Genomic DNA, 1,153,433 nt, shown 5'->3' on the forward strand with positions numbered 1-1,153,433 from the left:
TGCAGTTACCCCACTGTACTGTTGGGAGAGCTTTTTTAAAACAAGTTATTTTCTCCCTTTGCCCTTGTTTGCATCCTTTGCATGATAACTTAGGGTTGATTTTTCTCTTGGAGTCCCTTGCTGAGGACCTGGCGGATGCAATGTATAGGAGGTGCATTGCGTCGTCGAGGGGAGGAATCTGCCAGAATTTCCTGACCGGGCCTCCTGCCATCTGACTGGGATTGGGGAGGGGGCCTTGCCACATTGTTCTGTTTCTGAACGATTGACCAATCAATGCTTAATCTGCGGCGTGCTCTCTGCAGAGAGACATTGTCACCTATTTATAACAACAACAACTTGCATTTATAAAGCGCCTTTAACTTAGTGAAACGTCCCAAGGCGCTTCACAGGAGTATTATAAGATTTAAAAATTGACATCAAGCCGCATGAGTAGAATTTAACGCAGGGAACCAAAAGCTGTTTTCCTCCCTAACACCACGGGGACACTGGGGACAATAGTAGAGACTCAAATGCTGCCCTGGCTGAGGTGGCTTCATTCTGTACAGCCCATGGTTTGGGAGCGTCTTTAAGGAGGAAAGAGAGGTACGAGACGGAGACATTTAGGCAGGGTGTTCCAGAGCTTGGGGCCTAGCCAACAGAAAGCACAGCCGCCAGTGGTTGAGCGATTAAAATCAGGGATGCTCAAGAGAGCACAATTAGAGGAGCGCAGATATCTCGGGCGGGGGAGCTGGAGGAGATTACAGACATAGGAAGAGGCGAGGCCATGGAGCGAAATGAAAATAAGGATGAAAATTTTGAAATTGAGGCATTGCTTAACCGGGTGTCAATGTCGGTCAGTGAGCACAGGGGTGATGGCTGAGCGGGACTTGGTGCGAGTTAGGACACAGGCTGCCGTGTTTTAGTCCTTAATTGCTCTTGTGCACTGATCCGCCACCATACGACACCAGTCCCAGAGGCACTGGTACATGCTGGCGGAAGGGTCTGCGAATCGCTCTGCCGAAGCGCGCCAGCTTCAATCTGTCTCTCTCGCTTACAGCTGCACCATTTTGCATCTCCAGTCAGGGCCTGTCTACAGTCAATCAGTACTGGAGGGGGAGAGGATTGCTGTGTCTGTCCATCAGTCACTTGCTCCCAGTAGGAGTTGTTTTGTTCCCCTCCCATAGGTGGGGAACACCTGTTCACCTGTGGCTCTGTATCCAGATCAGGAGACATCCGAGCGCGGGTGTCCCTAAAGATGGAGCACGCGGTGTCCATCAGTACGCTTGCGGCCTTCCACGAGAGGTGGGCGCCAGAGGGACTAGAGTGCGTCATCACCCCCGGCAACCATATTCTAATTTGATTAAAGGTTTATCATGACGGTCTTAAATTGTTAATTTGTGGGTTCTACTGCCCTTGTCAAAGTGAGCATTTGATTTAAGTATCAACAAAATAGTTGTAGAGCTGTTGAGTGGGAGAGGCTTAGCCACTTGGGAGTTGAGCCTGTGGAGGAAGGAGCTGCAACTGCCGTCTGCCTGCCTGCCTGTAACCAGGGAGATAGTGAGTCTCCAGGAGGCTTCCGGTCAGATGAATGGGGACCTGCTTGATGGCGGTCCTAGGTTTGTTTTGCAGGCCCTGGGTTGGACACTGCAGGATGGAGCAGAAGCTGAGCTAAGGTGGCACAACAATCAAGTTAAGATACAACATTTATGAGTTGCTTCAAGCAAGTGTATCCTTAATTCACCATAGTGGTGAGCTTCAACTTAACTTCTGCTTTGGAAGTACTGTGGTTTGCTTCCAGAGTTTTAGGACTAACTCAGAAATTGGTTTTTACTTGTTTATATTGACAGCTGTGCTTTCAGCTGCCTGGGCCCCATGCTTTGGAATCCTGTCCTTAAACCCCTCTCTTCTGTAAGAACCTCCTTAAAACTTACCTTTTTACCCTGCCAAATATCTCATTTAAAAATACTTATGCTTCTGTGAAGCATTTTGTGATGTTTTTCTACATTAAAGGCACTATATAAATGCAAATTCTTGTTTCTAATCTGCTTATCTTCGATACAGCAGAAAAAACAGTTAAAGCGTCAAACTTTTTTGATTGGCTTATAATGAAGAGTGCCTGCCAGTTCAAGGTCTAAATCACTGGAGCCTCAGTGATGCCAGGAACCTTGCTAGAGCAGTGCTGCATCAGTGGCAACAAGCCCTCTGTCAGTGAATAGCTATCCTATGCCCCGTCAGCCATGGCTCAGTGGGTAGCACGCTCGCCTCTGAGTCAGAAGGTTGTGGGTTCAAGTTCCATTCCAGAGACTTGAGAACAAAATCCAGGGTGACACTCCAGTGCAGTACTGAGGGAGTGCTGCACTGCTGGAGGTGGTGTCTTTCAGCTGAGACGTTATGCCCTCTCCGGTGACATAAAAGATAAAGTATGGTACTACTTTGAAGAAGAGCAAGGGAGCTCCCCCTAGTATCCAGGCCAACGTTTATGGACATGTTTATACGCAACACCAAAAGCTCTGATTGGTCCCCTTGGATGACCAGTTCTGATTGCTGATTGGTCCCCTTGGAGACAAGACACCCAGCAGTTTCTCTGGAATGCATAATTAGATCCTCCCTGCTTACGTAATCAGTTAATTTGCAAAGTGTAAAGCGAGCCATTCTGACTGCCGACTCCAGACAGAACAGAGATCATTTGGAACAGACAGGGCTCATCCTCGTGGATTAAGACCTTCTTCCACCTCATAAAATAAGTTCCTTCCCCCACCTCCAAAGTTCCTGACCACCTTCACTCCCCCCCAGGGTTCCTGACCTCCTCCCTCTGCCCAAATTCCTCTCTCTCTTCCCTGCATCTCCCCCCCCCCCACCCCGTTTCATGACCACCTTCTCCTCACCCCCCGCCAAACAAGTTCCTGAACTTCCCTGCCCTCTCCGCCCCTATCGATTGGGCATTGTGTGTGGGTTATGGATTGTTAACAGGTTTATTTGATATGAAGTGAGTTGTGACAGTGTCATAACTTCGGATTTTGTCCAGTCCAATGATGCCACTTGCCACACATGCATCGTGTTTTCCGATAAATCAACCAGGTGTAGGGCGAGGAGGGTGTGGCTGTAAAGGGGGTGGGGTTGGAAGAACGTGATCCGTCTTACCACCTGGACCACATTCTTGCTCACACTTCCCACCCCATTTAGACCTGGATCACGTTCTTACCATATCCCCCACTGTGCTCTCCGCACCCTTTACTCACCCCCCAGAAATTCCTAACCCTGTCTCTCTCTCTCTCTCTCTCTTCTACCCCCCCACCCCACCCGATTCTCTCCATCCAATTCCCTTTCTCTCTCTCTCCCTCCGATTCCCATTCCCCTCCCCCCTCCCTCCCATTTCCCCTCCCCCTCCTTCTGATTTCCCCCTCCCATTTTCCCTCTCCCTCCCTCCGATTCCCCCCCCCCCGCGCCTCCCTCCGATTCCCGCCCCGCGCCTCCCTCCGATTCCCGCCCCGCGCCTCCCTCCGATTCCCCCCCCCCGCCTCCCTCCGATTTCCCCCCCCCGCGCCTCCCTCCGATTCCCCCCCCTGCCTCCCTCCGATTCCCCCGCCCCCCCTGCGCCTCCCTCCGATTCCCCCCCCCCGCGCCTCCCTCCGATTCCCCCGCCCCCCCCCGGGCCTCCCTCCGATTCCCGCCCCCCGCCTCCCTCCGATTCCTGCCCCCGCCTCCCTCCGATTCCCGCCCCGCGCCTCCCTCCGATTCCCCCCCCCCGCCTCCCTCCGATTTCCCCCCCCCGCGCCTCCCTCCGATTCCCCCCCCTGCCTCCCTCCGATTCCCCCGCCCCCCCCGCGCCTCCCTCCGATTTCCCCCACCGCCAGCACGGATCCAGTGACCTGTCTTGTCCCACAGAGTTGAACAAAGCATGGACCACGCTGCACTGCAGCCACAACTGTGGGGTGCTGCGCTTGCGCAGAAGAGAATCGGGTGCGCAAGCGCAAAAAGGAGCGGGGTGAGGGGCGACCACACGCATGCGCAGAAGGACACAAAAATGTTCGTGCAGATAATCACTTTGAACATTTGTCCCTAAACCAACATCACGAAAACAGATTACCTGGTCATAATCATATTGTTGGTTGCGGAAGGTTGCTGTGCGCAAATTGGCTGCTGGACTTCCGACATTACAACAGTGACTGCACTCCAAAAATACTGAGGTTGTGAAAGGCGCAAGTCTTTCCGTGGAAAGTAAGGGAGAGAAAGGATAATGTTAAGTAAACAAAAGTATTTGCGTGGTAAGAAAATACTATTCCACCTGTGTTAAATAGGGCAACAAAAAGTGTAAGGTGAGCACATGAATTTTCCGACCAGTGAAATCGAACCTGGATGATTTGTAAATTGGGCAGGATTTATTTTGCCAGATCTCTGTGCTAGTTTCCAGAGGCCTAAAGTACTCTTGCATTGAAGTACTAACCACACTCGTTCAGGCCACATTGTTGGCATGCCAGACACGAGACTCCCAAAGCAAGCGCTCTGCTCGGAACTCCTTCACGGCAAGCGAGCCAAAGGTGGGCAGAGGAAACAAGGACACCCTCATAGCCTCCCTGATAAAGTGCGACATCTCCACCAACACTTGGGAGTCCCTGGCCAAAGATCACCCGAAGTGGAGGAAGTGCATCCGGGAGGGCGCTGAACACCTCGAGCCTCATCGCCGAGAACGTGCAGAAATCAAGCTCGGGCAGCGGAAAGAGCGTGCGGCAAACCAGTTCCATCCTCCCTTACCCTCAACGACTATCTGTACCACCTGTGATTCTCGTATTGGACTGTTCAGCCACCTAAGGACTCATTTTTCGAATGGAAGCAAGTCTTCCTCGATTGCGAGGAACTGCCTATGATGATGAAAGTACTCTTGCACCAGAGCTTCATTAGATGCTGAATTTAATGGTAATGAGATGCAAATTATTCCTTGTGGAATTCTCCTCAAAAGAATACCATGCACTCTGCTCACCTTTTTAAAATGGGCGATAATGGCCAATTACATTGTGGCCTTTCAGGAAATGAATACTTAAAGTTATATTGTTGGAATTTTGATTGCTACAATCTAAATTATGAATAGAGGAGTTTCTATGAGTGTGAGGAGGAAGAAGAGGATGAAAGATGGGATGCAAGACAGGATTGCTTGCACCAGAGGCACACTGCCTCGACACCACCCCCCCGCACCCCCCCCACTCACACGCGCGCGCACGCACGCACGCGCACACACACACACCTGGGAATGTCTGAGGCAACTGTCTTGGCAAGCTGTGCTTCACCAGAGAGGCAGGAGTTTCATTTAGTACAAGACAATGCACAGTTAACAAGTTAGGTTGCTAACAGTCTTGCCATCGACAGCAATAGCTACAATAATTACGAGATTACGTGCTACTCTGGTGAGAGAGTAACCCATGCCTCTTCCTAGTGTTCCTTCTTCAATCTCAGCAATGACTTATATCTTTCTCCCAGGACTTGTCTCCCTTCCTTCTATGTGGCTTGATCACCCTGTTGCCTTGGCAACCTTCTGTTGCCTGGGCCCCAAGCTCTGGAACTCCCTGCCTTAAACCTCTGCCTCTCTACCTCTCTTTCCTCCCTCAAGACGCTCCTTAAAACCTACCTCTTTGACCAAGCTTTTGGCCGAATTTCTCCTTATGCTGCTCGGTGCCAAATTTTTCATTATAATTCTGTGAGGGCCTCGGCAGCCACCAATGGTTGAACGATTATAATCAGGGATGCTCAAGAGGCCAGAATTAGAGGAGCGCACACATAGAAACATTGGGCCCAAGTTTCCACATGATTCGCGCCTGATTTTTAGGAGCAACTGGTGGAGAATGGACTATTTTAGAAATCGCAATTCTCCACATTTTTTTTTCTGCAGTTCTAGTCAGGTAGAATAGTTCTAGTTTAGAACAGAATTTTTTCTTCAAAAGGGGGCGTGTCCGGCCACTGACGCCTGATTTGAAAGTTTCCACAGTGAAAATGTACTCCAAACTAAAGTAGAATGGAGCCAGTGAAGATTTTTGTCGAACTGAAAAAACCTGTTCTACACATTAAAAAATCAGGCGCAGGTTACAAATTAGGCGTCCAGAACTGGGGGGGAAGGGAACTCATTAAATTCGACAATAAATCCTTATTTATACTTCTACAAATATTATACAAATAAATCCAACCTGAATAAACATTTATAAGCCAAGAAAAGATTAAATAAACCATCTTCCTACCTGTGTGAAAGTGCTTCAGCCAGGGAGAATTCTGCAGCTGTTCGTGCCGCTGAGCGGGAGGGGGAGCGAGAGAGAGAGGGAGAGGGAGGGAGGGAGGGAGAGAGAGGGGAGGGAGGGAGGGAGGGAGGGAGAGAGAGGGGAGGGAGGGAGGGAGAGGGGAGGGAGAGAGAGAGAGAGAGGGAGAGAGAGAGGGAGGGAGAGAGAGAGAGGGAGGGAGGGAGAGAGTGGGAGGGAGAGAGAGAGAGGGAGGGTGGGAGGGAGAGAGAGAGAGGGACGGAGGGAGGGAGAGAGAGAGAGAGGGGAGGGAGAGAGGGGAGGGAGGGAGGGAGAGAGAGGAGAGAGAGAGAGGGAGGGAGGAGAGAGAGAGGGGAGGGAGGGAGAGAGAGGGGAGGGAGGGAGAGAGAGAGAGAGGGGAGGGAAGGAGAGAGAGGAGAGGGAGGGAGAGAGAGAGAGAGAGGGGAGGGAAGGAGAGAGAGAGAGAGGGGAGGGAGGGAGAGAGAGAGAGAGAGGGGAGGGAGGGAGGGAGAGAGGGAGGGGGGGGGCGTCGGGTCGGGGAACAGGAGCGCGGGTCGGGTCAGTCGGGGGGGGGGAGCGGGTCTCGGGTCGGGGCGGGGGTCGGGTCTCGGGTGGGGGGGGGGGAGCGCGTGTCGGGTCAGGGTGGGGGGAGCGGGTGTCGGGTCGGGGCGGGGGGGGCGGGTCTCGGGTCGGGGCGGGGGGGGAGCGGGTGTCGGGTCGGGGTGGGAGCGGGTCTCGGGGGGGGGGGGTGGCGCGGGGAGCGGGTGTCGGGGCGGGGCGGGGGGGAGCGGGTGTCGGGTCGGATCTGGTCGGCGGGGGGGGGGGGGTGGGAGCGAGTGTCGGGTCTGGTCAGGCGGGGAGCAGGAGCTGGTCGTGGGAGGAGCCCCAGTGAGGCCATTGGGCTAGGGGCTGCATGCTTCGGGCCCCTCCCACACAGTTCGGCGCCTGGAGCTACTGCACTTGCGGGACCTGGCTCCGCTCCCCCACAGCTCGTGCTGGCTGCACCGAGGGCCAGAGGACCTGTAAGTAGGTGCAGAATACCGAGGATTTTTTTAGGCGCCGTTTTAGGCGCGAAAAACAGGCGCCCAGCTCGGAGGGGCGCCCGTTTTTTTTCTTGTGGAAACTTGGGCCCATTGAAACTTGAAACTAGGAGTAGGCCATTCGGCCCTTCGAGCCTGCATCGCCATTCAATAAGATCATTCTGATCACTCCCTCAGTACCCCTTTCCTGCTTTCTCTCCATACCCCTTGGTCCCCTTAGCCGTAAGGGCCATATCTAACTCCCTCTTGAATATATCCAATGAACTGGCATCAACAACTCTCTGCGGCAGGGAATTCCACAGGTTAACCACTCTGAGTGAAGAAGTTTCTCCTCATCTCAGTCCTAAATGGCCTACCCCTTATCCGAAGACTGTGTCCCCTGATTCTGGACTTCCCCAACATCGGGAACATTCTATCCGCATCTATCCTGTCCCGTCCCGTCAGAATCTTATATGATTCCACGAGATCCCCTCTCATCCTTCTAAACTCCAATGAATAAAGGCCCAGTTGATCCAGTCTCTCCTCATATGTCAGTCCTGCCATCCCGGGAATAAGTCTGGTGAACCTTCGCTGCACTCCCTCAAGAGCAAGAACGTCCTTATTCAAATTAGGAGACCAAAACTGAACACAATATTCCAGGTGAGGCCTCACCAAGGCCCTGTACAACTGCAGTAAGATCTCCCTGCTCCTATACTCCAATCCCCTAGCTATGAAGGCCAAATACCATTTGCCGCCTTCACCGCCTGCTGTACCTGTATGCCAACTTTCAATGACTGATGAACCATGACACCCAGGTCTCTTTGCACCTCCCCTTTTCCTAATCTGCCGCCATTCAGATAATATTCTGTCTTCGCGTTTTTGCCCCCAAAGTGGATAACCTCACATTTATCCACATTATACTACATCTGCCATACATTTGCCGACTCACCTAATCTGTCCAAGTCACCCTGCAGCCTCCTAGCATCCCCCTCACAGCTCACACCGCCACCTAGTTTAGTGTCATCTGCAAGCTTGGAGACATTACACTCAATTCCTTCATCCAAATCATTGATGTATAGTGTAAAGAGCTGGGGTCCCAGCACTGAGCCCTGTGGCACTCTACTGGTCACTGCCTGCCATTTTGAAAAGGACCCGTTTATCCCGACTCTCTGCTTCCTGTCTGCCAACCAGTTCTCTATCCACGTCAATATATTACCCCCAATACCATGTGCTTTGGTTTTGCACACCAATCTCTTGTGTGGGACCTTGTCAAAAGCCTTTTGGAAGTCCAAATACACCACATCCACTGGTTCTCCCTTGTCCACTCTACTAGTTACATCCTCAAAAAATTCCAGAAGATTTGTCAAGCATGATTTCCCCTTCATAAATCCATGCTGAATTGGACTGATCCTGTCACTGCTTTCCAAATGCGCTGCTATTTCATCCTTAATAATTGATTCCAACATTTTCTCCACTATTGATGTCAGGCTAATTACCCGCTTTCTCTCTCCCTCCTTTTTAAAAAAAAAGTGGTGTTACATTAGCTACCCTCCAGTCCATAGGAACGGATCCAGAGTCGATAATGATCACCAATGCATCCACTATTTCTAGGGCCACTTCCTTAAGTACTCTGGGATGTAGACTATCAGGCCCCGGGGATTTATCGGCCTTCGATCCCCTCAATTTCCCTAACACAATTTCCCGCCTAATAAGGATATCCTTCAGATCCTCCTCCTCACTTGACCCTCGTTCTCTTGGTACTTCCGGAAGGTTATTTGTGTCTTCCTTCGTGAAGACAGAACCAAAGTATTTGTTCAACTGGTCTGCCATTTCTTTGTTCCCCATTATAAATTCACCTGAATCCGACTGCAAGGGACCTATGTTTGTCTTCTCTAATCTTTTTCTCTTCACATATTTATAGAAGCTTTTGCAGTCAGTTTTTATGTTCCCGACAAGCTTCTTCTTGTACTCTATTTTCCCCCTCTTAATTAAACCCTTTGTCCTCCTCTGCTGATTTCTAAGTTTCGCCCAGTCCTCAGGTTTGTTGCTTTTTCTGGCCAATTTATATGCCTCTTCCTTGGATTTAACGCTATCCTTAATTTCCCTTGTTAGCCACGGTTGAGCCACCTTCCCCGTTTTATTTTTACTCCGAACAGGGATGTACAATTGCTGAAGTTCATCCATGTAACCTTTAAATGTTTGCCATTGCCTATCCACCATCGACCCTTTAAGTATCATTTGCCAGTCTATTCTAGCCAATTCACGCCTCAAACCGTCGAAGTTACCTTTCCTTAAGTTCAGGACCCTAGTTTCTGAATTAACTGTGCCATTCTCCACCTTAATAAAGAATTCTACCATGTTATGGTCACTCTTCCCCAAGGGGCCTCGCACAAGATTGCTAATTAGTCCTTTCTCATTACACATCACCCAGTCTGGGATGCCAGCTCCCTAGTTGGTTCCTCGACATATTGGTCTAGAAAACCATCCCTAATACACTCCAGGAAATCCTCCTCCACCGCATTGCTACCAGTTTGGTTAGCCCAATCAATATGTAGATTAAAGTCACCCATGATATCTGCTGTACCTTTATTGCATGCATCCCTAATTTCTTGTTTGATGCTGTCCCTAACCTTACTACTACTGTTTGGTGGTCTGTACACAACTCGCACTAGCGTTTTCTGCCTCTTGGCATTCCGTAGCTCCACCCATACCGATTCCACATCATCTAAACTAATGTCCTTTCTTGCTGTTGCATTAATTTCCTCTTTAACCAGTAATGCCACCCTGCCTCCTTTTCCTTTCTGTCTATCCTTCCTAAATGTTGAATACCCCTGGATGTTGAGTTCCCAGCCTTGGTCACCCTGGAGCCGTGTCTCCGTGATGCCACTTACATCATACCCGTTAACTGCTATCTGCGCAGTTAATTCATCCACCTTATTCCGAATACTCCTCGCATTGAGGCACAGAGCCTTCAGGCTTGTCTTTCTAACACACTTTGCCCTTTTAAAATTTTGCTGTCATGTGGCCCTTTTTGCTTTTTGCCTTGGGTTTCTCTGTCCTCCACTTTTACTTTTCTTCTTTCTATCTTTTGCTTCTGCCCCCATTCTACTTCCATTTGTCTCCCTGCATAGGTTACCATCCCCCTGCCATATTAGTTTAACTCCTCCCCAACAGCAGAAGCAAACACTCCCCCTCGGACATTGGTTCCAGTCCTGCCCAGGCACAGACCGTCCGGTTTGTACTGGTCCCACCAGTGCCAGTGCCCCAGGAATTTGAATCCCTCCCTTCTGCACCACTCCTCAAGCCACGTATTCATCTGAGCTATCCTGCAATTCCTACTCTGACTAGCATGTGGCACTGGTAGCAATCCTGAGATTACTACTTTTGAGGTCCTACTTTTTAATTTAGCTCCTAGCTCCCTAAATTCGTCTTGTAGGACCTCATCCCGTTTTTTACCTATATCATTGGTACCTATGTGCACCATGACAACTGGCTGATCACCCTCCCTTTTCAGAATGCCCTGCACCCGCTCCGAGACATCCTTGACCTTTGCACCAGGGAGGCAACATACCATCCTGGAGTCTCGGTTGCGGCTGCAGAAACGTCTATCTATTCCCCTTACAATGTTCCAGAGTTCATCCACCCGCAGCTCCAGTGTCGCAATGCGGTCCGTCAGGAGCTGCAGGCGGATGCACTTCCCGCACATGTAGTCGTCAGGGAAACCGGAAGCGTCCCTGACTTCCCACATAGTACAGGAGGAGCATAACACATGTCCGAGCTGTCCTGCGATGACTTAATCCTTAGATAAACTTAAATTGGCAACAATAATGCTAAAGGTTACTTACTGATAAAGAAAAAGAAGAAAAACTACTTACCAATCACTTACCCCCTTGGCTGTGAAGTCACCTTTCAATTTCTTTCTACTTCTTTTTTGCCTCCCCGCTGCAGCTGCACCGGCTCGCCTCCGACGACGCTGCCGCTGCTCCCTGCAACTGCTGGGCCTCTTGTAGGCCTCACCAACGTCCCGCTCCGCCTCCGACGACATCTCAGAGGGTTGTTGGGCTGGAGAAGGTTACTGCAATAGGGAGGGGAGAGTCTATGTAGGGATGTGAAAAAAAAGATGAGTATTTTGAAATCGAGACGTTGCCCAAGTTAAAGGCGCTATATAAATGCAAGTTGACGTTGTTCCACGATTAAGTCTTGTATTGTTCACTTTGCATACAAACCCACTTAATTAATATGCAAACTCATTGTTGGATTGTGTGACGATCTTAATCTCACCAATCTGCCCTTACTTCCTTTGATCAATAACCCTCATCTCACCATCTCATCATTGGCGGTCCCTCGAACGAGGATGACTTACTTCCACATGAGTTCACAGATGTTTCAATGAAGGACCCGATGTTTCAGCCCTGAACTCCAATTGAGGGGGTGGAAGATGCCCATGCGTGGATTTTTTTAATGTGTGATGACCGTTGCACATCAGCCACCTCACGGGCTTGACAGGCTAGGCCATTATCCAGTGGCAAGGGTTGAACCAGGACGACTGGAGACCTGCTCTGCTGCACGGACCCAGTGCGCACACATGTCGCAATGTGGGCTGGCCCGTGCTGCCCATGGGCCCATGGCTCTTCTGGGCCCTGTATCCTCATCTGTCGCACCTTCGCCACGATCCCTCACCGCTCCTCCACCGCAAAAAGACTCGCTGCACCTCCACCGCGATCTCCCGCTGCACCTTGAATGCAATACTCCGATGTAGATCCTGAGGCTTTGTTTTCCCACTGATCTGGTTTCTTTGCGGGGTCCTGGCCGAGATCGCCCAAACAATGTGATCAAATGGTCGTCTTATCAGTACCTCACACAATATGATCAGTTTGCTGTTGCATCATCCGAAACGCACTCTAGCCTCTATCACCCAGAATTTATTCTAGCTTAGCGTTGTAGTACCCAAAATGTATTATCCCCATGTTTCAATACTGCTATTACCACCCTGCTTGCTTTAATTTCATACTTTAAAAATCTAATGCTATCCTTACCCTGGGTTCTAATCTTGTCCTGAATATGATTTCTTAGAACCTGATTACAATGCAGAATTTTAGTTTGTGAGTACATTTTTTTAATATTGAGCAATGTTTAATAAAATTATTAGAATTATTGGGGTCTTCTCGACATGGCCTTTCACTGTCTACACAGAGCTACACCATTCATTGGAATCTGATATGCAGATAACATTGACCGAAACGATGACACTTTTACGCTTCTAGCTTTTTCCAAGCTTTCTCAGGGACCATCAGCAACTTCAGTCAATCTGCAGTGTATAGACTCATCAAGCAGATCACTGGCATATTTTCTTCTTGGGTAAGCACCATCGGCAGTTTCCCCGTGGAAAAGCGGCAGCCAAATGAGGGGTCACTGCAATATTTGTTGCCATTCCCTAAAGTCCAGGGTTTTATTGATATCAACCCCTCAACATAAATAGCGAGGATTCCTCTCTCCATCAATGTTAGCGAATAGAAGCACAATCGTTGTTGGATCAATAGCTTGGAATTCCCTTGCTAACGCCATCGTGGGAGCACTATCACCACATGGACTTCAGTGGTTTAATGGGAAGGCCTTCCACCACCACCACAATAAATTCTGGCCTTGCCAGCGATGTCCATATCCCGAGAATCAACAATAAATTATGTAGGTCAGTTCTCGCTTCCTCGGCAGCAATCATGATTCCTTTACTTTAATACAATCTTTGGACTTGGGCAACGCCTCAATTTTAAAATTCTCACCCTTGTTTTTAAATCCCTCTATAGCCTCGCCTCTCCCTATTGCTGTAACCTCCTCCAGCCCCGCAACCCTCTGAGATGTCTGCGCTTCTCTAATTCTGGCCTCTTGAGCATCCCTGATGATAATCGTTCATTGGCTCAGTGGCTCCTTCTGTGGCTCGGTGTCAGATTTTGTTTTATAACGCTCATGTGAAGCACCTTACTGCAACAACAACAACAACTTGTATTTATATAGCATCTTCACAGGATTATTATGCGATTAAAAATTTGACACTGAGCCGCACAAGTAAAAATTAGGGCAGGAAGACGTATGTTTTAAGGAGCATCTTGAAGGAGGAAAGAGAGGTAGAGAAGCAAAGGTTGAGGCAGGGAGTTCCAGAGCTTAGGGCTGAGGCAACCGAAGAAGGCATGGCCACCAATGGTTGAACGATTATAATCAGTTATGCTCAATAGAGCAGAATTAGAGGAGTGCAGAAATATCGAGTTGGTGGGGGGGGGTGGTTTGAGAGGCTGGAGAAGATTACAGCGATAGGGAGGGCCGAGGCCATGGAGGGATTTGAAAATAAGGATGAGAATTTTGAAATTGAGGCGTTGCTTAACTGGAGGCCACTGCAGGTCAGCGAGCACAGGGGTAATGGGTGAGCGGGACTTTGTGCGAGTTAGGACATGGACAGCCGAGTTCTGGGTCACCTTTAGTTTACGTAGTGTAGAATGTGGGAGACCAGCCAGGAGTGCGTTGGAATAGTCAAGTCTAGAGATAACAAAGGCACAGATGAGGACTTCAGCAGCAGATGAGCTGAGGCAAGTGAGGAAACGAGTAATGTTACGGTGGTGGGAATAGGCGGTCTCAGTTATACTGTGGCTATGTGGTTGAAAGCTCATTCAAGCAGCCTTAGGACATTTTGCTATGTTAAAGGCGCTATTTAAATACAAGTTGTTGCTGTTGTTGAAACTTTTAAGTCAACCTGAAAGGGCAGACATGAATACAATATAACTGAATCAAGACAGAGATCGATAGATTTTTGGATATTAAGGGAATAAAGGGATATGGGGATAGTGCAGTACAGTGGTGTTGAGGTTGAGGATCAGCCATGATCTTATTGAATGGCAGAGCAGGCTCTGTTCAGTTTATTGTCTCATCCGAAAAACGACACCTCCGTCAGTGCGGCGCTCTCTCAGTACGGCACCACCGGAGTGTCAGCCTGGATTTGTGTTCAAGTCTCTGGAGCAGGACCTTTTAACTCGGGCAAGAGTGCTACCACTGAGCCACGACTGATAAATTACTAATTCCTGTGACAATCTGAATAGCAGTTTGTACTTTTCATGAGTTCCATTCTAAGGACGGATATTTGCAGCCCTGTTGCTTACTCTCCACTGAGTAACCTGTTCGATGCAAAGTAGTGGATAGAATTTTCAGCACAGAAACAGACCAATTCAGCCCAACAGATCTATGCCAATGTTTATGCTCCACACGAGACTCCTCCCACCCTACTTCATGTAGCTGCATCAGCATATCTTATTATTTTCTCCCTCACGTGTCTTCCTAGCTTCCCCTTAAAAGCATCTATAATATTCACCTCAACTACACCTAGTGGCAGCAAGTTCCACATTCTCACCACTCTCTGGGTAAAGAAGTTTCTCCCGAATTCCTTATTGGATTTATCAGTGACTAACTTATTATATTCATGTCCCCTAGTTCTGGTCTGTCCCGCAAGAACATAAGAAATAGGAGCAGGAGTCGGCCCCTCGAGCCTGCTCTGCCATTCAATAAGATCATGGCTGATCCTCTACCTCAACACCACTTTCCTGTACTATCTCCATATCCCTTGATTCCCTTAATATCCAAAAATCTATTGATCTCTGTCTTGAAGAGACTCAATGACTGAGCCTCCATCGCCCACATGGGTTGAGAATTCCAAAGATTGATCACACTCTTGAGTGAAGAAATTTCTCCTCATCTCAGCCCTAAATGGCCGACCACTTATTCTGAGACTGTGACCCCTTGTTCTAGACTCCCCAGCCAGGGGAAACATCCTCCCTGCATCTACCCAGTCATCACTGTCCCTTCCTGACCTTATTCTGCTTATTTTTACCCAAAACCCTGCTCTGCTCTAAAGTCTTGACATTTCTCTCGCTTTTAAATTTACTCTTTCCAGAATCCTCTCCCCTGCACCGCCCCCACCCCCCAGCCAATCTCCCTTCAGGGTTTAAAGCACTGTCTACTGCCCTAGTTATTCGATTTGCCAGGACACTTGGTTCCAGCCCAGTTTAAGAGCAACCCATCCCAACGGAACAGTTCCCTCTTTTCCCAGTACTGGTGCCAGTGGCCCACGAAGCAAAACCCCTGCCTCCCACACCACCTTTTTGAGAAAGTTAATTTAACTTTCTAATCTGCTTATCCCTATGCCAATTGGTGGGTGGCTCAGGTAACAAATCCAGAGATGATTACCTTTGAGGTTCTGCATTTTAATTTGGACCCCAACTCCTCAAACTCTCTCAGCAGAACCTCATTCCTAGTTCTACCTGTGTTATTGGTTTCCGCGTGGACCACGACAACTGGATCCTCCCCTTCCCACTCCAAGCTCATCTGCCACGCGGAGATGTCTTTAACCCTGGCAGGCAGCACAACCTTCACAACTCCCGGTCGCGGCTGCAGACAACAGTATCTATCCCTCCGACTAAACTGTCCCCTATCGCAACGACATTCCCTTTCACTACCCCCACTTGAATGGGCTCCTGCAGCATGGTGCCATGGTCAGCTTGCTCATCCATCCTGCATCCACATATACCCTCATCCACACAGGCAGCAAACGTGGTTGGCTGGGATCACAATGCTCTTCACAAACTCCCACATGCTGCAGTTGCGGCACACCACCTGCACTGCCATCCCTATATGACCTTGTTCTGTTTCATTACATTTGGAATTAAGTAACTTAGTTTACAGTTTAGTTTCTTGGCCGCTTAATTGATGTAGATTAAGTTATGGGTAATGAAATTAAATATCTACCTGTAACACAAAGCACTACAAGTAGTGCAGGGAAAAAGCAGCAACTCTTTCCCCCTCTTCCAAATTTCCACATAAAATACTCTGTTTAAGTGTATTCCATTTAATGCCGCTCTGTGCAGACCACAAGTGGAAACATCATCTTTACGTCTACCCATTCATAATCTTAAAGACCTCTATCAGGACACCTCTCAATCTTTTTTCTAGAGAAAAGAGCCCAGCCTGTTAAATCTTTCCTGATGGATATAACCTCTCAATTCTGATAGTATTCCAGTAAATCTTTTTTTGTACCTTCTGTCGTGCCTCTATATCATAGAAACATATAAAATTCTGACGGGATTGGACAGGTTAGATGTAGGAAGAATGTTCCCGATGTTGGGGAAGTCCAGAACCAGGGGACACAGTCTAAGGATAAGGGGTAAGCCATTTAGGACCGAGATGAGGAGAAACTTCTTCACTCAGAGAGTGGTGAACCTGTGGAATTCTCTACCACAGAAAGTTGTTGAGGCCAGTTCGTTAGATATATTCAAAAGGGAGTTAGATGTGGCCCTTACAGCTAAAGGGATCAAGGGGTATGGAGAGAAAGCAGGAATGGGGTACTGAAGTTGCATGATCAGCCATCATCATATTGAATGGTGGTGCAGGCTCGAAGGGCCGAATGGCCTACTCCTGCACCTACTTTCTATGTTTCTATATCCTTTTTATAATGAGATCAAAACTATTCACAGTACTCAAAGTGTGGTGTAACCAAGGTTCTATACTAACATAACTTCTCTGCTTTTCAATTCTATCCCTCTAGAAATTAAGCCCAGTGCTTTGTTTGCCTTTTTTTGACCTTATTAACCTGCGCCGCTACTTTCAATGATTTGTGTATCTGTACCTCCACATCCTTCTGCTCCTTTACCCCATTTAGGCACATACCCTGTATTTTCCAAGGACCATGTTGTCTCCTTATTCTTCCTTTCAAAATGTATTACTTCACACTTTTCTACATTGATGTTTATTTGCCAAGTTTATTAATGTTTTCCCGTATTTTGCCGCAGTCTCCTGTATTAACTACAGTTCCTAATTTGGGGCTCAATTTTGGCCAGGAGTTGCTCCGTTTTTCTTGGAGTAACTTGGTTTTTCTGGCATAACTTAAAAATTCCCACTTACCACAGTCAATTTGTACCAGTGTAACTGAGTCAGTTACGATTTTTTTAGTTTTTTTCCCCTCAAAAGTGGGTGTTACCAGCCACCTACTCCATTTCTGCCCATTTAGGCAACTTTGGCCAGCTAATAGTTACTCCAAATCTACTTGGGCCAGCCTATGTGACCACTTCAGAAAACCCTTGCGGAGAGTTAAGAAATCGGCACAGGTAGGTACATTGGAGGCCATTCGGCCTGGGATAGGGATGGGAAGGGAAGCGAAGAGGACCTGCACCTAAAGCACCAAGCCTTACAAACCACTAAACCTCGCAAACAAAAAGTAATAAGCATTCAGTAACAAATAAAAAATTGAAGTAGGTCCAACCTTCACTGGCAGCGGGCCGGCCAGTGCGGGAGGCCACTCGGCCTGGGCTAGGGATGGGCGTGCAGGAGAACTGATAGTGCTCCTGCCTGAATGATTTCTATCAATTCTCCTGCCCGCCCGCCCCTAGCGCTGGCCAAGTGGCCTCCTGGTGCGATTTCTAAGATTAAAATGATTAAAGCTTCAAATCAAACGGAACAAAGCAGTCTGTGCAATTGCCACTCCGTACCCCTAATCACAATATTTGGCCGGCATTGGGTCTCACACAGCGGCTGCAGCAAGACACGGAAAGGCTGTGGATTCCAGTGGCCAGCATCGGGTTCCACAGAGCGGCTGCAGCAAAACACAGAGAGGCTGGGGGTGAGGAGCTACTGCGCATGCGTGGACACTCCACTGCGCATGTGCAGACGTCCCGGAACTGTTTTCGGCACAGGACGCTGGCTCCACCCCTGACTCGACTGGCCACGCTGCGCGACCACAAGGAGGAGGCTGGACAGCGGCCAAAGTGGGAAGGAAATTTTTCGGCTCACTTCTGAACGGAGAAAAACGGCGCATCTCCGGTAAGTGAGCCGAAAAATGGGCTGGGCCAAAATTGAGCCCATGGTGTCATCCGCAAATTTTGACATTGTATTTCCAATTCTCGAGTCCAAATGGTTTATGTAAATGTTGAACAACAATGGTCCCAGCACCGATCCTTGTGGAATACCACTTCACACCTTTTTGACAGTCTAAGTAACTATCTTTTACCCCTACTCTGTTTTCTATTTAGTAGCCAGCTTGTTATATCCATTCTGCTACTTGTTCCCTGACTCCACATGTTATGACCTTAATCATGAGCAATGTTCTCTGTAAGCACGTCCGCGCAGCGCTCCAGAGAATCTGCGCAGCCGACTTGCTGACTTTTCAATACAAAAACAGCACTTGCGCAGTATTTTGAATGGGCTGCACGGCGCCAAGCAAAATTATTGGGAACATTGGTCATGACTCTACTATGTGATATCTTATCGAAGGCCATTTGAAAATCCAAATATATGATGTCTGCTGCATTGCCCTTATCTACCCTTTCAGTTACTTCAAGAATTCAAGGTTGGTCAAGCATGACCTACCATTTTGATATCCACGCTGACTACTCTCTCTCATGTTTTGAAATTCTAGGTGTCTTTCTCGTACATAAGGATGCTATTATCTTTCCTACCACCAGTGTTAAGCTCATTGGTCTATAGTTCCCTGGACTTGCTCTGTTTCTCTTTTAAAATACAGGAACCACATTCGCTGTACACCAGTCCTCTGCCATTATCCTCTTTTCTAATTAATTTTTATACATATGTAATAATGCTTTCACTTTCTCTACCCTAACTTCTTTTAATATGCGCGGATGTAATCTATTCCGACCAGGGGTTTTATCCTCTTAGTCGTTTATCAATTATCCCCTCCTCCCTCCCCGCCCCCAATTCTATCTTAAATATCTTTATATCTTTTTCTGGTCTATTCTTCTAATGTCACATCCACCATGTTTGTCTGCTTGGTAAATACCAAGGCAAGTAATTATTCAGTATTTCTGACATTTCGCTGTTATTACCTATGAGTTTATCACGTGTATCTCTTCGTGCCGTATCCCTATCTAAATTTTTCTTTTAGTATTTATGTGCCTGAAGAATACTTTACTATTACTTTTTATATTCGTTGATAGATTCCAAAGTACCTATACTCATAAGGAGATCTGCCTACTTGGCAATTCAGGAGAAAGTGGGGCTTCCCAATAGACGGAAAGAGAGCGAATGGATTCTGAGGGAAGGAAACAGGGAGGAGGTCAAAGAAGGGTAATATTGGATGGGATGTAAAACCACCATTCCATCTGATCCCATTGGTTTCTGGATGGGTGGGCTCGATTAAAATTTACACCCAATGACTGAGAGTGACTCCCCCCGCTCACCCCCCCCCCCCCCCACAAGAGACTAGATTCATTGAGGTTGAGCAAATCGCTAGGGGACAGTCATATAATGGCAAGGTGGGGGGGGTTGTTCACTATATGCAATTGACTGCAGGCAAGGAGTCACTGTTCACTCCGCCTCTTGGATAACACATTGCTACTGCCAACCGCTTGCTCTGCTTGCCTCGGTCGGCATTCGATAAGGTGCCACATAAAAGGTTACTGTACAAGATAAGAGCTCACGGGGTTAGGGGTAATATATTAGCATGAATAGAGGATTGGCTAACTTACAGAAAACAGAGAGTCGGAATAAATTGGTCATTCTCCGGTTGGCAAACAGTAACTAGTGGAGTGCCACAGGGATCGGTGCTGGGGCCTCAACTATTTACAATCTATATTAATGACTTGGATGACGGGACTGAGTGTAAGGTAGCCAAGTTTGCTGATGATACAAAGATGGGTGGGAAAGCAAGTTGTGAGGAGGACACAAAAAATCTGAAAAGGGATATAGACTTGCTAAGTGAGTGTGCAAAAATTTGACAGATGAAGTATAATGTGGGAAAGTGTGAGCTTATCCACTTTAGCAGCAAAAATAAAAAAGCAAATTATTATTTAAATGGATACAAATTACAAAATGCTGCAGTACAGAGGGACCTGGGGGGTCCTTTGTGCACGAAATACAAAAGGTTAGTATGCAGGTACAACAAGTAATCAGGAAGGCAAATGGAATATTAGCCTTTATTGCAAGGGGGATAGAGTATAAAAGCAGAAAACTCCTGCTGCAATTGTACAGGGTATTGGTGAGGCCACACCTAGAGTACTGCATACAGTTTTGGTCTCATTATTTAAAGAGGGATATACTTGCATTGGAGGCAGTTCAGAGAAGATTGACTCGGTTGATTCCTGAGATGAAGGGTTTGATTTATGAAGAAAGGTTGAGTAGGTTGGGCCTATACTCATTGGAGTTTAGAAGAATAAGAGGTGATCTTATTGAAACATAAGATAATGAGGGGGCTTGACAAGGCAGATGCAGAGAGGGTGTTTCCACTCATGGGGGAATCTAGAACTAGGGGGCATAGTTTCAGAATAAGGGGACTGCCCATTTAAAACTGAGATGAGGAGGAATTTCTTCTCTGAGGGTTGTAAATCTGTGGAATTCTCTGCCCCAGAGACCTGTGGACACTGGGTCATTGGCTTTATTTAAGGTGGCGATGAAGACAGATTTTTGAGCGATAAGGGAGTAAAGGGTTATGAAGGGCAGGGAAGTGGAGCTGAGCCCAGGATCAGAGCAGCCATGATCTTATCAAATGGCGGAGCAGGCTCGAGGGGCCAAATGGCCTACTCCTGGTCCAATTTCTTATGTTCTTATGAAATGGTCATGTGAAAATTTACCCCTTCCTTTGTGATGGGAGTCGCCTCATCCTGTGGTTCTCAAAGTTCTCCACCACTGGGATTTTCTTCACCTCAAGTCTGGGTCTGATTTAGATTAATTGAAAACGATTGATGATTATGATTAGTCAACAAGGGTCTGTCGCCAGAAGACACAGATTTAAGATAATTAGCAAAAGAACCAGAAGATAATTTTTTTCACGCAGCGCGAGGTTATGATCTGGAATATACTACCTGGAAGGGCGGTGGAAGCAGTTTTAACAGTAACTTTCAAAAGGGAACTGCATGAATACTTGAAGGAGAAAAATGTACAGACCTACGGAGAAAGAGCAGGGGAGTGGGACTAATTGGATAGCTCTACCAAAGAAATGGCACCAGCACGATAGGCAAATGGCCTCCTTTTGTGCTGTATCATTCTATGATTCTATGAACCACTCCATTCTGAGACTACCAGGATGGTGGTAGATGATAGATCTCGGTCTTTGTCTGGCAATTCCTGTATTCCTCTGTGCGACGGTGACCAGCGGTTAGGGAGAGTGGTGCTGGAGGTGGGTGAGTGGGTGGTATGACTAGCTGGTACATTGCTACTAATCTCTGCACCTTCCGCCCCTGCCTGTTAGCCGTTGCTATGTGGTTGTCGTCATTGAGTTCCCTTTGTGTGCTGAGGCATCAGTCACATTGACTGGGCTGGGCTCCCAATTGAGTCTGCAGGCTTGGCAGAAATCCAGGATTGCCTGGGGAGCAGCTGCACAGGGACAAACGGGCCAGATTAATTTATATTTTCTAACCGCCGTTACCTGAAGCTAATGTTCCCCTTTCCCCCTTTCCCCCTCCCACCGTTTCCCCCCCGCCCCGTTCCTCTAGTTTCATTTCCCATAGTGCATCGCCGTTGCTCTGGGTCACTTCCTTGTAGAAAACCTTCCTTTTTAAAAACGCTTCTCTGTCTATATAAAAAAAAGTCTCTGAACTCCCACGGCTGTTTCCTGAGGTTTCAGAATGGCAGATGGGGTCTTGTCGGCTCAGTTGATGGGATGGCTAGGTGTCTAGACATTGAGTACAGCTTCAAACGGACGCCTAATAATTAGTGAAAGCTTCGGTAAACAAAACGGAGGGCGGAGGGGGCGGCACTTAAGAACTTAACATGACTGGCGATTTGAAGAGGGAATTCCCCACTTGGGATACCTAACTACTAACGCAGCAAATGACCGTGCTACTGGTTGCAGCAGAGCTGACTTTGGTGGTAGGGCTGCAATATGAAGGAGGCAGCAGCTCCCCCAATAGCTCAATGAGTTCATCAGAGAAAGAAAGAACTTGCATTTATATAGCGCCCTTCACAACTTCAGGACATCCCAAAGTGCTTTACAGCCAATGAAGTATTTTTGGTGTTTAATCCTTGTACTATCGGAAATGGGGCAGCCAATCTGCACAAACAGCAGTGAGAGAATGACCAGATAACCTGCTTTAGTAATGATGGTTGAGGGGTAAATATTGGCCGGGATGCCGTAAAAGGATCTTTTACGTCTACCTGAGGGGGCCTCGGTTTAAAGTCTCATCTGAGAGACGGCACCTCCGACACTGCAGCACGCCCTCAGCACCACACTGAGGGCCCAAGTTTCCACACGATAAAAAACGGGCGCCCCTCCGAGCTGGGTGCCCGTTTTTCGTGCCACAAAGTGCGCTTAAAAAAAACCCTCCGTATTCTCCACCTCCCTGCAGGTCCTCTGGCCCTCGGCGCGGCGCAGCAGGAGCAGTAGGGGGGCGGAGCCAGGTCCCTGCGCTGAAAACAGTGCCGGGACCTCTGCACATGCGCGCTGCAGTGGGCACGCAAGTGCAGTAGCTCCAGGCGCCCGAAACTGTGTGGGAGGGGCCCGAAGCACGCAGCCCCTAGCCCTGGCCCAATGGCCTCACTGGGGCTGCGTGAATAAGGCTCCTCCCACGGCCAGCTCCTGCTTTCCCCCCCGCCCCGACCAGACCCATCTGCCGCTCCTGCTCCCCCCCCCCCCCCCCCCCGGACCCAACCCGTCTGCCGCTGCCGCTCCTGCTCACCCCCCCGGACCCGACTCGACCCGCCTGTCGCTGCCGCTCCTGCTTCCCCCCCGGACCCAACCCGTCTGCCGCTCTTGCTTCACACCGCCCCCCCCCACCCGACTCGACCCGCCTGTCGCTGCCGCTCCTGCAGCCCCCCCCCCGACTCGACCCGACTCTACTCCCGGCCCCGGACTGGATCTGACCTGACCTCCCCCTCCCCGACCTGACCTCCCTCTTCCCCCCCACCCCTCCCCCTCCCCCTCCCCCGCCCTCTCTCCCCCCTCCCCCTCCCTCTCTCCCCCGCCCTCCCTCTCCCCCCCCTCCCCCTCCCTCTCTTTCCGCCCCCCCCCCGACTCGAACCGAACCTCTCTCCCCGACCCGACCGAACGCCACCTACCTCTGGGTCTGGGGACGGGCCCTGCCCAAAATCTTGGACCCGGCCCGTTCAGCCTTCGATCCCGACGGCAAACCGCTTCCTAAAGGCCTGCCTGAAGAACTTTCACACAGGTAGGAACATGGTTTATTTAATCTTTTCTTTGTTTATAAATTTTTATTCAGGTTGGATTTATTTGTATAATATTTGTATAAGTATAACTAAGGATTTATTGTAGAATTTAATGACTTCCCTCCTCCCCCCCTCGTTCTGGACGCCTAATTTGTAACCTGCGCCTGATTTTTTAATGTGTAGAACAGGTTTTTTCAGTTCTACAAAAATCTTCACTTGCTCCATTCTAAGTTAGTTTGGTGTACGTTTTCACTGTGGAAACTTTGAAATCAGGCGTCAGTGGCCGGACATGCCCCCTTTTGAAGAAAAAATTATGTTCCAAAGTGGAACTGTTCTAACTGACTAGAACTGCAGAAAAAAAAATGTGGAGAATTGCGATTTCTAAGATAGTCCGTTCTCCACCAGTTGCTCCTAAAAATCAAGCGCAAATCATGTGGAAACTTGGGCCCAGTGTGTTGGCCTAGATTTTGTGCTCAATTATCTGGAGTGGGACTTGAACCCAGAACCTTCTGACTCACAGTAACTAGCAGTACAGAATAGGACGATTCTCAGATCAAATCTCTGGTCTGCTTTGATGTAGTTGGTATCAGCCTGGGCAGCAGTTGGCGGGAGCAGATGGGTGGGGGGGGCAATGTGGGCCTCAATTGGCCTCATTGTGTTTGGGTTAGGGAGCGGGGAAACCTGGCCAGGGTTTTTGTTCCTATCGAGGGATCCCAGTGCCTAGGTATGGGTTGAGGACAAGATTGAGCTGACAATGATGTCTTTGTGACATTTAATGGATGATTTTAACCCTTTCCGTTTGTTGGAAACCAGGCGGGCAATTAAAATCATCTGGGTGACATACTCGCCAGTGTTCTGCAGCGATCCTGCTATCTTCAATTTTTTATGCTCTCCTGAAGCCGACGGTGTCCACATAATTTTTAATTTGCATCGTTTGTGGAGATACTGTTGACTAGAGAAACTAGGGTTGTTCTCCTTAGAGCAAAGAAGGTTAAGGGGAGATTTAATAGAGGTGTTCAAAATTATGAGGGGTTTTGATAGAGTAAATGAGGAGTTTCTACTGGCAGGAGGGGCCAGTAACCAAAGGAGACAAATTTAAGATAATTGGCAAAAGAACTGGTTGGTGGGGGTAGAAGATGAAGATTTTTTACACTGCAAGTGGTTTGTGATCTGGAATGCACTGCCTGAAAGGGTGGTGGAAGCAAATACAATACAGGTTGAACCTCTCTTATCCGGTACTCTTTTATCCGGCTATCTCCCTCGTCCGGCATCATTCCTGGCGTGGAGGGTCATGACCCTCACTGTGTCCTGGGGCTGGCCGCTCCTCTCTCCCCGCTGCCTCAGGTGCTCCATCTGAGGCCGGGTCGGTGTGCTGCGTCCTGAGGCCGGCCACATTTCGGCCCAGCTTCATCTTGGCAATTCTTCTGCCCGTCGCACCGCCACTGCTCGAAGATGCAGATCTTGGTGCTGCAGTGGAAGTTCCCCGGCTGGCAGGAGAAGCAGTTCTTCTCGTCGGAGCGTGACGGGGCGCCGGTTGTTGTGGAAGGATAGGGTTTGCAGCAGCCTGCTGCGCTCCTAGGCTGCCCCGTTGTACACACGCACCCTGTTGCTGTAGCCCAGCTGCAGGCCGAGCTGCAGACGGAAGTAGTCAGGCGACGCGAAGGAGGCGTAGAAGTTGCCCAGCTCTTTCCGCAGCTCCTCCTTTCCCCGCCGTCTCCACGCCGACCGAAGCTGCACCCAAAATGCTGACCTGCCGTCATCCGGCAAATCCTCTTATCCGGCACAGGCCAGGTCCCGAGGGTGCCGGATAAGAGAGGATCAACCTGTAATAACTTTCAAAAGGGAATTGGATAAATACTTGAAAAGGAGAGAATTGCAGGGCGATGGGGAAAGAGCGGGGCAGTGGGATTAATTGGTCAGCTCTTTCAAAGAGCCGGCACAGGCACAAATGGTCCTCTTCTGTGCTGTATGATTCTATGATTTAACCTCCTGGTAGTTGATCCCATCGCAGCAATGGTCAATCGAGCCTGCGTCAATTTTGTCCATTGCAGATGGAATTCTGTTCAAGATAAGTGTGTACATTTACTGTTTGCGGGAGGAGAATTGTTTCTAACTGGCAGTGACCAAACAATCTGAATTTTAATTCACTTCAGTTGCCAAAGCTTTCAGAATACACTGTGAATAATTGCTTCACAGCACAGATGGGTCCAGCATTTGCATTTCCACTGGCTGTTTCACACGTAAATAAGACCATTGGAGGAACTGTGACCTCGTCCTCTGTACTTCCCAAACACATGATCCCTCGCCCCACCCCCGAACCTGATCCCAGTATCAGCAGGCAGCCTTCGGGCAGCGTGACTTTCTGCCAGTTCCCGCTGACGTTCCAGCTGGGAAGTCGGTCAGCGGCATTTCAGTGAGGCCCAGCTGCTAAAATTGGCCTGGTCTTATTCTAGCTGTGGGCAGGAAATTGACTCAAGCGTGGTTTCCCACCAGGCAGAGAGGTTGTGGTGTCGCAATGATGCTGCTGTCTTACCGGCGTGCGTCGATCTCACCGTGCCCCCCTGGAGAACACGACTGAATGCGTGGTCGGCTGGCTACACTGGGAATCCAATTTGTCTCTGCATGTTGGAGCACCACTACCCAAAGTTACCTAGCACAAGGCAGTGTGTACATGTCGCGCACCCAAAATTGCCATCCCAAGTGCAGGCTCGGGGCGGATTTAGGCCCAAAGCCAGGAGATAGTTCCTCACATAGAGGATAATCAACATGCTGGGATGGGTTGCTGAGGAAGGTTGGTTCAGACCAGGATGCTGAACTTGTAAAGGAGCAGTTAGACACTGTAATGGGAAAGGAGTAGGGTTGGCATTCTGCGAGGTTGAGATCAATGGGGCCGAAGTGCCCTTGTCACCAAGCATATCGTGTGATCTATTCAGAACTGAGTGCTTCTGGCTGGAGCTTCGGAAAGGAGAAGGCACCATTACTTACAGTCACCAAAACCAGAAGGAAAGCTGACAACAATCAGCCAATTGCGCTTTATGGAACGAGCTTCCTAAACAGCCAAAAGCAAGTGTTTCCCAAGTGTGACAAAAGAAGGGGTATTTTTGCCAAGTTTTGGTGTGGTGGCTGACCCTTTAAATCCAGTCATAACGCATGCAATATGTCAGCCTTGTCTCACTCTCACCTCTTCGTCAGAAGGTTGTGGGTTTCAAGCCCCACTCCAGAGACTTGAGCACAAAATCTAGGCTGACACTCTAGTGCGGTGCTGAGGCAGAGCTGTCAGATGAGATGTTAAACCAATTCCCCATCTGCCCTCTCGCTCATTACTGCACTGAAGTGTCAGCTGGATTTTATGCTCAAGTCTCTTGAGTGGGGCATGAGCTCACAACCTTCTGACTCAAAGGCGAGAGAGTGCTACCTACTGAGTCACGGTCGACACCTGGGTTTTTCTAATTGTGTATTTTTTGTTGGCTATGTATGGACTGATTTCATTGTGCAACCAGTAATATTTGGAAGGGCAGGAGATGATTGCTCTGACCCAGTGTCTTTGATGTTTGCGCAGAGGAAGTGGAAGAAGAGATGGAGAACACAGAATTACAGGATCTGTCAGAGAATGAGCGGCACCAGCTGAAGCACCGAGAGCTCTTCCTGTCACGGCAGCTGGAGTCCTTACCGGCAACCCACATCAGGTAACCGTGAGTGGCGGGGGGGGGGAGCGGGGAGGGCTGTGGCTACAAACTTAACTCTGGGGAACGTTATGATGCTCAGTAATTGGCTGTTCATCGTAGTCGGCCGCAGCTATCCTTGCCCTGTCCGGTAACGGGGCCCTGCACTGAACTCCTTCCCTTCCAGCTTGGCTGCCTGTATGTTGGCGAAGATGTCAGTAGCAGTAGTTAACAACAACAGCTTACATTTATATAGCGCCTTTAACGTAATGAAACGTCCCAAAGTGCTTCACTGGAGCGCTATCAAACAAAATCTAACACCGAGCCACATAAGGACATATTGGGACAGGTATCCAAAAGCTTGTTCAAAGAGGTAGATTTTAAGGAGGGTCTTAAAGGAGGAGAGCGAGGCGGTGATTTATAGGCAGGGAATTCCGTAACTTGAGAGCACGGCCAACAATGACCGAGATGGAACTGGGCGATGCACAAGAGGCCAGAATTGGAGGAACGCAGAGTTCTCTGAAGGTTGTAGGGCTTGAGGAGGTTACAGAGATAGGGAGGGACGAGGCCACAGAGGGATTTTCGGCTCTGCTCATTTCGGGGCGGTAATGGCAGCGGGGCGGTAAAGTTTGCGTCCGGGAACAGTTTGCGCCTCGGTCAGCAAAATTCATCAGCTGGGCTTCGAATGTGGAGCAGAGCACTAAGGGAGCCATTGCACACCTCTTGTAGGGCGCTAGGTCGGCTGAGCAAGCGAAAATCCCGAGCTAAACAGCGGGCTCAGGAGCGCTCTGTGAGAAGCCTGGGGAGAAAAAGAAACCTGAAAAAAGCCCACCAAAAACATTCCCAATAAATGGCTCACGTCACCACAACAAAAATCACAAAAAAAAACAATCACACTTATGCATAGCAAGCTCCCACAAACAGCAGTGAAATAAATGACCAGATTATCTGTTTTAGGTATTGGTTGAAGAAAAATATTGGCATGTAAACTGGGGAGAACTCCCCTGCTCTTCTTCAAAATAGTGCTGTTGGATCTTTTACGACCAGCTGAGAGGGCGGACGAGGCTTCAGTTTAATCTCAAATCTGAAAGATGGCACTGCAAGTGTCAGCCTGTATTTTGTGCTCAAGTCTCTGGAGTGGGATTTGAACCCACATCCTGATCCAGAGGCGAAAATGCTAGCAACTGAGCCACAGCTGACACCATGGCAGATTTTCTTATCCATTGATTTCAATGGAGAGCTGCGATTCAGGGCTGGAGCAGGTGGAGATTAATGCTAGTGCTCCAACATTGTAGGGCCGATTCTTCAAGCTGTACATGCCGTTGAGTGTGGCTCCTCACTGGGGAGTGCAGGGCTGATTAATTTAGCCGAATCGACACCGATTAAGATTTAAACAACACTAGGTTCTCTTAGCTAAGTGCTCTGGGAAGCTTTTTTTAAATTTTGAACCTTCTGTGGAATTAACAGTTATAGCCTTCATTCAGTCCTCTCCCTGCTGTCCCGCCGAGCGGACATGCCTTTCCTCTCCTGCCTGCTCTCTCCAAACAGCCCTTGCTTCAGGCATCCCAGTGTCCGCCATTATCCCTTTCCTTTTTAGAATGATAGAGCACAGAAGGAGGCCATGCAGATCATCGTGCCCGTGCCGGCTGCTTGAAAGAGCCATCCAACTAGTCCCACCGCCCCACTCCCTCCCCACAGACCAGCAACTCCACCCCCATCCTCCCACAATCCAACTCCATTCCGAAAGTTATTATTGAATCTGCTTCCACAACTCTTTCTGGCAGTGCATTCCAGATTATCGTAACTCGCTATGTAAAAATGATCTTCCTCGCTGCCTCCAGCTCCTTTGCGAAGCACCTTAAATCCATGTCCTCTGGTCTGCGACAATTTTACCACTGGAGACAATTTCCCCACTGCCCCTGCGCTTTTCACCCTTCTCCCCTCCCTCTGTCCCAGGTGTCTGTACGTTTCCTCCCACTCCCCACTCCCCACTCCCGAGGGAAATCACTGTCGCGCCATTCCTTCTCGGGAATTGACTTAAGTTCTTGAAAGCGCTTATTGGGCTTTTGTTAAGATAACAAACATTTTCAGGAACCTAGGGCCAGGTCACGGCCACAGTGATTATTCTGTTCTGAATGTCACCCAGCCACACTCCTCCCCAACACTCCTGAACTACACCACCACCATTCTGGTGCTGTCATACCCCAAGACCACCTCTGTCCCAACACATCAAAAAAAGAAAAATACTGGATACCGGGGAGAACGCCCCTTTTCTTAGAAATATTGCCCGAGTGGGCAGACTGGGCCTGTGTTTAACGTCTCATCAGAAAGATGGCCCCTCCGACAGTGCAGCATTCCATCAGTACTGCACTGGAATGGCAGCCTAGATTATGTGCTGATGTCCCTGAAGTGGGACTTGAACCCACAACTTTCTGACTCGGACACTGGAGCAGAGGGATTCTATTTCTTGCCCATCAGAAAACCCAACAGGAACCCTTACTGACAGCTTTGTGCTTTCTTTCCAGGGGTAAGTGCAGCGTTACACTGCTAAACGAAACTGAGTTACTTTTATCCTATCTGGAACGTGAGGTAAGAACTAGTTTCTGCAAGTGTTTGTGATCTATTAGGTATTAATGCAGGTGTTTCTGTCTCGCTCTATTGTGAGCCTTGTATTATTTCCCAACAGGTCATTCCTCTTTATTAATCTCATATCACAATGCTCACAGGCAGCACGTCATGGCCTCTCACTGAGCCACACCACTCTCGGGGTCGTGGGCTTGATCCCCAGTCTGCTGATTCCACTGACCTGGGTGGAGTGACGCAGCTGGCCTCAGTGTTCCTGTGGGTGCGCGCGCGTCTGCATGCGCATGTATTTCTGTGTGCACGTGGATGTCAGCTGAAGCGAAGATAGGATTTTTCAGTGATGCCCCCCCAGAGTCATAAAGCATGCCAGTACCCACTGTCTAGGCATACAAGCGAAGAAAGGTTACTTGGGTAAAGTAACCGCCAGTGCCTTCAGTGGGAATGGGGGAATCTGTTCACTCACACATTCAGTCGTTTAGGATATTACACCCTCGAAGACTCTGTACCAAGACTCCTATAACGCTCGGTCCTCATGTCCTCAGTGAAAATCACACAGAACCAGAATGTGCTGGCATGGCCGATGACCAGGGTTGGATTTAGTTGCACCGGTGATCAGAATGGGTCAGCATGTCTATAGAGTCAAGGTAGAGCATTCTGTGAACCCTGGCGCTTGTTCGGAATATCCGCTGAGACTTGGAAAGAGAGATTCCAGTGACCTAATCAGATCCTGTGTGAAAAGTTCGGGTTGTTGACGGTTACCCCGCAGGACAACTGTTTCAGGGACACCCATTGGCTTTTCTTTTTAAATTCAACAAAGTGTCTTCGAATGCATGCTGGAGATTAAAGGGCAAAGTGCGGGCTGTGCGGAGAAATGCAAACACACAGAGCTGCCGAGTGGTGGGACTTGGCTGTGTGCCGGGACCCCGGAATTCCACACCCGTCAAGTCACCGATCCAGATGAAGAGAGGATCTGAACAGGATCTTCCAGGCTGGGAGGAAGGGTCATCACCAGGCTCCACCCCCAGCAGAAGCAATCCCAGGGGTATCATCTCACTGGAAGGAAAAGTTATCCCCAGACACTTCAAAAGCCACCAACACCACTTGCAGCAGGAGGGAAGGTCATCCCTCGGTTCTTTTGAAAAATCAACCATTTTATCTGACCCGTGCTGTACCTGCCCTGCGGGTGTTTGAGGGACCATGTAGAGGGAACTTTACTCTATCTAACCCGTGCTGTACCTGTCCTGGGAGTGTTTGATGGGACAGTGTAGAGGGAGCTTTACTCTGTATCTAACCTGTCCTGAACCTGATCTCTGAGCATAAACTAGAACATATTCCATTCCACAGCATTCTTCCTTCAGTAGGAGAGCAAAAAATACAACCAACTAATTCCGAGTTACCGGACAGTGGGATATCTGTTCATTCAAACACACTCGGTATTTCGCTCCCAGGGCAGTCAGACAAGCCTCATGTGAGTTTGAATGATCTCTCTTGTTTGATTCCTATTCCTTCAGGACACTTTTTTTTATTCACTCGTCTATGATCCGCAACTGAAGACCCTTTTGGCAGACAAAGGAGAGATCCGTGTTGGTCCACAATTCCAGGCAGACATTACAGACTTACTGAAAGAAGGTAAGTGGTCAGTGGGTTCGGCACCTGAACATCTCCACTCATGGCAACACTGACTCATGATTGGACCTTCCACGGAGTCATAATATTTTACAGCACAGGCAGAGGCCGGTCATAACAGTGGAAACCCTTTGTTATGTGAATAGGGTAGTGTCAACCTTTCTGTGCATTTCTCTTATTTTCTGAAAGACGGACTGATGAACACTTTATTGGGATGAAGTAAATTCTAAACCAACAGGCTGATTTATTTTACTTGTAATGCGTGAACAAACAGTGAATTTGAACCTATTTCGTAACACTCCTCGTGACATACAAAATAACAAAGGATGTCAAACTGTCCCTGTTAGCATACTAGGCTGCATGAGCAATCCCTAACTCATTGTGGCTCAATGCCTTACCAACTCCCGACAAACTGCCCTGTTTGTTTTCCAGCAGTTTTTCTTTGTTAGATGGACAGGAAGGCAAAAGCTTGACCTCTGCCCCACCCCAGCTCTCTGCATCCATGGATTGGCCAGCTGAGCTGCCAATCAAATCAGCTATTGCCCTTCTAGGTGTGCGCTTCCCTTGCAGCAACCCCTGCTGGGCTTACATGAATGAGGCTGTTAAGACATTACGGGGCCAAAATTGCCCCCCTCTTTAAAGTCCATTACCGCCTCTAAGAGGTGGTAATGAGACAGTAAGGCCTTTCCGACCGGGGGCAGACGGATGGACTGACCCATCCGAAATTGCCCCCCGGGCCTTTGCGCTGAGCCCCGTGTTCTCGCTCTGTCGGGCAAGCGCCGACATCTTACCGCCCGGCGGCGACCCATTTCCGCCCCGCGAGGGAAAATGCCCCACAGGAGCGGAGCCGCTGCCACTCAGTGCCCCCAACAGCTTTTTCCAGCGGGAAGTTGCCAGTGGCTAGGCGGCGCAATCGCCCTTAAAGGGGAGGGCGCACTGCCGTGGCCGCCATTTTATTTTAATTGTCGGCTGACTTTGCAGTCATAGAAACACAGAAAATAGGTGCAGGAGTAGGCTATTCGGCCTTTCGAGCCTGCACCACCATTCAATATGGTCATGGCTGATCATGCAACTTCAGTACCCCATTCCTGTTTTCTCTCCAAACCCCTTGATCCCTTTAACCGTAAGGGCCACATCTAACTCCCTTTTGAATATATCTAACGAACTGGCCTCAACAACTTTCTGTGGTAGAGAATTCCACAGGTTCACAATTCTCTGAGTGAAGAAGTTTCTCCCCATCTCGGTCCTAAATGGCTTACCCCTTATCCTTAGACTGTGACCCCTGGTTCTGAACTTCCTCAACATCAGGAACATTCTTCCTGCTTTTAACTTGTCCAATCCCATCAAAATGTATATGTTTCTATGAGATCCCCTCTCATTCTAAATTCCAGTGAATATAAAGCCTAGTCGATCCAGTCTTTCTTCATATGTCAGTCCTGCCATCCTGGGAATCAGTCTGGTGAACCTTCGCTGCACACCCTCAATAGCAAGGATGTCCTTCCTCAGCTTAGGGGACCAAAACTGTACACAATATTCAAGGTGTGGCCTCACCAAGGCCCTGTACAACTGCAGTAAGACCTCTCTGCTCCTATACTCAAATCCTCTCGCTATGAAGGCCAACATGCCATTTGCCACCTTCAACGCCTGCTGTACCTGCATGCCAACTTTCAGTGACTGATGTACCATGACACCCAGGTCTCGTTGCACTTCCCCTTTTCCAAATCTCACCATTCAGATAATATTCTGCCTTCCTGTTTTTGCCACCAAAGTGGATAACCTCACATTTATCTACATTATACTGCATCTGCCATGCATTTGCCCACTCACCTAACCTGTCCAAGTCACCCTGCAGCCTCTTAGCATCCTCCTCACAGCTCACATTGCCACCCATCTTAGAAGGCCAAGGGCTGCAGGCATATGGGAACATCACCACCTGCATGTTCCCCTCCCCGGGCCTTCTCCTGCTCCTCTGCAACAACTGTGACAGAAACCCCATGTGCCCCCAGAAGGAGTGTTCCGGCCCAATGTACGGCCAGGCAGCAGATGAAGACCCGAGGAAATTCCACTCCTTTGTGTTGTCTTCAAATTTGGATGTTGTGCCCCCAAGTCCAAATCACCTACGTATTGAGATAATTCGGAATGGTCTTGACAGGGAAAAAGGCTGAAGCCATTGGAACAACGGGGCATGAGGTATTTTAACTAAGGCAGGAAAAAAAGGACTTGCATCCATCCAGTCCTTTAATCAACTTTCTATCAATCCCGAATCACTCGCTTTAATACCATGGGCCTTAATATTATCAATAAGCCTACTACGTGGCCCCATAATCTGTGAAGCATTGGCTGCACTCAGACCAAGAGTACAGCTGCAGTTTTCAGTGTTCCACATAGTATGAGGCTGGCCTTTTCAGCGCACGGCATTCCCTTGTATCCCAAGCTCCAGCAATTCCTACAGCCTGTGGATGGAGGTCCAGAGTCGAGCTGGAGCAGCAAAGCTGATGAGGGTCAAAAGGGAGTTGGGCCACAGATGGTCCCTGGATTGTATGATGAAGATTCCCTTCTCCTCTACTGACCACTGTGGACTGCGCCCCTTTAAAACTTCTCAGCAGACACTTGGCTGCTATGCACACCAACTGGTTTAAGCTCCTGGTGTTTTCCCACCGCTTCTTTATAGCTGGACGAACATTATCAATGTTGAGTTTCTCGTATTGCAGGAGAGGAGGATGGAAGAGATCAATCCGAAATGGAAGCCAAAATCTGGGACGGCGACACCCCACTCACAGACAAGCAGATTGACCAGTTCTTAGTCGTCGCTCGGTAAGTGCTGATGGCATAATGAATAACGTGTACGGTGAGTAGCCGACCACAAAGCTCTCTTTAAAAGTGGTGTAATATAGAACGGAGTCTTGTTGCCTGGTAAAGGATCTCATGCTCAGTTCTGGTGATTGCTCTGTCACCACATCACAAGTCTGGTCATTCAATGATATTGTATTTCGTTCAGCGATGCTATTGTGTGTCGTTCCATGATATTGTGTGTCCTTCACTGATACTGTTTCATTCTGTGATATTGTGTATCGTTCAGCGATATTATTGTCGCTCAGTGTTATTATTGTGTGTCGTTCCATGAGATTGTGTCTCTTTCACTGATACTGTGTCGTTCTGTGATATTGTGAGCCTCGGGGGCTTTAGTGCCCTTGGTAACATCTGACAAAGACCAAAGGGAAATAGAACCATGCCTTGGACTCCCAAGTGTCTATGTTATTTAATAAAGATAATTAGAGATTACTGAGGGAATTTTCACAGTGAATACTGTGCAAACCTGAGCTGTACAGACCAGAACTGTTTGTATTCTATCCCTGGTCCATATCTTATCAGATCTCAGCCAGTGCTATAATTGGTCTTGGCACCCTGGGCCTTTTTCTCTGTGTTTGTGTGTGTGAGTGTGTATGTGTATATATATATATATTTATTCTTGGGGTGTGGGCGTTTCTGGCAAGACCGGCATTTATTGCTCATCCCTAGTTGCATTTGAGAAGGTGAAGTTAGGCCGCCCTCTATAACCACTGCAGTCCATATGGTGAAGGTACTGCTACAATGAACAGTTTGATAAAGCTGAGTGGCGCAGTTAAGTGTTAACCATGTCGGTGTGGGATTGGAGTCACATATAGACCATGTCGACAGGAAGCAATGTGTAAATTAAAATTGAAAGAAGCTTTTATTTTCTTGGAACTGCCTTGTCCAAACAAACAGTGATGATGTGTAACTATCTCTGGCCCTCTCTAGGTCTGTAGGTACATTCGCCCGTGCATTAGACTGCAGTAGTTCAGTGAGACAGCCCAGTTTACATATGAGTGCAGCAGCCGCCTCCAGGGATATCACCCAGGTAAGAAACAGCATGTGACAGCTCACTGTACACAATGTCTCCCTACCGCTCCTCGAATTAACTGTATTCTTCACAGATTGTTTGCAGTCTTGGCCAACAGATCTCCACACATCACTGTGTTCATCTCGATTAGCAGTGTAAGCCATGGCTCAGTTGGCAGCACTCTTGTCTCTTGAGTCAGAAGGTTGTGGGTTCAAGTCTCACTCCAGACACTTGAGTGCAAAGTCCAGGCTGACACTTCCAGTGCAGTACTGAGGGGGTGCTGTGCTGTCAGAGGTGCCATTTCTTGGATAAGATATTAAACCCAGTATGTCCTGTCATGGATGTAAAAGATGCCATGACACTATTTTGAAGAGGAGCATGGGAGTTATCCCCGGTGTCCTGGCCAATATTTATTCTTTGACCAACATCACTAAAAACAGATTATCTGGTCATTCTCACTTTGCTGTTTCTGGGAAATTTCTGTGTACAAATTGGCTGCCACGTTTACTACATTATAACAGTGACTACACTTCAAAAGTACATCATTGACTGTAAAGTGCTTTGGGACGTACTGAGGCCGTGAAAGGCATTATTTAAATAGTTTTTTTTTATCTGCGCAACAGCGGGTGAAAGCTAGTGTCTCTTAGGGTAGATTTTAACTCCAGTCCTGGGACGGGTGGACAGTGGCAGAACACCTGCCTGTTACTGTTTGCTGGAGAGCCGCTCTATTTAGAAGGCGAGGTCTCATTCCTCCCAATATTGGGCGGCTGATGCAGCCGGCAGGGGGGTAGATCGGGGAGGGAATGGGGAACGCAATTGGCGCATGTTTGGCCATATGTCCCTCAAAATTGCACTGGTTTACATTATTGGACCCCCATATGCAGTAATATGGCTCCCACCTGATTCAGGCATGTGCCTGGGCCGCCTGTCGGAAGGGTCCCAGTAAATATGATGGCGGAGCAGGATGATGGGGATGGTTGGGAGGTGGGGGGTGGTTGGAGTGGGGCGGGGGGGTGGTTGGATGGAGTGGGGGGGAGGGGTGGTTGGATGGAGTGGGGGGAGGAGTGGTTGGATGGAGTGGGGGGAGGGGTGGTTGGATGGAGTGGGGGGGGGTGGTTGGATGGAGTGGGGGGGGGGGTTGGATGGAGTGGGGGGGGGTGGTTGGATGGAGTGGGGGGGGGGTGGTTGGATGGAGTGGGGGGGGTGGTTGGATGGAGTGGGGGGGGTGGTTGGATGGAGTGGGGAGGGGGTGGTTGGATGGAGTGGGGGGGTTGGTTGGATGGAGTGGGGGGGTTGGTTGGATGGAGTGGGGGGGTGGTTGGATGGAGTGGGGGGGTGGTTGGATGGAGTGGGGGGGGTGGTTGGATGGAGTTGGGGGGGTGGTTGGATGGAGTGGGGGGGGTTGGAGTGGAGGGGGGGGTGGTTGGGGTGGTGGGGGGCATTGGGGTGGGGGGAAGGGGGTGTGGTTGGAGGAGTGGGGGGAGGGGTGGTGGAGGTTGGAGTGGGGGGAGGGGTGGATGTGGTTGGAGTGGGGGGAGGGGTGGGTGTGGTTGAAGTGGGGGGAGGGGTGGTGGAGGTTGGAGTGGGGGGAGGGGTGGGGGTGGTTGGAGTGGGGGGGAGGGGTGGGGGAGGTTGGAGTGGGGGGAGGGATGGGGGAGGTTGGAATGGGGGGAGGGGTGGGGGAGGTTGGAGTGGGGGGAGGGGTGGGGGTGGTTGGAGTGGGGGGAGGGGTGGTGGAGGTTGGAGTGGGGGGGAGGGGTGGTGAAGGTTGGAGTGGGGGAGGGGTGGGGGAGGTTGGAGTGGGGCGAAGGGGGGGTGGTTGGAGGAGTGGGTGGGTGGTAAGTTCGTGATAGTTATTTTAACTCTGCTACTCTGCTACTCTCCCCCCGCCCACCCCACCCATGCTCTCCACAATACTGCCAGACATCGAGTTAAAGTTGGCCTGTTCTCTTCCTGGGATTAAATCCCCCCCCCACCTCAATGCTGTTATTTTTCTGAATTGTTCACATCCAGACTCTCCAAGTCCGAGTGAGCTGCTCAGGGATGGGCAACAGCAGACATAACGACCCCACCCCCACCCCATCGCTGTTGGAAAGGATAACAAGGATCCTTGTTCTTAAATGCGCCAGCTACTGAAGAGCGGCCAAGGATTAAAATCTGTTCCCAGTGGGAAAAGACCACAGTCTAGCAATTATTGTTTGCGATGATAGTGGGCGATCACTCAGCATGTTTGTACCACATTCTGCTTCCTGTCATTTTAACAGAGGCTTTAGCCGCTTTTTTTGTGCTCATCGAGATGAGGGATGATAGTGCTGGCAACAGAACTCTTCCCATTTCAGGCACCCAGTGTCAGAGCTCCCTCTACAATCAAATACTCTCGGGGCAGGTACAGCACAGGATGAATAAGAGTAAAGCTCCCGCTGCACTGTCCCATCAAACGCTCCCAGGGCAGGTACAGTGGGTTAGATACAGAGTAAAGCTCCCTCTACACTGCCCCAACAATCTACCTCAATCCCAACCTCAGATAAGAACTTCCCCGCTGCACTTCTTGTTTCCCATACAACCCAAGGTCTCGAAGGAAGATTATTAATTAGTGCCATTTTCAGTTTATTGCTGTAGACCCAGGCTCACTAGGAACTGGATTGTTTTGGAATGCATTAAGCATCCATTCCCTAATAGCAGAAAAGATCATTTCTAGAACCTCGAGAAAATGTTGAACAGGAAACAGCCATTCAGCTCATTGAACCTTCTCCTCCTAGGAGCTGTGTGCCATCTGCACTATCTCAGGCTCTAAACAACCCATTTAATTAATCAAATTTAATTTCTTCCTTTCTTTTCGGCCTTGGTGTCCTGCATTCTAGGCTTTGGACTGTCACCAAGATTTCTCCCTTTAAAAGGAAATCTCCTGAGGGAATATAAGTAGTCCCTGATTCCCGGAGTTGATCAAGCAGAATCGCAGGATGTTTATTCATTCTGACATCTCCACTGTTGAGCCTGACCGAGCCCCCTCCACCTGCTCTCGCCCACCACCCCTGTGGTCAATCCTCTCAGCCACTTCTCCCGGGGTACCGCCCACCCGCTCTTGCTTTGGTCTTCCTCGGCTCTTCCCATCCGAGCCTCCTCCCCTCTGCACAAACCACTGCTACTCAACTTTACTTTCAGCCAATCATTGTTTGTTCTCTGGATGTCGGCGACGGGACACTAGTGAGGCCGCATTCATTGTGCATCACTAATGGCCTTGTGGTGGAGGGCCTTCTCTTTGAACCCTTGTGGCCCTTGAGGTGATGTCGCTATCACAATGGTCTTTTGTAAAGAATTCTAGGATATTGTCACAGTGACTATGAAAGAATGGTGGTACATGTCCAAGTAGGTCAGGTGTTCCCAAGATTTTACTTCTTTATGATAGACATCAGGTGGCTGGGAGGTGCTGTTGAAGTAAACTTGGTGAGTTGGTGAGTGTATCTTGTAGATCGTACACACTGCAGCCATAATGTGACAGTGGTGGAGGGAGTGGATATTGCGTCCAATGGCAGTGACACCAATCAAGCAAACTGCTTTGTCCTGGATGGTCATGAGGTTCTTGAGTGTTGTTGCGGCTGCACCCATCCGGGCAAGTGGGGAGTATTCCATCACAGACCTGACTTGCGCCTTGTTAGTGATAGAGAGGCTTTGAGGGGTCAGGTGGTGAGCCACTCATCTCAGAGTACTCAGCCTCTGACCTATTCTTGTAGCCACGAGGTTGATGAGGCTGCTCTAGTTCAGCATTTGGTCAATAGTGACACCAGGATGTTGATGATGGGCAACTTGGTTGAAGGTCAAGGGCTGGGCTTCTCTTGTTTAAGATGGTCATTACCTGGCACTTATGTGGCATGAATACTACTTGTCAGCCCAAACCCACGTTATCCAGGCCTTGGAGTCTGGCATGGGCTGGTTCAGTGCATGAGTCGCTGTACAGTGGAGTTATGAGACTGCATATCAATAAGTTACTGCTTGGGATTAAGGCACCCCTGAGTACCCTTACTATAGATAAGGAAAGGACTGGACTTGCATTTCTGTAGTGCCTCTCACAACCTCAGGACGTCCCAAAATACTTTGCAGCCAATTAAATATTCAAATGTCACTGTTGTAATGTCGGAAACATGGCAGCCAATCTGCGCAAAGCATGGTCATACAAACAGCAATGAGATACACGACCATATAATCAGTTTTTAGTGATGTTGGTTGAGGGATAAATATCGGCCAAGACACTGGGGAGAACTCCCCTGCTCTTCTTTGAAATAGTGCCATGGGATCTCCTACATTCACCTGTGAGAGCAGACGGGAGTCGCTCATCCAAAAGACAGCACCTCTTGACAGTGCAGTGCTCCCTCAAAACTACTCGTGTCATCCTAGATTTTGTGTTCACGTCTCTGGAGTGGAACTTGAGCCCACAACCTTCTGACTCGGAGACATGGCTGAGACCTGATGTTACTAAAATGCAATAATGGTGAAATGCATGTCATAAAATCTTTCATAAAATCATCAATACTTACTCTTTCTGTCTGTTGGGAAAGAAGGGGTGACTGAAGGGAAGCACTTGAAAATATTTATATTGTCATATGTCGGTGGAGGAGGATGGGCATCTCGGCAAGCTCCCATCCATCTTCCACACGATGAAGAGGAGCAGTCACTCAGCCAGTTTGTGAAGTTTTATTTGAGACCAGTTTCACTTGTCTCTTTTTTTTCTCCCCCTCTTAATCGCCATTTTCTTCCTCTCTTAATCGCCAGTTTCATGCCATGGACACCTTGTACAAAAGCACCTATGAGGTTTCGCAGGCTATCTCTTCGCTGGTTCCCCAGGGCGGGCCGGTGCTCTGTCGGGACGAAATGGAGGAGTGGTCTGCTTCAGAGGCCAACATGTTCGAAGAAGCGCTGGAGAAGTATGGGAAGGACTTCGATGACATCCAGCAGGATTTTGTAAGTAGTGCAAAGATGCGAGAGATATGAGGTGCCTTTTTTCCCCCCTGGGCAGCAGCTCAGGTATAAATTAGCACCATGAGTATGTGTTCGACAGGCACCTAATGCGCATTATTAGTGATATACATAGGAACAGGAGGAGGCCAATCAGCCCCTCGATCCTATTCAACCATTCATTTAGGTCATGGCTGATTTATTTCTCATATCCATTTACCCGTCTATGATCCATATCTCTTCATACCCTTACCTAATAAAAATCTATCGTCATCAATATATGTGATGGACAGTAACAGTGGCAGGTATATAGGAACAGGAGTAGTCCAATTAAAGATAGCTAGGTAAGTACCTGAGCGACTAAGGAGCATAAACACCTTCATGGACCAGTTAGGCCGAATAGCCTGTTTCTCTGCTGCACAATTCGATGTAATTCTGCCCCTCTAACCGATTCAGCCATTCAATTAGATCATGGCTGATCTGTACCTCAACTCGCATTTATCAGCCTTTTCTCTATCCCCTGATATTCTTATTTAACCGAAATCTTATCAATTTCGATATTAGTGATGTAGCGTAATAGTGCCAAGTAAGCTGTACCAATTATCTTTGAGTGTGTGGGTCGAGGGGTGGATGCTCCATTTTCTTTTTGCATTCCATTGCCTTTTTTCCACGGCGACTCCAATTCTTGTCCCTTCCTACCCAGGGCGTGGCTGAGATCTGTACAGGCAGTCAGTCGGTTCAGCCACGTTCCCTGATACTCTGTGGTGCTCAGCGCTGTGTCGCTCAACATCCCGGTCGCCCCTATAGACATCGAGTTCGTGTCCCTGTGCACTGCCAGTTGATAACGCTCCTCATTAACGAATGAAAGTGTCCTGCACGGGTATGGTGTTTGCGGGCCTCAGGGTGGTGTTTTGACGTCCTACTACACACCGTAGTACAAGGAAGGTGTGCGATTTCCAGCAATTTTCCCACCAGGTACTATGTCGGTGAGAATCTGAGCGGACATCTGTTTTACCAATACCACCATGCAATCAGCTTTGCCCTCTTCCTCCAAAAATATGTGGGATCATTTACATTCCACAAATGGGTTGACTCAATAACCCCCGAGAGATCATACCCCGGGACTATAATGAAGGAGTTTGGTTAAATCATTTGTTAAAAAGAGGTATATTTGTGACCAGGGTTTAAAGCTGGCGTTGGGGATCGGGACGGTTGTTATAGAGACCGTGCCATATTCATTTCTGTTTAACTCCATGGATGGAAAATCAGGTGGGTTCTATAAAGGGCGGTCAATGCACGAGTTCTGGTCACCACCCAGGCAGTGGATATGTAAATTACCCGCATTATCGGTAAATAACACTCGGCAGGAAGAACACAGCGTGTACCTGACACTGGAAAGCAGGTGAATGCCTCACCTCTGATGTCCTGGATCCGACTTTGCCGGGATCCCCAGTACATCCTTGCGGGGGCAGTGCAAAATGCAGCTTGCTTTCTGTTGGCCTTTCTCAGTCACTGGCAGCACACACTGATAAGTAAGTCAAATGAGAGGGACTGAAGTGGTGTTTGCTTCAGCGTCACCTTCCTGGCACTTTGACCTCAGTATAAAAGCACCTTTCAAGGCTTGGATCCAGTGCGGCTGGAGGTTGCGTGAGTGCATTTCAGGCTAGCTCTGTGCAAGGTGGGTTTGGAATGCTAGCACTTGGAACTTGCCCTTCAAACAAAGTTTTGCAGCAAGTATAAATCCAATGATCAGAATGTGATGGCCCCTCCACGGAATTTAAAAGGATGAATTTGAACGCCATTATGTAATTGGTTTTTAAGCTTTGTTTATTAATTTGTTTGCTAATGAAAAATGAAAAAAGTCAAACTTCAGGCAAACTTTTGAGTAACAACGTTTTTCATTGGATGTATTTCCCAGTTACCCTGGAAGTCATTAACCAGCATCGTCGAGTATTACTACATGTGGAAAACCACTGACCGATACGTGCAGCAGGTAACCTTCAAATACTCACCGATTCCTTCATTAGTTTTTAAGATGGTGTCATGGGTTCTGCAAACTCTGTTGGGTGTGAATTGTGTGTAGTCTATGTCTGCATCAGCTCCTCTTTAGAACAAACTGTTTCAGACAAGCACTTGCTGCTGTTGGGAGTCGATCAGTGTGCACCTCAGCACCACTGGTAGTGATTTGGTAGACTTGCTGACACCCTGTGGCGTTGCTCATGTGTGATCTGCCGAGGCAGCACCTCCCAAGCCCACGACCTCTACCACCTCGAAGGACAAGGGCAGCAGGCGCATGGGAACACCACCACCACCTCCACATTCCTCTCCAAGTTACACACCATCCTGACTTGGAAATATCTCGCCGTTCCTTCATCGTCGCTGGGTCAAAATCTTGGAACTCCCTCCCTAACAACAGTGTGGGAGAACCTTCACCACAAGGACTGCAGCGGTTCAAGAAGGCAGTTCACCACCACTTTCTCGTGGGCAATTAGGGATGGGCAATAAATGTCAGCGACGCCCACATCCCTTGAATGAATTTTAAAAAAAATCTGTTACACTGACGCCATATTTCGCTGCTAACCTGGTCTGTGCCTTTCAGGTCACTGCTCTAATAGGCATATCCAGATCATTGCAGCTGCTTCTAAACTGCTGAGGGCAGTTGTAACTGGTTATAAATTTCAAGCCAAACACTGGCTCTCTTTCTACATTTTTTTTAATATAAGATTTTGTATCTGTGTCGGGTGCATTTATCTGTATATTAAACTTGTGTAGGGTGTGCACTTGCTGTCCATGAACCTTACTCCCTGTTGTCACACTTTTGTGTCAGTGTTGCTGTGCTAATATTTCCCATTCAGTTTTACAATGCCAACTGTCACACTGTAGTTGGTGGCTCTGACCACTAGTTGGCTCTGTGGAGTGAGTTTCTGAAGAGTATCTCCCAAATCAGCTACTACCTCGTGTGTATATTAAAAAAATGTTTTACTTATAATTAACTGGGCAATGCCACAGGCAATTTACTGATCTAAATGAGATGTAATACGTTTAAAGTGTGCTGAGTATGAATATCTACAACAGTGTGGCACTTGGAAATGTGCGCAGTCTACACAGTCAACACAGAGGGAGACATTCAGCCCATCGGTCTGGATAGATTTGACCCCTGTTCCCAGACATGAAAGGAGAATGTGCCAACCCTCTACACCATCTAGTTCCTCTGATTTAATAAATGGTTTTCTGTAAATACCTCCCGAAATTGGAGTACTTTACTTTTGGTCAGTGTGAGCCAGAAGACGCAATGTCTTGTATTTTAAGTCAGTTTATGGATCGATATCGGGTGAAGTGTCGGTAGTTTGTCTGCGCGTATTACCTCTGATCTCATTGTCTTTCACTTAGAAACGGCTGAAAGCGGCTGAAGCAGAGAGCAAACTGAAACAAGTGTACATCCCTAACTAGTAAGCATATCTTTTCTGCAACAAATGTGTTTTGCCTTCACAGCTGTGTCCAGCCAAGTCACTTGTGAAATGTCAAAAAGTGTCCCTGTTGGTATCAGTCCATGTCTCTGTCAGTATAAGTCTATGCCCCTGCCAGTATCGATCTGTATCTCTGTCTCCATCCCTCCCTGTCTCTCTAACCAGTCATTACTGGTTACTGTAAGCCTATGTGACAGGGAGATGTATTAAGTTTTTGGGGCCATCTTAAGAACATAAGAATTAGGAACAGGATTAGGCCATTCGGCCCCTCGAGCCTGCTCTGCTATTCACTAAGTTCATGGCTGATCTTCTACCTCAACTCCATCTTCCTGCACTATCCCCATATCCTTGATTCTCTTAATAAAAAATCTATCAATCTCTGTCTTGAATATACTCAACGACTGAGCCTCCACAGCCCTCTGGGGTAGAGAATTCCAAAGAATCACCACCTCTGAGTGAAGAAATTTCTCCTCATCTCAGTCCTAAATGGCCAACCCCTGATTGTGAGACTGTGACCCCTGGTTCTAGACTTCCCAGCCAGGGAAAACATCCTCCCTGCATCTACGCTGTCAAGCCCCGAAAGAATTTTGTATTTTTCAATGAGATCATCTCTCATTCTTCTAAACACTAGAGAATATAGGCCTAGTATACTCAATCTCTCCTCGCAGGACAATCCCCAAATCCCAGGAATCAGTCTGTTGAACCTTTGTCGCACTCCCTCTATGGCAAGTATATCCTTCCTTGGGTAAGGAGACTAAACCTGTACACACTACTCCAGGTGTGGTCTCAACAGGGCCCGACATTGCAGTAAGACATCTTTACTCTTGTACTCAAATCCTATTATAATAAAGGCCAACTTACCATTTGCTTTCTTAATCGCTTGCTGTACATGTAACTTAACTTCGTATATCACTGCTTTGTGTCTTGGAGCTACTGAAAACATTTCTGTCTGAATTTATACTTCATCACCAATGGCAGAACAACCACAACTTATATAGCATCTTTAAACAGAGACAGACATCCCAAGGCCTAAAATGAATCCTAAGCTAAAGAAGGAGGGATTAGGATGAATCGAAGAGGTGGATTTTAAGGAAGGTCTGAAAGAAAAAGAGTGTGGTGGAGAAGCAAAGAGATTTAGAGATGAAATTCCAGAGTTTAGGGCCTGGCCAGCTGAAGGCACGGCTGCCAATGGTTGGATAAAGTGAGCAGGTGATGCACAAGAGGCCAGAGTCGGAGAAACTGAGAGTCCGGGTTGGGGGGAAGCGAAGATGTGGGAGTGGAGTGGAGTGGCGTGCAGGGCTGGAGGAGTTTACAAACATAGGCAGGATCAAGGCCATGAAGGGTTTTAAGCACGAGGATAAGAATTTTAAATTGGAGGCGTTGAGGGACAGGAACCAATGTAGGTCAGGGGGACAGGGGTGATGGGTAAATAGGACCCGGTGCACGATAAGATACGGGCAGCAGAATTTTGGATGAACTAAAATTTACAGAGGTGGGTGACGGAAGGCTGACCAGGAGAGCATTGGAACTATCGAATCTGGAGGTCGCAAAGGCATGGATGAGGGTTTTTGAAGGAGATGAGCTGAATGATGGAGGTGAAAGTATATGATCTTTGTGACGGAGGGCATAAGGGTGTAAACTGAGTTCAGTGTCGAATAGGATGCTAAGGTTGCAGATAGTCTGGTTCAACCTGAGATGGTGGCGAGGGAGGGAGATGGAATTAGTCAGAAGGGTAGAGAGTTTGTGGCGGGATCTGAGGGAGGGCGCCACTCCTTGTCTTTTGGGATGCTATTTAAACTCATGCCTCGTCTGCCTGTTCAGGTGGATGTCAGAGAGCCCATGTCACTATTCAAGGAACAAGACGTTGTCTTGGCCAATATTCCTTACTTAACCAACACAACTACAAAAAGAAAGGCAGGCTATTTGGTCATTTGCTGTTTGTGGGACCTTGTGTGCCATTGCCTACATAAGACCTCAAAAAAGTAAATAATTGGTTGTAAAGCACTTTGGGACACCCTGAGAACATGCAATATTCTTCATTCTTCCTTTTGTCTCGCTGGACTGAACTGTGGGAGCTGGACTGGACTGTAGGGGGAGCCGGACTGGACTGTGGGGGAAACTGGACTGGACTGGATTGTGCTGGGGGGAAATATGTTTGGACTGTGGTGAGCTGTTTGGAAAGTCTCTTCAGCTTTTCTTTTCAGCATTTTCACAGTTTAACCGCAGGGGAATTTACAAACATTGGCGGTAATGAGGTTGTACATTTCTCGACTGTGATTGGTTTTGTTTCGCTGCCAATAACAGGAAATGGATGCTTCACCATGTCCCACAGGTTGACTCTGTCCTGTCATCTCCATGTTCCACAATCTGCCTTTCTATGAGTCATTATTGTCACCATTGTGTCAATACACCACTGTGCCAATAATGGGTCTGAGGGATTTACGACAAACAGGGTCTATTTACACAGAGTCTCTACGAACTACAGTGAACAGAACTCATGACCGAAACTTCAGCAGAGTCTCCTGATAACAGCAGGATTATTTCTCTGACAGCGAGTGAAGTATAGTTACATAATACATAATTCTGTGCACAAAATCAATCCCAGTCACTTACTGCAAGGGTGATTGATGGGGGAAATACTCAATCCTCTCCATCCTGGCGGATACTTGTGGTGTCACTGAATGCAGCCTTATTCTTATGTCTTCTCCCCCCCCCAACACCCCACTCTTTAGTAATAAGCCAAACCCGAACCAGATCAACGTAAGCAACACAAAGACTGGAGCGGTGAACGGAGGGAGCGCGCTGGCACCAAATGGGACAGTGGCAGTGGCAGTGGCAGTGCCAGGACCGGGGCGAGCGTGCGAGAGCTGTTTCAGTAAGTACTCTTGGGATCACAGAGCAGTGTGAAGGCCTCCGCGGGGCTTGAAGCGTCTGCTGTTTTGAGCGCTGTGGGCCATTAATGTCAGTCATTGAGCCAGGATGGCAAGAGGGCCCCGAGACAGGTGGCAGCCAGAAGCCACTGCCCGGCTCCGGGTTTATCAGCGCAGCAGCACTGGGCCTTGGACGACACCGGGTATTAATAACCAGTTGGCTGCTAGCAACCAGACTGAGCTATCCAAACATGGAACGTGATGCTCCATTTACTCCCGGCTGGACCGTGCTGCGCTCCCGATGGTTCCGGGCTGCAGGAGGAAGGTTGCAATTTATTTGTGTCTATTTTTGTTTCACCAGCTACTCAGTCGTACCAGTGGTACTCGTGGGGCCCTCCCAACATGCAGTGCCGGCTCTGCGCAGCCTGCTGGGCCTACTGGAAGAAGTATGGAGGACTGAAAATGCCAACCCGGCTGGACGGTGAAAGGCCAGGACCAAACCGGAATAATCTGGTAACTGCCAAATGCTGGAGATTGCACCAATTGCCAGCTTTTCTCCACCAGTTTACTCTCCTTCCTTTCCTCCTCTGAAATGTACTGCTTGCTGCAGTGCAGGCGCACGGCCGGCCTCCGATCGCTCATTCAAGGGGCTCGTTATTGAGGCGTGAACATAGACAAGTGTCATTGCCTTGTTAGAGTGTTGTTAGATTGCAGTCAGATATGATCCAGTCCCGATCCCGCGTCCACACACGTGCCCTTACCAGCGGGAGTAACTGGATAGAGGCGCTAACCCTTGGCACTGGGAGAAATTGTAATGCCTCTAACCCCACCCTGACAGATCAGTTGACTCAACAACAAACCGTTCACAAAGTCAGTTTGGCTCAGTGCGTAGCACTCTCGCCTCAGAGTCAGGAGGTCATGGTTCAAGCTCCACTCCAGAGACTTGAGTGAGTAATTCTAACTGCCACTTTAGTGCAGTACTGAGGGAGTGCTGCACTGTTGGAGGTGCTGGAAATCAGCCAAGATGTTAAATCTGTCTTTTTGGATGGATGATGAATCTCGCACATCATTATTTGAAGAAGAGCAGGGGCGTTCTCCCAGTGTCCTGATCAATACTCCTCCCTCAACCAAAACCTTCCTAAACAGATTAACCGAGGTTCATCTCAGTGCTGTTTGTGGTCTTGTTATGCGCACAATGGCTGTCCCTGTTTGCCTATGTAACAAAAGGGATGTGATATAGTTATATATAAATGCAGGGTATTTCTTGTCATTAATATATTTATGTTGCAATGGATTTCCCTGAGAATGATAACAGAGTGCCACCTCAAACCAGCTACCCTTGAAGATTTTTCTTCTCCCATTCCTACATGAGGAACCGCCTTGTGTTCACTCTGCGCCTCCCTCAGAGAGAGGGGCAGTCGCCATGGAATGCATCAGTCCGCAGCACAGCCCCTCGCTGCACCATCTCTGTTGTCCATGTAAACCCCTCAGTGTCAGCTGTGGCTCAGTGGGTAGCACTCTGGCCTCTCAGTCAGAAGGCAGTGGGTTCAAGTCCCACTCCAGAGACTTGAGCACATAAATCTAGGCTGACACTCCAGTGCAGTACTGAGGGAGTCCCACATTGTGGAAAGTGCAGTCTTTTGGATGCGATGTTAAACCAAGGTCCCGTCTGCCCTCTCAAGTGGATATAAAAGATCCCATGGCACTATTTCAAAGAAGAACAGGGGAGTTATCCCTGCTGTCCTGACCAATATTTATTCCTCAATCAACATAACAAAAACAGTTTATCTGGTCATTATCATATTGCTGTTTGTGGGAGCTTGCTGTGTGCAAGTTGGCTGCTGCGTTTCCCACATTACAACAGTGACTACACTCCAAAAGTACTTAATTGGCTGTAAAGTGCTTTGAGACATCCGCTGGTCGTGAAAGGTGCTATATAAATGCAAGTCTTTCTTTCAAGACTCTTATTTTTATTTTGGCGTGTATTTGCAGGATTGCTGTAACTGTTATGCCCTTTCCTCTCTGCCTCGCTCCAGAACGCTCATGGCCTGCCAGTTAGGAACAGCAGCAGTCCCAAGTTCGCATTGAAGACACGGCAGGCCTTTTACCTGCACACGACCAAACTGACGAGAATGGCCAGGCGTTTATGTCAGGACATTCTGCAGCAGGCGGCACGACACCCCTATGTGCCGATCAACAGTGCGGCCATCAGGGCAGAGTGTAAGTACCGAGGAAATGTGAGGGCAACATTAAACAGGGTTACAGTGGTGAAAAAGTTCTCCTCCAGGCTTGAGTGTGGTTCACAGATGAGGATATGGTCCTTTCTTGCACATGATTATATTCCCTCATCCAGCTCTTGCTGTTTCAGGTTCCCTGTGTGCTGGTCACTCTCCAAGACCCAGATTATTCTTTATCTGGCAGGAATTCTCCTCGGGTGGTGGAAACAAATTCAATAATAACTTTCAAAATGGAATTGGATAAATAGAATCATAGAATAGTATAGCACAGAAATACTTGAAGAATTAAAAAATTTCAGGCATATGGAGAAAGGGCAGGAGAGCGGAGCTAATTCGATTGCTCTTTCAAAGAGCTGACACAGGCATGAGGGGCTGAATGGCCACCTCCTGTGCTGTACCCGACTGATTCCAGGGATGGCAGGACTGACGTATGAGGAGAGACTGGATTAACTGGGCTTGTATCCACTGGAGTTTAGAAGAATGAGAGGGGATCTCATAGAAACGTATAACATTCTGACGGGATTGGACAGGTTAGAGGCAGGAAGAATGTTCCCGTTGCTGGGGAGTTCCAAAACCAGGGGTCACAGTCTAAGAATAAGGGGTAAGCCACTTAGGACCAAGATGAGGAGAAACTTCTTCACTTAGAGAGTTGTTAATCTGTGGAATTCCCTGCCGCAGAAAGTTGTTGAGGCCAGTTCGTTAGATATATTCAAAAGGGAGTTAGATGTGACCCTTACGGCCAAAGGGATCAAGGGGTATGGAGAGAAAGCAGGACTGGGGTACCGAGGTTGAGCCATGATCTTTTTGAATGGCGGTGCAGGCTCTAAGGGCCGAATGGCCTGCTCCTGCACCTAATTTCTATGTTTCTATGTTTCTATGTATCATTGTATGATTTCCCACACCAACCATCCTGTGACCTCTCGGAGCAGGATTGCCAGTTAGTGTCAAATTCATGCTGCATGGCCCTGCCTGCTCGGAGCTTGGTTGAGATGGGCCCCAAACCTATTTCAAACAGGACTCTTACAGCCAGCAGAGAGAAGTAACTTTTCGTCCCATCAGCCTGGGCTGGATCTGAACCCAGGTCTCAGAAGATGAAAGGACAGTGTCTAACCCCACCGTGGCACCCTGTTCCTCTGAAATGGAATTGAGAGAATTCGAAATTGTTCTGGAGGACTGAGGGTTCCTAAAACAACCTGCATCTCTTTTATGTACCAGGTACTCTGCGGCTACCAGAAGCACCAGATCAAACCACAGGACTGAAACGAGCTGTTAGAAAACCCTTGGAAACAATCGTGGAATACCTAGGTAAGAGTCACCCCAAACTAGTGACACATGCTGGTGCAGTGGTTCTTATTTTGAATAATTAATCACACTTGTGAATAACTCACAATTGTGGTTTAATTATTTAAGTCATCTGTTCCTGGTTCAGACCAATTAAATCACTGAATATTGTTTTGAGCAGAAATAAAACAGGCAAACCTTCCGATAGTGGAACCATAATGGGAATATAAATTAATGAAACATTTTTGCTCTCCCTCTTTTAGACCAGCTAAAAACCTGTTGCTTAACTCTAGATAGAACCCATAATAATATAAATCTGAGCTATCTGCACTATCAAAATATAACTTATTTACGTGGATCTGTGTAAAAGGTGGGTGACTAAAACTGGTCTATATTTTATAACCACTGCCGAAACTAAGTACGCTTCCTGAAGCAAGTGTTCATTCTACCCTGACCCCTAAGTATCTGTGCTTTGTGAAGTGAGAGTTTGTTCACTGTGCATTTTTTACCAGAACCCATAGGGAATTATCTTGAGTGTTGCGCTGACATAGCAATGAATAAATCTGTAATTAGTAACCAAAGTTCCCCTGGTGGCCTATTGGATAGAGACACCGCAGCATCCACTCATGCAGCCTAGAAGGTCCTGGGTTCTATCCTCAGAGTCTGTTATGCTGGTTAATCGCAACCAAGACAATAGTTGTCAGCAGTATAATTGGCCTCAGAGCCCTGGGCTATTGCTGAGTAGGAGGAATATCATAGGAACTTAGGGATATATGGGCCCAAGTTTCCCCAGGAGTTGCTCTTTTTTTTGGAGCAACTAGATTTTCTTGGAGTAACTTAAAAATCGCAGTTCTCCCCATTTAAGTTGCTCCAGTGTAAGTGAGTTAGTTAGATTTTTTTTTCAAAAGGGGGCGTTACCAGCCACTTAGGCCTGTTTTGACCATTTAAACAAGTTTAGCCAGCTAAAACTTACTCCAAACTAACTTAGGCCAGAGTAAGTGGCCACTTTTGTACGTTCTGAAAAACCCTGCAATGAATTAAGAGATTAGCACAGGTAGGCAGAGGTGGCGGGGGGGGGGGGAGGAAGGAAGTTAGAGGATTCCCCAAAGCATTAAACACTTCACTTTTAACAATAAAGAAGCATAGAAACCATCATAATTAATAAAGAATAATAAATGAAAAAATAAATCAAGTAATAAGAAATAAAAAGTCCTACCTCGCCGACTGGAGCATGCACCGGTAACGCCCTTTGACCGGGGCTAGGGGAGGCTCACAGCCAGCAGCAGGAGAGATCTCCGAGGTACAGCTCCTGGTTCCCCGTCATGCCTACCCAGGTTGTTGCTTGAAAGAATCTGTCAATGCAGAGTTCCTGCCGTGGGCATAGACTTCACTCCAAAATTAGCATCACCCTCAATGTGTAGATAGCAGCAATTTAAAAAAAATGACTAAACCTCAATTGGCTGTTGGATTTAATGGGTCTGATCAATGTAGTTTGGTAATAAAGAAAGATTGTAGTTTGGAAACACGATAACAATCGCTTCAGGCAGAAAGAAAGGCCATTGCCCTAGTGTCACAATTACTCAGATATCACACTGAGTGCTGGAAGAAATTGTTCTAGCATTTGGTTTGCAAATACTGTCATTTTTGTACTGAATGTGGGAAGGCAGCGGCCGGCCTGTGCAGCAGGCCACTCGGCCCGGGATCGGGGCGGCGAACATCGGGTTGTCCCTTCGGCCAGGGATAGGAACAGCGAGCATCGGGTCTGGAGCCAGGACGGGCTGGGAGGGTGAGGAGCTACTGCGCACGCGCGCAGCTGCCGGCACTGTTTTCGGCGCAGGGCTGTAGCTCCGCCCCCCCCCCCCCCACACTCAAACAGAAGCGCCGTCACCAGGACCCAGGACACACAGAAGAATAGCCAGAATACGCAGTAAGTTTTTTGCCGCTGGTTTGAGCGCACAAAGTCGGTGCATCTCGTGTTAGTGCGCCGTAAAAAAGGGGTTGGGGAAACTTAGGCCCATAGGAACAGGAGTATGCCATTTAGTCCCTCGAGTATTTTCCGCCATTCAATGTTTGATCTGTGACCTAACTCCACCTTTGCCCCATATTCCTTAATACTGTTGGTTAACAAAAATCTATCAATCTCCGATATAGAATTAACAATTGATCTAGCATCAACTGCCATTTGCGGAAGAGAGTTCCAAAATTCGACCACCCTTTGCATGTAGAAGTATTTTCGAACTTCACTCCTGAAAGGTCTGGTTCTATTTTTTAAACTCTGCCCCGTAGTCTGCGATTTTCCAAACAGCAGAAATCGTTTCTCTCTAGCTACACTATCAGTTCCCTGTAATTTTTTTTTTATTTGTTCATGGGATATGGGCAAGGTCAGCATTTATTGCCCATCCCTAATTGCTCTTGAGAAGCTGATGGTGAGCCACCTTCTTGAACCGCTGCAGTCTGTGTAGTATTGTTTTTCATAGCAGTTTGGTACAACTGAGTGACTTGCTATATCATTTCAGAGGGCAGTTAAGAGTCAGCCACATTGTAGGCCAGACCAGGTAAGGACAGCAGATTTCCTTCCGTGAAGGATATTAGTGAACCAGATGGGTTTTTTTTAACAACTATCCAGTAGTTTTATAGTCATCATTATTGATAGCTTTTTATTCCAGATTGATTTAAATAACTGAATTTTGAACTCTGGTCTCTGGATCGGGTCCTTGGGATTACTAGTCCAGTAGCATAACCACTATGCTACCATACCCCATCATATCTTGAAAACTTAAATAAAATCACCCCTTAATCTTATAAATTCGAGGGAAAACACCCCTAGTTTGTGTAATCTTTTCTCATAATTTAACCCATGGAGTCCAGGTATAATTCTGGTAAAGCTACACTGCTGCCCTCCAAGTCCAATATAGCATTCCTATGGTGTGGTGCCCAGAACTGCTCACAGTACTCCAGGTGTGGTCTAATCCGGGTTTTGTATAGCTGCAGCATAACTTCTACCCCCTTGTATTCTAGTCCGCTAGATATAAAGGCCAGCATTCCATTAGCCTTTTTGATTATTTTCTGGACCTGTCAATGACATTTTAATCTATTTCCATGGACACCCATATCTCTTTGGACCTCCACTGTTTCTAGCTTTTCAGCATTTAGAAAGTACTCTGATCTAGCCTTTTTAGCTCCAAAGTGGATGACCTCATATTTGCCCACATTGAAATACATTTGCCACAGTTTTGCCCATTCACTTAATCTATTAATATCTATTTATAATCTTATGCTTCCAACCGCACTGGTTACAATGCCTCGTATCTTTTGTGGCTCTTGATCCCATCATCTCGGTCATTAATAAATATGGTGAATAGTTGAGCCCTCCAAATAGATCCCTGTGGGATCCCACTAGTCACATCCTGCAAATTAGAGTATCTGCCCATTATCCCTACTGTCTATCTCCTGCCGCTCAGCCAATTTCTGAACCAGGTCAATAGTTTACCTTCAATTCCATGAGCTTCAACTTTAGCTAACATTCTCTTATTGGGGACTTTATCACATGCCTTCTGGAAGTCCAGATAAATAACATCCAAAGACATTCCCCTGCCCACTACTTTATTCACCTCTTCAAAAAACTCAGTTGGGTTCGTCAGGCATGATCTACTCTTTACAAATCCATACTGGCTGAAAATTTTCACAGTGTTCAGACACTCTATCCTTATTTATAGACTCTAGTAATTCCCCAACAACAGATGTTAGGCTAACTGGTCTATAATTCCCTGGTCTCCCGCTCTCACCTTTCTTAAATATCGGACGGACATGTGCAATTTTCCAATCTAAAGGAACGGTTCCTGAATTGGAAGATTATAGTTAGGGTATCTGTAATGTTCTCATCTACTTCCTTTAAAACCCTGGGATGCAGAGCAACTGGCCCAGGGGATTTATCACTCTTTAGTGCCATTATTTTCTTTATTACTGTTATTTTGCTTTCGCTAATTTTGGTGCCCTGATTAAATATTGGTTTTCAAGCTATCTTCTACCTCTACAGTAAATACTGCCACAGTAATTATTCAACATGTCCACCATTTCTTTATATTCATTTACAATATCACCGTTGTCAGTTTTCAAGGGACCCACATTGTTCCTGACTACCCTCTATTTCCTAATATAACTGTAAAATATTTTTTTATTGATTTTGATACCCCTTGCAAGTTTCTTTTCATACTCCCCTTTTGTAGCTTTTACTATCTGTTTTGTCAGCTTTTGTTCTTATTTCTCCCAGTCGTCAGGATCTGTGTTATTTTTTGCAATCTTATATGCTTTTTCTTTCAGTTTTATGTTGTCCCTTACCTGCTGTCATCCTTTGTAACTGTGACAAAGGTAAACCATCCCTCCTCATCCTCCTGAACCTGTCTGCAGCTTTTGACACAGTTGACCACTCCATCCTCCTCCAACGTGTCTCCACTATCATCCAGCTGGGTGGAACTGCATTCGCCTGGTTCCATTCTTACCTATCTAATCGTAGCCAGAAAAGCTCCATGCAATGGCTTCTCTTCCCACTCCCGCATCGTTACCTCTGGTGTCCCCCAAGGATCTATCCTTGGCCCCCTTCTATTTCTCATCTATCTGCTGCCCCATGGCGATATCATCTGAAAACACGGAGTCAGTTTCCACGTGTACGCTGATGACATCCAGCTCTACCACGCCACCACTTCTCTCAACCCCTCCATGATCTCTAAATTGTCAGACTGCTTGTCCGACATCCAATATTAGATGAGCAGAAATGTTCTCCAATTAAATATTGGGAAGGCCGAAGCCATTGTCTTTGGTCCCCGCCACAAACTGCGTGCCCGAGCCACTGATTCCATCCCTCTCCCTAGCCTCTATCTGAAGCTAAACCAGACTGTTCGCAACTAGGCATTATATTTGACCCTGAAATGAGCTTCTGGCCACATATCTGCGGCATAACTAAAACCGCCTATTTCCACCTTCGTAACATTGCCCGCATCCGCCCATGCCTCAGTTCTTCTGCTGCTGAAACCTTCAGCTATTCTTTTGTTACCTCTAGAATTAACTACTCTAATGCATTCCTGGCTCCATTCTACACTATGTAAACTTGAGGTCACCCAAAATTCAGCAGCCCATGTCCTACCTCGCACCAATTCCTGCTCACTCGTCGCTCCTGTGCTTGCTGACCTACATTGGCTCCCAGTTAAGCAACGCCTCAATTTCAAAATTCTCATCCTTGTTTACAAATCCCTCCATAGCCTCGTCCCTCCCTATCTCTGTAATCACTTTCAGCCTCACAACCCCACGAGATGTCTGCGCTGCTCAAATTCTGCCCTCTTAAGACAGACTGGATGTGGGGCAGATGTTTCCCTTGGCTGGGAAGTCTAGAACAAGGGGTCACTGTCTCAGGATACGGGGTAGGAAATTTAGGACTGAGATGGAAACATTTCTTCACTCAGAGGGTGGTGAACCTGTGGAATTCTCTAACACAGAAGGCTGTAGAGGCCAAGTCACTAATATATTTAAGAGGGAGATAGATAGATTTCTAGACACAAGGGGTATGGGGAGAAAGCGGGAATATGGTGTTGAGATAGAGGATCAGCCATGATCATATTGCATGGCGGTGCAGGCTCGAAGGGCCAAATGGCCTACTCCTGCTCCTATTTTCTATGTTTCTATGTTAAGCGTCCCTGATTATAATTGCTCAACCATCAGTGGCCGTGCCTTCAGCTGCTTGGGCCCTAAGCTCTGGAACTCCCTCCCTAAACCTCTCCGCCTCTGTACCTCTCATTTCTCCTTTAAGACACTCCTTAAAACCTACCTCTTTAACCAAGCTTTTGGTCATCATCTTATGTGGCTCAATATCAAATTGATCTGTTTTGCCTTATAACACAGCTCTAAGTTGTTAAGTAGAGCTCTTGCGCCTTCGGGATATAAACTGGTTCTGTGTCGCATTAACTTATTTTTTGAACCCTCTCACTGATCATCTGTCGATTAACGGATTTGCCCAGTTTACTGTGGACAATCTTGTATCATGCCATTGGAGTCGGCCTTACCTAAATCTAGAATTTTAGTAGCTGCTTTACGTTCCTCCCTTTCAAACACAATATTGAACTTGAATCATATTATGATCTCTATTCGATAAATGTTCATGCACCGTTAGGCTGTTAATTAAATCTGGCTCCTAACTCATTCCTAAATCTAACATGGCCTGACCCCTTGTTGGTTCAAACACATATTGTTGCAGAAAACTATCCTTAACTTCGATCAAATCACCCCTTCACCTTCTAAATTCCAGGAAATACAATCCTAGTTTGTGAAATCTATTCTTAAACTCAAGAAATTCACTACCTTTCTGACATGAGCTAGTCTGCTTATCCTACTCTATATGAAAGTTAAAGTCCCCCATTAAAACAACTCTGGCTTTGCTACAAGCTTATCTAATCTCTGCATTTATACATTCTGCCACTTCACAGCTGCTATACACAACTCCCAGGTCAGTCTTAAATACTTTTCTCTTTCTTAACTCTACCCATGAAGTCTCCACTGTCTGCTTACCTCTCGTTATATCCTCTCTTATCATTGAAGTAATTTCATCCTTAATCACTAAGACTACTCCTCCCCCTTTGCCATTTTCCCCATCATTCCTGTAGACCATATAACCTGATATATTTAGTTCCCAGTCCTGACCATCTTGCACCCACGTCTCCATATTGGCTGCCATATCACACCCTCGAAGTTGAATTTGCACCTGGAATTCATTCCCTTTGTTTGTTGTACTCTGTGTTTATATAAAGAACACTTATTTGGGTCACACACCCTAACCTGTCCTTCTGCTTTAATGTTGTTTTTCCTCACGCTTATTTAAATATTTTACATCTTTTCGTTTTCCCTTTACTCTCCTCCCTTTTGTTTATTTTAGAATTATTATTTATAATTTTTATATATTTCCACCTGGGCCCTCTCCGTCATTTACTAGTTTAAAGTCCTTGTGATAGGCCTATTCATCCTTTCCGCTAGGACCCTGGCAATGTTCCGTGTAAGGTGCGCGGCCACGCCGCACTGCTCCAGGGAACCCGCACAGCCGGCTTGCCGGCATTTCAGTGTAAAAACCGCGCATGCGTGATATTTTCAATGACCTGCGCAGCCCCTCAAGGTGGCTTCGTAGGGCATAAAAAGAATTACATGGAACATAGGACCCTGGTCCCAGCCCTGTTCATAGAAACATAGAAATTTACAGCACAGAAGGAGGCCATTTCGGCCCATCGTGTCCACGCCGGTCGACAAAGAGCCGCACGGCCCTTGGTCAGCAGCCCTAAAAGTTACATATAAACATATAAAGGCAAAGAGCACCCAGCCCAACCAGTCCGCCTCACACAACTGCAACATCCCTTATACTGAAACCCTGTACACTATACCCCAGCCGGAGCCATGTGATCTCCTGGGAGAGGCAAAAACCAGATTAAAAACCCAGGTCAATTTAGGGAGAAAAAATCTGGGAAAATTCCTCTCCGACCCATCCAGGCGATCGAAACTAGTCCAGGAGATCACGCTGGCCGTATTCTATTCTCTGCGCCGTCCAACAAAAGGTCATCCAGTCTAATCCCAATTACCAGCTCTTGGTCCGTAACCTTGCCGGTTACGGCACTTTAAGTGCCCATCCAACCATCTCTTAAAAGTGGTAAGGGTTTCTGCATCCACCATTCTTCAAGCAGCGAGTTCCAGATCTCCACAACCCTCTAAGTAAAGAAGCCCCCCCCTCAAATCCCCTCTAAACCTTCAACCAACCACCTTAAAACTATGCCCCCTCGTAATAGACCCCTCCACCAATGGAAATAGACCCTTACTATCCACTATGTCCAGGCCCCTCAATATTTTGTACACCTCGATGAGGTCTCCTCTCAACCTCCTCAGTTCCAGTGAGAACAAACCCAGCCTATCCAATCTGTCCTCATAACTAAGATTCTCCATTCCAGGCAGCATCCTAGTAAATCTCCTCTGCACCCTCTCTAGTGCAATCACATCCTTCCTATAATACGGCAACCAGAACTGCATGCAATATTCCAGCTGTGGCCTAATCAAAGTGTTATACAATTTAAGCATAACCTCCCTGCTCTTATATTCTATGCCTCGGCCAATAAAGGCAAGCATTCCGTATGCCTTCTTAACCAACGTATCCACCTGGCCTGCTACTTTCAAGCACTCCAAGCTCCCTTTGTTCATCTACACTATTAAGTGGCCGACCACTTAATGTGTATACCCTTTCCTTATTAGCCCTCCCAAAGTGCATCACCTCACACTTCTCTGAATTAAATTCCATTTGCCACTGCTCTGCCCACCTGACCAGTAGATTGATAGCCTCCTGCAGCCCATGACTTTCCTCTTCATTATCAACCCACACAGCCAATTTTAGTGTTGTCTGCAAATTTCTTAATCATACTCCCTATATTCAAATCTAAATCGTTGATATATACCACAAAAAGCAAGGGACCCAGTACTGAGCCCTGCGGAACCCCACTGGAAGCATCCTTCCAGTCACAAAAACATCCATCAATCATTACCCTTTGTTTCCTACCTCCAAGCCAATTTTGGATCCAACTTGCCACTATGCCCTGGATCCAATGGGTTTTAACCTTCATGACCAGTCTACCATATGGGACCTTATCAAAAGCCTTGCTAAAGTCCATATATACTACATCGTATGCACTACCGTCATAGAAACATAGAAAATTCTCGACCCTCTTGGTTACCTCCTCAAAAAATTCAATCAGGTTAGTCAAACACGATCTTCCCTTAAGGTTCAGGTGGAGCCCGTCCCAACGGTACAGCTCCTTCCTGTCTCAGTACTGTTGCCCTGTGTCCCATGAAATGGAACCCTTGCTTCCCACATCACTCCTTTAGCCATGTGTTCACCTTTCTAATCTGCTTATCCCTATGCTAATTTGCACACGGCTCGAGTAATAATCCAGGGATTACAACTCTTGAGCTCCGAGCTCCTGGTACTCTCCAAACAGGACCTCTTGCCTACTCTTCCCTATGTTGTTGGTCCCAACATGGACCACAACGACTGGATCCTCCCCCACCCTCTCTAATATCCTTTCAAGCCGGTTCGAGATGTCCCTCACCCTGGCACCAGGTAGGCAGCATGTCATGAGGTCCTCTTGATTCTGCTTACCGCGCATGCTATCTGCCCCCCTGTATTATTGAAGCCCCACAACTACCACATAACACTCCCTTTGGACAGCCTCCTGCTCCAGGGTGCCATGGTCAACATTCTGGCTGTCCTTATCCTCTCGGGCAGCAAGCAATGTGCCGTGTAATTTTTTTAGGGGCTGCATGGCTCACTCAAAAGTCAGCACATGCGCGTTTTTTTCAATTTAAAAGCGAGCTCACTGGCTGCGCGGGTTCCCTGGAGCGCTGCGCAGTCACACAGCTTACAGAGAACATTGGTAGCAAGTGCTTTGTGCCTGTTGGATAGGATCTGTTGCTGTGGATTCCCGTTCTCTATCTCACCTGGGTTCCCCTTACTCTGTACACTATCGGTCACAACAACCCCGTTCTGATCCAGCACCTGTGAGGTGTGACCGAGGTCTGGAGCAAACTGTCCAAATACTCCTTCCCCATCTCCAACTCGCACTCCAGCTCAATGACTCTGAGCCAGTGAGATTTGAGGCGGAGACATCTACTGCAGATTTGTTCGTTCGAGACAGTATCGATGTCCACAAACTCCCACATACTGCAGTCCAGACACACAACCTGCTCTGCCATATCTTAGAATCATAGACTGGTTACAGCACAGAAGGAGGCCATTTGGCCCATCGACCCTTGCCGGCTCACTGCAAGAGCAGTTCAGCTAGTCCCACTCTCATCCTTTACCCGTAGCCCTGCAATTTTTTTTCCTTCAGGGACTTATCCAAGTCCCTTTTGAAAGCCACAATTGAATCTTCCTCCACCATCCTCTCATGCAGTGAATTCCAGATCCGAATCACTTGATGCGTAAAAAAGTTTTTCCAAGTGTTATCTTTGGTTCTTCTGCCAAGCATCTTAAATCTGTGTCCTCTGGTTCTTAACCCTTTTCGTCATTGGGAACAGTTTCTCTCTCTCTACTCTGTCCAGACCCCTCATGATTTTGAACACCTCTATCAAGTCTCCTCTTAACCTTCTCTGCTCTGAGGAGAAAAATCTCAACTTCTCCAGTCTATCCACATAACTGAAGTCCCTCGTCTCTGGAACCATTCTTGTAAACCTTTTCTGCACTCTCTCCAAGGCCTTCACATCCTTTCCAATTGCGATGCCGAGAATTCTTCAGTTGAGGTCGGAACAGTGTTTTATAAAGACTCATCATAATTTCCTTGCTTTTGTCCTCGATGCCTCTATTTATGAAGCCCAGGATCCTGTATGCTTTTTTAACCGTTATCTCAACCTGCCCTTCCACCTTCAACGATTTGAGCACATACACCCCTAGATCTCTCTGTTCATGTACTCCCTTTAGAATTGTACCCTATAGTTTATATTGCCTTTCCTCGTTCTTCCTACCAAAATGTATCACTTCGCACTTTTCTGCATTAAATTTCATCTGCCACGTATTCCACCAGCCTGTCTATGTCCTCTTGAAATCTATCACTATCCTCCTTACAGTTCACTATACTGCCAAGTTTTGTGTCATCTGCACATTTTGAAATTGTGCCCTGTATGTCCAAGTCGAAGTCATTCTTTCCCCTCTCTGCCCTTTACTCTATTACTATCCCAGTTTATAATTAGGATAGTTGAAGTCCCCCATTATCACTACTCTTATAGCTCTTGCGCCGCCTCTCTATAATTTCCCTGCAAATTTGCTCCTCTATATCCTTCCCACTAGTTTGTGGCCTATAGAATACACCTAGAAGTGCAATGGCACTACTATTGTTTCATAACTCTACCCAAATAGATTCTGTCCTTGACCCCTCCAGGGCATGCTCTCTCTCCAGCACTGTAATATTCTCCTTAACCAATACTGCCACCCGACCTTCCTTCTTTCCTATCTTTCCTGAATATCCAGGAATATTTAGTATCCAATCCTGCCCTTTTTCGAGCCAGGTCTCCATTATCGCCACAACATCATATTCCCATGTGGCTATATGCGCCTGCAGCTCACCAACCTTATTTACCACGCTTCATGCGTTTACACACTTACACTGTAAACCTATTTTGGACCACCTTGTATTCTCTCTTAGTCTGACCCCACCTAATTCCATATTATTTCTTACTCGAGTACACCTTGTTTCTCCCTTCTAATGCTACATCCTGGTGCCAGCCCCATGCCAAATTAGTTTAAACCCTCCCCAACAGCACGAGCAACCCCCCCGCACTTCCGCGAGGACATCTTAGTCGATATTTATTTATAGTTAATTACTTTTTCGCCTGTTTTTTTTTAAACACACAAGCACTAAAACACTGAACAAAATTTTCAATACTTACTGCCTCAAGCTTACCTGAACCACTATAATTATTAAAGGCAAAAAAGGAGCACCTCCTTCCCCCTCTGCAACGAATTCCCACTCTCACTAAATTCTCAACTTCCCACTCTGTTCACAGTGCAATCTGTGATTGCGCTCAGTGGAGTTCCAGAGACATATCGGCCAAGGTTCCTGGTCCTGAGCACCATCCAGCGACCCCAGCTAGAAGGTACACATGTTTGGTGTTAGGTGAGGGTTGAGGGAAGGATTTGACTTGGCGCAATCTGCCAACACCCATTTGCCTGGGCTCAGACATTGCTTGCAGTGCACCGCATGAAAGTGAACCTTAGCAAAAGTCAGCACCTTCGGGAGACAATGGTGTATTTGCTCTTGTAAATCTGCAGGGCCTTTCCCTACATTACAGCAATGACTACACTTCAAAAGTATTTCATTGGTTATGAAACACTTTGAGACATCCTGAAATGGTGAAACATGCTATCTAAATGTAAGTGTTTTTTCTTTGTGAATACTGACCACCTTCTCTTTGTTCACAGAGGCCCATCCATGCCCTAAGCAAGACCGTCCCAATGCCAGTTTGCACATCAGCAATGTCACTCCCGCCAAGCTGATGCCCATCTTAAATCACAGCTCTCCAACCATCCTCGGCAAGCGCAGCTACGAGCAGCACAATGGCATAGACGGTTAGTGTTTCAGACTGGAGAGTGCAGTTCCTGGGTTGTTTTGGGGAATGTACATTCAGATAAATACATAATTTAATTTGTTGATGTGGCTGATACTTCAGGGTTATTCACAAAGATTTGATTTATTTTTCTCCCCCTTCTCTCAAAGTGCTGAAAAAGAGATCTGCTGGAAACACACAGCAGGTCTGTGAAGAAAAAAGAACAGGTTGCATTTTAGGCTGTCTTTTACCCTTTTACTTGAGCTATTTTTGGTTTCCATGCTCCCAGCTATTCTCATAGGTGAACCCTCACTTGTGCTGGTATCTGTTACAAACAAAAAACCTTCATTAGACTCCTTCTATCCTGTACCTCCGATCAATGCTCCTTACCTTGACAAGTAATGGAATAACATTAACATGACCTTATTGGAGCTAAACAAATTGAGTGAAACAGCAAATGAATAGGCAAATAATAGCAGAATATATCATTTTAAGAACATAAGAATTAGGAACAGGAGTAGGCCATCTAGCCCCTCGAGCCTGCTCCGCCACTCAAGAAGATCATGGCTGATCTGGCCATGGACTCAGCTCCACTTACCCGCCCGCTCCCCATAACCCTTAATTCCCTTATTGGTTAAAAATCTATCTATCTGTGATTTGAATACGTTCAATGAGCTAGCCTTAACTGCTTCCCTGGGTAGAAAATTCCTCAGATTCACAACCCTCTGGGAGAAGAAATTCCTTCTCAACTCGGTTTTAAATTGTCTCCCCCGTATTTTGAGGCTGTGCCCCCTAGTTCTAGTCTCCCCGACCAGTGGAAACAACCTCTCTGCCTCTATCCTGTCTATCCCTTTCATTATTTTAAATGTTTCTATAAGATTACCCCTCATCCTTCTGAACTCCGAGTAAAGACCCAGTCTACTCAATCTATCATCATAAGGTAACCGCCTCATCTCCGGAATCAGCCTAGTGAATCGCCTATGTACCCCCTCCAAAGGTAGTATATCCTTCCTTAAGTAAGGTGACCAAAACTGCACGCAGTACTCCAGGTGCGGCCTCACCAATACCCTGTACAGTTGCAGCAGGACCTCCCTGCTTTTGCACTCCATCCCTCTCGCAATGAAGGCCAACATTCCATTCGCCTTCCTGATTACCTGCTGCACCTGCAAACTAACTTTTTGGGATTCATGCATAAGGACCCCCAGGTCCCTCTGCACCGCAGCATGTTGTAATTTCTCCCCATTCAAATAATATTCCCTTTTACTGTTTTTTTTTTCCAACGTGGATGACCTCACATTTTCTGACATTGTATTCCATCTGCCAAACCTTGGCCCATTCGCTTAACCTATCTAAATCTCTTTGCAGCCTCTCTGTGTCTTCTACACAATCCGCTTTCCCACTAATCTTTGTGTCATCTGCAAATTTTGTTACATGACACTCTGTCCCCTCCTCCAGGTCATCTATGTATATTGTAAACAGTTGTGGTCCCAGCACCGATTCCTGTGGCACACCACTAACCACCGATTTCCAACCCGAAAAGGACCCATTTATCCCGACTCTCTGCTTTCTGTTCGCCAGCCAATTCTCTATCCATGCTAATACATTTCCTCTGACTCCGCATACCTTTATCTTCTGCAGTAACCTTTTGTGTGGCACCTTATCGAATGCCTTTTGGAAATCTAAATACACCACATCCATCGGTACACCTCTATCCACCATGCTCGTTATATCCTCAGAAAATTCCAGTAAATTAGCTAAACATGATTTCCCCTTCATGAATCCATGTTGCATCTGCTTGATTGCACTATTCCTATCTAAATGTCCCGCTATTTCTTCCTTAATGATAGCTTTAAGCAATACAGATGTTAAACTAACTGGCCTATAGTTACCTGCCTTTTGTCTGCCGCCTTTTTTAAACAGAGGCGTTACATTAGCTGCTTTCCAATCCGCTGGTACCTCCCCAGAGTCCAGAGAAATTTGGTAGATTATAACGAATGCATCTGCTACAACTTCCACCATCTCTTTTAATACCCTGGGATGCATTTCATCAGGACCAGGGGACTTGTCTCCCTTGAGATCCATTAGCCTGTCCAGCACTAACCCCTAGTGATAGTGATTGTCTCAAGGTCCTCCCTTCCCACATTCCCGTGACCAGCAATTTTTGGCATGATTTTTGTGTCTTCCACTGTGAAGACCGAAGCAAAATAATTGTTTACGGTCTCAGCCATTTCTACATTTCCCATTATTAAATCCCCCTTCTCATCTTCTAAGGGACCAACATTTACTTTAGTCACTCTTTTCCGTTTTATATATCGGTAAAAGCTTTTACTATCTGTTTTTGTGTTTTGCGCAAGTTTACTTTCGTAATCTATCTTTCCTTTCTTTATTGCTTTCTTAGTCATTCTTTGCTGTCGTTTAAAATTTTCCCAATCTTCTAGTTTTCCACTAACCTTGGCCACCTTATACGCATTGGTTTTTAATTTGATACTCTCCTTTATTTCCTTGGTTATCCACGGCTGGTTATCCCTTCTCTTACCGCCCTTTTTCACTGGAATATATTTTTGTTGAGCACTATGAAAGAGCTCCTTAAGAGTCCTCCACTGTTCCTCAATTGTGCCACCATTTAGTCTGTGTGCCCAGTCTACTTTAGCCAACTCTGCCCTCATCCCACTGTAGTCCCCTTTGTTTAAGCATAGTACGCTCGTTTGAGACACTACTTCCTCACCCTCAATCTGTATTACAGATTCAACCATGCTGTGATCACTCATACCGAGAGGATCTTTTACTAGATCATTTATTATTCCTGTCTCATTACACAGGACCAGATCTAAGATAGCTTGCTCCCTTGTAGGTTCTGTAACATACTGTTCTAAGAAACAATCCCGTATGCATTCTATGAATTCTTCCTCCAGGCTACCCTGTGCATTTGATTTGACCAATCGATATGTAGGTTAAAATCCCCCATGATAACTGCCGTTCCTTTTTCACATGCCTCCATTATTCCCTTGATTATTGTTTGGGGGCCTATAAACTACGCCCAACAGTGACTTTTTCCCCTTACCATCTCTAATCTCCACCCACAATGATTCAACATTTTGTTCATTAGAGCCAATATCGTCTCTCACAACTGCCCTGATATCATCCTTTATTAACAGAGCTACCCCACCTCCTTTCCCTTCTTGTCTATCTTTCCGAATTGTCAGATACCCCTGTATGTTTAATTCCCAGTCTTGGCCACCCTGCAACCACATTTCTGTAACAGCCACCAAATCATACCCATTTGTAATGATTTGTGCCGTCAACTCATTTACTTTGTTTAGAATGCTGCGGCATTTAGGTAAAGTATTTTAATACTAGTTTTTAAACCATGATTTTTAGTTTTGACCCCTTCTGCAGCCCCTTTATATTCATACATATTGTCCCCTCCTATCACCTTGTGGTTTACACTTACCCCAGTGCTACTCTGCTCTGTTGCCTCCTGCCTTTTGCATCCTTTCTTGGGGTTCTGTTCATCTGAGCTCTCACCCACTCTAACTAGCTGAGAGCCCTCTCCTCGGTTCCCATCCCCCTGCCAAGCTAGTTTAAAGCCCTCCCAACCGTACTATCAAAACCACCCGCGAGAACATTGGTCCCGTCTCTGTTGAGGTGTAACCTGTCCGACTTGTACAGGTCCCACCTACCCCTGAAGCGGTCCCAATTGTTCAGGAAACTAAAGCCCTCCCTCCTACACCAATGCCCCAGCCACGTATTTATCTGACTAGCCTTCCTATTTCTACCCTCACTAGTACGTGGCACTAGCAGTAATCCTGAGATTACCACCTTTGAGGTCCTGGCTTTCAATCTTACTCCTAGCTCCCTAAACTCAGCTTTCAGGACCTCACCCCTCTTTCTACCTATGTCGTGGGTACCAATGTGGACCACAACCACTGGCTGTTCCCCTTCCCTCCCCAGAAAGCCCTGCAGTTGCTCAGTGACATAATTGATCCTTGCACCAGGGAGGCAACACACCAGCCGGATGTCACTTTTGCTGCCGCAGTAGCGCCTATCTGCTCCCCTAACTATTGAATCTCCGATCACTATAGCCCTTCCCGTCTTCTTCCTCCCCCCTGTGCAGTTGAGCCACCCACGGTGCTGTGGACTTGGCCCTGGCTGCACTCCCCAGAGGCATCATCGTCCTCGCCAGTAGTCAGAATAGAGAACCGGTTGGAGAGCGGGATAGCCTCAGGAGACTCCTGCACTACCTGCCTCGTCATACACTTGTGTGCGACGGTCACCCATTCCCTATCCTCCTGCATCCTTTTAATCTGTGGGGTGACCTACGCCTGAAACGAGCTATCCACGTACCTCTCGTTCTCTCGGATGCTCCTCAGTGCCTCCAGTCCTCGCTCAAGCTCCGAGACTCGGCGCTCGAGTTAGAGGAGCTGGAGACACTTCTTGTACATGTGGTCATCCCCGTTGCGGGAAGCATCCAGGAATTCCCACATGGCACAGGTGTTGCATTCCGTTTGAACGAGCTGCCCTGCCATCCCACTAGTTACCCTTAAATTACCCAGCAAAAACACTGACTCCCACTTCACACACTGAACAGCTATTTAGTAATTTATCCTCTTATCTATTAGAACACAAAATCAAAGAGATATACTCACCAGCCGATCAGCCAACCACTTACCAGCTTGGCTGTGACGTCACTTTTTGATTTCTTGTCCCTCCTCCCCGCATTGCTCGCTCATCGACTGCTGCTGGGCCTTTGTAGGCCGCTGACCCCGGACTGCCACTGACGCTGCTCCTCCCCGCACTCTGACGTCACCTCTCGATTTCTCACCCCTCTATCTTTGTCTAAAGTTTATTGGCTCCTCATACAGTAGAAAAAAATTCACCACAACTGTTATAATTAATTTTCTTACATAATACATTTTTCTCTTTTACTTCAACAGTCTGCCTTAAAAGGCTCCAGATAAACTCGTTGATTTGAAAAGTGTAGGCTAATAAATTCCTCTGAAACGTTAATCAGAGTTTTATTAATTTGAATAACCGTTTAATTCAAAAGGCTGCAAATCAGAAATGTATGCATAAATTACAAAGCAGGTCCTTATTTAAATTGAGTGGCTTCGCTCTTCCCTCAAGCAAAAACTGCCCAGCAGTCAACCGAACAATCCTTCCAGAGTTGTATTGAGTTAAACTGCAATGATATTTCTGAGAACAGAGCTGGTTTTTAACCAAGTGATTCACTTTGTCACAGATCCTTCTTCAGAACCTGTTCTGAAAAAGGGCCTACACCCAAAATGTTAAACTGCTGTTTATTTCCAGCACTTTCTGCTTAATATTAAATTTCCAGCAGTTTTGTTTCCCTTTTTATTAGTACAGTTCAAACAGTCAGCCATACCACACCTCATCCAATCTCTGCTCGTCACGTCTGAATCCGAACAGTGACTGTTGCCAGGCTATTCATTTGTGGACAGCATCCCAGCTGAACAGATCCTGTGCATGCTCGCAATCCACACACACATTTCCTAGCAAGGCTTGCTGATTCGCAGTCACAATTGTAAACCCTGGTTGGTTCGCTTTTGGTTTTGTTTTGCTCCCCCTCCTTAACTGAGGGTTGCCGAGGCCAGTTGTTCTGCCTGAGATTAGTTTAACAGCATGGAATGAAAATCTAACCTGCTAAGTAGGATTATACTGGGGAGTCACTTAACCCGGCAGGCTGTTGGTTGGGGGCGGTGTTGTATCAGTGAGGAGGGTTGTATTTGTGAGCTTTGAAGTTATAGATTGTTACTTTGTCAGTGGAGGAACACTGCCATGCAGCGAAATGCGAGTTACTATAATACGTGTGCCTTGTATGTATTTAAGAACATAACGTAAGAAATAGGAGTAGACGATTCGGCCCTTTGAGCCTGCTCCGCCATTCAATAAGATCATGGCTGATCATCTACCTCAACTCCATTGAATGCGTCACAGGATCCTTGTCATGTAAGCAGATTGGCATTGCTTACAGGCAGAGGATGTTTGGCATGGTTGGGGGCTCAGTCACTAAAAGTAACTCTGGATTGGCAGAAGCAAGGGACAGACTATAATTGGCCTCACTACCCCCATGCCAGGGTGGAGAAACAAGTCAGCTAATGTTCCTGTTCCTTTCCACTAACCAGTGATCCCTGCTGGGAAAGTGAATGTTGAGCGAGGACAGGATTGGTTTCTGCGTTGCTCCCAAGGTCAAATATCCTGCCTTAACTCACCATCTGGGTTGATAGGTGAAGAATGGCCACTGGAGGGCTGCTGGCTTTACTTGTATTTCTCTGCTAATAAGCCCATTAGTTGTACCTGTAAGCTTTGGAGTATCATTGCTCCCTCAGCAAAATATGGCAGTGGCAAGTTCACTTTGTACAATGGGATATAAAGAGGAAGCCAGCGGGGTTAAAAGGGTTAAGTTATGAGGACAGGTTGCATAGTCTAGGCTTGTATATCTGAATGGTGAGTATAGAAGATGAAGGGGGTGATCTAGGCAAGGGTATTATGGGTAATGGAACCAAGGCAGGAAGATGGAGTTAAAATATAGATCAGCCGTGATCAAATTGAATGGCAGAACAGGCTCGAGGGGCTGAATGGCTAACTCCTGTTCCTATGACCCTTTCAAGTAATGTCCCATTCATTTTACTAGACTTGACCTTTCAACAAAATGTATTTATATAGCACCTTTAACTTAGTAAAAAGGCGCTTCACAGAAGCATCATCAAACAAAATTTGACACCGAGCTACAAAAGGAGATATTAGGACAATAGGACAGGTGACCAAAAGCTTGGTCAAAGAGGTAGATTTTCAGGAATGTCTAAAAGGAGATGAAAGAGGCGGAGAGGTTTCGGAAGGGAATTCCAGAGCTTAGGGCTTACACAGCTAAAGGCACGCCCACCATTGGTGCAGAATTGGAGGAGCACAGAGATCTCAGAGTTGTAGGGCTGAAGAAGGTTACGGAGATAGGGAGGGACGAGACCATGGAGTCATTTGAAAACAAGGATGAAAATTTCCAGTAATGGCCCAGTTACTTTACCAGACTTGACCATCACATGTGACAGTCTGGTCCCTTTTGTGGCAAAGGAAAATAGTAAATCAAATGTGGAAACAGATAAGAAGTCATCTTTCAGTGTGATAAACCTCTTATTCTACTACCATATTGTAATACATCCCAGCCTGTGTGCAATATATGTGGCTCCTTGTGTAAGAGAGCCACAGGTTGCCACAGACAGTATTAGGAATCAGATCCCATGCGTCCGCTCATTCTGAACCAGAATTTGGCTTGCATTGTGAATTTTCTGAGCCTTGTCGCTGAGGTTAACCTTTGAGAGGTCCTTGCCACTGAAGATGCTATTGCTGGGAATGATCTGTGAATGTGCGATTGATCATTTCTTTTCTGTCCTTTGCCAGGCAACACGAAGAAACGTCTGTTGATGCCTTGTAGGGGTAAGCGCTCTAAATTGCAAGGAAAGTGATGCCATATGCTCTATATCTCTTGCAATGTGTATCTCTTTACTTGTGTCTCCATGTCTGTGTATCTCTTTACCTTTGTGTCTCTTTCTTTATATTTCTTCACATGTTTGTATTTATATTTCTCTTTTCCAATCTGGATATCTCTTTAACTGGCTGTATCTGGCGTATCTGTGCCCATGTCTGTATATCTGTTTGTGTATCTGTATCTCTTTACCTGTGTTGTTTATTTATATCTGTGTATCTTTTTACTTGTCTGTATCTGTGAGTCTGTGTCTCTTTACCTGTCTCTGTGTCTGCATTTCCTTTACTTGTCTGTGTGTATATCTGTTTGTCTATATGTATCTTTTTACATGTATCTCTGTATCTGTGTGTCTCTGTAACTTGGTAGTTGCCAATTTATGCCACAAATCATTAAGTGACATAATTCATTCAATTGTCCTTATTTATTTGAGTCCCACTTTCTGACTGCAATCCTTGTCATCCACACAGGAAACAAATCAGTGTTGAATGCAGTCATTGATTACAATTTCTGTAAGACTATAATGTAGTTCCTGGTGTAAGACTGCCGTGTAAATACACTGCCTGGTGTGAAACTGAGGATTGTAGGACAGAAAGGTTAGCTGATCTCAGCCAGGCCCAGGGGCTGGAGAGCTGTCATTGGCCTCAGTGCCCCTGAGCTTGCGAAAAATAATCAGCCTGTGTTTCTTCTAGTGCATTATCAACTGACCCCCGCTACAGGTGCATGTCAGGTGAAGATAGGATCGGGCTTGCTTGTGATCACGCTCCCCTCCCTGCCAGGACACACTGTCATGACGTATGGTCACTTGGGTGCCTAATAGAAGGTCGGCTGTTGGCTGATCTATTCGCAGTGAAGATCTCTCCAAACGAACAACAACTTTTATTTATATAGTGCCTTTAACATGGTAAAATATCCAAAAGCGCTTCACAGGAGCGTTATCAAACAAAATTTCACACCGAGCCACTTGAGATATTTGGGCAGATAACCGAAAGCTTGGTCAAAGAGGTAGGTTTTAAGGAGCATCTTAACGGAGGAGAGAGAGATAGGGAGGGAATTCCAGAGCTTAGGGCCTTGGCAGCTGAACGCACGATAGCCAGTGGTGGAACAATGAAAATCGCAGATGGTCAAGAGGCGAGAACTGGAGGAGTGCGGTTATCTCGGAGAGTTATGAGGCTGGAGCAGATTACAGAGATGGGAAGGGGCGAGACCATAGAGGGATTTGAAAACATAAATGAGAATTTTAAAATGGAGCTATTGCTTAACCGGAAGCTAATATAGGTCAGCAAGCACAGAGGTGATGGGTGAAAGGGGTGATGCGAGTTAGGACACGGGCAACAGAGTTTTGGATGATCTCAAGTTTACAGAAGGTAGAACGTGGGAGGCCGACCAGGAATGTGTTGGAATAGTGAGGTCCAGAGATAACAAAGGCATGGATGAGGGTTTCTGCAGCAGATGAACTGAGGCATGGGCGGAGACGGGCAATGTTAGAGATGGAAATAGGCAGTCTTCGTGATGGCACAGATATGTGGTCAAAAGCTCATAGAATCATAGAAATTTACAGCACAGAAGGAAGCCATTTCGGCCCATCGTGTCCACGCTGGCTGACTAAGAACTATCCAGCCTAATCCCACTTTCCAGTTCTTGGTCTGCAGCCCTGTATGTTACGGCACTTCAAGCGCACATCCAAGTACTTTTTAAATGTGGTGAGGGTTTCTGCCTCTACCACCCTTTCAAGCAGTGAGTTCCAGACCCTCTGGGTGAAAACATTTCAAATCTGACATCAAGGGTGTGAGCGGTCTGGTTCAGCTCAGACAGTTGCTAGGGAGAGGGATGGAGTCTATGGCAAGGGAACGGAGTTGATGGTGGGCACCGAAGATAATGGCTTCGGTCTTCCCAATATTTAGTTGGAGGAAATTTCTGCTCGTCCAGTACTGGATGTTGAACAAGCATTTTGACAATTTAGAAACAGTGGAGGGATCAAGAGAGGTGGTTGTGAGGTAGAGCTGGGTGTTGTCAGCGTACATGTGGAAACTAATGCTGTGTTTTAGGATGATGTCTCCGAGGGGCAGCATGTGGATGAGAAAGAGGAGATGAGAGAAAGTTGGAGTGTGCGGGAGTTAATCATAGTTGTCAATAAAAAAAGAGCGTTGTGGGAGATTTACTGTGGACAGGAGCCTGGGCCTGGGCATCAGTGAGGTTTGATCTGTAGCAAAGTGGGGGAAGCTGGGATTTGTTGATATTGTCCCCCCGGTGGGCTGGCAGAAGTTGCTCATTTGTACACGGGTGTTGAACTTCATCCAAAGACCAAGGATGACTCCACCTACAGGAGGTAATCTCCAGCATTCTTTGTCGGCTCTCCATAATTCCTTTGAGGTCACAGCAGCTCCCCATCGATATCCTGGAGCATCTCGACTCTTCTCAGTGTTTGAAGGGACGTGGCATTCAACTGAATTGTCAGTTAAATCCTAAAGGGCGATCTCTACAATTACTGGCATTTCCCAGTCACCTTGTGTTTTACACTCCAGACCTGGTTAGGTCCAGTTTATGTGCAGCCGTTTTATGTGGAGCCAGCATTTAATTTTAACATTATTAAGAAAATGAGGTGAAATGGTTAAATTATTAGGACCGGTTGCATAAACATGTTTGTATTCCCTTGAGTTTAGTAGATTGAGGGGTCATCTGATCGAGGTGAATTCAGGAAGATTTATTTCACACCAGGGTAGTGGAAATCTGGAACTCATCCCCCAAAAAGGCTGTAGATGCTGGAGGTCAATTGAAATTCTCAAGACTTCGATAGGGGTATCGAGGGATATGGATCAAAGGTTAGTAAATGGAGTTGAGGTGCAGATCAGCCATGATCAAATTGAATGGCGGAGTAGGCTCGAGGGGCTGAAAGACTTACTCTTGGTCCTAACATCACACTGGTGGTGCTTTGAGGCCAGTAATTGAAGCACATTGTTAGAACAGTGTAGAGAGAGCTTTACTTTGCATGTAACCGCGCTGACCTAGGAGTGATTGATGCTGACATTGGGCGCCTGAAATCGCACACCAAAAGTAATTAAAAAAACTTCAGGACTACATTTCTCTTTAAGCACTGGTGCTTGCATTTCACTTTCAGCTGGGATGGGAAGGGCACTGTTGATCCATTTTTTCTACTTGCTGTGGTTATTCTGGGATGTCAGAGGGAAAGAGTCTACTGGTGTTGTAAAGCAAATTGAATACCTAACGTTGACTTGCGTTAATAAATCCTTTTATTTACTGCAGGTATGACGAACCACGCACAAGGGAGACAGATGGTAAGGGACTTTACTTTGGAAAGCTGTTAACTGTGGTAGGATATAGTTTCCTGTGGACTGGGATGTGATTTATTGAATGTTCCAGACTGCTTGGTCAATAAAATATTCAAAATAAAATCTTATTCAACCCGGTGACGATGAAAGGATGGTCATGGTCAGGCCTTACATAAGGATCTGTTGGATCATCTACATAGTTGCTCTTTAAAGTAATGTTATGTTTTTAAAGGGCTTCTTTTGTGTTCGTAACACATGATACACGAGTCTTTGCTGGAAGTTGGGTTGGTACAGTGGATTGCAGCAGTGCCCATTGACCTCCAGGATCTGAAATTGAATCCAATGCAGACAGGTGGTAGGAAAGCCTCCTCTTTCGGCACGGAGGTCACACTGACACAATCCTAGATTGGGTTTGAGGTATGTTGATGGGACAGAGTAGCGGGGCCATCACTCTGCATCAGCCCATTCCTTGTCCTAGGAATGCCTGACGCTGGGAACTGGATGCCCAAGTTGTTCTATTCACCAGCTCTTGTGTTTCTGGGGGGAAAAAGTCACCAGAAAATCTGATTACTCTTCCTCAAATGTGTGTCTGTCAGATCTGTGCAGAGCTACAAAAAAGGTTTTCTTAATGCATTACTTCAAAAGTATTTCTTTTCCTGACTCTCCAAAGTTGTGGTTTTTCCATTCAGTTTTGAATTAGGTAATACAAAAGGGAAGTGGTCCCTTTAAGACTTGGAATAGAATCCTTTATGTCACATGATTCCCCTCCCCCATACTGCAAAGGACAATGCCCCTGTTCACTTATACTTTCCTACTTTAGGTGTTAGCCGTGACTCAATAGTAGAAATCTTTCCTCTGAGTCAGAAGGTCATGGTTTCATGTCCCACTTCAGAGACCTGAGCACAAAATCTAGGCTGACGCTCTGGTGCATTGATGAGGGAGTGCTGCAATGTCGGAGGTGCCGTCTGCCCTGTTTGCCTGTAAAACATTGCATGGCACTATTCGAAGAACAGGCGAGTTATCCCTGGTGACCTGGCCAATATTTATCCCTCAACTAACTTGGTATCTGGTCACTTTTTGGTCATTGTTCTTTTGGGATCTTGCTGTGACATTTTGTACATTACAACCGTGGCTACATTTACATTTCAAAAGAACTTCATTGGCTGTAAAGCGGTTTGGCACGTCCTGAGGTCGTGAAAGGATCTATATAGATGCAAGTCTTTCTTTCCAGCTGTTTCTTTTCGTCTTTCACAAGGAAATAAAAGTCCTCCCATCTTCACATTCATGTTTAAAGTTCAAGAAGTAGCTCCTTTTCATCAATTTGAGTCTTGACTTAGTTCAACACTGATCCTTGACGTTCCTCATCCTTGCCAGAGAATTTCCTTCTATTCCAGATTAGTGCCCAGTCTGCCCTGATAGAAAGTCCACTCAGTTCTCTTGTTGTGCATGAAGAAGTCTTTCCAGCTCACAACCTTCATGATCTGGGCATTTCTTTGCTTTCCCACCAACATAAATTTTTATGGCTGTGAGGATTTTCTCCACCTTTCAGCAACACTGGACAATTATCCTTGAGGACAAAATGGCTTTACTGATCATAATAATCTTGAGTTGCAGTGGAATAAGCCCAGAAGAGGAGCAGGTGTGCATCTCAGAATCAGATACTGTAGGTAACACCATAGGACATTGAACCAACTGTTGAGATTCAGGTGAGGTGATTTATGTGCCAACTCTGTTGACATTTCTTTAAGACACACCCATATGAGTGAACTCTTCAGCCTGGCATTGTGAATCGAATGTTTTGACTGTGCAGTTATTCACCTAGCAGTTTTCTGCAATGGAAAACAGCACAAGACCCCGGAGCAGTAGGTCTTCAGCTAAATATCACCATGGCCGACGCCATTGTTTTCAGTCCCGCCACAAACTCCGTACTCTTGTCACTGATTCCCTCCCCCTCCCTGACAATTGTCTCAGGCTGAACCAGACAGTTGGCAACCTCATCGGCCTATTTGACCCAGAGCTGAGTTCTGACCCCATATCCTCTCTGTCACAAAGACTGCCTACTCCGACCTCCATAGTATCGCCCGCATCTGCTCCTACCTCAGCCCTTCTACTGCTGAAACACCTAGGCAAGTCTTTGTCATCTCCAGACTCGACTATTCCAATACTTTGGTAAAATAAAAAGGGGGAAGGTGGCTCAACCGTGGCTAACAAGGGAAATTAGGGATAGTGTTAAAACAAAGGAAGAGGCATATAAATTGGCCAGAAAAAGCAGCAAACCTGAGAACTGGGAGAAATTTAGAATTCAGCAGAGGAGGACAAAGGGTTTAATTAGGAGGGGGGAAATAGAGTATGTGAGGAAGCTTGCAGGGAACATAAAAACTGACTGCAAAAGCTTCTATAGATATGTGAAGAGAAAAAGATTAGTGAAGGCAAATGTAGGTCCCTTGCAATCAGAATCAGGTGAATTTATAATGGGGAACAAAGAAATGGCAGACTAATTGAACAAATATTTTGGTTCTGTCTTCACTAAGGAAGACACAAATAACCTTCCGGAAATACTACGGGACCGAGGGTCTAGCGAGAAGGAGGAACTGAAGGAAATCCTTATTAGTCAGGAAATTGTGTTAGGGAAATTGATGGGATTGAAGGCCAATAAATCCACAGGGTCTGGTAGTCTGCATCCCAGAGTACTTAAGGAAGTGGACCTAGAAATAGTGGATGCATTGGTGGTCATTTTCCAACATTCTATAGACTCTGGATTAGTTCCTATGGATTGAAGGGTAGCTAATGTAACCCCACTTTTTTTTTAAAAAGGAGGGAGAGACAGGGAATTATGGACTGGTTTGCCTGACATCGGTAGTGGGGAAAATGTTGAAATCAATTATTAAAGATGTTATAGCAGCGCATTTGGAAAGCAGTGACAGAATTGGTCCAAGTCAGCATGAATTTATGAAAGGGAAATCATGCTCGACAAATCTTCCAGAATTTTTTGAGGATGTAACTAGTAGAGTGGATAAGGGAGAACCAGTGGATGTGGTGTATTTGGACTTTCAAAAGGCTTTGGACAAGGCCCCACACAAGAGATTAGTGTGCAAAATTAAAGCTCATGGTATTGGGGGTAATGTATTGATGTAGATAGAGAACTGGTTGGCAGACAGGAAGCAAAGTGTAGGAATAAATGGGTCCTTTTCAGAATGGCAGGCAGTGACTAGTGGGGTAACGCAAGGTTCATTGCTGCGACCCCAGCTATTTACAATATACATTCATGATTTAGACAAAGGAATTGTGTATAATATCTCCAAGTTTGCAGATGACACTAAGCTGGGTGGCAGTGTGAGCTGTGAGGAGGATGCTAAGAGGCTGCAGGGTGACATGGACAGGTTAGGTGAGTGGGCAAATGCATGGCAGATGCAATATAATGTAGATGAATGTGAGGTTATCCACTTTGGTGGTAAAAACAGGAAGGCAGAATATTATCTGAATGGTGACAGATTAGGAAAAGGGGAGGTGCAACGAGACATAGGTGTCATGGTACATCAGTCATTGAAAGTTAGCATGCAGGTACAGCAGGCGGTGAATAAGGCAAATGGCATGTTGGCCTTCATAGCGAGAGGATTTGAGTATAGGAGCAGGGAGGTCTTACTGCAGTTGTACAGGGCCTTGGTGAAGCCACACCTTGAATTTTGTGTACAGTTTTGGTCTCCTAATCTGAGGAAGGATATTCTTGCTATTGAGGGAGTGCAGCGAAGATTCACCAGACTGATTCCCGGGGTGGCAGAACTGACATATGAAGAAAGACTGGATCGACTAGGCTTATATTCACTGGAATTTAGAAGAATGAGAGGGGATCTCATAGAAACATATAAAATTCTGACCGGATTGGACAGGTTTGATACAGGAAGAATGTTCCTGATGTTTGGGAAGTCCAGAACCAGGGGTCACAGTCTAAGGATAAGGGGTAAGCCATTTAGGACCGAGATGAGGAGAAACTTCTTCACTCAGAGAGTTGTGAACCTGTGGAATTCTCTACCACAGAAAGTTGTTGAGGCCAGTTCGTTGGATATATTCAAAAGGGAGTTATTTTTTATGCTTCTATTTTCTATGCTTCCTGTCCAGCCTCCCATCCTCCACCCTCCACCCTCCATAAACTTCAGCTCATCCAAAACTCTGCTGCCCATAGCCTGTATTCTATCATACACTCCCACTCATCCATCACCCCTGTCCTCACTGACCTACATTGGCTCCCAGTCTCCCATTGTCTCAAATTTTACATTCTTATTCATGTGTTTAAATCCCTTCATAGTCTTGCCCCTACCTAGCTCTGTAACCTTATTGAGTCCTACAACCTCACCACGAAACCCCCATTCCTTTCAATCTGGCCTCTTGTGTATTCCTTTCACCTCACCATTGGTAGCCATGCCTTCAGCCACCTAGGCTGGAATTCTCTCCCCAAACCCTTTCACTTTACTCCTTTAGACCCTCCTTAAAACCCACTTTTTTGGTTACGGTTTTAGTCACCCCTCCTAATAACTCTGTATTTGGCTGGGCATCTATTTTAATTTTTGATTCCATCTCCGTGAAGCACCTTGGGGCGTTTTTCTACATTGATGATGTATAAGTTATTGTGTCTCAGCAGTATCTTTCTCTTGTAATGATGCATTCCCTTGGATTCCATGGTAGGATCATATGAATGTATGAGAAAAGATGGAAAAAGACCATTTTCCATGTCGAGCAAGAGTGTAACAGATCTAGTGATCCCTATGAGTATGGAATGCTCAGTCCCGCAATCTTTAAGAGTTGAGTATTGATCAGCCAGTCGTTCTGCCTTGTAGGACAGTCTCCTTGCAGTTGGTCTCAAAGATCAAGCGTGATGCCTTGACAACCTGACTATTGAGAAATAGGGCTATGGGGGGGGGGGGGGGCGCGGGAGGCGGGGGAAAGAGTCTCGTCATTCCCACAGTAAGTGCACAGTAGCTAGATAACCACGCCAACTGAGAAATATCTACTGCTTGGCGTCATAGAAACAGGTTAGGTCCTCTCACATACGATTTTCCTATGGTCCTACAATATCTTCAGTGTTTGCTGACCAGAGTCCCAAGCCTCTTATCTACCAGTGTCTGTGTTGTGGTCATTTTGGCCTTTCATTTGCTTTATAGAACATCTGTATTCTGACCTGAATTGGTAAGATTTTGCAGCCAGCTCCATCCCAGTCTATTTCAATGCAGCTTTAATTTGTGTTCGTGGTGCAGAGGGATCAATAAATGTTGCAGCTTTTCAGGATGATTTTGATTTTGTGTCTTTATGTTTCATTTTATAAGTCATGTTGTGTAGCCACAGCTGTCCTCTCAGTTGGAAATTGCTGTGTCTGTCTGTGTCTCTGTGCACGTATGTATTCTATCCACGTGCCTGCATCTCTGCCTCCTATTGTGTGTATGTCTACATGCATGTGTGTTTATATGTGCGTGTATTTCAGCATGTATGTATGTGTTCCTGCCTCCTAATGTGTGTGCCTTTCTCTGCATATATGTATGTCCGTGTGTCTGCGTTTCTGCCTCCTATTGTGTGCGTGTTTGTGTGTGGTCTTTTGTAGGTGTGTGTGTTAGCGTTGCCAACTGTGTTTGGACATATTCTGGGAGGTTTTATCATCTAATGCTTGGTCACGTGACATTTGCCTGCTATTGTATTTAACCGATAAAGATTGGATTCACAGTAGTTGAGTGTCCTGACTTCCTGTGAGCCTATAAGAAATGCATTGTAATAGAAATATTCTCAAACATTCAAAGAACTGTCCTGATATTTAATGAGGCATTTATCTCGTGAAAATTTTCACACATTGATTCCTAAAATCATTGCATCTGAATGAGTCGAAATATACTTGATTTGCCCTTGAACCATGACGTATTGGTTCTCCAACTACCGAACGATTGGCTCTTTCAGAAGTTGGAATTTAGTTTGGCCCCACATCAAAGGATCCGTGACACAGCACAGAAACATTTTAATAGATGCTCTGCGGTATTATCAGACAGGAAGAAAGTTAAAAAATAAAGCACCTGTGCGTCACTGAAGTACAACTCTAACAGTTAAATGAGGTCAGAGACGCAGTAACACATCTACTGGAGTTTTATTCAAATTTCCCATCACCAGAGGTCAAGTCTCTGTGCTCTGGGGCACTTTATCTGGGCACATTCATTTGTTTTGTTCTCCTGCACCACTATTTCTTGTTGGAACTTCAAGTGGGCGACCTACAGCTTTGATCTGAAGATATCAAGAACCAAGACGTTTTTAAAAAAAAAATGTTTATATGGCTGGGGCAACCCTGCCATCTTATACCCTGGAGCAGGGAGCACTGAGCCCATTCAAAACCATGAGGCTCAGCTGAATCTTGCAGCACCGAAGGAGGCTGTTTGGCCCATCATGCCTGTACTAGCTCTTTGAAAGAGCTATCCAATTAATCCCACTCCCCTGCTTTTCCCCCTTTATCCAATTCCCCATTGAAAGTTATTATTGAATCTGCTTCCACCACCCTTTCAGGCAGTGCTTTGCAGATCATTATAACTCGCTGAGTAAAAAAAATTCTTATCTGCCTTTTTTTTGCCAACTATCTTCAATCTGTGTTCTCTGGTCACAGACCCTCCTGCCAGTGGAAACCGTTTCTCCTTATCTACTCTATCAAAAACCTTCATTATTTTTCAACAGCTCTATTAAATCTGGGACAACCCTGCCATCTTATACCCCAGAGCAGGGAGCACCTCTGCTCTAAGGATGACATTAAACCCCGTCCCTGTCTTCCCTCTCAGGTGGACATAAAAGATCCCACAGCACTATTTTGAAGAAGGACAGAAGAGTCCTTCCCGGTGTCCTGGCTAATATTTATATCTTAACCAACATCACTGAAGCAGATTATCTGCACATTTTCAGATTGCTTATTGTGGGATCATGCTGTGCGCATATTGGCTGCCGCGTTTCCCACATTATGACAGTGCGGATACTTCAAAAATACTTAATTGGCTGTAAAGCAGTTTGGGATATCCTGAAGTCATGAAAGGCGATATATAACTGCAAATTCTTTCTTTAAGGGGAATAATCCCAGCTTCTGGGGCACATTTAAATCATTATTACTAGGAGAGGAAAATTAACCTCTCTCAGATGAGGGGCAGCTTTTTAATCACAAACCATGAAAGGTAATTCTTTAAAACAAAAAGCTACTTTCTTAAAATGACAAAGTGGTTAATGAGTTAACGTTTTAAAAATCTGAAATCCTACTTACTTTAAAAGATAGAAATGGCACTCAAAAGGGTCAATTCACTTTCCCTGAACATCTGGTCTTGTGTGCCACTGTCGATATCCAGATGTGCATGGCATCACTGATTTCTCCAAATTGGTCCTCTGATTTTTAAAAAAGTGTGAAAAATGGTGTTCTCCAAACTGTGTCGTGAGCTGATTTATATAACGGAATCTGTAGATTCAAACCAGCAGATAACTTGCACTCACTCGATCTGAAGACAGAAGTTTTTTTTTCTCCCAGGTCGCCATCAACGTTCCAGGAGACACCCGGGCAATCTGAGAGGATTGGCACACCAAGGGTGTATGCGTGCGCGCACATGCGCGCGTGTCCGTATGTATGTTTGTCCATGTATTTCCACAAGGCTTACTCTTAAAGGGACATGCCCTTGTCATTTTGCAAGTTTGACGCTGGACCCGGACATTGGTAGACATGTGCTGAGAATGTATATTCAAAGATTGAGGAAAAGCTCCCCTCTTGAATACCAAATGAGGGGCATTTCACACCACACTCCCCTGCCTACTCTTGTATAGTAGGTCCAGAGGTGTGAGTTTGACAGTAAAGATTGTTGCAAAATGGAATTTGAGAGTTGTATGGAAGCAACAAACAATGCTTTTGTCACAATGCGGTGGTGTGCTTTGCGGGGGGTGGGGTGAAATTAATTGTGTTATTTATCCAGGATGAATCTTTGTTGGTCTTTGGCGCCAACTTGCTGACATGGGTCTCTAATGGTTAATAAGAGAACTGTGAGCTGAGGAGGTTTTAATTTTCAGGTGTGATGAAGTGTTGCTGCTGTTGATTAGTTCATCACTTTATGTTGTGTAATGTGTGCTAGTTTTGCAGCTCTTTGACACGATGAGCAGTCGATAGCAAGGTGGCTGCATTCTGAAATACATTCTCCCAACTCCCTGGAGACGGTTTCCTTTTATCGTCTACTTGAAATGTGCATTAATCTCATTAATTCCTGTAATGTGTCTTTCTATAAATGTAGAAAAAGTTCAGGTCAAATTGGATTCTCTGGCTCAGATCACATTTGTAAAATTCTGGGTTAGCAGATTGTCCTTTCACCTCAGGGAACTCGGTTTGAATGCAATCCAGATGTCGCGTCTCGCTATTGGTAATGTGAAACTGGTGTAGGAGCAACCACAACAATTTGCATTTATACAGCGCCTTTAACACTAAAATGTCCCAAGGAGCTTTACAGGATTATCAAACAAAAGTTCACAGGTGTTTCAATGAAGGACCTAAAATTCCAGGTCCGAACTAAATCTTGAAGGGTGGAAGATGCCTGTGCTTGGATTTTTTTAACGTGTGGTGACTGTTGCACACCAGCCATAAGGTCATAAGAATATTAGGAGAGATGACGAAAAGCTTGGTCAAAGAAGTAGGTTTTAAGGAGCATCTTAAAGGAGCAGAGAGAAGTTTAGGGAGGGAATTTCAGAGCTTACGGCCTTGCAACTGAAAGCACGGCCGCCATTGGTAGAGCAGTTGAAATCGGGGATGCTCAAGAGGCCAGAATTGGAGGAGCGCAGATATCACGGAGGGTTGTGGGGCTGGAGGATATTACAGAGATAAGGAGGGGCGAGGCCACGGAGGGATTTGAAAACAAGGATGAGAATTTTATAATCTAGGCGAGGCTGGCTTGGCAGAGTATGACTGGCCCCAAGTCTTTACTTTCCCGCAGAAGCTCCGGCTCATCCTCCTCCTCCTCCGCCTGCCGCTCTCGATTGGCTTGTAGAGTGCCCACAGGCAGCGTGCATCTCTACCGCCACCAAAGGCCCAGGGAGTCGGGGCCTGGCTGCCAACATCCTCGCAGGGCACCACCTGCAGGCGGTAGCAGTGATGCATGTCCAACTAAAGCCACCTGTTGAAACTAGATTTCCCATGTAGTGGACCTCTTGAAGTCTTCTCTGGGCCCCTACGGGGCCATGGACACCTGGTTGAGATCCCCTGCGTTAAATATGTGCAATGTCAGTGTCTGAGTTGGTGGCGGTGAGTGTAAGATCGAGTGATGGTTTCTCTTCATCTTCATGATCGTCTTCCTCTTCTGACTGGGAAAGTTCCTGTTTTGGGGTATCTGAAATGAAAAATAGACATGGCTTGAGTTGTAGTGAGGGTAGAAGAGAAAGTAAGAAGTGCGTGCTTACATCATCTGCAGCTTGTGAATCAGAAGAGATTGTGAGCTGAGGGAGAAGTGGGATGAGAGAAGGAGGATTAGTTATGCTGATATGCTCATCATCCGTCGCTTCAGCGCTGCCAGTGGCCACAGCCTCAGCGATGCCCCTACTCATGATGGCCAGCACGTCTCCTCCATGGAGGTTAAAACACGCAGGCGTGCTTTTCCTCCTGCAGTTCTATTCTGCTGCCTCCTTTATGCACCACATTCTCATGCAAAAAAAAAGTGTGTCAGTTAGTGACCTGCGATATGTTTGGGTTGAATAGCTGCCAGTGTATGTGAGCTGTGAGTTGTGGGTGTAAGGTTTGCAACAATGCTAAGTGTGGGAGGGTGAGGTGGACCATATGAATTGAAGGGTTGAGTACTGATTGATAGAGATTGTTGGTAGGTGGGTGATGGTGTCGTAAATTGAGCAGTGGATGTGGATACTGGCACAGTTGGTAGATATGCCATTTGAAGGTTGAACTCGCATACCTGGGCAATTCGTGTGAAATCGTTAAACTTCTTCCTGCACTGCATCCTTGATCTTGGAGGTATGCTCCTGGCATTGACCTTCATCACTACTACTTCTCACTGAGCATCTGTTTGGAGGGCCTCCTGCCCCCCTGTGCATGCAGAATGTCTCTCCTTCTCTCCACGTCTTGCACCTAGATCTCCAGTGCAGTTTGTGAAAATCTTGGTGCTCGCTCCCTTGCATCTTTAGCCATTGCTTAAAGTATCACAGCACAAATTCAATTTTGGAACAATTCCCACCACTCTTTGCAGCCACAATACACCTCCCCTTTTAGAGGTGCAAGCTGCCTTTAAGTAGCGCTAGCCACCCGCAATATTGTGCCCGCTGTTGATGGGTGCAGCCAATGAGCAGCACAGGTAGCACTGACTGCATGCAGCAATCATTTAAAACAACAGGCAGCACGAATTTGTGCAATACAATGAACGGGTGCAGGTTAATTGCATAACATGAACCCCACGCCCATTTTCAGGTCTTATTAAATTTGACCCTGAGTAACTCTAGGGGTCAGTGTGAGTTTTAAAGGAGACAGTAACTCTAGGGGTCAGTAGCAGGCTAATGATGGATATTGTAGGGCTGTAACACAGGCTGGTGTCGGGATATTGCTGCATTGTATGAAAGCTTTATAGGATCAGATTGCTGTTTATAACTACAGTGAAACCTTTAAATTAGGCACACCTGAAGGATTTGGATCAGGTGTCCTTTATTTGTAGGTGTCCTTATTTTCAAAATGGTCATTGTATGTGCTGTAAACCGAAAGAGCCAAATACCCCAGATTAGTTGTATCTTTGCAGTGGTCCTTTTTGTCTCTCCCACCTGGGATCATGCCTAATTTTGTTGTCCTGTCAGCAGGTTGTGATTTCAGTTGTTCAGATATTTTCTGTTTGTTGGGTTTCCCAGTTCATTGCTGCAATGCAGGGTTGGGCAATTATTTGGGATGGATGGCCACTTAACATGTTTTGGTGAGCTGTTGAAGGCCGCCGCCAATGTTCCCCCTAAGGCGTGTGGCCCCACAGCCGTGCAACAATCGCGCAGTCCCGCGTCGGCCACTCCCCAGATACTGCTGCTGGAAGAGATACTGCGCATGTGCGGCTGCATAGTGGCCGGCTGTGCAGCAAATCTAAAGGGAACGCGGCGGAAAAAAATTAGAGGGAACATTGCATGTACAGAAACATTGCATAAACATAAATTCAGATAGTAGTCAGATGCTATCTTACATACACAAAATATGTATTGGATACTGCTTAGAAATGAATCAAAGATAAAAGTTGAAAATGTGGTGATATCTTCTGGTCTCTGTAAATCAGAAATAGAACTGTACCCTCCTTAAGAGTCTGTGTCAGCAAAAATTCCCCACCTCAGTCATCCTTATGCCCCTCTGCAAAGATTACTAATCCCGTCCTAATTGGTGCCAGATGAAAACTCCCCTGCTGTCGTGCTCTGGATACCGGGAGAGGAAAGATGCAGCACCGATCATTTTCTTCGGTAAAAGAGTGTGGAGATGAGCAGCCATGATTCCACTCTAAAATGGATAGGGCATATTTGAGTACACAGTGCATTCTGGGTACGGACGTTTGCCATTGGGGCCCAGAATCATGGAATTAAAGATGGATTTTTAAATTGGGACTGGGAAAATCGCTTTTGTGAATTATTCATTTGAATGACGTATTACTATGGATTTTCCTTGGCTGCAGTTCGGGTCTGTCTCTGACCCATGAGAAGTGAAAGTGGATAGATGAATGTGCAGCTCAAGCTTCGGCTCACATTCTATTTCTGTCCCATCCAGCGGGCCAGATAGAATGACCTGGTGGGCCACTGCTATAATGTATTTGCTTCATGAGTTCTTTGCTTAATAATTCATACCAACACATTGCTATTAAGAACTAGTTGGTTTATTAGCAAAGGTTTAGCAATCACACTACACATTATTAATTCATCCACCAGGCTCACAACCACCTGCCTCATCGTCGATCCCCTGAACCCAACTGGCTGGCGTTTTAGTGAGTCTTGTGACCATCACCCGACTGGCTAAGCCACTCACAACTCAACAACTCTACATACTCACAGATGCATACATTACAATTGCCATCTCAGATCATTTTCCATTGAGGGAGGGATGTCCTGATCCTAGGATGTGCAATGTTGGCAGACTGCACACGGCAAGGTGACTGCTGTAGGGCCAGAGTGCCTGGGAGATCCCAATCGCATTGAGGGCACTAACACCCTGCAGATGCTTGTCTGGGGCCCCCTCACTGTTTGAAGTGCTGGGGTAGTGGGCTGTTAGCAGCTTGTCAGTGTCTCATGCACTGGTGGAGTGAGAGGAGATCCTCCAATCGCAGCTTTACTTTTTTCTGCTCTCTCCAGCCGCTCGCGTGTTTTGGGTTGGGTTTTGAGTGCTTGACTCGCGTGTTACACCTGTTGCACACAGTCTGACCAGAGCTTTCCTCCTCCGTGGCCGCTTTCACACTCTGCACCCCTGCTCCAATGTACTTGCATGCTAAACAGCGGAAGCAGCATGTGGCAGACCGAGCGAAGCGATCCCACAACCAACGAATCAGATCAATGCTCTGCATTCCTGCTACATCCAGTTGTGAATGGTGGTGGACAATTAAACAACTAACAGGAGGAGGAGGCCCCATGAACATCCCCATCCTCTATGTTGGAGCCCAGTACGTGAGTGCAAAAGACACGGCTGAAGTGTTTGCAGCCATCTTCAGCCAGAAGTGCTGAGTGGATGATCCATCTCGGCCTCCTCCTGAGGTCCCCACCATCAGCGATGCCAGTCCTCCAGCCAATTCGATACACTCCATGTGATATCAAGAAAAGGTTGAGTGAACTGGATACAGTTACAACTATGGACCCCGACAAGATCCCAGATGTAGTGTTGAAAACTTGTGCTCCAGAACTAGCCGCACCTCTAGCCAAGCTGTTCCAGTACAGCTACAACACTGGCATCTATCTGACAATGTGGAAAATTACCCAGGTATGCCCTGTCTAGAAAAAGCAGGACAACTCCAATCCGGCCAATCTACTCTCAATCATCATCAAAGTGATTGAAGGTGTCGTCAACATTGCTATCAAGCGTCATTTACTCACCAATAATCTGCTCACCAATGCTCAGTTTTGGTTCTCCCAGGACCATTCGGCTCCAGACTTCATTACAGCCTTCATCCAAACATAGATAAAAAAGGTGAGGTGAGAATGACAGCCTTTGACATCAAGGTACCATTTGACCAAGTGTGGCATCAAGGAGCAATAAAAAATTGAAGTCAATGGAAATCGGGGGAAAACTCTCCACGAGCTGGAGTCATACCTAACACAAAGGAAGATGGTTGTGGTTGTTGGGGGCCAATCATCCCAGACCCAGGACATCGCTTCAGGAGTTCCTCAGGGCAGTGTCCTATGCCCAACCATCTTCAGCTGCTTCATCAATGGCTTTCCCTCTATAATGTCAGAAGTGGGGATGTTTGCTAATGATTGTACAGTTCCATTCGCATTTCCTGAGATAATGAAGCAGCCCATGCCCGCATGCAGCAAGACCTGGACAACATTTAGGCTTGGGCTGCTAAGTGGCAAGCAACATTTGCACCACACAAGTGCCAGGCAATGACCATCTCCAACAAGGGGGAATCTAACCACCTCCCCTTGACATTCAGTGGAATTACCATTGTCAAATCCCCCACCATCAACATCCCGGGGGTCACCATTGACCAGAAACTTAACTGGACCAGCCACATAAATACTGCGGCTGCAAGAGCAAGTCAGAGACTAGGTATTCTGTAGCATGTGTCTCACCTCTTGACTCCCCAAAGCCTTTCAACCATCTACAAGGTACGTCAGGAGTGTGATGGAAAACTCTCCACTTGCCTGGATGAATGCAGCTCAATCAACATTCAAAAAGCTCGACACCATCCAGGACAAAGCAGCCGCCTTGATCTGCACCTTAAACATTCGCTCCCTCCACCACCGTGGCTGTGGTGTGTACCATCTACATGATGCAGTGCAGCAACTCGCTAAGGATTCTTCAACAGCAGCTCCAAAACCCCCAACTTTTACCACCTAGATGGACAAAGGCAGCAGGCGCATGGAAATACCACGACCTTGAAGTTCCCTTCCAAGTCACACACCATGTTGGTTTAGAAGTATATCGCCATTTGTTCATCGTCGTTGGGTCAAAATCCAGGAACACCCTTCTTAATAGCACAGTGGGAGAACCTCCACCACACAGACTGCAGCGGTTCAAGAAGGTAGTTCACCAGCACCTTCCCGAGGGCAATTAGGGATGGGCAATAAATGCTGGCCTTACCAGCGACGTCCACATCCCATGAATGAATACATTTTTATAAATGTAATACCATTTCAAATGGCAAGATGTGGTAAAGGATCCCACTGTCTAATAGCCCTCAGTTTAAGAACCATCCTCCTCCCTTTGATTCTTCCACTATTCTAGAGGCTGATCCTCTCTAAGTGCTGCTCCAACTCTATGTTGTTGCTGCTGCTCCTTGCTCTGCAAAGAATGGTTGTGCCCTCCCCCGCCTCCCACCCCTTGAGCCCCAATCTTGCAACTGCTAGACCAGTTCTCTCCCCTTTCTCCTTTGCACCCGAGACCCCAATCTCCATCTCTTTTCTTCCCCCATCCCCTCAATTCGGAGCCCGCATACCTCCAATTTCGGTGTGCCCCCCCCCCCCCGATTTCAGAGACCTTGCTCTGATTTCAGAGAGACTCCCTTCCTCCTCTCTTCCCCCCCCCCCCCCCCACAACCTATCGATTTCAGAGCGCCCCCCCCCCCCATTTCGGAGGCCTTTGCCCTCTCTTTCCCACCCCCCCCCCCCCAATTTCAGAGACTCTTGCTCGATTTCAAAAACTTTCTCCCACCCCACCGCCTCTCCATAATGCTGAGACCACCCCATTTCAGCACATGATTCCCGACCATCCACGCTGTCCTGGCTCTCTGCGGCGGTGGTCAAGTGACATCACGGAGTGGGGTGGTTCACACTGCGGCAGGAAATTCAATGCGATGATCGCCTGTAAATAATCTAGAGGCAGTGCCCTGGAGACCCAAGCCTATTTCGCAAGGGTACCAGTTATTTCAGTGCAGTTCTCAGCTTTTGTAGAATAAGGAGTTCTTTACCCAGCATTCACAGCGGTAGAGAAACTCACCTATCCCTGGGATGATCATCATCATAGGCAGTCCCTCAAAATCGAGGAAGACTTGCTTCCACTCTTAAAAGTGAGTTCTCAGGTGACTGTACAGTCAATACGGGAATTACGGTCTCTGTCACAGGCGGGACAGACAGTGGTTGAAGGAAGGGGTGGGTGGAGAATCTGTTTTGCCGCACACTCCTGCTGTCTGCGCTTGATTTCGGCATGCTCTCGGCGATGAGACTCAAGGTACTCAATCTCCACTTAGGGCAGTCTTGGGCCAGGGATTCCCAGGTGCCGGTGGAGATGTTGCGCCTTATCAAGGAGGCTTTGAGAGTGTCCTTGAAGTGTTTGCTTTGGGAGTCTCGTGTCGGGCATGCAGATGATGTGGCCCATGGTCAGTGCTTCGATGCTGAGGATGAGCGAGAACACTGACGTTGGTCCGTCTATCTTCCCAGTGGATTTGCAGGATCTTGCGGAGGCAGCGCTGGTGGTACTTCTCCAATGCTTTGAGGTGTCTACTATATATGGTCCGCGTCTCTGAGCCATATAGGAGGGCGGGTATCACTACTGTCCTGTAGACCATAAGCTTGATGCCAGATCCCTGGGATAGAGTTGTGCAAGCATACAACCCTAAATATAGAGCAGAAATTTCCATGACCCAAAAGCTGTTTTTTCCACCTGTTGCCACCTCATATTTACCTGCGTATTTTCAGTTGCAAATGGATTTGGTGTCTGTGGTTTCAAGGGGCAGTTTGTATCAATTATAATGTATGTTATTTGGCACTGCCAATAAGTGTCCATGTTTTTTGGGGTGTCCATTTGTACAGGTTTTGCTGTACTTCAGATTTGTCGGGTGCTCAGCCAGTTGATCAAGGTGTGTGCCGTGATTTAACCCTTCGATCTGGCATTAGATAGGGAGCACTTTATTTTGGGAGGTGAAGGAGAGAGAATGCGGCGGTGGGGGGAGGAAAGATGAAGGAGAGGGGATCGGAGAGGGGTGAGTGAAGGAGAGGGGATCAGAGGGGGGTGAGTGAAGGAGAGGGGATCGGGGCGGGGGAGGAAGGGGAGGGGAGGGGATGGGGGTTGAAGGAGAGGGGATGGGGGTTGAAGGAGAGGGGTTGGGGGGGTGAAGGAGAGGGGATGGGGGTGAAGGGGAGGGGATGGGGTCGGGGAGTGAAGGAGAGGGGATGGGGGGTGAAAGGGGGAATCGGAGAGGGTAAAGGAGAAAGGATCGGGGCGGGGGGTGAAGGAGAGGGGATGGGGGGTGAAGGGGAGGGGATGGGGGTGGGGGGTGAAGGAGAGGGGATGGGGGAGGTGAAAGGGGGAATTGGAGAGGGTAAAGGAGAATGGATCGGGGCGGGGGGTGAAGGAGAGGGGATGGGGGGGTGAAAGGGGGAATCGGAGAGGGTAAAGGAGAAAGGATCGGGGCGGGGGGTGAAGGAGAGGGGATCGGGGCGGGGGGTGAAGGAGAGGGGATGGGGGGGGTGAAAGGGGGAATCGGAGATGGTAAAGGAGAAAGGATCGGGGCGGGGGGTGAAGGAGAGGGGATCGGGGCGGGGGGTGAAGGAGAGGGGATGGGGCGGGGGGTGAAGGAGAGGGGATCGGGGCGGGGGGTGAAGGAGAGGGGATCGGGGCGGGGGGTGAAGGAGAGGGGATCGGGGCGGGAGGGTGAAGGGGAGGGGATCGGGGCGGGGGAGTGAAGGAGAGGGGATGGGGGCGGGGGGTGAAGGAGAGGGGATGGGGCGGGGGGTGAAGGAGAGGGGATCGGGGCGGGGGGGTGAAGGAGAGGGGATGGGGGCGGGGGGTGAAGGAGAGGGGATGGGGCGGGGGGTGAAGGAGAGGGGATCGGGGCGGGGGGGGTGAAGGGGAGGGGATTGGGGCGGGGAATGAAGGAGAGGGGATCGGGGCGGGGGGGTGAAAGGGGGAATCGGAGAGGGTAAAGGAGAAAGGATCGGTTGCGGGTAAGGGATGGGGGAGAGGAGAGGAACTCAGAATGCGGGAGAGAGGAGTTCGGAGGGTGGGGAGGTCAGAAGATCAGGGGGTGGATGGTCGGGAACTTGGGGAGGTGGGGCGAGGTTCGACAGTCAGCACACCTACGCCACACACCCATCACGCACACCACACACACAGATCCCCCACACGTGACCCCTTCATTCGAAATTAAAATAATTTTTATCACTTCCAGAAGAAAAAAAACTCCCAAAGAAGTAACTAATGCACTAATTAGGGTATAAAGTCTTGGATTTTACCAGCCAAGGGCAACTATAATTATAATTGCAGAACACCAATTAACAGGATCTCCACTTTCTGTAGGCTTTTGTTGACAAGACTGGATCAAATTATGCATTGCAGACAAACTGATTTATTCTCTGGTCTCCTTGGAGGACAAGACAAATCAGAAATCTGGTCCAACCCACTGGTGTTGCAAATAAACATTGCCTAAAAATTACAACTGGTCAGTAAGCACCTGAAAGAGATTGTGAAACGCTAATATTTTGGAGGTGAAGCATCCAGGACTAATGTTGCTGGGAAAGATTGAGTTGGAATAGGAGACAGTATGGGAAAGACTCACCTTCAACCAAGTGGTAATGTAGGGAGGAGGAAGAGTGTTGTGGTCAGAATAGTTAGAGCTTAAGAGGAATTAGAAAATGGTGTTCAGAGAGCCACAGGTCATGCTGGTATAAATACATCAGAGTGACAAAAGAAATTGCATCAGAAAGAGTGATCAAGGCCAATGTTCCTGCGCAGCCGCACAGCGGTCTGGAGGTCCCGCACAGGCTGCTCGCCAGTTTTTACATGCTCGAAACAGCGCGTGCTTGAAAATTTGAATGGGCTGCTCAACCAGTTAAAGGGACCGCACAGCTAAAATAAAAATTAGAGCAACCATTGATGAAGGATGACCCATATTTCCTAATAATTGCCCCCAAAAAACATCTGAGCAAAATCTGTTGAGTTTTAGCACAATCCGCTGAATTTCAGCACAAGCTGATGAATTTTAGTAGACTGTTTTCCCTCATGGGTGAAATGAGATCCAGTTGAAATGTGCCTTCTAATTTCCCACGAGTAACTGCTTCAACCAGATAAAGAAATGTATCCAAAAATGAGACACTGGTCCCTTTTCATGTTAACTGGTGGCACTGGAGGGGTGTGGTAGGGAATAAGGGAAACAAACTGAAGTCTGCCCTGGGCTTCCCTGTGGAGAGCCAATTGTCCGAATGGGAGAGGGAAGTGCTATATCTTCCAACACCTTAACTCAGCTGTGGAGAGCCCTTGTTTTGGATTTGAAACGTTGGTTCTGACCAGTTCTAATTCACCTAATGGTGTTTTCAGTTGTTGCAGGGTATAGTGTTTTAGCTAGCTGAAGAATGACGTCTACACGAGGCCATTTAATTTTTTTCCCAGTTACCATATTATTGTCCTCTGCCCTCCTGCAGGGACCTGCTCGAAACTCTATGGTCAATGGGAGGTCTTACCCAGCCAGTGTCAGAGCTCCACGAGCAGGCTCGGTGCCACCAGTGAAGCGTAGGCGGCTGAACTGGATCGATGCCCCTGGCGACGTCTTTTTCATGGCAACTGATGAAACCAGGTAAGACTGCTAAAGGTTTCCAGCCCTAAGCAGATCAACATCGACCCTTGACGCCTTAAGTAACACGAGAGTGTCAGTGCCGAGTCTCCGACACCATTGTGCCCCCTTCCCCAACCCTCAAAAGGCACAATAAGGCTTGTTCATTAAGAAGGTAGGGGAAGACACCATTAAGATTGAAAAGAGTAGGAGAGAAGATGAGGTAAATCTGGAATGCAATGGCGATCAGTAAATACCTGACCTTATACGCTCACTATCCTCACTATGTTGATATCAGTTCTTTCCCAGTACCTGCAAACTGTGCAACTCCTTCCCTTTCTGTCTTCCCTCCTTTCCTGCTACAAACTTCAGTCTGTTAAAACCTAAGCTTGGCGTCACCTTATCACTACCTCATGGTGTACGTTGTGTCTCTTCGTTCAATCTTGGCAATGTCCTGCACTGTGGGATTTGGTCAGTAATATTCAGCTTGGTTTGCCAATGATTCAGAACAAATGTGGTGCCAAGCTTATGGTTTCAAAGCCTGTAGATAGTAGGGAGGCAATGGAAGCTTGAAGAAGGTAAGGTGTCCCAGTTTGGAGGTTCTGGGAGAGAATGAGTTAGAGTAGGAATTGAGTCTCGAAGATATAGGAAAAGAGAACAGAGCTTGTCATTTGATCTCAAACATGCAACTTTCTTGTTATGCACAGTACGGCTCTGAATAACTCTGGCTCTCACTAGCAGAAGCAGCCTTGTAACAGTCTGCTACCTGTCATGCAATCAGTAAATTGAAGCTGTCTGTGTCACAATTATGGTTGAGCAGATTGAGGATAGCTGTGTTCATGTCATTCATGCATTTGAGTGCTGTCATATTGTGATATTCCCAGTGTGGGGGAGGGGGGGTAGTATTCACAAAATAACATGAGTGGAGTTTGGACATCTTGAAGGAGTTTATTACTGGGTGGAGTTGTTGCAGACTTGAAGCTCTCGTGATGTCAACCACCGTGACATTTGAATCACAAAAACCTCCTCACGTTACTCACCAGTCATGAGCCGAATGCCTCAAGGAGCTTGAACCACTTTGATGCCATTTTTGCACTGGCAGCAGTAAAATTGATTTACGCTGAAAGTTTTCATTGGAAGTGGTATGAAACCAAGTCTGGGGCGAGGAGGTGTAAACCTGACTGGCGGATGAAGGGTGCGGGTGAGAGAAGTCTCACAATGCCTCTGAACTCAAGTTAAAAATGGCTTTTTTTCTCTAACATTTAAACATTTCAACAGTGGTGGGATAGAGGTAATTGGGACTGTCTGTGAGTGCGCAGAAACAGATCGTGACAGGTATATGCATGCAGGCAAATTGGCCAGCGCATGTACAAGCAGTATATATGGTAATTTTCCAGCTGGCAAACGGTGACTAGTGGGGTGCTGCAGGGATCGGTGCTGGGCCCTCAACTATTTACAATCTATATTAATGACTTGGATGAAGGGACCAAATGTGATGTAGCTAAGTTTGATGATGATACAACGATGGGTGGGAAAGCAAATTGTGAGGAGGACACAAAAAATCTGCAAAGGGATATAGAGTGAGTGAGTGAGTGTGCAAAAATTTGGCAGATGGGGTATAATGTGGGACAATGAGGTTATCCACTGTGGCAGAAAAAAATAGAAAAGCAAATTATAATTTAATTGCAAAAATTGCAAAGTGCTGCAGTACAGAGGGACCTTGGGGGTCCTTGTGCATGAAACACAAAACGTTACTATGCAGGTACAGCAAGTAATCAGGAAGGCAAATGGAATGTTGGCCTTTATTGCAAGGGGAACAGAGTATAAAAGCAGAGAAGTCCTGCTGCAACTGTACAGGGTATTGGTGAGGCCACTCCTGGAGTACTGCGTACAGTTTTGGTCTCCATATTTAAGGAAGGATATAATTGCAATGGAGGCTGTTCAGAGAAGGTTCACGAGGTTGATTCCAGAGATGAGGGTGTTGACTTATAAAGATAGGGTTGAGTAGGTTGGGCCTATACTCATTGGAGTTCAGAAGAATGAGAGGTGATCTTATTGAAACATATAAGATAATGAGCGAGCTTGACAAGGTGAATGCAGAGAGGATATTTCCACTCATAGGGGAAACTAAAACTAGGTGACATAGTCTCAGAATAAGGAGCCTCCCATTTAAAAGGGAGATGAGGAGGAATTTCTTCTCTCAGGATTGTAAATCTGTGGAATTCTCTGCCCCAGAGAGCTGTGGAGGCTGGTCATTGAATATATTTAAGGCGGAGGTCGACAGATTTTTGAACGATAAGAAATAAAGAGTTATGGGGAGAGGGCAGGGAAGTGGAACTGAGTCTATGATCAGATCAGTCATGATCTTATTAAATGATGGAGCAGGCTCGAGTAGCCAAATGGCCTCCTCCTGCTCCTATTTCTTATGTTCTTATGGGGCTGTGTGTAAGTGTATATGCACGGAACAGGGCTGTGTCTTAAGTGTTTTTTAAAAATTCATTCTTGGCCTGTGGGTGTCGCTGGAAAGGCCACCATTTATTGCCTATCTCCAACTGCTCATGAGAAGGTAGTGATGAGCCACCTTCTTGAACCGCTGCAGTCCATGTGTTGAAGGTACTCCCACAGTGATGTTTACGTAGGGAGTTCCAGGATTTTGACCCAGCGACGATGAAGGAACAGCAATATGTTTCCAAGTCAGGATAGTGTGGGCTTGGAGGGGAATGTGCCTGCGATGGTGTTCCCATGCACCTGCTGCTCTTGTCCTTCTCGGTGGTAGACATTGCGAGTTTGGGAGGTGCTGATCAAGTGATCTTCTTTGTCATGAATATTGTTGCGCTTCTTGAGTGTTGTTGAAACTGCACTCATCCAGGCAAGTGGAGAGTATTCCATCACACTCCTAACTTATGCCTTGTAGATGGTGGAAAAGCTTTAGGGAGTTAGGAGATGAGTCACTCGCTGCAGAATACCCAGCCTCTGACTTGGTAGCCACAGTACTTATGTAGCTGGTACAGTTAAGCTTCTGGTCAATGGTGAACCCCGGGATGTTGATGGTGGACAATTTGATAATGGTAATGTCGTTGAATTGTCATGGGGAGGTGGTTAGACTCTCTCTTGTTGGAGAAAATCATTGCCTGGCACTTGTGAGGTGCGAATATTATTTGCCACTTAACAGCCCAAGCCTGAATGTTGACCAGGTCTTGCTGTATGCGGGCATGGACTGCTTCATTATCTGAGGAGTTGCAAATGGAACTGAACACTGTGCAATCGTCAGCGAACATCCCCACTTCTGACCTTAGGCTGGAGAGGAGGTCATTGATGAAGCAGCTGAAAATGGTTGAGCCTAAGACACTGCCCAGAGGAACTCCTGCAGCGATGTCCTGGGACTGATTAGACTCCAGCAATCACAACCATCTTCCTTTGTGCTAGGTATGACTCCAGCCAGTGGAGAGTTTTCCCCCCAATTCCCATTGACTTCAATTTTACTAGGGCTCCTTGATGCCACACTCGGTCAAATGCTGCCTTGATGTCGAGGGCAGTCACTCTCACCTCACCTCGGGAATTCAGCTCTTTTGTCTATGTTTGGTCCAAGGCTGTAATGAGGTCTGGAGCTGACTGGGCCTGGCAGAACTCAAACTGAGCATCGGTGAGCAGGTTATCGGTGAGTAAATGCCGCTCGATAGCACTGTCGAAGACACTGAACATCACTTTGCTGCTGATTGAGAGTAGCCTAGTGGGGCAGTAATTGGCAGGATTGGATTTCTCATGTTTTTTATGGACAGGACATACCTGGGCAATTTTCTACTTTGACGGGTAGATGCCAGTGTACTGGAACAGCTTGGCTAGAGGCACAGCTAATTCTGGAGCACAAGTCTTCAGCACGACAGCTGGGATGTTGTCGAGGCCCACCTGCTGTATCCAGTGTGGTCAGCCATTTCTTAATATCATATTGAATTAAACTAGCTGAAGACTGGCTTCTGTGATGGTGGGTACCTCAGGGGGAGGTTGATATGGGTCATCCACTCGGCACCTCTGGCTGAAGGTGGTTGCAAACACTTCAGCCTTGTCTTTTGCACTCGCGTGAGGATGAGAATGTTCATTGAGCCGCCTCCTCTTCTCATTAGTTGTTGACCACCATTCACAAGTAGATGTGGCAGGACTGCAGAGCTTTGATCTGACCCATTGGTTGTGGGATTGATGAGCTTTGTCTATTGAGAGCTGCTTCCGCTGTTCAGCATACATGTAGCCCTGTGTTGCAGCTTCACCAGGTTGGCACTTCATTTTTAGGTATGCCTGGTGTTGCTCCTGGCATACACTTCTGCACTCTTCATTGAACCAAGGGTGTTCTGATGGTACTGGTAAAGTGAGGGATATGCCAGGCCATGAGGTTACAGATTGTGGTGGAATACAATTCTGCTGCTGTTGATGGCACATTGCTTCTCATGGATGCCCAATTTTGAGCTGCTAGATCTGTTCTGAATCTATTACATTTAGCAGGGTGGTAGTGCCACACAACACAATGGAGGGGGCCCTCAGTGAAGATGGGAATTTATCTTCACAAGGACTGTGCGGTGGTCACTGCCACCAATACTGACGTGGACAGATGCATTTGCGACGGGTAGATTGGTGAGGACACGGTCAAGTAGATTTTTCCCTTGTGTTGGTTCTCTCACCATTTCCTGCAGGCCCAGTCTGGCAGCTTTGTCCTTCAGGACTCCGGCAGTAGTGATGCTCCTGAGCCACTCTTGGTGATAGACATTGAGATTCCCCACCCAGAGTACATCTGTGCCCCTGATACCCTCAGTGCTTCCTCCAAGTGATGTTCACCAGCTGAGGGAGGGCTGTCGGTGGTAATCAGCAGGAAGTTTCCTTGCCCATGTTTGACCTGATGCCATGAGACTTCATGGGGTCCAGAGTCAATTTTGAGGGCTCCCACTCCCTCCCAGCTGTATACCACTGTGCCACTACCTCGGGTGGGTCTGTCCTGCCGGTGAGACAGGACCTACCCAGGGATGGTGATGGAGAAGTCTGGGACATTGGATGAAAGGTATGATTCTGAGAGTGTGATTATGTCAGGCTGATGCTTGACTAGTCTGTGGGACAGCTCTCGCAAATTTGGCACAAGCCCCCAGATATTGGTCAGGAGGACTTTGCAGGGTCGAATGGGCTGGGTGTGCCTTTGTCGTGTCTGAATCCGGTGCCTAGGTCGATGCCGGATGGTCCCTCCATTTTTTTTAATTTTTGTTTTCTGTAGTGGTTTGGTACAACTGAGTGGCTTGCTAGGCCATGTCAGAGGGCAGTTCAGAGTCAACCACATTGCTGTTGGTCTCGAGTCACACATAGGCCAGACAGGGGAAGGACGGCAGATTTCCTTACCTGAAGGACATCAGTATACCAGATGGGTTTTTATGACAATCCGGTAGTTTCATGGTCACCATTACTGTTGCTAGCTTTTTATACTCGATTTGTTTAATTAACTGAATTTAAATTCCCCAGCTGCCATGGTGGGATTTGATCTCACATCTCCAGGCCTCCATGCTATGTGCGCACTAACCATCATGTTATGTGCATGGAGCAGGGCTGTGTGTAAGTGTGTGTGCATAAAGCAGGGCTGTGTGTAAGTGTGTGTGCATAAAGCAGGGCTGTGTGTAAGTGTGTGTGCATAGAGCAGGGCTGTGTGTAAGTGTGTGTGCACAGAGCAGGGCTACGGGCCAAACACCCAAGGCCCCACCCCACTCCTGGTCAAGAACGGGGAAACACTCATCGAGGACACCGAGGCAGTCAGGGCCCGCTGGAAGGAGCATTTCGAAGATCTCCTCAATCGAGACTCTGCCTTTGACTCGATTGTTCTTGACTCCATCCCACAGCATGCTACCTGCCACCACCTCAGTGAGACCCCAACACTGCACGAGATAGAAAAAGCTATAAGACAGCTAAAAAAAAACAACAAGGCTATGGGTGCGGACAGAATCTCTGCTGAGGCACTGAAGTATGGCGGAGAGGCACTGCTGGCGCGAATACATGACCTCATCTCTCTCATCTGGAGGGAGGAGAGCATGCCGGGGGATCTCAGAGATGCAGTAATCGTGACCATCTTAAAAAAGGGGACAAGTCCGACTGTGGCAGCTACAGAGGAATCTTCCTGCTATCAGCCACTGGGAAAGTCGTCGCTAGAGTCCTCCTCAACTTCTTCCCGTGGCCGAGGAGCTACTCCCGGAGTCATAATGCGGATTTTGTCCCCTACAGGGCACAACGGACATGATTTTTGCAGCGCGACAGCTACAGGAAAAATGCAGGGAACAGCGCCAGCCTTCTTGGACCTTACAGAGGCCTTTGCCACTGTCAACCGCAAGGGTCTATGGAGCGTCCAATATTGATTGGACAATTCAAATTAGCCAAGGTAGCCTCGAGGACAAGTTCATAGTGTGTATTTGGGATGGTTTCTTAGAACAAAACCTTATGGAACAAACCAGGAAGCAGACTATTTTAGATCTGGTAATGTGTAATGAGATAGGATTAATTAAATATATTGAATATATTTAAGGTGGAGATAGACAAATTTTTGAACGTAAAGGGAGTCAAGGGTTATGGGGAGAGAGCAGGGAAGTGGAGCTGAGCCCCAGAACAGATCAACTATGATCTTACTGAATGGCGAAGCAGACTCGAGGAGCCAAATGGCCTACTCCTGCTCCTATTTCTTATGTTCTTATGTGGTCTAGGTTCAATTCTTGGTCTGTACTGAGTCATCTGATGGGCAGAATTGGAGGCACAGCACTCCACCGTTGCATCTGATTGCTTCAGAGGGGAAAATCAACTCAGGGTCCTGCTCTGAGTCGCTGTCTAATGATTCCTGCCCCTGTGTTTGTCTGTGAGTGTATGTGTGTGTGTCCCTGTGTGTGTTTGTGGGCCCAGAAGAGGCGAGGGCCCAGGGGCAGCACGGGCCAGCCCACACTGCGATATGTGTGCACACTAGGCCCGTGCAGCAGAGCAGGTCTCCGGTCGCCCTGGTTAATCCTTGCCACTGGACCAAGACCTAGCTCTGTCAAACCCGTGTGGTGGCTGATGTGCAACGGCCACCACACGTTAAAAAAATCCACGCACAGGCATCTTCCACCCCTGGAGTTCAGGACTGGAATATTGAGTCCTTCATTGAAGCATCTGTGAACTCATCCCTTTTGGTGTGGAAGCAAGTCATCCTCGTTCGAGGGACCGCCAATGATGATGATGGAGCGTCCTCCTCCGTTTCGGATGCCCCCAAAATTTCGGTACCATCCTCCGCCTGCTCCACGACGACATGCAGGTCGTGATCATTACCAATGGATCCATCACAGACCCAATCCACGTCCGGACCGGGGTCAAACAGGGCTTCGTCATCACCCCAACCCTCTTCTCAATCTTTCTCGCCGCCATGCTCCACCTCACAGTCAACAAGCTCCCCGCTGGAGTGGAACTAAACTACAGAACCAGTGGGAACCTGTTCAACCCGTGCCGTCTCCAGGCCAGATCCAAGACCACCCCAACCTCTGTCATCGAGTTACAGTACATGGACTACTCCTGCGTCTGCGCACGTACAGAGGCTGAACTCCAGGACATAGTCGACATTTACTGAGGCGTACGAAAACATGGACCTTACGCTAAATATCCTCCACCAGTCTGTCCTCCCCGCACAGCGCTGTCCCCCAGTCATCAAGATCCACGGCACGGCCCTGGACACCGTGGACCACTTTCCATATCTCGGGAGCCTCCGATCAACAAGAGCAGGCATAGATGACAAGATCCAACACCGCTTCCAGTGCGCCAGTGCAGCCTTCAGCCGCCTGAGGAAAAGAGTATTTGAAGACCAGGCCCTCATAACTGCCACCAAGCTCATGGTCTACAGGGCTGTAGTAAGAGGCCCTCCTGCATGGCTCAGAGGTATGGACCGTGTACAGTAGACACCTCAAGTCGCTGGAGAAATACTACCAACAATGTCTCCGCAAGATCCTACAAATCCCCTGGGAGGACAGACGCACCAACATCAGTGTCCTTGTCCAGGCCAACATCCCCAGCATTGAACCACTGACCACACTCGATCAGCTTAGCTGGGCAGGCCACATAGTTCGCATGCCAGACACGAGACTCCAAAAGCAAGTGCTCTAGTCGGAGCTCCTTCACGGCAAACGAGCCAAAGGTGGGCAGTGGAAACATTACAAGGATACCCTCAAAGCCTCCCTGATGAAGTGTGACATCCCCACTGACACCTGGGAGTCCCTGACCCAAGACCGCCCTCAGTGGAGGAAGTGCATCCGGGAGGGTGCTGAGCACCTCGAGTCTCAATGCCGAGAGCATGCAGAAATCAAGCGCAGGCAGCGGAAATAGCTTGCGGCAAACTAGTCCCACCCACCCCTTCCTTCAACGACTATCTGTCCCACCTGTGACAGAGTCTGTGGCTCTCGTTTGGACTGTTCAGCCACCAAAGAACTCACTTCAGGAGTGGAAGCAAGTCTTCCTCGATTCCAAGCGGATGCCTATGATGATGATGATGATGCACAGAGCAGGGCTGTGTGTAAGTGTGTGCACGAAACATGGCTACATGTTAGTAAGCTCTGGAATTATCTACCTAAACCTCTCTGCTTCTCTACCTCTCCCTCCACCTTTAAGACATTCCTTAAAACCTATTCTTTGACCAAGCTTTTGGTCACCTGTCCTAATATCTCCTTGTGAGACTCTGTCAAATTTGTTTGATAACACTCCTGTGATGGGCCTTGGGACATTTTACTACGTTAAAGGCGCTATGTAAATACTAGTTGTTGTTGCATCTAAACCTCGCACAAATACGAGAGAGATATGTCATTACCAGCAGAGTCAGTCTGAGGCTCCTGGTTTGATGCCACTTTCTCCCTTCCCCTTTTGGTCTTTCCACATTTACAAATATTCATTCACACTCTACATATTGTACATCAGCACACATGGGGCTAGGTGGGTTATGCAAAGAATGCCTGGTTAACTCCTGATCTTATTAAATGGCGGAGCAGGCTCGAGTGGCCAAATGGCCTACTCCTGCTCCTTCTTATGTTCTATGTTGTCTTCTTTTAATTGGGATGTCTTACCATTAAACAACTGCAGAGGAAAATGGCAGTGATGCACTAGCCTCTTGAACCAGAAACACTGCTTGATTTGCTGTTTCTACAGAAAGATACAATCCTGCCCCAAGAACTTGTTTGAGTTTCCACTACTGATGGGTTGCTGAACTCTGAGGTGATGTCTTTCGGATAAAATGTTAATATAAAATAATCACTAATAAATCCAGTAAGGAATTCAGGAGAAACTTCTTTGTGTGGTGAAAATGCGGAACTCGCTACCACATGGGATGGTTGAGGTGAATTCTGTAGAAGCATTTAAGGGGAAGCTAGATAAACACATGATGGAGAAAGGAATATAAGGGTATGTTTGTCAGGTGTGATAAAATAAGGTGGGAAGCAGTTCGTGTGGAGCAAAAACACCGACATAGACCAGTTGGGCTATTTTCGTGCTGGAAATTCTACCTAATTCTATGTAAAACCGAAACCCCATCTTCCCCCTCAGGTGGACGTACAAGATCCCGTGGCTCTATTCAAAGAACAGTAGGGGAGTTCTCCTGGTTTCCTGGCCAATATTTATGCCTGACACAACATCACTGAAGCAGACTATCTGATCATTCCTGCATTACAACAGTGACTGCACTTTAAAACTATCAGGAGAGAGTGAACAGGCTAGGGCTCTTTTCTCTAGAAAAGAGAAGGCTGAGGTGCGATCTAATGGAAGTCTTTAAATTTCTGAAGGGTTTTGGTAGGTTAGATGAAGATGAAGGCTGGCGAGGAGCATAAGCACAGGCACAGACCAGTTGGGCAGAATGGCCTGTTTCTTTGTTTTAAATTCAATGAGAGTGAAGCACTTTGGAACTTGCTGAGGATGTGAAAGATGTACAAATGCACATTCCTGCTTTCCTTCAATGCATTGCACCTCGAAAGGTGTGAGCATTAACCAGCCGCGGCCCGGCAACACTGCGGTTAACTTGGATCGCAACACGGTCAGAATATATATATAATATCTATATAAAAAGTACTGAATTAATGTCTGTGTCTATTTTTTTTGAAGGAAGATCCGCAAGTTACTTACTTCCTTTGAGAGGAGACGGAGCGGGAGGCGGCCTCAAGCACAGATCGCCATTGAGCAGTGCCCCCCAGATCCTGCAAAAGGCCCGAAGCCTCCCACCAACGACGAGCCCATTGTCATCGAAGATTAACTGAGGAGAGAGTCACCATCAGCCACCTTCCTGCACTTCATACTGACAAAGTTGGCTTTACCCAGTGGAAAGGGGACTCTTTACTTGTTTTCTTTTTTTAATATTTCAAACGATCTTCATCTTTGTAATCTGAACCCGCGTTGGCCTAACCAGTGCCCGCATCCGAATCTGAGGCCAAATGGTACTTGTTGGTACCTCCCCTTCCCTTCGTATGGTTTTTGTCGTTGGACTTCAATAAGAAAAGAGACTTGCATTTATATAGCGCCTTTCACGACCGCAGGACGTCCCAAAATGCTTTACAGCCAATGAAGTACTTTTTGAAGTGTAGTCACGGTTGTAATGTAGGGAAACATCGCAGCCAATTTGCGCACAGCAAGCTCCCACAAAGAGCAATGAAATAAATGATCAGATAATTTAAGGATGTTGGTTGAGGGATAAATATTGGCTTAAGACACCGGGGAGAATCCCTACTGTCTGTTTACCAGCTGTAAAGCCAATTTAAATTATTAAGATACAAGAGAGGAAACAAAGAATATATTTTCACTTCTCGGGCCTCAGACTGGTGAAGGTGAGAACTTGGGTCCAAATGGAGGGGTCTGTGGCTCTGGGATGAGGCTTCCGAGTCTTTCATACTGTTCCGATATTTCTGACAAAGTTGTGCATCCTTGGAAATGTCAGCCTCTCTCAACTTCCTGCTCGATCCAAAAGGACAAGCTAACAATGTTATTTACCATTTTCTCCCCACTGGTGCTACCTCCCGGTTCCAGGGGAAATTGGCCACAGTCAGCTGCCTCGCGCCCATCCCCCTCCTTCACATGTGAGCCTGGGAGGACGTCATAGTTGTGACCTGATGAAGAGTCCCACTCGAGACGTGAACATGCCTTCCTGTTCCACACGCTGACCGAGTTGTTGGTTATTTCCAACATGGGGGGGGGGTAACTTTTTTTTTAAACTCTCCCATTTTCTGTCATTTTTAACCCCCTGCTCTCCTGAAGGCTGGAATATAGTTCCGCAGAGGCCAGCAACTCTCCAGTACCTCACGCAAAAGACAGGTGTGCCTGGACACTGAGCGGTGGCTGGCTGTTTGGCCATGGGGGAGAATCACAGCCGAGCTGAGCCTGAACCTGTCCGCACCCGATGTCCAAGCACTTGCACTTTCCAACAGGATAGTGATCAAGACGGAAACCCAGGCTGGTTACTTCCCAGATCCCGGTCTGGGGCCCCAAGGTCAGCAGTAGCTCTCGAACTGAGATTGAGGCAGGTCAGGAATTTAAACAAAAATAAATTCTGCAAAGGGAAGTTTATAGAGTCAGCGATATTATAAGGGGCGATTGTTTCAACAAAAAAAAACAATATTTTACATTGTGTCTCAGTCAAAGTTAGTTCTCACTCAACGACCTGTTTCTCCTGTTTGCCTGTCGGATTTATACAGATGCCCTGGGGATGGATCTCCAGATCAGCACCTGTGAGGCTTCAATGTACCAGCAAAACTGGGGTGGGGGGCGAATAAATTTATTGCATGAGGATGTGTTACCTTCTCGCCCTATTCAAACAACTCTCCAGTTACTCACCTTCCCTCTTGTCAGCCTTTTCCCCTCCACTTCACGCTTAGTGGGGGTGTAATCTCTCTCGTTCTTTTTAATCCTAAGTCTCATTTCTAACTTTCCCCTGAATCATAGAATCATACAGCACAGAAGGAGGCCATTCGGCCCACTGTGCCAGTGCCAGCTCTTTGAAAGATCTATCCAATTAGTCCCACTGTTCCTGCTCTTTCCCCATAGCCTCGCAAATGTTTCCTTTCCAAGTATTTATCCAATTCCCTTTTGAAAGTTACTATTGAATCTGCTTCCACCCCACTTTCAGGTAGTGCATTCCGGATCATAACTCGTTGCATAAAACAATGTCTCCTCATCTCCCCTCTGGTTCTTTTGCCAATTGTCTTAAATCTGTGACCTCTGGTTACCGACCCTCCTGCCACTGGAAACAGTTTCTCCTTATTTACTCAGATCTCCTGTTGTTCCTCCCTTTCTGAACTCTCTGACTGCCACCCTTCCCCATCTGACTCCTGGTGAGCGGGAAGATGTCGGGCAGCCTCCTGTGGGGTTCTGATGCTGGAGCCGATCAGGAACAGCCACTCGACGAGCTCATCTCCCCTTACTCCCTGCTGCCATCCTGAACTCCGCTCTCTTCCTCTAACATTAACATGGCGGCTCGTAAAAAGACTCTGAAGGTTTGACAGAGTTCAGCGCCACATCACAATGTCCCCCCCATTCAGCCAAGTGTCTTTATGCTTTGAGGACGGAGTTTTAAAAAAATGTATGTTTGTCTTTTGTTTTTTTTTAAAAAGAAGGTTTTAGTTTGAACGCAAAATGAAGACCGAGTAACTTCCTGTTTATGAATAAAGATGGAGTTTATGTTAAGTATGAGCGCTCTCCGTTTCTGTGCGGCACCATTCGCAGGAATCTGTACTGTGACTGGACATGGCTCCATTTACGAGAGGAAGTGAAAGACTCCTTGCCAGGGCAATATAACAAGCTCTGGTCAAGAAGGGAGCGAGTGAGAAAGTGGGTAATTGCATTGCAGCTTGCGATGTGCGGGAATTAATAGGAACCGGGATCTAAGCATTACGGCCACGAAATTTCTAGGTTGGGAGAAATAAGTCCCATTTCTGCCATGGGGAGGCTCAGATTATAGGCTAGAACCGCCAGGATATTATCCTGTTTAGACTGGTCTTTTAAATTATTATCGGGGGAGCCGTAGGTGGCCCTTCCAGTCAGACTGGATACAGTGGGAGTTGAAAACTTAACAAAGAAAATATTTTCCTTGGCCCAGTTGTGCCTCATAGGGGAAGTAGGGAGTGGGTGGGGGGGCACTCAGCAGGGTGGCAAAACACCACTGCACCTTAGACAGGTAGATCGGTTCAGGCTGTGGTGTTGCTGCTGATGTGCCCTTGCCATTACCGGATGCCTGCTCTGGCTATGCAAATGACCTCATCCAGGGGTTTGGGGCAGTGTCTCTGGCCTGGGACAAGGGCGAGGAGCAGTGGAAGTTCTGCTTCAACATTCTGAGTTGGTCCCCAGAAATTTCTGGTCCTCTTTGTGGCCTCCAAGGCTCGCACCTACACGGCCTACTAAGTCAAAAAGCTCAGACATTCCTGGCCACACATGAACATTGGGCACTTGGACAAGGCACTGGAGGGCAGTCAGCAGCCATTGTATCCCTGTGGGAGTTGGAGCCTTTAGGAGGGGAGAGAATTTGGGGGATAAAAAGAAATGATGACGGGAGTTTTAAGTATGGATCCCTAGAGAACACTGCTGTACCCAGAGGTAGAACTCAAACTATGTCCCTTTACCCATCAGAGAGGTTATCAAATATATGCTTAAAGTCAATACATGATATCCACCATCATAGCTCATCAGGCACAGCCCACCTTCCAGAACCCAAGTTAAGGCTTTGGTTCATTGCCTTGGGTCCCACTGTTTCTGAGTTGCTGCTGTCATGAATCTTGTCCAATTGCTCAAGCAATTGAGTGCCTGATACTTAACCAGAAGGTCCCGAGTTCTCCGGTAGAATTTTACCCTAACCTTCCTCCCTGGCCTATTTGGCCAGATCTAGTCCCTGGGGCTTGCAGATGATACAAAAATCAGCTGTGTGGTTGATAATGAAGAAGAAAGCTGCGGACTGCAGGAAGATATCAATCAACTGGTCAGGTGGGCAGAACAGTGGCAAATGGAATTTAATCCAGAGAAGTGTGAGGTAATGCATTTGGGGAAGGCTAACAAGGCAAGGGAATACACATTAAATGCTAGGAAACTGAGAAGTGTAGAGGAACAAAGACCTGGGAGTGCATGTGCACAGATCCCTGACGGTAGCAGGCCAGCTAGATAAGGTGGTTAAGAAGGCATACGGAATGCTTGCCTTTACTAGCCGAGGCATAGAATATAAGAGCTGGGGGTGGGGGGTGGTAATGCCTGAACTGTAAAAGACACTGGAATACTGGGTGCAGTTCTGGTCAATGCATTATAGGAAGGATGTGATTGCACTGGAGAGGGTACAGAGGAGATTTACGAGGATGTTGCCAAAAATGGAGAATCTTAGCTATGAGGACAGATTGGATAGACTGGATTTGTTTTCCTTGGAACAGAGGAGGATGAGGGGAGACCTCATTGAGGTGTATAAAATTATGAGGGGCCTAGATATAGTGGATGGAAAGGACTATCTCCCTTAGCAGACAGATCAACAATCAGGGGGTATAAATTTAAAGTAATTGGTAGAAGGATTTGAGGGGAAATTCCTTCATGCAGAGGGTTGTGGTGGTCTGGAGCTCACTGCCTGAAAGGGTGGTAGAGGCAGAAACCCTCACCACATTTAAAAAGTAGTTTAATGTGCAGGGTTATGGACCTAGAGCTGGAAAGTGGGATTAGGCTGGGTGGTTGTTTGTCGGCCGGCGCAGACACATCGGGCCGAAATGGTCTCCTTCCGTGCTGTAAACTTCCATGATTGTCTCCAACCCATCTGCCTGGTCTTTGAATGGGAAACCTGCCCTAGCTAAAGAGGAAGAAAGAAAACAGTGTCATCAAACTGGCTGATGAGGCCATTCTGACACCGCGGTGCGTTCCTGCAGGATTGTCAGGGTAAGATTTGATGTAAATTACCTGCAAATGCACTAGATTTCTGTTAACTTAAGCCCCCTGTTGCAAGTGTAGGGCCTGCTCTAGATATTCTTTCAGTTACAATAGTGTGCCATCTGATTGTCTATTATTTAGGGATATGCCCGCACTGCTCACTAATCACCTTTACAAAGGTGGAACAATAGCTGGTGATTGTGCCTCAGACAGACTGAGAAACACTTGTGAAAAGAAGCCAGATACAACTCGCTAAGCAGATTTATTTCACAGGCAGGATGTGAACATGCAGAGGAACAGTGAAAACAAATTTTGCTTACTAAGATTAATCTCACTTCTCTGCTCACAATGACAAGACTCCCTCTTAGCTGCCTAATGTGTAATAAAATAAAGCAGGAAACTGGAGGCCAGAGGGTCATCCCTCAGTGATATGTCTGAATTTACTTTGATGTTAATCCAGGTTTATTTGAAGATCAGATGAATTCCTCTCAATTAAAGTACATAGAATGTGCATTTATATAATTCCTTTCGCAACCTCAAAGCGCTTCACAGCCAATGGATTATTTTTAAAGTGTGGTCACTATTTGGGAAACATGGCAGCCAATTTTCACATAGCAAGGCCCCACAAACAGCAATGAGATGAATGACCAGATGATGGTGGCAATTTTAGCCTCCTGTGCCAAGTGTGGATAGAGAACTGGTTGGCAGACAGGAAGCAGAGAGTCGGGATAAACGGGTCCTTTTCAGAATGGCAGGCACTAACTAGTGGGGCCGCAGGGCTCAGTGTTGGGACCCCAGCTCTTTACAATATACATCAATGATTTAGATGAAGGAATTGAGTGTAATATCTCCAAGTTTGCGGATGACACTAAACTGGGTGGCGGTGTGAGCTGTGAGGGGGACGCTAAGAGGCTGCAGGGTGACTTGGACAGGTTAGGTGAGTGGGCAAATGCATGGCAGATGCAGTATAATGTGGATAAATGTGAGGTTATCCACTTTGGAGGCAAAAACACGAAGACAGAATATTATCTGAATGGCGACAGATTAGGAAAAGGGGAGGTGCAACGAGACCTGGGTGTCATGGTTCATCAGTCATTGAAAGATGGCATACAGGTACAGCAGGCGGTGAAGAAGGCAAATGGTACGTTGGCCTCCATAGCTCGGGGATTTTGAGTATAGGAGCAAGAAGGTCTTACTGCAGTTGTACAGGGCCTTGGTGAGGCCTCACCTGGAATATTGTGTCCAGTTTTGGTCTCCTAATCTGAGGAAGGACGTTCTTGCTATTGAGGGAGTGCAGCAAAGGTTTACCAGACTGATTCCCGGGATGGCTGGACTGACATATGAGGAGAGACTTGGCCTTTATACATTGGAGTTTAGAAGGATGAGAGGGGATCTCATAGAAACATAAGATTCTGATAGGACGGGACAGGTTAGATGTGGGTAATTGTTCCCGATGTTGGGGAAGTCCAGAACCAGGGGAAACAGTCTTAGGATAAGGGGTTGGCCATTTAGGACTGAGATGAGGAGAAACTTCTTCACTCAGAGAGTTATTAACCTGTGGAATTCCCTGCCGCAGAGAGTTGTTGATGCCAGTTCATTGGATATATTCAAGAGGGAGTTCGATATGGCCCTTATGGCTAAGGGGATCAAGGGGTATGGAGAGAAAGCAGGAAAGGGATACTGAGGGAATGATCAGCCATGATCTTATTGAATGGTGGTGCAGGCTCGAAGGGCCGAATGGCCTACTCCTGCACCTATTTTCTATGTTCACGGTGTAGTAATGGCCTCAAACTGGAGCCGGTAGCCTCACCGCCCTCTTAACCCCAACGATGCTGGCAGTGCCACTTTGAAAGGTGCCTACTGCCAGGCACCCAAAGCACCTGCTTGTTTCAGGCAGTAGGCACCGTTTAATAATCTCTTCTCAAAATCGGGGGAATAAATAATAAACCAGCCTATGAAAGCTCAGTCCCTTTTGTAGGTTGACTTACATATTTTTTTTGCCTTTGCTTCTCTGTTGCAATACTTTTTGCTGCAAAAACTGACCTGAATTTATTTTTAGCTTCCAGTTCCGATCCCCTGTTTAAAACCTGACTGCCCCTGCATCCCTTTTCTCAATGCAGAGGAGGGCTGAGATGCTGACTTGGTCTCTACCCATCTGGCTTCAATGCACATAGTCAATGCCCTTAACATGTGACCCTTTTAAACCTGTGCAAATTCACTTTGTTCTAAAAACACAGCCCTTAAACCTAGCTCAATCCCACAATCCTTCCTGTGAAGGAAAAAAATGATCAAAACTCCCAAAACCTGACATACTCTTTATCCAAAATCCATAACTCTCAAAAAGAAAGGTTGCTCGCTGGGGCAATTCCGCTTCACTAGATCTGAAAGACTATGGTACTCCCCTATGATTGAATGAGTAAATCTACCATCTGGTGTGGTACTGAGCCATACAGACCAGGAATGTCCCAGGCTCAATCCCCATTCTGTGCTGAGATAGCTGCTCTGAGCCAGGGGACTGGTTGGGGGTTCTACAGAAAGAGGAAAGCTCATATAGTGTTCCCGCTCCTGATCACTATTGAGTGATCCTAGGGGAAAATGGGACTGGGCTCCAATGGTCCAGGTCAAATAGACTGCCCTTGCCTACCGTCATGAAGATTGGCCTGTCTGTTCTGATAGCTTGTACACTGACAAGAGTCAGCACCTACAAGTGAAGAGCAGAGAAAATATCCAGCAGACCAAAATGCACAAATAGGAAGTTAATTTCAGGAACGTTATTCCTCATTCAGCTGCTTTGATTAGGAATAATGAATTATTCATGAATAAAACAGATGACGTTTCCACAGAACACCCATCCCCCTTATTAACATTTAACTGAAATTTAACTCTTTGATAGCCTCAAGGAACAAAACAGGAAGTTGCAAATATCACTGTTCATCAAACATGACCAGTGAATAATTGGATGGGATTTAGCTTCACCATTCCCTGTGTACCCTGGACAAAGGTTCTGAGTTAAATTTCTGACTGAGATGATGGTAGAGGCATTATAGATTGCCTCCGTATTCTGGGTTAGAGAGGGGAAAACCAATCTGAGTTCCTGCCCCCTGATCACTATCCAGTGACCCTTGCCGGAATATGCACAGGTTGAGGTTGGGTGAGGACAGGATCAGACTTGACTGTGTTGCTCAAAGTGCCTGGCATCACTAGCTGTCAAAGTTCACACATGCAGAATACTTTATCAGGTGAGGTACCAATAATCCAGGAGTCAACACATGACACCTGACAAATTGACGGCAGCTGAACTTTCGGATAAACAGCCCTGTTGCAATTCATCTTTCTCTTTCAACACCTCGAACTTGTGTTCACAACAGAAAGACTGAGTCTCCAATCAGCTTGAGCATTTCCGTCACAATCTCCAGATTACTTCAAAAGATGGTAAATATCACACTGTCCGGCCATTAAATTTGGGCTAAAACTAATCACTTTTATTTCTCTTCTTCTTAGGCAGTCCCTCGGAGTCGAAGATGACTTGCTTCCACACTAATTAAGTTCTCAGGTGACTGATGAGACCAATGTGGGGATCTACAGACTGTCACAGGTGGGGCAGACGGTGGTTGAAGAGATGGGCGGCTGGGGTACTTGGATTGTCACGCGCTCCTTCCGCTGTTTACGCTTGGCTTCTGCGCGCTCCCAGCGGAGAGACTTTAGGTGTTTGGCACCTTCCCGATGCTTCTCCTCTTTGAGCGGGGAAAACAAATCTGAATTTCTGCCTCCTGGTCACTATCCAGTGACCCTTGCTGGAATATGCACAGGAGTTGGTGGGGATGTTGCACTTTTTCAAGGAGGCTTTGAGGGTGTCCTTGAACCGTTTCTTCTGCCCACCTGGGACTCACTTGCTGTATCGGAGCTCTGAGTAGAGCGTTTGTTTTTGGAGTCCAATATCGGGCATGTGGACGATGTGGCCCGTCCATCAGAGCTGATCGAGCGTGGTCAATGCTTTGATGCTGGGGATATTGGCCTGAGCGAGAATACTTACGTTGGTGTACCTATTCTGCCAATGAATTTGCAGCATCTTGAGAAGGCGGCGCTGGTGGTACTTCTCCAGCGCTTTGAGGTGTCTGCTGTACATAGTCCATGTCTCTGAGGAATATAGGCGGCGGGTATCACTACTGCCCTGTAGACTATAAGCTTGGTGCCGAGTTTGAGATCCTGGTCTTCAAACACTCTCTTCCTGAGGCGACCGAAGGCTGCACTGGCACACTGAAGGCAGAGTTGGACATTGTCATCGACATCTGCCCTTGTTGACAGTAGGCTCCCAAGGTATGAAAGTGATCCACATTGTCCAAGGCCTCGTCATGGATCTTGATAATTGAGGTGCAGTACTGTGTGGCAGGATACTGTGTTGGTAGAGAACCTTTGTCTTACGGATGTTTAATGTAAGGCCCATACTCTCGTTACGCTTCGGTGAAGATGTTGACAATGGTTTGGAGTTTGACCTCCGAATGTGTGTAAAGGCAAGCTCTGATGGACGGGCCACATCGTCCGCATGCCCGAACATGCCCGCATGCATCGACTCCAAAAACAAGCGCTCTACTCAGAGCTCTGATAACAGAGGATGGGACGACCTTGGATCTGGACTGGAGGCAATGGAGGTTGAACAGTTTCCCGTTTGTTCTGTAGCTTAGATTCCAGCGGGGAGCTTATTGACGGTGAGATAGAACATTGCAACAAGGAAGATTGAAAAGAGCATTGCTGCGATGACATAGCCTTGCTTGAACCCGGTCCGCACGTGTATTGAGTCTGGGTGGATCTGTTGCTCAGGATCACAGCTTGCATGTCATCGTAAAGCAGGTGGAGGATGGTGATTAACATTTGAGGGCAGACAAATTTGAGGAGGACACTTCATAATCCCTCACGGTTGAAGGCCTTTGTGAGGTCAAAGAAGGCCATGTACAGAGGTTAATGCTGCTCCCTGCATTTTTCTTGAATTTGGCGCACAGTGAAGATTATGTCCATTGTGCCCCTTTGTGGGTGGAATCCCCATTTAAACTCTGGGAGGAGCTCTTCAGCCACAGGGAGAAGGTGACTGAGGAGGATTCTTGTGATGACTTTCCCTGTGGCAGTCAGCAGGGAAACTCCTCTGTAATTACCGCAATCGGATTTGTCACCTTTCTTGAAGATGGTCACGATTACAGTGTCTCTGAGTTCCTCCGGCATGCTCTCCTCCTTCCAAATAAGCAAAATGAATTCATGGATTCACGCCAATAGTGCTTCTCTGCCATGCTTTAGTGCTTCGGCGGGGTGTTGCTCTTCAGTTGTCGGATGGTCTTTTCAAACTCATGCCGGGCTGGGGTTTTGCTGTGGGTAGCATGCTGCGGGATGGAGTCGAGGATACTCACGTCAAAGACAGTGTCTCGGTTATAGAGATCTTCAAAGTGCTTCTACCAGTGGGCGCTGACTGCCTCTGTGTCCTTAATGAGCACCTTTCCGTTCTTGGCTCTCAGTGGGGTAGGACCTTGGATGCTTGGGCCGTAGGTGATCTTGACTGTGCTACAGAATCCACGCACGTTGTGGTTGTTGGCTAGTTGCTGGATATCCTGCAGGGGAGGGGATGGGATGTAGGCCCGCCGCTGGAGGGATGTAGGCCTGCCGCAGAGGTGGGGGGTTTGATGTCCCGGTCACCTGGTCGGAGGCACACCTGCTTGCTGGTGTCGGCGTGAGTAACCTGGTTTCAGATGACTTAAAATCTTGCTAATAAAACACACCAAGCTATCTTCTAATTAGATTGGGGTACAGTATTCAATTCCTTAATAAAAATTCGTAAAAGAAAATAATTCTTGAAAGTTCCTCCACATTGTTTAAAAGTTTCTTCAGAAGTTTTAAAAGTTTCTCCAGAAGTTTAAAAAGTTTTCCCAAGTTGTTTAAAAGTTTCTCACGTTGATTAAAAGTTTAAAATGAAAGTCAGTAGTAAGCTATCTCCCTTGGTACTGTTCCATGGGCGCAGCCAGCCCTCTGCAGCTGACAAAGCCCTGGCTAGACCACACCTGGAGCACTGCGGGGAAGTAGAGGCCCAGTCATCTTCGAAGGGAATGGAGAGGGGTCTGTACGCTGCCGGGGAGAGGGCCCCTTGGGATCTTTGATGAAGCAACTGCCACTCGACCCCTGCGACATCCGCTGCAGATAGACGCCGCTCTCGATGGCCTGCTCGGCCCGCAGGACAATGTCGGTGAACTCGGAGTCCTCAGGAAAGTGGTTGAGGTCAGGGCCTTGGAAGCCGGGGCTCTGCGGGTGCTCGCAGGAGCTGTCGACCAGGCTCGGGCAGCTCAAGAGCGGCTCCTTCTCTGGATACAAGAGCAGCAAGGAGGAGGAAGAGCCCAGCTCCGACTCCCCGTCTCCCTCAGCCTCCTGCCAGGGCAGAAAGCGCACGGCTCCCTCTGGGTTACATGCACAATATCGATGGCTGGACCTCGCTTTCCCACTGGTGACCTGGCCTCTTCTACTGGTGAGTATCACGGCTATGACTCTTCCACTCTCCCACTCCTTGCTGACCTCCCACCTGGAACTACAGCAGACAACTGACCTTCCTAATGCCTGCCCCCAACCAAGCCTCAGGCCACCTACCATCAAGGACGCTACTCGGCGCCGAGTTTGTGGCCAACATCTCACCATAGGCAATTAGGCTCATACAGCAATGCCTGGTCGTCTTGGACCCCCTTGCCACTGGACCAAGACCTTGCTCAGCTAAGCCTGTGTGGTGGCTGGTGTGCAACGGCCACCCCACGTTAAAAGAACTCACGCACAGGCATCTTCCACTTCGTACACATGAAGTTCTGGACCTGGAACGTCAGGACCCTCATGGACAACTCCAACAGCGACAGGCCGGAACGCTGCACCACCATAGTTGCCCGGGAACTTGGACGCTTTGACATAGACATCGCCGCCCTAAGCGAAACTCAGCAGGCAGGGGAAGGCCAGCTCAAGTAACAAGTTGGAGGTTATACCTTTTTCTGGAAAGGAAAGCCAGAGGAAGAAAGCCGCCTTCATGGAGTCGGCTTCGCCATCAAAAATGAGCTGGTCGACTGCTTCAAACCCTGCGGGGTTAACGAACGCCTCATGACTCTTCGACTCACCCTATCACAGAACCAATGCGCCACAGTCATTAGTACGTACAACACTCGATGCAATGGATGAGACCAAAGAGGGTTTTTATTACAACCTCGAAATATCTCTGTCCCGCGTCCCCGCGGGCGACAAACTGATCCTCCTAGGTGACTTCAACGACAAGGTCGGCAAAGACACAGCCTTCTGGGGAGGTGTGATTGCAGAGAGGGGGTAGGGAAAGCCAACTCCAGCGGTACCCTACTCCTGACAAAATGTCTAGAACATGACCTCCTCATCACCAACACCCTGTTCCGCCAGAGGGACAAATACAAGGCATCGTGGCAACACCTTCGCTCCAAACATTGGCACCTGCTGACTATGTCATCATCCGAGCCAGGGATTGTAAGGATGTGCACATCACCCGCGCCATGACAGGAGCTGATGACTGCTGGACAGACCACTGCCTAATTCGATCCATCATCTACATTAACATAGCTCCAAAGCGCAGATGACAGCAGAAACAGTGCCGCAAAAATGTCAATGCCGGGGCACTTAAAGACCCAGCTAAGAAAGCACTATACAGCCAGCGCCTCACAACTAACCTGGCGTGTCTTGATGATCCTGAGATGCTGAATGCCCACAGCGCTTGGTCTGCCTTCCAGGCTTTCATAACCAGTGCCTGCGAAGAGACACTTGGTCACTCAACCAGAAAACACCAGGACTGGTTTGATGAGAATGATCAGGAGATCCAAGAACTAATAGATCGCAAGCGCACAGCATTTCTGAGCCTCAAGCAACAACCCAACTCTGGAGCAGCAAAGCAACATTACAGGCAGCACAAGACTGAGGGCCAACAAAAAACCCAGGACCTAAACAACAGGTGGTGGATGGAGAAAGCACAGGAGATCCAACTGGCTGACAGCCATGATGTGCGAGAATTCTTCATCGCAGTCAAGGCCACCTATGGTCCAAACTCCCAAGGTCCCATCCCACTGCTGGCCAAGAACAAAGAAACACTCATCAAGGACACCAAGGCAGTCAGGGCACGCTGGAAGGAACACTTCGAAGATCTCCTCAATCGAGACTCTGCCTTTGACTCGAGTGTTCTCGACTCCATCCTGCAGCATGCGACCCGCCACCACCTCAGTGAAACCCTAACGTTGCACGAGGTAGGAAAAGCCATGAGACAGCTCAAGAACAATAAGGCTATGGGAGCCGATGGAATCCTTGCTGAGGCGCTAAAGTATAGCGGAGAAGCGATGTTGGCGTGGATACATGACCTCATCTCTCTCATCTGGAGGGAGGAGAGCATGCCGGGAGATCTCAAGAGATGCAGTGATTGTGACCATCTTTTAAAAAGGGGACAAATCCGACTGCTATCAGCCACTGGGAAAGCTGTCGCTAGAGTCCTCCTCAACCACCTTCTCCCTGTGGCCGAGGAGCTCCTCCTGGAGTCACAGTGTGGATTTCGTCCCCTACGGGGCACAACGGACATAAACTTTGCAGTGCGACAGCTGCAGGAAAAATTCAGGGAGCAGCGCCAGCCCTTATACATGGCTTTTTTCGACCTTAAGAAGGCTTTTTGACACTATCAACTGCGAGGGTCCATGGAGCGTCCTCCTCCGTTTCGGATGCCCCCAAAAGTTTGTCAACATCCTTCGCCTGCTCCACGACAACATGCAGGCCGTGATCCTTACCAACGGATGCATTAAAGACCCAATCCACGTCTGGACCGGGGTCAAACAGGGCTGCGTCATCGCTACAACCCTCTTCTCAATCTTCCTCGCTGCCATGCTCCACCTCACAGTCAACAAGCTCCCCGCTGGAGTGGAACTAAACTACAGAACCAGTGGGAAGCTGTTTAACCTTCGTCACTTCCAGGCCAGGTCCAAGATCACCCCAACCTCTGTTGTTGAGCTACAGTATGCGGACGACACCTGCGTCTGCGCACATTCTGAGGCTGAACTCCAGGATATAGTCGTCGTATTTACTGAAGCATACAAAAGCATAAGCCTTACTCTAAACATCCGTAAGACAAAGGTCCTCCACCAGCATGTCCTTACCGCACAGCACTGCCCCCCAGTCATCAAGATCCACGGCGCAGCCCTCGACAGCGTGGACCATTTCCCATACCTCAGGAGCCTCTTATCTACAAGGGCAGACATTGATGACGAGATTCAACACCGCCTCCAGTGCACCAGTGCAGCCTTCAGCCGCCTGAGGAAAAGTGTTCGAAGACCAGGCCCTCAAATCTACCACCAAGCTCATGGTCTACAGGGCTGTCGTAATACCCGCCCTCCTGTATGGCTCAGAGGTATGGACCATGTACAGTAGACACCTCAAGTTGCTGGAGATATATCACCAACGATGTCTCTGCAATATCATACAAATCCCCTGGGAGGACAGATGCACCAATATCAGCATCCTCACCCAAGCTAAAATCCCCAGCATTGAAGCACTGAACACATAGAAACACAGAAATTAGGTGCAGGAGTAGGCCGTTCGGTCCTTCGATAAGATCATGGCTGATCATTCAATCTCAGTACCCCTTTCCTGCTTTCTCTCCACACCCCTTGATCCCTTTGGCCTTAAGGGCCATATCTAACTCCCTTTTGAATATATCTAATGAACTGGCCTCAACAACTTTCTGCGGAAGAGATTTCCACAGGTTGAGTGAAGAAGTTTCTCCTCATCTCGGTCCTAAATGGCTTACCCCTTATTCTTAGACTGTGACCCCTGGTTCTGGAACTCCCCAGCAACAGGAACATTCTTCCTGCCTCTAACCTGTCCAATCCCGTCAAAATTTTATATGTTTCTATGAGATCCCCTCTCATTCTTCGAAACTCCAGTGGATACAAGCCTAGTTGATCCAGTCATATGTCAGTCCTGCCATCTCGGAATCAGTCTGGTGAACCTTCGCTGTACTCATTCAATAGCAAGAATGTCCTTCCTCAGATTAGGAGACCAAAACTGAACACAATATTCCAGGTGTGGCCTCACCAAGGCTCTGTACAACTACAGTAAGACCTCCCTGCTCCTATACTCAAATCCTCTAGCTATGAAGGCCAACATGCCATTTGCCTTCTTAACTGCCTGCTGTACCTGCATGCCAACCTTCAAGGACTGATGTACCATGACACCCAGGTCTCGTTGCACCGCCCCTTTTCCTAATCTGTCACCATTCAGATAATATTCCGTCTTCCTGTTTTTGCCACCAAAGTGGATAACCTCATATTTATCCACATTATACTGCATCTGCCATGCATTTGCCTACTCACCTAACCTGTCCAAGTCACCCTGCAGCCTCTTAGCATCCTCCTCACGGCTCACACCGCCACCCAGCTTAGTGTCATCTGCAAACTTGGCGATATTACATTCAATTTCTTTATCTAAATCATTGATGTATATTGTAAATAGCTGGGGTCCCAGCACTGAACCCTGCAGCACCTCACTGGTCACTGCCTGCCATTCTGAAAAGGACCCATTTATTCCGACACTCTGCTTCCTGTCTGCCAACCAGTTCTCTATCCACGTCAATACATTACCCCCAATACCATATGCTTTAATTTTGCACACTAATCTCTTGTGTGGGACCTTGTCCAAAGCCTTTTGAAAGTCCAAATACACCACATCCACTGGTTCTCCCTTGACCACTCTACTAGTTACATCCTCAAAAAAATTCTCGAAGATTTGTCGAGCATGATTTCCCTTTCATAAATCCATGCTGACTTGGACCGTTCCTGTCACTGCTTTCCAAATGTGCTGCTATTTCATCTTTAATAATTGATTCCAACATTTTCTCCACCACCGATGTCAGGCTAACCGGTCTATAATTCCCTGTTTTCTCATCCCTCCTTTTTGAAAAAGTGGGGTTACATTAGCTACCTTCCAGTCCATAGGAACTGATCCAGAGTCAATAGAATGTTGGAAAATGATCACCAATGCATCCCCTATTTCTAGGGCCACTTCCTTAAGTACTCTGGGGTGCAGCCTATCAGGCCCTGGGGATTTATCGACCTTCAATCCCATCAATTTCTCGAACACAATTTCCTGACTGATAAGGATTTCCTTCAGTTCCTCCTTTTCGTTAGACCCTCGAACCCCTAGTATTTCCGGAAGTTTATTGTGTCTTCCTTAGTGAAGACACATCCAAAGTATTTGTTCAATTGTCTGCCATTTCTTTGTTCCCCATTATAACTTCACCTGATTCTGACTGCAAAGGACCTACATTGGTCTTCACTAATCTTTTTCTCTTCACATATCTATAGAAGCTTTTGCAGTCAGTTTTTATGATCCCTGTAAGCTTCCTCTCATTCTCTATTTTCCTCCTCCTAATTAGACCCTTTGTCCTCCTCTGCTGAATTCTAAATTTCCCCCAGTCCTCAGGTTTGCTGCTTTTTCTGGCCAATTTATATGCTTCTTCCTTGGATTTAACACTATCCCTAATTTCCTTTGTTAGCCATGGTTGAGCTATCTTCCCCGTTTTATTTTTACTCCAGACAGGGATGTACAATTGTTGAAGTTCATCCATGTAATCTATCAATGTTTGCCATTGCCTATCCACTGTCAACCCTTTAAGTATCATTTGCCAATATCCTAGCCAATTCACATCTCATACCATCAAAGTTACCTTTCCTTAAGTTCAGGACTCTAGTCTCTGAATTAACATTGTCACTCTCCATCTTAATAAAGAATTCTACCATATTATGGTCACTCTTCCCCAGGGGGCCTCGCACAACAAGATTGCTAATTAGTCCTCTCTCATTCACAACACCCAGTCGAGGATGGCCAGTTCTCTAGTTGGTTCCTCGACATATTGGTCTAGAAAGCCATCCCTTATACACTCCAGGAAATCCTCCTCCACCGCATTGCTACCAGCTTGGTTAGCCCTATCTATATGTAGATTAAAGTCGCCCATGATAACTACTGTACCTTTATTGCATGCATCCCTAATTTCTTCTTTGATGCCATCCCCAACCTCACTACTACTGTTTGGTGGTCTGTACACAACTCCCACTACCGTTTTCTGCCCTTTGGTATTCCGCAGCTCTACCCATACAAATTCCACATCATCCACGCTAATGTCCTTTCTTACTATTGTGTTAATTTCCTCTTTAACCAGCAACGCCTCCCCACCTCCTTTTCCCTTCTGTCTATCCTTCCTGAATGTTGAATACCCCTGATGTTGAGTTCCCAGCCTTGGTCACCCTGGAGCCATGTCTCCGTAATCCCAATTATATCATACTCGTTAATAGCTGACTGCGCAGTTAATTCATCCACCTTATTACGAATACTCCTCGCATTGAGGCACAGAACCTTCAGGCTTGTCTTTTTAACACTCTTTGTCCCTTTAGAATTTTGCTGTAATGTGGCCCTTTTTGATTTTTGCCTTGGGTTTCTCTGCCCTCCACTTTTACTATTCTCCTTTCTTTCTTTTGCTTCTGCCCCCCATTTTATTTCCCTCTGTCTCCCTGCATAGGTTCCCATCCCCCTGCCATATTAGTTTAACCCCTCCCCAACAGCACTAGCAAACACTCCCCTGGGACATTGGTTCCGGTCCTGCCCAGGTGCAGACCGTCCGGTTTGTACTGGTCCCACCTCCCCCAGAACCGGTTCCAATGTCCCAGGAATTTGAATCACTCCCTCTTGCACCACTCCTCAAGCCACGCATTCATCTTAGCTATCCTGCTATTTCTACTCTGACGAGCACATGGCACTGGTAGCAATCCTGAGATTACTACCTTTGAGGTCCTACTTTTTAATTTAACTCCTAGCTCCCTAAATTCAGCTTGTAGGACCTCATCCCACTTTTTACCTATATCGTTGGTACCTATATGCACCACGACAACTGGCTGTTCACCCTCCCCCTCCAGAATGCCCTGCAGCCGCTCCGAGACATCCTTGACCCTTGCACCAGGATGGCAACATACCATCCTGGAGTCTCGGTTGCGATCGCAGAAACACCTATCTATCCCCCTTACAATAGAATCCCCTACCACTATAGCTCTCCCATTCTTTTTCTTGCCCAACTGTGCAGCAGAGCCACCCATGGTGCCATAAACTTGGCTGCTGCTGCCTTCCCCTGGTGAGCCATCTCGCCCAACAATATCCAAAGCGGCATATCTGTTTTGGAGGGAGATGACCGCAGGGGACTCCTGCACTGCCTTCCTACTCCTGCTCTGCCTGATGGTCACCCGTTCCCTATCTGCCTTTGTAACCTTTACCTGCGGTGTGACCAACTCACTGAACGTGCTATCTACGACATCCTCAGCATCGCGCATGCTCCAGAGTGAATCCATCCGCAGCTCCAGTGCCATCATGTGGTCTAACACTGGAAGCATCCCTGATTTCCCACATGGCACAGGAGGAGCATGACACGGGTCTGGGCTCTCCTGCCATGACTTAACCCTTAAAATAACTTAATTTGGCAACAATGCCAAAGGTTTCTTACTGACAAGATAAGGAAAAAAGAAAAACTACTCGCCAATCAACCAGCCAATCACTTACCCTCCTGCCTGTGACGTCACACTTTGTTTTCTTTTCCTCCCAAGTCGAGGAGTCAGTGCTGGTGGGGAAAACAAGACAAAGCAACACCTCCCGCTCCCACTTGCCTGAACTCTCCCACTTACCAAACTCTTACCTGTGCACTCTGAGTTGCCGTTGCACTGACCACACTCGATCAGTTCCGCTGGGCAGGCCACATAGTTCGCATGCCAGACACGAGACTCCCAAAGTAAGTGCTCTATGCGGAGCTCCTTCATGGCAAACAAGCCAAAGGTGGGCAGCGGAAACATTACAAGGACACCCTCAAAGTCTCCCCGATAAAGTGTGACATCCCCACTGACACCTGGGAGTCCCTGGCCAAAGACCGCCCTAAGTGGAGAAAGTGCATCTGGGAGGGCGCTGAGCACTTCGAGTCTCATCGCTGACAGTGTGCAAAAATCAAGCGTAGGCAGCGGAAAGAGCATGCGACATACCAGTCCCACCCACCCCTTCCCTCAACGGCTGTCTGTCCCACCTGTGACAGAGTCTGTGGCTCTCGTATTGGACTGTTCAGCCACTGAAGAATTCATTTCAGGAATGGAAGCAAAGTCTTTCTCGATTCCGATGTGATGATGATGGATCTCCTGCGCCTTTTCCGCTCACCATCTGTTCTTTAGGTCATGAGTTTTACATTGGACCTCAGCCTTCAGATGTCTATAGAACTACTTTCTTCCTCTCTCATTGTGAAGCTGTTTCCAGTTCAAGAATGCCTTGCGTTTGCGGCTTATTTGCTCTTGGATCTCCTGGTCATTCTCATCGAACCAGTCTTAATGTTTCCTGGTGGAGTGACCAAGCGTCTCTTCACAGGTGCTAATTATGGAGGCCTTGAGGGCAGATCAGGTACTGTGGACATTCTGCGTCTCCGGTTCTCTTGAAGTAGTCAGGTTGGTTGTGAGGCGCTGACTAAATAGGGCCTTCTTAGCAGGGTCTTTGAGTGCTCCAGTGTTGATTTTCCTGCAGCAGCGTTTCTGTTGCCTACGCTGTTTTGGGGCTACATTGATGGAAGTAACAGAATGGATTAGGCGGTGGTCATTTTATTTACAAATTAGGTAAATACACTGAAGCAAAATAATACATCAAGAGTAACAGTACAATATCTGACTTGCACAATACATAAAACTGTTCTAAAATAATAATAAAAAGTACCAAATCATAGGAGTTCGCAACAGCTTTGGACTGAGTTTCTCTGAGGAAACATTTCTTGGTAGTAACTCCAAAGCCCCTCTTAGCGGCCTGATATGCAATAAACAACATAAAGCAGGGAGGTGGGGACCATAGGGCCATCCCTCAGTGATATGTCTGTCTTTACTCTGATAATCTAAGCTCATTTGAATATCTAGTGAATTCCTCTCAATGAAATAACATGTTTGTAGGACGTGTCTATTTGCAACACCAAAGTTCTGATTGACCCCTTTGGATGACAAGACTTGATTGCTGATTGGTCCCCTTGGAGAACAAGACACACCCAGCAGTTTCTGTGGAATGTGTAATTAGATCCTTCCTGCCTACGTAATCAGTTACTTTGCAAAGTAAAGAGCCATTGTGACTGCCACATCCAGACAGAACACAGCTCACTTGAATTAAGACTTTCCTCCATCCCCAAAACCAGTTCCTGCCCCCATCGCCCAAGTTCCTGACCACCCCCAAGTTTCTGACATTCTCCCTCACCCAAGTGCCTGACCTCCCCCATTGAGTTCTGACCTTACCACCCCGCCCCCACCCCCCAAGTTCCTGACCTTCTCCCCTGCCCAATTTTCTAACTTCCCCCTGCCCCAAGTTTCTGACCTTCCCCTGGGTTCCTGACCTCCCCAAGCTTCTGCTTCCTCCTCCGGGTTCCTGACATTCCCTCTGTCCAAGTTCCTCCCCCCCCCCCCCCACCGGGTTCTTGACCTCCTCCCAACAAGTTCCTGACCTTCCCCGACCCCATAGATGGGGCATTGTGCGTGGGTCGTGAATTGTTAACAGTTTTATTGAGTATGAAGTGAATAGTGACAGCTTTCCAATAAATCAACCAGGTGTAGGGGGAAGAGGGAGAATATGTGTGCGCAAAGGGGGTAGGGTTGGAAAAATGTGTGAGATCCATCTTACCATCTGGATCACATTCTCGCTCTCATTTCCCCCCCCCCCCCCTTTAGACCTGGATCATGTACTTTCCCCATCCTTGTGCTCTTCCCCCACTCCCCGAATTCCTGACCTTCTCTCCCCGAGTTCCTGACCACCCCTCCTCTCTCTCCCCCTACACTTCTCTCTCCTCCTCTGAACCTCTCTCCCTCTCACCTCCGATCCTTTCTCCCTCTCCCTCTTTCCGATCCTCTCTCCCTCCCCCTTGCTTAACTTGAAGACTATATTTGGCCTTGATTCCCCATGTGCAAAGCGATGAAAGATTGACTCGTGTACGTGTACAATTATATCTATTCAGACACATATGTATAGATGAACATCACACAGTTGTTGTGGCTAGCTAGAGTGTATAAAAATTCCAAGTAAATCATTTGCAGCCATTTTAGAAGCCTTTCAATCATTTTTATGGTATTCCTTTAGCTCCGATTTGTTTTTTGACTCACCAAGATCCAAACAGTGGAGACGATTTGGTGCTGTATACAAGTGGGAAGGAAATGGAACAGCAAATATGCAAGCATATTTCAGAAAGATGTAAAAACAATAGAGTAGTGATAATGGGCTCCTCCAGGCCCCACACAAGTATTAAACTGACCATTTGCTGGGGCTCTTCAGGTCTTATCTTTGGGTGTATCCATAAGACAATTGAGTATAAGATGCTGCATACTGTTTTGTTCTTGTACAAGATCTTACTCAGGCCACACTTGGAATACTGTGTCCAGATTTGGTTTCCTCACATGGTGGGTGATATTGAGACTTTGGAAAGGGTGCAGAAGAGGGCCACTAGACTAATTCCAAGTCTAAAGCATCTTAGTTATCAAGATAGGTTAAAAGAGTTGGGACTCTATACCTTCGAGGGATATGATTGAGGTTTATAAGGTAATGAAGGGAATAGACGATGTTCCAGCTGACAGTTTATTTAAATTAAATAGGTTAGGCAGGATCAGGGGGCACAAATTTAAGTTGTATAAGGCTAGATCTAGGTTAGATGTCAGGAGGTGATTCTTTTCTTAGCGAATAGTAGACCTCTGGAACAAGCTGCCCTCTCATGTGGTGGATGCAAACTCACTGAATTCCTTCAAGCAAAAGCTGGATTTGTTTCTGGCAGCGGCGGAGATGACCTCTTACAGAAAGTCGGGACTGCAGGGAATTTAATTGCCAGAGGGATCTCCTGGACTAGTTTCGATTGCCTAGATGGGATGGAGGGGAATTTCCCAGACTTTTTTTTCACAAGTTGGCCTGGGTTTTTTATGTTTTATTGCCTCTCCAAGGAGATCACATGGTTGTGGGTGGGGTGGAATGTATATGTTGTGATACACAAAGGTATCGCAATTGTGTGGGACAGGCTCGATGGACCAGATGGTCTTTACCTGTCCGTCATTACTCGTATGTTCGTTATTGCCCATGGAATTCAACAAAGTGTGGACTGCGCAGGCTCCAATCTAATATGGCAATCGGGGTCCTCGGACCTGCGTTTGTATATTAAATGGGACCTAACACTTGAAACAGGCGGGCTCCCAGAGGTAGGCACCTTTCAAAATGGTGTCTGCCACAGCACTGGGGTTAACAGGGCCGCAAAGCTACCACCTCCATTTTGAGGCCATTACCAACCCCATAACAGCTTAAAATAACTCTCATTATCTGGTCATATATATCATTGCTGTTTGTGGGGCCTTGCTGTGTTCGAACTGGGTGCCATATTTCCCTTCAACAATAACCACACTTCAGAAGAACTTCATTGGCTGTGAAGCACTTTGGGACATTCTGAGGTTGTGAAAGATGCTATATAAATAGATCGTGTTTCTCTGCAGTACAAACCGAAGAGCTGGGAGATGCAAGACTGAGGCACTACAGCACCACCACTGGCAGGAACGTGTAATTGCAACACGACAAGTTTACATGGGCTCTTTCCGTTATCAATGTGGACATTGGAATTTTAAAAATTGACAGCAAAATATTACAAAATTATGACAATGGGAAGTAAGATTTTCAGACAAGCCATGTGCAGAAACATAGTATTTTTTATAGATGTATGTGTGATACAGGGCTGTACATATATGCATTTTCTGTGCACATTTAACTAACAAGAAGAGGTCAGAAAAGGAGGACCAGGCAGGTAGTACAGGAGTCTCCTGGGTGCATCTCGCTCTCCAACCAGTATTCTGTTCTGAGTACTGATGGGGGGGGGGATGATTCCTCTGGGGAGTGCAGCCAGAGTCAAGTCCACGGCACCACGGGTGGCTCAGCTGTCCGGGGGCGGTGGGGGGGTGGGAAGAAGAGTTGAAGAGCAATAGTGGTAGGGGATTCGATAGTTAGGGGAGCAGACAGGGGTTTCTGCAGCCACAGACGTGACTCCAAGATGGTATGTTGCCTCCCTGGTGCCAGGGTCAAGGATGTCACTGAGTGGTTGCAGGATATTATGAGGGGGGAGGGTGAACAGCCAGAGGTCGTGGTTCAATATCGGTGCCAACGACCTAGGTAGAAAGAGGGATGAGGTCCTGCAGGCAGATTTTAGGGAGCTAGAAGAGAGATTAGAAAGCAGGACCTCAAAGGTAGTAATCTCCGGATTACTCCCGGTACCACGTGCTAGTGAGTACAGAAATAGGATAGAGCAGATGAATACATGGCTGGAGAGATGGTGCAAGAGGGAGGGCTTTAGATTCCTGAGGCATTGGGACCGTTTCTGGGGGGAGGTGGGACCTCTACAAGCCGGACGGGCTGCACCTCAACAGAGCCGGGACCAATATACTCGTGGGTGGGTTTGCTCATGCTGTTGGGGAGGGTTTAAACTAGCTTGGCAGGGAGATGGGAACCTGAGAGTAGATTCAGAATGGTGAGAAGCAAAGCTGGAATTGGAAAGCAGAAAATTAGAAAGTGAATTTGGAAGGCAGAGGAAACAAAGGCTAGAAAATAGACAAGGGAGTTTGGCAGTGCTATATGGTATATACTTCAATGCAAGGAGACTAGGGAATAAGGCAGATGAGCTGAGATCACAGATAGACATTTGGGAGTATGATATTATAGCTATTACTGAGACATGGTTAAAATTCGGGCAGGTAAAGCAGCTCAACATTCCTGGTTACAGGGTTTTCAGACGGGATAAAGGGGGGGATAAAAGAGGAGGGGGTCGCAGTATTGATTAAAGAAACAACAGTTGTGAGAAGGGATGATATGTTAGAAGGATTATCAAATGAGCCTATATGGGTTGAATTGAAACAGAGGGAGATAGAAGAGCAAATATGTTGGCAAATTCCGGAGAAGTGCAAAAACTATTGGGTAGTAATAGTAGGAGATTTCAACTACCCTAATATTAACTGGGATGGAATTCGTGTGAAAGATATAGAGGGTGCAGAATTCCTAAAATGCATTTAGCAGAACTTTTTTACTCAGTATGTAGCAAGCCCAACAAGGCACTTCTGGACTTAGTTTTAGGAAATGAAGTTGGGAAGGTGGAAAGGGTATCAGTGGGAGAGCATTTTGGTGCTAGTGATCATAATTCAGTTAGATTTAGGGCAGTTATGGAAAAGGACAAAGCTAGACCAGGAATAAAAGTTCTCAATTGGGCGAAAGCCAATTTTACTAAGCTGAGATGTGATTTAGCCAAAGCGAACTGGAAACAGCTACTTGAAGGTAAATCAGTGTCTGAGCAGTGGGAGGCATTCAAGGAGGAGATCCGAGGGTTCAGAGCAAGTATGTCCCCTTAAAGAAAAAGGGTGGGACTAACAACTCTACAGCTCCCTGGATGTCAAAGGGCAAATAGGGTAGGATAAAAAAAAAGGGAGGCTTATGACAGAAAGTGAGGGCTCAATACTGCAGAAACCCTAGAGTGTAGAAAGTGCAGGAGTGAAATTAAAAAGGAAATTAGGAAAGCAAAGAGAGAGCATGAAAAAATGTTGGTAGTAAAATCAAGGAAAACCCAAATATGTTTTATAAATATATTAAGAACAAGAAGATAACTAAAGAAAGAGTAGGACCTATTAGAGACCATAAAGGTAATGTGTGTGTGGAGGTGGAAGACATGGATATGGTTCTCAATGAGTACTTTGCATCTGTTTTCACAAAAGAGGGGCAATGAAGGCATTGCAATCAGGAAGGAAGAGTGTGAAATATTAGATGAAATAAACATAGTGAGAAAGTATTAAAGGGTTTAGCAGCTTTGAAAGTGGATAAATCCCCAGGCCCAGATGAAATGTATCCCAGGCTGTTAAGAGAAGCAAAAGAGGAAATAGCAGAGGCTCTAACCATCATTTTCCAATCCTCTCTGGCTACAGATGTGGTGCTCCCGGAGGACAGGAGGACTGCTAATGTTGTACTTTTGTTTAAAAAGGAGAAAGGAATAGACTGAGTAATTACAGGCCAGTCAACCTAACCTCGGTGGTGGGAACATTATTGGAAAAAATTCTGAGGGACAGGATAAATCTTCATTTAGAAAGACAAGGATTAATCAAGGACAGTCAGCATGGATTTATTAAGAGGTCATGTCTGACTAACTTGATTGAATTTTTTGAGGAGGGAACAAAGAGGATCGATGAGTGTAGTGCATTTGACGTAGTGTATATGGATTTTAGCAAGGATTTTGATAAGGACCCACATGGCAGACTGGTCATGAAAGTAGGATCCAAGACAAAGTGGCAAGTTGGATGCAAAATTGGCTCAGAGGCAGGAAGCTAAGGGTAATGGTTAATGGATGTTTTTGTGACTGGAAGGCTGTTTTAAGTGGGCTCAGTACTAGGTCCCTTGCTTTTAGTGGTATATATCAATGGTTTAGATGAATGTAAGGGGTATAATTAAGAAGTTTGCAGATGATACAAAAATTGGCTGTGTGGTTGATAATGAAGAAGAAAGCTGGAGACTGCAGGAACATATCAATGAACTAGTCAGGTGTGCAGAACAGTGACAAATGGAATTCAATCCGGAGAAGTGTGAGGTAATGCTTTTGGGGAGGACGAACAAGGCAAGGGAATACACATTAAATGGTAGGACACTGAGCAAAGGGACCTTGGGGTGCATGTCCACAGACCCCTGAAGGTAGCAGGCCAGGTAGATAAGGTGGTTAAGAAGGCATATGGAATACTTGTCTTTATTAGCCGAGGCACAGAATCCAAGAGCAGGGAGGTTATGCTTGAACTATATAAAACACTAGTTAGGCCACAGCTAGAGTACTGCATGCAGTTCTGGTCACCACATTAGAGGAAAAATGTAATTGCACTAGAGAGGGTACAGAGGAGATTTATGAGGATGTTGCTTGGACTGGATAATTTTAGCTATGAGGAAAGATTGGATAGGCTGGGCTTGTTTTCTTTGGAACAGAGGAGGCTGAGGGGAGACCTCATTGAGGTGTATAAAATTTTGAAGGGCCTAGATAGTGGGTTAGGAAGGACGTATTTCCCTCAGCAGAGGGGTCAACAAGGGGGCATAGATTTAAAGTAATTGGTAGGAGCATTTGAAGGGCCTAGAACTCACTGCCTGAAAGGGTGGTAGAGGCAGAAACCCTCACCACATTTAAAAAGTGCTTGGATGTCACTTGAAGTGTCGTAACCTACAAGGCTACAGACCAAGAGCTGGAAAGTGGGATTAGGCTGGATAGTTCTTTGTCGGCCGGTGGGGACATGATGGGCCGAAATGACATTCGTTGGTGCTGTAAATTTCTATAATTGATTCTATAACAAGGTGCTTTTAATGTAGTAACATGTCCTAAGAGCCTTCGTAGGAGCTTTAGCAGACAAAATTTGACACCTGAAATAATGGGACAGATAAGCAAAAGCTTGGTCAATGAGGTAAGTTTTAAGGAGCATCTTAAAGGAAGAGAGGTGGAGAGGTTCCGGGAGGGAATGCTAGAGCTTAGGACCTAAGCAGCTGAAGGCACGGCTGCCAATGGTTGGACGATGAAAATTGGGGATGCGCATGAGGCCAGAATTGGAGGAGCGCAGAGATCTCGGAGGGTTGTAGGGCTGGAGGAGGTTAGAGATAGGAAGTGCAAGACCATAGAGGCATTTGAAAACAAAGATGAGAACTTTAAAATTGTGCCGCACCGAATAGCAATCAGGAAGGAACGGAAACCATATGGCTGGTGAGATGACAGCTGGTCCTCCCGATGGCCGGCTACACAATGGCTGCTGTGTCATTTTGCCAGCAGCAACACTTTGACCACAGAGATAGGGGAAGATGATGTCCCCTCCCTGCTAGAGATTGTGCAGTGCCTTATTTTATTTACTCCAAGGGTTGGAGCTTCCGTTGCCAGCATTACGATGCGGTGTAAATTCAGTCACCGCATATACATGTGTGATGTTTCTACACATATGTACATACCTGATGTATATATTATAAGTAAATGTGCACACAGGTGTGCTTTGTATCTGTATGTGTACATGGGTGTATATATAAGGTGTGCATGTTAGATGTAAAATTTCAGCCCTTGTTCTGTGGACTGAATTATTTCAGTTGCCTCACAATGTTATAAGGCTGCAGTGTATTGCATGTGTAATATCCTTTATAACACAACCCATCCTTGGTTAGCGTCGGCCCCTGGCAGCCCAGAGGTTAAAATGCATGTCGCGGCGGGTCTGTGCTGCTTTGCGAGCTTGCTTTTATGCCTCCGTTCTCAGCTGCCTTGCAAGAGCACGGAGCTGCAGGGATGCTCCATTGAAGTCTCACGCTGTTCCCCATTCCGCTCTGAGCTGTGGTACTTCCCGCATTCTGCTTCTGCTAAGTGCTTCCCCACTATTTCCCTCGCCCGACGCAAGAACCATTGTCTTGTGCAATTGCCGAGTGCTGATTAATGAGGGGGAAGGGGGTTCTGCAGGTTGGTATCTGTTTAAAAAAAATAATTCCAAGCAGTGGTCAATGCTCTACCCTCTGCAGCTCGGGTTCGTGTAACTGGATGTGTGTTTTTATCTTTTGCAGCTTTCTCGCTCTCTCCCTCTGCTTTTACCCCTTCCCTCCATTGACTGAGGATGGCTGCATCAGAGCCCCTGAGTGCCCTCTCCCGCTGGTATCTCTACGCCATCCACGGCTACTTCTGCGAGGTGATGTTCACGGCGGCGTGGGATTTCGTGGTCCATTTCAACTGGAAGTTCCCCGGGGTCACCAGCGTCTGGGCCCTTTTCATCTACGGCACGTCCATGCTGATCGTGGAGAGGATGTACCTCTACCTCAGGGACAGGTGCTGCATCCCGGCCCGCTGCCTCATCTACACCATCTGGACCTACATCTGGGAGTTCTCCACCGGCTACATTTTGCGCCAGTTCAACGCCTGCCCCTGGGACTACTCGCAGTTCGACTTTGACTTCATGGGCTTGATCACGCTCGAGTACGCCATCCCCTGGCTCTGCGCCTCCTTCATCATGGAGCAGCTAGTGATCCGGAACACGCTGCGCCTGCGCTTCGACCAGCACCAGCCCGAGCCCCGGCTGCCCGCCGGCGCCATGGCGAATGGACACGTCAAATCCGACTGAACCCTTGGTTTTGTGTGTGTGTGTGTGTGGGGAGGGGAGAATGGGGAAATGCTCCAGAAAAAAACTTTTTTTTCACTTTAACCGACCAAACACCGCTAAATGGAAAGCCCCCCCCCCCTCCCTACGTGGGGATTCACGAATCGCGCAACGGCCGGCCGGACGCGCCTCTCTCTCCCCCACCCCCGCAGTGGATTGCCAAGGGCCGGGTTGCGATTGGCCGAGACACCTGTCACTCAAGTGGTTTGTGAGGGCGGGGAATGTCAGCGGCGCGCGAGCCCAACCGTTATTTCCCGGCGGTCCGTCCACTGCGACAACTGGGCTCTGAAGCGGCATTGTCCAGGGACTGCCAGCAGCACATGGTACAACTGGGCTCTGAAGCGGCATTGCCCAGGGACTGCCAGCAGCACATGGCACAACTGGGCTCTGAAGCGGCATTGCCCAGGGACTGCCAGCAGCACATGGTACAACTGGGCTCTGAAGCGGCATTGCCCAGGGACTGCCAGCAGCACATGGTACAACTGGGCTCTGAAGCGGCATTGCCCAGGGACTGCCAGCAGCACATGGCACAACTGGGCTCTGAAGCGGCATTGCCCAGGGACTGCCAGCAGCACATGGTACAACTTGGCTCTGAAGCGGCATTGCCCAGGGACTGCCAGCAGCACATGGCACAACTGGGCTCGGAAGCGGCATTGCCCAGGGACTGCCAGCAGCACATGGTACAACTGGGCTCTGAAGCGGCATTGTCCAGGGACTGCCGGCAGCTAATGGCACAACTGGGCTCTGAGGCGGGACTGCCCAGGGACTGCCAGCAGCACATGGTACAACTGGGCTCTGAGGCGGGACTGTCCAGGGACTGCCGGCAGCTAATGGCACAACTGGGCTCTGAGGCGGCATTGCCCAGGGACTGCCAGCAGCACATGGTACAACTGGGCTCTGAGGCGGCATTGTCCAGGGACTGCCAGCAGCACATGGTACAACTGGGCTCGGAAGCGGGACTGCCCAGGGACTGCCAGCAGCACATGGCACAACTGGGCTCTGAGGCGGGACTGCCCAGGGACTGCCAGCAGCACATGGCACAACTGGGCTCGGAAGCAGGACTGCCGGCAGCTAATGGCACAGCTGGGCTCGGAGGTGGCTGTGCCCTGGGTCTGATAGTGCCCCGGGTCTGCCTGCAGCGAATGGCTCAACTGGGCTTAGAGGCGATGGTGTCCAGGGACTGCTGGGCTCAGAGGCACCAGTGCCCCGTGACTGCCGGCAGATAATCGCATGGCATGACACGCACTGGGCAGTGTGTGCCGGGGTCTTCAGCTGCTAATTTATATTGTGAACCTTTTTATTTATTGAGTGGCACCTACTCCATAAGAATTTTCACATGGATAGGTTGTACGGTCTTTCGATCCTGCTCCGCCATTCAGTAAGATCATGGCTGATCTTGGACCTCAACTCCATTTTAGCGCCCGATTCTCATACATCTTGATTTTCCTAGAGTCAAAAAAATCTATCTCAGCCTTGAATACGCTCAACGATTCAGCTCTTCGTGGTAGAGAATTCCAAAGATTCACAACCCTCAGAGTGAAGAAATTCCTCCACATCTCAGTCTTAAATGGCCAACCCCTTATCCTGAGACTATGCCCCCTCGTTCTAGACTCTCCAGCCAGGGGAAACAATCTCTCAGCATCTACCCTGTTAATTCCCCTCAGAATTTTATATGTTTCAGTGAGATCACCTCTCATTCTTCTAAACTCCAGAGAGTATAGGCCTAATCTACTCAATCTCTCCTCATGGGATAGCCCTCTCATCCCAGGAATCAATCTAGTGAACCTTTAGTGAACCTAAGGCAAGTATGTCCTTCCTCTAATAAGGAGACCAAAACTGTGCATAGTACTCCAGGTGTGGTCTCACCAGAGCCCTGTACAATTGTAGTAAGACTTCCTTACTCTTTTACTCCAACCTCCTTGCAATAAAGGCTAACATGCCATTTGCCTTCCTAATTGCTTGCTGTATCTGAATGCTAACTCTCTGTTTCCTGCATGAGAACACCAACATTTAATCGTTTCACGCCATTTAAAAAATATTCTGTTTTTCTATTCCTCCCAAAGTGAATAACCTCACATTTTCCCACATTACATTCCATCTGCCATCTTTTTTGCTCACTTTCCCAAAACACACAATCAGACCAATGCCCACCACCTCTATAAGTACACAGTGGGCTCAATGTTGCCCCTCTAAGTACACAGTGTGATTAATGCTGCCCTATAAGCAGCAGTGTCAGAAATACTGCCCCAATAAATTTGCAGTATGATCAATGCTGCTCATATAAGCGCACGGTGCGATCAATGCTGCCCCTATAAGCACATAGTGGGACGTGACTCGAGGATGGTATGTTGCCTCCCTGGTGCCAGGGTCAAGGATGTCATTGAGCGCTGCAGGGCATTCTGGGGGGAGAGGGTGAACAGCCAGAGGTCGTGGTCCACATCGGTACCAATGACATAGGTAGGAAGAGGGATGAGGTCCTGCAGGCAGAGTTTAGGGAGCTTGGAGAGAGATTAAAAAGCAGGACCTCAAAGGTAGTAATCTCTGGATTGCTCCCAGTGCCACGAGTTAGTGAGTACAGAAATAGGAGGATAGAGCAGATGAATATGTGGCTGGAGGGATGGTGGGAGGGAGCGCTTTAGTTTCCTGAGGCATTGGGACCGCTTCTGAGGGAGGTGGGACCTGTACAAGCCGGACGGGTTGCACCTCAACAGAGCCGGGACCAATATCCTCGTTGGGGGGGGGGGGTTTGCTAGTGCTATTGGGGAGAGTTTAAACTAGCTTGGCAGCGGGATGAGAACCTGAAAATAGATTCAGTAGGGAGGAGAGTAAAGCTGGAATTAGAAAGCAAAAATAAAAAAAGTGAGTTTGAAGGAGAGAGGAAACAAGCAAGAAAAAAGGGTAAACAAACAAATTTAAAGGCACTTTATCTAAATGCACGTGGTATTTGAAACAAAATAGATGAGTTGACGGCACAAATTGAGACAAATGGTTATGATCTGATAGCCATTACAGAGACGTGGTTGCAAGGTGACCAAGACTGGGAATTAAATATTCAGGGGTACTTGACAATCCAAAGGACAGACAGAAAGGAAAAGGAGGTGGGTAGCTCTATTGATAAAGGATGGAATCACTGCAATAGTAAGAAACGATATTGGCTCAAATGATAAAGATGTTGAAACAGTTTGGGTGGAGGTAAGGAACAATAAGGGGAAAAAGTCAATGGTGGGCATTGTCTATAGGCCCCCTAACAGTAGCAACTCTGTTGGTTGAAGCATAAACCAGGAAATAGTGGGGGCTTGTAAAAAGGGTACAGCAATAATCATGGGTGATTTTAACCTCCATATTGATTGGACAAATCATATTGGTCAGGGTAGCCTTGAGGAGGAGTTCATAGAGTGTGTAAGGGACGGGTTCCTTGAGCAGTATGTAACGGAACCAACCAGGGGGCAGGCTATCTTAGATCTGGTCCTGTGTAATGAGACAGGATTAATAAACAATCTCCTAGTAAAGGATTCCCTCGGAATGAGTGATCATACATGATTCAAATTCAAATTCAAATGGAGGATGAGAAAGTTGGATCTCTAACCAGCGTACTATGCTTAAATAAAGGAGACTATGAAGGCATGAGGGCAGAGTTGGATAAAGTGGACTGGGAAAATAGATTAAAGTGTAGGACGGTTGATGAACAGTGGTGTACATTTAAAGAGATAATTCACAACTCTCAAGAAAAATATATTCCAGTGAGGAGGAAAGGGTGTAAGAGAAAAGATAGCCATCCGTGGCTAACTAAAGAAATAAAGGATGGTATCCAATTAAAAACAAGGGCATACAAAGTGGCCAAAACTAGTGGGAGGACAGAAGACTGGGAAGCTTTTAAAAGCCAGCAAAGAACGACAAAAAAAAATGATTAAGAAAGGGAAGATAGACTATGAAAGTAAACTAGCACAGAATATAAAAACAGATAGCAAGAGTTTCTATAGGTATATAAAAAGGAAAAGGGCGTCAAAAGCAAATGTTGGTCCCTTAGAGGACGAGACCGGGGAATTAGTAATGGGGAACGTGGAGATGGCAGAAACTATGAACAAATATTTTGTACAGTCTTTACGGTAGAGGACACTAACAATATTCCGACAGTGGATAGTCTAGGGGCTATAGGGGAGGGAAGGAACTTAACACAATCACAATCACTAAGGAGGTGGTACTCAGTAAGATAATGGGACTAAAGGCAGATACATCCCCTGGATCTGATGGCTTGCATCCTAGGGTCTTAAGAGAAGTAGTGGCAGGAATTGTGGATGCATTGATTGAAATTTACCAAAATTTCTTGGATTCTGGGGAGGTCCCAGCAGATTGGAAAACTGCAAATGTAACACCCCTATTTAAAAAAGGAGGCAGACAAAACGCAGGAAACTATAGACCAGTTAGCCTAACATCTGTGGTTGGGAAAATGTTGGAGTCCATTATAAAAGAAACAGTAGCAGGACATTTGGAAAAGCAATATTCGGTCAGGCAGAGTCTGCATGGATTTATGAAGGCGAAGTCATGTTTGACAAATTTGCTGGAGTTCTTTGAGGATGTAATGAACAGAATGGATAAGGGGGAATCAGTGGATGTAGTGTATTTGGACTTCCAGAAGGCATTTGACAAGGTGCCACATAAAAGGTTGCTGCACAAGATAAAAGTTCACGGGGTTGGGGGTAATATATTAGCATGGATAGAGAATTGGCTAACGAACAGAGAGTCAGGATAAATGGTTCATTCTCTGGTTGGCAACTAATAACTAGTGGGGTGCTGCAGGGATCAGTGCTGGGACCCCAACTATTTACAATCTATATTAACGACTTGGAAGAAGGGACTGAGTGTAACGTAGCCAAGTTTGCTGATGATACAAAGATGGGAGGAAAAGCAATGTGTGAGGAGGACACAAAAAATCTGCAAAAGGACATAGATAGGCTAAGTGAGTGGGCAAAAATTTGGCAGATGGAGTGTAATGTCGGTGTTAAGCTCATAATAAAGTAATGCAACTGAGTACTGTAGACAATGAGTAAGTGTGACCTTAGTTCTTTTATTCAAACTCCAGTGTTGGTACAGCATGGGAGGCCTGCTTATATACAGTGCTCCCAAGGAATGCTGGGATCTCTTAGGACTCCAACAGGTAAGCGGTGGCGGTATGATACAGGTTGCCTAGGGTTGCATACATAACAACCAGAAAGTGTGAGGTCATGCACTTGGGCAGAAAAAAATCAAAGACCAAGTTATTATTTAAATGGAGAAAGATTGTAAAGTGTCGCAGTACAGCGGGGCCATGGGGATACTTGTGCATGAAACACAAAAGGATAGTATGCAAATATAGCAAGTCATCAGGAAAGCCAATGGTATCTTGGCCTTTAGTGCAAAGGGGATGGACTATAAAAGCAGGGAAGTCTTGCTACAGCTATATAAGGTATTGGTGAGGCCACACCTGGAATACTGCGTGCAGTTTTGGTTTCCATATTTACGGAAGGATATACCTGCTTTGGAGGCAGTTCAGAGAAGGTTCACTAGGTTGATTCCGGGGATGAGGGGGTTGACTTATGAGCAAAGGTTGAGTAGGTTGGGCCTCTACTCATTGGAATTCAGAAGAATGAGAGGTGATTTTATCGAAATGTATAAGATTATGAGGGGGCTTGACAAGGTGGATGCAGAGAATATATTTCCACTAATAGGGGAGACTAGAACTAGAGGGCATGATGTTAAAATAAGGGGCCGCCCATTTAAAACTGAGATGAGGAGAAATTTCTTCTCTGAGGGTTGTAAATCTGTGGAATTCGCTGCCTCAGAGAGCTGTGGAAGCCGGGACATTGAATAAATTTAAGACAGAAATAGACAGTTTCTTAAACAATAAGGGGAGTGGGCGGAGAAGTGGAGCTGAGTCCATGATCAGATCAGCCATGATCTTATTGAATGGCGGAGCAGGCTCGAGAGGCCGCATGGCCAACTCCTGTTCCTATTTCTTATATGTTCTTATGAGGTTTCTGAAATCTGGGATGGAGCAGGGAAGCTAGAGGGAGATTCAGCGGACATCGGTGTGCTAATCCACTACATCATCCAGACCTCATCAGTTTAAACACAATAACTTCCACTTTGTGTGAGTTACTTCACAACAGCCGAGGGGTGCAGTAATATGGCCTGTTAAATGGATACTGTTTGGTAGTATAAAAAAAGGTGCAAAGTTAGGTAATCATTTAAATGAATGGTAGAACTTACATCCAACAATGCAGCAGAATGTACTGAGTGGCATCACAGTATTCATTTAACTTGGAAAAACTCCCAGCATGGGTTACATACAGAGTAAAGCTCCCTCTGCACTGTCCCATCAAACATTCCCAGGGCAGGTACAGCACGGGTTAGATACAGAATAAAGCTCCCTCTACATTGTGCCATTAAACTCTCCTGTTTTAATGTTTTGATTCTTTTTTAAGTGTCTTTAAATGTTTTACTTCATTAAAGGTGCTATATAAATACAAGTTGTTGTTCACCCCCGCAGTATTTAGCCAGCTGGAGGAGAATAGGCGATCGTGGGCGATACGTGCAGGCTTCCGTTATTGAGATTGACAGCAGCTCTCGCTGCTGGATTGAACCAGTCATTTTTAGCAGGAATCACTGAAGCTGGTTGAAACAGAGTTTGCTCAATCAGACACATTGGAGCCGACCCACTGTTGATTCTGATCAGTGTTTTGCTGTATTCCCTGCTAGCCATGGCTAAATTGGTATCACTCTCAGCTCTGAGTCAGAAGGTTTGTATTTTAGTCCCACTCCAGAGACTTGGGCATTATAATCCAGGTTGACAATCCAGTGCCAGTACTGAGGGAGCGTGCATTATCGGAGGTACCATCTTTCAGATGAGACGTTAAAGCAAGGCCCAGTCTGCCCCCTCAGATGGACGTAAAAGATCTCATGGCACTATTTCTAAGAAGAGTAGGGATGTTCTCTATGGTGTCCTGGCCAACATTTATCCCTCAACGATCTTCTCTAAAATAGATAATCTGATCATTATCATGTTACTGTTCATGGGACCATCCTGTGCGCAAATTGCAACAGTGACTACATCAAAAGCACTTAGTTAGCTGTAAAATGCATTGGGACATCCTGATGTCATAAAAAGCGGACAAGTCCCCGGGACCTGATGGCTTACATCCTAGGTGTTATGTCTTGAATAAAGAGTCAGACTAGATACTGCAAGCTCAAAGTAAGGTGTGACCGTAGTCCTTTATTACAGATCTCAGAGTGCATCTCCAGCCTGTGAGGCCTCTTTATATACAGGTGCTCCCAAAGGATTGTGGGATCCCTTGGGACTCCAGGGGATAAGCCCTCTGGTGGTTAGACATGGTATTTACAGATTTCCATACATCACAACACTCCCTTCTCCCCCCCGTCCCTGCAAAGTAAATAGTGTAACTATTTACAATGTGAGTTGATCTGGGGCATTCCTTTCCCTGGTTGATCATCTCGGTGCAAATGCTGGTTTTGGTGAGTCGTTTGTTGGGTCCTTGCTGGGCTGCTGCGCAGCTGGCCTTGGGGTTGGTGAGTCCTGCTGGGCTGCTGCGGGTGATGGGTTCTGCTTTGTGGTCAACCGCTGGGTCGGTTGCCACTTGTGTGTGTTGGAGGGTCGAAAAAGGTGGAGTCTATTGTGGGTTGTTCTGGATAGTCCGTGAATCTGAGTTTGGTTTGGTCCAAGTGTTTCCTGCAGGTGAGTCCATTTGAGAGTTTGACCACAAACACCCTACTCCCCTCTTTGGTCAAAACAGTGCCAGCAATCCACTTGGGATCTTGTCTATAGTTCAACACAAATACAGGATCATTTACTTAAATTTCGCGTGACACATTTTTGCGATCATGATATGTATTCTGTTGAAGCCGCCTGCTTTCTACCTGCTCGTGTAGATCAGGGTGTACTAACGTGAGCCTTGTCTTAAGTGCCCTTTTCATGAGCAGTTCAGCGGGAGGGACCCCAGTGAGCGAGTGTCGTCTTGTGTGGTAACTAAGCAGAACTCGGGATAAGCGAGTCTGTAGTGAGCCTTCAGTTACCCTTTTCAAGCTCTGCTTGATTGTTTGAACTGCTCGTTCTGCCTGACCATTGGATGCTGGTTTAAACGGGACAGATGTGACATGTTTGATCCTATTGCGGGTCATGAACTCCTTGAACTCGGCACTGGTAAAGCATGGCCCATTGTCACTTACAAGGACATCAGGCAGGCCGTGCATGGCAAACATGGCCCGTAGGCTTTCAGTGGTGGCAGCAGACGTGCTTGCCGACATTATCACACATTCAATCCATTTGGAATACGCATCTACAACCACTAAGAACATTTTTCCCAAGAATGGGCCTGCATAGTCGACGTAGACCTGGACCACGGTTTGGAGGGCCAGGACCATAAACTTAGTGGCGCCTCCCTGGGTGCATTGCTTACTTGTGAACATGTATTACATTTGTGCACGCAGGACTCTAAGTCTGCATCGATACCGGGCCACCACAAAGGAATCTGCCTATCACTTTCATCATTACAATGCCTGGGTGGGTGCTGTGGAGATCACTAATGAAAGTGTTCCTGCCCTTTTTTGGCACCACTATCCGATTACCCCATAGGAGGCAGTCTGCCTGTATAGACATTTCATCTTTGCACCGCTGGTACGGCTTTATTTCTTCCTGCATCTCTAATGGGACACTCGACCAACTCCCGTGGAGCACACAGTTTTTTTTACTAAGGACAGTAAGGGGTCCTGGCTCATCCAGTTTCTAATCTGTCGGGTGGTAACAGGTGATTGTTCACTCTCGAATGCTTCCATTACCATGACTAAATCTGCGGCTGTGCCATCTCCACCCCTGTTGTGGGCAATGGCAGCCTACTGAGAGCATTGGCACAGTTTTCTGTGCCTGGCCTATGGCGGATGGCGTAGTTATATGCGGATAACGTGAGCGTCCATCTCTGGATGCAGGCCGATGCATTTGTATTGATCTCCTTGCTTTCAGAAAAGAGGGATATAAGCGGCTTATGGTCAGTTTCCAATTCAAATTTGAGCCCGAACAGATATTGATTCATTTTCTTTACCCCGTGAACATACGCTAACGCTTCTTTTTCAATCATACTGTAGGCCCTCTTGGCCTTAGACAGACTTCTGGATGCATAAGCAACCGGTTGCAATTTCCCAAATTCATTAGCTTGTTGCAATACACACCCGACACCGTACGACGACGCATCACATGCTAGTATCAAACGCTGACATGGATCATACAATACAAGCAATTTTGTTTGAACATAACAGCTTCCTAGCTTTCTCAAAGGCATTTTCTTGGCTTTTACCCCATACCCATTTATCTCCTTTATACAGTAAAGAGTGCAGGGGTTCTCACAATGTACTAAGACCCGGTAAGAAGTTACCAAAATAGTTCAGGAGTCCTAGAAACGACCGCAGCTCTGTCACGTTCTGTGGTCTTGGTGTGTTCTTGATTGCCTCCGTCTTCAAATCGGTGGGCCTGATGCTGTCCGCTGCGATTCTTCTCCCCAGGAACTTCATTTCAGGCACCAGGAAAATGCACTTTTAGCCTGAACCCCACAGGATTAAGCCGACTAAGAACCTCCTCCAGGTTCTGCAGGTGCTCGACGGTGTCCCGACCTGTAACCAAGATGTCATCCTGGATGACCACGGTGCGTGGGACCGACTTCAGCAAGCTTTCCATGTTTCTCTGGAATATTGCCGCGGCCGATTGAATCCCAAAAGGGCATGTGTTATAAATGAAGAGACCTTTGTGCGTGTTGATGTGGGTGAGGCCTTTCGAGGATTCCTCCAGATCCTGCGTCATGTAGGCCAAGGTCAAGTCCAGTTTCGTGAATGTTTTCCCTCCCGCCAGCGTTGCAAATAGGTCGTCTGCCTTTGGTAGCGGGTATTGATCCTGCAGTGAGAAACGATTGATATTACTTTGTAATCACCGCAGATTCTGACGGTGCCGTCTCCCTTGAGGACTGGAACAATTGGACTGGCCCACTCATTGAATTCGAACGGCGAAATGATGCCTTCTCGTTGCAGCCTGTCCAGCTCGATCTCCACCCTCTCTCTCATCATGTAAAGTACCGTTCTCGCCTTGTGATAGATAGGTCGCGCCCCCGAAATAAAATGGATTTGCACTTTTGCTCCTTGGAACTTCCCGATGCCTGGTTCGAACAGCGAGGGGAACTTGTTTAGGACCTGGGCACGAGGTGTCGTTGACGGACGAAAGCGCTCGGACGTCGTCCCAGTTCCAGCGTATCTTTCCCAGCCAGCTCCTGCCAAACAGCGTGGGGCCATCGCCCGGTACCACCCAGAGTGGTAACTTGTGCACCGCTCCATCGTAGGAGACCTTTACAATTACGGGAATCAGTTCCTTTGTGTACGTTCTCAGTTTAGTACAAATGGGAGTCAGGACTGGTCTTGAGGCCTTGCTGCACCACAATTTATCGAAAGTCTTTTTGCTCATTATGGACTGGCTTGCACTCGTGTCCAGCTCAATGGACACCGGGAGTCCATTTAATTCAACCTTCAGCATTATCGGGGGACACCTTGTGGTAAATGTGTGTACCCCATATACCTCTGCCTCCTCAGTCTGAGGCTCTGGTTCGTCGTGATCCACCGTGGATCTGTCCTCCTCTGCAACATGGTGGTTTTCATGATTAGCAGCGTTTGCAGCTCGCCTGCACATGCGTTGGAGGTGTCCCATTGTTCCAAAACCCTTGCAAATGTATCCATTGAAGTGGCATGAATGGAAACGATGATCATCCCCGCAGCGCCAACAAGGTGTTAATGGCCTTGTATTCACCACCCTTGATGGTGGACTCTGAGTCATCTGCGGACATGCAGCTGCAGGTATGCAAGTCCTGCCTTGTACATTTTGATTCAAAAACAATGTTACTTTGTTCACAGTACTTGCAGCAGCACTTGTGTGCTGAGAAATTTGTTTGGTATTATCACTGGTGGCGATAAATGCCTGGCTATCGATATGGCTTTACTCAAGGTTGGGGTCAAACAGTCAAAAGTTTGTGAAGTATTACTTCATCGCCAATGCCAAGTACAAAGAAGTCCCTGAGCATGTGCTCCAAGTGTCCTTCAAATTCATAATGTTCTGCAAGGCGCCTTACTCAGCGACTTCCTGGCCTTCAGACCTCTTGTTCGTGTAGAACCGATACCTCGCCATCAGAATGCTTTCCTTTCAGTTTAGATGCTTCCGGACCTGTGTGCACAACTCATCATACGCCTTGTCTGTGGGTTTTGCTGGAGGGAGAAGATTTTTCATGAAGCCATATGTTGGTGCCCCGCAAACGGTGAGGAGGATCGCCCTTCGTTTGGCAGCATTCGCTTCTCCTTCCAGCTCGTTGGCCTCGAAGTATTGGTCGAGTCGCTCCACGAAGGTTTTCCAATCATGTCCCTCCGAAAATTTCTCCAAGATGCCCACGGTTCTCTGCATTGTTGCAGTGGGGTTTGTCATTTGTATCTCGTCGCCAGTTGTTATGTCTTGAATAAAGAGTCAGACTAGATACTGCAAGCTCAAAGTAAGGTGTGACCGTAGTCCTTTATTACAGATCTCAGCGTGCCTCTCCAGCCTGTGAGGCCTCCTTATATACAGGTGCTCCCAAGGGATTGTGGGATCCCTTGGGACTCCAGGGGATAAGCCCTCTGGTAGTTAGACATGGCATTTACAGGTTTACATACATAACACTAGGGTCTTAAAAGAAGTGGTTGCAGAGATAGTGGATGCACTGGTTGTAATCTACCAAAATTCCTTGGATTCTGGGACGGTCCCAGCTGATTGGAAAACTGCAAATATAACGCCCCTGTTTAAAAAAGGAGGCAGATAAAAAGCAGGAAACTATAGACCAGGTAGCCTAACATCTGTTGTTGGGAAAATGCTGGAGTCCATTATTAAGGAAGCAGTAGCGGGACATTTGGAAAAGCATAATGCAATCAAGCAGAGTCAGCATGGTTTTATGAAAGGGAAATTATGTTTGATAAATTTGCTGGAGTTCTTTGTGAGGATGTAACGAGCAGAGTGGATAAAGGGGAACCAGTGGATGTGGTGTATTTGTATTTCCAGAAAGCGTTCGATAAGGCGCCACATAAAAGGTTACTGCACAAGATAAAAGTTCAAGGTGTTGGGGGTAATATACTAGCATGGATAGAGGATTGGCTAACTAACAGAAAACAGAGAGTCGGGATAAATGGGTCATTTTCCGGTTGGCAAACAGTCACTAGTGGGATGCCACAGGGATCGATGCTGGGGCCTCAATTATTTACAATTTATATTAATGACTTGGATGAAGGGACTGAGTGTAATGTAGCCAAGTTTGCCACTGATACAAAGATGGGTGGGAAAGCAAATTGTGCGGACACAAAAAATCTGCAAAGGAATATAGACAAGCTAGGTGAGTGGGCAAAAATTTGGCAGATGGAGTATAATGTGGGAAAATGTGAGGTTATTAAATGGAGAAAAATTGCAAAGTGCTGCAATACGACGGGACCTGGGGGTCCTTGTGCATGAAACACAAAAAGTGAGTATGCAGGTACAGCAAGTAATCAGGAAGGCAAATAGAATGTTGGTCTTGATTGCAAGGGGGATAGAGTATAAAAGCAGCAAAGCCCTGCTACAACTGTACAGGGTATTGGTGAGGTCACACCTAGAGTACTGCATACAGTTTTAAGGAAGGATATACTTTCATTGGAGGCTGCTCAGAGAAGGTTCATTAGGTTGATTCTGGAGATGAGGGGGTTATGAAGATAGGTTGAGTAAGTTGGGCCTATACTCATTGGAGTGCAGAAGAATGAGGTGTGATCTTATTGAAACATATAAGATAATGAGGGGGCTCGACAAGGTGGATGCAGAGAGGTTATTTCCACATGGGGGAAACTAAAACTAGGGGGCATAGTCTCAGAATAAGGGTCTGCCCATTTAAAACTGAGATGAGGAGGAATTTCTTCTCTCAGAGGGTTGCAAACCAATGGAATTTTATGCCCCAGAGAGCTGTGGAGGCTGGGTCATTGAATATATTTAAGGTGGAGATGGACAGATTTTTGAGCGATAAGGGAATAAAGGGTTATGGGGAGCGGGCAGGGAAGTGGACCTGAGTCCATGATCAGATCAGCCTTGATTTTATTAAATGGCAGAGCAGGCTCGAGGGGCCAGGTAGCCTACTCCTGCTCCTATTTCTTATGTTCTTATAAATGCAAGTCTTTCTTTAATATATTGCTATGGGGAACCAGATGACAGAAAGCAGCAGTGAGCAGAAGGGAGAGCTGGGTCTGGATTTAAGGAGACAAGTCATATTTTACTGCCTAACACACTCCTAAACAGAAACATTTTATTTTGTTTTTTCAAATGGAACATGACATGTGGAGACCTGTTTTGGGTTGGTGGGACCAGGAACGAAGAAGTGCAGAAAGACAAGGAAAGAGAGTTACTCCATCAATACTTACAATACCACATCATTACGCAGTACAATCATAAGATTCTTGAGGGGATAGCAATGGGAATGATTTTGGGGCATCAGTAATTTAAAGTACGTGGTGAGGTTAAGGGAACTGGGCTTGGTTTTCTCTGGATAATGGAGACAAACATGTCACCTGAGGTATTATGAAGAATCATAGAAGGATTATAATACAGGAGGCCATTTGGCCCATTGAGCCTGTGCCAGCTCTCTAAAAGAGCACTTTAGCTAGTTCCACTCCCCTGCACTTCCCCATAGCCACACAATGTTTGTTCATTCAGGTTCACTTTGGAAAGACATAACTGAATCTGCCTCCACCACCCATTCAGCCAGTTAATTCCAGATCCTAACCACTCACTGCGTAAAAAGATTTTTCCTCATATCGCGTTTGGTTCTTCTGCCAATCACCTTAAATCTGTGCCCTCTGGTTCTCGGCCCTCATCAATTCATCTGTCGCCCTTCTCTGCTCTAAGGAGAACAACTCCAGCTTCTCTCGTCTATCCACATAACTGAACTCCCTCATCCCTGGCATCATTTGAGTAAATCTTTTCTGCACCCTCTCTAAGGTCTTCACATCCTTATAAAGTGCAGTGCCCAGAATTGGACACAATACTACATAAGAAATAGGACGAGGAGTAGGCCATTTGGCCCTTCGAGCCTGGTCCGCCATTCAATAAGATCATGGCTGATCTGATCTTGGCCTCAACTCCACTTTCCTGCCCACTCTCCACAACCTTGACTTCCCTATCATTCAAAAATCCGTCTCTCTCCACCTTAAATATATTCAATGATCCAGCCTCCACAGCTCTCTGAGAGAAGAATACAACCCTCTGAGAGAAGAAATTCTTTCTCATTTGAATTTTATATGGGCGACCCCTTATTATGCTCCCTAGTTCTAGATTCCCACACGTGGAAACATCCTCTCTGCATCGATCCTGTCAAGCCCCCTCAGAATTTTATATGTTGCAATCAGATCACCTCTCATTCTTCTAAACTCCAATAAGTATAGGCCCAACCTGCTCAACCTTTCTTCATAAGACAATCCCATCATCTCAGGAATCAATCTAGTGAACGTTCTCTGAACTGCCTCCAATGCAAGTATATCCTTCCTTAAATAAGGAGACCAAAACTATGGGGCAGTACTCCAGGTGTGGTCTCACCAAATCAGTGTACAGTTGCAGCAAGACTTCCCTACTTTTATACTCCATCCCCTGTGCAATAAAGGACAACATTCCATCTGCCTTCCTAATTACTTGCTGTACTTGCATACTAACTTTTTGTGTTTCATGCACAAGGATCCCCAGATCCTTCCGTCCCACAGAACTTTGTAGTCTCTCTCCATTTAAATAATAATTTGCTTTTTTATTTTTCCTACCAAAGTGGATAACCTCACATTTTCCCACATTATACTCCATCTGCCATAGTTTTTGCCCACTCACAACCTATTTATCTCTCTTTGCAGATTCTTGTGCCCACTTCACAACTTTCTTTCCCACCTATCTTTGTAGCATAAGCAAATTTGGCTACATTACACTCGTCCCTTCATCCAAGTCATTAATATAAATTGTAAATAGTTGAGGGCCTAGCACTGATCCCTGTGGCACCACACAAGTTACAGCTTGCGAACCTGAAAATGACCGATTTATCCCGACTCTCTGTTTTCTGTTAGTTAGCCAATCCTCTATCCATAATATATTATCCCCAACCCCATGAGCTCTTATCTTGTGCAGTAACTTTTTATGTGGCACCTTATCGAATGCCTTCTGGAAATCCAAATACTGGTTCCCCTTTATCCACCCTGCTTGTTACATCCTCAAAGAAGTCTAGCAAATTTGTCGATTATGATTTCCCTTTCATAAATAAATGCTGACTCTGCTTGATTGTATTATGATTTTCTAAATGCCCTGCTACTACTTCCTTAATAATGGACTCCAGCATTTTCCCAATGACAGATGTTAGGCTAACTGGTCTAAAGTTTCCTGCTTTTTGCACCCTCCTTTAATGAATAGGGGCATTACATTTGCGGTTTTCCAATCCACTGGGATCTCTCCAGAATCTAGGGAATTTTGACAGTTTACAACCAATGCATGCACTATCTTTGCAAACACTTTTAAGACCCTAGGTTACAGGCCATCAGGTCTAAGGGACTTGTCCACCTTTAGTCTCATTAGTTTGCCAGGTACTTTACTCTAGTGATAGTAATTGTTTTAAGTTCCCCCCTCTCTATAGCCTCTTAATTATCTATTATTGGGATGCTTTTAGTGTCTTCTACTGTGAAGACCGATACAAAATATTTATTCGAAGTTTCTGCCATTTCCCTGTTTCCCATTATTAATTCCCCAGTCTCATCCTCTAAGGGACCAACATTTACTTTAGCTACTCTCTTCCTTTTTATATACCTGCAGAAGCTCTTGTTTGTTTGGATATTTCTTGCTAGTTTACTCTCATAATCTATCTTCATTCGTTCTTTATTATTTTTTTAGTCGTCCTTTGCTGGTTACTAAAAATTTCCCAATCCTCTGCCCTACCACTAAGCTTAGCAACATTGCATGCCTTTTACCATCCTTAACTTCCTTACGTAGCCACGGATGGTTCATCCTTCTCTTAAGCATCTTTATTTCTCACTGGAATATATCTTTGCTGAAAGTTATGAAATATTTCCTTAAATGTCTGCCACTGCTCATCTACTGTCTTACCCTTTAATCTGTTTTCCCAGTTCACTTTAGCCAACTCTGTCTTCATACCTTTGTAATTGCCTTTATTTAAGTTCAGGACACTAGTTTGAGACCCAAGTTTCTCACCCTCAAACTGAATTTGAAATTCTACCATGCTATGACCACTCTTCCGTAGAGGATCCTTTACTATGATATCACTAATTAAATCTATCTCATTATACATTACTAGATCTAAAATAGCCTGCTTCCTGGTTGGTTCCATAACGTATTGTTCTAAGGAACCATCCTGAATACACACTATGAACTCGTCGTCAGGGCTACCGTTGCCAATTTGATTTGTCCAATCATTCTGAAGATTCAAATTGCCGTACCTTTCTTACAAGCCTGCATTATTTATCGATTTATACTCTGTCCTACAGTGTAACTACTGTTTGGGGGCCCATAGACTACTCCCACCGGTGACTTCTTTCCCTTATTATTTCTTATCTTCACCCAAACTGATTCTACATCTTGATCTTCTGAGCCAATATCTTTTCTCACTACTGCACTGATCTCAGCCTTTATTAACAGAGCTACCTCACCTCCATTTCCTTTCTACCTATCCTTCCGAAATGTCAAATACCCCTGAATATTCAGTTCCCAGCCTTGGTTACCTTGCAATCACATTTCTGTAATGGCTATCAGATCATACCCATTTATTTCTATTTGTGCCGTCAACTCATCTATCTTGTTATGAATGCTGCGTGCATTCAGATAAAGAGTTTTAATTTTGTCTTTTTACCATTTTTCCCCACTCTGACTCTTATGTTTATACACTCTGTCCCATCCTGTCACACTCTAGTTATCATTACCCTATCGCTACCTTGTGCTATTACCTTCTCCTTTCTCTTTGATTTTTTTACACCGCCCCCCCCCCCCCCCCCACCACTATTTAGTTTAAAGCGCTATCTACAGCCCGAGTTATTCGATTTGCCTGGACACTGGTCCCAGTATGGTTCAAGTAAAGTATGTCCCAACGGAACAGCTCCCTCTTTCCCTAGTACTGCTGCCAGTGCCCCATGAATCGAAACCCATTTCTCCCACACCAATCTTTGAGCCACGCATTCATTTCTCTGATCTTATTTACCTTATGCCAAGTTGCTCGTGGCTCAGGTAGTTATCTAGAGATTATTATTTTTGTGGTTCTGCTTTTTGATTTAGTCCCTAGCTGCTCATATTTCCTCAGCAGAATCTCTTTCTTTGTCCCACCTATGTCGTTGGTACCTACGTGGACCACGACAACTGGATCCTTCCCCTCCCACTCCAAGTTCCTCTCCAGCCCAGAGGTAATATCCTTAACCCTGGCACCGGGCAGGCAACACAGTCTTCGGGACTCATGCTCTCGGCTGCAGAGAACAGTATCCCCCTAACTATACTGTCCCCTGCCACTACTACATTTCTTTTTACTCCCCCCAACTTGAATGGCCCACGTACCACGGTGCTGTGGTCAGTTTGCTCATCCTCTCTGCAGTCAATGCTCTCATCCACACAGGGAGCAAGAATCTCGTACCTGTTGGACAAGAGGAATGACTGAGGCTCCTCCAATGCTACATTCTGGATCTGCATACTTGCTGCACCCGTAGTCACACCCTCCGGTACCTGACCACGGACCAAATTTTAAAGTATTTAACCTAAAGGGTGTGATTGCCTCTTGGAACACAGCGTCCAGGTAACTCTCTCCCTCCGTGATGTATCGCAGTGTCCGAAGCTTTGGCTCCAGCTCATCAACACTGAACCGAAGTTCCTCGAACTGTCGACACTTACTGCAGATACGGTGTCCAGCAGCTCCCACATTCTACAGATGCAACACAACGCCTAATTTGCAATCTCTATTGTATTTTATTTAACTAATTAGATTTTCAAGTTTTGAAATATCAATTATCTATGTATAGTTTTTAATCTGTAATCATGGCTCTTAATTTAAATCCATGCCCAAGTTTTGAAAAAAAGAGAAATACTAACCAACCAATCAGTTACCTGCTTTCCTGTGATGTCACATTTTTGACTTTTATTTCTTTTGTTTCCCCTCACAGGTCCATTCGCGCTGCTCCCATCTAGCTCCCGCTCTTGGCGCTGGTCTCGGGCGCTGCCTTTTATCTCTCCCACTACTCCCGCTCTTGGCGCTGGTCTCGGGCGCTGCCTTTTATCTCCGCCGCTGCTCCCACTCTCCCCCTGTGCCCCTGCTCCAGTTGAGGCTGAACCAGAGTTTTATAAAAGTTCAACATAATTTGCTTGCTTTTTTCCTCTATGCCTCTATTTAAGAAGTCCAGGATCCTGTATGATTTTTTAGCTGCTTTCTCAACCTGCCCTGCCACCTTCAACGATTTGTGCACTATAATGTATTAGCTCCATGGGTTCTTTGTGGCCGGGGCCATTGGGGGGAGCAGCGTGCGGCGGCCAGCCCTGGAAATCGGCACACTCCCGGCCTGCAAAACCATCAGCAGGCCGGGCCATTAGAGGGAGCAGCATGCAGCGGCATACCACTGCAGGGAGCAGCTTGTGCTGCTGCTTGAGGGCGATGGCTAGGAAGCCAGGTTGCTGATATCAGTGCGGGCAGGCACAGCAGGGGTGGCGAAGGAGCGGCAAAGTCCGTAGAGAGAAGTGACCAGGGCCCAGGAGAGGCGTGAATCTGGGGCCCAGAAGAGGTGAGGGCCCAGGGGCAGCATGGGCCAGCCCACACTGCGAAATGTGTGCGCACTCAGTCTGTGCAGCAGAGCTGGTCTCCATAGAAACATAGAAAATAGGTGCCATTCGGCCCTTCTAGCCTGCACCGCCATTCAATGAGTTCATGGCTGAACATTCAACTTCAGTACCCCATTCCTGCTTTCTCGCCATACCCCTTGATCCCCCGAGTAGTAAGGATCTCATCTAACTCCTTTTTGAATATATTTAGTGAATTGGCCTCAACAACTTTCTGTGGTAGAGAATTCCACAGGTTCACCACTCTCTGGGTGAAGAAGTTCCTCCGCATCTCGGTCCTAAATGGCTTACCCCTTATCCTTAGACTGTGACCTCTGGTTCTGGACTTCCCCAACATTGGGAACATTCTTCCTGCATCTAACCTGTCTAACCCCGTCAGAATTTTAAATGTTTCTATGAGGTCCCCTCTCATTCTTCTGAACTCCAGTGAATACAAGCCCAGTTGATCCAGTCTTTCTTGATAGGTCAGTCCCGCCATCCCGGGAATCAGTCTGGTGAACCTTCGCTGCACTCCCTCAATAGCAAGAATGTCCTTCCTCAAGTTAGGAGACCAAAACTGTACACAATACTCCAAGTGTGGCCTCACCAATGCCCTGTACAACTGTAGCAACACCTCCCTGCCCCTGTACTCAAATCCCCTTGCTATGAAGGCCAACATGCCATTTGCTTTCTTAACCGCCTGCTGCACCTGCATGCCAACCTTCAATGACTGATGTACCACGACACCCAGGTCTCTTTGCACCTCCCCTTTTCCTAATCTGTCACCATTCAGATAATAGTCTGTCTCTCTGTTTTTACCACCAAAGTGGATAACCTCACATTTATCCACATTATACTTCATCTGCCATGCATTTTCCCACTCACCTAACCTATCCAAGTCGCTCTGCAGCCTCACAGCATCCTCCTCGCAGCTCACACTGCCACCCAACTTAGTGTCATCCGCAAATTTGGAGATACTACATTTAATCCCCTCATCTAAATCATTAATGTACAGTGTAAACAGCTGGGGCCCCAGCACAGAACCTTGCGGTACCCCACTAGTCACTGCCTGCCATTCTGAAAAGTACCCATTTACTCCTACTCTTTGCTTCCTGTCTGACAACCAGTTCTCAATCCATGGTAGCACACTACCCCCAGTCCCATGTGCTCTAACTTTGCACATCAATCTCTTGTGTGGGACCTTGTCGAACGCCTTCTGAAAGTCCTTGCCACTGGACCAAGACCTAGTTCTGTCAAGCCCGTGTGGTGGCTGGTGTGCAACGGCCACCACACATTAAAAAAATCCAAGTACACGCATCTTCCACCCTTTACTATGTAGTTCGGGATCTGGAATATTTGGTCCAACATTGAAACACCTGTGAACTCATCCCTTTTTGGCGTGGAAGCAAGTCATCCTTACCTGGAGGGACTGCCTATGATGATGATGATGATGATGATCTTTGCTTAAGAATTCATTGCAACACATTGCTATTAAGAACGAGTTCGTTGAATAGCAAAGGTTTAACAAGCACATCACCTGTTCACAACCACCTACCTCATCGTGCAACCTCTGAACCCAGCTGGTTGGGATTTTATTGAGTCTTGTGAACATCACGTGACTAGCTAAGCCATTCCCAACTCAACAGCTCTACAACTATTTTGTAAAACTCTGAAATCAAGTGCTCCCTTTTCCAACAGTTCTACAATTATTTTGGTATCAACAGCTCTACAATTATTTTGTGCAAAACATAAAATCAAGTGCCCCCTTATTAAAGGGGCACTAGAGCCGACAAATTAAACTTTTGTACATAAAATAAATCAAATTAAAATTTGGTTGCCGGGGGTGATGATGCACTCCAGTCTCTCCCGTGCCCACCTCTCGCGGAAGGCCGCGAGCGTACCGGTGGACACCGCGTGCTCCATCTCCAGGGACATCCTGGCATGAACGTAACCGCGGAAGAGAGGCAGGCAGTCCGCTACCTGGATCGGTTAGTGGCCACCTCAGCCAGGCTCAGAAGTAGTCCTCCGAGGAGACCCGCCGATCTTCAACAGCTCTATAAACCGGTGTATATTACATGCATATATATACGCTCAGGTCTCTCTGATCATGCACAAGAGAATTGACAAAAGTTGAACATCGGAAATCATTCACTGTGGTGAAGGATTCAAATAGCAAGCGCCATTAAATAACAATTTCGAGGTGAAGAGCAAGAAGCAAATTCAAGGACCATAAATTTTGGCTGCGAAAACAAATTGCCGGAAATCGAAGCGTGTCACCATGGAAACCATGGAAACCAGTGATAGCGCTCAGAACTCCGCGCACGCGCTATTAAGCTGACTGTTACTGCACACGCGCCGCCGAAGACATTCGCCCGCTCGGGCTCTTTGTGTTCTGTATTGTGATTGGCTGCAGGCAGTGAGGCCGGAATCTCAGCCACTGGCGCGCGTACTTTTTGTTGTTTGCATGGCGATTGGCAGGAGATGTTGAACATGAGAACCAATTGAAGTGCGGCTCTCAGACACTGGCGCCCTCCAACTTTGTATCCTTCGCGGGGATTGGCGTAATATGTTGAGGGCCGAAACCAATAGGAATGCAGATTTATTTACAGGCGAACTGCCCGGGAAATTCTTGGGTGAGGAGTCCACAGGCGGAAATCATCAGCGCCGCTAGGTACAGTACCGGGGCCACAGGAGAGGGAGAGATTGGCGTCAACCTCTATCTCCCCCCCACTACCTCGCCCCACATCTGGTCATTCTCCACACCCCGGCCTGGTTATCCCCCCACTTCCCCTGTAATTCTGCCCTCTCCTCCACACGCCTGGTCATTCCTCTCCCATTCCCACTCCCACACGTCTGGTCATTCTCTTCCCTCCTCCACACGTCAGGTCATTCTTCTCCCCCCAGGGTCTGGTCAATTCACCCCTCCCTCACAGGTCTAGTCATTCCTCCCCCCTGCTCCCCCATGCCACATCTGATCATTCTCTTTCCCCCCCCCCCCCCCACATCTGGTCAATCCCCCTCCTCTCACATGTGCGGTCGTCTGCCCCCTCCCACCTCCACATGTCTGTTAATTCTCCCCTCCCCCCACGTCTGGTCATTCTTCCCCCCCCCCCCCCAAATCTGGTCATCCCCCTGCCTGGTTATAACCCCCACTCCCCCTGTCTGATCAGTCCCCCCGTCGCAACAGATCATTTTCGCTCCACCCCCCAGTCTGGTAATTCCTTCCCCCCACCCCTAACCCAGCCACATCTGGTCATTTCCTCCCCCCCACCCCGTCTGGTCATTTCCCTCTTGACCCCCCCCCCCACCCCGATCGCCTCCCTCAACTCCACCTTTCCCGCACTATCCCCATATCCCTTAATTCCCTTGGTTTCCAAAAATGTATCAACCTCTGTCTTGAATGTATTCAACGACTGAGCATCCACAACTCTCTGGGGTAGAGAATTCCAAAGATTCACAACCCTTTGAGTGAAGAAATGTCTCCTCCTCTCAGTCCGAAATGGCCAACCCCTTTATTTTGTGACTGCGACCCCGTGTTCTAGACTCCCCAACCAGGGGAACCATCTCAGCACTAACCCTGTCAAGCCCTTAAGAATTTTATGTGTTTCAATTAGATTACCTTTCATTTTTCTAAACTAGGGAATATCGGCCTAGTCTACCCAATCTCTCATAGGCAATCCCCTCATCCCAGGAACCAGTCTAGTGAACTTTTGTTGTGCTCCCTCTAAGGCAAATATGTCATTCCTTCGGTAAGGAGACCAGAACTGTACACAATACTACAGGTGTCGCCTCACCAATGCCCTGCATAATTGTAGTAAGATTTTTTTACTCTTGTACTCTAATCCCGTTGTAAAAGAAGCTAACATACCATTTGCTTTTCTAATAGCTTGCTGTACCTACATGTACAAGGACACTCTAGTCCCTTTGAATGTCAACATTTCCCTGTCTCTTGCCATTCAAAAAAATATTCAACTTTTTTGTTTTTTCTCCCGAGTGGATAACGTCACACTTCCCCACATTGTATTCCATTTGCTATGTTCTTGCCCACTCAGTCAACCTGTCTATATCTCTGCAGCCTCTGCGTCCTCCTCGCAGCTTACTGTCCCAAATTGATGGCATTGAATGTAGTGTTTCTAGTGGGTCAGTGAGTATAAGCAGTGTCCAGGGTTGCACGAGACCAAGAAGATCCCAGGTTTGCCTCCCTTACCTGCATTGAGGCAGCAGATCTCAGTGCATTCAGGTTCAGTATTCCTGGCTCGGGGAAGGCACAAATCCGTGTGTGCGACATCCAGCAGCTGTGAGAGTACACCTCAGCTATTATGTTGTACATTTGATGTGATAGTTGTTTGCATCTGCTTCAATATTATTTAATTTTCCTGAACTAGGTGGCAAAACATGGCAAACAAAAAGCTGAAGAGGACCGGCTTGCCTTCCGATTTGTGTGAGAGGCTCAGCAAATATCAGATTGTAAACTGTCAGGTAAAGCCGTGGCTGGAATGGAATGGGGCTGAGTGATGCTGCAATAAATTCGAAATTACTTATAGCAAATTACTGCATGTTGCAGCAAATGACATCCCTGCGACCCATACACTAATGAAGAACTGCAGCATTGTACACTCTCATTAGGGTTTCCTTTTTCCAGTTGCATCCCCTACTCCTGAAGGAGTTGCTTTCCTAAGAAGCAATTCCTGCAGAAATGCCCTACAACACCTCCCCCAAGTGGTCATCCCTCAGGTGGGAGCCGAGGCATTGAGTATCAGTAGTTACTTGATAGTGGAGGGCATCATTCCCAAGCCTGATCCAGCTTTCACTGGATACCATTTTTCCAACAGGGGTCACTGTAATGGGAGCCCTGGCGGATTTTTTTAATGTCCCCCCCCCCCCCCCCACCAATTGCTAAGCTAGGGTGCTGAGGCCAATCATGCCTATCCAGAGATCACAACAAACATTGGGAGCCAGACCAGGTTTGACCTGTGTTCCACCGTTGGCTTTACCTGTTAGGGTTGGTATGTAATATTGGTGGCTGATTGCTGCACTGTATGGTACTCCAGTTATAAGGGGCTCAATTTTCCCGAAAGCTTTTTTATGGCATTCTTGAAGAGTTACGCCTGTTTTTTGGGGGCCCAAGTGCACCAAAAAAAAAGTTCCAAGTTTCCACGTTTGATTTCTTCATTTTGGCACAGGCTAACCTGTCCTTTAATTTTAGGGGCGGAGCCTTGATCTGCGCAAAAAATATCAGGTTGCCACAGTAACCAGGGACACAATGTGGGCTGAGGCTGGAAAGTGAAACGTACAGCTATCTAGCAACCTGCACAAGCACCTTAAAATCCTTTGCAGCAACTTCCCTCCATTAAATTATTAAAGTCCTCCCTCCCGGTGCCGATCCCCGCTCCTATCCCAAGCCGAAGTGCCTCCTGTTCCCCTCCCCCGCACCTAGCCCTGGCCGAGTGGCCTCCTCCCTCCCGGTCCTGCACCTAGCCCTGGCCTAGTGGCCTCCTGACCTGCTTCCCCGCACCTATCCCAGGCCGAATGGCCTCCCGGTCCACTCCCCCGCACCTAGCCCTGTCCGAGTGACCTCCTCCCTCCTGGTCCCGCACCTAGCCTTGGCCAAGTGGCCTCCTGATCCCTTCCCTGCACCTATCCCAGGCCGAATGGCCCCCTCCATCCTGGTCCCCGCACCTAACTATAGAAACATAGACATAGAAAATAGGTACAGGAGAAGGCCATTCGGCCCTTCGAGCCTGCACCACCATTCAATAAGATCATGGCTGATCATTCACCTCAGTACCCCTTTCCTGCTTTCACTCCATACCTCTTGATCCCTTTAGCTGTAAGGGCTATATCTAACTCCCTCTTGAATATATCCAACGAACTGGCATCAACAACGCTCTGCGGTAGAGAATTCCACAGGTTAACAACTCTCTGAGTGAAGAAGTTTCTCCTCATCTCAGTCCTAAATGGCTTACCCCTTATCTTTTAGACTGTGTCCCCTGGTTCTGGACCTCCCCTACATCGGGAACACTCTTCCTGCATCTAACCTGTCCAGTCCCGTCAGAATTTTATATATTTCTACAAGAACCCCTCTCATTCTTCTATACTCCAGTGAATACAGGCTCAGTCGACCCAGTGTCTCCTCATATGTCAGACCTGCCATCCTGGGAATCAGTCTGGTGAACCTTCGCTGCACTCCTTGAATAGCAAGAACGTCCTTCCTCAGATTAGGAGACCAAAACTGAACACAATATTCCAGGTGAGGCCTCACCAAGGCTCTGTCCAACTGCAGCAAGACCTACCTGCTCCTATACTCAAATCCCCTAGCTATGAAGGCCAACATACCATTTGCCTTCTTCACCGCTTGCTGTACCTGCATGCCAACTTTCAATGACTGATGTACCGTGACACCCAGGTCTTGTTGCACCTCCCCTTTTCCTAATCTGTCGCCATTCAGATATTATTCTGCCTTCGTGTTTTTGCCCCCAAAGTGGATAACCTCACATTTATCCACATTATACTGCATCTGCCCACTCACCTAACCTGTCCAAGTCACCCTGCAGCTTCTTAGCATCCTCCTCACAGCTCACACCGCCACCCAGCTTAGTGTCATCTGCAAACTTGGAGATATTACACTCAATTCCTTCATCTAAATCATTGATGTATATTGTTAATAGCTGGGGTCCCAGCACTGAGCCCTGCGGCACCCATGTCGCTGCCTGCCATTCTGAAAAGGACCTGTTTATCCTGACTCTCTGCTTCCTGTCTGCCAACCAGTTCTCTATCCACGTCAGTACATTACCCCCAATACATGTGCTTTAATTTTGCACACCAATGTTTTGTGTGGGACCTTGTCCCTATACCCGAAAGGCGCCCCCCCCCCACCACCACCTCCTTCTCTCCCCCTCTCTCTTACCTCTCCTGCTGCTGCTGTCCGGGCATCTGCTGCAGTTACCTGCACCGATTTCCTTACCTGTGCCGATTTCCTTAACTCTCCAGAAGATTTTTCTACTGAGGCCACATATGCTGGCCGAAGAAGAACTGGAGTAACTCTCAGCTGGCCAAACTTACCTAACTGGTCAGAATTGGCACGGGTGGTAGGTTGCGCCCCCTTGGGCTGAGAAAAAAACTTACCTAAAAAAAATCATAACTAACTGAATTACGCTGGTGCAAATTGATCAGGGAAACTTGGGTTTTTTAAACTTGGGGGGGGGGGGGGGGGGGGGGAAAGCAGCCTGCGCCAAAAAAACGGCGCAAATCACTGGGGAAAATTGAGCCCAAGGTGTTTGACCAATTTGCATGGACTAGTTTTGACATTTGCAGAATACAGACCTCTGCCACCCTGATCCAATCCTGTATAAAGTTCTGCTCGCCCATCACTCCAATTCTTTGCGATTGGCTCCCCAGACCCCAATTTCAAAATCCTTTCCTAGTTTACAAATTCCTCTGTGGCCTCACTCTAGCCTGCCTCTGTAGCATTTTTCAACTTTTTAATCCTGTTTTCTGAGTTTGGACTGCAGTCTATCTACCCTTCCTCGGCTCCAACATTAGTGACTGAGCCTACTGCCAGCACGGGCCTGCACTCTCTACTTTCAGCCCTGGCTCAGTGGGTAGCACACTCGCCTCTGAGTCAGAGGCTTGTGGGTTCAAGTCTCACTCCAGGGACTTGAACACATAATCCAGGCTGACGCTCCAGTGAAGTACTGAGGGAGTGCTGCACTGTCGTAGGTGACGCCTTTCAGATGAGGTGTTAAACAGATGTCTGCGTTCTCAATGGACCTCAAAGATCCCATGGCACTATTGCGAAGAACATGGAGCAAGCCATATGGCCCCTCGAGCCAGCTCTCTCATTCAATAAGGTCTTGGCTGATCTTTGACCTCAACTTCACTTTCCCACCCGATCTCCATATCCATTGATTTCGCCTAGACTCTCAGCCTTGAATGTACTCAACCATTCAGCAACCGCAGCTCTCTGGGTAGATAATTTCAAAGATTCACAACCATCTGAGTGAAGCAATTTCTCGTCATCTCAGTCCTAAATGGCTGACCCCATATCCTGAGACGATATCACCTGGTTCTAGACTCTCCAGCCAGGGAAAACAACTTCTCAGCATCTACCATATCAATCCCCCTCAGAATCTTGGTATCTTTCATTGAGAGCAGGGGATTTTTTTCCCAGTGTTGTGGCCAATATTTATCCTTTAACCAACATTACTAAAAAACAGATTATCTGGTCATTGTGGGAGTTGCGAGGCACAAATTGGATGCTGCGTTTCCTACATTACAACAGTGACTATGCTTCAAAAATACTTCATCGGCTATTAAGTGTTTTGTGACATCCCGAGGTCGTGAAAGGTGCTATATATTAATTCCAAACAAATTAGCCTTGCTCCATGTCTCCATGTTCAAGACCTTCCTCTTTGACCACCTCCCTTAACTTTCTCTGTATTTTTGTTTAGTGTTGAGTGCGCTTATTTTGGAACTTTCTCTTTGTTAAAAGCACCGTATAAGTATAAGTTACTGATGCCTCTATCCCAATTTTCTTACCCACCCTGCCACTTACAAATTTGTGATTGCTAGGTTTTGAGACCTGTGTCTTTTGTTTTTAACAGGACTTTTTGTCCCTTTCTCCTCTGGAGTTGATGAGGCTCACGGGTCAGAGTGTCCAGAAGGTTTCTGCACTGGCAAAAACTGTTAGCAAGGCTTGTGCTCCTAAAATGGTCACTGTAAGTGAAGGCTGTTGTTAATACACTGCGAGAAATGTTTGGTGGTGGCTTTTAATATGTGATTTGTTCCTCTGTTCCGTTTCCTTCTACCCTCCCCGACTCTGCTGTCCCCATTTCCCTCAGTTTTTAGGGTGGAAAGCTTCACGTGAGGCGGGATTGCTCTTTAGACCATCCACAAAGGCACCGGTGGAGCAATATGTGCTGTGTTATAGAATCATACAGCTCAGAAGGAGGCCATTCGATCCATCATGCCCGTGCCTCTTTGAAAGAGCTATCAAATTAGTCCCACTCCCCTGCTCTTTCCGCATCTCCCGATCACTGCTGTTTTAAAAAAATATATATATTTCAATTTTGTTTCTCTGTAAAGTACCTTGTCTTCCTATCACCGCCTCTTTTCAGCATGACTGAGAATGGAATTGTGGGTGTGAACTCGCTCATGGTTCTGGCTTTTTCCCGAATACTCTTAACAGCAAGAACAGTTTCCGTAAACTGACACCATATCCTATGCCCTTGTACGTGCTGTGAATACCCAAGTATGCCACAGGATCTATAGTTGTCCTATATTACAGTATAGCACACTGGAAACCATGTGGACTGTTTGCCACATTCTCTGGTCATAAGACAAAATTAAAAGCTCTACATCTGAATGCACAAAGCGTTCGTAACAAGGTAGATGAGTTGACGGTGCAAATAGAAATAAATGGGTATGATCTGATTGCCATTACAGAGACGCTGTTGCAAGGTGACCAAGGCTGGGAACTAAATATTCAGGGGTATTTGCCATTTCGTAAGCAGAAAGGAAAAGGAGGTGGGGTAGCTCTGTTAATAAAGGATGAGATCAGTGCAGTAGTGAGAAATGATATTGGCTCAGAAGATCAAGATGTAGAATCAGTTTGGGTAGAGATAAGAAATAAGGGAAAGAAGCCATTGGTGGGAGTGGTCTACAAGCCCCCAAACAGTAACCACTCTGTAGCACAGAATATAAATCAATAAATAATGGAGGCTTGTAAGAAAGGCACAGCAATAATCATGGGCGATTTTAATCTTCATATTGATTGGACAAATCAAATTGACAAAGGTAGCCTTGAGGAAGAGTTCAGAGTGTATGCGGGATGGTTTCTTGGAACAATATCTTGTGGAACCAACCTGGGAGCAGACTATTTTAGATCTGGTAATGTGTAATGAGTCTGGATTAATTAATGATCTCAAAGAGTAAAGGGTCCTCTTGGGAAGAGTGATCATAGCATGGTAGAATTTCAAAATCAGTTTGAGGGTGAGAAAGCGAGGTCTCAAACTAGTGTCCTGAAAAATAAAGATAATTAATAAGGTATGAAGGCAGAGTTGGTTAAAGTGGACTGGGAAAATATATTAAAGGGTAAGACTAGAAAAGCAGTGGCAAACAGTTAAGGAGATATTTCATAACACACAGCAAAGATTTATTCCAGTGAGAAAAAAAATCTAAGCGAAGGATGAACCATCCCTGGCTAACTAAGGAAGTAAAGGATGGTTTCAAATGGAAAACAAAGGCATACAATGTTGTGAAGGACACTGGAAGGCCAGAGGATTGGGAAATTTTTAGAAACCAGCAAAGGATGACTAAAAAAAATGATTAAAACAGAAGACAGCATATGAGAGTAAGCTAGCAAGAAATATAAAAACAGACAGTAAGATCTTCTAGAGGTATATAACAAGGAAGAGAGTAGCTAATATAAACATTGGTCCCTTAAGATGAGACTGGGGAATTAATAATGGGAAACAGGGAAATAGCAGAGTCTTTGAACAAATATTTTGTATTAGTCTTCATGGTAGAGGATACGAAAAGCATCCTAATAATTGATAATCAAGGAGCTATTGCAGGGGAGGGGGGAGGGTACTGAAAACAATCACAATCACTAAAGTACTAGGCAAACTACTGGGACTAAAGGTGGACAAGTCCATTGGACTTGATGGCCTGCATCCTAGGGTCTTCGGAGAGGTGGCTGCAGAGATAGTGGATGCATTGGTTGTGATTGACCAAAATTCTCTGAATTCTGGAGAAGTTCCAGCGGACTGGAAAACCGCAAATGTAACCCTTATTTAAGAAAGGAGGGAGACAGAAAGCAGGAAACTATAGACCAGTTAGCTCAACGTCTGTCATTGGGAAAATGCTAGAGTCTATTGTTAAGTAGTAGTAGCAGGACATTTAGAAAATCATAATGCAGTCAAGCAGAGTCAGCATGATTTTAGGAAAAGGAAATCATGTTTGACAAATTTGCTGGAGTTCTTTGAGGATGTAACGAGCAGGGTAGATAAAGGGGAACCAGTAGATGTGTATTTGGATATACAGAAAGCATTCGAGAAGGTGCCACATAAAAGGTTACTGCACAAAATAAGAGTTCATGGGGTTGGTAATATATTAGCATGGATAGAGGATTGGCTAACTAACAGAAAACAGAGTCGGGATGATGGGTCATTTTCAGGTTGGCAAACTAACCAGTGGGGTGCCACAGGGATCAGTGCTGGGGCCTCAACTATTTACAATTTATATTAATAACTTGGATGAAGGGACCAAGTGTAATGTAGCCAAATTTGCTGATGATACAAATATAGGTGGGAAAGCAAGTTGTGAGGAGGACGCAAAGAATCTACAAAGGGATATAGATAGGCTCAGTGAGTGGGCAAAAATTTGGCAGATGGACTATAATGTGGGAAAATGTGAGGTTATCCACTTTTTGGTAGAAAAAATAAAAAAAGCAAATAATTATTTAAATGGGGAGCAATTGCAAAATGTTGTCATACAGAGGGATAGAGGGATCTGGGAGTTTTGAACATGAAAAGTTAGCATGCAGGTACAGCAAGTAATCAGGAAGGCAAATGGAATGTTGGCCTTTATTGCAAGGGGGAGGGAGTATAAAAGTAGGGAAGTCCTGCTCCAACTGTACAGGGTATTGGTAAGACCACACCTGGAGTACTGCGTACAGTTTTGGTCTCCTTATTTAAGGAGGGATATACTTGCATTGGAGGCGGTTCACGTGGTTGATTCCTGAGATGAAGGGGTTGTCATATGAAGAAAGGTTGAGCAGGTTGGGCCTATACTCATTGGAGTTTAGAAGAATGAGAGGTGATCTTATTGGAACATATAAGATTCTGAGCAGGCTTGACAGGGTAGATGCAGAGAGGATGTTTCCCCTCGCGGGGGAATCTAGAACTAGGGGGCATAGTTTCAGAATAAGGGGTCACCCATTTAAAACAGAAATGAGGAGGAATTTCTTCTCTCAGAGGGTCATGAATCTTTGGAAGTCTCTGCCCCAGAGAGCTGTGGAGGCTGGGTCATTGAATATATTCAAGGTGGAGATGGACAGATTTTTGAATGATAAGGGAGTCAAGGGTTATGGGGAATGGGCGGGGAAGTGGAGTTAAGGACAGGATCAGATCAGCCATGATATTGAATGGCGGAGCAGGCTCGAGGGGCCAAATGGCCTACTCCTGCTCCTATTTCTTATTTTTGTTTGTCCACTATGAAAGGTGCTTGGTACCACACTGTTAGACCATTAAATTTAATCTTTTATTCGTTCTGGGATGTGGGTGTCGTTGTCAAGGCCTGCATATTTTGCCCATCTCTAATTGTCCTTGAGAAGGTGATGGTGAGCTGCCACCTTGAACCTCTGCAGTCCGTGTGGTGAAATCAGTTTGGAACTAATAGATTTATTTGCAACAAATATATAGAGAACTTAACATTGGCAAATATTCCAAGGTGCTTCACAGGAGCATAATAAAGCAAATACTGAGAACTAGAAAAAACACGAGTTACTGATGTTACAAATACTTAGAAAGCAACAGATAAAGTTGGTGGTTAAAATTTCCTCCATTACAACAGTGACTACGCTTCAAAAGTAATTCATTGGCTTTATAGAGCTTTGGGACGTCCTGAGGGTGTGAAAGGTACTATATAAATTCAAGTACTTTTTAGCTTTGGAGCTTCGGTATTTCATGGACAATAAAGCAACAATCTTTGGGAAAATAGTCCTTTATAGATTTCCTGCTGTTAAATTTGAACACTGATGACTCAATTGCTATGTCGGTCCCTGAACACAAATGCAAGAAAGTGGAAGACCAACCTAAAGGTTAGTAATTATGATCTTTGTGCCAAAAGAAGCCTTTCATGCCACGGGTGCGCTTTTAAGACAATACCACTCTTCCTTTTGAGATATCCTGTGATGGGATTGCAATTGCTGATCCATTTTTTAAAAACATTCTTGGAATATGGGCATCACTGGCATTTAATGCCCATCCTTAATTACCCTGAGATGGTGGTGATGAGTCGCCTTCTTGAACCACTGCAGTCATGTGGTGAAGGTATTCCCACAGTGCTGTTGGGGAGGGAGTTCTAGGATTTTGACCCAGCGCCGATGAAGGAATGGCAATATATGTCCAACTCAGGATGGTGTGTGAGGGGGACTTGGAGGTGGTGATATTTTGATACACTTGCTGCCTTTTTCCTCCTAGGTGGTGGAGTTTGCAGGTTTGGGAGGTGCTGCCAAAGAACTCTTGCTGATTAAGTGGACTGTTTTGTCCTGGATAGTGTTTAGCTTCTTTGAGTGCAGCTACAATAGTACTATTCAGGCAAGTAGGGATTATTTCATCACACGATAGGTGTTAGAGAGGTGACCTCTACCACCTAGAAGGAAAAGGGCAGCAGATGCATGGGTACACCATTACCTCCAGGTTCCCCGCCCAGTATCCTGACTTGGATATATAGTGCCATTCCTTCATTGTTGCTATGTCAAATTGCTGGAAATAAATGCCAGCCTTGCTAGCGATGCCCATATCCCGAGAATGAATATTTAAAATAACTTGGTTGAATGCTGCCTTGATGTCAAAGGCAGTCACACTTGCCTCACACCTGGAATTCAGCGCTTGTGTCCATATTTGGACCAAGGCTGTAATGCGTTCCAGAGCCGAGTGGTCCTGGTAGGTCCCAAACTGAGCATCGGTGAGCAGGTTATTAGTGAGTAAGTGCCCATTGATAACACTGTTGACAACACCTTCCATCACTTTGCTGCTAATTGAGAGTAACTGATAGGATGGTAATTGATCAGGTTGGATTTGTCCTTTTTGTGGATAGAACATAATTGGGCCATTTATCACATTGTCTAGTACATGTCAGTGTTGTAGCTGCACTGGAACAGCTTGGCTTGGGTGTGGTAAATTCAGGGGCACAGGTTTTCAGCACATCAGCTGGGATATTGTTGGGGTCCGTAGCTTTTGCTATGTCCAGTACACTCAGCCATTTCTTGATGTCACATGGTGTGAATCGAATTGGCTGAAGATTGGCATCTGTGATGGCAGGGACCTCAGGAGGAGTCTGAGATGAATCATTGACTTGACACTTCTTGGCTGAAGATAGTTGCAAATGTTTCAAGCTTGTCTTTTGTGCTCAGGTGCTGGGCTCCACCAGCATTGAGGATGTGGATGTTCTTTGACGAAGGGTACACACCCAAAATGTCAAAACCTGTCTTTTCTTTTTACAGATGCTTCCCTGACCAGTTGTGTTTTTCCAATATTTTTTGTTCTTATTATTGATGATGACTTTGTCTACTTCTCTTAGTTTGTAAAAAATTAACAACCCAATAGGACTGACCCAGACATCGTGATCTGACACTATTGTGAAGACAGGAAACATCATCAATGAGAAAACGATCTCGGCCAAATGGGCCTGATTGAAATGTGGATGAATCAGGGCAGTTTAGTATCTTGGCGACTCCTCCAACGCAGGGACAAGAGCACTCTTTTCCCAGTTACAGCTTGAGATGAAGCCAACTTCTAGATCTCACGCATCATCCATCTAAAGTGATAAAGGAATGTAATACAGAAAGGTTCCCTATCTGTGGGAGGAAAGCTCTGCCGCTGTCGTGCTCACATTTGTTGCTTTGTTACACTGAACTGAGCTAAATTTTTAATCAAGTTCAAGTCCAGTTTGGATTCAGGGTCGATTTGAAAGGTCACTACCTACATACACCACTCGGCCTTTGGGAGGGAAATAAGTCTTATTTACCGTTCCCCCAATGGCCGAAATGGGTAAATGTAACTCCTGATGTACTACAGTTCAGAATATCTGGGGTTTGAATTCGGGCCTTTAAATGAACAAATCTCTTCCAGGATATCAGTAAGAGTGCTACAATTGGCTTGAGTACCCCTGGGTTAAGGTGGATGAAAGTCGGCCAGCATTCCTACCCCTGAGCCCAGTTGGAGACTGCACGCGTGTGGACGTCAGATTGGGTTCAGCTGTGATACTGTTCCACAGACTGGGTTCAGACACAAACAATAGACTCGCTGCCTGGGCTCCCACGTCAACAACCGCTTGCATTAATATAGCACCTTTTAACATAGTAAAATGTCCCAAGGTGCTTGACAGGAGTGTTATCAGTCAAAGATTGACACCAAATCACATCAGGAGATACTGGGTCATGCATAAGCTTGGTCAGATAGGTAGGTTTTATGGAGCTTCCTAAAGGAGGAGAGAGGTGGAGAGGTTCAGGGAGGGAATGCCAGAAAGCTGAAAGCATGGCTGCCACGGGTGGGGCGATCAAAATCGGATGTAAGCAAGAGGTCAGAATTGGAGGAGCGCAGAGATGTCGAAGGGTTGTAGGGCTGGAGGAGGTTACAGAGATGGGAAGTGGGGAGACCATGGAGGGATTTGAACACAAGAATGAGAATTTAAAAATTGGACAGGATCCAATGTAGGTCAACAAAACACCCTTGGGTGAGGAGTGCCCGGGTCCATAGAACCATTCTTCAGTTGTGATGTGCATGAACAGTGGACAGCCAGTGCCCATCGAACCATACCTTGGCAGGAGTCAGGGTTTTCAGGAGATGGGAGAAAATTGGGAAGAAATCCAAATACCATGGGGTAGATTATCAACTTGCTGCCGGGCCTAAAACTGGCAGATTGCCCGCCCATTATAGAATTTGCCCACCGGGCGGCCAGTTTAAAATCTGCCCCCGTTATTTTATGACATTATGAAGTCATTGCTGGGTTGCGCTTTACTTTAAACATTTATTTTTGTTATTATCAGGCACTTGAAATGAAAACTGAAAGATGTTCTCAACCCTCCACCGCTTTCTTCCCCACCTCTCTGGCCGAACTCGACGAGGTCCTTCATGGTGGACTGGCCTGTGGAACTCTCACTGAGGTACGCTTCAAGAAATCTCCCAATCCACTCTGATTCTATCCACTCCTTACCTGGTCATTTTAACAGCAGGTTGTGCTGCGAGAACTATTCCACTGCGGTACATACAACAGCCCTCAACATTTGAGTATACATTGAGTAAATTCAGTGCTGTGCCAAACTGCTTACTGGGTGAACAGCGGAAATTTGCACCAAATGTGGATCAAGAGAGGATAGAGCCAGACTGAACCCGGATCTCCCTCCACCTCCATACGCTAATCGCCCAGACTGATCCCCACCCCCCCTCGCACAATTCGCTTACTTCTTGAGGCTTGCAGAGTGTTGTGGTATGGTGTCCCTGCTGCCCAGTGGTATCTCTGCAGGGTCACTCCCATCAGTTGTGGCACCCTTAACCAATTGGTTGCTGCTCCTTCATAGACACAGGACATAAAAAAGCAAATTATTATTTAAATGGGAAGAGATTACAAAATGCTGCTGTACAGAGGGATCTGGGGGTCCTTGTACATGAACCACAAAAAGTTAGCATGCAGGTATCGTAAGTAATTAGGGAGGCAAATGGAATGTTGGCCTTTATTGCAAGGGGCATAGAGTATAAAAGTAGGGAAGTCCTGCTACAACTGTACAGAGCGTTGGTAAGACCACACCTGGAGTACTTTGTACAGTTTTGGTCTCCTTATTTAAGGAGAGATGTACTTGCATTGGAGGCAGTTCAGCGAAGGTTCACTTGGTTGATTCCTGAGATGAAGGGGTTGTCTTATGAAGAAAGGTTAAGCAGGTTGGGCCTATACTCATTGGAGTTCAGAAGAATGAGAGGTGATCTTAGTGCAACGTGTAAGATTCTGAGGGGGCTTGACTGGGTAGATGCAGAGAGGATGTTTCCACTCGTGTGGGAATCTAGAACTAGGGAGCATAGTTTCAGAATAAGGGGTCGCCCATATAAAATTTAAGTGAGGAGGAATTTCTTCTCTGAGGGTCGTGAATCTTTGGAATTCTCTACGCCAGAGAGCTTGGAGGCTGGATCATTGAATATATTTAAGGCGGAGAAAGACAAATTTGTGAATGATAAGGGAATCAAGGGTTATGGGGAGCAGCCAGGGAAGTGCAGTTGAGGCCAAGATCAGATCAGCCACGATCTTATTGAATGGAGGAGCAGGCTCGAGGGGCCAAATGACCTACTCTTGCTCCTATTTCTTATGTAAGACTAAGTGTAGCACCCTGGCTGAGACTAGGCAACTCCACTCACACCAGGGAATCCAACCTGGGACCACTCTCATCTCATCTGTACCACCACTGAGGGAGCTTTAAGCTGTGTTTAAACTGCATGACTTCTTATTTTAATTAACTCTTCCGAGGTGCAGTGATGTGAGTGTTGCAGGCCAACAAGTTTTCCTAGGCCCTGACTAACCCTGTCTTTTTGTATTCCGAAGATACGAATCAATTTGTGGGATGACTTTTGTGGTAGAGTGTGGCGTGTGTTGTTATTTTACATTGTTATTTGGTCTGGTGTTGGCTCTTGTTCACAGAATCGTTCCCAACAAGGTTCTCTGCTTCCAGGTGACAGGTCCTTCGGGCTGTGGGAAGACTCAGTTCTGTATAATGCTGAGTGTGTTGGCCACCTTGCCTGTCAGTATGGGCGGTCTGGATGGAGCAGTCATTTACATCGACACCGAGTCTGCTTTCAGTGCCGAAAGGTAAGAGAAATGAGTATAAAGTTTAATACCTGTGCTGGTGTGGGGGCTCAGTGGTTATGGTAGTGGACTAGAAAACCCAGAGGTTGAGAGTTCAAATCCCACCATGGCAAGTTGGGAAATTGAATTAAATAAATCTGGGCTGGATTTTCGGATGGAGGCTTTTTCGGGCGCTAATGGCGGCGGGGTGGTAAGTTTTGCGCCGGGACATGGTTTGCGTCTGCAGCCACAAAATTCAGCAGCTGGGCCCTGAGTGTGGCGTGGGGCACTAAGAGAGGCATTCCACACCTCTCTTCGGACGCTAGGACGGCTGAGCAAGGGAAAATCCCGAGCTAAAGAGCCGGTCTCGGAGCGCCCTAAGCGAGGCTTCCCTGGAAAATAAAATCGGCAAGAAAAACACAAAAAACATTTCCAATACCTTGCTCACCCCACACAAAGATAAATCGCAACCCCCCCTTTCCCTCCCCCCAAAAAAACAATCACACTTACTTCATGTAGTCATTCCTTCCCTCACCGCCGCCGGGACAGCTCTGACATAGAAACATAGAAAATAGGTGCAGGAGTAGGCCATTCGGCCCTTCGAGCCTGCACCACCATTCAATAAGATCATGGCTGATCATTCACTTCAGTACCCCTTTCCTGCTTTCTCTATATACCCCTTGATCCCTTTAGCTGTAAGGGTCATATCTAACTCCCTCTTGAATATATCCAATGAACTGGCATCAACAACTCTCTGCGGTAGGGAATTCTACAGGTTAACAAATCTCTGAGTGAAGAAGTTTCTCCTCATCTCAGTCCTAAATGGCTTACCCCTTATCCTAAGACTATGCCCCCTAGTTCTGGACTTCCCCAACATCGGGAACATTCTTCCTGAATCTAACCTGCCTTCGTGTTTTTGCCACCAAAGTGGATAACCTCACATTTATCCACATTATACTGCATCTGCCATGCGTTTGCCCAGTCACCTAACCTGTCCAAGTCACCCTGCAGTCTCTTAGCCTCCTCACAGCTCACACCGCCACCCAGCTTAGTGTCATCTGCAAACTTGCCGATATTACACTTAATTCCTTCATTATTAATGTATATTGTAAATAGCTGGGATCCCAGCACTGGGCCCTGCGGCACCCCACTAGTCACTGCCTGTCATTCTGAAAAGGATCCGTTTATCCCGACTCTCTGCTTCCTGTCTGCCAACCAGTTCTCTATCCACGTCAGTACATTAGCCCCAATACCATGTGCCTTAATTTTGCACACCAATCTCTTGTGTAAGGTTATCCTCACCAACATCTCTTGCTGGTGCCAAAGCTGGGAGCGCTGTCCGACAGAATAGTCAAGCAACAGCCTGACCATATTCCTGGCAGAATCAGCCAACATTCCAGACTCTTCCATCACCATGCGTGCCCATTGCCAGCACAGATTCACCAGAGATGGAGGTACAGTGATGTATGGTCAGACTAAACACTGACTTATGACTCCATGAAGTTTTGTGGCTCCAGGTCAATAAAACCTCTTGTTGATCACTACCTACCGCCCCCTTCAACTGACTAATCAGTACTCCTCCATCATAGAATCATAGAATGGTTACAGCACGGAAGACGGCCATTTGGCCTGTCGAGCCCGTGCCGACTCTGCAAGAGCATCTCAGCTAGTCCCACTCGCCCGCCCTTTCCCCGTAGCCCTGCAATATTCTTTCTTTCAGGTACTTAACCAACTCCCTTTTGAAAGTTGTGATTGAGTCTGCCTCCACCACCCTTTTAGGCAGTGCATTCCAGATCCTAACCACTCGTTAAAGTTTTTTCTTGTGTCGCCTTTGGTTCTTTTGCCAATCACCTTAAATCTGTGTCCCCTGGTTCTCGACTCTTCTGCCAATGGAAGCAGTTTCTCTCTTATCTACTCTGTCCAGACCCCTCATGATTTTGAACACCTCTATCATCTCCTCTCAGTCTTCTATACTCTAAGGAGAACAACCCCAGCTTCTCTAGTCTATCCACATAACTGAAGTCCCTCATCCCTGGTACCATTCGAGTAAATCTTTTCTGCACCCTCTCCAAGGCCTTGACATCCCTCCTAAAGTGCGGTGCCCAGATTGGACACATTACTCCAGTTGAGGCTGAACCAGTATTTTATACAGGTTCTTCATAATTTCCACGCTGTTGTACTCTATACCTCTATTCATGAAGCCCAGGATCCCATAAGCTCTTGCTCACTTGGAGGGAGCAAGAGCACCAAATGTACTCTAGGTGGGGCACTTCAATATCCATCACCAAGTGACGCGCCAGTATGATTGTTGGCTGAGTCCTGAAGGGCATAGCTGCCAGAATGCGCCTGCTTAAAATGGTGAGGGAAGCAACACTAGGAAATATCCTACTTTGACCTCGTCCTCACCCTGTTGCAAACGCACATGAATGTGACAGCATTGGTAGAAGGGACCATTGTACAGTGCTTGTGAAGAAAATGTTGCATTACCACCACTGTGGTATTCTCCATTGTGTTAAGTGGGAACAGACCAAGGACAGATCAAGCAGCCCATCCATGGGACCATCAGCAGCAGTAGAATTATATATCACCACAATAGAAGCATAGAAATTTACAGCGCAGAAGGGAGACCATTTCGGCCCATCGTGTCGACGTCGGCCGACAAAGAGCCGCACGGCCCTTCGTCAGCAGCCCTAAAGGTTACATACAAACCCATGAACAATAACGGAAAGGCAAAGAGCACCCAGCCCATCCAGTCTGCCCCACACCATTGCAACACCCCTTTTACTAAAAGCATCTACACTCCACCCCAGCCGGAGCAATGTGATCTTCTGGGAGAGGCAAAAACCAGATAAAAACCCAATTTAGGGAGAAAAAATCTGGGAAAACTCCTCTCCAACCCGTCCAGGAGATCACCCTAGCCGTATTCTGTTCCATGCAGTGCTTATATCTGCGCCGACCAACAAAAGGTGATCTAATCCAATCCCAATTACCAGCTCCAGGTCCGTAATCCTGCAGGTTACGGCACTTTAAGTGCCCATCCAACCATCTCTTAAAAGTGGTGAGGGTTTCTGCATCCACCATTCTTCCAGGTAGCGAGTTCCAGATCCTCACAACCCTCTGGTAAAGAAGCTCCCCTCAAATCCCCTCTAAAACTTCCACTAACCACCTTAAAACGATGCCCCCTCGTAATAGACCCCTCCACCAATGGAAATAGACCCTTACTATCCACTATGTCCAGGCCCCTCAATATTTTGTACACCTCGATGAGGTCTCCTCTCAACCTCTCTATTCCAATGAGAACAAACAAAGGCCTATCCAATCTGTCCTCATAACTAAGATTCTCCATTCCAGGCAGCATCCTAGTAAATCTCCTCTGCACCCTCTCTAGTGCAATCACGTCCTTCCTATAATACGGCGACCAGAACTACACGCAGTACTCCAGCTGTGGCCTAACCAAAGTATTATACAATTTAAGCATAACCTCCCTGCTCTTACATTCTATGCCTTGGCCAATAAAGGCATGTATTCCGTATGTCTTCTTTACCACCTTATCCACCTGGTCTACTACTTTCTGTGGACAAGCACTCCATGGTCCCTTTGTTCATCTACACTATTAAGTGGCCTACCGCTTAATGTGTATACCCTTTCCTTATTAGCCCTCCCAAAGTGCATCATCTCACAATTCTCTGAATTAAATTCCATTTGCCACTGCTCTGCCCAACTGACCTGTAGATTGATATCCTCCCTGCAGCCTATGACTTTCCTCTTCATTATCAATCTCACAGCCAATTTTAGTGTCATCTGCAAACTTCTTAATCATACTCCCTATATTCAAATCTATATCGTTGATATATACCACAAAAAGCAAGGGACCCAGTACCGAGCCCTGCGGAACCCCACTAGAAACATCCTTCCAGTCACAAAAACATCCATCAATCATTACCCTTTGCTTCCTATCTCCAAGCCAATTTTGGATCCAACTTGCCACATTGCCCTGGATCCCATGGGCTTTAACCTCCATGACCAGTCTACCATGTGGGATCTTGTCAAAAGTCTTACTAAAGTCTATATATACTACATCGTATGTACTACCGTCATCGACCCTCTAGGTTACCTCCTCAAAACATTCAATCAGGTTAGTCAAACACGATTTTCCCTTAAATCCGTGTTGACTGTCCCTAATTAATCCTTGCCTAACCAAGTGCAGATTTATCCTGTCTTTCAGGATTTTTTCCAATAATTTTCCCACCAATGACGTTAAGCTGACAGGCCTATCCCTTTCTCCCTTCTTAAACAAGGGTACTACATTAGCAGTTCTCCAATCCTCCGACACCATGCCCATATCCAAAGAGGGACTGGAAATGATGGTCAAGGCCTCTGCTATTTCCTCTCTTACTCTGCTCAATAACCTGGGATGCATTTCACCTGGGCCTGGAGACTTAGCTACTTTCAAAGCTGCTAAACCCCTCAATACTTCCTCTCTCTCTATATTTATTTCATCCAGAATATCACACTCCTCCTCTAATAGCAGTATTTGCATTACCTCATTCCTTTGTGAAAACAGATGCAAAGTATTCGTTAAGAGCCCTACCAACATCTTCTGCCTCCTCACAAAGATTACCCTCATGGTCTCTAATAGGCCCTACCCTTTCCTTAGTTACCCTCTTATTCTTAATATATTTATAGAACATCTTGGGGTTTTCCTTAATTTTACTGGCCAAGAATTTCTCGTGCTCCCTCTTAGCATTTCTAATATTCTTTTTAATTTTGCCTCTTATCTTTCTATATTCCTCTAAAGATTCTAAAGTATTCAGCCATTGATATGTGACATAAGCATCCCTTTTTTTCTTAATCCTCCCCTGTAAGTCCCTAGAAATCCAGGGGTCTCGAGAATTATTTTTCCCAGCTTTTTTCTTTAAGGGCCCATATTTGGCCTGAACCTTTCGGATCTTCTTCTTGAATGCCTCCCACTGTTCCATCACCAATTTACCCACAAGTAACTCTTTCCAGTCCACTATGGCCAAATCACTCCTTAACTTAACAAAATTAGCTTTTCCCAAGTTGGAACTTTTATTCCAGGCCTATTCTTGTCCTTATCCATAACCAACTTGAATCTGACTGAATTATGGTCACTGGTACACAAATGCTCCCCCACTAATACCCCTTCAACTTGCCCAGCTTCATTCCCCAAAACTAAATCCAAGACCGCTCCCCCTCGTGTTGGGCTTGCTACATACTGACTAAAAAAGTTCTCTTGAATGCATTTCAAGAATTCCGCACCCCCTATACCTTTCACACTAAATTTGTCCCAATCAATATTTGGATAGTTAAAATCCCCTACTATTACTACTCTATGGTTCTTGGACTTCACAGCAATTTGCCTACATATTTGCTTCTCTATCTCCCTCGCTCTATTTGGGGTCTATAATACACTTCCAGCAGTGTGATCGTCCCTTTTTTATTTTTCAATTCGACTGATATGGCCTCAGTTAATGATCCCTCTAACATATCATCCCTCCTCACCGCTGTAATAGTTTCTTTAATCAGTACCGCAACCTCCCCCCCCCCCCACCCCCCTTTTACCCCCCTCTCTATCTTGTCTAAAAATCTTGTAGCCAGGAATATTAATCTACTTAAACCTGCCCCTCTTTCAGCCATGTTTCTGTAATGGCTAAAATGTCATACTCCCAAGTATCTACCTGTCCTCTTAGCTCATCCGCCTTATTCACTATACTCTTCCATTCAGCACAAGAAGACCTTCTTGCTTACGACATACTAAACCCTGTTTCCTCTATCTTACAGATTCGCTTTCTAGATTCTTGCTATCCAACTTCTGCTTTACTTACTTCCCTTTTGAATTTGTTCTCAGGTTCTCATCCCCCTGCCAAGCTAGTTTAAACTCTTCCCAACAGCACTTACAAAACTCCCCGCAAGGATATTGGTCCCGGTGCTGTTGAGGTGCAACCCGTCCGGTTTGTACAGGTCCCATCTCCCCCAAAAGCAGTCCAAATGCCTCAAGAATTTAAAGCCCTCCCTCCTACACCAATTTTCCAGTCACGTGTTCATTCTCTCTATCCTATTCTTGTACTCATTAGCACATGGCACCCGGAGATTACTACCTATGAGGTCCTCCCCTTTAATTTTCTTCCTAGCTCCCTAAATTCTTCCCGTAGGACCTCATCCCTCATTTTACCTATGTCGTTGGTCCTGGTATGGATCACGACCTCTAGCTGTTTATCCTCCCCCAGCCCCATCCCCCACCAGGATGCCCTGCGTCCGCTCTGTGACATCCTTGACCCTGGCACCAGGGACGCACCAAACCATTCTGGAGTCACGTCTACGGCCGCAGAAACGCCTGTCTGTTCCCCTAACTATACGATCCCCTGTCACTAGGGCTCTTTTGTTCTTCGTTCCTCCCCCTTGTGCAGCTGAGCCACCCGTGGTGCCTTGTAATTGCCTCTGGCTGCACTCCCCAGAGGCACCATCGTCCTTACCATTACTCAGAAGTGAATATTGGTTTGAAAGTGAGATGGACTCACGGGGGGAGTCCTGTGCTACCTGCCTAGCACACTTACTATGTCTGGTGGTCACCCACTTCCCCTCCACCTGCACGCCTTTAAGCTGTGGGGTAACCACCTCCTGAAACGTGCTATCCACGTAATTCTCAGCCTCGTGGATGCACCTTATTGACTCCACCTGCTGCTCCAGCTCTGAATCGCGTAGCTCGAACAGTTGAAGCTGGAGACACCTCCTGCACACATGGTTGTCTAGGCTACGCGAAGCGTCCAGGACTTGCCACATGCCACAGGATGTGCACTCCATGGGGCTGAGCTGCACTGCCACCCCTCTAGTTAGACTTATCTAGTTTAAAATCTACTTAAAAAGAAATAGAGAAAAGAGAGCTACTCACCAACTCACCTCACCGACTCTATGGCCTCCCGAACTCACCGATCTCTGTGGCCTCCCGACCTCTCGGCCTCCGAACTCGCGACCACCTTAAAAAGAAATAGAGAAAAGAGAGCTACTTACCAACTCACCTCAACGACCTCCTGGCCTCCGAACTCCCGGCCTGCCAACTCGCCGGGCTCGCGACTCGCCGGGCTCGGGGCCCGCCGACTCGCCGAGCTCGGGTCTGAGTGATTGATGAACAATGTGTAATCTCATGGCACAACCCTCACTCCTTGATCACTATCAAGCTGGGAGAGCAGCCCTGGTTCAATACAAAGTGCAGAATGTGGTAGGAGCAGAACCAGACATACTGTAGAATGAGATACAGACCTAATGAAACAGGGTAATTTGCATGTTGAACACAAAAAGCAGCAGATTAGAGACTGAGCTAAGCAGCCTTACAATTAATGGATCAGAGCAAAGCTCTGTAACCCTACCACATCCAGGCAAGAATGGCGGTCGACAACCAGGTAAATAACTGGCTCCATGAACTCTCCCTCCTCAGTCATGGTGGGGCCCAGCACGTGAATGCAAGTGATGAGGCTGAAGTGTTTTCAGATGTCTTCAGGCAGAAATGCTGAGTAGATAATTCTACTGAGCCGCCTCCTCAGGTGCTCATCATTATAGATACCAGTGTCCAGCCACATGACTTTAAGATTCAGTTAAGTGCATTGGATACAGCGAAAGCTATGTTGACAAAGCCTGGCTGTAGTGTTGAAGACCTGTGCACCAAAGCTAGCTGCTCCCTAGCCATGCTGTCCCGATGCAGGTATCTACCCGACAATGTGAAAAATTTCCCAGGTATGTCCTATCCACAAAAAAACATGATAAATCTAACTCGGCCAGTTACCAGCCTATCGACTTCCTCCCAATCATCAGTATAGTACTGTAATGGAACGAGTCATCAATAATGTTATGAAACAATGCCTGCTCACCAATAAACTGTTCACTGACACTCAGTTTGGGTTCCACCAGAACTGCTCAGTTCCAGACCTTATCACAGCCCTGATCCAAACCTGGATGCAAGAACTGAATGCCAGATGAGATGTGAGAGTAGTTTTACGAGTATAGCACCAAGGAAAACTATGTCAGTGGGTCAAAGGGGAAATCCTCCACTTGGCGTTATGCCTGACATAAAGTCTGATGATTGTGAATGTCAGAGGCCAGTCATCACAGGACATCACTGCAGGAGTTCCTCAGGGAGGCATCCTTGGCTCTACCATCTTCAACTACTTCATCAATGAATTCCTTCCATCATAAGGTCATTAGTGGAGCTTTTGGTCGATAATGTCACAGTGTTCGGTTCCATTCACAGCTCCTCTGATAATGAAGCAGCCCATGCCAGCCTACAGCAGGACCTGGATTAAATCCAGGCTTGGGCTGAGACATGACCGGAAACCATTCTGACATACAAGTGCCAGGTAATCGCCATCTCCAACAAGAATTATAGAATCATAGAAATTTACAGCACGAAAGGAGGCCATTTCGGTCCATTGTGTCCGCACCAGCCAACAGAGAGCTATCCAGCCTAATCCCACTTTCCAGCTCTTGGTCCATAGCTTTGTAGGTTATGGCACTTCAGGTGCATATCCAAGTAATTTTTAAATGTGGTGAGCGTTTCTGCCTCTACCATCTTTTCAGGCAGTAAGTTCCAGACCCCCACCCCCCTTGGTGAAAACATTTCCCCTCAAATCCCCTCTAAACCTCCTACCAATTACTTTAAATCTTTGACCCCTTTGCTTAGGGAAACAGGTTCTTCATATCCACTCCTTCTAGGTTCCTCATAATTTTATACACCCCAATAGGGTCTCCCCTCAGCCTCCTCTGTTCCAAAGAAAACAACTTCTGCCTATCCAGTCTTTCCTCATAGCCTTGAGAAAGCCTAGCCATCTCTCTGTGATCTGTGACGAATGGCTCACCTCCGAGCCTTTCCACCAAGGCTCAATTCAGGACTGTGCTCGAATGTTCACCACTCACTTGAATGGGTGCAGCTGCAGCAACACTTGGACAGCTCGACACCACCAGCTCGATGGATCAGTGCCCCTGCCACTGGATTCAGTATCCATCTCCTCCATCACCAGTGTACTGTGGCTACAGTATGTGCGATTTACAGGATGCAGTGCAGCGACTTGCCAAGCTTACTTCAACAGCACCTACCTCCACGCTGAAGGACAAGAGCAGCACTGTTGTGTAAACACCGTCTACTCCACATTCCAATCCAAGTCAAACGCCATCCTGGCCTTTCCTTCATCATCACTGTGCCAATATCCTGGAATTCTCTACCTAACCCCATGTGGGAGCATCTTCACCAAAAGGAGTGCACTGCTTTGAGAAGGCTCACCAATCACCACCAGTTCAGACGACTAGAGATGGGCAATCAGTGCAGCCTTGTCTCCCCGTGGTGTTGCTCACAGGAAGTTTGGAGCCTGGCGCACCATTCTCGTGCTTACTGCGGCCTCACTCTGAAGTCACTTGCCTCCCAGTGCTCATGCTCAATGTTTTGAGATACTTCCACTGTTCTTTCCTAGTTTATATAACTGGTTTGAGGCACTTGGCTATCAGGAATGATTTATATCTCAAACAGCTTGCCAAAACTGAGGCCCAAACTTACATTAATGGTGGCACTGGATACATGAGGTGAGCAGAACTGTGAGTGGTATGTTTGTAATTAAATTTAGACAAGCTTGACACTAGTGAAATAGCTGCAAGATTTGCTTTCAAGTCATTTATTCTAGAGATTCTAGCAACTTGACTGAGATGATAGCACACTCGCCTCTGAATCAGAATGCTGCTTGTACCTGGAGAGTTCTGCGTTATCGGTGGTGCTGTCTTTCGATGAGATGTAAAATCGAGGCGCTTCCTCTGCCTGTTCCAGCTGGTTTAAGTGGGTGGTAAAGATCCGGTGACTATTTGAAGAGCGGGAAGTATTCCTGGAATCTTGGCCAACGTTCCTCCCTCAACCAACACCACCAAAAACTGATGAACTGGTAATTTCTCTTACTGTTTGTGGTACCCTGTATGTTTTGAGATATTTTAAAGAGACACAAACTTAAAAAAAAATCAGAGTCTTCCTTCCTTTTTTAAGGGACTGTGGGCCCGAAATTCACCACGATTTAAGTTTTTTTTGGAGCTAAATAAATTTAGGGTTATTTTGCTTGTTTCGCCAATGCTGCAACGCCATCCTTCTTTTAAAAAAAAGGGTTGTTTTTTTGAGTACTGATTTTGTGACGTCACTCGAGGTCAAACCCAACGCTAATGCCATTTTTTGCGAGTTTCGCCAATAAGGATATTTTTAAGGACAGTGCTAAATACCACTAGTAAAAAGCTTGCCTTACCTGGTGGAGTCGGATGGAAATCGGCGATAACGGGGCCATCTTGGCAAACTGAGCTAAAAGTTAAAGCTTTGGGAGGGAACAAAACCGATATTTTAAATAAAAACTACTTGGAAATGTTTACAGCATTTCCTACAAATATTGAATACAACGCAAGATATTTTCGAGGTTAGTTGGAAGAAATTTCAATGCAGATCAGGTTGTTGAATGCAGAGCAGACCAAGCAGTGTGGATGGAAAAGATCAACTTTGCCAGGGGAGGATAATCATTTCGAAATCCAGATGTGTCAGTTATTACAGTTGAAAACTGAAATTCCTCTCTCAAGTTGCACAGAACGAAAGAAGCCTGGGGGAAGGTGGGAGCCGAGCACCCAGGGAGCAATCCTGCCGGCCGGCGTGTTGACCCTGTGTGCCTCCATGCCGAGCCCGGTGAGCAGCGGAAACGGGACATGAACAGTTCGGTGGAAACATTTTAAATGTTGTTGAACTTAAGCACCTGCAATTGACTAAATCAAACTAGTCTGCAGAACTAATAAATGCAAGTCTCGGGCGACATCCGAGATTCTACTGCTCACACCGAGCCAGTTCTAATAGGCAGCTTCGGTTTTAAATTACTTTTAATTCGGAGATGGATGAAATCAGCCACTCCTTCCAAAATCGTTCCAGGTTGTTTGTGTGTATCTAAACATTGTGGTTATGATATATTTCTGTAACACAGTGGCCGAAATCTCTGCTGAGTTGAAATTGTGCCTCGTATTACCCTGCAAACCTAAATGCTTCGAGTGTTGGGTATGCGCAGAAATGGGGGTTATTTTTAAGGCGAAAACATTTAGCTCCGTCATTAAAATGGAGGTATTTTAGCGCTACATCAAAAATAAAAAAACTTTTGCCGAAACTTGCGCATTATTTTTTTGGCACTATTTCGACATAAAGAATCGTCCGTTAATCGGAAATAGCGCCAAAAAACGGAGCTATTTTTCAATGTGGAATTTCTAGCCCTGCGACTCTGTTAATGGTGAGATAATGCCCAAGAGCCGGGACTCCTTTTCGAGAGAAGTTATTGGTTTTTGCATGCTGTAAAGAGGTGAGTTTGGCCCCATTACGCCATGTGAGTTCTTCTTGATGACATTCGCATGTGTATTTTATCACCCTATTTTTGTTGTGTTTCAGGTTGGTGGAGATCGCAAGGTGCCGATTCCCCAATTACTTTTGTGCAGAACAGAAACTGATCGCAATGACCAACAGAATTCACCTGTATCGTGAACTCACCTGCTTGGATGTACTGAAAAGGTAGCTGTTGTTTCCTTTCGTTTGACTCTGTTTTTTCTCGCCACGCTCCCTCTCCCACCCGCCTCTCCATACCCACTGCCCTCCCGCCCGCCCCTACCTTTCCTCACTCTCTGATCCTCCTCTGAAGAAGTTGAAAGGAAAAGAAAGGTTTTGCATTTACATAGTGTCTTTCTCAACCTCAGGATGTCCTAAAGTGCATTAAATACTTTCTGAATTTGTAGTCCTTCTCTCCTTTCTTTCACTCCTTCTTTCCTCACTACGACAACAACAACTTTCATTTATATAGCCCCTTTAATGTAGTAAAACATCCCAATGTGCTTCACAACAACACCAACTTGTATTTAGATAGCGCCTTTAACGGAGTAAAACGTCCCAAGACGCTTCAAAGGAGTATTTTAAGGCAAAACAAATAAATTTGACACCGAGTCACATAAGAAGAAATTACGGCAGATGACAAAAGGTTAGTCCAAGAGATAGGTTTTAAGGAGCATCTTAAAGGGGAAGCGAGAGATAGAGAGGCGGAGAAGTTTAGGGAGGGAATTCCAGAGCTTGGGGCCCAGGCAGCTGAAGGCACGGCCACCACTGGTGGAGCGATTAAAATCGAGGATGTGCAAGAGGCCAGAATTGGAGTAGTGTGCAGTGATAAAGGAATCTCACACACTCCCGATTGTGTGAATTGGATTGTTTCTCTGGAAATGTGCAGGATTGTGTTTGCACCAAGAAAGGGTCAACATCTCGCAACTATAGTGGTGTCAATAGGAATTCAATAAGCCTAATTAATGGAAGGGTGATGTTTTCACACTGTCAGCCTGAAGTGAGAGAGAACCAGCAGTACAATTCTGAAGTTTGTTCTATATACAGGGTGAAATACTGGTGGTTACAAGTCTCTCACTGGTGGGAACAGGTATTAATCTATACAAGCCTAGTAACACTGCAGTATTGGTACTGATCTATATAAGCCTAATAACACTGCTATATTGGTACTGATCGATATAACTTGTAACACTGCTGTAATATTACTGATCTATATAACTCGAGTAACGTTGCTCGTCATCATCATAGGCGGTCCCTCGTATCGAGGCTGACTTGCTTCCACGCCAAAAAGGGATGAATTCACAGGTGTTTCAATGAATGGCCTAATATTCCAGGTCCCAAACTACATCCTGAAGGGTGGAAGATGCCTGTACGTGGATTTTTTTAACGTGTGGTGGCTGTTGCACACCAGCCACCACACGGGCTTGACATTGCTATACAGCTATTAGTACTGATCTACATACAGTGGAAAGTTGCAGTGAAGTGGATTGCGGTTACTTTGGGATATGGTAAGGGACTTTGGGCTAGAATTTTGCCACCCTAACATACGTTTTAACGCGATTTTTTTCATGTTAAAACTAATTTTTTGTCCTAAAAATAAACTGCTTAAAATTCCACAAACCTTCAGAATGGCTTTGTCAAAATATTGCCATTTTGAGTAACGCCATACCTAAAAAAACATACCGCCTAATTTTGGCAATTTGGCACTGCCGTACTCGCTTTGCAAAACACCGTTTTGAAAAACATTGCGTTGCAGCTTCAAAAATGTCAGTAAATTAGAAGACCAACAAAAAAGGTATGTTGAATTTAAAAAAAAACATTTTTTTTCAGCGATTCTGTTAATTTTTGAAAATTTTTTGGGCTGTTTTTTTCCCCTATATTTTTCGCGATATTGACCTTGTGGTAAAGTTGGAGAGGACCCCATTTTCCAACACGATTCCTCCAGCAACGCCGTTTTTTAACCAAACTTACCCCATTTAAAAAATGGTGACATTTTTCTTATTTTTTCACAAAAATGGTGTTATTTGTCAGTCTGGCGAAATTCTAGCTCATTAGCGAGGCTGGAAATTTCCCAACCTCGCGCCGGGTTTTTCGGTGGTATTTTGTCGTTTAGGGCGGAAAACGGTGCAGCGGCAAATTCCCTGAAGTCGTGTGCCGGTGGTTTTGAAATACCGCTCGGGAGTGGACTGCCGGTGTGCAAGATTTAAAAAGCGTTTTCATCCGATATTTGGCTCAACGGTGACCCATAGATAGGACCCAAAAAAGACGCTAGGGAACACCCTACGTTGCAGTCCTTGGAACGGCGGTAGGTATGAAAACCTGCAAAAAAGGGAACATTAAGACGGACTGCAAAAACTTCGATAGATATGTAAAGAGAAAAAGGTTAGTAAAGACAAATGTAGGTCCCCTGCAGTCAGAATCAGGGGAAGTCATAATGGAGAACAAAGAAATGGCAGACCAATTGAACAAGTACTTTGGTTCGGTATTCACTAAGGAGGACACAAACAACCTTCCGGATATAAAAAGGGTCAGAGGGTCTAGTAAGAAGGAGGAACTGAAGGAAATCCTTATTAGTCGGGAAATTGTGTTGGGGAAATTGATGGGATTGAAGGCCGATAAATCCCCAGGGCCTGATGGACTGCATCCCAGAGTACTTAAGGAGGTGGCCTTGGAAATAGCGGATGCATTGACAGTCATTTTCCAACATTCCATTGACTCTGGATCAGTTCCTATGGAGTGGAAGGTAGCCAATGTAACCCCACTTTTTAAAAAAGGAGGAGGAGAGAAAACAGGGAATTATAGACCGGTCAGCCTGACATCAGTAGTGGGTAAAATGATGGAATGAATTATTAAGGATGTCATAGCAGCGCATTTGGAAAGAGGTGACATGATAGATCCAAGTCAGCATGGATTTGTGAAAGAGAAATCATGCTTGGCAAATCTTCTGAAATTTTTTGAGGATGTTTCCAGTAGAGTGGACAAGGGAGAACCAGTTGATGTGGTGTATTTGGACTTTCAGAAGGCTTTCGACAAGGTCCCACACAAGAGATTAATGTGCAAAGTTAAAGCACATGGGATTGGGGGTAGTGTGCTGACATGGATTGAGAACTGGTTGGCAGACAGGAAGCAAAGAGTAGGAGTAAATGGGTACTTTTCAGAATGGCAGGCAGTGACTAGTGGGGTACCGCAAGGTTCTGTGCTGGGGCTCCAGCTGTTTACATTGTACATTAATGATTTAGACGAGGGGATTAAATGTAGTATCTCCAAATTTGCGGATGACACTAAGTTGGGTGGCAGTGTGAGCTGCGAGGAGGATGCTATGAGGCTGCAGAGTGACTTGGATAGGTTAGGTGAGTGGGCAAATGCATGGCAGATGAAGTATAATGTGGATAAATGTGAGGTTATCCACTTTTTGGTAAAAACAGAGAGACAGACTATTATTTGAATGGTGACAGATTAGAAATAGGGGAGGTGCAATGAGACCTGGGTGTCATGGTACATCAGTCATTGAAGGTTGGCATGCAGGTACAGCAGGCGGTTAAGAAAGCAAATGGCATGTTGGCCTTCATAGCGAGGGGATTTGAGTACAGGGGCAGGGAGGTGTTACTACAGTTGTACAGGGCCTTGGTGAGGCCACACCTGGAGTATTGTGTACAGTTTTGGTCTCCTAACTTGAGGAAGGACATTCTTGCTATTGAGGGAGTGCAGCGAAGGTTCACCAGACTGTTTCTCGGGATGGCGGGACTGACATATCAAGAAAGACTGGATCAACTGGGCTTGTATTCACTGGAGTTCAGAAAAATGAGAGGGGATCTCATAGAAACGTTTAAACTTCTGATGGGTTTAGACAGGTTAGATGCAGGAAGAATGTTCCCAATGTTGGGGAAGTCCAGAACCAGGGGTCACAGTCTAAGGATAAGGAGTAAGCCATTTAGGACCGAGATGAGGAGAAATTTCTTCACCCAGAGAGTGGTGAACCTGTGGAATTCTCTACCACAGAAAGTTGTTGAGGCCAATTCACTAAATATATTCAAAAAGGAGTTAGATGTAGTCCTTACTACTCGGAGGATCAAGGGGTATGGCGAGAAAGCAGGAATGGGGTACTGAAGTTGCATGTTCAACCATGAACTCATTGTATGGCGGTGCAGGCTCGAAGGGCCGAATGGCCTACTCCTGCACCTATTTTCTATGTTACTATTTAAGTTAAAGTTTTTATTTTTAAATTCTTTTGCAGTGATTTGCTAGAAAAGGGTCCTGTGAATGTTTTGTGATTTAAAAAAAATTTTTTTTGTTTTTTGGAAACATTTTTTTGTGTTTAACCTCCTCCCTAGGCTCAACTTGCAGCGGTATCGGCCTCAGAGAAAAGTTGCAGAAAATTTGTGGTTTGTGCCACAAATCCTCGTGCAGTGCTGATTTTTCCCGCTAGGCACATTTTTCTCAAATGTTAGGCCTCGAAATCATAGCGGTACTTTGGCGGAAAAAAACCACTATGATCAAAAAATGAATTTCTAGCCCTAGTAGGAATGCTCATGTATTTATAAAGAATAATTCTCTGCAGGTTATCGAAGGACTAGGAGCATGCACCGTTAGCTGCATAGAACTCACTTAATACTTTTTTCACTCTTGCTGCATATTTTCCTTATTTAGTATTGGAACACACTGACCCAAGTATGAGCTTGAGTCAAGTTCAGCGAATTCTGTTCATGGCTAAGGATGGATTGCAAAGCACATTGATCAGCTCGCTGGCTTGATCGACCTGTGTCTTGCACATTTTGCTGCATGCTGTTTTAATGATGAGATGGCTTTAATAAACAATGAAATACAGTGTCAATGTAAATGATCAGTTGGGGGAACCGAAATGTGTATTGGAATAAAGTCAGATGCAGAAGTAATTGGGTGTTGACTACAATACGGGAAGAAATGGAATCTAATATAGTCTCCAATTGCTCGGGGTAAATGCTCCTGAGTACAGACCAGAACGCATCCAGGTTCAATCCTTGGCTTCACTGAGTTAGCTGCTCACAGGCCTGTGGCGGGAAAGAACATAACATAACATCATAAGAAATAAGAGCAGGATTCGGCCATTTGGCCCCTCGAGCCTGCTCTGCCATTTAATGGCTGATCTGATCATGGACGCAGCTCCACTTCCCTGCCCGCTCCCCATAACCCTTCACTCCCTTATCGTTCAAAAATTTGTCTATCTCCACCTTAAATATATTCAATGACCCAGCCTCCACAGCTCTCTAGGGCAGAGAATTCTACAGATTTACGACCGTCTGAGAGAAGAAATTCCTCCTCATCTCAGTTCTAAATGGGCGACCCCTTATTCTTAGTCATAGAATAGAATCATATAGCACAGAAGGAAGTCATTCGGCCCATCGGGCCCATGCTGGCTCTTTGAAAGGCCCCATAGCCCTGCAAATCTTGCAAGTATTTATCCAGTTCTCTTTTTAATGTTACTGTTGAATCTGCTTCCACCACCCTTCCAGGCAGTGCATTCCGCATTCCAAAAACTTACTGTGCAGAAATGTTTTAAAAGTTTTCTCATGTCGCCTCTGGTTCTGTGCCAATTACTTTAAATCTGTGTTCTCTGGTTACTGACCCTTCTGCCACAGGAAACAGTTTCTCCTTATTTACTCCATCAAAACCCTTCATGATTTTGAACACCTCTGTCAAATCACCCCTTAACCTTCTCTGCTTTAAGGAAAGCAACCCCAGTCTCTCCACGTAACTGAAGTTTTTTTTTATCCCTGGTACCATTCTAGTAAATCTCTTCTATACTCTCATAAGGCTTTGAAATCCTTCCTAAAGTGTGGTGCCCAGAATTGAACGTAGCTGAGGCTTAACCAGTGTTTTATAAAGGTTTAGAATAACTTTCTTGCTTTTGTACTCTATGCCTCTACTTTAAAAAGTCAAGGATCCGAGATGCTTTTCTAACTGCCTTCTCAACTTGCCCTGTGACCTTCAAAGATACTTACACCCTCGGGTCTCTCTGTTCCTGCACCCCCTTTAAATTGTACCAGTACTGGACGAGCAAAAATTTCCTCAAACTAAATATTATCTTTGGTACCCGTCACAAACTTCACTCCCTAGCCATCCCTCTCCCTGGCAACTGTCTGAGGCTGTACCAGACTGTTCGCCACCTTGGTGTCATACTTGACCCCGAGATGAGTTACCGACCACATATCCGTGCCATCACTGAGGCTACCTATTTCCGTCCCCATCACCCGTCTCCGCCCCTGCCTCAGCTTATCTGCCACTGAAACCCTCATCCATTCCTTTGTTACCTTTAGACTTGACTATTCCAATGCACTCCTGGCCTGCCTCCCAGGTTCTACCATCTGAAAATTTGAGATCATCCAAAACTCGGCAGCCCGTGTCCTAACTCTCACCAAATCCTGTTCATCTATCACCCCTGTGCTCGCTGACTTACATTGGCTCCCGGTTAAGCGATGCCTCGATTTTAAAATGTTCACTCTTGTTTTGAAATCTCTCCATGGCCTCGCCATATCCTATCTCTGTAATCTCCAGCCCCACAACCCTCCGTGATATCTCTGCTTCTCCAATTCAAGCCTCTTGAGCATCCCTGATTATAATTACTCCACCATTGGTGGCCATGCCTTCAGCTACCTAGGTCCTATTTCTGGAATTCCCTCCCTAAACCTCTCGATCTATCTACCTCTCTTTCCTCCTCTTAAGACACTCCTTAAGACTTACTTCTTTGACTAAGCTTTTGGTCATCTGCCCTAATATCTCCTAATTCGGTCTGGTGTAAAATGGTCCTGTGAAGCGCCATGGGATGTTTTACTAAGTTAAAGGCGCTATACAAATAAAAGTTGTTGTTGTCAAACACAACTTGCCTTTAACAAATCCGTGCTGACTTTCATTTATTAGCCCACACTTTTCCAAATGCCACTGATGTTAGGATGACTATCCTGCAGTTACTGGGTTTACCCCCCTTCCTTTTCTGAACAGGGGTGTAATATGTGTAATCCTCCAGTCCTCTGGTACCACCCCCATATCCAAGGAGGATTGGAAGATTGTGGCCAGAGCCTCTGCAATTTTCACCCTACTTCCCTCGGTAACCTAGGATGCACCCCATCCAGACCGGGTGACTTTTCTACTTTGAGGACTGCCAACCATTTAAGTACCTCCTTTTTATCTATTTTTATCCAATCCAACATCGCTATCCACTACCACCTCCTTTACTGCTATGTTGGCAGCATCCTCTGCTCGTGAAGACAGATGCAAAGTACTCAATTTGTACCTCAACCATGCCCTCTGCCTCCACAAATTGAACTCCTTTTTTGTCCCTAATTAATCTCACCCTTTCTTTGACTATCCTTTCACTATTCATGTGTTTAAAAAAGACTTTCAGGTTCCCTTTGATGTTAGCTGCTAATCCAATCTCGTACTCTCTTTGCCCTTCTTATTCATATTTTTAGATCTCCTCTCTATGTTCTGTGTTCAGCTTGGTTCTCTATCATAAGCTTCCTTTTTCTGTCTCATTTTAACCTCTATATCTTTAGTAATCCAGGGACCTCTAGCTTTGGATGTCCTTCCTTTCCCCTCTCATGGGAATGTGTTTACTCTGTACCCAACCCATCTCCTCTTTGAAGGCTTCCCATTGTATAATTACGGTTTTGCCTAAACATTTTTGATTCCAGTCCACCTGGGTCAGATTTCCATTCTCCCCGAAGTTAGCCCTCCTCCAGTTAACTACTATTGTACTTGATTGTACCTTGTCCTTTTCCATAACTATTTAAAACCTAATATTATGATCACTGTTCCCAAAATGCTCACCGCACTGAAACATGCTCCACGTGCCCCACTTCATTCCCCAGAACTAGATCCAGCACTGCTTCCTTCCTCGTTGGGCTGGAAACACACTGATCAAGAAAGTTATCTTGTACACAATTTCCTTCCCCTCTTCACCCTTTACACTATTACTATCCCAGTTTATGTTGGGATAATTGGGATAATAATAAGAGTGAAGACGTCTTTCTGCAATTATATAGGGTCCTGGTGAGACCGCACCTGGAGTATTGCGTACAGTTTTGGTCTCCTTACCCATGGAAGGATATACTTGCCATTGAAGGAGTGCAACGATGGCTCACCAGACTGATTCCTAGGATGGAGGGATTGTCCTATGAGAGATTGAGTAGACTAGGCATATATTCATTAGAGTTTAGAAGAATGAGAGATGATCTGATTGAAACATATAAAATTCTTACAGGGCTTGACAGGGTAGATGCAGGGAGGATGTTTCCTCTGGTTGAGGAGTCTAGAACCAGGGGTCACAGTCTCAGAATAAGGGGTCAGCCTTTTAGGACTGAGGTGAGGAGAAACTTCTTCACTCTGAGGATGGTGAATCTTTGCAATTCTCTACCCCAGAGGACTGTGGATGCTCAGTCTTTGAGTATATTCAAGACAGAGATCGATAGATTTTTGGATATTAAGAGAATCAAGGGATATGGGGGCAGTGCAAGAAGGTGGAGTTGAGATAGAAGATCAGCCATGATCTCATTGAATGGCGGAGCAGGCTCAAGGGGCCGAATGGCCTACTCCTGCTCCTAATTCTTATGTTCTTATAATTGAAGTCCCCCATTATCACTACTCTGTAGTTCTTGCATCTTTCTGTAAAGATGCCACATTACAGCGCACTCTAGTACAGTTCACATTACGACAAAGCCAGTTGATTTAGATTCAATAAATATGCTGGCAATTATCAGACAAAGAACTTTCATTTATATAGCACCTTTCATGACCTCAGGATGTCCCAACGTGTTTTACAGCCAATGAAGAAGTTTTGAAGCATAGTCATTGTTATAATGTAGGAAATTTAGCAGCCAATTTATGCACAGCAAGGTCCCACAAACAGCAAAGGGATAATGATCAGATAATCTCTTTTAGTGATTGAGGGATAAATATTGTCCAGGGCACTGCAGATTTTTGCATGATATGGGAGTCGAGGGTTATGGGAAGCGGGCAGGGAAGTGGAGTTGAGGCCAAGATTAGATCAGCCAGTATCTTATTAAATGGCGAAGCAAGCTCGAGGGGCCAAATGGCATTCTCCTGCTCCTCTTCCTTATGTTCTTGTGTTCTTATGTCTAAAACTCGCATGGAAGATAAACATGAGTACGAACTGATTGGGCCGAACGGCCTGTTTCCATATTGTAATTCTGTGTCAGAATTGTCAGACTGGGAGCCAATGTAGGCCAGCGGGTGATGCGTGTTAGGACACGGGCAGCAGAGTTTTGGATGAGCTCAAGTTTATGTAGGGTGAAAGATGGGAGGTTGACTAGGAGAACGTTGGAATAGTCGAGTCTAGGGGTAACGGATGAGGGTTTCAGCAGCAGATGAGCTGAGGCAGAGGTGGAGTTATGAGATGTTTTGGATGTGGAGCAAGGTGGTATTGATGATGGAGAGGATCGGAAGCTCATCGTGGGGTTAAATAGGATGCCAAGACAGTGGCCAGAGAGAGGGATGGAGTCGGTGGCTAAAGAATGGAGTTTGTGGTGGGGGCCAAAGATAATGGTTTTGGTTTTCCCATTAATTAACTGGAGGAAATTTCTGCTTATCCAATACTGGATGTGGGACAACAGCGTGAGACAAATCAGAGGCAATGGAAGCATCGAGAGAGGTGGTGGTGAGCTTAGAACTGGATGTTGCCAGCCGACATGTGGAACCTGACACATTCTACAAAGGTGTCGCCAAAGGGCAGCATGTAGCTGAGAAATAGGAGTGGGCCAAGGATAGATTCCTGAAGGAACCAGAGGGAACAGTGAGGGACCAGGAGGAGAAGCCATTGCAGGTTTACACAGGTGGCTTGTATTCTAAATGCAACCGTAGGATTTTATAATGGGTAAAAGGTTGACCGAAAGGGTGTGCAGGTGCATCATTTATAAAGGAACAAGGCCAGTGGTAACCAAAAGCAGATTCTGCAGCACAGCAGATTACATATTTTGTAGAATGATTCGCCAGTCATATCTACATATATTTTTAAACATGTGGCTCAGTTTGTCCAGTATGCGTTATCTGGTTTCAGCTGGAGCGGTAATGGTGGCAGTGCAGTTGGCCTCAGTACCCCACCCTGCTAGGGAGCAAGGGGCAAAGGGAAAATTGCCCAGGGTTCCTGTTCCTGCTGACTTTCTTGGGACACCTGGAACTTTGTGAGTGGACAGAGTTGGACTCGATTGTGATGTCTCCTTTTGGTGGATTAGCCTGGTGACATGCAACATCAAGGATAAAAGGATGGGCCTTGAGGAGGGGTATATCCTCCAAGTATCATGACCAAGAGGAGAAATTCTCAGACTTCAGATTTAGGTGTCAGTCGTTGCTCAGTGGTAGCATTTTCGCCTTTCAGTCAGGGTTCAAGTCCCAGCACAGACTTGAACACAAAATCAAGACTGACACTCCAGTGCAGTACTGAGGGGGTGCTGCACTGTTGGAGGAGCCGTCTTTCAGATGAGACGTTAAACCGAGGCCACGTCTGCTCTCGCAGGTGGACATAAACGATCCCATGGCACTATTTGAAGAAGAGCAGGGTAGTCCTCCCGGGTGTCCTAAAACCACTTATCTGGTCATTATCATATTGCTGTTTGTGGGCCCGAGTTATGCGCAAATTGGCTGCCGTGTTTCCTACATTACAACAGTGCCTATGCCCCGAAAGTACTACATTGGTCCACTATGGCCCCATTTATATGTATAGGATTGTAATGTATTTGCTTCATGGTTTCTTTGCTTAAGAATTCATAGCAACACATTGCTATTAAGAACTAGTTGGTTCATTAGCAAAAGTTTAAAAATCACACTACACATTACCAGTTCATCCACCAGGCTCACAACCACCTGCCTCATCGTGGATCCCCTGATCCCAACTGGCTGGGGTTTTAGTGAGATTTGTGAACATCACGTGACTGGCTAAGCCACTCACAACTCAACAGCTCTACAACTATTTTAAGTAGAACAATAATCAAGTGCCCCCTGATTAAAGGGGGGCACTAAAACCGACAAACTTAAATCAACAGGTCTACAAACCTGTGACCATATTTGCAGATGCATACATAACAAAGATTGCTCTCTCTACAGAGCTCGGAATATGCGGGGGGGGGAGAAAGAAGATAGAAAATTGCTTTGTCTGCTCCTGCCCTCACCCCAATTCCCCACTTCGATGGTCTTTATAGGGTTAATGCAGTCTTTTTTTCCCCACCTCTATTGCTAGGGTCGAATCCTTGGAAGATGACATAATCTTGAATGGAGTTAAACTGATTGTAGTGGACTCGGTTGCGTCAGTAGTTCGAAAGGAATTTGACACAAGGCTGCAGGGTAACCTATCGGAGCGCAGTAGCCTGCTTTCGAGCGAAGCTGCCACACTTAAGTATTTGGCGGAAGAGTTCTCCATTCCGGTAAGAACCGACCTCTTGGCCTTTTTCCTGTTGAACAAAGTGATTGTGTTCTGTAAAAAAAAATGTCTGACCTTGTCCCACCGCGTCCTGTTCATCACGTGGGGCTGAAGTTCCTCCCTGCAATTCTCGAATGAAAGAGCTGCAAGTGTACGACGCGCCGACAGAGACTTCCTGCTCGTAGTTCGTCACTTTCGCCTAACCAATGATCTGCACAGATTGATGGTTACTCCACTGCTCTTGTACTCTGCCCCCATTTAGACAACTTCTCGTCTTACTCCGAATGTTTTTATATTTAACTTTTCTATCATTCGAATATTTACCTGTGTAGGATAGTAGAAGCTTTGATGGTGTTTAGCGGGCAAGTATTTTCCTCTGGTTGCAGACTCCGTAATTGGTATGTTTGCACATTATTTACATTGATGAAATAAGCCTGCAGTAATATTGATATTATCACTAATAATGTACCACTGCAAGGTAATGCAGGAGAGCGATGGCAGTGAAGAGGGATGTCATCAAGGTCCAGATCGGTGTTTGGAGCGTGGGCAGATACAGCAGGAGCGACGAGGTTGGGACGAAGGAGTGGCGAGAAATTGTAGAGGGACATGATCGGGGCCCAGGAGCGGCGTGAGTTTGGGGCCAAAAGAGGCGAGGGCCTGTGGGCAGCACACACTGCGATATGTGTGCGCACGAGGTCCGTGCAGCAGAGCAGGTCTCCAGTCGTCTTGGGTAATTCTTGCCACTGGACCAAAACCTAGCTCTGTCAAGCCCGTGTGGTGGCTGATGTGCAACGGTCACCACACGTTTTTTTAAAAAAAAATCCACGCACAGGCATCTCCCACCCTTCAGGATGTAGTTCAGGACCTGGAATATTAGGTCCTTCATTGAAACTCCTGTGAACTCATCCTTTTTTGGCGTGGGAGCAAGTCATCCTTGTTTCGAGTGGGAGCAAGTCATCCTTGTTTCGAGGGCCTGTCTATGAATACTGATTATAGAAGTATTACATGCTCTGGGTGTTGGTGCAGTGCCTTAGTGCCGTATTGCAAGTAATATTACTACTGGAAGCCCACAACTATTCTCTCCTAGCTGGCTATACCTCCTCCCCTGCTCACATTTTTTTCAGATCCCTGGTGGTTTACATAGAGCACTTAACATGGTAACGTTAGAGCAGCTTTATTGAGGCAGCAACTCGTTCCCAGATTTAATAACGCACTTAAACAGCTGGAAGGAAATACCAACCTTCACCTTGAGCTGTGTTGAGTTGCTGTAATTGCCTTAATGCTGGGCTTCTGAGTGCACAAGGGGTTAAAAATCAGATTCTCTCTCTAGAATCATATTCCAGTTTAACTTAATACAATTGTTACGGAATTTTTTTCCCATTTTGTCTGTGCTATGTGTCCAGTGGGCCAAGGCATTCAATTTAAATACAAACATCCATGTGGGAATTGTTCCAATGTGCTTGAATTGCAGCTTTTCTTTTACATTGAACAGACAGTTATTGAGAGCTGCTTGGTCTCGAGCACTTAAAAAAAAAAAAAAGGGCATTGTTCAAATGGGAGAATCTGTCTTAAAGATGTCCCAGAGTGACATTCAGACCAGAGAGTGCCTGTAGACAGTGAGAAAACAGAAGGACCTGCTAAGGGAGAATATTATTTATATTTTAGGGCAGCACTCATGTAATATTTATTATTCTGCGTCATGAGGAGCTCGCAGTGCTTCAAATATATATTCTGTTACTGCTCCTATTTGCTTCTCTGTTACCGTGCAATGAATGTGTTCGGCAGATAAAGCCTAAAACATGTGTTGGGTGGCTCTTCTGCCTCCCCAGGCAGTAGATTGTTTGGTGAACTCTGTAGTTGAAATAAACCAGCAGATTCCATGACTATCTGGGCAAGTGAAAACACCCTCGGAGTAGTCTCGGAAACTAATGGCAAAAATTATCCACAGTTTTTTAAAAAAAAAGCATGCGTCTATTTGTACTATCTGAAATGCAGCCGTTTCTCTGATTGGCTCTCCAGACCTATTGCTAATTGGTCCTCTTGGAGGATAAGCCACACCTTGAAGTTCCTCTGGAATGTGTAACTGGAACTGCCCAGCCCAAGATCTGAGTGAATTTCCAATTTATAATTCGATCCATTTTGACCAGAAGCCACAGAGGATAGATCTCCCCAAAAGCCACCAAGTTCCAGCGGTCCATTACCCCAGTGTAAGTGCATCCCTCCCCCAGCTGAAGACCCTTGCCCGAGCACATGTGCTGCCTCCCACAGCCAAAGTTCATTACCCCAGCATAAGTGAATCCCTCCCCCAGCTGAAGTCCTTTACCCCAGCGTAAGTGCATCCCTCTGTCAGCTGAAGACCCTTACCCCAGCAATCCCTCCGCCAGCTGATGACCCTTACACAAGCGCAAGACTTTACCCCCAACCGCCCCCCCCCCCATAGATGGGGCGTTGTGTGTGGATTGTTAACATGTTTATTGGGTATGAAGTGAATAGTGACAGTGCCGTGACTTCTGGATTTTATCCACCCCAACGATGTCCCTTGTAACACACGCATCCAGCTTGCACGCACTAGGGAGTAGGAAGAACGTGATCCGTCTTCTGAGTTCCCTCTCTCCCCTCCGATCCTCTCCCCGCCACCTGTGTCTCTCTGTTTCTCCCCCTCCCCCCCCTCCCTAGGGGGGGGCGCTCTCTCTCTCTCTCTCTCTCTCTCTCTCTCTCTCTCTCTCTCTCTCTCTCTCTCTCTCTCTCTCTCTCTCTCTTTCACCCCCCCCTCTCTCTCTCTCTCTCACCCCGTCCTCGCCTTCTCGCTCTCCCCAGAGCTGTGGGATGCTCGGGAGAGGCGCAGGGCCCATGGCCCGCTCGGGGGAATTGCGCTGGAGGGAGGTGGGGGGGGCGGATTCGGTGATATTTGTCCCAATTCTCGCTTCTGCGCATGCAATAAATAGTTACTCCGTAAAAACAAAGGTAATAAGGCATCACTGACTAAGGTGACATCAGGGAAAAATAGAAAAATGTCAAAGCTACAAGCACTATATCTGATTGCACGGAGCAAAATAGATGAATTAATAGTGCAGATAGAAATGAATAGGTTTAATCTAATAGCCATTGCAGAGACGTGGTTGCAGAGTGACCAAGGTTGGGAACTAAATATTCTTGGGTACTTAATTTTTAGAAGAGCTAGGCAAAATGGAAAAGGAGGAGGGGTATCCCTGATAATGAAAGCTGGGATAAAGACAGTAGAGAGAAAAGATCTTAGCTCGGAAAATCAAGTAGAATCAGCTTGGGTGGAGCTAAGAAACAGCAAGGGGCAGAAAACATTGGTGGGAGTTGTTTATAGGCTCCCAAACAGTAGTGGTAATGTACGGCACAGTATAAATCAGGAAATTGGAGGTGCATGTAACAAGGGTAATACAATAATCATGGGGCTTTAATCTACATTTAGACTGGGCAAACCAAATTTTCAATAATAGTGTGGAGGATAAATTCATGGAATGTATACAAGATGGTTTTCTAGATCAGTATGTTGAGCAACCAATGAGAGGACAGGCTATTTTAGATTTAGTATTATGCAATGGAAAAGGGTTAATTAATAACCTTGTAGTAAAGGGGCCCTTAGGGAAGAGTGACCATACTATGATGGAATTTTAGAGTTTGAAAGTGATTTAGTTCAATCCAAAACTAGGGTCTTAAATTTAAACAAAGCAAACTATGTATGTATGAGGGGAGAGTTAGCTAAGGTAGATTGGGAAACTACATTAAAAAGGTAGACAAGTAATGGCTAGCATTTAAAGAATGAATACATAATTTACAACAAACATACATTCGTTTAAGGCACAAAAGTCCCATTGGAAAAGTGGTCCAACTGTGGCTAACGAGAAGTTAAAGATAATATTAGATTAAAGGAAGAGATTTATAATGTTGCCAAAAAGAGCAATAAGCCTGAGGATTGGGAGGATTTTAGAATTCAGTAAAGGAGGACCTAGAAATTGATAAAGGGAAAATAGAATATGAGAGTAAAGTAGTGAGAGACATAAAAACAGACTGTGAAAGCTTCTATAAGTATGTAAAAAGGAAAAGATTAGTGAAAGTAAATGTGGGTCCCTGACTGGCTGAGACAGGAGAAATTAAAATGGGGAATATGGAAATGGCAGAGAAATTAAACAAATACTTTGTGCCTGTCTTCATGGAAGAAGACACAAAGAAACCTCCCAGAAGTACCAAGGGTCTAGCGACAATGAGGAACTGAAAGAAATTAGTATTCGTAAAAAAATAGTGCTGGCGAAATTAATGGGACTGAAAGCCGATAAATCCCCTGGACCTGATAGCCTAGAGTTTAGGGTTTTGAAAGAGATGGTTTTCGAGATAGTGGATGCATTGGTTGTCATCTTCCAAAATTCCATAGATTCTAGAACGGTTCCCGCAGGTTGGAAGGTAGCTAATGTAACCCCGTTATTTAAGAAAGGAGAGAGAGAGAAAACTGGGAACTACAGACCAGTTAGCCTGACATCAGTCATAGGGAAAATGTTACAATCTATTATTAAGGACATGGTAACAGGGCACTTAGAAAATAATAATAGGATTGGGCAGAGTCAACATGGATTTATAAAAGGGAAAGCATGTTTGACAAATCTGTTAGAGCTTTTTGAGGTTGTAATTAGTAGAATAGATAAGGGGGGACCAGTGGATGTGGTGTATTTGGATTTTCAGAAGGCATTCAATAAGGTGCCATACCAAAGATTATTGAACAAAGTTAGGGCTCATGGGAGTGGGAGTAATATACTAGTGTGGATTGAGGATTGGTTAACGGACAGAAAATAGAGAGTAGGAATAAACGGGTCCTTTTCGGGTTGGCCGGCTGTAACGAGTGTAGTGCCGCAAGGATTGCTGCTTGGGTCCCAGCTATTTACAATCTATATCAATGATTTGGATGAGGGGACCAAATGTAATATATCAAAGGTTGCTGATGATACAAAGCTAGGTGAGAATGTAAGTTGTGAGGAGGATGCAAAGAGACTTCAAGGGGATATGGACAGGCTAAGTATGTGGGCAAGAACATGGCAAATGGAATATAATGTGGTAGGAAAAATAGAAAAGCAGAGTATTTTTTAAATGGTGAGAAATTGGGAAATGTTGGTGTTCAGAGGGACCTGGGTGTCCTTGCACACGAATCACTGAAAGTTAACATGCAGGTACAGTAAGCAATTAAGAAAGCAAATGGTATTTTGGCCTTTATTACAAGAGGATTTGAGTTTAAGAGTAAAGAAGTCTTGCTGCAATTGTATCGGGTCCTGGTGAGACCGCACCTGGAGTATTGTGTACAGTTTTGATCTCCTTCCCTAAGGAAGGATATACTTGCCATTGAGGGAGTGCAACGAAGGTTCACCAGACTGATTCCTGAGATGGAGGGATTGTCCTATGAGGAGAGATTGAGTAGACTAGGCCTATATTCTCTAGAGTTTAGTTGATCTCATTGAAATATACATAATTCTTACAGGGCTTGATAGGGTAGATGCAGGGAGGATGTTTCCTCTGGCTGGGGAGTCTAGAACCAGGGGTCACAGTCTCAGAATAAGGGGTCGGTCATTTAGGACTGTGATGAGGAGAAACTTCTTCACTCGGAGGGCGGTGAATCTTTGGAATTCTTTGCTCCAGAGGGCTGTGGAGGCTCAGTCTTTGAGTATATTGAAGACAGAGATAGATAGATTTTTGGATATTAAGGGATATGAGGATAGTAACGGAAAGTGGAGTTAGGGGTAGAAGATTAGCCATAATATTGAATGGCGGAGCAGGCTCGAAGGGCCAAATGGCCTACTCCTGCTCCGAATTATTATGTTATATACAACAGCAAAATACTGCTGATGCTGGAAATCTAAAATAAAAACAAAAAATGCTGCAAAACATTCAGCAGGTCAGGCAGCATCTGTGGAGAGAGAGATACATACTTACTGAAGAACCGTGTTGGCCATAGCTATGGTTATAATGCCCTGCCTCCTGCTCCCTCCCCTCCCCCTCCCAACTTGTGTACATTGCTGCGTTTCACACTTCGATAGGTTTCTGCATCTTCCAGTTAAAAATATCATACCTAAATTACTTGACACTTACAGGTCTTTTAAAAATAGGAATTTGCAACAGAGAGGTTTCCATTCGTCACTAACTGTCCTGATTATATACACACAATGTGGAGTGAGTTACAGGCTGGAATCTAATCGAGGGGTTCAGATGGTTTATATATAGAATAATGGATACCTGGGAGTGAGTTACAGACTGTGTCATCACCCCAACCCTCTTCTCAATCTTCCCCACTGCCATGTCTACCTCACAGTTAACAAGCTTCCCGCTGGAGTGGAAATAAAGTACAGAACCAGTAGGAAGCTGTTTAACCTTCGTCAACTCCAGGCCAGGTCCAAGACCACCCCAACCTTGTCGTCGAGCTACAGTACGCGGACCTGAACTCCCAGTCATAGTCAGTGTATTTACTGAGACCTTAGGCTAAACATCCGTAAGATAAAGGTCCTCCACCAACCTGTCCCTGCCGCACAGCACTGCCCCCCGTCATCAAGATTCACGGCGCGGCCCTGGACAACGTGGACCATTTCTCAAACTTCGGGGGAGCCTCTTATCAACAAGAGCAGACATAGAAACATAGAAACTAGGTGCAGGAGTAGGCCATTCGGCCCTTCTAGCCTGCACCGCCATTCAATGAGTTCATGGCTGAACATGCAACTTCAGTTCCCCATTCCTGCTTTCTCGCCATACCCCTTGATCCCCCTAGTAGTAAGGACTACATCTAACTCCTTTTTGAATATAGTTAGTGAATTGGCCTCAACAACTTTCTGTGGTAGAGAATTCCACAGGTTCACCACTCTCTGGGTGAAGAAGTTTCTCCTCATCTCGGTCCTAAATGGCTTACCCCTTATCCTTAGACTGTGACCCCTGGTTCTGGACTTCCCCAACATTGGGAACATTCTTCCTGCATCTAACCTGTCTAAACCCATCAGAATTTTAAATGTTTCTATGAGGTCCCCTCTCATTCTTCTGAACTCCAGTGAATACAAGCCCAGTTGATCCAGTCTTTCTTGATAGGTCAGTCCCGCCATCCCGGGAATCAGTCTGGTGAACCTTCGCTGCATTCCCTCAATAGCAAGAATGTCCTTCCTCAGGTTAGGAGATCAAAACTGTACACAATACTCCAGGCGTGGCCTCACCAAGGCCCTGTACAACTGTAGCAACACCTCCCTGTCCCTGTACTCCAATCCCCCGCTATGAAGGCCAACATGCCATTTGCTTTCTTAACCGCCTGCTGTACCTGCATGCCAACCTTCAATGACTGATGTACCATGACACCCAGGTATCGTTGCACCTCTCCTTTTCCTAATCTGTCACCATTCAGATAATAGTCTGTCTCTCTGTTTTTACCACCAAAGTAGATAACCTCACATTTATCCACATTATACTTCATCTGCCATGCATTTGTCCACTCACCTAACCTATCCAAGTCGCTCTGCAGCCTCATAGCATCCTCCTCGCAGCTCGCAATGCCACCCAACTTAGTGTCATCCGCAAATTTGGCGATACTACATTTAATCCCCTCGTCTAAATCATTAATGTACAGTGTAAACAGCTGGGGCCCCAGCACAGAACCTTGCGGTACCCCACTAGTCACCGCCTGCCATTCTGAAAAGTACCCATTTACTCCTACTCTTTGCTTCCTGTCTGACAACCAGTTCTCAATCCATGTCAGCACACTGACCCCCAATCCCATGTGCTTTAACTTTGCACATTAATCTCTTGTGTGGGACCTTGTCGAAAGCCTTCTGAAAGTCCAAATATACCACATCAACTGGTTCTCCCTTGTCCACTCTACTGGAAAGATCCTCAAAAAATTCCAGAAGATTTGCCAAGTATGATTTCCCTTTCACAAGTCCATGCTGACTTGGACCTATCATGTCACCTCTTTCCAAATGCGCTGCTATGACATCCTTAATAATTGATTCCATCATCTTACCCACTACCGATGTCAGGCTGACCGGTCTATAATTCCCTGTTTTCTCTCTCCCTCCTTTTTTTAAAAAGTGGGGTTACATTGGCTACACTCCACTCGATAGGAACTGATCCAGAGTCAATGGAATGTTGGAAAATGACTGTCAATACATCTGCTATTTCCAAGGCCATCTCCTTAAGTACTCTGGGATGCAGTCCATCAGGCCCTGGGGATTTATCGGCCTTCAATCCCATCAATTTCCCCAACACAATTTCCCGACTAATAAGGATTTCCCTCAGTTCCTCCTCCTTACTAGACCCTCTGACCCCTTGACGACGAGACCCTCTGACCCCTTGACGACTAGACCCTCTGACATTGACAACGAGATTCAACACCTCCCCCAGTGCGCTAGTGCAGCCTTCGGCCACCTGAGGAAAAGAATGTTTGAAGACCAAGCCCTCAAATCTGCCACCAAGCTCATGGTCTCCAGGGCTGTAGTAACACCCGTCCTCCTGTACGGCTCAGAGACATGGACCATATACAGTAGACACCTGAAGTAGCTGGAGAAATATCACCAACGACGTCTCCGCAAGATCCTGCAAATCCCCTGAGAGGACAGACGCACCAATGTTAGCATCCTCGACCAGGCCAACATCCTCAGCATTGAAGCACTGACCACACTTGATCAGCTCCGCTGGGCAGACCACATTGTTCACATGCGAGACACGAGACTCCCAAAGCAAGTGCTCTACTCAGAACTCCTTCATGGCAAACGGGCCAAAGGTAGGCAGAGGAAACGTTACAAGGACACCCTCAAAGCCTCCCAGATAAAGTGCAACATCCCCACTGACACCTGGGAGTCCCTGGCCAAAGACCGCCCTAAGTGGAGAAAGTGCATCTGGGAGGGCACTGAGCACCTCGCGTCTCATCGCCGAGAGCGTGCAGAAAACCAGCGCAGGCAGCGGAAAGAGCGCGCGGCAAACCAGTCCCGCCCACCCCTTCCCTCAACGACTATCCCACCTGTACAGGGACTGTGGTTCTCGTATTGGACTGTTCAGCCACCTAAAGACTCATTTTTAGAGTGGAAGCAAGTCTTCCTTGATTCCGAGGGACTGCCAATGATGACGGACTTGAATCTAATCGAGGGGGTCAGATGGTTTATATACAGAATACGGGATATCTGGGGGTGAGTTACAGGCTGGAATTTAATCGAGGGGGTCAGATGTGACTAAAATTATATGTAACTGAGTTAAAGCTGAAGAATTGAATCAACTGATGTCTGATGCACAGAATACGTGTGCGTTTGTGTGTCGGGGCTGGGATGAGGTGGGACAGGGGTGGGGGAGGGCTGCGCACTCTGTCTTTGATCACTGAGGCCCTCCAGCTGTTGTGCTGTGGATGGGTGGTGGTGCAGGATTAAAGGTTTTAGTCCCAGCCGCAGTGGTTTACTAAGAAATGCAGTGATGTTTAATAGCCGTAAATTCCTGATCTAATCTATATTACAGCACACAACACTACAAGGCTTCCAAGGACTGCAGCCAGCAGGAAGCATTGGGATCCGGTGATAAAATTAAACTGCTCTGCAGCGCAGTCTGCGGACACGGGAGTGTAGGTGGAAAGGATCCTTACTGAAGCTTGCCAATTTTTTCCCTGCTTCCATTCTGACGAGGGGTGAGGGGGTAACTCCACTGTCTGATGGAGTGCAGGACAGGCTGGGATTGGGCAGCAGCCTGTCTGCCAGTGGGCCGTGAGGTGAATCCATCCCTCTCCTCAACTTCTGTCTGAGGCTGAACCAGACTGTTCGCAACCTTGGTGTCATATTTGACTCTGAAATTAGCTTTTGATTGTATTTCCGCAGCATAACTAAGACCACCTATTTCCACCTCCGTAACATCGCCCGTATTCGTCCTTGCCTCAGCTCATCCACTGCTGAAGCCCTCATCCATGTCTTTGTTACCGCTAGACTTGACGATTGCAACGCACTCCTGGCTGGCCTCCCACATTCTACCCTACGTATACTCTAATTCTGCCCTCCTGTGCATCTCCGATTATAATCGCTCAACCATTGGTGGCCGTGCCTTCTGTTGCCTAGACCCCAAGCTCTGGAATTCCCTGCCTAAACCTCTCTGCCTTTCTACCTCTCTATCCTCCTTCAAGATGCTCCTTAAAACCTACCTCTTTGACCAAGCTTCTAGTCACCTGCACTAATTTCTCCTTATGCGGCTCGGTGTCGATTTTTATTGCATAATACTCTTGTGAAGCGCCTTGGGACGTTTCACTACGTTAAAGGCACTATATAAATACAAGTTGTTGTGGAAGTACCTTCACCACACAGACTGCAACGGTTCATAAAGAAGTCCCCACCACCTTCTCAAGGGCAACTAGAGATAGGCAATAAATGCCAGCCTTGCCGGTGATGCCCACATCCCCAGAATATCTTAATAAAAACAACCCGTTCGAGGGACACACTGCCCTTTTAGCAGGCTGTGCTTGCGAAGGCCTTGTTGAGATGTGCACTCCTCTTTTCACTGGCCCTGTTAATATTGCTGATATGTAGAGTCTAGGGTTGCCAATCCTCCAAGAATGTCCTGGAGACTCCAGAAATTAATGATTCATCTTATGGCCATTGCTGTGAGCAACCCAGGACAAAAATCATATGTTTTACAAAGTTTTCATTGAACACTTGTTTATTGCAACAACAACTTGCATTTAATGGAGTAAAACTGTGTCCGCTGTGGCTCAGTGGGTAGCACTCTCGCCTCTGAGTCAGAAGGTTATGGGTTCAAATCCCACTCCAAGAACTTGAGCGCACAAATCTAGGCCGACACTTCAGTGCAGTGCTGACTTTCAGATGGGACGTTAAACCGAGGCCCTGTCTGTTCTCTGAAGTGGACGTAAAAAATCCCAGGCACTATTTCGAAGACGAGCAGGGGAGTTATCCCCGGTGTCCTGGCCAATATTTATCCCTCAATCAACATAACAAAAACAGATTATCTGGTCATTATCACATTGCTGTGTGTGGGAGTTTGCTGTGCGCAAGTTGGCTGCCGCGTTTCCCACATTACAACAGTGACTACACTCTAAAAGTATTTCATTGGCTGTGAAGCACTTTGAGACGACCTGTGTTTGTGAAAGGCGCTAGAAAATCCAAGTTTTTGTCTTTTTAAAACATCCCCAAGGCACGTCACAGGAGTTTTTTCAGATAACATTTGCCACCGAGCCACATGAGATATTAGGATGGCTATCCAAAAGCTTAGTCAAAGAGGTAGGTTTGAAGGAGGGGAAAGAGGTGGCAAGGCAGAGAGGATTAGAGAGGGAATTCCAGAGCTTAGGGTCGAGCAAAAAGGGTCACATTACAGCAAAAAGGGTCACATTACAGCAAAATTCTAAAGGGGCAAAGTGTGTTAAAAAGACAAGCCTGAAGGCTCTGTGCCTCAATGCAAGGAGTATTCGTAATAAGGTGGACGAATTAACTGCGCAAATAGCTGTTAACAGATATGATGTAATTGGCATCACGGTGACATGGCTCCAGGGTGACCAAGGCTGGGAACACAACATCCAGGGGTATTCAACATTCAGGAAGGATAGACAGAAAGGAAAAGGAGGTGGGGTAGTGTTGCTGGTTAAAGAGGCAATTCACGCAATAGTAAGGAGGGACATTAGCTTGGATGATGTGGAATCGGTATGGGTGGAGCTACGGAATACCAAAGGGGAGAAAACGCTAGTGGGAGTTGTGCACAGACTACCAAACAGTAGTAGTAAGCTTGGGGACAGCATCAAACAAGAAATTAGGAATGCATGCAATAAAGGTACAGCAGTTATCATGGACGACTTTAATCTACATACAGATTGGGCTAACTAAACTGGTAGCAATGCGGTGGAGGAGGATTTTCTGGAGTATATTAGGGATGGTTTTCTAGACCAATATGTCGAGGAACCAACTAGAGATCTGGCCATCCTAAACTGGGTGATGTGCAATGAGAAAGGACTATTTAGCAATCTTGTTGTGCGAGGACCCTTGGGGAAAAGTGACCGTAATATGGTAGAATTCTCTATTAAGATGGAGAGTGACACAGTTAATTCAGAGACCAGAATCCTGAACTTAAGGAAAGGTAACTTCGATGATATGAGACGTGAATTAGCTAGAATAGACTGGCGAGTGATACTTAAAGGGTTGACGGTGGATTGGCACTGGCAAACATTTAAAGATCACATGGATGAACTTCAACAATTGTACATCGCTGTATGGAGTAAAAATAAAACGAGGAAGGTGGCTCAACCGTGGCTAACAAAGGAAATTAGGGATAGTGTTAAATCCAAGGAAGAGGCATATAAATTGGCCAGAAAAAGCAGCAAACCTGAGGACTGGGAGAATTTTAGAATTCAGCAGAGGAGGACAAAGGGTTTAATTAGGAGGGGGAAAATAGAGTATGAGAGGAAGCTTGCAGGGAACATAAAAACCGACTGCAAAAACTTCTATAGCAATGTGCAGATAAAAAGATTAGTGAAGACCAATGTAGGTCCCTTGCAGTCAGATTCAGGTAAATTTATAATGGGGAACAAAGAAATGGCAGATCAGTTAAACAAATACTTCGGTTCTGTCTTCACGAAGGAAGACACAAATAATCTTCCGGAAATACTAGGGGACTGAGGGTCTAGTGAGAAGGAGGAACTGAAGGAAATCCTTATGAGGCAGGAAATGATGGGATTGAAGGCCGATAAATCCCCGGGACCTGATAATCTGCATCACAGAGTACTTAAGGAAGTGGCCCTAGAAATAGTGGATGCATTGGTGATCATTTTCCAACAGTCTATCGACTCTGGATCAGTTCCTATGGTTTGGAGGGTAGCTAATGTAACAGCACTTATTAAGAAGGGAGGGAGAGAGAAAACAGGTAATTATAGACCGGTTAGCCTGACATAAGTAGTAGAGAAAATGATGGAATCAATTATTAAAGATGAAATAGCAGCACATTTGGAAAGCAGTGACAGGATCGGTCCAAGTCAGCATGGATTTATGAAAGGGAAATCATGCTTGACAAATCTTCTAGAATTTTTTGAGGATGTAACTGGTAGAATTGACAAAGGAGAACCAGTGGATGTGGTGTATTTGGACTTTCAAAAGGCTTTTGACAAGGTACCACACAAGAGATTGGTATGCAAAATTAAAGCACATAGTATTGGGGGTAATGTACTGACGTGGATAGAGAACTGGTTGGCAGACAGGAAGCAGAGAGTCTGGTCCTTTTCAGAATGGCAGGCAGTGACTAGTGTGGTGCCGCAGGGCTCAGTGCTGGGACCCCAGCTATTTACAATATACATTAATGATTTAGATGAAGGAGTTGAGTGTAATATCTCCAAGTTTGCAGATGACACGAAGCTGGGTGGCGGTGTGAGCTGTGAGGAGGACACTAAGAGGCTGCAGGGTGACTTGGACAGGTTAGGTGAGTGGGCAAACGCATGGCAGATGGAGTAAAATGTGAATAAATGTGAGGTTATCCACTTTGGTGGCAATAACACGAAGGCAGAATATTATCTGAATGGCAGAAGATTAGGAAAAGGGGAGGTGCAACGAGACCTGGGTGTCATGGTACATCAGTCATTGAAAGTCGGCATGCAGGTACAGCAGGCGGTGAAGAAGGCAAATGGTATGTTGGCCTTCATAGCGAGGTAATTTGAGTATAGAAACAGAGAAACATAGAAAATAGGTGCAGGAGCAGGCCATTCGGCCCTTCTAGCCTGCATCGGCATTCAATGGGTTCAAGGCTGAACATGCAACTTCAGTACCCCATTCCTGCTTTCTCGCCATATCCCTTGATCCCCCGAGTAGTAAGGACTTCATCTAACTCCTTTTTGAATATATTTACTGAATTGGCCTCAACAACTTTCTGTGGTAGAGAATTCCACAGGTTCACCACTCTCTGGGTGAAGAGGTTTCTCCTCATCTCGGTCCTAAATGGCTTACCCCTTATCCTTAGACTGTGACCCCTGGTTCTGGACTTTCCCAACATTGGGAACATTCTTCCTGCATCTAACCTGTCTGAACCCATCAGAATTTTAAACGTTTCTATGAGGTCCCCTCTCATTCTTCTGAACTCCAGTGAATACAAGCCCATTTGATATGTCAGTCCCGCCATCCCGGGAATCAGTCTGGTGAACCTTCGCTGCACTCCCTCAATAGCAAGAATGTCCTTCCTCAAGTTAGGAGACCAAAACTGTACACAATACTCCAGGTGTGGCCTCACCAAGGCCCTGTACAACTGTAGCAACACCTCCCTGCCCCTGTACTCCAATCCCCTCGCTATGAAGGCCAACATGCCATTTGCTTTCTTAACCGCCTGCTGTACCTGCATGCCAACCTTCAATGACTGATGTATCATGACACCCAGGTCTCGTTGCACCTCTCCTTTTCCTAATCTGTCACCATTCAGATAATAGTCTGTCTCTCTGTTTTTACCACCAAAGTGGATAACCTCACATTTATCCACATTATACTTCATCTGCCATGCATTTGCCCACTCACCTAACCTATCCAAGTCACTCTGCAGCCTCATAGCATCCTCCTCGCAGCTCACACTGCCACCCAACTTAGTGTCATCCGCAAATTTGGAGATACTACATTTAATCCCCTCGTCTAAATCATTAATGTACAATGTAAACAGCTGGAACCCCAGCACAGAACCTTGCAGTACCCCCCTAGTCACTGCCTGCCATTCTGAAAAGTACCCATTTACTCCTACTCTTTGCTTCCTGTCTGCCAATCCACATCAGCACACTACCCCCAATCCCATGTGCTTTAACTTTGCACATTAATCTCTTGTGTGGGACCTTGTCGAAAGCCTTCTGAAAGTCCAAATACACCACATCAACTGGTTCTCCCTTGTCCACTCTACTGGAAACATCCTCAAAAAATTCCAGAAGATTTGCCAAGCATGATTTCCCTTTCACAAATCCATGCTGACTTGGATCTATCATGTCACCTCTTTCCAAATGCGCTGCTATGACATCCTTAATAATTGATTCCATCATTTTACCCACTACTGAGGTCAGGCTGACCGGTCTATAATTCCCTGTTTTCTCTCCTTTTTTAAAAAGTGCGGTTACATTGGCTACCCTCCACTCGATAGGAACTGATCCAGAGTCAATAGAATGTTGGAAAATGACTGTCGATGCATCCACTATTTTCAAGGCCACCTCCTTATTTACTCTGGGATGCAGTCCATCAGTCCCTGGGGATTTATCGGCCTTCAATCCCATCAATTTCCCCAACACAATTTCCCGACTAATAAGGATTTCCCTTAGTTCCTCCTCCTTACCAGACCCTCCGACCCCTTTTATATCCGGAAGGTTGTTTCTGTCCTCCTTAGTGAATACCGAACCAAAGTACTTGTTCAATTGGTCCGCCATTTCTTTGTTCCCCGTTATGACTTCCCCTGATTCTGACTGCAGGGGACCTACGTTTGTCTTTACTAACCTTTTTCTCTTTACATATCTATAGAAACTTTTGCAATCCGTCTTAATGTTCCCTGCAAGCTTCTTCTCGTACTTCATTTTCCCTGCCCTAATCAAACCCTTTGTCCTCCTCTGCTGAGTTCTAAATTTCTCCCAGTCCCCGGGTTCGCTGCTATTTCTGGCCAATTTGTATGCCACTTCCTTGGCTTTAATACTATCCCTGATTTCCCTTGATAGCCACGGTTGAGCCACCTTCCCTTTCTTATTTTTACGCAAGACAGGAATGTACAATTGTTGTAGTTCATCCATGCGGTCTCTAAATTTCTGCCGTTGCCCATCCACAGTCAACCCCTTAAGTATCATTCGCCAATCTATCCTAGCCAATTCACGCCTCATACCTTCAAAGTTAGCCTTCTTTAAGTTCTGGACCATGGTATCTGAATTAACTGTTTCATTCTCCATCCTAATGCAGAATTCCACCATATTATGGTCACTCTTCCCCAAGGGGCCTCGCACAACGAGATTGCTAATTAATCCTCTCTCATTACACAACACCCAGTCTAAGATGGCCTCCCCCCTAGTTGGTTCCTCGACATATTGGTCTAAAAAACCATCCCTTATGCACTCCAGGAAATCCTCCTCCACCGTATTGCTTCCAGTTTGGTTAGCTCAATCTATATGCATATTAAAGTCACCCATGATAACTGCTGCACCTTTATTGCATGCAGCCCTAATTTCCTGTTTGATGCCCTTCCCAACATCACTACTACTGTTTGGAGGTCTGTACACAACTCCCACTAACATTTTTTGCCCTTTGGTGTTCTGCAGCTCTACCCATATAGATTCCACATCATCCAAGCTAATGTCCTTCCTAACTATTGCCTTAATCTCCTCCTTAACCAGCAATGCTACCCCACCTCCTTTTCCTTTTATTCTATCCTTCCTGAATGTTGAATACCCCTGGATGTTGAGTTCCCAGCCCTGATCATCCTGGAGCCACGTCTCCGTAATCCCAATCACATCATATTTGTTAACATCTATTTGCACAGTTAATTCATCCACTTTATTGCGGATACTCCTTGCATTAAGACACAAAGCCTTCAGGCTTGTTTTTTTAACACCCTTTGTCCTTTTAGAATTTTGCTGTACAGTGGCTCTTTTTTTTCTTTGCCTTGGGTTTCTCTGCCCTCCACTTTTCCTCATCTCCTTTCTGTCTTTTGCTTTTGCCTCCTTTTTGTTTCCCTCTGTCTCCCTGCATTGGTTCCCATCCCCCTGCCATATTAGTTTAACTCCTCCCCAACAGCACTAACAAACACTCCCCCTAGGACATTGGTTCCGGTCCTGCCCAGGTGCAGACCGTCCGGTTTGTACTGGTCCCACCTCCCCCAGAACCGGTTCCAATGCCCCAGGAATTTGAATCCCTCCCTGCTGCACCACTGCTCAAGCCACGTATTCATCTGCGCTATCCTGCGATTCCTACTCTGACTAGCACGTGGCACTGGTAGCAATCCCGAGATTACTACTTTTGAGGTCCTACTTTTTAATTTAGCTCCTAGCTCCTTAAATTCGTTTCGTAGGACCTCATCCCTTTTTTTACCTATGTCGTTGGTACCAATGTGCACCACGACAACTGGCTGATTTCCCTCCCTTTTTAGAATGTCCTGCACCCGCTCCGAGACATCCTTGACCCTTGCACCAGGGAGGCAACATACCATCCTGGAGTCTCGGTTGCGGCCGCAGAAACGCTTATCTATTCCCCTTGCAATTGAATCCCCTATCACTATCGCTCTCCCACTCTTTTTCCTGCCCTCCTGTGCAACAGAGCCAGCCACGGTGCCATGAACTTGGCTGCTGCTGCCCTCCCCTGATGAGTCATCCCCCTCAACAGTACCCAAAGCAGTGTATCTGTTTTGCAGGGGGATGACCACAGGGGACCCCTGCACTACCTTCCTTGCACTGCTCTTCCGGTTGGTCTTCCATTCCCTTTCTGGCTGTGGACCCTTTCCCTGCGGTACGACCAACTCGCTACACGTGCTACTCACGTCATTCTCAGCATCGTGGATGCTCCAGAGTGAATCCACCCTCGGCTCCAACTCCGCAACGCGGTCCGTCAGGAGCTGGAGGAGGATACACTTCCCGCACACGTAGTCGTCAGGGACACTGGTGTCGTCCCTGAGTTCCCACATGGTACAGGAGGAGCATAACACATGACCGAGCTGTCCTGTCATGACTTAACCTTTAGATAGGCAACAACAATGCTAACGTTTACTCACTGTTATAGAAGAGAAAAAAGAAAAACTACTCACCAATCACCAGCCAATCACTTACCCCTTGGCTGTGACGTCACCTTTTGATTTCTTTCTACTTCTTTTTTGCCTTCTCTCCCTGCTGCAGCTGCACAGGTACGCCTCTCGCTGCCGCTGAGTATAGGAGCAGAGTGGTCTTACTGCAGTTGTACAAGGCCTTGGTGAGACCACACCTTGAGTATTGTCTGCAGTTTTGGTCTCCTAATCTGAGGAAGGACATTCTTGCTATTGAACAAGTGCAGCGAAGGTTCACCAGACTGATTTCTAGGATGGCAGGACCGACATATGAAGAAAGACTGGATCGACTAAGCTTATATTTACTGGAATTTAGAAGAATGAGAGGGGATCTGATGGAAACATATAAAATTCTGACGGGATTAGACAGGTTCGATGCAGAAAGAATGTTCCCGATATTGGGAAAGTCCAGAACCAGGGGTCACAGTCTTAAGGATAAGGGGTAAGCCATTTAGGACTGAGATGAGGAAAAACTTCTTCACTCAGAGAATTGTGAACCTGTGGCCAGGTTGTTGAGGCCAGTTCGTTAGATATATTCAAAAGGGAGTTAGATGTGGCCCTTATGGCTAAAGGGATTAATGGGTATGGAGAGAAAGCAGGAATGGGGTACTGAAGTTGCATGATCAGCCATGATCATATTGAATGGTGGTGCCGGCTCGAAGGGCTGAATGGCCTACTCCTGCACCTATTTTCTATGTTTCTATGTTTCACTTTGCCCTCGTGCGATACTCCACAAACTATTGCCCTGTGCTTAGTACTTGGTTCTTATTATCACGATTTGAGGTAGACTAATCACCATTCAAATGTGAGGAAAATAATGCCAGACATTTTCTGTAGCATTATTGACTTGTTTACTGCCAGCTCCTCTTACGCGTGTAACTGAACTCATTTGATCTATTATAAAAACAGAAAATGCTGGAAATCTCAGCGGGTCAGGCAGCATCTGTGGGGAGATACAGAGTTAACGGTTCGGGTCTGTGACCTTTTGTCAGAACTGGAGAAGTTTGCGATGTAACAGATTCTTAAGGAAAATGCAGGGGCACTGAAAGGGGGAGAGCAGGGGGGGGAGGGGCAAGAACAAAAGGGAAGGTCTGTGATAGGGTGGAAGGCAGGAGAGATTTAAGAGATAAAAGGGATGATGGGCAAAAATTAGATGGTAATGGCACAAGTTAGGAAACAAAAGAAGAGTCTAGATGGGGTGTGAATGGCGGAATCATCACCAGCTGCCCTGGGAAGACAAAAAAAGGGGTTTATAAAAGATAAAGAGGATAGGGAAAAAAAAAATATGGGCAGAGGTCATGGTCTGAAATTGTTGAACTCCTTGATCTATTGCTCTGTCTCTAGCAGTTTAATTGCCTCCCCAGCTTGTCGTGTTCTCTCTCACTCCTGCTCTCTCTATCCTGCTTGATCTCCAGCTATCTTCTCCCAAGCTCTTTAGCTGTCTGTGTGTCTTTCTCTCTTCCAGGTCTCTCTAAGTGTTTGTCTTTGTCCCTGTCCATCCCAGCACTTTTTTTGTTGCAAGTGTCTCTCTGTGTTTAGCTTTCGACCACTCTGCTCCTTCCCTCTCACCACCTTGCGACTGCTCACGCAGTAAAAGAAAGAACTGACAATAAGGTGTGGTAGCTATTCACTATGTTTTTAAATCCCCAAGAGCTGAATTACAACCGTTGGTTCAGATTTTGGGCCGATTTTGATCATGCAGTATCACCCTTCAGCCAGCAGATGGTAATGTTGAGCTGTGGATGTGTGCTCGCTCTCTGCCCTGCTTGTCCCTGGGAAGTCGAGGGGGCGGGCAATTGGACTCTCTTGGTCCAGGAAGGATCACCTCGGCCCAGTTTACATAGTTACTTTAAGCAGATTCACTCATTACAGAGAGGCAGCCTTGACATCAGACCCTATTGCAAAGCAGATTCTCATGAACTTTTAACATCTGTATCTATTGTAGTTTGGGGGATAGTTTAAACAGTAAGTGTAAATGAGCTCATTGGGAACGCTGGCTGGGAGAAGGTGTACAGTGATGTCTTGTGGGTAGGAGCAGATCTATTGGTCCATCTAGCCTGCTTATCTAATTTTTGTGATATCTCTATATCGCTTATAAAATTTATTAGTGCATCGTTTCAGATTTCAGGGATATGTCCGTTTCCTTTTTTAAACTCTTTTGTTCAAGTTCAGACCCTGCTCCAGGACTTGAGTGTATAACTTGGTTGATGCCCCAGTGCAGCGCTGAGGGAGCACTCCATTCTTGAGATATTGGACTAATCGTTTCTGTTCAGCTGGATGATAAAAGATCCTGTGGCACTATTTGAAGATGAGCAGGGACTATTGATATGCTGGCCAGCAGTCTTCCCGCAACCAGTGTACCCAAGAAACGGTTATCTGGTCACTTAATTTGTTGCTGTTTGTGGGATCTTGCTATGCACAAAATAATCGCTGCCCCGTTAGCGCACCCAACGACAGGCAGAGCAATTCATTGTCTGTAAAGCATTTTGAGATGTTTGGAAAGAGTAGATGGAATGACTCAATAAATTGAGTGGAGGTAGTTAGATAATACCATGCTTGTGTATATGAATGCGTTTGTTCAATTTAAGGAAATATCCAGGGGTTGAGAGAGCTCTGGCTTTCCAGCAGGTCCCTGAGTACCAATCCCTTACACTGGGCAGTGCCGCAACAATAATCAGGGCCCATTGCATTGAGCAGCAGATGTGTCTCTGGTTTGGTTCTAATGATAGCTGGGAACAAGGTCACCAAATGGCAGATTGCCTAACCTTTTCTCCAATAACCAGGGCCCAGCTAGCAGTTAATAACTCTGCAATGAAACTTGAGCATGCGAAAGGACAGAGCTTCAGATGATGAAGCAGCATTGGAGAGAGTATACAGCTTGGGTATGGGTGTGTGTGTTTGTGTGTTTGTGTGTGTGTGTGTGTGACCCATTAAATGATATTTGCTTCTGGCAAGCTCATTAGCCGAGACATTTTGCTGCAGTTGCCTGTGGGCGCACCTTGGATTTCAGACCTAACATTTCAAACAAAAATTCTTTCATGCTACTCGACTGGAAGACCGAGCTCATTCTTGACGTCGAATGCTTATTTACATACACTACCCTTATTCACATCTTCCCAGGCCACATACCAACTGTGATTGTGAGCACAAAAGGGTGACCTCAGCCCTGGCTTGTGCCAATGTCAATCACGAGCCAGTAACTAGGAGTGCCTTGCACTAGTCTTGTGACAGCAGCAGAACTGTCTCTCATTTCAAACTGCAAGCAATTCTGCTTTTCTCTTTCCTGGTGAAGTTTTCGCTGGGTCAAGTTTTGTGAATTTAAAATGGGAATCCGTTGCGACATTCTGTGAGGAACTTGCTTTTAGTTTCGCCTTGGGGCCTGAGTTTAACGAACCACACCGTACTGCACTGTGTGGTGTTCTTAATTGGTTTGAAGAGGGAGCCTGAGCGGGCACTGCTGCTCTGTTATGTTGTTGCACTCTCCACAGATGCTGCCTGACCCGCTGAGTATTTCCAGCATCTTCTGTTTTTATTTCAGATTCCAGCATCTGCAGTATTTTGCTTTTGTCCTTGAATGTATTGTTGCCTCCCAAATCTATGCTCCACTTTTCTGCAGCTCCATTTAAAAAAAATTCTTTCCAATCAGGTTTCCAGTCCTGCTACAGCACTGAAACGGTTATAAACAAAGTCACAAATGACATCCTCTATGACTGTGACTATGGTACATGCTCCTTCTTTGACCTGGTCGACCACACCATTCTCTCCTCTTGTCGGAATCACTGGGACTTCCCTTTCCTATCTCTCCAGTCATTGCCAGGATATCTACAACATTGACTTATTTTTCCACTCCTGCAGCTTCATCTCTTGACGCTCGCAGGAACCTGTCCTTGGCCCCCTCCTCTTCCTCATCTGCATGTTGCCCTCTGACGATACCATCGGAAGAAGTGAGGCCAGGCTTCCACATGTACGCTGATGACTCCTAGCTCTACCTTTCCAACCCCCGCCACAGCCTCTGTGTCTTCAGCTGCTGGTCTGGCATCCAGTCTTGGATGAGCCGCAATTTATTCCAGTTAAATATTGCAAAGCCCAAAGTCGTCGTCATCAGCCCTCGCCACAAACCCGTTCTCAGCACCTTCCCTGGCCACTTTGTCGGACTGAATCAGAGAGTTTGCAGTCTCGACATTCTATTTGACGCCAAGATAAGATTCCCTCCCATCACAAACACACTCTATTTCCACCTCCTTATTACTCACCTACATCCCTACCTCAGCCCATTTGCTGCTAGAACCGTCGTCTATTTCTTTCTCGCTTCCAGACTCGACTATTCAATGCTCTCCTGGCCGGCTTGCCATCCTCCCACCTCCATAAACTTCAACTCAAGTGGAGCATAAACGCCGGCATGGATTGGTTGAGCCGAATGGCCTGTTTCTGTGTCGTAACTCATCTAAAACATTGCTGCCTGTGTTCTATCCCACATGAGATCCCTCTCGCCTATCACCCCTGTCGTTGCTGAGCAACATTGGCTCTCAATTTAAAATTCTCATCCATGTATTTAAATGCCTTTATGGCCGTTCCTTTCCTTACCTTTGTAACCTCCTGCAGTGCTACCACCTGACCCGAACTTTCCATTCTTCTAACTCTTGACTTGTACATCCCCGCCCACGCCATTGGCGGTCGAGCCTTCAGCTGTTTAGTCCCTTTGCTCTGAACCACTACCATTCTCCGTCTCCCTCTTTTCCTTTAAGACACTCCTTTACAAGCCTCCTATTTGATCAAGCTGTTGGTCACCCCATCTAATACCCTCTTCTTTGGCTTGGCTTCCTTATTTGTCTGTTTATGCTTCTATTAAGTTCCCCGAGATATTTTTTGGACATAAAAGGCACTATATAAATGAAAGTTGTTGTTGTTGTTGAAAGCGACTCGTCGCTGTTGTGATGTATATGCAAAAAAATAGAATTTATAATTATCACTAATTTGCTTCTCTGTATATTTTACCCTTGTAAGAAATTTGACTAGTAGCTTTAGCCTGAATGATACAGTCTGACTGCGGTGTTTTTGCACGCATCAGAGAAGAGGAATGCATGTTAGGTGGCCCATGCGGCTTCTGGTTTGAGATATGTTGATATTAAAAAGTAATTCTCAGTCCTGAGGCACATTACTTCTGTTTGTGATGTGCCTACGATTATCATGGATGATCTGAAACATAGATCTGCTTATGAAAACGTAACACATAAAGCTGGGAGAAAATCTGAATTACAGCTGTTCTCTCCTTCCCCAAAGCTTTTTTTGTGGTGCAGGACACGAAATGCTTTGTTTAATGAGGATCATTGCAAGTCTCAGTGTTTACTGATACTCTCTCGCTCTCACCTCAGTATATCAAGAGCAGCTAGGAATTGACTTGGTCTCGAGGCAAATGCATCAAGTTTGAACTTTGAGCATTTTAATTAGTTCTGCTGTTTTGAGGAATAGACCCACAACTGATCGGTGATGGTCTTGGCAAGCAGCGGTATCATAGAAAAAAACATAGAAACATAGAAAATAGGTGCAGGAGTAGGCCATTCGGCCCTTCTAGCCTGCACCGCCATTCAATGAGTTCATGGCTGAACATGAAACTTCAGTACCCCATTCCTGCTTTCTCGCCATACCCCTTGATCCCCCTAGCAGTAAGGACCTCATCTAACTCCTTTTTGAATATATTTAGTGAATTGGCCTCAACAACTTTCTGTGGTAGAGAATTCCACAGGTTCACCACTCTCTGGGTGAAGAAGTTCCTCCGCATCTCGGTCCTAAATGGCTTACCCCTTATCCTTAGACTGTGACCCCTGGTTCTGGACTTCCCCAACATTGGGAACATTCTTCCTGCATCTAACCTGTCTAACCCCGTCAGAATTTTATATGTTTCTATGAGGTCCCCTCTCATTCTTCTGAACTCCAGTGAATACAAGCCCAGTTGATCCAGTCTTTCTTGATAGGTCAGTCCCGCCATCCCGGGAATCAGTCTGGTGAACCTTCGCTGCACTCCCTCAATAGCAAGAATGTCCTTCCTCAGGTTAGGAGACCAAAACTGTACACAATACTCCAGGTGTGGCCTCACCAATGCCCTGTACAACTGTAGCAACACCTCCCTGCCCCTGTACTCAAATCCCCTTGCTATGAAGGCCAACATGCCATTTGCTTTCTTAACCGCCTGCTGCACCTGCATGCCAACCTTCAATGACTGATGTACCATGACACCCAGGTCTCTTTGCACCTCCCCTTTTCCTAATCTGTCACCATTCAGATAATAGTCTGTCTCTCTGTTTTTACCACCAAAGTGGATAACCTCACATTTATCCACATTATACTTCATCTGCCATGCATTTGCCCACTCACCTAACCTATCCAAGTCGCTCTGCAGCCTCACAGCATCCTCCTCGCAGCTCACACTGCCACCCAACTTAGTGTCATCCGCAAATTTGGAGATACTACATTTAATCCCCTCATCTAAATCATTAATGTACAGTGTAAACAGCTGGGGCCCCAGCACAGAACCTTGCGGTACCCCACTAGTCACTGCCTGCCATTCTGAAAAGTACCCATTTACTCCTACTCTTTGCTTCCTGTCTGACAACCAGTTCTCAATCCATGTCAGTACACTACCCCCAATCCCATGTGCTCTAACTTTGCACATCAATCTCTTGTGTGGGACCTTGTCGAACGCCTTCTGAAAGTCCAAATATACCACATCAACTGGTTCTCCCTTATCCACTCTACTGGAAACATCCTCAAAAAATTCCAGAAGATTTGTCAAGCATGATTTCCCTTTCACAAATCCATGCTGACTTGGACCTATCATGTCACCTCTTTCCAAATGCACTGCTATGACATCCTTAATAATTGATTCCATCATTTTACCCACTACCGATGTCAGGCTGACCGGTCTATAATTCCCTGTTTTCTCTCTCCCTCCTTTTTTAAAAAGTGGGGTTACATTGGCTACCCTCCACTCCATAGGAACTGATCCAGAGTCAATGGAATGTTGGAAAATGACTGTCAACGCATCCACTATTTCCAAGGCCACCTCCTTAAGTACTCTGGGATGCAGTCCATCAGGCCCTGGGGATTTATCGGCCTTCAATCCCATCAATTTCCCCAACACAATTTCCCGGCTAATAAGGATTTCCCTCAGTTCCTCCTCCTTACTAGACCCCCCGACCCCTTTTATAACCGGAAGGTTGTTCGTGTCCTCCTTCGTGAATACCGAACCAAAGTACTTGTTCAATTGGTCCGCCATTTCTTTGTTCCCCGTTATGACTTCCCCTGATTCTGACTGCAGGGGACCTACGTTTGTCTTTACTAACCTTTTTCTCTTTACATATCTATAGAAACTTTTGCAATCCGTCTTAATGTCCCCTGCAAGCTTCTTCTCATACTCCATTTTCCCTGCCCTAATCAAACCCTTTGTCCTCCTCTGCTGAGTTCTAAATTTCTCCCAGTCCCCATGGTAAGGTTACAGAAGCAAACCGGTTGCAAATGGCTCTCACCATTGATAGCTCAGTGTCCTATAGTACATTAATGTCCATAGAACTTCAGGTCAGCACTTAGCAAGAACATTAGGCACAGGCACGATGGGCTGAATGGCTTTGTTCTATGCTGTATCTTTCTATAATTCTGCGAGTGAGAAATGGACATTCACTCCCTGAAGCCTGCTCCTGCCACAGAACTTGTTCAACTTACTCCATCCTAGCCTCTACCGACCCACCAAAGGTTGTTTAACATACCTCCAGAATGTCTATCCGTCCTCGTATTGCCACTGAAACCATGGCGAGCTATCCTCCACAGACCACCTATTAGTTACAGCTGAGGAAAGCCTGGTTCTCTAGCCTTCTATCTTTGGGCCTTCCAAGACCTGTGCAGACAGATGGAGGGTCAGAAATACACAGCGCTCCTCTCCATCACCATTCCACAGCATGACAAGCTTCCCCCAAACCGCATCATCTTTCCACCCGTGATGGACACCCTGCATCTTGAATGCTGAACAAGGGTTGTCATGAAGGCAGTAAACCATTAGGGTGCAAGAGTTCAGCAATTCCGATTGGTCCCTTTCCAGTCTTGTGTTGAGCTGCATCTTATTCCAGTTCACCGAGACTTCGCTTCAACTTGGATTTCCAGCTTCAGTTCTTGTGTGATTTTTGATGACATTTGTATTTGAAGGTCGAATGTTGAAAATCGCATGAGAACAATCCTGACGTGTAATCTGTCTCTGAGGAGGTTCAGGAGAAGGCCACACAAAGTCTTTTCATGCTAACATAAGAACCATTTGAAACTATGCTTTCCCATGAAATTAAATTCCTCATTTTCAAGATTGACTCTTCACTCTTACTTCAGCACGCAGTCGGTGAAACTAAGCCGCCTCACCTTCCCCTAGCGTGCGAACAGGACAATCCTGGGAACTATATTTGTCATTTATGCCTAAAATTGCATCTGGCTTCCATTTGAGCCTGGAAATAATGATGCTGAAGTTTTTGCACTGTTGTGTGCTGCTTCCATTTTATGGAGGCTCTGAGACATTGGCCGTTGTATTTGGACGGAACATAGTGCAACCCCTAAGTCTTAACCACTGTGTATTTTATTTGGTAATAACTACTCTGTCGAGTAAGCCCATAACTTGTCAGAGATCTGGGTGTTGTAAATTGCTTTGCGTCTTTCACTCTCTTACCAAGGAAAGTTACTGCCATTGCGCTTGTGCTGCAGGTACCTCTTGAGCTAATGCACCAAGGGGCAACTTCCGTGCTTCCACTGTATAATCTAAAAGTTCAGGTTGATGAGGGCCCTGGTGTTTCCTCACCATTTGAGTCGTGCAATTTTCCTGCTCCAGTTCTTGTGCTGCTTTGAAAAAAGGAAAGAAAGAACTAGGTATTTATATAGCGCCTTTCACAACCTCAGGACGTCCCAAAGCCAATAAAGTAATGTTGAACTGTAGTCACTGTTGTATTGCAGCCAATTTGCACACAACAAAGTCCCACAAATAGCAATGTGATAATGACCAGATAATCTGCTTTAGATGTTGCTTGAGTGATAAATATTGGTCAGGACACCAGGGATAACTCCCCTGCTCTTCTTCGAAATAGTGCCATGGGAACTACATCCACCTGAGAGAGCAGACGGAGCTTCGGTTTAACATTTCATCTGAAAGACGGCACCTCCAACAGTGTAGCACTCCCTCAGTACTGCACTGGAGTGTTGGCCTAGATTTTGTGCTCAAGTCTCTGGAGTGTTCAGCCATGAACTCATTGAATGGCGGTGCAGGCTTGAAGGGCCGAATGGCTTACTCCTGCACCTATTTTCTATGTTTCTATGAGTGGCCACGGCCTTCTGACTCGGGGACGAGAGTGCCACCCACTGAGCCAAGACTGAAACCTGACATCTGAAAGTTCAGGCTGATGTGGGCTTTGGTGCTATCAATGGGCCTCAATGTTTGAATCGTGCAGTTTTTCAGCTCCAGTTCTTGTGCTGTTTTGGGAAAAAAAATCATATTTGGTGACTGAATATTGGGTTATTTACTTGGGAATTATTAACTCCATTCTCTGAATGTAACTCAGGTTCCACGGACATGAGCAAACCTTGCAGTTCTGTTCTGTCCTATTTCTGACAGTGCTCTGTTCTGAATTTGTACATTTGGAGTTGCTCACTTCCATTTGGAGTTGCCTCCTCTGAATCCAGTGGCTCAGATCGAGCCATACTTGTAGACAGACAGAAGCGCACCTGACTACGACGAGCCCTATCAAGACAGCAATCTCTTACAGGACATAGACAGGCTAAGTGAGGGCAAAAATTTGGCAGATGGAGTACAATGTTGGAAAGTGTGAGGTCATGCACTTTGGCAGAAAAAATCAAAGAGCAAGTTATTATTTAAATGGAGAAAGATTGCAAAGTGCCGCAGTACAGCGGAACCTGGGGGTACTTGTGCATGAAACGCAAGAGGATAGTATGCAGGTACAGCAAGTGATCAGGAAGACCAATGGTATCTTGGCCTTTATTGCAAAGGAGATGGAGTATAAACGCAGGGAAGTCTTGCTCCAGCTATATAAGGTATTGGTGAGGCCACACCTGGAATACTGCGTGCAGTTTTGGTTTCCATATTTACGAAAGGATATATTTGCTTTGGAGGCAGTTCAGAGAAGGTTGATTCTAGGGATGAGGAGGTTGACTTATGAGAAAAGGTCGAGCAGGTTGGGCCTCTACTCATTGGAATTTAGAAGAATGAGAGATGATCTTATCGAAACATATAAGATTATGAGGGGGCTTGACAAGGTGGATGCAGAGAGGTGTTTCCACTGATGGCGGAGACTAGAACTAGAGGGCACGATCTTAGAATAAGGGGCCGCCCATTTAAAACAGAGATGAGGAGAAATTTCTTCTCTGAGGGTTGTAAATCTGTGGAATTCGCTGCCTCAGAGAGCTATGGTAGCTGGGACATTAAATAAATTTAAAGCAGAAAGAGACAGTTTTTTAAACAATAAAGGGATAAGGGGTTATGGGGAGCGGGCGGGGAAGTGGAGCTGAGTCCATGATCAGATCAACCATGATATTGAATGGCGCAGCAGGCTCGAGGGGCCGTAAGGCCTACTCCTGTTCCTGTTCCTATTTCTTATGTTCTTATTTATGTTCTTATGTTAAAGGGCTAATGTCGCAGATGGTTTTGCCTTGTTTAGAAATGAAGTGTTTATTTAATGTGAAGGAATATTTTATTGATTGTGGATAATTGGAACAGTTTTTATCACCTTCAAATGCTCAGAAGTGCTTTGAACTAATAAGTACATTTCAGGGACCATCCTCCGCCTGCTCTATGATGACATGTAAACTGTGATCCTGACCAACGGATTCATCACAGACCCAATTCACGTCCAGACCAGGGTCAAGCAAGGCTGCGTCATCGCACTATTGCTCTTCTCGATCTTCCTTGCTGCACTGCTGCACCTCACCCTCAGTTGAAGTGGAGCTCAATTATAGATAAATGGGAATCTGTTCAACCTCCAGGCCAGATCCAAGGTTGTCCCATCCTCTGTCATTGAACTACAGGATGCAGACGACACTTGTGTTTGCACGCACTCGGAGGCCGAACTCCAAGCCCATCATCAACACCTTCACCGAGCCGTACGAGAACATGGGCCTTACACTAAACATCCGTAAGACAAAGGTCCTCTACCAACCTGTCCCGCCACACAGTACTGCCCCCCCCCCCTCCCCCCCATTAATCAAATCCATGGCGAGGCCTTGGACAAAAAGGATCATTTTCCATACCTTGGGAGCTTACTGACAACAAGGGCAGACATCGATGACGAGATCCAACACCACCTCCAATGTGCAAGTGCAGCCTTCGGTTGCCTGAGGAAGAAAGTGTTTGAAGACCAGGACCTCAAACCCGGCACCAAGCTCATGGTCTATAGAGCAGTAGTGATACCCGCCCTCCTATATGGCTGAGACGTGGACTATGTGCAGCAGACAGCTCAAATCGCTGGTGAAGTGCCACCAATGCTGCCTCCGCAAGATCCTGCAAATCCATTGGCAGAATAGGCACGCCAACGTCAGTGTTCTCGCTCAGGCCAACACCACCAGCATGGAAGCATTGACCACGCTCGAGCAGCTCCGTTGGGTGGGCCACGCCATCCACATGCCTGACACGAGACTCCAAAAGCAAGCGCTCTACTCGGAGTTTCGACATGGCAAGCGAGCCCCAGGCGGGCAGAGGAAACGCTTCAAGGACACCTTCAAAGTGCAGCATCCCCACTGACACCTGGGAATCCCTGGTCCAAGACCGCCCAAAGTGGAGGAAGAGCTTCCGGGAAGGCGGTGAGCACCTAAGAGTCTCATCGCCGAGCGCAAGCTGAAGCCAAGTGGAATGAGCATGCGGCAATCCAGGCAACCCACCCACCCGTTCCTTCAACCACCGTCTGCCCCACCTGTGACAGAGACTGTTGGTGCCGCATTGGACTCTTCATAGAAACATAGAAAATAGGTGCAGGAGTAGGCCATTCGGCCCTTCGAGCCTGCACCGGCATTCATTAAGATCATGGCTGATCATTCCCTCAGTACCCCTTTCCTGCTTTCTTTCCATACCCCTTGATCCCCTTAGCCGTAAGGGCCATATCTAACTCCCTCTTGAATATATCCATTGAACTGGCATCAACAACTCTCTGCGGCAGGGAATTCCACAGGTTAACAACTCTCTGAGTGAAGAAGTTTCTCCTCATCTCAGTCCTAAATGGCCTACCCCTTATCCTAAGACTATGTCCCCTGGTTCTGGACTTCCCCAACATCGGGAACATTCTTCCCGCATCAAACCTGTCCCGTCCCGTCAGAATCTTATACGTTTCTATGAGATCCCCTCTTATCCTTCCAAACTCCAGTGAATAAAGGCCCAGTTGATCCAGTCTCCCCTCATATGACAGTCCAGCCATCCCTGGAATCAGTCTGGTGAACCTTTGCTGCACTCCCTCAATAGCAAGAACGTCCTTCCTCAGATTAGGAGAACAAAACTAACACAATATTCCAGGTGAGGCCTCACAAAGGCCCTGTACAACTGCAGTAAGACCTCCCTGCTCCTATACTCAAATCCCCTAGCTATGAAGGCCAACATACCATTTGCCATCTTCACAAACTGCTGTACCTGCATGCCCACTTTCAGTGACTGATGAACCATGACACCCAGGTCTCGTTGCACCTCCATTTTTCCTAATCTGCCGCCATTCAGATAATATTCTGCCGCCTTGTTTTTGCCCCCAAAATGGATAACCTCACATTTATCCATATTATATTGCATCTGCCATGCATTTGCCCACTCACCTAACCTGTCCAGGTCACCCTGCAGCCTCTTAGCGTCCTCCTTACAGCTTACACCGCCACCCAGTTTAGTGTCATCCGCAAACTTGGAGATATTACACTCAATTCCTTCATCTAAATCGTTAATATATATTGTAAAGAGCTGGGGTCCCAGCACTGAGCCCTGCGGCACTCCACTAGTCACTGCCTGCCATTCTGAAAAGGACCTGTTTATCCCGACTCTCTGCTTCCTGTCTGCCAACCAGTTCTCTATCCACGATGCTGAGAATGACGTGAGTATCATGTGTAGTGAGTTGGTCTTACCGCAGGGAAAGGGTCCACAGCCAGATAGGGAATGGAAGACCAGCAGGAAGAGTAGTGCAAGGAAGGTAGTGCAGGGGTCCCCTGTTGTCATCCCCCTGCAAAACAGATACACTGTTTTGAGTACTGTTGAGGGGAATGACTCATCAGGGGAGGGCAGCAGCAGCCAAGTTCATGGCACCGTGGCTGGCTCTGCTGCACAGGAGGGCAAGAAAAAGAGTGGGAGAGCAATAGTGATAGGGGATTCAATGGTGAGGGGAATAGATAGGCGTTTCTGCGGCCGCGACCGAGACTCCAGGATGGTATGTTGCCTCCCTGGTGCAAGGGTCAAGGATGTCTTGGAGCGGGTGCAGGACATTCTGAAATGGGAGGGAGAACAACCAGTTGTCGTGGTGCACATTGGTACCAACGACATAGGTAAAAAAAGGGATGAGGTCCTATGAAAAGAATTTAAGGAGCTAGGAGCTAAATTAAAAAGTAGGACCTCAAAAGTAGTAATCTCGGGATTGCTACCAGTGCCACGTGATAGTCAGAGTAGGAATCGCAGGATAGCGCAGATGAATACGTGGCTTGAGCAGTGGTGCAGCAGGGAGGGATTCAAATTCCTGGGGCATTGGGACCGGTTCTGGGGGAGGTGGGACCAGTACAAACCGGACGGTCTGCACCTGGGCAGGACCGGAACCAATGTCCTAGGGGGAGTGTTTGCTAGTGCTGTTGGGGAGGATTTAAACTAATATGGCAGGGGGATGGGAACCAATGCAGGGAGACAGAGGGAAACAAAAAGGAGGCAAAAGCAAAAGACAGAAAGGAGATGAGGAAAAGTGGAGGGCAGAGAAACCCAAGGCAAAGAACAAAAAGGGTCACTGTACAGCAAAATTCTAAAAGGACAAAGGGTGTTAAAAAAACAAGCCTGAAGGCTTTGTGTCTTAATGAAAAGGAGTATCCGCAATAAGGTGGATGAATTAATTGTGCAAATAGATGTTACCAAAAATGATGTGATTGGGATTACGGAGACGTGGCTCCTGGATGATCAGGGCTGGGAACTCAACATCCAGGGGTATTCAACATTCAGGAAGGATAGAACAAAAGGAAAAGGAGGTGGGGTAGCATTGCTGGTTAAAGAGGAGATTAATGCAATAGTTAGGAAAGACATTAGCTTGGATGATGTGGAATCTATATGGGTAGAGTTGCAGAACACCAAAGGGCAAAAAATGTTAGTAGGAGTTGTGTACAGACCTCCAAACAGTAATAGGGATGTTGGGGAGGGCATCAAACAGGAAATTAGGGGTGCATGCAATAAAGGTGTAGCAGTTATAATGGGTGACTTTAATATGCACATAGATTGGGCTAGCCAAACTGGAAGCAATACGGTGGAGGAGGATTTCCTGGAGTGCATAAGGGATGGTTTTCTAGACCAATATGTTGAGGAATCAACTAGCGGGGAGGCCATCTTAGACTGGGTGTTATGTAATGAGAGAGGATTAATTAGCAATCTCATTGTGCGAGGCCCCTTGGGGAAGAGTGACCATAATATGGTGGAATTCTGCATTAGGATGGAGAATGAAACAGTAAATTCAGAGACCATGGTTCAGAACTTAAAGAAGGGTAACTTTGAAGGTATGAGGCGTGAATTGGCTAGGATAGATTGGCGAATGATACTTAGGGGGTAGACTGTGGATGGGCAATGGCAGACATTTAGAGACCGCATGGATGAATTACAACAATTGTACATTCCTGTCTGGCGTAAAAATAAGAAAGGGAAGGTGGCTCAATCGTGGCTATCAAGGGAAATCAGGGATAGTATTAAAGCCAAGGAAGTGGCATACAAATTGGCCAGAAATAGCAGCGAACCTGGGGACTGGGAGAAATTTAGAACTCAGCAGAGGAGGACAAAGGGTTTGATTAGGGCAGAGAAAATGGAGTACGAGAAGAAGCTTGCAGGGAACATTAAGGCGGATTGCAAAAGTTTCTATAGGTATGTAAAGAGAAAAAGGTTAGTAAAGACAAACGTAGGTCCCCTGCAGTCTGAATCAGGGGAAGTCATAACGGGGAACAAAGAAATGGCAGATCAATTGAACAAGTACTTTGGTTCGGTATTCACTAAGGAGGATACAAACAACCTCCGGATATTAAAGGGGTCAGAGGGTCTAGTAAGGAGGGGGAACTGAGGGAAATCTTTATTAGTCGGGAAATTGTGTTGGGGAAATTGATGGGATTGAAGGCCGATAAATCCCCAGGGCCTGATGGACTGCATCCCAGAGTACTTAAGGAGGTGGCCTTGGAAATAGCGGATGCATTGACAGTCATTTTCCAACATTCCATTGATTCTGGATCAGTTCCTATGGAGTGGAGGGTAGCCAATGTAACCCCACTTTTTAAAAAAGGAGGGAGAGAGAAAACGGAATTATAGACCGGTCAGCCTGACCTCAGTAATGGGTAAAATGATGGAATCAATTATTAAGGATGTCATAGCAGTGCATCTGGAAAATTATGACATGATAGGTCCAAGTCAGCATGGATTTGTGAAAGGGAAATCATGCTTGACAAATCTTCTGGAATTTTTTGAGGATGTTTCCAGTAAAGTGGACAAAGGAGAACCAGTTGATGTGGTATATTTGGACTTTCAGAAGGCCTTCGACAAGGTCCCACACAAGAGATTAATGTGCAAAGTTAAAGCACATGGGATTGGGGGTAGTGTGCTGACGTGGATTGAGAACTGGTTGTCAGACAGGAAGCAAAGAGTAGGAGTAAACGGGTACTTTTCAGAATGGCAGGCAGTGACTAGTGGGGTGCCGCAAGGTTCTGTGCTGGGGCCCCAGCTGTTTACATTGTACATTAATGATTTAGACGAGGGGATTAAATGCAGTATCTCCAAATTTGCGGATGACACTAAGTTGGGTGGCAGTGTGAGCTGCGAGGAGGATGCTATTAGGCTGCAGAGTGACTTGGATAGGTTAGGTGAGTGGGCAAATGCATGGCAGATGAAGTATAATGTGGATAAATGTGAGGTTATCCACTTTGGTGGTAAAAACAGAGAGACAGACTATTATCTGAATGGTGACAGATTAGGAAAAGGGAAGGTGCAACGAGACCTGGGTGTCATGGTACATCAGTCATTGAAGGTTAGCATGCAGGTACAGCAGGCGGTTAAGAAAGCAAATGGCATGTTGGCCTTCATAGCGAGGGGATTTGAATACAGGGGCAGGGAGGTGTTGCTACAGTTGTACAGGGCCTTGGTGAGGCCACACCTGGAGTATTGTGTACAGTTTTGGTCTCCTAACTTGAGGAAGGACATTCTTGCTATTGAGGGAGTGCAGCGAAGATTCACCAGACTGATTCCTGGGATGGCGGGACTGACCTATCAAGAAAGACTGGATCAACTGGGCTTGTATTCACTGGAGTTCAGAAGAATGAGAGGGGACCTCATGGAAACGTTTAAAATTCTGACGGGTTTAGACAGGTTAGATGCAGGAAGAATGTTCCCAATGTTGGGGAAGTCCAGAACCAGGGGTCACAGTCTCAGGGTAAGGGGTAAGCCATTTAGGACCGAGATGAGGAGAAACTTCTTCACCCAGAGAGTGGTGAACCTGTGGAATTCTCTACCACAGAAAGTAGTTGAGGCCAATTCACTAAATATATTCAAAAGGGAGTTAGATGAAGTCCTTACTACTCGGGGGATCAAGGGTTATGGCGAGAAAGCAGGAAGCGGGTACTGAAGTTTCATGTTCAGCCATGAACTCATTGAATGGCGGTGCAGGCTAGAAGGGCTGAATGGCCTGCTCCTGCACCTATTTTCTATGTTTCTCTGTTTCTATGTAATATATTACCCCCAATACCATGCGCTTTGATTGTGCACACCAATCTCTTGTGCGGGACCTTGTCAAAAGCCTTTTGAAAGTCCAAATACACCACATCCACTGATTCTCCCTTGTCCACTCTGCTCGTTACATCCTCAAAAGATTCCAGAAGATTCGTCAAGCATGATTTCCCTTTCATAAATCCATGCTGACTTGGTCCGATCCTGTCACTGCTTTCCAAATGTGCTGCTATTTCATCCATAATGATTGATTCCAACATTTTCCCCACTACTGATGTCAGGCTAACCGGTCTATAATTACCCGTTTTCTCTCTCCCTCCTTTTTTAAACCGTGGCATTACATTAGCTACCCTCCAGTCCATAGGAACTGATCCAGAGTCAATCGACTGTTGGAAAATGATCACCAATACATCCACTATTTCTAGGGCCACTTCCTTAAGTACTCTGGGATGCAGACTATCAGGCCCCAGGGATTTATTGGCCTTCAATCCCATCAATTTCCTTCACACAATTTCCCGCCTAATAAGGATATCTTTCAGTTCCTCTTTCTCACTACACCCACTGTCCCCTCGTACATTCGGAAGGTTATTTGTGTCTTCCTTTGTGAAGACAGAACCAAAGTATTTGTTCAATTGGTCTGCCATTTCTTTGTTCCCCATTATAAATTCACCTGAATCCGACTGCAAGGGACCTACGTCTGCCTTCACTAATCTTTTTCTCTTCACATATTTATAGAAGCTTTTGCGGTCAGTTTTTATGTTCCCTGCAAGCTTCCTCTCATACTCTATTTTCCCCCTCTTAATTAAACCCTTAGTCCTCCTCTGTTGAATTCTAAATTTCTCCCAGTCCTCAGGTTTGTTGCTTTTTCTGGCCAATTTATATGCCTCTTGGCTTTAACACTATCCTTAATTTCCCTTGTTAGCCACGGTTGAGCCACCTTCCCCGTTTTATTTTTACTCCAGATAGGGATGTACAATTGCTGAAGTTCATCCATGTGATCTTTAAATGTTTGTCATTGCCCATCCACCGTCAACCCTTCAAGTATCCTTTGCCAGTCTATTCTAGCCAATTCCGCCTCGGACCGTCGAAGTTATTTTTCCTTAAGTTCAGGACCCAAGTTTCCGAGTTAACTGTGTCACTCTCCATCTCAATAAAGAATTCTACCATATTATGGTCACTCTTCCCTAAGGGGCCTCGCACAACAAGATTGCTAATTAGTCCTTTCTCATTACACATCACCCAGTCTAGGATGGCCAGCTCTCTAGTAGGTTCCTCGACATATTGGTCTCAAAAACCATCCCTAATACACTCCAGAAAATCCTCCTCCACCACATTGCTACCAGTTTGCTTAGCCCAATCAATATGTCGATTAAAGTCGCCCATGATAACTGCTGTACCTTTATTGCACACATCCCTTATTTCTCGTTTGATGCTGTCCCCAACCTCACTACTACTGTTTGGTGGTCTGTACACAACTCCCACTAACGTTTTCTGCCCTTTGGAATTCCGCAGCTCCACCCATACCGATTCCACATCATCCAAGCTAATGTCCTTCCTTACTATTGCATTAATTTCCTCTTTAACCAGCAACGCCGCCCCGCCTCCTTTTCCTCTCTGCCTATCCTTCCTAAATGTTGAATACCCCTGGATGTTGAGTTCCCAGCCTTGGTCACCCTGGAGCCATGTCTCCATGATGCCAATTACATCATATCCGTTAACTGGTGTTTGCGCAGTTAATTCGTCCACCTTATTCCGAATACTCCTCGCATTTGAGGCACAGAGCCTTCAGGCTTGTCTTTTTAACACACTTTGTCCCTTTAGAATTTTTCTGTAATGTCTCATTCACCTGAGAACTCATTTTTAGCGTGGAAGCAGACTTGACCCTTGACTCCAAGGGACTGCCTGAGCGAGAGACATTTCAAGAATTGGATTTAAGAAGTTTTAAACATCTTTTGAACCTTAAATTGTTCAGCATTGTCTATTAAACCTTTACTTTTTTTAAAGGTCACAGAACTGCAGAACTGCTAACTCTTAGTCATGAAAATTTGCAAATAAAGGGCTCAATTTGCATTGTACGCAGTAGGACCTGTTGCAGGGAAGTGAATTTATGGTAATATAAAAACAGAAAATGCTGGAAATGCTCAGCAGGTCTGGCAGTATCTGTGGAGAGTGAAACAGAGTTAACGTTCCAGGCTGATGACCCTTCGTCAGAACTCTAGATACTTGATCAAACACGAGAAGGGAAACAGAAAGCAATGAAGATGAACAAGGTAAAAGAGACAAATGGAAATCCCGTCTGAGGGAAGAACAGAACTACTTCAAGGTGGACATTCCTTGAAGGGAGGTGGCAGTGAATTAAACACTAATACAAAAGCAAAATACTGCGGATGCTGGAATCTGAAATAAATACATAAAATGCTGGAAATACTCAGCAGTACAGGCAGCATCTGTGGAGAGAGAAACAGAGTTGACGTTACAGATCTGTAAATTTAGGCAGTAGTTATGTACCATACCTTTCATTCATATCGTGCCTTTTAATGCAGAAAATGCCCCAATGAGCTTAACAGGATGGTGGCTGAAAATTTGATGGAAAGATGGGTTTTATGAAAACTTTTAAGAGTGCATAACAACAACTTGCATTTATATTTCACCTTTAAGGCATAAGGGATAGAATGGACACCAAGTCAAAGCAGACTCTATTGAGTGGAGTAATCAAAAGCTTGGATTAAAAGCTTGGGTTTTAAGGAGGATCTTATTGCAAGGCAATGAAGTGGAGAGACGAGGAAGGAATTCGAGAGTGTGTGGATGAGGTAATTGAAGGCATGACTGTCGGTGGTGGGACAAAGGGAGGGAAATTCACAAGACTGGAGTCAGAGGATGAGGAGTTCAGGAAGAGGTGGGTTGTAGTTCTGGAGGAGTTTAATTAACAGGAGGGTGAGCCCATGAAAGGATTTGAACATTTGGATGAGAATTTTAGATTTGTGACATTGGGGGAGCAGGAGCTGATGTAGATCAGCGAGGCTGGTGGTGATCGGTAAATGGGACTTGGTGCAGGATAGGATAGCGTCAGCAAAGTTTTGGCTGAGCTGAAGTTTATGGAGGGTGAAAAATAGGAGGCTGGCCAGGAGAGCATTGGAATAGTCACATCTGGAGTGACAAAGCATGGATGAGGGTTTCAGTGGCTGATAGGCTGAGGCAGGGGCGGAGTTAGGCGATGTTCCGAATATGGAAGTAGACTGACTTTGTGATGGAAAGGATGTAGACTCAGAAGCTCAGCTCTGGGTCGCAATAGGATTGCGAGCTGTGTGGTTCAGACTGAGACATTGGCTGGGGTGAGGGATGGAATTGGTGGGAGGTGCTAGAGATGATGCCGTTAGTCTCACCGATGTTTAGATAGAGGAAATTGCAGCTCATCCAAGAACTGGGTGTCGCCAGGATATAAGTGGGAGCTGATCCCATGTCTGCGGCTGATATTGGTACGGGGCAGTGTGCAGATGAGGAAGAAGAGGGAGCCAAGGATAGATCCTTGTGGGGACTCCGGTGACAATAGTGCAGGGTTGGGCAGAAAAGCTATTGCTGGAAATGCACTAGTTATGATTGGAGAGGGAAGAGTGGAATCAAGTGAAGGAAGTCCCACTAAGCTGGACGACCGGGCATAGAGGGAGGAAGATGAGGGTGGTGTGTTCGATTATGTCAGGCTGCAGACTTGTTGCGGAGGGTAAAGAGGGATAATTCACTCACTAGGGTCACAATCGCAGAGAATGTCAGTTCTGACTTTTTGGCTAGAGTGTCTCAGTACTGTGAAAGTGGTGGAAACACAATTTGGAGGCACTCAAACAGGCAGTTGCAGGAGTTATTGGTATGGATCCATGAGGCTACAACAATCCAAGGGACTTTGGAGAGGAACTGGAGAATGGTGATAGAACAATGATTTTCAAAGATAGAGTGGCCGAGCATGGTTTTTTTAGGAGGGCAGGTGATGACAGTTGTTTTGAGAGGAACGGGGACAGTACCAGAGGAGAAGGGACCATTTACAATGCCGGCTAGCATGGAGGCAGGAAGGGAGTTGGGTGGTCTCCGTTTAGTGGGATGGGGTTAAGGGAGCAGGAGGTGTGTTTCATGCACAAGGTGAACTCAAGTGAGGGCTTGAGGGGAGATGGGAAAGAGACAAGGATTCTGGGGTAGGACGGGGGCGGGAGGGGAAACATAGAAACATGGAAACATAGAAACATAGAAAATAGGTGCAGGAGTAGGCCATTCGGCCCTTCTAGCCTGCACCGCCATTCAATGAGTTCATGGCTGAACATGCAACTTCAGTACCCCATTCCTGCTTTCTCGCCATACCCCTTCATCCCCCTAGTAGTAAGGACTACATCTAACTCCTTTTTGAATATAGTTAGTGAATTGGCCTCAACAACTTTCTGTGGTAGAGAATTCCACAGGTTCACCACTCTCTGGGTGAAGAAGTTTCTCCTCATCTCGGTCCTAAATGGCTTACCCCTTATCCTCAGACTGTGACCCCAACATTAGGAACATTCTTCCTGCATCTAACCTGTCTAAACCCATCAGAATTTTAAACGTTTCTATGAGGTCCCCTCTCATTCTTCTGAACTCCAGTGAATACAAGCCCAGTTGATCCAGTCTTTCTTGATAGGTCAGTCCCGCCATCCCGGGAATCAGTCTGGTGAACCTTCGCTGCACTCCCTCAATAGCAAGAATGTCCTCCCTCAGGTTAGGAGACCAAAACTGTACACAATACTCCAGGTGTGGCCTCACCAAGGCCCTGTACAACTGTAGTAACACCTCCCTGCCCCTGTACTCAAAACCCCTCGCCATGAAGGCCAACATGCCATTTGCTATCTTAACTGCCTGCTGTACCTGCATGCCAACCTTCAATGACTGATGTACCATGACACCCAGGTCTCGTTGCACCTCCCCTTTTCCTAATCTGTCACCATTCAGATAATAGTCTGTTTCTGTTTTTACCACCAAAGTGGATAACCTCACATTTAGCCACATTATACTTCATCTGCCATGCATTTGCCCACTCACCTAACCTATCTAAGTCGCTCTGCAGCCTCATAGCATCCTCGTCGCAGCTCACACTGCCACCTAACTGAATGTCATCCGCAAATTTGGAGATACTACTTTTAATCCCCTCGTCTAAATCATTAATGTACAGTGTAAACAGCTGGGGCCCCAGCACAGAACCTTGCGGTACCCCACTAGTCACCGCCTGCCATTCTGAAAAGTACCCATTTACTCCTACTCTTTGCTTCCTGTCTGACAACCAGTTCTCAATCCATGTCAGTACACTACCCCTAATCCCATGTGCTTTAACTTTGCACATTAATCTCTTGTGTGGGTCCTTGTCGAAAGCCTTCTGAAAGTCCAAATATACCACATCAACTGGTTCTCCCTTGTCCACTCTACTGGAAACATCCTCAAAAAATTCCAGAAGATTTGTCAAGCATGATTTCCCTTTCACAAATCCATGCTGACTTGGACCTATCGTGTCACCTCTTTCCAAATGCGCTGCTATGACATCCTTAATAATTGATTCCATCATCTTACCCACTACCGATGTCAGGCTGACCGGTCTATAATTCCCTGTTTTCTCTCTCCCTCCTTTTTTAAAAAGTGGGGTTACATTGGCTACCCTCCACTCGATAGGAACTGATCCAGAGTCAATGGAATGTTGGAAAATGACTGTCAATGCATCCGTTATTTCCAAGGCCACCTCCTTAAGTACTCTGGGATGCAGTCCATCAGGCCCTGGGGATTTATCGGCCTTCAATCCCATCAATTTCCCCAACACAATTTCCTGACTAATAAGGATTTCCCTCAGTTCCTCCTCCTTACTAGACCCTCTGACCCCTCTTATATCCGGAAGGTTGTTAGTGTCCTCCTTAGTGAATACCGAACCAAAGTACTTGTTCAATTGATCCACCATTTCTTTGTTCCCCATTATGACTTCCCCTGATTCTGACTGCAGGGACCTACGTTTGTCTTTACTAACCTTTTTATATTTACATATCTATCGAAACTTTTGCAATCCGTCTTAATGTTCCCTGCAAGCTTCTTCTCGTACTCCATTTTCCCTGCCCTAATCAAACCCTTTGTCCTCCTCTGCTGAGTTCTAAATTTCTCCCAGTCTCCGGGTTCGCTGCTATTTCTGGCCAATTTGTATGCCACTTACTTGGCTTTAATACTATCCCTGATTTCCCTTGATAGCCACGGTTGAGCCACCTTCCCTTTTTTATTTTTACGCCAGACAGGAATGTACAATTGTTGTAGTTCATCCATGTGGTCTCTAAATGTCTGCCATTGTCCATCCACAGTCAACCCCTTCAGTATCATTCGCCAATCAATCCTAGCCAATTCACGCCTCATACCTTCAAAGTTACCCTTCTTTAAGTTCTGGACTATGGTCTCTGAATTAACTGTTTCATTCTCATATTATGGTCACTCTTCCCCAAGGGGCCTCGCACAACGAGATTGCTAATTAATCCTCTCTCATTACACAACACCCAGTCTAAGATGGCCTCCCCCCTAGTTGGTCCCTCGACATATTGGTCCAGAAAACCATCCCTTATTCACTCCAGGAAATCCTCCTCCACCGTATTGCTTCCAGTTTGGTTAGCCCAATCTATGTGCATATTAAAGTCACCCATTATAACTGCTCCACCCTTATTACATGCAGCCCTAATTTCCTGTTTGATGCCCTCCCCAACATCACTACTACTGTTTGGAGGTCTGTACACAACTCCCACTAACGTTTTTTGCCCTTTGGTGTTCTGCAGCTCTACCCATATAGATTCCACATCATCCAAGCTAATGTCCTTCCTAACTATTGCATTAATCTCTTCTTTAACCAGCAATGCTACCCCACCTCCTTTTCCTTTTATTCTATCCTTCCTGAATGTTGAATACCCCTGGATGTTGAGTTCCCAGCCCTGATCATCCTGGAGCCACGTCTCCATAATCCCAATCACATCATATTTGTTAACATCTATTTGCACAGTTAATTCATCCACCTTATTATGGATACTCCTTGCATTAAGACACAAAGCCTTCAGGCTTGTTTTTTAAACACCCTTTGTCCTTTTAGAATTTTGCTGTACAGTGGCCCTTTTTGTTCTTTGTCTTGGGTTTCTCTGCCCTCCACTTTTACTCATCTCCTTTCTGTCTTTTGCTTTTGTCTCCTTTTTGTTTCCCTCTGTCTCCCTGCATTGGTTCCCATCCCCCTGCCATATTAGTTTAACCCCTCCCTAACAGCACTAGCAAACACTCCCCCTAGGACATTGGTTCCGGTCCTGCCCAGGTGCAGACCGTCCGGTTTGTACTGGTCCCACCTCCCCCAGAACCGGTTCCAATGCCCCAGGAATTTGAATCCCTCCCTGCTGCACCACTGCTGAAGCCACGTATTCATCTGCGCTATCCTGCGATTCCTACTCTGACTAACACGTGGCACTGGTAGCAATCCCGAGATTACGACTTTAGGGATTACGAGATTAGGACCTTTTTGAGGTCCTACTTTTTAATTTAGCTCCTAGCTCCTTAAATTCGTTTCGTCGGACCTCCTCCCTTTTTTTACCTATGTCGTTGGTACCAATGTGCACCACGACAACTGGCTGTTCTCCCTCCCTTTTTAGAATGTCCTGCACCCGCTCCGAGACATCCTTGACCCTTGCACCAGGGAGGCAACATACCATCCTGGAGTCTCGGTTGCGGCCGCAGAAATGCCTATCTATTCCCCTTACAATTGAATCCCCTATCACTATCGCTCTCCCACTCTTTTTCCTGCCCTCCTGTGCAACAGAGCCAGCCATGGTGCCATGAACCTGGCTGCTGCTGCCCTCCCCTGATGAGTCATCCCCCTCAACAGTACTCAAAGCAGTGTATCTGTTTTGCAGGGGGATGGCCACAGGGGACCCCTGCACTACCTTCCTTGCACTGCTCTTCCTGCTGGTCTTCCATTCCCTATCTGGCTGTGGATCCTTCTCCTGCGGTATGACTAACTCGCTACACGTGCTACTCACGTCATTCTCAGCATCGTGGATGCTCCAGAGTGAATCCACCCTCAGCTCCAACTCCGCAACGCGGTCCGTCAGGAGCTGGAGGCGGATACACTTCCCGCACACGTAGTCGTCAGGGACACTGGAGTCATCCCTGAGTTCCCACATGGTACAGGAGGAGCATAACACGTGACCGAGCGTGGCTTGGTGGGCAAAGGAAGCAACAGAGGCAGTTGAACAGGTAATCTCAATCTTGGTGACAAAGAAGTCCATGAACTCCCTGTACATGTTGGAAGTAAGGGTGGTTAAGGCAGAAGAGAGGTGTTCAGAGAGATGGTTGGCAGTGGAGAAAAGAAGCCAGGGATTACCTTTATTCTCTAGCCTACTCCAGCTGGAGGTCCGAGAGTAGTGGGCAATTTTGGCATGAGATTGGTCCAGCCAGATCTGGTCATGGACGGCTCAGTCAGTTGTGTTCCAGATACACTCAAGTCTGGACTTGTGAAGATGAGGGTCAGACCACGGGAAAGGACCAGGCAGGGGGTGAGGGAGGGGGGAGAATAGAAGTTTTGTGAGGGGGTGGGGGAGGGAGGGGGGGGGGGGCGGAAGGCGTGAAAGGCAGAGAAGAGGGAGTGATTGGGTATATTGATGGCTGCAGAAATATAGGAGACGAAGAATACAGTCTCAGTGGACGGTGAATCAAATGGAATTTGGTCCAGGAGATTGTGGGGAAGTTTGGAGAGGGGGAATGCCAGAAAGTACTGTAGGATTGTAGGGATATTGGGCGGGGGGGGAGGGGGGAACAGAATGCGGGACAGAATGCAGCGGTTAAATTTTGGACGTGCCCAAGTTGCTTTCTCCTAATGTGAGTATATTCTGGCTGCTGACTGCTGCTCTGTTTGTTAAGGAATCTGGAGGACTTGAAGACTTGTGTAAACTTGAAATTTTCTTTTCAGCTCCACTGAAGCTGTTAATGTCAGCCAAGTACACTCCATTCATAAGGGAGTGACATGCTGTGGAAATTTTTTTATTAAAAAAAATATTGTTTACAGTATGGGTTGGTGCTGAAACCAGTCCTGACAAGATTTCCTTCCTCTTTGGTGCTTTGAAATGTAACCACAGGCATGAAAAGAACACACATAATAAACACAATGGGCTGCTCTGATTTATATTTTAATCAAGTGAAGATGCTCATTATGTTTGAACTAAAGCCCTTGTGCCTCAAACACCGTGCAGTAAACTTCATGGATGCTAGTCACTTTGGGGGCTGGAATATTTTTCTTTCATATGGCATTGTGGAACTAAGTTTCATGTAGCCAGATGTGTTGAAGATTTACATTTGGGGATTGAGGGATCCTGCTATCTGGAGATAGAGAGAGTCTGAGTGACCATGTTTGGGTGGCACAAGATTGGCACAACTTGTACTAATCGATACCCTATTAAAGCATTACATAGAATATACAGCACAGAAACAAGCCATTCGGCCCAACAGCAACAACTTGTATTTATATAGCACTTTCAATGTAGTAAAATGTCCCAAGGCGTTTCACAGGAGTGCTTTAAGACAGCAAATACATTTGACACTGAGCCACATAAGAAGAAATTGTGGCAGATGACCAAAAGCTTGGTCAAAGAGGTAGGTGTTAAGGAGCGTCTTAAAGGAGGAAGGTAGGGCGAGAGGTTTAGGAAGGGAGTTCCAGAGCTTGGGACATAGGCAGCTGAAGGCATGGCCATCAATGGTTGAGCAGATTGCAGAGATGGGGAGGGGTGAGGCCATGGGGGGATTTGTAAATGAGGATGAGAATTTTGAAATCGAGGTGTTGCTTAACTGGGAGCCAATGTAGGTCAGCGAGCACAGGGGTGATGGGTGAGCGGAACTTGGTGCGAGTTAGGACACGGGCTGCCGAGTTTTGGAAGACCTCAAGTTTACATAGGGTAGAATGTGGAAGGCCAGCCAGGCGTGCGTTGGAATAGTCAAGTCTAGAGGTAATAAAGGCATGGATGAGGGGTTCAGCAGCGGGTGAGCTGAGGCAAGGATGGAAACGGGCGATGTTACGGAGGTGGAAATAGGCGGTTTTAGTTATGCCGCGGATATGTGGCCGGACGCTCATTTCAGGATCAAGTATGACACCAAGGCTGTAAACAGTCTAGTTCAGCTCAAATAGATGCCCGAGAGAGAGAGGGATGGAGTCAGTGGCTAGGGAACGCATACCGGCGTTTATACGCCATTCGAGTCTCCTCCCATTGCTTTCTCATCTCCCTATCAGCATAACCCTTTATTCCCTTCTCGCTCATATATTTATCTAGCTTCTCCTTAAATGCATCTGTACCTTTCGCCTCAACTACTCCCCGTGTTGGTATATATATTATAATACACATTGTGTGCATCAGACTGAGCATTGCCTATTGGTGCACTCCCACTTTAAGAATTTGGGCACAAGTTCCAACAAGCGAACCTTTGTTTGAACTGTCGTCTGGATTGCTAGTCAAATTCATCTGGGCTTGTTTAGCACATTTGGCTAGGTGTTTTCAAGTTGGCTGTGGTGCTTATACACACAGTGGCCTAAAACAAACAGCAGACCACAGGTATGGCAGTCAGACTTGTATAGATGTATTGCCAGGCTGTACCGATAGCTAAAATCAGCCCTAGCTGTACAAGAATGGTTTTCATTTGAATTTGCATTAGCAGTTGGAAAGCATGCCTGAAACCATTGCCAAAAGTGGTGGTTAGGCTTCACTTTGCAAATCCCTTTTGCTCTAGGAATGCCAAGGCAAAATGGCAGAAGCTGAGCATTATTTTGCATAGAGTTGACTGTCAAGTGATCTTGTGGGTCTGAGTTGAATTCAGACTTGCTAGTCCAAGGTTAGTGAAGAGGGGGAGAGATATTGAGTTCAGACCCAAGGTCCTGGGAAGAAAGGAGGAGAACTTAATTTACTCTGACTAAGCTGGATTCAAACTTCAGGAGTTCTAAGACTGAATAATTCAGTCCCCAGGAAAATTGTACTTGATGATAAATGGAGATGTCTACACAAACTGGTGCAGGAAAAACTGATCCAATAAAACTGCTGAGGTGAAGTGATGGAAATATGGTATCTTATGGTGGTGAAAGTGGGCTCTAACATTTACAGGAGTGTATTTCTAATGGAAAGAGTTTAAAAGCTAGAATTCATAAAGTTGTATTTGCTCCAAATTGAATTTGCCTTGACAGCTTTGGCAGGCAAGTTGAAAAACATTGCTGTGTGCGCCTGAAATGAGAGAAGCCTAATAGAAGCCATTACTTGTAGTTGGTGTTTGTTCAGTGAATGTACCAATATGTAGTATAGCGTTGAACACATGGTGAATTGTCAGAGTTTGGGCCTGTTTCAAACTTTCTCCTTTTTCTGAGGCAGTTGCTCCAGCGACGCTTGTAAGTAAAGTAGAGGGAATGTTTGTACTACCATGAGAATTCCCTCCACTGCAGTTATTGGGGAAACTTGCCAAAAAACACCTTATGCAGTCAAAATCTTTGTACAGGTTAAAGAAAGAAAAAAGGAAATGCCAGTCTCTCCTTTTGGAGTGATGCATAGTGACTTACTGATGCACCCCCTCCATTAGTCAACGAGCCCCAGAGTCTGATTTATGACACTTTCTAAAGACCCTGGGTCTGAACCCAGATTAAGTGAGGTGGATAAAGGCCTCTCCTCTCTCCCACTAATCCTGGAAAATGTTTAACTCTCAAAATCCACTAATGGTTAACTGTACTCTACAAACATGGAGGGGCCTGGCAATAAACCTTGAATTTTGCAGATGTCCAAGCAACTAAACCCATACCAAGCTACATCATATGGACCTTGTATTGCTTTGTTTGCCCAGAACAACAGCTGCAAGCTCTTTTTGACTTGGCAGTGGCTGTATTTGACTTCAACTTGCTCCTTACCTTTGGAAAGGATTGTGGTAACCGCAGTCTTACGAGGTATGGGCACCTACCCAGACTGATGATCTTGTCAGAACGATTCCTGCCATTACCTATACAGCCTGGCCTGGCTTGGGATGACTTTGCTGTATTCTCCGAACTGTGGCACTGATTGTTCACATAAGCTTCTACCGATTGCCACTGCAGTTTGAGAATATGCATGTTGTGTCCATTTCTCGGTTTCTTCTCTTCGTTTGCTCACGGGTGGCCTTCTGGTTCTTGGAACTTCTCGCACGACAGTGCAGGCTGCCAACTTAGCAGATCCCAGAATCAGGGCATCCCTCCCTCAATGGGAAAGGACCCCAGGAATGAACTGGGAAGCCCAATGAACAGAAAATTGAACTGAAATCATACCTTGCTGGCAGGGCTCTAGAAATAGGCACGATCACATGTGAGAGCGAAGCAATCAACAAGCTTAGCTATCACTACGTTTATCTTCTTGGATAGGGAGGATGATGGTGACCCTTTGTTTTTCAATTCATTCACAAGATGTGGGCGTCACTGGCAAGGCCAGGGTTTATTGTCCATCCCTAATTGCCCTTGTGAAGGTAGTGGTGAGCCGCCGCCTTGAACCACTGCAGAACAATCCAGTGACGAAGGAACGGCGATATATTTCCAAGTCAGGATTGTGTGTGACTTGGAGGTCACTTGGGGAACTTGGAGTTGATGTTGTTCCCATGCGCCTGCTGCCCTTGTCCTTCTACATGATCGAGGTTGCAGGTTTGGGAGGTGCTGCTGAAGAAGCCGTGGTGAGTTGCTGCAGTGCATCTTGTAGACGGTACACACTGCAGTCATGGTGCGCTGGTGGCGGAGGGATTGAATGGTGGTGGACAGTGTGCCAATCAAGCGGGCAGGATGGTGTTGAGCTTCTTATGTTGTTGGAGTTGCACTCGTCCAGGCAAGTGGAGAGTATTCCATCACACTCCTGACTTGTAGATGGTGGAAAGGACATTAGATTTTAAGACGATCCGGTTACTGTTACAGGTTGTATCTCTCCAGTCTGGGACTCTCTGATCCGGAACCACCCGTGGTTCGGCATCAATCCCATGTCTGGAGCGTGAGCGGTGTGGGCGGTGGGTCTGGGGGCGGCAGTGGTGTGGGCGGTGGGTCCGGGGGCGGCAGTGGTGTGGGCGGTGGTCCGGGGGTGGCAGTGGTGTGGGCGATGGGTCCGGGGGTGGCAGTGGTGTGGGCGGTGGGTCCGGGGGCAGCAGTGGTGTGGGCGGTGGGTCCGGGGGCAGCAGTGGTGTGGGCGGTGGGTCGGGTGCTGCGGATCCGGGGGCGGCAGCGCCGGTGGCTGCGGTTCCGGGGACGGCAGTGACGGTGGTCCGGGTACTGCGGGTCCGAGGGCAGCAGTGGTGGTGCTGCGGGTCCGGGGGCAGCAGTGGTGGTGCTACGGGTCTGGGGGTGGTGGGTCCAGCAGTGGCAGGTCCGGGGGCGGCAACTCTGCTGCGGGGGAGGCGGGGTTCGGCAGTGGGGGTGGCGAGGAGAGACATGACCTAAAAAAAAAGTCAGAGCGTGGTGGAGGCATTCAGGAGCCCGCACGCTGTCATCGGGTACCGGGAAGCCTAGGCTAGATATGACCTCCCGTGTTTCGGCAAATTCTCTGTCCGGCACCAGTCAGCTCCCAAGGGTGCTGGACCAGAGAGATCGAACCTGCACTAATGAATTACTAGTATCCATTCATTCCAGATTTTCTTTAATTATCTTAAATTAATTTAAATTCCTGAGCTGCCGTGGTGGGAGTTGAACTCATGTCTCCGGATCGTTAGTCCAGGCCTCTGGATTACTAATCCAATAACATAACCACTATGCGACTGTACCCAATCCATTTCTTGATGCTCACAAAATCTCATGATGGATTGGATCTAAGTTGGGTGTGTAGCTGTCCCCTTGAGTGTTGAGTCTTACTCTGTCTGAGCCCTGGTTGAATGTTGATATCATCTGAGTTTACCTCCTCTACCCTCCGTGCTCTCTTACAAGTTTTGCTTTAAGAATGATATATCCATTATAGAAATGAAGGTTGGACACAGTAGAAAAAGGGTTTGCACAGCAAGTAAAGCCTGTGCCCATTAAAGGATTAATGGTCTCTGTTTCAATTACATCTTGTTGGAGAATATTCCACGCTGCAACAACGAAAGACATTTCTCCTGATCTCTCCTTGGTGACAATTTTGAATTTGGATGTCTCATCATTAACTCCTGAACCAGAGGAAATAATCTTTTTGATTCATCTTATCAAAAACCTTAATGATTAAAAAAAAAAGTCTCCCTTTTTAAATCTCATCTTGGCTATTCCAGTTCCAGTAGAAATAGTCCCAGTATCTCAAGTCTCCTCATAACTATAGTTTCCTATCCATGGTATCATCCTGGTGAAACTACAATAGACACTCTATGGTTCTAATGTTTTTGCTATATTGGGGCACCCACCATTGCCTTTTACCGATTTATCACAGCCTTTGCTTTTGTACTCTATGCACCTATTTATAAAATTCAAAATGCTGCTGAGTTTGACTTTATGTACCTATGTTCCCACTTTCAGGGCATTCTGTATTTAAAGAAAGACTTGCTATAATAGTGCCTTTCACAACTATCAGACGTCTCAAAAGCGCTTTACAGCCAATAAGGTACTTTTGAAGTGTAGTCACTGTTGCAATTTGGGAAACGCGGCAGCCAATTTGCGCACAAGCAAGCTCCCAAAACAGCAATGTGATAATGACCAGATAAACTGTTTTTGTTACATTGATTGAGGGATAAATATTGGCCAGGACACCAGGGATAACTCCCCTGCTCCTCTTCGAAATAGTGCCATGGGATCTTTTACGTCCACCTGAGAGAGCAGACAGAGCCTCAGTTTAATGTCTCATCCGAAAGATGGCACCTCCGACAGTGTTGTACTCCCTCAGCACTGCACTGGAGTGTCAGCCTCGATGTATGTGCTCAAGTCTCTGGAGTGGGACTTGAACCCACAACCTTCTGACTCAGAGGCAAGTGTGCTACAGCTGACATCCTTGGGCATTTCTGTTCCTTCACACCTTTCAGTGTCTTTTCCATTCAATATAGCCTTCCATTCTTTGTTTCTCCTTCCAAAAAGCATCACACCTCTGCATTTAATTGCATATACAGCCGTCCTGCCCAATCTGCTACCTGTCCACGTTCCAGAGTCTTTTTTCAAGTCCCTCTCGCTATTTACTAAACCCCTACTTTTGTGTCATCAGCAAATTTAAGTTTGTGCTTTCAATGCTTAAGTCCAAATCATTAAGGGGACCCAAAATTAAATTTGAGTCTTTTTCCAATCCAAGCAATGCTGATTAATCTGGACCTTTAGTTTCCTGGCCATCAGCCAACATTTTACCCATGCTGCTACATTTATCCTTGTGCCATGCACACACTTTTTGTAACGAGCCTCCTGTGATTATTAAATTACTTCTGAAAATTCATTTATACTACATCTATTGCATTCTTTTTATCTCAAACAAAAACTTATTAAAGTTGTCAGGAAGCTTAAATTTGTGATGGATGTTGGTACTTAAACCTTACCCAGTGTATCTGGTATGTAGCTATCCTCACAGGGGTAAAATTTGTGCATTACCCAATATCTCAGAACTTAAGCTGCAGACATTCTTGGCTTTAGAATTCAATTCTGCAGCCAGACATCCTTTGGGTTTTTGGAGCCCACGTTAGGGTAACAGCTTTTTGACGAGCAAGTTGAGGAAACTCTGCTTTTTGAAAAGTACTGACAAATCCTTAGGTTGCAGATGGTGCTGAGAGTCATTCCATCCTGAATGTCTTCTTCTTAGGCAGTCCCCCGGAGTCGAGGATGATTTGCTTCCACACTAATACGAGTTCTCAGGTGACTGATGAGACCAATGCGGGACCTACAGCCCCTGTCACAGGTGGGGCAGATAGTGGTTGGAGGGACGGGTGGGTGGGTTGCTTGATTTGTCGTACGTTCCTTCCGCTGTTTGTACTTGGCTTCCCCGTGCTTCCGACGAAGAAACTCGAAGTGTTCGGTGCCTTCTCGGATGCTTCTCCTCCACTTTGGGCAGTCTTGGGCCAGAGATTCCCAAGTGTTGGTGGGAATGTTGCACTTTTTCAAGGAGGATTTCCAGGTGTCCTTGAAGCGTTTAATCTGCCTTCCTGGGACACTCTTCCCGTGTCGTAGCTCAGAGTAGAGCGCTTGTTTCGGGAATCTAGCATCGGATATGTGGACGATGTGGCCTGTCCATCAGAGCTGGCCGAGTGTGGTTATTGCTTTGATGCTGGGGATGTTGGTCTGAGTGAGGACACTGACGTTGGTGCGCCTATGTTGCCAATGGATTTGCAGGATTTTGCGAAGGCAGCGTTGGTGGTATTTCGCCAGTGCTTTGAGGTGCCTACTGTATATAGTCCATCTGAAGCATATAGGAGGGTGGGTATCACTACTGCTCTGTAGACCATGAACTTGGTACCGGGTTGAGATCCCGGTCTTCAAACACTCTCTTCCTCAGGCGACCAAAGGCTGCACTGGCACACTAAAGGCAGTGTTGGACTTCGTCATCCTGAATCAGCTCCATTGTTAATCTCACAGGCAGAGTTCTTTGTAGGCCTCAAAAGGAATATTCAGTGGCATTGCCAAACTTCTAGATAAGGAGTTGGAGTGGGTTGGGTTGGGAGGGGAAGTGGAGAAACAAATAGCAGTCTGGTTCCCATGGTGCAATAAGATAGCAGTAACATCAGCTCATTGGAGATTTGCAAAAAAGGAATGGCAATAATCATGGGCAATTTTAACCTTCACATTGATTGAACAAAGCAAATTGGCCAGGGTAGCCTTGAGGAAGAGTTCCTAGAGTGTATCCGGGATAGTTTACTTGAACAGTACATTGCGGAACCAACCAGGGAGCAGGCTATCTTAGAACTGGTACTGTGTAATGAGACAGGATTAATAAATGATCTCCTAGTAAAGGATTCTCTAGGAATGAGTGACCATAGCATAGTTGAATTTCAAATTCAGTTGCAGGGTGAGAAAGTTGGATCTCAAACCAGTCCTAAGCTTAAATAAAGGAGACTACAAAGGTATGAAGGCAGAGTTGGCTAAAATGGACTGGGAAAATAGATTAAAGTGTGGGACAGTTGATGAGCAGTGGCAGACATTTAAGGAGATATTTCATAACTCTCAACAAAAATATATCCCATTGAGAAGGAAAGAACGTAAGAGAAGGGATAACCATCTGTGGCTAACTAAAGAAATAAGGGATGGTATCAAATTGAAAACAAGGGCATACAATGTGGTCAAGACTAGTGGGAGGCCAGAGGATTGGGAAACTTTTAAAAAGCCAGCAAAGAACGACTTTAAAAAAAATGATAGAGAGGGAAGATAGATTATGAAAGTAAACTAGCACGAAATATAAAAACAGATAGTAAGAGTTTCTGCAGGTACATAAAAAGGAAAAGAATGGCTAAAGTAAATGTTGATCCCCTTGAGGATGAGACTGGGGAATTAATAATGGAGAACAAGGAAATGGCAGAGACGTTGAACAAATATTTTGTATCGATCTTCATGGTAGAAGACACTAAAAACATCCTAATAGTGGATAATCTAGGGGCTATAGGGAGGGAGGAACTTAATACAATCACTGTCACTAATGAAGTAGTACTCGGTAAAATAATGAGACTAAAGGCGGACAAGTCCGCTGGACCTGATGGCTTACATCCTAGGGTCTTAAAAGAAGTGGCTGCAGAGAAAGCGGATGCATTGATTGTAATCTACCAAAATTCCCTGGATTCTCGGGAGGTCCCAGCGGATTGGAGAACTGCAAATGTAACGCCTCTATTTAAAAAAAAAACGAGGCAGACAAAAAGCAGGAAACTATAGACCAGTTAGTCTAACATCTGTCGTTGGGAAAATGCTGAGGTCCATTATTAAAGAAGCAGTAGCGGGACATTTGGAAAAGCATGATTCAGTCAATCAGAGTCAGCATGGTTTTATGAAAGGGAAATCATGTTTCACAAATTTGCTGGAGTTCTTTGAGGATGTAACGAGCAGGTGGATAAAGGGGAACCAGTGAATGTGGTGTATTTGGATTTCCAGAAGGCATTCGATTTGGTGCCACATAAAAGGTTACTGCACAAGATAAAAGTTCACGGGGTTTGGGGTAATATATTAGCATGGGTAGAGGATTGACTAACTAACAGTAAACGGAGAGTCGGGATAAATGGGTCCGGTTGGCAAACAGTAACTAGTGGGGTGCCGCAGGGATCGGTGCTGGGGCCTTAACTATTTACAATCTATATTAATGACTTGGATGAAGGGACCGAGTGTAATGTAGCCAAGTTTGCTGATGATACAAAGATGAGTGGGAAAGCAAATTGTGAGGAGGACACGAAGAATCTACAAAGGGATATAGACAGGCTAAGTGAGTGGGCAAAAATTTGGCAGATGGAGTATAATGTGGGACAATGTGAGGTTATTCACTTTGGCAGAAAAAATAGAAAAGCAAATTATAATGTAAATGGAGAAAAATTGCAAAGTGCTGTAGTACAGAGGGACCTGGGGGTCCTTGTGCATGAAACACAAAAAGTTAGTATGCAGGTACAGCAAGTAATCAGGAAGGCAAATGGAATGTTGGCCTTTATTGCAAGGGGGATAGAGTACAAAAGCAGAGAAGTCCTGCTACACTGTACAGGGTATTGGTGAGGCCACACCTGGAGTACTTCGTACAGTTTTGGTCTCCGTATTTAAGAAAGGATATACTTGCATTGGAGGCTGTTCAGAGGAGGTTCACTCAGTTGATTCCGGAGATGAGGGGGTTGACTTATGAAGATAGGTTGAGTGGGTTGGACCTCTACTTATTGGAGTTCAGAAGAATGAGAGGTGATCTTATCGGAACATTTAAGATAATGAGGGGGCCCGACAAGGTGAATGCAAAGAGGATATTTCCACTCATAGGGGAAACTAAAACTAGGGGACATTGCCTCAGAATAAGGGGCCGCCCATTTAAAACTGAGATGAGGAGGAATTTCTTCTCTGAGGGTTGTAAATCTATGGAATTCTCTGCCCTAGAGAGCTGTGGAGGCTGGGTCATATTTAAGGCAGAGATAGACAGATTTTTGAGCGATAAGGGAATAAAGGGGTATGGGGAGTGTCAGGGAAACATAGAAACATAGAAAATAAGTGCAGGAGTAGGCTATTCGGCCCTTCGAGCCTTCCCCACCGTTCAATATGATCATGGCTGATCATGCAACTTCAGTACCCCATTCCTGCTTTCTCTCCATACCCCTTGATCCCTTTAGCCATAAGGACCACATCTAACTCCCTTTTGAATATATCTAATGAACTGGCCTCAACAACTTTCTGTGGTAGAGAATTCCACAGGTTCACAATTCTCTGAATGAAGAAGTTTCTCCTCATCTCGGTCCTAAATGGCTTAATCCCTATCCTTAGGCTGTGACCCCTGGTTCTGGACTTCCCCAAGATGGGGAACATTCTTCCTGCATCTAACCTGTCCAATCCCTGCAGAATTTTATAAGTTTCTATGAGAACCCCTCTCATTCTTCTAAATTCCAGTGAATATAAGCCTAGTCGATCCAGTCTTTCTTCATATGTCAGTCCTGCCATCCTGGGAATCAGTCTGGTGAACCTTTGCTGCACTCCCACAATAGCAAGAATGCCCTTCAGATTAGGAGACCAAAACTGTACAAAATATTCAAGGTATGGCCTCAAAAAGGCCCTCTACAATTGCAGTAAGACCCCCCTGCTCCTATCCTCTTGTTATGAAGGCCAACATACCATTTACCTTCTTCACCGCCTGCCGTACCTGCATGCCAGCTTTCAATGATTGGTGTACCATGACACCCAGGTCTCGTTGCACCTCCCCTTTTCCTAATCTCACCATTCAGATAATAGTGGAGCTGAGTCCATGATCTTATTGAATGGCAGAGCAGGCTCGAGGAGCCAAGTGGCCTACTCCAGCTCCTATTTCTTATGTTCTTATGAGTTATTGAAAGGCAGCTGATGGGAGGAAGGATCTCCATGTGTTAAAAAACAATTCTGAGAAGCTATCTTGGATCATGATTCAGGTACATGTGATTCTGAGGAGGAAGAGCCAGACAGGCTCTCAGAATATTTCAACGGTTGAAAGAGAGATAATATTGCAAGGTTGTACTCTTCAATTTGAACAAGATTTTCCTCCGTTTATGGGAATCATATTTTTTGATTGCTCAAGTGTATATTTACCTTGGCTTGAAGTGCTGTGGAACTAATTTCCTTAAGTCAGCAAAAATGCTACTTTAATGACGCCCAAACAATAGAAGGTTTCCAGCCTCTTAACATCAGGACAATGATGCATTTAAAGACTTGTCGTTCTGGTTCTCAAGGATGCGCACTTGCATACAGTGTAAGATTTCCGCATATAAAAGTTCAGAACTCCTGGCATAAGCAACAGTGTGGGCTTTTCTGTCAGTCTGGATTCAGCCCTGAAATGATGAAATGCCTCTTATTTGTAACCTGGTTTCCTCAGACAGCAGGACCTTTATCCTTGTCTAGACTGGATTATTTGAGCTGTGTATTGATGACACAGGCACTGGCAGTCCTCTGGTACCCAGGTGCCATTTTGTTTGTGTGAGCTTGCACACAATGGGTGAAAGAGAGATGATATTGCACGGTTATCTCCTTCAATCTGAATAGTTTTCCTCAGTTCTCAGGAATCATATTTTTTGATTGCCCAAGTGTATATTTATCTGGGTTTGAAGTGTATTATTGCACTCCCAAACAGTGGGACTAGTTTCCTTAAATCAGCTTACAGTATCATCTGAAAGTTTCAACATCAGTCATCTGTGCGTCTATTCAATGGAAATTAAAATCGTGAGAGATGTAAATTGGCCACCGATTCACTGTCGCCCATTTTACACTATTGCACAACGTCCAATCCAATCGTCAGGTTCCCTGAGCTTCAGGGAGTGAGCGTGACACATGGCACTTTTCGGTTGCACCTCTAATCATAACGTCGATATATTTCATATGGGTGGAACAGGTGTGCCAGCAATTCCGAGAATGGTCAGGGCCTGTGGAGGGGACCCCCTGTCAGAACACCATAATGACGGATAGTCTGCATTATTCGGTCTGCGCCACTGGAGCCTAATCTACTATGCCGTTTTTCACGCTTCCCTTTAACCTTGCATTCACCATCACAATGTTTGGTAAATGTCTTTGAGTTTCCGCATGATACCTTCTATTGTCTCCTGCTTGCATCACTGACATCGATTCACATTGAATGTACAGCACAGACACAGGCCATTTGGCCAAACTGGTCTATGTTGGTGTTTATGCTTCACACGAGCCTCCTCCTACTTTACTTCATCCAACCTATGCCTTTGTCATCCCCAGGCTTAACTAACCCAATGCTCCTGCAGTTGGTATCCCATCCTTTACCCTACGTAAACTTCAGCCCATCCAAAACTCTGCTGCCCACTTCCTGTCCCGTAACAAATCTTGCTCACCCTTCACCCCTGAGCTCCCTAATCTATATTGGCTACTGGTTCCCCAGTGTCTCAAATATAAAATTCTCATCCCTGTGTTTAAATACCTTCCTGGCCACCTTCTCTCTATCTCTTTAACCTTCATTTGCTGCCCCCCCCTCCCCCGAGACTCTCCATTCCTCCAAATTTGGCCTCTTCAACTTTGGCCTTTTGTTCACCCCCTCCATTTCCCCCAACATGGGCGGCCATGCTTTCAGTTGTCTAAGGGGAAGCTAGATAACAACATAAGAACATGAGGGAGATAGAAATAGAAAGGTATGCTGAAAGGGTGAGATGATGTAGGGTGGGAGGAAGCTTGTGTGGAGCATAAACACCGGCACAGACCTGTTGGGCCTAATGGTCTGTTTCTGTGCTGTAAATGCTATGTAACCCTCTCAGCATATCCTTCTATTCCTTTCTCCCTCGTGTGCTTTTCTAGCTTCCTCTTAAATGCATCGATGCTATTCGCTTCAACTACTCCTTGTGGTAGCGCTTTCCATATTCTAACCGCTCTCTGGGTAAAGAAGTTTCTCCTGAATTCTTTATTGGATTTGTTAATGACTTATCTTATCTTTATGACAGAGTTTTAGACTCTCCCACAAGTGAAAACATCATCTCTGCGTCTACCCTATCAAGCCCCTTCAAAATTTCAAAGAACTCTATTAAGTCTGCCGTTTAACCACACGAGCACTTTACAGGCTTACACTATTTCGTTCCCCATATTTACTTTCCCTCCCCTTTCCATGTCCTTTTCATTTGTAAGAACGATTCATCTGTAATATTATGACACAGAATTTGCACGCTCAAATATGAACTTATTTGCACTTCCCACAGATGTAGCCTACCTGTTGAGTGTTTCCATTTCAGATTTCCAGCGTAGCTTTTTGTTTATATATTTCATGTTTGTGTATAGGAAGCTGGCAATCACTTTAATAATAAAAACATAAAGTGCTGGAAATCTCAGTGGGTCAGGCAGCATCTGTGGAGAGAAACAGAATTAATGTTTCTGGTTGATGACCCTCGAAGAGTCACCGACCTGAAACGTTAACTCTGTTTCTCTCCACAGATGCTGCCTGACAGCTGAGATTTCCAGCATTTTCTGTTTTTATTTCAGATTCCAGTTTCCACAGTATTGTGCTTTGTATTAGTCACTTTAATTTGCTTGATGCTACCCCTGGCTGAATAGAATACACAATATGGTTGCCTTCTCCAACGCTCACCTGGCTGGCCTCATTCTGTAAACTTGAGTTCTGCCAAAACTCTGCTGCCCATGTCCTAACTCACACTAAGTCCCATTCACCCATCACCCCTGTGCTTGCTGACCTACAATTGCTCCCAGTCCAGCAATACCTTAATTTTAAAATTCTCATCCTTGTATTCAAATGCCTCCAAGGCTTCGCCCCTCCCTAACTCTCTAACCTTCTCCAGCCCCACAACCTTCTGAGATCTCTGTTCCTCCAACTCTGGCCTCTTGCACATCCATGATTTTTATCGCTCCACCATTGGCGGCCGGGCCTTCAGCTGCTTGGACCCTAAGCTCTGGAACTCCCTCCCTAAACCTCACCGCCTCTCTACCTCTCTCTCCTCCTTTAAGATGCTCCCTAAAACCTGTCTCTTTGACCAAGCTGTTGGTCCTAATATCTCCTTATGTGACTGCGTCAAATTTTGTCTGATAATGTTGCTGTGAAGTGCCTTTGGACGTTTTTACTACGTTAATGGTGCTATATAAGTGTAAGTTGTTTGCAAAATGTCATTTCAAAGGCATTTCCTTCTGCAAATCTGCTTAGATGTCGGTCCATTCCGTCTAGCTGATTGTCAGCGTGACAACTTGGTTGGTTAGCGACAGACAGACTAGCTTGGAGATGTCTTTGAACCCAACTGGAAGTGGCAGCTGCAGTTCTCGTGTGCCAAACACCATTTTGATAGCTTTTATCCTGGAAGTCAAGCAAAACTTGAGTTCTGTGTGTGAGTCATGAATCTTTTTGGTCCATTTGATGGACAGCTCTGCAGTCAGGAACTGCCAGATGTGGTTTATAGATTTGGCAGCCTTTACCCAGCTGATTCCCCCCAGTTTTATTGAAGCCATCAGGGAGGGGGAGAGAGAGGCAGATTGCTCCGCTGAGAGTGAAACTCCCATGTATCGTTATGGCCCAATTTTACTAGTGGTTTTAGTGGAGGAGACACTGCAAATGTTTTATTTTCTGTTTTGAAAAGGAATAGTTGTATATTATAGTAAATCTGCTGTTTGCCTTTGCTCCTGTTTAATCAATTTACTGTTAACAAATCTGCTCAGTAATTTGTACTAGGACAAGGTCTAATGGTGTTTATTCAAGTTGTTCACATAGCATGTCTTGTGATATATTCGGTAAGCTGAATACAATGACGCAGGTTTGTGTTTGATCCCTGGGCTCCTACACTTACCCAGACACTGAGCTAGTCTTGGCGCCGACCGCAAGGGAAATCTTCTGGGTAAGAGTTCAAAATTTAACATTGTGTCCCTGCCGTGCCCACTCCGTCTCTCGTCTGATGTGGGCACATCGACACTTTTCAGCAGGGGTCAACAGACAGCTAGGACTCCTTGCCTAAGCCTCTCCGCCTCTCTACCTCTCTATCCTCCTTCAAGACGCTCCTTAAAACCTATTTCTTTTACCAAGATTTTGATCCCCTGCCCTAATTTCTCCTTATGCGGCTCCGTGTCACTTTTTTTTTTGTCTCATAATACTTTTATGAAGCGCCTCGCGATGTTTCACGGTGTTTAAAGGTGCTATATAAACACAAGCTGTTGTATTTGTTAGTTGAGAAATAGTGCCATGTCCACCTGAGAGGGTAAACAGTCAATTGGTTTTACATCTCATCCGAAAGCTGGCACCTCCAACATGCAGCACTCACTCAGTACTGCTATGGACTACCAGCCTAGATTTTTGAGCTCCAGGGCTAGAATTTCCAAACAGCCCGCTAGTGCTCAATTGCCGCCCAAAAGACCGCCAAGATTCCTAAGATTATCGCCGGTGAAAACTCCCCCCCCCCCCCCCCCAAAAAAGAAAAAAATCTGCCCAGCGAAAGAAAATGGGCGTTGCATCCCGATTCTCGGCGAAAAAGTGGAATTTAGGGTCGAATGGACGATTCATAAAGAAAATTGGCGATAAATAAATAAATCACTAAAAATTTACCCCGAGGCTGCAGGTTGGGCCTAGCAGCAGAAAAACACTAAAGATATTTTTTCAAAAAACATCACATAAAAAAACTCAGTCTCAAAACCCTTTTAAATCACCGTAACAGAATTTTAAAATAATGAGTAAACACCCAATTACTAACCTTTTTCTTGCAGAGCTACTTACCTACTGCCCAGCTCTGCTGATCCTCTTGGGCGTTTTTTTCATACTTCCCTACGGGTCACCGCTGAGCCAAATATCGTGCCAGGGCGATCTGAGGATGGTGCATAGAAACATAGAAAATAGGTGCAGGAGCAGGCCATTCAGCCCTTCTAGCCTGCACCGCTATTCAATGAGTTCATGGCTGAACATGAAACTTCAGTACCCCCTTCCTGCTTTCTCGCCATACCCCTTGATCCCCCGAGTAGTAAGGACTTCATCTAACTCCCTTTTGAATATATTTAGTGAATTGGCCTCAACTACTTTCTGTGGTAGAGAATTCCACAGGTTCACCACTCTCTGGGTGAAGAAGTTTCTCCTCATCTCGGTCCTAAATGGCTTACCCCTTATCCTTAGACTGTGACCCCTGGTTCTGGACTTCCCCAACATTGGGAACATTCTTCCTGCATCTAACCTGTCCAAACCCATCAGAATTGTAAACGTTTCCATGAGGTCCCCTCTCACTCTTCTGAACTCCAGTGAATACAAGCCCAGTTGATCCAGTCTTTCTTGATAGGTCAGTCCCACCATCCCGGGAATCAGTCTGGTGAATCTTCGCTGCACTCCCTCAATAGCAAGAATGTCCTTCCTCAAGTTAGGAGACCAAAACTGTACACAATACTCCAGGTGTGGCCTCACCAAGGCCCTGTACAACTGTAGCAACATGCTGGCGGTCTGCTCCCCAGCGGTACCTCTAAACTGCTGGTGTAACTCAGCTAAGGAATTTCTCGCTCACCAGAAACTGAGCGGTAAGCCAATGGAAATTCTAGCCCCCAGTCTCTGTAGTGGGACCTGAACCCACAACCCTCTGACTCAGAGCTGAGAGTGCGACCACTGAGCCACAGGTGACACATTCAGGTTTAGTTACAAGATTCTCAGAATTTTACCTGTGTTTTGGGGGTTGCATTCTGTCAGTTTACAATTAGTCCCCTTGGTTTACGCAGTGGCCAATCAAATTCTGTCTTTATTACAGAATTTTCCAGAATGCTTTTCAGGCATTTGGGAGATTATATTCTGCAGTTCAGTCTATTTTTTGGTGAAACTACAAATCAATGGGCTTGGCCATAAGTGCGAAATGAGCTGGGGGGGGGGTGTGGGGGGGGGGGGGGGGGGGGTGGGTGGGTGTGATACTCTGCATTGTGTTGTGCATGCAAGACTGCCACATTTTCCGTGATTTTTTCCCCCCGTGTTGGATAACTGGGCCAATCCATTGGAATGCAGAGGGAAGGAACTTGCCAAAGTATAAGTAATGTAACTTTTTCAATACGGGTAAAATGGTAACGTGACGGAGTGTTATGGGACTTCTCTACTCCGATGAGAAAGAAATGCATAGAAGTTACAACATGGAAACAAGCCCTTTAGCCTGACTTGTCCAGAGGGGGGGTGGGAGGTTTAACCTCCAAGCGAGCAAATAGTCCTAATCACATTTACCCGCCCTGTTCCCTTATCCTTTTACCGCATTTTCTTCATCCACCTATCCAATCTAATCATTAATGTTCACAGTTTCTGCCTCAACCGCTAACCTTGAAAATGACTTCCACATCCTCACAATTGAATTAAGCTTTTCTTACTCTCTATTCTAAAGCTGTTGCATCTAATCTTGTGTCAGTATGGCCCCGTAATGAAAAAGTCCTTTCCAGTCCTTTCATCAATTTAAACATTTCTATCATATTGCCTTGTTCAAATGAAAAAAGCCCCAAGTTTTCAAGTCTTTCTTTAGTTTTGCATTTCCCCATACCAGGCAACCTCTTAGTGAATCTTCGTGTACCCTCTCTAAAGCCTCGATATCCTTCCGAGAATGTGGAGCAAAATACTGCAATTGAGGTCTTATGAATGTTTTATACAGGCTCATCATTACTTTTTATATTCTGTACCTCTTGTGATAAAACCTAGATTTTCATTTATGACTTAGGGCCGAAATTGCCCCCTGACCGAAACGGGGCGCACCTACCTCAAGCGAAATTGAATTAAAGGGGAGGGCTGCTGTGAGCTCTGCACAAAGTTTAGTTGGGCCCACAGTGGCCGCCATTATTAGGCCGACTTCGGAGTCGGCCGACTATTAAAATAAAATGGTGGCCACGGCTGTGCACCCTCCCCTTTAAGGGCGGACGCGCCGCCTAGCCACGAGCAGCTTCTCGCCGGGTAAAGCTGTCTGGGGCACCGAGCGGCGGCAGATCCGCTCCTGCAGGGCAATTTCCCATGCGGGACGGAAAGGGGTCACTGCCGGTCGTTAAGGGGTCGGCGCGAGCCCGATGGGACGGGAACATGGGTGGAGCGGTAGCGTGCACTGCCACAAAAATAAAGGAGAGCAATTTCTCATTGCCCTCTCTTTGAGGCGATAATGGCTCTTAGAAAAGGGGCAATTTCGGCCCTTTAGTGTCTTGTGAACCTGTATCCCAAATCCCTCTGCTTTTTTATAACACCAAGCTCACACTTACATTGATTTCCATTTGCCACTTTTTAGCCCTTCCCCCATCTTATCAACCTCTCTTTGCAGCTTCCTTTGGTCTTGTAAAGAATGAACTGTACCTCCTATTTTGGTATCATCTGCAAATTTCAGCACCACTCCCTCTTGGCCAATACCCAAACCATTCATCTACACAGTGAGCAGAAGTGGCCCAGAACTGAAGCCTGTGGGACAGCATGACCCTCTTCAACCACTCTGAAAATCTGCCCTTGACTCCACCTTTGTTTTCTCCCTTTTTAAAAATTTATTTGTTCACAGGATGTGGGCTTCGTTGGCAAGGCCGGCATTTATTGCCCATCCTGAATTGCCCTTGAGAAGGTGGTGGTGAGCTGCCTTCTTGAAACGCTGCAGTCTGTGTGGTGAAAGTACTCACACAGTGCTGATTTTGTCATAACAATTTGGTACACCTGAGTGGCTTGCTAAGCCATTTCAGAGGGCAATTAAGATTGCTGTGGGTCTGGAGTCAATATAGGCCAGACCGCTAAGGACGACAGAGTTCCTTCCCTAAAGGGCATTAGTGAACCAGATGGGTTTTTCCTGACAATCCAATAGTTACATAATCACCATTATTGACACTAGCTTTTTAATTCCAGATTTATTTAATTAACTGAATTTAAATTCCCCAGCTGCCGTGGTGTGATTTGAATACGCTTCTCCAGATTATTAGACCAGGCCTCTGGATTACTAGTCCAGTAACATAACCACTATGCTACTATACCCATATCTAACCATTTCTAATCCAGATGCTCTTGGTAGTCTGTCGTATCCAACAAAGACGTTATGTGCTCGTCATCAATGGGATGTGTCTTCAAGTGGCTGTATAGGCCAATTCTGGATGCACATAGTCTCTTACACGTCGGACAAGGGAAGTTCGATGTGCCTGATGCTGACCATACTGCCACCTGATGTCGTCTATCTCTAGTGTCCTGCAGGCGTTGACATCGGCTTTCTTCGAAGGTCTGGCAGGCAGTCCTCATGAGGGTTCGCCACTGGGTTTTATTAGCTGCTGTATTCTCGAGGTCCTTTGGTCGGATGCCACAGTACTGGAGGTTAGCCTTGATGCAATCTTTGTAGCGCTTGCTGGGGCGCTCCTGGTGTCTTTGACCTTCACAGAGCTCGCCATGAAGAAGCTGACGAGGGATCCTTGACTCATCCATGTGGATGACATGTCCAGCCCACCGGAACTGGGCTCGCATGATCATCACCTCGATGCTAGTTGATTGTGCTCTCTCCAGAACCTCAAAGTTTGACACCCGGTCTTGCCAGCGTATGTGGAGTATAGATCTGAGACTGCGCATATGGAAAGCTTCCAACTTTTGGATGTGACGCCTGTAGGGTGTCCAGGTCTCACATCCATAAAGGAGAGATGAGAGAATGACTGCTCTATACACCAACAATTTAGTTGACAGTCGGATGTGGTGGTGACTCAACACCTTAGTGCGCAAGCGACCAAGTGCCTGGCTGGCTTTACAGATCCTTGCATCAATCTCCTTGTCCAAGGACCCATCACTTGATATGGTGCTGCCAAGGTACTTGAAACTGTCCACTGACTTTAGTTGTATACTGCCGATGAAGACTGTGGGAGCAGGTGCTGTGGTGCCAGGGGCAGGCTGATAAAGAACCTCGGTTTTACTGAGACTGATGGTTAGGCCAAACAATTCTGTTCCCTCAGCAAATTTGCTGAGTATGAATTGTAGGTCACTCTCCTTGTGTGCCATAAGGGCACAGTCGTCAGCAAAGAGTGCCTCTAGGATGAGTCGTTTCCGTACTTTGGTCTTCGCAGCAAGGTGGCAGAGGTCGAACAGTGAACCATCTAATCGATATTTCAGGTAGACCCCAAACTCCAAGCCTCCCCCGAATTCCATACTTCTTAATCTTCTCTACTATTCTCTCATGTGGTACCTTTTCAAAGGCTGTCATGTATACTGCATCCATTGCATTTCCCCCAATTATCCTGTCCATTACCTCAACAAATTCTGTGAGGTTTATCAAGCCTCCATCGTCCCTTCTGAAATGACATCTATTTTCTCTTTTTCTGGATGCCTGGTAACTTCATCTTTAATTAAAGACTCTTTTATATTAAAAAAAATTAAAATAAGGTTCCATACCACAGGTATTAAGTGAACTGGCCTGTAATTACAAGTTACAGAAAGATGTACAAGTCACTGAACAACTTGCCTTGTGTGCTGAGAATTCAAGCTGTTGAATGATAAGCTAGTTATTGAACATATCTCTGCAAGTGGGATAGTATTGTAACTGGTCACCCCAAATCACTCTTTGTCTCGCACAATGTGTTTTTGTCTTTTTGAGTTCATAGTAAAATATTGCAGTGGAGATGGAACTGTAGGGCCTTTCTCGAGGCCATTTGGTTCTAGTCAACATTTTATGGGGCGATAAAAATTCCTTGTGGTGATATCTGATTTATAGCGAGTTTAAAAAGCAGCTTGAGGGTTGAACTTGATTTAATGAAATACATGCTTTTGTTGATGAAATAATTTTCCACTGGACTGAGACCAGGACCCATGTTACAGATCTTTTTCTGCATCAGTGCTCATGAAACTAGTTATTAGTATCCCAAAAAAGGAAGAAGGTTTCTTTTCATGGAGTTATAAATCTACAGATTTTCCCCACTGCATCAGTTGATTATTATCTCCAGTCAGATGCTTAGTTTTTTTTTCAGTAGATGTCCAATAAGTTGAAAAACATTTCCCAGGGTTTATTGCTTATTCCTTACCCTTACCCTGGTGAAAAAAGCAAAAACTGTAAACTTAACCAGTGAGTATCCCTTACCCTGCTGAATAAACAGGGACTCTGTACAGTTACACAGTGAGCAACCCTTACCCTGAATAAAGGGGAACGGTAGCATTGGGGTTATGTTACTGGACTAGTAATCCAGAGGCCTGGACTAACGATCCAGAGACACGAGTTCAAATTTCACCACGGCAGCTGGGGAATTTAAATTCAGTTAATTAAATACATCTGGAATTTTGAAAAAGCTAGTAACCATGAAACTACCGGATTGCCGTAAAAAACCATCTGGTTCACAAATGTCCTTTTAGGGAAGGAAATCTGTCGTCCTTATCCGGTCTGGCCTATATATGTGACTCCAGACCCACAGCAATGTGGTTGACACTTAATTACCCTCTGAAATGGTGGCTCACCACCAATTTCTCGAGGGCAATTAGGGATGGGCAATAAATGCTGGCCTTGCCGGCGACATCCACATCCCTTGAACAAATAAAGAAAACAGCAACTCTGTACAGTTACACAGTGAGTAGCCTTTACCCTGCTGAATAAACAGGGACTCTGTACAGTTACTGGGTAACCCTTACCCTGCTGAATAAACAGGGGCTCTGTACAGTTACACAGTGAGTAACTCTTACCCTGCTGAATAAACAGGGAACTCTGTACAGTTACAGTGGGTAACCCTTACCCTGCTGAATAAACAGGGATTCTGTACAGTTACAGTGAGTAACCCTTACCCCGCTGAATAAGCAGGAATCAGAGGCAGAGTGCTCAAGTGTCTCCAGAGCAATTCACATTGAGTTTCTATTTTGCTGTTAGAGATCACCTTCTTTCACTTTTAGGGACGCGTTAGGTGTAAGTTGACAAAAAAAAATAATAACTTGATAATGTAAGTTGACAAGAGCCAAGACACAGGATTTTCCAAGTTTACATGGTGTACAACTGTAGTTTCACAGGCTATAACAATGAAGCTTGCCAGGTGAGAGTAAGGATAGGCTACTTTCTGCTTTCCCAGCCAAGGCCATTTTATCCATTGGTTATTAGCTTTCAGGGTTATCTGATGCCAGGCTCCATGATCGGACTATCCATCTCGGTGCAACACTGGCTGGTCAATTAGCAAGGTCGTTGATGCTGTGATTGGCCAGGCTCAGGTGTGCATTTACCAAGTTTGCCATAGAGAATCTACTCCATTCTACTTGCCCATCATCACGCATGTTGTTCAGGAGCCAACCTGATGCAAGAGACCCTCCTCAAGTCTCACTCTAAAGCATCCCCCCCCCACCCCCAACCCCCATTAGAGGATGGTTACTAGTTGATCATTAGAGAACTGATGAGAGCAACTTTGAGCCCTTAATGGACAAACAGCACAACTCGCCATAAGATGTGTGCGTGCATTGCCAGCGCCTTCCTTACCACAGCATGGACACACACCACATCCTATTGCATAGTGCTTTTACCAGAAGGCGACATGGAGCTTCAGGAAGAACTGTTTATCTATCTTGAACCCAACTGTGGTTGGTATTAAATCCTGGACCTATGAATGTGTGTTCCTTCCAGTAGCTCTTATCCCAGGGGGTTGCGGGGGCGAGGGAGGTGGTTGTGGCGGTGGGGGGGGGGGGGGTGCGGTAGGTGCAGGATGGGCAGTGCGGCAATGAGTACAGGCATGTGAGCCAATGATACAGGCCACAGGAACCATGATGTGGCAGCAGAGTGAGAGAGTGCAGGCCCGAGGAAACGTGTATCAGCTTGGAAAATATATCCCAATGAGAAGGAAAGACTGTAAGAGAAGGAATAACCATCCGTGGCAAACTAAGGAAATAAGGGAGGGTATCAAATTGAAAACAAGGGCATACAATGTTGCCAAGACTAGTGGGAGGTCAGAGGATTGGGAAATTTTTTAAAGCCAGAAAAGAACGACTAAAAAAATGATGGAGAGGGAAGATCGATTATGAGAGTAAACTAGCGCAGAATATAAAAACAGATAGTAAGAGTTTCTACAGGTACATAAAAAGGAAAAGAGTGGGTAAAGTAAATGTTGGTCCCATGGGAGGATGAGACTGGGGAATTAATAATGGAGAACAGGGAAATGGCAGAGATGTTGAACAAATATTTTGTATTGGTCTTCACGGTAGAAGACACTAAAAACATCCGAATAGTGGATAATCAAGGGGCTATAGGGAGGGAGGAACTTAATACAATCACTATCACTAATGAAGTAGTACTCGGTAAAATAATGGGACTAAGTCCCCTGGACCTGATGGTTTACATCCTAGGATCTTAAAAGAAGTGGCTGCAGAGATAGTGGATGCATTGGTTGTAATTACCAAAATTCCCTGGATTCTGGGGAGGCCCCAGCGGATTGGAAAACCACAAATGTAACGCCTCTACTTAAAAAAGGAGACAGACAAAAAGCAGGAAACTATAGACCAATTAGCCTAACATCTGTCGTTGGGGAAAATGCTGGAGTGAATCCATTATTAAAGAAGCAGGAGCAGGACATTTGGAAAAGCAGAGTCAGCATGGTTTTATGAAAGGGAAATCATGTTTCACAAATTTGCTAGAGTTCTTTGAGGATGTAATGGACGGGGGGAACCAGTGGATGTGGTGTATTTGAATTTCAAGAAGGCATTCGATAAGGTGCCACATAAAAGATTACTGCACAAGATAAAAGTTCACGGGGTTGGGGGTAACTTATTAGTATGGATAGAGGATTGGCTAACTAACAGAAAACAGAGTGTCGGGATAAATGGGTCATTTTCCGGTTGGCAGTGACTAGTGGGGCGCCGCAGGGATCGGTGCTGGTTCCTCAATTATTTACAATCTATATTAATGACTTGGATGAAGGGACCAAGCGTAATGTAGCCAAGTTTGCTGATGATACAAAGATGGGTGGGAAAGCAAATTGTGAGGAGGACACAAAAATGTTACAAAGGGATATAGACAGGCTAAGTGAACAGGAAAAAATCTGGCAGATGGAGCATAATGTGAGGTTATCCACTTTGGCAGAAAAAATAGAAAAGCAAATTACAATTTAAATGGAGAAAAAGTGCAAAGTGCTGCAGTACACAGGGACCTGGGGGTCCTTGGGCATGAAACACAACAAGTTAGTATGCAGGTACAGCAAGTAATCAGGAAGGCAAATGGAATGTTGGCCTTTATTGCAAGGGGGATAGAATATAAAAGCAGAGAAGTCCTGCTACAACTGTACAGGGTATTGGTGAGGCCACACCTAGAGGACTGCATACAGTTTTGGACTCTGTATTTAAGAAAGGATATATTGCATTGGAGGCTGTTCAGAGAAGGTTCACTCGGTTGATTCCGGAGATGAGGGGATTGACTTATGAAGATAGTTTCAGCTTACACTCATTGGAGTTCAGAAGAATGAGAGGTGATCTTATCGAAACATACAAGATTATGAGGGGGCTCGACAAGGTGGATGCAGAGTGGATATTGCCACTCATATAGGGGAAACTAAAACTAGGGCACATAGTCTCAGAATAAGGGGCCGCCCATTTAAAACTAAGATGAGGAGGAATTTCTCCTCTGAGGGTTGTAAATCTGTGAAATTTTCGGCCCCAGAGAGCTTGGAGGCTGGGTGATTGAATATATTTAAGGCGGAGATAGACAGATTTTTGAGCGATAAGGGAGTAAAGGGTTATGGTGAACGGGCAGGGAAGTGGAACTGAGTCCATGATCAGATCAGCCATGATTTTTATTGAATGGCTCGACAGGCCAAATGGCCTACTTCTGCTCCTATTTCTTATGTTATGTTCGTAAAAGGTAGAAACTTTTTGTGTGGGGGCAGGTGATGGAGATGGAGCAGAAAATGAGAGAAACTTTCTACAAAGTGTGCAAGGAAGGAAGGGTGGAGGATTAGGATGATGATTAGGAACATTGGGAATACAACCCTAATTTGTGTAATCTCTCCTAACTTAACCCTTGAAGTCCGGGTATCATTCTGGTAAACCTACGCTGCACTACCTCCAAGACCAATATATCCTTCCTAAGGTGTGATGCCCAGAACTGCTCAAAGTACTCCAGGTGTGGTCTAACCAGGGTTTTGTACAGCTGCAGCATAACTTCTACTCCTTGTATTCTAGTCCTCTAGATATAAAGACCAGCATTCCATTAGCCTTTTTGATTATTTTATGTACCTCTTCATGACAATCTAATGATCTATGTACCTAAACCGCCAAGTCTCACTGGGCATCCAGGGGCCGAAATTGCCCCCCTCCTTAAGGTCCATTACCACCTCTAAAAGGCAGTAGTGGTGCGGTAAGGCCTTTCCGACCAGGGGCAGGAGGATGGTCCGACTCATCAGAAATTGTCCTCTGGGCCGGGGACGGCGGAAACGGGATTCGGAACCGCCTGGCATGCCTGTCCTGTTGGGCACGAGCTGATCCCTTACTGCTCGGCGGCGACCCCATTCTGCCCCGTGAGGGAAATTGCCCCACGGGAACGGAGGCGCCGCCGCTCAGTGCCCCTGACAGTTTTCCCCCAGTGTCTGGGCGGCACGTCCGCTCTTAAAGGGAAGGGAGCTTTGCCGCGCACACCATTTAATTTTAATTGTCGGCCGACTCTGAAGTCGGCCCAACAATGGCGGCCACGGGTGCGGCCGGGCCACCAACAGGCAGTCCAGCACCTTTTTTTGGGTGCCAGACTGCTAGACCGGCCGAAGCCATCCCTGGTGGCCCAGTGGGGGCCACTAAAGTGGCTACAGAGCTCGCAGCGGCCCTCCCCTTTAACTCAAGGGGAGGGACGTTGCTACGCGTCTGACGTCATCAGCGTTGTGCTGATGACACCGCCCGCCTTCCGGCCTGCTCCCGATGCACTTCCATGCCGCAGCCGCCCGAAACACCGCCCCGACGAAATCGCACATCAAAAGTGGGCCAAATCCAACCAAGTATTCGGGGAGAATAATCGTATAATTCAAATTATCCGCCCCATTTGGGGTGGAAGACAATTTCGCCACACGCACACACACACACACACACACACACACACACACACACTTTTTAGTTTTTCACCATTTAGAAAATACCGTTCTATCTTTTTTAGCTCCAAGCGGATGACCTCACATTTGCTTACATTGAAATCCATTTGCCACAGTTTTGCCCATTCATGTATTCTATCAATATCCCTTTGTAAATGTTATACTTTACTTTCATCTACACTGCGTACAGTGCCGACAATCTTTGTGCCATTGACGAATTTGGACATGACTTTCTATGTCATCATCTGAGTCGTTGATAAATATTGTGAATAGTTGAGGCCCCAACACAGATTCCTGCGGGACACCACTAGTCACATCCTGCCAATTAGAGAACCTGCCCATTATCCCTATCCATTATTTGGCAGTATTTTTTGTGTGGTTTATTTGAAAGCTGTGTTAATTAAAAAAAATATATAAATCACACTCGCAGGTAATGTGTTTAAAAAATCATCATAAGTCAATGAAATAAAGTACAAGTTACTGTGCAATTACTGTGTCTTTGTTTGAATCTAAACTAACTAATCACTAATTGCATAAACACTTGTTAGTCTCCTTACTGCTCTCTGACACAGCAAAGAAGAAAAACCCTTTGAAAAAAACAAATATAAAAGCTGCTGTTGTTCATTCATCCTGCACAATCTGAGAGACACTGGGTGGAATTTCCAGTGATGCAGGCCTTTAAGGGGCTTGATGTAGTAACGTTATGTGAATCGAGTGATTGCCCCTCTCCTGGCTTTCCCTTGTCCAAATTCTATATCCAGTGGGCCATTGTTCTCTAGTTTACACCAGTGCAGCGTCTCAGAATTGCTTCTTCGGATATAACGCTCTTGCCCTTATTTTCTTGTTGCTAAGCTCACTGCTTTTTCTATGTGTGCCCTTAACTTGTGGTTTAAAGTCCATTTTGCAGTTGGCCACATTGTTTTGGTTGTGCCAAATCGAATTTTCATGACGCATCTGCATCTTCAGATTCCGCAAATCCTGTTACACATTCTATTCAAGGATGATCATTCATTGCCTTCCCACCAGGCATGCTTTGGAGAGCTGTGAAGCTAATCTCTGAACTCCCCGAACAGGCGTGGTGAGACGGACTGAAGTGTCGGTTGTGGCTCAGTTGGTAGCACACTCGCCTCTGAGTCAGAGGTTGTGGATTCAACACTCCAGGAACTTGAGGACATAAATCTCGGCTGACACTCCAGTGCAGTACTGAGGGAGTGCTGCACTATCGGAGGTGCTGTCTTTCAGGTGAGACATTAAACTGAGGCCCCGTCTGCCCTCTCAGGTGGACGTTATAGATCCCATGGCACTATTTCGAAGAAGAGCTGGGGAGTTATCCCCGGTGTCCTGGCCAATATTTATCCCTCAATCACCATAACAAAAAAACAGATTATCTGGTCATTATTACATTGCTATTTGTGGGAGTTTGCTGTGTCCAAGTTGGCTGCTGCGTTTCATAAATTACAACAGTGACTACACTCCAAAAGTACTTCATTGGCTGTAAAACGCTTTGAGACGTCCAGTGGTCGTGAAAGGCGCTATATAAATCCAAATCTTGTTTCTTTTTTTATCTTCAGTCAGGCTGTTAACACTTGCAATCTTGTAATTATCGTCTCTGGCTTATGCGGGCTTGAGATTTTGCCAATCATCGAATCTGTGTGTCAATTTCTGACCATTCTTCATGTGTGAGTCAAGATGATGAATGCTACCAGGCACTTCAGCCAGGGGATGTTGCATCCTTTCTCATTCCTTTTCACATAAGCTCCCAAACCCTAATGGGTACATTGCTTTTAGCGTGCTGCTAAACTGTTGATATATCCAAAATTGACGGTGGACAGGCTGGGCTGGACTTAGATTTTGCAACTCTAGTTGGACAGTATTTTGGGATGTTTCATCATATGACTTCCAACTGCCCCACCCCCACATCCCGCCATTGGCCACCCAATGTCAATAAGCCAATAATGGTAGCTAAAATACCCATAATCCTCTGCACTCCAGAAACTGGTCTATCCATAATGTGGTTTTACCGTAGTGCACATGTGCCAGGGCTGCATTGAGTCCTGAGAGTTTTGTGGTCTTGCTGTTGAGAGTCTGGCCAGAGTGAAACAGGAAAATAAAATGTCCCCACAATTATTTTCCCCCAGATTGCTCGCAGGTGTGTCTGGCAGATAAGTCTTTCATTCCAGGAGACACAAGGACAATCTGGGAGGGTTGCTAACCCTAGCTGGACTCCAGGTGAAAGTGCATAGTCTGCAGAAAGGTGCTCACTGAACTTCAGTGAACAGTTAAAGCTTGGTTTACTGTGACAGATTTGGAGATGAAATGGTGTTGGGTTCTCGATTTGTTTCACAAAGCAGAGCTTGAGGTGGAGGTGCCACTATTGAGATGTTCAGTTACAGCTCTGACACAGCTCCCATTTAGTCGACAAGGTTAAAGGTCCAACTGTTCTTTGAACTGATATCATAAAATTCTTGTTCACTTGGCCATGTCTACGGTAACCATGGCAATATTTCTACCTTCACATCAGGATGCAGATATGTGATTATTCTCGACAAACACAAAATGACACATTGATGCATCTTGTAAACTTTAGTAGTGATTTCATAAATAGACGTTAAAAGGGAAATAGTATTTCTTCAAAGTACTCCCTTATTCTATATTTAAACAAATCTGTCTATATTATTAACGTTGGGTTTTGATCTGATTGGTCCATAGGAAACACTTGATCCAGTGATCTGGTCCATAACAAGCACTTGATCCAGTGATCTGGTCTGCAGGATGCAATTGATCCAATGATCTGGTCCATAGGAAGCACTTGATCCAGTGATCTGGTCCATGCCAAGCACTTGATCTGGTGATATGGTCTGCAGGAAACACTTGATCCAGTGATCTGTTCTGCAGGAACTTGATCCAGTGATCTGGTCTGTAGGAACCACTTGATCCAGTGAGTGTCTGCACATTGTCAGAAAAACACCTGGTTCCCAAAGAGAATGAAAATTGCTATCATTGTTGTCAAGTTGGTTGGTGTTCAGACTTGGTGATTTTCCACCCTTGTGTAGACATTCACTGGATCTCGCTTTTTATATCTCCTGCCTCACTCTAATCCAGCTGTGCTTCCCTCTTGGCCCAACCAGCTTGTGTTGCAGGCATTCCCTTGGGCTGGTAATCTTGCAGTGCGTCTGATCCAGAAAGTCTCGCTTCATTTCCGATAGCTCTGACTAGCAACCTCAGCTCTGAGCCCCATGCCCTTCCCAGCCTCCGGCCTATAGCTTCTGTTTTTTGTTGTGTTCTCAGAGTCACTAACCCCACTATACATTTTGCCTTGCTACTGCTTTCTTTGCCCCATGTGTAAAGTTCTTGGGAACATTGGCCAGGACCCCAAGGATAATTCCCCTGCTCCTCTTCGAAATAGTGCCACGAGATCTTTTACGTCCATGTGAGCGGGTAAACAGGGCTTCTGTTTAACTTCTCATCCAAAAGACGACACTTGAGTGTCAGCCTTGATTTTTGTGCTGACGTCTCTGAAGTGGGACTTGAACCCACAAACTTCCGACTCTGAGCCACAGATGACACAGGTACCATACTTGGCACATCTGTGTTGTTATATCTGCTTCCAAACTTAAGTTCTTAACATTATTGCAGCTGATTAGGTACTGATCATAATTACAGCTGGTACTTCATAATTGGGAGTTTTTTTACAGTGCTTACAATGACCCTTTTGAAAATTAGGACACCTGTGAAAAAAGACAGGTGATACCATTTTCTCAGGTGTCCCTAAATTACAGGTTTCACTGTACTAATGTTTTAATTGCAATCTACTTCATCTGCTTTGCTCTGTGGAGGGTACTTTAAGTCCAAAAGGGATTTAAAACGAGGTGACATGGGGATTTGTATCTGTAGTTCTGGTTGGGTTGTAACCTGTTTTGTGTTCGGGAAGAAAGATTTTTTGGAAGTATTTGCTGTTAGCTGAAAACATAATTATCAGCCTATTGAATCAGGCAGATCATAAGAATCATAAGAAATAGGAGCAGTAGTAGGCCACCTGGCCCCTCGAGCCTGCTCCGCCATTCAATAAGATCATGGCTGATCTGATCATGGACGCAGCTCCACTTCTCTGTCCGCTCCCCGTAACCCTTTATTCCCTTATCGCTCAAAAATCTATCTCCGTCTTAAATATATTCAATGACCCAGCCTCCACAGTTCTCTAGGGCAGAGAATTCCACAGATTTACAACCCTCAACCCTCTGAGAGAAGAAATTCCTCCTCATCTCAGTATTAAATGGGCGGCCCCTTATTCTGAGACTATGTCCCCTAGTTTTAGTTTCCCCTATGAGTGGAAATATCCTCGCTGCATCCACCTTGTCGAGCCCCCTCATTATCTTATATGTTTCGATAAGATCACCTCTGATTCTTCTGAACTCCCATGAGTATAGGCCCAATCTGCTCAACCTACCTTCATAAGTCAACTCCATCATCTCCGGAATCAACTTTGTAAACCTTCTCTGAACAGCCTCCAAAGAAGTATAGCCTTCATTTTACCTGTATTGCACGTTTGAACTTCAAAGGGTATACAAGAAGCATGCAAGGGGCATACTGCTGTCCAGCCAGCATTCCCTATGATTCAAACACTGTAGATGGTTCATAGATTTTTATTTGATTTCTGATGTTCCTAATTGAAGGGACTGGTACGTATGTCACAATTTAAAAAATTCTCATGCTTGTTTTCAAATCCCTCCATGGCCTCGCCCCACCCTATCTCTGTAACCTCCTCCAGTCCTATAACTCTCAGAGGTATCTGTGCTCCTCTAATTCTGGCCTCTTGCTTACCTCCAATTTTAATCGCTCCACCATTGGCGGCTGTGCCTTCAGCTGCCTAGGCCCTCAGCTCTGGAATTCCCTCCAAGGTCTCATCTCTTCTCACGTAATCTACATGTTAGATTTCAGAAGATTGACACCTTATTTAAAAATAGTATTCAAAAGAATTTTGTGCAAACTCGTTGACCTGTTTCTCATTGTTTGTGCAACACAATCTCATTCCGAAAGAATCTTGCCCTTGGGTTAAAAAATGAAATTTTTTTCGTGTGCAAAGAACACATGAAAAGTAAATGTTAAATATTTAAGTGCGTTTATTGCAGCAATTTAAAAAAATAACTTTGGGGATGTGGGGGCTGGTGGCAAGGTCATAGTTATTGCTCTGAGAAAGGTGGGTGGTGAGCCTTCTCACGAGCTGCTACAGTCCATGGTGAAGGTGCTCCACAAGGTTGGGAGTTCTAGGTTATTGACCCAGTGATGATGCAGGAATGGAGAAATATGTCCACGTTAGAATGGCGGGTTAGAATACTCGGCGCTCATAGTGGTGATGCTGTCGTCTTTCGTCCTGACAATGTTGCTTTTGTCCTTCTTGATGGTAGATAGTGCTGTTATAGAATCTTAGAAATTTACAGCACGGAAGGAGGCTATTTGTGCCGGCCAACAAAGAGCTATCTAGCCTAATCCCACTTTCCAGCTCTTGGTCCGTAGGTTACGGCACCTCAAGTGCACATCCAAGTACCCTTTAAATGTGGTGAGGGTTTCTGCCTCATCCACCCTTTCAGGCAGTGAGTTCCACACTCCCACCACCCTCTGGCTGAATAATTTTCCCCACAAATCCCCTCTAAACCTCCTACCAATTACTTTAAATCCACGGCCCCTGGTTGTTGACCTCTCTGTTAAGGGAAATAGATCCTTCCTATCCACTCAATCCAGGCTCCTCATAATTTTACGGGATGTGTTTATTTGTACTAACTGAAAGATAGCCGTTTCTCTCCATTATCACATGATCTATTGCTAATTGGTCCCCTTGGAGGATAAGCCACACCCTGAAGTTCCTCTGGAATGTAGAACTGGAACCTCAGCCCAAGTTCTGATTGACTTTCCAATTTGTAATTCGATCCATTTTGACCAGAAGCCATAGAGGATAGGTCTCCCCAAAAGCCAAGTTCCAGCCGAAGTCCCTTACCCCAGCGCAAGTGCATCCCTCCTCCAGTCGAAGTCCCTTACCCAAGCGCAAGTACATGACCTTACCCCCCACCCCCGGCGCCACAGATGGGGCATTGTGTGCGGATTGTAACAGGTTGAGTGGGTATGATGCGAATTGTGATGTTCCTTGTAACAGATGCACCAAGCTTGCATGCACCAAGGGGTTGGAAGAACATGATCCGTCTTCCCTGAGTTCCCCCTCTCCCCTCCGATCCCCCCCCCCCTCCATCGATCTGTGTCTCTCTCGGGGCCGACCCATGGCTTGTGGCGCTGCGGGAGGCTCGGTGGATGCCTTGGGGCTGCTGGATCGATGGCAACGTGTTGTTTAGGTTCGAGCATCGGGTGGGGGCGGGGGCGGAAATGGAGGTATAGGAGGATGCATGCGCAGAAAAGGGTTACTGAGAATTGCGCTGGAGGGAGGGTGGAGTCGGTGATATTTGTTCGAACTCTTGCTTCTGCGCATGCGTCATCTGAAAGCCGGCACCTCCGACAATGTAGCAATCCCTATTCCTGGTCCTTTGTTTGAAGTCTCAGCCCAGTGTATGAACTCAAGATCCAGGACTTGAACTCACACCTGTGACTCAGAGGATGGCTGATGCAAAAAATGGAAAAATATCACACTGGTGTAACAGCACCACTCTTCCATTGAGGCAGTGTCATAGGAGCTTTATCTACCTGCCCTGGGAGTGTTTGATGGGACAGGGTAGAGGGAGCTTTACTCTATCTAACCTGTGTTGTACCTGCCCTGGGAGTGTTATGGGACAGTGTAGAGGGGGCTTTACTCTGTATTTAACCCATGCTGTACCTGCCCCGGGAGTGTTTGATGCTGACACTGGGCACAATAAAAATCCATTCTGAGCACTAACATCCCTCATCTTGCTTCTCAGCAACAGACTTCTCACAAAAAAATGAGCTCCTTTTCCTATCCTCTGATAAGCAAAACTTTAAATCTGATTAAAAAATCGGATGTCAGATAAGGATATCATGGGATCCCAACGGTTTTGCAGAGTTAATCAGATCTTTCTACAATGCAACTTTTTCAGTGCATTTCTACATTACATCATTTAAACAGGAATGCATGCGGTGGTAAAGAAACCAACAAGAGGGAGGAATCTACTTGACAGCATGGGTAGAAGTGACCACGCAATTTGCTTCCGTGCTCATGACATTACAGAAAAAAAGACTTCCATTTATATAGCACCTTTCACAACCTCAGAACATTCCAAAGCGCTTTACAACCAATGAAGTACTTCTGAAGTGTAGTCATGGTTTGTAATGAAGGGAAATGCGATAGCCAACTTGCTCACAGCAAGGTCCTACAGATAGTAATGAAATAAATGGCCAGATAATCTGTTTTAGTGATGTGTTATCAGTTCCAGTTACTTCGACAATTTTAGAGAATGTTCGCTATGAGGAAAGATTTGATCGGCTGGGTTTGTGTTCTTTGGAACAGAGGAGGCTGAGGGGAGACCTTATTAAGGTGTATAAAATTACCGAGTCCCTGCCTGCCCTCTCAGGTGGACATAAACGAACCCCTGCTACTATTAGAATAGCAGCGGAAATCTCCGCAGTGTCCCGGCCACTATTTATCCTTTAGACAGCATCACAAAAATAGATTATCTTGCTGTTGATCTCATTGCCCTTTGTGTGATCTTGCTGTCTGCAAATTGGGTGCCTCATTTCTTTGCATTATACTTCAAAGTTTACAGCAATTTAGGATGACCTGAGCTGGTAAAAGATGCTGTATAAATACAAGTTATTTTTCTCGAAGAGTGCTGTGCTTCAGTGGGGCATGAAGCCTGAGCCTCGTGCTTGTTCCATTCACCGAGGTTATTGTGGTCTGCTTGCTTATTTCAGGAGCAAAATATATGACTTTCCCGACAGTTGCGCAAGTTGTAAAATGCTGGGAATATCTGCCATGCAAGTTGGCCTTCAAAAGAGAAATGAAGGGATAACATTCTGGGTTGGATACCTTTTGGTCGAGCTGATGAAGGGTGCCAGCTGAAACCAACGGCCCAAATTTGGCCAGGAGTTGCTCTTTTTTTTGGAGCAAGTTGATTTTTCTGGAGTATTTTAAAAATCCCCATTCTGCACATTTAATTTGCACCGGTGTAAGTGAGTTAGTGAGAATTTTTTTTAGTTTTTCAAAAGCAGGCATTACCAGCCACCTACGTCTGTTTTGGCCATTTAAGCCAGTTTGGACAGCTAATAGTTGCTCCAAACTAACTTAGGCCAGCGCCGCACAGAAAACCCTTGCGGAGAGTTAAGAAATCAGCGTAGGTCAGTACATTCTAAAGAGTCAAGCACTAAACAAAGCACAAAAACAAGCATTCAATAGCAAATAAAAAATACAAGGAAGCTGAGAGCTCCTGCACCTAGCACCAAGACTTACAAAGCACAAAAAGTAATAAGCAATTAATTAACAAATAAAAAATAGAAGGAACCCTGCACCTAAAGCACCAAGACCAAAGTAATAAGCAATCAATCAATCAATAACACACAAAAAATAGAAGTCCTACTAAAACACGGCCCGGGAAGGCAGCGGGCCGCCGATGAGGAAGCCCATTCGGCCAGGGATAGGGGCGACGCGCTTCGGCCCCTCCCACACAGCCTGCAGCACACACTCTCAGATTCTAGGGGCGAGGAGCTACTGCGCATGCGTGCACACTCTACGCGCATGTGCAGAGGTCCCGGCACTGTTTTTAGCGCCGGCACCTGGCTCCGCTCCCGAATCCAGTGGCTACGCTACACCACCATCAAGGAGAGGCTGTGGAGCGGCCAAACTCGGCCCGAAGATTTTGGGAGCACTTCATAGAAAATAGGTGCAGGAGTAGGCCATTCGGCCCTTCGAGCCTGCACCACCATTCAATAAGGTCATGGCTGGTCATTCACCTCAGCACCCCTTTGCTGCTTTCTCTCCATACCTCTTGATCCCTTTAGCCATAACGGCCATATCTAACTCCCTCTTGAATATATCCAACGAACTGGCATCAACAACTCTCTGCAATAGGGAATTCCACAAGTTAATAACTCTCTGAGTGAAGAGGTTTCTCTTCATCTCAGTCCTAAATGGCTTACCCCTTATCCTTAGACTGTGTCCCCTGGTTCTGGACTTCCCCAACATCGGGAACATTCTTCCTGCATCTTAACCTGTCCAGTACCGTCCGAATTTTATATGTTTCTATGAGATCCCCTCTCATCCTTCTAAACTCCAGTGAATACAGGCCCAGTCGATCCAGTCTCTCCTCATATGTCAGTCCTGCCATTCCGGGAATCAGTCTGGTGAACCTTCGCTGCACTCCCTCAATAGCAAGAACGTCCTTCCTCAGATTAGGAGACCAAAACTGAACACAATATTCCAGGTGAGACCTCACCAAGGTCCTGTACAACTGCAGTAAGACCTCCCTGCTCCTATACTCAAATCCTCCAGCTATGAAGGCCAACATACCATTTGCCTTCTTCACCGCCTGCTATACCTGCATGCCAACTTTCAATGATTGATGTACTATGACACCCAGGTCTCGTTGCACCTCCCCTTTTCCTAATCTGCCGCTATTCAGATAATATTCTGCCTTCGTGTTTCTGCCACCAAAGTGGATAACCTCACATTTATCCACATTATACTGAATCTGCCATGCATTTGCCCACTCACCTAACCTGTCCAAGTCACCCTGCAGCCTCTTAGAGTCCTCCTCACAGCTCACACCGCCACCCAGTTTAGTGTCATCTGCAAACTTAGAGATATTACACTCGATTCCTTCATCCAAATCATTAATGTATATTGTAAAGAGCTGTGGCCCCAGCACTGAGCTTTGTGACACCCCACTAGTCACTGCCTGCCATTCGAAAAAGGACCCGTTTGTCCCAACTCTCTGCTTCCTGTCTGCCAACCAGTTCTCTATCCGCGTCAGTACATTACCCCCAATACCATGTGCTTTAATTTTGCACACCAATCTCTTGTGTGGGACTTTGTCAAAAGCCTTTTGAAAGTCCAAATACACCACATCCACTGGTTCTCCTTTGTCCACTACTAGTTACATCTTCAAAAAATTCAAGAAGATTTGTCAAGCATAATTTCCTTTTCATGAATCCATGCTGACTTGGACCGATCCTGTCACTGCTTTCCAAATGTGCTGTTATTTCATCTTTAATAATTGATTCCAACATTTTCCCCACGACTGATGTCAGTCTAACCGGTCTATAATTACCCGTTTTTTCTCTCCCTCCTTTTTAAAAAAAATGGTGTTACATTAGCTACCCTCCAGTCCATAGGAACTGATCCAGAGTCGATAGACTGTTGGAAAATGATCATCAATGCATCCACTATTTCTCGGGCCACTTCCTTAAGTACTCTGAGATGCAGACTATCAAGCCCTGGGGATTTATCGACCTTCAATCCCATCAATTTCCCTAACACAGTTTCCCACCTAATAAGGATATCCTTCAGTTCCTCCTTCTCATGAGCCCCTCGGTCCCCTAGTACTTCTGGAAGGTTATTTGTGTCTTCCTTCGTGAAGACAGAACCAAAGTATTTGTTCAACTGGTCTGCCATTTCTTTGTTCTCCATTATAAATTTACCTGAATCTGACTGCAAGGGACCTATGTTTGTCTTCACTAATCTTTTTCTCTTCTCATATCTGTAGAAGATTTTGCAGTCAGTTTTTATGTTCCCGGCAAACTTCTTCTCATACTCTATTTCCCCCCTCCTAATTAAACCCTTTGTCCTCCTCTGCTGAATTCTAAATTTCTCCCAGTCCTCAGGTTTGCTGCTTTTTCTGGCCAATTTATATGCCTCTTCCTTGGCTTTAACACTATCCTTAATTTCCCTTGTTAGCCACGGTTGAGCCACCTTCCCCGTTTTATTTTTAGACAGGGATGTACAATTGTTGAAGTTCATCCATGTGATCTTTAAATGTTTGCCATTGCTGATCCACCGTCAACCCTTTAAGTATCATTCGCCAGTCTCATACCATCGAAGTTACATTTCTTTAAGTTCAGGACCCTAGTCTCTGAATTAACTGCGTCACTCTCCACCTTAATAAAGAATTCTACCATATTATGGTTCACTCTTCCCCAAGGGGCCTCGCACAACAAGATTGCTAATTAGTCCTTTCTCATTACACATCACCCCATCCCTAATACATTCCAGGAAATCCTCCTCCATCGTATTGCTACCAGTTTGGTTAGTCCAATCTATATGTAATTAAAGTCACCCATGATAACTGCTGTACCTTTATTGCATGCATCCCTAATTTCTTGTTTGATGCTGTCCCCAACCTCACTACTACTGTTTGGTGGTCTGTACACAACTCCCACTAGCGTTTTCTGCCCTTTGGTATTCCGCTGCTCCACCCATACAGATGCCACATCATCCAAGCTAATGTCCTTCCTTACTATTGCGTGAATTTCCACTTTAACCAGCAACGCTACCCCACCTCCTTTTCCTTTCTGTCCATCCTTCCTGAATGTTGAATACCCCTGGATGTTGAGTTCCCAGCCTTGGTCACCCTGGAGCCATGTCTCCGTGATGCCAATTATATCATATTCATTAATTGCTGTACTTCAAGGCGGACAAAAGAGGCGCACCTCTGTTGAGTGCGCCAGAAATCTGTACTGGCCAAATTCTACCCCATTGACTCGTTGGTTCTCATTTACATGCTGACTGACCCGCTCTGTATTTCCAGCATTGCCTATTGTTACTTTTGATTTCCACCATTCACATATTCCCTCTTCAGCTCAGAAAAATCATTTATTATCATACCAACGAAACAAACATTCCTTCTCCGATTTCCATTTTAATTATGCCCGCACCTTTAATTTGCCTTGAATGTGTTGTTTCAGTGGTCCTTGTGTGGCATCGCGGGAACCTGAAGCTAATTTATTGCTTCAAACAAAAGAGGGACTCCTGCTCGAAATTGTGCCTGAAAGATGGAAAGACTTGCATTTATATCGTGCCTTTCACAACATCAGGACGTCCCAAAGTGCTTTACAGCCAAAGAAGTTCTTTTTGAGGTGTAGTCACTGTGTGATGTCGGAAATACCACAGCCAATTAGCTCCCACAAACAGTAATGTGATAATGACCAGATAATCTGTTTTTAAGTGATGTTGGTTGAGGGATAAATATTGGCCAGGATACCGGGAAGAACTCCCTGCTCTTTGAAATAGTGTTGTGGGATCTTTTACATCCACCTGAGGCGGCAGGCGGGGTCTTTGTTTAATGTCTCATGTGAAAGATGGCACCTCTGACGGTGCAGAACTCCCTCAGTACTGCACTGGGAGTGTCGGCCTAGATTTTGTGCTAAGCCTCTGGACTTGAATCCACGACGTTTTGACTCGGGCGAGTATTACCACAGAGCTCGGCTGGCAGTCTGTGGGTGTGTGTCGATAGGATTAAGAGAGGGTTGAGTTCGGCTGTGATTTGCTCCACAATCTAGTAGCCAGTCAATGCTCACTGTCTTGGCAAACATTAAGTGACGATGCGTGAACAGGCATGTACTCCAGGGGCTTGAATTCTGTTCACTGCCTCTGTGGGTGTACTTCAAGGTCATAACACGCACGACAAATGTCGGAGGAAATAAAATATTGCAATCTTCTAACTGCACGCTCTCCGAAAGGGTTCCTGATTGCTATCAGCGCTGGCTGTTAGATACAGAGTAAAGCGCTCTGTACACTCTGAAGAAGCTCTGTAGATGTAATTGAAGCTTCTGAAATTTTGTGTTCTTTTTATATGAATATAGAAACACCTTTTCGTTCAAACGCGACTTTCGGCACTGATTGGGACTTGCGATTTCTCACAGGCACTGCACCTGCACTGTGATAATCTTTCCTTTGAACCATCTAAATTTCACCTAGGAAATGGTTCAAGGCAGAAGATACCTGCGGATATCACTAATGCATTTAACCAATTTCATATCGCCCCCACTGCATCACCCTCCCCTACCCGCCTTCGCAAAGTATGGGTCATTCTATTTCGTGTCTGCGCGTGCGTGTGTGTCTCTGTCTGTGTGTGTGTGTGTATGCGTATGTTTGAATGTGTGAGTGCCTGCGCGTGCATGTGTGCCTCTATCTGTGTCTGTGTGCGTGTTTGAATGTGTGAGTGTCTGCACGCGAGTTTCTGCGCATGCGTGTGTGCCTCTGTCTGTGTGAGTGTGAATGCGTGAGTGTGTGTGTGTGTGTGTGTCTGCAAGTGAGTGCGTGTGCATGTGTGCCTCTGTGTGTGTGAGTGTGTGTATATGTGTGCCTCTGTCTGTGTCTGTGAGTGTGCACGTCCATGCGTGTGTGTGTCTATGTGTGTATGTGTCTGTCTGCGCGCGCGTGTGTGTCTCTGTCTGTGTGAGTTTGAGTGTGTGCCTCTGTCTGTGTCTGTGTGTGAATGTCTGTGTGTTTGTGTGGTCTTCGTGTCTGTCTCTGTGTTTCTTTTGTTCCACCACCCCCCCCCCCCCCCCCCATTCCCCTGCTCTGCTCCTTCTTCAATGCTGTTCATCTGTAATTAGGTTCTGTTCTGAGGAAGGGTTTTATCCCTGAAACGTTGCTTGATTCTGCCCGGCCTGCTGAGTGTCTCCAGCCATTTGTAACTGTTTCAGATTACCGGCATCAGCGGCATTTTCCTTTTTTCTCCCCCAAAGGATTCTTGAGACAGCAACAGCCATGACACCCATTTTAAACGCCCCAGTGCCTACAATGTGGAAATTAATTTCACCTTGAAACTGGATGGATCTCGGAGTCTCCAATAACTTGCCACTAATTGACGGCAACGAGCTTTATTGGATTCCACTGAGAGAGGCGGATATAAATCCTCTTTGGGTCTGAAGATGCTTCGTTGCTGGGTTACTGGGAGAGTGGTGTTGAAGCAGAACCTAACCTTCACTGCTCTCCCATTTTGACTTTACTATCCCCATGTGGTGCCAGTCCCAAGAAGGAAAAACAAGACTTGCATTTTTATCAGGCCTTTTACAACCACAGGATGTCGCCAAGCACTTTACAGCCAATGAACTATTTTTTTGGAGTGTAGTCACTGTTGTAATGTGGGAAAGGCAGCAGCCAACTTGTGCACAGCAAGCTCCCACAAGCAGCAATGTGATGATGACCAGATAATCTGTTTTGATGATGTTGGTTGAGGGATAAATATTGGACAGAACATCAGGAGAACTCTTCCACTCTTCTTTGGAATAGTAGCATGGGATTGTTTACATCCACATGAGAGGGCAAACGGCCTCGGTTTAACGTCTCATCCGAAAGATGGCACCTCCGACAGTGCAGCACTCCCTCAGTACTGGGAATGCCTGCCTAGATTTTGTGCTCCAGCTTCTGGAGTGGGATTTGAACCCTAACCTTCTGACTCGGAGGTGAGAGTGCTACCCACTGAGCCACAGCTAACACACTATGGAGAACAAGTCTTGGTTTCCATGGCTGCGATGTCCGTTTATGAAACCCAGAGAACATTGAGCCCGAGGTTCCTCGGGAGCTACAGGGCTTGCCTCCTTTATATTACATAAGAACTTAAGAAATAGGAGCAGGAGTAGGCCATTTGGTCCCTCGAGCCTGCTCCACCATTCAAAAAGATCATGGCTGATCTGATCCTGGCCTCCACACCATTTCCCCGCCCGCTCCCCATAATCCTTGACTCCCTTATCGTTCAAAAATATGTCTATCTTCACCTTAAATATAATGGCCCAGTTTCCACAGCTCTCTGGGGTAGAGAATTCCAAAGATTCACGACCCTCTGAGAGAAGAAATTCCACCTCATTTCCATTTTAAATGGGCGACCCTTATTCTGAAACTATGCCCCCTAGTTCTAGATTCCCCCACAAGGGGAAACATCCTCTCTGCATCTACCTGTCGAGCTCCCTCAGAATTTTATATGTTTCAATCTTCTAAACTCCAATGAGTATTGGCCCAACCTACTCAACCTTTCTTCATAAGGCAATCCTTTCATCTCAGGAATCAACCTCGTGAACCTTCTCTGAAATGCCTCCAATGCAAGTATATCCCTCCTTAAATAAGGAGACCAAAACTGTACGCAGTACTCCAGTTACTTGCTGTACCTGCATGCTAACTTTTTGTGTTTCATGTATGTCAACAGTATGTCAATGGTGGAGGAAGGATTGTGTGTTTGCTACCACATGAAAGCTTCTGAAGTGCTTTGGACAGTGTACAGCACTCCTACAGAGGTCACTATCCTGTAACAGAGTCCCTTAACCATTACAAAAGCAAAATACTGCGGATGCTGGAAATCTGAAATAAAAATAGAAAATGTTGGAAATACTCAGCAGTCAGGCCACAGATGCTGTTTTTACCTCATGACAATTAGTTCAATTACTGCAGTAATGAAAATGCTTTAGAAATTGTTGCCTTGCTTGGTTAGTTATTCAGAGGTTGCCTCTTTGTGTTATTGTACTTTGGTAATTATATTTAAATGACTCTTTTACGAAAACAACAACAACTTGTATTTATATAACGCCTTTAACATCCCAAAGTGCTTCACAGGAGTGTTTCCGACGAGCCACATAAGGAGCTATTAGGACAGATGACCAAAAGCTTGGTCAAAGAGGTAGGTTTTAAGGAACGTCTTAAAGAAGGAAAGAGAGGTAGAGCAGCGGAGAGGTTTTGGGAGGGAATTCCAGAGCTTGGGGCCTAGGCAGCCAATGGTGGAGCAATTAAAATTGGAGTTGATCGAAAGACATAGAAACATAGAAAATAGGTGCAGGAGTAGGCCATTCAGCCTTTCGAGCCTGCACCACCATTTAATAAGATCATGGCTGATCATCACCTCAGTACCCCTTTCCTGCTTTCTGTCCATACTCCTTGATCCCTTTAGCCATAACGGCCATATCTAACTCACTCTTGAATATATCCAATGAACTGGCATCAACAACTCTCTGCGGTAGAGAATTCCACAGGTTAACAACTCTCTGAGTGAAGAGGTTTCTCCTCATCTCAGTCCTAAATGGCTTACCCCTTATCCTTAGACTGTGTCCACTGGTTCTGGATTTCCCCAACATCGGGAACATTCTTCCCGCATCTAACCTGTCCAGTCCTGTCAGAATTTCATATGTTTGTATGAGATCCCCTCTTATCCTTCGAAACTCCAGTGAATACAGGCCCAGTCGATCCAGTCTCTCCTCATATGTCAGTCCTGCCATCCTGGGAATCAGTCTGGTGAATCTTCGCTGCACTCCCTCAATAGCAAGAACGTTCTTCCTCAGATTAGGAGACCAAAACTGAACACAATATTCCAGGTGAGACCTCACTAAGGGCCTGTACAACTGCAGTAAGACCTCTCTGCTCCTATACTCAAATCCTCCAGCTATGAAGGCCAACATGCCATTTGCCTTCTTCACTGCCTGCTGTACCTGCATGCCAACTTTCAATGACTGATGTACCATGACATCCAAGTCTCGTTGCACCTCCCCTTTTCCTAATCTGCCGCCATTCAGATAATATTCTGCCTTCGTGTTTTTGCCACCAAAGTGGATAACCTCACATTTATCCACATTATACTGTATCTGCCATGCATTCACCCACCCACCTAACCTGTCCAAGTCACCCTGCAGCCTCTTCGCGTCCTCCTCACAGCTCACACTGCCACCCAGCTTAGTGTCATCTGCAAACATGGAGATATTACACTCAATTCCTTCATCTAAATCATTGATGTATATTGTAAATAGCTGGGGTTCCAGCACTGAGCCCTGCAGCACCCCTCTCGTCACTGCCTGCCATTCTGAAAACGACCCGTTTATCCCGACTCTCTGCTTCCTGTCTGCCAACCAGTTCTCTATCCATGTCAATACATTACCCCCAATACCATGTGCTTTAATTTTGCACACCAATCTCTTGTGTGCGACCTTGTCAAAAGCCTTTTGAAAGTCCAAATACACCACATCCACTGGTTCTCCCTTGTCCACTCTACTAGTTACATCCTCAAAAAATTCTAGAAGATTTGTCAAGCATGATTTCCCTTTCATAAATCCATGCTGACTTGGACCGATCCTGTCACTGCTTTCCAAATGCGCTGCTATTTCATCTTTAATAATTGATTCCAACATTTAACCCACTACTGATGTCAGGCTAACCGGTCTATAATTCCCTGTTTTCTCTCTCCCTCCTTTCTTAAAAAGTGGTGTTACATTAGCTACCCTCCAGTCCATAGGAACTGATCCAGAGTCGTTAGACTGCTGGAAAATGTCTCTAATGCATCTACTATTTCTAGGGCCACTTTCTTAAGTACTCTGGGATGCAGACTATCAGGCCCTGGGGATTTATCTGCCTTCAATCCCATCAATTTCCCTAACACAATTTCCTGACTAATAAGGATTTCCTTCAGTTCCTCCTTCTCAGTAGACCCTCGGTCCCCTAGTATTTCCGGAAGGTTATTTGTGTCTTCCTTTGTGAAGACAGAACCAAAGTATTTGTTCAATTGGTCTGCCATTTCTTAGTTCCCCATTATAAATTCACCTGATTTTAACTGCAAGGGACCTACGTTTGTCTTCACTAATCTTTTTCTCTTCACATATATATGGAAGCTTTTGCAGTCAGTTTTTATGTTCCCGGCAAGCTTTCTCTCATACTCTATTTTCCCCCTCCTAATTAAACCCTTTGTCCTCCTCTGCTGAATTTTAAATTTCTCCCAGTCCTCAGGTTTGCTGCTTTTTCTGGCCAATTTATATGCCTCTTCCTTGGTTTTAACACTATCCTTAATTTCCCTTGTTAGCCACGGTTGAGCCACCTTCCCCGTTTTATTTTTAGTCCAGACAGGGATGTACAATTGCTGAAGTTCATCCATGTGATCTTTAAATGTTTGCCATTGCCTATCCACCATCAACCCTTTAAGTATCATTTGCCAGTCTATTCTAGCCAATTCACGTCTCATACCATCGAAGTTACCTTTTCTTAAGTTCAGGACCCCCCCTCTCTGAATTAACCCTGGCTGTTGAGTTCCCAGCCTTGGTCACCCTGGAGCCATGTCTCCGCAATGCCAATTATATCATATTCGTTAATAGCTGCCTGCGGAGTTAGTTCGTCCACCTTATTACGAATACTTCTCGCATTGAGGCACAGCGCCTTCAGGCTTGTCTTTTCAACACACTTTGCTCCTTTAGAATTTTGCTGTAATGTGGCCCTTTTTGATTTTTGCCTTGGATTTTCTGCCCCTCCACTTTTACTTTTCTTCTTTCTACCTTTTGCTTCTGCTCCATTCTACTTCCCCCTGCATAGGTTTCCATCCCCCTGCCATATTAGTTTAACCCCTCCCAAACAGCATTCGCAAACACTCCTCCTAGGACATTGGTTCTGGTCCTGCCTAGGTGCAGACCGTCCGGTTTCTACTGGTCCCACCTCCCCCAGAACCGGTTCTCATGTCCCTCCTGCACCACTCTTCAAGCCACGTATTCATCTTGGCCATCCTGCAATTCCTAATCTGATTAACACGTGGCACTGGTAGCAATCCTGAGATTAGTACCTTTGAGGTCCTATTTTTTAATTTAACTCCTAGTTCCCTAAATTCAGCTTGTAGAACCTCATCCCGTTTTTTACCTATATCGTTGGTACCTATATGCACCATGACAACTGGCTGTTCACCCTACGCCTCCAAAATGTCCTGCAGCTGCTCCGAAACATCCTTGACCCTTGGACCAGGGAGGCAACATACCATCCTGGAGTCTTGATTGCGGCCACAGAAACATCTATCTATTCCCCTTACAATAGAATCCCCTACCACTATAGCTCTCCCACAAGTCAAGAATTGGAGGAGCGCAAATATCTCTGGGTGGGTGGTGGGGGAAAGCGGGGGTCGTGAGGCTGAAGGAGATTACAGAGATAGGGAGGGGCGATGCCATGGAGGGATTTGAAAACAAGGATGAAAATTTTAAAATCGAGGCATTGTTTAACCGGGAGCCACTGTAGGTCTGCCAGCACAGGGGTGATGGGTGAGCGGGACTTGGTGCGAGTTAGGACTTGGACCGCCGAATTTTGGATGACGTAGGGTAGAATGTGGAAGGCCAGCCAGGAGTGCGTTGGAATTGTCGAGTCTAGTTGTAAGAAAGGTGTGGATGAGGGTTTCAGCAGTGGATGAGCTGAGGCAAGGGCGGAGACGGGCGATGTTACAGAGGTGGAAATAGGCGGTCTTAGTGATGGTGCCGATATGTGGTCGAAAGCTTATTTCAGGGTCAAGTATGACACCCAGGTTGTAATCAATCTGATTCAGCCTCAGACAGATTCTAGGGAGAGGGATGGAGTCGGTGGCTAGGGAGGGGTGTTTGTGGCGGGGACAGAAGACATAGAATGATACAGCACTGTAAGATGCCATTAGGCTCACCATGCCTGTGCTGACTCTTTGAAAGAGCAATTCATTTAGTCCCACTACTTGCTGTTTCCCCACAAGCCTGAAAATGTTTCCTTTTCAAGCATTTATCTCAGTCCCTTTTGAAAGTTGCTATTGAATCTGCTTCCACCACCCTTTCAAGCAGGGCATTCCAGATCATCACAGCTCGCTGAGTAAAGAAAAATTGAAAAGAAGCTGAAGGGACATTACTGTGGTGCCGTGTGTTGGTAGTCCAGCGCCCTTCGCTAAGATGCTGGGCCGTGCCCTCTGTCCTTATTGTGGCCATGTTGCAGAGTAGTCAACCGTGGGAGGGAAGCTTGCGTGACTCTGACACTCCTTGGGGACGAGCTATGAAGTGGAATTGCTGGAGGTAGGGGAAGAATCAACCAGGTTATTTTCTAGGGCAGGGCTACGGTGCCTGAAGGGTTACATGAAAAAACCTCTTTGCTCACTAAATACAATGGAGCTCTTTGCAATATCCCTTGTGGCAAGACTCGTCATCCTTTTAAGGAAGCGAAGGAGCTTGCATCAGATTTGTTACTGGTTGATATACAAATGTATTTGTCATGTGAATTAAAAGAAGACTTACATTTATATAGCGCCTTTCACAACCACCAGACGTCTCAAAGCGCTTTACAACCAATGAAGTACTTTTGGCATGTAGTCACTGTTGTAATGTGGAAATGCGGCATAACAAGCTCCCACAAACTGCAATGTGACAATGAGCAGATAATCTGTTTTTGTTATGTTCATTGAGGGATAAGTATTGGCTGGGACACCGGGGATAATTCCCCTGCTCTTCATCGAAATAGTGCCATGGGATCTTTTACTTCCACCTGAGAGAGCAGACAGGGCCTCGGTTTAACGTCTCATCCGAAAGACAGCACCTCCGTCAGTGCAGCACTCTCCCAGCACTGCACTGGAGTGTCAGCCGAGATTTATGTGCTCCAGTCTCTGGAGTAGGTCTTGAACCCACAACCTTCTGACTCAGAAGCGAGTGTGCTACCCATTGAGCCACAGCTGACACTTTTTAATAATTACACTATTGCATGTCTTTAAACGGAGTGGGGAGTTTCTCTCATCAACTTCATATGAATGACTGTCATCCTTCCGATTATTTTAATTATACATCCCATAAAATTTCTCGCAGCATTGCCCGCAGTCAATTAATGAATGTACACGATTATGACAGAGTTGGGGGAGAGACCACAGAAACTTGCTCCACAGAGCCATGTCGTGGCCAGAGCCTGTAACTATAGGTTGACATAGCAAAATTGAGTGGGTAATGTTGACATATCAATTTAACATGGGAGACGTTGATGCAGATGTGTGACCAAAAATGGTGACAACAGGAAGTAAGGTTTGTGGACAGGAAGTGTGCATCAACACGAGTGATGTGAAGCAGTATATGTCGCTAAGGGGCGTTCTCCTCATGGCTGAGTTGGTAGGTGTAATACCCAGCCTGGAGCTGAGCTACACAGTCCAGGTTGTGATCCTTGGTCTGTATTGTAAGCTGAACCTAAGGTGGATGTCGGCTGGACCCAGCATAGGAAAAGGAAGAGAACAGTCAGCTCCTCGAATCCGACCTGCCATTCAATTAGACCATGGCTAATTAACTCCATCTACCCACCTTGGTTCCGCATACTTTTACGTATTAAAAATCTTATCGACTTCAGTTTTGAAATTTTCAGTTGACCCCAAGCCTCAACAGCTTTTTGGAGGAGAGAGTTTCAGATTCCCACTACCCTTTATGTGAAGTAGTGCTTCCTGACATCACTCCTGAATGGCCTAACCCTAACTTTAAGGTTTTACCCCCTTCTTCTTGACTCCCTCATGTGTGCTGACTCCCAGGCGAGACTCAGGAGGTGAGGAATGGGCACTTGGTCAAGCGCAATCAACAAAAAGAAAGAAGGACTTGCATTTATCTAGTGCCTTTCACGACCACCAGACGCCTCAAAGTGCTTTACAGCCAATGAAGTGCTTTTGAAGTGTAGTCACTGGTCTAATGTAGGAAACACAGCAGCCAATTTGCGCACAGCAAACTTCCACAAACAGCAATGTGATAATCTTTTTTGTTATGTTGATTGAGGGATAAATATTGGCCAGGGCACCGGGGATAACGCCCCTGCTCTTTGAAATAGTGCCATGGGATCTTTTATGTCCACCTGAGAGAGCAAACGGGACCTCGGTTTAATGTCTCATCCGAAAGACGGCACTGCTGACAGTGCAGCACTCCCTCAGCACTGCACTGGAGTGTCAGCCTAGATTAATGTACTCAAACTCCTGGAGTGGGACTTGAACCCATTACCTTCTGACACGGAGGCAAGTGTGCTACCCACTGAGCCACAGCTGACATTGGCAGAACCTTACCTGTAACACAAGCCAGTGTCTTCGGGAGCAGGATTGGTGATGGGGATGGGGATTAAAAACCTAGGAGGGGAAAAGGGAATATCGGGAAATTTCAAGCTCCATTTGTTGGCGGCTTTGAAATGTCTGATTCGAGACTGAGAAGCAGCTATATTGTGACCCCCTCGCCCGGTGGATAGCCTATAGCGATTTCTTCCTGTTTCCTTTGATCCAAGTTTCTGAGAGAAAGAGCAGTTTGATTTACGCATTGAATCCGAGCCTGCTTTTGAAATGCTATTTCCTGCTCTGTTTGGCAAGCGAGTCCCAGTGAGATTGCCAAATTAGTTGGCGAACGCAGGTATCATCTTCAATTTGATCATAAAAGGTTTATCCATCCCTAATTGAAAGGCATTTTTTGAAGGTTTTCACAATATCGTTTAAGGAACCAGATCTGGAGAGAGTCCAAGCTCTCCTCAGACCAACAGAGAGTCCACATAAAGACTTAGTGCATCACAAGTTCACTTTTCTGCAGATGGACGATCCAGAACACAAAGCTTAGCATGTTGTAGTAAACTGCCTAGAAATGGCTTGATTTCATTTGTTTGTTAGCCCCCCCACCCTCCATCTCCACGCGTTATGGTTCCTTGGATGCTGACAACTCCCTCAACTGGCCGTGAATGAAGTGTGAGTCTGGGCGGTGGGCTATTTGACTGCAGGAGGCATTACAGCCAACCCTGATCCTGCCCTCCCCTGGAGAGACATATTTAGTATGTGTGCATGAACAACAACACTTTTATTTATATAGCGCCTTTAATGTAGTAAAACGGCCCACGTTGCACCGGAACCAATGTCCTAGGGGGTGTGTTTGCTAGTGCTGTTGGGGAGGAGTTAAACTAATATGGCAGGGGGATGGGAACCTATGCAGGGAGACAGAGGGAAGTAGAAGGGGGGTAGAAGCAAAAGATAGAAAGAAGAAAAGTAAAAGTGGAGGGCAGAGAAACCCAAGGCAAAAATCAAAAAGGGCCACATTACAGCAAAATTCCAAAAGGGCAAAGTGTGTTAAAAAGACAAGCCTGAAGGCTCTGTGCCTCAATGCGAGGAGTATTCATAATAAGGTGGACGAATTAACTGCACAGGCAGCAATTAATGAATATGATATAATTGGCATCATGAAGACATGGCTCCAGGGTGACCAAGGCTGGGAACTCAACATCCAGGGGTATTCAATATTCAGGAAGGATAGACAGAAAGGAAAAGGAGGTGGGGTAGCGGTACTGGTTAAAGAGGAAATTAACGCAATAGTAAGTAAGGACATTAGCTTGGAGGATGTGGAATCTGTATGGGTAGAGCTGCGGAATACCAAAGGGCAGAAAACGCTAATGGGAGTTGTGTACAGACCACCAAACAGTAGTAGTGAGGTTGGGAACAGCATCAAACAAGAAATTAGGGACGCGTGCAATAAAGATACAGCAGTTATCATGGGCGACTTTAATCTACGTATAGATTGGGCTAACCAAACTGGTAACAATATGGTGGAGGAGGATTACCTGGAATGTATTTGGGATGGTTTTCTCGACCAATATGTCGAGGAACCAACTCGAGGGCTGGCCATCCTAGACTGGGTGATGTGTAATGAGAAAGGACTAATTAGCAATCTTGTTGTGCGAGGCCCCTTGGGGAACAGTGACCATAATATGGTAGAATTCTTTATCAAGATGGAGAGTGACAGTGTTAATTCAGAGACCAGGGTCCTGAACTTAAGGAAAGGTAACTTCGATGGTATGAGGCGTGAATTGGCTAGAATAGACTGGCAAACGATACTTAATGGGTTGACGGTGGATAGGCAATGGCAAACATTTAAAGATCACATGGATGAACTTCAACAATTGTACATCCCTGTCTGGAGTAAAGGTGGCTCAACCGTGGCTAACAAGGGAAATTAAGGATAGTGTTAAATCCAAGGAAGAGGCATATAAATTGGCCAGAAAAAGCAGCAACCTGAGGACTAGGAGAAATTTAGAATTCAGCAGAGGAGGACAAAGGGTTTAATTAGGAGGGGGAAATAGAGTATGAGAGGAAGCTTGCCGGGAACATAAAAACTGACTGCAAAAGCTTCTATAGATATGTGAAGAGAAAAAGATTAGTAAAGACAAACATAGGTCCCTTGCAGTCAGATTCAGGTGAATGGCAGATACAATATAATGTGGATAAATGTGAGGTTATCCACATTGGGGGCAAAAACACGAAGGCAGAATATTATCTGAATGGCGGAAGATTAGGAAAAGGGGAGATGCAAGTTGGAGTCATTGAAAGTGGGCATGCAGGTACAGCAGGTTGTGAAGAAGGCAAATGGTATGTTGGCCTCCATAGCAGGGAGGTCTTACTGCAGTTGTACAGAGCCTTGGTGAGGCCTCACCTGGAATATTGTGTTCAGTTTTGGTCTCCTAATCTGAGGAAGGACGTTCTTGCTATTGAGGGAGTGCAGCGAAGGTTCACCAGACTGATTCCTGGGATGGCTGGACTGACATATGAGGAAAGACTGGATCAACTGGGCCTTTATACACTAGAGTTTAGAAGGATGAGAGGGAATCTCATAGAAACATATAAGATTCTGACGGGACTGGACAGGTTAGATGCGGGAAGAATGTTCCCGATGTTGGGGAAGTCCAGACCCAGGGGACACAGTCTTACGATAAGGGGTAGGCCATTTAGTACTGAGATGAGGAGAAACTTCTTCACTCAGAGTTGTTAACCTGTGAAATTCCCTATCGCAGAGAGTTGTTGATGCCAGCTCATTGGATATATTCAAGAGGGAGTTAGATATGGCCCTTACGGCTAAAGGAATCAAGGGGTATGGAGAGAAAGCAGGAAAGGGGTACTGAGGGAATGATCAGCCATGATCTTATTGAATGTTGGTGCAGGCTCGAAGGGCTGAATGCCTACTCCTGCACCTATTTTCTATGGTTCTATCACAGGAGTGTTATAAGCCAAAACAAATAAATTTGACACCGAGCCACATAAGAGGAAATTACGGCAGAAGAGGTAGGTTTTAAGGAGCGTCTTAAAGGAGGAAAGAGAGGCAGAGAGACGGAGAGGTTCAGGGAGCGAGTTCCAGAGCTTAGGGCCTAGGCAGGTGAAGGCACGGCCACCGATGGTTGAGCGATTATAATCATGGATGCTCAAGAGGGCAGAATTTGAGGAGCACGGACATCTTGAGCGGGGGTGGGGGGAGCGGGCGGGGGCGAGTGGGGGGGTGAAGTCGTGATGCAGAAGGAGATTACAGAGATAGGGTGAGGCGAGGCCATGGAGGAATTTGTAAATGAGGATGTGAATTTTGAAATCGAGGCTTGGTTAATCAGAAGCCAATGTAGGTCAGCGAGCACAGGGGTGATGGGTGATCGGGACTTGGTACAAGTTAGAACACGGGCTGCCGAGCTTTGTATCATCTCAAGTTTACGTAGGGTAGAATGTGGGAGGCCAGCCAGAGTGCGTTGGAGTAGTCAAGTCTAGAGGTAACAAAGGCATGGATGAGGGTTTCAGCAGCAGATGAGCTGAGGCAGGGACAGAGACGGGCGATGTTACGGACTACCCTTCTCTCTTTTTTTATTTCTCATTCACTGACTCTCTTTCGCTCTTGCACGCTCACCATCTTGCTCTCTGATTTTCGTTCCCTTGCAGTGATGTACTTGCGCACAAACACCCACCTTCTTTCTCACATTTATACTCGCTGGCAAGCTCTCGCGCATACATCCACCTCCGCTCCATTAGCCCTGGGGTGCTGAGGCCCATTCTGTTAGACCACCACTGCCCTGGCTGAGTTCAGTTAACTGAGGACGCACTGGGGATTGAACCCTCTGGGCTGTGAAGCACAACCATTAGCAGCCTGCATTTAAACAGAGTAACCTGCACAACAAGCTTGATAATGTGAACATTTCCTCAGGAGGAAGCCTCAGTTTAAAAAAAAAGTCTGTATGGCTTTAATTTCATTGCTGAATACCTTTGGTTCTGCGCCATTCGCCTTAGTTTAATTTTGCAACAAAGATAAAATCTACAAAGACAGGACCCAGCTGATGCTTTCCTGTACCACACTATGTGTCGTTAGAGTGGACTGCACCGGGAACATTCGTGCACTCTGGGAGTCGAAGGAACTCCTTGTTGCAGTGTAAGCTTGTGGCTAGTTTTAATCACGGTCTAGGCAGAAAGCTACGATATCAATGACTACTTGCAATGATATAGTGCCTTCAACATGGTAAAATGTCCCAAGGCACTTCACAGGAGCGAACTCAAACATAATTTGACACCAAGCCACATAGGAGATATTAGGACAGTGACCAAATGTTTGGTCAAAGAGGTAGGTCTGAACATAAGAAATAGGTGCGGGAGTAGGCCATTTGACCCCTCGAGCCTGCTCCACCATTCAATAAGGTCATGGCTGATCTGATCGTGGCCTCAACTCCACTTCCCTGCCCGCTCCCCATAACCCTTGACTTCCATATCTTTCAAAAATCTGTCTACCTCCACCTTAAATATATTCAATGACCCAGCCTCCACAGCTCTTTGGGGTAGATAATTCCAAAGATTCACGACCCTCTGAGAGAAAAATTTCCTCCTCATTTCCGTTTAAAATGGGCGACCCCTTATTCTGAAACTATGCCCCCTAGTTCTAGATTCCCCCACGAGGGGAAACATCCTCTCTGCATCTACCCTGTCAAGCCCCCTCAGAATTTTACACGTTTCAGTAAGATCACCTCTCATTCTTGTAAACTCCAATGAGTATAGGCCCAATCTGCTCAACCTTTCTTCATAAGTCAACCCCTTCATCGGAAGAATTAACCGAGTGAACCTTCTCTGAACTGAAGGAGCATCTTGAAGGAGGAAGGAGGAAAGAGGTAGAGAGGCGGAGAGGTTTAGGGAGGGAATTCCGGAGCTTGAGGCCTTGACAGCTGAAGGCATGGCTGCCAATAGTGAAACAGTTAAAATCGAGGTTGCTCAAGAATCCAAAGTTGCAGGAGCACTGAGGTTCTGAACTGGTTGAGGTTGCAGAGATAAGGAGGGGTGAGTTCCTAGAGGGATTTGAAAACACAGATGTGAATTTTAAAATCAACAAATTGCTTGTTGGCAGCAGAATTTCAAGGTGCAGTCCATGTCCCTCCCTACTACCTCGTTCCTCTAGACCTTGCATCTTGCACTGATGGTGGAGAGGTGTTGGGAGCTGAGTCACTTCTCACAATGTGACCTGCTCTTGCAGCAACGGTGTGGCTAAAGCTGGTCCAGTTAAGCTCCTGATCAATGGTGACCCCATATTGGTGGGGAGGGGGGTTGTCTCGGTAGCAGTGGTGCTGTCACCTTCACCGAAGGTTACGAGAGCATGGGCCTTACACTAAATATCTGTAAGACAAAGGTCCTCTACTAACCTGCCCCCTCCACATACCACTCCCCGCCAGTTATCAAAATTCACGACGTGGCCTTGGACTACATGGACCATTTCCATACCTCGGGAGCCTACTGTTAGCAAGGGCAAAAGTCGACAACAAGGTTGCCTTCAGTGTGCCAGTGCAGCCTTCGGCAGCCTGAGGAAGAGAGTGTTTGAAGACAAGGACCCCAAACCCAGCACCAAGCTTATGGTCTACAGAGCAGTAGTGATACCCGCCCTTCTATATAGCTCAGAGACATGGACTATGTACCTCAAAACACTGGAGAAGTACCACCAACGCTGCCCCCGCAAGATCCTGTAAATCCATTGGCAGGATAGGCGCACCAACGTCAGTGTCCTCACTCAGGCCAACATCCCCAACATCAAAGCTTTACTCTGTATCTAACCTGTGCTGTACCTGACCTGGGAGTGTTTGATGGGACAGTGTAAAGGGAGCTTTACTCTGTATTTAACCCATGCTGTACCTGACCTGGGAGTGTTTGATGGGACAGTGTAAAGGGAGCTTTACTCTGTATCTAACCTGTGCTGTACCTGCCCTGGTAAGTGTTTGATGCTGACAGTGGGTACCTGAAATGGAAATAGTTTGTTTTTCAGCAGTGAGGTCCTCAACTTGGGTATAAAACAATTAGATTTTTTTAAAAGAGTATTGTTACGCATTAAGATGAACTTATGTGACCAACTCCAAACGTCTACTAGTTGTTAACAACCTTCCGGATATAAAAGGGGTCAGAGGGTCTAGTAAGGAGGAGGAACTGAGGGAAATCCTTATTATTCGGGAAATTGTGTTGGGGAAATTGATGGGATTGAAGGCCGATAAATCCCCAGGGCCTGATGGACTGCATCCCAGAGTACTTAAGGAGGTGGCCTTGGAAATAGCGGATGCATTGACAGTCATTTTCCAACATTCCATTGACACTGGATCAGTTCCTATAGAGTGGAGTGTAGCCAATGTAACCCCACTTTTTAAAAAAGGAGGGAGAGAGAAAACAGGGAATTATAGACCGGTCAGCCTGACATCGGTAGTGGGTAAGATGATGGAATCAATTATTAAGGATGTTATAGCAGCGCATTTGGAAAGAGGTGACATGATAGGTCCAAGTCAGCATGGATTTGTGAAAGGGAAATCATGCTTGACAAATCTTCTAGAATTTTTTGAGGATGTTTCCAGGAGATTGGACAAGGGAGAACCAGTTGATGTGGTATATTTGGACTTTCAGAAGGCTTTCGACAAGGTCCCGCACAAGAGATTAATGTGCAAAGTTAAAGCACATGGGATTGGGGGTAGTGTGCTGACATGGATTGAGAACTGGTTGTCAGACAGGAAGCAAAGAGTAGGAGTAAATGGGGACTTTTCAGAATGGCAGGCAGTGACTAGTGGGGTACCGCAAGGTTCTGTGCTGGGGCCCCAGCTGTTTACACTGTACATTAATGATTTAAACGAGGGGATTAAAAGTAGTATCTCCAAATTTGCGGATGACACGAAGTTAAGTGGCAGTGTGAGCTGCGAGGAGGATGCTATGAGGCTGCAGAGCAACTTGGATAGGTTAGGTGAGTGGGCAAATGCATGGCAGATGAAGTATAATGTGGATAAATGTAAGGTTATCCACTTTGGTGGTAAAAACAGAGAGACAGACTATTATCTGAATGGTGACAGATTAGGAAAAGGGGAGGTGCAACGAGACCTGGGTGTCATGGTACATCAGTCATTGAAGGTTGGCATGCAGGTACAGCAGGCGGTTAAGAAAGCAAATGGCATGTTGGCCTTCATAGCGAGGGGATTTGAGTACAGGGGCAGGGAGGTGTTGCTACAGTTGTACAGGGCCTTGGTGAGGCCACACCTGGAGTATTGTGTACAGTTTTGGTCTCCTAACCTGAGGAAGGACATTCTTGCTATTGAGGGAGTGCAGCGAAGATTCACCAGACTGATTCCCGGGATGGCGGGACTGACCTATCAAGAAAGACTGGATCAACTGGGCTTGTATTCACGAGTTCAGAAGAATGAGAGGGGACCTCATAGAAACGTTTAAAATTCTGATGGGTTTAGACAGGTTAGATGCAGGAAGAATGTTCCCAATGTTGGGGAAGTCCAGAACCAGGGGTCACAGTCTAAGGATAAGGGGTAAGCCATTTAGGACCGAGATGAGGAGAAACTTCTTCACCCAGAGAGTGGTGAACCTGTGGAATTCTCTACCACAGAAAGTTGTTGAGGCCAATTCATTAAATATATTCAAAAAGGAGTTAGATGTAGTCCTTACTACTAGGGAGATCAAGGGGTATGGCGAGAAAGCAGGAATGGGGTACTGAAGTTGCATGTTCAGCCATGAACTCATTGAATGGCGGTGCAGGCTAGAAGGGCCGAATGGCCTACTCCTGCACCTATTTTCTATGTTTGTCAGACGTTGCTGGGATTGTTGTTTCCATCATGATTGGTTCTGCAAAGGTCAGGTCTCCTCTCTTGTCTCTGTCGTTTTGCCGGATACACTTGAAGCAATCTGCCATCTCTCTCTGATTTATACTGCAATGCCATCTGCTTGTCTGTGTACACTAGCCCAGTGTTAATAACTCAAGTAAACTTTATCAAGATGGAATGTGAGCCTTGTGACTGACTAATGACCTCCCCTACCCCCCTTGATAGACTGCAATTATATTTTGTCTACAGATTTGTTTCCCCCATTCTTTCTTTCTTGAAGGTGTTGGTGTTGGGGTCTGGTGGCAGAGGCATCAGTTGCCCTCTGGACACAAAGGACCATTCTCCCTTGGGCGGGCTATTCAACTGTGTGAGTCGTCGCCGCATTCATGCACATGTATACATGCATGCACTTTCCATCAGGCTGGTGATCTGGAGTGGAAGAGGCGACTGAGGCTAATTGTAACAGCGCAGTGGCAGCGAGCAGCTAAGTTAGGACAGGCCGAGGTGGCTCCAGCAAACTGCTGAGTGTGGCGCTCCGACTGCCTTCATCCTCTTGGGTATTGGTGAGGCTGCCTGACACCCTTCAAATTCTTCACTCTTCACTGTCAGCTATGGCTCAGTGGGCAGCACTCTCTCACCTCTGGGTCAGAAGGTTGTGGGTTCAAGTCCCTCTCCAGAGACTTGAGCACATAAATGTAAGCTGACACTAAAGGGCAATGCTGAGAGAGCGCTGCGCTGATGGAGTGCTGCACTGTTGGAGGTGCCGTCTTTCGGATGAGACGTTAAACTGAGGCCCCGTTTGCTCTCTCAGGTGGACGTAAAAGATGCCATGGTACTTTTTTGAAGAAGAGCAGGGGAGTTATCCCCGGTATCTTGGCCAATATTTATCCCTGAATCAACATAACAAAAACAGTTTATCTGGTTTAACGTCTCATCCAAAATATGGCACCTCCAATAGTGCAGCACTCCCTCAGCTCTGCACTGAAGCGTCAGCCTAGATTTCATAGAATCATAGAAATTTACAGCACGGAAAGAGACCATTTCAGCCCATTGTTTCCATGCCGACTGACCCAGAGCTATCCAGCTTAATCCTACTTTCCGGCACTTGGTCCGTAGCCCTGTAGGTTACGGCACTTTAAGTGCACATCCAAGTATTTTTTTAATGTGGTGAGGGTTTCTGCCTCTACCACCCTTTCAGGTAGTGAGTTCCAGGCCCCCACTACACTCTGGGTGAAGAAATTTCCCCTCGTATCTCCTCTAAACCTCCCCGCAATTACTTTAAATCTATGCCTCCTGGTTGTTAAACCCTCTGCCAAGGGAAACGGGACCTTCCTATTCACTCTATCCAGACCCCTCAAAATTTTATACACTTCAATCAGGTCTCCCCTCAGCCTCCTCTGTTCCAAAGGAAACACAGCCAGCATCTCCCAATCTTTCCTCATAGCCAAAAATCTTCAATCCAGGCAACATTCTTGTAAATCTCCACTGCACCCTTTCCAGTGCAATCACATCTTTCCTGTAATGTGGTGACCAGAACTGCGGCCTAACCAGTATTTTATACAGTTCAAGCATAACCTCCTTACCCTTGTAGTCTATGCCTCGACTTAAAGGCAAGTATTCCATATGCCTTCTTAACCACCTTATCTACCTGGCCTGCTACCTTCAAGGATCTGTGGATCTGCACTCCAAGGTCCCTTTGTTCCTCTACACTTTTCAGTGTAGTACCATTTAATGTGTATTCCCTTGCCTTGTTAGCCCTCCCCAAATGCATTACCTCACGCTTATCCAGATTGAATTCCATTTGCCACTGTTCTGCCCACCTGAGTGTACCCATATCAGTACATTGATATCTTCCTGCAGTCTGCAGCTTTCTTCTTCATTATCAATCACATAGCCTATTTTAGTGTCATCTGTAAACTTCTTAGTCATATGCCCAACATTAAAGTCCAAGTCATTGATATATACCACAAAAAGCAAGGGACCCAGCATTGAGTCCTGCTGAACTCCACTAGATACAGATTTCCAGTCACAAAAACACCCATCGACCATTACCCTTTGCTTCCTGCCTCTGAGCCAATTTTGGATCCAACTTGCCACTTTGCCCTGGATCCCATGGACTTTCACTTTGTGACCAGTCTGCCATGTGGGACCTTATCAAAAGCTTTGCTAAAATCCATATACACTACATCATACGCATCGACCCTCCTAGTTACCTCCTCGAAAAATTCAATTAAGTTAGACCTTCCCTTAACAAATCCATGCTGACTGCCCTTGATTAATCTATGTCTTTCCAAATGAAGATTTATCCTGTCCCTCAGGATTTTTTCCAATAATTTTCCCACCACTGAGGTTAGGCTGACTGGACTGTAATTACTCGGTCTATCCCTTTCTCCCTTTATAAACAAAGGTGCAACATTACCAGTCCTCTGGCACCACACCTGTAGCCAGAGAGCATTGGAAAATGATGGTCAGAGCCTCTGCTATTTCCTCTTTTGCTTCTCTTAACAGCCTGGGATACATTTCATTCAGGCCTGGGGATTTATCAACTTTCAAAGCTGATAAGCCCCATAATACTTGCTCGCTCACTATGTTTATCTCATCTAATATTTCACACTCTTCCTCCCTCATTGCAAAGTCTGCCTCACCCCTCTCTTTTGTTAAAACAGATGCAAAGTATTCATTAAGAACCCTACCCATGTCTTCTGCCTCCACATGGATTTCCTTTATGGTCTCTAATAGGCCCCACTCTTTTTCCCTAGTTATCCTCTTGCTCTTAATGTATTTATAAAACATCTTTGATTTTATTTGCCAACATTCTTCCATGCTCTCTCTTTGCTTTCCAGATAACTTTTTTAATTGCACCCCTGCACTTCTTATACTCCTCTAGAGTTTCTGCAGTGTTGAGTTCTCGGTATCTATCATAAGCTTCCCTTTTGTTCTTTATCTTATCCTGTATGTCCCTTGACATCCAGGGGGCTTCAGATTTGTTAGCCCCACCTTTTTTTTAAGGGAACATACTCGCACTGTACCCTCAGGATCTCCTCCTTGACACTGCTCTGACACTGATTTACCATCAAGTAGCCGTTTCCAGTCCACTTTGGCCAAATCCCATCTCAGCTCAGCAAAATTGGCTTAACCCCAATTGAGAACTTTTATTCCTGGTCCACCTTTGTCCTTTTCCATAACTACCCTAAATCGAACTGAATTCTAATCACTAGCACCAAAATGCTCTCCCACTGGTATGCCGCCACGCAACTCCTTCCGCTCCCCGACCTGCTCCGATGGTGCTCGCAGGCCGGGGCTGCGCAGACTCCAGGGAGCAGCATGTGCTGGAGCAGGAGAGCAACGGCAGCGAAGAGGGCGATTGGATTGTACGTCACCAAGATCCAGGTCGGTGATTGGAGCGTGGGCAGAAACTGCAGGAGCAATGAGGTCGGGGCGAAGGAGCGGCGAGAGATTGTAGAGGGACGTGATCGGGGCCAAGAAGAGGCGTGAGTTCGGGGCCCAGAAGAGGCGACAGCCCAGGGGCAGCACGGGCGAACCCACACTGCGATATGTGTGCGCACTAGGTCTGTGCAGCAGAGCAGGTCTCCAGCCATCTTGGTTAATCCTTGCCACTGGACCAAGACCTAGCTCTGTCGAGCCCGTGTGGTGGCTGGTGTGCAACGGCCACCACACGTTAAAAAAATCCACGCACAGGCATCTTCCACCCTTCAAGATTCAGTTTGGGATCTGGAATATTAGGTCCTTCATTGAAACACCTGTGAACATTTTGGCGTGGAAGCAAGTCATCCTCGACTCGAGGGATGCTCTCCCACTGATACCCCTTCCACCTGTCCCTCTTCATTCCCCAAAACCAAGCTCAGAACCGCCCCCTCCCTTGTTGGACTTGTTAAATACTGGCTAAAGAAGTTCTCCTGAATGCATTTTAGCAATTCCACACCTTCTGTACCATTCACACTACTTTTTTCTCAGTGAATATTAGGGTAGTTGAAATCCCCCACTATTATAGCTCTATAGTTTTTGCACTTTTCAGCAATTTGCCCACATATTTGTTCTTCTATCTCCCTCTGACTGTTTGGGGGATCTTTAGTACACTCCCAGTAGTGTGATTGCCCCTTTTTTGTTCTTCAGTTCAACCCACATGGCCTCGTTTGATGACCCCTCTTACATATCATCCCTTCTCACAGCTGTAATTTGGCCAAATTTTATGCATTAGCGGTCATCAGTCAAATTCATCTCAATCTCACTCAGCCCACCGACAGGCCACCGATGTTTTGCGCTGCAGCTGTTACAGAACATGCCAGGAGTAGGAAGGCAATCCTTGTGAAACATGTGCCTGCAATGGAAGACCACCACACTAAATGTTTTTGCAGCATCTGCATGCAATATTGGAGAATGACACAATTCACAAATATTCTCTTAATCCACGCAAATGCCTCTCAGTTGCTTTTATACATTTTTTTCAGCACGGTCAAACAGTCAGAAACAACAATCTTTTCACACCCCTCCCGCAGCAAAATCTGCAAGTTATAATCTTGAATATTGTTCAACTGTCCAGTTATACATGGTGGTTTGTCAGTGGAATGGGAGATAAGGTCCTCCCACTGCTCAGCGTCATCTTGTTCCTTAGCAAACTCAATAGCCTTGTCTACGTCTTGCAGTTCCTCAGTTATCTGCAGGGCACACAGGCTATTGCCCATTCTACTTAAGAGAAAAATGGTCTCTTCGACAAAGTTCCGCTGCTGACAAAGAGGCTTAGTACAATTAGTTATCGCGGTGTAAAATACCTGTTAATAGTACACTTGCCTCGCCTGATGATTCAACAATTAGCTGTGTCTCTATAAACAGCATCCAAATCAATGGGCAATTTCATGGCCTGAGGGAGCATGATGACACTTGCATATTCTAACACCTAACCTTGAGAGTGGTTTGTTCGCATAATTTGACCCAGACAGCTTCCACAGCAGGTGGCTGAAAGATTGGAGAAGGTCTTTAAACACCTGCCAGACATATGAATGAGGTTCTCTCTCAGAGGAACAGCGGCCATTGCCCACTAGAAAAAGCCCTTGAACCCTTCTGACGCATGCGCAGTAGCGGGAGTTAGGACAAATATCACCAACTCCACCCCTCTCCCCTCCCCCCTCCCCCCACCCCCGCGCATTTAGGGTTAGGGTTCTGTGCATGCGTCCAACACCACGTTGCCTCCAATCCATCCAGCAGCAACCCCAAGGCCCGAGCAGCCGGCCGCATCCGCCAAGCCACCCGCAGTGCCACAAGCCCCGAGCCTCCGACCGGGCCCCAAGCCTCCCCGATACAGCGCCGGGGAGAGCAGGCGGCAGGAGAAGGAGAGGCAGGCGGGGAGAATGAGAAGTGGGGAGAGAGAACTTGGGTGGGTGGGGGGGTGTGGAGAGAGAGAGAGGGAGAGCTTCGGGGGGGGGGGCGCAGAGAGAGAGAGCTTGGGGGGGAGAGAGAGCTTGGGGGGGGGGAGAAAAAGAGAGCTGGTGGGGCGGAAAAAGAGAGAGCTGTGTGGGCGGAGAGAGAGAGAAAGCTTGGGGGGGAGAGAGAGAGAGCTTGCAGGGAGTGAGAGAGACTGGGGGAGAGAGAGCTTGGGGTGGGAGAGAGCGAGAGAGAACTTGGGGGTGGGGGGACAGAGAGATCTTGGGGGTGGGGGGGAGAGAGAGCGGGGTGGGGGAGAAGCGAGAGCGAGCTTGGGGTCGGGGGGGAGAGAGAGAGAGAGAGAGAGAGAGATGGGGGGGGGAAGAGAGAGAGGGTGGGGAGAGAGAGAGATTGGGTGGGGAGAGAGAGAGATGGGGGGGAGAGAGAGAGAGAGATTGGGGGGGAGGGGGAGAGAGAGATTGCGGGGGGAGAGAGAGAGATTGGGGGGGAGAGAGAGAGAGAGAGAGAGAGATTGGGGGGAGAGAGAGAGATTGTGGGGAGAGAGAGAGAGATTGGTGGGGGAGAGAGAGAGATTGGGGGGGGGGAGAGAGAGAGATTGGGGGGGAGAGAGAGAGATTGGGGGGGGAGAGAGAGATTGGGGGGGAGAGAGAGAAATTGGGGAGGGGAGAGAGGGATTGGGGGGAGGGGAGAGAGAGAGATTGGTGGGGGGAGAGAGAGATTGGGGGAGAGAGAGAGAGAGAGATTGGGGGGGAGAGAGAGATTGGGGGGAGAGTGAGATTGGGGGGAGAGAGTGAGATTGGGGGGGGGAGAGTGAGATTGGGGGGGAGAGAGAGATTGGGGGGGGAGAGAGGTTGGGGGGGGAGAGAGAGAGAGAGAGATTGGGGGGGGGAGAGAGAGAGAGAGAGAGAGAGATTGGGGGGGAGAGAGAGAGATTGGTGGGGGGAGAGAGAGAGAGATTGGTGGGGGGAGAGAGAGAGAGATCGGGGGGGGAAAGAGAGAGATTGGGGGGGGGAAGAGAGAGATTGGTGGGGGGAGAGAGAGAGATTGGGGGGGGAGAGTGAGATGGGGGAGAGAGAGAGAGATTGGGGGGTGAGAGAGACATTGGGGGAGAGAGAGAGATTGGGGGGGAGAGAGAGAGATTGGTGGGGGGAGAGAGAGAGATTGGTGGGGGGAGAGAGAGAGAGATTGGGGGGGGAGAGTGAGATTGGGGGGGAGAGAGAGATTGGGGGGTAAGAGAGAGAGATTGGGGGGGAGAGAGAGCGAGATAAGGGTCTTGCGCCGGGGTAAGGCCTTGCGCCAGGGTAAGGGTCTTGCGCCGGGGTAGGGTCTTGCGCCGGGGTAAGGGTCTTGCGCCGGGGTAGGGTCTTGCGCTGGGGTAAGGGTCTTCAGCTGGCGGAGGGATGAATTTGCGTTGGGGTAAGGGACTTCGGCTGGGGGAGGGCTGAACTTGTGCTGGGGTAAGGGACTTCGGCTGGGACTTGGTGGCTTTTGGGGAGATCTATCCTCTGTGGCTTCTGAAGTCAAAATGGATTGAATTACAAATTGGAAAGTCAATCAGAACTTGGACTGGGCGGTTCCAGTTAGACTTTCCAGAGGAACCTCAGGGTGTGGCTTCTCCTCCAAGGAGACCAATCAGCAATAGGCTTGGAGAGCCAATCAGAGAAACGACTGCATTTTAGGTCGTACAAATAGACGTATCCATTTTACACAGCCAGATACCATTGTATCATCTGATTGTTCATAGACTGTCCTGATAGCCCTTAAACTTCAGCAACCTGTTTCTTACTGCAGGACATTTCAACGCTCTCCTGGTCAGCCTCCCATCATCCACCCTCCATAAACTTAAGCTGAACCAAAACTACATCTTATTGGCTCCTGGTCCCTGAACGTCTCCATTTTAAAATCTTATTCTGCTGTTTGAATCCCTGCATGTCCTTACCTCTCCCCATCTCTGTAACCTCTTCTAGCTCTACAACCCTCCAAGACCTCGGCCTTGCTCCAACTGGCCTCTTGTTCATCCTCCAGTGCCTTGCCCCGCCATTGGTGGCCGTACCTTCAGCTGCCTGAGCCCCAAGGTCTGGAATTCCCTCCATAACCTTTCTGCCTTTCCACCCCTCTCTCCTACATTAAGACACTTTTAAAAATGACCACTTTGACCAAGCGTTTGGTCACCTGTGCTAATGTCTCCGTTTCTTGGTTTAGTATCAGTTATGTGCGATTTACTCACCCGTGAAGCACCTTGCGACGTGTTAGGTGTCACCGAAGCTTGGTGGCAGCACTCTTACTTCTCAGTCAAAAGGTAGTGGTTTCAAGTCCCACTCCAGAGATTTGAGCACACAATTTAGGTTGACACTCCAGTGTAATGCTGAGGAGGCGCTGCACTGAAGAGGAAACATTAACAGGGCTACGGGGAAAGAGCAGGGGAGTGGGACTAATTGGGTAGCTCTTTCAAAGAGCGGACACTGGCACGGTGGGCCGATTGGCCTCCTTCGCTGTATAATTCTATGATGGGTGCAGTCTTTCTGATGAGACGTTAAACCGAGGCTCCATCTGCCGTCTCGGGTGGATGTAAAAGATCCCTGTGGCACTATTTCGAAGAAGAGCAGGGGAGTGATCCTCCATGTCCGGGCCAATATTTTATCCCTCAACCAGCATCACTAAAACAGATTACCCAGTCATTATCACGTTACTGTTTGTGGGACCTTGCTGTGTGCAAATTAGATGTCACGTTTCCTACATTAGAACAGTGACTATACTTCAAAAAAAAACTTAACTGGCTGTAATGCACTTTGGGCCGCCCCGAGGTCGTGAAAGGTGATATATAAATGTAAGATGTTGCTGCTAGCCCACATGGTGTCATGGGCAAGGGGTTGATCAATGAGTTCTGTGCCCAGATCAAGCAATATCATCGGCAGCTTTTGGTTAAATCAGCAGTGTTTCTTGTCCCATCGATGTGGAAACAAACAGGCGAAGGCTGCATAGTGTGGACCCAATCTCGCGTATAAGCTTCCGTTATCTACACTGGTCCCGGTTCAGTGTTGCTGGGTAGTTAGCAGTTGTAAATTAATGAAAGCTGCAATTCAACTTGTTTCTATTGTTGCTTCAGTTTTTTCCTCGCTATCTTTAACAAACCCGATTTCATTGTAATAAATTACAACAGTGACTAGATTTCAAAAGTGCTAATCTAGGCTGGCACACCAGTGCAGTACTGAGAATGTACTGCAGTTGGAGGGGCCGTGTTTCAGCTGAGATGTAAAACCGAGGCCCCAACCACCCTCTCAGGTGGACATAAAAGATCCCACGGCACTATTTTGAAGAAGAGCAGGGGAGTTCTCCCCGGTGTCCTGCCCAATTTTGATCCTTCAACCAACACCTCTAAAACCGATTTATCATTGCATTGCTGTTTGTGGGAGTTTGCTGTGTGTGCAGATTGACTGCCACGTTTCCTACATTACAACAGCGACTACATTTCAAAAGTACTTCATCATAAATGCAAGTTCCTTCTCTAAATATTCATGGTCTGACAGAGTGATTATTCTCTTGTCATCCGAACACTGAAGACCAATGTCGCTCTAATATTTGGAGGGGGCGGGGGCGCGGCACGGCCCCATTAAGGGACTGAGTGCACTGTTCAACTATCCGCGCATGCGCGGTTTTTGCATTTGAAAGCCGGTGAGCCGGCTGCACAGGAGGTCCAGGGAGCCGTGTAGTTTAAAGGGGAACATTGTAGAGGGCGAGGGTTTTCATCCGTTCCAGTTAGCAATTTCAGGGTTTTTAGCGATTCTAGGTCACGCTTACAGGAGTGATCTTTTGAGCTGGGCACGTGGGCAATATCTGGTGCAGTCAAACTTCCCAAATCGATTTAACGAAAGAAAGACTTGCATTGATAAAATGCCTTTTAGGACCTCCGAATGTCCCAAAGCGTTTTACAACCAATTAAGTAGTTTTGAACGGCAGACACTGTTGTAACGTAGCCAATTTGCACACAATTTACTTCATTGCGTCTGTTCTGACGATGCCACCTTCCGTACTCGTGCTTCCGATATGTCTTCCTTTTTCCTCATCCGAGGATTTCCCTCAACCGTGGTTGACGTGGCACCCGACTGTGTCCATTCCATTTCCCGTACCTCTGCTCTCACCTTGTCCCCCTCCCTCCCAGAACCGTGACAGGGTTCCCCTTGTCCTCACCTTTCACCCTACCAGCCTCCGCATTCAACAGATCATCCTCCACCATTTCCACCACCTCCAACATAATCACACCACCGAACACATCTTCCCCTCCCCTTTCAGCATTCCGAAGGGACCGCTCCCTCTGCGACACCCTGGTCCACTCTGCAGTCACCTCCTCTTCCCATGGCACCTTCCCGTGCAGGCGATCCAACAGCTGCCATTTTACCTCCTCCCGTCCCACTATCCAGGGCCCCAAACACTCCTTCCAGGTGAAACAGGGATTTACTTGTCCTACTTTCAATTTAGTGTAGAGTATCCGCTGCTTACGATGTGGTCTCCTCTACATTGGGGAGACCAAGCGCAGATTGGGTGACTGCTTTGCGGAACATCTCCGTTCAGTCCGTAAGCATGACCCTGAGCTACCGGTTGCCTGTCACTTTAATTATCCATTCCACTCCCACTCTGACTTCTCTGACCTCGGCCACCAACACTGTTCCAACGAAGCTCTTTACAGCCTCCGGAACAATATCGAGTTCAACAATTTCAGACCATAACCTCGGCCCCCATTTTTTCAGTTGGCAGCGGTTGATGATTCTGCAATTCCCATTTACACCCTATCTAGACTCATCTTTTGTTTTTTTTAACTTGTTCCATTACCATCTCCTTTTGCTTTGCACTATCATGCCTTTTGTCATTTATTCACTCCTACCCTCTATCCTATCACAGACCTTTTGTTCTTTTCTCCCCTTCCCCCTTTCGCTGCCTCTGTACTTGTTTAAAATCTGTTGCATCTCTAACTTTTTCCAGTTCTGACGAAAGGGCATCGACCTGAAACATTAACTCTGCTTCTCTCTCCACAGATGCTGCCTGACCCACTGAGTATTTCCTGCACTGTTTTTAATTTCACTTTACTTTAATGTTACTTTGCTTTGCAATGATTTTTAGTTGATTCTTAATAAATGTGCGAGTTATCCAACGCAGTAATCGATGGACAGCTGCAACCTTTAATACAATTTTTCCGACATACCCTATCATCTGCAGGATTTAGCTGCCATGCCACAAATTGGCCTCTAGATGGCAGTCAGCTCACATTGCTCACTGAGAGTGCAGGAGGACACTCAAAAAGAGTCTGGGATACCAGCGGGGTGTTGGAACTGAGCTCCACAGATAGAATACTCTGCTGCACTAACCGTGAGACCTATATCGTGGATGCTGTACAACAGGGTCTGTATTACAGAGTGTTATAACTGAAGTAAGCTGACATGTACTTGAAGACAACTAATTTGTAGGGTTCTGGGGGAAAAAGCTGGGGTGTGGGACTAAAGTGGACAGTGCATTCAAAGAACCAGCACAGGCACGATGGGCCGCATGGCTTCCTTCTGTGCTGCAAGATTCTATGATTCTAAGTACTTTTGAAGTGTAGTCACTGTTGTATTGTAGGAAATGCAGCAGCCAATTAGCGCACAGCAAGCTCCCATAAACAGCAATATGATCTGTTTTTGGTGATGTTTGTTGAAGGACAAAGAAAGAAAGACTTGAATTTATTTAGCGCCTTTCATGACCACCGGACGTCTCAAAGCATTTACAGCCAATTAAATACTTTTGGAGTGTAGTCACTGTTGTAATGTGGGAAACGCGGCAGCCAACTTGCGCACAGCAAGCTCCCACAAACAGCAATGTGATAATGACCAGATAATCTGTTTTTGTTATGTTGCTTGAGGGATAAAAATTGGCCAGGACACCGGGGATATCTTCTTCAAAATAGTGGCATGGATTTTTTAATTCCACCTGAGAGAGCAGACGGGGCCTCGGTTTAATGTCTCATCTGAAAGACAGCACCTCTGACAGTGCAGCACTCCCTCAGCACTGCACTGGAGTGTCAGCCTAGATTTATGTGCTCAAATCTCTGGAGTAGGACTTGAACCCATAACCTTCTGACTCAGAGGCGAGTGTGCTACCCACTGAGCCACAGCTGGCGTGGCGGGGAGAGGGGAGAGGGGAGAGGAGAGGGAGCAGAGCATGAGGGGAGAAAATCTGCAAAGGGGAAGTGGTGGTGTGAGCGTGTTACATTTTGTGGATAAACTATGAACGTATGAAAATGATGGGCAGGATAAGACCAGCTTGGTCCATCAAGTCTGCCCCACATTCCTGATGGCCGGAGCATCATGACTAGATGCTCGCCTCCCCGCCCCCCCTCCAACCCGAGCCATGTAATCTCCTGGGAAAGGCAAATAAAAACCAGGGCCAATGAGGGAAAATATACTCTGGAGAATTCCTCTCCGACCTTTTCAGGCGATCAGAACCCTGAGATCACGTGAACTAAGTGTTATCTAAAGCTCCAACCGCAAGACTCGGCAGCATTATATCGACTTTGCATAGCTGCTGAATTCAATGTGTTTGGGGAAGGTGGAGCCGGTGGTGAGGGAGCAGAGCCGCTGTCTTGGCTGCCGTGTTTCGGTTGCATGGTGTTCTGTGCCATTATGCCCTCTCTGCCGGTCCAGGCCCTGATGTGTGGCCCTGCATTAAATAATGAACCCTGGCAAAAAAACAATTTGTTGCTTAGTCTTTATCTCTTGCTTTCAGTGTGAGATTTGAGAGAAATACCAGCTGCATTCTGGAAGCTTAAGCAGGTTTTTTTGTGTTTGACTAGAGGGCGTTCCAGCTTTCTGAAAGCCAGGAGAACTGGTTCAGAAACAATGCAAGGTTGGGAGGGATATCATTTTAAATATAAAGCACAGATCTGTAAGGATAAGCTGAGAACATGTTTGCTTGCCCTTGTTTGCTGCATTATTTCACACATTGGCTTTGACAGTGGTGGATCTATTTAGTTCTCTCCTCTTTCCTTGGCCCAGGACTGACATTACCCCGGATTTTTTTTTGGGGGGGAGGGGTGCGGCCCCTTTAACAGGCTGCGGCCCATTCAAAGTTTCACGTGTACGTAAAATTTCACATTTAAAAAGCCTGTCCTGAGCTGCATGGGACTGGGAGACGACTGCACAGCTTAGAGGGAACTTTTCTGACCTTTGCAAGGGCCCTGCTTGATATTTAAATGTTGCGGTTTCAGGATTCTGCCACTCAGGGTCCTCGGTGAGGCATGCAAAAGTGTTCTCACTCCTGGCAGAAAATAGGCACTGAGTATATCCACTTATTCCACAGGTCCTACTGCTTTGCCCTGATGCACGGAGGTCTGTCTCGCCCCCCTACTTTCCTTCTTCAACACTGCCACACCCTTGTTCTGGCCAGCACGGCTTTTATTGTGGAGTTAGTTAATGTCTCTTACGCATCCCCGATTTTCATCACTCCACCACTGGCGGCCTTGACTTCAGCTGCCTAGGCCCTAAGCTCTGGAACTCTCTCCCTAAACTTCTCTACCTCTCTTTCTTCCTTTACAATGCTTCTTAAAACCTACCCCCGTGACCCATCACCTGTCCTAATATCTCCTACGGCTCGGTGCAACATTTTGTTTGATAGTCGCTCCTGTGAAGTGCCTTGGGACGTTAAAGAAAGAAAGACTTGCGTTTATATAGTGTCTTTCACGATCACCGGATGCCTCAAAGCGCTTTACAGCCAATGTAGTACTTTTGAAGTGCAGTCACTGTTGCACTGTGGGAAGCCACTGTATAAATGCAAGCCACTGTAGAAAATGGAGGCTCAATCACACTTGCGAGATTCCATTGCAGGAGGCTTCCAGTGCAGCATTCAGCAAGCGATCATAGCTCTTTCCTATTTACAGACAAGCCACCCTTTCCCAGGCCTCGAGGTGGGAATGCTGCTAACAGCCAGCTCCTGGGTCCGGACTATTGGGAGAGGGCTGGGAAAAGTCTGTTCCTCCCGACTCTCTCTCCTCGCTACGGAGAGATGGCCGACCACCTACCCGATGCAAGTGCTCAGTGGGTTAGGAATTGAGGCTGGATCCCGCTGCTGCACGGCGCTGTGTGGCTAGGTCTCTGGTGGGTTGAACAGACTCTGTCCAAGCAGTACATATCGGTGGGACAACTACATCACTTTATTCACCACTCCAACTTTCTCTCCAGCCCTCACAGCACCAACTTCATTGTTTGCTGATGATTCAGAAGCACAAACAGGCCCACCCAGGCATCTATTCTAATGTAAGCCTAGGCATTGTGTCAGCAGACTATCTAACCATGAAGGGCATCACAGCTAGGGCTGATCTTTGGTCTTCATCACTATCCAGCCATGCGTTCTTCAATATGAGCCATTGATGGACCAAGAACCGTGGAGTTTATGTTCAATAAGGGTGTTGGGATAATGTGGAAGGTACTCTATAAACACATGTTCTGAAGGGGATTGACAGGGTATATGCTGAGAGGTTGTTTCCCCTGGCTGGAGTGTCTAGAACTGGGGGCACAGTCTCAGGATAAAGGGTCAACCATTTAAGACAGTGATGAGGAGGAATTTCTTCACTCAGAGTGTTGTGAATCTTTGGAATTGCCTGCCCGAGGGCTGTGGATGCTGAGTCGTTGAATATATTGAAGGTTGAGATAGATAGATATTGGTAGTCGAGGGGAATCAAGGGATATGGAGATTGGGCGGGAAAATAGAGTTGAGGTCGATGATCAGCCATGATCTCATTGAATAGTGGAGCAGGCTTGAGGGGCCGTATAGCCTACTTCTGCTCCTATTTCTCATGTTCTTATGTTCAATAAGTGTGTTGAGATAATGTGGAAGGCGTTCTATAAACACATGTTCAGTCAGTATGTTGAGATAATGTGGAAGGTGTTCTATAAACACATGTTCAGTCAGTATGTTGGGATAATGTGGAAGGCGTTCTATAAACACATGTTCAGTCAGTATGTTGGGATAATGTGGAAGGCGTTCTATAAACACATGTTCAGTCAGTGTGTTGGGATAATGTGGAAGGTGTTCTATAAACACATGTTCAGTCAGTATGTTGGGATAATGTGGAAGGTGTTCTATAAACACATGTTCAGTCAGTGTGTTGGGATAATGTGGAAGGTGTTCTATAAACACATGTTCAGTCAGTGTGTTGGGATAATGTGGAAGGCGTTCTATAAACACATGTTCAGTCAGTATGTTGGGATAATGTGGAAGGCGTTCTATAAACACATGTTCAGTCAGTATGTTGGGATAATGTGGAAGGTGTTCTATAAACACATGTTCAGTCAGTATGTTGGGATAATGTGGAAGGTGTTCTATAAACACATGTTCAGTCAGTATGTTGGGATAATGTGGAAGGTGTTCTATAAACACATGTTCAGTCAGTATGTTGGGATAATGTGGAAGGTGTTCTATAAACACATGTCCAGTCAGTATGTTGGGATAATGTGGAAGGTGTTCTATAAACACATGTTCAGTCAGTGTGTTGGGATAATGTGGAAGGTGTTCTATAAACACATATTCAGTCAGTGTGTTGGGATAATGTGGAAGGTGTTCTATAAACACATGTTCCGTCAGTATGTTGGGATAATGTGGAAGGTGTTCTATAAACACATGTTCAGTCAGTATGTTGGGATAATGTGGAAGGTGTTCTATAAACACATGTTCAGTCAGTATGTTGGGATAATGTGGAAGGTGTTCTATAAACACATGTTCAGTCAGTATGTTGGGATAATGTGGAAGGTGTTCTATAAACACATGTTCAGTCAGTATGTTGGGATAATGTGGAAGGTGTTCTATAAACACATGTTCAGTCAGTATGTTGGGATAATGTGGAAGGTGTTCTATAAACACATGTTCAGTCAGTATGTTGGGATAATGTGGAAGGTGTTCTATAAACACATGTTCAGTCAGTATGTTGGGATAATGTGGAAGGTGTTCTATAAACACATGTTCAGTCAGTGTGTTGGGATAATGTGGAAGGTGTTCTATAAACACATGTTCAGTCAGTGTGTTGGGATAATGTGGAAGGTGTTCTATAAACACATGTTCAGTCAGTGTGTTGGGATAATGTGGAAGGTGTTCTATAAACACATGTTCAGTCAATATGTTCTGATAATGTGGAAGGTGTTCTATAAACACATGTTCAGTCAGTATGTTGGGATAATGTGGAAGGTGTTCTATAAACACATGTTCAGTCAGTATGTTGGGATAATGTGGAAGGTGTTCTATAAACACATGTTCAGTCAGTGTGTTGGGATAATGTGGAAGGTGTTCTATAAACACATGTTCAGTCAGTATGTTGGGATAATGTGGAAGGCGTTCTATAAACACATGTTCAGTCAGTATGTTGGGATAATGTGGAAGGTGTTCTATAAACACATGTTCAGTCAGTATGTTGGGATAATGTGGAAGGTGTTCTATAAACACATGTTCAGTCAGTATGTTGGGATAATGTGGAAGGTGTTCTATAAACACATGTTCAGTCAGTATGTTGGGATAATGTGGAAGGTGTTCTATAAACACATGTCCAGTCAGTATGTTGGGATAATGTGGAAGGTGTTCTATAAACACATGTTCAGTCAGTGTGTTGGGATAATGTGGAAGGTGTTCTATAAACACATATTCAGTCAGTATGTTGGGATAATGTGGAAGGTGTTCTATAAACACATGTTCCGTCAGTATGTTGGGATAATGTGGAAGGTGTTCTATAAACACATGTTCAGTCAGTATGTTGGGATAATGTGGAAGGTGTTCTATAAACACATGTTCAGTCAGTATGTTGGGATAATGTGGAAGGTGTTCTATAAACACATGTTCAGTCAGTATGTTGGGATAATGTGGAAGGTGTTCTATAAACACATGTTCAGTCAGTATGTTGGGATAATGTGGAAGGTGTTCTATAAACACATGTTCAGTCAGTATGTTGGGATAATGTGGAAGGTGTTCTATAAACACATGTTCAGTCAGTATGTTGGGATAATGTGGAAGGTGTTCTATAAACACATGTTCAGTCAGTATGTTGGGATAATGTGGAAGGTGTTCTATAAACACATGTTCAGTCAGTGTGTTGGGATAATGTGGAAGGTGTTCTATAAACACATGTTCAGTCAGTGTGTTGGGATAATGTGGAAGGTGTTCTATAAACACATGTTCAGTCAGTGTGTTGGGATAATGTGGAAGGTGTTCTATAAACACATGTTCAGTCAGTATGTTCTGATAATGTGGAAGGTGTTCTATAAACACATGTTCAGTCAGTATGTTGGGATAATGTGGAAGGTGTTCTATAAACACATGTTCAGTCAGTATGTTGGGATAATGTGGAAGGTGTTCTATAAACACATGTTCAGTCAGTGTGTTGGGATAATGTGGAAGGTGTTCTATAAACACATGTTCAGTCAGTATGTTGGGATAATGTGGAAGGTGTTCTATAAACACATGTTCAGTCAGTGTGTTGGGATAATGTGGAAGGTGTTCTATAAACACATGTTCAGTCAGTATGTTGGGATAATGTGGAAGGTGTTCTATAAACACATGTTCAGTCAGTGTGTTGGGATAATGTGGAAGGTGTCCTATAAACACATGTTCAGTCAGTGTGTTGGGATAATGTGGAAGGTGTTCTACAAACACATGTTCAGTCAGTGTGTTGGGATAATGTGGAAGGTGTTCTATAAACACATGTTCAGTCAGTATGTTGGGATAATGTGGAAGGTGTTCTATAAACACATGTTCAGTCAGTATGTTGGGATAATGTGGAAGGTGTTCTATAAACACATGTTCAGTCAGTGTGTTGGGATAATGTGGAAGGTGTTCTATAAACACATGTTCAGTCAGTATGTTGGGATAATGTGGAAGGTGTTCTATAAACACATGTTCAGTCAGTGTGTTGGGATAATGTGGAAGGTGTTCTATAAACACATGTTCAGTCAGTATGTTGGGATAATGTGGAAGGTGTTCTATAAACACATGTTCAGTCAGTATGTTGGGATAATGTGGAAGGTGTTCTATAAACACATGTTCAGTCAGTATGTTGGGATAATGTGGAAGGTGTTCTATAAACACATGTTCAGTCAGTATGTTGGGATAATGTGGAAGGTGTTCTATAAACACATGTTCAGTCAGTATGTTGGGATAATGTGGAAGGTGTTCTATAAACACATGTTCAGTCAGTATGTTGGGATAATGTGGAAGGTGTTCAATAAACACATGTTCAGTCAGTATGTTGGGATAATGTGGAAGGTGTTGTATAAACACATGTTCAGTCAGTGTGTTGGGATAATGTGGAAGGTGTTCTATAAACACATGTTCAGTCAGTGTGTTGGGATAATGTGGAAGGTGTTCTATAAACACATGTTCAGTCAGTGTGTTGGGATAATGTGGAAGGTGTTCTATAAACACATGTTCAGTCAGTATGTTGGGATAATGTGGAAGGTGTTCTATAAACACATGTTCAGTCAGTATGTTGGGATAATGTGGAAGGTGTTCAATAAACACATGTTCAGTCAGTATGTTGGGATAATGTGGAAGGTGTTCTATAAACACATGTTCAGTCAGTGTGTTGGGATAATGTGGAAGGTGTTCTATAAACACATGTTCAGTCAGTGTGTTGGGATAATGTGGAAGGTGTTCTATAAACACATGTTCAGTCAGTGTGTTGAGATAATGTGGAAGGTATTCTATAAACACATGTTCAGTCAGTGTGTTGGGATAATGTGGAAGGTGTTCTATAAACACATGTTCAGTCCGTGTGTTGGGATAATGTGGAAGGTGTTCTATAAACACATGTTCAGTCAGTATGTTGGGATAATGTGGAAGGTGTTCTATAAACACATGTTCAGTCAGTATGTTGGGATAATGTGGAAGGTGTTCTATAAACACATGTTCAGTCAGTATGTTGGGATAATGTGGAAGGTGTTCTATAAACACATGTTCAGTCAGTATGTTGGGATAATGTGGAAGGTGTTCTATAAACACATGTTCAGTCAGTGTGTTGGGATAATGTGGAAGGTGTTCTATAAACACATGTTCAGTCGGTATGTTGGGATAATGTGGAAGGTGTTCTATAAACACATGTTCAGTCGGTATGTTGGGATAATGTGGAAGGTGTTCTATAAACACATGTTCAGTCAGTATGTTGGGATAATGTGGAAGGTGTTCTATAAACACATGTTCAGTCAGTATGTTGGGATAATGTGGAAGGTGTTCTATAAACACATGTTCAGTCAGTATGTTGGGATAATGTGGAAGGTGTTCTATAAACACATGTTCAGTCAGTATGTTGGGATAATGTGGAAGGTGTTCTATAAACACATGTTCAGTCAGTATGTTGGGATAATGTGGAAGGTGTTCTATAAACACATGTTCAGTCAGTATGTTGGGATAATGTGGAAGGTGTTCTATAAACACATGTTCAGTCAGTGTGTTGGGATAATGTGGAAGGTGTTCTATAAACACATGTTCAGTCAGTATGTTGGGATAATGTGGAAGGTGTTCTATAAACACATGTTCAGTCAGTGTGTTGGGATAATGTGGAAGGTGTTCTATAAACACATGTTCAGTCAGTATGTTGAGATAATGTGGAAGGTGTTCTATAAACACACGTTCAGTCAGTATGTTGGGATAATGTGGAAGGCGTTCTATAAACACATGTTCAGTCAGTATGTTGGGATAATGTGGAAGGTGTTCTATAAACACATGTTCAGTCAGTATGTTGGGATAATGTGGAAGGTGTTCTATAAACACATGTTCAGTCAGTATGTTGGGATAATGTGGAAGGTGTTCTATAAACACATGTTCAGTCAGTATGTTGGGATAATGTGGAAGGTGTTCTATAAACACATGTTCAGTCAGTATGTTGGGATAATGTGGAAGGTGTTCTATAAACACATGTTCAGTCAGTATGTTGGGATAATGTGGAAGGTGTTCTATAAACACATGTTCAGTCAGTGTGTTGGGATAATGTGGAAGGTGTTCTATAAACACATGTTCAGTCAGTGTGTTGAGATAATGTGGAAGGCGTTCTATAAACACATGTTCAATCAGTATGTTGGGATAATGTGGAAGGTGTTCTATAAACACATGTTCAGTCAGTGTGTTGGGATAATGTGGAAGGTGTTCTATAAACACATGTTCAGTCAGTATGTTGGGATAATGTGGAAGGTGTTCTATAAACACATGTTCAGTCAGTATGTTGGGATAATGTGGAAGGTGTTCTATAAACGCATGTTCAGTCAGTATGTTGGGATAATGTGGAAGGTGTTCTATAAACACATGTTCAGTCAGTATGTTGGGATAATGTGGAAGGTGTTCTATAAACACATGTTCAGTCAGTATGTTGGGATAATGTGGAAGGTGTTCTATAAACACATGTTCAGTCAGTATGTTGGGATAATGTGGAAGGTGTTCTATAAACACATGTTCAGTCAGTATGTTGGGATAATGTGGAAGGTGTTCTATAAACACATGTTCAGTCAGTATGTTGGGATAATGTGGAAGGTGTTCTATAAACACATGTTCAGTCAGTATGTTGAGATAATGTGGAAGGTGTTCTATAAACACATGTTCAGTCAGTATGTTGGGATAATGTGGAAGGCGTTCTATAAACACATGTTCAGTCAGTATGTTGGGATAATGTGGAAGGTGTTCTATAAACACATGTTCAGTCAGTGTGTTGGGATAATGTGGAAGGCGTTCTATAAACACATGTTCAGTCAGTGTGTTGAGATAATGTGGAAGGCGTTCTATAAACACATGTTCAGTCAGTGTGTTGAGATAATGTGGAAGGTGTTCTATAAACACATGTTCAGTCAGTATGTTGGGATAATGTGGAAGGTGTTCTATAAACACATGTTCAGTCAGTATGTTGGGATAATGTGGAAGGTGTTCTATAAACACATGTTCAGTCAGTATGTTGGGATAATGTGGAAGGTGTTCTATAAACACATGTTCAGTCAGTATGTTGGGATAATGTGGAAGGTGTTCTATAAAAACATGTTCAGTCAGTATGTTGGGAAAATGTGGAAGGTGTTCTATAAACACATGTTCAGTCAGTATGTTGGGATAATGTGGAAGGTGTTCTATAAACACATGTTCAGTCAGTATGTTGGGATAGTGTGGAAGGTGTTCTATAAACACATGTTCAGTCAGTATGTTGGGATAATGTGGAAGGCGTTCTATAAACACATGTTCAGTCAGTATGTTGAGATAATGTGGAAGGCGTTCTATAAACACATGTTCAGTCAGTATGTTGGGATAATGTGGAAGGCGTTCTATAAACACATGTTCAGTCAGTATGTTGGGATAATGTGGAAGGCGTTCTATAAACACATGTTCAGTCAGTGTGTTGGGATAATGTGGAAGGTGTTCTATAAATGTATGTTTTTTTGATGAGTAGAAATTGTAAAGTTGTCGTTGTTCAGTCACTGAGATTGGTTGACTAAGCACAGACCATAGAAATCTGTGATGTGAATGGCTTCGTGCAGCCTATTGAGGAGCTCATTTCTCTTGAGAGACCATGGTCAGGTGTCTCTCAGTCTTGTAGTCACGTCACAACTCCTTTACATCCAGAATTTGGTTTATTTTTTGATTGCAGCACTGTGAATGTTTTTCTGCATTCAAGGCGCTGTATATTTTGATAGAGTAAATCGGGAGAAACTCTTTCAACTGGCAGGCGGGTTGGTCACAGATTTAAGAAAATTGGCAAATGAACCAGGGGTAAATGAGAATTTTTTTTGCACAACGAGTTGTTACGATCTGGAATGCACTGCCTGAATGTGTGGTGGAGGCAGATTCAGGAGTAACTTTTGAAAGAAAATTGGATATCTACTTGGAAAGGAAGAATTTTCAGGGCTATGGGGAAAGAGCAGGGGAGTGGGGCTAATAGGATCGCTCTTTCAAAGAGCCCACACAGGCACGATGGGTCGAATGGCTTTTTCTGTGTTGTATCATTATATATAAAAGCACATTGTAGTTGAGGGACCATTTTTTTGTGACGTCTGATTTAAAGTAAAGCTTTGGTCACATTTTTTTCACTTTGTCTTGTAATCTTCTCATACAGAAACCAGACTGCATTCATTCACCTGCCAGCAGTACTGATTATCTGCCCGTAGATGTCACTGGCTCCCTAGTGATTGTAACTTCAGGGCTGAAGGTTGACTTACATCTGCATCTGTTGTAATTTATGTTAATGTGTTTCAAATTAATTTTTGTATTTATTCAGATATAATCAGAAAACAACCAATGCCAGTATCAAGCACTCCCAGTTGAGTACAGTATGAGTAAGTCTCCTTTTACACTGCCTCATCAAACACAGTTCAGGTACAGCACTAGTTACACATAAAACTCCCTGTAATTGCCACACCTTGCAAGTTAGTACAGAATGAATTACATACAGAATAAGGATCTGTCTATCATCGCCCATCAATCTGGTGATTATAGCATAGGTTAGATACAGAATAACGCTCCCTCTACACTGTCCCATCAAACGCTCCCAGGGCAGGTACAGCACGGGTTAGATACAGAGTCAAGCTCCCTCTACACTATCCCGTCAAACACTCCAGTGCAGATACAGCATAGGTTAGAAACAGATAAGAGGCTCCCGAGATATGGGAAATGGTCCACATTGTCCAGGGCTGCACCGTGGATCTTGATGATTGGAGGGCAGTGCTGAGCGGCGGTGACAGGCTGGTGGAGGACCTTTGCGCCAGTGCAGCCTTCAGCCATCTGAGGAAAAGAGTGTTTGAAGACCAGGCCCTCAAATCTATCACCAAGCTCATGGTCTACAGGGCTGTAGTAATACCCGCCCTCCTGTATGGATCTGAGGCATGGACGATGTATAGAAGGCACCTCAAGTCGCTGGAGATATATCACCAACGATGCCTCCTCAAGATCCTGCAAATCCCCTGGGAGGACAGGCGCACCAACATCAGTGTCCTCGACCAGGCCAACATCCCCAGTATTGAAGCACTGACCACACTCGATCAGCTTCGCTGGGCAGGCCACATAGTACGCATGCCAGATACAAAACTCCATAAGCAAATGCTTTATGCAGAGCTCCTTCATGGTAAACGAGCCAAAGGAGGACAGCGGAAATGTTATAAGGACAGCCTCAAAGCCTCCCTGGTAAAGTGCGACCACCACTGACACCTGAGAGACCCTGGCCGAAGACCAGGTGGAGAAAGTACATCCGGGAGGGGGTTGAGTTCTTCGAGTCTCAACGCAAAGAGCATGAAGAGGCCAAGCGCAGGCAGCGGAAGGAGCACACGGCAAACCGGCCCCACCCACCCCTTCCTTCGTCGAATGTCTGTCCCACCTGTGACAGGGTCTGTGGCTCTTGTATCGGACTGTTCAGCCATTAAAGAACTCACTTAGGGAGTGGAAGCAAGTCTTCCTCGATTCCGATGATAAGATACAGAATAAATCTCCCACTACACTGTCCCATCAAACACACCCAGGATAGGCACAGCACAGGTTAGATACAGAGTCTCCCTCTACACTCTCCCTTCGGGCAGTCCCAGAGCCGGTACAAATAAGCTAGGTCAGATTCAAGCTCCCTTTTATTCTCCAGCAGCCCTTATCTCTGAAATGCAATTCAATTGTAGTGTATAATATATTTGAGGAGTAGGAATTAATGAAAAAGAATGAACTGTATGATAACAGATAGACAGATTTGGCCCAACTTCGTGAGGTGGTTTAATGAATAGTGTGTGCACTTTACATTGTTGACCCTTCCAGACTCAATCTCATAAGAACATAAGAAATAGGAGCAGGAGTAGGCTATACGGCCCCTCGACCATTTAATAAGATCATGGCTGATCTGATCATGGACTCAGCTCCACTTCCCTGCTCGCTCCCCATAACCCCTTATCCCCTTATCATTTAAGAAACTGTCTATTTCTGTCCTAAATATATTCAATGTCCCAGCTTCCACAGCTCTCTGAGGCAGCGAATTCCACAGATTTACAACCCTCTGAGAGAAGAAATTTTTCCTCATCTCTGTTTTAAATGGGCAGTCCCCTTATTCTAAGATTATGCCCTCTAGTTCTGGTCTCCCCCATCAGTGGAAACATCCTCTCTGCATCCACCTTGTCAAGCCCCCTCATAATCTTATACGTTTCGATAAGATCACCTCTCATTCTTCTCCATGCCCTTGCTGACTTTTCGAGCTTCCCCCACTACACAATGCAGCTTGTATGACGCTCGAGCAGCTGACTGCTCGCACATTAGGCTGCATTCACCCAGTACCCACTGTTCTTGCTGACCTTGGGTCCCTGCTCCCAATGTTTACAAATCTCTCCACAGCCTCCACCTCCGCCTAATCGTACCTCTGTCATCACCCCGCTGCAGCTCTCTCTACCAGCCTGGGCCTTCAATGCTCTGTGTGCTTGGACCCCTCAACACTCTGCAGCCCTGGTCCCACTCTCTGGAACCTCTTCCCTAAATCCCTTTGCCTTGCTCCTCTTCATCCCACCTTTAAAAGCAGCCTCATAGCCATGCTTTTGGCCCAGTCTGTCCCCACTGCTCGCGCTCCTTCTCCTTGTGCATAAAAGCAGGTGGTTGTGAATGGACAAATCTCATTCTATGCATTTGGATGATTTTCTTCCGATCTTCTCATCTCGCGAAGGGATCGGAATGATCCTGCGTGTGGTTGCACGGTGTCAGGTGTCCACTCTTTGTTACCCCTGTGGCTTTTCTTTGTGCCTGCCTATTAAGTATCAGCAGCTCAGCCATGGGGTGCATCACAGTTCTGCTGGATTTTACCCCCTCTCCACGTCAATAATAAGTACTTTCTAGCAAGTGGTCACAGGTCAAAAGGCGGAACCTTGGCTGAGGACAATTAGAGCAGCCCCTTCACCAGCTGTGGAGCTGAGAACACCAACCGCAGCGCAGGCCAGGGTTTGAATCTGGGACTTTCCTTTACCAAGGTGAAGAGAAGGAGTGACGGAAATATGAAGGTGGAGAGAGAGGAAATCGTACCACGGGAAGGTGGGTGGGTGAGATTAGAAAAGGAGCAATACAGGTTATTATCTTTACTCCTTTTAATTGTCTCCCATCTCTTGCTCAATAGTGCAGTTACAGAACAGTCTCTGTCAGCAGTCTTGCAGGCGTGTGTGCACCCAGCACGCGTATACACACACACTCACTCACGTGTACACACGCACTCACTCATGCGTACGCACTCACTCATGCGTATGCACTCAACACATACACTCACACGTGTACTCACTCGCGTATGCACTCGCGTATGCATTCACGCGTATGCACTCCCACGACCTCACACGCGTACACATTCACGCGTACACTCGCGCACGCACTCGCATATGCACTCACATGTACACGCTCACGTGTACTCACGTTTTTGCACCCACTCACGCGTATACACTCACTCACACGCGTATACACTCACACATACACGCATACTCATTCACGCGTACACACTCACTCACGCATAAACATTCACACATACACACTCACTCACGCGTACGCACTCATTCATGCGTACACGCAATGTGTACACACTCACTCACACATACACACTCACGCGTACACACTCATTCATGCGTACACACTCATTCACGCGTACACACTTCCGCATACACACTCATTCACGTACTCATTCACGCGTACACACTCATTCACGTGTACGCACTCACGCGTACGCACTCACTCACATTCACACATGGGCATACACTTACGTGTACACACTCACTTACTCATGCATACACACTCATTCACATGTACTCACGTACGTACACACTCATTCACGCGTGTACACACTCATGCCTGTACACACTCGCGTGTACACACTCACTCGCTCACCCACAGGCATACACTCATGCGTACACACTCACACTCACACATATATATTCACTTGCTTACATGCGTACACACACTCACTTACTCATTTACGTGTATGCGCTCACACACATTCACACTCGCTCACACGCGTACACACTCGCTCGTGCGTACACACTCGCTCACACTTGCACCCCCTCACTCGCGGAGCTAAACAGCGAAGCTGAACACTGAACAAAGTAAAATGGAGAAATTCTTTTTGAAATCCACCAGCAGTGATTACTAAGCTGGGAGTGGGTTACCCCTGGGCTCCATTGATGACGTCGAGTTAGATTTGATCTTGTATTAAAGGACAAGGGAAACAGATGTGCAATGCTTCAGAAAAATCTTTGAGCTGCAGAGAAGAGTTGTGGGTGTGGGGATTAAGTGGGAAGCAATACAAGGGAGGAAACTAAATACACATTCAGGGATATGTGAGTAGGAGAAACAACATTACTAAAATTACAGAGTGTAACGAAGGAGCTCAAAATCAGCCTGAGGCAGAGAAAAATTAAGATACAAGGATTTAGAGAACTGGGAGTTAGACAGAAGTCATTTAAGGATAATGAACATGAACGAAGAGGACAACGGAGCAGGAGATTGTGCAAACGAGCCAAGGAAATGCAACTTGATGCAAGGGAGGTGTGTTAAAGAGCAGATGGATGATTTAAGGGAGACTTTGCCTAAAACTGCTGTATATTGATGGTGCTGCCTTTCGGATGAAACGTTAAAACAAAAACCCTACAGCACTATTTCGAACAAGAGCAGGGGAATTCTCCCCAATGTCCTGACCAATATTTATCGCTCAACCAATATCACTGAAAAAGGATGGCCTGGTCATTATCTCATTGCTGTTTGTGGGAGCTTGTTGTGCGCAAATAGGTTGCTGCATTTCCTACATTACAACAGTGACTACACTTCAAAAGTACTTCATTGCTTGTAAAGCGCATTGGGACAGCCTGAGGTCATGACACGCGCCATATAAATGCAATCTTTCTTTCTTTACATGCAAACAGGATGGCGTGTTACACACTAGATAGGTCCTTTAAGGGAGACTTCAGCTGAGGTTGATTTGTAACATCCCAAGACCATGTGACAGGGGCTTGGGCTGACTTGCAGTCCCTTCCAATGGGGGAAGCATTCGGGAGACCACTTGGTGACCCTCCCCACCCTGCACAATGGGTATGCCCGAAATGGGGAGCGAGTACCCTAGGGACAGCCCCATCGCACCGTGGCACCAAGGCAGTTCCCTCTTATGGTTATGAGCCCTGAGGGGCTCTCGCTTCTGGTCGGAAGCGCCCGGGCGGACACAGTCTAAGGATAAGGGGTAAGCCATTTAGGACCGAGATGAGGAGGAATTTCTTCACCCAGAGAGTGGTGAACCTGTGGAATTCTCTACCACAGAAAGTTGTTGAGGCCAATTCACTAAATATATTCAAAAAGAGTTAGATGAAGTCCTTACTATTAGGGGAATCAAGGGGTATGGTGAGAAAGCAGGAATGGGGTACTGAAGTTGCATGTTCAGCCATGAACTCATTGAATGGCGGTGCAGGCTAGAAGGGCCGAATGGCCTACTCCTGCACCTATTTTCTATGTTTCTATGTTTTACACATGGTGTAGAGATACTTCCTCTGGCCTGAAAGTGTTAAAGGAGAATCTCTTTCCCCGCAGCACCCCCCACCCCCCCACCCCTCCTCGATGAATCGGAGACTGAACAGATGTTCTGTGTGAAGACGCTGTATTGTCGCAGCCAAAAGAGCCAGGAAGTTTCCCAAAGCTGATTCGAAGAGACACTGTCCCCTTTGTAGACCCAAATAATTGGATCAACACAACATCCTCTTTCACTCCTCTCCGCCGCGTTCCGCAGTCTCAGACCAGCTCAGAAATGTGCTCAAACACACAGGAGAGGTTCTGCAGCATCCGCGTCCTCCTAATCTGTGAGCTTTGGTTGGAGAAGGTGAAAAGCGGACTCGCAATTTCAAAATGCTCTTGATGAAAGCACCAGTCTTTACCCTTTGTGTGCTCGAACAAACTGATCGAATTTTACAGCACAGAAGCATGGCATTCTGTTGCACCAGTGCTGGTCTTCAGAGAGTTATCTGCGCTCAAAACTGTCACCAAGCTTATGGTCTACAGGGTCGTAGTAATACCCGCCCTCCTGCATGGCTCAGAGACCTGGACCGTGTACAGTAGATACCTCGAGTCGCTGGAGAAATACCACCAATGATGTCTCCACAAGATCCTACAAATCCCCTGGGAGGACAGACGCACCAACATTCGCGACCTCGTTCAGACCAACATCCCCAGCATTGATGTACTGACCACACTTGATCAGCTCTGCTGGGCAGGCCACGTTGTCCGCATGCCAGACATGAGACTCCCAAAGCAAGTGCTCTACTTGGAACTCAACCACAGCAAATGAGCCAAAGGTGGGCAGAGGAAACGTTACAAGAACACCCTCAAAGCCTCCCTGATAAAGTGCAACATTCCCACTGACACCTGGGAGTCCCTGGCCAAAGACCGCCCTAAGTGGAGGAAGTCATCCGGGAGGGCACTGAGCTCCTCGAGTATCATCGCCGAGAGCATGCAGAAATCAAACACAGGCAGCGGAGGGAGCGTGCGGCAAACCAGGCTTCCCACCCACCATTCCCTTCAACCACTGTCTGTCCCACCTGTGACCGGGATTGTGGCTCTCCTATTGGACTGTACAGTCACCTAAGAACTCATGTTAAGAGTGGAAGCAAGTCTTCCTCGATTCTGAGGGACTGCCTATGATGATGATGATGGTGATCTGCTCAATCCCATTCCCCTGCTCTTTCCCTATTCCTCTTTAAACCTTTCTTCATTTATTTATCACCTTCCCCGTTAAAAGCTAGTAATGATTCTGCTTCCAGCTCTCTTTTCTCTTGTATATTCTTCCATGTCCTGACAACCCTATGCTTAATAAAAACATTTCCGAACCCTCCCTAGCTTAACACCACCATGGGCATCAGTTTAAAAATTCAAGTTTGTGTGACCGGCCTCTTGGTAAAACATTGCTGTCTTTCTGTAAGTAATCTTCCTTGTCCCATGTACCATCCAAAATGAAGATGTCCATCCCTGGTAGTCGAGTGGGTGAATATGCTGCCTAATAACCTGCCCAAAGTTTCCCAAATATTTTTGAGTACGCAGCCCCTTTACAGTTTCGTGTATGCGCGAAATTTAACATTGCAAAGGCCGGTCCTAGGCTGTGAGGGACTGGCAGAGAGCTGCACAGCATGCAGCTTAGAAGGAACATTGGTCTTGGCCAATATTTATCTCTCAACCAGCACCACTAAAACAGATTATCTGGTCATTATCTCATTGTTGTTTGTGGAAGCATGCGGTGCGCAAATTGGCTGCCGCATTTCCTACATCACAACAGTGACTACACATCAAAAAGTACTTCATTGGCTGTAAAGTGTTTTGGGACGTCTTGAGGTTGTGACAGATGCTATAGAAATGCAAGTCTTGTCTTTCTAATGCATTACTGAGCCATGCATTGGCAGGAAGGCCTTAAGTCCGATACCCAGTCTGTGCTACCCTGAGTTAACTGGCCTCAGCTGGGTGGGCAGTAGAGTTGCCACAATGGACCTCAGTGCCGCTAGGCTAGAGATGGTCGGAAACCAGCCCAAGCCCCTTCCCCGATGGTTATCTAGTGACACCCCCACCCCTCCCCGCTGGAAAGTGTGGATGTCTTGTGAGGACCCCTCAGCAATTCAGTGCCCTCGCTCTCCCGGCTCACGGGGTGGTGAAGTGGTGGTGTCGGGGGGGGGGGGGGGGTGCCTGTAGGATTTAGAATGAACCGGAGTCTTCAGGAGATGGCGGGGTTGGGGTGGGAGCGGGGAGGGAGTAATGAAATACCAAAACACGGAGAGTTCGACAAATACAAACGAAGTGCGGCTCGTTGCAGACTGAGCAGTGGTCCAGACCCGGGGTGGCAGGAGTTGACCCTGTGCAGGGCAAATCAGTTGAAGGCTTTTACAACAATCAAACTACAGCTAAGAACAGAATGAATGTATTTCAAGAGAAGCTAGATAAGTACACGAGGGAGAAAGAAATAGAAGGATACGGTGATGGGGTTAGATGAAGAGGAGGCTCGTGTAGAGCATAAACACAGCATAAATCTGTATATACTATATGATTCAATGTATCCCACAATTCAATGTTTGAATCCCTCCAATCCGGTTTCTGCACCTGCCACAGTACTGAAATAGCTCTCATCAAAGTCAGAAATGACATCATTTGTCACTGTGACAAAAGAAAACTATCCCTCCTCACTCTTCTTGACTTGTCTGCAGCCTTTGACATGGTTGACCAATCTATCCTTCTTCAATACCTCTCCACCGTTGTCCAGCTGGGTGGTTCTGCACTCACCTGATTCCATTCTTATTTATCTGATCGTAGCCAGAGAATCTCCTGCAATGGCTTCTCTTCCCACACTCGCTTCGTTACCTCTAGTGTCCCCCTCCTCCTCCTTGGCCCCCTCCTATTTCTCATCTATTTATTGCCCCTTGGCGAGATCATCCAGAAACACAGCATTAGTTTCCACATGTATGCTGTTGACACCCAGCTCTACCTCACTGCCACTTCTCTCGACCCCTCCAAGGTCAGACTGCTTGTCCGACATCCAGTTCTGGATGAGCAAAAATGTTCTCCAATTGAATATTGGGCAGAGCAAAGCCATTGTTTACGGTCCCCGCCACAAACACCGTTCCCTAGCCACTGACCCCATCCCTCTCCCCAACTCCTGTCTGAGGCTGAACCAGACTGTTCGCAACCTTGGTGTCATATTTGATCCTGAATTGAGCTTTCGATCACATATCCGCAGCATAACTAAGGTCGCCTATTTCCACCTCCGTAACATCGCCCGTCTCCGCCCTTGCCTCAGCTCCACCACTGCTGAAGCCCTCATCCATGCATTTGTTACCTCTAGATTTGACTATTTCAACGCACTCCTGGCTGACCTCCCACATTCTACCCTACGTAAACTAGAGGTGATCCAAAACTCAGCTGCCCGTGTTGTATCATTCTATGATTCACAGGACAAACGTGCAAGAGAAAGAAAAGTTATGTTCTTAGATCCTACGATCATACAAGAAGCCGTTGCAGTGCTCGACTGTCAGCTGTGATTCAGTGGGTAGCATATTTGCCTCTGGGTGAGAAGGTTGTGGGTTCAAGTCCCACTCCAGGGACTTGAGCACATAAATCTAGGCTAATACCCCAGTGCAGTGCTGAGGGACTGCTGCACTGTCGGAGGTGCCGTCTTTCGGATGAGACATTAAACCGAGGCCCAGTCTGCTCTCTCAGGTGAACGTAAAAGATCCCATGGCACTATTTCGAAGAAGAGCAGGGGAGTTATCCCTGGTGTCCTGGTCAATATTTATACCTCAATCAACAGAACATAAAAAGTCATCTGGTCATTATTGCATTGCTGTTTGTGGGAGCTTGCTGTGTGCAAATTGGCTGCTGCATTTCACACATTACAACAGTGACTACACTTCAAAAAGTACTTCATTGGCTGTAAAACGCTTTGAGACGTCCAGTAGTCGTGAAAGGTGCTATATAAATGCAAGTCTTCTTTTCCCATCTGGCCATATAAAGACCAAATAAGGCAGAGAAAAACAAATGAGAGTATTGGGGTTGAGCTACAAACCGTAATTCTACACTCAGTCCAGAGTGTGCCCCCACTGGGGTGTGGCCATGTAGCTCTGACCCGTGCAATGCATCATCCCCAACCTAAACAACATGCCTCCATGGCTGGATCAGTGTGTCGGCACCAACATCAGCTCGCAGCTTCAACTACTGCAAAATACAACTATTTGTTGACGGTGGCTCGCGCTGGCACACCGTTACATAAACTAGACTTGCTGCTCTAAAGACTGAGCAGTGTTCTCTGCATCACTCAGAAATAGGTTAGACAGGATCTCTGCTTAAAAAGGAAACATTTTCAGGGCTATGGAGAAAGTACGAGGGGGAGTGGGGCAAATTGGATGGCTGTCTGAAAGATCCTGCACAGGCAGGATGGGCCGAGTGGCCTCCTGTACTGTATGATACTACAGATCTTGCATCCCTCCTCATCACTCAGATTCAATAACAACAACTTGTATTTATGTAGCGCCTTTAACCTAGTAAAGCGTCCCAAGGCGCTTCACAGGAGCATTATCAAACAGAATTTGACACCGAGCCACATAAGAAGATATTGAGACCAATCTGGTTAAAGGACTCATATTTAAATAATAAAAACGAAATTAAGTTGGAGGTCTGTGCCAGCTTTTGGTCTGTTTTGAACGACATGAGGCGAGACCAATCCCTCAGTTTGTTAAAACTAATGTTTTCAAGCACTGTCATTTTCTCAGTGTTACCAGCTCTCAAACTTCAGTATAAATGTCATCCTGGAGTTTTAGGAGTGTAGAGTTTGAGACATTTCTGTACAGTCCACGTGTTGCCATGGGCCTTATCTAAATCTGCATGCAAGGATTGTGGATTTTCCCCACCCCTTTTGGTTTTACACCTCCTCTCCTGCAGAGCATGATTGCAGTGGGGGAGCAGCAGCCACAGCTTTGCATGGTCTGAATGCGGTTGGGGAGCAGCGATGTCTTTGCACGAGCAGGTGTAGAAGGGAGTGCTGGTTTGTTGACAGCCTCGCTATTTGCATTGTGTTGGTGCCAGTGTTTCCAGACTCGCAGAGTTCTTTTTACCATAACGGGTATCTGGTAACCGCTGTTACTGTACTGAACCTCATCACAGCTCTGCGAAAGCTCGAAGTGGAATAAATTTCTGGTCCACCCTTCTCATCAACAGGAGACAGTTGGGGGGGAAATGGCTTCACTAGAGGGAAGTGTAGACCCCGAGAGGTAGGGGAGGTTTAATCAAACTGTTTTTCAGGTGCTTTGCACGCAATGGCAAGCACAGTCTGCCTCTCTTTGCTGTACTTTTAATACAGAGGATTAGTCCCTCATTGTTCCAAGGCAGCAGAGATACGCTTTCAATTTTGTGGGTCTTATCCATGCCTTTGTTAGCTCTAGACTCGACTATTCCAACGCTCTCTTGGTCGGCCTCCCATCTCATCCAAAACACTCGTCCCATTCACCCATCACCCTTGTGCTTACTGACCAATATTGAACTCCGGTCTGACAACGCCTCATATTTAAAATTCTCAACCTTGCTTTCAATTCCCCTCTCTATCTCTGTAATCCCCTCCAGCCATATAACCCTCCGTGATCACTCCATGATCTCTTGCACTACCTTGATTTTCATCACTCCACCATTGGCGGCTGTGCCTTCAGCTCCAGACCCTAAACTCTGGAATTCCCTCCCTAAAGCTCTCCGCCTCGCTACATAAGAACATAAGAAATAGGAGCAGGAGTAGGCCATACGGCCCCTCGAGCCTGCTCTGTCATTCAATACGATAATGATTGATCCGATCATAGACTCAGGTCCACTTCCCTGCCCTCTCCCCATGACCCCTTATTCCCTTATCGGTTAAGAAACTGTCTATCTCTGTCTTAAATTTATTCAATGACCCAGCTTCCACAGCTCTCTGCGGTAGCAAATTCCACAAATTTACAACCCTCTGAGAGAAGAAATTCCTCCTCATCTCAGTTTTAAATAGGCAACTCCTTATTCTAAGATTATGCCCCACAGTTCTAGTCTCCCCTATCAGTGGAAACATCCTCTCTGCATCCACCTTGTCAAGCCCCCTCGTAATCTTATACGTTTCAATAAGATCACCTCTCATTTTTGTGAATTCCAATGAGTAGAGGCCCAACCTTCTCAACCTTTCCTCATAAGTCAAACCCCTCATCTCTGGAATCAACCTTGTGAACCTTCTCTGAACTGCCTCCAAAGCGAGTATTTCTTAAATATGGAAACCAAAATTGCACACAGGTGTGGCCTCACCAATACTCTGTATAACTGTAGCAAGATTTCCCTGCATTTATACTCCATCCCCTTTGCAATAAAGGCCAAGATTCCATTGGCCTTCCTGATTACTTGCTGTACCTGCATACTAACCTTTTGTATTTCATGCACCAGGACCCCCGGATCCCGCTGTACTGCAGCACTTTGCAATCTTTCTCCATTTAAATAATAACTTGCTTTTCGATTTTTTTCTGCCAAAGTGCATAACCTCACACTTTGCAACATTATACTCCATCTGTCAAATTTTTGCCCACTCACTTAGCCTGTCTATGTCCTTTTGCAAGTTTTTTGTGTCCTCCTCACACATTGCTTTTCCTCCCATCTTTGTATCGTCAGCAAACTTGACTATGTTACACTCGGTCCCCTCATCCAAGTCGTTAATATAGATTGTAAATAGTTGGGGTCCCAGCACTGATCCCTGTGACACCCCACTAGTTACTGATTGCCAACCAGAGAATGAACCATTTATCCTGACTTTCTGTTCTCTGTTAGTTAGCCAATCCTCTATCCATGCTAATATATTACCCCCAACTCCGTGAACTTATATCTTGTGCAGTAATCTTTTATGTGGCACCTTGTCAAATGCTTTCTGGAAGTCCAAATACACCACATCCACTGGTTCCTCTTTATCCACCCTGTTCGTTACATCCTCAAAGAACTCCAGCAAATTTGTCAAACATGACTTACCCTTCATAAATCCATGCTGACTCTGCCTGACTGAATTATGCTTTTCCAAATGTCCTGCTACTGCTTCTTTAATAATGGACTCCAAATCTTCCCAGCCACAGATGTTAGGTTAACTGGTCTATAGTTTCCTCCTTTAAGATGCTCCTTAAAACCTATTTACATCTGTCCCAATATCTTCTTGTGTGGCTTGGTGTCAAATTTTGTTTGATAATGCTCTTGTGAAGCACCTTTGTGATATGTTACTACGCCAAAGGCACTGTATAAATGTAAGTTGTTGTTGGGAGGAATTGAATTACATATTATCTCCCTGAGCGATGATGTCCTTGACTATAGCCGAGGCAACAGCCAGTGGAGGATCACTGAGCAAACTTGCCTACAGGCCCTACGTCCGCTTTCGATTGCTCAGAGCTAGTACTTTCCAATTCGCAGCCAACTTAAATAGGTTTCTGTTGTGTTTGTTTTTGACAGTGTGCTTTTAATCCCGTGGCCTGACCTCATTGCCCGTTCTGAGCATGGATTTGCAACCGTTCCCCCCAGGACTTTTTAATAAGTTGAGACTGTTGAACTAGAAACGCAACTGTTTAAAAACTCTTACAGCCTCAGAGCCCGCTGATCTTGTCAAATGACTATTTGTCTTGGAACGCACAGGTAGCCAGTCAATGTGGATTGAGACACTGTGGAAGGCTGCCCAGTCTGAGCTTGCCATGTGTCCCTTGAGGCTGACCCAGGTGAAATTCTTCATAATCTGATACCCCCCACCTTGTTTCGTGCCCCCTCCCCGCATACCCTCTTTTCTGGCCCACTCTGAGAGGCTGGGTGGTGAGGTAACACTGCCCATGTTGTTTACAGTTTGCTCCACTCCCACTGCCCCCCTTAGCAAAGCCATGATGAAGCAGCCAGTGCCTACCAGGCACCAACAAGCATGGCAATTTGTGCCAACACTTCCAGCACTCCTTGGAATCGGTCTCCAATCATCAAAACCCAGCCCCTTCGTGAAGATCACTCGAGGTAAAGTTGAGGTGTCAGCTGTGGTTCAGTGATAGCACTCTTGCATATGAGTCAGAAGATTGTGGGTTTAAGTCCCACTCCAGGGACTTGAGCACAAAATCTAGGCTGACACTCCAGTGCAGTATTGAGGGAATGCTGCACTGTTGGAGGTGCTGTCATTCGGGTGAGATGTTAAACTAAGGTTTAACTCAGGTGGACGTAAAAGAACTGCACTATTCCGAAAAAGAGCAGGGGAGTTCAACCCGGGGTCCTGGCTAATATTTTTCCATCGATCAACATCAATAAAACAGATTATCTGGTCATTATCACATTGCTGATTGTAGGAGCTTGCGCAAGTTGGCTGCCGGGTTTCCTACATTAAAACAGTAACTACATTTCAAACCGTAATTGGCGACATCCTGAGGTCATGAACGCGCATAGAAATGTAGGTCTTTATTTCCTCACCCATCACCGCAATCCTACATAAACTATAGCACAGTTTAGCAACTATAGCAAGTGGGATCACTTTGACCCCAAGGTAGTACGTCTGGCATTGGGAGATTGGAATCGAGCTGACCCCTCTCCCACCCCACTGCAAATTTAGTAATCCACACCCTGAGCCAAGTCCATCCATTACTGCAGGGTGCTGTTAATGATTGACCAGTCACCCTATCTCATTGTTCGAACCTGGTGTGGTAGAGCTACACTTTGGGATAGGATTCTTCCCGCTCAGCTCCAAATATCCCTGCCATGCAATTAAAGAGCTGGGTAAACGGGTAGAGTAGATTGCTTCGGCTAAAGAGCTTTCATCTTTTCAGGCACGAAGAGCCAAATGGCCTTCTTCCGTGCTATAGTTCTTGATTCTATAAGCACCATTGATGCCTCCCATTTTGCACCCTCCATAAACTTCAGCTCAATCAAATCTCTGCTGCCCATATCCTAAGGACTGATCTTCGCACCAAGTCCCATTCATCCACCGTCATCATCATAGGCAGTCCCTCGAAACGAGGATGACTTGCTTCCACGTCAAAAAAAGGATGAGTTCACGGGTGTTTCAATGAAGGACCTAATATTCCAGGTCCTGAACTACATCCTGAAGGGTGGAAGATGCCTGTGCGTGGATTTTTTTAACGTGTGGTGGCCATTGCACACCAGCCACCACACGGGCTTGACAGAACTTGGTCTTCACCCCTGTGCTCGCTCACCTACATTGGTTCCCGGTCTGACAACACCTTGATTTTAAAATTCTCATCCTTATTTTCAGTGTCATGCCAGCCAGTGCTGCATTCTTCATTCACTGTTGGATTGCATGTGTTTGTCACTAAGATGTAGACCCAGGGTCCTTGCCCCTCCCTTTCTCGGTAACCTCGTCCAACCTTTACAATCTTCCAAGAAGTCTGCATTCCTCCAATTCTGGCCTCATGCGCATCCCCGATTGCCATCGCTGCACCTCGGCCCTAAGCTTTGGATTTCCCTCCCTAAACCACTCCACCTCTCTCTCCTTTAAGACGCTTCTTAAAACCTACCTCTTGGACCAAGCTTTTGTTCACCTGTCCTAATGTCTTATATGACTCGGTGTCAAATTTTGTTTGATAATCGCTCCTGTGAAGCACCTTGGGATGGTTTACTATGTTAAAGACACTTGTATAAATGTAGGTTGTTGTTGTTTAACCAGTTAAACTCTACGGACCCCTGGGGATCCTTAAACCTCGGTTGTTGCCATTCTGTGCCTAGGTGCTCAGGCTGAGAATCAGTACAGACCAGAGTTCAGAGCTGCTAACTCAACACCGTGGCTTGAAATTAAAATATTTGAATGTTCAGTTAGCAGCAGTTCTTTATTTAATGCAAATCTGACTTGTTATTTTCACCCATCCACTTGGTGCTCTCCACATATGCAAATATTTTCCTTGGTTGCTCGGTTGCAAGTTGAAAGGTTTGTATTAGTTTCATATCTGGAGTTTGCTTCTATGCATCAGTGTGATGCCAGTCAGTGCTGCTGCCTTCATTCACTGTTGGACTTCATGTGTTCGTCACCAAGGTGTAGACCCAGGGGCTGTCTAGTCTATGGTAGTCACTGGTATGTACCTCGCTGGCTCAGGGCCCACATATCCATTTATCTGCCTAGTTCTGAAGTTGCTGATGCGAACTATTCTTTGCAACAGAAGAAGAGGAATTGGCCATTCAGTCCCTTGAGTTTGTTCTGCCATCCAATTAGATCATCTATATCTTAACTCCATCTACCCGCCTTGGTTCCGTAACCCCTAATATCCCTTGCCTAACAAAATTCTATCAATCTCAGTTTTGAAATTTTCAGTTGACCCCCAGCCTCAACAGCGTTTTGGGGAGAGAGTCGCAGATTTACACTACTATTTGTGTGAAGAAGTGCTTCCTGACATACGTTCTAATTTAAAGGTATTGCCCCCTTGTTCTGGACTTTCCCCACCAGAGGAAATAGCAATCTACCCTATCAAATCCTTTAATAACAGTAAACACCTCAATTCGTTATCCTTTAATCTTCTATAAAGGGAATACTCAAAGATGCCTCATTGTTCTTGCTGCCGCTCTGATTTATCCTCCAATCAGGTAACCGTGCCCTGCCCTTTCCAAACCTCCAAACAGCTAATAATGGGACAGCAAAGAGGTTTGAGTTGCCTGGGTTTTGAGGACCAGATTGCCAAGGCTTGAGTGGGGCTTAGAGTTGTCAAAAGATTTGCCCTGGGGCCCTCCAGGAATTAAAAGCTAATCTCCAGGACACTGCTGTGAGCAACTGAAGAGAAAAATCATAGCGGCATTAAGAAAAGAACTTTTACAAAAATTTTCTTTGAACGCTTTTGTTTGAGTTATAAAAATAGAAGATGAGGGAAAGAAAGCTGTTTGACTGACTGTCAAGAATCATCCAGTCGAGTAAAGAAGAGTCTATTCACTTTCCAAATGGCAATGGGGAGGCAGGGCGTGGCGAGGATGGGATGATCAATGGCCGGATTGTGGGGGCGGAGCGGGTGGAGGCAGGAGGTCATGTGATGACACCTAGCATGATACAACACAGAAGATAGCTATCCAATTAGACCCACTCCTCTGCTCTTTACCCATCTCTGTACAAGTTTTTCCTTTTCAAGTATTTATCCAATTCCCTTTTGAAAGTTCTTATTGAATCTGCTTCCACCGCCCTTTCAGGCAGTGCTTTCCAGATCATCATAACTTATGTAATCTGTTTCCCCTCATCACACCACCCCCTCTGGTTTGTTTGCCAATGAACTTAAATCTGTGTCCTCTAGTTACCCCCCCCCCCCCCCCCGCCACTTGAAACAGTTTCTCCTTATTTACTCTATTGAAACTCTGCTCTGAGGAGAACGATCCCAGCTCATCTAGTCTCTCAACATAACTGGAGTCCTGCATCTCTGGTACCATTCTAGTAAATCTCCTCTGCACCCTCTCCAAGGACTTGACATCCTTCCTAAAGTGTGGTGCCCAGGATTAAATACAATATTCCAGCTGCGGCCTGAGTTATAAAGGTTCTTTGCTTTTGTACTTTAAGCCTCTATTTGTAAGGCCAAGGATCCCGTATGCTTTTTCAAACAACCCTATGAACTTGCCCTGCCACCTTCAAAGACCTGTGTACTTACACCCCCAGGTCTCTCTGTTCCTGCACCATCTTTAAAATTGTACCATTTACTTTATATTGCCTCTCCTTGTTCTTCCTACCAAAACGTTGAAATTATGCCCTGTATACCCAAGTCCAGGTCACTGATATATATTAAAAAGAGCAGTGGCCCTAATACCGACCCCTGGGGGGCACCACTGCATAATTCACTCCAATCTGAAAAACAATAACTACTCTCTCCACTACTCTCTGCTTTCTGTCCCTTAACTAATTTCATATCAATGCCGCCACTGCCCCTTTAATCTGAGCAGCGGGAGTCCGGGGTGTCGGAGGCCTATAAAAGGCTCGTCGAGGAGGAGGCCGGAGTTCGAGCAGCAGGAGTCCGGGGAGTCGGAGGCCTATAAAAGGCTCGTCGAGGAGGAGGCGGGAGTTTGAGCAGCGGGAGTCCGGGGTGTCGGAGGCCTATAAAAGGCTCGTCGAGGAGGAGAGGCAGAAGGTAAACAAAGAAGTAGAAACAAATCGAAAGGTGACATCACAACCAAGGGGGTAAGTGATTGGCTGGTGATTGGTGAGTCGTTTTTCTTTTTCTTTTCCTTTATCAGTAGGTAACATTTATCATTGTTGTTGCCAAATTAAGTTAATCTAGGGGTTAAGTCATGGCAGGAGAGCTCGGACACATGTCATGCTCCTCCTGTGCTATGTGGGAACTCAGGGACGCTTCCAGTATCCCTGGCAACTACATGTGCGGGAAGTGTATCCTGCTGCAGCTCCTGACAGACCGCATTGCGGCACTGGAGCTGCGGGTGGATTCACTCTGGAGCATCCGCGATGCTGAGGATGCCATGAATAGCACGTTTAGTGAGTTGGTCATACTGCAGGTAAAGATTACACAGACAGATAGGGGATGAGTCACCAACAGGCAGAGCAGTGGAAGGAAGGTAGTGCAGAGGTCCCCTGTGGTCATCCCCCTCCAAACTAGATACATCATTTTGGGTACTTCTGGGAGGAATGACTCATCAGGGGAGGGCAGCAGCAGCCAGGTCCATGGCACCATGGATGGCTCTGCTGCACAGGAGGACAGGGAAAAGAATGGGAGAGGTATAATGATATGGGATTCTATTGTAAGGGGAATAGATAGCCATTTCTGCAGCCGAAATCGAGACTCCAGGATGGTATGTTGCTTCCCTGGTGCAAGGGTCAAGGATGTCTCGGAGCGGTTGCAGGACATTTTGGAAGGGGAGAGTGAACAGCCAGTTGTTGTGGTGCATTTAGGTACCAACGATATAGGTAAAAAAATGGGATGAGGTCCTACAAGCTGAATTTAGGGAGCTAGGAGTTAAATTAAAAAGTAGGACTTCAAAGTTAGTAATCTCAGGATTGCTACCAGTGCCACGTGCTAGTCAGAGTAGGAATTGCAGGATAACTCAGATGAATACGTGGCTTGAGGAGTGGTGCAGAAGGGAGGGATTCAAATTCCTGGGACATTGGAACTGGTTCTGGGGGAGGTGGGACCAGTACAAACTGGACGGTCTACACCTGGGCAGGACTGGAACCAATGTCCTGGGGGAGTGTTTGCTAGTGCTGTTGGGAAGGGATTAAACTAATATGGCAGGGGGATGGGAATCTATGCAGGGAGACAGAGGGAATGGGGGCAGAAGCAAAAGATAGAAAGAAGAAAAGTAAAAGTGGAGGGCAGAGAAACCCAAGGCAAAAATCAAAAAGGGCCACATTACGCCAAAATTCTAAAGGGACAAAAGGTGTTAAAAAGACAAGCCTGAAGGCTCTGTGCCTCAATGCGAGGGGTATTCGTAATAAGGTGGACGAATTAACTGCACAGACAGCAATTAATGAAAATGATACAATTGGCATCACGAAGACATGGGTCCAGGGTGACCAAGGCTGGGAACACAATATCCAGGGGTATTCAACATTCAGGAAGGATAGACAGAAAGGAAAAGGAGGTGGAGTAGCGTTGCTGGTTAAAGAGGAAATTAACACAATAGTAAGGAAGGACATTAGCTTGGATGATGTGGAATCTGTATGGGTGGAGCTGCGGAATACCAAAGGGCAGAAAACGGTAGTGGGAGTTGTGCACAGACCACCAAACAGTAGCAATGAGGTTGGGGACAGCATCAAACAAGAAATTAGGGAAACGTGCAATAAAGGTACAGCAGTTATCATGGGCGACTTTAATCTACATATAGATTGGGCTAACCAAACTGGTAGCAATACGGTGGAGGAGGATTTCCTGGAATGTATTGGGGATGGTTTTCTAGACTAATATGTCGAGGAACCAACTAGAGGGCTGGCCATCCTAGACTGGGTGATGTGTAACAAGAAAGGACTAATTAGCAATCTTATTGTGCGAAACCCCTTGGGGAAGAGCGACCATAATATGGTAGAATTCTTTTATTAAGATGGAGAGTGACACAGTTAATTCAGAGACTAGGGGCTTTAACTTAAGGAAACGTAACTTCGATGGTATGAGACGTGAATTGGCTAGAATAGACTGACAAATGATACTTGAAGGGTTGACGGTGGATAGGCAATGGCAAGCATTTAAAGATCACATGGATGAACTTCAACAATTGTACATCCCTGTCTGGAGTAAAAATAAAACGGGGAAAGTGGTTAACAAGGGAAATTAAGGATAGTGTTAAAACCAAGGAAGAGGCATATAAATTGGCCAGAAAAAGCAACAAACCTGAGGACTGGGAGAAATTTAGAATTCAGCAAAGGAGGTCAAAGGGTTTAATAAGGAAGAGGAAAATAGAGTATGAGAGGAAGCTTGCCGTGAATATAAAAACTGACTGCAAAAGCTTCTATAGATATGTGAAGAGAAAAAGATTAGTGAAGACAAATGTAGGTCCCTTGCAGTCAGATTCAGGTGAATTTATGATGGGGAACAAAGAAATGGCAGACCAGTTGAACAAATACTTTGGTTCTGTCTTCACGAAGGAAATACTGGGGTACCTAGTGAGAAGGAGGAACTGAAGGAAATCCTTATTAGTCGGGAAATTGTGTTGGGGAAATTGATGGGATTGAAGGCCGATAAATCCCCGGGGCCTGATAGTCTGCATCCCAGAGTACTTAAGGAAGTGGCCCTAGAAATAGTGGATGCATTGGTGATCATTTTCCAACAGTCTATCGACTCTGGATCAGTTCCTATGAACTGGAGGGTAGCTAATGTAACACCATTTTTTTAAAAAGGAGGGAGAGAGAAAACGGGTAATTATCGACTGGTTAGCCTGACATCAGTAGTGGGGATAATGTTGGAATCAGTTGTTAAAGATGAAATAGCAGCGCATTTGGAAAGCAGTGACAGGATCGGTCCAGGTCAGCATGGATTTATGAAAGTGAAATCAAGCTTGACAAATCTTCTTGAATTTTATGAGGATGTAACTGGTCGAGTGGACAAGGGAGAACTAGTGGAAGTGGTGTATTTGGATTTCCAAAAGGCTTTTGACAAGGTCCCACACAAGAGATTGATGTGCAAAATTAAAGCACATGGCGTTGTGGGTAATGTACTGACGTGGATAGAGAACTGGTTGGCAGACAGGAAGCAGAGTGCCTGGACAAACAGGTCCTTTTCAGAATGGCAGGCCGCAGGGCTCAGTACTGGGACCCCAGCTATTTACAATGTAGATTGATGATTTAGATGAAGGAATTGAGAGTAACACCTCCAAGTTTGCAGATGACACTAAGCTGGGTGGCAGTATGAGCTGTGAGGAGGACGCTAAGAGGCTGCAGGGTGACTTGGACAGGTTAGGCGAGTGGGAAAATGCATGGAAGATGCAGTATAATGTGGATAAATGTGAGGTTATCCACTTTGGTGGCAATAACACAAAGGCAGAATATTATCTGAATGGCGGCAGATGTGGAAAAGGTGGGGTGCAACGAGACCTGGATGTCATGGTACATCAGTCATTGAAAGTTGGCATACAGGTACAGCAGGTGGTGAAGAAAGCAAATGGTATGTTGGCCTTCATAGCTAGGGGATTTGAGAATAGGAGCAGGGAGGTCTTACTGCAGTTGTACAGGGCCTTGGTGCGGCCTCACCTGGAATATTGTATTCAATTTTAGTCTCCTAATCTGAGGAAGGACATTTTTGCTATGGAGGAAGTGCAGCGAAGGTTCACCAGACTGATTCCCGGGATGGCAGGACTGACATATGAGGAGAGACTGGATCGACTGGGCCTGTATTCACTGGAGTTTAGAATGATGAGAGGGGATCTCATAGAAACATATAAAATTCTGACGGGACTGGACAGGTTAGATGCAGGAAGAATATTCCCGATGTTGGGGAAGTCCAGAACCAGGGGATAAAGTCTAAGGATAAGGAGTAAGCCATTTAGGACTGAGATGAGGAGAAACTTTTTCACTCAGAGAGTTGTTAACCTGTGGAATTCCCTCCCACAGAGAGTTGTTGATGCCAGTTCATTGGATATATTCAAGAGGGAGTTAGATATGGCCCTTACGGCTAAAGGGATCAAGAGGTATGGCGAGAAAGCAGGAAAGGGGTTCTGAGGTGAATGATCAGCCATTATCTTATTGAATGCTGGTGCAGGCTCGAAGGGCCGAATGGCCTACTCCTGCACCTATTTTCTATGTTTCTATCCCATTAATCCCTTTAGTCTCGTCGCCGAGAGCATGCAGAAATCAAGCGCAGGTAGCGGAAAGAGCAGTGTAGTAAACCAATCCCACTCACAATCCCACCCACTGTGACAGGGATTGTGGTTCTCGTATTGGACTGTTCAGCCACCTAAGGACTCATTTTTAGAGTGGAAGCAAGTCTTCCTCAATTCCGAGGACTGCCTATGATAATGGGGAATCCCATGGGCTTCAGTTTTGCTAACAAGTCTATTATGTGGTACTTTATCAAACGCCTACCCTCATCAACCCTCTCTGTTACTCCATTACAACAGTGACTGCACTCCAAAAGTACTTTATTGGCTGTAAAGCACTTTAAGACGTCTGGTGGTCGTGAAAGGCGCTATATAAATCCAAGTCTTTTTACTTCATCAAAGAACTCGTTCAAGCTAGTAAAACATAATTTGCCTTTAACAAATCCATGCTGACTTTCATTTATTCGCCCATACTTTTCCAAGTGCCAATTAATTTTGTCCCGGATTAATGTCTCTATGTTTCCCCACCACTGACATTAGGCTGATATGCCTGTGATTGCTTGGTTTATCCATCGTCCTCCACCAAGAGTCAATCCCAGCCTCTCCTCGTAGACATTTTCAGAACAAGTGTGAGTGGGGGCTGGAGGGAGCTGATCCAGCTGCTTCCCGGGTCAGGATGGGAAGGAGATCCAATCAGGGCAAATGAGGCGGGAGCTGATCAGGAAGGAACGAATGAGGTGCAACCCTCAGCAATGCGAAAAGAATCACCAACCACTGGATCCCATCCTCCCAACACACCTACCCTACTACCTTCCCATTATGGTATCTAACTTCAATTAATCCAGTGCCCTTATACTATTGTTCCTGGTAACTCATTCCAGTTGCTGATACTTGATGACATGGTTCGATACTTGCCCTTCATACCCCTGACCCTGTGCCCTCTTGTCCTGTTGCCCTGATGCACACACAAGTTTTCCATCTCTGTCCTATTAATTATCTTATGCAATCTCCACGTTCCGCTCTCAGGCACTGATCTTTGAGGCTGGTGAGCCCCATCTTTAGCTATTTGTTCCTCACAGCTTCTGCCTGAGGTACCAGAGATTAGCTGTTTGTTCTTTACTCAAACTAAATCCACTATAGACAGCACTTGCAGTAAGGGAGAATCGGAAGGAGAGTCGTCTGCATTACTAGCAGCCATTTTAAGAACCAAATCGATGCATTCTAGGTCCTTTTGCTAAGAGACAAAAGGCCTCGAATAATGCTCGCGAGCACTTATTCCTGGAGAAGGACACACTTACACACCTTTTACTCCAGTTACTAGCATTTGAGTGCCCAGGTCGGATAGATGGGAAACTTTCATCTCATTATTCTCAGCTGGATTGGAACTCAGAAACCAGACGTAAAAGAACAGTGTGTGATGAATGTTTCTAATTGAATATGTGGTGGGAGAACAGATAGATGGGGAAGGGATTCTGTGAATGACTGAAGTTCTCTCTGCCTTACTCTAATCACTATTGTATTGTCATCTCTTGCTTTCTTCTGGGTTTGTGGATAGACTCGTGAACTGTCCATTTGGACCTCGAAACAGTTAGACTGTCCAGAAACAGGCCTCGGAAAGATTGCAGGCATTGCTCGGTCAATAATGTGGGCCGAGGTGCAAGCTTATTGGATGTTTTGCGTCAGTCCAAGCGTCTATGTAAACACTGTTGCATTGGAACTCCAACATATTAAGTTAACTATTATAAAAGCAAAATACTGCGGATGCTGGAATCTGAAATAAAAACAGAAAATGCTGGAAATCTCAGCGGGTCAGGCAGCATCTGTGGAGAGAAACAGAGTTAACTGGGGAATATTCGAAATGAATGGGTTCTTAAGGAGCACTGAAAGGGGGAGGGGAGGATAGAACAAAAGGGAAGGTCTGTGACAGGGTGGAAGGCAGGAGAGATTAGAGAGACAAAAGGGATGATGGGTCGACTTGAGATGGTAATGTCAGGAGTTAGAAAAACATTAGTTGAGATAGGGTGGGAATGGCGGAATAATGGGCAGCTGCCATGGGAAACAGAGAGAAAAAAATTACATAAGATCGGGGTGGGGGGAGCGGGGGTGTGGTTAAAAGGAGGAAAGGGAGCCAAATATGGGCGGAGGTTATAGTCTGAAATTGTTGACTCAATGTCCAGAAGGCCTATAATGTGTCTAAACAAAAGGTGAGGTACTGTTCCTCGAGCTTGCGTTGAGTTTCATTGGAACAGTGTAGGAGGCCAAGGACGGAGATGTGGGAGTGGAGCGGGGAATTAAAGTGACAGGCGACCGGAAGATCAGGGTCACGCTTACGGACTGAATGGAGGTGTTCTGCAAAGCGGTCACCCAATCTGCGTTTGGTCTCCCCAATGTAGAGGAGATCACATCATGAGCAGCAAATACAGTATACTAAATTGCAAGAAGTACAAGTAAATCATTGTTTCACCTGGAAGGAGTATTTGGGGCCCTGGATAGTGGGAAGGGAGGAGGTAAAAGGGCAGGTGTTGCATCTCCTGCGCTTGTACGGGAAGGTGCTGTGGGAAGTTAATTATTATCATTAGATGATCGATGTCGTCCCCCCCCCCCCCCCAACATGTTCTGTGTAAATAATTTTTATCCCTTTAAGTAAATCCCACTATTTTCAACCGGACAGAGTGGTGTGGTGACTTGCTGCCATTGCTGTTGTCTGCTTGGGTTGAAACAAGTGGCTGTGGGATGGCTGCAGATAGCACTGTTTAATTGCTTTGCCTCCTCTTCTCCCCTGAAGGCTGGGGACCAATCAGTACCTCAACTAACTGGCCGATAAGTTGTCAGACATGGAGAGGGCAATTTTAACTCCACCCGCCAGGTGGAAATTGAGCTGGGAGGGAGGGGGGGTGGGTGGCTGCGGGGGGGTGGTGGTAAGGGGCAGTTAAAACGGGACGGTTCATCTGAATAAGCAAACAAGACCACGAAGATTGTACTGTCGTGCTGCGCCACGTTACATGCGCAAGACCTTCTGTTTCCGAACAAGCGTGCAACCAATGAGCCGAGCCAAATGAACCACAGGAACACATCGGACGGAGTATTTAGTGACTGGTGGGCGGTGGGGGGTGGGGTTGATGGGGAAAGCTGAGAGACTATCCAGTGGAGCTTTCAGCCAGTTAAAGCTCTGGTTTGGGATAAGCTGGAGGTGTCAGCCGTGGTTCAATGGGTAGTGCACTCGCCTCTAAGTCAGAACGCCATGTGTTCAATTTCCACTCCAGAGACTTGAGCACATAACCTAGGTTGACACTCGAGTGCGGCACTGAACATCTCATTGCTGTTGTGGGATCTTGCGATGTGCAAAATTGGCTTCCGCGTTTCCAGTGACAACAGCTCAAGAAAATGCTTCGTTGGCTGTAAAGTGTTTTGGGCCGTCCTGAGGTCATGAAAGGCACTCTATAAATGCAAGTTCGTTCTTTTTACTGAGAGATTTGTGGTGGTGAGTGAGCGGGAAGCCTGCCACCCTTGGCACTGATCGCAGCCCATCGTGCTGTGTGAGTTATGCCTCTACGAAGGACTTTGAAGTACGAGTCTGCTTTCTGCTGGCACAGATCACATTTTCCACCGGCGGTGCCAGCCCTCCCCTGTGGTCTATCACTTGCTTGGCATGTTTGCTTTATGTTACAAAGAACAGCACAAGTGTTGATATTTTATTCCACTCTCACCACCCCACCTAAGATCTCCTTAGTGTTTTCAGCTCTTTGTTTCCCAGGATTCTGAGGCATGCGGATCATCGGTTGAACTGTCTGACCTCAGCCAGAGGGGGCAGGGTGGGGTGGTGACCGTGAGCCCCACCATTAGCCTCAGGACCTCTGGGTGGAGGAGGAGAAAAGCAGCCCGAGGTTCCACTCTGTCTAGTCACACCTGAGTGCACTTGTGTGCGAGACAGGATTAGCTTAGCTGTGATGTCATCCTCGGTCGAATAGGGCACTATTCAATTTCTGGTATTAGGTCAGGTGGAGCCATAACCTCTGGCAAGCATTAACACCTTCAGGGGAAGGGGGAGGGGTGGTGCGCCGGAGAATGGTGATAAGTTTCAAAAGAACTGATATCCATAGTTGTCCATTTCTTTAATATCTCAAAACCACACACCAGGGCTACTCAAATGGAAGAAGCGCAGTTTGCATCTGAACCAGGAAAAGGAAGAAAGACTGGCATTTCTATAAGCGCGTTACAACCAATGAAGTGTAGTCACTGTTGTAGCATAGGAGTCATAGAATAGAATCATACAGCACAGAAGGAAGTCATTCGGCCCATCGTGCCCATGCTGGCTCTTTGAAAGGCCCCATAGCTCTGCAAATCTTGCAAGTATTTATCCAGTTCTCTTTTTGAAAGTTACTATTGAATCTGCTTCCACCAACCTTCCCGATCATAACTTGTTGCGTTTAAAAAAAATTTTCTCCTCATCCTGAGGGAGTTTTTACAGTACTCTGCAGTTTGATGAATATCAAGTCTCGGGACTGTTAGAAACATAGAAACATAGAAAATAGGTGCAGGAGTAGGCCATTCGGCCCTTCTAGCCTGCACCGCCAGTCAATGAGTTCATGGCTGAACATGCAACTTCAGTACCCCATTCCTGCTTTCTCGACATACCCCTTGATCCCCCTAGTAGTAAGGACTTCATCTAACTCCTTTTTGAATATATTTAGTGAATTGGCCTCAACAACTTTCTGTGGTAGAGAATTCCACAGGTTCACCACTCTCTGGGTGAAGAAGTTTCTCCTCATCTCGGTCCTAAATGGCTTACCCCTTATCCTTAGACTGTGACCCCTGGTTCTGGGCTTCCCCAACATTGGGAACATTCTACCTGCATCTAACCTGTCTGAACCCATCAGAATTTTAAACGTTTCTATGAGGTCCCCTCTCATTCTTCTGAACTCCAGTGAATACAAGCCCACTTGATATGTCAGTCCCGCCATCCCGGGAATCAGTCTGGTGAACCTTCGCTGCACTCCCTCAATAGCAAGAATGTCCTTCCTCAAGTTAGGAGACCAAAACTATACACAATACTCCAGGTGTGGCCTCACCAAGGCCCTGTACAACTGTAGCAACACCTCCCTGCCCCTGTACTCAAATCCCCTCGCGATGAAGGCCAACATGCCATTTGCTTTTTTACCCGCCTGCTGTACCTGCATGCCAACCTTCAATGACTGATGTACCATGACACCCAGGTCTCGTTGCACCTCCCCTTTTCCTAATCTGTCACCATTCAGATAATAGTCTGTCTCTCTGTTTTTACCACCAAAGTGGATAACCTCACATTTATCCACATTATACTTCATCTGCCATGCATTTGCCCACTCACCTAACCTATCTAAGTCACTCTGCAGCCTCATAGCATCCTCCTCGCAGCTCACACTGCCACCCAACTTAGTGTCATCCACAAATTTGGAGATACTACATTTAATCCCCTCGTTTAAATCATTAATGTACAGTGTAAACAGCTGGGGCCCCAGCACAGAACCTTGCGGTACCCCACTAGTCACTGCCTGCCATTCTGAAAAGTACCCATTTACTCCTACTCTTTGCTTCCTGTCTGACAACCAGTTCTCAATCCATGTCAGCACACTACCCCCAATCCCATGTGCTTTAACTTTGCACATTAATCTCTTGTGTGGGACCTTGTCGAAAGCCTTCTGAAAGTCCAAATATACCACATCAACTGGTTCTCCCTTGTCCACTTTACTGGAAACATCCTCAAAAAATTCCAGAAGATTTGTCAAGCGTGATTTCCCTTTCACAAATCCATGCTGACTTGGACCTATCATGTCACCTCTTTCCAAATGCGCTGCTATGACATCCTTAATAATTGATTCCATCATTTTACCCTCTACTGAGGTCAGGCTGACCGGTCTATAATTCCCTGTTTTCTCTCTCCCTCCTTTTTTAAAAGTGGGGTTACATTGGCTACACTCCACTCGATAGGAACTGATCCAGAGTCAATGGAATGTTGGAAAATGACTGTCAGTGCATCCGCTATTTCCAAGGCCACCTCCTTAAGTACTCTGGGATGCAGTCCATCAGGTCCTGGGGATTTATTGGACTTCAACCCCATCAATTTCCCCAACACAATTTCCCGACTAATAAGGATTTCCCTCAGTTCCTCCTCCTTACTAGACCCTCTGACCCCTTTTATATCCGTAAGGTTGTTTGTGTCCTCCTTAGTGAATACCGAACCAAAGTACTTGTTCAATTGGTCTGCCATTTCTTTGTTCCCCGTTATGACTTCCCCTGATTCTGACTGCAGGGGACCTACGTTTGTCTTTACTAACCTTTTTCTCTTTACATACCTATAGAAACTTTTGCAATTCGCCTTAATATTCCCTGCAAGCTTCTTCTCGTACTCCATTTTCCCTGCCCTAATCAAACCCTTTGTCCTCCTCTGCTGAGTTCTAAATTTCTCCTAGTCCCCGGGTTCGCTGCTATTTCTGGCCAATTTGTATGCCACTTCCTTGGCTTTAATACTATCCCTGATTTCCCTTGATAGCCACGGTTGAGCCACCTTCCCTTTTTTATTTTTACGCCAGACAGGAATGTACAATTGTTGTAGTTCATCCATGCGGTCTCTAAATGTCTGCCATTGCCCATCCACAGTCAACCCCTTTAGTATCATTCGCCAATCTGTCCGAGCCAATTCACGCCTCATACCTTCAAAGTTACCCTTCTTTAAGTTCTGGACTATGGTCTCTGAATTAACTGTTTCATTCTCCATCCTAATGCAGAATTCCACCATATTATGGCCACTCTTCCCCAAGGGGCCTCGCACAACGAGATTGCTAATTAATCCTCTCTCATTACACAACACCCAGTCTAAGATAGCCTCCCCCCTAGTTGGTTCCTCGACATATTGGTCTAGAAAACCATCCCTTATGCACTCCAGGAAATCCTCCTCCACCGTATTGCTTCCAGTTTGGTTAGCCCAATCTATGTGCATATTAAAGTCACCCATTATAACTGCTGCACCTTTATTGCATGCACCCCTAATTTCCTGTTTGATGCCCTCCCCAACATCACTACTACTGTTTGGAGGTCTGTACACAACTCCCACTAACGTTTTTTGCCCTTTGGTGTTCTGCAGCTCTACCCATATAGATTCCACATCATCCAAGCTAATGTCCTTCCTAACTATTGCATTAATCTCCTCTTTAACCAGCAATGCTACCCCACCTCCTTTTCCTTTTGTTTTATCCTTCCTGAATGTTGAATACCCCTGGATGTTGAGTTCCCAGCCCTGATCATCCTGGAGCCACGTCTCTGTAATCCCAATCACATCATATTTGTTAACATCTATTTGCACAGTTAATTCATCCACCTTATTACGGATACTCCTTGCATTAAGACACAAAGCCTTCAGGCTTGTTTTTTTAACACCCTTGGTCCTTTTAGAATTTTGCTGTACAGTGGCCCTTTTTGTTCTTTGCCTTGGGTTTCTCTGCCCTCCACTTTTCCTCATCTCCTTTCTGTCCTTTTCTTTTGTCTCCTTTTTGTTTCCCTCTGTCTCTCTGCATTGGTTCCCATCCCCCTGCCATATTAGTTTAACTCCTCCCCAACAGCACTAACAAACACTCCCCCTAGGACATTGGTTCCGGTCCTGCCCAGGTGCAGACCGTCTGGTTTGTACTGGTCCCACCTCCCCCAGAACCGGTTCCAATGCCCCAGGAATTTGAATCCCTCCCTGCTGCACCACTGCTCAAGCCACGTATTCATCTGCGCTATCCTGCGATTCCTACTCTGACTATCACGTGGCACTGGTAGCAATCCCGAGATGACTACTTTTGAGGTCATACTTTTTAATTTAGCTCCTAGCTCCTTAAATTAGTTTTGTAGGACCTCATCCCTTTTTTTTACCTATGTCGTTGGTACCAATGTGCACCACGACAACTGGCTGTTCTCCCTCCCTTTTTAGACTGTCCTGCACCCGCTCCGAGACATCCTTGACCCTTGCACCAGGGAGGCAACATATCATCCTGGAGTCTCGGTTGCGGCCGCAGAAACGCCTATCTATTCCCCTCACAATTGAATCCCCTATCACTATCGCTCTCCCACTCTTTTTCCTGCCCTCCTGTGCAACAGAGCCAGCCACGGTGCCATGAACTTGGCTGCTGCTGCCCTCCCCTGATGAGTCATCCCCCTCAACAGTACTCAAAGCAGTGTATCTGTTTTGCAGTGTATCTGTTTTGTTCTATTGAGAGGGCCTCCTGACTTCTGTGGTGATATCCCATAAACTTGTAAAATTTGAACTTCAAAAATGAGACTTATCAGTTTTTTGAATGAATGCGCTTAAAATGTGGAATCTAAATGTCAGCATAGACCACTTGGGCCGAATGGCCTGTTTCTGTGCTATAAATTCTATATAATTACAAAGGGGCCTTATCAGACCCATAGATCTTGTCAGCTTCCACATTACTTTGCGATCACATACACTTACCTTGTGGCCGTATTGTGTTTGACCTTATACAACGGTCACAGAATTCTACGCAGTCAGGTTAAATACTTGGATTCGTGACATTTCTGGTAAGTAGATACCGCAGTCGAACTAATTCAGTATCCATGCTGTGGGCAATTCCCCAATCAAGAACATAGGAACAGGAGTTGACCATTCAGCCCCTCGAGCCTGTTCCGCCATTGAATTGGATGATGGCTGATCTGTATCTTAATTTTAACTCCATCTGCCCACCTTGGTTCAGTAACCCTTAATATCCTTGCCTAACAAAAATCTATCATTCTCACTTTTGAAATTTTCAATTGATCCCCAGCTTCAACAGCTTTTATGTAAGAGAGAGTTCCAGATTTACATTGCACTTTGTAGTGAGATATGTGAAAAAATATTGACACCGTATTCTGTTATAGTTGTGTACATTTTTTTAAAGTCTAATATAACTGAAGTAAAATGCAGGCTGTCAAACTTTCTACAGCAATTAAAATGGCCGACAGATGTCCGGCTCTGCTTGGGTTTCTGAGTGAATTGAGATAAGTGGGTTTGAAATGCTGATGGTCTTGAATAGATGTCGGCAGCTGTGTTTGTTCAATGACTTCATTGTGGTAATATAAAGTTGCAGCTCCTTGTCCAATGCACAACGTTATTGCCATATCTATCAATAGCTTTGAAGTTAAGGTCTCAGCTTAGCAAAGCACCAAGTGTTGCTGTTGTTTTGAATCCGCATTCTGTGGTGATATTCAGAATAAATTTTGTTTGTTTGGAGTTAGTATTTGGAGCGGAGGTGTCATTGTTCTAGGTCAATTGCACTCTTTATTTCTTTATTGCGCAACATCCTGTGTGAGTCTGTAGATTCAAACGTCAAGGTCAATTTGGGTTTGAAAACTGCCCATTTAGTTACTGATGGAGATGGGCTATAGGAGAGCGCCACCATTTCAAAGGAGAGGTTCTGTTTCCAAGGTTAGAAACATAGAAACATAGAAAGTAGGTGCAGGAGTTGGCCATTCGGCCCTTCGAGCCTGCACCACCATTCAATATGATCATGCAACTTCAGTACCCCATTCCTGCTTTCTCTCCATACCCTTTGATCCTTTTAGTCGTAAGGGCCACATCTAACTCCCTTTTGAATATATCTAATGAACTGGCCTCAACAACATCCTGTGGTAGAGAATTCCACAGGTTCACAATTCTCTGAGTGAAGAGGTTTTTCCTCGTCTCGGTCCTAAATGGCTTATCCTTAGACTGTGACCCCTGATTCTGGACTTCCCCAACATCGGGAACATTCTTTCTGCATCTAACCTGTCCAATCCCGTCAGAATTTTATATGTTTCTATGAGATCTCCTCTCATTTTTCTAAATTCCAGTGAATATAAGCCTAGTCGATCCAGTCTTTGGGGCACGCAGAACTGAGAGGCTGTTTCCCCTGGCTGGGGAGTCTAGAAATAGGGGTCATAGTCTCAGGATAAGGCGTCATCTATTTAGGACTGAGATTAGTAGAAAGTTCTTCATTCAGAGGGTGGTGATTCTTTGGACTTCTCTACCCCAGAAGACTGTGGGTGCTCAGTCAAGACCGAGATCGCTAGAATTTGGGGCGCTAAGGGAATCCAGGGGTATGGGAATCGGGTGGTAAAGTGGAGTTGACATAGAAGTTCAACCATGATTTAATTGTCTGGCGGAGCAGGCTTGAGGGGCCGTGTGGCCTACTCCTGCTTCTATTTCTTATGATACCTCCCCTCAAGTGCCGATTGTTCATGTGTGAGGCTTGAGCCCAAACCGTGAGCATCGGCAAGTTATTCAGCTGCGTATGGAAGTGCAGCTGAAGCTGACCCTGTTCTCACCAGGACTTTCATTCCCATAGGTCCTTTCTGTCTGGAATCACTGGATGGTGATCAGGAGTAGGAGCCATGGTGATTTTTTTTAACCTCTTGCCCTGTGCTAATGGTGACTTGTAACTGTACCCCAGTGAGAAGCTCCTTTTATATTGCACTCAGACACGTGCTATTGCCGATACCTCTTGGTGCCAACCTTATCGAATCGCCGTATGCTTGCTTGCGAGTTGCACCTGGCTGTGTGAGACCTCCTCCAGAAGCCTTCCAGTGCTGTTACCGGTCTTGTGCAGTATGAATGTAGCCTAAAAGTTAGCACCTTCAGGGCTTTTTTGGAGGGGGATTCAAATGAAGTCTTTGAAATGTTGGGATATCTGGCTGGAAAGTGGGAAATCGGCAGGTGTGAGTGGGTTAACGATAGATGGATTGTTGTATGTAATTCAAAACCTGCTGGAAAGACAGATTATTCTGTCTTTGAACATGTTCAGCGAGAGGAGTTCCTTTGTGTTTCAACAAATGTCTACTTAATGTAACGGCTGCTGACTATCAGCACGCCCTCTTCACAAACATGCCCGTGCACTGTTTGATGGGCTGATCTTGCGGAGCTGGAAGGTGTGGCTGCATCCATTGGCGGGGGCAAGGCGGGGGGGGGGAGGAGAGAAGCTTGGCTGGCTGGCGCAGATCAGAGGGAAGCTGAGTGCGCCCAGGTCACACCCGGTCAATCGGGAGTTCTGGCTGACTTTTGAGTGCCCTGCTTCTTTGGAGCTGGAGATAGGATGGTGGGTGTGTTGGGGGTTGTAAAGGGAACCTATTTAGATTTGCTGATTAGAGTCATTCACAGTTCCTGTGCGTTCTGTCACCTTTGACTGTGCCGATGGATTCCGTTTATTTTTATGTATGTCGCTGCCGATATTGTTTCTCTCAATGAATTTGTCTCATTCAGTCTGCCTATTTGAGCTGAACGACATTCTGCGCACTGCTGTGCTCTGTCTTTTGAAGGAGTCTGTTTTTTTTATAAGCGATTTTCCCTCCCCCCCTCCCCCCCACCACCAAAGACACCAGTCAAACAGACCGAGTGCTAGAAATGCACAGCCAGCCCATCGAGGTGTGGGAATTAAGTAAAGCAGCTTAATGTTTGGGTACACACACTTCTGGTTTTATTCTGACTTCCAGCTTATCTCTGAGCCTTGCAGGTGTGAGGTGAGCAGGGAGAGCAGTGAAGGCTTTCATAACTCACCTCAGAAATCCTGGACAAAGGAGGGCCACAGTCAGCCACTGCACGGTGATCCCTGGTTGACCGTTTCTGGCTCGGTTGGTAACACTCTCTCTCCCGAGTCAGAAGGTCGTGGGTTCAAGTTGCACTCCAGAGATTTGAGCAGATAATCCAGGATGACACTCCAGTGCAGTACCGAGGGAGTGCTACACTGTCGGAGGTGCCGTCTTCCGGATGCGAGGTTAAACCGAGGCCCTGTCTGCTCTCAGGTGGACATAAAAGATCCCATGGCACTATTTTGAAGACGAGCAGGTGAGTTTTCCCTGGTGTCCTGGCCAATATTTATCCCTAACCCAATATAGCAAATAGATTTTCTGGTAATTATCACATTAATGTTTGTGGGACCTTGCGGTGCACTCATTGGCTACTGTGTTTCCTACTTTACAACAGTGAGGACACATTCAATAAAGTATTTAATTATCTGTAAAGTGCTTTGGGACATCCTGATGCCGTGAAAGGTGCTATATAAATGAAAGGTATTTTGTGTTGAGAAGTGACCACTTTGACGAGGTATTGTACAAGTCGGTGCCCGCAGCAGTCCCAGAGAGCTTCACAGCCAATGGAGTACTTTTGAAGTGTTGTCACTTGTTTTGTACGCAAACCAGGCAACACATTTGTGAGCAGCAAGGTCCCAGAGACAGCAAATGGATGATCAGTTAATCTGGTTTTGGATTAGGGAACAATGTTGGCCAGGACACTGGGTGAAATCCCCTCTTCTTCTCCAGTAGTCCCATTGAATGCCACCTGGCAGGTACACACTGCCTCGGTTTCATGCCTCATCCGAAAGACACCACCTCCAACAGTGCAGCACTCCCTCGGTACTGCATTGGGGTGTCAGAATAGATTATATAAATCTAGGTTGACACATCAGTGCAGTGCTGAGGGAGTGCTGCACTGTTGGAGGTGAGCTGCTCTCTCAGGTGGACTTAAAAATCCCATGGCACTATTTCGAAGAAGAGCAGGGGAGTTATCCCTGGTGTCCTGGCCAATATTTATCCCTCAATCAACATCACTAAAACAGATTATCTGGTCATTTATCACATTGCTGTTTGTGGGAGCTTGCTGTGCGCAAATTGGCTGCCGCGCTTCCCACATTACAACAGTGACTTCACTCCAAACGTAAAGCACTTTGAGATGTACGGTGGTCGTGAACGGCGCTATATAAATGCAAGTCTTTTCCTTTTATTATGTGCTCAAGTCTCCAGTGAGGCTTGAACCCACAACTTTCTGAGCCAGAGGTGAGAGTGTTACAAACTGAGTCACGCAACCTCGGGGAAGCACAGTAGAAAGTCTCATTTTGTATCAGCTGAAAAGTAGGAGGTTCCTACCCTTCTGAGAAATCGGTTAGGACATGTGAGGAGAGCCTCTGTGTGGCTGATTGTGAGCTCGCTTCCCTGGACAGCTTCTTGTGACGAGATGCCGTGAGACTACAATGCAGCAAACTGTTTTTTCTGCAGGGATTGTGTATACATTGAAAATGTTAGGATGTGCTGTGAGCAATGAATCAGAAACAGAATTGCTGGGGGCGGGGGGTGGGGCGTGCTTGACACTTTTTAACCCATTGATGACTGGAGAAAGTGTCATTCCGTCAGAGCAAATGTTGCATGGGAGAAGCCGCGAGTCCAAGCAAATCTCCTCTGTTGGACAGGCAGCTGGCAGAATGATCTGCCGGCACAAGGGTGTCTGTCACCTTGCGGGCCTGGTCAGGCCGTGCTCGGCTCGTCAAGTCACAGGGTTGCTTTGTCCACATTTGGCTGCTCACCCTGTGGCCTGGTCTGTCTGACTCACCCCGGGGCCTGGCCTGTCCAAGCTCACCCCGGGGCCTGGCCTGTCCAAGCTCACCCCGGGGCCTGGCCTGTCCAAGCTCACCCCGGGGCCTGGCCTGTCCAAGCTCACCCCGGGGTCTGGTCTGTCCAAGCTCATCCCGGGGCTTGGTCTGTCCCAGCTCACCCTGGGACCTGGTCTGTCTGACTCACCCCGGGGCCTGGTCAGTCCCAGTTCACCCCGGGGCCTGGTCAGTCCCAGTTCACCCCGGAGCCTAGTCTGTCCCAGTTCACCCTGGGGCCTGGTCTGTCTGACTCACCCCGGGGCCTGGTCTGTCCGAGCTAACCCTGGGGCCTGGTCTGTTTGACTCACCCCGGGGCCTGGTCTGTCCAAGCTCACCCCGGGGCCTGGTCTGTCCCACCTCACCCTGGGGCCTGGTCTGTCTGACACACCCCGGGGCCTGGTCTTTCCAAGCTCACCCTGGGGCCTGGTCTGTCCAAGCTCACCCCGGGGCCTGGTCTGTCCAAGCTCACCCTGGGGTCTGGTCTTTCCAAGCTCACCCTGGGGCCTGGTCTGTCTGACTCACCCCGGGGCCTGGTCTGTCCGAGCTAACCCTGGGGCCTGGTCTGTTTGACTCACCCCGGGGCCTGGTCTGTCCAAGCTCACCCCGGGGATTGGTCTTTCCAAACTCACCCTGGGGCCTGGTCTGTCCAAGCTCACCCCGGGGCCTGGTCTGTCCAAGCTCACCCCGGGGCCTGGTCTGTCCCAGTTCACCCCGGGGCCTGGTCTGTCCCAGTTCACCCTGGGGCCTGGTCTGTCTGACTCACCCTGGGGCCTGGTCTGTCCGAGCTAACCCTGGGGCCTGGTCTGTCTGACTCACCCTGGGGCCTGGTCTGTCTGACTCACCCCGGGGCCTGGTCTGTCCAAGCTCACCCCGGGGCCTGGTCTGTCCAAGCTCACCCCGGGGCCTGGTCTGTCCCACCTCACCCTGGGGCCTGGTCTGTCCAAGCTCACCCCGGGGCCTGGTCTGTCCAAGCTCACCCCGGGGCCTGGTCTGTCCAAGCTCACCCCAGGGTCTGGTCTGTCTGACTCACCCCGGGGCCTGGTCTGTCCAAGCTCACCCCGGGGCCTGGTCTGTGCAAGCTCACCCCGGGGCCTGGTCTGTCCAAGCTCACCCTGGGGCCTGGTCTGTCCAAGCTCACCCCGGGGCCTGGTCTGTCGGGCTCACCCCGGGGCCTGGTCTGTCCAAGCTTAACCCTGGGACTCGTCTATCCAAGCTCACCCCGGGGCCTGGTCTGTCCGAGCTCACCCCGGGGCCTGGTCTGTCGGGCTCACCCCGGGGCCTGGTCTGTTGGGCTCACCCCGGGGCCTGGTCTGACGGGTTCACCCTGGGGCCTGGTCTGTCCAAGCTCACCCCGGGGCCTAATCTGTCCAAGCTCACCCCGGGGCCTAGTCTATCCAAGCTCATCCCGAGGCCTGGTCTGTCCGAGCTAACCCCGGGGCCTGGTCTGTCCCAGCTCACCCCGGGGCCTGGTCTGTCCGAGCTAACCCCGGGGCCTGGTCTGTCCCAGCTCACCCCGGGGCCTGGTCTGTCTGACTCACTCTGGGGCCTGGTCTGTCCAAGCTCAATGATTTGGATGAAGGAATTGAGTGTAATATCTCCAAGTTTGCAGATTAGTCTAAACTGGGTGGCGTTGCGAGCTGTGAGGAGGACGCTAAGAGGCTGCAGGGTGACTTGGACAGATTAGGTGAGTGGGAAAATGCATGGCAGATGCAGTATAATGTGGATAAATGTGAAGTTATCCACTTTGGGGGCAAAAACGCGAAGACAGACTATTATCTGAATGGTGGCAGATTAGGAAAAGGGGTGGTGCAACAAGACCTGGGGTCATGGTTCATCAGTCATTGAAAGTTGTCATACAGGTGAAGAAGGCAAATGGTATGTTGGCCTTCATAGCTGGGGGATTTTGAGTATAGGAGCAGGGAGGTCTTACTGCAGTTGTACAGGGCCTTGGTGAGGCCTCACCTGGAATATTGTGTTCAGTTTTGATCTCCTAATCTGAGGAAGGACGTTCTTGCTATTGAGGGAATGCAGCGAAGGTTCACCAGACTGATTCCCGGGATGGCCGGACTGACATATGAGGAGAGACTGGATCAACTGGGCCTTTATACACTGGAGTTTAGAAGGATGAGAGGGGATCGCATAGAAACATATAAAATTCTGACGGGACGGAACAGGTTAGATGCGGGTAGATTGTTCCCGATGTTGGGGAAGTCCAGAACCAGGGGACATAGTTTAAAGATAAGGGGTAGGCCATTTAGGACTGAGATGAGGAGAAACTTCTTCACTCAGAGAGTTGTTAACCTGTGGAATTCCTTGCCGCAGGGAGCTGCTGATGCCAGTTCATTGGATATATTCAAGAGGGAGTTAGATATGGCCCTTACGGCTAAAGGGATCAAGGGGTATGGAGAGAAAGCAGTAAAGGGGTACTGAGGGAATGATCAGCCATGATCTTATCGAATGGTGGTGCAGGCTCGAAGGGCTGAATGGCCTACTCCTGCACCTATTTTCTATGTTTCCATGTTAAGCTCACCCCGGGGCCTGGTAGTCTGTGTGTACCCCGGGACCTGGTCTGTCGGGCTCATCCCGGGGCCTGGTCTGTCCAAGCTCACCCCGGGGCCTGGTCTGTCCAAGCTCACCCCGGGGCCTGGTCTGTCGGGCTCACCCCGGGGCCTCGTCTGTCGGGCTCACCCCGGGGCCTGGTCTGTCGGGCTCACCCCGGGGCCTGGTCTGTCTGACTCACCCCGGGGCCTGGTCTGTCTGACTCACCCCGGGGCCTGGTCTGTCCAAGCTCACCCCGGGACCTGGTCAGTCCCAGCTCACCCCGGGGCCTGGTATGTCGGGCTCTCTATCCACCCCCCTGTAAATACTGACACTCCCAGATACCCTCTGTAAATACTGACACACTCCCCGGGGCCCACTGTAAATACTGACACACTCCTAGAGACCCCCTGTAAATACAGATACACTCCCGGGTCCCCCTGTAAATATTGGCACACTCCCAGAGACCCCCTGTAAACACTGGCACACTCCCAGAGACCCCCTGTAAATAATGACACACTCCCAGAGACCCCTGTAAATACTGACACACTCCCAGAGACCCCCTGTAATACTGACACACTCCCAGAGACCCCCTGTAAATAATGACACACTCCCAGAGACCCCCTGAAAATACTGACACACTCCCAGCGACCCCCTGTAAGTAATGACACACTCCCGGGGACCCCCTGTTAATACTGACACACTCCTGGGGACCCCCTGTTATTACTGACACACTCCCGGGGACCCCCTGTTAATACTGACACACTCCAGGGGACCCCCTGTTATTACTGACACACTCCTGGAGACCCCCTGTTAATACTGACACACACCCGATGGCCCCCTGTAAATACAGAGATAAATGGGGATTCAGCATACCTTTGACCATACAGAAAGTTCCTCATACAGCAGCATCTTTAACGTAGTAAAATGTCTGAAAGTGTTTCACAGGGACATTATCAAAGATTTGTCACCGAGCCACAAAAGGAGACAATAGGATCGGTGACCAAATGCGAGGTTGAAGAGCTTGGTTTTACGGGGCGTCTTTAAGCAGGAGAGCAAGATGGAGAGGTTTAGGGAAGGAATTCCGGAGTTGAAGGCACTGCCGCTAATGGTGAAGTGATGAAAATCAGGGATGTGACATTTAACCACTTGAATTGAAGGGAAGTGAGAGATTCCAACACAGATGGTAACCCTCGAACACGAAGGACATGATGGCAAAGCTTCATATCGTGCAAATGAAAATACATTTCTATCCCGTTTGTTTGTTGATTTTTAATTGGCGAGTTATAATGTTAGTGTTTTAAAAAAAAATAGAGAGCTCTTTAGTAAACAGGAAGTGGAGTGGATGGGGGATGTTACCTACAAATGCAGTGATGATACTGCAGATCAAACTAGAGCATCCAAAGTGTTCGAAGTGCTGAAACACCAGAAATATGCAGTAGGTTAAACAAGAAGGATTATGTTTCAAGTGGGACCCATCTTCAGTAATGTGTCAGTAACCAAAATGTTGACCGATCTTCACTCTGCACAGATGCTAGCTGGCTGCTGTGTATGTCTAACATTTGCTGCTTTTATTTGTGTTCTGACATTTGTGTGTTAAATCCTGAATTTCTTATATTTTGATCATATTTCTGCACGCATTTTCAATTGATTTCAAAATTCTCATCCTTATTTTCAGATCCCTCCATGGCCTCGCCCCTCCCGATCTTTGTAATCTCCTTCAGCCCCCCCCCCCCGCTTTCCCCGAGATGTCTGCGCTCCTCAAATTCTGCCCTCCTGAGCATCCCTGATTATAATCACTCAACCATTGGTGGTTGTACCTTCTGTTGCCTGGGCCCCAAGCTCTGGAACTCCCTGCCTAAATCTCTCTGCCCCTCTACCTCGCTCCTTTAAGATGTTCCTTTAACCTACTTCTTTGCCAAAGCTTTTGATCCCCTTTACTCATTTCTACTTATGTGGCTGGGTGTCAAATTTTTATCGCATAATACTCCTGTGAAGCACCTTGGGACGTTTCCCTACGTTAAAGGCGCTATATAAATACAAGTTGTTGTTGTTGAATGCCTGACCACGGATTGATTTGAACACCAGGGTGGAGAATTTTAAATCTGAGGCATTGTTGAACCGGGAGCCAATGTAGGTTGGCGAGCACGGTGATGGATGAACGGAACTTGGTGCGAGTCCGGATATGGGCTATGTCATCTACAGTAGAGCGTCCGAGGTTTGATGGTTGGTCAGTGCTTCCCGTTATTTAGGATACTATAATTGCCCTCAGCCACCTCAGTTAGTGAGAGGACAAGACAGCCATGGTTCCCACCCCTGGTCCAGATCCAGTGCTGATGGCGGGTGAGGATGAGGAAGGCTCGAGAGGTTTCATCACATGACCCCACAACCGCTCCGCCCCCACTCTCCCACCATTGACCACCCAACACGTCCGTCCTCGCAGCTCCTCGCCTTCCCACAACAATCGAAAAGGGAACAGGCTCTTTGTTACCAGTCTGCTACAATATTTTTATAACTAATAAATAAAAGTGTTCAAATAAAATGAATGAAACACGCTATTGTTCTTTAAAGTCTCAGTGATTTTCCCCACTGGTTCGCTCGCAGCAGGAGATTAATCTTTCATTTCTGGAGGCTCCAGGGCAATTCAGGGGGGTTAGCAACCCTATTGGGCTCAGCTGTAATGCCCTAGCCACCTTCAGGTACAGCAAGTAATTAGAAAGGCAAATGGAATGTTGTCCTTTATTGCAAGGGGAATGGAGTATAAAAGTAGGGAAGTCCTGCTACAACTGTACAGGGCATTGATGAGACCACACCTGGAGTACTGTGTACAGTTTTGGTCTCCTTATTTAAGGAGGGATATACTTGCGTTGGAGGCCATTCAGAGAAGGTTCACGTGGTTGATTCCTGAGATAAAGGTGTTGTCTAATGAAGAAAGGTTGAGCAGGTTGGGCCTATATTCATTGGAGTTTAGAAGAATGAGAGGTGATCTTATTGAAATGTATAAGATTCTGAGGGGGCTCGACAGGGTAGATGCAGAGAGGATATTTCCCCTCATGGTGGAATCTAGAACTAGGGGGCATAGTTTCAGAATAAGGGGTCGCCCATTTAAAATGGAGATGAGGAATTTCTTCCCTCAGAGGATTGTGAATCTGTGGAATTCTCTGCCCCAGAGAGCTGTGGAGGCTGGGTCATTGAATATATTTAAGGTGGTGTTGGACAGATTTTTGAATGATAAGGGAGTCAAGGGTTATGGGGAACGGGCAGGGAAGTGGAGTTGAGGCCAAGATCAGATCAGCCATGAACTTATTGAATGGTGAAGCAGGCTCGAGGGGCCAAATGGCCGACTCATGCTCCTATTTCTTATGTTCTTATGTTATGTTCTAACCTCACATCTAAAGAAGGGCCTCCTGGGTAGGATATTAGAGGGCAGCGAGCACTCGTGGAATTGAACCCCTTCAGCATCTTTAGTGAGGAGGATGGGAAATGGTGTGGTAAGGATGGGAACAAATTAATCTGTAGTTACAAACATTATCGCTGCAAGGACGGAGCAATCATCTCAAGCATCATGCTACTCTCAACCCATTCTTGCCAACATGCCAATATGTTGATGTGTGCTGGGTCACAGCATCAGATGTAGCTCACTCGCCTCTGAGACACAAAGTCATGGGATCAAGTTCCACTCCAGAGACTTCAGCACAAAATCTTGGCTGAAACTCCAGTTCAGTACTGAGAGGGCGCTACACAGTCGGAGGTGCCATTTTTGGGATGAAACATTACACGGAGGCCCCATTTGCCCTCTTCGGTGGATGTAAATGATTGCATGAAGTTATTTTGAAGAAGAGCAAGAAAGTTCTCCAATGTTTATCCCTCAACCAACGCAAAAGAAAAATCAGATTATCTGGTCATTATCACATTGCTGTCTGTGGCTCCTTGCTGTGCGTAAATTGGCTGCCGCTGAGTGACAGCTTTACCACACGGGAATCACATTACAACACTGACTACACTTCAAAAGTACTACATTGGGTGTAAAGTGCTTTGGGACATCCTGAGGCTGTGACAGGCGCTACAAAAATGCAAGTCTTTCTTTCTGAAAACCACGGGTATTGGGGCGAGTGCTCTTTTGGGACAGTTGCATAAGCTCCTTCCTAGACCTGCTGCCTTTCTCCCCCGTGACTCGATCTGAAGCCAGGTCCCAGGGGTGAGGTATCTAACCTATTGCTCCACCCGCTTGATTGAGCCACAGGGTATTTGGTGAATGTTTCATTTGTGCCTCACCATTCCAAACAACATTGCTTTGATTGTACAGCAGCATCTAGCGATCCTGAGCACATATCAATGAAGGACTGACTGTGTATTGGGGTTATGGACAGATGCTGGCTTTACACTGGGTCATTCAACAATTCAACGGAAATTCTAAAATCCACAATGTGAAAGCGTGTCTGTTTATAGGCGATGTGCTGGGATAGTCCCGTAGTCTACTGCACACGTGATTTGTGCCTGTAAATGATCTTTCCAAGCCGAGTATTTTTCTCTTCACCAATGTTTTCTTGCAATGCTCTGTTGGTGCTGGAAGACCGTGAATGCTCAGCTTAGACTGAGTGTCTGCTGGCTGTTTGGTGGAGGGGATCCTAATCACACCCAACATCTACACACTCCAGGTGTCCCTGGATAACACGTATGAGTCGGAGCTTCTCTCGCCCAGGGCGCTGGGCCCAGTTGTGGTACCACAATTCTTGCCAGACTGAGATCTGCTGACTGGACAGACTGGGAGTCTCTCCTGAAAACGCAATAGCTCCTGAAGACCTTTGCAGGGACAGTTCCACGGGTGCTGGACAACCTCTTCATCACCATAGGCAGTCCCTCGAAATCGAGGAAGACTTGCTTCCCCTCTAAAAGTGAGTTCTCAGGTGACTGAACAGTCCAATATGGGAATTGCAGTCTCTGTCACAGGTGGGACAGACAGTCGTTGGAGGAAAGGGTGAGTGGGGAGTCTGGTTTGCCGCATGTTCCTTCCGCTGCCTGCATTTGTTTTCTGCATGCTCTCGGCGACGAGACTCGAGGTGCTCAGCGCTCTCCTGGATGATCTTCCTCCACTTAGGGTGGTCTTTGGCCAGGGACTCCCAGGTGTCGGTGGGGATGTTGCACTTTATCAAGGAGGCTTTGAGTGTGTCCTTGAATCGTTTCCTCTGCGCACCTGGGGCTCGCTTGCCGTGCAGGAGTTCAGAGTGGAGCGCTTGCTTTGGAAGTCTTGTGCAAGCAGGGGGCTGCGTCATCGAACCAACCCTCTTCTCGATCTTCCTCGCTGCAATGTTCCACTCGCGCTCAACAAGTTCCCCGCTAGAGTGGAACTAAACTATAGAACCAGTGGGAACCTGTTCAACCTTCGCCTCCAGGCTAGATCCAAGACCGTCCCATCCTCTGTCGTCGAAAAACAGTACGTGGACGATGAATGCGTCTGCGCACATTCAGAGGCTGAACTCCAAGCCATTGTCAACATCTTCACCGAGGCGTATGAAAGCATGGGCCTTACACGAAACATCCGTAAGTCAAAGGTCCTCCACCAACCTGACCCCGTCACACAACACTGCCCCCCAGTCATCAAGATCCACGGCGCGGCCTTGGACAATGTGGACCACTTTCCATACCTCGGGAGCCTATTATCAGCAAGGGCAGACATCGACGGCGAGGTTCAACACCGTCTCCAGTGCACCAGCGCAGCCTTCGGTCGCTTCAGGAAGAGAGTGTTCGAAGATCAGGACAACCTCTCACCCAGGTGGTCATTCAAAGTCACTGGACTGTTTGACCGTGGGGGCCTTTGTTGTAGCTCATCCATAAACCCGTTCTGAGTGGGAACGCTGGCTAGCTTCACCCTCCTGCCCCTAACTGCGGGTATACTGAGGGTCACTGTTTGGGTGAGAGTATAGACCAGGAACCAGACCTAGGACCTTTCTTGGTTGGTTCAGTACCAGTGCATTTACTCACTGAGCCATGAAGAGAGGGCACACGTAAAACTCCATTGAAAATTTGGGGGGAATCTGGTCCTAAAGTACTTGTGCGCATTCAGGATAAGCAGCAGTTGTGACGTAAAGTACTTAGCAATGGAAGGATGTGTTTATGAATTAGCACGACGACTCCAAAGCATGTCTAGTGATGTCAATTAAATGCCAGTGGGTCCACTTTTTTTCCAAAGGCTGACACTTGCTCGGTTGCAGAAATGCTGGGCTGAGCCAGCACACGTCGGCAAGGTCCCACGAACGTTACCACTGTATGTCCGAGATGCTGAAATGGCCAAGCACCCCTGGCCATCAGTGGAGTTGCTGAGTACGGGGGTGGGGGCCAGACCAAGCGTCAGCAGCATCAATAAAGCCATTGTACTACAACCTCTCCAATCGCGGCATTTGCAGTAAACAATCGACAGTAAGGGTTAATGAGGGCTGACCTCTCTCGGTGGCTACAGTTTCTGAAGCCTGTAGGGCCTTTGCTTGTTAATGAAGTGTCCTTGAATGGAGGTCATGGCCAGGCCTCGCCCGGTCCCTCAGCACTGCCTTTATGGGGTATGTTTGAGTCTCGGTTCATTTTCCATGAGGCTTTGATGGTGTCAGTAATTTTCAGCACTCAGGTGAAAGCCTCCCTATTCACAAACCTGCACTCCATCAATCTGTCTAGTTATTATTTGTTTTTGTGTGTGTCGAGCACTTGTTCAGACTTGGCAGTGAATGATTTACTCAAAGATTGGACCTGCAAGAGTGATTGCTGCCCAGGCCTTGAGAATGGTTTCATTTTCACAAAGACATTCTTTTGAGAGGTGTTCCAGTTTATTATTTACATATATATTTTTTAAATTGACTCTTTCTTTCCACTGTTCCTCCAGGTCATTTTCTAGATTTCTCTCCAATCCTCTCCATCTCTGCAGCACGAGAAAAGGCTGTTCTGAACTGTGTGAAAGTGGCTGTTCTGATTTCCTCTCTACTACTTTGGCACTTTTATTCGCATGGCATGTAAGGGGTTTTGTTTTCATTTGTTATAAAATTGCTCAGAAGTTTAGCTTCAGCTTACAAGGGGTTAACCAGTAAAGAGGTGCAGAATTATTTGGCTTGATGTCAGCTGTGCCTCAGTAGGTAGCACACTCGCCTCTGAGTCAGAAGGTTGTGGGTTCAAGTCTCACTCCAGGAACTTGAGCACATAAATCTAGGCTGACACTCCTGCAGTACTGAGGCGGAGGTGCTGTCTTTTGGATGCGACGTTAAACTGAGGTCTCGTCTGCCCTCTCAGGTGGACGTAAAAGATGCCATGGTACTTTTTTGAAGAAGAGCAGGGGTCCTGGCCAATATTTATCCCTCAATCAACATAACAAAAACAGATTATCTGGTCATTATCACATTGCTGTTTATGGGAGTTGCTGTGTTCAAGTTGGTGGCCTCGTTTCCTACATTACAACAGTGACTACACTCCAAAAGTATTTCATTGGCTGTAAAGCGCTTTGAGACTTCTGGTGGTTGTGAAAGGCGCTATATAAATGCAAGTCTGTCTTTCCTTACTTTTTTGATATTAATGCCAATGGTCAATGCTGGGATAGGATTTGATGGTTTGAATTGCTAAAGAGTGACCCAAAGAGACATAGTTCAGCCATGGATCTTTATTTCCACATATTTCTTTTAAACAACAGTGAGACCTCAAGAGGCTGTTAGCTAAGATGTTCATGTGGATGGTGAGGAGTATTTCTGGTCATCAGCCTAGACGGATTGATTTATTTTCTATTGATGTTGGTGGAAGGCTGTTGTTAATGAAGTCAGAATCCACAGACAGATTTAGGTGGAGGAGATTGTCCTTCTCTGTCAAACATGTGCTGCTCTCGAACAACAGAAGCCATGAGCTGGTTGGCTTACAAAAGCTGGCTTGAAAATGAGTTTTTGTCGAGAACAGCGGTGAAATTGGAATTTTATGATTTTGCATGCAACATGGAGACAAAGGAATCCATCTATGTTGATAGCCGGAAATGCTCCTCGTTCAGGTTAAATGAAGTAAGGTGGGAGGAGGCCCGTGTAAACGCTGACATAGACCAGTTGGGTAGAATGACCTGTTTCTGGGCTGTACATTCTACGTAATTCTGTGTAACTTTTCTGCTGTCTGGACCTACTTGATGAGTAGCTCTCCACTAACCCACGCCCATACTCCACGTTAATCTCCGCACTGCTCCCGAGGTGATGCTCTGCTACTCTACAATTCCTACTCTACAGTATTCTCCACGCAATCTTCCCGCCCCGGCTATGTTCTGCCTTGACGTTTGAGTGACCCCTTTGGTCCGGAGCCCTCGCTAATCTCCACTCACATAAGCCCACTGAAAGGAATGCGCTTTGGAACCCTGTGAAGGCCGCGGTTGGAATCTTGCTGTCGCAGCGACTGTTGGAAATTCTCCTGGGTGACCGCTTTACCTCATGGGAATCACTGCAAACCTCTGGAAGGGGCCACGCCCAGAACAGGAAGAGATTTGCTCGGGATTTGCTCCTACACCCGTCTTTAAAGAAACAGGACACAAACTTAGCCGATGTGCTAACTGTCAAAAATATAAGCAAATGAATTTTCTCTACCTGCTTGGCTTGGTTCCATGATTGAGACCTTGTGGTGAGATTATCTTGAGGCTGTATCTATAATTACACTGATTAAATTCTCCCCAGATGCAGAGCTAACATTCGCTGTTTATGCTCCCTGGGCTATGAGGCAGAAGAACAGAAGTTGTAATTTTGGAAGTTAAAGTGGAATAACCTTCACAGGTTAGAGTGATGTCTTCATTTCCTTTTGAAGTGTGTTCTGTTTTTTTTTACATGTCCAAGGCAAATTATTTTGGTGCCTATATACCTGGTTTTCCCATTGTGTCAGGCGAGATCCAGTGAGTGTGACACATCCAGTCGCACCCACACCCACTTAGATCAAACTCCGCAATATGCACTCGCGTAAATTGGTAATAGCAACAAACTGATTGAGAATTCACTTTCAGACCCTGTGAAGCTCATCTTCGTAAAGAACGAAGAAAAACTTGCATTTCTATTGCGCCTTTCATGACCTCAGGACGTCCCAAAGCGCTTTACAGCCAATGAAGTCCTTTTGAAGTGTAATCGCTGTTGTAATGTTGCAAACATCCGTAAGACAAAGGTTCTCCATCAGCCTGACCTCGCCACACAGCACTACCCCCCAGTCATCAAGATCCATGGCGCGGCCCTGGACAACGTGGACCATTTCCTATACCTCGGGAGCCTCTTATCAACAAGAGCAGACATTGACGACGAGATTTAACACCGCCTCCAGTGCGCCAGTGCAGCCTTTGGCCGCCCGAGGAAAAGAGTGTTTGAAGACCAGGCCCTCAAAACTGCTACCAAGCTCATGGTCTACAGGGCTGTAGTAATGCCAGCCCTCCTGTATGGCCCAGAGACATGGACCATGTACAGTAGACACTTCAAGTCGCAGGAGAAATACCACCAACGATGTCTCCGCAAGATCCTACAAATTCCCTGGGAGGACAGACGCACCAACATCAGCGTCCTCGACCAGGCCAACATCCCCAGTATCGAAGCACTGACCACACTCGATCAGCTCTGCTGGGCAAGCCACATAGTTCGCATGCCAGACACAAGACTCCCAAAGCAAGACTCTACTCGGATCTCCTTCACAGCAAACGAGCCAAAGGTGGGCAGAGGAAATGTTACAAGGACACCCTCAAAGCCTTCCTGATAAAGTGCAGCATCCCCACTGACACCTGGGAGTCCCTGGCCAAGAAAATGTGGAGGAAGTGCATCCGAGAGAGCGCTGAACACCTCGAGTCTCATCGCCGAGAACATGCAGAACTCAAGTGCAGGCAGCAAAAAGAGTGTGCGGCAAACCAGTCCCACCTCACCCTTTCCCTCAACGACTATTTGTCCCACCTGTGACAGGGACTGTGGTTCTCGTATTGGACTGTTCAACCACCTAAGAACTCATTTTAAGAGTGGAAGCAAGTCTTCCTTGATTCCGAGGGTCTGCCTATGATGATGATGATGTGGGAAACGCACAGTAAAATCCATGAACAGCACTGTGATAATGTCCAGATATTCTGTTTTAGTGATGTTGGTTGAGGGATAAATATTGTCCAGGACACTGGGGAGAACTCCCCTGCTCTTCTTCAAAATAGTACTGTGAGATCTTTTACGCGACCTAATAGCGGCTATTTTCGCGGTGGTACCCAGTGTGACCCCAGCAGTGCACCCAGTCCATTAGAAATGTTGCAAAGGAGTAGTGGGGGTAGCTTGATCCGCGGTGGAAGCATATTCCAGGATACTGTGGGTCCGTGCTCTGGCTGTGTATGTGTGTGCGAGTTTACAGAGGTGTTGGACTGCCATTATGCTGCTGCCCTTGACATGCTTTGAATTGTTTGATTTTTAAATAGATTTTTTAAAAGGGGGATAATGAGGGCTGCTTCAAATGGCACAGAGTTGTTGCACAGGGTTGATTCCCAGTTCCAACAGGTCCATCTCTTGTGCTGATGTGGGATTGTACCATTACAGTGCTCCAGAGATGTGATAATTTACAAAGTAAGATAATATGAATGACACACTCCAGAGACTTGAGCACAAAATCTTGGCTGACACTCCAGTGCAGTACTGAGAGGATTCTGCACTGTTGGAGGTGCTGTCTTTCGGATAAAACATTAAATCGAGACTCCGCCTGCCCTCTTATAAGGACATAAGAAATAGGAGCATTAGTAGGCCACCTGGCCCCTCGAGCCTGCTCCGCCATTTAATAAGATCATGGCTGATTTGATCATGGACTCAGCTCCACTTCCCCGCCCGCTCCCCATAACCCTTCACTCCCTTATCGCTCAAAAATCCATATCTCCGCCTTGAATATATTCAATGACCCAGCCTCCACAGCTCTCTGGGGCAGAGAATTCCACAGATTTACAACCCACTGAGAGAAGAAATTCCTCCTCATCTCAGTTTTAAATGGGCAACCCCTTATTCTGAAACTATGCCCCCTAGTTCTAGATTCCCCTGCAAGGGGAAACACCCTTTCAGCATCTACCCTGTCAAGCCCCCTTAGAATCATATATTATTTTATATGTTTCAGTCGTCTCAGGATATGAGCACGAGCCTGGTTATGTCTCTGGCCAGCGATGTGGCGTGTTACATCTCGAGTAAAACCAACCCAGAGCTGAGCTCAGTAATAATCCGCGAATACAATACCCGGTCTATGGATTGTTTTTTTTATAAATGTTGCGCCTGTCGCTCCTTACGTATCTTTGCCAAAGGCCAAGTACAGGAAACAACCTAGACAGCTTTGGAAATACTTAAACATCGGCTGCTGTTGATATTTCATTTGGGAGCAATAGTCCAATATTGATTTACAGTCTGATGGCGGTGTAGGCTATACATTAATTGGAGCGGTGTGTGAAAATTACATTCAGACAGTGCTGCTGTTTCTTTGGGCCACTTGCTTTCTCCCCTTTTCTCCTAAAAGAACTGACTCTTTCTGGGGTCAATTTGGGGCGGTGATTGAAAGCTTGGTTGAAGGAATGGGTCATGAGTCGGCAGCGGGAGAGATCAGAGAGGCAGAAGAGTTTAGGGACGGAGTTCCAGCGAGTAGGGTGGAGATGGCTGAAGGTTCTGCCACCATTAGTGAAGCAGAGAGGGGCAGCTGTCAAGGGTAGATGCTGGTGGTTGTAAAGACTAGGGGATGTACAAAGTTTAATAGAATTATGTTGAATTTACAGCACACAAACAGGTCATTCGGCCCAATGGGTTTATGCTCCACACAAGCCTTCTCCCGCCCTACTTCATCTCATCCTATCAACATATCCTTCTATTCCTTTCTCCCTCTTGTAATTTTCTAACTCCCCCTTAAGAGTTAGGATAAATGGGTCATTTTCAGGTTGGCAAACTGTAACTAGTGCGGTGCCACAGGGATCAGTGCTGGGGCCTCAACTATTTACAATCTATTAATGACTTGGATGAAAGGACCTATATGATGATACAAAGATAGGTGGGAAAGCAAATTGCGTGGAGGATGCAAACAATCTGAAATATAGATAGGCTAAATGAGTGGGCAAAAAATTGGTAGAGGGAGTATAATGTGGGAAAATGTGAGGTTATCCACTTTGGTAGGAAAGATAAAAAAGCAGATTATTATTTAAATGGGGAGAGATTACAAAATGCTGAGGTTCAGAGGGATCTGGGGGCCCTTGTACATGAAATACAAAAAGTTAGTATGCAGGTACAGCAAGGAATGTTGGCCTTTACTGCAAGGGGGATGGAGTATAAAAGCAGAGAAGTCCTGGCGTTGGTGAGACCACAGGAGTACTGCATACAGTTTTGGTCTCCTTATTTAAGGAGAGAGTTACTTGCATTGGAGACAGTTCAGAGAAGGTTCACAAGGTTGATTCCTGAGATGTTGGGGTTGACATGAAGAAAAGTTGAGCAGATTGAGCCTATACTCATTGGAATTTAGAAGAATTAGAGGTGATCTTATTGAAATGTATAAAATTCTGAGGGGGCGTGATAGGGTAGATGCAGAGAGGATGTTTTCCCTCGTGGGGGAATCTAGAACTAGGGGGAATCTAGAACTAGGGGGCATAGTTTCAGAATAAAGGGTCACCCATTTAAAATGGAAATGAGGTGGAATTTCTTCTCTCAGAGGGTTGCAAATCTGTGGAATCCTCTGCCCCAGAGAGCTGTGGAGGCTGGGTCATTGAATATATTTAAGGTGGAGATAGACAGGTTTTTGAACGATAAGGGAGTAAAGGGTTATGGGGAGCGGGCAGGGAAGTGGAGTTGAGGCCGAGATCAGATCAGCCATGATCTTATTGAATGGCGGAGCAGGCTCGAGGGGCCAAATGACCTACTCCTGCTCCTATTGCTTATGTTCTTACGTAAATGCATCTATTGCTATTTTCCTCAACTGCTCCATGTGGCAGCGCATTGCACATTCTCACCACTCTCTGGGTACAGATCTCCTTATTGGATTTATTAGTGACTATCTTATATTTATGACCTCTAGTGTGGACTCCCCCACAAGTGGAAATATCTTCTCCAAGTCTACCCTATCGAATCCATTAATAATTTTAAATACCTTGATCAGGTCACTCCCTCAATCTTCTCTTTTCTAGAGAAAAGAACCCCAGCCTGTTCAGTTTTCCTGATGATTATAATCTCTCAATTCTGTTATCGTCCTATTAAATCTTTTTTGTTTCTTTAGTGCCTCTATATCCTTTTTGTAATATGGAGATCTGAACTGTGCATAGTACTCCATGTGGTCTAACAAAGGTCTGTGCAAGTTTATGGATGAGGGCAAGGATATTATTTGGTGCTTAACATCTTCAAACGTGCTCGAGCGATCAGGAGCGAGAATCTGGCTGATTCCCTAGTCCAGGGGCACTGAGGCTAATTGTAGCGTCCTTAGAGTAGTCAGTTCAGTGTAGACTGCAGATCGCTTCTGTCACCTTCTGGGGCGGTGCAACTTATATTATTGCCACCTTTAGAAACGCAGCCATCCTGGGACCTCTTAAAATCCTACTGAATTAGCAGTCGGGGGTTGGGTAGAGGCAGTCTGCGTGCTTGGAAAGAGCTGGAATGGGTCCAAATTGACACCCCTGTGCATGCTGCCCAGTTACAGGCCTGGGGCTGTTGGAGCTAATTTGGAGCTCATTAGTCTCAGTTTGTTGGAGCTGCTGAAACCCTCATACATGCCTTTCCAATGCTCTCCTGGCTGGCCTCCCATCCTTCATAAACCTGAACTCATTCAAAACTGTATCCTAACTCACACCAAGTCCTGTTCACCTCTGTGCACACTGACCTACATTGGCTCCCGGTCCAGTAACGCTTCATAGAAATATAGAAACATAGAAAATAGAGGCAGGAGTAGGCCTTTCGGCCCTTCTAGCCTGCACCACTATTCAATATGATCATGGCTGATCATGCAACTTCAGTACCCCATTCCTGCTTTCTCTCCATACCCTTTGATCCTTTTAGTCGTGAGGGCCACATCTAACTCCCTTTTGAATATATCTAACGAACTGGCCTCAACAACTTTCTGTGGTAGAGCATTCCACAGGGTTCACAATTCTCTGAGTGAAGAAGTTTCTCCTCATCTCGGTCCTAAATGGCATGCCCCTTATCCTTAGACTGTGACCCCTGGTTCTGGACTTCCCCAACATCGGGAACATTCTTCCTGCATCTAACCTGTCCAATCCCGTCAGAATTTTATATGTTTCTATGAGATCCCCTCTCATTCTTCTAAATTCCAGTGAATATAAGCCTAGTCGATCCAGTCTTTCTTCATATGTAAGTCCTGCCATCCCAGGAATCAGTCTGGTGAACCTTCGCTGCACTCCCTCAATAGCAAGAATGTTCTTCCTCAGATTAGGAGACCAAAAGTGCACATAATATTCAAGGTGTGACCTCACCAAGGCCCTGTACAACTGCAGTAGGACCTCCCTGCTCCTATACTCAAATCCTCTTGCTATGAAGGCCAACATGCCATTTGCCTTCTTCACCACCTGCTGTACCTGCATGCCAACTTTCAATGACTGATGTACTATGACACCCAGGTCTCATTGCACCTCCCCTTTTCCTAATTTGTCACCATTCAGATAATATTCTGCCTTCTTGTTTTAGCCACCAAAGTGGATATTCTCACATTTATCCACATTATACTTCATCTGCCATGCATTTGCCCACTCACCTAACCTGTCTTAGTCATCCTGCAGCCTCTTAGCATCCTCCTCACAGCTCACACTGCCACCCAGCTTAGTGTCATCTGCAAACTTGGAGATATTACATTCAATTCCTTCATCCAAATCATTAATGTATATTGTAAATAGCTGGGGTCCCAGTAGTCACTGTCTGTCACTCTGAAAAGGACCCGTTTATTCCTACTCGTTGCTTCCTGTCTGCCAACCAGTTCTCTATCCACATCAATACATTACCCCCAATATCATGTGCTTTAATTTTGCACACTAATCTCTTGTGTGGGACCTTGTCAAAAGCCTTTTGAAAGTCTAAATACACCACATCCGCTGGTTCTCCCTTGTCCGCTCTACTAGTTACATCCTCAAAAAATTCTAGATATAAAAGTCTCATCCTCATGCTCAAATCCCTCCATGGCCTCGCCCCTCACTATCTTGTAAACTTCCTCCGGCCCTACAACTCTCTGCGATCTCTGCATTCCTCCAATTCTGGCCTCTTCTAAATTCTGAATGTCCTCACTGAACCTCTCTACCGCTTTCTCCTCTTTTAAGATATTGCTTAAAACATACCTCTTTGACCAAGCCTTTGGTCACCTGTACCAATAGCTCCTTATGTGGTTCGATGTTAATTTTTGTCTGATTCCGCACCTGTGAATCGCCTTGGGATGTTTTACTCTGGTAAAGGTGCTATCTAAATGCAAGTTGTTGTTGAGTACAATGGACAAATATTGGGTTAAATGCACTTTCCTGCTACAATCAGAAGCTGAGAGGGCAGAGTGAGAGTACGCGGATGACACTGGTACTAGATTTCCTCTTGGATGGGAGAGATTGATCTGGTGGTGGGAAGTGGGGGTACCAGTGCGCCTCCTTGCAGCTCCAGCAGGGGGCAGATTTCCACTGGCTCGGTTGCCTGATCCACCTGGCCAAGGCTCACATTGCTGCACTGGGTGAGCGGGAGGGAGCGAGAGACAGGAGATTGCTGGTCCTGTTTATAAACCACTGGTGAGAGCCTGAGTCCACTTCTGGCAAGGCTTTACACGCAAGCTTTACTGGGAACTTGGATTTTCCTTCCTCTCTCCCAAAGCTACTTGGAAAGCCCCTACCGCTTCCCCAGCTTAGCTTCTCTTTGTGTCAGCCGTGGCTTGGTGGGTAGCACTTTCTGCTCTGAGTCAATGTTGTGGGTTCAAGTCCCACTCCAGGGACTGGAGTACAAAAAAATCTAGGTTGACACTCCAGTGCAGTGCTGAGGGAGCGCTGCACTGTTGGAGTGAGACCGTCACTGTCTTTTGGATGAGATGTTAAACTGGGGCCCTGTCTGCCCTCTGAGGTGGGTGTAAGAGATCCTGTGGCACTATTTGAATAAGAGCAAGTGAGTTCTCCTGGTATTCTGGCCAACATTTATCCTAAAAGAAAAACCCAGATTATCTGGCCATTATCACATTGCTGTTTATGGGAGCTTGCTGTGTGCAATTTGGCTGCCGTGTTTCTTACATTACAACAGTGACTACACTTCAAAAGTACATCATTGGCTGTGAAGCACTTTGGGACGTGTGCGTGTTTAATCTTTCCTTTACACAGAGGCTAAGTAATATTTGCTTAATCGGATTGGCTGACCGGGTGGCCAATAACTACTGTTGCCATGGACCAGCCTGGCTGAATAGATTTATCGCCAGTTTTGCTAAAGGGGACGCAGGTGGGTAAGGGGGCAGTCAGGTATTGCCCACATCTTGGTAACTGAGCGGCAGAGAGGGTCATTGTGCTTGTGCATCTGGCATGTTACATGCTGATTATTTTGGTGGGAAAATAGAATTGTTGTTTTGGAGGGGCAGAAAAGGGCATCACCGAGTGGCATGTTTCAACTTCACCCTGGTCTTGGGAACCAGGCAGAATTGCTCTCCCGCTTTTGTGCTGTCCTTTGGTGTCAGCTGCGGCTCAGTTTGTAGCCTCTCACCTGTGAGTCAGAAGGTCATGGGTTCAAGTCCTCACTCCAGACACTTCAGCACATAATCCAGACTGACACTCCAGTCATCATCATATCATCATAGGCAGTCCCTCGGAATCGAGGAAGACTTGCTTCCACTGTTAACATGAATTCTTAGGTGGCTGAATAGTCCAATACGAAAACCACAGTCCCTGTCACAGGTGGGACAGATAGTCATTGAGGCAAAGGGTGGGTGGGACTGGTTTGCTGCACGCTCTTTCTGCTGCCTATGCTTGATTTCTGCACGCTCTCGGTGACGAGACTCGAGGTGCTCAGCGCCCTCCCGGTTGCACTTCTTCCACGTAGGGCGGTCTTTGGCCAGGGTCTCCCAGGTGTTAGTGGGAATGTTGCACTTTATCAGGAAGGCTTTGAGGGTGTCCTTGTAACGTTTCCTCTGCCCACCTTTGGCTCGTTTGCCGTGAAGGAGTTCCGAGTAGAGCGCTTGCATTTGTAGTGCTGAGGGAGTGCTGGACTGTCAGGTGCCGTCTTTCAGATGAGATGTTAAACCCATCTGCCCTCTCGGCTGGATATAATCGACCCCACTGCACTATTTCGAAGAGGAGCAAGGGGAGTTCTTCCCAGTATCCAGACTATATTCCACATGGTGCAAACTTCATGATTGTTGCATTACTGACAGTATCTCACTATTCATACTGGTTTGTGAGAGTGTGGGAGTACTTGAAACACCAAAGTGAGATACTTGCAATTGTACTAGATTTTTTGGGAGGGCTTGGGGTAGAGGGGGGGACACTGGACAGGGCAGGGCGTCAGAAAAGTAGTGGCCTATTTTCCACTCCATCTAACAGCCACTGGGAAAGTTGTCGCTAGAGTCCTCCTCAACCGTCTTCTCCCTGTGGCCGAGGAGCTCCACCCGGAATCACAGTGTGGATTTTGTCCCCTACGGGGCACAATGGACATGATCTTTGCAGCGCGACAGCTGCAGGAAAAATGCAGGGAACAGCACCAGCCCTTATACATGGCCTTTTGCGACCTTACAAAGGCCTTTGACACTGTCAACCGTGAGGGTCTATGGAGCGTCCTCCTCCGTTTCGGGTGCCCCCAAACGTTCGTCAACATCCTCCGCCTGCTCCACGACGACATGCAGGCCGTGATCCTTCCCAATGGGTCTATTACAGACCCAATCCACATCCGGAGGGTCAAACAGGGCTGTGTCTTCGCCCCAACCCTCTTCTCAATCTTCTTCGCTGCCATGCCCCACCTCACAGTCAACAAGCTCCCCACTGGAGTGGAACTAAACTACAGAACCAGTGGGAAGCTGTTCAACCTTCGCCATCTCCAGGCCAGGTCCAAGACCACACCAACCAACCTCTGTCGTCGAACTACAATACGCGGACGACTCCTGAATCTGCGCACATTCAGAGGCTGAACTCCAGGACATAGTCGACGTATTTACTGAGGCGTACGAAAGCATGGGCCTTACGCTAAACCTCGATAAGACAAAGGTCCTCCACTAGCCTGTCCTCACCGCACAGCACTGCCCCCCAGTCATCAAGATTCACGGCGCGGCCCTGGACAACTTGGACCATTTCCCATACCTCGGGAGCCTTTTATCAACAAAAGCAGACATTGAGGAGGAGATTCAATACCACCTCCAGTGCGCCAGCGCAGCCTTCAGCTGTCTGAGGAAAAGAGTGTTCGAAGACCAAGCCCTCAAATCTACCACCAAGCTCATTGTCTACAGGGCTGTAGTAATACCCGCCCTCCTGTATGGCTCAAAGACATGGACCATGTACAGTAGACACCTCAAGTAGCTGGAGAAATACAACCAACCATGCCTTCACCAGATCCTACAAATCCCCTGGGAGGACAGATGCACCAACACTAGTATCCTTGTCCAGGCCAACATCCCCAGCATTGAAGCACTGACCACACTTGATCAGCTCCGCTGGGCAGGCCACATTGTCCACATGCCAGACACGAGACTCCCAAAGCAAGTGCTGTACTCGGAACTCCTTCATGGCAAACAAGGCAAAGCTGGACAGGGGAAACGTTACAAGAACGCCCTCAAAGCCTCCCTGATAAAGTGCAACATCCCCACTGACACCTGGCAGTCCCTGGCCAAAGACCGCCCTAAGTGGAGGAAGTGCATCCGGGAGGGCGCTGAGCACCTCGAGTCTTATTTCCGAGAGCATGCAGAAATGAAACGCAGGCAGCGGAAAGAGTGTGCGGCAAACCTGTCCCACCCTCCCTTACCCTCAACGACTGTCTGTCCTACCTGTGACAGGGATTGTGACTCTTGTATTGGACTGTTCAGCCACATAAGGACTCATTTTAGGAGTGGAAGCAAGTCTTCCTCGATTCCAAGGGACTGCCTAAGATGACTCCATCTAACCAAGAGATGGAGACTGATGGAGAGAGACAGCCTGGATCTGCCCGGCAAATTAGAGATAACCAGATTCAATGTGTTCTCAGCGAGGTGTGAGACAACAGTAAATGAACGTTAAAAAGCAGGTTAAACTTTCTGCTTTATCATTTACTTGAAGTCATTAGTATACTCTCGCAATCCAAGCTCCTGTTTCTTGTATGACCTTTTTCCATCAAAAGATGTGTTGTCAGTTGACTTCTTTTAAAATATATTTATTGATGTTGAATTATTGTCAGAGATATCAGTGCTGGGGATTGAAGCACATGTCTCCTCAGAGTCTCCACTGCCAGCTCAAAAACAGTACTGGTCAGGTACAGAGTAAAGCTTCCTCAGTGCTGCCTGATCAAACATTCCCAGGGCAGGTACAGCACAGGTTAGATACAGAGTAAAGCACCCTCTACACTGTCCCATCAAACATTCCCAGAACAGATACAGCACGGGTTAGATACAGAGTAAAGCTCCCTCTATACTGTCCCAACAAACACTCCCAGGGCAGGTACAGCACGGGTTAGATACAGAGTAAAGCTCCCTCTACACTGTCCCATCAAACACTCCCAGGGCAGGTACAGCATGGGTTAGATACAGAGTAAAGCTCCCTCTATACTGTCCCATCAAACATTCCCAGGGCACGTACAGCACAGGTTAGATACAGAGTAAAGCTCCCTCTACACTGTTCCATCAAACACTCCCAGTGCAGGTACAGCATGGGTTAGATACAGAGTAAAGCTCCCTCTAAACTGTTCCATCAAACACTCCCAGTGCAGGTACAGCACGGGTTAGATACAGAGTAAAGCTCCCTCTATACTGTCCCATCAAACACTCCCAGAACAGATACAGTACGGGTTAGATACAGAGTAAAGCTCCCTCTACACTGTCCCATCAAACACTCCCAGGGCACGTACAGCACAGGTTAGATACAGAGTAAAGCTCCCAACCAATAATGTGCCTCAGAAGAAGGCCCCCTACCCGTTCTGGTATTTTTCTATTTCCCACACTAACGTTTGAAAAAGAGAGCTTGGATTTTTATAGCATCTTTCACGTTCTCAGGATGTCCCAAAGTAATTTTCGACCGCTGTTATTTGGGAAAGTGCAGATTGTCTGTGGAAGAGGTGTGTTTGCTCTTGTGTTCTTAATGTTCCCTTGGAACAAGAAATGGCCCATCAAGCCCACTCTTTCTACAGCCAATGCCCAATCTGTACTTGTAGGGAGTCTACAACTCGGCAATGCATGTATTTGAAATTCAGAACCAACTGGTGGAAACTACATCTGGGAGAGTGTGTAGTTAAATGGAGTGGGGCTTGTTTACTTTCTCACACTGCTAACTATCTCCAATGGGAAAAGCTCCTGCCCACCCCGCCACTGTAACTCTCTGGAGTTGTTTTATTTCTCTCCCTTCCACTCCTGAAGGAACCTAAAGGACCATTTGTCATGCGTGTGAGCCTATTGTCTATTCGACTGTGGAGAGCTTTGTAGCTGTGCCTGATCCTGTCCTCAACTGAAATCTGACCAATTCCTTGCATCTCCCCCAAACCGAGGGGTGCTGCGGCTCATTGTAGTTCCTTTACTGTCTCTCCAGCTGAGGTTAGTCAACTAAGCACAACCGAACAGTTGAACCCGAGCCCTTCTGGTCTGTGAGATTGAGTTACCACATTGCCTTTCCCAACTTAGCCCTCTGGGCAGCTGAAGCAAGGTTTAAGTAGAGCCAGTGGCTGGTTTACTCGTTGACTTTGTCTGGTGCCAGAGCTATTATGTCGCGTTCTTCTGATTGGCCTGTTGTGAGAGAACCAATGTGGAAGGATAAGTGCTGAATCTCACAGCGAGGGTCTTCAACATTTAATCCCCAGACATCCTTCTGTTTAATATTGAAGTACTGCTGGAGGGCCCATGATCGACGCAGATTGATTTACACCCTTGTGAACAGACGTTGTTCTGGAAACACTGCCAGAGACAACTGAGGATCAGACTGGTTTCAAATTGTTGATGGCTAACTGAAGAAAAAGACACATTTGCATTTATATAGCGCCTTTCACAACCACTGGACATTTCAAAGTGCTATACAACCAATCAAGTACTTTTGGAGTGTAGTCACTGTTGTAATATAGGAAACGTGGCAGCCAATTTGTGTGCAAGTGAGCTCCCACAAACAGCAATGTAATAATCACCAGATAATCTGTGTTTTTGTTATGTCGATTGAGGGATAAATATTGGCCAGGACACTGAGGATAACTCCCCTGCTCTTCTTAGAAATAGTGCCATGGGATCTTTTACGTCCACTTGAGAGAGCAAATGGGGCCTCGGTTTAACGTTTCATCGGAAAGACGGCACCTCTGACAGTGCGGCGCTCCCTCAGTATTGCACTGGAGTGTCAGCCTAGATTTTTGTGCTCCAGTCCTGGAGTGGGACTTGAACCCACAACCTTCTGACTTAAGGCGAGAGTGCTACCCAACATGGAGTGTTGACAAAATCACTTGGAAAAATGATCTAATTACTTGTACATTTTTGGGCATTGGTAAATTTTTAAATATATGTATTTCTGTATGTATGTATATTACCAACAATCACCAGACTATCCATTGACTTGCGAACAAGGCTTTTGCTATGTGTGGATGATTGCATCAACATCGTGGCCTTGATGATAACTTGGTTCGTGAGTGATGACATCTCGTTCCTTGCTGAAGCCTCCTTTCCTGACGATACCTTCCAGCATCTGCCCCGCCCAAACTGCCATGGTGGCGATGCGACCCTTATCATCAAATCTCACCATGGCTTCTCCCTTCTAATCGCCCGTCTTTCTACCAACTCCATGTTTGAACCATGTTTCTTCCAATTCTGGCCTCTTGTGCAATCCCCAATCCCTTCCCTCCACCATTGGCGGCCATGGCTTCAGCTGCCTATGCCCTATGTTCGGGAATTCCCTCTTTACATCTATCTTCCTCTCTAGCTCTCTCTCCCTAAAACTTACCTCTTTAACCAAACTTTTGCTCATCTGACCTAATATCAGCTTATGGCAATTTTTTGTCTAAACACTCATCTGAAGCACCTTGGCATGTTTTACTCTGTTTAAAGAAAAAAGAAAGACTTGCATTTATATAGCGCCTTTCACAACCTCAGGACGTCCCAATGTGCTTTACAGCCAATGAAGTATTTTTTGATGTGTAGGCACTGTTATAATGTAGGCGCTACATAAATGAAAGTTGTTGTTGAAATAAAAACAGAAAATGCTGGAAATATTCAGCAGGTCGAGCAGCATCTGTGGAGAGAAGCAGAGTTAACATTTCAGGTTGATGACCCATCGTCTGAACGGAGTGCTTTTGCTGTTGAACGTTGTTTTCAGAGGTAGAGAGCTGATCTGAGAATGAGTGGAGTGACATGTACGCTACGTCTCAGGACTATACAAGGAGAGAAAATGATCACACCTAACGTGCTACCCAATGAACTGGTGATTATACTGATTATGTGGAGCTGACCGATCATGCTCACCAATCTCACAAACGTCAATTGCATGGACTGGTAATTGTACCATCTGGTTGATTGCACCCTGACTGGTTTCACTGACTAGTGATCACTCTGACTGATTGTCAGAATTTTCCTTCAACTAAATATTGGTAAGACCAAAGGCGTTTTCTTCAGTCCCCGCTGCAAACTCCGTTCCCCAGCCATATCTCCATGCTTCTCCCTGGCAACTATCCATTTGCAACCTTGGTGTCGTATTTAACCTCAAGTTGAGCTTCCGATCACACATCTGCCCCTGCCTCAGCGCATCTGCTACTGAAACCCTCGTCCATGCCTTTGATACCTCTAGACATGACTATTCCAACACTTTCCTGGCTGGCATCCCATCGTCCATCCTCCGTAAACTTCAGCTCATCCAAAACTCTGCTGCCTGTATCCTAACTCACACCAAGCCCTTCACCCCTGTGCTCGCTGACCTATATTGGTTCCCAGTCCGGCAGCACCTCAATTTTAAAATTCTCATCCTTCATTTCAAATACTTCCATGGCCTTGTCCCTCCCCATTTTTGTAACTTCTTCCAGCCCCACAACCCTCCGAAATCACCGCACTCTATTCTGGCCTCTTGCGCATTCCCGATTTTAATCGCACCACCATTGGGGGCCTTGCCTTCAGCTGCCGATGCCTTAACCTCTGGTATTCCTGCCCTAAACCACTCCGCTTTCTACTTCTCTCTCCTTTAAGACGCTCCTTAAAACCTACCTCTTTGACCAAGTTTTTGGTCCTCTGTCCTAATATTTCCTTATGTAGCTTAGTGTAAAGGTTTGTAAACGCTCCTGTGAAGCACCTTGGGACATTTTACTACATTAAAGGCGCTGTATAAATGCAAGTGTTGTTCTGATCACTGACCTATTGTCAGTACCGACTGACTAGTGATTACAAACAGACAATGGCACTGACTGGTTCATTGCACTGACTATTGAAAAATTCCACTAACTGATAGCAGTAATAGATAATTTGTGTTCTATAACACCTTATCATGTGGTAAGATCTGGAAGGGCGGCATTCAATTAATTTCTTTCAGATTACAGTGACTGGAATGTGAGCGGTGGTACTAAACAATCAGCACTGACTAGTTATGTTTGCATGTTTACCTTTCACAAGGTGAATGGCAGTAGTTCAGTTCATCTTTTCTGACCATATCACAAAACATGGCAACAAAGTTAAGTGGTTGCCAGCCATTTTTACAATCCCGAATCCAGGTTTAAATTTGCCTGCTAGCAACTGCATCAGCAGTCTGCATTCTATGCCTTTAATGTACAGAAACATCCCAAGGTGCTTCACACAGACATAATCCAAACAAAATGGCTGTTAAGCCAAAGGAGGAGATATTACAGAGGATGAGAGATGGGCCAAAGGAAGGGTCTTGCTACATGGGTGTCCATATTTATGTTGTGTTCTGAAAGTTTTTTTTTACATTAACCATTTTGCACTGAGCGCAGTTGAGCAAGTGTGATGCAACTGATGGTTTGCAGTCATTAATGACCAGATCGTATCTGACATTGTGTAACTGACTGTCTCGTACCTTGCGTACTTGCTGTGCTCCAAGGCTGTGATCGGGGCCCAGGAGAGGCGTGAGTTCGGGGCCAGAAGATACGAGGGCCCAGGGGCAGCACGGCCAGCCCACACAGCGATATGTATGCTCACTAGGCCCGTGCAGCAGAGCTGGTCTCCAGTCGTCTTGGGTAATCCTTGCCACTGGACCAAGACAGCTCTGTCAAGCCCGTATGGTGGCTGGTATGCAACGGCCACCACACGGTAAAAAAATCCAACTACTCCTTGTGGCAAATTCCACATTTTTACCACTCTGGGTAAAGAAATTTCTCCTGAGCTCTGTATTGTATTTATTGGTAACCTCCTTATACTTATGGCCCCTAGTTTTGGCCTCTTTTCCCCACCACACCTCCATCCCCTTAAAGAAAGCTCTCAACTGGTGATATTTGGATGAAATCTAATTAGCTTCGCTACTTAATGCTTCTTGATTTATTGTATCCCAGAATCATAGACACTGTAATAGAAGGACACTATTCATGAACGTGAAGGTTTCTGACTTGGAGATCTCACTCTAATCTTTTTCTGCGCTTTCCTTGAACTTTTCAATATTGTTTCTCTTGAAGTCCTTATCTAATTCCCTCTGAAATGCTGTAATTGACACAGTTTCAACAGTCACTTGTAATACATTCCACATACAATAACCTTGTGTGTGAAAATTCCTTCTAATTTCACCTCTTTTTGCCTCTTAGACTAATCCCACATTTATGCCATTTATTGCCAATTCAAATAACAATCTTTCCCTGTTTGCCCTCTGAATGCTCCGATAATTTTAGGAATCTACCCCCCCCCCGCCCCCATGTTTCACCCTGAGTACCACCCCAGTGAATCTAAGATTGCACATTTTTCATGGCTCTAATATGCTTGCCTTCTCTCTCACTGCCTTGATAGTTTTCTGCAGCGTCTCACCCAGGTTTTGCAAATTGAAAGAAGCCCGACGCACTGCAGAGCAGACCTGCAGAGTTTCCTCGCGAGTTATGAGCCAATGCTGCAAGTGTGTAGCTTCAAAATTGCATCTTTTACATTCCGGTCTGGGTAGCTGCCCACTTAGCTGCTGGATTGCAGTGGATGGAGAGATGTGCAGACAATCAAACTGGCAGCTGTTCTCCATGAAGTGTACTATTGTGGCCCTTTGGCAATTTTAGATAGATGGTTTATTGGGCAATTTATTGGTGAATCGCGGCCCAATACCTTCAGACCTGTAGCAATGCCAGAAATGACTGTCTTTTAGCGAGCCATGACAGAAAAGTTGTGTCAGCGTGTGGTTATTATAGTGAGAGTGTTTTACATTTTTCCTTCCCCATTTCCGTTAGTTATTCCCACACGGAGGTGCCCACATACAATGCACTGACTGAAGGAATTGCCATTGTTGATTTGAACCTCAAAGACAGGGGATGAGCACCTTGATTCTTGTAATGCTGCACCCTGGAAAGGTCTTCATTCCTTTAATGACATCAGTACATTGTTTTATTCGATTTCCCTGGTGCACTTTTCCTTTGTGTGGTTTTGTTCAAGAAAATAAATGTATCTAGTGCTGAAAGCCTGTCTCGTCATGATTGCCACATATGGATACGGTTGTCATGGAGACTGGGGGAGGATGTTTTAGAGGGACAGGAACTTCCTGTCAGTTGTACTTTATGATCAGCATCTCTGCCGAGAATCTAAAACTGTATTTTTTTAAAGTTGTGCATTTATATCATGCCTTTCATGACCCAAAGTGCTTTATAACCAGTGGAGTTCTTTTGAAGTGCAGTCACTGCTGTACTGTCGGAAATACAGCACAGCAAGCTCCCACGAACAAAAATGAGATACCTGACCAGTTAATCTGTTTTTAGTGATGTTGGTTGAGGGATAAATATTAGCCAGGACACTGGGGAGAACATATTTTTTTTAAATAGTGCCATGGGATCTTTTACGTCCTCCTGAGAGTGCAGACGGAGGCTCTACTTCACCACCACTGTTCTCGACCTTTCTACGATCTCTAAATTGTCAGATTGCTTGTCCGACGTCCAGTATTGGAAAAGCAGAAATTTTCTCCAATTAAATATTGCTTTTGGACCCCGCCACGAACTCCATTCCCTGGCCACTGACTCCATCCCTTTCCCTTGCATCTGTCTGAGGCTAAACCACACAGTTCAAATCCTAGTGTCATATTTGACCCTGAAATGAGCTTTCAACCACATATCCTACATTACAACAGTGGCTACACTCCAAAAGTACTTCATTGACTGTAAAGTGCTTTGAGACGTCCAGTGGTCATGAAAGGCACTATGTAAATCCAAGTCTTTATTTTTTCTTTTCGTAACTAAGACCGCCTATTTCCACATCTGTACCATCGCCTGTTTCCGCCCCTGTTTTAGCTCTTCTACTACTGAAGCTCTCATTGATACCTTTGTACCTCTAGACTTGACTATTCCAATGCACCCCTGGCTGGCTTCCCACATTCTACCCTACGTAAACTAGAGGTCATCCAAAACTCAGCTGCCTGTGTCCTAAATCGCACCAAGTCCCGTTCACCCATCAATCTTGTGCTCGCTGACCTACATTGGCTCCCAGTTAAGCAACACCTCGATGTTAAAATTCTTACCCTTGTTTGCAAATCCCGCCATAGCCTCACCTCCTTATCTCTGTAATCTCCTTCAGCATCACAACTCCCCTAAATATCTGCGCTCCTCTAAATCTGCCCTCTTGAGCATCCTTGATTATAATTTCTCAACCATTGGTGGCCATATCTTCAGTTGTCTATTCCCTAAGCTCTGTAATTCCCCCCCTAAACCTCTCCGCCTCTCTACTTCTCGCTCCTCCTTTAAGATGCTCCTTAAGACTTACCTCTTTGACCAAGCGTTTGGTCATCTGCCCTAATTTATCTTTGTGTGGCTCGGTGTCAAATTTCTGTCTTGTAACACTCCTGTGAAGCGCCTTGGGACGTTTCACTATGTTAAAGGTGCTATATAAATACAAGTTGTTGTTGTTGGTTCAATGTCACATCCAAAAGACGGCCCCTCCAACAGCCCCCTCAGTACTGCACAGGAGTGTCAGCCTAGCTTGTGTGCCCAAGTATCTAGACCTTTCTGCCTTCATGAGCATCCCTGATTATAATCGCTCAACCATTGGTTGTTGCCTCGGCCCCAAGCTCTGGAACTACCTCCCTAAACCTCTCGGGTCTCTGCCTCTCTTTTCTCCTTCAATATGCTCCTTAAAACCTACCTCTTTGACCAAGTTTTCGGTCACCTGCCCTAATTTCTCCTTATGTGGCTCAGTGTCACATTTTTTGTCTCATAATACTCCTGTGAAGCGCTTTAGAACGTGTCACTACGTTAAAAGCGCTATATAAATACAAGTTGTTGTTGGTTTAACGTCACATCCAAAAGACGGCACCTCCGACAGTGCAGCACTCCCTCAGTACTGCACTGGTGTGTCAGTCTAGATTGTGTGCCCAAGTGTCTGGGCCTTCTGACTCAGGCGCGAGAGTACTACCCACTGAGCCACGGCTGACACCTTCAGTCTGCTTCTGGCTGCAGATGACTTGGTTTGACGCAGTGTGAAATGACACTTCAGGATTTTCCCTCGTCTTCAATCGTACATCAACAGATGGGGAAGATCCTTAACATGAGTGGTTGCCCCCTCGCTGCCCTCATGTTCCTTTGGCTGGGGATGGGGGAAACGGGACTGCAGGTCGAGCTCCATTCACCTGGGGCAGTCGTGTTCCCAAGGAGCAGTCCAACCTAGAATCAGGATGTGTGTTCAACAGAAAGTGTCGCTGTGAAAAGGTGCAGCTGAGAATTTGAGTTGCCGACACTGTTTGCCAACTAAATCTATCGTCTGGATTGACCCAACTCAGAAAGAAAGACTTGCATTTATTTAGCGCCTTTCACGATCACCAGACGTGCGTTACAGCCAATGAAGTACTTTTGGAGTGTAGTCACTGTTGTAATGTGGGAAATGCGGCAACCAATTTGCGCACAGCAAACTCCCACAAACAACAATGTGATAATACCAGATAATCTGTTTTTTTTTGTAATGTTAATTGAGAGATAAATAATGGCCAGGACACTGGGGATAACTCCCCTGCTCTTCTTCAAAATAGAGTCATGGGATCTTTTACTTCCACCTGAGACAGCAGATGGGGCCTCGGTTTAACGTCTCATCGAAAGACGGCGCCTTCGACAATGCAGCACTCCCACTGCACTGGAGTGTCAGCCTAGATTTATGTGCTCCAGTCCGTGGAGTAGAACTTGAATGCACAACCTTCTGACTCAGAGGCAAGGGTACTACCCACTGAGCCATAGCTGACACATAATACCAAGAAGAAATGGGGTGGGGGTGGTGGGGGTCATAGGTAGAAAGTGAGTGAATCCCTGGATCACTCATTAGCTCTAATGGTTGTTGTGTGAGATTAATACAAACCTGACAACACTCACCTGAATACTGCAAAGAGGCCAATCCTCAGTGTTTCATCAGCCCAGCCTTGAAACACTGCCTGTCATCTCACATTGCTATGAATTTCGCAGCTTCCCCTCCCCCGAAATAAATCCTGTCAACGCCTCCGACTTATGTCAGCTTTGAAACTTACTTGCAGGTTTGCGATAATTGTGTATCTTTTGAAATGTAAACTTGTCTTTCATCTGTTCTCTGTAGAGAAGATGTTTCAACTTGTGAGGGAGAGCGAAACTAGGGGCCATAAATATAAGATGGACACTAATAAATTCAATGGGGAATTCAGGAGGAACTTCTGTACCCAGAGAGGGGCGAGAATGTGGAACTCGCCATCACAAGGAATAGTTGCGGCAAATAGCATAGATGCTTTTAAAGGGAAGCTCGGTAAATACATGAGGGAGAAAGGAAGAGAAGGATATGTTGATAGGATGAGATGGGAGGAAGTTTGTGTGGAGCATAAACACTGGCATAGACCAGTTGGGCCGAATGGCCTGTTTCCGTGCTGTAATTCCCCACCCTTCCCCTAGCATCTACCTTTGCTGCTAGTATGGTGCTGACCTGTAACTCGTTCTCTCATTAACCTAAAACGAAACTTTCTGCATTGTTCTCCCCTCGTGAAGCACATGTTCCTTTTTAAAAATGAGGATGCTCTTGTTTGATGTTTTAGCTGATAGATTGGTGTAGTAATGAACTATATCGACCAGGGCGGTCCAAAGTTCCATCTAATCTATGCTGCATTGACCTGCTTGAGAACAACTGGCAGTTTGAGCCAGCACTCCTGTGTTAGGGAGAGGGGGAATAGTATCCTCCAGGATTCCTGGTCCTGATCACCATCTAGTGACTCGTGTTGGAAGGAGCTTGCAAGTGAGGCTTTGGACAAGGGCAGAATTGGGACTTGCTGTGATGTTCCCCTCCAGTGTCTTGTCTCATGTAACTATGGATACTGGGGGCTGGCTCATGCCCGTGGGATTATAACTGATTACTGATCACTGATCACCAGGCAACAATCTAATAGAAAGCAGAACTTGCATTTATATAGCGCTTTTCACGACCTCAGTTGTTGTAATGTAGTAAATGTGGCAGCCAATTTGTGCAACGTAAGATCCCACATGCAGCAAAGAAATGAATGACTCGATAATCTGTTTTGGGTGTTGGGTGAGGGATTAAGTACTGGTCAGCACAAGCTATATTGATGCGTAAAAATACATCGAAGGTAGAACAAGGAAACAGGCCATTCGGCTGTATCGGTGTTTACTCTCCACATCTGCAAATAGTTCTAGTCACATTTACTTATCCTGTTCTCGTATCCCTTCAATCCCATTTTCTTTACCCACCTATCCAATCTAATCTTCAATGTTGACCTTGTTTCTGCCTCACCCCTTCACCTTGGAAGTGAACTCCATGGCCTCGCAACTCTGTGTGTGAAGAGGTTTCTCCTGCCCTCTGTTCTAACTCTCTTACATTGAATCTTGTGTCTCTGGTCCCTCATACCAGACCCTTCAACGACTGCAAACCGTCTGCCGACATCTGCCCTGTCCTGAGCTCTTGTACTTTTAAACACTTCTATCATATTGCCCGTAATATGTGTTGTTCGAATGAAAAAGAACCCAACTTTTCAAGCCTTTCTTCATATTCGTAGTTCCTCAGACCAGACATTACACTGTAGCAGATTGGTCGATTCCCGACGTGCAGCTCCCACAGTCAGGGCCACTAATAAAAGGTTCACATAACTATTCCTCACTCTCCCGTGGCAGCAGGGACTTTAACCGTGTCTCTTGATGTGCTACTGTTTCCGTCGCTGGATGGAAATCCCAATAAAAGCACTGAGTTATCTCCAGGTGGAATCCCTGCAGCATCTCACCATTAATACATTGGATATATGCTCACACCTACAATACATTGACCATGCACATGCGCACGCGCACACTTACACCTGTCGCACCATCAGTACATTAGACAATTACACATACGCACATCTGTCACACCATCAATACATTCACCATACACACACACACCTGTCACACCAATACATTGGCCACACACTCATATACACACACACACACACACACACACCTGTCACAACAATACATTGGCCACACACTCATACACACACACACACACACACACCTGTCACACCAATACATTGGCCACACACTCATACACACACACACACACACACACACCTGTCACACCAATATATTGGCCACACACACACACACACACACCTGTCACACCAATACATTGGCCACACACTCATACACACATACACACACACCTGTCACACCAATACATTGGCCACACACACACACACACCTGTCACACCAATATATTGGCCACACACACACACACACACACACACACACACACCTGTCACACCAATACATTGGCCCCACACACACACACACACACACACACCTGTCACACCAATACATTAGCCACACACACACATACACACACACACACACCTGTCACACCAATACATTGGCCCCACACACACACACACACACACACACACACACACACACACACCATTAATACATTCACCATACACACACACCTGTCACACCAATACATTCACCATACACACACACACACACCTGTCACACCAAAACATTCGCCACACACACACACACACCATTAATACATTAGACAAACACATACATCTGTGCATTGATCAAAAGGGCACCTTTCATGCCCGTGCTGAATTAGTGGGCTTCAATTCAGGAGCCGGGCCACATGGGAGTCTGGCTTGAATTTAGTGTGCTAACATGGAAGGGCGCCACACACAGGCCGTTCCTACAAAATCTGAACTGGGAGCGTACCGAAGTACAAAAGTGTCCTGGTGCACCCTTGGAGAGTGAACCTTGGAGCACTGCACCACCATTTGGTCCATCAGAAGTAGAACTCACGTTTCAAAGAATCTTGGGAATGACTCACAAAGCTTAAAGCAGATTGAGCTCGGGTTACCTTTTATCTCGTTTGAATAGTTTTGTTTTGAACACAGAACGATAATTTCATGGTCCGTGCACAGCTGTGTGTGGGAGAAATAGAGCTGACAACACTATGCTGTTTTACCACTTGGCAGGCGCAGAGAGCCTGAAAGTTCAAGGCTGGGATGGTAGGAGACTGAGTTGGTTCAGGGAGAATATGTGATGTCAGTAAATAAAAAACGATGAGAATTGTTCATTGACTTAACAGGGCAAGAGGGGGAAATCAGTGTCAAATTATTTTAACAAATGAAATAAGCATTGTGGAAAGCAAGGGTGATTATGAGGGGAAATTCATTTTAATTAGGCAAATTTACAAATGGGATGGGGAAGGTCTTTCAAAAGGAGGAGGTAATGGAGTGAATGCAGGACTGAAATTAGAGGATGTGGCGCACTGAGATGCAAAGGAGACTTGCAAACCCCAGAGGTGGTGCGGAGAAGAGCCACAAAACTCATCTCTGGTGTCAGAGAGCAGAGTTTCTGAGGGAAGACTGGGGAAACTTGGACTATTCGGCCTTAAAAGGAGGAGACTGAGAGGTGCCATCACAGAGGCACGTAAGAAAGGAAGAAGGAACTTGTATTTATACAGCACCTTTCAGGACTCAGGACGTCCCAAAGTTCTGCACAAACAACAAAGTACTTTTGAAGTGTAGTCACTGTTCCAGTGTGGGGAAATGTGGCAGCCAATTTGTGCAGACCAAAAAGTCATTAAATGGTATTGAAAGGATACAAACTAAACTGGATCATCATATCATCATCATAGGCGGTCCCTTGAATGAGGATGACTTGCTTCCACACCAAAAGGGATGAGTTCGCAGATGTTTCAGTGAAGGATCCGATATTCCAGTCTTGAACTCCAAGGGTGGAAGATGCCTGTGCGTGGATTTTTTTAACATGTGACCGTTGCACATCAGCCATCATACGGGCTTAACAGAGCTCGGCCTTTATCCAGTGGCAAGGGTTAACCAGGATGACTGGAGACCTGCTCTGCTGCACGGACCCAGTGCGCACACATATCGCAGTGTGGGCTGGCCTGTGCTGTCCCTGGGCCCTGGGCTCTTCTGGGCCCCGAACCCCCATTTGCCGCACCTCTGCCATGATCTCCCGTCGCTCCTCCGCCACAAACATTCGCCGCACCTCCGCACAATCTCTCACCGCTCCTCCTACATCACAACAGTGACTGCACTTCAAAAGTACATAATTGGCTGTAAAGTGTGTTGGGACATCCCAAAGTTAGGAAAGGCACTATAGAAATGCAAGTCTTTATTTTCTTTACTGCCTTTTATTTGTGCTTGCTCCTTCTCCAGAAGGTAACGTTATCTACTTCTACACTAAAATGGGCTGGAAGCGGAAGATTTTTAATTTCTGTTCATCTTACTATTAACAAATTTGCTATAATATTAGTTAATCTCCATTGGTGTTGCTCACACAAAAGTGTTAAATGTAAACAACAAACAATTTAACAATGTTTTGATTTCTTTTCAGAAGTTCTCCCACTCTTAGTTCCAGTTTTTCCACTACCCCTGACTCAGCACCACACCTCACTCCAGCTTTAGATGCTGTTCCAGACCTAGGTTCTGCTGGTAGCTCCCTTCTCTCACTTCCTTCACTTTATAAAAAGGAAAAGTGGATACTTTAATTACTTAAAAAAAACTCGGGTTGAAATTCCTTGAGCGCTATTTTTATCATTATTTAGATTGCTCTTGCAAAACTCCTGCATTTACTATTTTATCAAAATTGTTATCCCGTTCATTAAATGCAAAGCTTAATATAATTTCAACTCAAAAGATAATTGGCCAAAGTTTTTGCCATTCAGGGGTAAAGTCATAATTTAAACAAGTAGCAGCAGAATATAAAGATAAATGTAATTTTGCATACGGTTAACATATTTTAAGCTGGGGGCGGGCGTGGGGTAGAGAAAGAGAGTTTGTACAAAAGTAAACTAAGGATTACAAGCCAAATAAACTGTGATAGTAGGACAAGGGGACACAGGTTCAAGCTCATAAAAAGATTCAGAACTGATATTAAACAAGAATGAGAGATAGTGGAAGGAGAATAATACAGTAGTAGAAATCTGGAATTCTCCGCTCCCCGCCCCCCCAATAGTTGCGGATGCTGGAGGACATTTGGAGCTTTCAAGACTGAGATCGATAGATTTATGTTGGGTAAGACTATCGAGGATATGGAGCTACAGAAGGTAAATGGAGTTGAGATACAAATCAGCCCTGATCTAATTGAATGAGGGAGCAGGCTTGAAGGTCTGAATGGGCCTCCTCCTGTTCCTATGAGAATGGTGGAACTTTGCAATACGTGACTGTGACGTTGCCTTGGATCCCTTTTTGAGTTTAGTGATGTTAGTCACTCCCATAAGTGGTCTGAGCATGTTACTTTAATTGGAGTTTATAAAACATTATCTCTCAAATCTCAAAAGCAGTTCACGACGATAAATTGCATTTGAAGTGCAGTTTGCACACAGTAGAATCCTAATAAAAAAATGTTATGACTGTTTAAAAAAAAATTGTAGTCAGTTAGTATATAAGAACATAAAAAATAGCAGGAGTAGGTCATACAGCCCTTCGAGCCTACTCTGCCACTCAATAAGATTATGGCTGATCTTCAACCTCAGCTCCACTTTCCTGCCCGATTCCCATAATCCCTTGATTCCTCTAAAGTCCAAAAATCTATGTCTTGGATATACACAACGACTCAGCACCCACAGCCCTTTGGGGTAGAGAATTCCAAAGATTCACAACCCTCTGAGTGAAGAAATTCCTCCTCATCTCAGTCTTAAATGGCCGACCCCTTATCCTGAGACTGTGACCCCAGTTCTAGACACTCCAGCCAGGGGAAACAACCTCTCAGCATCTACCCTGTCAATCCCCCTCAGTTTCAATGAGATCACCTCTCATTCTTCTAAACTCTAGACAATATAGGCCCAATCTAGTCAACCTCTTGTAAGGAAACGCTCTCATCCCAGGGATCAATCTAGTGAACCTTCGTTGCACTGCCTGTACAACAACAACAGCTTGTATTTATATAGCACCTTTAACGTAGTGAAACGGCCCAAGGCGCTTCACAGTGTGGAGAATGATCAAAGGAGCTCTAACTGTGGTCAGCCTATGATGATGATGATGACTAATTGTGGTGGTTGAAGGAGGAAAGTTGGTCAGGACACTTGAGAACTCCCTACTCTACTTTCAATAATGCCATGCGAACATTTACCTGGGCCATCAGACAGGGTCCCAGTTTAAGACTTTGTCTGAAGGGCAGCACTTCTGACAGTGCAGCACAGTACTATGCTGGTGTGTCTACTTAGTCTGGGCCATGGATCAGGATGAAGGTATTAAAAGTAGAATGACTGAGTTTGCAAATGAGCAGTGTGAGATGAAGATGCGAGTCCGAAAGTCAGTGAGATCGGCAGAGCCTTAGTAACTGGGCAGAAGAATGATTAATGGAGTTGAGTATCGGCATAATGTAATACGTTTTGATACTAAATATTACAATAGATCATTATATACGAAACAAGGAAAGGTGCTTTATGTAAGAGGTTGGCAAAGAATTGCCACAGTAGATGGCAGCAGTTACAAAGTCAAATGATGGGACTTCTAAATAAAATAGAAATCCCGATTGTTACTGACATTCCTACAAATAGGAGGACGATGTCCAGGTGTGATCTCAACCCTTAAGGAATAAGGGAAGCTATATCCATTCTCAAAAAAAAGATTTGTGATATGTATTGAAAGAAATAAAAAGTAAGGGTGTGCTGAAAGATGGGAGTGCCTAATAAGGGTAGAAAAACTGGTTATAAACTGAGGCAACCACAAACTAAACTTAGCATAAGGAATAACTTCACACTTTGAGTTAGGGGCCTTTTACTAATGGCCGGCTGCCCATCGCAGTAAACATGGGCTCAGTTGGAGTGTTGCCAATACGGGCGATTTACTTGCAGGTCTTGCGAGTTCTGGAAGTTTATTTTGATGTTTATGCTACATGCAAGAAATTCAGTTCTGTGCAAAGCTGCGATCTCAATGTGTCCACTGTGGCTCAGTGGGTAGCACACTCTGAGTCAGAAGGTTGTGGGTTCAAGTCCCACTCCAGGGAATTGAGCATAAAAATCTAGGCTGACACACCAGTGCAGTGCTGAGGGAGTGCTGCACTGTCGGAAGTGCCTACCATTTCATGTGGACGTAAAAGATCCCATGGCACTATTTTGAAGAAGAGCAGGGGAGTTATCCCCAGTGTCCTGGCCAATATTTACCCCTCAATCAACATAACAAAAATAGATTATCTGGTCATTATCACATTGCTGTTTGTGGAAGCTTGCTGTGTGCAAATTGGCTGCCCATATCCTACATTTCAACAGTGACTACTCTCCAAAAGTACTTCATTGACTGCAAAGCATTTTGAGATATCCGGTGGTTGTGAAAGGCGCTATATAAATCCAAGTCGTTCCTGCATGAGATGCGAGCATTAAGCATAACTTCTACAATTTTCCAGGCTTGCAAGGGGATTGCTAACCAGTGCATTGTTGCAGTTGACAATATTTAACGGAGAATCGCATCATTTTTTGATTCAATAAAGAGTTCTGATCCAAGGTCATCGACCTGAAACATTAACTCTGTTGTTCGCTCCACAAATGCTGCCTGACCTGCTGAGTGTTTCCAGCATTTTCTGTTTTTATTTTAGATTTCCAGTGTCCGCAGTATTTTGTAAAAGGAGAAGTGGGATTGATTGTTTTTCTTTTGTAATGTTGTTTGGGTCCCACATTACATTTATGATGTATAGTGTATATAGAACGCTATGGTGGTGAATGCACTTTACTGAGCAGAGGATCCTGGAACCAAGGATCGACAGTGGTAGTTGTGTGTACTGCTATGTTACTGTCTGGTGCATTGGTTTCGATAGCCTGTTTGAGTGAATCTCCAGAGGGTTGATCACCAAGACCAGCTACTTCTAACTCCGTAGCCTTGCCCATCTCTGCCTCTACCTCCGCCCATCTGCTGCTTATACCCTCTACCATGTCAATTGATACCTCCAGACTTGACTACTCCAATATTCACCTGGCCGGCCTCCCACCTTGCACCCTCTGTAAACTTGAGTTCTTCCAAAACTCTGATGCCCGCCCGTATCCTAACTCGCATCAAATCCCGTTCACCCATCATCCCTGTGCTCGGTGACCTACATTGGCTCTCGATCTGACAATGGCTCGATTTTAAAAAAAAATTCAATCCCTCCATGTCCTTACCCCCCACTATCTCTGTAACCTCCTCCAGCCCTACAACCCTCCAAGATCTCTGTGGTCCTCCAATTCTGGACTCTTGCCATCCTCGATTTCCATCCCTCTACCATTGACCTAAAGCTCTGAAATTCCTTCCCTACACCCCTTGCTTCTCCCTCTTCATTTTAAGTCGCTCATTAAAAACTTCCTCTGAGCAAGCTGTTGGTTACCTGTCCTAATATCTCTATGTGGCTTGGTATCAGATTATGTTTGATAACGCTCCCGTGAAGCACCTTGGGACATTTTACTCAATTAAAGGTGCAAGTTGTTGTTGTCCTAGGTATGATTCTGTTGTGTTAAATTGGTGGTTCTTGCAATCTTGCTGACTCTGCTGGAAGGATAGTTGATTTCATGATTGGCTTTTTAACAGGGACTTGGGACTCAATTATCTCAGTGCTATCAGATTGGGATGGGTTGCATTTAATCCCTGTTGTTCGTTTCGCAGCCCATTGAACGGCAAGCATGTGTAGAAGCTGACTAATGCCATGGGAGAGCCCCTACTAATTGCCAGGGTCGGCAGGATGGATCACTGTTCGTTGTGTAGTCCCACCCTCAGCTGAGAAGCTCCACAAATCCCCAGAAGCAGACCTTTTGACTTGTGTAAATAGTTGAAGGTGTGCAGAGGCCTGATAATGGGTTATTATTTAGATTAGAATAGAGATGAATGCTGGGGGCTGTGCCTTTACGATACATCATTGTGACTGGCTTTAAAAAGCTGGAGCCAGGAAAGACTTTAGTGAGGACTGGTACTAATGCGACAGAGGCAGACAGACTAATTGTTGTTTCTGAAAGTGTGCCCTCCCTTGCTTTGTACCTTCACTTAACTCTTACAGTGCTGGTAGATAAGTTTAATACAATCTTCTGACTTTTGTTACTAACTAGAACTAGGTCAGGGAATCTCAACTATTTCCAATCCTTGTTAAGTGCACCTAAAGCAGTTTGCTAGTTTCTATTGAAAACTGCAAGAAGCAATTCAACTGATCCTCATTGCTCCAGACCACTATCTTCTGACGTTCTTTATCACTTTCATTGCAGTCTGTTGCAGTACCAAGCTTCACCTCGAGATTTCTCTCTCCCACCCCATCTCTCTCTCTCTCTCTCTCTCCTCCTTTCTCTCTCTCTCTCTCTCTCTCTCTCTCCCCTCCCCTCTCTCTCTCTCGCTCTCTCTCTCCCCTCTGTCTCTTGCTCCCTCGCTCTCCCCCCCCCTCTCTCTCTCCCCCCTCTTTCTTCCTCTTTCTCTCCCCCCTCTCTCCTCCTCTCTTTTGCTCTCTCCCCTCTCTCTCTCTCTCTCTCTTCCCCCCTCTCTCTTCCCCCCTCTCTCTTCCCCGTCTCTCTCTCTCCCCCTCTTTCTCTCTCTCTCTCCCCCTCTTTCTCTCTCTCTCTCCCGCTTTCTCTCCCTCTTTCTCTTTTCCCTCTCTTTCTCTTTCTCTCTCTTTCTCCCTCTCCTCCCCTGCCTCCCCTGCAACTTCTAACTTCCAAGTCCATCCAAAACTTAAGTCTCTTTCCCATACCATGGTCTTCTAGCACCCATCTAACATCCTGGATAGGAATACAAGAACATGCTTGTTAACTCTCTCTCTCTCTCTCTCTCTCTCTCTCTCCCTCCCTCTTTCTCCCTCTTTCTCTCTTTCTCTCTTTCTGTTGCTACTTTTCTTGTTTCTCTCTATCTTATGATCATGGTCAGTACTTCACTAAATCTTTCTCTCTTGCTGAACCCAATTTTCAAACGCTACACACTTCTTTTTTCATATACCCTCATTATGTTGAAATCAAGACTCATCGCACTATTTCCTACTCTTAACTCATTCTCTCTCAGGACCTCAAAACTTTGGACCTCCTCAGTCTTCCCTTCCTTGTACAATCTATAATTAACAACAATAGCAACTTTTATTTATATAGCGCCTTTAACGTAGTAAAACGTCCCAGGGCGCTTCACAGGAGGGTTATAAGACAAAACAAATAAATGTGACACCAAGCCACATAAGAAGAAATTACAGCAGATGACCAAAAGCTTGGTTAAATATGTAGGTTTTAAGGAGCATCTTTAAGGAGGAAAGAGAGGTAGGGAAGTGGCAAGGTTTAGAGAGGGAGTTCCAGAGCTTGGGGCCCAGGCAGCTGCAGGCATGGCCACCGATGGTTGAGCGATTATAATCAGGGATGCTCAAGAAAACCTGCAAAAACCCAAGCTTGGCAGCACTTAGTCACTAGTTCCTGATTTAACTCATCTTATATTCTCTTCGCCCTTCATATGGTGGGCTTCATTCTTCTCCAATAATAGCTAAACCTTTCTACTGCATTGCAGACATGATATTCACTGAGGGGGATTGGGAGAACAGTTTATCCAATAGGCGATGGGGCAATCTGGACTTGGGTTGACTAATGCATCGAATACAATAGTGATCTGAATTCTTGGGGCCTGAAATTGATGAAGGCCAAGGTCCGCCCAAGTGCCACCCAAAGTACCTCCGACAGACCGGGCGGTACTTTGACAGGCAGATTCCTCTAAAAGAGGTGGCGGTACCGACCGGTGGCAAAATAACGGCTTACGCTGTCAATCTGGGCAGCAGCAGGCGAGAGGTCTCAATCTCGGCGGCAAATGCTCTTGCTGCCCAAGTGCCACCGAGGATGGAGTCGGGCCCAGGGAGGGTGGAAGAGCTGAAAATAAAAAACATTACCAAAAAAAAAAACAATGGAACACCTTCAGGGGATTCCCATCCAGGTAAGTCGCTGTGAAAATAACATTTTAAATATGTTCACTAATCTTTTTTTCCCGTTCTTCACACCTACCATCGGGGTTAGACTTGCCTCCACGCAGCGGTTCCCCCTGCTGGCGCAGACTCCTGCCCACGCCAGTCTGGCATCTCAGCGGGTGGGAGACCACTTACGCTACTTGGCCACCAGAGGACGTCAGCGGGCGATTCCCGGCGGTACTCCCCTCCCGCCCGCTCCAGCCCACGTGGAAACTGGGAGAGAGAGGCAACCGGAAGCAAAACTTTACTCGGCGGATGTCGACGGTGGCAGTGGGCGGTAAGGCCACCAATATCTGGCCCATGGTCTTCCTTTGATCTTGGAGAAGCAATGCTGTTGATGGGCTGAGGGTGGAAGGGGACATCCTTAGGCCAACGTACCATCGTACCAGATGAAACTGTTGACTTATGAAGAAAGGTTGAGCAGTTTGGGCCTATACTCATTGGAATTTAGAAGAATGAGAGGTTGTCTTATTGAAACATATAAAATACTGAGGGGGCTCGACAAGGTAGATGCAGAGAGGGTGTTTCCACTCGTGGGGGAATCCAGAACTAGGGGGCATAGTTTAAGAATAAGTGGTTGCCCATTTAGAACTGAGATGAGGAGGAATTTCTTTTCTCAGAGGGTCGTAAATCTGTGGAATTCTCTGCCCCAGAGAGCAGTGGAGGCGGGTCATTGAATATATTTAAGGCGGAGATAGACAGATTTTTGAGCGATAAGGGAATAAAGGGTTATGGGGAGTGGGCAGGGATGGCAGAGCAGGCTGTGGGGCCAATGGCCTTCTCCTGCTCCTATTTCTTATGTAACACACAAGCTAAACTTTATATTCACATTTCAGAGTAAAAGTTACCATTTCTTGGGTGGAGAGAAATATGTGTTGATGCTCATGCTTGGCCCACTGTCCACCTCCTGTTTCTACTTATGGGTGAGTCCAGAACAAGGGGACATAAAGATATCCATTAACACCTCAAGTAAAGAATTTAGGAGAAATTTCTTAGGGAATGGTGAGAATGTAGGACTTGGAGTGGTTGAAGCAGATCGCATTGATGCATTTAGGAGAGGCTTGATGCATACATGATGGAGAAGGGAATAGAGGGATATGGAGGCAGGGTGGGAAGTGATAATTCTAGTGGGAGGGGACCCATGTGGAGTAAAAACATCGGCACCGACTAGTTGTGCCAAATGACCCCGTGTCACTGCTGTAGATTCTATATAATTCTCTTGGCCTTGCCCCAGCTGCACTGGATTCAATTCTAGCATTTATTTCTCAGGTTAAAGTTGGAGTGATTGGTTCTGGTGAGCAGATGTAATCTTCCATCACTGTTTAAAAGCAGTGACTCCATTGAGGGAGTTCTCAGGCAGGTTCACAGTGCCTAGCATCTGGGTGACCATCAGGCATTTCCCCACCGGAGCCCGGGAAGCAGGGCAACAGCCTCTCAGTCAAGGAAGTGTATAGCACATGGATACAAGCACTGAAAAGATGTTGAGGGGAGGGTATCAGTTAAGGAGTAAGAAAGAATATCAGGATTATTACCAACAGGGAAACACCATTACGTAGATCAACCTTCCTTTCCCTTAATTTTCTTATATCCAGCAGACATAGTAACTGTTGGACGAAAAAACGGCAAGATCCATCTAGTCCGTCCTCTACCATCCCGGTAGTCGCATGATACAACGATAATGGAGTTGTTGACCAATCATAGCAATCAATCTCTTATCAATTAGTCTGCAACAGACCCAGGCATGAGGTGAGGAAAACCCTAGTGGTGGAGAGCTTTGGGTACCATGGGTCCAAAGTTAGCTGTCCCTCCCGAGCACGCTACACTTGGCACATCTAATATCATCTAATTATCTCTTGAACCCATTGAACCTGTTTGCATCAATGGCTGTCCTTGTTAACTTGCACAGCTTTACTACCTTGGATAAAGACGTTCCAGCTGATTTCCTTCTTATTCTTAACCTTCTCATTTTTAACTTGCATCTCCTGTTATTTGAACCCTTCAAGCAATGGTCAATCAAGTCTGCGTCAATTTTGTTCATTCCAGATGGAATTCTGTTCAACATAAGTGACTACATTTACTGCTTGGGGGGAGCATCGCTTATAACTGGCAGTGACCAAACAATCTGAACTTGAATTCATTTCAGTTGCCAAAGCCTTCAAAACAACCTGTGAATAACAGCTTCTCTACACAGTTGGGTCCAGCATTTGCATTTCCAGCGGCTGTTTCACATGAAAATAAGACCATTAGAGGAACTGTGACCTCGTCTTCACATTCTTCACGGGTCATGATCTAACAACATGCCCTTTTCAATTTACATATACTCAGAATTTCAACACTGTAAATGCTTCTTTTGCTTGAAGTTCTGAGCATCAAATTGAGGGAGTCTCTGGGTTTTGAACAAAGCGATTCTGTGGAAGAGCTCACTTTCTCAAATATTTGCATTCGCTGTGTGCTAAAAATGTACTGTTGGACTTTTCAACTGCTTGTTGGTAGGGTTTGTCTGAGCTTGTGACAGTATCCTTTTTGCCTCAGACTATGAGTGATTCACATTGCAGCATGTTAAATACCAGAGTATGTCTGTTCAGAGATGTGAAACCACTGACTCCACAAAACTGAAAATTAGCCTGTGGCAGTGCACAATATCTGGGTTTTGTTAAAGAGGATGTCTCAATATCTGATTCCTGGTTAAAGATAAGAACATAAGAAATAGGAGCAGGAGTCAGCCATATGGCCCCTTGAGCCTGCTCTGCAATTCAATAAGCTCATGGCTGGTCGGATCTTGGCCTCAACTCCTCTTTCCTGCCTGTTCCCCTAACCCTTGACTCCCCTATGGTTCAAGAACCTGTTTGTCTCAGCTTTGAATATATTCAATGACTCAGCTTCCACAGCTCTCTGGGGTAGAAAATTCCAAAGATTCACGACCCTCTGAGAGAAGAAATTCCTCCTCATCTCCGTCTTAAATGGGCGACCCCTTATTCTGGAACTGTGCCCTCTGAGCAAATATTCGAGAAAATGAGTTCTTCGACAGAATTGCTTTGTTCAAAACCCAGAGACTCCCTCAATTTGATGCTCAGAACTCCAGTGCAAAAGAGGAGCTCTCAATATCTGGGTCCTGGTTAAAGAGGGGGGTCTCAATATCTGAGTCCACAAAATACCCCCAGCCTCCTGCATAATTTTCCGTCACACTGGAGTTTTATGATTTGGATGGCTTGGAGTACAGGGTGAAGTCTGATACCCAAGCGTTACTTCCACCAAGCCTACATCGCCCCAGTATAGTGTTGATGCCTGAGCCACTTCTGAGGATACACTGCAGTTTATACTCCAGGGTTGAGAAGCTAATAAAAGCTTGGGCCTCTTCAGAGGCTGGTCTGGGGATTGGAGTGGGAGTGGCAGTTGAGTAAGCTCAACAGGCAGCAGGCTGATTTGAAGGACCACGATGAATGATAGCACATTGCATCACCTGAAGCGTAGCTGACGGATACATCCCCATGAACCGAAGCATGACGAGCCTGCGCAGTACTAACATTTAGCAAAGCCAGACTGCGGAATTTGCAGGACTTCTCTCTCCCTCGAGTGTGGGCCCAGCTTGTGCAGTGGTGGTTGCTTTTCTCCAGGCAGGACCCATCAAAGCAGCGATCCTCTTTTCCAAGGGTGTCAGTGGCTGCACATTTGCCGGGCCACCTCCTGTTTTGAGTTCTTTCTCGTTTGTGTGCCAATTTCCTCTATAAAGATGAAAATATAACTTTTTAGAGAGAGTGTCTTTATGTTGGGTGGGACATATACAGCTGGTCACATTTACAATTGCAATTCCATTGAATAAATGAAAATATTACTTACACTAACTACTTGACCAAAGTCCTGCCACTTCTTTTTGCACTGGTCTCCAGACCTGAGGGTTTCTTCCTTTCTTTGGGTGGAACTTTTATGTGACCTCTGCTGATGTCCAGCTCCTGCCATCTGATCTCAATCACAGTAACTGTGCCTCCACTTCATCCTGTAAGAAATTCTTGGACCTTGCGCCGCGTTGCATCTTGTATTGCAGCCCCAATTTTTCCACTGAGAATTAAAGTTCTCACACACAACTGGCTGTTTAAAAATGGCCGAATGCAGACCGGGAGCTGTATTGGGCATGTGCGCCCATAGGAATCACGTCAAAAACGTCCATTTTTTCTCGCGCTTGCGCAGAAGGGGTGACAGCATTTTTTCGGCGCAGATATTAGGCTCCACCCTCCGAGGCTACAGGACAGGCTGCGTGGCGCCAATTTCAAAAAATAGAGCAGGGAAACGTACTACTTTTTTTTGAGTAGTCGGGGCCAAGAAAAACGGGCGTAACTCTGGCAATATGCCAAAAAACGGCATTGGGGAAAATTGAGCCCCATGTTTGTGGGGTTGAATTTCCACAGGGATTCTCTCAATCATCCGCCGTTACCCCGGTAACAGTATTCCTCAATGGTCACTGCGGACCTTCGGCAAGCTGACGGCAGGCACTCCAGACAACTCCCATGGAAGTCCAAGCCCTGTGTGCTGATGAAAGTTTTTGCTATTTACCTTTGTTGGCTGCCAGCCTTCTTTGATATTATGGAAGTTATGCTAAACCTTTGTAAATACTGTTTGGGCCCCAGCTGGAGTATGGTGCCAATTTCTGTGCACCACACTTTAGGAAAGATTTCTAGGCCTTGGAGAGGGTGAAGAGGATGTTTATTAGAATGGTACCAGGGATTAGGAACTTCAGTTCTGTGGAGAGACCAGAGAAGATTAAGGGGCGATTTAATAGAAGTATTCAAAATCATGAGCGGTTTTGATAGTGAATAGGGAGAAACTGTTTTTACTGGCAGGAGGTTCGGTAACACGAGGACACAGATTTAAGGTGATTGGCAAGTTATAAAAGAAAGAAAGACATTGCCTTTATACAGCGCCACGGGATGTCTCAAAGCGCTTTACGCCGATTGGGAATGCATTCAATAATAACTTTCAAAAGAGAATTTGATATATACTTGAAAAGGAAAACTTTTTCAGGACTATGGGGAAAGAGCAGGAGAGTGGTTCTAATTGGATAGCACAGGCCCAATGGGCCAAATGTCCTCCTCCTTTGCGGTATAATTCTGTATTTTCTTCCTGATGAAATCCAAATTGCGTGTTGAGTGTAATCAAGCATTTTTTTTGTGATTGGAGCAGGTATAACTTGCTGTTATCATGTCCCACTCAGTCTTGATGGTGTTTGAAGTTTTTGCAAAGCCCGGGTGAAAGAGTGCGTGCGGCCACCTTAAATGGAGTGTCGTTCTGCTTTCCAGGCATAGCTGCTGATAGCTTTACAGAGAATGATTCCCTCTGTCTTGAGCCTCAGTGATAAAGAGGAAGAGGTGAAGAAAGGAGCCTCTGTCCGTTGTTGCGGCAGAGTTTGGTGGATGCTAGGGTTTGTTGGGCATGCCCAGTGCTTTCACAGATTGTTCCTGGCACAGCTAGCTTTCAATGAAGGGAGTCCGTCTGCTCTCCTCCCCTTGTCTTACGTGACTGTCACTGGGTTTCAAAGTCATTCATTGTACATGAAGCCTTTTGAGAGGTTTCTGCATAATCCTTCCTTTTTCTTTGCCATGTCCATTTGTGGGACTGAGTTGGACAGTGCCCAGTTGGGACAGACAGCTCTCTATCTATCTCGGTTTGTCTTTGAGGTGAAGAGAATCGTAGAAATGATACAAATTGCAGCACAGAAGAAGAAACCCGAGATGTGCATGTCTTCCTTTTTAACCTTTGCAGTGTTTTGCAATACGGCAGTTTTCTGGGAATGTACATTAAGTTTTTACGTTCTCAATGTTCATTAAATCCAATTGGGAATCAGGAGAAATTTCTTTATCCAGAGAGTGGGGAGAATGTGGAACTCGCTACCACAGGGAGTAGTTGAGGCGGATAGCCTAGATGCATTTAAGAGGAAGCTAGATAAGCATATGAGGGAGAAGGAAATAGAAGGATGGGAGATATCTTGTGTGCAGCATCAGCACCAGCACAGACCAATTGGATCAATCGACCTGTTTCTATGTGTAAAAAGAAAGACTTGGATTTATATAGCGCCTTTCACAACCACCGGATGTCTCAAAGCGCTTTACAGCCAATAAAGTACTTTTGGAGTGTAGTCACTGTTGTAATGTGGGAAACATGGCAGCCAATTTGCACACAGCTAGCTCCCACAAACAGTAATGTGATAATGACCAGATAATCTGCTTTTGTTATGTTGATTGAGGGATAAATATTGGCCATGACACCAGGGATAATTCCCCTGCTCTTCTTCGAAATAATGCCATGGGATCTTTTACATCCACCTGAGAGGGCAGACAGGGCCTCGGTTTAACATCTCATCCGAAAGATAGCACCTCCAACAGTGCAGCACTCCCTCAGCACTACACTGGAGTGTCAGCCCAGATTTATGTACTCAAGTTCCTGGAGTGGGACTTGAACCCACAACCTTCAGACTCAGAGGCGAGTGTGCTACCCACTGAGCCACAGCTGATTCTATGTGATGTTTGACTTTTGGAAGCATTGCACAGATGGCGTCCATGACTGCTTACCATTTCCCTAGAGGATTTTCTTGTTGCTTTAAAGTGAGTAGATGCGTGCTGTGATATGTTAGGTAGAAATCTGAATTGGACTATGTATGTAGGTTTTTGATCTGAGAGCATCGAGACTAAAAATTGAACTGAGGTAGGAGTGAGGAAAGTATGACCGAGGACAAGTACCCACCTGAACATGCCACCGGTAGCAATCAACAATTTGCTTCTTGTCCTTATTTTCAAATCCCTTTATGGCCTTGTACCTCCCTATCTCTAATCCCCTCCAGCCCCATATCCCCCCCCCCACCCTCCCCGAGATGTCTGCCCTCCTGAGCATCCCTGATTGTAATCGCTCAACCATTGGTGGCCGTGCCTTCTGTTGCCTGGGCCCCAAGCTCTGGAACTCCCTGCCTAAACCTCTCCACTTCTCTACCTCTCATTCCTCCTTCAAGATGCTCCTTAAAACATATCTCTTTGACCAAGCTGCGCTAATTTCTACTTATGCGGCTTGGTGTAAAATGTTTAGCACATACTACTCCTGTGGAGTGCTTTGGGACGTTTCACTACGTTAAAGGCGCTATATAAATACAAGTTGTTGTTATGAGCCAGAGTTCCTACGCAGTGGCGTAGATGTACTGCCTCATCGGACAGTGGACTGTGTCTGTGTAAGCTGAGGCAATACAATGAAGGGCCAAGGCCTATGTTGGAGGACATTGCAAAGTGTTCAACAGAAAAACTTGCATTTCTGAACCTCTCTGAATCACCTTGAAGGAATGGGCGTATAATGGTTCATTTCAAAATCCAGTGACTGTTACCTGAGAAGAGGCTGGAAAGAAAGAAAGACTTGCATTTATATAGCCCCTTTCAAGACCACCGGACGTCTCAAAGCGCTCTCCAGCCAATGAAGTACTTTTGGAGTTTAGTCACTGTTGTAATGTGCGAAACGGGTCAGCCAGTTTGTGCACAGCAAGCTCCCACAAACAGCAATGTGGTAATGACCAGACAATCTGTTTTTTGTGATGTTGATTGAGGGATAAATATTGGCCAAGACCTGCTCTTCTTTGAAATAGTGCCATGGAATTTCTTTTACGTACACCTGAGAGGGCAGGCGGGGTCTCGGTTTAACGTCTGACCCGAAAGACAAATGGTTAAGGGAAGGTTAGGCTTTGCCTGCACTCAAGGGAAATGGTCCAGGAGTATTTTGCTGAGCTTGCTGGTCATTTTCTTGCTATTCCAAGTTTTTAAAAAAGTTTGCTGCAAAGTTTAAAATCAGAATCTGATCTCTTTCTCCGTCCTTTAAAGACTGCCCACTTTATTACCAATAATGTCGTTGTGCAAGGTCAGAGAGGAGCCTCTCCGTTCCCCTGGTGGTCCAATGGCTAAAGACCCCACGTAGAGCAGCACTGAGCCATACACACCAGATGTTTCCCGGTTTGATCCCTGTTCTGTGCTGGGTTAATTGGTCTCAGAGCCCCTGGGCTAAGGTGATTTTAAAAAAATCAAGAAAATGAGCTTGGATTCCTGCTCTTGATTTGTTGTCCAGCAACCTGTGTGTGTGGTGTGTATATCTGTGTGAAAGAGAGGGAGATTGTGTATTGGTGGGTTTTCTGGCTAAAGGCAAGATTAATTGTGATGCCACCCATCTTAAAACAGCCTGTTGACAGTCTCTGCCTGGGTTCACTGGTGAAGAATGGTAGATGGAGTTAAGATACAGATCAGCCATGATCTGAATGAATGGCAAAACAGGTTAATGGGGCTTAATGGCCTCCTCCTGTTCCTGTGGGGGGAGGGGGAAAATTGTAATTTAAAAAAATTAAAAACTGAAACCAGTTATTCTCACACTGCAAATGTCAACCGTATGTTGAGCATCCCAGGGACCCCCTAACCTTAATGGGTGCAAGGCCACACGGTCCAGTAACACAAGAAGCCTGAGCCTCAGTTAGGCAGTGCAACCTATGGGAATTGAACACTTCAAACTTGGAATGATTTCTGCCCCCACCCCAAGTCCGTGCGGATGTGACTGGGTCAGTGCGGAAATTTTGAGCTGCACAGTTATTTTTAAAAAACACACAAAATCTCTTCTTCGAAATAGTGCAATGGGATATTTTACGTCCACTTGAGAGGGCAGACGGTTTAATATCTCATCTGAAAGATGGCACATCCGACAGTGCAGCACTCCCTCAGTACTGCACTGGAATGTCCGCTTTGAGTTTCTCGAGTGGGGCTTGAACCTACGACCTCTGACTCAGGCGAGATTGCTGCCCACTGAGCCACAGCTAAGACTAAACTGTGCAATAGCGACTACACTTCTAAAGTACCTCTTTGGCTTTGAAGTGCCTTAGGACGACCCAAGGTCATGAAAGACGCTGTGTAAATGGGAGTCTTTCTTTCTTTAAATTAATGATCTGTATAAATGGCCAGTGTTTATCCCTTTTCATTTTGTGCTGATCTTTCACTTCAGGATGCTCTAATGGTCGGGTGTAATTTTGGGTTACTGAATGGTAATCAATCAGGTAGGACACATTGATAAATTGCACACATTTCCTTATAATAACTTAAGTGTCAGCAGAGACTGCCTCTCAGAGATGCATGGCTTCCAGGCCGATCTGCGGTCCTGGCTCCCTACCCTTTGTGGACTTTCACAAGTAGGTGCTTCTCGGTCTGCAGGTTCTAATGGCTCCCCCTCGCCTCCCCCCACCCCCTGCAGCGACAGTTAGAAATAGGTGCAGACTCCTCTACCAGTCAATAATGAGCCTACTCTGCCCTGCGGGGACTCCCACGAGTAGGTGTAGGCATCTCAGTCTACAGGTTCTAATAGCTTCTGCCCTACAGGGACAGCCATAAGGAGTGGGATTAACATGCCCCTCCTTGTTAGGATAATTATGAGTTGAGTCAAACTAAAACTGGATTCTTTTCTGCAATCTTGTTTTCAACTTCTGTTTGCACTGATTGAACAATCTCAGCACAAGTAGGTATTGGGACAAGACATGGGGCTCAATTACTTGAAGAGTTACGCCCGTTTTTTGGGGGCCCAAGTGCGGCAAAAAAAAAATCTTCCAAGTTTCCCCATTTGATTTCTTCATTTTGGCGCGGCCGAGCCTATCGTTTAGTTTTGGGGGTGGAGCCTTGATCTGCTCCAAAAAAATCAAATTGCCACAGTAATCAGGGACACAATGCGGGCTCAGGCTGCAAAGTGAAACATACAGCCAGCTCACAGCAACCTGCACAAGCACATTAAACATTGCAGCAACTTACCAAGCACAAGCACATTACAGCAACTTACCTTCTTTAAACGTTTCCCCCACCCACCCCCCGATGCCGGTCCTGATCCCCGCTCCTGTCCCAGGCTGAATGGCCTCCTCCTTCCCGGTCACCGCACCTATCCCAGGCCGAATGGCCTCTCGATGCCGGCCCCCGCACCTACCCTAGGCTGAATGGCCTCCTCCCGATCCCTGCACCTATCCCAGGCCCTAGGCCGAATGGTCTGCTCTTGATCCCCGCACCTATCCCAGGCCGAATGGCCATCTCCCGGTCCCTGCATCTACCCTAGGCTGCATAGTCTCCCGGTCCCCGCACCTATCCCAGGCCGAATGGCCTCCCAATGCCTGTCCCCGCACCTACCCTGGGCTGCATAGTCTCCCAATCCCCACACCTATCCTAGGCCGAATGGCCTCCTCCTTCCCGGTCACCGCACCTAACTATACCCAAAATGCTTCCCACCCTCTCTCCCACTCTCTCTTACCTCTCCTGCTTCTGTTGCCCGGGCATCTGCTGTGCTGATTTCCTTAACTCACCAGAAGATTTTTCTACAGAGGCCATATATGCTGGCCTAACAAGAACTGGAGTAGCTCTGAGCTGGCCAAACTTGCCACACTTGCCAGAATTGGCCCAGATGGCAGGGTACTTTCACTGAAAAAAAACCTAACCTAAAAAAATGGTAACTAACTGAGTTGGTGCAAATTGATTGGGAAAACTTGTATTTTTTAACTTAGGCCAAAAAAAGTGGCCTGTGCCAAAAAAACGGCGCAAATCACTGGGAAAAATTGAGCCCATGGAATGGGAGGAAAATATGGAAAGCAATCAATGAATCTGCCGCTAATATCATTTGACCATCGTAAGTCACCTGGTGTACGAGTGAATTTACAACAACAACAGCTTGTATTTATATAGATCCTTTAACATAATGAAATGTCCCAAGGTGCGTCACAGAAGTATTATGAGATAAAAAATTTGTCACCGAGCTGCATAATTAGAAATTAGTACAGGTGACCAAAAGCTTGATCAAATAGGTATGTTTGAAGGAGCGTCTTGAAGGAGCAAAGAGAGGCGAAGAGGTTTAGGCAGGGAGTTCCAGAGCTTGAGTGGAGTGATTATAATCAGGGATGCTCAAGAGGGCAGAATTAGAGGAGCACAGACATCTCGGAGGGTTGTGGGGCTAGAGGAGATTACAGAGATAGGGAGGGGCGAGGCCATGGAGGGATTTGAAAATAAGGATAAGAATTTTGAAATCAAGGATAAGAATTTTGAAATCATGGTGTTGCTTAACTGGAAGGCAATGTCGGTCAGTGAGCACAGGGGTGATGGCTGAGCGGGACTTGGTGCGAGTTAGGACACGGGTAGCCGAGTTTTGGATCGCCTCTAGTTTACGTAGGGTAGAATATGGGAGGCCAACCAGGAATGTGTTGGAATAGTCAAGTCTAGAGGTAACAAAGGCATGGATGAGGGTTTCAGCAGCGGGTGAGCTGAGGCAAGGGTGGAGACTGGCGATGTTACGGAGGTGGAAATAGGCGGTCTTAGTTATGCTTTGGGTATGTGGTCGAAAGCTCATTTCAGGTTCAAATATGACACCAAGGTTGTGAAACAGTGTGGTTTAGCCCCAGACAGAAGTTGGGGAGAGGGATAGAGTCAGTAGCAAGGGAACGGTTTGTGGCGGGGACCGAAAACAATGGCTTCGGTCTTTCCAATATTCAGTTGGAGAAAATTTCTGCTCATCCAGAACTGGTTGTCAGACAAGCAGTCTGACAATTTTGAGACCGTGAAGGGGTCGAGAGAAGTGGTATTGAGGTAGAACTGGGTGTCGTCCGTGTACATGTGAAAACTGACGCTGTGTTTTCGGAGGATGTTGCTAAGAGGCAACATGTAGATGAGAAATAGGAGGGGGCCAAGGATAGATCCTTGGGGGACACCAGAGATAACGATGTGGGAGTGGGAAGAGAAGCTGTTGTAGGTGATTCTCTGTTTACGATTAGATAGACAACAATGGAACCAGGTGAGTGCAGTCGCACCCTTTACTGTACAAGTGTAGCATCAATGTATAAATGCACCCAGAATTGGAGCCCAAATTGGCGCCAGAGTAAAGCGGAGTGAGACTCCCTGGAGGAGGGACACTCTTTGTTTCAGAGGCCAAGTTCTGGTTTTAAAAGCATGGATTCAAAACATGTTCAGCGTTGGTGCACAGCTAAAACTGCTTCACACGGACGCTCAACTTGTGTAAACGCACCCAAAGTTTTAGCAGCAGTTGTAATTCTAATTCTTCTGATCCTGGCTGCATCCATAGACTAAAGAAAAGCGAAGTCTCGGGGGACTTGTAAGTATTGAAGAAGGCCAACTCATAGTCTTATCATCACTCATACTTCTACCCTCCCAATAAGTTATAAACATAAATTCTGACAGTAGACGGATATTATCTTAAATACACAAAATGTAGTGTAAAATAGTAACATCGGCTGTTACTAAATGAATTAAATGATTGATCGATCGATTGTTACATGTTGTACTGAAAGTCGTGGCTCGAGTCTGTGAGGCCTCCGACACGAGAGGTGTTCTCTTTTTAGTGTGCTGAGCATGGGAGCCCGAGGCTTCACAAGGCCTGAACTACAATCGGCTGCCATTACCTGAAGTCCTTATGTCCAGGATCCACTCCCGTGTCTAAGACGGTGATGAGAACTCCTCTGCCGTCGTACGCTGAGTACCGGGAGAGGAAAGATGCACGCCGGTCTCTTTCTTCAGTAAAAGAGTTATCGAGATGAGCAGCCACGACTCAACTCAGACTAATGTGCAGCTCGAGCTCCGGCTCAGGTTCGAGCTCCGGCTCAGGTTCTATTTCTCTCCTGTCCAGCAAGCCAGATCGAATGAACTGCTGGGCCGGATATGGCTCGTGGGCCGTATTTTTCCCACCACTGGGCTCGAAACTCACCCGCTCTTTAATGAGGAAGCTCCCAGAAACGGCAGGGACCCGATGTAACTGGATCTGTGCCAGAGTTACGCCGGGAGGCTGGCGGTACCCTCGCAGAATTCAGACAACACCTTTCACCCAATTGCATCAGTAAACAAAAGTAGCATTTTATAACTCCCAGGAATGAAAGCGTGAATTAGTCGCTAAAGTTCCTTCAGAGACGAGTTGAGGCTAAAAACTCGCTGCAATTTTTTTTTTTAAGTTTGAAGTAAACAATCTTCCAATCGATTCGATTGTGCCAACTCTGAGTCATGCTGCCAATGGTGTTACTTTATATATTTAAAGTATTTATGTTATCATGCAATTATCTAGAAAGTTTGCAGAGATTTATGGAAACTGAACCCACAAACTATGAGTTACTCACCTTTCACGTTGCAGTGACGGAGCAGAAACCGAGGTTTCGAGTGTCTTAACGACATATTGAGGCAGCAAGCAGCAGATTCAATTTGCTCGCCTCTGTTTGTAGTTTTGACTGCCCTGCTGCCTCGCGACAATGGCCCCCTCCTGGTGTTACGTGGGATGGGCCAACGTTCGGCCTCGAAGCCAGGCCTTGGCGTGCTGGATTAAATCCAATGGCGGGGCCGTATTTTGCTTGCCACTGATCTAACCCTTGCTGTACATGCGCTGGGAGTGTTTGATGGGAGAATTACTCTGGATATAAAAGCACTGGAGAAGGTGCAACAAAGATTTACAAGGATGATACCAGAACTGAGAGGTTATAACTATAAGGAAAGACTGAACAGGCTGGAGCTCTTTTCTCTCAAAGTGAAGGCCGAGTGGTGACCTGATAGAGATCTTTAAAATTATGAAGGGTTTGATAGGGTAGACGTAGGGAAGATGTTTCCACTTGTAGGGCAGTCCAAAACTGGTGGTCATAAATATAAGATAGTCACTATTAAACCCAATAAGCAATTCAGGAGAAACTTCTTAACTCCGAGAGTGGTGAGAATGTGGAACTTGCTAAGCTGAATAACAGATGCATTTAAGGGGAAGCCAGATAAAGTACAAGGGGGAGAATGGAATAGAAAGATATGCTGATTGGGTTAGATGAAATAGGATGGGAGAAGGCTCATGCGGAGCATGAACACTGGCATAGACCTGTTGGGCTGAATGGCCTGTTTCTTTGCTGTAAATTCTATGTAATTCTGTTATTTAGCCCGTATTGCACTTAATCTGGGAACGCCAGATAGCACAGTATAGAGAGAACTTGAGTGCTTGATGCTGATTGCCTGTACTGCTCCGTCCTCCAGCACTTACAGCTTTCTCCTAGTTAGCAGTTCATACAATAAAAATTGTAGAAGCAGCTTACCGTGAGCAGTGACATAGTTTGCAGCAAATGCCTCTGTTTACTGCCAGCAAGATGTCCCTACCCATTTCCCACAGGAAAACCCAGGGACATTGGATTCATTCCAAAACTCCAGTCACTTGTGCTTGAATGCAAGTTATTGAAGAAGCAGTGGTGTGCTGAGAGGTGGCAGGTGCACATTTTATATTACGCTCTGGTTGCTTCTTTCCTGAGGATATTGGCAAATGCCTTTTCTTTTTGGGCAGTTTTGCATCCATACAAAGACATCCTGCATACCCACAGAATCCCAGCAAACTGTGCAGAGACACAAGGCTGCTCTGATTCACTGAACACTGGCTTCTGTTGTTGGGGGAAGGGAAAGAGCTGCCAACATTCCCCTCACAAATATGTCCTGCCTGGCTTCTTGAAACCCTTACCCTGCTGAATAAACAGGGACTCTGTACAGTTACACACAGTGAATAATCCTTACCCTGCTGAATAAACAGGAACTCTATACAGTGACACAGTGAATAAGCCTTACCCTGCTGAATAAACAGGGACTCTGTACAGTGACAGTGAGTAACCCTTACCCTACTGAGTAAACAGGAACTCTGTACAGTGACACAGTGAGTAACCCTTACCCTGCTGAATAAACAGGGACTCTGTACAGTTAGTGAGTAGCCCTTACCCTGCTGAATAAACAGGGACTCTGTACAGTTACAGTGAGTGACCCTTACCCTGCTGAGCATTACATTTCAGTGAGGATCCTTAAGGGCAATAAGTGGGTCCCAAGCCCTGGAAATTCAGCCCTCGAAGCCCAAGCAACTATTTGCTCATATTTTATTTTCTCATTTGCCCTAATTAAATATTATACACATGAAAGTTTGGGAAAGCCTGCTTTTAGAGTTTTTGTCTCATTATGGGGCAAATCCTAAATCAGAACACCAAAATCTGAAGTGTTAATAACTTCAAATAGATATATGCAATTCTATGGGAACATTGGTGTAATGTATTTGCTTCAAGAATTCATAGCAACACATTGCTATTAAGAATTAGTTGGTTTATTAACAAAGGTTTAATAATCGCTCTACACGTTACCAATTCATCTACAAGGCTCACAACTGCATACCTCATTGTGGATGATCTAGACCCAACTGACTTGGGTTTTATTGACTCTTGTGAACATCACGTGACTGACTAATCTATTCACATTGCAACAGTTCCACAAACCTGTGAGCATGCTCATAGGTGCATAAATTACAATTGGTTAAAACATTATACATGTCCTTCAGGATACAAGTTTGCACAGACCTGCCTAATGACGATGTGGGTCAGTATGTTTGCCTGAGGAACAAGACAACAGGTATGACTGGATGGAGAGTATCTTCTCTTCACTGAGTAAGCGATCTCCAGTTCATGCCCACAGCACAATACTGGCTGTAGTTCACCAGTACTGGGTGTTACGTATGTAAGCCTGTAAATACCATATCTAACCACCAGAGGGCTCATCCCCTGGAGTCCCAAGGGGTCCCACAATCCCTTGGGAGCACCTGTATATAAGGAGGCCTCACAGGCTGGAGAGGCATTCTAAGATCTGTAATAAAGGACTACGGTCACACCTTACTTTGAGCTTGCAGTATCTAGTCTGACTTATTCAAGATGTAACACTGGGCATGTCATTTAGAGAGGTCACGCAAATTGGGAAGTGAGAATAGTTACTTGAGAGCAGCAGGCAGTGAGAAAAGCTAGTTCGGGGCAGTTGTGAGTGCTTTTCTGAGTTTGGGATTAAATTGCTTGGTTGGGCATTATGGAGGCAATTTTACCCTGCGACTGTGCAACCAATGGGTGGATAACATTTAATTTGCCAGCAATTGGGAAAATGTTGGGAGTCCACTATTAAAGAAGCAGTAGCAGGACATTTGGAAAAGCAAAATACGGTCAGGCAGAGTCAATATGGATTTATGAAGGGGAAGTCATGTTTGACAAATTTGCTGGAGTTCTTTGAGGATGTAACAAACAGGGTGGATAAAGGGGAACCAGTGGATGTGTTGTATTTGGACTTCCAGAAGGCATTTGACAAGGTGACACATAAAAGGTTACTGCACAAGATAAAAGTTCACGGGATTGGGGGTAATATATTAGCATGGATAGAGGATTGGCTAACGAACAGAGAGTCAGGATAAATGGTTAATTCTCTGGTTGGTAACCAGTAACCAGTGGGGTGCCGCAGGGATCAGTGCCGGGACCCCAAGTATTTACAATCTATATTAATGACTTGGAAGAAGGGACTGAGTGTAATGTAGCCAAGTTTGCTGACGATACAAAGATGGGAGGAAAAGCAATGAGGAGGACACAAAAAATCTGCAAAAGGACATAGACAGGCTAAGTGAGTGGGCAAAAATTTGGCAGATGGAGTATAATGTTAGAAAATGTGAGGCCATGCACTTAGACAGAAAAAAAATCAAGGAGCAAGTTATTATTTAAATGGAGAAAGATTGCAAAGTGTCACAGTACAGAGGGACCTAGGGGTACTTGTGCATGAAACACAAAAGGATAGTATGCAGGTACAGCAAGTGATCAGGAAGGCTAATGGTATCTTGGCCTTTATTGCAAAGGGGTTGGAGTATAAAAGCAGGGAAGTCTTACTAAAGCTATATAAGGTATTGGTGAGGCCGCACCTGGAATACAGCGTGCAGTTTTGGTTTCCATATTTACGAAAGGATATATTTGCTTTGGAGGCAGTTCAGAGAAGGTTCACATGGTTGATTCCGGAGATGAGGGGGTTGACTTATGAGGAAAGGTTAAGTAGGTTGGGCCTCTACTCATTGAAATTCAGAAGAATGAGGGGTGATCTTATCGAGACGTATAAGCTTATGAGGGGGCTTGACAGGGTGGATGCAGAGAGGATGTTTCCACTGATAGGTGAGACTCGAACTAGAGGGCACGATCTTAGAATAAGGGGCCGCCCATTTAAAAATTTCTTCTCTCAGAGGTTTGTGAATCTGTGGAATTCGCTGCCTCAGAGAGCTGGGACATTGAATAAATTTAAGATAGAAATAGACAGTTTCTTAATCGTTAAGGATTTATGGAAGCGGGCAGGGAAGTGGAGCTGAGTCCATGATCAGATCAGCCATGATCTTATTGAATGGAGGAGCAGACTCGAGGGGCTGTATGGCCTACTCCTGTTCCTATTTCTTATGTTCTTAATTACATCTCTTGGCTTGGTGAGCACCCAAATCAGCCAGCTGAGCATGCTGGAAGGGGATAGTCAGCGCAGTAGAATTTGTTATTGGGCGACTTGGAACTTGTGGCCTGGCCAAGGCCCATTGTCCAAAATAACACCCACGGTTTTAGAATGAGTGTGAAGACAATGGCCCAGAAACCGCTGCCAAAATATCGGCAAGTTTAATGGCACTTGCCGTTATTAATATGTAAATTGTCCAGCAACTTGTGGTGAGGAAGTGATATGCTGTGAATTGCAATTCTCCACAGCTGCTGGACGATTTGTGCTGCTCTGCCGTTAGTCTTGCAAAAACGGCATCTCACCCTCAACCTCCCCGTGAGTTTTAAGAACTTGCTGGAGTTGCACAGTAAGCTCACTGTAGAAAGTTAGAGCTGATACCTAACAGCATAAGTACACTTTTAATAATGTAGCAATTATTAATACAATGCCAAAAAACTTTCTGACTCAGAAAGCAAACCATTTAAACTATTGAGTCTCATTCCTGTGTGTAGCAAATTCTGCTTAGAAATTTAAATTTTTTAAATTTTAAATACTTCAATTTTTTTCTTATTTTTGCTCTTTTTTTTCTTCTCTCTTAATCCAACCTTTCTTTCCCTCTCAGATTTCTCTCTACCTGATTTGACTCTAATTCACCCTATTTCCTTCTCCGGAATTCCTGTTTCTTTCTCAATCCTTAAATCACGGTTGGTCCTGTCGTTCACCAAGGTCCCAGGTGGCCTGTTGCCAGTTAACAGTTTGCACTTCCAGCAAGTTGCAGGGCAAAATGTTTTTGAACAGAAAGATGCAGGAAAAAGTCGAAGGAGTTTGTCTTGCTCCAGCAAATTCTGGACCAGTGCACTTCAGGACGTAACAATTAGGTATTGCGAAACTTCAGTAATGTGGGAAAAGGTAAGGTTATCCACTTTGGTAGGAAGAATAAAAAAGCAAATTATTAGTTAAATGGAGAGAGACTACAAAATGCTGCGGCACAGAGGGATCTGGGAGTCCTTGCACATGAAACACAAAAAGTTAGCATGCAGCTACAGCAAGTAATTAGGAAGGCAAATGGAATGTTGGCCTTTATTGCAAGAAAAGTAGGGAAGTCTTGCTACAACTGGAGTACTGCGTACAGCTTTGGTCTCCTTATTTAAGGAGCGATATATTTGCATTGGAGGCTGTTCAGAGAAGGTTCACGAGGTTGATTCCTGAGATGAGGGGGTTGTCTTATGAACAAAGATTGAGCAGGTTGAGCCTATACTCGTTGGAGTTTAGAAGAATGAGACGTGATCTTATTGAAATGTATAAAATTGTGAGGGGACTTGACAGGGTAGATGCAGAGAGGATGTTTCCTCTCATGGGCGAATCTAGAACTAGGGGGCATAGTTTCAGAATAAGGGGTCGCCCATTTAAAATGAAAATGAGGAATTTCTTCTCTCAGAGGGTCATGAATCCTTGGAATTCTCTACCCGAGAGAGCTATTGAGGCTGGAGCATTGAATATATTTAAGGTGGAGAAAGACAGATTTTTGAACGATAAGGGAGTCAAGGGATATGGGGAACGAGCAGGGAAGTGGAGTTGAGGCCACGATCAGATCAGCCATGATCTTATTGAATGGTGGAGCAGGCTCGAGGGGCCAAATGGCCGACTCCTGCTCCTATTTCTTATGCTCTTATGGTGGCGAGTGGGAACGGTGTATGAAGCTGAATGCTCCATTTTAAAGGCCTCCTCCATGACGTTCTTGCTGGGTAGGTTAAAATCCACCCCCGGGCTTTTTCCCATCAAAAATTTAAAAAAGTAACAGAACTTAAAACCTGAAAAGAAACTTTTTTTCCCCCCAAGATCATATGCTGCTGAGGCACCTTTGGAAATGGTGTAAACTGCACAGCTCACTGTGGGATCCGCCTTTAGCTGACAAGGTCATGAATGTGGGCAAAAACAAATCCAAGTGCAGGCATCCCCCTGAGACTGAGGGATGATCTGATCGAGGTCTTGAGTAAGGGATTCGATAGGGTAGATACGGAGACCCTTGTTCTGGTGGGACAATCCAGAACAAGGGTGCACAATCTTAAAATTAGGAAGGAAATCAGGAAGCACTTTTTCCACACAAAGGGTAGTGGAAATCTGGAATTCTTTTCCCCCCAAAAGGCTGTGGATGCTGGGGGTCAATTGGAGCTTTCCAGTCTGAGATGGATTGATTTTTGTTGGGATTGGGCATTATCATCGTAGGCAGTCCCTTGAAATCGAGGAAGACTTGCTTCCACTCTAAAAGTGAGTTCTCAGGTGACTGTGCAGTCCAATATGGGAATTACAGTCTCTGTCACAGGTGGGACAGACAGTCGTTGAAGGAAAGGGTAGGTGGGGAGTCTGGTTTGCCGCACATTCCTTTCGCTATCTGCGCTTGCTTTCTGCATGCTCTTGGCGACGAGACTCGAGGTGCTCTGCGCCCTCCCAGATGTTCTTCCTCCACTTTGGGCGGTCTTGGGCCAGGGATTCCCAGGTGCTGGTGGGGATGTTGCACTTTATCAAGGAGGCTTTGAGGGTGACCTTGAAACGTTTCCTCTACCCACCTGGGGCTCACTTGCCGTGTAGCAGTTCCGAGTAGAGCGCTTGCTTTGGGAATATCATGTCGGGCATGCGGATAATGTGGCCCACCCAGCAGAGCTGGTCGAGTGTGGTCAGTGCTTCGATGCTGGGGATGTTGGCCTGATTGAGAATACTGACGTTGGTGCGTCTGTCCTCCCAGGGGATTTGCATCAAGGGATATGGAGCAAAGGCGGATAGATGGGAGTTGAGATACAGATCAGCCATGATCCAATTGAATGCTGGAGTAGGATTGAGGGGCTGAATGGCCTACTGTTCCTATGGGAGGCTGAGGCCTTGAAGCAAAAATAAAAAAGAAGGTATCAAGGACACACAAGACAACTTTTATAGCTAAATTTAATCATGTTATTGTGAAATATGTAAATTTAGAATTTTTTATTGTTATTGCCTCATTTCAGCCTCAAGAGGACAAAAGGGCACATGAAAATTCTTTCCAGAAATATTTTGAGTGACCAGATTGGCTTGCCACCTGTCCAGGCCGGTTTTCTTGGCTGGTCATTCAGGATTAGTTGTTTTACAAAGACCTTGGTTCTCTTCTCGCTCTGTTCCTCACTTTTGCTTCGGCATTCCCCGACCCCTTCAGTTCTAATTTGCTCCTGTTTCATTTTGGGCTCTTCAATAAAGTGTGGCAGAAAAGTCTGATGCTACAGGAAAAGAAAGACTTACATTGATATTGCCCTTTTCACGACCACCGGACATCTCAAAGTGCATTACAGCCAATGGAGTACTTTTGGAGTGTAGTCACTGTTGTAATGTGGGAAACGTGGCAGCCAATTTGCGCACAGCAAGCACCCACAAACAGCAATGTGATAATGACCAGATAATCCGATTTTTTAAATGTTGATTGAGGGATAAATATTGGCCAGGACACCGGGGATAACTCCCCTGCTCTTCTTCGAAATAGTGCCATGGGATCTTTTACATCCACCTAAGAGAGCAGACAGGGCCTCGGTTTAACATCTTATTTGAAAGACGAGAGGAAAAAAAGTGAGAAACAGGAAGGCAGGTGCAGATTTGAAACATGGTCAAGTTTTAAAGAGCCATTCCCGACACCACTTTGAAGTGAAGGTACTGTCCAGCCATGGAGATGAATGGAAACAATACTGCGGCTTAAATCCCGCTGACTCCGCTCAAGGTTGTATCAAAGCAAAATCATCGGATGCAATCTGAGCTTATTCTTGAGCTGAACCATTGCAGAGCTGAAGAGCCAAAAGTAGTTTCTATTTTAAGCTGGTTATTTACTTTAGCTGTCTCCAACAGACTGAATAACATACTTCAGGGTCATTTGTGTGCAATTAGAACGTATCTGTCAAAAGTTGTATGGAGCAGACAATTGGCCAAAGCTGCAGCTGGGATCTTTTTTTTTTAAACCTTGCGATTTACATCATGGAAATGTACTTAATCTCTATGTATTCCAGATGTGGAACCTCTGTATAAATGAGTAATAGTCTAATCACCAGTTTGCACAGTTACAGCTAAGTGACCTGAGCAGAGATATTTTCTGTTGCTTACACTTTTTCGGAATTCTACTTTGTAAACTTAGCTTGCTGTGTCCTCTTGAGCATAGATATAGCAGATCATTAGCAACTTGTTTCCTAGTCCCTCAAAACCGTGGCGTTCCACTTCCTTCCCTCCCTCAGTTTCCTCTTCCCTCCCTCCCTCAGTCTTCTCTTCTCTCCCTCCCTCCTGCAGTCTTCTTTCCCCTCCCACAGTCTTCTCTTTTGATGACATCCTTTAGGTGTTGGCGAAGTCAGTATTCACTTACTGATTGATACCCTTTGGGTGCTGGTGGGGCCAGAATTCATTGACCATGTCCTCACCCAATCACCCAATGGCCCAATAACCAGCAAGGCCGTGGGTTAGCAATCAAGTGCAGGAACCCTGGCCCATTTCTCCTCTCCCTAAATCAGGAGGCTGAGGCCAATTTCAGTACTTGCATGGGTTCTTGTTCTTTTTCTTTCTCCTGTTTCTCTCTAACTTTCTCTTTTTTCACATTCTTTTTCTCTTGATGTATCCCTCGTATCTGTTTGTCTCTCATTTCTCTGCCTATCTTTTCTCTATCTGTGTTTGTACTTCTCTGTCTTCATCTCTCCCTCTTTCTATATCTGTCTCTGTCTATCTGTCTCCATCTCCGTCGTTATCGCTCTATCTCTGTGTGGAATTTATCCTGACCTTGCACTGCAGCAATGCTGCTTTCCGCTCCCAGGTATATAGCTACATTCCTAATGGTACTTCCTTGGGGAGCTTGTGGGGGAAGGGGGGACGGGGGTGAGTGTGCACTCCCTGATGACCGTGAAGCACAAATAAGATGTTTAACCCGTGTCTTTGCTTTCTTGCTGTCAGCATTTTTTGTTCTCTTGCTCGCTTGCTCTCTCGGCTGAGGATAACCATATTAGTGGTAACCTGACACTGACTTGCACAGAAGAAAATCCTTTATTGTCTCCCCTGCAGCAGCTGTCAGTCATATCAACGGGCAAGGAATGAACCTGGAGACCGACCTTAAATTACTTTAAAATGCTTGTCTGTTATCTATTTAAAAGCATGTGATGTTCCCTTGCAAAGCTTTAACAGATTTAGTCACGCCATTCTGATAAGCTGAGTGAGAAGCAGGAATGTTGTGTTTGGTGTTGATTAACGTATTGGGAGTCAGGGTGGCAGGAATAAGAATTGTTTGGTGTGACAGGTATCTTTCTTGCACTTTTGTGGTTTTTATTCGAGCTGAGCTGCCACCTGCAACGACTGCAGTGCAGAATTGAAACATTTTCAAAAGGAATGTACTGCTGTGTCCCACTCCAGAGACTTGAGCACACAATCTAAGCTCTCCCATTGCAGTACTGAGGGAGTTGCTGCACTATCTGAGAGTGCAGCAACTCTTTCGGATGAGACGTTAAACCGAGGCCCCGTTTGCCCCCTCGGGTGGGTGTAAAAGATCCCATGGCACTACGTTGAAGAGCAGGGGAGTTCTCCCCAGTTCTTTCTGCCCTGACCAATATTTATCCTTGAACCAACATCACTAAAACAGATTACCTGTTCATTATCTGATTTGCTATTTGTGGGACCTTGCTGTGCACAAATTGGCTGCCACGTTTCCTACATTAGAACAGGGACTACATTTCCAAAGTGCTTGATTGGCTGTAAAGCGCTTTGGGACGTCCTGAGATTGCGAAATGCGCGGTATAAATACAAGTCTTTCGTTTTGTTTTCCAATCACACACGCACGCTAGCTTTGTTTAAAAAAAAAATTACTTGTCAAACCTTTAAGGGTGAGACGGGGTGATTCACAAAGCCTGTATCCACCCAGTGATGGATTGCCACAGCCCAGCTATCCGGGTTCCCCAGAAAATGTGTGTCTAGCCCCTGTACTAGCGTCTGATGCCAGAAAACACTGAGCAAGTCAGGCAGCATCTGTGGAGAAAGGAAGAAGGTTAGGTTAACGTTTCAGGTCTGTGACCCTTGATCAGAATGTGGGTTCTGGCGAATAGTTATACCTGAAAATTGACATAATCTTTTCTCCCTTCGCAGATTCAGCCTGACCTGCTGAGTTTTCCAGCATTTTCCCTTTTTGTTGGAAGATTTCCAGCATCTGCAGTATTTTTCTTTCATTTCCATTTCCATTTATATATCGCCTTTCACAAACTCAGAACGTCACAAAGAGCTTTATACCCAAATGAGGTATTTTTGAAGTGTAATGAAGGAAAAGATACGGAAAAGATTCCCGCAGAACGCCAGCTTTAGTGATTCCTCCCCTCCCCTGTTCACCCCAATCCACAATCACTGCAATAAAGTTCAATGAATTGCATCACAGGATTTATATCCTCCAAATGCTATATATCAATTAAAGCGTTAACTTAAAAAGAAAAACACCAATCCTGTTGTAACCCTGGGAGACTGTGTAGGCAGCTGGTTCATCTCTGGAACCAGGACTGGAATCCAGCTCAGGGGTAGTAGATGGAAGTCAAAGAAAAGAAAGAAAGAACTTGTATTTATACAGCGCCTTTCATGACCTCAGGACGTCCCAAAGCGCTTTACAGCTACTGAAGTACTTTTGATGTGTAGTCACTGTCGTAATGTAGGAAACGCGGCAGTCAATCTGCGCACAGCAATCTTCCACAAACAGCAATGAGATAATGACCAGATATTGGCCAGGCCTCTCTATTGGCTGTAAAGCTCCAACAGAAATGTTTATGAGCTTAGTTCATGGTCACCATGAGCACACAGTGCAAAACCTCCCTGTATTGGGAGTGACTTGACGTGCAATGGTTGGTCTGGCTCCAGAGATACAAACGGTGCTAAATGGGGAAATGCCACACCAGAAGGGGGTGCTGAGTTTTGGACAGAACATCTTTAACCGGCATCTAACTGCTCTACCAGTCCTGGGAATGTGTCATACTGGGTCAATGAATCAAAAAATTGCACCTCTGAGACCGAGTCCTCTTATTAATGTGCTCAAAGATACATCAGATGATATATATTTTTTTTAGAAATATATAGAAGGTAATGATTAGGATCATACAGCACAGAAGGAAGCCATTCGGCCCATTCTGTCTGTGCTGGCTCTTTGAAAGAGCTGTCCGTGAGGACCGAGTGATTTTAATACCTAGGCCTCAGCTACATGGCGTGGTCAGCTGCTTGCTCGAAACGGGGGATAAAGCGGCAGGTGGGCGGGACTGGAAATTTAGGTGGCAGGAGGCCATTGGCTGGCAGGAGGCTAAGTCTCGATGAGCGGGTTTCGGGAGAGCCTCGCGAGAGGGAAGAGGGGGAGTCTGGGTCATAGGGGGCCCACGAGAAAAGTTTTTTAAAAATTACGTTAAATGGCCTCTTCTGGTCCCGCATCCTCTTTCCGCTGTCTTCACCCGCTCAGGCTAGAGTTAAAATTGGGGTCCGGGCCCAATGATATCACCTAACTCTGATCTGCCTATTTAAAGAAGGACCCCGGCGACCTCAGGCGGGTGCCTTTGCTGCCTGCTCAGAAGAGCAGATTTAGATTAAAGATGGCACGTACCAGATGGTTAAGTCACCGGATCAATTTTAACTGCCTGCCTGGCTACCAGCAGGCCAGTTAATATCATCCCTTATGTGTGTTTGGAAACTGGGATTTTGGTCTTTGAAGTCTTGTGACAGAAAGTTGAGAAGTTGGCAGCTGTTTTTGATGCCGACAATGCTGTGTGTTTTTTTACCAAACCAAGTTGGTAAGTTAATTGTTTCTGACCCTTCTCAGCTGTGCAAGATGTGAGACAGGCCGTGTCCTCACTGGCTGGCTGACGCACTCCAGAATCTCCACCAGGAAACTGTGCAATGCACTGGCCAGGCCACACACGAAGTTGCTCTGGTCACCATGACATCTGGTTGGTCATCCAGGCCCAAGAGGAGATACAGAGGAGAGCAATGAGGCTGTTCCCCAGTGTGAGGGGTCAGCTCTCGAGATCAGATGAGTGAGCATTTAGAAATGTATAGGATAATTTTGTTAAAGACAAGGCTTGGCTGGTGTTTAATAGAATTTTTGGAAGAAGTGACTGATAGTGAGAGTGCAGTGGATGTAATGGATGTGCGATTTCAGAAGGCATTTGATATGATATCTTGCTAGGGTTGCCAACTCTGGTTGGACATATTCCTGGAGGTTTCATCATATGACCAGCGACCCCCACCCCAACGCTCACGCCATTACTCGCCCGACAAGTCCACTCTTGCAGCCCTCCGCCCTTGCTCGCTGATTGGACAGCGAATAGACTCTTCGCGATTGGATTGGATGATTCTTCACTGTCAGTCAAACACCCTTTTTCTCCAATCTCCAATATTTTTATAACTAATGAACAAAGTGTTCGGAACACTTTTTTTAATGCCCCCTATAATTTCTTTCTGGTTTGCTCACAGCAGTGTGCTGGAGGTTAGTCTTTAATTCCTTCCAGGGGTTTCCCTGGAGTCTCCAGGAATTAAAGTTGCCCCATGGCAACTCTATGTTTTGCAGAAGGTTTGTAACAAATATTAAACGGCTATGGTATAAAAGGCAATGTGCTAGATGGACACTACATTGGCCGGTGGACAAGAAACAGCGGGCTCGGATTGTTTCTGACCCTTCTCAGCTGTGCAAGATGTGAGACAGGCCGTGTTCTCACAGGCTGGCTGACGCACTCCAGAATCTCCACCAGGAAACTGTGCAATGCACTGGCCAGGCCACACACCTGGTCACCATGACATCTTGTTGGTGTCATGGCCAACTCCTGTTCCTATGTTCCTGTCATGGAAAAACAACCAATGGGAGCATACACTGAAATGAAAGATGGTGAAAGAGTAGGTGAACAGAGACCTCAAGGGACAAATACAAGGTTCTAAAAATCTTACCACACATTGTTCAGTTGGTCGGTTTAAGTTTATTCTGGGTCAATTTCGGGTCACTGTCCACATCTCCCATAGGAGGCGTGATTGGAGAAGGGTTGGAAGTGGTGTAACCGGGGAGGTAGGGGAAGGGGGCTGTGCTGGGCCCACTTTTACTGTCAGTATATTCACACAAAGGGTGGCAGAAGGTTGGAAATCTCCCTCACAAGAAGCAGTAGGTGCTAGCTCCATTAATAATTTTAAATCTGTGATCGATGGATTTTTGCTCGACCAGGGTATAAAAGGATATGGAGCCAAAGCAGTTGGATAGAGGTTAAGATACAGAATAGCCATTATCTCATTGAATGGCGAATCAGGCGCGAGGGGCTGAATGGTCAACTCCTGTTCCTACGTTCCTATCATGGAAAAACAACCAATAGGAGCATACGCTGAAATAAAAGATGGTGAAAGGAATAGGCGAACAGAGATCTCGAGGGACAAATACGTAATTGCCTGAAAAGTGCAAGTGCTGGGAGATAAAACCATTATAAGTTCAACAGCATTGTGGATTTAATAAATGGGGCATAGGAACAGGAGTAGGCCATTGAGCCCCTCAAGCCTGCTCCACCATTCAATGAGATCATGGCTGAGATACGACCTAACTCCATATACCCGCATTTGGCCTATATCCCTTAATACCTTTGGATAATAAAAAGCTATCAATTTATCAATTTCCGATTTAAAATTAACAATTAATCTAGCCTCAATTGCCGTTTGCGGAGGAGGGTTCCAAACTTCTACCGCCCTTTGTGTGTAGAAGGAGTTTCCTAATTTCACTTCTGAAAGGTCTGGCTCTAATTTAGACTATGTCCCCTAGTCCTAGAATCCCCAACCAGTAGAAATAATTTCTATCCACTTGATCTGTTTCCCTTAATATCTTGAAAATTTTGATCAGATCACCCCTTAACCGTCTAAATTTGAGGGAATACAACCCTAATTTGTGTAATCTCTCCTCGTAACTTAACCCTTGAGGTCCGGGTATCATTCTGGTAAACCTACACTGCACTCCCTCCAAGGCCAATATATCCTTCCTAAGGTGTGGTACCCAGAACTGTTCACAGCACTCCAGGTATGGTCTAACCAGGGCTTTGTATAGCTGCAGCATAAATTCTACCCCCCTGTATTCTACTTCTCTAGATATAAAGACCAGTATTCCATTAGCTTTTTTGATTATTTTCTGTATCTCTTCATGACATTTAATGATTTATGTACCTGGATCATCAAGTCTCTTTGGACCTCCACTGTTTTTAGCCATTCACCATTTAAAAAGTACCCTGTTCTATGCTTTTTTAGGTCCAAAGTGGATGACCTCACATTTGCCTCCATTAAAATCCATTTGCCACAGTTTTGCCCATTCACTTAATCTATCGATATCCCTTTATAATTTTATACTTTATCTATACTGCCTATAATGCCACCTATCTTTCTGTCTTTGGTAAATTTGGATATGTGACATTCTGTGCCATCATCTAAGTCGTTAATAAATACGGTGAATAGTTGAAGTCTCGACACAGATCCCTGTGGGACACCACTAGTCACATCCTGCCAATTAGAGTACCTGCCCATTATCCCTACTGCCTGTCTCCTGTCGCTCAGTCAATTTCCTAACCAGGTCAATAATTTGCCCTCAATTCCGTATCTTATAACTTTATCTGAACTTCCAGAAGGCATTTGATAAATAACATCCATAAACATTCCCCTGTCCACTACTTTAGTCACCTCCTCAAAAAATTAATCAGATTTGTCAGGCGTGACCTACCTTTCACAAATTCATGCTGGCTCTCTGATCAACTGAAAATTTTCAAGATGTTGAGTCACCCTATCCTTAATTATAGATTCTAGCAATTTCCCGACAACAGATATTGGGCTAACTGGTCTATAATTCCTTGGTTTCCCTCTCTCGTCATTCTTAAATAGCAGAGTGACATGCGCAGTTTTCCAAACTAAATGAATTGTACCTGAATCAAGAGAACTTTGGAAGATTATATTTGGGGCATCTGCAATGTTGGCTCACCTACTTCCTTCAAAACCCTGGGATGGAAATCATCTGGTCCTGGGGATTTATCACACTTTAGTGCCATTATTTTCTTCATTAGTTATTTTACTTACATCAACTTTTTGCGTCCCTGTCCCTGTTTCAATATTCCTTGGGATTTCCAGCATGCTATCCTCTTCTTTTACTGTAAATGCTGACGCAAAGTAATTATTTAACATGTCCATCATTTCCTTGTTAGCATTGACAATATCACCGCTTTCAGTTTTTAAGGGGCCAACATTGCTGCTAACTACCCTTTATTCCCTAATATTATTTGGGGCCGAAATTCAGCCTCTCAATAAGGCCTGTTACCGCCGGAAAGCGATTTTTGGTCGACTGGCCGCCGCTCATGAAATTCTCATCGATGGTTTTTCTGGTGGTCCCCACTTTCGCCTCACTGCTGCTAAACCCTCCTAAGTACATCACCGCTGATCTCCTGTGTCACAAGCAAAATTCACATAAAAAATCTTGCCACTGCCGCGCGGTGCCCCTGACAGTTTATTCTGTCGGTGCACTGTGTTTGCAGTGTGTGCAAAATGGCGGTGCGGCCGACATTAAAGGGGAAGGTGCACTGCCGCGGCCGCCATCTTATTTTTTTCGGCTGACTGCCAGGTCAGCCCGACAATTAAGACCGCGGTTCAGCCGGGCCGCCAACAGGCAGCCTGGCACAACCCTCCCTGGTGGCCCAGTGGAAAATAATCGCAGGGCTCGCAGTGGCTCTCCACTTTAAGTAAAGGGGAGAGACATGGTGACGCACCAGTGTGATGACTGACAGCGGCGGACAATCCGCCCACCCCTACTTCCTTGTGACCGATGATCTGCTCTCCGTCCCACTTCCGGCCCCATTATGACTGACTTCCACTCTGCTCGAAAAAAAAGACAAAGAGCTGAATTTCACGCAAGAGGCCACCGCGGCGGTGAAAACACGGGGAAAACGGTAGGTGCGACCTGTTTCCGGCGGAGGTGAAGTTCTATCCCTTTGTGTTGATTTGGATATCCCTTGCAAGTTTCTTTTCATACTCCCTTTTGGTAGCTCTTACAATCTGTTTGGTGACACTTTGCTGTTCTTTGTATCTTTCCCATTGGCTGGGATCTGTGCATTTTACTATGCCTTCTCTTTTTGTTTTATGCTGTCCCTCACCTCTTTAGTCGTCCATGGCTGTTTTTTTTGGCAAGTAGAGCTCTTGCCCCTCATGGGCATAAACTGGTTCTGTATCACCTTGAATTCTTTTTTAAACATCTCCCACTGATCTCCTGCCATTTCAGCCATTAACAGATTTGGCAAGTTTACTGTGTACAGTCTCTGGGGCCCACATTCACCCCCGCTGGAAATGGGTCACACCTACCGTTTTTCTTGTGTTTTGGCAGCCACAATGGATATACAGTACCTCTTGTTATATCCTCTCTTATCATTGAAGTTATTTCATCCTTAATCACTAGGCTGCTCCTCCCCCACTGCCAGTTTCTATAGGGGACCTCATGGAAACGTTTAAAATTCTGACGGGTTTAGACAGGTTAGATGCAGGAAGAATGTTCCCAATGTTGGGGAAGTCCAGAACCAGGGGTCACAGTCTGAGGATAAGGGGTAAGCCATTTAGGACCGAGATGAGGAGAAACTTCTTCACCCAGAGAGTGGTGAACCTGTGGAATTCTCTACCACAGAAAGTAGTTGAGGCCAATTCACTAAATATATTCAAAAGGGAGTTAGATGAAGTCCTTACTACTCGGGGGATCAAGGGTTATGGCGAGAAAGCAGGAAGCGGGTACTGAAGTTTCATGTTCAGCCATGAACTCATTGAATGGCGGTGCAGGCTAGAAGGGCTGAATGGCCTGCTCCTGCACCTATTTTCTATGTTTCTATGTTTCTATGTTTCCCCATCCTTCCTGTAGACCTTATAACCGGGTATATTTAGTTCCCAATCCTACCATCTTGCAGCCATGTCTCAGTAATGGCTGCCATGTCATACCCTCCAATGTGAATTTGTGCCTGCAATTCATTCAATTTATTCCTTATACTCTGTGCGTTTGTATAAAGAATGCTTATCGGGCCACACATCCCAGTCTGTCCTTCGGCCCTAATGTTTTACTCACTTGTTTCTTATTTCTCCCTCCTGGTTTAATCACTTTATATCATTTAGTTTTCCCTTTACATGTAGTGCTAAAGCACAATTTCTGACTGTTACTCTACTCTCTTCCCTTGCGTTTGTTTTTGAACTAGTATTTGCACTGCAATTTCCACCTGAGCCCTTCCCGCCCACATTTACAAGTTTAAAGTCCTTGTGACCGCCCTATATCCTTTCTGCTAGGATAATAGTCCCAGACCGGTTCAGGTAATAGATTTGCACAAGACAATGATTAGGCCACAAAATACTTAAAGCCACAGGGAACAACAAAGGTAGATTCATCAGGATGATACCAAGGATGGAAAACTATAGTCACAAGAAGACTTGAGATACTGGGACTAGTTCCACTGGAACAGAGAAAGTTAAGATAATTTGAAGAGGTTTTATTTTAATTATGAAGGATTTTGATATGAAGAGGGAATGACTTTTTTCTGGTTGGGCTGTCAATGACATGGGTCATCAGTTTAAATAAAGTGAGGACGGAGGTTAACAAAAACTCCTTTAAAGATGGGGTTGTTGTAATATGGAATGGTTGAGGTATATACCATTGCATATTTTAAACGGTTATATATTTGAAGCAGAGAGTGATGCAGGGTTGTAAGGAGAGCGTGAGACAGTGAGATTAGTTTTGATTGCTCTAACGCAAACCCAGTACAGCCATGATGAGCCGAATGGCTTCCTCTGTGGTGTAAATGTCTACAAGGAACAACTCGGGAAGGGGAGGGGATGGACAACGTGGGGGTTGTTGTTTTTTTGACAGACGTTTGTGCACATAATCTAAGCAGTGCTGAGGGGAGTTCTCCCAGTGACCTGGCCAACATTCATCCCTCGACCAACAGATGATCTGGTTATTATCACTTTGCTGTTTGTGGGAGCTTGCTGTGCGCAAATTGACTGCCTCAATTCCAACATTACAACAGTGACTACACTTCAAAAGTACTTCATTGGCTGTAACAGATATTTTAAATGCACATTCTTTCATCCTTTCCTCTCTTTCTACTTTGGGTTGAGGATACCTCGCCGTCAGTGGGTCAGGACCAAGTCTGCAGACCCTTACTGGGTTCTTCCTCTGCTATGTGCTTTGATGCATCAACTTGCTGCACTGCTGGGCTGTCTGCTGCTGAGTTTCTGGAAACGACTGCCTATGCCAAATCTGCTGCAGGAAACAGCCACACAGGCCCATACTTTCTCGTTAAGAGTTGTGAAAGTGTTTATTAATCAGTGAAATCATTGATCACATCAACACCAGTCATTTATTCCATGATAAGAGTTCCCATCTCTCAAAACTCCTTTTTTCCCAGAGTTGTTGTTAGCTGGTGGCTGCCATTGTCAGCACTTCCTGTTATCCTTGGACACTTCCTGTTGTCTTTGGACCCTACCTTCCTTTCGTTTTCCTCTTGCTTCGTGCTGAACATCGTGGCCTTCCCTCTTGTATTATCTGGAAAGGCCTGATTTCCCCAAGTGTTTCCTGTTGGATTAAACAGTTGTACCCTGGTACATGGAAGCTGCTGTCCCTTAAAGCAAAATAAATGCAGGCTCCGTGATTCCTCACTCACTGAGGGAGTTCAATGTGTAAGTTATTGTGTAGGTTGAGACTGAAATAGGTGAATAAACTGGCGACTGACAACATTCCCATTGCTTCATAGAAACATAGAAAATAGGTGCAGGAGTAGGCCATTTGGCCCTTCGAGCCTGCGCCACCATTCAATAAGATCATGGCTGATCATTCCCTCAGTATCCCTTTCCTGCTTTCTCTCCATACCCCTTGATCCTCTTAGCTGTAAAGACCATATCTAACTCCCTCTTGAATATATCCAATGAACTGGCATCAACAACTCTCTGCGGCAGGAAATTCCACAGGTTAACAACTCTCTGAGTGAAGAAGTTTCTCCTCATCTCAGTCCTAAATGACCTACCCCTTATCCTAAGACTGTGTCCCCTGGTTCTGAACTTCCCCAACATCGGGAACATTCTACCCACACCTAACCTGCACCGTCCCGTCAGAATTTTGTATGTTTCTATGAGATCCCCTCTCATCCTTCTAAACTCCAATGTATAAAGGCCCAGTTGATCCAGTCCCTCCTCATATGTCAGTCCTGCCATCCCGGGAATCAGTCTGGTGAACCTTCGCTGCACTCCCTCAATAGCAAGAACGTCCTTCCTCAGATTAGGAGACCAAAACTGAACACAATATTCTAGATGAGGCCTCACCAAGGCCCTGTACAACTGCAGTAAGACCTCCCTGCTCCTATATTCAAATCCCCTAGCTATGAAGGCCAACATGCCATTTGCCTTCTTCACCGCTTGCTGTACCTGCATGCCAACCTTCAATGACTGATGAACCATGACACCCAGGTCTCGTCGCACCTCCCCTTTTCCTAATCTGTCACCATTCAGATAATATTCTGTCTTCGTGTTTTTGCCCCCGAAGTGGATAACCTCACATTTATCCACATTATACTGCATCTGCCATGCATTTGCCCACTCACCTAACCTGTCCAAGTCCCCCTGCAGCCTCCTAGTGTCCCCCTCACATCTCACACCACCACCCAGTTTAGTGTCATCTGCAAACTTGGAGATATTGCACTCAATTCCTTCATCCAAATAATTAATGTATATTGTAAAGAGCTAGGGTCCCAGCACTGAGCCCTGCGGCACCCCGCTAGTCACTGCCTGCCATTCTGAAAAGGAAGATGAGTGGAGAATGTGCTAACTCAACTATTCCCAGTACTCATCCCAACTCTAAATTATTCCCAATCCCAGTTGATAGATCAAATCATTAAAAGCTAGTAGACAGGTACAAAAGTAATCAAAAGTGCTAATGGAGTGCCGTCCTTTATCACAAGAATACTGTGTTCAGTTCTGGGCACTGCACCTCAGGAAGGTTATATTGGCCTTGGATATGGGGTGCAGCACAGATTCACCAGACTGATGGCTCAGAGGGTTTAGTTATGAGGACAGGTTTCATAAACTTGGCCTGTATTCCCCTAAGGATAGAAGATTAAAGCGTGATCTGATTGAGGTGTTTAAAATGTTAAAGGGATTTGATGGGTAGATATAGAGAAACTATTTCCTCTGGTGGGGGAATCAAGAACAAGGTCCTCTAAACTATTCCCAGTACCCATCACAGCACAAAACTATTCCCAGTACTCATCACCAATTTTCCTGTTAAGCCATGCGGCGGACTGGAGGTCCTGTGCAGGCCGGCTCACCGGCTTTTAAATGGATAGACCGTGCATGTGCGTAAATTTGAATGCGGCGTGCAATCTGTTAAAGAGGCCGCCCATCCAAAAATATTAGAGGGAACAATGCCCATCGCGAAACTATTCCGACCATGCATCCCATCTTTAAACAATTTCCAGTATTCATCGCATCTCCTAAACTATTCTCATTGCCCATCACCGCTGATAAACTAATACCAGTGCATTAATTATATATTGAAAGAGTCAATATCGTTATTAAAGTCTATTTTAAAATGTCACACAATAATACAAAATGACTAACTCTGACTGATTTCTTATTCCTGGTCCCCGGTCTGATGCTCAGGCTAACTGTAGCATTCTAAGCAACTCTGAAAGAGATGTGCTAACACCACACATCATCATCATCATCATCATCATCATAGGCAGTCCCTCAGGTTCGAGGAAGACTTGCTTCCACTCCTGAGATGAGTTCTCTGGTGGCTGAACAGTCCAATACAAGGAATGAAACACAAGACCTTCCAGATCTGTATGTGCCTCAGTACCGTACAGCACATGCCTTTACTCACTGAGGGATCTGAGGAGCTTGTGGAGCTTATTTCACTTTTGTGGGGACTGGACAGTACAAGCCTCTTGCATGACCTGAAGAATATGACATTGTAGGTTTCTTTGGTTTAGTACAGACTCGTGATGCCACAATTTGACACTTCCTCGGTGTACTGGCTGTGGGAAAGTAAGGGATAAGAATATAAGAAATAGGAGCAGGAGTAGGCCTTTTGGCCACGAGCTTGCTCCGCCATTTAATAAGATCATGGCTGATCTGATGTTGGGTTCAGCTCCACTTCCCTGCCTGCTCCCCAAAACCCTTTACACCCTTAGCGCTCAAAAGACTATTCAATGACCCAGCCTCCACAGCTCTCTGGGCCAGAGAATTCCACAGATTTACAACCCTCCGAGAGAAGAAATTCCTCCTCATCTCAGTTCTAAATGGGCGACCCCTTATTCTTAAACTTTGTCGCCTAGTTCTAGAATCTTCCACAAGGGGAAACATCCTCTCTGCATCTACCTTGACGAGTCCCCTCAGTATCTTATATGTTTCAATATGATCACCTCTCATTCTTCCAATGAGTATAGGCACAACCTGCTCAACCTTTATTCATAAGTCAACCCCTTCATCTCAGGAATCAACCCAGTGAACCTTCTCTGAACAGCCTCTAATGCAAGTATATCCTTCCTTAAATATGGAGACCAAAACTGTGCACAGTACTCTCGGTGTGGCCTCACCAATACCCTGTACAGTTGTAGCAGGACTTCCCTGCTTTTATACTCCATCCCCCTTTCAATAAAGGCTAACATTCCATTTGCCTTTCTAATTAATTTCTGTACCTGTATATTAACTTATTGTGTTTCATGCACAAGGACCCCTAGGTCCCTCTGTACTGCAGCATTTTGTAATCTCTCTCCATTTAAATAATAATTTGCTTTTATATTTTTCCTCCCAAAGTGGATAATCTCACACTTTCCCACATTGCACTCCATCTGCCAAATGTTTGCCCACTCACTTAGCCTGTCTATATCCCTTTGCAGATTCTTTGTGTCCTCCTCATAACTTGCTTTCCCACCCATCTTTGTATCATCAGCAAACTTGGCTACATTACACTCGGTCCCTCCATCCAAGTCATTAATATAGATTGTAAATAGTTGAGCACCGATCCCTGTGGCACCCCACTAGTTACCGTTTGTCAACTGGAAAATGACCCATTTATCCCGACTCTCTGTTTTCTGTTAGTTAGTCAATCCACTATCCATGCTAATATATTACCCCCAACCCCGTGAGCTCTTATCTTGTGCAGTAACCTTCTATGTGGCACCTTATCGAATGCCTTCTGGAAATCCAAATACACCACATCCACTGGTTCCCCCTTATCCACCCTGCTTGATACATCCTCAAAGAACTCCAGCAAATTTGTCAAACATGATTTCCCTTTCATAAAACCATGCTAACTCTGCTTGACTGCATTATGATTTTCCAAATGTCCTGCTACTGCTTCCTTAATAATTGACTCTAGCATTTTCCCAATGACAGATGTTAAGCTAACTGGTCTATAGTTTCCTGCTTTCTGTCTCCTTTTTTAAATAGGGGCGTTACATTTGCAGTTTTCCAATCCACTGGGACCTCTCCAGACTCCAGGGAATTTTGGTAGATTACAACCAACGAATTAATTATCTCTGCAGCCACTTCTATTAAAATCCTAGGATGCAGGCCATCAGGACCAGGGGACTTTTTCATCTTTAGTTCTATTATTTTACTGAGTACATTTTCTTTAGTGATAGTGATTGTTTCAAGTTCCTCCCCGCCCTAGAGCCCTTTGATTATCTATTATAGGGATGTTTTAGTGTCTTCTACCATGAAGACTGATACAAAATATTTGTTCAAAGTCTCTGCCATTTCCCTGTTCCTCATTATTAATTCCCCAGTCTCACTCTCTAAGGGACCAACATTTACTTTAGCTACCCTCTTCCTTTTTATATACCTGTAGAAGCTCTTTCTATCTGTTTTTATATTATTTTTTTAGTCATCCTTTGCTATCTCATTACACAGTACCAGATCTAAGATAGCATTGGTTCCACAACGTACTGTTCAAGGAAACCATCTCGGATACACTATGAACCCTTCCTCAAGGCTATCTTGGCCAATTTGATTTGTCCAATCAATGTGAAGATTAAAATCGCCCATGATTATTGCTGTACGTTTCTTACAAGCCTCTATTATTTCTTGATTTATACTCTGTCCAACAGTGTAGCTACTGTTAGTGGGCCTATAGATTATGCCCACCAGTGACTTCTTCTCCTTATTATTTCTTATCTCCACCCAAACTAATTCTACATCTTGATCTTCTGAGCCAATATCATTTCTCACTATTGCACTGATCCCATCCTTTATTAACAGAGCTACCCCACCTCCTTTTCCTTTCTGTCTATCCTTCCAAATTGTCAAATACCCCTGAATATTCAGTTCCCAGCCTTGGTCACCATGTGTAACCACATCTCTGTAATGGCTATCAGTTCATACCCATTTATTTCTAGTTGTGCCGTCAACTCATCTATCTTGTTACGAATGCTGCGTGCATTCAGATAAAGAGCTTTTAATTTTATTTTGTTACCATTTTTTTCCTGCTTTGACCCCACTTTCTGATACACTCTTATTTTTATACATTCTGTCCCTTCATGTCGCACTCTGGTTATCATTTCCCGCACTGCTATCCTGCTTTATCGTCTCCTCCTTTCTCCTTGACTTTTTAAATTTCCGCTCACTTGAACCCTCCCCCCTACTATTTAGTTTAAAGCCTTCTCTACAACCCTAGTTATTCGATTCGCCAGGACACTAGTTCCAGTTCAAGTGAAGCCCATCCCAACAGAACAGCTCCCTCTTACCCCAGTACTGGTGCCAATGTGCCAGGAATTGAAACCCATTTCTCCCACACCAGTCTTCGAGCTATGCGTTTATCTCTCTGATCTTATTTACCTTATGGCAATTTGCTCATGGCTCAGGTAGTAATCCAGAGATTATTACCTTTGTGGTTCTGCTTTTTAATTTTGTCCCAAGCTGTTCCTACTCCCTCAGTAGAAACTCTTTCTTTGTCCCACCTATGTCATTGGTACCTACGTGGACCATGACAACTGGATTTTCCCCCTGCCACTCCAAGTTCCTCTCCAGCCCAGAGGAGTTTTCCTTAACCCTGGCAACACAGCCTTCGGGACTCTCGCTCTTGGCTGCAGAGAACAGTATCTATCCCTCTAATGATACTGTCCCCTACCACTACAACGTTTCTTTTTACTCCCCCCACTTGAATGGCCCTCTGTACCACGGTGCTGTGGTCAGTTTGCTCATCCTCCCTGCAGTCTCTGCTCTCGTTCACACAGGGAATAAGAACCTCGTACCTGTTAGACAATTGCAAGGGCTGAGGCTCCTCCATCACTACCTCCTGGGTCTCCATATCTCCCTCACTCGTAGTCACACCCTCCTGTCCCCAACCACAGATCAAATTTGAATTATTTAACCTAAGGCGTGTGACTGCCTCCAGGAACACAGCTTCCAGGTAACTCTTATCCTTCCCTGATGTGTCACAGTGTTTGAAGCTTGGACTCCAGTTCATCAACACTGAGCTGAAGTTCCTTGAGCTGCAGACACTTACTGCAGATGTGGTCGCTGTGGACCTCCATGGTGTCCACCAGCTCCCACATGCAGCAGCAGTAACACATCGTGCCATCTCTAATGTATTTAATTAATTAAGTTTTGAATGTTTGGTTTTAATCCCAGCTTTTAATTAAAACCAATGGCCAAGAAAAGAGAGAATAACTGACCAACCAATCACTTCCCTGCTTTCCTGTGATGTCACACTTGGATTCTTTTTAGTTCTGATCCTCCGAGGACAGTTGGTGCTGGTTGGGCCTAGCTCCTTTTATCTCCCGCTGGGCTGCAGGTTTCACGCTGTTTTCGGGCTCCTTTTATCTCCTGTTTGGGGCTACATCTCCCTATATTCCGAATCATCGTATGCAATTTAATGGGTAGTAACATAGGAACAGGAGTAGGCCATTCAGCCCCTCGAGCCCGTTCCGCCATTCAGTAAAATCCTGTCTGATCTGTAAACGAACTCAATCGCCTAGGTTCCCTTGCCTACCAAAAATCTATCAGTTTCACTTGAAATTTTCAATTGACTCTCAGCCTCAACAGCTTTTTGGGAGAGAGTTCCAGATTTCCATTATCCTGAGACATCACCGCTGAAATTAAGCAATTTCCAATGCAGAGCAGTTCTTCAGTCTCCACTGGAATGCAGGAAGACATGGATTCTATACAGTCTGTATTAAACATTAGTAAACCATGGACCAAATCCAATCTCTAATGGACATTAGCAAGCGGTGGATTATATCCAGTCTTCTTGCATGTCAGTAAAGCATGGTCTGTATTCAATAAACCTTGGTTGGTAGTGAGCCATTGCAGAGATCCAATGTCTCTTGGACATATCCAATTTCTGTTGAACCTTAGTAAGCCGTGGATCACGCACTATGTTCCCACCCTCCACATCAGCAAGCTGGAAGGAATACTCAGTTTTATTTTGTCATTAGTCAATAATGCTGAGTCCAATACAGGAAACCGCACCGCATTCGGCTATCAGATTCAAGATGTGTCCTTAGAATCCAGGAGAAAGTCATCCTTGTCGCCAACTTGAAATCATTCTGTCTCTTTATATGGCTAAGGAAGTATAAGGGATTTAATGGAGAAAACCCTCTATAAAAGAAGCCATTCCGCAAAAATATCCAAACAATGAACATTTGATCAGGAGATCTAACCAGCAGTTCACAAGATCGGTACAGACGAGAGATGTCAATTGACCCAACTCAGCTTATCCATTTGAAAGAACTTAGTCACCCCCCCAACACAGAGTTATATCATCCATTTTCTGAAATGATTCCAGGGTTTTACCTGCACCATGCTACCCTGAAGTCCATTCCATGTATTGATCACTCTTTGTGTGAAGAACAACTTCCTAACATGCTAAATTTGCTCTTCACTGGTCAGAACCTGTACTTTCTTGTCCTACTATCATGTTTCCGATTGAAGTAGTGTTCTGGCCATTAGAGAGGGGAGACCATTGTTCTCCACTCTATACTGAATCAATCAAGAAGTGATACCTTTATTACATTCTGTCTGCATTCACCATCGGCTCTGAGGGGAATTTGCTCCAACATGCCAAGCCGATCTCAGCCAGAATAGTAGCAGTAGAGTGCCACAATCGACCTCGGTGCCCCTTGGCTGGATACGGAGAAAACCAACCATACTTGCCACTCCTGATGGCTCTCTAATAAGTTCCACTGTATGGAAACTAGACTGTGATGCCCTCAGTGATCGAATAGCCTGCACATACTTAAGCAGAGAAATAACAGTTGGAAATATTATTGGAAAGATGCTTAACATTTGCACATGTTTTATTGAAGCCGTTAATTCATTTGATAACGGACCGAGGAAGATGTTGAGCATTCATTCACTAGTATCAGAAACGACCATTTCTGGACTTTGTGTCAAATTAAAAATTCCCAACCTTGTGTTTAAGTCCTTCTGTGACTTGATCTGTCCCTTTCTCTGTAATCTCCAGTGCTGCAAGTCAACCCCTCCCCTGAATTCTCCCTTCCTCTGATCCCTGCCGCTTATGTAATCCCACCCCATTCCATTTCCTACACTCTCCCTAAACCACCTCCGCCTGAATACCTCCAAGACCCTACTTAAAACCCATCTCTGACCTCACCCCAAATATTTCCTTTGGGGATGCCACCTATTTTTTTTTCTTATGCCTCTGTGAAGCACTTGGAATCATAGAATCCTACACCACAAAAGAAGACCATTTAACCCATCCTGCCTGTGCCAGCTCTTTGAAAGAGCTCTCCAAATTAGTCCCACTCCCCTGCTCTTTCCCCATAGTCCTGCAATTTATCCCCTTCAATTATTTCTCCAATTCCCTTCTGAAAGTTGCTATTGAATCTGCTTCCACCAGCCCTTCAGGCAGTGCATTCCAGATCATAACTCGCTGAGTAAAAGAATTTCACCTCATCGCGCCACTGAGCCTTTTGCCAGTTATCTTAAATCTGTCTCTTCTGGTAACCGACCCTCCTACGACTTGAAACAGTTTCTCCTTATTTACTCTATCAAAAACCTTCATAATTTTGAACACCTCTATTAAATTTCTCCATAACCGTCTCTGCTCTGAGGAGAACAATCCCAGTTTCTCCCATCTCTCCATTTAACTTTGTTAAAGAAAGAAAGACTTGCATTTATATAGCGCCTTTCACAACCACCGGCTGCCTCAAAGCGCTTTACAGCCAATGAAGTATTTTGGAGTGTAGTCACTGTTGCAATGTGGGAAAGCGGCAGCCAATTTGCGCACAGCAAATTCCCACAAACAGCAATGTGATAATGACCAGACAATCTGTTTTTGATGAGGGATAAATATTGACCAGGACACCAAGGATAATGCTAGATAAATATGAGCTGCTTCACCCATGAAGAGCAGTAACTTGGTGAAGGTATTTGGAGGCCACTGGTTGCTCACGGAACCAACCTCTGCAGGAGAGGAGACAAACAGAAAGTGAACATATCGGTACCCAAAGGGTTAACCAGTGCTCTGAGCCCATCGTAAATAATAGGCTTCACAACACTATGGAGACTGAGCTTATAACGAGGGATTGTGTTACTGTGAATAAGATGTGTTGGTGCACTCTAACCAAACTCTGAAATAATTGTGGTTCAGATACTTTGCCAACAGCTCGACTAATGAAATCAAAATATTTATTGAAAGAAACGTGGGCTCAAAATTGGCCTCGACTTACATGAGACTGTTTCCACTGGCGTTTGATGAGTGTAGCAGGCTCTGCCTCATGCTTTTTGGGGAATAAAATGTTTATTTTTGATTTTTTTTCCCCCGTTACTCGTAAATCGTGCTCGGTCAAATATTTAACTTTTTTTTTTCTTCCTCCCTCATCATCCCGGGGGGCTTCGTTACATAACTTTCCCCGTCCCTTTTCTACGGGAAATGTTAGCGGAGGAGAGCAAGGGCAGCCAGTGTGCTTGGCTTCCCAGTTAGCCTGTCCTCGCTATCGACAAACAAAATATTTTGCTAAGGAAGAGAAAGGCCATCGCAATATAGTGTTTGTCAGGGTAGTCATCTGTGTTTCTTTGTGTTGGCTGCCGATAGCGGGCCTCGTGTTTATATAAGGAAATCATTATGCTTGGCTCTCTCCAGGCCAGCAATTAACTTTTCCACTGGGACAAGAAACGAACATTCTTTGACTCCAAGCAAGTTGTTTAGCTGCCACTTGGGGGTCTGTCTAATCGTCCTGTATTTGTTCAGCTGGGCCGTGCAGGGATTGGTTCCTGCAGGGACCAGGCTGCTCTGCTGCTGCTTTCATGCTGTTAATTAATCTCAATTCCAAGAGTTTCAACAAGCGGGCTCTGCTTATATAACGACAGCACAAATCGTTCTTAATTGGGCCAAAATAGATCCTCGTTACTGTCTGCGGAGACTCGAGGAATATGGGGAGGGGGAAGAGGGCAGCCAAGGCGTTACAGGATGGAAACCTTTCTCAGCTGGCACGATCGCTGCCCACGATTAAATAGGCAGCCTTCCAGCAGAGACCCGCAGCAACTGTAACTGAGTCTATTGAGCAGCGCTCTGGAGCCTTTCCCGCCCCCCCCGTCAGTCCTTGTCCCCCTAGACCCTTGCTCTCGGTTCCCAGTCGGACTGCCCAAAGCAATCTGCTATAGCTGCATGTTCCGAGATGCACCATCAATGGCGTCAATTGTTACCCTCACTCCCCCCCCCCCCCCCTCGCCATTGAAGGCTGTTGCTTTAGTCACCGCTCACCCACGCCCCCAGAATTCTCTCTCGAAGGCATTTCCCGTGGCAATGTCCTTCCCTTCCCATCTTCAAACCAAAGAAAGGAAGTCAAAAACCTTGCATTTCTATAGCACCTTTCGCGACTTCAGAACATCCTAAGGTGCTTTACAGCCCATGAAGTACTTTTTTGAAGTTTAGTCACTGTTGCAAAGCAAAAAACGTGGCAGGCATTTTTCACATAGCAAGATCCCACAAAGAAAGCAATATGATAATGCTCAGATAATCTATTTTCGTGGTGTTGACTAAGGGATATATATGGGCCAGGACAACGGGAAGAAGACCCCTGCTCTTCAAAGTACTGCCATGAGATCTTTTACGTCCAAAGGGGGCCACAGTTTAACGTCTCATCCGAAAGCCGGCACCTTCGGCAGTGCAGCACACCCTCAGTACTGCACTGGAGGGTCAGAATAGGTTTGAGCTCCAGTTTTTGGAGTGGGACTTGAATCCACGACCTTCTGACTCCCAAATCTAGAGCGCAAACAACTGAGCCAAAGCTTCCAAATAAGCCTCTCTTTGACCATGCCTTTGGTCTACATCATCATTAATTTTTCAACTTCTCTGCCTTATAACGAGGAGCAAGTAGATTGAGCCACTTGACTTATTTGGCTCTTATTTTTTTACCATGTTTTGCTCGATACGGTTTCAATCTGCAGTCGAGCCGGGTAGGCTTGGGAGAGGGGTGCTGAGCATTTTTTGTGCATGGGCCCAAACCTGACCGAGCAGCCATGCTGGAAACAGCACTAAATGTTACCCTTGTGCGCGGGGAATTACGTCCCAGCACGGACACCGTCTTTCACAGCCTTCACGTCAAAAATCCGGAGGGAAATTGGGCTCTGAGTCAGAACGTTGTGGGTTCAGGTCCCACTCCAGGGACTTGAGCACATAAATCCAGGCTGACACTCCAGTGCAGTGCTGATGGAGTGCTGCACTGTCAGAGGTGCTGCCTTTCGGATGAGACGTTAAACCGAGGCCCTGTCTGCTCTCTCTCTCTCTCGAGGCGTAACAGATCCCGTGGCACTATTTCGAAGAAGAGCAGGGGACTTATCCCCGGTGTCTTGGCCAATATTTATCCCGCAATCAACATAATGAAAACAGATTATCTGTTCATTATCACATTGATGTTTGTAGGGTTTTGCTGTGTTCTAAATTGGCTGCCGCATTTCCTGCATTACAACAGTGACTACACTCCAAAAAGTACTTCATTGGCTGTAAACCGCTTTGAGACGTCTGGTGGTCGTGAAAGGTACTATATAAATGCAAGTCTTTCTTTAAGATGTTGCCAACCAACCTGTTCCCCCCCCCACCCCCTCCAAGTTGGACATATTTCTGAAGGTTTCTTCATGACCTCCCTCATCCAACTATCCCGTGCAGTCAAACCGCCTTTTTAACCCGCCTCCCCACCATCTGCAATATTTTTAAAACTAATAAACAAAAGTGTTCAAAGAATATTTTTTACAAAAATCAATCTTCTTTTATCCTCTGGTTATTATCCAGGGGTTTCTCGCAGTAGTGTCCTGGAGACTACCGGCCAATGCTGGAACGTTGGAATCCGGGTTCTACAACAGGTTGGTGACCCGACCCGCCCCGTTCCGTTTGCTTTCTGCCCGGTTGGCATTTGGCTCATCTCACACCCCCTCCCCCCTCTTGCTTGCAGCGCGCTGCGATTGTAGTACTTGGGGTTGTCAGGACGAAACCAGCGAGGAATCCGTCTGGACTGAAGGCAATGAGAGTGAGACACTTTCCGAATGGTGCCTGTGTCTACCATAACCAATGCAGTTACTTAGTCAGCTTCTGATGTTTCTCGTCATTTCGGCAGTGCCTGTATAGTTTGGGGGGGTGCGGGGCAGATGTTTAAACCAAGCTGCACTGGCCCTTTTCTTTGAAGGCTTCAGACTCTTGTTAATTGCGAGAAATCGTTGCTGAATCGCACTGAAGGTCATGTCTTTTCTTTGGCTCGCGTTTCATTTTTAAACTCTGCTCAGCTGGTTTCCAGGTGCAGGGTGCTGGAGCTGTGATGCTGGAGTTAGACGGCAGCCGATCGCAAAGTGCTCCGACAAGCATTCCAGGCAGAGGCATGCTGACGTCATGGAAAGCGGCACTGCTCAGGTCCAACTGCCGCGGATTAATTACACAGCATCAGTTAGCCCTCACTGGAGCTTTTTGCCTTCACTACAGCCTTTCTGTGTTCTGGCACCTGTCAGCCTTGAGTTGTGTTTCTCAAGGGAAGATTTAACAGAGGGTAACCAGATCCTGGCATGTATGTATGGCGGGGGATTGAGGAAGGGGATTGAATCCAAGAAGGGTTGTTGTTCCTGAACACTGTTTTCTTCTTTCCTCCTCCTTGTCACTGACTCCTTGCTGAGATATGATCCCATGGGACCCATCAACCGCCCCCTCCCCCACCCGTCTCCCTCAAGCCGCCATTCTTCATTACTGAGCCTGGACGAGGAGCGCTCGTGTCCAATTTGACCACAGAGGCCATGACAGCTGAGTCTGATCCTGAGCTCACCAGACGTCTAGCCATGCTTGTTTGCAGCAGCCATTAGCGATCAGAAGCGTGAACCCTGGTTGTTTTTCATTTTCCTCCCTCCCTAGAACACCGAAGGTGAAGTCAGTTAGTAGCACACCTATCATCTTTGTGGCCAACCCACCACGGACCAAGAATCAGGGACCTTCAGGATTGTTACCGTTCACTGTCACTTTGGACCATGGTATTATCCTTCGGGCTATTGGGCTAGCTGCAGAGGTCTCTAAATCGGAATTCGCGCTCATAGCTGAAATGAGCCCAGTGGGCTTATTCTCATTAAAGGCCCTTTGTTTATCACAGCGATGTTATTGAATCCACCTCGCCGGTGCCCCAGTTACCTCGAGACAGGCAGCACCGATCAGAGTTGGCCGCGAGTGTCCTGATTGACAGGAAGCAGGTAAACTCAGAGCCATACGTGCGACACCCTACAGGTTGAAGCCATGAGTTTCTGCCAGTACAAGCATAGAAGATTAAGGGGTGTTTAAGATGATTAAAAGAATTGATCGGGTAGACAGAGAAAAACTATTACACTGGTTGGAGAATCCAGAACAAAGATAGTGGAAATCCGAATCTCTTCTCTCTCCACCCCCACCTATTCCCCTCGCCAATAAGCTGTTGAATCTGGGGGTCAGTTGAAAATTTCAAAACGGAGATCGATCGATTTTTGTTAGGCTAGGCAAGGGTATTGAGGGTAGATGGAGTTGAGATACAGATCAGCCATGTTATAATTGAATGACGGAACAGGCTCGAGATCCTGAACGGCCTACTCCGGTTCCTATGGTGCTTATTCAGCCAGTGCGATCTAATTTGTTCTACACAGTGCTTTTCAAAGTTGTATCTCCAGGAGTATTGAGAGATGTGTGGAGATGTACTTCTTTTGAATTTAGTTTGTTGCATTTATTCACAGCTAGGGGAAGCTTTGTGACTACATGACTCCCTTTTATTTCCCCTAGTCTCATTGCACACTGCCAGTGGCCAAGGAAGTGGACAGGCAATCTTGCATAGAGTGTACAGCAGAAACAGGCCATTCGGCCCAACTAGTCTATGCTGGTGTTTATACTCCACCCAAGCCTTCTCCCACCTTACTTCATCAGACCCCATCAATATGTCCTTCTATTTCTTTCTCCTTCATCTACTTATCCAGCTTCCCCTTAACTGTATCCTGCTGTTCACCTCAACTACTCTGTGTGGTAGCGAGTTCCACATTCTAACCACTCTAGATAGTTTCTCCTGAATTCCTTATTCGATATATCCGTGACTGTCTTATATTTATGGCCCTTAGTTTTGGAGTCCCCCACAAGTGGAAACATCTTTTCTACTTTGGCTGCTGCATTTCCCACATTACAGCAGTGACTACACTTCAAAAGTACTTAATTGGCTCTAAAGCGCTTTGAGATGTCCAGTGGCCATGAAAGGCGCTATATAAATGCAAATCTTTCTTTTACTTCACCCATCAAACTCCTTCATCATTTTAAAGATCTCTATTAGATAATCCATAGCCTATTTCCGAGAGAAAAGAACCCCAGCCTTTCAGTCTTTCCTGATAGTTATAAACCTCTCAGTTCTGGTATCATCCTTGTAAATCTTTTTTGCACCTTCTCCAGTGCTTCTATATCCTTTTGATCCTGCTTCTGGATCCATGACAGTTACATTTGTGAAAGGGTGTGTTTCCGTACCCGTCTAAGGGACTCAATCTTCCCATCTCCCATTAATCCCTGTGGGATCAAGGCTGCAAACATACACACCACCAATCTGTGACGCAACGTGGCCTCCCTAAGTCTAAGGAAGTTGGGCCTGGTTATTCATAGTTTCTGATATGTAGGTTCAGTGGATAGCTCAGTGGATAGCACACTCGCCCCTGAGTCAGAAGGTTGTGGGTTCAAGTCTGAGTTGAGTTATGTGTTCAACTCCTGGGACTTGAGCACATAAATCTAGGCTGACACTCCAGTGTAGTGCTGTGGGAGTGCTGCGCTGACGGAGGTGCAGTCTTTCGAATGAGACGTTAAATCGAGGCCCTGTCTGCCCTCTCGTGGACATAAAAGATCCCATGGAACTATTTTGAAGAAGAGCAGGGGAGTTATCCCTGGTGTCTTGGCCATTATTTATCCCTCAATCAACATAGAGATAAAAAAAGATTACCTGGTCATTATCACATTGCTGTTTGTGGGAGCTTGCTGTGTGCAAATTGGCTACCCTGTTTCCCAAATTACAACAGTGACTACACTCCAAAAGTACTTCATTGGCTGTAAAGCACTTTGAGATGTCTGGTGGTCGTGAAAGGTGCCATATAAATGCAAGTCTTTCTTTCTTTAGGTTGGAATATGGAAGGTGACACTCGAGGCATATCCCTTTAAATCTATGGTGGTGAAGTGGGTTAAATACAGCTCGTCCAATCTGGGTTTCAGTCCAGCCTAGGCAGATGTGATGAAAGTCTCCTCTCTCTGCGAGCTGTCAGGGTCATGGGAGAAATTAGTTTGGGATGGTCTTAACCCAGTTCCGAGTCAGCAAAGCCCCATGGCAACAGCACCAACTTGTAGTTATATAGAGGTAGGTTTTAAGCAGCATTTTAAAGGACGAGAGAGAGGCGGAGAGGTTTAATGAGGGGATTCCAGAACTTGGGCCTAGGCAGCTGTGGGCAGGGCTGGGCGCGAAGGAAGGGGAGGATGCACAAGAACCCAGAATTGAAGAAATGCAGAGTTCTCAGAGGATTCTAGAGCAGGAGGTGGTTACATGGAGGGATTTGAACATGAAAATAAGAATTTTAAAATTGAAGCCCAATTCAGTAATGTAGAGAAACTGGAGAAGCTCAGATTGATCTCCTTAGAACAGAGAAAGTTAAAGGGAGTTTTAATCGAGGTATTTACAGTGGCATGCTGGTCGGTAACCAGAGATTATTGATCTAAGATAATTGTCCAAAAAAAGGAGGGGGTGGGGGGGCAAGTGGGAATTCTTTTTACGCAGCGAGTTGTTATGATCTGGAATGCACAGCCTAAAACTTTCAAAAGCGAATTGGATATATACTTAAAAAGGAGGAATCATCTTCAGGTGTACGGGGAGCACCAGATGTGATGCCCTCCAGAGGTCAATCGCCTGCCAACAACATCTAGGATCACACTTCAGGATTGGGCAGTTGGGTGAGGTGCAGGAGACCAGCACAAGTTCCACATGTTGATTACCTCAATCATTCCCCCTTCTCAAGAGCTCTGTACTATATTTCTACAATCAAGCAGATCTGTTCTTATCTCTCAAACTCACAATCCCTTTCTTGACACGTATATCCCAGTCATTTTTTATAAATGGTTTGGAATGACATACCTTTTCTGACCAGATTTTCTCAAAATAATGAACGGTTTTGATAGAGTAAACAGGGAGAAACTGCTTACATTGACAGGAAAGTTGGTAACCAGAGGACACGGATTTAAGGTAATTGGCAGAAGAACCAGAGGTGAGATGAGACATTATTTTTACGCAGCGAGTTATGATCTGGAATGCAGTGCCTGAAAGGCCGGTGGAAGCAGATTCAATGATTCTACAAACAGCTGCTGCAGCAAAGCAGATGAAGCTTTGCTGTGAAGTGGGCCATGGTACGGAGTAGCTGATGTTGACAAAGGAACTGCCTAAGCAGAAGAAGAAGGACGTGTGGCTTCTCCAACTCCAAGAATCCCTCATCTTAGAATACATCGAAATGCAAGCTTTTCCAACGTGAAACTATTTTGCTGCCCAGATTTGAAAGATTTGTTGTTGTGGTAGAAAGATGCAAACCATGAGGGTGGGTGCGGAATTTACAGACCTCGTTTCCCAGCTGCAGGTCCCTGGAGGGATGGTAACGTACAGTCATTCGGGCTGCCAATCCTCCAGGATTCACCAAGAATTAAAGATTAATCTCCAGGAAACTGCTGCATGCAACACAGGAGAAAAATCATAGGGGCATTAAAACAAGTTGTATGTGATGTTTTACATTTTCTTTGAACGCTTTCATTTGTTAGTTATAAAAATTGGAGATGGGATACAAAGGCTGTAGGGCTGTCAGTCCAGCATCATCGCATCAGGTAATCTTGATTACCTGTTTACTTTCCAGTTAGTGTGGGAAGGTGAGCATGCTGGTGTCGGGTGATCAATGGCGGCAGTGTGGGGGCGGGGCAGTTGGACGCAAGGAGGTCATGTGATAAAACCTCCAGGAATACGTCCAACCAAAGTTGGCAACTCTTAACAGTCACAAGGGCTGCAAATGAAAAGAGCAATAGTGTGCGTCAGATGGACAGACATGGTGGTTCAGTGTTAGCTGCGCCTAATGATGTAAACAGGAGAGCATGCTCGGTGATTGGCTACAAATTGACTTCAAAGCTGAGGTGAAGTGGTCTAGCCTTTTGTGGTGAGTGTACAGGAAGCTTCCTACATGATCATAGAATCATAGATGTTTACAGCACGGCAAGAGGCCATTTCGGCCCATCGTGTCTGTGCCGGCCAACAAGAGGCTATCCAGCCTAATCCCACTTTCCAGCTCTAGGTCCATAGTCCTGTAGGTTACGGCACTTCAGGTGCACATCCAAGTACTTTTTAAATGTGGTGAGGATTTCTGCCTCTACCACCCTTTCAGGCAGTGAGATCCAGACCCCCCACAACCCTCTGCGTGAAGAAATTTCCACTCAAATCCCCTCTAAACCTTCTTCCAATTACTTTATATTTATGTCCCCTGGTTGTTGATCCCCTCTGCTAAGGGAAATAGACCCTTTCTATCCACTATATCTAGGTCCCTCATAATTTTCTACACCTCAATGAGGTCTCCGCTCAGCCTCCTCTGTTCCAATGAAAACAAACCCAGCCTATCCAATCTGTCCCCATGGCTTAGATTCTCCACTCCTGACAACATCTCCTCTGTACCCTCTCCAGTGCAACAGATGAAGGACAGCAGTCCAGGACAACTCTCTCACCCCCCTGCCCAAGTGCCTGAGCACCAATTGTCACATGCCGCCCCCCCCCCCACAAGTCACCCCCACCCCCCCAACTACCCCCCCCCACCACCACCCCCCCTCACACCAACCCCCCCATCACCCCCACCCCCCCAACTACCCCCCCACCACCACCCCCCCTCACACCAACCCCCCCCACCACCAACCCCCCCATCAGACCCACCCCCCAACTACCCCCCCACCACCACCCCCCCCTCACACCAACCCCCCCTCACACCAACCCCCCCTCACACCAACCCCCCCCCACCCACCCCCCCAACTACCCCCCCACCACCACCCCCCTCACACCAACCCACCCCCCCCTCACACCAACCCCCCCCCATCACCCCCACCCCCCCAATCGCCCCACCCACCACCACCCCCCCAAGCACCTGAGCTCCAATTGTCACATGCCACCCCCCCACCAACCCCCCACCCCCCCCCCAAGCACCTGAGCACCAATTGTCACATGCCCCCACCCACCCCTACCACCGAAACCAGAACTGACATTGCAATTATTGTCCTGAGAACGAACCCCCGTGCTGCCAATCCACAGCGAGATTGTCGGTATACCAACTCACAGGAAGTTTTCTGCTTCACCGATGTCAGCCGTGGCAGCACTCGGAGTCAGAAGGTCGTTGGTTTGAGGCCCACTCCAGAGACTTCCAATCCAGGCTGACATTTCAGTGCAGTACTGAAGGAGCCCTGCACCGTTAGAAGTGCCGCCTCTCAGATGGGACGCCAATCCGTGGTCCCATCTGCCCTCTTATGTGGGCATAACAGATCCCATGGCGCAATTTGAAGAGCAGGAGAGTCCTGACCTATATTTATCCTTCAACCAATGTACCACTAAAAACAGATTATAGAATCACAGAATCTTACAACACAAGAGGAGGTCAGTCGGCCTATCATGCCAGTGCCCGCTCTTTCAAAGAGTTCTCTAATTAGTTCCACACCCCTGCTTCTTCCCCTGCCAAATATTTATCCAATTGTGATGTCAGGGAAGGTCATCATCCACTCTCTCTGCTTGGGGGAAGAGACTTTTAGGCTTTTTTTTCATTTTTGATCAACCCATTCTTGAAACTACTGCAATACATTTCCTTGAGCCTCATCAATATCTCACTCCAAGTCACCGGTCTTCATGTGTCAGCCTACGTGCGTTTGGCAACATATTCAACTGCAGGAGCATCACATCTGAGCCTGACCCTATCCTCATCTGATGTCCCCTTGCACACTCCCAACAGTGGTTACTGGATAGTGAGCAGGAACTATGGCTGTTTTGCCCACTCTCCTTGGCACAGGGAGTACAGAGACTATTTGTAGTGCTCCAACCCAGTATCACACTGGCAGTGCATTTACCAACTAAGCCATGAGGGAGTAGCCCTGGGGAAAAGGGGGTTTAGGTGCTTTTGTTTTGGCGGGGTAGGAAATGGTGACGCCCTTAGACATCTGTGAAGTGTACTGCATTATGGTTGAGGGCCTCCTTGTTAAGAAACATAACTGGAACTTGACTAATGGGTTAAATCCATCACCTGTTGCTGAGCTATAACATCAACTTGCATTTATATTGCACCTTTAATGTAGTAAAACATCTTAAGGCACTGCACAGGAGCGTCAACAGACTAAATTTGACACCGAGCAGCATAGAGATATTAGGACAGGTGACTAATAGCTTGGTCAAAGAGGTAGGTTTTACGGAACATCTTAAAGGAGAGAGCGAGGCGGAGCGGTTTAGGGTGGGAATTTGAGAATTTGGGGCCTAGGCAGCTGAAAGCACGACCGCCAATGGTGGGGCGATGGAAATCGGGGATGGCGAACAGGCCAGAATTGGAGGAACGCAGAGATCTCGAAAGGCTGTTGGGTTGGAGGGGGTTGCAGAGCTAGGGAAGTGCGAGTGCATGGAGGGATTTGAACACATTGATGAGAATTTTAAATTTGAGGCGTTGCCAGACCGAAAGCCATTGTAGGTCAGTGAGCAAGAGGGTTGTGGGTGAACAGGACTTGGTGCGAGTTAGGGCACGGGCAGCAGAGCTTAGGATGAGTTTGATTTTATGGAGGGTGGAAGATGGGCCGGGACAGCATTGGAATTGTCGAATCTGGAGGTAAAGGCACGGATGAAGATTTCAGCAGCCAATGTGCTAAGGAAGGCTGGGGTGATTGTACAGTTCCTTGGGACATTTTTCTATGTTAAATGTTCTATACCAATTGAAATTTGTCATTGTGATTGCTGTTTGAAAGGATGTTTCCAAGTACCCCTAGTGACAGTTCTTCTTGTAGTCCGGACATTGGTTCCCATCAATGGCTCAGCTCGTTGGGCATTGAGCTGTCGAACTATCCAGACGAAGTCGGGTGTCTGGTTCGATCCCCAGTCTGTGCTGCTATAGTTGATCCCAGCCAGGGCTGCAATTCACCTGGGGTTAGTGAGGGGCATACTGACTCATACCCAATCCAGCAATAACTGTTTGGACGTCGGCTGAGAACAGTGTCGGTCGGTCTGGGTGAAATAGCCTGCTGACACATGCTGACCAGACTGCTGCGTGAGGAATGGTCACTGGAGTGAGGTAGCTGATACCAGGAGAGCTGGTGTGAGGTCTGTGGGAGCCGCCTTATTTACTCCCATAATCTTTGTGTGTGGGGATAAAATGAGGAAAACTCAAGAGGGGAATTGAATTGAGACATGTGGGGCTAGGGAAGGTGGTAGAGGGTGAGTGATTAGTGCTCTCTCCTCACTAGATATGTTGTAAATCAGCCTAATTTGGGGTCCTGCATACAATTTATAGCACAGAAACAGGGCATTTGGCCCAACTAGTCTATGCTCCACACGAGCCTCCTCCCACCCTACTTCCATCTAGCCCTATCAGCATATCCTTCGATTCCTTTCTCCCTCATGTGTTTATCTAGCTTCCCCTTAAATACATCGATGCCATTCGCCTCAACCACTCCATGTAGTAGCGAGTTCCACATTATTCTTTGGGTGAAGAAAGTTCTCCTGAATTCCTTATTGGATTTATTAATGACTGTCTTTAATTAATGGCCCCTAGTTTTGAACTCTGCCATAAGTGGAAACGTCTACTCTACATCTACCCCATTGAACCCTGTTTGTTTGTTGTTGGATGAGTAATGAAGAGAACTAGCCCGATAATATAATGCACCATCGTGTGTCATCATGAGAGTTTCAATACACCATAAATGTGAGTGTGTAAATTTTTCATATAATATCCAGCCGAACTGAGAAAGACGCCCAGCTATACAATTATAGATTGTTTCCTTCTGAACTTTGCTTGAGCCTGGAGAGCTGTTTTAATGGTTGACGCAAGGGTGAAATTCTGGTGGGTGGAGGGCTGTTCCCTGTGACTGCTGGTGGTGGTTGTGATTGGATACATTTATGGTGATGAATTCAGACTATTTCCCGTGGCCTGGGAGGGTGAAGGGAGATAGGCCAAAAGGTACCAGAGTTAGGAACGGGAGTAGGCCATTTAGCCCCTCGAGCCTTTTCCACCATCAATTAGATCATGACTGATCTGTATCTCAACTCCTATACCCGCCTTGGTTGCGTAACCTTTATTACCCTTGGCTAACACCCAGCCTCAACTGCATTTTGGGAGAGAGCGTTCCAGATTCCCACTGCCCTTTGTGTGAAGAAGTTCTTCCTGACAGCACCCCTGAATGGCCTCGCACTAATTTTAAGGTCATGCCCCCTTGTTCTGGACTCCCCCCATCAGAGAAAACAGTTTCTCTCTATCTACCATATCAACTCCTTTAATCATCTTAACCATCTCATTATCTCGAACCCATTTAATCTTTTATATTTCAGGGAATACAAGTCTAGTCTATGCAACCTGCCCTCATAATTTAACCCTTTTAGCCCGGGTATCACTCTGGTGAACCTGCTTTGCACCCCCTCCAAGCCCAATATACCCTCCCTGAGGTGCAGTGCCCTGAACTGAACACAGTGCTCCAGATGGGGTCTAACCAGGGCTCCGCACAGCTGTAACATAACGTACATCCCTTTTGTATTCCAGCTCTTGAGAGAAAGGCCAACATTCCATTTGCCCTTTTGAATTTTTTCTGGACCTGTCTGCTAGCTTTTAGTAATTCCTGTATGTGGACCCCTAAATCTCTCTGCTCCTCCACAGTGCCCAGGTTCTCTCTATTTCTTCGCTTACATTTACCTACATTGAGCTCCATTTGTCACAGTTTTGCCCACTCAACGTAATCTGTCAATGTCCCATTTGATTTGATTGTCAGTCAACTCCCCGCTGAGATACTACAGTTTGTGCTCAGTGTCTCCTGAGTTATGGCGGGAAAGATCAGCTCGGGTTCCTGATTGCTCTCCGGTGACCCCCACCTGCTGTAAAGTGCATCTGTGTGGACATGGCTGATTTAGCAAGAGTTAAACACCTTAAGTAAAGGGATAAAATTCACGTAAAAGGAGAGGGGCGGGGAGGGAATAGTTTGGGCAATATCAACAACAACTTGCATTTATATCATGAATTTAGGAAGGGGGATAGAACATATCCAGGGAATTATAGACCAGTCAGCTTAACATCGGTGATAGGAAAAATAATGGAATCCTTACTGAAGGAGAAAATAGAAGAACATCGAGAAACCAAAAATGTAATTGTTACATATGTAAATTTGTATATACACTGTACAGCCACTGGAGGGCTCATCTGCTGGAATCCCAAGAGATCCCATAATCCCTTGGGAGCATAGGTATTTAAGGAAGCCTCACAGGTTGGAGAGGCACTCTGGAGACCTGCAATAAAAGACTACGGTCACACTTTACTTTGAGCTCACAGTGTTCAGTCTGTCTCTTTCTCCATACATAACAACTGGCGACGAGACACAGATAACGAACCCAAAGATGCAGAGAAAAGTGGGCACCCTGGAGAAATTCTTGGAGGGAGATGATTGGGAAACCTTTGTGGAGCGACTCGACCAATACTTCGTAGCCAACGAGCTGGATGGAGAAGAGAACGCTGCCAAACAAAGGGCGATTCTCCTCACCTTCTGTGGGGCACCAACGTATGGCCTCATGAAAAATCTGCTTACTCCAGCGAAACCCACGGAGAAATCGTAAGACGATTTGTGCACACTGGTCCGTGAGCATTTGAACCCGAAGGAAAGCGTTCTGATGGCGAGATACCGGTGCTACACCTACAAAAGGTCTGAAGGCCAGGAAGTGGTGAGTTATGTCGCCGAGCTAAGATGCCTTGCAGGACATTGCGAATTTGAAGGACATTTGGAGCACATACTCAGAGACTTTTTCGTACTTGGCATTGGCCACAAAACCATACTTTGCAAACTTCTGACTATAGAGACCCCAACCTTGAGTAAGGCCATAGCGCTAGCCCAGGCGTTCATTGCCACCAGTGACAATATGAAGCAAATCTCTCAGCACACAAGTGCTGCTACAAGTACTGTGAACAAAGTGATGTTGTTTTCGAATCGCAACGTACAGAGCAGATCACACATGCCTGCAGCTGCACGTCCACAGATGTCTGAGAGTCCACCATCAAGGCTGATGAACGCTAGGCCATTAACACCTTGTTGGCGCTGCAGAGGTGACCATCGTTTCCATTCATGCCGCTTCAAAGGGTACGTTTGCAAAGGCTGTGGAACAATGGGACACCTCCAACATATGTGCAGGCGAACTGCAAATCCTATTAATCCTGCAACCCACCCTGTTGCAGAGGAGAACAGATCCACGGAGGATCACGATGAACCAGAGCCGCAGACCGAGGAGGCAGAGGTACATGGGGTGCACACATTCACCACAAAGTGTCTCCTGATAATGCTGAATGTTGAACTAAATGGACTCCCGGTGTCAATGGAGCTGGACACGGGTGCGAGCCAGTCCATCATGGGCAAAAAGACTTTTGAAAGATTGTGGTGCAGCAAGGCCTCAAGGCCAGTCTTAACTCCAGTTCGCACAAAACTAAGAACTTACACAAAAGAACTGATTCCCGTAATCGGCAGTGCTACCGTAAAGGTCTCCTAGAATGGAGCAGTGCACAAGCTACCACTCTGGGTGGTACCAGGCGATGGTCCCACGCTGCTCGGCAGGAGCTGGCTGGGAAAGATACGCTGGTACTGGGACGACGTCCGAGGGCTATCGCCCGCTGACGACACTTCGTGTGCCCAGGTCTTAAACAAGTTCCTTCACTGTTCGAATCAGGCATTGGGAAATTCCAAGGAGCAAAAGTGCAGAGCCACCTAATTCCGGGGGCGCGACCCATTCATCACAAGGCGAGAGCAGTAGCGTACATGATGAGAGAACGGGTAGAGATCGAGCTAGACCGGCTGCAAAGAGAGGGCATCATTTCACTGATCGAGTTCAATGAGTGGGCCAGTTCTATTATCCCAGTCCTCAAGGGAGACGGCACTGTCAGAATCTGTGGCGATTACAAAGTAACTATCAATCGTTTCTCCCTGCAGGACCAATACCCACTACCAAAGGCTGATGACCTCTTTGCAACGCTGGCAGGAGGAAAGATGTTCACGAAGCTGAATTTGACTTCAGCCTACATGACGCAGGAACTGGAGGAATCATCGAAGGGCCTTACCTGCATCAACACGCACAAAGGTCTCTTCATTTATAACACATGCCCGCTTGGAATTCGATCAGCGGCGGCGATATTCCAGAGAAACATGGAAAGCTTACTGAAGTCGGTCCCGCGCACGGTGGTCTTCCAGGACGTCATCTTGGTCACAGGCCGGGACACAGTCGAGCATCTGCAGAACCTGGAGGAGGTTCTTAGTCGACTCAACCGTGTGGGGCTCAGGTTAAAATGCTCGGTGCGTTTTTCTGCCGCCTGAGGTGGAGTTCTTGGGGAGGACGATCGCGGTGGACGGCATCAGGCCCACTGATTCGAAGACGGAGGCAATCGAGAATGCACCGCGGCCACAGAACGTGACGGAGCTGCGGTCGTTTCTAGGACTCCTGAACTACTTTGGTAACTTCCTACCGGGTCTCAGCACACTGTTAGAACCACTGCATGTCTTACTGCGTAAAGGGGACGAATGGGCATGGGGCAAAGCCAAGAAAATGCCTTTGTAAAAGCGAGAAAATTGTTATGCTCAAACAAATTGCTTGTGTTGTATGATCCATGTAAGCATTTGGTACTAGCATATTATGCGTCGTCATATGGCGTTGGGTATATATTGCAACAAGCTAATGATTTTGGGAAACTGCAACCGGTTGCTTATGCATCCAGGAGTCTGTCTAAGGCTGAGACAGCCTACAGCATGATTGAAAAAAAAGTGTTAGTGTGTGTCTATGGGGTAAAGAAAATGCATCAATATCTGTTTGAGCTAAAATTCGAATAAGTGACCATAAGCCACTCATATCCCCGTTTTCCGAAAGTAAAGGGATAAATACCAATGCATCGGCCCGCATCCAGAGATGGACACTCACGTTGTCTGCATACAACCATGCCATCCGCTACAGGCCAGGCACAGAAAACTGCGCCGATGCTCTCAGTAGGCTGCCATTGCCCACCATGGGGGTGGAAATGGCAGATTTAACCATGGTTATGGAAGCATTTGAAAGTGAGCAATCACCCGTCACTGCCCGTCAGATCAAAATCTGCCTGAGCCAGGACCCCTTATTGTCCCTAGTCAAAAACTGAGTGCTTCCCGGGAGCTGGTCCAGTGTCCCAGTGGAAATGCAGGAAGAGATAAAGCCGTTCCAGTGGCGCAAAGATGAAATGTCTATACAGGCAGACTGCTTTCTGTGGGGCAGTCGAGTAGTGGTTCCCAAGAAGGGCAAAGACACCTTCATCAGTGACCTCCACAGCACCCACCCAGCCATCGTAATGATGAAAGCGATAGCCAGATCCACTTGTGGTGGCCCGGTATCGATGCGGACTTAGAGTCCTGCGTGCACAGATGTAATACATGCTCGCAGTTAAGCAATGTACCCAGGGAGGCGCAGCTAAGTTTATGGTCTTGGCCCTCCAAACTGTGGTCTAGGGTACATGTCGACCATGCAGACTCGTTCTTGGGTAAAATGTTCCTTGTGGTTGTAGATGCGTACTCCAAGTGGATTGAATGTGAGATAATGTCGGCTAGCACGTCTGCTGCCACTACTAAAAGCCTGCGGGCCATGTTTGCCACACACGGCTTACCCGATGTTCTGGTGAGCGACAACGGGCCATGTTTTACCAGTGCTGAGTTCAAAGAATTCATGACCTGCAACGGGATCAAACATGTCACATCTGCCCCGTTTAAACCAGCATCCAATGGTCAGGCAGAGAGAGCAGTGCTTGAAGGGGGTAACGGAAGACTCACTGCAGACTAGCCTATCCCGAGTCCTGCTTAGCTTCCGCACGAGACCCCACTCGCTTACTGGGATCCCATCTGCTGAACGACTTATGAAAAGGGCACTTAAGACAAGGCTCTCGTTAGTTCACCCTGATCTACATGAACAGGTAGAGAGCCGGCGGCTTCAACAAAGTACATACCATGATAGCGCAAATGTGTCACGCGAGATTGAAGTCAATGATCCTGTATTTGTATTCAATTATGGACAAGGTTCCAAGTGGCTTCCCGGCACTGTTGTGGCCAAAGAGGGGAGCAGGGTGTTTCGGGTCAAACTTTCAAATGGACTCATTCACCAATCTTGGACCACACTTGGACCAAATCAAACTCAGATTCACGAACTATCCTGAGCAACCCACTTTGGACCCCACCTTCTTTGACCCCCCCAACGTACACACCAGTGGGAACCGACACCACGATTGACCACGAAGCAGAACCCATCATCCACAGTAGCCCAGCAGGACCCACCACACCAGGCAGCCCAGCAAGGCCAGCTGCACAGCAGCCCAGTGAGGGCCCAACCATTGATTCACCAATACCAGCTTTCACACCGAGACAATCAACCAGGGCAAGAAGGGCCCCAGATCGACTCACATTGTAAATAGTTACACGATTGACTTTTGAGCGGGGGTAAGCGGGGGTGTTGTTTATATGTAAATTTGTATATACTCTATACAGCCACCAGGGGGCTCATCCCCTGGAGTCCCAAGGGATCCCATAATCCCTTGGGAGCACAGGTATTTAAGGAGACCTCACAGGTTGGAGAGGCACTCTGGAGACATAGAAACATAGAAAATAGGTGCAGGAGTAAGCCATTCGGCCCTTCCAGCCCACACCACCTTTCAATAAGATCATGGCTGATCATTCCCTCGGTACCCCTTTCCTGCTTTCTCTCCATACCCCTTGATCCCTTTAGCCGTAAGGGCCATAGCTAACTCCCTCTTGAATATATCCAATGAACTGGCATCAACAACTCTCTGCGGTAGAGAATTTCACAGGTTAACAACTCTCTGAGTGAAGAAGTTTCTCCTCATCTCCGTCCTCAATGGCCTACCCCTTATCCTAAGACTGTGTCCCCTGGTTCGGGACTTCCCCAACATCGGGAACATTCTTCCCGCATCTAACCTGTCCAGTCCCGTCAGAATTTTGTATGTTTCTATGAGATCCCCTCTCATCCTTCTAAACTCCAGTGTATAAAGGCCCAGTTGATCCAATCTCTCCTCATATGTCAGTCCAGCCATCCCGGGAATCAGTCTGGTGAATCTTCGCTGCACTCCCTCAATAGCAAGACCGTCCTTCCTCAGATTAGGAGACCAAAACTGAACACAATATTCCAGGTGGGGCCTCAGCAAGGCCCTGTAGAACTGCAGTAAGACCTCCCTGCTCCTATACTCAAATCCCCTAGCTATGAAGGCCAACATACCATTTGCCTTCTTCACCGCCTGCTGTACTTGCATGCCAACTTTCAATGACTGATGTACCATGACACCCAGGTCTCGTTGCACCTCCCCTTTTCCTAATCTGCCGCCATTCAGATAATATTCTGCCTTCGTGTTTTTGCCCCCAAAGTGGATAACCTCACATTTATCCACATAATGGGCCCAAGTTTCCACACGCGCCTAGAACGGCGCAGTCCCGACCTGGACACCCGTTTTTCGCGCCACAAAGTGCGCCTAAAAAAATCCTCGGTATTCTCCACCTACCTGCAGGTCCTCTGGCCCTCGGCGCAGCCAGCACGAGCTGTGGGGGGGTGGAGCCAGGTCCCTGCGCTGAAAACAGTGCCGGGACCTCTGCACACGCGCGCTACAGTGGGCACGCAAGTGCAGTAGCTCCAGGCGCCGAACTGTGTGGGAGGGGCCCGAAGCACGCAGCCCCTAGCCCTGGCCGAATGGCCTCACTGGGGCTGCGTGAATAAGGCTCCTCCCACGGCCAGCTCCTGCTCCCCCCCTCCCGACCAGACCCGACACCCGCTCCCCCCCCCCCCCCCCCCCGGCCTCCGGACCAGACCCTCTTCCCGCCCCCCCCCTGCCTCCGGACCAGACCCGACACCCGCTCTCCCCCCCCCCCCCCACCGACTGACCCGACCCGCGCTCCTGTTCCCACTCCCCGCCTCCCCGACTGGACCCGACCCGACCCGCGCTCCTGTTCCCGCTCCCCGCCCCCCCGATTGGACCCAACCCGACCCGACCCGACCCGCGCTCCTGTTCCCGCTCCCCGCCCCCCCGACTGGACCCGACCCGACCCGCGCTCCTGTTCCCGCTCCCGCCTCCCCGACTGGACCCGACCCGACCGGCGCTCCCGCCTCCCGACCCGACCCGACCCCCCCCCCCCCCCACTGGACCCGACCCGACTCCCGCTCACGGACTGGATCCGACCTGACCTCTCCGACCTGACCTCCCCCTCTCTCTCTCTCTCTCTTCCCCTCCCTCCCTCTCTCTCTCTTCCCCCCCCCCGCCCCCCCGACCCGACCCAACCCAACACCACCTACCTGTAAATCTGGTGCTGGGGACGGGCCCTGTCTGAAGTCTCGGGCCGGCCCATTCAGCCTTCGGTCCCGAAAGGCCTGCCTGAAGCACTTTCACACAGGTAGGAAGATGGTTTATTTAATCTTTTCTTTGCTTATAAATGTTTATTCAGGTTGGATTTATTTGTATAATATTTGTATAAGTATAAATAAGGATTTATTGTAGAATTTAATGACTTCCCTTCCCCCCAACACCCCCCCCCACCTCGTTCTGGACGCCTAATTTGTAACCTGCACCTGATTTTTTTAATGTGTAGAACAGGTTTTTTCAGTTCTACAAAAATCTTCACTTGCTCCATTCTACTTTAGTTTGGAGTACGTTTTCACTGTGGAAACTTTCAAATCAGGCGTCAGTGGCCGGACACGCCCCCTTTTGAAGAAAAAATTCTGTTCCAAAGTAGAACTGCAGAAAAAAAAATGTGGAGAATTGCGATTTCTAAGATAGTCCGTTCTCCACCAGTTGCTCCTAAAAATCAGGCGCAAATCATGTGGAAACTTGGGCCCAATACTGCATCTGCCATGTATTTGCCCACTCACCTAACCTGTCCAAGTCACCCTGCAGCCTCTTAGCGTCCTCCTCCTCACAGCTCACACCGCCATCCAGTTTAGTGTCATCTGCAAACTTGGAGATATTACACTCAATTCCTTCATCTAAATCATTAATGTATATTGTAAAGAGCTGGGGTCCCAGCACTGAGCCCTGCGGCACTCCACTAGTCACTGCCTGCCATTCTGAAAAGGACCCGTTTATCCCGTCTGCCAAGCAGTTCTCTATTCACGTCAATACATTACCTCCAATACCATGCGCTTTAATTTTGCACACCAATCTCTTGTGTGGGACCTTGTCAAAAGCCTTTTTGACAAGAGGCCATCAACATAAGATCGTGCATCCAAGAAATCCAATAGGGAATTGAGAAGAAACTTCTTTACCCAAACTCGCTACCACAGGGAGTGGTTGAAGCGATTAGTATGGATGCATTTAAGGGGAGACTAGACAAACATATATGGGAGAAGGGAATAGAGGGTTCTGCTGATAGATTCGGATGCGGAGGCTCAAGTGGAGCATAAACACTGGCATGGACTGGTTGGGCCGAATGATCTGTTTCTGTGTCGTATATCCTATGTATATAATGCTTTTAACATAGTAAAATGTCCCAAGTCGCGTCACAGGAGAGTTATCAAACAGAATTTGCACCGAGCTGCATAAGGAGATATTAGGACAGGTGACCAAAAGCTTGGTGAAAGAGGTAGGTTTTAAGGAGCATCTTAAAGGATTAGAGCGAGGTGGAGAGGCAGGCAGAGAGATTTCAGGAGGGAATTCCAGAGCGTGGGCCTAGGCAGCTGGCCGCACAGCCGCCAATGGTGGAGCGATGAAAATTGGGAGTGTACAAGAACCCCATCGTGGCAACTGGACTCAGCTTTAAATCTTGGAATGGTCGAGAGCAAGTCTCATTAACTCTTGGGCTGGCGGAGTGCCTCATTAAATCAGGAAGCTGTGTTTCAGAAGTTAGAATTTAGAAGGAAAGAAAGTACTTGCATTTATATAGCGCCTTTCACGACCTTGGGACGTCCCAAAGCACTTTACAGCCGCTGAAATGCTTTTTGTGAAGTGTTGAACAAAGGAGGGTCCAATCTGCCTGAACATCCATCTCATGCTGCAGACCAGCACTGACTCATTCGTACAGTCATCTTGTCCCGCCCTGCCACCTGAAAGGAGTCCGCTACCAAACCTTTGCAGTTGAAAGCTCTCACTGAAATCAGTCGCGTCTGAGGGGGAGAGTTGAAAAAGAAACAAAATTGTGTAAGAGCCAAAATTCTGTGGATAGTTTTACAGCCCAGCCACAGAGTTTGGGCTGGCGGAAGTTATGTTTTCTTTGCCAGAATGCACTTCGGGAAGAGGTAATGGCAACTAAATGCGAAGTTATGAACTCCCAACAGCACACACTTCCAAAGACTTGACCCCTAATTAACCAACAGCTGCTGGTTCAGTTAGGTAACCGCACAGAAAGGAAGATCGCTGGGGTGATCCCGGCTCTGTTGAATGGGCCACTCTCAGCTGGGGCCTCAGTTAGAACAGTACAATTGGCTGCACGGAAAATCTCATCATTTTAGATACAGAGTAAAGCTCCCTCTACATTGTCCCATCAAATACTCCCAGAGCAGGTACAGCACGGGTTAGATACAGAGTAAAGCTCCCTCTACACTATCCCATCAAACACTCCCAGGGCAGGTACAGCACGGGTTAGATACTGAGTAAAGCTCCCTCTATACAGACCCATCGAACACTCCCAGGGCAGGTACAGCACGGGTTAGATACTGAGTAAAGCTCCCTCTATACAGACCCATCGAACACTCCCAGGGCAGGTACAGCACAGGTTAAATACAGAGTAAAGCTCCCTCTACACTGTCCCATCAAACACTCCCAGGGCAGGTACAGCACAGGTTAAATACAGAGTAAAGCTCCCTCTACACTGTCCTATCAAACATTTCCAGGTCCCTCTCCCATCAAACATTTCCAGGTCAGATACAGGACGGGTTAGACACAGAGTAAATCTCCCTCTACCCTGTCCAATCAAACACTCCCAGAGCAGGTACAGCACGGGTTGGATACAGAGTAAAGCTCCCTCTACCCTGTCCCATCAAACACTTCTAGGTCAGGTACAGCATAGGATAAGAACATAAGAAGCAGGAGTAGGCTATACGGCTCCTCGTGCCTACTCTGCCATTCAATAAAATCATGGCTGAACTTCTACATCAACTCCACTTTCTCGCCCTATCCCTATGTCCCTTGATTCCCATCGTGCCTAGAATCTATCGATCTCTGTCTTGAATATACTCAACAACCAAACACCCACAGCCCGCTGGGGTAGAGAATTCCAAAGATCCAAAACTCTCTGAGTGAAGAAAGTTCTCATCTCAATCCTAAATGGCCGACTCCTTATCCTGAGACTATGACCCCTAGTTCTAGACTCTCCAGCCAGGGGAAACAGCTTCTCAAGATCTAGGAGGATGAGATCAATTGGCCCAAAGAGTTGTCTTCACCTTGCGTGTGCTGCCGACACCTCAGCGCCATTGTGCCCACAAAGTTGTGTTGTATGCCAGCTCGAGTGCACCGCAGCCCTGGTATGCCCACCAGAGTGCACTCTGCCTCTACTGCAACTCGTTGGTGGTTTCTCTTCCCGTAACCACCGCCCCCACCCCTCCACCCTTGCCATTACAGTCGCTGTGGCAGGCTCCCTGTGTGAATGAACTGGGATGCCCTGACTAGAGCTCTGCACTGCTGCACACAGCAGAAAACATTGTTCTTCTCGCGATCAAAGTCAGAGGCTAGAAAGGAAATTAATTAACTTGCTGGCCTCCAGCTCATTCTGGACCTCCGCTCCCTCCGCAGAGGTTACAAAGATGCTTTTATCTTACACATGGAGTCATTAACGTCCTCTGACTGGGATATTGACCCAGCATGCCACCAGCAGGTTAATAATCAATGGCATTTGGTATTTGGGTTGCACTTTAACAGAATCCGGTGAAACCAGTTCTTACCCCACACCCTTGTTTTATGCATTATAGTGCAGTTTTCTGGTCTCACAGCCGATTAGGATTGTTGCCAGCAAAAATACTCCAGTAGGTCGCTGGATTGAGATGGTTATCGCTCTGCTGGCTCATTGCCAAAATCCAAGCAAAATCAGACCTGTCAACTCTGTCCTCGTATCACTGCTTTGGGGGGGCTCTTTCATATATTTGATGGTTTGCTGTTGGTGCAGAAGCTCAGTGCCCCGGCATACTAACTTACAGAGGAGGTGGACTAGCCACTGCTGCATGCACCTGCCTCTCTCTTTGACCCCCTCACTGCTGCCTGCTCTTACCCATCGCTCCCTTTCTCTTTCACTATCTGTCTCCCTCTCTCTTTCACTACTTGTCCCTCTACCTCTGTCTCCATACCTCTGTCTGTCTCCCTCTGCCTCTCTCCCTCTGCATCTCTACATCTGTCTCTCTGCCTCTTTCTCCCTCTGTCTCTCTGCCTCTGTCTCTCTCCCTCTGTCTTTCTCCCTCTACCTCTCTAGTGCTCTCTCTGTACATTCTTTGTCTACCTCTCTTTTTCTCTCTACACCTCTCTGTCTCTCTACACTCTATCTCTCTCTCCCTCTCTCTCCCTCTCCCCCTCTCTCTCTCTCTCTACCTCTCTCACTCTCTACCTCTCTCTCTCTCTCTACCTCTCTCTCTCTATCTCTCTCTCTCTACCTCTCTTCTCTTGCTGCCAAGTGTCTGATGGCAGCCCTTACAAACCAGCTGCCTGAAGGGTTGCCAGAAAGAGCCGAGCCTGACTCTCCCTCCGATTGGTTGATGTTATTTAGTTATTATTTTTCCCTTTGCTGTCTGGCCTTTTTATCACAACTTAGCGATGGGTGCAAATAAGAAGCGAGAGATACAATTGTTGGGAATACTATCTGCGGCACAGCCGAGGTAGGAAATTCGGCATGTGGGACGTTGCAGTTCTTTCCTGTCCCAATTTGATCCCCACGTGACTGATGAGACCCAGTTTCACGTTTGCTAGCAGCCCTCCAATACCTCATCCCATGGCTGTGTGAGCTCAGAGTGTCAGCAGGCTATTTGACTGTAGGGTGAATCACATGCAGAGCTGTATCCTGTCCTCATGCATGCGCATCCTACCAGGAGTCACTGTATTTTGATCAGGACACGGAACAATAGCTGGTCTTACCCGCCCCATCCCCCTCAGCCCACCCTGAGCCAATCGTAGTATCCGTACCTCAGTCCTACCTGAGATTAGCCAATGGCACGATCTGTGGATGGGATTTGGAACCTTCTCCTATGAATGGCTCAGTATCAGGTCCGAGTTTGCCCAAAGAGCCATTGGCGAAATGTCTCTTGATTGATCAATAAACTACCATTGATGAGATCTGTGTGGAGATCTGGGGTCACTATGGACACGTGTATGGACGATTGTCGCAAGCAGTGTCATTTTTGAGAGGGGTGGTGGAGCAGGAGCGGGGGAAGAAGATAGAAATGGGGTAACTCTTTGAGCGGCAAATGACTCAACACTCTCTGGCTCATGTACCACCGACAGGATTGATCACATCTCTTTGAAGTGGAGTTAGATGCCCAGAACTGAGGAACATTAATCAAGCTGCAGCATTCCGGGGATTAAATGGATACTGCAGGAATGAAAGGGATACTCCAGGGAAAACTCCAACAATTGCCAGCCTTCACTTGCACACCATAAAACCAAATGCGATTATTTTCCTTTCATTACTCTCTCAATGTTCCCTCCATTACCAGGTTCCCGTGCTGCTTTGGCACGTGGTTGCATGTCGTTATTCCCTGATTCCGTGCGGGTTCGGCCTAAAACCCGACTTCATCGGCACGCAGTGAGCTATACTGCATAATGCTGTGCCCATCTTGTTACTAGTTGCAGGCAGTGCTCCGTGTCTCAGCCTCGGCTACAACATAACTTTAACTTGAAAGAACGCAGCCTACTTCCATCTTTTGGTTCTGGTGCAGAATTACGCCGACTGGGTTAAAGTGGGAGGTCAGCAGGCAGTGTGTTTGGTGTTTACAGATTGTATTTCCTTGCCTCGTACACTTACTCTTTACTAAACTAAACACTTGTCAGTTATGTCATGTGGCACCCACTAACAGGCCTGACCTCTCTTGTAATCAGTGAGGTTGTTTCTTTTCTCACAGTATACGGCCTAATGTATCATCAAAGGGAGATCTCTCCACACTGTTCCAGGGGAGATTCTTGACGCTCAACATTGGCACACTCAATGTGGCCAGTCACTAAATTTGGCATCAAATCCAAAACAATCTCTCTCTCTCTCTCTTTCTCTCTCTCTCTTTCTACCTCTCCCTTTCTCTCCACACTTTCTCTCCCTCTCTTCTTTCCTCTACCTCTCTCTTCCTCTCCTCTCTCGCTCTGCTTCTCTCTCTCTCTCACTTTTTCTATCTTTCTATTCTCTTGATCTTCTCTCTGTCTTTCTCCCTCGACACCTCTTGCATTTCTCTTTCGCTCTACCTCTCTTTTCACTTTTTCTATCCTTCTCTCTCTCTCTTGTCTCTCTTTCTCCCCCTCCCCCCCTTGGTGTGAAGTAGAGGGTTTAAGCTGCAAATCCAGTCCAGGCTGACATTTGAAAGCCTCTCCTCACTGATGGTCAATAAGGATTGTACGTGAACCGAGTTCAAGCAGTTCTGCAAGGGGCATGAGCTCACAGTGACAAAAGAAGCCCTCTTTTGGCTCTAATTTGCACTTGGAGAATAGCTGGTGGTGGGAATGGAAAAGAAATTCATACTGCTGCCTCGGGGAGAGGTGTTGTTCTGAGGTTGGGGCTGGAGCAGATTGTTGGGGAAGAGAACTCTATATCTAACTGTACTGTTTCTGATCTGGGAATGTTTGTTGCTGGCAGTGTATGCCGGGAATGGGAAAATGTTCCATTCCCGGCACTGGTTGGGCATTAAAGAAAAGAACTCCAGATCTAGCACTCAATAAAAGATTGCATTGCGCGCTGAAGTATTTCAGTCTGACACTTCATTGAAGCTATTACTGATTGATCGGCATGCAGCCCCTGAGGGGATGCAGGGAGGGTGCAGTATGTTTCTTCCAAAATGAGTGACAAAGAACAGTTGTTAATTTTCCTTGTCCTCCATTGCATGGCGAAATGGAGGTGATCTCGCAGTATTCCTGTCCTCATGTTGCCCAGATATTGTGGTTTATTGGGTATTAAGTGCTGAAGTTGGCCTGCCAAGTTTTGCACGTTTTCTAATAGGTGATGTTTAACTGAATGCATCTGGGCACTGAACAGTTCAATGCCAGTGTGTGTGCATTGGCGACTCATTAGGCCAACTTTTATAGAGTGATGAAAGCTTGCGCCTGCATTTTGGTCCAGTTTGATGGGAGACAGAGGGTTTTTTTCCGCATTCGACCTTTTCTATACCTGACCCCCCCCTCGTGATGCTTGGATGAGACACCATCAAGGCTGTAGAATAGATTCTGCATGATCTAAATGGATTGAGAACTGCCGGAGGATGGTGATCAACGATGAACGTTCTGCAGTAACCAGCGGTGGTCAACAGGGATCTGCACTGGAGCCCTGCTGCACACACTGTGAGAATGATGCGGAGCAGGGTACAAGCAGCATACAATATATTATTACATTTACTGATGACACAACACTCTGTGTGGGGCTAATGAGCAGAAAGAAGATTCATGGGGTAATCTGTGGGATTTAGAAGAATTAAGCAGAGGGGCTGAGTAATGGTAGATGGATTTTAATATGGATATAAATGCAAGATAATGCATGATGAAACAGTAACTGTGTATAATGTGAAAAGGTGTCTATTAGCAAGAAAAAAGATTTTGGAATGATTATTGAAGGATCTGTCACTGTGAAGCAGTTGATAATAAGGTCCATCAGGTATTGGCATGCACCTGCAGGGAAACAAGTTATAATTATACAAGTTATTACTGGCCAATATTTATCTCTCAACCAGCATCATTAAAATAAATTATCTGGTCATTATCACATTGGTGTTTCTGGGACCTTGCTGTTTCTGGGACCTTGCTTGCTTACTATAATTGTATAGGGTTTTGGTGAGACCACACCTGGTCTCCTTTTTGAGAAATGACATACATGCCTTAGAGGTGGTACAACAAAGGTTCACTAGATTGATTCCTGGGATGAGAGGGTTGTCCTATGAGGAGAGATTGAGTAGATTGGGCCTATACTCTCTGGAGTTTAGAAGAATGAGAGGAGTTCTCATTAAAATATATAAGATTCTGAGGGGGATTGACAGGGTAGATGCTGAGAGGTTGTTTCACCTGGCTGGAGAGTCTAGAACTAGTGGGCATAGTCTCTCTTAGGATAAGTCGTCTGCCATTTAAGACTGAGATGAGGAGGAATTTCTTCACTCAGAGTTGTGAATCTTTGGAATTCTCTACCTGAAAGGGCTGTGGGTGCTGAGTCGTTGAGTGTATTCAAAGCTGAGATAGATTTTTGGACTCGAGAGAAATCCACATCATCATAGGCAGTCCCTTGGAATCGAGGAAGACTTGCTTCCACTGTTAGAATGAGTCCTTAGGTGGCTGAACAGTCCAATACGAGAGCCACACTCCCTGCCACAGGTGGGACAGACAGTCGTTGAGGGTAAGGGTGGGTGGGACAGGTTTGCTGCACGTTCCTTCCGCTGCCTGCACTTGTTTTCTGCATGCACTCGGCGATGAGACTCGAGGCGCTCAGCGCCCTCCCGGATGCACTTCCTCCACTTAGGGCGGTCTTTGGCCAGGGACTCCCAGGTGTCGGTGGGGATGTTGCACTTTATCAGTGAGGCTTTGAGGGTGTCCTTGTTACGTTTCCTCTGTCCACCCTTGGCTCGTTTGCCATGAAGGAGTTCCGAGTAGAACACTTGCTTTGGGAGTCTCGTGTCTGGCATGCGGACAATGTTGCCTGCCCAGCAGAGCTGATCACGTGTGGTCAGTGCTTCAATGCTGAGGATGTTGGCCTAGTCGAGGACGCTAATGTTGGTGCGTCTGTCCTCCCAGGGGATTTGTAGGATCTTGCGGAGGCATCGTTGATGGTATTTCTCCAGCAACTTGAGGTGTCTATTGTACATGGTCTATGCCTGTGAGCCATACAGGAGGGCGGGTATTACTACAGCCCTGTAGACCATGAGCTTGGTGGTAGATTCGAGGGCATGGTCTTCGAATACTCTTTTCCTCAGGCGGCCGAAGGCTACGCTGGCGCACTGGAGGCGGTGTTGAATCTCCTCATCAATGTCTGCTTTTGTTGATAAGAGGCTCCCGAGGTATGGGAAATGGTCCACGTTGTTCAGGGCCGCGCCGTGGATCTTGATGACTGGGGGGTAGTGCTGTGCGGCGAGTACAGGCTGGTGTAGGACCTTTGTCTTACGGATGTTTAGCGTAAGGCCCATGCTTTAGTACACCTCAGTAAATATAACGACTATATCCTAGAGTTCAGCCTCTGAATATGTGCAGAAGCAGGCGTCGTCCGCGTACTGTAGTTCGACAACAGAGTTTGGGGTGGTCTTGGACCTGGCCTGGAGGCGGCGAAGGTTGAACAGGTTCCCACTGGTTCTGTAGTTTAGTTCCACTCCAGCGGGGAGTTTGTTGACTGAGGTGGAGCATGGCAGCTCGGAAGATTGAGAAGAGGGTTGGGGCGATGACGCAGCCCTGTTTGACCCCGGTCCGGACGTGGATTGGGTCTGTAATAGATCGGTTGGTAAGGATCACGGCCTGCATGTCGTCGTGGAGCAGGCGGAGGATGTTGACGAACTTTTGGGGGCATCCGAAACGGAGGCGGACGCTCCATAGATCCTCACGGTTGACAGTGTCAAATGCCTTTGTAAGGTCGAAAAAGGCCATGTATAAGGGCTGGTGCTGTTCCCTGAATTTTTCCTGCAGCTGTTGTGCTGCAAAGATCATGTCTGTTGTGCCCCGTAGGGGACGAAATCCGCACTGACTAAGGGAGGAGCTCCTCGGCCACAGGGAGAAGACGGTTGAGGAGGACTCTAGCGACAACTTTCCCAGTGGTTGATAACAGGGAGATTCCTCTGTAGTTGCCGCAGTCGGACTTGTCCCCTTTTTTAAAGATGGTCACGATCACTGCATCTCTGAGATCTCCCAGCATGCTCTCTTCCCTCCAGATGAGAGAGATGAGGTCATGTATCCGCGCCAACAGCGCCTCTCCGCCATACTTTAGCGCCTCAGCAAGGATTCCATCGGCTCCCATAGCCTTATTGTTCTTGAGCTGTCTCATGGCTTTTCCTACCTCGTGCAATGTCGGGGTTTCACTGAGGTGGTGGTGGGTCACATGCTGCAGGATGGAGTCGAGAACACTCGAGTCAAAGGCAGAGTCTCGATTGAGGAGATCTTCGAAGTGCTCCTTCCAGCGGGCCCTGACTGCCTCGGTGTCCTTGATGAGCGTTTCCACGTTCTTGGCCAGCAGTGGGGTGGGGCCTTGGGAGTTTGGACCGTGACTGCGATGAAGAATCCTCGCACATCATGGCTGTCGGCCAGTTGTTGTATCGCCTGTGCTTTCTCCATCCATCACCTGTTCTTTAGGTCCGGGTTTTTTGTTGGACCTCAGCCTTGAGCCGCCTGTAACGCTGCTTTGCTGCTCCCGAGTTGGGTTGTTGCTTAAGGCTCAGAAATGCTGTGCACTTGCGATCTATTAGTTCTTGGATCTCCTGATCATTCTCATCAAACCAGTCCTGGTGTTTCCTGGTCGAGTGACCAAGTGTCTCTTCACATGCACTGGTTATGGAGGGCTGGAGGACAGACCAAGCGCTGTGGGCATTCTGCGTCTCGGGGTCATCAAGGCACGCCAGGTTAGCTGTGAGGCGCTGGCTGTATAGGGCTCTCTTAGCTGGGTCTTTAAGTGCCCGGCATTGAATTTTTTGCAGCACTGTTTCTGCTGTCCCCTTCGCTTTGGGGCTATGTTGATGTCAATGATGGATCGGATTAGATGGTGGTCTGTCCAGCAGTCGTCAGTTCCTGTCAAGGCACGGGTGATGCGCACATACTTGCGATCCCTGGCTTGGATGATGACATAGTCGAACAGCTGCCAGTATTTGGAGCGAGGGTGTTGCCACGATGCCTTATATTTGTCCCTCTGGCGGAACAAGGTGTTGGTGATGAGAAGTTCATGTTCTAGACATTTTGTAGGGAGTTGGCTTTCCCTACCCCCTCTCTGTCAATCACGCCTCCCCAGAGGGCTGACCCTGACGTTGAAGTCGCCGAGGAGGATCAGTTTGTCACCCGTGGGGACACGGGACAGGGATTTTTCGAGGTTAGAGTAAAAACCTTCTTTGGTCTCATCCATTGCATCGAGTGTTGGGGCGTACTCACTGATGACTGTGGCGCATTGGTTCCGGGATAGGGTGAGTTGAAGAGTCATGAGGCATTCGTTAACCCCGCAGGGGGAGTCTTTGAGGCGGTCGACCAGCTCATTTTTGATAGCGAAGCCGACTCCGTGGAGGCGGCGTTCTTCCTCTGGTTTCCCTTTCCAGAAAAAGGTGTAACTTCCACCTTGTTCCTTGAGCTGGCCTTCCCCTGCCCGCCGAGTCTCGCTTAGGGCTGCGATGTCGATGTGAAAGCGTCTAAGTTCCTGGGCAACTGTGGCGGTGCGGCGTTCCGGCCTGTCGCTGTTGGAGTTGTCCATGAGGGTCCTGACGTTCCAGGTCATGAACTTCATGTTAACGGAGTGGAAGATGCCTGTGCGTGAGTCATGGGAAATCAAGGGATATGGGGATAGGGCTGGAAAATGGAGGTGAGATCGAAGATCAGCCATGATCATATTAAATGGCGGAGCAGACTCAAAGGGCCGTATGGCCTACTCCTGCTCCTATTTCTTATGTTCACAAATTGGCTGCTGCATTTCCTACATTACAACAGTGATTACACTATAAAAAGTACTTCAGAATATGAATACTTTTATAATTCAAGCTACTTCCCATGACTTTTATTCACAACTCTGCAAAAGTAAGCTTCCATGAGAAAGCACTTCATATGAATCAAAACTGGACTTTTATGAACAAAATAGCTGTGATGCCAAGTCACAATGAACTCATAGCACTGGGATAAGCATTGGAAATATAGATGCCACCAAAAGCTCCTGATCTACTTGAACTGCTAGAAAAATATAGGCCTAGAAATCCTGGTCGAGCTCTTCCTGCGGGCATTCGACTGAAAAAGTTAAAAAAGATGCACAGGAGCTGGAGTCACATGGCTCTAGGCAGCCAATCAAGGTACAGTATTTTCTCATTCAGTAAGTTGGAGTTCCCATTATTATGAATGAGAAACCCCCCAAACACACAAAACACTAATAAAAAATGAAAAATACACTACATATTTAAGATTCATTTAAATTAAAGTTCTTTTTAAAAAGTCGGGAAAATATTTTTTTTTTATAAGTATTTTTTACTTATGTCTTAAAATAAACTTACTATAGTGGGGAGGGTTTTTAACAATAAAATATGTTTTCATATGTGTTTATTTAATTTAATTTTAATGTTTATGTATGTTTTTAAACTCTTGCGCCTGTAAAAGTAGGCTATACACCTGCTTTTTCAGGTGCAAGATTTTTGAGGACATTTGCTGGGCAAGATATGTGTAAATATTGCAAATCTTGCCCTGCAAGTGTCCTCGCTCCCGATATGCGCGAGATCTGTCAAGCCAGAAACTTGACAGATCGGAAAAGCCGGTTTTCAGTGCATGAGCATTGTGTGCTGAAAACCGGCTTTTCTGATGCCTTCCCGGGTCCCTAGAAACTTCGTATGGACCCGGGACTTCGGAATTTCAGGCCCATCATGTTGCCAAACCATGTGGTTCAGGCTAAAAAACAGACTTGAATTATCAAGGAATATGATTATACAGAAGTGAGAATGAATTAGAAGATTAAAAATATAACAATGCTTTCCTTAATTCTGACTGTTCCTTTGAACCAGTTTTTCTTGAACAAAAATAAGAAGGATTCTCTTTGTGGTGCTTTTTATGTATGTGCCAAATCATGAGTCCTGCTTCACTGCAGTGACCTAAAAAGGTGGTGGGAGCAGATTCAGTAGTAACTTTCAAAAGGGAATTGAATAAATACTTGAAAAGGAAACATTTTCTGGACTGTGGGGAAAGATCAGGGGAGTGTGACTAATTGGATAGATTTTTCCAAGAGCTGGCACAGGCATGCTGGATTTAATGGCTGCCTCCTACGCTGTGTGATTCTATGAACTAGGGATAGCCCAGATTTATGTACTCTCTGGATACAGAACTGTTGATTGCGGGTTGTAACAAAGACAAGGCTGAATACCGGCTGATGTTTTGGGTGATATTCCAGCAGCTGGGTGCGGAAAATGTCTGCCACACACTTGAAGCACACACCCAGATATAGGCGAGTGCATTTAAATGAGTCAGTAATACTGCTGGATGGAATTTACATTGCTAGACAACAGGCAATGTGGAGCAAATTTTAAACTGGCACAGCAGACATGTTAATGGCGAGTGGAACATTTGGATCATTGAGCTATGTTTATATTGTACGCAACCAATGGTGGTGCCAGGGAGAACTTCGTAGACGATGGGTCTCACCTGCTGGCAGCATCCCAAAAGTAAGCTTGTTGGGATTTTACCGAGGTCGTCTGTAATGAATCTCCAATTTACTACTTCTTCTTTCGTATGGCAGTCGCAAAGCAAATCAAACATCATTATCCAAGTCAGATATCCAGGCCAAAGCTTCCAGTGTAACAGAGTGGATATCTTGTAGGCTGCCTGCAAATTTCCTCTGAGGGCAGTGCTCAATGATGTGCTCCAGGTTCTGATTAGGAGCTCCACAGTCGCATGATGGGGATGCTTTAATCTTCCATCCATGGAGAAGGTGGCAGCATCTACCATGACCAGTTCTGAGGCGGTTGATGATTGTCCACTGTTTGCAAGGAAGGTTTGATCCTTCAGGTTGTACTGTGGGGTCCTCTATAAGGACCCCACAGCCAAGGTGTTGGTGTCAATAAAAGCATACCAGGGCTATCTCTCATTATAGAATTCAGCTGGACATCGATGGATCTGACATGTGGACTGGATAGCCATGCCGGAGAGCAGTACTCTGCTGTAGAGTACGCCAGGGCGAGTGCTGCCCTACGAGTTTACTTGTGGGTTGCAGCAGGCTGCGTGAGACCCATGCCACCGCCATGAATCTTAGCTCAATATCATAGCTTAAGTTATGGGAGGGATTTGGAGGGGGATGGGAAGTGATTGAAAGTTTGAGTGTAGGCAGAAAATACCAAGAGGAGACAGGCTTTTGGAGTAATGCAAGTTGTAGATAAGATAGAGCAGAAATGCTCCAATTTTCTATCTTCGTAGGCCATTTAATTACATACCGTAGAGCTTAGTGGGCTGTATATAAGTAATTACACACATCATCAAATTTAAACAGTACATGTAAAAGCGCTCTTTCCCTGCCTCCCCCAAGCTAAGTAACAGCCTTAAATCAAAAATTATTTTTTTGTGATGAAATCGCACAAAAGCAATCCCCTCCCACCCCCCAACCCCAGATCAGTTCCAAATCCACTCTTGGCATTTTGCATTGCAGTTTGAATTTATTTCAGGAGCAGATTCGGGTTTTGTGAAGTGGTTAGCTCGAGCTCACAGGCTGTGTGTAGTCTGGGGGCTGCAGTTTGGACCATTCTCGGAGGGAGACAGAGTATTGAAGCTGGTCAGTAAGCACAGAACTTGAGGACATGATTGCAAAATTCAGCAGCCTCGAGCAGAATGTGAATTTTATTCCCTTACTGAGGTAGTGGACTCAGAATCACCCAGCGTAGAAGGAGGCCATTTGGCCCATCGGCCTGTCCTGGCTCTTTGAAAGAGCTATCCAATTAGTCCCACTCCCCCTGCTCTTTCCCCATAGAGCTGTAAATTACTCATTTCAAGTATTTATCCAATTCCCTTTTGAAAGTTACTGTTGAACCAGCTTCCACCACTTTTTCAGGCAGTGCATTCCAGATCATAACAGCTTGCTGCGTAAAAAAATTCTCCATCTTCCCCCGGCTTTTTTGCCAATTATCCTAAATCTGTGTCCTCTGGTTACTGACCCTCCTGCCACTGGAAGCATTTTAGCCTTATTTACTTTATCAAAACGCCTCATAAATTTGAGAAAATCTTGCCAGAAAAGGTACTTCATTCCAAACTAATTAATACTGTAGAAAAAAAACTGTGAAAGTAAGTGTCAACAAAGGGCTTGAGGGTTTTAGATAGTGACAGATCTGATTGATTGTGGAAAGGTACGACAGAGCTCTTAAGAAGAGTGGAATGATTGAAGTAATCAACATGTGGAACTCGTGCTGGTCTCCTGCATCTCACCCAACTGCCCATTTCTGAAGTGTGATCCGAAATGGTGTTGGCCGGCTATTGACCCAAGGAGGACGTCACATCCGCTGCCCATACGAGATGGCGATCGGATGTGGGAACCCTAGCTCATATTTCCACTATTAATCCAGAGCGGGGAGGACAGTGAGCACCCTGTACAAATCCAGCTAAGACCATCTAACTTGCCACAAGGTAGGGTTTGGACCCGGGGCTCTGCTCTGTACAGCAGCTCACTGGACAGTGCTTTTCACCACTTGGCAACTGGAGGATGCATTACATTTCTCTATGAAGATAATGGTGCTTAATGTTCCAGAACCTTCCACGCCTTGGTTTTTGATTGTTCTGAATACTCTTTTATATTTGATCACCCTAGCGAAACAAGATACCAGCCAAGTGCTACATTATTTTTAATTATTGGTGGTTTTAGGAGACCCTAAGTGGACTGAACTTAACAAAAAAGATTTGGATACTGTTCTTTTTTTGTTGGAAATAGTTTGCCGTTGACTCATGTAAGGGAGAGAGACTCGGCTCAGTGCCCACTAAACAAAACTAGTTTGAGATGGTTGTGTGGGAAACTAACATTGTAATATTCTTATTTTTAATTACCGACTTTGTGGCTTAAATTCACATATTGTGCTGATTACCTTTTAATAAAAGTCCTCTTTTTTTTATGAGACATATTCGTTGAGTTAACGAGTAAATGTTCCTGCTGCTCCCCCCAGTACCAGGCAGGCGTGTTGTTTCTGAGCTGTTTGCTCATGTACTGCTATGGGGCTGGCCTTGTAAGTGCTGTTTTTCTGGGCAACGACTCAGAATCTTGACCCTTTCAGAAATAAACAGCCAGTTTATTTCGATGTGAAGCATCACCAATAAAGGTTTGGTATCGAGGCCTTGGAGAGGGTGCGGAGAAGATTTATCGGAATGGTACCACGGATGAGGGACTTCAGTTATGTGGAAAGATTAGAGACATTGGGACTGTTCTCCTCCGAACAGAGAAGGTTAAGGGGAATTTAATAGCGGTGCTCAAAATCATGAGGCGTTATGACAGGGTAGGGAGGGAGAAGCTGTTTCCACTGGCAAGAGAGTCGGTAACCAGATGACATAAGAAAGATTTACATTTATATAGCGCCTTTCATGACCACTGGACGTCTCAAAGCGCTTTACAGCCAATGAAGTACTTTTGGAGTGTAGTCACTGTTTTAATGTGGGAAACGTGGCAGCCAATTTGTGCACAGCAAGCTCCCACAAACAGCAATGTGATAATGACCAGATAATCTGTTTTTTTGTTTTGTTGATTGAGGGATAAATATTGGCCAGGACACCGGGGATAACTCCCCTACTTTACTTCGAAATAGTGCCATGGGATCTTTAACGTCCACCTGAGAGGGCAGACAGGGCCGCGGTTTAATGTCTCATCCGAAAGACGGCACCTCCAACAGTGCAGCACTCCCTCAGCTCTGTACTGGAGTGTCAGCCTAGATTTTTGTGCTCAAGGCCTAGGTTTAAGATCATTCGCAAAAGAACCAGACGGGCGATGCAAATTTTTTTACTCAGCGAGTTATTATGATCTGGAATGTGCTGCCTGAAAGTGTGGTGGAAGCAGATTCAATAGTAACTTTTAAAAGGAATTGAATATAGCGACTGACTATTTGTACTGTTTTTTTTCTGTTCTTCTGCGCTTGTGTCTGTCGCGACTCTGCCTCCGATGCCTCCCGCCCGAACCAGAAGTGCGGCCCCGAATCTGAATCATTCCGACCACGTTGCCCGCTGAGCCCCCACCCGAGCGGCCCCGACCCGAGCGCAGAATGGCCCCGACCCAGCGGGTGGCCGAGAGGGAAAGGGGGCAAGAGAGAGAGCGAGCCTGGGGGGTAGAGAGAGAGAGAGAGTTTGGGGGAGGGTGGGGCGGAGAGAGAGAAAGCGTCTGGGGGCGGTGGTGGCGAGAGCCTGTGGTGGGAAGGAGGCAGGGAGAGAGAGAGAGCCTGGGCTGGGGTCGGCGGGGGAGAGAAAGACTCGTGGGAGGCAGAGAGAGAGAGACTGGGGACTGTAGGGGTGGGGGGGGAATGAAAGCCTGGGATGTGGGGGGGTGGGGAGAGAACCTGGTGGGGGGGGCGGAAGAGAGAGACTGGGGGGCAGGGGGGGAGTTAGAGTCTGGAATGGGAGGGAGGGAGGGAGAGTCTGCGAGGGGTGGGGGGGTGGGGGGTGAAGAGAGAGAGCCATTGTCTTCGGTCCACACCACAAACTCCAAGCCACCGTCTCCATCCCTTTCTCTGGCCACTTTCTGAGGCTGAACCAGACTGCTTGCAACCTCACCGTCCTATTTGACCCCAAGATGAGCATCCGATCACATAGCCTCCCCATCACCAAGACTGTCTGTTTTCACCTGCATAACATCCCCTGTCTCTGCCTCTGCCTCAGCTCATCTGCTGAAACCCTCATCCATGCCTTGGTTACTTCCGGCCTTGCCTATTCAAATGCTCTCCTGGCCGGCATCCCAACTTCCACCCTCCGTAAACTTGAGTTCATCAAAAACTCTGTGGCTGCTATCTGGGAGTTTCTATTGTCTTATCACCAATGCTCCCGCTAAGCTGCATCGTCACGCAGCCCGGGACCAGCTTTGTCCATGTTCAATTTTGTGCCTGCGTGAAACTGTAACTGGGCCGCACCACACCCAAAAGAAAATTAGGGGGAGCATTGCTTATCACTCTAAACTCTGGAATTCCCTGCCTAAACCCCTCTGCCTCTCTGCCTCTCTGCCTCTCTTCTCCTTTATGACGCTCCTTAAAACCTACCACTTTTACCAAGCTTTTGGTCATCTTCTCCAATATCTCCTTATGTGGCTTGGTGTTAAATTTTGTTTGAGAATACTCCAGTGAAGCCCCTTGGGACTGTTTACTATATGAAAGGCGCTATATCAATGCAAGTTATTGTTGTTGACGGTTCCCCTGTGTAGCGAGCTGATGCCAGCATGCGAAAGGACCGCTTGCCGTGTGTGGGTCTAAGTGGAGCGCGGAGAGAGCGTTGGCACGCGCAGGCCCTCCAGCACCGTTAAACGGCTCATCGCGGTGTTGGGGATGCTAGTCTTGTTCGTTGCGGTATTGCCGCGCTCAGTTTTATTTTAGCAGCGGGCCCTCACACCGTTGTTGTGAGGCAGGACCCAAGCAGGAAGTGGCAGCGTTGCGAGCTCTATAGCGCGATAGCAGGTATCGAGCTGTGCAAGCAGAGTGTAGCTCTTCCTGTGGAGACCGTAAGGGAGCTGTCTGTTTAAAGCTGATCTCACCTATTGAGCTTGCCGTGCCCGCACTTCCTGTTTGCTGGGGTGCTCGTTAAGTGACAATGCTGGCTCCCTCCAACACCTCGTACTCCTCTCTGCTTGCTCATCTTTGCTAATAGCTGCCGATGTTAACCGTTCTCTGTTTGTGCCGTAGTGAGGCCAACGATCAAGCCATTTGTTTGCTTTTTCTGTAAATGCACGTGGGATTGGGTGCTCAGCCGTATAGGCAGGACGGCCCCAAGTTTGATTCCCGGTTTGTGTGCAGTTAGCTGGCCTTGGACTGCGTGATGTTACAGTTAGGGGAAAAAATAATCAACCAGCGTTCCCGTCTCCGAATCAGCGTTAAAAAATGCCTGTGTATGCCTCTGTGTGTGTGTGTGTGTGTGTGCGTGGACTTCGAGTGAGGATAGGATTAGCCAACACTTTGTGGTGCCTTCCAAAGTCAACTAACATTCCCACACTCTATGGCACCGAAATTGCCCCTTCCCTTAAGGCCTGTTGCCACCGCAAATCGGCGGTCGCGCTGCGGAGTGGAATGGCCGCCGATTTTTTGTGGAATGGCCGTCATTTTGAAAATTGCGCTCCTGTGGTATCCCGGCAGTGACCCGCTCCCCGCTCTATCGCTCCGCTGCTGCCGATCTGTCCCAAGTACGTCATCAGAGCACACTCCACCGATGTCCCCCCCCCCACCCCACCCCTGAACGTGAAATTACACTGAGAAAATCTTGCTCTCGGTGCCCCTCGCTGCTTTATCTGCCGGCGCACTGTACTTGCAGTGCTTCTAAAATGGCAGTGCGGCTCCTATTATAGGGGAGGGCCTACTGCCTCAGCCACCATCTTTTTTTTGCCGACCGACTGCCAGGTTGGCCCGACAATTAGGCCCCCGAGTTCAGCGCCCCTCTAGGGTGCCAGGCCGTTGGCCCGGCCGAAACCCTCCCTGGTGGCCCAGTGGACCTAAGTAAAAGAATCGCAGTGGCTCTCCCCTTTAAGTAAAAAAAAGTAATTATACTAATTATTTTGGAGGGAGGGCATAAGGAGGTAGAAGTAGACTTGGCTCTGTGGAAGAGCAGAGGGATTTGGGGATAGAGGACATTAAAATACGGCAATATAAAAAGCTAAGGGAATTCTAGGTTTTATCTCAAGACATATAAGGGCCGAAATTGCCCCCCCCACCCCGGCTGATGACTGACTGCGGCGGATATTCCACCCACCCCCACTTTTGCCCTCTAATGTGTGAGAGCACTTCCACCCCCATTATGACCGACTTACGGGCCGCTGGGAAAAAAAGTCAAAGAGCGGAATATCACTCAAGAAGCCATTGCGCTGGTAAAAAAACATCTGAAACAGAGTAAGTGCGCTGCGTTTTCGGTGGGGGAGTGGGGGGCAGTTTCGGACCTTATATGTCTTGAGATAAAACCTAGAATTCCATTAGCATTTTTTATTGCCGTATCAACTTGAGGGCTGTCTTTAATGTCCTCTATCCCCAAATCACTCTGCTCTTCCACAGAGCCAAGCCTATTTCTACCTCCTTATGCCCTCCCTCCGGAATAATTAGTATAATTACTGCTTTTTTTTAACCACAACTTATTAACATTGAATTGCATTTGTCACTTTTTAGCCCGTTTCTACCATCTTATCAACCTCCCTTTGCAGCTCCCTTTGGTTTTCAAAAGAATTAACCGTACATCCTATTTTTGGTATCATCTGCAAATTTCCGCACCACTCCCTCTCGGCCAATACCCAAACCATTCATCTACACAGTGAGCAGAAGTGGCCCCAGAACTGAAGCCTGTGGGACAGCATGACCCTCTTCAACCACTCTGAAAATCTGCCCTTGACTCCTACTCTCCGTTTGCACTCCTCGAACCAACTTTTAATCTAGTTTGCTATCCTCCCCCTCATTCCATACCACTTAATCTCTATGAATCTCCTGTGCGGTACCTTGTCAAAGGCTTCCCTAAAGTCCATGCACACTACGCCCACTGCATTCCCCTCTCTGTCATGCCAGTTGCCTCCTCCATGTACAGGAATGTTTCCTCAACACCTTTCTAGAGGTGCTGACTCCTTAACTTTGGCACAGTATCAGCCACCCTACAGCATCTCATCCAAGCCGCCATTCTTTATGTTTGACGCTAGACCGTCAACGTTGACATGCCATTCAGCTCTGGAGGGAATGACAGAATGACAGCTGAACCCAATTTTATCCTGGCTAGTTTCCCTTCCCTTCCCCCCCCCCACCCCCCCGCTTCAACCCAACAAGAGTGAGGCCAAGTGTAGCTCTTCAGCTTTAGGGAAGATTGGCATAGTCAACCCAGACCTGTGATGTCTGGAGTGTGCAGCAGATTGAGAATACTTTTTGTGCCCCTGTTCACCAGTGCTGGTGGTGGGGGGGGGGGGGTGGGGGGCAGTTTCTACAGAGGGTCAAAGCAGCCAATATGTTGAGGAGTAGAGTAAATAAGGAGAACCTGGTCCCTGTAGCAAGAGGCATCAGTAACTAGAGGACACAGCTTTAAGGTGATTGGCAAAAGAACTGGAACGGAGATGAAGAAATTTTTTTAGGCAGCGAGTTGTTATGATCTGGAATGCACTGGCTGAAAGTTGTGGTGGAAGCAGATTCAGTAATAACTTTCAATGGGGAATTGGATAATTACTTGATGGAGAAACAAGTTGCAGGGGTCTGGGGAAAGTGCAGGAGAGTGGGACTAACTGGATAGCTCTTTCAAAGAGCCAGCACAGGCATGTTGGGCTGAATGGTCTCCTTCTGTGCTGTATGATTCCATGGATGTATAGAGGGTTCAGTACGGCATGGTGGAACATGGATTTGTGCAGCCACTCTGCACACACTCGAGATTTGAAATTTGCTTGAAACATGGAAAGGGGCTTGTCATTCAGGACCTGTTGGTGGAGTCCTGGTTGTGGTTCTGTGGTTTGTCTTTCATCTAGTGTGTGGGAAGGGGTGAGGTGTTGGGGGGGGGGGGGGGGGCGGTCGGAGGAGCATGAGGAGGTGGACTATCTAATGCATGGTTAAGAGCATGAAAAATTTATTGGACTCAGAAAGCCTGTACCTTTTTGATAAATCAACCTCAGTTCACTGCTTTCTCACCATATTCCCTGATTCCCTCCATGAAACACATCTAAATGGCTCTTGGACTTGTTGATACCACCTACTTCAATGGCCATTTCTGTCAATATAATCCAATAAGCTTTGCTCCCTCAGTGAAAACGTTTGACCTAATTTCCCCCTCACCCAAGCGTCCTGATTCTAAACTTTGCAATTTGGAAGAAAAGTACCTTCTCTCTGTTAGGTTTTCCAACCGGTCTGATCTCAAAATTCAGTCCCATGTAATTGGGGTTGCCAACTCTGGTTGGCCATGTTCCTGGAGGTTTCATCACATGACCTCCCACCACGAAAGCCCTTACACTTCCGCCATCGCTCGCCTGAAATGTCCATCCTCGTGGTTTACACCCTGCTCCCATCAATTGGAAGGCAAACAGACTCTTCCTTACCCAATTTGATGATTTTTGACTGTCAGTCAAACCACCTTTTTTCCAATCTCTTATTTATTAGTTATAAAAATATTAAAGTGTTCAAAGACATTTTTTTTAAAACCTATCTTTTAAAGCCTTTATCATACTTTCAGATGAGACATTAAACCGAGGCCCTGTCTGCTCTCTCAAGTGGACGGAAAAGATCCCATGGCACTATTTCAAAGAAGAGCAGGGGAGTTATCCCCGGTGTCTTGGCCAATATTTATCCCTCAATCAACATAACAAAAAAACAAATTATCTGGTCATTATCACATTGCTGTTTATGGGAGCTTGCTTGTGCGCAAATTGGCTGCCGCGTTTCCTGTGATATATTCACAGAGAACAAGCACACACAGCTTCTAACATGGCAGGCAGCCTTCAGAAGTCTCCGGAACATGCTGCTTCTGGTTAATTATTAACTCTGTAGTTGCAGTACACAATACATCCACATCCACAGTGTGGAGCTACAAACATTACAAGCTCACAGACATTACACTTCTCCCTCCTTAATGAAGAAGTTATTATTACAACATCATACATAACTTGCATGTTTATACATAACATAGGATATAGACTTTTTTTTTCATATTTACAAATTTAACAACCACTTATTTTCTGTTTCGAAGAGGAAATCTTCACTCTCGAACGAAACCTTCCAAACATGGTATCGAATTTAAACTCATTCGAGGCTCATCCTGAGGAATGTTTTCCTCCACGGAATTTCTTTGATTTTCATTTGAACTCACTCTAACTTCAGACTCATTGTTTTCCTGACTCGGACTCAGACTTACATTCTGATTTTCTCTTGGATTTTCCAGTACACTAGATGTAGGATATGCTACTGGTGTATCAAAACTATCTGATGAGTCAGAAATAATTGAATCATTCCCACCTTCAACTCCTTCCATGTCTGTAGGTAAAATATGATCAATATGAACAAACCTAACCTGTCCATTATCAAACATCTTGACCAAATATGTGCGAGGACCACATATCTTCACCACTCTTCCTAGTAACCACTTTAACCATTTATGGTGATGGTTCTTCACTCTCACCTTCTGGTTTAATTTCACACTTCTCTCTTTTACTCTACCTCTATCATGATTCTCTTTCTGTCTTAATTGTGTCTCTACTGCGGACTGTGCCAAATTTGGTTTTAACAACGAGCATCTGGTTCGTGGCTGTCGTTTGAGAAACAACTCTGCTGGTGTTCGACCAGTAGTTGTATGAGGAGTATTACGATATGTAATTAGAAAATTAGCCAATTTGTGATCCAATGACAACTGTCGTTTCTTTGGATTTGGATCTAACATTTGCTTTATGAGGGCACGTTTTACAATTTGTACAGTGCGCTCTGCGATATGGTGAAACCTTGGTTTGTTTCACACCATTTTTGCTCGTGAACTGTGCAAATTCTTCTGAACGAAATTGTGGTCCATTATCCGAAACAATTTCTTCTGGGAGGCCAAATGAAGAAAATAATCTTTGCAAAATGTCCAGTGTTTTACTTGTTATTTTCCACATTGGAAACACCTCAACCCACTTTGAATGGCTATCAATCACAATGAACAATTGTTGTCCTTCTAACTCAGCAAAATCAATATGTAGACTTTGCCACACCCTGGGATGCCATTTCCATGGCTGTAATGGTACTGATGGTGGTTGCTTGCTTACCGATTGACATGTCGTACACTGACTCACGATGTACTCTATATCTTTATCAAGACCTGGCCACCATAAATAACTGCGTGCAAAACTCTTGGTCAAGCACATTCCTAGGTGCTGGTCATGGAGGTCTGCTAATAATTTGGACCTGAATTTATTTGGTATAACCACTCTTGCACCCCACATGATTCAATCTTTATCGACTGATAATTCATTCCTTCGAATGAAGAATAGATGAATATCTTTGTCTGTTTCCTGGTTTGGCCATCCATTTGCAATATAATCATACACCTTTGACATTTGGGTCACGTTTGGTTGCTCTACCAATCTCTTCAGCTGTGACTGGCAATTCATCAATGTATGAAAAATAAAACACATCTTCCCTATCGGGTGTAACTTGTGATGGGGAAGGCAATCTAGACATTGCATCAGCATTACTGTGATCAGCTCATCGTCTGTATTCAATATCATATGTACATGCTGACAAAATCAAAGCCCATCTCTGCATTCAGGCTGCAGCTAATGTTGTAACTGGGGACTTTGGATGGAGGATTGCTGTTAGGGGCTTATGGTCCGTAACGATGGTAAACTTACGACCATACAAGTATTTGTGAAACTTCTTGACCCCAAAAATTAATGCCAAAGTTTCCTTTTCAATTTGTGCATAATTACTCACACTGGCACTGAGAGTGTGTGAAGCAAAAGCAATTGGTCTCTCCTCCACTACTTGATACATGAGAGATTACTGCCCCAACTCCATACGGAGAGGCAACACATGCTAGCATAATCTCCTTAGATATGTCATAGTGAACTAACATGGTGCTCTCTACCAATTTGCTCTTACACTCCTTGAATGCTGTATCGCAATCTTTTGACCACTTCCAATGGACCTGTTTTTTCAATAATTCATTCAATGGATGTAATACTGTAGCCAAATTTGGTAGGAACTTCCCATAATATTTCAAAAGACCCAAAAATGATCGAAGTTCAGTGACATTCCTGGGAGTGGGTGCATTTCTAATTGCATCCAGTTTTCCCATGGTTGGATGTAAACCATCTTTGTCTACTCTGTACCCTAAGTACTCCACTGAGTTTTGAAATAACTCACACTTACGAGCACTCGTACTCTGTGCTTCTCTAGCCGTTTGAGGACTTCACTCAATATGTTATTATAAATTTGCCTATTTTGTGCTGAAATGAGTATGTCATCTAAATAACATACTACCCCTTCAATACCTTGCAAAATCTGGTTCATCACCCCTTGGAATATGGCAGGGGCGGATGACACTCCAAATGGTAGCCTATTAAATTGATATAGGCCTAGATGAGTATTTATAGTCAAACATGACTTGGACTCCTCATCTCGTTCAAGCTGTAAGTAGGCATTCGTAAGATCAAGTTTTGTGAAAATCTGACCACCTGTCAGTGTTGTGAACAAATCTTCTATATTTGGCGATGTATTGGGGACATTACCCTCTAGAACCTGGTTTATGGTTACCTTATAATCACCACACAATCTTAACTTACCATCGGACTTAGGTACAACAATAATAGGTGTAGCCCAATTACATCGATCTATCTTTCAAATAATGTTCACAGTCCCTAGTCTTTTTAGTTCTTGCTCAACTTTCTCCTTGAGTGCATATGGTACGGAACGTGGCTTGTAGTAAACAGATCTAGCGTCCTTCTATATCCTGACACTCGCCTTGAAGCCTTGGATCGGATTGCCCGTTTCACAGAACACCTTCGGATACTTCTTGATAACATCATCCGTTGATGCAAATCTCGCTTCCACACGGAAAATCTCACTCCAATCCAGCTTCAGTGATTTCAACCAATTTCTTCCTAGTAAGGCAGGCTTGGCTCCTTTCACTACTATTAGAGGCAAGTTCTGAAATGGATCCTTATATTTCACCGGTACAGTGATACGACCTACCACAGGAATTTTCTCTCCCGAGTAGCCTCGCAGCTCTATCTTAGATTTCTCCAGTGGGAAATCACGCAATTTGTCGAGGTACAGCGACTCCGGTACTACACTCACGGATGCACCAGTGTCGATTTCCATTGGTATCTTGAATTCCGCAACATCTATGTGATTTTTGATACTTTCTGAATCGCTGTCCGTTAACCTCGTGCTCCTGATGTCGTGTAACTCTAACATCTCCTCGTCCTGTTGTTGTTCTTCCATGCTATGTAGTCTCTGGGGATTTCTACTCATAGCTTTGAACGCTGGACTCGTGGCTTTGAAAGCTGGTTTATCCTTCAGTCGGCATGCCTTCGCAAGATGCCCAGCCTTTCTGCAGAAGAAACACTCTGCCTTCACATATGGACAACCTCGAGCAATGTGTTGTCCCAGGCACCTATAGCAAGACTCCGATGCTCTGTTAGAATTTCCAGAGACTTTGGGCCCCCGCCGTCTTTTACTTTGAATCTGCAGGCGATTTACCTCTGTTGACTGACGACTGTAATTATTATGAAATTCTCGGGAATATTGATCGGCCATGCCCATCGACCTCGTTGTCTGACAAGCAAACTCAAAAGTCAAGTCATCCGTCGTCAATAACTTTCTTCTGATCACATCATTTTTCACACCACAAACAAAACGATCCCGCAATGCTCGGTTTTGAAAGTTTCTGAAATTACAGTGAATAGATAGTTTTTTTTAATGCTACAATGTAATCACTGATTCTCTCATCAGTCTTTTGGTTTTGTATACCGAAACGATAGCTTTCAGCAATTTCTAACTGTTTGGGGTTATAGTGCTGCTCCAGCTTCATTAAAATCTCTTTAAGCGTTGTGTCCTTTGGCTCGTCAGGCACAAGCAGATTTACCAGAGTTTCAAACAATTCCGGACCCGCTTCCGATAAGAAAATCGCTCTCTTACGCTCCACTATCGCCTGATTCTGGATTGCATTGTCTGGAACTTCGATTATGTTATTTGCAGTGAAATACATTTCTAGCCGATCCACGTACGCTTTAAAATATTGCCGGTCGTGTCTATATTCACCCAAATGTCCCATTACACCTGCGGGTGCTGCCATTTTAATTTCTAGCTGTTCACACAGTGTGCTGTATTTTACCTCGGATTTTGTAGCTTTTTCCAAAGTCAGAAGCTTCCAAGGTCTCTCTGTCGGCTGGCTGAATCCTTCACCAACAAAATTTCAGCTTTAAATCATCCAAAAAATCCCATCTCATCGCCAAATGTGATATATTCACAGAGCACAAGCACACACAGCTTCTAACATGGCAGGCAACCCTCGGAAGTCTCCGGAAGATGATGCTTCTGTTTAATTATTAACTCTGTAGTTGCAGTACACAATACGTCCACATCCACAGTGTGGAGCTATAAACATTACAAGCTCACAGACATTACATTTCCCACATTACAACAGTAACTACACTCCAAAAGTACTTCATTGGCTGTAAAGCGCTTTGAGATGTCCGATGGTCGTGAAAGGCGCTATACAAATCCAAGTCTTTCTTTCTTTCTCCCGCGTTTGCTGACAGCAGAGTTCTGGAGATTAATCTTCAAATCCTGGCGATTCGAGGAGAATCCTGAGGGTTGACAGCCCATAACACGTGAAGTCAATCTGAGTTCATGCAGAAGTGAAATATTCGGAGTTTAATTTTGTGTGATTTAGAAAGAAAACAGCAAGGGGCTGAAATATCACACCCTGAAAACAAAGCTAATTACAGTACAGAATATATTCCTCATAATTGCGGGGGTCAAATAAAGGTCGAGGCACCGAGTTTGGAGGTGAGTTGATGCAAGACACATTCATTTGACCCCTGTTAAAGGCTGATGTTGACTCCGATGCCTTGGACTGATGTGCTCAGAGGTGTGTTTTGTTGATGGACAGAGATTGCTTCACGTGTCACGTCCTTGATCGAGCTGTGAGCTGTGCAGGGTGGTGGCTGTGTTCATGGGAGGAATCCCCTGGGGATTGCTGTTCCTGTTTGAGGCTGTGTGCTTAGCACCTGCCCTGAACTGACCTTGTGGGATCCAGCTGCACTTTGTCTGTCGCTCACTGCGCTGCTGTTTCTAAAGATACAGCATCAAATTTAGACACAGCTTTTTTTTTAAACTACCAATTTTCAGCCATCTTCTCCTGAAGGTGTTCCTCCAATTCTGGCCTCTTGAACGTCTTCAATTTTCATCGCGGGATTTAAATTCAGTTAATTAAATTAAATAAATTTGGAATTAAAAAGCTAGTAGGCTGTACATGTATCAGTAATGGTGACCATGAAACTACTGGATTGTTGGAAAAGCCCAACTGGTTCACTAATGCCCTTTGTGGGAGGAAATCTGCCTCCAGACCCACAGCAATGTGGTTGACTCTTAAATGCCCTCTGAAATGGCCCAGCAAGCCACTCAGTTGTACCAAATCACTATGGAAACCAAGGGCAATTGGGGATGGGCAATACATGCCGGCCTTGCTAGCGATGCCCACATCCTGAATGAATAAATAATAAGGCTCCTGTGAAGTGCCTTGGAATGTTTGACTATATTAAAAGCACTGTATAAATGCACTCCCTCCAAGGCCAATATATCGTTCCTGGGGCGTGGTGCCCAGAACAACGCAGTACTCCAGACCGTATCTGACCAATGCTCTGCACACCTGGAGATTGATACATGCACTAATGGCGTAGGGTTGACCTTGGAGCAGTGTGGAGGATGTTAAAGGCACAGTGTAAATGCAAGTCGTTGATTTATGCTGGAGTGAAGAAAGACTTACATTTCTACAGTGCCTTTCACCACTTCAAGGCATCCCAAAGCGCTTTACAGCCATTGAAGTACTTTTGAAGTGCAGTCACTGTTGCAATGTAGGAAACACGGCAGCCAATTTGCACACAGCAAAATCCTAGAAACAGCAATGAGATACTGACTAGATCATCTGTATTAATGATGTTGGTTGAAGGATAAATTTGGCCAGGGCACTGGGGAGAACGCTCCTGTTCTCCTTCGAAACAGTGCCGTGGGATCTTTTATGTCTACCTGAGAGGGCAGACGGGGCCTCGGTTTAACGTCTCATTTGACAGTGCAGCACTCCCTCAGTACTGCACAGGAGCATCATCCTGGATTTTGTGCTAAGGTTTCTGGAGTAGGACTTGAAATTATGACCCCCCTGACTCAGAGGGGAGAGCGCCCACCACAGAGCCGTGGCTCACATCTCTTCAGTACGGCCTCAAGATCCATCAGACGGGGACCTGTACCTCAGACCTAGTCACCGCCTTCAGGGTTCGTTATGATATTGAATGCACTGCCTGAAAGGGCGGTGGAAGCAGATTCAGTAGCAACTTTCACAGGGGGTTTGGATAAATACTTGAAAAGGAGAAATTTGCAGGGCTGTGGGGAAAGAACTGGGCAGTGGGACTGCTTGGATTGCTCTTTCAAAGAGTCTGCACAGGCACAATGGGCTGAATGGCCTTTTGTGCACTACCATCCTAAGATTCCATAATCCTTCTGTTTCCTGAAGATGCCCATGGTAGTGTCAGCTCCTATACATGTACAGCAAACACTGGGTAAAGGAAACGATTCACTCCTGTCTGGTACTGTACAGCCCGTGTGTGTCTCAGTGTCCCCTGTACATGTACAGCACACTGGGATAAAAGGGAACCATTCACTCCTGTCTAGTACTGTACAGCCCGTGTGTGTCTCAGTGTCCCCTGTACATGTACAGCAAACATTGGGTAAAGGGAACGATTCACTCCTGTCTGGTACTGTACAGCCCGTATGTGTCTCAGTGTCCCCTGTACATGTACAGCACACACTGGGTAAAGGAAACGATTCACTCCTGTCTGGTACTGTACAGCCTGTGTGTGTCTCAGTGTCCCCTGTACATGTACAGCAGACACTGGGTAAAGGGAACGATTCACTCCTGTCTGATACTCTATGGCCCGTGTGTGTCTCAGTGTCCCCTGTACATGTACAGCAAACACTGGATAAAGGGAACCATTCACTCCTGTCTAGTACTGTACAGCCCGTGTGTGTCTCAGTGTCCCCTGTACATGTACAGCACACTGGGATAAAAGGGAACCATTCACTCCTGTCTAGTACTGTACAGCCCGTGTGTGTCTCAGTGTCCCCTGTACATGTACAGCAAACACTGGATAAAGGGAACCATTCACTCCTGTCTAGTACTGTACAGCCCGTGTGTGTCTCAGTGTCCCCTGTACATGTACAGCACACACTGGGTAAAGGAAACGATTCACTCCTGTCTGGTACTGTACAGCCTGTGTGTGTCTCAGTGTCCCCTGTACATGTACAGCAGACACTGGGTAAAGGGAACGATTCACTCCTGTCTGATACTCTATGGCCCGTGTGTGTCTCAGTGTCCCCTGTACATGTACAGCAAACACTGGATAAAGGGAACCATTCACTCCTGTCTAGTACTGTACAGCCCGTGTGTGTCTCAGTGTCCCCTGTACATGTACAGCAAACACTGGATAAAGGGAACCATTCACTCCTGTCTAGTACTATACAGCCCGTGTGTGTCTCAGTGTCATTGTTCAATGATATCACATGCCACAGGGTGATTTGAGAACAGGGCAGGCTCTGTTCAGGATGATATCTCAGTTACACAGCAATCATATAAATAACGTATCGCTCCTATAAACGGTGTACACCTCTCGCATAACATGAGTCTTAACTTGTACACAGTCGGTAATAGATACTGTTTGTTAAGTGCTGGGACATACTGCTAGGGTAACCACCTCATGAAAAGAAAACACCCCTTATAAGTGCACCATGGTGGTCGCAAATAAAATCACTGAGCCTCTCAACAACAACAACCTGCATTTATTTAGCACCTTTAACATACTAAACTTACAGGGATGATATCAAACAAAATTTGACACTGAGCCACATAAGGAGATATTAGGGTTGCTGAACAAAAACTGGGACAGAGAGGGAGATTTTAAGGAGTGTCTTCAAGGAGGAGAGAGTGGTAGCGAGACAGAGAGGTTGAGGGATGGAATTCCAGAGCTTGGGGCCTATGTAGCTTAAAGCATGGCTGCCAATGGTGGAGCGATGAAAATTGAGGATGTGCAAGAGGGCAGAATTGGTGGACACAGAGATCTGGGAGGATTGTCGGGATGGAGGAGGTTACAGTCCTACTCCCACAGCGTGTGTCCGCCCGTTTGGTTGTTTATGGGGGAGAGGGAGGGGAAGGAGTCTGCCGTGACACAACCCAGCCTTTGTACTGGTCGCACTGTGTCACCTGATCAGAACTGCAGCGTCCAGTGAGGTCCCGAGAGACGCTGCAGAATCCTGGCTGAGGAATATGAGGTATGTTCACGAGACCAACCTCGCAAGCACCGCCATCCCTTGACTCTAACGTGCTGACGGTACTCTTCTGTACAGGAGGGGCTCTATACAGACATAAGTTTCCATTTTGCCCACTCACTTCCTCCCCGTCCTCTGCCGAACTCTTGCTGGCGTATGCTTGTACATCATAAGAATGTCAGAACATAAGAAATAGGAGCAGGAGTAGGCCATTTACATCCAAGCCTTCGAGTGTATGCCTGGCCATTAAATGCCAACAGGCCATTCTAGTGCATGGGGCATCACAGCCAGGACCGCTCTTCAGCTGCGTGGGCACTTTGCAGCAGAGATCACTGGCCTGTACTGGGCAGAGGCCCCTCCCGAGCCCAGGACACTGCCCCCAGTCTGACCACCCCATCAGAGGTCAGCTAACTTGGCACGGGCTGTGGACCGAGGCAGGGTGGGGGCGGATTCCTTCAGGTACGTAGAGCGACCTGACTGTTAATGCATTGGGAGAAATGCCAAAATCGTATTCTGATAGCTCGCTTTGCTGGAGCACAGCGCTAACTCTGCTGGTCCTTCAACCTGAGTGGGAGGAAGAATGTGCTGGCGTCTCAGGAGATTCGAGCTCTGTAAACATTTTGATAAAGCTGCTGCTGTTGGAACTTTGCCCACCGGTACTACGTAACGTTCCTGAAGCCTTTAACCCATGATGGGTTAGCGGCTGAGTGCCCTGGCACCGAGCCCTTGGGGTCAACTGTGTGTCTTGCCTCTTTGGGTCCGATGGGGGTCCATGAGCAAGAAAAGTAAGCCACTACTGTGGGTGGTCCGATGTCTGTATCTTCACTCGAATTACTCGGGTGTGTTCTGATTGGTATTGATGGCCTGGGCTTGTCGTTGCCCATTTTCACTCGACCAGAGAGGCTTTGCCGCAGGCACTAGGTGCATTATTTATCTCGGTCAAGTCTCCTCCGAGGTCAAAAGGTCAAAGAAAACAGCCTGATTTCTCTCTTTTTTTCCTGCAAACTCCCCCCCCCCCCCGTTCAATCTCTTCCAGGAATGTCACCCCTTACACACCTTGGGTGGTGCTGGCAGCCTTTGGAGTGCCTCAACCCCGGCAGGCATTCTTCATACGAGAATGCAGTGTTGGTTGGCTATTTGACTGTGGAAGCCAGCACACTGGACATGTACATTTCCAACGGGGGTGATTGAATATTGGTAATGAGAAGCCTGGCTGATTTCCCCCACCCCAGTCCTGAGGCCAGTTATGGTCACAGCAGCTGCCATGGTTGAAACCAGCAAGCTCAGCACAGGACCAGAGACTGAACTTGACTCCTTCTGGTCGGTATGGGTTGGCAGTTCAGTAGGTAGTGGCTTTAACTACTGAACCCTAGCAGGAACTTATGAGTGTTGTTTTAAAATCCAGTCAGAAGTAACATTTTCCTTATTATTCTCGTAATCTAGGCTGACACTCCAATGCAGTGCTGAGGGAGTGCTGCACTGTCGGAAGTGCCATCTTTTGGATGAGACGTTAAACCGAGACCCCGCCTGCCCTCTCAGGCGTATGTAAAAGATCCCATGGCAATATTTCAAAGAAGAGCAGGGGCATTCTTCCCAGTGTCCTGGTAAACTTTCATCCCTCAAGCAGCATCCCCAAAAACAGATAATCAAGTCGTTCACCTCCCTACTATTTGTGGGATCTTGCTATGCACAAATTGGCTGCCGCATTTACCTAAAGAATAGCCGTGACTACACCATGACACTATTTTGAAGACGAGCAGGGGAGTTCTCCTGATGTCTGGCCAAGATTCATCTCTTAACCAACGTCCCTCAAACCAATTGATCTGATTATTATTTTTGGGATCTTGCTGTTCACAAATTGGCTGCTGCATTTGCAAATGCTTCATCAGCTGTGAAGCACTTTGGGATGTCCTGAGGATGTGAAAGACACTGTAGAAATGCAAAAAATAAAGAAGTTGCTAGCATTATTGGTTTTTGTCTCCCAATTTTAAGTTGCCTTTACATTGGGTTAATGAGTGCCGCCAGCCACCGACACACAGGATATGTGTGGCCAGCGTAGGCCTGCCAACACACCCGGATTGTCCTGGAGTTTCCCAGAATTTAATCTCCCGTACATTCCTATGAGCAACCCCGGAGAAAAATCATACGTTCATTTTCTTCTCCCATTTCATTCTGGCCAAACACTCAAAAGCAAGGCCACAATGCTCCCAGAATGCAATGCGGCCTTGGCGCATAGGCGTTCTAGCCGGTAAAACCACGTGATGGATAGAGCGGTTTCTAGAGTGCAGATGATCGTGGGGTTTGTAGCCGCCCGCCATTATTGATTGATTGCAGCCAGGATACCTGTCTCGCTGGTGATTATCTAGCTTCACCTTAAATACATCTATGCTACTCGCCTCAACTACTCCATGTGGTAGTGAGTTCCACATTCTAACCACGCTCTGGGTAAATAAGTTTTCTTCTTGGATTTATAGTATAAGTATAGTGAGTATAAGAGTAAAAAGTCTTACTGCAATTATATCGGACCCTGGTGAGACCACACCTGGAGTATTGTGTACAGTTTTGATCTCCTTACCTAAGGAAGGATATACTTGCCATTGAGGGAGTCCAACAAAGGTTCACCAGACTGATTCCTAGGATGGGAGGTTTGTCCTATGAGGAGAGATTGAGTAGACTAGACCTATATCCTCTAGAGTTTAGAAGATTGAGGGGTGATCTCATTGAAACATACAAAATGATTACAGAGCTTGACAGGGTAGATGCAGGGAGGATGTTTCCCCTGGCTGGGGAGTCTAGAAACAAGGGTCACAGTCTCAGAATTTAAGGTTGTGCTGAGGAGAAACTTCTTCACTCCGAGGGTGGTGAATCTTTGGAATTCTCTACCCAAGAGGGCTGTGGATGCTCAATCGTTGAGTATATTCAAGACAGAGATCGATAGATTTTTGAATATTAAGGGAATCAAGGGATATGGGGACAGTGCAGAAAAGTGGAGTTGAGGTAGAAGATCAGCCATGATCTCCTTGAATGGCAGAGCAGGCTCGAGGGGCCGAATGGCCTATTCCTGCTCCTAGTTCTTATGTTATTAGTGACTGTCTTATCTTTATGGCCCCATAGTGGTTGTGCCCACAATTGCACACGGGGCACTACTGTTCGCATTCCTGCAGCCTGGCTCTGGAGGTGAAACCCCCACCCAGTTACAGACGGGAAGGCGCTGCGTGGGTGTTGAGCATTTCTTCACGTCTACTGAGCACCATAAGTTGGTCAGAGTGCACTCAAAACATTTGTCGAGTCGTGTTACTCCGTGACAAACCCCTAAGATTTTTTTATTTGAAAAAAGCAAGGAGTGTTGTATTGCAGGATTTTTATGGATTGTTGTAATTCAGTCAAGCAGAAACTGGAGAATTTTACTGGGAGGAAGTAAGAAGAGAAGAGGATTTACACAGGGCCAAAAAAATCCAAAGTTTAATCTTGGCAAGTGGGTATCTTCCTCTTGCGTCTAGCTCTGCCTGCACATTCAGATGTTTCACTAGCATTTAGTGTCAGCTGTGGGTCAGTCTCAGTGGGTAGCACACTCGCCTCTGAGTCAGACGGTCGTGGGTTCAAGTCCCACTCCAGGGACTCGAGTACAAAAAATCCAAGCTGACACTCCATTGCAGTGCTGAGGGAGTGCTGCACGGTCGGATGAGCCGTTAAACCAAGGCCCGTCTGCTCTCTCAGGTGGATGTAAAAGATCCCATGGCACTATTTCAAAGAGGCACAGGGGCGTTATCCCCGGTGTCCTGGCCAATATTTATCCCTCAATCAACATAACAAAAGAACAGATGATCTGACCAGTATCACATTGCTGTGTGTCGGAGCTTGCTGTGCGCAAGTTGGCTGCCACGTTTCCTACATTGCAACAGTGACTACACTCCAAAAAGTACTTCATTGGCTGTAAAGCGCTTTGAGACATCCAGTGGTCTTGAAAGGCGCTAAATAAATGCAAGTCTTTCTATTTTCTTTTAGCAGTGGATTTGTTAAGTACAGAATGGCACACAGGCTGGGAGAAGTTATATGCAGGATAAAACACGGGCTGGGATATGTTACATGTAAAATAAAACACGGACCGGGATATGTTATGGAGACTGGAACACCTAAACTCCATATTCATATATCAGTGACTATTCATAACTAAGGTAAAGACTAAGAGGTAAAGACCCCCACGAGCGGAGCAGGCTCGAGGGGCCGAATGGCCTACTCCTGCTCCTATTTTCTTATGTTCTTATATGAAGCAAACAGGAAGATAAACTTCCAAAGTGGAAGTAGTGCTGGCTGAAGAGACTCGGCTCCCTATATGCATCTATTCAAGTAATTTCTAGAATGTTTTATTATGATTGATGGCGAGATTGGCATGAACTTGCTCTTTGTACGTCCCATCACCTCCAGTGGAAAATTACAGAAAGCAAAACCCCAGAGAAAGTACATTGAGTAACTAGTCTTTCTTGTATAAACATCAGTACACGTTGAAGCACGAACTCCTGTGAGGTAAATTCGAAAGTTGAAATGTGTAATCTCCTGGACTAGTTTTGATCGCCTTAGGAGGTCTAGAGAGTAATTTCCCAGATTTTTCCTCTCCAAACTGGCTTGGGTTTTTAAACTTTTTTTCGCCTCTCCTTGGAGATCACAGAGTTTCTGGTGGGGTGGAGAGTTTATATATTGTGATACACAAGCTATCACAATAGTGTGGGACAGGCTGGATGACCAGGGGGTCTTTTCCTGTCTGTCATTGTCCGTATGTTGTGAAAATGTCGAGCTGATTTTCACATTTTGTAATGTATTCTAATCTTCGCAGCAGAACACAAATGTTTTAATTTATATTTGGTTGTTGTGAGTTCTGAGTATAAACAGTAGCAAGAGGGACTAAAGGTCCTGAATGGAAACACAAGCAAAATACTGTGCGTGCTGGAAATCTGAAATGAAAACAGAAAATGGTCGGAAACACTCAGCAGGTCAGACAGTAACTGGAACAGTTAACATTTTAGGATGGCGTACTCTCCACTTGGCTGGATCAGTGCTGCTCCAGCAACACGCAAGAAGCTCGACACCATCCAGGACTAAGGGCTGAATTTTCGCCATCATTCTGCACCGTTTTTTTGGCCTATGCTGTTCTTTTTAGAGCAGACTAAAATCTGCAAGTTTCGCCAAAGTTTCTGTGCCATTCGAAAGTGATTACTTCCGATTATTTTAGTTCCCGATTTTTTGACGTCACTGAGGGTGGAACCTGCTGGGTGCGCCATTTCTGGCGGGTTTGGTCAAGTCGGATTTTTTCATAAATGGCGCAATGCACCGTTCTGAAAACCTTACCTACACTTAAGAAAATCGGTGCAGAGAAGATGCCATTGTTTTAGCGGAGCTGAAGACATGGCACCGGGGCCTTTCAGCCCGGGATTGCAGCGGCACCAGCAGGGGAGGGGACCTTTTGGCCTGTGAACACTTGCATGTTGTGCAACATTTCTCGACATATCATTCATAGGCTCCTGGTTTCATATATTGAGATTTCAGCCTGTTGTCCCAAGTCTCACTTAGTGATCTATTTTACAAAAGGGAAATGCTTTATTTGTGCCTCAGTCCTTCAGTGTGTCCCCCGTTACCCTGGCAACCTCAGTTTTTTGGCGCAGACCTTAAGCTCCATCCACAGAGCTTAAGGACAATCTGCGCCGCTCCAAAATGAAAGGTTATGCCGGCAAAATTTGGAACTGTTTTTTGGTGCAGTCAGGCCACTAAAAAATCGGACAAGCCTTGACAACTGCACCAAAAAAAGTCCATGTGAAACTTTGGGCCCAAAGTTGCCACCACATTAAACATTCACTCCCTCCACCACTGGCGCACTGTGTCTGTAGTGTGTACCATCTACAAGATGCACTGCAACAACCCGCCAAGGATTCTTCGCCAGCACCTCCCAAACCTGCGCCCTCTACCACCTAGAGCAGGCGCATCATCTCCAAGTTCCCCTCCAAGTCACACACCATCCTGACATGGAAATGTATCGCCGTTCCTTCAACGTCACAGGGTCAGAATCCTGGAACTCTCTCCCTAACAGCACTGTGGGAGTACCTTCACCACACGGACTGCAGCGGTTCAAGAAGGCGGCTCACCACCTCAAGGGCAATTTGGGAGGGGCAATAAATGCTGGCATTGCCAGCTACACCCACATCCCGTAAATGAATAAATAAAATAAGCGGTCTCTGACCTTTCATCAGAACTGGAAGGGAGAGCCAGGGAAACAGGGGCAGAGGAAAGAACAAAGGGGAAGGTCTGTGATAGGGTGGAGGGTAGAAATGATTAAACAACAAACGGGATGATGGTGCAAGGCAAATGGGGCGATAATGGGATAAGTAAAGAAAGAAAAGATGTGTCCAGAGGAGGCGTAAATGGACACAGAACCATTACCAGCACCTGCTGTCTGAGTAAATGGGAGTGGTTGTTAGAATCATACAGCACAGAAGGAGGCCATTCGGCCCATCGTACCTGTGCCCTCATTGGAAGAGCTATCCAGTTACTCCCAGTCCCCTGCTCTCTTTCCCCCCCCCCCCCACCATTGCCCCTTTCAAGTATTTATCCAATTCCTTTTTGAAAGTTACTATTGAATCTGATTCCACCACCCTTTCAGGCAGTACATTCCGGATCATAACAACTCGCTGTATAAAAAACATTCTCCTCATCTTCCCTCTGGTTCTTTTGTCAATCACCTTAAATCTGTGTCCTCTGGTTACTGACCCTCCTGCCAGTGGCAACAGTTTCTCCTCATTTACTCTATCAAAACCTCTCAAATTTGAACACCTCTATTAAATCTCCCCATCATCTTCTCTGCTCTAAAAAGAAGAACCCCAGCTTCTCTAATCTCTTCACGGAACTGAAGTCCCTCATTCCTGGTCCAATTCTAGTAAATCCCTTCTGCACCCTCTCCAAGGTCTTGACGTCCTTAGTGTGGTGCCCAGAATGAACACAATACTGCAGCTGCGGCCTAACCAGTGTTTTATAAAGGATTAGCATAACTTTCTTGCTTTTGTACTGTATACCTCTATTTATAAAGCCCAGGCTCTCAGATGCTTTTTAAAAAGCCTGTTTATGATCTAAAGTTGTTGAACTCAATGTTGAGACCAGAAATTATAAAGTTTTTAATCGATGAGGTGTTGTTCACGTAGATTTAAATATGGATTTTGTTAACATTAAGTCCGTTGCAGAGATATGGTAACGCAGGAACTATACAAACTATTGACCTATTGTTAAGCTTGTTGCTTTTTGACCTTTGGTATGAAAGCCTACACCCTAAACATACGGACAGTAAAGAATTGCTGTTTCTTCTTGGGCTCACAGATTTATTTATTTTTGTACGGCACGTCAAGTTATTTGATTCCTTAGCAGCAGTTGGCAAGCAAAATGCTATTTGTTTATTTTCCAAGATTTTTTTCAAAAAACGCCACGAATTCCCCAGCCAGCGACAAAATAGTGAATAAGTAAGAATAAAAATTTCGCTATTTATTTAAGGGGTAAATTTGGCCACAAAATATACCTGTTCTTAAAAAAAAAAACGGCATTCCACGACAATTTGCATTAAAAACCGCGATGTCACCAACTTTGGCCCGAGGCCTATCAACGTGAAAAATACAGGCCCTGGGAGGGGAGGAAACAAAAAATACAGACAAAAACCAAAAAATCAAAAATCGTAAGACATTTACAAGGCCCTTAACTAGGTAATTGCTGCAAAAGAATTAACAAATAAAAACTTTAACTTACCTTTTTTGCAGGTTTTCCTACTTACCGACGTTTCTGAGGCTGCAATGCCTGCTTTTCTTGTGCGTTTTTTTCTAAAAACGGGTTTGCCGCATGGCCAAACTTAGGCGGTGCGGTTTTTTTTCGCACTGCACCAGGGCGATCCGCTTTTTGCCGATATTTTGAAAACGAAGGTTTGGGGAATTTTCTGCAATTCCGTTTAAGGACAAAAAAGCACTTTTAACACGAATAAATCATGTTAAAACGTGCGTTAGGCTGGGGAAAATCTAGCCCTACATAGGATCTTACACCACTAAAAGAGGCCATTTGGCCCATCGTGCCTGTGCTGGCTCTTTGAAAGGTCTATCCAATTAGTCCCATTCCCCTGCAAGTTTTTCCCCTTCAAGTATTTATCCAATTCACTTTTGAAATTTACCATTGCATCTGCTTCCACCACCCTTTCAGGCAGTGCATTCCAGAGCATAATAACTCACCATCTGTGGGGAGATCAATTATAAACCTCTTTCCAAATACATTTAGTGGAGATTAATTCTAAGCAACACCACAGGAGATCTGCTGGTACATAGTTAACATTTTTGAGGTGCGTCCCTCACATTTCCATTTATATCACACCTTTAATGTAGTAAAAATGTTCCAAGACACTTTATCAGACACAATTTGATACCGAGCCACATACAAATAGATATTAGGGCAGGTGACCAAAAGGTTGGCCAAAGAGGTAGGTTTTAAGGAGCGACTTGAAAGAGTGAGAGGTGGAGAAGTTTACAGAGGGAATTCCAGAGCTGATGGGCTAAGCAGGTGAAGACGCTGCCGGCAATGGTGGAGTGATGAAAATTAGGCAGGTGAGGCCATAATTGGAGGAAAACAAAAGATCTCGGAAGATTATAGGGCTGGAGGAGGTTACAGAGAAATGGAGATGCGAGGATATGGAGGGATTTGAAAACTAGGACGTAAATTTTAAAATTGAGTCGTTGCTGGACCAGGAGCCAATGTAGGTCAGCAAGTACAGGGGTGATGGTTCTTGGTGCAAGTTAGGATACAGAGTTTTGGATGAGCACAAGTTTAAGGAGGGTGGAAATTTTTCTTTTATTGACCTGTGCTGCACCTGACCTAGGTGTGCTTTACATAGGATGTACAACACAGAATCAAGCCATTCGGCCCAACCAGTCCATACCGGCATTTATGCTCCACTTGAGTCTCCTCCCATCTTTCCTCATCTAACTCTATCAGCAAAACCCTCTATTCCCTTCTTCCTCCTATATTTATCTAGCCTCCCCTTAAATACATCTATACTATTTGCTTCAACCACTCCCGAGTTCCACATTCTCACCACTCCCTGAGTAAAGAAGTTTCTTCTCAATTCCCTATTGGATTTATTGGTGACTATCTCATATTGATGGCCTCTAGTTTTGCTCTTCCCCACAAGTGGAAACTCTCTCTGTATTCACTCTTTCAAAACCTTTCATAATTTTATAGATCTATATTAGGTCACCTCTCAGCCGACTCTTTTCAAGAGAAAAGAGACCCAGCCTGTTCATCATTTCCTGATAGGTGTAAACCACGCATTTCTGATATCTTTTTTGCATACTCTCCAGTGCCTCTATATCCTTTTTATAATATAGTGACCAGAACAGTACTCCAAGTGTGGTCTAATCAAGGTTCAATACAAGATCAGCATAACTTCTCTGCTTTTCAATTCTATCTCTCTAGAAATAAACCCTAGTGTTTAGTTTGCTTTTTAATGGCTTTATTAACCTTTGTCGCTACTTTTAGCGATGTGTGTATTAGTACTCCGAGATCCATTTATGCTTCTACTCCATTTACATTCTTATTTTCCAAGTAATACGTGACCGCCTTATTTTTCTTACGAAAATATAATACCACACATTATTTGTATTGAAATTAATTGCCAATTGTATGCCCATTTTGCAAGTTTATTAATGTCTTGTCTTGTAATTTGTTGCAGTCCTTCTTAGTATTGACCATCTCTGCCCCGCCCCCCCACAAATTTGGTGTTATCTGCAAATTTAGAGATTGTGTATTTGATTCTAAATTCTAAATCACTAATATAAATTGTGAACAACATTGGTCCCAGCACTGATACTTGTGGGACCTCACCTTCCACTATCTTCCACTTTGAATAGCTACAATTTGCCTACTTTCTGCATTCTGTCTTGAAACCAGCTACCTATCCATTTTCTATGTGTCCCCTGACTCCACATTCTCTGACCTTATTCATTAGTCTATTATGTGGTACCTTATTGAAGGCTTTTTGGAAATCTAGATGAATTACATCGACTGCGTTATGCTTGTTTACTCTCTCTTGTTACCTCTTCAAAGAATTCAATGAGGTTAGTCAAGCCAGACTTTCCCTTCTGAAATCCATGCTGACTATTCATTATTATATTTTTGGTTTCTACATGTTCTATTTTCTCCTTTAGTAGGGATTCCATTATTTTTCCTACAACTCACGTTAAGCTGACTGATCTATAATTCCCTGGACATATTCTATTTTCCTTCTTAAATTTAGGTATTAGGTTAGCTAATTGCCTGTCCTCTGGCACTGCACCTTTTTCTAAAGAATTATTAAACATGTATGATAGTGCCTCTGCTATCTCTTCCCTAGATTATTTTAAAATACGTGCATATAATCCGTCCAGACCAGGGGTTTTATCCTCTTTGAGTTTGATTAGTTTATTTAATACTTCTCCTCTTTTTATTTTAAATGCGGTTGTATCGTTTCCAATCTCATCTTCCAATGTCATGTCCACCTGTTCTGTCTCGTAAATACTGAAGCAAAGTAATTTTTTTATATTTCTGCCATTTCGCTATCGCTGACTGTGATTTTATCCTGTCCATCCCTTAGTGGCCCTATTCCCATTCGACTTTCTTTTTTTTATTTATGTGCCTGTGGAATATTTTACTGTTTTCTTTTATGTTCCTTGATAATTTCATTTCATAGTTCCTCTTTGCCTTCCTAATTGTTTCTTTGACTTCTGTCCTAACCTCTCTGTATACTCCCGTGTCATGCTGTCCATGTACTTGGCGTATGTTGCATGGTGACGCAGGGTGTCTGAAATATTCCATGGCACTCGTGCTTCGTTCAACTTCATGAGCACAACACACATTTAACCAAAAGGTGTAACTGTAGTGGTTGCTTTGAGTAAAGGCTCTAACTCTGATACCCAGTGCAGAAAAAGTATCGGTGACGATTGCTGCAGATGTCTGGAGAATTATTTAACTTTTCAGTTAACAACCCTCCAGTGTTCTACCCTTCTTCGAGTCCAGGACTGCAACAGCATCCCAACACCAAATTTAAAATTGGGACGATGATCACGTTTTTTTTTTAAGTAGTCTGTTTCCATTTCCCGCATTGTCCCCCCACCCCCCCGCCCCCCCTGCTGTGCTCCTCCCTCAAGGTATGGATTCCACCCCTCTCCTGAACTTATCCCCAAGTCATCCTCATTCACGCCTGTGTCTGGACTGTGAGTGAGGGCACGCTGTCTGATTATGGAGGAGCCCGAAATCAACCCTCACCCATATACGGAATTTCCAGCACGAATCGAGAGCGGGAATTGTAGCCGAATTTGTCCATCTCTCGCGTTACTGGTTGCATCACTCTGGTCCAATGTTCCCTCTAACACACAGTAATGGGAAAAGTCCCTCGCAGGCCACCCACTGGCATTTACATTGTAAATACTGCGCTCGCACAGAGATTTAAAGGGAGCGCGCATTAAAACAAACAGACGGGGAACATTGCTCCCATCGTCGCAGCTGAAGGAGAAAGGAAGGAGTGAATCGTTCCCTTTAACCCAGTGTGTACTGTATATGTACAGGGGGCACTGAGACACACACGGGCCGTACAGTACCAGACAGGAGTGAATCGTTCCCTTTAATCCAGTGTGTACTGTATATGTACAGGGGGCACTGAGACACACACGGGCCGTACAGTACCAGACAGGAGTGAATCGTTCCCTTTAACCCATTGTGTACTGTATATGTACAGGGGGCACTGAGACACACACGGGCCGTACAGTACCAGACAGGAGTGAATCGTTCCCTTCTACCCAGTGTGTGCTGTACATGTACAGGAGCTAACACTGAGACACACATGGACTGTATAGTAAGAAAGAAAGACTTGCATTTATACAGCACTTTTCACGACCACCGTTGGCTTTACTGCCAATGAAGTACTTTGGAAGTGGAGTAATGTGGGAAAGTACCGGACGGCAGTGAAGTGAAATGTGTGACTTCTGAAATGAAAGGATAAGTTGCAAGCAGGTGACTCAGCAAAGCTGTTGCCCTGTAAAGCTGTCGGGTTGAATACCTGTAAATCTCTCCCTGACAGAGCAGTAAGTAAATGGAATGCCTGAGATCCAGCCCATCTAATCTAACCAGCGCAAGGCCTGCAATCACATGTCCCCTTATCCAAACAAGCTCCTTGTCAGATAATTCATCAACTTTTTAAAGCTGAATGCGCCAGAAAAGAACACACATACTCCTGAAACCCTTTCGTGTCGTGCTGTTCAGCCTTTGGTCACCTGTCCTGATAGCTCCTTATGTGGCTCGGTGTCAAATTTTGTGTGATAACCACGTCTGTGAATTGCCTTGGGAAGTTTTACTACAGTAAAGGTGCTATATAAATGCAGGTGGTTGTTGTTGCAGGACGAATACAACTTTTTAAAAATAAGAAGTGCTGCCCTCACCAGAAAGCAGACCCTGGGTGAATAGGTTTTGTTTGTTGTTCTTTGACAGACACATTGAGCGGCGATGTGGAAGTAGCCGAGTCACTTTGGCTCAGTTTCTTTCCCTCGGCTGTGTGTGTTGTGGTCACACATGCGCTCTATTTGCAAAGCCGCACTGCTTCCGCCCCTGCTCTTGTTTTGGCATCGCTATTTTCGAGCTTTGAGCAGCGAGTCTTTCAGCTGCACAATGTGTCTCAGATGAACATGTGCCCATGACATCTGTTGGACAGCGTGCCAAGGACGGCTTTCATCTCACTAACGACCTCAGATTGCCAATTAGAGGATGCATTGCACTCTGAGAGTATTTGTATTCAATTCCCTCCATGGCCTCGCCCCTCCTTATCTCTATAACCTCCTCCAGCCCTCCAACCCTCCGAGATCTCTGCGCTCCTCCAATTCTGGCCTCTTGCGCATCCCCGATTTTAATCGCTCCACCATTGGCGGCCGTGCCTCCAGCTGCCTAGGCCTTGAGCTCTGGAATTCCCTCCCAAAATCTCTCCGCCTCTTTCTTCGCCTTTAAGATGCCTTTCAAACCTATCTCTTTGACCCGTCACAATGGCCCTGAAATTCTGGTTGGAGGCTTCCTTCAGACGAACGCTTCCGACCTGAGAATTTTGCAAATGTACCTGGTGGTCCCGGAGGCGCCTTAGATTGCGGTCAGAGGCCTTCTCTTCCCATGCGTCGGAGAGCATCCACGTCTTCCAGGTACGCATGGAGAAGCTGGAGTCACATGTGCCTCGACAACCAATCACGGTACAGTATTCTCATTGATAGCAATGGAAACACTGTAACTCCGAGTTCTCATTGCTATCAATGAGAAAAAAAAACACTCAAACAAAAAACCCTCAAGTCCAGAACCCATTGAAATTAAAGTTAATCAAATGTTTTATTAAAAAATATATTTTTTTTGGATTTCATTTTTATGTCTTTTAATAGGGTCCAAAATAAACTTACCTTAATGGACAGGGCCCCCACTCTCAAAATGTGTGTTTAAATTTTATTTTTGTGTTTTAAAACTCTTACGCTGTAAAAGTAGGCTATGCACCTGCTTTTACCAGGCGCAGCTGACTATTTCATCGTTCGAGGCAAGGATCGCAAGAATGTGCACATCACCCACGCCATGACAGGAGCTGACGACTGCTGGACGGACCATCGCCTAATCCGTTCCATCATCAACATCAACATAGCCCCAAAGCGGCGACGGCAACAGAAGCAGTGCCGCAAAAAAGTAATGCCGGGGCACTCAAAGACCCAGCTAAGAGAGCCCTATACAGCCAGCGCCTCACAGCTAACCTGGTGACACTTGATGACCCTGAGACGCAGAATGCCCATAGTGCTTGGTCTGCCCTCCAGGCCACCATAGCCAGTGCCTGCGAAGACTCAACCAGGAAGCACCAGGACTGGTTTGATGAGAATGACCAGGATATTCAAGAGCTAATAAATCGCAAGCGCAGGGCATTTCTGAACCTAAAACAACAGCCCAACTCAGGAGCAGCAAAGCAGCTTTACAGACAGCTTAAGGCCGAGGTCCAACAAAAAACCCGCGACCTAAAGAATAGGTGATGGGTGGAGAAAGCACAGGAGATTCAGCAGCTGGCCGACAGCCAAGATTTGCAAGGATTCTTCACCGCAGTCAAGGCCACCTACGGCTCAAGCACCCAAGGCCCCACCCCACTGCCAGCCAGGAACGGGAAGACACTCATCAAGGACACCGAGGCATTCAAGACCCACTGGAAGGAGCACTTCGAAGATCTCCTTAACCTTTGACTTGAGTGTCCTCGACTCTATCTCGCAGCATGCTACCCGCCACCATCTCAGCAGAACCCCAATACTGCACGAGGTAGCTCAAGAACAACAAGGCAACGGGAGTGGATAGAGTTCCCGCTGAGGCACTAAAGTAAGGCGGAGAGGCACTATTGACACGAATGCATGAACTCAGCTCTCTCATCTGAAAGAAGGAGAGCATGCCGGGAGAACTCAGAGATGCAGTAATCGAGACCATCTTTAAAATAGGGGTCAAGCCCGAATGCGGCAACTACAGAGGAATCTCCCTGTTATCAGCCATTGGGAAAGTCGTCGCTAGAATCCTCCTCAACCGTCTTCTCCCTGTGGCTGAGGAGCTCCTCCCGGAGTCACAGCGTGGATTTCGTCCACTATGGAGTACAACGGACATGATCTTTACGGCGCGACAACTGCAAGAGAAATACAGGGGGCAGCACCAACCCTTGTACATGGCATTCTTTGACTTTACAAAGGCCTTTGACACTGTCAACCGTGAGGGACTATGGAGCGTCCTTCTCCGTTTCGGCTGCCCCCAGAAGTTCGTCACCATCCTCCGCCTGCTCCACGACGACATGCAAGCCGTGATCCTGACTAATGGATCCATCACAGATCCAATCCACGTCCGGACCAGGGTCAAACAGGGCTGCATCATCGCGCCAACCCTCTTCTCGATCTTCCTCGCTGCAATGCTCCACCTCACACTCAACAAGCTCCCTGCTGGAGTGGAACTAAACTACAGAACCAGTGGGAACCTGTTCAACCTTTGTCGTCTCCAGGCCAGATCCAAGACCGTCCAACCTCTGTCGTCAAACTACAGTACGCGGACGACGCTTGCGTCTGCGCATATTCAGACTGAACTCCAAGTCATAGTCAGCATCTTCACTGAGGCGTATGAAAGCATGGGCCTCACACTAAACATCCGTAAGACAAAGGTCTTCCACCAACCTGACCCGCCACACAGCACTGCCCCCGTCATCAAGATCCACGGCGTGGTCCTGAACAACGTGGACCACTTTCCATACCCGGGGAGCCTATTATCAGCAAGGGCAGACGTCGATATCTAGGTTCAACACCGCCTCCGTTATGCCAGCGCAGCCTTTGGCCGCCTGAAGAACAGAGTGTTCGAAGACCAGGCCCTCAAATTTGCCACCAAACTCATGATCTACAGGGCTGCAGTGATATCCGCCCTCCTGTATGGTTCAGAGACGTGGACATAGACACCTCAAATCGCTGGAGAAATACCACAAACGATGTCTCCGCAAGATCCTGCAAATTCCCTGGGAGGACAGATGCACCAACGTTAGCGTCCTCGATCAGGCCAACATCCCCAGCATCGAAGCACTGACCACACTTGACCAGCTCTGTTGGGCGGGCCACATTGTTCGCATGCCTGACACAAGACTCCCAAAGCAAGCGCTTTACCCGGAACTCCTACACGGCAAGCGAGCCCAAGGCGGGCAGAGGAAACATTTCAAGGACACCCTCAAAGCCTCTTTGATAAAATGCAACATCCCCACCGACACCTGGGAGTCCCTGGCCAAAGACTGCCCGAAGTGGAGGAAGTGCACCCAGGAGGGCGCTGAGCACCTCGAGTCTCATCGCCGAGAGCATGCAGAAATCAAGCGCAGACAGCCGAAACAGCGCGCAGCAAACCAGCCCCACCCACCCCTTCCCTCAACGACTATCTGTCCTACCTGTGACAGGGACTGTGGTTCTCATATTGGACTGCTCAGTCACCTAAGAACTCACTTTTAGAGTGGAAGCAAGTCCTCCTCAATTTCGAGGGACTACCTATGATGATGATGATGACCGGGCACAAGAGTTTTAAGGATATTCGCTGGGCAAGAGTTGGGCAAAAAACCAACCTCGTCCGCGCAAATGTCCTTGCTGCAGCGATGACAGATCGGAAAATCGGCTTTTGCGAAGCCTCGTCGGGTCCGTACATATTTCGTATGGAATCGGCGAGGCCGGAATTTTAGCCCCAATATCATCTTATCTGGCTTGGTCCCAAATTTTGTTTGATAATCGCTCTCGTGAAGTGCTTTGGGATGTATTACTACTTTAAAGGCATTATATAAATGCAAGATGTTTTTGTTGTGTCCATGCATTTGAAATGGGTTTGTATGACATGAAATTGGGCAGTCTCAGCCCAGTCCCAGGTGGATGTCGGTCCACAAGGATGAAATTACCTTTAATTTTACTTATAGGGGCCATGGGATGCTTGTTGTGGGAAATGGAGTTTGGGGGTTGATGCACTTTGGTCGGAGAGTTTACTCCACATTGATCCAACTTGTATCTGACCTGGGAGAGTTTGATGGAACAGTGTAGAGGGAATTTTACTCTGTATCTAACCCGTGCTGTACCTGCCCTGGGAATGTTTGATGGGGCAGTGTAGAGGGAGCTTTATTCTGTATCTAACCCATGCTGTACCTGCCCTGGGAGTGTTTGATGGGGCAGTGTCGAGGGAGCTTTATTCTGTATCTAACCCGTGCTGTACCTGCCCCGGGAGTGTTTGATGGGGCAGTGTAGAGGGAGCTTTACTCTGTATCTAACCCGTGCTGTACCTGCCCTGGGAATGTTTGATGGGGCAGTGTAGAGGGAGCTTTATTCTGTATCTAACCCGTGCTGTACCTGCCCTGGGAATGTTTGATACTGACGCTGGGTTCCTGAAAGAGGAAAGTGTTTTGTTCCCTTCCACTAACACCTTGATGAGCACAAATTTCATGGGGAAAGAGGAGTTGTATGAAGTCACAATGTGTGAAAGAGATTAGCGTGCAGACTAATAGGAGGAAAGGAAGGGATGTGGAAGGTGTGGTGTTCCCCAGTGATGGACCCTGCTGTAACTATACTATTTTCTCTCTTTGCAGGTCATTCTGACGAACCAGATCACAACAAGACTGGGTCAAAGTTGTGCTGCCAGCTCTGTGCCAGGCTCTGTGACGGGTGATTCACTCCTGCCCGAAGGTAATGGCCACTCCATGTGTCTCTTCCATTAGCGTGTTGCCATCTTCAGTTGGTCCCTTCACGCCTCAATTCCTACCCAAAAAGTTTGTGTCAAAATAAAGAAAATATAATTCAGCGACTTTTTAAAGCCAAATGCAACAGCAAAGAACAGACAAGCAAGCTCCTGAAACCCTCTCGTGTTGTGCTGTCTTTTGATAACGTAAGAACGAGGAGCAGGAGTAGGCCATTTGGCCCCTCGAGCCTGCTCCGCCATTCAATAAGATCATGGCTGATCTGATCTTGGACTCAGCTCCACATCCCCACCCGCTCCCCATAACCTTTCACTCCCTTATCGTTCAAAAATCTGTCTATCTCCACCTTAAATATATTCAATGACCCAGTCTCCACCGCTGTCTGGGGCAGAGAATTCCACAGATTTAAGATCCTCTGAGAGAAGAAATTCCTCCACATCTTAGTTCTAAATGGGCAACCCCTTATTCTTAAACTATGCCCCCTAGTTCTAAATTTCCCCAGAAGGGGAAACATCCTCTCTGCCTCTACCTTGTCGAGCCCACTCAGTATCTTATATGTTTCAATAAGATCACCTCTCATTCTTCTTAACACCAATGAGTATGGGCCCAACCTGCTCAAGCTTTCTTCATATGACAACCCCTTCATCTCAGGAATCAACCTCGTGAACCTTCTCTGAACCGCAGAGTTAAAGATCAAGCAAGAAAGAACTTGCATTTCTTTAGCACCTTTCTTGATGTCGCAAAGTGCTTCATCGCCTATGAAGTACTTTTGAAGTGCAGTCACTACTGTAGTGTAGGAAACGCAGCAGCCAATTGATTACAGCAAGATCCCACAAACAGCAGTGTGATAATGACCAGATAATCTGTGTCAGTGATGTTGGTTAAGGGATGAATCTTGGTCAGGACTCCGGGGGAAACTCTCCTGCTCTTCGAAATAATGCCTTCGAAATAGTGCCTCGTTGCAGCACTCCACATTTGAACCGACAGGGACATCCTCGTATTGTACATTTCAGCACACCAGTTTCTATCTTTTGTGTCCACCTGAGAGGCCAGACGTGGTTTAACATTTCATCTGAAAGACGGCACCTCCAACAGTGCAGCACTCAGTACTAGGAGCATCAGCCTAGATTATGTGGTCACGACATGAGTGGGACTTGACCCCATGAGCTTCTGACTCTAAGGCGAGAGTGCTACCACTGAGCCATGGCTGAGCACAGCGTACTCTTGCATAGAACCTTTAATACCCTTCTCTGGACAGAGCCAGAAGCTTAACAACAGTTTCACACGCAGCAGAATGCGTTTCAGGCTTTTCCACATTGCCAGGCAGTGATAGTAATCGTCAGGGCAGCTCTGCTTCATTAATGGTCCTGCAATATGAACTCTTTGCTGGGGAAGTGGCTGCATAAGAGAGGGACTCAGCTTTTTTACTGATCTGCCCATTTTCTCCCTTTAGATCACTTAATGCTGACGGACAGTAGAAAACATAATTCAGAAGGCTAATGTCAGTGTCAGCTGTGGCTCAGTGGGTAGCACACTCGCCTCTGAGTCTGAAAGTTGTGGGTTCAAGTGCCACTCCAGGCTGACACTCCAGTGCAGTGCTGAGGGAGTGCTGCACTGTCGGAGGTGCCGTCTTTCAGATGAGATGTTAAACTGAGGCCCCATCTGCTCTCTCAAGTGGACGTAAAAGATCCCATGGCACTATTTCGAGGAGGAGCAGGGGAGTTATCCCCGGTATCCTGGCCAATATTTATTCCTCAATGAACATAACAAAAAAACAGATTATCTGGTCATTATCACATTGCTGTTTGTGGGAGCTTGCTGTGCGCACATTTGCTGCTGCATTTCCCACATTATAACAGTGACGACACTCCAAAAGTATTTCGTTGGCTGTAGATCATTTGAGACGTCCAGTGGTTGTGAAAGGCGCTATATAAATCCAAGTCTTTCTTTCTTTAATGGAATGTTGGCCTTTATCTCGAGGGCTAGAATACAAAAGGGTGACAATTATGTTAAGAACATAAGAGATGGGAGCAGGAGTAGACCATTTGGCCCCTCGAGCCTGCTGCGCCATTCAATAAGATCATGGCTGATCTTACACTGTACAGAGCTCGGGTTAGATCCCATCTGGAGCACCATGTTCAGGTTTGGACACCGCACCTCAGGGAGGATACTTTTTCTTTGGAGGGGGTGCAGTGCAGATTCAGCAGAATGATACCAAGGCAGAAAGGATTAAATTATGAGGACGGGTTGCATAGACTAGACTTGTACTCCCCTGAATATAAATAATTAAGAGGTGATCTAATTGAGGTGTTTGTGATGATTAAAGGATTTGATAGAGAAATTATTTCTCCGCGGAGTACAGAACAAGGGGGCACAACCTTTAAATTAGAGCTAGGCCGTTCAGGGGTGATGTCAGGAAGCACTTCTTCACACAAAGGGTAACGGAAATCTGAAACTTTCTCCCCTGCCCGCTCCCCCAAAAGCTGTTGAGGCTGGGAGTCAATTGAAAATTTCCAAACTGAGATTGATAGATTTTTGTTAGGCAAGGGTATTAAGGATCAAGGAGCGAAGGTTGGTAAATGGAGTTAAGCTACAAATCAGCCATGATCTAATTGAGTGATGGAAAAGACTCAAGGGTCTGAATGACCTACTCCTGTCTCTATGTTTCTCTCCTGAAGGTGCTGACTCTTGCTGTGCTATGCCTCCAGGCACGCCAGACTCCGCAAGTGCCAGCATTGTTCAACTGCAGGCGGCATCACAGGCGGGCCTGATTCAGTCCTCGTCCGACGTTCCCTGCCCCCAAACCTTCCACAGGGTCACGAGATGGCGATCAGGAGCCCGAAACCTGGCCTGCACTCTCCTCTCTATGCTGGGGGAAGCTGTGCCGATCGTAATATCCCGACCTCCTCCTCCCCAGCTGCAATCAGCTAAACCAGCGGAGACTGGGTATCGAGCCTGAGCCATCGCGGTCAATATAGCTCAGCTGGGCACCGTCATAACTCCCTTCCTCTCCTGCAAATGCAAACTGCGCATCGGGATACAGATCGCGGGCAGTGCTCCCCTAAGGTGCGCCACCATGCACCAATCGCGAGGTCCCGCGCAGGCCGCTCACTAGCTGCTGCCGCTGGAAAAGATACCGCGCACGTGCAGCCGCACAGCAAATTTAAAGGGTCCGCACACTCAAAAATATGAGTGAACATTGATCACGATCATGTGTCCTTTGATTGCAACCAGTGCCACATGCTAGTCAGAGTAGGAATCGCAGGATAGCTCAGATGAATATGTGGCTTAAGCAGTGGTGCAGCAGGGAGGGATTCAAATTCCTGGGGCATTGGAACCGGTTCTGGGGGAGGTGGGACCAGTACAAACCGGACCGTCTGCGCCTAGGCAGGACCGGAACCAATGTCCTAGGAGGAGTGTTTGCTCGTGCTGTTGGGGAGGAGTTAAACTAATATGGCAGGGGGATGGGAACCAATGCAGGGAGACAGAGGGAAACAAAATGGGGACAGAAGCAAAAGACAGAAAGGAGATGAATAAAAGTGGAGGGCAGAGAAACCCAAGGCAAAAAAACAAAAAGGACCACTTTGCAGCAAAATTCTAAAGGATCTAAGTGTGTTAAAAAGGCAGGCCTGAAGGCTCTGTGCCTCAATGCAAGGAGTATTCGGAATAAGGTGGACGAATTAACTGTGCAGATAGCAGTTAACGGGTACAATGTGGTTGGCATCACGGAGACATGGCTCCAGGGTGACCAAGGCTGGGAACTCAACATCCAGGGGTATTCAACATTTAGGAAGGATAGACAGAAAGGAAAAGGAGGCGGGGTGGCGTTGCTGGTTAACGAGGAAATTAATGCAATTGTAAGGAGGGACATTAGCTTGGATGATGTGGAATCGGTATGGGTGGAGCTACGGAATACCAAAGGGCAGAAAACGCTAGTGGGAGTTGTGTACAGACCTCCAAACAGTAGTAGTGATGTTGGGGAGGGCATCAAACAGGAAATTAGGGGTGCATGCAATAAAGGTGCAGCAGTTATCATGGGTGACTTTAATATGCATATAGATTGGGCTAACCAAACTGGAAACAATACGGTGGAGGAGGATTTCCTGGAGTGCATAAGGGATGGTTTTCTAGATCAATATGTCGAGGAACCAACTAGGGGGAGGCCATCTTAGACTGGGTGTTGTGTAATGAGAGAGGATTAATTAGCAATCTCGTTGTGCGAGGTCCCTTGGGGAAGAGTGACCATAATATGGTGGAATTCTACATTAGGATGGAGAATGAAACAGTTAATTCAGAGACCATGGTCCAGAACTTAAAGAACGGTAACTTTGAAGGTATGAGGCATGTATTGGCTAGGATAGATTGGCGAATGATACTTAAGGGGTTGACTGTGGATGGGCAATGGCAGACATTTAGAGACCGCATTGATGAACTACAACAATTGTACATCCCTGTCTGGCGTAAAAATAAAAAAGGGAAGGTGGCTCAACCGTGGCTATCAAGGGAAATCAGGGATAGTATTAAAGCCAAGGAAGTGGCATACAAATTGGCCAGAAATAGCAGCGAACCCGGGGACTGGGAGAAATTTAGAACTCGGCAGAGGAGGACAAAGGGTTTGATTAGGGCAGGGAAAATAGAGTACGAAAGGAAGCTTGGAGGGAACATTAAAATGGACTGCAAAAGCTTCTATAGATATGTAAAGAGAAAAAGGTTAGCAAAGATAAACGTAGGCCCACTGCAGTCAGAATCAGGGGAAGTCAGAAATGGGAACAAAGAAATGGCGGACCAATTGAACAAGTACTTTGGTTCGGTATTCACTAAGGAGGACACAAACAACCTTCCGGATATAAAAGGGGTCAGAGGGTCTAGTAAGAAGGAGGAACTGAGGGAAATCCTTATTAGTCGGGCAATTGTGTTGGGGAAATTGATGGGATTGAAGGCCGATAAATTCCCAGGGCCTGATGGACTGCATCCCAGAGTACTTAAGGAGGTGGCCTTGGAAATAGCGGATGCATTGACAGTCATTTTCCAATATTCCATAGACTCTGGATCAGTTCCTATGGAGTGGAGGGTAGCCAATGTAACCCCACTTTTTAAAAAAGGAGGGAGAGAGAAAACAGGGAATTATAGACCGGTCAGCTTGACATCGGTAGTGGGTAAAATGATGGAATCAATTATTAAGGATGTCATAGCAGTGCATTTGGAAAGAGATGAAATGACAGTTCCAAGTCAGCATGGATTTGTGAAAGGGAAATCATGCTTGACAAATCTTCTGGAATTTTTTGAGGATGTTTCCAGTAGAGTGGACAAGGGAGAACCAGTTGATGTGGTATATTTGGACTTTCAGAAGGTTTTCGACAAGGTCCCACACAAGAGATTAATGTGCAAAGTTAAAGCACATGGGATTGGGGGTAGTGTGCTGACGTGGATTGAGAACTGGTTGTCAGACAGGAAGCAAAGAGTAGGAGTAAATGGGGACTTTTCAGAATGGCAGGCAGTGACTAGTGGTGTACCGCAAGGTTCTGTGCTGGGGCCCCAGCTGTTTACACTGTACATTAATGATTTAGACGAGGGGATTAGGATCTCCAAATTTGTGGATGACACGAAGTTGGGTGGCAGTGTGAGCTGTGAGGAGGATGCTATGAGGCTGCAGAGTGACTTGGATAGGTTAGGTGAGTGGGCAAATGCATGGCAGATGAAGTATAATGTTGATAAATGTGAGATTATCCACTTTGGTGGTAAAAACAGAGAGACAGACTATTATTTGAATGGTGGCAGATTAGGAAAAGGGGAGGTGCAACGAGACCTGGGTGTCATGGTACATCAGTCATTGAAGGTTGGCATGCAGGTACAGCAGGCGGTTAAGAAAGCAAATGTCATGTTGGCCTTCATAGCGAGGGGATTTGAGTATAGGGCAGGGAGTACAGTTGTACAGGGCCTTGGTGAGGCCACACCTGGAGTATTGTGTACAGTTTTGGTCTCCTAACTTGAGGAAGGACATTCTTGCTATTGAGGGAGTGCAGCGAAGGTTCACCAGACTGATTCCAAGGATGGCGGGACTGACATATCAAGAAAGACTGGATCAACTGGGCTTGTATTGGAGTTCAGAAGAATGAGAGGGGATCTCATAGAAACGTTTAAAATTCTGATGGGTTTAGACAGGTTAGATGCAGGAAGAATGTTCCCAATGTTGGGGAAGTCCAGAACCAGGGGTCACAGTCTGAGGATAAGGGGTAAGCCATTTAGGACCGAGATGAGGAGAAACTTCTTCACCCAGAGAGTGGTGAACCTGTGGAATTCTCTACCACAGAAAGTTGTTGAGGCCAATTCACTTAATATATTCAAAAAGGAGTTAGATGTCGTCCTTACTACTATGGCGCGAAATCAGGAATGGGGTACTGAAGTTGCATGTTCAGCCATGAACTCATTGCAGGCTCGAAGGGCCGAATGGCCTACTCCTGCACATATTTTCTATGTTTCTCTGTTTCTATATCTTGTCCCAGCCATTCACCAGATAGCACTGTCGATTCTTGAGTCAGAGGGTTGTGGGTTCAAGCCTACTCCAGAAACTTGAACTCAAAAGCTAGACTGACACTCCCGGTGCAGTATTAAGGGAGTGTTGCATTGTTGGAGGCGACATCTTTTGGATGAGACGTTAAACCGAGGCCTTGTTTCTCATCTCGGATGGATGTAAAGGATTCAATGGCACTATTTCCAGAAGAGCAGGGGAATTCCTCCTTGAGCATCCCTGATTATAATCGCTAAACCATTGGTGGCCGTGACTGATACGTCCTTACAGTACAGTATAAATGCAAACGAGGCCCATGCTTGAGAGAAGGTCAGTCTGTGACCTGTCCTTTATTCCATAGCACTCAAGTGATGGAATTGGGTGGAGCTTGCCCTTTTATATCTGAAAGTCCAGGTTAGGAGTGTCTCCCACAAGTTCACCGCCTAGTGGTCATTGTTCTTACAGTGTACAACTTAGGTCAGATTATACATGGGTTACAATGCTGGTTGAATACATGACATCACCTCCCCCCCCAAAGTCTTATTGGGATCACAGGTTGAGTCTCTCTGGTGGTTTACGCTCTCTTGTAGAGCGCCTGAGTTGGGGCTCTGGTTGTTGGGCGCTGGCCTGAGTGTCTGCTGTTTGCAGTGCCTCAGGCCTGTCCGGACTGCCCGCAGTGACTGGGCTCTCCTCCCTTTGGTTCCGGTGTGCGGTCACCTGTGGAGGAGTGAACCCTATGTCGTGTTCTTCCTCTGCTTCTTCTATGGGGTTGCTGAACCTCCTTTTTGTTGATCCACATGTTTGCGGCAGATTTATCCATTGGTAAGTTTAACTACCAGAATCCTATTTCCCTCTTTGGCAACCACAGTGCCTGCGAACCATTTGGGCCCTGCAGCGTAGTTGTGGACAAAAACAGGGTAATTTACATCAATACATCGCGCCCTCGCATTCTTGTCATGGTCGTCATATTGTGAGTGGCACCTGCTCTCGACAATTTCTTTCATGGTGGGGTGTATAAGGGATAACCAGGTTTTGAGCGTCCTTTTCATTAGCAGCTCTGCGGGTGGAACCCCTGTGAGCGAGTGTGGTCGGGATCTGTAGGCCAGCAGGAGGTGTGATAAGCGGCATTGTCGGGAACCCCCTTGGATTCTGAGCATCTCCTGTTTGATTATCTGCACTGCTCGTTCTGCCTGGCCATATGAGGCCGGCTTGAACGGTGCCGTTCTGACATGGTTAATTCCATTGCCTGCCATGAAGTCCTGGAATTCAGTGCTTGTGAAGCACGGGCCATTGTCGCTGACCAAGATGTCCGGTAGACCGTGGGCGGCGAACATTGCCGTGGCAGAGGATGTGCTGGAATTTAAAATGTCACACTCGATCCATTTGGAGTAGGCGTCTATTACAACCAAAAACATATTTCACGTGAAAGAACCTGCGTAGTCCACATGGATGCGTGACCAAGGCTTGGCGGGCCATAGCCAGGGGCTAAGGGGGGCTTCCCTGGGCGCATTACCCAGCTGGGCACACGTGTTGCACCTGCGAACACAAAGTTCCAGATCTGCGTCTATCCCTGGCCACCAAACGTGTGACCTGGCAATTGCCTTCATCGTGACAATGCCCGGGTGCTCATTGTGGAGTTCCCTGATGAACACCTCTCTGCCCATCTGGGGCATGACTACGCGGTTTCCCCACAGTAGGCAATTGGCCTGAATCGAGAGTTCATCCCTGCGCGTGTGAAATGGTCTAAATTTCTCAGGGTATGCCCTGTACGTGGCTGCCCAGTCCCCATTCAGGACACATTTCTTGACTAGAGACAATAGCGGGTCTCTATTTGTCCAGACTTTAATCTGACAGGCTGTCACGGGTGAGCCTTCGCTTCCGAAAGCTTCAACAGCCATGACCATCTCAGCAGCATGCTCGGTAGCCCCCTCAGTGGTGGCTAGTGGGAGCCTGCTGAGTGCATCGGCGCAGTTTTCGGTGCCCGGTCTGTGCCGAATTGTATACTCATAGGCAGCTAACGTGAGTGCCCACCTCTGTATGCGGGCCGATGCGTTTGCATTTATGGCCTTGTTGTCGGCCAAAAGGGACGTTAGGGGTTTGTGATCTGTCTCCAGCTCAAATTTCCTGCCAAACAGGTACTGGTGCATTTTCTTTTCCGCATATATACATGCGAGCGCCTCCTTTTCTACCATCCCGTAGCCCCTTTCTGCCTGGGACAGACTCCTGGAGGCATAAGCTACCGGCTGTAACTGACCCTTGGCATTGACATGCTGCAACACACACCCGACACCATAGGACGACGCATCGCATGTTAACACAAGTTTCTTACATGGGTCATATAGCGTTAACAGATTGTTGGAACATAACAAATTGCGTGCTCTATTAAAAGCCCTTTCCTGGCTGTCCCCCCAGACCCATTCCCGATCTTTGTGTAGGAGCACGTGTAGCGGCTCTAGCAGTGTGCTCAATTTGGGAAGAAAGTTACCAAAATAGTTCAGGAGCCCCAGGAATGAACGCAGCTCCGTCGTGTTACGGGGTCTGGGTGCTCTCTGGATCGCTTCCATCTTGGACGCAGTAGGGCTGATCCCGTCTGCTGCTACCCTCATCCCCAGGAATTTTACCTCAGGAGCTAGGAAGACGCACTTTGCCTTTTTCAGTCACAGCCCTACCCGGTCCAGTCTGCGTAGTACCTCCTCCAGGTTGTGGAGGTGTTCTTCAGTATCGTAACCCATGATAAGGATGTCATCCTGAAAAATCACCGTCCCTGGAATCGACTTGAGGAGTCTTTCCATATTTCATTGGTAGATCGCGGCGGCCGAGCGAATCCCGAACGGACATCTGTTGTACTCAAACAACCCCTTGTTTGTCGTGATGGTGGTCAGCTTCTTCGAGTCACTCGCCAGCTCCTGGGTCATGTAAGCTGAGGTCAGGTCCAATTTTGAAAAAAGTTTGCCACCGGATAGCGTCGCAAAGAGGTCCTCTGCTCTCAGTAGCGGGTACTGGTCTTGGAGTGACACCCGATTGATGGTGGCCTTGTAATCACCACATATCCTGACCGACCCATCCGCCTTGAGCACCGGCACAATCGGGCTCGCCCAGTCACTGAATTCGACTGGCGAGATGATGCCTTTCCTCAGCAGGCGGTCCAAATTCGCCTTCTATCTTTTCCCGCATCACGTACGGCACCGCTCTGGCCTTGTCGTGTACTAGTCTGGCGTCCGGGTTTATGTGAATCACTACCTTGGCCCCCATGAAAGTGCCAATGCCGGGTTGAAATAATGAGTCAAATTTGTCCAGGATCTGTGAGCATGATACTCGCTCCACAGAGGAAATTGCATTGACATCGGCCCATTTCCAGTTCATGACAGCAAGCCAACTCCTCCCCAGTTGTGCGGGACCGTCCCCTGGGACAACCCAGAGTGGCAACCTGTTCTCCGAATCTTTGTGGGTCACGACTACCGTGGCGCTGCCTAGCACCGGAATGATCTCCTTTGTGTAAGTCCGTAGCTGTGCGTCAATTGCCAATAATTTTGGCCTCCTGGCCTTGGACGCCCACAACTTTTCGAACTCTTTGATACATGTTGGGGCATGCCCGACTGCCCTTGTCTGCCTGGAGAACTGTGTGCTGCTTTAACAATGTTGAATCTCTGTCCCAACCATTCCTTAACACAGTACCTCTCGTCTGTTCTGCTCGTGGCCATGCTCACGTGGTTTAAATCCCAGTTTCTCATTGCCATTGATACGTCCTTACTATATAGTATAAATGCACACGAGGCTCATGCTTGAGAGAAGGTCAGTCTGTGACCTGTCTTTTATTCCATAGCACTCAAGAGCTTGCCCTTTTATATCTGAAGGTCCAGGTTAGGAGTGTCTCCCACAAGTTCACCACCTAGTGGTCATTGTTCTCACAGTGTACAACTTTGGTCAGATTATACATGGGTTACAATGCTGGTTGAATACATGACAGTGACTAAGCACCAAGCTCTGGAATTCCCTCCCTAAATCTCTCAGCCTCTTTACCTCCCTTTCCTCCTTTAAGACGCTCCTTAAAACCTACCGCTTTGACCAAGCGTTTGGTCATCTGCAGTAATTTCTCTTTTTATGGCTCGATGTCAAATTTATGTCTTATAACCCTCCTGTGAAGCGCCTTGGGACATTTTACAACGTTAAAGTCGCTATATAAATACAAGTTGTTGTTCGTGCCCTGGCTAATGTTCAGCCTTCAACCAACATCACTAAAACTCTGGTCATTATCACATTGCTGATTGCGAAGATTGCTGAACCCAAATTGGTTGTCGCTTTTCCTACATTACAACAGGGACTGCACTTCAGAAAATCATTCATTTGGTGCAAAGCGCTTTGGGACATCCTGAGGTCATGAAAGGTGCTTTAGAAATGAAATTTATTTATTTATTGCTTGATCTTTCATCAAAAGACAGCAGGACATGAGAGGGTTTGATGAGCTTGTGTTCTTTTCTGGCACATTCAGCTTTAAAAAGTTGATGAATTATCTGATAAGAAGCTTGTTTGGAAAAAGAGACAAGTGATTGGAGGCCTTGCGCTGGTTAGATTAGCGGGCTGGATCTCAGGCATTCCATTTACTTACTGCTCTGTCAGGGAGATATTTATAGGTATTCAACCCCACAGCTTTACAGGGCAACAGCTTTGCTGAGTCACCTGCTTGCACCTTATCCTTTCATTTCAGAAGTTACGCACTTCATTTCACTGCTGTACGGCCCGTGTGTGTCTCAGTGTCAGTTCCTGTACACATATAGTCTTTATCATCATAGGCGGTCCCTCATATCGAGGATGACTTGCTTCCACGCCAAAAAGGGATCAGTTCACAGGTGTTTCAGTGAAAGACCTAATATTCCAGATCCCGAACTACATGTTGAAGAGTGGAAGATGCCTGTGCGTGGATTTTTTTAACATGTGGTGGCCGTTGCACACCAGCCACCACACGGGCTTGACAGAGCTAGGTCTTGGTCCAGTAGCAAGGGTTAACCAAGACGACTGAAGACCAGCTCTGCTGCACGGACCTAATGCGCAGACATATTGCAGTGTGGGCTGGCCCGTGCTGCCCCTGGGCCCTCGCCTCTTCTGGGCCCCAGACTCATGCCTCTCCTGGGCCCCGATCACGTCCCTCTGCAATCTCTCACCGCTCCTTCGCCCGGATCTCGCCGCTCCTTCGCCCCGACCTCGCCGCTCCTTCGCCCCGACCTCGCTGCTCCCGCAGTACCTGCCCACGCTCCAATCAGCGACCTGGACCTTGGTGACATCCAATCCAGTCGCCCTCTTCACAGCCGTCGCCCTCCTGAACCGGCCTGCGCTGTACCTTGAAGTGGTATACCTCCAAGCCGCTCCTTTGACAGCCTCGACCTGCTGTTGATCCTTGCAGGTCAGGGCCGCCACACCGAATGCCGGGTCGGGCTCCACGCTGCTCCTTTGAAGGCCCCAACCTGCTGATGGTCCTTACAGTACACACTGGGTAAAAGGGAACGATTCATTTCCACCTGCTAGCATAATACTTAATATCAGCTCTTGTACATTCACGATACACACCAAATAAGATGATTCACTTCTGCGTGCTCCAGTATATTGAGGGCCCTGGGATAGGAGTCCTGGTCTGTTTCCTAACTTCAACCAGCAACTTTTTTCAAATCAGGAGCTGCATGTCAAGCTCTGAGATCCCTGCTGGGAAACACACATGCTCTGCTGCAGTGATTGAGGCTGCACTCTCACTCCCAGCAGTCCCCTCCCGTCAGGACCTTTCTCAATCATTCACCGGTACTTTGTGCAGTGCGTGTATCTTTTAGCTGCTTTATATCTATAAGAACATAAGAACATAAGAATTAGGAACAGGAGTAGGCCATCTAGCCCCTCGAGCCTGCTCCGCCATTCAACAAGATCATGGCTGATCTGGCCATGGACTCAGCTCCACTTACCCGCCCTCTCCCCATAACCCTTAATTCCCTTATTGGTTAAAAATCTATCTATCTGTGATTTGAATACATTCAATGAGCTAGCCTCAACTGCTTCCTTGGGCAGAGAATTCCACAGATTCACAACCCTCTGGGAGAAGAAATTCCTTCTCAACTCGGTTTTAAATTGGCTCCCCCGTATTTTGAGGCTGTGCCCCCTAGTTCTCGTCTCCCCGACCAGTGGAAACAATCTCTATGCCTCTATCTTGTCTATCTCTTTCATTATTTTAAATGTTTCTATAAAATCACCCCTCATCCTTCTGAACTGCAACGAGTAAAGACCCAGTCTACTCAATCTATCATCATAAGGTAACCCCCTCATCTCCGGAATCAGCCTAGTGAATCGTCTTTGTACCCCCTCCAAAGCTAGTATATCCTTCCTTAAGTAAGGTGACCAAAACTGCACGCAGTACTCCAGGTGCGGCCTCACCAATACCCTATTCAGTTGCAGCAGGACCTCCCTGCTTTTGTACTCCATCCCTCTCGCAATGAAGGCCAACATTCCATTCGCCTTCCTGATTACCTGCTGCACCTGCAAACTAACTTTTTGGGATTCATGCACAAGGATCCAAAAAGAGTTTCATGCACAAGGACCCCCAGGTCCCTCTGCACCGCAGCATGTTGTAATTTCTCCCCATCCAAATAATATTCCCCTTTACTGTTTTTTTTTCCCAAGGTGGCCGACCTCACACTTTCCGACATTGTATTCCATCTGTCAAATCTTAGCCCATTCGCTTAACCTATCTAAATCTCTTTGCAGCCTCTCTGTGTCCTCTACACAACCCGCTTTCCCACTAATCTTGGTGTCATCTGCAAATTTTGTTACACTACACTCTGTCCCCTCTTCCAGGTCATCTATGTATATTGTAAACAGTTGTGGTCCCAGCACCGATCCCTGTGGCACACCATTAACCACCGATTTCCAACCCGAAAAGGACCCATTTATCCCGACTCTCTGCTTTCTGTTCGCCAGCCAATTCTCTATCCATGCTAATACATTTCCTCTGACTCCAAGTACCTTTATCTTCTGCAGTAACCTTTTGTGTGGCACCTTATCGAATGCCTTTTGGAAATCTAAATACACCACATCCATCGGTACACCTCTATCCACCATGCTCGTTATATCCTCAAAGAATTCCAGTAAATTAGTTAAACATGATTTCCCCTTCATGAATCCATGTTGCGTCTGCTTGATTGCACTATTCCTATCTAGATGTCCCGCTATTTCTTCCTTAATGATAGCTTCAAGCATTTTCCCAACTACAGATGTTAAACTAACCAGCCTATAGTTATCTGCCTTTTGTCTGCCCCCTTTTTTAAACAGAAGCGTTACATTAGCTGCTTTCCAATCCGCTGGTACCTCCCCAGAGTCCAGAGAATTTTGGTAGATTATAACGAATGCATCTGCTATAACTTCCGCCATCTCTTTTAATATCCTGCGATGCATTTCATCAGGACCATGGGACTTGTCTACCTTGAGTCCCATTAGCCTGTCCAGCACTACCCCCCTAGTGATAGTGATTGTCTCAAGGTCCTCCCTTCCCACATTCTATATATTTATATTTACAGTACACACAAAGTGATCAGCTCACTCCCATCTGGTACTCCACGATATGCGTGTGTCTTTCAGCTCCTGTACACAGTGTACATCTGGTACTGTATGGACCCTTTACCTCCTACCCATGGGCACTGTAAAATGGGTGAGTTGTCACAATCATCATCATAGGCAGTCCCTCGAAATCGAGGAAGACTTGCTTCTACTCCAAAAGTGAGTTCTCAGGTGACTGAACAGCTCAATACGGAAATTACAGTCTCTGTCACAGGTGGGACAGACAGTCGTTGGAGGAAAGGGTGGGTGGGAAGTCTGGTTTTCCGCACGCTCCTTCCGCTGCCTGCGCTTGTTTTCTGCATGCTCTCGGCGACGAGACTTGAGGTGCTCAGCGCCCTCCCGGATGCATTTCCTCCACTTAGGGCGATATTTGGCCAGGGACTCCCAGGTGTCAGTGGGGATGTTGCATTTTATCAAGGAGGCTTTGAGGGTGTCCTTGAAACGTTTCCTCTGCCCACTTGGGGCTTGCTTGCTTTGGGAGTCTTGTGTCGGGCATGCAAACAATGTGGCCCGCCCAACGGAGCTCGTCAAGTGTGGTCAGTGATTCGATGCTGGGGATGTTGGCCTGATCGAGAACACTAACATTGGTGCGTCTGTCCTCCCAGGGGATTTGCAGGATTTTGCGGAGACATCGTTGGTGGTTTTCTCCAGCAATTTGAGGTGTCTACTGTATATGGTCCACGTCTCTGAGCCATACAGGAGGGCGGGTATCACTACAGCCCTGTAGACAGTAAGCTTGGTGCCAGATTTGAGGGCCTGATCTTCGAACACTCTTTTCCTCAGGCAGCCGAAGGCTGCGCTGGCGCACTGGAGGCGGTGTCTGCCCTTGCTGATAATAGGCTCCCAAGGTATGGAAAATGGTCTACGTTGTCCAGGGCCGTGCCATGGATCTTGATGACTGGGGGACAATGCTGTGTGGTGGGGTCAGGTTGGTGGAGGACCTTTGTCTTACGGATGTTTAGTGTAAGGCCCATGCTTTCATCCGCTTCGGTGAAGATATTGACGATGACTTGGAGTTCAGCCTCTGAATGTGCGCTGACCCAAGCATCGTCCACGTACTGTTTTTCGACAACAGAGGATGGGACGATCTTGGATCTGGCCTGGAGGCGACGAAGGTTGAACAGGTTCCCACTTGTTCTATAGTTTAGTTCCACTCCAGCGGTGAGCTTGTTGAGTGTGAGGTGGAGCATTGCAGCGAAGAAGATCGAGAAGAGGGTTGGTGCGATGACGTGTCAACTCACAGCAACACAGGAACAGGAGTAGGCCATTTAGCCCCTCAAGTCTGATTTCTGATTTCAGCTGGTGATTTCACCGTGCGTTTGTATGCCAAACGGTTATTTGAGCCAAAACATAAGCAAAATACTGCCAACTTGGTAAAATCCCAGTCAAGGAAAGGTCACACAAACCCAACTCTGTGAGCTTTCACGGGGAACCTGTTTACCCCTGATTCTACACGTGTGGAATGGACCCAGCAAATCCTGTCAGACCTGAAACTCAGCTTCTCTCCCTCAGTAGCCTTAAATAGAGTGACAGAAGATCAATCATCTGCCGCTATCAACAGGTGTTTAAAGAGCCTGTCCATTCCTCAGGTATGTGACTGGAGAGCCTTTGTGAATTGTAGCGGGCTGATCTGATATGCGATCTGACCATGGGCCACACATCCATTCTCCCTCCAATCCCCAGTGCAACCCAAACATTCTGATTTAACAGTTTATAACGATGGCGTTGCAATTTGTGTCGGTGTCATGTGTTACAACAGGCTGAGCTGAAACGTTATTAATAAAGCAGCAGTGCTTTCAATGCTAACTTGATGACTTAAAGCATTGAGTTTCCAGATGGGTGTATGTGGGTGGGGTAGGGTAGGGGTGGGCGGGGGAGCTGGGAGTCAGTAGATCACCTGTTACACCGCGGGCTGATGTTGCTGGTAGATATCTTACCAGCTGAAATCAGAGCTCCTACCTGTGAAGTTGACACGAACTATCATTTGGGTCTATTGTAAAACACTCCACCAATGCAAATTATACTTCACCAAGCAGAGCCTCCCACAGGGAGAACTCTATGCCCCATGGTTGGCCTCTTAGCCCTCTGCCCATGGATGGAATTTCACCCAGGTGAAGAATGTTTCTCATGGAGGAGCAGGCTGGGGAAGGGATCTGACAGCTTTTGGGCCAGGAACTATTCAGTAGTGGGGGGATGTACCTGCTGCTGCGAGTACCACATTGGGTGGGGGGGTGGCGGGGGGCTGGGGGAGGAGGTGTAAAGGTGGATAGAAGGCAATGGATTCTCTTCTCCTCATTGATAGTGTGCACAGAAAGTGCTACAACTATAGCTATTCATCTGTCAAATAACATGTAGGATCATTGCTTTAAGAGATACAAGCTCACCTCTCATCAAACCATCGCGCAACCTCCTTGCAATGCATTGTTGTATAAGGTGCTTCAGGCCACAATAATGTTGCGATCTTTAGACGACAATAAAACAGGGCCTCGGGTAGAATAGGCCAGCGCAAGGGGAGGGATCACCGCTTCGATTCTGACATTTGCATTATGGGTGACAGGCTTAATAACTGCCAAACCCACGTGTAATAATTAATGTCCCACATTTCATCAATTGGCGCCAAGTATAATCAACATCAACTCTCCCCCGTGTACTCACTGTCTCCTCCCCGCCCCCCCCGCCCCACCACCCCATGATCACCTTTGTTAAGAGAATGAGATAATGACAATCACTGCTTCCAAGAGATTCGGTATAATCTGATAATCTGTCCTGTCGGAGACTCCACCCAATTTATTAATCTCCTGCGGGAGGAGAATAACCAGAGGGAGAACATCACAGAAGAGAGAACTATGTGCCCTATCTCTGGAATCTCTTCCAGACCTACAACCCTTCAAGATCTCTACACTCCTCCGATTCTGGCCTCCGAGCGCATCCCCAATATTTATTGCTCCACCATTGGTGGTCATACTATCCCTAAACTCTGGCATTCCCTCCCCAAACCTCTCCGCTTTTCTTTCCTGCTTTAGGATGCTCCTCAAAAGGCGGAGGATATGGGTAAGGTATTTAATGAATACTTTGCGGTTGTCTTCGCAAAAGAGGGGAACAATGCCGATGTTGAATTTAGGGAGGAAGGTAGTGAAATATTGGATGGGATAAACATGGTTAAGAGTGTTAGCATCCTTGAATGTGGATAAATCGCCAGGACCGGATGAAATATATCCAAGACTATTAAATGAAGTAAGGGAGGAAATTGCGGAGGCTCTAACTATCATTTTCCAATCCTCCCTGGATACAGGAGTTGTGCCAGAGGATTGAAGAACTGTTAACATTATGCCATTGTTTAAAAAGGAAGGAAGGGATAGACCGAGCAATTATTGGTCAGTTAGTTTAACCTCGGTGGTGGACAAATTACTGGAATCAATTCTGAGGGACAATATAAATTTTCATTTAGAAAGACATGGATTAATCAAGGACAGTCAGCATGAATTTGTTAAGGGAAGGTCGTGTCTGACTGACTTCTTTGAGGAAGTAGCAAGGAGGATCGATGAGGGCAGTGCTTTTGAGGTAGTTTACATAGATTTTAGCAAGGCTTTTGATGAGGCTTTTGGCAGACTGATCAAAAATGTAAAAGCCCATGGGATCCAAGGGAGAGTGGTAAATTGGATACAAAATTGGCTCAGGGGTAGGAAACAAAGGGTAATGGTTGACGGATGTTTTGCGACTGGAAGGCTGTTTCCAGTGGGATTCTACAGGGCTCAGTACTCGGTCCCTTACTTTATGTAGTATATATTAATGATTCAGACTTAAATGTAAAGGACATTATAAAGAAATTTGGAGATGATACAAAAATTGGCCGTGTGGTTGTCAGTGAGGAGGAAAGCTTTAACCTGCAGGAAGATATCGATGAACTGGTCAGTTGGGCAGAAAAGTGGAAAATGGAATTCAATCCGGAAAAGTGAGGTAATACATTTGGGGAGGGGCAACAAGGCAAGGGAATACACAATAAATAGGAGGACACCGAGAGGTGTGGAGAAACAGAGGGACCTATGTCCACAGATCCTTAAAGATAGCAGGACAGGTCGATAAGGTGGTTAAAAAGGCATACAGAATGCTTTCCTTTATTAGCTGAGGCATAGAATACAAGGGCAGCGAGGTTATGCTAGAACTGTATACAACATTAGGTCAGTCACAGCTTGAGTACTGCGTGCAGTTCTGGTCACCACATTACAGGAAGGATGTGATTGCACTAGAAAGGGGCAGATGAGATTTATGAGGATGTTGCCAGGACTGGAAAACTTCAGCTCTCAGGAAAGATTGGATAGGCTGGGGTTGTTTTCCTTGGAACAGAGGAGGGTGAGGGGAGATTTAATTGCGATGTATAACATTTTGAGGAGCCTAGATAGAATGGATAGTAAGGACCTATTTCCCTCAGCAGAGGGGTCAAAAGCAGGGGGCATAGATTTAAAGTAGTTGGTAGAAAGATTAGAGGGGACATGAGGAAACATTTCTTCACCCAGAGCCTGGTGGGGGTCTGGAACTCACTGCCTGAAAAGAATGGTAGAGACAGAAACCCTCATCACATTTTTTAAAAGTGCTTGGACGTGCACTTCAAGAGCTGTCACCTACAGGGCTACGGACCTAGTGCTGGAAGGTGGGATTAGGCTGGGTAGCTCTTTTTCGACCGGCTTGAATATGATGGGCTGAATGGTGTCCTTCTGTGTCATAATTTTTCTATGATTCTATTAAAACCTACCTCTTTGACCAAGCTTTTGGTCCGAATATCTCTTTATGTGGCTCGGTGTCAAGTTTGTAGATAATCAAATCAAACCTCCAGGATTGCTGACATTACAAGCTAAATTACTCAGTCGCAATCTGTATGGTTCAGTTCCACGCCACACATGAACATTACCTTAATGAGTTGTCTGGCACATTGCCAGCTGTGGCTCAGTTGGCAGCACTCACATGGCTCCGGTTGGGGTGGAGTGTAGAATGTTTCAGTATAAGGGGTGTTGCAGATGTGTGGGGTGGACTGGTTGGGCAGGGTGCTCTTTGCCTTTCCGCCATTGTTCATTGTTTATAGGTTTATATGTAACCTTCAGGGCTGCTGACCGAGGGCCGTGCAGCTCTTTGTCGGCCAGCACAGACACGATGGGCCAAAATGGCCTCCTTCGGCACTGTAAATTTCTATGTTTCTATGTTCTTGTCTCTGCGTCACCATGTTGTGAGTTCAAGTCCCACTCCAGAAACTTGAGCACATAATCTAGGCTGACACTTCAGGGCAGTACTGAGGGAGTGCTGCACTGACAGAGATGCTGAATAGACGTTGAACCGAGGTCCCGTCTGCTCTCTCAGGTGGACATAAAAGATCCCACGACACTATTTCGAAGTGTGAGTTTTCCCTGTTGTCCTGGCCAATATTTATCCAACAACAACTTGCATTTATATAGCCCTATAGTAAAACGTCCCAAGGTGCTTCACAAGAACAATCAAACAAACAAACAAACAAAAAATATCCCTCAACCAATATCACTAAACAGATTATCTGGTCATTATCACATTGCTGTTTGTGTGACTTTGCTGTGCACAAATTGGCTGCCGCGTTTCCTACATTACAACAGTGACTACACTCCAAAAAGTACTTAATTGGTAGTAAAGCGCTTTGAGACGTCCTGAGGTCGTGAAAGGCACTATAGAAATATAAGTTTCTTTCTTTTATGACGTGCCATCAGTTTCCACATGTACCCTGATGACACCCAACTCTACCTCACTACCACTTCTCTCGACCCCTCCATAGTCTCTAAATTGTCAGACTGCTTGTCCGACATCCAGTTCTGGATGAGCAGAAATTTTCTCCAATTGAATATTGGGAAGACCAAAGCCATTGTTTTCGGTCCCCGCCAGAAACTCCGTTCCCTAGCCACTGACTCCATCCCTCTCCCCAACTTCTGTCTGAGGTTGAACCAGACTGTTCGCAACCTTCGTTCATAAGAAATATAATGACTATTTCTTTACCTTCCTCTCTGTAAGAAGAATAATTGACTGATTTAAAACAATGTAAAACAGAAATTTTAATCAGAAGTGTGCATAATTATGTTAGAATTAAGCAATATATTTAGACCTGTGATTTGATTATTGCATATACAGAGATCAAATTTTAAAATATGTGACCCTGAAATGAGCTTTCGACCACATATCCATAGCATAACTAAAACCGCCTATTTCCACCTCCGTAACATCGCCCGTCTCCATCCCTGTCACTGCTGAAGCCCTCATCTCTGCCTTTGTTGCCTCTAGACTTGACTATTCCAATGCACTCTTGGCTACCTTACATAAACTGGACATGTTCCAAAACTCAGCTGCCCGTGTCCTAACTCTCACCAAGTCCCCTTCACACATCACCCCTGTGCTCACTGACCTACATTGGCTCCTTGTTAAGCAACTCCTCGATTTCAAAATTCTCATCCTTGTTTTCAAATCCCTCCATGGCCTCGCCCCTCCCTATCTCTGTAATCTCCTCCAGCCCCACAACCCCCACTCCTCCAATTCTGCCCTTCTGAGCATTCCTGAATGTAATCGCTCAACCATTGGTGCCTTCTGTTGTCCCGGCCCTGCCTAAACCTCTTCGCTTCTCTACCTCTTTCCTCCTTCAAGACGCTCCTTAAAACCTACCTCTTTAACCAAGCTTTTGGTCTCCTGCCCTAATTTCTTCTTATGCGGTTCGGTGTCAATTTTTTTTTGTCCCATAATACCTGTACTCCTGTGAAGCGCCTTGGGTTGTTTCACTAGGTTAAAGGCGCTATATAAAAACACATTGTTATTGTGAGATGCTCCTCCAAACCCAACCAGTAAAGTTTGTGGTGACGATGTCATTAGCCACATGGTGGCCTCTTGTGTCCATACACCAGAATGGCTCTCGCTGTTTGCAGACTGCCCTCCTTGGCTCCTTTCTCGGACCCAGTAGTGTCAACAGATTCAGCTGTTCTGGTTTCCTGGGCAAGCTTTACATCAAACATGTTTACGTTACTAACCCAAAGCACTCACTGCTACATTTAACAGCGGTTTTGAAACATTTCCTTTAGCAGTTATGTCATCAATTGAAGAGCACGTGAGTAATTATAGCTGACACCGATCCCACTCTCCCAACACAGCATAGTGCGATCCCACTCTCCCATAGAGCACAGTGCGATCCCACTCTCCCAACACAGCACAGTGCGATCCCACTCTCCCAACACAGCAGAGTGCGATCCCACTCTCCCAACACAGCACAATGAGATCCCCAACTCCCATAGAGCACACTGCGATCTCACTCTCCCAACACAGCACAGTGCGATCCCACTCTCCCAACACAGCACAGTGTGATCCCACTCTCCCAACACAACACAGTGTGATCCCACTCTCCCATAGAGCACAATGCGATCTCACTCTCCCAACACAGCACAGTGAGATCCCACTCTCCCATAGAGCACAATGCGATTCCACTCTCCCAACACAGCACAGTGTGATCCCACTCTCCCATAGAGCACAGTGCGATGCCACTCTTGCATAGAGCACAGTGCGATCCCACTCTCCCAACACAGCACAGTGCGATCCCCCACTCCCATAGAGCACAGCGCGATCCCACTCTCCCAACACAGCACAGTGCGATCCCACTCTCCCATAGAGCACAGCGCGATCCCACTCTCCCAACACAGCACAGTGCGATCCCACTCTCCCATAGAGCACAGCGCGATCACACTCTCCCAACACAGCACAGTGCGATCCCCCACTCCCATAGAGCACAGCGCGATCCCACTCTCCCAACACAGCACAGTGCGATCCCTCACTCCCATAGAGCATAGTGCGATCCCTTTGTTTAAAGGGGAGGGCCGCTGTGCACTCTGCAAGGCCTCTAATGGCCTCCACTGGACCATCAGGGCAGTGTGGTACCGGGGCTGTAGCCCGGCATCCAAATTGTAGTGCCGGGCTGCACGATGGTGGCTCGGACCACGCAATAAAACAGGTATGAGAGCTGACCGAAGAGTCGGCAAAACTTCAAAGATGGCGGCGCGGGGCGCTGACGACCTCCCTTTTAAGTTCTGCTGTGCGAGCGGATGTCGGCCCAGTTCGCGACCTGCCAAGCTGGTGCTGACACCTGATTGCATCAGCCTTGCAGGCCAAGGTGCAATATCCCCCGCGGGGCAGAAGGCGGTCGGCACACGGCGCTGAGGGGTCATTGTGCACAGCAATGACATCATCGCCGGTTGCATGGGATGAAAAGTGTTCGCGCCCACCGGAGTCGCTAACAGGCGGCACAAAAAGGGGCAATTTCAACCCCTGAAACTCTATTCTTCACCACCTGGCCATCCGATTTTTACGAATGATCCCGGCGATGGGATACAATGGTCCCAGGGATTCCCGGCTATGGGATGCAGTGGTCCCGGGGATTCCCGGCTATGGGACAGAATGGTCCCGGGGATTCCCAACTATGGGACGGAATGGTCCCGGGGATTCCCGACTATGGGACGGAATGGTCCCGGGGATTCCCGGCTATGGGATGGAATAGTCCTGGAGATTCCCGGCTATGGGACGGAATGGTCCCGGGGATTCCCGGCTATGGGACGGAATAGTCCTGGAGATTCCCGGCTATGGGATGCAGTGGTCCCGGGGGTTCCCGGCTATGGGATACAATGGTCCCGGGGATTCCCGGCTATGGGACAGAATGGTCCCGGGGATTCCCAGCTATGGGACGGAATGGTCCCGGGGATTCCCAGCTATGGGACGGAATGGTCCCGGGGATTCCCGGCTATGGGACGGAATGGTCCCGGGGATTCCCGGTGATGGGATGCAATACTATGAAGTCATTGATCAAATGGCATTTTCAGTAACTTTCAAACCTGAAAATGTGCAATTCTGTGAAGTGCCTTGGAAAAATTTACTACATCAAAAGTGCTATATAAAAGCAAGTTATTGTTGATGTAGTTAGCCCTCAGATTTCTTATTTAGATATTTAATACGGCATTCTTCTACAAATTGGCCCAGTTTGAAAAAATACAGGATGGTTAATCTGACTGCTGGCATCCCTCCTCCAAACATCCCATGACTCTCAACTTCTGCTTCCAAAATCTGACGCCATCTGTCGAACGAGGAGCAATGGGTCTTTAGGACATCAAATTTGTCTGACTCTAGGTGCCAGCTCCCCGCGGCTGAGAGGCAGATTTAGTAAGACTGGCATGTACGTGGGCTGGGGGGGCGGTGCAGTGGGAATAAAAAGGCAGCCTGAATTAATGTCCCCGTTAATGCTAAAAGACGTTGGAAACACTTCAAGAAATATGGCCCGTGTTTTTTTTTTGAAAGCTTTATTTGAGTAGATTGAAGAGCTATGGTTCGGCGCCAATTAAACAACGCTGATCTCTATGTTAATTCTGGACACTCAGGAAATGTGCAACTTGGTGCCAAAGCTGTCTGCTTTCCACTAGCCTTGAATAATGGGAACAACATGCAAAATGTGATTGCAGGAGTGCTCAAACTAATACATGTTCAGTATGAAGTACAATCTGCCAAGCAGGGACGTGCCATTAATGGGTTAGAATTACTTATTAAGCTAATTTAAAAATTTTGTTTTCTTTCTGCACGGGATTTTATTGCTCATAAACACAAGGTAGGTTTTAATTTTGCTCCCCCCGCCGCCCCCCAGGATTTAGTTCATAGCTAAAATTGGCTCTTCCCAGGAACTCCTTCCAGAACCACCACATGGATTTATGTACAATCCCCTCATACAGTTCACTTTGCAATGAGGTCAGGCAAGAGACAGGAAAGGTCAAAGCTTAGTGGACACGGGAACATCAGAGTGATGGGCCTTGAAGCGAGGCAGAGAGGCAGCAAGGTGAACTGGTCCTGAGGAAGAGCAGTGGTGTCATCACTAAAGCATCGGCTGCTGATGGGAGTGAGAAACAGGCGGAACTCGAGTGTCGAACTAAAGGGTGTTGCTGAAATCTACAGCTGACAGACACCCCTCTCGTAGAGTGAACTGAGACCCTGAAGAGACTCGAAGACAAGGCTTAGGATCTTGGAGGTGACGCACTGAAGGACAGAGTGAATTTGAACTCCTGTTATCCATCCCCTGGCTATTCATGTCATTGTTCCAGTGGCCTTGATGGACACTGAGGTGGCTGATAGGAGTGGGTCAGTGAGAGAGTAGGCTGGGAGACTATCATCTGGAGACTAAAACTAGTGAAGATTTCATTCTTGGAGCTGGATTTTCCGATCCACGTTCATAGAATCATAAAATGGTTACAGCATGGATGAAGGCCATTCGGCCGGTTGAGCTTGTGCCGGCTCTCTGCAAGAGCACCTCAGCTAGTCCCATTTCCCCGTAGCCCTGCAAATTTTTTTCTTTCAGGTACTTATCCAACTCCCTTTTGAAAGCAGTGATTGAATCTGCCTCCACCACCCTTCCAGACAAATCCTAACCACTCGCTGTGTAAAAATGCTTTTTCTTATGTCGCCTTCGGTTCTTTTGCCAATCACCTTAAATCTGTGTCCTCTGGTTCTTGACTCTTCTGCCAATGGGAACAGTTTCTCTCTGTCTACTCTGTCTAGACCCCTCATGATATTGAACACTTCTATCAAATCTCCTCTCAATCTTCTCTGCTCTATGGAAAACAACCCCAACATCTCCAGTCTATCCACATAACTGAAGTCCCTCATCCTTGGAATCATTCCTGTAAATCTTTTCTGCATCCTCTCTAAGGCTTTCACATCCTTCCTAAAGTGCGGTGCCCAGAATTGGACACATTACTCCAGTTGAGGCTGAACCAATGTTTTATACAGGTTCATCATAATTTCCACCTTGTTGTATTCTATACCTCTATTCATGAATTCCAAGATTCCGTAAGCTTTTTTAATTGCTTTCTCAACCTGCCCTGCCACCTTCAACGATTTATGAACATAAATCCCCAGGTCTCTCTCTTCATGCACCCCCTTTAGAATTGTACCCTTTAGTTTATATTGCCTCGCCTCATTCTTTCTACCAAAATGTATCACTTAACATTTTTCTGTGTAAAATTTCATCTGCCAAGTGCCCGCCCATTCCACCAGCCTGTCTATGTCCTCTTAAAGTCTATCATTATCCTCCTCACTGTTCACTATTCTTCCAAGTTTTGTGTCATCTGCAAATTTTGAAATTGTGCCCTATACACCCACATCCAAGTCATTAATATATATATCAAACAAAGCAGTGGTCCTCGAACCGTGGCACTATTTAGAAGAATAGCAGTTTCCTGGCCAATATTTCATCCCTCAACCAACATCACAAAAAACAGATTATCTGGACGTTTATCGCATTGCTGTTTATGGGACCTTGCTGTGCGCAAATTGGCTGCCGTGTTTCCTACATTTCAACAGTGACTACACTTCATTGGCTCTAAAGCACCTTGGGTCATCCTGAGGTCATAAAAGCAGCTATATAAATGTCTGTTTGTCTGTCTATCTATCGTTCCTTCTCTTTTCTTCGCTCCTCTAGGTGTAACTGAGACCAATCCCGTCTTCACCTGACATTTATACATGAGCTCACATACACTTCCCAGCTGCAATCACTGGATATTGATGGAACACCAGCCTATAGCCCTGAGGGCCCAAATGCCAATTCTACTGACTGGCATTGATAAATCAGCACAACCTGGGGATGGAGAAGTTGGATCCTTGCTGTCTGTGGCTCAGCTCCCCATCACACAATAGGGAAGTTGAGGGTAATATTTGGGTGCAAATTATTTTGATGATGTCCCTCTCCCAAAGGTGCTGGTTCTTGCTGGGTACAGTGAGTGCCAGGGAGCCTTTCACCCATTTACCCCCACGCTGGTTCCTCTTCCCCCTCCCAGACCCACAGTGCTGAGGGTAGGTGCAGGGCCCTTAAACGATGCCCTGCCTGAGATAAACTCACTCAGCAATGGAACCAGGGTGGCATGGCTTCGTATCACCTGGGGACCACAGGTACCCATTAAGCCACCGGGGGGCACATAGGTGCGGCTTATATTTAGGTGGAAATTATTTTGACGCTGCAGGACTTAGCTGTCAAAAGGAAAATTAAGTTACGACTTCCATGTGCATCAAAACATTTCCGCTCTTTTCGTAAAGGGAGATAAAGGCCTCATCAAAGAGCCTTTAGATGGTTTGCAGATGGTCTGGGTTGAGCATAAGATACTGAGTGAGATTTTTATATTGAGACTGTCCTCAGAAGATGTGTGCGAGGGAGGGGGGAGTGGGCTTGTTGTTTACTGTACTCAAATCTATCAGGACACAGCTGAAAACTGCAGATTTTATGAACTTGGCCTATGTGGGTCATCTTGAAAAGAGAAAAAACACAACGCAACCTTTCTCCTTCTGCAACAACAACTAATTGTAGTTATATAGCGCCTTTAACGTAGTGAAACGTCCCAAGGCTCTTCACAGGAGCATTATCAAATAACATTTGACACTGAGTCACATAAGGAGATATTAGGTGACCAAAAGCTTGGTCAAAGAGATAGATTTTAAGGAGCATCTTAAAGGAGGAGAGAGAGGTCGGGAGGTTTAGGGAGGGAATTCCAGAGCTGGCTGCCCGCCCTTCTCTAGACTTTATTTTTTCCGGCAGATTCCAGTCTAGCTGTCCGCAGTGAGTTGCTGGGAACAGAAGTTGTTCCTTGGCTGCCTGCAGTTGCTGCCAGAGAGTAGAAAGCTTAGCAAGGGAAATAACATCTGTTGTTGCAGGCTAGCTGTTTCTAGACTATGTTTGGATGCACGTTGGCTGTGAGAGTATTCGTGTGCATGTGTGTGTGAGAGCATCACGTGTGTTTCTATGTCTGAGTTGTGTGTGTGTGTGAGCCTGTGTCTATAATAACATTCACGTTTGCCTGGCTGTATGTGGGGCCTGTGAGAGCATTTGTGTCTGTGTATGTTTGTGTGTGTGTGTGTGTGTGTGTGTGTGTGTGTGTGTCTCCAGTCGTCTTGGACCCCCTTGCCACTGGACCAAGACCTTGCTCAGCTAAGCTCGATCCACGTTAAAAAAACTCACGCTCAGGCATCTTCCACTTCGCTAATATGAAGTTCGGGACCTGGAACATCAGGACCCTCATGGACAATTCCAACAGCAACAGGCCGGAACACCGCACCGCCACAGTTGCCCGGGAACTTAGACGTTTTGACATTGACATCGCCGCCCTAAGCGAGACCCGGCAGGCATGTGAAGGCCAGCTCAAGGAACACGGTGGAGGTTACACCTTTTTCTGGAAAGGAAACCCAGAGGAAGAACGCCGCCTTCATGGAGTCGGCTTCACCGTCAAAAATGAACTGGGCGACCGCCTCAAAGACTCTCCCTGTGGGGTTAATGAATGCCTCATGACTCTTCGCCTTACCCTACCCCGGAACCAATGTGCCACAGTCATCAGTGCATAACGCCCCTACACTCGATACAACGGATGAGGCTAAAGAGAGTTTTTATTCCAACCTCGAGACACCCCTGTCCCGCGTCCCCACGGGCGACAAATTGATCCTCCCAGGTGACTTTAATGTCAGGGTCGGCAAAGACTCAGCCCTCTGGGGAGGCGTGATTGGCAGAGAAGGGGTAAGGAAAGCCAACTCCAGCGGTACGCTACTCCTGACAAAATGTCTGCAACAGGAACTCCTCATCACCAACACCCTGTTCCGCCAGAGGGACAAATACAAGGCATCGTGGCAACACCCTCGCTCCAAACACTGGCATCTGCTTGACTATGTCATCATCCGAGCCAGGTATCGCAAGGATGTGCGCATCACCCGCGTCATGACAGGATCTGACAACTGCTGGACAGACCATCGCCTAATCCGATCCATCATCAATATTAACATTGCCCCAAAGTGGAGGGGACAGCAGAAGCAGTGCCGCAAAAAAGTTAATGCCGGGGCACTTAAAGACCTAGCTAAGAGAGCCCTATACAGCCAGCGCCTCACAGCCAATCTGGCGTGCTTTGATGACCCTGAGATGCTGAATGCCCACAGCGCTTGGTCTGCCCTCCAGGCCTCTATAACTAGTGCCTGTGAAGAGACACTTGGTCACTCAACCAGAAAACACGAGGACTGGTTTGATGAAAATGATCAGGAGATCCAAGAACTAATAGATCGCAAGCGCACAGCATTTCTGAGCCTCAAGCAACAACCCAACTCGGGAGCTGCAAAGCAACGTTACAGACGGCTCAAGGCTGAGGTCCAACAAAAAACCTCGGACCTAAAGAACGGGTGGTGGATGGAGAAAGCACAGGAGATACAACAACTGGTCGACAGCCACGATATGTGAGGATTCTTCATTGCAGTCAAGGCCACCTATGGTCCAAACTCCTAAGGCCCCACCCCACTCCTGGCCAAGAACGGGGAAACACTCATCAAGGACACCGAGGCAGTCAGGGCCCGCTGGAAGGAGCACTTTGAAAATCTCCTCAATCGAGACTCTGCCTTTGACTCGAGTGTTCTCAACTCCATCCTGCAGCATGTGACCCGCCACCACCTCAGTGAAACCCCAACGCTGCACGATGTAGGCAAAGCCATAAAACAGCTCAAGAACAACAAGGCTATGGGTGCGGATGGAATTCCTGCTGAGGCGCTAAAGTATGGCGGAGAGGTGCTGTTGGCGCGGATACATGACCACATCTCTCATTTGGAGGGAGGAGAGCATGCTGGGAGATCTCAGAGATGCAATGATCGTGACCATCTTTAAAAAGGGGGACAGGTCCGACTGCGGCAACTACAGAGGAATCTCCCTGCTATCAGCTACTGGGAAGGTTGTTGCTAAAGTTCTCCTCAACCGTCTTCTCCCTGTGGCCGAGGAGCTCCTCCCAGAATCACAGTGCGGATTTCGTCCCCTACGGGGCACAACGGACATGATCTTTGCAGCACGACAGCTGCAGGAAAAATGCAGGGAGCAGTGCCAGCCCTTATACATGGCCTTTTTCGATCTTACAAAGGCCTTTGACACTGTCAACCGCGAGGATCTATGGAGTGCCCTCCTCCGTTTCGGATGCCCCCAAAAGTTTGTCAACATCCTTCACCTGCTCCACGACGACATGCAGAGGCCATGATCCCTACCAGCGGTTCCATTACAGACCCAATCCACGTCCGGACCGGGGTCAAACAGGGCTGCTTCATCGTTACAACCCTCTTTTCAAACTTCCTCGCTGCCATGCTCCACCTCACATTCAACAAGCTCCCTGCTGGAGTAGAACTAAAACTAAACTACAGAACCAGTGCGAAGCTGTTTAACCTACGCCACCTTCAGGCCAGGTCCAAGATCACCCCCAACCTCTGTCATTGAGCTGCAGTAGGCGAATGACACCTGCGTCTGCGCACATTCTGAGGCTGAACTCCAGGATATAGTCAATGTATTCACCGGGCATATGAAAGCATGGGCCTTACGCTTAACATCTGTAAGACAAAGGTCCTCCACCAGCCTGTCCCCCCAGTCATCAGGATTCACTGCACAGCCCTCGACAATGTGGACCACTTCCCATACCTCAGGAGCCTCTTATCAACAAAGGCAGACATTGATGTGGAGATTCAACATCGCCTCCAGTGCGTCAGTGCAGCCTTTGGCCACCTGAGGAAAAGAGTGTTCGAAGACCATGCCCTCAAATCTACCACCAAGCTCATGGTCTACCCGCCCTCCTGTATGGGTCTGAGGCATGGACGATGTACAGAAGTCATCTCAAGTCGCTGGAGATATATCACTAACGATGTCTCCGCAAGATCCTGCAAATACCCTGGGAGGACAGGCGCACCAATATCAGTGTCCTCACCCAGGCTAACATCCCCAGCATTGAAGCACTGACCACACTAGATCAGCTTCGCTGGGCAGGCCACATAGTTCGCATGCCAGACACGAGACTCCCTAAGCAATTGCTATATGTGGAGCTCCTTCACGGCAAACGAGCCAAAGTTGGGCAGCAGAAACGTTACAAGGATACCCTCAAAGCCTCCATGGTAAAGTGCGACATCACGACTGACACCTGGAAGTTCCTGGCCGAAGACTGTCCTAAGTGGAGGAAATGCATCCGAGAGGGTGCTTAGCTCTTCGAATCTCAACGTCGCGAGCATGAAGAGGTCAGGCGCAGGCAGCGGAAGGAATGTGCGGCAAATCAGTCCCACTCTCCCCCTTCCCCCGACGAATGTCTGTCCCACCTGCGACAGAGTCTGTGGCTCTCGTATTGGACTGTTCAGCCACCAAAGGACTCACTTTAGGAGTGGAAGCAAGTCTTCCTCGATTCCGAGGGACTGCCTATGATGATGATAATGAATAGCATTCACGGATGTGCGTCTGTTTGTGGGGCCTGCCAGAGCATTCGTGCTTGTTTAGCATTTGTGTATTTGCATGTGTGTGTCTGTTTGCTTTGTTTTATTCAGATCCATTTATTCTACTCGGGTCAGTCGAGAGTGACCCTTGGACAAGAAACAACAACAACTTTTATTTATATCGCGCATTTAACGTAGTGAAACGCTCCAAGGTGCTTCACAGGAGTGTTATAAGACAAAACAGATACATTTGACACTAAGCCACATTGGAAGAAATTACGGCAGATGACCAAAAGCTTGCTTAAAGAGGTTGGTTTTAAGGAGCGTCTTAAAAGAGGAAAGAGAGGTAGATGGGCGGAGAGGTTTAGAGAGGGAGTTCCAGAGCTTAGGGTCCAAGCAACTGAAGGCATGCCTACCGATGGCGACAGATTTGGTCTCTGTATTTACAGAAGGATATACTTATATTGGAGGCTGTTCAGAGAAGGTTCCGGAGACGAGGGGGTTGACTTATGAAGATCGGTTGAGTAGGTTGGGCCTATACTCATTGGCGTTAAGAATGAGAGGTGATCTTATCGAAGCATATAAGGTAATGAGGGGGCTTGATAAGGTGGATGCAGAGAGGATATTTCCATTCATAGGGGAAACTAAAACTAGGGGACATAGTCTCAGAATAAGGGGCCACCCATTTAAAACTGAGATGAGGAGGAATTTCTTCTCTCAGAGGGTTGTAAGTCTATGGAATTGTCTGCCTCACAGAGCTGTGGAGGCTGGGTCATTGAATATATTTTAGGCAGAGATAGACAGATTTTTGAGCGATAAGAGAATAAAGAGTTACGAGGAGCGGGCAGGGAAGTGAAGCTGAGTCCATGATCAGATCAGCCATGATCTTATTGAATGGCAGAGCAGGCTTGAGGGGCCAAATGGCCTACTCCTGCTCCTATTTCTTATGTTCTTATGGTTGAGCAGTTATAATCAGGAATGCTCAAGATGGCAGAATTTGAGGAGCACAGACATCTTGGGGAGGTTGTGAGGCTGAAAGAGATGACAGAGATAGGGAGGGGCGAGGCCATGGAGGGATTTGTAAACAAGGATGAGAATATTGAAATCGAGGCATTGCTTAATCAGGAGCCAATGTAGGTTGGCGAGCACAGGGGTGATGGGTGATCGGGACTTGGGCTGCCGAGTTTTGGATCATCTCCAGTTTACGTAGTGTAGAACTCTCCCTGAAATAAGATGGAACATAATGACCTCTGAAGTTTCCATGAGGAATTTGCCATCTCTCTAGCACACCTTCCTCTGCAAAAGAATCTGGAGTGTTGGGATCTATTTTCCAAGTCTCCTAACATTTCCCGGGCAATCTCCAATGACCTACGCTGGCTCTTGACTCCTGAAACTATCAGTCCTGCTCCAGACAGAGCAATGGATGAGTGCAGGCAGGAGGCCACCATCAGTGATCAGGGTGGGTTCAGATGCTCCTAGGTCACAATGGGTAATTGTAAGATGTATTAAGAATAGAGAATTAGGGGACTTGTCCCCTGCTCTGTTTAGCTTGTAGTATGAGCACTGAACTAAAGGGGACATGTTTAAACCTAGCAAGTGTCCCTTGAGGTTGAGAGTTAAGAGATACCTCTCTCCAAACTTGAATAATTTACAATTATATGGCGCTTTTAATGCAGTAAAATGTCCCAAGGTGCTTCACAGGAGTATTATCAGGCAGAATTTTGACATCAACCCACAAAAGGAGACATTAGGATAGGTACTTGGTCAAAGAGGTTTCAAGAAGGAAAGAAAAAAAAGAGAAGACTTGCATTTCTATAGCGCCTTTCACGACCACCGGACATCCCAAAGCGCTTTCCAGCTAATGAAGTACTTTTGAAGTGTAGTCACTGTTGTAAAGTGAGAAACGCGGCAGCCCACTTGTGCACAACAAGCGCCCACAAACAGCAATGTGATAATGACCAGATAATCTGTTTTTTGTTATGTTGATTGAGGGATAAATATTGGCTGGGACACCGGAGATAACTCCCCTGCTCTTCTTTGAAATAGTGCCATGGGATCTTTTACATCCTCCTGAGAGAGCAGAGGGGGCCTCGGTTTAACATCTCACCTGAAAGATGGCACCTCCGACAGTGCAGCACTCCCTCAGCACCGCACTGGAGTGTTAGCCTAAATTTATGCACTCAAGTCTGGAGTGGGACTTGAACCCATAATCTTCTGACTCAGAGACGAGAGTGCTTGAGCTGAGCCACAGCTGACAAGAGTTATAGAGGTGGAGAGGTGTAGGGAGGGAATTCCAGAGCTGAAGGCTTGGTTGCCAATGGTGGAGCGATAGAAGTGGGGGATGCGTAAAAGGCCAGAATTGGAGGAGCGCAGGCATGTTTGTAATACGTTAAAGGTGCTATATAAATTCAAGTTATTAATGTAGAAAAATGGTCCAAGGCACTTCACAGAGGGGTAATCGACAGAAATGCACACCGAGACCAAAGGAGGAGCTATTAGGAGGTGTGATGAAAAGCTTGTTCAAAGATTTGGTTTTTAATGCGGGCTTAGGGAAATCTTCCAACTCACCATGTGCAATGCCATGGGAGATCTTCCTACTCACCGTGAGCAATGCCATGGGAGATCTTCCTACTCACCGTGAGCAATGCCATGGGAGATCATCCAACTCATCTTGAGCAATGCCATGGGAGATTATCCAACTCACCATGAGCAATGCCATGGGAGATTATCCAACTCACCTTGAGCAATGCCATGGGAGATTATCCAACTCACCATGAGCATTGCCATGGGAGATCTTCCAATTCACCATGAGCAATGCCACAGGAAACCTTCCAACTTCCCCGTGAGCAATGCCAGAGAGATCTTCCAACTCATGGTGAGCAATGCCAAGGGAGATCTTCCAACTCATGGTGAGCAATGCCACGGGAGATTTACAAGTAATAAAATACAAAGACTCCACTTTGAAATTGGGCTTGTTTAAAGTTTTGCATATCAAAAGCCCCTTGAAGATACATTGTTTAAAATGTACATTACCTCAAGAGAAATATGAAGAGTTTTCCCTTGTGCATGCTAATGGGCCTGTTTTCCTTTCACTTGCTTTTCTCCTTTCTCTTTATTGCGATTTGATGCTGTACTTTTCAGCAAGAAATTTCAACAGCTCCGAGAAAACCCATCTCTTGTTCCTGGACTGCATTACAAAGCCACCCAGACCTTTGGAGTTGATGAGGATGATGTATTGTATACAAATTCCACCCTCGACAACGTTGCAGAGACACAGGAACAGAGGAGTTGGCCATTCAGCCCCTCGAGCCTATTCCGCCATTTAGTTACATAATCATAGTGTGGTCCACCCCGACCTGTGTGAGAACACCACCGCAGATCGGGGCTATAAATAGAGCTGGAGCGCCGGGCCCTGGAACATCATGACGGAGGTGTGGCGAATGAGGGTATGGGGCCCAGAAGAGCTGAGGGCCCAGGGGCAGCCCACACTGCAATGTGTGTGCGCACCGGGTCTGTGCAGCAGAGCAGGTCTCCACACGTCCTGGTTCAAACTTTGCCACTGGATAAAGGACTAGCTCTGTCAAGCCCGTGTGGTGGCTGATGTGCAACGGTCACCACACATTAAAAAAAATCCACGCACAGGCATCTTCCACCCCCTCAACTGGAGTTCAGGACTGGAACATCGGGTCCTTCATTGAAACATCTGTGAACTCTAGTGGAAGCAAGTCATCCTCGTTCGAGGGACCGCCTATGATGATGATGACATAATGGCTGATCTGTACTTTAACTCCATGTATCTGCCTTTGCTTCATATGCATTGATATCCTTACCAAACACAAATCTAGCGATTTCAGTCAAATCTCACCGTCTAAATGGCCTCGCTCTAATTTTAAGATGATCCTGTTTTGTTCTGGATTCCTCCACCAGAGAGAAAAATTTCTCTCTATCTACCTTATCGAATCCTTTTAGCATTTTAAGGATTTTGATTAGATCAATCCTCAGCTTTCTAAACTCATGGGAATACCAAGCCAGGTTCATGCAAACTGTCCTCATAATTTAAGTGCTGCTATCATTTTGTTAAATTTGTGCTGCAATTTGTGCCAATATATCCTTCCTGAATTTCGGTGCCCAGAACTGAACGCAATACTCCAGATAGGGTATGACTCAATGTTCTTCGTAATTTTTAAATTTTGGGTGAGCGGCCCATTCAAACATCTGCGCATAGAGAAACTGGCAAGTGGCCTGCGCAGGAGCTGCAGGCAGCTGCGCGGACACACAGGAACATTGGTCTGACTAAGGCTCTGTACAACTGAAGCATCACTTCCTCACTTCTGTGCTCCAAATGCCTTGAGATCAAGGCAGCATTCCATTAGCCCTTTTGATTTGTTTTAGTACATGGGGTCTCGTTTTTTAGTGATGTGTGTACCTGGATCCCGATCCCCCTTTCTCCTTCACATTCCTAGTTTCTCACCATTAGGAAAACATTCCGACTTGTCTTTCTCTGATCCAAACCTCGCATTCCCCCACGTTGAGCTCCATTTGCCACAGCTTTGGCCAAATCATTTAATCTATCAATGTCCCTTTGTAACTTCCTGCTCCCATCTAGACAACTTACTGTTCCTCCTAACTTAGTGTCCCCTGCAAACTTGAATATACAGCTGCCTATTCCTTCATCCAAGTCATTGATAATATGGTGACAAGCTGAGGCCCCAGTCCCGATCCCTGGGGAACACCACTTGTCACAATCAGAGAACATTCCCAGTATCCCCACTCTTTGAGCAGCACATAGATGTCAGTGCTTAAGCCAATTCTCCATTTTTAATCCGAGAACAAGAGTTGCTACAGCTGCACTCCAGCATGCTGTATCTGGCCAGGAAGTCCGTACAGAATGCTGAGGCCAATACATCAGGCACCACCTCTCTCGCGTGTAGACCTTTTGTCCCAAAGTGCAGCTGCTTGGTATGTTATTCCTTGCACATAGAAGTATACGTGCAAGGGATAACATTACGCCTCAGGTGTGGAATAGCTTGCCAACACTCGGGGCTAGAAATTCAGTCGGTTAGTGTCCCTGGAAAGGGTCAGAACAGGGGCGCTAAATGGATCGGAGCCGCGATCGGCGGCATTCACACCGCTCGGCACAGTCAGTGTGCTGGTACCGGCGGCGATGAGCAGTACCGCCCGGTATGCAATGCCCCCGGTTTCGACAGCGATGCGATATTTGCTTGGAGCGGCATCCATAGCACACCGTAGTGACACCGCCAGAGAAAGCTGGCGTGTCCCAGGGCGCTAAGGGAAGGAATGATTGAAAAAGTCAAGTGAAATTGATATTTCTTTGATTTTTGCGATTCACCTTTATTTGGGGGCGGGGGGCGGGGGGGGGTCGGGGGGAGTACTTTAGCAGGAATGTTTTTTGTGTTTTTTGTTGCATTTTTTTTGTTACAGAGAGGCCTCTCTTAGGTGGCTACGAAGCCAACTCTTTAACAACGGATATTCAGTTGCTCACCCGGCCTAGTGCCCTAAGATAAGTGTGGAACGCTTCCCTTAGCGCCCCTCTCCACTCTCAGGGCGCAGCTGCTGAATTTTTTAGCTGCCGACGCAAACGATTTGCCACTGCTAAATTTATCCACCGCTCGACATTAACGCCTCAAAAAACCATCAACCTAATTTCCAGCCCTCAGTGCCATAGCTGACACATTGATGCCGAGGCTAATTGTAGCACCTGCTACCAGTGCACCGGCTGAGATCATCCAACTCAGCAGTGATGGACATCCACCCTCGCACTATTTAAATGTCAGCTGTGGCTCAGTGGGTAGCACTCGCGCCTCTTGAGTCTGAAGGTTATGGGCTCAAGTCCCACTCCACAGACTAGAGCACCTGAGCCAGGCTGACACTCCCAGTGCAGTGCTGAGTAAGTGCTGCACTGTCGGAGGTTGTCTTCTTTCAGATGAGACATTAAATTGAAGACCCGACTGCCCCTCAAGGGCCTAAACAGCTGAACTATCGGGGCCAGCCCTCAGTTTGCAATGGCTAAAAAGTCCAGCGCATCGTCGAGTGGGTAGTGTCCGAATATACTTGACGTTGTGTTGGGTGGGATAATTTGTGCAGCTCTGCGATGAGGAGGGGTAATTCCAGTATGTGGGCTGAGTGTGATGGTCACATCAAATTCAATCAAGCTGCGGTGGATTTGCATGTTTGGGTAGAGAGGAGACAGAGGGTGTACTGTCAGTCGGTGACGTATGGCGAAGGGGGGTGGGGGATTCATGCATGTCGGGTTTTTCAAAGTCTTTTTTGAGGCACAGTGTGGAGGACTAGGTTATTTTTGAAAGCTTCCTGTGTGCAGGTGAGCGTTTTATTAAATGTAACAAGCTGCTTAAATTGCTCAATTAAACTGTAAACTTTCAAAGCGCTGGGACATAGAGCTAGATCTAAAGAAAGAAAAAAACAGCATTTATGTAGCGTTGTTCACAACCTCGGAACGTCCCAAAGCTCTTCACAGTAATTTTTGAAGTGTAGTCACTGTTGTACTGTTGTACATGGCAGCCAAATTGCTATTTGTGCAACAGTGCTGTGCGCAGCGAGATAAATGACCAGATAGGTGTTTGAGGGATAAATATTGACCAGGACACCAGGGAGATCTCCCCTACGCCTCAAAATAATCCCATGGCATCTTTTACATTCAGCTGAGAGAGCAGATGGGTCCTCGATTTAATGCCACATCCAAAAGACAGTGCACCACTCCCTCAGTACTGGACTGGAGTGTCGGCTGAGATCAAGTCGCTGGGGTGGGACCTGAACCCACGATCTTCTGATTCAGAGGCAAGAGTGCTACCCACTGAGCCACGGCTGACATCTAAGGTAGCACAGAGAGTTTAGAGGAGGACTAACCATAGTAAGTTTAAAACAAATAGTGATGACGCTGTTTAAATACCATTATGTTTACAGCAGTTGAGTGCTGGCCTGGCCTTGGGCTTCAGATTTGCTTCAGAGTCATGAGGCCTCCGTCACTGTCTCCCCCTCTGAGCTGCTGAGGAACTGCAGCTGCACCAGGTTCACTGTACAGCCAGCAAGAGAGAATGAACTGCTGATTACAAACTACAAATACACAGCAGGTCCATCGGTACTTTGAATTAGAAACGCGGGCTAACAGAAACATACTATGGATGCTGGAACTACTCAGCAGGCCAGGCAGCATCTGAGGAGAGAGAAACAGAGTTAATGCCCCCTGAACTGTTAACTCTGCTTCTCTCTCCACAGATGCTGCCTGACCTGCTGAGTATTTCCAGAATTTTCTGTTTCACAAGAGCTAATACTTCAGTGGGATTCTCTTAGAATCGGCAGAGTAGGCCTGGCGGAGCCTCTTACAGAACTGGCCAAAGCTATGAGGGGAAAGAGGACAACAGATCAAGGTCAAAAGTTCAAACAAACCAACTACAACAACAACTTGCATTTACGTAGCTCCAAGGTGCGTCACAGGAGCGTTATCAAACAATATAAGGAGATATGAGGACAGGTGACCAAAAGCTTTGAAGAGGTAGGTTTCAAGGAGTGTCTTAAAGAAGAAGAGAGAGGCGGAGAGGTTTAGGGAAGGAATTCTAGAGTTTAAGGCTTAGGCAGCTGATGGCCCGGTCACCAATGGTGGGGTGAATAAATGGGGGATGGACAAGTGGCCAGAGTTGGAGGAGTGCAGGTATCTTGGTGGGGCGTTGTGGGGCTGGAGGGGATTACAGAGATAGGGAGGGGTGAGGCTATGGAGGGATTTGAAAACAAGGATGAGAATTTTAAAATCGAGGTATTGCTGGATTACTTCACAAAGAGGAAGATAATGGGCTTTATAGCCTGAGAGCAAATTAAAAATGCCAGAAGGACGGGAGAGGTGTTAAACGAAAAACAAAGTCAGGCTGTGGAAAGGGGAATAAACCTGCCCAGAACAGAAAGCAGTGATTTGGAATGTGAACGGGAGACAGTGACAGAGAAATGGTGAGAGACAGTGACAGCGGGGGAGAGAGTGACGGGGGGTAGAGAGTGACGGGGATGGAGAGTGACGGGTGCAGAGAGTGATGGGGGGAGAGAGTGACGGGGGGAGAGAGTGACGGGGTGAGAGTGACGGGGGCAGAGAGTGACGGGGGGGAGAGAGTGACGGGGGGAGAGAGTGACGGGGGGAGAGAGTGACGGGGGAGAGAGTGACGGGGGAGAGAGTGACAGGGGGAAAGTGACGGGGGCAGAGAGTGACGGGGGCTGAGAGTGACGGGGGGAGAGAGTGACAGGGGGAAAGTGACGGGGGGAGAGAGTGACGGGGGGAGAGAGTGACAGGGGGGGAGAGAGTGACAGGGGGGGAGAGAGTGACGGGGGGAGAGAGAGTGACGGGGGGAGAGAGTGACGGGGGGAGAGAGTGACAGGGAAACAGGGGGAGACATCCTGAGCTGAGATGTGAAGTTGGTGCTGTCACTGCTCAGGCCAAAGGTTGCAGAGTGTCTAGGGAAAGGGAGAGAGACTGAGCGTAAGCTCAGCATCGAGCAGGGTTAGGACATTGTCGGAGTGCAAATACAGAGAGTGATAGTGGGAGAGGGAAATGAAGTGCTGAGTAACAGGGGAGAATGGGCCGCAGGAACACATTGTAACAGAATAGAGATGTCAGTAGGATGTTTGATACAGAATCGCTTATCAATAAGCCTCTACCAGAAAAGCAAAACAATAACACTTCCCTAATACTGAGAGCTCAGTTTTCAGTAAATCACAACTTTAGGCATGATTTCTTTTTGTGAAATGCACTCGCACATTCTGTCACCGCTGTCCACTCTGGATGGTGTCCACACTGAATTGTTCGTATCTCCAACATCACAGCAAGAAACAGCTTTTCAACCTATGGGTTGTCCGGAGTAAAGTGGTAATGTGCTTCAGTACTGTACAGCGGCAATGTTACCAGCAGTAAAGTGGTAATGTGCTCCTTATTCTGTCCTGTATATGGGGCAGTGTTATCAGGAGTAATGGGGCTAATATACTCAAAGAAGAGCAGGGGAGTTCTCCCGATACCTGGCCAGAACTTATCCCTCAATCAACATCACTAATACAGATGAATTGCTCAATTATCTAATTGCTGTCTTGGATACCTCTAGCAATGAACCGGCACAGATACAAGAGGCCGAATGGCCTCCTGCTGTCCATGGTTCTATAGCACTGTGCCTTGCTTCATCCCACAGCACTGCTGCCAGCTCCTACCTCAGTCTGCTCGAGGGGATTGATGCTGCAGATGGGAATACTCTCAAGTTTTTGTGAGATCGGGAATTCCTGCCCCGTTTCCAACGGTGTTCAATCCCCTGGACCGGCAGTCGGAGCAAGGAATAGTGTGCAAGGGAGGCGACTAGACTTCAAAGATACTTCATTGGCTGTAAAGCACTTTGGGATGTCCTGAGGTCATGAGACGCAAGTTCTTTCTTTATCTGTTGCCTTCCCCGGGAAATGATTTTTGGCTAGAAAAGCAGAATTACAAAAAGGAAAATACTGCAGATGCTGGAAATCTGAAATAAAAACAGAAAATGCTGGAAATACTCAGCAGGTCAGGCAGCATCTGTGGAGAGAGAAACAGATGGAAGGTCATCGACCTGAAATGTTAACTCCATTTCTCTCTTCACAAATGTTGCCTGACTTGCTGAATATTTCCAGCATTTTCTGTTTTGATGTAAGGCAAAATTGCAAAATTACAGTCAGTGAGCTTTAAAATGCCAGAAAATGCACCAAATAATGGACTGAAAAACAAACTCTTCTAAGGGAGACATCCACGAGGGTGAAACACAGTGGGTTGGCATGTACGAACTAGGCCAGATGAGGAATTGGAACCTGAAGCCTTCTATTTGACTCAGTACTACTCTGGGCGGTACCTTTACCCAGGAGGGTGTCGGGGAAGGTGAAGCTCATGAGCTCTTAATTCATGCTCTATCCTCTCAGTGGAATGTGACTGTCAATGGTCCGGTGGTGCTGTCGTATATCAGACCTTGTCACACAGCATTGAATAACCTCCTCGACTATGTCCTCTGTGTATGTGTGTGTGTGTGTGTAGCTCATTGCCTGCACTTAAAATGGAATGGATAGAATGGGTGTTCAGACACGTCAGCACAGGCTGAACATCAAACTGGTTTAGGAGGCCTGTGGGCAGTCTGCCCATATGCTTTGAGCTGTCTGTCGGGATTGATTCTTTATTAACTGCTTGGAGACTGAAAGTCTCTTTGGGGGATGACAGGGAATTTAAACAAAATTCCATCATTGGCTGTGCTGAATTCTGTTAGAAATGGAGGTTATCACCTGGAATTGTTTTGTAAGGCTTTCTGCTTCGTAATGACTGGGCTCCCACATTCTACCCTACGTAAACCAGAGGTGATCCCAAGCTCGGCTGCCCTCGTGTCCTAACTCGCACCAATCCCGCTCACCCATTACCCCTGTGCTCGATTAGCTTCCGGTTAAGCAACGCCTCCATTTCAAAATTCTCATCCTTATTTACAAATCCCTCCATGGCCTTGCTCCTCCCTATCTCTGTAATCTCCTCCAGCCCATCAACCCCCGAGATGTCTGCGCTCCTCTAATTCTTCCCCTTTGAGCGTCCCTGATTATAATCACTCCACCATTGGTGGCCGTACCTTCTGTTGCCTAGGCCCCAAGCTCTGGAACTCACTGCCTAAACCTCTCTGCCTCGCTACCTCTCTTTCCTCCTTAAAACCTACCTCTTTGACAAAGCTTTTGGTCATCTGTGCTAATTTCCACTTATGCGGCTTGGTTTCAAATTTTTTATCTGAAGCCTGAAGCCTGAAGCCTATCTGGTGGTTGGAAATTGGGGACCTGACGAGGTCGGGGCCTGCTTCAGCCTGGAGAGTGGAGTCGCTGCATTCCAGCACCGAGTGTGCTGCTAACTGGGGAGGAGGAGGATCCAATGCTGTTTTGAGGCATTTTACAAAGATGATACCAGAAATGCAAGGGCACACCTATCAAGAAAGGATGGACAGGCTGGGTCTCTTTTCTCTTGAAAAGAGAAGGCTGAGGGGTGACCTAATCGAGGTGTTTAAAATTGTGAAAGGTTTTGATAGAGTGGATACAGAGAGAATGTTTCCACTTGTGGGGAAGAGCATAACTAGAGGCCATCAGTATAAGATCGTCACGAAGAAATCCAATGTGGAATTCAGAAGAAACTTTTTTTACCCAGAGAGTGGTGAGAATGTGGAATTTGCTACCACAGGGAGTGGTTGAAGCGAATAGTATCGATGCATTTTAAAGGGAGACTAGACAAGCGCATGAGGGAGAAGGGAATAGAGGTAGAGTTGGTGAGGAAAATGGGAGGAGACTCGAGTGGAGCATAAACACTGGCATGGACTGGTTGGACGAACCACCTGTTTCTGTGCTGTATATTCTATGTAATTTTATTAGACCACTTTTGAGACACCTCCTTCCCAGTTGGAAAATCCCAAGTTTCTCCAGTCTTTCTTTATAACTCTTACCTGCTGCCCTGTTATTGTGACTGATTAACTGAAAGGTCACGCTTTTCAGAGGCATCAAAGCATCGACTCCTCCCAAGTGCCAAAGTATTTTCCCCATTAAAATTTGCCTTGTTACTGATCATATAGTTCCCGGTGCAGTCTGTGTCAACGCCTCGATTTTAAAATTCATATCCTTATTTTTAAATCCCTCCATGGCCTCGCTCCTCCCTCTCTCTATAACCTCCTCCAGCCCTACAAGTCCGAGAACTCTGCGCTTCTCCAATTCTGGCCACTTGCGCATCCCCGATTTTCATTGGTCCACCATTGGCGGCCGTGTCCTACAGCTATCTGGGCTCGAAGATCTGAAATTCCCTCCATAACCTCTGCACCTCTCTCTCCTCCTTTAAGACGCTCCTTAAAACCTACATCTTTGACCAAGCCTTTGGTCACCTCTACTAATATCTCCTTATGTGGCTCGGTGTCAAATTTGGTTTGATAGATGGCTGAAAACATATCTGCCAATGCACAGCACGGGTAGAATGAAGTTCCCTCAACATTGCCCCATTATACATTATGCATTTCTATAGCGCCTTTCACAATCTCAGGACATCCCAAAGCATTTTACAGCCAGTGAAGTCTAGTTACTGTTGTAATGTCGGAAACACGGCAGCCAAATTGCGCACAGCAAACTCCCACAACAGCAATGTGATAATGACCAGATAATCTGTTTTTGTGAAGGTGATTGAGGGATAAATATTGGCCAGGATACCATGGATAAATTCCCTACTCTTCTTCGAAATAGTGCCATGGGATCTTTTATGTCCACCTGAGAGAGCAGACAGGGCCTCGGATTAACGTATCATCCGAAAGACGTCACCTCCAACAGTGCAGCACTCCCTCAGTACTGCACTGGAGTGTCAACCTTTATTTTTTTGTCCTCATGTCCCTGGAGTGGTACTTGAACCCACAACCTTCTGACTTAGAGGTGAGAGTCCTATCCATTGAGCCACAGCTAACAAAGTTTGGCAATAGGGTAGTGATGAAATTCATTTATACAGTTGTAAATAAGACTGCCTCTCCCAGGCCAGCGAAGGCCTGGGCTCGGTGCAATGTAAAGTTCCCACCACTCTGCACTTTAAACCAACCTTTGAAGAGCATCCCCTGCTTCAGAATGTGACATTTTCACTTCTCACATCAGTCATCCTTCCAGTCTCAGTGTATTTACTAAATTGTGCGTTGCTTTGTCCTTAAAGACACGTCTAGCCAGAGCATCTTCACCAAAGGCCTCCCTTCCCATTCACACACCGTCACCGTTGAAATCCTCCAAGGAAGATTACCAGATTGGTTCCTGGGATGGGGGGATTGTCCTATGAGGAGAGGTTGAGTAGACTAGGCCTATATTCTCAAGAGTTTAGAATAATGAGAGGTGATCTCATTGAAACATATAAAATTCTTACAGGGCTTGACAGGGTAGATGCAGGGAGGATGTTTCCTCTGGCTGAGGAGTCCAGAACCAGGGGTCACAGTCTCAGAATAAGGGGTCGGCCATTTAGGATTGAGTTGAGGAGAAATTTCTTCACTCAGAGGGTGGTGAATCTTTGGAATTCTCTACCCCAGGAGGCTCAGTCGTAGAGTATATTCATGACAGAGATTGGTAGATTTTTGGATATTAAGGGAATCAGGGGATATGGGGATAGTGCAGGAAAGTGGAGTTGATGTAGAAGATCAGCCATGATCTCATTGAATGGTGAAGTAAGCTCAAGGGGCCGAATGGTCTGCTCCTGCATTTTTTATGTTCTTTTGATCCATTTGTGGCTCCTCCTCGTCCTCAATTATATGCTGCCCCTTGACAACATGATCTGCCAATGTGGGGTCATGTATGCTGACGACACCCAGCTCCACCTCTCCGCCATCTCTCTCGACCCTTTCACTGCCTCTGTGTCGTCAGATCTCTGCGTTTCATCCAAATCTGGCCTCTTGAGCAGCCCTGATTTTCATCGCTCCACAATTGGCGGCCATGACTTCAGCTGCCTGGGCCCCAAGCTCTGGAATTCCCTCCCTAAACTTCTTCGCCTTTCTACCTCTCTCTTCTCCTTTAAGATGCTCTTTAAAGCCTGCCTCTTTAACCAAGCTTTTGTACACCTGTCCTAATATATTCTACATTATAACAGTGTCTACACTTCAAAAGTACTTCATTGGCTATAAAGCACTGTGGAGTGTCCTGAGCATTGTGAAAGGCATGATGTAAATGCAAGACTTTTATTTCTTTTTAATATCATTTTCTTTGGCTTGGTATAGAGTTTTGTCTGATTATGCTCATGTGAAGCACCCTGAGATGTTTTACTCCACTAAAGGTGCTATAGAAATGCAAGTTGTTTTCCAACACTAAATGTCCACCACCCATTGAATAATACCCCATCATACCTTCATGAGAGATGGGGTATTGTGGAGGCGGGGAGGAAACTGGAGAGAAAATAGCTCCCGTGTTTAAAATGGTGCTATGGTATAGGTGATGCGTGATGTATACACCCCTAGGCTCAGACAATATGTTTGTACTGCTCGCTGAGACCCGAGTTGAAACAGTAAACTGCTCTCTATAATTAGGCCCACCACTTCCTGCTTGGGTTGGTGATCTCAATGGAAACAGGCACAGGATTGGAACTCACAGGGGCTCATATGACCTCATTCACTTAATAGTGATGTCCAAACATAGCGTCCTGCAAATAGCTTTTTTATTTCCAAAATACTATTCTGGTCAGATGCTGTTTTTAATAGCACAGCACTTAGTGAGCTGACGTTTTCCCCATTGGTACACTTGGACACCTATTTTTTTACCAGAGTGTCACTTTCTGTCCCCCAGTACTTTCCTTTGCTGCTGCATGTGTATTGTTCCATTATCTGCCCTGTACCAAATCTCCAGTAAGCCATACTTGGTTGCAGCAGGAAATAATACCTCCTGTAGTATCCTTAGATGCTCTAGTAATGACTCCACGAGACGGTGTGTTGTACTTGAACTGTAGTGACCGTAGTCCTTTATTAGTTAACTCCAGAGTGAGGATCACACCTGGTGGCCTGCCTTTTATACTAGACCAGGCACACCTGTACAGGTAACCTACGAGTCTCCCACTGCTGTGCCCTCTGGTGGCACACCTTGTGATATTACCAACAGTAGCCATGTAGGATATATGACACCCCCCTCCTCCATCCAGAGTTTCTATTAGAACGAAGATGAGGAAGAATTTCTTCTCTCAGAGGCTCGAAATTCTGTGGAGTTCTCTGTGGAGGCTGGATCATTGAATATATTTAAGGCGGAGATAGACAGATTTTTGAATGATAAGTGAATGAAGGGTTATGGGGAGCTGGCAGTGAAGTGGAGCTGAGCCCAAGATCAGATCAGCCATGATCTTATTAAATGGCGGAGCAAGCTCGAGGGGCCAATTGGCCTACTCCTGCTCCTATTTCTTATATTCTTATGTTCTTTAACTCGAGGCTGAAACTTACCTTATTTTCCTCACCGATTTCACCCTCTCCCACCTTCAGCAACAACTTGCCTAATTTATATAGCGCCTTTAACATGGTAAAAAGTCCCAAGGCGCTTCACAGCAACGATTATTAAACAAAAACAAAAAAACAACAAGCTGCAGGACTTCCAACTATCATGATAATGCAGTGTTCGCACAGGTTATCCACCACATGTCCATGTCCACGCCGATAGGTGGAAATCACCACACTTCCGGACTGGAGTGTTAGAGCTAGCACAAAGTCAAATTTATTTGCAAGCAGAATTTATTTACGCAGAAGCTAAAAGAGCAAGTCACTAGCAGTACAACATTTGATGTCTATAATACTTGAAGCTGTTCCAAAAAACTCATATCCAAATCCTAGTGCTCTCTTCTGATTCTTTTAAATTAGAATTATAGAATCCTTCATGCTCACATGCATGTCATAGAATCATACAGCACAGGAGCCCATTCTGCCCACCGTGCCTGTGCCAGCTCTTTGAAGGAGCTATCCAATTAGTCCCACTCTCCCCATTCTTTAACCATAGCCCTGAAGACTTTTCCCCTTCAAGTATTTATCCAATTCCTTTTTGAAAGTTACTGTTACATCTGCTTCCACCACCCTTTCAGGCAGTGCATTCCAGATCCTAACTTGCTGTATGAAGAAAGTTCTCTTCATCTCCCTGCTGGTTCTTTTGCCAATCATCTTCAATCTGTGCATTCTGGTTACCGACCCTCCTGCCAGTGGAAACGGTGTCTCCCTGTTTGCTCCATCAGAACCCCGAACCATTCAATAGCAGAGTGAAGGACTTTGTGCATTGGAAACCAGGTCATTCCACATGTGAATATATTGAGCTTCACCCACAGATGGTTTGGAAGGTCAAAGCCAGGGGGCGGAACTGATGGATCTGTCACTAAACATTGCCCTTCCCTATCTCTGTAATCTCCTCCAGCCCCACAACCCTCCGAGATCTCTGCGCTCCTCCAATTTTGCCTCCCGCACATTTCAACCTTGTTCTTGCCACTTCGTACGCAATCTGGAGGCGACGTCTACATTCCTTGGACGACTTGTCCAAGTTGGGTGGCTTGAGCTAAGGCGGTGGAAGAAATGCATCTTTAAACAAGGATAGATGTGGCAGGTCTTGCACCTTAAAGGCAACTTTTCGCTTGATGTCAGGAAGGGCGATGTTGGTCGTCAGCCAAGCCAGGTTGGTTGGTCCCATTGTACTTGATATTACACGCATGGTTTAATTCATGTGTCTACTCGATCTGCGTGAAAAGAGCAGAGCCACAGCAGAGAGAAATACACTGCTAAGACAGAAACTTGCATTTATATAGTGCTTGTAATATAATAAAACATCCCAAGACGCTTCAAAGGAGCAATACCAAACAGAATTTGCCACCGAGCCACATAAGCAGGTATTAGGACAGATGACCAAGAAGTAGGTTTTAAGGAGCATCTTAAAGGGAGAGAGAGAAGCGGCGAGGTTTAGGGAGGGAATTCCTGAACTTACGACCCAGGCAGCTGAAGGCACAGCCGCCAATGGTGGCGTAATGAAAATCGGGAATGTGCAGGGGGCCAGAATTGGAGGAGCGCAGAGATCTTGGAGGGTTGTGGGGCTGGAGGAGATTACAGAAATAGAGAAGGGCAAGGCCATGGAGGGATTTGAAAACCAGGATGTGAATTTTAAAATGGAAGCATTGATGGACCAAGAGCCAGTGTAGGTCAGAATAACGTGAAGCATGCCAGAGTTTCTTGGTGTCTGCGCAGTGGCTCCCCAGGTTGAACCAGCTAGTTTGGTGATCATGTCATCTCTTGTCTTCATTTTCAGCGAGGTCTCTTGAACGTCAAGATACAGTTCAGTATAACACCTAGATACACAGGTCATGGTTCAGTCTGTGTCCATTCAGGGAGATGTTGAGCACTTTGCTTTGCCTTTGTGTGGTTTAGATGGAAACAGATGGAATCTGTCTTTTTGGACCATATTTAAGCATCCATCTTTTGCAATAGAAAGTGCCTTTCACAATCTCAGGACCTCCCAAAGCGCTTCACAACCAATAACATACTTTTGAAGTGTAGTCATTGATATAATGTAGGAAACGGGGCAGCCAATATATGCACAGCAAGGTCCTACAAGCAACAATGGAAATACATGACCAGATTGTCGTACTTTTTAGGTGTTTGTTGAAGGATAAATATTGGTCAGGACACCAGGAGAACTCCCCTGCTCTTTTTCAAACAGTGCCCTGGGAGCTTTTATGTCAGCCTGAAAAGGATATAATATGGAAATTTTGCATTACCAATCTCTGCAACTTAGAATCTGTACAAAATATGAATAGAGGTAGGCAAACTTTTGCAAGTACTTAAAAGTCTCTTCCTACCCTTTCTCTGGGTAACTGCATTCCCTTTATTTGATACTTCCCTTGAGGACTTGCTATGGACAAGTATTTTGGAGGTAACATATTCTGCCGTTCAGCAATGATAAAGAAGGAAAGTGAGATTGGGGAGAGGTACAGAGCTTGGATTATAGAATGAAAGTGGGATTTGAGAAAGGTGCAGAACCTTCCAACTTTATATCATTAAAACTGGGATCTTCAGTTTATTGATAATCCTTTGCACTTATTGGACTGAGATTGTATTGACTATTTTGTTCCTGCCAGTAATTTCCCCTGGCCTCACTGAAGGCACAAATTCATGCTGGGCTCTGGTTCCAAAGGAACCATCTGCACTTCAGTGCCGTGCTTGGATGGCCCATCATCATGGCTGCAGCCTAAATAGTGAGTGCTGGCGGGTTCTTCTCAGTGTGGAGGAATTCTCAGTTGAGCCTGATACTGCCATGTCGCCACCTGACATGGACCCAGCAGGACAGATGATACTAAAATCGGCTGTGCGGTTGATAATGAAGAAGAAAGCTGCGGACTGCAGGAAGATATCAATGAACTGGTCAGGTGGACAGAACAGTGGCAAATGGAATTCAATCCAGAGAAGTGTGAGGTAATGCATTTGGGGAGGTCTAATAAGGCAAGGGAATCCACACTAAATGGTAGGCCACTGAGAGGTATAGAGGAACAAAGGGACCTTGGAGTGCAGGTCCACAGATCCCTGAAGGTAGCAGGCCAGGTAGATAAGGTGGTTGATACTTGCCTTTATTAGCTGAGGCATAGAATACAAGAACAGCGAGGTTATGCTTGAATTGTATAAAACACGAGTTAGGTCACAGCTTGAGTACTGTGTGCAGTTCTGGTCACCACATTACAGGAAAAATGCGATTGCACTAGAGAGGGTACAGAGGGGATTTACGACGATGTTGCCTGGACTGGAGAATTTTAGCTATGACGAAAGATTGGAGATGCTGGGTTTGTTTACTTTGGAACAGAGGAAGCTGAGGGGAGATCTTATTGAAATGTATAAAATTATGGGAGGCCTGGATAGAGTGGATAGGACAGACCTATTTCTCTTAGCTAAGGGGTCAAGAACCAGGGGGCATAGAATTAAAGTAATTGGTAGGAGGCGATTTGAGGGGAAATTACTTCAACCAGAGGGTGGTGGGAGTCTGGAACTCACTGCCTGAAAGGGTGGGAAAGGCAGAAACCCTCACCACATTTAGAAAGTACTTGGATGTGCACTTAAAGTGCCGTAACCTACAAGGCTACGGACCAAGGGCTGCAAAGTGGATTAAGCTGGATAGCTCTTTGTTGGCTGATGCGGACACAATGGGCTGAAATGGTCTCCTTACATGCTGTAAATTTCTATGATTCTATGACAGCAGTCGGGAATGATATTTCCTAGGTGTTGTTACCACTCTCAACCCAGAATTGAGCCAATATTAGCCTACTACCCCATGATTGAAGCATAGGCTGGGGATTGAACCTGGGATCTTAATGGCCTGCATGGCTCAGCTCTGCACGGAGTAGCACACTCATCAACTGAGCCATCAAGACTGTACTCTGCAGCGATTGCTGCTAGCACTGGAGAAGCAACAGAGATCAGCCGAAGGAAAATAGCTTGTCGCTGTTTGACCACATTGTAAAGAGAGTGCTGCGCTTCATAGGCCTGTGTGGAAATATAATGATAGCTCTCTATTAGTCAATAGTAGAAGCAGGGTCAGGTTAGCTATTGGAAACTGACAGAGCTCGACAGCTGGTTGTGTAAGCACTCGGTGAGAACACCAGGGTGAGAGGTTGTAAGGATGTGGTTACTGACGGCTGAGGGCAGGCTACAAGGTAGTGGGCCCGGTAGGGTGACCATGTATCCGAGAGTGGGGGTGTTTGCTCAGTCTGCGCGCAATGGAAAGTTGCAATGGTTGTCATGCCAGCCGCAAACACTGACACAGCGCAGCCATCCACACCCGATGGTTACTTCCTGCCAGAGATTCACATCGGCAGCAGTCATGGAACTTCCCACAGCTCTCACGATGCACACATAGTGGCTGAATAGTGGCACGTGTGTGGGAGTTGGTCACCGTTTGGGATCACGCCATAGTTTTTTCATGATTAGGACCCAGCCTGAATGTGTGTATTGAAAGGGTTTCCCCAGCCAGCCCCAAGCTGGGATAACCATCTACAGGTAGGCAAGAGGTCATTCACTTGCGGGAAGGGCAGTTTTCTGCTTAGATCCTGGCCATTCAGAAGACATATGAAATCATAGAATGGTTAAAGCACAGAAGGAGGTTATTCGGCCCGTCGAGCCCATGCCGGCTCTCTGCAGGAGCGCTTCAGCTAGACCCAATCCCTCGCCCTTTCCCCGAAATCCTGCAAATCTTTTTTCTTCAGGTACTTATCCAATTCCCTTTTGAAAGCCACGATTGGATCTGCCTTCACCACCCTCTCAGGCAGTGCATTCCTGTTCCTAACCACTCGCTGTGTAAAAAAGTTTTCCCTCAGGTCGTCTGTGGTTCTTTTGCCAGTCACCTTCAATCTGTGTCCGCTGGTTCTTGAATCTTCAGCCACAGGGAACAGTTTCTCTCCATCTACTCTGTCCAGATTCCGCATGGTTTTGAATATATATATAGAACCTTGGTGTTGACCGAGTCCTTTGACATTGCCAATCTTTCATGGGAGGCTTTTTAATAAGCAACATAGAGACTCGGGTCTCCACATTAATGGTAGGGCGGGGAAGCCCAATAGCAGGCGACAATCCCGGCAAGCTCGGGGGCGTGGAGGCCCCCTATTGATCTTAATGGCGGGGCCACATTACAATAAATCTTCACTGACTCCTGCCCGACATCCAGCCAGATTCGCCATCTCGGCGGCGGCTGACGGTAGGAATTTAGCAGCAGAGACCTCAGTCGGGGTCCCATGGGACTGCAGGAGATGCGGGTGGCAAGGCTGGGGGCTGGGAGAGGCTCAAGGACTCTGTGAGGGATCTGGGGGGAGCTCTCGTGCCCCTCTTGGTTCGCAATGAGTTCTAAAAGGAGCAGGTCTTTAATACTTACCGTGGCCAGTCGGCTCCTTGGATCTGTTGCCAGGAAGCCAACAGTGTGGGACTCCTCTCAACAGTCGGGTCATTCTAGTTGTGGCACCGACGATGTCGTCAGGCCGCGACCTGTGACCGTTAACCAGGCCCCCACCTGCCTTCTGCGGGATCCTCGTGGATGGCCTGATTTGTTGTTGTAAAAATTTAAACGGCCGGGAAAGTGGCGGATTGCAACTGGGATGTAGAATATTTGGGGTGGGGGCGCGACAGGGGAGTTAAAATCAAAGCCTAGAAGTCAATCAGTCAGGCAAGGCAGCAGAAAGGCTGTGTGCTCCAGCATCCATGTCTGTTGAAACTGTTTTGCTCCAACATTAAAGTTCGGTGAACTGGAACTTGCTACCACATGGAGTAGTTGAGGCGGATACCATAGAAGCATTGATTGCCCATCCCTAACTTCCCTTGAGAAGGTGGTGGTGAGCTGCCTTCTTGAACCACTGCAGTCTTTGTGATTCCTACAATGCAGTTAGGGAGGATGTTCCAGGATTTTGACCCAGTGACGGTGAAGGAACGACGATATATTTCCATGTCAGGATGGTGTGTGACTTGGAGGGGAACTTGCAGGCGATAGTGTACCAATGTGCCTGCTGCCCTTGTCCTTCTAGGTGGTAGAGGTTGCGGGTTTGGAAGGTGCTGCCGAAGAAGCCATGGCGAGTTGCTGCAGTGCACCTTGTAGATGGTACACACTGCAGCCATGGTACGCCGGTGGTGGAGGGAGTGAATGTTTAAGGTGGTGGATGTGCTGCCAATCAAGCGGCTGCTTTGTCCTGGATGGTGTCGAGCTTCTTGAGTGATGTTGGAGCTGCACTCATCCAGGCAAGTGGAGAGTATTCCATCACATTCCTGACTTGTGCCTTGTACATGGTGGAAAGGCTTTGGGGAGTCTCTTGTTGCCACAGTATTTATGGGGCTGGTCCAGTTAAGTTTCTGATCAATGGTGACCCCCAGGATGTTGATAGTAGAGTATTCGGCGATGGTAATGCCGTTGAATATCATGGGGAGGTAGTTAGATTCTCGCTTGTTGGAGATGGTCATTGCCTGGCACTTGTGTGGCGCGAATGTTACTTGCCACTTATCAGCCCAAGCCTGAATGTCATCCAGGTCTTGCTGCATGCAGGCATGGACTGCTTCATTTTCTGAGGAGTTGCAAATGGAACTGATGAACACTGTGCAATCATCAGCGAACATCCTCACTTCTGACATGATGGAGGGAAGGTCATTGATGAAGCAGCTGAAGATGGTTGAGCCTCGGACACTGCTCTGAGGAACTCCTGCAGCGATGTTCTGGGGCTGAGCTGCGTGAGCTCCAACAATCACAACCATCTTCCTTTGTGCTAGGTATGACTCCAGCCAGTGGAGAGTTTTCGCCCTGATTCCTATTGACTTCAATTTTACTAGGCCTCCTTGATGCCACACTCGGTCAAATGCTGCTTTGATGTCAAGGGCAGTCACTCTCACCTCACCTCTGGAATTCAGCTTTTGTCTATGTTTGGACCAAGGCTGTAATGAGGTCTGGAGCTGAGTGGTCCTGACAGAACTCAAACTGAGCATTGGTGAGCAGGTTATTGGTGAGTAAGTGCTGCTTGATAGCACTGTCACCAACACTGTCCATCACTTTGCTGATGACTGAGAGTAGACTGAGGGGGTGGTAATTGGATGGATTGGATTTGTCCTGCTTTTTGTGGACAGTTTTCCACATTGTCTGGTAGATGCCAGTGTTGTAGCTGTACTGGAACAGCTTGGCTAGAGGCGTGGCTAGTTTTGTGGAGCACAAGTCTTCAACACGACAGCCGGGATGTTGTCAGGGCCCACAGCCATTGCCGTATCCAGTGCACTCAGCCTTTTCTTAATAGCATGTGGAGTGAATCGAATTGGCTGAAGACTGGCTTCTGTGATGGTGGGTACCTCAGGAGGAGGCCAATATGGATCATCCACTCGGCACTTCTGGCTGAAGATGGCTGCAAATGCTTCAGCCTTGTCTTTTGCACTCATGTGCTGGGCTCCGCCATCATTGAGGATGGGGATATTCATGGTGCCTCCTTCTCCTGTTATTTATAGGCATGAGGGGTTAGGGTGGGTGTAATTACAGGCAGGAAGTGTTAGGGTGGGTGTAATTACAGGCAAGAAGTGTTAGGTTGGGTGTAATTACAGGCAAGAAGTGTTCGGGTGGGTGTAATTACAGGCAAGAAGTGTTCGGGTGGGTGTAATTACAGGCAAGAAGTGTTCGGGTGGGTGTAATTACAGGCAGGAAGTGTTAGGGTGGGTGTTATCGGCAGCAGGGGTTAGGGTGGGTGTTATAGGTAATAGGGGTTAGGATTGGTGTAATTGCAGGTAGGGAGTTTATTGTGGGTGTAATAATAGACAGGAGCACTGCAAAGTGTAATTACAGATGGGACAAGAACATTTTAGTTACAGGCACAATAGTGTACAGTGTAATTAGTGGTTGCAGAATGAGTGTAGATTACAATTACAGGCAGGGTGATTGTAAGGTGCGTTTAGAGGCAGGGTGACTATACCGTATAATTAATATTGTCTGTATTTCCAGACGGGATGATGGGTGTACAGGTTAAATAAAGGCAGGAGGAGGGGTGTACGGTTTCAGTACAGGCAGGAGGAAGGGTGTACAGGTTAAGTACAGGTGGGAGGAGGGGTGTACGTTTGGAGTAGAGGTTGGAGTACAGGCAGGAGGAGAGGTGTATGGCGTCAGTACAGGGAGGAGGAGGGGTGTACAGGTTAAGTACAGAGAGGAGGAGGGGTGTACAGGTTAAGTACAGGAAGGAGGAGGGGTGTACAGGCAGGAGCAGGGGTGTACGCTGTGAGTACAGGCACGAGGCGTAAACTTGAGGTGATCCAAAACTCGACAGCCTGTGTCCTAACTTGCACCAAGTCCCGCTCACCCATCACCCCTGTGCTCGCTGACCTACGTTGGCTCCTGGTTAAGCAACACCTCAATTTCAAAATCCTTATCCTTGTTTACAACCATAGCCTCGCCCCTCCCTATCTCTGTAATCTCCTCCAGCCCCACAACCCCCCGAGATGTTTGTGCTACACTAATGCTGCCCTCTTGAGCATCCCTGATTATAACTGCTCAGCCATCCATGTCGTGCCTTCAGCTGCCTGGGCCCCAAGCTCTGGAACTCGCTGCCTAAACCTCTCTGCCTCTCCATTTCTCTTTACTCCTTTAAGATGCTCCTTAAAACCTAACTCTTTGACCAAGCTTTTGGTCACCTGCCCTAATTTCTCCTTATGTGGCTCGGTATCAAATTTATTTGTTTTGTCTTAAAACACTCCTGTGAAGTGTTTTACTACGTTAAAGGTGCTATATAAATACAGGTTGTTGTTGTTGTATGGTGTTAGTGTTCGTACGGGGGGGTGGGGGGGTTGTACGGTGCAGATACAGGCAGGGTGAAGGATATAAGTACAGGCAGGGTGAGGGGTTTAAGTACAAGCAGAGTGAGAGATTGAGGGGTGTAAGTACAGGCAGGGTGAGGAGTATACGGTGCCGGTACAGGCAGAGTGAGGGGTGTAAGTACAGGCAGAGTGAGGGGTGTAAGTACAGGCAGGGTGAGGAGTATACGGTGCAGGTACAGGCAGGGTGAGGGGTGCACGTGCAGGCAGGAGGAAGGTGTACAGTGCACAGTATAATGATGGCAGCAGAATGAGTGTAAGGTTACAATTACAGCAGGGTAATTGTAAGGTGCATTCAGAGGCAGGGTGACTATACGGGATAATTAATATTGGGTGTAGTTCTAGACATGAGTAGGGGTGTACAGGTTAAATACAGGCAGGAGGATCGTATACAGTGTAATACGGGCAGGTGGGGTATACAGTGTAAGTACAGGCAGTAAGAGGGTGTACGGTGTAAATACCGGTAGGAGTTGGGTTTCAATGTCAGTACAGGCTGAAGGGAGGATGTACAGTGTAAGTACAGGCAGTAGGGGGTGTGTATGGTGTCATTAGAGGCTGGAGGAGGCATGTACGCTATCATTCCAGCGGGAGGAGGGGTAGACAGGTTAAGTACAGGCAGAAGGAGAGGAGTATACAGTGTCAGTACAGGTAAGGAGAGAGTGTACAGTGTCAATACAGATAGGAGGAGGGGTTAGGTAGAGGCAGGAGTGGGTGGGCGCACGGGTTAGGTACAGGCGGAGGGGGTCACGCACGGCTTAGGTACAGGCAGGGGGGCACAGGTTGAATCCAGACCAAGGGAGGAGCGCACAGTGTAGGCACAGGTGGAGGTGGGCACAGGTTAGATATAGGCAGAAGCGGGGGCACATGACTAGGTATAGGCGGAGAGGAGGGTGCATGCGTTGGGTACGGGGGGTTGGTACAGTGTCAGTGCAGTTGAGGGGGGGAGGGGTGGTGTTGGGAACGCGCACAGTGTAGGTCCTGTGGGGTGGGCGGGGGTGGAAGGACTGCATTATGTTGCATAGATAACTGAGACTTTACATAATGAGTGAGATTATCAATTTATATCATACGCAGAGCAGGTTTGAATGTGCTCGGAATGGGATTGAGCCTGTTTCCAATTAGGGCCGTTCCAATCCCTTGACATCGAGGACATTCATGCAATGCATCGGCACTGGATCATTATCCCAAGTCCCAGAGGTGAAAGGGCAGTGTGGTAACCCGCTGCACCTCAGTGTATATCTTGTTTACAAAGAGTAGAATCTAGGGCAACTGGAGGATTTATTGAATTGCACTGAGGCAGCGTGTAGGGAGCGTTATAGTAGCTGTGGCAACATTCTCGTCTCTGAGTCAGTGGTTACAGGTTCAAGCCCCAATGCAGTGATTTGAACATATAATCTATACTGACAATTCAGTGCCGTACTGAGGGAATGCTGCAGTGTCGGTGGTGCTGTCTTTCAGATGAGAAGTTGAGACCCCGTCTGCCCTGTCAGGTTGAATGTAAAAGAATGCATGACACTATTTGATGAAGAGCAGGGGAGTTCTGGTCACTATTTATCGCCCAATCAACGCCTAAAAAATCAGATGAGCTGGTCATTATCACATTGCTGTTTGTGGGAGCTTGCTGTGCGCAAATGGGCTGCCACATTTCCTACATTACAACGCTGACTGCACTTCAAAAGTTCTTCATTGGCTATAATGTGCTTTGGGATTATGTGCTTTTGTTCTTTTTGATAGGTCTTTACTACACAGTATAAATGCACACGAGGCCCATGCTTGAGAGAAGGTCAGTCTGTGACCTGTCCTTTATTCCTTAGCACTCAAGTGATGAAGGTGGATGGAGCTTCCCCTTTTATACCTGAAGGTCCAGGTTAGGAGTGTCTCCCACCTAGTGGTCATTGTTCTCACAGTGTACAACTTAGGTCAGTTTATACATGGGTTACAATGCTGGTTGAATACATGACAGTTTTGAAAGGTGCTATGGAAATGCAAGATTTTCTTTACTCTGCATCTAACCTATTCTTCACCTGACCTTGGAAGTGCTAGATGTTGACACTGGGTACCTGATATGGAAAATGTCTCAATCTGCCAACAACAACACCAACAATAACTTGTATTTATTTAGCACCTTTAATGCAATAAAACAATCCAAGTGTGTTTTCAGACAAAACAAATAAATTTGACACTGAGCCACATAAAAAGAAATTACGGCAGATGACCAAAAGTTTGGTTAAAGAGGTAGGTTTCAAGAAGCATTTTAAAGGAGGAAAGAGAGGTAGAGAGACGAAGAGGTTTAGGGAGGGAGTTCCTGAGCTTCGGGCCCAAACAGCTGAAGGCACAGCCACCAATGGTGGAGCGATTATAATCAGGGATGCTCAAGAGGGCAGAATTAGAGGAGCGCAGACATCTCTGGGGTTGTGGGGCTGGAGGAGATTACAGAGATAGGGAGGGGCAAGGCCATGGAGGGATTTGTAAACAAGGATGAGAATTTTGAAATCGAGGCACAAAATGAAAAAAGAATTGTTGGAATTAAAAATCTTTAAAAGTAAGAGTGTGTGCTCGCTAAGCCCCCGTTGAATTGCTTTCTGTGCTTTGGCCTTGTTTGCAGATTGCGGGGTAAGCCCTGATGGGGAGACGGGCTACGCGACAGCAGCCCTGGGGAACACGTGGAGCCACAGTGTCAACACCAGGCTCATCGTGCAGTATCTGGACTACCACAGCAGGCAGGTAAGGCTCGCAGGGGCTGAGAGCTGGGGCGGAGGCGGAGGAAGCGAAGCCTCTTATCATTGTGGGTTGCCACACGAGGTTCAAGAACTTAACCACAGGGGGAGATAGATGGGCGCAGCACGGAGAGCTGCCACGAGTCAGAGCGGAGAAAGATTGTGATAAGCTGTAAGGATGTGCTTGTTACTTCTCAGTCAGACTGGGTTCCTGTTTATCCGTTGATTTCTGTAAGTCACAACACCACATTAATCAGGTGTCAGTGCTCTGGGCCACTGAGCAACATTTCTCTGCCGTTTCTTAAAGGCGCTACACCCCATAATAACACAAACGGTACATGCTTGATCTCAGAACTGCAGTTGTAGAAATTTTAGGGCGGAAGGAGGGTCTTGGCCTATCATACCTGTGCTAGCTCCAGTGATAGCACTCTGAGTTACAAGGGTCATGGGTTCAAGTCTTACCCCAGAGAATTGAGCATATAATCCAGGCTGACAGCAAAGTTGAAACCCATAGACTAAAAGGAACAGTGGCAGTGTGGATACAAAAGTGGCTAAGTGACAGGAAACAGAGAGTAGTGATGAATGGTTGTTTTTCAGACTGGGGGAAGGTATACAGTGGTGTTCCCCAGGGGCCAGTACTCAGACCACTGCATTTCTTTATCTATATTAATGACTTGGACGTGGGTGTATAGGCCACAATTTCAACATTTGCAGATGACAGTGAGGAGGATAGTGTTAGATTTCAAGATGACATAGACAGACTGGTGGAATGGGTGGACACGTGGGAGATGAAATTTAACACAGAAAAGTGCCACATTTAGGTAGAAAGAATGAGGAGAGGAAATATAAACTAATGGGTGCAATCCTAAAGGGGGTGCATGAACAATGAGACCTCGGGTTATATGTGCACAGATCATTGAAGGTGGCAGGGCAAGTTGAGAAAGCGGCTAAAAAAAAGCTTACGGGATCCTGGGCTTCAAATAGAGGTATAGAATAAAAAAGTGTGGAATTTATGATGACTGTGTATAAAACACTAGTTTGACCTTAACTGGAGTATTGTGTCCAATTCTGGACAGAGTAGGTAGAGAAAAACTGTTCCCATTGCCAGAAGGGCCGAGAAACAGAGGCCACAGATTTAAGGTGATTGGCAAAAGAACCAAAAACGATATAAGAAAAAAAATGTTTACACAGCGAGTGGTTAGGATCTGGAATGCACTGCCTGGAAGGGTAGTGGTGGCAGACTCAATCACTGCTTTCAAAAGGGAGTTGGTTAAGTATCTGAAAGTTAAATATTTTCAGGGCTATGGGGAAATGACGGGGAAGTGGGAATTGCTGAAGTGCTCTTGCAGAGAGCCGGCACAAGCTCGACGGGCCGAATGGCCTCCAACCGTGCTGTAACCATTCTATGATTCTATGACACTCCAATGCTGTACTGTTAGAGGACGTCCTGAGGTCATGAAAGGTGTTATTTAAATGCAAATCGTTATTTTTGTTTAGTCTGCTCCTGGTGTAAGAACATATGAAATAGGAGCAGGAGTGGGTCATTCGGCCCCTCGAGCCTGCTCCACCATTCAATAAGATCATGGCTGATCTGATCATGGACTCAGCTCCACTTCCCCACCTGCTCCCCATAACACTTGACTCCCTTATCATTCAAAAATCTGTCTATCTCCACCTTAAATATATTCAATGACCCAGCCTTCACTGCTCTCTGGGACAGAGAATTCCAAAGATTCATGATCCTCTGAGAGAAGAAATTCTTCTTCAGTTCCATTTTAAATGGGCCCTTATTCTGAAACTATGCCCCTAGTTCTAGATTCCTGCATGAGGGGAAACATCCTCTCTGCATCTACCCTATCAAGCTCCCTCAGAATCTTATACGTTGCAATAAGATCACCTCTCACTCTTCTGAACTCCAATAAGTATAGGCCCAACCTGCTCAACCTTTCTTCATAAGACAACCCCTTCATCTCAGGAACTAACCTCATGAATTTTCTCTGAGCTGCCTCCATATATATCCCTCCTTAAATAAGGAGAGCAAAACTGTACACAGTACTCCAGGTGTGGTCTCACCAACACCCTATACAGTTGTAGCAAGACTTCCCTACTTTTATTCTCCATCCCCCTTGCAATGATGGCCAACATTCCATTTGCCTCCTTAATTACTTGCTGGTATTTCAAAGTCGTTTGTACAATAAATATAATTGAATCATCAGACCATTAGAATGAAGTGACTTTGAATTAAGAAGACTTGGCTGAGGTGCTATCCCCTTTCCTTGCATTCTTTAATATTTTTATCCCAGTGTTTTATACCCTTAAACATCATATGTCTGCTGCGGCTCAGTTAGTAGCACTCTTGCCTCTGAGTCAAAAAGTTGCATTGTGGGCTCCCATCCAGAGATTTGAGCACATCATCTCGGCTCTCACTCCAGTGCAGTACTGAGGGAGCGCTGCACTATCGGAAGCGCCGTCTGCCCTCTCAGGTGGATGTAAAAGATCCAATGGCACTATTCGAAGAAGCCCAGGGCAGTTCTCCCCAGGGGAAGAATTTAGACTTTTTCTCTATAGAAATGACAACAAAAGAAATAAGAGCAAAATACTGCGGATGTCTGAAATCTGAAATACAAACAGAAAATGCTGCGAATACTCCACAGGTCAGGAAGCAGCTGTGGAGAGAGAAACAGAGTTAACGTTTCAGGTCGATGACCTTTTGTCAGGAACTGTTAACTCTGCTTTTCTCTCCACAGATGCTTCCTGACCTGCTGAGTATTTCTAGCATTTTCTGTTTTTATGACAACAAAAGAAAACCTGATTTAAAAAAAAAAGGGTTCGTTGCCGAATGGAAGTAGTTCTTCCAGCTGGAGAACAAGTACAGCTTATCCTATGTTGGTTTTTACCCAAACTATTTAGTCTTACGAAAGATATTTCTGTATAATGCATCCCGGGTCCACAGAGACCCTATCTCAGTAACTTTCTACAACTCTGTGTTCCTCCAAATCTGGCCTCTTGCGCATACCTTGCTCCACCATTGGTGGCCGTGACTTCAGCTGTCCATGCCCTAAACTCTGTAATTCCCACCCTATTCTTCTCCGCCTCTCTACCTCTCTCTCCTCCTTTAAGATGCTCCTTAAACCCACCTCTTTGGCCAAGCTTTTAAACAAGGGTCCTAATATCTCCATAAATAAAAACAGTAAATGTTGGAAACACGCAGCAGGCCAGGCAACATCTGTGGATAGAGAAACAGAGATAACGTTTCAGGTCCATGTCCTTTCATCAGAATTAACTTCTTCCAGTTCTGACGAAGGGTCATCGACCTGAAACATTAAACCTGTTTCTCTCTCCACAGATGCTGCTAGACCTGTTGAGATTTCCAGCATTTTCTGTTTATATTTCAGATTTCCAGCATCCGCAGTATTTTGCTTTTGTTCTAATATCTCCATATGTGACTTGGTGTCAAATTTTGATTGATAACACTCCTGTGAAGCACCTTGGGGTGTTTTACTCAGTTAAAGGCACTATTTAAATGCAAGTTGTTCTTGTTGAATCAGAACCGCAGCATATTTGTCCATCCTCGTGGCTCCACTCTCTAACCCTGGCTGGTTGCTTTCCACAAAAGTTATTGTATTATTTAGTAGTGATGTCCTGAGGAAGTACCCTGACACAATAGAGAGTGTGGATGGTAGGATGTCTGTACACTTGGGGGCCGAATTATCAGGCCCCGAAATAGTTCTGAAACCACTTTGCACAGTGCCCCCATGTAACGCCCGCACTAACAGACCCAGTGACAACAGTCGCTTGCCCTGTCCTCTCTATTTTTTGAAGTTATTTCACTTTTGCTTAACAGCTCTTACAGTGGGTGAAGCCATACAGACCAGAAAGTCCAGTAACTTAGCACATCTCAGCAAGACACTGCTCTTTCTCTTGATCACAAAAACATATTGGAATAGGCAGTGCATTTACCCATTTGGCCTTCACTGAAGCCCTCCATAGCCTGTTGAAAACTCACCAGAAACAAATGCATCCTGGATGTGAGTGGGATGCGTTCTCAGACATGCGGAGATGGCATTAATTGCCCAAGCTGTTCGAACAAGCCACCAGGCAAAGATACTGTAGAATAGGTCAAACCCAGGATTGATACCTGGTCTGTGTTTATTTAGTTGTTCTCAGTTGGGGATGCCACAGTTGACCTCAACATCACTGAGAAAGTGATGGGAAAAATCAGTCAGGTGTCTTGCCTCTGTTCACTGTCCAGTGTACACTGCTGAAAGATGCACGTGCATTGTGACGCCCTTTGTTGTGGAATAGTCCGTCTGAGCTCACTTATGAAGAATGATCAACATTTATCATGTGCCACAGGACTCCCATGCCTGTGAAACCATATGTCAGTAAGAAAGAAAGACTTGCATTTATATATCGCCTTTCACAACCTCAGGACTTCCCAAACGCTTTACAGCCAATGAAATACTTTTGAAGTATAGCCCGTGTTCAGATGTAGGAAATGCGGCAGCCAATTTGCACACAGCAAGGTCCCACAAACAGCAATGAGATAATGACTAGATAATCTGTTTTTAGTGATGTTGGTTGAGGGATAAATAATGGCCAGGACATTGAGGAGAACTCCGCTGCTCTTCTTTGAAATAGTGCCATGGGATCTTTTGCATCCACATGAAAGGATAGAGGGGGGCTCCGTTTAATGTCTCATCCGAAAGACGGCACCTCTAACAGTGCAGTGCTCCCTCAGTACTGCACTGGAGTGGCAGCCTAGATTATGTCCTTGTCTCTGGGGTGGGACTTGAACCCACCTTCTGACTCGGCGGTGAGAGTGATACCACTGAGCCATGGCTGACTCGAAGAGCCAGCGTTCATGGAGAGAATGGGCAGGAGGGAAATTTTCCACAAAAAAAATTGACTCAGGCGTATTCTTTAGTGATTTTCTGCAATTACAGAAAGTGGTCTCCGGTGGTGATCTCTGTGTTTGTGTAGCAGAGCTTAGTAATGAGCACACATGGCTGGTAAGTGCATTTAATAGATGTAATTTTATACTTGGGGCTTTTTCTGATTCGCAGACAATATAATGTACCGCAAAGTGTTTTGTTTTAGGTTTTTGTCTGTGAGCAATGCCACTGGAAATGAATTATAATCGATGTAATTTTATACCACAGTGCTCTTGGGGAAAGATCCCAGGCATGGAGCGAATTACACTGTAATCTGTTAAAGAATGCATACTGTAGTCTGAGTTGGAGCAAGATATCACTTAACTCCAGGGAGCAGAAACTCACACAGAAACGCAGAGGTATATGGAAAGAAAAAGCACAAATCTGAAATAAAAACAGATCCTGCTGAAAATAAACAGCAGGTTTTTCAGCTTCTGAAAGGGAACATTTGGTGTGGATCAGGCCTCTGAGTTACTAGTCCTGTAACATAACCACTTCGTTCTTGGACACCGGGTGTGCTAATGTAGTAATTGTCTTACTCGACTAATAATCCGGAGAACGTGAGTTCAAATCCCACCCCATGGAAGTTTGAGAATTTCATTTCAGTTAAAAAAAAATCTGGAACTGAAAAGGTGGCATCAGTAAAAGTGACTGTAAAACTATTGATTTGTCATTAAAAACGAACTTGTTCACTGAACCTGCTGTCCTTACCCGGTCTGGCCTATAGGTGACTCCAGTCGCACACCAGCCTGGTTGATTCTTAACTGCCCTCTGAGCTGGCCCAGTTGTATCGAACCACTACCAGTGGTTCAAGAAGGCGGCCCACCACCAACTACTCAGAGCCAGCCTTACTAGTGATGCCCACATCCCGAGAATGAATTTTTAAAAATAGATCTGAAGAGAGGTCACAAGTATGACGCTGTCTGTCTGCGCACATGCACACAAGTATGGCCATCTACCTGTGCACATAGGCACATCTGTACATACACATTCATCCACTAGTTTTATTTACACATGGGCCTCGACCTGTAGTAACACAGATAACCTGCGTCCTCATGTTCCTGAATCTGTATGCACTCACATGGACCTCTTTCTTTTTTTCTTAACTTTCTCTTCGCTTTTCCTTAAGGTGTTTAAGGACTCTTGCCGTGGTATAGTTCTTCTGTTAACATCATCCAAGTGGCCATTGTTTATAAATAGTGAGTGTTGACAGGCTCTTCGACCACAGTGTGCCTGATATCTCCCCCCGATCCAACCCTCACTTGATGCCCACAGTAAAACTGTAATGTAAAAGCTCCCCAACGAAAAACAGAAGGTGAAAAACTTTGAAATACCTTTTCTTCTCTGCCTCCCCGACCCGCGCCCCCCCCCCCCCCCCCGCCCTCCATTCCAAGCGAATAACAGTCTTGTATCTCACCTCTGGGTATGGTCAAGTTGTTGAGCTGAAAAATCACCAGAAGTTCAAGGTCAGCTACCAAAAGTTCCCACAAAATGCAGGAACAATCAGCCACACTCTAGGAAGCTAAATCTTGATCCAGGAAAAGCAACTGTTGCTTAAGTGCTCAGGTTCTTAAAGATGTTCACAACTAGATATGATCCAGAAAAAAACTCTCAGTTCACCCAACACAAAATCCACTTTTTTTAAATGACTCCCAAGGTTTTTTGCCTCCACTACCCTGTTGATTGATTGTTACCAGTTCTGTCTTGGGACGTTTTACTATGTTAAAGGTGCTGTAAAAATGCAAATTGTTGTTGTGGTGTGGACACCTCATGCACAGCCCGAGGTCTGACCCTGCCCGAGGTCTGACCCTGCCCGAGTATTCACCATCAAGGTAGAATAGGCTTCTGAGGCAGGCCCAGAACAAGGTGACAACATAAAAGTGCTCCATAACAGCATGGGCCTCATTTCAGATGAGGCACAAATGAGAGCAAAGGTTGGAAGATGCTGGGAGCAGCAACATCCTCTTATGGGTAAGTACCTAGTAAATAAAAAATAAATAAACTCCCACTCCAGAGACATGAGAACATAATCCAGGCTGACACTTCAATGCAGTACTGAAGGAGTGCTGCACTACGAGTGCTGTCTTTCGGATGAGACATTAAACTGAGGCCTCATCTGCCCTCTCAGGTGGATGTAAATGATCTTTTGGCATTATTGGAGAAAGAGCAGGGGAATTCTCCCCGGTACAAAAGCAAAATACTGTGGATGCTGGAATCTGAAATAAAACCAGAAAGTGCTGGAAATCTCAGCGGGTCAGGCAGCATCTGTGGAGAGAAACAGAGTTAACGGTTCGGGTCTGTGACCCTTTGTCAGAACTGGAAAAGTTTGAGATGTAACAGATTCTTCAGGAAGTGCAGGGTCACTGAAAGGGGGAGGGGAGGAAAGAACAAAAGGGAAGGTCTGTGATAGGGTGGAAGGCAGGAGAGATTTAAGAGACAAAAGGAGATGATGGGCAAAAATGAGATGGTAATGGCACAAGCTAGGAAACAAAAGATGAGTCTGGATGGGGTGTGAATGGCGGAATCATCACCAGCTGCCCTGGGAAAGAGAAAAAATAAAAATAAAAAGGGGTGGGTGGGTTTGTTTAAAAAAAAGGGAGGAAAGGGAAAATAATATGGGCGGAGGTTATGGTCTGAAATTATTGAACTCGATGTTGAGTCGAGAAGGCTGTAAAGTGCCTAAACAAAAGATGAGATGCTGTTCCTCGAGCTTACGTTGAGCTTCATTGAATCAGTGTAGGAGACCGAGGACAGAGATGTCACAGTGGGAGTGGAGCAGGGAATTAAAGCGACAGGCGACCGGAAGCTTGGGGTCACACTTACGGACTGAAGGGAGGTACTCCGCAAAGCCGTCCCCCAATCTGCGTTTGGCCTCCCCAATGTAGAGGAAACCACATTGTGAGCAGATAATACAATATACTAAATTGGAAGAAGTACAAGTAAATTGCTGTTTCATCTGGAACGAGTATTTGGGGCCCTGGACACTGGGAAGGGAGGAGTTAAAAGGGCATGTGTTGCATCTCCCGCGCTTGCACGGGAAGGTGCCGTGGGAAGGGCAGGGGGTGCTGGGGGTGATTGCAGAGTGGACCAGGGTGTCACGGAGGGAGTGGTCCCTTCGGAATGCTGAGAGGGGAAGGAAGGAGAAGATGTGATTGGTGGTGGGATCACGTTGGAGGTGGCGGAAATGGCGGAGGATGATCCGTTGAACATGGAGGCTGCTGGGGTGAAAGGTGAGCTATCCCCGGTGTTCTGGCCAAATTGGCTGCCTCTCCTATATTATAACAGCAACTACACTTCAAAAGGTACTTTATTCAAAAGCACTTTGGGACGTCCTGAGATCGTGAAAGGTGAAATCTTTCTTTCTTCTTTCTTAAACCACCCTAGATGTTAGTCCATTCTTGCAGATCTAGCTGCTTCTTGGGCTGATTTGTTTGAACTGACCCTGTCAATCAATTCCCCATTCAACGGAAAGTAGCAAACATCATCCCTATTGATAAGGGAGTCAAGGGATGCATCGACAACTATAGACTAATATTTGAACTGCTAATTGTATCAAAGCTCACGGAAATCAAAAGACCCCAGGTTCAATTCCTGGTCTGTGGTGAGCTAGATTCAATAGGTCTTCGTACCCCTGAGTTAAGGAGCATAAAATCAGGGTTCGTGTGAATGTCAGCGGAGGACAAGATTGATCATAACAACAACGACCCCACTGTTGAATGGCCCGTTGACACTCCCCATCTATGTATCGCCCCAACCCTCCTCTCAATCTTCCTCGTTGCCGTGCTCCACCTCACAGTCAACAAGCTCCTCGCTGGAGTGGAACTGTCGAACCAGTGGGAACCTGTTCAACCTGCGCCGTCTCCAGGCCAGGTCCAAGACCACCCCAATCTCTGTCGTCGAGCTACAGTATGCGCTCGATGACTGTGTCTGCGCACATACAGAGGCTGAACTCCAGGACATAGTCGACGTATTTACTGAGGTGTACAAAAGCATGGGTCTTACGCTAAACATCCGTAAGACAAAGGTCCTCCACCAGCCTGTCCTCGCCACACAGCACTTCCCCCCCTGCCCCCCCACCCCCAGTCATCAAGATCCACAGCGCGGCCCTGGACAACGTGGACCATTTCCCATTCCCTTATCAACAAGAGCAGACACTGACGACGAAATTCAACACCGCCTCCAGTGCGCCAGTGCAGCCTTTGGCCGCCTGAGGAAAAGAGTGTTTGAAGACCAGACCCTCAAAACTGCCTCCAAGCTCATAGTCTACATGGCTGTAGTAATATCCGCCATGTACATCAGACACCTCAAGTCGCTGGAGAGATACCACCAACAATGTCTCCGCAAGATCCTACAAATCCCCTGGGAGGGCAGACGCATCAACATTAGCATCCTCGACCAGGCCAACATCCCCAGCGTTGAAGCACTGACCACACTTGATCAGCTCTGCTGGGTTGGCCACATTACTCGCATGCCTGACACAAGACTCCCAAAGCAAGCACTCTACTTGGAACCCCTTCACGGCAAACGAGCCATAGGTGGGCAGAGGAAACATTACAAGGATACCCTCAAAGCCTCCCTGAGAAAGTGCAACACCCCACTGACACCTGGGAGTCCCTGGCCAAAGACCGCCCTAAGTGGAGGAAGTGCATCCGGGAGGGCGCTGAGCTCCTCACGTCTCGTCGCCGAGAGCATGCAGAAATCAAGCGCAGGCAGCGGAAAGAGCATGCAGCAAACCCAGTCCCACCCACCCCTTCCCTCAACGACTATCTGCCCCACCTGTGACAGGGACTGTGGTTCTCGTATTGTACTGTTCAGCCACCTAAGAACTCATTTTAAGAGTGGAAGTAAGTCCTCCTCGATTTCGAGGGACTGCCTATGATGATGATGTAGAAGTAATGCTGGAATTTACATAGGATTCCAACTGAATTTTCTGTCAATCAGGAAAGCAGAAAATATATAACTCAAGACCCATTTCGTACAGACTAAAACTACTGATCGCTCGTATTTATAAATAGATGATTTGTTGCAGCAAAAATATTGAGAGATGCCGTATAACCCACGTAGTGATTCACAGTGCGTACATTTAGAATGCTTAAAGGATCCCTTGTTATTCCTCCTCCTTCAGTCCTCCGGCCCTCCGTTCAGGGGTGATGTCAGGAAGCACTTCTTCACACAAAGGAACTTCCTCCCACAAAAAGCTGCTGAGGCTGGGGGTCAGTTGAAAATTTCAAAACTGAGATTGATAGATTTTTGTTGCCCAAGGGTATTAAGGGTTACGGAACCTATACGGGTATTTGGTGTTAAGATACAGACCAGTCCCTCAAAAGCTCATGGTCTACAGGGCCGTAATAATACCCGCCCTCCTATATGGCTCAGAGACGTGGACCATGTACAGTAGACACCTCAAGTCGCTGGAGAAATACCACCAACGATGTCTCTACAAGATCCTACAAATCCCTTGGGAGGACAGATGCACCAACATCAGTGTCCTCGTCCAGACCAACATCCCCAGCATGAAGTACTGACCACACTTTATCAAATCCGCTGGGTAGGCCACATAGTTCGCATGCCAGACATGAGACTCCCAAAGCAAGCGCTCTACTTGGAACTCGTCCACGGCAAACGAGCCAAAGGTGGGCAGCGGAAACTTTACAAGGACACCCTCAAAGCCTCCCTGATAAAGTGTGACATCCCCACTGATACCTGGGAGTCCCTGGCCAAAGACCGCTCTAAGTGGAGGAAGTGCATCCGGGAGGGCACTGAGCTCCTCGAGTCTCGTCGCCGAGAGCATGCAGAAATCAAGCGCAGGCCGCGGAAGGAGCGTGCGGCAAACCAGACTCCCCACTTACCCTTTCCTTCAACCACTGTCTGTCCCACCTGTGACAGAGTCTGTGGCTCTCATATTGGACTGTACAGCCACCTAAGAACTCATGCTAAGAGTGGAAGAAAGTCTTCCTCGATTCCGAGGGACTGCCTATGATGATGATGATGACAGATCAGCCATGTTCTAATTGAATGGTGGAACAGGCTCAAGGGGCTGAATGGCCTCAGTGCTGCACTGTCAGAGGTGCTGTCTTTCAGATGAGACATTAAACCGAGGCCCCGTCTGCCCTCTCATGTGGACGCAAAAGATCCCATGGCACTATTTCAAAGAAGAACAGGGGAGTTATCACCAGTGTAAAGTGCTTCATTGGCTGTAAAGCGCTTTGAGACATCCAACGGTCGTGAAAGGCACGAAAATGCAAGGCTTTCTTTTTCTTAGATCTGGTCCTGTGTAATGAGACAAGAAAAATAAACAATCTCCTGGTAAAAGATCCTCTTGGAATGAGTGATCACAGTATGGTTGAATTTGTAATACAGATTGAGGGTGAGGAAGTTGTGTCAGAAACGAGCGTACTATGCTTAAACAAAGGGGACTACAGTGGGATGAGGGCAGAGTTGGCTAAAGTAGACTGGAAACACAGACTAAACGGTGGCACAATTGAGGAACAGTGGAGGACTTTTAAGGAGCTCTTTCATAGTGTGCAACAAAAATATATTCCAGTGAAAAAGAAGGGCGGTAAGAGAAGGAATAACCAGCCGTGGATAACCAAGGAAATAAAGGAGAGTATCAAATCAAAGACCAATGCCAAGGTTAGTGGGAAACTAGAGGATTGGGAAAATTTTAAACAACAACAAAGGAAGACTAAAAAAGCAATGAAGAAAGGAAAGATAGATTACGAAGGTAAACTTGTGCAAAACATAAAAACAGATAGTAAAAGCTTTTACAGATATATAAAACGGAAAAGAGTGACTAAAGTAAATGTTGGTCCCTTAGAAGATGAGAAGGGGGATTTAATAATGGGAAATGTGGAAATGGCTGAGACCTTAAACAATTATTTTGCTTCGGTCTTCACAGTGGAAGACACAAAAACCATGCCAAAAATTGCTGGTCACAGGAATGTGGGAAGGGAGAACCTTGAGACAATCACTATCACTAGGGGGATAGTGCTGGACAGGCTGATGGGACTCAAGGTAGACAAATCCCCTGGTCCTGATGAAATGCATCCCAGGGTATTAAAAGAGATGGCAGAAGTTATAGCAGATGCATTCGTTATAATCTACCAAAATTCTCTGGACTCTGGGGAGGTACCAGCGGATTGGAAAGCAGCTAATGTAACGCCTCTGTTTAAAAAAGGGGGCAGACAAAAGGCAGCTAACTATAGGCCGGTTACTTTAACATCTGTAGTGGGGAAAATGCTTGACACTATCATTAAAGAAGAAATAGTGGGACATCTAGATAAGAATAGTGCAATCAAGCAGACGCAGCATGGATTCATGAAGGGGAAATCATGTTTAACTAATTTACTGGAATTCTTTGAGGATCTAACGAGCATGGTGGATAGAGGTGTACCGATGGATGTGGTGTATTTAGATTTCCAAAAGGCATTCGATAAGGTGCCACACAAAAGGTTACTGCAGAAGATAGAGGTACGCGGAGTCAGAGGAAATGTATTAGCATGGATAGAGAATAGGCTGGCGAACAGAAAGCAGAGAGTCGGGATAAATGGATCCTTTTCGGGTTGGAAATCGATGGTTAATGGTGTGCCACAGGGATCGGTGCTGGGACCACAACTGTTTACAATATACATAGATGACCTGGAAGAGGGGACAGAGTGTAGTGTAACAAAATTTGCAGATGACACAAAGATTAGTGGGAAAGCGGGTTGTGTAGAGGACACAAAGAGGCTGCAAAGAGATTTGGATAGGTTAAGTGAATGGGCTAAGGTTTGGCAGATGAAATACAATGTCGGAAAGTGTGAGGTCATCCACCTTGGGAAAAAAAACAGTAAAAGGGAATATTATTTGAATGGGGAGAAATTACAACATGCTGAGGTGCAGAGGGACCTGGGGGTCCTTGTGCATGAATCCCAAAAAGTTAGTTTGCAGGTGCAGCAGGTAATCAGGAAGGCGAATGGAATGTTGGCCTTCATTGCGAGAGGGATGGAGTACAAAAGCAGGGAGGTCCTGCTGCAACTGTATAGGGTATTGGTAAGGCCGCACCTGGAGTACTGCATGCAGTTTTGGTCATCTTACTTAAGGAAGGATATACTGGCTTTGGAGGGGGTACAGAGACGATTCACTAGGCTGATTCCGGAGATGAGGGGGTTACCTTATGATGATAGATTGAGTAGACTGGGTCTTTACTCGTTGGAGTTCAGAAGGATGAGGAGTGATCTTATAGAAACATTTAAAATAATGAAAGGGATAGACAAGATAGAGGCAGAGAGGTTGTTTCCACTGGCCGGGGAGACTAGAACTAGGGGGCACAGCCTCAAAATACGGGGGAGCCAATTTAAAGCCGAGTTGAGAAGGAATTTCTTCTCCCAGAGGGTTGTGAATCTGTGGAATTCTCTGCCCAAGGAAGCAGTTGAGGCTAGCTCATTGAATGTTTTCAAGTCACAGATAGATAGATTTTTAACCAATAAGGGAATTAAGGGTTACGGGGAGAGGGCGGGTAAGTGGAGCTGAGTCCACGGCCAGATCAGCCATGATCTTATTGAATGGCGGAGCAGGCTCGAGGGGCTAGATGGCCTACTCCTGTTCCTAATTCTTATGTTCTTATGTTTATGTTTTCTTTCCCTCCTGTTCCTATGTTCCTATAAACTCTTGAAATGACGGTTTCCTGGAAGTTTGCTTCCAGAGTCCGCTTCACCTGATACAATATCGGCACTGGAGCTGAGCCTCTAGACACTTGGGGTTTATTCCTTTAACTCCTTTGAAAAAGCAGTTTCTCAGATGATTCTGCTTAACAACCAATATTGTCTGGCTTACTGTCCACTCACTCACAACAAGGCAATTAGCTGAAGAGTTGATGTATGGCTGCTTGAATCGCAGGAAGTCATAAAACAATGGGCTTTGTTTAGCAAGGCAAGATTGAGCTGTCAGACCAGTTGTAAAACACGTTACTGGTCATAACACATAACACATCTATTAACATCTTAAACACACCGGCTCCATCAAAGAAAGCTTTTGTCTTCACTAATCCTCGATGAACGAGAATCTACTCAGCCTTGTGGATTGACTGGTCCGGGCCCTCCATTTTAAACTTGGGAAATAAACTCTGATTATTTCCATGGTATTTTGTGGCCCTCTGCGCATGTGCACTTAACCCGGTGGGTAGCACACTCACCTCTGAGTCAGAAGGTGGTGGGTTCAAGTCCCACTCCAGGGATTTGAGCACATAAATTTAGGCTGACACTCCAGTGCAGTGCTGAGGGAGTGCTGCACTGTCAGAGGTGCTGTCTTTCGGATGAGACGTTAAACAAATGGATATAAAAGATCTCATGGCACTATTTCAAAGAAGAGTGGGGGAACTATCCCTGGTGTCCTGGCCAATATTTGCTCCTGAATCAACATAATTAAAACAGATTATCTGGTCATTATCACAGTTGTTTGTGGGACCTTACTGTGCACAAATTGACTGCCGCGTTTCCCACATTACAACAGTGACTGCACTCCAAAAGTCATTAAAGGCAAGGGCCCAATGCTGTGGCCGCCATTTTATTTTTTCCGGACTATTGTGCCCCCTGGTTCGGCTGAGCAGCCAATAGGCAGCCTGGCACCCCCTCTTGGATGCTAGACCGCTGGCCCGGCTGAAAGCCTCCCTGATGGCCCGGTGGCCGATCCTAAATAATCGCCGATTCTCTCCCCTTTAACGGAGGTGAGATACGTGGTGACGCAGACGCGCAATGACATCACCATTGCTCCACTGCTGAGTGACAATGGCGGACAATCCATCCCGCTCCTACTTAAGACATGGCAGGAGAGCTCGGTCACGTGATATGCTCCTCCTGTACCATGTGGGAACTCGGGGACACTTCCGGTGTCCCTGGGCGCTACGTGTGTGGGAAGTGTATCCGCCTCGAGCTCTTGACGGTCCGCGTTGCGGAATTGGAGCTGAGGGTGGATTCACTCTGGAGCATCCACGATGCTGAGAATGACGTGAGTATCACGTGTAGTGAGTTGGTCTTACCGCAGGAGAAGGGTCCACAGCCAGATAGGGAATGGAAGACCAGCAGGAAGAGCAGTGCAAGAAAGATAGTGCAGGGGTCCCCTGTGGTCATCCCCCTGCAAAACAGATACACTGCTTTGAGTACTGTTGGGGAGGATGACTCATCAGGGGAGGGCAGCAGCAGCCAAGTTCATGGCACCGTAGGTGGCTCTGCTGCAAAGGAGGGCAGGAAAAAGATTGGGAGCGCGATAGTGATAGGGGATTCGATGGTGAGGGGAATAGATAGGCGTTTCTGCGGACGCAACCGAGACTCCAGGATGGTATGTTGCCTCCCTGGTGCAAGGGTCAAGGATGTCTCGGAGCGGGTGCAGGACATTCTGAAATGGGAGGGAGAACAGCCAGTTGTCGTGGTGCACATTGGTACCAACGACATAGGTAAAAAAAGGGATGAGGTCCTACGAAAAGAATTTAAAGAGCTAGGAGCTAAATTTAAAAAGTAGGACCTCAAAAGTAGTAATCTCGGGATTGCTACCAGTGCCACGTGCTAGTCAGAGTAGGAATCGCAGGATAGCGCAGATGAATACATGGCTTGAGCAGTGGTGCAGCAGGGAGGGATTCAAATTCTTGGGGCATTGGAAACGGTTCTGGGGGAGGTGGGACCAGTACAAACCGGACGGTCTGCACCTGAGCAGGACCGGAACCAATGTCCTAGGGGGAGTGTTTGTTAGTGCTGTTGGGGAGGAGTTAAACTAATATTGCAGGGGGATGGGAACCTATGCAGGGAGACAGAGGGAGACAAAAATGAGGCAAAAGCAAAAGACAGAAAGAAGATGAGGAAAAGTGGAGGACAGAGAAACCCAAGGCAAAGAACAAAAAGGGCCACTGTACAACAAAATTCTAAAAGGACAAAGGGTGTTAAAAAAGCAAGCCTGAAGGCTTTGTGTCTTAATGCAAGGAGTATCCGCAATAAGGTGGATGAATTAACTGTGCAAATAGATGTTAACAAATATGATGTGATTGGGATTACGGAGACGTGGCTCCAGGATGATCAGGGCTGGGAACTCAACATCCAGGGGTATTCAACATTCAGGAAGGATAGAATAAAAGGAAAAGGAGGTGGGGCAGCATTGCTGGTTAAAGAGGAGATTAATGCAATAGTTAGGAAAGACATTAGCTTGGATGATGTGGAATCTATATGGGTAGAGCTGCAGAACACTAAAGGGCAAAAAACGTTAGTGGGAGTTGTGTACAGACCTCCAAACAGTAGTAGTGATGTTGGGGAGGGCATCAAACAGGAAATTAGGAGTGCATGCAATAAAAGTGCAGCAGTTATAATGGGTGACTTTAATATGCACATAGATTGGGCTAGCCAAACTGGAAGCAATACGGTGGAGGAGGATTTCCTGGAGTGCATAAGGGATGGTTTTCTAGACCAATATGTCGAGGAACCAACTAGGGGGGAGGCCATCTTAGACTGGGTGTTGTGTAATGAGAGAGGATTAATTAGCAATCTCATTGTGCGAGGCCCCTTGGGGAAGAGTGACCATAATATGGTGGAATTCTGCATTAGGATGGAGAATGAAACAGTTAATTCAGAGACCATGGCCCAGAACTTAAAGAAGGATAACTTTGAAGGTATGAGGCATGAATTGGCTAAGATAGATTGGCTAATGATACTTAAGGGGTTGACTGTGGATGGGCAATGGCAGACATTTAGAGACCGCATGGATGAATTACAACAATTGTACATTCCTGTCTGGCGTAAAAATAAAAAAGGGAAGGTGGCTCAACCGTGGCTATCAAGGGAAATCAGGGATAGTATTAAAGCCAAGGAAATGGCATACAAATTGGCCAGAAATAGCAGCGAACCTGGGAACTGGGAGAAATTTAGAACTCAGCAGAGGAGGACAAAGGGTTTGATTAGGGCAGGGAAAATGGAGTACGAGAAGAAGCTTGCAGGGAATATTAAGGCGAATTGCAAAAGTTTCTATAGGTATGTAAAGAGAAAAAGGTTAGTAAAGATAAACGTAGGTCCCCTGCAGTCAGAATCAGGGGAAGTCATAACGGGGAACAAAGAAATGGCAGACCAATTGAACAAGTACTTTGGTTCAGTATTCACGAAGGAGGACACAAACAACCTTCCGGATATAAAAGGGGTCAGAGGGTCTAGTAAGGAGGAGGAACTGAGGGAAATCTTTATTAGTCGGGAAATTGTGTTGGGGAAATTGATGGGATTGAAGGCCGATAAATCCCCAGGGCCTGATGGACTGCATCCCAGAGTACTTAAGGAGGTGGCCTTGGAAATAGCGGATGTATTGACAGTCATTTTCCAACATTCCATTGACTCTGGATCAGTTCCTATGGAGTGGAGGGTAGCCAATGTAACCCCACTTTTTAAAAAAGGAGGGAGAGAGAAAACAGGGAATTATAGACCGGTCAGCCTAACCTCAGTAGTGGGTAAAATGATGAAATCAATTATTAAGGATGTCATAGCAGCGCATTTGGAAAATGGTGACATGATAGGTCCAAGTCAGCATGGATTTGTGAAAGGGAGATCATGCTTGACAAATCTTCTGGAATTTTTTGAGGATGTTTCCAATAAAGTGGACAAAGGAGTACCAGTTGATGTGGTATATTTGGACTTTCAGAAGGCTTTCGACAAGGTCCCACACAGGAGATTAATGTGCAAAGTTAAAGCACATGGGATTGGGGGTAGTGTGCTGACGTGGATTGAGAACTGGAAGCAAAGAGTAGGAGTAAATGGGTACTTTTAGGAATGGCAGGCAGTGACTAGTGGGGTACCGCAGGGTTCTGTGCTGGGGCCCCAGCTGTTTACATTGTACATTAATGATTTAGACGAGGGGATTAAATGTAGTATCTCCAAATTTGCGGATGACACTAAGTTGGGTGGCAGTGTGAGCTGCGAGGAGGATGCTATGAGGCTGCAGAGTGACTTGGATAGGTTAGGTGAGTGGGCAAATGCGTGGCAGATGAAGTATAATGTGGATAAATGTGAGGTTATCCACTTTGGTGGTAAAAACAGAGAGACAGACTATTATCTGAATGGTGACAGATTAGGAAAAGGGAAGGTGCAACGAGACCTGGGTGTCATGGTACATCAGTCATTGAAGGTTGGCATGCAGGTACAGCAGGCGGTTAAGAAAGCAAATGGCATGTTGGCCTTCATAGCGAGGCGATTTGAGTACAGGGGCAGGGAGGTGTTGCTACAGTTGTACAGGGCCTTGGTGAGGCCACACCTGGAGTATTGTGTACAGTTTTGGTCTCCTAACTTGAGGAAGGACTTTCTTGCTATTGAGGGAGTGCAGCGAAGATTCACCAGACTGATTCCCGGGATGGTGGGACTGACCTATCAAGAAAGACTGGATCAACTGGGCTTGTATTCACTGGAGTTCAGAAGAGTGAAAGGGGACCTCATAGAAATGTTTAAAATTCTGACGGGTTTGGACAGGTTGGATGCAGGAAGAATGTCCCCAATGTTGGGGAAGCCCAGAACCAGGGGTCACAGTCTGAGGATAAGGGGTAAGCCATTTAGGACCGAGATGAGGAGAAACTTCTTCACCCAGAGAGTGGTGAACCTGTGGAATTCTCTACCACAGGAAGTAGCTGAGGCCAATTCACTAAATATATTCAAAAGGGAGTTAGATGAAGTCCTTACTACTCGGGGATCAAGGGGTATGGCGTGAAAGCAGGAATGGGGTACTGAAGTTTCATGTTCAGCCATGAACTCATTGAATGGCGGTGCAGGCTAGAAGGGATGAATGGCCTACTCCTGCACCTATTTTCTATGTTTCTATGTTTCCACCCCTCACCAGCACTTACCGCCGTACTTCCGTCCCCATTATGGCCGACTTACTGGCCGGTTAATAAAAAACGACAGAGAGCTGAATTTCGCTAAAGAGGGCCCCTGAAACGGCAGTAAAAACTTTTTGAAAACAGTAGGTGCGCCAGGTTTCCGGCGGGGCTGAATTTCGGCCCCATAGAGTGCATTGATGGAAGTCAGTAGTGAGAGAAGGCTTGGCTGTAACGTTGTCCACCCATCTCTCCAGTTACAAAAATTAATTTTCCGAGCCAAAAGATAATGTGGTGAACAAGTAGTGAAGGTGACTGGCACGCTCTGCCCCAAAAGGCTGTGGGACAATTAAAGCTTTCAAGACAGCGGTCTGGAGGTCCCGGGTAGGCTGCTCACCGGCTTTTAAATGGAAACAAATGAGCATGCATGAAAATTTGAATGGGCCACACAGCCACTTAAAGGAACCTCGCACAGGAAAAAAAATTACAGAGAACATTGATTGAGATCACTAGATTTCTGTTAGGAAAGAGTATCAAGGGACATGGAGCAAAAGTGGGAAGATGGAGTTGAGGTACAGATCAGCCATGATTTGATTCAGGCCTGAGGGGCTGAATGGCCGACTCCTGTTCCTTGTGTTCTTATGAACAGCTGGCAGGACAATAAGAACCCACAATTTGTGTACTTGTCACCATCAGTATTTAAGTGTACTGCAACGTCTATAATCTTGCCTGTGATTGTGTATTGTTGGCTACAGAGAAACAGCAACTCTTAATCTTGCATTCTAGACCTCGAGATTTATAGCACAGAATGAGCTCATTTGGCTCACCATGTCTTGTACCAGCTGTTTGCTCGAGCAACCCAAAACTAATCCCACTGCCTGGCTCTCTCTCCACAGCCCTCTCTCCTTCTCTGCTTCAAAATGTTATCCATTCTTCCCTTAAAAATGCAATGGTCCCTGCCTCAACACCACTTGTGGAGTACGTATGACACATCGAACTTTGCACTTGTCTGTATGAAGTGTCATCAGTTATGAATGCACCCATGTTATTATTTTGTCCAATTCACTCTGTAATTTCAGAACTATTTCCTATGGCTCCACTGCCTGCTCCCAGCTGTATATTTGATCACTTTGCATTAAGATTCTGAGTCAAGGTCATTTATAGAAATGAGAGAGAGCCCAAGGGAACACCACTCAGTACTTCCCATCCCCCCCCCCACCCTGCCTTATGACATGCTATTCCTAAAGTTCTAAAAGGCATTTGACAAAAGTCTCAGACCAAAGACTGGAAGTCGAACTGAAATTGTGAGGATTCAACGTAAACCCTGGGAATCGCTGAGTTTTTGGCTGAAGGGTAGGAAACAACCAGGATTATGTACCACACTTAGGGGACTGTGTACTAATATGCCCTCTAATTTTTTTCCTTGTGCGGGCCCTTTAAATTTGTTGCAAGGCCGCACATGCGCGATATCCCTTCCAGCGGCAGTGGCTGGTGAGCGGCTGCGCAGGACAGACCTCACGATTGATGCACGGCTGTGCATCTTAGGAGGGAACATTGCTGTGTATTATACTTAAGAGTACCGTGTACCACACTTTTCTCTCAAAGCGAAGGCTGTGAGGTGACCTAATCGAGGTCTTTAAAATTATGAAGAGCTTTGATAAGGAAGATGTAGAGCCAACACTGTGGAATAGTACAGCTCAGAAGGAGGCCATTTGGCCCATTGAGTCTGCACCAAAAGGGTCATAAATATAAGGTAGTCACCAATAAATCCAATAAAGAATTCAGGAGAAACTTCTTTACCCAGAGAGTTATTAGAATGTGGAACCTGCTACCTGGAGTAATTGAGACGAATAGCATAGATGTGTAAACACCAGCATAGACCAGTTGGGCCACATTACCTGTTTCTGTTTCTGATATACATTATACAAATACATTTCAAGTTTACTTCTGATTATCAATTCAGTTATCTTTGCATAGGGGTGAGACCGATGGGCAGAGCAGTACCAGAAATAGCGAGTGCTCGAGTCTGGTCTCCATGTCCACGCCGGGAACACAGAGCAGATGCACCTCAGGATTCTGTAATTGGAAAAAGCCCATATTGATCATGACCATGCACTCTCTCCCTCAAACAATGTTGTTTAAAATTCTCATGCTTGTGTTCAAATCCGTCCATGGCCTCGCCCCTCCCTACCTGCGTAACCTCCACCAGCCCTACAATCCACTGAGATCTCTGCGCTTCTCCAATCCTGACTTCTTGTGCAGCCCTCACTTCCTTCACTCCACCATTGGCCTACAGCTCTCTAAGCTCTGGAATTCCCACCCTAAACCTCTCCACCTCTCTTTCCTCCTTTAAGTCGCTCCTTAAAACCTACCTCTTTGAGCAAACTTTCGGTCATCTGTAATAATATCGCCTAATGTGGCTTGCTGTGAAATTTTGTTTGTTGACGTTTCTGTGAAGCACCTTGGGACGTTTTACAATGTTAACAGTGCTATATAAATGAAAGTTGTTTTTGTTTTGAATGAATAGGTTTAAATGCTAGCCATCAACTGGGATTACTGTAGCCATAGATCTTTGGGCCATAGATGTCGGGATTGTCTACTGACACACACATACACCCCAGCACAGGCTCGGTAAAGGCACGTTTATTTTGTGGTAGTGCCAGGCTTCCAAGGCAACTCTCAACGAAAATAAATCTGGTCAGTTAAGGCCACCCAATCAGAAGGATCTAGTTTTTACTTTGTACAGTTGCCTCTGGCCCACCCTGCTATTAGGCCTCTTGACATACAAGAAAGTTCTATGGATGTTATGGGCTCACTCGCATTCTGTATATTCTGGTTTAACCCACTAAGTGGTTAATGCAGCTACAAGAGCCCCTCGATTGCGTTATTAGAAAGAGGCCTTGTGATCCCTGGATTGTGGTTGGCGGAGTTGTCTGTAACGACATATGAAATCTGTGATGATGACCTAATCTGCAGCTAAGAGAACAATCGAATTTGCATTTGCTGGGTTTACTCTCCATCCAGATTTGGGTGACATTGAGCTGGAAATCCAGGCCTCCCCGGGTCCGTACGGAGTGGGTACGGACCCAGGAAGACATCGGAAAAGCCAGTTTTCAGCGTACAGTGCACATGCGCTGAAAACCGGCTTTTCCGATCTGTCAAGCTGGAGCTTGACAGATCCAATGCATATCGGATGCGAGGACATTTGCTTGGGTAAGATTGCGGTATTTACCCATATCTTACCCAGCAAATGTCCTCAAAACTCTTGCGCCTGATAAAAGCTGGCATATAGCCTACTTTTACAGCGTAAGAGTTTAAAAACATAGAAAAATATAATTACATAAAATTTAAAAAACACATATTGTTTTTAAAACCCTGCCCACTACGTTACATTTATTTTTAACCATAATTAAAAAAAACTTTTTAAAAACTCAGAAATTTTTTTTTTCTCAAAGATATTTGTTAACTTTAATTTTGATTTATTATATTGTGTTCAGTGTTTTTTTTCTCCTTCACGAAGGAAGACACAAATAACCTTCCAGAAGTACTAGGGGACCGAGGGTCCAGTGAGAAGGAGGAACTGAAGGATATCCTTATTAGGCGGGAAATTGTGTTGGGGAAATTGATGGGATTGAAGGCCGATAAATCCCCGGGGCCTGATAGTCTGCATTCCAGAGTACTTAAGGAAGTGGCCCTAGAAATAGTGAATGCATTGGTGATCATTTTCCAACAGTCTATCGACTCTGGCTCAGTTCCTATGGACTGGAGGGTAGCTGATGTAACACCACTTTTTAAGAAAGGAGGGAGAGAGAAAACGGGGAACTATAGACCGGTTAGCCTGGCATCAGTGGTGGGGAATATGTTGGAATCAATTATTAAAGATGAAATAACAGCGCATTTGGAAAGCAGTGACCAGATGGGTCCAAGTCAGCATGGATTTATGAAAGGGAAATCATGCTTGAGAAATCTTCTGGAATTTTTTGAGGATGTAACTAGTAGAGTGGACAGGGAGAACCAGTGGATGTGGTGTATTTGGACTTTCAAAAGGCTTTTGACGAGGTCCCACACAAGAGATTGGTATGCAAAATTAAAGCACATGGTATTGGGGGTAATGTACTGACGTGGATAGAGAACTGGTTGGCAGACAGGAAGCAGAGAGTCGGGATAAACGGGTCCTTTTCAGAGTGGCAGGCAGTGACAAGTGGGGTACCGCAGGGCTCAGTGCTGGGACCCCAGCTATTTACAATATACATCAATGATTTAGATGAAGGGCCCGATGGAAGGAGCACTTTGAAGATCTCCTCAATCAAGACTCTGCCTTTGACTCGAGTGTACTCGGTTCCATCCTGCAGCATGCCACCCGCCACCAACTCAGTGAAACTCCAACGTTGCACGAGGTTGGCAAAGCCATAAAACAGCTTAAGAATAACAAGGCTACGGGTGCGGATGGAATCCCTGCTGAGGCGCTAAAATATGGCGGAGAGGAGCTGTTGGCGCGGATACATGATCTCATCTCTCTCATTTGGAGAGAGGAGAGCATGCCGGGAGATCTCAGAGATGCAGTGATCGTGACTATTTTTAAAAAGGGAGACAAGTCCAACTGCAGCAACTACAGGGGAATCTCCCTGCTATCAGCCACTGGGAAAGTTGTCACTCAAGTTCTCCTCAATCGTCGTCTCCCAGTGGCCGAGGAGCTCCTCCCAAAATCACAATGCGGATTTCGTCCCCTACGGGGCACAACAGACATGATCTTTGTAGCGCGCCAGTTGCAGGAAAAATGCAGGGAGCAGTGCCAGTCCTTATACATGGCCTTTTTTCGATCTTACAAAGGCCTTTGACACTGTCAACCGTGAGGGTCTATGGAGCGTCCTCCTCCGTTCGGATGCCCCCAGAAGTTTGTCAACATCCTTCGCCTGCTTCACGATGACATGCAGGCCATGATCCTTACCAACGGATCCATTACAGACCCAATCCACGTCCGGACCGGGGTCAAACAGGGCTGCGTCATCGCTCCAACCCTCTTCTCAATCTTTCTCGCCGCCATGCTCCACCTCACAGTCAACAAGCTCCCCGCTGGAGTGGAATTAAACTACAGAACCAGTGGGAACCTACGCTGGCTCCAGGCCAGGTCCAAGATCACTCCAACCTCTGCCATTGAGCTGCAGTATGCGGACAATGCCTGCGTCTGTGCACTTTCAGAGGCTGAACTCCAGGATATAGTCAATGTATTCACCGAGGCATATGAAAGCATGGGCCTTACGCTTAACAGCCGTAAGATAAAGGTCCTCCACCAGCCTGTCACCGCCGCTCAGCACTGCCCTCCAATCATCAAGATCCACGGTGCGGCCCTGGACAACGTGGACCATTTCCCATATCTCGGGACCCTCTTATTAACAGAGGCAACATCAGTGTCCTCGACCAGGCTAACATCCCCAGTATTGAAGCACTGACCACACTCGATCAGCTTCACTGGGCAGGCCACATAGTACACATGCCAGATACGAGACTCTCTACGCAAATGCTTTATGCGGAGCTTCTTCATGGTAAACGAGCCAAAGGAGGACAGCGGAAACATTATAAGGACACCCTCAAAGTCTCCCTGGTAAAGTGCGACATCACCACTGACACCTGGGAGACCCTGGCCGCAGACCGCCCGAGGTGGAGAAAGTCCATCTTTGAGCTCTTTGAGTCTCGACGCAAGGAACATGAAGAGGTCAGGCGCAGGCAGCGGAAGGAGCACGCGGCAAACCAGCCCCACCGATCCCTTCCCCCGACGAATGTCTGTCCCACCTGTAACATGGTCTGTGGCTCCCGTATCGGACTGTTCAGCCTTCAAAGAACTCACTTAGGGAGTGGAAGCAAGTCCTCCTCGATTCCAATGATGATGATGATGGCTGATCTGATCATGGGCTCAGCTCCACTTCCTTGCCCGCACCCCATAACCTTTTACTCCCTTCCCTTTAATCCCTTATCATTCAAAAACCTGTCTATCTCCGCCTTAAATATATTCAATGACCCAGCCTCCACAGCTCTCTGGAGCAGAGAATTCTACAGATTTACAACCCTCTGGGAGAAGAAATTTCTCCTCATCTCAGTTTTGAATGGGCGACCCCTTATTCTGAGACTATGTCCCCTAGTTCTAGATTCCCCTATGAGTGAAAACATCCTCTCTGCATCTACCTTGTTGAGCCCCCTCATTATCTTATATGTTTCAATAAGATCATCTCTCATTCTTCCAAACTCCTTTCTTCATAAGTCAACCCCCTCATCTCCGGAATCAACCTAGTGAACCTTGTCTGAACTGCCTCCATTGCAAGTATATCCCTCCTTAAATAAGGAGACCAAAACTGTACGCTGTACTCTAGGTGTGGCCTCACCAATACCCTGTACAGTTGTAGCAGGACTTCTCTGCTTTTATACTCTATCCCCCTTGCAATAAAGGCCAACATTCCATTTGCCTTCCTGATTACTTGCTGTACCTGCATACTAACCTGTTGTGTTTCATGCCCAAGGACCCCCAGATCCCTCTGTACTGCTGCAGCATTTTGTAATTTTTCTCCATTTAAATAATAATTAGCTTTTTTATTTTTTCTACCAAAGTGGATAATCTCACACTTTCCCACATTATACTCCATCTGCCAAATTTTTGCCCACTCACTTAGCCTGTCTATATCGCTTTGCAGACTTTTTGTGTCCTCCTCAGAACTTGATTTCCCACACACCTTTGTATCATCAGCAAACTTGGCTACATTACACTCAGTCCCTTCATCCAAATCATTATCATCATCATAGGCAGTCCCTTGAAATCGAGGAAGACTTGCTTCCACTCTAAAGGTGAGTTCTCAGGTGGCTGTACAGTCCAATGTGGGAATTACAGTCTCTCACAGGTGGGGCTGACAGTGGTTGAAGGAAAGGGTGGGGTGGGGAGTCTGGTTTGCTGCGCTCTCCTTTCGCTGTCAGCGCTTGATTTCTACATGCTCTCGGCAACGAGACTCAAAGTGTTCAGCGCCCTCACGGATGCTCTTCCTCCACTTTGGGCAGTCTTGGGCCAGGGATCCCCAGGTGCCGGTGGGGAGGTTGCACATAATTAAGGAGGCTCTGAGGGTGTCCTTGAAACGTTTCCTCTGCCCACCTGGGGCTTGCTTGCCGTATAGGAGTTCCGAGTAGAGCGCTTGCTTAGGGAGTCCCATGTCAGGCATGCGGACAATGTGGCCCGCCCAACGGAGCTGCTTGAGTGTGGTCAGTGCTTCGATGTTTGGGATGTTGGCCTGAGCGAGAACACTGACGTTGGTGCGTCTATCCTCCCAGTGAATTTGCAGGATCTTGCGGAGGCAGTGCTGGTGGTACTTCTCCAGTGCTTTGAGATTTCAGCTGTATATAGTCCACGTCTATGAGTCTTATAGGAGGGCGGGTATCACTACTGCCCTGTAGACCATAAGCTTGGTGCCAGATTTGAGGTCCTGGTCTTCAAACACTCTCTTCCTCAGGCGACCGAAGGCTGCGCTGGCACACTGGAGGCGGTGTTGGACCTCGTCATCGATGTCTGCCCTTGCTGATCGTCGGCTCCTGAGGTATGGAAAATGGTCCACGTTGTCCAAGGCCGCGCCATGGATTTTGATGACCTGGGGGGGTGGGGTTGGGAGTGCAGTGTGGCGGGGTCAAGTTGGTGGAGGACCTTTGTCTTACGGATGTTTAGTGTAAGACCCATGCTTTCGTACGCCTCGGTGAAGGTGTTGACGATGGCTTGGAGTTCGGCCTCTGAATGTGCGCAGACGCAAGCGTCATCCGTGTACTGTAGTTCAATGACAGAGAATTGGACGACCTTAGATTTAGCCTGGAGGTGGTGAAGGTTGAATAGGTTCCCACTGGTTCTATAGTTTAGTTCCACTCCAGCCGGGAGCTTGTTGAGAGTGAAGTGAAGCATTGCAGTGAGGAAGATCGAGAAAAGCGTTGGTGCGATGATGCAGTCTTTCTTAACCCCGGTCCTGACGTGGATTAGGTCTGTGATGGGTCCGTTGATCAGGATCATGGCTTGCATGTCGTCGTGGAGCAGGATGGTGACAAACCTTTGGGGGCAGCCGAAACGGTGGACGATGCTCCATAGTCCCTCATGATTGACAGTGTCAAAGGCCTTTGTGAGTTCAAATGTTCCCTGCATTTCTCTTGTAGTTGTCACGCAGTGAAGATCATGTCCGTTGTACCCCTTAGTGAATGGAATCCGCATTGTGACTCTGGGAGGAGCGCTTCAGCTACAGGGAGAAGTCGATTGAGGATGATTTTTGCAATGACTTTCCCAGTGGCCGACAGTAGTGGGATTCCTCTGTAGTTGCCGCAGTCGGACTTGTTCCCTTTTTTTGAAGATGGTCACAATTACGGCATCTCTGAGATCTCCTGGTATGCTCTCCTCCTTCCAGATAAGAGAGATGAGGTCATGCATTCGTGCCAATATTGCTTCTACGCCATACTTAATGCCTCAGCGTGGATTTCATCTGCTCCTGATGCCTTGTTCTTGAACTGATGGATGGACTTTTCTACCGCGTGCAGGGCTGGGGTTTTGCTGAGATGGTGGCGGGTAGCATGCTGCGGGATGGAGTCGAGCACACTCGTGTTGAAGGCAGAGTCTCGGTTCAGGAGATCTTCGAAGTGCTCCTTCCAGTGGGTCCTGACTGCCTCGATGTCTTTGATGGGTGTCTCTCTGTTTTTGGCCAGCAGTGGGATGGGGCTTAGGTGCTTGGGCCAGAGGTGATCTTGACTACGCTAAACATAAGAACATAAGAATTAGGAACAGGCGTAGGCCACCTAGCCCCTCGAGCCTGCTCCGCCATTCAACAAGATCATGGCTGATCTGGCCGTGGACTCAGCTCCACTTACCCGCCCGCTCCCCATAACCCTTAATTCCCTTATTGGTTAAAAATCTATCTATCTGTGATTTGATTACATTCAATGAGCTAGCCTCAACTGCTTCCTTGGGCAGAGAATTCCACAGATTCACAACCCTCTGGGAGAAGAAATTCCTTCTCAACTCGGTTTTAAATTGGCTCCCCCATATTTTGAGGCTGTTCCCCCCAGTTCAAGTATTCCCGACCAGTGGAAACAACCTCTCTGCCTCTATCTTGTCTATCCTTTTCATTATTTTAAATGTTTCTATAAGATCACCCCTCATTCTTCTAAACTCCAACTAGTAAAGACCCAGTCTACTCAATCTATCATCATAAGGTAACCCCCTCATCTCCGGAATCAGCCGAGTGAATCGTCTCTGTACCCCTCCAAAGCCAGTGTATCCTTCCTTAAGTAAGGTGACCAAAACTGCATGCAGTACTCCAGGTGCGGCCTCACCAATACCCTGTACAGTTGCAGCAGGACCTCCCTGCTTTTGTTCTCCATCCCTCTCGCAATGAAGGCCAACATTCCATTCGCCTTCCTGATTACCTGCCGCACCTGCAAACTAACTTTTTGGGATTCATGCACAAGGAAGGGGTCGAGCGCTAGTCATAAACCAGCTGGTGGCCGCAATGTTGTGGTACCGGCTGGTCACTTTGACCCCTCCCCCTGCGTTTGTCGCCAAGATACAGAAGAAGCTGGTGGACTTCTTCTGGAACAACAGGAAGCACTGGGTCTCTGCTGCGGTCTTGAGTCTCCCGCTTGAGGAGGGCGGTCAGTCGTTGGTGTGCGTCAGCGCCCAGCTCGCGACTTTCCGTCTTCAGACCCTGCAGAGATACCTTTACGTCGAGCCCCCTCCTAGGTGGTGCGCTCTGGCGAGGTATTTCTTCCGCCAGCAGCTCGACCTCAATTATGACACGCAGCTCCTGTTTGTGAACTTGGGGGGTGCCAGGACCGCCCTCCGGGAGCTGCCTGTCTTTTACAGGGAACTCATCAGGGTCTGGAACAAAGTCTCCACCAAGCGCAGCTCTCCGCCGGCTGGAGTGGCGGCCGTCCTGCAGGAGCCGCTGCTCGGGAATCCGTACCTCCACGGCCGAGGTTTCATGTGGCGGTCGGAAGAGAGGGCTGTGGCTGGTGAGGTGACCAGGGTCAGGGACCTGCTCGATGGCGGAGGAGCGGGCTGGATGGCGCCAGACACGCTGGCGCGGCGCCTAAACTCTGCCAACGTCCGCCACGCGGCCGATGCCATCGAGTCGCTAAAAACAGCTCTGGGCCCTGACTCCGTTAGGTGCATCGAGGAGGCTCAAGCACGTGGGGAGATCCCGTCCGAACTGACCCCCGTCCGGACGGAATTCCTCATCGGCGCCAAACCCCGGAACCTCCCTCGGGGGCCGGCGCCTCACAACTTGAGCCGCCTCGGGGAAATCCCCTCCGTGCCTTTCAGTTCCGCGCGGAGGGGTTTCCTGTACGGGCTGCTCCTGCACACCCTCAACTTTGCCATCCTCGCCGGCCGTCCGGACACGCCATGGCGTACCATCTTGCCGTCCGGAGGAGGCGGGGGTCCCCGATGGAGGGCACTCTACGCAGGGGTCCTCCCACTATTCATCGGGGACTTGGCCTGGAGGGTGGTGCACGGAGCAGTGCCGTGCAACAAATTTTTAAGCCGGTTCACGGACTCCCAGGCCGCCTGCAATTTCTGCGGTCTGGAGGAGTCCGTGTTCCATGTTTTTATTGAGTGCACAAGGTTGCAGCCCCTGTTCCATTATTTGAAGGGGCTGCTCCTGAAATTCTGGCTGCACTTCAGTCCCACTCTCCTGATCTTTGGGCAGCCTGTGCGGAGGGGAGCGGGTAGGTCCGAGGGCCTCCTCGTAGGACTGCTCCTGGGCACGGCCAAGGGTGCCATCAGCCGGTCCAGGCAGCGGGCGGTCGAGGGGGTCGTTCAACCTGACTGCCTGCCTCTCTTCCGCTCTTACATCCGGTCCAGGGTGTCCTTGGAGATGGAGCACGCGGTGTCCACTGGTACGCTCGCGGCCTTCCGCGAGAGGTGGGCACCGGAGGGACTGGAGTGCATCATCACGCCCGGCAACCAAATTTTAATTTGATTTTACGTTTTAAAGTTTAATTTGTTTTAATTGCCGGTGCTTTTAGTGTCCCCCTCTCCTTTTATAGGGGGCACTGGAAAAAAGGAAAAATTTGATTTTAGTGCCCAAAAAAAAAACACAAAAAACCCCCAAAAAAACAAAAAAGGGCCTTGTAAATGTCTTGTGTGTGTCATCCAGGTCGGGTGGCACGGATACATGTTTTATGTTTTGCAGGTTAACTCAAAAGAGTTTCATGCACAAGGACCCCCAGGTCCCTCTGCACCGCAGCATGTTGTAATTTCTCCCCATTCAAATAATATTCACTTTTACTGTTTTTTTTTTCCAAGGTGGATGACCTCACATTTTCCGACATTGTATTCCATCTGCCAAACCTTAGCCCATTCGCTTAACCTATCTAAATCTCTTTGCAGCCTCTCTGTGTCCTCTACACAACCTGCTTTCCGACTAATCTTTGTGTCATCTGCAAATTTTGTTACACTACACTCTGTCCCCTCTTCCAGGTCATCTATGTATATTGTAAACAGTTGTGGTCCCAGCACCGATCCCCGTGGCACACCACTAACCACCAATTCCCAACCCGAAAAGGATCCATTTATCCCGACTCTCTGCTTTCTGTTAGCCAGCCAATTCTCTATCCATGCTAATACATTTCCTCTGACTCCGAGTACCTTTATCTTCTGCAGTAACCTTTTGTGCGGCACCTTATCGAATGCCTTTTGGAAATCCAAATACACCACATCCATCGGTACACCTCTATCCACCATGCTCGTTATATCCTCAAAGAATTCTAGTAAATTAGTTAAACATGATTTCCCCTTCATGAATCCATGTTGCGTCTGCTTGATTGCACTATTCCTATCTAGATGTCCCGCTATTTCTTCCTTAATGATAGCTTAAAGCATTTTCCCCACTACAGATGTTAAACTAACCGGCCTATAGTTACCTTTTTTAAACAGAGGCGTTACATTAGCTGCTTTCCAATCCGCTGGCACCTCCCCAGAGTCCAGAGAATTTTGATAGATTATAACGAATGCATCTGCTATAACTTCCGCTATCTCTTTCAATACCCTGGGATGCATTTCATCAGGACCAGGGGACTTGTCTACCTTGAGATCCATTAGCCTGTCTCGTACTACCTCCCTAGTGATAGTGATTGTCTCAAGGTCCTCCCTTCCCACATTCCCGTGACCAGCAATTTTTGGCATGGTTTTTGTGTCTTCCACTGTGAAGACCGAAGCAAAATAATTGTTTAAGGTCTCAGCCATTTCCACATTTCCCATTATTAAGTCCCCCTTCTCATCTTCTAAGGGACCAACATTTACTTTAGTCACTCTTTTCCTTTTTATATATCGGTAAAAACTTTTACTATCTGTTTTTATGTTTTGCGCAAGTTTACCTTCGTAATCTATCTTTCCTTTCTTTATTGCTTTCTTAGTCTTTCTTTGCTGTTGTTTAAAATTTTCCCAATTTTCTAGTTTCCTACTAACCTTGGCCACCTTATATGCATTGGTTTTTAATTTGATACTCTCTTTTATTTCCTTGGTTATCCACGGCTGGTTATCCCTTCTCTTACCGCCCTTCTTTTTCACTGGAATATATTTTTCTTGCACGTCGTGGTTGTCGGCCAGCTGCTGGATCGCCTGTGTTTTCTCCACCCACCATCTATTCTTTTGGTCGCTGGTTTTTTGTTGGACCTCGACCTTCAGCTACCTGTAGAACTGCTTTACTGCTCACGAATTGCTTTTTGATGTTTCATGCACAAGGACCCCCAGGTCCCTGTGTACTGCAGCATTGTGTAATTTTTCTCCGTTTAACTAATAATTTGCTTTTTAATTTTTCTCTCAAAGTGGATAACCTCACACTTTCCCACATTATACTCCATCTGCCAAATTTTTGCCCACTCAGCTTGTCCATATCCCTTTGCAGATTTTTTGTGTCCTTCTCACAACTTGCTTTCCCACCCATCTTTGTACCATCAGCAAACTTGGCTACATTACACTCAGTTCCTTCATCCAAGTCATTAATATAGATTGTAAATAGTTGAGGCCCCAGCACCGATCCCTGTGGCATCCCACTAGTTACTGTTTGCCAACCGGAAAATTACCCATTTATCCCGACTCTTTGTTTTCTGTTGCTTAGCGAATTCTCTATCCATGCTAATATAGTATCCCCAATCCTATGAACTTTTATCCTGTGCAGTAACCTTTTATGTGGCACCTTATCGAATGCCTTCTAGAAATCCAAATACACCACATCCATTGATTCCCCCTTATCCACCCTGTTCGTTACATCCTCAAAGAACTCCAGCAAATTGGTCAAACATGATTTCCCTTTCATAAAACCATGCTGACTCTGCTTGACTGAATTATGCTTTTCCAATTGTCCTGCTACTGCTTCTTTAATAATGAACTCCAGCATTTTCCCAACAACAGATGTTGGGCTAACTGGTTTATAGTTTCCTGCTGTCTGTCTTCTTTTTTTAAATAGGGACATTACATTTGCGGTTTTCCAATCCGCTCGGATCTCCCCAGAATCCAGAGAATTTTGGTCGATTACAACCAATGCATCCACTATCTCTGCAGCCACTTCTTTTAAGACCCTAGAATGCAAGCCATCAGGTCCAGGGGACTTGTCCACCTTTAGTCCCATTATTTTACCGAGTACTTCTTTAGTGATAGTGATTGTTTTAAGTTCCTCCCTCCCTATAACCCCTTGATTATCCACATTGGGATGTTGTTAATGTCTTTTACTGTGAAGGTGGATAAAATATTTGTTCGAAGTCTCTGCCATTTCCCTGTTCTGCATTACTAACAGAACTGGTTGGCAGGCAGGAAACAGAGTCGGGATAAACGAGTCCTTTTCAGAATGGCAGACAGTGACTCGTGGAGTGCTGCAGTGCTCAGTGCTGGGACCCCAGCTCTTTACAATATACATTAATGATTTAGATGAAGGAATTGAGTGTAATATCACCAAGTTTGCAGATGACACTAAGCTGGGTGGCGGTGTGAGCTGAGAGGAGGACGCTAAGAGGCTGCAGAGTGACTTGGGCAGGTTAGGTGAGTGAGCAAATGCATGGCAGATGCAGTATAATGTGGATAAATGTGAGGTTATCCACTTTGGGGGCAAAAACACGAAGGCAGAATATTATCTGAATCGCGGCAGATTAGGAAAATGGGAGGTGCAACGAGACCTGGGTGTCATGGTTCATCAGTCATTGAAAGTTAGCATGAAGGTACAGCAGGCGGTAAAGAAGGCAAATGGTATGTTGGCCTTCATAGCTAGGGGATTTGAGTATCGGAACTGGGAGGCCTTACTGCAGTTGTACAGGGCCTTGGTGAGGCCTCACCTGGAATATTGTATTCAGTTTTGGTCTCCTAATCTGAGGAAGGACGTTCTTGCTATTGAGGGAGTGCAGCGAAGGTTCACCAGACTGATTCCCGGAATGGCTGGACTGACATATGAGGAGAGACTGGATCAACTGGACCTTTATACACTGGAGTTTCGAAGGATGAGAGGGGATCTCATAGAAACATATAAGATTCTGACGGGACTGGACAAGTTAGATGCGGGAAGAATGTTCCCGTTGTTGGGGAAGTCCAGAACCAGGGGACACAATCTTAGGATAAGGGGTAGGCCATTTAGGACTGTGATGAGGAGAAACTACTTCACTCAGAGAGTTGTTAACCTGTGGAATTCCCTGCCGCAGAGAGTTGTTGATGCCAGCTCATAGGATATATTCAAGAGGGAGTTAGATGTGGCCCTTACGGCTAAGGGGATCAAGGGGTATGGAGAGAAAGCAGGAAAGGGGTACTGAGGGAATGATCAGCCATGATCTTATTGAATGGTGGTGCAGGCTCGAAGGGCCGAATGGCCTACTCCTGCACCTATTTCCTGCAGCTATTTTCTATGTTTCTATGTGACAGAAGATTCGACAAGGATAATGCAGTAAACATAATATTATTGGATTTTCAAAAGACCTTTGATAAAATCCTGGATAGCAAACTCATGACTAAGGTCAGAACATGTGGAGCCAGGAGACAAGTAGCAGAATAGATATCAAGCTGGTAATAGGTAGGAAGCAGTGTTGTTCAAGGATCGGTGTTGGGACCACTCTTGTTCAGCATTTACATTAATGATTTGGACGGGAATTGGAAGTACAATTTCAAAATTTGTGGACAACACCAAATTGGGGGTGTGGTTAATATAGAGCAGGACTGCAACAAAATACAGGAAGCCATTAATAGGCGTGTAATTGGCGAATTAACTTCAATTATAGATAAGTGTGAGATGGTTGGACGAATAAGGAAGCCACGTACTCCTTGGAAAATACATATCCAAATGGGATAGAGAAGTAAATTGATCCAGGGGTACAGATATCCAAATCACTAATAGGTAAAATTGAAAAGCAGAGAAATTATGTAAAACATACATAGAACCTTGGTTAGACCACATTTGGAGTACTGTGACAGTTCTGATCTGCATATTATAAAAAGGATATAGAGGCACTACAGAAGATGCAAAAAATATTTACTCGGCTGATACCAGAACTGAGAGGTTATACATATCAGGAAAGATTGAATAGGCTGCTGCTGTTTTCTCCAGAAAAGAGAAGACTAAGGGGTGATCTAATCGGGGTCTTTAAGATTGTGAAAGGGTTTGATAGAGTAGACTTAGTGACGATGTATCGGGGGAGACCAGAACTCGGGGCCATAAGTATAAGATAGTCACCAATAAATCCAACAGGGAATTCAGGAGAAACTTCTTTACCCAGAGAGTGGTGAGAATGTGGAACTCGCTACACAAGGAGTAGTTGAGGCGAATAGCATAAATGCATTTAAGGGGAAACTACATGAGCATATGAGGGAGAAAGGAACAAGATATGTTGATGGGCTTTGATGAAGAGAGGTGGGAGGAGGCTTGTGTGGAGCATAAACACTGGCATAGACCAGTTGGGTCAAATGGCCTGTTTCTGTGCTGGAAATGCTTTGATACAACAACAACTTGTATTTATATAGCCCCTTTATTGTCCCAAGGCGCTTCACAAGGATATTAAGTGGTAAAATTTTGACACCGAGCCGCATAAGTAGAAATTAGCGCAGGTGACCAAAAGCTTGGTCAAAGAGGTATGTTTTAAGGAGCGTCTTAAAGGAGGAAAGAGAGGCGGAGAGGTTTAGGCAGCGAGTTCCAGAGCTTGGGGCCCAGGCAACAGAAGGTACGGGCACCGATGATTGAACGATTACAATCAGGGATGCTCAGGAGGGCAAAATTAGAGGAGCGCAGATATGTTGGGGGGCGGGGGTTGTGGGGCTGGAGAAGATTACAGAGATATGGAGGGGCGAGGCCATGGAGGGACTTTGCAGCCACATTTCCTACTTAACAACAGTGACTACACTTCAAAAGGACCCAAAGTGCTTCGGGAGGTCCTGAGGTCATGACAGGCGCTATAGAGATTCTTTAAATTAGAAACAGTAGGAGTCCCAACAGGACCTTGGCCCAGCTTCCTAGCTGCATTGCTGGCCGGTTGCTTCAGATAACACTACAGCATTCCACAAATGACAGTCCTGATAAAGGCATTCTTCATCTCAGTGCAGCATTCCTGTGTCCCAAGGCTGGTTCACTTCAACCACATACAGTATTGTGCACAGTTTTGGTCTCCTAACCTGAGGAAGGACATTCTTGCTATTGAGGGAGTGCAGCGAAGGTTCACCAGACTGATTCCCGGGATGGCGGGACTGACCTATCAAGAAAGACTGGATCAACTGGGCTTGTATTCACTGGAGTTCAGAAGAATGAAAGGGGATCTCATAGAAACGTTTAAAATTCTGATGGGTTTAGACAGGTTAGATGCAGGAAGAATGTTCCCAATGTTGGGGAAGTCCAGAACCAGGGGTCACAGTCTAAGGATAAGGGGTAAGCCATTGAGGACCGAGATGAGGAGGAACTTCTTCACCCAGAGAGTGGTGAACCTGTGGAATTCTCTACCATAGAAAGTTGTTGAGGCCAATTCACTAAATATATTCAAAAAGGAGTTAGATGAAGTCCTTACTACTAGGGGAATCAAGGGGTATGGCGAGAAAGCAGGAATGGGGTACTGAAGTTGCATGTTCAGCCATGAACTCATTGAATGGCGGTGCAGGCTAGAATGGCCGAATGGCCTACTCCTGCACCTATTTTCTATGTTTCTATGTAACATCTCCGAACAGACTTGAACCTGTGCATGTAGCTCTGGATTTTGTCACTCGTACCAAGCACTGACCCTAATAGTTACACCCTAGTAGGAACTGCACACTGTGTTCTTCCAAATTCTTTCAGATGCCTGCGCACGTTGCTATCTGGGAGATAGATTTCAGTGCAAAAATGATCTGAGTGAAGGGCTTTTTGAAACTATTATTTTCATTCGGCAATTTTTACATAATCCAGACTGACACTTCAGTGCATTATTGAGGGAGTGCTGCACTGTCTGATTTGCTGTCCTTTGAGGCCACATCTACCCTATTAGTTGTCATTCCCTGCAGTACGTTTGACATCCTGAATTCAGACTTGCTCTGTCACAGTTCTGCTTACACATTGTGCATTCTTTCCAACTATTTCTGTTACTTTTAACATCTTTCGAATGAGACGTTAAACCGAGGCCCTGTCAGGTGGGCGTAAAAAATCCCATGGCACTATTCAAAGAAGGGCAGGGGAGTTTTCCCCGGTGTCTTGGCCAATATTCATCCCTCAACCAACATCACTGAAAAACAGATTACCTGGTCATTATCACATTGCTGTTTGTGGGAATTTGCTGTGCGCAAATTGGCCACCATGTTTATTACATTACAACAGTGACTACACTTCAAAAGTATTTAATTGGTTGTAAAGCACTTTGGGACATCCTGAGGATGTGATAAGGTGGTATAGCAATGCAAGTTGTTTCTTTTCTGGTATTTATTTAGGGCAGAGATGCCTAAAGTCTGAAACCGAATCAATCCTCAGCTGTGGCCTGGCAGGGTAGACGGGTCACTGAACGCTGGGATTTGTCCCACCCAGCTCCAGATATTACTCAGCAAACCAAAGCCCTAACAGGTTACTGCACAAGATAAAAGTTCACGGGGTTGGGGGTAATAGTTGGGGGGTTAGCATGGATAGAGGATTGGCTAACTAATAGAAAACAGAGAGTTGGGATAAATGGTTCATTCTCTGATTGGCAACCAGTAACTAGTGGGGTGCCACAGGGATCAGTGCTGGGACCCCAACTATTTACAATCTATATCAATGACTTGGAAGAAGGGACTGAGTGTAACATAGCCAAGTTTGCTGACGATACAAAGATGGGAGGAAAAGCAATGTGTGAGGAGGACACACAAGGACGTAGACAGACTAAGTGAGTGGGCAAAAATTTGGCAGATGGAAAATAATGTTGGAAAGTGAGGTCATGCACTTTGGCAGAAAAAAATCAAAGAGCAAGTTATTATTTAAATGGAGAAAGATTGCAAAGTGCCGCATACAACGGGACCTGGGGGTACTTGTGCATGAAACACAAAAGGATAGTATGCAGGTACAGCAAGTGATCAGGAAGACCAATGGAATTGGCCTTTATTGCAAAGGGGATGGAGTATAAAAGCAGGGAAGTCTTGCTACAGCTATATAAGGTATTGGTGAGGCCACACATGGAATACTCTGCAATTTTGGTTTCCATATTTACAAAAGGATATACTTGCTTTGGAGGCAGTTCAGAGAAGGTTCACTTGGTTGATTCCAGGGATGAGGGGGTTGATTTATGAGGAAAGGTTGAGTAGGTTGGGCCTCTACTCATTGGCATTCAGAAGAATGGGAGGTGATCTTATTGAAACGTATAAGATTATGAGGGGCTTGACAAGGTGGATGCAGAAAGGATGTTTCCACTGATGGGGGAGACTAGAACTAGAGGGCATGATCTTAGAATAAGGGGCTGTCCATTTAAAACAGATGAAGAGAAATTTCTTCTCTCAGAGGGTTGTAAATCTGTGGAATTCTCTGCCTTAGAGATCTGTGGAAGCTGGGACATTGAATAAATTTAAAACAGAAATACAGACAGATTTTTGAATGATAAGGGAATAAGGGGTTATAGGGAGCGGGCACGGAAGTGGAGCTGAGTCCATGATCAGATCAGCCATGATCTTATTGAATGGTGGTGCAGGCTTGAGGGGCCGTATGGCCTATTCCTGCTCCTATTTCTTATGTTCTTATGTTCTCACTGGCATGTGACCTCCAGCACATGGATCCTCTCCAGAACATCGATCGAGTGTCGAGAGAGGCGGGAGTCGGCGAGAGGCAGCGGCCTATAAAGGCTCAGCAGTCGGGCAGTCCGGGGAGCGTCGAGAGAGGCGGGAGTCGGCAAGAGGCAGCGGCCTATAAAGGCTCAACATTTGGGCAGTCCGGGGAGCCTCGAGACAGGCGAGGCTTGTACAGCTCCAGCTGGGAGAGAAGGCAAAAAAGAAGTAGAAAGAAATAAAAAGATGACGTCACAGCCAAGGGGGTAAGTGATTGGCTGGTGATTGGTGAGTAGCTTTTCTTTTTCTTTCTTTTTTATATCAGTCAGTAACTTTTAACATTGTTGTTGCCAATTTAAGTGTATCTAAGGGTTAAGTCATGGCAGGGGAGCTTGGTCACGTGATATGCTCCTCCTGTACCATGTGGGAACTCAGGGACACTTCCGGTGTCCCTGACGACTACATCTGCAGGAAGTGTATCCGCCTCCAGCTCCTGACGGACCGCGTTGCGGAATTGGAGCTAAGGATGGATTCACTCTGGAGCATCCACGATGCTGAGAATGACGTGAGTAGCACGTGTAGCGAGTTGGTCTTACCGCAAGAGAAGGGTCCACAGCCAGCTAGGGAATGGAAGATCAGCAGGAAGAGTAGTGCAAGGAAGGTAGTGCAGGGGTCCTCTGTGGTCATCCCCCTGCAAAACAGATGCACTGCTTTGAGTACTGTTGAGGGGGATGACTCATCAGGGGAGGGCAGCAGCGGCCAAGTTCATGGCACCGTGGCTGGCTCTGTTGCACAGGAGGGCAGGAAAAAGAGTGGGAGAGCGATAGTGATAGGAGATTCAATTGTAAGGGGAATAGACAGGCCGCAACCGAGACTCCAGGATGGTATGTTGCCTCCCTGGTGCAAGGGTCAAGGATGTCTCGGAGCGGGTGCAGGACATTCTAAAAAGGGAGGGAGAACAGCCAGTTGTCGTGGTGCACATTGGTACCAACGACATAAGTAAAAAAAGGGATGAGGTCCTACGAAACGAATTTAAGGAGCTAGGAGCTAAATTAAAAAGTAGGACGTCAAAAGTAGTAATCTCGGGATTGCTACCACTGGCACGTGCTAGTCAGAGTAGGAATCGCAGGATAGCGCAGATGAATACGTGGCTTGAGCAGTGGTGCAGCAGGGAGGGATTCAAATTCCTGGGGCATTGGAACCGGTTCTGGGAGAGGTGGGACCAGTACAAACCGGACGGTCTGCACCTGGGCAGGACCGGAACCAATGTCATAGGGGGAGTGTTTGCTAGTGCTGTTAGGGAGGAGTTAAACTAATCTGGCAGGGGGGGTGGGAACCAATGCAGGGAGACAGAGGGAAACAAAAAGGAGACAAAAGCAAAAGACAGAAAGGAGATGAGAAAAAGTGGAGGGCAGAGAAACCCAAGGCAAAGAACAAAAAGGGCCACTGTACAGCAAAATTCTAAAAGGACAAAGGGTGTTAAATAAACAAGCCTGAAGGCTTTGTGTCTTAATGCAAGGAGTATCCGTAATAAGGTGAATGAATTAACTGTGCAAATAGATGTGAACAAATATGATGTGATTGGGATTACAGAGACGTGGCTCCAGGATGATCAGGGCTGGGAACTCAACATCCAGGGGTATTCAACATTCAGGAAGGATAGAATAAAAGGAAAAGGAGGTGGGTTAAGGAGGAGATTAATGCAACAGTTAGGAAGGACATTAGCTTGGATGATGTGGAATCTATATGGGTAGAGCTGCAGAACACCAAAGGGCAAAAAACGTTAGTGGGAGTTGTGTACAGACCTCCAAACAGTAGTAGTGATGTTGGGGAGGGCATCAAACAGGAAATTAGGGGTGCATGCAATAAAGGTGCAACAGTTATAATGGGTGACTTTAATATGCACATAGATTGGGCTAACCAAGTTGGAAGCAAGACGGTGGAGGAGGATTTCCTGGAGTGCATAAGGGATGGTTTTCTAGACCAATATGTCGAGGAACCAACTAGGGGGGAGACCATCATAGACTGGGTGTTGTGTAATGAGAGAGGATTAATTAGCAATTTCGTTGTGCGAGGTCCCTTGGGGAAGAGTGACCATAATATGGTGGAATTCTGCATTAGGATGGAGAATGAAACAGTAAATTCAGAGACCATGGTTCAGAACTTAAAGAAGGGTAACTTTGAAGGTATGAGGCGTGAATTGGCTAGGATAGATTGGCGAATGATACTTAAGGGGTTGACTGTGGATGGGCAACGGCAGACATTTGGAGACCGCATGGATGAACTACAACAATTGTACATCCCTGTCTGGCGTAAAAATAAAAAAGGGAAGGTGGCTCAACCGTGGCTATCAAGGGAAATCAGGGATAGTATTAAAGCCAAGGAAGTGGCATACAACTTGGCCAGAAATAGCAGCGGACCCGGGGACTGGGAGAAATTTAGAACTCAGCAGAGGAGGACAAAGGGTTTGATTAGGGCAGGGAAAATGGAGTACGAGAAGAAGCTTGCAGGGAGCATTAAGACGGATTGCAAAAGTTTCTATAGATATATAAAGAGAAAAAGGTTAGTAAAGACAAACGTAGGTCCCCTGCAGTCAGAATCAGGGGAAGTCATAACGGGGAACAAAGAAATGGCAGACCAATTGAACAAGTACTTTGGTTCGGTATTCACTAAGGAGGACACAAACAACCTTCCAGATATAAAAGGGGTCAGAGGTTCTAGTAAGGAGGAGGAACTGATGCGAAATCCTTATTAGTCGGGAAATTGTGTTGGGGAAATTGATGGGATTGAAGGCCGATAAATCCCCAGGGCCTGATGGACTGCATCCCAGAGTACTTAAGGAGGTGGCCTTGGAAATAGCGGATGCATTGACAGTCATTTTCCAACATTCCATAGACTCTGGATCAGTTCCTATCGAGTGGAGGGTAACCAATGTAACCCCACTGTTTAAAAAAGGAGGGAGAGAGAAAACAGGGAATTTTTGACCAGTCAGCCTGACCTCAGTAGTGGGTAAAATGATGGAATCAATTATTAAGGATGTCATAGCAGCGCATTTGGAAAGAGGTGACATGATAGGTCCAAGTCAGTATGGATTTGTGAAAGGAAAATCATGCTTGACAAATCTTCTGGAATTTTTTGAGGATGTTTCCAGTAGAGTGGACAAGGGAGAACCAGTTGATGTGGTATATTTGGACTTTCAGAAGGCTTTCGACAAGGTCCCACACAAGAGATTAATGTGCAAAGTTAAAGCACATGGGATTGGGGGTAGTGTGCTGACATGGATTGAGAACTGGTTGTCAGACTGGAAGCAAAGAGTAGGAGTAAATGGGTACTTTTCAGAATGGCAGGCAGTGACTAGAGGGGTACCGCAAGGTTCTGTGCTGGGGCCCCAGCTGTTTACACTGTACATTAATGATTTAGACGAGGGGATTAAATGTAGTATCTCCAAATTTGCGGATGACACTAAGTTGGGTGGCAGTGTGAGCTGTGAGGAGGATGCTATGAGGCTGCAGAGTGACTTGGATAGGTTAGGTGAATGGGCAAATGCATGGCAGATGAAGTATAATGTGGATAAATGTGAGGTTATGCACTTTGGTGGTAAAAACAGAGAGACAGACTATTATCTGAATGGTGACAGATTAGGAAAAGGGGAGGTGCAACGAGACCTGGATGTCATGCTACATCAGTCATTGAAGGTTGGCATGCAGGTACAGCAGGCGGCTAAGAAAGCAAATGGCATGTTGGCCTTCATAGCGAGGCGATTTGAGTACAGGGGCAGGGAGGTGTTGCTACAGTTGTACAGGGCCTTGGTGAGGCCACACCTGGAGTATTGTGTACAGTTTTGGCCTCCTAACCTGAAGAAGGACATTCTTGCTATTGAGGGAGTGCAGCGAAGGTTCACCAGACTGATTATCGGGATGGCGGGACTGACCTATCAAGAAAGACTGGATCAACTGGGCTTGTATTCACTGGAGTTCAGAAGAATGAGAGGGGACCTCATAGAAACGTTTAAAATTCTGATGGGTTTAGACAGGTTAAATGCAGGAAGAATGTTCCCAATGTTGTGGAAGTCCAGAACCAGGGGTCACAGTCTAAGGATAAGGGGTAAGCCATTTAGGACCGAGATGAGGAGAAACTTCTTCACCCAGAGAGTGGTGAACCTGTGGAATTCTCTACCACAGAAAGTTGTTGAGGCCAATTCACTAAATATATTCAAAAAGGAGTTAGATGAAGTCCTTACTACTAGGGGGATCAAGGGGTATGACGAGAAAACAGGAATGGGGTACTGAAGTTGCATGTTCAGCCTTGAACTCATTGAATGGCAGTGCGGGCTAGAAGGGCCGAATGGCCTACTCCTGCACCTATTTTCTATGTTTCTATGAGTGAGCATTCCTTATGCTTCAACTTTGACGATGAATGCTAGCAGGCTATCCGACTGTGGAAAGCTGACCACAACTGGGCCCGACCATTTCCTTGACCAACTTCCACACACTTGCCAGCAAAGTCACTGGATAGTGCCCAGGAGCCCAGAGCTATTGAGGTCAACTGTAGCACAATCAGCTCCGATGGACGGGCCACAATGTCCACATGCCTGATACCAGACTCCCGAAACAAGCACGCTACTTCGAGCTCCGTCACGGCAGGCAAGGGCAGAGAAAACGCTACAAAGACAACCCTCAAAGCCTCCTTGAAAAAATGTAATAGACCCACCGACTCTTGGGAATGCCTGGCCCAATACCGCTCAAAGTGGAGGAGAAGCCGCCGACCATTTTAGAGTCTCTTTGTCGGGAGCTCGCGGAAGCCAATTACAAACAGTGGAAGACGCTTATGACAAGTCAAGCACGCCACCCACCCACCCCTCAAACCACCGTCTGCCCCACCTGTGACAGAGACTGTAGATCCCGTATTGGTCTCATCAGCTACCTTAGAACTCATTTTGGTGTGGAAGCAAGTCATCCTTGACTCCGAGGGACTGCCTAAGAGAGAGAGAGAGAGAGAGAGAGAGCACCCCAACTAATTTCAGGTGACTCCGCCTTGGAGCAGAGATCATCCTGAGCTGTACAGAAGGAAAAGATTTCTGATTTGTTTTTTTGTTTTTCTGTCGGTGGGGGTCGTTAACTTAAAATGAACACAAATCACTAACAAGTATTGGATTGGAAAGTAGCAAACATAACATCGCTCGTCAAGAAAGGAGGGAGAGAGAAAGCAGGGAACTACAGGCCAATTAGTCTGACATCAGTCGTCGGGAAAATGCTTGAATCCATTGTTAAGGAAGTGGTAACGGGGCACTTAGAAAATCATAACATGATTAGGCAGAGTCAACATGGTTTTATGAAAGGGAAATCGTGTTTGACAAATTTATTAAGAGTTTTTTGAGGATGTAACTAGCAGGTTAGATGAAGGGGAACCAGTATATTTGGATGTAGTATATTTGGATTTCCAAAAAGGCATTCAATAAGGTGCCACATAAAAGATTATTACACAAGATAATGGAGGTAATGTATGAGCATGTATCGAGGATTGGTTAACGGACACAAAATGGAGAGTGGGGATAAACAGGTCTTTTTCAGGTTGGCAGGCTGTAACTGGTGGGGTGCCATAAGGATCAGTGCTGGGGCCTCAGCTATTTACAATCTATATTAATGACCTAGATGAAGAGACTGAGTGTAATGTATCCCAGTTTGCTGACGATACAAAGCTAGGTGGGACAGTAAGCTGTAAGGAGAACACAAAGAGTCTGCAAAGGGATATAGATAGACAGTGAGTGGGCAGTAAGGTGGCAGATGGAGTATAATGTGGGGAAATGTGAGGTTAGTCACTTTGGTAGGAAAAATAGAAAAACAATATTTTTTAAATGGTGAGAAACTTTTAAATATTGTTCAGAGAGATTTGGGTGTCCTTGTGCAAGAAACACAGAAAGCTAGCATGCAGTTACAGCAAACAATAAGGAAGGCAAATGGCATGTTGTCCTTTATTGCAAGAGGGTTGGAGAATAAGAGTCTTGCCACAATTATACAGGGCCTTGGTGAGACCACACCTGGAGTACTGTGCACAGTTTTGGTCTCCTTGTCTAAGGAAGGATATACTTGCCTTGGAGGCAGTACAACGAAGGTTCATTAGATTGCATCCTGGGATGACAGGGCTGTCTTATGATGAGAGATTGTGTAGAATGGGCCTATACTCTGGAGTTTAGAAGAATGAGAGGTGATATCATTGAAACATACAAGATTCTGAAGGGGATTGACAGGGTAGATGCTGAGAGTTTGTTTCCACTGGCTGGAGTATCTAGAACTATGGGGTATAGTCTCAGGATAAGGGGTAGGTCATTTAAGACAGAGATGAGGAGAAATTTCTTCACTCAGAGTGTTGTGAATCTTTGGAATTTTCTGCCCCAGACGGCTCTGGATGCTGAGTCTCTGAATATATTCAAGGCTGAGGAAGATAGATTTTTGAAGACTCGAGGAAGCAAGGGATGGAGATCGGGCGGAAAAGTGGAGTTGAGGTCAATGATCAGCCATAAACTTATTGAATGGCAGAGCAGGCTCAAGGGGCCATATGGCCTACTCCTGTTCCTATTTCTTATGTTCTTATGTTCTAAGTAAAGGATGGCCAGGGTGAAGAGTTGGCCCTGGTGGCTCTTCTATGTGACCCTTTAATGATGGAATAAATCATCACCGCAAACTCAAGTTGTATTGTATAGAAGCTCCACTGATGACCCAGTGGTTCAGTGCATCATCCAGTATAGTGCTGAGCCGTACAGACCCAGAAGGTCCCAGGTTTGATCCCTGACTGTGCTGAGCTAGCAGACGTTAGTAAGGATGGCCGTACTCGTGATGCCACAAGTGACCTCCATAACTTGGGCTATAGAGGAAAAAAATGCAGCCAGCGACCCCACTCCCAGTAACTATATAGTGACTGCTATATTTTAAAAAATCATTCTTATGATATGGGCGTCGTTGGCAAGGACATTTATTGCCCATCCTTAGTTGCCCTTGAGAAGGTGTTGGTGAGCCACCTTCGTAAACCACTGCAGTCCGTGTGCTAAGGTGCTACTCCCACAGTGCTGTTAGGTAGGGAGTTCCAGGATTTTGACCCAGTGACAATGAAGGAATGACAGTATATGTCCAAGTCGGGACTGTTATATATGTAAACCTGTAAATACCTTGTTTAACCATCAGAGGGCACATCCCCTGGAGTCTTAAGGGATCCCACAATCCCTTGGGAGCGCCTGTACATAAGGAGGCTGGAGAGGCACTCTGGAGACCTGTAATAAAGGACTATGGTCACACATTACTTTAAGCTTACAGTATCTGGTCATATTCTTTATTCAAAACATAACAACTGGTGACGAGATACAGATGCCGAACCCCACCACAATAATGCAGAGAACCGTGGGCATCCTGGAGAAATTTTCGGAGGGAGATGATTGTCGACAATGCAGGCCCATTCTTGGGAAAAATGTTCCTTGTGGTTGTAGATGTGTACTCCAAATGGATTGATTGTCAGATAATGTCGGCAAGCACGTCCGCTGCCACCATTGAAAGCCTGCGGGCCATGTTTGCCACGCACGGCCTGCCTGATGTCCTTGTGAGTGACAACGGGCCGTGCTTCACCAGTGCTGAGTTCAAGGAGTTCATGACCCGCAATGGGATCAAACATGTCACATCTGCCCCATTTAAACCAGCGTCCAATGGTCAGGCAGAGCGAGCAGTGCAAACAATCAAGCAGAGCTTGAAGAAGATAACTGAAGGCTCACTGCAGACTCTCCTATCCCGAGTCCTGTTTAGTAACCCCACAAGACCCCACTCGCTCACTGGAGTTCCCCGCACTGAACTGCTGATGAAAAGGGCACTTATGACAAGGCTCTCATTAGTCCAGCTTGATCGACACGAACAGGTAGAGAGCAGGCGGCTTCAACACAATACATAACATGATCGCGCAAATGTGTCACGCGAAATCGAGATTAATGATCCTATATTTGTGTTGAACTATGGACAAGATCCCAAGTGGCTTCCCGGCACTGTCGTGGCCAAAGAGGGGAGTAGGGTGTTTGTGGTCAAACTCGCAAATGGACTCACCTGCAGAAAACACTTGGACCAAACCAAACTCAGATTTACGGACTATCCAGAACAACCCACAATAGACTCTACCTTTTTCGACCCCCCAACACACACACAAGTGGCAACCGACCCAGCGGTTGACCACGAAGCAGAACCCATCATCTGCAGCAGCCCAGCAGGACTCACCTGCAAGGCCAGCTGCGCAGCAGCCCAGCTCGGGCCCAACAAATGACTCACCAAAACCAGCATTTGCACCAAGACGATCAAGCAGGGAAAGGAAGGCCCCAGATCGACTCACATTGTAAATAGTTACACTGTTGACTTTGTGGGCGGGCGAGGGGGTGGGGGGTTGGGCTGCGGGAGGAATGTTATATATGTAAACCTGTAAATATCTTGTTTAACCACCAGAGGGCTCATCCCCTGGAGTCCCAAGGGATCCCACAATCTCTTGGGAGCACCTGTATATAAGGAGGCCTCACAGGCTGGAGAGGCACTCTGGAGACCTGTAATAAAGGACTACGGTCACACATTACTTTAAGCTTACAGTATCTGGTCAGATTCTTTATTCAAGACATAATGGGGACAGTGTGTGACTTGAAGGGGAACTTGGAGGTGGTGGTGTTCCCATGCACCTGCCGCCCTTCTCGGTGTTGGATGGCGTGGGTTTGGGAGGTGCTGCCAAAGAGAGGTGTTGTACTGGAGAGAAAGTGTGTATAATATGCACACACACATGCACACACACATTTGTCCATTGAGGATAGGTCTTTGACACCCTCTGTAATAGAATAATGGGGCGATACTCAATGTCTAGGCTTACACCTGACGAATTGGCACTTTGAGTGTCAGAGAGCTTTGCCGAATGGAACCCAGCAAGAGCCAACACCTTTAAGAGAAAGGGGATGTGGGCTAAAATAAAAAAGCTCATCAGAACAACAGAGAACTGAGAGTGAGAGTCAAGATATCTCTCCACTGTTTAGTACTTATCTGCCGTGCTCACCCACTAATGAGGAGGCGTCTCTGGCTTGTGAAACACAGCAATCTGACTTAACTGTTTTAATGCGATGGGAGCTGTTAAACCCCAAAGGACACGGACTTTTTTAGGCTTATTTTTGAACTATCTAAGGTATAAATGGCTTTGTACCTACAGAGATGTGTGGATTTTAAGCACAGCAAGTCAAGCAGTTAATCCTTCCTCTGTTGTGTATGTGGGAACTGGATGTCACCATGACGTTCTCTCCCCACTCCCCACAAACAAGAATAAAAGGCCTGGAAATGCATCTCACTGACAGACTGGCAGCACTCAGCACTCAACCAATTATTTAGAGAGAGAAAGAGCGAAAGAACAAAACAACAAAGTCTGATTAGAATTAGGAATCACCGTCCAATATTAGAAACTTGGTGGGTGTCCCCCCCCCCCCCCCACGGACAGTGGCTCAGTTGGTAAAGGAAGTATGTTACCCGAAGGCTTCTGATCTGTCAGCACCCCTGTGTCACAGAGGGCAAAATCAGTCAAAGCTCTCACTCTCGATCACTGTTGTGGGTGTGTGTATCTGGCCATTGAGTGTAGGATTAGGATTAGGATGCCCACTCCTGGTTTAATAATTTGTTAACCCACACTATTGGTGGTGATTGCTTGTGGTGCTTTCTAAATACCCCGCTGACATTCATTCCCCTGTGAGGCTCACATATGAACAACAACCATTTGGGTGAGGTCTAGGCTTGTAGTATATCCTCGAGTATAAAAGATTAAGGGGTGATCAAATTGAGGTATTTGAGATGATTAAAGGAGAGGGTAGATAAAGAGAAGCTATTTCCTCTGGTGGGGGAGTCCAGAACTAGGGAGCGCAACCTTAAAATTAGAGCTAAGTCGTTCAGGGATGATGTCAGGAAGCGTTTCTTCACACAAAGGGTCGTGGAAATCTGGAACTCTCCTCCCCAAAAAAGCTGTTGAGGCTGGAGATCAATTGAAAATTTCAAAACAGAGATTTTTGACAGGCAAGAGTTTTAAAAGTTAGGGAAACAAGGCGCCTGGTGAGGTTGAGGTACAGATCAGCTATGATCTGATTAAATGGTGGAGCAGGCTCGAGGGGCTGAATGGCCTACTCCTGCTCCTATGTACGGGCGGAGGAGAAACAGGTGTACGTGGAAATGTATGAGTGTTCTTTCAGGAGGGATGGGGGAAAAATACTTACCAATTGTTTAATAAACAAGCTGGTGAGTAACTGTACTGCTTGGTGTAATACTGAGCCATACACATCAAGAATATTCAAGCTCAGCTTCTGATCTTTGCCTATATGTCTTCTCAGCCACAGCACATGGCATGGGTTAGAGGAGAAACCATTTGTTAAAAACCAGTAATCTCTCAATCAAAGAGGAAATGACGCGCACAAAATCATTCCTTTTTTTTTTAATTGCCTCCTGCAAGTGGTGACTTGCGGGGGTTACAGTTCTACTGCCCTTCCCAGTGGGCCTAGATAATGAGTGTCAACCATGGAGGGTATCAGCCAAGCACAGTCCTGTTCTCCCTCTCCCTCGCATGTTCTCTCACATACACACATTCCAATAGACATCATTGGATAATGATCAGGGGAGGAAGCCCAGGGCTGATTTTAAAAAATAGATATTTTCCTAGTCGAGAAATGTGGAGGCCAATTGTGGAACTCATACCGCAGCTGAGATCTGTTAGCGGCATTGTCACAATTTTCAGGTCTGCACGAGGTATTCTCGGTTCGGTGTCACCAGTTACTCACAAAAGTGGTCCTTGTGTTCCCTACAATCTGGAGTGTACTTTTATCACCTAGATGAAAGATAACATAACCCAGGGATTGTAACAGAAAATCCTTACTCTGTACACCCTCTACTGAAATATAATACATGTCATCACCTGAATTCGCTCTTTACAGAATGTGGACTGAGTAAATATTGGACTGAGACGAGAAACAGATTTCAGACTAATAACTGGTTTATTTAAATAAAATGCATGAACTAACAGCACACAGTTTTCACAGGACAATATGTTTTGCTCTACTCTGGTTAATGACAAAACAGCAACTTATTATCTCCCTAAACATGGGCTCTGTCCTAACCCTTTGACTTTAAAGATACAGATGGTCTTTTCCTGCGTTCTGCCAAATTAACAGAGACTGTGACTCAGAGTGAGACTGTCCCCAACCCCCGGTATCTCGGAGATGTGGGCTTGGCCCAAAGAGCTGTCAGCAAAGTTACGACCCTGAGATGGGAGTCTGCCCATTGATATGGGGGCAAGACACCCTCAAGCCCCATTGTGTGAATGGAATAGAACACTAGATCAACTTATGTGCTGCTGCTTTACTGTTAAGAAAACAATATTGTTTGCAACCTTAGCAGTTAACCCTTTATATGCTGAATCTTATATTTTAAATGTAAAAATCTGTTTTCCCACATTTGTGCCACAAGCATGAACCAGAAAACAAAGCTGGAACTCTGCTGGTCAGTATTGTTTATTACCATCCAGTTGATTCACTTTATCAAATGTTATCCATACTTAATAACAACTTGCATTTATATAGCACGTTTAATGTAATAAAATGTCCTAAGGCGCTTCACAGGAGCGTAATCAGACTAAAATCTTCACCGAGCCAAAGGAGGAGATATTAAAATGAAAAGAATGTCTTGCATTTATATAGCGCCTCTCACAAGCTGACAACGTCCCAAAGTGCTTTACAGCCAATGAAGTACTTTTGAAGTGTAGTCACTGTTGTGGGAAAGCGGGTTGTGTAGATGGGAAAGCGGGTTGTGTAGAGGACACAGAGAGGCTGCAAAGAGATTTAGATAGGTTAAGCGAATGGGCTAAGGTTTGGCAGATGGAATACAATGTCGGAAAATGTGAGGTCATCCACCTTGGGGAAAAAAACCCAGTAAAAGTGAATATTATTTGAATGGGGAGAAATTACAACATGCTGCAGTGCAGAGGGACCTGGGGGTCCTTGTGCATGAATCCCAAAAAGTAGGTACAGCAGGTAATCAGGAAGACGAATGGAATGTTGGCCTTCATTGCGAGAGGGATGGAGTACAAAAGCAGGGAGGTCCTGCTGCAACTGTACAGGGTATTGGTGAGGCCGCACCTGGAGTACTGTGTGCAGTTTTGGTCACCTTAAGGAAGGATATTCTAGCCTTGGAGGGGGTACAGAGACGATTCACTCGGCTGATTCTGGAGATGAGGGGGTTATCTCATGATGATCGATTGAGTAGACTGGGTCTTTACTCGTTGGAGTTCAGAAGGATGAGGGGTGATCTTATAGAAACATTTAAAATAATGAAAGGGATAGACAAGATAGAGACAGAGAGGTTGTTTCCACTGGTCGGGGAGACTAGAACTAGGGGGCACAGCCTCAAAATACGGGGGAGACAATTTAAAACCGAGTTGAGAAGGAATTTCTTCTCCCAGAGGATTGTGAATCTGTGGAATTCCCTGCCCAAGGAAGCAGTTAAGGCTAGCTCATTGAATGTATTCAAATCACAGATAGATAGATTTTTAACCAATAAGGAAATTAAGGGTTATGGGGAGCGGGCGGGTAAGTGGAGCTGAGTCCACGGCCAGATCAGCCATGATCTTTTTGAATGGCGGAGCAGGCTCGAGGGGCTAGATGGCCTACTCCTGTTCCTAATTCTTATGTTCTTATGTAATTTAGGAAATATTAGGACAGGTGACCAAAGGCTTGGTCCAAGGTTTTAAGGATCTTCAAGGAAGAGGGAGCGGTAGAGAAGAAGAGAGATTTATGGAGGGAATTCCAGAGCTTAGGACATAGGCAGCTCAAGACACAGCAGCCAGTGGTGAAGCAATGAAAATCGGCGATATGCAAGAAGCTGGAATCGGAGGAATGCAGAGATCTGATGACACAGAGGCAGTGAAGGGGTCGAGAGATAGAGCTGCGTGTCGTCAGCATTCTTGTGGAAGTTGACCCCACGTTGGTGGGTGATGCGTCAAGGGGCAGCATGTAGTTGAGGAAGACGAGAGGCCAAGAATGGATTCTTGGAGGATGGGAAGGGAGGCCTTTGGTGAAGATGCCACATTCTGAAATAGAGAATGCTCTTCTGAGGTTGGGTTATGGCACAGAGTGGCAGGAACTTTACTTTGAACTGAGCCCAGGCTTTAGCTGGCCTCGGAGAGGCAGTTTTATTTCCTCACTGCCCTATTTCCATACTTGGTCTGGGACGTGTATAATGGGGCAATGTAGAGGGAGCTTCATTCTACCCCTATCCTGTGAATTGGCAGACATGCTTTCAGCTGTCTAGGCTCTAACCGCTGAAGCATTCCGCAGGGATTGCTTCGACAGTTATTCCCAACGCTCTCCGCGGCAGATAGACGACAGTCGACAATATTGTATTTACTCTGGGCTGCAAAACAGTGCAGATTAGTAATTTTCCATAAAGCTTGAAAGCAGGCAGAGGTGGTGCGAGCGGCGGCCATTGGAAACATGCTTCCTGCGAATTCATGTTGCTGAAGACTCCTCACTCTGTTACCCCTAACTCAGCACCTCTTCCACGCTGTTTTGTTGCAGATGATCATCGCAAAGTCTCCACTCGCTCCGTTCGCTGTGTTTATTTTCACCATCCAGAATTCAGGTCTTGTTCTTCAAGGTAGGAACCTTTTGACAATTTAAAACTCAGAGATTTGAAATGGAAATCCATACTTTCATAATTAATTGTAAAAATGTTATCAAGATTAAAAGGGTAATATACTCCTATTCTGTACTGTACAGGGGACAATGTTATCAGCAGTAAAAAGGTAATATACTCTTGTACTGTACAGGGGCTAGTGTTATCGGCAATAAAGGGGTAATATACTTGTTCTGTACTGTACAGGCAATAGTGTTATCAGCAGTAGTGGGGTAATATACTCCTGTACTGTACAGGGGATAGTGTTATCGGCAGTAAAGGGGTAATATACTCATAGTGTACTGTACATGGACCGCAGTTCTACCCGCGGAATTACTAGATGATGAGAGACTTTTGTAATTGTAGTTACACTAGTTTGTGTGTTGTGGCAAGTACAAGTCAGTGTTCCATGGACCTTTCAGAATTTTTTTAGATTATATTAGTCTGGGTGAATAGAAAAAGGCTCCTTGTGTGCTTGTGTTCATGTAATGCTCCTGGTTCTGGGCCTGTTATGGAAGGCTCAAATATCCTTTTTCCTGATCTGTTAAAATCTGGTATAGTCAGATTGTAGCAGGAGGCGTTGGTGGAATCTGTTCGGCCAAATTCAAAGTATCATAGTATTTACAGCACAGAAACAGGCCATTCGGCCCGACAGGACAATGCCGGTGTTTATTCTCCACAGGAGCATCCTCCCACCCTACTTCATCTCACCCCATCCTTCTATTCCTTTCTCTCTCATATGTTTATCGAGCTTCGACTTAAATGCATCTATGCTGTTCGCTTCCACCACTCCTTGTGGTAGCGAATTCCACATTCTAACCATTCTCTGGGTAAAGAATGTTCTCCTGAATTCCCTAGTGGATTTATTAATGACTACCTTATATTTATGGCCCCTAGTTCTGGTGTTGCCCACAAGTGGAAATATTTTCTCTGTGTCTACCCTATCAAACCCTTTTATAATAATCTTAAGATCTCAGGTCACCCCTCAGTCTTCCCTTTTCTAGCCTGTTCAATGTTTCCTGATAGGTATAACCTCTCAGTGCTGGTATAATTCTCGTAAGTCTTTTTTGAGCATTCTTCAGTGCCTCTATAGCCTTTTTAAAATATGGAGACTAGAACTGTACTCCAAGTGTGGTCCAATCAAGGTTCTATACAAGTTTAACATAACTCTGCTTTTCAATTCTATCCATCTAGAAATGAACCCTAGTGCTTTATTTGCTTTTTTATGGCTTTATTAGCCTGTGGTGCTACTTTTAGTGATCTGTGTATCTGTCCCCCCAGATCCCTTTGATCCACTACCCCATCCAGACACTTATTTTCCAAGGAATATGTGGCTTCCTTATTCTTCCTACCAAAATGTATTGCCTCGCACATATCTATATTGAAGTTTATTAGCCAATTACTCATTGTGAACGTTTATTAATATCTTCCTGAATTTTGTCATAGTCCTCCTCTGTATTAACAACAGCCTCCAATTTAGTGTCATCTGTAACTTTTGAAATTGTACTTCTAATTCCCGAGTCCAAATCATTTACGTAAATGGTGAACAACAATAGTCCCAGCACCGATCCTTGTGGAACATCACTTCCCACCATTTGCCATTCCAAGTAACTACCTTTAACCCCTACTCTCTGTTTTCTCTTTTGTAGCCAGTTTGCTATCTATTCTGCTATTCCACATGTTCTGACCTTAGTCATGAGTCAACTCTGCGGTACCTTATCAAAGACTTTTTGGAGATCCAAATATATTACGTCTACTGCGTTGCCCATATGTACCCTTCCTGTTACTTCTTCAAAGAATTTGGTAAGGTTGGTCAAGCATGACCGTCAATATGAATCTGACCGTGGTGATATTTTTACAGCCCTCTGCTGGAGATTTGGAAGAAACACGTTTACAGTTTTTCTACGAATAACACAAAGGGAATTGTCCCCTGCTTCTTTGTGTGGATAGTCCTTCTCAGACACTCTGCTATACAGATACAATATGGCTTTTGTAGGACATTCAGGAATATTCTCTGTATGCAGGTGACAGTAGACATACAACCAGTTGTCATATATAATAACAGTTCCCAGTGTGTTGGCAGACAACATGTTCCCGATGTTGGGGAAGTCCAGAACCAGGGGACACAGTCTAAAGTTAAGGGGTAAGCCATTTAGGACTGAGATGAGGAGAAACTTCTTCACTCAGAGAGTTGGTAACCTGTGGAATTCCCTGCCGCAGAGATGCCAGTTCATTGGATATATTCAAGAGGGAGTTAGATATGGTCCTTATGGCTAAAGGGATCAAGGGGTATGGAGAGAAAGCAGGAACGGGGTACTGAGGTGGATGATCAGCCATGATCTTATTGAATGGTGGTGCAGGGCCGAATGGCCTACCCCTGCACCTATTTTCTATGTTTCTATATAACAGTTGCCAGTGTGTTGGCAGACAGCATCTCCAATTGCCATTGCTCCACCATTAGTGGCCATATCTTCAGCTGCCTGGGCCCTAAGCTCTGGAATTCCTTCCCTAAACTTCACTGCCTCTTTCTCTGCCTTTAAGACACTCCTTAAAAACTTCCTTTTTGACCAAGCGTTTGGTTACCTGTCCTCATGTCTCCTTATGTGGTTGAGCTGGACTGGGCTGGCTTTGCCTGAAACCTATTGGGAGAATCTGGCTCTAACAGCATGGAGTGTTGAGGTTTCAATTGAAGTTAGAAGGAAAGGGCTGCTGTCGCCTACCCCTCCCCCTCCCCCCACCCCCCACATCCACAATTGTTGAGAGGATAAATGCAGTGCTCAGGATGGGATGAGCCAACCTGACCAGGAAGGTCCCAGGTTCGATTGCTCAGAGGTTGAACTAGGTGGTCTCCGCTTCCATAATCCTGGGTTAGGAGCCTGAAAAATTAACCCGCTCCTGATCACCAGACAGTGATCCCTGCTAGATAATCTGTAAATGTAAACTTCAGTTGAGGACAACATTGGGCTTAGCTGTGAATGGACACTCAAGTGAGGTGTCAGAGTCAGAAGGTTGTGGGTTCAAGTCCCACTCCAGGAACCTGAGCAAATAAATCTAGGCTGGCACTCCAGTGTAGTGCTGAGGGAGTGCTGCACTGTCGGAGGTACCGTCTTTCGGATGAGGCGTTAAACCGAGGCCCCGTCAGCCCTCTCAGGTGGATGTAAAGGATCCCATGGCACTATTTCGAAGAAGAGCAGGGGAGTTATCCCTGCTGTCATGGCCAATATTTATCCCATTATCAACTCAACAAAAAAAAACGTTATCTGGTCATTATCACATTGCTGTTTGTGGGAGCTTGCTGTGCGCAAATTGGCTGCCGCGTTTCCTACATTACAACAGTGCCTACACTCCAAAAGTACTTCATTGGCTGTAAAGTACTTTGAGACGTCCAGTGGTCGTGAAAGGTGCTATATGAATGCTGTCATGTATCTCACACTACTGTACATAACTGTATCTTACCATGCTATACATGACTGTAACTAGATATGACCTGTAACCACAAGCATACCTTACCACCAGGGGTGCACTTGCAGGAGACATTGCACACCTGTCCCACACAGGTATATAAAGGCAGGTCTCAGGCAAGTGTGGCATTCCAGAGCTGTGAAATAAAGGTGCAGGTCCTGAGTGACCTTGACTTCAGCATGTGCCTCGTGTAAGTCTGTACTGCAGGGTCAGGACTTTACAAATGCGTCTTTCTTTTTTCTTTCACAACCGTTGCAGTGTAGTCACTGTGATGATCTCGGAAATGTGGCAGCCAATTTGCGTACAACAAGGTCCCGCAGATAGCAATGTGATAATGAACAGATAATCTATTTTAGTCATGTTGGTTGAGGGATAAACATTGCCCAGTACACCGTGGAGAACTCCCCTGCCCTTCTTTGAAATATTGCCATTGGGATCTTTTACGTCCACCTGAGAGTCCAGATGGGGCCTCAGATTAACACCTCATCCGAAAGATGTTAAAAATAAGAGAAAAAGTTGGAAGGAATGCACACCATGTAAACAGAACTGTGCCATGACAAGTCTTAACTTCAGTGTGCCCAGATTCACTGCAGGGAATGACGGCAAAAGCTGGCAATGTCAGTGGGAAAGATGCAACAGCCATGGGACTTGGCAAAGAGATGAAGGAGTTTGCACGGCACATCAGATGTGATGAAGGAGGTAGGACAAGAAAGAACTGGACTTGTTCCACGGGATACAACATTCTCACAGATGCTTTTCTTTTCGATTGGAAGGAAGTACGGGTGGGGCTTCTTAGCATGCTGTGGAACCCCAACCGTAGCTGCCTTCGCTCCCGCGATCCCTGACCGCAATGCAGGCTCAGCCTGGTGTCGGACATCAAACTCTGGGGACGATTCATGGAGCTCCATAGAGTTTGAGAGCGCGAAGCTTGGAAGAAATTTTGGGCTAGACATTCCACTTCACATCGCCCATTTATGCCCCATATATGGCCCAAAATGGACCTCTATCGCCCATTTTGAGCAAAAAGTGGAAACTAGGCCCAAAATATTACCCGAAAAACAGGTGCCTAAGTTTCAACTTTGATCGCCGAGAAGATCGCCGAAATTATAGCCCACACAAGGCCCATCCCAAGTTTCAGCACCTCGCATGCACTTCGCTGGGCCGATGTAAGGCCCAAAAGAGTGCTGAGGAATAGTTGCTTTTTCTGGGCCTAAGAGAAGGAAAATGGGCACTACGGATGCCATTTTGACTTCAGAGGAAGGGTGGAGGATTAGTTGTGAGTTATTTAGAGAGTTAGTTGTACTCAGAATATTGGGACAGGGAATATCAATAGGTATTACTACGTTATTTTTGGTAAATAGGTTTTATATATTGAATTTATTAGGTTTTCTATATTGAATTTATTAAATAGCTTTTACATAGTGAAGTTATTTACTGATATTGTTGGGACCTATCAAACTGACTGGTATACAGCGTAGAGAATATAGAGAGTGCAGAGTACAATGATTAGATATTGTTGAGAGATTATTAAAATTAGACATCAGCACGCTACACACTGCTGCATTTAACAGGTGACTGAAGCTCTTTACGCTCGTGGAGGGACTTCATTAGCTTCATAATGACCAGGGAGGCACAGACTGAGAGCACTTTTGGTTTCCCGAGAATAGCAGACTTCTCCAAGATGCAGGGAGCAATAGATTGTATGCACATAACCCTTAAAGCACCCTTAAAGAATGCGGAGGTCTTTCGTAACAGAAAGGGGTTCCATTCGCTAAATGTGGACATTCAGATGTTGATTTACAGTTTGGGTTAATCAAAAGTTTCACTTGTGTGGGGTGTCCTTGTTGTCCTTCCTGCACTAGCCTATCATCAGAATTTATGCTTATTTTATAAAGTTTAGTGTTACTAAAGTACTTGTATATTAAAAGAATAAACAAATATGGATTAACAACTGTATAGTTAATAACTAATGTAACTAAGAGAGAAGACACACACAATTTATTGAGTTAAAGAATTTTTTTTTTTATTAACAAATATGAAAAAAAAATGTGATAAACTATCCCTCCAACCCCCCCGCCCCTCGCACCAATCCACCCATCCCTCAAATACTCAAAATCTTAACAATTAACAATTAACAAATAACAACTAACAAAACAAGAACAATCGAACAAGTGAACAGTGAACAAATAAACTTTGTGAAAAAACGCCCCCCTCCCTACCTGCGGCCACGTTTCCCTCCAGGTCCAGTCCCACCCCGTGTTCGTACCCCACCTGCCCGTTTTGGTCTACGCAGACCGACGCCACGACGTCGTGCAGAGTGGGGCGGCAAGACTTCCTGCCGTGGTGGAGGTGACGGAGCGAAAGCCTGAAGCTCCACTTCCGAGTCAGGAGGAACAGTGTTCTGTACTCGCTTGCGTGCTCGGGGTCTCGCTGCGAGCAGACACGACACCTTGGGGTGCAGCGCCATGTCCAGCCAGCAACGCATGCCGTAGGGCATTGGTTGCGGCTGTCTGCTGCCGAATGGCCTCCAACGTCTCCCTTGCAGTCCGTGCTTGCTCGGAAGACCAGTTGGAGAAGTTCGTGCAGAACTCGCTCCAGGTTGCTGGAAACTGCCTCCAGTTCGTGGAGAACTGGCTCCAGTTGGCAGAGAATCCGCGAACCCCTGGACCAATCTGGTCCTCCATGGTAGGCGATTGCTCACTCCGTTGACCGAACCTCCGCGGGGTCGGCGTTTGCAAAATTACGCACCTTGGTGCCGCCACCTGCACACCGCTTGGTCCCGGTGCCTTTTCCATCTCAATTGATAAGGCCCCATGTTGTTCCCCCGCGCCCCCCCGCCCCCCGCCCCCCACACAAAAACAATCTCATCCTCCTCCTCCTCCTGCTCCTCCTCTTGCTCTGCCTCAAATTGACTTATGGATTGCGTGTTAACGTCCTCCTCCTCCGTCTCTTCCTCCTGCGAGCTGTTGGAGGGGTCGGTATTTGCGGATGTCTCCGCTAAATCACCTGGCTCAACGGACACTTGACCTTAGAAAGATGAATGAAATTTCTAAACAACTCATAACAATACATATCAATATATATCAATATTTCAATAACCCAAAACATTGCAATACTTTTCAAAACCCCATATGCACAAGGGTTCACCAAGGTTAACATGGCCTCATTCGTAGATCAAGACAACATCAAAATTATTGAATTATAATTGCATAACATTACACGTGTAACTATGATATTTTTAGTATGTATTTAGTAATGTTTCACACATTGCACAGTTCCCATTACTCACGAGACTGAAGGGTGGGCTCGGCCACACCACGGGACGTGACCGAACAGCTTTCAGGCCCCACCAAGGCCACCACAAGCTCCGCTATTGCGTAATTACGTGCACCGTTGCGGAGCCGCCTCCTTTGCTCCTCTGCGCGGTTGATAGTTATCTTCTTCTGTAAATGATAATTTAACATTGCACAGCATAAGCTAATGGACTTGACAATAAACATTTAAGACTGACAGATTTAAATGTTCAATTATTACATAACATTGTAGTGCATATGAATAATTTTTAATACTATAAGATTCAATTTAGTGTTAAGGAGAATAAATGTTTTTTTAATTTAATTATTGTATATTATAAATAAATGACATTGAGGATTCTAATTACAATTCATAAACATCAAGTAAATAATACATATGTATGATTTTAAATATGACTTTTAAATATGTTTTAAACACAGAATATATAATGCAACTTAGTCTGGCAGCTGCCAGCAGGCTGTTCCATCTCTTGCGGCACTGGTCAGCAGTCCGCACCTCATTAGATGCCGATGTCACAACATCGGCAATCTCCAACCAAATTCTACGATATGCACGGGTTGGAGGTTTCCCATGCCCACCCCGTGTCAAGTCCTCCCACCTCATTATGACTACATTAACAAGGGCCTCGTTGACCTCCTCACTACAGGCTTTGGCCCTTCTCCTTTCAATCTCCCTTTCTTTTTGTAGTTGCATCAACATTGCCTCAATGTACTTTAAGATACGAGATACTAGATAATAGATCCTAGATACTATATACTAGATACTAGATCAGTCAAATATACTATAATAGTCAAATATACGAGATTATTCAAATATTTCTCAGAGCACGACCAAGTCCTCTCTCTTTCTCTCTCTCCCGCTCTCTCTGACCCTCCCTGTGCTTTTGAGCATGTGAGATGACCCATGAACTCTCCAAACGCAGCAAAAAAAATCAACCCAAAAAAAAAAATCCCACACATGCACACAATAGCGTTGCTAGGGAAGCTTTTTTTTCTCTATGACTTTCGTTTGACTTCTGTTTTCTTTGGGCGATCGTGAAATCGTCGACAAATCAGATCGCCCATTTGACATCGCCGGGGTAAGGCCGAGTGGAAAATCGCAAAAAAAAAAAATGGGTCTTGTGCCGGCGATCAGCACGGGCGAGATGTCCAACATCGCTGGAACATGGCCCATTTTTTGGGGCCTTAGCCACTTCATAGAAAGTCTAGCCCATAAGGTTTATTTTGAAGAAGAGCAGGGGAGTTCTCTCCAGTGCACTGGACAATATTTATCCCTCAGCCAACATCACATTAAAAACAACATCTGGTCATTATCATATTGCTGTTTGCGGGAGCTTGCCATGCGCACATTGGCTGACGCATTTCATAAGAACATAACATAAGAAATAGGAGCAGGAATAGGCCATTCGGCCCCTAGAGCCTGCTCCGCCATTCAATGAGATCATGGCTGATCTTCTACCTCAACTAACCCCATATCCCTTGATTCCCTTCATATCCAAACAATTCCCTTAATATCCAACAGTGACAACACTTGAAAAGTGACTCATTGACCGTAAAGTCCTTTGGGACGTCCTAATGCTGTGAAAGGCGTTATGTAAATGAAACTCTTTCTTTTTAATAACAAACACTCATTGGGCCTGACATTTTTGCAGCACTATTCTCTTTGACGTTTCACAGTTTGTGCAGCTGGGGGCGATTCTGGCAGCAATCAGTGCCTCTCCCGCGAAGGATGGTATCGGCGATTACAGTGGGTGACAGCCAGGACGGCCTGTGAAACCACTGAAATGAGTACAAACCCACTAACCACATTCAGTATGCTCTATTGTACCAACTCTTTTCCCTCCCTCGACTCCTAAAGGCATTGGGCCATAATTCGCATAATGGCGATCGCTGTTATTTGTGCATAAATGGTACAGCAACTTCAGGCAAGGGGCAGATGTGCGGTTAAATGCGGAACTCCAGAAGTTACAGTCCGAGTTGTGTCGCTTGCCATTAGCTTCTCGAAAATGGCATCTCGCTGTCTGCCTCGCCATTGAAATACATTGAATGAAGTGAAGTTGCTGTATTTGTGTGGTTGATAGGAATTAAACCCGCCACAGAAACTGAAGTCTTGTCCATTCCAGTCAGAGTTCCCTTTTAATGATGTGATAAGTGTTTAATTACTGCCAAACAATTTTTCTGGCACTGAAAATTAACTATTCTAAGTGTGGAGGCTCATTCCTTCAGGTATTAATTGTTGGAAATTTTAAAAATGGAAAATTAAAAAATATTACTTTTCCTTTCTGTCTTTTTTTTCCTCTCTCTTAATCCAACCTTTCTTTCCCTCTCCTTTCTCTTTCTGTATCTGATTTTACAGTGAATTCAATGACTTTACCTTACACTTCCTTCTCAGTCCTTGCGCTGTTAATTTCACAGAGGTTCAATCTGATTGGTTAAGGAGATACCCTGTTGCTTGCCCTGTTTGCTCAGGTCCCAGATACCCTTTTCCCTCGCTGCAACATTATCAGCTCACATTTTCAGCAACTCGCCATGCAAACAAAATGAAAAATTTAAACATGCAAGGGCAAGCCTGGCTAATGGCAGACGCCGTTAGATGCCATGCCACAGAGAATTCTGGCCCAATAACTCTTCGGACGCACAGTTCCAGCAGGCCTCCAACACCTCCCCACAAGTGCCCAGTTTTCACTAAGAGCATAAGAATAAAGGAAATAGGAACACGAGTAGGCCATTCGGCCCCTCGAGCCTACTCCGCCATTCAATAAGATCATGGCTGATCTGATCATGGGCTCAGCTCCACTTCCCTGCCCGCTCCCCATAATCCTTTACTCCCTTATCGCTCAAATATCTGTCTATCTCCGACTTAAATATATTCAATGACCCCGCCTCCACTGCTCTCGGGGGCAGAGAATTACACAGATTTACAACCATCTGAGAGAAGAAATGCCTCCTCATCTCAGTTTTAAATAGGCGGCCACTTATTCTTAGACTATGCCCCCTAATTTTAGTTCCCCCATGAGTGGAAATATTCTCTCTGCATCTATCTTGTCAAGCCTCCTCATTATCTTATATGTTTCAATAAGATCACCTCTCATTCTTCTGAACTCCAATGAGTATAGGCCCAACCGACTCAAACTATCTTCATAAGTCAACCCGCTCATCTCCGGAATCAACCAAGTGAACCTTCTCTGAACAGCCTCCAACGCAAGTATATCATTCTTTAATTAAGGAGACCAAAATTCTACACAGTACTCTAGGTGTGGCCTCACCAATACCATGTACAGTTATAGCAAGACTTCTCTGCTTTTATACTCTATCCCCCTTGCAATAAAGGTCAACATTTCATTTGCCTTCCTGATTACTTTCAGTACCTTCATACGAACATTTTGTGTTTCATGCAAAAGGACCCCCAGGCCCCTCTGTACTGCAGCACTTTGCAATTTTTCTCCATTGAAATAATAATTTTCTTTTCTATTTTTTCTGCCAAAGTGGATAACCTCACATTTTCCCACATTGTACTCCATCTGCCAAATTTTTGCCCACTCACTTAGCCTATCTATATCACTTTGCAGATTTTTTGTGTCCTCACAATTTGCTTTCCCACCCATCTTTGTATCATCAGCAAATTTGGCTACATTACACTTGGTCCCTTCTTCCAAGTCATCAATATAAATTGTAAATAGTTGAGGCCCCAGCACCGATCCCTGTGGCACCCCACTAGTTACTGTTTGCCAACCGGAAAATGACCTGTTTATCCCGATTCTTTGTTTTCTGTTCGTTAACCAATCCTCTATTCATGCTAATATATCACCCCCCCGCCAACCCCGTGAACTTTTATCTTGTGTAGTAACTTTTTATGTGGCACCTTATCTAATGCCTTCTGGAAATCCAAATACACCATATCCACTGGTTCCTCCTTATCCAACCTGCTCGTTACAGTACTGTTGAGGTGGATGACTCATCAGGGGGGAGCAGCAGCAGCCAAGTTCATGGCACCGTGGCTGGCTCTGCTGCACAGGAGGGCAGGAAAAAGAGTGGGAGAGCGATAGTGATAGGGGATTCGATTGTAAGGGGAATAGATAGGCGTTTCTGCGGCCGCAACCGAGACTCCAGGATGGTATGTTGCCTCCCTGGTGCAAGGGTCAAGGATGTCTCAGAGCGGGTGCAGGACATTCTGAAAAGGGAGGGTGAACAGCCAGTTGTCGTGGTGCACATTGGTACCAACGATACAGGTAAAAAATGGGATGAGGCCCTACGAGAAGAATTTAAGGAGCTAGGAGCTAAATTAAAAAGTAGGACCTCAAAAGTAGTAATCTCGGGATTTCTACCAGTGCCACGTGCTAGTCAGAGTAGGAATCGCAGGATAGCTCAGATGAATACGTGGCTTGAGCAGTGGTGCAGCAGGGAGGGATTCAAATTCCTGGGGCATTGGAACCGGTTCTGGGGGAGGTGGGACCAGTACCAACCGGACGGTCTGCACCTAGGCAGGACTGGAACCAATGTCCTAGGAGGAGTGTTTGCTCGTGCTGTTGGGGAGGAATTAAACTAATATGGTAGGGGGATGGGAATCAATGCAGGGAGACAGAGGGAAATAAAATGGAGATAGAGGCAAAAGACAGAAAGATGAGAAAAAGTGGAGGGCCGAGAAACCCAAGGCAAAAAACAAAAAGGGCCACTTTGCAGCAAAATTCCAAAGCGTCAAAGTGTGTTAAAAAGGCAAGCCTGAAGGCTCTGTGCCTCAATGCGAGGAGTATTCGGAATAAGGTGGATGAATTAACTGTGCAGATAGCAGTTAACGGATACGATGTGGTTGGCATCACGTAGACATAGCTCCAGGGTGACCAAGGCTGGGAACTCAACATTCAAGGGTATTCAAAATTAGGAAGGATAGACAGAAAGGAAAAGGAGGCGGGGTGGCGTTGCTGGTTAAAGAGGAAATTAATGCAATTGTAAGGGAAGAGATTAACTTGGATGATGTAGAGCTACGGAATACCAAAGGGCAGACAATGCTAGTGGGAGTTGTGTACAGACCTTCAAACAGTAGTCGTGATGTTGGGGAGGGCATCAAACAGGAAATTAGGGGTGCATGCAATAAAGGTGCAGCAGTTATCATGGGTGACTTTAATATGCATATAGATTGGGCTAACCAAACTGGAAACAATACGGTGGAGGAGGATTTCCTGGAGTGCATAAGGGATGGTTTTCTAGACCAATATGTCGAGGAACCAACTGGGACCATCTTAGACTGGGTGTTGTGTAATGAGAGAGGATTAATTAGCAATCTCGTTGTACGAGGCCCCTTGGGGAAGAATGACCAAAATATGGTGGAATTCTACATTAGGATGGAGAATGAAACAGTTAATTCAGAGACCATGGTCCAGAACTTAAAAAACGGTAACTTCGAAGGTATCAGGCATAAATTGGCTAGGATAGATTGGCGAATGATACTTAAGGGGTTGACAGTGGATGGGCAATGGCAGACATTTAGAGACCGCTTGGACGAACTACAACAATTGTACATCCCTGTCTGGCGTAAAAATAAAAAAGGGAAGGTGGCTCAACCGTGGCTATCAAGAGAAATCAGGGATAGTATTAAAGCCAAGGAAGTGGCATACAAATGGCCAGAAATAGCAGCGGACCCGAGGACTGGGAGAAATTTAGAACTCAGCAGAGGAGGACAAAGGGTTTGATCAGGGCAGGGAAAATAGAGTACGAGAGGAAGCTTGCAGGGAACATTAAAATGGACTGCATAAGCTTCTATAGGTATGTAAAGAGAAAAAGGTTAGTAAAGACAAACGTAGGTCCCCTGCAGTCAGAATCAGGGGAAGTCATAACTGGGAACAAAGAAATGGCAGACCAATTGAACAAGTACTTTGGTTCGGCATTCACTAAGGAGGACACAAACAACCTTCCGGATATAAAAGGGGTCAGAGGATCAAGTAAGAAGGAGGAACTGAGGGAAATCCTTATTAGTCGGGAAATTGTGTTGGGGAAATTGATGGGACTGAAGGCCGATAAATCCCCAGGGCCTGATGGTCTGCATCCCAGAGTACTTAAGGAGGTGGCCTTGGAAATAGCGGATGCATTAACAGTCATTTTCCAACATTCCATTGACTCTGGATCAGTTCCTATGGAATGGAGGGTAGCCAATGTAATCCCACTTTTTTTAAAAAGGAGGGAGAGAGAAAACAAGGAATTATCGACCGGTCAGCCTGACATCGGTAGTGGGTAAAATGATGGAATCAATTATTAAGGATGTCATAGTAGCGCATTTGGGAAGAGGTGACATGATAGGTCCAAGTCAGCATGGATTTGTGAAAGGGAAATCATACTTGACAAATCTTCTGGAATTTTTTGAGGATGTTTCCAGTAGAGTAGACGAGGGAGAACCAGTTGATGTGGTGTATTTGGACTTTCAGAAGGCTTTCGACAAGGTCCCACACAAGAGATTAATGTGCAAAGTTAAAGCACATGGGATTGGGGGTAGTGTGCTGATGTGGATTGAGAACTGGTTGTCAGACAGGAAGCAAAGAGTAGAAGTAAATGGTTACTTTTCAGAATGGCAGGCAGTGACTAGTGGTGTACCGCAAGGTTCTGTGCTGGGGCCCCAGTTGTTTACATTGTACATTAATGATTTAGACGAGGGGATTAAATGTAGTATCTCCAAATTTGTGGACAACACTAAGTTGGGTGGCAGTGTGAACTGCGAGGAGGATGCTATGAGGCTGCAGAGTAACTTGGATAGGTTAGGTGAGTGGGCAAATGCATGGCAGATGAAGTATAATGTGGATAAATGTGAGGTTATCCACTTTGGTGGTAAAAACAGAGAGACAGACTATTATCTGAATGGTGACAGATTAGGAAAAGGGGAGGTGCAACGAGACCTGGGTATCATGTTACATCAGTCATTGAAGGTTGGCATGCAGGTACAGCAGGCGGTTAAGAAAGCAAATGACATGTTGGCCTTCATAGCGAGGGGATTTGAGTGCAGGGGCAGGGCGGTGTTGCTACAGTTGTACAGGGCCTTGGTGAGGCCACATCTGGAGTATTGTGTACAGTTTTGGTCTCATAACTTGAGGAAGGACATTCTTGCTATTGAGGGAGTGCAGCGAAGGTTCACCAGACTGATTCCCGGGATGGCGTGACTGACATATCAAGAACGACTGGATCAACTGGGCTTGTATTCACTGGAGTTCAGAAGAATGAGAGGGGATCTCATAGAAACGTTTAAAATTCTGACGGCTTTAGACAGGTTAGATGCAGGAAGAATGTTTCCAATGTTGTGGAAGTCCAGAACCAGGGGTCACAGTCTAAGGATAAGGGGTAAGCCATTTAGGACCGAGATGAGGAGAAACTTCTTCACCAAGAGAGTGGTGAACCTGTGGAATTCTTTACCACAGAAAGTTGTTGAGGCCAATTCACTAAATATATTCAAAAAGGAGTTAGATGTATTCCTTACTACTAGGGGGATTAAGGGGTACTGAAGTTGCCTGTTCAGCCATGAACTCATTGAATGGCAGTGCAGGCTCGAAGGGCCGATTGGCCTACTCCTGCACCTATTTTCTATGTTTCTATCCTCAAAGAACTCCAGCAAATTTGTCAAAAATGATTTCCCTTTCATAAAACCATGCTAACTCTGCCATGCTTTTCCAAATGTCCTGCTACTGCTTCCTTAATAATGGACTCCAGCATTTTTCCAACGACAGATATTTGGCTACCTGGTCTATAGTTTCCTGCTTTTTGTCTGCCTCCTTTTTTAAATCGGGGCGTTACATTTGCGGTTTTCTAATCCGCTAGGATCACCCCAAAATCTAGGGAATTTTTATCGATTACAACCAATGCACTAGTGTTGCAAACTCTGGTTGGACCTATTCCTGGAGGTTTCACCACAGGACCTCCCGCCCCGTCAAACAGCCTCTCTTTCGCATCTGTGATATTTTTATAACTAATAAACAAAAGTCTTCAAATATGAAATTAACACACAGGGCTAGAATTTCCTTTCAGCCTGCCTGCGCCCGATTGCCACCCAAAGAACAGCTCAGGCTGGAAAGATTATCGCCGGTGAAAACTTCCCGAAAATGTTTATAAAAATCCACCCAGTAAAAAATATGGGCCTTGCACCCCCAATCTGGGCTGAAAAGTGCAATTTCGGCTAGATTTGGTGGTGCCTAAAGAAAATGGGCGAAAAATTTAAAAAATCTATAAAAATTTACACCGAGGCTGCGGGTTGGACCTAACACCAAAAATAATTTTAAATAATTTTTCAAAAAACCTAACTAAAAAATCTTTAAAACTTTCCCAAGACAATTTTAAATTAAATTGGCGACTCCTTATTCTTACACTATGCCTCCAAGTTCTCGATTCCCCCATGAGTGGAAGTATCCTCTCTGCATTTACCTTGTCGAGCTCCCTCAGTATCTTATAAATTTCAATAAGATCACCTCTCATTCTTCTAAACTCCAGTGCGTATCGGCCCAACCTGCTGAACCTTTCTTCATAAGTCAACCCCTTCATCTCAGGAATCAAACAAGTGAATGTTCTCTGAACTGCCTCCAATGCAGCTATATCCCTCCTTAAATAAGGAGACAAAACTGTACGCAGTACTCTAGGTGTGGCCTCACCAATACCCTGTATAGTTGTGGCAGGACTTCCCTGCTTTTATATTCCATCCCCTTGCAATCAAGGCCAGCATTCTATTTGCCTTCCTGATTACTTACTGTACCTGCATACTAACTTTTTTGTTTCATGCAGGTCCCTCTGTAGTACAGCATTTTGTAATCTCCCTCCATTTAAATAATAATGTTTTTTATTTTTTCTGCCAAAGTGGATAACCTCAAACTTTCCCACATTATCTGCCAAATGTTTGCTTACTCACCTCGCCTGACTATATCCCTTTGCGGATTATTTGTGTCCTTCTCACAATTTGCTTTCCCACCCATCTTTGTATCATCAGCAAACTTGACTATGTTACACTCGGTCACTTCAGCCAAGTCATTAATATAGATTGTAAATAGTTGAGGCGCCAGCACCGATCCCTGTGGCACCCCACTAGTTATAGAATCACAGAAATTTACAGCACAGAAGGAGGCCATTTCGGCCCATCGTGTCCGCGCCGGCCGGCCAAGAGCTATTCAGCCTAATCCCACTTTCCAGTCCTTGGTCCCTGGTCCTGTAGGTTATGGCACTTTAAGTGCACATTTAAGTATCTTTTAAATGTGGTGAGGGTTTCTGCCTCCACCACCCTCTGCGTGAAGAAATTTCCCCTCATATCTCCTCAAACCTCCTCCCAATCACTTTAAATCTATGCCCTCTGGTTGTTGACCCCTCTGCCAAGGAAAACAGGTCCTTCCTATCCACTCTATCCAGGCCCCTCATAATTTTATACACCTAAATCAGGTCTCCCCTCAGCCTCCTCTGTTCCAAAGAAAACAGACCCAGCATCTCCAATCTTTCCTCATTGCCAAAATTCTCCAGTTCAGGCAACATTCTTGTAAATCTCCTCTGCACCCTTTCCAGTGCAATCACATCTTTCCTGTAATGTGACCAAAACTGCACACAGTACTCCAGCTGCAGCTTAACCAGTGTTTTATACAGTTCAAGCATAACCTCCTTGCTCTTGTATTCCATGCCTCGACTAATAAAGGCAAATATTCCACATGCCTTCTTAACCACCTCATCTACGTGGCCTGCTACCTTCAGGAATCTGTGGACCTGCACTCCAAGGTCACTTTGTTCCTCTACACTTTTCAATGTCGTACCATTTAATGTGTATTCCCTTGCCTTGTTAGACCTCCCCAAATGCATTACCTCACACTTATCCGGATTGAATTCCATTTGTCACTGTTCTGCACATCTGACCAGTACATTGATAACTTCCTGCAGTCCGCAGCTTTCTTCTTCATTATCAAACACACAGCATATTTTAGTGTCATCTGCAAACTTCTTAATCATACCTCCAACATTAAAGTCCAAGTCATTGATATATACCACAAAAAGCAAGGGACCCAGCATTGAGCCCTGCAGAACCCCACTGGATACAGATTTCCAGTTACAAAAACACCATCAACCATTACACTTTGCTTCCTGCCTCTGAGCCAATTTTGCATTCAACTTGACACTTTGCCCTGGATCCCATGGGCTTTTACTTTCGTGACCAGTCTTCCATGTGGGACCTTATCAAAAGCTTTGCTAAAATCCATATACACTACATCGTACGCACTGCCCTCACTGACCCTCTTGGTTACCTCCTCGAAAAGTTCAATCAAGTTAGTCAGACACGACCTTCCCTTAACAATTCCATGCTGACTGCCCTTGATTAATCCATGTCTTTCCAAATGAAGATTTATCCTGTCCCTCAGGATTTTATTTCAATATTTTTCCCACCACTGAGGTTAGGCTGACTGGCCTGTAATTACTCGGTCTATCCCTTTCTCACTTTTTAAACAAAGGTACAACATTAGCAGTCCTCCAATCCCCTGGCATCACACCTGTAGCCAGAGAGGATTGGAAAATGATGGTCAGAGCCTCTGCTGTTTCCTCTTTTGCTTCTCTTAACAGCCTGGGATACATTTCATCCAGGCCTGGGGATTTATCCACTTTCAAAGCTGGTAAGCTCCTTAATACTTCCTCTCTCACTATGTGTATCTTATCTAATATTTCACACTCCTCCTCCCTTATTGCAAAGTCTGCATCGCCCCTCTCTTTTGTGAAAACAGATGCGAAGTATTCATTAAGAATCCTACCCATGTTTTCTGCCTCCAGATAGATTTTCTTTATGGTCTCTAATAGGCCCCACTCTTTCTCTAGTTATCGTCTTGCACTTAATGTATTTATAAAACATCTTTGGGGTTTCCCTGATTTTACTTGCCAACATGCTTTCATGCTCTCTCTTTGCTTTCCTGATATCTTTTTTAATTGCACCCCTGCAATTCATATACTCCTCTAGAGTTTCTGCAGTATTGAGCTCTTGGTATCTGTCATAAGCTTCACTTTTTCTCTTTATCTTACCCTGTATGTTGATGACATCCAGAGGACTCTAGATCTGTTAGCCCCACCCTTTTTTTTACCCCGAGGATCTCCTCCTTGAATGCCTCCCACTGCTCTGACACTGATTTATCATCAAGTAGCCGTTTCCAGTCCACTTTGGCCAAATCCCAAAAAATTAGATTTACCCCAACTGAGAACTTTTATTCCTGATCCCTCTTTGTCCTTTTCCATAATTACCTTAAATCTTACTGAATTATGATCACTGGCACCAAAATGTTCTCCCACTGATACCCCTTTCACCGGCCCCTCTTCATTCCCCAAAACCAAGCCCAGAACCGACCTCTCCCTTGTTGGGCTTGTTACTTACTGGCTAAAGAAGTTCTCCTGAATGCATTTTAGGAATTCCGCACCCTCTGTACCATTCACACTACCTTTTTCCCAGTTAATATTAGGGTAGCTGAAATTCCCCACTATTATAGCTGTATATTTTTTTACTTCGCAGCGATTTGCCCACATATTTACTCTTCTATGCCCCTCTGACTGTTAGGTGGTCTATAGTACACTCCCAGTCGTGTGATCGCCCCTTTTTTGTTCTTTAATTCAACCCATATGGCCTCGTTTGATGACCCCTCTAACATATCATCCCTTCTCATAGCTGTAATTGTTTCTTTAATCAATACTGTGACAACCCCCCCTTCCTTTTTTACCCCCCTCTCTATCCCGTCTGAAAACCCATAACCAGGAATGTTGAGCTGCCACACCTGCCCTTCTTCCTGCCATGTCTCAATAATAGCTATAATATCGTACTCCCAAGTGTCAATCTGTGTTCTCAGCTCATCTACCTTATTCCCTATACTCCTTGCATTGAAGTATATACCATTTAGTGGTGCCAAACTACCCCGTTGTGTGTTTTACAGCTCTCGTTTCCTCTGTCTTCCAAATTCACTTTCTCCTTCTACTTCTCTGCTGCCCAATTTCAGCTTTGCTTCTCTCCCCACTGAATCTATTTTCAGGTTCCCTTCCCCCTGCCAAGCTAGTTTAACCCTCCCCTACAGTACTAGCAAAACCTCCCACAAGGATACTGGTCCCAGCTCTGTTGAGGTGCAACCCGTCCGGCTTGTGCAGGTCCCACCTCCCCCAGAAATGGTCCCAATGCCTCAGGAACCTAAAGCCTTCCCACCTGCACCATCTCTCCAGCCACATATTCATCTTCTCTATCCTCCTATTTCTGTACTCACTAGCACATGGCACCGGCAGTAATCCGGAGATTATTATCTTTGAGCCCCTGCTTTTTAATCACTCTCCTAGCTCCCTAAACTCTACCTGCAAGACCTCATCCCTCTTTCTACCTATGTCATTGGTACCGATATGGACCACGACTTCTGGCTTTTTACCCTCTCCCCCCAGAATGTCTTGCAGCCGCTCGGTGACATCCTCGACCCTGGCACAAGGGAGGCAGCATACCATCCTGGAGTCACGTCTGCGGCTGCAGAAAGGCCTGTCTGCTCCCCTAACTATTGAATCCCCTACCATTATTGCTCTTCCATTCTTCTTCTTCCCTCCCTGTGCAGCTGAGCCACCCGTGGTGCCAACCGGAAAATGACCCATTTATCTCTGTTTTCTGTTAGTTAGCCAATCCTCTATCCATGCTAATATAGTACCCCAACCCCGTCAGCTCTTACCTTGTGCAGTAACCTTTTATGTGGCACCTTATCGAATGCCTTGTGGAAGTCAAAATACACCACATCCACTGGTTCCTCCTTATCCACTCTGCTCGTTACATCCTCAAAGAACACCAGCAAATTTATCAAACACAATTTCCCTTTCATAAAACCATGCTGACTGCTTGGCTGAATTATGCTTTTCCAAATGTCCTGCTACCGCTTCCTTAATAATGGACTCCAGCATTTTCGCAACGACAGATGTTGGGTTAACTGCTGTATAATTTCCTGCTTTCTGTCTCGGTACTTTTTTAAATAGGGTCATTACTTTTGCGGTTTTCCAAACCGCTGGGACCTCCCCAGAATCCAAGGAATTTTGGTAGATTACAACCAATGCATTTAATATCTCTGCAGGCATTTCTTTTAAGACCCTAGGATGCAGGCCATCAGGTCCAGGGGACTAGTACATAAGAACATAAGAACATAAAGAATAGGAGCAGGAATAGGCCATTTGGCCCTTCGAGCCTGCTCCGCCTTCAATAAGATCATGGCTGATCTGATCATGGACTCAGCTCCACTTCCCTGCCCACTACCCATAACCCTTTTATTACCTTATCACTCAAAAATCTGTCTATCTCCGCCTTAAATATATTCAATGACCCAGCCTCCACAGCTCTCTGGGACAGATAATTCCATAGATTTACAACCTTCTGAGAGAAGAAATTCATCCACATCTCAGTTTTAAATGGGCGGCCCCTTATTCTAAGACTATGTCCCCTAGTTTTAGTTTCCCCTATGAGTGGAAATATGCTCTCTGCATCCACCTTGTCGAGCCCACTCATTATCTAATAAGTTTCAAAAAGATCACCTCATTCTTCTGAACTCCAATGTATATAGGCCTAACCTACTCAACCTTTCCTCATAAGTCAACCCTTCATCTCGGAATCAACCGCGTGAATCTTCTCTGAACAGCCTCCAATGCAAGTATATCCTTCCTTAAATACAGTTGTAGCAGGACTTCTCTACTTTTATACTCTATCCCCCTTGCAATAAAGGCCAACATTCCGTTTGCCTTCCTGATTACTTGCTGTACCTGCATACTAACTTTTTGTGTTTCATGCACAAGGACCCCCAGGTTTCCCTGTACTGCAGCACTTGCAATTTTTCTCCATTTAAATAATAATTTTATTTTCTATTATTTCTGCCAAAGTGGATAACCTCACATTTTCCCACATTATACTCCATCTGCCAAATTTTTGCCCACTCACTTAGCCTGTCTATATCCCTTTGCAGATTTTTTGTGTCCTCACAATTTGCTTTCCCACCCCTTATTTTACCGAGTATTTTCTTTAGTGATTGTTTTAAGTTCCCCCGTCCCTAGAATTCCTTATTAATCTATTATTGGCATGTTTTTAGTGTCTTCTACCGTGCAGACCGATACAAAATATTTGTTCAAAGTCTCTATCATTTCCCTGTTCCCCATTATTAATTCCCCAGTCTCATCCTCTAAGGGACCAATGTTTACTTTCGCTACTCGCTTTCTTTTTATATACCTGTCGAAACTCTTACTATCTGTTTCTATATTTCTTGTTAGTTCACTCTCATAATCTATCTTCTCTTTATAATTTTTTAGTCATCCTTTGCTGGTTTTTAATCATTTCCCAATCCTCTGGCCTTCCACTAGTCTTGGTAACAGTGTATGCCCTTGTTTTTAATTTGGTACCGTCCCTTATTTCCTTAGTTAGCCACAGATGGTTCTCCTTTCTCTTAAAATCTTTCCTTCTCACTGGGATATATTTTTGTTGAGAGTTATGAGATATCTCCTTAAATGTCTGCCACTGCTCATCAACCGTCTTACACTTTAATCTATTTTCCCAGTCCACTTTAGTCAACTCTGCCTTCGTACCTTTGTAATCACCTTATTTAAGATCAGGACACTGGTTTGAGACCCAACTTTCTCACCCTCCAACTGAATTTGAAATTCAACCATGGTATGATCACTCTTTCCTAGAGGATCCTTTACTCACAGATCATTTATTAATCCTGTCTCATTACACTGTACCAGATCTAAGCCTGTTTCCTGGTTGGTTCTGCAACGTACTGTTCAAGGAAACCATCCCGGATACACTCTATGAACTCTTCCTCAAAGCTACGTTTGCCAATTTGATTTGTCCAATCAGTATGAAAATTAAAATCATTCATGATTATTGCCGTACCTTTCTCACAAGCCTTCATTATTTCTTTATTTATACTCTGTCCAACAGTGTAGCAATCGTTAGGGGGCCTATAGACTATGTCCACCAGTGACTTCTTCCCTTATTATTATTTATCTCCACCCAAACTGATTTTACATCTTGATCTTCCGAGCTAATATAATTGTTGCACTGATCTCATCCTTTATTAACAGAGCTACCCCATCACCTTTTCCTTTCTGTCTATCCTTCCGAATTATCAAATACCCCTGAGTATTCAGTTCCCAGCCTTGGTCATCTTGCAATCACATCCCTATAATGGCTATTAGATCATACCCATTTAAATCTAGTGTGCCGTCAACTCATCTATTGTATTACGAATGCTGCATGCATTCAGATAAAGAGCTTTTAATTTTGTCTTTTCCCTGCTTTGACCCCACTTTCTGATACACTCTGGTTATCATTTCCCCCACCGCCACCCTGCTCTATTGCCTTCTCCTTTCTCTTTGACTTTTAAAACTTCCACTCACCTGAATCCTCCCGCCACCCTCCCCTTTCCACTATTTAGTTTAAAGCCCTCTCGACAGCCCGAGTTATTCAATTCGCCAGGACACTAGTTCCAGCACATTGTGTGTGTGCAGCTCAGCACCATACAGCCAAGTCTACCCCAGTCAGTGCGGAGCCCAAATTGCTGGTTAAGCGAGCAGCATTTCTGATTACGAGCGCCTTTATTTTGTTTTCTTTAAAAGATTTTGTCGAGATAAATTGTAAACAGCCCATCGGGAGCGATTTGATGCAGTTCCCTCTCTAATTGCTCTTTCCGTTTATACTGGAGCATTTCCCTTTCATTTGAAATGTGGGTAAACAATGGATAATGACGACTCTCTGTTCCTCACCTTGATGAATGCTCTGAGGAAACAGGAGCTGACCGGCCTTTCATTCAGCCGCCATTTGCAGGGCTTTAGTGCTTTGGGTTCAAAAGATGCAGCAGGTTAACCTTCAACCTTCTGAGTCGAGACCTTTTGGTTAGAGCTGTGAAGGGTTTGCACCCAGAACATTAACCTGACTGACCTGTGTATTTGCAGCAGGTTTCTGTTTTTATTTCAGAATTCCAACATTGCTCCATTTATCTCTCGTCACTGTGGACGTTCAGAGCTCTCGTTGTCTGTCTCGGGGTTTTTTTTAGTAAAAAAAGAAAGGACGAACTTGCATTTTTATAACACCTCAGGACGTCCCAAAGTACTTTACGGCCAACAATGTACTTTTGAAGTGTAGTTACTATTATAATGTAGGAAATGCAGCAGCTAATTTGTGCACAGCAAGCTCCCACAAACAGGAATGTGATAGTGACCAGATAATCTGTTTTAGTGATGTTGGTCAGGGCACCAGGGAGAACTACGATGCTTTTCTTCAAAAAACCCCTCTGTCCTTGCAAACTACCGTTCCATCTCCAACCTCGCTTCCCTCTATAATGTTCTTTAACGTCCTGTTGCCTCCCAAATCCATGCCCATCTTTCTTGGAACTCCATGTTTGATTCCCTCCAATCAGGTTTCCATCCCTGACACAGTACTGAAACGGCCCTTATCAAAGTCACAAATGACATCCTATGTGTCGACAGCCTTTGACATAGTTGACCACACCATCCTCAACCAATGTCTCTCCTCCGACATCCAGCAGGGTGGGACTGCACTCAACTGGTTCCATTCTTATCTATCCAATCATAGCCCGAGAATTACCTGCAATGACTCCTCCTTCTGCTCCCGCACCGTTTCCTCTGGATTCCCTGAAGGATCTATCCTTGGCCCCATCCTATTTCTCATCTACATGCTGCCCCTCGGTGATAACATCCGAAAGCACAACGTCAAGTTCCACATGTACGCCGATGACACCCAGCTCTACCTCACCACCACCCCCCTCGACACCTTCACTGACTCTAATTCACCACATTGCTTGTCCGACATCCAGTACTGAATGAGCAGAAATTTCCTCCAACTAAATATTGGAAAGTCATTGTCATCGGTCCACATCACAAACTCCGTTCCCTAGCCACCGACTCCATGGCAACTGTCTGAGTCTGAACTAGACTGTTTGCAACCTTGGTGTTGTACTTGACCCCGAGAAGAGCTCCCGACCATATATCTGCTCCATCACCAAGACCGCCTAGTTTCACCTCCGTAACATCGCCCATCACCACCCCTGCCTCAGCTCATCTGCTGCTGAAACCCTCATCCATGCCTTTGTTACTGCTATACTTGACTATTCCAAAGCACTCCTGGCCGACCTCCCATCTTCCACCCTCCATATAGTTAAACACATCCAAAACTCTGCTGCACATGTCCTAACTTACACCAAGTTCCATTCACCCATCACCCCTGTGCTCGTTGCCCTACATTAGCTCCCGGTTGAACAACACCTCAATTTTAAAATTCTCATCCTTGTTTTCATATCCCTCTATTACCTCTCCCTTCCCTATCTCCTTCAGCCCTCCGAGATCTCTACGCTCCTCCAGTTTCGGCCTATGTGCATCCTTGATTTTAATCGCTCCACCATTGGTAGCCGCGCCTTCAGCTGCCTGGGCCCTAAGCTCTGGAATTCCCTCCATAAACCTCTCTGCCTCTCCACCAATGTTCCCACTAATCTTTTGGGGCTGCGCAGCCCATTGAAATTACTGTGCATGCGCAGTTTTTACTATTATGTTGCCGTTGAGTGCCCTGCGTGAGAGCTGCAGATCGTTGGTGGCCAAACAGCTCAACAGGAACATTGTTCTCTACCTTTCTTCTCTCCTTTAAGATGCTCCTTAAAATCTACCTCTTCGACCAAGGTTTTGGTCACCTATCCTAATATCTCCTATGTGGCTCGGTGTTAAACTCTGTTTGAGAACGCTCTTGGGACATTCGACTATATTAAAGGTGCTTTATAAATGCAAGTTACTGTTGTAGTGCTGTGTGATCTTTTACCTCCACCTTTTAAGACCCCTGTGATTATATGATCTTGTCTCCGCTGGAACGTCTGGGAGGGAGCAGTTTGTGAAAAGCCCCAGAGCACTGATGGAAAACCTGGAGATTCTGGCTTCAGGGAAATGTCACGAACAAGCTCACTACTTGATGTTATTTTAGTGCTAATGACCTTGCTCCCCCAATGGCCATCTAGCTAAAGACATTTCACCTAGCACCAAGGCATGTAGACTAGAAGGCCCCGGTTTGGACTCCGAGGCCCAGAAATTTGTCTCGGGCGGGGTGCAGAATGGGCGGTATCAGTTCGGCCGCCCGTTATACGCAGCTCTTAATATTCAGCTCTATTACAGTCAGTGGAATTAAATATAAGACGCTGCCTATAACAGGCAACCGAACCGATACCACCCGTTTTATGCCATTGCCTGAGACGAATTTCTGGGCCCTAATCTCTGCTAAGTTAGCTGATCTTAACTGATGCTACAGTCAGGGAAGGCTGCAATTGGCTTCAGTGATCACTTAGAGTGGGGGGAGGAAGAAATCAGCCAGGTTTTGACTGGCTGAATCTATCCCTTCTCGTCATTCTGGACCTATCTGCAGTCTTTTGCACCGTGACCACAACGCCACTCCACCGTAGTCCAGCTGGATTGGGACTACATTCGCCTGGTTTCATTCCAATCTTTCCAGCCGTAACCATAGAATCACTTGCAATGGCTGTCCCTGATCCTGCACTATCACCTCTGGTGTCCCCCAAAGATCTATCCTTGGCCCCCTCCTATTTCTCATCTACGTAATCCCCCTCAGTGACATCATCCAAAAAGCACAGTGTCAGTTTTCACATGTACGCTGATAAGAACATAATAAATAGGAGCAGGAGTAGGCCATTTGGCCCCTCGAGCCTGCTCCACCATTCAATAAGATCATGGCTGATCTGATCATGGGCTCAGCTCCACTTCCCTGCCCGCTCCCCATAACCCATTGCTCCCCATAACCCATTACTCCTTTATCGGTCAAAAATCTGTCTATCTTCGCCTTAAATATATTCAATGACCCAGCCTCCACAGCTCTCTGGGGCAGAGAATTCCACAGATTTACAACCCTCATCTCAGTTTTAAATGGGTGACCCCCTATTCTAAAACTATGCCTCCTAGTTCTAGATTTCCCCATGAGTGGAAACACCCTCTCTGCACCTACCTTGTCGAGCCCCCTCATTATCTTATATGTCGCAATAAGATCACCTGAACTCCAACAAGTACAAGCCCAACCTGCTCAACCTTTATTCATATGTCAACCCCTTCATCTCAGGAATGAACTGAGTAAACCTTCTCTGAACTGCCTCCAATGCAAGTATATCCCTGCTTAAATAAGGAGACCAAAACTGTACACAGTACTCCAGGTGTGGCCTCACCAATACCCTGTACAGTTGTAGCAGGACTTCTCTGCTTTTATACTCCATCCACCTTGCAATAAAGGCCAACATTCCATTTGCCTTCCTGATTACTTGCTGTACCTGCATACTAACTTTTTGTGTTTCATGCACAAGGCCTCCCAGGTCCCTCTGTACTGCAGCAATTTGTAATTTTTCTCCGTTTAAATAATAATTTGCTTTTTTATTTTTTCTGCCAAAGTGGATAACCTCACACTTACTCACTGTTATGCCTTGGATAAGGAGTCAGACTAGATACTGCAAGCTCAAAGTAAGTGTGACTGTAGTCCTTTATTACAGATCTCAGAGTGCCTCTCCAGCCTTTGAGGCCTCCTTATATACAGGTGCTCCCAAGGGATTGTGGGATCCCTTGGGACTCCAGGGGATGAGCCCTGTGGTGGTTAGACATAGTAATTACAGGTTTACATACATAACACCCACATTATGCTCCGTCTGCCAAATGTTTTCCCACTCACTTAACCTGTCTATATCCCTTTGCAGATTTTTGTGTCCACCTCACAACTTGATTTCCCACCCATCTTTGTATCATCAGCAAACTTGGCTACATTACACTCGGTCTCTTCATCCAAATCATTAACATAGATTGTAAATAGTTGAGGCCCCAGCACCGATCCCTGTGGCACCCCACTAGTTACCGTTTGCCAACCGGAAAATGGCCTATTTATCCCGACTCTCTGTTTTCTCTTACTTAACCAATCCTCTATCCATGCTAATATATTACTCCCAATCCCCTGAACTTTTATCTTGTGCAGTAACCTTTCTGTGGCACCTAATCTAATGCCTTCTGGAAATCTAAATACACCACATTCATTGGTTCCCCCTCATCCACTCTGCTCATTACATCCTCAAAGAACTCCAGCAAATTTGTCAAACATGATTTCCCTTTCATAAAACCATGCTGACTCTGCTTGACTAATGCCCTGCTACTGCTTCCTTAATAATGGATTCCAGCACTTTCCCGACAACAGATGTTAGGCGAACTGGTCTATAGTTTCCTGCTTTCTGTCTGCCTCATTTTTAAAATAGGGGTGTTATATTTGCGGTTTTCCAATCCGCTGTGACTTCCCCAGAATCCAGGGAGTTTTGGTAGATTATAACCAATGCATCCTGGTCCAGGGGACTTGTCCACATTTAGGGGTCAAGTTTTGGCTCCTATTTTTTTGGAGCAACTGGTTTAGAATGGAGTATCTTAGAAATTGCAATTCTCGGCATTTAGTTTGCTCCAGTTCTAGTCAGTTAGAACAGTTTCAGTTTGGAACAGATTTTTTTTTTCAAAAGGGGTCGTGTCCGGCCACTTACGCCTGTTTTGAAAGTTTAGGCAATAAAAACTTACTCCAAACTAACTTAGAATGGAGTAAGTGCAGATTTTTGTACACTCAGAAAAACCTTGCCTACACTTTACAAATCAGGCGTAGGTTACAAATCAGGCGTCGGGAACGAGGGGAGGGGGGGGAAAGGAAAGTAATTAAATTTTACAAGCATTCAACAGTCTTACTTATACAAATAAAGAGCCATCCTGAATAAAAAATTATAAACAAAGCAAATACAAAATATTGAATATTCCTACCTGTGTGAAGCAGCAGCAGCCTTCAAGCTGTGGTGCTTCAGGCAGGCCTTCTATGTTGGAGACAGGGGCGGCGTCAGTGACTCGACGGCAGTCCAACAACGGCAGTAAGCAGCTTTCGAGCTGCGGTGCTTCAGGCATGCCTTCCTTCCATGTAAGAGACAGCGACAGCACCAGTGGCTCGACGGCAGCCGAAGACACAGCAAGCAAACAGCCTTCGAGCTGCGAGGGAAGCTGAGGCCATTTGGCCACGGGATAGGAGCAGCGTCAGTGGCTTGACTACAGCCGAAGACACAGCTAGCAGCCTTCGAGCTGCGTGGGAAGCTGAGGCCATTCGGCCACGGGATAGGGGCGGCGGCAATGGCTCAACAGCGGCCGAAGACACAGAAAGCAAGGAACCTTCGAGCTGCGAGGGAAGCTGAGGCCATTCGGCCACGGGACAGGGACAGGCAGCCAGATAGCCAGTTTGAAACTTAAATTTGCAGAATGGGAGCTGCATTGTCAACACCACGGATTATGCAATGGTTCGCCATCAATTCACTGCATGGGAGAGAATTGATTAGAGCTCACCGCACCAGGAACGTCATAGCCCGTCAGCTGATGGGCAGGCGAACCTTACCCACGTCAACAGTATCGAGCCAGGCGCTCACACCTGGACATGAGCGAGGCTGATTGTGTCAAAAGGCTGCGTTTCCGCAGAGAAGTTGTCACTGAGATCTGTGATATGCTGAGAGCAGATTTGCGGCCCAGAAGCAGAATGCCAACTGCCTTGTCTGTTGAAGTGAAGGAAACAGCTGCACTTTCTTCCTATGCCTCGGGATCGTTTCAGGCTACAACTGGAGAGATTTGCACCATCTCTCAACGTGCAATATATCCCTGCGTTTACCAGGACACGGCTGCACTGTATGTGCGGAGGAATGACTTCATCAATTTCCCAATGACCACACAAACGATCCATGAAAAGGTTGTGGGCTCCTTCAGGATTGCTGGCTTCCCAAAGGTACAGGGCTGCTTTGATTGTACACATAGCCTTGCGAGCACCTGTGGAGGATTCCGAGCAGTACAGGAATAGAAAAGGTTTCCACTCCATCAATGTGCAGCTCGTGTGTGACGACAAGCAGTGCATCATGTCAGTCGATGCGAGATACTCTGGCAGCACCCATGATGTGTTCATCCTACGCGACAGCGTTATATCTGACATATTTCAGCAGCAGCCAGAAGGGCAGAGCTGGCCACTAGGAGACAAAGGGTACGGCCTGACCACCTGGCTCATGACGCCCCTACGCATGACACGGACAGAAGCTGACCGTCAATATAACATGGCGCACATTGCGACGCGCAGCATCATTGAGAGGACCATTGGCATATTGAAACAGCAATTCCGATGCCTGGACCATTCCGGAGGACAGTTGCTATACTCTCCTCAGATTGTCGGTCACTTCACTGTTGTGTGCTGCATGCTCCATATCTTAGCCATCATGAGGCAGCAGGAGCTGGTAGTGGAACCAGAAGACCCACGTAAGGGTCCAGTGCATGATGATAGTATTACGGAACAGCAGGATATGGATGATGATGACGATCAGGAAAGCTTGCAAGTGCCTGATGCCGGAGCACGAGATCGGAGGAGGGCCGTCCATCGTGCTCCTTTAACGATTACTCGAACCTTGCGCCAGCAGCTCATCCGTGAACGCTTCAACTACTGATGCCTGAGGGCTCTGCGACCACTGTTGCGCATGGACATGTTTATTCTTTGCAGTTGTTCCTACGTTGTGTTGTGTTAATGGAAGATGAATCAGTTTTAATGAAAAAATATTTTATTGAAAAGTTAACGTCACTGTAATAAAATATTTGTTGTAGCATACTTTACTTTTTAATATGACTCTTGAAGATCACTTAAAGACTTTAAGATCACTTATAAACTTGTAAAGTTACAAAAGTTACAAAACAATCTCAATGTGAAAAATCTGACACTCTTAAGATCACTTAAACTTCAAGATCACTTTTTAGATGCAAAATTAAATAAGTTACAAAATGTGAGAGCATTTACACTATAAGATCACTTAAAAACCCTAAGATCACGGATGGTAGGACGCTCGGTGTTCCAAACGGCACCACTACACAGGGAGGCGCGGGCTGGGAAGGTGGGACGCTCTGTGTTCCAGACGGCAGTACTAGAGAGGGAGGCACGGGCTGGGACGGTGGGGCGCTCGGTGTTCCAGACGGCAGTACTAGCGAGGGAGGCACGGGCTGGGAAGGTGGGGCGCTCAGTGTTCCAGATGACAGCATTTGAGTGCAAGCCGTGGGCTGGGATGGTGTGTGAATGGGTGTAAACTGCTCCATGATATCACCAGCAACACTGGGACCCGCAATGTCGGAATCAAAACCATGGAAGGTGGAACCAGAACCTATGCTAGGGGTTGAAACTCTGATGCCCCTTAATGGGGGCTCATAAACATTAATTTGGAAGCTCTCCCCTGCAGACATTTCAGTCATCGCTGCCATCATCCAGTCTGGATCGTCCACATCTGGTTGTACTGGTTCTTGTTCTATATCTTCAGGATCCTCAGGGTTGGCAGCAGCAGCATCATCATCATCATGTTCTGCAAAATACATCAGAACAGTCAAATGTTTAACAGCAAGGGAGGGGGCCGGATGGGTGACATGAGTACTCTCACACATAGCAGGTTAGGCAGCAGGTTGATTTGAAGGGCCACGATGCATTTTCAGGACTTACCCTCTTTCTCGCGTGCGGGCCCAGCTTATGCTGTATTGATTGCTTTTCTCCATGTGCGACTCATCATAGCAGCTACCCTCTGTTCCAAGGGTGTCAGTGGATGCAGAGTGGGCATGCCTCCTCCTGTCCGAGTTGCTTCCCTTTTGTTGTGGGCCAATTTCTTCTGCAAAGAATAAAATATAACTTTTTACAGAGTGCGTCTTTCTGCAATGTGGGACATACAGATAGTTACGTTACAATTACGATTACATTAAAAATGGAAAATATTACTTACACTAACTACTTGACCAAGGTCGTGCCATTTTTTACACTGGCTTCCAGATCTCCTGGTATGCACCACTGCTCAGTAATCTTCTGCAACTTGGTTCCAGCGTTTCTTCATTTCTTTAGGTGGCACTTTTATGCGACCTCTGTTGCTGATATCTAGCTCCTGCCATCTCTGCTCAATGACGTTGACTAATATCTCCACTTCCTCACGCAAGAAATTCTTTGCTCTTGGTGGATGTTGTTCCATTGCTGTATTGAATTGACACTCTGATTTTTCAAAACACACAGTCCTTATTTTGCATGCACCTATGCAGCACCTGTTCTGCAAGCTTAGCAGTAAAAAGCAGCACTCGCTGATTTCAGCAGGTGATTTCTTCAACAGTGCTGCTAAAAGCACTCCTTCAGACACCAAAAAATCACCAAAATTCCATCCCAAGCCTTTCCATGGGTTCAACAGACAAATGAACACTTTTCTTTAAGTCCCTTTAAAAATGGCCGAGTGCCAATGTTTATGGGCTGCTGCGCTTGCACCCGCGCTTCAACGCGCACACGCAAGGTTGCCGGCACGACATTGTCTCATTTAAATTAGCCCCACCCCCCACCACTTGTAGAATCGGCGCGACTCTGTGGCTCCGCCCCCTGCTGCTGTGTGCGCACCGCGCCGAGCTCCCAGGGACCTGCAGGGAGCCGGAGAATCTGGAGGTATTTTTCTGTCGCACTTTTAGGCGCGAAAAACAGATGTCCAGGTCGGGGCTGCGCCGTTCTAGGCGCGGCCCGAAACTTGACCCCTTAGTCCCATTATTTTACCGAGTACTTCTTCTTTAGTGACAGTGAGTGTTTTAAATTCCTCCCTCCCAATAGCCTCTTGACTATCCATTATTGGGATGTTTTTAGTATCTTCTACCTTGAAATCAGATACAAAATATTTGTTCAAAGTCTCTGCCATTTCTCTGTTCTCCATTATTGATTCCCCAGTCTCATCCTCTACAGGACCAACATTTACTTTAGCCGTTCTTTTCCTCTACAGGACCAACATTTACTTTAGCCGTTCTTTTCCTCCTTATATACCTGTAGAAGCTCTTACAATCTGTTTTTATATTTCTTGCTAGTTTACTTTCATAATCAATCATCCCTCTCTTTATTATTATTTTTTTAATCGTACTTTGCTAGATTTTAAATGTTTCCCAATCCTCTGGCCTCCCACTAGTCTTGGCCACTTTGTCTGCCTTTGTTTTTAATTTGATACCATCCTTTATTTTCTTAGTTAGCCACAGATGGTTATCCATTCTCTTAAAGCCTTTCCTTCTCATTGGGATATATGTTTGTTGAGAGTTATGAAATATCTCCTTAAATGTCCACCTCTGCTCATCAACCGTCCCACACTTTAATCTATTATCCCAGTGCACTTTAGTGAACTCTGCCTTCATACCTTTGTGGTCTCCTTTATTTAAGCTTAGGACACTGGTTTCAGATCCAACTTTCTCAACCTCCAACTGAATTTGAAGTTCAACCATGTAATGGTCACTCATTCCAAGAGGATCCGTTACTAAGAGATAATTTATTAATCCTGCCTCATTACACAGTATCAGATCTAAAATAGCCTATTCCCTGGTTGGTTCTGCAACGTACTGTTCAAGGAAACCATCCTGGATACACTCTGAACTCTTGCTCAAGGCTACCTTGGCCAATTTGATTTGTCCAATCAATATGAAGATTAAAATCGCCCATGATTATCGCCGTACTTTTCTCACAAGCCTCCATTATTTCTTGATTTATACCATTCAACAGTGTAGCTACTGTTAGGGGACCTATAGACCACTCCCACCGGTGACTTCTACCCCTTATTATTCCTTATCACCACCCAAACTGATTCTACATCTTGATCTTCTGTGCCAATATCGTTTCTCACTACTGCACTGATCACATCCTTTATTAACAGAGCTATCCCACCTCCTTTTCCTTTCTGTCTATCCTTCTGTCTATGCGCTCCATCTATTCTGGCCTTTTGAACATCCCCAATTTTAAATGCTCCACCATCGGCGGTTGTGGCGTCAGCTGCCTAGCTCTTAAGCTCTGGATTTCCCTCCCTAAATCTCTCTGCCTCTCCACTGCTCTTTCCTCATTTAAGATGTTCCTTAAAATCTACCTCTTCAACCAAGCTTTTGATCATCTGCCCTAACATCTCCTTATATGGCTCGGTGTCAATTTTTCTTTTTTCATAACACTATTATGAAGTGCATTGGGATGGTTTATTACGTTAAAGATGCTATATAAATATATGTTGTTCATGCTCCGCATCACCATCCAGTCACCCCCACTGGAAGGTGTGCATATGGACTTAAGGAGAGTACAGGCTTGAGTACGACTATGATGACCTCCATGGTCGAACATCTTGGTGATGTTCACATATGAACAATGGCCACTTGGGCACTGTACCGATAGGCCCCTGGTGGTGGTGGAACTCAACTCCAGCAAGAATCCAGTGAGAAATCCACTGGGAAACATTGCTGCTGAGGCAGTGGCGCAGGATTAATGGAGAAAACGTGCTGGTTTCAACTGATGCGGCACACAGGGACAGATCTTGACTTTGTGCGATAGTGAAAAACAGGTACGAGCGAATCGGCTGCTGGTTTACATCTCTCCCCATTGTTATATCCATTGACTTCAATACCACTTTAAAACAATACTAATCTCCCATTTACTACAATACTCTCTACTAACTACATTTATCACAGTACCCTGTACTAACTACAGTCTCCCATTTGCAACAATTATCCACACTAACTGCACTTTTACATATTTGCTTGTTTTCATACAAGTTGCACTCCTCCACATCAGCTAATTTTTCCATTGGGTACAGCCGTTCACACTACCTACACTGCTCACATTAGTTAGTTATCCTACATTACATCAGTGACTACACTTCAAAAAGTACTTCATTGGCTGTAAAGCGCTTTGGAACTTTCGGTGGTCATGAAAAGCGCGATATAAATGCAAGTCTTTCTTTATCCATTCTAACAACAGTTTTTAGCTTGGCTACAGTCCTGCATGCTAACTACAGTCCTTACACTTAGTACAACCCCATTATGACTGCTATACCCTAGTTTAAGACATGCACCTCGGCCTTTTGTTAGTAATTGGTCCCAATGGCAAAGGAATGTGGTACGCAAGGGTTAAGATGTAGTTGCGGTTTATGAGCCTTGTTGTTTGAGAGGTTATGGAGGTCACTCACTCTCTCTCTCTCTCTCTCTCTCTCTCTCTTATTGTTTTCTGGCTCGCAAACAAAGGCAGCAGCTGTTGGCTGTGGTCTTTCAGTGATCCCCGGTCCAAATTCACTCACAGTACCCCAACGTTAGGGCACGGTCAGTCTTTGTAAACAGGAGGTTTAATAGCTCTGGTCAGTTTAAAATATAGCCGCAGTTCAGCAACAAAAGAGGCTGCTGTTAATGCTGAGATCTGATTCGAGGCGGCCCTTCCTGAGGGGTTTAAAGTGTGGGGAGTGCTCCCGAGCTTCGTCGGGTAGCAGACGTCCTTTTTGATCACTGTGGGCCAAACCAGCCATTTTACAGGCTTAATGACACAGATGAACACCCCACTGTCAGTGCCGCGTATTGAGCTGGCCGGCAGGGGTGACAGGAGAGAAGATGGGACTGAATAACCCTGGGCGTGAGAGACTGCTGCTTCTTGCGCTTCACTGAATGCAGAAGCCAGGAGCTTGCTTTTGGTCACAGAGCCATTGCTCACGGCTTTCCTTTACTCCATTCAGCCAAGTGCACTCACAGGGAAAAGGAGCGGGCAGGGGAAACACTGCACTGGTTGTTTTTAAAGGGACAGAACGCCGCCCTTTGAAACTGCAGTCAGTCGCGCCAGTTGTATATTTCTGTCTGAAATCGTCCCCACACAGTGTGTCACTGTCCACCATCTCATCCTTCTCGCACAGGGTCTGCATTGAAGGTCCATGTTGTTCCCGATCTTGTCATTGCCACTCCAGCAGTGTTGTGAGAGCCACCTCAAAATCCGAAGGCCTGATCTGACCCATCCAGCTCAGGTCACTGCAAGTGTCTGAGAGGCACTCAGCAGGTGACGATGTAAAAGAAAGTCTTGCATTTATATAGTGCCTTTCATGACCTTAACACATCCCAAAGCGCTTTTCAGCCGATGAAGTACTTTTTGAAGAGTAGGAAACGCGGCAGCCAATTTGCGCAAAGCAAGATCTGACAAACAGCAAGGTGATGACCGGATAATCTGTTTTAGTAATGCTGGGCTCTCTGACCTACATTGGCTCCTGGTTGAGCAAAGCCTCAATTTTAAAATTCTCATCCTTGTTTTCGTATCCCTCCATGACCTCGCTCCTCCCTATCTCTGCAACTTCCTCCAGTCCTACAACTCTCCGAGATATCTGCGTGTCTGCAATTCTGGCCTCTTGCGCATCCCCAATATTAATCGCTGCACCATTGGCAGTCGTACTTTCAGCTGATGATGACCTAAACTCTGGAATTCCCTCCCTCAACATCTTCGCCTCTCTACCTCTCTTTCCTCCTTTAAGACGTTCCAATTTGATAATGCTCCTGTGAAGCGTCTTGGGACGTTATGCTACGTTAAAGGCACTATATAAACGTTGTAGTTTGAGGGATAAATATTTGCCAGGTCACCAGGGAGAATTCCCCTGCTTTTCGAAATAGTGCCATAGTATTTTTCACGTCTATCTGAAAGGGTTAACATCTCATCCGAAAGACGGCTCCTCCGACAGCACAGCACTTCCTCAGTTCTGCCCTGGAGTGTCAGCCTGGATTTTGTGCTCAAGCCTCTGGAGTGGGACTTGAACTCACAGCCTCCTGACTCAGAGGCGAGATTGCCACCCACTGAGCCACGACCTACAAGTTAGCAGAGTGAGTCCAGCTAACCTTTCAGAACTCCCCCAGTGGATTAAGGCACCACCTAGTGTAGTACTGAGCCGTACAGACTGGGATGGTCCCAGGTTTCAATCCCTGACATGTGCTGAGTGAGCCGATCTCTGCTGGGACAACAGTTGGAGATGCTGCAATTGGCTTCAATGCTGGCGGGGGTTGGGGAGAAAAGTTAGTCAGGGGTCCTGCTTCTGAGAAGTGCGTGTGTGGACATTGCACGAGAATCAGGATGCAGTTTGGGCTTGATGCACTCTATGGTCGAATAGCATTAGATCACTCACTGTCCGATGCATGAAGAACGGCTGCTACTGGAATGCATCAGCGGAACTGCAGGAGTCGACACCTTCAGAGCGGGAGAGTACATAAATCTAGGCAGAAACTCCAGTGCAGTGCTGAGGGAGCACTGCACTGTTTGAGGTGCCGTCTTTTGGATGAGATGTTAAACCGAGGCCTCATCTCAGGTGGACGTAAAAGATCCCCTGGCACTATTTTGAAGAAGACCAGGGGAGTTATCCCCGGTGTCCTGACCAATATTTATCCCTCCGTCAACATAACAAAAACAGATTATCTGGTCATTATCACATTGCTGTTTGTGGGACCTTGCTGTGCACAAATCGGCTGCCCCATTTCCCACATTACAACAGTGACTACACTCCAAAAGTACTTCATTGGCTGTTAAGCGCTTTGAGACGTCCGGTGGTCCTTTCTAAAATAGGTCTATCTCTTTTTCTCACTACTAAAACGTAGGGGGAGGGGAACTGAAACTATGTAATTCCCCTGATATGGGAGGTCAGAAACAGCCCAGTATCACTTCAGTCAGTTGCGGTCAAGGGTCTACACCTCAAATGTCAATGCCCGTCCCCTCTGCAGACGCATTTTATTTTCTGTGTTGTTTTATCTCGCTTCAATTGAAGGCAGGCCATCCAGAGGCTGGGGCCTGCTATCGGTCGCTGGCTGCCAAGGTAGCCACAGCTGGAAGAGTAGGGCCCCACCCCCACAAGCTGCACCTGTTGGTAGAACAGGTCTGAGAGTCTGGCGCTCAGTCACAAAGCCGTGACCGCTCTCTATATCTGGAAGCCCCTCCCCCCCAGTCCCTGGATCTCACAGATTTGCAGAGTAAACGCCACAGAGGGGGCAGAGTGCATTCTGCATTGAGAGGCCAGACAAGAGGGAGATTAGTCAGCGATGGGAAGCTCGGGGAACAGCAGCTACTGCCCCCCACCCCCACCCCTTGTTATGTCCCTGCCCTCACTGTGCTGAAGGAACGTGACAATACATCACAGAAACCTAGGCCTGAACAAAAGGTCAAGGCAAGGGGGGGGTGGGGGTGGCGCAGGGCAGTAAGACGAGACCCCCTTTCATAGGGAAATCGCCCTCGGCCTGTCTTCGCTGACCTAATTGCCAATTAGATTTCCATAAAGACCGTTCAGAGGCCTGCACTCAAACTCTTTTAATCAACAGCACTTGTAGGATTGTCCTTCAACTGCAGTCGAAGTAATGAGTCTTTTGTTTGTTCCTTAAGCGCTTCTAATTCTCAGCCCCTCCAACGTACAATAGTTCAAGGAGATTAAGGGTAAGCAGGTAGACGTGAGGCCCCTGATTCAAATGCTGCAGGTTCCTGTAGTGCTCTCCCTCTCTCTCACTCTGCTCTTTCTCTTCAGAATGGGCCCTGCACCATTATGCAGGTATTTCTATTTACTGTCGGGGCCGAGCTGACAACTGAGTGTGGGCATTCACGCTTTAAGGCGGGCCCATGTTTCCTCTTTGGCTCTCACACGATTCCTGTATTGATCGGCCTAATCCCAGGACGCTGGGGGCAATAAAGCATGGGAATGCCGGAGCGCATCTGCCTCCTGGGGCAAGACCATCGAGGGGCACCGTGAGAATAAGGGAGGACAGGGCAGTGGCCTCATGTGACCTCTCCCTCCCCGCTCGCCCCGAGCAGAGAGCTGGGTGGGAAAATGTAGCAGGATTGGCGGCTGAAGCATGCGAGGGAGGGAGCACCGGTTCTTCTCCACAGCAGCAAGGAGCAGGTGCACAGGGGAAGCACAGCATGAGCGAGGCAAACAATGGCGACGTTTATTGTGGAGCGAGAAGGTGCCAGCAATCGCTTTTGGAGTTAGGGACCCTGCTGATCACTGGACAGAGCGAAGCAAACACAGGCTGAGAGAGCTCAGGACTGAGACACTGTACCTGGCTCTCCTCCAGAATCCTGCCCAGTCTGTCGCACCGTACAACGGCTGCAATATGTCCTGCTCAGCACTGAACCACAGCCACACCATTCTTTTTTTTTGACAATTCATCTTTGGGTGTGTGTTTTTTTTAAAGGTGTCAGCCCTTTAGAATCTTTGTTGGTTTTCAGTACATTTCGGCCCACTGCTCATCTCCATTCGAATTACCTCATTCTGACCTGCCCCGATAACCCCCTATTCCCCGAATCATGTCAGTAAACCAGGCGGGGAGAGTCGGGATGTGAGTGGAGCGGGCGGTGAGAGTCGGGATGAATGGGTGGTGAGAGTCAGGATGGGCGGGGCGGTGAGAATCGGGATGGGTGGGCGGTGAGAGTCGGGATGGGTGGGCAGTGAGAGTCGGGATGAGCAGGGCGGTGAGAGTCGGGATTGGCGGAGCGGTGAGAGTCGGGATGAGCGGAGCGGTGAGAGTCGGGATGGGTGGGCGGTGAGAGTCGGGATGGGTGGGCGGTGAGAGTCGGGATGGGTGGAGCGGTGAGAATCGGGATGGGTGGGCGGTGAGAGTCGGGATGTGAGTGGAGCGGGCGGTGAGAGTCGGGATGGGTGGGCGGTGAGAGTCGGGATGAGCGGAGCGGTGAGAGTCGGGATGGGTGGGCGGTGAGAGTCGGGATGGGCGGAGCGGTGAGAGTCGGGATGAGCGGAGCGGTGAGAGTCGGGATGGGTGGGCGGTGAGAGTCGGGATGAGCGGAGCGGTGAGAGTCGGGATGGGTGGGCGGTGAGAGTCGGGATGGGCGGAGCGGTGAGAGTCGGGATGAGCGGAGTGGTGAGAGTCGGGATGAGCGGAGCGGTGAGAGTCGGGATGGGTGGGCGGTGAGAGTCGGGATGGGCAGAGCGGTGAGAGTCGGGATGGGTGGGCGGTGAGCGTCGGGATGTGAGTGGAGCGGGCGGTGAGAGTTGGGATGGGCGGAGTGATGAGAGTCTGGATGGGTGGGTGGTGAGAGTCGGGATGGGCAGAGCGGGCAGTGAGAGTCAGGATGGGCGGAGTGATGAGAGTCTGGATGGGTGGGTGGTGAGAGTCGGGATGGGCGGAGCGGGCAGTGAGAGTCAGGATGGGTGGGCAGTGTGAGAGTCGGAATGGACGGAGCGGGTGCCAAACCCTTCTTTTGGACCCTAATTGGGGTGAGAATGTTCCGTTGCCATTATTTGCTTGATGCACAGTTACGTTGAGCTTGTGGTGAAGTGGAGACCCCCCAGTGAGTCTCTGTAAACAGCCCTATTGTGAGTGCAAACAGAATAGAAATTAAAGGAGTTTAGAGCTGGCTATCAGAGAGGTTTAATAGCTGCTAGAGAGCTTATGTAATTGCACTCAGCTGGAACTGTTTGGGAGAGACTGTTTGGGAGAGATTGCTTTATTCTCTCAGCTGCTGTGTAAATGGAGATCCATCGATCTGCTTCACAAATTCAGTTGCTTACACGGCTTTCAGTGCAAAACCCACCTTTGTGCAAAACATTCCAATGTGAGTTCAGTGTCCAGCTTATTGTCAAAGCATATTGCACTTCCTCGCCTTCTCCCTCCCCCAGCCCAGCAATATACTTTCTTTGCATTCTCTTGACAAAAAATGTTTTTCTTTAGCTGAATTTTCCATTTTATCCCCACTTCTATCGAAGGCTTTGGCTCCATGGCAACCGGTTGCCCCCCAGCACCTCATCATCCTTCAGCTGTGGACTGCATCACTGCTGAGCCCAGTCAAAAGTACTTCATTGGCTGTGAAGTGCTTTGGGATATCCTGAGATTGTTAAAGGCGCTATAGAAATGCAAGCCTTTCTGTTTCTTCTTCTTGCTCTCAGAGCTGGTTTCATCCTTGTTCAACCTCTCAATCTTTTCCAGTATCTCCTCTTAACCTTTTGTGATTTATTTCCCGAAATGGTTGGTGCTGGCAATTTATTGCCCATCCTAGTTGCCCTGAGAAGGTGGTGGTGAGCTGCCTTCTGGAACCATTGGGTAGCGGTTTGCTGCAACTGAGTGGCTTGCTAGGGTTCAGAGGGTATCAGGCTTTCTACCTATGCTAAGCAAGAGTGCACATAAAGGCTAGTTAGTGTATGGCCGCACCAATGATTTATAGAGTGTCAGTGTCACCGTCTTGGGCTTTCATGGATCTGTTTATACAGCCTTTGAATATTATTTGCCTTGGCACTTGCGACCACACAATGTGGTAAGACTTTCAATGTCTAGTTAATTTGCACATCCAAATATGTTTCCTGTGCACTTTATTTAGGGATTTCCCCTTCTTTATAATGAGATTCGTTCTTACTTTAGGTACAAGTCTACATTGCATTACAATTTTTAATGTTGAATGTTATTTGCCATTTATTTGCTCCGTTGTTTCGTGACTTGGGAGCAACATTGACGATCCCTCTCACAATATCCTGACCAAAGTCGTTCACAGATGAACATATTTGCAATACCATTGTCAAGTGAAAAGACTTCTTTGAAAGCCATGACCTTGTCCAATGATTTAGTGGGTAAATGCACCGTGGGGTGCAGTACAGAAACCAGGGATGTCCCAAGACCGATGCTGCTGGCCTGCACTGAGTTAGGTGATCACACTGCGGCTGCAATGTTCAGGAGGGACAGAAATAATCAACCAGGATGCCTTGATTGTCAGAAAGCAAGGGCTCAATTTTCCCCAAAGCATTTTTTGGGCATACTTGAAGAGTTACGCCTGATTTTTTGGGGCCCCAAGTACACCCAAAAAAAAGTGTTGTAAGTTTCCCCGTTGCATCTCTTCATTTTGGCGTGGCCTAACCCGTGGGGGTGAAGTCTTGATCTGCGCCAAAATGATTGGGCTGCCATGGTAACCAGGGACACAATGTGAGCTGAGGCTGCAAAGTGAAACATCATCATAGGCAGTCCCTCGGAATCGAGGAAGACTTGCTTCCACTCCCAAAGTGAGTTTTTTGGTGGCGGAACGGTCCGATATGAGAGCCACAGACCCTGTTACAGGTGGGACAGACATTCGTCGAGGGAAGGGGTGGGTGGGGCTGGTTTGCCGCGTGCTCCTTCCGCTGCTGGCAGTTGATCTCTTCATGCTCTTTGCGTTGAGACTCGAAGAGCTCAACGCTCTCCCGGATGCACTTTCTCCATCTCGGGCGGTCTTCGGCCAGGGTCTCCCAGGTGTCATCGGTGATGTCGCACTTTACCAGGGAGGCTTTGACGGTGTCCTTATAACGTTTCCGCTGCCCACCTTTGGCTCATTTACCATGATGGAGCTCCGCATAAAGCATTTGTTTAGGGAGTCTCGTATCTGGCATGTGTACGATGTGGCCTACCCAGCGAAGCTGATCGAGTGTGGTCAGTGCTTCAATACTGGGGATGTTGGCCTGGTTAAGGACACTGATGTTGGTGCGCCTGTCCTCCCAGGGGATTTGCAGGATCTTGCGGAGACATCGTTGGTGATATATCTCTAGCGACTTGAGGTGCCTTCTATACATCGTCCATGCCTCAGATCCATACAGGAGGGCGGGTATTACTACAGTCCTGTAGACCATGAGCTTGGCGGTAGATTTGAGGGCATGGTCTCTTGAAATGTACAGCCACCTCACAACACATTAAAAGAATTGAAAAACACATAACACCAACCCCGCTCGAAGGCTGTCCGGTCCAGTCCCATTCTCGGCCGCCGGTCTCTCTCTCTCCCTCTTTCTCCCTCTCCCTCACTCTCTCCCTCGCACTCTCTCTCTCTCACTCTCTCTCTGTGTAACTTGACTGGACAGCCTTCCTGTATGTGTGAACTAGGGACTGACTCTCTCTTATGGGACCGGACTGGGGATTGAGAATGGAACCGGACAGCCTTCAGGCGAGGTTGGAGGTAAGTTGCTGCTGTGTGTTTTTCAATTCTTTAAGTGTGTCCGGGCATTTGCTGCGCCGATTTCCTTAACTCCAGGGAAGGTTTTTCAGGACAGACCACAAACACTGGCCTAATCAGAACTGGAGTAACTCTCAGCTGGCCAAACTTCCCTAAATGACCAGAAGTGGCATGGGTGGTTGGTTACGCCCCCTTTGGCTGAAAAAAAAACAGACTTAAAAAATTCGTAACTAACTGAGTTATGCTGGCACAAGTTGATTGAGGAAACTGGGGATTTTTAAGTTAGGCCAGAAAAAGCAGCCTATTCCGGAAAAAAAGGGCGCAAATACTGGAGAAAACTGAGCCCCAAGAACTTGCATTTATATAGCATAGTTTCAAAACCTCAGGCACTGGTGTCACTTTTGTAATAAGAACATAAGAATCGAAGAAATAGGAGTAGGAGTAGGAGTAGGCCATACGGCCCCTCGAGCCTGCTCTGCCATTCAATAAGATCATGGCTGATCTGATCATGGACTCAGCTCCACTTCCCTGCCCGCTCCCTATAACCCCTTATCCCCTTATCGTTTAAGAAACTGTCTATTTCTGTCTTAAATTTATTCAATGTCCCAGCTTCCACAGCTCTCTGAGGCAGCGAATTCCACAGATTTACAACCCTCTGAGAGAAGAAATTTCTCCTCATCTCTGTTTTAAATGGGCGGCCCCTTATTCTAAGATTGTGCCCTCTAGTTCTAGTCTCCCCCAACAATGGAAACATCCTCTCTGCATCCACCTTGTCAAGCCCACTCATAATCTTATATGTTTCAATAAGATCACCTCTCATTCTTCGCATTCCAATGAGTAGAGGCCCAACCTACTCAACTTTCCTCATAAGTCAACCCCCTCATCCCTGGAATCAACCTAGTAAATCTTCTCTGAACTGCCTCCAAAGCAAATATATCCTTTCATAAATATGGAAACCAAAACTTCATGCCGTATTCCAGGTTTGGCCTCACCAATACCTTATGTAGCTGTAGCAAGACTTCCCTGCTTTTATACTCTATTCCCTTTGCAATAAAGGCCAAGATACCATTGGTCTTCCTGATCACTTGCTGTACCTGCATACTATCCTTTGCATTTCATACACAAGTACCCCCAGGTCTCGCTGTACTGCAGCACTTTGTAATCTTTCTCCATTTAAATAATAACTTGCTCTTTGATTTTTTTCTGCCAAAGTGCATGACCTCACACTTTCCAACATTATACTCCATCTGCCAAATTTTTGCCCACTCACTTAGCCTGTCTATGTCCTTTTGCAGATTTTTTGTATCCTCCTCACACATTGCTTTTCCTCCCATTTTTGTATCGTCAGCAAACTTGGCTACATTACACTCAGTCCCTTCCTCCAAGTCGTTAATATAGATTGTAAATAGTTGGGGTCCCAGCACTGATCCCTGCGGCACCCCACTAGTTACTGGTTGTCAACCAGAGAATGAACTATTTATCCCGACTCTCTGTTTTCTGTTAGTTAGCCAATCCTCTATCCATGCTAATATATTACCCCCAACCTCATGAACTTTTATTTTGTGCAGTAACCTTTTATGTGGCACCTTGTCAAATGCCTTCTGGAAGTCCAAATACACCACATCCACTGGTTCCCCTTTATCCACCCTGTTCTTTACAGCCTCGAAGAACTCCAGCAAATTTGTCAAACATGACTTCCCCTTCATAAATCCATACTGACTCTGCCTGACCGAATTTTGCTTTTCCAACTGTCCTGCTACTGCTTCTTTAATAACGGACTCCAACGTTTTCCCAACCACAGATGTTAGGCTAACTGGTCTATAGTTACCTGCTTTTTGTCTGCCTCCTTTTTAAAATAGGGGCGTTACATTTGCAGTTTTTCAATCTGCTGGGACCTCCCCAGAATCCAGGGAATTTTGGTAAATTACAACCAATGCATCTACTATCCCTGCTGCTACTTCTCTTAAGACCCTAGGATGCAAGCCATCAGGTCCAGGGGATTTAGCTGCCTTTAGTCCCATTATCTTACTGAGTACCAGCTCCTTAGTGATTGTGATTGCGTTAAGTTCCTTCCCCCCAATGTAAGAAACGCAGCAGCTAATTTGCACATAGCAAGCTCCCACAAACAGCAGTGAGATAATGACCAGATAATCTATTTTAGTGATGTTGATTGAGGGATAAATATTAATCAGGAAGCCGGGGAGAACGTGCCTGTGCATCTTTGAATAGTGCCATGGGACCTTTTGCATCCACCTGAGGGGGCAGACGGGGCCTCAGCTTAACGTCTCATCTGAAAGACAGCACCTCTGACAGTGCAGCATTCCCTCAGTACTGCACTGTAGTGCCAGCCTACATTTTGAGCTCAAGACTCTGGAGTGGGGCTTGAACCCATGACTTTCTGACGTGGAGGCAAAAGTGCTACCCACTGAGCCAGTGCTGATACTTTAAATCAGTATGAACTGATGAACAATGAACCAAGAAGGTGGGCAGACGGAGTTCAGTTGATGAAAATGAAAAATAAAAGATGTGAGTAGCTGGGTTGATGCGAGTATTTTAAATTGGTGAAGGGGGTTGGTCAGTTCGAGAGTCAGTGGGTCAGAGCAGAGTCTTTTCACTCCTGGAACCTGATCTCAAACCCTTGAGAGTTGAAAGATTTTTCTCTGCTTGCTATGAGAGTCTGACTTGAGATTAATTTGGAGCACTCTCATCCCTGGTCCCTTGTGTATAAACCTCCCGTAATCCAGCACTAATTGTCAGCAAACCGCCAATCTCACTCCACCTGTTCGAGTAGCTGGAGTGAGAAATAGAAATGTCACACTGTTACAGTAGAGGGTGCTGTTCCCACATTGGGCTGGGATTTAACTCAGAATCTCGCCCGTGCTGCACCCTGTGGCACAACTTGGTGCGGCCAACTTGGCAGGAAGCGGACCGAACTGCGAACTTGCAAATGCTGGCTTGCCTAATCCAAAGGTCCAGTCTGGAACCGCACAGACTTGCAAAACACATCAGCAGGGTGAAGTCGGGGGACAGAGGCTGCTGGGACTGAAATGGTAACAGTCATTTCAGTTGGCCTACCTCAGAGTCGGGGGACAGGTCATTAATTGTAACTGCCCCGGGAGAGTTTGATGGGACAGTGTAGCGGGAGCTTTACTCTGTATTTAACCCATGCTGTAACTGCCCTGGGAGCGTTTGATGGCACAGTGTAGAGGGGGCTTTACTCTGTATCTAACCTGTGCTGTAACTGCCCCAGGAGTATTTGATGGAGTAGTGTAGAGGGAGCTTTACTCTGTATCTAACCCGTGCTGTACCTTCCCTGAGAGCGTTTGATGGGACAGTGTAGAGGGAGTTTTACTCTGTATCTAACCTGTGCTGTACCTGCCCCGGGAGAGTTTGATGGGACAGTGTAGAGGGAGCTTTACTCTGTATCTAACCCGTGCTGTACCTGACCTGGGAGTGTTTGATGGGGCAGTGTAGAGGGAGCTTTACTTTGTATCTAACCCGTGCTGTACTTGCCCTGGGAGCGTTTGATGGGGCACTGGGTTAACAAAAGGGAAAAATCCTTATTCCATCCTTCCACACCAACATTGTCTTATCTCAAACAGCATGAAAAATGTAAATAATAATCAAGCTTAAGAGATCTAACAGGCTAAGACTTCAAAAAGGTAGAATGAAGAAACATCCTTTACCATAATGGGATTAATCTTTCAGTAATCGTGTTTGGCCCTCGGTAGCTCAGAGGATAAAAATACAACTTTGATTTATGTAACCATGAAGGGATCCATTTCTATTCCTGGTCCGTGCTGAGCCGGCAGATCTTGGCATTACCTCCCACCTGCACAGTACATGTGTTGCGGACAGTGACTGAGCCTCGACTAATTAGATGGGAAAAAAAATACTTACATTTATATAACGCCTTTCACAACCACCGAACATCTCAAAGCGTTTTACAGCCAATGATGTACTTTTGGAGTGTAGTCACTGTTGTAATGTAGGAAACGCGGCAGCCAATTTGCGCACAGCAAGCTCCCACAAACAGCAATGTGATAATGACCAGATAATCTGTTTTTGTTATGCTGATTGAGGGATAAATATTGGCCAGGGCACCGGTGATAATTCCCCTGCTCTTCTTCGAAATAGTGCCATGGGATCTTTTACATCTGCCTGAGAGGGCAGACGGGGCCTCGGTTTAACGTCTCATCCGAAAGACGGCACCTCCGACAGTGTTGCGCTCCCTCAGCACTGCACTGGAGTGTCAGCTCTGATTTATGTGCTCAGTTCCCACAACCTTCTGACTCAGAAGGGAGTGTGCTACCCACTGAGCCACAGCTGAGCCTCGGACAGAGAGGTACGATTCCAGGGGGGCGATTGGTGTCCACAGTATCTTACTGGAATGGCCGTGTGTGTGAGCCTATTGTTAGAACAGCGGCGTTAACCCAGTTACTGTAAACCAAGTGCCGCTGAGGCTCGTGAGTGACAGCAGCTAACGTGCACCTGAGAGGCCCACACTTTCCATTCATTGATCAGGAGCGGAATCCTTGGCTGATAATTCCCCCCCACTCCCCCGTCGCCCCAGCATAGAGCTGCTGAGGCCAATTTTCCAACCTTTCCTGGTGCCCTGGCTGCGATCAGCCAACTCAGCTCTGACCTGATATTAAATCTGTTAGTATTAGGCAGTTCCTCGTATCGAGGATGATTTGCTTCCATACGAAAAAGGGATGAGTTCACAGGTGTTTCAGTGAGGGACCTGACTTTCTAGGTCCCGAACTACATACTGAAGGGTGGAAGATGCCTGTGCGTGGATTCTTTTAACGTGTGTTGGCTGTTGCACACCAGCCACCGCACGGGCTTGACAGAGCTAGGTCCTGATCCACTGGCAAGGGTTAACCAAGACAACTGGAGACCAAGCTCTGCTGGATGGACCTAGTGCTTCTACTGTCCATAGATCGCAGTGTGGGCTGGCCCGTGCTGCCTCAAATCTAGGCCCCTAATGGTCTGTGTGACTATCTCTTTGTCAATTAAACTATCTGGGGGAATTGTAACGGCGGACTTTGTGAAGCTGACTGCCTGGCTAAGTCCAGCCCATTCTCGTTCAGAACGTTGTCGCTTTCAACTGTGTGTTGAGTTAGGTGATCTCAACTGTCTTCCGCATCGCTACACTGGGCAGGGGGTGAGCAGTTGGTGGGGGGTTGGGGGCACTCGTGATCACTCCCCAATCACTCCTATCAGACCTGTGCATGTATGAGCCTGGAGTGAAGGCTGTGATGGCACTCACAGATGAATAGCCTGCTGCCATGCACCTTCGCAGTGTCGCAGATAGGGCGCTGCCAGCACTTTTGAGGCCGTACTCCAGCAAGAGCCGTGGCCATGAGAGGAGAAATCGGAAAATAGAGCTGTGGTTTATTGTCTTTAGGAGCTTGAGATCGGAGAGAACCAAAACTTGAGGGGACAGACTTCTTCACGCAGAGGGTTGTGGGGGTCTGGAACTCATTGCCTGGAAGGGTGGTGGATTCAGAAACCCTCGCCACAATTTCTCCCCCAATTGGCCTGGGTTTTTATCTGGTTTTTGCCTCTTCCAGGAGATCACATGACTCCGGTTGGGGTGGAGTGTAGAATGTTTCGGTGCAAGGGGTGTCGCAGTTGTGTGGGGCGGACTGGGTACTCTTTACCTTTCCGCCATTGTTCATTGGTTTACATGTAACCTTCAGGGCTGCTGACCGAGGGCCGTGCGGCTCTTTGTCGGCCAGCTTGGGCAGGATGGCCGAAATGGCCTCCTTCTTCACTGTAGATTTCTATGTTTCTAGATTACGGCCCAGCTTGACAGCGGAAAGCAAAGTCCGAGACACCGTCAACTTGAGCTGAACTCTGGAAAGCTCAACTGGGCCACAGCAAGGTTTTATAATGATCGGAATTTGTATTGCCAGTAGCCGAATATCCTTACAGTACAGGACAGAAGGAGCGATTCACAATGCCGATTCTCAATATGACATAAATATTTGGGTAGGCCGCCTTAAATACACACTCGCTGTTTCACAGGCCTGCTTTAAATTAGCATCGCTTAGCAACGCATCCTTTCCCCTGCAAATCTCATCGACTCTTGCAAGCCTTTGGGGGTATTTTAATGTTTTAATACTCCACATGCTGTAATCTTCTCCCCACCACTCCCCCTCCTCCGAAACTATGGACAAACGCCCCATTTTGTGTCTAATCTCTCCTCGATGTGAGCACTATCCTGAGCTGGTTGCCTGTGTGTGCAGCGCCCGAAGGATAGTGTGTGTGTTCTCCATTGATAGATTACAGCTGCCCATGGACAGGGACGAGACCAGCAATACGCCATCCACACCAGGCTGTCGGCGACGGGGAACTCTATCTGCAGGGATAGCTGTGGCTCAGTGGGTAGCACTCTCACATCTTCGTCAGAAAATCTGGGCTGACACTCCAGTGCTGTACTGAGAGGGCGCTGGACTGTTGGAGGTGTCGTCTTTCGGATGAGACGTTAAGCTGAGGTCCCGTCCGCTCTCTCAAGTGGACATAAACGATTCCATGGCACTATTTCGAAGAAGAGCAGGGAGTTATCGCCGGTGTCCTGGCCAATATTTATCCCTCAATCAACATAACAAAAACACATTGGGCCCAAGTTTCCACATGATTTGCGCCTGATTTTTAGGAGCAACTGGTGGAGAACGGACTATCTTAGAAATCGCAATTCTCCACATTTTTTTTTCTGCAGTTCTAGTCAGGTAGAACAGTTCTACTTTGGAACAGAATTTTTTCTTCAAAAGGGGGTGTGTCCGGCCACTGACGCCTGATTTTAAAGTTTCCACAGTGAAAACGTACTCCAAACTAACTTAGAATGGAGCAAGTGAAGATTTTTGTAGAACTGAAAAAACCTGTTCTACACATTAAAAAATCAGGCGCAGGTTACAAATTTGGCGTAGGGAACGAGGGGGGGAGGGCGGCGGGGGGGAAGGGAAGTCATTAAATTCTACAAAAAATCCTTAGTTATACTTATACAAATATTATACAAATAAACCAACCTGAATAAATATTTATAAACAAAGAAAAGATTAAATAAACCATGTTCCTACCTGTGTGAAAGTTCTTCAGGCAGGCCTTTAAAAAGCGGTTTGCCGTCGGAACCGAAGGCTGAACGGGCCGGGCCCGAGATTTCGGGCAGGGCCCGTCCCCAGCACCAGAGGTAGGTGGCGTTCGGTCGGGTCGGGGAGAGAGGTTCGGTTCGAGTCGGGGGGGGAGGGAGGGAGAGAGAGAGAGGGAGGGGGAGGGAGGGAGGGAGAGAGAGGGAGGGAGGGAGAGAGGGGGAGGGAGGGAGAGAGGGGGAGGGAGAGAGAGAGGGAGGGAGGGAAGTCAGGTCGGGGAGGGAGGTCAGGTCGGGGAGGGGGAGGTCAGGTCGGGGAGGGGGAGGTCAGGTCGGGGAGGGGGAGGTCAGGTCGGATCCAGTCCGGGGGCGAGAGTAGAGTCGGGTTGAGTCGGGTGGGAGCGGCAGCGGCAGACGCAGACGGGTCGAGTCCGGTCCGGTCGGTCGGGGGGGGGGGGGGGGCGGAAGCAGGAGCGGCGGGGAAGCAGGAGCGGCAGCGAGACAGGCGGGTCGAGCTGGGTCCGGTCGGGGGGGGTGGAGCAGGAGCGGGAGTCGGCAGGAAGCAGGACCGGCAGCGACAGCGACAGGCGGGTCGAGTCCGGTCCGGTCCGGTCGGGGGTAGGGGGTGGGAGCAGGAGCGGGAGTCGGCAGGAAGCAGGAGCTGGCCGTGGGAGGAGCCTTATTCACGCAGCCCCAGTGAGGCCATTGGGCCAGGGCTAGGGGCTGCGTGCTTCGGGCCCCTCCCACACAGTTTCGGGCGCCTGGAGCTACTGCACTTGCGTGCCCACTGTAGCACGCATGTGCACAGCTCCCAGCACTGTTTTCGGCGCAGGGTCCTAGCTCCGCCCCCAAAGCTCCTGCCGCACCGCGCCGAGGGCCAGAGGACCTGCAGGGAGGTGGAGAATACGGAGGTTTTTTTTAGGCGCACTTTGTGGCGCGAAAAACGGGCGCCCAGCTCGGAGGGGCGCCTGTTTTTTATCGTGTGGAAACTTGGGCCCATTATCTGATCATTATCACGTTGTTGTTTGTGGGAGCTTGCTGTGCGCAAATTGGCTGCCGAGTTTCCTACATTACAACAGTGACTACACGCCAAAAGAAGTACTTCATTGGCTGTGAAGCGCATTGACATGTCCGGTGGTTGTGAAAGGCACTATATAAATCGAACCCTTTCTTTCAGGGTCACTGAGGCGAGGGCTGGAGCTGTGAGAGGAATTCGGCCTCTCTCACTATGTCACCTGTGATAACCCAATGCAGGCTCGCACAATAATGGCCTGTAGAAATGAATGATCCCCACAAAGTAATGAACTTTAACTCATTACTTTGAAACAAGCCACTTTTCCTTTTCGTTTCATAGACTCCTAGAATGAAACACCACAGAAGGATGCCATTCGGCCCATCGTGCCTGTGCCCGCTATTTGAAAGAGCTATCTAATTAGTTCCACTCCCTTGCGAATTTTTCCTCTTAAAGTATTTATCAAATTCTCTTTTGAAAGTTACTATTGAATCTGCTTTGACCACCTTGCAGGCAGTGCATTCCAGATCATCATAACTCGCTGTGTAAAAAAAATGCCTCCTCATCTTCCCCTGGTTCTTTTGCCAATTACCTTAAATCTATGTTCTCTGGTTACCAATCCTCCTGCCATAGTTTCTCCCTATATATTCTATCAAAACCCTCAAATTTCTTCCAATATTCTCCTCCACCCTGAGGGCGCCAGCTCTAGCTAGGATATGGTATCAGCCATGACTCAATGGGTAACACTCTCACCTCTGAGTCAGAGGTCATGGGTTCAGGTTTTGATCACACAATCTAGGCTAACATTCCAGTAAAGTGCTGAGGGAGTGCTGCACTGTCAAACATGTTGTCTTTCGGATGAAACGTTAATACTAGGCCCCGTTTGCCGTCTCAGATGGACGCAAAAGATCCCATGGCACTATTTCAAAGAAGAGTAGGGGAGTTTGCCCTGGTGTTCTGGGCCAATAGTTATCACTCAACAAACATCATAAAATAGATTATCTGGTCATTGCAGTTTGTGGAATATTGCAGTGTGTGAATTGGCTGCAATGTTGGTCACATTACAACAGTGCCGAGGACACCCGAAAGCGCCTCACAGGCAATGGAGCACTTTGAAGTACTGCACTGAAGTGTCAGCCTGGATTACGGGGGCAGGGCGGGGGAGTGGGACTAGCTGAAGTCCTCTTGCAGAGAGCCGGCACGGGCTCGACGGGCCAAATGACATTCTGTGCTGTAACCATTCTATGATTCTCTGGGTTCAATTCTTTGCTGCGGGACTTGAATCTACAACCTATTGAGGCACGAATGCTACTCGCTCATCATGAGCAGTCCCTCGAAACGAGGATGACTTGCTTCCACGCCAAAAAAGGATGAGTTCACAGGTGTTTCAATGAAGAACCCGAACTACATGTTGAAGGGTGGAAGATGCCTGTGTGGATTTTTTTACCGTGTGGTGGCCGTTGCACACCAGCCACCACACGGGCTTGACAGAGCGAGGTCTTGGTCCAGTGGCAAGGATTACCCAAGACGACTGGAGACCAGCTCTGCTGCATGGACCTAGTACGCACACATATCGCAGTGTGGGCTGGCCCGTGCTCGCTGAGCTGCGGCTGACACCTTGTCATGGTGAGTATCAATATTATGGGTTGTACCCCCCAGAGCACCGTGGAGGTTTCAGTGAAACATTTACTTGGCAGGTATCTGAAGGATAAAACTGGGCAATCATTTCCTGTTTTGTAGAGCAGTCGAATAATACTTGGCAGCTCACGGACCCTGAGTAAATTCATATTTAATCCCCAGTATAAAATTCCAGCGTCCCCTTTCTATTAGCTCCAGTTACACGGGAGCCTCGAGCCAAGAATAATATTTTCTGGCAAATGAGTCATGAATGTATCCGGTATCACCTGGAAATTATCATAAAATCCAGACCAGAACGCAGCTTAAGCTTTCCAACTGCAGCTTAATGACTGCTCAACTCGTAAAAGGGAAGAGCTCATTTGAACCATGGGCGCTTCCCTTCAAATAAACTAATGCTGCATAGCCCCGATGGTTAGTACTCACCCAACACGCCCCGAGTTTTCTCCCCTTTCTTGAAGGATCCGACTCTTATTGGGGTACAGTTTCACAACTCCGTCCCCCTCACCCCCCCACCCCCCTCCCACCCCACCTCCTTCCCTTACCTGTCCCGAGCAGCCACTCTTAATGTGTGAGCCCGGACAATGAATGTCGCTTTGCTATTCAACTGTCGGAGACCTAACTGCCAAGTCCGAATCCTGTCCTCATCTACTGTCCAGACACACACAGCTCCCAGCACGCTTTACTACATAGTGAATACCAGCTGCTTGCTCTCTGCTTCATTGTTCAGGCTGCTGAGGACAACTGCAGCATTAGCTGAGATTCTCCATGGTGGAATAGCTTAATATCCTGGCTAGCAAGTGAAGAATGACCACTCGGGCAAGACTCTGGAGGCCAGTTGGCACCTGTGGGACTTGCTCATCTGTGGCTAAAATCCTCATCCATGCCTTTATTACCTCAAAACTGTACTATTGCAATGATTTCCTGGCTGGCATCCCAGTTCCACTCTATATAAGCTTGAACTCATCCAAAACTCTGCTGCCTGTCCTGTCACCCATCACTCCTGTGTTCGCTGACCTACATTGGCTCCCAGGCAGGCAATGGCTCGATTAAAACATTCTTGACCTTGTTTTCAAATTGGCCTCACCTCTTCCAATCTCTGTAACCTCCTCCAGCCCTTCAATCCTCTGAGATCTCTGCACTCCTCCAATTCTGGCCTCTTGTGCGTCCCTGATTTTCATTGCTCCACCATTGGCGGCAGTGCCTTCAGTTGCCACGGCCCTAAGCTCTGGAATTCCCTGCCTAAACCTCTCCGCTCTACCTCTCCTCCTTTCAGATGCTCCTTAAAACTTACCTCTTTGATCATGCTTTTAGTCACTTGTCCTAATGTCTCCTTCGTGGCTCGGTGTCGAATTTCGTTTGATAACGCTCCTGTGAAGCGCATTTGAAACATTTTACTACGTTAGAGGCGCTTTATAAATGCAAGTTGTTGTTTTTCACCAGCTGGAATTAGGAGGAGGAGCGGGGACTAAGGTGAGGTGGGGATACGTTACAGGCAGCTTCAGTCACTAGCAAGTGTTAAATCGAATAGTGACTTATACATAGGTGTTTTACCCCTTAACCAGTCCAATACCAGGACCCCTGACAGTCAGATCTGATTCCCGAAGCTATCCCAAACGGGCCCGTGGGAATGGTGCAGCTCTTACACCATTATGGGAACAGAAGGAGGCCATTCAGTCCCTTGAATCTATTCCGCCATTCAGTGAGATCATGGCTGAACTACATTCTATCCTCATCCCCCGCCTGGGCTCCATATTCCTTAATACCCTTTCTAGCAAAAATCTATCGATCTCAGATTTAAGTTCTGAATTGAGCGAACATCTACTGCTTTTTGTGGGGGAGAGTTCTATAATTCTGCCACCTTTTATGTGAAGGAGTGTTTCCTATCTTCTCTCCTGAATGGGCTGGCTCTGGTTTTAAGGTTATGTCCCCTTATCCTAGACACCCCCACCAGAACCATTTTCTCTCCAGCTACCCCATCAATTCCTTTCAAAATCCTAAAAACCTCAATCTAATCAATTCCAGGGAATACATAATCTCTCCTAATAATTTAAGCGTTGGAGCCTTGGTATCAGTCTGGTGAACCTGGCCAATCTAACCTTTCTAAGGCGCAGTGCCCCGAACTCTACACAGTGCCCCAGATGTGATCTAACCAGAGTTTGTATAGCTGCAGCAAAACTACCTCTCCATTATATTCTAGCCCTCAAGTTATTAAGGCTAAACATTGCATTAGCCCACTTGTCTCGATGTCTCCGCATCTATAACTGAGGCTGGAGATCCATGTACCCTCCCCCCCCTCCCCCACTGCTGACTGAGGCAGGGTCCAGCTTGGACCGGAGCCTAGTTCCCTGAGAAAGTGTATCTCTGATGGCCGCGGGAGTACTGGCCATCTGCTGACACTCCGTCAATGTAAGACCGCTTGAAGTCGGACTGAAAGGGAAAAAAGAGGCCTACCCACAGAAATTTAAAGCGAGAGAGAAGGGAGGCTTACTTGTGACTCGGCTGAGCCCTGTCAAAGCAGTGAAGAATGACATGCAGCTTTCTGCATTGTAAAGTAGTGTTGAAGAATGCGGGACACCAGTGGAACTGGGTTCCAGCACTGCTGCCAGAGCAGAGTGAACAATGAGCTCCCTGTTAGCCTCTCGGAGCTGGCTGCCTGAAGGGAAAGCAGCAGGGTGCAGGAAGTCGAGAGCCTATGGGAAAGTCTCAGCACTTCGAAACTGAAAACAGTCGTTGGCCTTTGATCTGCCCTCCTTTCTTTCACTCTCTCCGCGTCCTTGTTTTACAACTCGCTGCCACTGAACAACTCCCAATGGTCGCTGGCTAGGTCTTGCCATCTCATCGAGAACGGGGGAGGGAGGGCAAGAGCGCGAGGCACCTTTCTTTATTTCTTCTCTGCATCCAAGAAACTGGCAATTGCTGGCCAGCTTTCAGCGCGCTGTATCCCAAAAGATTTCCCGGGAACAAAAGGGTTCACAGCAGCAGAATGGGTTCGGAAAAAAAAGCAGAGCCACAGGGATCAGAAGAAAACCTCGGAGTCACTTTGTATTCCTGTGCACAGAAATAAGAACAAAAATTCGATCAAATCAAAAGGAATTGAGAGGGCCCCCCCCCTCGCAACCTCCCCGATAAGGAATGGTTGACAGAAGCCCCCTCCAGTGTCCAGCCTCTTCTCCGAGCTTTCCCCCGCTCCCTCAACTTTCCCACCTGATGATGATTTGACTGGCGTCTCATCGCTGCTTTTCCTCGGAGGTGCTTTCCCTGCTGCCTGTGCCCCAGCGAGAGGAGCTTCGGCACTTCCACTCCAGCTCCTTCGCCGAGTGCTGTGTAACGCCGAGAGCCAATCACCCAATACAGCTTAAAGAAAGACTTACATTTATATAGCGCCTTTCATGACCACCGGATGTCTCAAAGCGCTTTACAGCCAATGAAGTACTTTTGGAATGTAGCCACTGTTGTAATGTGGGGAACGTGGCAGCCAATTTGCGCACAGCAAGCTCCCACAAACAACAATGTGTTAACGACCAGATAATCAGTGTTTGTTATGTTGACTGAGTGATAAATATTGACCAGGACACTGGGGATAACTCCCCTGCTCTTCTTCGAAATAGTGCCATGGGACCTTTTATGCCCACCTAAGAGACCAGTCATCACATCCGAAAAACGGCACCTCCAACAGTGTAGCACTTCCTCAGCACAACATTGGTGCGTCAGCCTAGATTTATGTGCTCAAATCCCCGGCGTGGGACTTGAACCCACAACCTTCTGAGTCAGAGGCAAGAGAGCTATCCACTGAGCCACAGATGACACTGTAAATGAAAGGAGTATCCCATCTTCACCCAAACCGGGTTTGCCCCCCCACCCCTCCCCAAGCTCGCTCACAGGCTCTGTCTTCACCGGTCATCTCCTCATATGTTGACAGTTCTGTACTGTAGAGCACAGCGGGAGAGGACTGCAGGTAGCACCGCCTCCCAGGCCCAGAGCTTTGTTGCGGTTATGTTACTCGGCTAGTAATCCAGAGAATGTCAGTTCAAATCCCACTATGGTAGTGTGAGAAATTGAATTCAGATAAAAAATTTGTTCTAGCAATAAAAAGCTTAAGTCCTTTAATTTGATATTTTTAATTGACTGAATAGAACATGAGTTGCCATTATATTTTTGTAATCATTCTGGGATGTGGGTGTCGTTGGCAAGGCTGGCATTTATTGTCCATCCCTAGTTGTCCTGAGTTGTGGTGAGGCGCCTTCTTGAATCACTGGCTTGCTTGACTACTTCAGAGGACAGTTAAGAGTCAAATGGAGTCATATGTATTCCAGAGCAGGTAAGGATGGCAGGTTTCTTTCCTCGTGAACAAGTACTGACTGCTCTCGTGCTCAATTTTACTGATGCCAGCTTTTTATTTCCAGATTTGTTTATTTAAATCTGAATTCAATTTTTAAACCACTATGGTGAGATTTGACCTCGTGCTCTCTGGATTAGTAGTCCTGTACCATAACCACTAAGCTACCGTACCCTCCCGCATTAAGAACATAAGAAATAGGAGCAGGAGTAGGCCATTTGGCCCCTTGAGCCTGCCCCGCCATTCAATTAGATCATGGCTGATCCAGCTTCACTTTTGTGCCCGCTCCCCATAGTCCTTTATTCCCTTATTGCTCAGATATCTGTCTATCTCCACCTTAAATATATTCAATGACCCAGCCTTCACAGCTCTCTGGGGCATAGAATTCCATTGATTTACAACCCTCAGAGAAAAGAAATTTCTCCTCATCTCAGTTTTAAATGGGCGGCTCCTTATTCTAAGACCATGGCCCCTAGTTTTAGCTTCCCCTATGAGTGGAAATATCTTCTCTGCATCCACCTTGTCGAGTTCCTTCATTATCTTATAAGTTTCAATAAGGTCACCTGAATTCCAATGTGTATAGGCTCAACCTATTCACATAAGTCAACCCCCTCATCTCCAAAATCAACCTAGTGAACCTTCTCTGAACAGCCTCCATGCCAGTATATTCTTCCTTAAATACGCATTAGCCTTTCCAATGGGCAGACAGTCTTCCTGTAAACCTTGGGGCTTGTTGCATTCATGCATGCTCAGGATGCCCATAATGTTCTTGTAATGTTTGCACCTGGGAGGATGCTCACAGGTTTGTGGAGCTGTTGACTGAGTCTCCCGCTTAGGGAGGGCGGTCAGGCATTGGTGTGCGTGAGCACCCAGCATGCGACTTTCCGTCTTCAGACCCTGCAGAGATACCTGTACGCCGAGCACCCTCCTAGATGATGTGCGCTGGCAACGTATTTCATCCGCCAGCAGTACTGCCTCAATTATGACATGAAGCTCCTGTTTATAAACCTGAGAGGCGTATGGACCACCATGCGGGGGCTGCCTGTCTTTTACCAGGAATTCATCAGGGTCTGGAACAGAGTCGCCACCAAGTGCGTTGTGGTGGCTGTCCTTCGGGAGCCACTGCTCAGGAATCCGTACCTCCACGACCGCAGTTTTAGGTGGCAGGCGGACGAGAGGGCTGTGGCTGGCAAGGTGACCAGGGTCAGGGACCTGCTCGATGGCGGAGGAATGGGCTGGATGGCACCAGAGGAGATGGCACGGTGCCTATCCTGAGCCGCCGTCCGGCGCGCGGCCAATGCCATCGAGTCGCTAAAAACAGCACTGGGCCCTGACTCCGTTAGGTGTGTCGAGGATGCTCAAGCACATGGGGCAATCTCGTCTGAACTGACCCCCGTCCGGACGGAATTCCTCATCAGCGCCAAGCTCCGAAACCTTCCTCAGGAGCTGGCACCTCACAACTTGAGCCTCCTCGGGAAATCCCCTCTGTGCCTTTCAGTTCTGCGCGGGGGGAATTCCTGTCGGGCTGCTCTTGCACACTCTCCACGTTGCCATCCTCGTCTGCCGTCCGGATAAGCCATGGCGCACCATCTTGCCATCCGGAGGAGGCGGGGATCCTCAATGGAGTGCTCTCTATGGGGGAGACCTCCCTTTATCTATTGGGGACTTGGCCTGGAGGGTCATGGACCAGTCCCGTGCAATAAGTTTTTAAGTCGGTTCACGGACTGCCAGGCCGCCTGCAATTTCTGTGGTCTAGAGGAGTCCGTGTTGCATGCTTATGTTGATTGTATGAGGTTGCAGCCTCTCTTCCAATATTTGATGGGGCTGCTCCTCAAATTCTGGTTTCACTTCAGTCCCACACTCCTGATCTTTGGGCACCCTGTGTGGAGGGGAGCGGGCAGGTCGGAGGGTCTCCTCGCAGGACTGCTCCTGGGCACGGCCAAGGGTGCCATCAACCAGTCCAGGCAGCGGGAAGTTGAGGGGTCGTTCAGCCCGACTGCCTGCCTCTCTTCCGCAGTTACATCTGAGCCAGTGTGTCCCTGGAGATGGAGCACGCGGTGTCCACCAGTACGTTTGCGGCCTTCCGCGAGAGGTGGGCGCCGGAGGGACTGGAGTGCATCATCACCCCCGCAACCAAATTTTAATTTAATTTAAGTTTACCATCAAAAGTTTAATTGGTTTATTTTGTCGGTTTTAGTGCCCCCCCCCTTTAATCAGGGGGCACTTGATTATTGTTTCAGCTAAAATAGTTGTAGAGCTAAAATAGTTGTGGAGCTGTTGAGTTGTGAGTTGCTCAGCCAGTCACGTAATGTTCACAAGTCTCAATAAAACCCCAGCCAGTTGGCTTCGGGGGATCCACAATGAGGCAGATGGTTGTGAGCCTGGTGGATGAACTAGTAATGTGTAGTGTGATTGTTAAACCTTTGCTAAAAAACCAACAAGTTCTTCATAGCAATGTGTTGCTGTGAATTCTTAAGCAAAGAACCCATGAAGCAAATACATTACAGTTCTAGCCGGTACACACACACCCAGCAACACTGAAATTCATTGCTACTTCCAGAGTCATACATTGAATGGCTCCAGAAAGATCGACAGCAGTTGAGAAGGACCAGTTTAAACATAATAACACCTGGTCTGGGCTGTGATCTTTGCCAAAAAATCCAGCGGCTTTATTTAAATTTATCGACCAGCTACTCAAGACCAGTGTGAAAGCAGACAATCTTAGCGGTGTAATACAGCACCGAAGGCCTCCTGTGAGCACAAAATACAACAGAACTTTGATACAACTTACTGTTGGAGCAAGGCAGTTCCCGGGTCTAAGATGCAGGAATTACCAGTGAAAGTTTCAAAAGATGTGTCATAGAATTATACAGCTCAGAAGGAGGCCATTTGCCCCATCGTGCTGTGCCAGCTCTTCAAAAGATCTCTCCAATTAGCCCCACTCCCCTGCTCTTTCCCCATAGCCCTGCAATGCATTCCTTTTCAAATACTTATCCAATTCCCAGCTTTGAAAATGGTTAACAAAATAGTTGAAGAGCTTTTCAGGAGTGGGATGAAGGAGAGGGAAAGAGAACAGAGGCCTACTTCGGACTATTGCTTGTTAATCACAATTTAGGAGTTTGGTTAAAGCAGGGTTGCAGTCCAGGTGGTGTCAGCTGTCATTGTGTGTTGTGTGGATACCGTTAAGATGCCCTGTACCATTATCTGATGTAAAGAGTAGAAAGTGCTCTCGAGCTCCTACATCCATGGTGCATGTGAACAGGGGGCTGTGTGAAAGTACTTTCCATATGGGGCACATTACTTCAATGGCTGATTACAGGGCCCTCTGCTTCACAGGCTTAGAATGGACTGAAATTGCCCATTATCCCAATTAGTATAATGAATGGTCTAATATGGCCCAGAAAGGCAATTTACATCCTTTCAAATGCCTATAATTGTCTCCAGTTGGACTATTCATCCACTGAGCCCCAATCCTTCCTTGAAACTAGATGCCTAGGCCCTAAACTCTGGAATTCCCTCCCTAAAACTCTCCACCTCTCCTCCTTTAAGATGATCCTTAAAACCCACCTCTTTGACCTAGCTTTTAGTACCTGGCCTAATATCTCCTTATGTGGCTCGGTGTCAAATTATGTCTGATAACGTGAAGTGCCTTGGGACCTTTTCCTATGCGAAAGGCGCTATATAAATGCAAGTTGTTGTTGATTTGGTGAGACAGCTGAGATTCTGAAGCGAGGGATTCTTCAGAGTAAGATGACCAAGTGAAATTTTGTATGACATTGATGGGGATTTTTTTTCCCCTTTAATTTTCTGCCCTCCTCCTAAAGGCGTTGATTCTCGCTAGAGTTCCACTACCACAGGTGCTGGCAGCGATCAAACCTTTGCTCTCACCCCAATACTGAGACCCCTGCTGGAAAGTACATTGTGTGTGGAGGGTGTCGAGTGAGGACAGGGCCAGGCTGGGCTGTGATTCCTTCCACAGTCGAACAACCTGCCAGCACTTGCTGTCCAGCATTACCCGTGACGAAAGGCCATTTGGGCAAGGTATCGGAGGGTGAGCTGCTTCCCAGCAAGAGGTTGGCATAAAGTTAAGTTACAGAAGAGTCAGGGGTGATCTCATTGAGGTCATTGAATGATTAAAGGATTTGATAGGGTAGCTAGAGAGGAACTATTTCCTCTGGTGGTGGAATCCAGAGCAATGGGCACAACCTAGGCCATTCAGTGGCGATGTCCAGAAGAACTTCTTCACTCAAAGGGTGGAAATCTAGAACTCTCTTCCCCCTAAAAGCTGTTGAGGTTGGGGGGGTCAATTGAAAATGTTCAAACTGAGATTGTTAGATTTTTGTTAGACAAGGGTATTAAGGATTCTGGGACCAAGACAGGTAAATGGAGTTAACATAGAAACATAGAAAATAGATGCAGGAGTAGTCCATTCGGCCCTTCGAGCCTGCACCACCATTCAATATGATCATGACTGATCATTTTGCAACTTTAGTACCCGATTCCTGCTTTCTCTCCATACCTCTTGATCCCGTGGATAGAGAACTGGTTGGCAGACAGGAAGCAGAGAGTCGGGATAAACGGGTCCTTTTCAGAATGGCAGGCAGTGACTAGTGGAGTGCCGCAGGGCTCAATGCTGGGCCCCCAGCTATTTACAATATACATTAAATGATTTGATGAAGGAATTGAGTGTAATATCTCCAAGTTTGCAGATGACACTAAACTGGGTGGCGGTGAGCTGTGAGGGGGATGCTAGGAGGCTGCGGGGTTACTTGGACAGGTTAATGAGTGGGCAAATGCATGGCAGATGCAGTATAATGTGGATAAATGTGAGGTTATCCACTTTGGTGGAAAAAACGCAAAGACAGAATATTATCTGAATTGCGGCAGATTAGGAAAAGGGGAGGTGCAACGAGACCTGGGTGTCATGGTTCATCAGTCATTGAAAGTTGGCATACAGGTACAGCAGGTGGTGAAGAAGGCAAATGGTATGTTGGCCTTCATAGCTAGGGGATTTGAGTATAGGAGCAGGGAGGTCTTACTGCAGTTGTACAGGGCCTTGGTGAGGCCTCACCTGGAATATTGTGTTCAGTTTTGGTCTCCTAATCTGAGGAAGGACATTCTTGCTATTGAGGGAGTGCAGCGAAGGTTCACCAGACTGATTCCCGGGATGGCAGGACTGACATATGAGAGGAGACTGGGCATTTATACATTGGAGTTTAGAAGGATGAGAAGGGATCTCATAGAAACATATAAGATTCAGACGGGACTGGACAGGTTAAATAAATGCAGGTAGAATATTCCCGATGTTGGGGAAGTTTAGAACCAGGGGACACAGTCTTAGGATAAGGGGTAGGCCATTTAGGACTGAGATGAGGAGAAACTTCTTCACTCAGAGAGTTGTTAACCTGTGGAATTTTCTGCCGCAGAGAGTTGTTGATGCCAGTTCATTGGATATATTCAAGAGGCAGTTAGATATGGCCCTTGCGGCTAAGGGGATCAAGGGATATGGAGAGAAAGCAGGAAAGGGGTACAGAATTCCACAGGTTCACAATTCTCTGAGTGAAGAAGTTTCTCCTCATCTCGGCCCTAAATGGCTTACTCCTTCCCCTTAGACTGCGATCAGCCATGATTTAATTGAATGGCGGAACAGGCTCAAGGGGCTGAATGGCCGTCTCCTGTTTCTATGTCCTCAGCAGTGATGGGAAAAAATTGGAAGGTGGGCACGAGAGAATAGATAGTATTCTACTCAAAATATGGTAATGTCAGCACAGTGCCTCTTTAATGGAGCTTTGCTTGACTTAAGAGAGAAGGCTAAATTGTGGAACTGCAGAGAGAGGAAGAGCTCTCAGCAAGGTTGACGGAGTCCGATAACACATTTGCCATGCCTGAGGCTTTTAATAGGTACCAGCTGAGCTGCGGTAGAGGACTGGGTGTGAGATGTTTGCTTTGTAAAGCACTACACTCATTTTTAAAGTTCACAATCCCTTCGTTTAATGGGCAAAAATAAAGTGGGAATGAATCACAGAATGGTATTCACAAGGCCCAGAAACCACACAGACACTCTCTGACCTAGATTGCAAACCAGCCATAGTCCTAGTACTTTTCCAACTTATTTTTAATCCAACTGATTTTTTTGCTTTTTAAGCAAATCGCAAACTCGATGCTTCACGAACACAGCTGTCAACTCTTGGTTCCTTTGCAGGCAAAATTTTTGAACTTCAATTTTCACCCTTCCTCCTAAAGGGCAGGACTCCTGCTCCTCTTCCTCTTCATCCTCCTGTTAGTGTTTGTCCTCCTCTTGCTCCTCCTCCTTTTCCTCACCCCATCTCTTCCTCGTCCTGCTCCTCTTCTGCCTACTCCTCTTCTCCTCCTCATTCTCCTGCTCCTCCTCCTCCTCCTCCTCCTTCATCCTCCTTCTCCTCTTCCTCCCCCTGCTCTTTCTCCTTCTAGAGTTTGATTCCTGGCATGTCCCCATCAAGAACCAATTAGAATGCAAGATGCCCCTTAACAGTTCAGAACCTGGGACTTCACCTGTGCGCCCTGACAATAAGACTCGTATGCGATTGAATAGCTTGCCTGGCTCATTCAAGAGACGGTTCGATGTTGTGCAAGGGAAACAAAGGCCTTTTCTTCTGGATGGATGAGCTAAGGTAGCCCTCTGATCTGTACCTATTTCGGGTCAACAAGAATGGATGTTGTAGCTGAATCCGATTCCCTCCTGACCTGTGTACACAACAAGAAGTTGTCCTTATATTACACCTTTAGCATAGGAAAATTGTTCAAAACACGACGGGGCGGGAGGAGTGGATGGGTAGGCGGGTGGGGTGGTGTGGGGGCATAAAAAGAACAGATGCTAAACCGATGGCTGGAGAGATGAGTGAAAAGATGGGTATTAAGGAGCTTTTGACAGTGGGGAGTGCAACAGGGAGGCAGAGGGGTTTAGGGAGGTAGTTCCAGAGAGCAAGGCCTGTCCCTGGCCACACTTTCTGTCAGGGGCCACTGGATAGGCAGCAAGTGCAGCAACCCTTAGCTGAAATGGTTTTCCCTAACCCAGAGATGCTGAGGCCAAGTGTAGCATCTCAAAGGCTGAGATCAGCAAATTCAGCACAGGTGGGCCACCAAACCTGGCTTCTTCCTTGTCTGTATGGTTTACTGACACAGTGTCTTTACCAGGTTGAGCCATCAGAAAGAAGAAAGATTTGGATATATATAGTACAAAAGCAAAATAGTGCTTTTCACAACCACCAGACGTCTCAGCGCGTTACAGCCGATGAAATATTTTTTGGAGTGTAGTCAGTGTTGCAATGTGGGAAACGCGGCAGCCAATTTGCGCACAGCAAGCTCCCACAAACAGCAATGTGATAATGACCAGATAATCTGTTGTTTTGTTATGCTGATTGAGGGATAAATATTGGCCAGAATCCACAACCATCTGACTCAGAGGCGAGAGTGCTGCCCACTGAGCCACAGCTGACACTGTAAAGGGGAAATATCACCAAAAATGCTTTAAATGAAACAAGATGGCAGCCCCCCAGACAGGGGTGGAGTGAGATGAATATTGATACCTCCTGTCAAAAAGCATTTACTGAAACGCTTCCCGGACTGTCCATAAACTATCAGATGCAGAAAGAAAATTTCTGCATATTGGAATCAGGAAGCAAGAGTTACGTCTGGAACCTCAACATTGATCCCTGAGAATGTGGCATTGTTCCAGGGCAAAAGTCGCCACAGGAATTGGGGTTGGCGACAGGGGGCTGGCTGTAGGAGTAGCATTTCACGGTCTCTCCTTAACAACTGGCAACAGCGCACAATATTGGTGGTAGCGAACTCGGGCCTCGAAGGTAGGCCAAGCCACAGCAGCCTGGGAGGTAGGCCGCACCAACCCACCAGCACTGCCCTGGAATCTCTAGCAATTAAAGATAAGTTTCAGAACACCGCTGGGAGTAACCCAAGAGAAAAATCTTCAGGGCATTAAAAATATATGGGTGATTTTTTTCATTCTCTTTGGACACTTGTGTTTTATTAGTTATGAAAATATTGGAGATGGGATAAAAGGCTGTTTGACTGGGCGGGGCGGCTGGAGGCAGGAGTCATGTGATGAAACCACTAGGAATACTTCCAACCCAAGTTGGCAATCCTACACGCCACAGAGGCCTGGAATCTAGACCACACCACAGAGTGAATTCCAGAATGAGAAATAGGGAAGTGTCCATTAGGAGAACCATGTAGGATGGCTTGCATTATACCATAACTACCTGCGCTCCTTCAGCTAAGGTAGCCAGGGTTAAGTGTAATGGCAACATGCAGTGTCACAGGTAACAGAAGGAGCAATGGACTGGGTTTATTGTTTGTAAATTAATTGCTTTTGTTCCTACGTAAATTAGAGGTGATCCCAAGCTCGGCTGCCCATGTCCTAACTCACACCAAGTCCCGCTCACCCATCACCACTGTGCTCGCTGACCTACATTGGCTTCCGGATAAGCAACGCCGAGATTTCAAATTCTCATCTTTTTTTTGAAATGTCTCCATGGCCTTGCCCTTCTCTATCTCTGTGACGTCCTCCAGTCCCACAACCGCTGCACCCCCCACCCCCGCCCCCACCGCCCCTGAGATGTCTGCGCTCCTCTAATTCTGCGTTCCTGAGGATCCCTGATTATAATCGTTCAACCGTTGGTGGCCGTGCCTTCTGCTGCCTAGGCTCTGCCTATAGCTCTGCACCTCCCTGCCTAACCTTTCCACCTCTACCTCTCTTTCCTCCTTCAAGACGCTCCTTAAAACATACCTATTTTGGTCACCTGCACTAATTTCTACTTATGCGGCTCAGTGTAAAATTTTTATCGCTTAACACTCCTGCGAAGTGCCTTGGGACGTTTCACTACGTTAAAGGCACCATATAAATACAAGTTGTTGTTGTTGTTTGCAGCTGCTGCTTTCGGTTCTGCCTGTTAGTCAACGCTCGACTTAACCCAGCCATGATCCACAAGCTGCGCTGAGGAGACAATCCTTGTGCTACCTTCCCTCTGCCGACTGCACAGAGCTGGAGTTCCCACGTTCACTCCAGACCGTGATGCACGCAGTACAATGGAAGCACAGCGCACGCTCCATTAGAACCCCTCATTTGCATAGAAGATTTAGCACCAAACACGGCCTCACAAGAGATCCTTCTGGTATTTTTCTTTTCCTCTACAAAAGTTACTTGGCAGTAATTAGTTGTGTCCTGACATGCACTTTTGTGCTGGTTGGCTGCTCGGAGGCACTCCCAGCAACAGGACCACACAAACTGGATGCTCCGCCATTGTTTGCGGTGACCTTTCCCTCTCACACCTTTGACCTGTGACCAGAGCATGATTGTCTCGTTGCCGTTTGTAGGATAACGCTAGACTGGCTGGTGTCACATCATTTCACCACATTAATGGGAGACTTCTGAGAGCAAACAATCAATAATCGAAAGAGGCAGAATACTGACAACAATAGGGAGCGAAGTTTAGCATCACGTGTCCAGGAGCCGTTGCTGCACATACAATCAAGCCTTGTCATTAGCATCCCTTGGACACAGCGCCAGGTGCTTCTTGTGAAGATTGCATAGCCTTCAGACTCAAATACTCCAGGCCACTCTCCCATCCTCCTGCCTCTGTAAACGTCCAGCTCGTCCAGAACTCTGCTGCCTGTATCCCATCCCAATTCAAGCCCTGCTCGACCATCACACATGTCCTCGCTGGCCTACGTTGGCTCCTGACCTCTCAACGCCTCGAATTTAACATCCTCGTATTCAGATCCCTACATGGTCTCGCCTCCTCCCTATCTCCGTAACCTCCTACAGCCCTACACGCCCCCCCCACCCCTCCAGAATCTCTCCCATTCTCTGACTCCAGCCAGCGGTGCTTCCCTGGCTCCCCCCACCCCAACATTGGCAGCTGGGCCGCCTTCCGTGTGGCTCCTCTCACTGAAATATTCTCCATGAACCCCTGCACCATCTCCTCTAAGATCTTCCTTTGTATAGTGAATCCCCACCTGTGTGTCAATAATAGGAGCGGTCACCAGAAATTCTGTCAGTATTTACAGGGGGTCCCCAGGCATGTGTCAGTATTTACAGTGGGTCTCTGGGAGTGTGTCAACATTTACAGGGGGCCACCGAGAGTGTTAATATTTACAGGGGGTCTCCGGGAGTGTGTCAGTATTTAGAGAGGGACCCCGGGAGTGTGTCAGTATTTACAGTGGGTCACTGGGAGAGTGTCAGTATTTACAGGGGGTCTCTGGGAGTGTGTCAGTATTTAGAGAGGGACCCCGGGAGTGTGTCAGTATTTACAGTGGGTCACTGGGAGAGTGTCAGTATTTACAGGGGGTCTCTGGGAGTGTGTCAGTATTTACAGGGGGTCTCTGGGAGTGTGTCAGTATTTACAGGGGGTCTCTGGGAGTGTGTCAGTATTTACAGCAGGTCCCCGGGAGTGTGTCAGTATTTACAGGGGGTCTCTGGGAGTGTGTCAGTATTTACAGGGGGTCTCTGGGAGTGTGTCAGTATTTACAGGGGGTCCCCGGGATTGTGTCAGTATTTACAGAGGGTCTCTGGGAGTGTGTCAGTATTTACAGGGGGTCTCTAGGAGTGTGTCAGTATTTACAGGGGGCCCCCGGGAGTGTGTCAGTATTTACAGTGGGTCACTGGGAGTGTGTCAGTATTTGCAGGGGGTCTCTGGGAGTGTGTCATTATTTACAGGGGGTCTCTGGGAGTGTGTCAGTATTTACTGGGTTTCTCTGGGAGTGTGTCAGTATTTACAGGGTTTATCTGGGAGTGTGTCATTATTTACAGAGGGTCTCTGGGAGTGTGTCCGTATTTACAGGGGGTCTCTGGGAGTGTCAGTATTTACAGAGGGTGTCTGGGAGTGTGTCCGTATTTACAGGGGTCTCTGGGACTGTGTCATTATTTACAGAGGGTCTCTGGGAGTGTGTCCGTATTTACAAGAGTCTCTGGGAGTGTCAGTATTTACAGGGGGTCACCGGGAGTGTTAATATTTACAGGGGGTCTCTGGGAGTGTGGTATTTACAGGGGGTCTCCGGGAGTGTTAGTATTTACAGGGGGTCCCCGGGAGTGTGTCAGTATTTACAGAGGGTCTCCGGCAGTGTGTCAGTATTTACAGGGGGTCTCTGGGAGTGTGTCAGTATTTACAGGGGGTCTCTGGGAGTGTGTCAGTATTTACAGAGGGTCTCTGGGAGTGTGTCAATATTTATAGGGGGTCTCTGGGAGTGTGTCAGTGTTTACAGAAGATCTCTGGGAGTGTGTCAGTATTTACAGGGGGTCCCCGGGAGTGTGTCAGTATTTATAGGTGGTCTCTGGGAGTGTGTCAGTATTTACAGGGCATCTCTGGGAGTGTGTCAGTATTTACAGGGGGTCCCCGGGAGTGTGTCAGTATTTACAGTGGGTCACTGGGAGTGTGTCAGTATTTACAGGGGGTCTCTGGGAGTGTGTCAGTATTTACAGGGGGTCTCTGGGAGTGTGTCATTATTTACAGAGGATCTCTGGGAGTGTGTCATTATTTACACAGGGTCTCTGGGAGTGTGTCCGTATTTACAGGGGTCTCTGGGAGTGTCAGTATTTACAGGGTTTCTCTGGAAGTGTGTCATTATTTACAGAGGGTCTCTGGGAGTGTGTCCGTATTTACAGGGGGTCTCTGGGAGTGTCAGTATTTACAGGGTTTCTCTGAGAGTGTGTCATTATTTACAGAGGGTCTCTGGGAGTGTGTCATTATTTACAGAGGGTCTCTGGGAGTGTGTCCGTATTTACAGGGGTCTCTGGTAGTGTCAGTATTTACAGGGTTTCTCTGGGAGTGTGTCATTATTTACAGAGGGTCTCTGGGAGTGTGTCATTATTTACAGAGGGTCTCTGGGAGTGTGTCATTATTTACAGAGGGTCTCTGGGAGTGTGTCATTATTTACAAGGGGTCTCTGGGAGTGTGTCCGTATTTACAGGGGTCTCTGGGAGTGTCAGTATTTACAGGGGGTCTCCAGGTGTGTGTCAGTATTTACAGTGGGTCTCTGGGAGTGTGTCAGTATTTACAGGGGGTCTCTGCGAGTGTGTCAGTATTTACAGGGTCTCTCTGGGAGTGAGTCAGTGTTTACAGAGGGTCTCTGGGAGTGTGTCAGTATTTACAGGGGGTCCCCGGGAGTGTGTCAGTATTTACAGGAGGTCTCTGGGAGTGTGTCAGTATTTACAGGGGGTCTCCAGGTTTGTGTCAGTATTTACAGTGGGTCTCTGGGAGTGTGTCAGTATTTACAGGGGGTCTCTGCGAGTGTGTCAGTATTTACAGGGTCTCTCTGGGAGTGTGTCAGTATTTACAGGGGGTCTCTGGGAGTGTGTCATTATTTACAGGGGTCTCTGGGAGTGTGTCAGTATTTACTGGGTTTCTCTGGGAGTGTGTCATTATTTACAGAGGGTCTCTGGGAGTGTGTCATTATTTACAGGGGGTGTCTGGGAGTGTGTCAGTATTTACTGGGTTTCTCTGGGAGTGTGTCAGTATTTACAGGGTTTATCTGGGAGTGTGTCATTATTTACAGAGGGTCTCTGGGAGTGTGTCCGTATTTACAGGGGGTCTCTGGGAGTGTCAGTATTTACAGGGTTTCTCTGGGAGTGTGTCCGTATTTACAGGAGGTCTCTGGGAGTGTCAGTATTTACAGGGGGTCTCTGGGAGTGTGTCAGTATTTACAGAGGGTCTCTGGGAGCGTGTCCGTATTTATAGGGGTCTCTGGGAGTGTGTCATTATTTACAGAGGGTCTCTGGGAGTGTGTCCGTATTTACAGGAGTCTCTGGGAGTGTCAGAATTTACAGGGGGTCTCCGGGAGTGTGTCATTATTTACAGAGGGTCTCTGGGAGTGTGTCCGTATTTACAGGGGGTCTCTGGGAGTGTCAGTATTTACAGGGTTTCTCTGAGAGTGTGTCATTATTTACAGAGGGTCTCTGGGAGTGTGTCATTATTTACAGAGGGTCTCTGGGAGTGTGTCCGTATTTACAGGGGTCTCTGGTAGTGTCAGTATTTACAGTGTTTCTCTGGGAGTGTGTCATTATTTACAGAGGGTCTCTGGGAGTGTGTCATTATTTACAGAGGGTCTCTGGGAGTGTGTCATTATTTACAGAGGGTCTCTGGGAGTGTGTCATTATTTACAAGGGGTCTCTGGGAGTGTGTCCGTATTTACAGGGGTCTCTGGGAGTGTCAGTATTTACAGGGAGTCTCCAGGTGTGTGTCAGTATTTACAGTGGGTCTCTGGGAGTGTGTCAGTATTTACAGGGGGTCTCTGCGAGTGTGTCAGTATTTAAAGGGTCTCTCTGGGAGTGAGTCAGTGTTTACAGAGGGTCTCTGGGAGTGTGTCAGTATTTACAGGGGGTCCCCGGGAGTGTGTCAGTATTTACAGGAGGTCTCTGGGAGTGTGTCAGTATTTACAGGGGGTCTCCAGGTGTGTGTCAGTCTTTACAGTGGGTCTCTGGGAGTGTGTCAGTATTTACAGGGGGTCTCTGCGAGTGTGTCAGTATTTACAGGGTCTCTCTGGGAGTGTGTCAGTATTTACAGGGGGTCTCTGGGAGTGTGTCATTATTTACAGGGGTCTCTGGGAGTGTGTCAGTATTTACTGGGTTTCTCTGGGAGTGTGTCATTATTTACAGAGGGTCTCTGGGAGTGTGTCATTATTTACAGGGGGTGTCTGGGAGTGTGTCAGTATTTACTGGGTTTCTCTGGGAGTGTGTCAGTATTTACAGGTTTTATCTGGGAGTGTGTCATTATTTACAGAGGGTCTCTGGGAGTGTGTCCGTATTTACAGGGGGTCTCTGGGAGTGTCAGTATTTACAGGGTTTCTCTGGGAGTGTGTCCGTATTTACAGGAGGTCTCTGGGAGTGTCAGTATTTACAGGGGGTCTCTGGGAGTGTGTCAGTATTTACAGAGGGTCTCTGGGAGTGTGTCCGTATTTACAGGGGTCTCTGGGAGTGTGTCATTATTTACAGAGGGTCTCTGGGAGTGTGTCCGTATTTACAGGAGTCTCTGGGAGTGTCAGAATTTACAGGGGGTCTCCGGGAGTGTGTCATTATTTACAGAGGGTCTCTGGGAGTGTGTCAGTATTTACAGGGGGTCTCTGGGAGTGTGTCAGTATTTACAGGGGGTCTCTGGGAGTGTGTCAGTATTTACAGGGGGTCCCCGGGAGTGTGTCAGTATTTACAGGGGGTCTCTGGGAGTGTGTCAGTATTTACAGGGGGTCTCTGGGAGTGTGTCAGTATTTACAGGGGGCCCCCGGGAGTGTGTCAGTATTTTTCAGTGGGTCACTGGGAGTGTGTCCGTATTTACAGGGGGTCTCTGGGATTGTCAGTATTTACAGAGGGTCTCTGGGAGTGTCAGTATTTACAGAGGGTCTCTGAGAGTGTGTCCGTATTTACAGGGCGTCCCCGGGAGTGTGTCAGTATTTACAGGGGGTCTCTGGGAGAGTGTCAGTATTTACAGGGGGTCTCTGGGAGTGTGTCAGTATTTACAGGGGGTCCCCGGGAGTGTGTCAGTATTTACAGGGGGCCTCTGGGAGTGTGTCAGTATTTACAGGGGGTCTCTGGGAGTGTGTCAGTATTTACAGGGGGCCCCCGGGAGTGTGTCAGTATTTTTCAGTGGGTCACTGGGAGTGTGTCCGTATTTACAGGGGGTCTCTGGGATTGTCAGTATTTACAGGGGGTCTCTGGGAGTGTGTCAGTATTTACAGAGGGTCTCTGAGAGTGTGTCCGTATTTACAGGGGTCTCTGGGAGTGTGTCATTATTTACAGAGGGTCTCTGGGAGTGTTTCCGTATTTACAGGATTCTCTGGGAGTGTCAGGATTTACAGGGGGTCACCGGGAGTGTTAATATTTACAGGGGGTCTCCGGGAGTGTTAATATTTACAGGAGGTCCCCGGGAGTGTGTCAGTATTTACAGAGGGTCTCTGGGAGTGTGTCAGTATTTACAGAGGGTCTCTGGGAGTGTGTCCGTATTTACAGGGGTCTCTGGGAGTGTGTCATTATTTACAGAGGGTCTCTGGGAGTGTGTCCGTATTTACAGGAGTCTCTGGGAGTGTCAGTATTTACAGGGGGTCTCTGGGAGTCTGTCAGTATTTACAGGGGGTCTCTGGGAGTGTGTCAGTATTTACAGGGCGTCCCCGGGAGTATTTCAGTATTTACAGGGGGTCTCTGGGAGTGTGTCAGTATTTACAGGGGGTCTCTGGGAGTGTGTCAGTATTTACAGGGGGTCCCCGGGAGTGTGTCAGTATTTACAGGGGGTCTCTGGGAGTGTGTAAGTATTTACAGGGGGTCTCTGGGAGTGTGTCAGTATTTACAGGGGGCCCCCGGGAGTGTGTCAGTATTTTTCAGTGGGTCACTGGGTGTGTGTCCGTATTTACAGGGGGTCTCTGGGATTGTCAGTATTTACAGAGGGTCTCTGGGAGTGTGTCAGTATTTACAGAGGGTCTCTGAGAGTGTGTCCGTATTTACAGGGGTCTCTGGGAGTGTGTCATTATTTACAGAGGGTCGCTGGGAGTGTTTCCGTATTTACAGGATTCTCTGGGAGTGTCAGAATTTACAGTGGGTCACCGGGAGTGTTAATATTTACAGGGGGTCTCTGGGAGTGTGTAGTATTTACAGGGGGTCTCCGGGAGTGTTAATATTTACAGGAGGTCCCCGGGAGTGTGTCAGTATTTACAGAGGGTCTCTGGGAGTGTGTCAGTATTTACAGTGGGTCTCTGGGAGTGTGTCAGTATTTACAGAGTGTCTCTGGGAGTGTGTCCGTATTTACAGGGGGTCTCTGGGAGTGTGTCAGTATTTACAGGGGGTCTCCGGGAGTGTGTCAGTATTTACAGGGGGCCCCCGGGAGTGTGTCAGTATTTACTGGGTTTCTCTGGGAGTGTGTCATTATTTACAGAGGGTCTCTGGGAGTGTGTCATTATTTACAAGGGGTCTCTGGGAGTGTGTCTGTATTTACAGGGGTCTCTGGGAGTTTCAGTATTTACAAACGTTCCCCAAGCGTGTGTCAGTATTTACAGTGGGTCTCTGGGAGTGTGTAGTATTTACAGGGGGTCTCCAGGAGTGTTAATATTTACAGGGGGTCCCCGGGAGTGTGTTAGTATTTACAGGGGGTCCCTGGGAGTGTATTAGTATTTACAGGGGGTCTCTGGGATTGTGTCACTATTTACAGAGGGTCTCTCGGAGTGTGTCAGTGTTTACAGGGGGTCTCTGGGAGTGTGTCAGTATTTACAGAGGATCTCTGGGAGTGTGTCACTATTTACAGGGTGTCTCGGTGAGTGTGTCCGTATCTACAGAGGGTCTCTGGGAGTCTGTCAGTATTTACAGGGAGTCCTCGGGAGTGTGTAAGTATTTACAGGGGGTCTCTGGGAGTGTGTCAGTATTTACAGGGGGTCTCTGGGAGTGTGTCAGTATTTACAGGGGTCCCTGGGAGTGTGTCAGTATTTACAGGGGGTCTCAGCGAGTGTGTCAGTATTTACAGGGGGTCTCTGGGAATGTGTCAGTATTTACAGGGGGCCCCCGGGAGTGTGTCAGTATTTTTCAGTGGGCACTGGGAGTGTGTCCGTATTTTCAGGGGGTCTCTGGGATTGTCAGTATTTACAGGGGGTCTCTGGGAGTGTGTCAGTATTTACAGAGGGTCTCTGAGAGTGTGTCCGTATTTACAGGGGTCTCTGGGAGTGTGTCATTATTTACAGAGGGTCTCTGGGAGTGTTTCCGTATTTACAGGATTCTCTGGGAGTGTCAGAATTTACAGGGGGTCACCGGGAGTGCTAATATTTACAGGGGGTCTCTGGGAGTGTGTAGTATTTACAGGGGGTCTCCGGGAGTGTTAATATTTACAGGAGGTCCCCGGGAGTGTGTCAGTATTTACAGAGGGTCTCTGGGAGTGTGTCAGTATTTACAGGTGATCTCTGGGAGTGTGTCAGTATTTACAGAGGGTCTCTGGGAGTGTGTCATTATTTACAAGGGGTCTCTGGGAGTGTGTCTCTATTTACAGGGGTCTCTGGGTGTTTCAGTATTTACAGACGGTCCCCAGGCGTGTGTCAGTATTTACAGTGGGTCTCTGGGAGTGTGTAGTATTTACAGGGGGTCTCCGGGAGTGTTAATATTTACAGGGGGTCTCCGGGAGTGTGTCAGTATTTACAGGGGGTCCCTGGGAGTGTATCAGTATTTACAGGGGGTCTCTGGGATTGTGTCAGTATTTACAGAGGGTCTCTCGGAGTGTGTCAGTGTTTACAGGGGGTCTCTGGGAGTGTGTCAGTATTTACAGAGGATCTCTGGGAGTGTGTCACTATTTACAGGGTGTCTCGGTGAGTGTGTCCGTATATACAGAGGGTCTCTGGGAGTCTGTCAGTATTTACAGGGAGTCCCCGGGAGTGTGTCAGTATTTATAGAGGGTCTCTGAGAGTGTGTCCGTATTTACAGGGGTCTCTGGGAGTGTGTCATTATTTACAGAGGGTCTCTGGGAGTGTTTCCGTATTTACAGGATTCTCTGGGAGTGTCAGAATTTACAGGGGGTCACCGGGAGTGTTAATATTTACAGGGGGTCTCTGGGAGTGTGTAGTATTTACAGGGGGTCTCCGGGAGTGTTAATATTTACAGGAGGTCCCCGGGAGTGTGTCAGTATTTACAGAGGGTCTCTGGGAGTGTGTCAGTATTTACAGGGGGTCTCTGGGAGTGTGTCAGTATTTACAGAGGGTCTCTGGGAGTGTGTCCGTATTTACAGGGGGTCTCTGGGAGTGTGTCAGTATTTACAGGGGGTCTCCAGGAGTGTGTCAGTATTTACAGAGGGTCTCTGGGAGTGTGTCAGTATTTACAGGGGGCCCCTGGGAGTGTATCAGTATTTACAGAGGGTCTCTGGGAGTGTGTCATTGTTTACAGTGGGCCCCCGGGAGTGTGTCAGTATTTACTGGGTTTCTCTGGGAGTGTGTCATTATTTACAGAGGGTCTCTGGGAGTGTGTCATTATTTACAAGGGGTCTCTGGGAGTGTGTCTGTATTTACAGGGGTCGTTGGGAGTTTCAGTATTTACAGACGGTCCCCAGGCGTGTGTCAGTATTTACAGTGGGTCTCTGGGAGTGTGTAGTATTTACAGGGGGTCGCCAGGAGTGTTAATATTTACAGGGGGTCCCCGGGAGTGTGTTAGTATTTACAGGGGGTCCCTGGGAGTGTATCAGTATTTACAGGGGGTCTCTGGGATTGTGTCACTATTTACAGGGGGTCTCTCGGAGTGTGTCAGTATTTACAGGGGGTCTCTGCGAGTGTGTCAGTATTTACAGGGTCTCTCTGGGAGTGAGTCAGTGTTTACAGAGGGTCTCTGGGAGTGTGTCAGTATTTACAGGGGGTCCCCGGGAGTGTGTCAGTATTTACAGGAGGTCTCTGGGAGTGTGTCAGTATTTACAGGGGGTCTCCAGGTGTGTGTCAGTCTTTACAGTGGGTCTCTGGGAGTGTGTCAGTATTTACAGGGGGTCTCTGCGAGTGTGTCAGTATTTACAGGGTCTCTCTGGGAGTGTGTCAGTATTTACAGGGGGTCTCTGGGAGTGTGTCATTATTTACAGGGGTCTCTGGGAGTGTGTCAGTATTTACTGGGTTTCTCTGGGAGTGTGTCATTATTTACAGAGGGTCTCTGGGAGTGTGTCATTATTTACAGGGGGTGTCTGGGAGTGTGTCAGTATTTACTGGGTTTCTCTGGGAGTGTGTCAGTATTTACAGGTTTTATCTGGGAGTGTGTCATTATTTACAGAGGGTCTCTGGGAGTGTGTCCGTATTTACAGGGGGTCTCTGGGAGTGTCAGTATTTACAGGGTTTCTCTGGGAGTGTGTCCGTATTTACAGGAGGTCTCTGGGAGTGTCAGTATTGACAGGGGGTCTCTGGGAGTGTGTCAGTATTTACAGAGGGTCTCTGAGAGTGTGTCCGTATTTACAGGGGTCTCTGGGAGTGTGTCATTATTTACAGAGGGTCTCTGGGAGTGTGTCCGTATTTACAAGGGGTCTCTGGGAGTGTGTCTGTATTTACAGGGGTCTCTGGGAGTTTCAGTATTTACAGAGGATCCCCAGGCGTGTGTCAGTATTTACAGTGTGTCTCTGGGAGTGTGTCAGTATTTACAGGGGGTCTCCGGGAGTGTGTCAGTATTTACAGGGGGTCTCTGGGAGTGTGTCACTATTTACAGGGGGTCTGCGGGAGTGTTAATATTTACAGGAGGTCCCCGGGAGTGTGTCAGTATTTACAGAGGGTCTCTGGGAGTGTGTCAGTATTTACAGGGGGAGTCTGGGAGTGTGTCAGTCTTTACAGAGGGTCTCTGGGAGTGTGTTAGTATTTACAGGGGGTTCCCGGATGCTTGTCAGTATTTACAGGGGTTCTCTGGGAGTGTGTCAGTATTTACAGGGGGTCTCCGGGAGTGTGTCAGTATTTACAGGGGGTGTCTGGGAGTGTGTCAGTATTTACAGGGGGCCCCCGGGAGTGTGTCAGTATTTACAGAGGGTCTCTGGGAGTGTGTCATTATTTACAGTGGGCCCCCGGGAGTGTGTCAGTAGTTACTGGGTTTCTCTGGGAGTGTGTCATTATTTTCAGAGGGTCTCTGGGAGTGTGTCATTATTTACAAGGGGTCTCTGGGAGTGTGTCTGTATTTACAGGGGTCTCTGGGAGTTTCAGTATTTACAGAGGATCCCCAGGCGTGTGTCAGTATTTACAGTGTGTCTCTGGGAGTGTGTCAGTATTTACAGGGGGTCTCCGGGAGTGTGTCAGTATTTACAGGGGGTCTCTGGGAGTGTGTCACTATTTACAGGGCGACTCTCGGAGTGTGCCAGTGTTTACAGGGGGTTTCTGGGAGTGTGTCAGTCTTTAAAGAGGGTCTCTGGGAGTGTGTAACTATTTACAGGGTGTCTCTGGGAGTGTGTCAGTATTTACAGAGAGTCTCTGGGAGTCTGTCAGTATTTACAGGGAATCCCCGGGAGTCTGTCAGTATTTACAGGGGTCTCTGGGAGTGTGTCAGTATTTACTGGGGGCCCCCGGAAGTGTGTCAGTATTTACAGGGGTCTCTGGGAGTGTGTCAGTATTTACAGGAGGTCTCTGGGAGTGTGTCAGCATTTACAGGGGTCTCTGGGAGTGTGTCAGTATTTACTGGGGGCCCCCGGGAGTGTGTCGTTTTTACAGGGTGTCTCTGGGAGTGTGTCAGTGTTTACAGGGGTTCTCTGGAGTGTGTCAGTATTTACAGGGGGTCTCTGGAAGTGTGTCCGTATTTACAGGGTTTCTCTGGGAGTGTCACTATTTACAGGGGGTCTCTGGGAGTGTGTCAGTATTTACAGAGGGTCTCTGGGAGTGTGTCAGTATTTACTGGGTTTCTCTGGGAGTGTGTCAGTATTTACAGGGTTTCTCTGGGAGTGTGTCATTATTTACAGAGGGTCTCTGGGAGTGTGTCCGTATTTACAGGGTTTCTCTGGGAGTGTCACTATTTACAGGGGGTCTCTGGGAGTGTGTCAGTATTTACAGAGGGTCTCTGGGAGTGTGTCCGTATTTACAGGGGTCTCTGGCAGTGTGTCATTATTTACAGAGGGTCTCTGGGAGTGTGTCCGTATTTATAGGAGTCTCTTGGAGTGTCAGAATTTACAGGGGGTCACTGGGAGTGTTAATATTTACAGGGGGTCTCTGGGAGTGTGAATATTTACAGGGGGTCTGCGGGAGTGTTAATATTTACAGGAGGTCCCCGGGAGTGTGTCAGTATTTACAGAGGGTCTCTGGGAGTGTGTCAGTATTTACAGGGGGACTCTGGGAGTGGGTCAGTCTTTACAGAGGGTTTCTGGGAGTGTGTTAGTATTTACAGGGGGTTCCCGGATGCTTGTCAGTATTTACAGGGGTTCTCTGGGAGTGTGTCAGTATTTACAGGGGGTCTCCGGGAGTGTGTAAGTATTTACAGGGGGTCTCTGGGAGTGTGTCAGTATTTACAGGGGGTCTCTGGGAGTGTGTCAGTATTTACAGGGGTCCCTGGGAGTGTGTCAGTATTTACAGGGGGTCTCAGGGAGTGTGTCAGTATTTACAGGGGGTCTCTGGGAATGTGTCAGTATTTACAGGGGGCCCCCGGGAGTGTGTCAGTATTTTTCAGTGGGCACTGGGAGTGTGTCCGTATTTTCAGGGGGTCTCTGGGATTGTCAGTATTTACAGGGGGTCTCTGGGAGTGTGTCAGTATTTACAGAGGGTCTCTGAGAGTGTGTCCGTATTTACAGGGGTCTCTGGGAGTGTGTCATTATTTACAGAGGGTCTCTGGGAGTGTGTCCGTATTTACAGGGTTTCTCTGGGAGTGTCACTATTTACAGGGGGTCTCTGGGAGTGTGTCAGTATTTACAGAGGGTCTCTGGGAGTGTGTCCGTATTTACAGGGGTCTCTGGGAGTGTGTCATTATTTACAGAGGGTCTCTGGGAGTGTGTCCGTATTTACAGGGGGTCTGCGGGAGTGTTAATATTTACAGGAGGTCCCCGGGAGTGTGTCAGTATTTACAGAGGGTCTCTGGGAGTGTGTCAGTATTTACAGGGGGTCTCTGGGAATGTGTCAGTATTTACAGGGGGCCCCCGGGAGTGTGTCAGTATTTTTCAGTGGGCACTGGGAGTGTGTCCGTATTTTCAGGGGGTCTCTGGGATTGTCAGTATTTACAGGGGGTCTCTGGGAGTGTGTCAGTATTTACAGGGGGTGTCTGGGAGTGTGTCAGTATTTACAGGGGGCCCCCGGGAGTGTGTCAGTATTTACAGAGGGTCTCTGGGAGTGTGTCATTATTTACAGTGGGCCCCCGGGAGTGTGTCAGTAGTTACTGGGTTTCTCTGGGAGTGTGTCATTATTTTCAGAGGGTCTCTGGGAGTGTGTCATTATTTACAAGGGTTCTCTGGGAGTGTGTCTGTATTTACAGGGGTCTCTGGGAGTTTCAGTATTTACAGAGGATCCCCAGGCGTGTGTCAGTATTTACAGTGTGTCTCTGGGAGTGTGTCAGTATTTACAGGGGGTCTCCGGGAGTGTGTCAGTATTTACAGGGGGTCTCTGGGAGTGTGTCACTATTTACAGGGCGACTCTCGGAGTGTGCCAGTGTTTACAGGGGGTTTCTGGGAGTGTGTCAGTCTTTAAAGAGGGTCTCTGGGAGTGTGTAACTATTTACAGGGTGTCTCTGGGAGTGTGTCAGTATTTACAGAGAGTCTCTGGGAGTCTGTCAGTATTTACAGGGAATCCCCGGGAGTCTGTCAGTATTTACAGGGGTCTCTGGGAGTGTGTCAGTATTTACTGGGGGCCCCCGGAAGTGTGTCAGTATTTACAGGGGTCTCTGGGAGTGTGTCAGTATTTACAGGAGGTCTCTGGGAGTGTGTCAGCATTTACAGGGGTCTCTGGGAGTGTGTCAGTATTTACTGGGGGCCCCCGGGAGTGTGTCGTTTTTACAGGGTGTCTCTGGGAGTGTGTCAGTGTTTACAGGGGTTCTCTGGAGTGTGTCAGTATTTACAGGGGGTCTCTGGAAGTGTGTCCGTATTTACAGGGTTTCTCTGGGAGTGTCACTATTTACAGGGGGTCTCTGGGAGTGTGTCAGTATTTACAGAGGGTCTCTGGGAGTGTGTCAGTATTTACTGGGTTTCTCTGGGAGTGTGTCAGTATTTACAGGGTTTCTCTGGGAGTGTGTCATTATTTACAGAGGGTCTCTGGGAGTGTGTCCGTATTTACAGGGTTTCTCTGGGAGTGTCACTATTTACAGGGGGTCTCTGGGAGTGTGTCAGTATTTACAGAGGGTCTCTGGGAGTGTGTCCGTATTTACAGGGGTCTCTGGCAGTGTGTCATTATTTACAGAGGGTCTCTGGGAGTGTGTCCGTATTTATAGGAGTCTCTTGGAGTGTCAGAATTTACAGGGGGTCACTGGGAGTGTTAATATTTACAGGGGGTCTCTGGGAGTGTGAATATTTACAGGGGGTCTGCGGGAGTGTTAATATTTACAGGAGGTCCCCGGGAGTGTGTCAGTATTTACAGGGGGTCTCTGGGAGTGTGTCAGTATTTACAGGGGGTCTCTGGAAGTGTGTCCGTATTTACAGGGTTTCTCTGGGAGTGTCACTATTTACAGGGGGTCTCTGGGAGTGTGTCAGTATTTACAGGGGGTCTCTGGGAGTGTGTCAGTATTTACTGGGTTTCTCTGGGAGTGTGTCAGTATTTACAGGGTTTCTCTGGGAGTGTGTCATTATTTACAGAGGGTCTCTGGGAGTGTGTCCGTATTTACAGGGTTTCTCTGGGAGTGTCACTATTTACAGGGGGTCTCTGGGAGTGTGTCAGTATTTACAGAGGGTCTCTGGGAGTGTGTCCGTATTTACAGGGGTCTCTGGCAGTGTGTCATTATTTACAGAGGGTCTCTGGGAGTGTGTCCGTATTTATAGGAGTCTCTTGGAGTGTCAGAATTTACAGGGGGTCACTGGGAGTGTTAATATTTACAGGGGGTCTCTGGGAGTGTGAATATTTACAGGGGGTCTGCGGGAGTGTTAATATTTACAGGCGGTCCCCGGGAGTGTGTCAGTATTTACAGAGGGTCTCTGGGAGTGTGTCAGTATTTACAGGGGGACTCTGGGAGTGGGTCAGTCTTTACAGAGGGTTTCTGGGAGTGTGTTAGTATTTACAGGGGGTTCCCGGATGCTTGTCAGTATTTACAGGGGTTCTCTGGGAGTGTGTCAGTATTTACAGGGGGTCTCCGGGAGTGTGTAAGTATTTACAGGGGGTCTCTGGGAGTGTGTCAGTATTTACCGGGGGTCTCTGGGAGTGTGTCAGTATTTACAGGGGTCCCTGGGAGTGTGTCAGTATTTACAGGGGGTCTCAGGGAGTGTGTCAGTATTTACAGGGGGTCTCTGGGAATGTGTCAGTATTTACAGGGGGCCCCCGGGAGTGTGTCAGTATTTTTCAGTGGGCACTGGGAGTGTGTCCGTATTTTCAGGGGGTCTCTGGGATTGTCAGTATTTACAGGGGGTCTCTGGGAGTGTGTCAGTATTTACAGAGGGTCTCTGAGAGTGTGTCCGTATTTACAGGGGTCTCAGGGAGTGTGTCATTATTTACAGAGGGTCTCTGGGAGTGTGTCCGTATTTACAGGGTTTCTCTGGGAGTGTCACTATTTACAGGGGGTCTCTGGGAGTGTGTCAGTATTTACAGAGGGTCTCTGGGAGTGTGTCCGTATTTACAGGGGTCTCTGGGAGTGTGTCATTATTTACAGAGGGTCTCTGGGAGTGTGTCCGTATTTACAGGGTTTCTCTGGGAGTGTGTAGTATTTACAGGGGGTCTGCGGGAGTGTTAATATTTACAGGAGGTCCCCGGGAGTGTGTCAGTATTTACAGAGGGTCTCTGGGAGTGTGTCAGTATTTACAGGGGGAGTCTGGGAGTGTGTCAGTCTTTACAGAGGGTCTCTGGGAGTGTGTTAGTATTTACAGGGGGTTCCCGGATGCTTGTCAGTATTTACAGGGGTTCTCTGGGAGTGTGTCAGTATTTACAGGGGGTCTCCGGGAGTGTGTCAGTATTTACAGGGGGTGTCTGGGAGTGTGTCAGTATTTACAGGGGGCCCCCGGGAGTGTGTCAGTATTTACAGAGGGTCTCTGGGAGTGTGTCATTATTTACAGTGGGCCCCCGGGAGTGTGTCAGTAGTTACTGGGTTTCTCTGGGAGTGTGCCATTATTTTCAGAGGGTCTCTGGGAGTGTGTCATTATTTACAAGGGGTCTCTGGGAGTGTGTCTGTATTTACAGGGGTCTCTGGGAGTTTCAGTATTTACAGAGGATCCCCAGGCGTGTGTCAGTATTTACAGTGTGTCTCTGGGAGTGTGTCAGTATTTACAGGGGGTCTCCGGGAGTGTGTCAGTATTTACAGGGGGTCTCTGGGAGTGTGTCACTATTTACAGGGCGACTCTCGGAGTGTGCCAGTGTTTACAGGGGGTTTCTGGGAGTGTGTCAGTCTTTAAAGAGGGTCTCTGGGAGTGTGTAACTATTTACAGGGTGTCTCTGGGAGTGTGTCAGTATTTACAGAGAGTCTCTGGGAGTCTGTCAGTATTTACAGGGAATCCCCGGGAGTCTGTCAGTATTTACAGGGGTCTCTGGGAGTGTGTCAGTATTTACTGGGGGCCCCCGGAAGTGTGTCAGTATTTACAGGGGTCTCTGGGAGTGTGTCAGTATTTACAGGAGGTCTCTGGGAGTGTGTCAGCATTTACAGGGGTCTCTGGGAGTGTGTCAGTATTTACTGGGGGCCCCCGGGAGTGTGTCGTTTTTACAGGGTGTCTCTGGGAGTGTGTCAGTGTTTACAGGGGTTCTCTGGAGTGTGTCAGTATTTACAGGGGGTCTCTGGAAGTGTGTCCGTATTTACAGGGTTTCTCTGGGAGTGTCACTATTTACAGGGGGTCTCTGGGAGTGTGTCAGTATTTACAGAGGGTCTCTGGGAGTGTGTCAGTATTTACTGGGTTTCTCTGGGAGTGTGTCAGTATTTACAGGGTTTCTCTGGGAGTGTGTCATTATTTACAGAGGGTCTCTGGGAGTGTGTCCGTATTTACAGGGTTTCTCTGGGACTGTCACTATTTACAGGGGGTCTCTGGGAGTGTGTCAGTATTTACAGAGGGTCTCTGGGAGTGTGTCCGTATTTACAGGGGTCTCTGGGAGTGTGTCATTATTTACAGAGGGTCTCTGGGAGTGTGTCCGTATTTATAGGAGTCTCTTGGAGTGTCAGAATTTACAGGGGGTCACTGGGAGTGTTAATATTTACAGGGGGTCTCTGGGAGTGTGAATATTTACAGGGGGTCTGCGGGAGTGTTAATATTTACAGGAGGTCCCCGGGAGTGTGTCAGTATTTACAGAGGGTCTCTGGGAGTGTGTCAGTATTTACAGGGGGACTCTGGGAGTGGGTCAGTCTTTACAGAGGGTTTCTGGGAGTGTGTTAGTATTTACAGGGGGTTCCCGGATGCTTGTCAGTATTTACAGGGGTTCTCTGGGAGTGTGTCAGTATTTACAGGGGGTCTCCGGGAGTGTGTCAGTATTTACAGGGGGTCTCTGGGAGTGTGTCAGTATTTACAGGGGGTCTCTGGGAATGTGTCAGTATTTACAGGGGGCCCCCGGGAGTGTGTCAGTATTTTTCAGTGGGCACTGGGAGTGTGTCCGTATTTTCAGGGGGTCTCTGGGATTGTCAGTATTTACAGGGGGTCTCTGGGAGTGTGTCAGTATTTACAGAGGGTCTCTGAGAGTGTGTCCGTATTTACAGGGGTCTCTGGGAGTGTGTCATTATTTACAGAGGGTCTCTGGGAGTGTGTCCGTATTTACAGGGTTTCTCTGGGAGTGTCACTATTTACAGGGGGTCTCTGGGAGTGTGTCAGTATTTACAGAGGGTCTCTGGGAGTGTGTCCGTATTTACAGGGGTCTCTGGGAGTGTGTCATTATTTACAGAGGGTCTCTGGGAGTGTGTCCGTATTTACAGGGTTTCTCTGGGAGTGTGTAGTATTTACAGGGGGTCTGCGGGAGTGTTAATATTTACAGGAGGTCCCCGGGAGTGTGTCAGTATTTACAGAGGGTCTCTGGGAGTGTGTCAGTATTTACAGGGGGAGTCTGGGAGTGTGTCAGTCTTTACAGAGGGTCTCTGGGAGTGTGTTAGTATTTACAGGGGGTTCCCGGATGCTTGTCAGTATTTACAGGGGTTCTCTGGGAGTGTGTCAGTATTTACAGGGGGTCTCCGGGAGTGTGTCAGTATTTACAGGGGGTGTCTGGGAGTGTGTCAGTATTTACAGGGGGCCCCCGGGAGTGTGTCAGTATTTACAGAGGGTCTCTGGGAGTGTGTCATTATTTACAGTGGGCCCCCGGGAGTGTGTCAGTAGTTACTGGGTTTCTCTGGGAGTGTGTCATTATTTTCAGAGGGTCTCTGGGAGTGTGTCATTATTTACAAGGGGTCTCTGGGAGTGTGTCTGTATTTACAGGGGTCTCTGGGAGTTTCAGTATTTACAGAGGATCCCCAGGCGTGTGTCAGTATTTACAGTGTGTCTCTGGGAGTGTGTCAGTATTTACAGGGGGTCTCCGGGAGTGTGTCAGTATTTACAGGGGGTCTCTGGGAGTGTGTCACTATTTACAGGGCGACTCTCGGAGTGTGCCAGTGTTTACAGGGGGTTTCTGGGAGTGTGTCAGTCTTTAAAGAGGGTCTCTGGGAGTGTGTAACTATTTACAGGGTGTCTCTGGGAGTGTGTCAGTATTTACAGAGAGTCTCTGGGAGTCTGTCAGTATTTACAGGGAATCCCCGGGAGTCTGTCAGTATTTACAGGGGTCTCTGGGAGTGTGTCAGTATTTACTGGGGGCCCCCGGAAGTGTGTCAGTATTTACAGGGGTCTCTGGGAGTGTGTCAGTATTTACAGGAGGTCTCTGGGAGTGTGTCAGCATTTACAGGGGTCTCTGGGAGTGTGTCAGTATTTACTGGGGGCCCCCGGGAGAGTGTCGTTTTTACAGGGTGTCTCTGGGAGTGTGTCAGTGTTTACAGGGGTTCTCTGGAGTGTGTCAGTATTTACAGGGGGTCTCTGGAAGTGTGTCCGTATTTACAGGGTTTCTCTGGGAGTGTCACTATTTACAGGGGGTCTCTGGGAGTGTGTCAGTATTTACAGAGGGTCTCTGGGAGTGTGTCAGTATTTACTGGGTTTCTCTGGGAGTGTGTCAGTATTTACAGGGTTTCTCTGGGAGTGTGTCCGTATTTACAGGGTTTCTCTGGGAGTGTCACTATTTACAGGGGGTCTCTGGGAGTGTGTCAGTATTTACAGAGGGTCTCTGGGAGTGTGTCCGTATTTACAGGGGTCTCTGGGAGTGTGTCATTATTTACAGAGGGTCTCTGGGAGTGTGTCCGTATTTATAGGAGTCTCTTGGAGTGTCAGAATTTACAGGGGGTCACTGGGAGTGTTAATATTTACAGGGGGTCTCTGGGAGTGTGAATATTTACAGGGGGTCTGCGGGAGTGTTAATATTTACAGGAGGTCCCCGGGAGTGTGTCAGTATTTACAGAGGGTCTCTGGGAGTGTGTCAGTATTTACAGGGGGACTCTGGGAGTGGGTCAGTCTTTACAGAGGGTTTCTGGGAGTGCGTTAGTATTTACAGGGGGTTCCCGGATGCTTGTCAGTATTTACAGGGGTTCTCTGGGAGTGTGTCAGTATTTACAGGGGGTCTCCGGGAGTGTGTAAATATTTACAGGGGGTCTCTGGGAGTGTGTCAGTATTTACAGGGGGTCTCCGGGAGTGTGTCAGTATTTACAGGGGGTCTCTGGGAGTGTGTCACTATTTACAGGGCGTCTCTCGGAGTGTGCCAGTGTTTACAGGGGGTTTCTGGGAGTGTGTCAGTATTTAAAGAGGGTCTCTGGGAGTGTGTCACTATTTACAGGGTGTCTCTGGGAGTGTGTCAGTATTTACAGAGAGTCTCTGGGAGTCTGTCAGTATTTACAGGGAATCCCCGGGAGTCTGTCAGTATTTACAGGGGTCTCTGGGAGTGTGTCAGTGTTTACTGGGGGCCCCCGGGAGTGTGTCAGTATTTACAGGGGGTCTCTGGGAGTGTGTCAGTATTTACAGGAGGTCTCTGGGAGTGTGTCAGTATTTACTGGGGACCCCCGGGAGTGTGTCAGTATTTACAGGGTGTCTCTGGGAGTGTGTCAGTGTTTACAGGGGTTCTCTGGAGTGTGTCAGTATTTACAGGGGGTCCTCGGGTGTGTATCAGTATTTACAGGGGATCTCTGGGAGTGTGTCAGTATTTACAGGCGGCCCCCGGGAGTGTGTCAGTATTTACTGGGTTTATCTGGGAGTATGTCATTATTTACAGAGGGTCTCTGGAGTGTGTCAGTATTTACAGGGGGTCCTCGGGAGTGTGTCAGTATTTACAGGGGATCTCTGGGAGTGTGTCAGTGTTTACAGGCGGCCCCCGGGAGTGTGTCAGTATTTACTGGGTTTCTCTGGGAGTATGTCATTATTTACAGAGGGTCTCTGGGAGTGTGTCATTATTTACAAGGGATCTCTGGGAGTGTATCAGTATTTACAGGGGGTCCCCGGGAGTGTGTCAGTATTTACAGGGGGTCCTCGGGAGTGTGTCAGTATTTACAGGGTGTCTCTGGGAGTGTGTCATTATTTACAGGGGGTGTCTGGGAGTGTGTCAGTATTTACTGGGTTTCTCTGGGAGTGTGTCAGTATTTACACGTTTTATCTGGAAGTGTGTCATTATTTACAGATGATCTCTGGGAGTGTGTCAGTATTTACTGGGTTTCTCTGGGAGTGTGTCAGTATTTACACGGTTTATCTGGGAGTGTGTCATTATTTATAGAGGGTCTCTGGGAGTGTGTCAGTATTTACAGGGGTCTCTGGGAGTGTGTCAGTATTTACAGGGGTCTCTGGGAGTGTGTCAGTATTTACAGGGGGCCCCCGGGAGTGTGTCAGTATTTACAGTGGGTCACTGGGAGTGTGTCAGTATTTACAGGGGGTCTCTGGGAGTGTGTCATTATTTACAGGGGGTCTCTGGGAGTGTGTCAGTATTTACTGGGTTTCTCTGGGAGTGTGTCATTATTTACAGAGGGTCTCTGCGAGTGTGTCATTATTTACAGGGGGTGTCTGGGAGTGTGTCAGTATTTACTGGGTTTCTCTGGGAGTGTGTCAGTATTTACAGGGTTTATCTGGGAGTGTGTCATTATTTGCAGAGTGTCTCTGGGAGTGTGTCAATATTTACAGGGGGTCTCTGGGAGTGTCAGTATTTACAGGGGGTCTCTGGGAGTGTGTCAGTATTTACAGAGGGTCTCTGGGAGTGTGTCATTATTTACAAGGGATCTCTGGGAGTGTGTCAGTATTTACAGGGGGTCTATGGGAGTGTGTCAGTATTTACAGAGGGTCTCTGGGAGTGTGTCACTATTTACAGGGTGTCTCTGTGAGTGTGTCAGTATCTACAGAGGGTCTCTGAGAGTCTGTCAGTATTGACAGGGAGTCCCCGGAAGTCTGTCAGTATTTACAGGGGTCTCTGGGAGTGTCAGTATTTACAGGGGGCCCCCGGGACTGTGTCAGTATTTACAGGGGGTCCTCAGGAGTGTGTCAATATTTACAGAGGGTCCCTGGGAGTCTGTCAGTATTTACAGGGGTCTCTGGGAGTGTGTCAGTATTTACAGGGGGTCTCTGGGAGTGTGTCAGTATTTACTGGGTTTCTCTGGGAGTGTGTCAGTATTTACACGGTTTATCTGGGAGTGTGTCATTATTTACAGAGGGTCTCTGGGAGTGTGTCAGTATTTACAGGGGTCTCTGGGAGTGTGTCAGTATTTACAGGGGTCTCTGGGAGTGAGTCAGTATTTGCAGAGGGCGCCCGGGAGTGTGTCAGTATTTACAGTGGGTCACTGGAAGTGTGTCAGTATTTACAGGGGGTCTCTGGGAATGTGTCATTATTTGCAGGGATTCTCTGGGAGTGTGTCAGTATTTACTGGGTTTCTCTGGGAGTGTGTCATTATTTACAGAGGGTCTCTGGGAGTGTGTCATTATTTACAGGGGGTGTCTGGGAGTGTGTCAGTATTTACTGGGTTTCTCTGGGAGTGTGTCAGTATTTACACGGTTTATCTGGGAAGTGTGTCATTATTTACAGAGGGTCTCTGGAGTGTGTCCGTATTTACAGGGGGTCTCTGGGAGTGTCAGTATTTACAGGGTTTCTCTGTGAGTGTGTCATTATTTACAGAGGGTCTCTGGGAGTGTGTCCGTATTTACAGGGGGTCTCTGGGAGTGTCAGTATTTACGGGGGGTCTCTGGGAGTGTGTCAGTATTTACGGGGGGTCTCTGGGAGTGTGTCAGTATTTACAGAGGGTCTCTGGGAGTGTGTCCGTATTTACAAGGGATCTCTGGGAGTGTGTCAGTGTTTACAGGGGGTCTCTGGGAGTGTGTCACTATTTACAGGGAGTCCCCGGGAGTCTGTCAGTATTTATAGGGGTCTCTGGGAGTGTCAGTATTTACAGGGGGCCCCCGGGACTGTGTCAGTATTTACAGGGGCTGCTCAGGAGTGTGTCAATATTTACAGGGAGTTCCCGGGAGTCTGTCAGTGTTTACAGGGGTCTCTGGGAGTGGGTCAGTATTTACAGGGGGTCTCTGAGAGTGTGTCATTATTTACAGGGGGTGCCTGGGAGTGTGTCAGTATTTACTGGGTTTCTCTGGGAGTGTGTCAGTATTTACACGGTTTATCTGGGAGTGTGTCATTATTTACAGAGGGTCTCTGGGAGTGTGTCAGTATTTACTGGGTTTCTCTGGGAGTGTGTCAGTATTTACACGGTTTATCTGGGAGTGTGTCATTATTTACAGAGGGTCTCTGGGAGTGTGTCAGTATTTACAGGGGTCTCTGGGAGTGTGTCAGTATTTACAGGGGTCTCTGGGAGTGAGTCAGTATTTACAGGGGGCCCCCGGGAGTGTGTCAGTATTTACAGTGGGTCACTGGGAGTGTGTCAGTATTTACAGGGGGTCTCTGGGAGTGTGTCATTATTTGCAGGGGGTCTCTGGGAGTGTGTCATTATTTACAGGGGGTGTCTGGGAGTGTGTCAGTATTTACAGGGGGTGTCTGGGAGTGTGTCATTATTTACTGGGTTTCTCTGGGAGTGTGTCAGTATTTACACGGTTTATCTGGGAGTGTGTCATTATTTACAGAGGGTCTCTGGGAGTGTGTCCGTATTTTCAGGGGGTCTCTGGGAGTGTCAGTGTTTACAGGGTTTATCTGGGAGTGTGTCATTATTTACAGAGGGTCTCTGGGAGTGTGTCCGTATTTTCAGGGGGTCTCTGGGAGTGTCAGTATTTACAGGGTTTCTCTGGGAGTGTGTCATTATTTACAGAGGGTCTCTGGGAGTGTGTCAGTATTTACAGGGTGTCTCTGGGAGTGTGTCAGTATTTACAGGGGGTCTCTGGGAGTGTGTCAGTATTTACAGGGTCTCTCTGGGAGTGAGTCAGTGTTTACAGGGAGTCTCTGGGAGTGTGTTAGTATTTACAGGGGGTCCCCGGGAGTGTGTCAGTTTTCACAGGGGGTCTCTGGGAGTGTGTCAGTATTTACAGGGGGTCTCTGGGAGTGTGTCAGTATTTACAGAGGGTCTCTGGGAGTGTGTCAGTATTTACAGGGTGTCTCTGGGAGTGTGTCAGTATTTACAGGGGGTCTCTGGGAGTGTGTCAGTATTTACAGGGTCTCTCTGGGAGTGAGTCAGTGTTTACAGGGAGTCTCTGGGAGTGTGTTAGTATTTACAGGGGGTCCCCGGGAGTCTGTCAGTATTTACAGGGGTCTCTGGGAGTGTCAGTATTTACAGGGGGCCCCCGGGACTGTGTCAGTATTTACAGGGAGTCCCCGGGAGTCTGTCATTGTTTACAGGCGTCTCTGGGAGTGTGTCAGTATTTACAGGGGGTCTCTGGGAGTGTGTCAGTATTTACAGGGGGTCTCTGGGAGTGTGTCAGTATTTACAGAGGGTCTCTGGGAGTGTGTCAGTATTTACAGGGTGTCTCTGGGAGTGTGTCAGTATTTACAGGGGGTCTCTGGGAGTGTGTCAGTATTTACAGGGTCTCTCTGGGAGTGAGTCAGTGTTTACAGGGAGTCTCTGGGAGTGTGTTAGTATTTACAGGGGGTCCCCGGGAGTCTGTCAGTATTTACAGGGGTCTCTGGGAGTGTCAGTATTTACAGGGGGCCCCCGGGACTGTGTCAGTATTTACAGGGAGTCCCCGGGAGTCTGTCATTGTTTACAGGCGTCTCTGGGAGTGTGTCAGTATTTACAGGGGGTCTCTGGGAGTGTGTCAGTATTTACAGGGGGTGCCTGGGTGTGTCAGTATTTACTGGGTTTCTCTGGGAGTTTGTCAGTATTTACACGGTTTACCTGGGAGTGTGTCATTATTTACAGAGGATCTCTGGGAGTGTGTCAGTATTTACTGGGTTTCTCTGGGAGTGTGTCAGTATTTACAGGGGTCTCTGGGAGTGTGTCAGTATTTACAGGGGTCTCTGGGAGTGAGTCAGTATTTGCAGGGGGCCCCCAGGAGTGTGTCAGTATTTACAGTGGGTCACTGGGAGTGTGTCAGTATTTACAGGGGGTCTCTGGGAGTGTGTCATTATTTGCAGGGGGTCTCTGGGAGTGTGTCAGTATTTACTGGGTTTCTCTGGGAGTGTGTCAGTATTTACACGGTTTATCTGGGAGTGTGTCATTATTTACAGAGGGTCTCTGGGAGTGTGTCCGTATTTTCAGGGGGTCTCTGGGAGTGTCAGTATTTACGGGGGGTCTCTGGGAGTGTGTCAGTATTTACAGAGGGTCTCTGGGAGTGTGTCCGTCTTTACAGGGGTCTCTGAGAGTGTGTCATTATTTTCAGAGGGTTTCTGGGAGTGTGTCCGTATTTACAGGGGGTCTCTGGGAGTGTCCGTACTTACAGGGGGTCTCTGGGAGCGTGTCCGTATTTGCAGGAGTCTCTGGGAGTGTCAGAATTTACAGGGGGTCTCCAGGAGTGTGTCATTATCTACAGACGGTCTCTGCGAATGTGTCATTATTTACAAGGGATCTCTGGGAGTGTGTCAGTATTTATAGGGGGTCCCCGGGAGTGTGTCAGTATTTACAGGGGGTCTCTGGGAGTGTGTCATTATTTACATAGGGTCTCTGGGAGTGTGTCATTATTTACAAGGGATCTCTGGGAGTCTGTCATTATTTACAGGGGTCTCTGGGAGTGTCAGTATTTACAGGGGGCCCCCGGAACTGTGTCAGTATTTACAGGGGGTCGTCAGGAGTGTGTCATTATTTACAGGGAGTCCCCGGGAGTCTGTCATTGTTTACAGGGGTCTCTGGGAGTGTGTCAGTATTTGCAGGGGGTCTCTGGGAGTGTGTCATTATTTACAGGGGGTACCTGGGTGTATCAGTATTTACTGGGTTTCTCTGGGAGTGTGTCAGTATTTACACGGTTTATCTGGGAGTGTGTCATTGTTTACAGAGGGTCTCTGGGAGTGTGTCAGTATTTACAGGGGTCTCTGGGAGTGTGTCAGTATTTACAGGGGTCTCTGGGAGTGAGTCAGTATTTGCAGGGGGCCCCCGGGAGTGTGTCAGTATTTACAGTGGGTCACTGGGAGTGTGTCAGTATTTACAGGGGGTCTCTGGGAGTGTGTCATTATTTGCAGGGGGTCTCTGGGAGTGTGTCAGTATTTACTGGGTTTCTCTGGGAGTGTGTCAGTATTTACACGGTTTATCTGGGAGTGTGTCATTATTTACAGAGGGTCTCTGGGAGTGTGTCCGTATTTTCAGGGGGTCTCTGGGAGTGTCAATATTTACAGGGTTTCTCTGGGAGTGTGTCATTATTTACAGAGGGTCTCTGGGAGCGTGTCCGTATTTACAGGAGTCTCTGGGAGTGTCAGAATTTACAGGGGGTCTCCAGGAGTGTGTCATTATTTGCAGACGGTCTCTGCGAGTGTGTCATTATTTACAAGGGATCTCTGGGAGTGTGTCAGTATTTATAGGGGGTCCCCGGGAGTGTGTCAGTATTTACAGGGGGTCTCTGGGAGTATGTCAGTATTTACTGGGGGTCTCTGGGAGTGTATCAGTATTTACAGGGTCTCTCTGGGAGTGAGTCAGTGTTTACAGGGGGTCTCTGGGAGTGTGTTAGTATTTACAGGGGGTCCCCGGGAGTGTGTCAGTATTTACAGGGGGTCTCTGGGAGTGTGTCAGTATTTACAGGGGGTCTCTGGGAGTGTGTCAGTATTTACAGGGGGCCCCCGGGAGTGTGTCAGTATTTACAGTGGGTCACTGGGAGTGTGTCAGTATTTACAGGGGGTCTCTGGGAGTGTGTCATTATTTGCAGGGGGTCTCTGGGAGTGTGTCAGTATTTACTGGGTTTCTCTGGGAGTGTGTCATTATTTACAGAGGGTCTCTGGGAGTGTGTCATTATTTACAGGGGGTGTCTGGGAGTGTGTCATTATTTACTGGGTTTCTCTGGGAGTGTGTCAGTATTTACACGGTTTATCTGGGAGTGTGTCATTATTTACAGAGGGTCTCTGGGAGTGTGTCCGTATTTTCAGGGGGTCTCTGGGAGTGTCAGTGTTTACAGGGTTTATCTGGGAGTGTGTCATTATTTACAGAGGGTCTCTGGGAGTGTGTCCGTATTTTCAGGGGGTCTCTGGGAGTGTCAGTATTTACAGGGTTTCTCTGGGAGTGTGTCATTATTTACAGAGGGTCTCTGGGAGTGTGTCAGTATTTACAGGGTGTCTCTGGGAGTGTGTCAGTATTTACAGGGGGTCTCTGGGAGTGTGTCAGTATTTACAGGGTCTCTCTGGGAGTGAGTCAGTGTTTACAGGGAGTCTCTGGGAGTGTGTTAGTATTTACAGGGGGTCCCCGGGAGTGTGTCAGTATTTACAGGGGGTCTCTGGGAGTGTGTCAGTATTTACAGGGGGTCCCCGGGAGTGTGTCAGTATTTACAGGGGGTCTCTGGGAGTGTGTCAGTATTTACAGGGGGTCTCTGGGAGTGTGTCAGTATTTACAAGGGGCCCCCGGGAGTGTGTCTTTATTTACAGAGGGTCTCTGGGAGTGTGTCCGTATTTACAGGGGGTCTCTGGGAGTGTCAGTACTTACAGGGGGTCTCTGGGAGCGTGTCCGTATTTACAGGAGTCTCTGGGAGTGTCAGAATTTACAGGGGGTCTCCGGGAGTGTGTCATTATTTACATAGGGTCTCTGGGAGTGTGTCATTATTTACAAGGGATCTCTGGGAGTCTGTCAGTATTTGCAGGGAGTCCCCGGGAGTCTGTCAGTATTTACAGGGGTCTCTGGTAGTGTCAGTATTTACAGGGGGCCCCCGGGACTGTGTCAGTATTTACAGGGGGTCGTCAGGAGTGTGTCAATATTTACAGGGAGTCCCCGGGAGTCTGTCATTGTTTACAGGCGTCTCTGGGAGTGTGTCAGTATTTACAGGGGGTCTCTGGGAGTGTGTCAGTATTTACAGGGGGTGCCTGGGTGTGTCAGTATTTACTGGGTTTCTCTGGGAGTTTGTCAGTATTTACACGGTTTACCTGGGAGTGTGTCATTATTTACAGAGGATCTCTGGGAGTGTGTCAGTATTTACTGGGTTTCTCTGGGAGTGTGTCAGTATTTACACGGTTTATCTGGGAGTGTGTCATTATTTACAGAGGGTCTCTGGGAGTGTGTCAGTATTTACAGGGGTCTCTGGGAGTGTGTCAGTATTTACAGGGGTCTCTGGGAGTGAGTCAGTATTTGCAGGGGGCCCCCAGGAGTGTGTCAGTATTTACAGTGGGTCACTGGGAGTGTGTCAGTATTTACAGGGGGTCTCTGGGAGTGTGTCAGTATTTACTGGGGGTCTCTGGGAGTGTGTCAGTATTTACACGGTTTATCTGGGAGTGTGTCATTATTTACAGAGGGTCTCTGGGAGTGTGTCCGTATTTTCAGGGGGTCTCTGGGAGTGTCAGTAATTACAGGGTTTCTCTGGTAGTGTGTCATTATTTTCAGAGGGTTTCTGGGAGTGTGTCCGTATTTACAGGGGGTCTCTGGGAGTGTCCGTACTTACAGGGGGTCTCTGGGAGCGTGTCCGTATTTACAGGAGTCTCTGGGAGTGTCAGAATTTACAGGGGGTCTCCAGGAGTGTGTCATTATCTACAGACGGTCTCTGCGAATGTGTCATTATTTACAAGGGATCTCTGGGAGTGTGTCAGTATTTATAGGGGGTCCCCGGGAGTGTGTCAGTATTTACAGGGGGTCTCTGGGAGTGTGTCATTATTTACATAGGGTCTCTGGGAGTGTGTCATTATTTACAAGGGATCTCTGGGAGTCTGTCAGTATTTACAGGGAGTCCCCGGGAGTCTGTCAGTATTTACAGGGGTCTCTGGGAGTGTCAGTATTTACAGGGGGCCCCCGGGACTGTGTCAGTATTTACAGGGGGTCGTCAGGAGTGTGTCAATATTTACAGGGAGTCCCCGGGAGTCTGTCATTGTTTGCAGGGGTCTCTGGGAGTGTGTCAGTATTTGCAGGGGGTCTCTGGGAGTGTGTCATTATTTACAGGGGGTACCTGGGTGTGTCAGTATTTACTGGGTTTCTCTGGGAGTGTGTCAGTATTTACACGGTTTATCTGGGATTGTGTCATTATTTACAGAGGGTCTCTGGGAGTGTGTCAGTATTTACTGGGTTTCTCTGGGAGTGTGTCAGTCTTTACACGGTTTTTCTCGGAGTGTGTCATTATTTACAGAGGGTCTCTGGGAGTGTGTCAGTATTTACAGGGGTCTCTGGGAGTGTGTCAGTATTTACAGGGGTCTCTGGGAGTGAGTCAGTATTTGCAGGGGGCCCCCGGGAGTGTGTCAGTATTTACAGTGGGTCACTGGGAGTGTGTCAGTATTTACAGGGGGTCTCTGGGAGTGTGTCATTATTTGCAGGGGGTCTCTGGGAGTGTGTCAGTATTTACTGGGTTTCTCTGGGAGTGTGTCAGTATTTACACGGTTTATCTGGGAGTGTGTCATTATTTACAGAGGGTCTCTGGGAGTGTGTCCGTATTTTCAGGGGGTCTCTGGGAGTGTCAGTATTTACAGGGTTTCTCTGGGAGTGTGTCATTATTTACAGGGGGTCTCCTGGAGTGTCAGTACTTACAGGGGGTCTCTGGGAGCGTGTCCGTATTTACAGGAGTCTCTGGGAGTGTCAGAATTTACAGGGGGTCTCCAGGAGTGTGTCATTATTTACAGACGGTCTCTGCGAGTGTGTCATTATTTACAAGGGATCTCTGGGAGTGTGTCAGTATTTATAGGGGGTCCCCGGGAGTGTGTCAGTATTTACAGGGGGTCTCTGGGAGTGTGTCAGTATTTACTGGGGGTCTCTGGGAGTGTGTCAGTATTTACAGGGTCTCTCTGGGAGTGAGTCAGTGTTTACAGGGGGTCTCTGGGAGTGTGTTAGTATTTACAGGGGGTCCCCGGGAGTGTGTCAGTATTTACAGGGGGTCTCTGGGAGTGTGTCAGTATTTACAGGGGGTCTCTGGGAGTGTGTCAGTATTTACAGGGGGCCCCCGGGAGTGTGTCAGTATTTACAGTGGGTCACTGGGAGTGTGTCAGTATTTACAGGGGGTCTCTGGGAGTGTTTCCGTATTTACAGGAGTCGCTGGGAGTGTCAGAATTTACAGGGGGTCTCCGGGAGTGTGTCATTATTTACAGAGGGTCTCTGGGAGTGTGTCATTATTTACAAGGGATCTCTGGGAGTGTGCCAGTATTTACAGGGGGTCTCTGGGAGTGTGTCAGTATTTACAGGGCGTCTCTGGGAGTGTGTCAGTATTTACAGGGGTTCTCTGGGTGTGTGTCAGTATTTACAGGGGGTCTCTGGGAGTGTGTCCGTATTTACAGGGGGCCCCCGGGAGTGTGTCAGTATTTACAGGGGGTATCTGGGAGTGTGTCATTATTTACAGGGGGTATCTGGGAGTGTGTCAGTATTTGCTGGGTTTCTCTGGGAGTGTGTCATTATTTACAGAGGGTTTCTGGGAGTGTGTCATTATTTACAGAGGGTGTCTGGGAGTGTGTCAGTATTTACTGGGTTTCTCTGGGAGTGTGTCAGTATTTACAGGGTTTCTCTGGGAGTGTGTCATTATTTACAGAGGGTCTCTGGGAGTGTGTCCGTATTTACAGGGTGTCTCTGGGAGTGTCACTATTTACAGGGGGTCTCTGGGAGTGTGTCAGTATTTACAGAGGGTCTCTGGGAGTGTGTCATTATTTACAGAGGGTCTCTGGGAGTGTGTCCGTATTTACAGAGGGTCTCTGGGAGTGTGTTAGTATTTACAGGGGGTTCCCGGATGCTTGTCGGTATTTACAGGAGTTCTCTGGGAGTGTGTCAGTATTTACAGGGGGTCTCCGGGAGTGTGTCAGTATTTACAGGGGGTCTCTGGGAGTGTGTCAGTATTTACAGGGGGCGCCCGGGAGTGTGTCAGTATTTACAGAGGGTCTCTGGGAGTGTGTCTGTATTTACAGGGGTCTCTGGGAGTTTCAGTATTTACAGAGGATCCCCAGGCGTGTGTCAGTATTTACAGTGTGTCTCTGGGAGTGTGTCAGTATTTACAGGGGGTCTCCGGGAGTGTTTCAGTATTTACAGGGGGTTTCTGGGAGTGTGTCACTATTTACAGGGCGTCTCTCGGAGTGTGTCAGTATTTACAGAGGGTCTCTGGGAGTGTGTCACTATTTACAGGGTGTCTCTGGGAGTGTGTCAGTATTTACAGAGAGTCTCTGGGAGTCTGTCAGTATTTACAGGGGTCTCTGGGAGTGTGTCAGTATTTACTGGGGGCCCCCGGGAGTGTGTCAGTATTTACAGGGTTTCTCTGGGAGTATGTCATTATTTACAGAGGGTCTCTGGGAGTGTGTCATTATTTGCAGGGGGTCTCTGGGAGTGTGTCAGTATTTACTGGGTTTCTCTGGGAGTGTGTCAGTATTTACACGGTTTATCTGGGAGTGTGTCATTATTTACAGAGGGTCTCTGGGAGTGTGTCCGTATTTTCAGGGGGTCTCTGGGAGTGTCAGTATTTACAGGGTTTCTCTGGGAGTGTGTCATTATTTACAGAGGGTCTCTGGGAGTGTGTCCATATTTACAGGGGGTCTCTGGGAGTGTCAGTACTTACAGGGGGTCTCTGGGAGCGTGTCCGTATTTACAGGAGTCTCTGGGAGTGTCAGAATTTACAGGGGGTCTCCAGGAGTGTGTCATTATTTACAGACGGTCTCTGCGAGTGTGTCATTATTTACAAGGGATCTCTGGGAGTGTGTCAGTATTTACAGGGGGTCCTCGGGAGTGTGTCAGTATTTACAGGGTGTCTGTGGGAGTGTGTCAGTGTTTACAGGGGGTCTCTGGAGTGTGTCAGTATTTACAGGGGGTCCTCGGGTGTGTATCAGTATTTACAGGGGATCTCTGGGAGTGTGTCAGTATTTACAGGCGGCCCCCGGGAGTGTGTCAGTATTTACTGGGTTTCTCTGGGAGTATGTCATTATTTACAGAGGGTCTCTGGAGTGTGTCAGTATTTACAGGGGGTCCTCGGGAGTGTGTCAGTATTTACAGGGGATCTCTGGGAGTGTGTCAGTATTTACAGGCGGTCCCCGGGAGTGTGTCAGTATTTACTGGGTTTCTCTGGGAGTATGTCATTATTTACAGAGGGTCTCTGGGAGTGTGTCATTATTTACAAGGGATCTCTGGGAGTGTGTCAGTATTTACAGGGGGCCCCCGGGAGTGTGTCAGTATTTACAGGGGGTTTCCGGGAGTGTGCCAGTATTTACAGATGGTCTCTGGGAGTGTGTCAGTATTTACTGGGGACTCCCGGGAGTGTGTCAGTATTTACAGGGGATCTCTGGGAGTGTGTCAGTATTTACAGGAGGTCTCTGGGAATGTGTCAGCATTTACAGGGGTCTGTGGGAGTGTGTCAGTATTTACTGGGGGCCCCCGGGAGTGTGTCAGTATCTCCAGGGTGTCTCTGGGAGTGTGTCAGTGTTTACAGGGGGTCTCTGGAGTGTGTCAGTATTTACAGGGGGTCCTCGGGAGTGTGTCAGTATTTACAGGGGATCTCTGGGAGTGTGTCAGTATTTACTGGGTTTCTCTGGGAGTATGTCATTATTTACAGAGGGTCTCTGGAGTGTGTCACTATTTACAGGGGGTCCTCGGGAGTGTGTCAGTATTTACAGGGGATCTCTGGGAGTGTGTCAGTATTTACAGGCGGCCCCCGGGAGTGTGTCAGTATTTTCTGGGTTTCTCTGGGAGTATGTCATTATTTACAGAGGATCTCTGGAGTGTGTCACTATTTACAGGGTGTCTCTGGGAGTGTGTCAGTATTTACAGAGGGTCTGTGGGAGTCTGTCAGTATTTACAGGGAATCCCCGGGAGTCTGTCAGTATTTACAGGGGTCTCTGGGAGTGTGTCAGTGTTTACTGGGGGCCCCCGGGAGTGTGTCAGTATTTACAGGGGGTCTCTGGGAGTGTGTCAGTATTTACAGGAGGTCTCTGGGAGTGTGTCAGCATTTACAGGGGTCTCTGGGAGTGTGTCAATATTTACTGGGGGCCCCCGGGAGTGTGTCAGTATTTACAGGGTGTCTCTGGGAGTGTGTCAGTGTTTACAGAGGGTCTCTGGAGTGTATCACTATTTACAGGGGGTCCTCGGGAGTGTGTCAGTATTTACAGGGGATCTCTGGGAGTGTGTCAGTATTTACAGGCGGCCCCCGGGAGTGTGTCAGTATTTACTGAGTTTCTCTGGGAGTATGTCATTATTTACAGAGGATCTCTGGAGTGTGTCAGTATTTACAGGGTGTCCTCGGGAGTGTGTCAGTATTTACAGGGGATCTCTGGGAGTGTGTCAGTATTTACAGGCGGCCCCCGGGAGTGTGTCAGTATTTATTGGGTTTCTCTGGGAGTATGTCATTATTTCCAGAGGGTCTCTGGGAGTGTGTCAGTATTTACAGGGTTTCCTCGGGAGTGTGTCAGTATTTACAGGGGGTTTCCGGGAGTGTGCCAGTATTTACAGGGGGTCTCTGGGAGTGTGTCAGTATTTACTGGGGGCCCCCGGGAGTGTGTCAGTATTTACAGGGTGTCTCTGGGAGTGTGTCAGTGTTTACAGGGGGTCTCAGGAGTGTGTCAGTATTTACAGGGTTTCCTCGGGAGTGTGTCAGTATTTACAGGGGATCTCTGGGAGTGTGTCAGTATTTACAGGCGGCCCCCCGGTGTGTGTCAGTATTTACTGGGTTTCTCTGGGAGTATGTCATTATTTACAGTGGGTCTCTGGAGTGTGTCAGTATTTACAGGGGGTCCTCGGGAGTGTGTCAGTATTTACAGGGGAACTCTGGGAGTGTGTCAGTATTTACAGGCGGCCCCCGGGAGTGTGTCAGTATTTACTGGGTTTCTCTGGGAGTATGTCATTATTTACAGAGGGTCTCTGGGAGTGTGTCATTATTTACAAGGGATCTCTGGGAGTGTGTCAGTATTTACAGGGGGCCCCCGGGAGTGTGTCAGTATTTACAGAGGGTTTCCGGGAGTGTGCCAGTATTTACAGGGGGTCTCTGGGAGTGTGTCAGTGTTTACAGGGGATCTCTGGGAGTGTGTCAGTGTTTACAGGGGGTCTCTGGGAGTGTGTCAATATTTACAGGGAGTCCCCGGGAGTCTGTCAGTATTTACAGGGAGTCCCCGGGAGTCTGTCAGTATTTACAGGGGTCTCTGGGAGTGTTTCAGTATTTACAGGGGATCTCTGGGCGTGTGTCAGTGTTTACAGGGGGTCTCCGGGAGTGTGTCAATATTTACAGGGAGTCCCCGGGAGTCTGTCAGTATTTACAGGGGTCTCTGGGAGTGCCAGTATTTACAGGGGGCCCCCGGGAGTGTGTCAGTATTTACAGGGGATCATCGGGAGTGTGTCAGTATTTACAGGGGGTCTCTGGGAGTGTGTCAGTGTTTACAGGGGGTCTCTGGGAGTGTGTCAGTATTTACAGGGGGTCTCTGGGAGTGTGTCAGTATTTACAGGTGGTCTCTGGGAGTTTATCAGTATTTACAGGGGATCTCTGGGAGTGTGTCAGTATTTACAGGGGGTCTCTGGGAGTGTGTCAGTATTTACAGGGGGTCTCTGGGAGTGTGTCAGTATTTACAGGTGGTCTCTGGGAGTGTATCAGTATTTACAGGGTGTCTCTGGGAGTGTCAGTATTTACAGGGAGCCCCTGGAAGTGTGTCAGTATTTACTCGGTTTCTCTGGGAGTGTGTCAGTATTTACAGGGAGCCCCCGGGAGTGTGTCAGTATTTACTCGGTTTCTCTGGGAGTGTGTCAATATTTACAGGGAGCCCCCGGGAGTGTGTCAGTATTTACTCGGTTTCTCTGGGAGTGTGTCAATATTTATTGAAATTCTGCTGCAGGCACTCTGTTGGCACACACTGATTTTGCCCTGTTTATTTTGAGTGGCCGGGACAGGTTGTTGGTTGGGGGGCGGGGGTGTGTTGACTTTCCTGTTTCTTCCGACATGGTCTTCATATAAACATAGTTTTTGTGCCCCTCACACAAGGTATGGAGAAGGATCTTGAAGCAGCAGCTGGTGGCACAGTTCTGCAATGTGTTGTGCTGAGGTGAGGCAAGTGGCTGGCAATGTTCCAGGGGGCAGTGTGGGCAGCCTGTACCAGCTGGACTGCCCTGAATGTTGGGGTCCAGCAGGCCAGTTTAAACCAACCAGAAGGGAACAGTTAATCAGCCAATCCCAAAAAAATCAGCAATGGTGTAATGCCAAAAAAAGTAGCCTTAAAATCTAGTTCCGGTGGCTGAAGGCCTACTGGAGTTGACTTTGCTCCAGCCCTTTAAAGTCGCTGTGAGCTGTACGTCCCACCAGCCGGCATTCCCGTGTCCAGGGAGATGTTTAAGAGGAGGCCACAATACTGAGAGAGAGAGGGGGGGGGGTCTTGTGGGGGGTGTCAAGGCGGAGCTGGAGGGGCTGACAGCTCCAGTGAGCAAGAGCATTGCGGCTGATGCTGGAGCGGAGGTGGCAGTAGAGCCAGTGCTGATCGAGTGGAGGGTGTGGCTCTCGGAGATCGCGGAGGTGGGGCGGGAGGAGACCAAGGAACGATTCGGAGGCAAGGACGCGGACAGCCTCACGTGGAGCCTGGTGAGGAATGGGATGTGGGCGAGAATGCAGGCCATGCCGTTTTGGACTGGTCTGTTTTTGTGTAGGAAGGTGGGCTGGCAAGGTCAGCGATGGAGAAAGCCAGCCTTGCGGGGAGAGTAAAGCTGCAGATAAGGGCTGCAGCAAGTGGTGTCAATCATGGCTCAGTGGGTAGCTCTCTTGCCTCTGAATCAGAAGTTTGTGGGGACAAGTCCCACTCTCGGGACTTGAGCACCAAAATCCAAGTTGACACTCCCAGTGCAGTACTGAGAGAGTGCTGCATTGTCAGAGCTGCCGTCTTTTTGACACGACGTTAAGCCGAAGCCCCGTTCGCCCTCTCAGGTGGACATAAAAGATCCCCTGGCACTAGTTCAAAGAAGAGCAACACGAATTCTCCCTGGTGTCTTGGCCAATATTTATCTCTCAACCAACACCGAAAACCAGATTTATCTGATCATTATCTCATTGCTGTTTGTAAGACCTTTCTGTATGCAAATAGGCTGCAGAGGTGCCAATATTACAACAGTGAATACACTTCAAAAGAACTTCATTAGCTGTAAAAGTGCTTTGTGACATCCTGAGGTCATGATAGACCCTTTCTAAAGACAAGTTTTTTCTTTTTTTCTTTCTGTGTCAGCAGAGAGGCTGAGGAACATAATACACGGCAGATGCAGAAAAGTGCGAAGTGATACATTTTGGTAGGAAGAATGAGGACAGGCAATATAAACAATTTTAAAGTGGGCAGGAACTAAGAGACCTGGGTGTACATACACAAATCTTTGAAGCTGGCAGGACAAGTTACATAAGAACATAAGAAATAGGAGCAGGAGTAGGCCATTTGGCCCATCAAGCCTGCTCCGCCATTCAATAAGATCATGGCTGATCTGATCATGGACACAGCTCCGCTTCCCCGCCTGCTCCCCAGAACCCCTTATCCCCTTATTTAAGAAACTGTCTATTTCTGTCTTAAATTTATTTAATGTCCCAGCTTCCACAGCTCTCTAAAGCAGAGAATTCCACAGATTCACAACCCTCTGAGAGAAGAAATTTCTCTTCATCTCAGTTCCAAATGGGCGGCCCCTTTTTCTAAGATCATTCCCCTTGTTCTAATCTCCCCCATCAGTGGAAACATTCTCTCTGCATCCACCTTGTCAAGCCCCCTCATAATCTTAAAACGTTTCTATAAACCCCCTCTCATTCTTCTGTATTCCAATGAGTAGAGACCCAACCTTCCCAACCTTTCATCATAAGTCAACCCACTCATTCCCGGGATCAACCTAGTGAACCTTCTCTGAACTGCCTTTGTAGCAAGTTTATCCTTTCGTAAGTGTGGCCTCACCAATACACTGTACAGCTGTAACAAGACTTTCCTACTTTTATACTCCATCCCCTTTGCAATAAAGGCCAAGATTCCATTGGCCTTCCTGATCACTTGCTGAACCTGCATACTATCCTTTTGTGTTTCATGCACAAGTACCTCTAGGTCCTGCTGTACTGCAGCACTTTGCAATCTTTCTCCATTTAAATAATAACTTGCTTTGATTTTTTCTGCCAAAATGCATGACCTCACACTTTCCATTATACTCCATCTGCCAAATCCTTGCCCACTCACTTAGCCTGTCCTCCTCATACATTGCCCTTCCTCCCATCTTTATATCGTCAGCAAACTTGGCTAGGTTACACTCAGTCCTCGCTTCCAAGTCGTTAATATAGATTGTAAATAGTTGGGGTCCCAGCACTGATCCCTGCGGCACCCCACTCGCTGCTGATTGCCAACCAGAGAATGAATCATTTATCCCAACTCTCTGTTTTCTGTTGTGTCAGCCTATCTTCTATCCATGCTAATATATTACCCCCAACCCCGTGAACTTTTATCTTGTGCAGTAACCTTTTGTGTGGCACCTTGTCAAATGCCTTCTGGAAGTCCAAATACACCATATCCACTGGTTCCCCTTCATCCACCTTGTTCGTTACATCCTCAAAGTTTTCCAGCAAATTTGTCAAACATGACTTCCCCTTCATAAATCCATGTTGACTTTGCCTGACCAAATTTTGCTTTTCCAAATGTCCTGCTACTACTTCTTTAATAATGGACGCCAACATTTTCCCAACCACACATGTTAGGTGAACTGATCTATAGTTTCCTGCTTTTTGTCTGCCTCCTTTTTTAAATAGGGGCGTTACATTTGCAGTTTTCCAATCTGCTGGGACCTCCCCAGAATACAGGGAATTTTGGTAAATTACAACCAATGCAGCCACAATCCCTGCCTCTACTTCTCTTAAGACCCTAGGATGCAAGCCATCAGGTCCAGGGGATTTATCTGCCTTTAATCCCATTATCTTACTGGGGGAGTACCGCCTCCTTAGTGATTGTGATTGTGTGAAGTTCCTCCCCCCCTATAGCCCCTTGACTATCCACTGTTGGAATATTGTTACTGTCCTCTATCATAAAAACTGATACAAAATACTTGTTTAGAGTTTCTGCCATCTCCACGTTCCCTATTACTAATTCCCTGGTCTCGTCGTCTAACCGATATTTACTTTAGCCACTTTTTTTCTTTTTATATATCTATAGAAACTCTTACTATCTGTTTGAGAAGATTGTTAAAAAAAAGCACATGGGATCCTTGGCTCTATGCACAGAGGCATAGAGTATAAAAGCAAGAAAGTTATGCCAAACTTTTATAAATCACTGGTTAGGCCTCAGCTGGAGCATTGTGTCCCATTCTGGGCACTTTCGGCAGGATGTCAAGGCCTTAGAGAAGGTGCATGGAGATTTGTGGCATGGTACCAGGGATGGGGGACTTCAGTTATGTGGAGAGACTGAACAAGCTAGGATTGTTCTCCTTAGAGCAGAGAAGGTTAAATGGAGATTTGATTGAGGTGTTCAAAATCAGGAGCGGTTTTGATAGTGTAAATAAGGTGAAACTGTTTCCAGTGGCCGGTAACCAGAGGACACATTTTTCGGTAATTATCAAAGCAACCAGAGATGCGATGAGGAGAATTTATTTTACACAGTGAGTTGTTGTGACTTGGATGTAATGCCTGAAAGGGTGCTGGAAGCAGATTCAATTCTAACTTTCATTTGCAGTCGCCATGCTCCACCTCCACCTCACAATCAACAAGCTCCCCGCTGGAGTGGAACTAAACTACAGAACCAGTGGGAAGCTGTTTAACATACGCCGCCTCCAGGCCAGGTCCAAGATCACCCCAACCTCTGCCGTTGAGCTGCAGTATGCGGATGATACCTGCGTCTGCGCACATTCAGAGGCTGAACTCTAGGATATAGTCAATTATTCACTGAGGCATATGAAAACATGGGCCTTATTCATAACATCTGTAAGACAAAGGTCCTCCACCAGCCTGTCAACGCCGCATAGCACTGCCCTCCAATCATCAAGATTCACGGCGCGGCCCTGGACAACGTGGACCATTTCCCATATCTCGGGAGCCTCTTATCAACAAAGGCAGACATTGATGCGAAGATTCAACATCGCCTCCAGTGCAGCCTTCGGCTGTCTGAGGAAAAGAGTGTTTGAAGACCAGGCCCTCAAATCTATCACCAAGCTCATGGTCTACAGGACTGTAGTAATACCCGCCCTTCTGTATGGATCTGAGGCATGGACGATGTATAGAAGGCACCTCAAGTCACTGGAGATATATCACCAACGATGTCTCCACAAGATCCTGCAAATCCCCTGGGAGGACAGGCGCACCAACATCAGTGTCCTCGACCAGGCCAACATCCCCAGTATTGAAGCACTGACCACACTCGATCAGCTTCACTGGGCAGGCCACATAGTACACATGCCAGATACGATACTCCATAAGCAAATGCTTTATGCGGAGCTCCTTCATGGTAAACGAGCCAAAGGAGGACAGCGGAAACATTATAAGGACACCCTCAAATCCTCCCTGGTAAAGTGCGACATCACCACTGACACCTGGGAGACCCTGGCCGAAGACCGCCTAACGTGGAGAAAGTGCATCCGGGAGGACGTTGAGCTCTTCGAGTGAAAAGGCCAAGCGCAGGCAGCGGAAGGAGCGCGCGGCAAACCAGCCCCACCAATCCCTTTCCTCGACGAATGTCTGTTCCACCTGTAACAGGTCTGTGACTCTCGTATTGGACTGTTCTGCCATCAAAGAACTCACTTAGGGAGTGGAAGCAAGTCTTCCTCGATTCCGAGGGACTGCCTATGATGATGATGATGATGATGTTCATTTGCAGGGTTACGAGGGAAGGTAATGGGGTGAGTTGGATATCTCAGCACAGACATGATGGCGAAATGGCCTCCTTCAGGACTGTACCATTCTATGATGGGGGTGGGGGCAAGGATGGGGCAGTATTATATAGTGGAGGGAGAAGGGCTTAGGAGAGAGATCAGAAATGAGGCGATGAAGTTGAGCTCAGGACAGAGCAGGGCATAAGATTGTTTGGTTTAGCTTCAGTTTTGACGATGTTTAGCCAAGAGGAAGTTTTTAAAAATGTTTTTTTTTTAAGTTTCATTTTAACGCAAATACGAGGGAGCACACAGAGTTCATTGCAACCTGAACAGGGAGAAACAAACCTGCGAGGACAGGAAATTTGACATTTCAACAGAAACCATAGTGGCATTTTAAAATTTCCGACAATCAGATCAGGGCCTGAGCTGATAATTCTCCGCCTTCATTATAGCAGGTACCAGATCAGCAGATAGAAGTTTTTCACTACATGTGGTAGATCACTGATCAAACATCATGATGTCCACGCCCTCCCACTCCCACTGATCAAGGTTGTGAAAGGCAAGTTTACGACAGACACCAAGAAGTATCACTGACGCTAGTAACCCTTCTCCCCGCCCCCAGCCAAAATGGCCCGGACACTAATATTAACCATATTAATGCGAGGTTATTCACTTTGGGAGGAAGAATAGAAAAATAGAATAGTTTTTAAATGATGAGAAACTATTAAATGTTGGTGTTCGGAGGGATTTGGGTGTCCTTTTACCGGAGACATAGAAAGTTAACATGCAGGTACAGCAAGCAAATAATATGCTAGTCTTTATTGCAAGGAGGTTGGAGTACAAGAGTAAGGAAGTCTTACTGCAATTATAAAGTTTTGGTCTCCCTCCCGAAGGAAGGATATACTGTACTTGCCATAGATAGAGTGCAACGAAGGTTCACTAGATTAGAAACATAGAAACATAGAAAATAGGTGCAGGAGTCGGCCATTCGGCCCTTCGAGCCTATACCACCATTCAATAAGATCATGGCTGATCATTCCCTCAGTGCCCCTTTCCCGCTTTCTCTCCATACCCCTTGATCCCTTTAACTGTAAGGGCCATATCTAACTCCCTCTTGAATATATCCAGTGAACTGGCATCAACAACTCTCTGCGGCAGGGAATTCCACAGGTTAACAACTCTGAGTGAAGAAGTTTCTCCTCATCTCAGTCCTAAATGGCCTACCCCTTATCCTAAGACTGTGTCCCCTGGTTCTGGACTTCCCTAACATCGGGAACATTCTTCCCGCATCTAACTTGTCCAGTCCCGTCAGAATCTTGTACGTTGTCTATGAGATCCCCTCTCATTCTTCTAAACTCCAGTGTATAAAGGCCCAGTTGATCCAGTCTCTCCTCATATGTCAGTCCAGCCATCCCGGGAATCAGTCTGGTGAACCTTCGCTGCACTCCCTCAATAGCAAGAACGTCCTTCCTCAGATTAGGAGACCAAAACTATTCCAGGTGAGGCCTCACCAAGGCCCTGTACAACTGCAGTAAAACCTCCTTGCTCCTATACTCAAATCCCCTAGCTATCCAACATACCATTAGCCTTCTTCACCGCCTGCTGTACCTGCAATGCCAACTTTCAGTGACTGATGAACCATGACACCCAGGTCTCGTTGCACCTCCCCTTTTCCTAATCTGCCACCATTCAGATAATATTCTGCCTTCGTGTTTTTGCCCCCAAAGTGAATAACCTCACATTTATCCATATTATACTGCATCTGCCATGTATTTACCCATTCACCTAACCTGTCCAAGTCACCCTGCAGCCTCTTAGCATCCTCCCCACAGCTCACACCCCACCCAGTTTAGTGTCATCTGCAAACTTGGAGATACTACACTCAATTCCTTCATACAAATCATTAATGTATATTGTAAAGAGCTGGGGTCCCAGCACTGAGCCCTGCGGCACTCCACTAGTCACTGCCTGCCATTCTGAAAAGGACCCGTTTATCCCGACTCTCTGTCTCCTATCTGCCAACCAGTTCTCTATCCACGTCAGTATATTACCCCTAATACCACGTGCTTTGATTTTGCACACCAATCTCTTGTGTGGGACCTTGTCAGAAGCCTTTTGAAAGTCCAAATACACCACATCCACTGGTTCTCCCTTGTCCACTCTGCTAGTTATATCCTCAAAGCATGATTTCCCTTTCACAAATCCATGCTGACTTGGACCGATCCTGTCACTGCTTTCTAAATGCGCCGCTATTTCATCCTTAATGATTGATTCCAACATTTTCCCCACTACTGATGTCAGGCTAACCGGTCTATAATTACCCGTTTTCTCTCTCCCTCCTTTTTTAAAAAGTGGTGTTACATTAGCTACCCTCCAGTCCATAGGAATTGATCCAGAGTCGATAGATTGTTGGAAAATGATCACCAATGCATCCACTATTTCAAGGGCCACTTCCTTAAGTACTCTGGGATGCAGAGTATCATGCCGCGGGGATTTATCAGCCTTCAATCCCATCCATTTCCCGAACACAATTTCCCGCTTAATAAGGGTATCCTTAGTTCCTCCTTCTCACTAGACCCTTGGTCCCCTAATACCGCCTGAAGGTTATTTGTGTCTTCCTTCGTGAAGACACAACCAAAGTATTTGTTCAATTGGTCGGTCACTTCTTTGTTCCCCATTATAAATTCACCTGAATCTGACTGCAAGGGACCTACGTTTGTCTTCACTAATCTTTTTCTCTTCACATATCTATAGAAGCTTTTGCAGTCAGTTTTTATGTTCCTGGCAAGCTTCCTCTCGTACTCTATTTTCCCCCTCTTAATCAAACCCTTAATCCTCCTTTGCTGAATTCTAAATTTCTCCCAGTCCTCAGGTTTGCTGCTTTTTCTGGCCAATTTATATGCCTCTTCCTTGGATTTAACACTATCCTTAATTTCCCTTGTTAGCCACGGTTGAGCCACCTTCCCCATTTTATTTTTACTCCAGACAGGGATGTACAATTGTTGAATTCATCCATTGGATCTTTAAATGTTTGCCATTGCCTATCCACCGCCAACCCTTTAAGTATCATTTGCCAGTCTGTTCTAGCCAATTCACGCCTCATACCGTCGAAGTTACCTTTCCTTAAGTTCAGGACCCTCGTTTCTGAATTAACTGTGTCACTCTCCATCTTAATAAAGAATTCTACCATATTATGATCACTCTTCTCCAAGGGACCTCGCACAACAAGATTGCTAATTAGTCCCTTCTCATTACACATCACCTCGTCTAGGATGGCCAGTTCTCTAGTTGGTTCCTCGACATATTGGTGTAGAAAACCATCCCTAATACAGGCCAGGAAATCCTCCTCCACCGCATTGCTACCAGTTTGGTTAGCCCAATCAATATGTAGATTAAAGTCGCCCATGGTATCTTTATTGCACACATCCCTTAATTCTTGTTTGATGCTGTTCCCAACCTCACTACTACTGTTTGGTGTTCTGTACACAACTCCCACTAGTGTTTTCTGCCCTTTGGTATTCCGCAGCTCCACCCATACCGATTCCACATCATCCAAGCAAATGTCCCTCTTTACTATTGCATTAATTTCCTCCTGGGATGAGAGATTGGGTAGAATGGCCTATATTCTCTGGAGTTTAGAAGAATGAGAGGTGATCTCATTGAACCATATAAGATTCTGAGGGCGATTTGACAGGGTAGATGCCGAGAGAATGTTTCCCCTGAGCGGAAAACCTAGAACTAGGGATCATGTCTCAGAATAAGGGATTGGCCATTTAGGACTGAGATGAGGAGAAATTTCTTCACTCGGAGAGTTGTGAATCTTTGGAATTCTCTACCCCAGAAAGCTGTGGTTTCTCAGTCATTATATTCAAGGCTGAAAGCAGTTGATTTTTGGACTCTTAAGGGAATCATGGGGTAGGGGGATCAGGTGGGAAAGTGGAGTTGAAGTCGAAGATCAGCCATGATCTTATTGAATGACGGAGCAGGCTCGAGAGACCATATGGCCTACTGCTGCTAGTTCCGCGAATGTCGGCAAGCTGTTTGACTGTGGAAAGCACATTGTTTGTTTTGTTTAGCCGGGTGTCGGGCTTGCACAGAAACCCATCACGTTTAGCAGTCTCCAAACGGACACGTCCCACTAACCCAAGCCCAGATAGCTATGGGGCAGGTTTTCTGAGCCAAGGCTTAGAGAAGTCCCCCACCCAAGTGCACATTAGCAGCTAATCCCGCCCAGCTAGGACCACTCTACCCATTGGGACATGGATTATCTGGAGCTGAGTGGGAGTGATGGGTTGATGCATTGGATGCTATTGGTAAACCAGGCTGGCGGGATGGCCAATCAGCAGTGCCAGGTGTCGGATTACCAGGCTGAAGATAGACTGGATTTAGAAGGACAAGGGCATTAGGCGTATGGGAGCACCATCACCTGCACATTCCCCTCCAAGTTACACACCATCCTGACTTGGAAATATATCGCCGTTCCTTCATCGTCGCTGGTCAAAATCCTGGAACTCCCTCTCTAGCAGCACTGTGGGAATGCCTTCCCCATAGGGACTGCAGCGATTCAAGAAGGCGGATCACTGCCACCTTCTCAAGGGCTATTGGGGATGGGCAATAAATGCTGGCCATGCCAGCGATGGCCACATCCCAAGAACGAATAAAAACAAAAGCTGAACCTCCATCGCCAGGCGAGTCATTTTGGAGCCACCTCAACCCTCCTTACCTCTTTCCCCACTCGCCCCCTACCCCACCACCCCCCTTCATTACACACTCATCCATCAAGGGGGCAAGTTGAGCCTGATGTTGCCCTCACTCTGAGTGCTGCAGCACGGATTACTGGATAGGAACCTTAGCACTCCTTCCCTGGCACCGAGGCCAATTGTCCCTCTGCCAACTGCTGAGATGGGCTACCCGCTCCAACCAGGGATTGACCGCAGTCGGCTGGATTAAGTTTCACACTCAGGCTGTCCGTTCGGCCACCATGTCCACTCGCTGTGTGGCAGGTGTCTCACCTCATGTGCTCTTTGCCTCAGAACTTTCCAAAGTGCTTTACAGCCAATGAAGCACTTTTGGAGTGTAGTCACTATTGTAATGTAGGAAACGCGGTGGCCAATTTGCGCACAAGCAAGCTCCCACAAACCACAATATGATAATGACCAGATAATCTGGTTCAGTGATGTTGGTTGCAGGATAAATATTGGCCAGGGCTAAACCCTCTGCTCGTCTTCAAAATCGTGCCATGAGATCTTTTACACCCACCTGAGAGGGCAGATGCGATCTTGGTTTAACGTCTCATCCTAAAGACGGCACCTCCCACTGTGCAGTATTCCCTCAGTACTATGATTTCTAAGCTCAAGTTTCTAGTATGGGGTTTTAACCCACAGCCTGCTGACTCAGAGTGCTACAACTGAGCCACAGCTGATACAGGAGGTGAAGCAATGGGAAGGTATGAGGCCCCGTCCTTCACTGGTGCTATGTAAATGGCACGCCGCTCCCTTTGAACAATCACTGAGCTCTTCCATAACTTCCACACTGCACAAAGGCCTCCTTCTGCTCCTATCGGCTGTTGTTTGTCCTCTAGCTGCAGCTACCATGTATGTTAGCAGATACGGAGTATCTCATCTTTTCTTCCAAACAGGTTTTTTTCTGGGCAGCAGACCCAACCCGTTGACCCCCCACCCCCTCTCGCCCTGGCTTTGTCCCCGCCCCTCTGAGCAAATGGAGACTCTGCCAACAACTACAACAACTTACATTTATATAGCGTCTTCCACATAGTAAAATGCCAAGGTGCTTCACAGGAGCCTTACCGAACAAAATTTGACACAGAGCCAATTAAGGGGATATTTTGGCAGATGACCAAAAGCTTGGACAAAGAGGTAGGTTTTAAGGAGTGTCTTAAAGGAGGAAAGAGAGGTAGCGAGGCGGAGAGGTTTAGAGAGGGAATTCCAGGGCCTAAGCAGCTAAATGCACAGCCACCAATGGTGGTACAATTAAATTCTGGGGGATGTGCACGAGGCAAGTATTGGAGAAGTGCAGAGGGTAGTAGGGCTGGAAGAGGTTACAGAGATAGGGAGGGGCAATGTCATGGAGGGATTTGAAAACACGGATGAGAATTTTGAAATCGAGCCATTGTCGGACCAGGAGCCAATGTTGGTCAGCAAGCACAGGGGTGATGGGTGAACAGGACTTGGTGCGAGTTAGGATACAAGCGACAGAGTTTTAGACGAGCTCAAGTTTATGTCGTGTGGAAGATGGGAGGCTGGCCAGGAAAGCGTTGGAATACCCTTGGAAAGTTTTCAGTAGCTTGGTCTGGAGGCTCTGAGAGATAGCCATCAGTTTCCCCCAGTATCGTTCACTCAGCTAACCCCCCAAAAAAGAGTTTTGATTGGGTGGGGGCGTGAAAAGTTTGTACTCCTGCGGAAGTGCCACCTCCAGAGACGGCCAGTGGCTTTGGGAGGATGAACGCCTGAAGAAAGATCATAGAGAGATGCCGTCGAAAGGCGGATGAGCTAATCGGCATCCACAGCCTGCAACCCGCAAGCACTGTCCCCGCTTTTGGCCCTGCGACAAACTCCGTTCCCAAGCCACCGACTCCATCCCCCTCCCTCAAGTCTCTGGAGTGGGACCTGAACTCACAACCTTGTGACTCAGAAGCGAGAGTACTACCCACTGAGCCACGGCTGTGACCTTTACTGGGGCTTTCGAGCATAAAGGGTGAATGTGAAAATGTAGATTTTTTTGTTGTGTATATAAATTTGAATATGTTAATTAAGCACTCTTGCATTTGAATGTATCAACTTTTTCTTTGCAACCACTAGCGACACAATTGTCGGTTATGTTTACACCTGCATAATTACAGTGAAATTTCATGAAGTCTTTATGAGGGGGAACGATTGGACTATGTGACTGCTAGGATGTAGGGGAGAGCTATCACAGATTTCAAAATGTAGCTGAGCATGATCATTTCATTTTCCATTTCCAATTTCTCCTTTCATCTGCTCAAGACACTGAATGTTGTTATGAGTGCTATAGTCGTATTGGACCGTACAGCCACCTAAGAACTCATGTTAAGAGTGGAAGCAAGTCTTCCTCGATTCTGAGGGACTGCCTATGATGATGACCCCCTCCATTAACCTTCCGAAGCAGCCATCTTTCCTCCAGCTGGGTGACCGTGGCTGTAATGTATTTGCTTCATGGTTTTTTGCTTAAGAATTCATAGCAACACATTGCATTAAAAACTAGTTGGTGTATTAGCAAAGGTTTCATAATCACAGTACACATTACCAGTTCATCCACCAGGTTCACAACCACCTGCCTCATCGTGGATCCCCGGAACCCAACTGACTGCGGTTTTATTGAGTCTTGTGAACATTACGTGACTGGCTAAGCTACTCCCAACTCAACAGCTCTACAACTATTTTGTTAGAACGTAAAATCAAATGCCCCCTTTTTTGCAAGGACACTGGAACCTGCAAATTAACAATTTAAACTTTAACTGTAACTTAAATCAAATTAAAATTTGGTTGCTGCAGGTGATGATGCACTCCAGTGCCCACCTCTCACGGAAGGCCACGAGTGTACCGGTGGACGCCGTGTGCTCCATCTCCAGGGACACCCTGGCTCGAACGTAACCGCGGAAGAGATGCACGCAGTCGGGCTGAACGACCCCCTCGACCGCCTGCTGCCTGGACCGGTTAATGGCCACCTTGACCAGGCCCAGGAGCAGTCCTATGAGGAGGCCTTCCGACCTGCCCGCTCCCCTCCGCACAGGGTACCCAAAGATCAGGAGCGTGGGACTGAAGTGCAACCAGAATTTGAGGAGCAGCCCTTTCAAATATTGGAACAGGGGCTGCAACCTCACACATTCAACATAGACATGGAACATGGACTCTTCCAGACCGCAGAAATTCAACAGTTCTACAAACCTGTGAGCATACTCATAGGTGCCTACATTACAGGGGGGAACTTCACAGCAGAGCCCCTAGCCTGTCTTCCCCCGACTTGAGCACACCAGCACTTTTCAGCAGGGGCACTTTCCACCTTAAGGTGCCACTTCCCTTTCTACCATAAGTCGGCTCCAGACCCTTCCCTCACCCCACCCCTCTACATCGATTCACAGTCGCTGATTACCCTCCACCAGCCCTGCTGCTCTCGTTCACCTTCACCCCCGCAGTGACGCAGCAAAGTGCTGAGTATGCAGGAATCGCCCTGCACTGTTACATTTCTTACTGTGTCACACCCACCTTGTCCAACTGTCACAGCCAGCTCATGTTCTTTCCCATGACCAGTGCTTGACATCACTCTGGAGACAATTGTGACCAGCTCTCCCTTTCTGTCTCCCATCTTCTCTCCCTCCCCTTCCTCCATGCTTTCCTCTTCTTCATTGCCACTTTCTCTCACTCTGGAGTTATCCTGGGTGTCCTGGGCCAAAATTTATCCCTCAATCAGCAGAACAAAAGCAGATTATCTGGTCATTATCACATTGCTGTTTGTGGGAGCTTGCTGTGTGCAAATCGGCTGCCATGTTTCCCACATTACAGCAGTGACTACACTCCAAAAGTACTTCATTGGCTGTAAAGTGCTTGGAGACGTCCGGTGGTCGTGAAAAGCGCTATATAAATGCAAGTCTTTTTCTTTCTCCATTCATCTCTCTGCTCTCTTCTCTTTTTCCCTCCTTTATCCTTTTCCTCTTCTGGCTCCCTCTCTCACTTCCCTTCCCCCTCTTTTTCCTGCTCTCCGCTCCTCTACCTTATCCTCCTCTTCCTCTCCCTCCCTCCACTTTCTCGCCTCTCCCTCTTGCATCTTTCTCGCAGGGGTGGTGCCAGACGACTGGAGGATTGCAAATGTTACACCCTTGTTCAAAAAAGGAAGTAGGATAAACCCAGCAACTACAGGCCAATCAGTTTAACGTCAGTGGTGGGGAAGCTTTTAGAAACAATAATCCAGGACAAAATTAACAGCCACTTGGACAAGCATGGACTTAAGGAGAGCCACCACGGACTGGTTGAGGGCAAATCATGTTTGACCAACTTCATTGAGTTTTTTGATGAGGTAACACAGAGGGTGGATGAGGGCAGGGCAGTAGGTGCTGTGTATATAGACTTTCCAAAGGCGTTTGATAAAGTACCACAAACTGGGCTTGTTACCAAAATTGAAGCCCATGGGATAAAAAGGGCAGTAGCGGCATGGATACAACATTGGCTAAGGGATAGAAAACAGGGAGTTGTGGTGAATGGTTATTTCCTTCCCTCTCTCCTCTCTTCAATCTTTCCTCTCATCTCTCCTTTCTCATCTCTCTCTGTCTTCCATTCTCTCTCCCCTCTCTCCCTTCTTTATCTCCACTTTATCTCTCTCCCTTTTTGAACAATGGTCTAACATTTGCCACCGAACAATCCTCTGAAGTTTTGGAATATGATAACTAAGTAAAAGCTTTTGAATCTGACCCCCAGTAAAGTACAAATTTCTGGTGTCACTTTCCCCATTCTCCCAATAACTAGAAATCCTGATCCACGTATAAATTCCAGTATGGCGTTCCCATTCATTTCCTTTAAACAGTGGCCGATGCCTGTGATCTCCATTCTGACACTGCAGACCTGTGAACCATTTGTACAACTGGTCTCCTTTGAAGGTGAAATTGTTCTCCACCCCATTCTTCTCACCCCTCTCCTGAAGGTGGACACCAGCTACCCATCGGAACCGAACGTAACTGGTCAATCTTCAGCAACCTGACCCTGATGGGCTTGTGCACATGAATTTTCCAGCAGGGATAGCAAGCTAGAGCAGGAAACCCGCCTGAGCATCCTTTCTCTCTCATGTGGGAGCCTATTGTGTTGCTAACGAGTCTATACGGCTCAATACAACACCAGGAATGGCATTCCCCCACTGAGCCACAGTGAGGTGAAGTCCTTTCTTAGCTTAAAGCCTTTCAATACATTATAAAACTGGGGCATGAACTTTTTAAATAGTACAGACCAATGTTCCCTTTAGTTAATGTTTGGGTGCACGGCCCCTTTAAGAATACCGCGTATGCGCGTTTTTTTCTATTTAGAAGCCGGTGTGTCAGCTGCACGGGAGCTGCATAGTGCCACACGGCCGCTCTAATTAAAAGGGGAACATTGGTGTGGATTTGACGAGAGTTAACAAATTAGTTTAAAAATGGACATTTTGGTGAATGTTCCAATTTCCCCAATAAAAGGTCAAGGGTCACTCCTTCCTCGCCATTGGCCAATTCCTGTTTCGTTCTCATTTGTCAGTGACCCTGTTCATAGAATCATGCAGCGTAGGAGGGCATTCAGCCCATTGTACCTGTACCTGTTGTATAAAGAAGGTACCTTTGTGTTAGCTGGGTGGGTCCCAGATCAACAGTGCTCAGTCAGGAGACGGATGACACCCAGGGGTGGGGTGGAGGTGGGTGGGTTAAAATTAATCTGTGGCGGAAAGGGAAATTAGTTCGGGTGTACAACAGGCATCCAATCAGCTACTGACGGTTCTGTAACCCTAACGAAGTTAACTTTTACCCTCCCGCGCGTCACTTCCATGTTAACTACACCTTCCCGCTCCCTGTATAAGCCACACTGGAAGAAGTAGGCTTGAGATTTCCATTGCTGAAATGGGGCGGACCCAGCTTTGTGGTTTAATGTTTAAGTAGGGTCAAAGCCACAGCTCGCGAGAGCCTCAAACATATGGAGGTTCAAGGCAGAATCCCCCCACTTTGTTACAGCTCAGATCCGGCTCCAGATTGACCATCAGCGCCCAATCCTTCAGCCACCATTCCCTGGAACTTTCCCAAAAATCACTTCACCTTGCTACCTCTCTCCCTTCATCTTACTGCTTCGCATAAAGTGAAGAGCACTATATAAATGCTGTAGGCAGTGGGATTACCACCCATGTGCAGGACGCGGAACCCTTACACTGTGCGGGTCAGTACCTGGACCCACCAGCTGGGAGGTTTCACTCTTACCTCTAACCCATGACCAGATGGCCACCCCATCAAGTGATTTACCTTGACCTGACAGCTGCTGATAAGGGAATCTGGTCACTGGTTATCGACTGCACAGGAAACAAGCATGGATGAACTACAACAATTGTACATCCCTATCTGGCGTAAAAATAAAAAGAGAAGGTGGCTCAACCGTGGCTATCAAGGGAAATCAGGGATAGTTTTAAAGCCAAGGAAGTGGCATATAAATTGGCCAGAAATAGCAGTGAACCCGCTATTCTCCCAGGGAGAAATTTAGAACTCAGCAGAGGAGGACAAAGGGTTTGATTAGTACGAGAGGAAGCTTGCAAGGAACATTAAGACGGACTGCAAAAGTTTCTATAGGTATGTAAAGAGAAAAAGGTTAGTAAAGACAAACGTAGGTCCCCTGCAGTCAGAATCAGGGGAAGTCATAACGGGGAACAAAGAAATGGCAGACTAATTGAACAAGTACTTTGATTCGGTATTCACTAAGGAGGACACAAACAACCTTCCGGATATAAAAGGGGTCAGAGGGTCTAGTAAGAAGGAGGAACTGAGGGAAATCCTTATTAGTCGGGCAATTGTGTTGGGGAAATTGATGGGATTGAAGGCCGATAAATCCCCAGGGCCTGATGGACTGCATCCAAGAGTACTTAAGGAGGTGGCCTTGGAAATAGCGGATGCATTGACAGTCATTTTCCAACATTCCATAGACTCTGGATCAGTTCCTATGGAGTGGAGGGTAGCCAATGCAACCCCACTTTTAAAAAAAGGAGGGAGAGAGAAAACAGGGAATTATAGACCGGTCAGCCTGACATCAATAGTGGTAAAATGATGGAATCAATTATTAAGGATGTCATAGCAGCGCATTTGGAAAGAGGTGACATGATAGGTCCAAGTCAGCATGGACTTTTGAAAGGGAAATCATGCTTGACAAATCTTCTGGAATTTTTTGAGGATGTTTCCAGTAGAGTGGACAAGGGAGAACCAGTTGATGTGGTGTATTTGGACTTTCAGAAGGCTTTCGACAAGGTCCCATACAAGAGATTAATGTGCAAAGTTAAAGCACATGGGATGGGGGTAGTGTGCTGACGTGGATTGAGAACTGGTTGGCAGACAGGAAGCAAAGAGTAGGAGTAAATGGGTACTTTTCAGAATGGCAGGCAGTGACTAGTGGGGTACCGCAAGGTTCTGTGCTGGGGCCCCAGCTGTTTACATTGTACATTAATGATTTAGACGAGGTGATTAAATGTAGTATCTCCAAATTTGCGGATGACACGAAGTTGGGTGGCAGTGTGAGCTGCGAGGAGGATGCTATGAGGCTGCAGAGTGACTTGGATAGGTTAGGTGAGTGGGCAAATGCATGGCAGATGAAGTATAATGTGGATAAATGTGAGGTTATCCACTTTGGTGGTAAAAACAGAGAGACAGACTATTATCTGAATGGTGATAGATTAGGAAAAGGGGAGGTGCAACGAGACCTGGGTGTCATGGTACATCAGTCATTGAAGGTTGACATGCAGGTACAGCAGGCGGCTAAGAAAGCAAATGGCATGGTGGCCTTCATAGCGAGGCGATTTGAGTACAGGGGCAGGGAGATGTTACTACAGTTGTACAGGGCCTTGGTGAGGCCACACCTGGATATTGTGTACAGTTTTGGTCTCCTAACTTGAGGAAGGACATTTTTGCTATTGAGGGAGTGCAGCGAAGATTCACCAGACTGATTCCCGGGATGGTGGGACTGACCTATCAAGAAAGACTGGATCAACTGGGCTTGTATTCACTGGAGTTCAGAAGAATGAGAGGGGATCTCATAGAAACGTTTACAATTCTGATAGGTTCAGACAGGTTAGATGCAGGAAGAATGTTCACAATGTTGGGGAAGTCCAGAACCAGGGGACACAGTCTGAGGATAAGGGGTAAGCCATTTAGGACCGAGATGAGGAGAAACGTCTTCACCCAGAGAGTGGTGAACCTGTGGAATTCTCTACCACAGAAAGTTGTTGAGGCCAATTCACTAAATATATTCAAAAAGGAGTTAGATGTAGTCCTTACTACTAGGGGGATCAAGGGGTATGGCGAGAAGGCAGAAATGGGGTACTGAAGTTGCATGTTCAACCATGAACTAATTGAATGGCGGTGCAGGCTCGAAGGGCCGAATGGCCTACTCCTGCACCTAGTTTCTATGTTTCTATGTCACTGTTGTGGGAACGCGTCCTCTTACAGTTTAAAAGCTTCCCGTGCTTCCTTTAAATGAAGGAAACAAAAATACATTTCCGTTCTTTGCGAGCCTGGCGCTGTGAGCCACCTCCGGTGACTGTTCTACATTTCCCCCCCCTTACCCTCCCCTTCCCTCCCCCCAGTACTGTAGGGACTGTAAAATCAGGGCCCCAAAATGTCTCCTGAGTGTTTTCATATGTGGGTTAGCAGGATGTTTCTTGGGTTGTAGTTTCTCCCTTAATCTCCTAACTCGTGTTGGGGTGTGGTTGCAGCTCAGTGATCGTGACCAACATCAGCAGTAGAGCAAATGCCAGACCTCGATCTGGCCACTTGTCCCATCTCCTGTCCAACTGTGGACTTGGGGGAACGACCCTCTGCATAGACTGTGTACAATCTAGCCCACTGTCTAATTCCCTGAGTGAACATGGTGTGTAAATACACCCTGAAATCGAAAGGTAATGGGAAAATTCTTCAGGATATTCATCCATCCTCACATCGTCACTTTTCAGCCCTGGCCGGCTAACCTCCAGGTAACTTTTCCCCCTCCCCACGTCTATCAGAGCAACACGGGAATCATCTGGAGTATTTGATCAGCTTCTAAAAGCAAATGGAATGTTGGCCTTTATTACAAGAGGATTTGAGTATAAGAGTAAAGACGTCTTACTGCAATTATATCGGGCTCTGGTGAGACCACATCTGGATTATTGTATACAGTTTTGGTCTCCTTACACAAGGAGGGATATACTTGCCATTGAAGGAGTGTAATGAAGGTTCACCAGTCTGATTCCTGGGATGGGGGGATTGTCTTATGAGGAGAGATTGAGTAGACTAGGATTTAGAAGAATGAGAGGTGATCTCAATGAAACATACAATATTCTTACGGGGCTTGACAGGGTTGATGCAGGGAGAATGTTTCCTCTGCTGGGGAGTTTAGAACCAGGGATCACAGTCTCAGAATAAGGGGTCGACCATTTAGGACTGAGATGAGGAGAAACTTCTTCATTCAGAGAGTGGTGAATCTTTTGAATTCTCTACCTCAGAGGGCTGTGGAGGCTCAGTCTTTGAATATATTCAAGACAGAGATGGATGGACTTTTGGATATTAATAGAATCAAGGGATATGGGAATCAAGGGTGCAGGAAAGTGGAGTTGAGGTAGATGATCTCATTGAATGGCGGAGCAGGCTCGAGGGGCCAAATGGCCTGCTCCTGCTCCTTATTCTTAAGTTCTTATGTTTTCTTGTTCCATACTCAGCCCTGTCCCTAGGGATAATCCCATAGAGTGAGTTATAAAGGTTGGCCAGGTGTAGCACTGTGTGGAACCCCTCTGTCATAGCCAATGTGGAAAGCTCACGTCAGGGGTTAAATGAGCTGCCCCTATGGCTTCGTGCAGCACTAAGGCATACTGAGCAACGAGCCTGCAGCTGCTGATAAAATTATTGCAGCATTGAGAAATCCCCAAAATAGCCTTCAATTCCCATCGGATAAAGCCGGCGACTAAATAGCGTTTGTCATGTAGTGAGTCACTGCTTTCAATGATGAGCAAACCAGCCGATGTTTCGGGTTTGATGGTACTTCTCACTACTGTAACAATGCCAACGTTGGAACAAGTCAAAATACTGGGACTTGTATCTCTACATAAATGGGGCTTCAGAAGGCCTCAGCTGGCAGGATCTATGGGAGACAGAACTGACATCAGACACCACCAGTCATTGTTACCTTCTCTCCCGAGCAGCCCATGGTGCCAAGCTGCAAACTCGGGAAACGTTGGGATGCAGCATATCAATAATTTGAGACTTGACATGTGGTGAGTGTAGCAGGCTTGGAAGGAAAAAGATGACGTTGGACCTATGGTTCTCAAAGCTCCCCACCACTGGGGCTTTGCTCATGTCTGGGTCTGTTGTAGACTAATTGATACAAATTAATTGCTGTGATTAGTCAATAACTCCATTATCGTTGTATCATGCGACTACCAAGGGATATGGGGGTAGGACGGGAAGGTGGAGTTGAGGTCAAAGATCAGCCATGATCTCATCGAATGGCGGAGCAGGCTCAAAGGACCCAGCGGCCTAATCTTGGGCCCAAGTTTCGGGCCGCGCCTAGAACGGCGCAGCCCCGACCTGGACGTCCGTTTTTCGCGCCACAAAGTGCGCCTAAAAAAAACTTACAGATTCTCCGGCTCCCTGCTGGTCCTCTTGAGTCAGGCGTGGCGCAATACGAGCAGTTGGGGGCGGAGCTAGGTCCCTGCGCTGAAAACAGTGCCGGGACCTCTGCACATGCGCGCTACAATGGGCGCGCATGTGCAGTAGCTCCAGGCGCCCAAAACTGTGTGGGAGGGGCCCGAAGCACGCAGCCCCTAGCCCTGGCCGAATGGCCTCACTGGGGCTGCGTGCATAAGGCTGCCTCCCACACCCAGCTCCTGCTTCCTCCCGACCCGACTCGACTCCCGCTTCCCCGCTCCCACCCCTCCCCGGACCCGACCCGACCCCGACACCGACCCAACTCCCACTTCCGCCCACCCCGGACCGGACCGAAACCGACCCGCGCTTCCCCCACCCCCCCACCCGACGTGACCTCCCTCTCCCTCCCCCTCCCCCGACCGGAACCGAACCGACCTCCCTCCCACCACCCCCCCCGACCCGATCCGCGCTCCCGACGCCCCCCCCACCCGGACCGGACCCGACCCGCGCTCCCCCCCACCCGACCTGACCTCCCTCTCCCTCCCTCCCTCCGACCCGACCCAACCCGACCCGCGCTCCCCCACCCACCCGACATGACCTCCCTCTCCCTCCCTCCCTCCGACCCGAACCGAACCGACCTCCCTCCGCCCCCCCGACCCGACCTGCACTCCCGACCCCGACCCATGCTCCCCCCGACTCGACCCGCGCTCCCGACCCCGGACCCCGGACCCGACCCGACCCAACGCCACCTACCTGTAAATCTGGTGCTGGGGACGGGCCCTGCCCGAAGTCTTGGGCCCGGCCCGTTCAGCCACCTCCCCCCCTTCTTCTCCTTTCGCCCCCCCGCCTTCTCCTTTCCCCCCCCTTCTCCTTTCCCCCCCCCGCCTTCTCCTTTTCCCCCCCCTCTCCTTCCCCCCTTCTCCTTTGCCCCCCTTTTCCTTTCCCCCCTTCTCCTTCCCCCTTCTCCCCTTCCCCTCTTCTCTTTCCCCTTCTCCTCTATCCCCCCCTTTCCCCTTCTCCTCTCCCCCCCTTCTCCTCCCCCCCTCCCCTTCCCCTTCTCCTCCCCCCTCCCCCTGCTCCCCTTCCCTCCCCCTTCTCCCCCATCCCTCCCCCTTCCTTCCCTCCCCCTTCCCCCCCTCTCTCCCTCTATCCCCCTCCTCCCCCTCCCCTCGCTGTCAGAAACACAGACACTGACAGACAGACAGAGAGTGAGAGACACACACAGACAGACAGACAGAGAGATCGAAACACTGACAGAAACACTGGGTGGGGTGGGGGGGGTGGAATCCCAGCACGCTGTTGGAGGAGTCCCGGTGCTGCAGTCGGTAAGTAGAAAATGTTTTATTTATTGATTTTAAAAAAAAATTATTTCTTATTAATTTTTTTTGATTGATTTATTGGTTGATTTATTGATGTTTTTATCATTTATTATTGATGATGGCTCTTTATTTGTAAAACTGAAGTGTTTAATGTTTGTAAACTTCCCTTTAAACACCCCCCCCCCACCATTCCCTACGCCTGATTTGTAACCTACGCCTGATTTTCTAAAGTGTAGACAAGGTTTTTTCGAGCGTACAAAAATCTTCACTTACTCCATTCTAAGTTAGTTTGGAGTAAGTTTTCACTGTCGAAACTTTGAAAACAGGCGTAAGTGGCCGGACACGCCCCCTTTTGAAAAGAAAATTCTGTTCCAAAGTGAAACTGTTCGAACTGACTAGAACTGGAGCAAACTAAATGCCGAGAATTTGAATTTCTAAGATACTCCGTTCTAAACCAGGAGCAACTGAGGCCGAAACTTGGGTCCCTTGCTCCTATTTCTTATATTCTTATATTCTGTGCTGAGTTAGCTGAGCCCTGCAATTTGGGGTGTTGAGAAACGAGCACGTGTCGAGATTGTACCTGAGCTGCTGGTACCATAAACAGGATGTGGAATGTGGTGTTTGCAAAATGTACTCAAGGTACAGTGAGGGGTGTAGTAGATGCTTGCAGATCTTTTGGTAAATTACATTGGATACTGATTGTGGAAAGGCTGGTGAGCGAATAGCCTTTTACTCCTTTCACATTCTCTTCATTCCAAAGTGTCTGCCGACAAAGCCCATTGGCCTGGGCATCATCAAACCATGCACCGACGGCAACACAGTCCGACTTGTACGGAAAAACAGAAGATTAATTTCTCAGAACAGCCGGGAAGAAGGGCTCCCGAGTCCTCTGGTGATTCCCAGAGGTTCCCCAGTGGATCCTATGTATCCATTATGTATTAGGCTGCCAGGATAGCCACAGAGTGAAATACAAAGGGTTGGAAGTTATGTGACAGCTGTACAGAGCCCTGGTTAGACCGCACCTGGAGTACTGCATTCAGTTCTGGGTACTGCATCTCAGGAAGGGTATTGGCCTTGACGTGCAGAGCAGATTCACCAGAATGTCATCATCATAGGTAGTCCCTCGAAACGAGGATGACTTGCTTCCACGCCAAAAAAGGATGAGTTCACAGGTGTTTCAATGAAGGACCTAATATTCTAGGTCTTGAACTGCATCCTGAAGGGTGGAAGATGCCTGTGCTTGGATTTTTTTAACGTGGTGTGGCTGTTGCACACCAGCCACCACACGGGTTTGACAGAGCTAGGTCTTGGTCCAGTGGCAAGGGTTAACCACTGTGGATTGTTGCAGGTGATGGACCAACGCTACTTGGAAGAAAGTGGATGGAGAAGATCGGTGAGGTGGTCGCCACACTCCGTGGTGCATCACTCTGGTCCCAGGGACGCAGGCTACAGCGTTGGGTAGCTCACTGGACCTGTGTGCTCCCGATGGGTGTTTGCCCGCTGCATTGACTGTATGCAGTTGAAATCCTACATCGCACAACGTTTCATTACTTATTGTGAATAACCTGTAGCTCCGATTGCAATCGCATGACTTTTCCTTGCTTATTACATGTACACAACTCTGATCATCAATTACACATTTTACATCTAACTCACAGTTGCTGATATCTTGATTGAGAGTGTGGAACTGTCCCTTTAAGTATGGTGAGTTGTGGGCCTCCTTTAAGAGAGCCTTGCTATCTTTACCCCAATCCTCTTCTTCGCTTGGTGCCACGTGTTGCTCCATCAGCGCTGCACCTCGTGGTCCGGCTGCCACCATCTTTTTCTTCAGCGCCTCACCTCGTGGTTTGGGCGCCATGTTCCATCCACGATGTCGACTGTTGTGATCCTCTTCTCCCCAGGTTCCGCCACCGAAGCTGGGAAGTCGCCTCTTGGTCCGATTTTCTTGCTCCGGAGTCCTGCCACTGGAACCTGAAAGGTGCGTTCGGGTCGTCTCAGCTGGATCATCTCCACGCAGTCGTGCTGAGCGGTCTGGGGTGCAGTGCTGGCCTGCTCTCTGGTGCCGGATCTAACCTGAGGTGGGGGCTTGCTTTGCCTCTGAGCGTGGGGGACATCGATCGCTGGAGGGATGAAATCTTCCCAGCTCCAATGGATCTTCTCAATCCACTTTCTTCCGAGTAGTGTTGCTCCATCACCTGCAACAATCCACAATGGTAACTTGTGCACCGCGCCATCATGGAGTACCTTAACACCCGCACTACCAATGACTGGAATAAGTTCATTGGTGTAGGTGCGCAGCTTTGCCTGAACCGGAACCAACTTAGATCATTCAGCCTGATTGTCCCATAGTCTCTCAAAGGCTTCTTGATTCATTACTGACTGGCTCGCCCTGTGTCCACTTCCATGAAGACTGGAACGCCATTCATCTCGACTTCCATCCTCAACGGAGAACATTCGGTGGTGCAAGTAAACATGCTATATACCTCATCGTGGGGCTGAGCTGCCTCTCTGACTATCGTTTCATAATCCGCACTGGATTCATGGCCATCTGCAGAATCTTCATCAACACAGTGAGTCATATTTCTTTAACACGACACTGGTGAGCCCTGTGATTCCCTCCGCAATGCCAGCATGGTGCTACTCGATTAGCCCCCCTCGGTGGACTCTGAGTTAAGGGACTCGGGGGCCTGTTCTCTCTCCCCTGAGAAGATTCACATTCTACAGTTCAGCCTCTTAAGGTGCCAGTCTGTGCACAGTACTTGCCGAGTTTGAGTCCTGAGGATGAGTCATCCACCTAGAGCCGCAGGTCGAGGTCATGAATGCTTGGCTCACGGAGATGGCCTTCTGCAGTGTGACTGTGGTATCCGCAGACAGTAGCTTATGAAGAAGGCCCTCATGGCCGATTCCGATGACAAAGATATCCCGCAGTGCTTCGGTGAGGTGGTTGGCGAAATCACACGGTGCCGCCAGCCTCCTGAGGTCTGCAGCATATTTCGTGATCTCCTGGCCTTCGGACCATCGGTGTGTATAAAATCGGTGTCTGGCTATAAGGATGCTCTCTTTGGGCTTGAGTTGTTCTTGGATCAGCGTTGCAGGCTCCTCGTACGTCTTGGTCGTTGTTTTCGCTGGTGCCAGCAAGTCCCTGACGAGGCCATAGACGGTGGACCCACAACTGGTTAGCAGGATAGCTCTGCGCTTATCAGCCAGTGTGGTCAGATTGTTGCCGACCAGGTCGTTTGCTGTGAAGAAATGGTCGAGCCTCTCCACAAAGGCTTCACAATCATCACCATTGGCGAACTGCTGCAAAGTACCAAGGTTAGCCATTTTCGTGTGAAGGCCCTTAATCTCATCGCCAATTGTTACATCTTCAGATGCTCTAATAATGACTCCATGGGACAATGTGTTGTGCTTGAACTGTAGTGACCTTAGTCCATTTAATGTAACTCCAGCGTGAGGATCACACTTGGTGGCCTACCTTTTATACTAGGCCTGGCACACCTGTACAGGTAACCTGCAAGTCTCCCACTGCGGTGCCCTCTGGTGGCACACCTTATAATAGTACAAGCAGTAACCATGTAGGATACATGACAAGGCTGTTCAGGGATGATGTCAGGAAGCACTTCACACAAAGGGCAGTGAAAATCTGGAATTCTCTCCACCAAAAAGCTGTTGAGATTGGGGGTCAATTGAAAATTTTAAAACTGTGATTGATTGATTTTTGTTATGCAAGAGTATTAAGGGTTACGGAACCAAGGCGGGTAGATGAAGTTAAGATACAGATCAGGCATGATCTAATTGACTGGTGGATCAAGCCCGAGGGGGTGAATGGCCTCCTCCTCTTCCGCTGACCCGAGGCCTAGGAGCCCCATTCCTGTGGGTTTGCTATGGCGTGCTGCCCGTCTCAATAGGAAGGCCTGCATTCTATGCTGCTGGCAAGTGGCATTCTCGGGGCCCAGGGCAGGCCAGGTCCTGAGCTTTGGAGTTCCTCTCTATCCTACTGATAAAGTGCCAGCTGCCAGCGCCACACTGGCAGCACAAGACTGTTGGATGGGAGTGTGCTGAAGCCCAGGCCTGTTGCTAATTCAATCAGACGCTCTGTCCATGTGTAACAGCTGTAGCCAGGAGCTCCATCTGTTACTAATGTCTCATTTCCTTCACCCTTGCACACTTCTGCATGTAGGCAGCAACATGCTGACTGCGCCCCCAATCAGCAGCCAGCCGACACATGCCACAGTGAACAGGTGACCCCTTCCAAAACCTGCCACCGTTCGGGAGTGTAATGTTTACACCTGTGAGTATGCTCACAGGTTTGTAGAGCTGTTGACGCGGTGTCCACCGGTACGCTCGCGGCCTTCCGCGAGAGGTGGGTACCGGAGAGACTGAAGTGCATCATTTCAACCGGGAACAGAATTTAAATTTAAATTTGATTTGATTTGACAAAGGTTCCCTTTTATGTTCACCTGTTAATTTGTGGTTTTTGGTGCCCCCCAAAAAAACAAGGGGGCACTTGAATGAAAGTTTCGACCAAAATAGTTGTAGAGCTGTTGAGTTGGGAGTGGCTTAGCCAGTCATGTGATGTTCTCAAGACTCAATAAAACCCCAGCCAGTTGGGTTCAGGGGATCCACAATGAGGCAGGTGGTTGTGAGCCTGGTGGATGAACTGGTAATGTGTAGTGTGATTGTTAAACCTTTTGCTAAAAAAAACCAACTAGTTCTTAATAGCAATGTGTTGCTTTGAATTCTTAAGCAAAGAACCCATGAAGCAAATACATTAAAGGGATTAGAATAGAAACTGTACACCACTGTGTCTCCATCTGTCAGGCAGACCATGTGCCTCTGAGCCGTGACTGTGCAACCCAGTTCCAGGCTTGTCTAAAAAGAAAGAAAGAACTTATACTTCCATCATGCCTTACACAACCTCAGGATGTCCCAAAACACTTTACAGACAATGAAATACTTCTGAAGTGTAGTCACTGTTGTAATGTAGAGAAACGCGGCAGCCAATTTGCGCACAGCAAACAGCCATGTGTCAATGACCAGATAATCTGTTTAAGTGAAACATTGGAAGAGGGATACTAAGTTGCGATTCAAACCATGAGCGGCCTCGTACCAATAGAAAATAAACGACAGGCCAAGCAGAGCAGGTCCCCATGCTTCTGCAGCTTTGAATAATAGTGCTGTGATCAGTGAAGCCAGGCCCTAGAGCCTCACTGATTCAGACCTTTCATTGCAGCATGTTCTCCTCTCTGACTATCACCTTATTAGTGAGCCAGCGGTGAAATAAAATGTTCTCCTGCGTGTGGTTGAGTAACGCAGCCAATCTGGGGCTCCACTGATTGCCACCCAGTTGCGGCACCTCCCAGTACGGGTCAAGAGGTCCCAAGTTTGATTCCTGCTCTCGGCTGATCGGAGCTAGGACAGCAGTCGGGGCACTACAATTGGGCCTCGGGAGCCCCCAAGCTGGACGGACCGAGGGGATCGGCTGGAGTCCTAATCATTGGCCATTTGACCCCTGGACAGGACCAAGCTTGGCTGTGATCCCTCCATGTCAACTAGTCTGCCAATCACTTATGAAGAATGCCCATTTGCATGAGATAGCGGAGGGTGGCCACTGCCTATAGAACCATACCATAGTGCAAAGGACTGAAGGGGAAGGGAGGAAGTTAGACATCCAAAAGCAGCTCTCAACCAAGAAGCAGCACTTCTGAAGTGCAGTCACTGTTGTAAAATAGGAATCGCGGCAGCCAGTTTGCGCACAGCAAGCTCCCACAAACAACAATGAGATAATGACCAGATAATCTGTTTTTGTGATGTTTGTTGAAGAAGAAATATTGGGCAGGACTTCAGAGGGAACTCCCCTGCTCTTCTTCGAAATAGTGCTGTGGGAGCTTTTACACCCACCTGAGAGGGGAGGTGGGGCCTTGTTTTAACATCGCATCTGAAAGACGGCACCTCCGGCAGTGCAGCAACTCCCTCAGTACTGCACTGGAGTATCATCCTTGATTATGTGCTCAAGTCTCTGGACTAAGGTTTGAACCCACGACCTTCTGACTCAGGCAAGAGAGCGCTACCAATTTGAGTCAAGGCTGACATCCTATGTAAAAAATAAGGATGACCCACTGCAATTCTACAGAATGCTAGTCAGACCTTATTCAAAATATTGGCCCTGAATTTGTGGTTCGGTGGCTTCCTGCGAGGCAATGCCTCCGATCCGCAAATAAAATGCCGTGTACCTGGTGGTCCGGGAGGTACGCAGATTTGTGGTCCTGTTTTAAAGGGGCTAAAAATAAACTTACCTTATTTCACGGTTTTTAAATGTATAAATTATTGATAAAATGTTATTTTTCTGTTTTTTTTAAAACTCTTACGCTGGAAAAAGCAGGTCTTACACCTGATATTACCAGGCCTAAAAATGTCACGGGCATTCGCTGGGCAGAAGTTGGGCAAATAGCCCAACTTTCCACCGACGGATGTCCTTTTCCTGGGGATGCAGTGGATGTTGTTCCAGACGTTGTTATTGGCGGGCGCTCAATGAGGCATCGCACCGAATTTAGCGACCGGGGCACAAGTGTGCGTGTTGCACCAGGAATACGTCATGATCGGAGTGATCGTAAGCAGCCAGGTGCTAGCGGTTTGCATCCCCGGGTGAGCCGCTAATGAATTTTCTATCGGGGTGCTAAAAGCTGAGCTCCTGGTCTCTAAACTCTAACTGTCGCATTGACGTCCCCTCTGGCCGTTAACTGAGGCTATAATCAACTGAAAATCCAGTCCAAGTCTTCAATGTAAATTAGGATAGCAGGGTCCTAGAACCAGACCAATCATTAACACCCCTTCCCTGCCCCATCCCAACAAGTACCCACTGCTTCCGATCCTTCAGTCAGTTTTGTCTCCATTCCTAAGTTTTACCTTCAATTCCCAGAGTTTTATAATGAATTAGCAGCCCTTTATGTGGAACGTTGTCTGAGGTTATCTGGCGGAACATAGTGGGGCTTATTAAATAATGATTTGGAGACCGACTAGCAGTCCTATTCTCCAACATTCATTATGTAATGTCAGCATAAGGTAACTAGAAGGCTTCTCTCTGTCTGATTGGCTGTAATGCAGATACGATTCAGTGTCCCACCATTTGCCTGTTATGTGCACGTCTGTCGGTCTCTCTCTCCCTGAGTGCAATGTTCAGTCATAGTTCCACAACTGAGTTTAATACAGTCACAGTTTCATCACAAGTTTTAAGGATTGAAAATTTGATTGCAGATGAACTTTTTCCTTGGTTAACACATCATCCGAAAACACGCGTCAGGTTCCACAGGTACGCGGACAACACCCAGCTCAACCTCACCACCACTTCTCTCAACCCCTCCATTCTAAATTGTCAGACTGCTTGTGCGAAATCCAGCACTGGGTGAGCAAAAGTTTCCTCCAACTAAATATTGGGAAGACCGAAGCCATTGTCTTTGGTCTCTGCTACAAACTCCGTTTCCTAGCCACCGAATCCATCCCTCTCCCTAGCATCTGTCTGAGGCTGAACCAGACTGTTCACAACCTTGGTGTCATATTTGACCCCGAACTGAGCTTCTGACTACATATCCGCGCCATCACTATGACTGCCTATTTCCAGCTCCGGAACATCGCACGTGTCCGCCTCTGCCTCAGCTCATCTGCTGCTGCAACCCTCATCATGCCTTTGTTACCTCTAGACTTGACTATTTCACCGCAATCCTGGCTGGTCTCCCACCCTACGTAAACTTGAGGTCATCCAAAACTTGGCTGCCCAGGTCCTAACTCACACCAAGTCCTGCTCACCCATCATCCCTTTACTCGCTGACCGACATTGTCTCCCGGTTAAGAAACGCCTCGACTTTACAATTCTCAACCACGTTTTCAAACACCTCCATGGCCTCGCCTCTCCCAAGAAAAAAAGGTAAAAAAACAAATTTAAAAGCTCTTTATCTGAATGCACTAGCATTCGTAACAAAATAGATGAGTTGATGGCACAAATAGATACAAATGGGTATGATCTGATAGCCATTAGAGGCGTGGTTGCAAGCTGACCAGGACTGGGAACTAAATATTCAGGGGTATTTGACAATCGGAAGGACAGACAGAAAGGAAAAGGACGTGGAGTAGCATGAGATCAGTGTGTTCGTGAAAAACGATATTGGCTCAAAGGATCAAGATGTTGAATCAGTTTGGGTGGTGATAAGGAATAATAAGGCGAAAAAGTCGCTGGTGGGCGTAGTCTATAGGCCCCCTAACAGTAGCTACACTGTTGGATTGAGTATAAATCAAGAAATAATGGCGGCTTGTAATAAAGGAACGGCAATAATCATGGGCGATTTTAACCTTAATATTGACTGGACAAATCAAATTGGCCAGGGTAGCCTTGAGGAAGAGTTCACAGAGTGTATCCGGGATAGTTTCCTTGAACAGTATATTGCGGAACCAACTAGGGAACAGGCTATCTTAGATCTGGTACTGTGTAATGAGACAGGATTAATAAATGATCTCGTAGTAAAGGATCCTCTAGGAATGAGTGACCATAACATGGTTGAATTTCAAATTCAGTTGGAGGGTGAGAAAGTTGGATCTCAAACCAGTCCTAAGCTTAAACAAAGGAGATTACAAAGGTATGAAGGCAGAATTGGCTAAAGTGGACTGGGAAAATAGATTAAAGTATGGGACGGTTGATGAGCAGTGGCAGACATTTAAGGAGGTATTTCATAACTCGCAACAAAAATATATCCCAACGAGAGGGAAAGACTGTAAGAGAAGGGATAACCATCCATGGCTAACTAAGGAAATAAGGGATGGTATCAAATTGAAAACAATGGCATACAAAGTGGACAAGACTAGTGGGAGGCCAGAGGATTGGGAAACTTTTAAAAGCCAGTAAAGAACGACTAAAAAAATGATTAAGAGAGGGAAGATAGATTATGAAAGTAAACTAGCACAAAATATAAAAACAGATAGTAAGAGTTTCTATAAGTACATAAAAAGGAAAAGAGTGGCTAAAGTAAATGTTGGTCCCCTACAGGATGAAACTGGGGAATTAATAATGGAGAACAGGGAAATGCCAGAGATGTTGAACAAATATTTTGTATCGGTCTTCATGGTAGAAGACACTAAAAACATCCCAATAGTGGATAATCAAGGAGCTATAGGGAGGGAGGAACTTAATACAATCACTATCATTAATGAAGTAATACTCGGTAAAATAATGGGACTAAAGGCGGACAAGTCCCCTGGACCTGATGGCTTGCATCCTAGGGTCTTAAAAGAAGTGGCTGCAGAGATAGTGGATGCATTGGTTGTAATCTATCAAACTTCCTCGGATTCTGGTGATTGGAAAACAGCAAATGTAACACCCCTATTTAAAAAGGAGGCAGACAAAAATCAGGAAACTATAGACCAGTTAGCCTAACACCTGTCGTTGGGAAAATGCTGTTGTCCATTATTAAGGAAGCAGTAGCGGGACATTTGGAAAAGCATAATTCAATCAAGCAGAGTCAGCATGGTTTTATGAAAGGGAAATCATATTTGACCAATTTGTTGGAGTTCTTTGAGGATGTAACGAGCAGGGTGGATAAGGGGGAACCAGTAGATAGGGTGTATTTGGATTTCCAGAAGGCATTCGATAAGATGCCACATAAGAGGTTACTGCACAATATAAAAGCTCACGAGGTTGGGAGTAATATATTAGCATAGATAGAGGATTGGCTAACTAACAGAAAACAGAGAGTCGAGATAAATGGGTCATTTTCCAGTTGGCAAACAGTGACTAGTGGGGTGCCGCAGGGATCGGTGCTGGGTCCTCAACTATTTACAATCTATATTAATGACTTGGATGAAGGGACCGAGTGTAATGTAGCCAAGTTTGCTGATGATACAAAGCTGGGTGGGAAAGCAAATTGTGAGGAGGACACAAAAAATCTGCAAAGGGATATAGACAGGTTAAGTGAGTGGGCAAATATCTGGCAGATGGAGAATAATGTGGAAAATGTGAGGTTATCCACTTTGGCAGAAAAAATAGAAAAGTAAATTATAATTTAAATGGAGAAAAATTGCAAAGTGCTGTAGTACAGAGGGACCTGGGGGTCCTTGTTCATGAAACACAAAAAGTTAGTATGCAGGTACAGCAAGTGATCAGGAAGGCAAATGGAATGTTGGCCTTTATTGCAAGGGGGATAGAGTATAAAAGCAGACAAGTTCTGCTACAACTGTACAGGGTACAGGTGAGGTCACACCTAGAGTACTGCGTACAGTTTTGGTCTCCGTATTTAAGGAAGGATATACTTGCATCGGAGGCTGTACAGAGAAGAGGGAGTTGACTTATGAAGATAGGTTGAGCCAGTTGGGCCTATACACATTGGAGTTCAGAAGAATGACAGGTGATCTTATCAAAACAATATAAGATAATGAGGGGGCTCGACAAGGTGGATGCAGAGAGGATATTTCCACTCATAGGGGAAACTAAAACTAGGGGACATAGTCCCAGAATAAGTGGTCGCCCATTTAAAACTGAGATGAGGAGGAATTTCTTCTCTCAGAGGGTTGTAAATCTATAGAATTCTCTGCCCCAGAGAGCTGGGTCATTGAATATATTTAAGGCGACGATAGACAGATTTTTGAGCGATAAGGTTGTGGAGAGTGGGCAGGGAAGTGGAGTTGAGTCCATGAGGAGATCAGTCATGATCTTATTAAATGGCGGAGCAGGCGCGAGGTGCCAAATGGCCTATTCCTGCTCCTGTTTCTGATGTTCGTATTTATGTTATCTCTTCCAGCCCCACAACTCTACAAGTTATCTGCATTCCTCTAATTCTGGCCTCTTAAGCATCCCCGCTTTAATTGCTCCACCTTTGGTGGCCGTGCCTTCAGCTGCCTAGGCCCCAAGCTCTGGAATTCCGTCCCTAAACCTCTCCGCCTCTCTATCTCTCTTTTCTCCTTTATGATGCTCCTTAAAACCTACGTCTTGTCATCTTCCCTGATATCTCCTTATGTGGCTTGTGTCAAATTTTGTTTTATATTGCTCCTGTGAAGCATCTTGGATGTTTTACTACGTTCAAGGCGCTGTATAAATGCAAGCTGTTGTTGTTGTAGGTACTAAAAATATTTGGTCTTGTGTGTGACTTGATTAATGAGTGGACAGCTCAGAGTGGTGTGCTGAGGGGCCTCTATCTGCAGCTGACTGAAGTCGGAGCTGTGCTACTGGTTCTCACTGAGCAGGATTGATTTACCCTCCCAGAATATAGCACAAAGATTGCATTGTGAGGCTGCTATCAGCTGCTTTCCCCTCCACAGTTGCTGGTGGAATTACCCGTACTCTAAATCCTGAAGGACACAGGCTCTTTTCCAAAGGTTTGAGAGGGCGGGCTGTGGAGCATTCGGAGAGCTCAACTCCCCTTCAATCATTAAACTCAACTCCAAATTGCAAAGGGGATCTATTAACTCTGATTCCTCTCCAATTCAGAGTCAGCCTCAGAACATCCGGGCTTGGTGAAGGTTTGGTTAATGTAGCATTTCCATTTTTTTACCAGCCAAGATTGGGGGGGGGGGCGGGGGGGATAATGAAACCTTCACTCCAGTTCTGAGCTTTGAATAATGCTTCAACATCAGAAAAATAAAGAGCACAGGCTTTTGGTGTCCATCTAAAATCTTAGGAAATGTCCGGAGAACCAACTTGTAAAATGGAGTGTCCAGCCAGAAAATGGATGGTTGGCGACCCCAGGAGCTTACATCACCTGGACTGGTGAACATGGTGACTCAGGCATATTTCTATGTGGTTCTCATCCTTATTTTCAAATCCCTCCATGGCCTTGCCCCTCCCTATCTCTGTAATCTCCTCCAGCCTCACAACCGCCCGAGATGTCTGCGCTCCTCCAATTCTGCCCTCCTCCCTGATTGTAATCACTCAACCATTGGTGGCCGTACCTTCTGTTGCCTCGGCCCTAAGCTCTGGAACTCCCTCCCTAAACCTTTCCGCCTCTCTACCTCGCTTTCCTCCTTCAAGATGCTCCTTAAAACCTACCTCTTTGATCTAGCTTTTGGTCACCTGGGCTAATTTCTACTTTTGCGGCTCAGTGTCAAATTTTTATCGCATAATACTCTTGCGAAGGAACTTGGGACGTTTCAGTACGATAAAGGTGCTATATAAATACAAGTTGTTGTTGTTGTTGTTATGTGTCCTCCCTCGCCCTAGGGTTGCCAAAGCTCCAGGATTTCCCTGGAGTCTCCTGGTTTGAAAGATTAATCTGGACAGCACTGCTTGCAACTAGGGAGAAAAATTGTGCTTTCTTTCATTTTCTTTGAACACTTTTATTTATTAGTTTTAAAACTATTGAAGGTGGTGAGACAAGGCTGTTTGACAGACTGTCACATGATACCACCTCCTGGAATACGTCCAACCTTACCTCGCCCCCATCCTCCCTTCTGATTTGTATTTTACTCCAGCGCAAGGGAACACGAGAGGTCTGTCGGCATCGGTAAAGAGAAAGACAGGTTAATGTTTCGGTGTACCCTTGTTCAGCACTGAGAACAACACTTAATGAGAGAATGAAGGTATTGAAGCCATCGCAGGCACACCATGCACCTAGGAGTTAGCGTCCTCGACCAGGCCAACATCCCCAGCATTGAAGCACTGACCACACTTGATCAGCTCCGCTGGGCAGGCCATATTGTCCGCGTACCACATACGAGACTCCCAAAGCAAGCGCTCTACTCGGAACTCCTTCACCGCAAACGAGCCAAAGGTGGGCAGAGGAAACGTTACAAGGACACATTTGTCCGGAACGGAGTCAAGCAGGGCTGCATCATCGCCCCAACCCTCTTCTCAATCTTCCTCGCTGCCATGCTCCACCCCACAGTCGACAAGCTCCCCACTGGAGTGGATCTAAACAACAGAACCAGTGGGAACTGGTTCAACCTTCGCCGTCTCCAGGCCAGGTCCAAGACCAGCCCAACCTCTGTCATCGAGCTACAGTACGCGGACAACGCCTGCGTCTGCGCAAATACAGAGGCTGAACTCCAGGAAATAGTCGACGTATTTATTGAGGCGTACAAAAGCATGGGCCTTACACTAAACATCAGCAAGACAAAGGTCCTCCACCAGCCTGTCTTTACCGTACAGCACTGCCCCCCAGTCATGCGCCCTGGACAACGTGGACCACTTCCCATATCTCGGGAGCGTCCTATCAACAAGAACAGGCATTGACGAGGAGATCCAACACCGCCTCCAGTGCGCCAGTGCAGCCTTCGACTGGCTGAGGAAAAGATTGTTTGAAGACCAGGCCCTCAAAACTGCCACCAAGCTCATGGTCTACAGGGCTGTAATAATACCTGCCCTCCTGTATGGCTCAGAAACATGAATCGTGTACAATGGACATCGCAAGTCGCTGGAGAAATACCACCAACGATGTCTCCGTAAGATCCTACAAATCCCCTGGGAGGACAGACGCACCAACATTAGCATCCTCGACTAGGCCAACATCCCCAGCATTGAAACACTGACCGCACTTGATCAACTCCTCTGGACAGGCCACATAGTTTGCATGCCAGACACGAGACTCCCAAAGCAAGCGCTCTACGGAACACCTTCACGGCAAACGAGCCAAAGGTGGGCAGCAGAAACGTTACAAAGATACCCTCAAAGCCTCCCTGATAAAGTGCACCCTGACCAAAGACCTCCCGAAGTGGAGTAAGCGCATCCGGGAGGGCACTGAGCGCCTCGAGTCTTGTCCCCGAGAGCGTGCAGAAATCAAGCACAGGCAGCGGAAAGAACGTGCGGCAAATCTGCCCCACCCACCCTTTCCCTCAACGACTATCTGTCCCACCTGTTACAGGGACTGTGGTTCTCGTATTGGACTGTTCAGCCACCTAAGGACTCATTTTAAGAGTGGAAGCAAGTCTTCCTCGATTCCGAGGGACTGCCTATGATGATGAGGAGGAGTTATCCTACTGCGGTGGATACGCCTGACAATGGAAGTTCAGAGCCAATTTGACCCACTGTGGCAAGCTGAGTAATCTGAAGCAGAGGCAGGCAGGTTCACACTGCTACAGGTACACACAGGCCCCAAACTCTGGAATTCCCTCCCTAAATCTCTCCACCTCTCTTTCCTCCTTTAAAACGCACTTTAAAACCTACCTCTTTGAGCAAGCTTTTACTCACCACAAGGAAAGGGCGGGGGAATGGGACTAGCTGAAGTACTCTTGCAGAATGACCTCCTTCTGTGCTGTAACCATTCTATGATTCTTGTGCTAATGTGGCTCAGTGTCAGATGTTGTTCAATAATCACTCCTGTGACATGCTTCGGGATGTTTTACTATGCTAAAGGCGCTATATAAATGCAAGTTGCTGTTGTTGATTGATCAGCCAATCTGACTTGTTAATGACTGTGGGAGGGTTTAAACCTATCACTGACATTCTGCCCACTTGGCTCCAGATAACCTTGTAAGTCGATGTCCCACTGGGTATGGTGGTCTTGGCTGGACCAGCTGGAGGAAGCTCGCCTGTGGTCTGTGCCGATAAGCTGTGCGGTTTTATTATGTAAACTCTAGCAGTACCCTGTGAAGATGTTTCTCTCAGCCTTGGCTATGGTCTCTAGGTAAGTGGGATGGGACTGTACGAGAATTCTCGAGAGTGTGTTCACCATGTTGGGGGAAACAGAAATTCTACCTGTGAGGGTTATTCTAAACATAGTGAGAGGTCACCGTGTATATCAGATAGAAGAAAGCTATAGCGCCTTATCACATCCTTAGGGCGTCCAAAAGCGCTGCACAGACAAGGAAGTACTTTTGAATGTTGTGCTCACTGTTGTTATGGCAGCCAGTTTGTGCATGGCAAGGTCCCCCAAACAGCAATGATAAGTGACCAGTTAATCAATTTTGGTGATGGTGGTTGAAGGATAAATGTTGGCCAGGACACCAGGAAAGCTCCCCTGCTCTTTGAATTGTTCCTTGGGATCTCTTTAGATCCGTCTAAACAGAAAGATGGGGTGTCGATGTAATGTCTCATCTGAAATGCCAGCCTAGATTATGTTCTCGAGTCCTGGTGTGGGGCTTGAACCCACACCTTTCTGACTCAGGCAGGAGTGCTCTCACAAGCCAAGTTGACGCCCACCAGGTATTGCACCCTGCTGCTTTACCACAGTATCTGCTGAGCCTGCAAACACAATCTACCGAGTAGGGTTCTTTTTGAAACTGCCCCCAATATTCTCCAATTGTCTCTCCTCTCCTGAAGGCGCAGTTTCTTACTGAGCCGCTGTTCAGATTCAGCCATGTGGGCATTTGTCATGTCTGAGCCTAGACATTATGGCCTTTCAGAGGCAGTAACAGGCCAGTAAGGCCTTTCTGTCCGAGGGCAGTCAGAGGGGCGCAACCTGTCCGCGGTAGCCCCCGGGTCAGGGGCAGCGGAAACGGGTTTCCTCTGCATCCCGTCTTTCCCGCCCCGTCCAGCGCGCCGAGCCCTTTTACACCCCGCAGGGGGAATTGCCCTGCGGGAGCGCAGTTGGTTTCCCCGACAGCTTTGCGGGGTGCAAAGTTGCTGGTGGCTGGGCGCTGTGGCCGTCCTTAAAGGGAAGGGCGCACTGTCACGACCGCCATTTTGTTTTAATTGTCGGCCGCTTCCTGAGTCGGCCTGACAATGGCGGCCGCTGATCGGCCACACCGTCAACAGCAACCCAGCAGCCTCTCTTGGCCTGGCCAAACCCCTCCCTGGTGGCCCATTTGGTGGCACGGAGCCCTCACTAGGCCTCGCAGCATGCCTCCCCTTTAAGTGAAGGGGAGGGACTTTGCAACGAGACAGAGCAGCGTGCTCAGCGCAGCGCTAAATTATACCGCCAGCCTTCCGGCCCATACCTGGCTCTGTTCCGCTCCGCTCCTGGCTCTGTTCCGGCTCGCTCCTGTCTCTGACGCTCCCGCTCCTGGCTCTGTTCCGCTCCGCTCCTGGCTCTGTTCCGGCTCGCTCCTGTCTCTGACCCTCCCCGCTCCTGGCTCTGTTCCGCTCCGCTCCTGGCTCTGTTCCGGCCCGCTCCTGTCTCCGACCCACCCCGCTCCTGGTTCTGACCCACCCCGCTCCTGGCTCTGTTCCGGCTCGCTCCTGTCTCTGACCCTCCCCGCTCCTGTCTCTGACCCACCCTGCTCCTGGTTCTGACCCTCCCCGCTCCTGGCTCTGACCCGCCCCGCTCCTGGCTCTGACCCGGCCCGCTCCTGGCTCTGTTCCGGCCCGCTCCTGGCTCTGTTCCGGCCCGCTCCTGCCTCTGTTAGTCCCTCTCCTGGCTCTGTTCCGGCCCGCTCCTGGCTCTGTTCCGCCCGCTCCCACCTCCAACAGCACCTGAGAGCATCGGGAGGCTTCCCAAAAAACAAAGACCCAAATACTCCATTCTCCCCCCCCCCCCCCCCCGTCTGTATGGGCGCTAAATCTTCAGTTAATTCAAATTATCCGCCTCAAACGGGACGGAGGGCAACTTCGGCCCCAAGTGTCACAGTTATTTGATTGCAAAAAGCTTTGCATCTGCCCTCAGTTCTGTCCTTGCCTGATGTGCCTTCCTGTAGGGGCCATTGGTTAGCTGTCAGGAGATGGACCCTGGTTGAGTTTTGTTTCTCTTTCTCTTCGCAAACCCAGGGCTGCTGCGCCCAATTGTAGTATCCCAGCTGTGGTGTGAACTGAGATCCCAGGTCGGGGGTTGGGACTTTCTTGATCTGTATGATTCTGTAACCACACCATTTACCCACTGAGCCATTGTGAAATGTTCACGGGATTGTTTTGTTGATGTTTATGCTTTTCATCCTCTTAATTTTTTTAAATGCATTCACGGAATGTGGGCATTACTGGCAAGGCTGGCATTTATTACACATCCCTAGTTGCCCTGAGGAAGTGGCGATACAATTGAAGACAGTTAAGAGGTGTCCAAGTAGTGATAATGGGGGACTTCAATTATCCAAATATAGACTGGGATAGTATCAATGTAAAGGGCAGAGAGAGGGAAAAATTTCTGAAATCTGTTCAGGAGAACTTTCTTGATCAGTACGTTTCCGGCCCAACGAGGAAGGAGGCATTGCTGGATCTGGGGTGCAATCTAGAATAAAAATACTTAATCGGAGGAAGGCCGATTTCAGTGAATTGAGAATGGATCTGGCCTGGGTAAATTGGAATTAAAGATTGGCAGGCCAAACTGTAATTGAACAATGGGCTGCCTTTAAAGAGGAGCTGGTTCGGGTACAGTCGAGGTACATTCCCACAAGGGGACAAGGTAGTACAACCAAAGTCAGAGCTTCCTGGATGACGAAAGAAATAGAGAGTAAGATGAAGCAGAAAAAGAGTGCGTATGACAGTGGTCAGGTTGAGAATACAAGTGAGAACCAGGCAGAATATAGAAAGTTCAGAGGGGACGTGAAAAAGGAAATAAGAGGGGTAAAGACAGAGTGTGAGAATAGACTGGCAGCTAACATAAAAGGGAATCTAAAAGTCTTCTTTTGGCATATAAATAATAAACAGGTAGTAAGAGGGGGGATGGGGCCGATTTGGGACCAAAGAGGAGACCTACACATGGAGGCAGAGGGCATGGCTGAGGTAAAAATGTAATACTTCGCATCTATCTTCCCCAAAGAAGATGCTGCCAAAGTCATAATGAAAGAGGAGGTAGTTTCGATACTGGATGTGTTAAACATTGATAAAGAGGAGGTACTAGAAAGGCTGATTGTACTTAAAGTAGACCAGATGGGATGAATCCTAGAATGCTGAATGAGGTAAGGGTGGAAATTGCAGAGGTACTGGCCATAATCTTCCAAACCTCCTTAAATACAGGAGTGGTGCCAGGGGACTAGAGAATTGCAAATGTTAAATGAACCCTTGTTCAAAAAAGCCTTAGAGACGGTGCACTAACGATTTACAAGAATGGTTCCAGGGATGTAACTTCAGTTATGTGGATAGACTGGAGAAGCTGGGGTTGTTCTCCTTAGAGCAGAGAAGGTTGAGAGGAGATTTGATAGAGGTGTTCAAAATCATGAGGGGTCGAGATAGATAGAGAGAAACTGTTCCCATTGGCAGAAGGGTCGAGAACCAGAGGACACAGATTTAAGGTGATTGGCAGAAGAACCAAAGGCGACATGAGGAAATACTTTTTTTTACGCAGCGAGTGGTTATGATCTGGAATGAAGAGGTGGTGGAGGCAGATTCAATCGTGGCTTTCAAAAGGGAATTAGATAAGTACCTGAAGGAAAAATATTTGCAGGGCTATGGGGAAAGGGTGGGGGAGTGGGACTAGCTGAAATGCTCCTGCAGAGAGCCGGCACGGACTCGATGGGCCGAATGGACTCCTGTGCTGTAACCATTCTGTGATTCTATAAGTTGGTGTGGGACTAGAGTCACATATAGGGTCATAGTAGGTAAGGATAGCAGGTTTCGTTCCCTAAAGGACATTAATGAACCAGTTGGGTTTTTAAGAAAGAAAGACCTGGATTTATATAGCGCCTTTCACAACCACTGGACTTCTCAAAGCGCTTAACAACCAATTAAGTACTTTTGGAGTGTAGTCACTGTTGTAATGTGGGAAACGCGGCAGCCAATTTGCACGCAAGCAAGCTCCCACAAACAGCAATGTGCTAATGACAAGATAATCTGTGTTTTTGTTATGTTGATTGAGGGATAAATATTGGCCCAGGACACCGGGGATAACTCCCCTGCTCTTCTTCTAAATAGTGCCATGGGATCTTTTACGTCCACTTGAGAGAGCAGACAGAGCCTCGGTTTAATGTCTCATCCTAAGGACGGCACCTCCAACAATGCAGCACTCCCTCAGCACTGCACTGGAGTGTCAGCCTAGATTTGTTTGGTGTTCAAGTCCTTGGAGTGGGACTTGAACCCACAACTTTCTGACTTAGAAGCGAGAGAGCTACCCACTGAGCCACAGCTGACAATCCCGAACCTTCATGGTCATTTTTTAATTTTATTTACAAATATTTTTAAAAAGCTGAATTCAGATTCTCATTTTGCCATGGTGGGATGTGATCTCATGTGAACTCACCACCGGGCCTCTGGATCACTAGTCCAGTGACATAATCACTACACTACCGTACCCTCAGTGGGGAATTAATCACGATGGGCAGAATGGCTGCCACGGATACAGCTCCTTCACTGCAGAACTGCTGTCCTGTGTTCATTTACCTGAAAACAAGCTCTCTCAATTGTAAAAACAACCGCTTCCCCTACAGGGCCTGTGGGAAAGAGCTGTCTCCCAATTTGCCTGTCTGCATTGGAGCTCTTTCCCCCTTTGTACTCTTAGTGGGAGGGAATGGCCTTCATCTCCTCTGAAGAAAAGCAGCAAAATAACCAAGAAACAATTCTTGGCATCCAAGTAAAATGTGCGGCCTGCGCTGTTCTCGGGCAATGATCAGTGTGTCGTGATTAGGAACTTAATCAGATCCTCAAGGCCATTCTGTAGCTGTCAGTAGGCTCTAACTGAAGAGCACTACTATTGGTAATTTACTTGTTGACAGTACATTTTGTTACCTGGTCCCAGTCCAACAGAAAGACTAGAATGATCATCTGGCCAGTTCTGGACCGAACAGTCCAGTTCGGTGCCGTCCGTCTCCTATTTTTGTTCATTGAAAGCCAGACTGGAAACGTTCAGTTTTGAATATATGCAGTTTAAAAAGCACCACTTGTGTGCACAAGTTGGGCCCAAGTTGCAGCCCGGCTTTCACAAGCAGATTCGCTTCACAAGCACAACGCTTTTCAGAATCCGTTTTGAACAGGCAAATGGTGGCATCCCGATGAGAAGCTGTTCTGGGGGGCTTAATTATTCAACTGCAAAAGGAGTGCAATTACTGAGAGATCTAGGAGAGGGAAAAGCTGATGATTCAGTTCCATTGTATTGATCTTTTCTACAGACATGCTAAGGGTAAATAGGAGCAATGTACTCCCATGTTGTATTGTACGGCTCGTGTGTGTGTCTCAGTGTTAGCTCCTGTACATATCCAGTACACACTGGGTAAAAGGGAACAATTTACTCCTCGCACTGAATGTTGGCATAATCGACTTTAGAATATTGGTGTGCCGGACCTGAGAGATTGCTGGTGTTCTCGATTGAAAGTATTGCTTTGTACTGGACTGAGAACATTGGTGTGCATATAATGATAGTGAATGAGAATGGGCAGGAAGCAAAGGGTAATGGTTGACGGGTGTTTTTGCGACTGGAAGGCTGTTTCCAGTGGGGTTCCACAGGGCTCAGTACTTGGTCCCTTGCTTTTGGTAGTTTTTTTAATGATTTAGACTTAAAATGTAGGAGGCACGATAAAGAAATTTGCAGAGGATACAAAAATTGGCCGTGTGGTTGACAGTGAGGAGGAAAGCTTTAGACTGCAGGAAGATATCGATGAACTGGTCAGTTGGGCAGAAAAGTGGAAAATGGAATTCAATCTGGAGAAGTGTGAGGTAATGCATTTGGGGAGGTGCAACAAGGCAAGGGAATACACATTAAATGGGAGATTACTGAGAGGTGTGCAGGAACAGAGGGACATTGGAGTTTATGTATACAGATCGTTAAAGTAGCAGGACAGGTCGGTAAAGTAGTTTAAAAGGCATACGGAAAGCTTTCCTTTATTAGCCGAGGCATAGAATATAAAAGCAGGGAAGTTATGCTAGAACTGTATACAACATTAGTTAGGCCACAGCTTGAATACTGCATACAGTTCTGGTCACCACATTACAGGAAAGATGTGATTGCACTAGAAAGTATGCAGAGGAGATTTATAAGGATGTTGCCAGGACTGGAACATTTTAGCTATGAGGGAAGATTGGATAGGCTGGGGTTGTTTTCTTTGAAACACAGGAGGCTGAGGGGAGATTTAATTGAGGTGTATAAAATTATGAGGGGCCTGGATAGAGTGGATAGGAAGGATCTGTTTCCCTTATCAGAGGGGTCAATAACCAGGGGGCATAGATTTAAAATAGTTGGTAGAAGGATTAGAGCGGAGATAAGGAAAATATTTTTCACCCAGAGGTTGGCGGGAGTCTGGAACTCACTGCCTGAAAGGGTGGTAGACGCAGAAACCCCCATCACATTTAAAAAGTACTTGGATGTGCACTTAAAGGCCCCAAGTTTCCACACGCGGCAAAACAGGCGCTCCTCCGAGCTGGGCGCCCGTTTTTCGCGCCTGAAAAAAAACGCGCTATTCTCAAGCGCTTTGCAGCTCGATGTCAGCTTGGCGCGGCGCCCAGGGGGCGGAGCCTACCACTCGCGCCGATTTTGTAAGTAGGAGGGGGCGGGTACCATTTAAATGAGTTTTTTTCGTGCCGGCAACCCTGCGCGTGCGCGTTGGAGTGTTCGCACACGCGCAGTGTGAAGGAAACATTGGCACTTGGCCATTTTTGTAGTTCTTTGTTGCTGTTCAATTTTTTAAATTTTTTAATAAAACCACATTGCCCTTCAATGATCAGCACTGAGGCTTCTTGCAGCAGTGAGAAGGCTGCAGGAAGCCTCAGAAGTTGAGGCAGCGTTTCCCGTTGGGCCCGACCGACGGCAGGGGGGCCTCCCCCCATCCTGCCGTCGGGAATGGCTGCCTCAACTTCTGAGGCTTCCTGCAGCCTTCTCGCAGCCTTCTCACTGCCTCCCCCCCGCTGCCTTCGGTCGGGCTCTCACTGCCTCCTCTCTCCCCCCCCCCCCCCCCCTGTCGTCGGGAACGGTTGCCTCCTCCCTGCCTCCCCCCCGTTGCCGTCGGTCGGGCCCTCACTGCCTCCTCCCCCCCCCCCCCTGCAGCCTTCTCCCTGCCTGAAGCACTTTCACAAAGGTCGGAACATGGTTTATTTAATCTTTTCTTTGCTTATAAATTTTTATTCAGGTTGGAATTATTTGTATAATATTTGTATAAGTATAACTAAGGATTTATTGTAGAATGTAATGACTTCCCTTCCCCCCCCTCCCCCCCCCCCCAACCTCGTTCCGGACGCCTAATTTGTAACCTGCGCCTGATTTTTTAATGTGTAGACAAGGTTTTTTCAGGCCTACAAAAATCTTCACTTGCTCCATTCTAAGTTAGTTTGGAGTACGTTTTCACTGTGGAAACTTTCAAATCAGGCGTCAGTGGCCGGACACTCCCCCTTTTGAAAAAAAAATTCTGTTCCAAAGTGAAACTGTTCTAACTGACTAGAACTGGAGCAAACTAAATGCCGAGAATTTGAATTTCTAAGATACTCCGTTCTACACAAGTTGCTCCAAAAAATCAGGAGCAACTGAGGCCGAAACTTGGGCCCAGATGGCCCCAAGTTTCCACATGATTTGCTCCTGATTTTTAGGAGCAACTGGTGTAGAACGGAGTATCTTAGAAATTCAAATTCTCGGCATTTAGTTTGCTCCAGTTCTAGTCAGTTAGAACAGTTTCACTTTGGAACAGAATTTTTTTTTCAAAAGGGGGCGTGTCCGGCCACTTACGCCTGTTTTCAAAGTTTCGGCAGTGAAAACTTACTCCAAACTAACTTAGAATGGAGTAAGTGAAGATTTTTGTACGCTCGAAAAAACCTTGTCTACACTTTAGAAAATCAGGCGTAGGTTACAAATCAGGCGTAGGGAATGGGGGGAGGGGGGTTTAAAGGGAAGTTTACAAACATTAAACACTTCAGTTTTACAAATAAAGAGCCATCATCAATAATAAATGATAAAAACATCAATAAATCAACCAATAAACCAATCAAAAAAAATTAATAAGAAATAATTTTTTTTTTTAATCAATAAATAAAACATTTTCTACTTACCGACTGCAGCACCGGGAGTCCTCCAACAGTGTGCTGGGATTCACCCCCCCCCCCCCCTGCCCAGTGTGTCTCTGTCAGTGACTCTATCTCTCTGTCTGTCTGTCTGTGTGTGCCTCTCACTCTCTGTCTGTCAGTATCTGTGTTTCTGACAGCGAGGGGTGGAGGGGAGTGGGAGGATGGGGAGGGGGAGTGGAGGGGAGGAGAGGTGGTGGAGTGGGGAAGAGGGGGTGGGCGGGGAGGGGGGTGACAAGTGAGGGAGGGGAGGGGGGGTGAGGGGAGGGGGTTGAGAAGGGAGGGAGGGAGGGGGGAGTGAGAAGGGAGGGAGGGGGGGTGAGAAGGCAGGGAGGGGAGGGGGGTGAAAAAGGAGGGAGGAGAGGGGGGTAAGAGAAGGGAGGGAGGGAGGAAGGGGGTGAGAGAAGGGATGGAGGGAGGGAGGGAGGGGAGGGGGAAGAGAAGGGAGGGAGGGGAAGGGGGGAGAGAAGGGGGGAAGAGAGAGAGGGAGAGGGAAGAGAGAGAGGGAGAGAGAAGGGAGAGAGAGAAAGAAAGGAGAGGAAGGCTGAACGGGCCGGGCCCGGCCGGGCCCAAGACTTCGAGCTTAGACTTACCGGATTGACAGGTAGGTGGCGTCGGTGTCGGGGGTGGGGGGTAGATCGGGGGGGGATATCGGTCGGGAGCGGAGGTAGGGTCGGGGGGGGGCGGGAGTCGGGTCGGGAGGAAGCAGGAGCTGGCCGTGGGAGGAGCCTTATGCACGCAGCCCCAGTGAAGCCATTCGGCCAGGGCTAGCGGCTGTGTGCTTCGGGCCCCTCCCACACAGTTTTGGGCGCCTGGAGCTACTCTACTTGCGCGCCCACTGTAGCGCGCATGTGCAGAGGTCCCGGCACTGTTTTCAGCGCAGGGACCTAGCTCCACCCCCCTGCAGCTTGTGCTGCGCCGCGCCGAGGGCCAGAGGACCTGCAGGGAGCCGGAGAATCTGGAAGTTTTTTTCAGGCGCACTTTGTGGCGCGAAAAACGGGCGTCCAGGTCGGGGCTGCGGCGTTCTAGGCACGGCCCGAAACTTGGGCCCATAGTGTTGTAATTTTCTTTGATTCTATGACTGAGAACATTGGTGTGCTGGTCTGAGAACATTGGTGTGCATATAATGATAGTGAATGTGAAAGGGTTTTATCTATTGGGATTCTATATAGTAGTAATTGTTCCGATAGGATTTGATTCCCTGGGAGCGTATTGATTGGGAGTGAACGAGAAGGAGTTGGATACATTGTGATTCTACAAATGGGAGTGAATGGGAAAGGGTTTGGTCCATTTAAATTCTGTAAAATGAAAGTGGTTGATAAAGGGCTTGGTTTTTTGGTTATTTTATGCATTGATGGTGTGTGGAAAAGGAGAATGTGATGAACGGGAAGGGATTTGACCAACTGAATTTCATACAATGAGGGTGAATGGGTTGAGATTGGCTCCATTGCAATTCCATACATTGGGATTGAATTGGAGATGAGTTTTCCACAGTGCAAGCGGTCCACTTCATTCAGTGCTGTTTGGTTGGGAATTGAACTTGGATCAGGCTTAGAAAGGAACAGGAGTAAGCCAATCAGCCCATTGAGCCTGTTCTGGCATTCACATCTGCATCTTAACTCCATCTAGCCACCTTGGTTTCGCAACCGTTAATACCCTTACCTAACACAAATCTATCAATCTCAGTTTAGAGTTTAGTCGGGAGCAACTACAGCCAGTCAGTCATGTCTCTCCTGTGTGTGGCATTTTGTGAATGTAGAGCAGATGTTAGGCTGTAACAGAATGATATTTGTAACAGTGCGTTGCACAGGGACATTGAAAGGGCAGCTCACAGCAGTGAGTACCGTAATCAGAGCTGCTCCATAAACACAGCGAGCTGGGGGAGTGGACTTGTGATGTTTTTCTTTCATAAGTAAGGAAGGATACTTCAATCACAGAGTGGCCTCTCATTTCTAACATCACATCCTTGAATCTTAACTGGAAGCTCGCATGATAAGAGTCTCAGTGTTGTCTTGTCTCTTGAAGTGGCTTATCTCAGCTGGATAAGATGTTCTCCATGTGGATTCAGAGCAGCCTGGCCATTTGGCTTCCTACAGACATCGTATACTGTACACTGATATGCTTGTCGAAATCACTTGTCTCTGTTGGGTGAGTTTTCTTTGCTCTCATTCTTTGGAGTGACACAGAGAAGGAAGACCGTTGCACTTCGAGAGGATGGGGCAGGAGCCATGCTGAGGACAGTTCCATCAGTGGCCTGACAGATGAAGGCATCGCCCTGTGAAGCACGAAGCCACGCAGGATAGAAGGATCTGGGGTCGATACCGGGGGCAATTTCCTGGCAGCATCCCTGCTCTATGTAATCAAAAGAGGTCAGGTTCCGGCTCTGATCACCATCCAGCCAATCACCCGCCTTAGGAAGTGCCCGTGTGTGCAGATGTCAGGTTAGCACAGGATCAGGCTTAGCGCTGGGTGCTTCAGTGGTTGGACAACATTCATGCAGCTAGGCTGACATATGAATAATGGCCACCTATGCAAGCCAGACGCACCAATGTTAGTGTCCTCAATCAGGCCAACATCCCCAGCATCGAAGCACTGACCACACTCGACCAGCTCTGTTGGGCGGGTCACATTGTTTGCATGCCCGACACAAGACTCCCAAAGCAAGCGCTCTACTCGGAACTCCTACACGGCAAGCGAACCCCAAGAGGGCAGAGGAAACGTTTCAAGCACACCCTCAAAGCCTCCTTGATAAAATGCAGCATCCCCACTGACACCAGGGAGTCCCTGGCCAAAGACCGCTCTTCATGGAGGAAGAGCATCCGGGAGGGCGCTGAGCATCTCGAGTCTCGTCGCTGAGAGCATGCAGAAAGCAAGCGCAGGCAGCAGAAGGAGCATGCGGCAAACCAGTCCCACCCACTCTTTCCTTCAACGACTGTCCCACCTGTGACAGAGACTAATTCCCGTATTGGACTGTTCAGTCACCCAAGAACTCACTTTTAGAGTGGAAACAAGTCCCTCGATTAGGGACTGGCTATGATGATGATGAAGAGCACTGCAGAACCATTACGCAACAAGGGTCAGTACCTCAAGCAGAGGAGAAGAAAGAAGGAAAGAATATATATATTTATACCGAGCCTTTCACGATCTCATTATCACAAAACGCTTTACAGCTAATGACGTAAATTTGAAATGTAGTCACTGTTGTAATGTAGGAAACGCGGCAGCCAATTTACTCACAGCAAGCTCTCACAAACAGCAATGTAATAATGACTAGATAATCTGTTTTTAGGTGTCGGTTGAGGGATAAACATTGTCCAGGAAATCGGGGAGAATCCTCTGCTCTTCTTCAAACTAGTGCCATGGGATCTTTTAAATCCGCCTGAAAAGGTAGACGGGGCCACCATTTAAAGTCTCATCTGAAAGACAGCACTTCCGACAGTGCAGCACTCCCTCGCTGGTGTGTCAGCCTAAATTTTGCGTTCAAGTCTCTGGAGTGGGACTTGAACCTACAACATTAAAATCATAGAATGATACAGCACAGAAGGAGGCTTTTCAGCCCATTATTCCTGTGCCGGCTCTTTGGTAGAGCTATCTAATTAGTCCCACTCCCCTGCTCTTTCCCCATAGCCCTGTACATTTTTTATCTTCAAGTATCTATCCAATTCCCTTTTGAAAGTTACTATTGATTCTGCTTCCACCACCCTTTCAGGCAGTGCATTCCAGATCACAACAACTTTTAGCCAATATGTAGCAAACCCAACAAGAGAGGGGGTGGTTCTGGACTTAGTTTTAGGGAATGAAGCTGGGCAGGTGGAAGGGGTATCAGTGGCAGAGCATTCTGGTGCTAGTGATCATAATTCAGTTAGATTCAGCGTAATTATGAAAAGGGGTCAAAGATAGACTGGGAGTAAAAGTTCACAATTGGAGGAATGGAAAATTTTTGCAAAAGTGGGCTGGAAATAGCTACTTGAAGGTAAATCAGTGTCAGAGCAGTGGGAGGCATTCAAGCAGGAGATAGTGAAGGTTCAGAGCAAATATGTTCCCACAAAGAAAAAGGGTGGGACTCCCAAATCTAGAGCCCCCTGGATGTCATGGGGCATGCTGGGTAGAATAAGGCAAAAAAGGGAAGTTTATGTCAGATACCGACTGCTAAGTATTGCAGAAAGGCTAGAATTGAATAGAAAGTGCAGGGGTGAAATTAAAAAGGAAATTAGGAAAGCAAAGAGAGCACTTAAAAAATATTGGCAAGTAAAATCAAGGAAAACCCAAAGATGTTTTATAAATACATAACTAATGAAAGAATAGGGCCTATTAGATATCAAAAAGGCAACCTGTGTGGAGGCAGAAGATGTGGGTATGATTCTTAGGGCCCGAAATTGGTGGACATACCACCGTATACCGCCCAAAATTGCAAAATTCAGCGAAAAATGCCAACATACCGCCCAGCGGAAAATTCATTCGCAACATATCTCCGGGCAGTATGCATACCGTCCGCCCATGCACACTGCTGACATAACGCCCAAAATCGCGAAATTGATGACTTACCACCAACATACCGCCGACCCTGCAGACTGCCCGAGAAAAGGTGGTTTTAAGTCGATCTTCAGTCAGCGGTATGCATCTTCACCTGTGAACATTTTTTAATCTGCCACCCCCTCAGACTCTCCCAACCCCCAGTCTTTCCCCCCCCCCCCCCACCCCAACACTGCAATCTGTCCCTCCCCCCCAAGAAGCAATCTCCCCCAAGAAGCGAGCCCTCCCCACCCCCACGTACCTGCACAGCGCTCTCAGGCCGGCAGTCTCTGTCGATTCTGGTCCGTATCTCTTGGGGGGGCGGAGCTTCGCAGCAGCATGCCTGTGCGCAGAACTCGGGACCCAAAGATTCCTGACTCACCGCTCGCACACCGTCAGCTGTGCTCCGCTCCGCCCGCTGCACCCCGCTCGGCATACTGCCAAGAAAAAACTGATGAAAATCGCGCGCACTCCGCCCCAGCGGTACCTGGCGGTATGAAACGACAAACCACCGGCACACCCCCAAGAAATGCGTGGACGACCAATTTCGGCCACTTAATGATTACTTTGCATCTGTCTTCACAAAAGGGAGGGACGATGCAGACATTGTAGTTAAGGAGGATGAGTGTGAAATATTCGATGAGATACACATAGTTCGAGAGGAAATATTTGGAGGTTTAGTATCTTTGAAAGTAGATATATCACCAGCCTCAAATGATATGTATGCCAGGCTATTAAGAGAAGCAAGGGAGAAAATAGCAGAGGCTCTGACCATAATTTCCCAATTCTCTCTGGCTACAGATATTGTGCTGGAGGACTGCTAACATTGTACCATTGTTTAAAAAGGGAGAAAGGGATAGACCGAGTAATTGTAGGTCACTCAGCCTTTACTTCCCTCAGTAACCTAGGATGCATCCCATCGGGACCGGGTGTCTTTACTACTTTGAGGACTGACAACCTTTTAAATAACTCCTCTTTATTTACTTTTATCCTATTGAATATCGCTATCCAGTACCTCCTCCTTTACTGCTACATTGGCTGTATTCTCTTCGCTAGTGAAAACAGGTGCCAAGTAGTTATTTAGCACCTTAGCCATGCTCTCTGACCCCTCAAGGATATCTCCCTTTTGATCCCTAATTGGCCACACCCTTTCTTTGACTACCCTTTTCCTATGTTTATGAAAGACTTTTGGGTTCTCTTTTATGTTCTAATCTATTCTCGTACCCTCTCTTTTCCCCTCTTACTTTTAGTTCTCCTCTGTACTTCCTATATTCAGCTTGGTTCTCGACTGTTTTATCAACCTTACATTTGTCATAAGCCTCCTTTTTCTGTTTCACTTTAATCTGTATGGGGCTGAAATTGGCCTCTTGTGCGTCTGCTGTTAACAGCCCGGTGATAACAGTGTCCCCCCCCCCAGAATTGGGCGGGGGTTTTGCGGAGGTAGTGCCCCGCTCCAGCTGGAAGCACCCCGCTCGGCTGCACGTGCCGAAAATGACGTCCTTGCTGCGTGCAGCATCCCGTTACCGCCCCAGAAATGAAATTCGGCCACGTACCATCACTTACCGCCTAGCGGTGACGACGACATATTCAGCTGTCGAGTTTGGGAGTTGGGATTCGACTGGAGGAGTGCTATTTTAAGCCAGCATCTTGGGAAAAAAATATTGTCGGCCATTACTCTTTGCAGCTTGCTAACACATCGGCAGAGTGGCTTGTGGACAGATTGCAGTCATTTTGACTTCAAGGACTGTTCTGCCTCCTAACTATTCCCCAGTATAATTCAGGGCAGATTTCAAATCACAACATTGATCTCGTTTCATGGGGGCTGTGTTGTCACTTGACCTCCTGCTCCAACGTTCCCATTGGAGGCTACTTATACGAAGACAAAGGCGGAGACAAATGCAGAGAGAAAGGCATAGAAAAAGGGAGGAAGAAGGACATGGAGCAAGATTGGGAGAGGCACAGGGAGAAAGGCAGCAAAATGTGGCCAGAAGGAGAAGGTCCAACAAGGCTGGCAACAGGAGACCTTACCCTCCCAGGGTATTCCGGCAGCAGTTCTCCTACATCAATGTCACTGAGGAACAGTGTGTTCGAAGGCTGTGTTTCAGCAAGGACGTGGTCACAGAGCTCTGCCATCTGCTGCAATCTGACCTCGAGCCTCAGACTAGGGTGAGGACGGCTCTCTCAGTGGCAGTCAAGGTCACCAACATGCTGAATTTTTACGCCAATGGATCTTTTCAGGGAGCAACAGGAGACAGCTCCAACATCTCCCAGTTTGCCGTCCATTGCTCCATCCACGAGGTCACAGATGCTCTGTACAGAAGGAGGAGGGACTACATCTTCCTCATGACCAGAGAGAAGCAGCTGGAGCGTACATGTGACCTTGCCAGGATAGCGGGCATCCCCATGGTGCAGGGCGCCATTGCCTGCACCCACGTCGCTTTGCGGGCACCGCATCACAATCCTGAGGTATTCCGTAACCACAAAGGCTTCCACTCACTGAATGTGCAGCTGGTGTGCGACCTCACACGACGAATCCTCACCGTCAACGCTCGCTACCTATTCCCCAGTATAATTTAGGGCAGGCAAAAGACCTCAGGATTGTGATGCGGTGCCCGCAAAGCAACGTAGGTGCAGTCAATGGCATCCTGCACCGTGGAGAAGCCCGCTATCCTAACGAAGCCACATGAACGCTTGTGCTGCTTCTCTCTGGTCATGGGGAAGGAGATGTAGTCCCTCCTCCTTCTGGCAGCAGCCACGATGGCATCATCCTGCGCCAGACCGGTGTTCCAGCTCTCTTCCAGCCCCCACAACAAGCTCACGGCTGGCTGCTCGGAGACAAGGGCTATCCGCTCTCCGCCTGGCTCATGATTCCCCTCCACAACCCCAACACTCCTGTCCGGCACTCGTACAATGACAGCCATGCCACCACCAGGAACATCACTGAGCAGACCATCGGAGTGCTGAAGCAATGGTTCGGCTGCCTTGACCGCTCGGGAGGAGTCCTCCAGTACTCACCTGAGCGGGTGTCCCTATTCTACTGCAGCAATGGAGGAGGCAGCGAGCCCATCGCAATTCTGCAAGGGAGATCCATGACCGTCTCATCAGAGTTCGGTTCCACTGAATTCCATCCCACTTCCCGGTTCCTCTGGACCTCCCCATGACCACATCCATTTTCCCTTCCGTTTAAAAGCCCCAAAACTGAAATGAGAGACAACAGCAAATAACAAATATTCCAATCCAAATTTATATGACACCAGCAAATGCTTACATAATGTATTTACTAATCACCCTTGTGCATTTCCTTATATCCCTTCTTTGCTTTAACTAACTCTGGTGCTCCGTAGTGTGCCCCCTGTGGCTGCAGCACGGCTGGTGGAAGACTGCTGTGTATCAGGGCCAGAGACTACAGATGGCCTTGCAGGACGCCCTCGACCAGCTCTGGGCCTGGGAGGCTCGGCTGTAGGCTGCACTACCTCAGGCTGGGTGGCAGTCTGGGTTGGGCTGGCTGGGTGACAGGCAGCGACAAGGGCAATGGAGGAGTGGTAGTGGTGGGATCAGGAATGCTGTCATCCTGAGGGAGGACAGCAGGTTCCTGCTCCACTTAATCAGTGCCCCTCCCCCGGGGCAGCACCTCAGCAACCCCACCAATCTGCTGGAGGACAGTTTGATGGGCTGCTGCGACACCGTGAGATCCCTGGAGGACTGTGGTGGACCCAACGGCGATGGCAGCTGTCAGAGCACGCGTTAGAGCAGTCTGAGACTCAATGCCGGCAGTCATTGACTGCATGACACCAGTCAGACCATGCGTGGCATCAAGCTGAGACTGCGTGTGAGCACTCTGAGACTCAATGCCAGCACTCACCGATTGCATGACAGCACCAAGACATTACGTGGCATCAATCTGAGACTGCATGAGAGCAGTTTGAACTTCGATGCCACCAACCATTGTCTGTATTGCAGCACTAAGATGTTGAGTTGCTTCTGCCTGTGCCGCACTAGAAGATGCCACATCGCCCAAGACACGCATCATGAGGTCTGGATCCGCACGGTCTTTCTGGGAGTCCACCATCGTCTGTAAACTGGCAATGGTGGGCTGCATGGTGTGTGCAGAGCTCTGTGCAATGTTGGAGGCGGAATTCTCCACGCTCCGTACCACTGCCGGGAGGCTCTCGGCCACCCTTGCCATTGCACCTATGATGTCAGAGTGCATGGCCATCACCCTTTGTGTAAACACCTCCCCATCGAGGCCCTCATCTGAGTCCTATGGAGCAGAACTCACATGTGAACTCGCCCTCCGGGGAGATGGCTCCCAAGGTTCCCTTTCCCCTTGGCCTTGCTGCAGCCCACTAGGTGCATCACCCAGTGCAGACCCCCTTACTAGCCTAACCTCTAAGGAACACGTAGTGCCAGTCTCTGAGCAGGTGCCTGTGGCTGAGAGAAGCAATGACACAGTGCTTGGGTCCTCCTACTCTTCCTCCCCTCCCAGAATGTCTTAGGGGTGGTGGGGGGGAGAGCTCAGGTGCAGAATGAACAGCTTCTGCCTGGTTATCTCAAAACATAAATGGCACAAGACTCACATTAAGGTGATGGCAGTGGGGCAGGAATAGAGCAAGGAATGCAGACAGTATTAGGTGCTGGAAAGTGATAAAGCCTTCTGGTGTGGGGGAAAGCAGTATGAGAAAAGGAGAGGGGATAATACCATTGTTGGCCCCAGTGGGATCGATGTCTCCGCTGGCCACAGTGCCCACCACCTGCCAGCCAGTGAGCCCCAGCACTTGCTCCTCGAGGTCAGAGAGGGGCCGCAGTTCAGGTTCCCCTCCTCCAGTCCTCTGCTGACCCCGTCTGTCATGTGCCATCTTGGCCTGCAAAAGAAAGGAACTCATGTGAGTAAGAGTCCAGCTATGTATGTGGAAAATATACCTGCCGTGATTGAATAGCTGTGAATTAGGCAAGGTGTGAGATGAGGATGTGAGTATGAGTAGCTGCAGATGCTTGGTGGTTGAGTGGTGGGGGAGTGGTGGTTTGCACAGTGTGCACAGACAGAGGTCGAGAGGCTGGTATGGAGGAGGTGTGGAAGCTTGTACTCACCTTCACCATCCGACATAGGTCGTTGAATTTTTTTCCTGCACTGAGTGAGGCTTCTCTGCACCACAGTGCTGACCGACACCTCCTGAGCCACCTCTTGCCAAAAGGCACGGAAATCCTGCGAAGATGGCCTGCTCCACGATGCAGGGAACAGGAACTCCCTCCTGGTCTCCAGTGACCCCACCAATGCCTCCAGAGCCACATCGTTGAATATTGTAACCCGATCACTTGAAGGGGGATTTCCAGCAGCCATTTCACAATCTTCCTCAGCTCGAGGGATGAGTGACTGAAAATGCTGAAAATGAGCAGCAGCAGGTTCAAATGACCTCCTCTTTAAGAGCCAGATGGAGCTGGAGTCAAGGATTGAAAGCTGATTGCTGACTGGAACTCAGCTGAAATTGGGTAAGTGGCTGTGAATAGCACCCCTGCCACGCCCAGCTGAGGACATTAGCGCCTCATTTACCGCCCCTTCACTGCCGGGGTGAAAACACCCAATTTCACACATTTTGCCAAGGCATTTTGCCGGGCGCTAAATTTTCTCAAAGGAAAAAATTACCACTCCGTACGGGACACTACCAAATTTCGCCCCACATATCTTTAGTCATCCAGGAATCTCTAGCTTTGGAAGCCCTTTCTTTCCCTCTCATGTGAATGTGTCTACTCAGAACCTAAACCATCTCCTCCTTGAAGGCCTCCCATTGTTCAATTACTGGTTTGCCACCTGATCTTTGAATCCAATCCACCTGGGCCAGATCTCTTTTCAACTCATTTAAATTAGCCCTTTTCCAGTTAAGTATTTTTGTGCTTGATTCTTCCTTGTCTTTTTCCATAACTATTCTAAACCTGGTGGTGATATGATCGCTGTTCCCCAAATGTTCCCACACAGGAGCATGCTCCACATGCCCCACTTCATTGCCCCATAAGAACATAAGAATTAGGAACAGGAGTAGGCCATCTAGCCCCTCGAGCCTGCTCCGCCATTCAACAAGATCATGGCTGATCTGGCCGTGGACTCAGCTCCACTTACCCGCCCGCTCCCCGTAACCCTTAATTCCCTTATTGGTTAAAAATCTATCTATCTGTGATTTGAATACATTCAATGAGCTAGCCTCAACTGCTTCCTTGGGCAGAGAATTCCACAGATTCACAACCCTCTGGGAGAAGAAATTCTTTCTCAACTCGGTTTTAAATTGTCTCCCCCGTATTTTGAGGCTGTGCCCCCTAGTTCTAGTCTCGCCGACCAGTGGAAACAACCTCTCTGCCTCTATCTTGTCCATCCCTTTCATTATTTTAAATGTTTCTATAAGATCACCCCTCATCCTTCTGAACTCCAACGAGTAAAGACCCAGTCTACTCAATTTATCATCATAAGGTAACCCCCTCATCTCCGGAATCAGCCTAGTGAATCGTTTCTGTACCCCCTCCAAAGCTAGTATATCCTTCCTTAAGAAAGGTGACCAAAACTGCACGCAGTACTCCAGGTGCGGCCTCACCAATACCCTATAAAGTTGCAGCAGGACCTCCCTGCTTTTGTACTCCATCCCTCTCGCAACGAAGGCCAACATTCCATTCGCCTTCCTGATTACCTGCAAACTAACTTTTTGGGATTCATGCACAAGGATTTTGTGGGAGGACCTGCCGAAAGTCAGCCCGGAGGGCGGTGAAAATTTGGAAGCTCCGCTAAGCCTGGCGGAGCTGACCGGTGCCCTCGACCGGCTCTCGAGGGGAAAATCCCCGGGGCTGGACGGGCTGACCGTGGAGTTCCACAGGGCGTTCTGGGACGTCCTGGGGAGCGACTATGCGCGGGTCCTGGGGGAAAGTCTGGCGACCGGGGAGATGCCCCTCTCTTGGCGCAGGGCAGTCATCGTCCTGCTGCCTAAGAAGGGCGATCTCCGCCTCCTTAAGAACTGGCGCCCGGTCTCCCTCCTCAGCACGGACTACAAAATCTTCGCCAGGGCGATGTCTGCTCGCCTTGGCACCGTGCTGGACCACATGATCCACCCCGACCAGTCCTACGCGGTCCCGGGCCGGACAATCCACGATAACATCCATCTGGTCCGGGACCTCATCCATCATTCCCAGGAGGCTGGTCTGTCGGTCGCCTTCCTATCTCTCGACCAAGAGAAGGCGTTCGACAGGGTGGATCACGACTATCTGCTCGGAACTCTGTGTGCTTTCGGGTTCGGAACGCATTTCGTCGCCCGGATCCGACTTTTGTACGCCGCTGCGGAGTGTCTGATTAAGGTTAACGGGTCCTTGACGGCGCCCCTTCGCTTTAGGAGAGGGGTGCGCCAGGGATGCCAGTTATATGCCATCTGCGTGGAGCCTTTCCTGCGCCTCCTGTGGACGAGGTTGACGGGACTGGCTCTGCAAGGGCCGGGCGTGGAGGTCGTCCTCTCGGCTTACGCCGATGACGTGCTCCTCGCGGTAGAGGATCCCGCTGACCTGCGGAGGATGTGTGAGTGCCAGGAGATTTACTCGGCCGCATCCTCCGCCAGAATCAACTGGGAAAAATGTTCTGGACTCCTGGTGGGTCAGTGGCGGGTGGACTCCCTGCCGGAGGAGCTCAGGCCTTTTGCCTGGAGCACGACCCATCTCCTCTATCTGGGAGTCTACCTTAGCCCCGACGAGGAAGCCTGGCCGGCGAACTGGCAGGAGCTGGAGGCCAAGGTCGCCGCTCGCCTAGGGCGCTGGACAGGACTGCTCCGAGTGCTGTCCTACAGGGGTCGAGCGCTAGTCATAAACCAGCTGGTGGCCGCAATGTTGTGGTACCGGCTGGTCACTTTGACCCCTCCCCCTGCGTTTGTCGCCAAGATACAGAAGAAGCTGGTGAACTTCTTCTGGAACAACAGGAAGCACTGGGTCTCTGCCGCGGTCTTGAGTCTCCCGCTTGAGGAAGGCGGTCAGTCGTTGGTGTGCGTCAGCGCCCAGCTCGCGACTTTCCGTCTTCAGACCCTGCAGAGATACCTTTACGTCGAGCCCCCTCCTAGGTGGTGTGCTCTGGCGACGTATTTCTTCCGCCAGCAGCGCGACCTCAATTACGACACGCAGCTCCTGTTTGTGAACTTGGGGGGTGTCAGGACCGCCCTCCAGGAGCTGCCTGTCTTTTACAAGGAGCTCATCAGGGTCTGGAACAAAGTCTCCACCAAGCGCAGCTCTCCGCCGGCTGGAGTGGCGGCTGTCCTGCAGGAGCCGCTGCTCGGGAATCCGTACCTCCACGACCGAGGTTTCATGTGGCGGTCGGAAGAGAGGGCTGTGGCTGGTGAGGTACCAGGGTCAGGGACCTGCTCGATGGCGGAGGAGCGGGCTGGATGGCGCCAGACACGCTGGCGCGGCGCCTAAATTCAGCCAACGTCTGCCGCGCGGCTGAAGCCATCGAGTCGCTAAAAACAGCTTTGGGCCCTGACTCTGTTAGGTGCATCGAGGAGGCTCAAGCACGTGGGGAGATCCCGTCCGAACTGACCCCCGTCCGGACGGAATTCCTCATCGGCGCCAAACCCCGGAACCTCCCTCGGGAGCCGGCGCCTCACAACTTGAGCCGCCTCGAGGAAATCCCCTCCGTGCCTTTCAGTTCCGCGCGGAGGGGTTTCCTGTACGGGCTGCTCCTGCACACTCTCAACTCTGCCATCCTCGCCGGCCGTCCGGACACGCCATGGCGTACCATCTTGCCGTCTGGAGGAGGCGGGGGTCCCCGATGGAGGGCACTCTATGCGGGAGTCCTCCCACTATTCATCGGGGACTTGGCCTGGAGGGTGATGCACGGAGCAGTGCCGTGCAACAAATTTTTAAGCCGGTTCACGGACTCCCAGGCCGCCTGCAATTTCTGCGGTCTGGAAGAGTCCGTGTTCCATGTTTTTATGCAATGCACGAGGTTGCAGCCCCTGTTTTATTATTTAAAGGGGCTGCTCCTGAAATTCTGGCTGCACTTCAGTCCCACTCTCCTGATCTTTGGGCACCCTGTGCGGAGGGGAGCGGGTAGGTCCGAGGGCCTCCTCGTAGGACTGCTCCTGGGCACGGCCAAGTGTGCCATCAGCCGGTCCAGGCAGCGGGCGGTCGAGGGGGTCGTTCAACCTGACTGCCTGCCTCTCTTCCGCGCGTACATCCGGTCCAGGGTGTCCTTGGAGATGGAGCACGCGGTGTCCACCGGTACGCTCGCGGCCTTCCGCGAGAGGTGGGCACTGGAGGGACTGGAGTGCATCGTCACGCCCGGCAACCAAATTTTAATTTGATTTTATGTTTTAAAGTTTAATTTGTTTTAATTTCCGGTGCTTTTAGTGTCCCCCTCCCCTTTTATAGGGGGCACTGGAGGAAAAAATGTGATTTTAATGCCCAAAAATAAAACCAAAAAAAAAGAAAAACACAAAAAAAAAACCACAAAAAAGAAAAAAAGGGCCTTGTAAATGTCTGGTGTGTCATCCAGGGCGGGTGGCACGGTTTAATGTTTATGTTTTTTCAGGTAAACTCCAAAAGAGTTTCATGTACAAGGACCCCCAGGTCCCTCTGCACCGCAGCATGTTGTAATTTCTCCTCATTCAAATAATATTCCCTTTTACTGTTTTTTTTTCCAAGATGGATGACCTCACATTTTCTGACATTGTATTCCATCTGCCAAATCTTAGCCCATTCGCTTAACCTATCCAAATCTCCTTGCAGCCTCTGAGTCCTCTGCACAACCCGCTTTCCCACTAATCTTTGTGTCCCAGAACTAGATCCAGCACTCTTCCTTCCCTGTTGGGCTGATCAAAAAGTTCTCTTGTACACATTTCAGAAATTCCTCCCCCTTTTTGCCTTTTACACTGTTACTATCCCAGTCTAATTTGGGTAATTGAAGTTCACCGTTATCACTACTGTATAGCCATGGCTGTGCTAGAGTCCAAGGGTACCCAAACATAGAAACATCGAAACATAGAAATTGGTTAGACATCTCTGGGGAGGGGGGGGGGGCGGGGGGCTGGGGGGGGCGCTGGAGAAATTGTCTAATGGTGGAATTTATTAATTGTAATATAAAGTAGTTAATTTGCTTCAAGATGTCCCAATGAGAATGCAGATGCACAGATGATGATGTACAGAGTCCTCACCTCCAATCATAGAAACACAGAAATTAGGTGCAGGAGTAGGCCATTTGGTCCTTCGAGCCTGCACCGCCATTCAATAAGATCATGGCTGATCATTCAACTTCAGTACCCCTTTCCTGCTTTCCCTCCATACCCCTTGATCCCTTTGGCCGTAAGGGCCATATCTAACTCCCTTCTGAATATATCCAACGAACTGGCCTCAACAACTTTCTGCGGTAGAGAATTCCACAGGTTAACCACTCTGAGTGAAGAAGTTTCTCCTCATCTCGGTCCTAAATGGCCTACCCCTTATCCTTAGACTGTGACCCCCTGGTACACTACAGCGTGGTTTCAGTTGCCCAGCAACTGTCCAGTCTAACTGAGCTCAGAACTAAGTTGTTTATTTTCAGGAGTGAGGTGGGGTGAGGCTGGAGTGTGGGAGGAGTGAGTGAGGGAGTGACATAGGGAGGAGTGAGGGACTGAAGGAGGGACTGAGGGGGGAATGTGGGAGAGCACTATAACTATACTGCCTATACGTAACAATTAAATGAACAGATGGCTAAAGACAGGTAGTGTTAAGATGAACACACAAAGTATCAGTGATGAGAAGCAAAGTAATGAAATTTGTATCCAGTACCAGTGCACTGGTGAGACAACAAATTCTGACTCAACATTTAAGTCGTTGTACATTTTATACTATGCTTGAGCATTAAAGGGGTTAAAATACTAAACCTGTATGCTGGTAGGGCTAGTTGGTAGATCTGGAAGGGGGTTCGCAATAAGTAAAGTTTGGGAACCTCTACTCTAGACGGCACTCAGAGGCACTTTCTGCCCACTGAGAAGAAAACTAGGAAACCAAAATGCATGTCTGTCCCTTCTAGTTTCCTCCATTTCAAAGCATGCGGTTTAGAAAGAATGAATCACCCTGCACCAGATCTGGGATTATTTAGCAACCTTGGGGAGCAGAATTCCTGATCGCAGCTCATTATTTTAAGAAATGAAATTGGTTGCTAACAGGAAGTGATTGACATGCACGGCTGCGTAAATGATGGACCACAGTCCAAGTCGGCAGCTTCAGTACTTGCTTTCTTTCCAGACCTCCAAAGGTTTTAATTGAATTGGATACAGACAGACCATTGAGCGGCTTTAATGAACTGGCCCACTTAGTGCAGCACATAGGATCATAATGACCTTTCACACTGCACAATAAAGAATGCAAGCTATGCCCTTTCCGAGCAAACAAGGGGAGAGCTGCAGCAATCATATGCAAATGTTTAACATGTCTTTTGTGATGTAATTTTTGTGGGCAAGCTTGTAATATAACAAGGAGCCAAGAACAGACTTGTCCCGAAACTAGGTGAGATAGCGAATAGATGATGTTGATAAAAATAAAAATACAAACCACTGATGGCCTAGTGTGCAAAGGTACAATAGTACTGTACTGCAAAGACTCGAGGTCCTAGATTTGATCCCGTATCCAAGCTGAGTTAGCTGATCACACCTAGACTAGTAGTTGGCGTGTACAATTGGTATCATTGGCTCATGGCCAAGGTTCTTCTCCTGACTTACCCAGTGACTCTCGCTTGGAAAGTGCACGTTTGTGGATGTTGCCTGAGATCAGGATGGTTTCTCATCCCTCCCACATCCCACTGTCGAAGAGCCCGCTGATGATCACTGCCTAGCCTCACACTTAAAGAACATGAGCACTTGTGTGAGGTTCCAGAAAGTATCTTGGAGCCGGAGAGACTACCCCAGAAAGAGTCGGCACCTTGAGGAGAGATGGGGGAGAAACCATTATTTTTAATATATAGGAGTCTGGTGAGGAGTCAGCACACCCGCTTACTGCCAGTATATTACATTGGATCACGTGGTTAATCAAGTTCTCAGGTGGAGCTGGGCTAATTTGCATTTAAATTATTATTTTTTTGCCTTTTCCACCCCAGAGTTAGCATTACGAGTGGTTGGAGGATAGAAACATAGAAACATAGACAATAGGTGCAGGAGTGGGCCATTCGGCCCTTCTAGCCTGCACCGCCATTCAATGAGTTCATGGCTGAACATGCAACTTCAGTACCCCAGTCCTGATTTCTTGCCACACCCCTTGATCCCCCTAGTAGTAAGGACTTCATCTAACTCCTTTTTGAATATATTTAGTGAATTGGCCTCAACAACTTTCTGTGGTAGAGAATTTCACAGGTTCACCACTCTCTGGGTGAAGAAGTTTCTCCTCATCTCGGTCCTAAATGGCTTACCCCTTATCCTTAGACTGTGTCCCCTGGTTCTGGACTTCCCCAACATTGGGAACATTCTTCCTGCATCTAACCTGTCTAAACCCATCAGAATTTTAAACATTTCTATGAGGTCCCCTCTCATTCTTCTGAACTCCAGTGAATACAAGCCCAGTTGATCCAGTCTTTCTTGATAGGTCAGTCCCGCCATCCCGGGAATCAGTCTGGTGAACCTTCGCTGCACTCCCTCAATAGCAAGAATGTCCTTCCTCAGGTTAGGAGACCAAAACTGTACACAGTACTCCAGGTGTGGCCTCACCAAGGCCCTGTACAACTGTAGCAACACCTCCCTGCCCCTGTACTCAAATCCCCTCGCTATGAAGGCCAACATGTCATTTGCTTTCTTAACCGCCTGCTGTACCTGCATGCCAACCTTCAATGACTGATGTACCATGACACCAGGTCTCGTTGCACCTCCCCTTTTCCTAATCTGTCACCATTCAGATAATAGTCTGTCTCTCTGTTTTTACCACCAAAGTGGATAACCTCACATTTATCCACATTATACTTCATCTGCCATGCATTTGCCCACTCACCTATCCTATCCAAGTCGCTCTGCAGCCTCATAGCATCCTCCTCGCAGCTCACACTGCCACCCAACTTAGTGTCATCCGCAAATTTGGAGATACTACATTTAATCCCCTCGTCTAAATCATTAATGTACAGTGTAAACAGCTGGGGCCCCAGCACAGAACCTTGTGGTACCCCACTAGTCACTGCCTGCCATTCTGAAAAGTCCCCATTTACTCCTACTCTTTGCTTCTTGTCTGACAACCAGTTCTCAATCCATGTCAGCACACTACCCCCAATCCCATGTGCTTTAACTTTGCACATTAATCTCTTGTGTGGGACCTTGTCGAAAGCCTTCTGAAAGTCCAAATATACCACATCAACTGGTTCTCCCTTGTCCACTCTACTGGAAACATCCTCAAAAAATTCCAGAAGATTTGTCAAGCATGATTTCCCTTTCACAAATCCATGCTGACTTGGACCTATCATGTCACCTCTTTCCAAATGCACTGCTATGACATCCTTAATAATTGATTCCATCATTTTACCCATTACCGATGTCAGGCTGACCGGTCTATAATTCCCTGTTTTCTCTCTCCCTCCTTTTTTAAAAAGTGGGGTTACATTGGCTACCCTCCACTCGATAGGAACTGATCCAGAGTCAATGGAATGTTGGAAAATGACTGTCAATGCATCCGCTATTTCCAAGGCCACCTCCTTAAGTACTCTGGGATGTAGTCCATCAGGCCCTGGGGATTTATCGGCCTTCAATCCCATCAATTTCCCCAACACAATTTCCCGACTAATAAGGATTTCCCTCAGTTCCTCCTCCTTACTAGACCCTCTGACCCCTTTTATATCCGGAAGGTTGTTTGTGTCCTCCTTAGTGAATACTGAACCAAAGTACTTGTTCAATTGGTCTGCCATTTCTTTGTTCCTCGTTATGACTTCCCCTGATTCTGACTGCAGGGGTTCTGCGTTTGTCTTTACTAACCTTTTTCTCTTTACATATCTATGCAAACTTTTGCAATCCGTCTTAATGTTCCCTGCAAGCTTCTTCTTGTACTCCATTTTCCCTGCCCTAATCAAACCCTTTGTCCTCCTCTGCTGAGTTCTAAATTTCTCCCAGTCCCCAGGTTCGCTGCTATTTCTGGCCAATTTGTATGCCACTTCCTTGGCTTTAATACTATCCCTGATTTCCCTTGATAGCCACGGTTGAGCCACCTTCCCTTTTTTATTTTTACGCCAGACAGGAATGTACAATTGTTGTAGTTCATCCATGCGGTCTCTAAATGTCTGCCATTGCCCATCCAGTCAACCCCTTAAATATCATTCGCCAAATTATCCTAGCCAATTCACGCCTCATACCTTCAAAGTTACCCTTCTTTAAGTTCTGGGCCATGGTCTCTGAATTAACTGTTTCATTCTCCATCCTAATGCAGAATTCCACCATATTATGGTCACTCTTCCCCAAGGGGCCTCGCACAATGAGATTGCTAATTAATCCTCTCTCATTACACAACACCCAGTCTATGATGGTCTCCCCCCTAGTTGGTTCCTCGACATATTGGTCTAGAAAACCATCCCTTATGCACTCCAGGAAATCCTCCTCCACCGTATTGCTTCCAGTTTGGTTAGCCCAATCTATGTGCATATTAAAGTCACCCATTATAACTGCTGCACCTTTATTGCATGCACCCCTAATTTCCTGTTTGATGCCCTCCCCAACATCACTACTGCTGTTTGGAGGTCTGTACACAACTCCCACTCACATTTTTTGCCCTTTGATGTTCTGCAGCTCTACCCATTCCACATCATCCAAGCTAATGTCCTTCCTAACTATTGCATTAATCTCCTCCTTAACCAGCAATGCTACCCCACCTCCTTTTCCTTTTATTCTATCCTTCCTGAATACTGAATACCTCTGGATGTTGAGTTCCCAGCCCTGATCATCCTGGAGCCATGTCTCTGTAATCCCAATCACATCATATTTGTTAACATCTATTTGCACAGTTAATTCATCCACCTTATTACAGATACTCCTTGCATTAAGACACAAAGCCTTCAAGCTTGTTTTTTTAACACCCTTTGTCCTTTTAGAATTTTGCTGTACAGTGGCCCTTTTTGTTCTTTGCCTTGGGTTTCTCTGCCCTCCACTTTTCCTCATCTCCTTTCTGTCTTTTGCTTTTGTCTCCTTTTTGTTTCCCTCTGTCTCCCTGCATTGGTTCCCATCCCCCTGCCATATTAGTTTAACTCCTCCCCAACAGCACTAGCAAACACCTAGGATAATGCACAAGGTTACACCATCTGATGGGCAGTGCAAGTACTGATGGGGCTACAGCTCCTTTCTCACCTTTCTGTCCATATGCTAAAGAATACATCAGGTGGGATGTGAACAGTGTCTCTCACACATACACACGCACACATACACATGCACACGCACACACTCATACATAGTATTACTGCTGGATTTGGTAATGTCAGGGTGAGACAGGAAGGGACAATATAGTGGGGAAAAGAGTGGCTATGGTGCAACAGAGCAATAGAAGATGGAGCGGTCCAGGTCAGACAGGGCAACAGAAGAGGGAGCGCTCCGGGTCAGACAGGGCAATAGAAGAGTGAGCGGTCCAGGTCGGTCAAGGCAATAGAAGAGGGAGCGCTCTGGGTCGGACAGGGCAATAGAAGAGGGGATGGTCCAGGTCAGACAGGGCAATAGAAGAGGGGGTGGTCCAGGTCAGACAGGGCAATAGAAGAGGGAGCAGTCTGGGTCAGACAGGGCAATAGAAGAGGGGGTGGGGGAGGTTCAGGGCTGAAAGGGTTTATTGCTCTGTGACAATGTCACTGAATTTATCATCATTTCACCGTGACAGATTACTTCCAAATGTTGCACATTACTCAGTCAGCGTCATTGCTTTGGATGTGAATACTGGTTATGATTTTTGTTAAATATTTGCAATTACATATTTTTCGGTTTGAAAGCCAGAAATATTCTTTGTTGGTAGGGAGAAACATGCGAGCTGCACTGACATCTGTGTTGGCTCTGGTTTAGCAGATTTGGGCAGAATGTACGGTGCTAACAGCAAGTTACATTTGGGAAGTTGAATGGACTGATATTCATGTGGGTTCTATAACGATCCACTTTGCCAGATTACCACCCGTTCGGCCCAACTGGTCTATACCGGTATTTATGCTCCACACAAACCTCTTCCCACCCTACTTCATCTCAGCCTATCAACACATCCTTCTCTTCCTTTCTCCCTCATGTATTTATCTAGCTTCCCCTTAATGCATCTATGTTATTCGCCTCAAACTACTCCATCTGGTAGCAGGTTCCACATTCTGACCACTCTCTGGGTAAAAATGTTTCTCCTGAATTCCTTATTAGATTTATTAGTGACTATCATATTATCATCATAGGCGGTCCCTCGAATGAGGATGACTTGCTTCCACAAGAGTTCACAGATGTTTCAATGAAGGACCCGATGTTCCAGTCCTTCCACCCCTTCCAATTGAGGGGGTGGAAGATGCCTGTGCATGGGTTTTTTAACATGTGGTGATCGTTGCACATCAGCCACATGGGCTTGCCAGAGCTAGGGCTTTATCCAGTGGCAAGGATTAACCAGGACGACTGGAGACCTGCTCTGCTGCACGGACTCAGTGCGCACACATATCACAGTGTGGGCTGGCCCGTGCTGCCCCTGGGCCCTTGGCTCTTCTGGGCCCCGAACCTTCATTCGCCGCACCTGCACCACGATCTCTCGTCGCTCCTCCGCCTGAAAAGGCACTAAAGCCTATTTCAGCCATGGGGCACGGCCTCTGATTTTGCTGGTCTTAACAAATATGGCTGGAGTCGCACCTCTCTGGCTCATAACGAGCATGCGCTACCAGCCCGCTATGTTGGAGACTACATTTCTAGGGCTTGGTCTTTACAAAAAATATTAACTTGGGAAAATGGTGCTCAGCTTCACAAAGTCAGGCAAGAAAACAGACGGGTCTACCATTAGACCTGGCGATGTCACTTGTGATTTCTGCAGCCACAAGAAGCTCAAATCTACCAAGGTGATCTTTGACATGTATGGCTTCTCTCTATGAAAGCTACCTTGGCCCTCACATTGAGAATCCAACCTTCCAGCACTAATGCTCGACCAGCAATCTGAACTGCACAAGTCACTAGGCCTCTTTCAGTTCTTCTGCACAAGATCAAACCTGTATCTATCCTTGGTCCCCTCCTATTTCTCATCTATATGCTGCCCCTTGGCGATATCATCCGAAAAGACAGTATCAGTTTCCACATGTACGCTGATGACACCCAGTTCTACCTCCGCCACTTCTCTCGACCCCTCCAAGGTCTCTAAATTGTCAGACTGCTTGTCCGACACCCAGTACTGGATGAGCAGAAATTTTCTCCAATTAAATATTGGGAAAACTGAAGCCGTTGTCTTTGGTCCCCACCACAAACTGCGTTCCCTATCCACTAACTCCATCCCCTATCCACTAACTCCATCCCTCTCCCTAGCATCTATCTGAGGCTAAACCAGACTGTTCGCAACCTAGGCATCACATTTGACCCTGAAGTGAGCTTCTGGCCACACATTCGTGGCACAACCAAAACTGGCCACCTCCACCCCCGCAACACCGCCCATCCCTGCCCCCACCCCAGCCCACCAGCTGCCGAAACCCACGCCCCCGCCACCTCCAGAACCAACCACCCCAACCCACTCCTGGCTGGCCTCCCACACCCCACCCCTCGCAAACCCGAGGCCATTCAAAACTCGGCAGCCCGTGTCCCAACCCGCACCAAGTCCCGACCACCCACCACCCCCGTGCCCGCCAACCCCCACCGGCCCCCGGACTAGAGACATCCCGACTTCAAAATTCTCATCCCCGTTTATAAATCCCTCCATGGCCTCACCCCCTCCCCCAGCCCCACAACCCCCCCACCCCTCCGAGATTTCTGCGCTCCCCCAATCCTGCTGTCCTGAGCATCCTCGATCACAATCGCTTAACCTCAGCCGCCCAGGCCCCAAACTCCGGAACTTTCCCCTCAAACCTCCCCGGCTCTCCCTTCCTTCTTAAGATACTCCTCAAAACCTACCTCCCACCAAACCTCCGGTCACCTGCTCCAGCCTATCCCTATATGGCTCGGCGTCAAATTTATTTATTTTGTCCCACAACACTCCTGCGAAGCGCATTGAGACGTTCCACTACATCAAAGGCGCTATATAAATACAAGTTGTTGTATCTGTTTCTTGTGTCACGTAAGTGAAACCAGAGGCCATATACTCATTAAGGCATAAGCAAGAAGACAAGACATAGAATTGAGGACTGAAGTTTTCTGCTTTTTAGGCCTGACCTGCGCATTGGGTCACAGTCAGACAACCCAGCAGAAATGAGGTACTCATTGCAGGAGGAATCATGGTGCTGGAGTTATATCAAAGAAACACAGCACAATACTACACTACTGGACAGCTCAGAGCTGCAATGGAGACAGAGGCTGCAAAATGCAGCTCTGTAGCGCCCGTTGTTTCGAGGCTACTAGTGCCATTTAGGTTCCAAAATGACGTCCGTGACATGTGCTGCGCCATCAGGGTCAGGTGTTAGCGTGCGCACAGGGAGCGTCCGCCGTAAGTATGCAGAGTGGCGATGACGCACTGATTTGACACCAGCGCTGCCAGTTAGGAGCTCAACGCTCCAGCTAACGTCTTCTCTTAAACGCAGTCAGCTGAAGACGTGTCCAGCAGCAGGAAGGACCCCCTGCCCAGCAGCACTATTTAAAGGGATCATCATACTAATTACCGATTAGCTGCTGATTGATTTCTACTGCCCGTCGCTATGACAAGTTTTTGGTGCTTTCCAGAGTTCTTTGAAGTTGCTAAAGTCTACCTGCCATGCACGATTATCTTCAACGTCACAGAATATCGGGCGGGGAGTGTGACGGGCGGCCGATGCCATATCAGCGAAGACGACTTTCTAACCCCTTTAGTTTGCTTGGAAGAGTTTGTGAATTTCTTCACCTCATTATGAGGCGGGGGTGTGAGGTGAAGACAAGTGACGCACAGCCTGAACTGGAGGGCACGGCCAGACTTGCAGAACGGCATAAAATGGATACCGTGTTTGCTGGCACCACAACAACAACGTGTATTTATATAGTGCCTCCAAAGCACCGAAATGTCCCAAGGCGCTGTGCAGGGCCGCAGAAGCAGAAATTAGCTCAGGTGACTAAAAGCTTGGGCAAAGAGGCATGTTCCAAGGAACGGCCCATGGGAGGAAAGAGAGGTAGAGAGGCGGAGAGGTTCAGGCAGAGAGCTCCAGAGCCCGGAGCCAGGCAACAGAAGGCACGGCCACCAAGGGCCGAGCAGTTACAATCAGGGAGGCCGAGAAGGGCGGAACCAGAGGAGCGCAGACATCCGGGGGGGCTTGTGGGGCTGGAGGAGACCACAGAGACAGGGAGGGGCGAGGCCACAGAGGGACCCGCAAACAAGGACGAGCACCCCGAAATCGAGGCGTTGCTCAACCAGGAGCGAGCACAGGGGCGATGGCCGAACGGGACCCGGCACGAGCCAGGACATGGGCAGCCGAGCCCCAGACCACTCCTACTCCACGCAGGGTAAAATGTGGGAGGCCAGCCAGGAGCGCGCCGGAATAGCCAAGTCCAGAGGCAACAAAAGCACGGATGAGGGCCTCAGCAGCGGACAAGCCGAGTCAAGGTCGGAGACGGGCGACGCCACGGAGGTGGAAATAGACGGTCCCAGCGGATATGTGGTCGGAAAACATGACACCCAGGTTGCACACACAGCGGGGAACATCATTATCATCATAGGCAGTCCCTCGAAATCGAGGAAGACTTGCCTCCACTCCAAAAGTGTATCCCCAGGCGGCTGCACAGTCCAACACGGGAACCACAGCCTCCGTCACAGGTGGGACAGGCAGTCGCCGAAGGAAAGGGTGGGTGGGGAGCCCAGTCTGTTGCATGCTCCCTCCTCCGTCCACGCCTAGTCTCTGCATGCTCTCGGCGACGAGATCGAGATGCTCAGCGCCCTCCTGGATGCTCCCTCTCCACCCCGGGCGGTCCTGGGCCAGTGACTCCCAGGTGCCGGCGGGGATGCAACATGCTACCCGCCACCACCTCAGCAATACCCCAGCCCTGCCGAGATAGAAAAGGCCATCCGTCAGATCAAGAACAACAAGGCATCGGGAGCGGACGGAAACCCCACTGAGGCACTAAAATATGGCGGAGAGACGCTATTGGCATGAATGCATGACCTCATCTCTCTCATCTGGAAGGAGGAGAGCATGCCGCGAGATCTCAGACATGCAGTAATCGTGACCACCTTTAAAAAAGGGGACAAGTCCGACTGCGGCAACTACAGAGGAATCTCCCTGTTATCAGCCACTGGGAAAGTCATCGCTAGAATCCTCCTCAACCGTCTTCTCCCTGTGGCCGAGGAGCTCCTCCCAGAGCCACAGTATGGATTCTGTCCCCTACGGGGCACAACGGACCTGATCTTTACGGCGCGACAACTGCGAGAGAAATGCAGGGAATAGCACCAACCCTTGTACATGGCCTTCTTTGATCTTACAAAGACCTTTGACACTGTCAACCGCGAGGGACTATGGAGCGTTTTGGCTGCCCCCAAAAGTTTGTCGCTATCCTCCACCTGCTCCACGACGACATGCAAGCCGTGATCCTGACCAACGGATCCACCACAGACCCAATCAACGTCCGGACCGGGGTCAAGCAGGGCTGCGTCATCGGGCTTCTCGATCTTCCTCACTGCAATGCTCCACTTCACACTCCACACCTCTCCGCTGGAGTGGGACTAAACTATAAAACCAGTGGGAATCTGTTCAACCTTCGTCGTCTCCAGGCCAGATCCAAGACCGTCCCATCCTCTGTCATCAAACTACAGCACGCGGACGACGCTTGCGTCTACGCACATTCAGAGGCTGAACTCCAAGTCACTGTATTTATGACCCCTAGCTTTGGTCTCCGCCACAAGTGGAAACATCTCTCTGTCCACCCTATCAAACCCCTTCATAATTTTAAAGATCTCTATAAGGTCACCTCTTAACCTTCTCTTTTCCAGAGAAAAGAGCCCCAGCCTTTTCAGTTTATTCTGTTAGTTACAACCTATCAGTTCTGGTATCATCCTGGTAAATCCTTTCTGCATCTTCTATAGTGTCTCTATAACTTTTTATTATATGGAGACCAGAACTGTTCACAGTACTCCAACTGTGGTCTAACCTAAGCTCTATACAAGTTTAACATAACTTCTCTGCTTTTCAATTCTAATTCTCTAAAAATGAACCCCAGTGCTTTGTTTGCATTTTTATGGCCTTATTAACCTGCTACTTTCAATGATTTGTGAATCTGAAATAGAAGGGAAACGTCTGCAAGCTGCACCAAGTCCCTTTCATCCATCATCCCTAGGCTCGCTATCCTACATTAGCTCACGGTTAAGCAACGCCTCGATTTTAAAATTCTCATCCTTGTTTTCAAATCATTCAAAGGCCGCACCCCTCCCTATCTCTGTAATCTCCTCCAGTCCAACAACCCTCCGAGATATCTGCGCTCTTCCAATTCTGGCCTGATTTTAATCGCTCCACCATTGGTGGCTGCCCCTTCAATTGCCAAAGCCCTAAATTCTGAACTTCCCTCCCTAAACCTCTCTGCCTCTCTACCTCTCTTTGTTACACTTATGCACTTCCCAGAGTCTGTCTTTCAGACGGGAAAGATTTCACAGCCTGAGGCCTAGGGGTAGAGGCGTTTTGCCCAAGTGGACATGTTGGCTTTTTTAGTACCCATTTTCTTCATAGTAACGAGACTTTCTGGTCCTTATACTGAATACTGTTCGAGCTAAAGAGGCAGAAAGAAGTGTTTTGACTATTCTCTGAATGAAGTTTTTATCCGAATCGTGGTATTGCTTTGACAGTATTCTGGTGCGTAGTTCTACTTCCCAACTGAGAAAAGCAGCAAAAGATGCTTAACTGCTTCAAAATGGATGACAACGCTCGAAGAGCCCTGACACGTGAACGCCACATGTTCCCCAGGCTTTAGTACTGCAAGCAGTAGGTATACACACCATCCCTTCACTCCTATTGCAAGAAAAGGAGCAGGAATACACGTGAGGTCAAAGAGGAAGACTTGTCACCAGGCAGAGCTTTGATTCACAACCTGCTGTCACTAGGACATTCAAAACATTGTTTATGGTCTCTCCCTCTGGCCGGAACACGGAGTTGGAAAACAATTCTTCATTGTTGAGTGCTATTGTGCGGTTGGAAGGATCAATCCGTGAGAAAGCCCTGCTGTTGGCCACCTTTTAGATACATTAAGATACGAGGGAACATCTGCGGCAGGTCGGGGCCTTAAAAGGACCGGCGAGCGTGATGGCGTACCACTCCAGGGAGTAGCACGAGCTGGTGCAGGAGGGCGACGGCAGTGAAGAGGGCGACTGGACTGGTCGTCCAGCCCAGGTCGGTGATTGGAGCGTGGGCAAGTACAGCAGGAGCGGTGAGGTTGGGGCGCAGGAGCGGCGAGTGATCCTGGAGCAACGTGATCGGGGCCCGGGAGAGGCTTGAGTTTGGGGCCCAGAAGAGGCGAGGGCCCTAAGGCAGCACGGGCCTGCCCACATTGCAATATGTGTGCACAGTAAGTCTGTGCAGCAGAGGTCTCCAGTTGTCTTGGTTAATCCTTGCCACTGGATCAAGACCTAGTTCTGTCAAGCTCACCGATCGGGATATTTGTCCCACAAGCCTCCTGAGCCCTGTACCAATAGGGAAATGCAGGCAACCTTTTGAGAGACAACAGCCAGTACATCTCTTGGCCAACTGCTGGAGTGGAAGGCAATTACATTGTGATGTCTATCATTGCCCCGGATCTGTCACTGCTCTGAATAATCCGCTTTTTGACCAGTGCGCCTGGAAGTGTCTGAAATGGGCTTTGGATAAGAATCTGATTTCTAACAAAGAAGTCCATTGTTCTGGTTTTCAATTAACTGCTGTGCCTTCTGATGTAGAGACATCAGTAATTAAGGTTTTAAAGGAATTTTCATTGTCGACAAATCAAACTTCAGAATTCCAGCCATCATTCTGCCACTTTTCTGACCTTGTCTGATTTGCATCTTGGCAGAATCCGAGGGGAGACACTTGGCACCACATCCCTGTCATGCGCGTAAATTCAATTTAAAACCACTCCAGCAATTTGTAACCGTGGGAAAGAATATTCAGTGCACAGGGAGTTTAGAGCAGCCAGGCTGAGCATTATGCCTGAATTATCTAAATATTCTCTGCCAACAATGTAACCTGAAGGGCTCTTCCGCTGGGTTAGTTGCTAAAGCCGATGTGCAAGACAAGCAAAGAAGGTATCTGGTTAGTTACTCGGTCTGTACTGCGTTAGCTGATCATGGCTGGGGTGGAGATAAGTGGCTGGACTTTCTACTTAAATCGCTGGGCCATTGCCCATTTATCGCCCAAAAAGGAAGGTTATCGCTCATTTCACTGTAAAAGTGGAAAGTTGGGCCGGCATCGCTGAAAAATTGCCAGCCCAACTTTCGTGTCACATCGCCGAGGTGATCGCCCACACATCGCTCACACATAGCCCAGCGCAACTTTTGACTCATCGCCCACACATCGCTGGGTTGATCGTTCGCCGAGAAGATCACTGGACATCGCTGGAGAAAAGCTGCTCTTACCTGGTGCTCCTCACAGAACTCGGCACTACAGACGCCATTTTGAACGTCGGAGGAAGTGAGAGACTGCTTAAAGAAGGGGTTTATAATTTGTGAGTTATTTAAGGGCCTTAGTTACTGATTGATCCACTCACATATTTATATTTATTTTAGTACAAAGGGCATTTATAGCGATAGTGATAGTGATGGGGTCTGTAACGTCTCTACCTTTACTTGTAAATGCTCACATGCTGGAGACTGAAGTTGGTTTTAGTGAAGGGCCCAATCAAAGAGATGGCAGACTAATGCGGAGGCGGAGGAGGAGAACGTACACCCGACGAACTTACAGGAAAAGCAATCGTACCTCAACTTGTCTGATAACACGTGCCTTAGGAGGCTGCGCTTCCGAAAGGAGGTCATTGCTGAGATATGCCAGCTAATTAAGAGAGACCATCAGTACCGCACTGCCCGTTGAGATATAGGTTACTGCGGCACTTCCCTTCTACGTATCGGGCTCCTTTCAGGCTTCAGCTGCTGACATCTGTGGTATCTCTCAGCATGGAACACATTGCTCCATTCGACAGGTGACTCAAGCCCTTCACGCTCGCAGGATGGACTCGAAAAGCTTCCCTATGACTAGGAAGGCACAGACCGGAAGGGCTTTGGGTTTCTTGAGAATAGCAAACTTCCCCAAGGTGCCGGGAGTAATAGACTGCACCCACATCGCCCTGGAAGTAACTTTACAGGATGCGGAGGTGTTTCGTAACCAAAAGGGATTCCACTCCCTGAATGTGCAGCTCATTGTCGACCACAACCAAATAATTACGGCAGTTAATGCTAAATTTCCAGGCAGCATCCATAATGCGCTCATCCTGCGTGAGAGCGCTGTCTCTGACCTGTTTAACAGGCAGCCACAATGTCATGGTTGGATGCTGGGGGATAAAGGATATGGCCTTGCCAGCTGGCTCATGACCCCCCTGCGTAATCCTCTGACGGAAACCGAGAAGCATGACTGTCATGTATCTTACATTATTATATATAACTGTATCCTAACATGCAATACATGACTGTAATAAGATATGACCTGTAACCACCAGCATCCCTTACCACCAGGGGTGCACTTGCAAGAGACAGGTATATAAGGACAGGTCTCATGCAGGTGCAGCATTCCAGAGCTGTGAAATAAAGGTGCAGGTCCAGAGTGACCTTGACTTCACTACATGCCTCATGTGAATCTACTGAGGGGACAGGACTTTACAGTGGTGACGAGTTACGGGATTACAGAATCCACAGAATGGCGAACAACGGATCAGATGAAAAGTACAATGCGGGAGACAATTGGGAGGAATTTATAGAAAGGCTCCAGCAAAGCTTTGTAACCAAAGACTGGTTAGGCGATGATAAGGCAGACAAGAGAAGGGCCCATCTCTTGACTAGCTGTGGCTCGAAAACATACGCTTTAATGAAGGATCTGTTGGCTCTCGAAAAACCAGCAAGCAAGTCGTTTGAAGAATTGAGCACACTGGTAAGAGACCACCTGAAGCCAGCGAGCAGTCTACACATGGCCAGACACAGGTTCTACAACTACAGACGCTGTGTGGGCCAGAGCATACCCGACTTCGTGGCGGAACTTCGGAGGTTGGCTAGTTTATGTGAGTTCTCCGATGAACTGAGGAGAGAAATGCTGAGAGACTTTTTCATTGAAGGAATAGGCCACGCAGGCATATTTCGAAAGCTCATAGAAACCAAGAACATGACCTTAGAGGCGGCAGCACTGGTTGCACAGATATTCTTGGTAGGGGAAGAAGAAACGAGGTTGATTTACAATGCAGGTACGACAACTAACGAAATATCGGAACAAGAAGTTCACAGCACTAAACAAGCTGCTACCCCCACACACAGACAAAACCGGGAGAACAGGCTCTTGACAGCAGGCAGAAGCCATTAAGGGCCACAGGAACGGCCGTTCACACCTCATCAACCCACAATGCGAGCAATCAACTACAAACTGAGAGAAGCTCAAGAGAGATCAGCCAGACACAGCTCATTCTTTGGGAACACTTTGAACAATGGAACAGGTCTGTGCTGGAGGTGTGGGGGTGGGCACTCGTCAAGGGGATGTCGATTTCAGCAGGCTGTTTGCAGAAATTGTGAATATACAGGCCATTTGGCCCGCATGTGCAAAAAAAACGGCAGCTCGGCTGGTATACGAATCGGATGGGTCGGAAAGCAGACCAGAAGATGGTGGGGACAGTACCCGGGACACCGATGTACAGCGAGTCAACACGATCAATGGCCACTGCTCCTACAACAGGACGCCTCCTATAATGATGAGGGTCCTACTCAACGGGATATCTGTCAACATGGAGCTGGATACGGGAGCGAGTCAATCTTTCATGGGCGTTCAACAATTTGAACAACTGTGGCCGCATAAAAGAGACAGACCAAAACTCACAAGGGTCGACACCAAACTAAAGAAATCGTACCAGTCCTCGGCAGCGCCATGCTCTCTGTCACACACAAAGGGACAGTGAACTGACTTCCCCTGTGGATTGTCCCCGGAGACCCCGCAGCACTGCTGGGGAGAAGCTGGCTGGAAAAACTAAACTGGAAATGGGATGATGTCCATGCCATGTCATTAGAGGAACGGACCTCCTGCTCAACAGTTATAAAGCGATTTGAACATCTCTTTCAGCCAGGTGTGGGCACTTTCAAAGGGGCCAAAGTCAAAATCTACATCACACAGGTCCATCACAAGGCCAGAGCTGTATCCTATGTGATGAGGGAAAAGATTGAACACGAACTAGACTTGCTTCTGCGGGAAGGCATTATATCACCTGTGGAATTTAGCGACTGGGCAAGTCCCATCGTCCCAGTCATGAAGCCTGATGGATCCGTACGAATCTGTGAGGACTACAAATCTACCATAAACAGAGTCTCCCTACAGGACCAGTACCCACTGCCCAGAGCGGAGGACTTATTTGCCACATTGGCTGGAGGTAAACTTTTCTCAAAATTAGACCTCACATCTGCGTATATGACGCAAGAATTGACCGAGGAATCCAAGCTACTCACCACCATCAACACACATCGAGGCCTTTTCATGTACAATCGATGCCCATTCGGCATCAGGTCGGCAGCTGCCATATTCCAGCGCAACATGGAGAGTCTGCTCAAGTCCATCCCGGGGACGGTTGTATTTCAAGATGACATACTTTTCACGGGCAGGGACACCGACTCCATCTCTGTAATTTGGAGGAAGTACGAAAGCGGTTGGATCGGGTAGGCCTATGAGTCAAGAAATCCAAGTGCCTGTTTCTCGCACCCGAGGTTGAATTTTTGGGCAGAAGGATTGCCGCTGATGGAATCCGCCCAACAGAGTCCAAAACAGAAGCAATTCGCCTGGCACCCAGGCCCCGGAATGTCTCAGAACTGCGCGCCTTTCTCAGGCTACTCAATTACTTTGGGAACTTTATGCAGAACTTAAGCACGCTGCTGGAGCCTCTCCACATGCTACTCAGGAAGGGGTACGATTGGTTTTGGGGGGACGCCCAGGAACGCGCCTTCAATAAGGAACGCAACCTGTGTTCCAACAGTGTTTTGACTTTCTTTGATCCAGGTAAAAAGCTAGTTCTCACATGCGATGCGTCAGCGTATGGGGTCGGGTGCGTTTTGCAACATAGTGCGGGCAAATTACAACCCATAGCTTATGCCTCCAGGTCACTTTTGCGGGCGGAGCGCGGGTACGGAATGGTAGAGTAGGAGGCGCTCGCGTGCGTGTACGGTGTCAAAAAGATGCACCAATACCTTTTCGGGGCCAAGTTCGCATTAGAAACCGACCACAAGCCCCTCACATCCCTCCTATCCGAGAGCAAGGCAATAAACGCCAACGCCTTGGCGCGAATTCAACGGTGGGCACTCAAGCTGGCATCCTACGTCTATACCATAAGGCACAGACCAGGCACAGACAACTGTGCCGACGCGCTCAGCAGGCTAGCCCTGGTGACCACGGAAGGGTCTGATGAACAGGACTGTGAGATAGTCATGGCAATCAATGCCTTTGAGTCCACAGGTTCGCCCATGACGGCTCGCCAAATCAGAGCCTGGACGGCTAGTGATCCCACATTATCCTTAGTAAAAAGTTGTGTCCTAACCGGTGACTGGGCAGAGGCTCGCAATGCCTGCCCCGAGAAATTAAAACCCTTTCACAGGCGCATGCATGAGCTATCACGACAAGCAGACTGCCTGATGTGGGGCAGCCAAGTAGTCATGCCTCTGCGAGGCAGAGAGGCATTTGTCCGGGAGCTCCACCGCGAGCACCCGGGGATCGTTCTCATGAAGGCCAAAGCCAGATCCCACGTCTGGTGGCCTGGTATTGACGCGGACTTGGAGCTCTGCGTCCGAAGGTGCACCATTTGTGCCCAACTCAGCAATGCCCCCAGGGAGGCTCCCCTGAGCCCCTGGCTCTGGCCTACCAAACCGTGGTCGCGGGTGCACGTAGACTATGCGGGCTCATTCATGGGCAAAATGTTCCTCGTAGTTGTAGATGCATTTTCAAAGTGGATCGAATGCACCACTTTAAACTCGAGCACAACCTCCACCACTGTGGAGAGCCTCGCAACCATGTTTGCAACGCACGGAATCCCTGACATATTGGTCAGTGAAAATGGTCCGTGCTTCATCAGCGCAGAATTCCAAGACTTTATAATTGACCACGGCATAAATCACATCAAGACGGCACCATTCAAGCCGGCCTCCAACGGCCAGGCGGAGAGAGCAGTGCAAATCATTAAACAAGGCATGCTTAAAATCCAAGGTCCCACACTGCAGGGTTGCCTGTTGCGACTGCTGCTGGCGTACAGATCTCGTCCGCACTCATTGACTGGGTTTCCCCCCTGTTGATGAAAAGGACTTTAAAAACAAGGCTCTCATTAATCCTCCCAGACATGCACGAAATCGTTGAGGCAAAGCACCGTAAGCTGACTGAGTACCATGACAGAAATTCGAGGGGGAGATGGAATGAGATAGGGGACAAAGTGTTTGTTCTAAACTATGGCAGGGGTCCCAAATGGCTTGCAGGGACAGTAACAGGCAAGGAAGGAAACAGGCTACTGGTAGTACAAATGGACAATGGTAAAACCTGCCAGAGGCATGTAGACCAAGTCAAAAGCAGATTTACCAACAATACTGCGGAACCAGAGGCAGACTACAATGTGGAACTCGCACCACACCTGGTGGACAGACAGAAGGAACAACCTGAGGAAAGGGTAATCCCAACAGACAGCCCAGGCGAGCCAACAACAATCACACCAATCGAAACAGACAGCCCAGGCGAGATACCAGCAACCACACCCAAGGAAAAACAGACACCAAGGCAAACAACTGAACCACAACTCAGACGCTCCACGCGAAAGCGTAGACCACCTGAGAGACTGAACCGAAAAGACAATAAGACCTTGGGGGAGGGTGATGCCATGTATCTTACATTATTATATATAACTGTATCCTAACATGCTATACATGACTGTAATAAGATATGACCTGTAACCACCAACATACCTTACCACCAGGAGTGCACTTGCAAGAGACAGGTATATAAGGACAGGTCTCAGGCAAGTGCAGCATTCCAGAGCTGTGAAATAAAGATGCAGGTCCAGAGTGACCTTGACTTCACTACATGCCTCGTGTGAATCTGTACTGAGGGGACAGGACTTTACAATTACAACGAAAGCTACACGCAATATCGTTGAAAAGACAATTGGATTGCGTCAGATGCCTGGACCACTCTGGAGGCAGCCTACAATACCACCCTGACCAGGTCGCTGAGTTTATTGTGGTGTGCTGCGTGTTGCATAACCTAGCTATGAGGAGAGGACAACAGTTGCCAGATGGGGCTGCCGGTCCACCTCAGGATGGAGTGGAGGCAGAAGAGGCTGACGAGGAGGTGGAGGAGGAGGAGGAGGCTGGTGACGACCTCGGGGAGGACAATCAGCCTGGCGATGAACCCATGCCCCCACGCACCCCCGCAAGACTGAAAAACCCTGTGGGAGTTACATGGCTGATAAATTGTTGCGTCAGCGGCTCATAAATGAACGCTTTGCATGAACTTACATTGGGGACAGTCACAGTTATAATTACGGAAAGAAAACAGTTGCAGTTGCATTATGGTGCAACCTTGCCTGGTGTGGCCTGGCCAATGTTTTCCAACAGTTGTATTCATGTTTTACCTTACCTTACGTTATTAGAAGGCACTGCACAACAATTGTAAAGTGAAATAAAATTTTTTAATGATTTAACAATAAAATTTAACAATAATTTAACTGTAACGCCACCCACCCCAACAGTGAACCAACAATAAATTTAAAAAACAACAATAAGAACAATATAACAATAATAACAACAACAACAATAGAACACTCCCCTCCCTAACTGCGGCCACGTTTCCCTCCAGGTCCTTCATCCCCCCCCGTGTTTTAACCCCCACGGCCTGTTTTGGTCCCCGGGTACTGAGATGAGTCTGGGGATCGACGGCAAGACTTCCTGCCCGGGGGAAGGGAGTGACAGTGGCTCGATCAGCTCTTGGGGTGTTGGAGGAGAAGACGCAGCTGCGGAATCGCCTTCCGAGTCAGAAGGCAGTGCTTCCTCCTGACTCGCTTGTGTGCTGGTGTTGGTGGTATGTACGACGACACCTTGGAGTGCAGTGCCGTGTCCTGCCACTATCGCCTGTTGCAAGGTATTGATGGAGGCGGTCTGGGCACGCATCGCCCGGACCATCTGCTGCCTATCCTCCCAATTACGAGCAGACACCAGGACATGTCCCTCGTGTATACCACAAACGCCTGGAGGAGCTCGCGACTTATCGCGACACTCTCCATGCGCAGTCTGGTCAAGCTCTCGATACGATCGGCCAGAGAAGGCATGTGCTGACCTCGCTGACTCGACCTCCGTGGGGTTGGCGTGAGCACTAATGTGCCTTGGCGTTGCTGGCTGCAACCTGCTTGGTCTCACTACTTCTTCTATTGAAGCCGATGTTATGGCCGCAGGTCCACAGGTGATAGTTCTGTCACAGCGATGCTAGGGACATCCTCCTCCGTTTCAAAGATTTCCTCCTCTTGCTCTGTTGTCTGTTCATTATCCTCATCGTCTTCCTCCTCCCCACCCATGGTGATGACTAGGGTCACAGTTGCAGGTTGAGGTTCCGGTCGTGCCTCACTGCACATGGGTGTTGTTGGACCTGCAAAATATAATTGAGCTTATTGGAATGGAAGGGTACACATTCTTGAGCTGCACTGGCATAAGAAGGAGGAGCATCACTACTACAATAAATGAGACCAAGAGACGTTGCATAATAACGTATCACATGGTAGTAAATCCAAGTTGAAATTCAGTGACCCAGAGAGCTGTGGAGGCTGGATCAGTCGGAGATAGACAGAATGATGAGGGAGTGAAGGTTTATGGAGAGCGGACAGAGAAGGGGACAGAAGGCCAGATGGCCTGCTGGTGCTCTTATCTCTTATGTTGTCAACCTGAGAATAGCACAGAGGCTGCAAGGGAATCGGGATAGCTGCATGCATAACATGACACCATTCGTATATTATAATGAAATGACGTTACATTACTTTAACACTGCTTGTTGCATTACTCACGTGACGCAAGCGAGGGCTCTGCCTCAACACGGGTGGCCAAGCAAGTGTGGCCTCCGACCAGTGCCGCTGCCCGTTCCTCCAACTCGGTGAGCTTTATTAGCTGAGCAGGGCTTCCGCCAGAGCGCCTGTGCTCAGCCTGATTCTTAGATAACTTCCTCTGCAAACGTGACAAGGGCATGGCATAAGCTAATTGACTAGGTACTATCATGGAGCGACAACAGTTTCCAACGTTATATACTAATAGGGTTTGTATCCACAATTGATGCATGGTTATAATAAAGATCGTGTTTAGGATCTAACACTTGACACAAACATCTCTCTCGACTACAATCTCCATTGAAGGGCCCCCGGGAGTGGTGGGAATCAGGATAGCTGGTGAACTTATCAATGACAGGAGCTAATGTCCCAAAGTATTCCAGGATAGACAGTGAGCAAGAGCAGCTCTCCCCCAGTCCATGCTGGGTCACTGTGTAAGTGACAACAGCCGGAGAGACTGACTTAAAAAGGGCTCAGGTTCTAAGCCCTGTCCAGATCTTAGCAGGGAATATATGCAAGAATAACAAGCTTAATTTCAATCCTGGAGATTTATAATTACAATTTGCATCATTACAATTTAAAATCTATACTTACTCTTGCCGAAGCAACCAGGCTGTTCCAGCGCTTCCGGCACTGGTCAGATCCCCTGGCCTCGTGGGATACTGACGACACCACATCGGCGATCTCACCCCATATTTTACGGTAGGCCCAGGGTGGAGATTTCCCACGTCCACCCCGGGTTAATTGGGCCCACCGGGAGTGCACTTCCGCGACTAGGGCCTCTTTTGCCTCATCTGAAAAGGGTTTGGCCCTCCTCTTTCCCCCTCCATGTCTTGAAGACTATGTTCTGAATCAGACATTATTATTTTAAGCGATACTAATCTCTCTCTCTCTCTTTGTTTTTGAATCTCCTGCTCTCCTCTCCTCTCTATCTTCTCTCTCTCTCTCTTTTCCCCCCATCCTTTGCCTTCTGTGCATGCGTGGATGACCCCTGACCTCCCGAATCGCGGGAAAACTTGTTTGCCAAAAAAAACACATGCGCAGAAACTCGTTGCTAGGGAAGCCTTGCCTTCCACATCGCTGAGGCCCATTTTGCATCACTAGGGTCCCTTTCACATCGCCCCCCAATAAAAAGCCGAAAGTGATCCTAAAAGCTGAAACATCGCTAAGGCTGGAATAGCGATCTAAGTGGAAAGTCTAGCCCAAGGTTTTTTTTTATTTGTTCATGCGATGTGGGCATCGCTGGCAAGGCCAGCATTTATTGCCCATCCCTAATTGCCCTTGAGAAGATGGTGGTGAGCCGCTGCCTTGAACCGCACCGTATGGTGAAGGTACTCCTACAGCGCTGTTCGGGAGCAAGTTCCAGGATTTTGACCCAACGACGATGGAGGAACAGCGATATATTTCCAAGTCAGGATGGTGTGTGACTTGGAGGGGAACGTGGAGGTGGCGGTGTTCCAATGCGCCTGCTGCCCTTGACCTTCTAGGTGGTAGAGGTTGTGGGTTTGGGAAGTGCAGCCGAAGAAGCTTTGGCAAGTTGCTGCAGTGCATCTTGTAAATTGTACACACTGCAGCCATGGTGCGCCAGTGATGGAGGGAGTTAATCTTTAAGGTGGTAGATGGGGTGCCAATCAAGCGGGCTGATTTGTCCTGGAAGGTGGGTGTTATAATTAACCTTTGCTCCCTGGAGCAGAGTTCCCACTCCCGATCATCGTCCAGTGACTTCTGCTACGAAGTGCGTACATGGACATTGGGTGAGGACAGGATCCGACTCCTTGCAGTTGAATCCTGCCAACTCGCATGAAGAATGGCCCCTTGGCTGAAGTACTGGATGGCTGCGGTAGCTGGTAACCCATCAACAACTTACAATTACATTGTGCCTTTTAACGTAGAAAAAGGCACTTTGCCAAGGTGTAATCAGAGAAAATTGTATGCCAAGAAAAAGGAGATATTGGGAGGAGCGACCAAAACCTTGGTCGAAATGATTTAAAGAAGTGTCCTAAAGGAGGAGAGAAGGGTAGAGAAAGGTGAGAGAAAGAAACCAGGAAATTATAGACCTGTTAGTCTAACATCTGTTATGGGGAAGCTATTGGAATCTATAATTAAGGACGGAGTGACTGAGCACTTAGAAAAAAATTGAGCTGATTAGAAAGAGCCAACATGGATTTGTAAAGGGTAGGTTATGTCCAACGAAACTGATTGAATATTTTGAGGAAGTAACTAAAGTAGTAGACAGGGGAATGGCTATGGATGTAGTTTATATGGACTTCCAATAAGTATTTAGTAAGGTTTCACTTGAAAGACTGTTAACTAAAATGAAAGCTCATGGAATTGAAAGTAAATTAGGCTAGGAGACTAGTTAGGCAATAGAAGACAGAGAGTAGGGATAATGAATATGTACTTTGCACAGTTTTGGTCTCTTTATCTAGAGAAGGATATACTTTCCTTCAAGGTGGTGAGTGGCCCAAGCCTGTGGCAGATAGATTTCAACGCAGGTAAGTGTGAGGTTATCCATTTTGGAACAAAAAAGAATAGTTCAGAGTATTATCTAAATGGAGAAAAGCTAGAAACAGTGGAGGTCCAAAGAGACTTAGGGGTCAATGAACACAGATCACTAAAATGTGGTGGGTACAAAAAATAATCAAAAAAGCTAATGCAATTTTCACCGTTATAACTAGAAGGCTAGAATAAAAAGGGGAAGATTTTTTGCTACGGATATACAAAGCCATGGTTAGACCACATCTCGAGTACTGCTTACAGTTATGGGCACAGGGCCTTAGAAAGGATAAATTAGTCTTGGAAACAGTACAATGTAGATTTACTTGAATGTTACCAGAGCTCCAAGGGTTAGATTATGAGGTGAAATTACATAAACTAGGCTTGAATTCCTGGAATATAGAAGGTTAAGGGATGATGTGATTGTGGTTTGTAGGATTTTGAAAGGAATTGATAGGGTAGGTAGAGAAAAACTTTTTCCATTGATAGGGGAGTCTACGACAAGGGGACATAACCTTAAAATTTGAGCCAGACCATTCAGAAGAGATGATATGGAACATTTGTTCCCGCAAAGGGCATTCCACAAAAAGCAGTACATGCCAGCTCAATTCATTTTAAATCTGAGATCAATAGATTTTTGCTAGACAAAAGTAAAAAGGATATGGAGCCAAGGCAGTTGGATGGAAGTTAAGATACAGGTCAGCCATGATCTCATTGAATGACGGAACAGGCTCGAGGGCCTGAATACCTACTCCTGTTCCTATGTTCCTAGAAAGAGACGGTTTAGGGAGGGATTTCGAGAGCATGGGGCCCAGGTGGCTGAAGGCACACTGCCAATAATGGGATGAAGGGAGTGAGGGATGCACAAGAGGCCAGAGTCAGAGAGGCAGAGAGTTCGGGAAGGGGTTGTAGGGCTGGAGGAGGTTGCAGAGATAGGGAGGGGCACAAAGATGAACATTTTAAATATGAGTCATTAGGAGATCGGGAGCCAATGTAGGTCAATGAGAACAGTGATGATGGATGAGGGGGATCTTCCTCTGGCTGTCCCCCGAAGTCGAGGATGATTTGCTTCCACATTAAAATGAGTTCTAAGGTGACTGATGAGACCAATATGGGATCTACAGTCTCTGTCACAGATGGGGCATTCAGTGGTTGAAAGGACGAGTGAGTGGGTGGGGTGTTTGATTTGTCGTACGCTCCTTCCGCTTTTTGTACTTGGCTTCCGCGTGCTCCCGACGAAGAGACTCACAGTATTCGGTGCCTTCTTGGATGCTCCTCCTCCACTTTGAGCGGTCTTGGGCTAGGGATTCCCAAGAGTCGGTGGGGATGTTGCATTTTTTTCAAGGAGGCTTTGAAGCGTTTTCTCTGCCCTCCTAGGGCTCGCCTGCCGTGACGAAGCTCGGACTAGAGCACTTGTTTCGGGAGTCTAGCATCGGGCATGTGGACGATGTGGCCCGTCCATCGGAGCTGGTCGAGCGTGGTCAGTGCCTCGATGCTGGGGATGTTGGCCTGAGAAAGAACGCTGATGTTGGTGCGCCCATCTTGCCAATGATTTGCAGGATTTTGCTCAGGCAACAGAGTTTTGGATGAGCTGAAGTTTGTGGAAGATGGAAGGCTGACCAGGAGATCGTTGGAATAGTAGAGTTTGGATGTGACAAAGACATGGATGAGGATTTCAGCAGCATATTGGATGAGGTAGGAGTAGAGATAGATAATGGAGGTGGACATAGGCGGTCTTTGCGATGGAGAGGATATGGGGACGGAAACAGCTCAGAGTCAAATAGGACACCAAGCCTGTGAACAGTCTGGTTCAGCCTGAGACTGTGGTCGAGGAAGGGGTGGAATCGATGGGTAGGGAATGGAGTTTGTGGTGGAGGACAAAGACAATGACTTTGGTCTTCCCAATATTTAACTGGAGGAAATTGCAGCTCATCCAAGATTGGGTGTTGGACACTCAGTGTGAGAGGCAGTGGAGAGGTAGAGCTGGATTTCCTCAACGTACGTGTGGAAGCTCATCCCATGTCTGCCTATGATGTCGCCAACGGCAGCATGTAGATAAGGAAGAAGAGGGGGCCAAGGATAGATTCTTGGGATACTCCATAAGTAATGGTGTAGGAACAGCAACAGCAACTTGTATTTATATAGCGCCTTTAACGTAGTAAATTGTCCCAAGGTGCTTCACAGGCGTGTTATAAAACAAAAAAATTGACACTGAGCCACATAAGGAGAAATTGGGGCAGGTGACCAAGAGAGGTAGATTTTAAGGAGGGTCTTGAAGGAGGAAAGAGAGATCGAGAGGTTCAGGGAGGGAATTCCAGAGCTTAGGGCCTAGGCAACAGAAGGCACGGCCACCAATGGTTGAGCGATTAAAATCAGGGATGCTCAAGAGGGCAGAATTAGAGGAGCGCAGATATCTCGGGGGCGGGGTTGTGGGATGGAGGAGATTACAGAGATAGGGAGGGGTGAGTTCATAGAGGGATTTGAAAGCAAGTATGAGAATTTTAAAATTGAGGTGTTGTTTAACCGGGAGCCAATGTAGGTCAGCAAGCACAGGGGTGATGGGTGAGCGGGACTTGGTGCGAGTTAGGACACAGGCAGCCGAGTTTTAGATTACCTCAAATTTCCGTAGGGTAGAACATAGGAAGTCAGCCAGGTGTGCATTGGAATAGTTAAGTCTAGAGGTAACAAAGACATGGATGAGGATTTCAGTAGCAGATGAGCTGAGGCAAGGGTGGAGGTGGAAATAGACGATCTATTATAGCGCAGATATGTGGTCGAAAACTGATTTCATGGTCAAGTATGACACTAAGATTGCGGACAGTCTGGTTCAGCCACAGATAGATGCTAGCGAGAGGGATGGAATTGGTGGCAGGGACCAAAGACAATGGCTTCGGTTTTCCCAGTATTTAATTGGAGAAAATTTCTGCTCATGCAGTACTGGATGTGGGACAAGCAGTCTGTGAACTTAGGTACAGTGGAGGGATAGTGAGAAGTGGTGGTGAGATAGAGCTGGGCGTCGTCAGCGTACATGTGGAAACTGACTCCGTGTTTTCAGATGATGTAACCGAGGGGTAGCATGTAGATGAGAAATTGGAGGGGACCAAGGATAGATCCTCGCACGAAGAGGAGAGGGCTTTAAGGAGGCAGTTGTTACTTGAGAAAAGAAGCCAGGGGGCTATCTTTGCTCCCCAAGATGATCCTTGACCTTTAGATGGTATTGGCAAAGGAGAGTGAGGCCCGATAGCACATGATGTGATTATATCAAATCTGATAACGGATGGCTAAACCAGCTGTGCATTAGATACGGTCAAATCTGCCCCCCTTAGACTTGAGGAAGCAAAGATGGGGGCCATACCAGGTGGAATCACAGGGTGCAAGAGAGGAAGGGTTTTGCTGGGGACTTGGGCATCAAAAGCCCAGAAATTCAAACCATCATGAATTTTGCAAATTCTGGAATAACAGGCCCAGAGATCCATACCCACCAACTATCCTAGAGTAAAAAGCCTTGGAGTTAGTGTACCAATGAGTGAGCAACCTCAGAGTTGCACCTTGGAACGTTTCACTATGTTAAAGGCGCTATATAAATACAAGTTGTTGTGGTTGTTGTTGTATAGGCTGGTGCCCTTGCCCTAACACCAGTACATGTCCAGTACCCTATCCCAAGATCCTGTGCTCATAGTTGAACAGTCATGGACCCTATACCAGCATGAGTCAACACCTGGTAGGATGTGAGGCCTCAGAGATCTGCTGTTGCCATGAGTCAGCCTGACAGATTCAGACAAATACAGAGTTAACACGAGAATGTCTTTCCTGGAATGATGGTCCTCTGGTGGATGCAAAATCACTGTTTTCTCTCGACCGCCCACACAAAACATACAGGTATCAGAATTAAAACTAACACCTACTTTGTCCTGGCCAGTTAACACAACGGAAGGGAAGCATTTACCAGGGCACTGAGTGGGGGGGTGGGGGGCTCAGATAGTTATTTTACCCTCCCATGCACACTTAACACATGGGTAAGATTCGCAAATCCCAGCGCACTAGAACGGTGAACAAAGTTGTGCCTGTGTCTGTGGCTCCACTGTAGCCTTGCACTGCTGCCAAAAGCTGTCGATTTAAGCTCCTCTCTCCTTTACTGGGTGGGATGGATGTGAGTCACAGAGAATGCTTGCACAAAGGAAAATAATTCATTTGAAATCCAGCCTGCGTGTACTCTCCAGATGGCACATTTTGGGCCTAATCTAAAAAATATGTTGGTCACAAGACACTGGGAATCTGATTGGAAAATGTATTAACCATTGCAGAGTGACGAGATAAAGCCCTTAGCACTTACTTAGATAGGTTTTGGGAATGCAGGATGTGGAAAATATTGAGAAAGCACAATGCAAACCAGAGGAATAACACCAGTACAGATCCAGCACCTATGTTCCCAGCTCAACACTATAGGCCAATCTACACCAACATCTAACACCAATCCCCTACTCTAGCACCAACCGCCCCCGCCCCCCCCCCCCCCCCCCCGAGATGTCTGCGCTCCTCTAATTCTGCTCTCTTGAGCATCCGTGATTGTAATCACTCAAACATCGGTGGCTGTGCCTTCTGTTGCCTCGGCCCCAAGCTCTGGAACTCCCTCCCTAAACCTCTCCGCCTCTCTACCTCTCTTTCCTCCTTCAAGATGCTCCTTAAAACCTAACTCTTTGACCAAATGTTTGGTCACCTGGCCTAATTTCTCCTTATGTGGCTCGGGTGTCAAATTTTTGTCTCATAATGCTCCTGTGAAGCACCTTGGAACGTTTCACTATGTTAAAGGCGCTATATAAATAAAAGTTGTTGTGGTTGTTGTTGTATAGGCTGGTGCCCTTGCCCTAACACCAGTACATGTCCAGTACCCTATCCCAAGATCCTGTGCTCATAGTTGAACAGTCATGGACCCTATACCAGCATCGAACTGGTTTGGTATCTCTACCTTAGCACCAATACAGGTCCACACAACAGTGTATCTGTAGCTTTTTCTGGAATCTAGGATATGGTTTTGAAGCGGAGTGGGGCGGGGGAGGTTGCAGTTATAGGTTATAGGTACGCCCCCCGCTCCCCCCCCCCCCACCTCCCCTCCCCAGTTTACACTCACACCGATTACAGCAAACAGATTGAGAACGCAGTTACTTCTGCTTAAGTGAATAGCACATATGTGGAGCAAGAAGTTGCAAGGGACATTGATAGGTTAAGTGAGTAGGAAAAACTATGGCAAATAGAGTTCAGTGCGGACAAGTATCCATTTGGACCCAAGAAAGATAAATGGGAGTATTTTCTAAATGGTGAGAAACTAGGAACTGTAGAGGAGCAGAGAGATTTGGGAATCCAAGTTCACAAATCATTAAAAGCCAGTAGACTGGTACCAAAAGCAATCAAGAAAGCAAATGGAATATTGACCTTTATTTCAAGGGGGTTGGAATACAGATGAGGAGGCTACACTTCAGGTGTACAGAGGTCTGGTTAGACCCTGTCTGGAGTACTGCAGTCAGCTTTGGACACCACACCTCAGCAATGACAAATTCTGGAATGGAAGGGGCGCGGGGCTACCAGGGTCAAATTATGAGGACAGGTTGCGTAAACTGGGTTTGTATAGAAGATTGAAGGGTGAACTGATCGAGGTGTTCAAAATGTTAAAAGAAATCAATAGAGAAACTATTTGCTGAGAAGTTGGTGATGGTGAGCCGCTTTGAACTGCTGCAGTCCGTGTGGTGAAGGTGCTCCCACACTGCTGTTAGGTACGGAGTTCCAGGACTTTGACCCAGTGACGATGAAGGAATGGTGAGATATATCCAAGTCAGAATGGTGTGTGACATGGAGGGGAACATGGAATTGCTGGTGTTGCCACGACTCTGTTGCTGTTGTCCTTCTAGGTGGTAGAGGTCACAGGGGAGGGAGGTGCTGTTAAAGTAAGCTTGTCGAGTTGCTGCAGTGCATGCTGGATATTGTACGTACTACAGCCACCATGCTGGAGGGGGCTGATATTGAGTCCAGGGACACCAATAAAGAGAGCTGCTCTACAAGAATGGTGTTAAGCTTCTTGACTGTTGTTGGAGCTGCCCCCATCCAGGCGAGTGGGTGAGCATTTCATCACAGTCCTGATGGTTAGCTAAGCAAGCACTCTACTCCGAACTCCTACATGTCAAGCGAGCCCCAGGTGGGCAGAGGAAACGTTTCAACGGTACTCTCAAAGCCTCCTTGATAAAGTGCAACATCCCCACTGACACCTGGGAGTCCCTGGCCCAAGACTGCCCAAAATGGAGGAAGAGCATTCGGGAGGACGCTGAGCACCTCGAGTCTCGTCGCCGAGAGTATGCAGAAATCAAGCGCAGGGAGTGGAAGGAGCGTGCGGCAAACCAGACACCCCACCCACCCATCCCTTCCTCCAACCATTGTCTGCCCCACCTGTGACAGAGACTGTAATTTCTGCATTGGACAGCCATCTGAGAACTCACTTTTAGAGTGGAAGCAAGTCATCCTTGATTCCGAGGGACTGCCTATGATGATGATGATGATGATTAGCTGGGGAGTTCCAGGATTTTGACCCAGTGAAGATGAAGACATGGCTCAGCACCAATGGTTCGCACGGTGTACCCATAGCTGTCATTTATTGTCCCTTGGCACAGTAAGTCAACAGTTGGAGCACCATTTGATGTGTTTACTTGCTCGGCCATCAGGGAGCGCTTCACTTTGATTGCTTGACTTTAAAGAAAAATTGGATCGATCTCCCTGGCTGAGAAAAACGATTCATCATTCAACCTTTCTGTTTGATGTAAAAGGAGCTTTTTTCGAAATACCTGCGCCATGAATGAAAACATGGCTAAAAATAGCCTGCAGCCTGTGTTAAAGCCCCCACAACGTTTAGTGCTGCAGTGGCTCAAGACTCCAGGTGAGGGCCAGCTGACAACAGTGAGGGTTAAAACAGTTGGAATTTCTGAGAGGGAGTGATAAATCAAGTCTGGCTAACACATGTGTGTTTATAGAGCTAAACGGAAAAAGAAGGGCTTGTGTGCAGGAACTGGGGGAGGGGGACAAGAGGCAGCAGACTCTAAGCTGCTCACACTATTAATGCAAGCTCTCCAGGATTTACAGCTTGAGTTGTTCAGTGACTTTTGAAAAATTGCTATAGGATCGTTTTTTTCAAGAGGTGTAAACAAGAAACAGGGGAATGGAAGCCAGGAGTAAGTCACCATTAGTCATGCATCTGGGCTCCTGTTAAAGGACCTCAGTTGAGTAATCACCAAAAATATGCCTGTTTAATTTATGACAATTTCCAAAAAATGCTTTGCTGTTGCTTTCAAATGACCTAAGTCAACATTTTGCTGGCCACCCGCCCTTTGCCAATTTTCTCCTTTCATGAAGGCACGGTCCTGTTCCAGTGATGCCTCACCCAGTTGGTCATTCTTTGCGCGACAAGAGTCAGCAATACAAAAGCAAAATATTGTGGATGCTGGAATCTGAACTAAAAACAGAAAATGCTGGAAATACTCAGCAGGTGAGGCAGCATCTGTGAGCCAGCAGTATGTTCAGTCGCGAACATTGGGCCCCAGTTTGGCAGCGCCTTGATTTTAAAATTTTCATGCTTGCTTTCAAATCCCTCCAAGGCATCGCCCCTCCCTATGGCAGACTGGTCACGAAAGTAAAAGCCCATGGGATCCAGGGCAAACTGACAAGTTGGATCCAAAATTGGCTCAGAGGCAGGAAGCAAAGAGTAATGGTTGATGGGTGTTTTTGTGACTGGAAGGCTGTATCCAGTGGGGTTCTGCAGGGCTCAGTGCTGGGCCCCTTGCTTTTTGTGGTATATATCAATGACTTGGACTTGAATGTTGGGGGTATCATTAAGAAGTTTGCAGATGACACTAAAATATGCTCTGTGGTTGACAGTGAAGAAGAAAGCTGCAGACTGCAGGAATATATCAATGTACTGGTCAGGTGGGCAGAATAGTGGCAAATGGAATTCAATCCGGATAAGTGTGAGGTAATGCATTTGGGGAGGGCTAACAAGGCAAGGGAATACACATTAAATGGTACGACACTGAAAAGTGTAGAGGAACAAAGGGACCTTGGAGTGCAGGTCCACAGATCCCTGAAGGTAGCAGGCCAGGTAGATAAGGTGGTTAAGAAGGCATTTGGAATACTTGCCTTTATTAGTTGAGGCATGGAATACAAGAGCAAGGAGGTTGTGCTTGACCTGTATAAAACACTGGTTAGGCCACAGCTGGAGTACTGTGTGCAGTTCTGGTCACCATATTACAGGAAAGATGTGATTGCACTAGAAAGGGTGCAGAGGAGATTTACAAGAATTTTGCCTGGGCTGGAGAATTTTGGCTGTGAGGAAAGATTGGAGATGCTGGGTGTGTTTTCTTTGGAACAGAGGAAGCTGAGGGGTGACCTGATTGAGGTGTATAAAATTATGAGGGGCCTGAATAGAGTGGATAGGAAGGACCTGCTTCCCTTGGTAGAGGGGTCATCAACCAGAGGGCATAGATTTAAAGTAATTGGGGGGAGGTTTAGAGGAGATGAGGGGAAACTTCTTCACCCAGAGGATAGTCGGGGTCTGGAGCTCACTGCCTGAAAGGGTGGTAGAGGCAGAAACCCTCACCACATTTTAAAAATACTTGGATGTGCACTTAAACTGCCGTAACCCACAGGGCTAAGGACCAAGAGCTGGAAAATGGGATTAGACTGAACAGCTCTTGGTTGGCCAGCACGGAAACGATGGGCCGAAATGGCCTCCTTCTGTGCTGTAAATTTCTATGATTCTATCTCCTTAACCTCCTCCAGCCCAACAGCCCACCGAGATATCTGCACTCCTCCAATTCTGACCTCTTACATAAGAACATCAGAAATAGGAGCAGGAGTAGGCCATTTGGCCCCTCGAACCTGCTCTGCCATTCAATAAGATTATGGCTGATCTGAGCATCATGCTCTTGAACATTCCTAATTGTAACTGCTCCACCGTTGGCAGCCGTGTTTTCAGCTGCCAGGCCCTCAGCTCTGGAATTCTCTGCCTAAAGCTCTTCCCCTCTTTATCTCTCTCTCCTCCTTTAAGACCAAACATTTGGTCACCAGTCGTAATATGTGGCTCAGTATCAAATTTTGTCTGAGACCGCTCCTGTGAAGTACCATGGGATGTTTTACTATGTTAAAGGCACTATATAAATACAAGTAGTTGTTGTTGTAAGGGTTACTCACTGTGTAACTGTACAGTCCCTGTTTGTTCAGCAGGGTAAGGGTTACACATTAAACTGTACAGAGTCCCAGTTTATTCAGCAGGGTAAGCGCTACTCACTGTAACTGTACAGAGTCCCTGTCAATTCAGCAGGGTGAGGGTTACTCACTGTAACTGTACAGAGTCCCTGTTTATTCAGCAGGGTAAGGGTTATTTACTGTAACTGTATATAATTCCTGTTTCTCCAGCAGGGCAAGAGTTACTTGCCCTAAATATACAGGGTTCCTATTTCTTCAGTGGAGCAAGGGTTAGTCACTGTTAATGTACAGAGTTCCTGTTTCTCCAACAAAGCTTAAATACAGTTTGGGAGAATGTCCAAATATGAGGTCATGCTTATAACATTGGTAGCAACACAATTTGAGGCTCTGGTGTTAATTGACTTGTAAAGCTATGAATAGTACTCAGTAAACACTTGATTAATTCAGAGCACAGATAGGGGATTGATTGAAAGTTGAACTTTCACATTCCTGAAGGCCAGTCATTAAATGATTATGCGACATCTGCACAATGAGTTAGACACCATGTGCAAGAGATCTGGCAATTTCCAGGCCTTCGTTGGAGCACATAATCTGGTTTACATTTTATCTGGTGATATGGTCATATCCTGACCCTGGACAGCATGGGAATTTAAACAAAATGCTATGCCTACGTGTGAAATGGCCCTCAATTCAGTTACACATCAATAAAATAGGCAAGGGAATCGATTCCCAAATGTTAATGGGGTTCACCACCCACACACCAAACCTCAATGGGGTTCACCACCCACACACCAAACCTCAATGGGGTTCACCACCCACACACCAAACCTCAATGGGGCTCACCGCCCACACACCAAACCTCAATGGGGCTCACCGCTCACACACCAAACCTCAATGGTGCTCACCGCCCACACACCAAACCTCAATGGGGTTCACCACCCACACACCAAACCTCAATGGGGTTCACCACCCACACACCAAACCTCAATGGGGCTCACCGCCCACACACCAAACCTCAATGGGGCTCACCGCCCACACACCAAACCTCAATGGTGCTCACCGCCCACACACCAAACCTCAATGGTGCTCACCACCCACACACCAAACCTCAATGGGGCTCACCACCCACACACCAAACCTCAATGGGGCTCACCGCCCACACACCAAACCTCAATGGGGCTCACCGCCCACACACCAAACCTCAATGGGGCTCACCACCCACACACCAAACCTCAATGGTGCTCACCACCCACACACTAAACCTCAATGGGGTTCATCACCCACACACCAAACCTCAATGGGGCTCACCACCCACACACCAAACCTCAATGGGGTTCATCACCCACACACCAAACCTCAATGGGGTTCACCACCCACACACCAAACCTCAATGGGGTTCATCACCCACACACCAAACCTCAATGGGGCTCACCACCCACACACCAAACCTCAATGGGGTTCATCACCCACACACTAAACCACAATGGGATTCCATCACCCACACACCGAACCTCAATGGGGCTCCATCACTCACACACCAAACCTCAATGGGGTTCCATCACTCACACACCAAACCTCAATGGGGTTCCATCACCCACACACCGAACCTCAATGGGGTTCCATCACCCACACACCAAACCTCAATGGGGCTCCATCACTCACACACCAAACCTCAATGGGGTTCCATCACCCACACACCGAACCTCAATGGGGTTCCATCACCCACACACCAAACCTCAATGGGGCTCCTTCACTCACACCCCAAACCACAATGGGGCTCCATCACTCACACACCAAACCTCAATGGGATTCCATCACCCACACACCGAACCTCAATGGGGTTCCATCACCCACACACCAAACCTCAATGGGGCTCCATCACTCACACACCAAACCACAATGGGATTCCATCACCCACACACCGAACCTCAATGGGGCTCCATCACTCACAAACCAAATCTCAATAGGGTTCCATCACCCACACACCAAACCTCAATGGGGCTCCATCACTCACAAACCAAATCTCAATGGGGTTCCATCACCCACACACCAAATCTCAATGGGGTTCCATCACCCACACTCCGAACCTCAATGCGGTTCCAACAACTACATACCAAGCCTCTGAGATTCCATCACCCACACACCGAACCTCAATGGGGTTCCATCATGGAGTTCAATCTGAGTATTTTTCGGTAATATTTTTACATTCATTTTAAAAAGACCCCAGTGCGTGCTGACTTACCTGATCCCAGCGGAGCATGGTGCATGGTTTTAGCTGTGGCTCAGTGGGTAGCACTCTCGGCTCTAAATCACAGGTTGTGGGTTGAAGTCTCACTCCAGAAACCTGAGCGCAATCCAGGCTGACACTCCAGTGCAGTGCTGAGGGAGTGCAGCACTGTCGGAGGTGCCGTCTTTCGGATGAGACGTTAAACCGAGGCCTTGCCTGCCCTCTCAGGTGGATGTAAAAGATCCCATGGCACTATTTCGAAGATCAGGGGAGTTATCCCCGGTGTCCTGGCCAATATTTATCCCTCAATCAACATAACATAACACAGATTATCTGGTCATTATCACATTGCTGTTTGTAGGAGTTTGCTGTGCGCAAATTGGCTGCCCCGTTTCCCACATTACAACAGCGACTACACTCCAAAAGTACTTCATTGGCTGTAAAGCGCTTTGAGAAGTCTGGTGGTCATGAAAGGCGCTATATGAATGCAAGTTTTTCTTTATTTCAAAGAGCTTTCCCAGTGTCCCGGCCAATATTGATCCTCAACCAACATCACTAGAACAGATTATCTGGCCATTTATCACATTGTGGCAATTGCTACATTACAAGTTGTTAAGTATGGAAGAACTCCACAAGACTGAGTACTGTGAGCTAAAATTAATGTGACCTTAGTCTCTTTAATACAACCCCAGAGTGCCTAAGCAGCATGGCAAACAACCTTTTATACTCCCTTGCACGAGATGTGCAGGTGACCCTTGGGCCTCCAACAGTTGCGCCCTCTGTGCAAGTCTTACACAGTTACAATGTTTACATACATAACATCACCCCCCCCCCCCCCCCCCGCAAAGTCTTTGATACAAATTATTTACAAGTTGAGACGATCAGGGGCCCTATGCTCCATGGTTGATCGTATGAGTTCAGACTCTGGCATGTGTGAGTTGGTCGGACCATTGCTGCACTGCGGCACGGCTGGTCTGACAGGACTGTTGGGAATGGTGGGTTCATCCTCTCGATTGCTGGTTGGGTGTGTGTTGGTGGGTCGATGATGGTGATGTCCTCTTCAGGCTGTTCCTGGTTGTCGGTGAACCGCAGTTTGGTCTGATCCAAAAGCTTTCTGCACGTTTGTCCATTCAATAGTTTGACTATAAACACTCTATTCCCCTCCTTGGCCACGACAGTGCCAGTGACCCATTTAGGACCATGACCGTAATTAATGACAAACACAGGGTCGCTAACATCAATGTCATGCGATACAGCCGCGCGATCGTGATACATGTTTTGCCGGTGACGCCGGGTTTCCATATGATCATTTAGATCCGGGTGGACTGGGGAGAGCCTGGTTTTGAGTGCTCTCTTCATTAACAATTCTGCAGGGGGAGCCCCAGTGAGCGAGTAGGGTCACGTCCGGTAGCTGAGCAGAACCCGAGATAAGTGGGTCTGCAAGGAGCCTTCCGTCACGTGTTTCAAACTCTGTGTAATAGTTTGGACTGCCCGTTCTGCTTGACTGTTGGATGCGGGCTTAAACGGGGCAGACCTGACATGCTTGATGCTATTGCAGGTCATAAACGCGTTGAATTCTGAGCTGGTGAAACACGATCCATTGTCACTGACAAGGACGTCGGGCAAGCCATGGGTGGCGAACATAGCCCAGAGGCTTTCAATGGTGGCAGTGGATGTGCTGGATGACATGATTACACATTCAATCCATTTAGAGTAAGCGGCCACTACAATTAAAAACGTCTTTCCAAGAAAGGGGCCAGCAAAATGTAGAAATGGATCCTGGACCACGGTTAATGGAGCCTCCCTTGGTGCATTGCTCAATTGTGAGCATGTGTTGCACTGGTGAACAATGACTCTAAGTCCGTGTCAATGCCGGGCCACCAAACATGCGACCTGGCTATAGCCTTCATCATGACTATACCTGGGTGGGTATTGTGTAGGTCGCGTATAAGCGTTTCCCTGCCTTTTTTTGGCAAAACCACGTGGTTACTCCATAAGAGACAATCCGACTCGATGGACATTTCATCTTTGCATCGGTGAAACGGCTTAATTTCATCTTGCGTTTCCCCGGGAACGACCGACCAGCTCCCATTGAGGATGCAACTTTTTACAAGTGATAGCACAGGATCCTGGCTGGTCCAGGTCCTGATCAGGTGAGCAGCGACAGGTGACCTATCGCTCTCAAAAGCATCCATGACCAGAAGCAAGTTTGTGGGCTGCGCCATTTCCACTCCGGTAGTGGGCAATGGTAGCCGCCTGAGGGCATCAGCACAGTTCTCCATGCCTGGTCTGTGGCGGATAACATAGTCAAAGACGGACAATGTTAGTGCCCATCTTTGGATGCAGGATGAAGCATTGGTGTTTATACCTTTGCTTTCTGAAATCAGCGAAATGAGCGGTTTGTGGTCGGTTTCAAGCTCAAACTGAAGTCCAAATAGGTATTGGTGCATTTTCTTAACCCAATATACACATGCTAACGCCTCTTTCTCGACCATACTGTAGCCTCTTTCAGCCTTAGACAGACTTCTAGACACGTATGCAACCGGTTAAAGTTTGCCCGATACATTGGTTTGCTGTAACACACAGCCGACCCCGTACGAAAATGCATCACAAGCTAGCCCTAATTGTTTACACGAGTCATACAGTACAAGTAACATTAGGTTTCTGGCCTTCTCAAAGGCTGTCTCTTGAGATTTACTCAAAACCCAGTCGTCACCCTTACGTAGCAACATATGCAACGGTTCCAGCAAAGTGCTTAACCATGGTAGAAAGTTACCAAAATAGTTGCGGAGTCCCAGGATCGAGCGCAGCTCTGTCACATTCTGTGGTCTGGGTGCATTCTTGATGACCTCTGTCTTTGAGTCCGTGGGTCTGATGACGTCTGCCGCAATCTTTCTCCCAAAAAATTCGACCTCTGGCGCCAGGAAAACGCACTTGGAGTGTTTCAGCCTGAGTCCCACTCTGTCCAGTCGACTTAGAACCACTTCCAGGTTATGCAGGTGTTCGGTGATGTCACGACCAGTGATCAGGATGTCATCTTGAAACACAACAGTGCGCGGAACCAATTTCAGCAGACTCTCCATGTTCCTCTGGAAGATGGCAGCAGCCGAGCGAATCCCAAAAGGGCACCTGTGGTATATAAACAGTCCTTTGTGCGTGTTGATGCACATCAATCTTTTCGAAGATTCAGCCAGCTCCTGTGTCATGTAGGTAGAGGTTAGGTCCAACTTGGTGAACGACTTCCCCCCAGCTAACATTGCGAACAAATCATCCGCCTTGGGTAGCTGGACTGGTCTTGTAACGACTCGGTTACATAGAAACATAGAAAATAAGTGCAGAAGTGTGCCATTCGGCCCTTCGACTCTACACCACCATTCAATAAGCTTATGGCTGATCATTCCCTCAGTACCCCTTTCCTGCTTTCTCTCCATACCCCTTGATCCCCTTAGCCGTAAGGGCCATATCTAACTCCCTCTTGAATATATCCAATGAACTGGCATCAACAACTCTCTGCGGTCGGGAATTCCACAGGTTAACAACTCTCTGAGTGAAGAAGTTTCTCCTCATCTCAGTCCTAAATGGCCTACCCTTATCCTAAGACTGTGTCCTCTGATTCTGGACTTACAAATCATTGGGAACATTCTTCCCGCATCTAACCTGTCCAGTCCCGTCAGAATCTTGTAAGTTTCTATGAGATCCCCTCTCATTCTTCTAAATTCCAGTGTATAAAAGCCCAGTTGATCCAGTCTCTCCTCATATGTCAGTCCCGTCATCCCGGGAATCAGTCTGGTGAACCTTCGCTGCACTCCCTCAACAGCAAGAACGTCCTTCCTCAGATTAGGAGACCAAAACTGAACACAATATTCCAGGTGAGACTTCACCAAGGCCCTGTACAACTGCAGTAAGGCCTCCCTGCTCCTATACTCAAATCCCCTAGCTATGAAGGCCAACATACCATTTGCCTTCTTTACCGCCTGCTGTACCTGTATGCCAACTTTCAATGACTGATGAACCATGACCACCTCCCCCTTTCCAAATCTGCCACCATTCAGATAATATTCTGCATTTGTGTTTTTGTCCCCAAAGTGGATTACCTCACATTTATCCACATTATACTGCATCTGCCATGCATTTGCCCACTGGTAACCTGTCCAAGTCACCCTGCAGACTTTTAAGGTCCTCCTCACAGCTCACACTGCCACCCAGTTTAGTGTCATCTGCAAACTTGGAGATAATACACTCAATTCCTTCATCTAAATCATTAATGTATATTGTAAAAAGCTGGGGTCCCAGCACTGAGCCCTGCGGTACTCCACTAGTCACTGCCTGTCATTCTGAAAAGGACCCGTTTATCCCGACTCTCTGCTTCCTGTCCGCCAACCAGTTCTCTATCCATGTCAGTATATTACCCCCAATACCATGTGCTTTAATTTTGCACACCAATCTCTTGTGTGGGACCTGGTCAAAAGCCTTTTGAAAGTCCAAATACACCACATCCACTGGTTCTCCCTTGTCCACTCTACTAGTTACATCCTCAAAAAATTCCAGAAGATTTGTCAAGCATGATTTCCCTTTCATAAATCCATGCTGACTTGGACCAATCCTGTTACTGCTTTCCAAATGCGCTGCTATAATTGATTCCAACATTTTTCTCACTACTAATGTCAAGCTAACCGGTCTATAATTACCCATTTTCTCTCTCCCTCCTATTTAAGCAGTGGTGTTACATTAGCTACCCTTCAGTCCATAGGAACTGATCCAGAGTTGGAAAATAATCACCAATGCATTCACTATTTCTAGGGCCACTTCCTTAAGTACTCTGGGATGCAGACTATCAGGCCCCGGGGATTTATCGGCCTTCAATCCCATCAATTTCCCTAACACAATTTCCACTTTATAAGGATATCCCTCAGTTCCTCCATCTCACTGGACCCTCGGTCCCCTAGTATTTCCGGAAGGTTATTTGTGTCTTCCTTCGTGAAAACAGAACCAAAGTATTTGTTTAACTGGTCCGCCATTTCTTTGTTCCCCATTATAAATTCACCTGAATCTGACTGCAAGGGACTTACGTTTGTTTTCACTAATCTTTTTCTCTGCACATATCTATGGAAACTTTAGCAGTCAGTTTTTATTTTCCCAGCAAGCTTCCGCTCATACTTTATTTTCCCCTCCTAATTAAACCCTTTGTCCTCCTCTGCTGTATTACAAAATTCTCCCAGTCCTCAGGTTTGCTGCTTTTTCTGGCCAATTTATAAGCCTCTCCTTGGATTTAACACTATCCTTAATTTCGTTTGTTAGCCACGGATGAGCCACCTTCCCTGTTTTATTTTTACTCCAGACAGGGATGTACAATTGCTGAAGTTCATCCATGTGATCTTTAAATGTTTGCCATTGCCTATCCACCGTCAACCTTTTAAGTATCACCCACCAGTCCATTCTAGCCAATTCACGTCTCATACCATCGAAGTTACCTTTCCCCAAGTTCAGGACAGTAGTCTCTGAATTAACTGTGTCACTCTCCATCTTAAAGAATTCTATCATATTATGGTCACACTTCCCCAAAGGGCCTTGCACAACAAGATTGTTAATTAGTCCTTTCTCATTATACATCACCCAGTGTAGGATGGCCAGCCCTCTAGTTGGTTCCTCGACATATTGGTCTAGAAAACCATCCCTAATACACTCCAGGAAATCCTCCTCCACCGCATTGCTACCAGCTTGCTTAGCCCAGTCAATATGTAGATTAAAGTCACCCACGATAACTGCTGTACCTTTATTGCACGCATCCCTAATTTCTTGTTTGATGCTGTCCCCATCCTCATTACTACACAACTCCCACTAGCGTTTTCTGCCCTTTGGTATTCCGTAGCTCCACCCATACAGATTCCACATCATCCAAGTTAATGTCCTTCCTTACTATTGCATTAATTTCCTCTTTAACCAGCAACGCCACCCCGCCTCCTTTTCCTCTCTGCCTATCCTTCCTAAATGTTGAATACCCCTGGATGTTGAGTTCCCAGCCTTGGTCACCCTGGAGCCAGGTCTCCGTGATGCCAATTACATCATATCCGTTAACTGCTATCTGCGTAGTTAATTCGTCCACCTTATTCCGAATACTCCTTGCATTGAGGCATAGGGCCTTCAGGCTTGTCTTTTTAACACCTTTTGCCCCTTTAGGATTTTGCTGTAATGTGGCCCTTTTTGCTTTTTGCCTTGGGTTTCTCTGCCCTCCACTTTTACTTTTCTTCTTTCTATCTTTTGCTTCTGCCCCCATTCTACTTCCCTCTGTCTCCCTGCATAGGTTCCCATCCCCCTGCCATATTAGTTTAACTCCTCTCCAACAGCACTAGCAAACACTACCCCAAGGACATTGGTTCTGCTCCTGTCCGGTTTGTACTGGTCCCACCTCCCCCAGAACCGGTTCCAATGTCCCAAGAATTTGAATCCCTCTCTTCTGCACCACTCCTCAAGCCACGTATTCATCTGAGCTATCCTGCGATTCCTACTCTGACTAGCACGTGGCACTGGTAGCAATCCTGAGATTACTACTTTTGAGGTCCTACTTTTTAATTTAGCTCCTAGCTCCCTAAATTCGTCTTGTAGGACCTCATCCCGTTTTTTACCTATATCGTTGGTACCTAGATGCACCACGACAACTGGCTGTTTACCCTCCCCCTTCAAAATGTCCTGCACCCGCTCCGAGATATCCTTGACCCTTGCCCCAGGGAGGCAACATACCATCCTGGAGTTTCGGTTGCGGCCGCAGAAACGTCCATCTATTCCCCTTACAATAGAATCCTCTATCACTATAGCTCTCCCACTCTTTTTCCTGCCCTCCTGTGCAGTAGAGCCAGCCATGGTGCCATGGACTTGGCTGCTGCTGCCCTCCCCTGATGAGTTATCCCCCTCAACAGTACCCAAAGCGGTGTATCTGTTTTGTAGGAGGATGACCGAATCGTGGCATCGTGGATGCTCCAGAGTGAATCCACCCGCAGCTCCAGTGCCGCAATGTTGTCTGTCAGGAGCTGCAGCCGGATACATTTACCGCATATGTAGTCGTCAGTGTCCCTGACTTGCCACATAGTACAGGAGGAGCACAACACATGTCTGAGCTCTCCTGCCATGACTGAAACCCGGTTGATCGTTATCTTGTAGTCTCCGCAGATTCTGACCGTGCCATCGCTTTTCAACACCGAAACAATCAGACTGACCCACTCGTTGAACTCGACTAGCGATATGATTCCCTCTCGTTGAAGTCTGTCCAGTTCGATCTTGACTTTCTCCCTCATCATATCTGAAACCGCACGAGCCTTGTGATGAACGGGCCTTGCATCGGGGACTAGATGGATCTGCACCTTGGCGCCCGTGAAGTTGCCAATGCCTGGTTCAAATAGCGACGGAAACTTGCTCAGCACTTGAGCACACGAGCCATCATTCACTGAAGATAGTGCTTTGAAGCCATCCCGGTTCCATCGAATCTTTCCCAGCCAGCTTCTGCTGAATAGCGTTGGGTCATCGCCTGGTACAATTCACAGTGATAAATCATGCACAGGTCCATCATATGATAACTTGACTGCCGCACTGCCAATGACTGATATGAGCTCTTTGGTGTAGGTGCGCAGCTTTATCTGAATCGGGCTCAGTTTGGGACTTTGTGCCTTGTTGCCCCACAGTTTTTCAAAAGCCTTCTGCTCTTAATTGACTGACTCGCCCCACCGTGTCCAACTCCATTGATACCGGAATACCTTTTAATTTGACTTTCAGCATGATAGGAGGGCTCTTGGTGGTGAAGATGTGTACTCGATACACTTCTTCCTCGGGTTGAGTTGCCTCTCTTGTTTGTTCTGCGTGATCTGCGCTGGATCGGTCATCCTCTGCCGACTCTGCCACGTGGTGAGTTGTGGCACTCTTGCACATTCGCTGGAGGTGCCCCATTGTTTCGCAGCCTTTGCACATGTAATGCTTGAATCGACATTGATGGGCTCGATGATTACCCCCGCAGCGCCAACATGTTGCTAATGGATTTGCATTCACGCCTGATGGAGGACTCTGAGTCATCATATGTCTTGCAGCTGCAGACATGTAGGCCCTGCCATGTACAGTTCTGCCTGCTAGCGACATTATTTTATGCACAGTACATTCCGGTGAGCTTTGATGCTGGGAAGGGATGAGGTCCTACAAGACAAATTTAGCTAGCTAGGAGCTAAATTAAAAAGTAGCACCTCAAAAGTAGTAATCTCAGGATTGCTACCAGTGCCACGTGCTAGTCAGAGTAGGAATTGCGGGATAGCTCAGATGAATACGTGGCTTGAGGAGTGGCGCAGCAGGGAGGGATGCAAATTCCTGGGACATTGGAACCGGTTCTGGGGGAGTTGGGACCAGTACAAACCAGATGGTCTGCACCTGGACAGGACCGGAACCAATGTCCTGGGGGAATGTTTGCTCGTGCTGTTGGGGAGGAGTTAAACTAATATGACAGGGGGATGGGAACCTATGCAGGGAGATAGAGGGAAGTAGAATGGCGGCAGAAGCAAAAGATAGAAAGAAGAAAAGTAAAAGTGGAGGGCAGAGAAACCTAAGGCAAAAAGCAAAAAGAGCCACATTACAGCAACATTCTAAAGGGGTAAAGTGTGTTAGGAAGACAAGCCTGAAGGCTCTGTGCCTCAATGCGAAGAGTATTCGGAATAAGGTGGATGAATTAACTGTGCAGATAGCAGTTACTGGGTATGATGTAATTGGCATCACGGAGACATGGCTCCAGGGTGACCAAGTATGGGAACTCAACATCCAGGGGTATTCAGCATTTAGGAAGGATAGACAGAAAGGAAAAGGAGGCGGGGTGGTATTGCTGGTTAAAGAGGAAATTAATGCAATAGTAAGAAAGGACATTAGCTTGGATGATGTGGAATCGGTATGGGTAGAGCTACGGATTACCAAAGGGCAGAAAACGCTAGTGGGAGTTGTGTACAGACCACCAAACAGTAGTAGTAAGGTTGGGGACAGCATCAAACAAGAAATTAGGGATGCATGCAATAAAGGTACAGCAGTTATCATGGGTGACTTTAATCCACATATTGATTGGGCTAACCAAACTGGTAGCAATGTGGTGGAGGAGGATTTCCTGGAGTGTATTAGGGATGGTTTTCTATACCAATATGTCGAGGAACCAACCAGGGAGCTGGCCATCCTAGACTGGGTGATGTGTAATGAGAAAGGACTAATTAGCAATCTTGTTGTGCAAGACCCCTTAGCGAAGAGTGACCATAACATGGTAGAATTCTTTATTAGGATGGAGAGTGACACAATTAATTCAGAAATCAGGGTCCTGAACGTAAGGAAATTGGCTAGAATAGACTGGCAAATGATACTTAAAGGGTTGATGGTGGATAGGCAATGGCAAACATTTAAAGATCACATGGATGAACTTCAGCAATTGTACATCCCTGTCTGGAGTAAAAATAAAACGGGGAAAGTGGCTCAACTGTGGCTAACAAGGGAAATTAAGGATCGTGTTAAATCCAAGGAAGAGGCATATAAATTGGCCAGAAAAAGCAGCAAACCTGAGGACCGGGAAAAATTTAGAATTCAGCAGAGGAGGACTAAGGGTTTAATTAAGAGGGGGAAAATAGAGTACGAAAAGAAGCTTGCCGGGAACATAAAAACTAACTGCAAAAGCTTCTATAGATATGTGAAGAGAAAAAGATTAGTGAAGAAAAACGTAGGTCCCTTGCAGTCGGATTCAGTTGAATTTATAATGGGGAACAAAGAAATGGCAGACCAATTGAACAGATACTTTGGTTCTGTCTTCACGAAGGAAGACACAAATAACCTTCAGGAAGTACTAGGGGACCGAGGGTCTAGTGAGAAGGAGGAACCGAAGGATATCCTTATTAGGCGGGAAATTGTGTTAGGAAAATTGATGGGATTGAAGGCCGATAAATCCCCGGGGCCTGATAGTCTGCATCCCACAGTACTTAAGGAAGTGGCCCTAGAAATAGGGGATGCATTGGTGATCATTTTCCAACAGTCTTATCGACTCGGGATCAGTTCCTATGGACTGGAGGGTAGCTAATGTAACACCACTTTTTAAAAAGGGAGGGAGAGAGAAAGCGGGTAATTGTAGACCAGTTAGCCTGACATCAGTGGTGGGGAAAATGTTGGAATCAATTATTAAGAATGAAATAACAACGCATTTGGAAAGCAGTGACAGGATTGGTCCAAGTCAGTATGGAGTTATGAAGGGGAAATCATGCTTGACAAATCTTCTGGAATTTTTTGAGGATGTAACCAGTAGAGTGGACAAGGGAGACCCAGTGGATGTGGTGTATTTGGACTTTCAAAAGGCTTTTGACAAGGTCCCACACAAGAGATTGGTGTGCAAAATCAAAGCACATGGTATTGGGGGTAATGTACTGACGTGGATAGAGAACTGGTTGGCAGACAGGAAGCAGAGAGTCAGGATAAACGGGTCCTTTTCAGAATGACAGGCAGTGACTAATGGAGTGCCGCAGGGCTCAGTGCTGGGACCCCAGCTTTTTACAATATACATCAATGTTTTGGATGAAGGAATTGAGTGTAATATCTCCAAGTTTGCAGTTGACACTAAACTGGGTGGCAGTGTGAGCTGTGAGGGGGACGCTAAGAGGCTGCAGGGTGACTTAGACAGGTTCGGTGAGTGAGAAAATGCATGGCAGATGCAGTATAATGTGGATAAATGTGAGATTATCCACTTTGGGGTCAAAAACGCGAAGACAGAATATTATCTGAATGGTGGCAGATTAGGAAAAGGGGCGGTGCAACGAGGTCTGGGTGTCATGGTTCATCAATCATTGAAAGTTGGCATACAGGTACATCAGGCGGTAAAGAAGGCACATGGTATGTTGGCCTTCATAGCTAGGGGATTTGAGTATACGAGCAGGCAGGTCTTACTGCAGTTGTACAGGGCCTTGGTGAGGCCTCACCTGGAATATTGTGTTCAGTTTTAGTCTCCTAATCTGAGGAAGGACGTTCTTGCTATTGAGGGAGTGCAGCAAAGGTTCACCGGACTGATTCCCGGGATGGCTGGACTGACATATGAGGAGAGACTGGGTCAACTGGGCCTTTATTCATTGGAGTTTAGAAGGATGAGAGGGGATCTCATAGAAACATACAAGATTCTGACGGGACGGGACAGGTTAGATGCGGGTAGATTGTTCCCGATGTTGGGGAAGTCCAGAACCAGGGGACACAGTCTTAGGATAAGGGTAGGCCATTTAGGACTGAGATGAGGAGAAACCTCTTCACTCAGAGAGTTGTTAACCTGTGGAATTCCCTGCCGCAGAGAGTTGTTGATGCCAGTTCATTGGATATATTCAAGAGGGAGTTAGATATGGCCCTTACAGCTAAGGGGTTCAAGGGGTATGGAGAGAAAGCAGGAAAGGGGTACTGAGGGAATGATCAGCCATGATTTTATCGAATGGTGGTGCAGGCTCGAAGGGTCGAATGGCCTACTGCTGCACCTATTTTCTATGTTTCTAAGATATCTGTCTGGTATTATCGTTCGTGGATATGAATGCTTGGGCTATCGTGATGGCCTTGCTCAGGTCTAGGGATTCGGCGGACAGCGGCTTGCGAAGAATGACCTCGTGGCCGATGCCAAGCACAAAAATGTCCTGCAGCATTTTCTGCAAAAATCCAGGAAATTCGCAAGTTTCCGCGAGGCATCTCAGTTTGGCGACATAACTCGCCACATCCTGGCCCTCGGAGCGGTGGTGCATGTAGAAGCGGTACCTGGCCATTAAGAAGCTTTCCTTCGGCTTGAGGTGGTTCCAAACCAGTGTACACAACTCTGTATATGTCTTCTCCGCTGCTTTCTACTGTGCTAGCCGATTCTTGATGAAGCCGTATATTGTGGACCCACACACGGTGAGGAGAATCGCCCTGTGCTTGATAGCTTTATCGTCCCCATCCAGCTCGTTGGCCACGAAGTACTGGTCGAGATGCTCAACGAAGGCTTCCCAATCATCACCTTCTACAGATCTCTCTGGAATACCAACCGCAGCCATGACCGCGTGAAAGTTCGTAATCTGTTACTCGTCGCCAATTGTTAAGTATGGAAAAACTCCACAAGACTTACCGTGAGCTAAAACTGATGTGACCTAAGCAGCATGGCAGACAACCTTTTATACTCCTTTGCACAAGATGTGCAGGTGACTCTTGGGCCTCCAAGAGTTGCGCCCTCTAATGGCAAGTCTTGCACAGTTACAATGTTTACATACATAACACAAATGATTACACTTCAAAAGCACTTCATTGGTTATAAAGCACTTTGGTACATCCTGAGATTGTGAAAGGTGTTATTAAAATGCAAGTTCTTTATTTCTTATTCTTTCTTTCATTAGGTACGCTCCAGTTGGTCCTGGGGAGAGGTGGGGAGAATCAGAGACAGTTCCTGCTCCTGATCACTGCCCTCGAACCTTGCAAAGAGAAGCTGTGTGGTGGGCTCACTGCAGGATCTGGCTCTATTATGATGACCCTGCAGTCGAGTACCCTGCCGACACTCACTGTGTAAACTCAGACCATTGGGCTAGATACCCAGTCCGAGATGCCTGTGCACGCCAAACTGAACCTCAGCAAGGAGTCAGGAGAGGGGCAACAGGGGGAAATGAGAGAGAGTAGGCGAAAATGCAAAGCTTAAGAAAGTGCGGTTGAGCCAGTGGTGGCTGCTTATAATTGGAAGCCTGTCGAATGCTTGTACTGTGAACCAGTCTCTGCGTGTGGTTTCACTGTTCTACTAATCGGCCTTCAAGCTGCTTTACTTGAACTGTGGTTTGTATAGAGGCAGCCAGGTTACCTGGGGGAGCAGGAAGTGGGTGCAGGCAAGAGGCTAAGTGTCTCAGCATTTTCTATTATGCTGAGGGGATCTGGGCGGCAGCAGTTAGTCAGAGCCCGGTGCCCCCCCGTGGGGCAGTCAGACAGAGCCCTGTGGGCCCCCCCCCCTTGTGGGGCAGTCAGACAGAGCCCTGTGCCCCCCCCCCCTTGTGGGGCAGTCAGACAGAGCCCTGTGGGCCCCCCCGTGGGGCAGTCAGACAGAGCCCTGTGGGCCCCCCCCCCCCTTGTGGGGCAGCCAGACAGAGCCCTGTGCCCCCCCCCCCTTGTGGGGCAGTCAGACAGAGCCCTGTGGGCCCCCCCCCCCTTGTGGGGCAGTCAGCCAGAGCCCTGTGCCCCCCCCCCCCCCCGTGGGGCAGTCAGCCAGAGCCCTGTGCCCCCCCCCCTTGTGGGGCAGTCAGACAGAGCCCTGTGGGCCCCCCCCCCTTGTGGGGCAGTCAGCCAGAGCCCCGTGCCCCCCCCCCCCTTGTGGGGCAGTCAGACAGAGCCCTGTGCCCCCCCCCCCTTGTGGGGCAGCCAGACAGAGCCCTGTGCCCCCCCCCCCCTTGTGGGGCAGTCAGACAGAGCCCTGTGGGCCCCCCCCCCTTGTGGGGCAGTCAGCCAGAGCCCTGTGCCCCCCCCCCGTGGGGCAGTCAGCCAGAGCCCTGTGCCCCCCCTTGTGGGGCAGTCAGACAGAGCCCTGTGCCCCCCCCCCTTGTGGGGCAGCCAGACAGAGCCCTGTGCCCCCCCCCCCTTGTGGGGCAGTCAGACAGAGCCCTGTGGGCCCCCCCCCCTTGTGGGGCAGTCAGCCAGAGCCCTGTGCCCCCCCCCCCCCCATGGGGCAGTCAGCCAGAGCCCCGTGCACCCCCTGTGGGGCTCTCCGCTCTCATGTTTATTTTTACCCATACGTTCCATTGCAGACCTATGATTCCCGTTGCTACAAGTTGGGGAACCTAGCTCCTCGGTCTGGGTCTGAACTACATTTGGATTGTTGGGAACTCCTATAACACTATGCTGCACATAGACTGTCAGTGACACCCTCAGAGCACATCACCTTCAGTGTCGCACCAAGGGTGGGCTACGTTGCTGGACAATGTCTGCATCGCCTCTCCTTTGAAGACAGACACAAAGTATTCATTAAAAACCATACCCATGTCTTCCACCTCCACACACATATTACCTTTTTGGTCTATACTAAGCCCGTTAGTTATCCTCTTGCTCTTTATAAATGAAATGTATGAATGAAACATAAGCAAAGACATCTTTTGATGTAGTTATGCAAACACGCAAATTATCATATAAAAGGGGTAATAAAAAGGTATAAAAAATGGGTGTTAGAACAGATACTTTGGAATTCGATTAAGGTTTGATCAGCCTATATAACGAGCTCTGAACTGTTAACACGTTTGAATTCTCTGGCTAAAACTCAGAAGGTGTTGTGTAAGTACTGCTGTCAAGTCAACGTTTAATTATTGAATACTTATTAAATCTGTGACATGTAACACTTAATGTTGCAAACCCTATTGATTTGAGGGGTAAATTATAAGTAAGAATACACATATTTCCCCTTCCTCACACACCCCCACACCCACCCCCACACACATCCCCCACAACCACCCCCACACACACGCACCCACCCCTCACACATCCGCCCTCCCACATACGCACCCCACACACTCCCACACACACCCCAACACACACACCCACACACACCCCCGACTCCCACATGCACCCTCCCACACACCTCCCACCCCCCCACACACCCCACTCCAAAACCAACCCCCCCCCCACACCCCACACCCCACCCCCCACACACACTCCCCCTCACCCCCCCCACACACAGCCCCACACACACACCCATACCCCACACACCCCCCACTTCCATATGCACCCCCTCACACCACCCCCCCAACACATGCACTCCCACATGCACCCCCACACACACCTTAAGCACCCCCACACACACACCCCCCCCCACTCCCACATGCACCCCCACACACACTCTAAGCACCACCACACACACACACCCCACCCAACACACAACCCCCACCCCCACATCTTGCTGCCATTCTCAGTGCAGCCTTGCATGAAGAATATACAGTCGAGGGAGGTGCCAGCGGGCTATGCAGTCGAACCTGTCAGGGTGGGGAAATACCACACAACCTGCTAGGAGCAGCAAAGTGGGGAGAGGACAGATTCTGTGCCCGCATTTGAGATCAAAGTCCAAGCCTTAGCGGCACAGGCCTTTCATTGAGAACCTCTTCCTCAGACAGCTGATGTCAGTCATTATCACCTCCCTGTCAGGTACTTTGCTCTGCTGATGGTAAGACGCGCTCTCCCTGATAAACACCAGCGGAGGGGTTCAGCTCCCTGTCGCTGGGAGACCACACTAGTACCTGGACTTTCCCTGTGACTGTACTTCGCTCATACACTGACAGCCCCAGTCACCTGGGCACTTTCTACCTGCTCTGTACTCACTGTCTGCACCGCTCCCTGCGCCCAATTGTACCCCAGGGTCACCCTTCAATAGACCAGGCAAGAGGAGGCACATGGGCCTGCCCACTCTTCCGTCATTTTTTATTTCCCCTTCTCCCCCAAAGGTGCTGACTGTGCGCTGGGGAGTAGCGGGTAATTTAACCATGGAAGGCATTGCACCCGAGTGTGGTCTTTTCTTTGCCCGAAGATCACAGGTCAGCATGGTCCAGGAAACGGGGTCACTGGATTGTGATCAGGGGTGGAAACCCTGCCTGATTTTGTTCCACTCCATTGCCCCATAGCTCCTCCATCCCAGCTCAGTGACGATGAGGCAAAAATACCACACAGCCTGTTAGGAGCGCCCTCACTGAGCTAATGTAGAATATACAGAAACAGACTATTCGCCCCAACCAGTCCATGTCGGCGGTTATGCTCCACTCGAGCCTCCTCCCATCTTTCCTCATCTAACCCTATCAGCATAACCCTCTATTCCCTTCTCCCTCATATGCTTATCCCCATATCATCATAGGCAATCCCTCAGAATCGAGGAAGGCTTGCTTCCACTCCTGAAGTGAGTTCTTAGGTGGCTGAACAGTTCAATACGAGAGCTATAGACTCTGTCACAGGTGGGACAGATAGTCATTGAGGGAAGGGATGGGTGGGACTGGTTTGCTGCACACTCTTTCCGCTGCCTGCGCTTGATTTCTACGTGCTCTCGGCATTGAGACTCGAGGTGCTCAGCGCCCTCTCGGATGCACTTCCTCTACTTAGGGCGGTCTTGGGCCAGGCACTCCTAGGTGTCAGTGGGGATGTCGCACTTTATCAGGGAGGCTTTGAGGGTGTCCTTGTAGCATTGCCGCTGCCCACCTTTGGCTCGTTTGCCGTGAACGAACTCCGAGTAGAGCGCTTGCTTTTGGAGTCTCGTGTCTGGCATGCAAACTATGTGGCCTGCCCAGTGGAACTGATCGAGTGTGGTCAGTGCTTCAATGCTGGGGATGTTAGCCTGGACGAGGACGCTAATGTTGGTGCGCCTGTCTTCCCAGGGGATTTGGAGGATCTTGCGGAGACATCGTTGGTGGTATTTCTCCAGCAACTTGAGGTGTCTGCTGTACATGGTCCATGTCTTTGAGCCATACAGGAAGGCAGGTATTACTGCAACCCTGTAGACCATGAGCTTGGTGGCAGTTTTGGGGGCCTGGTCTTCAAACACTTTTTTCCTCAGGCGGCCGAAGGCTGCACTGGCACACTGGAGGCAGTGTTGGATCTCGTCGTCAATGCCTGCTCTTGTTGATAGGAGGCTCCCGAGATATGGGAAGTAGTCCACGGTGTCCAGGGCCGCGCCGTGGATCTTGATGACTGGGGGGCAGTGCTGTGCGGTGAGGACAGGCTGGTGGAGGACCTTTGTCTTACGGATGCTTAGCGTAAGGCCCATGCTTTCGTACGCCTCAGTAAATACGCCGACTATGTCCTGGAGTTCAGCCTCTGTATGTGCGCAGACGCAGGCATCGTCCGTGTACTATAGCTCGACGACAGAGGTTGGGGTGGTCTTTGACCTGGCCTGGAGACGGCGCAGGTTGAACAGGTTCCCACTGGTTCTGTAGTTTAGTTCCACTCCAGCGGGGAGCTTGTTGACTGTGAGGTGGAGCATGGTGGCAAGAAAGATTGAGAAGAGGGTTGGGGCGATGACGCAGCCCTGTTTGACCCCAGTCCGGATGCGGATTGGGTCTGTGATGGATCCGTTGGTCAGGATCACGGCTTGCATGTCGTCGTGGAGCAGGCAGAGGATGGTGACGAACTTTTGGGGACATCCGAAACGGAGGAGGACGCTCCATTGACCCTCGCAGTTGGCAGTGTCAAAGGCCTTTGTAAGGTCGAAGAAGGCCATGTATAAGGGATGGCGCTGTTCCTTGCATTTTTCCTGTAGCTGTATTGCTGCAAAAATCATGTCCGTTGTGCCCCGTAGGGGACGAAATCCGCACTGTGACTCCGGGAGGAGCTCCTCAGTCACGGGAAGAAGACGTATCCAACTGCCCCTTAAATACATCTAAACTATTCGCTTCAACCTCCCTGTTGCAGCGAGTTCCATATTCTCACCACTCTCTGGGTAAATAGTGGGAGGCATTCAAGGAGGAGATCCGAAAGGTTCAGGCCAAACATGTGCCCTTAAAGAAAAAGGCTGGGAAAAATAATTCTAGAGCCCCCTGGATGTCTTGGGACTGACAGGAGAGAATTAAGAAAAAAAGGGACACTTATGTCACATACCAACAGCTAAATACTTTAGAATCTTTAGAGGAATATAGAAAGTTAAGAGGCAAAATTAAAAAGGATATTAGGAATGCTAAGAGAGAGCACGAGAAATTCTTGGCCAGTAAAATTAAGGAAAATGCTAAGATGTTCTATAAATATATTAAGAGTACGAGGGTAACTAAGGAAAGTGTAGGACCAATTAGAGATCATGAGGGTAATCTTTGTGTGAAGGCAGAAGATGTTGGTAGGGTTCTTAACGAATACTTTGCATCTGTTTTCACAAAGGAAAGAGGTAATGCAGATACTGCTATAGAGGAGCAGTGTAATATTCTGGATGAAATAAATATAGTGAGAGAGGAAGTATTAAGGGGTTTAACAGCTTTGAAAGTAATTAAGTCGCCAGGCCCGGATGAAATGCATCCCAGGTTGTTGAGCGAAGTAAAAGAGGAAATAGCAGAGGCCTTGATTTTCCAGTCCTCTTTGGATTTGGGCATGGTGCCAGAGGATTGGAGGACTGCTAATGTAGTACCCTTGTTTAAGAAGGGAGAAAGGGATAGGCCGAGTAATTACAGGCCTGTCAGCCTAACCTCAGTGGTGGGAAAATTATTGGAAAAAATCCTGAAAGACGGGATAAATCTGCATTTGGATAGGCAAGGATTAATTAGGGACAGTCAGCACGGATTTATTAAGGGAAGATTGTGTTTGACTAACCTGATTGAATTTTTTGAGGAGGTAACCAAGAAGGTCGATGAGGGTAGTGCGTACGATGTAGTATATATGGACTTCAGCAAGGCTTTTGATAAGGTCCCGCATGGTAGACTGGTCATGAAGGTTAAAGCCCATGGGATCCAGGGCAAAGTGGCAAGTTGGATCCAAAATTGGCTTGGAGGTAGGAAGCAAAGGGTAATGATTGATGGATGTTTTTGTGACTGGAAAGATGTTTCCAGTGTGGTTCCACAGGGCTCAGTACTGGGTCCCTTGCTTTTTGTGGTATATATCAATGATGTAGATTTGAATATAGGGAGTATGATTAAGAAGTTTGCAGATGACACTAATAATGAAGAGGAAAGTCATGGGCTGCAGGAGGATATCAATCTACTGGTCAGGTGGGCGGAGCAGTGACAAATGGAATTTAATTCAGAGAAGTGTGAGGTGATGCACTTTGGGAGGGCTAATAAGGAAAGGGTATATACAATTAGCAGTAGGCCACTTAATAGTGTAGATGAACAAAGGGACCTTGGAGTGCTTGTCCACAGATCCCTGAAAGTTGCAGGCCAGGTGGATAAGGTGGTTAAGAAAGCATACGGAATGCTTGCCTTTATTGGCCAAGGCATAGAATATAAGAGCAGGGAGGATGAGAATGATTTATCCTCCATGTTATGTGTGTAATGCAGTTATGAATGACACCACAAGGCAATGTGTTATACTCAAACTGTAGTGACCTTGGTCCTTTATTCGTAACTCCAGAGTGAGGCACGAGCATGGTGGGCAGTCTTTTATACTGGGCCCTGCACACCTATGCAGGTGACCCTCAGGTCTCCCACCGCAGTGCCCTCTGGTGGACAGCCTCTGCCACAGGGGCAGGAAACCCCGCTCTCCGCCAATTGCACCCTCTAGTGGTGCCAGCATAGTATATACACAGTGTAAACCTTTTTGATAGTACATCAGGTAACAAGTCTCCATCTTATGCAACTATAATGTGACTACACAGTGAGTGTATCTATAGTCTGCATATATAACACTCCAAATACTCCATGTGGTAGCAAGTTCTGCATTCTTACCACTCTCTGGGTAAAAAAATTTCTCCTGAATTCCTTTCTGGCTAATGTATTTGTGGCCACTAGTTTTGAACTCACCCACAAATGGTAACATCCTCTCTATGTTTATCCTATCATAATTTTAAAGACCTATATTGCTTTTTGTGGTATACATCAATGATCTAGACTTGATATAGGGGGTAAAATTATGAAGTTTGCAGATGATAAAAAAGTCGGCTGTGTGGTTGATAAGGAAGAAAAAGCTGCGGACTGCAGGAAGATATCAGTCAACTGGTCAGGTGGGCAGAATAGTGGCAAATGGAATTTAATCCGGAGAAGTGTGAGGTAATGCATTTGGGGAAGGCTAACAAGGCAAGGGAATACACATTAAATGGTAGGATACCGAGAAGTGTAGAGGAACAAAGGGACCTTGGAGTGCATGTCCACAGATCCCTGAAGGTGGTAGACCAGGTAGATAAGGTGGTTAAGAAGGCATACGGAATGATTGCCTTTAATAGTCGAGGCAGGGAATAAAAGAGCAGGGGGTTATGCTTGAACTGTTTAAACTGGCTTGAACTGGTTAGGCCAAAGCTGAAATACTGCACGCAGTTCTGGTCACCACATTACAAGAAGGATGTGATTGCACTGGAGAGGGTACAGAAGAGATTTACGAGGGTCTGGAGAATCTTAGCTATGAGGGCAAATTGGATAGGCTGGGTTTGTTTTCCTTGGAACAGAGGAGGCTGAGGGGAGACCTCATTGAGGTGTATGAAATTATGAGGGCCTAGACATAGTGGATAGAAAGGGCCTATTTCCCTTAGCAGAGGGGTCAACAACCAGGGGGCATAGATTTAAATTAATTTGGGGGAGGTATATAGGGGATTTGAGGGGAAGTTTCTTCACCCAGAGGGTTTGGGGGTCTGGAACTCACTGCCTGAAAGGGTGGTAGAGGCAGAAACCCTCACCACATTTAAAAAGTACTTGGATGTGCACTTGAAGTGCCGTAACCTACAGGGCTACGGACCTAGAGCTGGAAAGTGGGATTAGGCTGGATAGCCTCTTGTTGGCCAGCACGGACATGATGGGCCGAAATGGCCTCCTTCCGTGCTGTAAACTTCTGATTCTATGCTCAGGTCAGCCCTCAGCCTCCTCTTTTCTAGAGCAAAGAGTTCCAGCCTGTTCAGTCTTTCTTGATAGTTATAATCTATCAGTTCTGATACCATCCATGTAAGTCTTTTTTGCACCTTGTCCAGTTCTTTTTGGAATATGGAGAGTAGAACTGTGCCTAGTACTCCAAATATGAGATCAGCTAACTCAGTAGAGTTAAAACCGGCTGATTCCTGGTCTGGATGACTGAAAGCAACATAGGGCCATTGAGACAGCTCTTCAAATAGTCCTGCTTGGCAGCAGTGGAGATGGCCTGGGAATTAATGCTTTGGGAAATTAAGTAGCCTGTTTAACTCTTCCGTCTGTCTCTCTTCTCCAGGTGAAGACAGCCAACTCGAGGGCACAGATCCCGGACTCCAGCCAATTAGAGTGCGGAGCTCGTTCGACTACTGCTCAGGCCTGGACCGGCCCGGCCTAACCCAGGCCAAACCCTGACCAGCCCAGCATCGAGCGCCAGTCCAAAACAGACCAAGCTTTGGCCCACACTCTTAGAATGGACTGGCTGTACTGATTGCCTGGGTCAGCGAATATTGATCCTCTCCTGACAATATTGGGACTGGGACTGCCTGCTGAATGGAGAAGCATTTGGAACGAAGAGCTGATGGACTGGGACACCCAGGCTATGAAGTATTCACTTGGGAAGTTATGGGTCGACGGCGCAGTGTATACGGTGACATACGACGTGAAATAAATGTATTGCAGGGACATCACCAAAGACCTGTCGTGGACTCCCCAAAACCGAACATAAGGCACATCCTTTGGCTGAGCCTTATTCAAGAGTCAAAGTATTTGGAGGCCAGGCGTTCAGCTTAAATCGACCCCAATAAGGACGCATGCCTACAAGCCCGATTTGTGAGTGCACGCACTGAGGTTCGGAAAGTGCCAGGTCCGATTCCCGGCCTGCCTGATGCTGCTACACTCGGCCTCACAGCAACTCGGCTAAGGGGGGGCAAATTAATCAGCCAGGGTGATCAAAGTTCAGTAACCCCCCCCCCCCCCCCCCCCCACTGGAAATAGTGTGAAAGGCCAGGATCGGGCTACACTGTGATACCCTCACGGTGAAATAGCCTGCTGACACTCACTGTCTACACTGCGTATGAATAGTGGCCACATGGACGGGGTAATGTAGGATTGGGGGCGGGGGAACTGCACCCAAGAGTCAGAGGGGATGAAATCATGCGGGGGGGGTGAGCAGCACGTGGTGGTTGTCAGTGCACCCGGTGTTTGAAGGTGGAGGCAGGAGGAGCACTCCTCATCTTCCGGACTCCACCACAAGGTGAGTAAAATAACGTCTAACTGACCTTTCGGGGGCGGGGGGGTGGCCAACCCTTTAAGGACCGCAGCTTCAGCTGTTGAACGCCTGCCTACACCATGCATGACACATTCTGTGGTCATTCGCAGTCCAGTTTGGACAGGGGGCCTGAAACAGGCATTAGGTCCCCAGGTTGATGAGGAGCCCTGACCAATATGGCAGGCGGGACACATCCAGCACAGAATGAATGCATACACGCGACCCGCCACATTGGGCCCTTAAGATGTCAACTTTACGCCTGTAACACTGCCTCTGGTCCAAACAAGAACAGGACAGAGGGATTCTCCAGCCAGTTACAGAGTGTGAGCCAGTGAGTCCCGACAGCGGGCCCCGAGGGTTGGGAATTATGTCCGTTCTGAGTAATGTTGATTCAACCTCTCGTTGGACTGGCAGCGTCAATGGGCAGGGCCACGATGACACCGTGACCATGTGCCGAGTGTGGACTTCGGTCCCGGCCTGGGCTTTGATGGCTGCCCCGAGCCAGGGTAGGGTTGCCAACTCTGATTGGACATATTCCTGGAGGTTTCATCACATGACCTCCTGCCTCCAACTGCCCTGCCCAGTCAAACAGCCATTTGACCCCCATTTCCCAATATTTGTCTACCTAAGAAACACATTCATGGTGTGGAGGTGAGGGGGTGGGGGCGGGGGAACGGGACGGCGGGGGGGGTTATGACCTTTTTCTCCTGCGTTGCTCTCAGACTCCAGGTCAGTCCTGAGCCAGGACAGCATGTGGTCCCCGTGTTGGGAAGGGCAGGATTCAGCCCAGTTTCCTGTTCCTGATCACTCTCCTGGCACTCCTGCTGGGAAAATGTTCACGCGTCTGTCTCTGAGAGGCAGCTGTTGTGCCTCGGACACGGCAAAGGACTTCGATTAACTACGTTGAACGGTGGTATCCCGCCAGTGTGGTGTTGATGTTCGACAGGTTTGTGCCAATAAAGATTGAAATTAATGAAAACGTGCTGAATCATTCATTCACAGCATGTGTGTCCAGACTATTCGCACCACAGGTGTTCTCATAGACCTGGGAGTCAACAGTCACACGGTCCGTGTACAGGGTACTGAAGTGAAGGATCAGTGTCCGGGCCTAGTACGAACTGCTCTGCTGCTGACTCCCCACCGGGTTAATAACTGCGGTTAATCCCTGCTGATGTTAAACCAGCTCCTTCACTCCGGGGGCTCCCTGTCTCCTCAATGCTGATTCCCCCAGTGAATGGCATCACCACGCGCTCACTGAGCCAACAGCACGGCTGAAAACCGAGTGGCTGGCAGTTTGTGAATCTTACATTGCAGCAGCTGAGGAGAGAGCCTGGACTACATGCTGCCCTCAATCCTCAACAACATTCCTCGACGGCTACCAGCAGCTAACGGGGGGAGTCGCAGAGCACAGTGCGTCACTCAGCAGCACCCTGACCTTTTAACCCCTGCCCCCCTCCCCCATCTCCGTATCGCGGGTCAATCTCTGCACGTGGTTTAGATCCCAGGATTAAGCCCTGAACTGTTAGCTGGTCCTCCGCTGATGGGGCAGTTATGTTGCTGCAATTGTCGTCAATATCCCTGGGCTGTCACACCTGGAGCTCACACTGTCACACATTGAGTTCACACTGTGTCTGTCACACCTGGAGCTCACAGTGTGTAACTGGGGTGAGGAAGCCGGACAACACGCCGGCCGTTTCTGTCCCGGGCCGAAGGGACCCCGTGCCGGCCGCCTCTGTCCCAGGCCGAAAGGACTCCACACCGGTCCGGGCCCCAGCGGGACAGCACACAGCAGGCCCTGAGCAGCCCCAGCGGGCCAGCACACAGCAGGCCCTGAGCAGCCCCAGCAGGCCAGCACACAGCAGGCTCTGAGCAGCCCCAGCGGGCCCTGAGAGCAGCCCCAGCGGGCCAGCACACAGCAGGCCCTGAGCAGCCACAGCAGGCCCTGAGCAGCCCCAGCAGGCTCTGAGCAGCCCCAGCAGGCCAGCACACAGCAGGCTCTGAGCAGCCCCAGCGGGCCAGCACACAGCAGGCCCTGAGCAGCCCCAGCAGGCCAGCACACAGCGGGCCCTGAGCAGCCCCAGCAGGCCAGCACACAGCAGGCTCTGAGCAGCCCCAGCGGGCCAGCACACAGCAGGCCCTGAGCAGCCCCAGCAGGCCAGCACACAGCGGGCCCTGAGCAGCCCCAGCAGGCCAGCACACAGCAGGCTCTGAGCAGCCCCAGCGGGCCCTGAGCAGTCCCAGCGGACCCTGAGCAGCCCCAGCGGGCCAGCACACAGCAGGCCCTGAGCAGCCCCAGCAGGCCAGCACACAGCAGGCTCTGAGCAGCCCCAGCGGGCCCTGAGAGCAGCCCCAGCGGGCCAGCACACAGCAGGCTCTGAGCAGCCCCAGCGGGCCCTGAGAGCAGCCCCAGCGGACCCTGAGCAGCCCCAGCGGGCCAGCACACAGCAGGCCCTGAGCAGCCCCAGCAGGCCCTGAGCAGTCCCAGCGGACCCTGAGCAGCCCCAGCGGGCCAGCACACAGCAGGCCCTGAGCAGCCCCAGCAGGCCAGCACACAGCAGGCTCTGAGCAGCCCCAGCGGGCCCTGAGAGCAGCCCCAGCAGGCCAGCACACAGCAGGCTCTGAGCAGCCCCAGCGGGCCCTGAGAGCAGCCCCAGCGGGCCAGCACACAGCAGGCCCTGAGCAGCCCCAGCAGGCCCTGAGCAGCCCCAGCAGGCCAGCACACAGCAGGCTCTGAGCAGCCCCAGCGGGCCAGCACACAGCAGGCCCTGAGCAGCCCCAGCAGGCCAGCACACAGCGGGCCCTGAGCAGCCCCAGCGGGACAACAAATAAACGTTACCTTGCAGTTGTCGAAGGGACCCCGCGCCGGCCGCTTCTGTCCCGGGCCGAAGGGACCCCGCGCTGGCCGAAAGGACACCACATCGGTCCCGGGCCATCCCGGCGAAAAGGACTCCACACCTGCACATGCCTGTCCCTGTGGTCACACACCAGGTGTTCATTGTGCTGACAAATTGGGGGAATGTGGAACCGGCTGAAGGGACCGCGACAGCGGCGTTCAACCCAACGTCTTAAACTGCTGACCAACTTTTAATTTTTTTAAAACTTTTAATCAACCTTTAAACTTTTTAAACAAGTTGGGATAACTTTTAAAACTTACATTTTAGACTTTTAATCGGAATACTTTTAAACATCTATTATTGATTACATCCTTGACTATTTAACAATCTTTAGAAACTTTTTAAACTGGGGTAACTTTTATAACCTATTATTGATTTAAATCTTAGACTTTTTAACACCTCTTAGAAACTTTTGAAATAAATTGGGAATTTTTATTAACTTTTAACTTTTAAAATAACGTTGGAAGTCACCTTCCTAATGCCTGTCCCCAACCAAGCCTCGGGCCATCTATCACCAATGGCGCTACTCGGTGCCGAGCTTGCGGCCAACACTTCACTGTAGGCAATTAGGCTTATAGAGCTGTGCCTGGTCTGCAGTTGTCTTGGACCCCCTTGCCACTGGACCAAGACCTTGCTCAGTTAAGCCCGTGTGGTTGCCGGTGTGCAGTGGCCACCCCACGTTAAAAGAACTCACGCTCAGGCATCTTCCACTTCGTCAGTATGAAGTTCGGGACCTGGAACATCAGGACCCTCATGGACAATCCCAACAGCAACAGGCCGGAACGCCGCACCGCCATAGTCACCCGGGAACTCAGACGTTTTGACATTGACATCGCTGCCCTAAGCGAGACGTGCAGGGGAAGGCCAGTTGAAGGAACATGGTGGAGGTTATACCTTCTTCTGGAAAGGGAAACCAGAGGCAGAACACCGCCTTCATGGAGTCGGCTTTGCCATCAAGAATGAGCTGGTTGACTATCTCAAAGACTCCCCCATGTGTGGTTAATGAACGCCTCATGACTATTTGTATCACCCTATCTCGGAACCAATGTGCCACAGTCATCAGTGCGTACGCCCCTACACTCGATGCAATGGATGAGGCTAAAGAGGGTTTTTATTCCAACCTCGAGACACCCTTGCCTCGCGTCCCCACGGGCGACAAATTGATCCTCCTGGGTGATTTTAATGCCAGGGTTGTCAAAGACACAGCCCTCTGGGGAGGCGAGATTGGCAGAGAGAGGTTAGGGAAAGCCAACTCCAGTGGTACCCTACTCCTCCTGACAAAATGTCCAGAACATGAACTCCTCATAACCAACACCCTGTTCCGCCAGAGGAACAAATACAAGGCATCGTGGCAACACCTTCGCTCCAAACACTGGCACCTGCTTGACTATGTTATCGTCCGAGCCAGGGATCGCAAGGATGTGCGCATCACCCGCGCCATGACAGGAGCTGACAACTGCTGGACGGACTACCTAATCCGATCCATCATCAACATTAACATTGCCCCAAAGCAGAGGGGACAGCAGAAGCAGTTCCACAAAAAAGTTAATGCCGGGGCACTTAGAAACCCAGCCATGAGAGCCCTATACAGACAGCACCTCACAGCCAATCTGGCATGCCTTGATGACCCTGAGATGCTGAATCCCCACAGCGCTTGGTCTGCCCTCCAGGCCTCTATAACCAGTGCCTGTGAAGAGACATTTGGTCACTCAACCAGAAAACACCAGGACTGGTTTGATGAAAATGATCAGGAGATCGAAGAACTAATAGATCACAAGCGCAAAGCATTTCTGAGCCTCAAGCAACAACCCAACTCGGGAGCTGCAAAACAACATTGCAGACGGCTCAAGGCTCAGGTCCAACAAAAAACCCGGGACCTAAAGAACAGGTGGTGGATGGAGAAAGCACAGGAGATACAACAACTGGCCGACAGCCACGATATGCGAGGATTCTTCGCTGCAGTCAAGGCTACCTACGGTCCAAACTCCCAAGGCCCCACCCCACTCCTGGCCAAGAACGGGGAAACACTCATCAAGGACATCGAGGCTGTCAGGGCCCGATGGAAGGAGCACTTTGAAGATTTCCTCAATCGAGACTCTGCCTTTGACTCGAGTGTTCTCAACTCCATCCCGCAGCATGCGACCCGCCACCACATCAGTGAAACTCCAACATTGCACGAGGGAGGCAAAGCCATAAAACAGCTTAAGAATAACAAGGCTACGGTTGCGGATGGAATCCCTGCTGAGGCGCTAAAATATGGCAGAGAGGCGCTGTTGGCACGGATACATGACCTCATCTCTCTCATCTGGAGGGAGGAGAGTATGCCGGGAGATCTGAGAGTTGCAGTGATTATGACCGTTTTTTAAAAAAGGGACAAGTCCGACTGCGGCAACTACAGGGGAATCTCCCTGCTTTCAGCTACTGGGAAAGTTGTCGCTCGAGTCCTCCTCAATCATCTTCTCCCTGTGGTCGAGGAGCTCCTCCCGGAATCACAGTGCAGATTTCGTCCCCTACGGGGCACAACAGACATGATCTTTGCAGCGCGACAGCTGCAGGAAAAATGCAGGGAGCAGCGCCAGCCCTTATATATGGCCTTCTTCAACCTTACAAAGGCCTTTGACACTGTCAACCGTGAGGGTCGATGGATCGTCCTCCTCCGTTTCGGATGCCCCCAAAAGTTTGTCAACATCCTTCGCCTGCTTCACGATGACATGCAGGCCATGATCCTTACCAACGGATCCATTACAGACCCAATCCACGTCCAGACCGGGGTCAAACAGGGCTACGTCATTGCTCCAACCCTCTTCTCAATCTTCCTCGCCGCCATGCTCCACCTCACAGTCAACAAGCTCCCCGCTGGAGTGGAACTAAACTACACAACCAGTGGGAACCTACGCCGGGCCAGGCCAGGTCCGAGATCACCCCAACCTCTGTCGTTGAGCTGCAGTATGCCTGCGTCTGCGCACATTCAGAGGCTGAACTCCAGGATATAGTCAATGTATTCACTGAGGCATAAGAAAGCATGGGCCTTACGCTTAACATCCATAAGACAAAGTTCCTCCACCATCCTGTCACCGCCGCACAGCACAGCCCTCCAATCATCAAGATCCATGGTGCGACCCTGGACAACGTGGACATTTCCCATATCTCGGGAGCCTCTTATCAACAAAGGCAGACATTGATGCGGAGATTCAGCATCGCCTCCAGTGCGCCAGTGCAGCCTTCGGCCGTCTGAGGAAAAGAGTGTTTGAAGACCAGGCCCTCAAATCTACCACTAAGCTCATGGTCTACAGGGCTGTAGTAATACCCGCCCTCCTGTATGGATCTGAGGCATGGACCATGTATAGAAGGCACCTCAAGTCGCTGGAGACATATCACCAACGATGTCTCCACAAAATCCTGCAAATCCTCTGGGAGGACAGACGCACCAACATCAGTGCCCTCGACCAGGCTAACATCCCCAGTATTGAAACACTGACCATACTCGATCAGCTTCGCTGGGCAGGCCACATAGTACGCATGCCAGATACGAGACTCCCTAAGCAAATGCTTTTGGTAAACGAGCCAAAGGAGGACAGCAGAAACATTATAAGGACACCCTCAAAGCCTCCTTGGTAAAGTGTGACATCACCATTGACACCTGGGAGACCCTGGCCGCAGACTGCCCGAAGTGGATAAAGTCCATCCGGGAGGGCGTTGAGCTCTTCGAGTCTCAATGCAAAGAGCGTGAAGAGGCCACGCGCAGGCAGCGGAAGGAGCACGCGGCAAACTAGCCCCACCGACAAATGTCTGTCCCACCTGTAACAGGGTCTGTGGCTCTCATATCGTACTGTTCAGCCATCAAAGAACTCACTTTGGGAGTGGAAGCAAGTCCTCCTCGATTCCGAGGGACTGCCTATGATCACACTGTGTCTGTTTCAGCTGGAGTTCAGACTGTCTATCACACCTGGACCTGGAGATCAAACTGTCTGTCACACCTGGACCTGGAGTTCAGACTGCAACACAGTTAATCTGTATTTGGTGTTGATGGTTGAGGGATAAATATTGACCAGGACACTGAGTGATCGCCAGACTCTTCTTCGAATGGTGCCGTGGGATCTTTTATATCCAACTGAACAGGCACTCTGAGCCCCCGCTTCATGTATCATGCGATAAACAGCATCTCCGACAATGCAGCACTCCCTCTGCCCTGGACTGAGGCATCAGCCGGGATTGACGGCCTGCATTGGAACCCACAAACCGTTTGACTGCAGAGCAAGAGCACTGCCTTATCTCTGTTGTCATATATGATGTTATCTACCCTCTGAATTAAGGATCGAAGTATTCAATGAGTGTTAGAAGGTGCCTCATCTGCCACAACATGTTGAGATTCCTACAGGCTAATGGGGAACTAACACCTCTTTGTATATTCAACATGATGATAAACTACTATTTTTTTTCTCTCGACCAATCCCCCACCCTCAAAGACTAGATGGGGTACTGTTCCATGGACACTGGTCGCCCCCAAGGGGCCGCTCTTCAATTCTGTACATGTGAGCCTCTACACTGGGTGGACCGAGGCTGTTCGACCATGGGGAACGCCACATCTGAGTTTGATTGCACTCTTGTCTACACGTCGAGCCATAAATACGCTCCCACCAATTAGTCCCACCGCAGAGGCTGGGTGTATTGAGGCTATTTGTAATCTCCAATACTCCAGCTCAGGTGAGCAAAGTCAGCAGAGAGCAGCAATGGAAAGTGGGATTGTCCTGGCCTGTTTTCTCAGTCCCACCTGTGCTCACCAGGCCTTGGAAGGGTGCTTTAAAGCGGTTACCTTTAGACAATTACATCCAGTTTGCAAGAGATTACAGCGAGGAGATGAAAGCAGAATACATGTCAAAGCTCCTGTGTGGTCTTCTGCCTTCGTGGATGTCTTGGTAGTGTCTAAGAAGAAATGTTTTATACAAAGTCATGAAAACTCGTGTAATTATTGGTGAGATTGGCCTCCCACATTCCACCCGACGTAAACTAGAGGTGATCCAAAACTCGACTGTCCGTGTCCTAACTTGCACCAAGTCCCACTCACCCCTGTGCTCGCTGACCTACATTGGCTCCCGCTTAAGCAATGCCTCGATTTCAAAATTTTCATCCTTATTTTCAAATCCCTTCATGGCCTCACTCCTCCCTATCTCTGTAACCTCCTCCAGCCCTACAACCCTCCGAGATGTTTGCGCTCCTCTGATTCTGCCCTCTTGAGCATCCCTGATTATAATCACTCAACCATTTGCGACCGTGCCTTCTGTTGTCTCGGCCCCAAGCTCTGGAACTCCCTGCCTAAATCTCTCCACGTCTCTACTCTTTCCTCCTTCAAGACGCTCCTTAAAACATACCTCTTTGACCAAACTTTTGGTCACCTGTGCTAATTTCTGCTTATGCTGCTTAGTGTCAAATTTTTATCTCATAATATTCCAGTGAAGCGCCTTGGGACGTTTCGCTGCGTGAAAGGCGCTATAGAAATACAAGTTGTGTAAGGAGAAATGTTTTATACTCCGTCATGAAAACGCTTGTGTAATTATTGGTGAGATTGGCTCTTCCTGTTGGACCCATCCGTTTGTTCCACATTTCCACTTAGACTATCTTTGCCATGGGGGATCTGAGGTGGGGAGTGTTGCACTGAGCAGTCCCATCCAATAGATTTTTTAGTCGGCTCATAAACCGCCAGATCGCCTGTAACCTTTGCAGCCTGGGCAAGTCCTGTATCATGTGTATACACGGAGTGTCAGTCAGAGGTTTGAAGGAGCTGCTCTTCAATTTCTGTCTGCACTTCAGTCCCACACTCCTGACCTTTAGCCACCCGGTCCAGAGAAGGGGGCAGCAAAGTCAGAGGATGGGCTCGATGGGCCGAACGGACTTCCTCCGTGCTGTAACCATTCTATGAATCTATGATTCTAGGACTGTGGAGGGAGTGTTGCAGTCACAAGCTTCAGGTTTGCAGGTGAACATATCTCACGTGGCACTGATGGTAATCGAGTACAAGAACGCCCTTGGTCCCACAGCAATGCGAGTCACCCTGATCTGCCTGGCACACCCAGAACAGCTTTTAATAGTCCCAGGACTGCCTGTCACTCCCAGGACTGCCTGTCACTCCCAGTGCTGTCACTCCCAGAGCTCTCACTCCCAGAGCTCTCCAAGTGCTCTCACTCCCAGAACTGCCAGTCGCTCCCAGTGCTATATCTCACTCCCAATGCTGTCACTCCCAGTGCTCTCACTCCCAGAGCTGCCTGGTGCGCCCAGTGCTGTATCTCGCACCCAATGCTCTCACTCCCAGAGCTTTCACTCCCAGTGCTCTCACTCCCAGTGCTCTCACTCCCAGAGCTGCCTGTCGCTCCCACTCCCAGAGCTCTAACTCCCAGTGCTGTCACTCCCAGAGCTCTCACTCCCAGAGCGCTCACTCCCAGTGTAGTCTCTCACTTCCAGTGCTCTCACTCCCAGTGTTGTCGCTCACCCCCAGAGCTTTCACTCCAGTGTTGTCTCTCACTCCCAGTGCTCTCACTCCCAGTGTTGTATCTCACTCCCAGAGCTCTCACTCCCAGTGCTCTCACTCCCAGAGCTCTCACTCCCAGAGCTCTCACTCCCAGAACTCTCACTCCCAGTGCTGCCTGTCGCTCCCAGAGAGATGGAACACCAGCATGCACACTCCCAGAGCAGCTCATCGCTAAAGAGGCAGTGGGTAAGGAGCTAAATGGAGATCACTCAATGGGACAAAAACACAGATATCAAGTTGTCAAAAGGAAACCTGGAGACATTACCCCTTCAGCCAGCTGGTCTGGCTCATTCGCAAACCCTCCATTCAATGCTGGTCTGTCAATGTTCTAACATTAGTCTGAGTCCCAGAATTCCTGAGCGTTATTATTTAATTGTATGTTACTGAAATTTTGCATCACCTGCACAGTAAAGGAAGGGTTAGCCTATTTGTTTTGTCGAATTTCCCACAACGATCTGTTACAGAGGCAAGAATGCCAGCACTGAGCCATGGCTGACACAGAGAGCTCCCAGTTACAGATACACACAGCAGCGTCTATTGATATCAAAGGCACTTTCAACTCCACACTCAAAAGCTGCTTTAAGTATTTCAGACCTGTGCCGACCAGCATGTCGGTCACATTGCTGACCAGCAGAGGGAGCCCTGCGGTTAGTTATGCCACAGGTCAGCACAGTGAGACTGGGAAAATGGTCAAGGGAGAGAGGGAGAAATGCTTTGATAATTAGAGTCTTTTGCTCCCTGAGGGGAATCTTTCTCCTTTGTTCTGTGCTATAAACAGCCTCATTGCTTCTCCGTCTCATGGCTGGAAGAGAACTTACTCGTAGGTTGTATCTGGTGACTGTAGAGAGTTGCCAACTCTGGCAGGACGAATTCCTGGAGGATTAATCACATCCTGTCTCCAGCCCCGTCAAACAGCTTCATCATCCACATCTCTAATATTTTCATAACTAAGGTGTTTAAAGAAAATGAAATAAAAACACAATAGGGGCCAAATTGCCCCTTTTTATAGCCATGTTAGCACCTCCGAGTGGCGCTAACGGGGCGCAATGGCGTTTTTTGCCTGGGGGAGGGGGTGCTACCGCCTCCCGGGAAATTCCCAGGAGGTTTGGGGGGGGCGCTGTCCCGACAGCGTCACACCCCGCAATTAGCGCCCAGGCAGCACGCAACTGGCAATGACATTATCAGCGTGTGCACCGCACCGCCCCGACCCTTGAACACCCGCAAGGCTGGCATGGGCAGATGTCAACGGCAGCTTCACAACCCGCGAACATCTGCTGCTGGGGCGCCCCTTAAAAGGGAGGCCTTTAGCAGCCCCGGGTCGCCTTCTTTATTTGTCGGCCGACTCTCGGGTCGACCCAACAATGGCGGCCCTTAGCATCGAACGGGCCGCCATCGTGCAGCCCGACACACCGTTTTGGGAACCAGGCCGCTGGTCCGGTTGATCGCGTCCCTCGTGGCCCAGTGGCAGCCACCAAAGGGCCTGCGGAGTGTGCAGCGGCCCTCCCCTTTAATGGAAGGGGAGGGGCTTTTTAGCGCGTCGGTGCCAGGCGGAGCATCCGCGAATCACTGGACTCATCGCCGCGCTGCTGCCTCGGGAGTGCCCCACGCAGGAAGCAGAGCACCGGAGATAGCGTTCCGCGTCCTTTGAGGTACGCACGCCCCAATTCCGCGTCGGGGGCGGGACAGCAGGAAGTCCTGGCTCCGGAACGTTACTGCCCCAATCAGGGCGAAGGGCCATTTCTAGCCCACTTTCTTTTAATGCCCCAATGATATTTCTCCCAGGTTTATTCACAACAGGGCCGAATGGCCTACTCCTGCACCTATTTTCTATGTTTCTATAGCAGGAATGGGGTACTGAAGTTGAATGTTCAGCCATGAACTCATTGAATGGCGGTGCAGGCTAGAAGGGCCGAATGGCCTACTCCTGCACCTATTTTCTATGTTTCTATGTTTCTAGTGTCCTGGAGATGAATCTTTAATTTCTGGAGGTTTCACTATTGGGAAGGGAGCTGGGAGTCAGCACGTCTCCCACTCCCAGATGCGCATGTTGTTGCTCGAATGTGAGCTCAGAGCTCAGTGCTGGCCCCACAGGGAGCAGCGATATTCAACAATAGTTCAACAAGCACGGTATACCTGGGAGGTAGGAGCACTTTCCGCGGCAACACTTCCCTATTGAGCATTATTCACCATAAACAGTATGTACCAACTCAAGGCCGCCTGGACCAATAAAGATGGGGGAAACCTTTCAGAGAGATGGCCTCCTGACCTGGGTGTTTGATGCTGGCACTGGGTGCCTGGGAAGGAAAGGGTTCATTCAACCCGGCAAATAAAATAAAGGAGATACAGGCCCCGCCATCCTGAAACCTTTTAAAGAGAGAATTGTACACCGGACCCCTTTAAAAGGGAAGTCTCGCTCATTTGAATTAGAGATAGTAACACAGGGTGCTGGGGGAGGGGTTACTGAGTGACAGTGTGCAGGAGCAGGATTAACATCAGTAGAGATACAGTCAAGTGTTATATATCAGACTATAGATATACTCTCTGTGTAGTCACTGTATAGTTGCATAAGATGGAGACTTGTTTACACTGTGTATATACATGCTGGCACCACTAGAGGGTGCAACTGGTGGAGACCGGTGTTTCCTGCCCTGGTGACAGGGGTTGTACAAAAGGGGAACCACCATGTGGCTGCCTCACTCTGGAGTTATGAATAAAGGACCAAGGTCACTACATTTTGAGTACAACACATTGCCTCGTGGAGTCATTCATAGGTACATTACAGACATAATAACTGGCGACTAGAATACGGACTTTCACGCGATTATGGCTACCTTTGGCACATAAAAAGACTTCACAGAGGGTGATGATTGGGATGCTTTCACGGAAAGGCTCGAGCAATATTTCATGGCAAACGACCTGGCAGGGGAGACGGACACATTGGCAGAGAAGCGCAAGGCTATACTGCTGACCAGATGTGGGCTCGAGGTCTATCGCCTCGTCAAGCACTTGCTGGCGCCCACAAAGGCCAAGGATAAGACATACGATGAGCTGACTGAACTAATTCGTGACCAACGAAAACCAAAAGAGCATCCTCACGGCCAGGCACAGATTCTACACTCACCGCAGACCCGAGGGTCAGGAGATTGCAAAATATGCTGCCGACCTCAGGATACTTGCGGCACCATGTGATTTTGGCACGCACCTCAACGAAGCATTGCTAGACATCTTCGTTATAGGAATTGGCCACAAGGGCCTCCTTCACAAGCTATTATCTGCCGACACCACAGTCAACCTGCAGAAGGCCATCAGCATCAGTCAGGCGTTCATAACCTCGTCCTACAGCACCAAGCAAATTATTCATCCTGTGGACTCAAACCCGCAAGTACTGTACACAGAATGGTGCCTTTCACAGGCAAGACTGTAGAACGTGGCTCTGCCCAGGGCAGAGAGCACAGACCTCAGGGTTCCAGAACTCTGAGTCCGCCGAGGGGTGCTAATCGAGTAGCACCATGCTGACGTTGCAGAGGAAACTATAGGGCTCACCAGTATCGGTTTGCTGAGTACGTATGCAAAGCCTATAACACAAAGGGCCACCTCCAGCGTATATGTAAAAGAAATACAACTCACCGTCTAACAGAGGAGTCGGTAGATGATTTTGAATCCAGCGGGGAGTATGATGATTTGGCCAGAGAGGCAGCTCAGCCCCAAGAAGAAGTGTATGGAGTGCATACCTGCACCACCGATTGTCCTCCAGTGAAGATGGAAGTTGAGGTAAACGGCGTTCCAGTCTTCATGGAAGTGGACACGGGAGCGAGCCAGTCAGTGATGAGCCAGGATGCCTTTGAGAGGCTATGGAATGAAAAATGACCTGAGCTGGTTCCAGTACAGGAAAAGTTGTGCACCTACACCAAGGAGCTGATCCCAGTCCTTGGTAGTGCGGATGTAAGTGTAATCCATAATGGAGTGGTGCACAAGTTACCTCTGTGGATTGTTGCAGGTGATGGTCCAACGCTACTCGGAAGAAGGTGGATGGGGAAGATCCAGTGGAAATGGGAAGACCTCTTCACTCCAGCAATCGATGTCCCCCGTGCTCAGAGGCAGAGCAAAACCTCACCTTCGCTTGGGCCAGGCACCAGAAAACAGCCCAGCGCAGCACCTGAAGCACAGAGCGTCCATCATGACCGCATGGCAATGATCCGACCGGAACGACCTAAAAGTACCTTCCCGGCTCCAGTGGCAGAACTCCAGGGGAGGAAGATCGAATTCACAGGCACTCTTCCAGCTTTTGTAGCAGAATCGCAGGAGAGAAGGATCAAGGCAGTCGACCTTAAGGAGAGAGGCAAGATGGCGTTCCTCCTGCAGCGAGGTGCAGAGTGGCGTGGCAGGGTTCTCTTAAAGGAGACCTGCAACCAACTGAACTTAAAGAGACATTGTATGCATGACAATCAATGTAACGAACCGATTAAGAATGTAAAGAACAAAATGTTGCAATGTCGGGAATAGAGTGTCCCCAAAAGTAGCAAGCGAGCGAATTTGGGAGGGTAAAGATGCCCTGCCCCAGGTGTCCCCTCGAGTTATAGGCCAGCGACCTAAGGAGGGTGAAGGCACTGATCCTGATACCCTGCCCCAAGTCTATCCCATGCTGCAGGCACCCGATGGCACTATTCGCCACGGACCTGGAAACGAAAACGGCGCCAATACGTGCAGTTGCCCGCCATTGCGCACCAGCCGGGTGGAGACGGCGCAGCCCCCAGACCCAGTCACTACCTCGGCCATGTCCGGGAGCGAAAGGTCAGAACCAACAAGTTCCCCAAACGGGACCTGGAACAGCCAGGTTCCCAACACTGTTAGAGAGCAGGCAGAAGATTCTGCAGCCCTCAAAGGAGGACAGGGAGCCACACATATCTGTGGCTCTGCCCACCACTAGGCAATGGCAAAGACCCTGAGTCCTGGTAAGGTGAGCGAACCAAGCCCACCCCACTAGCAGGGGGCGCAGCGCCACAATCAGACGAAGAGGTAGACGACGAGGAGCAGGAGGAGGAGGAGGAGGCTGATGAGCACCTCAGGGAGGGCAATCAACCTGGCGATAAACCCATGACCCCCACGCCCACCCGCAAGACTGGAAAAACCCCGTGAGAGTCACGTAGCTGCAAAACTGTTGCGTCAGCAGCTCATATATGAACGCTTTGCATGAACTTACATTGTGGACAGTCACAGTAACGGTTACTGCAAAACAATATTTGCGTTTGCGTTGAGTTACGTTACATCCTTGCTCGGTCTGGTCGGCCATTGTTTACGTTAATATGTTATTACGTTATTATAAGAAAATGCACAACAATTGTAAAATGCAATTAAAATTTATTACTCAAAACAAAATTTATATTTTAACAACCACAACAACTCCAACAACCCAACCACCCACTCACCCTCCTACCCAACCTCCCCAAACCACACCCCAACAGTAAACCAGTAAAGGCAACAATAATAAACATTAACAATATCAATAACAATTAACATACGATATCATCACCTGGGGCCACGTTTCCCTCCAGATCCTCTGCCACCCCGTACATTAACCCCACCTGCCCAATTTAGTGCCCGGATGGCACCGAGACGTCGCGGGCGTGCAACTTCCAACGGCAAGACTTCGTGCCGTGGTGAGGGAGCTGGTGCGATTGCCTGTTGGGGGGTGTAAGAGGAGAAGGCGAAGCAGGGGATCGCCTTCCGGGTCAGAAGGAGTTGTTTCCTCCTGACCCGCTTGTGTGCTGGCATTTACGGTCTGTGGCATCACGTCACATTCAGGTGCAGCGCCGTGTCCCGCCAACAATGCATGCCGCAAGGTATTGGTGGCGATGGTCTGCTGAACCATCTGCTCAAGCGTCTGTTGTGACACCCGGGAGAAGGTCTCCGTCAAGTGAGAGAAGGCCTCCATGAAGTCCACAAACGCCTGGAGATGGTCGCGACTTATTGCGACGGTCTCTTTGCACAGTTGAGCCAAGCTGTCCAAGCGATCGACCAGAGTAGGCGTGTGCTCTACTCACTGACTCAACCTCCGCAGGGTCTGCGAGGGCACTAACACTCGCCTTGGCGTCGACAGCTGCACGCCGCTTGGTCCTGCTGCTTCTTCCGTCGAAGATGCCGACGTAATGGCCGCAGGTCGCACAGTTGAATTGAGCAGAGGCAGAGAGATGCTAGGGGCATCCTCCTCCGTTTCCACTTCTCCTCCTCAGGTTTGGTAGTATCATCCTCCTCCTCCCCACCCGTGGTGAGGACCACCTGCAACAGGTTCAGGTCTGCACAATAGTGTTGTGGGACCTGCAAAACACAGTTGAGCTTATTGAGTTTATTAGAATGGAAGGGTACACATTCTTGCACTGCGCTTGAATGCGAAGGAGGAGCATCACTGCTACAATAAATGAGACCAAGAGACGTTACATAACAATGCATCATATGTTAGTGCATATGGTGGTACATCTATGTGGAATTGAGTAACACAGAGAGTTGTGGAGGCAGGATCAGTCTGAAATTGATTAAGAGGAGCGTACATTCGTATATTGTCATGAAACGACGTTACATTACTGTAACACTGCTGGACACATTACTCATGTGACACATCAGAGGGCTCGGCAGCACCACGGGGGGTGGCCGCTCGACTGTGGCTCCCCACCAGAGCCGCAACACGCTCCTCAATGTCACTCAGCGGCTGTAAGGCAGCAGGGCCCCCTCCCGTGTGCCTCTGCTGGGCTCAGTTGTTCGATATCTTCCTCTGTAAAAGTAGCAAACTGCATGGCATAAGCTATATGGTATAGGTACTTTCATGGAAAGAACTTTTCACTGTTATAACACATATAGGATAGGAACTAATGATTGACACAAACATATCTCTCTCTAATACAATCTCCATTGAGGTCTGCAATGTCAGGAGCTAATGTACAAAAGTGTCCCGCTGTGTACAAAATATATTTCAATCCAGGAGATTTAATATTAAAATTATAATTACAATTATAATTACAATATTCATCAATACAACATAAAATCTGGACTTACTCTTGCTGATGCAACCAGGCTGTTCCAGTGCTTGCGGCATTGGTCGGGCCCCCTCGCCTCGTGGGACACCTGAAATCTGACGTCTGAAATCTCCACCCATATTTTCCTGTAGGCCCGGGGTGGAGGCTTCCCACTGCCACCCCGGGTAAACTCGCCCCACGTAGCATACACCTCCTCAATGAGGGGCTCGTTCGCTTCATCTAAGAAGGGTGTCGCCCTTTTGCGACCTACCCATTTGGCCCCTCAAGCCTGCTCCGCCATTTAATACGATCATGACTGGTCCAAATCATTGACTCAGGTCCACCTCCCTGCCCACTCCCCATAACCCCTTATTCCCTTATCGGTGAAGAAACTGTCTATCTCTGTCTTAAATTTATTTAATGACCCAGCTTCCACAGTTCTCTGAGGCAGTGAATTCCACAGATTTACAACCCTCTGAAAGAAGAAATTCCTCCTCATCTCAGTTTTAAATGGGCGGCCTCTTATTCCAAGATTATGCCCCCTAGTTCTAGTCTCCCCTATCAGTGGAAACATCCTCTCTGCATCCACCTTGTCAAGCCCTCTCATAATCTTATACGTCGATAAGATCACCTCTCATTCTTCTGAATTCCAACGAGGCCCAACCTACTCAACCTTTCCTCACAAGTCAACCCCCTCATCTCCGGAATCAACCTAGTGAACCGCCTCTGAACTGCCTCCAAAGCAAGTATATCCTTTCGTAAATATGGAGACCAAAACTGCACGCAGTATTCCAGGTGTTGCCTCACCAATATCCTGTATAACTGTAGCAAGACTTTCCTGCTTTTATACTCCATCCCCTTTGCAATAAAGGGCAAGATACCATTGGCCTTCCTGATCACTTGCTGTACCTGCATACTAAGCTTTTGTGTTTCATGCACCAGTGCCCCCAGGTCCCGCTGTACTGCGTCACTTTGCACTTTGCAGCACTTGCTCTTCGATTTATTTTCTGCCAAAGTGCATAACCTCGCACTTTCCAACATTATTCTCCATCTGCCAAATTTTTGCCCACTTACTGAGCCTGTCTATGTCCTTTTGCAGGTTTTTTGTGTCCTCCTCACACATTGCTTTTCCTCCCATCTTTGTATCATCAGCAAACTTGGTTACGTTACACTCAGTCCCTTCTTCCAAGTCGTTAATATAGATTGTAAATAGTTGGGGTCCCAGCACTGATCCCTGCAGCACCCCACTAGTTACTGATTGCCAACCCGAGAATGACCCGTTTATCCCGATTCTCTGTTTTCTGTTAGTTAGCCAATCCTCTATCCATGCTAATATATTACCCCCAACCCCGTGGACTTTATCTTGTGCAGTAACCTTTTATGTGGCACCTTGTCAAATGCCTTCTGGAAGTCCAAATACAACACATCCACTGGTTCCCCTTTATCCACCCCATTCGTTACATCGTCAAAGAATTCCAGCAAATTTGTCAAACATGGTTTCCCCTTCATAAATCCATGCTGACTCTGCCGGACTGAATTTTGCTTTTCCAAATGTCCTGCTACTGCTTCTTTAATAATGGACTCCAACATTTACCGAACCACAAATATTAGGCTAACTGGTCTACAGTTTCCTGCTTTTTGTCTGCCTCCTTTTTTAAATAGGGGTGTTACATTTTCAGTTTCCCAATCTGCTGGGACCTCCCCAGAATCCAGGGAATTTTGGTAAATTACAATTAATGCATCCACAATCCCTGCCGCTACTTCTCTTAAGACCCTAGGATGCAAGCCATCGGGGTGAGGGGATTTATCTGCCGTTAGTCCCATTATCTTACTGAGTACCACCTCCTTAGTGATTGTGATTGTGCTAAGTTCCATTGCCCCCCCCCGCCCCATAGCCCCTTTTTTTAGTGTCCTCTACCGTAAAGACTGATACAAAATATTTGTTCAGAGTTTCTGCCATTTCCATGTTCCCCATTACTAATTCCCTGGTCTCATCCCCTAAGGGACCAACATTTACTCTAGCCACTCTTTTCCTTTTTATACACCTCTTGCTATCTGTTTTTATATTTCGTGCTAGTTTACTTTCATAGTCTATCTTCCCTTTGTTAATCATTTTTTTAGTCATTCTTTGCTGGCTTTTAAAGGCTTCCCAATCTTCTGTCCTCCCAGTAGTTTTGGCCACTTTGTGTGGCCTTGTTTTTAATTGGATACCATCCTTTATTTCTTTAGATCGCCACGGATGGCTATCTTTTCTTTTACACCCTTTCCTCCTCACTGGAATATATTTTTCTTGAGAGTTATGAAATATTTCCTTAAATGTCTGCCACTGTTCATCAACCGTCCCACACTTTAATCTATTTTCCCAGTCCACTTTAGCCAACTCTGCCCTCATACCTTTGTAGTCTCCTTTATTTAAGCTTAGTACGCTGGTTTGAGATCCAACTTTCTCGCCCTCCATCTGAATTTGAAATTCAATCATGCTATGGTTACTCATTCCAAGGGGATCCTTTACTAGGAGATTGTTTATTAATCCTGTCTCATTTACACAGGACCAGATCTAAGATAGCCTGACCCTGGTTGGTTCCGTTACATACTGCTCAAGGAACCCGCCCCTTACACACTCTATGAACTCCTCCTCAAGGCTACCCTGACCAATTTGATTTGTCCAATCAATATGGAGGTTAAAATCACCATGATTATTGCTGTTCCCTTTTTACAAGCCCCCACTATCTCTTGGGTCATACCCCGACCAACAGAGTTGCTACTGTTAGGGGGCCTATAGACTACGCCCACCAGTGACTTTTTCCCCTTATTATTCCTTATCTCCACCCAAACTGTTTCAACATCCTGATCATTTGAGCCAACATCATTTCTCACTATTGCAGTGATTCCATCCTTTATCAACAGAGCTACCCCACCTCCTTTTCCTTTCTGTCTGTCCTTCCGAATTGTCAAGTACCCCTGAATGTTTAATTCCCAGTCCTGGTCACCTTGCAACCACGTTTCTGTTATAACTATCAGATCATACCCATTTGTAACTATTTGTGCCCACAGCTCATCTAATTTGTTACGAATGCTGCGTGCCTTCAGATAAAAAGCTTTTAAATGTTTTCTTACCATTTTCTCCTGCTATGGTCCCAGTTTCTGATACACTCTTATGTTTATAGATTCTGTCCCACTCTGGTTTTCATTTCCCCCAATGCTACCCTGCTCTGTTGCCTTCACCTTGTTCTTTGAGCCTTTAGGTTTCTGCTCACCTGAACCCTCCCTCCCACTAATTAGTTTAAAGCTCTCTCTGCAGCCCTGGTTATTCGGTTCGCCAGGACCCTAGCCCCAGCATGGTTCAAGTGGAGTCCGTCCTGACGGAACAACTTCCTCTTACCCCAGTACTGGTGCCAGTGTCCCAGGAACCAAAACCCATTTCTCCCATACCAGTCTTTGAACCACGAGTTTAGCTCTCTGATCTTATTTAACCTATGTAAATTTGCTCATGGCTCGGGTAGTAATCCAGAGATTATTATCTTTGTGGTTCTGCTTTTTAATTTGGCCCCAAGCTGCTCATAATCCCTTAGCAGAAACTTCTTTTCTTTCCTCTCTATGTCGTTGGTATCCACGTGGACCACAACAACTAGATCTACCCCCTCCCACTCCAAGTTCCTCTCCAGCCCTGAGAAGATGTCCTTAACCCTGGCACCAGGCAGGCAACACAGCCTTCGGGACTCACGCTCTCGGCTGCAGGGAAGCATATCTATTGCCCTAATGATACTGTCCCCTACTACTACAATGTTTCTTTTTACTCCTCCGCTTGAATGGCCCCCTGTACCACAGTACTGTGGTCAGTTTGATCATCCTCCTTGTAGTCCCTGCTCCCGTCCACACAGGGAGTGAGAGCCTCGAACCTATTGGACAAGAGCAAGGGCTGAGGCTCCTCTATCACTACCTCCTGGATCCCCATACCTTCCTCACTCGTAGTCACACCCTCCTGTCCCTGACCGCTAGCCAAATCTGAGTTAGTTAACCTAAGGGGTGTGACTACCCCCTGGAACACAGTGTCCAGGTAACGCTCCCCCTCCCTGATGTGTCGCAGTGTCCGCAGCTCGGATTCCAGCTCATCAACTCGGAGCTGAAGTTCGTCGAGCTGCAGACACTTACCGCAGACGTGGCCACGATGGACCTCAATGGTGACCACCAGCTCGCACATGTTGCAGCACTGACACATCATCCGTACTGCCATCTTAATGTATTTAATGAATTAATTAAGTTTTATTTTTAGTCCCACCAATGCCATAGAATTCTAACCCTTAGTAAAACACACACTACTGCTATTTAGAAAACAGTTGATTCAATAATTAAGAAAGAAAAGCAAGAAAGGAGAGAGCTCTCACCAACCAATCACTTCCCTGCTTTCCTGTGACGTCTAATGTAGTCGCCCATTTGCACTTCGTCGCAGTCACCAACCTGCTCGCGCTGCTCCCTGGGGTATCTTGCCGCCGCCTCGCCTTTAAGCTGTCTTAACTTAACAGAGAAATAAAAACACTCACCAATCAGCTAGTGCCCTTGTGCCCACGTCACTTTTAAACTCTGATGTCCCTCTCGAATGTTGCTTGTTGAGCCCTTGCCTTTTAAGCCTCCGCCTCAGCTCCTGCTGCTGCTCCCACGCAGGACTTCTGCCTCTGTCAAATATCACTTACCTATTTGTCATTTTTTAATTATTCTTCCCCTCTTCTCCGAATTCCCACTCTTTCCAAATTCCTGAATAAACCACTCTGTTTAACTCCACTCCGTTTATGATCTCTCTGTGCAGATCACCCTGTGCTCTGAAAAACTGTTGACTTTTATACCCTGAGGAGCTACACCTAATTTACATTTACTAATGTCAGGAAAAGTGCTGTCTTAATGCAGCTCTTTCTTTCTTTACCTTACCTGAACAAGCTCCACCCACTGTATACCTCTGCACACACTCTGTACACAGACCGGTGAGATAAGACATGGCAACATAAAAATATTCATTATCCCCCATTTGGGGGCCGCAACCTTTGAAAGCCGGGAAAATTAGCACCTGGCACTAATGTTTCCCCGCTTTCAAAAAGTTGGCTTTTGCGCTGCAGGAAGAAAGTGGAGCGCTAAAGGATGCGGGCGGGGCGGAAACCTCAGTAACTCTGCACACTGGGCCGTGTGGCGCTGCCGTGTACAAAGGGCCCTTCCCTCCCTCTTCGCTGCAGGCTCTGCAATTTAAAATGGACCTACCTACCTGCACCACCAAGGGAGCGGTGATCCCGTGACATCAGCCCAGCACTCAAGCAGAGTACCGGGCTGAACGATCGCGGGCAGGAACCCACGAAGAAAACGCCACCAACAAAGGTACATTTTATTTACTTACTTCGGCCACCTCGCCTTTAATCACCGCCCCGGTAGCGGCCGGCCGCCCAATCCGCACCTCCTGCAGCTCTCGGTGTTTTCGCCTGGCGCTGCTGCAGGGGGCGAAAGTGAACTTCGGGTCCGGGGCGATGCGCACGGCGATGACGTCACTCTCTCTGGGTGCAGGAGATCGTGGCGCAACGCTGTCGCACTGCCGCTAAACCCACGCCCAATATGGCGGGATTCGATGTCAGCGTCACGTCCGGTTGCAAAGGCATTTGCGTCCCGTTAGCGGCCTCCTCCCCAACGGGAGGCACAGATGCACTCAATTTCTAGTCTAATGTGTTTTTGTTCTTTTTCTTGGAACACTTTTGTTTATTAGTTATAAAAATAATGGAGTGGGCGGGGTGGTTGGATGGGGAAGTCCTGTGAAGAAATCTCCAGAAATACATCCAAGCAGAGTTGGCAACCCAGGGAGCTGCACCAGTCACAGGTTACTGAGTTGCAGTAGGCCCCAAATACCTTAAAATGCAGCATAAAATCTAAAGCTTACAGGAGGGAGAGCACCTTATGCCCCTACACCCGACTACAGAATAAAGCTCATTAATTCAGTACGTTCTAAACCCACCACTGCTGCGAACTGCACCTTTATGTCATTTGAGTAGTTCCCCTGTGATCAAAGTGATCAGATGTTGGGTACACCAGCAGTTTAAGTTGCGACAATCCAGCTGCACTTTTAGTCTTATTCCGTATGTCATAGGGTTATATTCAGGATTTTTTTTGGAGGCTGCGGGAGCTGTTTTAGTTCAGCAGCTTTTACTAGCTTTCGGAATTGGTATGTATTTTTATATCAGGATGAAAAGTCAGCAGACCTTCTGACTGAAAGTGCCTAATATGTGCTTGGAAACATGTGCTTCCCTTCCAAAGATTCCTGGATGCCGCTCCATTCTCCGCTGTGGGCCAAGGCATGAATTTCATTTTTCACACAAGATTGGCTCCAGTTAAAACAGTAAGGCTTGCACAATCCATTATTAAACCTCAAATAAAGTGATTTATGGACAGCAGTCAGAGGCTGGCGCTCATCTGCCCTGTTCACACCTTCTGCTCTCTAACCTGGATTAGGAACATTAGGAACAGCAGCTGGCCATTCAGTCCCTCCGCCATTCAGTTAGACCATGGCTGATCTGCTTCATGTATTCTAGAAAAGTTATTCAAGTTCAGGTATTCTAGTACAGGTATTCTAGTGCAGGTATTCTAGTTCAGGTACTCTAGTTCAGGTATGCTAATTCAGGTATTTTATTTTTGGTTTTCTAGTTCAGGTATTCTAGTTCAGTTATTTTAGTATAGGTATTCTCGTACAGGTCTTCTACTTCAGGTATTTTAGATTAAGTATTCTAGTTCAGGTATTCTAGCTCAGTTATTCTAGTACATATGTTCTGATTCAGGTATTCTAGTTCAGATATTTTAGTTCATGTATTCTGCTTCAGATATTCTAGTACTGGTATTCTGTGTCAGATATTCTTGTTCAGGTTTTCTTGTTCAGGTATTCTGGCTGTTATTCTAGTAAAGTTATTAAAGTGTATTATAGTTCTGATATTTTAGTACAGGTTTTCTGCTTCAGGTATTCTAGTTCAGGTATTCTAGCTCAGGTATTCTATTACAGGTATATTAACACAGGTATTCGAGCTCAGGTCTTCTATTACAGGTGTTCTAGCACAGGTATTCTAGTTCAGGTATCCTAACTCACGTATTCTGGTTCAGGTATTCTAGTACCTGTATTCTAATTTAGGTATTCTGGTTCAGGTATTCTAATATAGGTATTGTAGTACATGTATTCTTGTTCAGGTATTCTGGTTCAGGTATTCTAGTACAGAGATTCTGTTTCATGTATTCTAATAATGGTATTAATAATAACAACTTTTATTTACATATCGCCTTTAACGTAGTAAAACGTCCCGATGTGCTTAAATATTGTAATACAAGTATTCTAGTACAGGTATTCTAGTACATGTATTCTGGTTCAGGTATTCTAGTTCAGGTATCCTTCTTCACGTATTCTGCTTCAGATATTCTAATACAGGTATACTAGTTCAAGAATATCAGTGCAGTTATTCTAGTTCCGGAATTTTAGTTCAGGTAATTTAGCTCCGGTATTTCAAATTAGGCATTCTCGTACACATATTCTAGTTCAGGTATTCTTATTCAGGTATTATTGTTCAGGCACTCTAGTTCTTATATTCTAGTACAGGTATTCTAGTTCAGGTATTCTAGGATGGGTATATTGGCACATTAATTATAGCTCAGGTATTCTAGTTCAGGTATTCTAGCTACAATATTTCTAATCAGGTATTCTAGTTCAGGTATCTAGTAAAGGCATTCTGGTTAACGTATTCTAGTACAGGTTTTCTGGTTCAGGTATTCTAGTTCAGGTAGTATAGTACAGGTAGTCTGGTTCAGATATTCTGGTTCAGGTATTCTAGTTCAGGTTTTCTGGCTCAGTTATTCTAATACAGGTATTCTAGATCAGATATTCTAGCTCAGGTATTCTAGTACAGGTATACTGGCACAGGTATTCTAGCTCAGGTATTCTAGTACATGTATTCTTGCACACGTATTCTAGTTCAGGTATTCTAGCTCAGGTATTCAGGTTAAGGTATTATGGTTCAATATGTTGCTATTATTGTTCAGGTAATCTAGTTCAGGTATTATAATACATGGATTAGAAACATAGAAAATAGGTGCAGGAGGAGGCCATTTGACCCTTCGAGCCTGCACCACCATTCAATATGATCATGGCTGATCATGCAACTTCAGTACCTCACTCCTGCCTTCTCTCCATACCCCCGATCCCTTTAGCCGTAAGGGCCACATCTAACTCCCTTTTGAATATATCCAATGAACTGGACTCAACAACTTCCTGTGGTAGCGAATTCCACAGGTTAACAATTCTCTGGGTGAAGAAGTTTCTCCTCATCTCGGTCCTATATGGCTTACCCCTTATTCTTAGACTGTGACCTCTGGTTCTGGACTTCCCCAACATCGGAAACATTCTTCCTGCATCTAACCTGTCCAATCCCGTCAGAATTTTATATGCTTCTATGAGATCACCTTTCATTCTTCTAAATTCCAGTGAATATAAGCCTAGTTGATCCAGTCTTTCTGTCAGTCCTGCCATCTTGGGAATCAGTCTGGTGAACCTTTGCTGCACTCCCTCAATAGCAAGAATGTCCTTCCTCAGATTAGGAGACCAAAACTGCACACAATACTCAAGGTGTGGTCTCACCAAGGCCCTGTACAACTGCAGCAAAACCTCCCTGCTCCTATACTCAAATCCTTTCGCCATGAAGGCCAACATGCCATTTGCTTTCTTTACTGCCTGCTGTATCTGCATGCCTACTTTCAATGACTGATGTACCATGACACCCAGGCCTCCTTACATCTCCCCTTTTACTAATCTGTCACCATTCAGATAATATTCTGCCTTCCTGTTTTTGCCACCAAAGTGGATAACCTCACACTTATCCACATTATACTGCATCTGCGATGCATTTGCCCACTCACCTAACCTGTCCAAGTCATCCTGCAGCCTCTTAGCATCCTCCTCATAGCTCACATTGCCACCCAGCTTAGTGTCATCTGAAAACTTGGAGATATACATTCAATTCCTTCGTCTAAATCATTAATATATATTGTAAATAGCTGGGGTCCCAGCACTGAACCTTGCGGTACCCCACTAATCACTGCCTGCCATTCTGAAAAGGACCCATTTATTCCCACTCTTTGCTTCCTGTCTGCCAACCAGTTCTCTATCCACGACAATACATTACCCCCAATCCCATATGCCTTAATTTATGTACACTAATCTCTTGTGTGGGACCTTGTCAAAAGCCTTTTGAAAGTCCAAATACACCACATTCACTGGTTCTCCCTTATCCACTCTACTAGTTACATCCTCAAAAAATTCTAGAAGATTGGTCAAGCATGATTTCCCTTTCATAAATCCATGCTGACTTGGTTCTAGTTCAGGTATTTTAGCTCAGGTATTCTAGTCCGAGTATTACAGTTCAGGTATTCTAGTTCATGTATTCTGGTTCAGGTTTTCTAGTACAGGTATTCTAGTATAGGTATTGTGGTTCAGGTATTCTGGTTCAGGTATTATAGTGCAGGTATTCTGGTTCAGGTATTCTAGTCAGGCATTCTAGTTCTGGTACTCTAGTTCGGGTATTTTAGTCAGGTATTCTAGTTCAGATATTCTGGTTCAGGTATTCTAGTTCAGGTATTCTGTTTCAGGTATTTTGGTTCAGATATTCTAGTTCAGTTATTCTAGTTCAGGTATTCTAGTCAGGTACTCTTGTTCAGGTATTCTAGTTTATGTATTGTAGTGCACGTATTATAGTTCAGAGCTTCTGGTTCAGGTATTCTAGTACAGGTGTTCTAGTTAGGTATTCTAGTTCAGGTATTCTAGTTTAGTTATTCTTGTTCAGTTATTCCAGTACAGGTATTCCATTTCAGGTATTCTGGTACAGTCTATCTGATTCAGGCATTCTACCTCTGTATTCTAGCACAGGTATTCTACTTCAGGTATTTTGTTTCAGGTATTCTAGTACAGATATTATAGCTCCGGTATTCTGGTTCAGGTATTCTTGTTGGTATTATTGTTGGTATTACCGCAATCTAGTTCAGATATTATAGTACATGTGTACTAGTTCAGATATTCTAGGTTCAAGTGTTCTATTACAGGTATTCTGGTTTCGGTATTCTAGTTCAGGTATTCTCGTTCAGCTGTTCTAGTTCAGTTATTCTAGTTCAGGTATTCTAGTTCAGGTATTCTGATACAGATATTCTAGTTTAGGTGTTCTAGTTCAGGTATTCTGGCTAAGGGATCCTAGTTCAGGTGTATTAGTTCAAGTATTCTAGTTCAGATGTTCTGGTTCAGGTTTTCTGGTTCTGATTTGCTAGTTCAGTTATTTTAGTTCAGGTATTCCAGTTCAGGTATTGTAGTACAGGTATTCTAGTTCAAGTCTTCTAGATCAGATATTCTAGTTCAGGAATTCTAGTTTAGGTATTCTAGTTCAAGTATTCTGTTTCAGGTATTTTAGTTCAGGTATTCTGGTTCTGGTATTCTAGTACAGGTATTCCATTTCAGGTATTCTGGTACCATCTTTCTGGTTCAGGTATTTTAGCTCTGTATTCTAGCACAGGTATTATAGCACAAGTATTCTAGTTCAAGTATTTTGTTTCATGTATTGTAGTACAGATATTACAGCTGCAGTATTCTGGTTCAGGTATTCTTGTTGGTATTATTGTTCAGGTAATCCAGTTCAGGTATTATAGTACAAGTGTACTAGTTCAGATATTCTAGTGCACGTATTCTGGTTCAGGTATTCTAGTTCAGATATTCTGACTAAAGGATTATAGTTCAGGTATACTAGTTCAAATATTCTAGTTCAGGTATTCTAGTTCAGATATTCTGACTAAAGAATTCTAGTTCAGGTATACTAGTTCAAATATTCTAGTTCAGGTGTTCTGGTTCTGATTTGCTAGTTCAGTTATTCTAGTTCAGGTATTCCAGTTCAGTTATTCTAGTTCAGGTATTCCAGTTCAGGTGTCGTGGTTCTGTATGCTACTACAGTTATTCTGGTTCAGGTATTCAAGGACAGCTATCTAGCACTGCTATTCTGGTTCATGTATTCAGGCTTAGGTATTCTAGGTCAGGTATTCTAGGTCAGGTATTCTAGGTTTGGTATTCTAGTTCAGGTATTCTAGTCAGGTATTCTACTTCATATATTCTAGTTTGGGCATTCTAGTACAGGTATTATAATTCAGATATTCTCATACACCTGTTCTAGTTCAGTTATTTTAGTTCAGGTATTCTGTTTCAAGTATTCTAGTTCAGGTATTCTGGTTTAGGTATTCTGGTCAGGTATTCTACTTCAGATATTCTAATTTAGGTATTCTAGTACAGGTATTATAGTTCAGGTATTTTAGTTCCGGTATCCTGTTTCAGGTATTCTGGTACAGATATTCTAGTTCAGGTATTCTAATTCAGATATACTAGTTTTAGTTCAGAAGTTCTGGTTCAGGTTTTCTGGTTCTGATTTACTAGTTCAGTTATTCTAATTCAGGTATTCCAATTCAGGTATTGTAGTACAAGCATTCTAGTTCAGGAGTTCTGTTTCAGGTATTCCACTACATTTATTCTGATTCAGATAATCTGATTCAGGTATTCAAGGACAGGTATTCTAGCATTGGTATTCTTGTTCGTGTATTTGAGCTTAGGTACTCCAAGTCAGGTATTCTAGTCCAGGTGTACTAGTTCAAGTGTTCTGGTTCAGATTTTCTAATTCAGATATTTAAGCTCATGTATTCTTGTTCAGCTGTTCTAGTTCAGTTATTCTTGCTCAGGTAATCTGGTTCAGGGATTCTAGTTCAGGCAATCTGGTTCAGCTATTCTAGCCAGGTATTTTAGTTCAGGTATTCTATTTCAGGTATTCTAGTACAGGTACTATAGTTCAGGTATTCTAGTTCGTGTATTCTTGTTCAGGTATTCTAGTTCAGTTGTTCTAGTTCAGGTATTCCAGTACAGGTATATTAGCTCAGGTATTCTGGTTCACGTATTCTAGTAGTTATTCTAGTTCAAGTAATTTCAGTTCAGGTATTCTATTTCAGGTATTCTGATTCGGGTATAGCTGTACAGTTTTTCTTGTTCAGGTATTCTGGTTGAGGTATGCCAGATCAGGTATTCTCATTCAGTTATTCTAATACAGGTATTCTAGTACAGGTATTTTAGTTCAGGTAGTCAGGTTGAGGTATTCTAATACATGTATTCTCGCACTGGTATTCTAGTTCAGGTATTCTAATTCTGGTATTCTAGTACAGGAATTTAAGTTTAGTAATGTCTGTTCTGGTATTCTAGTACAAGTATTCTAGCTCAGGTATTGTAGTACATGTATTTTAGCTCAGGTATTCTGGTTCAGATATCCTTGTACAGGTATGCTAGTAGAGGTATTCTGGTTCAGATATACAAGAACAGGTATACTAGCACAGGTATTTTAGTTTAGGTTATCTGGTTCAGGAATTCTAGTTCAGATATTTTAGTTTAGGTATTCTGATTAAGGTATTCTAGTATAGGCATTCTAAAACAGGTAATTTAGCACTGGTATTCTGCATTACGTATTTTAGTACAGGTATTCTAGTTCAGGTATTCTGGTTCAGGTACTCTAGTTCCGTTATTCTACTCAAGGTATACTGGTTCAGCTATGCTGGTTCAGGTATTCCAATTCACGTATTCAGGCATTCTGTTTCAGGTGCTCTAATCCAGGTATTCTAGTTCAGGTATTCTGGTTCAGGCATTCTAGTTCAGGTATTCCACTTCAGGTATGTTAGTTCAGGTACTCTGGTTCAGGTATTCTAGTACAGATATTCTGGTATAGTTATTTTCGCTCAGGTATTCTGGTTTAGGAATTCTATCACAGGCATTCTAGTTCAGGTATTCTGGTTCAGGTGTTCTCGTACAGGTATTCTAGTACTAGTATTTTAGCTCAGGTTTTCTAAAAATATATTCTGGTTCAGGTATGCTAGATCTGGTATTCTACTTCAGGTATTCCAGTTCAGGTATTCTAGTACAGGAATTTTAGATCGGGTAATTAGCTCTGGTATTCTAGTTCAGGTATTCTATTTCAAGTATTCTAGATCAGGTATTCTGGTTCATGTATTCTAGTACAGGTATTCGAATACATATATTTTATGTTGGGTGTTCTGGTTCAGGAATTCTAGTGCAGGTATTCTAGTAGAGGAATTCTAAAACAAGCAATTTAGCTCAGGTGTGCTGGTTCAGATATTCTAGCACAGGTATTCTAGTTCAGCTACTCTGGTTCAGGAAGTCTTGTTCGGGTATTCTAGTAGAGGTATTCTAATCCAGGTATTCTGGTTCAGTTATGCTTGTTCAGGTATTCTAGTACAGCTATTCTGGGTCAGTTATGTTGGCATAGGTATTCTAGTACTTGTATTATAGTTCAGGTATTCTGGTTTAGGTATTCTAGTTCAGAGATTCTAGTACAGCTGTTCTAGTACATGTATACTAGTTCAACTATTCTGATTCTGGTATTCTGGTTCAGGTATTATAGTTCAGGTATTCTAATATAATTATATTTGATTAGATATTGTAGTTCATGTATTCTAGTTCAGGTATTCTAGTTCAGGTATTCTGGATCAGTAATTTCATTTCAGGTATTCTAGTTGAGTATTCAGGTTCAGATATTTATATTAAGTTTGTCTTCTACAGGTATTAAGTTCAGGTATTCTAATACAGGTATTCTGGTTCCCGTATTCTAGTACAGTTATTCTAGTTCACGTAATTCTAGTTTGGGTATTCCATTTCAGGTATTCTGGTTCTGGTATCTTAGTACAGGTATGCGAGTAGAGGTATTCTGGTTCAGGTATGCCAGATCAGGTATTCTCATTCAGCTATTCTAGTACCGGTATTCTAGCACAGGTATTCTCGTTCAGGTATTCTAATTCTGGTTCTGGTATTCTAGTACATGAATTTAAGTTTAGTAATGCTTGTTCTGGTATTCTAGTACAGGTATTCTAGTTCAGGTGTTCTAGTACAGGTATTCTAGTACAGATATGCTAGTAGAGGTATTCTGGTTCAGGTATACAAGAACAGATATAATAACACAACTGTCCGCATGCTAGGCAAGAGACTCCCAAAGCAAGCACTCTACGCGGAACTCCTTCACGGCAAACGAGTCAAAGGTGGGCAGAGGAAACGATACAAGGACACCCTCAAGGACAGCCTCCCTGATAAAGTGCAACATCCCCACTGACACCTGGGAGTCCCTGGCCAAAGACCGCCCTAAGTAAAGGAAGTGCATCCAGGAGGGCGCTGAGCACCTCGAGCCTCATCGCCAAGAGCATGCAGAAATCAAGCGCAGGCAGCGGAAAGAGCATGTGACAAACCTGTCCCACCCACCCTTTCCCTCAACGACTATCTGTTCCACCTGTGACAGAAACTGTGGTTCTCGTATTGGACTGTTCAGCCACCTGAGGACTCATATTAAGAGTGAAAGCAAGTCTTCCTCGATTCCGAGCGACTGCCTATGATGATGATGATAATAGCATAGGTATTCTTGTTCAGGTAATCTGCTTCAGGAATTCTGGTTCAGGTATTCTAGAACAGTTATTTTAGTTGAGATATTCGGATTCAAGTATTCTAGTACAGGAATTTTAAAACAGGTAATTTAGCTCAGGTATTCTGCATTACGTATTCTAGTACAGGTATTCTCTAGTTCAGGTATTCTGGTTCAGGTATTTTAGAACGGTTACTCTACTCAAGGTATACTGGTTCAGCTATGCGGGTTCAGGCATTCCAATTCACGTATTCTGGTTCAGGCATTCTGTTTCAGGTATTCTAGTCCAGGTATTCTAGTCCAGGTATTCTAGTTCAGGTATTCTAGTTCAGGTATTCTGATCCAGATATTATCGTTTAGGTATTCTGGTTCAGGTATTCTAGTTCAGGTATTATAGTTTAGGTATTCTGGCTCAGGTATTCTAGTTCAGGTATTATAGTTTAGGTATTCTGGTTCAGGTATTCTAGTACAGGAACTTTGGGCTAGACTTTCGGCTTAATTGTCGGTGATTTTCTCGGCGGTACAGCTGTTTTTCCACCAGCCGAAAGCTTCCACTTGAGTTTTTTCCTTGGTATCGTCCACAGCTGAACACGGCCGCCGAGACCAAACCGCCCACATACAACACCGAGAGCAACCGCCAGGGCGTAAGTTTGGCCTCGACCACCGACGTCAAGACCGCCAAGAGAACCGCCCTGTAAAAGCGCTTAAACAGGGCGGTAGGTGAGTACCCTGCAAAGAAAGGTAAGTTAAAGGGTCTTTATTTATTTTTGTAAAATTTAAAAATGGCCGATTATGTTTAAAACTGACTTGGGGAATGCATTGTACATTTTTATTTTTTTTATTGAAAATTGTTTTTTAAAGTTCTCCCCCCTTCCTAGGCCCAACCGCAGCCTCGGACTAAGTTTTAGTAATTACCGTCCATTCCGGTAACCACCGCCGAGTAAACTGCCGACAATGAGTGTACAACGCCCATTGTCTCGCCGGGTGATTAGTTTTAATTATTTTTAAAATAAAAATGGAAATTCTCGCCAGCGTTACTCACCGAGTGTTAGCGGTTCTTCCCAGCAGGCAATCGGGCATTGCAGGGCTTTAGGGAAAGTAGCCCATAAGGTCAGGTATTCTAGTTCAGGTGTTCTATTACAGGTATTGTTGTTCAGATATTCTAGTACTGGTATTCTAGTTCAGGTATTCTGGTTCATGTATTCTAGTACAGGTATTCTAGTTCAATTATTCTACTGCAGGTATTCTAGTACTGGTATTTTATGTCAGGTATTCTAGTTAAGGTATTATAGTACAGGTATACTAGTACAGATATTTTTGTTCAGCTATTCTGGTTCAGGTATTCTGGTTCAGGAATTCTAGTTCTGGTATGCTGATTCAGGTATTCTAGTTCAGGAACTCTAAAATAGATAATTTAGCTCAGGTATGTTGGTTCAGGTATTCTGGTACAGGTATTCTAGTTCTGCTATTCTGGTTCAGGTATTCTAGTACAGGTATTCAGTTTCAGGTATTCTGATTCAGGAAGTCTAGTTCAGGTATTCTGATTCAGGAAGTCTAGTTCAGTTATTCTATTCCAGCTGTTCTGGTTCAGTTATGCTGGTTCAGGTATTCTAGTGCAGATATTCTGGATTAGTTATGCTGGCACAGGTATTCTAGTACCTGTATTATGGTTCTGGTATTCTGCATCAGGTATTCTAGTTCAGGGATTATAGTACAGAAATTCGAGTACATGTATTCTAGTTCAACTGGTATACTTGTTCTGGTATTCTAGTTTGTGTATTCTGGTACAATTATACTAGTTTAGATGTTGTAATTCATGTATTCTAGTTCAGGTATTGTAGTTCAGGTATTCTGGATCAGTTATTCTAGTTCAGGTATTCTAGTTTAGGTTTTTACTTCAGGAATTCTAGTTCAGGTATTCCAATACAGGTATATTAGCTCAGGTATTCTGGCTGAGGTATTTTAGTACAGTTATTCTAGTTCACTTAATTTTAGTTTAGGTATTCTAGTTCAGGTATTCTGGTTCAGGTATACCTGTACAGTTTTTCTTGTTCAGGTATTCTAGTTGAGGTATTCTGGTTGAGGTGTGCTAGATCAAGTATTCTCATCCAGCTATTCTAGTACAGGTATTCTAGTACAGGTATTTTAGTTCAGGTATTCATGTTGAGGTATTCTAGTACAGGTATTCTAGTACAGGTATTTTAGTTCAGGTTCATGTTGAGATATTCTAGTACAGGTATTCTAGCACAGGTATTCTAGTTCAGATATTCTCATTCTGGTTCTGGTATTCTAGTACAGGAATTTAAGTTTAGTAATGCTTGTTCTAGTATTTTAGTACAGGTATTCTGGAATAGGTATTCTACCACAGGTATTCTAGTTCGGGTGTTCAGGTTGAGTTATTCAGGTGTTCTCGCTCAGGTATTCTGGCTCATGTATACTAATTCAGGTTGAGTTATTCAGGTGTTCTCGCTCAGGTATTCTGGTTCATGTATACAAATTCAGGTATACCTGCTCAGGTATTTTTGTTCAGGTATACTAGTTCAGGTATTCTAGTTCAGGTATTCTGGTTCAGGGATCCTAGTACAGGTATGCTAGTAGAGGTATTCTGGTTCAGGTATACAAGAACAGGAATACTAGCACAAGTATTCTAGTTTAGGTAATCTACTTCAGGTATTCTGGTTCAGGTATTCTATTACAGGTATTGTGATTGATGTATTCTGGTTTAGGAATTCTAGTTCAGTTATTCTAGTTGAGGCATTCGGATTCAGGTATTCTAGTAAAGGAATTCTAAAACAGGTAAGTTAGCTCAGGTATTCTAGAACAGGTATTCTAGTTCAGGTATTCTGGTTTAGTTATTCTACTCAAGGTATACTGGTTCAGTTATGCTGGTTCAGTTATTCCAAGTCACGTATTCTGGTTCAGGAATTCTGTTTCAAGAATTCTAGTCCAGGTATTCTAGTTCAAGGATTTTAGTTCAGGTATTCTGGTTCAGAAATTCTAGTACAGGTATTCTAGTACAGGTATTTTAGCTCACGAATTTGGTTCATGTATTATAGTACAGGTATACTAGTAAAGGTATTCTGGTTCAGGTGTTCTAATATAGGTATACTAGCACAGATATTTTGGTTCAGGTATTCTAGTACTGGCATTCTAGTTGAGGTATTCTGGTTCAAGTATTCTAGTTCAGGTATTCTAGTAAAGTTATACTAGTTCAGGTATTCTAGTACAAATATTCTAGTTCGGGTATTCTAGTTCAGCTGTACTAGAATACCTGAAATATTCCATTTTTGTTGTTCAGGTATTCTGATTCGGGTATTCTGGTTCAGAAATTCTAGTACAGGTATTCTAATACAAGTATTTTAGCTCACGAATTTGGTTCATGTATTATAGTATAGGTATACTAGTAAAGGTATTCTGGTTCAGGTGTTCTAATACAGGTATACTAGCACAGATATTTTGGTTCAGGTATTCTAGTACCGGTATTCTAGTTGAGATATTGTGGTTCAGGTATTCTAGTTCAGTTATTAAAATACAGGTATTCTGGTTCAGATATACTGGTTCAGTAATTCTAGTTCAGATATTCTACTTCAGGTGTTCTACTTCAGGTATTCTATTTCAGATATTCCAGTACAGGTATATTAGCTCGAGTATTCTGGTTCAGGTGTTCTTGTTCAGTTTTTCTAGTACAGGTATTCTAGTTCAGGTATTCTGGTTCAGGTATTCAAGTTCAGGTATTCTAGTAAAGTTATACTAGTTCAGGTATTCTAGTCCAAGTATTCTAGTTTAGGTATCCTAGTTCAGCTGTACTAGAATACCTGAAATATCCAGTTTTTGTTGTCCAAGTATTCTAGTTCAGGGATTCCAGTTTGGTTATTCTAGTATAGAAATTTTAGCTCCGATGTTCTGGTTCGTGTATTTTAGTACAAGTATTATAGTTCGGGTATTCTGGTTCAAGTATTCTAGTTCAGTTATTCTAGTACAGGTCTCCTAGTACAGGTATTCTGGCTCAGGTATTCTACCAAGATTTTCTAGTTCAGGTATACCAGTTCAGGTTCTCAGGTTCAGGTATTCCATTTCAGGTATTCTAGTACAGCTATTCTAGTTCAGGTATATCTGTTCAGGTATTTTGTTCATGTATACTAATTCAGGTATTCTAGTACATGTATTATAGTTCAGGTATTCTGGTTCAGGTATTCTAGTTCAGGTATTCTAGTAAAGTTATACTAGTTCAGGTATTGTAGTTCAGGTATTCTACTTCAGGTATTCTAGTTCAGTTATTCTAGTACAGGTATGTTAGCTCTGGTATTCTGGTTCAGGTATTCTAGTACATGTGCTCTAGTTCAGGTATGACCTTATTGAATGGCGGAGCTGGCTTGAGGGGTCAATTGCCTAGTCCTGCTCCTATATCTTATGTTCTTATATTCAGGTATTCTGGTCAGATATTCTGGTTCAATTATTCTAGTACAGGTGTCCTGGTTCCGGTATTCTGGTTCAGTAATTCGAGTTCAGGTATTCTACTTCAGGTGTTCTACTTAGAATCATAGAATCATAGAAATTTACAGCACGGAAGGAGAACATTTCGGCCCATCGTGTCCGTGCCGGCCGAACAAGAGCTATCCAGCCTAATCCCACTTTCCAGTTCTTGGTCTGTGGGTTACGGCACTTTAAGTGCACATCCAAGTATTTATCAAATGTAGTTAGGGTTTCTGCTTCTACCACCCTTTCAGGCAGTGAGTTCCAGACTCCCACCACCCTCTGGATGAAGACATTTCCCCTCATATCTTCCCTAAACCTCCACCCAGTTACTTTAAATCTAAGCCCCCTGGTTGATGACCCCTCTGCCAAGGGAAACAGGTCCTTCTTATCCACTCTATCCAGGCCACTCATAATTTTAATCACCTCAATCAAGTCTCCCCTTAGCTTCCCCTGTTCTAAAGAAAACAGACCCAGCATCTCCAATCTTTCCTCATAGCCACAATTCTCCAGCCCAGGCAACATTTTTGTAAATTTCCTCTGCACCCTTTCCAGTGCAATCACATCTTTCCTGTAATGTGGTGACCAGAATTGCACACGGTACTATACATTTCAAGCATAACTTCCTTGCTCTTGTATTCCATGCCTTGACTAATAAAGGCAAGTATTCCATATGCCTTCTTAACCACCTTATCTACCTGGCCTGCTACCTTCAGGGATCTATGGACCTGCACTCCAAGGTCCCTTTGTTCCTCTATACTTTTCAGTGTTGTACCATTTAAAGTGTATTTCCTTGCCTTGTTAGATCTCCCCAAATGCATTACCTCACACTTATCCAGATTGAATTCCATTTGCCACACTTCTACCCACCTGAACAGTACATTGATATCATCCTGCAATCCACACAGCCTATTTTAATGGCATCCGCAATCTTCTTAATCATACCCCCAACATTCAAGTCCAAGTCACAAAAGCAAGGGGCCCAGCACTGAGCCCTGCGGAACCCCACTGGATACAGCCTTCCAGTCACAAAAACACCCATCAACCATTACATTCTGAGTCAATTTTGGATCCAACTTGCTACTTTACCCTGGAGCCCATGGGCTTTTAGTTTCGTGACCAGTCTGTCATGTGGGACCTTGTCAAAAGCTTTGCTAACATCCATCTACACTACATTATATGCACTGCCCTTATCGGCCCTCCTGGTTACCTCCTCGAAAAATTCAATTAAGTTAGTCAGACACGACCTTCCCTTAACAAATCCGTGCTGGCTGTCCTTGATTAATCCATGTCTTTCCAAATGAAGATTTATCCTGTCCCTCAGGATTTTTTCCAATAATTTTCCCACCACTGAGGTTACGCTGACTGGCCTGTAATTACTCGGTCTATGCCTTTCTTCCTTTTTAAACAAAGGTACAACATTAACAGTCCTCCAGTCCTCTGGCACCGCACCTGAAGCCAGAGAGGATTGGAAAATGATGGTCAGAGCCTCTGCTATTTCCTCTTTTAATCTGTGCCTAGGGATTTATCTACTTTCAAAGCTGCTAAGCCCCATAATACTTCCTCTCTCTCTATATTTATCTCGTCTAATATTTCACACTCCTCCTCTCTCATTACAAATTCTGCATCGCCCTGTTTTTTGTGAAAACAGATGAAAAGTATTCATTAAGAATCATACCCACATCTTCTGCCTCTACACACAGATTTCCTTTATGGGGCTAGATTTTCCACTTTTGTACAGATTGCGTGGGAGGTAAATATGAGTTTTCAGATCGCCGAATTATTGCCCATTTTCAAACCACCTAGTTTCCATTTTTTTTAAATGGGCGTTACCGCGAGCGATCTGAAATGGGCGTTAGCGTTAAATCTCTCTGACCTTCTGCTGTAAAGTGTCGCCGTCCTTAGCAACGGCATGGCAACGCTCGTTTCCCGTGATTCAGGAGGTCGGGGTCATCATTACATGCGCAGAAGAGGAGACAGAGAGAGAGGGAGCAGAGAGGGACTGAAAATATATGTGTGTGTGGTGTGTGCTTGTTTGGCTGTTGTGGAAGGCAGGAGGGAGATTCACCAGCAGCAAAAAGCCGACTAAGCACCAAGAACATAGTTGGCACCTAGTTTTTGTCCAACAAATAATATATAACATGGAAGGGATGGAGAAGGCCCTGGAGCTGGTAGCCAGGAACAGTGGTGGCAGAGGGCTCCCAGTGGTCCCGAAGCACGGCACTGCACCCCAAGGTGCCGCACCCCCATTGCCAACCACACGAGAGCCAGGAGGAAGATTTTGCTTCTGGCTCGGAGCACGTTCCCACCTCGGGACCGTCCTCTCCCATATCCGTTCTACCGTCACCCCCCCAATGAAGCATCGCCTGAGGAGCTCCTCGGCCAGGCGGCTTGGAGTCAGGAGGGGAAGGGGAAGGGGTAGAGGTGGGGAGGAGAAGCGGAGGAGGGAAAGGAAAGTTAGGTGCATGGCCGCAGGTGTTGTCTGGGGCATATTTTTAGATTGTTGCTGCTATTTTGGTGGGAGTGTCGGGGCAAGGGATGAGGGGGCTACCTTATTGGTTTGCATTTGTGTTCTGCTTTGCGGGAAATGGGGACCATTGTAATGATGTAAATGTGATAAATGTGATCTGGGGTCGGGTGGGGTGTTTTTACAGATATACTTATGATTTCAGACAAATGGTCAGATTAAATGTTTTTTATTTAACATAACCTTGTTGCGCATTGTCTCAGATAGCTGCACCGTTACACACTGGTGATTCTTTAACACGAAAGGGTATAATTACACTTAACTTGAATCAACTTAAACTTTAACTGTCACAAAGATGATGCACACCATTGATGTATGACCTGCACACCCAGCAGTGTTGCAGCTTTATAAATACCACCAACGTTCTTTCAAGCAAAGCGCTCATTTATGCGTGCTGACATAAGAGTCTTGCACTATATAGCCACCACGGGCCCTTTCCTGAGGTGTAGAGGGGGGCGGGGGCATGGTTTCATTGTCAGCCTGATTGTCTGGCCCAAGGTCAGTGTCCACTCCTCGTCCCTCTCTCTCCTGAGGTGGACCGTCAGACCCCTCTGGTAATTCTTGTCCCCTCCTGATAGCCAAGTTGTGTAGCATGGAGCACACCACCACGAATTGAGCTACCTGCTCAGGGTGGTATTAAAGCTCGCCTCCTGAATGGTCCAGGCATCTGAAGCGCTGCTTCAGCACTCCAATAGTTTTCTCGACAATATTGCGAGTGGATCTGTGGCTCTCGTATCGCTTCTCGGCTTTGGTGTGGGTGTCACACAGGGGTTCATCAGCCAGGTGGCAAGGCCATATCCTTTGTCACCAAGCATCCAGCATTGACCTAGTGCTCTCACGCAGGATGTGAGCATCGTGGGTGCTGCCCGAAATTGAGCATTCACTGCCAGTATAATTTGCTGGTGGTCGACAACGAGTTGCACATTCAGGGAGTGGAATTCCTTGCGGTTCCTGAAAACCTCTGCATCCTGAAAAGGTGCCTGCATCGTGATGTGCGTACAGTCTATTGCTCCCTGCACCTTGCGGAAGTTTGCAATTAGGTAGAATCCTAAAGCCCTCTCAGTCTGAGCCTCCCTGGTCATAGAGAAGCTGATAAAGTCCCTCCTGTGTGCGTACAGGGCTTCAGTGACCTGTCTAATGCAGCAATGCGTGGCATGCTGAGATATACCGCAAATGTTGCCAGCTGAGGCCTGAAAGGAACCCGACGTGTAGAACGAAAGTGCCGCGGTGACCTTGACCTTGACGGACAGTGCAGTATTGATGGTGCTGGCAGGCTGCAGATCTCCCCTGATGAGCTGGCATATCTCACTGATAACCTCCTTGTGGAAGCGCAGTCTCCTAAGGCAGGTGGTGTCACACAAGTTCAGGTAAGATTGCTTCTCCCTGTAAGTGCGGGTCCTCCTCATCAGTTTGGCACGTCATATATTGGGCACCTAATGCTGTTGAATGTACCTTCTGCCATCTTGAGTCTGCAGCATGTGCGTGGTTATTAAGAGAGGCTGAGACATGACAGGCCCCATTCCAATAGCTATCTGTTTTCCACCGATTGTTCACAAACAATACATGTCCCCACTAAGACACCTAAAGTAAATTCCAATCGTCTACAGTAAGATAAGATGTTTGTTCAGATGTTCACATCACATCAAAAGACCTTCAGATTACATCCAAACTCCCCCGAAGTTGAAGCAGAGCAGCCTTTTAAATGATGCAACCGGAGAAAATGGCGTCCATACCGCCGTGAGTAGTTCCGGTCAGTTCAACTTTTTTACGGCGTTTTTTTTCAGCGAGCGATATTGTCGGCGAGATGTGTGCGAGGTGCCGAAAGTAAGGATGGGCGATTTTCTGGGCGTTAGTTTCGGCAAATGTGATCTTTACGACAGAAAACAGTGGCCGGGCGGTATTATTAAATCTCGGCGTTAATTTCATGTTGAAAGTAACGCTGGGTGATATTATGGGCGTTGGTGTCACCCATTCTGATCTTTCCGCCTCAAAAAAGTGGGCGAGCGGTATTATTTTTTATCGCCGTTACGTACATGCTGAAAGTAACGCTCGCTGATAAGTGACCGAGAAATGAGCGTTACTTTCCATTTTGTGGCTAAATGGGATTATATGGGCGTTACATATTTCAGCGTTAAAATGGACGTTAAGTGGGCGGTATGCATACAAGAATAATGGAAAATCTAGCCCATGGTCTCTAATGGGCCCCACTCTTTCTCTAGTTATCCTCTTACTCTTAATGTATTTGCAAAACATCTTTGGATTTTCCCTAATTTTACTTGCCAACATTCTTTCCTGCTCTCTCTTTGCTTTCCTGATATATTTTTTAATTGCATCCCCGCACTTCTTATGCTCCTCTGAGGTTCTGCAGTGTTGACTTCTCGGTATCTGTCGTAAGCTTCCCTTTTTTTTTAATGTTACCCTGTATGTCCCTTGACATCCAGGGGGCTCTAGATTTGTTAGTCCCACCCTTAGGGCTAGACTTTCCCCTTCATTTTTGGTGGTTCTCTCGGCGGTACAGCTCTTTTTTAGTGAAAAACCGCCCGGCGAAAGATTCCTCATTGTTTTTTAAAGAGTTCTGCTGATGGTTTGAAAATACCGCCGGGGCACAGACCGCCCACGTGCATCTTTGTGGATCGCTGAGAAAAATGCCACGATCCAAGTTTTGCCTCAATGGGGACCCATACACACCGCCGAGGAACCGCCCACGAAAAGCTGCCGGAAACAGGGCGGAGGTGAGTACCCTGCAAAGAAAGGTAAGGTTTTTTTATAATTATTTTAAAAATTGTATAAAGATGATTATGTTAAAAAGGGCCTTGAGAATGTTTTCTAACTTTTTATTTTTTATTTAATTAAAAAAATATTTTTTGAGTTTTCCCCACTCCCTAGGCCCAACTGCAGCCTCGGTCTAAATTTTAAGTACTTACCGCCCATTCCGGTAAGAACCGCCCATTTTACCTAGTCTTGCCTTTAACCGCCAAGAAACCGCTAAGAATCTTGGTGTAAGATACATTTTCTCGCCGGACGGTATTTTTTACCTTTTTTATGGAAACTTTCGCCAGCAATATTTGCAGAATCTTAGCTGTCTTTCTGGGCAGCAATCGGGCGGTGGGGAGCTTTAGGGAAAGTCTAGCCCTTATTTTTTAAGGGAACATACTTGGTCTGTACCCTCAGGATCTCTTCCTTGAATGCCTGCTCTGACACTGATTTATCATCAAGTAGCCTTTTCCAGTCCACTTTGGCCAAATCCCATCTCAGCTCAGCAAAATTGGCTTTACCCCAATTGAGAATATTTATCCCTGGTCCACCTTTGTCCTTTTACATAATTACCCTAAACCTTGCTGAATTATGATCACTGGCACCAAAATGCTCTCCCACTGATACCCCTTCCACCAGCCCTTCTTCATTCCCCAAAACCAAGCCCAGAACCGCCCCCTCCCTTGTTGGCCTTGTTACATGCTGGCTAAAGAAGTTCTCCTGAATGCATTTTCGGAATTCCGCACCCTCTGTACCATTTACCACTACTTTTTTCCCAATTAATATTAGGGTCGTTGAAATCCCCCACTATTACAGCTCTGTAGTTTCTGCACTTCGCAGCAATTTTCCCACATATTTGTTCTTCGATCTCCCTCTGACTGCTTAGGGGTCTATAGTACACTTCCAGTAGTGTGATTGCCCCTTTTTTGTTCTTTAATTCAACCCATATAGCCTCGTTTGATGACCCCTCTAACATATCAACCCTTCTCACAGCTGAAATTGTTTCTTTAATCAATACTGCGACCCCCCACCTCCTTTTTTACCCCCCTCTCTATCCCGTCTGAAAACCCTGTAACCAAGAATGTTGAACTGTCACACCTGCCCTTCTTTCAGTCATGCCCCAGTAATAGCTATAATATCGTACTCTCAAGTGTCAATCTAGGCTCTTAGTTCATCTGCCTTACTTCCTATATTCCTTGCAGTGAAGTATATACCATTTAGTATTGCCAAACTCCCCTGTTGTCTAATTTCCAGCCTTGTTTCCTCTGTCTTCCAAATTCACTTTCTATTTCTCTGCTGCCCAATTCCAGCTTTGCTTCTCTCCCCACTGAATCTATTCTCCAGTTCCCATCCTCCTGCCAAGCTACTTTAAACCTTCCCCAACAGCACTTGCAAACCCTCCCGTGAGGATACTGGTCCCGGCTCTGTTGAAGTGCAACCCGTCTGGCTTGTAGAGATCCCACCTCCCCCGGAAATGGTCCCAATGCCTCAGGAATCTAATGCCCTCCCGCCTGCACCATTTCTACAGCCACACATTCATCTGCTCTATCCTCCTATTTCTGTACTCACTAGAATGTGGCACCGGCAGTAATCCGGAAATTACTACCTTTCAGGTCCTGCTTTTTAATCGCTCTCCTAGCTCCCTAAATTCTGCCTGCAGGACCTCATCCCATTTTCTACCTATGTCGTTGGTACCGATATGGACCATGACCTCTGACTATTCACTCTTTCCCCCCAGAATGTCTTGCAGCCACTCGGTGACATCCTTGACCCTGGCACCAGGGAGACAACATACCACCCTGGAGTCATGTCTGCGGCCGCAGAAACACCTGTCTGCTCCCCTGACAATTGACTCCCCTACCACTATTGCTCTTCCATTCCTCTTCCTCCACCCCCTGTGCAGCTGAGCCACCCGTGGTGTCGTGGACTTGGCTCTGGCTGCACGCCCCAAAGGCACCATCGCCCCCACCAGTACTCAGAACAAAGTACTGGTTGGAGAGCGAGCTGGACTCAGGGGACTCCTGCACCATCTGCCTAGTCTTCCTCTTCTGTCTGGTGGTCGACCATTCCCTCTCCGCCTGCACACTCTTAAGCTGCAGGTTGGTGGGTTGACCACCTCTAGAAATGTGCTATCCACGTAATTCTCAGTCTCGCGGATACACCGCAGTGACTCCAGCCGCCGCTCAAGCTCCGACACCTCCTGCACACATGGTCGTCCAGGCTATGCGAAGTGTCCAGAACTTCCCACATGGCACAGGATGTGCACTCCATGGCACTGCTCTGCCCTGCCATGTCTCTAGATATTAGATTAATGAAATAAAGTTTTTAGTTTACCCCTCTGCCCTAAGTAAAGATTAAAAGACAACAGACTCACTGGCCTCGAATCTGAATAGCAAAGAAAAAATGATGTGACCTTTACCAATCAATCACTTCTCTGCTTGCTTGTGATGTCACATCTTGAATCTTTCTACCTCTTATCCTCCCAGGTCAGTTGGCGCTGCTGCAGCCTTCGGGACTAGCTTCTCCCGCTCTCGGACTCACTCGCGCTGCTGTAGGCTGCTCCTTTTATATTCTGCCGCTTCTTCTGCTCTCGGACCTCAGGTATTCCATTTCAGATACACCAGTACAGGCATATTAGCTCAGGTATTCTGGTTCAGGTTTTCTAGTACAGTTATTCTAGTTCAGGGATTCTATTACAGGTATTAAATTCATGTATTTTAGTTCAGGTATTCTGGTTCAGGTATTCTAATATAGGTATTCTAAAACAGGTATTCTGGTTCAGGCGTTCTGGTTCGGGTTTTCTAGTTCAGCTATTCTAGTTCAGGTAATTTGGTTCAGGTATTCTAGTACAGGTATAATAGTACAGGTATTATCATTCATACAGGTATTATCATTCAGGTATTCTAGTTCAGGCATTATTGTTCCAGTATTCTAGTTCAGGTATTCTAGTACAGTTATACTAGTTCAGGTATTCTAGTTCAGGTATTGTAGTTCAGGTAATCCTGTTCAAGTCTTCTAGTACGTGGAACTCTTTGAGGATGTAACGAACAGAATGGATAAAGGGGAACCAGTGGATGTGGTGTATTTGGATTTCCAGAAGGCATTTGACAAGGTGCCACATAAAAGGTTACTGCACAAGATAAAAGTTCACGGGGTTGGGGGTAATATATTAGCATGGATAGAGGATTGGCTAACTAACAGAAAACAGAGAATCGGGATAAATGGTTAATTCTCGGTTTGGTAATCAGTAACTAGTGGGGTGCCGCAGGGATCAATGCGGGGTCCCCAACTATTTACAACCTATATTAATGATTTGCATGAAGGGACTGAGTATAACGTAGCCAAGTTTGCTGATGATACAAAGATGGGAGGAAAAGCAATGTGTGAGGAGGACACAAAAAACCTGCTAAAGGACATAGACAGGCTAAGTGAGTGGGCAAAAATTTGGCAGATGGAGTATAATGTTGGAAAGTGTGAGGTTATGCACTTTGGCAGAAACAAAATCGAAGAGCACGTTATTATTTAAATGGAGAAAAATTTCAAAGTGGTGCAGTACAGTGGGATCTGGGTGTCGTGGTGCATGAAACACAAAAGGTTAGTATGCAGGTACAGCAAGTGACCAGGAAGGCCAATGGAATCTTGGCCTTTATTGCAAAGGGGATGGAGTATAAAAGCAGGGAAGTCTTACTGCAGTTATACAGGGTATTGGTGAGGCCACAGCTGGAATACTGCGTGCAGTTTTGGTTTCCATATTTAAGGATATACTTGCTTTGGAGACAGTTCAGAAAAGGTTCACTAGGTTGATTCCGGAGATGAGTGGGTTGACTTATGAGGAAAGGTTGAGTAGATTGGGCCTCTACTCTTAGAATGCAGAAGAATGAGAGGTGATCTTATCGAAACGTATAAGGTTATGAGGGGGCTTGACAAGGTGGATGCAGAGAGGATGTTTCCACTGATGGGGGAGACTAGAACTAGAGGACATAATCTTAGAATAAGAGGCTGCTCATTTAAAACTGAGATGAGGAGGAATTTCTTCTCTCAGAGGGTTGTAAATCTGTGGAATTCGCTGCTTCAGAGAGCTGTGGAAGCTGGGACATTTAATAAATTTAAGACAGAGATAGACAGTTTCTTAACTGATAAGGGATTAAGGGGTTATGGGGAGCGGGCAGGGAAGTGGTCCTGAGTCCATGATCGGATCAGCAATGATCGTATTAAATGGTGGACAGGCTCGAGGGGCCGTATGGCCTACAACTGCTCCTATTTCTTACGTTCTTATGTATACAGGAACACGGATCAGTGTGTACAGGAACACGGATCAAGGTATACAGGAATACGGATCAGTCTTATGTATACAGGAATACGGATCAGTGTATACATGAACATAGATCAGTGTATACAGGAATACGGATCAAGGTATACAGGAACACGGATCAGTGTGTACAGGAACACGGATCAAGATAGACAGGAATACTGATCAGTCTTATGTATACAGGAATACGGATCAGTGTATACATGAACATAGATCAGTGTATACAGGAATACGGATCAGCATTCCGTGTATAGGAACTCGGAATAATTAACATTGGCTGTTCTGTACACACAGAGCCATGGGTCCCTGTAGGTGGCAGCCAGACACCACCTTTGGTGCCTAATCAGCCTGACCTCCCCGCGAGATTTCTCCTCTTCAGACCAGTGTAATCCCCAATGGAAATATCCTTGTTTCTCGACGTCAAAAATGTCACTGTGTAGAAGCAAATTAAAAAGAGTTGAAGAAAATTCAAGGCTTGCATATCTATAGCGCCTTTCACAACTTCAGGTGCACTTTGCAGCCAATTACGTACTTTTGAAGTGTAGTCACTGTTGCAATACAGGAAAAGTGGCAGCTTAAATTGTGCACCTCAATATCCCACAATCAGACACCGGGGAGAACTCCCCTGTTCTTTGTAATAGTGCCGTGGGATCGTTTACGTCCACTTGAGAGGGAAGTTGGGGTCTCAGGTTAACATCTCAGAAGTCATCATCATCATCATCATAGGCAGTCCCTCGGAATCGAGGAAGACTTGCTTCCACTCCTGAAGTGAGTTCTTTGGTGGCTGAACAGTCCAAGACGAGAGCCACAGACTCTGACACAGGTGGAGCAGATAGTAATTGAGGGAAGGGATGGGTGGGACTGGTTTGCTGCACGCTCTTTCTGCTGCCTGCGCTTGATTTCTACATGCTCTCAGCGACGAGACTCGAGGTGCTCAGCGCCCTCCCGGATGCACTTGTTCCACTTAGGGCGGTTTTGGGCCAGGGACTCCCAGGTGTCAGTGGGGATGTCGCACTTTATCAGGGAGTAGCACATTGGTGACCCACAATGTGGATACTGAAGGCGGTGTTTTGGTGGTCGCCGCAACAGCATGGTGGTGGGAGGAGAGTTTTGCCGAAGTTTCGCCGCGAAGCACACCATTCCACTTTGAAACCCCGGCCTCTGTGGCAGCAGCAGGAGAAATGCTGCCCGCTTTGTTCTGGGAGGATGGCTCCCCTCCGCCCCATCAATGAAGGCCCTCCTGTGGTGGTCAGGCTGAACGGCGAGCGAAGGCCTCAAAGGCTGTTTCCCTGACAACCTACAGCCACAGGCCGTAAATTAATTTGGCAGGCCCGAGCTCAGTTCCGTGTTCTACCAGCGCAGCAGCCAGGATTGTAGAATTGCACTCTCTCTCTCTCGAGTTTCGTGTAGCCTTTTCCCGGCTGCAGATTTTCTCCTGTTTTAAATGTTGTGAGGGCTCTTTGTTCCAATTTCTTGCTGCCCTGCCCCCATCCCCATCAAACAAACTACGAAACATCAGATTCCAACACGGAGGCATTATTCATATTGACAAACAACGTCTTGCCTTGTCCAATCTGATAATGAGGATGGGTGTGTGGAAGAACTCCTGATTGGGCCCCTCTGCTCTTCACAATTCATTATCTTTTAATTTGCTGTCAGCCTCCAGGCCCTGCTAGAAACATTTAATTGATTCTTTCCATAGAGAGCCCATTGAAGTGTCGGTTCGAAGGCAGACAGTTGTGAAATGCACACAGAGCTAGAGACAGAAACGTGTGAGATCCTGGCTTTTACATTGGAAGGAAGTGGAGATTCCCAGGCTTCCAATTGAGCAATGTCTCCTGTTGAGATCCATTGGAATCCTGCAAATATCTCCGAGAAACAAAGGGGCCTAAATTCGATTGCGTCCAATAACAGCTGAGAAATGCTCAGCATGTCAGAAGAGAGAGTCCCGAGTCAGCATAATTCTGGTGAACCCACAGGTCAGCTTGCTGGTCGAAGCCTAAACCAATTTTGGCTGGAGCTGAGGCCCACGGTTAAATGCGGGGAGGCAGTGGGCAGGGCAAGCGAGGGCCAGTTGTTTTAGTCCACAAAGCAGAACGTTTCTCAAAGTTTTCGGGCTTTTTCTTTTTCTACAAGCTCCAGCAGTCACTTCCAGGCTGGCCGGTTCGGGATGCTCATAACCCGGATATATTAGTCACAGGTTGCGCAGTGCAAGCACGGAATCGCCTGACCAAGATTAGAAATCCGGGTGGAACATGGGAGCAGCAGTCTCATTTCAATATTGAATTGACGATTGTGCTCATTTCAGGCCACCACTAGGGCAGCCTAAAAAAAGGCCCCTCTACCATTTTATCAGCAGCAGATTGGGAGTGGACCTCTGCCCTGCTATATTGGTTATCATCGTGCCTGTTTTAAGACCATAAATTGGTGCAATGATGCGGACTTTATGCCCCCAAATCTCTGACATAGAATGTTCTTCTGTATGGCGCACAGTGATCTCTCAGGACAGGTACAAATGAAGGGATGAGATGGTTATTATGTACAGTAATGGAGCCCTAGCAGTGGATTACAAGCTGGAATCTAATCGAGGGCTTCAGATGGTTTCTATATAGAATAATGGATACCTGGCAGTGGTTTATAGGAATTTGTGAAGTACTTTTGAAGTGTAGCCACTGTTGTAATGTAGGAAACATGGCAGACAGTTTGTACACAGCAAGATCCCACAAACAGATAATGACTAGATAATCAGCTTTTAGTGGTGTTGGTTGAGGGATAAATCGTGGACAGGACACCGGAGAGAACTGTTCAGTTGAATCAAATCTTGAGTACAATATGGAGCAAAGACAGGTTAATGGAGTTGAGATACAGATCAACCATTCTGATTGAATGACGGAAGAGGCTCGAGGGGCTGAATGGCCTCCTCCAGTTCCTATAAGTGACTGCAGTAAACTGGAACCAGCCCGTCGGGCCAAAGCTGGCCATGGCTCAGAAGATGTTACCATGGGGAGCTGTGCAAAGCACAGAGCTATTTAGGAAACAGGAGCTGGGATGGGAAGGGGGGGCGAATACCCAGACAAAATTTGACAACGAGCTATATAAGGTGATATCAGGATAGGTGGCCAAACACTTGGTAAAAAAGGTAGATTTTAAGGAGCATTTTAAAGGAAGAAAGAGATATGGAGAGACAGGTTTAGGGAGGGAATTCTAGAACTTAGAGCCTCGGCAGCTGAAGGCTGGATTGTTTTCCTTCGAGTAGAGAAGATTGAGAGGAGATTTGATGGAGATGTTCAAAATCATGAGGGGTCTGGACTGAGTAGATAGAGAGAAACTGTTCCCATTGGAAAAAGGGTTGAGAACCAGAGGACACAGATTTAAGGTGATTGATAAAAGAACCAAAGGCGACATAAGAACAGACTTTTTTACACAGCGAGTGGTTAGGATCTGGAATGCACTGCTTGGAAGCAGACCCAATCACTGCATTCAAAAGGGAGTTGTATAAGTACCTGAAAGAAAATAATTTGCACGGCTCCGGGAAAGGGCAGGAGAGTGGGACTAGCTGAAGTGCTCTTGCAGAGAGCCAACACGGGCTCGACAGGCATACATGCTGTATCCATTCTATGATTCTAAGGCACGGCCGCCAATGGTGTGGTGAAGGAAGTGGGAGATGGACAAGAGGCCAGAATTGGAGGAACGCAGAATTAATGACGCATACCCACTCACACATATATAATCACACGTACATACAAGGGGATATTTTACCTCCCTCTAACTGGCAGAAACTGGGCGGAGCAGCAGTTAAATTCCAAATAGGGACCTACCGCTCTTCAATGCTGCTGTGCTTGAGGTCGCTTGAGGTAATAAAAATATCTGAGATAAAAAAGGCTGTTTGATTGACAGTCAAAAATCATCCAATCGAGTAACGGAAAGTCTATTTAGCTTCCAATTGGGTGTGGGAAGGCAGGGTGCCGTGATGGATGGACATGTCAGGTGATCAATGATGGGAGTGCGGGGGCAGGGCGATTGGAGGTGGGAAGTCATGTGATGAAATCTCCAGGAATATGACCAACCAGGGTTGGCAACCCTAAGTCTGAGTCAGATCCTTACTTCGCTCTTCTTGACTTGACTCAGCAGGTAGCACTCCCGCCTCTGAGTCAGAAGGCCGGGGGCTGAAGTCAGGATGCAAATAAGCTGATGTCTGCTCAAAAGGCAGACGGTTACTAACAATGGACTTTGATTCTGCTGCTCAAAGTGCTGGCGATGCGCAATGGGTCAGTCAGTGTCTGGTAAGCCAGTCGCCATTTTGGATGTGGGCCCTCATACAACAGATTTGTGAAGGGAGGGGCATGCTGGGACTTTGACCTGGCCTTTAACCTTTCTGCTGCCGGCAGGTATACTTTTTCTTCCTGGAATTTTCCACCTTTATTTATTAATTGCTGCAATTTAAAAAAATAAAGTTCCCGACTTTCATTCCCGTTGCTCCTCTCACTTCAGTGCTCTCCATTTTGAGCCAGTTTCCCCGCCCCCTCTCTCCTTGAACCTTTCCCAGGCTCTCTTCCTGGTGCAGCTGGGAGACGTTTCGCTACCTCACTAAGATGGCCTTTATATATCATCCAGCGCTTTCTGCCTTTTCAAGAAGCCCTTAATAAGGCTGCAGGAATGAAAGAAGGGGGAGGAGCAGAAGAGATGGACGTGCCTAGTGTCTGGGATCGCAGCTTTGAGGAATCCTCATGCGAGCCATTTAACCCTTCGGGGGCCATTTCCCGATGTCGTGCTGCCAACGGGAGTCTCACCCATACAGCACAAATTCCGGTATTGTGCTGTGGGGTCTTTTTCTGTCCATTTAATCGAACGGTTGGGAAATGGGCGCAATGTCATATTCTGTAACATACTCACTCAGCACGAACTGCCGTTATGTGCTGCCCGTAGTGGGGAAAGTGAGCTCACAGCTGGGAGCACAGTGCGAAAGCCCACTCCCCTGTAATGTATCTGCTTCATGGGTTCTTCGCTTAATAATTAAGAGCAGCACATTGCGATTAAGAACTAGTTACATAAGAACATAAGAAATAGGAGCAGGAGTAGGCCATACTGCCCCTCGAGCCTGCTCCACCATTCAATAAGATCATGGACTGATCCGATCATGGACTCAGCTCCACTTCTCTGCCTGCTCCCCATACCCGCTTATCCCCTTATCGATTAAGAAACTGTCTATCTCTGTCTTAAAGTTATTCAATGACCCAACTTCCACAGCTCTCTGAGGCAGCGAATTCCACAGATTTACAACCCTCTGAGAGAAGAAATTCCTCCTCATCTCAGTTTTGAATGGGCGGCCTCTTATTCTAAGATCATGCCCTCTAATTCTAGTCTCCCTATCAGTGGAAACATCCTCTCTGCATCAACCTTGTCAAGCCCCTTCATAATCTTATACTTTTCGATAAAATCACCTCTCATTCTTTTGAACTCTAATGAGTAGAGGCCCAACCTACTCAACCTTTCCTCATAAGTTAACCCCCTCATCTCCGGAATCAACCTAGTGAACCTTCTCTGAACTGCCTCCAAAGCAAGTATATCCTTTCTTAAATATGGAAACCAAAACTACGCAATATTCTAGGAATATGGTTAATTAACAAAGGTTTAACAATCACACTACACATTACCAGTTCATCCACTCGGCTCACAACTGCATACCACATCGTGGATGACCTAGACCCAACTGACTGGGGTTTTATTGAGTCTTGTGGACGTCACGTGACTGGCTAAGCCACTCACAATGCAACACTCTACAAACCTGTGAGCATCCTCACAGGTACATACATTACACCCCCCCTTCCCCGCTCTTTAACAGGAGTCAACGGTCCTAATATTGGACTTTCACAAGATTGGCACGGATGAGGAAGGCCATTCGGAGAGGTCCAATTCTAGCATCCAATTGTTTCTGAATTCGTTCCTGGGTTCTTACTTCCATTACTCTATCTGGGAGTCTGTTGATCATGCTCACTGTGTGAGGAGCTTCCTGTTATCAGTCCGAAAGTTACTTTTCACCAGTTTGATCCTGTTCTACTCTCACTATTGTGTCAGTAACCACTCTAGTAATGACTCCACGAGGTAAAGTATTGCACTTGAACTGTTGTGGCCTGAGTCCATTTATTGCAGCTCCTGAATAAGGGTACAATAAGGAGGGCTCCCTGTTATACTTGGTTACCTGCAGTGTACAGGTGACCCCTAGGTCTCCACCAGTTGCACCCTCTGGTGGTACAGGCATATTGTATACAGTGTGACGATACATTCAGTGGTCTTATGTAACTGTACATTGAGTGTACAGGGTAGATACTTATTTTATACATACACAACACTCACAATTCAGTTTACACTCATATTCCAGATTTACCTCTCCTCTGCTGTTTACTATCCTATATATTTCTATAAGATACTCACTCAGTCACCTCTTTCCCAGCCTTCTCTTCTGTCATTCCTTAAGTGCCTTAGGACGTTTTACTACATTAAAGGTGCTATATAAATACAAATTGTTGTTGTTGTCATTCCTCAAACCTCAGACCCCTGACATTAGGGACTTTCTGTTCCTCCCCCTTCTTTCACTTGTCCAGTTCAGTGTCCAGTTTTGAGCACAGATCTATACCCTAAATATTAACCTGTCCTTTCTCCTTACAAGCATTGACGGACCGTCTCTGTATTTCCAGCAATTTCTCTTCTCATTTCAGATTTCCAGCATTTGCAGTTTTTCTCTTTAAGCACTTCTGCTAACTTGCTCTGTTTCCACATTGCCACTAACTTCATCAAGCTTCTCATCTAAGCAACCCTTCCCCCCACTCCGCAACCACGTTGCCAAAATCTTGACGATGTGACATGTCCAGTAAGGCACCTGATGTTTTCTCCCTGCCAAGGAATGACCTCAGTCTGCATAAACGTGGCTTATATCTCCTTGAGTTTACAAGGTTGAGGGCCAAACTAATTGAGGTGTTTAAAACTATAAAGGAGTTGATAGGGTAGATACATGGAAACTATTTCCTCTGGTGGGAGAATCTAGAACAAGGGGGCATGATTTTAAAGTTAGAACCAGGCCGTTCAGGACTGAAAATAGGAAGCACTTTTTCACACAAAGTGTAGTGGAAATAAGAACACAAGAACATAAGAAATAGGAACAGGAGTAGGCTATTTGGCCCCTCAAACCTGCTCCACCATTCAATAAGATCATGGCTGAGCTGATCTTGGCCTCAACTCCACTTTCCTGCCCGCTCCCCATAACCCTTGACTCCTTATCGTTCAAAAATCTGTCTATCTTCACCTTAAATATATTCAATGACCCAGCCTCCACAGCTCTCTGTGGCAGAGAATTCCAAAGATTCACAACCCTCTGAGAGAAGAAATTCCTCCTCATCTTGTTTTAAATGGGCGACCCCTTATTCTGAAACTGTGGCCCCTAGTTCTAGATTTCTCCACGAGGGGAAACATCCTCTCTGCATCTACCCTGTCAAGCTCCCTCAGAACCTTATAAATCTGGAACTCTCCCCACCAAAAGGCAGTGGTGGCTGGGGGACGATTGGAGGTGGAGATAGATGGATTTTTGTTAGGTATCGCCCGCCATCAAGGGATATGGAGCAAAGACGGGTCAATGGAGTTGAGATGCAGATCAGCGACGATCCAATAGAATGTTGGCGCAGGCCCGAGGGGCTGAATGGCCTCCTCTTGATCCTTTGTCCATTCGTGATCAGTGTGCAGTGCTGTATAAAATCCCCACACGATGTCTCTCCCAATACGTGCTGTGTTTTCCCCATGAAACATGGGCATTCAATCCTGTAACTCTTGGCCCAACTGCTTGTTTCCACACTATGGCATCGGCATGCTATAAGCTGTATATAGACCAGTGGCTCATTGCTGCCCGTTAAAAATGCCCTGTCATCCAAAATTCGTCTGTCCGTGTCCTAACTCGCACCAATTCCCGTTCACCCATCACCCCTGTGCTCGCTGACCTACATTGGCTCCCAGCTAAGCAACACCTCGATTTCAAAATTCTCATCCTTGTTTACAAATCCCTCCAGCGCCTCGCTCCTCCCTATTTCTGCAATCTCTTTCAGCCTCACAACCCCCCCGAGATGTCTGCACCCCTCAAATTCTGCCCTCTTGATCATCCCTGCTCAACCATTGGTGGCCGTGCCTTCAGCTGCCTGGAACTCCCTCCCTAAACCTCACCGCCTCTCTGCCTCTCTTTCCTCCTTTAAGACACTCCTTAAAACCTATCTCTTTGCCTGCCATAATTTCTTTTTATGTGGCTGGGTGCCAAATTTATTTGTTTTGTCTTATAACATTGCTGTGAAGTGCCTTAGGACATTTTACTACGTTAAAGGCGCTATATAAATAAAAGTTTTTGTTGTTTAGGGACTCGCCCAAAGACTCCACTGCTTAAAGCAGTGGATAGTTGAGCCACACCGATCAAGAAGGCCGCTTGTTTGATTCCCGGTCTCTGCCAAGTTAGCGGACCTCAGCAGGGTAGCAATTGGCATGTGATAATTGGCAGCAGCATTCTTTGGTTATGGAGGGACCAAACAGCCACTCCTGTCTGCGAGACCATGATTCCCCAAAAATGTGTCTGTGTGGAAATCAACACATAGAGATGTTTGTGAAGCATGATTGGGGCTGTATAAATGTCTGTCTTTGTTCTAAAATCATATCCTCGGGTGCAGGAGTTCAGTGGCAATGACTCTGCTGCCACTGGTCATATTCGGTCAAGCAGACGACGTGCAGTGAAGGATGTTTGTCCGCACCTAGTTATTTTCCACACCCAGGCCTCTGAGCTGATACTGGCTGGTTTCTCTAATCTCTTAGTGCCAGGTTGTTAGAGAACCGTCCCAGATCTCGGAATGTTTAAAGCAAACAAGCTGTGGTTTTATGATGACAAACTCCCCTGAAGCTTGCTCTGAACTTTGTCTTATCTACGTGCAAGAAGGGGTCAGTCTGCATTTCTTTCTGAACATTTGAATGTTGCACTGTGCTGCATCCCGGCGACTGAATGTCACGACCACGTGTCACGGCCGCGTGTGACAACCATGTGTCATGACTGAGTGTCATGGCCGCACGTCATGACTGAGTGTCACGGCCACGTGTCACGGCCGCGTGTCACGGCCACGTGTGACAACCATGTGTCATGACTGAGTGTCATGGCCGCACGTCATGACTGAGTGTCACGGCCACGTGTCACGGCCGCGTGTCACGGCCGCGTGTCACGACTGAGCGTCATGGCCGCACATCACGACCACGTGTCACGGCCACGTGTCACGGCCGCGTGTGACAACCATGTGTCATGACTGAGTGTCATGGCCGCACGTCATGACTGAGTGTCACGGCCACGTGTCACGGCCACGTGTCACGGCCGCGTGTGACAACCATGTGTCATGACTGAGTGTCATGGCCGCACGTCATGACTGAGTGTCACGGCCACGTGTCACGACCACGTGTCACGGCCACGTGTCACGGCCACTTGTCACGACTGCGTGTCATGACTGAGCGTCATGGCCGCACATCACGACCACATGTCACGACTATGTGTCACAACCGCATGTCACGACCATGTGTCACAACCGCGTGTCACGACCATGTGTCCTGACCATGTGCCACGACTGCGTGTCACAACTGAGTGTCAGAACCACGTGTCATGACTGAGTGGCCTCCCAATGGCCCAATAAGCCCTTGATATCCCTCAACGAGCCAAACTCCAGGGACTGTCATCAAATTGCCCCGATTCCTAAGCAATATATAGTTCCCAAAACTTGCACAATCGTAGTGTATCCGTGGTGTTCTGCCCCAGGGCGGGTCCTAACTCAAATCTCCCACTCCTGAGGTGGTTTCACGGTTTTTATCTTCTCCTAGCTGGGCTACAAACAAGACTAAACAAGCCCACCTACCATTTACACTGGAGTATGGGGTGGGATGGGGGCTGGGTGTGAAGGGCACCCACACCCATCAGACAGAAGTGCCCCCGATGGATGGCAACCCAGTGTTTAGAACCGGCACTCACTGGGCCTGTCTGGAGTGCGACCCGAACCCAACCCTACTGCCTCAGAGGCTGGAATACAACCACTGAGCCAGTGCTCACTCAGTGTGGACACGAGCACCCCACTGGATGGCAACATAGTATTTAGAGACCATATTCTCGTCTCCATTTACCGGGGCTGTCAGGAGAGGAGCTTGAACCCTTCACCTGCTGACTCAGAGGTGGGAATGCTACTGCTAGAATCATAGAATCATAGAAATTTACAGCACGGAAGGAGGCCATTCGGCCTATCGTGTTCGTGCCGGCTGACAAAGAGCTATTCAGCCTAATCTCACTTTCCAGCTCTTGGTCCGTAGCCCTGCAGGTTACGGCACTTCAAGTGCACATCCAAATACTTTTTAAATGTGGTGAGGGTTTCTGCCTTTCAGGCAGTGAGTTCCAGACCCCCGCCACCCTCTGGATGAAAATATTTCCCTTCAAACCCCCTCTAAACCTCCTACCAATTATTTTAAGTCTATGTCCCCTGGTTGTTGCCCCCTCTGCTTTGGGAAATAGGTCCTTCCTATCCACCCTATCTAGGCCCCAAATCATTTTATCGACGTCAATAAGGTCTCCCCTCAGTCTCCTCTGTTCCAAAGAAAACAATCCCAGCCTATCCAATCTTTCCTCATAGCTAAAATTCTCCAGTCCTGGCAACATTCTCGTAAATCTCCTCTGTACCCGCACAAAACCAAAGGCTCACTCCCACAAAACATAGTAATGCCCTGATGGGGCAATGTATTCTTCTGTGTGTACCATGTGATAACTGTAGAATGATTGCATGACATATGTGTATGTATTCTTCCTTGTAGAAAGTCATTTATATTAAAAACTATTGGAATTGGAGACTGGCTGTCACAGTTGGTGAGGCATTGTGCTTTCACTTCTGGCACTTGGACTTAGAGCCAGACCAGGCTGATGGGATGAAAGACTCTTCCCTCTGCTTGGTGTAAGGGTCCTGTGTGAATCCAGTCTCACATAGGCCTGGGCCTACAACAACAACAACTTGCATTCATATGGTGCTCTAACAAAAATTTGACACCGACCACATAAGGAGATATTAGGACGGGTTAAAAAGGTAGGCTCCATTTTCGGTTCTGCGCATTTAGGGGCGGTAATGGAGGCGGGGCGGTAAAATTTGCATCCGGGAACAGTTTGCGCCTCAGTCAGCAAAATTGGTCAGCTGGGCACTGAGTGTTGTGAGGAGGATGCAAAGAGGCTTCAAGGGGATATAGACAGGCAAAGTGAGCAGGCAGGAACATGGCAAATGAAATATAATGTGGAGAAATGTGAATGGTGAGAGATTGGGAAATGTTGGTGTTCAGAGGGACCTGGGTGTCCTTGTACACGAATCACTGAAAGTTAACATGCAGGTACAGCAGGCAATTAAGAAAACAAATGGTATGTTGGGCTTTATTACAAGAGGATGTGTGTATAAGAGTAAAGACATCTTACTGCAATTATATCATCATCATCACAGGCAGTCCCTCGGGATCGAGGATGACTTGCTTCCACACTAACAATGAGCACTCAGGTGACTGATGAACTAATTTTAAATGGTGGAAGATGCCTGTGCGTGAATTCTTTTAACGTGGGCTGGCCATTGACACCAGCCACCAAACGGGCTTGATGGAGCAAGGTCTTGGTCCAGTGGCAAGGGGATTCAAGACGACTGTAGACCAGGCTCCGCTGCATGTACCAATACATACACACAAACTCCAACATACTCCTACTGTCCTCCTTCCTCCTTCCCACAGGATCTCTCTCTGCGTGGAATTCATTGTACGCAATGTGAGCCTCACGACCTCACAGCCTCGCTATTGACCCGTGCTGCGCCTTCCCTTGGTCTTGTCCACGGTGCTCCACCTCTGGGCTTTGACCTCTCCTCTCCTCTCCGCTTCTGACCTCCAGATCTCGCCGGTCCCGACCTTCAGTCTTCATTGGTCCTGACCTCCACTCCAAGCCGTTTCCGACCTCCACTTCATGCCACTTCCAACCAATTAAATAGGGCCCGGGTGAGTATTGTGTACAGTTTTGGTCTCCTTACCTAAGGAAGGATATACTTGCCATAGAGGGAGTGCAACAAAGGTTCACCAAACTGATTCATGGGATGGGGGATTGTCATCTGAGGAGAGATTGAGGGACGCGCTTATTTGCACTAGCAAAATGCTCTGATTGGCTCTCCATTATCACATGACCTGATTGCTGATTGGTCCCCTTGGAGGATAAGACACACCCAGCTGTTTCTCTGGAATGTGTAATTACACCCGCCCAGCCCAAGTTCTCAGTGACTTTGCAAAGTATAATTCGAGCCATTCTGACTGCCAACTCCAGACAGGATAGAGCTCCCCCCTCATAGCCCAAGTTCCTGCCCCGTCCCAGCCAAAGTAGCTGACACCCCCAGCCCAAGTACCTGACACCCCCAGCCAAAGTTCATGCCCCCACCCTCCAGCCAAAGTTCCTGCCCCATCCCAGCCAAACAGGTGTTAACCGGTTTATAGGGTATGATGTGAATAGTGTCAGTGTCATGACTTCCGCATTTCATCCACTCCAATGATGTCCCTTGTCGCGCACACACACCGAGCTTTCTGAGAAATCGGGTGTGGGTGTAAAGGGAGTGGGAAGAACGTGATTCATCTTTCCTGAGTTCCCTCTCTCCACTCCGATCCCCTTTCCTGCGACCCCTCTTTCTCCCCAGTCTCTTTTACTCTCCCCCCCAGTCTCTCTCGCTCTCACTGCCCCACTTTCGCTCACTCTCTCATTCTCTCCTCAGTCTCTCTCTCTCCCCCGTCTCTCTCTCTCCCCCTCCCCGTCTCTCTCACCCACATACTGTCTCTCTCTTCCCCTCCCCAGTTTCTATCCCCCGTCTCTCTTTCTCTCTCTCTCTCTCTCCCCCAGTCTCTCTCTCTCCCCAGTCTCTCTCTCACCCCCAGTCTCTCTCTCACCCCCCCAGTCTCTCACCCCCAGTCTCTCTCTCACCCCCAGTCTCTCTCTCACCCCCAGTCTCTCTCTCACCCCCCCAGTCTCTCTCTCTCACCCCGCCAGTCTCTCTCTCACCCCAGTCTTTCACTCTCTTCCCCCAGTCTCTCTTTCCCCCCCAGTCTCTCTCTCTCACCCCAGTCTCTCTCTCACTCCCCCAGTCTCTCTCTCTCCCCCAGTCTCTCTCTCGCTCCCCCAGTCTCTCTCTCTCTCCCAGTCTCTCTCTCACCCCCCAGTCTCTTTCACCCCACACACTCTATCTCTCTCCCCCAGTCTCTCTCTCTCCCCCCAGTCTCTCTCTCTCCCCCCAGTCTCCATCTCTCCCCCCAGCCTCCATCTCTCCCCCCAGCCTCCATCTCTCCACCCCCCCAGTCTCTCTCTCCCCCACAGTCTCTTTCTCCTCCCCGTCTCTTTCTCCCCCCCAGTCTCTCTCGCTCTCTCTGCACCACTTTCTCTCACTCTCTCACTCTCTCCTCAGTCTCTCTCTCCCCCCATCTCTCTCTCTCCCCCTCCCCGTCTCTCTCACCCGCTCCCTGTCACTCTCTCCCCCTCCCCAGTTTCTCCCCCTGTCTCTCTCTCTCTCTCTCTCTCTCCACCCCAGTCTCTCCCTCACCCCAGTCTCTCTCTCTCTCCCCCAGTCTCTCTCTCTCCCCAGTCTCTCTCTCTCCCCCCAGTCTCTCTCTTTCCCCCAGTCTCTCCCCCCCCCAGTCTCTCTCTCCCCCCCCCAGTCTTTTTCTCCCCCCCGTCTCTTTCTCCCCCCAGTCTTTTTCTCCCCCCCAGTCTCTCTCGCTCCCCCTCCCCAGTCTTTCTCCCCCTCTCCAGTCTCTCTCCCATCTCCAATGTTTTCTCTCCCACAGAAGGCAACAAGAATGTTCGTGTAGATAATCACAGCGATATTCTAGGCAAAAGTCCTGAAGATAATCCAAAAGCTAGACACATGCGGCACAGCTCCAGCTCACTATACAGGCCCAACTTCTGGTGTCGGGTTCAAGGAGTCTGCGCATGCGCGGGAGGACAGGGTTGGTGGTGCGCGCGCATAGGCATTGGGGGCGGAGTCCAGGGCACGCAGGCGCAGAGGGACGCTCAAAAAAACTAGTGCAAATAATCACTCTGGAGATTGAGCAGACTAGGCCTCTATTCCCTTGAGTTTAGAAGAATGAGAGGTGATCTGATTGAAACATACAACATTCTTACAGGGCTTGACAGAGTAGATGCAGGGAGGGTGTTTCCCCTGGCTGGGGAGTCTAGAACCAGGGGTCACAGTCTCAGAATAAGGGGTTGGTTATTTAGGACTTGTCTGCCCAGAGGGCTGTGGATGCTCAGTCGTTAAGCATATTCAAGACAGAGATCGATAGATTTTTGGATAATAAGGGTACAAGGAATATGGGGATAGTGCAGGAAAGTGGAGTTGAGCAAGAAGATCAGCCATGATCTTATTGAATGGCGGAGCAGGATCGAGGGGTTGAATGGCCTATTCCTGCTCCTAATTCTTATGTTCTTATGTTCTTCTGCAGGTGGCACAGTTCAGTCAGTGCCCACGCAGTGAAGTGGAGATGCCAAGGGCAGATCTCCGTGAACTGACCAGAAAGAACTTGCATTTATGTAGCACCTTTCATGATCTCAGGACATCCCAAAGCACTTTACAGTAATTTAAATACTTTCGTATCATCCGAAAGACGGTCCCACCGACAGTGCAGCGCACCCTCAGTACTGCACTGGAGCGTCAGCCTGGATTATGTGCTCAAGTCTCCAAAGCAGGGCTTGAACCAATGACCTTCTGACTCAGAGGTGGGCACTACCCACTGAGCCACAGCTGACACCTGTAGAATGGCATGGCCTGTAAACACGGGTCTATGGGTATTGCCAGCAAATGGCTATCACCTCCGTGATATCTTGTTGAACATGAAGACCTTTTACCCTTACAAATTGGTCCTGCTCTCCTAGCACTGCAGGGACAATCAGAGAGATTCCCCTCCTCCCGATGCTGATAGCCCCAGTTTGTACCGGTGGGAAATACCCAGGCTCCGAAGGGCAGCTGAGCAAACTGAAGGCTTCAACAGAAGGGCAAGAATATAAAGGGGATAAAAGTTTGCAAAACCTTGAATGCACAAATAGAGAAAAGCTCACTAAAAATAAGCTAGCCAGGCCTGTTTATCCTGTCATGCACCCATTTTAAATGAACGATGTGTCACAGGGAGTGCTGAAGTTGTGAAATTCAGCGTGGCACCTTTTTGCCTCAATATACCACCGAAATGAAGCATGACCCCATTCAGTTCACCTCCCCATCCCCGCAAAATCTCGCTTCAGACAATCGCGAGGTGTGGGCCGATTTTCTGACCCGTGGCCGCTGACGGTGGGACTTGAGGTGATCGCGGCTGTTTGGCTATATCAGTCGAGTGCATAGCCCCGAGGTCATGGCACTGAAGCGATACATAGAAACATAGAAAATAGGTGCAGGAGTAGGCCATTCGGCCCTTCGAGCCTGTACCACCATTCGATAAGATCATGGCTGATCATTCCCTCAGTACCCCTTTCCTGCTTTCTCTCCATACCCCTTGATCTCTTTAGCCATAAGGGCCATATCGAACTCCCTCTTGAATATATCCAATGAACTGGCATCAACAACTCTCTACGGCATGGAATTCCACAGGTTAACAACTCTCTGAGTGAAGAAATTTCTCCTCATCTCAGTCCTAAATGGCCTACCTCTTAGCCTAAGACTATGTCCCCTGGTTCTGGACTTCCCCAACATAGGGAACATTCTTCCCGCATCTAACCTGTCCAGTCCCGTCAGAATCTTATACGTTTCTATGAGATCCCCTCTCATCCTTCTAAACTCCAGGCCCAGTTGATCCAGTCTCTCCTCATATGTCAGTCCAGCCATCCCTGGAATCAGTCTGGTGAACCTTCGCTGCACTCCCTCAATAGCAAGAACGTCCTTCCTCAGATTAGGAGACCAAAACTGAACACAATATTCCAGGTGAGGTCTCACCAAGGCCCTGTACAACTGCAGTCAGACCTCCCTGCTCCTATACTCAAATCCCCTAGCTATGAAGGCCAACATACCATTTGCCTTCTTCACCTCCTGCTGTACCTGCATGCCAACTTTCAATGACTGATGAACCATGACACCCAGATCTCGTTGCACCTCCCCTTTTCCTAATTTGCCACCATTCAGGTAATATTTCTGCCTTCGTATTTTTGCCCCCAAAGTGGATAACCTCACATTTATCCACATTATACTGCATCTGCCATGCATTTGCCCACTCACTTAACCTGTCCAAGTCACCCTGTAGCCTCTTAGCGTCCTCTTCACAGCTCACACCGCCACCCAGTTTAGCGTCATCTGCAAACTTGGAGATATTACACTCAATTCCTTCATCTAAATCATTGATGTATATTATAAAGAGCTGGGGTCCCAGCACTGAGCCTGCGGCACTCCACTAGTCACTGCCTGCCATTCTGAAAAGGACCCGTTTATCCCGACTCACTGCTTCCTGTCTGCCAACCAGTTCTCTATCCACATCAGTACATTACCCCCAATACCATGCGCTTTGATTTTGCACACTAACCTATTGTGTGGGACCTTGTCAAAAGCCTTTTGTAAGTCCAAATAAACCACATCCACTGGTTCTCCCTTGTCCACTCTGCTAGTTACATCCTCAAAAAACTCCAGAAGATTCGTCAAGCATGATTTCCCTTTCATAAATCCATGCTGACTTGGACCGATCCTGTCACTGCTTTCCAAATGCGCTGCTATTTCATCCTTAATGATTGATTCCAACATTTTCCCCACTACTGATGTCAGGCTAACCGGTCTATAATTCCTTGTTTTTTCTCTCCCTCCTTTTTAAAAAAGTGGTGTTACATTAGCTACCCTCCAGTCCATAGGAACTGATCCAGAGTCGATATACTGTTGGAAAATGATCACCAATGCATCCACTATTTCTATGGCCACTTCCTTAAGTACTGTGGGATGCAGACTATCAGGCCCCGGGGATTTATCGGCCTTCAATCCCATCAATTTCCCTAACACAATTTCACGCCTAATAAGGATATCCTTCAGTTCCTCCTTCTCACTAGACCCTCGGTCCCCTAGTACATCCGAAAGTTATTTGTGTCTTCCTTCGTGAAGACAGAACCAAAGTATTTGTTCAATTGGTCTGCCATTTCTTTGTTCCCCATTATAAATTCACTTGAATCCGACTGCAAGGGACCTACGTTTGTCTTCACTAATCTTTTTCTCTTCACATATCTATCGAAGCTTTTGCAGTCAGTTTTTATGTTCCTGGCAAGCTTCCTCTCATACTCTATTTAACCCCTCTTAATTAAACCCTTTGTCCTCCTCTGCTGAATTCTAAATTTCTCCCAGTCCTCAGGTTTGCTGCTTTTTCTGGCCAATTTATATGCCTCTTCCTTGGATTTAACACTATCCCTAATTTCCCTTGTTAGCCATGCTACAGGGCTCTGGTTGGCCGAACCTTGGAATACTGCGTCCAATTCAGGTCACTGAGGTACAGAGAGACAGCCACAGAGCTGATTTCTAGTGCCCAAGCTTGGATTTCTGAGGGAACGATTCATAAAATCTGATGGGGAAAAAAAAAGAGACCTTATAGCGATATATTGGACATTAAGTAGAATAGAAAAGGTTAACTTCAAGTTAAAGTACAACTGTCAGGACAAGGGGATGGGGGGAAAACTGGTAAAAGGTAAATTCAGGACTGATGTCAGGAAACACTTCTTTACTCAGGCTGATTAATACCTGGAACGGTCTGCTGAGTAACGTAATGGAGGCAAAATCTCTGGAGTCATTCAAGTGTTGTTCAATTGGTGCTGTGGATAAACTGCTTCACCTCTCTACCTCGCTCTCCTCCTGTAAAATGCCCCTTAAAACCTATCTCTTTAACCAAGCTTTTCGTTATTTAAAATGTTTTAATTATTCCCAGGATGTGGGCCTTGCTGACAAGGCCAACATTTATTGCCCATCCATATTTGCCGTTTCTAAGGTAGTGATGAGCCCTCTTCCTGAGCCACTGCAGTCTGTGTAGTGAAGGTACTCCCACAGTGCTGTTTACATCGGGCATTCCAGGATTTTGACCCAGCGACGATGAAGGGACGGCGATATATTTCCAAGCCAGGATGGTGTGCAACTTGGAGGGGAACTTGGAGAGGATGGTTTTCCCATGCGCCTGCTGCCCTTGCCCTTCTAGGTGGTAGAGGTCGTGGGTTTGGGAGGTGCTGTCGAAGAAGCCTAGGCGTGTTGATGCAGTGCATTTTGTTGATGGTACAGACTGCAGCCACGATGCACTGGTGATGGAGGGAGTGAATGTTTAAAGTGGTGGATGAGATGCCAATCAAGCGGGCTATTTTGTCCTGGATGGTGTCGAGCTTCTTGAGTGTTGTTGGAGCTGCACTCATCCAGGCAAGTGGAGAGTATACCATCACACTCCTGACTTGTGCCTTGTAGATAGTGGAAAGGCTTTGGGGAGTCACGAGGTGAGACACTCGCCTCGGAATACCCAGCCTCTGACCTGCTCTTGTTGCCACAGTATTTATATGGCTGGTCCAGTTAAATTTCTAGCCAACAGTGACTCCCAGGATGTTGATAGTGGGGGATTCGGTGATCGTAATGCTAATGAATGTGAAGGGAAGGTGGTTAGACTCTTCCTTGTTGGAGATGGCCATTGCCTGGCACTTGTGTGGTGCAAATGTTACCTGTCCTAATGTCTCCTTCCTTGGCTCGGTGTCAGTATTTGCCTGGTTACGCTCCTCCGTTGTGCCTTGGGACATTTTACTGTGTTAAAGGTGTTACATTAATGCAAGTTGTTATCGATACCATATGCAAAGATGAGCTAGATAAGCTGAATGGCCTCCAGCATCTGCATTTATCTTTTCTAGTAGTGTGATTGCGCCCTCCACTGTGTATAAACAGGGCAAAGTATCGCATGTTACCATGACGACGCCAGACTTTAGAGGCACAGCAAACAGCACAAGATAAAGAATGGAGTAGGCAAAGAACCAAATCTAGATATAGTTTGTGACAAGATAGAGGTTGCGACCTTGATCCGCCGCCCCCAGCACCAGCGAGATGCCTCAATTTACTCCACTGTTTAAAGTCCCGTTGACCAAAAGCTCGTTGTGCTTTGCATGATCGTGCCAGAGGCTGCAAATGGAGCAGCTGATAAAGAGGAGGCACCTCTCAGTTGACTCTCGTCGTCGGCCGTGAGTTATCAGAAGAGAGCAGCGACACAGCTCCCAAGGACAAACCTGACGTGGTTACAGCAGCAGGATCAAAAGTTAACAACAACTTGTATTCATATAGCGCCTTTAACGTAGTGAGACGTCCCAAGGCGCTTCACAGGAGTATTACGAAATTGAAAAAAATTGACACCGAGCCACATAAATCGAAATTAGCACAGGTGAATAAAAGAGGTAGGTTTTAAGGAGCTTCTTGAAGGAGGAAAGAGAGGCGGGGAGGTTTAGGCAGGGAGTTCCAGAGCTTGGGGCCCAGGTAACAGAAGACACGGCCACCAATGGTTGAGCGATTATAATCAGGGATGAGTAATGAAGTGTTGGGGTAAGGATTTGGGAGGGCAGAGTGTCCAAGAGAGGAGAGATGAAAGGAGGCATGACGACAGGGGAGAACGGTCAGGGAGAAATAGAGAGAAAAGGAAAGAGGGGGAGAAGTGGAAAAGTATTGAATGGCTCGGGTCCAGAGCGGGAGCCCAAGTGTGCACGTGAGTGGACAGGGGAAAAGCTCAGGTTACAGAGGCTTGTTTAAATGTGGTAGTTAATGGGATACAATAGTAGGGACACCAGGGTCAGAGGTCCCATGGAAGGATAAAGCTGACATGAGCAGGATGGGGCCGGCATGGAGTATCGACGGACCGCTGTCCAAAGCAAGCCAGTGAAGTCCAGAAGTCGCTAAGTTAAAATTGTTAAAAAAAAAGAAGATGGGCTTGATGCCGCTGCCTGTCAGCGATAGTTAAAAGAAATGCTGCTACTCAGGTGATCTGTAAGACAATGTACCGCGCTGACTGTTGTGTTCCTAACACAGATGAGACTGCACACAGGGAGGTTAAAGTAACAGTGACCTCAGTCTTTCTTAAGACACTCCAGAGTGAGTAACAGGCCTTAGGGGCTGGCTTATATACAGTGCCCTTGGGACTTCAGGGGATGCGCTCCCTGGTGGCGGAACATGGGAGTGCATGTTTTACAGATACACAACACTGACAACCCTCCGTGTTAAGAGGGAAGTATATTTGTTCAGCAGAGAGGTCTCCCGACTTGGTGTCCATACTGCACCATGTTGCAATGTCTGTGCTGCTGCGCTAAGCCTCATGATTCTAGGTTTTTTCCCCCCAGAATCCTGAGAGGGCAGGGATAGGATTTAGCAAGAATCGCACAAAGATTTCCCCATTTCAGTGTCACTAAACCTTTTTTGGACGAGGCACTTGCCTGAGGTTGGAGGGTTTATATGGTGTAAACAGTGCGAACTGCACATGCTGTTCCTACCCTTATCTGAACACAAGGGAAGGAGGTTCATTCACCTGTCTGCACGCTGCCCTGCCAACCATTCAGACACACAGTGCCGCACCAAGCCTTGACACTGCTTGCTAGGCCTCAGTTTGGTTCCTATGATTTAAGATGTCACGATGCCACACGTCGCGAGCTAGGTGCACAGTCATGTATTAACACACCATGCACGGGTTTAATTGCCACCAAGTGTGGTCAGAGAGTAAAGGAGTGATTATAGAGATGGACGCAAGAGAGAAAGAGTAAAACAAGGGAGGAGATGAGAGAGGAGAGAGAAAGAGAGAACACGCACAGAGCGAGAAAGGGTAAGGCACATACAAGTAAACCGAGAATGAGAAAAACAGAGGAAAAAGCCAGATTTTTGGCTAGCTGTGTTGGAGGGATGTCACAGAACAGCAACTCACGGTGCTAGTGCAGAGTAACATCAGGAATTTGGGCACAACCTCAGTACAATTTTGTGTTCATTAAAACTAATTTATAGCATCAGTCTTGGCTCAGTTATAGCTCTGTCACCTCTGAATCAGAAAATTGTGGGTTCAAGTCCTAGTCCAGAGACTTGACACTCCAGTGCAGTGCTGAGACGTTAAACCGAGGGCCCATCTGCCCTCTCAGGGGGATATAAAAGATCCCATGGCACTATGTTGAAGAGCAAGAGCGTTCTCCCAGGTGTCCTGGCCAAATTTATCCCTCAACTAATATCGCTAAGAACAGCAGATTATCTAGTCATTTATCTCATTGCTGTTTGTGGGAGCTTGCTATGTGCAAATTGGCTGCTGTGTTTGCTTGCAAAATCAGTGACTATACTTTTGAAAGTAATTCTTTGACTGTGAAGCTCTTTGGGACATCTTGAAGTTATAAAAGCAGCTCGATAAATGCAGATTCTTCCTTTAATTTCAGCAAGGGAATGCAATTTTAAGGTAGGATATCTCAGGATCTATAGCTCAAACTATGGGATAGATTTTATGGTCACTCCCCCCCGCACCGCCCTGGATCTCGTATCATATGCATGGGAAGCTCCTGGCTGGCATTAGGTCTCACATTGGAAGCTGTGTGGGGAAACAGAACATTTGGGTGGTAGCAGCTCTTAAAGGGCTGCAGCCAGGGTTTAAAGGGATGAAACCACTTCCAGTTAAGTGCAGATTGGACGTCCTTCTTGATGTAAGTTTTCCTTCAACTTACACTGCCTCAAAGCTACTTTTCTGCCTGTAGCTCAAGATAACATCCACTACACTAGAACTGGAGCAGGAGCCAGAAATTACAAGCCCTCAACTCCCTTCGAGAAGGCCATCATTGAAAAGCATTCCTTAGAAAAACATCGAGGGAGTAGGACAAGGCTAAGCTGGAGGCCTATACCAAACTCAAGACTGCTACCATCCTGCTCTAGTTTGTCTTTTCTCCTTCTCACCTACTCACTCACTCACACACTCGCTCATACTCACTCGCTCACTCACCTCACTCATGCACTCACTCAGGCACTCACTCACTCACTCACATACTCACTCACTCACACACTCGCTCACACTCACTCACTCACTCATGCACTCAGGCACTCACTCGCTCACACTCACTCACTTGCTCTCACTTACTCACCCACTCACTCAAACACTCACTCAGTCATTCACTCACTCATTCACTCACGCACCTCACTCACTCACCCACTCACTCACTCATCCACTCACTTATTCATTCACTCACCTCACTTAGGCACTCACTCACCTACTCACTCACTCACTCTTTAACTCATTCACTCACTCACTCATTTTCACTCACTCACTTTTTCACTCATTCACAGAGAAACATAGAAATCTATAGCGCAGAAGAAGGCTATTTCGGCCCATTGTGTCCACGCCGGCCAAAAAAATCCATGTGATCTCCTGAGAGAGGCAAAAAACCAGATAAAAACCCAGGCCAATTGGGGAAAAAAATCTGGGAAAAATTCCTCTCCAACCCATCCAGGCGATTGAAACTGATCCAGGAGATCACCCTGGCCCTATTCGATTCCCTGCAGTACTTACCATCATATCTGCGCCAGCCAACAAGAGGTTATCCTGTCTAATCCCACTTACCAGCCCTTGGTCCGTAACCCTGCAGGTTATGCCACTTCAAGTGCCCATCGAAGCACCTCTTAAATGTGGTGAGGGTTTCTGCATCCACTACCCTTCCAGGCAATAAGTTCCAGACCCCCACAATCTGCTGTGTGAAGAAGCCTCCCCTCAAATCCCCTCTAAACCTTCCATCAACCACCTTAAAACGATGTCCCCTGATAATTGACCCCTCCACCAAGAGAAATAGGCCCTTACTATCCATTATATCCAGGACCCTCAAAATGTTATACACCTCAATGAGGTCTCTTCTCAGCCCCCTCTGATCCAATGAGAACAAACCCAGCCTTTCCAAACTGTCCTCATAACTAAGATTCTCCATTCCAGGCAGCATCCTAGTAAATCTCATCTGCACCCTCTCTAGTGCAATCACATCCTTCCTATAATATGGTGACCAGAACTGCAGCTGTGGCCTAACCAGAGTATTATACAATTTAAGCATAACCCCCTAGTCTTGTATTCTATGCCTCAGCCAATAAAGGCAAGCATTCCGTATGCCTTCTTAACTACCTTATCCACTTGGCCTGCTACTTTCAGGGATCTGTAGACAAGCACTCCAAGGCCCCTTTGTTCATCTACATTTTTAAGTGGCCTACCGTTTAATGTGTATACCCTTTCCTTATTAGCCCTCCCCAAGTGCATTAACTCACACTTCTCCGAATTAAATTCCATTTGCCACTGTTCTGCCCACTTGACCAGTAGATTGATATCCTCCTGCAGTCCATGACTTTCCTCTTCATTATCAACCACAAAGACAATTTTAGTGTCATCTGCAAACTTCTTAATCCTACTCCCTGTTGTGTCCTTACACACTGCTATGAATTCACACAAGGCACATTCTGCAGACAAGGTCACTCTGTGACCCTAACCTTTATTCACAGGACCAAGAAGTGATGACCCTGCGTGGGACCTCCCTTTATATACCTGGATGACCAGGTGAGGAGTGTCTCCCACAAGTTCACCCCCTGTGGTCAAGGTGTCAAGGTGTGCATTTCTTAGGTGTGTACAGTATGCAATGTTGTTACATGAAGGTTACATACATGACATCACCTTCCCCCCCCCGCCCCCCCAAGTCTTATGGGGTCAAAGATTAAGTCTTTCAGGAGGTCGACGCTCTCTCGTGGAGCGCCGTAGTTGGGGCTCTGGTTGTTGAGCCTTAGCATGCGTCTCTGTCACCTGTGGTGATTCCGGCTTGTCCGGGCTGGCCGCAAGAACTGTGCATGCTGCTGAATGTTCTTTTTGCTCGTTCACTGGCGGTGGTGTGGGCAGCATCTCATGATCTTCCTCAGGTTCCTCAGTGTCCATGCTGAACCTTTTTTTTACTTGGTCCAGATGCTTGCGGCATATCTGTCCATTGTTAAGCCTGACTACTCTGACCCTATTCCCCTCTTTACCAATTACAGTACCCTCAAGCCACTTGGGCCCCAAAGCGTGATTAAGAACAAATACAGGGTCATCGATTTCTATACATCTCTCCTTTGAGTTACGGTCATGACACTCATTTTGGGACTGGCACTTGCCCTCAACAATGTCTGACAGGACTGGATGAATGAGGGACAGGCGAGTTTTAAGTGTACGTTTCATGAGTAGTTCCGCGGGCGGGACTCCCATGAGCGAATGCGGTCGGGACCTATAGGCCAGCAGGAGGCACGATAGGCGGCATTGAAAGGAGGGTCCTTCAATCCGGAGCATGCCTTGTTTTATGATTTGGACAGCATGTTCCGCCTGGCCATTGGAAGCCGGCTTGAACGGTGCTGTCCTGACATGTTTGATGCCATTACCCGACATGAACTCCCGGAATTCACAGCTAGTGAAGCACGGGCCATTGTCGCTAACCAGGATGTCCGGCAAGCTGTGGGTCGCAAAGACCGCATGCAAACTCTCCACAGTGGTGGATGTCGTGCACGAATTCAATATGATGCACTCGATCCATTTCGAGTACGCATCAACAACAATGAAGAACATTTTTCCCATGAACGGGCCCGCGTAGTCTACGTGAATACGTGACCATGGCCTGGTGGGCCTGGTCCACGGGCTGAGTGGGGCCTCCCTGGGGGCATTGCCCAGCTGGGCACATGTCGTGAACCTGCGAACACAGTGTTCCAGTTGAATCAATTCCCGGCCACCATACATGTGACCGGGCAATGGCCTTCATTAGCACAATGCCTGGGTGCTCGCTGTGGAGTTCCCTGATGAATGCTTCCCTTCCCTTCTGGGGCATGACTACCCGGCTGCCCCATAGTAGGCAGTCGGCTTGGATGGAGAGCTCATCCATCCGGCTGTGAAATGGTCTGACCTCCTCAGGGCATGCTCCGTGTGCAGGCACCCAATCCCCAGTCAGGACATATTTCTTAATCAAGAATAGGAGGGGATCTCTGTTGGTCCAGATTTTGATCTGGCGGGCTGTGATGGGGGAGCCTGCGCTGTCAAAAGCATCGACAGCTATGACCATCTCAGCGCTTTGCTGCGCTGCCTCCTCAGTGGTGGTCAGTGAAAGCCTGCTGAGCGCATCAGCGCAATTTTTAGTGCCTGGCCGGTGCCGTATGGTGTAGTCATACGCAGCCAGCGTGAGAGCCCATCGCTGTATGCGAGCTGACGCATTGGCATTGACAGCTTTGCTGTCTGACAACAGGGCTGTTAACGGCTTGTGGTCCATTTCTAATTTGAACCTTCTGCCAAAAAGGTACTGGTGCATCTTTTTCACCCCATAGACACATGCGAGTGCTTCCTTTTCAACCATCCCATATCCCCTTTCTGCTTGGGAGAGCGACCTGGAGGCATAAGCCACAGGTTGTAGTTGGCCCTCATCATTACTCTGCTGCAACACGCACCCAACCCCATAGGATGATGCATCACATGTCAGAACCAATTTCTTACAGGGGTTGTACAGGGTCAACAACTTATTAGAACAAAGCAGTTTCCGCGCCCGATTGAAAGCCCGTTCCTGACAGTCTCCCCAAAACCAATCGCAACCCTTACGCAGGAGCACGTGTAGTGGCTTCAACAATGTGCTTAAGTTCGGCAGAAAGTTCCTGAAATAATTCAAGAGTCCCAGAAATGAACGCAACTCCGATGTGTTGCCGGGCCTGGGCGCACGACGGATTGTCTCCGTTTTGGATTCGGTAGGCTGAATCCCGTCAGCGGCGACCCTCCTGCCCAAAAACTCGACCTCTGGGGCCAAATACACACACTTGGACTTCTTTAGTCGCTGGCCTACCCGGTCCAGTCGGTGTAGCATCTCTTCCAGGTTGTGGAGGTGTTCCTCGGTGTCTCGACCCGTGATAAGGATGTCGTCCTGAAATACGATTGTTCCGGGGATGGATTTTAGCAGGCTTTCCGTGTTCCTTTGAAAGATAGCGGCTGCTGAATGAATGCCAAACGGACACCTGTTGTAGACAAACAGCCCCTTGTTCGTGGTGATGGTGGTCAGTAGCTTGGATTCTTCAGCCAGTTCCTGGGTCATGTAGGCTGAAGTGAGGTCCAACTTGGTGAACAGCTTGCCGCCTGCCAGCGTGGCAAAAAGATCCTCCACTCTCAGAAGCGGGTATTGGTCTTGTAGTGACACTCGGTTGATAGTAGCCTTCTCTTATGCCCTCTCTTAGCAACCTGTCCAACTCACTCTTAATTTTCTCCCGCATCACATACAGTACAGCTCTGGCTTTGTGGTGCATGGTCTGGCGTTCGGGGTGATATGTATCACTACTTAGGTACCTTTGAAAGTCTCGACACCAGGTTGAAATAGTGGCTCAAATTTCTGTAGGACCTGTGAGCATGAACTTCGCTCCACAGATGAAATGGTGTGCACATCCCGCCATTTCCAGTTTATCTCGGCTAGCCAGCTCTTCCCCAAAAGCGCGGGACCATTTCTAGGGACAATCCAGAGTGGCAGCTGGTTTTCTAATCCATTATGTGTGACCACCAACATTGCACTGCCTAGTACTGGGATGATCTCTTTGGTGTACGTCCGTAATTGCGTGTCAATGCGTTCTAGTTTGGGTCTGCTAGCTCTGAGTGGCCACAGTTTCTCGAATTGTTGGACACTCATAAGTGACTGGCTGGCCCCTGTGTCCAGCTCCATGCATACCGGAATGCCGTTTAAAAGTACTTTCATCATCATGGGTGGCGTTTTTGTATATGAGCTGTGGATGTTTGCCACCTGAACCCGCTGAACTTCAGCATCCATTGCTGTGTCCTAAGCATAACCCTGCCTTGCAGACCCCTCTTGTGGTTCATCTGCCTCGTAAATTAGCCTCGCTGCAGGCTTCCTGCACATTCTGGCTAAATGTTCACTGAAGTTACAATTTCTGCAGATGAATTGTTGAAACCTGCAGGTTTTTGCAGCATGTCTGCCCCCGCACCTCCAGCATGAGCTGAGATTGTTGTGAACAAAAGAGCTGTTACCAGGTATTCCTCTCTAATTGTCTCTTTGATTACTCTTGAGCATTCTGTTAGTGGGTGTCAATGGCCCCATCCCGGGACGTATTGTCCCTTGTGATGGCGTAAATGTCCATTAAACCTCCCATTGTCTCTGTTGAGGACTCACTCTAGAGTCTGTTACTGCCTGGGTGGTGTCGAATTGCCCTTGCCTCCCTGTGGGGTTCTGAGTCGCGTTTACAATGTTAACTCCCTGATCCATCGCCATGTTGAAAGCAGAGTTGTGCGCGTATATGATCTTGGTTTCCTCCTCCCCCGCCATGAAGGTTTGAGCCATCCGCTGCTTCCAAGGTCAAGTCCTTGGTCTCAATTAGCTTTCTAAAAATTCCGGCATGACCAATGCCCTCAATGAAGAAATCCCGTAACATCTCCCCCCTGCAGACGTCTGTGTACTTACAGAGGCTGGCCAAGCGCCGAAGGTCCACAACGAAGTCCGGTATGCTCTGCCCTTCCCGACGTCATAGAAACATAGAAACATAGAAAATAGGTGCAGGAGCAGGCCATTCAGCCCTTCTAGCCTGCATCGCCATTCAATGAGTTCATGGCTGAACATGAAACTTCAGTACCCCCTTCCTGCTTTCATGCCATACCCCTTGATTCCCCGAGTAGTAAGGACTTCATCTAACTCCCTTTTGAATATATTTAGTGAATTGGCCTCAACTACTTTCTGTGGTAGAGAATTCCACAGGTTCACCGCTCTCTGGGTGAAGAAGTTTCTCCTTATCTCGGTCCTAAATGGCTTACCCCTTATCCTTAGACTGTGACCCCTGGTTCTGGACTTCCCCAACTTTGGGAACATTCTTCCTGCATCCAACCTGTCCAAACCCGTCAGAATTTTAAACGTTTCTATGAGGTCCCCTCTCACTCTTCTGAACTCCAGTGAATACAAGCCCAGTTGATCCAGTCTTTCTTGATAGGTCAGTCCCACCATCCCAGGAATCAGTCTGGTGAATCTTCGCTGCACTCCCTCAATAGCAAGAATATCCTTCCTCAAGTTAGGAGACCAAAACTGTACACAATACTCCAGGTGTGGCCTCACCAAGGCCCTGTACAACTGTAGCAACACCTCCCTGCCCCTGTACTCAAATCCCCTCGCTATGAAGGCCAACATGCCATTTGCTTTCTTAACCGCCTGCTGTACCTGCATGCCAACCTTCAATGACTGATGTACCATGACACCCAGGTCTCGTTGCACCTTCCCTTTCCCTAATCTGTCACCATTCAGATAATAGTCTGTCTCTCTGTTTTTACCACCAAAGTGGATAACCTCACATTTATCCACATTATACTTCATCTGCCACGCATTTGCCCACTCACCTAACCTATCCAAGTCACTCTGCAGCCTCATAGCATCCTCCTCACAGCTCACACTGCCACCCAACTTAGTGTCATCCGCAAATTTGGAGATACTACATTTAATCCCCTCGTCTAAATCATTAATGTACAATGTAAACAGCTGGGGCCCCAGCACAGAACCCTGCGGTACCCCACTAGTCACTGCCTGCCATTCCGAAAAGTACCCATTTACTCCTACTCTTTGCTTCCTGTCTGACAACCAGTTCTCAATCCACGTCAGCACACTACCCCCAATCCCATGTGCTTTAACTTTGCACATTAATCTCCTGTGTGGGACCTTGTCGAAAGCCTTCTGAAAGTCCAAATATACCACATCAACTGGTACTCCCTTGTCCACTTTATTGGAAACATCCTCAAAAAATTCCAGAAGATTTGTCAAGCATGACCCTTTCACAAATCCATGCTGACTTGGACCTATCATGTCACCATTTTCCAAATGCGCTGCTATGACATCCTTAATAATTTATTCCATCATTTTACCCACTACTGAGGTCAGGCTGACCGGTCTATAATTCCCTGCTTTCTCTCTCCCTCCTTTTTTAAAAAGTGGGGTTACATTGGCTACCCTCCACTCGATAGGAACTGATCCAGAGTCAATGGAATGTTGGAAAATGACTGTCAATGCATCCGCTATTTCCAAGGCCACCTCCTTAAGTACTCTGGGATGCAGTCCATCAGGCCCTGGGGATTTATCGGCCTTCAATCCCATCAATTTCCCCAACACGATTTCCCGACTAATAAAGATTTCCCTCAGTTCCTCCTCCTTACTAGACCCTCTGACCACTTTTATATCCAGAAAGTTGTTTGTGTTATCCTTAGTGAATACTGAACCAAAGTACTTGTTCAATTGGTCTGCCATTTCTTTGTTCCCCGTTATGACTTCCCCTGATTCTGACTGCAGGGGACCTACGTTTGTCTTTACTAACCTTTTTCTCTTTACATACCTATAGAAACTTTTGCAATCCGCCTTAATGTTCCCTGCAAGCTTCTTCTCGTACTCCATTTTCCCTGCCCTAATCAAACCCTTTGTCCTCCTCTGCTGAGTTCTAAATTTCTCCCAGTCCCCAGGTTCGCTGCTATTTCTGGCCAATTTGCATGCCATTTCCTTGGCTTTAATACTATCCCTGATTTCCCTTGATAGCCACGGTTGAGCCACCTTCCCTTTTTTATTTTTACGCCAGACATGAATGTACAATTGTTGTAATTCATCCATGCGGTCTCTAAATGTCTGCCATTGCCCATCCACAGTCAACCCCTTAAGTATCATTAGCCAATCTATCTTAGCCAATTCATGCCTCATACCTTCAAAGTTACCCTTCTTTAAGTTCTGGACCATGGTCTCTGAATTAACTGTTTCATTCTCCATCCTAATGCAGAATTCCACCATATTATGGTCACTCTTCCCCAAGGGGCCTCGCACAATGAGATTGCTAATTAATCCTCTCTCATTACACAACACCCAGTCTAAGATGGCCTCCCCCCGAGTTGGTTCCTCGACATATTGGTCTAGAAAACCATCCCTTATGCACTCCAGGAAATCCTCCTCCACCGTATTGCTTCCAGTTTGGCTAGCCCAATCTATGTGCATATTAAAGTCACCCATTATAACTGCTGCACCTTTATTGCATGCACTCCTAATTTCCTGTTTGATGCCCTCCCCAACATCACTACTACTGTTTGGAGGTCTGTACACAACTCCCACTAACGATTTTTGCCCTTTAGTGTTCTGCAGCTCTACCCATATAGATTCCACATCATCCAAGCTAATGTCTTTCCTAACTATTGCATTAATCTCCTCTTTAACCAGCAATGCTACCCCACCTCCTTTTCCTTTTATTCTATCCTTCCTGAATGTTGAATACCCCTGGATGTTGAGTTCCCAGCCCTGATCATCCTGGAGCCACGTCTCCGTAATCCCAATCACATCATATTTGTTAACATCTATTTGCACAGTTAATTCATCCACCTTATTGCGGATACTCCTTGCATTAAGACACAAAGCCTTCAGGCTTGCTTTTTTAACACCCTTTGTCCTTCTAGAATTTTGCTGTACAGTGGCCCTTTTTGTTCTTTGCCTTGGGTTTCTCTGCCCTCCACTTTTCCTCATCTCCTTTCTGTCTTTTGCTTTTGCCTCATTTTTGTCTCCCTCTGTCTCCCTGCATAGGTTCCCATCCCCCTGCAATATTAGTTTAACTCTTCCCCAACAGCACTAGCAAACACTCCCCCTAGGACATTGGTTCCGGTCCTGCCCAGGTGCAGACCGTCCGGTTTGTACTGGTCCCACCTCCCCCAGAACCGGTTCCAATGCCCCAAGAATTTGAATCCCTCCCTGCTGCACCACTGCTCAAGCCATGTATTCATCTGCGCTATCCTGCGATTCCTACTCTGACTAGCACGTGGCACTGGTAGCAATCCCGAGATTACTACTTTTGAGGTCCTACTTTTTAATTTAGCTCCTAGCTCCTTAAATTCTTTTCGTAGGACCTCATCCCTTTTTTTACCTATGTCGTTGGTACCAATGTGCACCACGACAACTGGCTGTTCTCCCTCCCATTTCAGAATGTCCTGCACCCGCTCCGAGACATCCTTGACCCTTGCACCGTGCGTATAGAATCGGTGTCGGGCCATGTATATACTGCTCGCCAGTTTGTGGTGCTCACCGATCAGTTTGTTGAGCTCCTCAAAGGTTTTGTCCGCTGGCTTCTCGGGTGCGAGCATGTCTTTCATCAGCACGTACGTCTTAGGTCCATAGCTGGTCAGTAGATGCGCCCTTCGCTTGTCAGCCACTGCCTCTCCCAGCCAGTCCTTCGTGACAAAGCTCTGCTGGAGCCTCTCAACGAAATCGTCCCAGTCCTCACCAACACAGTACCGTTCCTCTGTGCTTCTGGTGGGCATTCTCGTGAGTCGTTGATTCCCGTTTCTCGTCGCCAAATGTTGTGTCCTTACACGCTAGTATGAATTCACACAAGGCACATTCTGCAGACAAGGTCACTCTGTGACCCTAACCTTTATTCACAGGACCAAGAAGTGATGACCCTGCGTGGGACCTCCCTTTAAATACCTGGATGACCAGGTGAGGAGTGTCTCCCACAAGTTCACCCCCTGAGAGCAAGGTGTGCATTTCTTAGGTGTGTACAATATGCAGTGTTGTTACATGAAGGTTACAGTTACATGAAGGTTACATACATGACACTCCCTATATTCAAATCTAGATCATTGCTGTATACCACAAAAAGCAAGGGACCCAGTACTAAGCCCTGCGGCACCCCACTGGAAACATCCTTCCAGTCTGTAAGGGGTGGTCCCGGGGTTCACCTCTGACCTACTTGAGCGGTTCGAATCGCTCCCACTCCCTTGGGTTCTAGACTCTGGATTTATTTGGGGGATGTGATAAAGTGCAAAAGACCACTGGTTTCGTGCAAAAGAACTTTGATTTTATTAAGGATAAGAAAATACAATGTCACACTTATAATTACACTAATAAAGAACAGTGGATCACACATTCAAAGGGGTTGCAGTGAAAATTACACCTCCCACCTCCCAAATACCTAATACTGGCTAGGTTAGACTCCAGGGCAGACAGGGACTATGCTTACCAATCCTTTCTGGTCAGTTAGCGGTAGTTCGCAGTTTCGGGGTTTGTTGGATTCTGTAGGTTCTGCTTGCCATACCCCGATCATTGGAGAGGACTTCTTACTGCGCAGTCTTCAGTTGGGTTGAGTCCACTGATGTGGTAGGGCGCATTTTGGATTTATGGGGTAAGTACCCGTTTTCTTTCGTTAGAAATAGGTTTCAAAGTCCTTTTAGGAAACGTTTTCACCTGTTGGTAGTCAGGCCTAGGTTGTAGGGTGGAAACTTTCAATTCTTCGGTTTCTTCGTTGTGAAGTTTTGTTTCAAGGTTGGTCGCTCGCGGTGGTTTTTAGTGGTACCACGTTGGCTGTGGTCGGTTGATGGTGATGTTCTTCCATTCTTTTCGATTTCAGGACGTCGAGGCTGGAGAAGTTAGTTTACAACTGTCGCGTTGGTTTCTCTCCCTTCTTGATGGCATAGGCATAGTATAGCACACCTTTTGTTAAAACAGGGGCCAGTTATACTGTAGGAGCTGTCCTAATCTTTGCACCAAATCAGACCAAAATTCTTTGTTTAATTTTGGCAGTCTCGACATTTCTTTGTAATATTTTGGCGGGTTCGTTAAAAGTTAATATGTCTCGGGTGGGTTGATCTTCTAAATCTGTTTCTTGATGGAAATATTAGCTTGGTAATCACAATGTTCTTTGTGCTTGGTTTTTGCATGCAGGCTGGAGTGGGCTTTTTGTTTTTATGCATAGGCTGAAAATGGCTTTCCAGGTTCAGGTTGATGGCTGGCCATCTCTGAGTTAATTGTTGCAATGTTAATGTCTCTTATGGAGAAGGGTTTTCGAGTATCCATTTTCCAGACAATTTACTTTAGTCTCAATGCCTCAGGCAGTTTCAATAATCAAACTGGCTTCTTTGAGGGATAGTTCCTTAGCCCTGCCCACACAGGTTCAATCTGCTTTGTAAAATCCCAAATTCGATTAAAGTTCATAGTTTCTTCCATGTGCACTTTAGGATTTCAAACTTTCCGGTAGATAGTTCCAAATTAAATGTTCTTTCCAATGAGTCCAAACACTGGGGGGGTTTCCCACGAATTTTGCCCCTCTACAAGTCACAAAAACATCTGTCGACCATTACCCTTTGCTTCCTACCTCTAAGCCAATTTTGGATCCAACTTGCCACTCTGCCCTGGATCCCATGGGCTTTAACCTTCGTGACCAGTCTACCATGTGGGACCTTATCAAAAGCTTTGTTAAAGTCCATATACACTACATCGTACGCACTACCCTCATCGACCCTCTTGGTTATCTCCTCAAAAAATTCAATCAGGTTCGTTAAACACGATCTTCCCTTAACAAATCCATGCTGACTGTCCCTAATTAATCCTTGCCTTTCTAAATGTAGATTTATCCTGTCTTTCAGGATTTTTTCCAATAATTTTCCCACCACTGAGATTAGGCTGACAGGCCTGTAATTACTCGGCCTATCCCTTTCTCCCTTCTTAAACAAGGGTACTACATTAGCAGTCCTCCAGTCCTCCGGCACCATGCCCAAATCCAAAGAGAACTGGAAAATTATGGTTGAGGCCTCTGCTAGTTTCTCTTTTACTTCACTCACCCACTCACTCATTCGCTCACACACACTCATTCACTCATACACACTCACCCATCCACTCACCTCACTCACTCACCTCATTCGCCCACCCACCCATTCACTCGCTCACTCACACACTCACTCACTCTTGCAGTCACTCACTCACTCACACTTTCATTCACACTCACTCTTTCACTCACTCACTCACTCACTCACTCAAACACTCACTCTTGCAGTCACTCATCGCACTTTCATTCACTCACTCACTCTTTCATTTACTCACTCACTCACTTGCTCACTAATTCACTTGCTCACTCACGCACTCACACGCTTACTCTTTCATTCACACTCTCACTCATTCACTCACTCACTCTCACTCGCTCACTCTTTCACTCACACTTTCCCTTACTCTTTCACACACTCACTCATTCACTCACTCGCTCATTCACCCACTCACTCACTTTTTTACTCACTCACTCACTCGCTCACTCTTTCACTCACTCACTCACTCGCTCACTCACTCACTCTGTCCCTTACTCTTTCCCTCACTCACTTCCTCACTCGCTCACATACAGACATACGCAGAACCACACAAACATCACACACACTATCTCGTAATCAGGCTCGCTTAGAGACAGAATTATACATCTCTTGCTTTCTTGCTCAGTATAGTCCTGGATGAGCAGCCTGTGCTGGCACCGCCACTGGCCCAATGCAAGACAGCACCTCACAGCACCCTACATCTCTCTCGCAAGCACCAGCACAGCTACTCGCATCCCAGAGATTAGTTACAGAGCTTGAGGGGTTGCACTGGCTGAGTCACAGTGTACAGGTGGGGGGAGGAGCCTGTGGTAGTGCTGAGCATTGCAGAAACCTGCTGCCCAGCTGACTACATGGTTGCTGTTAGTTTTTTTTTGTTTTGGACTTCCATGTTTCGAACTACTCTGATAAATGAGCACTTGCTCCCTATGTTCCTGAGAGAGGGCATTCACTTGCCCAGTTGTCCAGCTAACTTCATAATGTGCCAGTGGAATGAACAAGAACCCTCTTCAGTATATTGCAGCTACAGATGCCGGTCTCCCATCTTCCACCCTCCATAAACCTCAACTCATCCAAAACTATGCTGCCCGTGTCCCAACTCGCACCAACTCCTGTTTACCCATCACCATTGTGCTCACTGATCTACATTGGCTCCTGGTCCAACAACGCCTCGATTTTAAAATTCCAGTCCTTGTTTTTAAATCTCTCTGGTGCCTCGCCCCTCCCTATCTCTGTAATCTCCTCCAGCCCTACAACCCCCCGAGATCGCTGTGCCCCTCCAATTCTGGCCTCTTGCCGACTTGGTGACCATGCCTTCAACTGCCGAGGCCCTGAGCTCTAGAATTCCCTCGCTTTGCCTCTCCGCCTCTCTTCCCTCCTTAAAGAAACTCTTTAAAACCCGCCTCTTTGACCAAGCTTTTGGGCATCTGTCCTAATATCTCTTTATGTGGCTCGGTGTCAAATTTTGTTTGATGATAGATTCCTAGACCCCAGCTATTTAAAACATACATCAATGATTTAGATGAAGGAATTGAGTGTAATATCTCCAAGTTTGCAGATGACACTAAGCTGGACGGCAGTGTGAGCTGTGAGGAAGACGCTAAGAGGCTGCAGGGTGACTTGGACAGGTTAGGTGAGTGGGCAAATGCATGGCAGATGCAGTATAATGTGGATAAATGTGAGTTTATCCACTTTGGGGGCAAAAACACGAAGGCAGAATATTATCTGAATGGCGGCAGATTAGGAAAAGGGGAGGTGCAACGAGACTTGGGTGTCATGGTACATCAGTCATTGAAGGTTGGCATGCAGGTACAGCAGGCGGTGAAGAAGGCAAATGGCATGTTGGCCTTCATAGCTAGGAGATTTGAGTATAGGAGCAGGGAGGTCTTACTGCAGTTGTACAGGGCCTTGGTGAGGCCTCACCTGGAATATTGTGTTCAGTTTTGGTTTCCTAACCTGAGGAAGGACGTTCTTCCTATTGAGGGAGTGCAGTGAAGGTTCACCAGACTGATTCCCGGGATGGCAGGACTGACATATGAGGAGAGACTGGATCGACTGGGCCTGTATTCACTGGAGTTTAGAAGGATAAGAGGAGATCTCATAGAAACATATAACATTCTGACGGGACTGGACAGGTTAGATGCAAGAAGAATGTTCCCGATGTTGGGGAAGTCCAGAACCAGGAGACATAGTCTAAGGATAAGGGGTAAGCCATTTAGGACTGAGATGAGGAGAAACCTCTTCACTCAGAGAGTTGTTAACCTGTGGAATTCCTTACCACAGAGAGTTGTTGATGCCAGTTCATTGGATATATTCAAGAGGGAGTTAGATATGGCCCTTACAGCTAAAGGGATCAAGGGGTATGGAGAGAAAGCAGGAAAGGGGTACTGAGGTGAATGGTCAGCCATGATCTTATTGAATGGTGGTGCAGGCTCGAAGGGCCAAATGGCCTACTCCAGCACCTATTTTCTATGTTTCTATGTTTTTAGATGTTTTACTACATTCACTTCTTCTTAGGCAGTCCCACGGAGTCGAGGATGACTTGCTTCCACACTAATATGAGTTCTCAGGTGACTGATGAGACCAATGCAGGACCTACAGTCTCTGTCAGAGGTGGGGTAGGTGATGGTTGCATGGATGGGTGGGTGGGGTGCTTGATTTGTCGTATGCTCCTTCCGCACTTGGTTTCCATGTGCTCCCGCTATATAAATGCAAGTTGTTGTTTGCCGTTGTTTTTGTTCTTCACCAATGAAAATCTACCATAACTACATAATTGGTCCTTGGAAAGATTAATAATGTGAAGACACCCGTGTAGAACAGAGTTCTAATGGTAGGTGCAGATGATCCAGCTCTGGTGCCTGCTGATCTTCCTCGCATGCCTAGTCAGAGCTAACTGCAGTCCCTTTTCGATTTAAACTGCAACGCTTTCAATTAGCTGGAAGATTAACTAATGCATTAGAACTCCTTAGCAGTGAATAACTGCACCCATCGGTTGAGGGGAGCGCAGGGTGGGTAAGCCATGCAGAGCAGAACGTCCTACTGTTATATATGTGGACTTGTATTTACTCCGTACAGCCACCAGAGGGCTCATTCCCCGGAGTCCCAAGGGATCCCATAATCCCTTAGGAGCACAGGTATTTAAGAAGGCTTCACAGGTTGAAGAGGCACTCCGGAGACCTGCAATAAAGACTAAGGTCACACTTTACTTTGAGTTCACAGTGTTCAGTCTGACTCTTTCTCCATATACAACAACTGGCGACGAGATACAGATAGTGAACCCAAAGATGCAGACAACAGTGGGCAACCTGGAGAAATTTTCGGAGGGAGATGATTGGGAAACTTTTGTGGAGCGACTCAACCAATACTTCGTGGCCAATGAGTTAGATGGGGAAGAGAGCGCTGCTAAACATAGAGCGATCCTCCTCACTGTCTGTGGGGCACCACCGTAAGGCCTCATGAAGAATCTGCTCACTCCAGCAAAACCCATGGAGAAATCATATGACGATTTGTGCACACTGGTCCAAGAGCATTTGAACCCGAAGGAAAGCGTTCTGATGGCGAGGTACTGGTTTTCCACCTACAAAAGGTCTGAAGGCCAGGAAGTGGCGAGTTATGTCACCGAGCTGAGACGCCTTGCAGGACATTGCGAATTTGGAGCTACATTTTCGTACTTGGCATTGGCCACAAAACCATACTTCGCAAGCTTTTGATTGTAGGGACCCCAACCTTGAGTAAGGTCATAGCAATAGCCCAGGCGTTCATTGCCATCAGTGACAATACTAAACAAATCTCTCAGCACACAAGTGCTGCTACAAGTACTATGAACAAAGTGATGTTGTTTTCGAACCGTAACATACAGGGCAGGTCACACATACCTGCAGCTACACATCCGCAGATGTCTCAGAGTCCACCATCAAGGGTGGTGAATGCAAAGCCATTAACACCTTGTTGTTGCTGTGGGTGTGATCATCGTTTCCATTCTTGCCGATTCAATGGGTACGTTTGCAAGGGCTGTGGAACAATGGGACACCTCCAACGAGTGTGCAGGCGAGCTGCTGAGCCTGTTAAACCTGCAAACCACCACGTTGCAGAGGAAGACAGATCCATGGAGGATTACTACGAACCAGAGCCTCAGATAGAGGAGGCAGAGCTACATGGGTGCATACATTCACCATGAATTGTCCCCGATAATGCTGAAAGTTGAATTAAATGGACGCCCGGTGACAATGGAGCTGGACACGGGCGCGAGCCAGTCCATCATGGGCAAAAAGACTTTCAAACGGTTGTGGTGCAATAAGGCCTCAAGGCCAGTCTTAACTCCAGTTCGCACGAGACTAAGAACTTACACTAAAGAACTAATTCCTGTAATCGGCAGTGCTACCGTAAAGGTCTCCTATGATGGAGCAGTGCACAAGCTACCACTCTGGGTGGTACCGGGCGATGGTCCCGCGCTGTTCGGCAGGAGCTGGCTGGGCAAGATACGCTGGAACTGGGACGACGTCCGAACGCTATCGCCCGCTGGCAACACTTCGTGTGCTCAGGTCTTAAACAAATTTCCTTCGCTGTTCGAACCAGGCATCAGGAAATTCCAAGGAGCAAAAGTGCAGATCCACCTAATTCCGGAGGCGCGACCCATCCATCACAAGGCGGAAGCAGTAGAGTACATGATGAGAGAAAGGGTAGAGATCGAGCTAGACCGGCTGCAACGACAGGGCATCATTTCACCGATCGAGTTCAGCGAGTGGGCCAGTCCTATTGTCCCAGTCCTCAAGGGAGACGGCACCGTCAGAATCTGTGGCGATTACAAAGTAACTATCAATCGTTTCTCCCTGCAGGACCAATACCCACTACCAAAGGCCGATGACCTCTTTGCAACGCTGGCAGGAGGAAAGGTGTTCACGAAGCTGGATTTGACTTCAGCCTACATGACGCAGGAACTGGAGGAATCATCAAAGGGCCTCACCTGCATCAACACGCACAAAGATCTTTTCATTTATAACAGATGCCCGTTTGGAATCTGATCAGCGGCGGCGATATTCCAGAGAAACATGGAAAGTTTACTGAAGTCGGTCCCGCACACCGTGGTCTTCCAGGACGCCATCTTGGTCACAGGTCGGAGCACAGTCGAGCACCTGCAGAACCTGGAGGAGGTTCTTAGTTGACTCAACCGCGTGCCGTTCAGGTTAAAACGCTCGAAGTGCGTTTTCCTGGCACCTGAAGTGGAGTTCCTGGGAAGGAGGATTGCGACGGACGGCATCAGGCCCACCAACGCGAAGACAGAGGTAATCGAGAATGCACCGAGGCCACAGAACATGACGCTGCGGTCGTTTCTGGGACTCTTGAACTACTTTGGTAACTTCTTACCGGTTCTCAGCACCCTGCTAAAACCACTACATGTCTTACTACGAAAAGGGGGCGAATGGGTTTGGGGCAAAAGCCAAGAAAATGTCTTTGTAAAAGTGAGAAAATTGTTATGCTGAAACAAATTTCTTGTGTTGTATGATCCGTGTAAGCGTTTGGTACTAGCATGTGACGCCTCGTCATATGACGTCAGGTGTGTATTGCAACAAGCTAATGATTTCGGGAATCTGCAACCGGTTGCTTATGCATCCAGGAGTCTGTCTAAGGCCGAAAGATCCTACAGCATGATTGGAAAAGAAGCGTTAGCATGTGTCTATGAGGTAAGAAAAATGCATCAATACCTCTTTAGGCTAAAATTCGAATTGGAAACTGACCATAAGCCACTTATATCCCTGTTTTCTGAGAGTAAAGGGATAAATACCAACACATCGGCCCACATCCAGAGATGAGCGCTCATGTTGTCCGCATACAACTACGCCATCCGCCACAGGCCAGGCACAGAAAACTGCGCCGATGCTCTCAGTCGGCTGTCATTGCCCACCACAGGGATGGAAATGGCGCAGCCCGCAGATCTATCCATGGTTATGGAAGCCTTTGAGAGTGAGCAATTACCCGTCACTGCCCAGCAGATCAAAACGTGGGCAAGCCAGGACCCCTTATTATCTCTAGTCAAAAGCTGTGTGCTTCACGGGAGCTGGTCCAGTATCCCAGTGGAAATGCAGGAAGAGATAAAGCTGTTCCAGCGGCGCAAAGAAATGTCTATACAGGCAGACTGCCTTTGGTCAGTTTCGGTTTCCTAATCTGAGGAAGGACGTTCTTGCTATTAAGGGAGTGCAGCGAAGGTTCACCAGACTGATTCCAGGGATGGCTGGACTGTCATATGAGGAGAGACTGGATCAACTGGACCTTTATTCACTAGAGTTTAAAAGGATGAGAGGGGATCTCATAGAAACGTATAAGATTCTGACGGGACTGGACAGGTTAGATGTGGGAAGAATGTTCCCAATGTTGGGGAAGTCCAGAACCAGGGGACATAGTCTTAGGATAAGGGGTAGGCCATTTAGGACTGAGATGAGGAGAAACTTCTTTACTCAGAGAGTTGTTAACCTATGGAATTCCCTGCCACAGGGAGTTGTTGATACCAGTTCATTGGATATATTCAAAAGGGAGTTAGATATGGCCCTTACGGCTAAGGGAATCGAGGGGTATGGAGAAAAAGCAGGAAAGGGGTACTGAGGGAATGATCAGCCATGATCTTGTTGAATGGCAGTGCAGGCTCGAAGGGCCGAATGGCATGCTCCTGCACCTATTTTCTATGTTTCTATGTTTCTGTGGGGCAATCGAGTAGTGGTCCCCAAGAAGGGCAGAGGCACCTTCATCAATGACCTCCACATACCCACCCAGGGATCGTAATGATGAAAGCGATAGCCAGATCCCATGTGTGATGGCCTGGTATCGATATGGACTTAAGAGTCTTGCGCTCCCAGATGTAATACATGCTCGCAGTTAAGCAATGTACCCAGGGAGGCGCCGCTAAGTTTATGGTCTTGGCCCTCCAAATCGTGGTCTAGGGTACACGTCGACTATGCAGGCCCGTTCTTGGGTAAAATGTTCCTTGTGGTTGTAGACGCATACTCCAAATGGATTGAATGTAAGATAATGCCGGCTAGCACGTCCGCTGCTACCACTGAAAGCCTGCGGGCCATGTTTGCCAAATACGGCTTACCCGATGTCCTGGTAAGCGACAACGGGCCATGCTTTACCAGTGCTGAGTTCAAAGAATTCATGACCCGTAACGGAATCAAACATGTCACATCTGCCCCGTTTAAACCAGCGTCCAATAGTCAGGCAGAGAGAGCAGTGCAAACCATCAAGCAAGGCTTGAAGAGAGTAACTGAAGGCTCACTGCAGACTCGCCTATCCCGAGTTCTGCTTAGCTACCGCACGAGACCACACTCACTTACTGGGATCCCACCTGCTGAACTGCTCATGAGAAGAGCATTAAGACAAGGCTCTCGTTAGTTCACCCTTATCTACATGAACAGGTAGAGAGCAGGTTTCAACAAAGTGCATACCATGATAGCCCAAATATGTTACGTGAGATTGAAGTCAATGATTCTGTATTAAATTATGAACAAGGTCCCAAGTGGCTTCCCGGCACTGTTGTGGCCAAAGAGGGGAGCAGGGTGTTTCGGGTCAGACTTTCAAATGGACTCATTCACCGGAAACACTTGGACCAAATCAAACTCAGATTCATGGATTACCCTGAGCAACCCACCTTGGACCCTACCTTTTTTGATCCCCCAACACAAACACCAGTGGCAACCGACACCACGGTTGACCACGAAGCAGAACACATCATCCATAGCAGCCCTGCAGGACCCAACACACCAGGCAGCCCAGCAAGGCCAGCTGCATAGCAGCCCCGTGAGGGCCCAACAAATGATTCAACACCAGCTTTCACACCGAGACGATCAACCAGGGCAAGAAGAGCTCCAGATAGACTCACATTGTAAATAGTTACACTGTTGACTTTGGGGGGGAATGTTGTTATATATGTGGACTTGTATTTACTCTGTACAGTCACCAGAGGGCTCATTCCCTGGAGTCCCAAGGGATCCCATAATCCCTTGGGAGCACAGGTATTTAAGGAGGCTTCACAGGTTGGAGAGGCACCTGCAATAAAAGACTACGGTCACACTTTACTTTGAGCTCACAGTGTTCAGTCTGACTCTTTCTCCATACACAACACCTAGGTTCTAACTTTAGTCCGTGCTCATCTCATTTGGGATGCTATACCTTTTAAAAAATTTGTTTATGGGATGTGGGCGCCATTGGCAAGGCCAACATTTATTGCATTCCCTAATTGTCCTGGAGCAGATGGTGATGAGTCGCCTTCTTGAACTGCTGCAGTCCGTGTGGTGAAGGCTGTTAGGGAGGGAGTTCCAGGATTTTGACCCAGCAATGATAAGGGAATGGCGATGTTTCCAATTCAGGAAGGGAACCTGCTGCCCTTGTCCTTCTAGGTGGTAGAGGTCGCGGGTTTGGAAGGTGCTGTCGAAGAAACCTTGGTGAGTTGCTGCAGTGCATCTTGTAGATGGTATACACTGCAGCCACAGTACACTGGTGGTGGAGGGAGTGAATGTTTAAGGTGGTGAATGGGGTGCCAATCAAGCGAGCTGCTTTGTTCTGGATGGTGTCGAGCTTTTTGAGTATTGTTGGAGCTGCACTCATCCAGGCAAGTGGGGAGTATTCCATCACACTCCTGACTTGTGCCTTGTAGATGGTGGAAAGGCTTTGGGGAGTCAGGAGGTGAGACACTCGCCCCAGAATACCCAGTCTCTGACCTGGTCTTGTAGCTACAGTAGTTAAGTTTCTGGTCAATGGTGATCCCCAGGATGTTGATGGTGGGGGATTCGGCAATGGTAATTCCATTGAATGTCAAGGGGCAGCGGTTAGACTCTTGCTGGTTGGAAATATACATTGCCTGGCACCTGTGTGGTGTGAATGTTACTTGCCACTTGTCAGCCCAAGTCTGAATGTTGTCCAGGTCTTGCTGGATGTGGGCACGGACTGCTTCATTATCTGAGGAGTTGCGACTGGAACTGAAAACTGCAATCACCAGCGAAAATTCCCACTTCTGACATGATGGAGGGAAGGTCATTGATGAAGCAGCTGAAGATGGTTGGGTCGAGGACATTTCCCTGAGGAATTCCTGCAACGATGTCCTGGGGCTGAGATGATTGACCTTCAAGCATCTTCCTTTGTACTAGGTATGACTCAGTGCCCCTCGAACTGGAGAGGAGAAAATCAGACTGTTCCATGTATGGCAGTCAGGCTCGGGCTTGGCCTGTGATGCTCTCCGCGCTGCATAGCCACACCCTCTGTGTAAGTTCATCGTTGAGGATTGGTCACTTGGAAAACTTGCAGATGATACCAAATGTGGAGGAGTAGTGGAGTCGAAGGAGAGAGTTCAGAAATTACAGAATCAGCTAAACAAAATATGAGTGGGCCAAATAGTGGCAGATGAAATTTAAACATACATGAATGTAAAATATTGCACTCAGGAAGGAAAAATGAACGACATATGTACTCTTTGAATGGTGATGAAATAGCTACGGGTGAAGCTGACAGAGATCTAAGAATGTTAACTCAATGCTCAAATGTCCAACCTCTGAAGAGTAACAATCAGCAAGGCCAATAGAATGTTCACATCCATAAAAACAGTAGAGTACAAGTCAGAGGAGGTTGTGATCAAACTGTACAGAACGCTGGTCAGACAACACCAGTACTGGGTCCAGTTCTAGTCAGACCGTTCCTTGAGTACCGGGTCCACTTCTGGTCAGACTGTTCCTTGAGTACCGGGTCCACTTCTGGTCAGACTGTTCCTTGAGTACCGGGTCCACTTCTGGTCAGACCATTCCTTGAGTACCGGGTCCACTTCTGGTCAGACCATTCCTTGAGTACTGGGTCCAGTTCTAGTCAGACCGTTCCTTGAGTACCGGGTCCACTTCTGGTCAGACCATTCCTTGAGTACTTGGTCCAGTTCTGGTCACTAAGATATGGGAAATATTCAAGTGCTTGGAGGCAGTGCTGAGGCTGAGAGACCTGAGGCTGATCCGTAATGTTCGAAACTGAATTATGATGAGCCAAATGGTCTTCCTCATTAGGGTTACCAACTCTGGTTGGATGTATTCCGGTTTGTTGCATCACAGGACCTCCAGCTTCCAACCAGCCTCCTCCAGCCACGCTTCCCCCATCGATTGCCTAAAATATCTATTCTCGCGACTTACCGCCTTCCCCCACCAATTGGTTGACAGACTTTTCCTTACCTGATTGGATAATTCGAGACTGTCAGTCAACTGCCTTTTTTTTCCAATCTCTAATATTTTTATAATTAAAAAATGAAAGTAGATCAAAAGAAGATGAAAAAACAAACCTATTTTTTAATGCCTCTATGATTTTCCTCCCAAGGTCTTTAATTCCTGGAGATCCTGGACTGAATTGGCAACCCTATTCCTCATCCATCACTATCTTGTGATCTGAGGCACTCGAGGGCTACTGCTGCTGTCTCTGGAACTGTAGGTCAGTTGGAGTCGGTGCCTGTTTTACATTATGGGTGTGGCTTCATTGTGATTATCCGACTATAATGCTGCCTTTTTCACCATTGTGAGGTATACTGGACAACCAGATATCACTATTATCAGTTCTAATCTTGGCAAATGGCCAAACCAGCAACACTAAATAGCCAAGGTGCAATTAAATATTGTGAAACCCCTGCTCATCTCTGCAAAATTAAAGTAAAAAATTAATCAAATATCTTCGCAATTATGTTCATACCCACTACAAACAACAATAAGCATCCCCCGGCCCCCACAAATACTTCAGACTACTGTTCCCATTAACAAACACAGAAGTGGGAGCATTCAAAATCCAGACCCAGGCTTAAGGCCTATCTTCCTCCTCACAGCACAAGTGACGCATGCACTCTACTGCCACTACAGTAACAGAATCTTTGCTACAATTAAATAAAGGTGCATGGCTCAATGGAAGGCTGGTCTGCCATCATTTAGTGAGTTTTCATTATTTAAATATGCATTATAAACCACATTTAGTTATTTACCCATTGTATACTTAGAATGCAGTGTGAGTCCAAGTGTGATAAAGAACAATGAAGCAACCCATGGACCAAATGGGAAATAATGCTCTTCATTACTTGTGGGTCACACAGGCAAATGCATTGTGACCCGTGCGGGCAGCTTGTGCCCAGTCTCAAACAGGGCAGAGACAGAACTATTCAAAAGAGAATCAATTTACCTGATTGTTTTTTTCTCCCCGATCTGTCCCGACCACTGCCCTCCTCCCCGATCACCCACTGTAGCCCCCCCTCCCCGATCACCCACTGTAGCCCCCCCTCCCCGATCACCCACTGTAGCCCCCCCTCCCCGATCACCCACTGTAAACCCCCCTCCCCGATCTCCCACTGCCCCCCTCCCCGATCACCCACTGTAAACCTCCTCCCCGATCACCCACTGTAAACCCCCCTCCCCGATCACCCACTGCACCCCCTCCCCGATCACCCACTGCCCCCCTCCCTGATCACCCACTGTAAATCCCCCTCCACGATCACCCACTGTAAACCCCCCTCCCCGATCACCCACTGTAAATCCCCCTCCACGATCACCCACTGTAAACCCCCCTCCCCGATCTCCCACTGCCCCCCTCCCCGATCACCCACTGTAAACCTCCTCCCCGATCACCCACTGTAAACCCCCCTCCCCGATCTCCCACTGCCCCCCTCCCCGATCACCCACTGTAAACCTCCTCCCCGATCACCCACTGTAAACCCCCCTCCCCGATCACCCACTGCACCCCCTCCCCGATCACCCACTGCCCCCCTCCCCGATCACCCACTGTAAATCCCCCTCCACGATCACCCATTGTAAACCCCCCTCCCCGATCACCCACTGCCCCCTCTCCCCGATCACCCACTGTAACCCCCCCTCCCCGATCACCCACTGCCCCCCCTCCCCGATCACCCACTGCCCCCCTCCCCGATCACCCACTGTAAACCCCCCTCCACGATCAGCCACTGTAAACCCCCCTCCCCGATCACCCACTGCCCCCCTCCCCGATCACCCACTGTAACCACCCCTCCCTGATCACACACTGTAACCCCCCATCCCCGATCTCCCACTGCCCCCCTCCCCGATCACCGACTGCCCCCCCTCCCCAATCACCCACTGTAGCCCCCCCTCCCCGATCACCCACTGTAAACCCCCCTCCCCGATCACCCACTGTAAACCCCCCTCCCCGATCACCCACTGTAAACCCCCCTCCCCGATCACCCACTGCCCCGCTCCCCGATCTCCCACTGTAAACCCCCCTCCCCGATCACCCACTGTAAACCCCCCTCCCCGATCACCCACTGCCCCCCCCTCCCCGATTACCCACTGCCCCCCCTCCCCGATCACCCACTGTAACCCCCCCCTCCCCGATCACCCACTGTAACCCCCCCCCTCCCCGATCACCAACTGTAAACCCCCCTCCCTGATCACCCACTGACCCCCTCCCCGATCACCCACTGTAAACCCCCCTCCCCGATTACCCACTGCCCCCCCTCCCCGATCACCCACTGTAAACCCCCTCCCCGATCACCCACTGTAACCCCCCCCTCCACGATCACCCACTGTAAAACCCCCCTCCTCGATCACCCACTGTAACCCCCCCCTCCCCGATCACCCACTGTAAAACCCCCCTCCTCGATCACCCACTGTAAACCCCCCCCCCCGATCACCCACTGTAAAACCCCCCTCCTCGATCACCCACTGTAAACCCCCCTCCCCGATCACCCACTGCCCCCCCTCCTCGCAACCCACTGTCCCCCCTCCCCGATCACCCACTGTAAACCCCCCTCCCCGATCACCCACTGCCCCCCCTCCCCGATACCCACTGCCCCCCTCCCCGATCACCCACTGTAAACCCCCCTCTCCGATCACCCACTGTAAACCCCCCTCCCCGATCACCCACTGCCCCCCCTCCCCGATCACCCACTGTAAACCCCCCTCCCCGATCACCCACTGCCCCCCCTCCCCGATTACCCATTGCCCGCCCTCCCCGATCACCCACTGTAAACCCCCCTCCCCGATCACCCACTGCCCCCCCTCCCCGATCACCCACTATAAACCCCCCTCCCCGATCACCCACTGTAAACCCCTCTCCCCGATCACCCACTGCCCCCCCTCCCCGATTACCCATTGCCACCCCTCCCCGATCACCCACTGTAACCCCCCCCTCCCCGATCACCCACTGTAAACCCCCCTCCCCGATCACCCACTGTAACCCCCCCCTCCCCGCTCACCCACTGCCCCCCCTCCCCGATCACCCACTGTAAACCCCCCTCCCCGATCACCCACTGTAACCCCCCCTCCCCGATCACCGACTGTAAACCCCCCTCCCCGATCACCCACTGTAAACCCCCCTCCCCGATCACCCACTGCCCCCCCTCCCTGATCACCCACTGTAACCCCCCCTCCCCGATCACCCACTGTAAAACCCCCCTCCTCGATCACCCACTGTAAACCCCCCTCCCCGATCACCCACTGCCCCCCCTCCCCGATCACCCACTGTAAACCCCCCTCCCCGATCACCCACTGTAAACCCCCCTCCCCGATCACCCACTGCCCCCCCTCCCCGATACCCACTGCCCCCCCCCCGATCACTCACTGTAAACCCCCCTCCCCGATCACCCACTGTAAACCCCCCTCCCCGATCACCCACTGCCCCCCCTCCTCGATACCCACTGCCCCCCCTCCCCGATCACCCACTGTAAATCCCCCTCCCCGATCACCCACTGCCCCCCCTCCCCGATCACCCACTGTAAACCCCCCTCCCCGATCACCCACTGCCCCCCCTCCCCGATTACCCATTGCCCCCCCCTCCCCGATCACCCACTGTAAACCCCCCTCCCCGATCACCCACTGCCCCCCCTCCCCGATCACCCACTATAAACCCCCCTCCCCGATCACCCACTGTAAACCCCCCTCCCCGATCACCCACTGTACCCCCCCCCGATCACCCAATGTAACCCCCCTCCGCGATCACCCACTGTACCCACCCCCCCCGATCACCCAATGTAACCCCCCTCCCCGATCACCCACTGTAAACCCCCCTCCCCGACACCCACTGCCCTCCCTCCCCGATCACCCACTGTAAACCCTCCTTCCCGATCAGCCACTGCCCCCCTTCCCGATTACCCACTGTACCCCCCCGATCACCCAATGTAACCCCCCTCCGCGATCACCCACTGTACCCACCCCCCCCCCCGATCACCCAATGTAACCCCCCTCCACGATCACCCATTGTAAACCCCACTGCCCCCCCTCCCCGATCACCCACTGTAACCCCCCCGATCACCCACTGTAACGCCCCCAACCGATCACCCACTGTAACCCCCTCTCCCCGATCTCCCACTGTAACCTACCTCCCCAATCACCCACTGCCCCCCATCCCTGATCACCCATTGTAACCCCCCCATCCCGATCACCCACTGTAACCCCCACTCCCCGATCACCCACTGTAACCCCCCCTCCCCGATTACCCACTGTAACCCCCCCTCCCCGATCACCCATTGTTCCCCCCCCTCCCCGATCACCCATTGTTCCCCCCCCCACCCCCCGTGATCAACACCGACCACTACCTACCTTCATCGATCCCCTTTAAGGATTTACATGGGTGTTGCTGACGCTGTCGCAGTAGCCCGTTCTTTGAGCGCTACTCTCCGGCAATCTGCCTAGTGACTCGCATAAGATGTCCGCAGCTCGCCATTTTGGTGATAATGTGGCCCAAAGGCCATTGTTACGTGCGCCGCTGGCCTCCTGCACCTCCTGTTTTGGGCACACCCCAATTTCTAGGCCAATGTGTCCACTTCACTTCGGGAGCTGTTACTGTGTGAACCAAGAAGTTTCGAGGTCACATTTAAAGTGATAGTTCCCATTAATTTGCATTTCTCTGTCTGAAGTTGCAAGTGCTAACTGATTTGGGTGTTCCGATTTAGCACTTAGCCACCAATGAGGCAACCGTGCTAAAAACAGGCCTTTCCATATCTCCAGCCCCACAAAGTTCAAAGTGCACAACACTGCAAATTTAGGAGTATCAGCACAAATAGGATTAACTTTCCTGGACTTTGTGGGCCAGAGTGCCTAGGAGTCAGGGTGCTAGTTTGGATGACCTTGTATATACCACACATGTATCTATCTCTCTCTGAACAGTTCCTTGGTTGCATTCCTCAGAATCACTTACTCTCGTTGAGCAGGGTGGGGTTGGGAATAGGGAGAGAAAGGTCAAAAAACAATTTTGGGGGTCAAATTTCTTCCTTGCTCTCCTGAAGCCATACTTCAAGAGGACATAGGGTTCTAAGAGGTGGCTGCAGAGCAAGTGGATGCACCCCCTTTAGGATTGTACCCTTTAGTTTATTTTGCCTCTCCTCATTCTTTCTACCAAAATGTATCACTTCACACTTTTCTGCATTAAATTTCATCTGCCACATGTCCGCCCATTCCACCAGCCTGTCTATGTCCACTTTACGTCTTATCACTATCCTCCTCACTATTCACTATACTTCCAAGTTTTGCGTCACCTGAGGCCCGACCCTCCAGTACTGTCCCCATTTGGCCATTTTTCAAAGTCCTCAACGATAAACGGCATGACATTCATGTACAAATCTGCCATTACCCGATATCGACACATACGTATTATCCATCAGGGCTCACTGGACAGAATCTGGGCAGCAGGAGTCCTGATTTGTTGTATAGTGTACAGGAAAGATTCAGTAAGAGAACCAGAGGGTCAACCTACCTGGTTATTGTATAGTACTGTATAGTGCACAGGAGGCACTCAGTTTTAGAGAGCCACAGAGTGCATTTACCTGGTTATTGTATTATATTTTTAGCGCACATGAAATACTCAGTTACATGGCGTCAGCAATCAGGTGAAAATTGGCAGAGGTTTCACTTTGCCATAGGGCATTGATTTCAGTAACCCCCATCCACTGACCACATGGATGAACTTCAACAATTGTACATCCCTGTCTGGAGTAAAAATAAAATGGGGAAGGTGGCTCAATCGTGGCTAACAAGGGAAATTAGGGATAGTGTTAAATCCAAGGAAGAGGCATATAAATTGGCCAGAAAAAGCAGCAAACCTGAGGACTGGGAGAAATTGAGAATTCAGCAGAAGAGGACAAAGGGTTTAATTAGGAGGTGGAAAATAGAGTATGAGAGGAAGCTTGCTGGGTACATAAAAACTGACTGCAAAAGTTGCTATAGATATGTGAAGAGAAAAAGATTAGTGAAGGCAAACGTAAGTCCCTTGCAGTCAGATTCAGGTGAATTTATAATGGGGAACAACGAAATGGCAAACCAATTGAACAACTACTTTGGTTCCGTCTTCACAAAGGAAGACACAAATAACGTTCCGGAAATACTAGGGGACCGAGGGTCTAGCGAGAAGGAGGAACTGAAGGAAATCCTTATTAGTCAGGAAATTGATGGGATTGAAGGCCGATAAATCCCCAGGGCCTGATCGTCTGCATTGCAGAGTACTTAAGGAAGTGGCCCTAGAAATAGTGGATGCATTGGTGATCATTTTCCAACTGTCTATCGACTCTGGATCAGTTCCTATGGACTGGAGGTTAGCTAATGTAATACCACTTTTTAAGAAAGGAGGGAGAGAGAAAACGGGGAATTATAGACTAGTTAGCCTGACATCAGTAGTGGGGAAAATGTTGGAATCAATTATTAAAGATGAAATAGCAGTCTATTTGGAAAGCAGTGACAGGATCGGTCCAAGTCAGCATGGATTTATGAAAGGGAAATCATGCTTGACAAATCTAGAATTTTTTGAGGATGTAACTAGTAGAGTGGACAAGGGAGAACCAGTTGATGTGGTGTATTTGGACTTTCAAAAGGCTTTTGACAAGGTCTTACACAAGAGATTGGTATGCAAAATTAAAGCACTTGGTATTGGGGGTAATGTATTGACGTGGATAGAGAACTGGTTGGCTGACAGGAAGCAGGGAGTAGGAATAAATGGGTCCTTTTCAGAATGGCAGGCAGTGACTAGTGGGGTGCCGCAGGGCTCAGTGCTGGGACCCCAGCTATTTACAATATACATCAATGATTTAGATGAAGGAATTGAGTGTAATATCTCCAAGTTTGCAGATGATACTAAGCTGGGTGGTGGTGTGAGCTGTGAGGAGGATGCTAAGAGGCTGCAGGGTGACTTGGACAGATTAGGTGAGTGGGCAAATGCAGCATAATATGGATAAATGTGAGGTTATCCACTTTGTGGCAAAAACATGGAAGGCAGAATATTATCTGAATGGCAGATTAGGAAAAGGGGAGGTGCAACGAGACCTGGGTGTCATGGTACATCAGTCATTGAAGGTTGGCATGCAGGTGCAGCAGGCGGTGAAGAAGGCAAATGGCATGTTGGCCTTCATAGCAAGGGGATTTGAGTATAGGAGCAGAGAGGTCTTACTGCAGTTGTACTGGGCCTTGGTGAGGCCTCACCTGGAATATTGTGTTCAGTTTTGGTCTCCTAATCTGAGGAAGGATGTTCTTGCTATTGAGGGAGTGCAGCGAAGGTTCACCAGACTGATTCCCGGGATGGCAGGATTGACATATGAAGAGAGGCTGGATCGACTGGGCCTGTATTCACTGGAGTTTAGAAGAATTAGAGGGGATCTCATAGAAACATATAAAATTCTGATGGGACTGGACAGGTTAGATGCAGGAAGAATGTTCCCGATGTTGGGGAAGTCCAGAACCAGGGGTCACAGTCTAAGGATAAGTGGTAAGCCATTTAGGACCGAGATGAGGAGAAACTTTTTCACTCAGAGTTGTTAATCTGTGGAATTCTCCACCGCAAAGAGTTGTTGATGCCAGTTCGTTAGATATATTCAAGAGGGAGTTAGATATGGCCCTTACAGATAAAGGGATCAAGAGGTATGGAGAGAAAGCAGGAAAGGGGTACGGAGGTGAGTAATCAGCCATGATCTTATTGAATGGTGGTGCAGGCTCGAAGGGCCGAATGGTCTACTCCTGCACCTATTTTCTATTTCAGTAACCCCCACCCACTGACCATCATAGGGCAGTGGTTCTCAAATGTTTTTGGTTGAAGGACCTTCGAAGGACTCCATTTGAAATCGATTTGTAATCACGGACCCTCCATCTAAATTATAATATGAACTCATGAAAGTGCTACATGTATAGAGTGTTTTTATAATGCTTTTAAGCAAACCGGTATTTACTTACAGCTATCAGTGAGATGGGTGTGCCTGCTTCTCGCACCAATTCTGGGCAGTCCGCAGCAACAGATGGCCACTAAGTGCTGGACTATTTTTAAAGCACTCAGCAGGTTGGCCAAGGTGAAGGCACAGGCACCCATGCCTATGCTGCTGGAAGCACGACTCTCCGCCGCACTGGCATGTTTCTGTGCCAGCTGCACTGTGGGGTTGTACGTGTTTGCGTGAACACGTTCAGGCCCATGTTTGAAGGACCCCGCGGGCGCTCTGTCAGCACAGGGAGCGGAATCGGCTGGACCGGCAGGGGGTGCTCGTTGCAAAGTGAGTGATGTTGCCTGGACTGCAGAATTTTAGCAATGAGGGAAGATTGGATAGGTTGCAGTTGTTTTCTTTGGAACAGGAGGCTGAGGGGAGACCTAACTGAGGTGTATAAAATTAATGAGGGGCCTAGATAGATTAGATAGGAAGGACCTATTTCCCTTAGCAGAGGGGTCAATAACCAGGGGGCATAGATTTAAAGTAATTGGGGGAAGGTTTAGAGGTGATTTAAGGGGAAATATTTTTACCCAGAGGGTGGTGGGGGTCTGGACTCACTGCCTGAAAGAGTGGTATAGGCAGAAACCCTCACCACATTAAAAAAGTACTCGGATATGCATTTGGAAGTGTCGTAACCTACAAGGCTACGGACCATAAGCTGGAAAGTGTGATTCGGCTGGATAGCTTTGTCGGCCGGCGTGAACCGAAATGGATTCATTCTGTGCTGTAAATTTCTATGATTCAATGAGTGAGAGCTGTGGGCCACTGTGAGGTGGATTCTTCTCAGCCTGTAGGTATCCAGTGTACCACCTGAACTCTATAGTATGACCTGAAACTCAGCTGCTGGTAATTATAATAGCACACCATCCAACCCTGAATTCAGCACGAACCTCAACTACTGCTGGGCAGAGCACAATGTTCTGACTCTTGAACCAGTCGGAAATCTAAGCAGCAGCTTCTGCATCATGCTGGATCCTGAATGGGTCGAAACCCAGCCACATATTCACCAATTGCCCCTCTGTCCCCAGACTCCTTTCATCGTCCAAGCTCCTTTTGTAGGGCTTCACACAATGGGAGTCTCTGAATGTCAAAATCCAGTCAGTATCTACTTGGGAGAGCATTGCGGCACGTTAGCAAGGCCAGAGGGTTGAAATCAGGCCATACTGAGTAACCATTGTGTTAAATTTTGATGAGTGAGGCTTTAATCCACAGGCTAACACAGGTTTCAGTGACATATTCCTCAGCGTCACAACAGCAACACACCCTTGCTCTCCCTCCCCGCCCCGTCTAAAAATTAGCACCGTGCTGGGCAATGACAGTTCCAGATGGGACAAATGCAGAGTTACCACACTTTGGAAAAAAAACCATTGGGGGTTTATTGGTTTACATTAGAACCAGTCATTACAAAAGCATTCTGTATAAACAGACATAGAAAATAAACCATGTAGTGAACAGCGAAGGAAAAATACATTCAACTTCTCATTGTGCCTAGTCCTGGTTGTCTCTCTCTGAAAGAGGCCAGGACCAATCAATAATAAAAAGTATTAATTATACAGAAAGCATACATCAATGCTTGGAATGTGTTCGACAGGCACTTGTGTCACAGTACTGAGCCTGCACCTTCTCAACAGTTTCTTGTACAATGGAAGCCAACTCTCAAAAGCCTAAATTACTAGGCCGGTGTTGGAAACAAGAGTTTTAAGGCAGTGAGCGCATGGCTGCCATAAAAATACATGAGAAAAATCGATTTATTTTTAAAAAGGAAGGGGGGAGGGGGGAAAAACTACAAAATAAATAAATTCAAATGTTTTTGTGTTTTTAAATTACGTTTTTTTTATTTAAATAAAATAACTGAAGAGTAAAGTTACAAAAACCCTCGTCATTGTAGTATAATATATTAAACTGTGGAAACGAAAATAAGGAAAGGAAAAAAACCTCACAATCTTAAGATTAATAAGATCATAATTTAAACATAAAAGAAAAATATATTTCTATGGTTCGTCATTGTGATAAATACAAACAAAAATGCATATGTTTGGCAATAAATATGTTTTTGATAAGTTAAATAAGCAATTTTTTGTATGTATGTATGTATGTGTGTGTAGGTGTGCCGTGACAAGCAATATTTTAAAATCCTTTTTAAACGTTCTGCTGAATTTTTAAAAAAATTAAAAAAAAGAAAATTAACTAACTTGGCACATAGTCCAAGGCTGCAGACTAGTTGGTTAAACTATTTCTCTCACTCTCCCCCCCACTCTGGAGATGGAAGGCTGACCATCAAAAGCTATTCTTTTTCTGAAGAAACTTTCACTGTCCTCGCCTACCCCTCCCCCTAAAAAGAGAATTATTAGTCATTTTGTCCACTAGGTGCTGAACAGTTTAAAAACAAGACAGCCAGAATCGTATCAACAGCACCCCCATATGTAAATAAAAAGTCACCAGATATTGTCCATCCCAGGCCAGCTAATCCCCACCCCCACTTCCCATTTAAAAAAAACATTCACATCTCCCTTGTCCTACACATCTTGTCACAATCTGCGTCCGTTCACGATTAATGGAAGCAATCAAGACAACGCTTGTTCAATTCAGTCCCTGGGGTTGATGAATTGTCGCTACGTAAAAGAATTCTGATGGAGGGGCGGGGTGAGGAGGCAGGGGGAAGGTGGGGCAGAGGGAGACAGGGTGTCTCCCGATGCCTAGCCCATTTTGCCTCCAGAACCGACAACAATAGCATCAGGCAAAAATTTTAGTCAGCTCTGTGTTGACCCTCCCTTGTGCAAAGACACTCATTTGGTGCTGCCATTGCAGAGAGGTGCAGCAACTGAAAGGGGAAAAGAGGGAGAAAGCACGTTACTGCTAAAGGGATATCAGATGCAAATTTATGCTACATTAAAGATCTGTTTTGGCAAATGATGGGTAATTACACCATTCAATTCTCTTTAAATAGTATTCTCTTCAAAGATTCTTAATCAACACTTAAGAACTTTATGAACAGGCAGATAGGTAGCTGTTTGACATCAAATTCACTTCAGGTCCTGTCACAAAGTGCCTCAACTCAACTGGGCCAATCCAATCAGACAGTCCAAACCTACCACAGTTTATCCCAGGATGACCCTTCCCACCAAATCCCAAATTGCTGGGCTATTAAGTAGATATAGAGGAGGGAAAAAAAAAACGGCCATTTTGATTTCCAAAGATTGAATTACTTATTAAAAAATGAGAGAGTGTGCAGTCATTGCTGTACCCCTGCTATCACAGTGAAAACTCAAGAATAAACATGTTGTAAGACACGATATGTAGCTGGCAAGTTTGGGTTTGGCAAGTCAATTCTAACCTTTGCACAAGTCAAAAGCTGGTTAACTGGACCAAGAAATAAAGGTTCATCTTAAATGCTTGCTCAGATTAAGGCTACATTTGCTTCTTCCAGCGTTGGGGAAGGAAGGTAGGCCGAGTTAGTCATCCGAGATGGACAGTCTGCTGAAGATGGGAAGACGCTTGCTGAGATCAAGGGTGGGAGACTCAGAGCCGCTCACACTCCCGGAACTGCTCAGGTAGTCATCGGACATAGAGTCTGGAGGGCTGGGGGGAGGCTCAAAGAGCTGGGGAGATTCAGCCAAAGGTCGGAGCAGGAATGAAGTAGGAGAATGGGCGCCATTGTTGGACGCCATCGGAACTTGGATCCCCATGCTGGGCGCGAAGAGACTGGCCAGCTCCTGGCTCGAGTAGGTGAAGGGGTTGCTGGCACAGTCGGGCAGGGTGGGGGAGGAGCTCAGGTCTTCTGCACTGAAGATGGGGGGAGGGGTTATCGAGGTGGGACTGTCCAGCAGCCCGCTGGAGGAACTGGAGAAGCCAGAGAAGCTGTAGCTATGTTGCAGGCGAGGCCTGTCCATCTTGTTGGAAGAGGAGAGCGGGAGGTGGTGCTGGTCATGCCCGGGGGACATGCGCCTTTCCTCAGCGTTGTGGATGAAGTGGCAGCGGGGTCCGTAGGGGCAAAATCCGATGGTGTGGAAGGTGCGGCAGAGCTCAGTCTTGTACTTGGGGTGCCGGGCCAGGCTCCTCAGCTCGTGGATGCCGTGGGCGAACTGGCACTTGTCGCCGTACTTACACGACCCGTTCTCCTCGAACGGGCGGCACAGCTCCGTCTTATAGCGGCTGGAGTTGACCTGGCTCTGGGGTTTCTGAAGGCCAGTCTCGGAGAAGGAGCGGTCCCGGAACTTGTTCTCCTTGTTGGCCACAGCGGTGCTGGTCTGGTCCAGCTTGAGGCTGTTGAGGAGCTGGTTCTGGTTGAACTTGGAGTTAGCGTTGGCGAGAGTCACTGAATGTCGCCTCTGATAGTCTATCAGTGTCGGGGTCCCGACCGCCTTCCTGTCCAGCAGGGGCACAGAGCTACCTGCATTGATGTTGTTGTAGCTAATCATTTTATTCTGGATGAGGGGGGAAACAAAAAATATCACTTTAGAGTTAACAGAGAATGTACAGCACAGAAACAGGCCATTCGGCCCAACCAATCCATGCCATTGTTTATGCTCCACAAGCCTTCTCCCACCTTACTTCATCAAACCCTATCAGCACATCCTTCTATTCCTTTCTCCCTCATGTGTTTATTTAGCTTCCTCTAAAATGCATCTAGACTATTCGCCTCAACCACTGCTTGTTGTATCAAGTTCCACGTTCTAACCACTATCCGAGTGAAGGAAGTTTCTCCTGAATGCCTTAAATTTATGAGTGACTATCTTATATTTATGGCCCCTAGTTTTGGCCTCTTCCACAAGCGGAAACCCTCTACATCTACCCCAATCGAGCCACTTCATAATTTTAAAGAACTCTGTTAGGTCACCCCTTAAGCCTTCTCTTTTCTAAAGAAACGAGACCCAGCCTGTTCAGTCTGTGCCGATAGTTATTACAGGCTAAGGGCAGCGACCACTTTAGGGTGTCAGGAACAAGCACAGGACAAGAGGGCGGAATGAATTTGACGTCATGAATAGAAACACGACAAAATCTTGTTTACATTTACCAGGCAAGAAATGGACTGCGGTTAATTGGGCGGAAGTAGGCACCAGTGCAGTGTGTTACTCACACAACGGCAATGAAAGGTAAGCTACCGGTGGTTTGTAGACCGTTTTAGACTGGAGATTTCACCCACTAGGTGCTATTCTCACCTGGGAGTCACTAAGCCAGTGTCTCTCCCACCCACCTACCCCTCCTCTCTCTAACATATCGAATCACACCGGGGCACCCCACAGAACCCTAACCAAAAACCTCTACCCAACCGTGCCTTGTCCCAGACTGAATCATGCCATTTCCAGCAAAACCTGGGAGGGAAAAGATCCGGAGACAGAAAGCATTAACAAAACCGAAAAAGATACAAAGCTGGGACAGAGCGCTGCGATTGGAGACTGCAAGGGGTGATTTGGGAGAATGGTCTACCTTTTTAAATGGTGTTGCATGTGGCCCTGTCGATGGTGCAGCTCCTCGGCTGCAGTTTTGAAGCAGCTCCCGGTGGCCTCGCCTTATGCTGGCGTTGAGGTGGGTCGGGCAATGGTTTGAGGGACAGCAAGGTTAGTGGGGAGGAGGCGCGGGAGCCGGGACAACCCCAGACACAAAAGCCGGACAGAAATTCCAATTCAGAACCTCGCCACGTTCCAAATCAGAAGATCAACGTTCCAAATCAGAACCCCCAAACATCAAGGCAACACTCCCCATCGGGGATCAAGAGCCCTCCCATTCACCACTTTAAATATATAGAAAAATTAATGCAAAGCCAGTTTTGGGAGAAATTAAATAATGGATTACAGTATAAACACATCCAACAGGAAAAATTCCACAGAAGCGCCTAAACAGGACTGAGAAACAGCCATAGTAAAACTGAGCAACAGGTCATTCTAAAAACCAGTAAAGTCGCAGAAAATCTGTTGCGGCAAAAACAAATAAAACTCGGGAGGAAAAGCACCAAGTTTTTTAAACAAATATAATTAACGCGGGCGGCTGTTTTTTTTTGTACACAGGGACTGAGCACTGCCTCAGAAAGTGGGTGAATAAAAAAAAAACCCAAGTCGGCGTTTAAGTTTCAGACTGATAGACCGGGAGCGTTTAAAGTTGCAGCGTGTTGTTTGTTATAACCGTGCCGATTCCCCTCACTCACTCACTCGACACGGCTCAAAAGTTGCAAGTGTGGTCTTTCTTTTACCTTGCACAAAACTTCTCCAATATCGTAGAAACACGAGACGAACTTGGTAGACATGGCGATGTGTCCGGGTTAGCACAGGAGGGCGATGCAGCTGCGAGAGGGAGATCGGCGGCCGGGGAACGGATCAGATCGACTCACCGCCCCCCCCACACCAGCCCCCCAACTTACAGCAAGTCTCCGGCTGCTATTATTTCCCCTTCGCTCTCTCCCTCGGCTGCAAGCCTCCCACTCGCCCCGCAGACTTTTAGCAACTCGCAATCCGACATCACCCATAAATAATTTCCCTTCCCCCCGTAGGCGGAACCCTGGTATTTAAATCAGCCAAGCTTGTGGTTTCTTGAAAAAAAACTCCTTGACTGACAGTAACTGCACCCACCAGCAAGACTTTGTTTATAAACCCTCCCCCCACCCAAAAAAAATCAACACTTTAAAGCAAGTTTTAAAAAAACTTTCTCTTAAAAGTTTGGCAAGTGTTTTTTTTAAGTAAAACTTTGCATTGGACAAATAAGATGATTTATTTTATATAACACACACACAATGACATCACTGAGAAAACCCAAGTTGGTTACTAATTGATAAGATTTTTTTAAATTCTAGTTGGGTTTTTTTTGGGCGGGATTTGGAGCGAGTTGCTGAGCTCCAAAAGGATTGGATCTGGAGAACGAAAGGAGCAACTGCGAAATGTTTGAGCAAGGAAGCGGAGAACATGTCTTGTTTTAAAGCCCTTTCTGCTTTTTGGGGGATTTTTTAATCTGGCCTGGAGATTGCACAATAGAATGGGTTAATAATGGCTGTGTCTTTAATACTTGTTTTCATTTTTGTCAATGGAAGTTGACATTTGAGAGCAAATGGTTTGTGAAACTATTTATAAAAGCTTAGGTTAAGGGGTCTGCTGTGCGTTTTTTTAAGTATTTGCAACGCCTGATGTCGACTGGCCGTGTTCTGGCACTCGCTTCCGACTGATTTGCATTGTGCGCGGCTTATCATCTGTAACAGATGGTTGCAATTTCAGTCTGTTGCAACGGGTTTTGGCGGGAGAGAGCACATGGCGCTAAAGGGTCTTTTTTTTGCTGGGGAAGGGGTCTAGGAACAAGACAGGGACACCGGGGGCGCTGAGTGTTAAAATCAAATATTGACTTTCATTTGAGTGAAACGGCAAACGATCTTTTTCTAAAGTCTTAAGGGAAAGGGGCAACTGTCCCCGCTGTTAATCATAAACCAAATAAACCCCTGGATTAAAAAAAAGGAGGCTGATTAAAACCTGCTGACTGAAGAGGGGGGAACACACTTTATATTAGGTGATAGGCTGTTTTCCTTTCCCCTGTCCTATAAGCAGAGGATTGCCGCAAGTTTTGAAATTAAAAAACAGCAGGGAGAATTCCGATTCATTACACAGTGAGTTTTAAAGTTTTAAAACTTAACCAACTCCAAATGGCTCCACATGACGCCAATTTCCTGCTAAATTCAATGCAAACGCCCGTCAGATTAGCAACAACAAAAAAAAGCACTTTTACTTCCAACTTCAATAAACAGATCACCCCAGTACGGATTTTTTTTTTTAAACACAAAATTACTCAAGTTGTGTGTGTGTGTGTGTGTTTTATTTTAATTTTCTCTCGCCCGACTCGTGTTCATAAAAGTCACGTTGAAACTGAAATGACAAACAACCGTGGCAACACTGGGGAGAGAGAAAAGTTACAAAACGGTGCTGTCTTCAACCCGCACTGTGGGTAAATAGGGAACAGAATCGCGTTCAAACCCAAACTCTTTAATCCCATCCACACGTGGCTATTCAACACAGAGAAAGCTGCATCTCCCCCCACCCATTAGAGGTGGAACTCTCCTGTAACTTTTTTTAATATAAATTTTCTATTTGTTCAGAAACGATTCAGCGACCTACACATGCAAGGTCCCCACCCCCCCCCCCAACGATAAATCGAAATAACCACATATGTCGCGAGACTGGGTTCCCTTTTGAAAGTTATTTTTTGAAGTTTTTTTACCTTATCGGCCACTGGGATATATTTTGAAGGAGCTCCAATCCCAAGACAATCTTTTTAGATTCATCTGAGGGAGTGAAACTGCTCCTTGTACTGGCGTCTCTCTCCATGTGCTGTGTGTGCGTGCGTATGTCTAATGTTGCTGGAGCTTTTGGTCTGATTTTTTTTCTCTCCTTGGCTGCAGGCAGGGGAGGTCCTTGGAATGGCGTGTTGTTCCACTTCCTGTGCTCACACACACTGTAAACAATTCCAGCACTTTCCCATCAGGCCTCGTTTTGCTTTTCTTCCAGTCGGAATTCTTTGCAGGAAAGTTTTCACATTTTTTTAAGACACTGCTGCCCCCCCTCTCTCTCTCCATCGCCTGCTTTTAATTAAAGGAACTGTTTTTTTTGGTATCAGCCGTGGCTCAGTGGGCAGCACTCTCGCCTCTGAGTCAGCAGAATGTGGCTTCATAGTGCCACTCCAGAGAATCCAGGCTGACACTCCCAGTGCAGTGCTGAGGGAGTGCTGCACTGTCGGAGGTGCCGTCTTTAGGATGAGACGTTAAACCGAGGCCCCGTCTGTCCTCTCAGGTGGATGTAAAAGATCCCATGGCACTATCGGAGAGCAGGGGAGTTATCCCCGGTGTCCTGGGCCAATATTTATCCCTCAATCAACATAACAAAAAAACATATTATCTGGTCATTATCACATTGCTGTTTGTGGGAGCTTGCTGTGTGCAAATTGACTGCCACGTTTCCCACAGTACAACAGTAACTACACCCCAAAAGTACTTCATTGGCTGTAAAGCGCTTTGAGATGACCGGTGGTCGTAAAAAGCGCTTTTTAAATGCAAACCTTATTTTTATTTTTTAATTTATTGTTGTATGTGGAATCTTGCTGTGCTCAAATTGGCTACTGTGTTTCGTGCATTGCAACAGTGACTACATTCCAGAAATACTTCACTAGTTGCCTTGAAATGCAAATTCTGACTCTCCTTTTCCTCACCGGGGTTGGCCCGTGTTGGGATGCGGTTCCATTGGTGCTGGCGGTCCATGCCTCCCTTGCCCAAGGGAGCTGCTTGGCTGAACTCCACACCTATATGTTCTCGCAGGAGGGAGAGGAGTGGGTTGACGGGCAGCCGAATAGGGGGTCCTGGGTAAAACTGCGGATCATGCGGAAAAGCTGCATACAGTCGCTGGATTGGTGTCACTTAAGTGATACTGTGGTATGATTAACGCAGCGTGTAAAACAGGCCTCTTTCTTCATGCATTTTAAGAAAGAAAAAAAAGACTTGCATTTATATAGCGCCTTTCACGACCACCGGATGTCCCAAAGCACTTTACAGCCAATGAAGTACTTTTGGAGTGTAGTCACTGTTGTAATGTGGGGAATTTTACTGCACCTTTGTGTTTTAATGGATGGAGGGGTGTGAATATGTTTCATGCTCGGGACCGCAAGAATTCTTAATCCAGATCTGAACACTGGATAGTCAGGAACGGGAGCCATGCCTGATTACTCCCCCCGCCCGAGTCATCACAACTAACTTAACGCAGGTCAAGGGGGATCTTCCTACGGCTCATTTCCACACCAGGCTCTGCATAGTTCCTAGCGATTGGGTGCACTGCCTTCTGACTGTATCCTGCTTCCAGATACCTGGAATTTCAGAATCGTTAAAATGGTCTGAATTCCAGGGCTGTCGGGAGGTATTCCAGTAGTCAGGAAAAATATTTTTTTTAAATAGGGAGCGTTGCCAGAAAACAGTAATTACTTTCTATCTGCTGCTCTTGACTCACTCGAGATGGGTGGAATACAACGCCCCCACCACCTCCACCCCCACCGCGCCACCACATGGGATCTCCGGACTAGAATACAGGCTATCATAATATACTGGGTCTGTGATGCAGGCAAGTTCAGTCTTCAATCGCCCCACCATTGCGGGCCATGCCTTCAGCTGCCCGGGCCCTAAAGTCTGGCACTCCCTCGCTAAACCTCTCCGCCTCTCTACCTTTATTCTCCTTCAAGGCGCTCCTTAAAACCTACCTCTTTGACCAAGCTTTTGGTCACCTGTGCTAATTTCTACTTTTGCATCATCATCATAGGCAGTCCCTCAGAATCGAAGAGAACTCCCAAAGTGAGTTCTTTGGTGGCTGAACAGTCCAATACGAGAGCCACAGACCCTGTTACAGGTGGGACAGACATTCGTCAGGGGAAGGGGTCAGTGGGGCTGGTTTACCGCGCGCTCCTTCCGCTGCCTGCGCTTGATCTCTTCATGCTCTTTGCGTTGAGACTTGAAGAGCTCAACGTCCTCCCTGATGCACTTTCTCCACCTCGGGCGGTCTTTGGCCAGAGTCTCCCAGGTGTCAGTGGTGATGTCGCACTTTACCAGGGAGGCTTTGAGGGTGTCCTTATAACGTTTCCGCTGCCCACCTTTGGCTCGTTTACCAATATACCTTTTGCAGCTTGGTGTCAAATGTATTTGTTTTGTCTTAGAAATAGAAACATAGAAAATAGGTGCAGGAGCAGGCCATTCAGCCCTTCTAGCCTGCACCGCCATTCAATGAGTTCATGGCTGAACATGAAACTTCAGTACCCCATTCCTGCTTTCACGCCATACCCCTTGATCCCCCGAGTAGTAAGGACTTCATCTAACTCCCTTTTGAATATATTTAGTGAATTGGCCTCAACTACTTCCTGTGGTAGAGAATTCCACAGGTTCACCACTCTCTGGGTGAAGAAGTTTCTCCTTATCTCGGTCCTAAATGGCTTACCCCTTATCCTTAGACTGTGACCCCTGGTTCTGGACTTCCCCAACATTGGGAACATTTTTCCTGCATCCAACCTGTCCAAACCTGTCAGAATTTTAAACGTTTCTATGAGGTCCCCTCTCACTCTTCTGAACTCCAGTGAATACAAGCCCAGTTGATCCAGTCTTTCTTGATAGGTCAGTCCCATCATCCCGGGAATCAGTCTGGTGAATCTTCGCTGCACTCCCTCAATAGCAAGAATGTCCTTCCTCAAGTTAGGAGACCAAAACTGTACACAATACTCCAGGTGTGGCCTCACCAAGGCCCTGTACAACTGTAGCAACACCTCCCTGCCCCTGTCTTATAACACCTTGGGGCTTTTACCTATGTTAAAGACATATAAATACAAGCTATATAAATACAAGTTGTTGTTGTTAAAACCTATATCTTTGACCAAACTTTTGGTCTCTTTATGTGGCTCAGTGTCAAATTTTGTTTGATAACGCTCCTGTAATGCAGCTTGGGACGTTTTACTAGATTTTTATAACGAATAAATGAAAATGTTCAACGAAAATGAAAAAAAACCCACACACGCACAATTGTTTTGTTAATGTCCCTGTGACTTTTCTCCAGGGTTTTGCTCGCAGCACTATCCTGGAGATTTATCTTCAATTCTTGGAGCCTCGAGGGTTGGCAACCCCACTTATGTTCAACAACTGAAAAAGAGAGAAGATTGCTGCTGCAGTGAGAGGGAGGAGTTGGGAAAAGTACCCACCCTGGTCGGTTAAAATATTGTTTAGCCATTCCAGCATTTTAGTGCCGTCTGGCAAGATGTGAGATTTTCACCCTGTGCTCAATCCAAGTGTAAGAAAGAGCCAGCAGCACAAATAATAGTTCTCACCTTCCACAGGGGGCTTCGGGCTGGAGAGAGCACTCCGAGCTGCAGAGTACGACCGAGTACAGGCCTGTCACTGGAAGTCATTTGGGACGAGCAAATAAGAGTGTCTGACAACAACAACAACTTGTATTTATATAACGCCTTTAACGGAGTGAAACATCCCAAGGCACTTCACATGAGTTTTAAGATAAATTTGATACCGAGCCACATAAGAAATTACGACAGATGACCAAAAGCTTGGTCAAAGAGGCAGGTTTTAAGGAGCGTCTTAAAGGAGGGAAGAGAGGTGGAGAGGTTTAGGCAGGGAGTTCCAGAGCTTTAGGCCGAGGCAACAGAAGGCCCGGCCACCGATGGTGGAGCGATCATAATCAGGGATGATCAAGAGGACAAAATTTGAGGAGTGCAGACATCTCGCGGGGTTGTGAGGCTGAAGGACATTACAGAGATAGGGAGGGGCAAGAGGAATGCTTGAGTGTGACAATGCCGAGGAGAAGAAAGCAGCATCGCAGAAGGACCCAAGTAATGGGTGGCATGAAGCGGAAAAGGTGGGGGAAGGAGAGTTACTTCAGCTACGTCTCCAAGGCGATGAAGCAGGTTCACCCTGACACCAGCATCTCCGCCAAGGCCACGAGCATCGTGAACCCCTTTGTGAATGATATTTTCCAGGGCCTGGTGGGTGAGGCTTCCCGCCCCGGCCCATTACAACAAGCGCCCGGGAGGTCCAGCCCAACATGCGCCTGGTGCTGCCCGTGTCGCGAGGGGCAAAGGTCAAGTACACCGGCTCCAAGTAAAACTCCGCAATGTACTGAAAACAAAACGCACCACTGCAGGTGTGAGGTATGATTTATTTCTGTAGCATATTGGAAAACAAAAAAGAAATCTACAAAAATATTTTTAAAAATGGGCCTTGCGAAATGTTTGGTGTGTCTCCCAGATCGGGGGGGCACTTGACCTCATGTTTATTTGTTTACTCTAAAAGAGTTGCAGCATATTGGCAGCTGTAAGGTAATCATCCGTGAGTATGCTCACAGGTTTGTGGAAACATAGAAACATAGAAAATAGGTGCAGGAGTAGGCCATTCAGCCCTTCGAGCCTGCACCAACATTCAATAAGATCATGGCTGATCATTCACCTCAGTACCCCTTTCCTGCTTTCTCTCCATATCCCTCGATCCCTTTAGCTACAAGGGCCATATCTAACTCCCTCTTGAATATATCCAATGAACTGGCATCAACAACTCTCTGCGGCAGGGAATTCCACAGATTAACAACTCTCTGAGTGAAGAAGTTTCTCCTCATCTCGGTCCTAAATGGCTTACCACTTATCCTTAGACTATGTCCCTGGTTCTGGACTTCCCCAACATTGGGAACATTCCTCCTGCATCTAACCTGTCCAGTCCCATCAGAATTTTATATGTTTCTATGAGATCCCCTCTCATTCTTCTAAACTCCAGTGAATACAGGCCCAGTCGATCCAGTCTCTCCTCATATGTCAGTCCTGCCATTCCAGGAATAAGTCTGGTGAACCTTCGCTGCACTCCCTCAATAGGAGGCGGGGGTCCCCAATGAAGTGCTCTCTACGTGGGAGTCCTCCCTCTATTGGGGATTTGGCCTGGAGGGTGTTGCAAGGAGCAGTCCCATGCAATAAGTTTTTAAGTCGGTTCACGGGCTCCCAGGCCGTCTGTAATTTTTTGCGGTCTGGAGGGGTCAGTGTTCCATGTATATGTTGTATGTGTGAGGTTGCAGCCCCTATTCCACTACTCGAAGGGGCTGCTCCTCAAATTCTGGCTGCACTTCAGTCCCACGCTCCTGATCTTTGGGCACCCTGTGCGGAGGGGCGTGGGCAGATCGGAAGCCTCCTCGTAGGACTGCTCCTGGGCATGGCCAAGGTGCGCATTAACAGGTCCAGGTAGCGGGCGGTTGAGGGGGTCATTCAGCCCGACTGCCTGCCTCTCTTCCGCGGTTACATTCGCGCCGGAGTGTCCCTGGGGATGGAGCACGCGGTGTCCACCGGTACGCTCATGGCCTTCCACGAGAGGTGGGCGCCGGAGGGACTGGAGTGCATCATCACCTCCGGCATCCAACTTTTGATTTGGTTTAAGTTTCCATTAAAGTTTTATTTGGAAATTTGTGGGTTCTAGTGCCCTTGCCAAAAGGGACATTTGATTTAATGTTCTACTTTAAAATAGTTGTAGAGCTGTTGAGTTGTGAGTGGCTTAGCAAGTCATGTGATGTTCACAAGACTCAATAAAACCCCAGTCAGTTGGGTCTAGGTCATCCACGATGAGGCATGCAGTTGTGGGCCTAGTTGTGGCAGAGCAGGTCTCCAGTCGTCGTGGTTAACCCTTGCCACTGGATAAAGGCCTAGCTCTGTCGAGCCCGTGTGGTGGCTGATGTGCAACGGTCACCACACGTTAAAAAAACCCATGCACAGGCATCTTCCACCCCCTCAATTGGAGTTCAGGACTGGAACATTGGGTCCTTCATTAAAACATCTGTGAACTCTTGTGGAAGCAAGTCATCCTCGTTCGAGGGACCGCCAATGATGATGAGTTGATGAACTGGTAATGTGTAGTGTGATTGTTAAACCTTTGTTAATAAACCAACTAGTTTTTAGTAGCAATGTGTTACTATGAATTCTTAAGCAAAGAACCCATGAAGCAAATACATTACAGCAGCAATACGCCAAGTAAACCCAGTAACAACACTGGAGACCAACAGACTCTGGTGCTGATTGTGAACGGGTTTCCTGTCTGGCGGAGATCAGTGACTGACCCGCCCCGAGTACAATTCGGGTGACTCTTTCTCAGCCCACTATGTCACTGAGCTGGTCTGTAATCATTGTCTCTCACTTCCTGCCGCTATCACCATGACACGATTGTTTCCCCAGCTCTTGGACACTCTGCATGTTTCCATCGTCTGTATAAGGTCCTCGTCGGTTACTGACTGTACGGTGCGGTGGCTGAGCAATTTATTCCGACCGAACTACAGTGTTGATCCACCCCCCCCCGCCCCACACATACTGCAGCCCATTAGAAGATGGTCAGTGTCTGAGAGGGAGGGGGCGGCATTGGTGCGAGGAATTATGATGTGGTGGGTGCCTGAACGTGCCCACTGATGCCCTATTTAACTGCATCCTGTCAAAGCTGGAGATGGTGTAGATACAGAGAAACTATTTCCTCTGGTAGGGGAATCCACAGCAAGCGGCCACAATCTTAAAATAAGTGCTTGGCCGTTTGGGGGTGAAATCGGAAAACAAAGGGTAGTGGTAATTTGGAACTGACTCTCTCAAAAGGCTGTGGATGCTGGGGTTCAATTGGAGCTTTCAAGATGGATAGATCTTTGCTGGATCAATGTATCGAGGGACATGGAGCAAAAGCGGAGTTGAAGAACATGGTTTCACTTACAAGGCCCGAGTTCGGATAACAAGTGATTGAATTGCCAGACTGCTGCTCCGCGCTGACCTATCTGAACCAGAGGTGAGGGCGGGGGCAAGGTCATGACGGGAGCAAGGTGACAAAAGTGACCAATGATTTCAGGACAAGATGAGAAAGAGCACCGACACACCTACCTGTTCAAGCCCGAATTCAGCAATGGTCTATCCTCATGGCACCCTCCCTTTCCACTCCGATCGGAAAGCAAACAGACTCTTCATTACCCGAATGGATGGTTCTTGACTGCCTGTCAAACCACCCTTCTTCCCGTCCCTAATATTTTGATAACTAATGAACAAAAATGTTCAATGTGAATGAAAAAGAACCATCATTATTTTTTCATGCCTCAATGACCTTTTTCCCGGGTTGTTTGCAGCAGAGATCAATCTTTCATTCCTGGAGACTCCTGGGCAATCCTGGAGGGTTGGTGACCCTAGAAGTTGGAGCGGGAGTCAGCGCTCTCACAACCCCCTCCTGCCTCCCCCCCGTGACCAATGTGAGCAGTGCAGGCCTGGAAGGAGCTTTGCTGCCTGCCCTCCATCTGTGGTTCATGGAGGAGAATTGGAAAAGAAAGAGGAAACATAGAAAATAGGTGCAGGAGTAGGTCATTCGGCCCTTCAAGCCTGCACCGCCATTCAATAAGATCATGGCTGATCTTTCACCTCAGTATCCCTTTCCTGTCTTCTCTCCATACCCCTTGATCCCTTTAGCTGTAAGGGCCATATCTAACTCCCTTTTGAATATATCTAACGAACTGGCTTCAACAACTTTCTGTGGTAGAGAATTCCACAGGTTAACAACTCGCTGGGTGAAAAAGTTTCTCCTCATCTCGGTCCTAGATGGTCTACCCCTTATCCTTAGACTGTGACCCCTGGTTCTGGACTTCTCCAACATCGGGAAGATTATTCCTGCATCTAACCTGTCCAATCCCGTCAGAATTTTATATGTTTCTATGAGATCCCCTCTCATTCTTCTAAATTCCAGTGAATATAAGCCTAGTCGATTCAGTCTTTCTTCATATGTCAGTCCTGCCATCCCGGGAATCAGTCTGGTGAACCTTCGCTGCACTCCCTCAATAGCAAGAATGTCCTTCCTCAAGTTATGAGACCAAAACTTCACACAATACTCAAGGTGTGGTCTCACCAAGGCCCTGTACAACTGCAGCAAGACCTCCCTGCTCCTATACTCAAATTCTCTCACTATGAAGGCCAACATGCCATTTGCTTTCTTTACTGCCTGCTGTACCTGCATGCCTACTTTCAATGACTGATGTACCATGACACCCACGTCTCATTGCACCTCCCCTTTTCCTAATCTGTCACCATTCAGATAATAATCTGCCTTCCTGTTATTGCCATCAAAGTGGATAACCTCACATTTATCCATATTATATTGCATCTGCCATGCATTTGCCCACTCATCTAACCTGTCCAAGTCACCCTGCAGCTTCTTAGCATCCTCCTCACAGCTTACACTGCCACCCAGCTTAGAGTCATCTGCAAACTTGGAGATATTACATTCAATTCCTTCGTCTAAATCATTAATATATATTGTAAATAGCTGGGGTCCCAGCACTGAACCTTGCGGTACCCCACTAGTCACTGCCTGCCATTCTGAAAAGGACCCGTTTATACCCACTCTTTGCTTCCTGTCTGCCAACCAGTTCTCTATCCACGTCAGTACATTACCCCCAATACCATGTGCCTTAATTTTGCACACTAATCTCTTGTGTGGGATCTTGTCAAAAACCTTTTGAAAGTCCAAATACACCAATCCACTGGTTCTCCCTTGTCCACTCTACTAGTTACATCCTCAAAAAATTCTAGAAGATTTGTCAAGCATGATTTCCCTTTCATAAATCCATATCAAGTGATTTAAATAATCTCTCAATTTTTTAATGAGAAAATGATTTTGTGAGGCGAGTGTGGGAGATGGGGCCTGACGAAAGTATCCGTCTTTCGACTGAGACGTTAAATTGAAGCCCAGTCTGGTGGACGTAAAAGATGCCATGTTACTTTTTTGATGAAGAGCAGGGGAGTTATCCCCGATGCCCTGGCCAATATTTATCCCTGAATCAACATAACAAAAACAGATTATCTGGTCATTATCACATTGCTGTTTGTGGGAGCTTGCTGTGCGCAAATTGGCTGCTGCGTTTCCGTCATTACAACAGTGACTACACTCCATTGTAGCGCTTTGAGATGTCCTGTGGTTGTGAAAGGCGCTATATAAATCCAAGTCTTTCTTTCTCTCTCTTTCTGTCTGTCTGTCTCTCTCTCTCTCACTTTATTTCGCTCTTCCTTTCTCTCTTTCTGTCTCTCTCTCTCTTTCTCTCACATTGGCTGCTGTCCTTGAAATTGGAGGCCACACCCAGCAGGAAAGTCCCATGCCCTATTCTCAGCCTGTGCCGATCTGGCTGGATCTCAGCCAGGCCAAAGTTACAATTGGCCTCGGTATCCCTGGGTCAGGGTTGGTGGGAGGACGGGGGAGGGGTGGGTGGGGGCTACTGGAAGTCAACTGGGGTAGCCATTTTTGGCGGGGGGGGGGGGGGGCAGCGCGGCCCATTCAAATTTCTGTGCACACGCGATTTTTCTTTCTAAAAACGGGCCGCGCGGGCGCTGCAGAGTGCCTCGCGGCTGCGCACCTTAACAGGAACATCGGTTGTCATTGACCCCAGCAGGAAGGCGTGTGTCGTGTCAGGGGACAGGAACATCAGACTCGCCTGTCACCCCATGATTGAACAGCCTGGGTGGGTGGGGGCGGGTTCCAGAGCCGCACGGAGTGAGGTGCCGGAGGGTCTCCATTGCACGTGGATCCCCTTCACCCCCCCCCGCTCCAGCGGGGAGTCGGCACCTTCAGTGCACAGAGGGACGGGCATCGAATTGTTAAATCCAAATCATAAACTTCCCGGGAAGACGATCGCACAAGAAAGAGGCGATTGTTGGATTAAATGGGCTTAAAAGTCTGCTTCAGCTCGGTCAGCCGCTGAGCAGCAGTCTGGCAGTTCAATCGTTCGCTATCTGAACTCGGGCCTTGTTGTAAGTGAAACCATGTGACTTGGGCAGAAAGGGACGGAGCTGAAATAATTCCTGCCTTTCCCGAGTCTCCAAAGCCCTGACGCTCCCACAGCCGCTGAAGGCGAGGCAAGCCACCATCCGATAACCTGAATATAAAATAGTGCGAGGGCTGTGACCCTTATAGCCGAGCCCGGCACGGTCTTATGGAGAATGTGATTGTTTTGGCAGCGCAGGGAGGTGGGAGGTGTTAGCGAGAGTGGAGGGGTGTGGGGGTGGGGAAATGACACATTTAGAAAGCAGCTCACAGCCGACATCCAGCTGCTCTCGCTCTCAGGGGTGCACACAAAAGTACAACTTTCTTTCCTGCCTCTGATTGTTCAAGTGGAACGGCACCAAGTTGCACTAGGTGTACTAATCGCCCACCCGAAACATTGCGGGCTGCCCCCGGGCTCAGTCCAGCCCTCCTACATCTTTCCCAGGCCGCATTTAATGTATCAGCACATACAGTGGGTGCTAGAGGGCTAGTGGGTCGTGGGTGGTGCACGGCATTTACACACACAGACACACAGACCCACACACACACAGACACACACACACCCACGCACACAAACTGACACACACACACACACACACACCACACACACTCACGCGCACACACACGCACCACACACACACACACACACACACACACATACACACATACACACACCCCCCACACACACACACCACACACCACACACACACACACACCATACACACACGCCCCACACACCACACACACACACACGCCCCACATACACACACACACACCACACGCACAAACACACACGCCCCACACACACACGCCCCACACACACGCCCCACATACACACACACACACGCCCCACACACACTACACACACACACACACGCACAAACACACATAGACACACACCACACACGCCACACACCCACACAAACACACACAAACTCTCACACACACACACGCACACATCACACACACTGCAGTGATCAAGAATGGGAACCTAGGTGGATTTGATCCCTCCTCCGAGTCCCAGGCCCCTGACCTCGGTTGTAGCTCCCCCAGTTGCTGCTCCTGCTCAGGTGGCCCATCTGCCCCAGAGCCTGTGCTGTCTGTCCGGCTCAGAGTCACACCGGATCGTGCCGGGAAATCATCAGGGAAGCTCCATAGCTCCGATTGTTAATGTTGCTGCCAATCGGGTTTCAGATACCCACACACCGAGTCCACACTTGCACACTTCTCTCTCTGAGAATGTGACGAGAGACGTTCGCAGCCTCAGTCTAGCGGGACACACTGCCCTTTTGCTGACAGACTGATGAGAACCAGTTGCCGGTGTTTTTAAGTGAAAACGAGCTTCAGCCCAAACGCTTGGTCGATCTTGCAAAGGGCTTTGATAGTACTATTGCTGTCCAGGTACAATGCAGGGCAAATCCAGAGCAATACCGGCCATCACAGCGGCCAGGACAGTAAACGTTGCTATCAGGATCCTGAAGGGGACGGCTACCATCCGGACCCCTTGTAAAGGGGGAACCTACCCATCAGGAAATCTTTCAAAAGAGGGTTCCACCATCAGAACTCCTTTTGGGGGAGGACTTATCATTAGGACCCCTTTTACAGGGGAGTCTCACCATTAGGATTGTTTGCAAAGTTAGGGGTCTCATAATCAGGGCCCCTTTTATAGGAGGTACTCGTCATTCTGTCCTTGTTTGAAAGGGGCTCTCACCTCGAGAACGTTTTCTAATGAGGACGATTCTGCCCATGAAGTGCCTCCTGCTCAGTATTGTGAAGCGTGTGGCAGAGCTCATGACGGCAGGTTCCTGCGAGCTGCAGTGCAATATCTGCAATAAAGTTCAGTCCGGAAAGAGAATGGGCGGGTGCAGCGAGTTAGGAGGTCGTCGTTTCGCCTCTTTCGCCGTCTTTTGGATGAGTTGTTAAACCGAGGCCTTGTCTGCCTTCTCAGGTAGACGTAAAAGATCCCAGGGCACTATTTCGAAGAAGAGCAGGGGAGTTATCCCCGGTGTCCTGACCAATATTTATCCCTCAATCAACATAACAAAAAAACAGATTATCTGGTCATCATCACATTGCGGTTTGTGGGAGCTTGCTGTGCGCAAGTTGGCTGTCGCATTTCCCACATTACAACAGTGACTACACTCCAAAAATACGTCATTGGCTTTAAAGCGCTTTGAGACCTCCGGTGGTCGTGAAAGGCGCTATATAAATGCACATCTTTCTTTGTTTCTGGGTCATGGACTCAGATGCAGAGCAGGCAGATGGGCTGAAGCTCTGGTCTGCCCAGTGGGGACTGGGTGGAGCAGTGAGTTAAAGCAGATTCCTAAACCCAGCCAATTTATTTCCTGACGTGATGCACTTTACCCCGCACAAACTTCAGAAATAGATATTTTTAAATCCAGTTTTTTCCCCCCCCTTCCATTCCCCTCTCCTGAATGCGCTCGCTCCTTGCCATGACACAGTTCCACAGCTGCTGTTCGGCCTCATCGCCAAGTGGCCATTCCCCCCGATCCTGAGCCGCCTATTTGACTGTAGGAGGCTTCGCAGCTGAGCCCAATCCTGTCCCCACCTCATCAACCTTTCCAATGAGGCAGTCAAGGGATAACAGTCAGTAAAGAGGATCCCAGGCTGGTCCTCCCTGGCAGTCTGGAGGCAGCAAGAGCAATTTCCCCCTCCGCCACCCCCCCCAACCCCATACCCCACATGCCAGAAACGGCGAGGAGCTGCAACAACAGTCGGAATCTACTCTGTGTGGTGATTGCTTATCTCAGCTCAGTCCGCTCTGCCTCTCGTTCCACTGTTCCACTGCAACCAGAGTCAACTGGTCTCCTTATTTAAGGAAGGATATATTTGCTTTGGAGGCTGTTCAGAGAAGGTCCACCAGGTTGATTCCTGAGATGAAGGGGTTGTCTTATGAAGAAAGATTGAGCAGTTTGGGCCTATACTCATTGGAGTTTAGAAGAATGAGAGGTGATCTTATCGAAATGTATAAGATTCTGAGGGGGCTTGACAGGGTAGATGCAGCGAGGATGTTTCCCCTTGTGGGGGAATCTAGAACTTGGGGGCATAGATTCAGAATAAGGGGTCACCCATTTAAAACGGAAATGAGGAGAAATTTCTTCTCGCAGAGGGTCTTGAATCTTTGGAATTCTTTGCCCCAGAGAGCTGTGGAGGCTGGGTCCCTGAGGTGGAGATAGACAGATTTTTGAACAATAAGGGAGTGAAGGGTTATGGGGAGTGGGCAGGGAAGTGGAGCTGAGGCCAAGATCAGATCAGCCATGATTTTATTGAATGGCGGAGCAGGCTCGAGGGGCCAAATGGCCTACTCCTGCTCCTATTTCTTATGTTCTTATTGCTCCATCTCTGGGGGGCCCATCCCTGATGGTGGATATTCTTTGGGTACAGGGCAGTCTTTGCCTCCTTTTAACCCACCAGCCAGCCTTGTTAATCAACGCAGTGAGGGCCAGGGAACAACCGTTACCTCACGGAGCTACACGTCACGGGCCCAATGGTTGGACGCCCCTACTGCCAAGGGCATTCCCCTGAGGATAATATAATCCACTTGAAAAAAACTTTTGCAAACAAGTTTAAATAAACTCGTAAAATACGTAAATGAGTGACATAAACAGGACATGCACTGGAGTTCAGACCTTCCAGAGAAAATAAACTGTCAGCAGTTTGGGGGCCTGGAGTCCAAGCCAACTTGAGGCAGGTTAGACACCTGACGGCATTGGGCAGCTAATTCGTTCTCAGTAAATCAATGAGTTTCATTGTGGATTTCCACATCCTTTCACCCCTGGAACCTGACTGGTAATCCAGCCCATGGCTCATTGGTTCAGAACGTTCCTCTTTCAGAGCTCACCATGAAAATGTGAGACTGATAACAAGCAGATTGAATCACACCAATAAAAAAAATAAAAATAAACAGGGACTCTGTACAGTGACACAGTGAGTAACCCTTATCCTGCTGAATAAACAGGAACTGTACAGTTACAGAGTAACCCTTACCCTGCTGAATAAACAGGAACTGTACAGTTACACAGTGAGTAACCCTTACCCTGCTGAATAAACAGGAACTGTACAGTTACACAGTGAGTAATCCTTACCCTGCTGAATAAACAGGAACTGTACAGTTACACAGTGAGTAACCCTTACCCTGCTGAATAAACAGGAACTGTACAGTTACACAGTGAGTAACCCTTACCCTGCTGAATAAACAGGAACTGTACAGTTACACAGTGAGTAATCCTTACCCTGCTGAATAAACAGGAACTGTACAGTTACACAGTGAGTAACCCTTACCCTGCTGAATAAATAGGGACTCTGCACAATTACAGTGAGTAACCCTTACCCTGCTGAATAAACAGGAACTGTACAGTTACACAGTGAGTAATCCTTACCCTGCTGAATAAATAGGGACTCTGCACAATTACAGTGAGTAACCCTTACCCTGCTGAATAAACAGGGACTGTACAGTTACACAGTGAGTAACGCTTACCCTGCTGAATAAATAGGGACTCTGCACAATTACAGTGAGTAACCCTTACCCTGCTGAATAAACAGGGACTGTACAGTTACACAGTGAGTAACGCTTACCCTGCTGAATAAATAGGGACTCTGCACAATTACAGTGAGTAACCCTTACCCTGCTGAATAAACATAAGAACATAAGAATTTGAAGCAGAAGGAGGCCATACAGCCTTTCGAGCTTGGCCACCATTCAACAAGATCATGGCTGATCTACGATCTCAACTCCACTTTCCCACACAATCCTCATACCCCTCGATTCCCCTAGCGTACAAAAATCTATCTATCATCCTTAAATATACTCATTGACTCAGCATCCACAGCCCTTTGGGATAGAGAATTCTAAAGATTCACAACCCTCTGAATGAAGAAATTCCTCCTCATCTCGGTCTTAAGTGACCGACCCCTTATCCTGAGTCTGTGCCCCCTCGTTCTAGACTCTCCAGCCAGGGGAATCAACTATCAGCATCTACCCTGTTAATTCCCCGCAGAATTTTATATGTTTCTGTGAGATCACCTCTCATTCTTCTAAACCCCAGAGAGTATAGGCCCAATCTACTCAATCTCTCCTCATGGGACAACTATATTATCCCAGAAATCAATCTTGTGAACCTTCGTTGCACCGCCTCTAAGGTATGTATGTTCTTCCTCAGATGAGGAGACCAGAACTGTGCACAGTGCCCCAGGTGTGGACTCTCAAAAGCCCTGTACAATTGCAGTAAGGCCTCCTTATTATTGTATTGCAACTCCCTTGCAGTAAAGGCCAATATATTATTTGTCTACCTAATTGCTTGCTGTACCTGCATGCTAACTTTTTGTGTTTCCTGTACGAGGACATCTAAATCTCTCAGGGACTCTGTACAGTGACACAGTGAGTAACCCTTACCCTGCTGAATAAACAGGAGCTCTCTACAGTTACACAGTGAGTAACCCTTACCCTGCTGAATAAACAGGAACTGTACAGTTACACAGTGAGTAACCCTTACCCTGCTGAATAAACAGGAACTGTACAGTTACACAGTGAGTAACCCTTACCCTGCTGAATAAACAGGGACCCTGAACAGTGACACAGTGAGTAACCCTTACCCTGCTGAATAAACAGGAACTGTACAGTTACAATGAGTAACCCTTACCCTGCTGAATAAACAGGGACTCTATACAGTGACACACTGAGTAACCCTTACCCTGCTGAATAAACGGACTGGACACACTGAATAAACAATGTATTCAGTAGCTACTCAAGGGTTAAATTGAAGAGCGATTAGCAGGATGTGAAATGTTTATTTTAGACATTGAGGGTGAAATTAGGGAAGTGCAAGTGACATCTCATTCATGTACATGGTGCTGGTCTCCATGGCCTCCCCATATATTCTGACTGGTGTTACCTGCACAGCTGTGCAGCAGTCACAGTTCTGAGTCCACCTAATATCTGGACTCATTGTTTCACCAATATTTCTGTCTCTTGTCTCCTAACGGTGTTGACTCTCACTAGGGCACATTGCCACAGGTAGAGCCACTCTCCAGTATCTCTCCCGGGCAGCTGACCATTGGTAGGCTACTCGACTGTGGGGTGGAGAGTGGGGGGGAGCGCACCAGAGCTGAGCTCCATCCTGCTCTTGTCCACACACGCACATTTTCCAACAGGAGTTGCTGGATAGTGATTAGAAAGGGGAATGTTGGCTGAACTGAACTTCTGCACCACCACCCCCCCCCCCACCCTGTACCTCCCTCCCACACTGTAATGTATGGACCCGTGAGGAGCTCACAGGTTGGTAGAGCTGTTGACCATTAACCGGTCCAGGCAGCGGGCGGTCGAGGTGGTCGTTCAGCCGACTGCCTGCCTCTCTTCCGCAGTTATATCCGAGCCAGGGTTTTCCTGGAGATGGAGCACATGGTGTCCACCGGTATGCTCGCGGCCTTCCATGAGGGGTGGGCGCCAGAGGGACTGGAGTGCATCATCACCCTTGACAACCAAATTTTAATTTGATTTTTTTTGTTCCAAAGTTTAATTTATCGGTTCTAGTGCCCCTCTAGTAGCCGGGGCGGGGGGGTGGGGGGGGGGGGGGCATGATTTATTGTTTTATCAAAATAGTTGTAGAGTGTTGAGTTGGGAGTGGCTTTGTCAGTCACGTGATGTTCACAAGACTCAATAAAACCCCAGCCAGTTGGGTTCGGGGGATCCATGGTTAGGCAGGTGGTTGTGAGCCTGGTGGATGAACTGGTAACGTGTAGTGTGATTATTAAATCTTTGTTAATAAACCAACTAGTTCTTAATAACAATGTGTTGCTATGCATTCTTAAGCAAAGAACCCATGAAGCAAATACATTACGCGCCTTCTAACTGTCCTGATCCACAGAAGGGGTGGGGGGTGGGGCAGGGGGACTGGTAGGGGGCGGAATGTGATGAGGGGGGTGCAAACGGAGAATCAAACCTGGGACCTGTACATCTAAAACACTCACTGTCTCGTCCGAACTCTGCTACACTGTAAATATTAGGCAACAGATTGAGCGTAGAAATAAAAGAGAATGAGGGGGGCAACTTTCTGAGGGGAGGGGTTCTCCTGTCCCGCATCGGTCATAACTCCGCCGAAAATCCCGTTTGCGTCGCTTCCCTGGCTGAAGTTCTGGCAGGCAAGCGTGAGAGTCCCTGTGGAAACTGACCTCACCCCGCCCCCCCCGGCGATCGCTAACCTGCCACTCCGACAGTCGAGCTGCGACGACGGCCTCTGGTACATCTCAGGGACTTGTTGCGAGTGGGCCCAATCACAGGGTCCCACGTGATCCCAGTTGTAAACTCAAGTGTATAAATCTATGTTCTTTGAGGATATTTCCACCCCTTTCCCCAGTGGCCCAGGGCGATGGCCAGTGTGCGACTGAGCCAAACAAAGCATCATGTCCCCAATCCTGCTCCCAGTCAGAGAGCAGTCAGAGTGGTACAGGTGACCTCAACGCCCCTGAGCTAGTGAAGGCTGTGGTGGTGGGGGTAGAGGTGTAGTGGGAGATACCTTCCATTGACTGCTATCTGGAGACGGGTATGGTAGCATAGTGGTTATGTCACTGGTTGAGTAATCCAGAGGACTGCACTAATGATTCAGAGACATGAGTTGAAATCCCACCACGGCAGCTGGGGAATTTAAATTTGATTAATTAAATAAATCTGGAATAAAAAACTAGTATCAGTAATGGTGACCATGAAATTACCGGATTGTCATAAAAACCCATCTGGTTCACTGTAGGGAAGGAAATCTTCCATCCTTACCCGGTCTGGCCTACATGTGACTCCAGGCCCACAGCAATGTGGTTGGCTCTTAACTGTTCTCTGAAATGGCCCAGTGAGCCACTCAGTTGTAGCAAACTACATTACAAAGAACAGCGGTTCAAGATGGCGGCTCACCACCACCTTCTCAAGAGCAATTAGGGATGGGCAATAAATGCTGGCCTTGCCGGTGATGCCCACATCCCGTGAACAAATAAAAAATAGGCCCCCTCCCCTAGCCCTGTCCCCGCCCCACCAACCCTTTCTGGCAATGGCACAGTTGTGGAGGATGCCATGGTTCAGTCGAACAGGCTCACTGTCTGGGCTCGCACACACACACACACACACACACACACGCATACAGCGTGCAGAGCTGGCTGGGTACCAGAGCGTGCTGGGGAAATGCACCACAGCCACAGTTCATGCCTTCAGGAGAGGAAGGGAGGGAATTGGGGACAGGGTAATTAAAAGGGAAACGTTAAGGTATTTTTCTAAATATAAAGTTCACGGGTGATTGAAGGTGATGGTGCGTCACAGAGCTTTGCTGAGATTGCAGTGTAAAGTTCAGTCGAGGTAGAGGCCGCAGGAAGGAGAGACAGATTCTAATTTTAGACACAGGCTTCATCACACTGATATTTACAGAAAGTTAAAAAGTACCTAGCGTTTTGTTTGCAGTTTCCTCTTTTTTTTGTTTGTTCTGGGCAATTCATGGCCTATGTCTCCGCGGCTGAAAGGGGGTGGCGTGGCCTCTTCGGCTCCTCGTCAGCACCTCACTCACTGCGACATGGTAACGCCCCCTCTTCTCTGTACCCTCTTGAACCCTGGAGCGGGTCACTGTGCCTCTGCAATGAAAGGAGAGTGACCATGTAGGCATGAGGTGCCCGGACTGAAGAGAGGGGAGTGCACATAGCTCCCAGGGCCTGCTGTGTGAAGATAATCATTTGCTTTGAGTCCTTTTGCTAACTGCAGTGCTCCACTCTCTCCTTTGGTGGCGCTGTGACACAAGGCCTGAGGACTGGGCCCACCATTAGCTGTCTATATTGTGTCTCTATCGGTACAGAGGCCGTGTTCCGAACACGCACTCTTCTTAGCCACCTACTCGCATGGAGCACTGAGGAAACAGGCCTGGGGGAGCGCCCAGTTCCGTTTCAAGGCCCTTAACAGCCCAGAAAATATGCTTACAGTTGACTCTAAACCAAACTTGTAAGCTGACCGAATACCTTGGCAGTGGGCAGCAGTCAGTCCGCAGTGGTCCTTGGGTGGTGGGAGCTTGTGGCCTACGTGTTGGGCTGTGTGCAACTCCAAGGGGGTCGGTAATAGACTGAAGCATGCTTACATCAGGCATTCGTCCATTAGTGAGTATCAGAGACTCCAGCACAAAATCCAGGCACACATTCCAGTGCAGTGCTGAGGGAGCGCTGAACTGTCAGCGGTGCCATCTTTCAGATAGGACTTTAAACCGAGGCCCCATCTGCTCTCTCTCGAGTGGACATAAAGGAACCCATGGCAATATTTGGAAGAAGAGCAGTGTCCTGGCCAATATTTCTCCCTCAACCAATATCACTAAAAACAGTTGATCAGGTCATTGTCGCATTGCTGTTTGCGGGACCTTGCTGTGCACAAATTGGCCACTGCATTTCCTGCATTATAAAAGTGACTACACTTCAAAAGCACTTCATTGGCTGTAAAGGGCTTTGGGATGTCCTGAGGTGATGAAAGGCGCTATATAAATGCACGTTATTTCTATTGCCACAATGCAAACCGTCAATGGGAAGCATTAACCAGCCTTGCATTATCAAGTGGAGCACAATCAGTTTACCAGCTCCACTCTAAACTTCTTCTTAGGCAGTCCCTCGGGGTCAGGAATGACTTGCTTCCACACTAAAGTGATTTCTAAGGTGGCTGATGAGACCAATGCGGGATCTACAGTCTCTGTCACAGGTGGGGCAGATGGTGGTTGGAGGGACGGGTGGGTGGGGTGCTTGATTTGTCGTACGCTCCTTCCGCTGTTTGTGTTTGGTTTCCACGTGCTCCCAGTGAAGAGACTCGAATGGTTTTTCTCCACTTTGAGCGGTCTTGGGCCAGGGATTCCCAGGTGCTGGTGGGGATGTTATATTTTTTCAAAGAGGCTTTGAGGGTGTCCTTGAAGAGTTTTCTCTGCCCTCCTGCGGCTCGCTTGCCGTGACGGAGCTCGGAGTAGAGCGCTTGTTTTGGGAGTTTAGTATCGGGCATTCGCACAATGTGGCCTGTCCTTCAGAGCTGATCTAGCGTGGTCAATGCCTCAATGCTGGAGATGTTGACCTGAGAGAGAACACTGACATTGATGTGCCTATCCTGCCAATGAACTCTAACCTCTGCGATATTGCACACGCAAGCATTTCACATTGAGGGAGCAATTACCACCTAAGGCAATAGTTATTCCTATTTCTCTCAATTGAGGCTTATTAATGCATGGATTCACATACAACACAGAGATACAGGCGGAAATGTACACAAAAACAAGTCGGTACAGAGAAGGCTAAATTCACCAATGCTGCACTAGAAGTGGGAAATGGATGTAGAGTCAGCATCTCTACCTCCGACCTCTGCTGCTTTCCAGTGTAACTCCCCTGTTGGGAACCTACCTTACAAAGATTTGGGAATAAGAGGAGTTCATTGAGCACACATTGGCCCCTCTTTGACAGATCAACTCCACTTACCCAGCTTCTCACTGAATCCACTACACCGTATCTAATTACCTCAAACACATTTGCAGGATCTGCTCAGTGGTCATCCCTAGTCATTTATTCCACAACTCTATGCTTTAGTTGGAAACGTTCCTCCTGACTTTTAATTCTTTTGATTTTGTGTCTCTTGGTATATGAATGACGTTCACAATGTTGAACAATTTGCCTAGATCCTAATCTATCTAGTTTTCTCTCCTATTCAATTCTAGGTCTCTGATCTCCCACACTATGGGTCTCAGTGATCTCTTGCATTATGGGTCACTCTGATCTCCTGAACTATGGGTCATAGTGATCTCATGCACAATGAGTATCAGTGATCTCCTGTCCTACAGGGCTCAGTGACCTCTTGCACTATGGGTTTCTCTGATCTCTTGCACTATGGGTCTCAGTGATCTCCCACTCTATGGGACCCAGTGACTGCTTGCACTATAGCTGTTAGTGATCTCCTCCACTATGGGTCTCAGTGATCTCCTGAACTATGGACATAAGTGATCTCTTGCACTAGGGGTGTCAGTAACCTGTTGCACTATGGGTCTCCTAGATCTCTTGCTCTATGGATCTCAGTGACCTCTTGCACTATGGGTCTCAGTGATCTCTTGCAGCATCTGCCTCACTAATCTCTTGCTCTATGGCTCTCTGATCTCGGGCTCTATGAGCCTTAGTGACCTCTTGCACTATGGGTGTGAGTGATCTCCAGCACTATGGTGGGCTGTGATCTCTTCCAATATAGGTCTCTCTGATCTCCTGCACTATGGGTCTTAATGATCTCTTGCTCTATAGGTCTCAGTGATCTCTTGCACTATGGCTGTTAGTGATCTCCTGCACTATGGGTCTCTGTGATCTGCATAATGGACCTACATGATCTCCTGCACTATGGAACTAAGTGATCTCTTTCACCATGGATCTCAGTGAATTCTTACACTATGGGTAACAGTGATCACCTGCACTATGGGTCTTAGTGATCTCCAGTACGATGGTGGGCTGTGATCTCTTACAATATAGGTCTCTCTGATCTCCTGCACTATGGGTCTTAATGATCTATTTCACTATGGATCATTGATCTTCCACACTATGGAACCCAGTGATCTTTTGCACTATGGCTGTTAGTGATCTCCTTCAATATGGGCACAGTGATCTCATGTACTGTGGATCTCAGTGAATTCTTGTACTATGGGTTGCACTATGGGTCAAAGTGATGTCCTGCGCAATGGGTCAGAGTGATCTCCTGCACTATGGGTCTCAGTGATCTCCCACAATATGGGACGCAGTGAACTCTTGCACTATGGCTGTGACTGATCTCCTCCACTATGGGTCTTAGTAATCTCCTGCACTATAGGTCTCTCTGATCTCCTGCACTATGGTCTTAGTGATCTCTTGCACTTTGGACCTCAGAGACATTTTGCACTATGGGTCTAAGTGACCTCTTGCACTATAGGTCTCTAATTTCTCCTGCACTATGGGTCTCATTTATCTCCTGCATAATGGATATGAGGGATCTCTTGCACCATAGATCTCAGTGAATTCTTGCACTATGGGAAACAGTAATCACCTTCACAATGGGACTTAGGGATCTCTTACACTATGGATCTTAGTGATCTCCTCCACTATGGTTCTTAGTGATCTCTTGCACTATGGGTCTCTCTGATCTCTTGCACTATGGGTCTCAGTGATCTATTGTACTATAGGTCTCAGTGATCTCCTACAATATGGGACCCAGTAATCTCTTGCACTATGGCTGTTAGTGATCTTGTCCACTATGGGTCTTGGTGATCTCTTGCACTATAGGTTTCTAATTTCTCCTGCACTATGGGTCTCATTGATCTCCTGCATAATGGATCTAAGTGATCTTTTGCACTATGGAACTAAGTGATTTCTTGCACCATGGATCTCAGTGAATTCTTGCACTATGGGTAACAGTGATCACCTACACTATGGTTCTTAGTGACCTCTTGCAGTATAGGTCTCTCTGATCTCTTGCACTAGGGGTGTCAGTGACCTCTTGCACCATGGGCCAGGGACTCCCAGGTGCCAGTGGGGATGTTACATTTTATCAAGGAGGCTTTTAGGGTGTCCTTGAAGCAATTCCTCTGCTCACCTGGGTCTCGCTTGCCGTATAGGAGTTCCGAGTAGAGCACTTGCTTTGGGACTCTCGTGTCAGGCATGCGGAAGATGTGGCCCGCCCAGCAGAGCTGGTCGAGTGTGGTCAGTGCTTCGATGCTGGAGATGTTAGCCTGGGCGAGGACACTGACGTCTGTCCTCTCAGTAGATTTGCACGATCTTGCGGAGGCAGTGCTGGTGGTACTTCTCCAGTGCTTGGAGGTGTCTGCTGTATATAGTCCATGTCTCTGAGCCATATAGGAGGGCAGTTATCATAGAAACATAGAAAATAGGTGCAGGAGTAGGCCATTCGGCCCTTCGAGCCTGCACCACCATTCAATAAGATCATGGCTGATCATTCACCTCAGTACCCCTTTCCTGCTTTCTCTCCATACCTCTTGATCCCCTTAGCTGTAAGGGCCATAACTAACTCCCTCTTGAATATATCCAATGAACTGACATCAACAACTCTCTGCGGTAGGGAATTCCACAGGTTAACAACTCTCTGAGTGAAGAAGTTTCTCCTCATCTCAGTCCTAAATGGCCTACCCCTTATCCTAAGACTATGTCCCCTGGTTCTGGACCTCCCCAACGTTGGGAACATTCTTCCCGCATCTAACCTGTTCAGTCCCGTCAGAATCTTATACGTTTCTATGAGATCCCCTCTCATCCTTCTAAACTCCAGTGAATAAAGGCCCAGTTGATCCAGTCTCTCCTCATATGACAGTCCTGCCATTCCTGGAATTAGTCTGGTGAACCTTCGCTGCACTCCCTCAATAGCAAGAACATCCTTCCTCAGATTAGGAGACCAAAACTGAACACAATATTCCAGGTGAGGCCTCACTAAAGCCCTATACAACTGCAGTAAGACCTCCCTGCTCCTATACTCAAATCCCCTAGCTATGAAGGCCAACATACCATTCTTCACCGCCTGTTGCACCTGCATGCCAACCTTCAATGACTGATGTACCATGACACCCAGGTCTCGTTGCACCTCCCCTTTTCCTAATCTGCCAGATAATATTCAGATAATATTCTGCCTTGGTGTTTTTGCCCCCAAAATGGATAACCTCACATTTATCCACATTATACTGCATCTGCCATGCATTTGCCCACTCACCTAACCTGTCCAAGTCACCCTGCAGCCTCCTAGCGACCCCCTCACAGCTCACACCGCCACCCAGTTTAGTGTCATCTGCAAACTTGGAGATATTACACTCAATTCCTTCATCCAAATCATTGATGTATATTGTAAAGAGCTGGGGTCCCAGCACTGAACCCTGCGGCACTCCACTAGTCACTGCCTGTCATTCTGAAAAGGACCCGTTTATCCCGACTCTCTGCTTCCTGTCTGCCAACCAGTTCTCTATCCACGTCACTACATTACCCCCAATACCATGCGCTTTGACTTTGCACACCAATCTCTTGTGCGGGACCTTGGAAAAAGCCTTTTGAAAGTCCAAATACACCACATCCACTGGTTCTCCCTTGTCCACTCTGCTAGCTACATCCTCAAAAAATTCCAGAAGATTCGTCAAGCATGATTTCCCTTTCTTAAATCCATGCTGACTTAGACCGATCCTGTCACTGCTTTCCAAATGCGCTGCTATTTCATCCTTAATGATCACTACTGCCCTGTCGAACATAAGCTTGGTGCCAGATTTGAGGTCCTGGTCTTCCAGCACTCTCTTCCTCAGGCGACCGAAGGCTGCGCTGGCACACTGGAGGCCGTGTTGGACCTCGTCATTGATGTCTGCCCTTGCTGATAGTAGGGTCCCGAGGTATGGAAAATGCAGAAATGCAGAAGAAATGCGGGGAACAGCACCAAGCCCTGTTCATGGCCTTCTTTGACCTCACAAAGGCGTTTGACACTGTCAACCATGGGGAACTATGGAGCGTCCTCCTCCGTTTTGGCTAGCACCAAAAGTTTGTCACCATCCTCCGCCTACTCCACGATGACATGCAGGCCATGATCCTGACCAATGGACCCACCACAGACCCAATTCACTTCCGGACCAGGGTCAAGCAGGGCTGCGTCATTGCACCAATGCTCTTCTCGATCTTTCTCGCTGCAATGCTGCCTTTCACTATCAACAAGCTTCCCACTGGAGTGGAACTAAACTATAGAACCAATGGGAACCTGTTTAACCTATGTCACCTCCAGGCTAGATCCAAGATTGTCCCATCCTCTGTCATCGAACTACAGTACCTGGATGACGCTTGCGTCTGCGCACACTCAGAGGCCGACTCTAAGCCATTGTCAACACCTTCACCGAGGCGAACGAAAGCATGGGCCTTACGCTAAACATCCATAAGACAAAGGTTCTCCACCAACCTGACCCCGCCACACAGCACTGCTCCCCGGTCATCAAAATCCATGGCGTGGCCTTGAACAATGTGGACCATTTTCCATACCTCGGGAATCTACAATAAGCACTATGTGTCTCAGTGATCACTTGCATTATGGGTCTCAGCGATCTCCTGCACAATGGCCCTAATTGATCTGTTGCACTATGGGCCTAAGTGATCTCTTGCACTGTGGGTCTCAGTAATATCTTTCACTATGGGTCTCAGTGATCTCTTGCACTATAGATCTCAGTGATCCCCCACACTATGAGACCCAGTGATCTCTTGCACTATGGCTGTTAGCGATCTATTCCACTATTGGTCTTAGTGACCTCTTGCACTATGAGTCTCAGTGATCTCTTTCACTATGGGCCTCTCTGATCTCCAGCACTATGAGTCTCAGTGATATTCCACACTATGGGACCCAGTGATCTCTTGCATTATGGGCCAGTGACCTCTTGCACTATGGGTCTCAGTGATCTCATGCACTATGGGTCACAGTGATCTCATGCACTATGGGTCTCAGTGATCTCATGCACTATGGGTCACAGTGATCTCTTCCATTATATGTATCTCTGACTTCCTGCACTATGGATCTCTCTGATCTCTTCGACTATGGGTCACAGTGATCTCCTGCACTATGGGCCTAAGTTATCTCCTGCTTTATGGGCCTAAAAGATTCTTGCACTCTGGGTCTCGGTGGTCTCTTGCACTCTAGGTCTCTCTGATCTACTGCATTATGTGTCTCAGTGCTCTCCTGCACCATGGACCTAAGTGATCTCTTGCACTATGGGTCTCAGTGAACTCCTGCACTAGGGGTCTCAATAATCTCCTGCACTATTGGTCAGTGATCTCCTGCTCCATGGGTCACAGTGATTTCCTGCACTATGGGTCTCTGGGATCTCCTGCATTATGGGCGTCAGTGAATTCTTGTGCTATGGGTCTCAGTGATCTCTTGCAATATGGTTTTTAATGATCTCTTCCACTATGGGTCTTAGTGATCTCCTCCAATATGTTTATTCGTAATCTCTTACAGTATGGGTCTCAGTGATCTTCTGCACAATGAACCTAAGTGATCTCCAACACTATGGACATATGTGATCTGCATTGTAGGTCTTAGAGACATCTTGAAATATGGATCTCAGTGATTCCCGTAATATAGGTCTCTCTGATCTCTTTCACTATGGGTCTTAGTGATCTCTTGCACGATGGGTCTCAGTGATCTATTGCATTATGGGACTCCCTGATCTCCTGCTGTATGGGTCCCAGTGACCTCTTGCACTATGGATCTCAGTGATCCTATGCACTATGCTCTTTCTGATCTCCTGTTCTATAGGTTTCAGTTACCACTTGCACTATGGAGTTCCATGATCTCTTGCAATAAATGTCTCTGTGATCTCCTGCACCGCGGGTCCCTTTGATCCTTTGCACTATAGGTCTCTGTTATCTCCTTAACTATGAGTCTCATTGATCTCCTGCACTGTGAGTCCCTGTGATCTATTGAACTATGGGAGTTAGTGACCTCCTCCTTTATGGGTCTTAGTGGTCTCTTGTACTATGAGTCTCAGTAATCTCCTGCTGTATGGGTCACAGGGATCTCCTGAACTATGGCTCGCAGTGATCTTATGAACTATGGGTCACCATGATTTCTTGCACTATGGGTCTCAGGGATCTTCTGCGCAATGGACCGAAGTGATCTCCTGCACTATGTACCTAAGCGATCTCTTGCACTTTGGGTCTTAGTGATCTATTGCACTATGGTCTCATTGACCTCTTGCACTGGGGGTCTTAGTGATCTCCTCCAATATGTTTATTTATGATTTCTTGCACGATGGATCAAAATGATCTCCTGAACTATGGGTCCCTGTGATCCCCTGCATTATGGGTCTCAGTGATCCCCTGCACTATGGTAATCTGTGATCTCTTGTAATCTAGATATCTCTGTTCTCCTACACTGCATGTCTCCGTGATCTTCTACAGTGTGGGCCTCTGTGATCTTTTGCACTATAGATCTTAGTGATCTCCTGCACTGTGTCTCAGTGATCTCTTGCAGAATAGGTCTCCATGATCTCTTGCCGATTGGTCTCAGTGAACCCCTGCACTATGGATCTCTCTGATCTCTTGTACTGTAGGTGTCAATGAGCTCTTACAGTATGGGTCCCAGTGATCTCATCTCTCTGATCTCCTGGTCTATGCGTCTCAGTGACCTCTTGAAAAATGGATTGTGATCTCTTGCACTATGGGTCTCAGTGATCCAAATAATAACATAAGAAATAGGAGCAGAATTAGGCCATGTGCCACCTTGAGCCTGATCCGCCATTCAATAAGATCATGGCTGATCTCTTCCTCTATGGGTCTCAGGTATCTCTTGAATTATGGGTCTCCCTGATCTTTGACTCTATGGGATGCCGTGATTTCCAGCACTATGGGACTGATGTGACCTCTTGTCTATGGGTCAGAGACCTCTTGCACTTTGGGTCTCAGTGAACTCTTGCACTATGGGTGTCAGTGATCTCCTGAACTATGGTACTCCATGGTCTCTTGTAGTCTAGGTCTCTCTGATCTCCTGCACTATGGGTCTCAGTGATCTCCTGCACTGTGGATCTCTGTGACCTTTTGCAGAATGGGTCTCAGAGACTTTCTGCACTATAGGTTTCTCTAATCTCCTGCACTATAGGTTTCTCTAATCTCCTGCACTATGGGTCTTTGTGATTGATTAGACTATGGGGCTCAGTGATCTCCTGTACAATAGGTTTCAGTGATCTCCTGTAACATGGGTCTCAGTGATCTCCTGCACTATGGGTGTTAGTGATCACTTGCACGATGGATCTCTCTGATCTCTTACACTATGGATCTCAGTGACCTCTCCTGAACTATGGTGCTCCATGGTCTCTTCCAATCTAGGTCTCTCTAATCTCCTGCACTATGGGTCCCAATGATCTCTTGCACTATGGCTCGAAGTGACCTGTTGTACTATAGGTCTTAGTGATCTCCTGCACAATGAGTCTCAGTGATCTCCTGCACTATGGGTTTCAGTGATCTGCTGCACTATATATCTCAGTGATCTCCTGCTCTATGGGTCTCAGCAATCTCTTGTACTGTGTCTCTGTGATCTCTTGTAATATGGATCACAGTGATCTCTTGCACTAAGGGTTCCAGTGATCTCTTGCACTATGGGTCTCAGAGAACTCCTGCACTATGGGACTGAGTGATCTCTCGAACAATAGATCTCAGTGACCTATTATACTATGGATCACAGTAATCTCCTTCACTATAGATCACAACGATCTCTTGCACTATGGGTCCCAGTGATCTTGTGCTCTATGGATCTCTCCGAGCTCTTGCACTATGTGTCGCAGTGACTTCTTACATTATGGATCTTAGTGACCTCTTGCACTTTGGGTCACTCTGACCTCCTGAACAATGGATCTCAGTGATCTCTTGCACTATGTGTCCCAGTGATCTCTTGCACAATGGGTGACAGTGAACTCCTTCACCATGGATTGCAGTGATCTCTTGCACTATGGGTCTCTCTGATCTCTATGCAATATGGGTCTCAGTGACCTTCTTCACAGTGGGTATCTCTGAGCTCCTGCACTATGGGTCTCAGTGATCTCTTGCACTATGGGTCCCAGATCCAACTGAACTGGTATGTGTGACCAATTAAATGCACCTAGTCTCAAAAGATTCACAGAGCACCTTCATCTTGAAGCCCAAACCATTTGCATTACATAGATTAATTGTCCATTAGAAGCAAACCAACTCCCCCACCCAACATTATCCAACTCCCCCACCCAACTCCCCCACCCAACTCCCCCACCCACTCCCCCACCCAACTCCCCCACCCAACTCCCCCACCCAACTCCTTAATCCAGCCTCACACCCAACTGGAGGCTGCTAGAACTCTGAAAACTAAATACACTGTGGAACCAGTTAAACCCCGTTTATTAGAACCTTCTGTTTTTTGAGTGAGCTGTTATGGAAATTTCTAAAGTGTAAGGTGAACACCAATAACTATTATTAAAATACAAACCAGTTGGGGCATTAATTTGTCTGGGACTTCAATGGCAGACAAAATCAGACAGAGTTCAAAACAGGCTGCTAATTTGCTCTCACCCGTTTGCGCTACCGCCCAACATGAATTTGCACTCCATTTGTTTCTGCACCTTGTGATGTGGAGATATCACTTATTGAGGTTTGTCTTAATCAGCAATACATCATCCATCAGAAGCCCATTCATCTCAGGAGCATTGCTCATCCCTATCTCTTCCTCCTCTGCTGCCAAATATCTAATCCATGCCTTCTTTAATTCGATGATTGACTTCTCCAACTCTTCACAAACTCCAATTAATCTAAAGTTCTGTTCTCTTGCCCATCAAATCACCCATCACATTACCAGCGCCGTTACCTCCCTGTCTCTATCCTGCCCCAGTCTGTTTTGAACTTGGCAAAAGGTGGCACCTTACCACAGCCATCATTGCCCCAAATGTCCTTTTGCACTAAAAAGCAGGATAAGTGCCCATATGTGTTTGATGCAAAATGGTCCCCGGAAACAAAAACCCAACCTTATAATTGCACCTGTTAAAAAACGTAAGGCTTACCTAAGTCCTTGTGTGGTATTGTGCAGCAAGCTAAGGGGATTTCTATGCCCTTTTAGGATGATTGGCTTGTACCATGATTGATCAGAGAAGGTGTGACAAAATAATCTGTAAAAGTTGGACCCGCTCACATGAAATATTCAGAACAAATCAATTTTTCTTAAAGAAGCCTTTGTGACCATGGTAACATGTACATGATGAAGTGTTGCCATGGTAATGTCCTCATACTAATATGTGCATTGTCTAGTTGTCACCACGGTAATTTGTATACGGTAAAGTGTTGTCATGGTAATATATTTTGCACCAATTACCTCATTGAGCCTGTTTGGCAGTGCAATTTACTTATTTTAATGGTACCTTGAGAAAATAGGTCACGCACACTTGGGGTCAGGTGAAAGGTCACTTAGTGAGGTTGGACTTCTCATTTGTAGTGGGGTCCATTGAGAGTGCACCTTTCATTACTACTTGGATTCAATGATACTGTACCCCAGTTTCATTAGGTCCTCAGAGAATCAGAGCACCTAGAGGTTCACTTGGGATAAAGCAGTTTCTTGCACTTGTTATGATTATTGCATTGGGATCTTTATGGACAGACAGGACCTTGGATATCATCTGAAGGTTGGGTTTCCAACAGTCAGTAGTCCCCATCCCTACCCCTACAACTGAGCCGAGGTGTTGGCGAGAACCCAAGAGTACATGAGCATAATTAAATCTCAGCGTGTTTCACTGGACAAAGAGAGTCTATTGAATTAAATTGTAGTGTATTTTGGAGTTTGGGTGTGAGCTGAAATTTGACCTGAAGGACACAGATTTATGTGTGCCAACATAATGCCAATGTAAACAAGACCCACCTCAGGGTTTGGTATTATATCTATGCCAACATGGACATATGCCAGTTTTTTTTCCTTGACAGTTTTCTCTCCTGAAGATGTTGACCCCTTGCTGGCCTCAATGGATACTGAACATCCTCTATTATCGCATTAGTGTCAGCAGGCAACTCAACCTTGAGGAGCAGCAATCATCCAACCACAATTACCCTGGGGAGCAATCAGGAGCGGTGCCGTGGCTAATTCCCCCGCAATATACAACCCTTGGGCACTGAGGCCAATTGTGGTACCCTTGCTGCAACTCTTACTGAGATCAGTTAATTCAGCACAATGCAAGGATTGAATCCGGGACCCTTCTGGTCTGTCCTGACTGGATGAACTCACTGAAGTGCAAAAGAGAGCCTCACCTGCCAGGCGTCCAATTCATAATGACCTCCTGATTGTACTCCATGTTCTCATAAAAGGAGATTCCACAAAAAAGTCTTCATGAAGAAACTCCCATCCTCATCGCCATTTTGTAATGTATTTGCTTCATGGGTTCTTTGCTTAAGAATGCATAGCAACACATTGCCATTAAGAACTAGTTGGTTTATTAGCAAAAGATTTAACAATCACACTACACATCCATGCCAACCAAGATTTGATTTTGAATGAACCAGACCAATAACAGACATGACATATTGAGAGTACATTGCCCCCCATTGTTTAAGAGTGTGAGAATGTCGTCAGCTCACTTGTATGTGATGCGTCCTGCTGAGTCCCTCTAAAACAATAGAAAGACTTGCACTTCGATAGCACTTTTCACGCCCTGAGGACATCCCAAAGGACATTGCAGCCAATAAATTACTGTTGATGTTTAGTCACTGTTGTAATGTAGGGAAACATGGCAGCCAGGTGCCACAAACAGCAGTGTGATAATGATCGGATAATTGGTGTTAGTGATGTTGGTTGAGGGATAAACACTAGCGAGAACTAGCACCATGGATATTTTACGTGCAACTGAGAGGGCAGACGGGGCCTCGGTTTAACAAACTGCAGCTCCTTCATTTCTGCAATGGAGTGTCAGCCTGGACTTTGTGCTCAAGTCTCTGGAGTGGGACTTGAACCCATTGACCTTTTGACTCAGAGCCGAGAGCACGAGCACCCATGGAGCTACACCTAGGCTTCTGTTGAGTGCTGCTCACGCTTCATTCATGATGTCAGTGGAACCTCATGATATCATCATCATCATCGATATCACAGCAGCAGAGCTCTACATAAACTCACAATGAACTCCCAAAGCAGGAAGTATCTCTGTGGCCCAGTGGGTAATCGCCAGTTCAATAATATCATAGGCAGTCATCCATCATAGGCAGTCCCTCAAAATCGAGGAAGACTGGCCACTCCAAAAGTGAGTTCTCAGGTGACTGAACAATCCAATTTGGGAATTATAGTCTCTGTCGCAGGTGGGACAGACAGTGGTTGAAGGAAAGGGTGGGTGGGGAGTCTGGTTTGCCGTACACTCCTTCCACTGCCTGCGCTTGATTTCTGCATGCTCTCGGTGACGAGACTCGAGGTGCTCGGCACCCTCCCGGATGCTCTTCCTTTACTTAGGGCGGTCTTTGGCCAGGGACTCCTAGGTGTCGGTGGGGCTGTTGCACTTTATCAAGGAGGCTTTGAGGTCCTTGAAATGTTTCCTCTGCCCACCTGCGGCAATATCAACCAGAATGGCATCAATTTGATCTCCAGCTTGCGCATAGTTGACTGGTCACAGCAGGACCATGACTAGGATTAGCCTCAATGTCCTCTGGGCTTAGGGACAGGAAAATCAGCCAGGGTAATCGCCACGAAATAACTCAACGAAACAAAAATGTTATCACTTTGGCCAAACACACGCCAACTCTTTGTGTTTCCCTTTTCTCTTGGTAATTCCCCAAAGCTCAGGTTCTCTGTTCTCACTTCCTTGTTAGTGTGGTGTCAGCTTCTTTTGTGCTGATTACAAGTTTTGGCTCTATCTTACATACTCCCATAAGGGGTCCGAGCATCTTGCGTTCCGAAGTGCCCCCCCCCCAACCCCCGTACTACCCAATATTTATTGATACAATAGAATAGCCCAGGGGTGTAACAATAGAAAGAAGAGAAAGTGCATTTATATAGCACTCACACAAGCTCAGAACTCCCCAAAGCACTTTACAGCCAATTAAGTACTTTTGAAGGGGAGTCACTGTTGCAATGCAGCGGCAATCAATGTGCGCACAGCAAGGTCCTACGAACAGCAATGATTGACCAACTAAAACATTTTAGTGAAGTTGCTTGAGGGATAAATGTTGGCCAGGACACCAGGGGCACTCCCATGCTTTTCTTCGAAATAGTGCCGCGGGATCTTTTATAGGAACAGGAGGAAACCCTTCAGCCCCTCGAGCCTGATCAATTAGATCATGGCTGATTGACACCTCCTCTCCATTTTCCCGCCTTTGGTCCAAATCCATTGATACCCTTACCCAACAAAAGTCTATCGATCTCTGTTGAAAGCTCCAATTACCCCAGCATGCACAGCCTTTTGGGGTGCGAGAACCACATTCCCAGCACCCTTTGTGTGAACAAGTCCTTCCTGATTTCCCTCCTGAATACCATAGCTCTACTTTTAAGATTATGGCCTAGAAATTGGGGTAGTTTTCACTTCCCGGTATCGACCCCGGGACGCAAACGACTTTTCGCCCAGGTGCATGCCGCTAATGACTCCCGCTAAATCTGCGGGAATTTAGCGTGGCCGTAACCCGTAGCGCCATTAGCGCCGACGTTATCACTGTGCTCAGTGTCACTTTATCGCCCTGAAAGAAAAATTGGCAAGCGCCCCCATGAAGCTGTGCCGGGCAATGCCAGCGACAGCCGCTGGGGACGTGAACTGGGCTGCAAGCCGCTTGCGGGTTAGATACTTAAAGAGGATGTGGCGGCCATTTAACAAAAAGCCTGCTGACTTTCTACTGCGCCCCATTGCATCCGTGCCACAATCGGTCAGCCCGGTACTCTGTTTGTGTGCCGGGCTGTAGGCAGTGTAGAGGGAGCTTTACTCTGTATCTAACCTGTGCTGTACCTGCCCTGGGAGTGTTTGATAAGACATTGTAGAGGGAGCTTTACTCTGTATTTAACCCGTGCTGTACCTGCCCTGGGAGTGTTTGACAGGACAATGTAAAGGGAGCTTTACTCTGTATCTAACTTGTGCTGTACCTGCCCTGGATGTGTTTGATGGGGCAGTGTAAAGGGAGCTTTACTCTATAACTAACCCGTGCTGTACCTGCCCTGGATGTGTTTGATGGGACAGTGTCGAGGGAGCTTTACTCTGTATCTAGCCTATGCTGTACCTGTCCTGGGAATGTTTGATGGGACAGTGTAGGGGGAACTTTGCTCTGTATTTAACCCGTGCTGTACCTGCCCTAAGAGTGTTTGATGGGACAGTGTAGAGGGAGCTTTAACTCAGTATCTAATCCATGCTGTACCTGCCCTGGGAGTATTTGATGGGATAGTATATAGGGAGCTTTACTTAGTATCTAACCCGTGCTGTACCTGCCCTGGGCGTGTTTGATGGGACAGTGCAGAGGGAGCTTTATTCTGTATCTAACCCGTGCTGTACCTGCCTTGGGAGTGTTTGATTTGACAGTGTAGAGGGAACTTTACTCTGTATCTAACCCGTGCTGTACCTGCCCTGGGAGTGTTTGATGGGACAGTATAGAGGGAGCTTTACTCTGTATCTAACCCGTGCTGTACCTGCCCTGGGAGTGTTTGATGGGACAGTATAGAGGGAGCTTTACTCTGTATCTAACCCGTGCTGTACCTGCCCTGGGAGTGTTTGATGGGACAGTATAGAGGGAGCTTTACTCTGTATCTAACCTGTGCTGTACCTGCACTGGGATTGTTTGATGGGACAGTGTAGAGGGAGCTTTACTCTGTATCTAACCCGTGCTGTACCTGCACTGGGAGAGTTTGATGGTTACTGTAAGTGTCCAGAATGGAAAGTGTGTCATTATCGCATGCTGACAGCCGCCCCCCACAGTGAACGTACAGTTAAATGCTTGGCTCTCGGATGGCCACAGTATCTGAAGATCGGGGGAGGGGGTTAATTTATTCATGGTATTTGAAGAAACATATCTGTGAGTGATTATGAAATGAAATAGAAAAGAGGAGTGAACGACTGTGCTGTTTCCTATTCTCCTTTAATGAACGGCATGTGTTTCAAGCTGCCCGGAAGCTGTACCCAGCACTGTAAGCGCTAGCACACGGTCGGGAGGTTTCCAGGGACTGCTGCTTCTGCAGTTGCTGCTGAGATAGCCAACTCTGGTTGGACATATTCCTGGAGGTCTCATCCCATGTCCTGCTGTATCCAACCGCCCCATCCCCCATACCTCTGCCAGTGGTCTCCCAACATGCCCATCATTGTGGCGCATCACCTTCCCATGCCCATTAGCCGTGCTAGAATGGCCATTGGCGCAAGGTCATGGTCGGCAAGGTCATGGGGGGAGAGGACATGGGGGGGGGCAAGGTCGTAGACTGGGGCAAGGTAATGGGGAGGCAGGGTCATGGGGAGAGGACATGGGGGGGGGCAATCTCATAGACTGGGGCAAGGTAATAGAGGGGTGTAAGTTCACAGAGTGTGCAAGGTCATAGAGGGGGCAAGGAAATAGACTGGGGCAAGGTCACGGGGGGGGCGAGGTCACAGAGGGGGGCAAGGTCATAGAGGGGGCAAGGAAATAGACTGGGGCAAGGTCACAGAGGGGGGCAAGGTCACAGAGAGTGCAAGGTCATAGCAGGGGAAAGGAAATAGACTGGGGCAAGGTCACAGAGGGGGGGTAAGGTCACAGGGGGGCAAGGTCACGGGGGGCAAGGTCACAGAGGGGGGAAAGGTCACAGAGTAAGGTAAGGTCACAGAGTGGGGTAAGGTCACAGAGGAGGGTAAGGTCACAGAGTAAGGTAAGGTCACAGAGTAAGGTAAGGTCACAGAGTGGGGTAAGGTCACAGAGGGGGAAAAGGTCACAGAGTGGGGTAAGGTCACAGAGTAAGGTAAGGTCACAGAGGAGGGCAAGGTCACAGAGTAAGGTAAGGTCACAGAGGAGGGCAAGGTCACAGAGTAAGGTAAGGTCACAGAGTGGGGTGAGGTCACAGAGGGGGCAAAGTCACAGAGGGGGGTAAGATCACAGAGGGGCGCAAGATCACAGAGGGGGGTAAGGTCATGGGGGGGCAAGGTTACAAAGCGGGTAAGGTCACAGAGCAGGGTAAGGTCACAGAGGAGAGTCAATGTAATAGAGTTGACAAGGGAGCAGTGGGGCAAGGTCATAGAGGGGCAAGGCAATAGAGGGGGCAAGGTCACAGAGGGGTGAGTCATAGAGGGATGAAGGTTATAGAGGGGGGATAGTAATAGAAGGGGGAAAGGTAATGTGGGGAGCAAGTTCATAGAGGGGTGCAAGGTAATAGAGGGGGGAAGGTACTGGAGGGGGAAGGTAATAGACGGGGCAAGGCCATAGAGCGGGGAGGCTTTAGAGGGGGGAAGGCTTTAGAGGGGGGAAGGCTTTAGAGGGGGGAAGGCTTTAGAGGGGGGAAGGCTTTAGAGGGGGGAAGGCCTTAGAGGGGGGAAGGCCATAGGCTGGGTCAAAGGGCAGTATGATGGAGGTTACCTTTCAAAGCTTGTACCAAACACACGTCCTTCAAGGCTGGGAATGGCTGGAAGTACATGGTAGCCTTGGAAAGAGAAAAACGACAAGTCTACATTTGAAGTGGGGTTTGTTGCCGGAGCTCGTTAATGGCCTTCCATCTGACAGGCTCGCCTGTGTTTTTGTTCCCCCTACAAATGCTAACGGAACTTGCTGTGCCGTAACATAGGAATATTAGGAACAGGAGTACAATAGCCAAATACTGCGGATGCTGGAATCTGAAATAAAAACAGAGAATACTGGAATTTTCAGCGGGTCTGTTTCTCTCTCATTGTGGAGAGAGAAACAGAGTTAATGTTTCGGGTCGATGACCCTTCGTCAGAACTGCCAAATGTTTGAAAAGAACAAATTCTTAAGCACTGAAAGGGGAGGGGAGGAAAGAACAAAAAGGAAGGTCTGTGATGGTGTGGAAGGCAGGAGAGATTAGAGAGACAAAAGGGATGATGGGCCGAATTGAAATGGTAATGCCAGGAGTTAGAAAAAGGAACAGAAGTAGGCCGTTCAGCCCCTTGGGTTATTCAATTAGATCAGAAGTGAAGTGGATTAACTGTGCTGCCCCCAATCGCCCCTCCCACCGCCACATTCTCACTTTGAGTTTTCAAGGTCAGCCTAATTTTAATAATCTTGGCAAGCTCTCAGTGGTAGTGTTGCCTCTGATCCATGTTCATCTGTGTTACATAGAAACATAGAAACATAGAAAATAGGTGCAGGAGTAGGCCATTCAGCCCTTCGAGCCTGCACCGCCATTCAATAAGATCATCGCTGATCATGCAACTTCAGTACCCCATTCCTGCTTTCTCTCCATACCCCTTGATCCCTTTAGCCGTAAGGACCACATCTAACTCCCTTTTGAATATATCTAATGAACTGGCCTCAACAACTTTCTGTGGTCGAGAATTCCACAGGTTCACAATTCTCTGAGTGAAGAAGTTTCTCCTCATCTCGGTCCTAAATGGCTTATTCTTTATCCTTAGACTGTGTCCCCTGGTTCTGGACTTTGCCAACATTGGGAACAACATCGTTGTATGATTGTGCCTTGCAACCAGAGGAAGGTTATATCCTTCAGTGTGCAGAACCTCAGGAAAATGCAGCTGGGAGCAGTGTGTCTGTAGTGGGGGCATCAACATGTGGGTCTAACCAGTCTGACCTCCTTCTTGTTCCACCTCCTGTTTCTCCAGGAAGAAAGGTAGTGACAGAAAGATTTGCATTTCTATAGCGTCAATCACAACCTCAGGATGTCCCAAAGCGCTTTACAGCCAATTCATTACTACTGAAGTATAGTCACTGTTGTAGGAAACGCGGCAGCCAATTCTGTGCACAGCAAGCTCCCACAAGCAGCAATGAAATAAATGACCAAATAATCTGTTTTAGTGATGTTGGTTGAGGGATAAATATGGGCCAGGATTCAGGAAGAACTCCCCTGTTCTTCTCCGAAATAGTGCATTGGGATCTTTTATGTCCATTTGAGAGGGCAGACAGGGCCTCGGTTTAACATCTCATCCGAAAGACGGCACCTCTGACAGTGCAGCACTCCCTCAGCACTGAAGTGAAGTATGAGTCTAGATTTATGTGCTCAAGTCCCTGGAGTGGGAATTGAACCCACAACCTGCTGACTCAGCAGTGAGAGAGACCTACCACTGAACTGCAGCTGACAACAGAGGGAAATCCTGTTTGGAAACCCCTTTTAGCCCTGTCTGAAAGGAGGAAGGGAAAATGGCATGAGTCGCTGGCAAAAGAGAAGATCAGCATCAGTGGAGAAATAAGGGTTCTGCAAAGTTTAAAATAACTGTACTTGGCTCTTTTAAATTGAATTCTGCCTTTCCCCTAGCACCGAACAACCCATGGCTTTTGTTTGATACGGGTGTGATTGCACTGAGTGCAAACAAGGCAGAATGGCAGAAATTGAGACTGGTGAGCTTGCCGTGTTATCAGCATCTCAATTGAAAGCCTTCCGTTAAAAATGGGTAGGTGCAACCTCTGAACATAAGAACATAAGAAATAGGAGCAGGAGTAGGCCATCTGGCCCCTCGAGCCTGCTCCGCCATTCAATAAGATCATGGCTGATCTGATCATGGACTCAGCTCCACTTCCCTTGTTAGAGACAGCTATTTGAACTGCAGCAGGCCTTTGAAGCAGCAACCTGCAACTTCCCACCCACTGGTGGCGAGCCTTCCAATGAGATGCCTAGAGCACACGGAGTCAGCTGTGGCTCAGTGGGTAGCTCTCTCACCTCCGAGTCAAAAGGTTGTGGGTTCAAGTTCCACTCCAGAGGCTTGAGCACAAAATCCAGGCTGACACTCCAGCACGGTGCTGAGGGAGCACTGCACTGTTGGAAATGCTGTCTTTTGGATGGGCTGTTAAACTACGGCCAAGTCTGCTCTCTCAGGTGGATGTAAAAAATCCCGTGACATTATGCGAAGAAGAACACGAAGTTCTCCTTGGTGTCCTGGCCAATATTTATCCCTAAACCAACAGCACTAAAAAACAGATTATTTGGTCATTACCACACCGTTGATTGTGGGAGATGGCTGTGCGCAAATTGGCTGCCACATTTCCTACATTCCAAAAGTGACTACACTTCTAAAGTACTTAATTGGCTGTAAAGTGCTTTTGGATGACCTGAGGTCATGAAAGGCTCTATATAAATGCAAATCTTTTCTTCTGTCAATGACAAATAGGTTGACCCCAGTGAGATCATCCTGACAACCGCCCCCATGGAGGCTCAGATAAGCTTCGGGGCAGAGAAGCTTAATAAAGCAATGGATATTTAGGGGAACATCTCGATCAATGGGACGGAGAGTAGAACATTTCAGTCCTGTGGCCTGGAGTCAACATTGAACAACCTACTCGTTACATTACAGAGGCTGAATATGGAAGGTGTGGAACATGGGACTGCTGTTTTCAGTAACCACTAAAGGCTACGGTCACAGAGTGGTTAATGTCTAAGTGAAAGTGTGTCTGGCTGATGACAGGGCGATGTGGGCTCTGGGAGCGGGAACAGTTTCAGTGTCTGGAATTTCAGGTGCTTTTGCTGCAGTTACTGTATTTTATCCAGGGATATCAGTTCCCTTCAATGCTGGGACTTTTCTCACAGACGGAGGTCTGTTTTTCATGTGGTGAGAGGCTGTGGGTTTTGACTGGTTTATTTAAGATGCAATTATCTTGAAGTTGCAGGAGATGCTGCTCTGTTCCCCAGACAGCTCAGTGGGGGAGGGAAGGACTGAGGCACATCCAATTGTTAGTGAGGGCTGCCTGGCACAGAGGGAGAGGGGTAAAACACCCACAATCGATCAATAATGGGGTTTATTGGCACAGTATAGGGAGGGGATCAAAGTCCCATAATCGATCAATAATGGGGTTTATTGGCAGAGTACGGGAAGGGGATCAAAGTGCCACAATCAATCAACAATGGGGTTTATTGGCACAGAGGGGGAGGGGATTAAAGTGCCAATTTGATCAATTCAACAGCGAACAGTAATATAGTGGTTAAGTTACGGGACTTGTAATCCGGAGGCTTGGACCTCTGACAGGAGTTCACACCCTACCACGACAGCTGGGGAATTAAATTCAGTCGATTACATTTTGTAAAAAATCTGGAATAAAAAGCTAGTGTCAGTAATGGTGACTATGAAACTATCGGATTGTTGTAAAAACCCATCTGGTTCATTAATGTCCTGTAGGGAAGGAAATCTGCCGTCCTTACCTGGTCTGGCCTATATGTGACTCAGACCCACAGCAATTTGTTTGGCTCTAAACTGCCCTCTGAAATGGCCCAGCAAGCCACTCAGTTGTACACAACCACTACAAGAAACAATAAAAAGAATAAAACCGGACGGAGCACCCAGCATCGACCTCAGCACCGGCTTTGGACACGACAATGGCACACCCAGCCCAGTTGACCTGCAAAGTCCTCCTCACCAATATCTGGGCACTTGTGCCAAAATTGGGGGAGCTGTCCCACAGACTGTCAAGCTACATCCTGACATAGTCATACTCACAGAATCGTACCTTTCAGCCAATGTCCCAGACTCCTCCATCACCATCCCTGGGTAAGTCCTGTCCCACCTGTAGGACAGACCCACCAGAGGTGGTGGCACAGTGGTATACAGTGGTATACAAAGGGCCACAATCAATCAATAATGGGGTTTATTGGCACAGTGTGGGGAGGGGATTAAAGTGCTCCATTGATATGCACCCATGGACAAAAGGAAATTAAAGAAGGTATGAGGCAGGGAAGAAGGAAATGAATAAAATCAGAGGACGATTAGATGGTGCAGCCTAATTAGGCTGATTGAATGCCATTCAATGGATGGTTCCGTGAAGAGGAAAGATATGCCATGTTGGTGGGTTTCACTGCGGAATGAACCTGTATGTAATAGAGGGCCGACTCCAAGACTTCATCATTCACACCTTCCAGACATCTTACAACTGGCTACACAGGTGGATATAACCTTCACCTTCTGGCCTGTTCCTCACTGAATTGGGCTTCACAGAGTTTCTGTTAAGCAATTCTATCTTTTTTTAAGTAATGTAGACAATTTAAAAAAAAGAAAGACTTGCATTTATATAGTGCCTTTCACGACCACCGGATGACTCAAAGCGCTTTACAGCCAATGAAGTACTTTTGGGGTGTAGTCACTGTTGTAATGTGGGAAACACGGCAGCCAACTTGCACACAGCAAGCTCCTGCAAACAGCAATGTGACAATGACCAGATAAACTGTTTTTATTATGTTGATTGAGGGATAAATATTGGCTAGGACACAGGGGATAACTCCCCTGCTCTTCTTCAACATAGTGCCCTGGGATCTTTTACATCCACCTGAGAGAGCAGATGGGGCCTCCGTTTAACATCTCATCCAAAAGACAGCACCTCCAACAGTGCAGCACTCCACTAGAGTATTAGCCTAGATTTACATGCTTAAGGCCCTGGAGTGGGACTTGAACCCACAACTTTCTGACTCAGAGACGAGTGTGCTGCCCACTGAGCCACAGCTGACAATTAGTCTGAACCCTTAGTGCAATGATGGTGAGGTGTGCTTTTGGTTGCCGAGTAACGGAACGCACAATTCTTTTATGCTGCGCGCATCCCACCTTGGTAAGCACTACTGTTTTCCACGGGTGTCCATCCAGCTTAAGAACAACAAGGCTGCGGGAGCGGATGGAATCCCCGCTGAGGCACTGAAGTATGGCGGAGAGGCACTGTTGGCGCAAATACCTCATCTCTCTCATCTGGAGGGAAGAGAGCATGCCGGGAGATCTCAGAGATGCAGTGATCGTGACCATCTTTAAATAAGAGGACAAGTCCGACTGCGGCAACTACAGAGGAATCTCCCTGCTATCAGCCACTGGGAAAGTCGTCGCTAGAGTCCTCCTCAACCATCTTCTCCCTGTGGCTGAGGAGCTCGTCCCGGAGTCACAGTGCGGATTTCGTCCCCTCCGGGGTACAACGGATATAATTTTTACAGCTGCAGGAAAAATGCAGGGAACAGCACCAGCCCTTATACATGGGTATATGGGTAGAGCTGCAGAACACCAAAGGGCAAAAAACGTTAGTAGGAGTTGTGTACAGACCTCCAAACAGTAATAGGGATGTTGGGGAGGGCATCAAACAGGAAATTAGGGGTGCATGCAATAAAGGTGTAGCAGTTATAATGGGTGACTTTAATATGCACATAGATTGGGCTAGCCAAACTGGAAGCAATACGGTGGAGAGGATTTCCTGGAGTGCATAAGGGATGGTTTTCTAGACCAATATGTTGAGGAACCAACTAGGGGGGAGGCTATCTTAGACTGGGTGTTGTGTAATGAGAGAGGATTAATTAGCAATCTCATTGTGCGAGGCCCCTTGGGGAAGAGTGACCATAATATGGTGGAATTCTGCATTAGGATGGAGAATGAAACAGTAAATTCAGAGACCATGGTCCAGAACTTAAAGAAGGGTAACTTTGAAGGTATGAGGCGTGAATTGGCTAGGATAGATTGGCGAATGATACTTAGGGGGTTGACTGTGGATGGGCAATGGCAGACATTTAGAGACCGCATGGATGAATTACAACAATTGTACATTCCTGTCTGGCGTAAAAATAAAAAAGGGAAGGTGGCTCAACCGTGGCTATCTAGGGAAATCAGGGATAGTATTAAAGCCAAGGAAGTGGCATACAAATTGGCCAGAAATAGCAGCGAACCTGGGGACTGGGAGAAATTTAGAACTCAGCAGAGGAGGACAAAGGGTTTGATTAGGGCAGGGAAAATGGAGTACGAGAAGAAGCTTGCAGGGAACATTAAGGCGGATTGCAAAAGTTTCTATAGGTATGTAAAGAGAAAAAGGTCAGTAAAGACAAACGTAGGTCCCCTGCAGTCAGAATCAGGGGAAGTCATAACGGGGAACAAAGAAATGGCAGACCAATTGAGCAAGTACTTTGGTTCAGTATTCACTAAGGAGGATACAAACAACCTTCCGGATATAAAAGGGGTCAGAGGGTCTAGTAAGGAGGAGGAACTGAGGGAAATCTTTATTAGTCAGGAAATTGTGTTGGGAAAATTGATGGGATTGAAGGCCGATAAATCTCCAGGGCCTGATGGACTGCATCCCAGAGTACTTAAGGAGGTGGCCTTGGAAATAGCGGATGCATTGACAGTCATTTTCCAACATTCCATTGCTCTGGATCAGTTCCTATGGAGTGGAGGGTAGCCAATGTAACCCCACCTTTTTAAAAAAGGAGGGAGAGAGAAAACAGGGAATTATAGACCGGTCAGCCTGACCTCAGTAGTGGGTAAAATGATGGAATCAATTATTAAGGATGTCATAGCAGTGCATCTGGAAAATGGTGACATGATAGGTCCAAGTCAGCATGGATTTGTGAAAGGGAAATCATGCTTGACAAATCTTCTGGAATTTTTTGAAGGATGTTTCCAGTAAAGTGGACAAAGGAGAACGAGTTGATGTGGTATATTTGGACTTTCAGAAGGCTTTCGACAAGGTCCCACACAAGAGATTAATGTGCAAAGTTAAAGCACATGGGATTGGGGGTAGTGTGCTGACATGGATTGAGAACTGGTTGTCAGACAGGAAGCAAAGAGTAGGAGTAAACGGGTACTTTTCAGAATGGCAGGCAGTGACTAGTGGGGTGCCGCAAGGTTCTGTGCTGGGGCCCCAGCTGTTTACATTGTACATTAATGATTTAGACGAGGGGATTAAATTCAGTATCTCCAAATTTGCGGATGACACTAAGTTGGGTGGCATTGTGAGCTGCGAGGAGGATGCTATTAGGCTGCAGAGTGACTTGGATAGGTTAGGTGAGTGGGCAAATGCATGGCAGATGAAGTATAATGTGGATAAATGTGAGGTTATCCACTTTGGTGGTAAAAACAGAGAGACAGACTATTATCTGAATGGTGACAGATTAGGAAAAGGGAAGGTGCAACGAGACCTGGGTGTCATGGTACATCAGTCATTGAAGGTTAGCATGCAGGTACAGCAGGCGGTTAAGAAAGCAAATGACATGTTGGCCTTCATAGCGAGGGGATTTGAATACAGGGGCAGGGAGGTGTTGCTACAGTTGTACAGGGCCTTGATGAGGCCACACCTGGAGTATTGTGTACAGTTTTGGTCTCCTAACTTGAGGAAGGACATTTTTGCTATTGAGGGAGTGCAGCGAAGATTCTCCAGACTGATTCCCGGGATGGCGGGACTGACCTATCAAGAAAGACTGGATCAACTGGGCTTGTATTCACTGGAGTTCAGAAGAATGAGAGGGGACCTCATGGAAACGTTTAAAATTCTGATGGGTTTAGACAGGTTAGATGCAGGAAGAATGTTCCCAATGTTGGGGAAGTCCAGAACCAGGGTCACAGTCTGAGGATAAGGGGTAAGCCATTTAGGACCGAGATGAGGAGAAACTTCTTCACCCAGAGAGTGGTGAACCTGTGGAATTCTCTACCACAGAAAGTAGTTGAGGCCAATTCACTAACTATATTCAAAAGGGAGTTAGATGAAGTCCTTACTACTCGGGGGATCAAGGGTTATGGCGAGAAAGCAGGAATGGGGTACTGAAGTTTCATGTTCAGCCATGAACTCATTGAATGGCGGTGCAGGCTAGAAGGGCTGAATGGCCTGCTCCTGCACCTATTTTCTATGTACAGTAGACACCTCAAGTCGCTGGAGAAATACCATCAACGATGTCTCCGCAAGATCCTGCAAATCCCCTGGGAGGACAGATGCACCATCGTTAGCGTTCTCGACCAGGCCAACATCCTCAGCATTGAAGCACTGACCACACTTGATCAGCTCCGTTGGGCATACACATTGTCCGCATGCCAGACACGAGATTCCCAAAGCAAGCGTTCTACTTGGAACTCCTTCACGGCAAACGGGCCAAAGGTGGGCAGAGGAAATGTTACAAGAACACCCTCAAAGCCTCCCTGATAAAGTGCAACATCTCCACTGACACCTGGGAGTCCCTGGCCAAAGACCGCCCTAAGTGAAGGAAGTGCATCCGGGAGGGCGCTGAGCACCTCGAGTCTCATCGCCGAGAGCATGCAGAAAACAAGCGCAGGCAGCGGAAAGAGCGTGCGACAAACCAGTCCCACCCACCTTCAACGACTATCTGTTCCACCTGTGACAGGGACTGTGGTTCTCGTATTGAACTGTTCAGCCACCTAAGGACTCATTTTTAGAGTGGAAGCAAGTCTTCCTCGATTCTAAGGGACTGCCTATGATGATGATAATGATCCGACACCATTGCTTACACAGACAGGAATGATGTAGGATGGCCTTCATTTCCCACCCTCGCTGCCCCCCAGTTTACTCCCCAACTTTCCTGAAGTTGCGGTTGGGGGATTGAGTTCCCCCAGACGCTGTCAGCCATCGATGGTCCCACCCAAAGGACCGTTCCTCACGTGCGAGCCTTGACAGCAAGTGCCAACTTAAAACAACAGTGGGAGTGCGATGGTGGGACATCATAGCGCGCCCAGTCCTGTGTTCAGCCTGCACCTGCCCACGAGCGTTTCCTAGAACGGGTTGTCGGGTAAAAGCGACACCATTGTCGCATAGAAAGATATCATTCAGCCCATGAGGTCTATACTGGGTTTTTTCTACACCCGCTAACCCTATTCTTTGGCTTACTCCCCATGGCCATTAATATTCCTTATTCTCCCCAAGCAAGCATCCAATTCCCTGTTAAAATAACTTATAGACTGTGATTCAACAGCAGTCTGTGGCAGTGAGTTCCACATTCTAACCACAAACACTGTAGAAAAAATATTTTTCAAACCCCCCTGTTAAGTCTTTAAAGGAAAGGTTAGAGAAACCAGGAACCAGAGCTGATTTGACTTTTTTCCCTCTAACCCACAGGAACTTGGGCTGAAATCAGGTAACACAGTGGAGACCAGATGATTGAAAACGAGGTGCTTTCTAGTTGCTTCTTTCCCCAGGACTGCACCTTAACAAGGCTCATGTACCGCTATGACCCTGAGAGCTATGCAGCCAACAGTATAACTCCTGTTACAGCCACCCAAGCCAGACAGGTTGAAAGGTAATAGTAAGACGAAAGGCCAGTTCATCAGCCCTCTTGGTGTAGGCGGTGGGAGTCAGTTTAAAAGCCAGTCCACTGGCCCTCTTGGTGTAGGCGGGGGAGGGAGTCAGGTTAAAAGCCAGTCCACTGGCTCTCCTGGTGCGGCGGGGGGGGGAAGTCAGGCTGAAGGCTAGTCTACTGGCTCTCCTGATGGGGGGGGGGAGGGGAAGTCAGGCTAAAGGCCAGCCCACAGCCCACCGGCCCACCTGGTGGGTGGGGAGTGGGGGGGTGGTGATTGCTGTATTCAAAATGGCTGCCGCAATTACCTCCATGACAACGGTGACTGCACTTCAAAGTAATTTGTGTGATGTGCTTTAAGATGTAAAACGATGGTATAAGATTGCACGCCTCTCTTTAAGAGGCTATTAGATGACGCACATCTGTTTGGTGAGAACAAGTAGATTTCAGGCGTTTCTTAATGGTACATTTGGAATAAATAGCGAACGTCCTGCCTACAGCAGCCCAGCACTGGGAAAAGTGTGGAAATGAATCTTGATGTGCCGGTCTCTGTAAGTGCCAGAAAGTTGTCGTGTGGAAACCCAAATCACTAACAGCTGGATCACATTTCAAGGAAATTGCAGTCCCCACATGATAGAAGTTCCTAACCGCAATTCAATTAATTTTTCCACCTCGTAATGATGCCATTCATCTCTCGTGTCTGCAGAGTGCAAACTGCTGGATTTTTCTTTTTGTTGTTGCTGTGAATCAGTTCCCAGCGAAGGCCTGATGTACCATTCTGCTTCAAGCCCTGGGGAGGTTGGGCTGTGCTCGTTAACCAAGAATGACCGTTCAAATGCGTCTCCCGAGGCTGGGGCTGAGTGACATCAAATGTGGGACGGTGAGGTGAGGGGGCTGGGGACGGTGCTGGTCGTTAGCCAGTGTCCGCTCACCTCTGACACTTGGGTCGGGATCTAGACTGATTGGAATGAAAACCTCCTCTGTTTGCAGGGTGAAATGAGTGTGGTCAGTTTCAACAGAGGTCTCCGAGGGTCCACAGCATAGAAACTAATCCCAATTCATCACTCATTGTTGGCAAGGGAAATGGGAAATGTCAGACCGTCGTACAGGGAACTTATTCCGCATCTAACCCGTACTGTACCTGCCCTGAGAGTGTTTCATTGGACAGTATAGAGGGAGCTTTATTCTGTATTGAACCCGTGCTGTACCTGCCCTGGGAGTGTTTAATGGGACAGTGTAGAGGGAGCTTTACTCTGTCTCTAACCTGTGCTGTACCTGCCCCAGGAGTGTGGGATGCTGGGCTGAGAACCAGAAATTCCATGGTGATAGTTGTGCTTGGTCTCCACTGTTTCCGGGAGTTTCCTAACTAATTGTAAAGAGAAGAGTGTCTGCTTGCCCCTCACACGGCGAACGGTAGGTCTGTGTCACCTAACTGGGAGTTCCCACTCCGAGCTTCAGTCAGGACCCAGCGTTGTAGTGACTGAAGGTGTACCGGCCTGAAATAGGGCGTAAGTGGGGTTTACTGCTGGGGCCCATGCCCAGTGAGTGATTGGGATCCCCGAAGACTGAACAGATTGCTCACCTTGCTCAGGGGGCCAAGGTAAACATTGCCAGTGTCATTGTGCGGGTGGATGATGGGGGGTCTGTTCAACCCTTCCCCCCCACAACAAAGCCCGAGTTTTTGTGGATAGGTGAATGCCCTTGGTACCATTTGTGCCCACCTGCCCGTGCTAATGAATTGATTTCCCACTGAGCCCATACAGAGGCCCCGTCTGCTCTCTCAGGTGGACATGAAAGATCCCATAGCACTATTTCAAAGAAGAGCAGGGGAGTTATCCCCGGTGTCCAACCCAATATTTATCCCTCAATCAACATAACAAAAACAGATTTTCTGGTCATTATCACATTGCTGTTTGTAGGAGCTTGCTGAGTGCAAAATGGCTGCCACATTACAACAGTGACGACACTTTAAAAAGTACTTCATTGGCTGTAAAGTGCTTTGGGTTGTCTGGTGGTCATGAAAGGCACTATATAAATGCAAGTCTTTCTTTTTTCCTTAGCGAACCAGGGTGGGTAAATGGTGTTAAGATACAGATCAGCCATGATCTCATTGAATGGTGGACTAAATTCGGGGGACTGAATGGCTACTCCCATTACAATGTTCCTATTTTTATTTTGTGAACATATTTGTCTGGATTACTGTTCATTCTGCGCCACTGACATCTGAAGGTTAATTTGCACCTTTCGAGAAAACGAATGATATTGGAACAAACTTATGTCGTATGAAAGATTATTGGAACCTAGGATTGGAGCAATAGTAACAGATACTTGGGGATGGGTCAGGGAAGATTAGAGTCATGCACTGAACCTGTATAACTGGAATGCTCACATGGTTTAGGGACATATAAGAAATAGAAATACCCCCAAAAATGATAAAATGGCAGAGGGAAGGAAGGTCTGTCTGAGTCCATGCCACACCATGTAGCACGTTTCTGAATGAATGCTTACAAAGCAATGTTGGCGAAGCCAAGGTGTAGGAAAGGCACTTTAAGACATTCTACTGAAGAATGGTAACCAGTGGACACAGGTTTAAGATAATTGGCAAAAAGAGCTGGGGGGAGATGAGGAGAATTTTCTTTACACAGTGAATTGTCATGATCTGGAATGCGCTGCCTGAAAGGATGGTGGTAGCAGGTTCACTACTAACGTTTAAAATTGGAGATGTACTTGAAAAGGAAAAATTTGCAGGGCGGTAGGGAAAGAGCAGAGGGGACGAAATTGCCCCTTTCAATAAGAGCTGTGGCCACCATCGCTCGGTCGGCTAAGGAGGGACGCCATTTTGAAAATGTAATATTGCCCTCGTGGATTTTCGCGGCGGAGAATGTCTCCATCCCCTCCCCTTGTGTTGCCACGCCATCGGCCCCTTACTGACCAGCGGCGACCCCATTTCGACCCCCGGATCGGCCGCTGGTTGGTCCCGGCAGGAACCTTCTTGTGACTGGGCGGCACGTCCGCCCTTAAAGAGGAGGGCACACTGCTGCGGCCGCCATTTTATTTTAATTGTCGGCCAACTGCCAGGTTGGCCCGACAATGGCGGCCACGGGTTCGGCAGGGCTGCCAACTGGCAGCCTGGCAGGCCGCTGGCCGGCTGAAACCCTCCCTGGTGGTCCAGTGGGTGCCACTAATGTGGCTGCAGCATTCGCAGTGGCCCTCCCCATAAACTGAAATGGAGGGACGTGGTGACACATCATCAGCGACGCACCGATGACTCGGAGCGCCGGCCGTTCTGACCCGTCCCCACTTCCGCCCCTCTCCCGACACCAACACCTCTCCGACCGGAAACAAGAACCAAAGTGCTGAAAATCGCCCGATTATCCGCCCTATGCATTGGAGCGGACGGAACACTTTGAAATCAGTAGGTGCCACCCATTTTGGGCGGAGGGTAATTTCAGCCCTGAAGAGTGGGACTAATTGGTAGCTCATTCAGAGAGCCGACACAGGCACGATGGGCTGAATGGATTCTATGATTCCAAGCCCAGTATCCTGGCTTCAACCGCCCACTCTGGCAATCTGTTCTGGAGCCTCTCGGGATAAAGAGGAGAGACAGAGAGAGAGACAAAGTACAGGACTCATCTTTGGTTAGCCTGAAAACGATGGGATTTTATTGATTTTCTTTGTTTTGTGAAGCATTTTTGCTCATCTAATTGAAGGATGTTAGCACTGAGGAATGGAATGTTTCCCAGTTTGATCATCCAATCTCAACATGAGGTATTCTCGGTCATTTGTAAAATAGCCAACTTCAGAATATAGCTCCCTCTACACTGCCCCAACAATGTGCCTCTGTCATCACCTCAGAAGAGTGTCCCTACTGAATCAGTCTGGCATTTCTATATTGGACACCATTCCCTTTGTGGTCTCTGAGATAGAATGCCGATTTAATGCTCATAAATGCCAGATCTAAGTGCGGTCTTTAGTTGTGACCTGACCGACACTCCCCATTTAATGTGGAGCCCTTCCAAACGAACAGTTGGAGGAAACTTCCATCTGATCTGCCTGCACTGGATTTGAACCCAAGCCCCTGAGACCAAAGGACCACATGCTGACCAACAGGACCACCTGGGCTCCCAGCTCCAGGATATTACATGTCAACAGAGCTGGTCTGCCAGGAGAGGGCCTGCCCCGTCCCCTATGAGTGGGCCAGCATTTTTGGCGCTCACGATAGGTAAAGCAGTTAATGATATCCGTGGGATGAGAGCTGGAAAGATCACTTCCTATTTGGGAGCAGCTCTTTGTTTTGACAGGGAGAAACTGTTATGATAGGGCCTGAGTCAACCGCATCTGCAAAAGAACTTAGGGTCGCTGCTAACGATCAAGGGATTTTGCTCAGCTAGTTACCTATCAGCACTTCGAATATATGGGTAATTCTTACTCCGCTCAGTTCCCACATAGGATTGGCATTGTCTCCCTGTTACGGATCCTAATCCATTCTGAGCGCCACTAATGGTTAAGGGGAGAGTTTTCTTCCTGACGGCTCATTCTCTCATTGAAAACAGCCGCGGACTCCGTGCATTGAGTTGTTTCTTTCCAAGACCGTCCAAATGTTTCGCAAAGCTCTGAATGTTGGCAATCCCCCTATGAGGGCCGGCCTACAGAACTGGGCTGATCAGTACTGGGAGATCTTGGCTGTGGATATCCCCTATCCAGAGACGTCACTCTGGCTGTGGTCTGTGTTCAGGAAATACATGGATTTCGCTGTGGTTTATTTTGTTCCTCCTACTCCAGAGATGATTATCCAAGTCTGCTTGTCAGTTTGATGAAGACAAAACATGCTTCATTTACTGGAAGAATTCGAATTGGAAAAATTGTCGAGATCCATATCTCGTGTAAACAGTCAGTTGCTATTGACTGAAGATCTTGACGTTTCCTGTATTAAGAGTGTAATGAAGCAGAATTTTCATTCTGCGTTAAATAGGGAAAGATTTCTGCATTATATATATTTTTGTATATGCTTCATTGGCATTTCCAAGTGGTGAAACAAATGTTGAAGGACTATATATAAACACAGTGAAATGCAGGGGTTTTATACATATACACATATATATATAGGGTTAATGTGTTTTAGAAGTAATTATCATTGACTGGATGTTGTCTTTTCTACTAAACTAAAGTGTCAACTCTGGCTCACTGGATAGCACACTCGCCTCTGAGTCAGAAGGTTGTGGTTTAAGTCCCACCCCAGGGACTTGAACACATAGATCTAGGCTGACTCTCCAGTGCAGTACTGAGGGAGTGCTGCACAGTTGGAGGTGCTGCCTTTCAATGAAATGTTAAATTGTGGCCCTGTCTGCCCTCTCAGGTGGACATAAAAGAGCCCATGGTACTATTTTGAAGAAGGACAGGGGAGTTATCCCTGGTGTCCTGGCCAATATTTATCCTTCAATCAACATAACAAAAAACAGATTATCTGGTCATTATCACATTGCTGTTTGTGGGGGTTTGCTGTGTGCAAATTGGCTGTTGTGTTTTCTACATTACAAAAGTGACTACACTTCAAAAGTACTTCATTGGCTGGAAAGTGCTTTGAGATGTCTAGTGGTCATGAAAGGCGCTATATAAATGCAAGTCTTTCTTTTTAAACCCAGGATAGAAATTGAACTCCAGCTGTTTGCAAACGTTCTGTTGGGTTCTAAATCTGTGAATGAACCAGGATGTGAATGTTTCAGCCCAATCTAATTATGTTTGATCAAAGTCTCAATTGATAAATAAAATCTGGACAAGATATAAAGTTATCTATCAAGTGATACACAAGATAAACACACCACTGTGTTTTTGAATGTGATTGTTTGACAGCTCTTTATTAAACGTCATTCAGTCTAAGATATACATTGCCAACTTTTCACTATCTTTAATTCAGTTTCCAGTTCAGTGTTTTGAATTGACATCTGTTCTCCAGGGCCCAAATTAGCAATCTCAGTGTCTTTGCACAGATACTGCGTCAGGAAGTCTACAGAAGACTATTTCCTCCCAAAGTTCTGTGTCAGAAACGTGCTCTAAAATAGATACTTTAATCTCTAATGGACTGAATTTATTGTTATTGTTTTCTAAGTATTTGTATCGTCATTACCTTGCTATGTTTTTCTGTTGTGTATAATTATATTACCTGTAAATAAATCTCATAGGTTGGAAGGAAAAATGCGGAATCATAGAATCATAGAATGATTAGAGCACAGAAGGAGGCCATTCGGCCCATCGCACCCGTGCCGGCTCTCTGCAAGAGCACCTCAGCTAGTCCCACTTCCCTGCCCTTTCCCCGTAGCCCAGCAATTTTTTTTCCTTCATGTACTTATCCAATTACCTTTGGAAAGCCATGATTGAATCAGCCTCCACCACCTTTTCAGGCAGTGCATTCCAGGTCCTAACCACTCACTGCGTAAAAACGTTTTTCCACATGTCGCCTTTGTTTCTTCTGCCAATCACCTTAAATCTGTGTCCTCTGGTTTTCAACCCTTCAGTCAATGGGAACAAGTTCATTCGATCTACTTTGTCCAGACCTTTCATGATTTTGAGGCAATATAAATTAAATGATACAATATTAAAGGGATTGCAACAACAGGGAGACTTAGGGGGTTCTCACAGCTTTGAAGGTGGCAGGACAAGTTGAGAAGGCTGTTAAAAAGCATATGGGATCCTGGGCTTTATAAATAGAGGCGTAGGACTAGAAATGGGCCTTCTTTGCAACACCAGGGCATGATAATGTGGCACTAATGGCTCTGCACCCGGACGCGGCGAGAGTACTGACACCCGCTAAATTCCCCCGGAGGCTTGTGCTCAGAGATCGTGACGTCATCGTGCTGGGCATCGCCCCAGTAGCGCCCCGGACCTGAACTTTGGTTCTGCCCCTTGCAGCATCGCCGGGCAACAACACCAACAGGAGGCGTTGTTAGGGAGGCCCGGCGCATGGGGAGCGCTATTTAAAGGGTGGGGGGTGGGGGCTGTTGTGATGGTTGCGTCATTGAAAAAAGTTTCCTAATCGCTTACTTCAATTTTTGAGCATTTTCTTTGGCCGTGCTCGATCAGCCCTCACTCTGCTGGACTGCTTGGGGCTGATCGTGGCGGATCGCGGCTGCCGTTGGCGATGAGGGACCTCGTTTCAACGTAGAGCCCGGAGCGATGTCCCTTCCCTTTAAGGGAGGGAAGGTACCTTTGTTGCCGGCAGCGCTGCCCTCGACATTGGGCAGCGCTGCACTGCTACCGCCCCTCCTGCTGGCTTTAGCGTTCCAAGGGAAGTGGCAGCGCTTGATTTAGTGCTTCACTGCCTTCCTGGAACGCTAAACTGGAAGTTCGGGTCGGAGTCCCTCGCATAGTGCCCGACTACACTTTTGCTCTACTGCAACAGTTATTGACCCAAACGGGGTGCTACACAATTTCTCCCCATAGAGTATAAAAGCAAGGAAGCTACGGTAAACTTTTAGAATCACTGGTTAGGCGTGCAATGAGTTGTTATGATCGACCTGAAAGGGCGGTGGAAGCAGATTCAATAGTAACTTCCAAAAGGGAATTGGCTAAATACTTGAAGAGGAGAAATTTGTCAGGATATGAGCAAAGAGCCGGGGTGTGGGAATGATAGGGTAGCCTGTAAAAGGGCCAGCACAGACATGATAGATGGGTGGCCTCCTTCTGTGCTGTATGATTCTATCTCACAATGCTACTGCTATGTGGAGAATGTGGTGGGCACCCCACGTGGTCTCTAGTGCAACATACTATCGGCAAGGGGTAACTGTTAGCCCAGCAGTACATCATGATATTCCGGCCATGTCTAAGGGCACAGGTTTCAGTTTAATGGAGACTCAGTGTGCTTGTGGAAACTGCCTTTCTGAACACAAGTTAGAAGTATTGGGAGGAAGCCGAACCATAATTGAAACCGACAGTGAACTATTAGGACTACATTTAACCCTAATGCACCCTAACCCTAACCATTGGGTGTTAGCCGCGACTCAATGGGATAGCAGCGGGTTAGGGCTCTGAGTTAGTAGGTTGTGGGTTCAAGTCCCACTTCAGAGATTTGAAGTACTGAGGGGAGTGCTACACTGCCATCTTTCGAATGAGGCACTGCCTACTCTCTCGGTTGGGTGTAAAAGATTCCACGCGCTATTTTAAAGAAGACCAGGGAGTTCTCTGGTTTCCTGGCCAATATTTATCCCTCAACCAACATATACCAGCACAGAATACCTGATCATTTATCACATGCTATGGGAGCTTGATGTGCACAAATTGGCTGCCGTGTTTCCTACATTACGTTACAATAGTGACTACATTTCCAAAGTACTTCATTGACTGTAAAGCGTTTTGGGATGTCCTGTGGACGTGAAAGGAGCGATATAAATGCAATGTCTTTCTTTGTTTTAATAGACAATAGGGGCTGAAGTTTGGTACCGCCCTGTTTGAGGGCGGTAACCGAGGTGAGGCGGGACGTCCTGTGCCTGCCGCAGAAGTCCCGCCCCAGTCGCGAAATTGGGGTTACCGCCCCCAAGAGGAAGTGGAGCGCAATATCACACGCTCCACTTCCTCTGAGGGGCGGGACTGGGACGCTAACCGCGGGAATTTTACAGCGCTTCAGGGAGAGGTGCGCATCGCTGGTGGGAGCTCAGGGTCCTCCCGTTCCATTAAAGGGGAAGGCACGCTACGGACTCTACATTAGGGAGAAGGGGCCACCGCTAGACGACTATTGGCAGCAGCCCAGCACAGAAGTGGAGTGTCGGGCTGCAACATCATGGCACAGCCCCCGCGGATTGGAAAAGGCAAGGCCGTGACTGGTAAGTCGGCCATTTTAAAAAATGGGCATGCCGCACCTCCCCTTTAATTTTCGCCCCGCGGCCAAAATGGGTCGCTGCGTACGATGTCATCGGCGACGCAGTGGCCGGGGGGCGCTCCGGCAGGAGTCAGGCGCTACCGGTTAGCACCTCCGCTAACTCCCGTGGAATTTTGCTGGAGGCGGTAGCGGCCCCGTGACCTAGGCGAGAAGTCCTTTGCGCCTCATTAGCGCCCCCTGAGGGCGCTAACAGGAGGTGCAAATGCCACAAATTTCTCCCCCAAGAAGCCTCTGATGCATTTAAACCTAACCCTAAAGCCCCCAAACCCTAGTCATTAATATGTAAGTAGGACTTTGGCAGCGTCAACAGCCAAGCCTGATCCCAGCCTCACCCAATGTCCACCTTGCACCAGGAGTCACTGGATAGCAATCCGGGGCTGGAGCAGCGGTTGATTTCACGCCCTCCTTAACCCAGGGATGCTGAGGCTAACTGTAGCAGCACAATTGCTGGCCCAGTTGAGACCAGTTAACCCAGTACAGACAGGGGGATACTTTCCTGGTCTGTCGGGCTGAGTTCGACCCTGGATTAGTGCTGCCAACCCTCAAGGAATGAAAGGTTAATCTCCTGGACTCTGCTTCCAACAAGCCTGCAGAAAAATCATTGGGGCAATTTAAAAAAGTTGTTTTTAAATTTACTTTGAACACTTGCGTTGATTAGTTATAAAAATATTGGAGATGGGAAAACAAGGCTGTTTGAGTGATGGTCAAGAATCATACAATTGAGTGACGAAGAGTCTGTTCACTTTCCAGTTGGCTGTGGGTAGTCGATGTGCAACGTGGAAGGGCATTTGAGGCGGCCAATGGTGGGAATGTGGGGGCAGGGCAGTTGGAAGCGGGGGGGGTCATATAATGATACCTACGTCCAACCACTGTTGGCCACCCTACCCTGGATGGTGCGTTTGGCCAATATGTGAACTCACACAACTGCTAGAAGTAATTATATTTCTGGCACATTGAATTGAACAGAATGCTGCATGGCTTTTCAGTACACTGCGGAGTTTTACTTGGATCTGGTGTACTTGACCTTTGCCCCTCGTGACACACCGTGCTTGACCAGCTCCCCCCGGGCGCTTGTTATAATGGGCCGGGGCGGGAAGCCTCACCCGCCAGGCCCTGGAAAATACCATTCACAAAGGGGTTCACGATGCTCGTGGCCTTGGCGGAGATACTGGTGTCAGGGTGAACCTGCTTCATCGCCTTGGAGACGTAGCTGAAGTAACTCTCCTTCCTCCACCTTCCCCGTTTCTTGCCACTTTTCTTGTTGGGTTTGGAGATGGTTTCCTTGAGCCCTCCTTGGGAGCCACTGCTTCCTGTTGCTGCTCCGACATCCTGACTCTCACCAGGTTCTTCATCACCTGAGACGTGATTGCAGTGACAAGCCTGGCTGAAATTTGTAATTGGAACAGTAAGTATTCACGGAACAGGGATTATGGAAAGTGTACTTGGTTCATAGAGGAAAGTAGAGCAGGTTCTTTGGACATTCAACATGTGTTCATTCAGCAGCAATATTCAGGTCCCAGCTACTCTATAAAGTGACGTGAACTCAGCATGTTAATTGAGTGTTATCAGAGGAAGCTGGGCCGCACTGAATCCCAAAAGAAGCCTGGATAGCCGTCCACAGGAATACTTGCATCCAGAGTATGGTTTAACCACTTGAGGCTCCCGCACCAGCTGTATTTCATGCGCCCCACTCCAGCACATGTAATGATCCTCTTACTGCGTCCCCTTAATACATTATTAGGGCCCATAAAATGGCTTCTTCTATTTCATAGACAGAACGGTGCCAAAAATTTTCCCAAAGTTTTATCTGGCTTCAAGTAAAATAGGGTTTAAATAGAAGCTATTGCTTTTACTTAGATCTAAAAATCGAATGGCCAGGCTGCAAGAAAGGAAAAATCCCTTTTGGATCAGGATTCTGTTAAGATCATCATCATAGGCAGTCCCTCGGAATCAAGGAAGACTTGCTTCCACTCTTAAAATGAGTTCTTAGGTGACTGAACAGTCCAATACGAGAATGACAGTCCCTGTCACAGGTAGGACAGACAGTCGTTGAGGGAAGGGGTGGGTGGGACTGGTTTGCCGCACACTCTTTCCGCTGCCTGTGCTTGACTTCTGCACCCTCTCGGCGATGATACTCGAGGTGCTCAGCGCCCTCTCAGATGCACTTCCTCCACTTAGGGCGGTCTTTGGCCAGGGACTCCCAGGTGTCGGTGAGGATGTTGCACTTTATCAGGGAGGCTTTGAGGGTGTCCTTGTAACGTTTCCGCTGCCCACCTTTGGCCCGTTTTCCGGGAAGGAGTTCCGAGTAGAGCGCTTGCTTTGGGAGTCTCGTGTCTGGCATGCGAACTATGTGGCCTGTCCAGCGGAGCTGATCAAGTGTGGTCAGTGCTTCGATGCTGGGGATGTTGGCCTGATCGAGGACGCTAATGTTTTGTAGGCGATTTGTAGGATCTTGCGGAGACATCGTTGGTGGTATTTCTCCAGCGACTTGGTGCCTACTGTACATGGTTCATGCCTCAGACCCATACAGGAGGGTGGGTATTACTACAGCCCTGTAGACCATGAGCTTGGTGGCAGGTTTGAGGTGGCAGGTCAAGAGTGTTTAAAGACCAGGCCCTCAAAACTGTTAACTGTTAAGATAAAGGTTTGATGATGGCAGGAGGCTTGTTTACAATATTAATGGCTGCAGTAGACCTGGATTTTCAGCTTCAGCGTTTATGTCAGGAGCACCCATCCAGAAATTCCCCACCCCCAGTCCCTGACTTTACAGCTATTTATTCTAATTGGCGGATAATCAAGAGTTGGGGGATGCGAATATGCATTGACGTGGACAATCCCTGTTGTAATTCCTACTGAGGGACATGACTGGGGTAGGTCATTATCCCATTCCCACCAAGGAACAGAAATGTTGAGGGCTGTTACTCCATTGTCTTCAAAGGTATGAATACAGTTAACATTTTGTTTCCATAAGAACATAAGAATTAGGAGCAGGAGTCGGCCATCTTGCCCCTCGAGCCTGCTCCGCCATTCAATGAGATCATGGCTGATCTTCTACCTCAACTCCACCTTCCTGCACTATCCTCATATCCCTTAATATTCAAAAATCTATCGATCCCTGTCTTGAATATACTCAACGACTGAGCCTCCACAGCCCTCTGGGGTAGAGAATTCCAAAGATTCACCACCCTCTGAGTGAAGAGGTTTCTCCTCATCTTCGTCCTAAATGGCCGACCCCTTATTCTGAGACTGTGACCCCTGGTTCTAGACTCCCCAGCCAGAGGAAACATCCTGCGTGCATCTACCCTGTCAAGCCCTGTAAGAATGTTGTATGTTTCAGAAACATAGAAAATAGGTGCAGGAGTAGGCCATTCGGCCCTTCTAGCCTGCACCGCCATTCAATGAGTTCATGGCTGAACATTCAACTTCAGTACCCCATTCCTGCTTTCTCGCCATACCCCTTGATCCCCCTAGTAGTAAGGACCTCATCTAACTCCTTTTTGAATATATTTAGTGAATTGGCCTCAACAACTTTCTGTGGTAGAGAATTCCATAGGTTCACCACTCTCTGGGTGAAGAAGTTCCTCCGCATCTCGGTCCTAAATGGCTTACCCCTTATCCTTAGACTGTGACCTCTGGTTCTGGACTTCCCCAACATTGGGAACATTCTTCCTGCATCTAACCTGTCTAACCCCGTCAGAATTTTATTCTTCTAAACTCTAGAGAATATAGGCCTAGTCTACTCAATCTCTCCTCATAGGACAATCCCCCCATCCCAGGAATCAATCTGGTGAACCTACGTTGCACTCTTTCTATGGCAAGTATATCATTCCTTAGGTAAGGAGACCAAAACTGTACACAACACTCCTGGTGTGGTCTCACTTTGGTGGTAAAAACAGAGAGACAGACTATTATCTGAATGGTGACAGATTAGGAAAAGGGGAGGTGCAAAGAGACCTGGGTGTCATGGTACATCAGTCATTGAAGGTTGGCATGCAGGTGCAGCAGGCGGTTAAGAAAGCAAATGGCATGTTGGCCTTCATAGCAAGGGGATTTGAGTACAGGGGCAGGGAGGTGTTGCTACAGTTGTACAGGGCATTGGTGAGGCCACACCTGGAGTATTGTGTACAGTTTTGGTCTCCTAACCTGAGGAAGGACATTCTTGCTATTGAGGGAGTGCAGCGAAGGTTCACCAGACTGATTCCCGGGATGGCGGGACTGACCTATCAAGAAAGACTGGATCAACTGGGCTTGTATTCACTGGAGTTCAGAAGAATGAGAGGGGACCTCATAGAAACATTTAAAATTCTGACGGGGTTAGACAGGTTAGATGCAGGAAGAATGTTCCCAATGTTGGGGAAGTCCAGAACCAGAGGTCACAGTCTAAGGATAAGGGGTAAGCCATTTAGGACCGAGATGCGGAGGAACTTCTTCACCCAGAGAGTGGTGAACCTGTGGAATTCTCTACCCCAGAAAGTTGTTGAGGCCAATTCACTAAATATATTCAAAAAGGAGTTAGATGAGGTCCTTACTACTAGGGGGATCAAGGGGTATGGCGGGAAAGCAGGAATGGGGTACTGAAGTTGAATGTTCAGCCATGAACTCATTGAATGGCGGTGCAGGCTAGAAGGGCCGAATGGCCTACTCCTGCACCTATTTTCTATGTTTCTATGTCTATGTTTCACCAGGGCCCTATCTAATTGCAATAAGATGTCTTTACTCTTATACTCAATTCCTCTTGTAATAAAGGCCAACATACCATTTGCTTTCTTAATTACTTGTTGTACCTGCGTGTGTACTCAATTGCTTCAAAAGAATTACATAAAAGAGGTTCCAGGCAAAAAATATCCCATCTGTGATTGCTGGTCTTTAGTTCTGATGAGACCATACCCAGACTCTGTGAGTATTTCTTGAGGCTCACATATTCTACATGAAAGGTATACTCCAAGACTGTATGCTGCATAACACAGAACAAAAGAAAATGGAGCTGATTCATCCAAAGGAATGGTTCCATTGCAATTAACTGTTCCAATGGAATTAACTATTACATTACTACACACTGTTTCCATTACAATATCCTGTTCCATTACAATATCCTGTTCCATTACAATATCCTGTTCCATTACAATACACTGTTCCATTACAACATCCTGTTCCATTACAATACACTGTTCCATTACAATATCCTGTTCCATTACAATATACTGTTCCATAACAATATCCTGTACCATTGCACTATCCTGTTCCATTACAATACCCTGTTCCATTACAATACACTGTTCCATTACAGTATACTGTTTCATTACAATATCCTGTTCCATTACAATACACTGTTCCATTACAATACACTGTTGAAGGCAGCTTTCTGGAAATGGCATATTAAGCCCTTGTGAATTCATTCTACTTTGCTCATATAAAAATTGTGCTGTTTAGTTTTTTGCATTATTTGCTTTTTCATTGAATAATACAGCACAGAAGGAGGCCATTCGGCCCATCGAGTCTGCGCCGGGATTCTGTGTATTATTTTATTTGCAAATAAATCTGGATCACTAGTTTAAACAGTATGCCGCGGTCTAATGTTGTAATAGTTTTTGTTGGGCACAATTGGGTAGGTATTTGAGGGAGGGAGCAATCAAGGGGTTTACTTTTTGTCACTGGCTCAATGACTACAGAGCCTTTTATGGTTCTGTATTTTCTTGTGTTCCTCTGTGCAATGCCAAGCTCAAATAGTTTTCTTTAAACCAAGGATCAAAATTGTTCAAAGCACAGATAAGCAACGTGCAATCATATAGTGCCATTAACATAGAAATAGACGTATGGAAAAGCCAAAGAAGCAAATATTAGAACTGGGGTGATCAAAAGGTTGGTTATAGATAATCTTAAAGGAAGGGGAGGCAGAGCGGTTTAGGGAGTGAATTCCAGAGCATAGGACATAGAACACTGAAAGATCGACCAGCAATGGTGGGATAAGGGTGCATGAGGCCAGAATTGGAGGCATGGAGAGTTCAGGAGGGGGTTGTGGAGCTGGAGGTGGTTACAGAGACAGGGAGGGGTGAGGTCATGGAGGATTTTAAACACGAGGATGAGAATTTTCAATTTGGGGCATGGGGGTGGGGGGGGGGGGACAAGGATCCAGTGTAGATCAGTGAACACAGGGTGATTGGTGAGCAGGACTAGGTCTGGAATAGAATACGGCAGCAGGGTGTTGGATGAGCTGATGTTTATAGAGAATGGAGGATGGGAGGCCAGCCAGAAGAGAATTGGAGAAGTCAAATTTAGAGGTGACAAAGGCGTGGATGAGGGTTTCAGCTGCAGGTGGCTGAGATAGGGGCCGAGGCGGGCGATGTTAGAGATGGAAGTAGGTAGTCTTTGTGATGGAGAGGATATAGAGTCGGAAGCCAGGCATGGTGTTCAATAGAATGCTGAGGTTGTACACAGCCTGGCTGGAAAGTGGGATGGGGTCACTGGCAAAGCCAGTTTGCAGTAAATTGCGGCTTATTCAAGTCTGACTGTTGGCGAAGCAGTCTGAAAACACAAAGACCGTGGAGGGGTCGAGAGAGGTCGTGGAGAGGTCGAGCTGTGTGTCGTCAACATACATGTGGAAACTGATCCTCCAGTTAATGTTGTCAGAGGACATCTCAAGACCTTCATGATTTTGTTTCAGCGTATACTGCAGCAAAATATCTTTTTAATCTCTTACAACTCTGGCCCCATTGCCTGCTGAGCCCATCCAGCCTTCTCCAAATGTTCTGTTTCCTCACTATTACTCTTAATAGTTTTGAGTTTAAATTTCCTTTGTTCTCGCGCCCACTGCCCATTTCCTGTCGTTTTTTCCCCCATTGACGTAAGACTGAGAATGTAGACCAGGCAGCCATTTTGTTGATTTATGATAGAATTTGCCAAGTGGCAAAAGAGTCGTTTTAATCCTAGATTAACGCTCACTCTCACTGCACAGTGATGTCCTGTTGAAACGTGGCTGTGATTTCCCCTGGGTGTTAACTAGGTCGCTGCCATCTTTATCACAGCTCGAACATGACAAATGACCACTCAGCATAAGGATTGGATGGCAGTGCTCAGGGAACCAGCAAATGTCAGTGCTCTCAGAAGAGAAGGGTAAAAGGTTGAGGACCTGCTCCTGTGATATATCCTTAGGACTTCACTAAGAAACACACTACACAAAATGGCTCCACATACAGAAACTTGTCATCATGTGACTCTGTCATGTGACCCTTTTACTGTATTTGCATCAGTAGTTGCATTACCACAGTAATCCACTAGGGGGAAGCTATATTACATCCCCCTCCCCCCAACACCCCCCCCCCCCCTGCACCCCCACACCAGATTAACATTCCTGAGGCATCATGATAACACTGAGAAGAACTCGATGCCACACATCAGGTCATTGCAAACTCTTGTATCTGAAAATAAAAAAAGAAAGAAAGACTTGCATTTATATAGTGCCTTTTACGACCACCGGAAGTCTCAAAGCACTTTATAGCCAATGAAGTACTTTTGGAGTGTCGTCACTGTTGTAATGTAGAAAATGCAGCAGCCAATTTGCGCACAGCATGCTCCCACAAACAGCAATGTGATAATGACCAGATAATCTGCTTTTTTGTTATGTTGATTGAGGGATAAATATTGGCCCCGACACCGGTGATAACTCCCCTGTTCTTCTTCGAAATAGTGCCATGCGATCTTTTATATCCACCTGAGAGGGCAGACGGGGCCTCGGTTTAACATCTCATCCAAAAGATGGCACCTCCAACAGTGCAGCACTCCCTCAGCACTGCACTGGGAGTGTCAGCCTAGATTTATGTGCTCAAGTCCCTGGAGTGAGACTTAAACCCACAACCTCTGACTCAGAGGCGAGAGCGCTACCCACTGAGCCACAACTGAGTATAGTACAGTGAACATATGGCAGTGTCTGTTAAAGGTGTCCAGTTCTGAAGTCTTGCAGACCTGGGAAAGCCCAAAGTGGAAGTGAAGAGACAGACAAACAGAAAGTGAGTGTGGCTTCCCCTTTTATCCGCCGCCCTAGTTACAGTCTGTGGCAAACACTTTGAGCCACGCACTTGCGTCCTTTCCAACCTCAGAGTGTGGATCATTTGTTTGCAAAATATTGCCCGTGCCAATATTCCCCGGGGTTGTGATGTCATTACAAGGCAAGGACGCTACTGTGTATTTTCATGCATGTCCAAAGCAGAGAGTGTTGTTTATCTGTAAAGCATGCACTCCCATGTTCCGCCACCAGGGAGCTCATCCTCTGAAGTCCCAAGGGATCCCAGCATCCCTTGTGAGCACTGTATATAAGCCAGCCCCTCAGGCCTGTTCCTCACTCTGGAGTGTCTTATTAAAGACTGAGGTCACTGTTACTTTAACCTCCCTGTGTGCAGCCTCACCTGTGTTAGGAACACAATAACTGGCGACGAGAATACGAATCCAACGCAAAGCTGCAGCAAACTGTGGGCATCCTGGAGAAGTTCTCGGAGGGTGAAGACTGGGAAGCCTATGTCGAACGGCTAGACCAGTACTTTGTAGCCAACAAGCTGGACGGAGAAGGAAGCGCTGCAAAAAGGAGAGCGGTTCTCCTCACAGTCTGCGGGGCACCGACCTACAGCCTCATGAAGAATCTTCTGGCTCTGGTGAAACCCACAGATAAGTCGTATGAGGAGCTGTGTACACTGGTTCGGGAGCAGCTTAACCCGAGGGAGAGCGTGTTGATGGCGAGGTATCGGTTCTACACGTGCCAGCGATCTTAAGGTCAGAAAGTGGCGAGCTATGTCGCCGAGCTAAGACAACTTGCAGGACAATGTGAGTTTGATGGCTACCTGGAGCAAATGCTCAGAGACTTTTTTGTACTGGGTATTGGCCACGAGACCATCCTACGAAAACTTTTGACTGTAGAGACACCGACCCATTGCGATAGCACAGGCGTTTATGTCCACCAGTGATAACACCAAACAAATCTCTCAGCACACAAGTGCTAACAATGTTCATAAATTAACTGGAACTGTGTTTGCGAGCAGAAAATGTACAGGGCAGAACCCACGAGTCTGCAACTGCCAGCAGGCCTCAGGTGACCCAGATGACTCAGAGTCCCCAACAAAGGATGAATGCAAGGCAATTCACACCTTGTTGGCGTTGTGGAGGCTTCCATTCAGCCTATTCATGCCGCTTCAAAGGGTATGTTTGCAAGAGCTGTGGAACAATGGGGCACCTCCAATGAGCTTGCAAACGAGCTGCAAGCTCTGCAAAACCTGCTAACCACCATGTGGCAGAGGAAGATCGGTCCATGGTGGATCAAAGCAATTTCGAGCCCCGGAGAGAGGAGGTAGATGCTGAAGTACATGGGGTGCACACATTTTTGACGAAATGTCCACCTATAATGCTAAACGTAAAATTGAATGGCTTACCCATAGCCATGGAACTGGACACTGGCGCTAGCCAATCCATCATGATTAAAAAGCTGTTTGAGAGACTGTGGTGCAACAAGGCATTCAGACCAGCCCTGAGCCCCATCCACACGGAACTGAGAACGTACACCAAAGAGCTTATCACATTCCTGGGCAGCACCATGGTCAAGGTCACCTACGAGGGCACGGTGCCACTCTGGATTGTCCTGGGCGATGGCCCCACACTGCTTGTAAGGAGCTGGCTGGGCAAAATCCGCTGGAATTTGGATGACATCCAAGCGCTATCACATGTCGATGAGGCCTCATGTACCCAGGTTCTTAACAAATGTCCTTCCCTTTTTGAGCCAGGCATTGGAAACTTTTCCGGGGCGAAGGTGTGGATCCACTTGGTCCCAGAGGCACGACCCATTCACCACAAGGCGCGAGCGGTACCTCACATGATGAGGGAGAGAGTGGAAATCGAGCTGGACAGGCTACAACGCGAGGGCATCATCTCCCCAGTGGAATTCAGCGAGTGGGCTAGCCCGATTGTTCCAGTACTCAAAAGTGATGGTACGGTCAGGATTTGCGGCGATTATAAAGTAACTATTAATCGTTTCTCGCTACAGGACCAATACCTGCTACCTAAGGCGGACGACCTATTTGCGACGCTGGCAGGAGGCAAGATGTTCACCAAGCTCGACCTGACTTCGGCCGACATGACGCAGGAGCTGGAGGAGTCTTCGAAGGGCCTCACCTGCATCAATACGCACAAGGGACTGTTCATCTACAACAGATGCCCGTTTGGAATTCGGTCAGCTGCAGCGATCTTCCAGAGAAACATGGAGAGCCTATTCAAGTCGATACCACACACGGTGGTCTTTCAGGACGACATATTGGTCACGGGTCGGGACACCGCCGAGCACCTACAAAACCTGGAGGAGGTCCTCCAGCGACTGGATCGCGTAGGGCTGCGGCTGAAAAGGTTGAAATGCGTCTTCATGGCAACAGAAGTGGAGTTTTTGGGGAGAAAGATCGCGGCGGACGACATTCGGCCCACGGACGCCAAGACAGAGGCTATCAAGAATGCGCCCAGGCCACAGAATGTCACGGAGCTGCGGTCGTTCCTGGGACTCCTCAACTATTTTGGTAACTTCCTACCGAGGTTAAGCACCCTTTTAGAGCCCCTTCATGTATTATTGCGCAAAGGTGAGAACTGGGTATGGGGAAAAAAACCAATTAATTGCTTTTGAGAAAGCCAGAAACATTTTATTCTCCAACAAGCTGCTTGTATTGTATAACCCGTGTAAAAGACTTGTGCTAGCACATAACGCGTCGTCGTACGGAGTCGGGTGTGTATTACAACAAGCTAACGTTGTGGGGAAGTTGCAACCTGTCGCCTATGCTTCCAGGAGCTTGTCTAAGGCCGTGAGGGCCTACAGCATGATTGAGAAAGGCATCTGCGTGTGTGTTCAGTGTAAAGAAAATGCATCAGTACCTGTTTGGCCTCAAATTTGAGCTGGAAACCGATCACAAGCCCCTCACATCCCTGTTCTCTGAAAACAAGGGGATAAATACTAATGCCTCAGCCCGCATACAAAGGTGGGCACTCGCGCTATCAGCCTATAGCTATACCATCCGCCACAGGCCAGGCACCGAGAACTGTGCGGATGCTCTCAGTCGGCTACCATTGCCCACCACGGGGGTGGAAATGGCACTGCCTGCAAACTTGTTGATGGTGGCGCAGCCCGCAGATTTGTTGATGGTCATGGAAGCGTTTGAAAATGATAAATCACCTGTCACGGCCCGCCAGATTAGGACTTGGACCAGCCAAGATCCTCTGTTGTCCCTAGTAAAAAACTGCGTACTGCATGGGAGCTGGGCCAGCATCCCCGTTGAAATGCAAGAGCCAATCAAGCTGTTCCAGCGGCAAAAGGACGAGCTGTCCATTCAGGCAGACTGCCTGTTGTGGGGTAACCGCGTAGTGCTACTCAAAAAGGGCAGGGAGATGTTCATCTCGGATTTCCACAGCACACACCTGGATATAGTAATGATGAAAGCGATAGCCAGATCCCACGTGTGTATCAACTCTGACTTAGAGTCCTGTGTACGGCAATGCAGCATGTGTGCTCAGTTGAGCAACGCGCCCAGAGAGGCATCACTAAGTTTGTGGTCCTGGCCCTCCAGACCATGGTCGAGGATCCATGTCGACTTTGCGGGACCGTTTCTCGGTAAAATGTCCCTGGCGGTGGTGGATGCTTTTTCAAAATGGATTGAATGTGAAATAATGTCAGGAAGCACCGCCACCGCCACCATTGAAAGTCTGAGGGTTATGTTTCACCCATGGCCTGCCTGACATACTGGTCAGTGACAGCGGGTCATGTTTCACCAATGCCGAATTTAAAGAATTCATGACTCGCAATGGGATCAAACATGTCACCTTGGCCCCGTTTAAACCAGCCTCCATTGGGCAGGCAGAGTGGGCAGTACAAACCATCAAACAGAGCCTCAAACGAGTCACAGAAGGCTCACTCCAAACCCGCCTGTCCCGAGTACTACTCAGCTACCGCACGAGACCCTACTCGGTCACAGGGTGCCCCCGGCTGAGCTACTCATGAAAAGGACACTTAAAACCAGACTCTCACTGGTTCACCCCAACCTGCATGATCAGGTAGAGAACAGGCGGCAGCAACAAAATGTAAACGATGGTCGCGGAAATTGATCTGAATGACCCTGTGTATGTGCTAAACTATGGACATGGTTCCAAGTGGATCGTGGGCACGGTGATAGCTAAAGAAGGGAATAGGGTGTTTGTAGTCAAACTAGACAATGGACGAATTTGCAGAAAGCACCTGGACTAAACGAGGCTGCGGTTCACAGACTGCCCTGAACAACCCACAGCAGACATCACCTTTTTCGAGCCCACAACACACACCCAAAGGATCAACGACACCACGCCGGACCAGGAAATCGAACCCATCACGACCAACAGCCCAGCAAGGCCAGGTTCACCTAGCAGCCCTGCAGGGCCAACAACATGCCAGCCCAGCGAGGGCACAGCCAACACATCAGAACAGACATTTGTACCGAGGCGGTCCACCAGGGAAAGAAAGGCTCCCGACCGCCTCACCTTGTAAATAGTTTTCACTTTGACTTTGTAGCGGGAAGTGATGTTGTGTATCTGTAAAGCATGCACTCCCATGTTCTGCCACCAGGGAGCTCATCCCCCGAAATCCCAAGGGATCCCAGAATCCCTTGGGAGCACTGTATACAAGCCGGCCCCTAAGGCCTGTTCCTCACTCTGGAGTGTCTTGTTACTTTAACCTCCCTGTGTGCAGCCTCATCTGTGTTAGGAACACAATAGAGAGGATTGTGGGATGGAGGCACATCAGTACCACCGATGATGTCGTGCTATAGTTAGAAGGAAAGCAGCCTGCAATGTTCGAGGACATCCTGCAAACAGCCAGAGCTGAAGCAGAGGCTGCCTTTTTGCAGCAGTACGAACCTGTGAATGATTCTCTTTCTTGGGGCGGGGGGGGGGGAATATTTGCCATGCCCTGTTCTAAAACCTGAATCATCTCTCACTCCCAAAACACCAGACTCCCTGCAGCCTGTTACCCAGAGACATTATATCAAATACTGCATCAAATCACCTAAAATAGCATATCACAACAAGTTATAGAGCTCTGTACAAGATGCTATATCAGGCTCCATATCACTACATCTGATATATCAGATCCAAAAACATGACCTCACCCCCGATAACATCGTATATCAGAACCTATACAGGGGTCTATATGGATCGGTATGATCAGATCCAAGAGCAGACCTCTGTTTGACACCTCAGACTGTTCTGCAGCAGACCCTATATCAGACCCTTAAGCCCTACAGCGTCAATGGTGGCTCAGTGGGGAACGCTCTCGCATCTGAGTCAGAAAGTTGTGGGGTCAAGTCCCACTCCAAGAACTTGAGCGCATTTAAAAAAAACTCCAAGCTGACTCCAGTGCCAAATTTGTGCGCAAATTGGCTGCAGTGTTTCCCACAGTGACAGTACTTCATTGGCTGCAAAGTGCTTTGAGACATCATGTGGTTGTGAAAGACACTATATAAATCCAAGTTCTTCTTTTTCTTTTATATAGAGTCATAGAAATTTACAGCATGGAAGGAGGCTATTTTGGACCATCGTGTCCACGCCGGCTAACAAAGAGCTATCCGATCTAATCCCATTTTCCAGATCTTGGTCCATAGTCCTGTAGGTTACAGCACTTCAGGTGCACATCCAAGTACTTTTTAAATGTGGTGAGGGTTTCTGCCTCTACCACCCTTTCAGGCAGTGAGTTCCAGACCCCCACCACCCTCTGGTTGAAGAAATCTCCCCTCAAATCCTCGCTAAACCTCCTACCAATTACTTTAAATCTATGCCCCATGGTTGTTGACCCCTCTGCTAAGGGAAATAGGTCCTTCCTATCCACTCTATCTAGGCCCCTCATAATTTTATACACTTCAATAAGGACTCCCGTCAGACGCCTCTATTCCAATGGTACTAAAGGCGGATATGTCCCCTGGACCTGATGGCTTACATCCTAGGGTCTTAAAAGAAGTGGCTGCAGAGATAGTGGATGCATTGGTTGTAATCTAACAAAATTCCCTGGATTCTGGGGAGGCCCCAGCGGATTGGAAAACCGCAAATGTAACGCCCCTATTTAAAAAAGGAGGCAGAGAGAAAGCAGGAAACTATAGTCCAATTAGCTTAACATCTGTCGTTGGGAAAATGCTGAAGTGAGTCCATTATTAAGGAAGCAGTAGCAGGATATTTGGAAAAGCATAATTCAATCAAGCAGAGTCAGCATGGTTTCATGAAAGGGAAGTCATGTTTGACAAATTTGGTGGAGTTCTTTGAGGATGTAACGAGCAGGGTGGATAAGGGGAAAGCAGTGGATGTGGTGTATTTGGATTTCCAGAAGGCATTCGATAAGGTGCTACATAAAAGGTTACTGCACAAGATAAAAGTTCACGGGTTGGGGATAATGGGCCCAAGTTTCGGGCCGCGCCGATCTGGACGCCCGTTTTTCGCGCCACAAAGTGCGCCTAAAAAAGACTTCCGTATTCTCCGGCTCCCTGCTGGTCCTCTTGAGCCAGGCGCGGCGCAGCACGAGCTGTAGGGGGCGGAGCTAGTTCCCGAGGCTGAAAACAGTGCCGGGACCTCTGCGCATGCGCGCTACAGTGGGAGCGCATGTGCAGTAGCTCCAGGCGCCCAAAACTGTGTGGGAGGGGCCGAATGGCCTCACTGGGGCTGCGTGCATAAGGCTGCCTCCCACGCACAGCTCCGGCTTCCTCCCGACCCGACTCAACTCCCACTTCCCCAGCCCCCCACCCTGCCCCGGACCGGACTGGACCCGACCCGCGCTCCCCCCCACCCCCCCCATCCGACCTGACCTCCCTCTCCCTCCCTCCCTCCCCCCACCCCCCGACCCAAACCGACCTCCCTCCCACCATCCCCCCGACCCAACCCGCGCTCCCGACCCCCCCCCCCCCCACCACCCGGACCAGACCCGACCCAACCTGACCTCCCTCCCCCCGTCCCCGACACGAACCGACCCGACCTCCCTCTGTCCCCCCCCCGACCCGAACTGAACCGACTCAACCCGCGCTCCCTCCCTCCCACCCGAAGCAACCCGACCTCCCTCCTCCCCCCCCCACCCCGACCTGACCCATGCTCCCGACCGCCCTACCCCCCTCGGACCGGACCCGACCCGACCCTACCTGACCTCCCTCCGCGCTCCCGACCCCGACCCGCGCTCCCCCCGACCCGACCCGCGCTCCCGACCCCGGACCCGACCCGACCCAACACCACCTACCTGTAAATCTGGTGCTGGGGACGGGCCCTATCTGAAGTCTTGGGCCCGGCCCGTTCAGCCTCCCTTCCCCTTCTCCTCCTCCCCCCCTTCCCCTTCTCCTCCTCCCCCCCTTCCCCTTCTCCTCCTCCCCCCTTCCCCTTCTCCTCCTTTTCCTTCCCCTTCTCCTCCTCCCCCCCTTCCCCTTCTCTCCCCCTTCCTCTTCTCCTCCTCCCCCTTCCCCTTCTGCTCCTCCCCCCTTCCCCTTCTCTCCCATCCCTCCCCCTCTGCCCCCCTCCCTTCCCTCCCCCTGCCCCCCCTCTCCTCCCCCTCCCCTCGCTGTCAGAAACACAGACACTGACAGACAGAGAGTGAGAGACACACACAGACAGAGAGATAGAGACACTGACAGAGACACACTGGGGGTGGGGGGGAGCATCCCAGCATGCTGTTGGAGGGCTCCCGGTGCTGCAGTCGGTAAGTAGAAAATGTTTTATTTATTGATTTAAATTTTTTTTATTTCTTATTAATTTTTTTTGATTGATTTATTGGTTGATTTATTGATGTTTTTATCATTTATTATTGATGATGGCTCTTTATTTGTAAAACTGAAGTGTTTAATGTTTGTAAACTTCCCTTTAAACCCCCCTCCCCCCATTCCCTACGCCTGATTTGTAACCTACACCTGATTTTCTAAAGTGTAGACAAGGTTTTTTCGAGCGTACAAAAATCTTCACTTACTCCATTCTAAGTTAGTTTGGAGTAAGTTTTCACTGTCGAAACTTTGAAAACAGGCGTAAGTGGCCGGACACGCCCCCTTTTGGGAAAAAATTTCTGTTCCAAAGTGAAACTGTTCTAACTGACTAGAACTGGAGCAAACTAAATGCCGAGAATTTGAATTTCTAAGATACTCCGTTCTACACCAGTTGCTCAAAAAAATCAGGAGCAACTGAGGCCGAAACTTGGGCCCAATATGTTAGCACGGCTAGAGGATTGGCTAACTAACGGAAAACAGAAAGTCGGGATAAATGGGTCATTTTCCGGTTGGCAAACAGTAACTAGTAGGGTGCCGCAAGGATTGGTGTTAGGGACTCAATTATTTACAATCTATATTAATGACTTGGATGAAGGGAGTGAGTGTAATGTAGCCAAGTTTACTGATGATACAAAAATGGGTGGGAAAGCAAATTGTGAGGAGGACACAAAAAATCTGCAAAGCGATATAGACAGGCTAAGTGAGTGGGCAAAAATTTGGCAGATGGAGTATAATGTGGGAAAGTGTGAGGTTCTCCACTTTGGCAGAAAAAATAGAAAAGCAAATTATAATTTAAATGGAGAAAAATTGCAAAGTGCTGCCAAACAGAGAGACCTAGGGGTCCTTGTGCATAAACATAAAAAGTTAGTATGCAGGTATTGTGTATGTAGGCACTGTTAATGATTCCACGAGGCAGGGGTATGGCACTTGAACTCCTTTGATGTCCACTTCCATCTTCCATGGGGAACTCTCGGTGGAGCAGGTTTATTATCCGTACTCTTCTTCCAGGGGTTGAACAGCTTCATCTTCATCAGTGTCGGAGCCCAGGTGATCAGCCAACTCTTCAGCGACGCGATGAGTAAAGCTTTTTCTGCACATTCTCTGATGGTGACCTTTCGTGTTGCAGCCTTTGCAGGTATAGTCTTTGTAGCGGCACTGGTGGGCCCTGTGGTTTCCTCCACAGTGCCAGCATGGGGCTAGCCGGTTGGCCCCATGTGGCGAACTCAGGGTTGTGGGACTTGGGGCAGCATTTCTGCCTTTAGAAGTCGCCATTCTGTTCACTGTGCTCGTCGGTTTAGAGTCCTGGGTGTGGGTCATCATTCGCTTGGAGTCGCAGACCGAAATCATGAAGGCCTGGCTCACTTTGATTGCCTTCTGCAGGGTGACTGTGATGTCCACAGAGAGCAGTTTGTGGAGGAAGCCCCGAGCCCGATTTCAGTAACAAAAATGTCCCTTCGTGCTTCTGTGAGGTGGTCGCCAAAATCATACGGTGCAACCAACCTTCTTAAATCTAAAGCACACTTAGCAATTTCTTGGCATTCGGGTCACCGGTGAATGTAAAACCGGTGCCTGGCTGTGAGGATGCTCTCTTTGGGTTTCAGTTGCTCTTGTATTAAGGTTATGAGCTCCTCATAGCTCTTGGTTGTTGTCGTCGCTGGGGCTAGCAGGTCCCTGACGAGGCCATGGATAGTGGGCCCACAACTACTAAGCAGGATGGCCCTGCGCTTGTTCGCCAGTGTGGCCGGTGAGTCCCCATCCAGGTCGTTTGCGATGAAGAAGTGTTCTAGCCTTTCCACAAAGGCCTCCCAATCTTCCCCATCAGTGAATTGTTGGAAGTTGCTGAGATTAGACATGTTGTGTGTGGAATTCGTCACCTCGTCACCAGTTAATGTATATGTAGGCACTATGTTAATGACTCCACGAGGCAGGGGTATGGCACTTGAACTGTACAGACTGTAGTCCTTTCTTGCAGCTCCTAGAGTGAGGACACCAAGAGGTGAGCTCCCTTTTATACTGGGTTACCTGCAGTGTACAGGTGACCCTTAGGTCTCCAGCAGCAGCACCCTCTGGTGTACAGGTAAGGTATATACAGGGTGAAGGTACATTCAGGTCTAGTGTCACAGTGCATCAGTACATCATTGGCATAACAGCAGGTACAGCAAGTAATCAGGAAGGCAAATGGAATGTTGGCCTTTATTGCAAGGGGGATGGAGTATAAAAGCAGAGAAGTCCTGCTACAACTGTACAGAGTATTGATGAGGCCACACCTAGAGTACTGCATACAGTTTTGGTCTCCGTATTTAAGGAAGGATATACTTGCATTGGAGGCTGTTCACAGAAGGTTCACTAGGTTGATTCTGGAGATGAGGAGGTTGACTTATGAAGATAGGTTAAGTAGGTTGGGCCTATACTCATTGGCGTTCTGAAGAATGAGAGGTAATCTTCTTGAAACATATCCAATCTTTCCTCATAGCTAAAATTTTGCAGTCCAGGCAACATACTCGTAAATCTCCTCTGTACCCTCTCTAGTGCAATCAGATCTTTCCTGTAGCCAGGCAGGATTGGAAAATGATGCTCAGAGCCTCTGCTATTTCCTCTTTTGCTTCTCTTAACAGCCTGGGATATATTTCATCCAGGCCTGGGGATTAATTCACTTTCAAAGTGCTAAACCCCTTAATACTTTCTCTCTCACTATGACATATATTTTACTCCTGTAACAGGCAACAGACTTTTTAGTTCATCACATCATACAACAACAACATGCATTCTTATAGCACCTTTAACATAGTAAATCGTCCCAAGGTGTCTCACAGAGTCATTACAGGAACATAGGAACATAAATAGAGTCATCATCATAGGCAGTCCCTCGAAACGAGGATGACTTGCTTCCATGCCAAAAAAGGATAAATTCACAGGTGTTACAATGAAGGACCTAATATTCCAGGTCCTGAACTACATCCTGAAGGGTGGAAGATGTCTGTGTGTGGATTTTTGTAACATGTGGTGGCCGTTGCACACCAGCCACCACATGGGCTTGACAGAGCTAGGTCTTGGTCCAGTGGCAAGGGTTACCCAAGACAACTGGAGACCTGCTCTGCTGCACGGACCTAGTGCGCACACATATCGCAGTGTGGACTGGCCTGTTCTGCCCCTGGGTCTCTGGCCCCGAACTCACGCCTCCCCTGGGCCCCGATCACATCCCGTGCTACTTCAGGGAGCAGCACAAGCTGCGACGGCAGCGAAGAGTGACGTCATCAAGGTCCAGGTCGGTGACTGGAGCGTGAGCAGATACAGCAGGAGCGGCGAGGTCGGGGCGAAGGAGCGGCGAGAGAAGTAGAGTATTCAGCTGCTCAAGTCTGTTTTTGGCATTCAATCAGATCATGGCTGATCTGTATATTAACTCCATCGACCTGTATTGGTTCAGTAACCCTTACTACTCTTGCCTAACAGAAATCTATTGATCCCTGTTTTAAAATTTTCAATTTACCCCCAGCCTCAACAGCTTTTTGGGGCAAAGGTGTTGCAGATTTCCACGACCCTTTGGCTGAAGCAGCGCTTGCTGAACGGCCTAGCTCTAATTTTGAGGTATGGCCTCTTGCTCTGGACACTCCCACCAGAGGAAATAGTTCCTCTCTATCTACCCTATTGAATCTTTTAATCATCTTGATCAACTCGATTAGATCGCCTCTGCATCTTCTGTATTCAATAGTCAAGAGAAGTGGAGGAATTCGCCTCCTGGTGTGTTTTGATTTCACTTGAGGCCTGGGTTGCTGAGGAATCTCACTGCCCAGGCATGTATAGGGCAACCTCAATTCTGGCACGCTCTCAGAGACTCAGGAAAGAAAAATAAACCACAAAACCCCGAAACATATCAAAACAGACACATCTCACAAAGCTGCTTTCTCTCCAGCTCAACACAGGGAGTGAATTGAAGCAATTCTCAAGAATATTTTAGTTACTCTGATGGCTCTTTATTAAGCCGCACAGACCAGGACACACCCCAGGTTTGAGCCCTGGCCTGCGTTGAGTTGGTTAGGTTTTGCTAGGCCGAGGGTGCAGGTGGTACAGTTGGGCTCAGTGTCTCTGAGCTGGGGAAGGAGGGAAAATGAAGAGTTTGGAAGCGAGCTCCTTTTCAAAAATAATCATTCTCGAGATGTGAGCTTTGTGGCAGGACGGGCATTTATTTCCCAGCCCTATTTCCCCTGACAATGTCGTGGTGGGCCTTCAAGTAGTTTGATACAACCGAATGGCTCGCTTGGTCTCTTCAGACGGCAGTGAAGATTCAACCACGTCGGTGTGGGTTGGAAGTCAGGTATAAACTCGACTGAGTGATGACGGCAGGTCTCGTTCCTTTAATGAACCAGTTGAGTTTTATGACAATCCGACAGCTTCATGGTCACATTTACTGACTCACAGCTTTAAAAAAAAATTCCGGATTTTTTTAAGAAAAAAAATTTGCAAAAAGAAGGCTGTGGGGGGACCTAATAGAGGTATTTAAAACCATGAAGGGTTTTGATAGAGTAGATATAGAGAGAATGTTTCCACTTGTGGGGAAGAGCGTAACTAGAGGCCATCAACATAAGATGAGAAACTTCTTTATCCAGAGAGTGGTGAGAATGTGGAACTCGCTACCACAGGGAGTGGTTGAAGCGAATAGTACAGATGCATTTAAAGGGAGGCTAGTCAAGAATATGAGGGAGAAGGGAATAGAGGGTTATGCTGATAGATTTAGATGAGGAAAGATGGGAGGAGGCTTGAGTGGAGCATGGACTGGTTGGGCCGAATGGCCTGTTTCTGTGCCGTATATCCGATGTAATCCGATGTAACTGGTGGATTTGAACTCACATTCTTGGGATTGCTAATTTAGTAAAATAACCATTACCATATCGTACCCATAGTTTTGGTCATCAGGCAATGGAAAATGCCTGAGTTTGAACGTCAGATAAGTACTAGATTTGGTATGATGCCCTCCCTGACCACCACCTGAACCAGAATACTAAGCCAAACAATGCTTATTATTGTCCAGGGCAACGTATGAGGAATGGGGTTGCCAACTCTGGTTGGACCTATTCCTGGAGTTACCATCACATGACCTCCTGCCTCCAACCGGACCTCCCTCCCGCTCCCGCCATTGGTCGCCCGATACAGGAAGAGGAGGGAAGAGGGATAGGGAAGGAGGAAGGAAGGAGGGAGGGGGAAGAGAGGAGGAGGAGGGAGGAAGAAGGGAGGGAGAAGAGGAGGAGAACAGAGGAGGTAGACAAAGGAGTGAGGAGGGTTAAGGAAGGATAGGGAGGAGGAGGGAGGGAGGAAGATGGGAGAGAGAAGAGAGGAGGAGAAGGGAGGGAGAAAGGTGGGAGAGAGAGGAGAATGGAGGGAAGAAGGGGGAAGAGAGGAGGAGGAGGGAGGGAGGGAGAGAGGAGGGAGGAAGGAAGGAGTGAGGGAGGGAAGAAGGTGGGAGAGAGGAGAGGAGGAGGGAGAGGGACGGGGAGGTAGTGTCAGTGTTCCTGAATCAACCAGGAGTCCAGTGTGTTATGTTCAGAATAACTCCACAAGACTGTATGCTGTAAGCTCAAACTGTTGTGACCTTGGTCTCTTTAATGTAACTCCAGAGTGAGGAAGCAGCATGGTAGGTTGCTTTTTATATCTGCTTGCCCGGGGTGTGCAGGTGGCCCTTGGGTCTCCCACAGGTGTGCCCCCTGGTGGCAAGTCTTACACATTGGTAATGTTTACATACATAACATCATTCCCCCATCCCGCCCAAAGTCTTGGATACAAGTTATTTACAAGTTGAGGCGATCCGGGGCTCTGCGTTCCCGGGTTGATCGCTTGAGTTGAAGTCCAGGCATGGATGAGTCAGTCGGATCATTGCTGTGCTGTGGTGTGGCTGGTCTGATCGGACTGTCAGGCATGGTGGGTTCATCCTCGTGGTTGACTGCGAGGTCGATTGCTGGTTGGGTGTGTGTGGGTGGATCATTGATAGTAATGTCCTCTTCAAACTGTTCTTGGTTGTCAGTGAACCGCAGTTTGGTCTGATCCAAGTGCTTTCTACACGTTTATCCATTCAAAAGTTTGACAACAAACACTCTCTTACCCTCCTTGGCTAACACAGTGCCAGCAACCTATTTGGGACCATGACCGTAATTAAGAACAAACACAGGGTCATTAACCTCAATGTCACGTGATACAGCCACGCGATCATGGTGCATGTTATGCCGGTGACGCCGGGTTTCTACATGATCATTGAGATCCGGGTGGACTAAGGAGAGCCTGGTTTTAAGTGCTCTCTTCATTATCAATTCTGCAGGGGGAATGGGGTCGCGTGGGCGAGTGGGGTCGCGTGCGGTAGCTGAGCAGAATCCGAGATAACCGGGTCTGCAGGGAACCATCCGTCACGCGTTTCAAGCTCTGCTCGATGGTTTGGACTGCCCATTCTGCTTGACTATTGGATGCTGGCTTAAACAGTGCAGACCTGACATGCTTGATGCCATTGCGGGTCATGAACTCGTTGAATTCTGAGCTGGTGAAACATGGTCCATTGTCACTAACAAGGATGTCAGGTAAACCATGGGTGGCGAACGTGGCCCGGATGCTTTCAATTGTGGCAGTGGACGGTAGAAAGGGGCCAGCGAAATCTACGTGGATCCTGGACCATGATTTGGAGGGCCATGATCACATACTCAGTGGGGCTTCCCTTGGTGCATTGCTCAACTGTGTGCAAGTCTTACATTGGTGTACGCATGACTCCAATTCCGAGTCAATGCCGGGCCACCAAATGTGTGACCTGGCGATAGCCTTCATCATGACTATGTCTGGGTGAGTACTGTGAAGGTCGTGTATAAACATTTCCCTGTCTTTTTTTTGGCAAAACTACACAATTCCCCCACAGGAGACAGTCCGAATGGATGGACATTTCATCCTTGCGTTGGTGGAATGGCTTAATTTCGTCTTACATTTCCCTGGGACCACCGACCAGCTCCCATTGAGGACACAGCTTTTTACTAGTAATAGCACAGGGTCCTGGCTAGTCCAGGTCCTGATCTGGCGAGCCGTGACAGGTGACTCCTCGCTCTCAAAAGCATCCATTACAAGAAGCAAGTCTGCGGGTTGCGTCATTTCCACCCCAGTGGTGGGCAATGGTAGCCGACTGAGGGCACCAGTACAGTTTTCAGTGTCTGGTCTGTGGCGGATTACATAATCATATGCAGATAACATTAGTGACCATCTTTGGATGCGAGATGAAGCATTGGTCTTACTACCTTTGCTTTCTGTAAACAGCGAAATGGGCAGCTTGTGATGAACGGGCCATGCATCAGGGACTAAATGGATCTGCACTTTGGCGCCTGTGAAGTTACCGATGCCTGGCTCGAATAACGACGGGAATTTGTTTAGCACTTGGGCGCACGAGGCGTCATCCACCAAAGACAGTGCCTTGATGTTGTTCCAATTCCATCGGACCTTTCCTAGTCAGCTTCTGCCGAACAGCGTTGGGCCATCGCCTGGTACAATACATAATGGTAAATCATGCACAGCTCCATCGTACAAAACCTTCACTGCCGCACTGTCAATGACTAGTATGAGCTCTTTGGTGTAACTGCACAGCTTAGTGTGGATCGGGCTTAGTTTTGGCCTTTGTGCCTTGTTGCCCCAGTTTCTCAAAAGCCTTCTGGCTCATAATTGACTGACTCGCCCCCGTGTCCAGTTCCATGGAAACTGGAATGCCATTTAATTTGACTTTGAACATTATTGGAAGACTTTTGGTGGTGAAGGTTGTACCCCATACACTTCCTCTTCAGCCTCGGGTTGAGTTGCCTCTCTTACTCGTTCAGCGTGATCCGCGCCGGATTGGTCATCTTCTGCCGACTCTGCCATGTGGTGAGTCGCAGCATGTCTGCACATTCGCTGGAGGTGCCCCATTGTTCCACAGCCCTTACACACGTAGTGCTTGAATCGACATTGATTGGCTCGATGATTACCCCCGCAGTGCCAACATGCTGCTCATCGATTCGCATTCACGCCCCATGGCGAACTCTGAGTCATCCTAGGTCTGGCCTCTGCAGGCATGTATGCCCTGCCATGTACAGTTCTGTCTGCTGAAAGTGTTATTTTATGCACAGTACTTGCCGGTGAGCTTCGATGCTGCAATGATATCTGTTTAGTGTTATCGTTCGTGGACATGAAAGCCTGGGCTATCGTGATGGCCTTGCTCAGATCTAGGGATTCAGCAGACAGCAGTTTGGGAAGAATGATCTCGTGGCTGATTCCAAGCACGAAAAAGTCCTACAACACTTCCCCCAAAAATCCAGCAAATACTCACGGTCCCACAAGGTGTTTTAGGTCGGCGACATAGCTCGCCACGTCCTGGCCCTCGGAGCGATAGTGCGTATAAAACCGATACCTGGCCATCAAGATGCTCTTCTTTGGCTTGAGGTGTTCCTGAACCAGCGTGCACAACTCTTCATATATCTTGTCCGTTGGTTTCGTTGGTACTAGCAGATTTTTGATGAGGCCATATATCGTGAACCCGCAAACGGTGAGGAGAATCGCCCTGTGCTTGACCGCGATTTCTTCCTTTTTCAGCTCGTTGGCCACGAAGTACTGGTCAAGACGCTCAATGAAGGCTTCCCAATCATCACCCTCAACAAATCTCTCAAGAACGGCAGCCATAACTACGTGAAAGTTCGTGATCTGTTACTCGGCGCCAATTGTTATATTCAGAATAACTCCACAAGGCTGTATATTGTTAGCTCAAACTGTTGTGACCTTGGTCTCTTCAATGTAACTCCAGAGTGAGGAAGCAGCATGGTAGTCTGCCTTTTATACCTGCTTGGCCAGAGTGTGCAGGTAACCCTTGGGTCTCCCACAGGTGCGTCCCCGGTGGCAAGTCTTACACGTTGGTAATGTTTACATACATAACACAGTGGGTCAGTATGACCATTAGTGAAGGCAGAATAGGGTGTCAGCTGTGGGGCCATCTGCAGTCAGCTGTGGTGAAAAGGCCTGTCTACACTCAGTGTTTGGGCTTGCAGCTGAACAATGACTTCTTGGCTGATGTACTGTTAGGTGTCCGGCACCACGGATCGCCATCTGATGTAGAGTTGGGGCTTTTGGAAGAGGACGAGCGATTAAAATAAAAAGGACGGGGGGATGGGGGGGGCATTGAATTTGCAAAACAATGTTTTTTGTAGAGGCAATGCTTTCATAAAACTTCATGCTTCCTGAAGGCTTTGGGGCCACTTGAGTTGTTTCTGAATAACATCAAGTAAAGCAGCTGCTTTCACTCAGGTTCAGCACAGCGACATGACACCATCAATCTGCTTTCTATAGAGGATGGTTGGCCTACAGATAGATCAACCACGCTCTCCTTGGGGAGGGAGGCAAGGGGCTAAGGATAGTGGAACTGCAACAGGCCAAACTATGAATCACACTTGGGAAGGAAGCACTGTAATCTTTCAAGAATGTCACTGGATTCTTCAGTGTTAGAGACATCTCTGCAACACGGATGTGGTTGAGAGTGCACTGAGTAATCAGGAACAGCTGTGATTCCGGAGAGAAGAACAAAATTCCAGCCCAAGGATGCCCAGCCCTTCATCCCAGGTAAAACTAACGGTGTAGCTCAAGGGGAAAGCACAGGAAGTAATTTCCACCAATGGAATTCCAGAACTGCCTGGCGAGGAGGTTATATCATTGGGCAAGTGAGTCCTGACTGAGGTGAAGTGCTGCACAACTCTAGTCTATCAAGCCCTTTCCATATCTTTCAGATCATAAGCCCCTATTGTCCTCAAAAGATTGAGGGAGGTCTGTCATGTATGTAACCTCTATGTAACACCACTGGAATACTATATATACTTAAGCAAGGCACACCTTGACCACAGGGGGTGAATTTGTGGGAGACACTCCTTACCTGGCCATCCAGGTATATAAAGGGAGGTCCCACACAGGGTCATCACTTCTTGGTCCTGTGAATAAAGGTTCAGGTCATAGAGTGACCTTGTCGATAGAATGTGCCCTGTGTGGGTTTTGTGCCATTGAGTAAGGACATTACATTGGCGATGAGAAACGGGAATCAATGACCCACGAGAATGGCCACCGGTAGCACAGAGGAATGGTACTGTGTTGGTGAGGACTGGAACGATTTCATTGAGAGGCTCCAGCAAAGCTTTGTCATGAAAGAACGGCTGGGAGATGCAGTGGCCGACAAGCGAAGGGCCCGTCTGCTGACCAGCTGCGGACCTAAGACTTATGCGCTCATGAAGGACCTACTAGCACCCGAAAAGCTGGCGGACAAAATCTTTGAAGAGCTCAGCAAACTAATCGGTGAGCTCCTCAAACCGGCGAGCAGCATACACGTGGCCCGACACAGATTCTATACCCACCGACGTCATGAAGGACAGAGCATACTGGACTTCATTGCGGACTTCCGGCGTTTGGCCAGCCTCTAAGTTCACAGACGCCTGCAGGGGGAGATGTTAAGGGACTTCTTTATTGAGGGCATCGGTCATGCAGGGATTTTCCGAAAGTTAATTGAGACCAAGGACTTGGCTTTGGCAGCGGCGACGTTGATGGCTCAGACTTTCATGGCGGGGGAGGAGGATACCAAAATAATATACGCACACAATTCTACCTCCAATGCGGCGAGAGATCAGGAAGTCAATATCATAAACGCAACTCAGAGCCCCGCTGGCAGGCAAGGGCAGTTCGACACACCCCAGGCAGCAATAGACCCCAGAGTAGGTTTTCAACAGAGACAATGGCAGGCTGAACGTACATTTATGCCATCACAATGGACAATGCGGTCCGGGATAGGGCCATTGACACCCACTAACAGGGTACTCAAGAGCAGTCAAAGGGACAATCAGCGAGGAATGCCGGGTCATAGCTCCTTTGTTCATAACAATGGGAATCTCAGCTCATGCTGGAGGTGTGGGGGCAAACACTCTGCCAGGTCTTGCAGGTTTCAACAATTTGTCTGCAGAAATTGCAACCTCAGTGGCCATTTAGCTCGAATGTGCAGGAAGCCTGTAACCAGGCTAATTTATGAGGCGGATGGACCAGAAGAGGGGTCTGTGAGGCCTCTTGGGATGACTCTTGGGGCAAATCAATGGACGCTGAAGTTCAGCGGGTTCATGTGGCAAACATTCACAGCTCATATACCAAAACGCCACCAATGATGATGAAGGTTTTATTAAACAGCATCCCTGTACATATGGAGCTGGACACGGGGGCCAGCCAGTCACTCATGAGCATTCAACAATTTGCAAAGCTATGGTCACTCAAACTAGAATGCATTGAGACACAACTACGGACGTATACCAAAGAAATCATTCCAGTACTAGGCAGTGCAATGTTGGCGGTCACACACAATGGATCAGTGAACCGGCTGCTGCTCTGGCTAGTCCCGGGCAATGGTCCCGCACTGTTGAGAAGGAGCTAGTTAGCTGAGATGAACTGGAAATGGGGGATGTGTACGCAATGTCATCTGTGGAGCGAAGTTCGTGCTCACAAGTTCTACAACAATTTGAGTCACTATTCCAACCTGGCATTGGGACGTTCAAAGGTACTAAAGTAGTGATACACATCATCCCGGACGCCAGACCAGTGCACCACAAAGCCAGAGTGGTGCCATATGTGATGCGGGAGAAAATTGAGAGTGAATTGAACCGTTTGCTGAGAGAGGGCATCATCTCGCCCATTGAATTCAGTGACTGGGCGAGCCCCATCGTTCCCATCCTAAAAGCAGATGGTTCTGTCAGGATCTGTGGATACTACAAGGCCACTATCAATCGGGTGTCCCTACAAGACCAATACCCGCTCCCGAGAGTGGCGTATCTTTTCGCCACGCTGGCAGGCGGCAAGCTGTTTACCAAGTTGGATCTCACTTCAGCCTACATGACCCAAGAACTGGCTGATGAATCTAAACTACTGACCACCATCACTACGCACAAGGGACTGTTTGTTTACAACAGGTGCCCATTTGGCATTCGATCAGCGGCCGCGATTTTTCAAAGAAACCTGGAAAGCCTGCTGAAATCCATTCCTGGAACAATTGTATTTCAGGACGACATCCCCATCACGGGTCGTGACACCGAGGAACACCTCCACAACCTGGAGGAGGTGCTACGCCGACTGGACCGGGTAGGCCTGCGACTCAAGAAATCTTAATGTGTGTTTTTGGCTCCTGAGGTTGAGTTCTTGGGCAGAAGGGTTGCTGCAGATGGGATTCGGCCCACCAAATCCAAAACAGAGGCGATTCGACGAGTGCCCAGGCCCGGCAACACATCGGAGTTGCGTTCATTTCTGGGACTCTTGAACTATTTCGGGAACTTTATGCCGAACTTAAGCACGTTGTTGGAGCCGCTTCACGTGATTGGTTTTGGGGGGACTGTCAAGAATCGGCTTTCAATCGGGCACGGAACCTACTTTGTTCAAATAAGTTATTGACCCTATACGACCCCTGTAAAGAATTGGTTCTGACACGTGATGCATCGTCCTATGGGGTTGGGTGCGTGTTGCAGCAGAGTAATGCTGAGGGCCAACTACAACCTGTGGCTTATGCTTCCAGGTCGCTCTCTCAAGCAGAACGGGGATATGGGATGGTTGAGAAGGAGGCACTCGCATGTGTCTATGGTGTAAAAAAAATGCATCAGTACCTTTTTGGCAGGAGGTTCGAATTAGAAACGGACCACAAGCCGTTAACACCCCTGTTGTCAGACAGCAAGGCTGTCAATGCCAACGTGTCAACTCGCATAAGCGATGGGTTCTCACGATGGCTGCTTATGACTACTCCATCCGGCACCGGCCCGGCACTGAAAATTGCGCTGACACGCTCAGCAGGCTTCCACTGGCCACCACTGAGGGGGCAGCGGAACTAAGCGCTGAGAAGGTCATGGCCATTGATGCCTTTGACAGCACAGGCTCCCCCATCACGGCCCGCCAGATCAAAATCTGAACAAATAGAGATCCCCTCCTATCTCTGATTAAGAAATGTGTCCTGATTGGGGATTGGGCGCCTGCACACGGATCCTGCCCCGAGGAGGTCAGACTGTTTCACAGGTGGATGGATGAGCTCTCCATCCAAGCTGACTGCCTACTATGGGGCAGCCGAGTAGTCATGTCCCAGAGGGGCAGGGAGGTATTCATCAGGGAACTCCACAGCGAGCACCCAGACATTGAGCTGATGAAGGCCATTGCTCGGTCACATGTTTGGTGGCCGAGAATTGATTCAGACCTGGAATACTGTGTTCGAACGGTGCATGACGTGTGCCCAGCTGGGTAATGCCCCCAGGGAGGCCCCGCTCAGCCCGTGGCCCTGGCCCACCAGGCCATGGTCACATATTCATGTAGACTACACGGGAAAATTCATGGGAAAAATGTTTTTTATTGTGGTAGATGCGCACTCGAAATGGATTGAGTGCATCATTTTGAATTCGTGCACGACATCCACCATTGTGGAGAGTCTACGTGCGGTCTTTGCGACCCATGGCTTGCCGGACATCCTTGTTAGCGATAATGGCCCATGTTTCACGAGCTACAAATTCCGGGAGTTCATGTCGGGTAATGGCATCAACCATGTCAGGACAGCACCGTTCAAGCCGGCCTCCAATGGCCAGGCGGAATGTGCGGTCCAAATCATTAAACAAGGCATGCTCAAGATTCAAGGACCCTCCCTTCAATGCTGCCTATCGCGCGTCCCGACCGCACTCACTCATGGGGGTCCCGCCCGCTGAACTATTTATGAAACGAACACTTAAAACTCGGTTTTCCCTCATTCACCTAGTCCTGACCGACATAGTTGAGGGTAAATGCCAGTCCCGAAACGAGTACCATGACCGAAATTCAAGCGGGAGATGTATAGAAATAAATGACCCTGTATTTGTCCTCAATCATGCCGTGGGGCCCAAATGGCTTGAGGGTACTGTAATAGACAAAGAGGGGAACAGGGTAATTGTGGTTAAACTTAACAATGGGCAGATATGCCGTAAGCATCTGGACCAAGTAAAAAAAAGGTTCAACATGGACACTGAGGAACCCGAGGAAGATCATGAGATGGTGCTCACACCACCGCCAGTGAACGAGCAACAAGAACATTCAGCAGCATGCACAGTCCTGGCGGTCAGCCCGGACAGGCCGGAATCACCACAGGTGACAGACACTCACGCCAAGGCTCACCAACCAGAGCCCCAACTGCGGCGCTCCACGAGAGAGCGTAGACCACCTGAAAGACTTAACCTATGATCCCAATAAGACTTTGGGAGGGAGGTGATGTCATGTATGTAACCTCTATGTAACACCACTGCAATACTGTCTGTACTTAAGCAATTCACACCTTGACCACAGGGGGTGAACCTGTGGGAGACACTCCTTACCTGATCATCCAGGTATATAAAGGGAGGTCCCACGCAGGGTCATCACTTCTTGGTCCTGTGAATAAAGGTTCAGGTCATAGAGTGACCTTGTCGATAGAATGTGCCTCGTGTGGGTTTTGTGCCATTGAGTAAGGACATTACAAGGTCCACCCAAGATGGTTGTTCTACTCCCGGGATAGGATGCCAGGAAAAGCTAATAGGTGAACTCTCACCTCTGACCTCCCACTCCCATCTCCCTTGCGACCCTTTCTTGTCCCTGCCCCTTTTATCAATGCTGCAGCGCTCAGTCTTCCTCTGAACCTTCCGCTCACATTCCTCCTAAGCAGCACAAGTCAGGAGTGTGATGCAATACTCTCCACGTGCCTGGATGACTGCAGTTCCAACAACACTCAAAAAGCGCGACACCATCCAGGACAAAGCAGTCTGCTTGATCGGCACCCCATCCACCACCTTAAACATTCACTCCCTCTATCACCGGCGCACCGTGGCCGCAGTGTGTATTATCTACAAGATACACTGCAGCACCTCACCACGGCTTCTTTCTCTACCAAACAGAAGGACAAGGGCAGCAGGCGCACAGAAACAGCACCACCTCCATGTTCCCCTCCACATCGCACACCATCCTGACTTGGAAATATATCACTGTTCCTTCATCGTCGCTGGGTCAAAATTCTGGATCTCCCTCCCTAACAGCATTGTGGGAGTACCTTTACCACACGGACTGCAGCGGTTCAAGAATGTGGCTCACCACTATCTGCACCTCCGACAGTGCAGCACTCCCTCAGTACTACACTGAGTGTCAGGCATAGATTTTTGTGCTTAAGTCTCTGGGGTGGGATTTGCACCCACAACCTTTTGACTCTGTCGACATCCTTTAGACACAACTTTAGCTCCTGAGGAATATATTTCAACTTGGGCAGATGGGCCTCTCGATTCTTGCCCATCTTTCCAAAGCTGATGATGGAAGGTCCTGAAAAACCTTATTAATTAGAATACTACTTCGCAGGTTAATGAATAAAGTTGTATCGACACGCGGGTTGGTTATCTTTGCACAAGACCATCTACTAACCAGGAATTGATAGAAGGGTTCAACCTTCATGGAGTGCTAAGGACTGCAAATGAGAGGCCTACAACCCTCAACACCTCCCTCCTGTCCAGATACTGGACATTATACGTAGATGTATATAAAAGGCATTGAGAAGATCATTACAGTAGAACACTGAACATTCGTCTCCAGGACTTGGGCTCAGATCCAACGAGAGGGAAAGGGAGAGAGAGAGACTGAAAGAGAGAGAAAACGGGAGAGAGATAGGAGAATGTTTTTCTCATGGATGCTGCACAGTAATGCCCTTTGAACTCCAGCCCAGACTAAACAGAGGAAACTAAGCTTTACTCTCTCTCACCGTTTTAACGGACTTCTGTAAAATTAATCCCAGTCCAATTCCTGTTCTAATTAAATGCACAATACAAAATCTGTCCAACATTTGTCTCTATCTGACAACCTCAGTTGGAGATGTCACAAGGATGAGAGTGTCTGAACTGGAAAGGCCAGGCTGATATGCTGAAAGCTGCTCTGCTGAAACTGGCACGAAGTTGTGTTGTTTGCTCTTTACTCTTTAACTTGCCCATGGAGGGTTGCCATCCATCCAGGATTGTCCCGGATTCTCCAGGAATTAAACATGAATCTCCAGGACACTGCTTCAAACATGGGGGCATTAAAAGCATTTTGACATTTTTCACTTTTGTTTACTAGTTATAAAAAATATTGGGGATGGGAAGAAAGGATGATTGACAGTCAGTCAAGAATCATCCAATCGGGTAATGAGGAGTCTGTTTGCTGTCCAATCGATGTGGGAAGGCGGGGCATAGTGAGGATGGACGTGTCAGGTGACCAATGGCGGGGGTGTGGGGGTGGGGCAGCTGGAGACGGACACCTCCAGGAGCATGTCCGACCAGAGCTGTCAACTTTAAGTCCATGTTATACCTGGCCTGGCAATGCTTGACATTGACACTGAGCGGAATCATTCCCCAGAATCATCAACAGTTACTTTAATAAATACAAGAACAAAAGCTGCAATTGGTGCTGTGGCTCAATGCAGACCCGATCATCATCATAGGCAGTCCCTCTGGGGTCAAAAAGGGATGAGTTCACAGGTGTTTCAATGAAGGACCTAATATTCCAGATCCCGAACTACATCCTGAACAGTGGAAGATGCCTGTGGGTGGATTTTTTTAACGTGCGGTGACCGTTGCACACCAGCCACCACACGGGGCTTGACAGAGCGAGGTCTTGGTCCAGTGGCAAGGATTACCCAAGGCTAACTGGAGACCAATTCTGCTGCACAGACTGAGCGCACGCACATATAGCAGTGTGGGCTGGCCCGTGCTGCCCCTGGGCCCTCACCTCTTCTGGGCCCCAGATTCACGCCTCTCCTGGGCCTCAGTCACTTCCCTCTACGGACTCTTGCCGCTCCTTTGCCCCTCCTGCTGTGCCTGCCCGCACTGCAATCAGCGACCCGATGACATGCAATTAAAGTGACGTGTATTCTGCTCCGAGTGCGTCTGCCTATCCTATTACTGGAGTCTCAGCCATTCCTTATTACTGTGTTCTATAATGTACTTCCCTACCTCAGGGCTCCATAACCGGTTATATGGGGCCCAGTACCTGAAGCAGTCTTGCGCTTTTTAAAAACCTGACTTCAAAAGGAGGTTGATGCATTGGACAGGATTCAGAGGAGCACAGAGATGACAATGTAACTCACCCCATCTGGTACTGTACAGCCCGTGTGTGTCTCAGTATCAGCTCCTGTACACTGGGTAAAGGGAACGATTCACTCCTGTCTGGTACTGTACAGCCCGTGTGTGTCTCAGTGTCCCCTGTACATGTACAGCACACACTGGGTAAAGGGAACGATTCACTCCTGTCTGATACTGTACAGCCTGTGTGTGTCTCAGTGTCCCCTGTACATGTACAGCACACACTGGGTAAAGGGAACGATTCACTCCTGTCTGGTACAGTACAGCCCGTGTGTGTCTCAGTATCAGCTCCTGTACATGTACAGTACACACTGGGTAAAGGGAACGATTCACTCCTGTCTGGTACTGTACAGCCCGTGTGTGTCTCAGTGTCCCCTGTACATGTACAGTACACACTGGGTAAAGGGAACGATTTACTCCTGTCTGGTACTGTACAGCCCGTGTGTGTCTCAGTGTCCCCTGTACATGTACAGCGCACACTGGGTAAAGGGGAACGATTTACTCCTGTCTGGTACTGTACAGCCCGTGTGTGTCTCAGTTTCCCCTGTACATGTACAGCACACACTGGGTAAAGGGAACGATTTACTCCTGTCTGATACTGTACAGCCCCTGTGTGTCTCAGTGTCCCCTGTACATGTACAGCACACACTGGGTAAAGGGGAACGATTCACTCCTGTCTGATACTGTACAGCCCGTGTGTGTCTCAGTATCCCCTGTACATGTACAGCAAACACTGGGTAAAGGGGAATGATTTACTCCTGTCTGGTACTGTACGACCCGTGTGTGTCTCAGTGTCCCCTGTACATGTACAGCACACACTGGGTAAAGGGAACGATTCACTCCTGTCTGGTACTGTACAGCCCGTGTGTGTCTCAGTGTCCCCTGTACATGTACAGCACACACTGGGTAAAGGGAACGATTTACTCCTGTCTGGTACTGTACGGCCCGTGTGTGTCTCATAAGCAGAACATAAGAAATATGAGCAGGAGTAAGTCATTTGGCCCCTCGAGCCTGCTCCGCCATTTAATAATATTATGGCTGATCTGATCATGGACTCAGCTCCACTTCCCTGCCCGCTCCCCATAACCTTTTAGTCTCTTATCGCTTAAAAATCTGTCTATCTCCATCTTAAATATGCTCAATGACCCAGCCTCTGGGGCAGAGAATTCCACAGATTTACAATCCTCTGAGAGAAAAAAATTCCTCCTCATCTCAGTTTTAAATGGGCGGCCCCTTATTCTGAGACTATGTCCCCTAGTTTTAGTTTCCCCTATGAGTGGAAATATCCTCACTGCATCCACCTTGTCGAGCCCCCTCATTATCTTATATGTTTTGATAAGATCACCTCTCATTCTTCTGAACTCCAATGAGTATAGGCCCAACCTACTCAACCTTTCTTCATAAGTCAACCCCCTCATCTCCGGAATCAACCTAATGAACCTTCTCTGACCTGCCTCCAATGGAAGTATATCCTTTCTTAAGTACAGAGACCAAAACTGTACGCAGTACTCTCGGTGTGGCCTCACCAATATCCTGTACAGTTGTAGCAGGACTTCTCTGCTTTTATACTCCATCCCCCTTGCAATAAAGGCCAACATTCCATTTGCCTTCCTGATTACTTGCTGTACCTGCATAGTAACTTTTTGTGTTTCATGCACAAGGACCCCCAGGTCCCTCTGCACTGCAGCAATTTGCAATTTTTCTCCATTTAAATTATAATTTGCTTTTCTATTCTTTGTGCCAAAGTGCATAACTTCACATTTTCCCACATTATACTCTATCTGCCAACTTTTTGCGCACTCACTTAGCCTGTCTATATCCCTTTGCAGATTTTTTGGGTTCTCCTCAAAATTTGCTTTCCCACCCATCTTTGTATCATCAGCAAATTTGGCTACATTACACTTGGTCCCTTCATCCAAGTCATTAATATAGATTGTAAATAGTTAAAGCCCCAGCACAAATCCCTGCGGCACCCCACTAGTTACTGTTTGCCAACCAGAAAATGACCCATTTATCCCAACTCTCTGTTTTCTGTTAGTTAGCCAATCCTCTATCCATGCTAATATATTACCCCCAACCTTGAGAACTTTTATCTTATGCAGAAACCTTTTATGTGGCATCTTATCGAATGCTTTCTGGAACTCCAAATACACCACATCCACTGGTTCCCCTTTATCCACCCTTCTCGTTATATCCTCAAAGAATTCTAGCAAATTTGTCAAATTCCCTTTCATAAAACCATGCTGACTCTTCATGATTGAATTATGCTTTTCCAAATGTTCCGCTACTGCTTCCTTACTAATGGACTCCAGCATTTTCCCAACGACAGATGTTAGGCTAACTAGTCTGTAGTTTCCTGTTTTCTGTCTGCCTCATTTTTTAAACAGGGGCGTTACATTTGCTGTTTTCCAATCCGCTGGGACCTCTCCAGAATTCAGGGAATTTTGGTAAATTACAACCAATGCATCCACTATCTCTACAGCCACTTCTTTTAAGACCTTAGGATGCAAGCCATCAGGCCCAGGGGACTTCTCCACCTTTAGTCCCATTATTTTACCGAGTACTACTTCTTTAGTGATAGTGATTGTTTTACATTCCTCCCTCCCTATAACTCCTTGATTATCCACTATTGGGATGTTTTTAGTGTCCTCTACCGTGAAGGTCGATACAGAATATTTGTTCAAAGTCTCTGCCATTTCCCTGTTCCCCATTATTAATTGACCTGTCTCATCCTCTAAGGGACTACATTTACTTTAGCCACTCTTTTCCTTTTTAAATACCTGTAGAAACTCTTACTATTTGTTTTTATATTTCAGTATACAGCTGAGTGCCAGCTCCTGTACATGTCCAGCACACACTGGGTAAAAGGGAACGATTCCCTTCTGTCTGGTACTGTACGACCCATGTGTGTCTCAGTGTCCCCTGTACATATACAGTACACACTGGGTAAAGGGAACGATTCACTCCTGTCTGGTACTGTACAGCCCGTGTGTGTCTCAGTGTCCCCTGTACATGTACAGTACACACTGGGTAAAGGGAACGATTCACTCCTGTCTGGTACTGTACAGCCCGTGTGTGTCTCAGTGTCGCCTGTACATGTACAGCGCACACTGGGTAAAGGGGAACGATTTACTCCTGTCTGGTACTGTACAGCCCGTGTGTGTCTCAGTTTCCCCTGTACATGTACAGCACACACTGGGTAAAGGGAACGATTTACTCCTGTCTGATACTGTACAGCCCCTGTGTGTCTCAGTGTCCCCTGTACATGTACAGCGCACACTGGGTAAAGGGAACGATTTACTCCTGTCTGGTACTGTACAGCCTGTGTGTGTCTCAGTGTCCCCTGTACATGTACAGCGCACACTGGGTAAAGGGAACGATTTACTCCTGTCTGGTACTGTACAGCCCGTGTGTGTCTCAGTGTCCCCTGTACATGTACAGCGCACACTGGGTAAAGGGAACGATTTACTCCTGTCTGGTACTGTACAGCCCGTGTGTGTCTCAGTATCCCCTGTACATGTACAGCACACACTGGGTAAAGGGAACGATTTACTCCTGTCTGGTACTGTACAGCCCGTGTGTGTCTCAGTGTCCCCTGTACATGTACAACACACACTGGGTAAAGGGGAACGATTCCCTTCTGTCTGGTACTGTACAGTCTGTGTGTGTCTCAGTGTCAGCTCTGTACATGTACAGCACACACTGGGTAAAGGGGAACGATTCCCTTCTGTCTGGTACTGTACAGTCTGTGTGTGTCTCAGTGTCAGCTCTGTACATGTCCAGCAAACACTGGGTATGGCTCCTTTATATTGTGCCCTTCCCAGTTAAGCGATGTGTATCTCTTGTACATATGACGTGCTGAGACTGTAGGTTAAATGTGTGGTGCTAATCTTTAACCTTTCCCTAGACCTTAAATTGTTGATATTTGGAATAGTAGGTGTAATTTTACGAAGATGTTTCTCACACTCCCACCACCCACAGAGAAACACCAACTGCTGAGAGCGTATATTGGGAGGACAGGCACGAAACCCCACTGTTATTGCTCCTTAATGGTTAGAGTACCATGGAGAAGCCAGGGAATTCCCAATATCCACTCTCGGCAGACAACACTGTGCGATGCGAGTGCAGCTTCAGTAAAAGTTGATACTTACCCCTGTTCAACTTCTTACTGCAATTATATAGGGCCTTGGTGAGACCACACCTGGAGTAATGTGTACTGTTTTGGTCTCCTTACCTCAGGAAGGATATACTTGCCATTGAAGGAGTGCAACCAAGGTTCATCAGACTGGTTCCTGAGATGGAGGGATTGTCCTATGAGGAGAGATTGAGCAGACAAGGCTTATATTCTCTAGAGTTTAGAAGAATGAGAGGTGATGTCATTGAAACTTACAAAATTCTTACAGGGCCAAACAGGGTAGATGCAGGGAGGATGTTTCCTCTGGCTGGGTTGTCTAGAACCGGGGTCACAGTCTCAGAATAAGGAGTCGGCCATTTAAGGACTGAGATGAGGAGAAATTTCTTCATTCAGAGGGTGGTGAATCTTTGGAATTCTCTACCCCAGAGGGCTGTGGAGGCTCAGAGGGCCCGAACTTGGTCAAAACCAAGGCTCGCCCAAATGCCGCCCAAAGGACCGCCGAGGACCGCCAAGAGACCTGGCGGCACTTTGCCAGAGAAATTCCTCTAAAAGATCTGGCAATACCGCCCGGCGACAAAAAAACGACTTACGCCGTGAATCTGGGCGGCAGCAGGCGGGAGCTCCCAATCCCGGCAGCAAATGCGATCCTTGCCAAAGTGCCGCCGAGCATTGATTCGGGCCCAGGGAGGGGGGAGCAGCTAAAAATAAAAATTTACACACAAAAAAAAACAATGGAAAACCTTCCAAGGGACCACAGACACATAAATCGCTGAAAGAAAATGAAAGAAGTTCACTAACCTTTTTTTTGCAGGTCTTCTTACTTACCGTCGGGGTTAGGCCTGCCTTCGACTCCCACCCGGAGGAATCTGCCAGCTCGGCGGGCACGAGGCCACTTTCGCGACTTGCACGCTGGGCAGTTCCCAGCGGTCCTCCTCTCCCACCGGCGGAAAATGGCACCAAGGGGAAACCGCCCAAAAAACTCAGCGGCAGCCAGTGGCACTGGGTGGTAAGGCCACCAAGTTTGGGCCCTCAATCTTTGAGCATATTCAAGAGAGAGATCGATAGATTTTTGAATATTTAGGGGAATTGAGGGAGATGGGGACAGTGCAGGAAAGTGGAGTTGTGGTAGAAGATCAGCCATGATCTTATTGAATGGCGGAACAGGCTCGAGGGGCCAAATGGCCTACTCCTACTCCAATGTTCTTATGTTCTTATGTTCCTATTTAGGACAGTGTTGTCCTCCCTATGAGTTGGTGACCAGTTTCGCACGCAGACGGAGACATGACCAACGCCTGAAAGAACATCAATGGAATCCTCTACCGTTCCGCCTCGGTCTATATACAACGCACTCTAGGAAGGATGTCAAGGCCTTGGAGAGGGTTCAGAGGAATTTTACTTGAATAGCAGGGATGAGGGAGTTCAGTTATGTGGAGAGACTGGAGAAAGTGGGATTGTTCGCCTTAGAGCAGAGAAGGTTAAGAGGAAATTTAATAGATGTGGTCAAAATCAGGAAGCGTTAGAGTAAATAAGGAGAGACAGGAGGATCAGTAACCAAAGGACATAGATCTGAAATAATAAACTTTCAAAAGGGAATTGAATATATTCTTGAAATGGAGAAAATTGTAGGACTATGGCGAAGGGTGGGGGTAGTGGGAACAATTGGATGGCTCTTCCAAAGAGCCAGCATAGACAGGATAGGCCAAATGGCCGCCTCCTGTGATTCTATGATTCTATGAGGTAGTCACCCGAGAGCTTTGAGAAAGTAGGATTAAAATAGGTTCACTTGTCATATCGTGATGGCCCAGGAGAAAGGTCATCAGTGCTTGTGAATTTAATGTTCACCAAAATAACTCTGCCCAATATGAGCTAGATGGTGCCAGGACCAGCATTCATGTATTGTCGTTGTGGTTTTCTAAGCCTCAAGGCCCATTTCTTCATTTCCTTCTTTTCCTCCCTGAGGACATTAAGGGGGTTTGCTTTTCAAGAATTTTGCCCTTTCTCTAAGGTACTGCTGCTTTTTCCCTTCCTTTGACTCAGGGCTATTTATTTTGTACTGTTTATTTTGTTTATTCTGGTGAGCAATCAGAATTCGTGGTGGATATTTGGTCTAGGTTCTCTGGGAAGGCTTTGCGCGTAGCTCACTCTCTAACCTTGCTCCAGTCACTTCTGTCTTTGTAATGAGCATCGGCACAGGGCTGAAAATAGGCAGGGATTCAGCATTAAATTATCAGGCCACAGGATGATTGGTGTAGTAGGGGCATTTTTCAAGGTTGGGCTGAGGCACATTGTTGAGACAATGTAGAGGGAGCTTTACTCTGTATCTAACCCACTGTACCTGCCCTGGGAGCGTTTGATGGGACAGTGTAGAGGGAGCTTTACTCTGTATCTAACCCGTGCTGTACCTGCCCTGGGAGCGTTTGATGGGACAGTGTAGAGGGAGCTTTACTCTGTATCTAACCCACTGTACCTGCCCTGGGAGTGTTTGATGGGGCCAGTGCAGAGGGAGCTTTACTCTGTATCTAACCCACTGTACCTGCCCTGGGAGTGTTTGATGGGGCCAGTGCAGAGGGAGCTTTACTCTGTATCTAACCCACTGTACCTGCCCTGAGAGTGTTTGATGGGACAGTATAGAGGGAGTTTTATTTTGTATCTAATCCATGCTGTACCTGCCCTGGGAGTGTTTGATGAGGCCAGTGTAGAGGGAGCTTTGCTCTGTATCTAACCCACTGTACCTGCCCTGGGAGTGTTTGATGGGACAGTATAGAGGGAGTTTTACTCTGTATCTGTCCCATGCTATACAAGTCCTGGGAGTGTTTGATGGGATAGTGTAGAGGGAGCTTTACTCTGTATCTACCCCTTGCTGTACCTACCCTGGGAGTGTTTGATGGGATAGTGTAGAGGGAGCTTTACTCTGTATCTACCCCTTGCTGTACCTACCCTGGGAGTGTTTGATGTTGACCCAGGGTGCCTGACATCCCTCACTTTGATGAGTAACATTTTAAAACACCTTGCATGTGTAATATTAGATTCAAGAAGTATCCAATCTGAAAAGGTGGCTTCCCAGCATATTCTCCAGGAATGTTGATGGAGGTGTGTAATTGGTGACACAATAGAATCATCGCACTACTGAGCATGGGTCATATCATTTTGGTTTGGCTGTGACGTTTGCAGGCTGTAGGCTAGTGGCTTTGTTCCCTCACCTCCATTGTTATGGCAACGGGCCTTGGCGAATTGCACTATCGTAGCAGTTTAGTAGGGATCTTGGAAGACAGCCAATGCCATAACTGCAGTGGAGTTAAAAGATCTGCGGATGGAAATTCAGTTGAAGGTTTTTAAGGCGCTAATATTAGATGGTCACTTAATTTAGTGCCAGGAAATGGTTTGCGACGGCAGCCCATAAATTCAGTTTTTGCGCCCTGAGAGTGGAGCGGAACGCTAAGGGAAGCGTTCCACACCTCTCTTAGGGCACTAGGCTGGATGAGCAACTGAATATCCCGAGCTAAAGAGCCGGCTTCAGAGCTCCCTAAGAGAGGCCTCCCTGGAAAAAAAGAATGAGAAGAAAAAACACAAAAAACATTCCTGATACATTACTTACCCCAAATAAAGATAAATCGCAAATAAATATCACTCACACTTAGCTCATGCAGACATTCCTTCCCTTACCACCCCAGGACAGCTCTGCCGCCAGCTTTCTCTGGCGAGGTCACTAGGGGGCGCTACAGGTGCAGCGTAAACCAAACCGTGTCGATACCGGGGATGTTGCACACCGGTGCGACGCTCCTGGGCGATAGTCCTCACTGCCGACGGTACCGGCACACTGAATGTGCCGAGCAGTGTGAATGCCGGTGTTCACGGCTGCAAACCCTTTAGTGCCCCTGCGTGAGGGGCGCTATCCAAACGAATTTCTAGCCCTCAGTTCTTTGATTTTAGTGATATATTGGGCTATCTCTTCACCCGTCTTCCTTCCTTTTCTCTCTCCCTTTTCCACACTTTTTTGTTTGGTCCTCTTCTGCTCTTCCCTTCTGCCTTCTTCCCTCCCTTACCCACTCATTCCCCACCTTTCTTCCTCACTCTTTGTCTCCTTTTCTCTCATCTCATCCCTGCCTCTCTATTCCTTCCAGTCTGTCTCTTCCTTTGCATTCTATCTCCCTCTTTCTCTCCACCTCTCCTTCTCACTCTTCCACTTCCTGGCCTCTCCCTTTCCCTCATAGGCCGCATGTGTCTTCCTGCAGCCCCCCCCACCTCTCCGTCCTTTCACTCTCTTATACATTTTGGAATTTTGATCTTTTTATCATCATAAAGGATTTGGAAATTAGTTATACTTAAATGCTGTGTTTTAAAATAGAGTGAATTCACACAGGGTTTTATAAAAAACCCACAAGTTACAGACATGTGCATTAAAGCCAGATGAGCCACTTTGTGGACTATCGTGGTTCTCAGTCTATTTCGAACCAATACAATAAGATTCAATAGTGTCATCCCAGGCTCATAAAGCCAGAATGTCCCATATTCATTCTGAGAATAACAGGAGATGTTTTCTTTAAACCTGTACTCCAAGAAGGGATTGAGTAGACTGAGCCTATATTCTCTAGAGTTTAGGAGATTGAGAAGTGATCGCATTGAAACATATAAGATTCTGAGGGGGATTGACAGTGTTATGTATGCAACCCTATGTAACCAGCATTCTTCCACCACCAGAGGGCGTATCTGTTGGAGTACCAAGGGATCCCAGCATCCCTTGGGAGCACGGTATATAAGCAGGCCTCCCATGTTGTACGAGCACTCTGGAGTTAGAATAAAGAGACTAAGGTCACACTTACTCACGTCTACAGTACTCAGTCACATTGCTTTAATCAAGATATAACAACTGACGACGAGATAACGAACCATGCAGAGAATGCAGAGAACTGTTGGTATCCTGGAGACATTTTCAGAAGGGGACGATTGGGAGGCCTTTGTGGAGCGACTCGACGAATACTTCATGGCCAACGAGCTGGAAGGGAGTGTGAACGCTGCCAAATGAAGGCCGATTCTCCTCACTGTCTGCGGAACAACCTATGGCTTTATGAAGAATCTTCTTGCTCCGGTGAAACCAACAACAAAATCGTATGAAGAACTGTGTACACTGGTCCAGGAGCACCTAAATCCAGAGGAGAGCGTTCTGATGGCAAGATATCGATTTTATACATGTCAACGGTCTGAAGGCCAGGAAGTGGCGAGCTATGTGCCAAACTAAGGCGCCTTGCAGGACATTGCGAATTCGATGGATTCCTGGAGCAAATGCTAAGAGACTTTTTTGTGCTTGGCATTGGCCATGAGGTTATCCCTCGCAAACTATTGACTGTTGAAACACCGAATCTGAGCAAAGCCATAACGATAGCCCAGACATTTATGTTCACCAGCGATAACACCATACACATTTTGCAACATAAAGATGTTTCAGCAAGTACTGTACACAAAGTAACGTCGTTTTCAGGCAGTAATGCATATGGCAGAACATACACGCCTGCAGTTGCACGACCTCAGATGACCCAGAGTCCGCCATCAAGCGTTAATGCGAGGCAATTGACATCTTGTTGGCGCTGCAGAGGTGATCATTGAGCCCATCAATGCCGCTTCAAACACTATGCATGAAAAGGCTGTGGAACTATGGGACACCTCCAGCTGCAAACCCTGGAAACCCTGCAAACCACCATGTTGCAGAGGAAGACCGATCCATGGTGGATCAAACAGAACTAGCGACTCAAACCGAGGAGGCAGAAGTGTACGGGGTACACACCTTCACCACGAAGTGTCCACCGATCATGTTAAAAGTTGAACTGAACGGAATTCTAGTATCCATGGAATTAGAGACGGATGTGAATCAGTCCATCATGAGCAAAAAGGCCTTCGACAGGCTGTGGTGCAACAAGGCACACAGGCCCAAGCTGAGCCCCATTCATACCAAGCTGAGAACTTACACTAAAGAGCTGATCCCTGTAATTGGGAGCGCAGCAGTAAAAGTTTCCTATGATGGAGCAGTGCACATACTCCCACTATGGATTGTACCAGGAAATGGCCCCACACTGTTCGGCAGACGCTGGCTGGGAAAAATCCGCTGGAACTGGGACGACATCTGAGCGCTTTCGTCTGTCGACGACGCCTCATGTGCCCGGGTTCTGAGCAAGTTTCCGTCGTTGTTTGAGCCAGGCATCGGAAGTTTCTCGGAGGTGAAGGTGCAGATTCACTTGATTCCTGTTACACGACACATCCACCACAAGGCACGGGCGGTGCCATATATGATGCGAGAGAAAGTTGAGATCGAGCTAGACAGGCTGCAACGAGAGAGCATCAACGTGCCGGTGAAGTTCAACGAGTGGGCCAGTCCGATTGTTCTGGTTCTCAAAGGTGATGGCACAGTCAGAATTTGTGGGGACTATAAAGTAACGATGAACCGTTTTTCGCTGCAGGACCAGTACCCGCTACCCAAGGCAGACGACCTATTTGCGATGCTGGCAGGAGAAAAGACGTTCACCAAGTTGGACCTGACCTCGGCCTATATGACGCAGGAGCTGGCGGAATCTTTGAAAGGGCTCACCTGCATCAACACGCACAAAGGTCTGTTCATCTACAATAGATGCCCCTTTGGGATTCGATCAGCCGCGGCTATTTTTCAAAGGAATATGAAGAATCTGCTAAAGTCGGTTCCGCGCACCGTGGTTTTCCAGGATGACATATTGATCACAGGTCGGGGCACCATTGAACACTTGCAGAACCTGGAAGAGGTTCTAAATCGGCTAGATCCTGTGGGACTCATGTTGAAGCGCTCGAAGCGTGTTTTCCTGGCGCCAGAGGTTGAGTTCTTGGGGAGAAGAATCGCGGCAGACAGCATCAGAACTACCGACGCCAAGACGGAGGCCATCAAGAATGCACCGAGACCACAGAACGTGACGGAGCTGCGGTCGTTCCTGGGACTCCTCAATTATGTTGGTAATTTCCTACCTGGGTTAAGCATCTTGGTGGAACCGCTAAACGTGTTGCTACGCAAGGGAGATGACTGGGTATGGGGGAAATCAAAAGAGACTGCTTTTGAGAAAGTGCGAAATCTGTTATGTTCCAACAAACTGCTTGTCCTGTATGATCCTTGTAAACGTTCAGTGCTAGCCTGCGATGCGTCTTCATATAGGGTTGGGTGTGTGTTATAACAAGCAAACGAATCATGAACGTAGCAATCAGTCGCTTATGCGTGCAGGAGCTTTTCCAAAGCCGAAAGGGCCTACAGCATGATTGAAAAAGAAGCTCTGGCATGCGTTTACGGGGTAAAAAAATTGCATCAGTATCTGTTTGGGCTTAAGTTCGAGTTAGAAACTGACCATAAGCCACTCATATCGCTATTCTCAGAGATCAAAGGTATCAATACCAATGCCTCTGCTCGCATCCAAAGATGGGCGCTCACGCTGTCTGCATATAACTATGTAATTTGCCACAGTTCAGGCACAGAGAACTGCGCTGATGCTCTCAGTCGGCTACCATTGTCCACCACCGGGGTGGAAATGGCACAGCCTGCAGACTTGCTCTTGGTGATGGATGCATTTGAAAACGAAAAGTCACCTGTTACGGCCCACCAAATCAGGACCTGGACCAGCCAGGATCCTTTACTGTCCTTGTAAAAAACTGTGTCCTCCATGGGAGCTGGTCCAGCGTCCCAGCGGAGATGCATTAAGAGATCAAGCTGTTCCAGCGGCGCAAAGATGAAATGGCCATACAGGCGGACTGTCTTTTGTGGGGTAATCGTGTGGTTTTGCCCAAGAAAGGAAGGGAAACGTTCATACGCGATCTACACAGTACCCACCCGGCATAGTAATGATGAAAGCTGTAGATCCCATGTGTGGTGGCCCGGCATCGACTAAGATTTGGAGTCTTGCGTGCGCCAATGAAACACTTGCTCTCAACCACCCAGGGAGGCACCGCTAAGTTTGTGGTCATGGCCCTCCAAACCGTGGTCTAGGATCCATGTTGACTTCGCTGGCCCGTTTCTAGGCAAAATGTTCTTGGTTGTTGTGGATGCTTATTCAAAATGGATTGTGTTGTGTTCCTAATACAGATGAGACTGCACACAGGGAGGTTAAAGTAACAGTGACCCCTCAGTCTTTATTAAGACACTCCAGAGTGAGTAACAGGCCTTAGGGGCCGGCTTATATACAGTGCTCCCAAGGGATGCTGGGATCCGTTGGGACTTCAGGGGATGCGCTCCCTGGTGTGCATGCTTTACAGATACACAACATCACTCCCCCGCAGTCAAGTGAAAACTATTTACAAGGTGAGGCGGTTGGGAGCTTTTCTTTCCCTGGTGGACCGCCTCCGTACAAATGTCTGTTCTGGTGTGTTGGCTGTGCCCTCGCTGGGCTGGCGCGTTGTTGGCCCTGCAGGGTTGCTGGGTGAGCCTGGCCTTGCTGGGCTATTGGGCGTGATGGGTTTGATTTCCTGGTCCGGCGTGGTGTCGTTGATCATTTGGGTGTGTGTTGTGGGCTCGAAAAAGGTGGTGTCTGCTGTGGGTTGTTCAGGGCAGTCTGTGAACCGCAGCCTCGTTTGGTCCAGGTGCTTTCTGCAAATTTGTCCATTGTCTAGTTTGACTACAAACACCCTATTCCCTTCTTTAGCTATCACCGTGCCCACGATCCACTTGGGACCATATCCATAGTTTAGCACATACACAGGGTCATTCAGATCAATTTACCGTGACACAGTGGCGCGACCATCGTTTACATTTTGTTGCTACCGCCTGCTCTCAATCTGATCATGCAGGTTGGGGTGAACCAGCGAGAGTCTGTTTTTAAGTGTCCTTTTCATGAGTAGCTCAGCCGGGGGCACCCCTGTGAGTGAGTGGGGTCTCGTGTGGTAGCTGAGCAGTACTCGGGACAGGCGGGTTTGGAGTGAGCCTTCTGTGACTCGTTTGAGGCTCTGTTTGATTGTTTGTACTGCCCGCTCTGCCTGCCCATTGGAGGCTGGTTTAAACGGGGCCGAGGTGACATGTTTGATCCCATTGCGTGTGATGAATTCTTTAAATTCGGCACTGGTGAAACATGGCCCGTTGTCACTGACCAGTATGTTAGGCAGGCCGTGGGTGGCAAACATGGCCCTCAGGCTTTCAATGGTGGCGGTGGCGGTGCTTCCCGACATTATTTCACATTCGATCCATTTTGAAAAAGCATCCATCACCACCAGGGACATTTTACCGAGAAACGGGCCCGCATAGTCGACATGGATCCTCGACCATGGTCTGGAGGGCCAGGACCACAAATTTAGTGGTGCCTCTCTGGGCGCGTTGCTCAACTGAGCACACACGCTGCATTGCCGTACACAGGACTCTAAGTCAGAGTTGATACCGGGCCACCACACGTGGGATCTGGCTATCGCTTTCATCATTACTATATCCGGGTGTGTGCTGTGGAGATCCGAGATGAACGTCTCCCTGCCCTTTTTGGGTAGCACTACGCGGTTACCCCACAACAGGCAGTCTGCCTGAATGGACAGCTCGTCCTATTGCCGCTGGAACGGCTTGATTGGCTCTTGCATTTCAACGGGGATGCTGGCCTAGCTCCCATGCAGTACACAGTTTTTTACTAGGGACAGCAGAGGATCTTGGCTGGTCCAAGTCCTAATCTGGCGGGCCGTGTCAGGTGATTTATCATTTTCAAACGCTTCCATGACCATCAACAAATCTGCGGGCTGCCCCATCATCAAGAAGTGTGCAGGCTGCGCCATTTCCATCCCCGTGGTGGGCAATGGTAGCTGACTGAGAGCATCCGCATAGTTCCCGGTGCCTGGCCTGTGGCGGATGGTATAGTTATACGCTGATAGCGCGAGTGCCCACCTTTGTATGCGGGCTGAGGCATTAGTATTTATCCCCTTGTTTTCAGCGAACAGGAATATGAGGGGCTTGTGATCGGTTTCCAGTTCAAATTTGAGGCCAAACAGGTACTGATGCATTTTCTTTATCCCAAACACACACGCTAATGCCTCTTTCTCAATCATGCTGTAGGCTATCTCGGCCTTAGACAAGCTCCTGGAAGCATAGGCGACAGGTTGCAACTTCCCCGCAACGTTCGCTTGTTGTAATACACATCCGACTCCGTACAACGACCTATCACATGCTAGCATGAGTCTTTTACACGGGTTATACAATACAAGCAGCTTGTTGGAGCATAAAATGTTTCTGGCTTTCTCAAAAGCAATTACTTGGTTTTTTCCCATACCCAGTTCTCACCTTTACGCAATAACACTTGTAAGGGCTCTAAGAGGGTGCTTAACCTCGGTAGGAAGTTACCAAAATAGTTGAGGAGTCCCAGGAATGACCGCAGCTCCGTGACGTTCTGTGGCCTGGGCGCATTCCTGATAGCCTCTGTCTTGGCGTCTGTGGGCCGAATGCCGTCCGCCGCGATCTTTCTCCCCAAAAACTCCACTTCTGTTGTCATGAAGATGTATTTTGATCTCTTCAGCCGCAGCCCTACGCGATCCAGTCGCTGGAGGACCTCCTCCAGGTTTTGTTGGTGCTCAACGGTATCCCAACCCGTGACCAATATGTCATCCTGAAAAATCACCATGCGTGGTGCCAACTTGAGTAGGCTCTCCATGTTTCTCTGGAAGATCGCTGCAGTCGCCCGAATTCCAAACGGGCATCTGTTGATGCAGGTGAGACCCTTCGAAGACTCCTCCAGCTCCTGCGTCATGTAGGCCGAAGTTAGGCCGAGCTTGGTGAATGTGTTGCCTCCTGCCAGCATCGCAAAATAGGTCGTCTGCCTTAGGTAGCGGGTATTGGTCCTGTCGCGAGAAACGATTAATAGTTACTTTATAATCGCCGCAAATCCTGACCATGCCATCACTTTTGAGTACTGGAACAATCGGGCAGGCCCACTCACTGAATTCCACTGGGGAGATGATGCCCTCACGTTGCAGCCTGTCCAGCTCGATTTCCACTCTCTCCCTCATCATGTGAGGTACCGCTCGCGCCTTGTGATGAATGGGTCGTGCCTCTGGGACCAAGTGGATCCGCACCTTTGCCCTGGAAATGTTTTCAATGCCTGGCTCAAAAAGGGAAGGAAATTTGTTAAGAACCTGGGTATATGAGGCCTCATCGACATGTGATAGCACTCGGATGTCATCCCAGCTCCAGCAGATTTTGCCCAGCCAGCTCCTTCCAAGCAATGTGGGGTCATCGCTTGGGACAATCCAGGGTGGCAGTTCGTGCACTGTGCCCTCGTAGGTGACCTTGACCAAGGCGCTGCCCATGACAGTGATAAGCTCTTTGGTGTATGTTCTCAGTTTCGTGTGGATGGGGCTCAGGGCTGGTCTGAATGCCTTGTTGCACCACAGTCTCTCAAACATCTTTTTACTCATGATGGATTGGCTGGCGTCAGTGTCCAGTTCCATGGCTACGGGTAAGCCATTCAATTTTACGTTTAGCATTATAGGTGGACATTTCATTGAAAATGTGTGCACCCCATGTACTTCTCATCTGCCTCCTCTCTCTGAGGTTCGAAATTGCTTTGATCCACCATGGACCGATCTTCCTCTGCCACATGGTGGTTAGCAGGTTTTGCAGAGCTTGCAGCTCTTGCAAACATATCCTTTGAAGCGGCATGAATAGGCTGAATGGAAGCCTCCACAATGCCAACAAGGTGTGAATTGCCTTGCATTCATCCTTTTTTGCGGACTCTGAGTCAGCTGGGTCACCTGAGGCCTGCTGGCAGTTGCAGACTCGTGGGTTCTGCCCTGTACATTTCTGCTCGCAAACACAGTTCCAGTTAATTTATGAACATTGCTAGTACTTGTGTGCTGAGAGATTTGTTTGGTGTTATCACTGGTGGACATAAATGCCTGTGCTATCGCAATGGCCTTACTGAGGGTCGGTGTCTCTACAGTCAAAAGTTTTCATAGGATTGTCTCGTGGCCAATGCCCAGTACAAAAAAGTCTCTGAGTATTTGCTCCAGGTAGCCATCAAACTCACATTGTCCTGCAAGTCGTCTTAGCTCAGCGACGTAGCTCGCCACTTCCTGATCTTCAGATCGCTGGTACGTATAGAACCGATACCTCGTCATCAGCACGCTCTCCCTTGGGTTAAGATGTTCCCGAACCAGTGTACACAGCTCCTCATATGACTTATCCGTGGGTTTCACCGGAGCCAGAAGATTCTTCATGAGGCTGTAGGTCGGTGCCCCGCAGACCGTGAGGAGGACCGCTCTCCTTTTTGTAGCACTTCCTTCTCTGTCCTGCTCGTTGGCTACAAGGTACTGGTCTAACTATTCGACGTAGGCTTCCCAATCCTCACCCTCTGAGAACTTCTCCAGGATGCCCACAGTTTGCTGCATCTTTGCATTGTATTCGTGTAGTCGTCGCCAGTTGTTGTGTTCCTAACACAGATGAGGCTGCACACAGGGAGGTTAAAGTAACAGTGACCTCAGTCTTTCTTAAGACACTCCAGAGTGAGGAACAGGCCTTAGGGGCTGGCTTATATACAGTGCTCCCAAGGGATGCTGGGAACCCTTGTGACTTCAGGGGATGTGCTCCCTGGTGGTGGAACATGGGAGTGCATGCTTTACAGATATACAACAGATTGAGTGTGTAATAATGTCTCTAAGCACGTCCACTGACACCATCGAAAACCTATGAACCATGTTTGCCATGCACGGCCTGCCTGATGCCCTTGTCAGTGACAATGGGCCATGTTTCACCAGTGCTGAATTCAAGGAATTCATGACCCGCAATGGGATCAAGCACGTCACATCTACCCCGTTCAAGCCCGCATCCAATGACCAGGCAGAACAGGCAGTCCAAACCATCAAGCAAAGCTTGAAACACGTGTCGGAGGGCTCCCTGCAGACCCGCCTATCCCGAGTCCTGCTCAGCTACCGCACTAGACCCCACTCGCTCACCGGGGTTCCCCCAGCCGAGCTGCTCATGAAAAGGCCGCTTAAAACAAGGCTCTCTCTCGTCAACCTTGATCTCCATGATCACATCAAGGGCAGGTGGCATCAACAAAGCATGTACCATGATCGCGCAAATTTGTCATGCGATATTGAAGTCAATGACTCTGTATTTGTACTCAACTATGGATATGGTCCCAAATGGCTTGCTGGCACTCTCATAGCCAAAGAAGGGAGTAGGGTGTTTCAGGTCAAAATCGCAAATGGACTAATGTGCAGAAAGCATTTGGACCAAACCACAGTGCGATTCACAGTCAGCCACGAGCAACCTGAAGAGGACACCACCAACTTCGACCCACCGGCACACACACACAAGTGGCAACCGACATCACAGTTGATCACGAAGCTGAACTCATCATCCCCAGCAGCCCAGCAAGGCCAGCTGTGCAGCAGCCCAGTGAAGAACCAACCAACTCACCTGCACCTGTGTTTGTACCGAGATAATCGACTAGGGAGCGGAAAGCCCCAGATTGTCTCACCCTTTAAATAAGTGTACTATTGACTTTGGGGGGGAGTGATGTTATGTATGCAACCCCATGTAACCAGCATTCTATCGCCACCAGAGGGCGCATCTGTTGGAGTCCCAAGGGATCCCTGCATCCCTTGGGAGCATTGTATATAAGCAGGCCTCCCATGCTGTACCAACACTCTGGAGTTAGAATAAAGAGACTAAGGTCACATTTACTCATGTCTGCAGTATTCAGTCACATTGCTTTATTCAAGACATAACAGACAGGGTAGATGCTGAGAGGTTGTTTCCCCTGGCTGGAGAGTCTAGAACTAGGGGCCACAGTCTCAGGATAAGGGGTCGACCATTTAAGACTGAGTTGAGGAGGAATTTCTTCACACAGTCGGCTGTGAATCTTTGGAAATCTCTGCCCCAAAGGGCTGTGGATGCTGAATCGGTGAGAATACTTAAGGCTCAGATCGATAAGATTTTTGCACTCTAGGGAATCAGGGGATCGGGCGGGAAAGTAGAGTTGAGGTCAAAGATCAGCCATGATCTTATTGAATAGGAGAGCAGGCTCGAGGGGCCGTATGACCTCCTCCTGCTCCTAATTCTTATGTTCTTATGATGGCAAGAAGCTGGTTTTATTCACAAGCCTACTGAGAAATCGTTGAACAGGGAAGCAGTCAGAGTGACAGCTCTTCCACTGCCTGGGTGCACAGAGACAAGGACAAGGGGACAAAGAAACACAGGGGATTCAGTCAGCTAGGTCCAGGGAGACAATTGGCCGAGTATGGGATACTCAAACCCAGAGCCAGTCAGGATCAGAAGGTTGACCAGAGAAAGTTAAACAAGCCTGCTAGTAGACAGTGTGACGTATTTATTATTTTACTTGTTCTGGAGGAGGGATTTGTACTTGGTTAAATCAGGGTGAGATTTGATTACACCTGTTACTCCGTACATTCATTCTCTATCTGTAAAATAAAACAGCTGAACCATCGCCACCTGCTCTCATCTCACTAAATGTTTCAGCCCAGAATTGGAAAGAGAGGAGAAGTGCACAGGAGAGCATGTGTGAGAGATGTGATATCCATTTCAGATCACAAGGGGTTCCTAATGTTACATCCCTGGGTTATATTAGCATATATCACAGAATCATAGAAATTTACAGCACAGAAGGAGGTCATTTCGGCCCATTGTGTTTGTGCCAGCCGACAAAGAGCTATCCAGCCTAATTCCACTTTCCAGCTCTTGGTCCATAGCCCTGCAGGTTACGGCACTTCAAGTACACATCCAAATACTTTTAAAATGCTATGAGGGTTTCTGCCTCTACCATCCTTTCAGGCAGCGAGTTCCAGACCCTCACCACCCTCTGGGTGAAATAATTTTTCCTCAAATCCCCTCTAAACCTTCTGTCCCTTACTTTAAATCTGGTTATTGACCCCTCTGCTAAGGGGAATAGGTCCTTCTTATCCACTCTATCTAGGCCCCTCATAATTTTATACACCACAATTAGGTTTCCCCTCAGCCTCCCCTGTTCCAAAGAAAACAATCTCAGCCTATTCAATCTTCCCTTATAGCTAATATTCTCCACTCCAGGCAACATCCTTGTAAATCTCCTCTGTACCCTCTCTAATGCAATCACATCCTTCCTGTAATGTAGTAACCAGAACTGCACGCAATACTCCAGCTGTGACTTAACTAGTGTTTTATACAGTTCAAGCATAACTTCGCTGCTCATATGTTCTATGCCCTGGCTAATAAAAGCAAGTATCCAGTATTCCTTCTTAACCACCTTATCTACCTGTCCTGCTACCTTCAGGGATCTGTGGACATGCTCTCCAAGGTTCCTTTGTTCCTCTACACTTCTCAGTGTCCTACCATTTAATGTGTATTCCCTTGCCTTGTTAGCCCTCCCCAAATGCATTACCTCACACTTCTCCGGATTGAATTCCATTTGCCACTGTTCTGCCCACCTGACCAGTCCATTGATATCTTCTTATAGTCTACAGCTTTCTTCTTCATTATCAATACACGGCCAATTTTTGTATCATCTGAAAACTTCTTAATCATACCCGCTACATTCAAGTCCAAATCATTGATATATACTGCAAAAAGCAAGGGACCTAATAATGAGCCCTGTGGAACCCCACTGGAAACAGCCTTCCAGTCACAAAAACACCCATTGACCATTTCCCTTTGTTTCCTGCCTCTGAGCCAATTTTGGATTAAGCTTGTCACTTTGCCTTGGATCCCATGGGCTTTTATTTTTGTGACCAATCTGCCAATTGGGACCTTATCAAAAGCCTTGCTAAAATCCACACACACTACATCAAACCCTCATCGACCCTCCTTGTTACGTCCTCAAAAAATTCAATCGTTAGTCAGACATGACCTTCCCTTAACAAATCCATACTGACTGTTCTTGATTAATCAGTCTCTTTCTAAATGTAGATTTATCCTGTCCCTCAGAATTTTTGCCAATAATTTTCCCACCACTGAGGTTAGGCTGACTGGCCTGTAATTACTCGGTCTATCCCTTTCTCCTTTTTTAAACAAAGGTACAAAATTAGCTGTCCTCCAGTCCTCCGGCATCACACCTGTAGCCAGAGAGGATTGGAAATTGATGATCAGAGTCTCTGCTATTTCCTCTCTTGCTTCTCTTAACAGCCTGGGTTACATTTAATGCGGGCCTGGGGATTTATCCACTTTCAAAGATGCTAAACCCTTTAATACTTCCTCGCTCACTGTTTATTTCATCTAATATTTCACAATCCTCCTCCCTGATTGCAATGTCTGCATTGTCCCAGCTTTTGTGAAAACAAACACAAAGTATTCATTAAGAACCATATCCACATCTTCCACCTCCACACACAGATTACCCTTATGATCCCTAATAGGTCCTACTCTTTAGTTATCCTCTTGCTCTTAATGTATTTTTAAAACATCTCCCTCCCTATAACCCCTATTGGGATGTTTTTAGTGTCTTCTACCGTGAAGACCGATACAAAATATTTGTTCAATGTCTCTGCCATTTCCCTGTTCTCCATTATTAATTCCTCAGTCTCATCCTCTAGGGGACCAACATTTACTTTAGCCACTCTTTTCCTTTTTATGTACCTGCAGAAACTCTTACTAGCTGTTTTTATATTTCATGCTAGTTTACTTTCATAATCTATCTTCCCTCTCTTTATTATTATTTTTTGTTCCCAGATTTTGTTTTGTTCTCTTTCTCTATTCTCGGGCCTTCGCTGCTCCTTAGACCCAATCCACTCTCACTGCTCTCCCAGTTAGATATTGGGCAGTATGGGTTACAGTCCTGAACATAAGATGCTCAAACCACTTATGGGAGTGACTAGCTTTACTGCACCGAAGAAAATCTCTGTGGCAGTCTTAAAATATAATGCTCTCTCTAACTCTCCCTTTGTCCTTCTCTATTTAGCTCTCTTTCTCCCTTGAATCGCCATCTCTGAGCCCCTCCTTTCTCTTCTTTTTCCTCTCCCTCTCCCCTCTTTCTCTTACCAGATGTAACTTTGTAAACAGCCGATTGCTTAATAGTAGTGTTGGGCTCACTCTGCATTACTGTTTATGCAATGTAATGTTTATTTAAGCTGCTTTGGTCAGCGCCAAGTTCCATATTTTATTGAATGTGTTTCTGGCATGGTGTGTGGCCTGCTGTACTGACTGTTAACACATTTTTGGTTCTTAATAAACTTATTTTGCTGTAAGGGATAATTAGAAAATCAGTTAGAAAACATTTGCAAAGAAATAGAGGGGAAATTTAACCCCAGAAAATAGGCGGGTTTGGGTTGGGTGTGAGGTTAGTGTTTAAAATCTGAATCCCGATCCCAACCCGCCTCCAACCTGTTCACTTCTGGTTTTAAGGGAAGAGGGGCAGGGCGGCAGCGAAACTACTCCCAGGAGGCGGGTTGGCGCTGTAAGGGCTGGATTTTCGGCTAATTTACGCCTCGTTTAGCACCCTGGTGGGCGTTAAATGCTGCTTTTGAGCGTGATGTTGGGCATCCCAGATATAGTGCCTGGCCAGAAGATTTGGCTATTGGTTTGCATCGGCGCAAAAACTTACCGCCTTGCCTTCCGTTTTCAGTGTGACTATGACGTCAATCGTCGTGCAAGGCTGCGCTCACGCCCCAGATGGCACTTTTGGCCTTCATGCCTCATTTAACGCCCGTCCCAGGAAACGCCTAAAAAACAGGCAGGCCCAGGGTGCAGCAGGCGCTAATGGTGGCATATTTAAACGGAGGCTAAAAGATCTTATATCGCAGTTGTCAGTGACTGCTACGGCTGTGTGCAGAATGCTGCGCGAGGCTCCGAGTTGCAAATGGCACTTTTATGTGCTGTGACACTTTCAAGGTCAGTGAGATTTCAATGGGGCCAATACTAGTTCGGTAGTGTATCATGCTGGTTGCTATTGGCAGCCGGCTTCAAGCTATAAGAAGGGTTCTTAGCACCCACGGGTTTACAGGGAACATTGCTCATACCTCCAGATCTCTGAGGTGCAGTGTGTCAGATGGCTGCGCTTCCATAAGGAGGTGCCGACAGAGATATGCCAGCTCCTACAGGCAGACCTACAGCCTACCAGCTCCAACAGGACTGCGCTGCCCGTCGAGCTGAAGGTGACTGTGGCGATGACCTTCTATGCCTCCGGTTTCTTTCAGGCAGCAGCAGGGGACATATGCAACATCTCTGAGCATTCTGCACATTGCTGCATTTGCCAGGTTACAAGGGCACTCTATGCACGCAGAATGGACTTTATAAAGTTCTCAATGACGAGGGACAGCCAGAATGTGAGGGCTTTAGGGTTTGGATTAATAGTTCCAAGGTTTGAGGAGCCATTGACTGCACACATGTCGCCTTGCGAGCACCATTACACAACGCAGAGGTCTTCAGAAATTGAAAGGGATACCACTCCCTAAATGTACAGCTGGTCTGCGACCACACGCAGTGCATCCTCACAGTGAATGCCTGCTATCCAGGGAGTGCACATGATGCTTTCACCTTGCGTGAGAGCAGTGTGTCACGAATGTTTCAGCGACAAAGACAAGGGTAGGGCTGGCTGTTGGGGGGCAAAGGTTACGGCTTGACCACCTGACTCATAGCCCCCCCTCCGGAATCCCACCACAAAAGCCGAGCAGCACTACGGTGAGAGCCATGCAGCCACCCGCAACATCATCGAACAGACAATTGGCGTGCTCAAGCAGCGCTTCCGATGCCTGGACTGCTCTGGAGGGAGCCTTCGATACTCCCCTCAACAGGTCTCCGAATTCATTGTGGTGTGATGCATGCTACACAACTTAGCCATCATGAGGGGTCAGGCATTGCCAGTGGGGATTGCAGACCCACCTCAGGAGGAGGAGGACAAGGAAGACGAGCCTGGCGAGGGACCCATTGTGGATCCACCGCAACCACAGGGGAGGCAGCGTGGAGATGCAGCCGCAGCCTTACGTCGCCAGCTCATCATTGAACGGTTTGCTTGAATGGGGAAGGTGGGGTTGCAGCTTTGACTCGTGACTCTGTGCCACCATGACGACTCATCGACACTGAATTCTGCAATGAGACACAAGACATCAATGGCAAAGGTCCATGAAACACTTTTATAAACATCAATAACAAACAATGCCCCCCCAACAACCCAACATGATACAATGATTAAACCAAAACTAACTCAACACAAAACTGCTTCCTGCAGCAAGTCAATGCAAAATAAGCCATTTCTTAACATACAACTATTTATAATGTGAACAATTCTACATAAATGCACAAGCTCAGCCTTGTGCCAATCCTGAATGGCTCTTAGCCACACACCCCTGCCCCTCATGCCTGCTGCTCCTCCTCAATTAGGCCTCAGTGCTTACAGCAAGGCTGCTAGAGGGCTGCTATGTTGGGGGAGCAGACATTGCAGATGGCATCTGAGGACGCCCTGGACCAGCTCTTGGCCTGGAAGGCCCGGCTACGGATGCCTCAAGATTGGTGGAAGCAGTCACTGGTGGCTGGGGCGTTAACCGTGTATGGTGCATGGTTGGCGAATCAGTGGTGGGAGCCGGAATGCTGTCATCCTGAGGAAGGACAGCACCTTCCATTTCCTGGGAGCCACTGACTCTCCGATGGGGCTGGACCTCAGCATCCGGAGCACGATATGTCTCCACAACTTGCTGGTCTGCTTCGGCACTGGCCATTCCCCGTTGGACCGTAGGGAACGCAGAGAGGATGGCAGCAGTCATCGACCGCATCATATCACCAAGCTGAAGTGTAGCTTGTGTCTGTGATTCGTGTGATGCTGTAATGTGATCAAGGGTACCGCCACACACTATTGAACGCCACTGTCACTGCTCAAGGCCATCAGCCTCTATGTGTGGGCAATGATGACCTCACTGGAGCCCTGATTTTAATTGACAATCTGTGACGCTGCCTCCGCAACAGACGCAGCAAGCTTGTCTATGCTCTCTGGGATCCATCCCAATGCATCCATAAGCTCACGGTGTATGCCTGTGTTTTCCCTGAACATTTTCACCAAGTCTAATTCCATGTCTGCCTATTGTTGAGCGGACCGACTTTGTCGACTCACCCTCCGGAGAGCTGGCCTGCGAGATTGCTCTCTCGCACTGCGTTGCTGTCGGCAACTGGGGCCAGGAGCCTCTGAAGACTCAAACCCTTCAAAAATCTCATTGCTGCCAGATGGTAAGTACAGCAGAGAATAGAATATGGCCCGGGTGATCTCCTGGACTAGTGTCAATCGCCTGGATGGGTCGGAGAGGAATTTCCCCAGATTTTTCCTCCCTAAATTGGCCTGGGTTTTTATCTGGTTTTTGACTCTCCCAGGCGATCACATGGCTCCGGTTGGGATGGAGTGTAGAATGTTTCAGTATAAGGGGTGTTGCAGTTGTGGTGAGGCGGACTGGTTGGGCTGGGTGCTCTTTGCCTTTCCGTCATTGTTCATGGGTTTATATGTAACCTTTAGGGCTGTTGACCAAGGGCTGTGTGGCTGTTTGTCAGCCGGCACGGACGCGATGGGCCGAAATGACCTCCTTCTGCGCTGTAAATTTGTATATTTCTATGTTTCTATGAGGAATGAGAACGGGCAGCTGGTGGGCTCTGCGGCTCAGTTATGCTGGTTGTGTCCGCAACCTTATCATCACCGCCATGGCCTAAGGTTAATACGTCCCGATAAGGCTGGCTGGCTGATCTTCTGCAAGCACAAAAACACATACGTGTGGTTAGCAGCAGGGGAGGGGGCAAGGTAACATGAGGAAGGTGGTATTGCACATGTTCATTTGAAAGCCCGCTGCCACTTCATTATACGTCTCAATGCAGTCTATTCAGGCGCCCTATCCATTTACAAGCCCTCACTACCCAAAGGGGGCCCAGTATCGCCCGAGCTGCTACTCCAATGAGGGCCGAGACCTCTTCCTCGACGTTAAGTTGCAGTATTTGAGGCGACCTCCCCCTGCCTGTGCACAGCTGCTCCCTTCTGTTTGCGAAGTGCTTCGACTGCAAAGAGAAAAGTAGGAAAGGTTCGGAAAGGGTTTCTCTCCTGTTATGGCACATATGCCTACCATTGTACAATCGGTGAGACTGTGTGAATGTTCCAGTGGCTTCTGTTCAATCTGTTTGGATGTTGTATGAGCTTTGTGAGCAATTGTTAGGAGGTTAGAGAGATGTAACATAGGGACTGTAGGTGATCTTTCTGAAAGCCATAGCAGCAGTGGGAGTGTATTGCGAGGAAGGATGTAAATTAGTGAGTTCATGTGCATCGATCAATAGAAGATAATGAGTGCAGACATAAGCCTTCATCTTTCTTATGCATTCTGAAACCCACCCCACAGACAGCAAGACTTTTGAAAGACTTCACATAGTGTCTGAGATTCATGTTCGAAGGAGAGGCGGCCTGACATATCTGGTAAGGTCCTTGAACTTTTTTCAACATTGTGTCCCAGTTCTGGGCGCAGTGTCTGCAGCGGAGACCTCCTGGTCTATGTCCCTCCACAACCTTTTAAATACAGGTGGGAGTGACCTGGCTCCCCCAGCAAGATGGAGTGAGGATCATCTCCCCTCCACTGCGTGGACTAAGGCCTCACTTGCCTCATTACTGAAGTGCCTGTCGCGCTGCCTTCCTTCCTGCTCCTCCATCTCTGCTGAAGTGGGGCAGTTTATATGTGCATGTGCACAGGAAGCTGCTGTGCCCTGCATTAGTGTTTGCGACCGGGAAAAAAATGGCTTGCGCAAAATGGCCGCCTCCTTTAACGATGCAAGTTTCAGCTTGGATGCAGAAAGTCTGTTGTGCAACGCCTGACTTAACACCAACAGAACTCCAACTTACTTTTTCACCGAAACTTTCAGTCGAAGGTGCAAACTATTTTCAGGCACTATCTTTAACGCCCTGCCGCGATTAACGCCCCGAAATCTAAAAATCCCCAAATCCAGCCCTTAACATGAGAATGAGGCTGGAGGCCTCGGAGTTAACCTGCTCTGCAGGTTTAACTGTGGCCTTCCGGGGTTCTCGGGCCTTGGGAATCCCGGCCTTGGGGAGCATTACTTGTAGGCCGGGAGGAGCAGGAATCCTTCTCCCAATCCCCAAGTTCCCCCACCATCAGCCCTCCCCCTATACAAAGGCTGCCCCTGGGATTGGACACCCCCACCGCCCGGGGTCGGGATGGGACTCCCACCCCGGGGTCAGGGATCGGTCCCCTGCCCTGGCATCACACTCCAATGCTCCCCCCACCCGGGGTCAGACTCTTTCCCAGCATTCCCTGCCCAACTGGAAGTCAAACCTGACAATTAGATGGACATCCGGGCGGGAACCTGTCAGTGACGCCAAAACTCCACTACGTGCGCCGAGACCCGGATTTCCGGGTTTCCCGCGCACTACCAGCCTCCCCGCTCCCGGTAGGTCCAAAATTTATAATTCCCACATTGTGTTAAGCACTCAGAGGAATGCTCATTACTACAAATCAGAAAAGTCAATCCTCTCCCCAGTCCAGTAGAAATATAAACACACCTCAGCCCCCACCAGTAGAGATATAAATACACCTCAGCCCTCACCAGTAGAGATATAAACACACCTCAGCCCTCACCAGTCGAGATATAAACACACCTCAGCCCTCACCAGTAGAGATATAAATACACCTCAGCCCTCACCAGTAGAGATATAAACACACCTCAGCCCTCACCAGTAGAGATATAAACACACCTCAGCCCTCACCAGTAGAGATATAAACACACCTCAGCCCTCACCAGTAGAGATATAAACACACCTCAGCCCTCACCAGTAGAGATATAAACACACCTCAGCCCTCACCAGTAGAGATATAAACACACCTCAACCCTCACCAGTAGAGATATAAACACACCTCAGCCCCCACCAGTAGAGATATAAACACACCTCAACCCTCACCAGTAGAGATATAAACACACCTCAACCCTCACCAGTAGAGATATAAACATTCCTCAATCCTCACCAGTAGATATAAACATAATTTAATCCCTCAATTGGTAGGGATTAAACATGTCAGCGAAGTGCTCCATAGATCACCAGGAACAGAACACTTTCTCCAGCTTCCAAACAGGACATTAGTGTTTGAACAGGTCTCAGCCCTATACCTACCTCCATTTGTCCCATATACCTCAATCTCAGATCACCACCATTTGCATTTGAGATCCCACACAACAGCTATGGTAGTGAGTAAGATTGGCCGTTGACTGCTAACTCGTGTCACATTTTGGCCAGTTTTGAACTCACATCCACTGGGAACTAGATTGAAACAAGGCTCGGCTTGTATTTCCTTACGTATAGAAGATTAAGAGGTGATCTAATTGTGGTGTTTAAGATGATTAAAGGATTTGATAAGGTAGATAGAGAGAAACTATTTCCTCTGGTGGAGGAGTCCAGAACAAGGGGGCATAACCTTAAAATTAGAGCCAGGCCGTTCAAGGGTGATGTCAGGAAGGACTTCTTCACACAAAAGGTAGTGGGGATCTGCAACAAACCAAACTTGTCTCAGTTAGATTCTTTTCAGTCTCAATAGAGGTGACTTTCAGCTTGCTGCCTAGTTGGAGTAGTGACATCATTGCTGCTCCCTGCAGTACATGTTTAAGTGTGGGGTGGGTGGGTATTCATTTGGACATGGTGCTGGGTGAGGTACAGTCCAAGTGTCGGCACCTTTCAGACATTTCCCGGAATGATTATGCTCTTGGAGCTTTCACATGTGGTTAGTTAGCTTCTGTTAGGAGATTAACTTAAAAGGGTTCGGGAGATTCCGTGACAGGGGAGCCTCCACATGTCCTTGTGTAAGGGGCCATGCCGATGGGCTCCCTCACTCAGAACTGATGTGTGCAAATAGTGTGAAAGGAAGTTTATATTTTATATAGGAACACAGCAACTGCTAGACGAAAAAAGACCAAGGTCCATCTAGTTTACCCTCTGTCACCCTGGTAGTCACATGATATGACGATAATGTTGAGTAATCATAGCCATCGATCTCTATCAGTTAGTCTGCAACAGACCCCGACATGACCTGAGCAAATCCCCAATGCTGGAGAGCTTTGGGAACCATAGGTTCAAAGTCACCCGTTCCCCCCAAGCCTGCTACACTCACCACATCATGGGCTACTGAGGAGTCCCCTCTCCCGTGAATGACATGGCCCTCCACTGTGTTCATCCTATTACCCGCACGTCTGCTCTCACCCCTTCCCCTCCCTCCCAGAACCATGACAGGGTTCCCCTTGCCCTCACCTCACCCCACCAGCCTCCACGTTCAACGGATCATCCTCCGCCATTCCCAACACCTTCAGCGTGATCCCACCACCAAATACATCTTCCCCTCCCCTCTCCTCTTTCAGCACTCTGAAGGGACTGCTCCCTCTGCGGTCTACTCCTCAATCACCCCAGCACCCCCTCCCCTTCCCAGGAGATGCAACACCTGTTCTTTCACCTCCTCCCTTCCCACTGTCCAGGGCCCCAAATACTCCTTCCAGGTGAAACAGCGATTTACTTGTACTTCTTGTAATTTAGTACACTGTATTCGCTGCTCACTATGCTCACTCCACTACATCATGGAGACTATCGGGATCCTTCCAGGCTGGAGCAAGCGACATCTGTTACATCTCCCAGTTTACCATCCACTGCTGCATAAGAGAGGTGACAAACGCACTTTTTGCCAGGAGAGGGGACTTCATTGTCTTCTCACTAACCAGGTGGAGCATGCATGTGGCTTTGCCAGGATAGCGGGCTTCCCCATGGTGCAGCAGCTTGAAACCGCAAAGGTTACAACTCGCTGAAAGTCCATTTGGTGTGCGACCATTCTCAGCACATCATGGTGGTGAATGCCCGGTATCCTGGCAGCAGTCATGATGCTTTTATTCCGTGCCAGTCCGCTGTTCCCTCAGTCTTTGAGCCACCATGTCAAACCAGAGGGTGGCTACTGGGCACCTGACTCATGGCTCCGCCAAGCAACTCAACCACACGTGGGTAGCACGTGTACAATGAGAGCCACGCTGCCACACAGAATCTGATAGAACAGACCATTGGCATCCTTAATCAACGCTTCCACTGCCTGGACTGTTCTGGAGCAGTCCTGCAGTACTCACCAAAACCTGTCGTCTGCTGTGCACTTCACAACCTCACCGTCATGAGGGTGAGGAGGAGGAAAAGGAAGATGAGGAAGAGGAGGAGGTGGAGGAAGAGGAGGAGAAGGAAGAGGAACAGGAGGAGGGAGAGGAGGAGGAGGAAAAGGAAGTGGCAGAGAGGAGGCAAGCCCCTTGCTGCCCGGGCTGTCCATGATTGACTCATCTGACTGCAGTACAAGTGAATGCAGCCCCAATTCCCTTTTCAACATTAGTCCCACACCTTACCTTCCCTCCGTTACTGACCATCACAGTATCTTCTTGGCCACCATGCTAAAATAAAACCACCAGAAAAGAATCATTCCAATCCAACTCTATCCATCAATCAATCCAATATAACATAACAACGTCGACTAATCCCCCTTGTGCATTCCCTTAGTGGCTGTATTCAGTGTACCTTTACCTGTACTGGTGCTCCTACGCCGTGCTACCCCAGAGGCTGCAGCATGGCTGTTGGAAGGCTGCTGACTTTCAGTGGAGGAGTGTGCAGGTGGCCTTGCAGGACGACCTCGAGCAGCTCTGGGCCTAGAAGGCCCGGTTGTGGACTGCACCACCTCGGCATGGCCGGCAGCAGTCTGGGCTGGCTGGCTGACAGGCAACAGCAAGGGCACTGGCAGAGTGGCAGTGGTGGGAGGACGATTGCTGTCAGCCTGAGAGAGGACAGCAGGTTCTTGCTCCACGGACCAACAGTCACTCCCCCGGGGCGGCGCCTCAGTATTCTTAGCCATCTGTCGGAGGACATTTTTCTGGACAGCTGTGACACACTGAAAGCCCCTTTCCACACTGCTAAACACAACCACAATGGCAGCAGTCTGAGCTTCCACTGCAGCACTCAGATGCAGGAGACTTGTCCTTATGCTGCGTTGGAAGCTGAGACAGCGACCATGAGATGCTGCATGATGGTTGGGTCCACAAGTGCGCTAATGGAACGGCCCACCCTACTAGAAAGAATAGGTTACAAGTTCACCAACACAGTACATGGTGATCCCCCATGATCTCTTACCCACCATCAATGTACAACCGGGCATACACTCCAGCTTAAAGGGCCATTCCTCTCTAAGTAAACACCAACACCAATATCCTTTGTGTCTGATTCATTGTTTCAATTGTGGCTCAGTGGTAGCACTCTAGCCTCTGAGTTAGAAGGTCATGGGTTCAAGTCTCTCTCCAGAGCCCTGAGCACATCATCTAGGTGTAAATTCCAGGGCAGTACTGAGGGGATGCTGTACTGTCAGAGATGCTACTTCTCAGATGAGATGTTAAACCGGGGCCTCCTCTGTCCTCTCAGGATCCCATGATACCATTTTGAAGAAGAGCAAGGGAGTTCTCCCCAGTGTCCTGGCCAATATTTTACCCTGAAACAGATTAGCTGGTCATTTTCTCATTGCTGTTTGTGGCACCTTGCTGTGCGCAAATTGGCTGAAATGTTTTCTACATTAGAACCATGACTGAATTTCAAAAGTACTTCATTGGCTGCGAAGCGCTTTGGGACGTCATGAGGTTGTGAAAGGCGCTATATAAATGAAGGTTCCTATTTTGTATTGTACCACTTGTGTTGGCTACCTTTTCTTTTCCCACTGCGTGATTCCACTGGGGGAAGGGGATGACGTAGCTGGGTCCTGGATGTCCCTGAGATGCTTTGTGGGATGGAGTGGCTCATTACCTCTTTCCACAGGGCCGGCAGACGCCCCTGCAAGTGGGGATGCCTCCTGTGCTCCCTGGCTCTGCCTTCTGACATAGGCTCTGTCTTTTGAGCGGGGCACTGGGTGGCATAAATGATGTTAGCCCACGAGATGCCTTCCCCCAATCTCTGCGTCCTCCTGACATGGCCCTGCCGCCCACCAGTCTCTCAGTAGCTTCGGCCACTTGGGCATGTGAGCAGTCTTCAGGATCTCCAGCCCAAGGTCTGGCCCAGTGTGGAGAACCCCAGTATGGAGAACCCCAGTATGGAGAACAGACTTGCGAAGGTTGGAGTGTAAGGTCTTCTATACCATCAGTTATGGCCCTTGCTGAAAGAGCCCACAACTGTGCTTAGGACTTCTCGTATGAGGGCTCCTATCAAATGCCCCTGAAAGTACCGTGTACTCCAGGGTGGACTGCAGTTCTGTACTGTAGTCAAAATTTACCACACAGATGCTGGTAGAGAACTCTTTCACACTAGAGCTGTCATGTGGTGTCCTTTGCACATGCTCAAAGGTCTCAATGAATCTTTGCTGCAGGTCCTGCTTGGCACCAATGCTGGAACTCTTCATCTGAGGACAGCCTAGAGCTGTGCCTCCATCCTGGAGCTGTGCCTCCGTCCTGGAGATGTGCCTCCATCCTGGAGCTGTGCCTCCTCCACCCCTCGAACCCCGACCTGGAGCTGTGCCTCCGTCCTGGAGTTGTGCCTCCATCCTGGGGCTGTGCCTCCATCCTGGAGCTGTTCCTCTGTCCTGGAGCTGTGCCTCCGTGCTGGAGCTGGCCCTCCCAAATCCCGGCCAAGAGTTGGTCCTCCATCCTGAGGCTGTGCCTCCTTCCTGGGGCTATGCCTATGCCCTGGCGATGTGCTTCCATCCTGCTGCTGTGCCTCCATCCTGGGGTTGTGCCTCCGCCTTGGAGATGTGCCTCCATCCTGAAGCCGTGCCTCCATCCTGGGGCTGTGCCTCCATCCTGGAGATGTGCCTCCATCCTGGAGATGTGCCTCCGCCCTGGATATGTGCCTCCGCCTTGGAGATGTGCCTCCATCCTGAAGCCGTGCCTCCATCCTGGGGCTGTGCCTCCATCCTGGAGATGTGCCTCCATCCTCGCGCTGGTCCTCCGTCCTGGAACTGGCCCTTTGGAATTGTTGGGACAGAATGGAGGGAGCTTTACTCCATATGTACAAGTACCCAGCATACACGCTGAGATTGGCACTAGTCGTAGGTGGTCAGGGTGGGTGGTCGGGGGAGTAGGGGGGAAGGACCAGCGCTTGCAGGTGACATTTACCTGAAAATGATCTGATACTGAGACACACACAGTAGCAGATGAGAGTTAATTGATTCGTTTACCGAGGGTACCGTGTAGTTTAAAGAAGGAGGAAAGACTTGCATTTATATAGCGCCTTTCATGACCACCAGACGTCTCAAAGTGCTTTACAGCCAATGAAGTACTTTTGGAGTGTAGTTACTGTTACAATGTGGGAACGTGGCAGCCAATTTGCGCACAGCAAGCTCCCACAAACAGCAATGTGATAATGACCAGATAATCTGTTTTTGTTATGTCGATTGAGGGATAAATATTGGCCAGGACACCAGGGATAACTCCCTTGCTCTTCTTCTAAATAGTGCCATGTGATCTTTTACGTCCACCCGAGAGAGCAGATGCTTTCACGTCGGCTTAACGTCTCATCCAAAAGATGTCACCTCCGACAGTGCGGCGCTCCCTCAGCACTGCATTAGAGTGTCAGTTTTGATTTTATGGAGTGGGACTTGAACTCACAACCTTTTGACTCAGAGGCGAGAGCATTACCCACTGAACCACAAGACAGCTGTTACCCTGTATGCTTGTTATCTGGGGATTTATGTTCGTGTGTATGCTGATTTTGGGAGCAACTAAATCTGTGCCAGGTGCACAGTGTGATTCACCAGTCGGGCAGTCTTCCTCCCATCACCCACAGTGGTGAGACCGTTGTGAGTCAGCCACCTCACACTGATTTAACTCATCATGGAAATTGTACACTGAGGGCCTCGTATCAGGTGAGCACAGTACAAGCTCAGGCTTCAAAGAGATAGACTTTCCCCCATTTATTGTATCCTCCCCGTGCTGAATTGATTCTCTAACCCTGTGCTGATATAACCAGGGCCTGGACAGCACTGCCTGTGGCTGTTGAGACCACCATGGCCCTTAACTTTGATGCCACATACTCTTTTGATGCTGAATCAGGTGTCTTCAGCAGCATCTCCCAGTGCATCGATATACCAAGGAGGTCACCGAGGCTCCTCTACAGCCCCTTCTCGATTAGCAGATTGTAGCAGGGCGAGAGAGCCCTGGCTGGAGTGTCTAGAACTAGGGGCACAGTGTTAGGATAAGGGGAGGGCCATTTAAATCAGAGATGAGGAGACACTTCTTCACTCAGAGGGTTGTGAATCTTTGGAATTCTCTGCCCCAGAGGGCTGTGGAAGCTGAGTCTCTGAATATATTCAAGGCTGAGATAGATAGATTTTTGGAGTCCAGGGGAATGAATGGAAATGGAGATCGGGCTGGAAAGTAGAGTGGAGGTCGATGATCAGCCATGATCTTATTGAATGGCGGAGCAGGCTCGAGGGGCCGTATGGCCTACTCCGCCTCCTGTTTCTTACATTCTTATGTTTCACTCGCATGGCAGTGCACAACCATCGCCTTTGGCACTCCCCTATCGCCAGCACCTTTATCAATCGAATGGATTCCACTCCCTCGAGATGCAGCTGGATTGTGACCACAGGCAGCACATCATTCAGGGCAGTTCCCCGCTATCCCTGCAGCAGTTCTGGCTCTTTCCTCCTGCATCAGTCCTCCACGCCGTCTTTATTCCTGGCTGGCTATTGGGCGACAAGGGTTAGCCTCTCCGAAATGGCTCGGCGACCTGTCAGGATCCCGGGCACAGTTGCAGATCAGGCCTCCCAACAAAAGCCATTCTGCCACAAGGAGCATCATCGAGGAAACAATCAGTGTGCCTCTGCTGCCAGGACTTCGAAGAAGCTTTGCACTACACCCCCGAGCGGGGATTCAATTTTGTGGCCGCCTGTTGCATGCTCCATAACTTTGTCATCGTGAGGGACCAGCCTTTACCACTAGCTGGGTAGCCAAAAGTGTCAGTGGGTAGCACACTCACTTCTGAGTCAGAGGTTGTGGGTTCAAGGCCCACTCCACGGGACTTGAGCACATAAATCTTGGCTGACGGTCCAGTGCAGTGCTGAAGGAGTGTTGCACTGTCAGAGTGTGCTGCCTTTCAGATGAGACGATAAACGAAGGTCCTGTCTGCTCTCTCAGCTGGGCGTAAAATATCCCAGGGCACTATTTCAAAGACAGGTAGGGGAGTTACCCCTGGTGTCCTGACCAATATTTATCCCAATCAACATAACAAAAACAGATTATCTGGTCATTATCACATTGCTGTTTGTGGGAGCTTGCTGTGCGTAAATTGGCTGCTGCGTTTCCCACATTACAGCAGTGACTACAGTCCCAAAAGTACTTAATTGGCTGTAAAGCGCTTTGAGACGTTCGGTGATTGTAAAAGGTGCTATATAAATGCAAGTCTTTCTTTTAGTGACTGCCCTCCTGCGCTCCAGATTTATGGGTCATGAAAGAAAAAAAGACCTGTTATCTAAAGACTAGGGGAACACAAGGTGGCTTAAGTCAGTTTCATAGGAACAGGAGGAGGCCATTCAATCTTAGTTTTGATATTTGTAATTGACCTCCAGCCTTAGCAGCTCTTTGGGGGGGAGAGTTCCAGATTTCCACTGTGTGAAGAAGTGCTTCCTGACATCAGCCCTGAATGGGCAAGCTCTAATTTTATGGTTATGCTCCCTGGTTCTGAACTCCCCCAAAAGAGGAAATAGTTTCTCTCCATCAACCCTGTGAAATCCCTCCTGTTTCTCATCTACATGCTGCCCCTTGGCGATATCATCTGAAAGCACAGCGTCAGTTTCCACATGTACGCTGCCGACACCCAACTCTACTTCTCCACCACTTCTCTCGACCCCTCCATGGTCTTTAAATTGTCAGACTACTTGTCCAACATCCTGTACTGGATGAGCAGAAATGTGCTCCGATTAAATACTGGGAAGACCCAAGCCATTGTCTTTGATCCCCGTCACAAACTCCGTTCCCTAGACACTGACTCCATCCCTGGCAACTGTCTGAGGCTGAAGCAGACCCCGAGATAAGCTTCCAACCACATATCCGTGCCACCACCAAGACTGTCCATTTCCACATCTGGAACATCGCCCGACTCTACCCCTGCCTCAGCTCATCCGCTGCTGAAATTCTCATCCATGCCTTTGTTACCCTACATTTGACTATTCTAATACACTCCTGTTTGGGCTCCCATCATCCAGCCTCTGTAATCTTGAGATCATCCAAAACTCGGCAGCCCGTGTCCTAACTTACACCAAGTCCCGCTCACCCATCACCCCTGTGCTCGCTGACCTACATTGGCTCCCGGTTAAGCAACGCCTCGATTTCAAAATTCTCATTCTTGTTTTCAAATCCTTCCATGGCCTCGCCCCTCCCTATCTCAGTAATCTCCTCCATGTTGATGATGGATCGGATTAGGCGGTGGTCCGTCCAGCAGTCGTCAGCTCCTGTCATGGCGCGGGTGATGCGCACATCCTTGCGATTCCTGGCTCGGATGATGACATAGTCGAGCAGATGCCAGTGTTTGGAGTGAGGGTGTTGCCACGATGCCTTGTATTTGTCCATCTGGTGGAACAGGGTGTTGGTGATGAGGAGTTCATGTTCTAGACATTTTGTCAAGAGTAGGGTACCACTGGAGCTGGCTTTCTCTACCCCCTCTCTGCCAATCACGCCTCCCCAGAGGGTTGTGTCTTTGTCGACCCTGGCATTAATATCACCCAGGAGGATAAATTTGTCACCCGTGGGAACACGAGACAAGGATGTCTCGAGGTTGGAATAAAAACCTTCTTTAGCCTCATCCGTTGCATCGAGTATAGGGGCGTATGCACTGATGACTGTGGCGCATTGGTTCCAGGATAGGGTAAGACGAAGGGTCATGAGGCGTTCGTTAACCCCACAGGGAGAGTCTTTGAGGCGGGTGACCAGCTCATTCTTGACGGCAAAGTCGACTCCATGAAGGCGGCATTCTGCCTCTGGTTTCCCTTTCCAGAAGGTGGTGTAACCTCCACCATGTTCCTTCAACTGGCCTTCCCCTGCCCGCCGGGTCTCGCTTAGGGCGGTGATGTCAATGTCAAAACGTCTGAGTTCCCGGGTGACTATGGCGGTGCGGCGTTCCGGCCTGTTGCTGTTGGGATTATCCATGAGGGTCCTGATGTTCCAGGTCCCGAACTTCATACTGACGAAGTGGAAGATGCCTGAGCGTGAGTTCTTTTAACGTGGGGTGGCCGCTGCACACCAGCAACCACACGGGCTTAGTTAAACAAGGTCTTGGTCCAGTGGCAAGGGGGTCCAAGACAAGTGGAGACCAGGCACTGCTCTATAAACCTAATTGCCTACAGCGAAGTGTTGGCCGCAAGCTCGGCACCGAGTAGCGCCATTGGTGGTAGATGGCCCGAGGCTTGGTTGGGGGCAGGCATTAGGAAGGTGACTTCCAACGTTATTTTAAAAGTTAAAAGTTGATAAAGATTCCCAATTTATTTCAAAAGTTTCTAAGAGTCACTGTCAATCGTCAGAGTCTATGGAGCATCCTCCTCCATTTCGAATGCCCCCAAAAGTTTGTCAACATCCTTCGCCTGCTTCACGATGACATGCAGGCCGTGATCCTTACCAACAGATCCATTACAGACCCAATCCATGTCCGGACCGGGGTCAAACAGGGCTTCGTCATTGCTACAACCCTCTTCTCAATCTTCCTCGCCGCCATGCTCCACCTCACAATCAACAAGCTGGAGTGGAACTAAACTACAGAACCTGTGGGGAGCTGTTTAACCTATGCCACCTCCAGGCCAGGTCCAAGATCACCCAACCTCTGTTGTTGAGCTGCAGTATGCGGACATTCAGAGGCTGAACTCCAGGATATAGTCAACGTTTTCACTGAGGCATATGAAAGCATGGGCCTTACACTTAAAAATCCGTAAGACAAAGGTCCTCCATCAGCCTGTCACTGCCGCACAACACTGCCCTCCAATCATCAAGATCCAACAACACAGTATGGTTGAATTTGTAATACAGATTGAGGGTGAGGAAGTAGTGTCTCAAACGAGCGTACTATGCTTAAACAAAGGGGACTACAGTGGGATGAGGGCAGAATTGGCTAAAGTAGACTGGGAACACAGATTAAACGGTGGCACAATTGAGGAACAGTGGAAGACTTTTAAGAAGCTCTTTCATAGTGCTCAACAAAAATATATTCCAGTGAAAAAGGGCGGTAAGAGAAGGGATAACCAGCCGTGGATAACCAAGGAAATAAAGGAGAGTATCAAATTAAAAACCAATGCGTATAAGGTGGCCAAGGTTAGTGGGAAACTAGAAGATTGGGAAAATTTTAAACGATAGCAAAGAATGACTAAGAAAACAATAAAGAAAGGAAAGATAGATTACGAAAGTAAACTTGCGCAAAACATAAAAACAGATAGTAAAAGCTTTTACCGATATATAAAACGGAAAAGAGTGACTAAAGTAAATGTTGGTCCCTTAGAAGATGAGAAGCGGGATTTAATAATGGGAAATGTGGAAATGGCTGAGACCTTAAACAATTATTTTGCTTCGGTCTTCACAGTGGAAGACACAAAAACCATGCCAAAAATTGCTGGTCACGGGAATGTGGGAAGGGAGGACCTTGAGACAATCACTATCACTAGTGGGGTAGTGCTGGACAGGCTAATGGGACTCAAGGTAGACAAGTCCCCTGGTCCTGATGAAATGCATCCCAGGGTATTAAAAGAGATGGCGGAAGTTATAGCAGATGCATTCGTTATAATCTACCAAAATTCTCTGGACTCTGGGGAGGTACCAGTGGATTGGAAAGCAGCTAATGTAACGCCTCTGTTTAAAAAAGGGGGCAGACAAAAGGCAGGTAACTATAGGCCGATTAGTTTAACATCTGTAGTGGGGAAAATGCTCGAAGCTATCATTAAGGAAGAAATAACGGGACATCTAGATAGGAATAGTGCAATCAAGCAGACGCAACATGGATTCATGAAGGGGAAATCATGTGTAACTAATTTACTGAAATTCTTTGAGGAAATAACGAGCATGGTGGATAGAGGTGTACCGATGGATGTGGTGTATTTGGATTTCCAAAAGGCATTCGATAAGGTGCCACACAAAAGGTTACTGCAGAAGATAGAGGTACGCGGAGTCAGAGGAAATGTATTAGCATGGATCGAGAATTGGCTGGCGAACAGAAAGTAGAGAGTCGGGATAAATGGGTCCTTTTCGGGTTGGAAATCGGTGGTTCGTGGTGTGCCGCAGGGATCAGTGCTGGGACCACAACTGTTTACAATATACATAGATGACCTGGAAGAGGGGACAGAGTGTAGTGTAACAAAATTTGAAGATGACACAAAGATTAGTGGGAAAGCTGGTTGTGTAGAGGACACAGAGAGGCTGCAAAGAGATTTAGATAGGTTAAGTGAATGGGCTAAGGTTTGGCAGATGGAATACAATGTCGGAAAATGTGAGGTCATCCGCCTTGGAAAAAAAAACAGTAAAAGGGAATATTATTTGAATGGGGAGAAATTACAACATGCTGCAGTGCAGAGGGACCTGGGGGTCCTTGTGCATGAATCCCAAAAAGTTAGTTTGCAGGTGCAGCAGGTAATCAGGAAGGTGAATGGAATGTTGGCCTTCATTGCGAGAGGGATGGAGTCCAAAAGCAGGGAGGTCCTGCTGCAACTGTACAGGATATTGGTGAGGCCGCACCTGGAGTACTGTGTGCAGTTTGGTCACCTTACTTAAGGAAGGATATACTAGCTTTGGAGCGGTTACAGAGACGATTCACTAGGCTGATTCCGGAGATGAGGGGGTTACCTTATGATGATAGATTGAGTAGACTGGGTCTTTACTCGTTGGAGTTCAGAAGGATGAGGGGTGATCTTATAGAAACATTTAAAATAATGAAAGGGATAGACAGGATAGAGGCAGAGAGGTTGTTTCCACTGGTTGGGGAAACTAGAACTAGGGGGCACAGCCTCAAAATACGGGGGAGCCAATTTAAAACTGAGTTGAGAAGAAATTTCTTCTCCCAGAGGGTTATGAATCTGTGGAATTCTCTGCCCAAGGAAGCAGTTGAGGCTAGCTCATTGAATGTATTCAAATCACAGATAGATAGATTTTTAACCAATAAGGGAATTAAGGGTTACGGGGAGCGGGCGGGTAAGTGGAGCTGAGTCCACGGCCAGATCAGCCATGATCTTGTTGAATGGCGGAGCAGGCTCGAGGGGCTAGATGGCCTACTCCTGCTCCTAATTCTTATGTTCTTATGTTCTTATGTTTTTATGGCCCTGGACAACGTGGACCATTTCCCATATCCCGGGAGCCTCTTATTAACAAAGGCAGACATTGATGCGGAGATTCAGCATCATCTCCAGTGCGCCAGTGCAGCCGTCGGCCGTCTGAGGAAAAGAATGTTTGAAGACCAGGCCCTCAAATCTACCACTAAACTCATGGTCTACAGGACTGTAGTAATACCCACCCTCCTGTGTGGATCTGAGGCATGGACGATGTATAGAAGGCACCTGAAGTCGCTGGAGACATATCACCAACAATGTCTCCGCAAGATCCTGCAAATCCCCTGGGAGGACAGGCGCATCAACATCAGTGTCCTCGACCAGGCCAACATCCCCAGCATTGAAACACTGACCACACTCGATCAGCTTCACTGGGCAGGCCACATAGTTCGCATGCCAGATACGAGACTCCCTAAGCAAATGCTTTATGCGGAGCTCCTACATCATAAACAAGCCAAAGGAGGACAGCGGAAACATTATAAGGACACCCTCAAAGCCTCCCTGGTAAAGTGCGACCACCACTGACACCTGGGAGAGCCTGGCCGAAGACCGCCCGAGGTGGAAAAAATCCATCCGGGAGGGGGTTGAGTTCTTCGAGTCTCAACGCAAAGGGCATGAAGAGGCCAAGTGCAGGCAGCGGAAGGAGCATGCGGTAAACCAGCCCCACCCACCCCTTCCCTCGACGAATGCCTGTCCCACCTGTAACAGGGTCTGTGGCTTTCGTATCGGACCGTTCAGCCATCAAAGAACTCACTTTGGGAGTGGAAGCAAGTCCTCCTCGATTCCAAGGGACTGCCTATGATGATGATGAAACTCCTCCAGCCCCACAATCCTCCAAGATATCTGCACTCCTCTAATTCTGATCTCATGAGCATCCCCGATTTTAATCGCTCCATTATTAGTGGCCGTGCCTTCAGCTGCCAAGGCCCCAAGCTCTGGAACTCCCTCCCTAAACCTCTCCACCTCTCTACCTCTCTTTCCCCCTTTAAGGTGCTCCTTAAAACCTATCTCTTTGACCAGGCTTTTGCTCATCTGCCGTAATTTCTTCTTATGTGGCCGTGTCAAATTTTGTCTGATCGCGCTCCTGTAAACCGTCTTGGGATGTTTTAATATGTTAAAGTTGTTTTTAATCATCTGAAAGACCTCAATCAGATCACCCCTTAATCTTCTATACTGAGGGGAATACAACCCTCGGGCTGGATTTTTGGTTTTTAGGATTTTGGAGCGGTAACGGTCCTGATACCGCCTGGAAAAAGTTTGCGCCCTCATCTGCAAAATTCAGCAAAAAATGAGATTCGACGATCGGGAGGGGGTGGGCGGGGGGTGCAAAATCAGGCATTACACAAGGAGGGTTTTCCGCCCCAGCCGAACATCGCGGTGTTAAAAAGATTTTGTTGATTTAAGGAACTTCATTGTTGTTCAGTGCCCTGCAACGTTGTCTGTCGTATGGTTTTATTTTGGTGGGGAAGTTTTTGTTACTTTGTTGCAATAAAATTTATGATTCATCCTTTGTCACGGGTGTCTTGTGTATCATTCCACCGTTCACCGGAGATGTGCCTTTATGGGGGCACATAGCGTGTCCAGTATTAGCTCCATCCCATAGTTTGCTCCATTGAGAAGAGCCGGTCCATTATGATCTGACGACGTGCGACTCTTGGTCCAGCAGCATCTCCACGCTGCCTCCCCGTGGATGGGGTGGCTATCCAACGGGAGCCTCGCCAGGCTCCTCTTCATCATCCTCCTCCTGAGGTGGGCATGCAACCCCCACTGACAGTGCCTGGACCCCCATGATGGCCAAGTTGTGCAACATGCAGCACACCACAATGAATTTGGAAACCTGTTGAGGGGAGTATTGAAGGCTGCCTCCAGAGTGGCCTGCCTGTAGGAGATGGCGTATCTCTGTCAGCACTTCCTTTCAGAAGCACAGCCTTCTCACACACTGCTCCTCAGAGAACTGGAGGTTTGAGCGTTGGTGCCTGTAAACCCGTGGGGGGTAAGCCCTCCTCCCCAGACTTCTTTGGCTTCTCCTCATCAATAGGCCAACATGGTCAAGATCCCTTCTTCTAGCTTGACGCCTCCTGGCAATAGCATGGAGCATGGTATGCTGAAGTTGTAAGGGCACTGTAATGCCAGATAAAAGTGCCGTTTGCAAGTCGGAGCGTCATGCAGCGTTCTGTGTGCAACCGTTGCAGTCAATGTGAGCTGCGATGTAGGATCCTCATCCCTCCATTTAAAGACGCTGCCAGTAGTGCCTGCTGCACCCTGGGAATGCCTGGTTTTTCAGATGTTTCCTGGGACGGGAGTCAAATGAGGTGTTAGGGACAAATTTTGCATCCGGGGCGGTGGTGGAGCGTTGCATGACGATTGACATCATGCTCTCAGTGAAACTAGAGGGCGGGGCAGTAAGGTTTGCGCCGTCACAGACTATGAGCCGAATTTGCTGGCCGGGCGGTAAAAGCTGCACCCAGCGTTATGCCTAAAAACGCCATTTACTGCCCGTCCGTGGCGCTAACTGAGGCACAGCCGATCCGAAAATCCAGCCCCGAGTCTATGCAACTTGTCCGCATAATTGAACCCTTTTTGCCCCACTATCATTCTGGTCAACACTTGGCTGAATGACCGATGACCATCGAATTGTATCCCAGCAGCGGTCAGTGCCTTTGGGAGGGGAAGAGGGAACATTTTGAGTACGTGTCCGCAGGGAGGGGCGGGTGAAAATATCAGGGGGTAAATTTCACCGAGCTATTCCACAATATTTACCCATGGACAGGAAAGGAATAGCGTCTGGGGCGGGGGGCGGGCGGTGGCGGGGGGGAAAGAAGAGCACCTCACCAGGAAGGCTGTGGTTGAAGGCAGTATTGTCCCCTTTGCATTTCGTAAAACTGCTTTCTTGGTATCGAGGTGTGGAAAATACCCTTCAGCATGAGGTCAGTGCCATCCGCAGTGTAAAATGCCGACTGTGGGAGGAGAGCCTATTATCAGCTCGGCTGCTTCTGTTTCCAGCTCTAGCCGTTGCTTCCTTCAAGGTCAATGTTATTTTTGTTTCTAAAGGGTGCCTTAACCGCAAATGTCTCCTACTCCTTCTAATGCTTTCATCTGCAATCTCCACATACAGCAGTCGAATCGATTAGTCACCCATTTCAGTGAACTGACAATTGAAGCTTTCAGCCCACGTAGTCTTGCTTCAGCATCTACACTCATTCAGTATACAGAGTAATGCTTTGGAATATGGTTTGGTGTCCTGCTGGGGGAATCTCCGCTCCCTGCCTCAGCCCATCGGCTGCTGAAACCATCATCCGTGCCTTTGTTATCTCCAGACTCGACTATTCCATAGCTCTCCTGGCCGGCCTCCCACCGTGCAGCCGCTGCAAACTTGAGCTCATCCAAAACTCTGCTGCCCGGGTCCTAACTCGCACCAAGTCCCGTTCAGCCATCGTCACTATGCTCGCTGACCTACATTGGCTCCCGGTCTGGCGATGCCTTGGTTTTAAAATTCATCCTTGTGTTCAAATCCCTCCATGGCCTCGCCCTACCCTATCTCTTTTACCTTCCTCCAACCCTCCGAGATCTCTGCGTTTCTCCAATTCTGGCCTCTTACGCATCCCTGATTTTAATCCCTAAACCTCTCTGCCTCTCTTCCTCCTTTAAACCTACCTCTTTGACCTAGTTTTTGGTCACCTGTCCTAATATCTCCTTGTAATAGAGTTCCAACTAGTGGACTACTAATGTAATAACATCTATTGATGCAATAACAATAAAAGATCATGTGGCAAGGTCATGTGATCACAGTTCTGTTAGGAGCCATCTTGTAGTGCATGTGCTTGTGTAGCTGTGTCTAAAGATATCACACTCCTATGTAACTTAATGTCAACATTTTGTCTGATAACACTCCTGTGAAGCGCCTTGGGACGTTTTACTATGTTAAAGGCGCTATATAAACGCAAGTTGTTGCTGTGAAAGACTGGGATAGAATGTGGCACTGTGAAGGCTCAGTGATCTACTGAGCTGCAACGACTAGAAGGTCCCAGCTTCGATGCCCCTGGTCTATGTTGAGCTAACTAGTCTATGGCTGGGGCTCTGCAACTGGCCTTAGTGTAACTAGGTTCAGGAATGGGGAAAAATAATCAGCCAGGATTTCCGTTCCTCCTATTTAATCTATGACCCCCCGCTTGGAAGTGTATGTGTGTGTGTGTGTTGGATGTCAGGAGAACATGATTGGACCCGATTGTGAAGCTCTCCACTGCCTGGGGCAGATACTTGAAGAATTGTCACTTAGATGAGGTACTGGAGTGGAACCGACAGCTGTGGAAACGAAGCCCAAAGTCAAGACCTTCAGGACAGGAGTAAATTGGGGGTAAATAGCAACGTGCATGTACACACACACATACATATACATCCGTAAACATGCATTCACATGTACACACTCAAACACATGCAGATATACATAAATATAAACACATAAATATACACACACCACACATATATACGCATGCACATACATACACAGACACACATAGATACATACACACGCACACATACATATACATACACACACACATACATATACACACACATACATACAAATACACGCATACACGCATACATACCAACTCACACACACATATCTACATATACACATACATACACACACACATACATACATATACACACACACATACATACATACACACATATATATACATACACACATATACATACACAAACATACACACATACATACACACACACATACATATACACACACACACATACATATACACACACATACACACACATATATACATATACACATACATACACATACACACACATACATATACACACACACATACCCATCATCACTATCATAGGCAGTCCCCTGAAGCGAGGATGACTTGCTTCCACGCCAAAAAGGGATGAGTTCGTAGGTGTTTCAATGAAGGACCTAATATTCCAGATCCTGAACTACATCTTGAAGGATGGAAGATGCCTGTGCATGGAATTTTTTAACGTGTGGTGGCCGTTGCACACCAGTCACCACACGGGCTTGACAGAGCTAGCTCTTGATCCAGTGGCAAGGATTACCCAAGACGACTGGAGACCAGCTCTGTTGCACGGACATTCATACGTGTACAGACAGACATACATACATATACACACACAAACACACATATTTACATATACATGCACAAAAACACATAGATATCCACTCAGACACATACATACACATACATACATTGATGTGTCTATATTTTGTACACAGCACATGTCCAGTTGACACAAGCAACTGCTAAGTTTTTGAATGAGAAACCAACTTAACCAAAGCCTAATTTGCACCAGGCCCTTGTAAAACAAAGTTATAGTCAAGCTTGTAACTTTTTTTTAACAAGGCCCTGGTGTTTGTGTCTAGCAGACATACGTCTGCGTCAGAACAAGAAAACATCATGGTATCACACTGTGAGCTGGCCCTCTAACTATTGTTCTTTTGTTTGCTGTGAATCAAGGATAAATGATTTCTCTGTGAATTTTGTCAAACCATTAACGCTGCTGTCGTTCACCGTGTGGTCTGGGAACAGGAGCTGGCAGGAAACTGGTGGGATGAAAATTGTTCAATTGCCAATCAGTGAGAGAGCAAAGGGAATTGAATACCAAGAAAAGACCGTAAGACCCATCAATACTTGCTCTATCCACGAGACACAGCAACATCCTATGCTGCAGGGGTGTAGGTATAGGTGGGGGATGCTCAGACTTTGGAAAATTCCTACCAGTCACTGAAGGCAATAAAGGGAAGCTCTGGGACACTGTGGACAGCCATGGTGCACCACAACACATATTTAACTAGCACTAGTCCCCTGATATATAAAGAAAGACTTACATTTATATAGCGCCTTCCACGACCACCAGACGTCTCAAAGCGCTTTACAGCCAATGAAGTACTTTTGGAGTGTAGTCACTGTTGTAATGTAGGAAACGCAGCAGCCAATTTGCACACAGCAAGCTCCCACAAACAGCAATGTGATAAATGACCAGATAATCTGTTTTTTGATATGTTGATTGAGGGATAAATATTGGCCAGGACACCGGGGATAACTTCCCTGCTCTTCTTCAAAATAATGCCATGGGATCTTTTACATCCACCTGAGAGAGCAGACAGGGCCTCGGTTTACCGACTCATCCGAAAGACATGTGTTACAGTATTGTGCTTGTCGTAGTATTAGAGCCACCGTATCTTTCATTACTAATACAGAGGTACAAAAGTTACCTATTTCCAATGTCAACCCACGTCTGAACCTTGCAAACCCCCTTCCATGTCCCATTGTACACCTCAGAAATTGACCACTGGGTGGAATTATTAATGGGTACAATTACAGATGAACAGTGGGAGGTGCTCAAAGAAGTATTTAGCACAACACAAGACCTGTACATACCACTAAAGGGCAAGAGCTTTACTTGTGTAATTAAACAACCTTGGTCAAAAAAAAGAGGTGAGAGATAGAATAATTTTTTTTAAAAGGGCTTACATAAATTCAAAAAACAGAAGAGATCCCGAGCACGGGAGAGATAGAAAGAGCAGCAACGGGATACAAAGAAAGTGATAAAAGCTGCAAAAAAGGAATATGAGAAAGTGCGAGTGAGGGTGTCAGGGACAACACGAAAGGTTTTTACAAATATATTAAGGGAAAGAGGGTGGCTGAGGCCAATGTGGGCCCCTTAAAGATGGACAGAGATGATACTGTAATTGGAAATAAAGAAATAGCAGACTTTCTAAATACATACTTTGTATCCACCTTCATAGTAGGGGTGAGGATAAATTACCAGAGATATGAGGAAAACTAATGGAGCAAATACTGAAATTAAAGATTGAAAAATCTCTAAGACCTGATGGTTTCCACCCCACGGTATTATGAGAAGTAGGTGAAGAAATTGCAGATGCTTGAGTCATGATCTTCCAAAACTCTATTTACTCCATTATCATTTTTTACTTAAATTGAATCTATTAAGTTCCTTCCCTTTGTTTTTGGTTTTCCTCATATCCCTGGCACTCTATTATCTTCCTCTATTGTTGTAATGTATGCACCGTGTGAGTACACTCACAGGTTTGTAGATGTGATTGTGAGTGACTTAGCCAGTCATGTGATGATCACAAGACTCAATAAAACCCCAGCCAGTTGGCTCTAGGTCAGTTGTGAGCCTGGTGGATGAACTGGTAATGTGTAGTGTGATTGTTAAACCTTTGTTAATAAACCAACTAGTTCTTAATAGCAATGTGTTGCTGTGAATTCTTAAGCAAAGATCCCATAAAGCAAATATATTACAACTGTGAAGACTGATATAGAGAGACTCATCATAGGCAGTCCCTCATATCGAGGATGACTTGCTTCCACGCCAAAAAGGGATGGAACTACATGTTGAAGGGTGGAAGATGCCTGTGCGTGGATTTTTTTAACGTGTGGTGACTGACCGTTGCACACCAGCTAGGTCTTGGTCCAGTGGCAAGGGTAAGCTCCGCTGCATGGACCTAAAACCTTAGCATGCTGACATCTCACAGAAAGTAATTGCCATTTTATATGGTGGTGTGTGAAGCTGTTACAGTCCATTCCTAATTCAAAGTCATTTAATTTGAATTAATTTGAATTTCTTTCCAACATAAATTGCCCTCTGGTATTTTATTTACTTTGCTTAATTCACATTACTGAATAATGCCATTTTCTTTCAGCAAAACCCATAGCTTTAACAGTATTCAGTAATACAAATACATGCAATTTTCCATCTTTATTAACCGAGGCATAGAATATAAGATTCTTATATTCTATGCCTCAAGAGAGACTAACAAGGTGAGCATGACATGAGAAGAAGAGAATAAAAAATATATATTAGGACACCTAAGACAGAAAGGGAAGGAGATAATTAATAAATGAATCAAACTTAGAGAGGATAAAACCCCAGGACCGGATGGATTGCAACCGCGCATATTAAAAGAAGTTAGAGAAGAGATAGCAGAGGCACAATTACATATATTCATTAGATAGTGCCAGAGGACTGGGGGACAGTTAATATGATTCCTATATTGAAAAAGAGAGATACAACAAGTCGGGGGAATTATAGATCAGTTAGCTTAACATCAGTGGTAGGAAAAATAATGGAATCTTTACTCAAAGGTGTAATTGAAAAAAATCTAGAAATCAAAAATAGAATACAGACTAGTCAACACAAATTTCAAAAGGGAAGGTCATGCTTGACCAACCTTATTCAATTCTTTGAAGAAGTAACCGAAAAGATAGTCAAGGGTAATGTAGTAGATGTAATATATTTGGATTTTCAAAAGGCCTTCAATAAGGCAACTCATAGTAAACTCTGATAAAGGTCAGAGCATGTGGAGTCAGGGGACAGGTAGCAGAGTGGATAACAAGCTGGTTTCAAAACAGGAAACAGAGAGTAGGGGCTAAGGGTAGCTACTCAGGCTGGCAAAAGGTGGGTGGGTATTGGTGTTCCACAGTAATGGATGCTGGGACCACTGTTGTTCACAATTTATATTAACGGTTTGAATTCTGGAATCAGAAGTTTAATTTCAAAATTGACAGACGACACCATTTTGCAGGGGGGTGGGGTGAGATGGAATGGTTATCACAAAGGAAGAATGCAACAAAATACAAGAAGACGTTAAACTTGCAGAATGGGCATGTAATTGACAAATGAGTTTCAATATAGATAAACGTGAGGTAGTGTATTTTGGTCAGAAGAATAAAGAAGCCACAAACTGATTGAATAATAAATGGGGTAGAGGAGCAAAGAGATTTAGAGGTACATATGAGCCAAGAGGTACATTTGAGCCAATATTGTATCTCACTATTGCAGTGATTTCATTCTTTATCAATAGAGACACCCCACCCTCCTTTTCCTTTCCGTCTGTCCTTCCGGATTGTCAAATGCCCCATAATATTTAATTCCCAGTCCTGGTCACCTTGCAACCACGTCTCTGTCATTGCTATCAGATCATACCCATTTAAAGGATATATTTGCTTTGGAGGCAGTTCAGAGAAGGTTCATGCGGTTGATTCCGGAGATGAGGGGGTTGACTTATGAGGAAAGGTTGAAGAGGTTGGGCCTCTACTCATTGGAATTTAGAAGAATGAGATGTGATCTTACCGAAACGTATAAGATTATGAGGGGGCTTGACAAGGTGGAAGCAGAGAGGATGTTTCCACTGATGAGGGAGACTAGAACTAGAGGGCATGATCTTAGAATAAGGGGCCGCCAATTTAAAACTGAGATGAGGAGAAATTTCTTCTCTCAGAGGGTTGTAAATCTGTGGAATTCGCTGCCTCAGAGAGCTGTGGAAGCTGGGATATTGAATAAATTTAAGACAGAAATAGACAGTTTCTTAAATGATAAGTGGATAAGGGGTTATAGGGAGCGGGCAGGGAAGTGGACCTGAGTCCATAATCGGATCAGCCTTGATCGTATTAAATGACGGAGCAAGCTCGAGGGGCCATATGGCCTACTCCTTATGTTCTTATGTTATGTTATGTTAAAATAGCAATGCAGGTTAATAAGGCCATAAAAAAAAGAAAACCAAGCATTTCTAGAGGGATAGAATTGAAAAGCAGAGAAGTTAAGTTAAACTTGTATCGAACCATGGTTAAACCACATTTGGAGTACAGTACACAGTTCTGGTCATCATATTATAAAAAGGTTATAAAGCATTGGAGAAGGTGCAATAAAGATTCACAAGGATGAAAGCAGAACTGAGAGGATATACTTATCAGAAAATGTGAACAGGCTGGGACTCTTTTCTCTGGAAAAGAAAAGGCGGGTGATCAGATAGAGATATTTAAGATATGAAAGGGTTCGATAGAGTAGACGTAGAGAAAATGTTTCCACTTGTGGGGGAGTCCAAAACTGGAGATTATAAATATAAGATAGTCACTAATAAATCCAATGGGAAATTTAAGAGAAACTTCTTTACACAAAGAGGGATAAGAATGTGTGATGCGCTATTACAAGCAGTGGTTGAGGCAAATAGTATAGATGCATTTAATTGGAGGGGCATATGAGGGACAAAGGAATAGAACAATATGCTGATAGGATGAGATGAAGAGGGGTTGGAGGAGGTCCATGTGGAGCATAAACATCGCATGGACCAGTTGGGCCGATTGGCCTGTTTTTGTGCTGTAGACTCAATGTAACTCTTGATTCATGAATTGTCCTCTTGGATTGGAAAATTGTCAATGTCCCTCCATTAGTTCAGAAGGTTAGGAGAGATAAACTAGGAAATTATAGGCCTATTAGTCTAACGTCTGTTGTGGGGAAGTTACGAGAATCTGTTATTAGGCACAGAGTGACTGTGCAGTTAGACAAATATGAGGAATTTTTTGAGGAGGTAACTAATGTGGTAAATAAGAGATGTTAGTTATATGGACTTCCAGAAGACATTCGACAAGGTTCCACACAAGAGACTGTAAACAAAAATGAGAGTGCATGGAATTAGAGGCAACCTATTGACTTGGGTGGGGAGCTGGTCAGAGGTAGGAGACAGTGAGTAGGGATAATGGATATGGACTCCAATTGGCAGGATGCGACTAGTGGTGGCCTCCAGGGATCTGTACCGGGGGCCTCAGCTTGTCACTATGTTTATAAATGCCTTGGATGAAGCAATAGAGTGTCGTATATCCAAGTTTGCTGATGATACTAAGTTAGGCAGCACAGTAAGTTGTGTAGATGGGAGCAGAAAGTTGCAATGGTGCATTGACAGATTAAGTGAGTGGGCAAAACTGTGGCGGATGGAGTTCAGTGTGGGGAAGTGTGAGGTCATCCACTTGGGACCTAAGAAAGATAAATCGGAGTATTTTCTAATTGGTGATCGGAGAGAAATTTCCCAGATTTACTGTCCCAAATTGGCTTGGGTTTTTATCTGTTTTTTGGCCTCGTCGAGCAGATCACATGGTTTCGGGTGGGTGGGGTGGAGAGTGTATGTTGTGATACACAAAGAATCACAATAGTGTGGGACAGGATGGATGGACCAATGGGTCTTTTCCTGTCTGCTTTTGTTGCCCGTTTCCTGTCAGCTGGGTTAGGTTAAAATTAACTCCTGGGTGTTGGTTTCAGTTGGCAATCTAGTCCAGTTAATTGAAATTGCAGTGTAAGGGTGAATGTATTGTAAGCATATCTGGCAATCCCCTGTATTCTTTGTACAGATAACAACAACAACTTGTATTTATATAGCGCCTTTAACACAGTGAAATGTTCCAAGGCGCTTCACAGGAATATCATGCAATAAAAATTTGACACCGAGCTGCACCAGTAGAAATTAGCGCAGGAGACCAAAAGCTTGGTCAAAGAGGTATGTTTTAAGGAGTGTCTTGAAGGAGGAAAGAGAGTTAGAAAGGTGGAGAGGGTTAGGCAGAGAGTTCCAGGATTTGGGGCCTAGGCAACAGAAGGCACGGCCACCAATGGTCGAGCGACTAGAATCAGGGATGCTCAGAAGGGCAGAATTAGAGGAGCACAGACATCTCGGGGGGGTTGTGGGGCTGGAGGAGATTACAGGGATAGGGAGGGGCGAGGCCCTGGAGGGATTTGAAAACAGGGATGAGAATGTTAAAATCGAGGTGTTGCTTAACCGGAAGCCAATGTAGGTCAGTGAGCACGGGGGTGATGGGTGAGCAGGACTTGGTGCGAGTTAGGACAGGGGCAGCTGAGTTTTGGATCGCCTCTAGTTTACATAGGGTAGAATGTAGGAGGCCGGCCAGGAGTGCGTTGGAATAGTCAAGTCTAGGGCTAACATAGGCATGGAACCAGGGGGACGAAATTCAGTGCAGCCAGAAAGCTGGTAGTGGTAAGGCCTTTTTTCCCCAATTAGCGCTGCAAAGTTTGCTGTGGCCATTGGATCCAAATTCAGCCCTTTGACCACAAAAAAGTGTTCCAGTCTTATTAGCCCTGCAAAGCTGAAAGTTTGCAGTCTTAATTGGGGCGTTATTCCCACGGGAAATTCACCCATAGGGTGATGTGGCAGCTGCCATTGCAGCACAGTCGTGAGGGAACGAGCGCATCGGTGCTGCTTTGGAGAGGATGGCTGCGGCTCTGCAAGAGGCGATGGAGCGTCTAAGTGCTGCCATATCTGGTGGCTCTCAGACTGTGGCTGCTCCTGGTGAGTTATTCAGGCTCCTCGGGCCAGGATACGGATGATGCGCTCCCTCCAACTCGCAGCATTCCTGACCCCAGACCTGTCACTCCGCCAGTGCCTCCACGCATGGCCTCGCCTGAGCCAAGCCAGACTGAACCCTCCCAGGAGGGTGTTGACCAATCGCCAGCTGGCCCTTCTAGGGCCAAAGCTGCTCGGGGGTGCAGCTTCCACACAGGGAATGCAGTAGCCTTCCCTGACCCATGAGGCAGCCACAGGGGAGACACTGAGGTGAAGTCACAGGTTGGGCATGCGCAAGATCATCATAGGCAGTCCCTCGAGTTCTCAGGTGACTGTACAATCCAATGTGGGACTACAGTCTCTGTCACAGGTGGGGCAGACAGTGGTTGAGGGAAGGGATGGGAGGGGAATCTGGTTTGCCGCACACTCCTTCCGCTGCCTGCGCTTGTTTTCTGCATGCTCTCGGCGACAAGACTCGAGGAGCTCAGCGCCCCCCCGGATGCTCTTCCTCCACTTTGGGCAGTCTTGGGCCAGGGATTCCCAGATGCCAGTGGGGATGTTGTATTTTATCAAGGAGCCTTTGAGGTGTCTTTGAAATGTTTCCTCTGCCCACCTGGGGCTCATTTACCGTGTAGGAGTTCCGAGTAGAGCGCTTGCTTTGGGAGTCTCGTGTCGGGCATGCAAACAATGTAGCCCACCCAAAGGCTTCGATGCTGGGGATGTTGGCCTGAGCGAGAACACTGACGTTGTGCGTCTATCCTCCCAATGGATTCGCAGGATCTTGCAGAGGCAGCACTGGTGGTATTTCTCCAGCGCTTTGAGGTATCTGCTGGAAATAGTCCACGTGTCTGAGCCATATAGGTGGGCGGGTATCACTACTGCTCTGTAGGCCATAAACTTGGTGCCAGATTTGAGGTCCTGGTCTTCAAACACTCTCTTCTTCAGGCAACTGAAGGCTACGCTGGCACATTGGAGGCGGTATTGGACATCGTCATCGATGTCTGCCCTTGCTGAGAGTAGGTTCCCGAGGTATGGAAAATGGTCCACGTTGTCCAGGGCTGCACCGTGGATTTTGATGACTGGGGGGCAGCGCTGTGAGGTGGGGTCAGGTTGGTGGAGGACCTTTGTCTTACGGATGTTTAGTGTAAGGCCCATGCTATTGTACGCCTCGGTGAAGGTGTTGTTGATGGCTTGGAGTTCAGCCTCTGAGTGTGTGCAGACGCAAGCGTCGTCCGTGTACTGTAGTTCGACGACAGAGGATGGGACGACCGTGGACCTAGCCTGGAGGCGGTGGAGATGGAATAGATTCCCACTTGTTACCGCGTGGAATGCTGAGCTGGGGCAACGTTTCCAGTCTGAGCCCCTGGATTGAGATTTCCATTTTCTCTCTGTGAATCTCGGAATCTCTATTTCTCTTTCTCGCTCTAATTTTTTTCCCCCCTTTTCTCTTTTTCTCTCCCAATCAAATGTTCTCATTCTGTTTCTCATTCAATTTCCTCACTTCTATCATTCTCTTTTACTCCCTTCCCTCCCTCTCTCTCACCCTTTCTCACCCTCTCTCATCCTCCCTCACCCTCTCTCTCACCCTCTCTCTTTCCCTCTCCATCCCTCTCTCTCTGTCTCCCTCCCTCTCTCTCCGTCTCTCCCACCCTCTCTCTTTCCCTCTCTCTCTCCCTCTCTCACCCTCTCTCTTTCCCTCTCTCTTTCCCTCTCTCTCTCTCTCTCTCACCCTTTCTCTTTCCCCACCCTCCCTCTATCCCTCCCCTTGAGTGCGGATTCTGTGCTGAACTCCTCTGGTCCATTGAAGCGGCTCCTGGACTAGTTGCTGTGTAATGCAGAGTTGGCTCCGGGATCTCACCCCGCCTGGAGCTCGCTGACCTCCCCCAGATGACCTTTTACCGGACTTCTCTGTGAGACCGACTCAGCTGCTATTACTTCGAGGACTCCGGGGAGCTTTCGACCCTTCCTCAGGTTTGGATCTTACCTTCTCGTCTCTCTCCGCTCCCACAGCTCCGAGATCTCTGCCACTCTGCACTGGCCCTAAAAGCTGGCGGGAGCACTGTTTCACGCTGAAAATGGGTCTGGGGGTGGAGCAGCAGCAGTGCATAGTTTTAGCCCGTCACTCCTGCTGCAAGCCCCACATCGCCACGAGGGTTGGCGGTGGCCCACACCGTTGGAAAACCCCCCGGGCCCAACCTATGTCGGGGCGGTCTGTTGAGCCCGAAGCCTTGGCCATTCGATTTTGACAAATTGCCGCCACAAATGGGCAGTAACGGACCTTGCCAGGACCGTGAATTTCGGGGCCCAGGAGTCACAGTCTCAGAATAAGGGGTCGCCATTTAGGACTGAGATGAGGAGAAACATCTTCACTCAGAGGCATGAATCTTTGGATTTCTCTACCCCAGAGGGCTGTGGAGGCTCAATTGTTGAGTATATTCAAGACAGAGATCGATAGATTTTTGGAGATTAAGGGAATCAAGCGATATGGGGGTAATGCAGGAAAGTGGAGTTGAGGTAGAAGATCAGCCATGATCTCATTGAATGCCAGAGCAGGCTCGCGGGTCCGAATGGCCTACTCCTGTTCCTAATTCTTATGTTCTTATGGATGAGGGCTTCAGCAGTGGATGAGCTGAGGCAATTTTATATAGTGCCACTAGCTCTAATGTGGCCAAAAGATTGGGTGACGTCATCAGGACCCAGGTCGCTGTTTGGAGCGTGGCCCTTGGTAAAGCAGAGGAGTGGGAAGGTCGTGGCAGAGGTGCAGTGAGTGATTGAGGCGGAGGAGCGCTGAGGGATCGTGGCTGAGACTCGGTGGGAGATTGTGGTGAAGGTACAGCGAATGTTTGTGGTGGAGGAGCGGCAAGAGATCGTGGCGGAGGTGTGGCAAATGAGGGTATGGGGCCCAGAAGAGGCGAGGGCCCAGGGGCAGCATAGGCCAGCCCACACTGCAATATGTGTGCGCACTAGGCCTGTGCAGCAGAGCTGGTCTCCAGTCGTCCTGGTTAACCTTTGCCACTGGATAAAGGCCTAGCTCTGTCAAGCCCGTGTGGTGGCTGATGTGCAACGGTCACCCCACGTTAAAAAAACCCACGCACAGGCATCTTCCACCCCCTCAATTGGAGTTCAGGACTGGAATATCGGGTCCTTCATTGAAACATCTGTGAACTCATGTGGAAGCAAGTCATCCTCATTCAAGGGACCGCCTATGATGATGAAGACTTTGATTGTGTTGCCAATGTTAAACATGGAAAAGGAGGGTTTTAAGTCGGAGCACGAAGGGAGTGACTGGAGACCACCGGCAGGAGCACGGAGCTGCCAGGGATCAGTCACCATTGTCGAAAGGCCTGCCGGGAGGCTGCCAAGCTGCCCACTAGGGCTGTCAGAAGCTCAACAAGCATTTGGGAATCGAACGCTGACAAGAGGTCCACTGGGTTTGCTAAAACATCCCGAAAGGCTGGCAGAAGGTCAACCAGGACGGCCAACAGCTTCTGCCAAAATATCCAGCAGAACTGCCAAAAGGTCCACCAGGGGTCCTGGGATCAAAAAAATAAATAAATTGGACTGTTGCACTTCAGTATAATTGCTGGGAAATGTACATGTGTTGCAGTTAATGCCAGGTCCCCAGTAGATCTGACCAATGTTAGTCCGTCCCTCTGACAGTAGTAATTAAACCCCACTGCTTACTGATGAAGGGCTGAAAATTGCTCGAGGAATTCATTGCACAAAAGTGTTTCAGATCAGTTACCGTTGATCCGGCACTATGTTCTAGGAAGAAAATTTCACAACTTTGTACTTGAGATGACATGCTGCGCTGCATTTGGAATGTAAACACATCTCGTTTTCAATTTGAGCGCTTGAAAGCTAAACCAGGTTTATTTTCAGCACCTTCTCCTACATTGAGATGTGTAGTCCCGCAGAATCCTGATAAACACAGGACTCCTTCTCCACAAGCTGTTACATTTGGCTCGCCACATCGAAAAACGGCTAAAAATAAACAAATTTGGAAAGGCTGACTGGTGCCAACTTCCTCCCCTTCTGCCTTCCTGCAGCTGTCGATGCGTGTTGGGCTACGGTTCCTCGGACACTCAAGCGCAAGGCATGCAGGGGAGCTATTCGACTACAGCAGGCGCCGCCATTGAGCCCGACCTTGCCCTCACCCAGCTACCACATGTGCCCACTTCCCAGCAGGCATCACTGGAGAGGAGCCAGTCAGGAGCAATTCTCTTTGATTTCCTCCCCTGAGCTGAGACAGGAGAACCGATTGCAGGAGCACGACAGACCTGTGGTCTGCATGGTTCAGCTGCACCAACCTTTATCCACCGACCAATCTGGGTCCAAGTTTCGGCTCGAGTTGCTCCTATTTTTTTGGAGCAACTAGTTTTGTATGGAATATCTTAGAAATCGCAATTCTTGGCACTTAGTTTGCTCCAGTTCTAGTTAGTTAGAATAGTTTCATTTTAGTACAGTTTTTTTTTCAAAAGGGGGCATTACCAGCCACTTACACCTCTTTTGCAAGTTTAGGCAGAGAAAGATTACTCCAAACTAACTTAGAACGGAGTAAGTGTCCACTTTTGTACGCTCAGAAAAACCTTGCCTGCACTTTATAAATTAGGCGCAGGGAGCGAGAGATTGGGTGGGGATCATGGGAAGTTAGAAGGAAGTTAGGGGATTTTACAAAGCATTAAACACTTCACTTTTACCAATAAACAGCCATCATCAATAATAAATGATTAATAAATCAATAAATCAACCAATCAATTTAAAAAAAAATCAATCAATAAATAAAAATTAAAAGTTTCTACTCACCGACTGCAGCACCGGGAGCCCTCCAACAGCCTGCCGAAGAGCTGGTCGGACAGGCCCCGCTGCCGGGGAGGTGCTGGTCGGACAGGCCCCGCCGCCAGGGAGGTGCTGGTCGGACAGGCCCCGCCGCCAGGGAGGTGCTGGTCAGACAGGCCCCGCCGCCAGGGAGGTGCTGGTCGGGCGGGCCCCGCCGCCAGGGAGGTGCTGGTCAGACAGGCCCCGCCGCCAGGGAGGTGCTGGTCAGACAGGCCCCGCCGCCAGGGAGGTGCTGGTCGGGCGGGCCCAGCAACCGGGGAGGTGCTGGTCGGACAGGCCCCGCCGCCGAGGAGGTGCTGGTCGGACAGGCCCCACCGCCAGGGAGGTGCTGGTCGGGCAGGCCCCGCCGCCAGGGAGGTGCTGGTCGGACAGGCCCCGCCGCCAGGGAGGTGCTGGTCGGACAGGCCCCGCCGCCAGGGAGGTGCTGGTCGGACAGGCCCCGCCGCCAGGGAGGTGCTGGTCGGACAGGCCCCGCCGCCAGGGAGGTGCTGGTCGGACAGGCCCCGCCGCCAGGGAGGTGCTGGTCGGACAGGCCCCGCCGCCAGGGAGGTGCTGGTCGGACAGGCCCCGCCGCCGGGGAGGTGCTGGTCGGACAGGCCCCGCCGCCGGGGAGGTAAGGGCAGGCAGGCCAATCGGCCTGGGATAGGGTCGCCCAGAGACAGGACGCACTGGGAGGGCCAGGAGCTACTGCGCACGCACGCAGCTGCCGGTACTCTTTTTGGTGCAGGGCTGTAGCTCCGCCCCCAGTTGCTTGTGTTGCGCGTGTTGAATGTGAAATTGGCCTGCTGGACTCGGAGAATCGCGAGGTAAGTTTTAGGCACTTTTTTAATTCTAAAAAATAGGCGGGCCTCTCAAAGTGCGCTGTTCTGGGAGGACATCCGAAACTTGGACCCACTGTGTGTACCACAGTCTGTTTAACAATCCATTGCAATCATTAAAAACAGCGAATACTTCCCAAGTAAATGGGGAATTTAAATTCAATTCATTAAAATAAAAGTCTGGAATAAAAGGCTAGAATCAGTAATCGTGACTGTTATCTATTTAACCCTTTGCAACCTGTATCACACCACCACCAGAGGGCCTATCTGTTGGAGTCCCAAGGGATCCCAGAATCGCTTGGGAGCACGGTATATAAGCAGGCCACCCATGAGGTACCTGCACTCTGGAGTCTTATTAACGGAGCTAAGGTCACACTTACTCATTGTTCACAGTACTCAGTTTCATCCTTTATTATGAGTGTATCAATTGGCGACGAGGTAACGAACAACCACGCGAAAATGCATGGAACAGTTGGTATCCTGGAGAAGTTCTCAGAAGGGGTCAATTGGGAGGCCTTCGTGGAGAGACTCGACCAATACCTCGTGGCCAACGAGCTGGAAGGGGACGAGAACGCTGCCAAATGAAGGGCGATCCTCCTTACTGTTTGTGGGCAACAACCTATGGCCTCATGAAGAATCTCCTCGCTCCGGTAACACCAACAACTAAATCATATGAAGAATTGTGTACGCTGGTCCGGGCGAGGTATCGTTTCTGCACGTGTCAACGGTCGGAGGGCCAGAAAGTGGTGAGCTATGTCGCCGAACTAAGGTGCCTCGCAGGACATTGTGAATTTGAGGGATTCCTAGAACAAATGCTCAGAGACATTTTTGTACTGGGCATTGGCCATGAGGTAATCCTTCGCAAACTGTTGACTGTTGAAACTCCGAATCTGAGCAAAGCCATAACGATAGCCCAGACATTTATGTCCACCAGCGACAGCACCAAACAGATTTCGCAGAGTAGAGAGGTTTCGGCCAGTACTGTGCACAAAGTGACGTCGTTTTTGAGCAGGAATATACATGGCAGAACATACACGCCGGCTGCTGCTACACGACCTCAGATGACCCAGAGTCCGCCATCAATCGTTAATGTGAGGCAGTTAACATCTTGTTGGTGTAGTGGAGGTGATCATCGGCCCATCAATGCCGCTTCAAACGCTATGTGTGCAACGGTTGCAGAACAATGGGATACCTCCAGTGAATGTGCAGGCGAGCTGCAAATCCTGCAAACCACCACGTTGCAGAGGAAGATCGATCTACTGTGGATCAGGCTGAATTGGAGACTCGAACCGAGGAGGCAGAAGTGTATGGGGTACACACATTCACCACGAAATGTCCACCATTAATGCTGAAAGTTGAACTAAACGGAATTCCAGTATTTATGGAACTGGACACAGGTGCGAGTCAGTCCATAATGAGCAAAAAGGCTTTCGACAGGTTGTGATGCAATAAGGCACACAGGCCCAAGCTCAGCCCCATTCACACCAAACTAAGAACTTACACCAAGGAACTGATCCCTGTAATTGGCAGAGCAGAAGTTGAAGTCTTCTATGATGGAGCAGTACACAAACTCCCTTGTGGATCGTGCCAGGGGATGGCCCCACACTGTGTGGCAGAAGCTGGCTGGGAAAAATCTGCTGGAAATGGGACAATATCAGAGCGATTTCGTCCGTCGACGACGCCTCATGTGCCCAGGTTCTGAGCAGTTTTCCATCGTTGTTCAAGCCAGACATTGGAAGCTACTTGGGGGTGAAAGTGCAGATCCATTTTGTTCCCGGTACGCGACCCATCCACCACAAAGCACGGGCGGTACCATATATGATTCGTGAAAAAGTGGAAATTGAGCTAGACAGGCTGCAGCGAGAAGGCATCATCACGCTCGTGGAATTCAACGAGTAGGCCAGTCTGATTGTCCCGGTACTCAAAGGTGACGGCACGGTCATAATTTGTGGGGACCATAAATAACGATTAACCGTTTTTTGCTACAGGACCAGTACCCGCTACCCAAGGCAGACGACCTATTTGCGACCCTGGCTGGAGGGAAGACGTTCACCAAGTTGGTCCTGACCTCGGCCTACATGACGCAGGAGCTGAGGGAGTCTTCGAAAGGCCTCACCTGCATCAACACGCACAAAGGTCTGTTCATCTATAACAGATGCCCTTTTGGGATTCGGTCGGCCGCGGCAATCTTCCAACGGAACATGGAGAGCCAGCTAAAGTTGGTTCCTCGCACCGTGGTTTTCCAGGACGACATACCGATTATAGATCGGGACATCATTGAATACTTGAAGAATCTGGAAGAGGTTCTTAGTTGGTTGGATTGTGTGGGACTCAGGTTGAAACGCTCGAAGTGTGTTTTCCTGGCGCCAGAGGTTGAGTTCTTGGGAAGAAGAATCACAGCAGACGGCATCAGACCCACCGACGGCAAGACGGAGGCCATCAAGAGCGCGCCGAGACCACAGAACGTGACGGAGCTGCTGTCGTTCCTGGGACTCTTTAACTATTTCAGTAATTTCCTACCCGGGTTAAGCATCCTGCTGGAACCCCTACATCTGTTACTGCGCAAGGGAAACGACTGGATATGGGGGAATTCACAAGAGGCTGCCTTTGAGAAAGCCAGAAATGTGTTGTGTTCAAATTGCTTGTCCTGTGTAACCCTTGTAAACGATTAGTGCTAGCTTGCAATGCGTCGTCATACGGGGTTAGGTGTGTGCTACAACAGGCTAACGAATCAGGGATTTTGCAACCGGTCGCTTATGTGTCCAGGAGTTTGTCCAAGGCTGAAAGGGCCGACAGCATGATTGAAAAAGAGGCTCTGGCGTGCATTTACGGGGTAAAAAAAATGCACCAGTACTTGTTTGGCCTCAAGTTTGAGCTTGAAGCTGACCACAAGCCGCTCATATCGCTGTTCTCTGAGAGCAAAGGGATTAACACCAATGCCTCTGCCCGCATCCAACTATGTAACCCGCCACAGACCGGGCACAGAGAACTGGCTGATGCTCTCAGTCGGCTACCGTTGCCCACCACCGGGGTGGAAATGGCACAGCCTGCGGACTTGCTCATGTAATGGATGCATTCGAAAACGAAAAGTCACCATTACGGCCCGCCAGATCAGGACCTGGACCAGCCAGGATCCCTTTCTGCCCTTGGTAAAAAACTGTGTCCTCCATGGGAGCTGGTCCAGAGTCCCAACAGAGATGCAGGAGGCGATTAAGCCGTTCCACAGAGGCAAAGACGAAATGTCCCTGCAGGCGGATTGTCTTTTATGGGGTAATCATGTGGTCTTGCCCAAGAAAGGCAGAGATACGTTCATTTGTGAGCTACACAGCACCCACCCAGGCATTGTAATGATGAAAGCCATAGCCAGATCCCATGTGTGGTGGCCTGGCATCGACTCAGATTTACAGTCATGCGTGCACCAGTGCAACGTTTGCTCTCAGCTGAGCAATGGAGCCAGAGAGGCACCGCTAAGTTTGTGGTCATGGCCCTCAAAACCGTGGTCGAGGCTCCACGTGGACTATGCAGGCATATTTCTAGGCAAAATGTTCTTGGTTGTCGTGGATGCTTATTCAAAATGGATTGAATGTGCAATAATGTCTGTAAGCACGTCCACGGCCACCATAGAAAGCCTACTAGCCATGCTTGCCACGCACGGCCTGCCTGATGTCCTAGTCAGTGACAATGGGCCATGTTTCACCAGTGCTGAATTCAAGGAATTCATGACCCACAATGGGATCAAGCACATCTGCTCCGTTCAAACCCGCATCCAATGGCCAGGCAGAACGGGTAGTTCAGACCATCAAGCAAAGCTTAAAACGCGTGTTGGAAGGCTCCCTGCAGACCTGCCTGTCCTGAGTGCTGCTCAGCTACCGCACCAGACCCCACTCACTCACCGGGGTTCCCCCAGCCGAGCTGCTCATGAAAAGGGCGCTCAAAACAAGGCTCTCTCTTGTCCACCCTGACCTCCATGATCACGTGGAGGCCAGGCGGCCTCAACAAAGTATGTACCATGACCGCGCAAATTTGTCACGCGATATTGAGGTCAAGGACCCTGTGTTTGTACTCAATTATGGACATGGTCCCAAATGGCTCGCTGGCACGGTCATAGCCAAGGAGGGGAGTAGGGTGTTTCAGGTCAAATTGGCCAATGGACTAATGTGCAGAAAACATCTGGAGCAAACCAAATTGCGGTTCACCAACAGCTACGAACAACCCGAAGAAGACACCACCAACTTTGCCCCTCCAACACACACACAAGTGGCAACTGACATCATGGTTGACCATGAAGCCGAACTCACCATCCCCAGCAGCCCGGTGAAGAACTGACCAACTCACCCACACCTGCATTTGTACCGAGACGATCAACAAGGGAGCGAAAAGCCCCAGATCATCTCACCCTGTAAATAAGTGTACTATTGACTTTACGAGGGAGTGATGTTATGTATTTAACCCTTTGCAACCTGTATCACACCACCACCAGAGGGCCCACCTGCTGGAGTTCCAAGGGATCCCAGCATCCCTTGGGAGCACTGTACATAAGCCACCCATGAGGTACCTGCACTCTGGAGTCTTATTAAAGGAGCTAAAGTCACACTTACTCATTGTTCACAGTACTCAATTTTATCCTTTATAATGAGCTTATCAGTAACCATGGGCCAGAATTCGATGAAGGCCCCCGCCCGCCCAAGTGCCGCCCAAAGGACCACCGATGGCCGCCAAGGTACCTGACGACTCTTTGAGCGGGGTTTTCATCGGTGAGGTCCCTCGAAGGTCGGCGGGCGGCAAATGAGCGACTTACGCCGCCAATCTGGACGGCAGCCGGCGGGAGCTCTCATTCTCAGCGGCAGAGGTGCTTGCCGCCCAAGTGCCGCCCAGGATGGAGTCAGGCCCACGGAGGGTCGAAGAGCTGAAAAGCAAAAACATTTAAAAAAATGTAAGAAACATCTGAAGACCTTCAGGGGACCCCATCCAGGTAAATACCTGTAAAGAAAAAACTTACAAAAAGTGTACGCATTTTTTTTTCACCATCTTCTTACCTACCGTCGGGGACAGGCCAGCCTCCAGCCAGCGGTCCACCCCCGTTCTGTCTCCGGCTGCTGCCGACTCCCATTCGCTTCAATATCGCAGCTCGGTGGGCGGGAAGTCAGTTGTGTGACTCGGCCGTCCGCTGACATCGGCGGCTGGTTCCCAGTGTTTCTCCCCTCCCGCCCGCTCCAGGCCATGTCGAAAGCGCCACTGGGCGGATGTTGCAGAGGTATGTTGGCGCCAGTGGGTAGTAAGTCCACCAATTTTGGGCCCCATGAAACTAATGGATTGTCATAAAATCCCAACAGGTTCACTAATATCCTTTAGGGAAGGAACCCTGCTGTACTTACCTGGTCTGGCCTATATGTGACTCCAGACCCACAGCAATGTGGTTGACTCTTACCTGCCCTCTGAAATGGCCCAGCCAAGCCACTCAAGGGCAATTAGGAATGGGCAATAAATGCCGGCCTTGCCACCGACGTACACATCCCGTGAATGAATAAAACAATTAAATAAAAATAAAAATTCATTGGCTTTAGGGTAGTACATTACAGGAACCATTGAGTGCTGAGCCTACAGTGTCAGCTGTGGCTCAGTGGGTAGCATTCCTGCCTCTGAGTCAGAAGGTTGTGGGTTCAAGTCCCACTCCAGGAACTTGAGCACAAAAATCTAGGCTGACATTCCAGTGCAGTGCTAAGGGAGTGCTGCACTGTCAGAGTTTGCCGTCTTTCAGATAAGATGTTAAACTGAGGCCCTGACTGCCCTCTCAGGTGGACGTAAAAGATCCCATGGTACTAATTTGAAGAAGAGTAGGGGAGTTATCCCTGGTGTCCTGGCCAATATCTTTCCCTCAATCAACATAACAAAAACAGATTATCTGGCTGTTATCACATTGCTGTGTGTGGGAGCTTGCTGTGTGCAAATTGGCTGCCATGTTTCCTCCATTTCAACAGTGACTATGCTCCAAAAGTACTTTGAGATGTCTGGTGATCATGCAAAACGCTACATAAATATAAGTTTTTCTTTCACAGAGTGCCGACCCCACAGTACAGGAACTGTTGATTCCCAACCCCACAGTACAGGAACCATTGATGTCCAAAGATTAATTGGCCATCTCGCTCTGTACTTACCCCATTTCCTTGAATCTCAACCAGATAGCTGTACAGTTCCTTTTTAAATGGGCTAATTGTCTCATCCTTAACTGCTTTCACTGGGAGCCTAGTCCTATGTTTCTTTGAATTGTAAGTCTCACTCGAGGCATGTTAATATTAAACCAGTGCCCATTCCTCTGCTCCCAATGTAAGCTCACTCACACACCATCAGAATTTGTCTCTCAGGATTTTGGTGACCAGAATCTTCTCTCCTTCCACCTTTTTTTTTCCCATTGAAAACAAGTTCAAGTGTGTGTGTGTCACCTCACAACTTTGAGGTGAAAGTCCTTCAGTCATCCTTGCTGGATTTGATGGAACCCTCTCCAATATATTGATGTCTCTCCGCTATTTCTATTGAAATGAAACTTGGTGTCAAACATGCTTCTCTGTTTCAAGATGTTATAGAAATTCTACAATTTGTTTGGCGTAGACCTGAGCTATGAGATTCTGTGCTGATCTCAGGCACTCTACAACTGGGCTCTATGTCCCTCAGTTGGGGTAGAGTTAGGCAGTGTACAACTGGACTCTATGTCCCTCAGTTGGGGTAGAGTTAGGCAGTGTACAACTGGCGTCTATGCCCCTCAGTTGGGGCAGAGTTAGGGATTCTACAGCTGGGGTCTATGTCGGTGAGTGGGAAACCCTTCCAGGGTTCCTTGTCCTGACTGCTGTCGATTGAGTCCTGCTGGTCATGTGGACATTGGCTGAGGAGAGAATTGGGTTCAACTCATTAGCACTAGATTAGGTACCCAAAGGTGCTCGGGCCCTGTGGGACTGTACCCCAACTTCATGAGAGAAAGGGAGGGGGGAAAATTGGCAAGAAGATGTAATTTCACCTCAAGTCCGACAAAAGGTTAACCGATAGTAGTCTCAAGGATTGCAAACCCCCCTCACACATTCACCAAACAAGCAATGTAAAACTTCCTACACAGAGGCCAACTGTGGTGAGCTGTGGTCATTCCAAGTATAATGTGGATAAATGTGAGGTTATCCACTTTGGTGGTAAAAACAGAGAGACAGACTATTATCTGAATGGTGACAGATTAGGAAAAGGGCAGGTGCAAAGAGACCTGGGTGTCATGGTACATCAGTCATTGAAGGTTGGCATGCAGGTACAGCAGGCGGTTAAGAAAGCAAATGGCATGTTGGCCTTCATAGCGAGGGGATTTGAGTACAAGGGCAGGGAGGTGTTGCTACAATTGTACAGGGCCTTGGTGAGGCCACACCTGGAGTATTGTGTACAGTTTTGGTCTCCTAACCTGAGGAAGGACATTCTTGCTATTGAGGGAGTGCAGCGAAGGTTCACCAGACTGATTCCCGGGATGGCGGGACTGACCTATCAAGAAAGACTGGATCAACTGGGCTAGTATTCACTGGAGTTCAGAAGAATGAGAGGGGACCTCATAGAAACGTTTAAAATTCTGACGGGGCTAGACAGGTTAGATGCAGGAAGAATGTTCCCAATGTTGGGGAAGTCCAGAACCAGGGGACACAGTCTAAGGATAAGGGGGAAGCCATTTAGGACCGAGATGAGGAGGAATTTCTTCACCCAGAGAGTGGTGAACCTGTGGAATTCTCTACCACAGAAAGTTGTTGAGGCCAATTCACTAAATATATTCAAAAAGGAGTTAGATGAAGTCCTTACTACTAGGGGAATCAAGGGGTATGGTGAGAAAGCAGGAATGGGGTACTGAAGTTGCATGTTCAGCCATGAACTCATTGAATGGCGGTGCAGACTGGAAGGGCCGAATGGCCTACTCCTGCACCTATTTTCTATGTTTCTATGTTTCTAAGAGGGAGACCAAGAATTGTAACTTCAGTTTGAGTGGAATGCACAGATGCCCAGATCAAACACGCCAGAGTTTTCGACCAGGGATCCAGCTCGGGCAATGTTGGGATGGGGAAATCATTCCAACTTAGGTTTTGCAATCAGTGCCATATTCTGGGAGCCGCAGAGAGCTGAGAGAGACTAAACACAGCGCCTTTGGGTTCCTCGATCGTTCAGACAGGCCAGGAGTGTGCGTGGGATCAGCTTTACATCCGTAGTCCATTCCACCGCAGCAAATAATCGGTTTTCTGTGAATTGTTTATTATTAACTGGTGATTCACAGCGAGATATCATAGAATTACATCGAATTTACAGCACAGACTCAGGCCATTCAGACCAACTGGTCTCTGCTGGTATTTATGCCACATGAGCCTCCTCCCACCCCTCCATCTCACCCTATCAGCATAACCTTTCTCCCTCATGTGTTTATCCAGCTTTCCCGGAAATGCATCTCTGCTATTCGCCTCAACTTCTTTTTGTGGAGATCGTTATTCTAACCACTCTCTGATTAAAGAGGTTTTTCCTGAATTCTCGGTGGATTTATTAGTGACCATCTTATATTTATGGCCCCTAGTTTTGGTCTCCCCACAAATGGAACCCCCGGGGGTGGGAAATTGGCCTGGTTTGTGCCTCCTGTTAGTGACTGCTGGGGGCAGTAACAGGGCGCTAAGGGGTTACTGAATGGGCACGGTAAATTCAACGATGCCCATGAACTTCCCTGGCGGGTTTGCAATGCCGCTAACGCTTGCCGCCTCGCTCTCTTGTGTCCCGGAGATCATGATATCATCCGGTGCGCAGCACCTCATTACCGCCCCAGATGTGATATTCGCCCCTGCCCCCTGCAGCATCGCCGGGCGTCAACAAAGGCAGCTGCAGGAGGCATTGTCACCTCGGCTGGCCGCTTGGGGAGCGCTAATTAAAGGCAGTTGTGGTCAGCTAGGGCAAACATTTATTTATCTCCCTAATGTGTTGCATTTTGCTTTTTTTGGACCCAGCGATTGCTCAGCCCTGCATTCTCTTTGAGTGCTTAGGGCTGCTATGTGATAATCGCAGGTGTCCTCCCCCACCCAACACAGCCTGAGGATTCAATTCCTTCCTGTAAGCGAGGGAAGGAGCCTATAAAACCGGCAGTGCTGCCCCCAACATTGCTCAGCGCTCTGCCGACACCGCCCCTCTCACTCCCTTTAGTGCTCTAAGGGAAATGATAGTGCTTGATTTAGCACTTCTCTTCCTCCTTGGAGTGCTAAAGCATAAGCTCCCGGCAGAATCAAATCTTTACTGCCCGGCAATACTTTTACATTCCCGCAAATGTTATCGCCCCAAACGGGACACTACGCAATTTCTAGCCCATCTCCTCTACTTACCTTAGGAACAATGCTCTGTTCCACACTGTGATTAGGGTTGAGTGTTTTTCCCTTCAGTCGTCTCATTGCTACAGTAGGAGAAGGTTGTGCTCTGTCTGGGGGGTGTAATTCTGATTCAAGCTACAACGGTCTTGACTGCTGGTCACAGAATTGAACATGGAGGTCTGACTGTTACATTTGGCAACTAAGAAAATGATGACATTGTTTTGCAGCTGTGCAAACCTCACCGCGGTGGGAAATCGATATTCCTTAATGGATCTCACATGTTTTGCCAGACCGCCGCCCTCCATAGGTCTACTAGAGAACCATAGAGATTTACAGCACAGAAGGAGGCCGTCGTCCCGGTGCTGACTTTTTGTGAGAGTAATCCAACACTAACCCTACTGCCACGCTCTCTCCTCATAGCCTTGTATCTCTACCTACTTCAAATGTTTATCCACTTTTCCCTGAAAAGCTGCAACTGTCTCTCTCTCGACCAGTTCCTGTGGCAAAGCATTCCTTGCTCCAACAACTGTCTGTGCAAAGAAATTCCTCTTAATCTCACTCCTCCCTCTCTTAGTACTGATTTAAAATTACATAAGAACACAAGAACATACGAAATAGGAGCAGGAGTGGGCCATTTGGCCCTGAGAGCCTGCTCGGGCATTCGATAAGATCATGGCTGATCATCTTCCTCAACTCCACCTTCCCGCAATATCCTCATATCCCTTGATTCCCTTAATATCCAAAAACCCATCTGTTGGGGTAAAAAGAAGACTTCTCTTCCTCAAGGTATAAGGAATCGACACCTGCCCATATTGTATAGCGACCATGGAATCACTCAGATGAAACTTTGGTTTAACCAGTTTTTATTCGAACATGCTAGGGAAGGGTTCCAATGAACACTTACCCGACCAAAGGTTTTACAATTAAAATTATACAGTTTTTCGAGGTGTGTGACCCTCCTACAAAATCACCGATTGGCCTACTGTTCAGACTGGCTCTGAATGGTTCCCCCACCTGTCCATCTCCCATGGTGTCAACTTTGCCTCAGTTCCTCATAACATGTTGATTAACTTTGTTTTCCAGGGTGGTGCCTCCTTATCCCTCTCCCAAGAACTCTAGTCAAAACTACCAGTCAATACCATCTTGTTCTCATGCTGCTATAATCTATGTTCCCAACCATTTGTGTCCTTGTAATGTACTAAATATATACGCTTCCATGAGTCTGTTCTAAGGTTAATCCAATGGATGGTTCATTAATCATCAGGCATTGCTGCTTCCCTCTTAACCCAATGTAAGCGGATGTATAAGCGTGCTTCACATACATAAGCAAGTTTTACATAATCGGTCAATATTACAATCCATACCGTAAGACAGGAGAACTCCTGATTCCTCAGAATCTCCTAATACTGATAAGTTCTTTTAATCTGGACCATTTTACGTGTCAGATCAATTCACGACCTTCAGTATTTCCATTCGTGACCATCGGTCTGTCTCCACTCTAGTGACTGTTTTTTTATCCCCTTACACTATCCATCTCTGCCTTGAATATACTCAAAGACTGAGCCTCCATAGCCCTCTCGGATAGCGAATTCCAAAGATTCACCACCCTCCGAGTGAAGAAGTTTCTCCTCATCTCAGCTCTAAAAGGCTGACCCCTTATTCTGAGACTGACCCCTGGTTCTAGACTCCCCAGCCAGAGGAAACATCCTCCCTGCATCTACCCTGTCAAACCCTGGAAGAAATGTGAATGTTTCAATGAGATCACCTCTCATTCTTCTAAACTCTAGAGAATATAGGCCTAGTCTGTTCAATCTCTCCTCATAGGTCAATCCCCCCATCCAGGAATCAGTCTGGTGAACCTTTGTTGCACTCCCTCAATGGCAAGTATATTCTTCCTTTGGTAAGGAGACCAAAACTGTGCACAATACTCCAGGTGTGGTCTCACCAGGGCCCTATATAATTGCAGTAAGATGTCTTTACTCTTATACTCAAATCCTCTTGTAATAAAGACTAACGTACAATTTGCTTTCCTAATTGCTTGCTTTACCTGCATATTAACTTTCAGTGATTCGTGTACAGGGACACCCAGGTCTCTCTGAACACCAACATTTCCCAATCTCTCAGCATTTAAAAAATATTCTGCTTTTCTATTTTTCCTACCAAAGTGGATAACTTCACATTTCTCCACATTATATTCCTTTTGCCATGTTCTTGCCCATTCACTTAGCCTGCCTATATTCCCTTGAAGTCTCTTTGCGTCCTCCTCACAACTTACATTCCCACCTAGTTTTGTATTGTCAGCAAACTTGAATACATTACACTCGGATCCTTCATCTAAGACATTGATATAGATTATGAATAACTGGGGCCCCAGCACTGATCCTTGCAATACTCCAGTAGTTAAATACTGCCAACCCGAATACTTCCTATTCTCTGTTTTCTGGCTGTTAACCAATCCTCAATCCGTGCTAATATTTTATCCAAAATCCCTTGAGCCCTTATTTTGTGTAATAACCTCTTGTGTGGCACCTCATTGAATGCTTTCTGAAAATCCAAATACACCACATCCACTGGCTCCCCCTTATCTACCCTGCGAGTTACAATCTCAAAAAACTCGAACAGATTTGTCAAACATGATTTCCTCTTTCATAAATCCATGTTGACTCTGCCCAATCCTATTATGATTTTCTAAGTGTACTGTTGCCATGTCCCTAATAATAAATTGATGATCCCACATCGCTGACTCCCCAACCAGAGAAGATAGTCTTTTACTATTCACTCTGTCAAAGCCCTTCATATTTAAAAAAAATCTCTGTTAAATCTCCTCTTTGTTTTGTTTGTTCCCGTAGAACTAGTCGCAGTATCTCAAGTCCTTCCACATAACTAGTTTCCCATCCCTGGTATCGTCCTGGTGAATCAATGCTGAATACTTTCAAGGGGCTGGATTTTCACTATTCTGCTGTCCCTGTTTTCGCCCCGGAGGGACGTCAATGGAGGCGGTGAGCACTTCTGGGCGGGCGGCCAGCTACCAGCACCCCGCCAGGACCTTTGGTGCCGGTATCGACAGGACGCGGAGCATTACCGGCCAGAAGAGGCGAGCCGGTGTGCAACGCTCCTGGTTGCGATACCAGTTCGATTTTTGGATGTCACCTGATCTGTAGAGCTCCGTAGTGCCCCCTGGTGGGACCACCTGTGGAAGCGGGCAGTCCAAGCCGTAGCGGCAGCAGTGAGGTAAGTAATGTCCACCTCAGGTAAGTGTGATTGGTTTTATGTTATTTCTTTTGCGATTTATGTTGTGGTGGCGTGAGCTATTTATTGTGAATATTTTGATGGATTTTTTCAGGTTTTTTCCCCCCCCAGGCCTCTGTTATGGCGCTCCGAGGCTGGCTCATTAGCTCAGGATTTTCAGTTGCTCAGCCGGCCAAGCGCCCTGAGAGAGGTGTGTAACGCCTCCCTTAGCGCCCTACCCCACACTCGGGGCCCAGCTGACGAATTTTGCTGACTGAGGCGCAAACTGTTCCTGGGTGCTAGCTTTCCCGCCCCGCCACCATTACCGCCCGAAATGAGCAGAACCAAAAATCCAGCCCTATGGCTTTAATGACCTTTCTATGATGGCGGTGCAGGCTGGCATTAAGTAGTGCCAGGCACTGGCGCTGTCGGGCCCCCTGCTGATGGGTGCAGTCAATGAACATCACGGGGAGCACTGGCTGCATGCAGCAATCAGTTAAACCAGCAGGGGGCATTGTGATGCCTGCGTCTGTTTTGGCGACTTAACCAATTTAACCCCCAGGAATTTGGGGAGGGGGGATTCTAACCTAAAAAGAGGGCATGGGGGTAGTTAAAGTGTTAGCAATCTGAATCCTGACCTCAACCCAACTCCAACCCGCCCACTTCAGGTTTTAACAGAGGCAGGCAGCCAATCTGCTGCCAGGAGGCGGGTCGACTATTTAAATATAATAATGAGGCTGGAAGCCTTGGCTTTCATCTCCATTTTGAATTTAACTTTAGCTGGTCGGGTTTTCCACACCGCACGAAACCCACCAACTCATACAAGGTGAGTGCTGTTGGGTCCATGAGGTAAGTGCTTTTACACTTACCTCTTGAATCCAGGGTCCCTGCCTAACACAACCCCATGATTCGATACCCCCATGTGGTTTCTAATCCCCACAGGCCTCCCCCCCAGACCTCTAATCACCTCCAGCCCCCCACTCCAGGCTTCCACTCTCCTCAGTCTTCTGATCTCCCCCTTAGTCTTCCAATCCCCCTGCAGGCCTCTCCCACCATCTTTAACCTCCTATCCCCCGCCAGGCCTACACCCCCGTGTTCCTCCGGCCATTCCCGTGCTGCTCCTGGCCCTGATCTTCTTCCGACACCGCCCTACCAGCTCCACTGGCCTCCCCTCGACCCCGATCCTCACTGCCCGCCCCCTGCTGCTGCCCCGTGGCCCCCGATCCTCACTGACCCCCCCCCCAGCCCACCTGCTGCCCCGTGGCCCCCGATCCTCACTGACCCCCCCCCCAGCCCACCTGCTGCCCCGTGGTCCCCGATCCTCACTGACTCCCCCCCAGCCCGCCTGCTGCCCCGTGGCCCCCGATCCTCACTGACTCCCCCCCAGCCCGCCTGCTGCCCCGTGGTCCCCGATCCTCACTGACCCCCCCCAGCCCGCCTGCTTCCCCGTGGCCCCCGATCCTCACTGACCCCCCCCAGCCCGCCTGCTGCCCCGTGGCCCCCGATCCTCACTGACCCCCCCCAGCCCGCCTGCTGCCCCGTGGCCCCCGATCCTCACTGACCCCCCCCAGCCCGCCTGCTGCCCCCGATCCTTACTGACCCCCCCCCAGCCCGCCTGCTGCCCCGTGGCCCCCGATCCTCACTGACCCCCCCACAGCCCGCCTGCTGCCCCGTGGCCCCCGATCCTCACTGACCCCCAGCCCGCCTGCTGCCCCCGATCCTTACTGACCCCCCCCAGCCCGCCTGCTGCCCCGTGGCCCCCGATCCTCACTGACCCCCCCCAGCCCGCCTGCTGCCCCGTGGCCCCCGATCCTCACTGACCCCCCCACAGCCCGCCTTCTGCCCCCGATCCTCACTGACCACCCCCCAGCCCGCCTGCTGCCCCGTGGCCCCCGATCCTCACTGACCACCCCCCAGCCCGCCTGCTGCCCCGTGGCCCCCGATCCTCACTGACCCCCAGCCCGCCTGCTGCCCCCGATCCTTACTGACCCCCCCCAGCCCGCCTGCTGCCCCGTGGCCCCCGATCCTTACTGACCCCCCCCAGCCCGCCTGCTGCCCCGTGGCCCCCGATCCTCACTGACCCCCAGCCCGCCTGCTGCCCCCGATCCTCACTGACCACCCCCCAGCCCGCCTGCTGCCCCGTGGCCCCCGATCCTCACTGACCACCCCCCAGCCCGCCTGCTGCCCCGTGGCCCCCGATCCTCACTGACCACCCCCCAGCCCGCCTGCTGCCCCGTGGCCCCCGATCCTCACTGACCACCCCCCAGCCCGCCTGCTGCCCCGTGGCCCCCGATCCTCACTGACCCCCCCCAGCCCGCCTGCTGCCCCCGATCCTCACTGACCTCCCCCCAGCCCGCCTGCTGCCCCGTGGCCCCCGATCCTCACTGACCACCCCCCAGCCCGCCTGCTGCCCCGTGGCCCCCGATCCTCACTGACCCCCAGCCCGCCTGCTGCCCCGTGGCCCCCGATCCTCACTGACCCCCAGCCCGCCTGCTGCCCCCGATCCTCACTGACCCCCCCAGCCCGCCTTCTGCCCCTGATCCTCACTGACCCCCCCCAGCCCGCCTTCTGCCCCCGATCCTCACTGACCCCCCCCAGCCCGCCTGCTGCCCCGTGGCCCCCGATCCTCACTGACCACCCCCCAGCCCGCCTGCTGCCCCGTGGCCCCCGATCCTCACTGACCCCCAGCCCGCCTGCTGCCCCGTGGCCCCCGATCCTCACTGACCCCCAGCCCGCCTGCTGCCCCGTGGCCCCCGATCCTCACTGACCCCCAGCCCGCCTGCTGCCCCCGATCCTCACTGACCACCCCCCAGCCCGCCTGCTGCCCCGTGGTCCCCGATACTCACTGACTCCCCCCCAGCCAGCCTGCTGCCCCGTGGCGAGCCCGATTGTGCCGGTGCTCAAGGCGGATGGGTCGGTCAGGATATGTGGCGATTACAAGACCACCATCAATCGGGTGTCACTCCAAGACCAGTACCCGCTACTGAGAGCGGAGGACCTCTTTGCGACGCTATCCGGTGGCAAACTTTTTTCAAAATTGGACCTGACCTCAGCTTACATGACCCAGGAGCTGGTGAGTGAGTTGAAGAAGCTGACCACCATCACGACACACAAGGGGTTGTTTGAGTACAACAGATGTCCGTTCGGGATTCGCTCGGCCGCCGCGATCTTCCAACAAAATATGGAAAGCCTCCTCAAGTCGATTCCAGGGACGGTGGTTTTTCAGGACGACATCCTCATGACAGGTTACGATACTGAAGAACACCTCCACAACCTGGAGGAGGTGCTACGCAGACTGGACCGGGTAGGGCTGCGACTGAAAAAGGCGAAGTGCGTCTTCCTAGCTCCAGAGGTAGAATTCCTGGGGAGGAGGGTAGCAGCAGACGGGATCAGACCCACTGCATCCAAGACGGAAGCGATCCAGAGAGCACCCAGACCCCGGAACACGACGGAGCTGCATTCGTTCCTGGGGCTCCTGAACTATTTTGGTAACTTTCTTCCCAAATTGAGCACGCTGCTAGAGCCGCTACACGTGCTCCTACGCAAAGGTCGCGAATGGGTCTGGGGGGACAGCCAGGAAAGGGCGTTTAATAAAGCACGCAATTTGTTATGTTCCAACAATCTGTTAACGCTATATGACCCATGTAAGAAACTTGTGTTAACGTGCGATGCGTCGTCCTATGGTGTCGGTTGTGTGTTGCAGCAGGTCAATGCCAAGGGTCAATTACAGCCGGTAGCTTATGCCTCCAGGAGTCTGTCCCAGGCAGAAAGAGGTTACGGGATGGTAGAAAAGGAGGCGCTCGCATGTGTAGATGCGGTAAAGAAAATGCACCAGTACCTGTTTGGCAGGAAATTTGAGCTGGAGACAGATCACAAACCCCTAACGTCCCTTTTGGCCAACAACAAGGCCATAAATGCAAACGCATCGGCCCGCATACAGAGGTGGGCACTCACGTTAGCCGCCTATGACTATACAATTCGGCACAGACCGGGCACCAAAAACTGCGCCGATGCACTCAGCAGGCTCCCACTAGCCACCACTGAAGGGGCTACCGAGCATGCTGCTGAGATGGTCATGGCTGTTGAAGCTTTCGGAAACGAAGGCTCACCCGTGACAGCCCATCAGATTAAAGTCTGGACAAATAGAGACCCGCTATTGTCTCTAGTCAAGAAATGTGTTCTGAATGGGGCTGGGCAGCCACGTACAGGGCATGCCCTGAGAAATTTAAACCATTTCACAGGCCCAGGGATGAACTCTCGATTCAGGCCGATTGCCTACTGTGGGGAAATGCGTAGTCATGCCCCAGATGGGCAGAGAGGTGTTCATCAGAGAACTCCACAATGAGCACCCGGACATTGTCATGATGAAGGCAATTGCCAGGTCAACGTTTGGTGGCCAGGGATAGGCGCAGATCTGGAACTTTGTGTTCGCAGGTGCAACACGTGTGCCCAACTGGGCACACACCCAGTGAAGCCCCCCTTAGCCCCTGGCCATGGCCCGCCAAGTCTTGGTCACGCATCCATGTGGACTACACAGGTCCTTTCATGGGAAAAATGTTTTTGGTTGTAGTAGACGCCTACTCCAAATGGATCGAGTGTGAAATTTTAAATTCAAGCACATCCTCTGCCACGGTAGAAAGTCTACGGGCAATGTTCGCCGCCCACGGTCTACCGGACGTCTTGGTCAGTGACAATGGCCCGTGCTTCACAAGCATTGAATTCCAGGACTTCATGGCAGGCAATGGAATTAACCATGTTAGAACGGCACCGTTCAAGCCGGCCTCAAACGGCCAGGCAGAACGAGCAGTGCAGATAATCAAACAGGGGATGCTCAGAATCCAAGGGGGTTCCCTACAAAGGCATTATCACGCCTCTTGTTGGTCTACAGATCCCGACCACACTTGCTCACAGGGGTTCCACCCGCAGAGCTGCTAATGAAAAGGACGCTCAAAACCCGGTTATCCCTTATACACCCCACCATGAAAGAAATTGTCGAGAGCAGGCGCCAGTCACAATATCACTACCATGACAGGAATGCGAGGGCGCGATGTATTGATGTAAATGACCCTGTTTTTGTCCTCAACTACGCTGCAGGGCCCAAATAGCTCGCAGGCACTATGATTGCCAAAGAGGGAAATAGGATTCTGGTAGTTAAATTTACCAATGGACAAATCTGCCGCAAACATATGGATCAAACAAAAAGGAGGTTTAGCAACCCCGTAGAAGAAGCAGAGGAAGAACACGATATAGAGTTCACTCCACCACAGGTGACCGAACACCGGAACCAAAGGGAGGAGAGCCCAGTCACTGTGGGCAGTCCGGACAGGCCTGAGGCACTGCAAACAGCAGACACTCAGGCCAGCACCCAATAACCGGAGTCCCAACTCAGGCGCTCTACAAGGGAGCGTAAACCACCAGAGAGACTCAACCTGTTATCCCAATAAGATTTTGGGGGGGGGGAGGTGATGTCATGTATTCAACCAGCATTGTAACCCATGTATAATCTGACCTAAGTTGTACACCGTGAGAACAATGACCACTAGGTGGTGAACCTGTGGGAGACACTCCTAACCTGGACGTTTGGGTAGAAAAGGGGAAGCTCCGCCCACCTTCATCACTTGAGTGCTAAGGAATAAAGGACAGGTCACAGACTGACCTTTCAAGCATGGGCCTCGTATGCATTTATACTGTGTAGTAAGGATGTATCAGACACCCTCAAAGCCTCCCTGATAAAGTGCAACATCCCCACCGACACCTGAGAGTCCCTGGCCAAAGATCGCCCTAAGTGGAGGAAGTGCATCTGGGAGGGCGCTGAGCAGCTCGAATCTCGTCGCTGAAAGCATTCAGAAAACAAGCGCAGGCAGTGGAAAAACTGTGCGGCAAACCTGTCCCACCCTCCCTTTCCTTCAACCACTGTCTGTCCACCTGTGTCAGAGACTGTAATTCCTGTATTGGACTGTACAGTCACCTGAGAATTGGAGTGGAAGCAAGTCTTCCTTGATTTCGAGGGACTGCCTATGATGATGGCACTCCAAAAATACTTCATTCGCTGTAAAGCGCTTTGAGACGTCCGGTGGTCGTGAAAGGCACTATATAAATCCAAGTCTTTCTTTTTTTTGAGATGAGTATAGGTCTGTTCGCGGGTGAGCTGTTAAAAGCGCTGTCGAGAACTCGCTTTTAACCCGCTGACTTACGCCTTTAACTCCGGCGCGTTTCTCAGCGCAGCGGAGACCCGCTCGGGAGAGACGGCTGACCTTTTTCAATTATTTCATAGGCCGTGAACAGATTGTTAAGAGGCTTTTTTAGCCTGAGTTTTCAGCTTTTACTGGTTGTGCACGGGATTCACAGGCTTCCTGAAGCTCACCTGTGAAAGCAAGGCGAGAGGTGAGTGGCCATTTTGCGAGTTGAATAAATGACGGTTGCAATAATCAGATAAATACTCACAGCTCACACCTGCTTCCTTGCCTAAAGGAAAGGCTCTTGCTGACATCACTGTGGCAGAGAATTTGCTTTCGGGAGTTTGCAGGTGATTTGTGCAACCTCGGAAGCCACACTCAGTACATTGGAAGTCATCTCACTACATTGGAGGATTGTGCCTCTGATCTTCACTGACAACCTGACATCTATCAGATTGGCATGGGTGCCGCTTGTGCTGTTTCACCTTGGACCTCAGATTCGGCCCAAGATGAGCCCCAGCAGCAACAACACCAGCAACAACTTTCTCCTCAGCGACCTGCTGCTCCACACGAGAGAGGGGACGAGCACAATGCTGCACCTCACCAGAGATGATACCCCCCAACAGGATATATAGGCGGAGGATGAGCATCCTGGGCATGACTGACCAGCAGTGCCTCAGGAGGCTCAGGATGTTGCGTCATCTCTTGGCAGACATTTGCAGCTTTCTGGAAGAAGACCTGCTGCCCAGAGGACCTGGTGGACATGCCTTACCAATGGCTGTCAAAGTCACCACTGCCCTCAACTTCTTCGCCTCAGGGTCCTTCCAGAGATTTGCCGGATCACGCAGTCGGCTGCACAAAGATGCATCACCCAGGTAACCAATGCCATGTTTCACAAGTCAGCCAATTATGTACACTTTGCCACTGATGAAGCCAGTCAGACTGAGCGGGCGGTGAGCTTTGCGGCTCTGGCTGGCTTCCCATAGTTGCAGGGTGTCATCGACTGCACACATGTGGCCATCAAGGCACCCCCTCATCACCCAGGAGTGATCATGAATCGCAAGGGCTTCCACTCCCTCAATGTGTAGCTCATCTTCACCCACAAAAAGATCATCATGCATGTGTGCGCCAGATTCCCTGGGAACTGTCATGACTTTTTCATCCTGTGCCAGTCCACCCTCCCTCAGCTCTTCGCATCTCTGACCAGATTTATCGGCTGACTGCTTGGATACAAGAGCTATCCATTGAAGATGTGGCTGATGACACCCTTCAGTCGGCCAAGCAATGAGGAGTGTTATACTGAAAGCCATATCACGACCCGATGTGTAATAGAGCAAGCAATCGGGATGCTGAAGGTTCATTTCAGATGCCTGGACAGATCTGGAGGAGCCCTTCTGTAGTGTCTCTGCACCTTGTTACAAACTACACGAGGCATGTATATATCAGACACGGTCACTCTGTGACCTTCACTTTATTCCCAGGACCAAGGAGTGCTGACCCTGGGTGGGACCTCCCCTTTTATACCTGGAAACCCAGGTGAGGAGTGCCTCCCGCAAGCTCACCCCCTGTGGTAAGGGTATGCATTTCAAGGGTACAGGTACAGTGTGCATGAGTTACAGTTACATAACTATTGTCATTGCAAGATGGTGAAATACATGACATCACCTCCCCGCTTGAGTCTTTTAGTTTCAGAGGTTAAGTCTATCGGGTGGTCGACGCTCTCTCGTGGAGCGCCGCAGTTGTGGCTCTGGTGGCTGAGCCTCAGCACACGTCTCTGTCACTTGAGGTGATTCCGGGCTGGCCGCAGGGACTGTGCATGCTGAGGGCTGTCTTTGTTGCTCGTACGCTGGCAGTGGTGTGGGTGCTATCTCATCATGCTCTTCTTCTGGTTCCTCCATGTCTAGGCTGAACCTTGTCTTTACTTGGTCCAAGTGTTTGCGGCATATCTGCCCATTGTTTAGTCTGACCACCATGACCCTGTTTCCTTCTTTGCCAATTACGGTGCCCTCAAGCCATTTGGGTCCCAAAGCATGGTTAAGAACAAATACCGGGTCATCTATTTCGATACACCTCCCCCTTGAGCCTCGATCATGGAGCTCGGTTTGGGACTGGCGCTTGCCCTCAACAATGTCTGCCAGGGCTGGGTGAATGAGGGACAGCCGCGTCTTGAGCGTGCGTTTCATGAGGAGTTCCACTGGCGGAACTCCCGTGAGTGAGTGCGGCCAGGACCTGTAGGCCAGCAGGAGGCATGATAGATGGTACTGAAGGGAGAGTCCTTGGATGCGTAGCATGCCCTGCTTTATGACTTGGACCGCCCGTTCCGCCTGGCCATCGGAAGCTGGCTTGAACGGCGCTGTCCGAACATGTTTGATACCATTGCCCGACATAAACTCCTGGAATTCATGGCTGGTAAAACATGGACCATTGTCGCTGACCAGGATGTCCGGCAAGCCATGGGTCGCAAAAACCGTACGCAGACTCTCTACAGTGATGGATGTCGTGCACGAGTTCAATATGATGCACTCGATCCACTTTGAGTATGCATCGACTACGATCAGGAACATTTTCCTCATGAACGGGCCCGCATAGTCTACGTGAATGCGTGACCATGGCCTGGTGGGCCAGGGCCAAGGGCTGAGTGGAGCCTCCCTGGGGGCATTGCCCAGCTGGGCACAGCATCGTGCACCTGCGAACCCAGTGTTCCAGGTCTGAGTCAATCCCCGGCCACCATACATGTGACCGGGCAATGGCCTTCATTAACACGATGCCAGGGTGCTCGCTGTGGAGTTCCCTGATGAACGCTTCCCTTTCTTTCTGGGGAATGACTATCCAGCTGCCCCATACAGGCAGTTGGCTTGGATGGAGAGTTCATCCATCCGTCTCTGAAACGGCCTGACTTCCTCGGGGCACGCCCTGCGTGCGGGTGTCCAATTCCCAGTCAGGACACATTTCTTTATCACGGATAGGAGGGGGTCCCTGTTGGTCCAGAGTTTGATCTGTCGGGCTGTGATGGGGGAGCCCGCAGTGTCAAAAGCCTCAACAGCTATGACCATCTCGGCGCTCTGCTCCGACGCCCCCTCGGTGGTGGCCAGTGGGAGCCTGCTGAGTGCGTCAGCGCAATTTTCAGTGCCTGGCCGGTGCCGTATGGTGTAGTCATACGCAGCCAGCGTAAGGGCCCATCGCTGTATGCGAGCTGACGCGTTAGCTTTGACAGCCTTGCTGTCGGACAGCAGGGATGTTAACGGCTTGTGGTCCGTCTCTAGCTCGAACTGTCTACCGAAAAGGTACTGGTGCATCTTTTTCACACCGTACACACACGCGAGTGCCTCCTTCTCGACCTGCCGTATCCACGCTCTGCCTGGGAGAGCGACCTGGAGGCTTAAGCCACCGGTTGGAGTCGGCCGTCATCGTTACCCTGCTGCAAAACACACCCAACCCCGTAGGATGATGCATCGCATGTTAAAACCAGTTTTTTACAGGGGTCATACAAAGTCAACAGTTTGTTGGAACACAGCAGGTTCCTCGCCTTATTGAAATCCCGTTCTTGACAATCCCCCTAAAACAATTCACACCCTTTACAGAGGAGCGTGTGTAACGGCTCCAACAATGTGCTTAAGTTCGGCAGAAAGTTCCCAAAATAATTCAAAAGTCCCAGGAATTATCGCAACTCCGACATGTTGCCAGGCCTGGGCGCCCGGCGAATCGCCTCAGTTTTTGATTCAGTGGGCCGGATCCCATCTGCGGCAACCCTCCTGCCCAGGAACTCAACCTCTGGGGCCAAAAACACGCACTTGGCCTTTTCCTGCTGCAAGCCTACCCGATCCAATCGGCGTAGCACCTCCTCCAGGTTGCGGAGATGTTCCTCGGTGTCTCGACCCGTTATAAGGATGTTGTCTTGGAATACGACCGTTCCAGGGATGGACTTGAGCAAGCTTTCCATGTTTCGCTGAAAGATAGCCACTGCTGAACGAATGCCAAACGGGCACCTGTTGTAGACAAATAATCCTTTGTGCGTCGTGATGGTGGTCAGAAGCTTGGTATCTTCCGTCAGTTCCTGCGTCATGTAGGCCGAAGTGAGATCCAGCTTCGTGAACAGCTTTCCACCTGCCAGCGTGGCAAAGAAATCCTCCGCTCTCGGAAGCGGGTATTCGTCTTGCAGCAACACTGTGAGCTGTGAGGGGGACGCTAAGAGGCTGCAGGGTGACTTGGACAGGTTAGATGAGTGGGCAAATGCATGGCAGATGCAGTATAATGTAGATAAATGTGAGGTTATCCATTTTGGGGGCAAAAACTCGAAGGCAGAATATTATCTGAATGGTGGCAGATTAGGAAAAGGGGAGGTGCAACGAGACCTGGGTGTCATGGTTCATCAGTCATTGAAGGTTGGCATGCAGGTACAACAGGCGGTGAAGAAGGTAAATGTTATGTTGGCCTTCATAGCTAGGGAATTTGAAAATAGGAGCAGGGAGGTCTTACTGCAGTTGTACAGGGCCTTGGTGAGGCCTCACCTGGAATATTGTGTTCAGTTTTGGTCTCCTAATCTGAGGCAGGACGTTCTTGCTATTGGGGGAGTGCAGCGAAGGTTCACCAGACTAATTCGAGGGATGGCTGGACTGTCATATGAGAAGAGACTGGATCAGCTGGGCCTTTATTCACTGGAGTTTAGAAGGGTGAGAGGGGATCTCATAGATGCGGGAAGAACGTTCCCGATGTTGGGGAAGTCCAGAACCAGGGGACATAGTCTTAGGATAAGGGGTAGGCCATTTAGGACTGAGATGAGGAGAAACTTCTTCACTCAGAGAGTTGTTAACCTGTGGAATTCCCAGCCGCAGAGAGTTGTTGATTCAAGTTCATTGGATATATTCAAGAGGGAGTTAGATATGGCCCGTACGGCTAAGGGGATCAAGGGGTATAGAGATGAATCAGGAAAGGGGTACTGAGGGAATGATCAGCCATGATCTTATTGAATGGCGGTGCAGGCTCGAAGGGCCGAATGGCCTACTCCTGCACCTATTTTCTATGTTTCTATGTTTCTATGTCTATACACATGAGCATATTTCACTGGGTGTTGACATGTCACCGTGAGTGACTGTTGTATACCATGTGGCTGTGTGATATTTCATTCTGTTACCAGGTTGCTGGGAGGTCCCCCTCTCTCCATCTCCCACCACCAGCTGCTCTGCAACTGCGCTTATGTCGAGCAGCTCCTCCTCTGATGGCGTCAGTGCAGTGCAGATTGGAGGTCCACCTCCGCTTCTCAGCCTCTCCCTGTTGTTGTGGGCTCCCTTCTCCTGCAAGGAGGGAAACAAGAGAACTTTGAGTGAGAGTGATGGAGTGAGTGTAAGGGAATGGGTGGACTACATCTGTAGAGGGTGACTGAGGGAAAGGTGTGACATTGCCAAATGGCGGAGTCCGATAGTTGTACTTGCTATGATTGAGTGTCAGTGGTGGATAGTCAGATGGGGATATGACTCGGTGCGTAGACAGGGAGGGATGGGTGCAGTTGCAAGGTAGGTTGATGTGAGGAGTTATGCGCAGGAGTAGCTTTGGGAAGGCAGAGTGATGGGGTTGGGGTGACAGGCACATCAGATGTAGTTAAATGTGGCATTGCACTCACCTTTCCTGACCGCCTGAGGTCATTAAATTGTTTCCTACCCTGGATCCAGGAGCGACTGACAACAGTCCTGTTGCTCACTCCCTCGGCGATCTCCTGCCATGCCCTCTTTGTTTCAGCTGCTGGCCTCCTCCTCCCGTCACCAGGGAAGAGGACCTCCCTGCGGGCTCTCACTCCCTGGAGCAGGATTTCCAGGGAGGAATCAGTAAACCTGGGCACAGCCTTTCGACAGTGAGTCTGCATCCTTGCTTAGAAATGGTTAAACCTCCACAGTGTAACTAATTCGTCTACCTCAAAGAGCAGCATACGCTGAGGCAAAAATCTGGATCTCCTCCAACAGCCTTCAACTCTCATCTGCACCTTTAAGTCGCTGAGCTGAAGTCAAATCATCCATGACGTCATCAGACCCGCTCCAGTTAATTGGCTGGAAACCCACATGACTAACTCAATTGGAGTACTTCAGGTAAAAGAAGTCTGCAGAGTGCGCTGGGGATACATGACCCCGTCCCCCGCACCCAACCCGACGCTAAGGTGTCTATTTATTATTGACTGATTACCTCTTTATTATTGACTGATTATCTATTTATTATCGACTGATTATCTATTTATTATAGACTGATTATCTATTTATTGTAGAGTGATTAGTTATTTATTATGGGGGTGATTATAATCACTCAACCATTGGTGGCCGTGCCTTCTGTTGCCTGGGCCCTAAGCTCTGGAACTCCCTGCCTAAACCTCTCCGCCTCTCTACCTCTCTTTCCTCCTTAAAACCTACCTCTTTGACCAAGCTTTTGGTCACCTGCATTAATTTCTACTTATGCAGCTCGGTGTCAATTTAAAAAAAATCTCATAATACTCCTGTGAAGCGCCTTGAGACGTTCCACTACGTCTAAGGCGCTATATAAAGACAAGTTGTTGTTGTTGTTGTGATGATCTATTTATAATGGAGTAATAATCGATTTCACTGCACCCAGCATACAGGAAGTCTCTCTCAGTTGCTAGGGTGGTAGTTGGACTCAGGTCCTCGTGCTACACACAGAAGGACTACTTTTGCCAACAAATGGCTGGATGTAATCCAGAAGGTGTGATCACATGACCTGCGACTGTCCCGCCCCCACTCTCCCGCCATTGGTCTCCCACCATGCCCATGCTCATGGCACTCCGCCTCCCCACGCTAATTATTACGCGATCGGATAATTGATGACCACCAGTCAAACAGCCTTTTTTTCTCCCCATTTCCGATCTTTTTTTGACGCTCCTATCATTTTTCTCCTGCATTGCTGACAGTAGCAATAACAAGAGCAAGTTATTATTTAAATGGAGAAAGATTGCAAAGTGCCGCAGTACAGCGGGACCTGGGGGTACTTGTGCATGAAACACAAAAGGATAGTATGCAGGTACAGCAAGTGATCAGGAAGGCCAATGGTATCTTGGGCTTTATATCAAAGGGGATGGAGTATAAAAGCAGGGAAGTCTTACTACAGCTAGATAAGGTATTGGCAAGGCCACACCTGGAATACTGCGTGCAGTTTTGGTTTCCATATTTACGACAGGATATACTTGCTTTGGAGGCAGTTCAGAGAAGGTTCACTCGGTTGATTCTGGGGATGAGAGGGTTGACTTATGAGGAAAGTTTGGCCTCTACTCATTGGAATTCAGAAGAATGAGAGGTGATGTTATCGAGACATATAAGATTATGAGAGGCTTGACAAGGTGGATGCAGAGAGGATGTTTCCACTGATGGGGGAGACTCGAACTAGAGGGCATGATCTTAGAATAAGGGGCCGCCTATTTAAAACTGAGATGAGGAGGAATTTCATCTCTCAGAAGGTTGTAAATCTGTGGAATTCACTACCTAAGAGAGCTTTGGAAGCTGGGACATTGAATAAATTTAAGACAGAAATAAACGGTTTCTTAATCGATAAGGGGATAAGGGGTTATGGGAAACTGGCAGGGAAGTGGAGCTGAGTCCATGATCAGATCAGCCATGATCTTATTGAATGGTGGAGCAGGCTCAAGGGGCCGTATGGCCTACTCCTGCTCCTATTACTTATGTTCTTATATAGTGTCTCTGGGGATGATTCTTTAATGTTTGTAGACTCCGGAGAAATCCGGGAGGCTGGGCAACCTGCAGGTAAGGAATTATTTTGAGAGACTTTGTCGATGGCTTGGAGCCTTGTTAGAGAAGAGCATGGGTTCATGGTAGGGCAATAATATTAGAGCCCTGAGACATTTAACTGCCCCATCTGCCCTCTCAAGTGGACGTTGTAATATATTTGCTTCATGGGTTTTTTGCTTGAGAATTCATAGCAATACATTGCTATTAAGAATTAATTGGTTTATTAGCAAAAGTTTAACAATCACACTACACATTACCTGTTCATCCACCAGGCTCACAACCATTTGTCTCATCGTGGATCCCCCAAACCCAACTGGCTGGGTTTTTATTGAGTCTTGTGAACATCAATTGACTGGCTAAGCCACTCCCAACTCAACAGCTCTACAACTATTTTAAGTTGCACCTGTAAATCAAGTGCCCCCTGATTAAAGGGGGGGGCACTAAAACTGACAACTTAAACAAATTAAACTTTAAACATTGGTCGAACAAATTAAAATTTGGTTGCCGGGGGTGACGATGCACTCTAGTCCCTCCGGCGCCCACCTGTCATGGAAGGCCGCGAGCGTACCGGTGAACACTGCATGCTCCATCTCCAAGGACACCCTGGCTCGGATGTAACCATGGAAGAGAGGCAGGCAGTTGGGCTGAATGATCCCCTCGATCGCCTAGACCGGGTGATGGCCCCCTTGGCCATGCCCAGGAGCAGTCCTACGAGGAGGCCTTCTGACCTGCCCGCTCCCCTCCGCACAGAGTGCCCAAAGCTCAGGAGTGTGGGACTGAAGTGCAATCAGTATTTGAGGAGCAGCCCCTTCAAATATTGGAAGAGGGGCTGCAACATAGATACACATTTGACATAGATGTGGAACATGGACTCTTCCAGACCGCAGAAATTGCAAGTGGCCTGGGAGTCTGTGAACCGACTTAAAAACCTATTGCATGGGACTGCTCCGTACAACACCCTCCAGGCCAAGTCCCCAATAAATAAAGAGAGGACTCCCGCGTAAAGAGCACTCCATTGGGAACCCCTGCCTCCTCCGGATGGCCAGATGGTGCGCCATGGCATGTCCGGATTGCAGACGAGGATGGCAAAGTGGAGAGTGTTGTATATGCAGACTATGGATGTACTCTTGGTGTAGTCACTGTGTGGTTGCATAAGATGGAGACTTGTTTACCTGATGTATTATCAATAAGGTTTACACTGTGTATATACATGCTGGCACCACTAGAGGGTACAACAGGTGGAGACCGGGGGTTTCCTGCCCTGTTGGCAGGGCCCAGAATAAAAGGCTGCCCACCATGCTTGTGCCTCACTCTGGAGTTTGGAATAAAGGACCAAGGTCACTACAGTTTGAGTACAACACATTACCTCGTGGAGTCATTCATAAGTACATCACAGACATAATAGCTGCCGATGAGAATAAGGACTTTCACGCGATCATGGCTACCTATGACACTAAAAGACTTTGCAGAGGGTGATGATTGGGATGCCTTCATGGAAAGGCTTGAGCAATATTTCGTGGCAAACGACCTGGCAGGAGAGACTGACACATTGGCGGAGAAGCGCAAGGCTATACTGCTGACCAGTTGTGGGCCCGAGGTCTACCACCTCGTCAGGGACATGCTGGTACTCACGAAGGCCAAGGATAAGACATACGATGAGCTGACTGAACTAATTCGCGACCAACTAAAACCAAAAGAGAGCATCCTCACGGCCAGGTATAGATTCTACATTCACCGCAGACCTGAGGGCCAGGAGATTGCAAAATATGCTGCCAACCTCAGGAGACTTGCGGCATTGTGTGATTTTGGCACGCACCTCAACGAAGCATCTTCGTTATGGGAATTGGCCACGAGGACCTCCTTCACAAGCTATTATCTGCTGACACCACAGTCAACCTGCAGAAGGCCATCAGCATCAGTCAGGCGTTCATGACCTCAATCTACAGCACCAAGCAAATTATTCATCCTGTGGACCCAAACCCAGCAAGTACTGTACACAGAATGATGCCTTTCTGAGGCAAGACTGTAGAATGTGGCTCTGCCCAGGGTAGAGAGCACAGACCTCAGGGTTCCAGAACTCAGAGTCTGCCGAGGGGTGCTAATCGAGTAGCACCATGTTGCAGAGGAAACCATAGGGCTCACCAGTGTCAGTTTGCTGAGTACGTATGCAAAGCCTGTAACACAAAGGGCCATCTCCAACATATGTGTAAAAGAAATACGACTCACCATCTAACAGAGGAGTCGGTAGATGACTTTGAATCCAGTGGGGAGTATGATGATTTGGCCAGAGAGGCAGCTCAGGCCCAAGAAGAAGTGTATGGAGTGTATACCTGCACCACCGATTGTCCTCCAGTGAAGATGAAAGTCGAGATAAACGGCATTCCAGTCTTAATGGAAGTGGACACGGGAGCGAGCCAGTCACTGATGAGCCAGGATGCTTTTGAGAGGCTATGGAACGCAAAACGACTGGAGCTGGGTAAGTACAGGAAAAGTTGCGCACCTATACCAAGGAGCCGATCCCAGTCCTTGGTAGTGCGGATGTAAGTGTAATCCATAATGGCATAATGCACAAGTTACTTCTGTGAATTGTTGCAGGTGATAGTCCAACGCTACTCGGAATAAGGTGGATGGGGAAGATCCAGTGGAAATGGGAAGACCTCTTCACTCCAGCAATTGATGTCCCCAGAGGTAGAGCAAAACCTCACTTTCGCCTGGGCCAGGCACCAGAGAACAGACCAGCGCAGCACCTGAGGCACAGACCGTCCATCATGACTGCATGGCAATGATCCGACCTGAATGACCTAAAAGTACCTTCCCGGCTCCAGTGGCAGGACTCCTGGGGAGGAAGATTGAATTCACAGGCACTGTTCCAGCTTTTGTGGCACAATCACGGGAGCGAAGGATCAAGGCAGTCGACCTCGAGGATAGAGGCAAGATGGCGTCCCTGCAGCAGCGAAGTGCAGCGTGCCTGAAAAAAAAGATGGCCGCAGCAATATCACGAGGTGCAATGCTGAAGGACCAACACATGGTGTCTAACACAGGATTTGACTGGGGTAAAGCTAGCAGGGTTCTCTTACAGGAGACTTGCAACCAACTGAACTTAAAGAGATATTGTATGCATGGCAATCAATGTAACGAACTGATTAAGAATGTAAAGAACAAAATGTTGTTGCGAATTGTCGGTACTATTCCTAATATAAAGAACAAAATGTTTTTGCGAGATGTTAGGAATAGAGTGTCCCCAAAAGTAGCAAGCAAGTGACCTCAGGAGGGTGAAGGCACTGATCCTGATACCCTGCCCGAGGCCTATCCCACGCTGCAGGCACCCGATGGCACTATTCACCACAGACCCGGAAACAAAAACGGCGCCAATACGTGCAGTCGGCCGCCGTTGCCCATCACCCGGCTGGAGACAGCGCAGCCCCCAGACCCAGTCACTACCTCAGCCATGAAAGGTCAGAACCAATGAGTTCCCCAAACGGGACCTGGAACAGCCAGGTTCCCAACACTGTAGAGAGCAGGCAGAAGATTCTGCAGCCCTCAAAGGAGGACAGGGAGGTCACACACATCTGTGGCTCTGCCCACCACTAGGCAATGGCAAAGGCCCTGAGTCCTGGCTCGGTGAGCGAACCAAGCCCACCCTGCTAGCAGGGGGTGCAGCGCCGCCACCAGACGACTAGGACACCATCTGGTTGCTCTGGAACTAGTGTCCTCGCATACCTGTACTGCTACCTCAGTACTGAACCATGAATGCAATCTACCCAATCCTGGCACATGACCGTAAAACGTATCGAATGTAAGTCACTGAACCAAGGTGTCACGATACAAACTGTAACTTCCTTTCTTTGTACTTGCACTGTGTCTGATCCTGTATGTTAATGTAATGGGCCTGCTGCATGATCTCGCTGTGGTGGGGGGGAGGGGGAATGAATGTATGTAGCCATGGACACACACATGGATCACACCCAGAATCCGCTGGAACCTTCACTGCATCATTGAACTATTCAAACTGGTAATCACCACCCAACGTTGTGGCAAAAGGACTTGGGGATTAACAGGGAGAGAGCCAAGCCAAAGCACAGCCAAGGTGTAAGGGCTATTGGCACTTAAATCTGGGGAGAGGCAAGCCAGAGCACATAGTGCAAAGGTAATTGGCACAAAGGACTTGGGGGAGAGTGATGTTGTATATGCAGACTATAGATATACTCTCTGTGTAGTCACTGTGTGGTTGCATAAGATAGAGACTTGTTTACCTGATGTACTATCAATAAGGTTTATACTGTGTATATACATGCTGGCACCACTAGAGGGTGCAACTGGTGGAGATCGGGGGTTTCCTGCCCTGGTGGCAAGGCCCAGAATAAAAGGCTGCCCACCATGCTTGTGCCTCACTCTGGAGTTTGGAATAAAGGACCAAGGTCACTATAGTTTGAGTACAACACATTGCCTCGTGGAGTCATTGATAAGCACATCACAGACATAATAGAGAGTGGGCAAAAGCAGCCCATACAGGAATCCCCTTCGCGCAGAACTGATAGGCACGGAGGGGATTTCCCAGAGTACACTCAAGTTGTGAGGCGCCGGCTCCCAAGGGAGGTTTCGGGGCTTGGCGCCGATGAGGAATTCTGTCTGGACGGGGTTCAGCTCAGACGGGATCGCCCTACGTGCTTGAGCCTCCTCGACACAACTTCAACAGCTCTACAACTATTTTGAGTTGTATCTGTAAAACATAATCATTAAATCAAGTGCCCCCTTGTTTTTTTTTGGTTTTTTTAGGGCACCAAAACTCAAATTTCCAAGTGCCCCCTAGGTAAAAGCTGGGTGGGCACTAAAACCGACAAACTTAAAGAAATTAACTTTATACATGTGGTTCAAATTAAAATTTGGTTGCCGGGGGTGATGATGCAGTCCAGTCCCTCTGGTGCCCACCTCTCACGGAAGGCAGTGAGTGTACCGGTGGACACCACGTGCTCCATTTCCACGGATACCCTGGCTCGGATGTAACCGCGGAAGAGAGGCAGGCAGTCCCACTTGCAGTGAGTATGCAAGTGGCCTGGGAGTCTGTGAATCGACATAAAAACCGATAGCACGGGACTCATAGATGCATACATTACAGACGTAAAATATGCCATGGCATTATTTTTAAGAAAAGCAGGGGAGCTCTCCTGGTTAATATTTATCCCTCAACTAACAAAACTACAATAGATTATCTGGTCATTATCACATTGCTGTTTGTGGGACCTTGCTGGGCACAAATTGGCTGCTGCGTTTCCTACATTATGACAGTGACTGCACCTTTGGGACATCCGAAGGTTGTAAAGGCCTCCATATAAAAGCAAGTCTTTCTTTTTTCTTGCAGTGGAGTATCCTACAGCAATCCTTATACTAAAAGGCCTTCACTGGTCGACACTGATAGGTGCTTACTATACAGTATAAATGCACACAAGGCCCATGCTTGAGAGAAGGTCAGTCTGTGACCTGTCCTTTATTCCTTAGCACTCCAAGTGATGAAGGTGGGTGAAGCTTCCCCTTTTGTACCTGAAGGTCCAGGTTAGGAGTGTCTCCCACCTAGTGGTCATTGTTCTCACAGTGTACAACTTAGGTCAGATTATACATGGGTTACAATGATTGTTGAATACATGACATCACCTCCCCCGCAAAGTCTTATTGGGATCACAGGTTGAGTCTCTCTGGTGGTTTACGCTCCCTTGTAGAGCGCCTGAGTTGGGGCTCCGGTTGTTGGGCGCTGGCCTGAGTGTCTGTTGTTTGCGGTGCCTCAGGCCTATCCATAAGCGGCTTTGTAGGGAACCCCCTTGGATTCTGAGCATCCCCTGTTTGATTATCTGCACTGCTCGTTCTGCCTGGCCGTTTGAGGCCGGCTTGAACGGTGCCGTTCTAACATGGTTAATTCCATTGCCTGCCATGAAGTCCTGGAATTCAGTGCTTGTGAAGCACGGGTCATTGTCGCTGACCAAGACGTCCGGTAGACAGTGGGCGGCGAACATTGCCCATAGACTTTCTACCGTGGCAGAGGATGTGCTTGAATTTAAAATGTCACACTCGATCCATTTGGAGTAGGCGTCTACTACAACCAAAAACATTTTTCCCATGAAAGGACCTGCGTAGTCCACATGGATGCGTGACCAAGGCTTGGCGGGCCATGGCCAGGGGTTAAGGGGGGCTTCCCTGGGCGCATTGCCCAGCTGGGCACATGTGTTGCACCTGCGAACACAAAGTTCCAGATCTGCGTCTATCCCTGGCCACCAAACGTGTCAACTGGCAATTGCCTTCATCATGACAATGCCCGGGTGCTCATTGTGGAGTTCTCTGCCCATCTGGGGCATGACTACGCGGTTTCCCCACAGTAGGTAATCGGCCTGAATCGAGAGTTCATCCCTGCGCCTGTGAAATGGTTTAAATTCCTCAGGGCATGCCCTGTACGTGGCTGCCCAGTCCCCATTCAGAACACATTTCTTGACTAGAGACAATAGCGGGTCTCTATTTGTCCAGACTTTAATCTGACGGGCTGTCACGGGTGAGCCTTCGTTTCCGAAAGCTTCAACAGCCATGACCATTTCAGCACCATGCTCGGTAGCCCCCTCAGTGGTGGCTAGTGGGAGCCTGCTGAGTGCATCGGCGCAGTTTTCGGTGCCCGGTCTGTGCCGAATTGTATAGTCATAGGCTGTTAAAGCTTTCAGAAACGAAGGCTCACCCATGACAGCCCGTCAGATTAAAGTCTGGACAAATAGAGACCTGCTATTGTATAGTCATAGGCGGCTAACGTGAGTGCCCACCTCTGTATGTGGGCCGATGCGTTTGCATTTATGGCATTGTTGTCGGCCAAACGGGACGATTGGGGTTTGTGATCTGTCTCCAGCTCAAATTTCCTGCCAAACAGATACTGGTGCATTTTCTTTACAGCATATACATATGCGAGCGTCTCCTTTTCTACCATCCCGTAACCCCTTTCTGCCTGGGACAGACTCTTGGAGGCATATAGGTTACCGGCTGTAACTGACCATTGACATTGACATGCTGCAACACACACCTGACACCATAGGATCGCACGTTAACACAAGTTTCTTACATGGGTCTTACAAGTTTCTTAGTGTTAACAGATTGTTGGAACGTAACAAATTGCGTGCTTTATTAAAAGCCCTTTCCTGGCTGTCCCCCCAGACCCATTCGCGACCTTTGCATAGGAGCACGTGTAGCGGCTCTAGCAGCGTGCTCAATTTGGGAAGAAAGTTACCAAAATAGTTCAGGAGCCCCAGGAACGAACGCAGCTCCGTCGTGTTACGGGGTCTGGGTGCTCTCTGGATCGCTTCCGTCTTGGACGCAGTATGACTGATCCCGTCTGCTGCTACCCTCATCCCCAGGAATTCTACCTCTGGAGCTAGGAAGACGCACTTCGCCTTTTTCAGTCGCAGCCCTACCCGGTCCAGTCTGCGTAGCACCTCCTCTAGGTTGTGGAGGTGTTCTTCAGTATCGTAACCCATGATGAGAATGTCGTCCTGAAAAACCACCGTCCCTGGAATTGACTTGAGGAGGCTTTCCATATTTCGTTGGAAGATCGCGGCGGCCGAGCGAATCCCGAACGGACATCTGTTGTACTCAAACAACCCCTTGTGTGTCGTGATGGTGGTCAGTTTCTTCGACTCACTCGCCAGCTCCTGGGTCATGTAAGCTGAGGTCAGGTCCAATTTTGAAAAAAGTTTGCCACCGGATAGCGTCGCAAAGAGGTCCTCCGCTCTCGGTAGCGGGTACTGGTCTTGGAGTGACACCTGATTGATGGTGGTCTTGTAATCGCCACATATCCTGACCGACCCATCCGCCTTGAGCACCGGCACAATCGGGCTCGCCCAGTCACTGAATTCGACTGGCGAGATGATGCCTTCCCTCCAATTCACTTCTACCTTTTCCCGCATCATGTACGGCACTGCACTGGCCTTGTGGTGTACTGGCCTGGCGTCCGGGTTTATGTGAATCACTACCTTGCCCCCATGAAAGTGCCGATGCCGGGTTGAAATAGTGAGTTAAATTTGTCCAGGATCTGTGAGCATGATACTCGCTCCACAGAGGAAATTGCATTGACATCGCCCCATTTCCAGTTCATGACAGCAAGCCAACTCCTCCCCAGTAGTGCGGGACCGTCCCCTGGGACAATCCAGAGTGGCAGTCTGTTCTCCGAATCTTTGTGCGTCACGACTACCGTAGCGCTGCCTAGCACCGGAATGATCTGCTTTGTGTAAGTCCGTAGCTGTGCGTCAATTGGCGTTAATTTTGGCCTCCTGGCCTTGGACGCCCACAACTTTTCGAATTGTTTGATACCCATCAGAGACTGGCTGGCCCCCGTGTCTAGCTCCATTGATACTGGGATGCCATTGAGGAGCACTTTCATCATTATCGGTGGCGGCCTGGTGTATGAACCGTATACGTGCTCCACATGAACTCGCTGAACTTCAGCTTCCAGCAATTTCCCCCAGCGTTCATTTCTACAATTTCTGCAGGTATTTTGCTCATCTCTGCAAACTCCGGCTGAGTGTGTGCCTCCATGCCTCCAACATGAGCTGTTGTTGGAAACAAAAGATCCCTTGCCAGTCGATCGTCCCTGACTGCCCCTGTTATTGTCCTTGAGTGCGCCATTAACAGGTGTTGATGGCCCCATTACTGGCCGCATTGTCCCTTGCAATGGCGTGAATCGCCGTTCAGCTTGCCATTGTCTCTGTCGAACTCGCCCTCTGTGGCGACAACATGTTGGGGCATGCCCGATTGTCCCTGTCTGCCTGGAGAACTGTGTGCTGCTTTAACAATGTTGAATCTCTGTCCCAACCATTCCTTAACACAGTACCTCTCGTCTGTTCTGCTAGTGGCCATGCTCCCATGGTTTAAATCCCAGTTTCTCGTTGCCATTGATAGGTCCTTACTATACAGTATAAATGCACACGAGGCCCATGCTTGAGAGAAGGTCAGTCTGTGACCTGTCCTTTATTCCTTAGCACTCCAAGTGATGAAGGTGGGTGGAGCTTCTCCTTTTATACCTGAAGGCCCAGGCTAGGAGTGTCTCTCACCTCGTGGTCATTGTTCTCACAGTGTACAATTTAGGTCAGATTATACATGGGTTACAATGCTGGTTGAATACATGACAGACACAGCCTGGGGCTAGATTTTCGCTCCTTCGCAGCCAGTTTAACATGTGTTTAAGTGAAAGTGTGCAGGTCTTTATTTTTTAACTTGTGGTGGAGGTCTCACACCCCCGACCTTGTTGCAATGAGTAGTGTCTGTGGAACATAATCGTTGTAGTTTCACCAGAAAGTGGTATGGCCATTATCAGGGGTACTGGGGGCAATTAGTTTAGTGTCTCTTTGCAAACAGCAGACACACAAGTCAAAATGAAAGTGTGTTGCCATCAGACTATGTAATAAAAATGGAGACGGATTCAGTGGTCTGTAAGGCCCTGCCCCCTCCATCTTCACACTATGACATGGTCATGGAAAGAAACTAGGACCTTTGTTGTGTTCTACACTGTACCTATCGAGGCTGGGAGTGTGTGTGGGAGGAATGAATGAAGCTATTTTATACAATTGACTTTAAATGCAGCAGACTGATTGAGCTTGGTAGGTGTAGATTAGCCTGAAGGAGCAGTTTTACTCAAAGCATCACAAGATTGGTCCCATTCGCCCCACTTCACAAGATCACAAGATCATTACAGATGAGGATGGCCTTTTGTCCTATTTTAATTCTTCAGGGAGATTCTAACAACTCCCTCCCCATTGGAGCAACTAATTGCTTCTGAAATGAATTTCCTGATATCAATCCTAAAATTATTCTCAGACGAAAGCAAAACAGTGCGGATGCCTGAAATCTGAAATGAAACCAGAATATGCTGGAAATACTCAGCGGGTCAGGCAGCATCTGCGGAGAGAGAAACAGAATTAATGTTTCAGGTCCATGATCTTTTTATAATCTCTGATTATAATCTTATAATCACTCTGTCATGTATCTCACACTACTGTACACAACTGTATCTTACCATGCTATACATAGAAACATAGAAACATAGAAAATAGGTGCAGGAGTAGGCCATTCGGCCCTTCTAGCCTGCACCGCCATTCAATGAGTTCATGGCTGAACATGCAACTTCAGTACCCCATTCCTGCTTTCTCGCCATACCCCTTGATCCCCCTAGTAGTAAGGACTTCATCTAACTCCTTTTTGAATATATTTAGTGAATTGGCCTCAACAACTTTCTGTGGTAGAGAATTCCACAGGTTCGCCATTCTCTGGGTGAAGAAGTTTCTCCTCATCTCGGTCCTAAATGGCTTACCCCTTTTCCTGAGACTGTGACCCCTGGTTCTGGACTTCCCCAACATTGGGAACATTCTTCCTGCATCTAACCTGTCTAAACCCATCAGAATTTTAAACGTTTCTATGAGGTCCCCTCTCATTCTTCTGAACTCCAGTGAATACAAGCCCTGTTGATCCAATCTTTCTCGATAGGTCAGTCCCGCCATCCCGGGATTCAGTCTGGTGAACCTTCGCTGCACTCCCTCAATAGCAAGAATGTCCTTCCTCAGGTTAGGAGACCAAAACTGTACACAATACTCCAGGTGTGGCCTCACCAAGGCCCTGTACAACTGTAGCAACACCTCCCTGCCCCTGTACTCAAATCCCCTCGTTATGAAGGCCAACATGCCATTTGCTTTCTTAACCGCCTGCTGTACCTGCATGCCAACCTTCAATGACTGATGTACCATGACACCCAGGTCTTGTTACACCTCCCCTTTTCCTAATCTGTCACCATTCAGATAATAGTCTGTCTCTCTGTTTTTACCACCAAAGTGGATAACCTCACATTTATCCACATTATACTTCATCTGCCATGCATTTGCCCACTCACCTAACCTATCCAAGTCGCTCTGCAGCCTCATAGCATCCTCCTCGCAGCTCACACTGCCACCCAACTTAGTGTCATCCGCAAATTTGGAGATACTACATTTAATCCCCTCGTCTAAATCATTAATGTACAGTGTAAACAGCTGGGGCCCCAGCACAGAACCTTGCGGTACCCCACTAGTCACTGCCTGCCATTCTGAAAAGTACCCATTTACTCCTACTCTTTGCTTCCTGTCTGACAACCAGTTCTCAATCCATGTCAGCACACTACCCCCAATCCCATGTGCTTTAACTTTGCACATTAATCTCTTGTGTGGGACCTTGTCGAAAGCCTTCTGAAAGTCCAAATATACCACATCAACTGATTCTCTCTTGTCCACTCTACTGGAAACATCCTCAAAAAATTCCAGAAGATTTGTCAAGCATGATTTCCCTTTCACAAATCCATGCTGACTTGGACCTATCATGTCACCTCTTTCCAAATGCGCTGCTATGACATCCTTAATAATTGGTTCCATCATTTTACCCACTACCGATGTCAGGCTGACCGGTCTATAATTCCCTGTTTTCTCTCTCCCTCCTTTTTTAAAAATACATGACTGTAACTAGATGTGACCTGTAACCACAAGCTTACCTTACCACCAGGGGTGCACTTGCAGGAGGCACTGGATACCTGTTCTGCACAGGTATATAAAGACAGGTCTCAGGCAAGTGTGGCATTCGAGAGCTGTGTAATAAAGGTGCAGGTCCTGAGTGACCTTGACTTCAGCATGTGCCTCGTGTGAGTCTGTACTGCAGGGACAGGACTTTACAGTGGCGACGAGTTACGGGATTGCAGAATCCACAGAATGACAACCAACGGCTCAGATGAAAAATACAATGCTGGAGACAATTGGGAGGACTTTATAGAAAGGCTCCAGCAAAGTTTTGTAACTAAAGACTGGTTGGGCGACGATAAGGCAGACAAGGGAAGAGCCCATCTCTTGACCAGCTGTGGCTCAAAAACATACGCCTTAATGAAGGACCTGCTGGCACCCGAGAAACCAGCAAGCAAGTCATTTGAAGAGTTGAGCACACTGGTAAGAGACCACCTGAAGCCAGCGAGCAGCCCATACATGGCCAGGCACAGGTTCTACGGCTACAGACGCTGTGTGGGCCAGAGCATACCCGACTTCGTGGCGGAACTTCGGAGGTTGGCTAGCTTATGTGAGTTCTCCGACGAACTAAGGAGACAAGTACTGAGAGACTTTTTTATTGAAGGAATAGGCCACGTAGGCATATTCCGAAAGCTCATAGAGACCAAGAACTTGACCCTAGAGGCAGCAGCATTGGTTGCACAGACATTCTTGGCAGGAGAAGAAGAAATGAGGTTGATCGACACTGCGGGTACGACAACTAACGAAACATCGGAACAAGGGGTTCACAGCGTGAAATGACCCGCTACCCCCACACACAGACAAAGGCAGGAGAGCAGGCCCTCAACAGCAGGCAGTGGCACCAGAAGCCATCAAGGGCCACATGAACGGCCGTTCACACCTCATCAACCCGCAATGCGAGCAATCAACTACAAACTGAGCGAAGCTCAAGAGAGATCAGCCAGACGCAGCTCATCCTTTGGAAACAATGGAAGCGGTCTGTGCTGGAGATGTGGGGGAAGGCACTCATCAAGAGGGTGTCGATTTCAGCATACCGTTTGCAGAAACTGCAACTATACAGGGCATCTGGCCCGCATGTGCAGAAAAACAGCAGCTCGGCTGGTATACAAATCGGAAGGGTCGGAAAGCGGACCAGAAGATGATGGGGACAGTACCTGGGACACCGAGGTACAGCGGGTCAACACGATCAATGGCCACTGCTCTTACAACAAGAGGTCTCCAATAATGATGAGGGTCCTACTCAACGGAATACCCGTCTACATGGAGCTGGATACGGGAGCGAGTCAATCTCTCATGAGCGCTCAACAATTTGAACAACTGTGGCCGCACAAAAACGACAGACCAAAACTCACAAGGGTCGACACCAAACTAAGGACCTATACCAAAGAAATCGTCCCAGTCCTTGGCAGCGCCATGCTCTCAGTCACACACAAAGGGACAGTGAACCGACTTCCCCTGTGGATTGTCCCCGGAGATCTCCCAGCACTGCTGGGGAGAAGTTGGCTGGCAAAACTAAATTGGAAATGGGATGATGTTCACGCCATGTTGTCAGAGGAACGGACCTCCTGCTCAACAGTTCTAAGTCGATTTGAACATTTCTTTCAGCCAGGTGTGGGCACCTTCAAAGGGGCTAAAGTCAAAATCTACATCACACAGGATGCTAGACTGGTCCATCACAAGGCTAGAGCTGTGCCTTATGTGATGAGGGAAAAGATTGAACATGAACTGGACAGGCTTCTGCGGGAAGGCATTATCTCATCCATGGAATTTAGCGATTGGGCAAGTCCCATCGTTCCAGTCATGAAGCCTGATCGATCCGTCGAATCTGTGGGGATTACAAATCTACCATAAACAGAGTCTCCCTACAGGACCAGTACCCGCTGCCCAGAGCGGTGGATCTATTTGCTAATTGGCTGGAGGAAAACTTTTCTCAAAACTAGATCTCACATCTGCGTGTATGACGCAAGAATTGACCGAAGAGTCTAAGCTACTCACCACCATCAACACACATCGAGGCCTTTTTATGTACAATCGATGCCCATTCGGCATCAGGTCAGCAGCTGCTATATTCCAGCGCAACATGGAGAGTCTGCTCAAGTCCATCCCGGGGACGGTTGTATTTCAAGACGACATTCTCATCACGGGCAGGGACACCGACTTCCATCTCCGCAATTTGGAGGAAGTACTAAAGCGGTTGGATCAGGTAGGCCTAATAGTTAAGAAGTCCAAGTGCCTGCTTCTCGTGCCCGAGGTTGAATTTTTGGGCAGAAGGATTGCCGCTGATGGAATCCGCCCAACAGAGTCCAAAACAGAAGCAATTCGCCTGGCACCCAGCCCCTGCAATGTCTCGGAACTGTGCGCCTTTCTCGGGCTACTCAATTACTTTGGGAACTTTATGCAGAACTTGAGCACGCTGCTGGAGCCTCTCCACGTGCTACTCAGAAAGGGGTGGATTGGTTTTGGGGGGACGCCCAGGAACGCGCCTTCAATAAGGCATGCAACCTTCTATGTTCCAACAGTGTTTTGGCTTTCTTTGATCCAGGTAAAAAGCTAGTTCTTACATGTGATGCGTCAGCGTACGGGGTCGGGTGCATTTTACAACATGTCAATGGTGCGGGTAAATTACAACCCATAGCTTATGCCTCCAGGTCACTTTCGCGGGCTGTGCGTGGGTACGGAATGGTGGAGAACGAGGCGCTCGCGTGCGTGTACAGTGCCAAAAAGATGCACCAATACCTTTTCGGGGCCAAGTTCGCATTAGAAACTGACCACAAGCCCCTCACGTCCCTACTATCCGAGAGCAAGGCAATAAACGCCAAAGCCTCGGCGCGCATTGAATGTTGATCACTCATGCTGGCGTCTTACGATTACACCATAAGGCACAGACCAGGCACAGACAACTGTGCCGACGCGCTTAGCAGGCTACCCCTGGCGACCACAGAAGGGTCTGACGAACAGGACTGTGAGATAGTCATGGCAATCAATGCCTTTGAGTCCACAGGTTCGCCCATGACGGCTCGCCAAATCAGAGCCTGGACGACCAACGACCACGTTATCCTTAGTAAAAAGATGTGTCTTAACTGGTGACTGGGCTGAGGCTCACGATGCCTGCCCCGAGGAGATCAAACCTTTCCATAGGCACATGCATGAGCTGTCACTACAAGCAGACTGTCTGATGTGGGGCAGCCGAGTAGTTATGCCTCTGCGAGGCAGAGAGGCATTTGTCCGGGAGCTCCACCGTGAGCACCCGGGATCGTTCTCATGAAGGCCATAGCCAGATCCCATGTCTGGTGGCCTGGTATTGACGCGGACTTGGAGCTCTGCGTCCGAAGGTGCACCATTTGTGCCCAACTCAGTAATGCCCCCAGGGAAGCCCCCCTGAGCCCCTGGCCCTGGCCCACCAAACCGTGGTCGCGGGTGCACGTAGACTATGTGGGCCCATTCATGGGCAAAATGTTCCTCGTAGTTGTAGATGCATTTTCAAAGTGGATCGAATGCACCATTTTAAACTCGAGCACCACCTCCACCACTGTGGAGAGCCTTGGAACTATGTTTGCAACGCACGGCATTCCTGACATATTGGTCAGTGATAATGGTCCGTGCTTCACCAGTGCAGAATTCCAAGATTTTATAAGTGACCACGGCATAAATCACGTTAAGACGGCACCATTCAAGCCGGCCTCCAACGGCCAGGCGGAGCTAGCAGTGCAAATCATTAAACAAGGCATGCTCAAAATCCAAGGTCCCACGCTGCAGGGCCGCCTGTCGCGACTGCTGCTGGCATACAGATCTCGTCCGCATTCGTTGACTCGAATCCCCCCCCCACGCAACTATTGATGAAACGGACCTTAAAGACAAGGCTCTCATTAATCCTCCCAGACATGCATGAAATCGTTGAAGCAAAGCTAACTGAGTACCACGACCGAAATTCGAGGGGGAGGTGGAATGAGATAGGGGACAAAGTGTTTGTGCTAAACTATGGTAGGGGTCCCAAATGGCTTGCAGGGACAGTAACAGGCAAGGAAGGAAAAAGGCTACTGGTTGTACAAATGGACAATGGCCAAACCTGCCGGAGGCATGTAGACCAAGTCAAAAGTAGATTCACCAACAACACTGCACAACCAGAGGCAGACTACAATGTGGAACTCACACCACACCTGGTGGACAGACAGAGGGAACAACCTAAGGAAAGGGCAATCCCAACAGACAGCCCAGGAGAGATACCAGCAATCACACCGAAAGAAAAACAGGCACCAAGGCAAACAACTGAACCACAACTAAGACGCTCCACGCGAGAGTGTAGACCACCTGAGAGACTGAACCTATAAAGATAATAAGACCTTGGGGGAGGGTGATGTCATGTATCTCACACTACTGTACACAACTGTATCTTACCATGCTATATATGACTGTAACTAGATATGACCTGTAACCACAAGCTTACCTTACTACCAGGAGTGCACTTGCAGGAGACACTGGATACCTGTCCCAGACAGGTATATAAGCACAGGTCTCAGGCAAGTGTGGCATTCGAGAGCTGTGTGATAAAGTTGCAGGTCCTGAGTGACCTTGACTTCAGCATGTGCCTCGTGTGAATCTGTACTGCAGGGACAGGACTTTACACACTCAACCATTGTTGCCTAGGCCTCAAGCTCTGGAACTCCCTGCCTAAGCCTCTCTGCTTCTCTACCTCTCTATCATCTCTCAAGATGCTCCTTAAAACTTCCCTCTTTGACCAAGCTTTTGGTTATCTGCCCTAATTTCTCCTTATGCGGCTTGATATCAATTAAAAATAAATCTCATAATACTCCTGTGAAGCACCTTGGGACGTTGCACTATGTTAAAAGCGCTATATAAATACAGTCAGAGGAGCAGTTTGGAGCATGAGGCTGGAGCTGTGGGCAAATCAAAAAAAGCTAGCCACCGTGGAGGTCAGAAGCGGCGAGGAACGGAGGTCGGGACTGGCGAGGAACGGAGGGAGGGACTGGCGAGGAGCGGAGGGAGGGACTGGCGAGGAGCGGAGGGAGGGACCGGTGAGGAGCGGAGGTCGGGACTGGCGAGGAGCAGAGGGAGGGACCGGCGAGGAACGGAGGGAGGGACCGGCGAGGAGCAGAGGGAGGGACCGGCGAGGAACGGAGGGAGGGACTGGCGAGGAGCGGAGGGAGGGACTGGCGAGGAGCGGAGGGAGGGACCGGTGAGGAGCGGAGGGAGGGACTGGCGAGGAGCGGAGGGAGGGACTGGCGAGGAACGGAGGGAGGGACTGGCGAGGAGCGGAGGGAGGGACTGGCGAGGAGCGGAGGGAGGGACTGGTGAGGAGCGGAGGGAGGGACTGGCGAGGAACGGAGGGAGGGACTGGCGAGGAGCGGAGGGAGGGACTGGCGAGGAGCGGAGGGAGGGACCGGTGAGGAGCGGAGGGAGGGACTGGCGAGGAACGGAGGGAGGGACTGGCGAGGAGCGGAGGGAGGGACTGGCGAGGAGCGGAGGGAGGGACCGGTGAGGAGCGGAGGTCGGGACTGGCGAGGAGCGGAGGGAGGGACTGGCGAGGAGCGGAGGGAGGGACTGGCGAGGAGCGGAGGGAGGGACCGGCGAGGAGCGGAGGGAGGGACCGGTGAGGAGCGGAGGGAGGGACCGGTGAGGAGCGGAGGGAGGGACCGGCGAGGAGCGGAGGGAGGGACCGGTGAGGAGCGGAGGGAGGGACCGGTGAGGAGCGGAGGGAGGGACTGGCGAGGAGCGGAGGGAGGGACTGGTGAGGAGCGGAGGGAGGGACTGGCGAGGAGCGGAGGGAGGGACCGGTGAGGAGCGGAGGGAGGGACTGGCGAGGAGCGGAGGGAGGGACCGGCGAGGAGCGGAGGGAGGGACCGGTGAGGAGCGGAGGGAGGGACCGGCGAGGAGCGGAGGGAGGGACCGGCGAGGAGCGGAGGGAGGGACCGGTGAGGAGCGGAGGGAGGGACCGGCGAGGAGCGGAGGGAGGGACCGGCGAGGAACGGAGGGAGGGACCGGCGAGGAGCGGAGGGAGGGACCGGTGAGGAGCGGAGGGAGGGACCGGCGAGGAGCGGAGGGAGGGACCGGTGAGGAGCGGAGGGAGGGACCGGCGAGGAGCGGAGGGAGGGACCGGTGAGGAGCGGAGGGAGGGACCGGCGAGGAGCGGAGGGCGGGACCGGTGAGGAGCGGAGGGCGGGACCGGCGAGGAGCAGAGGTTGGAAGCAGCGAGGAGCAGAGAGAGGGACTGGCGAGGAGCGGAGGGAGGGACCGGCGAGGAACGGAGGGAGGGACCGGCGAGGAGCGGAGGGAGGGACCGGCGAGGAGCGGAGGGCGGGACCGGCGAGGAGCAGAGGTTGGAAGCAGCGAGGAGCAGAGAGAGGGACCGGCGAGGAGCGGAGGGCGGGACCGGCGAGGAGCGGAGGGCGGGACCGGCGAGGAGCAGAGGTTGGAAGCAGCGAGGAGCAGAGAGAGGGACCGGCGAGGAGCGGAGGGAGGGACCGGTGAGGAGCGGAGGGCGGGACCGGCGAGGAGCAGAGGTTGGAAGCAGCGAGGAGCAGAGAGAGGGACCGGCGAGGAGCGGAGGGAGGGACCGGCGAGGAGCGGAGGTCGGGACTGGCGAGGAGCAGAGAGAGGGACCGGCGAGGAGCGGAGGGAGGGACCGGTGAGGAGCGGAGGGAGGGACCGGTGAGGAGCGGAGGGAGGGACCGGTGAGGAGCGGAGGGCGGGACCGGCGAGGAGCGGAGAGAGGGACCGGTGAGGAGCGGAGAGAGGGACCGGCGAGGAGCAGAGTTGGAAGCAGCGAGGAGCAGAGAGAGGGACCGGCGAGGAGCGGAGGGAGGGACCGGTGAGGAGCGGAGGTTGGAATTGGGGAGGAGCGGAGGGAGGGACCGGCAAGTCCGGAGGTCAGAAGCGGAGAGGAGAGGACAGACAAGGCACGGAGGAGTGGAAGGGTCGGAGCCCAGAGGTGGAGCACCGTGGACAAGACGAAGGGAAGGCGCAGCACGGGCCAATAGCGAGGCTGTGAGGTCGTGAGGCTCACATTGCATACAATGAATTCCACGCAGAGAGAGATCCTGTGGGAGGGAGGAAGGAAGGAGGACAGTAGGAGTATGTTGGAGTTTGTGTGTATGTATTGGTACATGTGGCAGAGCCTGGTCTACAGTCGTCTTGAGTCCCCTTGCCACTGGACCAAGACCTTGCTCCATCAAGCCCGTGTGGTGGCTGGTGTGCAACGGCCAGCCCACATTAAAAAAATCCAAGCACAGGCATCTTCCACCGTTTAAAATGAGTTCATCAGTCACCTGAGTGCTCATTGTTAATGTGGAAGCAAGTCATCCTCGAACCCGAGGGACTGCCCGTGATGATGATGTTTTGTCAGAACTAAAATGATCTGTCTCGAGTTTGAATGCCTGTCCCCTTGTTCTAGTCTCACAGTTTAATTTAATGTAATATTCTGAATTAACTATTTTTAACAGCTTTAACAATCTTGGACAACTCTATAAGGTCCCCTCCCAGACACCTCCTTCCCAGTCTGAAGTTTCTCCAGTCTTTCTTTATAACTCTGACATGAGGGATGTGACTCATGGCTCTACTCTGCACTGCCGAAATGTTTCTTGTTTCCTGGTGACCAGAATGAGTAGTGTGTTTGACTTGAGCAGTATTCAGTTTGATCAGAATCTCCTCTTACCTATATCTGACAGCTTTGACCATGTGGTTCCGCATGCTATTAGCGTTTCCGATTATTGCTGCCATGCATTGGTTCAGCATGTTTAACATTGGCCTTGATATTAAATCCCTCCCGATGGGCAAGAAAGGGTCGGGCGGTGGTTAAACGTGAAGTGCACGGAAAATGACCCCAACCCGCCGCGCATACACCTGCCGCCACTTTTACGCCAGCCGATATCGGGGTGTCTGAGAGTCCCGCTGTGGAGACTTAATTAACAGAATTAAATCAGGATTTAACTGTGTGATTGGGAGCCCGATTTTGTACAGGTTTCCCAGGGGGCAGGAAACTTAGCAGTGAAAGGGATGTACGGCTGCCAGCTCCACAAGGGAAGAGGCTCTTTCACTGCTTCTTGTGGGCCAGGTGGAGCATTCGGCCTTCTCTAGCCCTGTTCTCTGCCGCCCCCCCAGCCACAATCTCCACCCACCCAGCCCCGATCTCTGCACCCCCCCAGCCCTGATCTCCACCCCCTCAGCCCCGATCTCCGCGCCCCCCCAGCCCCGATCTCCGCCCCCCCCAGCCACGACCTCCCCCCCAGCCCCGATCTCCGCCCCCCCAGCCCCGAACTCCCTCCCCATCCCCGATCTCCGCTCACCCTAGCCCCGATCTCCACCCCCCCCAGCCCCGATCTCCGCTCACTCTAGCCCTGATCTCCATCCCCCTGCCCCCTCCCCCAGCCCCGATCTACGCCCCCCCACCCCACAGCCCCGATCTCCGCACCCCTCCCCCGGCCCCAATCTTCAGTCTCTCCCGGCCCTACCAATTACTGATCTCCCAACCCCCCTCCATAGCCCTCCCAATTACTGATCTTCCCCCACATAATTACTGATCTTCCCGCCCCCCAGCTCTCCCAATTACTGATCCCCACCCTCCCAGCTCTCCCAATTACTGATCCCCACCCTCCCAGCTCTCCCGATTTCTGATTCCCACCCTCCCAGCTCTCCCAATTACTGATCCCCGCCCTCCCAGCTCTCCCGATTTCTGATTCCCGCCCCCCCAGCTCTCTCAATTACTGATCCCCGCCCTCCCAGCTCTCCCGATTACTGATTCCCGCCCCCCCAGCTCTCCCGATTACTGATCCCCGCCCTCCCAGCTCTCCCGATTACTGATTCCCGCCCCCCCAGCTCTCCCGATTACTGAACCCTGCCCCCCAGCCCTGATTGCTGGCGACAATCCCTGAAGGTCCCTTGCTGCGGCCTCCTGTTGCTGGTGTTCCCACCCGCCAGTCAGACTATCCTTTTGGCCGTCCATTTACAACTTTGGCCTCATCTGCAGCCCCTCCATCCCCCCATAAATATCGGGGCCATTGAATTTGCCAAAACTCCGATTCTGTGGATTCTGAGCGGGCTCTTTCAATTCCATTGACTCTCTCAGTTTGGTGTCACCTTCCAATTTGACCATTTTGCAGTGAATTTCTGGAACCGAGTCCTTGGTGTACAATAGATACAATAATGGTTCCGGACTGAGCCCTGAGACACTCCACTCTGTTTCACTCTCCACCCGCCACCGCGCCCCCTCCCCCCCACACACTCTGTCATAACTCCTCCAATATAGTCATTGTTTTAAACCCTTCAACCAGTTTTTTGTCCATACCTTGAAGCTCCACAGCTTTGAGTTTAATTAATAGCCTTTAATGTAGATTTTTTTGTCAATAGCCTTTTCGATGTCAAGGTATATCGTGTCATGGGGCTTACAGAGTCTTCTTGGGTTGTAACTTCTTCAAAAAAGTTGAGTGTTGTGTATCTGTAAAGCATGCACTCCCATGTTCTGCCACCAGGGAGCTCATCCCCTGAAGTCACAAGGAATCCCAGCATCCCTTAGGAGCACTGTATATAAGCCGGGCCCTAAGGCCTTTTCTGCAATCTAGAGTGTCTTATTAAAGACTGAGGTCACTGTTACTTTAACCTCCCTGTGTGCAGCCTCATCTGTGTTAGGAACACAATAACTGGCAACGAGTATACGAATCCAACGCAAAGATGCAGCAAACTGTGGGCATCCTGGAGAAGTTCTCGGAGGGTGAGGACTGGGAAGCCTATGTCGAACGGCTAGACCAGTACATTGTAGCCAACGAGCTGGATGGAGAAGGAAGCGCTGCAAAAAGGAGAGCGGTCCTCCTCACGGTCTGCAGGGCACCAACCTACAGCCTCATGAAGAATCTGGCTCCGGTGAAACCCACAGATAAGTCAAATGAGGAGCTGTGTACACTGGTTTGGGAGCATCTTAACCCGAGGGAGAACGTGCTGATGGCGAGGTATCGGTTCTACATGTGCCAGCGATCTGAAGGTCAGGAAGTGGCGAGCTACGTCGCTGAGCTAAGGCAACTTGCAGGACAATGTGAGTTTGATGGCTACCTGGAGCAAACGCTCAGAGACTTTTTTTACTGGGCATTGGCCACGAGACCATCCTACGAAAACTTTTGACTGTAGAGACACCGACCCTCAGTAAGGCCATTGCGATAGCACAGGCGTTTATGTCCACCAGTGATAACACCAAACAAATCTCTCAGCACACAAGTGCTAGCAATGTTCATAAATTAACTGGAACTGTGTTTGCGAGCAGAAATGTACAGGGCAGAACCCACGAGTCTGCAACTGCCAGCAGGTGACCCAGATGACTCAGAGTCCCCAACAAAGGATGAATGCAAGGCAATTCACACCTTGTTGGCGTTGTGGAGGCGTCCATTCAGCCTATTCATGCCGCTTCAAAGGGTATGTTTGCAAGAGCTGGTGGAACAATAGGGCACCTCCAACGAGCTTGCAAACGAGCTGCAAGCTCTGCACAACCTGCTAACCACCATGTGGCAGAGGAAGATCGGTCCATGATGGATCAAAGCAATTTCGAGCCTCAGAGCGAGGAGGCAGATGCTGAAGTACATGGGGTGCACACATTTTCGACGAAATATCCACCTATAATGCTAAACGTAAAATTGAATGGCTTACCCGTAGCCCATGGAACTGGACACTGACGCTAGCCAATCCATCATGATTAAAAAGATGTTTGAGAGACTGTGGTGCAACAAGGCATTCAGACCAGCCCTGAGCCCCATCCACACGAAACTGAGAACGTACACCAAAGAGCTTATCATTGTCCCGGGCAGCGCCATGGTCAAGATCACCTCCGAGGGCACGGTGCACGAACTGCCACTCTGGATTGTCCCGGGCGATGGCCCCACACTGCTTGGAAGGAGCTGGCTGGGCAAAATCCGCTGGAACTGGGATGACATCCGAGTGCTATCACATGTCGATGAGGCCTCATGTACCTAGGTTCTTAACAAATTTCCTTCCCTTTTTGAGCCAGGCATTGGAAACTTTTCCGGGGTGAAGGTGCGGATCCACTTGGTCCCAGAGGCACGACCCATTCACCACAAGGCGCGAGCGGTACCTCACATGATGAGGGAGAGAGTAGAAATCGAGCTGGACAGGCTGCAACGCGAGGGCACTATCTCCCCAGTGGAATTCAAGAGTGGGCCAGCCTGATTGTTCCAGTACTCAAAAGTGATGGCACGGTCAGGATTTGCGGCGATTATAAAGTAACTATTAATCATTTATCGCTACAGGACCAATACCCGCTACCTAAGGCAGATGACCTATTTGCGACACTGGCAGGAGGCAAGATGTTCACCAAGCTCGACCTGACTTCGTCCTACATGACGAAAGAGCTGGAGGAGTCTTCGAAGGGTCTCACCTGCATCAACATGCACAAGGGACTGTTCATCTACAACAGATGCCCGTTTGGAATTCGGTCGGTTGCAGCGATCTTCCAGAGAAACATGGAGAGCCGACTCAAGTCGGTACTACACATGGTGGTCTTTCAGGACGACATATTGGTCACGGCTCGGGACACCGCCGAGCACCTACAAAACCTGGAGGAGGTCCTCCAGCGACTGGATCGCGTAGGGCTGCGGCTGAAGAGGTCGAAATGCGTCTTCATGGCAACAGAAGTGGAGTTTTTGGGGAGAAAGATCGCGGCGGATGGCATTCGGCCCACAGACGCCAAGACAGAGGCTATCAGGAACGCGCCCAGGCCACAGAACGTCATGGAGCTGCGGTCGTTCCTGGGACTCCTCAACTATTTTGGTAACCTCCTACCGGGGTTAAGCACCCTCTTAGAGCCCCTACATGTGTTATTGCGCAAAGGTGAGAATTGGTTATGGGGAAAAAACAAGTAACTGCTTTTGAGAAAGCCAGAAACATTTTATGCTCTAACAGGCTGCTTGTATTGTATAACCGTGTAAAAGACTTGTGCTAGCATGTGATGCGTCGTCGTACGGAGTCGGGTGTGTATTACAACAAGCTAACGTTGCGGGGAAGTTGTAACCTGTTGCCTATGCTTTCAGGAGCTTGTCTAAAGCCAAGAGGGCCTACAGCATGATTGAGAAAGAGGCATTTGCGTGTGTGTTCGGGGTAAATAAAATGCATCAGTACCGGTTTGGCTTCAAATTTGAGCTGGAAATCGATCACAAGCCCCTCACATCCCTGTTCGCTGAAAACAAGGGGATAAATACTAATGCCTCAGCCGCATACAAAGGTGGGCACTTGCGCTATCAGCGTATAACTATACCATCCGCCACAGGCCAGGCACCGAGAACTGTGCGGATACTCTCAGTCGGCCACCATTGCCCACCACGGGGGTGGAAATGGCGCAGCCTGCAAACTTGTTGATAGTGGCACAGCCCGCAGACTTGTTGATGGTCATGGAAGCGTTTGAAAATGATAAATCACCTGTCACGGCCCGCCAGATTAGGACTTGGACCAGCCAAGATCCTCTGCTGTCCCTAGTAAAAAACTGCGTACCGCATGGTAGCTTGGCCAGCATCCCCGTTGAAATGCAAGAGCTAATGAAGCCGTTCCAGCGGCGAAAGGACGAGCTGTCCATTCAGGCAGACTGTCTGTTGTGGGGTAACCGCGTAGTGCTACCAAAAAAGAGCAGGGAGACGTTCATCTCGGATTTCCACAGCACACACCCGAGTATAGTAATGATGAAAGCGATAGCCAGATCCCACGTGTGGTGGCCCGTTATCGATTCTGACTTTGAGTCCTATGTACGGCAATGCAGCGTATGTGCTCAGTTGAGCAACGCGCCCAGAGAGGCACCACTAAGTTTGTGGTCCTGGCCCTCCAGACCATGGTTGAGGATCCATGTCGACTATGCGGGCCCGTTTCTCGGTAAAATGTTCCTGGTGGTGGTGGATGCTTTTTCAAAATGGATTGAATGTGAAATAATGTCGGGAAGCACCGCCACTGCCACCGTTGAAAGCCTGAGGGCCATGTTTGTCACCCACGGCCTGCCTGATACACTGGTCAGTGACAACGGGCCATGTTTCACCAGTGCCGAATTTAAAGAATTCATGACCTGCAATGGGATCAAACATGTCACCTCGGCCCCATTTAAACCAGCCTCCAATGGGCAGGCAGAGCGGGCAGTACAAACTATCAAACGAGCCACAGAAGGCTCACTCCAAACCCGCCTGTCCCGAGTACTGCTCAGCTACTGCACGAGACCCCACTCGCTCACAGGGGTGCCCCCGGCTGAGCTACTCATGAAAAGGACACTTAAAACCAGACTCTCGCTGGTTCACCCCAACCTGCATGATCAGGTAGAGAGCAGGCGGCAGCAACAAAATGTAAACTATGGTCGCGCCACTGTGTCACGGGAAATTGATCTGAATGACCCTGTGTGTGTGCTAAACTATGGATATGGTCCCAAGTGGATCGCGGGCACGGTGATAGCTAAAGAAGGGAATAGGGTGTTTGTAGTCAAACTAGACAATGGACAAATTTGCAGAAAGCACCTGGACCAAACAAGGCTGCGGTTCACAGACTGCCCTGAACAACCCACAGCAGACGCCACCTTTTTCGAGCCCACAACACACACCCAAATGATCAACGACACCACGCCGGACCAGGAAATCAAACCCATCACGCCCAACAGCCCAGCAATGCCAGGCTCACCTAGCAGCCCTGCAGGGCCAACAACATGCCAGCCCAGCGAGGGCATAGCCAACATACCAGAACAGACATTTGTACCGAGGCGGTCCACCAGGGAAAGAAAGGCTCCCGACCGCCTCACCTTGTAAATAGTTTTCACTTTGACTTTGAGGGGGGTGGTGGGGTAGTGATGTTGTGTATCTGTAAAGTATGCACTCCCATGTTCCGCCACCATGGAGCTCATCCCCTGAAGTCCCAAGGGATCCCAGCATCCCTTGGGTGCACTGAATATAAGCTGACCCCCAAGGCCTGTTCCTCACTCTGGAGTGTCTTATTAAAGACTGAGGTCACTGTTACTTTAACCTCCCTGTGTGCAGCCTCGTCTGTGTTAGGAAAGCAATATTGAGGAAGTGAGTTAGGCAGGAACTTCTCCTTCTGTAACCATGCTGACGACTGTTAACTAAGTTATCATTATATTTATGATCCTCATGTGCACTCCTGATAATCAATTTGAATACTTTACATGGAATGTGTAATGTATGCACCCGTGAGTATGCCTACAGGTTTGTAGAGCTGTTGGTACCAAAACAGTTGTAGAGCTATTGAGTTGGGAGTGGCTTAACCAGTCATGTGATGTTCACAAGACTCAATAAAACCCCAGCCAGTTGGGTTCAGGGGATCCACAATGAGGCAGGTGGTTGTGAGCCTGGTGGATGAACTGGTAATGTGTAGTGTGATTGTTAAACATTTTGCTAATAAATTCTTAATAGCAAAGTGTTGTTATGAATTTTTAAGCAAAGGACCCATGAAGCAAATACATTATGGAATGGAATTGAGACTGATGGGTCTGTAGGTGCCTGTGTCTGTTTGTCATGCCTTATCAATACGGTCACTACATCAGCCTCTTTCCAATCTATTGGTATCTCGCCAGCGTCCAATGACTCCTTCGCAATGATTGTCAGTGCTTCACAAATCTCCTCCCTGGGATAAATAGCCATCTATCCCTTCATTTGTTTTGAGCCTGATTCGCCCATCTCGGACTTCCATCTCCTTTATAACCAAGTCATTGATTTTACTGGGATATCTTTGTTTGGAGACGGCATGCTGCTCGTGCCTTCCCTTGTGGATACTTAGAGGAAGTGATCATTCAGAGTATTTACTGTGTTGTGCACGAGCTCAGCTTCAAGCCTGTTTGCATCATTTGGAAAGAAAGAACTTGCATTTATATAGCGCCTTTCACGACTGCAAGACATCCCAAAGCACTTCACAGCCAATGAAGTACTTTTTTTGGAGTGTAGTCACTGTTGTAATGTAGACAACGCAGCACCCAATTTGTGCACAGCAAGCTCCCACAAACAGCAATGTGATAATGACCAGATAATCTGTTTTAGTAATGTTCATAGAATCATAGAATAGTTACATAGAATAACGCCTCATCTGAAAGAGGTAGGTTTTTATATTTTTGATCAGGAGTTAGTTACAATCCAGGCTGATGGGGAACCTCGTGTTTAAAGGAGGTCTTAAGCTATCACCAGCAGGCAACACTACTCCAAAATACGGTATTATCATTTAAAAAGGGCCCAATTCAGCCACCTACATCTGGAACATTGCATTTTAACCTCAGGAGAATCATATGAGAATCTGTGTTAAGTACTTTTGGAGTGTAGTCACTGTTGTAATGTGCGAAACGGGTCAGCCAATTTGTGCACAGCAGGCTCCTACAAACAACAATGTGATAATGACCAGATAATTTGTTTTTTTGTTATGTTGATTGAGGGATAAATATTGGCCAGGACCCTGGGGATAACTTCCCTGCTCTTCTTTGAAATAGTGCCGTGGGATCTTTTACTTGAGAGAGCAGACGGGGCTCTCATCCAAAAGACAGCACTTCCGACAGTACAGCGCTCCCTCAGCACTGCACTGGAGTGTCAGCCTAGATTTTCCATGCTCAAGTCCCTGGAGTGGACCTTCTGACTCAGAGGCAAGTGTGCTACCCACTGAGCCACAGCTGACACCATGTGATCTAATCAGGTTTGACGGGCCATTCTTTCTCGAAGGGAAAAGTAGCCTGGAAGCAGAACTGTGGTAACTGAGCTTTTCTTTCTGATCCTGCGCAACTCAGAAAGAGGAGGTCCCATTAAAAAAAGCTCGTGGTCTGCTCTTCCTGTGGTGTCCCTGCACCTTGCTACTGAATCACACGAGGCATGTATTGCAGGCACGGTCACTGTGTGACCTTCCTTTATTCCCAGGACCAAGAAGTGATGACCCTGCGTGGGACCTCCCTTTAAGTACCTGAGTGCCCAGGTGAAGAGTGTCTCCCACAAGTTCACCCCCTGTGGTCAAGGTGTGCATTTCCAGGACATATATACAGTGTACAGTGTGGTTGCTTGAAGGTTACAGTTACATGAAGGTTACAGTTGTATGAAGGTTGCATACATGACACTTCCCATGGAGGGAGACGTCACGGAACTGATAGTCTGTGCTTGTTGAGGGCTTGTTGTCAGTACCATTGGTGCCATTATATTGCAGGAGAAACTATTTCCTCTGGAGGGGGATCAAGAACGAGGGGACATAATCTTATAATTACAGCTAGGCTGTTCAGGAGGGAAATCAGGAAGTACTTTTCCACACAAAGGGTGGTGGAAATCTGGAACTCTCTCTCCCAAAAGGCTGTGGATGTTGGGACAATCGGAGATTTCAAGGATGCGGATGGTAGTTTTTTGTTAGGTATTAAGGGGTTCAGAACCAAGGCATTGAGGTACAGATTAGCAATGATCTAATGGAATTTCGGAGCAGGCTCAAGACAAGTTTCCATTAATGGAAAGGTGGTTAGTGCAAACCAATGCATTATGAGTTCGGAGCACCCTACTGAATGACAATCTTGCTTTGCGCGGTTCGGTAGTTGCCTAATATCCTTGGTTCTGTGCGATAATTGTTAGTAATGTGGATCGGTTGCTCGAGCCTATATAAAGCTGTGCCATTTTCATTGTTTGAGAAGCAGGAGATGTGAGCCACGGTAAGAAATTTACTGCAGTCAAGGTTAACTGCACAGGAAGTGAGATGCGACTTCCGATTAGAGGGGATGCGGTTTATTTACAGATACTTTCATCGGGCTATTTGTCAGAGACAGCAGTCTAGCGGAAACCAGAGCTGGTGCACTGGGGGAGAGAAATTCTACACAGGGCCTCTGTATTAGGTGCCCAAGGCCCGCCTGATGCAATATTCAACTGGGCCTGTAAATGGGCAAGCAGCAGGGTTGCCAACCCTCCAGGGATGGACTGGAATCTCCAGGGATTAAAGTCGAATCTCCTGGATACATTCTGTGAGCAAAACTCAGGAGAAAAATCACAGAGGCTTTAAAAATAGTAATTTCCGCCCCGCCGCACCCCCACCCCCGCCCCCCACCAATTTTCTCTGAACACTTTTGTTTATTAGTATAAAAATATTAGAGTTGGGGGAAAAAAGCCATTTGACGGAGCAGGACAGTTGAAGTAAGAAGATCCTGTGATGAAACCTCCTGGAATACGTGCACCCAGAGTTGGCAATCCTAGCGAGCAGACTGCCCCCCAGAAACAGGGGTAAAGCTGCTTACAATCATAAATAGGAGCAGCAGGCATGTGCGGCCTAACCAACGGGCCTCAAAGGGCTCCAAGAAACATTGGCCCAGCGTTTTTATTTTTCTGGGCCTAGTACATAAGAACATAAGAAATAGGAACAGGTGTAGGCCATATGGCCCCTTGAGCCTGCTCCGCCATTCAATAAGATCATGGTTGATCTGATCATGGACTTAAGTCCACTTCCCTGCCCGTTCCCCATAACCCCTTATCCCCTTATCATTTAAGAAACTGTTTATTTCTGTCTTAAATTTATTCAATGTCCCGGCTTCCACAGCTCGCTGAGGCAGTGAATTCCACAGATTTACAACTCTCAGAGAAAAAATGTCTCCTCATCTCAGTTTTAAATGGGCAGCCCCTTATTGTAAGATCGTGCCCTCTAGTTCTAGTCTCCCCCATCAGCAGAAACATCCTCTCTGCATCCACCTTGTCAAGCCCTTTCATAATCTTATAGGTTTCGATAAGATCACCTCTCATTTTTCTGAATTCCAATGAGTAAAGGCCCAACCTACTCAACCTTTCCTCATAAGTCAGCCCCCTGATCCCCGGAATCAACCTAGTGAACCTTCTCTGAACTGCCTCCAAAGCAAGTATAGCCTTTCGTAAATATGAAAACCAAAACTGCACACAGTATTTTAGGCGTGGCCTCACCAATACCCTGTATAACTGCAGTAAGACTTCCCTGCTTTTATACTCCATCGCCTTTGCAATAAAGGCCAAGATACCATTGGCCTTCCTGATCACTTGCTGTACCTGCATACAATCCTTTTGTGTTTCATGCACAAGTACTCCCAGGTCCCGCTGTATTGCGGCATAGTCTACCTGGATCCTCGACCACGGTTTGGAGGGCCAGGACCACAAACTTAGCGGTGCCTCTCTGGGTGCATTGCTCAACTGAGAGCAAGTGCTGCACTGGCGCACACATGACTCTAAATCTGAGTCGATGCCTGGCCACCACACGTGGGATCTGGCTATGGCTTTCATCATCACGATGCCTGGGTGGGTGCTGTGCAGTTCGCAAATGAATGTGTCTCTGCCTTTCTTGGGCAAGACCACGAGATTGCCCCACAAAAGACACTCTGCCTGCAAGGACAGCTCATCTTTGTGTCTGTGGAATGGCTTAATCGCTTCCTGCACCTCCAATGGGACATTGGACCAGCTCCCATGGAGGACACAGTTTTTTTACCAGGGATAGTAAAGGATCCTGGCTGGTCCAGGTCCTGATCTGGTGGGCCATAACGGGGGATTTCTCCAAGACCATGAGCAAGTCCGTTGGCTGTGCCATTTCCACCGCGGTGATGGGCAATGGTAGCCGACTGAGAGCATCTGTGCAGTTCTCTGTGCCCGGTCTGTGGCGAATTATATAATTGTATGCCGACAGCGTGAGCGCCCATCTTTGGATGCAGGCAGAGGCATTGGTATTAATCCCTTTGCTCTCCGAGAATAGCGATATGAGCGGCTTGTGGTCAGTTCCAAGCTTGAACTTGAGGCCAAACAAGTACTGGTACATTTTTTTTACCCCGAAAACGCACGCCAGAGCCTCTTTTTCAATCATGCTATAGATCCTTTCGGTCATGGACAAACTCTTGGATGCATACGCAACTGGTTGCAAAATTCCTGATTCATTAGCCTGTTGTAACACACCCTGTATGACGACGCATCGCAAGCTAACACTAATCATTTACATGGGTTATACAGAACAAGCAGTTTGTTAGAAGACAGCAAATTTCTGGCTTTTTTAAAGGCAGCCTCTTGTGAATTCCCTCATACCCAGTCATCTCCCTTGCGCAGTAACGCATGCAGGGGTTCTAGCAGGGTGCTTAACCCAGGTAGGAAATTACCGAAGTAGTTAAGGAGTCCCAGGAACGTTCCGTGGTCGCGGTGCCTCCGTCTTGGTGTCGGAGGGTCTGATGCCATCAGCTGCGATTCTCCTTCCTAAGAATTCGACATCCTGTGCCAGGAAAACACACTTCGAGCGTTTCAACCCAAGCCCCACGCGATTCAACCAACTAAGAACCTCCTCCAGGTTCTTCAAGTGCTCCATGGTGACCCGACCTGTAACCAGTATGTCGTCCTGGAAGACCACTGTACAAGGAACCGACTTTAGCAGGCTTTCCATATTCCGCTGGAAGATTGCCGCAGCCGACCAAATCCCGAACGGGCACCGGTTGTAAATAAATAGACCTTTGTGCGAGTTGATGCAGGTGAGACCTTTCAAAGACTCCTCCAGCTCTTGCGTCATGTAGGCCGAGGTCAGGTCCAGCTTGGTGAATGTCTACCCTCCAGTCAGGGTCGCGAATAGGTCATCTGCTTTGCGTACAGGGTACTGGTCCTTCAGTGAAATACGGTTAATCGTTACTTTATAGTCCCCTCAAATTCTAACCGTACCGTCCTCCTTGAGTACCGGAACAATTGGACTGGCCCAGTCGTTGAACTCCACCGGCGTGATGATGCCTTCTCGCTACAGCCTGTCCAGCTCGATTTCCACTTTTTCACCCATCATGTATGGTACCGCGCGAGCCTTGTGGTGGATGGGTCGCGTACCGGGAATCAAATGGATCTGCACTTTCGCCCTGAGAAGCTTCCAATGCCTGGCTCAAATAACGAAGGGAATTTGCTTAGAACCTGGGTGCATGCGGTGTCGTCGACTGACGAGAGCGCTCGGATGTCGTCCCAGTTCCAGCGGATTTTCCCTAGCCAGCTTCTGCCAAACAATGTGGGGCCTTCCCCTGGCACAACCCACAGCGGGAGTTCGTGTCCTGCTCCATCATCGGAGACTTTGATTTCAGCACTGCCACTTACTGGGATTAGTTCCTTTGTATAAGTCCTTAGTTTGGTGTGAATAGGGCTGAGATGGGCCTGTGTCTCTTCTTCCCCCACAGCCTGTCGAAGGCCGTTTTACTCATTATGGACTGACTTGCCTCCGTGTCCAGTTCCATTGACACTGGAATACCATTCAGTTCAACTTTCAACATTATTGGTGGGCATTTCGTCGTGAACGTGTGTACCCCATACACCTCTGTCTCCTCCGTACGAATCTCCAATACCGTCTGATCCACTGTGGACCGATCTTCCTCTGCAACGTGGTGGTTTGCAGGATTTGCAGCTCGTCTGCACATTCATTAGAGGTGTCCCATTGTTCTGCAGTCATTGCAGCCAAGCTGCATTGATGGGGCCGATGATCACCCCCGCAGCACCAACAGGGTGTTAACTGCCTCGCATTAACAGATGATGGCGGACTCTGGGTCAATTGAGGACTCTGGGTCAATTGAGGTCGGGCCACAGCAGCCGCGTGTACGTTCTGCCCAGTACATTTCTGCTCAAAACCGATGTTATTTTATGCACAGTACTGGCCGAGATTTATTTGTTCTGCGAAATCTGCTTGGTGTTGTCGCTGGTGGACATAAATGCCTGGGCTATCGTTATGGTTTTACTCAGATTCAGAGTTTCTACAGTCAACAGTTTGTGAAGGATTGTCTCATGTCCGATGCCCAGTACAAAGACGTCTCATGGCATTTATGCTAGGAATCCCTCAAACTCACAATATCCTGCAAGGCGCCTTAGTTCGGTGATGTAGCTCGCCACTTTCTGGCCCTCCGATCGTTGACATGGGTAGAGCCGATATCTCGCCATCAAAACACTTTCCTTCGGATTTAGGTGCTCCCGGACCAGCGTACACAGTTCTTCGTAGTTTTTCTCTGTTGGTTTAGCCGGGGCCCGGAGATTCTTCATGAGGCCATAGGTTGTTGCACCACAGAGAGTTAGGAGGATTGCCCTTCTTTTGGTCGCGTTCTCGTCCCCTTCCAGCTCGTTGACTACGAAGTATTGGTCGAGTTTCTCCACGAAGGCCTCCCAATCATCCCCCTTTGAGAACTTCTCCAGGATGCCGACTGTTCTTTGCCTTTTCGCACGGTTCGTTACCGCGTCGCCAATTGTTATACTCATAATAAATGGTCAGACCGAGTACTGTGTGTAATGAGCAAGTGTGACCTTAGCTCCTTTATTGTAGTTCCAGAGTGCAGGTACCTCGTGGGTGGCCTGCTTATATACTGTGCTCCCAAGGGATGCTGGAATCCCTTGGGACTCCAACAGGTAGGCCCTCTGGTGGACAGGTATGATGCAGGTTACAAGGGGTTAAATACATAACAGCCACAATGCAAAAATAAAAGACAGCACAAACTATATATTACAAACCAAATTTATAAATTAAATCATGCCATATTGCATACAAAATTAAACTAATCGCCCTTAGCGCCTGTCCACCATGTGCCTGTCCTGGTGCTCCTGTGCAGTGCTACCCCAGTGGCTGCAGTATGGCTGGTGGAAGGCTGGTGACATTCAGTGGAGGAGTGTGCAGATGGCTTTGGAGGATGATCACGAGCAGCTCTGGGTCTAGAAGGCCCAGCTTCAGACTGTACCATCTCGGCATGTGCAGCAGGAGTTTGGGCTGGCTGTCTGACAGGCAACAGCAAGGGCACTGGCGGAGTGGCAGTGGTATGATCATGAATGCTGTCATCCTGAGAGAAGACCACAGATTCGTGCTCCACAGAGCCACTGCCACTCCCCCGGGGCAGCACCTCAGCATTCCTATTAACCTGTTGGAGGACAGATTGCTGAACTGCTGTGACACCCTGGAAGTCCCTTTGAACACTGGTATCCACAACAATGCTGGAAGCAGTCTGAGCTTGAGATGTTGGGTGGGTGATGCTTGTGCTGCAATGGAAGCTGAGACATCAGCTATCAGAGGCTGCGTCATGGTTGGGTCCACAAGTGTGTTGTTGGAGATGGCCACTGCTTCCATACTGGAAAACTTTGCGCAAAGCCCATGCTCTTTACCAGTGAACGTAAGCTTTCTGGCAGGCTTGCCAATGCACCAAGTATTTCGTTGACTAGACCCATCAGCCATTTTCTGTAGCTTGGCCCATCGAAGTCCACATCTGAGCCTTCTGCAGCAGAACTCGCGTGCGACCTCGCCCTCCAGCGAGCTGGCACCTGCGCAATCCTTGCTCCCTCTCTGGCTCCAGCGCACTTGTGCCCGGTATCTCACCACGTGCGGGTCCCGCCTCTATGCACTCCTCTGAGATACGGGCACTGTCAGTATCTAAGCTGGTGGCCGCGAGTGAGAAATCAACCGATGGTCTGTCTTCATCATCATTGTCTTCTTGGTCTTCCTCCACTTCTTGGCCAGTTCTTGGGTATCTGAACGGAAAAAGGGACAAGGGTTAGGTTTTGGTAAACCAAGGCCCCGTATGCTCCCTTAGATGGGTGTAAAAGATCCCATGGCACTATTTCGAAGAAGAGCAGGGGAGTTATCCCCGGTGTCCTGGCCAATATTTATCCCTCAATCAACATCATAAAAAACAGATTATCCGGTCATTAACACATTGCTGTTTTGTGGGAGCTTGCTGTGCGCAAATTCCTGCTGCATTTCCTACATTACAACAGTGACTACAATTCAAAAAGTACTTCATTGGCTGTAAAGCAATTTTGGACATCCGGTGGTCATGCAAGATGCTATATAAATGCAAGTTTTTCTGTCTTTCGGTATCCTTTGGAATTTCTTCTTGATCTCTTCTTATTCCTAACTGCTGCCTCCTGCTGAACAATATGCCTGGGTGAGCTGATGGAGGGATGGCTCTCTCTCACCCACACCAGCTGCCAGTCCCTTCCAGCATGTGGTAGCCCTGTACATTGGCAATACTTGCGCCCACACTTTCCCACAGTAACAGAGAATCGTTATATTTCCAGTCGAGACTGAGTCGACAATAGACGAGGCGGATGATGCTGAAAAGCTGATACCATCAAGGAGCTCCTTGAACTGGTGCATAGAGGCTTAGGGTAAGATGGGCTGCGTGATGGGAGTGGGTGTTGTTAGATGCCACTTAACTGCAAATGTGCATTTCTGTGCCCACTCGTGTCAAAAAAGAAAATGTCACGCAACTTTATTTTGCACAACTCGGTGCAAATGCTGTCATTACATTGATGTGGGAAAGAGTGAGTGAAGCAAATACTTCCAGCTTCATACACAGTGAAGAATCATATTATCATGGACAGTTACAGCACAGGAGGAGGCTAGTCGGCCCATCATGTCTGTCCGGCCGAAAAAGAGCTGTCCAGCCTAATCCCACTTTCCAGCTCTTGGTCCGTAGCCCTGTAGGTTACCGCACTTTAAGTGCACATCCAAGTACTTTTTAAATGTGGTGAGGGTTTCTGCCTCTACCACCCTCTGGGTGAAAAAGTTTCCCCTCAAATCCCCTCTAAACCTCCTACCAACTACTTTAAATCTATGGCCCCTGCTTATTGACCCCTCTGCTAAGGGAAATAGGTCCTTCCTATCCACTCTATCCAGGCCCCTCATAATTTTATACACCTCAATTCGGTCTCCCCTCAGCTTCCTCTGTTCCAAAGAAAACAACCCCAGCCTATCAATCTTTCCTCATAGTTAAAATTCTCCAGGCAACAACCTCGTAAATCTCCTCTGTACCCTCTCTAGTGCAATTACATCTTTTCTGCTTTGTGGTGACCAGAACTGCATGCAGTACTCCAGCTGTGGCCTAATTAGTGTTTTATACAGCTCAAGCATAACATCCCTTCTCTTATATTCTATGCCTCGGCTAATAAAGGCAAGTATCCTGTTTGCCTTCTTAACCACCTTATCTACCTGGCCTGTTACCTTCAGGGATCTGTGGACATGCACTCCAAGATCCCTTTGTTCCTCTACACTTTTCTGTGTCCTACCATTTAATGTGTATTCCCACTCCTTGTTAGCCTTCCCCAAATGCATTACCTCACACTTCTCAAGATTGAATTCCATTTGCCACTGGTCTGCCCACCTGACCAGTCCATTGATACCTTCCTGCAGTCGACAGCTTTATTCTTCATTATCAATCACATGGCCAATTTTTGTATCATCTGCAAACTTCTTATTCATACTTCTTATTCTAAATCATTAATATATACCACAAAAAGCAAGGGATCTAGTACTGAGCCCTGTGGAATCCCACTGGAAACGTCCTTCCAGTCACAAAAACACCCATCGACATTACCCTTTGCTTCCTACCTCTGAGCCAATTTTGGATCCAACTTGCCACTTTGCCCTGGATCCCAGGGGCTTTTACTTTTGTGACCAGTCTGTCATGTGGGACCTATTCAAAAGCCTTGCTAAAATCCATATACACTACATCATACGTACTACTCTCATCGACCCTCCTTGTTACCTCCTCAAAAAATTCAATCACGACCTTCCCTTGACAAATCCTTGCTGACTATTGTTGATTAATCCGTGTCTTTCTAAATGAGGATTTATCCTGTCTCAGAATTTTTTCCAATAATTTTCCCACCACTAAGGTTAGGCTGACTGGCCTGTAATTACTCGGTCTATCCCTTTCTCACTTTTTAAACAAAGGTACAAAATTAGCAGTTCTCCAGTCTCCGGCACTGCACCTGGAGCCAGAGAGGATTGGAAAATGATGGTTTGTATAGTGAAAAGTAAGGAGGATAGTGATAAACTTCAAGAAGACATAGACAGGCTGGTGAAATGGGCAGACATGTGGCAGATGAAATTTAATGCAGAAAGATGCAAAGTGATACATTTGGTAGGAAGAACGAGGAGAGGCAGTATAAACTAAAGAGAGTGCATGAAAAGAGAGACCTGGGGGTATATGTGCACAAATCGTTGAAGGTGGCAGGACAGGTTGAGAAAGCGGTTAAAAAAGATTACGGGATCCTGGGCTTCATAAATAGAGGCATAAAGGGCAAAAACAAGGAAGTTTAAAACACTGGTTTGGCCTCAACTGGAGTATTGTGTCCAATTCTGGGCACCACACTTTAGGAAGGATGTGAAAGCCTCAGAGAGGGTGCAGAAAAGATTTACGAGAATGATCCCAGGGATGAGGGACCCAGAAGCTGGGGTTGTTCTCCTTAGCGCAGATAAGATTGAGAGGAGATTTGATAGAAGTGTTCAAAATCATGAGGGGTCTAGACAGAGTAGATAGAGAGAAACTGTTCCCATTGGCAGAAGGGTCGAGAACAGAGGGCATAGATTTAAGGTGATTGGCAGAAGAACCAAAGGCGACATGAGGAAATACTTCTTTATGCAGCGAGTGGTTATGATCTGCACATTCCAAAAGGTCGAAAAGGGTGGTGGAGGCAGACTCGATCGTGGCTTTCAAAGGGGAATTGAATAAGTACCTGAAGGAAAAAAAATTGTAGGGCTATGGGGAAAAGGGTGGGTGAGTGGGACTAGCTGACGTGCTCTTGCAGAAAGTCGGCACGGGCTCACCGGGTCAAATGGTCTCCTTCTGTGCCTGTAAACATTCGATGATTCTTTAATTCTGTGCACATATTATAAATAGCTCATGCGAGACCTCCCCCCATATTCTGCAAGTACACAAGAGCTGTTTTCATGACCTGCAAGAGGTTTGAGTGACGTCAGTTTTGTATGGCAGCTGCTGCAGTCATTTTCATACGTTGCTTTCTTGTCCCCTAGTCAGTGAAGCTCGAGTGGGTGACTGGGTGTGTGATTGTTGAGGTCGCTTGCTCCAGCTCTTTAACCACACGTTTCTCACTTTCCATTCGGCAGCATTTATCTGTGGTTTCCAGGAAATGACTTCACTCTCCCTCTGCAGTCTGCTTCCTGGGTTGAGGGACATTCCCGTCAGGTGCTCACAACCCCATCTGCAACAAATATATCAGCTACCAGGCCTGAAACCAAGACCCCTTCAACAACAAAAGGGGCATTTTAAAAAGAAATCTTTCGACTGTATTGCAGCAGCATTTGAGACACAAGGGGTCGAAATTCGGTCCTGCCGTTGTGAGGCGGTGACACCGGCTGAGTGGAGATTTTAATGCCAGGTGGGAGATGCCGCCTCAAACGACAAAATTCAGTTTTCACGCCCAAAGATAGAGAGCAACACTAAAAGAGGCGTTGCACACTCATCCTTGGGTGCCCATGAAGCGGGAGCTCAGGAGGCTGACTGAATTTCCCGACCGTAGGCTGCCGGCATGCGAGTTAAAAAACATGAAAAAAAGAGTTTCCCACACTTCCCCACTGGTCCCACTAATACTTAAATATTAAAGAGAATAAACATAAACACTAACCTTGATCCCTGGATGCTCCCGCCCCGGTATTCCTGATGTCCAACCACCTTTCCCAAGCCTGCCGGTAAGGCCACCGTACTCACCTAATTTCCCAGCGGCGGTTGTACGCTCGATGATGTCACTGCGTGGGTGGCAGTCGAGCGCGCAGCGGTACATCTTACCGCCGCCCCCACTGCCCAACTAAATTTCCCGACAGACCAGTAACCTGGTTACTGCTAACAGTAAGTACTGGTCCACCCATTAGCCGCCCCTCCCCGACAGTAACGGGTGGCATTAGAAACCGAATGTCGACCCCAAGGAGCTAGGGTTACCAACTCTGGTTGGAGGCATTCCTGGAAGTTTGATCATGTGATGCCTGACCAAGTGACATATGAATACCTGACATTAGATCACATGATGTGTAACCACATGACATAGAATCACAGAATCAAAGAATGATACAGCACGGAAGGAGGCCATTTGGCCCATCGTGCCTGTGCCGGCTCTTTGAAAGAGCTATCCAATTAATCCCTCTCCCTCGCTCTTTCCCCATAGCCCTGCAAATTTTTTCTCTTAAGGTATTTATCCGAATCCGTTTTGAAAGTTACTATTAAATCTGCCTCCACCACCCTTTCAGGCAGCGTGTTCTAGATTATAACAACTGTGTAAAAAAAAGTTTCCTCATGACACCTCTGGTTCTTTTGCCAATCACCTTAAATCTGTGTCCTCTGGTTACCGACCCTTATTCACTCTATCAAAACCATTCATGATTTTGAACACCTGTCAAATCTCCTCTTAACCTTCTCTGCCCTTAGGAGAATAACTCCAGCTTCTCCAGTCTATCCACACAACTGAAGTTCTTCATCCCAGGTACCATTCTAGTAAATCTCCTCTGCACTCTCTCCAAGGCCTTGACATCCTTCCTAAACTGTGGTGCCCAGAATTGGACACAATATCCAGCTGAGCCCTAACCAGTGTTTTATAAAGTGTTATGTCTGTTGAATGACTCCACAAGGCAATGTGTTGTACTCAAACTGTAGTGACCTTGGTCCTTTATTTTTTACTCCAGAGTGAGGCACAAGCATGGTGGGCAGCCTTTTATACTGGGCCCTGCACACCTATGCAGGTGACCCTCAGGTCTCCCACCACAGTGCCCTCTGGTGGACAGCCTCTGCCACAGGGGCAGGAAACCCCAGTCTCCACCAGTTGCACCCTCTAGTGGTGCCAGCATAGTATATACACAGTGTAAGCCTTATTGATAGTACATCAGGTAACAAGTCTCCATCTTATGCAACTATACAGTGACTAAACAGAGAGTATATCTATAGTCTGCATATATAACATAAAGCTTTACCAAAACTTCCTTTCTTTTGTACTCTATGCCTCTGTTAATAAAGCCAAGGATCCCGTATGCTTTTTTAAGTTGTCCTGCCACCTTCAAAGACTTGTGTACGCACACCACCAGGTCTCTCTGTCCCTGCACCCCTTTTTAAATTGTACCATTTAGTTCATATTGCCTTTCCTCATTCTTCCTATCAAATTGTATCACTTCACATTTCTCTGCGTTAAATTTCATCTGCCATGTCTCTTCCCATTTCACCAGTCTGTCTGTGTCCTCCTGAAGTCTGTTACTATCCGCCTCAGTGTTTACTACATTTTGCGAGTTTTGTGCCATCTACAAACTTTGAGATTGTGCCCTGCATACCCAAGTCCAGGTCATTAATATATAGCAAAAAGAGCAGCGGTCCCAACACCGGCCCCTGGGAAACACCACGGCATACTTCCCTCCAGTCAGAAAAACAACCACTCACCACTTCTCTCTGCTTTCTGTTCCTTCGCCAATTTTTTGTCCACGCTGCCACTGTCCTTTTAATCCCATGGGCTTTAATTTTGCGAACAAGTCCATTATGTGGTACTTTGTCAAGCGCCTTTTGAAAGTCCATATATACAAAATCAATCACACAACCAGCATCGGACAACATAATGTCTGATTACATGACGCCTTACTATGAGATGCCTGACCACATGACATCTCACCATGTGCCATCTAAGCACATGACATTCAATCAATTGAAGTCCGCAAATGTTATTGCATTTACGTTATAGAGGTTGGGTCCCCTGTAGTTGATTGTCTTTGTGGTTTCGGGCCAGCAGCTGTTGTGCGAGACATTCTGAGAATCAGGAGGCCACCCATGAGCAGATGAAGAGGGGAAACTAAGGGTGGAGAAGGGATTCACAGAAGGGGGCAACAAGAGGTGAGAGGAATTTTGATTCCACTAGTAACTAATGGCTATGCACTGAAATTACACTGATAACCAATAGTAATAGGGGTAACACGCAGATAACCAACCCTGATAACCAACTGTAATACAATAACTCACTGAGCAGGGGATGCTGACGTCGTGGTTATAATACTGGATAGTAATCCAGAGGCCATGAGTTCAAATCCCATCATGGCAGCTGGGGAATTTAAATTCAATTAATTAACTAAAAATCTGGAATAAAAAGCTAGTATCAATAATGGTGACCATGAAACTACAGTTGTTGTAAAAACCTATCTGGTTCAATAATGTCTTTTACAGAAGGAAATCTGCCGTCCGTACCCGGTCTAGCCTCTATGTGACTCCTCCCCCAGCAGTGTGGTTGGCTCTTAACTGCCCTCCTAAATGGCCCAGAAAGTCACTCAGTTGTGTTCAGGAAGGCGGCTCACCACCACCTTCTCGAGGGCAATTAGGGACGGCCAATAAATGCTGCCCTTGCCGGCGACGCCCACATCCCATGAATGAATTTTAAAAAAAAGAATCTATATGTAACTGGTAGTAACAGGTGTAACGGCCCGATACCCTACCTAATAGTAATTCTATAACTTGCTGATATTCATCCCGCGAATAAAGCCAGTAGGCTCGGTATTTGGGGCACTTCTCATAGGGCACATCATCCTGAACTCAGCTCAGCACAACATTTCTAAACCACTCCCTGGTCAATAAAGGAGAATTTTCATAGAAAGATAGAAATTCCAGCACAGGAGGAAGCCATTCAACCCCTGATCCTGGCGTTCTCTCCTCTAACCCCATTCCCCAGATTCCTCATTTTCAAATATTTATCCCAGTCCCTTTTAAATGTTCTAGTCTCAATAGCCACTTGTGGTGAAGCACCCCATAATCTAACAGTGCTCAGTTCAAGAACCTGCCTCCTCCCTTCCCCCATTGGTTCTTCCAGTGTGCATCCTCCTTCTCTGTCCTCTAGTTCCCCATTCTCCCACCAATGAAAACGATCCTTCACTATTTACCCAGAGTAAGGTCTCCAGTTTTCACAGCGCTTTACTGACTGCTCCTCTCTCTGTGATGTCCCACTCACCCCTTCCCAACTGCTCCCAGCCGTGCGGGAAATGCTGGGACACACACCCACCCCATCCCCCAGTCTCTCTCTCCTCCCCAAGGCCCCATCCCCCAGTCTCCCTCCCCCCGAGCCCCCATCCCCCAGTCTCTCTCTCCTCCCCAAGGCCCCATCCCCCAGTCTCCCTCCCCCCAAGCCCCCATCCCCCAATCTCTCTCTCCTCCCCGAGCCCCTGTCCCACAATCTCTCTCTCCTCCCCGAGCCCCCATTCACCAATCTCTCTCTCCTCCGCGAGCCTCCACCCCTCAGTCTCCCTCCGCCCCGAGCCCCCAGCCCCCAATCTCTCTCTCCTCCCTGAGCCCCCATCCCCCAGTCTCTCCTCCCCGAAACCCCATTTCCCAGTCTCCCTCCCCCCGAGCCCCCATCCCCCAATGTCTCTCTCCCCCCCGAGCCCCCAGCCCCCAGTCTCTCTCTCCTCCCCGAGCCCCCATCCCCCAGTCTCTCCTCCCCGAAACCCCATTCCCCAGTCTCTCCTCCCCGAAACCCCATTCCCCAGTCTCCCTCCCCCCGATCCCCCATCCCCCAATCTCTCTCTCCTCCCCGAGCCCCCATCCCCTAGTCTCTCCTCCCCGAAACCGCATTCCCCAGTATTCCTCCCCCCGAGCCCCCATCCCCCAATCTCTCTCTCCTCCCCGTGCCCCCATCCCCCAGTCTCTCTCTCCTCCCCGAGCCCCCATTCCCCAGTCTCCCTCTACAAACCATCTGAACCCCCCGATTAGATTCCAGCCTGAAACTCACTTCTAGAAACCTATCCGAATAGAACTGCAAGTTGCAAGTTCTGGCTGCTTTGTGATGTCCTCATGGTCAAAGAGCCCAATGACACACATACCCTGAATATCTGTGAGGTTCTGCTAAACTCCTTGCCAGAACATCTGTTGAATATCGGCAGATTCTTGAGCGAAACGGAGGGAGCCATTTACCCTGTTGCTATGGGGGAACCTGCAAGAGCTGCCCCCCCCCCACCCCTTCATGGAAAGTGCCAACGACACTATCGAGGTTGTCTGATAAAGAATGGCCATGACTGAGGGCTGTCAGATGTGAAACATCCATAGGGACATGAAGGAATATAGGGAGAAAGTGGGAAAAGAAAGGGGAGCTGTGGGTGGCAAACTGTCTCCATGTGGAAGGGAATGTCTGTTCATGGAATAAAGGGTGGGAGCTGGGAGCCTGTCCCAGGACTGAGTGTGAGGGGCACGTGCCACATTGTTAGGCCACTAGATGTAACGGTGTGTTTTCTGGCTTCTGACAAGATGTTTACGCTGCCAGCCCTCAGTTACAGTACGGCTGCAGGGGTGGAGTGGAAATGATTCATGTCAAAGTTTCAGTTCTATTTTTTTCTTGCACAGAGACTCGCACGATGGGGATGACACACGATGTGGGTTTTCAACGGTCGTCTGGAAGCTCCGCCTGACTTGTGGGCCCTGGTTACACCGCTGGGTAGACGACTACAGTAGAAAGTAGGGCAGCTGCTGCGTCTGCCACAAAACTGGTTCCGTTTCACGATTCACTCCGCACATCTGTTCGTATAATCCACCTCAAGCCGTGCTAAAGGTCACAGCTCTGGGTACTGGGCAAACTGAGAAACAGGACTCGAGGTTTCGCTGGTTTCGATTTCACCTTGGACAAATCTTCTTGGACTGTTTTAACACCCTTACAAGGAACGAGGCTCTGGGTCAAATAAAAAGGATCCCAGTGCACAACATTCTCCAACCATTTCTTCTCTCTAAAGATTAAGATGACGATGGCTTGTTTTAGAAATTAAAACCTTTGTTGCATTTCAGACAGTCTCGGGTTAGCGTTGCCTGGATTGGCCTGGTGTCTCCAGGAACTGGCCATTAATCCCCAGGACACCGCTGCCAGCAAAACCCGGGAAAAACATCATCGGAGCAATAAAAAAAACTGTACAAAAGGTTATCACTATGGATGCTGGAATCTGAAATAAAAACAGCAAATGCTGGAAATCTCAGCGGGTCAGGCAGCATCTGTGGAGTAAACAGAGTTAACGTTTCAGGTCTGTGACCCTTCGTCAGAACTGGCAAAAGTTCGAGATGTTAACAGGTTCTTAAGGAAGTACAGGGGCAGGGAAAGGGGGAGGGGAGGAAAGAACAAAAGGGAAGGTCTATGATAGGGTGGAAGGCAGGAGAGATTAGAGAGTCAAAAGAGATGATGGGCATGCTATGTATTTAACCCTTTGTAACCTGCATCACACCTGTCCACCAGAGGGCCTACCTGTTGGGAGCACAGTATATAAGCAAGCCACCCACGAGGTACCTGCACTCTGGAATCTTATTAAAGGAGCTAAGGTCACACTTGCTCATTGTACACAGTACTCAGTTTCACCCTTTATTATGAGTGTATCAATTGGCGATGAGGTAACGAACATCTGCGCGAAAATGCAAAGAACAGTCAGCATCCTGGAGAAGTTCTCAGAAGGGGACGATTGGGAGACCTTCGTGGAGAGACTCGACCAATACTTCGTGGCCAACGAGCTGGAAGGGGACGAGAACGCTACCAAACGAAGGGCGATCCTCCTTACTGTCTGTGGGGCAACAACCAATGGCCTCATGAAGAATCTCCTGGCCCTGGCATAACCAATAGAGAAATCCTTCGAAGAACTGTGTACGCTGGTCCGGGAGCACCTAAATCCTAAGGAAAGCGTTTTGATGACGAGATATCGGTTCTACACGTGTCAACGATCGGAGGGCCAGGAAGTGGCGAGCTACGTCGCCGAACTAAGGCGCCTCGCAGGACATTGTGAGTTAGAGAGATTCCGAGAACAAATGCTCAGAGACTTTTTTGTACTGGGCATCGGACATGAGACAATCCTTTGCAAACTGTTGACTGTAGAAACTCCGAATTTAAGTAAAACCATAACGATAGCCTAAGCACTTATGTCCACCAGCAACAACACCAAGCGGATTTTGCAGAATAAAGAAGTTTCGGCCAGTACTGTGTATAAAATAACGTTGGTCTTGAGCAGAAATGTACATGGTAGAATGTACATGCCGGCTGCTGCGGCCCGACCTCAGATAACCCAGAGTCCGCCATCAACTGTTAATGTGAAGCAGTCAACACCCTGTTGGCGCTGCGGCGTTGATCATCGGCCCCATCAATGCCACTTTAAGCACTATGTGTGCAATGGTTGTAGAACAATGGGACACCTCCAGCAAATGTGCAGGTGAGCTGCAAATCCTGCAAACCACCACCTTGCAGAGGAAGATCAATCTACTGTGGATCAGGCTGAATTGGAGACTCGTACTGAGGAGGCAGAAGTGTACGGGGTAGATACATTCACCACGAAATGTCCACCAATAATGTTGAAAGTTGAACTGAACGGTATTCCAGTATCTATGGAGCTGGACACGGGGGCAAGAAAGTCCATAATGAGTAAAAAGGCCTTTTTAACAGGCTGTGGGGCAAAAAGGCACACAGGCCCAAGCTCAGCCCCATTCACACCAAATTAAGGACTTACACCAAGGAACTAATCCCTGTAATTGGCAGTGCAGAAGTCAAAGTATCCTATGATGGAGCAGTACACGAACTCCCGCTGTGGATTGTACCAGGAGATGGCCCCACGTTGTTTGGCAGAAGCTGGCTGGGAAAAATCCGCCTCATGTACCCAGGTTCTGAGCAAGTTCCCATCGTTGCTCGAGCCAGGCATCGGAAGTATCTCGGGGGCGAAAGTGCAGTTCCATTTGGTTCCCGGTACCCGACCCATCCACCACAAGGCTCGGGCTGTACTGTACATGATGGGTGAAAAAGTGGAAATCGAGCTGGACAAGCTGCAACGTGAAGACATCATCGCGCTGGTGGAATTCAACGACTGGGCCAGTTTGATTGTCCCAGTACTTCAGGAGGACGGCACAGTTAGAATTTGTGGGGACTATAAAGTAACGATTAACCGTTTTTCGCTGTAGGACCAGTACCCGCTACCCAAGGCAGACGACCTATTCGCGACCCTGGCTGGAGGGAAGACATTCACCAAGCTGGACCTGACCTCGGCCTACATGATGCAGGAGCTGGAGGAGTCTTCGAAAGGCCTCACCTGCATCAACATGCACAAAGGTCTGTTTATTTACAACTGGTGCCCGTTCGGGATTCGGTTGGCTGCGGCGATCTTCCAGCGGAACATGGAGAGCCTGCTAAAGTCGGTTCCTTGCACAGTAGTCTTCCAGGACAACATACTGGTTACAGGTCGGGACACCATGGAGCACTTGAAGAATCTAGAAGAGGTTTTTAGTCGGTTGGATCGCGTGGGGCTCAGGTTGAAACGCTCGAAGTGTGTTTTCTTGGCACAGGACATCGAGTTCTTGGGAAAGAGAATCACAGCAGACGGCATCAGACCCATCGACGCCAAGACGGAGGCCATCAAGAATGTGCTGTGACCACGGAACATGATGGAGCTGCGGTCGTTCCTGGGACTCCTTAACTATTTCGGTAATTTCCTACCTGGGTAAAGCACCCTGCTAGAACCCCGACATGTGCTACTGCGCAAGGGAGACGACTGGATATGGGGGAATGCACAAGAGGCTGCTTTTAAGAAAGCCAGAAATCTGTTGTGTTCTAACAAACTGCTTGTCCTGTATAACCCTTGTAAACGATTAGTGCTAGCTTTCGATGCATCGTCATACGGAGTCGGGAATGTGTTACAACAGGCTAACGAATCCGGGATTTTGCAACTGGTCGCTTATGCGTCCAGGAGTTTGTCTAAGGCCAAAAGGGCCTACAGCATGATTGAAAAAGAGGCTCTGGTGTGTGTTGATGGGGTAAAAAAAATGCACTAGTACTTGTTTGGCCTCAAGTTTGAGCTTGAAACTGACCACAAGCCACTCATATCGCCGTTCTCTGAGAGCAAAGGGATTAACACCAATGCCTCTGCCTGCATCCAAAGATGGGCACTCACACTCTCGGCATACAACTATGTAATCCACCACAGACCGGGCACAGAAAACTGCGCAGATGCTCTCAGTTGGCTACCATTGCTCACCACCGTGGTGGAAATGGCACAGCCAGAAGACTTGCTCATGGTCATGGAGGCATTCGAGAATGAGAAGTCCCCTATTACGGCCCACCAGATCAGGACCTGGACCAGCCAGGATCCTTTACTGTCCTTGGTAAAAAAACTGTGTCCTCTATGGGAGCTGGTCCGGTGTCCCAGTGAGAGGCAGGAGGCAATTAGGCTGTTCCACAGGCGCAAAGACGAGTTGTCCCTGCAAGCGGACTGTCTATTGTGGGGCAATCGAGTGGTCTTGCCCAAGAAAGGCAGAGACACATTCATATGTGAACTGCACAGCACCTACCCAGGCATCGTAATGATAAAAGCCATAGCCAGATCCCATGTGTGGCGGCCCGGCATCGACTCAGATTTAAAGTCATGCGTGCGCCACTGCAACACTTGCTCTCAAATGAGCAATGCACCCAGAGAGGCACCGCTAAGTTTGTGGTCATGGTGTAGGATTGCAAAATTCGTGGGAGCCCCCCCGTCCCCCGCCCCGCCAGTGTTTGGACTCATTGGAAAGGAAATTTAATTTGGAACTATCAACCAGAAAGTTTGGGATACTAAAGTGCACATGGAAGAAACTACGAGTTTTAATCGAATTTGGGATATTACAAGGCAGATTGGGTCCGTGTGGAAAGGGCTGAGAACTAAAGGATAACTATCCTTCAAGGAAACCAGTTTTGGATAGTGAAGCTGTCTGGGGTATTGAAGCTAAACAAATTGTCTGGGGAATTGTGTAAACTCGAAAACCCTTCTCCCCGGGAGACATTAACATAGCAACAATCAACCCAGAGATAGCCAGCCATCATCCTGAGCAGGAAACCCATCCAACGCATACATAATGATAATGGCCCATCCAGCCCACATGGAAAACCCAGGCCTAGGCAGACATTGCAAATACCAAAAAGCTAATTTTCCCAATCAAGAAACAAATTCGAAAGATTGACACATCCGAGATAGGTTAACATTAATGGACCCACCAAAATATAACAAAGAGATATCAAGCCCGCCAAAATTAAAACAAAGAATCGAGGCTGATTTGGCGCGCAGATTAGAATGGCTCCCAAAGTATAACTGGGGCCCTGTTTTTTTAACGAAAGGAGAAGGGGAAGGAGGGAAAAAGGAGAGAGACCACCTCAGCAGTTTTTAACAAGCCTTCCAGAGAGCTTGCTACACAGCCTTCCATGCAGCTCTTCTGAGCACCAACATCTCCAGCCTTGACGACACTCCTGGGCCACACTGCCCTGCTGTCGAAGAAGAAGGAAAAATATCATCACGGCAGAGAAAGCAGTTCCATGTAACTTCGGACATCATCATTGTGGCAGCAACTGACGTGGTAACATCGAAAACACCGCGATCGACAAATTCTAAGAACAAAACTTCTCAAGAAGAAACCGAAGATTCAAATGTTTCCACTCTACAATCTATTCCTAGCTACCAACAGGTGAAACATTACCTAAAGAAACTTTGAAACCTACTGCTGACGGAAGAAAGCAGGTACTCACCCCATAGTCCAATACGCGGCCTACCGCATCAGCGGACACCACCCAACTGAAGACTACGCAGTGAGAAGTCTTCCACGACATTCAGGGTACGGCAAGCAGAACCTACAGAATCCAGTGAACCCTAAAATCGCGAACCACCGCCAACTAACAATAAAAGGATTGGTGAGCATAATCCCTGTTTGCCCTGGAGTTCAACCTAGTCAGAGTTAGGCACTGGGAGGTGGGAGGTGTATTATTTTTCTGTAATCCCTTTGAATGTGTGATAAAGTGTATTTTATTCTAGTGATTACAAGCTTGACATTGTACGTTCTTGTCCTTAATAAAATCGAAGTTCTTTGCACCAAAACCAGTTGTCTCTTGCACTTTGTCATATTCCCCAATAAATCCAAAGTCTAGAGCCCAGGGAGTGGGAGCGAATCGAACCGTTCAGAAGGTCAGAGGTGAAACTGACCTCCGAGACCACCCCCTACATGGCCCTCCAAACCATGGTCGAGGATCCATGTAGACTATGCGGGCCCATTTCTAGGCAAAATGTTTTTGGTTGTCGTGGACGTTTACTGAAAATGGATTGAATGTGCAATAATGTCTGTAAGCACGTCCGCAGCCACCATTGAAAGCATATGAGCCATGTTTTCCACGCACAGCTTGCCTGATGTCCTAGTCAGCGACAATGGGCCGTACCTCATCAGTGCTGAATTCAAGGAATTCATAACCCGCAGTGGGATCAAGCACGTCATATCTGCCCCGTTCAAACCCGCATCCAATGGCCAGGCAGAACGGGCAGTTCAGACCATCAAGCAAAGCTTGAAACGTGTGTCGGAAGGCTCCCTGCAGACCCGGCTGTCCCGAGTGCTGCTCAGCTTCTGCACCAGACCCCACTCACTCACCGGGGTACCCCCAGCCGAGCTGCTCATGAAAAGGGCGCTTAAAACAAGGCTCTCTCTTGTCCACCCTGATCTCCATGATCACGTGGAGGGCAAGCGGCAACAACAAAGTGTGTACCATGACCCCGCAAATTTGTCACGTGATATTGAGATCAATGATCCTGTGTTTGTGCTCAATTATGGACATGGTCCCAATGGCTCATTGGCACGGTCACAGCCAAAGAGGGGAGTAGGGTGTTTCAGGTCAAATTGGCAAATAAACAAATGCACAGAAAACATTTGGACCAAATCAAATTGCGGTTCAGCAACAGCTACGAACAACCCGAAGAGGACACCACCAACTTTGACCCTTCAACACACACACAACTGGCAACTGACATCATGGTTGACCACGAAGCCGAACTCACCATCCCCAACAGCCCGGCAAGGCCGGCTGCCCAGCAGCCCAGTGAAGAACTGACCAACCCACCCACACCCGCATTTGTGCCGAGACGTTCGACAAGGGAGCGTAAAGCCCCAGATCGTCTCACCCTGTAAATAAGTGTACTGTTGACTTCACGGGGGAGTGATGTTATGTATTTAACCCTTTGTAACCTGCATGAAACCTGACCACCAGAGGGCCTACCTGTTGGAGTCCCAAGGGATCCCAGCATCCCTTGGGAGCACGGTATATAAGCAGGCCGCCCACGAGGTACCTGCACTCTGGAATCTTATTAAAGGAGCTAAGGTCACACTTGCTCATTGTTCATAGTACTCAGTTTCATTCTTTATTATGAGTGTATCAGGGCAAAAATGAGATGCTAATGGCTCAAGTTAGGAAACAAAAGATGAGTCTAGACGGGGTGTGAATGGCGGAATCCTCACCGATTGCCCTGGGAAAGAGAGAAAAGGGGATGGTGGGGGGGGGGGGGGGGGGGAGTTGTTAAAAAAAAGGAGGAAAGGAAAAAATAATAAGGGCGGAGGTTATGGTCTGAAATTGTTGAACTCGATGTTGAGTCCAGAAGGCTGTAAAGTGCCGAATGGTTGAGGTGCTGTTCCTCGAGCTTATGTTGAGCTTCATTGGAACAGTGTAGGAGGCCGAGGACGGAGAGGTCAGAGTGGAAATGGAGCAGGGAATTAAAGTGACAGGCGACCGGAAGCTCGGGGTCACACTTACTGACTGAACAGAGGTGGTCTGCAAAGCGGTCCTCAATCTACGTTTGTTCTCCCCAACGTAGAGGAGACCACATTGTGAGCAGTGAATACAGTACACTAAATTGAAAAAAGTACAAGTAAATCGCTGTTTCACCTAGAATGAGTGCTTGTATGTTTATCCTGTTTGTTAGTTATAAAAATATCAGGAATAAGCACGAAAGCTGTTTGACTGACAGCCAAAAGTAATCCAATTTGGTAACAAAGAGTCCATTGCTTTATCACTGGCCGTGGGAAGGCGGTGAGCCATGAGGATGGGCGTGTCAGGCGACCAATGGCGGGAGTTGGGGGGGGGGGGGGCGGTGCTGATGGGCAGGAGGTCATGTGATGAATCCTCCAGGAATACCTCCAACCAAAGTTGGCAATCTTACCTCAGGTGATTTCAACTTGCCACCCGAGCTTAAAACTAGCATTGTGGAATCAATGGAAATTAAAATTGGGGGCGGGGGGGAGGGGTAAGTGAGGGTTGCTACAATGGGTGGTCAATTTAACAACGTCCGTAAGACAAGTCGATAATTTTCCCTACCATCCCATGTGTTCGGAATGAACAACGGCTTACATATACATTGTGCGTTTAATGTTGTAAAACATCAGAAGATGCTTTACAAAGGGTGGGAATGGAGGCGGGGGGGAATAAATCTGAGACAATAGGGTGTGGGAATGAGGCAGCTTCGTAAAATGGCAGCAACCAATCACAATCAAAAACATAGAGAACGTGCAAGTCAAAACACAAGGGGGTCGATAAACTTTGAACGAGGCGCTGTATGAAAACAAGCTGTCAAGTACAAGCAATCAGCAAAGTCTACCAATAAAGGAAGGGGAACCAATCAAAAGACTCCAAATACAAATACAGAGCCCCGCAAAACTCTATAGAATGCAGAGCTGAGCGGGAATCTATAGGAATGTGGAACCAGACAGGAATCGAGAGGAATCTTCAATCATCTGTAGAATACAGAGCCAGATGGCAATCTATAGGGATATGAAACCAGATGGGAATCTATAGAATCTGGAGCCAGTCAGGGGCTGACGGATCTCTGTGCATGTGTCAAATGCCGTATTCAAAGCAGCACAACTCCTGTCTGCAGACTGCGGGTCCTAGTGGGCAAATACCAATCGCAGATCAGTAATTCCAGTATAACTGCAATCTATAACTTAGGTTCAGTGTTATGCATGTGGGCAGGGCAAATACTCAACATTCATACACCCTCCAGGGAACGGCATTGAAGATGGTGGAGACCGAAAGAGATTTGGGCAGTCTAGTGCATATATGCTTAAAGGTACATGAGCAATGCCGTGCAGCGATAGCTAGAGCAAATAGGATGTTGGGGTGTATCCAGGTCAATTGAGTATAAGACGTGGTGTATTGTTTTGTCCTTGTACAAGCCCTTACTCAGGCCACACTTGGAATGCTGTGTCCAGTTTTGGTCTCCTCACATGGTGGGTGATATTGAGGTTCTGGAAAGGGTGCAGAAGAGGGCCACGAGACTAATTCCAAGTCTAAAGCATCTTAGTTAAAACAGTTAGTAATCTATACCTTAGAGTAGCGTAGACTTAGGGGGGATATGATTGAGGTTTATAAGGTAATGAAGGAATAGACAGTGTTCCAGCTGACAGTTTATTTCAATTAAATAGGTTAGGCAGGACCAGGGGGCACAAATTTAAGTTGTATAAGGCTAGATCTAGGTTAGATGTCAGGAGGTGGTTCTTTTCCCAGAGAATAGTAGACCTATGGAACAAGCTGCTCTCATGCGGTGTATGCAGACTCACTGAATTCCTTCAAGCAAGCTGGATTTGTTTCTGGCTGTGGCAGAGATTACCTCTTACAGAAGGTAGGTACTGCAGGGAATTTAATGGCCAGAGGGATCTCCTGGATTAGTTTCGATCGCCTAGATGGATTGGAGAGGAATTTCCCAGATTTCCCCCCCCCCCCAAATTGGCCCAGGTTTTTTTATCTGTTTGTTTGCCTCTCCCAGGAGATCACATGGTTTGGCGTGGGGTGGAGTGTATATGTTGTGATACACCAGGTATCGCAATTGTGTGGGACAGGCTCGGTGGACCAGATGGCCCTTACCTGTCCCTCATTGTTGGTATGCTCGTATGTAGCCAATAATATATATGGCACAAAGACATCCAAACATCCATAGAGCAGCGGATGAGCCAATCGATGTTAGAGTACAGCAAATGCCAAGGGTGCCGACCATAGTGTATACCAGGGCGCATTTTATACACAGGGAGGACGATACCACAACTTACCATCACTAAGATCTCCTCTTCCTTTCAAATTTTTTTTGTTTCACTCGAAGTTTGCTCAGATCCTTGTTCATGTTGTCCATAGATTGACAAGGAATGTGAGCCCGGATCCCACCATTTAAATTGGTGTTAAGGCATGGAAGATGGTTGGGGCACAATTTTCGGGGCCAGGGATGATGAAGAAGGGAACATCTGCCCCTAAGGTTCCGATTTAATAGCAGTTGGACAGAGGCACTTAACCCCGTGCTCTCCGCACTCACCCCTCTCCCCTTCTGCGCTCTCAAACCGTGAGACACTGGTAGAGGTTCGAATCGGACACCAGTTCAACAGGCAAAAACAATCAGAGCCAGGGAACTACAGGCCTATCAGCCTGACATACATTATTGGGAAGGTGCTCGCAGGGATTATAAGAGACGCCCTTTATGATCACTGTGAAAGGAAAAGGTCCATTAGAAGGCGGGGGTGGGGGTGGCTGAGGCCAGGGATGAAGGAAGTATCTAGTCATGATGCCCCGACCATCATGAGTGTGGGGCAGGCTTGATGGACCAGCTGGTCTGTTCCTGCCCTTCATTTTTTGTATGTTCGTGTTCTCTTGCCACTATTTAAATCATCTTTGGTTTTGCTCAATAGGGTTAAAATAGGCAAAAAGCATCAGATGTCCACCTCATACAACCTGACCCTTAAACCTTGTTGTTATCCTGAACGCTTTGAGCAAGGCACTGTGCCAGAAACGCATCATTGTACCTCAAAGTTGGCTCCTTAATTTGCAAGTCACAAGCTTGAGTATTGAAGGAACATTGGGTGAGTGTATGGAATCGATGACCTCTGGAACTCCAAGGAGTTGAGGATCAGAGAGAGCTTGCCAGTACAGTGCCCAACTGAGTGAGAGCATTCTCCGCATCTGCATTAAAGAAAGAATGACTTGCATTTATATAGCACCTTTCACAACCTCAGGACATCCCAAAGTGCTTTTCAGCCAGTGGAGTACTTTTGAACTGTGGTCACTGTTGTTATGTAGGAAACGTGGCAGCTAATTTGGGCACAGCAAGGTCCCAAAAATAGCAATGTGATAATGATCAAATAATCAGTTTTTAGTGATGTTGGTTGAGGGATAAATATTGGCCAGGACATCGGGGGGAACGCCCCTGCATTTCTTCGAAATAGTGCCATACATCCACCTGAGAGGGCAGACGGGACCTCAGTTTAATGTTTCATCCAAATGGGGTGGATTAACCACGGGGTGGATTAACCATGGGGCAGATTAACATACCATGGGGTGGATTAACCATGGGGTGGATTAACCATGGGTCGATTAACCATGAGGAGGATTAACCATGGGGTGGATTAACCATGGGGCGATTGACCATGGGGAGGATTAACCATGGGGCGATTAACCATGGGGCAATTAACCATGGGGCAGATTAACCATGGGGCAATTAACCATGGGGCGGATTAACCATGGGGCAGATTAACCATGGGGCAATTAACCATGGGGCAATTAACCATGGGGCAGATTAACCATGGGGCAATTAACCATGGGGCAATTAACCATGGGGCAGATTAACCATGGGGCAATTAACCATGGGGCAGATTAACCATGGGGCAATTAACCATGGGGCAATTAACCATGGGGCAATTAACCATGGGGCAGATTAACCATGGAGCGGCTTGTGCTGCAGCCCCAGGCCCACTAAAAAACATCGGCCCACCAAATAAATGTAGGAAATGTGTGTTTGTGTGTAAGAGTGTGTGAGTGTGTGTGTGTGAGAGCATGTGAGTGTGTGTGTGTGAGTGTGAGTGAGTGTGTGAGAGTGTGTGAGCAAGTGAGTGTGAGTGAGTGTGTGTGTGAGAGTGTGTGAATGTGTGTGAGTGTGTGAGAGTGTGAGTGTGTGTGAGAGTGTGTGAGTGTGAGAGTGTGTACTGTAACAGAGAACGATAATTTTCTGTGTTCAAGAGAGTGAAAAATCAAATTCGGTCAACGATGGGCCAAATCTGACTGAATGCCCTTTGACTTCTGTGTATTGAACATGACTTGTTGGCTACTATTGAAACGGGAGACATCATTGAGAAATTCGCATATAGGATGTCTCGCAATGATATCTTGTAAAGTATCTGCAGGATATGTACTTGCTTATCCTGGCTAGATTAACTTGTTTATACCTATATACAGAAGTACCTATATGCACTAATGGACCTAGAATATGTACTAGCCTGTTTTATTTCACATGTTATGGAGAGAAATTTGCATATATGTATAGGAATTTAGTATTGTAATGTTACCAGAACCAGAATGTATACCTACTTGGTACAGAATATATGCTTTCATTGTTGAATATACTGGCCTATGTTTTCATACTCAGAATCAGAATCATATACGTAATGTAATGAACATGAACAAAGATAACTAGAGGCCCATTGGATCAGTTTGCCCCAGGCCCATCTGGCCCTTAATCCGGCCCTGGTCAGAGCAATACCAGGCCCTGCTCGGGTCGCACAGCATAGTTTAACAGCAGCTCGGACGGGTTAACCAAAGATGTGGGTGTTGCAGAAAGTTGTCTCTTTATCTCTGATCTGTGACATCGTATAGGTGTCCTGCTAACTCTTGATGAGTTTAGAGGGAACCTGCTTGCGGGCAGGTACAGCAGATGCGGCGAGGTCGGGGCGAAGGAGCGGCAAGAGTTCGTAGAGTGATGTGATCGGGGCCCAGGAGAGGCATAAATTTGGGGCCCAGAAGAGGCGTGGGCCCAGAGGCATCACGGGCCAGCCCACACTGCGATATGTGTGCGCACTAGGTCCGTGCAGCAGAGCTGGTCTCCAGGTGTCTTGGGTAATCCTTGCCACTGGACCAAGACCTAGCTCCGTCAAGCCCGTCTGGTGGTTGGGGTGCAGCGACCACCACACGTTAAAAAAAATCCACGCACAGACATCTTCCACCCTTCAGGATGCAGGTCGGGATCCGGAATATTATTGAAATACCTGTGAATTCATCCGTTCTCAGCGTGGAAGCAAGTCATCCTTGTTTTCGAGGGACTGCCTATGTTTACAGGGAAGTTCTAGGGCTCCTCCTATTGGCTGAGTGGGTAAAGGCACCAGTCCCGGGCAAGACAACAGACAGCATGAAAGCGTGGAGGTGCCAGGTTGAATCCCTGGTCAGGCCTGGTGTAGATCAACCTCAGCCAGGCCATCTGGTAGTGGGGGCGGGGGAGCCTCAACTGGACTCAACATCCTGAGGGCGATGGAGGGAGAAAGTGAGTTTCTGTCCCAAATTGCTGTCCAGTGACTCCCCTCCTGTGCCCTCACTGTAATGTATGAATGTTGGATGATGGCAGGGCTGGAGTGTGTGGTAATACCTCCCAGAATGGCACTACTGAGTTCACACATTAAGAGGTGTCAGCGTCAATGCCATCAGAGTAGGAGGGGAGGAAATTGCAAGGGAGGGGGGGACAAGAATTTTTGTATTTGTGTTGATAACTCAGTGGGTTCAAGCACCATGTGATGTGTTACTGAAAACCATGGAATAAGAACATAAGAATTAGGAGCAGGAGTTGGCCATTCGGCCCCTTGGGCCTACTCCGCCATTCAATAAGATCATGGCTGATCTTCGACCTCAACTCCACTTTCCTGCACTATCCCCATATCCCTTGATTCCCTTAATATCCAAAAATCTATCAATCTCTGCCTTGAATATACTCAAAGACTGAGCCTCCACAGCCCTCGGGTAGAGAATTCAAAAGACTCACCAGCCTCTGAGTGAAGAAGTTTCTCCTCATCTCAGTCCTAAATGGCCGACCCCTTATTCTGAGACTGTGACCCCTGGTTCTAGACTCCCCAGCCAGGGGAAACATCCTCTCTGCATCTACCCTGTCAAGCCCTGTAAGAATGTTGTATGTTTCAATCAGATCACCTCTCATTCTTCTAAACTCTAGAGAATGTAGTCCTAATCTACTCAATCTCTCCTCATAGGACAATCCCCCCATCCCAGGAATCAGTCTGGTGAACCTTCGTTGCACTCCCTCTATGGCAAGCATATCCTTCCTGAATCATATGGGCCAGGATGGTTCCTGATCTCTGTAGATCTCTGATCGCAACAGGGCTTCGTTAGCTGGGCAGGTCTCTCGTGTCCCAGTTAAGGGGGTTGGGGGATGTCATGTTTGTACATGCTGTTTGTAGCCACCAGATGGTGTAATTGTTGGAGGCCACTGAGCAGCACGCTCTGGTATAAAAGGCCAGCCATTTTGTGAGTCAGGCACTTTGGGCCGTAATAAAGCAGAACAAGGTTGTACCTTGTTCAGTTAAACAGTACTCAGTTGTACTTTTATTGCATACATAACGGGGGAGTAAATCAGCCTTCTTCCCCACTCAAAATTTCATGAAAATAATTATCTCGGATAGGCCATTTTGCCCATTTTAATTCATCCACCCTGAACGATTGTGAAGTCTCCCCATTTCAATCCAATCGTAATGGGGCAGGATAGCGGCAGGAAAGTGAGGGAAAGTCAGGCAGTGTGGACTAGCACATGTAAATGCCAATGGGGGACAGGTGGCAGTGGGGGTGAGGCCCATGTTCCTGGTCATTGCCCTCCTTGCAGCTGCTGTCTTCACCGACCCTCGGAAGCTCTGTGTCCTGGGGGAATGGCGAGGAATTCCCCCCAAATCTATCAAGCGAGGGCCAAGTGGTGGTCTCCTCTCCTCCCCTAGTGGCCGTGGTTCAGTATGTAGCAGTCTCACCCACGAGTCAGAAGGTCGTGGGTTCAAGTCCCGTTCCAGAGACGTGAGCACCAAATCCAGGCTGATACTCCAGTGCAGTGCTGCGGGAGCGTGGCATTGTAGGAGGTGCTTTGTTTTGGACGAGAGGTTAATCTGAGGCTCCAGCGACCCTCTCAGGTGGATGTAAAAGATCCCGCGGTGCTATTTTGAAGACAAGCATGGAAGTTCTCCCTGGTATCCTGGCCAACACTTATCCCTCAAACAACACCTAAAAATAGCTGACCTGGTCACTTACTACCCGAGGGCCATTGCTGACAAGGCAGGTGGCCTGAAATTGAATCTCTCGGCATGGCCAAGCTGCCTGTTGAGGTGCAACAGGCACCGCTAGCCTGTCCAAAATGAGAGGCCCGAGGATCAATTCAGGGCAGTCCTCAGGCTGGCCATCTTCTGATGTGTGTTTGAAAACAGGCACAAACCAATTTATCCCCTCGAGTAAAATGTAGAGTATGTGGTCCTGGAAGACACTCAGCAACCATGTGATGGAAATGAGAGTCAAACCACTGGTAACTAGGTCATGAGTCAGTGACCACGAACCCATAGCCCTGGTATGGAACTATTTCTGCTTGGCTGTGGTCGAGTTTCTGGACAGAAGCCCTATTGACCTGCCGGGAGGGAGGGAGGATGGAAGGAAGGAAGGAAGGAAGGACAAAGTGATCATTATTGACCAGATAATCTGTTTTAGGTGTTGGTTGAGGGATAAATATTGCCCGGGACATGTCTCTTAGGGGCTGAAATTGCCCCCCTCTTTAAGGTCCATTACCGCCTGGGCCGGATGGGCCGACCGGTCCTAAATTGCCCCTGGGCCGGGAGCGGCAAGAACGGGTTTCCGCGCCGCCCATGTTGCCACCCGCCGGTCTTGCCCCCACTGCGGGAAATTGCCCCCCCGGGAGCGGCGCTGCTACCGGTCGGTGCCCCCGACAGCTTCTCCCGACGGGAAGCTGCCTGCGGCTGGGCGGCACGTCCGCCCTTAAAGGGGAGGGTGCTCTGCCTCGGCCGCCATTTTATTTCAATTGTCGACCGACTCCTAGGTCGACCCGACAATGGTGACCACGGGTCCGAAACCCTCCCTGGTGGCCCAGTGGGTCTAACTGAACTATTTGCAGAGTTTGCAGCGGCCTGACTCGGAGCGACGGCCGCACTACTCCGACGTCTCTTCCACCCCTCACTACCTCATGGATTGGGGCAGAGAAACATCTTCAAGATCGGTGAGTGTGACACTTTTTAATTGGGGGCAATTTTGGCACCTTAATGTCTCATTTGAAAGACAACACCTCCAACAGTGCAGCACTTCCTCAACTCTGCATTGAAATGCCAGCCTGGATTTATGTGTTCAAGTCCCTGGAGTGGGACTTGAACCCACAACCTTCTGAATCAGATGCGAGAGAATGCTACCCACTGAGCTACCACTGACACTTAATATTGGGACTTGTGAATTGTAAAAAAAAAATGTTTTCAACAAGAGAGTACAACAGTAAGTACGCATGAGCACATCGGTCAGGGTATGATTCAGAAGCTAGGCCTCTGCTCACTTTTCTCTCTCAGTTTTGCTGCGAGATTGCTTTAGAGAAGAGTAAATCAGCACAATATCTTGCATATTACGTAACTGCAACATTGTGAAGGTGGGGGTTCTGATGATGAGGCTCCAGCGATGGTCACAGTCAGTGAGGCAGCTCATTGCTGTTCCATTGGAGTAGAAGGTTGCACTGTAACCACACTCACTTTCAACAGTTTCCCATGCCGCGAGTGGAACAATCTCTACAGCCCCTCACAGGAGCCGTCCTCCCACACACATATTCCAACACATATGCACAACGGCACACACAAACACACACATATAAACACACACATATATAAACACACACATATATAAACACACATGTATATAAACACACATATATATAAACACACACACACATTTAAGCACACACATATATAAACACACACATATATATAAACACACACATATATAAACACACACACACATTTAAGCACACACATATATAAACACACACATATATAAACACACATATATAAACACACACATATATAAACACACACATATATAAACACACACACATATATAAACACACACACACATTTAAGCACACACATATATAAACACACACATATATAAACACACATATATAAACACACACATATATAAAGACACACATATATAAACACACACACATATATAAACACACATATATATAAACACACACACACATTTAAGCACACACATATATAAACACACACATATATATAAACACACACACACATTTAAGCACACACATATATAAACACACACATATATAAACACACATATATAAACACACACATATATAAACACACACATATATAAACACACACACATATATAAACACACACACACATTTAAGCACACACATATATAAACACACATATATAAACACACACATATATAAACACACATATATATAAACACACACACACATTTAAGCACACACATATATAAACACACACATATATAAACACAC

At 47.4% G+C, this 1,153,433-nt stretch overlaps 4 protein-coding genes and 1 long non-coding RNA gene across 15 annotated transcripts in view; 3 read left to right on the plus strand and 2 right to left on the minus strand.

Moving 5' to 3' along the window:
• Window positions 1–129,118, plus strand: part of mta1 (metastasis associated 1) — a 161,601-nt gene extending 32,483 nt beyond the window's left edge. Inside the window, exons 1-18 of one of the 8 annotated variants that reach the window (XM_070878812.1) lie at window positions 23,228–23,382; window positions 26,940–27,066; window positions 29,568–29,631; window positions 31,137–31,254; window positions 33,963–34,065; window positions 35,032–35,131; window positions 39,881–40,069; window positions 41,982–42,056; window positions 43,454–43,512; window positions 46,263–46,405; window positions 46,762–46,913; window positions 48,437–48,620; window positions 49,853–49,942; window positions 61,905–62,051; window positions 69,443–69,497; window positions 72,787–72,820; window positions 91,364–91,515; window positions 101,605–104,172. In XM_070878812.1, the coding sequence (XP_070734913.1) occupies window positions 26,957–27,066; window positions 29,568–29,631; window positions 31,137–31,254; window positions 33,963–34,065; window positions 35,032–35,131; window positions 39,881–40,069; window positions 41,982–42,056; window positions 43,454–43,512; window positions 46,263–46,405; window positions 46,762–46,913; window positions 48,437–48,620; window positions 49,853–49,942; window positions 61,905–62,051; window positions 69,443–69,497; window positions 72,787–72,820; window positions 91,364–91,515; window positions 101,605–101,752 (1,923 nt within the window). In that variant the 5' untranslated portion in view covers window positions 23,228–23,382; window positions 26,940–26,956 and the 3' untranslated portion in view covers window positions 101,753–104,172. Of the gene's footprint in view, window positions 1–23,227; window positions 23,383–26,939; window positions 27,067–29,567; window positions 29,632–31,136; window positions 31,255–33,962; window positions 34,066–35,031; window positions 35,132–39,880; window positions 40,070–41,981; window positions 42,057–43,453; window positions 43,513–46,262; window positions 46,406–46,761; window positions 46,914–48,436; window positions 48,621–49,852; window positions 49,943–61,904; window positions 62,052–69,442; window positions 69,498–72,187; window positions 72,356–72,786; window positions 72,821–91,363; window positions 91,516–101,604; window positions 104,173–129,039 lie in introns of those variants that run through there. The other 7 variants (XM_070878805.1, XM_070878806.1, XM_070878807.1 and 4 more) reach the window with 7 other exon arrangements.
• On the plus strand, window positions 129,090–129,600 carry LOC139263161 (transmembrane protein 229b-like). The gene has a single exon (XM_070878813.1). It carries the CDS (start codon window positions 129,090–129,092, stop codon window positions 129,588–129,590), a length of 501 nt encoding a protein of 166 aa, XP_070734914.1. The 3' UTR covers window positions 129,591–129,600.
• Window positions 129,601–151,075: 21,475 nt separating this feature from the next.
• rad51b (RAD51 paralog B) lies at window positions 151,076–818,615 on the plus strand. 3 transcript variants are annotated; one of them, XM_070878815.1, is made up of 12 exons: window positions 151,076–151,180; window positions 152,895–152,988; window positions 157,113–157,226; window positions 164,282–164,398; window positions 165,950–166,086; window positions 177,512–177,631; window positions 188,670–188,853; window positions 494,922–495,018; window positions 551,839–551,957; window positions 601,397–601,429; window positions 603,502–603,580; window positions 816,997–818,615. In XM_070878815.1, exons 1-12 carry the CDS (start codon window positions 151,101–151,103, stop codon window positions 817,110–817,112), a joined length of 1,290 nt encoding a protein of 429 aa, XP_070734916.1. In that variant the 5' UTR covers window positions 151,076–151,100; the 3' UTR covers window positions 817,113–818,615. The 3 variants fall into 3 exon arrangements, with proteins under 3 accessions (XP_070734916.1, XP_070734917.1, XP_070734918.1); XM_070878816.1 differs by lacking the exon at window positions 601,397–601,429; XM_070878817.1 differs by lacking the exons at window positions 494,922–495,018; window positions 551,839–551,957; window positions 601,397–601,429.
• Window positions 780,969–831,758, minus strand: LOC139263163 (uncharacterized). The gene is made up of 3 exons (XR_011593054.1): window positions 831,013–831,758; window positions 782,187–782,343; window positions 780,969–781,774 (listed from the first exon to the last, which is right to left on the minus strand). It is a non-coding gene; the product is annotated as an uncharacterized lncRNA (long non-coding RNA).
• An 84,396-nt stretch (window positions 831,759–916,154) lies between these two features.
• Window positions 916,155–923,292, minus strand: LOC139263164 (mRNA decay activator protein ZFP36L1-like). 2 transcript variants are annotated; one of them, XM_070878819.1, is made up of 2 exons: window positions 922,994–923,292; window positions 916,155–919,227 (listed from the first exon to the last, which is right to left on the minus strand). In XM_070878819.1, exon 2 carries the CDS (start codon window positions 919,219–919,221, stop codon window positions 918,256–918,258), a length of 966 nt encoding a protein of 321 aa, XP_070734920.1. In that variant the 5' UTR covers window positions 919,222–919,227; window positions 922,994–923,292; the 3' UTR covers window positions 916,155–918,255. The 2 variants fall into 2 exon arrangements, with proteins under 2 accessions (XP_070734920.1, XP_070734919.1); XM_070878818.1 differs by lacking the exon at window positions 922,994–923,292 and adding an exon at window positions 920,991–921,357.
• Window positions 923,293–1,153,433: the final 230,141 nt, after the last annotated feature.

Source organism: Pristiophorus japonicus, chromosome 4, assembly GCF_044704955.1.
Source record: "Pristiophorus japonicus isolate sPriJap1 chromosome 4, sPriJap1.hap1, whole genome shotgun sequence".
Classification (NCBI taxonomy): Eukaryota; Metazoa; Chordata; class Chondrichthyes; family Pristiophoridae; genus Pristiophorus; species Pristiophorus japonicus.

Bases quoted from the DNA above. Each gene is read 5' to 3' on its own strand.
- LOC139263161 (XM_070878813.1), top strand. From the start codon at position 129,090: ATGGCTGCATCAGAGCCCCTGAGTGCCCTCTCCCGCTGGTATCTCTAC.
- rad51b (XM_070878815.1), top strand. From the start codon at position 151,101: ATGCAGATTTATTTACAGGCGAACTGCCCGGGAAATTCTTGGGTGAGG. The intron at 157,227-164,281 runs GTAAGTGAAGGC...TGTTATTATCAG, and splicing joins GTGCTCCTAAAATGGTCACT to GCACTTGAAATGAAAACTGA. The intron at 551,958-601,396 runs GTAAGGCTCGCA...TTGTGCCACAAG, and splicing joins TGGACTACCACAGCAGGCAG to CATGAACCAGAAAACAAAGC.
- LOC139263164 (XM_070878818.1), bottom strand. From the start codon at position 921,044: ATGTCTACCAAGTTCGTCTCGTGTTTCTACGATATTGGAGAAGTTTTG. The intron at 919,228-920,990 runs GTAAAAGAAAGA...CCCCTCATCCAG, and splicing joins TTGGAGAAGTTTTGTGCAAG to AATAAAATGATTAGCTACAA.